The following is a 1153433-nucleotide window of genomic DNA, read 5'->3' on the forward strand; positions in this document are numbered from 1 at the left end:
CATTGATGTTTCTCTCTCTCTCTCTATCTCTCCCTTCCCTCTCTAAAATAAATAAATAAATAAAATCTTTAAAATAAAATTAAAAAAAATAAAAATAAAAATGAGAGCATCGTGATTAAACACATGCGCAGAATTAACCTATCAATACTTATTATTTGACAAAAGTAATGTTCTTGAATTAACTCAGTAGAGAAATTATTATAAGATTATCTAATTATATAAATATTAAAGAAATCTGGACTATGGATTAATGTCTCATCCAGTAGGAATTTATTCTCTAGATTTGTTATTTGAAAAATAAAATGTTTTCTGTAAATTATGCCTGTGAAAAGACATACAGTGCATTTGCCAAAGCAGCCACCAGGAAAATAAATAAATGTTACATAGTTGTATAGCACAATCATTATTAAAAAATACTTCTCAAGCGACTACATGGAGAGGCAGCTTTTGACCATACAGGATAGACACACCAGCTCTGGGACCAAAGCTTTAGCTCTGAGGGGCGAAAGGAAGGAAGAAGCAACTGTAGGATTTCATGGCATATTAGCCGTGTGACTTGGAGACAGTGAGACAGAGAGCAGTCCTGGAGTAATCAAGGTTTCTTGCCTGGGAGGCAGATGAGGGTGCGATGTTTCTCCCTTGAAACTGGGTGAGGATGCTGGTAAAGAAAAGATGTTCATCTCCATCTGTGCCGAATCCACTTCAGATGGGAAACAGAGCATTCCATAGGTTTGTGTGGTGGGCGAGTAGTGGCTCAGAGCATAATCTTTGGAATGAGGCTGATCTGGGTTTGCATCCTTCTCTGCCACCTATTAACTGTGTCTTTGGACTCTTAATGTGTTCCTTGTGTTTCTTAGCTGAAAGAGGGAGATACTACTAGTGCTTACTTTTTAGGGCTGTTGTAAGAATAAATGAGAAAATGTACGTTAAGTCATTTAAATAGTGCCTGGCCTAAGGCATATGGGAGATCCTCAGGAAATGGCAGAAGCAATTAATGACACATGTGACACACATACAGAAAAAACCGGACAATCAACAATGCTGGCTGAAGCCAACGGGGACAGTGGCAGTGCTAGGATCCAGGGTTGAAGCTTCTGGATCAGATAGAAATAAACTTTGATTTCAAATAAAAACTCTGGAAGAGGCGGGGCGGCTAAGATGTCAGGATTCTGGATCCTTATTGCCTGAGTTCAAGTCACTGATCTATCACTTAACAGATGTGTGGCTGAGATAAGTTACTTTGCCTCTCTGTAGTGTAGTTTCTATCTATCTTGTTGAATTGTTGTGAAAATTAAAGATACCTATCTCCTGGGTTTTTGTGTATTTAGAACATTATCTGACAGCAAATGTTATAGAAGTGTTAGTTGTTATTAGTTTATTATTTTTATTGGGGTATGTGGCATTTCTGCCTCTCTAAATAAAGTTACAGAGCATAAGTTTAGTCTATGGAGGTGAATTAAACACCCCAAGTCCACCTAGAGTTGCCATCATTGGATGAATTGTGGTGGTATTATGGTGATTCTCTAAGACAGCTCAGGCCAACATTTTAGGCCTCATCATGCGTGGACAAGTGGGAATGCTGGAGACAGATAACTGACGTCTTCAAACTGCAAGTGATGTTCATGAACATTCAGTCCATTGGCGTTCAGGTTGCTTTGTGGCATTGATTCAAAGAATCCTAATCAGACAGATAAATAATTGGTCTGAGGTTTACTCATAAGTAAAATAGAGGTGGGGCCATTACTTCCACCTGCTCAACATTCCCCTCCCTGCCAAACAGAAGGGCAGTGCCTGGAGAGAAGTAGCTCTAGTTACACAGTACCAATGGCAACAACTAATATCAACATGCTTCCTACTTCCCAGGCACTATGCAAATTATATGTTATAAGTATTAGCTCAACTAACAAATCCTCGTGAGGTATTCTTTTCATCTTAAATATAAATATGATGAAACTGAGAAAGAGTAAATAAAAATCCAAACTAATTCAAGGAGTGGCCAAGCTTGGATTTGCACCAATTCTGCATGATTCTGGAACACATCCATTCAAAAACAACCAAGTATTACCTATCACCTTTCCTTTTGTAAGTGAAAAAACAGAGCCCAGATTAAATGGCTTTTCAAAAGTTCTTTCTGGTGGAACCCAAAGCACAATGACTTCCTCATCAATCGTCACCTTGCAAGACTCCCCAGAACTTACCTGCAGCAGGGAACTGGCCTGACTCCACCCCTGCTCCGCCTCCTTTATGTAACTGAACCCCCATAGCAACTTACCTGCTGTGTATTCTATACTCTGTCCCCAAGCATTTGTGTGTTCTCTAATTTTTCCACTAAGTGTAAAGACTATAGATTATATTTGGGCCTAATGTAAAATTTTGCATAATAGATGACCTTCAGCACAGAAAATTTCATGATGGACTCTGTTTCTGGGACCCTGGGTTTTACATCCCACTTCATAAACATGATATATTTTTCCAGCTAGAAAGTAAGGCACTGATATAAAGATGCTTCTTATTCAGTGTGACAGAAGCAGAAGGTAATAAGAAATGCCATTTAGGAATGCCAATTACATGTTTTGTATACCAAGAAAATTATGGTGAAGAGGATGAGGAGAGGAGACTAAATGTATGTTAAAACAAATCCAACCACTCACAGTCAACAAAACGCGGCTATATTGGCATGAGGAAAGACAGGTAGATCAGTGGAACAGAATAGAGGTGAAGTCTAAGTATGTGACAGTGGTAGTATTGTACTTTAACAACTGAAAAACAGTGCTGATAAAACTGTTATCCATCAAGGAGAAAAGGAGGTAGTACCCCTTCTTCACACCATATAGAAAAAACGCACATTAAAAAATGGAATATTTAAGGATAAAAGAATACAAACTTTAGAGGAAAATATAAAATGATATTAGATAAGTTCAGGTAGGGAAAAAATCTTTTTAAGTCAGAAAATATACAAAAGAAAGCTATAAAAGAAAAGATAAACATATATAAGATTACATTTACTTATAAAACAAAAAAATATAACAGCTGGTTAACATCCATAATATTTAAGAGCTCATGCTCACTTGTGAAATAAATTTAACATCTCAATAGAAAAATGGACAAAGGGCACAAATAGGCAATTTGCAAAAGAAAAAAATTTAGCCCTGGCTGGGTAGCTAGCTTGCCAGTTATTTAGAATGTTGCCCCGAAACACCAAAGTTGCCAGCCAGGGCACATGCAAGAATCAATGAATGTATAGGTAAGTGGAACACTAAATTGATGTTTGTCTCTCTCTCTTTCTCCCTCTGTAAAAGCAATAAGAAAAATCTAAATGGTCAATATATATGTGAAAAAATGATCAATTTTCCCAGTAATCAGAAAAATGCTTCTTGTGCCAGTGTAAAAATTTTTTTTTTCACTTAACTGTTTGCCAAACATTAAAAAAGAGCGCTAAAACCCAGCACTGGCTGGAAAGGGGAGGAAGGGTGTGTTTTCAGTTACTGCTGGTGGAACAAGGAAACATTGTGGTCTTTCTGAAAAACAATCTAGCAATATCTATTTCCATTTAAATGCATGTAATTGGCTTAAAAATTCTACTTATAGGAAGCTACCCTATAGATTTTTCAGCATTTGAAGACATGTGGTCAAGGACTTCTCAACAGTGGGACTTCTCAATCACAGGAACAGTGGTTCCTGGTGGCCAGCACTTGCATTGGAAGCAACCTTAGTGACCATTAGCAGAAAAGTGATTAAGTAGGTTGAGGGTCATATAACCATGGGATATGCCATATGTATCAAAAAGAATGAGTTAGCACTATTTCTATTCCCCAGGGGGAATGTTCATAATGCATTGTTAAGTTAGAAAACAAATAGCAAGGAAATATGTATAGTATGAACCCATTTTTTAAAAAAAAGTTACTAAAAGAACAATTCCTATGTATGCTTATAAATATTTGTATTGGCTCATATGACCATAAATAAAAATGAGTTTAACCCTGAAAACTGGGAGGGAGTGATGCTAGAGAGAAGAGAGTGAGTGAGAGGATAGGCAAATCAAGCAAAATCCAAACAAGTAAATAAATAACAAGTAGATGCTAGGCAATTCCTCACTCCATCTACTGGGGAGACCAGGTGGCAGAAATAGTTTACCTACAGGAGACGACCTTCTGAAAGATGCCTGCTGATGGTACCTGGTGGTTGGAATCTTTCTTTTATCTGCACAAGACTTCTGGACACTGCTATTTGGAATCTCACCGAGACCTGCAATTCCTGGGCTCCTTATTTTGTTTGTCTTAGTACTCAGCACAGCGCTGTGCACAGGTGGATCTCAGTAAACAGGACACTATCCTGGCAGAGGACAAGCACGCAAAGCAAGAGAGCTGAATGCAGATGAGTGGTGATTCCCACCGGGGCCCGGCCTACCCTGCCTGGGGCTCAGCTCACAAAACAGAGTGCTGGGCTTTCTGCCTGGTTGCACCAGAAAGGGGCAGAGGAAAGGCCGTTCCTGAACACCCTCTCAATAGGTGTATTGAGTCTTTGGACAAAAAGTGAGTTTGGAGCTGGCAGATGCTGTGTCCAGTGGCCTGAACAGAATGAGAGGGGTGACCGGGTAGCATTTTTTCAGTCTGTGCTTTTGCCACAGGATGCAAGAGCTTTGGATTCGTTTCCAGGGCAAGGAACCCCTGAGTCCTGGCATGCCTTTTATGTTCACCATGGGACTCAGCCCCAGGCCGGAGATGGAGGGCTGACAAAAATGACTATTGGATGAAGCAAAACCACCTTTGTGAAGACAGAAGAACTGTATGGAGATTCTCTGCCCATGACAACAAGGTTGGAGCCAAAACCTCTTCCTTCTATAGGATCATCCCTGCATATTCCCCTCATCTCATCCTCGCCCTCCTCTACTCCCACCTTTGTGTAGTGGTCTGAGCTCATTTGCTCAGATTCTTTTCATTGCAGATTTTGGTCTAGCCTTCAAACTAGTGCTTGAAGAGGAGGGAAGAAAGAATGCTATTAAAAAAGAGAAATGAAACAGTGGGGAGAGCATGACGTGGTAGACCCGGTAACTTCTTTAAAGAGTTACTATGCTGAAGAGACTAAGGGTCAGTGAATCCCCTCTCTTGCTGGACATGGATGTATATGGGACACACACACACGTATTATTGATATTGCCAGTATTCCAAGAGAAAGTGAGTTCTCATTTCACAATTGTCCAGTAGTATGGCACAAGGCAGATGATGGATTAAAAGTTCTTAGCTCTCTTGAATAGTTTGCTAGAGATGCAGTTAACTTTCGTAAGACCTTTGGAAAATTCTCAGTTCTAACCATCTGTGGTTACATTTAGAATTGCTCACACAAATCTCTGAACTGTCGGCACTCTGAGGCGGCTCAACAGAAGCCACCCGTGTTGGCTGGGCCATGCTCCCTCTGAAGGCTCCAGGGAAGAGTACCTCCTTGCATTTTTAGGTTTCTGGTGCCTTTGGGCATTCCCTGGTTTGTGGCTTCATAACTCCAATATCTGTCTCTGCTTTCTCCTCTTTTTGTTTGTGTCTTCTCCTCTTCTGTCTTTTAAAAGACACATGCCATTGGATTTTGGGTCCCACCTGGTTAATTCAGGATGATCCAGTCTTGAGATCTTTGACCTGATGACATCTGCAAAGACTCTTTTTCCTCAGTAATGTCACATTCACAGGTACTAGGGGCTAGGGTGTGGAAATACCTTCGTGGGGGCACTATTAAGCTTATTATAATGTCCAAAAGCAGGACAAGGGCAGTCTCCTCATCACTGTCCTTAGAATTACAAATTTCTTACCATAGTTTATAAGATCATACTCAGCTTGCCCTTCTTCATAGCTTTCCACTGTTGCTCACTACATGCTGGCTACATAGGTCTTCCTTTACTTTCTCAAGCTGACAAAGTGCTTTCCTTCCTCAGTCTCTTGCCCACACTGTAACTTCTTGCTTAGAATTCCCTCACCCTACTCATAACTGTGCTGGCTCAATTTCATCTTTATTTCTTAGCTTAAATGTCATCCCCGTAAGCACATGTAAAGTAGGTCTTAACATTATCCTCTGTAGTAAGGGATTCTTGATTATTTCTTTGTCACTATTTATAATGATTTATTTATTAGTTTATTGTTTGACTCTAGACTAGGAGTTCTATAAGCTCTAACATGGACTTTGTCCATCTTAATCACTGTTTTAGCCTCCAAATCTAGCACACAGTAAACAATAAATATGTGCTAAATGAATGAGTGAATGAATGAATGATGCTCTTTGTTTGGGAGATGCTCAGATGGTACCCAGGATGGTGGTGGCACTTCATGCACAGTGAACTGTGTCAAAGGCTTGGATCCTTGAGTTGTGCAGCCATTTCTTATTATATAAACCAGTAACACGTTAGAAAGATATTCAGAGATTTCTGCCTGTGTAATGGATTAGAATTTGGTTGCAAGAAACTTCTCAGGTGACAAAAGCAAGACAGTGATGGGACTGTTTTAAAGGAAGAAACCCTTAAATATTTCCCCATTTCCCCCTGTCATCTTGCACAGGAAATCAGAGGATTGCAGTTTCTCTCTCCAAAGAGGTACCAAGAAGGTGCCGCATTAATGTGGTCCCTAGAAAAAACACAAGTGAGGGGGTATGAAACGGGTTGTTTCCTGTTGCCTTAGGTTTTTGCCCATCACCACAAAGCTAAGGACAATAGGCTCTGAGTGTAACCAAAGGCAGGTCCGGCTGCCTGCTGCTTCTAAAGTCAATACTCTCGAAGCAGGTGCTGATGTAAAAAGGAAAATGGTTTATTTGCAGATGCCAATGCTGGTCATGTGGAAGATAGGAGACTCACATCGCAAAGCTCACCTCCACGTCTCACTGAAGGCAGAAGTTTTTATAAGGAGGGAGAGGGGAACAGAACACAGAGATCAAGGGAGGGGGTTGAAAAGTTCTCTACATGCAGATCAGAAGAGCCCATTCTGATAAGGCAGGTGATGGTCTGGTGCACATCATGGTGATTTCGGGATCCTGGTTTCACATCACCCTCAGCTGAAGGTCAGCAAATCTCCTGGGGCTCGGATTTCTGAAGGTCAGAGTCTGTATCTTCTGGAGCTAGTTCCGAGGATTCCTATACTAACATGCTGCTTATCTACAAGGTACATATTAGTCAGAGTCAGCTCTTGCAGAAACAATGTCAAAAGAATGATGAGGGGGGTTACAATTCCCCACTGTTACACAAGTACATCCACATCACCAGACAGACCCCGAGAGACTCCCAGGACCTTCTGCCACTGGCTAAGAGTCTCCAGGCTCATCCTTTAACCGTCCACCCCTTCACATCTAACCTGTTTAAGCAAAAGCCCAGAATGCACTGAAGAAGGGTGTTAGGGGTAATGAGGTGTCAGCCTAGTGAGAGTTCTGGGGCTTAGAGGGTGTGGCTCCAGGCGGACACCTCATGGAGGTCGGGTTGCCTGCCTGAAGTGTGATGCTGTCAAGGCGAGGAAGGGGGTCCTTGGAGGAGTGTGTTAGAAGGCTGTAGTTAGGGAAGAAAATAAAAGCTGTCTTCTGTTTGATCCCTATGGATTTTAGTCTATTCAATGAGCCAATTAGCCACATGAGCAATAAGTTTAAAACTTTTTTAGTTTGTATATACAATATGATTAACCTTTGCTTAGCAATGATGTCAGGCCCTAAATATTTTATATACTGTGTGTGTGTATGCTGTGTGTATACATATGCCTCATAGTGCACACATGTAAGTTCTCATAAATTCTTATGTCACATTAATGAAGTAGGTACTGCTATTATCATCTCATTGTAAATGAGTTAACAAAGACATAATAGGTAAAATAATAGATAAAATCTCAGGCAGCTCATTGTACCTTATTGAGCTTTAGTTTCCTTAACTGTAAAATGAGGCAGGTGGATCCCATGGTTTCCAAGATCCTTCTCAGTTCTCAATTATATGAATCTATGATTCTGTGAAACAGTGAGAATGGTTTGTGCAAGGAAGGAGTAGAGCCAGAGAATGAGAAAAATATGTAAAGCAAAGAGAGCCTAAAAGAAAGAAAATCAAGTATTGACATTCTTGACCTTTTACATTCCTTCCTATAGAAACAACCTCCTGAGACAAATCAGATTTGTGCCTATTGGATAACATGTAGTAGTGGATGGTAGAGCAAAAGAAACTTGCACTTAAAATAATCTTGCAATTTAATACAAGACCCATGATATCCAGGAGCTCGTGTGCTTGTTGCAGCTTCAAGGAGACCCAGCATGAGTGGAAAATTGCCTGATAAATATGCCACATTGCTCTGCACAGGTTCAAACACGTCCCTAATCATGTCAGCATTTTGATGCTTCCTGGGGCCCTTCTCTTTCTCATTAGCATTTTCAGAAGGTTACATGACTCAAATCTGTTAGTCAGACCCACCGAACCCCCACCAAGTTGTGAGGGGCTGGAGAGAAAGAAGACAGGGCAATGAACTTGGAGGAGACTCATAGCCCAGACCCACATTCTTCTGTGAACTGGAAAAGTCTGTGTCTGTCATGGTGAGAAAAATGGGTTATGACCCCTTCAGACATTGTCTCTGGAGAGGTCGAGTTCACAGGCTGCAGAGTAGGGGGCACTCATTGTGAAGGACCCTTGCTGCTGACTCCATCTCTGTCCTTGAAGAGATTTTTTTGCTTCTCTAGACACTTGCAGGCACCCTGGTGAGTTGACCCCAGGGACTTACATCTCATTCTGAGACCAGCTCCCTGGCTGTCACATTCACTTCAACTTAACCTTCTCCTTTCATGAGAATGACCTAGATATGACCCTCCAAAGGAGACGGTGTGTCTCTGGTGTTTGGCAGAACAAATAACTATAGTCTATTCCCAAGAACAGCAAGGGGAGCTGCTGGGGAAATATGGGCACATGGATGTCTCTAACTATTCAGGAGATGTTAAACTAAAATACTGTTTTAAGGAAAGAGTAGCTCAGAGCAGAACAATGCTCCCATGTTGTTTGAGAAGAAAGTACTCAGGAAACAAAAAATTTTCTGACTTAAAGTCAGGAGCAAATTTGAGTTGATGGAAATTGGTGGCTCCTTTGGACCAACCAATAAGTGGATTAAAACTAAAGACAAGGAAAGGAGGCAAATGTGGAAAGAAGATACCACAAATATGATAGACAAAAATGAATATTCTATATATGTAAAAGTGTATATGGGCAAAAGAGACACTGAGATGCAACAGCAATAGGGGCAGAGGAAGCAGATAGAAAATTCTCCTAGAGAAGGAGTTAATAGAACCGTGAAAAGAGTTCTATTGAGTTCTCGTGAGTTTTTCAGAGATCATATTATTCTTTTAAAAATGACAATACTCATACATTGATAATGTATGATTTATCATACATTATTGGTATGGTATAATTTAATTGGTATAATTTTTCTGAGAAGGAATTTGCTGATATATAGCTAAAGATTTCAAAATGTTCCCACTCTCTGATTCACATTCTACTTTTCAGTGACCATCCTAAAGAAGTAATAACCTAGTTGCTAACATAAATTTATTTGTTTATTAAGATGGTATTTAGAATAGCAAAAACAAGAAAATGACCAAATGGCCAATGGTTGGGGTGGTGTGAATAAATTATGACATATTCAATGATATGATAAACCATTAAAATCATTAAAATTACATTTTAAAAGTGAAAATATCTTTATATAATTTAAATACATACTTTTATGTAGTATTTTACACAGTTATTTCACAGTGTGATCACAATTATTTATATACAAAATGAGGCAAAAGTAGGTTTACAGTTGTTCATGTGGAAAACAGTACAATTATTAATACATAAAAATACAAGAATAAACACTGCATTTCAAGCATTCACAACTTTTGTCACACCGAGTATTAACTATGGTCTATAAACTGAGGCCATTAAAGTTTATGGTGCTACCACAGATTTTCTTTAAGCGCATGTTTTTCATTCCGTTCTACCTCAAATAATGCCTCCCACCCCATTCCTGATCTTGGAGAATGTATGCGCTGCTTCATACACTACCACTGGTAGTGCCTGTGCATGTAAGACCTTTTAAGATTTCCAGGATGCTCTCCCTTTATTTTTCCTTTCACGTGTAGGCAGTCATTCCTCCTGCACGCCCCCTTCCCTTCCATGTCTGGCAGATGAGCTATTTTTTTTTTCTATTTTGGCTCATTTGAGTATGCTGTAGGATAAGTATGCTTCCCGCACAATATTGAAGTGCTGAGGAGTGCACTTCAGGGAAATAAAACTAAGGCAATGTGTCCACTCTCCACACAGGGGAATGATGATAAAGTGCCAGAGTTTTGTCACTGTTAGTGAACGGGCGTGTCTGGGAAGGAAGTAATCGTCATTGCCACAGCTGCTCTCTTCTTGCTCTTCTCTTCCCGGCTCGAACATATATCATATGATAAAGTCATTTCTGGCACAAATTGGAAAAAACTGTTGTCAGGAATTACAAAGTCAAGGTGATGAAATAATGAAAATAGGTCCATACCTTTTGATTATCTGTTTAAAAAGCTACTTTCTAGGTCAGCTACAGATTACTTGTTCCAGTTCAGTTCTTTGGACGTCACAAGTTGCACTTGGTAAAGATACTGTCCTGCTATGGAAGTGGTTTTGTCCAGTGAGAGTGTAAAGCTCAATTTTAGAACATTGGGGTTTTAGGATTTTTCAAGAAGTTTTTTTATTGGGACCATGTAAATTCCACTAATGAACCCCAGGGTGCTGCAGCTGTAGAGAGGGGGCTAGAAAAATTTCGTGTTTACAATACCATGAACAGCAAACAGCAATCTCATAGCTACTGGTGGGCAGGTCCCAATTTTTGCTCAGCTTCATTCCTGGGAAGAAGCAATAGTAAGGCAATCTTTGGCCAGAGCGGAAGTTATTAGGTCCACAGAACAGATCAAAAGTCAATAGCAAGAAGTTTGGCAGTTTCTTACAAAGTTAATTGAGACTATACCTTCCATGACTCACCAAATCCACTCAAAAGTATTTACTCAAGATAAACAAAAATGAATGTTCATGAATGGGAGAGTGTATAAATTAATTATGGTATATTTGTATAATATACCATTTGTATATGATATATTTTTACAACAGAGTATAAGTACTCAACAATAAAAAGGAATGAACTATAGATATATCGAATAACATCAATAACTCTTACAGAAATTATCTTGTATAAAAGAAGCCAAACACAAAATTGTACATACTATATGATTGTATTTATGCAAAATTATGAAACAGGCAAGACTAATCATTAGTGATAGAAGTCAGGAGAGTGGTTGCGTGGGCAGACTAGAGCATAGGGAGGGATCCACTGAGAAGTGGCATGAAGGACATTTCCTGGCCAATGGGGCTGGTCTGTATTTTGATGATGTGTGGGGAACATGGGATTTATATTTGTCAAAACTCATCTACTTAAAACTTTGATTTTGCCTTTACAGAATATATATTTTATTTCAAAATAAAAAAAGGACTATAAACAAACATTTAAAAAATAGTAGCCAGTATGGTTGCAATGTTCTACAACCGGAGGTCTTTTGTAATTTCCTAGTGTTGCAGCTGTGATTCTCAAAGCTGGCTGCATATTCGACTTATTCGTGGAGACGTTATTCTGCTAGATGCCTGGGACTTACCACCGGAGATTCTGAACCTGTGGGGTGGTCCAGGGATCTGTAATTCAGACAAATAAATTCCAGGGCCTCTTAAAGTGCACCCTGAAAAGAGAAACTTCTAGGTTTCAGACAGTAGTAAACATTTTAAAAAGGTTTTTGTAGTATTTGAACACAATCACAACTATTGTGACACTGGTGAATAAAAAAGGTGTTTTTGTTTCTACCAAATAGCTTTAGAAAAGAAGAGATGTGGCGTGAGGGGAACCCTACTGCACTGCTAGTGGGAATGCAGACTGGTAAAGCCACTGGGAAAACAGCATGGAGTTTCTTTCAAAAACTAAAAATGGAACTGCTGTTTGACCCAGGGATCCCACTGCAGGGATTAAATCCTAAGGATCCTGAAACACCAATCAGAAAGAATACATGCACCCCAATGTTCATAGCAACATTATTTACAATAGCCAAGATCCGGAAATACAGACCAAGTGCCCATCAATAGGTGAGTGGATAAAAAAGATGTGATACATTTACATGATAGAATACTATGTCACTGTAACAAATAAGGAACTCTTAGACTTTGTGACAGCATGGATGGACCTGGAGATTATTATGCTAAGCAAAATAAGCCAGTCAGAAAAAGACAAATGTCATATAATTTCACTCATGTGTGGAATATAATGAACAAAGTAAACTGACAAAATAAAATCAGAGGCATAGATACATGGAACAAACTGACAGATCTCAGAGGGGAGGGCCTGGGGGGACTGGAAGAGATTAGCCAAGAACATATATGCATATATACATAGCCTGTGGTCACAGACAACAAGGTGGTGAGGGCCAGGGTGGGAAGGGTCGGCAGGAGCAGGACGGAGGGGGGCAATGGGAGGAAAATGGGTGACATCTGTAATAGTGTCAATAATAAAATACAATAAAATTAAAATAGAAAAATTGAATTAAGGATGAACTAAAGATGGGGGAAAGGAACTAACATATATTAAGGGTCTAAGATGTGCCAGGGAGGTTTTAGCATTTGATGTAGATAATTTCATTGAAATTCTTTAAAAAGTGTATTTATCATTTATTATCTATTTCTACTGCAATCACTATTGCCCAGACCCTCAGCTATTAACAGTCTTGCCTCTTAAGCTCTAGCAAAACCAACTTTCTTGCAAATCTCTTAAAAGCCTGGGCTATTTCAGGGTGCTAGGCCCTGCAACGCCTGGGATGCATTTCTCCTTAGCCTGCTGGATGTATTTCTACTCATCTTTTAAGATCCAGCTTAAGTATCCAGCGTTATCCCCCTTATAAACACTCCTTCCTATTCCTTTGCTTACTCTGTTGGAGGAATTTCATTTCTCTTCAAGTAGAAATTGTATCTACTGTCCCAGGACTCGTACCAAAGTGTGGCTTAGAGTTCTCTCATGTGAATTAGAGACAACTGCTGATAATTGACTTAATGGTAAGTCCACTTAAATAGAGAAAACATGACAAATACATCTTTTGGCAGTCAAATGTAGCATAGCACTAAACTGATTTCTGCTTTATACTGTTATATTATCACATAGCGTTATAATTTTTGATGTTCGCTTTTCTCTTGCAAGCTGGAAGAACATCCCCTGGGAGACAAGGCCATGTCTTTTCCAACTTCATGATCCTGGGGTCTGGCACAGAGCCAGGTGTCTGTTTAGTGATCAATACATTATTGTTAATAATAAAATACATGAATGAGTGAGACCACCTTACTTCTCCTTAAACATTAACTTGTACTCAGAGAAACAGTGAATTTTCAGTAACAACCTACTGACCCCAAGATAAAAAAGTAAAACCTCAGAATGGGTTTCAAGCATTCCCATAGTTACCAACTGCCCTACTCCAGCTCTATCTAGTTCTCACTAGCCTGGTGGGCTAATGATTACTAATTAAATCTTTTGACCAGTATGTATGGACCCATTTGTTGAATATCATTCACTTGTTCTTTCTCCATGTGCTTGGTTAAATTGCCCCCCACTCCACACTTCAATGAAAGAGCATGTGACACCTAAAAAGCCAAGTTCGAGTCTCGGTTCAACCACATCAGCTGTGTGACTGTGATCACACGACTTGATGTCTCTAAGCCTTGCTTTGTTTATTCTCATTTATAAAATGGGATAATATCTGAGATAACATATAGGTTGCCTGGAAACTTTACAAATTTATTATTATTATTATTATTATTAATATATTCTTCATATGAAGCTTAAGGCCCATTTCCTCTCTGAAGTTAGAAGAGCCTACACTTTTTTCTGAACTCCTGGAACTATTAACTCCAGCAGTTCACCACATGCTATTATTATTATCATCATCTGTTTCATGTGTATGTGGTCTTTCTCTCTAACCAGATTGGGAGCCTCTCACAGGCAAGAGCAGGAACTTGCATCACCCTTCTTTTTATGCCCCTGATCACATAGCAAAGCATAACAGATATTAAATTATACTAATATTTAATTGTCTTCAATAAGGAGAATGGAGAATATATTTAGAATCATAGTATTTTAGACTAATAAGTTCTTAAATATCATTTAATATAATCTTTTTCTGTGGAAGCTGTGATTTATGTATGTTATGGGTCTTTCTTAAACTTACAGCTAATAATAATGCTAGCTAATGATTCTTGAGAATATCCTGGCACTATGCCAAGTAGTTTAAATGAATGATATAATTTAATGACATTGGAGTTATTATACCCATTTTATGGATGAAAAAACTAATGCTTAGAAGCTGGAATTCCAACCCAAGCATCTTTTTTTCTTTCTTATTTTAATTTTTATTCTTGTACTATTATTTCTTTTTTAAATTGAATTTATTAGCTCTGGCTGGTGTGGCTCAGTGGACTGAGTACTGGCCTGTAAACCAAAGGGTCACTGGTTCAATTCCGAGTCAGGGCACATGCCTGGGTTTCAGGCTAGGTCCCCAGTAGAGGGCGCTTGAGAGGCAACCACACACTGATGTTTCTCTCCCTGTTTTTCTCCCTCCCTCCCCCTCTAAAAATAAATAAATAAAATGTTTTAAAAAGTTGAATTTATAAGGGTGACATTAGTTAATAAAATTATTCAAGTGGAGACAGACTCTTGAATACAGAGAATAGATTAACGGCTGTCAGGCAGGGGGTTGGGGGCGGAGTGGGAAGTGTGAAGAGATTGAGCAAAGATAAAAAAAAGACTGATAAACATGGACAACAGTACTGTGGTTGCCAGAGGAAAGGGGGCATGGGGGGAGGTTGAAGGAGGTGAAGTGGGGATAAATGGTGATAGAAGGATACTGGACTTGGAGTGCTAAACACACAATACAATATGCAGGTGATGTATTGTAGAATTGTACACCTGAAACCCAGGCATCTTCCTCCAGAGCTTCCTCTTTTAACCTACCTTTGGCATTGAAGGTCCTAATTCTCACACAGGTACTCTTCCTGCTACAGGGGTAACCATTATCTTCTCTCTAGTAGTAGTTCTTCAAGTGTGGCCCCAGTTGAGCAGCATCAGCATCACCTGGGAATTTGGGTCCCACCCAGCCCTGCTAAATCAGAAACTCTGGGGTTGGAGTCAACATTCTGTTTTGATAAGCCTTCCAGGTCATCTTTATGCAAGGTCTTATTTGAAAACCACAGCTTTGGGATAAACATTGTACTTGTCTTTTTGCTTCTTATCTTGCTCATCTCATTGCTTAATAGATTTTCACATTATGAATTTATATAACAAGAGTGACAAAGTCTACTTCTTTCCATCAATATTCAATGATTTCTGTTTCCATTCTGTAAATGAAATTGCACTTTAAGTACATGTAAAAGAAAAAGAAAAATTTAGTGGTTGTAGAAATGTTATTTGGAAGATTTCAAATCTTACTAAATTCCACGTGTAATGAAATTTTCTTGGTTTGAGACAAAGATGGTTACTTTTTTGAATAATCTAAGATATTAGCTTAGCAGTATTTCTGTAGGAACAGTGGAACAAATAAAGTCATTAATAGATCATCATTATGCACAGAACAACTTGTTCTGTACTTTAGCAAATAAAGTTAATGCAAATATTGTCCTTCTTATATAAAAGTAATAATGACTTATGTAATGAAGAATTAGTATGGTGTAATAAATATGTTTTTGTCCTCTAAGGAGATGTCAGTCATGACTATTTACCAGAGAGGGTTGCTTTTTGAAAATCAATGCATTTTACTAAGAATGAAGCATGACAAATAAATGTGACTTTAGGTAAATTTCATAAAACTTTAGAGTTATAAGGATGCTAGTTGACATCTGGTCTAACCTCCCATCTAACCGCAAATTTCTTTAATATAATCTCTGATGGAATTTTATCTAGCTACTATTTGAATATCTTCCCTTAGGGAAAAAAAAGGCAACCGATTCTATTTTTGGATAATTCAATTTCACTTTCCTTTTTGTAAATAAATATTTTACTATCATTCTATTACAGTTGCCCCAATGCCCCCCTTTACTCTCCTCCACCCATCCCACCCCCCACTCCCATAGACAATCCCTGCCCTGTTGCCCATGTCTATGGGTTGGTCATTCATACATGTTCCTTGACTATTTCCTTCATCTTTTACTTTCACTCACTGGCATAGTTTCCTCTTTCTGGAGCTACACTGAAAGGTCTAGACTTTCAGTACTAGTTATGAACATTTGAATTATTTCTAGTGGTAAATGTTCTTCTTTTAATGAGGTTTCCAGAACAAACACAATTAATTCAGCTGCTGTCTTAAAGCAATACAGCATGTGGGCAGCACTAACCATGATCCACATTGAAGAGCTACTTGTTAAACACATATTTCCCTTTTCTATGACATCTTTCTCTTTTTAAATCAGATTAATTGTGGTATAACTTACATGCAGTATAATTTATCTCTTATAATATACAGTCCTTTGAGTTTGGATGAATGCATACAATTGTGCAACACCACTGCAATAAAGATATAGAACAGTTCCACCACCCCTTGGGCCCCTTTGTAGACAACCTTAACCCTTTATTCCCTGGCCTTGACAACCACTAATCCATTGTCTGCATAGTTTTGCCTTTTCTTTTATGACATTGTGATTACTGAAATGCACAATTTTAGTTATGAGGGGTTCTCAGTAGGACTACACAAGGTACAAGACAAACTATGGAGTAAATAATTTTTAAAAAAGAGAGAATAAAAATTAAGTGAAAGAGAATCTGAAAAGAGAGAAAGGAGTTTAGAAGGAGGAGAAAAAAGATAAGCCTATAGTTGTGATGCAAGGTGCCTTGGATATTGTTGTCAACATCTGTTTGAAAACCTATCAGTCACTGTGATGGACTAACCCATTAACTAATTGGAAACTTGAGAGAACATGCAGCTGATTGTACAGAGAAGCAAACTCCAAAGCCACAGTACTGAAGAACAGTGAGAATGAGAGCATGTGGGTCCTCTACCACAATAGTAGCCACTGTCCACGGTGCTGAATCCCCTAAAATGTTAGCACATTTATATATCTTTTTTAAATCTTACGTTTTCATTTTTTTTGCCGTTTTTCTTTTTTAGTTTATTTTTTATTTTTATTTATTTATTTTCACATGTTTTACTTCACATTGTTTGTACTGTTGTTCAAGTACAGTGGTCTCCATTTCCCCCACCCAAGCCATCCCTACCTCCCACCCTCAATCCTACCCCAGCACATTTATATATCTTTACTTAGAATTCTAGTGATTTCTATCTGACCTCTCCCAGGAATTCAGATCCAGATGAAGGTCGAGGTTTTGGCAAGGAGAATTTAATGTGGGTTTTGGAGACTGACTTTTGGAGAGAGATTTTCAGAAATTGGGAGACACATTTGTTTTAAAATAATTTTCAAATTAATTTAAAAATTAAAAAAATATACCCTGTCCAGTTGGGAAAGATATATTCCCTATTATACTCCTGACCCTTTCATTTTTGTGTTTAATGATTTGCTCCTCATATTGAATTAGCTGTGAGGTTTCTTCTGTGTTTACATCTCTTTGGAAGGTGCTCAAGGATGTGTTGAGATTTATGTTCTGATCTCAGCTGTGCACCAACTAGCTGCCTAACTTTCCTAGTGGTCCTCAGGACTTAGGGGTAGGGTTGTTAGATTTAGAAGATAAAACTATAAGATGTTCAGTTAAATAGGAATTTTATTTTATTTTATTTATTTTTTAAAAAAATTCATATATCCATTTTTAGAGAGAAGGGAAGGGAGGAAGAAAGAGGGAGAGAAACATTGGCCTGCAACCCAGGCATGTGCCCTGACTGGGAACTGGACCCGCGACCTTTCAGTTTGCAGGCCGGGGCTCAATCCACCGAGCCACACCAGCCAGGGCTAAATAGGAATTTTAGATAAACAAGAAAGACTTTTCAGTTACTATTGTGTTCCATTCTGAGATAGACTATTAAAATATCCTGAAAAATGGCCCTGGCCAGTGGCCCACTTGGTTGGAGCATCATCCTGTATACCAAAAGTTGCAGTTTTAATCCAGGGTCAGCATACATACCTAGGTTAGGGGTTCAATCCCTGGTTGAGACATGTATGGGAGGCAACTGATTGATGTTTCTCCCTCACATTGATGTTTCTTTCTATCTCTTATTCTATCTCTCATCAATACATGTATCATCAGGTGAAGATTAAATATATATAAAGAGAGAGATCCAAGATGGCAGAGGAGTAAGTGGAAGCTACACTAACCTCTTCCAGGGACCAATATGGAATTAAGCTGAACTGTAGAGAAATCATCTGGAATAACCAACTGACCAATAGCTGGAGAGACGCCTTATAACCATGGACAGACAGAAAAAAACCATTTCATCCTAATGTAACTGGTGTGGAGTATGGAGGAGACACAAGAGGGCTGATTGGGCTCCCATGGACAGCAGCTGAGGTGTTGGCCCTCCACCTACTTCAGTGGCCCGCGGGTTCCTCCTGGAAAGTGTGGGGTCTAAACCCCAAGCTTGGCTCATCAGCCTATAGCACCAGAGCAAAAAAGGAACCCAGAAAACATCCAGCTCTGAAAATCATAGGGTTTCTATCTGCCAGGGAGAGATGGCTGGAGACACAAAGCCTCTTAAAGGGCCAATGCACAAAATTTCATTTGCAGCCACTTACCCTAGGCTCCAGCAAAAAGAGGGCAGAATGGACTAAAGAAGCTTGAGGAGAGTCTGGGGTTGGTGGCTCTGGAGAGGGAACTGAGGGAACAGCCACTGGAATACCTGTGCTGAGTCATTCCCCATACTGCAGGAGCTATCTCTCTCAGGCAGAGCACTGATCTCTGAATGGCATCAGCGTGAGGGGAAGCAATAGCCCTGCCCACAGGAGTTACTCTGTCCCACCCTGTGGTGCTTAAGCCTGACTGACGATTACACAGTGATTAGATTAACAAACTGAAGGAGACATCCACAAACTATGGACCCATTGTAGCCTGAAACAGGCTGCCTAGGGCCAGACTGGGACACCTTCTGACATCACCAGGGGCAGATCCAGAAAGAGAAGAGAGTAAACACTAGCTTCTACTGAGAGGTATGCCACCACATATTCTTTGTGATTTGCATTATTTTATGTCCTGCATGGCAATTTAACATTCATTTCTTGTCCTTCAAGTTAGTCCCTATTATTTCACCAGTTTTTATATTATAGTTTATTTCAAATCTCGTATTTTGCTCTTCCTTTCTCTTACTCCATTTTACTTTCTTTTTTCCTCTTTTCATTTAAAATTTTATTTTCTCTCTTGCTATGACTTGTTTCTAATTCCACACTTCTACTATTTCTCCCCCATCTAGCTCCTCAGAACCATTTTTCTTGTCATTAGTCATCTCATATTCTTTTTCCCATTGTTAAAATACTCTTATTCTCTCTCCATCTTTATCAATCTTTGCTCATTGGTTGTGGATACAGTGGTTGTTGTTGCATTTCTTCAACTTTATTTCTAGATCTTCACTATTTTTTTATTTCAAATCTCAAACTTTACCATTTCCCCTCTTAGTTCATTTTGCCTTTCTTGCCCTTTCTTTTTTACACTATGAAATATTAAGTAGTTGAAGCATTCTTGACTTGTAGGTGACCCTTAGTGATTTGGGAGAAGATATACCTTGTCAATGAGGTTATTTTAAAATTCTGAGTATTGCAGCTAGCTTAAATCTGTGAAATCATCAGGTTATACTGGTGCTTACAGCTCAAGTTCAAGGGTGAAAGGAGAGGTTCAACAAAAGAAGTTGTGCTCCTGGGTATATACTGGGGACACTTCTGGGGTTATTGTTATTTGAGGTGATGACACTGTTCCTAGTTCAGGTAAATTATATTGCCTGTAATTTTTTTAAGTTTCTTTTATTTCTCCTTTTGTTCATTAGCTCACTTTGGTTTCCTATTTGTATTTTAAATATTCACTGTTTGTTTTAATTTAGGATGTCATTCCATGAAAAACAGATTTTTTATTCTGTGCCCAGGACACAGCATTGCTGTTTTTTTAAAAAATTCACCCATCCTTATCCTGCCTAAGGGAAAACAAGTGTTTACAATGACTTGTTGACTGCATCTGTGAGTAGATAAATATAGTACTTATTTGAAATGGTGTCATAGAGTACTTTTTAATTCCTAATTATGCCACCAGCAATTACTTGGCCACAGTCCTGAGCAGGCTGTCAATACTCTGAGTATCTATGCAGTGTCTCATAGGTATTTAATCATGCTAAGATGGGTAGGAATACAATGAACAATGGAAATGGACATTAGATAATGATAATTAATTCTTACCAAAGAGTAGATTAAGTCCCAACTTTTAGCACTCTAGAAAATGACTGTATTAAAAATTTTGGAAGTTCGTCTGTCCATCAAAAATCTAGTGAGTACAGATCAGAATAACAGATGAATGTTAAACATGATTTTTGAGTGGCAGGAAATTTTGTTCTAGATGGAGCTGATGTCTCATCCCTGTGTGACTGACAGGTTCATAATGGCACAGTACATTTACTCCTCCACTCCTCTTGTGTGTAGCTAAAAAAATCATTTATAATAAAGGTAGTCACATTTCCAATAACTTACAGTTAACTCATCATGTAACGGGAAGTTCTTTCAGTGAATACTCAAGCAATACATTTTATATCGATTTTCTTTTATTGATACCCCTGTCTCCCCAAATTATTAGGTAAATTACAAAAATGAGATTATGATTTTCTGAGCATGGGTAACTCAACACTTTAGTGAATAGACACTGTTAACTAAAAATTGACCTTCTAAGTATCACCTGGCATTTATGGCCCCCAGAGCAGGCATCCATGGATCTGTGAATGTCCTAGCAGGGCACTGTTCCTCAAGAGGAAGGTGAAAGGCAGGAGAATAGAGGTTCACACTACTCCTGGTGTTGGTGCTGAGAAACACATTATAATTAGCACAGGGGTAGTGGGCAGAGTCTGAAACTGAGAGACAGTTTTCCTGATTACGCCTTTTACAAAATGGAGAAATTTTGAGCAAAGAGGGACTTTATTGTCTGACAACCAAACCATCTCATTTTATCCATGGAGAATCTAATAATTAGATGGGTTAATAGAGCTCCTCAGTGAATAGATCATATTGGTAGACCTAGGCCAAGAGTCAGTTCTCAGATTCTTAACTAATGCCCTTGCAAATGTGGTTGAAAGGAATGAGTTTAGAATCTAGGCTTGAGTCTCTGTAATATAACTGAGCCAAATGACCTTTTCAAGCACATGATACAGTCCTTGAGCTCAGTTTCCTCATTGATAAAATGGGGGTGAATGTATTTGCCTGACTTACCCCTCAAGGATATTGTGGGGTTTTGTGAGATAACAATGGAGTGGAAAGGACCAAAAGAAAGAGTGCTGTATTTTTATTTACTGACGTGTAACAAATAATCCCCAAATTCATAGCTTAAAGGACAAACATTTATTACTTACTTCATAGATTCTATGGATCAGGAATGTGGGCCCAACTGAGCTGGATGCCTCTGGCTCAAAAATCTCTAATAAGCTTGTAGTCAGTCTGTCAATCAGAGCTTTGAAGGTTGACTTGGGTGAGGTGGGGCAAGGTCTTTTCCCAAGCTCAGTCTCATGATTATCGGTAGTTTCTTGCAGGCCGTTGACTGGAGGCCCCTCTCAATTCCTTGCACGTGGACATCCCTTGTAGGACTGCACACAATATGGGAGGTGGCTCAGAGCAAGACAGTAAGAGAGTGTAAGATGAAAGCAAGTCCTTTTGTATCTTGACCTTGGAAGTAACATTCCATCTCTTTTACTCTTCTCTGTTCATTAGAAGCAAGACACCAGGTCTACCCTACACTCGAAGGGCACCGGTTACACAAAGGCCTGGATGGCAGGAAATGACAATCACTGGGGACTGTCACAGACTCTCCTACCTCAAGTGTTATCCTCATTTTTGTGGGTAGTTACAAGAAAGGCATTAGATATTAGATGCACACCAGCTTTTATAAAAATGTGGTGATATTAATAATTGTATTTATAACTATTAATGACTCTCTGCCTCAGTAAGAGATTTGAGGTGACAGTTACAATTGCCCACTTTGATTATGCTCTGCTCTTCCTTTTTAGAATACCCTCCTTTTCAGCTTGTATTAACCTGAGAATTGTCAAATCATCTTAAGCAAATCCACCCAAATATCGCCTCCTGGATATGTTACTGTGGTTCAACTACAGTCATACCTCAGTACTTGTTGGCTTCAGAGCTTGTCAAACCCTGCACTCATCACATTTTGATGAGAAAAAAAAGTTTCAGCCCTGGCACTTGCTCAGGACTTGTGGTACTTGCTAGAACTTGTATGAGTCATGACACTGCCCCGCAAGAGAACATATTTCTTCGTTTGGTACTCTTCATGAGTTCTGGAATGAATTGACGAGTATGACGTACCACTGTATTATACTTTCCAATGTGAATTTGACCATGGGGCAATCTGCAATACAGCTGCATTTTTCTGGTTGTTATGTAGTCAGTCGATGTGCTCAACAATTATTTAAAGTGTCTTCCCATAGGAACAGTAATGAATGACCTCAGGTATGGGGACCTGTGTCTCACTGATTAGTTCTATTTTGAAGATTAGACCTTCAGTGATGTGGAAAGAATTTTTGAAAGCTTTCCAGTTTCCTTACCAGGGATAGAGAAGTATATGAAGACTTTTCATCAAAGTGAGGGCAGATGATTACCTGCATCCCAAGCACTGGAAGTCTTTAAAAGTGAATATTTCTGACTTACTGAATCAGAATCTTTGGGATTGATCCCAGAAATAATCTATTTTTAACAAGTTAATTCTGATGTAACGTTGATAAGCCCCAGCCTGAAGGAAGCACGAGAAACTTGTGAAACTTGTGAGTGATGGCATCTGTATAGCTGTTCTTATTTGCCTTTATATCGGCTATGGTTTGTAATCACAGGCGTACCTTGGAGATAGTGCAGGCTTTGTTCCTGACCACTGTAATAAAATGAACATCATAATAAAGTAAGTTGTAATGTTTTTGCTGGTGGAGGGTCTTGCTTTCAGTTTGTAAAAAACATACCTATGAAGGGCAATAAAGTGAAGCACAGTAAAATAAGATACCCCTGTATAACTCTTCTAAGACACCAATGATTAAAATGCACCATTGTATTATGCACTATTAAGAAATAAAAATAATTCAAATCTGCTGATCATAATTTGAAGAGTCCATCGAGATTCATCCCGTTTGACAGATGTTAAAATTGTAGAAAAATCTCAGAATCTAAGCAATGTGACAAAATGTCCTCATTATATGACCTGACCAGATCTATAACATAGAAACTCTATATTCTATTTCCTAGAGACACATTTGGTTATTCATGTCCTTATCCATCCAACCATTAATTCATTCAATCTCCTTTAGTAACTGAGGGCCCACTTTGTGCCAGGCACTGTGGTTAGAAGTAAGAACATAGTGGTGAGTGAGACATGCCTCATGGGGCTTACTCCCTAGGGAAACTAAACAAATAATACAAATAAATATATACCTTCTAATTAGGATAAGTGCAATGAAAGACAAAGCAGAATTGTCACTTAGTAGCTAAACAGTAGATAGAGAGGGTGAGAGGAAGCTGTGCTGGCCTGAGGATACACCCTCTTCACAGCTGATGGGGGTAAACTGGCAGTTGTTTCTGCAGGAGCTGGGTATAATGTGAGGAGGTTTGTTGTAGCTGGACTCCCACCAATGACTTACTTAGAAATGGCACACGAACCTGTGAGCCTGTGGAAGGTTTCCTCCCCTCAGCTCAGCACGGACACAAGCATGCACAACAGTTTATTCTCCTCCACGTCCAGTGACTAACATCTGCAAAGGGCCAGCCATTGACAAGGAAAACATAATTGAGGATGGCTGACATTGTGAATGACATTATAGTGATTGCCACGGGGAGGGTGTGCAGGGGAGTTCAAAGAGGGTAAAGTGGGGATAAGTGGTGACAGAAGGAGACTTGACATGGGGTGGTGAACACACAACACAATATACAGATAATGCATTATAGAATCGTAGGTATATAATAGAGTTGAAACCTATAAAATTTTAGTAACCAATGTCACCCCAATAAATTTAATAAAAATAAATAAAATAAAAATTAAAGGCAGGAAAAAGAAGAAAGAAAGAAATGGTGAAAGAAAAGGAGAGCTTGAACTCCTTCACAAGCAGAGCCTGCCAGAATTGGGTCTTGCCTCTCTTCCAGCATTCTCTGGGTTTGAATTTCCTGTTTACTTCTGTGCTTACCACTGCTGTTTCCCTTATTCTGAACTGAACTTAATACCCTGAATCATCAGTGCCATTCGAAGACGGATTCTCTACAATCCTTAATGTGACAAACTGCATTGATCCCCTGCCCGCTACCTGCCAGCTTGCTGCAATTTCTCCTTAAACCTCATCTTCCACCTCCTTTTCGCTTCCTACAAACGTGCACACTAAAGCACTAAAGGACAGTTCTGCAAATGCTCTCCAATTGCACGGTGTGCTTAGGCAAGGTGGTATGTAAAAATGCTGATCGTTGAGCAGTAATTTGAATACTTCCCTTCAAAAAAATAAAAACAAACTCTCAGATGGAAAGCAGATCACTTATCTCAGGGAGATTTAAAATGAAAGGTACGCTTTATCTTAAAAATGCAACTCAGGATGCTCTTTAACTAAGTGTTCTATGCATTTGGTGTTTGCAGGGTAAAACAAAAGAAATAACATGGATTTTTAAAAAGATACTATTTTTCTACTGCATGCTGTTTCTGTCAAACCACCTGAGAGGTGATTTGAGAAGGGCATTTTTGAGTAGAGACCTTGTTCTGACACCAAATACAAATGAAATAAAATTGGCCCAAGGCTTTGATGCCGGCACCCACACAGAGAACTGAGACATAGCAACATGCTAGCTTAATGCACTAGAGGAATAGAACCAGCATAATTTGTAGTAGTGTGTGAAGTAAAGATGAAAGGGGAAAACATTAAAAAAAATAAAATACATGCACAGAGATTAAAACAGACTTTTCCAGTTGTATTAATTCCTTTACTGTGAGAGCTTACCCATGAACATAATAACAAGGGTATGGAAGTTCAGGTATAATCTTTTTGTTCCCATTGTCAAGGGAAGACACATGAGTTGGGAGGAATGAGCTGTGTTCCTATAATTTTCAAGAAAGCACCGGTAAGTAGAAGAGAAGAGCAGGTGGAGGTCTTCTTTGGGGGTTAATGAGATTCCAGCTTCTGGCTCCAGCATATGACATATCTTGAAAAACCTTAAACATACTATGAAGGGCTGATAACTGTTTTACTCGCCCATGAGGTTGAAAGTGAGGAAAGTGCTTTAAAAAGCTTCTAGTCAGTTAGGGATAAAAAAAAAGTAAGGAAGAAACCAAAACAACAAAATGAATACAAGAGCAAAGCGACCTCAGACTTCCCGGGTGGCCCTGTGTCCATGAGTTGTTTTTAATGATTGGGTGTGAGAGAAGTTTAAGAGGAAACAGGACTTCAGTCATTTAACACGGACCTGAAGACAGCCATCTGACCCATCGTGAAACACCATGGCAGAGGTCTGTAGGAAATATTTTGGGAGCCTTCACTGTATTATTGGTGAAGAAAATATCGTGCAACCAGAGGTGGGATGGCTAGAAGAGGCATGTGGAAAGTAAGTATGGTTGATAACTGGTAACTGTGCCCACAGACAGCTAATTGTTTTGCTCTCATTTGGAAGCTAATATAATGCTGGCTGTTTTTAGAAAAGACACTTCTAAAAGTCCTTTCCTGCTCTTTAAATCTCTAAAACAAACAAAGGCAATGCAAAAGCTCAGATTAAAAGTTCATTTTAAGCTCATTCCTTAAATAATTAAATTCATAATTTATCTTTCTGCTTAGAAAATGATTTAGCCTGGAAGGCAGGCCATTTTAGGTGTGTCTAGCATTGGTAATAACATGGAAATAATATGATGTTTAAAGACCAGCTCTACTACTTATTAGTCATATGACCTTGAGCAACAACAACAACAAAAAAGATGCTTACGATTTTTGAGTCACAGATTCTTCATACATAAAAAAATCGGGTGAATATTTTTCAGAGTTATCATTAGGATTAAATTTGATAAGTCCATTGCTTAGCATAGTGCCTAACACATATTGATTATAAATAATTTCCTTTTTAAGGATTAATATTTAGATAGATTTCATTTATCACAGAAGACCTAAGAAAAAAGTAGAAAGTTCCAGCTTTTCAAGTTTTTAAACCTATATTTCCTAATTGCATTAGTAACATTTTTATACAAGTTAAATTATAAAATATTGAAAGAAAAATATTATTATCCATAATCTCATCACTCTTAATATTTGTCTATTAACATTTTACTGTATTAGATATTAATTATACGTGAGTAATTAGAGCAAGAAAGTGTTTTTGCTAAAATCATCCAGCTTTTCAATGAGAACAAAACAATTAAAATACTATATTCTGTTTTTCTTTCTCTGATTATAATGCCATTGGCTTTTCTTTATATTATTAAAAACTTGTGGCATATACAATTTTATTGGTTCTATATTCCATTTACATGTGTGTGTCACACATATTTTTAATGCTTTGCTATTGAAATTCACATAGAGATAAATATATTCACGTATTTTCAAACTTTTATTTAATTTGCAAGTATTTTACATACAAGAATTTCAGAATCAATGAGTATAAACATTTTTAGGACTATTGAAACATTGCCAAACTACTTTTCTATAGAATTGGGTCAATTTATATATCATCAGTCATGTAAAAGTATCAGTTCTCAATTTCATCTCAACCCCATTAACATGAAATAGTAGTACTCAAAAAGTTTTGCGAAAATGAAAAATTGTATTTTGCTGTATTCATTTACATTTCTTTATTACTGTGGTTGAATGCTTTCTTCTTTTGAGAATTGTTTGTTCATGCCCTGTACCCATTTGGCTATCAGGACCCTCATATTTTCTTACCCATTTAAATGTACTTTCTGTACAGAAAAGGTAAACACTTGGTCATTCTTGTGAATATTTCTCTACCATATTTTTTACCTTTTGTATGTATATGGAGTTTGCTTCAAATTTTTAAGGTTGTATTTATTCCTTTTCTCTGAGATGCTTCTTCTCTCTTATGGTTACCCCTTAAGAGAAGATCCTGGCATTATTATTTATTTTTCTTTTGAAAATTTTGGCAGCCAACAGGTTTCTACGCTGTACCAAAAAAGTCCATTATTTCCTTCATTTTGTGACTTTAGTTACAGGACCCAAAGGGCAGAATGGAAGAAAAGATCACAAATATAAACCTCAAACATGAGGAAAATGATTGTAAGTTTACTTTTTCTCTTAAGAAATCCAAATGCTAATAAAATTTTATTGTTTGGTTGAAGGCTTGGAGAGCATAGAAAGTGCTGTGGACATGCAAGTGGAACATTAAGACCAGCAGGCTTCTTGACAGATGGGAGAGACAGTTACATGAGGAGTGATTCTCGGCAACAGGAGACAGTGTGGTAAGAGACAGAGTGTGCCGAGACTTTGCTACTGTAAAACACTTTTCCTACCCCATTTGTCTGAGCCTGCCTGTTGTAGCTCTAACTGAATCTGGCCCCAGGAATCTGTGAACAGCCAAAGAGACATGAATGATTTCAAAAGGGAGGGAAATCTACAAGAATGTGATTCTTCCTCAACACTAATAGGAAAACAATATGAAAATCTTTCTCAGCTTATGGTCCTAATTAGGTTATCTCAATATCTTTTGTAGCAAACTCAAAATAACAAACATAGTTGGCCACATGTACAAATTTCAGTAAGCAAGATATTGTCTGCCTGAGAATATTCTCTACTTTTAAATTTTCTTTTCAAACGTTAATTCTACAGAAAGAGAAATCAAACCAGAAGCCCTCTACTTTTCATTTTTATGCTTGTAATGAAATAAATTGTCATGGAATCTGCATATAAATGCCCTGAGCAAAGAGAACTGCAGAGACACCATATCTGGCTATAAAGATCTTATGATGTGAGAGAGACTGTCAGGTGCGTAGTGTAAGGGAAATAAAGATGGTAAGATAAAAATATTAAATCAATATAAAAACAGACCAAGAATATCCCATAGGACATACACATCAAAAGAGACATACATTTATTTAACACCTAATATTTGTAAATGGTAAGTGCAAATATGGGTCATTTGTGATTAGCATCAAGTATTTAGGGTACCTTCTGTGAGACACGCATTCATAATAAAAATGCTCTCCTGGTAAGGTGGAATAGAAGCTAATTTCCTCAGCCTTAAACAGGGCAGCTACAAATAACCTACAACTAATAATCACAGTTATGATGATGCATGTAGGACATTCTACAAAATCTCCAGAAAAGCTACTAGAACTAATAATCCTGGGGGTGGCAGGAGAAGATCAGTTGATCATTTTATGTCATGTTAAATACTTTGCAATTCACTTCCAGAGGAATACTTTCAGATCGAGGAATAATTGGTGTGGTTCTCCTTTGAAAAACTCCTTCAGGCAGTTGTGTGCCTAGTTTGAAGGGTTTAATATCAAGGGCAAAGAGACCAACTAAAAGGTTTTTTCAATAATTGAAGGGAGAAATGATGTGGGGCTGAATGGTGATGGGGCAGATGGAGAGCAGAGAGTGGGTCTCATTTAGGAGGCAGAAATATCAGAATATGAAGGATTTCAGAATGAGGAAGAAAGAGGAGTCAAACATAATGGTCAAGGGGTCCAGGTGCCATTGGAAACCAAGTGTGCGTTAGTGCGTCTGAGTTTTTTGAACACCAAAGGGGGAAAATGACACTTTACACTGAAATGAGAAAGAAAAATAAATAATAAAAATCCAAGGTGTGTTTTTATAAATAAACTGAAATACAGTGCATTTTATGATCCAAACATGCATGCTGAAATTATAATTTGTCAGTTTGTGCTAAGTGGTTATTTTATCTTTTGACCCCATCTTTGGGTGGGGATTTTGTACATTTCCTGCACCCTCACATGAACTGATTTTTGGAAAGACTGTGTTCTATGAAGACCTTCCAACCAAAGATACCAAAGATTTCTTTCATTAGCTTCTGAGAATAAACTGTAAGTTACAACAAATGATAACTTACCACTAGAACTATTACTAGTTTCTAAAGATTAAAAGCCATAAATACTTGAAGTCTGAACATAATAGTTTTACATTCTGATTCTTTTCCTTCTTGTTTTCAGTTCTTTGATGTCAAATGTGAAATATTAGCAATGTAAGAAGAGACTTTTGGGTAAAAAAATGCCTCTGCTTCCAGGAAAGCTTGTTGTTTTTCCTTTTCATTTCCTGTCCATTTGGGAGTAGATATTAGCCCTTCTTGTTCTGCAGCTATTATTTGAGGGGAAGAATACAAATAGAAGCCAAGAGTGTGTTTTAAAAATTGAAGAGCATCAAGACATCACAGTGTGAGTTGGCCATAAAGATTTACAATTACATTTCCATCACAAAGACTCTGGCCCATCATATTTGGCCATGCCCATTTATGTTTTGATTTCTATTTCTTTGGCGGGACAACACCCCAATTAGACAGATGAGCATTCAATTCTGATTTTGGAGCACATCCTTGCTGGCCTAGGTTACTACAGGGCTCCAATGGCTATTTTCCAGTCAACTGTGCCTTGGTAGTTACAATCCTACTCTCCACAAATTCTTGCTATATAAAACAAAACTAGCCAGGTTAATATGCTCACAATAATTTAACCTTATTATGCCTCAATTACTCAGAAAATTAGCCTGAATTTCCCCCAAATTTCTCAAGATCCTTGCCTCTAAGTCCTTTTTATTCCATGTTACATAAATTGAGTGATGGTGATGGGCATGGAGGGAAAGGAGTTGGGAACTGAGTCTTCTGTCTATAAGTCCAGTAATTGGCTCAGACTGTCTACTTGAACCTCCTGAGAGCAAACAGTGTTCTTTTTTAAAAAATCAAAGCAAGTCATAACTGGAGAATTATTATTGTAAAAGCTGAGTCATTACTGCAGATTCTGACATGTGGAAAAAGAATCATTTTCATTCAGAACTCGTATACTCCTTGCACAATATACTTGCATGGCTCACACTTTTACAGCCATGTATTATTCTGTATGTAGGTTTACCGTATATCTTCCGTAAAGGAAATGTAAAAGGAGAAATTGCCAGACTTCTGCCTGCAAGAAATTAAACCCACAGTTACAGAGCTTCCCCAGTATTTCAAACCATTCCAAGAAGAAAAAAAATTTTAACTGACTTTGTGGACAGATTTTTCTTTCATCAGGGTAGAGCTGCATTTCATTACTTTAAAAATCCTCATTCATTTAAACACTAAATGCTTCCTGGTCTGGGTATATAAAATTATTGGATGGCCACTGCTGGCCATTCATCTGAGACCCTGATGTGCCACAGTCGATTTTTGAGAACTGCTCTGCCACTTAATGTGACAAACACCCAGCCTTGCAGTTTAAGAGATCTTTGAGAAAGGCCATCCCCACATGAAATGAATTTAACAGCAGCAATTTGTCATTTTGCCCTTCCTTTGCTGGGGGAAAAAAATGCTGGTGATTTCCTTTGACTTAAACTGGGCATTCAAAAAGCTGTTTTTATTAATGAATCATATTAAGCCACTAGTGAAAGGCTCCCTGACTCTGTTTAAATAACAGGCTATGATTCCTCTCCCCTCAAGCTCCCCCCACCCCCATTTGGCTCTGCTGCTATTAATTGAGGAGTTTCTTTGTTTCTTTCCTAATGAAGCTAACAGAACACATCTGTCAGGTGCTCGTATTCTTTGCCTGTCTATAGTATGTAATAGACCAGCTGGAGGCTATAATGCTACACAATACCCCTGGCCGTTACAGCAACTATTTATTCCTGGGCTTTTCCTCGGAAAGGGATTTGAAAAAAAAAGTCTGAAATTTGGGCCTAATTGCTATTTACCCAGCGATAGACACCTGTTCTAGCTGAGACATTGGCTCATGAATCCTACACCTGAGACCTTAGGGAGAGTAGAGGGGAAATTTCAAGCAGCTGCCAGTCCATTTCTATGTAGAGAGCCTTAACTTGCCGGCTTGTGTGTTTGTATATACACACATGTATTTTTAAATACTGTATGTTTAGTATGCGCACCCATAACCAGAGGGTGTATATTAAAAGCCATGTACTATTATTTCATGGTCAATTGCTTATCTGAAGGCAATACACAGACTGTGTGCAGCTACAATTGCGACTGTTTTAAAAATAGTGTGCTGAGGCTGAATTCAATATCAATAACAGGCACGCGTCCTTCAGAAACTCCATTCCAGGCCTCGGGGGGAAATAATGTCTTAGGATGAGTCTCAGGAAGAAATGTTATCAAGCATCACTTTTCTTTGAGAAATTCGACTCTGTTTCAGCCATTTTCTCTGCCGAATAGCTGTGACTTCCCTCTTCTGCTGCCTGGAACTTGTTTCTGCCTCCTGTCTGGATTAGAGTAGCATGATCTTCTGTTTATCTGTTTATTTTTAAAATCAATAGTGCTATTTATCCTTTCTTTCTTGGTTTGCCTTCATAATGCTTCCTGTGCCCACTAAAACTAAAGGAAAAGAATCTGTGGTCATAATAACATTTATTTCTTGAAACAAATAAAACGCAAAATTCAAAAAGAAATGAATAATGGAGACTATGCAACATAAGTTAATATATTAGCTAGTGTTAAGTTTAGCAGTGGTTAGAGATGCAAGTTTATGAAAATGCTATTAGATCCCAAAAGCACTGTCTTGCATTTGTGAAAGAATGAGAATTAAAGAAATAGTACAAGTATATGTATGCATACACATACACTTATCTGACTTCACACACTTCAATTCCTCTGCCCCCTTTTTTGTTTGAGGTTTGTTTATGTGCAGAGAGGAGACTGGGGATAGAGAGATTTAGCACAAGCTCACTGGCAGCCCAACAGAAATAAAACATTACTGCCCTGCTGCTTTATCTGGCCTCTGATCAGAGGACACTCGTGCTGCAGAGGGCTGGCAGGGTTGGGGCAGTAGGGGAGGGTCAGGTGAGGATGAAGGAGAAAGGGGAGGCAGGGTTTTTTTCTCTTTCTTGTCTTTTGTATTTTTTATCCATTTTGGCATGACAGCTTTCCACTGATATTGCTGAAATAGTATTCCATTTACGTACCATTTTGAGAAATTTGGCCTTTCTGAGCAAGTCAAATAATGCTGCCAAACAACACCTAATTTGTTACCAAACGAGAAAATTATTTCTCCCAAAGGATACATGAGTTATAGTAGATACTGATGTGCAAATTCATAAAATGAAGTGAAAAAGGTAGGAGAAGATTTAAATAAAATGCAGAAACAAGTTATAAATGAAATAAGGGTTCTCTGTGTGCTATATACACACATGCACACACACGAATGTGCCGGTTGATAAATTCCCCTCAGTCTCATCTTCAGCCAGAAATGACCGAAGGGTCGGAGCCTTAGGAGGTGACTGGTGACAACAGGAGAGATGGACAGTACTCACATACAAATGAGAGCTCTGCCTCAGGGCTCACACAGTTGGATAGAGAGCTGATGTTGAGACAGAAATTCATTTCCCAAGAGGAAGGAGAGGAGTGTGCAGGGAACTCGGGGTCACACCAGAACAGGTGATAATGAAATTAGAGTTAATGAAGGCTGGAAAAAACCAAGGCCAGATGGGTTGGTGAAACTGTTATTTGAGATGCACATTAAAACCAGACACGGTATCTCAGTACGGGAGAAAACAATTATTGAAGGTATACGTTAGAAAAGTTCTGGGAAATGTAAGAACCCTACTCTCGTCTCTGAGGCAGGCCATCTCCGTGTTCTATGTGGGAGATTCTAGAAGGCAGATTATGTGACAGAAGGCAACATCAGAGAATCTCTCTAAGCCTCAGTTTCCTCTCTGGGAAAAGGGGATAACACCTACCTTTTTCTTGAAAAGATTAAATGAGATATTTATAGAACACCTAATACAGGTGCACATAGTTGGTGCCAAGTACAAGGTAACTAACATTATTGCATTTCTTTATAAGTCCTTAGTTCATTTTTATAAAAATGCCAGTTGACCTGTCCATGTAATCTACTTTCTAGAACCCTAACAGTGAACATGCCACACCAGAAAAGAGAAATGAACACTAAATATGTCTTGCTGTTCTTAGTAGGTATTTATATCTGTAGTATATTATGGAAGATATTTTGTCAGAAGGAGCTAAGAATGTAAGTGATACAGAAGTAACATACAGAACAGTTGTTAAAATAAGAGAATATTTATGTCATGACAGCCATTGTTGCTGGTCCTATAATGAGTGAATCTGGGGCTTGATGGGGATGTAGATTAAAATAGATAGTCAAGCTTTTCTTCTAGGACACCCTGTTCACAATGCTACCTTATTCATTGTAGAGTGAGGCATTTTGTGGGTCATTTTATGAAGAAACTTCTTTCTCTGGGCTTTGACTCAGTTACTTTGGAGTACCCTTTCTTGGACCTCTTCAAGCAGGGAATGGTATTTCCTGTTGTAGTAAGTTGGTAGCTTCTCAAAATCTTCTGAATACTGTTATCTTTAATGCTTTCTATACCAAATCCTGCTTTCCCAGATAGATGCCAGGCATCTCATCACCATGCTCCCTGGAAGCTAGGATTCAGGCACATGGCCTGGGCTCTGCCAGTCAGACCTTCCCATGTGTGATGTGGAAGCCAATGAGGCATCCCTGGAGACCCGTGTCTTGGTGAGCATGGCAGCAAATGTGTCCCATATTTTTGGATTGCAGTTGGCAGACCTTCTAGCTTCCGGTTCTCAATACCGTATTGCCAAATGGTGTTTACAGGGTGTTTCAATAGCAAACAACTTGGTATAGTTGGAGAGCTCTATTGTTGAGATTGACCTTTCTGTAGATTCTGGTAGATACCTGATACTTTTTAATAAAACACTTTTCTTTTCCCACTAGCTACAGTGGATTCTCTTGTTTGCTATTAAGAATCTTGACCATTATGCATATGTTATGTGTTTTCTAATGCAGTTCAGAGTAATGGCAATATTTTTAGTTTAATAGTAGTGTGGATGCAGCACTTACCTCCCTAGCATTCATTTGTCCTTTTGGTAATTACTTTTTGGGGGGTTGTTATCCTCAATTCTCTAGTGTAGTCATTTAGTTGTGGGCAAATTAACTATTCTGACGTTCAATACAGCTCATATGGCTCAAACCTCTGCTAATCAACGTAATTCTATTATTGGTCATAGCTATGCAGCAAATATTTGGTCCAATGACATAAGAAGAAGAATTTTAGATGCTTCTAGGAAAGATCTTCTAAGAGAGTTTTCAGAAACAGCTCTCTTTCTCCATGCATGTTGAGAGAGATATAATTCAAGGGCTTGTTTGCTGTCTTATTTCAGTCACAAGAAGGGAGCCTGCCCTGACTGGCGTGGCTCAGTTGGTGGGAGCATCATCCCATAACTGAGAGGTCACCCAGTTGGATTCCTGGTCAGGGTACACGCCCATGATGTAGGCTCGATCCCTGGTTGGGGTGCATTCAGGAGGCAGCCAGTCGGTGTTTCTCTCTCTCACCGATGTTTCTCTCTTTCTATCTTCCCTCTCTCTCAAATGAAAGTAAAATAAACCTTTTAAAAAAAAGAAGGGACCCAGGTGTAGGATTAATGTGGTATAAATGAAACTATTGGGGGTGGGGTGAGGTGCACAAAAAAGACAAAAACAGTCTAGAGCCAGAAAGAAGCAGTGTGTCTAATGACATCATTGAGCCACCAAATTTACCTAGCCCTAAGTTCAGCTAGAGAGGATCTTTCTAGCAATGGGAAGAAATTAATACGTTATTTACTACTTTCACTGAGTTTTCTGTTAATTGCAATGGGATGCACCCTAGGTCACCGTGTACTCTTTTTTAAAAAAGTAGCAAGATGCTATCAATGATATGACTCACCAGTATTTTTCAAACTATTAGAAAAGAAAATGATGCCAATTAAACTGACACAGTTGTTTTTGTTACTTAGAATTTTGTCTTATACAGGATCTGGCACAAATAACGCCCCTTTTAATTACAAACTCTTTTATTACAAAATCATGAGCATTTAATTCTGTAACATAACAATATCACACTCAAGCACACCATATGGCATTTTAGGTGAAATGTTCAAATTAAAACTATAAATTATTACACCCATATTATTACCCTAGCAACCACACTGAAACAGGCTTTACTTCTGCTGGACACTGTACTTACTGCAAAAGCTGTTTTATGTATATTTAGACTTTTGTGTTTGTCATTTATCGTTTCTGTACATACATGCTTAAACAGGAAAATATCAGTGAAATAAATTTGTCAAATATTCTAAGACATTTTCACATTCTCTACGTGCCCCTCTAGATCTATTTGTCTTCCCTTCTCTGTCTGGCTCAATGCCAAATGGATGCTGGTTGGTCCAGCCAATGAAAGGCAGCATCGGAGCCTGGAGGGCCTGACTGAGCAGCGGGAGGCTGGGGCATGTCCTCCAGCTGCGGTGCAGTGTGTCTGGTAGTATCTGTGACCTGCTGAGACTACAGCTTCTCCAGTTCTGAGTTTCTACTAAGATTTCTTCCCCTTATTTCTTCAGTCTTAAGAGTATTAATGGCTTTTTAGTGGAACTACATTTTGTAAATGGTCCTTTCATCAAAATCTTGTATTTGACTCAATGATGGTTAATTCTGATTCCTGACAGTTGCCTGAAGGATCCAGAATCCAATTCTTCCAGATAACATTTCTATTCAAAATCATTACCTTCTATGGTTTTGGTTTCCCCTTAGTTCCATTCTCTGTGCCATTATGAATACTGATGATGCAACTTTTCTTAAAGGAGTGGTCATTCTTTGCTTTAGTAATACTTTCAAGATGTAACTTCGAGAGGCAGCCATTAGCTCCCCTTAATGACTTCATATTGTTTCCTGTAAAACTATGATTCTCTTATGCTCCTCATGCATGTCTCTGCTAACCCTCCCATTTCTGTTACTTTTGCTGGTCAGATTCTTGCCTGGCAAATATTACTTCCAAATAGCTCTGTCTCCAGCCTTTCCATTCTCCTGTTCATTTACACACCACTCTCACTGTTGTGCCCCCAAACATCTAGTACATGCCACTGTCTGGAGGATAAAACATAATTCCTTGCTTGACAATTAAAACTTTGTATAATCTCACCTCTGCCAGGTATAATTTTTTTCTTTGGAAACCACACAAGTTTTTATTGAGCTCTTGATATGTATATACCAGCCACTGTTCTAGGAACTATGTATACAAACATAAGGTATTTTTCTAAGCTTAAGAGATAGGCAGGTAAGCAAATAATTACCCTGAAGTATCAATGTGACATATACAATCTGTGTTTTGTTAGATTGTGGTAGCCTGGAGGTGAAACATGGGTCACATTCACAGTAACAAGCATCATTGTTATTTTTTACCTTATTTGAAAAAGGTGGCATCAGCTCTGGAGCTACCCCACCTGGCTTCAAATCCCTGTTCTCTCACTTCTGACGTGATCTTGGGCATGATCCCTACACTCTCTGTGCCTCAGTTTTCTCATTTGTAAGATGGGGTAACAGTAATGGCCATCTCATAGAGTTGTGTGGGAATTCAATAAATTATTTTTTTAAAGATTTTATTTATTTATTTTTATAGAGGAAAGGGAGGGAGGGAGGGAAGGCGGGAGGGGGAGAGAGAGAGAGAGAGGGGGAGAGAGAGAGAGAGAGAGAGAGGGAGAGGGAGAGAGAGAGAACCATCAATGTGTGGTTGCTGGGGGTTATCACCTGCAACCCAGGAATGTACCCTGGCTGGGAATCGAACCTGGGACAATTTGGTTCCCAGCCCACACTCAATCCACTGAGCTACATCAGCCAGGGCTAATAAATTATTTTTTAAAACATTTTAAGCTGTACAGTTTAATGACATTAAGAGCATTTACATGATTGCTCTTACACTCATGCCATACCCAGGGCAGAGTCCAGACCTCCACTCTGCTGTTCCTCTAGGGTACCTGGAGGTATCCCTCATATAACAAGTCCCTCTTTTAACAGGAGCCCCAGCCTTGGCTTCTGTCCCCACATATCCTTTCTGCCTTTACCCTCTAAGTTTCCCTTCTCAAAGGCCTTGATTTAATCACATCTTCAAGTTCTTTTTGCCAAGTAAGGTAACATATCTACAGATTCTGGAGATTAGGGAATGTATACCTTCAGTGGGGGCGCCTACCATAGGCCCTGAATAAACTTGAAGTTTATTATTCATGTTATTTAAAGCTTGACAAGCCTGACAAAGGGGGAGGCGTGTTCTTTTAATGTACAACTGAGGCATTTTTAAAAACTAAAAACCAGGATTACTTATATATTACTTAACTATAGGAAGTGTACCTGTATTTGACTTTGCTGTTAGTATTAAGCAAAGGCTCAGACACTGGGTGGTACATGTTCATTCGTGAACCTTTCCAGGGAAAGATATAAAAATTGTTGCCCAGTAGAAAAGATAATCCCAAAGGTTACTATTTTATTACCCTTGAAGACATTAATCAGTATTTTTCTCTAATTCAATGAACTTAATTTAAAATTCTCTCCTAGTATATGTGTTTTTTAAAATTTTCATTTTAACCAGCTTTACCATTTTAATAGTTAAACTCAATTTGATAATTTTTAGCACAGATTCATGCAATATTCACAAGAAAGTCATAGTTTTGACTTTTTGACAATGATTTTTTCTGGTAAACTATATTAAGTGGCCCAGTAACAAATTGTTGGCTCAGTAGGTATTCAGTATCCCTCCTAACTCTAAGAGTCTGCAATGATCCTTACCCCTAATCTTTACTCCCAAACCACTGTTACATTCTCAGGGAAACTAAGAGGAGATTCAATTTTTGGTATAAATGTTGAAGCTTTCGTTTTTTTCTGACTAAAATACTATTAATTTTTTATATGCCACTATTTTTCTGATATGGGGAGTTGGTGGCAATAGTGATGAATAGCTGATGCAGCATGCTCTAACATTTCCATAATAATAACTTACTGAATGGAGCTTGACAATCAGTGCAACTCAAAGGTGGATAGGAAAGAGGAACCTAGCGAGGGAGTGGGCAGGGAAGTAGGGAGTTGGCTTGTCTGGCTTGAATGGAAGAGCAAAGGGAAATTGACATGAATATTAATAGGTAGTAAAACCAGCATGAAATACGAAAGGCTCAAAATAGGCTAAAATCATAAACTGTTGGAAAAAAATGTTAAGTACTTTTGGTTTAAAAACAGAGGGGGAAGTCATTACTGATGACTTTTAAAAGGAATTGGAAATGAAATTTAAATTGTTATATAAATACATTTCAAAAACGTGTGACTATGTTTTATGTTCCTACAGTTTTAAGTGTGTCATTCTTATAATAATAGGAATATGTAAATACTGCAGAAAGATATAAAATGGTATTCTGTTAGAATTTTGTGGACCAACTTGCAACCCATCAGCAACTCAGACAAAATTAACACTAGATTACCACTGAACCTAAAACAACAGAATGTAGAAATACATTATTCAAAAGACAGAGGCTAAGCAGTTCTGTGTTATTGCCATCTGATATAATTTACCAGAGATTATTCTGATTTAAGAAGAAAAACCACTGAGGTTCAGTAAACACTAGAAGGCTATAAGGATTGCACCCACTCTATAATATTTTTCTTTTTGTTTAACTTTGTAAGAAACATAGAAAAGAGAGTAATGCCTCAATAATGAAGCAGGGTGGATGATAGGAGAAGACATTTAAAAAACTGAATGTAAATAATACTGGGCCATATCCCTGGCTTGCAAATTGAACTTTTACTTTTTCTTACCTCCATTTTCATTCAAGTCCTTCAGCTATTTTAAATTCACACTTTTGCATTTGATTTCCATTGCAATCCAATTTATGTAGATATTTTTATTTCTTACAAAAAGAGAAATGTTTCTTTTTCTAGTGTATCATTATACACTAAAGACATAGTCATATACCTCAGGCAGGGGAGAGGAGGAAGAGGAGGCTCCTAAGTAAATAAAACATCTTGCATAGTTTGGGCAGGAAAAGAACCTTATTGCCTCTCTGTTACCTTAAGGCCAGAGTCAAGAGAGGGCATGTTCGTTCTAAAAATGGGCAGAACATTCAAGGGACTACAGTAGTGGATTTTTTTCTGCCAGAAAAAGCCAAGTCCAGTAAAAGAACTCAGGAGAATTTCTTGAAATGACGGTGCTAGAAAATGATTTCTGAGAACAAGGAAGAATTTAAATGAGGCTGCTACTGGTACCTACAGATAATATCAAACAACTTTCATTTGGCTGCCTAGGTAAAGGATGATGGCCCCTGGATGTGATCAAAGCCCCCCTGTGTTCTCCAGAGTTCCCCTATGAATGGAAGCCATCGTAGCTCATTCAAATGCTGCACAGTATTTGGCAGGGTGCAGGAGATGCTTTTCCTCCCAGTGTTCAACCTCCTTTGCCCTAGATACAAGTGTCAATATTGGATTTAGTCTGGTTGAATGAATGTGTCAGAGGGGAGATTAGTGACTGGCAGCCACAAAAGGGTTTTTCAATTGGCAAAAGTAAATTTCTCACAAATGAATCAAAACAGTTTGAGGTGAAAAAGCGGCAAGGGGGAAAATGCCTTGCCAAGTTGAGTCATGATGACTTATTAAATGTATCTGAAGACTTCTGCGTGGGCATTTTATCCAGAAGCTCCTGGATTCACCCAGAAGGAAGCAGGGGGAAGGGAAAGAGTACATATACCTTAATATCCTCAACAGGGCATCTCGCATGAAAAGCATTAGTACATTGTTACTTTCAATAGCACAAAACCATCCATAATCTAGCTTCACATGATCAGAATGCCAAGTTCATTATAATAATCCTTAGACCATTTATTAAATTGAAGTGGTAGAAATTTTTATTGGTGGTTACATTCATGTCTTTTGAAATTGACTGTGCTGCTTGCTTTGTTGTTTGCTTTGAATGCTTTTTAATTTTGTTGAAGACAGCTGAATTCTCATATCTCTGTGTTTTAAGAGCCACACATCTCTGGTTTGACTGGTTGAGCATAAATGTAGGTGGTTCTCACCCGCAGAATCACCTATCTTGCACAATTCCCATTTCTGGCACGATTGCCAAGGTCATTGTCTCTGTGGTCACATTAATGTTTCTAGTCATTTTCAATGTTGTGGGCATGTCTATTTCAAAAGCCTATGTCTGGGGTTCCTTCATATCACAAGAATGAAAAAAAGATAGGCAACCTTTGGGATGCAGTTATTGATTTATTAATTAAAGCTGTTTTAAATTTAGCAAAACAAATTTAAACATTCATAGCAGCATTATTTGCTATAGTCAAAAGGTAGAAATGACCCAGCTATTCTTCAAAAAAATAAATGGATACACAAAATAGTATATACATATTATAAATGTTACTCAATATTAAAAAAGAAGTAAATTATGCTGAGTTAAATAAAGCAGTCACAAAAGGATAAATACTGTATTATCCACTGATATGAGATACCGAGAAAAGTTATATTCATGGAGACAGAAAGTAGAATGGTGGTTGCCAGGGTCTGGGGGAAGCAGGGAGTGGGGAGATACTGTTTAATGGGTACAGCATTGCAGCTTTGAAAAATCACAACTGTTCTGGAGATTGGTGGTAGTAACGGTGGCACAAGAATGTGAATGTACACAATGCCACTGAACTGTACACCTAAAAATCGTTAAGGTGGTAAATTTCATGTTATGTGTATTTTAGCATGATTATGGAAAAAAAAAGGAATCCACTCATGCCTTGAGAAGCAGCTCACAATCTACTTATGCTCTGAAATTCTCCCCAACCCATCGCTGGCGGAAACGATTCTCTCCTCCTCACATCTGTGCTAGAGGGAGCACTTATTGCCTACCCTCCTTATTTAAAAACAGGAGCACTTCTATTTTCCCCCATCCTCTCAGTTATCCCTCTTCTGATTGTTGAGTTGGGGAGAAGGAAATGAGTATGTCTACGCCAGGCATAAGGAGATTCTCCCTTTCTCATCCTCCAGTTCATGGAAGGTGTGGGTGCTCTCTGCTCTGTGTGGGTAAGCTTAGTGGGGTGAGCTTTGTCCCTACAGTTGCAGCCTGTAGTTGTCTACTTGAGTCAGTGATTCAGGACTAAATTGATCTAACTCAGGGGATACTAGTAGCATATCTATTATCATGTGATTTAACATTAATAAAGTTGATATTTTCACCATTTTGTCTGTCTCCTATGTCTTATTTTTCCAAAGTGCATGCAAACTCTGTAGAAGAGGAAAGTGTTGTTCTGTATTGACTGTCTAAAACCTAAATAATGTACAATTTATATAGATTCATGTTCTGATACTTCTAATTCTTTAAGAAAAAGCTCCCTAAATAGATCATAATCTCTTGTAGGGCACATTGTGTATTATACTTCTTTGTATCACTACCACCAAAGAGAGTGACTTGGTGATAGTGCTGGAGAGCTGTAGAGAGCACAAACACCTCACTTGGTCACTCTTACTGTTACCAAACAAAAGGGGCCAAGGGGGGCCGAGAGCAATATACTATCACCGAAAGGAACCCCCAGGTTTGTTATGTCTGCCGCCAGAGGAAAGACCTCTCTCAATGCCAGACATTCATGAAAAGGAAAGGAAATGTTTATTTAATGCTACACTAACTTAGTGACCTAATGTCTTCATCAAAATCCCAAAGTCCCTTAAAACACCCACAAACACACACAGTCCTTCCCACCCCCTTTGCCTAGTCTGGGGTACCATATCTCAGGAAAAGAAATAGAAGTCTGTGGCTCAGGCAGCCCCTGGTTCTTCCCAGCAACCCGTCTTAGCTGGTAGGCCTCCCTTGGTTCTCAGCATCATCATCTGTGTTGCCAGGATCTCTGCTAAAGCCAGGTGGTGTTTCCCCCTTCTAAAGCTGTGGGGTCCCCACTCTGGCAAAGCCACGTGGTTCTCTCTCCACTGCCCCAGCCGTGTGGTCCTCTCTGCACAATGGCTGCGGGAGTCCCCACTCTGGCAAAGCCTTGTGGTTCTCCCGGCAATGGCTGCCATGTCTGGGTTTAAATCCCCGTACCAATCTTCCTCTGCAGCCCTGTTTCTGACTCTTCCCACACTCAGTTACACCTGCCAGCACTCTCAAAGCTTTCCAGCTTTACTGGGCTGCCATCGTGAGTCTGGGCAGATGTGGCCCCATGTCATGGAGCCAGTCTTCTCCAAGCTCCCACACAGGTGCTGTAACTCGGGGGACCTGCCCCCCAGTTACATCTTGGTGGGGCAGTTACTTCCATCCCCCTGGCTCAGAGCATGGCCACAGCTACTCAACATATCTATGTAACCATTAAAGGTTATAGATATGTTTAAATGACCATGCCTGAGGTTAGCTGCAAAGCTGTTGCTATGCAAAACAGCTCTCAATGGCCCTGCTCCATTTGTCCCTTCCCCAACCCACGCCTGTGGTGTGTTGGGGGGGTGGGGTGGGGGGTGATGAGGACATCCTAATATTTCCTGAACACCTTGAGTCCTGGACCTCATTTCAAATCCCTATTTGGAGTCCCCCTCTTGGCTGCACCCTGTTACATTACCTCCTATAGATAGAGCATCTTTTAAACTTTGAATTATTAATGTTGGCACTATCTATAACATTCCAGTAGAGCCTTACTGTTCCCTGAGCATCAAACCCATTCTTCCAGGACACGGATGGAGTGCTGATGGGGGGACATCCTGTAGGTTAAGGTGAGTGTCTCTGGAAGCATTCAGCTTCTTGTTGTGCATAAACCACCAGAGAGTGTGTTACTCTAGCAGCCCTTTCTTGCCACTTGCTGCCATACTAAAATGCCCATTGGTCACAGGCACCATGGCCTTGCCCTAGCTGTTGCACCATGATGGAGTAGAAAAGGGTCAGAAATACCTCTTCTAAAGCATAGGTGGAAATTGGCAGGCACAAGCCAAGTATGATCAGCAATTATGAGTTTTGGGTCAGCTTTTTTAACCAACATTTAAAAATTGAGAGATGTGAGAAAACACTTGATCCTGGCTTCTCTTGAAGAATTGGATTAGCCTTGGGCCTCTGTTTGTAGAAGGCAACATGCCTCTAGAGCGGATCAGTTGCAGCCCCTTGAGACAGGACGTTCTTTCTATTTTCCCACTGACCTACACTCTCCTTATCGCTCTATGTTAACCATCTATCCTTCCAGAAACTTTTCTGTTTCTAAAAGTGTTGGTATTCCCTCTAAGCATATCTTGAGACTAGCCTTTTCTTTCAGGGCTTTGATTTTGCCAGGTTCCTTCTAGCTATAGGATATTTTCTCCATATTTCTTTTTAGTAGTGTTGTTTCGAAGTCTTCTACCTTGGGAGTGGGTCCTCACAGCAAATGCAGCCTACATATGCTAGGAGGTATGGAATACAGAATTGATCTCCCCTGTCCTGCTACATTTACCTATAAGGGATTATTGTGGGGACTGGGTCACCTGGAAGTTCTTATAATGTTTCTAGACTATGTCTGAGGGCTCAGGAAGAACCACATAGAACACTTAACCTATCCCAGTAACCAAGGTTATGGATCCAGGATGGCAACCCCCAGTTATTGCATACTGGCACTCCAGCAGAGCCAGCTGGGTCTCCTAGTAAGTCCTCTGCTGTTTCAGTCTAGCAGATTCAACTGTGGAAATTGGCAGTGTATGATCTTAGCTATATGTAAGTGCCAGTGTCCCCCAGAAAACTCCTGGAATGAATAATTAGGACCATCTCAGCTAAGTGTCATGGAGGGCTAGTTAAGCTTAGAAAATTCTCATTAGCCATCACTGCATTTCCCTTTCTTATTAAAATCTACCAAGGTGTCCACTATCCCAGACTATTACTTGATTATTGCTAACAACTTCATTATCTAATAACTTTCATTAGAACAAATGAAAAAGTTAATGATTTACTAGTTACTCTCTTTGCTTCTTTGCATTCTTTATGAGTTTTCAAAGTATCTAGCAAGCAACTTATTGGTAGCTGAGATGATCTCATTTATTGGGGGTGTAGGGTGTCAGTTATACCAATCTTTCTGTCAAAAATATTTGCACACTTCAAAATACGTTAGCCCAATTAGGTGTAGTTGGCTGTGTATAAGAGAGTATAGAGACCAAAGTAATAATAGAAAACAGTCTTACTAGCTAGCGGTCATGTAGTGCTGAGTGGGTGCTAGAGCCTGCTGTAATCCCTTTGACAACTCTAGGACGTAGGTACTGTTATTTACCCCCATTAAACAGGTGAGGAACCTAAGGCAAAGAGTGGTTAGGCGATATGCTTAAGGGATATAAAGCTAGGAAGTGGTAGAGCCAGCCGTTGAAATCTTGCCATCTGCAACAACATGGATGGATGTCAAGGACTTCAGAGTCTATACTCTTCAGCAAAAATATATCTTCCATTGAAAGGCTGGATGGTTCTGTGCAGTGAAGGTGGGCTATGTCCGACTTCCTCCTTATGTTATGCTAAGTTACTTTCATTACAATTAGTGTATATAATTTATATAAATAAATATATACTATACATAAACTAGTATAATAATATAATATTGATTTTTCTACTTAATAAATGTATACCCACTTCACCCATTTCTCCATCCCCACCCACTACCTCAGGCAACCACCAATAATTGGATTTTATTTTTGTTGTTCTCTATATCTATGAGCCCTTTTTGTTACATTCCACAGAGAAGAGAGATTATTCAGTACTTGTCTTCCTCCATCTGACTTATTTCACTTAGCATAATGCCCTTGCTGTCCATTTATACTGTCACAAATGACAAGTATGACAATATTTCATTTAATGGCTGAATATATTTCATTGTGAGATGAATACACACACAGGAGGGCGACCCCCAATCCCCCAAATTTATCTATAAAAATTGTGTATTTATTCTTACATGTTTAAACTTCAATTACCTTCAAAGTGCCTCCATTTGATGCAATACACCTATTGAGACTTTTTTCCACTGTTCAAAACAGTTTTTGAACTTGTCAGTTTGATGCCTCATAGTGCTTCTGCCATTTTTTGTTTTGGTTCTTCCACATTGGTAAAATGTTTCCCTTTGAGGACATTTTTTCATCAGGGAAACAAAGAAAAGACACTCTGGGCATGACCTGGTGCATGGGAGGGTGGGGCACAGGAGCCATGCTGTTTTTGGTCAAAAACTCCTGAACACTCGGCACTGTGTGGGCAGGTGCACTTATAAATCACCCATCATGAAATGGGCAAATGTGTTGAAAGAGTCTTCAAAAAATTTACTAAAGCTCAACACAACCTCTCACAATGATGCCAGCTGGTATACTGATCACTGATAGAGACGGGTTTCTGGAACACTCACCTAGCAGAGGAAAACTATATTACAAGGAGCCCACCCTTCAGAAGATAATTCTGTGTTTTGTTTTGTTTTGTTGTGTCCCCTTCATATACGTATGCTCATCCATCAATGAACATTTAGGTTGTTTACATATCCTGGCTATTGCACACAATGCTGCAATAAACATGATGATACATGTATCTTTTTGAGACAGTGTTTTCATATTTTCACTGGGTAGATTCCCAAAAGTGGAATTGCTGGGTCATAAGGTAGGCCTATTTTTAAATTTTTGAGGCTCCTCCACACTCTTTTACGTAGTGGCTGCACCAGTTTATATTCCCACTGACAGTGTGTCTAGATCCCTTTCTATACATTCTTGCCAATGCCTTTTGTCTTGTCTTTAAGTTAATAGCTATTCTAAGAGGTGTTAGGTGATACCTTATTGTGGTTTTGATTTACCTTTCTCTGATTAGTGATGTTGACATTTGTATATATATTTTAACCCTAATGCTCTGGCTAGAACTTCCAATACTATGTTGAACAGAGGTGGTGAGGGTGGGCATCCTTGTCTTGTTCTTCATCCTAGAAGAAAGGTTTTCAACTTTTCACCATTGAGTATGATGAAGAAACATTCTGGTGTGCCAAACAAAAAGGTAATCCAGACTCTTGGTATAATTAAAAATTCTTTTAACCAAGGAACCATTAGTCTAAGATAGAGTTAATATCTCTCCCTGATGTATAAATTAAGAGTGAAGAATAGAGTTATAAGTCAGGTATTTTGGCAGAGTTGGAATGCTATAAATTCAGATATACTGGTGATTTGGGCTGCAAAAAAGAAAAGAAATATTGGCAGTTAAAAATGCCTAAAAATAAAATTTATATTTAATACTAATAATTAGAGTTTTAAGATGTATTTTATTATCTACAGAGGCTTTGATGTTTATTTAAAAATAATCATGTTATCAAAAATGTGTTTATGCAAGAAATAATGACATACAAATAAACAGTTTATTGAGGGCTATCTAGCTATTTTACTGAATAATAAATCTAAAGAAATATGTTTAAAAACTTATGGAGAAATTTATAAAATGTTTTAAAAAATATTTAAAAAGATCTTATTCAATTAAAAAGAACATGTGTTCATGAAAAGTAAAATTCATTACTGTAAAATTTCATTAATGCCAAAAGTAAACTTAAAAAGTCTGATAAAAATTATAACAGGTTTTAGTTTTCCTTATAAGAAACTTGACAAATGCATTCTAAAGTTTGTAATGAAAGTAAAGAGCCAAGATTAACAAAAACAATTTTGTAAAAGAAGAACAAGGTGGGCACAGAAGGTTAATAACTTAATACTAAGACATTATTAGGTTAATGACATGAAATTTCTGTTTCTTTTTCTCAGTTATAATCAGTAGGATATTAATGATATCACAGAATTCAGTGCATAGCAATTAAGACAGCTTAGTGTTGACAAAATAGTAAACAGAAGGATCAGTGAGGAAAAAACCGTAAAAACTAGAAGCATACACCGTATGTACGGAGACGTGATACTGGACAGGAATAGTATTGCCTCCACAGAGAAAGAATGCATAATCAATACATGATCTGGAACCATTGTTACCCATGGAAAATAATAAAAGTCTATGATGTTATTAATAATAAACATGAAAGACTTTTTTCCAAAAATGAGAGCCTTTCATTTGCATGAAAGATTTAAATGTGAAAGAAAACTATAGTATTAGAAGGCAAAATGGGAAAATACATATTTGTGACTTTAAGGTAGGGAAGAGTATTGAAATACAATTAGGATGAACAATAAAGAAAAGGACAGACACAATTATATTATAATTAATACTTTTAAGAAGCAAAAGATACCATAAAAAGTTAAAATAATAGATTTGAAAAAGACTTATGTAATATATATAACAGTTCCAGAATAAATGTTAGAATATATAAAAATACTTAAAAGTAAGTAATTAAAATACAAGCAATTGAATTGAAAAAGGGCAAAAGACATGAATAGAACAGTTAACTGGACAAGTTGTCAATGATAATATGAGATATACAGTCTTTTTAATATTGAAGAAAATCCAGTTTAAAACTAAAATTGTGATGAGATACATTTCAACCTATCAGAATAAAAAAGTTTCAACTTTGACTACATTACTTTGTAAGGATATAGATTTTGGTAACTCACATTCTCTGAGGCTGGGGGAAGGAACCCAGCACTAATCGGTAAAGTTTAAAATGCACATACTTTACCACCCGGTAGTTCCCCTTCCACATACCTATTCCAAAAAAACATGTGCTCATGGAATCATTTACAAGAATGCTCATATAACATTGCTTGTAGCAGAAAATGACTACCATGATGTCCACGATTAGGGAAACAAATAGCTACATGGCAGTCAAAATTAATAAACTAATCTACCTTTAAAGAAGGCATAGGCAAATTTCACAAACATCATGTTGAGTAAAAAAAATGAGGTAAGAGCTGCACCCACTATAAAACCATTTAAATAAAGTATATGTACACATTCAATAACACCCAGAGGAGAGGAAGAATGAGGAAATACATGAGTGATAAACACCATGTTTAGAGCAGTAGTTACTTCCTAGAGGGGGGAAAGGACTTGATATTCATGAGGAATATGTAGTAGATTTAAAGTATATGTATACTATTTTACTTCTTAAACTGGGTTATGGTACATGGGTGTTAGTATATTGTTCTCTATATATTTTGTATCTATAAATAAGAAAATAAAATGAAGGTTGAATGGGATTGAGTAGAAAAATTTTGAAATGTTTGACCATGAAGAAGAACAAGATGATAGGACTTGAAGGTAATTGTGGGTTCAGAAAAGATTTATTGTTGTAGTTATTTCTTTGTTTTTGAGTTAATGATGGGAAGGTACTAGCTCCTCTGCCACAAGTGATGCCCAACTCCAGAGGGTGCCATTCTCTTAGCCTACAGCATGTTCAGATGTTGAAGAGGGCCTGAGAATGCGGAAGACTTGGTAACAGAAAGAAAGGGATTATACCTAGACTGCACTTTCAGGGACACTTTTTCTGTTGGAACTAATTGGGGAGAGAGTATGGATATTAATGGAGGCAGTCATATAGATTTGGAGGTAGGAAGATGGGTGAGTTGATAAATGATGACCTCAATTCCTCAATGAAGTAGAAACAGAGAGCCCAAATACAACCTGGTGTGAAAAAGGTATAAAATGGTTCTTCCTGAGAGAGTGAAGTCAAGATCAGCAAATCAATGGAATTACTGGTAGTACTGAGTGCCATTTGAAGGTAGTGGTCATACACTTACAATGACAAATCTTCTGCATTTCTGGGAATTTCTGTAGTGTCATTCATTTACACATACTACATAGAGAAGGCCTTATGAGGACATCAACCAAGGTTATAAAGGTTAAGAGTGATTGTATTGCTGGACCATAGAAAAACGAAGTTGAGAAGAAATTAAAATAGGAAGGGGGCTAATGAATATAGAGAACATAGGGTGTGATCAAAGACATTTCAGATCTCAATGCAGTAAAAGAATTTTCCTCGTATGGAAAGTGGGAAGGTGGCCTAGAGAGGGGGCTGTGTATGTACCTTGAATGATAGTGGACTGCCAAGTTGCCAGCCTCAGCATCGTGTTGCATTCAAAACAAATATTAGTCCAACATGCATGAAAGTATCAAAGGCATTTAAATTTTTTTAACTAAAATGCCTTGAAAGGGAGATAAAATGAATTATATTTCTTATCACAGTGAGATGTAAATTCCCTTCGGTTATCACCCCCGGCATCTCCTTTCTCACCTTTGCTACAGCCCAGTCTTCTAGAACTGCAGCCTGCAGTTCGAATGCATTTCTCTCCCTTTCATCTTTATCTGCCAGATCTCCTGTGTTCTGTAGGGAAAAGCTTTGGGCCCTTTACAGCAAAATCAATCAGGTCTTACTCTGCTCCATCTAGTTTTTCAGCTGTGCCCATTATGTGGACCAGCACAACCAAAGCCCAGTAGCTTTCATTTTTAGGTCCTATTGTTTGAATCCTCAGTCTTACATGCAGTGTGGTCTCTGGCGATAATAAAGTCAGGAATGTGGCCAAGTGTAGCATGGAAGGAAAAAGTTGTTGGAGATGGGAAGACCAAGAATTTGAAGAGGTCAGGATATTTGACAGGTTATTCATGTGGAACTTGAGGTAATGTCAGGAGATTTCAGCAGCTGGAGTGAAAAAGGCACGTGCTTATGTTTTACTGAGGGAGAGGAATGGCCAAGAAATTACTAGATAATTCTTGTGAGGAGGGAGGAAATTGCCATACATAGAACAATGGTTGTTATTCAAGATGGAAGTGAACTAATGGTCTCAAAAGAGTATAAAGTCTACAAATATTTTAAATATCCAATAATAAGAGGAACTGGTTAAACAAATTCTGACACATCCATGATGGAATTCTATGTAGACATAAAAAAATTTGTAGAAATGCATTTAATGAGAATGAACCACAGGATACACTCTTAAGTAAAAAAATCCTTACCCATGTGCATATATTATGTGTAGATAAACAAATGATTAGTTCTATTCTAAGTTTTGAGTTGGAAGTTGGGGCTCATGCATGTACATTATATACTAAAAACACATAAATTAAAAGAGGACCATGGTACATGAAGGATGAGTATGTATCATGAAGCCAAGAATTATGATTAATAAATTATATTCATCTGAAGTTCAGTAAAAAAAAAAGTCATCCCCACAAAATACCATACCCAGTGATCCTAATTTTGTTTAAAAAATATGAACCACTTGTGGTCTCGCTCCCTGTCTTTCAGAGCCCCTTGACCTTATTGCTCTATTCTCTGTATGTTAGCTCAGTTCACTATTTTTAGTTATCTATCGTGTAACAAATCACCTTCAAAATGGAGTGGGCTCAAAACAATAACATTTTGGGGGGAGCAGGAATTGGGAACAGCCTAGATAGATGGTTCTGGCTCACCATGGTTGCAACTGGGGAGCTGCCAGGGCCTGCAATTATCCATAGGTTTGATGTGAAGCTAGAAGTTCCACTTCCAAGGTCCCTACTTCAAGAGGCTCTTGGCAGGAGGCCTCAGCTCCTCACTCTATGGTCAGCTTCACAGGCTGCTTAAATGTCCTTGTAACACAGCAGCTGGTTTTCCCCCAGAATGACTAATCCAGAGAGAGCAAGAAGGAAGCCACAAAACCTTTTCATGACCTACTTTCACAAGTCTCACATGTGTCATTTCTGCCATATTTCTATTCATTAGCCACTAAGTCACTAAGTTCATTCAGGACAAAGAGATGCAGCTATAGGAAGTTTGGATGTTGGGTGGGAGGACACTGACACAATAAGGCCTGAGGAACAGTGGTTAGAGCAGTGACAGCTCTGTCTCTGATCCCTTCATTCAAAAACTCTTGAAATGTTAATCTGCCCTTTTGGTAAGAATTCTTTCCCTACCTTTTCAGCATGTGGAGTAGATTGCCTCCCAATTATAGTTCATGTCCTCTTCCCTCACCTTCCTAGTAAGTGTCCAGATGCTTTCACCTAATTTATGTATTACTTTAATTTATTTTAATTGCATGTTCTCAATATCTACTGGCATCCACATGGTACACAAGTCAACCCTCCATCTGCTCCACACATTCTTCAAAGTATTTCTCAGAGATGGTCATTCAGGATCTGTTTACATACTTCTTATGAAAGAGGATCACTGTCTTGCTGCCACATAAAGTTATATAAAAGCTGTTGATAGCCATGAAGATATAAAGTACAGTATAGGAAATGGAAGTAGCCAAAGAACTTATACACATGACCCATGGACTATGAACAATGGTGGGGGGGATAGCCTGGAGATGTGGGGGTGCTGTGTGGAGGTGGGCAAAAGGGGAAAAATCAGAACAACTCTAATAGCATAATCAATAACATAATTTTAAAAAAAGCTTTTGATTTCAAGAATGATTCTTTATTTTAGAAATTTGACATAGCAAAGAGAACAAGCTGATGAGGTGTGGTAATGCATTAGGACAGCCCGTGTTAGTCATCTTGGGCTGCTATAATAACACAAATTTATTTTCTCACAGTTCTAAAGGCTGAGAGGTCTAAGGTTAAGGTCCAACAGTATTCAGGTTCTGATGAGGGCTCTCTGGCTCACATTTAGATGGCTGACTGGCTGACTTTTTCTTGTGTCCTCACATTGGGAGAGAGAGAGAAAGAGAGAGAGAGAAGGAGGGAGACAGAGAATGGTAGGGGAGGGGGAGAAGAGGAAGAGGAGAGAAGAGAAAGGAGAGAGAAAATCTCTAGTTTTTCTTTTCTTGAGGGCAATAATTCTATCATGAGGACCCCACACCATGACCTGGTAAGCATAATTATCTCCTAAACACCCCATCTCCATACTACCATCACATTGGGAATTAGGGTTTTCAACATATGAATTTAGGGGGGGGCACAATTTAATGAATTAATACAACCCATAACATAACTCAGAACTGCTTTTCATATCTGAAATCAGATAAGAGATTTTTGTTCCTAGTTTTTTATGAAGCTCATCTTTGATGCATTGATGAGTACTTTTGGCAAGAAATGATCATGAAGGAAAGATTTTTTTCTCTCCTGTCTTCCTCAACTTTGGCATAGAGTGTGTGGTGATGGTACACCCTGGGCCAGTTTCTTCCCCAAAAGACAGAGAAAGTGGGGAAAACTCTCATGACTGGATGCTGGCCTGATTCTTACAGCATATGAGTAATGAGTCACTATTTTACCTTGGAGGTTTTAATGATTATTTCATGTTTTAAATTCAATCCTGATTTTTCTGCAAATGCAGCATTCAGAGGAAAAGAAAGAACTCAGCTGTCTGTCCAAACACATGGAAATCAATGATAAATGGACAGAGAGTGCTCAGTATATTTATGTAAACTAAGCTCATATAAAATCATAATTTTTATAACCATTTATTGAACTAATAGGATAGGATTGTTTTAGGAACATCAAAGAATTCTTTATTAGGTAAATAATTCATGTTTATTCCATGGCTTTATGGGGAAAAGCAAATCATTCACACTGCATTTATGCTGCCTCATCAGATTTTATTACTCTTTTAAATGTCAGCTGTTGATAGTTTTTTTCTAAACAACCTGGGAAAAAAGTCCAAATTTTGATCAGCCTTCATACACATCTCCAGGAAAAGGGATGTTGCTGCTCAGATTTCCCTTCTTTCCAGACTGGGTCAATGCTCCATGAGGCTTAAAATGGCTCCACCCACACTGAACTAAAACTTTAGGTGTAGTTGGCTATCTTGGCAAACTCTCTCTTTTTCTTTCTTGATTCATCCTATGCCAGTCTTTTTATTATCTGACCACCCAGGCTCCATCTCAGTGGCCTGCTTCGTTAATTAAGCATGAGCCAGATACCCTCGGAACCTGAGACAATTCCCTCTTTTCCACTCCTTTTCTCCTTAGCCAGCTGTTGTGAGCTCAGAGAACCCTGTCTTTTTCCAGTGTAATAGAAAGAAAATGAATTTGGAAGTTAATTTGGCTGCCTGACAGGGAGGGACTTTCTCCATGTTTGTTATTTTGATTTGTAATGTCAATGTTGTCCTGAAAAATTACTTTTACCAATCATAATTTATAAATTAAAGGTATTTTAGTTATATTTAGTATGCACTGGGAGAGTCACAATTCCATTAATTTAGTAAAGAATTATTGATCCTCTAAGGCCAGCCATTAGGCATAGTAAGAAATATGAAAATTTATTGATTTATCCAGTTAACATTTACTGAATACCATCTGTATGCCAGATACTGTGTGAGGACACTGGGGCTACAGAGGTAAACAACAAACCAGGATTCCTGATTTCGGGGAAGCTGCTACTCCAGTGAGAAAGACATAATAAACAAGTAAATTAAGAAAACTAGTAGCAGCAAGTATATAAGGGAAATTTAACAGAATAATATGAAAGTGATTGGTAGTAGTGAGGGGAGAACTCATTTAGATGGAATAGTCAATGAAAGCTTCTGGAAGGTGACATTTGATCTAATATAGATGACGAGTGGAGTAGGTACATTCTTCTCTCTGGAAGAGTTACAGTTGAGACTAAGACTGCACTCAGTTTATTATATAACCCAAGCACGTGTTTATGAACTTTATGTTAAAAATATCATTACATCACGCAACTCAAATAATAAAACAAATATATATGTGTCCACATTGATATTAATAAGTGATTGAACAAATCAGCAAGAAAACGAACAAATGTGAGAGAATAGACAAGTCTTCCTACAGAAGAATTCCAAATAATATACGTAGATATCCCCCTTTTCAGAAAGGAGAGTGTAGCTCCTCTCCTTTTGAGTATGGTCTGGACTTAGGAACTTGCTTCCAAAGTCTAAGAATGGAATGGGAACACAGAATCGTCGCAGTGGAGAAATCTGACAAACACCACCTGACCCGAGTGAGTGAGGTGAACAACACCAGGGGCGAAATATGTTGATGACATCTATCTTGTGATATGATGTGATAAGAAGGCCAGTTCATTCTTGGTATCCATTTGTCAAACTCACCACCCTAGTCAAATCATGAGGAAAACACCAGAAGATCTGAACTGAGAGACATTTATAAAATTCCTAGCCACCATTCTCAGAACTTTCAATGTCTTAACATTGTCATGGTAGCAACATAGGCCCTTTTCAGACTTTAGTCCCCCTCACAAGGAGACCCACATGCAACTATCTGCAGACAAGGCTCCATTGTGAAGATCCCAGAACCCCATGGGTGAGGCTGAAGCACGCCCTAGACAACAGACACTGGAAAGGACCACATTAGAAAAGTAAGAGGAGCGGTTTCATGTTGATATCTGTGCCCAGGCCAGCACAGATGCCACCCCCAGAGCAGCACCCATCCTAAACTGCAGTTTCTCCAGTGGGAAAAAGACAGTTTAAGGTGTACATACAGTTTCCTTAGTACTGCAGGATGTTTCACTTCATGGAACTCACTGAGGGAATCTGCTGGGCTTGACCACTGGGAATTAGACAGAGATGTCAAAGGGTGTTGTAGCTTATAGCAACTAGCATTCAGATCTTGATGGACCAAGTTTTGTTTGCATTGGTGCCCAAGCAGAGATCCCAGCAGGTGGCTTTGCCTATCCCAGCCTATGGCCCCTGGGTGCCCAGCTGGCAGTTCTGCCTAATTTGGGTCCCCAGTCAATAGCAGCACTAGTCATGAAGTCTGCTATAGCTCTATCTGGGCAGGGAGCCAACTATTGACCATGGCATATGGCCCTGTATGACCAGAGAATATAAACAGTGGCCCTGACAAGTCTCAGAGACCAGCCTATGTATTGCCTAGCCATGGAGTCCAGCCAGTGAGCTCATCCAATCTCAGAGCACAACCTACAGTTTCACCAACAAGGGAGCCTGGACAGTGGCGATGCCCAACCACAGAACACAGCCTCCAGCCACACTCAACTGTAAGCTGTATTTGGAAGCCCTGCCAGGCAACAGAATCCAGCCAGTGACCCTACCTAATAGCAAAGTACAGCCAACAGCCTACCCAATCATGAAGCCCAGACCAAGGCTCTGTGAAATCACAAAAACCTGCCTGAAGCCCCATCTGAACATAGGACTCCAGCCAGTGGTACCATCTTGTCGGGAAGAACAACCTAAGGCTCCACTTGACCAGAGATGATGGCAGAGCCCAGCTAGTGACTCCACCTGATTGGAGAGCACAGCTAGCAGCACCCCACAACCTCCACATCCGAGCATGGGCAGTGTGGCCCAGCCCAACTGGAGACCCAGTAGCAAGCTCTTCTTGCCTATGAGGCTACCAGCTGACCTGTCCAATACCCCATGCTGAGCTGCATGATGAAGGTCTTTCCCTCATAAAATGAACCTGTAAATTCTGCAAGAGGAGATTGCTTACTCAAGTGAGCAGATACCAACACAAGGATCATGATGAATCAGGTAACATGACACCACCAAGGAAACCAATAAAGCTCCAATAACTGACCCTAAAGAATTGGAGGTCTATTAATTGCCTGATGAAGAATTCAGAATAATTCTCTTAAAGAAGTTCACTGACTAGAGGAACACATACACAGACAATAAATACAATTAGGAAAACAATACATGCACAAATGAGAAGCTAAGCAGAAAAATAGAAACATAAAAAAATCAAACAGAAATCCTAAAGCTAAAGAATACAATGACTGAACTGAAGAATTCAATACAAAATTTCAACAGCAGACTAGACCAAGAATCCAACAGCAGAAAAATGTACATTCTACTCAAGCACACACAGGACATTGTCTAGGAAAGATCCTATGTTAGGCCAAAAGGCTAGTCTCAACAAATTCAAGGATAGAAATCATACCAAGCATCTTTTTTACCCACAGTGGTATGAAACTAGAAATCAACAACAGGAGGAAAGCTGTAAAATTAACATATACATGTAAATTAAACAACACACTTTTGAACAGTTAATTGATCAAAGATGAAATCAAGGTAAATAAAAAATATCTTGAGGCAAATAAGAATGGAAACACAACATACCAAAACTTATGGGGTATAGCTAAAGCAGTTTTAAGAGGAAAGTTTATTGTGATGAACACATACATTAAGATAAAAAACATATGAGCAACCTAATATCACAACTCAAAGAACTAGAAAAAAAAGAACTAAGCCTAAGTTATAATAAAGAAGGAAATAATAAAGATTAGAGCAAAAACAAATGAAATAGAGAATGGAAAAATGATAGATAAGATGAATAAAACTAAGAGTTGGCTCTTTGAAAAGATAAACGTAGCTGACAAGACATTAGCTAGATTAACCAAGAAAAAAGAGAGTACTCAAAAGATTATAAATGAAAGGGGAGATATTACACTGATACCACAGAAATGCAAAGGGTCATAAGATGACCACGAACAATTAAATGCCAATAAACTGGAAAACCTTGAGGAAATAAATTTCTAGAAACATACAGCATACCAAGACTGAGTCATGAAGAAATATATAGAAAATCTGAATAGGTCAATGAGTAAGCCATTTAAATAAATAATCAAACACAAGGAAAAGCCCCAGATCTAGATCCTTTTCAAATTATTGCAAAAATTTGAAGAGGAAACACTCACAAACTCCCAAATGAAGTGAACATTATGGTGATACCAAAGCCAGATAAGGACACTGCAAGAAAATAAATCTATAGGATAAAATTTCTCAAGAAAATACTAACAAACCAAATTCAACCTCATGTTAAAAGAATCAGACACCATAATCAAGTGGATTTCATGCTTGAGATACAATGATAGTTCAACACACACACATCAGTAAATGTGATACATCATGTTAATAGAAAGATAAAAACCATGTGATCATCACAACAGATCTAAAAACCATTTGAAATATTCAACAGCCTTTCATGACATAAAAAACTCTAAAAAAATTGGGTATGGAGGCAACTTAATAAAAGCCCTATATTACAAGCTCAGAGCTAACATCATACTTAATGGTGAAAAGGCAAAAAAAATTTTCCTGTCAGATGAATAATAAGACAAGAATACCCACTCTCAACACTTCTAGTCAACATAAGTCCTGAAAGTCCTGGCCAGAGCAATGGGGTATGTAAATTAAATTAAAGGCATCCAAATCAGAAAGGAAGACATAGAATTGTCTCTGTTTACAGATGGTATAATTTTATACTTAAACTTCCTAAGGACCTCATAAAAAAACACTTTTAGAACCAATAAACAAATTCAGTATAGTTGCAGGATATAAAATCAACATAAAAATCAGTAGTGTTTTTATATATTAATAACAGACTATCAGATAAAGAAATTAAGAAAACAATGTCATTCACAATAGCATCAAAAATAATAAAATACTCTGGGATAAATTCAACCAAGGAGATAAAATATCTGTACACTGAAAACTGTAAGACATTGATGAAAGAAATTGAAGATAAATAAAAAGATGTTCTATGTTCATAGATTAGAAAAATTAATATTGTACTATGCAAAATACATACTACCCAAAGCCATATATAGATTCAATGCAACACCTATCATAATTTCAAAGGCATTATTTACAGCTAGCAAAGCAATTTTAAAATTTATATGGAAATACAGAAGATCCTGAATAGCAAAAGCAATCTTGGGAAAGAAGAACAGAGCCAAAGTCATCACACTTCCTGATTGCAAACCATATTATGAAGCTATAGTAATCAAAATAGTATGACATTGGCATAAAAACAGACACATAGGTCAATGGAATAGAATAGAGGGCCCAGAAAAAAACACCACACATGTAGTCAACTAATATTTGATGAACACTCAATGGAGAAAAGATGATCTCTTCAAAAAATGATACTGGGAAAACTGCATATTTACATGTAAAAAAGGAGAAACTGGAGCCCTATTTTATACCAGTTCTGTATGTTCCAGAGTCACCAAATAAAGGAAAAAAGGACATGAAGATGATAAAGCTGTTTTTTACCACCTCAGGCAAGAGGTGACTCATATCATTTCCTTTTACTTCTCATTGCCAAAACTAGTTTTATCGCTATACTAAAACCCAAGAAGGACATGATATGAAATATAGCAGTATATCCAGCAAGAAACAGAATGTGTGTATTGGTGAGACCTAGTGGTTTTGGTTTATTCTCTCCTTAACTAGGTTGGGATTTATATATATATATAGGGATATATATATATAGGGATATATATATATATAGGTTGGGATATATATATATATATATATATAGTCCCTTCAACTACATGGTTAGCTCCTTGAGAGCAAGGACTGAGGTTCTCATACATCTTTAAATTTCCTATAACAACTTCTATGGTAGCCAGCCTCCAAAATGGCCCCAATGTTGCCTACCTAGTGTTCTCATACTCTTGTGTATGAGACCTGACCTGTATAACCAGTGCGGTATAGAGGAAAGGACAGAGCATGACTTCTGAGACTAGGCTATGAAAATCACTGTGGCTTTTGCCTTGTGCCCTCTTGAATCTGAGGCTTAGGAGGAAGCCAGCTGCCATGTCATGAGGACACAAGCAGCCATGGGAAGAGGTCCATCTTTGAAAGAATTGAGGCCCTCTGCCTACAACCTGCATTAACTGGCCAAGTATGCGAGGAGGCTGCCTTGATAAGGATCTTCCCTCTATCTTCAATTAAAATTTTGAAGTCTGTAGAGTTGTCAAAACTTTTTTGCTAAAAGATTCTCATCTATTCATCCATTTATTCATCAAATACCTTTCATTTGCTCCTCCAAAGACATTGCTACATGATTACCGAGTCTTTCCCAAGAGAGAGATAGCAAATTAGATTCTTTTCACAAGTCAGCTCCCATTTGTTGGTAGTGACTGCTGTTTCCAAGACTCTGAGATTGTTTCCAGAGACAAATGATCTGAGCCTTTACCCGCCAGTAATATTTGTAGAGAAATGGAAGCAAATATCAGGTAGCTCACAAACTATGTACATGCCATCTACGGTTTAGGTACTCTGACTCCTGCTTTTCAAGCCTACATCCTCAGTTAGGAGTCCATAGGCCAATAAGTTCCACTTGGCCTGGACAAAGGCCCCGGCACTGTGGTCCTGACAAATGGTATAAGGGAAAAGCTTGAGCCAGATGTTTTTTTGGCTAGAAGTCAGTCAATTGATCTGGTTTATTTGTTGTCTACCATGTGCCCTACCCTATGTAGGGATTCAAACTGGTTGCTGAGAAAGATATGGCTCATGGCTCTTGTAAAAGACCCCACTTCTCAGCTCCAACCTCATACTCTTATGGTTGGATTTTTCTAGCACCAGAGTCAAGGGCAAAAATATTTGTTAAGTAATAACTGGAATTTGGAAAAAACATGACACATATTCTACCTGATCAGAGCTCATTTATATTCTGAGCAGAGTCTAGTGGCCTATGTTTGCTAAATGCATAAATTTTCAGGTACTTGCAAAGTGCCAGAGTCATAAATCTTTTTTAAAGACAAAGCTTATTTATTTTCCTTGAAAATAAAGTGGATTTTTTTTTCATGGAAAACAGAGAACAGTTCAAAGAAGAAAATAAAAAACCAATAAAAAATCCATGATCTCAATTCTCAGAGTCAACCACTGTTTTGCTGTTGTGTAACTTAGAAAACACATATAATTGTGATAATATCATATATATGATCTTGATTTCTTCAGTTAACGGCATAAAAAAGTATTTCCTGCATTATTACTACCTCTTTGCAAACATCATTTGAAATTGTTGTCTATTTTCTTATATTCCTGTATCAAAATTTACTAATCCATTTCTTCAATGTTATTTTCATGGAGGGAAGGAAGGTACCAAATTACTATAAATCTTCAAATAAGCAAAGACATTCCTAGTTCAGAGTGAGATTATTTGTTGGTTCACAGGTTCCTAAACCTGCAAGACTGCCTTAAACTGAGTGGATTACAATGCTTTTCTTTTGTAGAAGAGAAAATTGAGGCACAGAATTTCCTGACTTGTGTATGATTATATAGCCAGCCAATAGCAGAAAAGTTTGATGGTCCTATGCTTCTATCATTTATATAAATGACAAAAGGAGGAAACACTTTTCTTTAGCAGATATTCACCTCGCTGCCTCACATTTGAAGTAACTGTTACCATCAGTGTGGCTCATTCAGGAAGCAAAAAAAGGGGGAGCATCTCAGTCTGCCTGTTTGGATGAATGTGGGCTTGTCACCAAGAAGAGTTTAAGTCTACATCGGTGGTGGGGAGAGCCCCACCTCGATTCCTCTCTAGAAACATGTTATCTTGCTGTGCTTTTGCCTGACTGTGTGGCTTAAGCAAGTTGCACATAAATAAGTTCAGTGCCCAAATCTCAGCTTTCTCACTTTTCCACGAGAGAAATACATTAGTTGATATTTTCATGGTCTGATATTTTAGCTTCTGAGTTTCACCCTTTTTGTCAATCTCCAACTCAATGGACATTTTGAGTCCTGTGGGTGGGAATTAGGATGAAGACTTCAGAGTCCCCTAGTGGGAGGAAAATCCTAACCAACTGATCAGGTAGGGAGGTGAATGAATTCAATAAATATATATGAAATCCAAAGTGATTTGAGGGGATAAAATATTTCTGTCACCACCACAGAGCACATCTTACCCCCAAAACGTGCTCCATTTTCTGGTGCTCAGTCCAAAAATCTTCAGAATAAGCTTTGATATGCCCACCACCATTTCTCTTACACTTTCTCTCCAAATGATCAGAAAATTCACTTGGTGCTTCCTTCTAAGCCATCCAGAACCTTACTGCCTGGCCACTTTGTCCCTATTACTGCCATCCTGGTTAAAACCACCAGTACTGCAACACTGATGTCATCTCCTGCTGCCCCTTCCCTTGCATACCTGCTCCAGCACACGGGCCCGGCGTAGGGCTCTCACACTGACTCTTTTCTCTTCCTGGAATATTTCCCCCTGACATAAGCTTGGCTAATTTGCTCACTTCCTTCAAATCATTGTTCAACAGTCACCCTCTCAATGACATCTATCTAGACTATTTTATTTCATGCTGCAAATTGAACCCCTGCCAAGTGCTCTTACTTCCCTCAGCCTGCTCTCCCTCTCTTTTGTTGCATAAAACTTATCCATATTTAGCATGATAACCTTTATTTGTTATATAGGGTCTGGCACAGACCCTTTTATTACAAAATCATAAGCATGTAATTCTGTAACATAACAATCACATTCAAGCACACCATATGACATATTAGGTGAAATGTTAAATTAAAACTATAAATTATTATACCCATATTATTACCCTACCAACCATGCTCAGGCAGGCATTACTTCTGACGGATCTTGTATTCAGTTGTTATATGCTTCCTATCACCCATGTAAGATCATGCAGGGAAGGAATTTTGTCTATTTTATTCATGATGTTTCTCAATTGTCTAGAACAGTGTCTGGCCAAAACAGGTGATAAAGCAGTATCCCCTGTATTCAAAAGCGCATGAACACCTTGAGACTGATTACACAGTGTATGTGTGCAACTTTCCAGAAAACAGTGTCATAAGTTTTATTAGATCACCAAAGGGAACTGTGGCCAAAACCAGATTTGGGGATTTTTTGGAAATAATTTAATTAGACAAATCCATGTGAAATTGTTACATGTGTTATTGGATGATTTTTTTGACTCATGTACTGGCACACATAAAGATCATTCTTTTCTTTTGAATACATCAAAGAAGAAGGAGGAGGAGGAGGAGAAACAAGAGGAGGAGGAGATGAGGATGAGGGAGAAGGAGAAGAAGAGGAAGAAGAAGAAAAAGCACTGTCTTTCTTAGCAAAAATCTTAGAGCATGAATGATAATGAAGCAGGTAACTAATGTTGCTATGTTAATAATAATGCTAATACTCATAATTATTGTATGTGGAACTTTTTATTTGAAAGTTTCCATGTGCTTTATAAACATTAATTAGTGACATTTCACAACATCTTTGTGAGACAAGTATTATTATATCCATTTTATACCTTTAGATAACAGAGTTTCAAAAGGTCATGCAGCAATAAAAATAGAAACTAAAGTAATACTTGGAAATCTCCCTCCCCCTATTCCAGTTCATCTACCAGTGCCTGCATGGATATGAGTCCCTTTCTTTTAGAATTGGTTCATGGCCTTTGGAATCTGGTGCTGATGGATTGTTCAAGATATCACAGGCAATGCAGTGTTCTGTGGTGGCCTCAGAGGAGTTGCTAGACCTAAATGATGGACATATTATTTTGTTTTTATTTTAAAAGAACTTTTCAAAGCACATAATATTCTCTTTGCCATTCTTTTTCCATCTTTGTCTTTCTTTTGGGGGTTTCCCATGAATTTCATTATTTTGGCTCTGTTCTGTCTATTACCTCTGCAGGCTTACATTGAGCACTTGTGTCCTAGTCCCAGCTGTCCACGCTACTAAATAGCTGTGTGACTCAGGCAAGACCCCAAACCTTTCGAACCTCAATTTCTTCATCTACAAATGCATCACACTGGCATCAGCATCTCTATATTTCCTGTAACAATAAAATAACATGTTTCAATGTAAGGAAATCCTTTGAGAGGGTTCCTTCAGGGCAGTGTTCCTGGTGGAGGCATACATAATAAGGCAACAAGTTGTTGGAGGGATGCTTTACCAACTAGAAGAGAAGGTTCTAAATGTTCTGTTATTAAAAATGCTTTGCAATAGGTTTTGCATCAGTTTTCATTCACTTCTATGACCCTCTTAGTGGTGGTGGCAAGCTTTGATTTTCTTGTGGACAGGTTGGAGAACACAGGTTGGTCCATAGTCCCTACTTCCGGGGCTTGAAAAAGAATACCTCTTCTTGGGAAAGGTGGTCCCTCTTCTGCTCCACTGCTCCACCCGCTTCTGTTTCTAGTTCTTTAGGAAGCTCTTTGTCTCTCAGAGGGAGTGTCAATTCACATCTTAATCACTTTGTGTGTAATCTCATTAGAGATAATCCCATTTGCCAAAGTGTCAGTATCTTTCCTTGGTACAGAGGAAAGCATTCTTATCATTTGTTTTGGAAACCCAATCCAGCTTGAGTTATAAATAGAGCAGCCATAGCTGATTTTTTCCTCTGACTTTAGATGTTGACATTGAAATATATGAAATGGATTCTTTAAATCTGTCACACTACATCCCTATCAGTCTTTGCTTTAGACAAAATAGGCATAATTTTTAAGTGTTTTTTTTTTGCAGTTTAAATGAAGCAAACATTTTGTTTGCTTACAAGAAATCTAAGACAACTTTAATAAATTAATCTGGTAATTACATCTAATCTGTTTTTCTTTGTGGGATAGAAGTACTACAATAAACAACTAGAAGAACAAACCAACATAACACACATGCACAAACAAAAGACATCCTTTTCCTCTTTTTAACTTTGAATACATGCCTTGGAGTGATTCTTATCAGAAAATTCTGAGATGGTAAAATTCCACTTCATTCAAGCAACCACGTTTGGTGGGCGAGGGCTTGTTTCAGAGAGGTCCAGGACAAAGTGAATGTGGTGCTGCACTTGAGCAGGGATTCGTTTTTGCAGGAAATACCAATCCATGCTGCTCCCTGTTTGTCCTAATATACATCGCATTAAATGCCTGAAACAACTCTTATGGAAACCCCATCTCTTTCTGCAGCTCCTCTTCCCCAATATGCAACAAATTCCAATCTTCATATTCTTAAAGTGTGTGTGGGTGTGGGGGGTGTTAGAACAGCAGTCATTCTCATTTGATGGTTGAAAAAAGAAAAGATGTTGGTACCACTCACTGACTGGCTAATGAATAATCAGATTTCACAGCATGAGTGCTGGGGTGGTAATTTGGTTGCACGCCATGCTCCAAACCCATGGAATAGTGCTTCATTAATGTGAAGACCTGTATAATCAAACAATTAACAGTCTCTCTGCAATGAAAGCAGCTTTTCATCAGAATACATAGTTCGGCAAAAGGTGAGTCCCAAATCAGTGGATCTGACAGCAACTAGTCTTACACTAACTCAGCAATGGTAACACGGAGGGTGACATGGGTGACTTTCACCCTTTCCTTTAGCTGAGGCTTTGAGAGCAGCTTGGGCTTCAACATCACTGAATGGTACCAAGCATTTGTAGAAAATATGAGATTAAGATTTTGTTTTATTTCTATAACTTATTTTGTAAGTTTTATTTTATGTCTATAACTTACTTTATAGCTTCTGTGTTTTTCCCCACTTTACACTTTTTAGGGTTAAGAAGCTTGGAAAGATTCTTTAAATTATGGGGAAAGAGGAAGATTTTTATTTTGCTTATTTACATCAGTGATTTGTGGCATCTTCATTTTAATATAGCTGATTAGCCCCTTTGGAGAGTTTCTCTGTGACCGTGGAGAAAGGGTGCTGTTTTATGGTGGGATCTCTCCAAGTCCAACAGGGCTGTTTACAGGACCAGGGGGCAGAGACCTCGGGCTCCTGGTGCCTTACCATTTGAGGCTCTTTCTACCCCCTAAACAAGCCCTGAATATATTGGGTTGCTTTTAACATATTGTTCAGTAGCAAAGAAGTGAGAAGTATTAACTTAGTGCTTGTTTTTAAAGGTAAAAGTGTAAACTATCAAAAACTTTAGTGGATTTGCCACAGTTTCATGATAAAATTTGGCTACTCTAAATCAGGAATAGGGAAGTTCTTATGTAAAAGGCCAAATGGTTAAGTATAGGAAACTCAGAATTATTATGTGTGTACTTATATAACATCTTTTTGAAAAACAATCCTTAACTTATGGGCCTCAAAAATCAGACTTTGGGCTAAATTTGTCCAGCAAGCTAGTTTGCCAATGTAGGGTCTAAACCACAGGCTTAAAAAAATATCTTTCTCCGTCATTGAACAAATCAATAACCTCTCTGTATCTTAATTTTCCTTTATACATTATTTTTTTATTGTGGATAATAAACATTTTGCAAATATGGTATAATAGAAATGTTTAGTAATAATCAACAAAAATGGATACTATGGCTACAATTTACTGTAGTAAGAGACAAAACGAATAAACCTAGAATACTTTGTTAGTGTCTTTTCATTGACCAAGGTTGTTTGAATGGATGAATTCCAGTTCAGTGGAGGGAGCATAGCCCTGACCAGGTCAAGGTTTGGGGTATGATCTCTGGATAGGTGTGATGGTTTCACACAAAGGAAAATAATCATCATTACATGGTCACATGTAATAATGCTTTTATTACATATGACCATGTAATAAAATGGTCATATGTAGTAAAATGACCGTCACATACATGGCCACGATCTGTATCTTTACTCATGTCAGCTCTCAGAAAAGCTGTACAGACTGTCTGTGAAGGCATGGTTGGACTGAGGGCAACCAGTACCCATTTTGGGAAGAGTATACCCTTTGTGACCTAAAATTCAGGTCAGATTCTAGATTTTAATATTAAAACAATTATTGGTGAACATAACTACACCAGCAGGATGGAGCAAAGGCTCTCCAAAGGCAAGCTATCTTCCAGCTCCAAGGTGCATTATCTAGTAAAATATTCGGCTCCGGAGGGTGCTGGCTAATGGGCTGGTATGGCTATAGATAAACATTTCTAATGATATGCCCATTGGATGCTGCTTTCCACCATGTGCTGTTCCTCATGTTTTATTAAAAACTTGCATGAGGACAGAGAGGGTATTCTTATCGAGTCTGTAGACGGTGGAAAGCCTAAAGAGCTCATGCATTCAATGGATGATGGAGGGGATCAACAAAACCGCTACAACTTAACTCACACCAGGAGAAAAAGCCAAAAACATACAATTTAGCTGAAGTAAATGTACAATTTGCCATTTGAATTAAAAATAACAACAACAGTAACTAAGTTTACAAATCCTGGATGGCAAAGTCCTTAGCAAAAGCAGAAATAAACCCTTGATTTAAGATTTCAGTAGTTGCCTGGGGCCCATAGGGTAATTAACATTCCCTATGACTACAGTTACAAAATTTGGTTGTCTAAAGAGTTCATTTAGAATGCCAAATTTTCCGTATTCCACTCAGAGCATTTTTAGATGGTGTGTAGAAAAAGAAACAGGTAACATAAAAGTATGTCTGATAAAGAACTACTGCAGAGACAGGTGTCCAAAATTAACACGTAGTACTATGTTGAATGAAGGACTGTTGAAGAAACTGTGGTTCTTTTCTCAGATTTCTGGGCTCCAGTGTGGACCTACTAAATAAGAATTCTAGAGAGTGGTGGCAGGGCATCTGCAGTTCTAAAATCTTCTAGATAATTCTGATAAGAAATCAGATATGGGAGGCCAAATCAATGCGAGAAAAATCTATCAAACTAGGTGAATAACTAGTTAACAACTTAGATCTAATTCAGTAAATTTCAGTGACTTCTTTATTTTCTTCTATTTCTTTTGGAATTTTAACACTAGACTGTGGCTTTTTTATTCAGGGACAAAAACGTTCGAATTTAGAATTAATTCTCTCTATCAGCCATTTAACTTTGCTTGTTGATGGACTTAGAGTCTACTCCTAATTCGAGTAACTTTGAATTACTGAATCTCTTAAAGAGTTGGATAAATCAGTGTAAACCTTTCACCTTCTCCTAGGAGAACAGTTCACAGTTATTTTCCTCACAGATAGCTAATCAGAAGGAATGGAGGAAGGGGAATGCATAGAAAGTCACCATCCTAAAGGACCTTGCCATTCTTTATTGCTATGAATATGCACAGCCATATTCCAATATCTAAACTATCAGACCAACTTCTCTTATTGACATTCCCTTTCTAACAGCCATCCAAGCTCAGTATCTAAGACTTCTTCATTTTACTTGCCCATACCTAGATGTTTATAATTCTTATGACTGCACCTTTAAAATGTGTTTTTAATTCACTGCTAGCCCCTTTGTTCTCATTGTTTTCACCCTGGTAAAAATCTAGTGGACTGTTTTGCTAGCCTTTCACTCCCTAATTCTCCATCTTACCCTTCCAAGTATGTCTAACTCATCTTCTTAAGGCAGGGTTCTGGTCGTGCTATAAAAAAAACCTAGAGGATGAAGCCCGAGCTCTTAGGCTACCATGAATGGTGCCCAAAATTAGGTTCCAAACTTTTATTTATTATTAATAAACAAACTAATTCATTGAGCACCTACTTTTTGCTGGGCATGGAGAAAACAAAGATGAAAAAGCAATTTTACATCTTACTATACTGATCTCACATGTTTGCTCTAATCCCTTTGCCAGTGCTGGGTTCTCTCTTATCTCCCAGCATTTGAATGTCAAATACTACCCAACCATGAAGCCCCCAGTCCTTTATGAAGTCTCCCCTGATCTCAACATTGAGAAATAACCTATACCTCTTTGAATCCCACAGTGCAATATTTATGGAAATTACCACTTTTAAGTAGTTTGGACACTTAAACATATTTTTTTCTGCTAGAATATAATCAGCACTCAGTGTAGAAGCTAGGCCTTGTTTATGTCCACTGTCCCTAGAACAGTGCCCAACAGCTAAACATGCTCAGTACATATTCGTTGAAAAGCACAAGCAACAAAAACAAAAATAAACAAGTGGGGCATTGAACTAAAGAACTATGCACAGCAAAAGAAAACTAACAAAATGAATAGGTAACCTATTGAGTGGGAGAAAATATTTGCAAATTATATATCTGATAAAGGATTAATACTAAAAATATATAAGGAAGTCATATAACTCAGTGGCAAAAATAATAATATTACTTGATTTTAAAAAAGAACAAAAGGCCTGAATAGATATTTTCCAAGTAAGATATACAAATAACCAACAGGTACTTAAAAAGGTGTTCAACATCACTAATCTCCAGGAAAATGCAAATAAAATGCAAATGAATGAGACATCATCTCATACCTGTTGAGATGGCTACTATCGAAAAGACGAGTAAAAACAAGTGTTGCCAAAGATGTGAAGAAAAGGGAACTCAGGTACACTGTTGGTGGGCATGTAAATTGGAACAGCCACTATGGGAAACAGTATGGAGGTTCCTTAAAAAATTAAAAATAGAACTGCCTTATGATTCAGAAATCCCACTTTTGAGTATATAGCCAAAGGAAATAAATTATTGCCTTGAAGGAACTCATACTTTATCATTACATGATTCACAATAGCCAAGACAAAGGGTCAAAGGGTGACTTAGATGTCCATCAGCTACTGAATGGATAAAGAAGATGTGAGGTATATGGTGGAATATTATTCAGCCAACAAAAGAAGGAAATTCTGCCACTGCAACAACACGGATGGACCCTGAAAACATTATGAGAAATGAAATAAGTCAGACAGAGAAAGACAAATACTGTATAGTTTCACTTATCTGTAAAATCTTCAATAACTGAATTTACAGATGTAGAGAGTAGATTGGTGGTTGTGGTGTGAGTGAGAGGTAGAAATGGATGAAGATAGTCAAAAGGTACAAACTTCCAATATAAGAGTGGTAAGTTCTGTCAACTTAATGTACAGCGTGATGTCTATATTTGACAATGCTGTATTGTACACTTGAAAGTTGCTGAAAGACTAGATCTTAAAAGTTCTCACCACACACACACATTATCAACGTGAGCTGATGGGTATGCTAGCTAGCCTTTATCGTGGTAGTCATTTCACAATACATGCATCAGATACTTGATTGTATTCTGCTTTGTATCAGCCACCTTCATTTCACAAATGCCAATCCTGCCACCAGACTTAGAAGCAGATCCTCAAGGACAGGGTCGTTAGCACCTATTTATGTTGTGCTCCTGTGTGGCAGGGGCTGCCTTATTGGCCAGGAAAGGAAAGCAGCAAGAGCTGAGGGGCCCTGGGACATCGAGGTGAAAAGACAGAACACCTGCCCTCAAAGTGCCCAAAGACGCATTGGGAAGATAAGCACGAGAACCTAATCTTTAGTTGTTAGCTACATGAATCTGGTCTAGTCAGAACTCCGAAAAGGGAAGTCTCAAGGGCCAGATTCCAAAGAGACAAGAACCACATTGTATACCTTAAACACACATAATGTTACATGTCACTTATGTCTCAATAAAGCTGGGAAACAGTAAATTAAAAATAATTCACTTGATACTAAAATGCAAGAAAAAGATATTTGTTAAAATAAAGAATATTTCAACTTGTTTAAAGAAGGAGCTTTTGATTTATGACATATGGTAACTATGAAAAGAAGAAATATAATACATAAACCCTTAATTACTTAAATAAATATATGTCAGAGTTCTCACCAAGAAAGATCAACGTGCTTGCCAAGGCCACATCATAATCAAAGCACCACCCTCTTCCTTTTCTGCTTTCCAGTACACAGCTGGCTTCTGGTGTTGCCAGTAGCCACTCTCTAGAATGTATGGATATTGACCCCTGAGAGGACTTCTCATTCCTGCACAGTAGGGTCAGCAGAGGGTGAACTGGGAGAGTTGGCATTCCATTTAATGGCTGAGCTCCTTCATTTTTTACCCACCACGAGCACTACTTGAATGCATCAGACTTTACTGTGGTTCAAGGATACAGAAGGAGATACATTAGTGTAAGGCAATCAATTTAAAATGTGCAGTGGACACTCCTGTCCTTAAAGGTCCTTTAGACACCTTCCTTCTCGGGCTTCGGTCTCCTACCATGTTATCAGTCCCTCTTTCTGTTTTTCCCTTCTCCAAATTCCTGAGCATACCTCATCCAAAACAGTGTTGGCTTTTTTGTTTTTGTTTTTTTTTTGTTTTGTCCTTACATGCTTTACACAAAGTAGAGAAAGACAGTTTCCTTTCTCAAAATTATCTTCGCCAGTCAGTCAGTAACACTTTCTCCCCCAATTACAAGGAAATGGAAGACAGGACTGGGACTCTGAAAAATCCTAAAGCATTTTAAGCCTTGAGGCTAGTCCTTGTGACTCCAGGGTTTTTAAGCCAAGCATCATGACCCAGTAGTGGGTTGTCCAGTCAACTGAGTTCTTTAAATTGTAATCGATAAAATAGAAAATATCAGCATATCCTCATCTTTAGAAAGGGTAAATACCATTTTATAAAACTTGTTTTAGTTGTGTGTCTCTGTGCATGTGTCTTGGGTTGTATAAAACGTGTTTCATACGCTTTTAAAAATACTTACCTGACCTTGATGGGCCTCAATTTGCTCGTCTGTCAGCTAATGAGGAGAAGGGAAGGTGAACAAAAATAGGAAAACATTCTCACCCTCTCCCCTTCCAGGGGGCTTTCTTACTGGGCTCAGACCAAGACCCAAATATTTGACAGAGTCATTCCTAGTTTCTAGTTTGAAGGTGCAAGCTATGTAGCTTTTTAAAGAGTCATTATATACTTTTAAAGGTTTCTGTAGAACTTTAAAAAATATTTTTTTCTGTGAAAGGGCAAAGGGGACAGAAGAACCCATGGTGTATCTGGTGGGGGTGGGGGGTTGGGCCTTGGCAGAGACACACATAACCAGAACTCCTGGAAATGTATTAGTCTCTCTGAAATATAGTCTTGTTTATTTTTCTTAAGAACTGCCTATGTTAGTGGCAACAAAAGAAGAACACTTACTGGTTGCTGAGATGTCTACAAAATGTAAAAACCAGTCTTCTCCTATCTCTTTCTCTCCATCAGAGCTTCTCTTCTGCTCCCCACTCCCATCTCCAGCTCCAGCCTGGGACACAAGGAAACTGAAGCTAGAGGTTCCCTGTTGCTTACTGGATTAAATCCAGGCAGTGACAGACTGCGTTCCCAAACTGGTATCTTTCTCCTTTCCAGACTGTTACCTGTTAGAAGACTATCACGATACCCACTCTCTGAGTTCCTAGTCATTGACAGCGATGGACTTATTCTTTAAGCTCTGTGCCTGAGAGGCATCCCAGCCCTTGGGAATGTGTGTCAGAGGTGCTGAGAGAGAAGCCACCAGCAGCAATGAGCATAGACATTTCTGGGTTTCTTTAACCCGGGCAGGTGCCTCACTTCCTGGAATTCACCCAGCACCCTATGGAGAAGCAGGGATATTTTTCCTCTTCTAGCAATCCCAGACACTTCACAGCAAGGCTGCTTCCCTGCAGAATTCAGAAAGGGGAGAGTGAGGGTTGCTGTCTATGCCTCACGCCCATGGCAGGCCCTGCAGGCTTCCTCCTGCCCTCCTCACAGTGCTCCACCCTCTGCAAGCAGCCCCAGGTGAGAACTACTCAATGTCTATGTGGCACAAGGATGTGCCACGGGGCTGAAAAACAAACAGATTCTAATACTGGGACATCCTTCTTACAGTAAGAGGGACATTTTGTAGCTCAAAGCAATGAATGGTTGGCCCTTTAAAATCAATTTCAAACAGGAAGCAGAGTGAAGATAGAACAGCAAAGCCCATATTTGTTTTTGGAAACCACCACAGAAGATTCAGTCCTTCAAATTAGCAAAGGCTCTGAAATCTCATTTGAGAGTGTTACTGTAGGGGAGGAACCCTGGACAACAGCAGTGCCTCGAGATGACTTTCTGGGCATTTCCAGAAGACCCACCAGCCAAGCCTCCTGTGGGCACTGACCCAGCATCAACGCTGGGCAGTGCACAGGCATGCAAACACAGAGGCCACAAGGAAAAAGGAGAAAGCGGCACAAACTTCCCTTTTGATATTCGTACAACAATGTCAGGCTTGACTTATTTCTGGAAGCAACTGTTAGGGCACTAATGTTTAAACTTATTGTATAAAGTTTTTTTAAATATAGTCCTTTTAAAAATCATTGAGAGAAAATTTCAAGATTCAGAAATCTTTAAAATAATTTAATATTTATCTGCCAAGCTTAAAACATACCAAACCTCTCTAAACTGCACAATCGACACACCCATGAATATAACGCTATGATATGTGGACATAGGAAAACAATGGGTTTAGTTAACAGCATACCACTGGAGGGATATGCATTATTATCCATTTATAAGTGATGAATACTGAAACCTGGAATCAAGGGAAAGCTAGTCTTTTATCATAAAGTCCACCATTTTTCTTTCTCCCCTCAAAACTAATAGATTCTTTTATTTATATCTTATAACTGAAAGAAGATTTCTTCCTTTTTCTAAGTTAAAAAACTTAGATTTAACAATTCATTGCCATGAGCTAACCCATATTTGAATCTAGAAAATGCACTTGGCATTATCCTTCTCTGTTCACATATATTTGAAGTAAATTGCATCAAATTGTATTTGAAATACCAAACTGGCATTAATGGAAGCTTTTTTTGCTCCAGGCACCATTTTAAAATAGATGAGCATAAAAATGCAGTCTGCATCATTAAGTTTATATGAAACTAGTGAGAATAAAAATCACCATGTTAGTTCTAATAAGATGTGTTTTTCATTCCAGTTTAATAACCCAAGACTATATTCATCTTCCAGTATAATAAATACACCGAGAGGAATGTATTGTTTTGTGGTTTTAACATGTTGAGGTTCCTTTTTCCCCCTTGAAGATAGAGTTTTCTGGGAAGCTGGGTAAAGAAAATTCTTTAATATGGCAGTGCAGAGTATTATTATCATAAATAATTAATGTGCACAGCAGAAGAAAGCCGAGCTTCATTAATAATTCTTATTTTTAGTTGGCATAAGCTAGAGGTGCTGTATCTTCTTTCATCCTATCTGTGTCAATTTCCTTGATTTTAATTTAATAGATGTTAAAAATTTTAAAGGTATGGCACATTATGCAGTGGATCTTTGTTTTTGACCAAATAACATCCTACTGCTAATTCTTACCTGCCAAGATATTTTCAGAAACAGGCAAAGGAAGGAGTGAAAAAAAAGTTGTGATGAGGCAAGGTGGAGTGGGCATCAGTGTCAGCGCCTTTCATCTTCCATCTCCCTGTGGGACCAGTTAAGATGTTCCTTTGATTAGGACCTCAGGAAATAGTAAGGAGTGCTGCCATGAATTTCAGCTCATCAAACTTGCCTGTGTATTTTTCACATTCAGGGCTGATCTACCTTCTTACATCCTGAGAACACAGGTTCTGCCTGACACAACCTTGCATTTGTGATCAACTGAATCACTTGTCAAAACCTCCACATCTTTAACAACAGACATTTGTAATTTATTAATTCAGCGTCTGAGCAGGAAATGCAGTTCACTGTTTCTGATGGGAAAATGGAGGAAATAAAGAGCTGGCTACAGAGGGCGGCAGGGTTGCACTTTGCAAGGAAGAACAAGGAGCATGCGTGACATTCCACCTTAGGAGAACTGATATGCGACCTGACTGACCGTGAGAGAAGCAGTCAATGTTATTTCATGGTGGATGCAGGGAGTGGGGGTGGATAAAGCCAGGAAAAGGGGGCAATTGCTACAAACCTCATGGAAAAATAATTCTGATGGGAAACAACCCAAATCCTGGATCTATACATTTTTGTAGCCCTCTCTGCTCAATACCAAGGCTGAGATTCTTATTTGCAAGCACAGGGCTCTTTACCCAGCTGGCCTTCACCTCACAGGTATCAAGTAGCCTTCCATTCAGTTCAGCTAAGGTGAGTATAGAAATCCAAGCAGTGCCTGCAATAGGATATGAGATACTTCTGCACTCAGTTTTGAGTGTGTGTGTGTGTGTGTGTCAGACTTATTCAAGCGCTCAGTTTAATACCATTTGCATGGGTGTGGCTTGTCAGTCTTGGAAGTCACTGCCATTGCCAGATGGGCATAGCAATCCACCTGCTTCCTTAGATCCCCAAGTCACCCCTGGCACTAGGCCTCCCCCTGAGAGCTGTACCATGAGATGAAAAAAAAAAAACCCTGGGACTAAGCAAAGTCCTCTATCTGCTTCTGGGGTGGACTTCGAATTTGTTAATTAACTGCAAGGGTTGGGACCAGATCTTGGATGACTAACCCTCACCAAGTTCAATGTTATTGACTGAGAGGACTGAGTTACAAAAATACCTCGAGGTTACTGGGCACTTAATATGTGCCAAGCATCATGCTACTTGCTTAACACTTGTCATCTAGCTAATCTAGCTATTCTTCACAGTAAATCTTCAATGGGCAAGCTAATATTACTTAAAAACAAACAAACAAATTGTTTTTTCTGTAAAATGGGCAAAAATTAGTTTGCTGGGGGGTTATGTAGCTTTCTATGGTTAGGCAATGTCAGGAAGAGTCATGAAACTCAGAGTAGAAGCCAAGTCTATTTGGAGATTATATAGCCATATCTTTGTCTGTGTGTCTTTATATATCACCAATCATACAGGTGTATATCTGTATTATATGTGGGATGTATAATACAGTAATGCATTTGTATTTGTATTAGTGACCCTTAATTTTCTATTAACTGATTATTAGCTGCAGGTTAGCTGTGTGAGTTTGTCCCTTCCTCTCATTGTGCAGGACTCCTCTGGACCACATTTTTCTGCCATGACTTGTGCTCTCAGAATGCAAACTCATCTTAACACCAGCAGATAAGCATTTAAAGAAAAGTTAATCTGATGCCTAGAATACATATTATCCTATGAATTTCAAATGCACCATCAGCACTGCCTGCCCACTTCCCCCTCCCCCTGCCTCAGTATGGCAGTTTACCCCCAAGTGTGGGACCACCTTAAATCCAGACTCCAGGTCTGTGGAACCTTGGCTGCCCTGCAGCAGGAAGCTCAGTTTAGGCTGATAGCCCACAGCCTGTTGTTCTAGGATCAGCCTCTGTTGTTAGGTGACACACTAGCTGTTTTAAATTTAATTGACTCTTTTTGACCTTGCCAGTGGTCTTCTTGTCTTTGCAGACATTCTTGTAAGCAGAGCTCCTGGACTGGACATTCTCTGACCTGTTTCTGCCCCACACTGTTCACGTTGCCTGTATCACTGTCACTGTCTTCCTACTCCTCGGTGGGCCTCCTGTTTGCAATTTAGTTTCTTCTGACCTAGATTTCTGAGCTAGGCTACAGGGTTGTTGAGAGCAAGAGATAGATCCTTTCTTGGAACAACATATCAGTAAGAGTGTGTTTATATAAATGAGTTAATGACGGAGTAAAAGTTGCACTATGGAAAACATCCTGTCCCTCCCAGCTAGCTGGTTTCTTGCTCTGTCCTTGCTTCACTAACCTGGGCTAACGACTGCCCAGATCCCTGAGTGATGCCAGTTAGAAACAAATGGAGGTCTCCACCGTTTTGGCTGGGCCTGGCTACACTGGTCCTCCCCTTCAGAGACACCCACCTGCTTAGACAATGCCTATGGTCAGAGCACCTGTTCTACACACTCTCCTGTGCAGGTGCCTCTTGCAGGCTGAGCAGAGTGCATTGTTAAGGGCACACACTGAGGTCAGTGCTTCTCTTTACATCTCCCCATCTGTATCGTTCAGCACCACAGTGAGGTTACATTACTCTCCCTGGGCAATAGCTTAAAACTTCCATGGCAAAGAGTCCGGTGAGACAAACACACCTGTGTTTTAATTGTGTGTTTGCTTCAAGAACAGCAAAGAAGAAAGTTTTTTGTTTAACACTCCCAGGGTCAATACTTGGCAAAGGAGAAAAACGATATAACAGGTGAAAGTTGCTGGCCGTGGAGTCTTGGTATCCACACAGAAAAACAAACAAGAATTGTAGCCAGGTTCCGCCCTCGCCCTGCTTTCTCTGGCCCAACCATGATCTTTGCATTGCAGAGTATTTAATTGCTCGCAGTAAACTTGTGGTTGGAAGTCAAGGGGTTGATCTGGAAAAAAGTGTTTGCCCCACATGTGAAAATTCTGACCTCAGAAACACTGGAGTCATGAAAAAAGATATACTACTGAATACCAAAGTCAAAAGAGGGCAAAGAAATGCTAGCGAATGCTATTATGAATGGGGGCACCTGTTTAACTTAGTAAAATTTTGTCTGGTTTGGTTGAAGAATGACACAGGCTACTCAATAAAGCATTTACTTAAGGTAGAGTTTTTGTCTGGTGATTAAGAGGATGGACTGAAGACCTAAATTACCAGGGTTCAAATTTTTACTGTATCTTTTACTAGCTGTGTGGTCCTGGGCAATTTATTTAAGTTCTCTATGCTTCCATTGTCTCATCTGTAAAATGGAGATACTCTTAGAAATGTGGTGAGGATTTTAAAAAATAATACACATAAATAAGTTAAAAGAGCACATGTCACTTAGCAATAACTACCTTAATAATTATGAGGTATTAGTATTATTATTTAATCATGCATTTTAAGGAATATGACACAATTTCCATTTAACATTATTTAGCTTCTATTGGGTAATGAATGCAGGGGCTTACGATACTTTGGTGCCATCACCGTAATTCTGTTAATTAGGGAGGTGACACCGATTTACGCTGGGCTTTGCTGCATAGTGGCAATCAGGACTGTAAGCCCCTACATCGGTCACCCAGCGGTCATCCAGCTTGCACAAGGTGAATCTGTACCTGAATGTCAATTTACTAATGTATACAGAATCATTATTTACCACCAAATGAAATGACATATTTGCTTGGCTCAATCAATTTAATCCCTTCTTTTACCAGGAAATTAAATTAAGATTCTCTGGCTAGTCAACATTAACACAGGGAGTTGAGTGCTCTGAAGGCCATTTCCATGGAGTGCTGGTGACAATTATATGTATGTACTTGGCACAAACCCCAGCAGTTCTGGCAGTCCAGTGAGCTTTGTCTCTGCACTGGAAAGGAGGCAGTAAGCTCTTCCTACTCTTCAACTTTCTCCTGTCTGGATTATGTTTAGACACATGCCTCTCGGGTCCATTTGCCCTGGGAACACCCCATCACATGTCACCCTCCATGGCTGTTCATTCCAATAGGTTCACTGACTAAATTTTCTCTTTAATAACATCTTAAGGAACCCCATAACTCTAGTGTGAATCATACTCTAAAGTCCCACAATAAGAAGAGTTTCCTTCTCTTCAGAGAGTGTCATTTTCTGACATTTCTTGACTCAGGGTGACCGTTCTGATTGCCATATGACTTTTTGGCTTACAGTTCAAAAACCTTTGTCCTCTATCATCATTGTAAGTATCAACTATCATTTTGCTGGTTCAACTCCGAAGCACCATTTGCTAGATAATTTTGGTCAATAAAATGTCAGAAAAGCTAGATGTACTGTGTCTTTTAAATGAGTCAATTAAATAAAATCCTCTAAGCCAGACCAGATAATGGCTTACCAAAGAAAGGGAACTATGAAAGTAGAAAACTTTTTATTATTCCACTTGTATCTATTTCAGTAAACAAGCAAACAAACAAACAAAAAATACAGTGAAAACACCATGCCCCCATTTTTAAAAAGTGCCTTGCTTCAGAAAACTTGCTCCAAAAAAGATAGAGCTACAATGGGGTTTTAGCAATATTTGGGCCATAAAGTGTTTCACTTGTGATTAAAACATATCACACTTGAGAAGTGATTGAACAACTGCTTGGAAGCCATAAAAATATTAACTATAATGAGCTCATTTAAATAGAAACAGACGTGCTATCCCGCTGGTCGTCAAAAGTTTTCAAAGACGGTTTCTCTCGAGTAAGCAGGGTCCTGCAGACTCTGTCCATCTGTCTTCAAGAGAGAGCATTTTATGTGCTGTAGAAGGAAATGCTCCTGTGAAAACACCATTTGGAATTATTGATCTCTTGATCACCTGTAGATCTCAGTGGGAAATCAGAACTGCATCAGAATGGGCTCAGACAAGAATAACCAGTGCCAAGAACATTTTTGATTATACAACTTTGGATTCATAGGTGTCTGGAATGAAAATAAAATCGTACTTATTAAAGAGAAAACATATTTCACTCTTCTCTTTGAATCACATAGTGGTATTTTTCTAGTTTTCTCAAAGCCCTCTTTGGTCTCTCCTTATCATAGTGAAGAAATATAAAAGTAAATTGTACTCTTTATAGCTGTTGCTTTGTTCCCAGTACCCCAATTCCTGGTCTCAGTTTCTGAAGTTTCACACTTGAAACTAAACAGTGAGAGGGACTCTAAGACACAAATTTTATGTTTTTGCTGAATTGTTTGTCACTGGTGAATTAGATAAAGTGTAATGAATCAGAAGGCAATCGTAATATGTTCAGTGGAATGACATGCTATGTTGCTACTATTCTCTTTTTTAATATATTTTATTGATTATGCTATTACAGTTGTCCCATTTCCCCCTTCACTCCCCTCCACCCTGTACCCCCTCTCCCACCCACCTTCCCCCTCTTTAGTTCATGTCCATGTGTCATACTTGTGAGTTCTTTAGCTTCTACATTTCCCGTACTATTCTTGCCCTCCCCCTATCTATTTTCAACCTACATTCTATGCTACTTATTCTCTATACCTTTTTCCCCTCTCTCCTCCTCCCACCCCCCTGCTGCTAGCCCTCCATGTGCCCTCCATTTCTGTGGTTCTGTTCCTATTCTAGTTGTTTACTTAGTTTCTTTTGGTTTTGCTTTAGGTGTGGTTGTTAATAATTGTGAGTTTGCTGTCCTTTTACTATACATGTCTTTTCTCTTAACCCAGACCATAGAATTCCAGAGAGGGAGGGGAGCTGAGAAGTCAAATTTACCCCTTCCTCATTTTACATAAGAAATTAAGACTCAGAAAAGTGAAATGAGATCTTGTACTTTATGCTCTCTTTTTCTTTAGGAAAAAGAAAGTCTCTTAATTTAGTAATAGAGAAGTTGGACTTTGCAAAATAAATAAAATATGAAGACATTGGTTTTAAGACTTTTGAAAAACAATACTAGTGTGTTATATTTCAGGATCCTTTTGTGATTATATATAGGCCTCTAGAATGTAGAGGCACCCCTAGATATTTATTGAATGATTCAGCAAGTGAAAGAATGAGTGTTGAATCAATATTATAAATAACAAGTTCAAGGATAATGATGACACATAAAAAGGGATGCATAGAAATATGTGAAATAATGTTAAATTTCAGGAGAAAAAGATGAAATAGTTTTTGTGTCCAGCAATTATACCTGTGTACAAGTGCATTTATGAATGTTACCGAAGCACAAAGGAGAATGTGATGTCTGATTCAAGGTTTTCTGAAGTATTATTTATGTTAAAATAAATTTGGCTTCAGGGTCAAGTTCCTTCTTGGCTTAATTTTAACAGCCAATGCTTTCCTTCATATTTTCCCTTTGCATTTTGTTTTAGAAAAACGTATTGAGAGAAGACAAACTAACTGGGATAAACATTGCTCCATGTTTCTTCCGAGGGTTGTAAACAAAATTCCTGTGCAGAACACAGGTTTACATGTTCTCATATCCACCTCCACTGCCAAAGAGAACATGGGTCTGGCTTCTTAGCTGAGTCTCTACCCTTTGAAACTCCCAGGAATGGTTCCTACTATAAGACGCGGCACATGTCATTTCCCCTGGGGCAACTCATAGCTTGAAGGAAGTAGCAAATGACTAACGTGGTATCTGCAGTAAACATAACTGATACTTCTATCAGCCCAGGTCACTTCCTGGGTGCTGCCTGCCGAGGGTCATGTGGTGCTTGCTTCTTATCCCAGGTCCTGTTTACTTCACCTGTTCAAAGACACTTTCATAGCCGTTTATCCTCCCAATACAGATGCTAATCTAGTACAAAAATAAAATAAAATAAAATAAAATAAAATAAAATAAGCCTTACTTAAAATGAGCCATAGCTAAGGAAGCTTGCTAAACAAAGTAAAGGCACTTTGAAAAAATTAGTAACTGGTAGAAAGGAAAGGAATGTTTGGTTTCTGGTTGTCCCCCCCCCCCCCACCCCCCGCTTGGCATGGGGCTGTCTATGCAATAGGATGAAATGGGTTTTGGAGGGAGGAGGACCTAACAATGTTTGAGAGGCTGGCCGGGAGAACAGCCTCCAAAGCAGAGCCATTCAACTGCCTTCAGTCATTTCCTATTTTTAATATTAAAGGAATATGGAGAGAAACAGGACAGAACATAGCGTTCTGGGAAACCAGTAATCAAATGGCCTAAAGCTAATGTTTACTTTTTTGGAATGTTTCATGAAGGCATTACTTGGAGATGTGAAAAAGAGAGAGAGCACCTAATAATAGCCTTTCAGTGGTGGAAACAGAAAAGCAGCACAGACATGATAATTGAATTTGGTTTGGATGGTCAAAATCTGTGTGATCCTACAGCTGTATTTTCTAAACCATTCGCTTGACTTTTAATACGTTTTCTACTTTTTGTTTCTTTTGCCTGTTGCTGTATTTGAAAATTGCTAATTACCTTACAAGCCTGTTCAAGTTTTCTTTGCCATTATTTTGTTCTTTCCCTGTTACAGATGAAGTGTTTTGCCTTCATTATTTCTCAGGCTTCAGATCTCTCACCTAGCCTTCCAAGCAGGTCAATGGGGAATTTGCGGCAAAGCAGATCCTAAAATTATTTCCATGGAAAAAATATGAGAGAAAAATAAGTAAGTCCAGCTTCACACACACCCCCGCTCAGGAACAGATTGATGCATACTTGTCTTTGCTCTACACAGTGCAACTCAGTGCATGTATAGGCAAACCAAAGGAATGAGAGAATTTTCATTGCACTTACTTTAAGATTAAGTACCATTTTAATTATGAAGACTGGGTTCCAAAGTAGTATATAATTTACTTTATAAATTCTGAGTCTTTTTTTATTTTAATTGTTGTTCAAGTACAGTTTTCTGTCAAATTCTGAGTCTTTATTCAGTTTTGTATAAATATTTATATCCCCAACTTTTTTTGGAATCATCCAAGAGAAGACTTTCCATGTATACCAATAGATGTTTATTTGACCTTGGGTTGCTATAAAGAGCAGTGCCATGTCATCACTATAATTTAATATTGCTCAAATGTTTAGAGTTCTGGGCATCTGGGAGCTTCTAGGATGACTCTGGAATTTAAAAATTAGTCCCTTGTACAGCTAGTTGGGGTGGGGGATGCTATGGGTTGGAGGGATTGAGCAAAAAGGAAAAGGACTCAAGGACATGGGCAACAGTGTGGTGATTGCTGGGGGGGTAGGGGTATAAGGGGACTAAAAGATAATGTAAAAAATACAATAAAGATTAAATTTTAAAAATTAAAAAATAAATAAAAATTAGTATCATATATGTGGACTTTTATAAACTCTCAATATTAAGAAAATAAAAGATCCATTATAGTTTAGGTCAGAACAAGTATTTGACTATGTCTGTTTTACTTTTTATATCTTGATGGCATAGAATAATGACCTCTAACATCCAAATAAAATGTTCACAAAGCATTTCCACTTATATTCTCATATTTGATGTACGCAATGTCGTGTGAATTAGAGTAATATCTCCTCAGAACACTGAGGCTCAGGTAGGTGAACTGAGTTACTAAAGGTAAAGTGTCTGATAAGGCATAAAGCTGGGACAAAGAGCCACTTATTTATTCCTTCATTCCCCTATTTATCCACTGATACTGACTGAACACCTATTATGTACCAGGCCTGATGGTAGGTACTGAAAATACAACTTAACCCCTGTCCTCAAAGAGTTTATTGTCCAGTGGGAATGACAGGTATATATGAACAACTAAACACATCTTTAATTGTAGCTGTGATATATACTGTAATGAAAAACTATGGTGAACAACAAGGGTGTAGAATGGGAGGTCTGCATTAATTAGTTAATTGTAATAAACTAGGTCTACCCTAGATAGTTTGCAAAAAAAGGAATTCTTTAGAGGGTAATAAGTAGCTTACAGAAACTTCAGGAGGGACAAGTAACCAAGCTAGGAATAGACCTTCAGGAACTACAAAAGACAGAAGAAACATCACATGTTCCACCGGATGGGTCTAATGGAAATCTTACCGCTGCCTCCTCCTATTATTCATAATGAGGTTCCTATGATGTTAGAGATCCTGGGACCACGATGAGAACCTTGAATGGAAAAGAACAAATGTCTCTGAAATCATGCTTGCAAGAAAGGCTAACAGACCCATCACCCTCCATCTGCCTTTCTCCCCACCTTTGCCCAGTGCTGCTTTCCATGGCCCACTTCCTCTGCCAAGTCTGTTACTGATGCACATACCTGGCAGAAAACAGGCCATATTCAGACCTCATTGCAAGAGAGTTCAAGAGATGTGTTTTTGTCTGTCTGTTTGTTTGTTTGTTTAGTTTTTTAACATTTGTAAGTGGGAAGTACCTGTAGGTGGGGTTTGGGGTGAGTGTTAGGCAGTCAATCCACAGTATTGCCTCAAGATCCTAACTAGTCAGGGAGTGAGCATTGGCTTCCCTGAGACTTGAGTTCAGCTGACATTGAAAGGATGTGGAAGGGCTTGAGACAGCTAGTTGAAGGGTAGGTCTGGAGGAAAAAAACATTCCATGTGCTGAGGATAGCCTATTGAAAGGTCCCAGTGCAGGATAGAGCTTTAGGCATTAGAGTTACTGAAAGAAGTGTTTCAAGGGAGGGAAAAGAATTTGGGAACAAATTAAGTAGCTTGGACTGCTCCCTAAGTCCAGGAGGAAACCATCAGAAGATCTTAACAGTGACGGTGACCCAGGTCTATAGGGTCTGATTCTGTTGGTCTTTCCACTCTTCCTCATCGAGTGTATGATCTTACAGTATGTACACTTTTCAGAGAAAGTTATCTGTTCTAAAAGTTAGTTAAATCAACTTACTCAGTGAGTTCTATGCTGAAGAAAACCATGCACTGACCTCCACACCTGGCAGCTTAACCTCTTAGGGGTGATATAGTGAACGATAATCATGGTTCAGAGCAACACACCTGAGACATGATTTCATTCCTTGTGGCTTACTGCAGACCACAGTCTGTGGTAGGTACAGGGTAGTCGTGCTTCTGCAGTTCTCAGATCCTGGGACTGCTCATCATTCTCAGTATCACATCTTCCCACGTCCTTTTGATTAATCATCTCCTTATTGATAATGTGGCTAAAGTTGGCATCTTCACAATGCAGTAGAGTAGAGATAGATCCCTTCTTTAGGCTGCAGGGGAAGGTGGTTTATCTCCACCTGGAAACTCAGCAGAACCTTGGGCCCACACTAAGAAGTCCTGGTGCTCATTAATAAACTATCACAGTCCTCATTGTCCCTTTCTGTGGAGGATACCAGCCAGCAGTATCCATCTCGGCTGCGGATGTTCATCAACACGCAAGAAAAACATACACAGAGACAACCGGGTCCTGTGGGGGAATAGGAACAGCAGGGCCACTCCTCACATGGGGAGTGCACCACTTGGCCACCCTCCCTGGTTGGGAGAGTGCCCCTTTTCCCCTCCGGAGAGGTTTTTTATTGGTTTCGTTTGAATAAGAATTCAGGTAAAAGCTCATTACTCATTGCTAGGAAGTAAGGGTCAAACAATAGATAACAAGGAAGTCTGAGGGCCTATTTTGAGTCAGGGTCAAACAGCTGTAAAACTTTAAAGAACAAACTTACTTCTTCCTTGGACCCGTATCATTTAACTGAGAGCATTCTAAACAAAGCAGGTTTCATAGGATCTTACATATTCTTTCTTAGGCCTGATCACCCGGGGAACCTGCCCTTTTCAGTGCAGAGCTGCACCACCCTGTCATTGTTTCAGGCTTGGGTGGAGCAAGGGAAGTAAGGCAGCCAAGAGATTAGGAGATTATCTCACAGACAATGAAGACTCAGGCTACGTTGAAGCGGAGGGGCAAGGGTCCATCACCCCTTTTGCTGTAGCCCCCAAAGTCCTTCCTTGGGGTCCTCCCATGTGATCGTGGCTGTCTTAGATCATTCCTCCCTTGGGGAATCTTATCCGTCATTGGCTAACTGACCAAGCTTTGGGATTCAGTTATGAATGAAGCAGCAGAAGCAGCGCTTTACCAGGGAGATAAGCTTTTGTCTCCTTGCTGGTTTACAGTCCAAGGCCACACCCTCAGCCTTAGCCTTGGGGTGGGGGGCGGTTACAGCTTCTGATACCAGGCAGGGCAGTTCCCAACACCTTTTAATGAAGAGAATTTGGAATACCTACATCATGAGGCATTTAATCTATTATTTAAATTTTCTATAAATCTGTTTTTTAGCTCTGGCTGGTGTATTCAGTGTATTGAGCACAGGCCTATAAACCAAAGGGTTGCTGGTTCAATTCCCAGTCAGGGCACATGCCTGGGTTGTGGGCTGTGTCCTCAGTTGAGGGCATGTGAGGAGCAACCACACATTGATGTTTCTCTCCCTCTCTTTCTCCTTCCCTTCCCCTCTCTCTAAAAAATAAATAAATAAAATCTTTTTTAAAAAATCTGTGTTTTACTTTTTACCTCTGAGTTTTAACTATCTCTAAGGAATTTTTTGTGGAGGGAATGCAGTGGCCACTTGGGTACATATATTCTGTAATTCCAAATGAACAGTATTTTTCTGTACTACTATAAATTTATTTTTCTTTAATTTTATGAATCAGAACATTTTCTTACACTTTTAATTTTAAGGAGAAAATATAGCAATAGTAGTTCTGAAGGAAGTTAAAGTCTATAACCATTTTTATTTCAAAATTCTAGCAATTTATTGTGGTTATTACTTGGAAAATTTGCTAGAAGTTAGACAATTTGATGACACTCTAATAGAGCAGTGAAGTCAGTTTTGCAGCTTTTAGCCCCATTAAACAGTCTTTAAAAATGTCCATTCTCCTGTATCTATAAGGGATGTGAAGGCAGGGACATTTGTCTATCCAGTTCATTGCCTGTCTGTACCCTATGAACTTGTTCAATAGTTTTTAAATGAACAAGCCTATAAAATAAGACCATCTTTCTCTTTAAATAAGATATCTGAGCATCTTACACCTTCTTTATGAAATTACTCTTTTGGAGTCCTAGAAGTGTCAGGAGAAACTGTCACAGGTGTTCAAAGAAGTAAACTTGACTTACACAAAGTACATTGAACAATACAAAACAACAGCATACACAAAAAGTATCTGCGTAGCTCTGTGTCTGCAGGGATGCTTTGAGACCCAATTTTTTTTCCTTATGAGGATGCAGCACCAAGGGCAGAAGCCTCCTTTTAAAACCGTGGGGGAAATGCACAGCTGTTGGTAGGAGTAGAGCCAAACTCCCTTGATCATAGTTTGTTTAGAGGCAGCAGTAGAATGGGGAGTTTAAACTGACAAGTTGTCTTGAGTTGAGTTATCCAAGGGTGGCCTGTCTCGCCTTGCAGCATGAGACACACCTGGTCTGGAAATTCAGTCCTAATGGATTTCTGCAAGGATCAGCAGAGCCCAGGTTATATTCAGAATGGAATGAGCTAACAAGAAAGTAATGCATTATTCTGATCTTCACAAGTAATGTTCTATTGGTCTTATTTGTCTCATGGAAAGACCATTTTTGACTATCAACTCCTACTTCTAAGACAGCTGTTTCATCTGTGCTGCAAATGAGCTTGTGGTGCATGGCCACATAACCAATAACTCTCCAATATGGTATTCCTATTGACTGAAGTTTTCCTGTCTGGCAGGGATTGCTTCTATGGGAAGCCTCTGAGTTGTACAGGAATTTATTTGGGATATTTTTATGATTAGTAGTAATATAGACAAACCCAGTCTCTTCCCATGGCCTTTTACTCTTAAGCAAAAGAAAAATATAATCATGTTTCAGTTTTTCAGATATTTCCTTTTGCTGAGAAGTAATTTCTTTTTATATTGTAGCACCCAAGAGTATGCTTTATTTGTTAACTAAGAACAAATGCTCTTTTTGATGTATCATTTTCAACAAAAAAAGAAGGCTGTATATAATCTCCTTCACTGGGGGAATGAATATTCAAACTATAATTCATCCATACAATGGAATATGACCCAACAATGAAAAGGAAAAAAACTGTTTCATACACCATGGATAAAGGTCAAATGCATTTTGCTAAGTGAAGGAACCAGACTCAAGGGCTACTTAATGCATAATATCTATTTATATGACATTGTGGAAAGGCAAAACTATAGAGATGGAAAACAGACCAATGGTTGTCCAAGACTAGGATTAAGGGGAAAAAATGACTATAAAGAGGCAGCATGATGGAATTTTAGGGATGATGGAATGGTCCCGTATCATGACTGTGGTAGGGGATATGAAACTGTGCACTTCTCAAAATCTATGGGACTGGCCCTGACTGGTGTAGCTTAGTGGGTTGGGTGTCATCCCACAAACTGAAAGGTGACTGGTTCAGGGGACATGCCTGGGTTGCAGGCCAGTCTCCGGTTGGGGGTATGGGAAAGGCAACCAATCAACGTTTCTCTCGCACATTGATGTTTCTCTCCCTTTCTCCCTCCTTTCTCCTCTCTCTAAACATAAATAAATTTTAAAAACCTATAGGGGTATATGCCACAAAGAATGAATTTGATTTTATAGAAATTAACCCCCAAAAGCTATGTAAAAACAAACCTAGAATCAAATAAAACATTATCAAGGAAGCAGGCAGCTTAATATGTTGATCATCCTTTGTAGAGTATGGAGACAACAAAGGCATACAAAGGCATAGTCTATAGTGATGTTTCCCAGGGTGTGCTCTGTGGAACACAAGCGCCCCTAAATATGGCACTAGGTGTTGCTCAGAGATGGGGCTCCAAATTGCTCCTCACAGAAAGATTCTTCACCAAATGAATTTGGAAAACCTTACAGTCATAATTCTATCCCCTTTGGAGAGTTGTGGTTATATATTCATAATTAAAATTGAGAAATTCTACAGCAAAAAACAAACATACAAGAGCAAACACAAACTTTAACTTACAGTTCTCAAACTTGTTTGAAAATGGAACTCTGTTATTCATAGATCAGTGAGTTAACATCTAATGGATACGATTTGAGAAATGCTGACATTTTACAACAGAAACACAAAATCCTAGTTCTACAAAGATGTTAGGAAATTACCTTGTCTTTTGGACAGACACAGAACTTAGCCATTCTGACAGAGGAGAATATAAATATATTCTCTGTCGAATATATATATTCTTATATAAATATAAGAATATTTATATATATATAAATATATTCTCCTTTTTTCAAGTATAACCAGTTCTAAATTGCACAGTTTTTTTTTTTGTAAAACAGTTCATATTGAACAATTTTCTTCCTTGGAGTTAGCCCAAATACTTTTTCCACTAATATGTACATTAAAAAAAAAACCTCTCTCGCCCTGGCTGGCGTAGCTCAGTGGATCGAGCATGGGCTGTGAACCAAAGCATCGCAGGTTCGATTCCCAGTCAGGGCACATGCCTGGGTTGCAGGCCACGGCCCCCAGCAACCGCACATTGATGTTTCTCTCTCTCTCTCTTTCTCCCTCCCTTCCCTCTCTAAAAATAAATAAAATCTTAAAAAAAAAAAAAAAACCCTCTCTCCTTTTCTCTATGTGGAGTTCAGAAACAACTCATCACACACATGTGCTGTAAAAAAGAGCTCATCTTTGAAAAAAAATTCACACCCAAGAATATATTTATTGATTTTAGAGACAGGGAGGGGAGGAGGGGCATCGATTGGCTTCCTTTTGTGTATGCCCCAACCAGGCATTGAACCCGCAACCTAGGTATGTGCCCTGACTGGGGATCGAACCTTCAAACTTAGTGTATGAGAATGGTACTCCAACCAACTGAGCCACCAGGCCAGGGCCAAAGAGCTCATCTTTGAAAGCAGCGGAAATCTGTGGGGCTGGCTCACAAGGATAACCCTCTTCTCTGGCAACTGTTAAAACATAGGAGCTGACAACAGCTGCCATGCCCATTTTGTATCCCTGTTCCTGTTCTTGGCCTCACAACTGATGCACAGTTGCTCCCAGCCTTAACAGATTCTCCCAGGGACAAGGGAGACAAAGCTGACAATGGCAGACTTGAGTCATTTTAATGGCGGGGCCTAAAAGAGGTTCTTGATTTTTGCCCTTCCTGAGAGGTTTTGTTTTTTCATCTTTCTTTTGCATTCAATCAGCTACCTCTGTCTCTTCAAGCAAATTCCCTTTTAGCTAAAGTCAGTTTTTGTTACTTGTATCCCAATAAACTTTAGTATGCTGGTAGAGACCCAGTATCTTATGTGCCTTCTGGCATTCTGTGGTGGCAAAATGGTGCAAATATTGATCAAGTTCCCCAAATTCCTAAAGTCTAGGGATATGAGAGTTCATTCCAATTTACTAGGAGATTAAGTACAAAATTGAATTCACGCTCTGGTCCTTCCCACTAGTTCACTTCAAGTTCTTATGCTCTCTGCACCCGGAGTCTCTCTTGCTTCCCTCTGGCTTCCAGGGGCCTGTAGAAGTTTTAGTTTAAATCCACCCTAGGAGAGCTTTCATTTTCGCTTGGTCCTGTCCTACAAGTAGAAGGGTCTCATCTAGTCATTTTTCTTTGTGATTTTTCTTTTTTAACTTCTGGGTTATTTCCAGCTTCTCAGATATTCTCTCTCTCTCAGCCCTTTCACACTATACTAAATACTTTAGGAAGTGACTTAGTCCTGTAGAGATATGTATGGAGTTCTCTGGTACAGAATCCAAGAAATGCCTTAATTTTATCTCGACATCTGGATAGGCGTATTTAACTAAACTATGCATTTTGGCATGGTTCCAAAGCACCTGAGGGTAGTTGCAGTACCTTTGAGGTTTGCAGTAATGCAAAGATTTATATGCAGCATTTACCCCATGCTGGTTCAGAGTGTTATTCTTTTTCATTATTTGATTTATATACTTGCTCAAAGTTTTTCCAATTGTAGGTGAGATTTCTGTCAGCCTCTACACATGAGCCTTTCAGAAAATACATCTTATCTTCCACAGGCCTGCAGCACCCAGCACAAAGCCAAGCATAAAAGTGGGCATGAAGAAATGTCTGCAAAACAATCAGTGCATTTGCAAAAACTAAAACATGGCAGGTGACTGCTGCCCCGGGCCTTAATGCATTGTATTATCAAGCATCTTGGGGCTTTATAGTCTTCAAAAGAAAAATATACACTTTCACTCATGCAACTAAACTTCTTGAGATATGATAAAAGTTTTACTGGGAGAATTTTTAAGAATCTAAATAATCTAAATGCAAGTTTTCTTAACTCCCATTTAAAGCACACGTTTGTTCTGCTGTCCTGGAATGTGCCTTCCTCCTTCTGCGGCCCCACAGCCGGGTGAACTGCACTCACGTTGCAGGTCCTGGCACTGCATTCCCCCGTTCCCCGTCAGCCAGCTCTCACCTCTGATTCTCCACCAGAGTGAACGGAGGACATTTCACAATCTGACCAAGGATCATATTTTGAAACTTTGTGGAAAATTAGCAACAGCATTTATCTTACATTTAAACTCTGCCTAAGTACTTAAGTGGAGGAAACTATACAAATAGAACAAGGAAATTTGGGGGAAATATTCACTCTGTTACATGAATTGAGCTCAAGCATCGGCTGCCTTTGAAGCTTGTAGATGGACTCGCCAGTTGTCTTCAGTATCAGTCGTGTGCCATCCTCCTGCTGAACTAGTTTCCCAGGAAGCTGGGGTGGGACACTTGTACCCCAAGTCATAATTCTCTCTCTTTGTGCAAGGCTGATAGGCTTCAGGAACTTTGGGGATCATTTTTCCCTCTCTGTGGTAAAGGCAGTGCCAAAGGAGTGGTGGCCAGGAGGACCATCTTTTCTGCACCTTCCTTAAACCCCAGTTTGTTTCGTATGTCCCTGGACTACGTTCTCACAATGCTGAGTGCCCTGAATTAAGCTAGTGCACTTGAAGTCTTTCTGGACTTGACCCTGAGACCTTTGTAGACAGGCTAGTGAATTCTTTGTACAACTGGAGTCTAGCTTAAGTAGGCATTTAACAATTACATGTTGGATGCTCAGCTGGCTCCACAGTTAGCTTTATGTATTATTTGAGATTGGATTATTGCCTGTGCCACACAATAACAGAAGGTGTCCTCACATGCTTTGAATGGCCCAGAATAGCTGCTCTCTTTATCTTTAAGGGCCACTGGGGACTAAGCTTCAGAAAGAGAGAGAGGGTAGGACTATGGATAACAAGCATCACAGTTGGTGGCTCAGAACTGAAAGCTGTTCTTTCATGCTCCATTAGACTCTGGCCTTGAACTAGTGGCATCTTTTTGATATTAAGAGTAGAGCTAACAAATGGAAAAGGAAATTCAGCAAGGTTTCCAATGGGAGTGATACAGAGAGAGCCCTAGATTTTCAACTTAACCACTTTCTAGGGTAGCTATTATGCAGGGAGTACTTGCTATATGCTAGGGAAAAGTTTAATCACATTATAACCACTGTTTCACTTAATCCTAATAAACCTCTGAAATTATGATCCTCATTTTACAGTTAAAGAAACTGAGACTATGGAAGAGTCAGACACTTTCCAAGGTAACCCAGTATTCTATCTCTACCCCAGCTCTAGGGTACAGATCTAAAGATGAATTCCAGCCCACATGCTTTATCCCCTGACCCACATACCTTTAATGGAAAAGAAAGGTCACGGACAAGCTACTGGGTGTTGGCCAGGCAATTTAATCTCTCTGAGCCTCAGTTTACTCAAATAAATTTAGGAATGTTAATACTTATAGGATTATTATGAGGCCTAAATGAAATGACATATGTGAAAGCCAGAAGATGATCCTGGCACAGCGAAGGCATGAAATAATCCTGTTTCCTCTTTAGAGCTAAACATGACGTAGGCGCATGGAAAACTGACTGAGTGATAGATATGCCACAAGGAGACAGAGTCAGAGGTGGCGTAATGATCCTTGGTCTCTGTGGAGCTGGCATGGTCCTGGAAGTGGCTTTTCCTGACAATTAGGGCAGGGGTGGGCTATGTAAGTCAGAGGGGCTAAAGCTGTCTCCGGAATGATTTGATGGTGTGCCATCACTATATAGCCATCACTGCATACTTGCCTCTTCCACTCACAAATCTGCTGTTAGGGTAGAAGGATATACGTGTATAAATAATGTGTGTTGTCTGGGGGGGGGGGGTGTATGAAACACATTTTCCATCATTATTGCTAAGATTTCCTCACTGGGGACATTTGATAGCTTTGAAGTCACTGAACTCATTATTACCTTCTGCTAGACATGAATTCTGCATAATTTTAAAAAATTAATTCAGGTTCAATCAGAGGAAAATTCTGATTTCACTTTCACCTTTACCTAGGGACTATGATGGAGTCTAAGTGACAAGTTAATCCACTGTTCTGCTCAGCGCTTTACTGCTCTCACCTAGAACGTGCCCGCCCAGCACACAGCAGCCCCCAGTTTGTGTTTGAGTGATGAGTGTGAGGGTCAGAGTAACAGCCCGGCCTGTTCTCCACACGGCCATCGGAACTATCTATGTAGAACAGACCTGTCATGGGCACCTCTCCAGTCTCATGTCTCACTCAATCACTAGCTGTTTCCACAGAAGCCCACGCGCTATCTTGACCATGCTGCACATTACACGTGCTGTTCTTTCTTCTTTAGTTGGCCTCACCGCTGCCCGCTATTCTTAAATACGTACTTATTCTTAAAGATTCAGTACACGTGAGACCTCATTTGTAAAACTTTCCCAGTTCTTTCCTGGTAAAATGAGGGATATTTTTCTACCCTTGAGGCACTTTGTAACTAGCTTTCTCCTAGTACTTGATTTAGTATTGATGATGTTCTGATGATCTTTTGTTGGTCTTTCCCTCTTGACCATCACCTGCTAGAGAGCAGGGGGTCTTAGTTTTCCCATTTTCTGGGGCAATACTTACACATACTCACAGAAACCATTTGTTGAATGACTGAATGAAAAAGAGATAGCTTCAAGAAAGCAATGAATTTGATTGAAAATGTAAAGGACTGAAAATGTATAGGGAATATTATTATCTAAGAGAAGATATGGAGCTCATACATAAGTCAAGAGGCTACCTCTACTGGTGTTCTTTGTCCACAGATCTGATAAAAAGAACACACATCCTGAAGAAGAACACACATCCTCTTTGCTATTGTTATTGTATATAACAATGCCAAACAAATAATATATGGCTTAGAAAAGCTAATTACAGGCCAGTCACAAAAGCAGTAGTGGCTTTATAATTCAGATGCACCCTAGAAAGAGGAGAACAAAGGAGAAGGAAATTAGGTCTTGAGTCTCTAATTCTGTTATCAGAGAAGGAAAAGCTGAGCTGTTGGTAAATAGAGAGTATCTGAAAAGAGTGGCATATAGAGTTAAATAAACTTCTATTCAGAATATTCCGAGCAATGATTAGACAAATAATTATAATGTTTAAAGCTGTGTGAGTTGTATAGGGCCTGGCGTTGTGTCCATTTATCCCCTTCCTCTCCCCAGATTCCACATCCCTAAGTGGGGTTAATTTTTGGAGAGTCTAGTACCTGTGGTGAACATGAGCTGGCTCCAGTACTGGGAGTCTTAGAAGCCACTGAGGTTCCTTCACACTGACTCAGGAACCCAGGCCTCAGGGTGATTCCTCAGGCCCCAGTAGGCTCTTTTAGGCCAAAAGGGAGACAACTGGTGGACCAGATGTCCAGACATTAGCAGACACAGGCTGGCTGTGGAATTGGCTATGCCCTCATGTCGACCCTTATCAAAGGCAAATTCTGTAAGACAGCTCAAAACTGGGCAGACTCTAATGTGTCCATATATCTTTAGATGCGACGATCTTCCTCAGCTTGCTGGAAGTCTGCCCAGTTCTCTGAGGAAAATTAGGCTGGCCAGAGTTCACCTGGGTTTATCAGTCCCCAGGGGAATCTGTTTTCTCTGTGTGCTTCTTTTGTTGTTGTGCGGGAACTGGGTCAGCTTTTCAAGAGTAGAAATGTCAGAGGAATAAAGAGGCTCCCTTGAAAAGATCTTTTCCACCACAGAAAGGAAACATCTCAGCATATCCTTTAAATAACAACATACAGTGTGACAGCCTTGCTTCCGACCCAAAGAAAGAAAAGCAGCAGAGAACACTGGGCAACATTTACACACACCCCTTTGCTGGGGAGACAGCTGGGCTGGGGTTGTGTCATCCCAAACACCGAATTAAAGGAACGGAAACATCAACTCTGCAGAATCTTTTGGATGGCAAACTAGGCTAGAAAGCAGACAAAAGAAGGCTTTTAGCAAAGCCTGATTTTTTTTTTCTTTAATATTGCAGCACACTTGGAACATAAGGCTGCTGCCCTGAGAAGTAGGGATCTGTGACTCCCAGGGAGAAGCCCCCTCTAGACTGCTGTCTCCTGAAGATCACAGTGACAAGTGGAAGGTCATGGTGTGATTGTGGCTGCACCAGTCCACCGGTTGTTCCAGAAAGATGCCACCATCAGTGAAATAGAACTCTCCATATTAATTGGACTGCTAAAAAGATAAATCTTGCAACAGCCTGGCTGAAAGAATCCTAGGAAACATTGACCATGAGTCCACCTGCATCATGGGAGTATGTATTCAAAAGCCTCAAAACTGATTCCCAACCTTATCTTTGCTGAAGTCCTCCTAAATTACAAAATTATTCACAGTGTCCCTAGTTTAGCAGAACCCTCAGCCAAATACACCATCCCCCAAACAATCAGCCCCCGCTAAGCAGAAATGATTATTATTAAGAAATGAGGGGGGCCGTGTCAGTGGTATTGCCTTCAGGGCCTCAGTCAGTGTTTGTTCTTCCTCTTATGAACCCCAATATGCTATAAAATGCAATGCTAGCCAGTTTGCTCCATGAAGAACTCATGTGTCAGGGTTCTTCCAAAGCTTTGGCACCAGGGGCTCTGCTCAAAACTACACACGTCCATTCCTCACATCCAATGTCAATACATCAATGATAAAACAAACACCAAGGTTGCACAGAAAGAGAAAATAAGGGAAATCTAGGGAATCTTAACTCCAATTAAATTTTCTGCTATAAAAGGGAATTTCAGGAGGTCATCCTGAATCCTGGCCATGCCTAGGAGGCATATCTGAGATGACTGGTACAGAGCTTTGCCCCCTGGGCTCTAGTGTCACTCCCCCTTCAGTCCCTACTTTCAAGATAGCCTCATCATTGCCTATTCTTAACCCAAGTTTTAATCATCATGGCTGACATGCTACTACTTTAATAGCCTCATTTACTGCCTGGGTGTCCAAGATGTATTTCTGAAACCTAGAATCATGTAAGACTTAGCTGAGGCGCTTCCCAAAGATTCTGGGCTGCAGTTTCAGCATGGAGTAGGATCTGCACATCTCAGATGGCCCGGATGTTTGGGAACTTTTGCTAAGCAGCAGGGATGAGTTAGAATCATATCAGATCCTTGGACTATATTAATGAAAGGGGTGGGATGTGAAACAGGGCAGCTGTGGTGTTGTGGACAGTGACTTGGTTCTTCAAAAAGAATTCCATGTGATTTTGATAGGCCCTCTCTTCCTGCAATCCTTGCTCCATTTGAGAACCACTGGCACTTTGGTTTAAAAATGCCTTGGACTAATCCTGGCTTTGCCACTCATGAGCCTTGGGACCTTGAGCACATCATTTTATTGTCTCGACTATCCTATTTGGGAAATAAAAGCATTGTCCAGTTCAGTGGTTGTTAATCGTCACTGTGCATCACAATTCCCTGTGTCGTGTTTATAACATACCAGTGTCTGGACTTCTCCCCACCCCAGCCTGCCCCCTGCAACCTCACTGAGAGTCTGACCTGTCACAGGTATGTGGCTTTAGCTTGGGGTATTTCAAGTACGCCAGGTGATGCTGCTATACGAGCACAGCTATGACGGTGTATAACAAAAGTGCTCACTTCTTGTCTCCACAAATGATTGCAGTTCTCTGTGTGATGTGCTGCCAGGCTGTTTGAAAGGCCACGTAAAGAAAGGGTTGAGCAGTCAGTGTGAGACTTGCCATTTGAGAAGTTACCACTAGTGGGAAACAAGAGTTGCCTTACTTGATGCGAGATGAAGCAAGGTGCTGAACAGGGGTTTTCTGATCCACTGTAGAACATTAAAGCCCTGTGAGCAGTGTGGCTTTTCCTGAAGCATTTCTTTCATAGGATAATGAAGTCATATTCTGATTCTAAATCCAATTCTTCTCAGAGATCCACTGTCTCCACTAAGTGTGTGTGTGTGTGTGTGTGGTCTCAGAGTAGTTGTTTCCATTTAGGATCTCATTGAAGAGTTAGTTACTGCATGAGTTGTGCATGATTCTAAGCACTCGCATTAATCACCTTAGTTATCCTCACAACTCTATACAACATATACTACTTATATTCCCCTTTTATAGATGAGGAAACTGAAAAACAAGACATTTGAATAACTTCACCAAGGTCACCTAGCAAATGACAGAGGCAGGATTGGAATTCAGGCATTTTGGCTCCCAAACCTGTGTTTTTTATTACTGAGAACTATTATCTGCCACGTAATCAGTAGATTTAAAAATGGTAACACATCTATAATTTACCATTACTTTCTGGCATTTTGGTTACTGTTAGCTATTCTCAGAAGATGAAAATCACAAGGCTTTTTAACAACAATGTTCCCTTGATTTTGTGAAGAGTGGAATGAAGTGTACCAGCTGCGGTGAGAACCTTTTGTGCCTGTGCACTTGCAAATTTATCGTCACTTTCCTGTTTCTGAGTGCAACCTGAACCAGACTGAGGAACAGCTGATCTGCTCACTGCAGCCCTCTTCACAGTTCACACCTGTTTCTGAGGCTGCTGGTCCTGCTGCAGACCATCCATCCCCACGTGGCTGCTGTGATGCTAAGCCTTCCTGAAGTCTGGGTCTTCTGTTTGCATTTCTCTGGACTTGTGCTGCTGACATTTGGAGTTCCAAGGAACAAAGTGACAAGATGTGCCCATTTCTTGTTTCATCAGGTTTTGATCCATTCTTTGTGCTGTGGACCCAAATATAGCCAGCAGCAGCACTAAATGCATGATAATGTATTTCTTTTTACTTCTCCTCCTCTTCTTCCTCCTCCTCCTTTTGTTAATGACACCATTCCTTGTATGTCCCATTAACTTAAAAGCTTCATATTACTGCATTTTATCATTTTATAAAGTACATGTTTTTCTTGTTTCTTTATTGTACAAGTCATAAAATGTAAAAGTGGGTTCTCACTCACACTGAAAATAATTTTACGATGTGTTCAGTTGAGCCAGGGTGAAGCTGGTTAATGGATGATGTGGGGCATAGAGTCATTCTGTGAAAGAGGGCAGCTAACAGAACTTCGCACCATAAAAGTTAACGAGAAAAAGTCAAGAGTTAGGTGTGTGCTTAAGTGTAAATCTTGATGAACCATGCATTAATTTGTCTCTTGGGTTTAAATAAAATTCAACCCAAAGAGCAGGTGTAGAATAAATTAACTTACTATTACCAAAATTTTTGCCACTTTTTTCCTGAATATAAAAGGTTTGAATCTGCTTCTTAGTCAATATCATCAAATATAGATTCAGAATTTACCAGATTGGGCAATAGTTTATTAGATGCCCTGGAGAGAATCCACTGGGGAAAAAAATCTATACACATGTAATCAAGGCAGATATTCTTCATCAAATTACATAAAGTTTTTTTTATATATTCCCCATATATTACATTACATATAACATGTATAGTTATGGCATAGATGAAATTAGGAGAAAGAATACACTTTTCCTATTTGTCTTTATCTTAGGGCTTTTGCATTGGTAATTCCTCCTCATTGGAATGTTCTTTCCATGAAAACATGGAGCATGGATCTCTTCTTCTGTTATTTAGATCACAGATTAAATATTATCATCCAAAGAGGCCTTCCCTAACACTCATTTAAAATAGTCATTTAAGGGAGCACTCCTTACCACACTTGCCTGCCATTCACATATCCATTATCATATTTCTGATAATTTTTGTGTTTATTTATTTAATAGTTTATTGTGTACTTCCACCTTCTGGAATGTAAACTCCCTAAGAACCAACACCTTGTGTATCTTGTTTCTTATTTACTACTGAAACCCAATTCCTTAAACAATGAGTGCCTGGTATATAGCACCAGTACAGAATTCAGAGCTCATTAATATTTGTCGGAAGGAAGGATGGAAAGAAAGAAGGAAAGAAAGGTGGTAGGGATGGAGGGAGGAAGATGCTGGAGGCTAAGACCTAAGCTTAGGTATTAGATGCTCATTTGCACAGTCAGGGAAAGCTAACAGATGTGACTTGAGTTAGACCTTAAAAGATAGAAGGAGTATGGTTCGTGACTGGTAGGAGAAATAGAAGATTTTCTAGTCAGAACCTCTTAGCAACCAGTTATACCAGAGAGAGTATGCGTACTCATTCTGTGTTATCTCAAATTCAGAAGAGATGTTACAGCCAGTGGACCTTGGGGAAATGATAAGTTAGAGGTGCTTTGGAGAAAGGAACTCTGGGCTTGGGTGAAATTATAAGGGCCAGTTTGAGATGAGGAGGGGGATGGATTAGGAAGCAATCTGGGAATAACTGAAGGAGGGGCACAGGGGATGATGCTGAATCTTAAGGGATTGGAAGTGTATCTCAATCTTTTGCTTAACACCATTTTGCAAAGCTGATTGACAGATGGACAAAATCTAAGTTAAAGTCATCTATAGATTTAGTAGAAAATGGGATTTCATCTCTCAGATTTACAATAGACTTATTCCATATTGTTCAAATGGTAGATAGTGATATCTGCCTTTGTTCTTTGGAGGGTAGAAAGTACTGGGGAAGGTATCGGATGGATGGAGTGGGAAGGTACAAATTGTAGGAAGCTAGAGAACTAGAAGTTGGGAGCATGTTTTTGCTCAAATAACATTCTCAGGAAAATAAAATTTTTATCATATAATTATTCTGCTCTCTTCAGCTCCCTGGCATTTGCAATATGTTTCTAGAAAAAGCAAGACAGCATCTCTCGATCATTTGAAAACTGAGGAAGAAAATGGGAAAGGCCTTGAAAGTTTACAAGTATAGCTCTAGTCACCAACTGTTCAAGAACATTGATCTGCAGTGTACACAGAACTTGGAGTAGCTTTTAAAACTTTGTTGGCTCCTTTAGGAACCAGGCATGGTAGTAGGAACTTGCCATTGCACTTAAAAGTTGCATGGCACAGCTGGTGAGTTTTCAAGTGGTCCTCCGCCTCCAATATCCTATGGATCCTACTGGTTTCATTTACTTCAGACTTAACTACTAACCTCTTACCCAAGAAATAGACCTCCATCTCTCTCTCTCTTTTGCTCTCTCTCTCTCAAAACCCTCAACCAAAGATATGTTTTTATTGATGAGAGAGAGAGAAAGAACATCACTGTGAGAGGAACATCAATTGGTTGCTTACCATATGTGCCCTGACCAGGGACTGAACCTGTAGCCTAGGTGTGTGTCCTGACCAGGGATCGAGCCCAAAACACTCTCGTACATGAGATGATGCTCCAACCAACTGAGCAACCCAGCCAGGGCTAGGCCTTCATCTCTTCATCTCTTAATCCTTGATTGTCAGTATTCTCCTGGCAATTGTTCTCTCCATTGAATTCTGAATTGCCCTCTACATTGACTCCTCTGTTCCAAACATTTTCTAGCTTCTTTCAAACATGACTCTACCCTGGCATGTCATTCAGCCACCAGCAGTTCAGGGATCTGCTTTAGAATCTCCCCCATGTGTCCTCTGACTTGGCTCTTCATCTGGACTTGGCAGTGCAGACAGTTATTCAGGCCACATAGTCAGTCAATTGACTGTCAATGCTTCCGCGCATTTCTTTCCCAACTCAGTTTATTCAGGCCACCACCATTCATAGAGTCTGCTCTCGTTTCCTTTGTCACACTCCTCTGGACACACAGTGGCTGCCTTTGTTAACAGTAGCAAATATCAGCATTGTGTCCTGAGCCAGTATAGTCCTCTCTTCATCCTTGCGGCGCAAAGCCAGGCAGAGAAAGAGGAAATAAAACTCTCAAAAAATCAATTATTATAGTAAAAACAGTTTTCTTCTCCTTTTACTCCAAGTTGGAAGCTTAATGCTATCTCACTTGGAATAGAATAAAAATATATTAAAATAAAGTTATTTAGTTATCTATACTGTATCCCTCAAATTAGGTGGTGGTAAATGTCACTTGTGACTCAGAAATTAATGTTGTCCTCTTCAGAAAATGTCTGGCCTGCTAAGCATTGTGCAGAGTGCCACTGGCCTTGGCTCTGGGTGGGAGGAGGGGAAGCCATGCAGCATCCCACGTTTGGCCTTGGCAGGTTGCAGGGTGGTGTGCACAGGGAAACTGAACAACATCTGCATGGCTCACTGCTTATCAGGAGCACACACTGGCTGCCATGCCGTAGGGCAGCAAAGGAAAACAAAACAACAATAAAGGGAGGCCTTTGTCATGGATTAAAAGGGTTTAGAAACATCTGAGCCATGCAGTTTTCAAACACTGTCACTGCCAATGACTTCACGACAGAATGCTAGAAAATGTGCTAACTGGGTTAGATAGAGTTGGTGTGGCCGCCAACACTCATGCTTTTGTTAAAGGCCTCTTATCTGTGTGAGTGTGTGGATGCACAATTCACCAATAAAGTGACCTTTTGTAGAGTGAGAGGAATAAGGTTAATGACATTACAGTGTTGCTGTTTGTGATTGCAACTAAGGGTGTCCCTAAAGATTGTCATTACTGAGCAAATTCTTCTTTTTTCAAATGGGCTAGTCTCATGTGTATTCTCCACTTGTTTTTTTTAAAAAATTCATCTCTGCATTAATAGAAGGTTTCTATATTTATGTAGAAGTAGAAGAGCTGGCTACCTAACTGGATGTGCTTCAGGGCTCAGCAATGATTTTCTCCCATATCGTCAATTCTATACCTAGTGATTCACTTCTTTGTGTTCATTGATGCACCATAACCCAAGTTCTTTCTTTAAAAATATAACTATGTGGTCCTCTTCTTTAGTTTGTTACTCAATTTGCATCTGTGTCTTTGAAAGATTTATTTCAAAATAGTCAGGGATACCAATACTTATCTCTTAATAACTGACAAAATAACTAGAAAATCAGTAGGGATAGCAAAGACTTTCAACAAACTCAATCCAATTGATATTGATAGAAAGCTCCCTTCAACAACAGCAAAATAAACATTCTTTTCAAGTGTACATGGAACACTCACTAAAATAGACAATATTCTGAGCCATGAGAAAATCTCAATAAATTACAATGCTATTAAATTTGAAATTATTAGCATATGATCTCTAGAAAATCCCATATCTTTAAAAATTAAGTAACATACTAAATATTCTAATGTGTCAAAGGAGGAATAAAAAGGGAAAGTAGATAGTTTTTTGAACTGAATTAAACAAATATACAACATATCGAAATCTGTGAGATGCCACTAAAGCAACATTTAAGGGGAAATTTATAGCCCTAAATACCTGTATTTAAAAAAGGAAGGGAGATCTTAAGTGAACAACCTCAGCTTCTATCTTTAGGGAAATGATAGGAAAAGAAAAAAACACAAGAAACCCAAAGTGCACAGAAGAAAGGAAAAGTAAAGATCAAAGCAGAAATAAAGAAATGGAAAACAGAAAACGAGAGAGAAAAACTGATTGACACAAAAGCTAATTCTTTGGAAAGATTTCAAAAACTTGAGAAAGTTCTAACTATGTGTATTGAGAAAAAGAACAGTTACACAAATTATCAATAACAAGAATGAGTTGACATCAGTACAGAATCTACAGATATTAAAAGGACAATAAGGGGATGTTATGAACTACTTCATGCCAATCAGTTTGCCAACATAGCCAAAATGAACAGATTCCTTGAAAGATACAATGTACCAAAACTCATTCAAGAAAATAAGGTAACATGACCAGTCCTATATATATTAAATAAATTGCATTTGTAGTTAAAAACCATCTCCAAAAGAAAGTTCCATATGACTTCACAGATGACTTTATCAAACATTTAAGAAAGAAATTATACCAATTCTACACAAACTTCTAGAAAATTGAAAAGGGTCTACCTTCCAACTTATTCTTGGAGGCCAGCATTACCTGATACAAAAACACATAGACATACAAGAAAAAAAGGCCAATATCACTCATAAATAGAGATGTAAAAACCCAATAAATTAAATTTAATAATATATAAAATGTCTCATGATCAAGCGAAGTTTATTCCAAAATGTATATGGGTAATTTAACATTTAAAACTGAATATAATTCACCATGTTAACAGTCTGAAAGAAAAAAGCCAAAGTGTTTTCTCAACAGACATAGAAAAAGCATTTGACTAAATCCAACATCTATTCCTGATAAAGACTCTCAGCAAACTAGCAATAGAAGGTAACTTTCTAAAAAGGACAGCTACAAAAAATTTACAGATAACAGTATGCTTAATGGTGAGAGACCGAATGCTTTCTCTCTAACATTAGGACCAGGACAAGGATGTCTGCTTCACCACCTCTATTCAGCACTATAGAATAGAATATTTTTCTATTTTATCCAAGGCAATAGGCAAGAAAAGAAATAAAATCATGTATATTAGGAAAGAGAAGTAAAACTATCTAAATTATAGGTGACATAATTGTGTAAGTAGAAAATATCGTAGGCCATACAAAAATGTTACTAGAACTAATGTGAGCTTAACAAGGTGGCAGGAAACAAGGTTGACATATAATAATCAATCATACCTCTATATAGTGGAACAATCTGAAACTGAAGTAGCAAAAAAACAACTTTATTAAAGTGGCATTCAAAAGAAAACTAAATAGGGATACATCTGACAAAAGATGGAAAATATCTGTTCACTGAAAAGTACAAAGTGGTGGTTAAAGAAATTAAGGAAGACCTATACAAATGGAGAGATATACTTTTTTCAGGCTCTAGAGACTCAATACTGTTAACATGCCAATTCTGCTTATTTGATCTATAGATTCACTGCAATTCCAATAAAAATCCTAGTTGAATTTTTAGTAGAAATTGGCAGCTGATTATAAAATTCATATGCAATGGAAAGGACCAAGAATAGCCAAAGCAACTTTAAAAAAGAGGAACAAATTTAGAAAAGTAATACTACCTGGTCATGAGATTGTTACAAAGCAACAGTAATCAAGCAAGTGTGGTATTGGCACAATAGTGGGCACATAGATTAGTGGAGCCCAAATAGACTGAGATGATAGATAATAGATAGAAAGATAGAGGTATGGGTATACATATAGTCATTAGCTGCCTAACAAAGGGGTTATATTTTGAGAAATACCTTGTTAGATTTCGTCATCCGGTGAACATCATGTAGTGCATTCATAGTTGGTATACTGTATTACACACCTAGGCTATATAGTACAGCCATTGCTCTGTAAGGGAGGAAAAATATTTTTTTTTCTTTATTTTTCTGGATTCTTTGGCTGAGAAATCCCTGTAATAAAAGGCAGATTAACAGAAGAAACACAAACAAAAGTTTAATAACATGTATACCTCCTATAGATGTGAGACCCACAAACTTGCCAAAATGGCCAAAGCCACAACCTTAAATACTGTCTTTAGCTGAAGACAAAAGAAGATGTTAAAAATGAGAGGAGTCAGTCATGGGAAGTTATCAGGAAAAACACGATAAACAAGGGTAAGCTTATGCAGATTTAAGTCCTAATTTAGGGATGTCCAAGCTTTTGGTGTCTCTGGGCCACACATTAAATACACAAACACTAACGAAAGCTGATGAGTGAGAAAAGGTCTGTGCATAATTTTTGTGATATCTGCCACCACAGATAAACAAAAGAGTCCTCACATAATAACCCTAATTATACAGTGGCCCTTTCTATAATCATTTAAAATTGTCGAGCACATCCAAAGTTTGTGATCACTAATACAGAAAATGTATATACCTAAGTACTAAAACTTAGTATAAAACTTAGCAAAAAAACCTAAATAGTGTTTTAAGTAAATTTACAATTTTGTGTTGGGCTGCATTCATAGCCATCCTGGGCCACATGTGGCCCATGGGCTACATATATAGAAACTAACTCAAAATGGGTTATAGACCTAAATGTAAAACATAAAACTGTGAGTTCTAAAATATAACATAAGAGAAAATCTTTTCAACTCCAAGTTAGGCAAAAATTTCTTAAATATGACACCAAAAGATAATCAATAAAAGAACAAATTAATAAATTAAATCTCAGCCTGGCTGGCGTAGCTCAGTGGATTGAGAGCAGGCTGCAAACCAAAGTGTCACAGGTTTGATTCCCAGTCAGGGCACATGCCTGGGTTGCAGGCCACGGCCCCCAGCAACCGCACATTGATGTTTCTCTCTCTGTCTTTCTCCCTCCCTTCCCTCTCTAAAAATAAATAAATAAAACTTCAAAAAAAAAGAAATTTAAAAAAATTTTAAAAAATAAATTAAATCTCATCAAAATTAGTAACTTCTGGTCTTTGAAGGAGACTGGGAAGAAAATAAAGAGACAATCCGCAGAATGGGAAAAAATATTTTTAAAGTACATATCTAGTAAAGAAATGGTATCCAGGATGAACTCAATAATAAGAAAGCAAACAACCTAATTTTAAAAAGGGCAATAGATTTGAACAGACACTTCACCAAAGAAGACAGATACATGTATATGTGTGGCAAATAAGAACATGAAGAGATGCTAAATAGCATTACTTACTAGGAAAATACAAATTGAAACCACAATGAGATATCATTTAACCCAACTTAAACAAAAATTAACCAAAGAAACTGAAGAATTCTCTTTCAAAGTGCTTTGTGCTATTTATTTAAGAACTTAAGAAGAATTCAACAGCAGAGAAACTCAAGGCAGATGAAGTAGTCAAAAATACAGGGGTTCAGAAGGAGTCAGCCCCCAAGATGTGGCACTATGGTACGTGTAGTGTTTTGAGACAAAGAGAACCAAGACCATGTGGGCTCAGGAGAAACTTCTGCCCCCACCCACAATTACCTACTTAGAAGAATTTGCATAAGGGACCTTGCCTTAATAAGGGAGTCCCTTAATAAGAGATGATCAGAAATAACCTTTTTTTGCTTATCGATATAGCAGGGCAAACTTCTAATTACTGAACAACTCTTATCCTCCTGCAGAAACCTTCCTCCCCTCTGAAGTCCCAAGATGATCCTTAGCTCAGGATCATAAACACACCTCATTTTCATTCTTGTCTTTGAACTTCTCCTGTATATGGGGTCTCTGAGTCTCTCATGTATGCGGGGTTCCCACACACTGGTATGAAGTTAAATTTGCTCATTTTCTTTCTGGCGAGTCCATCTTATGTGTATTTGATTATTAGACCAGCTGAGCAAACCTTGAGGGTAGAGGAAAGTTTCTCCCCTACAACAGTAGCAGCAAAATACATTAAAAGAAAACCTGAAAATAAGAGAAAATTGAGAACTTAAACACCACCATTGTAAGTGTGGCAAAACAGCAGCAAATAACAGAAAAGATGTATCTAAAAATCAAATTAATGTTGTAAAGACTTCAGATTAAAAAATACCAAGGAAAAATTAAAAAATAAAAAGCAATAGAAAGAGGATATAAAGATCCAACATAAGAATAATGAGCGATCCTGCAGGAGAAAAATAAAACACATGAATAACAAGTGTAATATGCTCCAATTGTTATAAAGTCATTTGTTTATCAGGTAACCATTTATGAGTCACATGTGAGAGAGATGTCAGGAATGAAGGGCATGAAATGTTAGCTACTTCTGGGGTTGTTGGATTTGAAGTCTTTGGTTGATACCTTTATTATCCTTTTTAGTTTTGTTTGCTTTTTTAAAAATAAGTATGCATAGTCTTCTAAAACAATGGTAATTTTTAACATAAACATTTCAAAGAGAAATAAGAGTGGGAAAACTTTAAATAACTATAAATGGTGACTTCTTGTATTTAATTTATAAATGGTATATTTGAATTATAATTACGCAAAATAGTTTATATTTTTTATTTCTAGGATGTTTATAATGAAATATTGTGGAGGTTTTTTTCATTGCCTATGGTTAAAATGTACACCAATTTCACCTAAGTTCTTTTATTTTTTTCTGTTAATCTACATTGTATCTGTCGATTGTGAGTTCACTTGATTTTGAATACACCCCCATGTCTGCAAAGAAATTTAGTCAACTCAGTCATTCCAATAACAAATAAGCAAAACTGGCATAGATCATCAAATAGGACTGAGCTATTGCCCAGTTGCAAGATGAACCGCTGGGAAGGGGCAATGTGCCCCAGGTCTGAGTACTGGTTGCTAACATGTACATAATCAGCACTGGGACCACATCAGGACCGACTACCCTGAAGACTGTGGAGTTAAAAAAAACAGAAGTTAAACATGCAGATCGATCATTCTATCTCCAACTAAGATAAGACTCAGGCCTGAGGTTTTCTGAATAGTGGAGATTACTGTAACTAAATGCATGGCAGAAGACAGCTGCCCATAAGTTTCATGGGGCAATTGTATGCTGATCCAGCTTCTCCCCTTGGTTGAGTTCTTCTCTGTGGTACTTTGTAAACACTTGGGAGCTTGGTAAATATTTTAGGCCCAAGAAAACTAAACAAATAGGCTAGGAACATCTGGCTTAGATGCTTTTAAATGCAGATTGGTAGAGATATTTAGCATGACTATTTCAAATGTAATGGGAAAGAACAGATAAGTAGAATAGAAAATCATTCAGTCACTTGGCTTCCCTTCAAGAGCATATATACTAGACAAAGGCAAAATGGAAAGCCTGGGTATTAGTTACCCATATGATACTTTGGTGTTAGTAACATATCACTGTGGTGCTAAAACCAGGTAATTCACTCATTCCTATATATTTCTAGCTATCCATATGCAATGTATATCTACAGATATATATACATAAAATAATAATGTCAATTTAGTAGGAAAAAAAGTTTATCTCAGTGGTTGCTTGGTACCACGTAGACGAAACAATTGATTAATTGAATATTTCATTGTTCAGCCAGCAGTTGAAGATGCAGGAGAAAGTTAGACAAACATAAAGATAGACAGACAGTCACAATTGTCTGCTTAGCTCCCAAGATGTCTTGATAAATCTAGCAGCATCCATTCATCTTTGGATATAAACAGCTGGAGCAAGGGAAGTGTTGTGCTGCTCCAACCCTACAAAGACGGTCCAGAGTGGCCCAAAAACAGCAAAGCCAGACCACAGAACCCTCTGCTGAGAGGCCTCCAGGGGGCAGTCTCACAGACAGAATGGCTGCAGAAGTGCTCTGAGCCCAGTTTCGCCCTCGCAGTAAGGAAGGTGCTGTGATCCTACCTACACTTAAGGAAGAATCCTAAAAATTTGCGTGAACGTTTGAGATAAAGATGATAGTTTGCTTTTCAGTCTTGAAAGACTACATAACTTAAACAAATGTAATCACCTACAAGTTACTATCTAGAACAAAATATTGATACAAGTATTGAGTCTGACATTTGTTAGGAAAGGGGCTTTGCTTTGTATTTTGAGAATTCTCTGAGAGAGTCGAACTGTCCTCAGATCACACAAGGAATCTGAGAAGGAACTTCGTGCAGGCAATGAGAGAGGACCAAGTCACTTATGCTTCCATTAGCTTACCACTCATTTTACTAGGTAAATACAACTTTTCAGTATTGGCAACTGAGCCATTGTTCTACTGATACCACCTAATTTTTTTGAGGTATAATTAATATACAACATTACATTAGTTTCAGGTATACAACATAATGATTGAATATTTGTGTATATTGCACAATGATCATTACAATCCCTAGTTAATTTAGTTAACATCACCACAGTCACAGAATTTATTTTTTGGTGGGATGAGAAATTTTAAGAACTACTCTCAGCATTTTCAGATACGCCTTACAGCATGGTTAACTGTGGTCACCATGCTGTGCATTACATCTCCCCAATAACTTATTATACACCTGGAAGTTTGTAGTATTTGACCCCCTTCACTCATTTGACCCACCCCCTACCTCTAGCAACCACCAGTCTACTCTGTCTCTGTGAACTTGGTTTTGTTTTTAGATTCCACATATAAACAAGATGGTACAGTACTTGTCTTTTTCTGTCTGACTTATTTCACTTAGCATAATGCCCTCAAGTTTTATCCATATTGTCATAAATGGCAAGATTTTCTTCTTTTTATGAGTGAATAATATTCCATTGTGTGTGTATATATAATATGAATATTATTCAACCATAGAAAGTAATATATATCATGTTTATTACCCATTTATTCAACAATGGACACTTAGGTTATTTCCATATCTTAGGTATTATAAATAATGCTGTAATGCACATGGAGGTGTATATAACTTTTTAACTTAGTGTTTTTATTATATGTGGATAAATACCCAAAAGTGGAATTGCTGGATCATGTGGCAGTCCTATTTTTAATTTTCTAAGGAATCACTTTACTATTTCCCAGAGTGACTGCACCAATTTACAATTGCTCCAACAGTGAACTAAGGTTTTCTTTCTCCACATCTTCACCAACATGTGTTATTCCTTCTCTGTTTTGAGAATAGCCATTCTAAGCATTTCCCTGATGATTAGTGATGTTGAGTATCTTTGGACTAATTTAAAATCCATAGTTTTGTCACTTTGGATCACACTAAGCCAATATTTATTTTTATTTCCAATGAGGTCAGTCTTATAGGTAAGCAGAATACAGGTACAATGTTAGAGAACAAACATTTTCTGGAAACAAACAATCTTCTTATTTCTTTTTTTAACTCTTTTATTTTTTTAATTGCTCTTCAAGCAGATTTGTCTCTATTTTCCCACCACCACTTTCTTTCTCCCCACCCACCCCCACCTCCCACCTTCAATCCTTTCCCCCTTTGGCTTTATCCATGGGTGCTTTACATATGTTCCTCAATGACCTTTCCACTTCTTTCCCCAGTTATCCTCCTCCCAGCTCACCACTAGTTGCTGTCAGTTTGTTCTTTATCTCAATATCTCTGGTTATATTTTGCTTGCTTGTGAAGTTCACACCACAAACTCAAGGAGTCAAAACAGATCAATTTAAGAAGCAGAAGTAAGCAAGAAGAGTTTTACAAGTAATGGGAAGACAAAGAAACAACCCCCATTCAAAAAGAAGGGAGGAATCCTCAGAAAGAGTGCTAAATGAAATAGAAGTAAACTATCAGATATTGAGTTCAAAACAATGGTTATAAGGAAGCTCAATGAACTCAGTAAGAATTATCAAAAACTACAGGGAAGCTATGAGGAACTTACTGCAAACTGTATCAGCATGAAAAAGCAATCTTCTGCCCTGGCTGATGTGGCTCCGTGGATTGGGTGCCAGCTTGAGAACCAAAGGGTCGCTGGTTCCATTCCCAGTCAGGGCACATGCCTGGGTTGCAGGCCAGGTCCCCAGTAGGGGGCACATGAGAGGCAACCACCCATTGATGTTTCTCTCCCTTCCTTCCCTTCCCCTCTGTCTGAAAATAAATGAATAAAATCTTTTAAAAAGTTAAAAAGACAGCAACCTTCTTATTTCTGAAAGATACCTGAGAGTTTTCCATTAGAGCACTATCCCTTTTGTGTAAGGCCTCGGTCTCTATCAAAATTCAAGTGTCAGATGAGATTAGGTGCATTCAGAGCTGTATGGCCATAGACAAAAAAAAAGAGAGAGAGAGAGAAAGAGACTTTATTAAAAAAGAAAATTAAATGTCCTGGAAAGGGTAGCTCTTTAAATATTAAATTTCCAAAAAATAAAAAGAAAAAGAACCTGACTTTTGTGTTCCAGCATTAAAATTCTTTAGTTGTTCCCCATCCTCCTTGAAGTCCAAACCCTTATACACGGAATGTGAGGCTCTTTATGATCAGGGCCCAAGCCTGGGTCTTTACCTTTATTTATTAGGCTTTTCCTCCCTCTCCAGTCATTTTGTACTACAGAAACTTTCTTGCATGTGCCATGCTGCCTCAGACCTCTTGCTTTCTCACCCGCTGGTTGCTCTGCCTGGAGTCCCATCATTCTCCTGCTCCTGTCCTGAGAACTCCTGCCTCGGTGGCTGCCTCACGGTCTTTCCTTTGTGACCCTCTCCCTGACTCCCTCAGGCAGATTTAAGAACTTCTTCCCCTACTTTGTCCTTTGCATAACGCCTCTGTGAGTTTTTTCCATATCATATACCACATGTGTCTATTATGCCTATTATCTTTCCTAAGATGATTCACTCTTAATTAAAATATATTCCATGAAAACAAAATAAAGTTATTACATTTAGTAATTAGAATGAATAAAAATGAAATATAAGCTATAATAAAATTTATCTTTAAAATCTATGCTGAAATAAATTAATCATTAAGAGGAGTAAACTTGTTTCAATTAGTTGGTAATAAAAATATTTGACTTTAGGGGGTGGTGGAATTGAGCAAAAAAGAAAAAGAACTTGTAGACACTAAGGGAGGTGTGGAGGTGGAAGAGGGTATAAGGGTGATAAATGGTAAGGAAAAATATAATAAAAATTAAACTATTAAAAAAAGAGTTCATAGATACAGAGAACAGGTTGGTAGTTGCCAAAGGTGAGGGGTTTGGGGTAGGTAAAGTGGGTGTAGATGGTAAAAGTTATAAACTTCCAGTTATAAAATAATTGTCATGGAGATGTAATGTACAGCATGGCAACTATAGTTAACAATATTGTATAATATATGTATTTGAAAGTTGCTAAGAGAATAGATCTTAAAAGTCCTCATCACAGGGAAAAAAAATTTGTAACCGTGTGTGGTGATGGATGTTATTGTAATATTTCACACTAAGTACATATACAACATCATTGTGTTGTATATTTAAAACTAATGTTATATGTCAGTTATAGCTCAGCTTAAAATAAAGATTTAAATCAATCTTATGAAAATAATTTGAATCCCATGATTGTGGAAAAAAATATTTGACTTCATACATTAAGCCCATCCCAACTCCCATATGTTTATAACTAGAAAGGAGTAAAGTATTTAATTACTATGAATTGTGTAGGTGGGGATTCTTAGTTGCAAACAACAGAATTCACTGTGCCCACCTTAAGCAAGCAAGGAATTTAATCAATGGTTTTGAGTAACTTACAGATGGTTCATTGGGGCCAGAAAGCCAGATTTTGAGGCTACACAGCCATGAATAATGCCCAACCACGGTGAGGTATCACTTGTGAAACTCTAGTACTGCTGCTGAACAAACATGACTCTTAACATTGGGCACTGTTGTTCAGGAAGAAACAACATTCCTTGACCCAGTCGATACCCTTGTCCAGTAACTTCTTTGTGATGATTAATTACTTCTGACCCTAGTCTTTCATTGGTGTTCTAGTTGGCTGAAGCCTGGTTAATCATTTATACCATAACTACAAGGCATTCTGGGAATACAAATTCTACATAGTTTCCACCTATGTAGAAAATTAACAAAATATGAGAGGAGTGCTCAGAAACATTGGCAACCAAAAATGATAAATGTTTACACTGCTAATCAAAATTTTCCAGGTGATTTTTTTTTCAAGAATCTATTCAAAGTGATCTCCAGCATCTATTCTTATATGGAAGGTATCATATGATTTGGTAATATCCATGAAGTGGTGGGAAAATTGTTGCTTATCTAATCTTCTCTGCCATTGGAGGGAAAATACTTATGAAGCTCTTTCATCAGATCTTTCAAGGGTTCCTTTTTTTAATGAGGTTGAACACATGTCCACCAAATATGACAGATGAGTATATAACCAGGTGATTCAGACCACAGAAAGTGTCTAACTCACCTTTCATATACCTTATAGCTTCAGGTTAGAATTACTGTGTTTACTTTGACTTACACCAGGAAGACTGAAGTGAGTGAGCTTGTTGTGTGAGGATAGATAAAAGATACTAATTCGCAAAGCTATTTTCAGCCATGCGTACAATCCTCAGATTGAAGGTTTCATCGAGAAAACACTTGAAGTTTACACCATAAGACAATAAGGTGAATGAGAAATTTTCTTTGCCGATGAGCACTGATATGAAACAATGTTGTTTTTTTATAGATCCTGCTCAAATCTTTACCAGTTGAGAAAAAAATTCAAGAGGTCAGTAAATTACCCTCAATTGTTTAACAATTTTAACAGCTTTGTTAAGTGTTCCTTTTAAATCTTCATGTGTGTCTCGTGTCTTGGAGTGACAGGGGCCTCCTTATGCATTCAAAAGAAAGCGGATTTTGCTTCTGAGACACATTGTGAATACCTAGAACAAGTCCTTGTTTTAAACCAACCTGGCATAAGTCCTTTTTCTCATCTGTTTTATTTTTCCCATTCATGTTATTATCAATATTTTATCCATATGATTTTTTACTCTTATCAATATCATCCAGTTTCAATTTCTCCTAATGTTGTCACAACCATAGTGTATTCATCAAAACAAAATTGTTACATTGCTATTATCTAAATGCCCAACTTTATTTGGATTTCACAAATTTTTCCAGTAAAGCCATTTTTCCATTCCAGGATCTCATCTGGAATGCCGTATTGTATTTCAGATATGAGTAAATTTTATAATATGTAAATGACACACTATGTCTCCTGTGGTCTGTGATAATTTCTTAGGCTGTCCTTGTATTCATGATCTTCACTGGCCACATGTTTTGTAGAATGTGCATCAATTTGGATTTGTTTGATGCTTTTCTCATGATTAGACTGGGGTTGGGAGTTTGGGAAAGAATATCACAGGGTGAGGTCCCTTCTCACATTATGTCAGTAACTATGTGACATCACTCTGCCTCATTACTGATGAGATCAAAATTAGTCAATTAGGTAAGATAGTGTTAGTTTTCTTCATCATAAAGTTACTTATTTCCCCTTCCCAAACTCTATTCTTTGGAAGCAAGTACTAAGTGCAGCCTATAGCCTCTAAGAAGGGATGTGTGTACATATATTATTTAGCAATTATTATTTGGCAATTTCTGTAGGGAAGATTTGTCTCTTCTGCTCCACTTATTTATTAATCAGATCATGTGTTTATGTCAATATGAAGTCATGTATCCTTATTTTATACTTTGGATTATAATCCAACACCATGCTATTTATTTTGTTGTGCAAATTATTTTAGCTTTGGCTGTTGAAAGTTCATTTAGGTTGGCTCCTTTTTCCCTTTGATGTTTTCACATTTTGTTTTGGGGCTACTTCCTTATTTTTTGTCACTAAACCCTGCTACAAGCTCATCTTGTATTTTATATGACTCAGCTCTAGAAACAGTCATGTCACCAAAGAGTCCTGGTCCCTTTTATTAAAGACCAGTGTTTAAAAACCAAAATAAGGGCTCTGGATATATCAATATATTTTTAAAAATATTTTATTTATTTATTTTTTAGAGAGGGAAGGGAGGGAGATAGAGAGAGAGAGAGAGAAACATCAATGTGCGGTTGCTGGGTGTTATGGCCTGCAACCCAGGAATGTACCCTGGCTGGGAATCGAACCTGGGACACTTTGGTTCCCAGCCCACGCTCAATCCACTGAGCTACCCCAGCCAGGGCTCAATATATTTCTATAACACCTGGTGCAAAATTATGCAGAATAAAATGTTTTTTAAGACTTTTTAAATTATCATACAAACCCCAGATGATTAGCCAAGTTCAAAGAAATTTTGAATTCATCGGTTTGCATTGAATAGCAATCTCTTGGTTGTATGTGGGATAATAATCATGACTTACGTTTTCTGTAATGAATTGTTTTATTTCATAGAGACCAGAGGTTAATGGGAGAGAAGGAGAAGTGTTTGAGAACCCTGAGCCTCAGGGGGAGGGGAAGTAGAGTAACCAAAACTCATGGAGAAAAGATACTCTCCATGGGGAGTGTGAGGTTGCTGCCTCCAGCCTTCATTCATATTTCATTTGCTCAGTAGGTCTAGCCCTCATCACTGCTTTGGGAATATGTGCAGGCAATTCTAGGCTTGTCCAGGAAAATTAATCAATTAAGATTTTGGGTTTGAGTCTACCTTAAATTACCAGTTAGAATAATTTATTAGGATAATTTATTAGCATTCATTAAGGTCAGCTGATTAAGACAAAGAACCACTTTAATAGTAAAGAACGAATTTTCCTTACTTTAGCTCTACAATGAGTGTCTTCTTTGTCTTGAGTATCCAGCATTCCTGGTGTTACAGAAACATAGCGTATTTGTTGACCTGTGACTTGAGAGACCACATTGCACAGTGTCTAAGAGGACAGACAAAACCGGCTCTGCAACCTGCAAGGTATGTGACCATGGGCAAGTTGCTTCCCTTTTTAAATGCCCAGATCCCCTACCTATAAAAAAAAATAATGATATCTAACACATAGAATTGTGATTGGGATTAAATTAGTGAATGCTTGTAAGCACTTGGTAAAATATGTGGTGCATAGTAAATGCTCAGTAAAAATGGACTGTTACTGCTGTTATTATTAAGGTTAAGGGCTTTTTTTTTCATGTTAAGAGGTCTGTGTTATGTAAGAGTGTATTAAGAGTTTGGTCTTCCAGGCTTCTGCCCTTTGCACTTCCTAAACTGGGGGGCAGTGCTCACTTCCTCCTGGCCAGAGGAGTGGAGGCTCTGGGCCTCCTGGTAGACTCTCTGATGTCCTCTGCTTCTCTCTGCTGTGAGCAGCCAAGATGCAAGTATTGATCTCTATAGTACGTCAAACACTAAACCTGAATTTTATGCAGAAAATGTCCCCTGCCCCTGCACAATGAGTTATTTTACAGCCTTCAAAATACCATGGGACCATGTGTAAAAATGCAGCCCATTCTTCCACAGCAGTGATTGTCTCAGGACCAGGGATGGGTAGGAAATTTCTAGGGCATCACTTTGAGCTTCTGTTGTTGTATTGTTTATTATGTTGAGGCTCTGAGGGTTTTCTCTGTTATGCAATAGTAACTCACTATGGCAATAAATGAAAATAAGTATCTGTTGCTTTTTTTCCCTTCGTACCTGGAAAGTTTCCATGTTATTTTTGCCCATATATGTGTTCTGTGTGTTTATAAGTGTGAGCATGTGTATATGTGTATTTCAACATTTTATAGTCCTCTCCACTTTTTTGTCTTAGGAACACTGGCTAATGTTGCACGTTTTAAGTGGTGGGAATCAAGGGGGCTGAGAGATCAGCAGTGTCAGCAGGTAGGTCTGCTCAGCCCAGCTCTTACACACATTAAACATGACCGTTCCTGAGAGCAGACCAATTCACGGAGCAGCTATCCAACCCACACTCCATCTGAATGTGTTTTACTTTAAAACGTTAGGTTCAAAGACACAACTGCTCTCTGGCCTAAACAATGTCAAATAAATTATATGCTTGAACTTGCCACTTGTTAACAGTTCCTTTGGGTATTATACAAGCTCAGCCACATAGTCTTGAGAGGAAACAAGCACTTAGAATCCATTCTTCTCTTTCAGAAGGGCACTAGTGGGTGTCCTTTCTGAAAACAAAGAAGAAATACTATTCTGCTAACAGTCTTACAGGTTTTCTCTTTAATCTAGACTTATGCCAGATTCTAAGAGGAAAATGCTAGTTGTCTTCTAGGTTACTGATTGACAGAAATGTTTCAAAGTCTACGTCCAAAATGGCTTAAACAGGCAAAATGAAAATGTGGTGTTAGAGGTCAGGGTAGATGAGGGCAGTTATTCTCAGGGCCTGGACTGGAATGGGGCCCCAGGGGGGTCCTCTGTGCCAAAAGGACTTGTTGCTGGATGTGGGTCCTGGCTACACAGGGGTGTTCATTTCACAAAAATTTATCCAGCTGTGCACTAATTATTTGTATTTTACTATAACTATGTTATGCTTTATTAAAAAGTTCACCTTTACGTTACATCCAGATGATGAATTATTATTCAATGCTAAAAAGACATGAGCTATCAAGCCATGAAAAGACATGGAAGAAACTTAAATGCATGTTACTAAGTGAAAGAACCAATCTGAAAAGTCTACATACCATGTGAGTCTAACTATATGACATGCAGGAAAAGGCAAAAAAATGTGAAGATCATAGAAAGATCAGTTGTTGCCCAGGGTTAGAGGGCAGTGGGATGAGCAGGTGGAGCATAAAGGATTTTTAAGGCAGTGAAATTATTCTGCATGACGGTACAATGGTAGATGCATGTCATTGTATGTATTTGTCACACCTGTAGAATGTACATCACCAAGAATGAACCCTAATGTCAACTATGGACTTCGGGTGATAATGATGTGTTAATGTAGGTTGATGTATTATAATATAAGTACTACTCTGATGAGAGAAATTCATAATGGGGAAGGCTGTGGTGTGTGGGGACAAAGGATATGTGGGGAATCTCTGTACTCTCTGCTCAAGTTTGCTGTGACCCTAAAACTGCTCACATACATACAGACAAATTTATTTTTAAACAAGAGCCTTCTTTTTTAAAAAATCTTCAGTAGAATTGCCTACTTCCCATGGCCCATTCAACTAGACCACGCTGTTCAGGGATGTGTGAAGGGCAATGGCAGATAACAAGGGGCTCTTACAGCCAAGCCTTCCCTCTTTTTCAGTAGCGCTGCCTGTTAGAAGTGAATAGACATCTTTTAAATTGAGAATTATTTCACTATTGAATTATTTACTAACATTCATTATTCAGAACAGCAAGCAAGAGATTGGGATAAGTTGACACATCTTTATATGAATCATTGGTTACAGAATTCCCAGACTTTTGCTTGCTTTATAATTATTCAACATGGTTTTAAATTACCTTGAAGAGAAAATGGACAGGAAAACCACCAGATATTCATATGGTACTGAGATCTTATGAGTAGTGAAATATAGAGAAACTTTAAGACCTGTTTTTAAAAGCAGCAGATGAAGTTCACTGTGGATAAATTTTGACGGAATGTGAGCCATTAGCTCCTCACTCATTCACTTAATATGCAAAAACACAGATTATGTGTCAATTATTGTACAAGCACTGGAATTCCTGCCCACTGAAACTCACAGTCTTTGGGGGAGGTCGATTAGCAGACTAATAATGGCAATAGAGTATGACAGGGCAGGGTGTCGTGAGAGCTCGTGGGGGCCCTGACCTAAGCTGGGACATAGGCCTGGAGAGGCCTTTTTGGGGTGGTAGCATCTGACATGGGCTTTGGCACAAGAGGAAAATCTGAGAGTAGTTGTCCAACGTTTCCTCAAAACACAAGAACAGAGGCCGTGGTAACTTCGCATGCTCAGTGTTGATCAGAAAGCAGAAAAGTCCTCAAAGCCAGCAAGACTTCTATTCCTCCTGTGTGCAATGCTAGTTGGTTCAAAAAAGGTACAGAAAAATTGTACATATTTTAGAGATGAGTACTTCAAATAACAAAAGAGATTAACTTCCATTTGGGGAGCCTGCATTTTTCAGTGTATGAGTTGATCTCATCGATTATACATGTTGATAGTTGGCCCCTCCTCACCAGTTTCTTCCATCCCCCACCCCAAAGACCAATGGCTGCTGCTGCTGCCACTTCAGTTACTGATGGGTAAAGATTGGCTAGCTGCAACTCCGTGGACGCGACGTTCTGGAAGAAGACATCCAGGGATCACAGTCTTAGTGGTGAGACTAGAGTTGATCTGTGGTGAACGGAGGCTAAAACCTGAATTTAGAGTTTGGGAATCTATGTCTATATAAATATACCTTATGTTTCATGATGTTGTGAGAGAGGAAAAAGGAATTCAAACTATTCTTAATCTGGGGCACTTAAAAGGAAAGTTTAAAGGACTAAAGCTACTACTACTAATAGTTACTACTATTAGTAGTAGCTAATAAAAACTGCAAATTTAATAAAAATCATGAAAACCAGAGTAGGCCTGTGCTTCCCCGTTGCACAGCTCTAGGACTTCAGACCTCATTTGCACTGTGGCCAGTGCCCCCGGGGCTGGCACGGTGGCTCTGGAGAGGGCGTGCCTTTGTGCAGCAGTCCCCAGAATCCCAGAACTGTGGGCAACCGCTGGAGCTGGGAAAATACAAAGTTAAGATAAATGAAATAATTTCTATCTAACATAGCTGTTGAGAAAATCCTAGGTATTAATTTTTCAAAAAGTTATGCAAGCTGATAAATATAAATAGCACAAAATAAATAATGTTACAATTGGATTATAGTACAAAGAATAAAGTGGATATCCATGAGCCTACAGTGATAGTAATAAATAATGAACTAGATAAATAAATGGGGAAGAAGATAAATCTTCTTTACAGAAGAATTCTGTATACTATATGTTGAACTTTCTGCTCTGGAAAGGGGAGCATAATTCCTTTTTTTCTGAAGTGTGGCATGCACTTAGTGACTTGCTTCTAAAGAATAGAAAATAGAGAATAGAAAATAGAAGATTTACAGTGGCACACACAATGTTAAGTAAATGATCAAAGTCAACATCACCTGTGATAAGCCATGATGACATCGTGTACCCTACTATGCGATGAGACGGGTGCCTAATCCTTTGATATTCTTTTTAAAAAATTACAACCGTAGCCTAATCATGAGACAAACTTCAGATAAACCTAAGTTGTGGGTCATCCTACAAAATAGCTGACCATCAGTCTTCAAAACTGTCAAAGCCACGGAAAACAGGACAAGTCTGAGAAACTTGCAGACCAGAGGGGACTCAGCTGACACAACTAAATGCGATATAGTATCTTAGATAGTACCATGGGTCAGAAAAACTAAGTAAATCCAAATAAAGCCTGGAGTTCAGATACCAGTTTTGTAGTAATGTTAATTTCTTAGTTTTGACAAATGCACTTCAGTTATATAAGATGTTCAAATTAAGGGAAGCTAAGTGATGGTTATATTGGAACACTCTTTACTATCTTTACAACATTTTCTGTTAATCTAAAATTATTCTAAAATAAAAACTGTATTTAAAATATATAAATAGATTCTAGAAGTATTTAGCTAGCTTAAAAAATGATAGACCTATGATGTGACATTATAGGAAGCCAGAGATATTTGATGCAAATCTTTTATCATTGGGGTATTTGTCAAGGATTAAAATCAGCCCAGTCCATCACCTACCAACTATTTCATCTTGCGCAATTTATGCTCTTTCTTTGACCTCGAGTTCTATATCTTTAAAAACTGAAATACCATTATCTACTTTATAGGATTATTAAGTGAATCAAATGAAATAAGGTATATAAAATGTTTAGCACAGTGCCTGGCACATAGTAGGCCCTTAATACATTTTATAATATCTATTTTAAGCTATCACTATTAGAGACAGCATTACATTTTTTTATCATGAAACTAACCCAAAATGACAATTTTTGTGGAAGAATTCTAACAAGGAGAGAAATCATTACACAGAGCTTTTAGTCCTTGAAGAAACAGTTTTAATAAGACAGAAAATATACACAAACACTTCATTTAAAAATAAATGGAAATGGATAGAAAAACCAACTGAATGATTGTCAAGTACCTGCACTGAAAAGTAGAATAAGTCAATGAAGACTTCCTGGAGGAGGTGAGATTGGGACAGAGAAAAGAGGGATGTGTTGGTGAAGGTTTGAGGGAAGATTACACTGCAGTATGGCAAGGCAAACTCCTTCTAAAGCAAGAGAGTTTAGGTGTTGGGCCAAGAATTCACGGGCAAATTGTGAAAAGTTTAATGTAGTCTCAGTTTTCTTCTCTCCTTCTAGAAGGGCTCCCCTTAATCCTTTCTGGTTTGGACTTCCCTCTCTCCTTAACTGAAGATGCCTCATGCCACCTCCCAGCTGTTGAGGACCATGCCTTGTGGTATATTATTGAGGCCTGCTCTCAAAAGCCACTCCACACTTGGAACCTTCCCAGATCTCTGGCCATTTACCACCAATGGTTGGCCAGGTGTTTCATTTCTGATGGTTTTTCTATACTTTAGAAGCTAAACTTCATTGTAGATGCCTGAGAGTAACTTACTATGCTCCCACCTTCCATCCCAGACAACATGCTTTACCTCAAAGAGTGATTGAGTGGAAATTTTAGTGACTGTGATATAGCCAAAAATAAATGATTTTGGGCAGGGACCAAACTTGTATGTATGTAGGTTGGCCGAAGCCTGGATCAGAAAATGGAAAAGTAACATGGTTAATGGCAGAAGCCAGGGAGTGAAGAGAGAAGGGGAGAATGTTAACGGAAGCATTAAGAGTTAGTGGATATAATTCATGTAGAGGGGGCTTTGTCAACCTGAGCACCATCGACATTTGGGGCTGGATAATTCTGTGTTGTGAGGCTGCTTCTTCACTGTAGGACCTTTAGCAGCATCTAGATTCTGCTCTACCCACTAGATGCCAGTAGCACCCTCCTACTTGTAACAACCGGCAATGTCTCCAGATATTGCCAGGTGTCCCCTGGAGGCAAAACTACCACTGGCTGAGAACCACTGTGTTAGAAGTTCAGGCTGTTGTCACTGTGGATGCTTGTCTCTTTGTTGTGTGGCTAACACGGAGTTAGCCTCTGACAGAATACCCTGCTGGGGCAGGTGTGTCTCTTGCTCTAGTCATTCTAATCAAACATTCTTAGCTGATTGATCACACGCTTGTTTTTCTAGGTAGAATTGGTCGATAGAGAGCAGTAAGGTCTTTCGTCTGAAGTTTGCAACTTTCCACACTGGGAAGTAGTCACACAGCACCTCTCTCTCTCTCTTTTTTTTTTTTTTCATCAGAAATGACAGCTTCTGGGTGCTTGAGAGTGTAGTAGAAAGAACTCTATGTGGAAAGGACTGGAGACAAGTCCTGGCACAGCAGGTTTTATTTACGGAGTGGAGAGTTTTCTGAAAACCCTTCTCTGTTTTCAAGAAGGACTTCAAAGGCACAAAATGTAATGTTTTAAGTCCAGGAGGAAAACACCCACATTTGCAATTAACAAGCAAATTTGGATTATGTGACTGATACATTATAGGGAAATGTTTATCCTTTGGTAGTGTGATCATAATGCCCTCATAAATGACAGACCCTCTCCTGCATGGGGGACAGGATGTGGCATTAATGGCAGAGGCATGGCCACAGCATCCTCTCCAGGTTTTCTCCTGAAAGGCACCACGTCTCACCTTCTCTCACTCCCACTCGTTACCATCCAGGAGACCTGTCTGTGAAGACCAGTATGAAAAAGTAGCACGACATTTTGAGATTTGGGGAAGAATTTTCAACTTATTCTAATTCTTAGCAGGTAATAACTCTGGTGACACCCACCTCCCATCTCCAACTGACCTCTGTTCACTTTTTATTGCTTTCTCCTTCCTGTTCCCTGGCCCCTTTCTTTATATATTATCACATTATTTATTCAAGAGATAATTACTGAGTGTTTGTTATGTGTAGAGCCTATCAGACCAAGAGCAACCAATACCTAGAGACTCCTTGCTGCCCTCAGAACACCAGGTGGAACAGGTTACCTGGGCGGGTGGCAGCATCAGGAGAGGGAGGAGTCCAGGAGAGGCAGGTGGGATGTGCAGAGGAGGCTGGCAACTGGACAGGGGCCAAAGTTTGAACCTCAGTTCTCCAGCTTAAACTGGGTCCAGGAATCTAGCACCTACTTGGGGAAAGGATCTAACGGATCCCTCCTGAAAGGACTGGGGTCCCTTGCAACTTACACATAAGAGACAGAAGAATAAACCAGAGCCCTGTCACCAGGACTGGATGGGTCAGCCCCCAGCAGGCCAAGCCTCCAGCTCTTTGCGGAGGGCAGGGACTCTCTGATCAGAGGTAAAAGCCTCTTCTGTTTCTGCTGCTGCTCACTATCCATCAAGTTAAGGCTGGTTGATACTGAGCTATTTGAGCACCTGACCCCTGCTCCTGGCATTTCAGTGGTTTAGCAGCAGAACTGGCCTCGAGCCTTCGGAAGTCCAGTATCCAACTATATCCTTATCCTAAGGGTAGAATAGGGAAGTGGCATTCAACAAAACAGGAAAGAAAAAGGAGAATGCTGATGGCTTGTGATTCTCAAAACTGTTTGCTAGTTTACCTGTGTCCTTACATAACAGTGCTTGGATTATTCTCTCTGTCTCTCTCTCTGCATGTGTGTGTGTGTGTGTGTGTGTGAAGGAAGGGCTGAAGTGAATTTTTTTTTCTGATGCCACGTGAAGTCTCACAATACATCCATTCTCTGGAACAAGTGTTCTCAACCTGCGGTCCATGGCTAGACTTCAGAAAGTCTGTGACTCTCTGAAATTGTACGCAATAGGGAATTTCCTTTTTAGCAAGGAGACCCTCAGGTGTTTGTTTTATTTGCTTTGTTTTTTCATACCCCAATATAATCTCTGACTCATGTACCTTGAGAAGAACCGTGTTGAGAGAAACAGAAACCTGGGTGCCTGATGTGTGACCGAGGAAGACCTCTCTATACAGGTCACCCCTTCTTTCCTTCATTTTCTCCCCTTTTTAAAAGCTTGCCTCTCCCATTCCTTACCATTTGGTGGGTATTCTCTCACTAATTCATTTTAGAACTCACAGGAGCATAAATCAATAATGCAGGGGCTGATTCAATTCAAACGACTTGGAGCGCTGCATACTGCATACCACGCCAGTGATCTTCACTCCTGTTATCTTAATCCCCACAACCATGCTAAGAGCTAGGTGTTATTCCTCTTTTTACTGACAAAGAAACTGAGGGTCATAGAGGTAAAGCGATTTGTTCAAAGCCACACCTAAGTACTGTGCTGAGACACAAAACCTTTCCCTCCGAGGCTGGAATCGGCCAGTGATCTGTACTGCCCCCTCATCCTGCCAGCCTGGAGCGCAAAGGCAAAGATCACAGCAGTCAGGGGTTTACCTAGGTCTTGTATACATTGCTGATAATTCTTTGTAACCACAGAGTCCCCACGTCTCACCACGTAGCTGCTTTTTGTCAACATAAAAGCTGAGGTGAGAAGAGCCATTGTCAGCAATGTCAAGGAGCGCAGGGGACTGGATTTTTCCGTCTTTGTTTCTCCTGAGGCCTTTAAAGAAGTGACAGTGATAGAGAATGGTTATTAAAAGTAAAAATCCAGTGTACAAAAATCTATGTTGATAATCTCGGAGTTTGACTGTCTTGCATCCCTTTGGACTGGCAGGGATCCACACGGGCAGATCTACCAGCTGAGACTGAGGCCATTAATCAGATTATTCAAGGTGAAAAAACACTCTTGCTTTTTATTACCTGGAGACTTCAGGCATTTTGTTTTTCTTAAGAGGTTTCCTTGGTCTGGCTTATCTGAATAATTCCCTTGTTCTTAGCTTTGTTTTGCTTGGTGTCACTCTAATCATAAAGGAGCTGATTATTTCTGCGGCAAAACCATTTATGAATGTTAGGGAAATATGTTATAGAAACAATTTTCAGCAGGGCAAGCGTTAAACAGACTTCACACACATACGTACAATTCTTTTACTGTGTGCAAAGATCACCTTTCTTGTTCTATAGCTTCCTGAAGCTCTCTTAGCCTCGTGGAATGCTACATAATATAAGCATAGATCATGTTTATGATCAGCTAATTTCAGCCCTGTTCAGTGACATCTCTCTCTCTCCCTCTCCCTCCCTTCATTTCTTTTTGCTCTTCTAAAAGCCCCAACAAATATCTGAAGAGCTGCAATACATGCAGTAAGTCCTCGTTCTGTTACAAGCTCGCAAGTCACACAATGCCAGCGCAGCTCAGTAATCTCCTTGTCAAGGCTGCCTCTCTACCTTCCCATCCTCGTTCCAGGAGCCTATTAAATTAATGAGATCGAAGTCAGTGCTACAGCGGTCGACATGTTGTTGGTGTACAGCGCCGGTGCTGTTACAGTGTGCCTGTTTTCTCTCCTGGGACATTTAATTTCCGCTTCTCAAATGAGCTGCGAAGCTGTGAGGCCTGGCAGTGTTCGTTCTCAGCACTCTGTGATGCAGATAATGAGAGTACTGATAGGTGCCTAGGAGACTGTGATGGCTCCAAGCGCAGCCCTGGTCTGATAATGCTTTATGCCAGCAGTGTCGCAGCGGAGCCACTATCATCCCTCAAGGAATGGTTCATCTTTATGTGTAATACAGCAGCTGTCACCTAAATGGCTAATGGGGAAGCAAAGTAGAACCTTAGTGCTAGTAATCTTTGTCACTTAATAATTTTCAAGGTATCAGACTTCAGTGGTTCCTCAAGTTCAAATAAAAGTGCACTTGCCGTTTTTATGCTGTTTGTGGTGGATTTAATATAAATTGAGAAAACCATGGTACTGTTCTGTGCAAATCTAATTTGGTATAATTTGAATAGCCAAGTAATCAAAATGTATTATAGGTATAAGACGCTGGGATGGTGGAGTGTCTGCATTTAAGAGGAAGATTTATTGGGCTTGCAGCATCCACTGTGAACCTTCTACAACCACATTAGCTAACATCTGTTGGAAAATGTCGAGATGCAGGGCAAAAGACATGCACGCAGAATGTATGCTTTTATGAGTTGGAACAACAAACTGGAAACATAGGGTAGCACTTGTGAGTTAAATTAATTAGTAATGAGAACCTATGTCTGTATGGGCACATACATGTATGCATGGGAAGTCCGTGATAGATGTGTGAAAAGGCATGTGTGTGTACACATAGGTGCACATGAATACACATCCTTTCTAATTAACACCCAGCCCTACAGAGTGGGAAGTGAAGTTCGATTGGATTTAAGGAGCGAGGTAATAATAATGGGACTGTTAATACAAACGGTATCTGTGTTGACACTGCCCCATTAGTATTTCCTGGCAGATTATTTTGTTTGCTTTGCCTAAGTGCACAAGATTATAGGAGGTGATTTAGTAGGCTAGGGCGACGGATTCTGAAGGCAAGCCAAGCTAATTTCAATCACACCTACAACAAGACTTAATCTTTGGGGAGTTACTGCACCTGTGCTGGCAAAGGTTAAGAGGGGAGAGATTCTAGAAGGCACAGATACGGCAATTGTCCAGAGGAAGGAGTAAAGATAGAAGGGACCGGTAATTCACTTAGGGGATAAATCAAAGGACATTTCGAAATCTAAAAAATATGCTTACAGATAAGTGCAAGATATATGGCCAAAGCAAACACAATACCTGTTCCAAAGGAATATTGGTCAGGAGACAGTCAAGAGTGCTTGCTAAGAAATTAGAGATAGTCAAATGCACGTGGAATCTGCCCTGGCAGCACTGTCGTACATATTACCTTCTTCTCTCTTCATCACCGATTGGGTTGGGCATAACATCCAATGTGAGTCCTGCTATGAGGAAAACAACTAGGTGGGATGGGGGAACCAAGGTTATGGATGACATTAGACATTTTTACCTCATCTCTGCCTCCCAATTCACTCTGCTATTGTCTTCCTAAATCCTTGGTCGCATGTGAGCAAAGCTAATGAGAAATTTCAGTGCTATAGTCAACTGATGTTCCCCTGCCGAACTCACTTACTGGGGGACCTTAGGCTATTGTGCATTGGAGTCCATGGGTGGAAATGTTCTAGTGTGGCGCCCTTAAGCCTCCACCTTATTCACAGCACATCTCAGAGGATGCAGCGATAGCTGACTGTTTTGAATAAATATATAGATTTTAAATAAGGTTTCTAAAAGCACCCTCTGGCTTGTGAAGTCCGAGCCAGATACAGGTATTGACCCCAGTGTTGGAAATATTTACTGACACTTGCAGCCAGTCTCCTTTGTCATGTGGGAGAGAAAAACATGGCAATACCACAAAGTCATCCAAAAAATTAGATTGGCAATGCAAAAATAAAAAATGTTTTTGCCTAATATAATAATAATACAGCATTTAACGTATATCAAAATTGGTTAAAAAATCTCATTAGCATTCATTACAAAATTACTAATCACTAAGAGCTCTTTGGGTTTCCTTATGGATGTAATTAATAAGCTTTATGCAAAATCCACTCAAATTTAGCATTCATTAAAGTCCACTTAATATAGAATGTCATATTTTAGGTCAGGCTTTCGCTTCATTGCCCTTTCAATGGGAAGCACTGTACTGGTACTTTGAAAGTCATGGGAAAAAAATGGCTTTTCTGAAGTGGAAGTTTTAAAGTCAATATTGTCAATATTTTAAAAAAGAAGGCTAAAATAGCAAATGTCTGACTCCTCTTTCTCTCATTTATTCAAACCAAGGGTTTCGCTCCACATAGAGCACAGAGGTAATGATTGTGCATCTGTTGCTGTAATACAGTGAACTGGGAAGAACTAACTATGTGCAATTCAATAAAGTATATTTAGCATATTTTCATTGCACCAAATATCAGCTGATCCACCTCTTATTAGTATAAATGGCATAAATTAGTGTCAGGCATTTTCAACAGTGAAGAAATTACAGGAGTCTGCAAGGCTCATTAGGCTCTGGCTGCATGTTAACGAGGGGCCAGGCCTTATTAATAATAAGAAGAAAAGATAAAACTAAGCTTCAAGGAAAAAAAGGAACAAAATATTGCTTGAAAAATTCTCCAGCATTTAAAAGTGAAAAGACTGCACTGGATAATTCTTTTCCTTCCTGATTTCCTAGCTTCCTAGACATTTGTGAAGATGTATAATTTTTTTTGCAATGCGTAAAGAATGTATTGTTTCAAATAATGTCAAATACTACTGAACCTTATTTTAAATGGGTGATAGTGATACGGTTGTCAACTTTTGTTTTTTGAATAGCTGTTCTGGAGTTGAGTTTACTTCAGGTTTTATATTTGTAGCAGTTCTTGGAATATTTTCACTTCATTCAACATTGTTTCATTACAATGTTGATAAGGAAAAAACAAAACAATTGATTCGGGATGGAGGCCACTGTCTGTGTGGTTTGCCCGTTCTCCCCATGTATCCAGGGCTCCAGCTTCCTCCCACATCCCAAAGCTGTGCATGTGAAGTGAATGGCGTGTCTTCATTGTCCCAGTCTGAGCGGGTGTGGGTGTGCGTGGCCCTGCGATGGAAGGGCGTCCTGTCCAGGATGGGTCCCGCCTGCCTGTGCCCTGAGCTGTTGGGAGAGGCCCCAGGCCTGGCGACCTAGAACTGGAATAAGCAGGGTGGAAAAAACTCTTAGTTACTTTTACTGACTATTCTTCAAAGTATGTATAGCTAACATTTATTTCAATGTTTACTGTTAGATGTGTTTTGGGGTCTTTATTTCAAAGATAATGTTTTTGTGACCAGAAATGTGCCCTCGGAACTTAACTCTTGTTCTATCAATTAGCCTAGGTAAAATTGGTTTCCTTATGTCAGTTCACTTAAAGTCAAAGTTTTCCAGAACCTATTGACAATATTAAGTGAGGACTTACTGTACGTCTTCTCTTTCTTCCACCAAAATCAGCTGATGAAGGTGGGAACTAACCTGTTTGGCCTACAGAAATGAAAGGATTTCTGTGTCCTCCTAGCTTCCCTACATCACTGTGTTTGACAATCTGAGTGGCAACACAAATCAACAAACAACAAGTGCTGGTGAGCATGTGGAAAAAAAGGAACCCTAGTGCACTGTTGATGGGAATGCAGACTGGTGCAGCCTCTATGGAAAACAGTATGGACTTTCCTCAGAAAACTAAAGATGGAACTGTCTTTTGACCCAGTGATTCTGCTGGTGGGATTATATCCTAAGAATTCTGAGTCACCAATTCTAAAGAACCTATGCACCAGCATGTTCACAGCAGTGCTATTTGCAATAGCTAGGTGCTAGAAACAGCCTAAGTGCCCATCAGTAAATAAGTGGATCAAAAAACTAAGGTACATTTACACAATGGAATACTACGCAGCAGAAAGAAAGAAGGAGCTCCTGACTTTTGCAACAGCATGGATGTAACTGGAAAATACTATGCTAAGTGAAATAAGCCAGTCAGTTAAAGACAAATACTGTATAATCCCACCTATAAGAGGAATCTAATGAACAAAATAAGCTAACAAACAAAATAGAACCACAGGCATGGAAACATGGAACAGACTGAAAGTGAGCAGAGGGGAGGGGGATGATGGTGGAAAGAAGGGGAAGAGACTAGCCAAAGAACAGGTATGAATGACCCACGGACACGGACAACGGTGTGAGAAATGACTGTTGGAGTGGAGGGTAGGGGGTGAAGGAGGGCAAAGGGGGAAAAATCGGGACAACTGTAATAGAATAACAATTTTAAATGATTAAAAAATAAAGTCACTGATTTTAGCTTCCTTGGAAAGGGAGGTAAAGAAGAGGCTTTCCAGAGTGTTACATTCAAACAAGGCTAACAAGGGCTTTCTCTGCTAACCCTTCATTCAGTGTGATGAACCCTGATAGGAGAAAAATAACTCCCACATGAACATTTTGCTTAAATTTTGAGAAATTAATTAAGAGTGACACCAGAGTACAGGGAAAATCAGAGGTACACACAGAAGAGGACAAGGGTCTTGACTAGAGACTGTGTTGATTTGGAACTGTGTCAAAAGACAAAGAACAGAAAAGAAAACCCTCTAGGCTCAGCACATGCTATGAGATGATTAAAAAAAATAAGGAGAAGGAAAAAAATAAGGTGTTTGTCATGGAGTCTTTGAAATATACACACATATGCACATCTACACACTCTCCATGGAGCAATTTGATTGCAAGGCTTTTTAAAAGCAACACCAGAATAAATGTAAATAATAGCTTTTTAGTGCAAAAATTAAAACTGCTCATGTTTTTCACTTCTTTAACCAAGAATACTTCAGTGTTTCTTTTAGGCTACATTGTCATAAAAAGATAAGTTTTACATTAAAGAAAAGATAACTATAGTAACGTAATAGTCTATTGTTGAGCAGTCAACAGTAATTAATTCAACGTTTCAGATGTTTTGAATCATCTGCCATTAAGTTTATAATATTATCCCAAAAGCTTAAAAATCACATTTCTCCTCCACCCATTCCCCTCCACTCTGATTCACCTATTGATTTTTCCCACGGTGTTCAAAACAAAAGTGAAATGACCATGGCTCTTGAGGTTTGTTTAGAACCAACATAATCACTAGCAGTCCCAAGACACTGACATTTTTGGTAGATGACAACTGCAAGGTGAGATGGACTGCTGTCAGTGACAGGCCCATTTTGTGACTGGGACACTTCTGCAGTGTGTGTGCCAACATGGAGATGCTTGGGTCCTGGGGTGCAGAGGGGTGGGTACTCAGGGCACTCTGAATCTCATGGTCCCAAATAGTTCAGATGACTGGAGCAATGGTAACTGTCATCTTAGTCTGCATTAATTATTTTTTAAATGCTTCTTTTCTTGTCTCTACTTCTTTCAGCCTGTTTTCACAGACCAGAAATTGGTTGCAAATTATTCCAGAGAAGCAATAATACATTTAGAAATATTTCCCTCTGGTAAAATTTTGTGTATATACAACATTATGCTCACATATTTGAATATATGCTTATAAAGACATTGTGGTTTTCAGTTTCTGCATAGGGCATTTTCTGAGATAACCAAATTTCCGGGAAGGCTAATTTTTTAAATAAGAATTACGTGACTGTGTCCATTTTCACTGTATCCATTTCATCAAGGCAACTTCTCGGGAATACTGCCACAGAAGTTTCTCACAGTCAATGTGAAGGAGGCTGTTGTTTCTCTTTTCTTGAAGATATAAAAATATTTTCTGACCATCATCTTTCAAAGAAGGTCTTGCCAATAGATTGGAACCCAGATTATAGAAACTTTGAAAAGCTGAAACCTCCCAAACCGCCACTATGTAAGATCATGTGTATTACTTGATTTTCTAAAGTGACAAGACGTACATTAAAAAAATTTCTCTTATTGTTACATTTCAGGCACGTTTACTGTTAGCTACTTGGCTTCATTATGTATCATAGTCTGAATCTACAAATCAAGTATAATTAGACTTAGCGAACTGATTGGATTTCTAATTAAGCTACATTGGAAACAATGCACAATCAGTAAATACTCTGACTAGGTACATTTTAAAGAGCAACTCTTGGGCTTTTTGCTGATGACTAGACACCAGTGTCATTAAATTTGTTGGTGGCAAGCAAATTTTAAAGCTAAAATAGAGGCAATTAGTAAAGATCTTGAAATATTTAATCACGTTTGTCCAATTAGTGTGCAATTAGGCAGTGGTGTGGCGTGGGACAGACATTCTGCTTCAGTGCTTGGTGCAGAAGGATCCCTTTGAAATTTTGCTGTTTAGTTTATTGATATATAAAAAGGAAGTTATGGTTGTAATTTCCAATTTAAAAAAAATACTGTGCAGATGGTCTGACTATATATTTAACAATGTTAAACAAATCCAAACAAGGGAAGCATGTTACCTGAAATTACACAGCTGTGATCTGTGAATAAGCTCTGGATCATGGTAGATTACAGCTGTGCTTATCTCGATCATTGAAACACCCAGGCATTTCATACTGGAGGAATCAGGAACCTGATAAGCTGGCCCAACAAGTCTTAAAATGATTGGCAGCTCCTTACTTGACCAAATACAACCTTCCTGGTAGTTAGCTCAGCAACTCAGCGTTCCAGTGGTTTAAATTTTATGCAGATGGAGAGACGAGAAGAGATCCTGTAAGAGGCTGATTTGGGAAGTATCAACAAACTGAAGAGTAATGTTATGTGGTGCTGTCATTGCAAAGCGATGGCTTCTGTCTACTGAGCTACACCCTTGGGATGGGACAATGTCAGTGGGAGGTTTGGCTCACCCAGTTTAGAAGGAAGGAACAAAGAATGTCTCTTGTTTTAAACACTAAATGTGTGTTGCACCACCACAGAATAGAGTACCATTCTCTTTAGTTTTTCTGGAAAGTAAAGCGCATTTTCTTGATATTCTTGTTTGAATGATCTTTGGAAAGGCAGTGCTATTCCCACTTTAGGAGAAGCATTAAGGAGGGACCACAGGGCTCTGCCTGTCTCAAGCAGCAGTTGGAACTAGGGTTGAAAGACCTCCAAGACAGTGGTGAAGTGTTGTTCCATGGAGCTATGAGATGGGACAACAAGGTGACACTAAGAGAAAACTGAGGAACATGAAGAGCTGGAGGGGTAGGTGGGGAGAGGGAAATGGGGGGGAATAGGAGGAAGGACTAAGAAGAACTATGTGCCCATATATTCTGTAAAACTTGTTTGGGTCAAAGGAATGTCTCCCATTTTCTTCTGGGGTAGTGAGTTCGTGCCCAGTCAGATTTAACAATCTAAATGTCTTCTTAACTGGGATATGAAAGATATTCATAAATAAATGAACTTGTGTTTTCTAGATCCTGGTAACCTTATAGATTGAAATATGTTGGATCTCAGGATGCTAATGAGGGATTTCTGGATGTATGTAGATCCTGTTCTTCTAGGTACAATGACATTTCACGGTACCAGATGTAAGTACATTCTGTTTAGACAACTTGGAAACAGTTGAGAGAAAATGCCCTGGGTCTCTACAAATGTAAAGAGAAGAGTTTGAAAAAAAAGTGAAATAAAAACGTCCTCTGAAAAGATGACAGCTGAGTTTATGTGGAGGGTGGGATAAGAGTACACAGTACTACGGGACCTCATAGTAGGTTTACTGGGAAATTTTGGAAGCCATTACCATGTTTACTTACATATCTATGTTCTTTCCCTAATTTTGAAGACTTTTTTCTGCCTAACTTTCTGGAGGCAGGTTATATTTATCAATAAGTCAAAGCCAGACATTTTGAAACCTTTGTGTATAATTAAATTCTATATTTAGAATTTGCATAAATTTTTTATTATAAATATAATGATTTCTAAATTTAAAAATTTAGAACATCAGTCAGTTAGCCATGGAGTACACTTCTGCCTTGCTCTTCCGCAGCCGGATCGGGATTCTAGACTGAAGATGCCTGCTGCTGTGGAGGGTGCGGTCAAGTCTGGAGGGATAACGTGCGCCCAGGCCCTTGTGTCATCTAAGCTGATAAGGGAGGGGTGATTCTGTTGATTTTTACAGGGATGTGGCAGAATGGTACCTAGATGAGTTTGATAAGTAAAATAATTTGGTTCTTGGCATAGGCCTTCTTTGTTTTATTCCGTATATTCTTTCTACAGTATTTCTCATGCCCTCCCCTCAGCGTCTCTCTGTCTATCTCTGTGCTTTTTTCTTGCCACACTGCTACAAACTGCTCTCAGAAAGTCTTCTGGATAGAACTGACCAAATTTAGCAAATAAAAATATAGGCTGCCCAGTTAAATTTGAATTTCAGAGAAGCAGTCAATAACTTTGTAGTATAAGTACATTTAAAATATTACATGGAGTCTACCTATACTAAAAATTATTTATTGTTTATCTGAAATTCACATTTAACGGGGTGTCCTATGTTCGACTTGGTAACCCTACTTCTGGAACACATTCACACTAAAGTGTAAGTGTAAGAAAAAGCATCAACTTTCTCTGAAGGACTTGTATATTTTTGTGTCAACAGAAACTTAGTGGATAGCCTAAGTTGAAATTTCAGTCTTGTTAAGGTACTAGTTCTCAATCTTGGCTGCATATTAGAATCACCTGGGGAGCTTTTAAAGTCTCAGTGGCCAAGCCAAAGCCCAGACTAATTAAATCAAAACCTCTAAGGGTGAAGCCCATGCATCAATATTGCTTAAAGCTCCTGAGTGATTCCAATTGGCAGCCAGGTTTATAAACAACTGAAGTAAGGAAGGATTCTCAACCCATGGCTGCACATTAAAGTCACCAAGAGAATTAAAACATAGATACCCGTGTCTGGACCCCAACTCCATTGGTCTTGGTAGGAGTCTAGCATTCATAATTTTAAAACTTCCCTGGGTGATAGAGAATTGCTGAATTGCAAATTATTTTAAAAAGATCTTTTGAGGAGAAGTGGGTCATCCCAGCTCCCTATAAATCACACCAGTGTCCTAACGTGCCCACATACAGAACTGTCCGTGGGGCTTGGTTTCTGTGACAAAACATCCCACTTCCCCCCATGGGACTGAAGTTTTCTGCTCACAATGTAAACCACGGTCTTGTTTTTCAGGGACACTTAGAAAGCCCTTGAAAGTTGCCTTGAGGGGGAAATAATCAGATGTAATTGTGTGGTAGTGAAGGCAATTTATTTTAAAGAATAAAATAAAGTGTATTCTTCTGAGCCAGGTGGGTAAATCAGGGGGTTGCCATGGAATAACTGATCATCAGGAGACGGAGAAGACCAAAGGGAGAAAGATGTTGGACATGAGAAAAATAGTCAAAGAAAAAAACAAATTCCATGAAAAGATTGTATGGAATGGGAATAAAAATATTAAGAAGGAGCCAGTGAAGCCAAAATAAGTTCAGCTTTGTAAAACATATTTTTGTATCGATTGGTTGATTGTTTGATTGATTACCCTCAACCAGAATAAACCCCAAGGATTTGACGTGCATGAGTGACAGCACTAGGAGGCGCCAGTACCTCCGAGCGAAGTCGAAGTCACCCTGACAAGGGCTGCAGAACGAACTGATACTAGACAGTTGACAGGCATCAGCTCCACATCATTTGCAACCCAGGGTGCCCCGAGAGAAAATACTTGTCCATCTGCCATAGATTGTGCAGGTCAGGGAATGGGCCTTCTTTCCAGTTACAAGCCCTGACAAGAGAGTAACTAAGCTAAAAACAGTGCTGGCCGGGGTCAGATGTGGGGCAAGCACCCAAATCCCATAGGAAGAGGAGTATGAGCAGGTTAGGAGCTGGGCTGAGGTCACTGACTGATTAGGAATGGGAGATGGTAAGCCCTGTGTGTGTACATGGATGCGTGCATGTGCATATTCATGTGTGTAAGACTGTGTGTGTTGAGGATAATCCCAAGTGAGGATCAGCAGGACTTGAGGACTAGGTAAAATAGGAAGAAGTTAAAGATACATAGTGAAATTCTAGAGGGTGTCCAACCTTTTGGCATCTCTGGGCCACATGGAAAAAGAATTGGCTTAGGCCCCACATTAAATATTATGGCATATATCACAAAAAAATCTCAAGATGTTTTAAGTAAATTTACAATTTTGTGTTCCGCCATATTCATAGCCATCCTGGATCACTTGCAGGCCCACGGGCTGCAGGTTGGACATGCCTGCCTCACTGGACAGCTTTCTGCTAAATCAAAGCTTCCTCCCAAGCCCCCATGCACCACCTCAAAAGCATGGCCCTGCTGCCAGATCCAGACTTGGCTCTGGATGTGCACCAGTCGGTTTGCAGTGCCTGCCTTGGACGGAGTCTCTGGGTGCAGGCTGCCTCTCTCAGAGCCACTGCAGAAGGAGCAGCCACCAGCCCATGTTCGAACCATGTGACCGCACGTCCTTGTGTCACTGTTGACTGGGATAGGAGTGGATATCTCTCTGAGGTGTAAAAAGCCCTCAGGCTAGACAGCACCTACACTCCATTCAGAAAGAGATCAACCCAGCCAATCAGATTTACTCTCTTGGAAATGTGAACTAAGATATTGTAACAAATATGTTCAAATGGTAGGAAGGGGAACTGTTTGGGGTAGAGCTGGGCAGGAGAGGCCATGGTGGGGCACCAGGGATTAGAAACATTGATGACACAAAAGTAGCTAATGATAGAGAAGAAAAAGGCAGAGATATACTGAGAAATGAGGAAATGTGGAAAGAAAGAGATAATGTGCCTATGAGAGGAAAAGTAGCTGGTCCCTGGAGCTGTGTTGATTTCTAAAGTGCTTTGCAGTTTGTGGTCCAGTTCCAGTCTGTGGGTTTGTATCCTTACAGCAACACCCTGTTCCCTCTTCTTGTGTTTTGAGTGGATCACTGTTGCCTTACCCACAAGCATCCAACTAAAACAGAAGGGGGCAGTTTGTGGTTCCCAATGGGAAGAGCTATTAGTATATGGGCATATAAGAAAAACCCCTGGGTTCTTCTTAGCACCCTTAGTGGGTCACCACACTGACAGACCCAGAGTGCTACAGTGAGGCTCAGAGCATCTTCTCGGGCTATTCTCTGCTTCTTCAGAGTGCTCCTCACACCTCTTCCTGGGTTGTCAATGTCCTGCGTGTTTGCCCCAGGCTTCTAACTACAGGTTGCTCCAATTTATAATCTCAATGAACATTTTAAGCCGTTGTTAATTTCAGCCCCAGTCCCAAGTAGGGGACCTATCCAAATGGTCTTGGACGGTGACTCAAGTAGTTGCAGAGCTAACTCCTGAGTTTAAGGGGAAAAAGAAGTTCATGTCCCCTTGGACTTACCTTCCCTGTACCTCACATTCCTTATCTATAAAATGGGGACTGTAACCATAATGATGAGAAATTAAGTGAATCAACATGTGCAACACATTTAGAAGAGTATCAGGGGATATTATATATATATCTGTAAGCAATTGTGTTCCATGTCCCTCTACTCACAGAACTTCCATTCTTTTCATAACTGCTCCCACGTCCCTCCTTAAGTTGGGTGCCCACTAAAGGTGAAGGTGTGCCTTTATGGTTGGTCTCATGTCTTTGACCTAACACCCTCCCTGTGCTGACTGCTTCCTCCTTCCATTGCTGAACTTGCCTTTATTACATGTCACGTCTGGAAGGTATTTGATGTGCTAATGGAAAGGAGTCCATTCTATCTCTGACTTTCTGAAAACAATGTTCCACCTTTGTTAACCAATGCATTTAGAATTCCAATGAAGGGAAGTTCAGGATACTCAGAGAGGGATTATTTTGGGCAGCTCTACCCTTGACAGGGGCAAAGACCTTCAACTCCCCCATTTAACTTAGTGGGAGACTAGAAAGCACAGTCATTGCATCAATCATCCCAGCTTGGAACAGAGCAATGCTGGCTGCTGAAAAGAGCAAAAACTAAGCATACAAAATGACTCATCATGGTTGCATAATATCAACAAAATAATTTACTAGGTACGCCCACCAAAAAACAAAGCATTATATTGACCACTTTATACAAATTATCTCCATTCCTCCTTCAACATCTGTGAGGTATAGGTTTTCTACATTGCTTTTATTGATGAAGAAACTCAAGGACTCAAGAAGTTAAATGACTTTTCCAAGCTAAATAGCTAGCAAATGACAAAGCCAAGATTGAAACCCAATTTTCTCTGCCCACAGAGCCCAAGGTCTTGGCCTCCATACTGCATGGGATGTGATAACCCAGGAGTTACAGCTTGGTGACTGTGTAGAAGCTAGCCTACACATCGGCAGTCTCATTCGGAGGATCTCAGAAGCCATAAAAAAGAAAATCACACCTTAGGAGTAAACAGAAGTATGCTGAGCCTATTTGCACCTTCTCTTTCATGTTCTGTTTTTAAGGATAGCAATAAACAATACAGCAGATTCTCCTTTTCAGACAAACTGATTCTAAGCTTAAACATTATGTTTATAGTTGGGAAATCCAAAAGGTTCAGAACAGAGATTTTAAAACAAAGTAGGTCATTGATCAGAAATATACTTAGACACATTTCTTGTTAATGATATCTGTCTTGGAGAATTCTCTGTGAATTTCCAGGGGCCCCCACAAGTAGATGAGGGCATGCTGAAGGGTAATGAAAGCAGAACCGGAATCTTTGTCTTTCTTCCCTCACCCCGCCACAGTTGGTAAACCCTGCTTTGCACAGTTTTTACACACTTTTGGGAGGGAGGGAAAGAGTGGCTGCATGCAGCTTAAATTTATTTGTGGAAGAGTACAGTTAAGAAGGGGAGAAAAGGAGCTTCTTTTCTTTTTTTTGTTTAACCTTTATTTTCAAGTTTATTTTACTTTCCATCTGTAAATAAGCAACACTTGCATAGTAAGAGACTCAAATAATATTGGAGATGACTGTACTTGAACAACAATAAATAAATTTTTTATCATTTTTTAAAAATTTAAATTATTTTATTGTTGTTCAGTTACAGTTGCAGGAGCTTCCTCTCTAAGGGAACCGATGCTTGATGCAGCTCTGTGATGCAGTCTCCTGGCTTCCTCAGGAGGAGCTTCCCAGGAGACTGACTCTGGCACCTGTGAGGACTGTGGTTTTTGCTGGTACAAAACTTTTTGCTGGGGAGATATTCATGTATCAAACTCAGTCTCTCCTCCAGCCATGACAGTTGCCTGTCAGTCTGCCCAGCTGGTGCAGCTTTGATATGAAAGAGAAGAGAAGATGGCTCTCTCCCTTCGCTCTCCCCTCCCCCCAGTGCCACGGCCCCTTCCCCCCATATTTTACAAAACCATGTGGATTTGCTGAACAGGTGTGTAAAATTAATTATACTGTGAGTGCTTGGTAACCAATGAATTGTAAATTGTACATTATTAAAACAGCTTCAGAGCTCTGACTGATCTATTATTCTTTGGGGAATGAACAAAGATAAGAGCTTTATGTGCTTTAGAGGCCTTTCTTGCCACCATTCAGCAGGCATGGAGGGGAAATATCAAGGAGTTTTTTATTTTTTTGGCTTTGTTTTGTTTTTCGGCAAGTTGAATTAAATAGGAAGCGTATTCTTCTTTTCCTGTTATTAAATCATTATATGTGCCCTCACATTTCTGCTTGTAGCATCTAATACAGTAGTGTACACTCAATAAATGCTATTCTGCAGTGATTGTGATAATATGCATCCATATATGCTCATACACAAACGCGGTGCCATGTCCACCTAATGTGAACAGGAGATACATGATATGACATGACGTCGTAATAAAATAAATTGTGTTGATGTAGTGCTTCTCTGTAACAGCTCAGGAAGAATTCAGAGTAACGGTAGGAGACATAAAACACATCAGCTGAGTATGCACCAGGGGTCTTGTGGCTTCAGCTGAAAAGGAAGAATCTGGAAGAAACAGGGTTCTCTCTCCCTCTCTCTCTCTCTCTCTCTCTCTCTGTCTCTTCCTCCTAGACACAACAGGATTACCCCTGGGAGTTGCTTGTGAACCTCCCTTTTTTCTGAACTATCTCCCCCGTGCAGAATTTTCAACCTCTTTCTACCTGCCGTGATGATTCCTTCCAGGCACATCGCACAGCTCTCCATGGAAACTTTCTCTCTCTGTAATTGACTGAGCCTGCAGTTCCTGGGAGTATAACTGCCAGTCAGCCACGCAGCACTACCCTTACAAACAGGCATTCTTGCTAAGAGAACCGAAGCAAGTACAAGGCAAATCACATGTTACCCCCCACCCCCAAATATGTAAACATTTGTAAACCCACCGTTTCAGGAGGAAATAGGATGCCTTAGAACTGGGCTGTCCCTGACTGCTGTTCAGGACAAGCTTTGTAATTTGGGGGGGCAGGGTGGGTGTGCAGCGGGGACCGCAAAAAGAACACCCAGGCCCCTTGTTCAAAATATCTGAAGAATTTCAAGACAGTGACAGCAGAGCATTAAACTAAGGGCAGGCTCTTCTATCTATAGGGCCCTGAACAACTAACTGTACAAGTGGCACACCCAGGAAGCCAGCCTGAGGCACATCTGCCCAGCGGTTTGTGAGGCTGTCTGTATTTTTAGTGTACTTGCATCTTCCAGTGGCCTGACTGAGCGAGCCATCAGACGATTTCAGCCTTTCTTCTGCTCAGAAGAGGACAATGCCATAGGAGCTACAGTGGGATTGCTTCTTCGCTTCTCCCATCTCCCTGGTCAGAGAGCCCCCATTCTCACTATGAGAATGCTATGGCAAAGAGGCAGGTTGAATGAAAATGATGTTTTATGATCAAGTATGAAAAAGCAATGTGTGGGGGGTAGAGCTCAAAGAAGCACAAGAGAGGTAGACAGAGAGAGATTGCCATGGAACAGACAGAAATGGACTTTCTATAGCAATTACACGCTCAGATATAGTCTCATGATTGTTCTGAGCACCAGGTGCTGCCATCTTGTTGTTCCCCAAAGAACTCCTGTGATTGTGAAGGAAAGATGACAATGGTTTCTTTTGTTTTATTTTAAATGAGCATATTCTCACCTTTTCCTTTATGTTTGTTTGGTACAAGGAAGTGGGAGAGATGACCAGGTAGAGTGGTGAGAATGCTATCAGGGAGGAGTTGGGGAAGGAGCCCTCAAACAGATGTTCTGGGGAAATGATGTCATTGCAGCAGAGAGCAGCAGGTGGAGGTGGGCAGGAGGACAGGAAGAAAGGGGTGTGAATGAGCTGTACCCAGCCCAGCAGGTCTAACTTCCTGTAAGACCTTCTGATTCCTCTGTGACCCTGTTGCCTCTGTGAGCACCTCAACCTGACTATTGTCTTAGAAGGACAGATGTGTGCAGCTAGACAGGCCTACACTTGTCTATGTTCAGGCATACTTCTTCCTTTCAGTATCCTTATCACCAAAAATGTATGCATGCACTTTAGGGAAATTAATAGATTAGACTAGAGAGGACAGTGATCTGGGCGATAAATTTGATTACAATAAAAAGGGGAGAAAAAAGCAAATCTTATAAATCATTTTCTGCTTTATTGTTATAGAAAACAGGTTTTGCTTTTGACAAGAGGAACACCAGCAGAGAAAGTAGTAGGTAAAGGGGGAGTTCAAGTGCCTCTATTTTAGCAGCACTGGACTAGCCCTTGCTGGCTATCAGAAAACTAAGGCAGACTGGGAGAAGAGGCTCCTGCAGGCAGTCCGCCCTCTTTGTGAGTGCAGTGCGTCCTAAAATTCAAAAGAGGGCAGCAGAGAACCGACACTGCCTGCAGGACCAGGAAAGCATGTAACCTGAGGAATGTCAGCAGGAAAATTTGCGGGTTTATCAAAACTCACGTCATGCAAGGATTAGCTGTGCCAGAAATTTGTGTTTATAGAACTGTGTGTTTAATATAAAAGCAAATATTTGATTAATGTGATCTAATGAGCTTTGGTGATGTTGAGGGCAAGTGTAGGCCTATTGCCCACCATGGCAGCCTCATGCCACATTATTTAGTGATTAAAAAAAAAAAACACAAAACCTTTAAAAACTTGCCATGGCAATGTGAGCAAAACCAGGGCCTGAGAATAAGAAAAATGGCCATGCAGAGTGTGGTGCAGAGACTGCAGCTGCCTGTATGCTTCTGCTGGCTTGTAAGTGCTTTTGCTGATTCTCTGAAATGAGCAGTACCAGTCCCTTCTTACCTGGTGAATTCCACAGGGTGTGAGACCCAGGATGGGGGAGAAAGGCAATTCTTTGGGAGATTTTCCAGTGCTTCCAGGAGAAAGTTGTGATAAGAAGCACAGGCTCCAGCTCCCTGGAGTTTGGGGTTTCAGAAGGCTGGGGTGTGCAGGTGGGGTGAAGAGGAAAAATTGCTGAAGGGGAAGTGGCCTAAAGCACTTGGATTGAAACCATGGTTCTCAACTCAATCCTGCTAAGTTAAGATATTAAGATTTCATCCCTCGGATGACCAAATGGACCTCTTTATGATCCTGTTTGCTGAAAGAGCCGTGATCAAGTGCTGACTCCAAACACTGCTTCACAGAGTTCTGTGTTCTTTTGGCAGAGAGAAACAGTAAACAAAAAAGCAATCTTCTTTTTCAAATGAACCCTGAAACTATATTGCAAGGCTGATTTTTAAGTGGCTTGGTTTTAAGTAATTATTTTTACTCTTGATTTTTTATTAAGAGCATTTTAAAATTATTTCAATCTACCAAGAGAACATCAGACTACATAAGAAATTTAGAAGATGTTGACTCAAAAAGTTGAATGCCCCCTGTTCATTTTGAGCATATTTTTGATTTCTAAAAAGAATTAAATATTTTTTTTACTCCATCAACAAGTCAGAATATTTAAACGGTAAAAAGTTTCCATTAAGACTTGGAAATATGCATGAAAATGTACATTGTCTTTTTTTTTTTTTTTGGTAACCTAAAAATTAACAGTTGCTCTACTGTCTGGATACACACCTGATGCTAGACAAAAAGTTTTTGGGAAACATGCCCTAAAATTTTGGACTGATGTAACATTAAACAATTACTGCAGAGCTGAGGAAATCAGCCCCTTTATAGATGCTGGCAAACAGAGGATTCCCTTCATATGTGTAATAATAAAAACCAGACTTGGCAGGAGCTAACCGACCTCAGTGATTGTGTGTTTCTTAGTATTCTCCAAAATACTGAGGCAGGAGATTACTTTTTATGGTGTTTCACATCTCATGAAATTAGAGCTACAAATTTATAAAAAAAAAAAAATTGATGGGATCTCTAGTGCTCCTAAGGGTCATTAAGGACGTATGAGGCATTTGTAAGTAGATCTTTTGGATTCTACTTGTAGAGTAATATAATCCAGAGTGATCAAGAGGTCTTTCAGCTCAAAATGACTCTAAAAGAAAAGGCGCATTTCTTATTTCCAGAGCAGTCATCTCTAGAGTTTCAAAATAGTAGTTGTTCTCTGAGGAACTCAGACCTCTCAGCCATGACCCCAATCAGTCCTCAAATTACAAATGCAAAACAAAAACAAAAACTGTGGTTACAGAATTTTTATAAGAGAAGAAAACACGCATCAGAACAAATCGGAACCTGATATCATATAGCTCTCCTATCTATTGCCCTTAACTGAGTCTCCTCGACTGCAAGTTGGAGGGCCTGAGTTTTGCTGGCAGCTCTGACCCTACTTTCAGCCATTTTACAAAAGGCACATTTTTATATTTCAAAGCCTCGATTTCCTTAGCAATAAAATAAGAGAATATGATTTTATTTTAAAAATCTTATTTTAGGATTCACTGAAGTACTGCAGTTGACACAATAAACTCCAAAACATTGATCTCTTTACCCTGCTGAAGTAACCTCAGTTTTTATTTATGGCAAAGCATAGCTACCAGAAATTATCAATACATTATAAACATACAATCTAAAAGGCATGCTTTTTTAAGTCATGAAGAAATATACAAATTTTATGCTGTTTTCCACTTTAGTCCTTTTCTTAAATATCACTTGGTATATTGTGTACCACTCTTGTGTTAGGTCTGGTTTTCAAAACTGTTTCTCTACCAGGAGCATATTATTAGGGCACCAGATTAGTTAGCCCTGAATCCAGGTGTTTATGTGCAGAGTTCCTCCTTCTGCCCCATCCTCAGCACCTGTCTCAGCCCCGTCACACTTAGCAATCTATCAGAAAATAGATCAAAAAGCAAACAAGCGTGCTGCCTGACCACGCTAACAGCAGAAGCAACAGATATTAAGGCCACCGTTTTAATTTCCTGTGAGCCGTCACCTATTTCCCTCCGTCTTCTCACCACTGCCGTTCTTTCTGGCTCCGCAGACTCCCATTTTTCCTCAAATCTTTTCTCTTCCATAAACATTTATGCCATTTATGTCTTCATGTATGGATTACCTCTGGGTTATTCTGGAGAGAAGGGAATGACAGAAAATAGCTTCTGCACTTAGAAGGTTTAAAATCTTGGTCTACCTAAAATGTTTGTGCAGTTTTGAAAAATGTTTTCCCCATATTGAGGACCAAATTGCACACACACTCCTTACTCCTCCATTCTTGTTAACCCCATTTTCTTATGGGAAAAAGGCAAGCATATATTCAGATCATAGAAGATGAAAAGGGGCAGAAGTGATTAGAGAAAAAGAATTAAGATATACTAAATAGTTCATGTACCTGGTGCTTTGATAGGGGCTTTGCACACATAATCCTCAAAAAGACTTACTGCTAAGCATTGCGATCCCAATATAAAAGACAGTTTAAATAAGGCACAGAGAGGTTAAGTACCTTGCTTGAGGTCACACAGTAAGTGGCAGACTCAGAGCCTAATTCCATGAACTTTCTGATGTTGCTTTTTATAAAGTTCTTATGAAATTTTGGAAAAATTGAAGGTGTTCTATTCACTGCTTTAAATTTATAAAAATCCACATACAATTTTACCAAGAAGAAATCGAATTAAGTCACAATTAATTGTACCATATTGCAATTTTACACACACACATTATTTTAACATTTGATGGCCTTGAATTAGGACAGCTCTAAGGCAAACACAACAGTTTGGGCAAGACCAGTTAGACTATTTTTCTACATCATTTTAAAGGCAGTCCCTTAGGATGATGTAATATACTAGGGGAAATGAAAGACTTTTTAAAAATTGTTTATCCCGAAGAATCTCTTAAAGTAACACTGCTCATAGCTGCCTGTGCAGACGTACCTTCTCCAAACATTTTTTAGGCCATCACATATATATGAGATAATGTACTATGAGAGGTAATGGCATATAAGAGGGTGGCAAATATCCTCTTCTTTTATCTTTTTCCTTAGGAAATGTAAGATTTAATGGGATAGGTAAAGCTCAGTAGGTTATTACGAATGTTTTGACTCAGAGAAAGATTGGAATGAGAAACAAGGGTATGGAGGACTCAGCATCTTAACCGCAGACGTGTCTCAGGGGCACACCCCCTCCAGTATCACTTTTGAAGCAGCTCCCTCCCAGGCGTGTCCTACTAGTACCACTTCCCTCCTCACGCTGGGTATTACTGCTATGACCTGCTGTTGATACTGTATTAACCTCTCCTCTTTACTCAATTAGAGCTCCTGGAAGATTGGAAAGCGGTGTCAAAAAGAAGGAGAAATACACCATGTGTGGCATAACAATAATTGCTTAAACCTATATAACACTTTATGGTTACAATACTGTTTCTCAAAATGGGGTTCTTGGGAAACTTGCCCCAGATTCATGGGGGGAAAAGGTAAAATTCAGATTCCTGGTTCCTACCCTATACCTGATGAATCAGAATCTCAGTGGTGGGAGGGAGGGAGGGATGGGTGGAACTCAGGAATCTAAGATTTAGAAATCTCTCTGGATGACATATATAAAATTATAACTATTGCCCTTTACAATATTTTCATATATGTTACCTTTTCTGTATCTTTCAAGGGCCTTCTGTGCTCTGTAATTATTATCACATACCCATTTTATAGACTTGGCAATTGAAACTTGGAAGAGTCACTTGGGTGAAGAGACACGAGTAATAGGTTGCAGAGCTCCGAGTAGCACCCAACTCTTTCGGTTTCCGGACAGCCTGTGACCCTTCCCCCAGACCGCTCTGCCTCATGGACTGTAGGGCGGGTCTGTACACACAGGGGTGGTGGGTATCATTGGAAATGATAACATAGGGTCAAAATTCTTTCATGTTTTGGTGTTAATCCTAAAAACTCATCCCTGAAACCAAAATCACACAAATTTTTTCATGTGTTTTCTAGTTTTGTACTTTATATTTAGGTCCATGATCCCTCTTGAGCTATTTTGTGAAATGTGTAAAGTCTGTGTCTAAGTTCTTTTTTTTTTTTGCATACGGACATCTTGCTGTTCCCGTATCATCTGTTGAAAAGACTATTCTTTCTTTGTGGATTTGCCTTTGCTCCTTTGTTAAAGAACTTTGAAATACTGGAGTCTTATTATAAAAGTTCTTTACCCCTGTTCTCTTTTTTAAAGGCAGCCAGATCGGTCCTGCATTTAATGATTATTTACTTACGCTTTGAACCCTACCTTCTTAGGAAGGAACGTGAATGATTTGTAGATTAGAATATGGACTGAGATAAACCACTTCTGAGTGAATTGGAATAGAACCCATCTGTACTGAGTTTTGTGGTCCAGGATTAGAGAGAAACCAGGCTCTAGGGCTGACTCCACTACTTCACCTTTTGGATTTCTGTCTCCTTCACTGAAAAATGGGAGGAAAGTTGCAAGACGTATTTCAGGTTACTGATTGTACGAATCTACTTCTAGCTCATAGTAGAGGTAATGACACTTCTAACTGTAAAAGACTTTATCATTTATGCAGCATGATTGTTTTTTTCAGAGGTGACTCGTGAAGAGTCACTGCATTTATTGTGGCTGATCTATCCCATGTCACTACCAATCCATGAGAACAGAGGCTTAAGACATATATGCAGATACCTGATCATGCAGTCTTCCTGGCTGCCATTTCCAACCGGACCCATCATGTCCCTGCCCCATATTTTCGTCTCTGGCACTGAGGTGCCTTTGTTTACTTATCCCAACTTGGGTCAGCAATGTTTCTTTCTTTCTTCAGGATACAGGACCTGATCTGCCTCTCTTCTCTCCTTCTCAGCCTCTTCTTCCAATTCTCTTTGCCCAAGGAGTGACCACACTCCTTGGCTCTCAAGAACACACAGATTATCTGTTTTCCATGTGTAAGGCAGACAAAGGCTTTTAAAGATAACAACAATCTCTCAATTGCAATTTTGAGTTGCAAAGAATTTTCGAGATTTGCTGGCACAGGGAGTTACAGGAATGTTCTTCTAGCACTTTGTGGTCTGGATTCCCTGGAGGGTCAGGAGTATACAGGAATCAAATCACATGAAAATAACTATAGTATAGCATGGGTGGTGGTGGCTGTTTTCAGAATGAGGAGGAGAAACACTATATAATTTTTGCAGAAGAGGTGACAGTTGGATCTTGAAGGATGGTAAGAAGTGCAGCAACAGCCGAGACCGGCAGCAAAGGTTATGGGAGGCAGGAAGAGTAACACTATGTGCAAAGAAAGGGAAGCATGAGAGAGAGTACCTGTTTGGATGGTGTATATGTCAGCCCTTGCCCACAGATGGACAAGTTGACTTAGCTGGTTTGGCTGGCGGAGCGGTGCCCCGTCCCTGCATCATGTGTATTCTTCTGAGTTTGCCCTTTTCTTAACCCTTAGGAAATCAGTCATGGTGTCTAGATTAGAGAGATAAGCATGGTCTGCCACTGAGCACATGCAGGACAAGAGCTTAGGTGTAGCTGAAGCATTGAATGTATTTGAAGGCAGCCAGAAGTGCAGGGGAGAAAAGACAGGTGGTAAATGATAGTTGAAGGATCCTTATGTTCAGGCCCTGGGTTCTTTTTGAATTGTGTGGTACAGCTCTAACAAGTAAGCCTACTGCCAGGTGTGACCATGGGGAACTGAAGGAAGCATGTGAATTGCTGTGCTCATCCAGCAATGGTAGTGACCTCTAGGAACCAAGTCAGCTGGCACCTTGATCTTGGACTTCCCAGTCTCCAGAACTGTGAGAAATAAGTATTTGTCATTTAAGCCACCCAGTTTGTGGTACTTTACTATAGCAGCCAAAACTGACAATGACAATAAGGAATCCTGAAAGAGTGGCAGGTTTGCAGGAGATCCTAAAATCCTGATTCAAACCTACTGCATTTCAGAGGCAGAGAGGACCAGAAGGCAGTTAGACATATTAGTCTGAAGCTTAATTGTGATTCAGTGTTGATGAGGGGACAAAGAATAGGTACTGTATTAAGGGGACATTCCTCATTCTGTTTAACCAATATTTTTCCAGGCCCTGGTTAGGCACTGCAGCACATGCAAAGAAAAATCATGCCTAACCTTCTACTTTAAGGAGTGTTTTTATTATGGTCATGGACTTAGGTTCAACATGTATGAAAAGTGTTTCCAAGAATTATAGTTGAAGTAAGGTGTAAAATTTATGAGTTTAGGTCTGTTTCCCTGACTTTCTCTGAGGTTTGACCTAAGTACATTCCTCTTTTCTTCTTTCTTTTTTCTTCATTTTGAAAGATATTTTTCTGCTTGCTGGTTAACTAATTTTAGGTAAATACACACACGCATGCACACAGCTACAAACTTAGGAAGGGTGTAGTAAATATTTTTTAAAATGCTTAAAATACTTAAGAAATATTTTTAAAAATTCAATAAATATTTAAGAAACATTCTAAAACATATGAATTTGTGTAAACTAATTGTAGGATGCAATACTTGCCTTTGGAAATTAAAATTAGGAATAAATAGTAAAATTTTATAATTCAAGTTTAATATGCATTCTGAAAGTGCTGAAATGAACTTTCTATCATAAAGCATTGAGGAACAGTAATTTAAAGCAAATAATGGTTTCTCGGTTTACCAGGAATTTGCCTATTTTGCCAATATTTAATGTAATCTCATAGAAGATTCTTTTCTAATGTATGAGATTTACTAGCTAGAATCACATAATTTATCTCGAGTCTCTTGATTTAATTTTAAAAATTTTAAGTTCAATTCCTTTTTAGTCACATTTTAGCCAGTGGAATGCAGGTAATACATTTTGTTCTTTTCCCAGAAACTGATGTGTTTATTCTTTTATGGACTCAGAGGGACTTTTTAAATTAACTTCAATTTTTACGGCCTTCTTTTCATATCCCATGTGTGAATTTACTGTGGAGACTGATGAATGATGGAACTAACTTCAGCAGCCTTCCTTCTGAATTGCTTTGCTTGGGTGAGCATAGAAAACCTTTGGCAATGTGGCTCTGACCTGAGTTTTAGCACTTAGGGGAAACTTTTTTAGAACAAGCCAGGATATGAATCAATATGCAGGGAGCACTTGAACACAAAACATACTTTTTAAAAATTCTTTGAAAATTTGAAAGCTTTTTCAGTTAAGGGTATAAGAAAGCAGTTCATCCCCCTTTTTTATGATTTTCTTTTTTAAAGTATTGATTTTATTAGTGTTCAAGATAGAGCTAAGTAAAATTACAATCCTAAAACATTTTGGTCAATGGTTCTAATTAATATAATTCATATTTTAGAAAAAGATCATGGGTTGTTAATTGAAAGAAATCATCTAGGTCTAAAGAATACCTACTGCAGGCAGCCCTATTAAGAATAATTCTGAGGAAATATAATTTCCTGGACTTGCAAAGCAGCAGAAGGAAGGTTTTCCTTCTTTATAAGCCTGGAGGTTTTGGTGTTTGGCCCCGTGGAGATCCAAGGGCTATCTGAGCTGATTAACATATATGTAATTAATGTATACCAGCTAGAAAGGCAGAGCCAGTCTTATTTGGTTCTGTACTACTGTGAAATAATTTCTTTATGTCTGCATTATTTACGGTGTGTGTGTGTGTTGAGGGTAGGAGGTCTAGTCTCCCTGGGCATCATACTGCTATCTTCTTCAGGGTTATTGCTTCCTATCCTAGCCAACCCCAAAGAGTAGACAAGCTTTTTCCTAGCATTCCAACTAGATTTTCTTTCTGTTCATATCACCATTTTTAAGCCACATTTTCCATCACATGGTAAGAAACACTGTAAATAATTGAGGTGATCCATCAAGAGCCCCATTCTTGATAATGAAAAATTGCATAACTCAGTAGAAGTCAATTAAAAACCACAAACTTCAGAACCCTTTGCTCAGGGAAGATTTATTATTATAGACGGCATTTAATACAATAGATTTTGGGGTTCAAAATTTTTTAAAGTTCTAAAAATTCAGTTAAAGCTTGACAATGATCTTGAGTAATATTATTTACATAATGTCAAAGTATATTAGTTCTTTGAAATGAAAAGGATGATTTTTTTTTCTTTAGCACAAGATGTCTGACATGTTTGGGATTTTATAATTCCATTTGAAACAACATCCCACTGTGGGATACTTTTTTTTTTCCCCTGTGAAGATTTTGAATGATTCTTACTCTTTGGTTGTGCCTATACGATGAAAAGTAGAATGAAATGAAAGAAGTCAGGATATTTTCCTCTGTTCAAATACCTGAACAATTAGAACTTACTAGATAAATGACTCAAAATGTTTATCTGGTTGCTTTGTTAGGACACATCCAACATTTTGATAGAATGTAATAATTAATTTATAATACCACTGCATATCAGTTTTAAAAAATAAAGAATGATTTTTCTTTAGAGACATCTAATGCTGCTTTAAGAGTCTAAGGGGAAAATACTGACTCTCTAAAATGTTATTATCTGTAACATTTTTCTTCCCTTTTAGGGTTTTTCATGTCCAAAATATAAATTGTAAGAGCAGTATCTATCCTCAAAAACCCAAAGTATTTATCTATGTATTTTGAGGTTCTGAATCTTTGCAGCCTAAGTCTAAAATAAGGCTAAAGGCTTAGGTAGGTTCAGCAGTCAGGCTGCCAGATGACTAACTCCAACCAACAGCACACATGTGACTTGCTTCCTACTGAAATTAAACTGCCAGATAAAAAGGAAGAATTGTCCCGTTTAATAACAAAGAATGTGACCATTAGAATTCTTCAGATTTGGAATTCCAGCAGTGTTCTTGTGTTTTCCTCTTGAAGTGTGACATGAATGAATAATATTAAAAATAAAAATAAACCTCAAAAAACCCCCCCAAACCAAGCAGTCCTTTGACTTTATAAGGCTCAACATCAACTACAACAAATTCTAAAAATACCTAACACCAGTGAAATGTCAAAGCTGAGGGGATAACATACTGGGGATAGGACAGATTTTCTTAAACCATTTGATTTATTTAAACCTACTAGTATTAAATTAGTTAATCTGTTGAAATGCTACCATTTCCACTGACTAGTAGGGGCCATAATATTTCATATTCCTATACATATTTGACTTCGACCTCATAAAAAGTCCCTTGGGTCTATAATACTTTTATTCTTGTATAATCTGAAACAAATCCTTTCCTTTTAAAAATCAAACAGACCACGTTATACACACAGTTGACTATTTACAAAGCACCCAATTAAATCCTACTTAATTCTCTCACTCTAAAAATTCCATCTAACTGGTATGTAAAGTACTCATCACAGTAAATGCACAATGTTCACAAGCCCTGACAGTCCTACCTAACCTAGAAAATATTACCTTCCTTAGAAAAGAAATTCTTCAGAGTGTAAGGTTTTAAGAAATGAGACCAGAAATCACAGTACAAGACAGATAAACCTACTTTAATATTCACATGTAAAAGTTACACATCACAAGAGTTGGACAGTAGTTTACCAGGAACTAACGTAGCTATCGTGAAAATCATTTTTATAAAAAAATAATCTAGATGTGGTCATCAGAATTTTTGGTCTACTTAGGTTAATGTTTGAAGATCGACTTTTATCCCTGCTTGAAGGATTTGCCATTATGCCTTTTTAATTTTTTTCTCTCACTGTTGCTTATTAATATTCTTTGGAGGAAGGAAAGCAGAAAGTGTTCATTTCCAAGAGGTTGTCCTTTGGTAGCAAGCAGAGAACATTTTTCATTTCTATGATTTTAAATAATCTGTACACACATGAAACTTCAGTAACATTAAGCTTTAGTGTAAGATGAAAAATGATAAGCATTTTTTCACTTCGATAAAACAGATTTCATAAACTCCTTAAGGATCCAAGCATTTCCCTGTCCCATATGCAAAATCATTCAGAATCCACATTGACTTCAATCAAAAAACAAACACTGACTCTTTATGTATTACACCATCAAACCCTGTACTTAAAAACTGATAAAGTATTTTTCCAACATGTATGCTTCAAATACAAAGATTTCAATCTAGGTTAAAGAAAAGACATTTGAATGGACTCAGGACAAGTTTATTTTGTTATTAAACATTTCATGCAGTCATGCAGGACCTCTAGCTATAACTGTTACTTCCGATTCTACACGGTACTTTGCAAAACAAAAACAAATTAAAAGCCAAGCCAAACAGAAAAGACATTCAAGATATCAAGAGCTCTTCAGTTGAGCTGAGAAATAATTTTTCAAAAGAAATAATTCCATAGATTTAAAAAGACACATAATATTTACAAAAAATATTTAATTAAAAATATCTTAATTACAGTAGTCTAGTAAAGCATATACTTTCTCACACTTATAGAACATCTCTATATATACACGTATGAAATGTCACTCAGTTATCTATACAATATGTAACATTCTTGCAGGGAAAAGAAAGCTCCCTGCCCCGTTTTAATCATCTATTTTAAACAATAGATGTTAAAAAAAATATCTACAATGCTCTGGTATATTAGTAAAGCTTCAAAACAAAAATTGAGCTCCTTGGTCACAAGTAGGCTTCTAAAGTCGTATTTAACTCTTGATCTTCTATTTATCAGTCCTGTTACACTTAAGCTTAAAAGTTAAACTGCACCTCAAAAAACACAGAAATGTACAATTCACAGCGGTTATAAATGAAGAGACAAAAGAGAATACGGATGTAGACTATGAACGTGCAAAAAGAAAAAGATGAAAGTTTTAATTTTCTTTCCTCTCGCTCTTGGAATGACGGGTGAAAACGTTTCTAGGATTTGCTGATGTTTTCTCCTTTCCTCCGGTGCCATTTTTTTCTCTAAGTTCTGCTCTTCCCCCTCCCTCTCTAGTCTCCTGGCTCGGGCTCAGGCGACCGCACACCTGTGGAAGAGGAATGAATAGAGGGGGTGTGGGAACCTTCCCGCTGCAGACTAACTGGCGCCACCGACCAAACTCAAGACATGCTTGATCAACAACCCAAAACAAACCACCAGGTCAGACAACACCCGCAGCCCGTGGCCGGCCAGGCGCCGAGCGGACAGCTGCGGGCCCCCGGGAAGCCAGGAGAGGGGACACACTCCCGGGCCCTGTCCGCATCCCCCTTTCTGGGTGTCAGACTGCTGCGCGGGGGTACATCGGGCAGTTTCCACGCCCTCGGCGGGGAGGGGGGCAGTTAGAGCCCGCAGTCACTGGAGGTGGCAAGGCCAGGAGCTGATGCGTCCCCATTTAGGGCGAAGTTCCAGTTACTAAAGCGAAGTTACGGATTCACTTACTAACTCGATGGCAGGGAGGTGTGGGGGGGTGGGGTGGGCGGCGGCGGTTGCCCGCCTTCTCCGGAGTTTGCCCTCTGAAATGCTGGGGGCAAAGAACACTGTGGTGCCTGGCACCGGAAGCCCCGGAGGACTAGCGTCTCCGGTGATCCGCCACTGGAGAAGGGAAAAGCGCGCTCACCTGGACAGCGCGGCTCAGCGGCACAGAATGCTGTCGCCCTGTTTGTTCACCGCGCCGGCCTGGAACAGCAACGGAACACCAAGGGAAAGGTTAGCAGGCGCAAACACCGCACTCGTCACTGTCCTGGATTCGTTCTGGGAAACCAGGCTAGCGCGCGGATTCTCCACCCCAGCCTGCAGCCCTGGGGACCCCCTCCTCTCACCCGCCCCCGGGGAACAGGCTGGACTTGACAGGCCAGGGTGCGCCCAACCCCACTCCCACCCTGCGCGTTCACCCTGACCAGCGCTCATTGCGCCCAGCCAGCTACAGGCGGGTTCGGGCGCCCGGAGAAGGGAGGTCCCGGGTGCTGTCATTCTCGAGTGCCCCGGACCCGAGGAATGGAAACGCGGTGGCCGGAAACCCAGTCACTGCCCTCCTGGACCCCCGCGGCGGTCGCCGGGTGGGGGGGGGGGGGCGGCGCCGGGCCTCTCACCGGGTCGGTGTTGAGCGCTGTGAGCGGAGTCCGCGGCGGAGCTGCCGGACAGGTCCCAGCCGAGTGGTGCGGTGGCGCCGGTGGGGGCGGCTGCCTCAGCAGAGCCGGGTGCGTCTCCAGGGCCAACTGCAGGTCCAGGATGTAGTCGATAACGTGCTGCAGGATCTCCACTTTGCTGACTTTCTTGTTGGGCGGGATGGTAGGCACCAACCTTCGTAGGCGGCTGTAGCAGTCGTTCATATCGCACTGCAGGCACAGCGCTGGCTCCTCCGCCGCCGCCTCCGCCGCCTTGCAGCGTGCGGCTGCAGCAGCCGCCGCCGCCGCCGCCGAGCCGCCCAGGCTGTGGCTGTGCTCGGCCAGGCAGCGTAGGGCCAGCTCCCCTCCGCCGCAGCCCGACGGCGCCTTGCGGCCCGAGGGGCGCACCGGGCTCACCGCCTTCATCGCGCGCGCCCTGCGCCCTGTGCGAGCGGACCCGCTAGGGCGAACGAAAGAGGCAGGCAAGCGCCGGGCTCCTGCCCGTGGCCGGCTTCACTCTCCTTTCCTTCGCAACCGGCGCGCTCGGTCCGCGCTCCAGGCACCGCGAAGCTCCCAACGATCTCGCGCCCAACAATTGACTGAGGGTCTGTCCGGGTTTTGCGGGGGGATCTCTCTGCTCAGTGGGCGACACTCGGCTGGGACCAAAAGGCAAGAATAATCAAAAGCACTGGAAGGAAAGCTGCCCACCAGGGCCCCTAGTCACTCCCTTCGGAGCTCCGACTATAGCCTAGCCTCCGCCGCCGCACTCCTGCACGCCCGAGGTCCCCCGCTCCCAGCACAGACTCCCAAAAGCACCTCCTCGCTGCTTTCACCAGGCCGTCGCGCAGCAGTATTTATAGAGCCGCGCGCCCTAGGGGCGGGGCCAGAGCGCAGGCTGGGTCCCGGCGCGAGCCGAGTGGAGCTGGGCTGGGCGTGCGGAGGGAGCCGGCGAGGGCGGAGGCTCCGGGCAGTGCTAGGGGACCGGGGAGCCGGGCAAACCGGCGGAGGGGTGGGCGGGGGGTCGGGAGTGGCCAGCCAATTGGGCGGACGGTGCCACCTCAGGGAATGACGCCTGGGCCAATGGGAAGGGCACTCCATTCCGTCAACGCCGTAGGTCGGATCTCTGAGAAAAGAGCCGGGTGGGAGCGGGGCCAGGCTGGTGTGTGCCCTAGGGAGGGGAAAGAGAGAGAGAAGTTCCTGCGTAGAACTGCGGGAATGTGCGGCTGGAATTCATTCTCCTTCGGCTTAAACTGCTGAAGCATCGCTGAGCCTTCCTGGCTCGAGAATCTCCTGCCACCCCGAGTAGCGCGGCGCCTAGGGACCCTCCGCCCGCCACCCATCATCACTCCATACCTGGGATTCCAGTGCCTTAAGAGACACTGCTCAAGAAGGCACGTTCCTTCTGTTCTCTATTTTTCCCTCTCCGTTTCATTATTTGCCTTTTCACAATTGCCTAAACCATAATGATGGAATGGAATGTGTAGCCCTTCCGTTTTCTTTTATGAAAAGGTTTAAAGCTTGGGGGCGGGGTAGGGGGTGGGGGAAGAAAGAATGCCGAATGCAGTTTTTTGGTGAAAGGAGATATAAATAAAACAAAACATCATATATTTTTCTTTTGCCCATCTAGGTGCAAAAGTGGACTCAAGAAATGTAATTGCCTCGAGTATTACATTTGAGCATGTAAATATTAAAAATGCATGGACATGGAGTATTTAAAATTCCACCATGACGTATAGTATTAATCCGTTTTATGTAAAATTCAGACCTGTAACTTAATGTAGGCCATTAATGCACCGCTTCACGTATGTCAACGTATCCCTCTTTAAATAAGATGCTGAGACTACGCAGAGTCTCCTTTTGCAACAAAGCATTAAAATTCACACTTCCAGTCCATGGAGTCCTGTTTGGGCCCCACCGTGCCCAAAGTCTGCTAATTAAGGACGGTTCTGTTAGATTTCTCATGGAAAAGGTGTCCTTCAAGGGTTCAAAACAAAATTACACAATGTACTTTGATAGGGCCTTGTGTGAACTCAAAGAACTTATATGTATATGCCCATGGACATGAGCTGAGGAGGGAATGCTGGAGGGTGGAGGGTGCAGCGAGGAGGAGGAGAAAAGGGAGAAAAAAATATTGGGACAACTGTAATAGCATAATCAAAAACTTTTTTAAAAAATTGAGCCCCTCAGATGAGAAATGAGCATAAAAACTCGCAGTCAGCAAAGACATGAATTTTGAATGCCGTCACCCTTCAAACCTCCCATCTTTAAACAAGCTAAGAGATGAACTAACTCTAGTTATCTTCATTCATGTTCATGATATGGATTGGCACCTTCTTTTTAAAGATAATTGAATGAGACGTGGACCTCCTCTCTTCCTGTCTTCCCTCTGTTAGGAAACCCTCTCTCCTTTCCCACAGCTGACATACTTGCAGCAGGCAGGTGTTTTGTTTAGCCACGTGGGTACTTTATGACTATTGCACTACTAGTATTTCCCCAGAGCACATTCCTTTTTCCTGATGAAATGAGGAGTAATTATTTAATGCTGGTTTCACAAGTAGATGCAGCAACCCTCCTCTTCCTTTATACATTACTGCCTCTAATAGTTGTTTGGAAACAAGTGACATTCTCTTTTACTTACATGTATACATAAATGGTCTATGTGCACACTTACCAAGAAGAGCAGATTTATAAAACCCCCAAGATAGGCCCCCTAAATACTGTCATGGTTTTATATATTCTTGTGTTAGTATAAACACACACACAGAGAATATTGTCATTTTAGACAAAAAGTTGGTTGAGGGAGGAGTGGTGGTGGTAAGCTATTATCTTAGAGCCAGTCGCACAGATAACAATAACACATGGATATATGTACACACACTCTGTTCCATCGATTTCTCTCTTTTCTGGAGTATAAAAGCAGCTCCAAAATGTAAAACCCAAGATTTTTCTGTTTGGAAAAATGTAACTATGCTGATATGCATTTCAAAACTTTATATATCTGAACTTAATTGAAATTAAAATTTAATTTTTAAATATGTGACACAAAGGGACAATCCTATTCATCTCTTTGGACTTTGCTAAATCTCAGAGGGCCATGCCCTGGGCATGGCAAGTGCCAAATGCCTCAGTTTCAAGTTTTGTTAGAGGTGTTCTTGGTGACTAGCTTAAAATCAGAAAGGCTGAGTTACTGTGGGGGGTAAATTCAAAGGCGTGTATCCTGGCCACGTGAATAAGAGCACCCAGGAATAATATGATCCCCAAATCTTGCCAGCGGAGTAGGCAAGATCAGGTATTGTACTGTTCTTTTTGAAGGTTGGAAGGGACGAGGAAATTAAAGTGCTATGTAAAATATTGTACAATGGAAATAAAGAATAATATTATGTGCTTTGGGGTCCCTGAAGCCAGAGACTATTAGGGGCTACACAATGTATACTTTCGATTCTTAGACATGACGTCAAAGCTGAAGTCACAAAAGACTCTTGGCACTGACAGCTCAAAACAGAGTTTACTCAGCAATTACCAGCTTTTGGAAAAACCTTACAAGCTACATTATTTCTACTGTGCAAAGAAGGAAATTTAGTTTCCCACGACTCTTTCTTTTACATCAAAATGCTTCCCTCGCACTTGTAAAAATAGGCTGGGCTAGCCAAAAGCCCTTTGCCACGGAAGTGCTAGACACTACCAGAATGTTCCTCTACGGGAAGCTGGGATGAAATATTCATAGAATTGCTAGGAAGCCCTGGTGACCAGAGTCATGTGTACACCCCTCCTCCAGACAAAGAGGTTTGCAGCCCTTTCTGGGGATGCATTCTAGAGGCTAATCAGACCCTCACTGAACTGTAACACCCAGCCTCTCAGAATTCACAATCGCCCTGTGTTTACATGAAGTAAGGGTATCCAAGCATATTGTGCTATTCAGCACAAATGCCTTTTTAGGACTTGATACTTCTTTCTCCATGGCTGGCAGTGAAACAGTGGGTGGGCTCAGACACACAGATAAACATGAGCGTTCCCATGCCTTGGTCTCTCTCTAGATGTACGTGGTCACTGAAGGAGGCTCAGGCATTCTTTCAGGGCATACGAAACCACTATGTACTCTGCAGCAAGAATGTCCCTTGCTCCAAAAGAGTAAACCAGGCAATGTGGCAATTCAAGCTCAAGGTTGCTTTATCTGGCACTTAACTGTTACAAACTTACTTGTGCTACCCTTGGATTGCTGATGTCGGTCCCGGAAGCACTGATAACCTCTTGGTTAGCCCAGTCTTGGAAAAGGCTTATAAGAAGGAGATACTCACATATTGAACATAGCAAGGCAAATGTGTCCAGCAAAAATGCCTACATCAGGAGTTCTGAAAGGTAGTCTGTTGAAATAAGAAATAGGTGATTTTTAAAAGCCCTCCTCAGACAGATTAAGGACAGAAAAATGAAAGAGGTGTCACTTTTTACCTTAGGAGATGCAAAGAGCACGGGCTCAAAGCTTGGGCACTCTGGGATCCAATTTTGGCTCCTAGTTTTTTATCTTTAAGCTGGATTTTTTAAATTTCCGTGACTTTCATGTATATTAAAGAAGGATAAAAATTGTATCTACCTTATAAGGTGTTCCCCTACATACAAGGACTTATATAAATTTCTTAGAACAGTGTCTAGCACATAATAAGTGTATAAACAGTGTTCAAATTCATTGTTATTTTTGGCAAATAATATCTTAAGTCTGTGGCTTGTCTTTTTATTCACTTAATCTTTTGAGAGCAGAATTTTTCAATTTTGATTGTTTAATTTATTAATTTGTTCTTCTATAGATTATGTTTTTGGTATTGTATTTATCTAAGAAATCTTTGCATAACCCAAGGTAACAAAGGTGTTCTGTTTTCACCTAGATGTCTTATAATTTTGGGGGCTTGGTTGGTTTCATGGGCATGCACCTTATGCAGTCACATGGGGTCCTGTGCTTAAAGGGTCCATACTTGATTCAATGCTCTGCTATTGACCATCTTGAAATTTCCAGTAATTTTTGAACAAGGGCATTTTCATCTTGTACTAGGGCTGACAATTATGTAGCCAGTGCTGGTTCTAGGTTTTATGTTTTGGTCTATGATCCACTTTGGGGTTATTTTTGTACATGATTCAATATTTGGGTTGAGGTTAATATTTTTGAATGATGGAAAGAAGGGGAAGGGACTAGTCAAAGAACATGTTTGAATGACTCGTGGTCGTGTACAACAGTGTGGGGATTTGTAACAGGGTACAGCCAAGAGGGGGCCCCAAATAGGGATTTGGAATGGGGTCCAGAACTCAAGGTGTCCAGGAAATATTAGAAAGATATATAGGATATTCTCACCCCTTCCCCCCACAGGTGTGAGTTGGGGGAAGGGACACATGGAGCAGGAACATGCAGGGCTGTTTTGTTCAGCGACAGCTTTGCAGCTAACCTCTGGCATGGTCATTTAACATATCTATAACTTTTAACTGGTTGCATAGATATGTTAAATAGCTGTGGCCATGCTTTGAGCCAGGGAAAAGGGAGTGGCATCCACCCAAGATGTAACTGGGGGGCAGGTCCCCCGAGTTACAGTGCCTGTGTGGGAGCTTAGAGAAGATTGACTCCATGACATGGGGCCACGCCTGCCCAGACCCACTATGTCAGCCCAGTAAAGCTAGAAGGATATGGGAATGCTGACAAGTGTAGCTGATTGTGGGAGGAGTCAGAAATGGGGCTGCAGAGGAAGATTGGTGCAGGGATTTAAACCCAGATGTGGCAGCCATTAAGGAGAGAGAACCACGCGGCTGTGACAATAAAGAGGGGAGAACCATGTGGCTGTGGCAATAGAGGAGTGAGCTTCGTGCTTCTGGCAGAGGGGGGACCCCCGCAGCTTGGGTAGAAAGAATCACCATGTGGCTTTAGCAGAGAACTGCTACTCAGCTTTGGCAGAGTGGCGACCCCCTACTACCTGTGGCTTTGCCAAGAAGAATCATGAGGTTTTGGCCAGAGTGGAAACCCCTGCAGCTTTGGTAGAAGAGGACCACATGGCTTTGGGGTGTCCCCTTTGGCCACATGGCCTGGGAAGCAGGCGAGACTTTGCCTGAAAGAAGGGTGAAAGAACTCTTGCCAGTAGGCCACGAGAATGTGCCACATGACTTTGGATTAATTGGAGATCCAGCCTGGACAGTGACACAGCTGACAGTGTCAGGAGCCTGAATCACGGACATTTGCTTCTTTTCCTAAGATGTGGTACCCCGAATTAGGGCAGAGGGAGAAGGAAGCACTGTGGGCATCTATGGGTATCCAAAAAGGACTTTGATATTTTAATGAGGACATTAGATCACTACTTTTTTTTTTTAGATTTTATTTATTTATTTTTAGAGACGGAAGGGAGGGAGATAGACAGAGAGAGAGAAACATCAATGTGCTGTTGCTGGGGGTTATGGCCTGCAACCCAGGCATTCCCAGGCTGGGAATTGAGCCTGCGACACTTTGGTTAGCAGCCTGAGCTCAATCCACTGAGCTATGCCAGCCAGGGCTAGGTCGCTACTTTAAGTCTATATAGCATTAAATAAACATTTCCTTTTCTTTTCACAAATCTCTGGCCTCGAGAGACATCTTTCCTAAGGCAGCGGACAACGAACTTAGTGGGGGTCCTTTCTGTGATAGTATATTGGCTTATGCCCCTTGGCCGTGTGTGTGTGTGTGTGTGTGTGTGTGTGTGTGTGTGTGTTCTGTAACAGATTGACTGTGGGAGCAGGGGGTATGTTGGGTGAAGGAGGGCAAAGTGGAAAACATTGGGACAACTGTAATAGAATAACAATAAAATTTTTTTTAAATTACAATGCACTATGATCAAGTGAGGTTCTTGCCCCAAGAATGCAGCATTGGTTAAAGATTGAAAGTTAGTGTAATTTGCCTTATTAATAAACTAAAAACAAAAAGCCAAAAAAGAAAAAGAAAATGTACATCCAATCATTCCAGCCTTCTTTGTAGAAAAAACTACCTTTTTTCATTGGATTGGCTTCTACCTATATTAAAAATTGGTGGTGTATGTGTATGAGTCTTTTTCTGGCCTCTGAGTTCTACTCCATTGGTCTATTTTTCTCTTTTCATGCCATGACCATACTGTCTTGGTTAGTGTAGCTTTATAGTAAATCTTGAAATCCGGTAATGTTGTTGACTACAGCTTTGTTCTTCTTTTCAAAGTTATATCAGTTATTCTGGGCATGTTGCATTTCATATAAATATTAGAGTCAGTTTGTGAATTTCTTCAGAAAAGAACTTGTAGGTAAAAGGTCAAATACATGGTGACAGAAGGAGACTAACTTTCGATGAGCACACAACATAATAGACAGATGATGTAATACAGCATTGTACATTTGAAACTTATATAGTTATTAACTAATGTCACCCAAATAAGTTTAATTTAAAAAAGAACTGGTATCTAAAAAATATAAAAACATATATCCAGAGTATACACACACTCAAAACTTAACAAGAAAATGAACAGGGAGGGGGATAACTGGGGAAAGAAGGGGAAAGGTCACAAGGAACATGTATAAGGGACCCATGGACAAAGACTACAGGGTGGGGGAGCACAAGGATTAAATGTGGGAGGTGGGAATGAGTAGGGAGGAGAGAAGTGGGGGAGAAATGGGGACAACTGTAATTGAACAGCTATATATATGTGTGTGTGTGTGTGTGTATATATATATATATATATATATATATATCTGATTAAAACATGGACAAAAGACCACTAAATAAGATATAAAAATGACAAATAAGCACATAAAAAGATGCTCAACATCACTAGTCGTTCAGAACATGTTTCAAAACTACAATGAGATATCACTGTATACCTGCCAGAACTGTTAAAAATAAAAGGACTAACCATTCTAGATATTGGTAAGGATGTGGAACAGCTGGAAGCCTCTACACTGCTTATGGGAATGTAACTTGAGGAAAACCACTTTGGAAAACAGCACAGGCATACCGTATGACTTGTTCATTCCACTGCTGGGCAAAGATCCCAGAGAAATAAAATCATATTTCAAGGGTCACAAAGGGCCAGAGGAAATGAAGTGGCATGAGAATGATGAATATATTTATTATCTTGATTGTGGTAATGGTTTCATGGGCATATAATGTCAACTCTTATCAAGTTGTGCAATATATATATATATATATATATATATATATATATACACACACACACACACACACACACACATACAATAAGTGGCTTATTTTATGCCAATTGTATCTCCATAAACCTGTTAAAAGTATTAATTTTTAAAGTTAACTATTATATTTCAGAATAGCTCCTTCCCTGAAACTACCAGAATCTGTCTATAAATTTCATAAATAGGCATTTTATAGTCTTTCTCTTTTTATTTTTGAATTTTTTTAATTTTTCAATTACAGTTGACATTCAATGTTATTTTATATTAGTTTCAGGTGTACAATTAGACAATTAGATAATTTACAAAGTGATCCCCCTGGTAATTCTAGTACCCACTTGCCACTATACATAGTTTTACAATATTATTGGTTATATTCCCTATGCTGTACTTTACAATCCTAATAGTAATCCTTTACTATTTTGTAACTATCAATCTGTACTTCTTAATCCTTTCACATTTTTTTACCCAGTCCCCCGAAACCTCTTCCCATCTGGCAACCTTCAGCTCTCTGTATCTAAGAGTCTGTTTCTGTTTTATATGTTTGTTTATTTTGTTCTTTAGATTCTACGTATAATTTAAATCATATGGTATTTGACTTTCTCTGACTAACTTATTTCACTTAGCATAATACCCTCTAGGTTCATCTGTGCTCTCACATATGGTAAGATTTCCTTATTTTTATAGCCAAGCAATGTTGTATTGTATATATGTACCACCTCTTTTTTATCCACTTGTTTATTGATGGGCAAGCACTTGGGTTGCTTTTATATATAGGCTATTTTATATATTGGCTATTGGGTTGTTTTTGTATATTGTAAAAAAGTGCTGCAATGAACATAAGGGTGCATATGTCATTTTCAATTAGTATTTTGGATTTCTTTGGAGATGTACCCAAAAGAGGAATTGCTGGATCATAAGGTAGTTCTATTTTTATTTTTTTAGGAAACCTCCATGTTGTTTTCTATAGTGGCTGCACCAATCTGCCTTCCCACCAGTAATGCATGAGGGTTTCCTTTTCTCCACATTCTAACCAGCACTTGTTTGTGGATTTATTGATGATAGCCATTCTGACAAGTGTGAAGTGACTTCTCATTGTGGTTTTAATTTGCATCTCTCTGATAATTAGTCACATTGAGTATCTTTTCATATGTCTATTGGCCATCTGAATGTCCTCTTTAGAGAAGTGTCTATTCAGGTCCTCTGCCCATTTTTTAATTGGACTGTTTTTTTTGGTGTTGAGTTGTATAACTTTATAAATTTTGGATATTGACCCATTATCAGAAGTATCATTGGTGAATATGATCTCCCATTTACTGGGTTGTCTTTTAATTTTGTTGATGGTTTGTTTTGCTGTGCAAAACTTTTTAGTCTCATTTGTTTATTTTTTCTTTTGTTTCCCTTGCCTGAGAATATATAGCAGAAAAAAGATTTCAAAGAGAAATGTCAGAATTTACTGTCTGTGTTTCCTTCTAAGAATTTTATGATTTCAAGTCTTATATTTAAGTCTGTAATCCATTTTGAGTTTATTCTTTTGTATGGTGTAAGAAGGTGATCTAGTTTCTTCTTCTTTTTTTGCATGTACCTGTCCAGTTTTCTCAACACCATTTATTGAATAGACTGTCATTACCCCATTGTATGTTGTTGCTTCTTCTGCCATATATTAATTGATCATTTGGTGTAGGTTTATTTCTGGGCTCCTTATTCTTTTCCATGGATCTATGTGTCTATTTTTATGCCAGTATCATACTGTTTTGATTACCATAGTCTTTTAGTATAGTATAGTACCAGGTAATATAATACTTCCAACTTTCTTCCTCTTTCTCAAGATTGCTGTGGCTATTTGAGGTCTTTTGTGGTTCTGTATACATTTTTGAATTCTTTGTTCTAATTCTGTAAAAAGTGCTATTGGTATTTTGATAGAGGTTGCATTGAATTTGTAAATTGCTTTGGGTAGTATGGACATTTTAATGTTAATTCTTCCTATTCATGAACATGGTGTATGCTTTCATTTATTTGTAGCTTCCTCAATTTCTTTCTTCAATGTCTTATAATTTTCTGAGTACAAGTCTTTTACCTCCTTGGTTAAATTTATTCATAGGCATTTTATTTTTTGATGCAGTTGTAGTGGGATGTTTCCTTAATTTCTCTTTCTGTAGTTTATTATTAGGGTATAAAATGCAACAAATTTCTGAATATTGATTTTGTATCCTGCTACTTTACTGAATTCATTTGTTAGTTTTAGTAGTTTCTTGGTGGAATCTTTAAGGTTCTCTATCATATCTTCAAATAATGAGACTTTTACTTCTTCCTTTACAATTTGGATGCCTTTTATTACTTTTTCTTGTGTGATTCCTGTGGCTAGGACTTCCAGTACAATGTTTAATAAAAGTAGTGAAAATGGCCAATGTTGTCTTATTTCTGGTCTTAAGGAAAATGCTTTTAGCCTTTCACCCTTGTGTATCATGTTAGCTGTTCTCTTGTTCTTTTTTTAAAGTCCATATAATACTGTTTTCAGTCAAGTATCATAGTATTAACTGAATTCTGGTGATATACACAAAGCAGGCATGAGACATACACTGATTTATTATTTTCAGTTGTCATGGTATCCATTTACATATTCAATCACTTGCTGGTAATGGACCACATCTACTTTTCCCTGTTTTATATTGCTCTGACATGGATCTGAGGCTCCAATGAGGACCCAACCTGATTATTTGAAATAATTTTTCCCTTGAGCAAAAACTAAAGCTGTGTTCTGGACTCTCATCTCTGTGCTTCACCCTATTGTAGCATCTGCTGCCTCAATTGCCCCACATTAACAGGTGCCTGGCAGCAAACAGACACTTGGTGGAGAAGATAAGAAGCCTCATCATTCTATATTCAGGATGGCCTACCAGTTTTTCCTTTCCACCCTTTCCTTCTCAAGAAAATAAATAATCTACCAAGATTAAGTGCTTCTTACTCTCACTTCCAGAGCAGGGATTAAAAATTCCCAATTGGTACCATATTTTTGCTTCTAAAATCCTAGGGTTTAACCTCTATAAACTCAGATTCTCCATCTGGTAAGCAAAGGAAGGATTTAAAAGGATGGAGTACAGGTTAACTGCTTTGAAAGTCCAGGAAAGAGGCAGTTAGTAAACAACACAGGGCAGTATACTTGTGTATGATCAATATTCAGTGTTCACTGGTATCTATGCCTCTATTTAAAAGGGCTTGAAATAGGTAAAATGGTTATTAGTCCAAGTTCTTGTTTTAAATTATCATTATTCTTTAGTAGAGAAATTCAAGACAAGAATCAATATTTGTTTGTTTATTATTTAAAATACTATCTTAGCCCTGGCTGGTATGGCTCCGTGGACTGAGTGCTGGCCTGCAAACCAAAGGTCACTGGTTCAATTCCTGGTTGGGGCACAGGCCTGGGTTTCAGCCTGGGTCTCCAGTAGGGGGCGTGCAAGGAACAACCACACATTGATGTTTCCCTCCCTTTCTTCCTCCCTTCCCCTGTCTAAAAATAAAGAAATAAAATATTTTAAAAAATAAAAATAAAATTTTTTAAAATAAAATATTATCTTAATAAATATCGATGTGTGTGTGTGTACCTGTTGCATCTTTTCTTTGGGCAGGTAGTACCATAAGGGAAGTCATTGTTAAGAAGTTTTCTACTCATAGCATAAACTGTTGCTAGATTTACACCAAAGGGGTTTTAGTTATATTTCCCTTTCTTTTAAAGTGAATATAAAATAATCTTCAAATACAGAAAAAGTATAATTAAATGTGTTTTTCCTACTTTGAAAAAAGATGTTTAAATAAACAGTAATTGTTTCATATTTTGAACTGAATACTGTGTGGATCCACCACAGTAAATCTGCCTTTGCTAAGAGAAAACACTTTCCCAGTCTGTTGATATGTAGGTCATGGTTCCCAAGAAAGGATACAATATTTGAGAAACAGTTGCATTTTTTTTCTCTGAAGAGCAGTTTTTGAGACACTTTTGTAGCTCTCACACAGTTGTCACTGGTTGTTGGACGGCTGGCAATGTGAAGGGACTGTGTGCCTGCAGTGGAAAATGACTGCGGAAAGTGGATGAACAGCATAAAAACCCACTTACATGTGAAATAATGAAGCTAGTACATTTTTTTACCAGCAAACCATGTACAGCAAAACATTTAACAAATTAAAAATGCAGAACTAAAGGAAAAAGGACTGAGTTAACTTTTACCTTTATCAATGTAACCTGGACTATTTTCATACATGTATGTATTTTTCATACTATAAGATGCACTTCTCCCTCCCCCCAAATTTGGGAGGAAAAGAGGGGTGCCTCTTATAGTCCAAATGTAGCTTACCTGGCTTGCTGTGGGTGGGGGTGGCGGTGGAGTGGGGCCACAGGTCATTAAATATTTTACCACATTTTTTTGAATTTTTGAATTTTTAATTTTTTTATTTTAATTGTTCAAGTACAGTTTTCTGCCTTTTCCCCCATCCCAGCCCAACCCCCAGCCCTCCCCACCTCCCTGTTTCCACTCCTCCCCCTTTCTATTGTCCATGTGTCCTTTATACTTGTTCCTGCAAACCCTTCACCCTTTTCCCCTGAAATTCCCTCCCCTCTCCTCTCTGGTCACTGTCAGACTGTTCTCTATTTCAGTGTCTTTGGTTATATTTTGCTTGTTTGTTTGTTTGTTTTGTTGATTAGGTTCCTGTTAAAGGTGAGATCATATGGTATTTGTCTTTCACCTCCTGGCTTATTTCACTTAGCATAATGCTTTCCAGTTCCATCCATGCTATCTTGAAGGGTAGGAGCTCCTTCTTTCTCTGCTGCATACAATTCCATTGTATTTTATCACATTTTCTGTTTCAAAAATCTTTTTCCTAGTTTCCTTTTCTAAAACCTAGGTGTGTCTTACAGCCCTAAAAATAAGGTATATGAAAATAGTCCAGGTTAAACAAAACCATCCTTTGGGAAGGATTAGAGGCAGAACTATTTTCCTTTGAATAGACTTAAAATGATATTTATAATCTTTAAAGACTATGAACCTTAAAGACATATTTTTCTTAAAATATAATTGACAGAATAATATAAAAAGTTGATAATGCATTAATTAGATAATGCTTCATTTGATGGAACCATATTTGCCATTTTAAAAACATCTTGTTCATTAAGTCAACATTAATATATGATTCTCTTGGTGTACATTATGTGCTAAAAATGAGAAAACACATGTTTTCAGGAAGAATAAAACCATTACTGTGACAACATTGTAAAAGAGCTACATATATTATCACGGAGGCTTCTGGGCATAAGATTGGAGCTATATGACAAAGCAACTTTTTGAAAAAGCTTTAACATCATCCATGAAGCCATTGTTCTGTCTTTATCAGGAATATAGAACCTGTAATACATAAAATGATTTTGCCCTTTGGCAGATTTTTAAATGGGCATGCTTGGCACCTTCCAACATTGTCTAATAACAGCCTTCCCAGAACTACCAACTCTAATATCTGGTGACCATGGTTGGAAGAATGGTAATGCCTTCTTTTTATCCAACTTCTAGAAAAAGCATCCTCTTATAGCACTGAGATAAATGTGTCAGACCTCTGTGTTATGAAAATCAAACCTAACTCTTCATCCCCACTTTTAAGACTCTTTGTTAACTGATCTTTCTATAAAACAGCTTCAACTCAATTCAAGCCAAACCTATGCAAATATGTATTGTACATCTATTATAGACAAGACTATGTTAAAGAAAAATATCAGTTAGGACCCTTACCTTCATGGATCTTGCTGCTTAGGAAATGGTTTAAATAAACAGAAGATTACTTGATGGAATACAACGTGTTCTATGTAACATTGCACGAGTGTGGGGCCCAGTAGTGGAAAAAACAAAGTCCGAGTCAAAGGAGACTTAAAGAAAAAGAGTTATTTGAGCTGAATCTTGCAAGATGACTTCCTTATAGCCAAATAGCTTTCCTAGTAGTGGGATAGAATGTACAGAAGCTCGGTGGGGTGAAATTGCAAGGATCTCCCTTGTTGTTCTCTTTGCTTCAACTTTCATTTGCTTATATTCAACTGTTACTTTTCTCCCTCACCTCATGGTAGTCTTCCCATGTAAACCATTTTGCACTCTCCTTTCTTCCAATCCACAGCCACCAACTATTTCAAAACATGTTGAACTTAATGCAAAACAGCTTCCTCATCCAGGAGGAAACCATCTATCATTAATTCTGTAACTCTAATTATTTAAAAATAACTCTAATGATGTTCTATTTTATAATGAAAATACATGTGTATATTGCCAAAAGAAATTTAAAAAATACAGAAAAAACATAAACATGAAAATAAAGGTCATGTACAAACACATAACTAGAAATAATGGCTATCAACATTTTATTATGCATATTTCCCCCATGCATATAGATATTATTTCTTGAACATAGATTTTAATGTACAATACATACTTCTTGGAAATCTAATTTTTCACTTTATAAGGCATGTACAGATATCCAGAGTCACTTTCTATATCCAGAGTCACTTTGTCATAATTTTTGTGGTTACATCGTATTCTATTATGTATATTTGCCATAACTTATTTAACAAATTCTTAATTATAAATATTTTTATTATGTTCCATTTTTAATGTGTAGTTTCATCACAGCTGATTCACTTATTTCAGCTCAATATTACATGGCAGTTTACATTTGTTGGCGTGTGTGTTTTAGATCTTCAACTAAATCAAAAGCAGCTTAGAGGCAAGGCCAGTTCTTTCTTGTCTTTTGTTACTTTTTAATGGGTCAGTGAGAGAATTATCCACATAGCAAGTGCTCACATGGCTACTCAGGGCGGTTGGCACAATCTGCTAGGATGACAGCCTAATGGAGAGCTGTTTAAAGGTGACCTGAAGATTGGGAAGAAGGGTCGGAGGTTGTGGGGTATCTGCTAGGTCAGCTGACATTCCAGGAAAGTTCTGGTCTACTCAGCAAAAAGCTTTAGGGAAAGTTGCTAAAACTGTAACTTATTTATGAACTTGCTGGTGTTTTCTCAAGTGAGGAGAGTGGTGGAAAGAAGAGATCATGGGGTCTGTGTGAGCCAGAATGAGAACTATTACGTACCTGGTGAGTTGAGTCGTGTCCATGCTTCTACAGCTCCTGCTGATTCTTGCTCTGCTCAGGATTTACCTTTAAGCTGAACCTCCCTTTTCTCTTTTCCAACTCTTTATTTTCTTTCTCAATCATTTGCTACAATCAAAATTTAAATACAGTCACATGTTATTGTGACAATGAACTTTATGCCCCCTCTGCACACCAACTAATCATTATATTGACCCACATTGACCCAATTCTTTTCATTCCCGTAGGTCAAACCAGTTTTCCTTGGAAGTGTGGAGTGACCACGAAAGGCAAACGTAAACTACCTGTCCTGTTGATAAAACTGTAAACAAGAAATAAGTCAATAGAAAAGGCAAATTTTACCAAATTTCTTTGTGAGGAGTCAGGTGCTGATTTATTTTGTGGAACAGCCAAACACTATGTAAGGTAAGTAAGTACAAGGAAGGGTCCCATCCAACAATATGAATTTAGAAATTGCTATTATAATAATGTTATCAACATTGCTTATTTATTTTGGCAAATTTCATCTTAGAATAAAAGTGTTGTTAGTGTAAAAATGATTCTTCATTTTGTTTCAATTGAAATATGATTACTGTTTTAATTTGTTGTTATTGAGACAGCAGTTTTATAATCCAGGTGTTCAGAAATCCACTATTTAATTTCTGAAAGGACATGAAATAACATTAGTGTTGCACTCCTCCTTCATCCTGCCATAGCATGTGTCCTGAGCCCCAGGCTCCCATGGTGTCTTTATGTTGTCCTGCTGAACTGAGTGAGAGTGGGTATCATTTTATTAAAACCACAGTTCTAAAATCTTTACCACAGATTTATAAGGGGGCTCTTTCTTCCTTCTGACTTACGTAGCTTAAAAAAAGGTTATCTTTCTTCTGAAACTTAGAATTGTTTCAAATAATGGCAAGAAGTAGTGGCCACAGTTCTTTATCTGTTGTTTCTTTTGTCACTGAATTTTCAGACAATTCCAGAATTTAGGGGTGAATGAACAGGAGGACCAAGCTTGGCAGGGAGCTCCAAAAACCATCTCTCAATAGTCCATCAACTTGTTACTGGGATGGTACGTGGCAGAGAAGGGAAATTGTCTGAAGGACTTCCTGTTCTCATTTCCTTGTCATGAATAAAAACCACAGTGTAGCTATGGCTTCTCCTCTTGGTCATTTACTTTTTATAATCCTACCAGTGATTGTAGTACATACTGAATAACGGCTATTTTACAGCAAGCAGAGGAATTTGGGTTAGTAATTAGGAAGTATCTGGGCACTAATAGAACAAATAAATATATTGGAACAAAATTTTCAGAGATAAGGGAAAAGAAAATATAAGAGGTGGGGACAGGAACCCAGGTCTGAGATTTAGGAGTGTAAGTACAAGGAGGAAAAAAATATTAGAGAAAGAACTTTGAACCAATGAGCTTTGTTAATGACAATTCAGTTATGATAACTCTAGAACATTATATAAATATTAACTAGATCAACAAGTAGAATTTCCACTATATTTACATTTTTAACACAGAATATAATGATCTGGGTGGGAGATTGGACTAGAAATTATCTAGGTCCCTTCCAAATGTAAATTTCTGTGATATCATGGAATTTTTACATCAGTGTGCATGCTATTAATTGAAGATTTGCAATCTTCAATTAACTTTGCAATTATAGTTTTAGTAAAATGCTTCACTGGTCTTGCTTCTCAATGCCTAATACCACTTTAGTACATGCAGTAAAGAGATTAACCAACACCTTGGTGATAAAGGTACTTGGTCTATGTCAATAATACTAATATTTCATCTTGCAAGAGATTCAGCACTTATTTTAAAGCACCTCATTTGCTTTGTGCATGCCTTGTACATTGCCATCTAACACAGGAGTCTCATCTACAACTTGGAAAATATTTATATTCATGTAGTGGCTGTGTTTTTGAAATATAAAGTATGGCTATAAATTATCAATTCTGATTTCCATGAGTCATCCAAGAAAACTAGTCTCATTTTGCAATAGTCTTATTGCACAGATAAATTCTGGTTATCTACATTTTTATTGACTTTTTTCTAGGAACTGGAGTCTATATAGTTCCAAAAAGAATCTGCAACAGTTCACCTCATATACAACAGTGCACTGTCAAACTCAATCTTTCAATTAAAGAATGGAAATAAATAGCCAGTTCCCTTATAACTACATTACCTGAAGTTTGCAATTTGGGGGAGTATTTGCATTCACTCATTCATCTCTTCAAATACCTACAATACTTAAACCCAGAGGAGGCTTGACTCCATTGTATTACCATTCATCCATTATCTACCAATTTGTCCTAGGTCCTTCTATTTCCTCTGAAGATTTAAATCTTTATAGTAATTGTTATATATATTTATTTCTTCCGACAAGTTCTAGAGAAGTATACTCTGCAAATATGGGTTACTTTAAGAAGGTAGTAAAATGGATATCTCTTTCACCATATTAAAAACCATGCCAAAAGTGATGGTATTGATGAAATGGTAGGGATTGGAAATAGACTAACACTGGTTTCCAAATCTTGGTGTGCAAAACAGTCTTCTGTATACTTGCTTAAAATACAGATATCTGGTAGCACCTTGAGTTATTCCACTTCAGGTGATTCAAATGCAGTGATTCAAGGGCCACATTTTAAAAAATACTGGTCTAATCAATGGTAAGTATAATAATAAATTTAAAAAGGAAAAACTATGCATATGGAATTTCATTGAGCCTATAGGTAAAGGTAGATAATTCAAGAAAGGTTTTTTGGAAAGTTATTTGTACAGAAATTTTAGGAGCTTACACACTAGGAATGAGAATGAATTGGGGAGGGAACACAGTGGAGATAGATATTGATGATGATGATGTGACAGCTTGTAGTAGCTACCATGTACTGAACTGTGACCAGACACTGTGAAATGGCTTCACATTTAGATATACATCATTTAATTTTCTCAGTCCTGAGAGTCATCATCTTAAAATGAAGGACTGAGTGAAATTAGTAGTTGTGATAGGCAGAGGAAATGTAGATGAAGAACTGTAAGAGAGTAAAAGAAATCAATCAGATATAGAGATTAATAATCTATATCAATATCTCTGCCTGTAAGTATACATATAAACTCACTTTCAGAAGTCTAAGCACTAATCACTAAATACTAGTGTTAATACAGATGCTATATTTTCAAACTTTGAATCAAGCCAGGAAGGTTTGGAGAGAGAAATTGTCAACAAATAAATGCAGAAAAACCAAGATGAGCAGGGTAAACTGGTTCCCCAAATACAGACTCTCAGGAGTGAAAGGAGGAGCAGAGTCATTCAGCCAAGTTTCACTTTGGAGAACTCCCAGTACAGTGTAACCACCACGGCAGGTTTGGCACTAATGTGTACCACAGCCAGCAAAGGGGAGGGTAGAGCCTGTTTTCCAACAATGAAAACTCTTCACAGAGTTGGGTCAGAACAACATGAGCTCACTCCCTAACAAAGATCTAAAAATTCAACAGAATTATAAGTCATGAAAAACATATCGTTAATTCTCACATTTTTTTAAAAACTAAAGTTACATAAAACATATCCTTTTATGAGCTATGTAGCTTCTGTAATTAGGCCATGTGAAGATAAAATCAAAAGGTATAAAGTTTCAGTTGTGCAAGATGAATAAATTCTAGAGATCTATGGGTAAAGTACAGCATAGTACTTTATGCCCTTAGTTAATAACACTGTATTGAATACTTAAAATTTTCTAAGAGGGTAGATCTTAAGTGATCAAAGATAAGAAATGAACAAATGAATGAATGAATAAATAAATAAAGCAGGAAGAAACATTTGAAGGTGATGGTTTCAAGGGTGTATATTTATCACCAAACTGATAAAGTTGTATATATTAAATACATACAGAAAAAAAAATCAGCTGCTCTGGGGAAAATGTGACATAATCTGCAAGATTCTCTGAGAAACTCTTGGATCCCAGCTCTGGAGAAGTGATGAGTTCTGCATCCTAATCTGTCCTCAGCTCTACCATTGACTGGGTAAGTCTAGTGCAATCTTTTCCTTCTCAGCTTTCCTGACTGTAGATGCAATGAGCAGCTAGAACTGATTGGTCTATGAAGTCCTGTTGAACTCCAACAACCCGTGCTTCTAATTTATTCACTCTTTCATTAACTTGTTCGTTCATTTGCAGATATTGGTGGCATGCCCATGGCTTTCTGAGCACTCTCTTCAGCCAGCATACTTTGACACTAATATCTGTCAGTCAGAATACCTCTTATCTGCTACTCTCTTTTCAGTTCTGACTACTCCAGATCAGGTGGTCTGTGAGGTCACCTGTATTTTTATACTCCCTCGGTGTGGGCAGGAAACGGCTCTGACAGCTACCCAGAAATTCTGGTTGAGTCTGGTCTCCTCATGTGCCCAGGTGCTTTGTAAGGCTCAAGCAAAATTTTTCCTAGTTAGGTCATTCCCTCTGGTCTCTCCTCTATTTGACCCTTGTTGCCTGTGGATTTCAGAATCATATTTGTAGGTGTGATATTTGCTCATGTTCTCAGACAGAATGCTCTCCTTGGTGGCTTTGAGGAGAAGAGGCCCCTTTACTGGCCTATGGTCTTGCAGAAGAGTGAATCACTTAGCAATTTTATTATTAAATTTAGATTCTCTACAGTATAAACTATGCAGCTAGTTTTCCTATTTATCTAATATTTAAAGTCCATGAATATTTTAAAATTTTGGTTCTTAATTATGCAGACTGTATATGTATAGGTGCAAACCATGGAAGTAGCCAGTAAAACATGCTTCCTGCTTTGTTAAGCTGTTTACAGTTAACTGACATTACCTAGAAACATCTGTTTATCATAACATAATTTAGAATTTCACTTTGTTTCAACAGTCACATTTAATTTTATGAAATGAAAATATATTGAATGTTTCCTTTACTCCTTTTTTATCTTATTAAGTATTAATTTCTAATGACAATTTTCAACTTTTTTCATCTTGTGGCACACATAAACTAATTACTAAAATTCTGCAGCACAACAAAAATATATTTTTTGCCAATCTGACAAAAAAATGAGTATAATTTTTATTCATTTGCAACAACAACAATAATAGTAGTGGTAATTACCTACCCTTTTTGCTCCAGGGAGATTTTTTTAAAAATCAGGTACCTATACTTGTGTGTAAGGATGTCTGATACAAAGAATTAACCAATCAGATGTATGTTTATTATGTGATGGGAACAATAAGATGCAATGGTGTTAGATGACCTATGTATTTGTGACTCAAGACAGAGCATCACATGAGACAACTATTGTTATGTTGGCTGTTGTCATTGTTTTTAATTGACAAGCTAAGGAAAAAGAGGTCAGTGTTCCTGACTAAATAGTAAGATACTGCAGATTTTAAAAATTCTTGTGACACTCCGGTTGAGAATCAGGGATTTACAACAATAAAAGTAAAATGATTTTTGGTATTCCTAAATTTTCCACAACAAACATGAACTACTGGTACAAAAAGGAAGGAAGGAAGGATGGAAAAAAGAAAACATACAACCAAAGAATTTCTAGTTTAACTCTTTTTTGTTTAGTGTTATTATTGAGAAGAATAAAGCTTACTTACCAGTGACTTTTCTAGCTTAATAAGGGATCCTGGGAATTTTAGTTTTGGATGAAGACAATAAGCGTAAAATCCAAGATTCATGTGAATTTTTCCTAGAATACAAATACATATATAGAATTCAGTCAGTCTGGCAGCAAAGTGTAGCACAGAAGGATGTTTTACATAGGAAACCATCAGTGCTCTGCATTTGGGGGTGCTGAAGACATAAGGGTTGTAGTATTATGTCATAGGTCCATCTTTGAGTGAATTTGATTTCTCTGTAGGTCATACACACACTCTAAACATAATTATTATCATGCTTCAACTTTTAAAAAAATAAACATTGTATTTGGAATAATTCTAAGCATACAAAAAAGTTGCAAAATTAGAACAGAGAGTTCTGTGTACTTGTTATTCAGTTTCTCTAGATATTAACATCTTACATAACTATGGTAGACTTGTGATGATTAAGAACTTAACTTTTTGATATTACTGTTAACTAAACTGCAGACTTCAGTTGGATCTCACCAGTTTTCCTACTGGTTCTTCCTTTTACGGGATCCAATCTAGATTACCATATTGCATCTAGAACTCCAACTTTTGAGAAAGTTTAAGTCCAGAGTTAGAGCTAGAAAGAGCTCAGACCTAATGGATGGCAAGATTTAGAGTCAGGAAGAGAAATTGAAATGGCACAAATGTAAGCCTTGGAAAAACCTCAACTTAAAAGATGTAGCCATCACTTTGTTTTACTTCAAGCAAGTGATATTTCTGATCCTACTGTCAGGTCATGTGGTATTTTGCTTTATTATCAGAATTTAACAGAAGTTCTTTTAGTGTTTTTTTCTTTTTTATTGACTTTATTTGGATGTCATGAGTTAAAATATATATGTAGGTTTCAGGTGTACAGTTCTATAACACATCATCTATACATTGTATCGTGTGTTCACCACCATGAGTCAAGGCTCCTTCCATCACCATTTATCCTTTCTATATACTCTTTTACCTCCCCAAACCCTCCTTTCGCTCTGGTAATCAGTATACTCTCATCTCTGTCTATGAGTTGTTTTGTTTTGTTTTGTTTTGCTTCATACCTTCACCTTTTTCATCCAACCCTGAAACCTCCCTCTCCTTTAACAGCTAACAAGGGTTCTTATAAGTCAAATATATTGAAAACCTGTTAACAAGGATAACTCCAAACTTAAGTGAAGGCCAATATCCCAGAGATGTAGCAGTATCATCTAAGTGAAAATGTGTACACAGTACTCTCGGATATTGTTATCACCAGATATAGATAGTACTGTGTGTATCTTATCTTCTTCCAATTTAGCCCTTCTCCCCTGACCTGTAGCTACCGTAAGCATCACATTGTTTCTTTAATTCATTCATTCATTCAAAAAAGCGGGTATTGAGGATTAGTTCGTGCTAAGCACTGGGCTGAGCTACATGGATCCAGCAGTCTTTTGGTTGAACCTAGGCAAGATAACCAGGCTTTGCCGTACAATGGATAGTTGCTAATGGAGGTATCCCTAGAGTGCTGAGAAAGAAGCATAGAAGACATGAATGAGGCAGGGGAAACTCTGGAAAAAGGCATGAAAGCACAAGGTTACATGTTCTTTTGAGTGTTCATGCCCTGTCTGGGAGCCAGGACAAGAACTGAAAATGGATGTATGGGCAGGATGTATTTGTTAGAATGACAAAGGCCTCAGTTGGATGTTCGCCAAAGGGTCTAAATTCATCATGAAGAGGATGGGACACTAATGATCAGATTTTGCTTCGGAACGATTGGTGCAGAGAGGAAAGAATTTGAGGCAGGGAAACCAGAGGAAGTTTGGGGGGAACTATGGTTTACTCAAGATATCAAAAAGACATTCTTCCTCTTTTTTACTTGACCAACAAGTAAATCACCCTGTTAGGAGCAAGTTGAAATACTCTTTTTCTGAAAAGCCTTTCTTTTCTACTCCTGAGACATACTTAGTCACCCCCATTGTTCTTTGTTCATAGCTCAGTTAACATTATTTATTATTAATTGTTGTAAGTACTGTTTTTCGTGTCTGTTTCCCTACTACAGTGAACTTCTCTAGGTCAGGGCCTGTGCCTTATTCATCTTGGCATCTTCAGCATTTAGGATAGTGCCTGACACAGGGTATCTGCTTAAATGTTCAACAGCGAGAGACAAAATGAGCATCTTCCAGTCATGGATGGAATGCATGAGAAAGCTAATCTTTCCCCCCAAACTGAATATTCACTATTATTCAAATTAATTTTTAAAAAATTCTATGAATGATCATTTAATTATTTCAATTGAGGAAACAAGAAAATGAGACTCAATTAAAGAAGAAATTGTAAATCTTTAAGCAATTGATATAGATTAGAATTGCTTGGTCATGATTAGATAATCAAAATTTGTGAGTTAGCAGGTAAAAATGAGAAATGTTTATGGTTAAAAACTTATTGCAGAATGTAAATAACAATGATGTTGTGTGACTTACCTCAACTATATTATGTGGACAGAAATTTCTTTAGTTCTGAGGGTTATCAATCAGAATAGGCAAAATCTCTGATGCTGCTGGGTGTTAACTCAATTTAGCTTATTTGGATTTTTGTTGCCTAACTTGTAGTCACTAGAACTAGGGCTCACAAAAGCAAATGGCTATAGGAGCCAGGAAAGTAGCAGAAGTGAACAAAGACGACTGGTATGATAAACCAGGACACTGGAAAAACTTGTGAACTAGAATCATGCCTGACATTATCTCAAAGTGACAGCCCTTATTCTGATTCAGCAGATTGCTGATGTGGAGAAACTTGGGGTCAATATGCCCTAATATCTAATTTTTAAAAATATTCTATTTATTTATTTTTAGAGGGGAAGGGAAGGAGAAAGAGAGAGAGAGAAACATCAATGTGTGATTGACTCTCGAGCACCCCCTACCAGGGACATGGCCCGCAACCCAGGCATGTACCCTGACTGGGAATCGAACCAGTGACCCCTTTCTTTGCAGGCAGGCCCTCAATCCACTGAGCCGCACCAGCCAGGGCATATTTTTTTTTATGAGAAGTCAAATATCTCAGTTTTTTATGGAAACTGTATTTTTATACTGACATAAATTTAAAAATAACTGATCTATATGGGTGTATCCTCTCTCAGCCTTAACAGCTTAGGTTGTTTTGGACTAGCTGAGGGAAGCTAAAGGAACAGGACTAAATATTTTTTTTAAAGATTTATTTATTTATTTTTAGAGAGGGAAGGGAGGGTGAAAGAGGGAGAGAGAGAAACATCAATGTGCGGTTGCTGGGGGCCATGGCCTGCAACCCAGGCATGTGCACTGACTGGGAATCGAACCTGCGATACTTTGGTTCGCAGCCTGCATTCAATCCACTGAGCTACACCAGCCAGGGCTTGGACTAAATATTAAAAAAAATAAAAATGTAAAACCATGCAAAGTCAGCAAGGCTGTGAAGAATTGTGAGGTTAAGACCTGAGAGAGGATGAGGTGAACCTGATATTTGGGTCCACTTTTCTCCTAAAGGTTATGGCTGGTTCTGAAAGCTATGGCTGAGAGGATGAAAATGGAGAGAACTGCAGACAGACTCATGGAGATGGGACACCGAAAATTGGAGGTCAATGTTTGCCAAGGTGTAAGGATCTTGGTGCATACCTCTGGCAGTCAGTTTGCCCCTGGGAGGGCTATACTTAGCAATAACAGTAAACTAGAAATAGATCAATTCTCACAAGACTGAAAGCCAACCTCGAATGATCTCCATTTGCTGATTCTGTCAAGGTATTTAGGGGTTAGAGGGTCCTTAACCTAGCTGCTTGATCCAAGCCTACCTACATTCTCTCTGGGGGAGTGTGGAACTATACACACTTGACAGTTTTCATATATTGTCTGGTGATCAATAATAATCAGGCAAACAAAGAGACAGGATGTGACCAAAATCCAGAAGAAAAACAGACAAGAGGAACAGAATCACAGGTGATCCAGATCGTGGAGATTTCAGACACAGACTTTAAAACCACCACCACCACTTATATTTAAAAAAAATCAAAAGACAAGATGGAAAATCTACAAGGAACTAGAAACAATAATAATGAAGCCCCCCAAATTTATACAATTAAAACACTATCTGGGCCATAAAAATACATACACAGGATATCAGATTTCAAGCACTGCTCTAGACATTCTGAGTGCAGATGTGGTATAGGGGCACCAGTGCAATATTGTTCTGGTTTATAGTACAGCATAAAGCATTTGGCAAAAGCAGTGATATCCTTCTTTATGGTCCACAAAAGATAGCAAAGATTATAGATATAAAAAAATTTTGAGAGATTGATGAGGTTCAATTAGCCTCAAGAATGACTTCAACCTTTAATAGCTCTTAACAGGTATGAATTAACCTACCAAAATCTCCAATCCAAAATCAGGCATAAAATTTTTTGACAGCGATATGCTAAGTGATAGTACAGCAGGTCTACACAATCAAATACATCTAGTTTTGATACTGGGGTCTGATTCTACTGCGTAGGTGACCTTGGACCAGACACCAAACTCTCTGAACATCAGAGTCCTAAGTTCTAAAATATGCATAATTGATTTGTTGAAGTTTTTTAAATTAGAAAATGCCACATAAAATTTCTAAGCATAGTAGACCCCTAGTGCAGGTACGGAAGTTCACCTGTAGAGTGGTTGGCACAGAGAGGGTTTCCATCCAGTCTTCTTTCCTCTGCATATTACCTAGAGCCCTTCCCACCCTGTTGCCTCCAGCCACATACATTTCTGCACTCTTTTCTTATATTCATTTCTCTTACTTTATTTTGAGAGAGAAACAGAGGGTTTATTCCATGTAATTAATTACCACCATCTGGTATTAATACATTTTAATATGTTATCTGGAATATATTTAAATATATATCTGATAGTGAGTGTATTTTAGAACAGCATTGATTTAAATTTATTCTGAAAGTATCAAAAATGACCTTTTTACATTTCTGACAATATGTCCAGAATAAAATATCAGTATGAATTGTCTGTTCAAACTAAAAAGAGAGTGGGTTACAGCTTTATATTTGTGTGGTTGATAGCCTCCCTTGTGTTAAGCAAGACAGTTTAGCAGAGTTCTGAGTCATCGGCAAGACCCCCAGCTGCTTTGGTCAATGCACAGGATGCTGGCAGAGGGAAAGCTTTTAAATTCATTATCTGAAACTTTTATATTCAGGTCATCTTTCCTTTCTTTGGCATCTTCTTCTTTAAATGTAAGTTCCTACTATACCTTACCATTTTGAAAGACAAATATCATGAGCTATGCACAATTCAAAAATACAATGTCTGTATTCCAAATTATTTTGAAATACCCCTCATGGATAAAATGCTATCTGATAAATATCATTTATCAAGAAACTTCCAGTAAACTAAAAAAAATTAGAGAATAATTTTTATATTAAAAGTTCATCAGAAGAGCACCTTTTATTTTTAGACTATGCACTTTAAATATTAGTACCCAGGAGAATTGTAATATGTTTGCTTCTTTTTATATAAAAAATTTGAACATTTTTTCTTTACTTAAAACTATTTAGACATGATTTTCTACGTGATCTCTCTTTAAGTACTTTGTACCACAGTTTTAACATCTCATTATTATAAAGATGGTTTGCCTCTAGGTTAACATCAGAAAAGTGGCAATATTATTAAAGAATGGAGTTTATATTATTTTGTGTAGTAATATAATAGTTTATCTCACAGCATGCTTTCTAAATGTTAGAATAAACTCTGTTGAACTCCAGTAAAACTTTTTGTAATTTAAGCAAAAAAACCCCCCTATATATGTATTCAGAAGAAAACTATATATATAAACACACTATATATATGTATATGCATATATACATACTCAGAAGAAAAACATCTTTTGTTACTTCCTTATTGGAAAGAAATTTTAATCCCATGAGTACACATTTGATGACATTAAAAACCAGGCACTTGGGGATGTCGGCCAGCGTCATTAGTCCTTGTGTGCTAGGCACTCAGGGGTCCCTGTGCCCTGAGCACTTCCAGTGTCCTGAGGGCTTGGGAGGAGGTTTCTCGAAGGTAAGTTTGTTTGTGTTTTTTTCTCCTCTCCTTCTCCTATTCCTCCTTCTCTTTCTTTTTAATAAACTTTCGCTTTTAGAACAGTTTTATATTTACAGAGTCATTGGAAACAGTACAGAGAGATTCCATATATGGCACACCCAGCTTCTACTATTATTAATATTTTACCTTGGTATGATAAATATATAATTATAAATAATGAACCAATCTTGACACACTGCATTAACTAGTCTACTATTTATTCATATCCCTTTAGTTTTCACCTAATGTCCTTTTCTGTTCTAGCATCCCATTCAGAACACCGCACTACATTTAGTTGCTGTGTCTCCTTAAGGCTCCTCCTGGCTCCTCAGGCTCGCCTTATTTTTAATGATCTTTGATAGTTTTAAGGAGTAGTTTGCTGTTCTCTAAAAAAGACAAAAAGACTTTATCATAGGGTAAGAATCACACTTCGAGATCATTCACTTAGTTGAGGCAGAACTCCCATCAACTGAGAGTCCCGTGCTGAGGATGGGGCAGTTTCCTTGGCACAGCCCCTGGGCACTGCAGCGGAGCTTCCCCCAGGGCTCTTCTCTGAGCCCATTCAGGGGTGCTTCCAGGCAGCAGCTCTATTTCAGACCACTTTCCTGACTCTGGGTAGTGATGTTTGGCCTCTGCAACCCTTTTCTGGTCTACCCAGTCTCTCCAGATTCCAGATATTTCTTTATGCCTAAAGTCCTAATTGCTTCTTTTAACTAGCAGTGAAGTCCAAACTATTATATGCAGAAATTTTGTACCCGCTCACTCAAGGGAGGTAAGAACTCAGTCTTCAAACATCATGACTGCCTGCTATCTGCATCCTGGAGTGGAAAGGAGTTGTTTGCATTCTGTCCTTCCTCCAGAACTCCTAACAATATCTAATGCAGGGAGAAAAAAAAAGACAAAACAGTTGAGTTTACATATCAAAATAGATTGAATGCTGATATTCTGCTAGACATAATCACAATACCAGAGTTAGCAACAATGCTAACTCTGGTGTGTATAAAATGCTGGAGGAGCATAGAGAAGTGAGAAACCAAATCTATTGCTTAGGGACAGGAAGAGGGGCAAGAAAGCAATCAGCATAGGCTAGAAGGCTTCTCATAGGTAATATCTGAACTGTGTCTTCAATAATGTATGGTGGGTAGTGCCAGCATCTCAGATAGAAGTAATGGAGCAAAGACAGGGGCACCTAAAATAACGTAATATTTAAGGAACTGCAAGTAATTCTGAAGTAGTGCAGAGTAGAGGGAATATGAGGGAGTGGCAGGAGGTGAGACCAGAAATGTAAGCAGAAATTAGTGAGATTGGAAAGTACCTTTTATGTCACTCTAAGTTCTAAGAATGCTGTTGAATGCTGTGAGGTTAGATCACCTTGCTGGCAGCGCAGTGGGGTTTAAGATCTAGATCATCAGAAAGGCTAGGTAGGATTAGAAAGTCAGGAGTTAGTACACACAGGGAAGATGTCTATCGTCCCAAATGGACCATTTGGTAAAATGGTAAAAGAGCACATTTAAATCTTCCCTTTAAATGTTCTTAGCCTGCTGAGCCTGTGGGTTGACTAGAAGTTGGCAATATAAGACTTAAGACTAGTTATATGAGACCTTAAAACTTTGGCTGCCTGGGCTAAGATGCTCTTTGGTCAAAGATAAGTCCAGAAGGCTATTTGCCCTCTAGTGGCAACCACAAAGCACTTTCTATGTTGCTAGAAATAGGACTAGATTATGTACTGCAGAACAGATCATCTCAGGAAGCTAGCACTCACTATACTGCATGAAGCTATTTAAATTAGTACCTAGACTTGAATATCTAGCTTAATACAAAAGTCTAATGTGAATTAGTTAAGACAGGAAAAAAAGATAATGTTAAATAATAGAAATCTATCCTATGTAATACTAAGTTATCATTCTCATTGATATTATTTATTACAGCTTTCCAATATTATCTTAATAGATAGGAATATATCTTTATCTCAGATTCTTAAGTATAGTAAACTAATTATTTTTCACGTGAAACATGTTTGGAGGTAGAGAGATAAGTGTCCTTGCATATCCAAGAATCTATTTTAGGCTCTATGATCTGTTCATTTAGATTTTGCACTTGCCATATGAAGAACTTCAGCTACACAATTTAGCATTATAGACTTTCCAGTTCATTTCTTTCTTTCTTTGTCTTTTTTTTCTTTTCCACATAAATGGTGTATATTCTATTGATGAACCTTTGGTATCAATTTTTATTTTTTAAACTGTTCAGTCTTTTGAGAAGGAATGGTTTCTCTGCTTTTGCTGAAGGCATTTTACAGAAACATATCATTATTTATTCATAAAGGTGAGTCTTTAGAATAAGGTAACATTACCACCAGCCTACTGTTGCCGGCACACACATGAATGCATTCATAATGGATGGAATGGCCTGTACTAGTGTTGCAGCTACAACAGACCTAAGGTCAGATATCTGAGAGAGCAAATCATATCATTATATTTGTTGAGAAATAAATAAGGGGCTCATGTTTAAAATTATCTAAAGGAAGGAGACCTGCATGTAGAAAGGGTAGGGGGAAGAGAATGAGATGTGGGAAAAAATAGGGAAAACAAACTAAGGAAACCTAGTCTAGAAGAATATTTTGAACCAAGCCTTGCTAAGAGACTGATTTTAATTTTGTTTCTGAGTTGTCTCTCTTGTTGGGGCAGGTTAATGACTGACCACTATAAAGCCTTTTTTCTTTCTTTTCTTTTCTTCCTTTTCTTCTTCATTTTTTTTTCCTGGAAGGCTCTCAAAGAAAAGGGAAATCTTTGAGAAACAGTGAGATTAAATTGCCTTAGAAAATTCTGACCAGATGAACATCAAATAGGCAGGTAAGATTTTTCCTGGAATGATTGTGTAGAAGTTTCCTTCTCTGGGAAGTGAAAGTATTTCATTAGAGAGGTCTCCTCCATCCAAATGGATGACTAATGATGAGAATATAGAGTGACCCACATAGAAAGAAATTCACTCCATGTGGCTAAAACATGGAGGGAGGTTACAAAATACATGCATAGCATAATGCTATTTTTGTATAAAAACACATTACATACATATATATAGAATACAATTTGGAATGTTCTATTTTTTTTAAGATTTTATTTATTTGCTTTTAGAGAGAGGGGAAGGGAGGGAGAAAGGGAGAGAAAAATCAATGTGTGGTTGCCTCTCATGTGGCCCCAACCAGGGACCCAGCCTACAACCCAGGCATGTGCCCTGACTGGGCATCGAACTGGGGACCCTTTGGTTTGCAGCCCACACTCAATCAACTGAGCTACAACAGACAGGGCTGGAATGTTCTAATGTTAATTGGGATTGTCTCAGGTTGGTGGGATTGTGGATAATCCTGGCCCCTGCTCCCATTTTTTAGTTATCTATATGTTTAAAAATAAATTTTTATAAAAGGATGCAAATGTTTTCTTAAAACAGAAAAGATAGTTATATTGTAGGTGGCTAACCATTCATAAATACTCATTTATATATGTAAAAATGATTGATTTGGGTATTAAAATACTTAATATCCTATAGGAGCTAGAAAAAAAGTTAAATGCTAGTCTGACTTTAGAGTGGCATAAACTTTTTGAATATCTAAAGCTAATAAATAAAAGAAATAATTTATTTTATCTCATAATTTTTAAAGCCTCTATAAGTTTTAAAGTGGAAATACTGTTTCAGTAAGGATTAAAGACACACACCAAACTCAGATAAAATGTTTACAATATTCAAAACCAATTAAAAATGTTTAGCACAATGCCTGTAACAAGAAAGGGATGTAATAAATATGTCCTTATTGTTCATATTAATAGATATAATCTATTTTTTGCAAATTGGTAAGAAAAAATTTTTTCAAAGTTGGACAATCAAAATGAACTAACAATTTCCTTGTCATGAATGGATAATAAATATATGGACTCAAGTTCAAGCTATTTAATAATTGTTATACACATACATGTTAAAATTATGTCTGTATATACAATTTATGAATGTATGTGTATATACAAATAAGTATATTTTATAAAATATAATTAAATATATTGATTTATATAACATAAATAAATACATTCATTTATATAAATATATATTTATATTGATCATTTATACATATATTGTTACCTACCACAAAAACAAAAAACTATAAAAAAAGAAAAGTGATAGTTTCCAGTGCTGGCAAGTTTTCAGATAAATGGGTGCTTATATGCTATGCACGTGAGAAAATGAATCATTACAAACTTTGTAAATGGTAATTTGTCAGTACATATAAAGACCTTAAAAATATTTATAACTTTCAACCCAGAAATCCCATGCTTAGGAATGTATCTTAAAGAAACAGTCAGTAATATTAATATATACTCTTTAAAGATCGAGTAATTTCACTGGTAGGAATTTAACCTACAAAAAAAGCTCTCACATGTAAAATGACACAGAGGTGGGGTTATTTTTTTCAGCTCTGTAATAAGAGATTGGAAGCAGCCTAGGTCACCATCAATAGGATATTGTGGAAGAATAACAAAGTGAAAAAGAATGTGATTATATAGAAAAAATATTAAAATTTAATATTTTTTACATTTAAAGATACAAAATAGCATAAAGTGGGGGAAATGGGAATGTATTTCTATTTGCTTATGTAGTGTTTATTTTAAAATGCTCTGAAAGGGTACCCAAGAAATGAACAGTAGTGACTTCTGTGGGGTGTGAGTAGGAAATTAGGCAGATGTAGGACAAGAATGAAAGGAAAAATATTCTCTTTATTTAGTTTTTGAACATGTGAATATATTATTTTATAACTAAATGAGTGAATTGAATTTTAAATAATATTCACAGAATGCAGTTATAAAATAGTGCATAAACCAAGTACTTTTTATTTTATTTATTTTTTCTGATCCATCTATCCTTTATTCCGTGGCTGACTGCTGAGCTGCATCCAAGCAACAGTACCCCAAGTACTTTTTAAATGTCCAAACTGAATAAATACAATATCCTGAAATTAACTGTGCTTATCGTTCCTTTTTGAGAACAGAAAAAATGTTTTTCTTTTCTTGGCATCCTCACATAAAAAAAACACCTGACACATGATAGGTACTCAATTTTAGAGAAATGAATAAATCGATGATGGCTTAAAAGTTAAGTTAGTCACCAAGGAAAAAGCCACAAAGAATTCTCACTTTTAGAATTTTTTCACATCAAAAAGTGAAATGATTTTTGAGAGAAGGTTGAAAATAAAAGTTCCAAGGGTCCAAGTGCTATTTTAAACACTTATCTCTTATCAGCTCTAATCCTAAGGAGGCTATTCATAGAGATTATTAAAGCTAAGATAAAACCAAGTGCAATAACTGCAAGGCAACACACTGCTCCACTATGGTACCACATAGGTTCATAAACCAGGTTTATCATTTCCATCCAATAATGAGCCAAATCTTTTTTCCTTTTCTTGCCAATGAGGGATATCAGGATATGTTCACAACTCAGCCATGACAGTTAATGAGGGATAGAAGACAATGAGCTTAGAATATGTGCTATAAACCATCAAAATCACCACAAAGCAGACCAAGTATTAAAAATGATCTAGTGCTAGTGTAATAGTTAACACTAGGGGAAATGTTCAGGGGCAGAAATGCAGTCTATGGAATGAGCTGGTGACTATATATTAGATTAGTGATTTTCAACACTGGCTGCACATTATAATCACCTGGGGAGCTTTTAAAAATACTGATGCCAGGACTGCACTCCCAGAGAGTCTGATTAAATTTGTGTGGGGTGGAGTCCGAGCATTCCTATTTTTTATAAAAGCTCCTGAGTTGATGCTGATGTGGACTCAGGGTTTGAAAACCATTGGATTAGAATATGAGAAGGATGGAGGGAATTATATTACAGGAAAAATGACTTAATCAGCTGGTTCCAGCCATTATAATGTATTCAGAAACAAAAATTTTTAGATTAAGCCCTGCCCTTTATTTCCTAATCTCCCTAACCCAGACCTTACCTAAAACTCCATGCTTGGACTATTAAATTATTTCCTATAGTTCAGTTTCTCTTGCTTCATTCTTCATGTTTCTACCTTGCGTAACAGTACCAAATTGTTTTCTTTCTATCAACCACTCTGCTCTCTACAGAATGTATGCAATCTAAATTTCTCAGTATGGTTGCCACTCTGAGCTCTGTCATTGCCTAATGAAATCATTTTTCTCTTCAGTTTCCTCATCGACTTCAAATTAGTGGGACTGATAACTTCTAAGGTACTTTTCAGCGCAAAAATGTTGAGTTCTCTGGTTCATTGTCATACTACCCACCCCACCAGTTAAGACCCAATGTTTATCTTTTGTAGTTCCTCCAAATATTTTCTGAAGTCAAACAAAATAATCTCCACTACCCTACTTATTTCTTGCTCTTTTTCCCTCCAGTGCTGTTCATTTAGGCTATTTCCTCTCCCTTAACCTAGCATATACCCAGTCACCTGGCTCAAGCTCACCTCCTCTACAGGATTTCAGGAAATGACACCACTTTACATCTATCATATTCTTACTCTACTTCCTTATTACTTTGGAGTGTAGACTCTCAAAGTTGGTCTAGGGTTAGAATCACTTGTACTTGTTATACATACATAATCCCAGCCCTCACGTAAGTCTCTATTTCAACTAGGTGCACATCAAACTTTGAGAGGCAATAGCCAATAATAGTTTATTAGCATCTTTTGTTTTCTAGTTTATTTCTTGTATATCTTTAAAGATTTTCAGGTTTAGAATCCTATTTCTAATTTTAGGAAAATAACTAAAATTTCTAGTATTTCCTGTTCACATAACAGTTCACATGGACTGTTTGTTGCATGACTATTGTGTTCACCAAATACAATTACAGGAATAGTAAACTCAAAATTTAGTTTTAAAGGTTGAGAAATATAACGATGGCTTTATAGAACTTTAGGGGTCTTAAGAGAATATCTCACCAAGTTTCCTTTTACAAATGAAAAAAGGGAGGCCCAGAGAGGGAAATGACTGCAGCAGGGAGGGTAGATTTGACATCTATAATCTTCATGTTTTCCACTTTTAGTAACAATGCATCGCCAATCTTTTTTTTTTTAATCCTCACCTGAGGATATGTTTATTGATTGTACAGAGGTGGTGCGGGGGAAAGGAGAAAGAGACAGAAAGAAACGTCCATTGGCTGCCTCCAATGCCCATGCTCCCGGAACCAGTAACCTAGGTACCTGCCGTGACAAGGAATGGAACCGAAACCTTTTGGTATGGCGCTACAACCGAGACTCCCGCCCAGGACTGTATCTTGAACACTGACTCTCCCCAAAACGACCAAAAAAAAAAAAAAGACTGTTGCTTGGGGATTCAAGTATACTTACTTTTATTTTACGCAAGCCTTTGCACAAAGATTATTTGCTTTTGCATTGCAGATTATCCGCCATATTTTAGGGTCCTTAAACACGTGTCTGAGAGAACAGTAAACGCCGGGGATACTGAATGGCCATGATCTAAGTGCTTGGCTTTCTAGAGATCACAGTCTAAGAGACAGCAAAACAAGACAAAGGAAAAAAAAAACATAAAATTGAATACAAGAGCAATAAAATTGAAGTTCTTTGGATTCTAGACCCTTAAAAGCACTGTGCAGTACAGCACAATGGAATAATGGAATAAAATGACCCCATCATGTGTTCGTTACATTTCTTTCTTCCCAGTAGTTTTGAGCTCTTTCAAGCCCCCTGATTCCTCTTTGTGTGTGTGATACCAGCAAAATGCAGAACACAGTAAGGCCGCAGTGAATTAATTCAGCACTTTCAAAGTCTACCTACCTTATCTACAGAAACAAGTTTTGTTTTCCTTTTTTTTAAATGAGTAAGTCGCACAGTTGCAATAAGTGCAAAGCAAGCCCTCTCTAACTGAACCACTACCCGGTCCCGGGCCTCCCTGTAGAGTGGACGCCCGTGGGGTAATTGGCAGAACGCAAGGACCGCGAGGCTGAGCCACATCCCGGGTAGGAGGAGTGAAGATCCTCAGCCGGACTCTGCCAGGAACGCGCCGGCCTTCCAGGGACAGTCGGGGCGGGGCGGAGGCGCCTCCAGCCCGCCTGCGGGGCCGGGCGGCTCGCGGAGCATTCCAGAGCCCTCCTCTCGCGCCCCGCGCCCCGCGCTCCCTCCCCCGACAGCTGATTCATTGGCTCGGCGGCCCAGACTGCCTGGCGCCGGCCGCGTGACGTCACCCATTCACCCAGCCCGCCTTCCCCCTCCGCTGGCGCCGGCCAGGCGGTCGCCCTGACAACGCAGACGCCAGCCGGCACAATGACTTCCAGCTGGAGCAGCTCTCCTGCCCGCGCTTTCGCTTGCTCGCGCTGGGTTTTAAGAGCTCGGGGGTGGATTTCTTTCTGCCTTTTCTTTCCTTTTTTCAGGCTCCTGTGGGTTCCCCCTGCCGGGAAATGCACTCTCTCTAGTTTTCTAAGGCTCTGGTCCCGGTCTCTTGTGAAGCGTGCTTGTAGGCGCCCTTCCTCGGTCGCGGGCTCCCGGGGCTCTGTGTTTTGCTGGGCAGCATCCCACGCTGGGCTCGGCAGGCCTACTGGCAGTTGGGTTCAGCCCTTGCAGCGCTAACACCTGCAGAGTCGAGGCTCCAGCCAAAAGGCGTAAAGCAAAGGAGGAAAAATTCATTGCCATAATAGCGAAAATGGCAAACCTCAGCTGTCTTAGAGAAGAATGTCTAAGTAGGTGTTGATTACCTCCCACAATCACAAAACTTTCTTTAAAAGAATTCGCACCATCCCCTGTTAAAACGCGGTGGTTCTCATTTTGCTTTTCACGATAGTTAGGAATTTAACGCTTCTAAACGGATAAGTCTTTTCAAAACAGAAAACAAGTCTGGGAAGTTATGTTATAAATTAGAATAAAGAGTGTGTGAGCACCATACTCAGAGAGAGGGAGAAGAAATGGGCGGGGGGGGGGGTTGAGGGAGGGGAAATAAGGAAAAGAGAAAGGAGGTGGGGGAGGGGCGAGAGAAGAGACGGTACTGATTGGAGGTTTTTTTCCGAGTAGGGCAAAAATGCGTAACGCGACCTCTTCCCACCCTCTCCTCACCCCCATCTAAAGATCTTGAAGCCCTGGAAGTGAGGGGAAAAGAAAACATAGTCGTTGGCTAGAGTTTGTTGGGAGGTTAATTCCTTACGCTTCATCTCATATTTTTGCCAAATCTCTTGCTTCAAAACAGCTGCATTTTTGGATGTAAGTCCACAACAGAGAACTAGGCGAAACCCTCCCATGGATAGCATAAATCTGCATTGTTGACACCGCTCATCTGCAGGATCAATGAGCCCAGATGATGCAAACTCCCTTTCCAGCTCTTGTAAAAATACCTCCCACGAAAACAAGCACTTTGGCCCTTTTCTACTTTCTATTCGTCCAGATTTCAGCATATCCTTTTTTTGTTTGTTATTTATTGTCTATACATTTGTCCTGTCTTCAAGCAGACTTAAAACTCTTGAAGGCAGAAAAGGACTCTTCCTTAAACTTGAAATCTTCTGGCCCATCTGAATAGATGTACAGTGTGTATCTTGATGATGGTGCTAAGGAATGATTAATAAGCACACAAAGTAGTTAGTTGGTCGAGTGATCATTTATCGACTTATAATAATCCTTGGCTTTTACATCTTCAACACACTTGAACAGTTCAATAAAAAGAGACCTTATTAGCTAGTAGTTGATGATCATTAATAAAAATAACTAATACATTCGAATACATGGTTGAGAGAAATATTTACCATTAACATGTTTCCCAGGGATACCTCTGGGAAACTGCTAGTCAGTAGTTTGTTAATTTCTTTTTTAAACCCTCGAACTTATTTTGTTACCCATCAAAAATGAGGACTCAGTGAAACATTAATTTTCTAAAATTGCTGCATATTTAAATGTGATTGTAATTGCTCCTTAGCATTTTAAAATTATAACACCGATACCAAATGCTTTAGAATCCAAAGAACAGTCTGTCAGGGTTAGCGTTTTGTGTAAAATGGTCTATAACATAATGATGACTGATTATTCCATCCACATTGTTTGCATTCATATAAATGCTAGATTTCAACATTAGGGGAGGAAAAACCCTCAAGAGACCTCAAATAGATTTGATTTGAACATTTAATTTTCCTCTTCTACCTTGCACTACACTTGCAGCTGTGCTACTCACCTGTAGTTTCAGTAACAGTACAGCTGCCAGTGGTTTGGAACCCTAGCCACACTTTAAAAGTACCTTGTGAACTTTTAAAAAATGCGGTTGGTTAAGTTCCTTCCCTAGATATTTTATTTACTTGGTCTGGGTTGTGGCCAGGGCATCTTTTTTTTTCTACCTTTTATTTTAAATTATAGATTCACAGGAAGTTGCAAGATAGTAGAGGTCTCATATCCTTCACTTTGTATCCACCACTGGTTACATTTTACACAACTATAGTAGGATGAAATCAGGAAATTGACATTGGTATAAAGTGTTTCTATAATTCTGGGATCTCATCACGTGTAGATTCCTTGAAGCCCCTGCACAGTAAACACACAGAACTATTCCAACATCCCAAAGATCTTCTTCATGGCATCTCTTTATAATCATCACAATCATCACACCTGCCTCTCTCCCCACCACACACACCATCCCAGCCCTTGGCAGCCACTGATCTATTCTCCATCTCTATTTGTCATTTTGAAAGTGTTATGTTAATTGATTCTTACAAGCTTGTGACCTTTTGAAATTGGCTTTTTTCGCTCAGCACAATGTCCTTGAAATCCATACAAATTGTTGCATGTATCAATAGTTTATTCCATTTTATTACTGCAATTATTTCATCCCATGAATATACCACAGTTTGTTAATTATTCACCTATTGTAGGGCATGCTGGTTGTTTCCCTTTGGGGTGCTATTACAAATAAAGCTGCTGCAAACATTCTTGTACAGGTTTCTGTGTGGACATAAGTTTTTATTTCTGTAGGACAAATGCTCAGAAGTGTGATTGCTAGTTCATATGGTAAGTATATGTTTAGTTTTTAAAGAAACTGTCAAACTATTTTCCAGATCTGCTGTCCTATTTTACTTTTCCCAACAGCAATGCATGAGAGAGCCAGTTTCTACCATCCTTGCCAACATTTTTAATTTTAACTGTTCTGATAGGTATGTAGGGATATCTCACCATGGTATTATTAATTTGCATTTTCCTAATGAATAGTGATATTTTAATGTCATTATTTGTCATCCACATATCCTCTTCAGTGAAATAGCTCTTCATGTCTTTTGCCCATTTTCTTACTGGATTGTTTTTTGCTACTGTTGAATATTGAGACTTAATGAATTTTAGATGAGTCCTTTATCAGAAATGTGGTTTGCAAGTAATTCATCCCAATCTTTTCATTCTGTTACCAAGATACTTTGGAGAGCAGTTTTTAATTTTGATGAAATACAAATGTTCAATTTTTTATCTTATGGGTCATGCTTTTGGTGCCATGTCTAAGAACTGCCTACCAAGTCCTAGATCCTGAAGATTTACTCCTTTGCTTTTTTCCTAAAAATTTTATAGTTTTACATTTAAGACTATGACCCATTTTGAGCTTTTATGTAAGTGTGAAGTTTAGATCATACATTTTTTGTTTTTTCTTTTGCCTGTGGATATCCCAATTTGTTGATAAAGACTATTCTTCCTCCACTGAATTGCTTTTGTAGCTTTGCAAATATCAGCTGGTAGTATTTGTGGGCATCTATTTCAGACTTCTCTATTTTGTTCTATTGATCTACATATGCGTCTCTCCATAAAACAACCTTATATGATAACTGTGGCTATGTGATAACCATTGAAATTGAGTGGACTGATTCCTCCATTATTTTTACTTTTGTACATTTTCAAGCCATTCTGGGATTTCACTAGGAATTGTGTTACTGAATATCACGTAGGGTCTCCCAATGTGTGAACATAGTATGTCTCTGCACTTATTTAGATCTTATTTGATTTCTTTCCTTAGCATTTTATAGTTTTAGTATATAAGGTCTGAGCATATTTAGATTTATACCTAAGTGTTTCACTTTGTTGAGCAAATGTATATAGTATTATATTTTTAATTTCCATTTACATGTACTCTCTGCTAATTTATAGACATTTAGTTGATTTTTATATGTTGAGCTCATATTCTATGACCTTGATACACTCACTTGTTCTAGGAGGTTTTTTATTTGTTTGTTTTAAGATTCCTTGGGATTTATTTATTTTTATTTAGAGAGTCATGTCTGCAAATAAGGAGTTTTAGTTTTTTCTATTTCATTTTTCCTGCCTTATTGTGCTGGCTAAAACTTCCAGTATTATGTTGATTAACAATGATGAGGTGGGGCTTCCTTACTTTGTTCCTGCTAGTGGAGGGAAAGCATTCAGTCTTTCATTGTGAGTATGATGTTACTTACAGGTTTATTTTTCTTTGTCCATTTAAAGAAGTTCCCCTTGTTACAGAACACACAAGGCAGGGGGCCTGGGACAATATACTATTATTAAAAGAAGGCCCCGGTCCGTTATGTCCGCCGCCCTAGGAAAGACATCTCTCAATGCCAGAGATTCGTGAAAAGGAAAGAAAATGTTTATTAAATGCTATACTAACTTAAAGTAGTGACCTAATGTCTTTATCAAAAAAATCCCAAAGTCCCTAAAAACACCCACCAACACACAGTCCTTCCTTCCTTCCCCCTTTGCCCAGTCCAGAGTACCGTATCTCAGGAAAGGAAATAGAAGTCCATGACTTAGGTAGTCTTCTGGTTCTTCCCAGTTAGAACTCCATCTCGACTGGGAGACCTCCCTGGATTCCCGGCACCCTTGGCTGAGTCACCAGGATCTCTGCTAAAACCAGGTGGTGGTTCCCCCTTTTAAAGCTGTGGGGGTCCCCACTCTGCCAGGCATGTGGTCCTCTCTCTCAGGGCTGCAGGAAGGGAGAGTCCCCACTCTGCCAAAACTGCATGGTTCTCTCCTCCAGGGCTGCCGCGTGGTTCTCCCTCTCTCAGAGCTGCAGGAGTCTCCACTCCGTCAAGGCCACGTGGTTTTTTTTTTCAATGGCTGTCGTGTCCGTGTTTAAATCCCCCGCGCCAATCTTCTTCTGCAGCCCCATTTCCGACTCCTCCTACACTTGGGTACACTTGCCCTCAATCTGCTGTCTTCTCCAGCTTTTCTGGTCGCCATCGTGGGTCTGGGCAGGTGTCACCCCATGTCATGGAGCCAATCTTCTCCCAGCTCCCACGCAGGTGCTGTAACTCAGGGGACCTGCCTCCCAGGTCCCATCTTGGGGGGAAGGTCCCTTTCCATCCCCCTGGCCTTGAGCATGGCCATAGCTATTTAGCATATCTAAGTGACCAGCCAAAGGCTATAAGTATGCTAAATGACCATGCCATGGATTAGCTGCAAAGCTGCCCTGCATGTTCTTGCTCTGTGTGCCCCTTCCCCCAACTCACACCTGTGGGGGAAGGGGTGAAGACACCTTAAAATCTCCTGGACACCTTGAGTTCTGGACCCCATTTCAAATGCCTATTTGGGGTCCCCCCTCTTGGCTGCACCCTGTAACACCCTCATTCCTAGTTTTCTGATAATTTTTACCATTAATGGATATTGAATTTTGTTAAGTGCTTTTCTGCATCAATTGATACAATGATGTGATTTTTCTTCCTTAGCCTGTTAATATGATAGATTATATTGATTTTTAAATATTAAACTAGCCTTGTATCCAGGAATAAACATCAGTGTATCATGGTATATTATCCTGTGCTGACAGTGTTAAATCTATTTGCTATTATTTTGTTAAGGGTTGTTCATTTATATTCATAAGAGATATTAGACTGTAGTTTTCTTTTTCTTTATTGCTTTTTGTTGTATTGTCTTTGTCTGGTTTTGATATCAGGATAATAATCTAATATTAATGACAATAGAAGGTGTTTCTGCCTCTTCTATTTTAGGGAAGAGAATGTGTTAATTTTGGTGTTAATTTTTCTTTAAATATTTGGTAGAAATCTACAGTGAAACAACCTGAGCCTGCAGGTTTCTTTTTCTGGAGGTTTAAACTTATAGATCTAATTTCCTCAATAGTTATAGGGCTATTCAGATTACTTCTTTGAGTTGGGGTTGTTTGTACTTTTTGAGGAATTGGTTCATTTTATCTAAGCTTTCAAATTCATGTTGTTACAGAACAGGTCCAAGAGGGGCACAATATACCATTACCAAAAGGATTCCCTGCTAGGTTTGTTGTGCCTGCCGCCAGAGGAAAGACATCTCTCAAGGTCAGAGATTTGTGAAAAGGAAAGGAATTATTTATTCAAGTTATACAGACTTACGAGCAATGACTCAATGTCTTCATTAAAATCCCAAAGTCCCCTAAAACACCCACAAACACACATAGTCCTTCCTTTTCTCTCTGCCCTAATCTGGGGTACCCTATCTCAGGAAAAGTAGAAGTCCTTGATTCAGGCTCCCAGCACCATCAGCTGTGTCACTGTTAGGATCTCCAATTAATCCTAAGTCATGTGGCACCTTCTCATGGCCACATTTTTACCCCTTCTCAGGGGTAAAAGTCCTTTCACCCCTTTTGTCTTGCAAGCAAAGTCTCTACTGCTTCCTAAGCTACATGGCCAAAGGGAGCACCCCAAAGCCATGGGGTCCTCACTTTTGCCAAAGACGCAGGTGTCCCCCCCATAAAAGCTGCAGAGGTGCCCACCCTGGCAAAAGCCAGTTCTCTCACATAGTTCTCTCCCAGCAAAGCAGGATGGTTCTTCCTCACATGGCTGCCGAGTGGCAGTTCTCTGCTAAAGCCACATGGTGATTGTCCCTCACATGGCTGTGGGAGTCCCCACTCTGGCCAAAGCCCTGTGATTCTTCCTTGAATGCTGCTGTATCTGGGTTTAAATCTCTGAGTCAATCTTCCTCTGCAGCCCCATTTCCAACTCCTCCTACAATAGGCTACACTTGCCAGCACTCCCATATTTTTCAGCTTTTCTGGGCTGCCATGGTAAGTCTGGGCAAGTGTGGCCCTGTGGAGTGGAGCCAATCATCTCCAAGCTCTCACGAAAGCTCTGTCTGTAATCAGAGGGAGTTGCCTCCCAGTTACATCTTGGGTGGAAGTCACTCCCTTTTTCCTCACTCAAAGCATGGTCACAGCTATTTAGCATATCAGTGACACCAGTTAAAGGTTGTAGATATGTTAAATGACCATGCCAGAGGTTAGCTGCAAAGCTGTTGTTATGCAAAAACAGTTCTCAATGGCCCTGCTCTAAGTGTCCCTTCCCCTAACTCACACCTATTGGTTTTGGGGAGGTGAGGACATCCTGTATATCTTTCTAGTATTTCCTGGACACTGAGTTCTGGATCCCATTCCAAATCCCTATTTGGGGTCCCCCTCCTGGCTGCCCCCTGTTATACTGTGTTTAGTATTCTCTTATTTTTCTTTTGATGTCTGCAGGATTGTAATGATATCAGATATTAAATTTTCATTCCAAGTATTATTAATTTGTGTTTTCTCTCTTTTTTTGGTCAGTCTTCCTAGAGGTCATTATGGTTGATGTTTTTTTCAAAGAACCATCTTTATGTTTTACAAATCTTTTTTATTATTCTGTTTTCAATTTCATTGATTTCAACTGTCATCTTTACTCTTTTCTCCCTCTGCTTTCTTTGGGTTTATTCCACACTTCCTTTTTTTAGGTTCTTGAGACAGGATGTTAGATTTTTGTTTCCTGATTTCTAATGTAACTTTTTAGTGATATAAATTTCTTCTTCAGCACTGTGTTCATTGCAGTGAATTTAGTGTGTTGTATTTTCATTCAGTTTAATGTATTTTTTAAATTTTTATTGAGATTTCCTCTTTAACTCATGGATTATTTAGAAGTGTATTATTTAGTTTTTAAGTGTTTATTTTCCTGTTATCTTTCTGCCCATGACTTCTAGTTTGATTTTTATTATGGTCAGAGAATATACTCTGTCTGATTTAATTCTTTAAGATTCTTTAAGGTTTGTTTTATGGCCCAGGATATGCTCCATTCTGGTATATGCTCTGTGTGCTCTTGTGGGTGGAGCGTTCCCTGTGTCAGCTAGCTTCTGCTCTCGTGGTGGAGCGTTCCCTATGTGTCAGCTAGCTTCTGCTGAACGATGTGAGCTTGACTTCTTTTACATCTTTGCTGATTTTCTGTCTGGTTGTTCAAGTAGTTGTTGAGAGAGCAGTGTTGAAGTCCCCTTGTAATTGAGGATTTGCCTGTTTTCCCTTTCAGATGTTAACAGTTTTTGCTTCACATACTTTGCAGCTCTGTTGTTTGGTTTATCACTTAAATTGCTATGACTTCTTGGTAAATTAACACTTTTATTGTTATCTAATGTTCCCCTCTGTCCCTAGTAATTTTCTTCACTTTGAAGTGTAATTTTAATAATATTCACGTAGCCATTTCTACTCTCTTGAGTAATGCTTACATGGTGTATCTTTTCAGTCCTCTTACCTATATCAATATATTTGAAGTGAGCTTCATGTAGACAGCATATAGTTGGATTGTGTCTCTCTGTTCTTCTATTCATTCTGCTAACCTTGTTTTCTTAATTTGTGTATTTAGACCACTGTCATTGAATGTAATTATTGATATATTATGGATTATGTTTGCCATTTTATTTTACTTTATATTCTCTGTTTTTCATTTCTCTGTTTTCTTTTTAATATGTTCATGTGGACTAGTTGAGCATTTTTTTGAAATTCCATTTTGATTTATCTATCATGTTTGGGAGTCCCTCTTTCAGTATAACATTTTTAGTAGTTGCTCTAAGTATTGTATCATATGTAAATAACCTCACAGTCTACTGGTATTAGCAGTTTACTAGTTCAAGTAAAGTGTTGAAATTATCTTTCCCTCAATATCCTTTTACTTTCCTCCACTTGAAATATAATTCCCTAAGCGTTTACTATATATACATTTATAACCTCATCAGGTAGTGTTATAATTTTTGCCTCAATAGTCAAACATTATTTAGAAAACACAAGAGAAGGAATATTGATTGTACTTATCCACATTTCAATCATTTCTATTGTTTTTTTGTGCTTCCTGATCTTTCAAGATTCCTTCTATTATCATTTGATTTCTGTTTAGAAAACTCTCCAGCGATTCTTTTACAGCAGGTCTGCTAGTAATAAATTATCTTAGTTTTCCTTCATCTAACAATGCCTTGTTTTCCCTTTACATTCCTGAAGGATAATTTTGCTGGATACAGAATTCTGAGTTGACAGTTCTTTTTTTTTTAAATATATTTTATTGATTATGCTACTGTTACAGAACAAATAAGGGGGGGGCTGGGACAATATACTATTATTGAAAGAAGCCCCCAGGTCCGTTATGTCCGCCGCCAGAAGAAAGACGTCTCTCAATGCCAGAGATTTGTGAAAAGGAAAGGAAATGTTTATTTAATGCTATACAGACTTAAAGTAGTGATCTAATGTCTTTATCAAAAATCCCAAAGTCCCTTAAAACACCCACAAACAGACACAGTCCTTCCTTCCTTCCCCCTTTGCCCAGTCCAGAGTACCATATCTCAGGAAAGGAAATAGAAGTCCATGGCTCAGACAGTCCTCTGGTTATTCCCAGTTACTACTTGATCTCGACTGGGAGACCTCCCTGGGTTCCTGGCACCCTCAGCTGAGTCGCTGGGATCTCTGCTAAAACCAGGCGGTGGTTCCCCCTTCTAAAGCTGCAGGAGTTCCCACTCTGGCGAAGGCACGTGGTCCTCTCTCCCCAGGCCACGGGAGTCCCCATTCTGCCAGAGCTGTGTAGTTCTCTCCCTCAGGGCCGAGGAAGTCTTCACTCTGCTAAAGCTGTGTGGTTCTCTCCCCAATGGCTGCTGCATCTTGGTTTAAATCCCCGCGCCAATCTTCCTCTGCAGTCCCATTTCCGACTCCTCCCATACTCGGCTTCACATGCCAGAACTCATACCCTTCCAGCTTTACTGGGCTGCCATCATGGGTCTGGGCAGGTGTGGCCCCAAGTCCTGGAGCCAATCATCTCCAAGCTCCCACACAGGCACTGTAACTCGGGGGACCTGCCCCCCAGTTTACGTCTTGGTGGTGAAGTTACTTCCATTCCCTGGGCTCTGAGCTCGGCCACAGCTATTTAACATATCTAAGTGACCAGCCAAAGGCTATAGATATGTTAAATGGCCACACCAGAGGTTAGCTGCAAGGCTGTTGCTATGCAAAACAGCTCTCAAAGGCCTTGCTCCATTTGTCCCTTCCCCCAACCCACACCTGGGGAGTGGGAGTGAGGACATCCAAAAATCTCCTGGATTCTAAATGACAGCTTTGCTGGATAGAGTAATCTAGGTGGTAGGCCCTTGCTTTTAATCACTTTGAATAGTTCTTGCCAGTCCCTTCTAGCCTGCAGAGGTTTTTTTGAGAAATCACCTGACAGTCTTATGGGAATTCCTTTGTAGATAACTCCATGCATTTCTCTTGCTGCTTTTAAGATTCTCTCTTTATCTTTAACCTTTGGCTGTGTCTTGGTGTGGTCCTCTTTGGGTCAGTCTCATTTGGGACTCTCTGTGTTTTCTGGACTTGTATGTCTTCACCAAATTAGGGAAGTTATCTTTCATTATTTTTTCAAATAAGTTTTCAATTTCTTGCTCTTTCTCTTCTTCTTCTGGTACCCCTATGATTTGGATGTTGGTACATTTGAAGATGTCCCAGAGGCTCCTTAGCCTATCCTCATCTTTTGGATTCTTTTTTCTTCTTGTTCTGATTGAATGTTTTTTTCTTCCTTATGTTCCAAATCATTTATTCGATTCTTGGCTTCATTCACTCTACTGTTGGTTCCCTGTGAAATTTTCTTTGTTTTGCTTAATGCAACCATCTCTTGTGCCTGGATATTTTTTATACTGTTGAAGTACCCTATGATTTCCTTGAGCATCCTAATAACTAGTGTTTTGAACTCTACATCAGATAGATTGCTTATCTCCATTTTATTTAGTTTTTTTTTCTGGGGTTTTGTTCTCTTTTTACATTTGGGCATATTTTTTGTTCTCCTCATTTTGGCAGCCTCCCTGTGTTTGTTTCTGTGTTAGATTGAGCTGCTTTGACTACCTGTCTTAGTATCATGGCTTATTGTAGAAAACCACACTGATAAGTTGGATGGGGTGGTGTTGGAGGCCGTCCAACAACTAACCCTTGACATAGCCGGGACGGATGAGACGTGTCTGCACAGCAGAAGTGGCTGTGGTCGGGTCTCCTGTCCATCTCTTCCCATATGCTTGTCCCTATTAGCATCAGATAGTGAGATTTTTGGACACCTGTGCTTTATAACAAAAAACTCTGCACAATGCCTCTGATTCTGCACGAAATGACTTGTTGACCACAGAATAGAGACCCCTAGCAACCCTAATGTTGCCTGTTTCTCTCACCTGAGAAGTTAAGGACAAAAATTAAACTATGGGCAAACCAACTGCCAGGACACTGAAGGAGGCCATTGCTAGGAATGTTTCAGGAGTTACCATTCAAAAGCTCAAGATTTATTAGAACCACTGCCTTTCCCATGCCCTGGGCAGGAGCGGTTATTGATAGGACCAGGTAAATAAAGGAGGAAGGAGTTTTAATTTAAATATAATAATCTTAGTACATGGAAACATAATATGCCCCCCCCCCCAGATATGTAGTTAATAGATCTAGGTAAAAAATCATTTATCTAATTTAGATAATCTAATTTCTATAAACAATAACTAATTTTTAAATCTCTACTTGTACCCCTTTGATTTAGACCAATCTATAGACATTTAGTGGATATTTAATTATAATCAGCATTTGAAAGTTTGTGCTCGTATAGCTTCGTTGGCTATCTGATTAAATGACCCTCTTGGTCAAAATAACCTTTGTTTAATATGGTTGATCTGTGGGACTTGCTGTACTTTTTAGTTATTTCTTTGTTTAACATGATCTGTAAAATCTTCTGTACTTTTTGAAGTTATTTCTATGGTAACCATTTTTGCTTTAATAATCATATTAAAATAAAGATTGATTTTTCTCGGTGAGTCAGTCAGGTCTAGAGAGCCTGGCTGTCCTCAGGCACCTCACCCGATGTCTCATTTCACCTGAGCTGTTCCTCCTTCGGGGACCCGGAGACCCACCAAAGCTGGACCCCGGCAGGGTGGAGCCTTAAGTAATCACCTGGGCTGGGCAACCCATGTGAACCAGGTTAGTGACATCTCTGATATGGTGTCATCACTCTGTGGCTTTGTGTGGGGCTCAGAGAAGGGACGGTGCTACTATCTGGCATCTAGAGTTTTGTCTGGCAGGAAGTTATCTCTTGGCACTCGTCCTGATGCCACACACTTTAATTTCTCCCCACTGGTGCCCTTGCAGTTGTTTCTCTGGTGCTGAAGCCCAGAGGGAGTGAGTCTGTATAAGTCCTAAGTCCATTGTGTGCCCTTTAAGAGGAGCCTCTTGAGAATCTCGCAGTTTCTTCTGCTACCCCAACACCCACTGGTTTTTACAACCAGAACTTGTGGGGACTTATCTTCCTGGTGCTGGAACCCTGGACTGGGTGGTCTGGTATGGGGCTGGGATCCCTCACTCTGAGGTATCCCTCCAAATTTTTATCTACCACTGTGGGTGTGGGACCACCCATTGCATTTTTCTTTACCTCTCTTTGTCTCTGTGCCTCTCTGTGTCTCCATGAGCCTCTCCGCACATCTCTGCATCTCTACCTCTCCTAGCCATGTGTGTGAATGTGGCTTCTTTAATTCATTGTTGTCAGGCTTCCATACAGCTCAATTTTCTGATGATTCTTGGTTATATTTGTTTTGTAGTCTAGTTGTAATTTTTGCTGTGGTTGTGCGAGGAGGTGAGCAATGCTCACCTATGCCTCTGTCTTGACTCAACAGTTCTTTTCTTCCATGACTTGAAAATGTGCTGTTTTCTCCTGTCCTCTATGGTTTCTGATGAGAAATCCTCTGTCATTCCAGTTGTTTTTTTCCCTCTTATAAATAAGGTTTTGCTTCTTTCTTGCCACTTTGAAGATTTTTTTTCTTTCTTTGACCTTCAGAAGTTGGTCTAGACGTACAAATCCTGACTTAATGATAGTTCAACCTATGATTTTTCAACTTTATGATGGTGTGAAAGGAATATGCTTTCAATGCAGTCTGTACTTTGACTTTCTATCTTTTCCTGGGCTGTCGATATGTGGCACAATACTCTTTCATGATACTGGGCAAGGCAGTAGGCTGCTGCTCTCTGTCAGCCCCAAAATCATGAGAGTAAACAACTGATAGTCTACAGTGTACTGTGTTGCCAAGGATTTTTGGATATTGCATTTTCACATCCCATCATGTCTGTAAAATGCCCATTTATGTGTCCTGTTTCTGATAAGAAGAGGAAGGCAATTACTCTTAAGATAAAATTAAAGATAATTGCTCATCTGTAGTTTCATGTGTGTTCTGAGCATGTTTGAGATAGGCCAGGCTAGGCTATGTTTTGTAGGTGAGGTGTATTAAACACATTTTTGACTTATGACATTTTCAACTTACAGTCAGTTTCCTAGGATGTAACCCTCTCATAAGTTGAAGAGCGTTTATAAAATGCCTTAGTGTGGATTTTATTTTATTATTATTTTTTGGCGTATCCCACTTGTTCACTTAGCTATGTGAATCTGTTGACTGATTCCTTTTGACAAATTTGAGATATTTTCAGCCATTATTTTAAAAATACTTTTTCAGCCCTGCCTTTTCGTCCTCTCCTTCCTGGTCTTAAGGACATGAATGTTTTGTTATCATCCTACAGGTCCCTGAGGTTCAGCTCATTTTAAAAAAATCTATATCTATCTTCCAGATTGGATAATTTCTATTATTATCTTCAAGTTTATTGATTCTTTCTTTTGTCCCATTCATTGTGCTGTTGAGGTCATCCGTTTAGTTTTTTCATTTTGGTTATTGTATTTTCCAGTTCTACAATTTCCTTTTGGTTCTTTTTTATATCTTTGTCTTCTTTGGTGAGACTTTTTAAAAAAATTATTTAAAAATGTAATTGCTCATTGAAACATTTTTATGATGGCTAATTTAAAATATGTGACAAGTTTTACAGTTTTGTTATCTGAGTGTTGATGTCTATTGATTGTTTTTCTCATTCAGGTTGAGGAGAATTTTCTGATTCTTGTAATGAAGAGTGATTTACAATTGAAACTTGGACATTTTGAGAATTATGTTGAGAGTGTGGATCTTACTTAGATCTCTGTGTTAGCAGACCTCCCTGACACAGACTGGGGATATAGTGTTGGAGGAGTGGGAGGAAGATGCTGCCTTATTGCTGCCTGTTGGGTATAGAAATCCATGCCTCTGTTGACACCTGGTGGGGAGGGTTTCTCCACAACTGCTGAGAAGAGGCGTTAGTAGCATTGGCTCTCCACTAGGCCTCTGCTGACATCACGCTGGCTGGAAGAAGCATAAGAAGCATAAGTCTTTCATTATTACTCCTCACATGACCTCTACTGACATTATGGAGGTGGGTGTGACCTTATTACTGCTGAGTGGTAGTGAAAGTAGTCCTCACTCACCACTGAGCTCTCTCTGACACCATTCTAATGGGGAAGGAAAACACACTTTATTAATTTTGCGTGGAGTAGAAGTCTGGACTCTTCATGTGGTTTCTATAGACATCATGGTGGGGGCTTTCTTATTGCCTACTGGGGATGAAAGTCCCATCCTCCTACTTTCCTTCTCTGACACCACTCAGGTAGGGCTGTTGCAGTACCTGCAAAGGAGGAAGTCTAGGCTACCACTTGTATTTGTTGGTAGGGGTGGAGATGGAACCACGTTTTTCTCTGTGCTGTATGACTGGAGTAAAGCCACTACTGTCTAAGCATTTTCTGTCTGTCTAGGATGTTCCTTTTCTTGTCCTTTTGTCTAAAAAGAGCAGGCTTTTGCTGAGGTCTTTTTTTGGTCTGTGTTTGCTGGCATTTCTGGATTGCCAGCTTCTCCCTCACCTCATCTGGGATGTTTGAGGCAAGAAGAAAACCCAGAGAACTCACTGCTGTGTTTCAGGTGTCAAGTCCCCTAGCTGGTTTGCTTACTTCCCTTCACCCTGTTTTCAGTGTTATTATGCTGATTTTTTTTTTTTGCATAATGTCCAGATATTTTTTTATATTTGGAGGAATAAGGAAAAGTGCTTGTAGCCCATCTTTCCAGAAATAGAAGACCCAAGATTTTCTGAAAGCAGCATAGGTGACTCTAAAAAAGCACAGGCAGAGTTGAGAATCACTTAGCTATGCTTACCTACTTAATACTGCCAATATGGAGAGGTCCCAGTGTCTTTGTTAGGTTGGCAACCACTATTTCAATGATTTTATCATCACTTGATTTCACTTGCCAAACAGTGAAAATACTTTGAAGTGGGGAACAACACCTTCTTGTTCTTTGGAAGGCAGGGGAACCTGGTGGTGTCCTGGTGGTTTGGAAGCAAAATACCTGTATTATGATGAGTTCTTGGGCAAAGTTCTTATCTTTTTAAAGGTCAAAGAAAATCAATACATGGTGTTTTCAAGAGCAAATATGCTATATGTAAAAAATAGACCAGAGAGCAAGAGTAACACATAATATATATTTAAGTATTTTTTCTGTGGTCCTGCTCAGTATAGCACTTTAACGAGATCTGTCTGGAAAAAGTCCAGCCATTGTTAATACAACAAGAACAGTTTATATGACATTGATGTAATCTGACAGCCAAGGAGGGTGGACTGGAATGCATGTGCATGAACAATCATGATTTCATTGTACTAGTCAGTGGGGCAGTAGCAGTTGCCATTGAGTGAGCATATGTACTGTGTGGTCATGGCATTCAAAGTGACTGAGTGAGAAGAAGAAGGAGTCTGTATCAAATTTTGCATTAAGCTTGAACATTCCTCTGAGGAATCTATTAGGATGATTCAGAAGGCTGCAGCTATGGACAAAGGGTGATCGGCAGCTTCATCACTACAATGCGCCTGCTCATATATCATGTCTGCAGAGAGTTTTGGCAAAACATCAAGTCATCCAGGTGACTCAGCCCCTCTGTAGCCCAGATTTGGTGCCCTGTGACTTCTGTCTTTTCCTAAAACTAAGATCACTTTTGCAAGGGAAGAGATTTCAGACCTTCGATGAGATTCAGGAAAACACAATGGGACAGCTGATGGCAATTGGGAGAACTGTGTGAGGTCCTGAGGTGCCTACCTTGAAGGGTACTGAGTCGTCATTGTCCTGTGTACAATGTTCCTTGTATGTTGTATCTTCTTCAATAAATGTCTCTATTTTTCATATTACATGGCTAGATACCTTCTGGACAAACTTTGCATAGTGATTATGGACGTTAATACTTGGATTGGGTATTTGGAAGCCTCTTAACTTTAGGCTCAATTATAGCCAGAAAAATAATTCGAGGGAAAATATACTTGTAAAAATAGAAATGTGGATTATTAAAAAATATTTTTTTAATTTACTGATTTTAGAAAGGGGGAGAGAAAGAAACAGAGAGATTGACAGACAGACATCAATTTGTTTCCCATTTGTTCATGCAGTCATTGGTTGATTCTTGTACATGCCACGACCCCGATTGAACCCACAACCTTGGTGTATTGGGACAATGCTCTAACCCAGCCAGGGCAGAAATTTGGATTTTTAAAATTAATCCAAGGCAGAAGGCATGATAGGGTAGTGGTATAAGCCAATAAAGATTATTGACAGTGCAAAGGAGAGGTAAAAACAAATGTGGTGTGATTGAACAGGGAAGGGAGTAAAGCCATAACAAATTGAAAGAATGGGAGAAAAAATTCTCCCCATTTCTCTCTACTTTTTCTTTCACTTTGGAAAATTCCTTTACCTATTCTTTAAATATTGATGTAACCTGGGGTTTTGCCTTTCTCTTCTCAAATGCACTAATTCTGTATGATCTTATTCAACTGAAAGTAGTATGAAAAAGTGAACAGATTCCAAATCTATATCTTCATCTTAAATTTATCCCTTAAACTCCAGACTAATGTATTGTTTCTCTAATTATCACTGGATATTTCCATTTGGATTTGTTACAGGCTTTTCAGTCTTAATGTTCAAAATTTCCCTCTCACTTGTGTTCTCCGTCTCATTAAAGGGCACCACCATTAATTCAGGTACTCAATCCAGGAATTCTGGCATCGTCTCTTGACTTTTCTATTACACATTCAAGAAACAACTAACTCCTCTTGATTTTTCCTTCAGGAATCCCTGGAATAGAATATTGAGCACTAAGGTAAGTTGTGTTGAAAGAATGCCAAAGTATATCAACAAGGAAGTAAATACCTCCCCAGTTCCAAAGCTAATATCTTCTAGGACTATCTTTATACCTCATGAAGAACTGATGGAATTCTGCTAGTATCATTCTTAGTGTCTAGATTAGTCATTGCCAGTATTTGAATTTTCAGTTTCATATCCTTTTTAGAACTTCATATTCTTTTATACAGTCTCTATTTTTGTTTTTTGTCTTCCTTTCATCTTTATGGTAATTGCTGCTACAAGTTGAGTTGTTCCTTCTCTCCCATCACTCACTAGATTAATTAGGATGGATTAGTTTATGTTGAAGTAAAATCTTAGTTAGTTAAAGAAACAATGGTTTATTTCTTGCTTCTGCTACATGTCCATCATGGGTTTGCTAAAGATGTTGCCCATGTCTTCTTTTGGGTTTGAGTAAGGCTGATGGAGCCCCTACATCTGGTGAGTTGTCGTTTGCTGTGGCACAAGGAAGGCAGGAAGCAAGATATATCCCAGATTGTCCCTGAAATGCTTTTGCTTGGCAGTGATATACATCAGTTGAGCTCATCTTCCAGTGATCAGTGCTTGTCGCATTACCATACCCTACTTCAAGTAGGTCAGAAAGTGTAGTTCTGCCTTATGCCATGAAGGTGGAAAACTGGAATAGCTGGTGAACATTTCTGATGAATACAAGACTCACTGACGGCTCTTCTGCTAGCAATCCTCCCTCCCTCCTTCCCTCCCTTCATCCCTCCCTCCCTTCCTTCCCTTGACCTTGAAAATTTGATTTGCTAATCTTTGCATGGTAACTGCAGAGCTAGTGGTTTCAACTTAGTTGATTGACAGCAGTGATACAAGGTAGACTAGACAATAGAATCAGGGGCCTAAAAAGACTGCAGGCAAGTTTAGATATCAGTAGATACCAAAAGTGCATCTCTTAGCATTTCTCCCATAGCTCTAGGGTGCTGAAGCTCACTGCTACCAGTTGCATGAATTACCATGGCAATTGACAAATGTAAAAATTCAATATATATTTTTTCCCTGTAGTGTATTGAAATTTTTGGTTCTGAAAAATACCTTTTGCTCCCTCTTTCTGTCTCATTCTCTGTTTTTTTTTTAAATTAAATATAAGCAATAAGGAAGCATTCTCTCTTTAATTTAAAAGCTTTTTAGCAGGTTTAACTTGAAAAAATATCTGACTATTGACTTCTGACAAAGAGGAAGTATATAGTCTACCCATTTTATAGGAATTTATGTCAAACCAAATTTCTTTCATGTCTCCTTATTAGTATGTTCACATTTACTCCTAGGACTATATCTCCAGAAGCAAGAGAGTATATCACAGCCAATGGCCAGTTTTACACTGTAATGAAGAAAACCTGTCAGATGTGAACTGGGGCTGCTGGTCTCATGATAGACTACTTGCCACCATTAGACCAATGCTCAGAGTAAAGCAGAATGATAGGGAATGTAATCTATTGTCCGTATTAGTGGTAAATAAATATATATGTAGGTGTACATATGTATGTGTGTGTGTCTATATCCACACACATAAAATATACACAAATATAAAATATGTAAATAAAAACACACACATTTGCCACTCTGCCCCATGTCCACACACCCACATACCACCACGGCATGCCCTGGTTCGCTTGTGACCAGCACTGCTTCACGTTCATGCCCCTTAGACTCAGTGGGCTTGGACAAAGTAGAAAGTTATCCTATAGCCATGCATTTAAAAAAAGAAATAGCCTTAGAATTATTTGAAACAAAGCCAAGTATTACTTTAAAAAAAAGCTACCTGCTTTCAATTAAGCAGGAAATTATCTAAGAAGCCACTTAATTTGCTTTGGTCTGTGGTCCCACAACTGCTTTATGCTGAGTGGAGCATGAAATTAAATATGTAACAACTATCCTAATGGCTGTGTTTGAGAATGCCAGCACTTTAGAGTCCTAGCTATTCTGAGGGGTAACAAATACAAAAACACACAAATTAAAGAATATGGCTGCATTGAGTGTGAGAAAAACATAAAATGTTAATGTCCTTTATGTATTTGTATATATAGTTATTATATTATATATATTTTAAAACTTAAGTTTTTATAAATATTTTCTATTAATTTATACATACAGGAAATGTATCTATGCATGTACAGAGAACTCTCTCTGATTTACAATACAATGCCACTTCCCTCCCCCTTTTCCCTCCTCTTCCCTGACCATGGAAATTCTTACGCTATTTTCTTGGGTCCAACTGTAAAGTAAATTATGGAAGGATCTATTAAAGGAGAAGGTCATAGTGAATTTTTACCATTTGTTGAATAAATGCTAATACTAATCCCATGTGTGAGGCATTTGTCTTTATTAAGAGCCAAGAATACATACTGTTTGCAGTGGAGAAAGTGTTTATGTAGACATATAAGGGCACTAGTTTATGCAGGAAATTTTAGAAGCATTACTAAAATGACACTTCAATCAGTACTTAATGTTGTAAATGCTGGCATGTTCTCAAAGCCTCTTATTTATTTAAACATTTTTTACAATTTTGAAACTATTTTTATGCTAGATAAATCTTTTCAAACACTAATCATATTACAAGTAAACATTTTTAAAAATCTCTGTATAAATGCAGATAAAAGAATCTCTTATCTGCATTTTTCTTTTATAGTTTGTGTTCCAAACTGATCCTTTTCTTTCTTTTCCCCTCCCTCCCTCCCTTCCTTCCTTCCTTCCTTCCTTCCTTCCTTCCTTCCTTCCTTCCTTCCTTCCTTCCTTCCTTTTTTTAACTAGGTTATACATTCTGCCAGGTTTACCAGGAATTTTGCACAAACAAACAGAAGAATTTGACTGGATATCTTTTTTCCCTCATGTGTGAAGTAGGACAAGGTTGAACTGAGATAGCTTGCAAGGTTCCAAAGTTACTCTGACACTCATTAATTTTATGCTAAAGATGCTTAATGTTCTAGTTTCTACCATGGATTCTAATGATGCTTGATATTATTAAAAATATTTCTGGTCTTATAAAATTATTATCTGTGGGGGTGCTCCACCTGCAGGGCCCCCCACAGATGAGAATAAGTCTACCAAGACTTGATCTGCTTGGGGAGGAAAGGTGGCCGATCTCTCAAATGAGAAGGGCCAAGGGCCTTTTCCTCAATGGGCTTTTATTGAGTTCATTTGCACAAGAATACAGGTAAAGCTCATTAATCATCATCAGGCAGTAAGGATCAAACAACAGATAACAAGAGCTACATAATTGTTCAGATGAAGAGCCTGAAGAGGTATAAAATTTTGAGGAACAAACTCTCTTCTTGCCTAGACCCTTATTTAATTGAGAACGTTGTAAACAAAGCAGGTTTCACAGGATTTTACATATTCTTTCTTAGGCCTGATTGCCCTAGGGAACCTACCCTTTCTAGCACGGGGCGGTACCCACCACCAGCATTGTTTCAGGCTTCAGTCAGGTAGGGGAAGTAAGGCAGCCAAGAGATTAGGAGACTACTCTCAGACAAAATGAGGACTCAGGCTATGTCAAAGCCGAGGGGCAAGGGTCCATCATCCCCTTTTGCTGTGGACCCCCAAGTCCTTCCTTGGGGCCTCCATGTGATCATGCCTGTCTTAGGTTGTTCCCCCCTTGGGGAATCTTACCCATCATTGGCTAACCAATCAAGCATTGGGGGCCAGCTATGGATGAAGAAAAATGAGCAGAACTGGAGCCCCTGCAAGGGAGATAAGCCTTGTCTCCTTCGTGGCTTACAGTCCGAAGGTCGCTTTCTCAGCCTTAGCCATGGGAGGGTTACAGCTTCTGAAACTAGGCAGGATGGTTCCCAACAATTATCTACAAAAATTCTCTGAGAAGCTACAAAAAAGACATCATAGCAGCTTATGGGGCTTTGGATATTTTTCTGAGACAAATAGTTACCCTCTGTCTGCATTCGCCCTTCAGCTTTTCTTGATCAGAGAAAGAGTATAGAGCTTAATCACATAGAATCCTTGTGCCCAAATCCTTGTGACCTGGAGATACCTGCTTAACCTCTCTGAGTCAGGTTCTTACAAACTGCAGCATTGTTTATGTGTTCAATGGGAATAATGATTGCAGTGTATAAGGATTGCAAGGATTGCTTGGGATAAGAAAAGCATCCCTTAGAAAGACTGGCACATACTAGAACCCCATTACCATGATTTAAGTGGCTTCAGTTAATTGGTGGATCATTTCAGTTTTCTTTTCTAGCTTCTGTCCAGCTGTGGCAAATGTGTGGCAAGCATTCCATGTATGTTATTTTATTTAAACTTCCCAACGGCCTATGAGATAGGTTTCATTATTAGCCCATTTTCCAACTGAGAAAATCAGAACACAGAGATTGACAGTAGCTTATTCACCATTTCAGGAAGAAACAGGTAAGAGTGTCATTCTGAGTTCAAGAGGACTTTTTGTCTGAAACTCGGCTAAAACTTTGCTCTACTAATAGGATGTACATGCATTACTATCAGCCTGCAAAACATTTATCCACTTTTACCATCTGTCTTTTGGCATGAAATATTAGTGACCGAGTGAAGGCTAATAATAGTTCTAACACTTACTCTTTGGGGCTTGAAGTAGACAGACTTGGAATTTGTTTGCACAATAGCCAGATCTTTGCTACAATAAGAGGTACTATAAAACAGTCCAATTGCGTTTATTAGACAAGCACTGAAATATAAATTTAAAGATAAAAATAAGTGCCTTTCTATAGCTGGTGTGTGATTTGTTTGTACACAAGGGGGTTTAATTTTCCAGTTAATGAGTGGGACTTTATGCACGTGATGTCCATTAGTGTTAATGAGTAGTGTGTGTGTGGTATAATAGATAGCTGTGCTAAGCACATGGTGCTCCTTGGCACAAAGCAGATCTGTGTATTATAATTTGTACATGTGATATCACACCTATGAAATCAAGAAAATGAATTAATTACACTCACGAATGTTTGATAGAGCAATGATTTCAAGAGTTAACCAATTATTTAAGACACACTTGAGGATAATATCTTCCTGGGAAATAATAGGGCAATATTTTAAAACCTCAAGTTAGAGGAAAAGATATTTAATTAAAAGGAGTGAATTTGAAAACAGGACCTAAGAACACATTTGGAAACTTGAAATTCACAGGTCAAAATTGGTCAAATTTAGGTCAGAGCAGGGATGTCATTTGATCTTAGTGATGTGAGACTAGCCTTAGCCTGACATGGCCCCAGGAAGTATAGTTTCTTATTGTTTCTTTTCATGGGAAGTTGTATGAAAAATATAATTAGAAAGTGAAAATAAATTTGGTTTCAGGGAGCAGTAACCAACTCCTAGCTGGTAAAATTTACCATATTTTTTAAATAAATTACCCAAGTCTTAGGGTGTATTCCACCTACATGGTGTGCCTTCTGACTAAGGGCTGCAGGAAATGAAAAACAGTTAATCTCTAGTCATTCCCAGTTCCTTGTGGCTGCCATGCAAAGAAGAAAGAACAGAACCACCAAGCTATGTTCTTGTGGGATTTGTGTGTTTTCCTCCTCCCCTTATTTCATATTGGGTTCTCTCTCTCTCTCTCTCTCTCACACACACACACACACACACGAACACACTGTTTTTTCTCCCAACTTAGGAGATATGTAGGATGATCAGCAGCAGGTGTTATTGAGCATTCTATACACATTTTTTATGTGTATGCTTGTATCAAAAAGCAAGCAACTTGAATGGGAGGAAAGGAGAAAATACAATTAGTCAAACTCTGCATGTCCAGAAGACAATTAGAAAACTAGTGCCATTTTCTCAATGTTATTTGAATTTACTCCCAGCATCTGAATGCTGGCCTTTCCCTACTTAGCAAAGTGTAAGAACACAGTGAATGAGCTAAAGTTCGTGAAAGGGAATTCTCTCGGGAAGTCACAAAATCAGAACATTACTGCAGGAAAAAATGAGAATGATCACCAGGACATTTTCCTTACCTAACATTCTATGGTTAGACTAACCCAGATTTAGTTATCTGTTTTCTATATTTGGTTTATATATGACTCAGTTTTTCTTATTTGTAAAATGGGTGCAAGGACATCTATCTCCTTGCAATTAAAAAGAATATTCTATAAGATGAAGTAAATATTGTAATGTTTAAGACAATAGTATTTTTAACAAAGGCATGCACTATGAAATATCACTAATCAATGCTGTTAAAATGATTAGACAAGTCATGAAAAGAATATCTTGTTCAAAAGGCTGTATGAGTGAATGTTGGTCTAGAGGACTCAGCTACTTCTCTAATCATACTGGCTATTAGGGGTCTAATCAGCACCAATAAATATATCTTGAGTTAAATGGAAGAACTAATCAGTAAATGAATGACTATTTCAATTTTCACTTCAGCATGAAATAATTAAAGGCCATGGAAAAGGGATGGCAAATATAGGGTGGGGCAAATGTAGGTCTACAGTTGGGAGTCCATGACACACAGAGTTAGTCAATCTTTCTCCCTTCCTCCCTCCCTCCCTCCCTCCCTCCTTTTCTTCCTTTTTTCCATTTTTATCCTCACCAGAGGACATTTTTTCATTGCTTTAGTGAAAGAGGAAGGAAGGGAGAAAGATCAATGTGAGAGAGCAACATTTATTGGCTGCCCTCTCATACATGCCCTGGATAGGGATTGAACCCACAGCCTGGGTATGTGCTCTGACTGGGAATTGTACCTGCGACCTTTCCATCTATGGGACAACACTCCAACCAAATAAGCCATACCAGCCAGATTTACAACTATAAACCTACTTTTGCAACACCCTGTATATAAGTATACAGTATGCATAATCCTTGTCTCTCCTCTCTTACTTGTTGATTTTTCTGTCCTGCTGAGACTGAAGGTAACCTTAGAATTTTTCTCAATAAAGGACCCAAGATATCCCCATCGATGAACTAAAATTGCATTTTAAAGAAAGCGTATTTGCAATCCTGAAATATTTAGAAAGATTTATGATCGAAAGGGCATGGTTAATGATGGGGATGACACTTACCTGGGGCCTTTTAACCCTCAGTGATCGTGGGTATTTATGCTTAAATTTACCAGGACGTGGAAGAGTCCAAAGATAGAGGTTTTCCTAAAAGAGATGCCATTCTTGTCCTGTAACACTGAAATGTGTAATCTAGTGTGTGAGAGAGGAGAAGGCAGATCTATAAGAAGAGGATTAAACATAGAAATTGTCTGTAATTTACATAGCAGCATTACTGCTAATGTTGTAGATAGAAAGGGAAAGAATGAGGAAGGAAGGAAAAGAATTATCTTATGACTTTGCCAGGCTGTACAAGAGTTCAAAGCAGGGCTGGGCTTAAAATAAAGATTTCCTGATTTCAAGTTATTCAGTTAATTTTATTTATTTACTCATCAAAAATCTGGGTTTACGTGCAATTTGTGAAATTGGTATTAGACATGCAATGATGGATAAGATGAGGTCCCTGTCCTCAAAGGGACTCAGGTCTCACGAGGAAAGTGGAAACTAAACAGATGATCACGATTTAATGTGGACTTGCTGCTGTTGTTCAGGTATCTAGTAAATGTATCAACCACTAAACTACAGTAACTCGCTCTCTCTCAAACACCAGCGAACTACAGTTTCATGTTTAAATATGCATTTTAATTTAGAAAAAATCCATTGATATTCAATTGTTAAAATATTGTACAAGTATCTTGTTTTGTTGAAATGTATATGTTCTATGTATAAGACATTTTAAAAATAGAGTTTATGCCTGAAATTAATTCACACTGTACATTGTCAGCAATCCATTTAATCATAAATGTTTTAATGCCATAATGACCACTTTAAAAATGTTGGTTTTCATTTTTTTTAAACTAAATCACGGTTTTTTTATGCAGTTCTTTGACATGTAGTTGCCAATCACTTGCTATGGCAAAAATACTGGTAGGCTCTTTGATGGATATATTTATAGTCTAGTAGAGGAAATAAAATGTGTATCCTGGTAACATTACTACAGCGAAGAAAGTAAGATGTATCACAAAGGAGTTATAAGTTACTATAGACTAAATGTTTATTTTCACCTAAAGTTCATATGTTGAAAACATAACGCCCAAAGTGATAGGGTGAGAAGTGGGGCCTTTGGGAGGTGATTGGGTCATAAGGGTGGGGACATCATGAATGGGATTAGTGACTTTACTGAAGAGGCCCCAGAGAGCTCCCTTAACCCTTTTGGCATGTGAAGACCCAGGGAGAAGTCAGCAGCCTCAAACTCAGAAGAGGCCCTTCACTACAACCTGACCATGCTGGCACCCTGGTCTTGGACTTGCAGCTTCCAGAACTGTGAGAAATAAATTTCTGTTGTTTATGAGCCACCCAGTCTGTGGTATTTTTGTTGGAAGCAGCCTGAATGGACTATGACACAAATGTATAATACTGAAGTTCAAGGTGGGGAGTTTACTTCTAGCCTTGTGGAACTGCACTATGGATTAGAAATAGTAAAAATGGCACATGGGTTAGGGCTTGAAATGAAAAAAATCTGTCTACCTACTTATCTACATGTTTATCTATCTATTGGTCATCTATGTATCTAAACACACACACAGATAATATTTTTAACAGAAGCATAGTACACATACAAAAAAAGTATAGTGTAAGCCTGAAAATTTTCACCCAAAGAGCCCTGTACCCAGCAGTCAAATCAAGAACTAGACTATTATCAATCAGCACTGAGTTTTAGTTTTACATTTAGGTCTATGATATATCCTGATGTTTTTGTTTGTTTGTTTGTTTGTTTGTTTTCCCATAAAATAGGAGTCAAGCATTGTTTTCTTTTCTTATGTGATTATTTAATTACTTCAGTGCCATTTATTGAAAATATTTTCCTTTATCTAGTGAAAGGAATTTTGGCTATTTGCCAAAATCAATTTGACTACATACATATGGGCCTATTTCTACACTCTGTTCTTAATGGTGCCCTCTGATGAACGTACATTCTTGATAGTAATATATATATAAATTAAATACATATATGTACCTCTAGAGTTAGAGGTTATTGGTCCTATTTATGAATTTTTCACCTACTCCAAGATTATAAAGATATTTTCATATATTCTAAAAGCTTACTATTTTACCTTCTATATTTAGATCTACTCTCTCTGGGACAGATTTTTACTGTGTATGATATGAGTGAGAGTAAAGATTTACTTGTTTTTTTACATGGATTATCCAGTTGACTAACCCTCCATTACTTTGAGTGAGTAGCGCCCTTGTCATAAATCCAATGACCTCATATGTGTGTTTTAGTTTCTGGACTCACTTCTGTTCTCTTGATCTATTACTCTATTTTTATGGCAATCTATACTGTCTTAATGAATATAGCTTTATAATAAATCTTGATAACGAGTGTAAGCTATCCAGTTTTGCTCTTGTTCAGGATTGTTTAGCCTTTTGCACTTCCACATAAATGTTTGAATTTATTTGTCAATTTCAACATATTTACAAAGATCTCCTAGGGATTTCATTAGAAAGGTATTCATCGATTTTTAAATTTTGGGAGTATCATTAGCTTTACAATACTGAGTCTTTTAATTCATGAACATGGTATAACTCTCCAATTGTTTTTTCAGCATATCTCTCCTAATAATTTTGTAGTTTTCAACACAGAAGCCATGCAGTTTATTTTTAGGTTTCCACCTAGCATTGCATTTTTAAAATATTTATGATGACATTTTCATGTGTTGACTAGACTACAGTCTCTTCTACACTAGACTAGTGCCTCAGTCAAACACTAATCAGGGTCTTGTGTGAAGGTGTTTGCGTATGTAATTAGTCACTCTAATTGCTTTACCTTCAGTAAGGAAGAGGGCCCTGGAGGATCTGGCTGGGCCTGACCGAGTGACCTGGAAGGCCTCGGCATCAAGGCTGAGGTTCCTCCTACATGGGGAAGGAGCTCTGTCTGTGGACAACAGCGAGCAGCGTTGGCCTGTGCCCGTGTAGCTTTTTCATCCTGCTCCTGCTCCTTCCTGATGGCCTGCCTATGGATGCTGGAATTGCTTAGTCATCCCCGCAACTATCAGCCAATTTTCTGTAACAAATTATTTAGCTACCTAGCTAGCTATCGTCTATTTATTTATCTATCTATCATCTGTCTCCTACTGGTTCTGTTTTTCTGACCAAAATTCAGATTTTGCTACTGGTAGAGATTCTAGAAGAACCACATCTTAAGGGTGAATTTTTCGAACCGTTGCCAGGCAATCTATGGAATGGATTATATATTGAAAGAATTATTCAAAATTTTCCGCTGAATGCTCCTAGTCAAATACCACTACCTCAGAAATAATGAAAGATTTTAATAAAATTCATTAGATAACAGAGCAGAGTCAGGATTCAAACCTAGATCTATCAGACTAAGGTCTTAAGAGCTATGCCATGCTGCCTCCCCATGAGGCACTGGGGATTTAATTAGATACAAATTAATATTTTTATGTCCATACCCTATATGATGCTATATGTCTAAACCAATGGCTTTTTCTCATTTTGGTATTGTTGAGTATATAGTTTTAGAGATATTGGATATGGGGAGAAATATATAGTAGGATGGACCAGTATTCTCTGATAAGGTTTGGAATATTTGGTTCTATTTAATCCTTACTCCTTTCTTAGTGATTTGTTTTCAGTTTTCTGATGTCAAAGACCATATTAACTCACTCATATTCAAAAGCCAAAGAGACTTAAAATCCAAAGAGAATGCATTTAAAAACAATTTGCTTGCTGTTCCAGCAGACTAATATTTATGAGCCTTCTCTTCTTGAAAGGCAGGATGAGTACTAGCAGCTCTAATGGACTTGATTTCCTTGGTCAGCGCGGGCAGAAAGTATTTGCATAGAGATTTGCAGAAACAATACCTGCTGCATTTTAATTTTTACAGAGTTTGAAATAATATGTGAGCTGAATGCACCCCATGTGAACCTTGCAACCCTAATCTCCAAGGGGACCAGGAACTTAATGATGCCTCAGCCACCTCTGAGCAAACACGCGGAGTGGACTGGGAGCCAGCTGGACCAGGCATGCTGGGCACAGGGCTCTGTCCCCTGAAGGACTGTTTGTTTTTCTAGCTCTTGAGTCTGGGTTTGGAGAACCTGTTAGGAGAAGAACAGACCAAGGAAAAAAGAGGGAGCAGGAAATGGCAAAAGTTTTGAGTGTGGGAGTACAGAAAGAAAGAACCAATGATGTGGCCCTGAGGGCTCAGGAAGGCAGCAGCCTTGATTCTGCCTTTCTGTGTGGCCACAGAAAGATTGCTGGCTCTTTCAATATGCCTCAGACATAAACCTGGGGTATTTTCTTGGGGGAAACATTTAAATAATGTATATTTTTTGCTGACCTTGGAATTTACAGAAGACTGAGAGCATTTGTATTTTTATATCTCACACTCATTCAGGGAGTTGGAGTTATGCCCATTTCCCAGACAAGCTAGCTGAGTCCAGTGACTTGTCTGAGATCCCCAAAGAGGCTGAGGGATAGAGCCCTTGAATATTTCTCAAGTAGTATCTTGAGGAAATAATGAGCCCTTTTGTTTCAAAAATATATTTTGGGGAGTCCCTTCATGTATCTGATTATCAAATAACATTTTGAAGAAAGCAAGGCAAGTGTTAGGATGGTAAATATGCCTAGTTGAGGAAACTGAAGTTTAGAGCGACACCACCATTCAGCCATGGAAGCCACAGTTGGGCCACATCTATCCTATTCCTTATGTGCTATGACCTTCACCTTTACACAGTTCCTCTTCCTGGAACATCCACCTTTAACTCCAACTCCAGAGCTATTTGTGGTTTCACCAGGAGAGTGGAGGGAATCCGCTACCTTACAACTGGCAAGCTTTTGGGAGGAGGCTCAAGGTCACCACAGCTGGAGCTGAAGCTGTATGGCAACCTTTAGGGCTCACATCAACCTGGAGATGCTAGAAAGGGAGCCTGCAGGATGCCTACCAGCTCAGGAAGAGTGACTCTTCCTGCTGGCCAAGAACAGATGTTTTGTAAATACTAAGGTATTTGGTAGATGTGCCCTACAGATTCACCAGGGCAAAGTGATCCAGCCATCACTGCCTTTGGTTCAGTTTCTCAGTTTGAGAGAGGCCCTGTTTCCTTTGGTAACAAAGCTATCTGCTAAACAGTCTGCTTCTCAGTGAAACGACCACCTTCCTTGCTCTACCAACAGGCTACGAGAGGTAGTACTAATAGCTGTCATTGACTGAGTGCTTACAAGGAAAGGAAATGCTTCTTTTATATTGCTTCATTAAAACCTCTGGGGTCACTTCAAGATTACAAAAGGGGAAAACAAGCCTGGGCCAGGAACATGGAGGTGCCTGAACTTACCTACTTAGCAATGAGCCAGAGCAAGGCCTGGACGTGCCATGTAGGACTGTGCACATTTGACACTTCTTAATTCTGTTTACTTTTTTCCAGGGCAGGAAGGAGGTCATTTAATACTGCACTTGGAAATTGGTTGTTGCCCTACTAAAGATGCCATTATTGAACCTTGTCAGGGAAAGAACCCAGCCCTGTTTCCTTCTATTAATTACCTGAGCAAACAGCCTTACATTTTAATATTGCCTCACACCTGAGACTCTCCCAAGGTTATTAGATTGCATCCTAAGGTGAGGAAAATTCTCTTCAAGCATTAGTGCCTAATGGACTTCAGCTCAAAGCGATGGGAACACCTACAGTGGGCCTTGCACTGTTCTTGGCCACAGGGAGAGAAAAATAAATGAAAGCTGGTCCTCTCTTCCAGAAGCGTTTAGATTTGGAGAAAACATTACCTTCAAATGAGGCAGATACACATTTTTTTTAAGACAGACACTAACATGTAACAATAAATAGAATAAATAGTGCAAATAATAGAGTATCATAAATAATTTGACAAAATGTGCTGTATAATGTGTAGCAGTGATCAAGGAAAAATGACAAGTAGGATTTGAATAGTACCAAAGAATAAGAGCATTTCCTCTGGTATTAATGACAACTTTGAGAGTTATTTGATCCATGAAAAGAACACTTAAAAAGTGTCCACATTGTCATGTATCTTAAATATTTTTCATATAGATTTAGAGAGAAGTGGTCAAGAGGAGCCAATCATACAATTTAATAATTCCTGATAAAGTCAGATGAAAAATCTTCTTTCCAAGTGTAAGTATTCCATGAATTAATACAAAACATCAATCCTTAGAGTAGTTGTTGGTGTATATCAAAAATTCACTGCATATTAGATATTATTATTATCTCTTTTCTTAAGCTTCTATCTGGTGGAGAAATTTCAACAATAAGAGCACACACACACACACACACACATATATATACATATATATATATGTTATATAATATATAATGTTCTGTGATTGAGTTAGGTTCCATGCAGCATATTTATTCATGGCAAAAAATTTTTAATTTTTTAATTTTGTATTTTTGTCAGTAAAAGTAAAAGTATCTTTAGAGGAATGCATAGTTTTGTATGTAGTCCAGATGAATAACTATATTCTCTCAGGTATTTACTGGTAGTTACTTCACAAATTCAGACACTTTTTAGAAGAACAGATATCCTTTTAAGTGGTGCAAAGTACTTGTTTATAGTCAAAGTCTGTTATCTCACATGAACATTCTTCAAAACGTGCACCAGGCATTCTTCTTATATGTGGGTTGTCAATATGAAATGTATTTAAAATTTCCCCCAGCATTAGTTTTCTTTGTAAGTTTTTCAATACATTTCTTATAACAGATAATGTCTTGTTCTGCAATTATTTTCAAGAAAATGACTTCTGTGGGTTTGTACCTTTAACTCATATTAAAAATACACTAATAAGCTTGTTGTCACAGGGAACTATCTTTGTGTCAAGCTGAATGTAGCATTTGAAAAAGCCATTTCTGATGAGAAATCTCCCATTCCCGAGCACTGCTGACATTAAGTTGTAGAATCACCTGCCCAGGTAGAGTTCTGAGCAACTGTTTCTTTTTTTTTTCTCTCAAATGACTTGCATTTTGTGGAATCTGGGTTACTTGGAGGTCTGAGCATTACTTGCAAGGTGAGGAAACGTTTTTGAAAAGTTTTTCAGTAGCAAGAAAAACAGGAACTAAACAGGTACACATACCTGACAAACTTGCTGGGAAGCCATTCTCTGGAAAGGTGTCCTTGTGTGTGATTTGCATTCTTTTCTGTGTACTTAAAGCTGATATTATGAAAGTAGTACATTCTCATAGAAATTTGGAAATTATATAATTTCATGATTTTCTTCATTTAATCATTTAAAAAATTTTTTCAATTACAGTTTACATACAATATTATATTAGTTTCAGGTGTGCAACCCAGTGAGTGGACATTATGTAACTTACTAGGTGATCACCCCAATAACTCTCATACTCCCCTGACACCATACATAGTTACGAGAATATTACTGACTATATTCTCCATGCTGTCCTTTACATCCCATGATTATTCTGTAACAACCAGTTTGTACTTCTTCATCCCTTAGTGCTTCTTTTGTTGGATTCTTTTCCAGTAGATAGACACTACCAGTTTATTGAGATTTTTATCCTGTAGTCTGTTTAGAATGTATTTTTAGGTACATATTATAGTTGCAGACCAGATATTGACAATTACAAGGCACTCAAATTATTATATTCTAATTAGCAAAATTCAAGCCCTTGAAACAGGATAGTGAGTTAATGCATTCCACATTCCAGCATCTTATTTGATGATCAATGTAATCAGAATCAGTGATGATAGCATATACTGTATACTTGTCAAAATAACTTTACTAAAAATACATTAGTATTAAATAAAACCTTGCATTGATTTGTTGTTTGTTTTATTAATTGAAAACTTTACACCTGCTCTCAAATCAGCTAATCAAAAAATACCTGTTTCCCAGACAGACTGAAGTTCAATGATTAGCACAAGTCCTCTGTGCGTGTGGGAGAGAGAATACTAGCACAGCAGCATGCATTGGCTTGCTTACTTTCAGAAAAACAAAAAGGAGAGCGGCTATGGAAATCAACTGATGTCCCAGCACAGGTTGGAATTGATATGCAAAAAGATAAACACAGTGTTTCCATTCTGGGTAAGAATGGAATGTATAGAATCTATAGAATCACACCAGCAGGGGTTTGATACTGCATTTCCTTTTGTTTTAGCACTTGTTATTTCAGAAGCTGCCAGGCTGAGAATCTCTAAGAGATGCATTAAGGGATTCAAAATCCCAGCAGAGAACTATGTAACAATTAGCAATCATACAAAATGTAAACAATAAAGCACTGCACTAATAAAAGGAGGGTATTACAAAGTGGATTTACAAATTTGGGGTGGTATTAATTTAGTATGAGTTTGTTACTATGATTAACACAATCTTGCAGATCTTTTTAGATGAAATATAAATTAAACTGGTATACAGCTAATTAAGTAATAGTTTTTGTTTCTAATCAATCTCTGTCTTACTCAGTATCTCCCCAGAAGTCTGATACGTATTGGAATTTATTTTGTGGGGAGGCAGGGTTGAGACCATTTCTAAGGGTCCCGCACTAAAACTGATGTACAGAAAAATCCCTGTTTTATGTTAGCTCTACTTTTTGGCAAGTCCCTGCAATGGGTTTTAGAATAGCAAAAATGACAGTTTGGAGTGAGTAAACTAGAGATTCAAGGTCATTATTTTACCAAATGGAAACAGGCCCATCAGATCCTGTCTTGTCTCCTGATGAGTGTCATCCTTTCCCCACAGCTTTCCAGACTGCCCCCCAGTAGGAGACAAACGGCCTCCCTGTTTGTAGAAGCAGCCCTGACTTTAGAAAGTGAGGGTTCCGTTATTTCAGATTTAACAAAACTAGAAGTCACAGTTGCTGTTAGCACCCTGACCTGGAACACAATAAGGGATTTCTGGATGGCTCCTGGTGCCCGAGTCCCACCTTGCTAATAATCCCTGGTAGCCCTGACTAATAAAGAGGTGGGTCCTAGTATCTCTGTAACCCAGAAGCAAAACACCAACATATGTTCAGGGAGGTATAAAGTGTAGCAGGAGAAGAACACGGCAGTCCTCCTAGGTGTCTCCTGGGCTCTGGTCCACAGGCATCTTTGTGCCCAGCATGTCTTTGACCCCAGGGAATGAATTTCATTCCAGGTCCCAACTTCCAGTCAGCACCCTCTTTTTATGGTTAATCTAATCTGCTCATCTGATTATAAAGATAAAGCAAGTACCAGAGTTTGGCTTTCTATGTAGTGCCTGTTGCATTCAATTATATTGTATCACCATCTGAACATAAACCCATACAGGACTTCACTTGTCTGCATTTCAGCTTTTTGTTTTGTCTTACTCTGTTGAACCTGCATGACACAGCAACATGGAGTTTTATTTACCTACCATAGGAAATAAATTGTGGCAATTGGATGGTTAGGGATAATCTGTTCACTAGAAGAAATACATTCAAGCACGAATGATTTATTTGATGAAACTGATTCAATTTCGGAAACAGGGCCCTGAGTCTTCTGCCGTAATCTTCAATTAGTTATGGCAGGGTCAAAATTCACAAGATTCCAGGGCCTTTTCAGGGGCAGAAATTGGCGCGTGATAGGAGAATGAGAGGAAGCTTTCTTGGTGAGACTTTCCTTTCATTAGAAAGCAAAATCTTTGTTAAGTACCTGGTTCAATTCCTTTTGTGTGTGTATGTGAGAAGCCCCAGCAGACATTCCCTTAAACTCATTGAACTGATCGGCATCACATGGGCACTGGGAACATGGCCAGCCCCAGCTCTAAAGGAGGACAGAAAGCCAATATCCTCATATTTGTCTTTATAGTAGGGTGTAAGCAAGAGAGAGGAGAGTCAGGAATGGGGGTTGTGTCTGCCCCAAGTGATCTCATTTCTGTTTACTCTGCTTTCATTGAAGACAAGTCCTCTGAATTTTTTAGCTCTTCATTTTAGTTCTTTATGTTTACTCTCTTATTTTTTCTGTGGTGTGTTTTGTTCCTTAGTATTTCTCCATCACCGGTAATGGAGATAAAATATAGTGCAGTCCAAGTTCCAGATCACAGTGTGGAGACCCTTTATGTGCTGCCCCCTTTTCCAGCTCCCTGAACGTCCTTTTTCTTAAAGATACTACTGTTCCACCATGTGGATTCTCTTACTGTTTTCTAAAAGTGGCATACAGTCTCATACCTGTGTTGCCTCAGACACAGTGTTTACTCGTTCATCAAGATAATTTCAATCCAAATCTCTTCTGGGAAGCTTCTTCCCAGGGGCCATCCTTCTGATCAGTGCTGATCATGCCGCATCATCATGGTCTTCCTACCTGATTGTCTGTTCCTACTCGCAAGGGTTTTTGCTCTGTGGGACAGAGATGTGGGAGCAGTGCCTGGCACAGGGCAGGCATTTAGTAAGTGTGCAGTGAAGGAGACTATGAGAAGCTTGAGGGGAAGAACTATCTTTTAGGATTTCCTTGTTTCCCCCCACAGAAGCTTAACATAGTAATTAAGAACCCAAGACAGTTTGTTAGAACAAACTAATTTGATTAGTTGATTAACCAAGTGAACAAAAACATTTTTAACCTTATAGTATTGATTGAGATTAATACTCTTGTTAGTCCCTCATTTTGTCAGTTATGTAAGATACCAGTTGCCCTGTACAATACAGTGGACACAACTCTTTTCCTGTTCTCTTCTCCTGAGTGTGTGCCTATGTATGTGTAGTGTGACTTTCTTATCTTTATTTTCCTTTCTTTTAATTTGCTCACCTCAACAATGGTAGTTTTATATTCCTTATCACTTGTCTATTCATGTCTAATATTATCATCTGGTGTGAGGCATCTCTGCTTCAGTGGAGCGGTGGCCAACAGCTAGGATAAGTCTCCATATTCTGGCATGGACATCATTTAACATCCACAGCACTAACCTCTAGCAAGCAGAGTTTCTTCACAGTACCGTAAAGCTTGATTAATCAAGGAATGATGAGTTGTTTCCCCCCAACAGAAAATAACCTGAACACTACTAGTTCTCTTACAGTCTTCTCATTCTATTAAAAAGTGATGATACTGAGTTCACATTGCTTAATACATACTAAAATAGATATCGGAAAATTCTCTGATTTGGTTCATTCATTTCCACAGGATCTCAGCATCTACAGAGTCTCTATAGAAGCTGACACAGAGACTGACCATTATAGAGTAGTAGTGAGTCAGCTGTCTTGCTGAAAGATAAAAGAGTATCTTCAGTATAAGAGGGACTGTCTACATCATGGCAGAAATACTTATACACATTTGATCTTTTTTATTGAGATGTAATTGACATATAACATTGCATTAGTTTCAGGTATACAGCAGAATGATTTGTTATATGTATGCATTTTAAACGAATTATCACAATAAGTTTAGTTAACATCCATCGTCACACATGGTTAAATTGTTTTTGTTTGTGTGATGAGAACTTTAAAAACCTATTATCTCAGCAACTTTCAAATATACAATAGGTATTGTTAACTTCAGTCACCATGCTGTACCTTATATCACCAGGATTTGTTTATTTTGTAACTGGAAATTTGTACCTTTAGGGCATCTCCATCTATTTTTATATTCTTATATTTATTTTTGGATTCTTAATATACATACATTTTTATGTTTGAGCTACTGATGCATCTTGGGAATGCAAGCCTGAGAAATTGGAATTAGGTAGGTAGGCCATATTAGATGGTTAAAAACAACAACAAACTTATCCTTTCTAATTTACTCTGGGCTGTTTTCAGAGCAAAATTGGGAAAACAAGTGGTTTACTATTCTTACTCTTTTAGGAAGCACTTATTTAGTGCTTACTTGGTGAAAACTACATCCTCTGGGAATTAGTCAGCTGTGGGATGAAGCTGGATATTGGTAGTGTGACTTTGAGGAGGTTGTTTGACTTTTACGTCTATCAAACAGGACTGATATTTCTTATCTCAAGGGTGGTGTGGATGGTGCACTCAAAGCTAAGTACTCAATAAATGGTGGTCTTTACTGTTAATATTATTACCCCTGTTTCTGCCTCTAACACGCTTTAAGAACTGTCTGAGACAAGGCACAGTCCCTGCTCACAAAGAGCTTCCACTGTACTAGGGGCGGAAGATCGTGAACAACTAGTTATACCACAGGACAGTATAATTTTATGCCAACAATAAAAGCATAAAGAAAACATTGTGCTATTAAAAAATGGGTAAATTAGACTATGTGAAGACACCAGAAAAAGCTTCATGAAGAGGAGGAATCTGTGTTGTCCCTTCAGGAATCGGCAGGATCTTATTAGATGAAGAGGGAAAGGCCTGATTTCCTTTACCTGTTCCCGCCGGCTTGGTCTCTCTTTAACCTGTGTGTTTACAATGGGTTTTCCCTTCCTCCCTCCTCCCCTCTGTACCTAATACCTTTTTCAGGAAAGAATATATTATTGTCTATATTGGAAATACTCTCTCTGACTACAGTTGTATGTAACTCTTGTGTGGAAGGCACATGGAAAGTTGTATAAGGTACAACTGTTTTCTGTTTTGTTTGTAAAGGTCAGAAACCTACTGGATTTGAATGAGACCAGACACCTTAAAAGGAGTATCTCAAGTTAGACAGCCAGAAACCAGAGAGTTAAATCCAGGTGGACTGCAGGATATTTCTCTTGGCCTCTACCCATGAAGTTGATCAGATGTTGGAAGGATTGTTCCCTTTGGAAGGTGTCAGAACTCTCCCCATGGAAATGGGTTGGGCATGGGGGTTAGGAAACCCAGATGACTTGACACAGAAGCTGTGGGGACCCTTTGGTGCTCTGAATGAGCAAGCCCTTGGTGTGAGGCAGGTGCATATCCAGGGTGCAAATCACAGCACACCTGGATTTGAGTTCCAGCTCTGCCCTTTATTAACAACAGTTGATCTTGGAGTTACTAAATCTCTCTGTGTCTTGTTATACCACTCATAAAGCATGAATAACAAAATCTCTTTTATATGACTGATGTGATGATAAAGTGAAATAACTCCTAGATGTGTAAAGCTTCTAGACACAGCGTCATAAAGTGTTAGTGCTCCTTCCCTTCCCTTCTTGTTCTCTCCCTTTTCCATGCCCCTGCCAGCACAGTACTTTAATATTGAATAAAGACTTAAGTATTCCAGTCAGTATCAGCTAAGCTAAGAGACACTAAGAAAAGAGGCTTTAGCCATGCATGACCCAGAATACTAAAGGGAGAGCACAGCATTCCTGGGCATCTGCATGCGGTGGCTATAGTAACCAAAATGAGAGAATCCCAAAGAAAAAACACGGTAAGCCGGGGTGAGGGGCAGGAGGTGAAGGAGAATCAATGCTCTGAACAGCCAACCTTCCTTACTAGGCAACTGTCCTGCCAGTACACAATGTTAATGGCTCTGAGTTTTACTAAGATAGGACATGCCCCTTGTGGGGATATCCATAACTTAATGTAAAATTAAGTAAACACACAGCTTCTAGTGGCATTTTGAAGTGAAAATTTTTGCCCCACATGAAAGGATTTTAGGAATTCTTGGAAAGTTTGACAAGTTTTGGGGGGAGCGGTGGGCGGGGGGTGGGCATGAGAAGAGGCCTGGGTGACAGGGACGTTTACTCCCTAAACGCCAGGGTCACTAAGCTCAGAAGCTACACACCTACTTTACCTAAGTAGAAGTGACTTTACCATTTCTGCTTAGTGGGGGCAGAAGCCCAGAAATTCTAGTTTTTAATTTGATAAGCCTCATTTGATACGTCAATGACATACACTGAATGTCTCTGACTTAGTTAATTTGAATATACTGTCGCTACCTGGCCCCATAATAGCCTGGCTGATATCATTATCAATCAGTATTTAATCCTTCTGGGTCTGAAAATGCAAAGTAGGAAAGAGAACTGAAGCAAAATGCTAATTGGTACAAATAAATGAAATGAAAGTGGATTTTGGTTCAAATAATCTGGAGCGTGGTGTCCATTCTCCATCTTCTTCAGAAAGGTGTTTCCCTAAGGGGAAATAAGGGTTCAAGATGGAGCTAATTCTCATTTGGAACTTGAAATGTGAGTATCTTTGATTCCTAAGGAAGGAAGTCATGCTACAATTTAACTTCTATCTGATGCATGTATATGTTACGGTTTTGTGTGGAGTACTCTTTGCATCTGTGGTGGTCATCTTGCATGCAGTGTAAGCATTTCCAAATAACCAGAAATAGGTGGCCTGCAAATGTTTGTGAGTGAAGCACTTCAAGTTCCACAAATGGTACTAGTGGACATGTGACAAACCCAAACAGTTTGTTATGACTTGCAGTAAAGCATGCATTACTGTCAGTGTGGAAATGGTTAGGAGTGCTGAGTACAACTGGGTCTTATGCTGAGTGTGACTCTCACTAATGGCGCTGTGAGACCGACAGAAGGATAGCATTCAGAGAAATGTGACAAGAGACAAATATGTGGAAGTGTTGTTGATATTTGATGTTAATAGTACTGTTCACAGGTCACTGACTGTACAAAGCATTTACTCAACTCAACAATAGTTTCAGGATTCTAGTCTCTTATTAACATTAAAGATATTTTCCTTATAATTACATGTCTTGAATTAAGATTTAAGTAAGTTTTAAAAGCTGGAGGGTTTTCTGTGATAGGAATAATGATTTCTCAAGTCCGTGGTTAGGTGGTGGTTACTGCACATCATATACCAGGTCGGCTGAACTAAATCTTGTAAACAACATCAACACAATGTTTATATTCTGGTCCATCCTAATCATGTTGCACCAGGATATGCTGGACATTTTAATGTTCTCTCAGAGTTCAGTATTCTTTCTGCCTTTCTTTCCTTTTAGAATATACACACATAAGTTGTCAGAGTCTTTCTCATTCTTTTATTCATTATATTTCATTAGTAAGTCCATTGGAAATAAAAATTTGCCATTGTTATCCTGACCAAAACAAGTGGTTCCATATCTTAATAGTTAGGCTTTCATGCAGGAGATGGAGGCTGAATGCCTAACTTCACGTAATGAGAAATGTCTATATGTATGTAGGAGGGAGGACCCCCCCAAAACCTGGAACTTACTATAAAAATTTGTGTATTTATTCTTACATGTTTACACTTCAGGCACCTTCAACGTACTCTCTATTTGATGTAGTACACCTATAGAGACTTTTTTTCCACTGCTCAAAACAGTTTTTGAACTCGTTGATTTTGATGCCCTTTAGTGCTTCTGCTGTTTTTCATTTCACCTCTTCCACATCAGCAAAATGCTTCCCTTTAAGGACTTTTTTCATCCAGGGAGACAAACAGTTTCACAGGGCAAGATCAAGTGAATAGGGAGAGTAGGGCATAGGGTGATGCCGGTTTTGGTCAAAAACTGCTGAACACTCTGCACTGTGGGCAGGTGTGCTTATAAATCACCCATTATGAAATGGGCAAACATGTTGAAAAGAGTCTTTAAAAAATTCACTGAAGCCAAAGGCAACCTCTCATGACAACACCAGCTGGTGCACTGATACAGATGGGTTCCTAGAACTCTCACCTAGTGGGGGAAGCCTGAATTACCAGGGGCCCACCCTCCAGCAGATAATTCCATTTTTTGGAGGGGATCCCCCCTTGTAGTCTGATGCATTTGCACAAGCAAGAAATAAACCAATCATGTGTAAAAGATAAAGAAATGACGTATATTTTGGTTAGTGCTAGGGATATGAAACCACCTGTTTCTGCTAAATTGCTTAAAATATCTGCAAGAAACCTCTGCCCCACCCCCCACACCAGGAAATCCTTAATCCTGAGCATAGAAAAAATTGTACTTGAAAACCCATGACATTGACCCCTGCCGAGGGTCTTGACTCTAGTAGCAAAAAATAGTAAGATATACAGTATTTCAATTTCTGTACTAATATAGTCTTGGCCTCTTTTGATAGATAACAAACAAGGCAAATTTCTGGATACATCTCTAGAAGGGTGACAAAATTCAGGATGATGAAAGGTTAAAGGCAGTCAAAGAGAATGGAAACACAAGAACGGAATGAACGAGTGACCCTTCTTGAGTGTTCTTTGTAATTCAGGAAAGAGAAGCAATTAATATGAAAGTGAACTTCATGCCAGTGACTATGTCAAGTTGTTTTCATTCACATCATATAATCTTCATGGCAAGCAGGAAACTGAGGCAAGGAGAGACTGAGCAACTTCCCTAAGGTCACATAGTTGACAACAAGCTAGCCGATCATTTTTAGTCTGTGGACTTCTTTACTTCTTTACTTAGCCTGCCAACCCGCAACACCAGTTTTTCAGCTGATTTCATGCAACACTTAACAGGTACACAACAGACAGATGTGTGTACAGGTAGTGTTCTCTCATAGCAACGAAAAACCATTGAAGCTTTCTACTGACTATATCTGCTAAAAGATTAGCATTGAATGTTAGGGTTTAGTTGTCAAAGATGCCAGTGAGCATGCAAAAGGGAAACATCACCAGCTGAGTTAAGCAACAAATGAAAATGGTCCGGGTGGGAAAAAAGGCTCATGTCAGTGTGTTATGTGGGAAAGTCCAAAGTGCCATCATGTCCTTAGCGGGCTCCACCAGTCTGAATGCCTTTCAGTAACATCTGCAGATCACTGTATTTCAACTTTGCTTTCTTTCTAAGCAGCTCATGGCATACTAATTGAAATACCTTTATTAATTTTGGGCTAGTTTATCATTATTTCACCTATCTTTTTTTCTTGTTCTATTTTATATTTCCTAATTAAAATACTAATATACAGTTTATGTATATAGTTTTTCTACTTCATAGCATAACAATATGAATATTATATTTTCAGTTAGCCCCTCCTCCATGTCTACCATGGGAAACAAACAAACAAAATCAGAAGGGAAAAAAATATGCCTGGCTATGTGATTGTGTTCATCACAGTGAATCTGTCTGCTTCTGTGTGATTGAGATGCAGTCTGTTTCTTCCACACCTCTCGTTTCCTCCCAGGAAACAGTCCCAGTTGTCTAAAGAGTCAACACCTTCTGACGGGCACCATCTGGCCAACCATTCATTAACTCCCATGATGCTGCTCATGAATTTTCCTCTACCCGTGACCAATGACACTGTCGAGAGCTGAGGTGACTTAAAGCAATATCATGTTCCTGTTTGGATCACCCAGGCTTCACCAAGCATGAGTCCTTGGCAATGTCTACCTGGAATGTAGGTTTGCTGTACAAGTTTAATATTTGAGGGCATTTTGGAAATTTAACGTTGAGGATTACAAATAGCAAAAGAATAAAAGTTTTAAGTACTGAGTAAATTATAAGTTATGGACTTTTTTGTTTGGTTTGAGTATGGAAAATAATGTAGAAAAGTATTTTTTGGAGTAAAGTTTTTGAGTGTTGACTAACAAATGGAGAGTCATGATTTAGATTATTTATTGGGTCACATCTAAAAATCTCTCCTTCTGCTTTCTTGCTCTATTAATTATTTTTATTCAATCAGTTTCTCTTGTTTCACATCTCTAGACCCAGAGGTCATGTGGACTAATAGAAGGAGAATGTAAAGTAACAACTTGTAGAATTTAAGTAACAACTTGTACTATTTTTATTTACATGATCCTGTACTGTTACTTCTGAATATTTCTTCTCTTTGTTTTTACCAATTGACAATGGGATAAAAGTCCCAAACCAGCCGTCCCAATCTCACATAGTTTCTAGAAAGCACAGTGTCTATAAATATCAGATAATGCACGTGAAAAAAATGTACCTTTTCATTGCGTTGTGCAATATTATAGATGTGGGGATACCCAAATAAAACATGTTAGACTGTTTACAAGGATCTTGCAGTTCAGTGCAGAGATGGACACAAAAAGAAGAAAAAAGAGGGACAAACCATTAAGATTCCTAAAATCAAGGCATGAGGAGCCATGATAACACTAGAGGAGTCCAATAGAGGGGACAGCGGATTGGGTATTTGGGCAGAGGGCCAGCATATGGGAAAACAGAGAGGTGAGAGGTAATGTGGTACTTTTGAAATCTTTAAGGAATTAAAACAAATAAAACTTTTGGCAGAGAAAGGCCAAGATGTGAGATACATCAACTAGATGTGAGATACATCACTACAACTAGAAAACTGAGGCAAGGAGTGGTTAAGCTGCTTCTCTAAAGTCACATGGCTGATGAGAAGCCAATCATCCAACCTACTGGCTTCTTGACTTCAATCAAACTGCCTCCCTACAGTCTGGTGGCAGCATTTATTTAGTTGGCTTTATGAAAACTCTGCAGAGTGGTTCCTGTCCAGTTTTTGTTTGCTATGGAAAGCCATGTGGGCAATGGGAATGTGTTGCAGAGTTTTAAACGGGACTGAGATGACTAGAAACGCCATGAGAGATTCTGTTAGGGGAGGTGAAAGGAATGATTAGAGGGAGCTGAGCCCAGATGTCAGAAGCTCACTCGCTCAGGAGTCTATAGGGGTGGGACCTGCTGCAGATGGTGAGAAAAAACTAGAATAGTGACAGTGACTGTAAAGAGGAGTGGAACCATCAGAAAAATCAAGTGTGGACTAGCAAGGCTTGTGGTCATCAGAATCAGATTAATCCAGAGGATCCAGTGTCAGATGAATGTTCCAATTTATCTCAGGCTCACATGTTTTAGGTTCACTTTTTTCCCTTTTAGTTTTCATATAAGAAAGATCTTTTTACCCATTTTGTGGGAGTTATTTGACCCAATGTGAGTCTTGGAAGGATTCTTCTGAAATTTTTCTGATGCCAAGAATGTTTCCAATAACATCACATTTCTAGAGTAATTCTTCTCCCAAACTTTGAGCTCTATAAAGGCAGAAAACAGACCTGCTTCCCCCTGTTGTATCCCTACTTGTCCCCAGATTGATGCTCAGTAACTACTTGCTGGATACACTGATGATAAATCATGCAGTGCCATGCAAACAACATGCCTTGAGAAATCAGAAAGATAGATCTAGACAGTAAAGAAGTTCCAATGTAAGCAGTCTCAGTAATGGTAACAGCAACAACAATAATAATAGTGGAAAACATTTGTTGAGATCTTGTAAGTACCACACACTGTGATACATGTACTTTGGGTGCATAATCTGATTTAATTTTTATAGCAACACTTTGTGGGTACTGTTTTCATTCCCATTTTGCAGGTGAGAAAAATGAGTATCAGAAATTACATGTCTAGTGAGTGGCAAAGCCTTGACTTCCATCCTGGGCTGTTACTTAGAGGCAAAAACCCAAGTTCTGAGCTGCTATGCAGGATTTAATGTCCCCTTGTATGATGCAGATTTTGTGAAAAGGACAATTAAAATAGGTTCATTCTTTTATCCTTACATTGTTATGTTTTTCTTCCTTTGATTATTTCACATCACTTTTCAATACATATGCCACAGGCATGGGTGCTATGTGCCCTCCCCTCTCCCATTCCTCTGCTCCTCCCTTCCTAAGTGACGGCATGTAGTCATGGTGCCGAAGTGAATGGGCTGAGTCATTAGGTATGTGGGTCTCCACCCCTGTGGCATGATGGTCTTCCACATTCTCCACTCGGGCCTCTCTCAGGTGGAGTCTGAATACTCGTAGGTACTCCACTTCACCTCTCTAGCTCCTCACCTTCAATCCCCCTCCACAACTTCTGCTGGTTGGTGGCTAAAGGTGTGGGTATGTGTAGCACTTGCATGCAAAGTCAGATTACAGGTGAGAATAGCAGCCACTCCTGGATGGTGGGACTGGGTGTTATTTAGCTCTCCTCTGCATCACTTCGGCCACTCCCTGGCACCTACACCGCTTGATAAATGTTTGCTGATCTTAAGCATGTAGGTATGTGAGCCATCTTACTAGAAAACTCACTGCCTTTATCTTCTGTGTAATATACTGAACTCTTTTTTAAAAAAGTATATTTTAACATAGTATTGAGTATCAATACATTTAACACAGACCTGTGAAAATCTTTTCCTTTCTCCCTTTGTGGATTATCTGTTCCTAATGAATATAGTCATTATAAACAGGGTATTATTACAAAAATATACCCATTATACATGTAGCAGTGCAGAAATGGATGTTTGCTCAGTTTTTTGGTCTCATATGAATAGTTATATATATCATGTAGCTACCACAGTAAACTGTTCTTTTCTTTAAATATGGCTCTACTTTTTAAAGGCAAATACTGCAATACAGTTTCCCTCAATATCCAAAATAGAGTGTTCCTATGAAACCTTTTGTAAGCTGAAATGGCCTGTAGCAAAGAAGTAATCAATTACCTTTGGACATGTCTTGCTAATGGATGTGTAGAATGGATGGCGATAAAGCACAGACACCCGCAGACAAAGCAAAGTCACAGGGACGTGGTGCTGAGATGCTGAGTGGGGTTCCCTGGGAAGAAGTGTGGTGGTGCCGCGTTCAGTGCTCCGGGTGCCTGCTGCCTCTGTAATAGCTCATTGCAAGACAAATGCTGAATGATACTTTGGCTTTTTGTCTTGTTTTGTAAAAGTGAAAATCCTCATTGGATTTATTTTGGTTCGCAAAACCAGGCACTTACGTAGGTCTTTTATCTTTTCATATTTTTCTGTAGGTTTTTAATATTTATCCATCAAAAGCTGGGCAGCGGGTAAGATATTTCCATCTAACATTGTTAGAAAATGTTAGAATCTCCTAATGTAGGTCTTTTGGAAAAGCAAAGTGGTATAACAACCTGTATGAATTAATTTAATTGCAGATTTTGGTAATGTGCTTCAATTTCATAATACTTTGGCTAGTCTTAAAAAAAAAGAAAAACTTTTTGCAGTAACTCCCACTCTGAATTCAAGGTGTCTGTTATGTGTGATATCCATTCCCCTTGTGCCTTGGACTTTGTTATTTTTTTTTCATTTCACCTCCAAAATTACATTGAAAACATCTGCTAAGGACTTATTTAAACAGCTAGTTAATGCTTTATAAAGCTCAGAGGTGCGCCCATCTGTTCCAGGAGATTCTCTTTTCTCAAGAGCTTCATCATATTTTCTAACTGTCTGACAGCTGGTTTTGCCTCAAAACTCTTAATTTCTCTTTCTGTCAGTAGTATAGAACCTTACATTAAAGTTTATAACTGATTTTTCTTCCTCTTGCTCTGTTATGATCAAGTTATTTCCTTCTTTTTGAAGTCTTACTTTTAATCTTTCACTTTTATTCTAGTTTTCAAAGCCAAGATGAATTTCCTCTAGTCTTCATAAGCAAAGAGAAAGGATGCAGTTCTGGTGGGTTTAATCTCGGGCACCTTGCTCCTTGTGCCGCCCCAGACTGTACCCCAGTGTGCAGGGCTCAATGCAAACTCTCACATCTGCTCCACAGGGAAAATTTACATATCCCTCGCTTGAGAACACAGGCCAATCACATTATCACCTCAATCCTCCCTCCTTGGACCGTTTCACCTTTCTCAGTGCTGAGGCACGAACCACTCCTCCGTATCTCCTAACTCAGTCTAACCCATTTCCAGATAATCCACTGGTCCTCTGGAAGCCACCCATTTAGGCTGAGATGCCAGAGGTGAGGCTCCTCCCACCCCCCTCCTTTTTGGACCAGGCACACTCAAGGAGTAACAACTGCCGTCTCCACACAATCTCATTACTATTTCTCGCTCTCCAACTGTGTCCATTATTTTTTAAATATTTTCAAAATAATTGAGAGGGGACAGTAGTTACATAATCAATTCTGAGAAATTCTTTTTGTGAACTTCTCATGTGGGGATCTGTTTCGTATTCTTTTTAAAAGAATCCTCACCCGAGGATATATTTATTGATTTCAGGGAGGGAGGGAGAGAGAGACACTGATATGAGAGAGAAACATGGATTGGCTGCCTCCTGAATGTGCACTGACTGGGGACTGAATCACAAACTTTTGGTGCATGGGACGATGCTCCTACCAACTGAGCTGCCAGGCCAGGGCTGTTTCACATTCTTTTGAGTATCTGATACCTGGAATATTGGTACCTTGGTTGAAAGAGAGATATGATGAGTCCTGATTTAACTTCCAGTTACATTTTCCTCATTGCATTATTTTATTATATGACAGCAGTTCAAATGTAGTAATTTTTGCTGTGCCCTTATTACAGAAAATCAGATGGCATTCTGCAAGTATTTATTTCTTACATAATCAAAGATTAATACCTCATTGGCTGTTATTGTTTGTTGGTTAATTATTTTGGAGGGGAGTGCCCACCAAGATGTAGCAACCATCCCATTCTCAACCATAGTCCTATTACCCAGGCCCTTCATATTGCCTTTCCTGAGCTGCTTCCCAGGACTTGGGAATACTGTTTGCCCCATATGCTCATTGGTATTTTTTTAAATCATAAGAATATTATTGTTGTTGTAGTTGTTTTCATGTGTAAGGAACCTAAGAATTAAATCCTCAGTTACACTGTTTTCTTTTCTGGTGTAAGAATCCTAATTCCCTCCACTTTCTCTATATTTGACATCTACTGCTCTCCTGATTTTCTTGAATATTTTCTAAGAGGCAGCTACACATTTAGTCTTCCTGCTTTTACCTTATCAAGTGACAAGGCTGCTGGAGGAAAGAGGTACCTCACACATTTCACACTGACTTAAACCTTAGACAAGTTTAGTTTTGGCTGTAGTTGGAAATTTAAGAAAAGGCTTATCTCACTCAGGATTGCCTGAGAACTAGTTAAGTCTCTTGGTGTCTGATTCCCTCTCAAAATAGAGCTCTTGTGTCTCAGAAACCAAGCATAGTTTTCCATTTGGTCCTCAACCAAAGAAAATACTGTCAGTTCCAGTGAGTCAAATACAAGATAGTCTGTGCCAGTCCTTTAAAAGAAAAATCATTCAACTGATGACAGTAGACAATCCAGAGTGAACAAAAGGGTGGTGTTGCTTCTCGCTGAAGTAGGCATGGCTGCTTTTGTTTATAATGAAGAAATTAAAAACAAGATGACTCCCCATATTGCTGTATGCACACACACAATGGGAGCCACGTTTCTTTATAAACTGGTGTGCCGAGAAAGCTATTTTAAAATCAAAGGCCAGTAACAGAATTTGAAAGTTATGCTGACACTTCCTCTACTCAGGGGAGATTCTACTCTATGGATTGGGAATTCTGTAGTGTTTTTGCTTCTGATGATCTCTGCCATTTTAGGCAGGAGTTTCTTTGTGGCCCCATCATTACACTGTGCAGTGAATGGTAACAGCAGGACTGTTGGAGAGTTTCTTAGTGAAATGAAGTTACTGCTAAGCAAGGTGTCTGCAGAAAATATCTGCAAATAAGCTTAACTGCTAGAAGGGCAGCAAGTCTACGTTTCCTCTTTTTAAAAGGAGGTCCATGGATGGTCATTTCTAGAGTATGGTGAAGGAAATGCGTGGTTTTCTTGATCATCCTCACTTGTTTGCCTCTGGAGCCTTTTGCTCTTCTGGTTCTCAGTCAACGTGGAAACTCATTTTAATTTCTCCTCTCACTTAAAGAATGATAGGAGAGCAGTCTCCTCTGAATGTTAGCCAATACTAACATTGGATAGCCCTCCAGATAGCATTCAAGTTTTATTGTTATCTCTTGCTGAAGAGCTAAATCCAAAGATAGGAATTTCCAGTGATAGAATTACAGTTACAAGTGGTAGGGGAAACATTTCCAGTTGTCTCAAACTCATAGTTGATCACTTATTCCATCCACTATTAAGGGAGTCTTGGATCCAAGAATATATTGAAAGATGGTAATGATTTCATAGGCAAGCACTGGCAAAGTCTAGATTATTCCCATTGTCAAAATTAAATGGAGAGATTCTGATTTGCTTCATGGCTTCATGGGTCATCCTAGTTGGAAACTTTCCTGTTTAGACTTTTACTTAACGTCCTGTTTTCCTGGCAAGACATGATATACATTTCCTTCTGAAGTTCTGGAGCATCTGGAAAGTTTTCCTCTCCCTTTCACAAATTGCTTTGAAGACACTTAGTAGCAGTACCAAGGAAATTTGTTTTTCTGCAGAGCAGATGAGGATGGACAAGAGCAGAATGAACTTTCTCATGTTTTCCAGTAAGAGTCAAGTATTTCCATTCTACTTATTCTTTGCACTTTAAGCCATCATTTCTCATAAGAGATTTTCATAATACCAAATGCAAGGCATAAAACTAAAATTCATTGTGCATAAAGAATATGTATTACAAGATTACTCAACTTTGAGAATCATGAAAGCTTTCCCAGGAGACAACATGGATAGTCTCCCGACTGAGTAGTGACTTCGTTGTAGCTTCTTTATCTAGTCAACTTCCCAGCTTCCTCTCTTAGCCCCATACCCAGAACAATGACCTTCTAACATCCCTACTCTTGCTATCAAATACTTGGCACTTAATCATGCACTGGCTTGTGTTGTTTGTTTGCTACCTTCTTTACCACTTTACATTGTATTGAATATGCATGTAAAATCATGACATTTCCACAAGGATTTATTCTTCTGGTCAAACTGAAAGTCTGACACCTATGTCGCTTCAATCCTCTGCTTGATTATGAACCTGAAACCAATCACATATACACATGCAGGTCCTTGAGGTTAGTTTCTTTAGCATCCCCAGCCATCATAGTCATTAACGCTAACAAAGCAAAACATGATTGCTGAAAGGGAGGATATGGGGTGCCTCCAGCACACCAACACTGAAGACATGCTTATTGGTACCCAGTGTGGCTGTGGGTCACAGCTGGACCACACGGCCCCATGCAACCATTGTTTAGGACCTGAGATGGGATAGCTACAAAGAGCAACATCAAAATAAACACTTTAAGGACACTTGGAACATACCTTAAAATAATAAAGTATATGACTACTAAATGCTAGACATAAACAGAAATATCCAATTCGAAATAGTAACAGTATCTTTTTTAAAAAGTTCATAAAAAAACAAATAAATAATTTATTGTTCAAATCCAATCAAAATTAAATGCACACATGTGTAAATGAAAGCCAGCTATATATTATTCTTTAACTCCACTTATAAATGTAAAGTGACTAATATAATAAGGAAATTTGTATGTTTACGTATCTATTATTCATCATCCATGGAGGATAAGAAACCTGTGTTGCCCTCTATCATTCTAAACTTAATATTTAGTTCTCTTAAATATCATCATAAGAGATGATATTAAGAGATGATATGAGAGAATTTATATTATCAAAAGTGACACTGGAAACTAATATTCATTATGCATCAAGAATGTGTTAGTCACTATATTATATAATTTTAGCTTTCATTTTATCTTTGAAACTGTCATGTGAGATTAGATATTGTCCTGTTCATTATCTTTAGAAGAGAAAAAGCAAACTTCAGTGAGACTGAATAATTTATCTATAAATACACTTGGGGAGCCCTGGAACCAGGGTTCAATGCCAGGACTGTAAACTCCAAAATCCAGTATTTCCCATCACTCCAAAAACAAAAACAAAGCAAAAGAAGTACTTTGTGAAAATCACAAATTTTCACAATGTCAGACTTAACAAAGATATTTTTAAGGTGCAAAATAGTCATTAATGGAAACAATAATCTTCAGTTAAATAAAGAAATTGACATGTCTATAACATTTTTCTAAGCCTTGATGAACATTAACTGGTCTGGTGTTTCATACCCTTTTCTTTCCACTTCCCTACCCACCATAATGGACCCACCCAGGCTATAGAAACCAACTCAACTCTCTATTCATGTTTGTCCCACTGAGACCCTCAGCAATCCAGGACCTGTTCCCCATATACCTTGTGGATCTGTTTTATGTTAAAGATATAGTCCTTAAATATGGAACAGATTTGTTTTGTGAAAAAAAAATTAATTGGACAGATTGCAACTCAGAGAAATCAAGCATCACCCTATGTGAGGGTAAGGCAATGTGTTGGAAAAAAATTTTTGAGGGAAAGTCTGCATAACAATACATAGGACATGGGGTTAGTGTCAGAGACATAGGCCAGGGCTCAGAAGAGCCCTGTGCTTGACTTAATGCTCCTCTGTTGCCATCTTTAAAATTCTTACTAATTTTATATTTGAGTTTGTGTTTTATAAGTGAAGTTCAATAGGATGATGGAGCATAAATGTGAGCAGAAGAGACACACATGATGTGTGTGTCCACCGTTCCTTGCTGCCCATTCAAGAGTAGTGTTTGTGATGCTCTGTGAGCACAGAATTAAAGAGGATCCAGATGTGTGGTAGTTTAGCAAGACTCAAAGTGAGTGTAAGGTAAGCATGTTAAGACTCTAAGTGAGTTTGCTGGGGCACTGATAGCCCCAGGGACCACGCTTTCTGTTCAAGTCAGAACTGTCAAATAGAGAAAAAATTCAGCTGCGTTCTAAGAAACATGACCACCAAGATACCCTTACATATCCTTTCTTATTCCCCTTACTTTCCTGTATTAGCCTAACTATCACAATGAAAATGCAGACATAGAAGGAAAGGGAAAGATAGGGAAACTCTTAGTTCTTTTTCTTTTCAGTTCTAACTTACTCATCAGTAAGCTGAAGGCAGAGAATATTGGTAGAATGTGTGCCTATCAAGAAGTAAAATGATGACAATCACATCAAAATTACAACAAAACTCTAGAACCATCAGAAATCTAGTTGGATGGAAGTCTGACAACTATGGAATTAAAGAAACCACATCCACCAGACTAGTGGGTGGGGCGGATATGTGGAATAGGCTGGTCCCATACCCACATGTGGTGGATAAAAATTTGGGAGGGGTATCTCAGGAGTGAGGAGGCCCAGCTCCACACCAGTCCACCCAGCCCAGGGTTTTTGTGCCAGAAAGATAAATCCTAATAATTTCTGGCTGCAAAACTGAACTGGGATTGAGTCAGTGGAAGAAACTTCTACAGTCCCAAGGAGTTCCTCTTAAAGAACCCACACACAGACTTACAGACTCACTCTCTCTGAGCTCCAGGATTGGGGTAGCAGCTTGAAAAGCACCAGCGGCATACAGGTAGAAACTGAATTGTCTACAAGGGGCAATTATCCACTTTTTGAACCCTCACCCCACAGAGCCATGGAGCCACAGAGCCACAGGGCCAAAAAACTGGTGCCATACCCGAGACTCCATCAACCTGGTTAACCCTGCTTGCTTTGCTTTGGAGATTCCCTGAGACTCTGACCCACCCAACTTATGGACCCACCCAAGGGGCTTTTCCATAAGAATGGCTGGTCTCTGTTCATACTTCAAAACTTCCTAAATCCTCTCAAATAAGCAATAGCTGGCCTCTGTGAGCCTTCAGCCCTCATACCTCTTGCTAAGTGGCCCCAGACCCAGCACTAGCAGCAGTCAACCTAGATTCACAATTTGGCTTCACCTGGGAATCTCCAAGCTCAGCACAAGTAGCAACCATCTCAGATTGTTTTATAGACCAGTCAGGGTGGCCCTGGGTAAAACACAGGTGGGGGCTGACCATGGGCTGCACCACCTGGGAAATCCCAGAGCCACATCAGAGCACCACCACACTACCCACACACAGCTGATTCTCCATGGAGGGCAGAGGTTGGGTCAGTCCTTGCAACTGATGGGCCTAGGTGAATCCCCCTCATTGATCTGCCAATAGCAATTAAGGCTCAAATACAAGGGGAGGGTGTACTCAGCTCACATGAAAAGTATGCCTCAAGTACCCAGGTTGTGTGATAAAAGATGCTGTGCCACTGGAAACCATAGGACACCTACTACATTAGGCCACAGTACCAAGACAGGGAGTCATAGCAGCTCTACCTAATACATAGAAACAAACACAGAGAGGCTGCCAAAATGAGGACACAAATGTGTCCCAAATGAAAGAATAGATCAAAACTCCAGAAAAAGAACTAAACAAAATGGAGAAAAGCCATCTGTCAAATGCAGAGTTCAAAACACTGGTTATACCCCTGGCTGGTGTGGCTCAGTGGATTGAGTGCTGGCCTATGAATCTGGGTCACTGGTTTGATTCCCAGTCTAGGGTACATGCCTGGGTTGCAGTCCTGGTCCCCAATGAGGGGCAGGTGAGAGGCAAACAAACATTGATGTTTCTCTCCCTTTCTTTCTTTCTCCCTCTCCCCTTCTAAAAACAAATAAATAAAAATCTTAAAAAAATAAAATTAAATTAAAAAACCACTGGTTATAAGAATGCTAAAGAAACTTAGTGAGGACCTCAACAGTATAAAAAAGATCCAGGCAGAAACAAAGGGTATACTAATTGAAATAAAGAACAATTTACAGGGAAACAACAATAGAGTGGATGAAGCTGAGAATTGAATCAATGATTTGGAACATAAGGAAACGATTACCAAGTAATCAGAACAACAAGATGAAAAAAAGAATCTTAAAAAATGAGGATTGTGTAAGCAGCCTCTAGGACAACTTCAAGCGTTCCAGCATTCACATCATAGGTGTGCCAGAAGGAGAAGAGAAATAGCAAGAAATTGGAAATCTATTTCAAAAAATCATGAAAAACTTCTCTAATTTGGTGAAGGAAATAGACATGCAAGTCCAGGAAGAACAGTGAAAGCCAAACAAGAAGATGCAAAGAAGCCCACTCCGAGACACATCATAATGAAAATGCTAAAGGTCAAAGATAAAGAGAGACTCTAAAATGCAGCAAGAGGAAAGCAGTTAGTACCTACAGTGGAATTCCCATAAGACTGTCAGCTGTTTTTTCAAAAGAAACTTTGTATGCTAGAAAGAATTGGCAAGAAATATGTAAAGCCTGGAAAGCAGGGACCTATAGCCAAGATTGTTCTCCCAATCTTGCAAATCAAGCAAAGATATTATTTAGAACTGAAGGGCAGATAAAGGGCTCCCCAGACAAGAAAAAATTAAAGGAGTTCATTATCACCAAACATTATTATATAAAATGTTAAAGGGACTTATTAAAGAAAAAGAAGATCAAAACTACAAATGATAAAATGACAATAAATACACATCTCTCAAGAATTGAATCTAAAAAACAAACTAAGCAAATGAGAAGAACAGAGAGAGAATCATGGATATGGAGTGTGTTTTTTTTTTAAGATTTTATTTATTTTTTATTTATTTTTTAGGGAGGGAAGGGGAGAGAGAGAGAGAGAGAGAGAGAGAGAGAGAGAGAGAGAGAGAGAGAGAGAGAGAGAGAGAGAGAGAGATTAATGTGCGGTTGCTGGGGGTTATGGCCTGCAACCCAGGAATGTACCCTGGCTGGGAATCGAACCTGGGACACTTTGGTTTCCAGCCCGTGCTTGGAGTGTGTTTTAATGTTTGTCAGATGGGAAGGGGGAATAGAGGAATGGGTGAAGAGGTGGCAGGATTAAGAAGTACCAATAGGTAGTTACAGAATAGCCAAGGTGATGTAAAGTACAGTACAGGAAGTGGAGTAGCCAAGGAACCTACCCATGATCCTTGGACATGAGCAATGATGTGAGGATTACCTGAGGGAGTAGGGGGTGCTGGGTAGAGAAGGGCAAAGGGGGAAAAGTTGGGACAACTGTAATAGAATAATTAATAAAATATAATTTTAAAAAATAAAAGGAAAGATACCCCTCCCCACACACAAAAAGATAAGTACTCTTGTAGTTGTACATGGGATACGGAAGAAAGGAAAGAGAATTACAATACTAGTTTGAAAAAGACTAAACAAAGAAGAAGAGGGAGGAGGAGGAGAATAAGAATAAGAATAATAAGAATAAAAGAATAAGAATAAGAATAAAAGAATAAGAATGAACCCTGATCAAGTGGCTCAGTTGGTTGGAACATTGTCCCATATGCCAAAAGGTTGCAAGTTTGATTCCGGTCAGGGCATATAACCTTGGTTTTGGGTTTGATCCCTATTCTGGGTGTGTATGAGGTGGGCATAGCATGTTTCTCTCTCACACCAATATTCCTCTCTCTCTAAATATGTTCAGGTGAGGATTAAAGAAAATAAAATAAAAACAATTTTTTATGTGCAGCATTTCCATTGCTTTGGTAAGAATGAAATGTATATGCAAGTATTGATACAAGCTATGAAAAGATTATGTAATTCAGTGATTCTGCTTAAGAATTAAATGTTATTATATTTGCATTTAAAACTGGCATTGCATAATGTAAAGATGAACAGTGAAATTCATGCTAATGATGTAAAATTTTAATTTGCTTTTACTTAGAAATTTAAATAGCAACTGAAAAACACCATGACAAATCAAGAGAGAGATCGCAAAATTTTAAAAAAGATTTACATTTTAGTAAATTTAATGGCATTTTTCCTGCTTTTGAAATAAGGGGCCCACATTTTCACTTGACACTGTGCCTTGCGATTCACGTAGCTGGCTCTGGTTGGATGCCTTGCTTCTCTCCCTGAGAGTCAGCAGCCAGGATTATACTGCAACAAGGGAGATTGGTAGGAAATATTCTGGAGACATTGGCCAGCCCCAAGAAAGAACTTCCATGGACTTAGGAGTTCACCAGTGTACAATGGTCTTCCCTTCTGCCCCCACACACCTACCCCACCCCATTCACTCTAAAGAGAAACCTATGAGTGTGGGTCCTCCCCCACACACTGGATTTCCCATTGGTTTTAGGCCCTTGCTCTATGAGCAGATGGCCAATGGACTTGCAAACTCCAGAGGAAAGGATCCAACTGGAGAGCAGCCAGGTCAACATTGGATCCCCAAGAAAAGTAGAGGGCAATCTTGAAACAAACTACTGAAATTCTTGTACAATCAAGCATTTGGGAAATATATCAGTGATCACTATGTAGGAAACTGTGCAATTCTAAAAAAAGTGTGACAAAAATTAATGGGGTAGGAAAAAATCACCAGGATGTACTACATTGTCTTTGTCTACACCTGATAATGCTAATAGTCTCTGTGGGGTTAAATAAAACTATTCTATGACTGTGTTTGGAGGATTGGGTGAGGGAAAGTAGAGCAAAGGAACTCATCATCTAGCATAAGAGGAAGTTAGTAGACAATGACTAACACCGATGAATCAAGGACTCACAGGGTTGCATTATTGAAGAACATGGAGATAAACTCCAGAACAAATAGACAAGAAGGTAAAAGTGATGCTTCTAGGGAGCATGGCTGGAGGGGGTGAGGGGCTGAGACAGCAAGCAGGGGACAGTTTTTTTTATAAATGTTTTATATCTATTTAATTTTTAAACCCTGCACATGCATTGCATTGATAAATCTTTATAGTAAAGAAAAATATGAGAAAATGAAAAGAAAATTATATTGGTTATCTCATAAACTTCTGGTAATACTGGATAGCTCTGCTTGGTAGTTGGGCAGAAACACATGAAGTGTCCTGGTGAGGACAATGCTGTTCCCTCTGTTGGGCAGTGCAAGCCCCACTGGCTCTGCCTCAGCTACCCCAGTGCCACAGGACCTCACTGGCAGCACACGTTCTCCACTGTTCCTGCATCCTTCTGTCATGGCCACCAGGCCCTGGGTATTAGATGTCGGTGTCTGATGGTCTGAGACTTGGTCGTGTCATCATGAACAACAGCCAGTTTGGTGGAGGTGGCAGAAAAATGTCCTTTTTGTGTAGGAGGAGGTGTGCTCTGCTTCCCATAAAAATTCGTATAGTGAAGTTGTCTATATCTAGGAAAGAGATTCAGATGCTGGACAGCAGCAAGGAATGTCACATGTACACTATGGTTATTTCCTGATGAAAGCACCAACCATTCACAAACAGTTTATTTTTTCCCTCTCTGTCAGGCAAATATTTAGGGAATCTTAAGCTTTCGAGGGCTTTAATACAGGGGAGGGTACATGATTATCTATATCTATCTGTCATTTATGTCTATCATCTTTTTTTCTCTCTCTTTCCACCTATCTGTCATTTCCCTATCAGTAAATCTACCCATCTCACACTAGGCCCAAGTGTTGCCATTAGTAAAACAATGATATGATATAGCAGTTACTCTGGAAAAGTGTGCTTGTGTCTGTATCTAGTGGAGTGATTAGAAACACAAATTCCAAGGGAAACTAGAGCACTCTATAAATCAAAAACTTGCAAACAAGGAATAGATAAGAAAATCATTATGCATGCAAAAGGAAAATAGAACATCCCCAAAAGAAAACAATGCCTTCTCTCATTTTCCCCTTCATTAAGACTATGAAGAGTGAACAGCACCCTTCCAAATAATTCCAGTCACAAAGTACAAAGATTGAGACATGCTATGGAATTGCCTGTAATCTCTGTAGGGAATGTACGTGATGTTCATTACAAAACCCTGGGGTGAAAAAAGGGCTCTGCCTCAAGGAACATACATAAGCAGAAGTCAATGCAAGACCTGCCATTTCTTCAACCAAATCACAGTTGGAAGTTTGGTGACAGGGGAATATCAGCTTTATATGCTGTTTGTTGGGTTGGCTCATTAAACATAAGTTTCTATTAACTAACTTTTATTCTAGTGATTTTGGGTTTTCAATTGCACTAAGAGGGTTGACAGACACATTTGTTGCATATTTCATGTACTCCCAAAAGCTTTGGCATTGTGAGGAATCAGGTGGGAAGGGAAGGAATGGGTGTGCCAGCAGCATTGGTTTTCCAGGAAAACAGTCTGAGAAGTGTGTGGCAGGGGCCAGCCGTGCTGTTCTAGATAAGGTGTGTATTACACATTTGTGGGTATTTACAGCACATTGTATATGGGAAAAAACACACCAATATCTTAAATTTGAGCAAGTAATAATTTCGCAGCTTTCTTCCTCTTACTAATTCTAGGTTTGTTGTGCTGTAGGATTTTCAATAAAGCCCTCGGAGAATACTCCTCCACCTGGATTTAAAGTAATTTGCATTTCCTCTAAGTGTGAAACCAATTCACTGCGGGTAGAGACCTAAGTAATTACAAATATCAGATGCAATTTTCAATTTCATTTCTTGTCTGAAAGTGGTATTCATCAAAAAATATAACTATATGTGAGCATATCAAGAGTTTATTTGCTTGAAGAACAAAACCCTTGCAGATTGCTGGTGAGCTATGATCAGGTGAAAAAGTCAGTCTAATCCTCACGTGTAATGAAGTTGATCAAGAAAAATCATTAATTCAGATTTTTGGAGATATGTGTTCATGCTGGGCATAGAGGAAATGAGGGTTTAAACAGGTGGCCATGCTATTTGGGAAAAAGCCCGATTGATTTTAAACTGCAATTCAGAGTGAAGAACAGAATGTTGATACTAGCAGCGTCTGGCAGGCAGCTCAGTGGAACATTTAGCCTTGCTAGAATTAGGCTTCGTACCAACCTGACAAAGTTTATTTTCAGACTGGAAATCTGACAGAGATGTAGGAAGTAGTATATGCGTGGTTATAACTTGAAGCTGGCCAAACAGCTCTTGACCATCCACTGTGTTAGGGTCCATCAGTTATTTGGGGGTAAGGTGGGGAGTGGTGTATGGGAAAAAAGGCAGGGAGATTTACCATTAAATTAAAATAATTTAGGCATACTTCTTACCTTTAACCAAGTTAAATAGAAACATTCTGGGAAGAAAGGTATTTTATAAATGAAATACTCCAGTTGGTTCTTTTGCCACGTGAATCTTATCTGTTTCCATTGTGTCCATGGGTGTAAATTCTATTTTGTGGGTCTATTCAGAAAAATGTAATCCTTCTTCCTCATGATATCCCTTCACACTTTTGAAGGCAGCTATGGTGTGTTCTGTAACTACCTCTTTTGAAGATCAAATGTTCCTGTTTCCTTCAAGTATCCTTCCTCACAAAATATCAATCCTTTCATCATCCTGTAATTCTTCTTTGAATTCATTCAGTTATCAAATATTTAGTGTGCACTAACTTGTATGTCAGACATGCCTACTTCTAGGGTACAGACATAAATAACACAGAGTCCCTTCCAGAAAGAGTTCTGGGGCTAGTGGGTAATATAAATGTAAAAATAGATATGGTAATATGCTGTAATAGAGATATGCATGGTGTATTATGGGAGAATTGTTTGTCTCTTGTAAAGGCATAAGCTAAATGTCTCAGGTCGGGTTTGACTAGTATAGAACAGATAGGATTTCTTATATCCTAGACTTTTAGGATATACTCATGTGCCCCTTTTCATACTTTATGACATTGAGCTCCCTTTTTAATGTATAATTTATTACTTATGCTATTACAGTTATCCTATTTCCCCCCCATGCCCCTATCTGCCTGGTATCTCCCTTCCCTCTAGCAATTCTCCCCTTAGTTCATGACCATGAGTCATGTGTATAAGTTCTTTGACCTCTCCATTTCCTATTCTAGGAAATGGTTGTTTAGTTGTTTTTTTTATTTTTAAATTTTTTTAGATTCGATTGTTGATAGTTATTAATTTGTTACCTTTTTAATGTTCATGGGTTTCAAAAATATTTTATTTATTTATTTTTAGATAGAGGGGATGGGAGGGAGAAACAGAGGGAGGGAAACATCAACATGTGGTTGCCTCTTATATGCCCCCTATGGGGACCTGACCCACAAACCAGGCATGTGCCCTGACTGGAAATCTGACCCGGGATCCTTTGGTTTGTTCACAGGCCAACGCTCAATCCACTGAGCCACATCAGCCAGGGCATAATGTTCATGGTTGTGATTTTCTTTTTATTAAAAAAGTCCCTTTAACATTTCATGTAATAATGGCTTGGTGGTAATGGACTCCTTTAGCTTTACCTTGTCTGGGAAGCACTTTATCTGCCCTTCCATTCTAAATGACAGCTTTGCTGCATAGAATAACCTAGGTTGTAGGTCTTTGCTTTTCAACACTGAATCCTTTGTCCAAGTCCCTTCTTACCTGCAAAGTTTCTTTTGAGAAATCAGCTGATAGTCTTATGGGAACTCCTTTGTAGGTAACTCTTTGCTTTTCTCTTGCTGCTTTTAAGATTCTGCCTTTATCTTTAACCTCTGACATTTTAATTATGATGTGTCTTGCTGTGGTGCTCTTTGGGTCCAACTTGTTTGGGACTCTCTGTGGTTCCTGGACTTGTATTTCTATTTCCTTTGCCAAATAAGGGAAGTTTTCTCTCATTATTTTTTAAATATATTTTCAATTTTCCACTCTTCCTCTTCTGCTTCTGGCATCCCTATGATTTGGATATTGGCCTGTTTGGAGATGTCCCAAAGGTTCCCAAGTCTATCCTTGTTTTTTTGAATTCTTGTTTCTTCTTTCCATTCCGATTGAATGTTTATTTCTTCCTTATGTCCCAAATCATTGATTTGGATCCCAGTTTCATTCCCATCTCTGTTGGTTCCCTGTCGATTTTTATTTATTTCATTTAGTGTAACCTTCATTTCTTCCTTTATGTTTTTGTGATATACAATGAGTTCTCTGAACATCTTGATTACCAGTCTCTTGAACTCTGTATCTGATAGGTTGGCTGTCTCTGTTTTGTTTAGTTCTTTTTCTGGGGTTTTGTCTTATTCTTTCATTTGGGCCATACTCCTTTGTCTCCTCAATTTAGCAGCCTCTTTGTATTTGTTTCTGTGCATTAGGTAGAGCTGCCTTAGTAGTGTAGCCTGTGTAGAAAAGGCACCAGTATATTGTGTGTGGCAGAACCACAGGTAATTGCCACGGCAGGGCAACCAGCTTCACCGCTGTGGCTCTGTGTGTGGGGAGGACTCAGAAAGGGGACAATGCTGCTACCTGACTTCTGAAGGTTTTCCTGGCACTTGCCCTGTTCCAGTCACTTTGTCTGCTTCCTGTATATGACTGGTGCCCTTCCAGCTGCTACCCTGATGATGAAACCCAGAGTGGGTTAGTTTGGGTACCTTCTAAGTCCACATGGGTTCTTTAAGCAGTGAAAATTCAGCAGTTTCTTCTGCTGCCCCAACCCCCACTGGTTTTTACTGCCAGAGGTAATGGGTATTTATCTTCCAGTTGCTGTAACCCAAGGCTGTGCAGTATGGCCTTGGGCTGGGATCGCTTTCTCCCTAGATATACCCCTTTCAATTTTTATCTACCATACATGAATGTGGTACTGGCCATTCCACTGCTGCCACCACCTCTCTGCACCGCACTGCTTCTCTACCCGGTCTCTGCAACTCCACTCCTCCTACCCATCTGGATGAATGTGGCTTCTTTAAATCCTTGGTTGTTGGACTTCCACACAGTTCAATTTTCTGATGGTTCTGGGTGTTTTTTGTCTTGAGATCTGATTGTAGTTCTTTCTATGGTTGTGTGAGGAGATGAAATGTGTCTACCAATGTCTCCATCTTGACCAGAAGTCTGATCTCTCTTTCTTTATCATACTTCTCAACAAATATATTTTACTGATTCTTATTTTTATTAATATCTGCTTTTATTCTCATCAATTTCTTCTATTTAAAATATTACTTATTGTTTCCAAGTTTTGAGTTTACTAATTTTCAGTCCCCTTGATTTCTTGCATTGTCTAAGTATCTATACATTTCCATGAGGTTCCTGTGGTTGCTCAGTTATAAATAATTTATAAAGTTACATTTGTCTAACCACAAAGTTCTCCTAGTGACTCTCCTCAGGTCCCAACATGGGAAAGCCCTTCTCTAGATCCTACTGTCCCTACTAAGAGGACACTTGGAGCAATTGCCCCTGCAGTGGTCACTCTCTCTGCAGCAGCCCCTTGCCCTCCTCTGCTGTTTTGAAAGAAGCACCAGCATCCCTTCTAATTAGTGCAGACAATGAGGGGAGCTGGCAAATGGGTGTGTTTTTGTTAGCTATGTTGCCAATATGAGGAATAGAGTTCTGAGAAAGACCCCTTGCCAGAATAACTAGTTAAAACAAGAATATGATTGCGCCTAGATTTCATCAGGATTTGATGAGGTGTGTCATTGAGCAAGGCTGGGGGGTGGGACTTGTGTAAATCTATTCTACTCAAAACAGTCAAATTCAGCATGAGCACAGGTGATCCTCAGAAAGCTTTGTTTCAAGTGGTTGCCTGCTGGGCTGGTGCTTAAGAAAGTAATGTAGCCTGTTTGTTACTCTTTTTCTGTTCCCCTTTCTTCTTAAAATAACATTTTATTATCAACATTCCCTCAGGACACAGTGATATTATGCTCCCCGTATCCTATTCCCTATGAAAAATTGCCCCTGAGAAAGGATCTGGAAACTCTTAAGATATAAATAACTGATAGTTAATATATTACCTCACCCAGACTGATACTCATTTTAAAGGGAATACAAAACCTTAAGTTGAAGGAAATTGGCATATATTTGTAGATTTTTTTAAAAAAAGACATCAAAGTGTGGTTGCCTCTCATGTACCCCCAACTGGGAACCTGGCTTGCAACCCAGGCATGTCCCCAGGCCCTGACTGGAAATGAACCTGAGACTCCTTGGTTCACAGGCCGGCACTCAATCCACTGAGCCATACCAGCCAGAGCTGTATTTGTAGACTTTTTATCATTAGTGGTAAGAGGGACCATATGGAGTCAGTAGGAGACCCAGACTCTAATGAGGATGGGGGCTTGACTGGTATCTTAAATTTGTGAAGAGGCCTGGGTGTGGTTCTCAGCTAGAGGACATTTGTTGCCCAGGGAACATTTGGCAATGTCTGGAGACCTTTTCAGTTGTTGTAAGGGGTGAAGGGTGCCACTGGCATCCAGTGAGTAGAGACCAAGGAAGTTGCTAAACATCCTACAATATATAGGACAGCCCTTCACAATCAGAGATTAGCTGACCCAAAATGCCTATAATTCTGAGGTTGAAGAACCTTGTTGTAGAGTGACATATACAGTAAGTCCTCACTTAACATCATCGATAGGTTCTTGGAAACTGACTTCCAGTGCAATCAACTTTGCCCCAGACTAACTGATAGAAACAAGAGTTATGTTCCTAGGACTAATTTCTGGTCACAAACATGTCACCAAATATCAAAATGCTTCTAATATTAAATATTGAAATAAATATGAGGCATACATTTAAGAAGGGTGAATTAAAAACAAGTCAGATAATGAGTTTCCAACCCCTTATTCCTGTTTAGGGTCATAATGGACAGAGTCTCTCCTGGAAGCTCAAGACACCAGGCAGGATACTCTGGACAGGGCACCCTTCCTTGGCAGTGTGCGTTCACACCCACACTTACACTCACTCAGACTGAGACTAGGACAATGCAGACACTCCAACTCACCTAACTGCACATCTCTGGGATGTGGGAGGAAACCAGAGTCCATGGAGAAAACCCATGCAGACATGGGGAGAACATGCCCACTCTACACAGACAGTGGCCCTGGGTGTACATCAATTTTTCTTTCTCAGCAATGTTATAATGAAACTGTGTTGAAAAAAACAGTGCTATTTGAGGGAGGACTTGCCGTATTTTGTAGTGACACTGACCCCCATGTTGGAAAGACAGCAGGGAGAACTTCAGTGTGCCAGCTTTAGGGGACCACCTTCTCTGAAAAAAAAGGGGGGGCTCCTGCTGCTCAGCAGTGAAGAGAGTTATTGTCCTGCTGCCCAGTGTAGACAGATATTCTGATTTCCTTGGAAAATTAAAAAATCCATATTTTTACATGAAATTTCTACATTTTAAAATAACAGCAATGAACAAGGTTGAGAGAGCCACACAAAAGGCCGCTGTGAGCTAGATCTGCCTTCTGGGTGGCTAGTTACAAGCTCTGATGTGGACAGTGCTGACCCAGCAGTAAACTCGTGGGTTGTATTGTAAATCCAGGGATGCAAGATACCAGGCCAAGGTCCTGGGCATAAGTCCTTCTGTCTACAAAGAGCACGACACTACTACTGAGGCAGGAGCCAAGGAGAGGTCTGTTTTAGCTGTTTGGGGGCAAAGTATTGACACTCTAAAATTGCTCTTTAACTGTTTAATATACTTTTCCAGAATGATTGTATCTTTTCCTCTCATAAAATTCTCTTGGGCTCAGTATACACATTTTAGACTCTAGACTTTTCTCTTACTAATTCAAATATCTACCAAACAGACTTATTGAAAAGATTAAATAAGATAATATATATAAGATTTCATAATGTAGAGAGATATCTGGCACTAAAAGAAATGTTAGTTGACCCTAAATACAAAGACAATTCTTCACTTTTTGAATGGGAGTGTAGGTATTTTTTTTAACTGGATATAATTAGTGACCAGTTCCTGGGATAATGAGCTGAGTTCACTTGCTTGAATTTGGAGGGTAAACACATGTTCTTTGTGTCTGGGAGGTATGCTTGAGAGTTCCTTTGTCTCTCTCTGCTTTGGGGGAAAGCAAATTTGGCATGGCCTTTGAATGTCTGCCTCCTCCACACTTTTTTTTTTTAAGTATGGAAGCTTTGTAAATTTGCCTTGTTAAATACAAGCAGCATCTTCATACCTGCTGAAACCCAATTCTCATCCAAGGGCTATGTAATGAACAAAGAGGGTGGTAATAGCAACGGGCAGACAGAACAACCCACGCAGGTATAGTGCTGTGGCTGCACCAGAGAGGCAGCCGTTTGTAAGAACCCTTTTTACTGTGACTCTTTCACCTCCCCCAGCCCAGCCTGAGCCATGAGAAGAAGAGTGTTGTCAATGAGACAGGCCAATTTTACCCATCTTACACAATAGTGCATTGCAGACTTTCCAAGAAGACGCCATTCAGGGTGAATCACCAAATTCAGGATGAAAAGGTTTTGATTTGCAAAAGTGCTCAAGCATTTGTCTTTAGAGCTGGAGGTGGCAGGGAAGGAACGGAGGTGCATGCAGCTGCTTCACCTTTGGGCCAGGTGTGCTGGCAAGCTCTTGGCAGTGAACAGGGTAATGCACCCGGCATTCAGAGGCCTCTGTCACACCCTGGGTGCTGGGGCCCATGAATGCTTTATTTAAAGTAGAAGAGAAAGAGAAGGTGCTGGTGATGGTGAGGTACAGAAACATGTGGAACTGAGTCAAAGCATGTATTGCAGGTCGATGGCAATTGAAATTAATGTTAAAATTTTCAGGTCCTTGGTTGAATTTTATTAACACAGGTAAGAGGTGATGAAAGTTGACCATGATATAATTTTAATGTGGTTTCAACTACAAATAATAGGAAATCTACCTAAAATGACTTAAACCTTTCTTACTCAAAAATTTTGGGTCAGAACCACCAGTATCACCATTACCTGGGAGCATGCCAGAAGTGCAGAATCTGCAGCCTCAGCCCAGAACATCTGAATCAGTAGCTGCATTTTAACAAGATATGCAAGTTATTTATATACACATTATTGTTTGAGAAGTGCAGTTTTAAACAAGGACTAAATCTCAGATAATAAGTAGACTAGAAGCAAGTGGTTCTAGGGTTGGTCAAGTCAGCAACTCAACAATGTCAAAAAGGTCCTTGATTTTTTCCATTCCTGGGTGTTTTCCATTTTTCTGCTCTGCTATGCTAAGTATCCTTACTTTTATACTCAGATTTATCCTCCTGTGGTCACAAGATGGCTGCAGAAGCTCCAGGCATCACCTTGCCCAGCTGAGTGAAAGGGTAAAAAAAAAAAGAAGCCTCCTCTCACCTATGGCTTTTCAACAGGAAAGAAAAGCTTTCCAGAAGCCACTTACATGATTTTCTCTCCTGTTACATTCTCATATCTAATTGTCCAGAATTGCAATCACTTGCCTTTCCTAAATCAATCACTGACAAGTGGATTAGAATAATGATAATTGGCCAATGACCATGCACACTTAACCTCTGGGTTCAGGTAAGGGCCTAGACTCCTTTGAAGGACATGACCAGTGAATATATGAACAAAATAGGTTTCTGTAACTTGGAAGAAATAAGAGAGGATAGGGGAGATAGCTGGTGGGAAAAGCAGCAGTGTGTGCTGCAAGAGTTGTTTTTTTTTTTGAGGCTATTCACATATATCTTGGGATGTTAGGAATTTTCTCTTAAATATTTATTTGAGAGTTTTAAAAAGAACTCTCACTGAGGTTTTCCTGTATGACTGATCCAAGAGATGTGTCCTAGTGACTTACATATATAGCCTGGGTAATTCATGCTACAGGAAATTCTAGTAATAGAATAGCATAATTATATTGTAGAATTAGAGCAGAAGGGGCTTTTTAGATTATTTAGTGTATGGCCCTTACTCTATAGATGAACAAAGAGTCTAAATGATCTGTACACTGGTCAGTTAGTTATGTTGGAACCAGGAGTACAGTTTACCTTTATGTGCTATCATTTTGGTGGAGATAGTTTATCATTGCAATTTGACATCTGGAATTTGAAGAAGTGGATCTTTTTACCTTTCTGGGGAACATGAATGGAATGATTATGTAGAATGAATCATGCAGAGGACATTTTAAGACCATCTAAGAGAAGCCATATTCAATTGAACAGGTCTTTGGATCCCAGATGCCACTAAACCATGACATCCACAAGGGCAGGGCTCTATCTGATGCAGTCTGGAGGTACTTGACAAGTGTTTGTGAACAACTGAAAAAGTGGTAAATGATGTAGGTACAGGTATGTCTGTATGTCTCTCTCTAAAAAGAATTGTCATGTGACTTACCTTTACTGGAAACATTCTAACTTGGTGCACATTAATTTTTTTAATTTATTGATTTTTAGAGAGAGAGAGAAAGAAGAGGGGAGAGAGAGAAACATTGATTTGTTGTTCCACTTATTTATGCGTTCACTGGTTGCTTCTTGTATGTGCCCTGACTAGGGATCGAACCTGCAATCTTGGAGTATCAGGAAGATGTTGTAACTCAGGAATCCCTAAACCCCTGGGGGCCACAGACCAGTATCAGTCCATGGCTAGTGAAGCTTCATCTGTATTGACAGCCAGCTGCTCCCCAACACTCATATTACCTCCTGAGCTCCACCTCCTATCAGATCAGCAGTGGCATTAGATTCTCATAGGACTGCTTAGATCCCTGAGCATGTGAGGGATCTAGGTTGTGAGCTTCTTATGAGAATCTGATGCCTGATGGTCTGAGGTGGAGCTGAGGTGGTGATGCTAGTGCTGGGGAGGGGCTGCAAATACAGATTATCATTAGCAGAGAGGTTGGACTGCACAGAGACTGTAATAAATCAATTGCTTCTAGACTCATATCAAAACCCTATCAGTGAGTGGTAAGTGACAATTTAGCTGTATCTAGTGGCCAGCTATCAAGCCATTCACCCCACTGTGCTACATGCCCCCACACCAGAACTGTATACATTGCTTTTATTGACTTTGAATGAGTGGGCTAGAACCAATAGATCCTAAGTTTGTATTTTCTCTTTCACACTCTTCCTTCTAATGGGGCAGAAGGAGAAAAGGCAAATACAACATTAGAATGCACAAATAAATGGATCATATTTAGGTCAAGGGACACAGTATTCACATTGTCCTTTGTGCTGCTGCTGATTGCATTTGGGATGTTTTATTAGTTCCTAGCACCATGTTTTAAGGAGAATATTGATTAAGTGTACAGTGATGGAAATGATAATATAAAAAAATTAGGGCTGGACTTTGTATTAAACACTTCAATGAAACACTTTTTTTTCATTAAATTATTACATAATCCCTGTGAGGCAGATGTCAAACACATGAGAATGGAAGCTCAGAGAAATTAATTAATCTAAAGACAGCTACTAAAGAGTGGAGTTGGGATTTGAACTCAGGACCATGTGACTACAAAATCCACATCTTTAACACCACAATAGCTAATCTAGCTAAGCATTTATTATATGCTTGGCATTGTTCTAAGTGTATTATTTCATTAATCCTTACAAAAAATCTATGGGAAATTTTACAGGTAAGGACACCAACGCTTAGAGAGGTTGAGTAACCTACCTGTATCCTCACAAGTATCCCTGTTAGTCTTGGCCATGAACCTGAGTCACCTCAAAGCTCCAGGTCTCACCACCATGCTATTGCATTCAGATGGTAGAGCACAATATTATATCCTATGCTGCTCAAGAGAACAGAATTAGGATTTAGAAGAAAAATTTTCTGAGACTTAGTCTTCAACAATAGACTTATCTGCATTAACTAGAAGGGAGCTGGTGAGAGATAATGAACATTGCAGTCAAGGAGGTATTGTTGAATTTACTTCATGTAACCAGAGGTAGGATTGGGTCCCTCTAGAAGGGGTGTCCAACCCATGGACCAGGATGGCTATAATGCAGCCCAAAACAAAATTGTAAATTTACTTAAAACCCTTTCTTGTTCATCAGTTTTCATTAGCGCTTGTGTATTTAATGTGTGGCCCAAGACAACTCTTCTTCTAGTGTTGCCCAGAGACACCAAAAGATTGGACACCCCTGCTCTAAAGTATCTTTCAAGAATAGGGTTCTGTAAAGAGCCTAAAATTTCCTTTAGGCAATCATATTTTCAGTACTGGGTCACTCATTTGATTAGAAACACATATTTTGCAAAGGAAAGGCATAGGCAGAGAAAGGAAACTTTATAAAAGAAGCTTATTTTCATGCCCTTTGTTCTCTGACACTCCTACCCCACCTTTAACTGACAGATTCAGACCCCTATTTGCAATCAACTGTAGACCACATTCTTTTTCACACCAGGACAGGTCAGTTTCCCTAGTTTTCCTTTCAAATAAGAGTGGGGCCAGTGTTTAGCGATATTCACCACTTCTCCCAGACACCAACATTTGTAATTTGAATTCTTGTGTCTAAGAGAGCATAGAAGATTCATCAATGTGAAGCTTGGGTAACACTTCACTGCAGAAAGTAGCTGCTTAATTTCTGTGAAGTTAAAATTAGAGTCAATGGAAGCTCTGATCAGTTTTGAGAAATGTATAGACATTTAATGTTTACCCAGAGAAATATTTTCAAATGTCTAGGTCCAGTTTGGCTCCATTCTGGGGAAAAAGAGAATGATGCTTCAGCAACCAGAAACTTTACTCAGTGATGTAATCCTACTTTGAAACAGTAGGCTAGAGGTCCAAAGACAAGCTTCTCGGGCTAATATGGAGCACTTTCTCTTTTCTCACTCTCACTCCCTATTTCCCCTTTTTCCCTCCTGCACTCTCCTTCCTTCTGTTGTCTCTGTGTTCACTTTGAAAACCATTAGCTTCAAAATGCACCTGTAGCTATTAATTTTGCATGTGTCTGATTTATGGGTTCGTGAAGCTCCTGAAATTAATTTAATTTTAAATGGGTTTTAATTACTAATGCTTTGGGCCATTGCCTTTAGCAAAGTCAACAAAACAATCAGGGTTACCTTAGTTTGTCTCTTTGAAGGATGCACTCCTTTGGGCTCTTAATAAACAGAACAGCTTTCTAACTAGAAAAATAAATAAGTTAAATACAATCACTGCTATATTTGAATGTCTGAATTTATTTCTCTTTCAAAAAAGCCACCTTTGATTTAAGAAATGGAATTTCAAATGTATATAAAAGTATTTTTGTTTGTCAATAATATCTCATATTTTTCAAAGGCATAGAGAGCCTTAGTCATAACACTATGCTACATAAATGCTGAAGCAGAGGAGAAATTATGACCGGACTGACTGCAGGGTTTGTATTCTGTTCTTAGCCCCGCAGAGTGCTTTGTATATAACATTAGAGAAATGGAGTTACTTCTCAATACAGTTTCCTCTTGTAAAATGAGGGCAATCAACTCCCAGTTTAAAAAAATGAAGGAGTAATGAGATAATGTTCAGAATAACTTTTAAGTTTCTACCTGTAAAGGTTGAAGGTAAAAACAAAACAAAACAAAACAAAAAAAACACTGCAATGTCTGTGAATATTCCCCTCCCAGGAGAGAGGGTTACTCATGTTGCGCCCAGTGGAGTGTTCTGTTCAGTCAGGGGCTATCACTTGAATGGTTTGGTAATGATATAAGCTTATACTGACTGCAGATAAAAATGTGAAAGTTTGATCAGGTCATTTAGTCCCTTGACAATTTTGCAAACCAAGTGCTTCCTACAAAGACTGGTCTTAAACTGTGCAGTACACAGACTAGTTGGATAAGCAAGGTTCTGAGTACCACCTATTGCACTTTCTCCCAGAAAATATTGCAAGGTTTTGACTATTTTCTCTGACAATTAATATCAAATTTTCTTTACTAAATGTATGCAATTATTATTAGTGATTCCCAAGTGGTCTCTGATACCCCTTTTATTCCTCTTAGTTGAAAATGTGCTAAAATACACCCAGGTAATAGAAACACTTAGTGTTTCCAGCTGGTTAATTCATTAATCACTTAAATTCATAGTATAGTGTGGCAGATATAAGATTCTTTCTAAGCAGAATATTAAACGTGTAACTCAATGTCTAAGTACATTAATATAGAAGATAGAAAGGAAAAAGTTCAGAAAGAAAAAAGTAATTTTCTTCTTCTAGTTTCTCTGTAGAATTTACTTCCCACTCACATTTAAAGCAGCTCCCAATAATCCTGTTTAAATCCTGACCAGGGATTGAATCCACAACTGTTTTGGCTTATGGCACAATGGTCCAACCAACATAGCCACCTGGCTAGGGCTAAATACAAGCAATTACTTATTAATAACAATAATATATTATGTTTGTCTAATGTTTTAGAATTTCCAAAGAGCTTAAACCCACTCTTCTTCATAATATCTGCTTATTTTTCTCAAAAGGTTTGTTTTTAGAGATTTTATTTCTTTATTTTTAGAGAGAGGGGAAGGGAAGGAGAAAGAGAGGGAGAGAAACATCAGTGTATGGTTGTCTCCCACATGCCCCACACTGGGGACCCGGCTTGCAACCCAGGCACATGCTCTGATTGGGAATCGAACCAGTGACCCATCAGTTTGGAGGCCGGCACTCAATCCACTGAGCCCACTAGCTAGGGCAAAATGTTTTAAAAATAATCAATGTAATTATCGAATCTTCATAATAGAAGTCCTCTTTTCTTTATTTAGTACTTGTTGGGTTCATCTGTTTGAAATTTAAAAAGTAGATGGCAGCTAAGAAAAGCCTGAAGCTCAGATTCCAGGGTTGTGCACAGATACTTCCGTGGTCAGCACATGTGCACGCGCACATGTGAAGAGCCTGGATAGAAGGGAAATGAATTAGCAGGAGGAAAACAGCTGAAGAAGAAAACAGCTGTGCAACAGTGGGGAAGGCAAGTGACATCTCTTTCAGTTTTATGACTGCTTCCAAAAGTTGTGTTTTTCTTTGTTACATACAATTTAAGTTCCATGTGATTCTTAGAACTTTGGAATAAATTTTGGAATAAAATCTCTTGTTCTGATTAATCTTAAATATAGATCATGCTTTGAAAAAAATAAAGATGAGAACTTGTTTTCTCAAGTAAACAGGAATAGTGGAATTGACCGTGGGGAACCTCAGAAAGGAGGCCAGGGAAAGGGGGATTTGAGAGGTGAAATAAAGGTGTTTGATGGGGACACAGACATAGCAATGTTTAGACAGTGCTTGTGATTACAAAAATCATAGAACTTTAGCAACAAAGGGGACCTCAGTTTATCTGTAATTTCTTTGTCCACACATCTTGGACAATGAAATGCACATAACACGGCCTCCACTGAAAATTTCTTTACAATTATATGTTATCATTGTTGTTGTACCCTTGGTCTCTTCATTTCAGCCATACAGGCTTTTTTCACTTCCCCAAATGTTCAATGTTCCTTCCTTCCTCAAGACCTTTACAAATGTTATACATCGCTGAAACATTCACTAGCAACAGCTTTGACCTAGAATATGTTTGGTCTGCCAGAACTGTCCGTGATGCAGCTTGTTCTACAGAGGTGGAGTATGACACGCAGAAGCCTATCACAGTCCCTCAGGTGGGCCACTGGGACATGCTGTCAAGGAGAATGCAGAGCAAGGGGAGGGCATACCATTGAAGAAGGAAACTTGGCAGTAGTTAAGTAGCCAGAGAAGGCATCAAAGAAGACAGAAATGAAATAGGGAAATAGGAATATCAGCTTAGGAATATCAGCAAAGGGAAATAGGAATATCAGCTTAGGGTAATATTTTACAAGGCAAAAAGTTTTAAGTAAAAAGGTACTACCAGTATTGGACACTGCTAAGCACAGTGCTGGTGAGTAGAAAGTACTTCACAGGTGCCCCCCCATTTATTCATTAATTCCTTTATTCACTCATATATTTTTTCATTCAATCATTCATTCTACAAATATGCATGTGTAGTTAAGTGCCAAGTAGTGATCACATATAAGTAAACAAACAAACAAACAAACACTATCCTTGTGCTGTCACAAAGCTTATATTCTTGAGGATGAGGGAGTGGGGTGAAGAGAGAGAATCATCATTCAGGACATCAGAAATCTAGCTGAACAGAAGTGCTAAAAGGATACAAAGAAGAAACCACATAGAAACTGGTGGGAAAGGTAAAGACATGGAAGGACTAGTCCCACATCCATGTGTAGCTGTTTAAAATTGGGACGGATATCTTAGCTGTGGAAGTTCCTCCTAAGAAGTGAGGAGTCCCAGTCCCATTTGAGAACTCCCAGCCCAGGGTTCTAGTGCTGGGAAAAGAAATCCACAGAAGTCTTAATTTCTGCCTGTGAAAACCCGTGGGGGTTGTGGCTGAGTGAGACAAAGGACTAATGAAATCCCAGGCATTCCTTTCAAAGGGCCCATACCTGGACTTAATGGGATTCACTTGCTCTGAGTTCCAGTGCTGGGATGCAGCTCAAAAGCCTCCAGAAATACAAGGGGAAAAACTGAACTGTCTGGCCTCAGGGTGAAGGATGGAGAGACAGCTTTTTCCCAGACAGAAGTGCTAGCAGAAGCCATTGTTGAGGCCATCCTTTGCTGAGCCTTCCCCCAACAGAGCCACAGAGTACCAGGCGAGTGCCATATCTGAGTCTCCATCAACCTGGCTATCATTGTTCACCCTGTCCTGGTGATTCCCTGAGACTCTACCCAGCCCAATTTGCAGGCCCACCCAAGTTGTTTCCAGTGGCTTGTCTATACAAACAACCTATCTTGGCTCATGCTTCAGACTTTCCTAAGGCATCTTAAACAAGCAGCATCTGGCCTCTGCATACCCTGTACCTCTTGTTAAGTGGCCCCAGGCCTGGCATTAATGGCAGCTGGCCTTGGTTTATACCTTGGCCTCTCCTAGCTACATACAAGCCCAGCAGAAGTAGCAGCCATCTATAAATCACTCTGTAGTTCATGCTAGGTGGCCCCAGTCAGGGTACAGGTGGTGACTGACCTTGTACGGAGAGGCCCCAGAGACAGTGCACTTTGTGGACATCTTCAGACCAGGCCAGATTAAGAACCAACCACCTCCAGAAGTGACACACTCAAGAGGCCAACTTGGATGGCACCAAAGCCCCACTGAAACAAGTCCTGCTCCATGGGATTGACCCATGCACAGCAGCTCCTCCACTATATTTGTAGCCAGCCATTGAAGCCAACCAACCTGGGAGTCAGTCCTTCCCAGTGATGTGCCAAAAGCAATCAAGGCTCAACTACCATGGGACAGTGCACACTGCCCACACATAGAGTGCACCTAAAATGTCCAGCTCAGGTGGCTGGGGAGATTGTGCCACTGGGCCCGACAGGATACCTACTACACAAGGCCACTTTACCAAGTGAGAAGATGTATTAGCTTTACCTAATATGTAGAAACAAAGACAGGGAAGAAGCCAAAATGAGGAGACAAAAAAAATGTCCTAAATGAAAGAACAGAACAAAACTCCAGAAAAAGAACGAAATAAAAGGGAGGCAAAAAAAACCTACCAGATACAAAGTTCCAAACAATGGTTATAAGGATGCTCAAGGAACTTAGTGAGAACTTCAAGAGCATAAAAAAGGACATAGAAATCATAGGAAAGAACCAGTCAGAAATGAAAGTTACGCAAACTAAAATGAAGAATAAATTACAAGTAAACAAAGTAGAGTAGATGAAGCAGAAAATCAAATCAGATTTAGAATATAAGGAAGCAAAAACACCCAATCAGAACAGCAAAAAGGAAAAGAATCCAAAAATATGAGGGTAGTGTAAGAACCTCTAAGACAACTGCAAGCATACCAACATTTGCATCACGGGAATGCCAGAAAAAGAAAAGAGAAAACAAGAAATTAAAAGCCTATTTGAAAAAATAATGACAAAACACTTCCCTAATCTGGTGAAAGAAATTGGCATGCAAGTTCAGGAAGCACAGAATGTTGCATACAAGATGAACTCACACCAAGAGTTTCACACCAATACATATCCTAATTAAAATGCAAAAATTTAAAGACAAAGAGAGAATCTTAAAAGTCATAAGCGCAAAGAACTTAGTTACTCACAAAGGAACTCCCATGAGACTGTCAGTTGATTTCTCAACGGAAGTTTTACAGGCCAGAAGGGATTAGCAGGAAATATTCAGTGATGAAAAGCAAGGACCTACAACCAAGATTCCTCTACCCAGCAAAGCTATCATTTAGAATGGAAGGACAAAGAGCTTCCCAGACAAGAAAAAGCTGAAAGAGTTTATCACCACTAAACCTATATTACAAGAAATGTCAAGGGGTCTTTCTTAAGGAGAAGAAAAGGAAAAGATAAAACATATGAATAAAAATAACAATAAATACATACATATCTATCAACAATTACTTTAAATGCAAATAGGTTAAATGTTCAAAAGACATACAGTGACTGAATGGTTAAGAAAACAAGTCCCTTATGTATGCTGTCTACAAGAGACACACTTCAGCTTGAAAGACACACACAGACTGAAAGTAAAGGGAGGGAAAAAGATATTTCATGAAAATGGAAACAAAACAAAACAAAAAGCTCAGGTTGCAAAACTTACACCAGACAAAATAGACTTTAAAACAAAGTCTGTAAGAAGAGACAAAGAGTGACCCTGCAATTCCACTCCTGGGTGTACATGCAAAGAAACCCAGGACAGTAAACTGAAAAGACATATACATCCATATGATGTGTTTATTGCAGTATTATTTATAGTAGCCAAGATCTGGAAGCAATCTGAGTGTCCATTAACAGAAGAATAGATAAAGAATGGTACAATCAAATATGAATCGCCATAAAAAAGAATGATAACTTGTCATCTGTGGCAAAAGGGATAAACCTAAAGGGTATTGTATTAGGTGAAATAAATCAGAGATAAACACCAGATGATTTTGCTTCTAGATGATTCTAGAAATTTGTTTTGTGATTTATTTAGAAAACAAAATAGATAAACAAGCAGACTCACACATGCAGGGACCATTTTGACAGTTGTCAGATGGGAGATAGGTTGGGGGAATGGGGGAAAGTGGTGAAGGGATTTAGGAGTGCAAATTGGTGGTTGCACAATGGTCATGGGGACATAGGGTGCAGCATAGGAAATACACTCAATAATATTGTAATGAGTGTGTATGGTGTCAGATGGGTGCTGGATTTATCTGAATGATTACTTTGTAGATTATATAAATATGTAATCAAGGTTGCACTCCAAAATTTATTATAATATTGTATACCAACTATAGTTTAAAAATAAAACAATAAAAATAAATGTATAATATCAGGGAGCAGTAAATGCTATAAAAAAACAAAGCAAGTTAAGGGGATAGAAAGGTCAGGCAGTATGACTTAGGGTAGGGCAAGCAAGGAAACATCTGTGATGGGAGGAAATTTAAATTGACAACAGAATGAAGTGGGGCCTGAGATGTTAGCAGTTGTGCTGATTGATGAGATGATAATGATGATGAAGACTTGGAGAGGACAGTGTTGATAGTATCAAGGGATGAGAGTGTTATAAGAAGGAGAAAATGGTCAACAGTTCAAATGCAATATAGATGTCAAAATAAAGGACAATAAAGTGTTTATTGGATTGTGAGATTTGACAGTTCAGGAAGTTAGTGACCCTGAAAAGAGTAGTTGCAATGACTTGTTTGGAAGGAAAATGAACTGTGGTTGATTATGAAATAAGAGAATAATAGGGAATGGATACAGGGGAGATGTGCTGAAAGAGTTTAGCAATGAAGGAAAGGATAGCTATGGGAGTAGACACACACAAAATGATATAAAACTAGTTTATTAGGGGTTCCCCTCTACACCAGGGTTTCTCAACCTTTGGGGCCCACTAATCTTTATTGTGAAGCTGGCATGGGGACTGCCTTGTGCATTGCAGGATGTTCAACAGCATCCCTGGCCTCTACCTGCTAGATGCCAGTATCATCATCTCCTTCACCCAGTTGTGACAACCAAAATTGTCTCTAAACATTGCTAAATGTCCCTTGGAGGCCAAATTGCCCAGAGTTGAGAATGACTGCTGTAGACTGATGTGTCCTGTGTGTTTTGAAATGATAGAGAAAAAGGAGAGAGAGAGAGAGAAAGAGGGAGAAATGTTATTGGAAAGGGAGGGTCTTAATGTGAGGAGCTATAGTCAGGAAGTTCAACATGTTTTTCCTGCAAGTGAGAAAAACCAGACCTGTAAGGACTATTAGTTAAATGCTTGTTTTATGAGTTTAGGAACAAATGCTGTCATTCCAAATTAAGAAGGGCATTCAAGTTGAAAATTAAAAGAAAAAAATGTTTATTGTAATAATTTGGATACCAGTATGCAAACTTTAAAAAAAGCAGCATTGTTTAAAAACAGAAATCATTAGTTATCCTTCTATATATTAGTAGAATTGAAACAAATGAACATAGTTTAAACTAGAGAGTTGATCATGTGATTCACAGATTGCCCCTTAGCCTGGGAAGTCCTTAAATTGAGATTAAAGACAGATGTTTCTGATGTGACTCATGCATTTTTACCACTTTCTCATGGGCATGGACTAAGTTTATTCCTCTCTCTCTCCTGGTGATGTCAGTGCCTTGTTTACACAGGATGAGCCTGACTAAGTCAAAACTAGCCCTGGGTCACATGGTACATGGTAAAAATACATAGGCAGCTTTCTCTTTAGATTGAATGGACTTGATTTCTGGATCGAGTATACAAACTTTAGATATGTGCAGATGCTCTAGAATAATAGAAATTCAGAGTTGAAAAGGATTGTGATAATTACTTTCACAAACATTTTACAATTTCTTAAGTTGTCATTTCAGCATTGCACATTAAAAATAAACAAAAGTTGTGTCTCTGCTAGGGAGAGAACAAATGTGTGTATACTAGTTGGCAACTACACACTGTAGTTAATCTCCACCCGAAAACTAACTGGCATTTATTGAGAAACTACTATAGAGAGAAAGCCATAGTAGTTATTTTATGATGTGATTTCCTTGAAGTGTCATGATAACTCCATGAGTCGGGCATTATTCCCATATCAAAGCAAGAAAAACTAGCAATCATAAATAAAATTGCACTGCAAATGGGACAATATAGAAACAGTTGCTTTATGTCCAGAGTTGACCTTTGGCCATTTTCCCCTCAGTGACTTTTACCAGTTTCTGATGAGATCTCAACTTTTTTAAACAGTAATATACAAACTGAACTACTTTTGGACTGATACTCAGGCAATTTATTTTGTGCAGCTAGTCTCTATGTAGTAGAGTTAAGAGACATGATTTTGGCTGCCCGCTTCATGTCCAGTAGAGGACCCTTCAACCTCTCCTGGCAGATCTCTCTGGCAACACAATACGGAAATGATCTATTTCAGGGTCATATCGGATGTCACTAAAAGGTAATTCTCTTTGGGATTTGAACTAAGAACTTGAGTTTGGCCATTAGCTTCCAAATGGGGAGATAGTTATGCTCTTTGAATTTAGTAAAGTGTTTGCTAGCAAGCTTACTGTGTCGCACAATTTGTTGGGATTTATTACATACAAAGGAAAAAATTTCAAAATCATCAATTTCTTGTAATTGATTTCCATGATAAGGATCCTTTCCTTGAATGGGTAGTTCTGGTCTAATCTACACATTTTCTTAACTTTCAGATAACTATTACTATGTACTAGCCATATATATTATTTTTGTGTATATATTATTATGTATGTGTGCATTATATATACATTCACTGCTCCAAGTGTTTGCTTCCTTTTCATTTGGCTCTTGAGAGCCCAAATAACCCACAGTAACTTGCTGAGTGTATTTAGCTGCAGGGAAAAAGGTTTCTGATTAACTTCAATTCTTCTGAACATTAAAAGGGACACACTGAAGTGATTTAAAAGAAATGTGTGGATGTAAGCTTCAGAATATTCCATGTACAAGCATCCAGTGAGTCTCTAATCCACTGTCTCTCTCAACTGAACAAGGTATCTCTCCCCAATGTGCCTGCAGATGAAATGATTGGGAAGACATCGTTGGGTGGGCCAGCGGGGAAAGATCGATGAGTGGTTTCTGTGTCTGTGAGGTGGTCAGTGAGAGGCAATCCCTTCCCCCCACTCCCAGGGCTGTATGTGCCACTCTTCCTCTATACAAAGACAATTTGCTTTTCATGTAGTAATGAAGAACAATGTTTAACAGACAAAGGAGCTTCTAGTTTATTATTGTGCTGTCTTTGACTAGAGCTAGATGCTGGGAAAAATGGTAATTCACAGTGTGAATGCTTCTTTTCCAGCCGTACGGGTTATGGCTGAGCATGTACATTGTATATTGCAGATGGTACAATAGTGAACACTGTGAGAACGAGGAAAGAATGAATTACGGCTTTTTTTTTCCTTGCTGGCCAAGAAACCAGGAATTTTTTCACACTGATTTTTATGTCTGTGTGTGTATGGGTGATTCCTTAGTCGTGTACACTGCTGGCTTCTGAATGATGATTTTAGATTTTAGGGCTTTCAAATTAATGTATAAAATCTACCACGATGTTCTTAGGACACCTGTGTTTGTCTGCTTTCCCCTCCTAGTAAACTGATACAAGACACAGGTGCTGCCTCATTAATTTATTTCATGCAAATGAAAACATGTTGCATGATTTTTTCCTCCATGACTATATAATCCCTGAAACATGATTGTGCTGATTCATGCAACAACCTTTGGGAGAGGAGCATTCAGCCTCTTTTGCCACTTCCCTGACACTGAAGGGTTTTACAGTCCATGTCAATTTGATTTCAATGGAAAAGTTGGGGGAATGACTCTTTCTTACATAAGAAATCTATTTGCCTCTACTTTGCCTTTTTCTATGCCATAGAACACATAGTGATATAGAGTTGGAAAAAAGGGAAGGCCACATTTCCCATGGTGACTGACACAGAAATTGGAAGCCCAGATGAGGAACCATCTCAAATAAGTGTGCTCCTTTATTTTGATTCAGTGTTTGGATATTCTTATCAATAATTCCCAGAAAGTGCCATTAATTTGATTGGGAAGCAATGATGGAAAATAGTGAACATATACCAGAATGCTTTCAGAGTTCTCGGATCTTACTGGAAAATGCCTGAGCGTTCCAGCACAACTAGGAATGGTACCATGCTGTATTTATGGAGAATGGCAAGTCTGTTTTTAAAAGTCTTTTGTGATATTATTTCTATGTTTTTAATTTATTGAATTAAAGCCAGGTTTATTCAATTAAGATAATACACTTCAGGGTTAACTGCCATTTGCTGTTCATTTAGGCAAGCTATTGTACAGTTATGTAAATTTCATGAACGGAGACACTACTTGAGTGTCTTAATTACAAGCAAAAAGTGTCATTTAAATATGAATTAAGTGAATAGTTGCCAGAATTTCCTGTTCCTGTATTTCCTATTTTCTTAAAATCTAAGGCTACGCAAATGATCTGCACACTGATCTGCACAGGGTGTACTTAGATTTTTCTTTTCTCTGTGAAAGAAAAACACTCCCACTACAAAATATTATTTTTAAAAGTACAGAAACATGTAAAATTATCATTATTTTATTGATCATGAATCAGAGCAATATCTGAATAAGAGGGGGCCAATTTTTCCCATTGGGCCACTGACAGTCTTTTTTATGTTGTTACTGAGATTTTAAGAGTGTTTCATCTTATACCAGGGGAAGTAATTTGCTACAAATGTCACTTGCTCAAATTCCCTATATACGTGCATTCTTGTTATAAAAAATACCCTACTTTAAATCTACCCATTTATAATGCATCTAAACATTCATGTTTCAGACTCAAACACTGGGATGTGCATAGTTTTACCACTCTTTTATCTATGTAGAAAGAAATGTTAATTTTAAATTTAGAACTGTCACTACAATTGTGTTTAGCAAAAGTGACTCATGATCCGATACTCTGTTGATTTCTGTGAATTAATTCCCCATGCATCTCGGACTTACTGACATTGTTTTTGTTTGTCTTTATATTTTTGGATGGTTCCTGTGTATAAAAATGACCCAGAGACAAATCTGGCATTAATCATGAGGAAAGGAAGGATTCCCAATTAGTTAATGAAAACCACACCTCAGTTCTGTGCAGTCAGTTCCCAGCTTCTGTCCAGAGCCATAAGGCTGCTGCAGCCTGGGAAGATATTCTCAGCAGCCCCCCAAGGTAGCTCCTGCTCACTGCTCCCCCCAGGAGTGAGAAGTTCACTATTCACTCAGTGCTTGCATCATCCTTTCCAACATGTTCCCACTGATACATTAAAGGAATTAATTGCTCATAATGATCTCACCATCTGTTAACAGAGGTTCATACCTACAGGCTGGTGGCATGCGGTGGTTCTATTCAGGGATCAATAGGCAATGCAGGGCGAGCGCTTTCCCACATTGCCTGCCTTGACGCGCTGAAAGGGGGTGGAGGGCTCCGTGCCGGCCATCTGCTCCTTGTCTTTCTGTGCAAGACCTTGATGCGGTCCAGCACAGCTCTGATCTGACTCCAGTCCGATTGGAATGTGGCTGATCTGAGAGGCTCTCAAAGCTGTGAAAGTGAGTCAAAAGGAGATGCCCATTGTCCGGCATGGCTGAAAGAAAATGATCACTTTAAAATTCATAACTCCCAGGTGCCTGCCATCTATTCATGGGAAAAACCCTCTGAACTTCTCTTCATTAAAGAGAGAGAGGGGAGTCTTGCTAAAAAGAGAGAAAAGGAAGTAGTTTGTGGGAATGTGCAGGGGATTTTCAGGCTAAACAAATGAGGAATTTGGAATTTTTCACTTGTATTAAAAGGGCTGTGTAGGGAAGAAGAAACTCTTATTTAATAAAAGGGGGGCATGGAATGCCTTCCTGGGTACCTGTAGCAACTAATACAGAACATTTTAATCTTCTCCAGGAAAACTCAAAAATCACCCTGCCTTTTTACTTTTATTACCTGAAGCTGAGAAAAATTTCCCATTTGATTCTGGACAACATTCTTAGTTAATTTTCATTCCTATTTTGCTGGGGTGCAGTTTGGGTGGGAATTTAGGAAAGCATGAGAGTCTGAGAAAATGCTTAATATGGTAAAGGACATTGATAGACATACTGAAATTCAAATCTATCAGGTGTTTCTCAGGACAAGTTGATTAGCAGGGTTACCTGTACCCACCGAGGCATCTGTTAGGAGCACAGTTCTGTCTTTGTCTTGAACAACAGAAAAGCCATGAAGAAATAGTAAGGGGAAAAAAAAGTAAAATCTTGGTGCTCAGGTAACTGAAGATGGATCTGAGTCCCAGAGCTGTGGGAGCCCAAGATTGGTGGACGGATCAACTACTCTTCCCTATTGCTCATTGCAGGAAATTGATATTGCATCAGAACCACAGAGGAGTTCAAAGAGCATTTATGAATTAATGAAGTAAGAGCCAATTCGGAAGTACGAATAGAGAGGATAACCTTAAGAGGTTAAGTGACATGCTCAAAGTTACAGTTAGTCATTGAACATGGGCTATAACCTTAACTTACTGGCAATTTTCTTTCTACCACTTCATACTGCCTCCCCTTAGTGGGGTGTGGGGTTTAAAATTATTTTTTTCTCAGCTTTCTCTACTTAAAATATAGATCAGTATTACCAACCTAAATCATTTAATAGTTCCTTTAAAAATAAATCCTCAGATAAATGAATTCAGTAAAGTAACAGAATATAAAACAAATATTCAGAAATTGGTTGAATATACATTAATAGTAGTCTATCAAAAAGAGAAACTAAGAAAACAATCCCATTTATAATTACATCAAAACAAAATGAAGTAAAATACCCAGGAGTAAATATTAAGGAGGTAAAAGATAATTATACTCAGATAATTATAAGACATTGAATAAAGAAATTGAAGGAGATACAAATAAATATAACTTGTGCATAGATAGGAAGAATTAACATATTTTAATATCTATACTATACAAAGCAACTTATAGATTCAATATAATTCCTATCAAAATACTAATGGCATTTTTCACAGAACCAGAACAGATAATGCAAAAACATATATAGGGCCCTGGCCAGGTAGCTCAATTGTAGAGCATCATCCCCATACATGAAAGTTGTGGGTTTGATTCCCAGTCAGGGAACATACAAAAATGTATATGGAACCACAGAAGACCTAGAATAGCCACAACAATCTTGAGAAAGAAGATTGAAGGTATCACATTACCTAATATCAAACTACAATGCCATAGTAATCAAACCAGCATGGTACTGCCATAAAAAGACTAGAGAACCCAGAAATAAGCCCACACATATATGGCCAGTTAATATATGACAAAGGAGGCAAGAACATACAATGGGGTAAACAAAGACAGTCTACTCAATAAATGGAGTTGGGAAAATTAGATACTTGCATAAAATGAAACTAGACCACCTTCTTACACCATATACAAGAATAAATTCAAAATGGGTTAAATACTTAAATGTAAGACTCGAAACCATGAAACTCCTAGAAGAAAACGTGGACAGTAAACACTGACATTTTTCTTAGTAACATTTTTTTCTGACATTTCTCCTTTGGCAAGGGAAACAAGAAAAACACTGAACAAATGGGACGAAATCAAACTAAAAATTTTTGCACAGCAAAGGAAACCATCAATAAAATGAAAAGACAACCTACTGAATGGGAGAAGATATTTGCCAATGATACATCAAATAAGGGGTTAATATTCAAAATTTATAAAGAATTTTTACAACTCAACACCCAAAAAAAAAACCACCCCAAAACAAAACAATCCAATTAAAAAGTGGGCAGAGGACCTGAATAGACAGATTGCTAATAGACAAATCAAAAGATGCTCAACGTCACTCATTATCAGAGAAATGCAAATTAAAACCATAGTGAGATATCACCTTACACTGGCCAGAATGGCTATCATCAGTAAGTCAACAAATGCCCTGGCTGGTCTGGCTCAGTAGATTGAGCGCCAGCAACCAGAGGGTTCCAGTTCGATTCCCCGTCAGGGCACATGTCAGATTCCCCAGTAGGGGGCGCTCGAGAGGCAACCACACATTGATGTTTCTCTTCCTCTTTTTCCCTCCCTTTCTCTCTGTCTGAAAATAAATAAATAAAGGTCTTTTAAAAATTAAATCAACAAACAACAAGTCTTGGTGAAGTCTGTGGAATAAAGGAAACTCCTTCACCGTTGGTGGGAAGGCAGATTGGTGAAGCCATTGTGGAAAGCAGTATGCAGGTATCTCAAAAAATCAAAAATGGAACTGCCTTATGACCCAGCAATCCACTTCTGGGAATTTATCTGAAGAAACCCAAAAAACTAATTTGAAAGAATATACGTACTCTATGTTCACTGCAGCATTATTTACAATAGCCAAGATATAGAAGCAACCTTAGTGCCCATCAACAGAAGAGAAAATAAGGAAGAGGTGGCACATACATACAGGGGTAGGCAGTGTATGCTTACAGTTCATATGGAAACTAATACAATAATTAGTAAATAATAACCCAAGAATAAAATCAGTGTTTTGTATACTCATGACTATAAACCTACTTTTTCCCACCCCATGTAAAATGGAATATTATTCAACTATAAAAACATTAGATCTTACCATTTGTGACAGCATGGATGGACCTAGAGGATATTATGTTAAGCGAAATATGTCAGGCAGAGAAAAAAAAAGTACCATATGATTTTACTCATATGTGGAATCTGAAGTGTTAGGAACCACCCTTCCTGGTATGAGAAGCTGTAACCCCCACCAAGGCTAAGGCTGAGGGAATGACCTTGGACTGTAAGCCAGCAAGGAGACAAAAGCTTATCTCCCTGGCAGGAGTGCTGCTTCTGCTTCTTTTACTTCATCCTGTCTGGCCCCCAATGCTTGGTTGGTTAGCCAATGACGGGTAAGATTCCCCAAGGGGGTAACAATCCCATGGGAGGCCCCCAAGGAAGGACTTTGGGGGCTAGAGCAAAAGGGGGTGATGGACCTTCGCCCCTCGATGTTGACATAGCCTGAGTCCTCATCGTCTGCGGGGAAAACCTCCTAATCTCTTGGCTACCTCAGTTCCCTTGCTCCACCTAAGCTTGAAACAATGACAGGGTGGTGCCGCCAGGTGCTGGAAAGGGCGGGTTCCCCAGGTAATCAGGCCTAAGAAAGAATATGTAAAATCCTGTGAAACCTGCTTTGTTTAGAATGCTCTCAATTGAATGACAAGGGTCCAAAGAAGAAGTAAGTTTGTTCCTTCAAGTTTTTTTACAGATCTTTAGCTACCCTCACTCAAAATAGGCCCTCAGAGTTCCTTGTTATTTGATCCTTACTTCCCAGCAATGAGTAATGAGCTTTACCTGAATTCCTGTGTAAATGAACCCAGTAAAAGCCATTGAGGAAAAGGCTCTTGGTCCTTCTCCTTCGAGAGATTGGCCACCTTTCCTCCCCAAGCAGATCATGTCTTGGCGGACTTATTCTCATCCATGGCAGACAGGGGGGTTCTGCGGGTGGAGCCCCCACCTCCACACTGATGCACAGTATAAATGAATAAACAAAATAAAAACAAACATAGATGCAGAGAACAGACTAATGTTTGCCAGCAGGAAGCAGGGGTTGAAGGGCTGGGGGCTGGGTGAAAAAAGGTGAAGGGATTAAGAAGCACAAATTGGTAGTTACAAAATAGTCATGAGGAGGTAAATTACAGCTTAGGGAATACAGTCAATAACATTGTAATAATTATGTATGGTGCCGGGAGGGTATTTGAAATATTGGGGGAATCACTTTGTAAAGTATATGATTATTTAACCACTATGCTGTACACCTGAAATTAATATGAAATGATATTGGATGTAAACAGTAATTAAAAAAATAAAATTAAAATAAATTTTGAACTCATAGTAAGATTATGAAAACTAATATTTATTGCTAACACATATGAAATAGAAAACTGATCAAGTAATATCAGATAGAAAATATTGCAGTAGATGGCAGAACCTATTGGCAAAACAAGGAGGTAAAGTTCAGTTCTCTTGGATATCAATAACAAAATAAAAGGAGGAAGGGTAGGAATTGGCAATGTCAGTGCTGAGTTACTGATTTGGCAAGCATGAAGTCAAAAGTAGTAGATAATGGAAAAGAAACAGAAGAATCTCAAAAACAACACAGACTTCTGGAAATGAGAGAAGATATATGTAACAGAATAAGCGTTGCTGGCCTTTCTTAGCAAATAACTGTCTACCTCTTTAACCATATTTTTTTTCCTGGAAATTTAGATTCAGTCTATTGAGAGATTTTGTTTTGCTTGACTTTTCCTCTGTGGGAGCATAACTAATTTGCAGTGTGGTGGATGGGAACATAAAATGTTTTTGAATAGAATTATGACGCTGTCATTTGTTTTCCTCTCTAAGCATTTTTTATTAAAGTCTTTCAACTCTTAAAAGTAGTAATGTTCAGAATTCTTCTGAATTCAGTAGAGCATTGCATTTCACCAACTTATCCCCAAGAGCTAAGTAGAATAAAAGCGAGTGACAGAAGTTCTGGCAGCACAGGACAAAGAGACTGATTGTTTTTAGAATAGATTAAGTAGAAAACAAGAAATTAAGGTCATTTATAGATTTGTTCACTAATCCAATCTGATTCCTAAATTACTAATTATTTGACTCTATGGTTATGCCAGAATTGGTGAAATACAGGTAGATCTCGCCACGTGCCCTTGTAGAGTGTAAGTAGATTGACATTTGGGATGAAGATTGCCAGCTGCCAAACAGGAATGGTAACACTTTCTTGAGTCTTCCAGCTTCGGTCTGGAGCTCCAGGGGAAACCCTGAGATTATTACAAAAAAAGTGAAAAATATAGGTAAGCCAAAAGAAGAAATGGATTACCCATAATCCCTCTTTCAGGGATAACTGCTGCTAACTTTTCAGAGCATACATTAAATAACAACAAAATTAAATCATAATATTTACATTATCTTATAGGGTATTTAAGTTGAAATATAAAACTGCAGATATTTGATAATTTTTGACCTATTAACAAAGATGGCGATGTACATATAGGCCAACTTAAAAGCTTTTCACTCAGTGATATATTGTGAACCTCTTCCCCTTTCTATAAATCGGCATCCAAATCCATTTTTAATGATTTCACATATGGTTTAGGAGCTATTTGAATGGGGTTCTCTGAAAGTTCTTGTGTTTTAATTTTCTTTAGGACTGGATAACTATACAGATTTTACAGTAAAACTAAAACAATTCATTCTATAGGAATGAAGTTCATAAAATATTTGTTTAAAAACTTATTAGTTATATTTTCCTCTTTCATTGAAATGATGGCTGGTTAGCTCAGTTGGTTAGAGCATCATCCCCATACACCAAGGTTGCAGGTTCAATCCCCAGTCAGAGCACATACAAAAATGTATATGGAACCACAGAAGACCTCAACTGTTGAACTAGGAGGAACATAGTTAATGAAAGTGTGCCTTAAGAATGAAACATACAAAGGTACTAGCTCAATGGCCACAAGTAGTAATACAATTAAAAACAACAACAAAACTTTGAACCAACAATCCACAAAATGCCAATGCTGTACAATACAGAAGTCAAAAAATGGTTTGTACCTTTAATGGATTTGGGTGAAGAATGCCATTGGAGAGACCACAGGGAACAGCTTGATTACTGGCTATGTTACAACTTCAGAGCTTTTGTCCCCAAAGTTATGCCCTTAAGACTCAAATACACAGGTGTTCTGACTCCTAGGGAACAGAACTGCTAATGCGTTGATGTCAACTTTATTTCTAATATTTCTTTTTCTTTTAAGTGTGCCTTTTGAGACCTGATAGCTGTATCTCTTAAGTCTGTCCTTTTTTTTCCTCAGGTTTTTTCTCAAGGACTGTTATTTGGGCCAGAAATGCCCATCTTTTCTATAGATGAATGCCTTGTTCTTTTTTCCTTTCAAGGATCCTACAGGAAAATTGCCTCCTCTTTTAATTATTCAATTTTTGATAATAGTTTTTTAAACTTGTCATTGCCATTGTAATCAACTTACATTTGCCCAATCATCTGACTTAACTTTGTTCTCAATACTTGTTTAAAATGAATAAAGATTTTAAAAGCACACAACAGAAGCAAATACACATTAATGCTACCCTACCCCCACCCTCCAATTCTCACACAAACAGTGCTTGTGGGGTTAGCTGATCTCTGAGTTTTATTATTTTCCCCTCTTTTCTTTTCTTTCTTTCTTTCTATTTTTTTTAACTGCATGGAATGCAAAAGTTTACTGGGGGCAAGAGGTTCAATGACTATTTTTCCCTCAAACAAATTAATCCTGTATAACCTGCATTATAAAGGCTATTTTTAAAAAGAGGAGGAAATAATCATGTGGGCCTTATTTGGAACTCTTGTGGGTTTGAGTTCACATTTGTACCAGCCAGAGATTTTCAATTAGCAGTGCCTTAGAAAACAGGAACCCCTGCCTTTGTCAGTGTCCTGTGGAAGAAGAAGAGCAAATAGATTGGAAATGGTCTTATGGCTCAAGCTCCTGGGAAAATGTAACAGGTGTTACAGCTCAGCTGGGTGTGAGATTTATGAAAAAGCCCACTCAGACTTTGCCCATAGAATTCTGCTTTCTAGCCAGGGCTTCAAGTAGGAAGAAACTAATGACTTCATTACCATCTCAATTCTGGGAAATGCCTGGTCCAGACCTGAATCATTAAAGGAAAGGTATAGCACTCTGGGTGACCTTACAAGATCAAAATGTTATTTAGAACAATTCCATTAGTCAGAGCCATAAAACTAAAGAACACACCCTTTTGGAATAATGCTTTGGCCATAAAATGATAAAAAAACCCCCCCACAAAATCACAAACAAAATAAACCCATACAGAAAAAGAGGGAGAAAAAAGAAAAAAAGAATCTGGAATCATCATGCTGCACCATTTCCTCCATTCCCTTTGAAAAGCCTCCACTTCCAGCACTTCTTCCCTTCACTCTGTGTTGTGACACATTAAATGGCTCTTGTCACTTTCCCATTTCCAGTGGATTATAATTGGGGGGTGAGGTAGAAGCCAGGAATGATGTCAAATTTCCAAGTAGTGGAAGGTGAAATAAATCTCTTCAGTACTAATAGTACTTAATAGTACTAACAGTAGTAGTACTTAAATGGTGGCAATTAACAATAAATTTTTTATTAGATAATTGCCTCTTTTATTAATCTGCAATGGAAAAAGCAGCACATGCAAGTCTGTCTTCTGTCCTACTTATTCCTACAAATAATCCTTCATAGCCATTGTATTGCATTTTATTTTATGTTGCTACTCCATTGAAAAAGAACTTGGCCAGTGAAAAATAATGCAATTACAGTAACCTTCCCACAGATTACTTATCTCTAAATGCCAGCCCCCTAGTGGGGGTCCTCCACCCCCATATACTCAATTTTATTATCCTCCCACATGCTCAGCTTTCCAGGACAACTCTGAGAAGAAAAAAAAAAGTCAAAAGACAAATCATTCATAAGGCCAAAACTTGAGGGTTGTGAAGTGGCTTTAGAAAATCTTAGGAATTATCTACGATTTTTTTATCTTAGATAAAAAAAAATCACATTCCTGAGAAAATGAAGTTCAATTTAAGTCTCTGATCACAATTTCTCTTATAAAATATGTGGGGATGTGTTCCCAGTAGATCTGAGACCCTTTATGTCCCAGGGGACATGCTGACCTTGAACTAGTGCTTGTCACCAGGAAGAAATTAGATTAGGTTGTTCTTGATGTGGTACTCAAATGTTGGAAAACTTTTAGTTTCAGGTAATAGCTAATAGGCTTAGTAGTTAATACCTGTAAAAAAACTATTGTTCCAGAAACTGAAGGTACGACCCACCTTGACTCCAGGAGACCATAAGCAGTTCCATATCTGTGCCTCAGGAGGGCTGACAGTAATCAAGATGGTATCTGAGCCATTGTGCTCCAGGGTGAGATGCCCACCGCCCAGGACACAAAGACCACCTTCCAGGGCACAGATGAAAGAATGTTTCAGCTTTTATCTGATTAACTTTTCCCCTGAATTCCTTACCTACACTTTTATTCTCCTTATAAAAACATCGGTTTAGATGTTAAACATTGGTTTAGAATGGAATTTAAGACAGTCTGTTAGGGTATAAACCCACCATCCTCTCAAAATGCTGGCCATCTGACTAAAACGCCCATAAAGGTTCAATCTCTGCCTCTCCTTATTGGGTTTGGTAGGTGACAGGAAGCTTGAACACCGGCTTTTCTGGTTTCATTCTGATTCTATAGTCGCTACAGCCAAACGGGATGACAGTGTTTGAATGAAGTAATTTGGAGGCCTGAGGGCAAAAAATACTGCTGAGTATGGCAAAGTTACCAAGTAAGTGTTACAAACCTTGGTCATTACAAACCAAGCTAATATCCACCCATCTTTGCAAGTACTATTAAGGTTATAATATATTTGGGAGCTTATTGTAAAGACCTTGAAGTGGCCCCTAGTTATGATGTTTTGAACATTATTTCATGATGAGGCCTTTAGATTAGAGATTACAAATTTTCTGAAAGAAATGTTTGTTAGACAATAGAATATATTGCTGAAGAACTATGTTGAAGGAAATGTGCAGAGATGTACTCGTATGGACCTATAACGTTTCTCTTCTTTTGTATTTTGCTTCTACCTGTATCTCTTTGTCAGTGTAAACATGTGTTCATGAGAACATATTGTATAAAAGTCTTGCAAGAGTAAGTTTTACCATTTATAAATTAATTTCACCTGCACTATCTCACTCAGCTTTTCATACCAGCCCCCGGAGATAGACAGATAGATAAGGAAACTAGGCTGAGAGAATTTTTACTTATGATTAAAGCCAAATCTCCTGGCCATTCATCCAATGCTCTTCCATTGTTTTGAACTCCTGAGGATAATCTGGTCTTCAGTCAGGTTGGCCATGTACGGTTTTGATATGATCTCAAAATGCTTCTTAGCACAGTTTCACACAGCAATCTTTAATAAATTCTTTATGATGATAGTAAAAAACACTTTAAAATTGTTTTACTGATTATTCCTTCCTTAGATTCAGAAGTAGGGTTTTAAGTTAGAAGATGGTTATAATTATTAAGGGCACCTTAAGGGTTAGTGATTCATAAAAGAACTGAAAAGATCTGATGTAATACTTAAACAATAGGATGTCTGCCTTCCTGAACAAGGAACTAAGGAAGGGAGTGGTTAGGTGGAGGAGAATATTTTGACTGTAGGAGGAAAATCCTGAAAATACCATCCTGGGAAACTCCCCCAGCCCCTTTGTAGATGGCCATTACCACTGACTGTATTTCCCTTCTGGCTGCAGACTTGAAAACATCCTGGGTGCTCAGCGAACAATCAGGAGTGCAGGGAAATTTGATCTAAAGTCTTTGCTGAATTAGCAGAAAGCAGTCACAGGGTTAAACGCCCTTGCTTGGATTTCTAAATCCTTAGTGAAGAAAAAAACCTGCAGGAGTTTGCATGACTTTTGAAGCATCTAAGACAATTAAGGAACTATGGATAAGCTAAAGATAAAAAAAATGCTGAAAAAAAGAGGACTTAAACTGAGTTATGAAAGTTATTATTCAAACATAAGATAAAATCTGGTTTATAATGAGATTAATGAATTAGGGTTCCAACTAAATAACAATAATAATTGCTGTTTTTTAACATTCCTGGCACTGTATCAGCACAAGGAGAATAGAGTTAAATAAGATACTTTCCTGCTTTGAAAGAGGTAAATTAGAGAAAGTTTGTAAAGCATTAAAATTGCACAGCACTGTACCAGCACAAAAGATTACTTGTTGTATTTTGGGATGAGCTTCAGATTGGATTTTGCAGATTGACTTGCAAAAGCTCAGATTTTTATCCTTGAGCTAAGGGACTTGAGGCTCGTTCAAAATAAATATGTAAAGAATGAAACATTAACTAGACAGTCCTGAGATGTGGGCACTATTCCTTTTCTGCTCAATATTTTCAACCAGTCAAGGCAACATTGCGGTTCGCTATAATGACCATGGGAGTTACTGAGTAAGCTGTCCTTGCATGAGAATCACTTGACCATTTCACAAAAATGGAAGGGGTATCAACATGAATTTCTTGACACTTTTACTCTTGCTAATGATGTGTATTTAGTAGCGAAAGAAATGTATGGTACTGGATGATTGTCAGGATTGTGTTATGATGAAGAGAAGTAGGTTGGAGCCTATTTTTTAAGTTATTACATACTTTTCAGCTGGCAAGCTCAGTCTGAGTTGGTCTTTACTTTAGAAGTTGGCAGGACCAGGAACTATGCTATGTTATTATTAAATATTATTTCTAGCTTAGAATTTTGGTGACATAATATAATCAGACTGTTTGCCATCTATTTCTCCTTCATGCTTATTTTATCTTCACTTGCCAATATAAATGATAAAACAACAAAATCAAACTGCAGTTTTATTCCAATGTTCATTTTATGTTGTTTGACATAACTTTTCTATGGTTACTATTAGTCCAGATAATGAGGCACAAAGTTAAGATTATATTATATTTACATGGTGCCTTTTCTTCTGAGGATTACAAAGGAGAGGTTTAAAAGGCTTATTAAATTTATATTCCCTGACAAGTGTAGTGCAACATTGTTAATCTCACTGTACAGACAGGTAAACTGAGGTGCAGGGGTTAGAAAGTTACAATCAACATGTTGGGTGTTTTTGATGATTTATTTTTAGTTTCTTAAGACAACAACACATTTTAAAACATTTTTCCATGAGTTAAAGGAAAAGTAAGTTATTTTTACATATTTAGTTTTAGATTTCTTTATTTTTTATTTTTACCATGACAAGATGGTAAGAAAGTAACAAGTCACAAACTCTTAGAGTAAATGTCAGCCATCAATTATTAAAAGCTGTCAAATGTTGGAGAGTTCGAACAACCCCATACATTTGTATCATACTTTGTATTTGCGAGGTGTTAACTGTCTCTCCTCAGAGGTCGCCTTTGTGGGTAGCATTAATTAATTGCATTCAGTGGGAATTCTATCTATACCCTATTTCCACGAATACCACTGTACCTCAGATCTGTCCTCACAAATTGAGTTTTTATGCTATTTGCTACATGAAACACTGTTTATAGGTAAAGGGATTGCATAGTCCCTGACAAATAGGAAATGCTCAATATGGTGTTCATAACCTTGTTATTACAATCTAAGCTTCTCTCTCCGTTCTGAATCTGCTAAAGCCCAGGATTAGATAGCCAAGAGGAGAGTGCCAGTGGCCCTTGCAGAATCCTGTAGCTGAAGGAAAAGGAATTGAAAAGGTCATTTTTCTTTAATTTCCCCTCCCCCTAATTTGTTTCTCCTTTCTGCAGCTTTACATAAACTTGGCCATTTTAATTGCCCTCTAGACTATCTCTAATTGATAAGCTGGTTACTAAACCCAATACATATCATTAGAAGAAGTAAAGATACAGATGCCAAATATCTTGAGAACGTAAGTGCTTTCCCAAAATATGGCAGGGTAAGAGTCAGGGGAGAAACTCCATAAAATTTTCATGTTTACAGTATGACAGTATTTATACAGAGAATATGTTTTAAATGGGATTAAGTTTTCATAATTATTTTTTATTGTATAATGTTCATGAATGCAGTTCAATAATTTTGTGATACTGAGTTCTATGAATAAAAAATAAGAAATTTAAAAACTGGCCCTGGCTTGTGTGGCTCAGTGAATTGAGCACTGGCCTGCAAATCAAAAGGTCCCCAGTATGATTCCCAGTCAGGGCACATGCCTGGGTTGTGGGCCAGGTCCCCAGTAGGGGGTGCTTGAGAGGCAACCACACATTGATATTTCTTTTCCTCTCTTTCTCCCTCCCTTCCCTCCTTTAAAATAAATAAATAAACAAACAAACAAATAAATAAAATCTTAAAAAAAGAAATTTAAAAACAGATAATAAATAAAATTATCTTTTATTGATCAAAATATGATCATCTGAAAAGATACAGAAAGGGCACTTGACAAAGTTCAATATCCATTCACAACAACTCTCCACAAAATAGTTATAAATAAAAATATGAGAAATTTTAGGCAGAGAGTAGAATGGTGGTTGCCAGGGACAAGGAGTTGGGAAGATGTTTGTCAAAGGGTATAAAGTTGCAGTTATATATGATAAATAAGTCTAGAGATGGAATATACAGCATGATGAATATCATTAATAATACCATATTGAAGTTGAAAGTTTTTTTAACAAGTTTCATCTATTCTCATCACACACAAACACACACAGTAACTATATAAGAAGATAGTGTTGATTGGCTTGACTATAGTAAAAATTTCACCATGTATATTAAATCATTATGTTGTACACCTTAAATAAATACAACTTTTACTTAAAAATTGGTCATATAAACTATGACATTTTCTGTATCCAGTTGTTTTATTTGCACATGCATATTTACATACGTGGACTTTACCTGCCTGTTTGCTTTTCCTGGCAACTGTGGGGATACTACTATTTCAGATATTTGAAAAACTTATTGCTTAATTTGTATTTTAGCTGAATAAACTAAGCTTTGCTTAAGTGATTTTTTTGATAAGTTTTCTAAGGTTAGTACTAAAATAATAACTCACTAGTTATAGATCCAGCTTTCCCATTCATTCTTGTCATTTCGTATGTATGATTATCTAGTACAGATAGAAGGAAAATATTTGAATTCTGAAAATTACAAATTCAGAACCAAAAACAGGAAAATATTTGAATTCTGAAATTTACAAATTACAAACAGAAAACAGATTTTCTGTTATTGCAGAAAATAACAAAACTCATAATAGTGGAAGTTAAGTAATATAGATAGAGTCATGTACAATGCAAGGCTTCCCTATTGAAGAATTAAATGCTGAGATAGATACATGCTAATTAATGTGACTTTTACTGAGAGCAAGGTTGGCAAAGAGATTGCCTTCTTAGAGTCTCCCCTTTGATAATGAAGCATCACTGATATCATACATACTGCAAAATCACGTCACGTAGAGAGAGAGGATGCAACTTGCAAGTGGGCGATCTGGGCTATAATTCTAGCTTTGTACTCACTAGCTCTGTAATCCTGGAATAATACTTTTTTTTGAACTTTGGAAATATACTTTTTCTGAGCTATTTTTCTCATCTCTAATATGGGAAAAATAACTCCTAGTTATCTCAGAGGGAGTGGGAGAACAAATGTTTATATTATACTGTGATGTACTATAAAAAAAGGTTTCCATTATTATATTATTTTGGGTTCAGACATGAAAACTAGGTATCAAAAGATGCAAGGTATTTAACATTTGCTACTGAATGTGGAAAAATGACTTCATATCAGTACCTTTAATAGTTTGTATATTTTTTTCACATAGCAAATTGTTCAGTACCTAGTTACCAATAACTGCTTCCTCTGGGGTGAAAAATAAATACCTATTCTTCAGATCTGTAGATACCTGTTTTTCAGAAGGGGAAAACAGAATTAGCTACTGACAACCAATAAGCATTTGGGGGTAAGGGGCATTCTTACTGGACTGGCCCCATTAAGCCCAAGCTGATCTCGTGCGCCAGGAGTTTTGAGAACTGATGCACCAGTGTGTGACAGTGTCTATGCATAGAAATATGAACAGTGTTGCCCCCAACTCTTAACTTAAGTAAATGTAATACTATATTCCAATGTATTTCTAAGATGTTTCTGCTCTATGGAAACCAGTGGGTAAGAAGGGAGTCATTATGTCTGTGAGATCATGTTTTATCTATTTCCTTCAACATCTTATGACAGCCCTGGCTGGGTGGCTCCGTCAATTAGAGCATACAGTGAAGTTGTGAGTTCGATCCCCCAACAGGGTACATACAAAAAGCAATCAATGAGTGCATTAAAAAGTGGAACAGCAAATTGATATTTCTGTCTCTCTTTCTCTTCCACTCCCCCCTTGCAAAGTAATCAATAAGTAAAGAAATAATAAAAACCTTGTGACATTTTTCATTTTTTTGTCATTGTTATACTTTCCACATATTGCCATGAATTCTAGTTATTTAAGTAAGTATCTTTTAAATCTCACTAAGATAACTTTATATCATGGTGTCAGACAGTTCTATCTCTACAACTTACCAACTGTAGAATTTTGAATAAGTTACTTAAATTCTTTGAAGCCTAGTTTTCATTTGTCAAACAGTGATAATATTTCCAAGCCCCAAATGCTGCTTAAGTATTAGTTGGAGTTATGTATGTAAAATATGGTACGCAGTGGTCATTTAATAAAATATTAGTTTTTTCTAAAAAACAAATTGTGTCATATTTATATCTCCTACATTGCCTCAGTTATACTAGATACTTGATAAATGTTGTTGAATCAAAAAATAAGGTGACACCTAGTGACCCCCATCTGTGCAGTGGCAGTCTTCCTGTGTTAGTTACAAGTAGATGGTTGCCATGGGGATTTGTTTGACTGCAAAATGACTTCTATCCTTACTGACTCTGTGAGCACTCCAAATTTGACAATCCAGTTTTTACTGAAGACTTCAACATACCAGGCACCAGTGAAGCAAGACTGGGAGGAAAAACTGCTCTGTATCTTGGGACTGAAAAGCTCAGCAGCAGCAGCAGCAAGAACTCTGAAAATGCCAAGTGTTTCTAGTAAGGAAAACAAATCACACTCACTCAGTGACACTGACTACAGAATTTTCTGAAAGAAAGAGGAGAGATAGACAAGCCTCAAGTTTGCTTGTATGAGTCCAGATCTGGACTCATCATCCACCATTAAAGATTCTCCAAATCCTCCATGATCCTCCAAAAGCACAGTGCTCCAATGCCATTCAAGAGAGTAGAAAAGAAAGAATTTGCAGACTTTATACTGGCTAAGATGTGGGGCAGTCTCGTGATTGGTCTCCTAAAACAGGAAACCCTGCTTTGGGATTTAGGAAAACTCATTCTTAAAACTTATGGAAAGCAACAAATGTACATTTGACAAAGTCTTTTGCAAAGTAATCAACATATTTCCCCAAGTTTTCACATAAGCATAAAGAGATACTAGGATGGAGTCATAATAGTAGAGCTCATTTTATGAGTAGAAAGTGGGATGGAGAATGACATGGTGAAGGTTATGGGAAGAACACACATAATTCAGTTCTCCCCATTACTCCTGGACTTCATTTCCCCCTTTATAATCAATCAAACCATGAAATCTCAAGAATCTCTTCAATAGAGGGCCACAGGTGTCCTTAAAAAGTTACAGTAGAAGAACCATGGAAAAATATGAAGCCTGCTGTGATCTGACACTGTTGACGCGAGTTTGATTTTAAATGTGTCATTAAAGTAGTCAGAATGATGAAGAAAAGAAGAGCTCTTAACTGATGGCAGGAATGCCTCCTGGCATTTTTTTTCCAGGTAAGGAAGGAAAGATATGTCTGACATCAGGAGAGCATTTGATGCCAAATGGAAAGTCCCAGCATTACTATTCAGTAATCACTCCCACCATCTTCAAATAGAACCAAAACTTATTCTCAGTCACTGGTTGGGAATCTTCTCAAAATGTATGATTAAAACTGCTGTACGGAGAATTGTTGCCACACTCACCTACAGAATAACAGAGCACCTTAAAGGCAAGTCACAGGGCTGACAGGGCAGTGTCCCCCATTTGAAACCAAGATCCAAGTACTGTCCCCTTAGTCATTTTTTAAAAATAGCTTAACTGTCTAACAAATGCTTCTGTCTGTTTTCATCAGAGCCTTTCTCAGCTGCTCAATATGTTCAACTGAAGTGTCTAATGTTTAATGACATCACCATTTTCCCTATTCCTAGTTTTGCAGAAGAACCCCTTTACTATCCATATGACCTCATCCCCCAAGGACACGTCCTGCTGAAAACCTGTGACACTAGGATGCTTCCCACTTGTGTTCCATTCTCTCAGTCTCCTAGACAGCTATCTTCCCCTGGGGGAAGTCTACACATATTCCTGCTGCTGTTCATGGTTTTCCTGCTGTACTTGAGCCCATCTCTATTTGGGAGCAGAGAAATACACTGTCAGTTTTTAAAAGCATAGAGTTAGTATTTCCTCTACCTCAGAGGCCTGTGCCTATTATAAACTACTGTGATTAAAAAATCTGGGGCACCAGGAGAAACTGGGGTCTAGATATGACATGGATCCATTAACAAGATTTTTAGAAAATGACAGACATAGGGGAAATGATAGGAAACTATTACAGCAATATGTGACTTTGACGCTGTTTGTAGCACTTATTTGTCCTCAGAAATGCAAAATATATCCCTTGTGATGGCTGAAATGACACAAAGACTGCTACATATTTTAGTGATGATGCTAAACTTAAAAGAAAACCAATTTAATAATACATTTGTATATAATATTGATTGTTAATCATTATTAGCTAGCAATACATCATATAATTTCTTATCATATTCAACACCCACTACTTATTTGCCCTGCACTGTATCAAATGCATCACAAATATTAACTCATTTAATATTCATAGTAAACCCATATGACATTTATTATTACTGTCCTTCTTTTCTAGACAAGAAAACAGAAGTGTATGGAATTTAAATGAAATGCCCAACATCTTGTCCCTTGAAACCCCATAAGCTAGGTACCAAAGTGAAGCATCATTATTGAAGGGCCCGTACTATAAATCTCAGGGCTATTGATAACCAGGCAGTGATTCTCAAAGGGTGATTTCTGTACTAAAGGAATTTACACTGCTCAACGTACAGAATGGCAGGAAGATGGAAATCTATGTCCTTGTAACTTCTCTCTGCCTGTAATCTTTTCTTGCTGATTTTATTGAGCTAAAATTGACATATTATATTGTACTAGTTTAAGGTATACAGCATAATGATCTGATATAGGTGTACATTGCAAATGATCACCACAGTAAGTATGGTTAACCTGCATCCCCTTAGATAGTTAAAACATTTTTTCTTGTGATGAGAACTTTTAAGATCTACTCATTTAGCAACTTTCAACTAGACTAGACAGCATTTTTACCTCCACAGCAGTTGCCAAGCTGTCCATTACATTCCTTCCCCCCATTTCCCCATACTGTTCTGCCTCACGTCTAGCAACCACCAACCTATACTCTGTTTCTGAGAGCAGTTTTGTCTTTTTTGTATTATTATTATTATTATTAAATTCCACATGTATGTGAGGTTATACAGTATTTGTCTTTCTATGTCTGACATTTCACTTAGCATAATGTTCTCAGGGTCCATCCATGTTGTTGCAAATGACAGGACTTTTATTTATGGCTGAGTAATATTCATAGATACCATGTATCTATGTCTTTGTGTGTATATGTCAGAGTTCTTCATTCATTTGTTGATAAACATTTACGCTGTTTCCATGTCTTGACTATTGCCAAGAATAATGCTGTAGTGAACATCAGTTTTTATTTCCTTTGGAAATATATCCAGATGTGGGGTTGCTAGATTATATGGTAGTTGCATTTTTATTATTTTGAGGAGCCTCCATCTTATTTTCCACAGTGACTTCACCAATTTACATTATCTACATCCTTGTCAACACTTTCCATCTTTTGTCCTTTTGATAATAGCAATTCTAACGGTGTGAGGTTACATCTCATCATGGGTTTGATTTGCATTTTCTTGATGATTAGTACTGTTAAGCTTGTGTGCATGTACCTGTTGGTCATTTGGATGTCTTCTTTGGAAAAATGTCTATTCAGATCATCATCTATCAGATTGTTTTACTATTGAGTTGTGTGAGTTATTAATATATTTTGTATAGTAGCCACTTATCAGATATTGCAAATATTTTCTTTCATTTGGTAGGTTGCCTTTTTGTTTTGTTGATGATTTTCTTTGCTGTGCAGAATCTTTTTACTTTGCTGTAGTCCTACTTATTTATTTTTGCTTCTACTGCCTTTACTTTTGCTGTCAACTCCAAAAAATCATCACCAAGATCAATGTCACAGAGTTTACTCCGTAGGTTCTTTTTAGGAATTTAATGGTTTTCAGTTTTTTGTTACTCATACAAAAATTTAAAAACCCTGGAGTTGATAATCCCTCCACCCCCTAAGGAAAAAGGACTCACGGACATGGACAACAGTATGGAGGTTGTGGTGGGTAGGGGCTATCAGGGGACAAAATGGTAATGGAAAAAATACAATAAATTTTTTTTAAAACCCTCTGTAGTTGAGATACAAAAACCCAGTATTATTAAAGGGAGAGTGATTCATTACAAATCTCTCCTCTTCATCATATCCTGGTGTTTAAACACAGTGCCGTGTGAATGAGAACACATTATTCTGATATTTAAGTTAAACACAGTGCCACATGAATGAGAACGTGTTAGTTGCATGAGTTGTCTTGTGACTGTTCTCTTCCCCGTTGAGCTTGGGAAACAGGTCAGTGCATAGGTAAAAAAGAGTAGAGAGTACGAGTCTGGACAGAAATATATTTAAGTGACAAAGGAAGCTGAGCTATCAAACCACCTTTGGAGACTTTGGACACCTCATGGAACCTTGATTACTTCCTACCTGCTAGGATGAAAGGATTGTTCTGAAGGACAGAAAACTGGCTTTCTATCTTGATTCTGCAGGGTTTGTTTACAAATATGCTTCCTGTAGTGTTTGTTTACTCCTTTAGCTTTGTCCTCAAACTGCAGGCCAAGATGATTTTTTCTTAGTTATGTATTTTAAATGAACACCAACTGTCCCCATCCCAAGTTGGCTCCAGTTTGTTTCAGAATCGTGAAGATATCCCCACCAACCTCTATTGTGACACATGGGAAAACCATACCACAAAATAGGTTTGCACTATGTTCGGAAAGCATGATCTTAGAAATTGCAAGTAATTGTATCTGTTTGTATTATTACCAGGCCCCATCCTCCTTTTGCATGACATTTAGATGCTGGAAGAGAGAATGTGTCACCAGTGGAAGAGGAGCCAGGTGCTGATGAGCACACCTGTAGTCCCCAAGCACAAATCAGTCTGTACATGAAAAATAGGAATATTATGGTTGGGAAAAAAACTGGATAGGAAACATGGATTAAAAGGACATATTAGCAAATACAGTTGACCTTTGAACAAATGTGGGGGCTAGGGGCACTGATTCTCCACACCTTACCATGCAATAAAAAATCCACATATAACTTTTGATTCCCTAAAAAGTTAACTACTAATAGCCTACTGAACAAAAACCTTACTGAAACATAAAGAGTCAATGAGCATGTGTTTTGTATTCTTACAATAAAGTAAGCTAGAGAAAAGAAAATATTATTAAGAAAATCATAAGGAAGAGAGAATACATTTACAGTACCATCCATATTTATTGAGAAAAGTCTACATATAAGTACACAGTTCAAACCTGTGTTGTTCAAGGGTCAACTGTATGCCAAAGTAGCCAAAATGAGGATTTCTAGTCTATCTTAAGTGCATTTTCATGACTCACAATTATTATCTAATTATTGTGGTTGGAATTTCAGGTCAGACAGAGAAGTAGCTACTCCTCAATAGAATAGGCCATTAAAGAGATAATTTAAACATTTCCCTTTCAACGCTTTCAGAATGAGAGGCCATCAGGTCATTTACCTACCTATCTACCTACCTACCTACATACTTACTTATGGCTAATACATGTATACTGTCTATTAACATATACACACATCTAGGGATAGCAGCATAAGAAATATGTTTTTGAACAGTATTTCTGTCATGCCCTTTTACCTAGTCACTCTTTCCCCAATCCTGTACTAAGGGAAATTTTTTTGGAGAAAAGAAAAGAAACTCATCATCCTTCCTTTGAATTCTAAGAAGAATTTGATTTATTATAAAGCAGAAAAACCATTTAAATTTTTTAAAAATATAATATTATGTCCACCATAAAACCATTGTTTAGTAAGGACAAAAGTTGCAACTACATAGATTTTTCATGTTTGTTCATTGTTTTTAGATAGAAATTGAGGTAAAAGTTTGGATGGAATTTGAGCACTGGCTATTTGACATGCTATATATTTTCCTGCTGATTAGTGTATGCACATGAGTAGAAAGCCTGTCACTTTCCACAATACATGGCTACATAATTTTTTTAATGTACTACATTTTAGAAAAGGCTTTGGAAACTCTGTTAGCAGTTTAAAGTATAAGTCCATATTTTAAAAATTTAGATGACTTTTTCTACATTAAACCCCCATTACTGATCAGTTTTACTTTTTTTATATTCAGATAGACTTTTCACAAAAAGCATCCAAGTAAAAATAAAATGAAACAAAATAAGAAATGATTTTATAAAGAGAAAAAGGACATATGCTGAGCATTTGTACAAAAAAATAAGCATGTAATCTGTTTTATTACAATACAATAGAATTTTTTCCTTTCACCTACTGAGACACTAGCAGTTTGGGACTCCTGAATGATATTATGTTTGATAACTTCCTATTATATTAGTGAATTTCCATTTGGCTATAAAAATTTCTTGATAAAGCATTATTATTTCTGTGGCTACGAGGCAAAATATAACCTGATTATGCAGTTACTTTTATTATAACTGTAGCTAATGTGATGACATACACCATATGATTATAAAGCCATTTTTCACTTTTGAAAAGGGGCAGGCAGGCTCCGAGAAACAACAACACAAGAGACAAGATTTGAAGAGATCAATAAAGTATACCCTTAAAAAGCTTGTTGGCCCTATATTTGTATAACGCAATTTGTTCTTCTGGGAATAATGAAGTAAACAGGGGCTCTTCCCTTCCTCATAAACCAGGAAGACACACCCTGTGTCTGACATCAGAAATCACCTGTCTAGGAGACACCTGTCAACAGGAGTAGACAATGAAGATGAGCTCAACAGACCAGACTTGTTATCTCATTTGGACTGAGTTCACCACTAAGCCATTCAATTCCAATACATTTGTTGAGCCCCTACTAAGTATAAGTACTGTGCTAGATGGTGTAGATACAATGGTAAAAATTCCATGATCCCTATTGTTAAGCGGCTCATGTCATTTAATAATTACAACACAGTGTAGTGTTAATTACTCAGCCCACTTACATCTGAAAGTTTGCCTCTTTGTGGCCACAGACTGATTCATCCCAGACTGAGCATCTTATGAACGTGTGTCATTGTTCATAACAATTTCTAAGTGAGGGTTATGGCAAGGTCACAAACCCATCAGCAATGTCATGGCAAGAGCAAAACCCCAAAACCAAACCCCCTTAATATACATTACAGTATATGAGTTAGCAGTATTGTATGATCTTAGTGTACAAGAGATAAAAACAGGGTGATAACACCTGAATTAACAGATAACCTCACTACCTGAAGTTTTTATTTTACCCAACCTTCAAAAAGAGGCAAACCTTAACATATTCTTGTGAAGTTCATGGAAATATACTTTGTAAAATTTCCTTCCCTATGTTTACTCTCTCTATCTGTACCTAAAGTCCTACAAAGATATTGTAAAATGTTGTGATACCCTGAGGCACTGAAAAACATTGAACTGTTTAAAAAATCAAATTATGTTAGGTTTCCTACACAGTAAGTTAAGAAGTGTTAGATGTTTAAAAAAGATTTTCAGTGGGGTTGGAATACAAAGTATTTGTTTTGACCTCAGGTTAAGCAGAAAATAAATTTAACCAGAACTTCTCATTTCCATCATTCTCTGAGCATTCCAGTTCATTTAAATTTGTACATGGAAAAAGTGATTACTTGGAGTTGGTTTTTATTCTACCAAAGATCAGCTGTAGTTGGTCACAGGTATGAGCTTTTCAGGTATAAAGTGCAGAGGGGTTCTTTTGTCTTTGAAAGTGAACCTTTTCATTAAATATTATCCAGTGCACTTAGAATTGTTGAAGCTATTCCAAAGAAGACACTGTCATTCTCTATCTGTGGCATATAAGAGAATTCTCACTTGATAAGATTTTTCTTTGGGAAATCAGTGTGCTCGATTCCAGAAACTGAAAGGCAAACCCCACTTTGATTTTGCCACTGTTTTTGCTCAAAACTATAAGATAGTTGTAGTTAAAATTTCAGTTTCAGTTTAGACCTTGGATGCATGGTGACAGACCAATACTTGGGAGAAGTGGTACTTGTCTTCCACTGGGTATTTTATCAATTTGGATATATATAACTTGGGAAATTTGTATACTTTGCCTTGTTAAGGGATGGTTTCCAGATAAAAGAATTATGATGATAAGGCCTATGACATATTAAAGACTAAAATTTTGGGATCTGAGAAGATATATGTATAAAAATAGCTAAAACTCTCAAAATCTTATTTTCCAAATTTTGTAAAACTGGTATAATTACACCAATTTACATCATGAGGTTTTTGTATAGATTAATATCAATATATATAAAATACCAGCTAGATAATATATGGTACTCAAATTTTTGCTTCTGCAGAAGCGGTTTATGACAGTGTCACTCAGAGATTGTGTTTCTGGTTCCGGTTTCAGCTCTGCTGTGTGACATTGACAGGTCCTTCAGCTGTTTGGTCCTCAAAGAGCCTTTTCAGATTTAAAATGCTATGTTTCTATATTCTTTGTATTTAGCCTAGATTTTCCAATTTGGGTCTATCTTTCTAGGATTATGCTCTTCAGCTATCAAAATATCTCCCATCTTTAAGGTGTTCTCTCTCATTGGCCAGCAATCATCTCTTATCTCATGGCAAAAGGTTTGAAAGGGTTGTCTATGTTCATTGTCTTTAATTCCTCACTTTATATTCTGACTTAAACCCTCTCCAATGTGACCAGATAGGAGGTAGTTCTAATCATCCAGGCTGGAGGTGACAGTGGCTTTGATCCGAACAGGGGAAGTGCTGAGAAGTCAGATTCTGAAAGAGCTTCAGGCCAGATATATAAATGTGAGTCATCAACACATACCTAGTTTGTCCAATAGAGTAGCCATTTGCCACATGTAGCTATTTAAATTTAAAATTAAAATAAAATAAAAATTCAGCTTCACAGTAAAATTAGTGTAGTTTTATTTCAATTGCTCAATAGCCACACATGGTAAGTAGCTAATGATTTGGACATTATAGATATAGAACATTTGCATCCTCAAAGAAAATTCTATTGGGCAGCAGTGATATGGATGGCATTTAAAATTCTGCCTTCCTGCCTTTCAAATTAACTGCCAGTTAGGTGCCTCCACTGAATAATTAGATTATTCTTATATTAATATATGTCAAATAGACATTGTATACATAACACGGCCACTATTCTTTTTCTTTTATTTTTTTTTAAAGCAGAATGAATGTTTGGACTTCTTGATGTAATTTTTAAAAACACGAATTTTAAGGAGAGAGAAATGAGGTGGGGAGAGAGAGAGAGAGATTTGCTGTTCTACTTATTTATGCAGTCATTGGTTGCTTCTTGCATGTTCACTGACTGGGCATTGAATCCACAATCTTGGTGTATTGGGATGATGCTCTAACCAACTGAGCTACAGGGCCAGCATGGCTAGTATTCTTGACTCCAGTCTTTAGTTCTCTGGTTCTCATTTCTCAGTCTGCTTTGGTTTTATTTTTTTCCATCTTACTAAGCAGATTCGACAGCTATACTACTATCCAACCACTCTTCCTGATTCCTGTTTTTCTCTCCGAACCCTGCCCCCATCATTTCCAATCCATTGGCAGGTAGATTTCCTTCTACCTCTAAGACATATCCTGGCTATGACCACCTCTTAGCATCTCAGCTTTTATCATATCCTCTTTCACTGGACAATTGAGATAGTGTGTTAGTTAGTGTTTTTCAACTCTTACTGTACATGAGAATCAAATGGAAGTTTAAAACCAAAGCAAAACAAGAGATAAAAAGGCCTGGGCTATACTCCACTCATGCTGGTGGTGCTTGGCTTTGTAACAGCTTCCCAGGTGCAACCAGGGTGGGGCCGCTTTCGTGCTGTCCTCCCCACCATTCTCCATTGTCTTTTCTCCATGTGGGAGCCAGAGTGACCTTTCTAAATAATAAATCAGATCATGGCATTCCCTTACTTGAAACTTCCTCATATCCCCCACTGCTCTGAGAAGAATTTGAATTTCCTACAAGGTCCAGCCCCACTTGTTTCTCCCACCTGCTTTTGCCTGGCTGACCTCCATCACTGTCACTTCTGAGAGTGCTCTGTCCAACTTATCTTAAGCAGCTCTTTCTTCTTTCTCCTCCAGCACCCATTCTAATCACCCTCCTTCCCAATTCCCTTGTCTATTTTCTTTATGGAATGTATTGTATCTGCAATGAGCATATTTAACACTTTTCTGATCTGTTGTTTATCTCCCTGACAAGAACATAAGCTCCATGAGCAAAAGAAACTTTGTCTTCTATGGATCTCTAGTACCCAAAACAAAACCTGGCAATCAATAAATATATTTGAATGCCCCCTTTCATTTGCTTCATGTAATATATATTTTAAAGATTCTTTTTAGAGTCTTCAGAGAAAAGACAGTGACAACAGTGATGATGAAGATGATGATAACGGATGTGGCAACAGCTATGACTTACAGAGTGCTGGCTATGTGTCAGGCACTGTGCTTATTCACTCCTGGTGGTAGCCTCTGAGATGGGCACAATACACCCATTTTACAGACCAGGACACTGGGGTTTAGAAAGACTAAGTAACTTGATGAGGGCCACCAAGATAGTAAGTATGAGAAGCCGGAATAGGAATAGGGATTTGTTTAAGATCAAGGTCATGATTCTTAAAAACAAATGAAAACAAAGCAACTAACCAAACTTGTGGCCATTGAATAAATAGTTATGAAATAAATAGAATAAATGGCAACTGGTGCATTTTAAAGACTTGTCAGACACTGATATTTAGTTTATGACTAGGAAATACAATAAACTTCATCTTCTATTCCCATACAGCCTATGGGCCGCCTTCATACCCTTCTGGCCCCCTGTGCTGTCCTGCATTCCTCTTTTTGGCAGTTATTTGTGCAACATGCAGTTCTAGCCTGAGGAATTCCATCTCCTAGCAGCTACCAGGGTTACTTGCAGCCTCAATGATCTTCCTTTGAGAGAGGGAAAAATCCCCTAACTTTGTAACACAGCCCAGCGATGCATGAGAAGCCTTTGTCAAACTGTAGGGGGAAAAAGGAAAATAAAAAACCATTCTCTGGAATGTCTCCTAGGACTAATGAAAAATGCTAACTCTGACAGCGTAAAATCATTTGAAAATCAAAGCACCTTTGAATTATATTAGAAATGAGATTAAATGAGAAATGGGGAAAGAAAATAATTATATTCTTCAAATCTAACAGCATCTTATCCCCTCTAGCTCTGTTCTTCCAGATATTAAGACACATTAGATACTCTCCCTGGAATGATTTCTCTGTGACTCTCAGCAGATATGCTTTATGCTCAGGTGGCGTGAAAGAAGAGAGGGATTCCTGGCTTTTCTTTATTTCCCCAAAACAGGGTGATGGGAAGTGGGAGCCGTCCCTCTAGTCTTAAACAAGCCCCGAGGGTTCAGGGTTTTAACTTTTAATTACTCCAAGATGAATGTGCTTACAATTTGAGGCTTGACTAGACGGGTTGTACCTGGTGCTCAAAGTTACCCAGGGCTCTTGCACAATAGGCATCTCTCCATCTGAACGCAGGTGTGCACCCACAAGGACAGGAGACCCTCACCCTGCATCCTGGAGTAGTAGGTTAGCAGTGGGTCTTAGGAATGTGCCCCGGGACCAGGGAGAAGACCTGGGAACGCACTGTTTGTCCCCAAGCAGATCTCGCCCCCACGTCCCCTGGCCTCCCCCACCCCAAGTGAGGAAGCCCTGCTCATTCAGGCTTCGGAGGCATTTCTGCATTCTTCTTTGGCCAGATTAGGGCCCACCCTGCGCCCCTTCTCCCCGCGCCTCTGCCAGGAGCGGGGGCGGAGCCGCGCTGGGCGGGCGGCCCAGATGGCCAGGCAGCCTCAAGCGGGGACACTTTCTCAGGCTTTCAAAAAGAGCACTTTCTTTCCTGCCTAATATTTAGCTCCTTCAAATGCAAATAGGAGGTTTCGCTCCAAGGTTAGCATAACAATTATGGGAAAGCTTTAAATCTGATGCGTTTGTTTACACGATGAAAGGCGGGCAAGATCCTAAAGCTCCGAGGCTCAGGCCTTTCAGCAACTAGTTTCTAACTAGTGAATTGCAAGTCAGTTTTAGATCACAAAGAAAACCAATTTATGTTACGCTGTGGACTAATTTTGGAGGGAGTTCTACATTATCAATGTTCTCCCTCCCCCCTCCCTTTTCACGATGCAGTTTGGTGAGAGGTAATTGGTGTCAGTGATAGGTAGGAAGGTCTTCATTACTAAGAACGATGGGGGCAGGGATGAGGCCAAAGCAGGCAGAGAATTTGCCAGTGACTTTGGTGGGGCATTGGCATAACACGCGTAAATACACCTTTTAAAGAAGTTCATTTTCCTTTCGATTACTGAACATTTCAAAAGGGGTTGTGTGGTTTTAAGTACTATTGATGGGTATCAGATGGAGACTTCATGATAACCTCTCAAATGTAAAATCATTAATTTAATTTCCAGGCAGTGATAGTGAGAACTGAACTTGGCCCATCAGAGATGTCTCAGGTCTGCCTAGGAGGTAGTGGTAGGGGGAGAGGTGGAGAGGTAAGGGTGGGGATGAGGGTAAGGCCACCCTCAAGGCCTAATGATGAGCAACAAAGAAATCTTAGCCCTTTAGACAACAAAAACAACAACAAAACCCTTTTCTCTTATTGTACTCTGAGCTGGTCCAGGAGACTTTCTCCACACCTTCCTCCTGGGACCTGCCTCCCACTTGTCAGGGACAGAAAGGGAGCTCTTATATGAGAGTTGTGAGAGCTCACAGCCTATTAGTGTCCTTGTCACCATGAGACTCAGGAGAAAATGAAGACTCTTGGGAGCTTATTAAATGTATTGGCTTGATTAACATATTGTTGGTAAATGTTTTGTATAACTACAATCTACAAGGCCTACCACACAGAACATTTATGAGCACATAGTATTTAACAGTATTATCCCACTTTTGGGGGTATTTATTGACCACCATAAAGATGCCACTTTCAATGTTAATATTAAGCTACAAAACCATTTTAAAAAATCTTGCAGTATTTCTACAGGTGGGTTGAAATCCCTGTCCTGACAGTGGAACCAGGACAAGCATACATGTATTGTTATCTCATGGGTACAAAGCTGTTTAGCCCTTAGAAATTTTGTATTCACCAGGAATCATTTTCAACTTGAGTGTGTAGCAGAACCTGAGGGCCTTGTTAAAACACAGATGGCTGGACCTCACTTCCAAAGTCTCTGATTGACTGGGTCTGGGGCCAAGCCCAGGAATTTCCATTTCTCACAAGTTGCTAGGAGGTGCTGATATCCTCTTTCAGAACCACACTTGGAGAACCGCTAATCTAAATGAATCATAAATTGTGTAATTTTGAGAGAACCCAATATGATAAAAGAGTTTCCTTTTTGCAAGAATAGCTAAGAGAAAAACAGTATTTACTGATCGAACCATCCATGTTAGGAATTAAGGAAAATTGAAGAACTATTCTTAAATTTAATTATTTCTGTAATGTAGGTTTTAAAGATTGTTGGCTTGACTTATTTAAGAACTCAGAGTAAGTAGTCTTCCTGAGTTACATAGATGAACCTTAGAAAAACACTATTTGGCCCTGCTAGCTTGATGAATGTGTCTCAGGGGATTGTGGTGTTAGTGAAATATTAGGTTGGCCAATTTTCTGTAAGCTGGTTCTAGTAGTGCTTAGCTGTCTTTAACTTGATTCAAAACAGTTTTCTTAGATTGTATTGTGACAGCTGTCATATCAATATGCATTTAAAAAACATCAGAAATGGTGAATTCTTGTATAGCCATTTTAAGATTGAAGATGGTAGAAAACAAGCAACGTTTTCAGCATATTATGCCTTATTGTTTCAAGAAAGGTAAAAACGCAACTGAAATGCAAAAAAAAGATTTATGCAGTGTATGGAGAAGGTGTTGTGACTGTATGAACATGTCAAAAATGGTTTGTGAAGTTTTGTGCTGGAGATTTCTTGATGGATGATGCTCCACCATCAGGTAGGTAAGTTGAGGTTGATAGCAATCAAATCAAGACATTAATGGAGAATAATCAACATTATACCTTATAGGAGATAGCCAACATACTCAAACTATCCAAATCAATAACGTTATTGGTGAAAATGAAAAATGCGCCCTTTATTTTACAGAAAAAACCATATGGGCCTTTTGGCCAACCCAACATATCTGTTTTCTGATATTCAGGTATACCGATCTTCACTGCCCTCAGTTTTCCCCTTGGCCATCCTAGTAATCATACCCCTTTCATCAGTTACCCTATACTTTGTGTTTTTTTTTTTCTGAAGTGCTCTCTTTCTCTGAAAGTCTCTATAGGCTCCTTCTTTCTTATTAAGACAGACTGCACAACCAAGGGTTCCAGAACGGGAAAACAAAGCCTCAAAATCTCTGGATGTAAAAATCTGTGGGGGTTGTGGCAGTGGGAGAAACTCCCATCCTCATACAAGAATTTGTTGGAGGGACCCACAGGGTCCTAGAACATACACAAACCCACCCAACCAGGAATCAGCACAGGAGGGGCCCAATTTGCTTATGGATGGTGGGGGGAAGTGACTGAAAGCTAGCTGAGAGCTGTGTAAGTGGCATTGTTCCCTCTCTAACTCCTCCCCCATATACAGTGTCACAATGCAGTGACATGGGTTGCCCCACCCTGGCAAATACCTAAGGCCCTACCCTTTACAACATAACAGGGGCTCCAAGACAAAAAAATTATGGCCCAAATAAAAGAATAGATCAAAACTCCAGAAAAAGAACTAACCAACAAGGAGATAGCCAACCTATCAGAGGCAGAGTTCAAAACACTGGTATCAGGATGCTCACAGAAATGGTTGAGTATGGTTGAAAAATGGAGGAAAACATGAAGGCTATGCAAAGTAAAATAAAGAAAAATCTACAGGGAACCAACAGTGAAGGGAAGGAAACTGGTACTCAAATCAATGATTTGGAGTAGAAGGAAGAAAGAAACATTCAACCAGAACAGAATGAAGAAACAAGAATTCAGAAAAATGAGAAGAGGCTTGGGAACCTCCAGTACAACTTTACATGTTCCAACATCTGAATCATAGGGGTGCCAGAAGGGGAAGAGGAACAGCAAGAAATGGAAAACTTAGTTTAAAAAACAATGAAGAAAAACTTCCCCAATCTGGCAAAGGAAATAGACTTCTAGGAAATCCAGGGAGCTCAGAGTCCCAAAGAAGTTGGACCCAAGGAGGTACACGCCAAGGCACATCATAATTAAGTTACACAAGATTAAGATAAGGAAAGAATCTTAAAAGCAGCAAGTGAAAAGGAGAAAGTTACCTACAAAGGAGTTCTCATAAGACTGTCAGCTGATTTCTCAAAAGAAACCTTGCAGGCAAGAATGGGCTGGAAAGAAGTATTCCAAGTCATGAAGGGCAAGGACCAACATCCAAGATTACTCTCTCTAGTAAAGCTATAATTTAGAATGGAAGGGCAGATAAAGTGCTTCCCAGATAAAGTCAAGTTAAAGGAATTCATCATCACCAAGGCCTTATTATATGAAATATTAAAGGGAGTTATCTGAGTAAAAGAAGATTATCAAAACTATGAACAGTAAAATGACAACAAACTCACAACTATCAATAGCTGAACCTAAAAAAAAAATCCAACAAATTAAGCAAACAGCTAGAATAGGAAAAGAATCACAGAACTGGAGATCACATGGAGGGTTGTCAGCAGGGAGTGGGAAGGGAAAGAATAGGGGAAAAGGTACAGGGAATAAGAAACATAAATGGTAGGTACAAAATAGACAAAGGGAGGTTTAGAATAGTATGGGAAATCTAGAAGCCAAAAACTTGTATGTATGACCCATGGACATGGAATAAGGGGAAGAATGCTGGTGGAAAGGGGGGTGCAGGGCAGAGGAGATAAAGGGGAGAAAAAATGGTACAACCGTAATAGTATAATCAATAAAATATTAAATAAATAAACAAATTACATATCTTATGAGGGAGATATTTTAGTTTTTACTTTCATATAGAGCCACACAGAAATATACACATATAAACAAATTATTTTGATGATGATGATGCCTCCTTAATGTGTCTTAACATCAAGTTAGGCTCTATTTACATGCTGCTATACTATGTGGATAAAAATATGTCTTCTCTGTGAAGTCACATATGGTAGCTGTTTGACCATAGACGTATGCTGCACTAGTTGAGAAATAAGCAATAAACTTAAATTATGGGAGAAATCCTTCTTATCATAATTTTATATACATTAAGGAAATATATAGCTCAAAAATAATATGTAAATCATTTTATAAAATAAATAAACACCTAAAATTGATGTTTTGTTTCATAGGCCTCATAACATGGTGGGGGACAAGAGTGCTTCACTAGTAACCAGTTCTGTGACATTGGGTCTTGAGGCTACAGAGCACAATGTTTTTGAGATAATCTTTCTTAAGTAAGTCATTTTTCCCTTCCCTCATTGCCAGCACAGGGCTGAGTAATCTTTATGGGTCTTTCTGGATTACATGGGTAGCATTTGCTTTGGTTTACTTATGTCACATAATATGTGTACATGCAAGAAGGTCAGCATTGATTTAAACAGGTGGCTCTATTGATGGTAATATTGTCAACACCTTTTAAAATTATTGTGATCTCCACTACATGTGTTACAGTCTCCTTGGTTTTGTGGGAAATGCTGTGTTGATTGTTTTTCGTTATAAAGGAATCAATTCCTTTGAGCAACTGCTGTTTCTACCTGAACATTCAAGTCATTGGGGAGACATTTAATTTAGGGGCAGAGCAGAATTTCTTTACCCTTGCCATTATCCTATGTCACAGATGACTGCATTTAATAAAATGCTAAGGGCTATGGTTTTTATTGGACAAAACAATGAGTGGCAAAGTCATTCCTATTAAATATTAACATAATTTACTAAGAATATAATTAGAAATAAAATAAACTAGCATATAAAATTTGTATCTTAATCATCCTCTAATCTTGTTCAGGTGTTGAAAAATTGTTTCTTGGTCCTAAATATAGTTAGGATTTTAGGAGCATTAAGCTGTCATCCCAGAGAGGCAGTGGATGTTTCCACAGGTATTTAAGGCTTGAACTTTTTGGAAGTCAAGTGGAGAATGTAAAGACAAATGTGAGTGAGGGGGTGTATATGTGTGTGTCCCTGTATTTTGAGCCCAGAAAATGGAAGTGGGAAATCAGACATAAAATAGAAAGTGGAAAATGAGAATAAATAATGCTCTAGGGTATTTTCTAGTTCTGAAATAACATCACGTTTTGAATCTAATAGGTCAATCATATATAAATACATAGTAAAGGGTAGATATCTGGAAATAACAAACTTTACTCTCCAGAGGGAAAGGGGAAATTAACTAGAGTAGAGGCCTCTGGAACAGCAGTACTTCATTAGTAAGAACGGTAAAGACTGAATTAATTTATTCTGTTGTATATCTGTATTATTTACCAATTTTGGTGGTGTACATTTTGGTTGTTTCCATTTATTTTTGATATTATAAATGGTGTTGCTGTGATCATTATTTTGCTTGTTTCTGGTGTGAAGGTGCTAGGTCATCTCCAGGGCATCTCCCATTTGTGATATATTATTAGTGTCTATTCTGCCTAGTCTGTAATTTCTACTAACAAAATAGTAAACCCTAAACTGATTCCCTGTTTTTGCCCAGTAGAACTGTTAGTTAAAGACTATGAGGCTCTTCAACTTTGCAAGCTAATGCCAAAATTGTTTTGCAAAAGTGTATACTCTTACCTGTGGGGAACCGCTTCTTGAGATGTGGAAATGTAGCTCAGCACCCATGTGGAAAACCAGTGGGGGGCGAGTCAGCACACAGGACCATGCCTGTGAAGATGCTCTCCCCTGGGAAATCAGGCCTGCATTATACCTAGGCTGCTTTGTGACTTTTTCTTGCTAAAACTCTCTCACCCTGAGTTCAGGAAGCAAGCCCTTGCTGCATGTCTTTAAAGTAACTTCCTGAGGTCTGTGCTAATTCTCCCAAGGATTGAAGTGTAACCAGACCTGTTACTCTTATCATTTGCAACATTTTTCCTTATTAATCTGTAAGAAGTAATCAGTAACATCCCTTCCGTTGCTATCTGTAAAAAGTAATTACCTAAAGCAAACCTAAGTATAATGAATGAAAACCTTCTTTGATGTATGCTATTAGAAAGCCAATAAAAGCTTGTCAAGGCAAGGGTCAGGGTACTCTCCTCTTGAGAGAGTGACCAGGCTGCTCTGAGGCACTCTCCCCTTGAGAGAGTAGCCATGCTGTTCCTTTTCTTACACAGGACTTGGTAGTCTGTGTGAATTTATCTTGTTTCTTCATCCATAACACCGTGGACACTGTGGGCCGGTGTCCACATCACTTACCAAAGTGTAAAAGACTTCCTGTTGCCCTGTATTTTTCTTAACATGCTGCATTGTCAGAATTTAAAATTTTGTCTACTTGAAGATGGTAAAATTTTACCTTATTTTGATTTTTAATAAATTTAATATTTTAACCATTTTAAGTATACAGTTTATGTATGTTCTTATTATTGTGAAACAGATCTCAGGACTTTTTCATCTTGCAAAACTGAAACTCTATACCCATTAAACAACTCTCTTTTTTCCTTTTTCCTAACCCCTAGCAACCACCCATGTACTTTCTGTTCCTGTGAATTTGACTATGATAGGTACCTCATATAAATGGCATCATACAGTATGAAAACATACACATATAAGACAAACCATACATTTGTCTTTTTGTGACTGGCTTAATTTCACTTACCATGCTCAAGGTTCATCCATGTTGTAGCATGTGTCAATATTTATTTTTAAAACAAAATAATATACCATTGTATGTACACACCACATTTTTTTTTAGTTACCCATCCGTCAATGAATTTTTGGATAGTTTCCACCTCTTGGCTATTGTGAATAGTGCTGCTGTGAATATGGCAGTGCAAAAGGTCTTGAGATCCTGCTTATAAATCTTGTAGGTATATATCCAGAAGAGGATTTGCTGAATTACATGGTGATTCTATTTTAATTTTTTGAGGAGCAGCCATACTGTTTTCAATAGCTGCTGGACCATTTTACATTCCCATCAACAATGCACAAGGTTTCCTATTTCTCCACATCCTTGCCAACATTTGTTACTATCTGATTTGTTGATAGTGGTAATTCTGTAGAGTGCAGGTGATATCTCATTGTGGTTTTGATTTACATTTCTTTAATGATTAGTGTTGTTGAGTATCTTTTCATATGCTTGTTGGCAATTTGTACATCCTCTTTGAAGATAATGTTTTTTCAAGTTCTTTACCCATTTTTAAAATTTAAATTTATTTAAATTTAAAAAGATTCGCTCATTTCTCTCACCCTCCACCCACTGCCTCTGGCAACCACCAATCTGTTCTGTGTATCTGTAAGCTTTTTTTGGTATGTGTTTGTGTCATTTTTTAAATTCCATATATAATAGATTATACAGTCTTGTTTTTCTTATCTTACTTATTTCACTTAGCATAATGCCCTCGAGGTCCAGCCACATTGTCTCAAATGGCAAGATTTTACTCTTTTTTATTGTTGTTCAGTTACAGTTGTCCCCAACTTGTGCCCCCCATTACTCTCTTCTGCCCTACCCACCCCCACTTCCCACATTCAATCCTGTCCCCCGCCACATTGTCTATGTCCATGGGGCCTTTATACATGTTCCTTGACGTCCCTTCCCTTCTTTCCCCCAATTATCCCTCTCCCTCCTCTCCTCTGGTTACTGTCAGTTTGTTCTTTATTTCAATGTCTTTGGTTCTATTTTGCTCACTTGTTTGTTTTGTTGATTAGGTTCCACTTATAGGTGAAATCATATGGTATTTGTCTTTATGGCTGAATAATATTCCATTATATATATTCTATAATTTCTTTATCTAATCATAATCACTGATGGACACTTCAATTTTTTTCCATATTTTGACTACCATAAATAATGCTGCAATGAACATAGGAGTGTATATATTTTTTCAAGTTGTATTTTCATTTTGTTTGGATGAATATCTAGAAGTGGAATTGCTAGATCATATCCTAGTTCTACAGTTTTAACTTTTGCAGAAGCACAATACTGTTTTCCTCAGTGGCTGTACCAATTTACATTCCCACCAACAGCACACAAGGGTTCTCTTATCTACAGCCTACCAACACTTGTTATTTCTTGTCTTTTGACAGGTGTGAGGTGATTTCTCATTGTGGTATTGATTGGCATTTACCTGATGATTAATGATGTTGAGCACCTTTTCATTTACATGTTGATTACCTGTTTATCTTCTTTGGAAAATGTTTATTCAGATCTTCTACCCATTTTTTAATCAGATTTTTTTTGCTATTGAGTTATAATGAGTTCTTTATATATTTTGGATATTAGCCCCTTGCCATATATATGATTAGCAAATATTTTCTCCCATTTAGTAGGCTTCCTTCTTATTTTGTTGATGGTTTCCTTTACTATGCAGAGGTTTTTTGGTTGGTATAATCTTACTTATATATTTTCGCTCTTCTTGCTTTTGGTATCAGATTTAAAAAATGATCACCAAGACTTATGTCAAGGTTACTCTCTGTGTTTTCTTCTAGGGTTTTATGGTTTCAGGTAGTACATTTAAGTCTTCAATCCATTTTGAGTTAATTTTTATGCATGGTGTAAGATAGTGATTGGGTTTGTGTGTTTTGCACATGGCTGTCCAGTTTTTCCCAACACCATTTATTGAGGAGACTGTCCTTTCTGCTTTGTGTACTTCTGACTTCTTTTGTCCATATATGCATAGGTATTAGGCTCTTTATTTTGCCCCATAGATTTTTGTGTCTGTTATTATGCCAATACCATGCTTTTAAAATTACTGTTGCTTTATAATATAGTTTGAAAATCAGGGCTTGTGATGCCTCCAGTCTTGTTCTTTTTTTCTCAAGATTTCTTTGGCTATTTGGGGTCTTTTGTGGTTCTAACACATATTAGGATTATTTGTTCTATTTTTATAAAAAATGCCATTGGAATTTTGATAGCAATTGTGTTGCATCTGTGTGTTGTTTTGGTTAGTATGGACATTTTAACCACGTTAATTATTCCAATTCATGACCATGGAATATCTTTCCATTTATTTCTGTCTTCTTCAATTTCTTTAATTAAATCTTATAGTTTTTAATATACAGGTCTTTCACTTTCTTAAATTTATTCTTTTTGATGCAATTTTAAATGGAATTGTTTTCTTAACTTTTGTTTCTTTTGCTTTGTTATTAGTGTATAGAAATGTAACAGATTTTAGTGTATTGATTTTGTAGTTTGCGACTTTCTGAATTTGTCTATCTAACAGTTATTTTTGTGGAATCTGAAGTTTTCTCTCTACATAAAATCTGCAAATAGTGACAGTTTTACTTCTTCCTTTACAATTTGGATGCTTTTTATGTATTTTTCTCATCTAATTGTTTTGGCAATGTTGAATAAAAGTGGTAAGAGTGGACACCCTTGTTTTGTTTATGATTTTAGAGAAAAAGCTTTTAGCTTTTCACCATTCAGTATGATGCTAGTTGTGGGCTTGTGATATATGACCTTTATTATAGTGAGGTGTATTTCCTCTATACCTTCTTTGTTGAGAGTTTTTATCATAAGTAGATAATGAATTTTGTCAAATGTTTTTCCTGCATCCTCTTTGAAGATATTTCTATTCAAGCACTTTACCCAGGTTATTTGTTTTGTTTTTGTAGTGGTTATTGTTGAGTGTAGGAGTTCTTTATATATCCTGGGTATTAACCTCTTCTCAGATATATAATTTGCAAATATTTTCCCTATTCCATAGGATACCTTTTTACTTTGTTGATCATGATGAAGTTTGAATATGATGAAGTTTAAAATTTTGACGTAGTCTAATTTATCTATTTTTATTTTTCTCATCTGTGCTTTCACTGTAAAATTGGCTTTTTTAAGTTAATGGATTTATTTTGTTAAGAAGTAATGTGTATCTGTTTTCATGAGTGAGATTGGCTTTTAAACTTCTTATCTTATACTTTCCTTTTCTGGTTTTGTATCAAAATTATAAACTGAGGATTGTTTTTCCTTTTATATTTTCTGAAATATTATGTGTAAGATTGAAATTATCTGTCCTTGAATAATGAATAAAACTTTCCTGTGCCTGCTATTTTATTTATGAGAATATTTCAAACTATTGGTTAATTTTTTTTAATGATTTTAAAACTATTGAAGTGGTCTTTTTTTCATTGAGTCTATTTAATAAGGTAAGGTATATATGTTCTTTTTACGAATCTGTTTCAGCAGTTTTGGAAGCATAAAGTTGATCATTGTTTTTAGTTTTTCTTAAATGTTTGCTGCACCATAGTTATGCACTCTTTTTATTTTCATATTTTTTATTTCTATGCTCTCTTTTATTAATGAAGCTTACCAGAGGTTTGTCAATTTCATTAGTCTTATCTAAAAGGTCAGCTTATGCTTGTGGTTTTTACTGTATATTTTTTCTTCTATTTCATTGATTTTTGTTTTTATTTTTATTACCTCATTCCATATACTTTATGAATCCTTTCTATTCTTTATAACTTCTTAAATTGCTTAATTCAGTGTTTTTCATTAAATTTTCCTTCTAAATATCATGTTACTAGCATTTATGAGCTACCAAAAAGCATATTTTTATTTTCTAATCATAAGAGCATTTAAAAAAGATATGTTAGTATTGCTTTTTGTAAATACTGATTACTACATTTTCATGAATATTGAATAGTACATGAATATGCACTATTAATAGAGGCTCAGTAAAGACACACCTATCAGATTTAATTTAAGAAACATAAAATGGGCAAAAAAGGAAGTCTGAGAGACAAGAAAGGTGAGAAACTCAAAAAGAGAAAAGAAAGTAGAGAACATGGGTTAATATTTTTATAAAGATATTGAACATATAAAACTATAATGTCTATTTTGTGGAGTTTATTTAAAAGCCACTGGAAAAATAATAGTCTTGCAAATCATCCACATATGGTTTAATAAAATAAGTACCTACCAATTATTTGGAATAGTTTTATATAACTTATAATATTGAGGTTATTTGTGTTCTGTATTCCTAATCATTTCCTTACTTGTTTATTAATGAGAAAGGTGTTTTGAAATCACTTGTTATGATTAAATATTTGTCAATGTACCATTATAGTTCTCTAAAGTTTCATTTTATACATTTCGAAACCTTATTTTAGGTAGACTGATGTTTAAATTATTGTATCTTTTGGTGATTTGAACCTTATATACTATTGTGTTTGCCTTATTTCTGGAATATTTTTTGTCTTAAAGTATGTATGTAGTTTCTGACATTAATACAGCCCAATCAGTTTTATTTATTTTTTATTATCCTATATAAACATACATCTAGATTTTTAAAATTTTAGTCAGAAATACATTGACTTTTGACATGGAGTTTACTCCATTGGCATTAGCTGTGATTAATGATACATTTGGATTTATTTCAAATATGTTATTATGTATCCTCCATTTATTCACATTTTACACTAGTGTTTCTTTTGATTTTAGTGCTTAACTTAATGATCTTATTTGTTTTTCATCCAACAATGTAGTTATCTTAGAATATTTGAACTCCCATTACTTTTCTATTTTCTCATTTGTTATTTTTTTCCAGTGGCTTTTAAATAAATTCCACAAAATAGACATTATAGTTTTATATGTTCAATGTCTTTATAAAAATGTAACCCATGTTCTCTATTTTCTTTTCTCTTTTTGATTTTCTCACCTTTCTTGTCTCTCAGACTTCCTTTTTTGCTCATTGTATGTTTCTTAAATCTGATAGGTATGTCTTTACTGAGCCTCTATTAATGGTACACATTCAATGTTTGGTGCTTTTATTTTGCTCGTGTTCTTTTTTTTAAAGTATAATTTCTGTTTGTTTGTTTTTCAGAGAGCTTTTCTTCAGTCCTTCTGGATGGAACTCCTTCTTAGCTGGGCTTTGATGGAGGTAGCTAGGCAGCACCCACAGGTCTAAATTGGTGGTGGTGAAGGTGGTGAATCTTCATAGATTGAAGATTTTCAATCTATGTGCTGCAGAAATTTTAAAAACATGCAATGCCTGACTTTTCAGTCAGGGACACTGACCTTTTTCTCTTAGATTCTCAAAAAAAAAAAAAAAAAAAAGACAATAGCCAACAGTATAATAGCTGTCTGGTTTGAATGAATGAAAATTATACCTATATTTTTGTCAGATTGGCAAAAAAGTGTATTTTTTGATGTGCCACAGAATTTTGGTAATTAGTTTATGTGTGCCATGAGGTGAAAAAATTTGAAAATCACCACTCTGTATAGAATACTAGCTTGAGCATTATTTGTCCTTAGCTCTTTTCTGGTTTTTGTTATTAAAATCAGCTGTATGTCTAATTTTTATTTTTGTTAATTTGCCTCTGTCTTCTTTAAAGATTTTTTTTGTCTTTGATGCTGTGTAGATTTTTGTATTATGCCCAGAGATGAATTTCTCTTTATTTATTCTACTTTGGATATATTGGAAATCTGTGAATTTGCATTTTAAAAAATATCCTAAAACAAACCTTCTTTCTAGTATGTCAGTTATTGAATATTAGATTATCTGTTTTTATTGCCCATTCCTTTTACTAGCTCTTCTATATTTTCTTTCTCTTTATCCACTATGGCGTCATTCTGTATTATTTCTCCAAGTTTACGTTCCAGTGCCCTAATTTTGACTCCAGCTTTGTCTTTCCAGCCATTTAGTTTATTAAATGTTTAATTTCAGTTATTATATATTTTATTTCTAGAAGATGTAAATGATTTTTTTTCAAATTCAACTTATTTTGATAGTGTCTCATTCTTTTGAAATAATTACAATGCACTCTTATTGTTTCAACATGTTAAATATAATTAATTTATATTTAATTCTATATCAGATAATTTCAATATCTGTTATTTTTGTGAGTCTGATTTGCTTTTTGTTGTTTGTCCAAGTGCTAGTTCATGACTGATACACTGTGGTGTTTTCTTTTTAATTGTAGGAACTCTTTTGACTGTGGATGTTCCAGTAGACCTGCATTGGACATGATTCCTCTAAATGAGGATTTACCTTTGTTTAAACCAAGTTCCCGGAGTCACAAAAACTTAACCACTCTTTAAAAATAACTTTTACTTTGGGGTTTTTAGATTTCATGCAAATGATATGAATTCTAGCCCAAATAATACACAGATACTAGTTTATGATTACAAAATCTCAATGAGCACTTTACCCTCTCTGTCCCAAGTAGAGAAACTAATAGACAAATTTCAACTCCATTTTCCTGTGTGGGTTTTCTTTTCTCCTAGTTAATATGTCTTTGCTATCTGTTTATAGGAAGATCTAATCTAACATTTATTCCATAAAACAACTCTAGGCTTGGTCTACTGCCTTGCATGAAGAATGGAGCTCTATGACATAATGGTTTGGCAGATGGTCCTATGACCATTGCTTATTTCATGCTTGGTTAACTCTGGATTCAAGATTCTATATGTTTTCAGTCTTTGAGGATAACCATGAAACGAAATCAAAGTTCAGCTATATATTTAAATATTTAAAATATATATTATATTTATGTACCCAAAATGTTTTTTATGATATTTAGTTGTGCCATACTCTCAAAGTTCTTCTTTTCCTCAAAGAAGTAGTCACAAAGTGAAAAGCCAATAATATTAAGACTTAAATTTATGTTGTATGGTTCAAAGAAATTCACTAGCTCTTAGCTACTGGTTTATACAGTCACATTTATGGTAACAAAAACATTTTGTAACAATAACTTGAAAACTACTTTCTAGATGTATTATTATTTAAATTTAGGATGATAAGGAGCCATGACATGTTTGTTTCCAAGTATTGTAGAGAGGGCCCTTAAGAATCTCACTGTAGCTGAAAAAATTTTAAACTTTTCCCAATTTGCCGACCACAGGAGAACAGTGCACTTAGAACTATTACCTGGCCAGGGAAAGCCCAACCCGTATTTTAACTCTGAGAGTAAATTTTTTATGTTGAATGTTTTTTTTATCTTATTTCATTTATAGTGGTTTTGATTTGGTATGCTTAATGTATAGAACAAAGGGAAGGGATGAGAATGATTTTTCCCAGAAAGCCTGAAGTCTTGTTTCTTTAAAATTGACATTATTAGCTTTAAGACTGCATCATTACCGTGGTTTTTAGGTATTTTCACATGTTTGTGTTTATTTCTCTATTTGTGAAAAAGAAGAGATTATTTATAAAATAGAAAGTATCTTGGCAGTAAAGGAAGAGAAATCAGCTTTCATTCTAGGAAAATGGTACGCTTATCTGATTTCCTTTAAAGCAATTTCAGATTACTGGATATATTTATAATGGGTAGCAATTTTAATCATTGAAAATAATAACCTCATGTTTTTTATTAGTTCCTTGGCTTTAATAGTCCATTCAAATAATGCTTTAGCTAATAGTATTCTTGTTTTTGCTTATTTTATTTTTTATTTTTTAAAAGATTTTATTTACTTTATGTTTAGACAGAGGGGAAGGGACAGAGAAAGAGAGGGAAACATCAATGACTTGTTGCCTCTTGTGCATCCCCTACTGGGGACCTGGCCCACACCCCAGGCATGTCCCCTGACTTGGAATTGAACTGGCAACCCTTTGGTTTGCAGGCCAGTGCTTAATCCTCTCAGCTCCACCAGCCAAGGCTAGTTTTATTATTTTTAGTGAGAAGGAAACAGTATTTTGCTATTGCTCAATAAAATCATATTGCCTCTTAATGATCTGTATCAATGAGTTTCTTGCCTTCTCTTATTCTATGTAGTATCTATCATTTAGAATTCAGAAGATTAAGGGGAAGGGACTAGATAAAGAAAATGTATGAATAACCCAGGGGCAAGGACAATAGTGTGAGAACTGACTGGGAATGGGGTGGGGGCAGTTAGGATGGGCAGAGGAGGACAAAGAGGGAAAAGTTGGGACAACTATAATAGAATAACAATAAAAAGTGATTTAATAAATAATTTAAATTTTCAAAGAAGAATCTAACATAAAATTCTAGTTTGGTTATATAGCTTTCATTTGATGCTTTAATCTCTATAGTCTTAGAATTACCATATAATGGCTTATGCTGGTTTATTAGAAACCATACCATTTAGTCTAGGAGATAAAATATTCATATTTATTATTTGCAAAGGTAAATATAAAACTATAGTGACTTATTTTATAGCTTGGATTTGGTGACTTATTTTTTCTCATTGTTATGAGAAAATAGCTTTGTAAGTGTCTGTCTCTTTTGGAGTCTGTACCCTGGCATCAGTATGGACAGGATTGGACATATCCATTGCTTCTGTCTGGGTCAAAACTTAGTGTATGTCTATGGGAGTCTCTGAGTCTCAGTTGTTTTGAATAAAATACAACTTGGATTCTGGTTTCACATTACTTGATAACAGTACATATTATCCTAATAAAATTTTGATAATTTGCAAAACTGCTAAAATACACAGGTTTTTATCTTAATATTTGTTTGCTTCTTTTGTGAACTGTCCCACTCTTAATAGAGCTCACAGTAATATTTTTTTTTTTCAAAGAAAGAGGTACATCAAAATTATAGGGGCTTTCTAAAAACTAACATTTGATCAACTTGGTTCTTTCCTATCTGAAAAAGTATAAATGTTTAGAAATGATGGGGGTATGTAGAACAAAGTTATAAACCAGAACATAGCAGAATGCTTTTAATAATGTGAAGAAAGCTCAACTAAAATATAGCCCTTATGAACAGAAGTAGGGTTCAAACTGGCAAACTCATGGCCGTATTTCTTTATTATTGTGGCTGAGAGGTGGAAGGGAAAAAGTGGGAGGAATATTATGAGCATAGCAGACCATAAATTGAAATACTGACTCCAATGTTAATAACCTTTAAAAAGACTGAAACTTTAAATGAAATTTAAAATGATAATTTTTAAAATGAAATAGATACTCCAGTATTATTAAATGTGAATTTTTAGGATATCTGCACTTGTAAAAGCTCCTCTAGATAAATACGATAATTGTGGAGCACTGATCCATTTTCTATTAACGCCGCCTAAAATCTCTTGTGTTTATAAATCAGTTCATGTCAAACAGCAATCAATTCACAATATTCCATCTCCCAGTTAACTATTGATCTAAACTACACATGTAAGAGCTTGTCAGAGAGATGAAATACACATTAGTAAATAGTCTCCAAAATAAGGAAGAAAGTGAATTTTTTGTTAATTCTGATGTCTAAATAAATGGAGGCAAGGAAGGTCATAGTCCTGACTTTGAAAGCCTGCAACTCAAATGTTTTATCAAGAATTAAGAGGTATCCATCGATTACATCAAGTTTCTATACCTTTATATGAAAATTTATTGTTCTTGTAATTTTTCTGAGTAGAAAACCAAGGAGTTATTTAGAAAACATATTTCTGACTCTCATACAGAGCACTGTTTAATAGGAACCTTATGAAGGAAATGCCCTTTTTGGTATAGCTCTGTATATGTGTAGTCAAGAGAGAAGCACATTCTTGGAAAAAATATTAACTCATATGCAAATAATTTTCAATTTTCTTTTTAAAAAATGTTTTCAGCTGGAACTTGTTAGCATTTCAAGGGAGAGAAGTCACTCACTAATTAGTATTGGAGGTGGTGAGTGAAATAATGTGTGTATGTGTGTGTAGGAGGAAGTAGAAATTAAGGAAGAGTAGACTTTTTCTTTATTTAATTCCCATGTTCCCACACCACTTTTCTCAGATTTATTTTTCTTTGTGAATAACTTTTTTAGTCACATTAATAAGATTTGATTTTTTTCTACAGAATCTGATGTTTGTGTATTTATTTGATTCGCAGATAACACAGAACTGCTTTGTTCTTCTCTCATTTAAGTTATAGTTTATAGCTTTGATAAATTTAGTCTCTTTTCTCTGAACTTTTCTCCAGATTTTTGAATGTGTAATAGATTTTTTAGAACTAATATAGTTTATTACCTCAATAAGTTCTAAATTAAGGGGCTCTCTAATAGTGCTCAGTGACAAGATGGAAGAAGTTTTGGTGACTTTTAGAAAGGGTTCAGAAAGTTCAATGAGGGCTTATCTTTTAAACTACTTTATTTAAAAAGGAAATGAATGTCAGCCAGACCAGCAAACAAATAAACCAACAAAAAACTAAGCATGTGGTAAAGGTGAAACAATAAAAACTTTTATGAATTGCTGGTGGGATGGAAACTTTGGAAAAATATTTCCCGTCTCTGGTAAAGCTAAACGTACAAATACCCTATGATCCAGTAATCCCACTTATGTGTGTATATATATATATATATATATCCCCCATACATTTCTACTTATGTATACCAGAATTTCCTAGACTTTTCAAAGCTGCCTTGTAGTAGGTCAGATATGTATATTCGAAATGTCCATCAACATATCAACATTCAAATTAATAAATCAATTATGATATATTCAGGCACTGGGATGGTAGGCAACTATAAAAAATGAACAATGTACAAATATACAAAAGAATGTGGATCAATCTTTTAAAGATATAATACTGAGCAGAAGACATAAACAATGAAATATAGTCTATATGAATTGAATTATATCAATATTAGGCAAAATTCAACCATATTTTAGGTATATACAACCATATAATAAAACTTAAAGGAAGTCAAAGAAGTAGATACGTATTTCAGGGTTATTGATTACAGCTGTAGGGAGGAAGGATTTATATTAAAAAAGAGACAAGTCTGGGATTCTGTTATATTACATTTTATCATGAATGCAGGTTATGTTGCTGTTTATTTCAATAGTTCATTAATGTGTACATTTGTTTTGTGTACATTTTTTTCTATATAGAGTTGACATTTGAACAACATGGGTATTAAGGTCACCAACTACACACTTGAAAATCCCCCTCTAACTTTTTACTCTGCAGTTGGCCCTGTGCGTCTGTGGACTCAACCACCACTGATGGAAAACAGTATTTTCCATTCAAGGTAGGGAATCTGTGGTTATGAATCTAAGGTTGTGAATGCATGGTTGAATACCAGAGGTTGGGAATCTTTGTTTGGGAATGCAAAAATATTGTTTTTCATCTGCAGTTGATTGAATCTGCTGATGCAAATCCCACAAATATGAAGAGCTCACTGTATTTAATCTGTCTGTAAGTGGACCTGCTCAATCCAAACTCCTATTGTTTAAGAGTGAGCTGTATATTTTATTATTTTATTTTTTAAAATTATGTTTTATTAATTATGCTATTACAGTTACCCTGATTTTTCCCTCTTTGCTTTCCTCCACTCAGCACCTCCTACTCCCTCAGGCAATTCCCCCACTATTGTTCATGTCCTCAGGTCATGCATATAAGTTCTTTGTCTAGCTATTTCCTATACTATACTTTACATTCCCATGGCTATTCTGTAACTACCTATTTGTACTTAAAAAATTTTTTTTGTTGTTTTTTAATTACAGTTGTCCCCATTTCCCCCCAATCACCCTCCCATGCCCTACTCACTCCTCACCTTCCAGTGTCAAAGTCACTTTCACTGGGGGCCACATTAGCCTCGCAGTTGCCTTCAAAGGGCCAAATGTAATTTTAGGACCATATAAATGTAACTACTCCTTAACAGTTAAGCGAGAGCTGCCGCTGGGTAGAAACAAGGTGGAGGGCCCAACTCGGCCTGCGGGCCTTGTGTTTGCCACCTGTGCTGTACACCCACCTCTCATCCGGCAACTACCAAAATGCTCTCAATATTCATGATTCTATCTCTGTTTTTCTTGTTTGCTTAGTTTGTTTTTTAGATTCAATTGTTGATAGATATGTATTTTTGCCATTTTGTAGTTCATATGTGATCTCCTTCTTTTTCTTAAATAAGTACATTTAACACTTCATATAAAAATGGTTTGGTGATGATGAACTCCTTTAGTTTTTCTTCTCTGGGAAGCTATCTGCCCTTTGATTCTAAATGATAGCTTTGCTAGGTACAACAATCTTGGCCGTAGATCTCTGCTTTTCATGACCTTGAATATTTCTTGCCAATCCCTTCTAGCATGCAAAGTTTCTTTTGAGAAATCAGCTGACAGTCATGGGAACTCCCCTGTAGGTAACCAACTTTGTTTCTCTTGCTGCTTTTAAGATTCTCTCTTTATATTTAACCTTTAGCATTTTAATTATGATGTGTCTTGGAGTGGGCCTGTTTGTATCCATCTTGTTTGGGACTCTCTTTGCTTCTTGGACTTGCATGACTATTTCCTTCACCAAATTCGGGAAGTTTTCTTTCATAATTTTTTCAAATAGATTTCCAATTTCTTGCTCTTTCCCTTCTCCTGGCACCCCTATGATGCAAATGTTGGAAAGCTTGAAGTTGTCCCAAAAGCTGCTTGTACTATCCTCAGTTTTTTAGATTCTTTTTTTATCTTGTTGTTCTGATTGGTTGTTTTTTTGCTTCCTTATGTTCCAAATCATTGATTTGATTCTTGGCTTCATCCACTCTACTGTTGTTTTCTTATAAATTTTCCTTTATTTCAGTTAGTATATCCTTCATTTCCAGCTGGATCTTTTTTATACTGGTGAGGTCCTCACCAAGTTCCTTGACACTCCTTATAACCAGTATTTTGAACTTTGTGTCTGACAGATTGTTAATCTCTCTTTTGCATAGTTCTTTTTTCTGGAGTTTTGATCTGTTCTTTCATTTGGACCGTGTTTCTTTGTCTTCTTGTTTTGGCAGTCTGCCTGTGTTTATTTCTATTTATTAGGTAGAGCTGCTATGACTCCCTGTCTTGGTAGGGTGGCCTAATGTAGTAGGTGTCCTATAGGGTCCAGTGGCACAGCCTCCCATATCACCTAAGCTAGGAACTCAATGTGCACCCTCCATGTGGGCTGAGTGCACCTTCCTCTTGTAGTTGAGTGTTGATTGCTGTCAGCAGATCAACGGGAAGTATTTACACAGGTCAGTCATCTACAAGGACTGGCTGTGACCACTGACCACCAGCCCCTGCCCTCTGTGGAGGATCAGCTGTGCAAGAGCTGGGTGGTAGTTCTCTGATGTGGTCTGTAGCTATCCACTGGGTGCACTGGCCCTGGGGTTTCCTGGGTGGTACAGGCCAAGGTCAGCCCATACCTGTGCTTTGCCTGGGGCCACATTGCCTGAGCTATAAAGGCAATCTGAGATGGCTGCTACTTGTGCTGGGCTTAGAGATTTCCAGAGGAAGCCAAGCTGTGAATCTAGGCTGGCTTCTGTTAGTGCCAGTTCTGGGGCTCACTGAGGCCAGCTGTTGCTTGTTTGAAAGGATTTAGGATATTGTGAAACAGGAGCCAGTTATTTCCATATGAATAACAAGACCAGTTATTCATATGGAAAAGCAGCTTGGGTGGGCCCATATGTTGGGTGGGGCAAAGTCTCTGGGGATCTCCAAGGCAGGTCAAACAGTGTTAGCCAGGTTGATGGAGTCTCAGATATGGCACCAGCCTGTAGGCTTTATGGGGTGAGGGCCCAGAAAAGGGACAATGGCCTCTGCTTGCCTTGATGCCAGACACCTCCTCCCCCTGCACGTCACTGGTGTCCCTCAAGCTGCCACCCTGGTGCCAGAGCTCAGAGGGAGTGAGTCTGAGTTTTGACTCAGGTGAGTCTGTGTGTGGGTTCTTTAAGAGGAAGTGCTTCAAGCTCCAGAAGTTCCCACTGACTCAATCCCCTCTGGTTTATGCAGCCAGAAGTGGTAGGGACTTACCTTCCTAGCACTGGAACCCTGGGCTAGGGGTCTTGTTGTGGTACTGGGACTCCTTGATCCTGAGATGTCCCTCCTGAATTTTTATCCATCACATATGGATGTGTGACCAGCCAGTTCTGCATCTGTACCCCTCCTACCAGTCTGGATGGATGTGTTTTTTATAATTTTCAGACTTTCATTTAACTTGATTTTTGATGGTTTTGAGTGATGGTTGTTCAATATTTTAGTTGTAATTTTAATGTGCTTGTGCCAAGAGGTGAGCTATGTCTGCCTATGCTGCCATATTGACCAGAAGTCCTATATTTGACAATTTCAAAAGAAAGTACTTGAGCTGTTTTTTTTAAAAAGGAAATTAAGGCACAACCACAGGTATTGATGTGCAGAAAGTTTTAGGGTCTGACTTAAATTATAAAAGAAAGGACAACCTCTGCTAATTGCATCGTGCTGTGTGTTATTATTGCTACACATAAGGCAAGCTATGGAATGCTGAGGAAACCCTGCAATGATTTCACAGGATAAAATAAGGTTGGAAAGGAAGCCTTAAGTCTGAATCTCATTACTTGGGCAAGGGTAAGTCGTATGCTTATGGTTACTATAGCACAGTTGTGTGTGTGTATGTGTGTGCGTGTATGTGTTCATATGTTAATTCTATTCTAGTGTAATGAGCGAAGTGCTGGAATTCAGCACCAGCCAATACTTAGCATGCACTTCAACCCCTGAGCATAATGAATGTAAAATGCCGGTAGCAATAGATAGATTGAAAGAAAAACGCCTTCATCTTGCGTGGCATGCTAGAGATTTGCAATCACATTTGGATTCTTAAAGTGCTCCTTGATTGTAGATTAACGTGTGGGAGGATTGACCTTTCTTGCAAGAGCCTTTGTTTTTGCACTAAATGTGTGAAAAACAAATTTCAAATAGCTGCCCTATTGCACTTCTCTGGTGATTCATATTATCACCCTTTTAGATTTCTCAGCAATCATGGTACTTATTAAACTCACCGGGTCTTTTTTCTTCTTCCCATCCCCCAGGCACTTTTGTTTTTCTTACAGATGACAGGATTTTCTACCAACTGAAAGCTTAATTTCTTCACATTTCTCATACTGTCAGCGTACGCTTTTCTGATGGACTTGTGTTTGAGTCCCAAGAATGTTCATTTTAGAAAATAAAGGAAGCTTTTGGGATACTTTGTCTAGAGGCTGCCCACTAATTCCTGGGGTGGGGGGGGGGTGGGCAGTAAAGCCTATATTATGTTCTTCTCAGCTGCAGAACTTATTGGTTATGCATTTTTTAAATATAGACCTTTCTTCAGTCTTGTTTTTTTTCCACAATAAATGTTTCCTTTGTGTTGCCTTGTATACAAATGTGATAGTTTTTTTTCTTTGTTTGTTTGTTTGTATAATGATCAAATTGCAATGGAGCAGATGTGGGTTTTGGTCAAATTTTTAACTTTCTTAAAATTATTTAAAAAATGAATGAGTGATGATTTCACTGACCTATGCTTTGAAGAAACTGAGGAAAAAAATGATTCAAACTACTTTCTGCACCACGCCATACTTCCAGTGCAGTTCACTTTATCTTAAGTGCTGTTTTGACTGGAGGCTGGGTGGGAGTGTGGGGGAAAGCAAACACCAATCTCTCTAATCAGGGTAAAGCAATTACTGCTTTTAGATTTCTGAGGTTCCTCTGCATCTTACGTAGTCTAGGATATAAGTAGTTTTATTTTCCATGATGTATGCTGTGTTTAAACTCATTAACAACCTTGATATTCATAGCCGATTCGAACTTATTTTAAATATTTGGAAGATATTTAAAGAGTATTGAAAATTTCCTACTCAATACTAATGAATACCAAAGAATCAAATATTTATAAGAAATCTTTTACCAAATTTAGTCAACTAATAAACAATAATATATCCTTATTGTAAATTGATACATTTTGATATTAAATGGTATCCTTTTCTGTCTCATAGGAATTTTCTTTTTAAAGTCTTGGTTGGGACAAAGGGATGTAAAAAGGCATGAACATATTTAACTTTTAATTCTTGGGTTCAGTGTTCTTAAATTCAATTTCTGAAGGAAGGCTTTCTGATTTAATATTTCCTCTCTATTATTCATGTAATTTTAAGAGCACACCAAAAAGTATATTGTTCCAATAAGTACATATTCAGTTTTTTTCTAGAAGCATTATCTTTGAAAATCAACTTGGCTTTTCTTGTTTTCTCTAAGGCTGACTTATAAAAGAAACATCCTCTTAGTTGGTTTCCTTTCTTTTCATAAACCATTGGGTAAGAGATTTTGTCAGTTACTCTGCATTTAAAAATGAACCCTTGTTCCTAAAGAATCACCTAGGCTGACACATACTGACTCTTAACTGTCTTAAGAGCAGATTGATGGTGCATTCAAACCATTAAAAAATCATCTCACGGGGGATTCGTAGAGACTCTCATTCAGAGAGTAGATAGAAGTACACACATTCTTCAGTGTCACTGGGGAGTCTGAGTGAAATGCCATCCAACCTGACTGGCTGCCAAGAGCAATCCACACTTTTGCCATCTGGTAGATTATGAGACTAAGTAACCAACTTCCTGTGTGATCCTTTTGCTGCTCTCAAAAAGCTGCCTCCCTGGATGGTGGCCTTTGTGATCTGTAAACTCGTCTCACTGTGGAAAGGAGATAGGTGACCTGTCACATGCATCAGATTTTAGTTCATCCTGGCTTCATCAAGATTCTTCCAAGTGGGAAGCTAAATGCTTACTGACACACTTGAAACTTTTTTGGCAACTTGGAGGATAAAATGTGGACCACAGACGACAGGCAAAATCAGAGAGAGTCCATGTGTATTTCAACATCAACTGAACCACATTTGAAACCTGTGCAAAAACATTTAAGTCCTAGGTTGAGTTAATGACAGACATTGGGAGATGCACAGATCTCTATGATGTAAGGCAGGGGTGTCAAACTCATTTTCACCAGGGGCCACATCAGCCTCGTGGCTGCCTTCAAGGGGCCGAATGTAATTTTAGGACTGTATAAATGTAACTGCTCCTTAACTAGGGGCAAGGAGCTTGACACTGCCACTGGGTAGAAACAAGGTGCTGGGCTGGATAAAACAAGGTGGAGGGCCGGATTCAGCCCTCAGGCCTGTGTTTGCCACCTGTGATGTAGAGAGAGTGGTGAGGTGTAGGGCTGTAGATAATATACGGAGATGAGATATAGACTCAGGAGATCATCTTCTAACCTGCTAACATAAACTTTGTTGATGATTAACATAAAGGTACTTGAAATGATGTCTCCCATGCTATGATTCAGTTTAATTTCATTGGGCAGTGCATGTTTCATAGGAACAACCTCACAGTATTGGTGGGTTGTGAGGTGGTAAGTAGTCCTATTGGGGATATTCTTGTTTCTGTCCCCCTGTACGTGTACATATGTTTAAACAACAACATATACACATTTACACACATTTACACACAGGCACACACAGAGAAACCACTTGGTGGTGACTCACAGGGATTTTCCAGATGCTAAAGGAAAGTGGACAGAACACATATGCATACTGTTTGTCATATTTGTCAGTGGCAGGGTGGCTGAGCCATGGAATCTGCTCTGTGCTTGGGGATGGATTTTGCGTGGTCTATGTGAGATGAGAAGCTTAGGTTGACTGGTGATCCATCTCAGCCTGTGAAGCTAACTAATAAATAATTGTCTTCTAACAAGTGTTGAACTCTGTCCAGGTCTGTGGAGGGCTAGCCTATTTTCCCTCTAGGAGTTCGAGCCTCAAACAAGTTTCTCTTTGCTTTCTATGATGCATGAAGGAATTTAAAGAAAACTGCTGAGAGCTTGTTGGCACCTTCATCTGGAAGGAAGTACAGCAGGTCCTTCAAAAGATGCCTGCCCTCTCTGCCCTCTGTGGTGTGTGGGGCCACAACTCTGTAGAGGAACAACTTGGCAATGAAGGAGGAACTTTGGTGATGAGGTGCCAATGATTAGATGGAGGGTGTGTATTTAGGTTCCTCTGCCACAGGCTCTGGTCCCCCTGCTGGAAATTCCAGAACTTCTTCCTTTCTGCAATTCTAGGCTACAAAACTGAGATCTAGGAAAAATGGGAAGAGACAAACCATTCATCCCCTCTACTTTGTATGGCAGCAGAAGAAAGTTGAGCTTGACTACTGGGACTCAGGATGCCGTTTTTCCTTGGAGCTTCAGAAGATGCTTGATTTTGAGTCCTCTTTGAGGCTGCAGTTTTGCCTATTCTAGTGCTGGATCTTTAGAACTACCCAAAGTTAGTCAGTCTTAAGCAAAATCTTGAAGTGAATGACTTTTGTTTGGGGGGCTTGCTGGTCCTTTTTATTTGTGTTTTAATTTTTAAAATGCATTTTAGTCTGCTTGGTGCCACCCCAATTTTTGAGATGACTAATCATTTCATGTAGCCATAGACCCCTCCTCAAAGTGACCGAAAAACATCAGATAACAAAACCACAGCTCTTTGAGGATACAAAGATAGCTAAATTTCTTGATAAAATCTAGAAGCATTTGCACCTTACAAATACAGATCTGGTTGCTGAGAAAGCCAGAGGAGCAGACCTTTAATGACAAATTGTTTGGTATTTATGTTTATGTCTGGGCAAATGAGATATTTTGGGTCAAAGAAGGTTTTTTAAATTGTACCATTTTGGCACATTGTTTTTAATCTACTTGTAAGGTTAGTTCCTAGTCATAGATATGATGTATTCTAATGAAAGGTATTGTTAGCAAACAAAGTGAGGGTATCAAAATTGTCTGTGACTTTCCCATGTTCAGATGAAAGTTACTCCTAATCATTTAATTTTGCTTTTCATTTTATCAGCAACCTCTAAAATGCTTTGCAGGGGTCATTTTAAATGATGATTAATTACAGGTAATCATTAATGGGATCTGAAAATAGCTTGGGCCTCACTGAGGCAGAGGGTTCTAGCTAAGGAGATGCAGAATGGAAGCCATTTCTGTAGTCGTCATCATCACTACCACCACCATCGCCTTCAATAATAACAGTTTGCTTGCAAATGGTACCACTTCCCAGAGAGGTCAGTGCCTGACAGGTAATTTGATTGCCCTCACAACATCTTGATGACAGAGGGCAGTTGTGGTTTAAAAAATCATGGTAATTATCATGCTCTACATTCTGGCTGTCTAGCCTTGCTGATGCCTTAGCCTACTCTGCTTGCCCTTTTTCTCCACAGAGAGTTGTGTAGCCACAGCTCAGTAAACGGAAGGAGCCATGCAACCCCGAGTCTATGCAGAGCAGGGCTACCTGTCTCCTATCAGTTGCCTACCAGCCTCATCTTAGGAAATATTACACTTGATTTCAGTTCATTCTCTGGTTGTCTGTTCCCTCATCCTTTTTTTCTCAGTAAGTTTTCCTTTTATTTGTCATCTGAGGACTTTTTAAAAATGGTTTTAGAGAGAGAGGAGGAAAAGAGAGAGAGGGAGAGGAAAAGAAACATCAATTGGTTACCTTCTTGTACATTCCCTGACCGAGGATGGAATCCACAACCTGGGCATGTGCCTGACTGGGAATTGAACCCGTTACCTTCTCGTCTCTAGGACAACACTCCAACCAATTGAACCACACAGGCCAGGGAATTTTCTTGTTGTTGTTCTCTCTCCTCTCCCAGCATTCCACTGCCTCCCCCATCTCCATTCTCTGTATTTTTTTTCTATTTTCACTGGCCAGCTCCGATGTCTGTTTTTCTTCAGTCTGTCTTGCCTTGGAAGATTGTACAAGATAAACTAGTCACAGATGTGTGTAGGGAGCAGCTCTTTAACTTTGAAGAGGGGAAGGATGTACCTTGTTCTGTTTTTAGGGTACCTGTTTTATTTATTATTATTAATTGATATTTCTCTACCTTTGGTGAATATTAGCATGTATTTAGCCACTTAGTTAGGTGGAAGTGACGGATTTATTTTCTAGTTCAGCTCCCTTATCCTCTCTCCATTAAGGTTTCATCAAAATTGGAATAGGAGAGATCTTGGGGGTTTCAAGGTAGAGTTTTTGGGATGGGTACATTTAAAGGGGATGTAAGAGGAAAGACTGAGGGCTCTGTGAAGGTCAAGTGTGTCTGTCCAAGCCAGTAGAATAATAGCCAATAGTCTTTGTTCATTGAGTACATGCTACATGCCAAACACTGTTGAAAGCACTTTACATAATACTAATGTAGGACGTAGGCATGGAGAACTCTTTATTACTAAATTACCTGTACTCTGTGAAGTCCTTAGTTCCTGCCTTTTTGTACTTGCTTTATTTCCCCTAAGGTTCTTTGTAAACATTCCTTTTCCATGATTTCAAATCCTTCATACCTGAAATATAAGGGTAAGGATTTATTCACACCTTGGATAGTATTGAGAAAGTCGCTATTACAGTGGGATGGTGTTCTCATGAGGGTGGATTAAATTGCAGCATTAAAGAATTAAATTAGGCAATAAAATCAACCTTTTTTATTAGAATATCATTTTTAGTATTTCTGAAGATGTTAGAGAAAGAATCATTCTTCGGTACAAACTGAATTTGTCTAGATTCTGGTAGCCCCGGGGCAACTGGGGAAGGATCTGGTGGAGAGGTGCAGTTAAACAAAAGGGCCTGCCTGCTGGCTGGGGGTTATTCGGGCGCTCTCAAAACAGACTACTTCTTCTAGGCATATTCCCAGGAGACATATTTATTTGTGAGGGAAGAAAAAAATTTTTTAGATGGTCAGAAGTTTGCAACACTCTTGTTTGAGAAATGCTGTAACTTAAAATACAAAAACAAAAGAAAAATAAACAGAAGCCCAAAGTACTTTTAAAATGTAAGAATTTTTTTCACCTGATAGAAACTTGATTTTCTTGGCCTCTGCTGAGGAGATGTTTTGATGCTCCCCTCTTCTTTTCAAAATAACCTTTTATATTCTAGTGCTTGCAAAAAATACCTTTGATTCTCCCTTGGCCTCTTCCACTGAATTGGAAAATTTGGTTCCATTCTCTTAGCAGGTAAATAGCCTTAAAACCATTCATGGTTCTGTCAGGGTAGGGAAGAGCTGAAAAGCATTACATATGTTCCAAGTTAAGAGAGGCCAAGCTATCGCTGTTTTGAAGTGGTTCCTTCCCCTCCCTTCTTCTATTAAGGGCTCGACCACAATGGAGCTTTAATCAGCTTCATTGATTTAAAGCTAATTTGCACTTGGCTTCAAGGTTAAGGTCCACAGCACAGGCTGAAGACCTTTAAATCAGAAGTCAGAATGAAAAGCCTTAGGTATATCATATTGTCTGCTGTGCATAAGAATGACAGCTCTTGATGGCTGTGAATTAACTATTGAGGAAAAAGGCACAAAGCCAGGTTTTCTTCTGTGTTAATATAACCTCTGCTAGCTGAGTAACACAGCTTTGCTATCAACATTTCTGCTTCATCATGTAAATTGATGGAGTTGGCTGAAAATACTTTGGTATTGTGATGTTTGCAGCCGTCAATTTCTGCTTGGTTTCAGTTGGATTTCAATCTAATTGCCAAACTGATTCCATCTGTAATAACTTTTAACATTTATTTCTCCCAAAGGGAAAAAAATGTCTTGTCTGTATTCTGCAATTAAGAAGGTGATGAAATATTCAGTATACGTCTCCACTCTGACTAAATTCTTTTGTTAACTTTATCAGATAAACTATAAAATATTAACCAGGCTCACTGTTTGAGCATGTGCAGATGGCATAATATTTACCAGACATATTTTCAATACACATTTAATTTTATAAATTGAATTAACTATTACATGGCTAATTCTTTCCTCTCTTTTCCAAATTGACGCAACAAGCAGCAGTGTTGTTGGCTGTATGTACTACACTAGAACATTTTGCAGATAATTACATAAACTTAGCTGTGTATATAATAAATAACATTTCCTGCAAACTTAACCACATGAAATCAAATCAAGCAGAAATAATGCTATTTTCTAAGTAAAATTATGCTGAGTAGCAATGTGCGGGTTCTTTGCTCCCTTTCTCTCTCTCTTTTTTGACAGCTCAGTTTTTCAAATGTTCTGGAACATTTAAATAGGTAAGTTAATTGTACCCACATCTCTTATCCTTTATACAACTGGCCTTAAATATCCATAGCCATATCCTCTCTGCTGTTCCTAAATATACTAATTTAAATAGCCACCCAATACTTCACTTCAAGCAGATTTTCTCAGAATGTAGTTTGGATAGAATCAAGGTCAAAGTCTTAATCATGGGATAAAACTATTTCTAATTAAGAACCATATAACCCCCGCCCTTCTAACTAATGAACAAAAAGCTTGCTTATTGATGAGGTGGTAATATATCTAAATAGGTCTGCCTAACTGAGTATAGATCCCTACAGAGCTATTCTTCATTCAGTGCCATTAAGGATCCCGTGATCCATCTAGTAAGGAGAAGAACATGAAAGGAAGCCGTTATAATCCGGTGTGATACATATTATATTAGAGGATCCCTGTAGAGATTGGGGAAAGAAGGGTGAATGGCTAATTCTGGGAGTCAGGGATAAGGTGATGGTGGAGATAATTAAGCTGTGATTTAAATGGTTGTCCATGTGTACAAGGGCATACAGGGCAGAAAGGGCACCCTAGGCAGAGAGAACTGCCTATACGATGTGATGAATATTTGAATGCCGTGATAGATATGTGAAAATGCTCACAGTATAAAGGAATAGTGGGAGAAGGAGGGTAGAAGAGGAGGGTAGTTGCAGCCCTCCAGAGGTGGTATTAACAGGTCCTATTGATGTCATGATTCTGTCTGTGGCCCATGAAACAATAAGAATAATACTGCCGGAAAACTATGTGACAACAGGCAAAAAGGAAGCAGTAGAAAGGACAGAGGCAGTGATGGTGACTAATTCCTTGAGGTTCCCAGAAATTACTCAGAGAGTTGCATCTTAGGAGCAGGATGGAATTCAGCTACAAGTGGAATGGGGAGGGCACGGTTTTCAAAACAGTTCATTTTGAATATGAGATCTTATTTTGTACCATGGGTTGACGAATAGGGACTCAATAGCTACAGGCATGAATCATACTCAAGTTTATACCAACTCCAAAGCTGTGAAGTCATTTAATCACGTTTCAATATGCATTCATCACCCCTAGCCCCTACCATTAATTGATTGTGTAAACATAATTACGTGAACTGTCACATAGTGTAAAATGACCAATTGGAGAAAGGAGAAAAGAATGCTATCTATGACCAGGAGTTTGTGGTTAAGCCCAGAAAATTCAAGTCTTCCTAAATGCAGAGACTAATGTGGGTACTATGAGGGACCGGGGGTGAATAAAGATTCCAGAGCTTTTACTGGAATTGGGTACACAAAGCATGAATATATCACAGTTCCAATAACAAAATTGTTAAATTATTCAAAAGAACATACTTTAGTAGTAGAGGAGGTGGCTGTAGATGCAAAGAGGGGCTTACGACATTGAAGCAATGTCACTGCATGTGCATTTTCCAGAATGTACCAGTCCATAGTAATGCTGACAATCCACTTCAATTTGGTCATGTAAGTTAAACACAAAACACATGTTTCATAGGCAAGCTGAGACAATAATGACAGGCTCTCACAAGTGAAGAAAAGGAGATGAACCTACAAAGTCACTTGTGTAATACAAGTCCAACACAAAACTGGTTGAAGCTAAATTTTGTTCACACAAAGGAGTAGGGATGTACATAAGGACTGAATTTTTAAAAAAGCAAAGAATGAGTTTGGGGAAGCATTATTTTAACATCATTGCTTATTTCCAGCATATTACGTCAAAACATTAGCTTTTAATTCCCAAATTAACTAATATAATCTCCCACTACCACATTAAATTTACAGAATATTTTTAGCACCATCATTATTATCATTTTCAGGGGCAGCCTCAGGCAAAACTATGCAGAAGACCAATATTCAGCACCCCCAGGCTCCCCCTTCAACTCCTTCTCTGCTTTAGTCATGGCTGCTCGCCCACGTGGGGCTCAGAGATATAACCATCTCCTTTACAATCCCCGTGGACATCTGCTCTAGGAAAAACAAACAAATAAATTCACACTGAGGTGCTAAAACGTGAGAAGATTAATTTTAACTCTCTCTGCAGAGCATTTACATTATCACTAGGGGCAGAGACTTTAACAAAGAGAAGGGCATTGACTGGAATGTTGAGGCTTCAGCTAGTTCAAAGAAGAAACAGCACTAGCAGAGGTTGATCTTTCCTTCAACCCTGAGCTTACATCATGGACATAGCCATCTGCTGTACCTACTGCCTTCATCATTTCTTATCTGTATTATGGTAATAGCCTCCTGGTTGGTCTTTTCATTTTTATGCCTTTAACCATGACGGGACCTAGTAAGCTGAAAACTATATAAGCATATATGTCAGAATAATATTTTAATTACTGCCTCATTCAGTTGCTCCAGGATTCTCAAGAGTTTCTTTCTAATTGTCTATCAGGACAAATTGGAGTGTTTTGACATAGTGATAAGTGAAATTTCTTCTTTAACTAGTTGAATCACCTTCTCATTCTAACTCATTTCTCTACACTGTCGAAGCCAACACTTACCCACTAAGTTCCAGTGTTCCCCATGCAGTCATGCTCTGCACGATGACAAAATGATCAACTCTATGTATGATAGTGGGCTCATAAGACTATAATGCAGTTGAAAATTCTTATTGCTTGGTCTTTTCATAGCCATTGTAACATTGTAGTGCAAGGCACTACTTAAGTATTTGTGGTGATGCTGGTGTAAACAAACCTGGGCTCCCAGTTGTATAAAAGTATAGCACATACAGTCATGTAGAGTACACACTTTTTGATGATGATAATAAATGGATGTGTTGCTGGTTTGTGTATTTATCATACTGTACTTTTATCATTACTGTGGAGTGTATTCCTTCTGTTTATTAAAATAAAATTTGCTGTAAGAGAGTATGTTGCATTATGCCAGCAGCAGTCTCAGACATCTCATGTTTACTGTCTCTTGATTGCATAATTTTCTCTGTGCTTGATTTAATCCCATGTTGTTTTGTTCATCAGGGCCCCTCAGTATATAAAATCTACTGCTAATGTTGCCAGTAAGAGGCCAAATCAAGTGATTGACCTGGAAACAAAATTAAGAGTGAATAAGGACTATAGAGATGGAAGATCAGTGACAGTGCAACACTTACTTGGCAGTCACGCATGTCCCATTCCACCATAGCTACAACCTTGAAGACCAAGAACAAAATAACAGAAGCTGTTAGAGGATCTGCTTCATTGAAGACAATGAAACTAACAAAACTTTGAGAAGGCTCTGTATCAGGCTTGGAGAAACTTCTCAAGACCTGGATTGAAGAGCAGACATAGAGGTGTATCCCTCTCAGCACCATGAGGATCATGGCCAAAGCATAAAGGTTGTTTGTGATACTGAAAGAAAAAAGCTGGACTCAACCACAATCTTGAATTTACTGCTAGCTCTGAGTATTTAATTGATTGAGAATCATTATTTGTCATATCGTGTGAAAGTGAGCATTGAGTCTGCTAATCCTGATGTGAAGGCAGCTGCAGAATCATTGGAAATTCTAGATAAACTGATAGTGGAGGAAAATTATTTGCCAGAGCAAATATTCAATATGCATGAAACCTCCCTATTTTGGAAACAGATGCCTAGAAGGACTTTCATCCAAAAGGCAGTTAAGTCAATGCCAGGTTTCAAGGCTTTTAGGGACAGGATAATAGTCTTGCTTGGGGGCAATATTGCAGGCTATGAATGGAAACCGTTTGTGATCTGGCACAAGGAGAACCCCAGGGCCTTCAAGCGTATCAGTAAGCACACACTGCTGGTGTCCTGCAGGAGCAAACCTGAGTGTGGATGAGGAGCTAATGAGTTGTTGGAATTGGAACAGGAGTGCATAGCTGAAGAAGAGGTAAGAGAAAAGAACTGCAAGAGAAGAAAAAGAAGAGCTGCCAAGTAAATTTGCAGGGAAAGGTTTGGCAGAAGCTTTTGCAGACCTTAACAAGTTCCTTAAAATATTTGGAAACAGGGAACCCAACACTAAAAGATTTTCATTAATAGAAACAAATATTCATCATGCATTATCTGCTTGCAAGTAAATCTAGAATGAAAAAAGAAACAAACCAAGCAAAATGCCATGGACATTTTTCTGAAAAGAATTGCACTTCTTCATGAAGAGTCTCAGACAGGTCCTTCAGGAAGGGTTCCAGAAGAAGGCATTGTTACCATAGGAGATGTCAGTTCTGTGTATGTCTTAGTTTTTAGCAAAAAAGTTTAAAAATAAGAAAGAATTAAAAGTAGATAAAAATCTTGTGGAATAAGCTTTATAGGGTAGAAAGAAAATACTTTTGTACGGCTGTACAATGTGTTTTGTTTTAAGCTAAGTGTTATTACAAAAGAATTGAAAGTTAAAAATATAAAAGTTTATGAAGTAAAAATGTTTCAGTAAGCTAAGATTAATATATTATTGAAGAAAGAAACATTAAAAAATAAACAATGTTGCCTAAGTATGCAGTATTTATAAAGTTTACAGTAGTGTAATGTCTTAGGCCTTCACATTCACTCACCACTTGCTCACTGATTCTCCCGGAGCAACTTCCAGACCTGTGAGCTTTATTCATGGTAATGGTAGGTGTACCATACTGTATTTTTACCATATTTTTCTATGTTTAGATGCATAAATATTTATTAGTGTGTTACAACTGCCTACATTATTCAATACAGTAACATGTTGTACAGGTTTGTAGTCTAGGAGGAAATAGGCTACAGCGTATGGACTCGTTATATAGTAGGGTATCCCATCGAGGTTTTGGTACGTGCATGACGTGGTGCACAATGACAAAACCATCTAATGATGTATTTTTCAGAATGTATCCTATTGTTAAGTGACATATGACTATAGTTTCATGCTTGCCATTCTCTTTCCTATGATCTGCATCTGTTATTTCAGAATATACAGTCAATTTTACTTAACCATCTTTTCTTTCTAACCCTACTCATCCTGATCGCTCACATTTTCTCTACAATTTCATTGCTTTCTGCAAGTTTTATGGCTTGTTATTAGGTATTTCCTGATGCATTGTTTTGGATGTGCTATTTTCAATATGTGCCAATATCATTATTGGCTTGCAGTTCTTAGTAAACAAGGAATAACCAACATTATCTTGATCACTTCCTTTTATAGAGCCCTTACTACATACTAATATCTTTTGTACCTTATTAAGAATTCCACCAGGTAGTGGTCTTTATTCCCACTTCATGAAAGAGAAAAGTGAGTCAAGGAGAGATTAGGAACCTAAATATAGCCAGTAAGTGCAGAGCAGGGATTTTAAGACCTAGTCTCTTTGTTGAAACACTGCCTCTCTATCACTTTCGTATTATTCACATGGCACTGGTCTGTGTAGGGAAAGGGCTTGCTTTTGTTGTCAAGAATTTCTTTTATGAGCCTTGAAAGCCTAGTAAACATGGCTTTCCTAGGACTTGCCCTTTAAAATGAAAAACGGGAGATTTAGATACTATTAATGTGACAGGCATTTGCAAGCACTGCTTAATTCACCTCACATCAGTCTCTGGTCACGTGACAGTAATATAATTTCACCTGATTATAGCCACACAAGAAACTGACAACCTGATGCCCTGGGAACTGAGTCCCACAGTTAAATTCTTCAGCACTCACTTTGAAGATTTATGCTATCATGTCATTAAAACACATCCCATAGCATCAAAAATATAATTTTTTGTGGTAGTTATTATACATTTCTACTTATTGACCACCTATGTATGTACAGCCAAACTTGTCTGGGTAAAGCATAGGATAGACTAGGAGATAAAATTAAAAGGAATAAAATATAACACTTTAATTGCATTGGTGGCCAAGGGACCTACATTATACAGCAACTGGCATGTAATAGTGTACTTCACGTTCCATGATTTACCTTGCTGATAATTGCTTTGCACTCCTAATAAATTAACCCACAGAAAATCCATTCATCTGCATCTTCTTTTTATGCAGAGCTAGAGGAAAAAGGACCAGTATAGCAATTTGAGTGGCAATCATACACTGATTGTAGCAAAGAAAGTAGCATGGTGAGAGTCTTAAGCATTCTGAAAGCATTTCTTTGTAAGAAAAGAGGAAGGAAAAGAGTAAGGGCTTTTGTTAATTAACTTCTGTGGGTTTTTTTTTTAGTATTATTTGCTATGGAGAATATATTCTAGGTCAAAAAATCTTGTTCAATACATTTCCAGCCAGATATTTTATATTGATATCATTAATTTATTTCCTTTAAATATTCATAGAAAATTCTCATTGTTATGTTTAGGATTTGTGAAAAGAAAGTCTGTGTAAACATATTATTGTATTCCTATGGGATTTCTTCCATAAATATCAAATCATAGTAAATCTTACTTTTAAGCTTTCCAGTCTTTTGTTTTGTTAGACTGTGTAATCAAAATAATTTTTAATATTTTTTTACTTTTATTCTAATACTTTACACACTTTCAGTACTTTACAGTCTGACTGTGTCTCAATATCATGTAGCTCACTTGATCCTCGTGGTCAACATGGTGGAGCCAGAAGGATGTGGAAGGAGCAAGGAGACAGGGTTTCTAGCTGTCCCCTGCTACTATATTGGGTATAATAATGGTCTCACTGTTTTACTTATCTGAATCTTAATTTTTTTTATATTTTATAAGGGGATTATAGGAGATGATTTGTAAGGTCCTTTACAAATTCCAGGATCTGCAGAAAAACATATTGTGTGTCACTAAGGTTCATGGAATAAATTACCATCCTAGTTTCATAAAGGTGGGTAGGTGGGAAGAGAAGGACAAGCGCTAGTTCAGCTTCAGCAATGTGGCAAACTCAATACCCTGTTGATGTGACTGCAGGGTACAAATAAAAATGCTGCTTAGTACAGTTTTTTAAAAGGCTGTTTAGATGCATCGATGAACTAGTAAGAAAACAAAGAATTCCACTGCTGTAGTGTTGCAAGATAAAATACAGGAACTTGAGTTGTATTTGAATTTTAGATAAACAATGAATATTTTTTTAGTATGAGTATATCCCCGATATTGCATGTGATATACTTTTACTAAAGAAACTATTTGCTGTTTATCTAAAATTAAAATTTATTTGGACATCCTATATTTTTATTTGCTAAATTGGACAACCTGCTTGAAGGCTAAAAACTAAGTGAAAGCAGGAATACAAAGAAGTAAACTAGAACTGAAGATGATTTTACAAATGAAGGTATTTGTTGAATCCAGATGACCTTGAGCTTTGGCTTTTCTATTCCCAGAAGAGAGGAGGGGAAGGGAATCTAATAGGAGACCCACAGAATAAAATTAGGATCCTAAAAGGCTACGTACTTATTGGGGAGGTAACTAGAGTTAAACTTGGTCCATGTTCTGGATTATATGTATGGAAGAGAGTAACACTGATAGCAATAAAAATTTCCCGTCTTAAACCTTAGTGTTGGCTGGAGGAAAGGGAGGAGGTCCACTCTGAGAGTTTATATTTGAGTTATATACCTGGATGTTCTCAACAAACTCAGATCAATAATTTAACCAGGCACCTACAAGAAGCAAAGGCAAATCCCTTGGGCAAAATCTCACATCTAACTTAGGTCTCAGAGAATTCCTATATATTAACATTCAAGGAATATAAATCCACATACAAACAACAAAACATACAAAGCGATATGATACTATGAATGAGAGTCAGCAGAAACAAAGGTTGGTAGAATCCTAAAACCTTCAAATATTGAAATTATCAGACAGAATAAAATAAAATAAAATAAAATAAAACATATATCATTAATATGCTTAAAGAGATATAAAGGAGATTGAAAAGATGCAAGAGTCTTAACAATGATCAAGCAGATTTTTTAAAAAAATAAAATAATTTTTAGAAAAAATGTGCAATATTTGAAATTAAATATTCAATAAATTTGGTACAAGCAAGATTACATTTATACATGTTAAGATGTATAATATCGTGATATACTTGAAGAGTATTTATAATATAGAAAATGGAAAGTAAGAAAGATAATTTTAAAAGAAACTGGAGTTCTTAAGGATAGGAGAAATAAAATAAAGGAGAGGCAATCATAAAAAGTATAACTGAGAATTTTCTAGAACTCTTTAAGGTCACCAGTCTTCACAGCCAGAGATCATAACAAATGCCACAGAATACTTAAATTCACGTCTAAAGACTTTAGAGGGCAAATTCATGACAGCAGAGACAAGCAAAAGATAATAATAGCAGACAGAAGAAGATTATACATAAAGATGTAACAGGTAGTAAACAATATTGTAATAACTATGTATGGTGCCAGGTGCATTCTTGAATTATTGGTGGATCACTTTGTAAAGTATATGATTATCTAATTGCTATGGTATCCACCTGAAACTAATACAAAATAATGTTGAATGCAAATTGTAGTTGGAAAATACAATTTAACAGTAACCAGATAAGTAAAAGTCAAAAGAAAGTTGAGATAGTTCTATTAATGTGAGATTATATGCCCATTGAGTTAAATTATTAATGGTGGTAAAGGATGATTATGCAATAATAAAAATTTCTAGTTATCTAAGTCTATTACTACAATAGGAGATTTAAAATTATATCACTTAGTAATTGTTAGATCAAGCAGTTAAAACAATTACTAAAGATAGAGAAGATCTAAAAAGCAGAACTAACAAATGTTAGTCCCATATATATCTCAAGTATTCATGGAAAAAAAATAGACCATATACTGGGCCCTAAAATAAGGTTCAACAAATTCAAAGAATTGAGGTCATTGAGTTCATTTTATTGACCACAAACAACTGAAATAGAAACTAAAAACGAACTACACCCAACTACAGATATTTGAAGATCAAGCAATATTTTATAATAAAAGCATGGGTTAACTGAGACATTATGATTTGACTTTGGGTGGTAAGTACACAATGCAATATACAGATTATGACATCATAGAAATGTCCACTTGAAACCTATATGGTCTTATTAACCAATGTCACCCCCTAAATTTAATAAAAAATGAACTGAATTTATTAAAAAACTGAGACATTGCCCTGGCTGGTGTGACTCAGTGGATTGAGTACCTGACTGCAATCCAAAGGGTCACTGGCTCGATTCCCAGTTGGGGTTGTGGACCAAGACCCCAGTAGGGGGTGTGCGAGAGGCAACCACACATTGATGTTTCTCTCCCTCTCTTTCTCCCTCCCTTCCCCTCTCTCTAAAAATAAAGTGTCTTTAAAAAATCTGAGACATTATAATAAAATTAGAGAATATTCAGGACTGAACAAAATAAAAAACACTATATATCACTACTTATGGGATATAGCAAACTTGATACTTAGAGGCAAGTTTATAGTTTATTTTTTAGTTTTAAATTTTTATTAATTTTTTAGACAGGGAGACAGAGAAACATTGATTTGTTGTTCCACCTATTTATGCATTCATTGGTTGTATCTTGTATGTGTCCTTACAGGAGATTAAACCAGTAACCTTGGTATATTGGATGATGCTCTAACCAACTGTGTATCCAGATAGGGCTGGAAATTTTACAGTTTTAAATGCTTACATCAGAAAAAAAACATAGAACACTAATGAGCTTAGTTTTAACTTATGACTATGCAAGGAAAAAAGCCCAGTATAACCTAAAAGTATTGATCAAGTGGAAATTATAATAAATGGAAAACAAAAGCATAATAAAATATATAAAGCCAAAAGTTTATTCTTTGAAAAGATTCCACTGAGACTCCACTTCACACTGGTCAGAATGGCCATCATTAATAAATCAACAAACAAGAAATGCTGGAGAGGCTGTGGAGAAAAGGGAACCCTAGTACACTGTTGGTGGGAATGCAGACTGGTGCAGCCACTGTGGAAAACAGTACAGAATTTCCTCAGAAGACTAAAAATGGAACTGCCTTTTGGCCTGGCAATTGCACTGCCGGGATTATGCCCTAAGAATCCTGAAACACCAATTCAAAGGAACTGACATTCATAGCAGCACAGTTTACAATAGCTAAGTGCTGGAAGCAACCTAAGTGCCCATCAGTAAATGAGTGGATCAAAAAACTGTGGTACATATACACATTGGAATACTATGCAGGAGAAAGAAAGAAGGAGCTTCTGCCCTTCATGACAGCATGGATGGAACTGGAAAGCATTATGCTAAATGAAATAAGGCAGGTGGCAAAAGACAAATATTATATGATCTCACCTATAAGTGGAACCTAATCAACAAAACAAGCAAAGGCAAATGAGCAAAATAGAACCAGGGACTTGGAAACAAAGAACAAAATGACAGTGACGAGAGGGGAGGAGGGTAATGGGGGAAAGAAGGGGAAAGGGCAAGCAAAGGAACATGAATAGAGTACTCAAGGGCAAAGACAGTGGAGGAGTGGTGGGGGATGGGGGATGGGTGAACAATGGGGTAAAAGGTGGGACAACTGTAACTGAACAATAGTAAATTAAAAAAAACAAAAAGATTCCACTCCCAAATCGATCAGGAAAAAAAGCCACACAAATAATTTAGGATAAGAAAACATTACTGCAGTGTGTGTAAACTTTCAAAGAATAATGAACATTATTCCGGTGTTGAAGACTTATTAAAATTAGAAAAATTTCCCCAAATACAATTTACCATAATTAATACAATAACAGATAATCATAACTGTACAACAGTGAAAACATTGATTTGTATTTAAAAACCCTTTCTCTCTATACATACACATAGCCCAAATGAAATATTAATCCAGATGGTTTACCAATGATGTTTATATGACATTCAAGATATAAATTACTCCAAGTCCATACAAACTAATATAGGAAATAGAAAAAGTCTCATTGTGTTTGTAGAGATGACTATCTCCTAAACAAAATATTGGTAAATGAATCACATGGTATATCAAGAAGATAGCAGATAACTAAGCTGGCATTCTTCCAACTACAAGGACTGCAAGGATGGTTTTACATGAAAAAACTAACTGGTATTAGTAAATAAAAGAAGGATATATTATCATCTCAATAAAAGGAAGAAAAAGCTTTTGATCAAATTTAGAACTTATTTATTATAAAATTTATAACAAACTAAAAGTTGATAAAGTTCATCTTTAAGAAATATATGCTACCAAGAGGTGAATGAATAAACATATTGTGGTATACCCATAGAATGGAATGTAGTCAGCAATAAAAAGGAATGAACTATTGATAACCCAACAACATGGATGGATCCCAAATAATTATGTTTAGAAAGAAGGAAGACAGAAAGTACACACCTATGATTTCATTTATTTAAATTTTCAGTAAATACAAGCTACATAATCTGTAGTGACAAAAGGCAAAGCAGTGGCTGTTGGGGAGGGGCACACAAACAGAGGCAAAAGGGGCACACAAACAGGAAACTTTGGGGAGTTATGGTTGATATGTTTATTATCTTGATTGTGGTGATGGTTTCAAAATGTATCAAATTGCACACTTTAAATATGTGCATCTTATTGTACTTTAGTTATACCTTATTAAAGCAGTTAAAATATATACATTTTAGTGAACTCATTCATAGTTAATGGAAAAATATTGAAATGATCTTCTTTGATATTATGAATATGACAAATGCAGGCTACTACTATTTCTTCTTTACATTGAACTAGAAGTTCTATCCAGCACATTAAAATAATAAATGAGTTTGTAAATCTATGGAGTACACATAATTTGTTTAAATTAGCAAGATAATTTAGCAAGGTGGATAGATACAAAATCAGTGTACAAAAATCAACATACATATCTATTTATAATTTTTTTAAATTTGAAAATATTTTAAAAAATACAATTTACAATAGCCTAAAAAATATAGAGCATTTAAGGAATAAAATCTACAAAAAAAAATACATGACTTCCATGGAGAGAATTTAAAAATTTCATGGCAACATATTGAAAAAGCCTTAAATAAATGGCATACCATATATTTATGGATTAAAATATTTGATGTCATAAAGATGTAAATTCTAGCAAAAATTAATGTATAGGTTAACAGCAATTCCAATAAAATTATAAAATAACTTTCTTTGTGATGCTTTATAAACTGATTCTAAAATTTAATTGAAAAATCAAAAGCCCAGAAAAGTCCAGATACTGGTTAAAGATAAAATTTTGGTCAAAGACACAAAACTTAGGTGAATAAACTTTCTTGCCAGATATCAAGAGTTAATACAAACAGAGTAATTAAGGCAGTATGATACTAGTAAATGGGCTAACAGAGAATAATGGAATTAAACAGAGAGCCTTTAAACAGACCCTCATGTATAGAAATTTGGTCTATGACCCAGTTGTCATTACAGGGCACCAAAGAAAACATAAATTTTTCCACAGTGACTCAGGAACTACATCCATATAGTACTGTAATGAAATTAGACCTCAAATTTCAGGCCCCACATGGATATATATTCCAAGTTGATTGAAGACCTAAGTGTGCAAGGCAACTTTTAGAAGGTAATGTTGGAGATATCTTTATGATCTTATTGTAGGGACATATTTCCTTAAAAAAAAGCAAAGTACAAGCTAAAAAAATTCTGATTTCAATGCAATTTGGAACTTTGGTTCATAAAAACATCCCCCAAAGAATGTGAAAATACTAGCCTTTGACTGAGAGAAGATATTTAGCACAAAGATGTAAAAACAGATTTTTGTAGTTTTACATTTTGTTATTTTATACATTCAGAATACATAAAAATACATACAAATCAGAATGAAAAAGGCAAACAACCTGATACAGAAATGAACAGGTTCAGTTCTTAAATAGGTACAGAAGAAAACTTGGTCTATAAACAAATGAAAATATGCCCAATCTCATTAGTTTCAAGGAAATGAAAATTAAAACCACAAAATGAAACACCATTTTATAGTCAGCAGTCAGGAGAAAATCAGGAGGTCATCAAAAATTTTGGTAAGTCTGTGGAACACCATGACATTAAAATACTGCAAGAGCAGTATACATTTGTACAAGCACTTTGAAGCATCGTTGGGCATTATCTAGTGAAGTTGATGATATACTTATCCTATAAGCTAACCAGTCTACTTGTAGGTATATATTCTATAGAAATTCTTGCACCAGAAGATCAAAACATCTTGAAAGTGGTAATTTTTATATTAGCAAAAAACCAAAACCAAACAACAAAAAAACCACTGAAGCAGAACAAAAAAAAAAAACACTGAAGCCCATTAAAATTAGTCTGGATAAATACATTGTGATAAAGTCATACAGAAGACCAATGTATTTTTATACTTAGGACAACTGAAAAGAATGAGTTGCAACTGCAACTCATTCTACAAGCAATAGCTTAAAAATATCTCATAAATGTAATGCTAAGTGAGAAAAGCAAGTCACATAACACTGGAGATGAATGCAAAAAATCCATGTTCCAAAATATGCACAAGTAAGCAATATATAATGTTCAGGTATGTAAATTGTGTGGTAAAAGTACAAAGAAACAAAGGGAATGATAAACATGAAATTCAGGAGAGTAGTTACCTTTGGAGGGAGGAAAGGAGAGGCTCCAAAGATAATGATAATGCTCTATTTCTTTCCCTGGATGGTGAGTATATGTCTTAATTTTACTGTGATTCTTTATACCATGAATATTTATAACTGTTCTTTTGCATCTAGTCAATATTTAAAAAAACTATTTTTTAAAAAATGGACTAAAGACCAAGTTTCTAATCCCCTGTTTCAGTGCTCATAGTGGTGCTTTATGTACATGGTCACTGGCTTTTCTCTGTTTTATATATAATGGAGCAATTAATCACACACACATATACTCACATTATTCTCTTTGTGTGATAGTTGCCTGTCAGTTCTCAATCACCCAGCTAATTTGACATGCCTTCCAAATGCAAACCTTTTATTACTTTATGAACCAAGTTTCACTGTGTTCCTTGAGAATGAAAAACATTAATTAAAACTGGAGTTACAAAAATCACCCTGTAATGCAGTGGGGAAAAAAGAATCTTCTGAAAAATCTGAAATAGCTAGCTGACAGGACAGTATATGTAATGGTTAGAGGTGCAGGTTTGAAAGTCTGACATATGAGTTTTAATTTTGCTCCACTAAGTACTAAATGATTGACCTTGGAATGTTATTTACTGCCTGAACCTTTGATTCTTCACAATGCTTAGGCTGTTGTGAGGACTGTGTGGTTGGTGTTGGGACAGCATTTATTTGGATGCCTAGTAAAACTTAGTATCAGACAATTGATAGCTCTTTATATTATTATTATTTTAAGTATTATGTTTAATATGTAGATTTTACTTTTATATAATATTTATTATAGTTTTATAAAAATATACCAGTTATCCTATAGACTTCCTATGGGAAGTAAAATTATACTTTTAAATGAGCTTTTATTACAAGTGTGAAACTTCTAGCTTTCATATGCGTCAGAGAGCATTTTGTTATTTTCTGAGTAGGAAGTCAAATGAATAGACCTCATTTCCCATCGTTGCCATGCATTTACCACCTGACCTGACCTTTCCTAATCTCATTTTTCTCACCTGAAATTTGGTAATGATGGTGATGATGATGGAGCTGACACTTTCCCTTAATATTTCACTGTTTTTTGTGAGTCGGCAATGGGATAAAATAGAAGAAAACTTATTGAATAAATATGTTACTAATATTATATTCTAAAGAACATTTTTGGTATATTCTCCGTGGTTTTCCAGGAACAAAAAGGCAAGTGCTCCAGTTTTCAATGTGTGTGATTATGTTTTCATGACCTCTGGTCATTACTGTTGAAGCTGCATAAAAGTGGTTGTATAAAATGTCACATAGCAACATGTCCCATCTGCTTAGCAACAGAAAGAGAAGTAACCAAACATTAAAACAGAAAACCTATAGAAAACTAGAGTAAAAAAAACCACCAACCCTAAACCTGCCGAATATTTTTTCCTTAAAAAGCAAAACCAAACCCTGATATTATTGCCTGAAATTATAGCAAGCTCCTTAACAGCATTGAATTCATATTTTTATGAACCTCATTGTGCTATTTCCTTAAGTGGCAGAACTTTAAAGTGTGACAGTAATCTAGATGACTTCCTTAGCCCCTACATGATCGATGTAAGGTAAGAGGAATAAAATACCCTCTAGGAGAAAAATTCTCCTGTGTGGCAAATAGACTTCCTAGAACATCAGGGAACAATTTAGTGCTCTGTAAGAAGCGATTTATTAAATGGTGTTGAGAAGAGTTCATTTACCTCATAGCAGCAAATATTTGCTACAAGAGAATTGCTCACTCACCTTGGGTACTTTGGAGTAAATTCATTATAGGCTTACCCATCTGGGGGCTAAAGAAACAGTCTGCTGCTGCTGTAGTGATGGGTAATTATACTATATAATTTCTGTATTAGTCTGTTTTCTAGCTGATGGGCCACTGTTATTAACAAATTTTCCACTTCTTTTGATATGGATTAAGAAGCTTCAAAGCATTTAAAGGTATTCTTCAGGCAGAACTTTTTTTCATTGACTCTAAAACACCGGTCACTGTAAGGTGTACCATTATATCATAGACCATAGAAAATAAAATGCTGTTAATTAAACCCTGACACAATGTGTACATATTATTTAAGAATTTTTATTTCATATAGTTTAAAGAACTTGTTAGACTTATTCAGACATAGATTTTTATATTTTAAATGTTTTATTTTTTAAGTATTTTTAGTTGATTATGCTCTTACAGTTTTTTACAATTTTTGCCCCCTTGTCCCCCTTCCACTCTGCCCCTAAACCCTCCAGCATCCCCTGCTCCCCACCCCCTAGTTTATGTCCATGGGTTGTACATATAAGTTCTTTGAGTTCTCTGTTTCCAGAGAACCATTTTTTACCATTTTTTATCTCTCCCAGTCTATTTTATGCCTACCAATTATGCTTCTTCTTCTCTGTACCTTTTCCCGCCTTTTCCTTCCTTTCCCCTCCCCACCGAAATCCCTCGGTGTGATGTCCATTTCTGATTCTGTTCCTTTTCTGGTTGTTTGCTTAGTTTTTGTTTTCATTGTTTTTCTTTTCTTTTAGGTTCATTTGTTGACACTTGTGAGTTTGTTGTCATTTTACTGTTCATATTTTTTATCTTCTTTTTCTTAGATATGTCCTTTTAACATTTCATATAATAATGACTTGGTGATGATGATCTCCTTTAACTTGACCTTATCTGGGAAGCACTTTATCTGCCCTTCCATTCTAAATGAAAACTTTGCTGAATAGAGTAATCTTGGATGAAGGTCCTTGCCTTTTATGACTTCAAATACTTCTTTCCAGCCCTTTCTTGCCTACAAGATTTCTTTTGAGAAATCTGCTGATAGCCTAATGGCAACACCTTTGTAGGTAACTGTCTCTTTTTCTCTGGCTTCTTCCAGGATTTTCTCCTTAACTTTAATCTTGGATAATTTAATGATGATGTGTCTTGGTGTGTTCCACTTTGGGTCCAACTTCTTTGGGACTCTCTGGGCTTCCTGGACTTCCTAGAAGTCTATTTCTTTCACCACATTGGGGAAGTTGTCCTTCATTATTTGTTCAAATAAGTTTTCAATTTCTTGCTATTGTTCTTCTCCTTCTGGTACCCCTATAATTCTGATAATTGGAATGTTTCAGGTTGTTCCAGGGGCTTGTAAGAGTCCCTTCACTTTTTCAAATTTGCTTCTTCATTTCCTTCTGGATGAATATTTATTCTTTTCCTTTTGTTCCAAATCGTTGCTTTGAGTCCTGGTTTCCTTCCTGTCACTGCTGGTTCCCTGAACATTCTGTTTTATTTCACCTTGGGGATCCTTCATTTGTTTTTTCATTTTTCGACCAAGCTCAATCAGATTCTGTGAGCATTTTGATTACCAGGGCTTTATATTCTCCATCAGATAGACTGGCAATCTTCTCATTGATTGGTTCTGATGTTATACTCTGTTCTTTCATTTGGGCCATATTTCTTTGTCTTGGCACAGCTGATAAAATGTAAGGGGGTGAGGTTAAGGTGTTCAACCAGGCAGGGCAATGCTTTTGCTTTGGTGCTGCCTGTCGGGAAGGGGCCAGAGAGGGAACAATGCAGCTCCCCTGCTTGTCCCTAGTGCACTTTCCATTGGACTCTTGTGTCAGACTGGGAGTATCTCCCACTGTAGCAACCCCAGCTGTAGCCCACAGTCAGCTCTGAGTCCCCTTAAGTCAGCCCCTCTGATGCAGCTCTCAGAGCTCAGCAGCCAGCCCCGGCCCCAAGACTGCCACATCCCCGAGGTGTTTCTGAGTCAGCCCTCGCCTTACCAGTCTGGTTGTTCTGGTTGATTTTTTCTTTAATTCCTTGGTTGTCAGAGTTCCGTGCAATTTGATTTTCTGATGCTCTTGGTAGTTTACTGATTTTTAATTGGTTGTTATCCTCCTTTCGGTTGTACAAAGAAGCGAAGGGTGTCTGCCTACGCCTCCATCTTGGCCAGAACTCCAGACATAGATGTTTTAATCACATATTACTCTTATACTTTCATGAAAAGAAAAATAGAAGTAAAATATATAAAATAGAAGTAAAATAAGGTACTCCCAAAACATTTTTCAATTCTGAGCTTGACATTTCTGAGTTATTTTCCAACTGAGTCATTTATATCCAGGTTTTTCTGCAAAATGTTTTTCTCTGTGCATCAAGAGGGCTGGTCAATCAGTATATTTTCAAGACTATTACACTATTGTCACTGGTATTAAGATTTTTAATTCCTTAGGCACCATTTTCTCATCTTTTTAATGGGAATGGTGCATATTTTGCTGGAGTTTTGTAGATAAGATTTTGGATTTCTAGGATCTGAGGGCCAGACATATAGTAGTTGCTTAAAACGTCATAGCAGTTACTATTATTATTATTATCACATAGGCAATGGTGGACAATTAGAGAAGTTTTCTTCTGAAAACAGTGAGAAGAACAACTGGTCTAGGTGAGGGTCACAGGATAACTGATCCTAAATAAGACTAAACCAATCATATAGGGCCACAAATGAATTTTGAGATTTTTCTTTTAAAGTTGGTTTTCTTGGGGCATAATAAATGTCCAGGTGTTTGTCTTGTGAATTTATCATTTAGGTGTGGCTAGACAGTGTTGTGTCATTCTTAAGGGATTGTGGCTCCAGTAGAAATTAAGCAGGACCAACTTCTGGTTTTAAATGTGGAGGTCGTCAGTGATAGCAAAAATCACCAATGCTTTAGGGATATCGACCCTATAGCAAATATAAGCAGAGTGGGAATTTTACAATCCTCATGTCTAATCTTCTTGAATTCAAGGCAAGTAGTATCTTTAACTAGTCAGTGAGCCAACTAAAGCCTAGAGAGGTAAAGAAATTTGTCCTGAGCCTATATTCAGAGGGTAGCAGAACTAGATTGGACTGGGATCTTTTGATGCAGGGCTGGGACTGGCCTCACTCTCTGCACTTTGCCAAGACTTATTGGTCCCTCTTTTTTAACAGTTAATTTTAGGTCATCACCCATAATCTGTTTCCTACTGTTAGGTTGACATTTGTTGAAGGTTAGGTCATTACTAAAGCATTTCAGTACTAATCCTGCCTACATGTTGTTTAACTTCAGTGAAATAAGTGTTAGTCCATTGTCAAAATGTCTGTGGTCTGGCAATCCATAGTTTTCAAATAATAAATATGGAGCTATTGATTTTACAGCAGAATTTTAAAATCCAAACCAAGAAAAGTCTGCTGCCATCAAACTCTTCTTATCTTGGAGCTGTCCCACAAAAGCAGTAAGTACTGTATATGTATGTATGAGTACACACATATACACTCAAACACACACACATAACAAAAATAAAACCTACCATTTGCACTTAGAAACTTATCATGAATGCTTTCATATGTTAATGATTTTTCTAAACATGCTTTAATGGCTATGTAAAATTTTACTTAATGAATATCCTTAAGTAAGCCTTTATGTGAAGCCCTTTATTTGTATTTATAATTATGAATACATTTGCTGAACATCGTTATTGCTATGTAAATACCCTAACATGTTTCTAAAGGTATTTAGTATATTATATTATATTATATTGGCTTTGAGAGAAATTTTAAATTATTTATGTGAGAGACCTGCTTCCCAACACCCTTGTCCATGGTCAATTTTATAGTTTTTATGCATTATTAATTATATTACAGAAAAAAGAAGTTTATTTAATGTGCATTTAATTCACTATAAATGATGTTTATATTTTTTATATGTGGTATGTGTATTTTGTCTGTATATTTTCTACTGGTGATTTTTGACCATTTTTCAATGGATATATTCATTTAATTATTGATTGTGAAAGCTTTTTATAAATTAAGGATTTGCAATGTATATTGTAATTTTCTAGCTTGTTATTTATTTGCTATTTAATCATATTTATGTTGCTCTTGGAGTTCCTTTACCCTCCTTTTTAAGTTTCAATGTGTAAAATTAAACAAGAACTTCAGATTATATTCTCATAGAAATAATTGTCTTTGACAGGTTCCACTGAGTAGTATACATTAAATACATTAGTATAATTTCTAAAATCAAAATTAGTTCAAAGATACTAATCCAAAACTTTCTAGGTAGAATTTTATTTTTTTTTGCTGTAGTATATGCATTATTGTTAATGTAATATGATGATAGTTTTCTTTAAAAATTTTTTTCTTTATTTATAAATTACTTTATTGTTGTTCAGTTACAGTTGTCTGAATTTTCTCCCCACCATTGCCCCCCATCCCACCCAAACCCACCTCCCTCCCTTGCTTCCACCCTCCCCCTTGGTTTTGTCCATGTGTTGTTTATAGTAGTTCCTGAAAACCCTTCTCCTCACAGTCTCCTCCTACCTCCCCTATGGCTATTGTTAGATTGTTCTTAATTTCAATGTCTCTGGTTATATTTTGTTTGCTTTTTTCTTTTGTTGATTATGTTTCAGTTAAAGGTGAGATCATATGGTATTTGTCCTTCATTGCCTGGCTTATTCCACTTAGCTTAATGCTCTCCAGTTCCATCCATGCTGTTGCAAAGGGTATAAGCTCCTTCTTTCTCTCTACTGCATAGAATTCCATTGTATAAATGTACCATAGTTTTTTTATCCACTCATTTGCTAATGGGCACTTAGGTTGCTTCCAGCACTTGGTTATTGTAAATTGTGCTGCTATGAACATTGGGGTGCATAGGTTCTTTGTTTTTTCTTTTTGTTTTTTTTTAATATATTTTATTGATATGCTATTACAGTTGTCCCATTTCCCCCCTTCTCTCCCCTCCACCCTGCACCCCCCTCCCACCCACATTTCCCCCCCTAGTTCATGTCCATGTGTCATACTTATGAGTTCTTTAGTTTCTACATTTCCCGTACTATTCTTGCCCTCCCCCTATTTTCAACCTACATTCTATGCTACTTATTCTCTATACCTTTTCCCCCTCTCTCCTCCTCCCACCCCCCTGCTGCCAACCCTCCATGTGCCCTCCATTTCTGTGGTTCTATTCCTGTTCTAATTGTTTACTTAGTTTCTTTTGGTTTTGCTTTAGGTGTGGTTGTTAATATTTGCGAGTTTGCTGTCCTTTTACTATACATGTCTTTTCTTTATCTTCTTTTCTTAGATAAGTCCCTTTAGCATTTCATAAAATAAGGGCTTGGTGATGATGAACTCCTTTAACTTGACCTTATCTGAGAAGCACTTTATCTGCCCTTCCATTCTAAATGAGAGCTTTGCTGGATAGAGCAATCTGGGATGTAGGTCCTTGTCTTTCATGACTTGGAATATTTCTTTCCAGCCCCTTCTTGCCTGTAAGGTCTCTTTGGAGAAATCAGCTGACAGTCTGATGGGAACTCCTCTGTAGGTGACTGTCCCCTTACCTCTTGCTGCTTCTAGGATTCCCTCCTTCGTCTTTACCTTGGCTAATGTAATTATGATGTGCCTTGGTGTGTTTCTTCTTGGGTCCAACTTCTTTGGGGCTCTCTGAGCTTCTTGGATTTCTTGGAAGACTGTTCCCTTTGCCAGATTGGGGAAGTTCTCCTTTATTATTTGTTCAAATACGTGCTCAATCTGTTGCTTTTCCCCTTCCGATTCTGGTACCCCTATAATTCGGATATTGGAACGTTTAAAGGTGTCTTGGATGCTCTTAATCTTTTCCTCAATTTTTTGAATTCTTATTTCATCATGCTTTCCTGCTTGGTTGATTGTATCTTCCTTCTGGTCCACTGTATTGTTTTGAGACTCAGATTCCTTCCTTTCACTATTGGCTCTCCTCTGCGTGTCTTCCTGCATCTGTTTTATGGTAATCTGCATTCTTTCATCTAAATTTCGTCCAAAATCAACCAGCTCCGTGAGCTTTCTGATCACCAGTGTTTTGAACTGCGCATCTGACAGATTGGCTAATTCTTGGTCGCTCAAAAGGATGAGTCCTGGGGGACTGATCTGCTCTGTTGAAAACATATTTTTTTTTCCCCATCTCTCCTTTTTTTTTCCGGTCTGGTTGCTCTTGTTACGGTGGGGGGTGGAGCCTTAGGTGCTCACCGGGGCTGGGCACCCCAGTCACTAGATTGTGACGTTATATGTGGGGGCGGGGCGGGAGCGGGGACGGGAGGGAACAATGGCGGTAGTTCCGTTCTCCTGGGCTCAGACCCTTCTCTGGGCTTCCGGGCTGTGAGTTCTGCCCTGGTCCACAATCGCTGCCCCTCTGGGTCTGCCAGCCGCAGCTTGCGTACTCAGGGATCACCGCTGCCTTCTTGCGCCCCCAGATGGCTTTTGCACCAATTTTGCGCCAAACCTTCCCCCGACCTCCACGAGCCGCCGACCCAAGCCAGCCCCGCACCCGGCCGGCTCGGCTTCTCCTACCAGTCCGGATGAACGCGTCTACTTCAGCTTCTTGGCTGCCCGATTTCCATTCAGATAAATCCTCTGCCGGATCTGGGTGTTATTCTGACTGTAAATTATTGTTGTAAATTATTGGTTTTCTAATCTTGGTTGTACGAGGAGGTACGGTGCGTCCACCTATTCCTCCATCTTGCCGGAAGTCTCGTGGTTCTTTGGAATTGGTGTTTCAGGGCTCTTAGGGAATAGTCCCAGCAGTGGAATTGCTGAGTCAAAAGGCAGTTCCATTTTTAGTTTTCTGAGGAGATTCCATACTGTTTTCCACAGTGGCTGCACCAGTCTGCATAACTACCAACAGTGCACTAGGGTTCCCTTTTCTCTGCATCCTCTCCAGCACTTGTTTGTTGATTTGTTTATGTTGACCATTCTGACTGGTGTGAGGTGGTAACTCACTGTGGTTTTAATTTGCATCTCTCTGGTGGCTAGTGATGCTGAGCATCTTTTCATGTGTCTCTGGGCCCTCTATATGTCTTCCTTGGAGAAGTGTCTGTTCAAGTCTTTTGCCCATTTTTAATTAGGTTGTTTGTCTTCCTGGAGTGGAGTTGTGTGAGTTCTTTATATAATTTGGAGATCAAGCCCTTGTCTGAGGTGTCATTGGCAAATATGTTTTTCCATACGGTTGGCTCTCTTTTCATTTTAATGCTGTTTTCTTTAGCCATGCAGAAGCTTTTTAATTTGATGAGGTCCCATTTGTTTATTCTTTCCTTTATGTTCCTTGCTCTGGGGGACATATCCATGAAGATGTTGATGCATGGAATGTCTGAGATTTTTTTTGCTGATGTTTTCCTCTAGGACTTTTATGGTGTCATGACTTATATTGAAGTATTTCATCCACCTTGAATTTATTTTTGTGTATGGTGTAAGTTGGTGATTGAGTTTCATTTTTTTTATGTAGCTGTCCAAATCTCCCAACACCATTTGTTGAAGAGGCTATTTTTACTCCATTTTATGCTTCTTCTTCCTTTGTCAAATATTAATTGACTATAGAGATGTGGGTTTATTTCTGGGCTCTCTGTTCTGTTCCATTGGTCTATGTGCCTGTTTTTATGCCAGTACTAGGCTGTTTGGATGACAGTGTCCTTGTAATACAGTTTGATATCAGGTATTGTGATCCCTCCTGCTTTCTTCTTCTTTCTCAAAATTGCTGCAGCTATTTGGTATTGTTCATGATTCCATATAAATTTCTGAAATATTTGTTCTGTATCTGTGAAATATGTCATTGGTACTTTAATAGGGATTGCATTGAATCTATAAATCGCTTTGGGTAGTATGGCCATTTTGATGATGTTAATTCTTCCAATGTATGAGCATGGTACATGCTTCCATTTGTTTGTATCTTCCTTGATTTCTTTCTTTAGTGTTGTACAGTTTTCTGAGTACAGGTCTTTTACCTCCTTGGTTAAGTTTATTCCTAGGCACTTTATTTTTTTGTTGCTCTAGCAAATGGGATTATTTTCTTGATTCCTTTTTCTGATATTTCATTGTTGGTGTACAAAAATGCCTTTGATTTCTGAGTATTGACTTTGAATTCAGCTGTTTTGTTAAATTCACTTATTAGACCAAGTAGTTTTTTGGTGGAGGTAGGATTTTCTATGTACACTATCATTTCATCTGCAAACAATGACAGTTTTTCTTCCTCCTTTTCAATTTGGATGCATTTTATTTTTCTTGTCCGAGTGCTGTGCCTAGAACTTCCAGCACTATGTCGAATAGGAGTGGTGAAAGTGGGCATCCTTGTCTTCTACCTGATCTTAATGGGAAAGCTCTAAGTTTTCTTCCATTGAGTATGATGTTGGCTGTAGGTCTCTCATATATGGCCTTTATCATGTTGAGGAATGCTCCCTCTATTCCCACTCTACTAAATGTTTTTATCATAAATGGGTGCTGTACCTTATCAAACGCTTTTTCTGCATCTATTGATATGATCATGTGATTTTTGTGTTTTGTTTTGTTTATGTGATGTATTATGTGATGATAGTTTTCATAAATGATATTGTGATTCAAAATAATCCTGTTGAGGCATATACATTATGTTTCTAGGTTGTGGCTGCTGACCTTTCCTTATGTAATTTTATCTACTGGTCATGCTTTTCCTCTGGTCTTCATTCAATTTAAAACACAGCTCAATCTTGTATTCCTGATATTTAATAATATTCTATACTATACCTAGTGTAGAATCTTACCAATAATGAACTCTCAGCTTGTGAATGACTAATTCAAAGACCATTAGGTGGAAAAAGAGAAAAATACTTTGCTTTTAGTTTTAAATAAAAGCAATATAAACTATGAAAATATAAACCTGGTATGTCTGGGATATACTAATGGATTAAAGCTCTAAATAAGTTTTAAATTGGGATTATTATTCAGATCAAGACAATGAAACATGCTGACATTAAGTGACTAGCTCAAAACTGCATAATTTACTCTCATTTTGCAAACAATATTTTTAGCAGGTTGGAGAGTAGATTTGACCAACAATGTGACTCAAAGAGTGACAGGAACAAACATGTGCCTTGCAGATCTCCAACTACAGTGGGCCAAACTGACTCACAGACCCAGCTGCTGGCCTCTGAAATCCATGTTTGTGCTGAGACCATCTTTCCTCCTAAACTCTCCCAGGTAGAGTCTCTCCCAGAGAGACCAAGGCTGGCCCATTCTTAGCCTCAGAAGTCCACTGGTGGGTAACTTTGGTTCTAGAACTCCCCCATCAAGAAGCCTTGCCCAACTTTCCTAAGACCACAGGGCAATCTAGGGTGCTTCATTTTCTCTCTTCTCTTGGGATCAGACATGTACCCTGGTCTTATGGCTCTTCCCATCTTCGCATGCTCTTGCCCCATTTTCTCTCATGGGCATTTCCCCTAATAAAATCCTTGCATGCTTAATCTTGTTTGGCATCTGCTTCCTAGAGGACATAGACTAACACAGAAATTGCTGGCCAATTTTATAATTTATTAAAAGTTCTAGAGATTTTATTTCTGTTTCAAAAATAAGATTCTTATTAAAGACTTCCTTCTCCAGTAAATGGCAACAGGGTATGCACATAAAAACATGCATGCAATTTTAGCAGTTGTGTGGAAACTTTGGAAACCATTTACAGCTCCTCCAAAGTTCATCATGCACTGGGTCACATATTCCCTCAATACATTCTGAAGAAACTGATAGTCATCATTGATAAACACCAATTATGCTTTAAGGACTTTTATTTTACCCTTATAATGCTTGCTGCATATCTGTTCATACCCTGTGGTGGTATTCAAATTATTTAACAGTCAATCAAAACAACCACAAGCCTCTACAACATGTACCAGTTCCCACTGTTCATTGTCATTATCTTTCTTCCATGAAATCAACAATAACTCTTAACTTATGTATTTTTCTAAATTTTCATCAAGAAATATTTAGTAAGTTTTCCTAAATGTCAACAGGATATGTCGCCTTGGGTAGGGGAAAACATCAGAACCCCACCCCCCAAATTAAAGACAAGAAAACTAGCAGTAAATAATTCCTCTTAAGAGTTAAATGCAAGCATGTCTTGCATGGTTTAAGTTTGAGCAGTAGTTTGCAAACCACTATTCTTGAAATAGCCAACAAAAGGTTTTCGAGGCAACCATTTTTAATTGGTTCAATCCTCATTCATATCTTTTCAAACACCCTAACAATTTGTGTTGAACTGCATGTCTACCTTACTGTGTTCCAACTCTTTGGTTCACTTCGTCTGTTGTCTTTCCCATATGGTTCAAAAAAGCACTATGCATAATGCTTTTCTCTAGCATGCCCTTTGATTCCCAACATTTTTCTGAGGGCCTTAGCTCTATAACCATTACCTGATCATGGTGCTTTCATCTAGGATTAGGTTTTGCACTTCTATTGATCTTCCTCTATGGGGTTGAATGTAGTAAATGAACCTCCTGGCTCCCAACAAATTTGCATGTAATTGCCTGTCCAGTCTTGCACTCTGAATACTGGGCTGGAAGAATACACTAGCATTAACAGCCAAAAATATTTTTCTTTCAAAGGCTCTGCTTCTTTGTAAAAGTGGTATTTATGGGAAGAATCTGAAAGCTTTCTCAAGATTTGAGAAAATGGTGAGGTTGGGGGATGTCCGGAAATTATTTACATGCTATCTAAATCATTATAACCTCTCATGCACCTTTTTGAGTAAGTCTAGATCTGGCATTAGCCTCTTTTTGACCACTGACATATATTAACCTACATTTATACATCCCCAAAGAGAACTGAAATATTTTAATCATCCTTTCTCATAACTTTAGTTTCTTAAGACTGGTTTTACTGCAGAGTGATAAAAATTTTAGTCTTGAGCTGTGACTTTGATGGATTTAATGATCAATCACATTTGAAGTGTTATTGTTGAATACTTTTGAGTCAAAAGTTTTTTATTTGAAGTCAGACTACTGTTATATTTAATGTGTTCTATGCATCTTCAAACTCGTCTTCTGATCTGTCATAATGGATTAGACGGGGAATTTTTTAAGACAACATAAAAATTACTGCTAGAGATGTCTGATTTTTGTACTTTCATCACATTTACTAAAATTCAGAACTGCCTAGTGTCAAGGCTTGATTTCTTTTTTAAGTTTAATCTTTATTGTATTTTTTCCATTATCACTTAGTCCTCATTTATCCTCTTCCCCTGAGTATTCACCTCTCTGTTGTCCATGCTCATGAGTCCTTTTTCCTTTTTGCTCAGTCCCTCCATGCACTAGCTCATCCCCCTCCCACTAGCTGTCTTCTGCTCTCATCTATGAATCTGTCTCTGTTTTGACTTTGTTCATTTAATTTTTTTGGAATGACAACTCCATCATTATTTATGTGGTAATCTCCTCATTGACTGTCTCCTCAATACAATAATTTTATATAGCACATACTCTATTTACCTTAAAAAATTGATGATGGATTTAGAAAAAATGAAAGGAAATAAAGTTTAATCTTCTCTGTAGTTATTGGAGACCCACTGAGGGGGTTTGATATCTAGGGTCTCAGGAATTCTTCCTTTGAAGTAAACTTTCTGATTTCTTTTGGAGAACACAGGAGCTCTGCATACTGATGCAATACTGATACGTGACTAGGAGAGTGGTCAAGGCTGCTCTCCTTGTTTGTCCTACTAAATCTGATGAGGTGATAAAGTCAGCAGGCTAAAGACATAGCTTGGAATGATCATGATGAATTATTTTGGAGAAGGTGTTGTTTGTCAGGAAATGTTGAAAGGAGTTTTTAATTGCACTAATAAATGATGAAGTTGAAGCTTATTAGCACTGACAGGAATCCAGCTGAGTCTTTAGTAACATCGTAACTTTTTATACCATCCCTGTGGAAGTGGCAACACTAGTGTTAATTCGAGTTAAATTCCTAAGCATCCTACTTTGGACTAGTTCAAAATGCAAAGTATTAACATCATATAATAAAATTTTATTAGTTATGTAAATAGATTTAAATTCATTTAGAATGAAGATTTCAGAAATAGAACAATTTCTATTTTAGACTATATTATTATACCAAGTATTTATTTTTGTTATTGAAATTCTATTGGTCATGTTAAGAGGAAATCATTGGATGAATTATAATACTCCCAGGCACTGTGCTAAGTGCTATATGTATTAATTTATTGGGTTTTATAAAAATAGTGAGAATATAGGGACTGTAATATTTTAAGATGAAGAAACTGAGTTTAGGGAGAATAAGGGACACACTCAGAGGATATTCTCTGCCTTTGAATACTAATTATCTGACACAATCTTTCTAACTGGTATAATACTCAAATCTGTGTCATGTTAGCATTATGTGGCATTGAAATTATGTAGTAAAGCAGGTGGTTGTGGATTATGAATTGAGAGTTCTGTGCTCTAGTTCTGGCACTGATCTCACTTTGCCCATGAAATAGTTATTTTTTAAAAGCAAACAGAAGGTAATTAAACTAATATAGGCTACAAGGAGTCACACTTTTAAGATGGAGTATTTATCTTTCCACACTATCTGTGATATATATACTCCTTCCAGTTTTCTGATGTTTACATGATGAAACAAGTTTAAAATAAAGAACAAAATAGTTTACATGCATTTAAAAATAATATGGATTCTAGTCAACAGAATATAATATTTAAATAATAACTATGAAAGCAGCTTACTTTATGTTTCATGATATTATAGTGATAGATTTGGGGAATTTTGGACATTAGTATCTTTATAGAGTCAAAATAGCAATGCAGGTTTAAAATTCTCAGAAGTTTTGCACATACTTTGAATCAATGCTCTTCTACTTTTTAGAAGTCTGATTCAGTAAATCTCATCTGGGACCAGACATTTGTTTTTATCTTATTATTAAGCTTTACTAAGGTATAATTGACAAATAAAATGATAAGACATTTAAAGTATACAATGTAATGATTTGATACATATATACATCAAAAAGATTCCCCCTATGGAGTCAATTAAAAGATCTATCACCCACAAATTTGCCCTCCCCTTTTTGGTGAAAATATTTAAGTTCTACTCTTTTAATAAATTTCAATTAGAGTAACAGATTTCAATTGATAATGCTGTTAATTGATAACATTTTCAATTATAGACACAATGTTATACATTAGACCCTCAGACTTTTTCTTATAACTGTGAGCTTATACCTTTTACCAACCTCTTCCTATTTTCCCAACCATCTAGCCCTTGGGAGCCACTGTTTGCTTTCTATTTTTATGAATTCTGTCATGTTAGCATTATGTGGCATTGAAACCATGTGCTAAAGAGGATTGTTGTGGATTGCGAATTGGGAGATCTATCCTATGAATTCTACCCTTTTCTTTTCTGATTCCACATGTAAGTGATGTCATGCAGTATTTGTCGCCTTTTGCTAAGTGCTATTTCACTTAGCATAATGCCCTTGAGGTTCATCCATATTGTTGCAAATAACAGGTACTCACTCCCTTTTTAAGGCTATATTATATATATATATATTACATAATATTTATCCCAATGGTATAACATTTTGTTGGTCTTCTCTTTTTTCCCTTTAACCTTTGCTCTCTGTTCCTTCCACTGCCTGGTTTCTGAACTCAAAATATGTCTACACACTACTAAAGACATGATTGAAAAATTAAAAATAAGTTCATTCTAAATGTTGTCAACACACACATAAGCATGAAGATGATAACTATCTGAGGTGATGAATATGTTAGTTAACTTGATTGTGGTGATTATTTCAAAATATATATCAAATCCTGCTGTTGTATACATTAAATATAGACATTAATCACTAGTTTTACCACAATAAAGCTGGGTGCTGTGAAGACTAATAAATGTGTTCACCAATGTTGCAGGATACAAGATCAGTAGACAAAAACCAATTGTATTTCTGTATGCTAACAGTGAACATCCTGGAAATAAGTCTAAGAAAACATTTCTATTTATAATAACATCAAAAAATAAAATACTTAGGAGTAAATTTAATTGAGGAATTTTAAGACTTGTTACCATAGTCTGAATGTTTGCATCCCTCCTGCCCCCGCAATTTTTACATTGAAATTCAAATGCCCAGTGTGATGATATTAGAAGGTGGAGCATTTGAGAAGTGCTTAAGTCATGAGGGGAGAATCCTTATGAATAGGATTAGTGATTTATAAAAGAGGCCCCAGTAGAAAGAAATCCATAACCCCTTACTACTTATGAGCCCACAGCTAGAAGGCACCAATTAGGAACCACAAAGACGGCCGTTACCAGAATGCAATGCTTGTCGACACAATGGTCCTGGACTTCCAGCCTCTAGAACATGAGGAATAAATGTTTTTGTTGATAAGGTACTCGGTCTGTGTATTTTGTAATAGCAACCTGAATGTACCAAGATGCTTATACAGCAAAACTACAAAATAACCATTGAAAGAAATTGCAGAAGATCTAAATAAATGAAAAGATATCCTGTGTTTATGAATTGGGAAACTTAATATTAAGATGACAGTACTCCCCAGATGGATCTGTAGATACAATACAATCTTTATAAAAACCTCAACTTCATTTTTGGCAGAAATTAATGAGCTGATCCTACAATTTTTATGAAAATGCAAAGGTCCCAGAATTGCCAAAACAATCTTGAAAAACAGGACAAAGTTGCAGGGCTCACATTTCCTAATCTCAAAAATTACAGCAATCAAGAAAGTGTGGTATCGGCATAAAAACAGACACATATATTATTATAATATAATTGAGAATCCAGGAATAAAGCCGTACATTCAGGGACAATTGATTTTTCTGCAAAGGTGCCAAGGCCATTCATAGGGGAAAGGCCAATCTTTTTATTACAGAACAGGGCCAAGAGGAGTGTACAGCATACTAACACCGAAAGGACCCCCAGGTTCGCTATGCCTGCAGTCAGAAGAAAGATGTCTTTCAATGCCAGAGATTTGTGAAAAGGAAAGAAAATGTTTATTTAAAGCTATACAGACTTAAAGTAGTGACCCAATGTCTTCATTAAAATATTAAAGTCCTTTAGGATACCCACAGACACACACAGTCCTTCCTTCTCCCTCTGCCCTAATCTGGGGTACCATACCTCAGGAAAAGAAGTAGAAGTCCATGATTCAGGCTCCCAGCACCATTAGCTGTGTTGCCACCAGGATCTCCAGTTAATCCAAAGTCAAGTGGCATGTCCTCATGGCCCACCAGCAAGAGTCCTTTCACCCCTTTTCTTCCAGGCAAAGTCTCTCCTGCTTCCTAAGCCACATGGCCAAAGGGAGCACCCTAAAGCCATGTGGTTCTCTCCTCACCAAAGCTGTGGGGGTCCCCACTCTTGCCAAAGCCATGTGGTTCTCTCCTCATGTGGCTGCTGAGTCTGGGTTTAAATCTCCGTGCCAACCTTCCCCTGTACCCCCATATCTGACTCCTCCTACAATCAGTTACACCTGCCAGCATTCCTGTGTTATCCCAAGTTTACTGGGCTGCCATCGTGAGTCTGGGCAGGTGTGGCCCCATGTCATGGAGCCAGTCTTCTACAAGCTCTCACGTAGGTGTTGTAGCCAGGGGGAGCTGTCCCCCAGTTGCATCTTGGGTGGAAGTCACTTCTATCCCCCTGGCTCAAAGCATGGCCACAGCTATTTAACATATCTATGCAACCAGTTAAAGGTTATAGATATGTTAAATGATCATGCCAAAGGTTAGCTGAAAAGCTGTTGCTGTGCAAAACAGCTCTGCATGTTCTTGCTCTGGGTGTTCCTTCCCCCAACTCACACCTGTTGGGGGAAGGGGTGAGGACATCCTATATATCTTTCTAATATTTCCTGGACACCTTGAGTTCTGGACCCCATTCCAAATCCCTATTTGGGGTCCTCCTTTGCACTGTACCCTGTTACATTTTCAACAAATGTACTAAGCACATGGTGGGACAACTGGATATCCACACACAGAAAAATAAAGTTGTATCCTTACTTCACATTACATGTAAAAATTACTCAAATTTCTAATTCAAAGAGTAAAACTATAAAAATTTTAAAAGGAAACATAGTTATAAATCTTCTTGACCTTGGCTTAGGTGATTTTATTTTAGATATAACACCACTGAAAGCATAAGCAGCACAAGAAAACAATAGAGGAATTGGATTTCATCAAAATTAAAAATATTGTTCTTCAAAGGACACTAGTAAGAAAGTGAAAAGGCAACCCTCCTGAGAGAAATATGCTAATCATGTATCTGATAAAGGACTTGTCTGCAGGATAAAGAACTCTTACAACTCAATAATAAAAAGACAAATAACCCAATTCAAAATAGGTTCATTAAAACATATGAATATTCCCCTTTGTAATACTTAAATTTGTACTTTGAATGATATTTTTATTTCAAGTGATTCATGATAGATATTCTGAATACTGTAGATGACAAATGTTCAGAAACATACTGTCCTCCTTGGCTCAAAAATTTTAAAGGTGCTATCTCAAGCTTTCTGAGGATCCTGACCAAGATTTCTTGTTAATAAATCTTGTTAGGGTGTTGCTGATAAAATACCAATAGCAGGAAAAACAATGCCCTCATTTTTCTCTTCTTAAAATTAAACAAAATTAAACCCTCACATTTTAAAAGTTAAATGAATTCTCACTCATGACATAATTAGCAAATTAATTTCACACAGAAAATAAATTTTTTGTTATTCATTTCTGTGTGGTTCTGTTTTGTTGAGAGCTAGTTTTCTTTTACTTGATGTGGAATTACTAATCCAGAATAGACACCATGGAAAGGCTAATACGGAGAATCTTTTTATTTGTTTCAAGCAGGAATTTTTATTACCATAACATCTGTTATAAACTGGCAATAGATGGTAACAGAGGCTTTTGTAAAGCTCCTACTCTTCTGGTCAAATGCATTGGATTTGGAAATGACCTATTATAATATACTGTATATGTGTGATACATTCATATCAAAGGTCACAATCAGAAATTTGAAAATGAGCTGACTCCAAGGTAATCAATTAATATATTTAAAACTGTGTGCCACAGAATGTCTACTAACCAGATTCATCATATCATGTACATTATGATGAAATCTCATAACTGTCAATTATATTCATTCATTTCATCAGCAGTGAGGCCTGATCTTTTTGTGTAGCTGAGAATTTACAGCACTTAGCATACAGTTGTATTGTAAATTGCTTTATTTTTAAAAAATGTCTGTTTGTATCATGCCATGATTGACACTTTGGCAGGACTGTGCAGAACTCTGGAAATAATGTTTATTACTTAACTGATCATTTTTTAGGCAAGATTCAAAAATGAAAAAATATTTCTCATGGAAAATGGTAATTGCTTTTGGGACCTGTATGACTTCATGGTTATAGCTGAGTATGGGATCTTTCTGAACTGTCTTAATATTTTCCATTAATAAGTAAGAAAACACGTGTTCATGCATTTATTCACTATACAAATATTGTATGAATGCCTATTAAATGCCACATACTGGAATAAATGCTGTATATACTGTGGTGAATATAACAGACCTGGTCAATACCATTGGAAGACTAATAGTTCTGTAGAGGAATCAGAAACAAACATGAAGATGTCTTTATACATGAACACACACACACGTTTCAGATATTGAGTTCCCAAATGAGTTGATGCTAGACCAAGATTTAAAAGAACGTGGCAAAAATCATTCAGAAAACGTTTAACTTCCTGTACCAAATAAGGAATATAAAAGTGTACAGAAAGAAGAGAATAGGCAGAAAGATTTTTTGGAGCAATCTTTGTGTGTTCTGTGAGTTCTTTCCCACCTCAGCACAATAAAAGAGATGAATTGAGTTAAAGTCTTCAACTTAAAGAGGCTTTCATTGAGACAATCCTGGGAGCTGACATATGTTCTCCACAGCGGGGAGACTAGTGGTTGGTCTGACTCCTGCCTTGGAAATGTAATAGGCATGAAATATGCTGCTGGCTCCCTTGGGACAAGTTAGCAAAAAGTGACTGTAATGTTATACAGCCTGCATTATCTAGTGTTGCTGAGACAAAAGTATGTATTTCCTTTGGACTAAATTTGGGCCAGGTGAGGGAGAATATCAGGCTGGGTTCAACTGAAATTCTATCTAAGATCAGATCATTCCTAAAGAGGCAAACAGACGTTAACTAACATAATCTAATTCCTTGATTTCAGAAGCAGAGACAGTGAGAGTTAGTGAGCCAGTATATTACCAGCTTCAAGAGAAACTATAGGTGAAAATTCTCTCAGTGATGGGAATCTCCTCAGCATTCAGGAAAGGATCCATTAATCACATACTTCTGACCAGTGCCTGACTCACAGTGCAGGATGCCAACTCACAATAGTATCAGTAAAGTCAAAACTTACTCTTTCCTGTGTTTTATGAAGGAGTCAGAAACCACAGATAAGACAGAAAAAATAAAAGTGAATGGTTCTTAAACTTCTGTCTTTGAATTTGCTTGTCTTAAAAACTGAGTAATAGCTCTATATTGGAGAGTTGTTGAGATTAAATGGGATAAATGTAGAAGGTGCTTAAAACAATGACTGACATATGCAAGCATCAGATATCATTTTAAAAAGAAGCAGCAATGCCCAGGTACGGTATCAAAGAAAGGAAGGGAGGATGGTTTCAAGAAGGCCAGTGTCAAATATAAAGAAAAATGAGGAGGGTTAACAGGTGAAAAACAATAATAAATTTCTCCCAAATTGTTTCTATTTGGTACTGTAATCTGGACACAGGCCATGTATCTGAGGTCAAAGGTAAAACAGAAGTAATCCAAACAGGGAAGGAAACATAGTAACACAGTTTTTTAGAAAGTTCATAATTATGTATTTAATACATGATTTCAGCTCTCTACACTGTTTTTCCTCAGGAACTTTAACAGTAGATTCGTCTTGACACAAAACAACTATTTCCAATCTTATTCAATTATTTTGCCTAAAAATGTTAATTGCCTCTCTTTACCATCAATATTAACCTATATAGAATGAAGCATAACATTGCCAAAGAGAGAGGGTGCTGATTATAAACATGGTAGTGCATTTCCTTAAATAAATCCAATACTCACCACCACACTTGTTTATCCTTATACGCACCCTCTTGATGCCATCACTTAGAGTGGTTGTTTCCAATGACTTTTTAGGTAGATGACTCACTCCCATTATCATTCAATATTTCCTGATGGAGTTGTGGCTCCTGGTGTAGGGGTGGGCACTACACAATTTTGGGGAGAAAAGGAATATATACTTTGAAAAACTCTGAGATGATTCTGTAATGGGTCATCCTCTTCCTTGCACTTCCCATATACATTAAGCAGTGTCCCTCTAATCCCATCTCTGTCTCCATATATAAGTTGGGAGGCTGATGGTGAGTGTCCAACATGACATAATGAATTAATATGTCATTTTTATTAAGAGAAATGAGGTTACTACTATTCATTTTAATAACATTTTAACAGATATAACTCATGCAGGATACAAGTTACTCATTTAAATTGTACAGTGGTTTTCAGTATAGTTGCAGACATGTGCTGCCATTCCCACAGTCGATTTTAGAACTTTCTCATCACCCAAAGAGAAACCCTGCACTCCATAGTTATCACCTTCCTATTCCCTATACCTCTGTTCCCCACCAGCCCTAAACAGCTCATCTACTTTCTGTCTCATAAATTTGCCTACTCTGGACATTTTATATAAATGGAATTTTATGACTAGCTTCTTTCACTTAACATAGTAGTTTCAAGTTTTATCAATGTTGTATCAGTACTTTGTTCTTTTTATTGCTGAAAAATATTATATCATATGGATATACTATATATATTTATCCATTCATCTGTTGATGGACATTTCAGATATTTTTTGTCATTGCATTTCAAATATGCAATGTACCCAATCATGTAATTAATTTTATTTTGGATGAAATGAATGGATTATTAAGATCTGTACATATACTCAAATAACTCAAGAGAGTGGTGTACCTTAGAAAATTATAAATAATAACAGAAACATCACCATAATCATCACTGAGTTCTAGGGATAAGCAGTTTCAGTTGCTAAAAAGTGAATACAGAGCCAGCACTCCTGGAATGAGCTAGCTGTGCTAAGAAAATGTCCAGGGTCCTTGGAGCCCCGGAATCAGTTTGCCTGTTCTTACCCCGTTGTTAACTAAAATTGACATTTTATTTGCAGATGCAAGGACAGGTAAGTTTTAAATCATCAAGGATTTTTTAAAAAATGGATTATTTATTATTTATGTCAATCATTTTAAACTGAAGCAAGCATCTCTTTTAAAAAACATAGCACTTTTAAACTGCTGCCAAAATATTAGGGCAAACAGGCATTTTTTTTTTTGTCTTGGCAGAATATACATAAACATGCATGCCTTGCTTAAATATTCATAGACTCCCAGCTCACAGTACAATAACTTAATAACAAAATATTTTGAAGAGGGAACGATGCTGTGGAGCTTGTGATACCACTAATGGATTTGAAGAGGATGTTAATGCATTGTAGGAGGAAGTGAATCGAGCTCTCGTGTGTAAAGGAGGATTATAAAATATAATTATGAAAAAGCAATAGTAGCAGGCTTGAGGAAGTTCTGTTGATGTGTGGGTACTACAAACGATGTGTTTCGTTGATGAGAAAGATGGCTTAGATGGATATTTACTGTGCCGGCAATCTTCTTTATCTGGGAACATGGAATGCATTATAGAAATGGCCATTTTGTGAACTCCAGAGTGAAAATTAAATAGTGTAAGATGGAGGCTGACAAGACCCATGCAGCTTTTCGTTTTGAATAACAGTTGTCTAGGAAAGCTACGCTTTCACATCAAGAGCTTCATGAAGGCACTGAAAGAAAAAAAAGTGATATAACTGTCACAGTAGAGGAAGAACTTTTTTTTCCTGTAAAAATAAGCTTAAGGAATTGAAGGAAATTAAATAATTCATGGTATCTTGTTGAGAGTGGAGGAAGCATGGAGACCTTTCTGAATATAATTTCCTGGGTGCAGCATTGACAAATTGTGGGCATCAGTATGGGAGCCACACAATTAGAACCTTAAATTCTCTTTAGGTCTAGTAGGTCAATTCTAACCTATTTCTTTATCTCAGGCTCTGCTTTTTCAGGCAAAATAAAGACATGTTCTTAGAATATTGACCTGATATTTACTGAAAAAAATGCATAATACCCCAAAATCAATACATATACATACATAAGAATATCAAAGGGAAGGATCTCAAATGATATTGTTTTAGTCTCAATTTATAACCCATTCTCTTCATGGGAACTTCTTAACTATATGCTTAAAGCTCAGTGTTTTACTCCAGCCTTTAAACAAGGGGAATATACGAAATAGCAATAGTTTATTTTTCAGAAGCATGTTGAGTAAATGAGTGTTGCCCTTTAATGGAGATATTTGGGAAGATAAATGTGTGTTGTAATAATTTTGACATTGTTTAAACATTTATGAAATGCTTTGTTTCTATAAAGGAATTGTTTAAAAACTGAAAAATTCAAGCACAAAATATATATAATACCAAGATAAAATAGTTGTTAATATTTGCCATATTTAGTTCAGATCTTCCCCCTTCTCCCTCCCTCTCTTTTTCTCTCTCTTCCCCTTCACTCCTTATAAAAGTAGAACTCTACTGATACCCAAATTCTCACCCTTGTTTATTCTCTCTCCCTCCTCAGAGGAAGCTACTCTTAATAAACTTGTATGAACAGTTGCCATGCATTTTTTCTTTTTATGTTATATTTTAGTTTTTTTAGGATTTTTTATTGTTATTCTATTACAATTGCCCCAATTTCCCCCCTTTACCCTCCTCTGCCCAGCCCACCACCTGCTGCTACAGTGAATCCCCACACCATTGTCCATGTCCATGGGTCATTCATTACATGTTCTCTGTGTAGTCATTTCCCCTTTTTTTTCACTGTTATCCTCCTCCCTATTCCTAATTGCTGCTGTTGGTCTGTTCCATGTTTTTATGTCTCTGGTTTTATTTTGCTCATAAGTTTATTTTGTTCATGGGATTCCCCTTATAAATGAGATCATATGGCATTTGTCTTTTGTTGAATGAATTATTTCACCTAGCATAATAGTCTCCAGTTCCATCCATGCTGTTGCAAAACTAGTTCCTCCTTTCTTTCTGAAGCGTACTACTCCACTGTGTAAATGTACCACAACTCTTTGATCCACTCATCCACTTAAGGGCACTAGGGTTGTTTCTAACACTTAGCTGTTGTGAATAGTGCTGCTATGAACAATGGGGTGCATGAGTTCTTTAGAATTGGTGTTTTGGGATTCTTAGTGTATATTATCAGCAGTGGAATGGCTGAGTCAAAAGACAGATCCATTTTTAATTTTTTTGAGGAGATTCCACACTGTTTTCCATAGTAGCTGTACCAGTCTGCATTCCCACCAAGAGTGCACTAGGGTTCTCTTTTCTCCACATCCTCACCAGCACTTGTTGTTTGTTGATTTATTAGTGATGGCCATTCTGACAAGAGTGAGGTGATATCTCATTGTGGTTTTAATTTGCAGTTCTCTGATGGCTACTGATGTTGAACATCCTTCCATTATGTCTATGGGCCCTGTGTATGTCCACCTTGGAGAAGTGTCTATTTAGGTCCTTTGCCCATTTTTTAATTGGATTGTTTGTCTTCCTGGTGTTGAGTTATATGTGTTCTTTATATATTTTGGAGATTAAACCATTCTCTGTTGTATCATTGGCAAATATATTCTCCCACATGGTTGGTTCCCTTTTAATTTTTATGATAGGTTCTTTAGCCATGCAGAAGCTTTTTAATATGATGTAGTCCCATGTGTTTATTTGTATTTCCCTTGCCCTAGGAGATGTATTGCAAAAATATTGCTATGTAGGATATCTGAAATTTTACTGCCTATGTTTTCTGCTAGTACTTTTATGGTATCACAGCTTATGTTTAAATCTTTTATCATTTTGAGTTTATTCTGGTGTATGGTGTAAGTTGGTGGTATAGTTTCATTTTTTTGCATGTACCAGTCCATTTCTCCCAACACCTTTTATTGAAGAGACTATCTTTACTCCATTGTATGCTTGTGCCCCCTTTGTCAAATAGTAATTGACCAAAGACATGGGCTTATTTCTGGGTTCTCTATTCTGTTCCATTAATCCATGTATCTGTTCTTATGCTAGTATCAGACTGTTTTGATTACAGCAACCTTTTATTATAGTTTGATATCAGGTATTTTGATCCCTCCAACTTTATCCCTCTTTCTCAACATTGTTGTGGCTATTTGGGGTCATTTTTTGCTTCCATATGAATTTTTGAAGTATTTGTTCTAGATCAGTGAGATATGCCATTGTTATCTTAATAGGGATTGCATTGAATCTATAGATTGCTTTGGGTAGTATGGACATTTTAATGATGTTAATTTTTACAATCCATGAACATGGTATATGCTTCCATTTATTTGTGTCTTCCTTAATTTCTTTATTTAGTGTTGCGTAGTTTTGTGAGTACAGGTCTTTTACCTCCTTGGTTAAATTTATTCCTAAGTACTTTATTTTTCTTTTTTTCTTCTTTTTTAAAGATTTTATTTTTTTTTTAGAGAGGGAAGGGAGGGAGAAAGAGAGAGAGAGAAACATCAATGTGCGGTTGCTGGGGGCCATGGCCTGCAACCCAGGCATGTGTCTTGACTGGGAACCAAACCTGCGATGCTTTAGTTCAAAGCTTGCACTCAATCCACTGAGCTACGCCAGCCAGGTTATTTTTTGTTGGGAACCGCCCTGACTGGTATCAGAAGCTGAAACCCCCACCTAGGCTAAGGCTAAGGGAATGCCCTTGGAACCGTAAGCCAGCAAGGAGACAAAAGCTTATCTCCCTGGCAGGAATGCTGCTTCTGCTGCTTTATTCATAACTGAACCCCCAAAAGCTTGGTCGCTTAGCCAAAGACGGGTAAGATTCCCCAAGGGGGGAACGACCTAAGACAGGCACGATCACTTTGGGAGGCCCCCCAAAAGAAGGACTTGGGGGGCTGCAGCAAAAGGGGGTGATGGACCCTCGCTCCTCGGCTTTGACATAGCCTGAGTTCTCATCTCTGGGAGAAAATCTCCTTATCTCTTGGTTGCCTTAGTTCCCTTGCAACACCTAAGCCTGAAACAATGACAGGGTGGTGTAGCCCTGTGCTGAAAAGGGCGGATTCCGCGGGGTGATCAGGCCTAAGAAAGAATATGTAAATTACTGTGAAACCTTCTTTGTTTAGAATGCTCTCAGTTGACTGAGAGGGGCCCAAGGAGGAAGTTAGTTTGTTCCTCAAAGTCTTACAGCTCTTTGACCCCGACTCAATAGACCGGCAGAGTTCCTTGTTTTCTATAGTTCCTTACTTCCCCCTGATAAGTAGTGTACTTTACCTGAATTATTATGCAAAATGAGCCCAATAAAAGCAGGTATGGATGGTAAATCGGCGCACCCCCCACTAGGGGGGGTGGCCATTTCGTCCCTACTTCCCCACAGAAACTAGTTTGTCTCTGGGCATGTGTTTTTTCTCCAGTGTTTTTCGGCGAGCCATCCGCAGTGTTCTGTGGTCACTGCTGGCCCGTGACCTACGCACATCAATTTTTCTTGTTGTTATAGAAAATGGGATTTTTTCCCTGATTCCTATTTCTTATATTTTGTTGTTAGTGTACAAAAATGCCTTCAACTTATGAATATTGACTTTGTATCCCACTGCTTTGTCAAATTCACTTATTAGGTTGAGTAGTTTTTTTGGAGGAGTCTACAGGGTTTTCCATGTACACTGTCATTTCATCTGCAAAAAAAATGACAGTTTTACTTCCTCCTTTCCAATTTGGATGCCTTTTATTTCTTGTCTGAGTGCTGTGGCTAGGACTTCCAATACTATTTTGAATAGAAGTGGTGAAAATGGGCTTTCTTGTGTTGTTCTTAATCTTATTGGGAAAGCTTTTAGTTTTTGCCCATTGAGTATGATGTTGGCTGTAGGGTTTTCATACATGGCCTTTGTTATGTTGAGGAATGCTCCCTCTACTCATGCTTTGCTGAGTGTTTGCATCATAAATGTGTGGTGTATCTTATCAAATGAGTTTTCCACATCTATTGATATGATCATGTGATTTTTGTCTTTCCTTTTGTTTATGTGATGTATTATGTATATTGATTTGCAAATGTACCATTTTTGTATCCCTGGAATGAATCTCATTTGCTTATGGTGTATGATCTTTTTTATGTATTTCTGGGTGTGGTTTGCCAGTATTTTGTTGAGGATCGTAGTAGCATCTATGTTCATCAGTGATATTGGCCTGTAGTTTTATTTCTTTTTTGTGTCTTTGTCTGGTTTGGGGATTAGGATGATGCTGGCCTCATAAAAAGAATTTGGCAATCTTCCCTCTTCTTGGACTTTTTGGAATAGTCTGCGAAGGATAGGGGTTAGCTCTTATATGTTTTGTAAAGTTCTCCTGTGAAACCATCTGATCCAGGGCTTTTGTGTGATGGTACTTTTTTGAGTACTGCTTCAGTTTCAACAGTTGTTACCAGTCTGTTTAAGCTTTGTGCTTCTTCTTGATTCAGTTTTGAAAAATTTTATTTTTCTAGAAATTTGTCAATTTCACCAAGTTTTCAAATATCTTGGCATATAGTTAGTAGTAATTTTTTACTATCCTTTGTATTTCTTTGGTATCAGTTGTAATTTCTTTTGTTTCATTTCTAATACTATTTATTTGGGTCCTCTCCTTTTTCTTGCTGAATCTGGTTAAAGGCTTGTCAATTTTTTTTTATCTTTTCAAAGAACCAGCTCCTGGATTTATTGATCCTTTGAATTATTCTTTTAGTCACTATGCCATTTAATTCTGCTCTGATCTTGATTATTTCCTGCCTTCTACTCACTCTAGGCTTTGTTTGTTGTTGTTCCTCCAGTTCTTGTAGATGTAGGGACATGTTGTTTATTTGAAATGTTTGTATCTTTCCTAGGTAGGCCTGTATTGCTATGAACTCCCCTCTCAAGATTGTCTTCACTGTGTCCCATAGGTTTCGGACTGTTGTGTGTTCATTTTCATTTGTTGCCAATTTTGTTTTTTAAATTTTATTTTAATTATTGTTCAAGTACAATTTTCTATCTTTTACTCCTATCCCAGCCCACCCACCCAGCCCTCCCCACCTCCCTCCCATTTCCACCCAACCCTAGTCTTTGTCCATGCATCCTTTATACTTATTCCTGTAAACCCTTCCCCTTTTCCCCTGAACTTCCCCTGAAATTCCCTACCCTTTCCCCTCTGAACACTGTCAGCCTGTTCTCTATTTCAGTGTCTTTGGCTATATTTTGCTTTTTTTATATATTTATTGATCTCATTATTAAACCTATTCATTGTTTCATAGCATGCTATTCAGTCTCCATGAGTATGAATATTTTTGAATTTTTTCCTTGCAGTTGGTTTCTAGTTTCAAGCTCTTGTGATCCAAGAAAATACTTGCTATGACTTCAATTTTCTTAAATTTGTTGAGGCTCGTTTTGTGTCCTATCATGTGGTCTATCTTTGAAAATGTTCTATGCACATTTGAAAAGAATGTGTGTTTTTCTTCTTTGGGATGAAAGGTTCTATGTATATAGATATATATCTCTCCATATCTCTACATATCTATATTTATATCTTATCTATATCTATCTATCTATCTATCTATCTATCTATCTATCATCTATCTATGTATCTAATCACTTAAGTCCATTTGATCTAATGCATCATTCAGTTCCACAATATCCTTGTTGATATTTTGTTTGGAAGATCTATCCATTGTTGACAATGGGGTGTTAAAATCCCCTACTATAATTGTATTGCTGTCTATATCTTTCTTGAAGTCCTTCAAGATTTTCCTTATGTATTTGGGTGCTCCTATGTTGGATGCATATATATTTATAAATTTATGTCTTCTTGATGGATTCTTCCCTTGAATATTATGAAGTGTCCTTCTGAGTCTCTCTTTACGACCTTTGTTTTGAAGTCTATTTTGTGTGATATAAGAATTGCAACCCTGGCTTTTTTTTTTTTTTTTTTTTTTGTCTATTTGCTTGGAATATTTTTTCCCAACCCATCACTTTCACTCTGTGTAGGCCTTTTATTCTGAGGTGGGTCTCCTGTAGGCAGCATATGTGTGGGTCATGTTTTCTTGTCCATTCAGCTACCCTATGTGTTTTGATTGGAGCATTTAACTTATTTACGTTTAAGGTTATTATTGATAGGTACAAATTCATTGCCATTTTACTCCCTTTATTCCTGTGTTCCTCTATCTCTTTCACTTTTTTTCTTCCTTTTCTTTAAGCAGTCCCTTTAGCATATCTTGCAATGATGGTTTTGTGTATGTGTATTCTTTTAGCCTTCTTTTGTCTGGAAAGGCCCTTATTTCACCTTCCATTTTAACAGAGTGACTTTATGGATACAGTAGCCTTGATTGAACGCCTTTGCTTTTCATTACTTGGTATATTTCTTTTCATTCCCTTCTGGCTTGTAATGTCTATGTTGAGAAATCAGCTGCTAGTTTTATCAGGGCTCCATTGTATGTTACTTCCTGTTTCTCTCTTGCTGCCTTTAAGATTCTCTCTTTGTTTTGGAATTTTGCCATTTTAATTATGATGACCCTTGGAGTGGGCCTCTTTGTGTTCCTCTTGATTGGGACCCTCTGTGCATCCTAGACTTGTGTGGCTTTTTCTCTCAACAAATTAGGGAAGTTTTCAATCATTACTTTTTCATCCAGGTTTTCTATTCCTTGCTTCTCTTCTTTTCCTCCTGGTATCCCTATTATATGTATATTATTATGTTTCATGTTGTCCACAGTTCCCTTAACCCCTCTTCATTCTTTTTTGAGTCTTTTTTCATTTTCATGTTCTTTCTGGGGAGATTTTTTCCTACCTTGTCTTCCAGGTTGCTGATTTAATCCTCTGCTTCATCTAGCCTGCTTTTGATTCTTTCTCCTATGTTCTTCAATTCAGAAATTGTATTCTTCATTTTATCTTGGCCCTCGTTGATTGTTTTTATGTCCTTTTCTATGATGATATAGTTTGCAGTAAGTTTCTCATAGTTTCCCTGTAGTTTTTGGTAATTCTTAGTGAGCTCATTAAGCTTCCTTATAACCACTGTTTTGAACTCAATATCTGTTAGTTGACTTACCTCTGTTTCATTTAGCACTCTTCTTGAGGATTCCTCCTTTCCTTTCAATTGGGGGTTGTTTATTTGTCTTCCTATTATTTGTGAGACTCTTCTTGTTTGCTTCTGCTTCTTAAATTGATCTGTTTTGACTTTCTGACTTTGTGGTATGAACTGTTGGTAGGAGACTTGTGAGATTCACTTGTGCAGTCTGCTTCATCACCTGAACTAGATGCTCTTGGGATGTCCTTTATGCCATTTATGTTGGCTCTCTTGATGTAATTTGGTTTTGATTGTTGTTGGGTCATTCTTTGGTGAGTCCTTCCCTACGGCTGGTTGACTGAGGGTCCCTCTGTCCACCACGTCTTGTGTGATGTTGGGCAGGTGCTGCCAGAACAAAACTATAAAGCCCAGGAAAAAAATGCACACCTGCAAAAATAACTCCTACCCATAGCCCCACTATCAACAGCAATGAATCAGTATTAATAAGGGTGTAAAGAGATTAAGACATTATAAGAAAGTAGAGTACATATGAAATGACGTATTGTAAGAAAAAATATTTTGAAAGGGTAGAGGGGGAGCTCTATTAAGAGTTGGGAGTTGGAGCAATGTGAAGAGAGAAAGTAAAATTTACATCATGGATAAAAAAGGGAGTGAAGAATGTGGAATGGAGTATGAGAAGGGAAGCATATAGTATTAGGTTTAAACAGAAATTAAAATAGTATAAAATAAAATAAAGTGGGAGAGAGAAAGAAAAAGGAAGGAAAAAGTAATAAATAATTAATATAAGTATAGGAGCCAAATTGGAAAGATCCAGCACAGTATTATCAACAACAAGTGAGCTAAAATTAATATAGGTGATATGGGAATAAGAGGGAAAAAAGAAACAAAGAAAAGTTTAAGAGATATATTGAGGAATGGGAAGTGATTTTGAAATAATAGAGGGAGAGGGACTACTAAGAGTGAGGAACAAAAACCAGGCTAAGACAAAGAAAAATTAAAATTTGGGATGGAAGGAAAAAGAAAAAAGAAAAGAAAAGGAGAATAAAGAAAAGTAAAATAGCAGGATGAAAGAAAAATAGAAGACAGACAAAAAAGAAAAACAACAGGCTAAGAGAGGAAAATTAAAAATTTGAGATGAAAAAAAGAATAGAAGAGTGAGCCAGTAAAATTTGATACTTGAAATACAAAATTAGTGAATCTCTAGAGATAAATTGAAAAAAAAAGTGCAACAATAACTACCCTACCCATAAGCAAAGACTTATAAAGGTGGAGAGAGAATGAAGGTATTTTAAAAGTGGGGAAAAAGGATGTGAGATGACCATTGACAAGACAATTGGTTTTGCATGTCTAGACAGGGAAGAAATAGTAAGAGTGCAGAATGGAAACAAGTTGTAGCAAGAGAGAAAACAAAATTTGGAATGAAAATAATGTGAGGAAAAAGAAAGGTAAAATAGGTAAGAGAAGGGAGGGACAAAATATGTGAATTTAAACACACTATAGTATGAAATCTAGTGACTTGATATGTGCAAACTTGCTGGACAAGAAATGAATGTTAAAAACTATGCATGAAAGAAAATATTGCAAATCATGGAGAAGACCACAGTGGATTTGGTCTCGGAGCCTCTCGTATTTACCCATTTTTTTCTTTCTGGATCTGCTTCTGGTGATGTCAGATGTGACTCTGTCTGACCTTAGGCAGCCTGTTTGAGACTTCCAGGGATCTACTGTCCCTGGCTATCTCCTTCAGTTGTTAATCTAGTCACTGCACTCAGCAGTCCGGTTTAAGTACCACAGGGCAGGGCTGAATTCCTCCTGGAGTGGGGGCTATTGTTTCCCCTTAAAGTGCTGCTGCTTGGAAGGGAGTGGGCTGCCTGAGCAGGATGGCTGCTGCAGTATGGGGGTTGGCTCAGCAGCAGGATCCCAGTGTCTTTTCTCTCAGTTCTCTCCTCAAAGCCTCCATCTTCAGTCTCACTTCAAGTGTCACTAGCCCATTCCGCCCCTCCCTTTGTCAGAGCCCAGGGTAAGAGGTTGCAAATGAAAATTTGTGTGTTGGCCCTTTAAACAGCTCTTGCATCTCCAGATGTCTGTCTCTGAAACCCTGCTGCTTTTTGTCACTGGTTGTTATCTGTGTACTTTTTGGGCTCAGGTGCTCTAGGCTGGGGATACTAGATAAGGGTTTAGACCCCATTATTTTCAGAGGGATCCAACTGGTTGCTAATTATCCCTCCAGTGCTGCTGCCTGTGGTTACCCAGCCAGCTCTCTTGAATCTCTAATGCACACCTTACCAGATAGGTTGTGCTGAAGCTGATTCTTCTGTCTGTCCAAGGTCTTATATTTTCTTTGTTTTTTTTTTAATTTTTATTTGATTTTACTTTTAAGTATATTTTATTTATTATACTCTTACAGTTGTCCCATTTTTTCTCCCCTTTACTTCTCTCCACCCTGTATCCCCCTCCCACCAGCATTTTCCCTCTTAGTTCACGTCCATGGGTCATATATATGAATTCTTTGTTTCTCCAATTCCTACACTATTCTTAGCCTCCCCCTATCTATTTTGTACCTACCAATAATGTTTCTTATTCCCTGTGCCTTTTTCCCCATTCTTCCCCTTCTTCTCCCTGCTGAAACTCAGAGTCCCAAAGAAACTGGACCCAAGGAGGAACACACCAAGACACATCATAATTAATTACCCAAGGTTAAAGATAAGAAGAGAATCTTAAAAGCAACAAGAGAAAAGGAGAGTTACCTACCAAGGAATTCCCATAAGACTATCAGCTGATTTTTCCAAAGAAACCTTATAGGCAAGAAGGGGCTGGTAAGAAATATTCAAAGTCGGGAAAAGCAAAGACCTACAACCAAGATTACTCTATCCAGCAAAGCTATCATTTAGAATGGAAGGGCAGATAAAGTGCTTCCAAGATAAGGTAAAGTTAGAGGACTTCATTACCACCAAGCCCTTATTATATGAAATGTTAAAGGGACTTATGTAAGAAAAAGATAATCAAAACTATGAACATTAAAATGACAACAAACTCACAGCTGTCAAAAACTGAACCTAAAAAAAAACAACAACAAAAAACCCTCCAAACTAAGCAAACACCTGGAACATGAACAGAATCATGGAAATGGACATCACATGCGGATTTGTATTTTCAGGAGGGCCTTTTGTTTGTTTGTTTTGCCCAGTCTTCCACAGTCTTTCTTTTTCCTTTCCTGTGTCTATTGGCATACAGTTCCCCCTCATATTCTTTCCCTCGTATACTTTTCAAGGAGCTTGGTTTTATGAGCTAATTTCTTTCCTAACTTCCTTTTTTTTTTCTTTTTGCATAGGGGATGACCTTACATTCAGTCATCACATGGATATTAAAATCCAGTCCCTAAGTGAACAAGATAGACTGCTCCCTACAGAGTAAGCCCATGTACTACCATTTCAATCTGTAGTCTTTTTTATTTTTGGCTCCTTGAGATTACCTTATAATTCTTGAAAGCTCAGCTAATCATTCAAAAGACTTTTTCAATGGTCTTTTATCAACTATTTTTATGGGATTGCATTGGAAGGGCTTTCAGACTTAGTTGGCCATATTGCTAGAACTGGAGATCCAATAGTAATTCTTCTGAAATAGATTTCAGAGCACCTTCACAGTCTGCAGACTAAATAATCTTATTAGTAAGTAGCTATATATTATTTCATGCCCAAGTTTACAGAGGTTCAAATCAGAGCTCATAGGGACATAAAAACTCAATATTTGTGCACTTTTTCCTATGTCCCAATAATGAATATTCTAGTTGTATAACAAACAGAATAAACTCATCACATTTTAAGCTACCCTTTTGGCTGACCCAGGATTTGAAGAATTCTTATCATTCCTTTTCTTTACTTTTTTCCATATGTATACCCTTTCTGAGATAATGTGATGTGTGGCCGACAATGATTTAAATAGAATTTAATCTGGTTGGCAGAAAAAATGTGTAATTTTTCATAAACTCTGAAATCCTGTATTTTCTATTTTTAGTGTTAACTTGCACACCTGTGAAACAGGAATGGAGTTTCAAGTGTGTGTTTCATTGTCTGAAATGACAAAAGAAGTCAAAAGCTGCTCATTATATCATACAGAATAATTATCATGCAATTTTGTTTTAAAACAGTTCTTAAAATGACTAAAAAAGAAGAAAAAAGTGTCATAAAATCAGAAGCATCCAATTGTTGGTATTAAACATTGAGCATTGTGTAAGGTAGTGCAATTTCATGGATTTCAAGGTCTATAGAAAAGCCATTCGGGAGTAAGTAGGGTGCTGCCATTTGACCTTAGAAGTGCCGACCACAGTGAGGAAGATTTCCTGAAAGTCTCTTGTCAATTGGCCATGAAGAGACAAAGTATGGAAATGGAGAAATAAGCATAAAGCTTCTTACTCTGAAAGAGAATGGAATCTTGTGAAACACTAAAAAGTAGGTTGGATAAAACAGTCAAACTTGGATAAGGCAGCAGCTGAGAACTAAGGGAGGATGGACAGAGCCAGGTACAGACTCAGAAGCTTCTTACCTTAACATTACAGACATTTGTACCTAGCATGGTTAAGAAGTCTATACAACTCACAAAATCCTTGAAGACAGATGAGACTGTTTAACTTATTTTTGTGTTCTTTCTGTCCATAAAATTCTTCATGTACAGCAGCAGCTTGTGAAATTTGTTTAATTAAATAAATGAAAAGGAATAGTCAGGTGGAGGCAGTGCCCCATTGTGCTTAAAAGTGTTATAGCTCTTGGATCTTGCTACTCAATGTGTATCTTTATTTGTTCATATTTTTAGAGTTGACCATTCTATTTTACTACTACCCAAGATGTTATATTTTTTGTTGTAACTAAGTATATCCTACCAGCTACTCTTTTTTCACCTGTTACCCTTTCCATAATTGTCTACAACTGGAGGAATTCCACCTACTGAAATTTTTCTCTTTTAAATAGATACCACCATCCACTTGGTAGAAGTGACCTGAATTGTACATAGGGCATATTTTAAAACTCAATTCCATAACAGTGACAAATGTATCACATTAATTTAAAACTTGTTTTTCTATTTTCAGAAGTGACCTTTGTTTCAAGAGAACGTAAGGGAATATGGACTGGCAGATATGGCCTGAGCACTGACTCAGTAATCTATACAAGGCTTTGTACATGTGAAAACAATTTAGTCTCATACTCAAAGAGTGACATAGAACTATCGATAGTGGCACCTCCCCATATTTATGGGGCACCTGCTAGTGTTCTCAGTTAGAAAGGAGAGTGCTGGTTCTTCATTTACTGCTTTTTAGTGTGTTTCCTTTGAAGACTAATCAATGTGATATACATTTTAAGTTGCTTTCCCAATGAAGTGATGGCTTGGAAATACTTGCCCAAACAATTTTGTCTTATTTGTGGCAAATGACTGGCTAGTGTATCAGCAGACAGCATGAAACAATGAAGAAGAGGTTTTTTTTTGTTTTGTTTTGTTTTCTGTGAAGATAAATGCTTACTAATCAATCAAGTTCCCATTTCAACCTCATTTTCACCAGACTACTCATTTATGATGTATGGGAAGCTATTCATCCACCTGTCTTCTATTTATCTATTGATTTTACCCTGTAGTATAAGCAATATTTTATGATATTAGAATATAAATGTAATTGGACAATTAAGGTTGACAGTAAAAAAAAAGATTATATCTAAGATCATTTAGAGAAATAGGAGAACTTAAATAGGCACTTGTGATTACTTGGTGCCTTGGTAATAGCTGTGACTAAATTTGGCTCTGTATTTCACAAAGGACAATGTACAATATAGGCTTGGCATAAAAACAATATAGAAAACCCAGAGGGTTAGATATTATTTATTGAATAGTAATTAGGAAGGCTACAAGTTATACTGGAAAGAAAACTACAAAACAAATTCTTGAAGGAATCTATCATTTGGATTTCTTTGTAAGGGGTATTAGACAACATGATAAATAATGCATTCAGTTATTTTAGAACAGATGCAAAGTCCTTCCAAAAATGGAAGCTAGTATATATTGACTATAGGAGCTGAAGTTATAACATGAAATTGTAATTTAGAGAAGGCATTTTTATAAAATCCAGGTTAATAGAGTTGATTCATTTGTTTTTAATGACTAAACTTAATTCAGTGAAAAAGTTTTCTCTTGCTCCTCTTGTTCAGTTGTTAGATTTCTAATCAACTTCAGTATCAAAGTGAATTTATCATTAAATTATCTAACTAGATGAAGGGGAGAGCCTCTTGCATTGTATTAAAAAGAAGTTCACATGCTTTAGATACCAGACATACAGATTGCCATGAAATGTTTAGATACAATTTTTATTCTTACCTATGGAGGTCAGTTGTGAGAATGGTTATAAATATGACTTATTATTTCATAAAATAATTAATCTCTTAATGTGCTTGAACAAGTACTCAGAGAAGATCTTAGCATTCTGGATGTAGAGTATGAAAGTTTTAACTTAAAAAAAACCCCAAACCCGCAAGCATTGTCATTACCAATTGTGCACTCATACTGTCTAAGAGCCCTGGAGCATCTGACTTTAGAAAAACTTTGCATCTTTCTTTTGGGTTCATCGGCACCAATCTGTTCATGAGAATCAATGTTTAGCCATTAGCTCCATTTGTGCTTGAGTCAGGCAGACCAAAATTCCAATCCCAGATTTACAATTTATTACCTGTGGAAATGTGGGCTAGTTATTCTTTTATTCCAAAATTCCCCTTATCTAAATAGTAAAAACAATAGTGCTACTTCAGTTCTAAAGTACTAGGTGAGAATTATGTATATCATGCACTTATCATAATGCCAAGTATGAAATTAGATACTCAATACCTCTTCAAAAATTAAAAAAAATTTTAGAGAGAGGGGAAGGGAGGGAGAAAGTGAGGGAGAGAAACCCTGATGTGAGAGAGAAACATCAACCAGTTGCCCCATGTATGTGCTGGGACTGGCTACTGAACCTGCTACCTAGGTATGTGCTCTGACTGGGAATCAGACTGATAGGGGACTCAAGACTTGGAAAATTTTAGCTTAAGGTAAAAAGTTATAAGTCTAGTAAGTAATGTGTCTGTTAAAGCTTTTGTTTCAGAAACTACAGATAAGGCCCAACACAGGCTCCTGGGAAAAACAGCTGACCTCCTGGGGCACTGATAGAAGATTACCACCTGGGGACATCCGAACCTTTGTTGCAGGGAGAGCAGACAGCCACCCTCCCCTGAGAACAGTTAACTGCCCAGAATGGGGATGCAGCACCTTCGCTCACCTAATCCTCCCTAAATTTCAAAGCCCTCATCATACCTTGTTTATCCACTGTCCCCTCCCCCACACCTTATAAAAGATCTGGCCAGGAAAGAGAAGGGAAGATGGTTTGTTAGGGTATGAACCTGCCATCTTCTCGGATTGGTGGCCATCTGAATAAAGCACCCATAAAAGATTCAATTGTTGTCATTGTTTATTGGATTTGGTAGTGACAGGCAGCCTGAATGCTGGTGTCTTTTCCGGTTACGAAACCAGCCATATTTTGCTTTGTGGGATGACACGCTACCAACTGAGCCACATTGTCAAGTCAATATCTCTTTTTAAAATAATGATTAAATGTAAAAATATTCTCCATGATAACTGAATGAGGTATTCTATTTAAAAAATCCTGCTCAATTGAAAAATGTTTGTGAAATACATTAGTTTTATTTCAACATGGCTAATGACAAAGTGTTATTTCTAATAATTATCCACTAGGTCTAGCTATTTGTTAACATTATCCTAAGCTGGTCTTAATAAGGGCATTGTATCAACCTAAGAAGGGAACTTATAATTATATAATTCTAAGGATCAATGTGCTTTCATCCAGTTCATATAAAATTATTTAAAATACAAAAGAAGAGTTATAAAGCTGTAGACTTTATTCTATTTAATTGGGGGAGGGTAGGGGGTGGAGGGATTGATCAAAAAGGAAAAAGGACTCATAGACATGGACAACCGTGTAGTGATTGTGGGCAGGGGGGGGGTGGGGGTAAAGGGGACTAAATGGTAATGGAAAAAATACAATAAAAATATGCATCCATTAAAAAAAAGAAAATCTTTGGGTGTTAGCTGAGGTTTTAAAAGTATGGACAATGGACAGCTGGTTCTGGTGGAAACTTTCCCTCATAAATGTCAGGTTTCATGTATGTGATATGAAAAAAATTTAGAGGTTTAAGAATATTCTGATGTAATTAGGGCTAAATTTATTGTCCTGTTGGGGGATGGTAAGTGTGTGTATATGTGTAGATGAAGGAGCAAGGTTTCTTTTTAAGTTTTTAATTGTATTTTTCCATTACCATTTAGTCCCCTCAATACTCCCTATAGGAGAATGTTCTGCATGACATGGGCCCAGCTCCTACTTGGAGATGCACAGGACCCACACCCACAGATAGGTTCTCCCATGGGGAATCAGGCCTGCATTGTACCTAGACTGCTGTGAGACTTGCTTTTGCTTAAATTCCCTCACCCTGAATTGAGGCAGCAAACATTTACTGCATATCTTTAAAGTAATTTCCTAAAATCCATGCTAAACCTTCCAAGAACAAGTGTAACTGGGTCAACCACTTTTTCCTTTTCTTTTGCAAATATCCCTCTTCTGTGATGTGATTAGTGGCATTGGCTCTTTTGTTTTCTGTAAAAGGTAACCACCTAAAGCGAACCTATGCATAGTAAATGAAGACCATCATGTAATGTGCCCAGAAAAGCAATAAAAGTTGATCAAGGCAAGGGCCAAGGCTTTTTCTCCTCTTGAGAGAGAAGCCATGCTGTCCCTTTTCCTCCACAGGATTTGGTAGTTCCTGTGAATTTGTTTTGTCTCAGTTACAACACCATGAACCCCACAAGTTGGGGTCCACAACAACTGTCCTTAACATACAACCACTACACTGTCGTCCATGTCCATGTGTCATTTTACCTTTTTGCTCTGTCCCTCCACCCCCTAACCTCCTGCCCCTTTTAGCTGTCATCTTGTTCTCTATCTATGAGTCTGTCTCTACTTTGCTTGTTAGTTCAGTTTGTTCATTAGATTCCACATATGAGTGAAATCATACGGTATTTGCCTTTCTCTGACTGGCTTATTTCACTCAGCATAACGTTCTCCAGGTCTACCCATACCACCACAGAGGGTAAAATTTTCTTATTTTTTACAGCTGAGAAGTATTCCATTGTGTAAATGTCCCATAGTTTTATCCCCTCATCTATTGATGGACAATTCAGCTGCTTCCTTATCTTGGCAATTATAAATAATGCTGCAGTGAATATAGGGATGCTTATGTTCTTTCAAATCAGTATTTTGGGTTCTTTTGGCTATATTCCCAGAAGTAGGATTGTGGGGTTAAAACACAGACCCATTTTTAATTTTTTGAGGTATCTCCATACTGCTTTCCACAGTGGCTGCACCAGTATGCATTCCCACCAACAGTGTACTAGGGTTTCCTTTCCTCCACAACCTTACCAGCATTTGCTCTTTGCTGACTTGTTAATGATGGCCATTCTGTCTGGTGTGAAGTGGTATCTCATTGGGGTTTCAATTTGCATCTCTCTGGTGTTTAGGATGTTGAGCATCCTTTTGATGTGCCTATGGGCCCTCTGTATGTTCTACTTGGAGAAGTGTCTGTTCAATTCTTTGGGAAACTTTTTAATTGGATTGGTTATCTTCTTGGTTTGAGTTGTATGAGTTCATTATATATTTTGGAGATTAAACCCTTGTCTGAGGTATCATTGGCAAATATGTTTTCCCAAATGGTCTCTTTCCATTTTGTAGATGGTTTTTCAGCTGTGCAGAAGCTCTTTAATTTGATGTAATCTCATTTAACTATTCTTTACTTTATTTCCCTTGCCCTACAGGATATATCAGTGAAAATATTGCTCATGGGATATCAGAAATTTCACTGCTTATGTTTTCCTCTAGGATTTTTATGGTGTCACAGTTTATGTGTAAGTCTCTTATCCATTTTGAGTTTATTCTGGTGTATTGTGTAAGTTGGTGGTCTAGTTTCATTTTTTTTGGATGTAACATTTCAGTTCTCCCAAACCAATTGTTGAAGAGTCTATTTTTTACTCCATTCTATGTTCTTGCCCCCTTTGTCAAATATTAATTGACCATAGAGAGTTGGGTTTATTTCTGGGTGCTCTGTTCTGTTCCATTGATCTAAGTGTCTGTTCTTATGCCAATACCAGACTGTTTGATTCCAATGACCTTTTATTATAGTTTGATATCAGGTATTGTGATCCCTCTTTGTTTTTCTTCTCAAGGTTGCTGAGGCTAATTGGGGTCTTTTTGGTTCCATGTAAATTTTTAAAATATTTGTTCTGTGGAATATATCATTGTTATTTTAATGGGGATTGCATCGAATCTATAGATTGCTTTGGGTAGAATGTTAATTCTTCCAATCCATGAACAGAGTATGTGCTCCCATTTATTTGTATCTTTCTCAGTTTCTTTCTTTAGTATTCTATAGTTTTCTGAGACCAGGTCTTTTATCTCTTGGTTAAGCTCATTCCTAAATACATTATTTTTCTTGTTGCTATAGTAAATAGGATTATTTCCTAGTTTCTGTTTCTGATATTTCATTGTTGGTGTACAAAAATGCCTTTGATTTCTGAATATTGACTTTGTATCTTGCTGTTTTGCCAAATTCACTTATTAGATTGAGTAGTTTTTTGGTGGAGACTACAGGGTTTTCTATGCATACTATCATGTTGTCTGCATATAATGACAGTTTTATTTCCTCCTTTCCAATTTGGATGCTTTTAATTTCTTTTTCTTGTCTGATCACTGTGACTAGGACTTCCAATACTATGCTGAATAAGACTAGAGAAAGCAGATACCCTTGTCTTGTTTCTGCTATTTGGGGGAAAGCTTTTAGTTTTTACCCAATGAATATGATGTTGGCAGTAGGTTTCTTGTATATGGTCTTTACTATGTTGAGATAGACTCCCCCTATTTCCACTTTGCTGAGTGTTTTTATTATAAACAGGTGCAGGATTTTATCAAATGCTTTTTCAGCATCTATTGATATGAACATGTGTTTTTGTCTTTCATTTTATTTTTGTGGTATATTGTGTTTATTGATTTGCAAATATTATACTACACTTGCATCCCTGGGATGAATCCCACTTGCACATGGTGTATGATCTTTTGAAGGTATTGTTGTATCTGAACTGCCCATATTTTGTTGAGGATTTTAGCATCTATGTTCATCAATAATATTGCCTTGTAGTTTTCTTTCTTTTTTGTTTCTTTACCTGTTTTGGAATTAGGATAATACTGGCCTCATAGAGTTTGGGAGTCTTCCCTCTTCCTTAATTTTTTTGGAATAGTTTGAGAAGAGTAGGAGTTAGCTCTTCCCTAAACATTTGCTAAAATTTGCCTGTGAAGTTTCCCAGTCCAGGGCTTTTGTGTGAGGGGAAGGTTTTTTTTTTTTTTTTATCACTGCTTCAATTTCACTAGTTATTATGGGTCTATTCAGGTGTTCTGCTTCTTCTTGATTCAGTTTTGGAAGATTATATGTTTCTAGAACATATCACCCAGGTTGTCCAAATCTTGGCTTATAGTTTTTCATAGTAACTTCTTACAATCCTTTGTATTTCTTGGTATCAGTTGTAATTTCTCTTCTTGCATTTCTGATTTTATTAGGTCCTCTCTGTTTTTTTCTTGATGAGTCTGGTTAAAGGCTTTTCAATTTTGTTTATCTTTTCAAAGAGTAAGCTCCTGGATTTATTGATCTTTTGAATTGTTCTTTTAGTCTCTATATCATTTAATTCTGTTCTGATCTTGATTATTGCCTTCCTTTTACTCTCCTGGGCTTTGATTGTTGTTGTTCCTCTGGTTTTTATAGATGTAGGGTTAGGTTTTTTATTTAAGATTTTTCTATCTTTTTTGAGGTAGGTTTGTATTGCTATGAACTTCTCTCTCAGGACTGCCTTCTCTGTGCCCCATAGGCTTTGGGCTATTGTGTATTCTAGCAGACATTAGATTCCCAGAGTCTAGCACAATATCTGTACAGCGAACTCTGAATGTAGGTTATATAAATGAATGAATTAATGAATGAGTAAACAAATAAGTAAATGAACAATCTATGAAGCTTTCAAGAACTATTTTTCCCAAATTTCCTTTGTAACTTATTTTTGTGCATTGTTTGCAAGAAATCTTTAACTGGATCTGCCCACCTTAAGTTGCTGGAGTAAACATTGTATTATCTGAAGCAGAACTGTAATGTCTTTTGCACATTAATCAATCTTTCACCCTCCACTTGTTCTTTATAATCATATTACTACCATGTGGACATATTTTCTGTTCTTTTACCTGAAAATACATTTATATAGGTGGTCATTGTGATCCACACATGTATCTTTTCCAGGACAGTGTGATTTTCTTTTTTATCTTGCTGGAGGACAGAGAGAGGGCAAAAAGAGGGAAGCTAAGGGTTAGGTAAGACCCAATCAAGGCCCTGGGGCAGATGCCAGAGAGGCAGGATCTCAGAGAGGAGTCTATAGACTTCAGGTGGAACTTGTGAGGACTTTAAGACTTTAAGGACTTAAAGTCTTACGGACTTGTGAGGAACTTATAGACTTTAAGTGGTGTGAAGACTCAGGGTACATGTGTAAATGAAAAATGATTTTTCTACTAGTCACAGTGTTTCTGACACCAAATGTTTGGGTTTTTCACAGCAGGCAGTTCAGTTCTCTATGGACACCAGCTGAATATCCTACAATTTAATTCCGAATACCAAAGATGTTCTTCTTACCTATGTCACTCAAGAAACTCCAAGGATTTAAGGAGAACTATGCAAGAAACCAGGGACAAAGACCAAATATATATTTCTTAATGTCATGATATGGTGATGTGCTGTTGGAAAGATGTGCAAAGGAATGCAAGGAGAATTGAGGGAAAGCTTTGACCTGTGAGAATTCTCTCAGGCATGGTCAATCTTGTGGTCCTGATGTTAAAGAACAGCCAGGTGTAGGTTGTAGGCCTGTCTTTCATCTACCCAGGCCACAGATAAGCTATGTTTTTGTCTCCAGTTTGTCACTTTAATATGTACTATAGAACACCTCGTCCACACTTACTAAAGTTTGTTTCTAGGAGAGTGACCAAAAGAAGGCAGGGCAGGGAAGGGAGATGAAGGGCATGCAAACAAAAGACAGTGATGTTTTAAGTAGGGACATTTTTACCTGGGACTCATTTTAAGTCCTGGTCTGTCTCCCTGAGCTTCCAACCAGCTGTCTGCACTGAAGTGCTTTGACGCATTGTTGTACTGTACACCGGGTTGCCCATTTAATCAGCCGTGGTGCTGCTCTTCACATAGAGCATGACACACTTGACAGATTTATCACAAGACTGTGGGCTTTCTTTTCTGCAGCACTGTGGAGCCCTTTCCCATTAGCGATAGCAGGAGTGATGTTTATGCATGAAGAGAGGCTGTTCGATTGGGCAATTGTAGCTTCCACTGCTGGAGTAAGCACAGCTCCCACTTATCAAGTGGGGCTAATAGGGGATCTTCATATGCACTGCAGAATCAATTCTCTGTACATGGCCTCTGCTACAAAAATAATTGCTGCTCACTGGTGGTAAAGATCTCAGCAATGTCAGGGCCTTAATGGTGAGATTAATGTTCTACTGCTCCTGGGCAGGGCCAGTTCTCTTAAAAAAAAAAAAAGAATCCTGAGAGCTTGATGAAATGTTTTCCAGGTAGAATGTGGAGCTGTGCTGATTTGCTGTGTTATTTGGGTGAAACTTTTCTCTTTTCTATCCACAAGAGATAGAAGAAAACTATCTCTTGTAGATAGTTTTCTAATTTTCTCTCTAAAGACTAATTAGCTGAAGCAACCAGTGAATGGCTTGGGGTCCATTCCCAGGTTCTGCAACTTACATGTACATGTAACTGTGGACAAGCTGTTTTTTCTTTCTGAACCTTGGTGTCTTCAGCTTTAAAATAAGGGAGCTGTATGAGATGGTCTCTAAACATTTTGCTCATATATTCTATAGATGTCATGTTATATTGAAAATGTATTAGTTTTTTGTCTAATTTTTTTCCCTACTAGATTGTGATCACATCTCTGATGTTACCTGAAGAGCCTAGCTCAGATTTTGGTACATATAATATGGACTCAACAGATATTTTGTTTATTGAAAATAACATTTTGTGATTCTGTAATATAAATAATTTGTGTCCTCGTTAAACAACAATGCAGTTCCCTGGATGATATATTACTATTCTTCTTTTCGTATCAGCAAAATTTAGAAAAAAAATTAATGGGATTGAACTTTACAATAGTAGCATTGATATTGTTACCTTATCATATCATAAGTATTAAATTAAAAATACTAAGCACTTACTATTGGCAAGAATAGTCAGAGAATTCATACATGAATTTGATTAGTAGGTGGGTAGAGGTCATCTTGATCTACAAAGGATTGGTATGAGCAGTTAATAAGCACAGTAAAAACATAAAATCATTGTAGATGAGAAGAAAATAAATAAATAATAAATAAATAGTATAGAGTGTCTGTAGAATAACAAAGTGATGTATTGATTGCAAACAAAGTTTCAGTTGAAGAATTGAAGGAAAGCAGATTAAGTGCGATGGCCAAGGGATGAGGGTCTTGGTTGAGACTCAGGTATAGTTTAGGCCTATTGCAGTAACAGCAAGGTAGCCACAGGAATTAACGGTTCTTTCAGAAAAACAGAATGTCACCGTGAAAGCTGGCTTGGAGAAAACATACTTTTAAGTGCTTACGTGACTGAAAAACGGATGGACCCTGATACCTTTCTTTTTAACAGGAAGCTCAACTTTCATCCATCATGAAATAACCACATTTGCATTGTTTCTCCAACTTTTGTTAATGAGTAGTATATTTAGAAAAAAAATATATTTATTATGCCACTACTTCATCATCTGAATGACTAATCTTTTATTTGCTCCTGGATTCTCTCTCTGTTTTTTCATGTGCTTAGTTTTGTGATGGTTAATTTTGTGTCAATTTGACTAGGCTGTGATACTCAAATGTTTGGTCAAATACCAGTCTGGATGTTACTGTGAAGTTAGTTTTTAGATATTATAAACACTTAAATTGTAGGCTTTGAGTAAAGCAGATTACCTTCATCCAATCAGTTGAAGACCTTAACAGAAAAGACTGAGGTCTTTGAGGGAGAAGGGATTCAATCTGGAGACTGCCTTTGGGCTCTAGCTGCAGCATCAACTCTTCCTTGAGTCTCCAAAATGCTGACTTGTTCTGTAGCTCTTGAACTTGTCAGTCCCCATAATGTGTCAACCAATTCCTTAAAATAAATCTAGATAGATTAATACACACATTCACACACACACACACACACCCTGTTGATGCTGTTTCTCCAGAGAAGCCTGCGTAATTCAATTGTGTTTTTATAGTTAAGCTCTGATGCGATCTTTTTAAAATCCAGTTAGTGAGCTCAGAAATCTCTGTGCCATGTTTTCAGCCTTCATCCCAATCCCTCTGCTATCCCTGCCCTCAGCCTTCAACTGCATGATGGAAGAGAGTGTGTATTTCCTCTACACTGTTTCTCTTTTTCATTTCTGAAAATGAAATTGTATTGGATACTTAATATAATATGGTTGGAAACACCACTGTTATGAAAGATGCTCACCCCATGTCAGCAGCACTGGAAGATCTTCCAGGCAATTTAGTGCATATGAAACACCAAAATATAACTGGTATTCAACAAATTATTATCACCTCCTCCTTCTCTTTCTTCTTTTTGTTATTGCTTTGGGAAAAAATATTTTGACCTATTTCCACTCTTCTTTGTTGCCTTCTTCCTTCCACCTCACTCTAGAATTCACTGCTTCCAGATACGTAAAAGTAACATGGATCCTGTTTCCAAATGTTTTATTTGTTTTCTTTACTTGATAGAAAGCTTAATTTAACTGAAATAAGAGTAAAGACATGTTTGAAGAGTCTGCTTCAGAGTAATCTTCTGTTTTTTGAAAGTAGTGAAAACAGATAGTAAGCATGCTAAAGTAAGAGCTGTTCCGCTGTTTACGCTAGCATTCGTAAACGCTGGCCAGCAAGTTCTTCTCTACATAGGAGAACTATTTTGGCTACAGTCTTTCTGCTCTGTTTTTGAACATACAAACTCATTTCCTTGGATTTTGCTTATAGCCACGTGCTTGATTACAGATCAAGAGGTACTGCTAGGGAGTAGGATATACTCTGGGATTTTTGCTAGTCATTTAATTAGGTTCTTTTTTCTCCCCTATGTTTTTGCAGTGTTGAAGTTAACATATTCACTGCAAAGAAAAGAGAAAGAAAGAAAGAAAGAAAGAAAGAAAGAAAGAAAGCTGAAAATTTAAACAATTTCAGCCAGAATCTAATGATATATAAATAATGACTATTAATGTTACAGTGATTTTCTTGTATTCTTCGTATTGTATGTGTGTGTGCACACATGCATGAGAAAGTGAGAAGGTAATAGAGAGCAAAGGTCTAAATTGCTCTTGAGAAAACAGGAATCTCACATTTCTTAATACATGATACAATCAAATTTCATCTGACATTGTTCTTACTCATTAGGGCTTAAGTCCAGTCATAGTTATTTCCAGCATTCTTTACTTATGCTTGAACAGAATGGAAGCATTTCTACAACCCAGAAAACTAGGAAGGGCCCTTACTCTCCAGTTTATTTATAGACTGTGCCTCCCAGAGCCCCTTGTCCTATTCCCCATGGGGGCCTGCTTTGGCTTCCAGAGACATGGAACTCAATCCTCTGGTTTTAGTGGCCCTTCCACACACTCCACTTGGAGGTCCTGCCACCTGCAGTTTATTCTCCGAGCACACTTAAAGTTGCCATCTAGACTGTTTCCCTGAAGGGATTTACAACCTTCTCATTCTGTTCTCATGATACTGAGGAATTGTTTTAGTCTTTTAACTGCTGCTTGTCCATCCCCAAATCAGGCCACACTATCCTTTAACCCTCAGAAATACCCAGCTTTTCCTTCCTTCCCGTTCATTTGTATCACAACATTTAAAGGCTCATCTGAACAACTCCATGTTTAAGATAACCAGGTCCCAGGCTCTAGGACCCAACAAACAGCATTTAAGTTTCCAGGAGTGAGAAATCTCCAGCCTTGACATTTAGTGTCTGAGCATCCATGGATGCTCCCCATGGATGTATAGGAAGCTTCTTTAACATTTAGCAAAAGATAATAGATTTCAGTTTTCATACATCATTGCAGTAAATGCCAACACATCAACTCATTTACATAGAATCAAAATATTATTGGAATGGCATTATAACTACAAGCTTTTATTTCTCTCTCTTCTCTTTTAACTAACGTTATGATTATTTTCTCATACAACCTTTTTTCCCCCAATGTGCATTAATTAGAATAAATGGGCAGATGTTCAGGGTATTAGTTGGTATATGAGGTCTGTCCAGAAAATGTCTAGTCATTGTTAATATATTGAGACCAGTTTGCGTGACATCAGTGTAACCTGCCAGCCAAGGAGAGTGGACTGGGATGCATATGTGTAAACAATGATGACTTCACTGTACTAGTCATTGGGGGAGGTAGATGCCGTTGAGTGAGCATGTGTACTGTGTGACCATCACATTCAAAATGACTGAGCGAGTAGAGCAATAAACCTGCATCAGATTTTGTATTAAGCGTGAACATTTCTCTGTGGAAACTATTTGGGTGATTCAGAAGGCTGCAACTAAGAGCAACTGGTGATTGGCAGCATCATCATGACAATGTGCCTGTTCATGCATCACATTTCATGCAGAGGTTTTGGTGAAACATCAAATCACCCAGGTGACTCAGCCCCCCTACAGCACAGATTTGGTGCTCTGTGACTTCTGGATTTTCCCCCAAATCACCTTTGAAGGGAAAGAGATTTCAGACCATCAACGAGATTCAGGAAAATAAGTTGGGACAGCTGATGGTGATTGAGAGAACTGTGTGAGGTCCCAAGTTGCCTATTTTGAAAAGGACTGAGGCATTATTATCTTATGTACAATGTTTCTTGTATCTTCTTCAAGAAATGTCTCTATTTTTCCATATTACATGGCTGGATACCTTCTGAATAGACCTCATATGTCCAATAAACTTGTGCTCTTCATGTAGGTTATATCAAGTCTTCGTAAAAAAATACTATAACCCCTTTTTGTAGAGTACCCAGCCCTACTAGACAATTGAAGAAATATCAGATTTTCTGTTTCTGAACTCTGCAGGAAGAGCTCAGAACATTTACCTTGAGCTTTGCTTAACCAACTATGTTGTGTCTGATTAGCCTAATTATTCGCAAACAGAAGTTGAAACAAAGTAGTCTCCATTCCCTTTCTTCTTTCACTCTTCCCATTCTGTGGTGGCTAAAGATACTGTACATTCTTGACTGCTCCCCTTGAGAGTAAAACTTCTTTTCTCTACCCTTGAATTTCACTGGTGCTGTGACCGTTTAACCAGTAGAATGGGGCCTAAATTATAGTGTGGCAATTCTGAGTCTAGCTTTTCTGAGGACTGGAAGCTTTCATTTTTTTTCTTTCTTGGGATGCTTGGATACTGTTGCTTAGAACCCACTCCCATGCTGCGAGATGCTCAAGCCACTGAGGGAGGTGTTGTGCAGGCACTTCCATCGGATACTCATCTGAGCTCCTAGCCAATAGCCAGCATCAACCGCCAGCCATGGGAGCTATCTCAGTGCTCTCTGATCAGCTGTCCTCAAATAACTACAGCTCAGTCAATAGCAGAACTTCCTGGTCAATATACAGACTCTCAAATGATAAAAAACATCTGTTATTGTAAGTCAATAGCTTTTGAAGTGGTTTGTTATAAAGCAATGAGATAAGGAAAATGAATTATTTTGGTCTCTATTACTATAAGACCATGAATGTAGTTAATTATCTTTAACTTCACACCAGGCCTATTATTGGTTTTTATATAGGGGGGCCAGTTTTATAAAAAAAGTTCAGTTTCATAAATATTTATTGAGAATGTACTCTGTGCCAGGCAGATTGAATCTGGAGATCAAACAAAGTCCGAGTCAGCAATGGGCAGACTCTGTGTTTAGCACAGAAAACATGTATAAGTGAAAAATTACTACCTTGTGATAGTTGTATTGCAGAGATGAGTTTAAAAAAAGGTTCACAAACACTTGAGCAGCTACCATATACCAGGTATGCAAGAGATTGGAAATGGATGAAAATGAAGTTCTTACTTTGAAGAAGTTTGCCAACTAGTGAGGGAGACAAAATAAAAACAGATGTTTTCAATATGATGAGGCAAGTGCTAGGACTGAAATATGAAGCAGTTGGTAACTCAATGATGTTATGAGCATATAGCCCAGCATAGATAATGGGATATAAAATATGTTTGATGCATTTTATATCTTATCTTCTTCCTTGATGGTGTGACAGATTATATACTCTAAATACAGCTGGAACAATATTTTCTATCCTACATGCCCATTGGCCATGTGACCTTGAAACTCTCCCATCAAGAAGAACCTCATTGCCCTCCCTTTGAAACTGGACTGGCCTTCAGGACTCACTTATAACCAACAGAATTTGGTGGAAATGATGCTGCATGACTTCTGAAGCAGGGCCAGAAAAGGCCAGGCAGTGCCAGCCTTGATCTCCTGGAATACGCATTTATCAGTTGCTCCATCTCAGAGGGCTTTTTTGGGAACCCAGCTGCCATGCTGTGATAATCCCAAGTCACATGGAGACACTATATATAGGCACACTGGTTGACAGCCCTCGCTGAGCCCAGTGTAGAGATGGTCCTAATTTGGCCACTAGACATATTAATGAAGGAGCTTCTAGCTGATTGCAGCTCCTGTCCTGGCCTAGTCACCTTCAACCCACTGGAGCCTTCCAGTTGCCTTGGAGCAGAGGCAAGCCATCTCCAATGTGCCCTGTTCAGAATCCTGACCTCAGGAACCCATGACCATAATAAAAAGTTTGCTATCTTATATCACTAAATTTGGAGTGGTTTGATACACAGCAACAGATAATTAGAACAGATGGGTTTCAAAGAAATAAAAGAAATAATATTTCTTTATTGCAAAGAAATAAAAACTTTGCAATAAACTACATGACTTTTGAATAGCATCTATGGTGAGGTTTGGTATTCCTGGATGCAAGTTTTTAAAAAAATTTATTTATTTATTTATTTTTAGAGAGGGAAGGGAGGGAGGGAGGGAGAGAGAGAGAGGGAGAAACATCAATGTGTGGTTGCTGGGGGTTATGGCCTGCAACCCAGGAATGTACCCTGGCTGGGAATCGAACCTGGGACACTTTGGTTCCCAGCCCGTACTCAATCCACTAAGCTACGCCAGCCAGGGCTGGATGCAAGTTTTTTAGTTAACATAGAAACTGAGAAAATATTTAGTTATTCATTAATATCTGAATTCAGATCACAGAGATTTGGGAGTCAATCTCTGACTGAAATACTTTCCTATATTTATAAAATTGAGTCTACTTGCTTTAGGAATAGTTCATTTCTTCTGATAGGGACTACATCTCTTCATCTTCAGATTCAATGGAAATGGAAATGTTGAAAAGACCCAATTTATTTGATATTCATATAAATCTGTGAGACACACATTTTAGTCAGTGATTAGTAGGAGAGTATGGCTTGCCATATTCAGAGATACTGGATACCTCAAGTGTAATTTTTTTGTGGTTTTTAATCATTAATTATCATTTGCAGGAAGAATTTGTCTATATAAAGAAATATTGCAGAAAAACGCAACATTAAACAGCAAAGCTCTCTTCCACATTAGTCATTAGTCCTACCACTTACTAACAATTAAACCATGTACATTTCTTAAATTGGCAACTTGAAAATTGTGTAAGGAAGATACTCATTTTAATTATATGAATTAAAAAAGGCACTATTTTTTCCCCATTTTTCTGTTTTGCAGTAATTGAGAAATCATTAAAAATTGGAGTACAATTCCATCAAACATAGAGGAGGGAAAGAGACTGTGTTAATATCCAAAACATTTCTTTTCTTAGACAGTAGTCTTGACAGATGAGATAATTAAATCTGAGTCTGTGTGGTGGTAAAATAAGTGACATGGAAGGAAAACAAGAAGATTCAGGAAATGGTTAATTAATGGATGCCAATTATATTGAAGTAGAATTGAATAAATGTCCTCGGCAAGTGAGAGGACTGGTGGTTAAAGAAGGGAAGCAGTGGAGCTAGCAGGGACAAAAGGTACTGAAGTCTACTTTGCCCCCTCTTGGTTACCAGGTGCTGCTGAGCCTAGACCAGGACAAAGAGAAAAAGGAAACAAAATCTCTTGGGATCATCATATTTTAGCATCTGAAATTCAGACAGTGAAATCTTGCCATTGCAGAGAAAGTATATTTCTTGATTCCAAACTTTCTGATTCTGTGCAAATGGGAGGAAGGCACAAATTAGAATAGATCCCAGATCCAGGAAATCGTTCCAGGTCCCAGACTTCACCAAATCATCCTCATCACTTCATGCTCAGTCCTCAGATTCCTCTATCATTTTCTTTCAAACCTCTGCTTGGCAACTAATGCATTTTTTTAAGAACTCAAGTTTTACCTGAGTTATACAATCACACATATTTTTTAAAAAAGCAGATGTGAAGTTAACTACATGATAGTTCCCTGCATCCCTTGCTCAGGTAGTTTATGGTTGAACCGTCTCGGATATTTCCAGATGAAGAGATACATGTAGGGTGTTGCTTGAGGCAAGAAAAGTTAAGCCAGTTTAGGATTTGGTCCATTCCATGCTGAAAGTGAGTTAGAATATATTTATACTTTTCTGTGTGTCTTTTTGGAATATATATGATAAACATATTAAAGATAATAAACAGATCAAATTTTCTCTAGAAACTTTTTCTGACAAATGGAGCAAAGTTTTCATTTAATGTTAAATTTGGATTATTTTTAGGAGATAATACAAGCCTAAGTATTGGTATGCGAGAGTGCTTATTTGCAGTATTTTTTGTTCCATTAAAATTTTTTGAGCTTGCTTCTCAGTTCAGTCACCAAGCTTCTCTAAGCTTTACTAATTTTGTGAAATTTGGACTAGTGTTTTGCCACTTTAGAGATAATCCCTGAAAGCTTCCCTCTTGCAGATGGCAATAAATCATTCTCTCCACTAAAAGCCTCTATGTCATTTGAAATTTATTACAAAGAGCGGGTAGTGGACTTAAAAGCCATTTCACATGTCTTATTACTTCAATCGTCTAATTTATGGGTTTCAGCTGCATTTGTAGTTAGAAAAGGTATTTTCCTTCTCCTGATCAATATGAGTCTGGTTTTGCATTCAGCCCCACTTGTCCTCCCTGCCCGATTATATCCACTACCTCTCTTAGATTTTATAGCTTCTGCAGCCTATCTCCAGGTTCCATCATTCAAGGCGACACAGGTCTGAAGTGGAAAGAAAGTGCCAACCAGGCTGATATAGATTTACTAAGCTTTACCAGCTCTTAGCTGCACTTGTCAAAAGATACCTTAGTTATTATTAGTTGAGCAATCTTGCCCTAGGGAAGGAGGAGCTGTCAAAAACTCCTGTGTTTAATATGTACATCTCGGGCTTCATGGAGAGAGTATGAAGGAAGTAGATTAAACACAGATGTAGTAAGTTTAAATAACACACACTTAATACAAAGAATGGTAAGGAATTGGTACTCTTTATTGCCATGTTGGAGGCATTTTTTTCCTTCCACAATAAATAATATCTGTTCCCATACATCAGTCCTTCTCATCCCCATAGTGAAATTGAGTATTAGTGGACTGATAAAATGTATTCAAAGCCTATTTACTATAAGCAGTATACTAAAAGACAACTACATCCTCCAATACAATTCTAAGTCAACCATGGGAAGTGAGCAATGTTTTGTCGTTTGCACCCAAATATTCCCCTCTTTGTTCCTCTTTCTTCCCTCCACAATGGGACTTATGGGGATGCCTCTTCTCCCTTGTTCTTCTGTGACCAAAACTGGTGGGTTGCCTCCAGAATAGCCCTTTCTCTTCCCTTTAATGCTTGATGCAAGAGCACACTGGCACCATAAATGCCAAGGATGCCTGGTACTTCATTCCCGTCTCTCTTGCATCTATGACATGGGCATGAAATCCAACCCTTGTAAAAGAGACTAGAGGAGATGCCTGCTAGGTTCTCCTGAGGAATGTTTTACTTAAAAAGATAGGCACATGGGGGAAATACCTCCTTTCTCATGATATGGTCTTGTCAGCCTGTGACAGTCGTCACCACTGTAACATCTTGTTGACATGAGGAGAAAGGCAGAGTGGTAAGATGACAGCACCTGGGTTCTTGGTAGTGAGCTGCACTATACCTGGAACACTTTGTTTGTGAAAAACAATGTGTTTTTACAGAGAAAGGTGGTGGTTAGCTGTTTAGCCAAATAGTCTGGAGTTTCTAATTCTGAGGTGCATATACCTGTCTCTAAAATTTTATGGATACTGTTCCTTCTTGGTGGTTCTTATTCTCTTTGAGATAAATTAACTCCTCAGTTTAGGCTGAGAAGTTAAGGCAGGAACTCCACGATCCAGGTCTACCTGGACGTTTGCTCATTAAAGACATCAATGGAAACTAAAGATAAGATTCATGCTCTTTAGATGTAGAAACCTCCATTTTTCCCCCTTTCAGTGAATCTTTTCCCCAATATAAGGAATCCACAATTATTTTAAGTATTAGGAAGCATGGACAGGGACTTTAAAAAGTGAACATTGCAAACAAAAAAAACTTTGCATAATAACATAATAAAATGCAGAACATTTTCACTTATGAATGAATGCAAACATCCTAAATAAAATAGAAACAAATTAAACTGAGCAACATAGTGAGAAAAAACACCTTGACTATATGGTGTTCATGCCAACAATTTAAGAATAGTTCAATATTAGTAAATATCTTAAAATAATTCTCATATTTTAAACTGGAGGAGAAAAATCATATAAGCATTCCCCACAAATAGGAAAAAAAACCCACTTAACAACATTTTATATTCATTCCTCATAAAGAGTTCTTCATAAACTAGAAACAATGGATCCATCATTAACATGATATATAGGTAGATGGAAATCCTGGTGCTATTCCAGTGTGATAAGAAGCTGTCATGCCTTAACAGAAAGGTAAAACTTGAACTTCTCTGAGAAGGAAGTGTGGTACATGTGAAAATAAGAACTTTACAGCTGAAAATATAGATTTGCATTTCAATTCTCCCACCTGCAATCTGTGACACTTTAGGCACATTACTTGACTCTCTTGGATTTCAGACATTTCATCTGAAAAAATGGGCTATAATTGATACTTCAAGAGGATTAATGTAATCAAAATACATGTAACACATCTAACATGCTGGATTTTCATAAATGGTTGCTCTGGAAAAAAAAACACCTATTCTGGGGGTATACCCACCCCAAAATAGAGAGGAGAAGAAAACAAGAAACATCTGAATATAGTCAATACATGTTTAAAATTCCCTCTGAATAATCCCGTGGCATGGGTATTTCCTCCTTCTGAGACTTCCAGATAAGATCTTCAATGATAAGAAAGTTTCAAAAACCTGTGGCACATACCACAACACAAAGTTTGCTCTTCTTTGTCATTCATAATTATTCAAAAGAAGGTATGGATTGTCTGAGAATTCACCTGCAGTCTGTTGATTTGGGGTCCATGGCGTTCTTCAGACACAAGGGTGTCATTTGCCTTCCTGAACTCCCCCTCTCCATCTTTCTGTTTCTCTGGCCTTCAGTTTCGTCAGTCGGGCACTCACACTTTGTAGAAGACTAAAGAACCAGTTAATTTTTTGCTCTCCTAAAACTGTTGTCAGAAATTGCTAATTAATTTTCATAACATGGCTTTGCCATTTTTCTAAGAATGTGATTTCACTGATCTCAAATGCAGCAATGACAGGAGGAAAGAGTAGAGACCAGCCCAGTCCAGGGGTCCATGTTGAGTTTGAACATGCTCACATTTGGTGAAACCCAATCATGTGTTTTTATGTTTTCAATAGTTTCAATTTCATTTTGTTCAGATGCCTTGTCACATCAAGAAGTATTTTTAAAGCTGATAGGGATCCAAAAAATTGGGCTTTTGAGAACCCTGAGTCTAAAAATAATGTGTTCATTTGACAAAGACTTTTAGTAAATATCTTCAACAAATATCCACAATGTTGTCTGAATATATTAAAGTACGATAAATAGCCACATCTGCTTCGATTTCTTCTAATTATCCCATAAATTCTCAATGGGAAATTTATAGTTTTTATCACTTTGTTCGTCACATCACGTAATGAAAAGGTCTTGCAAAGTTGATAAAACACAGTCTTTCACTATAAACTACGAAATGTAAACTGTGCCCACCAACCATCAGTTTTGACCAGAATACAATTTTTTCTTTTTGTTCTAGGTGCCTTCTCTGTTGCATATGAATTCAGCTTTTCTATATTTAGGTTGGACTTCTCATATTTCTTGCTCACAGGCACTTAGGTCATAGATACACTTGCTTGCTAAAAGCATTTAATATTATTTCTTGCTAAAAATCTCAAGCAGACCACATACAGGGGCCTATTAATAGAAACAAATAAAGTAGTATCAAAATAACTTTTTCTGATTACAATAATAGGAAATTTGAGGACTGCACACAATGAAGAGAGAAGAAAATAGCAATTGTCCACAGCTTTACCATTCACAGGTAACTTTTCTTGGCAGCTTGTTCCATTTCTTTCCTATCTTTCTCTCATCGTGCATTTCTGAGGCATGTAAACATACCTATGCATCTATGCTTTTCTATTTATAGAGGAAAAGTTGAGAAGAGAGACCGTCTTGGTTTCTCTTACACAATAAGTCTTAGGTTGCTGCTTACTTCACCTACTCACAGACACCAGGCTGTTTATCATGCCTTTACAGTTTTATTTAATTCATTTTCTAGTATTTTATTAGGGCCTCAGAAAGTCTTAGGAAACAGCCTAATAATCTTCTAAATCTTCTATGTTAATAGCTCATTTATCAAAATATTTTATGAAAATAGAAATTAAAATGCCTAGAAATAGGTACTTCCTGTATAAAAAAGAGGAACATGCTCAATACATATGGGGAGACAAATATTTTACCTAAATAAGGAAGCATCAAGACCTCACAAATTTAAGAACTAGGGCTTCAAAATGATCAAGTTTAACTTTCTAGTATTATGGCTAAGATTATAGATAAAACAAAAAGTATATTTCTAATTCTTATAGCTCTAGCAATTCTCTGATAATTACTAGAATCCAAAACACAAATTACAGTAAAAGAATGGTTGTGAAACCCCTTATTTTGTGGAGTTAAGAGATGCATCAATAAAGATGCAATACAGCCCTGGCTGGTGTAGCTCAGTGGATTGAGCACGGGCTGGGAACCAAAGTGTCCCAGGTTCGATTCCCAGCCAGGGTACATTCCTGGGTTGCAGGCCATAACCCCCAGCAACCGCACATTGATGTCTCTCTCTCTCTCTCTCTCTCTCTCTCCCTCCTTCCCTTCCCTCTCTAAAAATAAATAAATAAAATCTTAAAAAAAAAAAGATGCAATACAAGGATGAATTGTTTAAGAGGTTTATCTCATTTTCAGGGGGCTTTCTTACGTAATATATTCATTTCCGCAGCCAGTACCCCTCTCTCCTCCCTAGAGTCAAGCTAGGTTGCTTGAATCTAGCTTATGGGAACACTGAATTAGAACATAATGGGTAGGAACAGAGATTCAGGGACGATGGTACAGTAATTTGCCTATCATAAAAAGACCAGTGGAGTACTGCAAACTAGGAATCACTTATTAGCTTGCCTTTTGTCTCTGTAGTATGGCAGAAGGTTTGTACAATACTGTATAAAGACTGTCATAAATAGATAACAAAAAATGTACTAAAAATTCCTTAAGATGAAACTAATTTTTGAGAGTGATCACCACTTTATTTAGAAAAAGAGGATAATTAATATTTAATTAAAAATTCCTTAAGAAGCCATCATCTTTTGAGTGCTACTACTTCATTAGCAGATATATATATATTTTAAATATATGTATTAGGTATAAGAACTAATTCCAACCTTATTGCCTTATACCCCAGCAATTCCACTTCTGGTTATACATGCAAAAAAACAAAACAAAACAAAACAAAAACCCCCCAAAACAACACACACACAAAAATAACCCCAAAAGACTAATTTGAAAGAATAATGTACCTCCATGCTCATTGCTGTGTCATTTATAATAGCCAAACTATGAGAGCAACCCAAGAATCCATTCATAAAGGAGTGGAGAAAGAAAATATTACTCAGCCATAAAAAAGAAAATCTTACCATTTGTGACAGCATGAATGGACCTACAGAATATTATGCTAAGTGAAATAAGTCAGAGAAAGACAAATACCATATGATTTCCCTTATAACAAAATCTAAAGAGTAAAATAAACAAACAAACAAGCAGACAAAATAGAAGTAGACTCAGGTACAGAGGTCAGACTGAAGTTTTCCAGAAGGGGTTAGAGGGATGAATGAAAAAGTTGAAGGGATTAAAAAGTATAATTTGGCCCTGGCTGGTGTAGCTCAGTGGATTGAGGGCCATCCTGAGAACCAAAGGGTCACCAGTTCGATTCCCAGCCAAGGCACATCCCTGGGCTGCAGGCCAGGTCCCCAGATGGGAGTGTGTGAGAGGCAACCACACATTAATGTTTCTCTCTTTCTCCTTCCCTTCCCCCCTCTCTAAAAATAAATAAATAAAATCTTTATAAAAAAAGAAGAAGTACAAATTGGCAGTCACAAAATAGTCTGGAGATGTAAAGTACAGTATAGGAAATATGGTCAGTAATATTTTAATAACTATGTATAGTGCCAGGTGGTACTGGAAATATCAGGGAGAATGCTTTGTAAAGTATATGATTGTCTAACCACTATGTTATTCACCTGAAACTATGACAAAATAATATCAAATACAAATTGTGGTTGAAAAATAAAATTAACATAAAACAAAAAACTAATTGGATCTGCTCCTCAAAAAAGAAACGAAACACATTAAATTTTGCATACATTAAAAAAGAATTTTGCAGTTATATATAAACTTTATATGTAATATAAATTTCTATATGAGACCATTTTCTGTTTACTATGTGTTTGATGTTTTCTCACATAAGATAATAACTACTAAATTCTTTTTAGAAGCTGCATAAAATTGCATAGAATGGGTATACAACTTTCTTTTTATTTATCATTGTCCTTTGGTGGATATTTTGGTTATTTTTTCACTTCAAAATTATTTTAAAGAACTGTTTTACATTTCCTTTTTTTATATTTTGATTTTTTGAAGGGATACTTTTAAGTCATCAGATATTCATTTTGTGCATACTGAAATGTCTCAGTGGTGTAATGGCTGAGCATTACTGTATGACACCCTCTCTTGTTTCATAACTTGTGTATATGTTTAAAATGTACAGGGAGGTCACTTATTCAGCAGCCACTTTGCCATGGATTCACACTTGCTAGTTTGTCTTAAGTCGTCAAAGATATTCTTGTCATTGAATGGATAAACTGTCTGAAGAAATTAATCAAAACAAGACCTCCAGGTTGATGCTAATGTGAATTGTGCTGCCAAATCACAAATTAGGGCAAAAAAATCATAAAAATATAAACATTTCAATAAGAGTCTAATTGAATTATTTTCCTTAGATATTATTTCTAATATTTATTTAAGTCTTCTATATAAATATGGTCCTCCTGATAATAATAAAGAGGTTTTCGAGAGAATTTTTTTTTAAATATTGCCTTCACAAACAATGTCTGTTTTCATACCACAAATTCTGGTATGGTATCCCAGAAAATAGAAAACAACTTTTCATGGATTATTGAAAAAACACAGTTCATCCAAGACACTTCTGTTTTAACCAATATATTCTATGAGCATTGCTAACAAAGACAAAAATATATTTATATTTTCTTCTTTTCTGTGAAAATATAGCCAATGGTAAAGTGGCCGAAATTGTATAGAGAAGTGAAAATGAAGCATGACTCCCAGACAACTCTCAGATTGGACTCAAGCTCTGTGTAACTTCCCAGTGGCTGAACCACAGCGTTTAACAATGAGATTTAAATGGATAAGCTTGGAAATCTGCTTTATAAAATTTAGCCTCTCAAACAGGAAATTGGAGGTAAAGCAGATCTCAGACTGCATTTCCTGTGAGCACAATAATGCATTATTTTTCTAGGGACAGAGTACACTAGGAATTTATCCAATGGACAGGGACGATTCTAAGAATGAGAAATTGTACTTCTTAAATCTCTCCAGAGACTACTGCAGAATCATGTGGCCTGAAGAAATTCTTCTATGTGTCTCCTGATTTCCAGGAAAACATATTTCTAAGCTACTACAACAGGTGACATTTTATTTTCTCCATAAAAGACTCTCTTAGGAAGTTATTTTATATTTTCTCTCTCAGGCCCATTCCAAAGAGGTTTTTCTTAGTGCAGACAAGACTCATATCTCTTATGAAAGATGGAGAGCAGGTAGACTAGCTTATTCAGGGTTTGGGAAATGTGTAAGAGAGTAATTTAAAGTTTTTCCTTTTATCATCAGAGTTTTATCTATATCCTTCTAAAGTTACTGAGCCAAAGCTAAGGAATGATTTTTAGGTAGTCTAGGAGATATAAAATACACCATTGCCCACTTCAGAATTGTTTTACTCCTGTATGTGCATCTCATCACTATGTGTGCGTTTATTTGTTGTCTGAGTGATAGAAAAAGCTTGGTAATGATTACCAGCGGGGGAGGGGGTGAGGGAGGGTGAAATGGGTAAAGAGGGTCAATTGTATGGTAACAGTTGGCAACTAGGCTTTTAGGAGAGTATGGCATAGTGTATAAATTTATTGAATTATCATGTTGTACACCTGAAACTTACATAATGTTTTTAACAAATGTTACTTCAATAAAAAGAAAAAAACAAGGAAGAGAAGGGAAGAAAAAGGAAAGTAACGGAAAAGAAGGGAGAAAGAAAAGAAGAAAAAAAGAAAAGAAAATGCCTGGCAAGCACAACATCAACTCCTGACCTGCAAGTCATCATTAACACATCACACCACTTTTGTTCTCTGAGTTCAGGGAGCCTGAATCAAGCAGCTATTACAAATAAATGAACACTGCCATAGTGGAGAAATTCTGATCATCTAAGTCCTAGATGTCAATCAACCACCATGGTCCTGTCAGAGACCAAAAGGCCAAAGACTTCAATGCAAGATGAATTTCAGAAGCCAGAGAGAAACCTCAAGAGTGATGTTTTTTTGTTTTTTGTAAGTTTGCTTAATTTTAAGTAAGCAAACATCTTTCTGACATTGGACAAAAAAGAAATTCATCTCTTTACTAGAATAGCACTCACATTTAAAGCAAAATAATCAAACCACTATCCATCAAGACAAAGGAAGAAAGAATGCTGATATTTAAGGGTACTTACTTCTTTTTAACTTTAGTAGCAGAAGCAGGCCTGGTCTCATAATGAGCCTGATGGTCCTTATGCAACAAGACTCTGGGGAGTCCCGGGACCTGAGACACAGGCCTTCAGGAGCTCCTCAAGTTGTTTCATCTTGCCATCTTGGGCACGATGTTCCCAGTGCCTTGACGCCAGGCTCAGGAGCAGGTCCTCACCTGATTGAGTACACATGGCTGTCCGAAGGTGTCCGAAAGTGGTGATTTTGGCCAAGTTCTCGGAGTTTTCTATGTCCGCCGTTAGCAGGACCTGGCTCATCCATTTTATTTCCGGAATTATGGCTTGCTCTGGGTGGAAGATCAAGTCAGCCAGACGTGCCTCCAGATATCTCAGTTCCTGCACAGGAAACCACAAAAGCCAGTGCAAATCTGTGGTGGTGGAAGCGGTGTACTCTCAGCAGCCAGTCCAGGAACTGAGTGAATGTCCATTGATCCCCCTGGATCCGAGCACCGGCTGGTTGACTATGCTAACAATAGCAGCCCCAGAGCAAAAGTTTTCTGTCACCTAAAACTTTCTAAGAGCTACTTTTTTTTTTTACAGGTAATAATACATGTTGGCATGTATGTTCTCAAAAATCCTTTACAGTCTACAATTGTACAAAAAAGACTAAATATGAAGTCCAGAAAATATCATCCTTTGTGAATAAAGATAATTACAGTGGTGACCATAAAAGTGCTATCCATTAGAACCCCTGTGATGAAGAAATACTTTGTGCTGTCCCATATGGTAGCCACTAGACAGAGATGGCTCTTGAACACCTGAAATATCGTTTGTACAACTGAAAACCTAAATTTATTTTTGAGAAACTGAATTTTTAATTTTAAAGATTCAAATTTAAATGGCCACATCTCACAAGTGGCTACAGTATTGAACAGAGAAATTCTATAGAATATTTCCATGGAAGGTATCTATCCTATAGTATGATTTAGAGTATTCTGATTACTGTATTTTTCTGTGTATGATGCACTCCTGTGTATAAGGCACACCCACATTTTTGTGTGCATGATGTATGGGATTGTTATACCCACGGTATATACTCATTATACCTATGTATAATGTGCATCCCTATTTTTCCCTCAAAAATTTGGGCAAAAAGTACACATTATACCCAGCAAAATATGGTAAATTATCTGTTTCATTCTTTGCTATAAACTTATTTAAAATGTATGCTATAAAAATAATTCTAAAATATAAAATCATTGCATACTTTGGAAGTGTGTGGAAATGACGATGGGTGGTATAATTTTTAAAAATATCAAATATAAAAAGTGTGGACTGGTCTATAAGTAGTTATATAAACTTGTTAAAAAATAGAGACATTGAAATTAAGAACAAACTGACAGTAACCAGAGGATAGGTGGGAGGGGAAAATTGGGGGGGAATGGGGAAGGGTTTTCAGGAACATCTTTAAAGGACACATGGACAAAACCAAGGGGGGGTGTGGGGATGGCTGGGTTGAGGGGGAGTGGTGGGGGGTAAACGGAGACAACTGGACTTGAACTACAATAAAAGAGTTAAAAAATAAAAAAAATGGAAAAAATAGATACATTTTTTCTTGGAGAAGTGTCTGCTCAAGTCCTTTGCTCATTTTTTAATTAGGTTGTTTGTCTTCCTGGAGTGGAGTCGTGTGAGTTCTTTATATATTTTAGGGATCAAACCCTTGTCTGAGCCTGGCGGTGAAAGAGAAATACCATTTGATCTCACCTGTAAGTGGAACCTAGTCAACAAACAAGTATGCAAAATACAATCAGAGACACTGAAATAAAGAACAAATTGACAGTAGCCAGAGAGGAGTGGGGAGAGGAATAATAGGGGAAGGGCCATCAAGAGACATGTATAAAGGACACATGGACAAAGTTAAAGGGGATAGGTTCAAGGATGGGAGGGGGGTGTGGTGGGGTGAAAATGGACACAATTGTACTTGAACAACAATAAAAAAGTAGAGACATTTCTGTAAATAGTGTTGATTATGAAGACATATGCAGAATTTCTTTATGAGCTGCGAGATCCTACTATTTGTAAATGTAAACTTTCTTCTGTAGTTTTTTCTTACAACATCTGGCACATGGTAAGCATTCAAAAAATATTTTTAAAGAATGAATAAAGTTTTTCAGGTTTTATCACCCCAGGAGGTACCTCTCCAAATCTGCTAAGGAATGGTGATAAAAGAAGAGTTCTTTAATAACTCATCATTTTCTTGCTGCAAAATTGCCCTTGGCTAATCAGCTCACTGCAGGAACTCAAAAGTAATAAAAGCACATACTTTGACCAGAGGCATTTTTTAACATACACACCACCCTGTCCCTAAAAGTAACAACAAGCCATAATCAGTTAGTCTGTGCTTTGTTATCAGGTTGTCTTGGTGCTGTGCTTGTGAGTATAGAAACCCCAAGTGACTCCATGTTCTAACTTGAAAACTAAATGTATGTGTCACCTTCACATGGGTTCGGTGTTGCTGAAAAAAAATTATGCCAGATAATGTAGTAGAAATTTTCCTTATAGTTCTTTGCTACATTTAAGAATGTAGTTAATTTTCTTGAGAGTTTAATTCAGAATTAGCAAATAATAAGCAGGAATCTTAGACTAGAACTTTTGTGTTCTGGACAAGAGAGACAGACTTGGAACCCTTTAGTACTGAGGCAGAAATCCAGTTTCTTAATAGTGAAGGGATCCTGCAAAGTTCTCCGAGTAGGTGTTGGATTTTTTCATAAACCTCCAGCACTCTATTGATTAAGTCTGTCAAGGCTTGAAAGTCAATTCAGAAAGACTGGCTCCTCTTCTTGATTATTGAGCCACATAGTGATTCTTGGCAGCCTCTGAAAGTCACCTCAGGAACTAGTTTGTTTATATCATCCTTATAGCCAGGCCTATTCCAGACAAACTGAAGAGCACCCAGTTCAAAAATGTTCCTGGATGGTTTGCATATGATGTCACCAAGACAATATGATGGCTAAAGTCTGTAATAATACATACCTTTAAAAAATTATTTTCCTGGCAAATAATACATGTTGATGATAGGTGAATAGCTTGAATTTCTTAGGAAGTTTCTCTGCCTTTCCAATCGTACACCTAGCATCAGATACAAACTGATATGAAATGTCACGTGGTGAAATCTATACTTTTTTATCAACTTGTAAATGTGGGCTACGGAAGTTACCTAACTTTCCAATGAAGTTACGTAATATAATTGGGCATTTCTAATGACAAATGACTGAGAGCCTCAGTATTTTAAATTGCTTTTACTGACAGGTAGAGGCATCATAGATGGTAAAGATGATTTCCGTATTATGTAGTGGTGGATAATTTAGGGCACAGACTCACATTTGGATAGAAATCCCAAAACAGACCCATGGTCAGTTCAAATAAAAACATCATGGGCCTTGATTTGGTCATGGAGCTTCTTGTCTCCAATTTTAACATGAGGGATTCCTTAATTTGTGCTTGCCTCTATGTTTTGGATGACACTGTAAGCAGTTGGTGTCCCAGTGCCATCTGGCCCATAACAGCAAACATAGATTCATTACCATATGGTGAAATGCCAGTAGAGCAAAACAAGGTTTCATTTCATCATAACTTGCTGAAACATAAAAGTAAGGACATGGCTGTCATATTCATGGAAAGTTCTTCATATTGATGAATTTGATACTGGGGAAAGTGTACTCCAAGTCAAGGAGGTGGCCTTGGGAAGACTTGAGTTACTCTTTTGTATGTGTAGAGTAAGGTCATTGTATCTTTACATTTGTTGTTTTAGTTGGTGGTGGTTGTATTCAGTTTCTATTGCTGTAACAATTACCACAAAGTCAGTGACTTCAAACAGCACCCATTTTTTGTTGTTTGTTTCTTATCTCACATTTCGGTCAGAAGTCTGGATACAGTGTGACTTAGCTGGTTTCTCTACTTGGGATCTCACAAGGCTGAACTCAAGGCGATGGCACTCCTGGACTTCAGGCTCATTGAGGTTGTCAGAATTCAGCTCCTTTGGTTATAAAACTGCCTTGTAAGTAGTTCTTGGGGAGTCCTTGCTGGTGGTCAGCTAGGGGCAGCCCTTAGCTCCTGGAAACCTCTCTGCCACCCTTGCATGTGGCCCCTTGAATCTCAGAACCAGCAATGAGGTGTCAAATCCTTTTCACGTCTGCAATATCTCTGACCTTCCTTTCTGCTGTGTCTTCTTTCTGTAGCCAGGGAAAGTTCTCTGCTTTTAAGTACCCATATGATTAAACTGGAACCCCTGGATAATTAAGGCTCCTCTCTCTCTCTTAAGATTCTTAACCATAAAGACATCTACAAGTTTTTTTTGTTTTTGTTTGTTTGTTTGTTTTTGCCAAGTAAAAGAATGCATTTGGTGTTCCAGGGAACAAGGAGGGTGTGGACCTCTGGGAGTCCTTTGTTCTGCCTACCACAGTGAATATCAGAATTAATAGTTTATTGTTAATTTGTAGTTATTTTCATCTTGGTCTCATTCTCATTCTTTCTTTCATTAGATAACTGGAATACTGAAATTAAGAGTTTTTCTATAGCTTTCTGCAAATTTATTCTCTTACAATTTTCTCATCAAGTACAACTTAGGCGTTTGTTATTATATATGGAAATCTAAAAAGTGAGGTATCTGCCAAATAATAAGCAATTCCGAGGCAAAGGAAATTATTAATTTAATGTGATGAACTAAGCCACTGGAAGTAAAGGCAATTTTTTATTTTATCCATTGTTACAGTTTTTCATTAAAAATACTTTACAAGTTTAGGAAAGGATGCCATATGTGCAAAAAATCTGAGATATTAATTTAAAATAGGCATGAATTTTGGGAGATGCTAAAATTCCTATTTTTAGTTCATTTTAGTGTCAACAGTCTTACTACTAGATATTAATACAGTACAAGGTTAAATGTATGTAGGTAGATAAAACCTTGTTTAATATGATACCAGTAATACCGGGACAATAGAACCCTGGAATTTCTTTTTCAATTCATTCTGTGCTAATTAGTCTATTCAGGTTTTCTACTTCTTTTTGGTAATTTATATTTTTCTAGAAAATTATCCATTTTATACAAGTTTCCAAGTTTACTGGTAATTTTGAGATGTTCTGTTATAATTAATAAATTAAAAACCATCTTTATTTGTAGCTAATATATTTACTTGTATTTTGTTTTGAACATTGTTATTATTTCATGTTTTTAATATAGTCAAAGAAATATTTTATTAGTGTTTAAATGGGCACCCATTCATTTTGTTTAGTCAGTTCTGTTCTTTGTTGTTGCTGATCATCATTTTAGGGTTTTATTTTCATTCCCTTCCATTGTTTTATTTGAGTTTATTTTGTTATTCCTTTTCTTGCATATTTTGTAGAAACATTAATTTATTTAATCTCTTTTTGTTTCTAAAAACTAAATCAGATATAAATTCTTTAGAAGTTTACTTCCATGAGAGTCTAAGGTAGTTAAATTTCTGAGTGCTTAAACATATTAAAATACCTTTATTTTACTTTTGCTCTTGAATAGCTTACTTTTACTCTTCAATCTTATTGTTTATTATTATTATTATTATTTTAGGTTCTATCTAGCAAGAAAGCTTTTCTCAAAAAGACATATTTTATTGATTATGCTATTAAAGTTGTCCCATTTTTTCTCCCCTTATTCCCCTCTGCCTTGCAACCCGCCTCCCACCATCATTTCCCCCTTAGTTCATGTCCATGGGTCATACAGGTAAGTTATTTGGCTTCTCAATTTCCTATACAATTCTTAACCTCCCACAGTCTGTTTTGTACATACCATTTATACATCTTATTCCCTGCACCTTTCCCCCATTCTCCCCCTTCCCGTTCCCTGATGATAACCCTCCATGTGATCTCCATTTCTGTGATTCTGTTCCTGTTCTGGTTGTTTGCTTAGTTTGTTTTTGTTTTTTACAGGTTCAGTCATTGATAGTTGTTTGTTGTCATTTTACTGTTCATAGTTTTGATCTTTTTCTTATATAAGTCCCTTTAATATTTTATAAAATAAGGACTTGGTGATGATGAACTCATTTAACTTGACCTTATCTGGGAAGCACTTTATCTGCCCTTGCATTCTAAATGATAGCTTTGCTGGAGCAAGCCATCGTGGATGTAGGTCCTTGCCTTTCATGACTTCAAATACTTCTTTCCAGGCCCTTGTTGCCTGCAAGATTTATTTTGAGAAATCAGCTGATAGTCTCATGAGAACTATCTTTTAGGTAACTGTCTCCTTTTCTCTTGCTGCTTTTAAGATTCTCTCCTTATCTTTAATCCTGGGTAATGAAATTATGATGTGCCTTGGTGTGTGCTTCCTTAGGTCGAACTTCTTTGGGACTCTCTGAGCTTCCTGGATTTCCTGGAAGTCTACTTCCTTTACCAGATTAGGGAAGTTTTCCTTCATTATGTTTTCAAAACAGTTTTCAATTTCTTGCTCTTCCTCTTTTCCTTCTGGCACCCCTGTGATTCAGATGTTTGCACATTAAAAGGTGTCCTAGAGGTTCCTAAGCCTCTCCTTGTTTTCTGAATTCTCGTTTTTTCATTCTTTTCTGGTTGAATGTCTATTTCTTCCTTCTGCTCCAAATCATTGATTGAAGCCCTGATTTCCTTCTCTTCACTGTTGGTTCCCTATAGATTTTTTTTTTATTTCACTTTGCATAGCCTTCACATTTTCCTCCATTTTGCAACCATACTCAACCATTTCTATGAATGTCCTGATTACCAATGTTTTGAACTCTGTATTTGACAGGTTGACTATCTCTTCATCACTTAGTTCTATTTTGGGAATTTTGATCTTTTCTTTCATTTGAGCCATATTTCTTAGTGTGACTATTATGTTGTAAGTGGTAGACCCATAGGTATTGGGTGGGCAACTCACATTGCTGTGTTGTGGCACTGTATGTGGAGGAGGGGTCCAAAAGGGAACAATGCCGCTTGCTTGGCTATCTCAGCTGCTTTAAGTCACTTCCCCCACTATCCATAAGCAAATTGGGCCCTTCTGGTGCTCATTCCTGGGTGGTAGGTTTGTTTACATTCTAGGACCCTGTGGGTCTCTCCAATGAACTCTCCTGTGAGGCTGGGAGTTTCTCCCATCACTACTACCCCCACAGGTTTTCACAGCTAAAAGTTCTGAGGCTTTGTTTTGCTGTGCTGGGACCCTGGGTTTCATGGTCTGTCCAGATCTCCAGTTGTTCCTCCAGGTTTATCCTCACACAAACATGGTACTGCCCTGTCCTCCAGCAGCTGCCTTGCTAAACATCCTCTCTGCCCCAGCTGCCTGTCTCCACCCTTCCTACCAGCCTGAATAAATATTTCCTCTTTAATTCCTTCATTGTCAGACTTCCATACAGTTTGATTTTCTGGCAGTTCTGGGTTTTTTTTTTTTTTTTCAATTTGTTGTTATCCTTCTTCTGGTTGTGTGAGGAGGTGAAGTATATATAGCTATGCCTCCATCTTGGCCACAAGTCCCTCAAGTTTTTTGTATATTAAATTTCAGGTTTAAAGTTATTTTCTTTTTGGATTTAGAAATTTTTCATTGCATTTTGTGATAAGGAATCTGATGTCATTCTGATTATTTCTGAAACTCATTGATCTTTTCTCTCTGATAGGTATTATGATTTTCCTTTTTATTATGTTTGTTCTTCTAGTATTTTGAGTGAGATTTAATATTTATTTTCCTTCATAGCACTTAATGAACATTGTGAACCTAAATACTCTTGTTTTTCTCTCCCATTTCTGGAAAATAATTTACCACTTTTTTTCTAGTACTGCCTCTCTTTCATTATTTCTGTTATTTGCTTCTAGAAATATCATTAGAAGAACATCAAATTTTGGCTGTCGAATTTTGGAACATCAAAATATTTGGTTCCAAATATTTTAAATTTTCTTATTAGCTTATTGTCTTATATTCTTTTTTGTGCTACATTTAAAATAATTATTTAGTCCAATCTCCCAAGTGGTCATTGCTCTAGCCAGTATTGTTTCTTATTTGATTTACTTAGTGTATATTTATTTTTATAATACAATCAGTATCAGTGAATATGCTACCCAAGTCAATAACTGAAACATATGCAATAACTTACATATATTTATATGTGCCTCTCTTACTTTGTCTCTCTGTTTCTCTAACCCAGTTGTGCTAAGTTTTGTGTTTACTTTTTGTTTACTTTTTTAAAAGGTTTGACCACACACAAGATACATGCCTAAAATATGTGGTTTTGTCTACTTATTTTTGTGGTTTATTAACACTTGTATATGTAATCTTTTGGGACTTCCTTTTAATTCATTTTTAGGATTCTGGAATTTATCCATGTTGTCGATGAGCCTGTAGGTCATTCATTTTCCTGCTATATAATATTTTATTTTATGTATTTACCACTACTTATTTATCTATTCTCAAGCTGATGGCATTCAGGTTGTTCTATTTTGGGGGTTCATTTCTGGATTTCTATTTTGTTCCACTGATTTATTTGCCCGTTTAAGTGTCAGCATCATACTGTTTTAATTACTGTGGAATTTTTATAGTATGTTTTAGTATTTGGTAGGAGTAGTTTTTTTTTTTCTTTTAGCATTTTTTCTTTCCCATTGTTTTCCTGGCCAACCTTACATTCTTGTTATTCTGTGTGAGCATTAGTATCAATTTGTTTAAATACTTGAAATCTCTCTTTGATATGTTTATTGAGATTGCATTGAATTTATAAATTAAATTAGAGAAAACTGACAACTCTACAATGTTAGTTATCATACCCCCAAAAGGGGCCGTCTATCCATTTTTTCAAGACAACTATTATGTCTCTCAGGAAGGATTTAAAGTTGTCATCATACAGGTTTTTCATATTTCTTGTTAAATTTAATTCTAAGTATTTATTTCTTTGTTGCAATTGTAAATGAGGTTTCCTCTGCAATATGTCTTCTAAATATTTATCATATATGTACATGAAGGCTATTAATTTTATACTCTGACATGTTACTGGATTCATTTATAATTTAGGTTAGTTTTATCACCATTTCTCTGGGAGTTTATAGGTGTAATATCATCTGCAAATATAGTTCCTCTTTATTCATTCATATGCTATTAATTGCTTTCTCTTGTCTAATCATGTTGGTAATAGACTAGTATAATGCTGAATAGTAGTCAAGATAAAGTAATTGTTTTGTTTTTGATACAGAGTTTTCCCATTAAATAAGATTCTGGCTTTAGGAAATAAGTATTTTTATTCCTATCTTTATCTCTTTCTCTCTCTTTACACAGTTAAGGATATTATCATGTTACAAAACTATCTCTCAATTTATATTTTCTTGAGTATTTTAATAATGAATGGGCATTAAATTTAGTCAAAGATTTTGTCAGCATATATGGAGATAATCATGTTTTCCCCTTTATATTTGTTAATATGATGGATGATATTAATATATTCTATAATATTGAATCAACATATTCCAGGAACATAACCCACTTGGTCATTGCTTATTACTTTCTTAATATGATGTTGGATTCTGTGTTAATTTATATCCATTAGTGATATTGGTATTTGTTTTTATTCTGTGCACAGTCTTTATGTGGCTTAACAATATTTACTTCAGAACAGGAATTTAGGATTTTTCTTTCCTTTTCATTTTTAAAATTTATTTATTTATTTTTCTTTCAATTGCATTTTTTCTATTACCATTTAGTCCCCTTATACTTCCTTCCTCCCCACAATCACCACACTGTTGTCCATGTCCACAAGTCCTGTTTTCTTGTTGTTCAATCCCTCCATCTCTACACTCCCCCAACCCTTAGTAGTTATCCTGCTCTGTATCTACGAGTCTGTCTCTATTTTGCTTGTGGGTTCAGTTTGTTTATTAGATTCCATATATGAGTAAAATCATAAGATATTTGTCTTTCTCTAACTGGCTTATTTCACTTAGCATAATGTTCTCCAGGTCCATCCATATTGTCACAAAGAGTAAAATTTTCTTTTTTACAGCCGAGTGGTATTCCATTGTGCAATGTTCCATAATTGTTTTATCCACTCATCTACTGATGGATACTTTGGCTGCTTCCATATCTTGGTGATAGTAAATAATACTGCAATGAACACAGAGGTGCTTACATTCTTTAAATTAGTGTTTGGGGTTCCTTCAGATATATCCCCAGAGGTAGAATCGTTGGGTCAAAACCACATGATTATATCAATAGATACAGAAAAGGCATTTGATAAAATCTAGCACCCATTTATGATAAAAACTCTCAGCAAAGTGGGAATAGAAGGAACACACTTAAAGATAATAAAGGCCATATGTGACAAACCCACTGCCAGCATCATACTCAACAGGCAAAACTACGTGTTCTTCTTCAGATTAGGAACAAGACAGGGATGTCCACTTTCACCCCTCTTATTCAACATAGTATTGTGAGTCCTGGCCACAGCAATCAGACAAGAAGATATAAAAGGCATCCAAATTGGAAAGGAAGAACATGATACTGTACATAGACAACCGTAAAGATTCCACCAAGAAACTACTAGAATGAATAAATGAATTCATCAAAGTAGTAGGATACAAAATTAATATCCAGAAATCAGTGGAATTTTTATATGCCAATAATGAACTAACAGAAAGGGAAATTAAGAAAAACAATCTCATTTGTAACTGCTTCACAAAGAACAAAATACCTAGGAATAAATCCTTCTTTTTCAGTACTCTTGAATAATTCCCTCAGCATTGAGATTATCCAGTGTTTGAAGATTTGGAGTGTCATTGTGAAATCATCTGGATTTGGGGCTTCTTAGGATGATAGTTTCATATAATATTTTCTATTTCTTCCTTGGAAATTATCTGTTTGAGATTATCCCCCTCCCACGCCACCCTGCCTTTGTTCACTGAAAAGCCTTTTTAGCTGGGAATAGTAGGGAAGGAGTAGAGAAATTGCACACTGGGATTTCGTAAATTTTCTTGTTTTACTCTCAACTTTTTTTTTCCAATTTCAGCATTCTTTGCCTTCAAGCACTAGTGTGATAGCTAATTTTATATACTTTATGTGTTAACTTGAGTGGTCTGCTGAAGTGTTCAGATATTTTGGGTGTTTCTGTGAGAGTGTTTTTGGATGAGATCAACATTTAAACCCATAGCCTGAGTAAAGCAGATTGCCCTAGTGGGAGGGTCTCACCCAATCAGAGAACAAAAAAGGTGACTCTCCACAAATTAGAGAGAATTCTTTCCTGCCTGATGGTCTTTGAACTGAGACATCAGAGGGGTTTTTCCCCCTTCCTGAAACAGAATTGTTTTTATGAAGTGGCAAAAACTTGGTTGACTTGTGTTCCAGTGTTGTGTGGAAAGGAGAACTTGTGAGTGATAAGGTTGGATATGTAGCTGAGGAGATTTCTAAGCAAAATGTTGAAAGTGTGGATTGAATTCTCCTGACTATTATGGTAAAATGTGAGAGGAATAAGATAAATCAAAGACATTGTTAAGACTTGAAAATTTTGAAAATTTTTCATTTATCTACATTGCAAAAAATGAGGAAGTTTGTTTTAGTGAGTCCATTAAGGGTGTGGCTGAAGAACCTTTTGATAAGGAGACTACGGTGGGTGTGAACTGTGAATTTAAAAAGCCACTTCAGAAGAAGCCAGAAATAAAGATAAGATTGCACTAGCAGGAACACTGTCAGTTGGCACTAAAAAGGACAGAAAACACAGAACAGAATGAAAGAAAGTTGTCAGACTTAGAATCTGTAGGACAAGATAATAGAGCTATCGCACTGTGAACATGCAGCACCCTTGAAGGAAAGGCAAGAATGACCCCAACGATGATTCAGAGATCAACAGGGCTGCCATTCCCTGTGAGGGCACAGGCTATTTCCTCCTCAGTTTCAAAGATTTAGGCCTTTTCTTTTCAGAGTACAGGATGCTATCGCCCAGTGCCTTAGAGGTACTGCTGCCCTCACAGGGCCTTGGAGGGCGCAGCATCAAACCAAAGAGGGTAATTCTGCAACTACAAGATCTAACGGAAATCTGTCTTGCTACACTTTATTTCTTTTCCCCAGTTTCTTCTTTTGGAATGGGCATGTCTATCCTATACCTGTCTCATAATTGTATTTTGGAAGCAGATAACTTGGATAGTTTCATAAGTTCCCAACTAGAGAGGAATTTTGCCTTTGGGTGAATCATACCTGGAGTCTCACTCATATCTCATTTATATAATATTTATATTAGACTTTGAACTTTAGACTTTATATTTGATGCTGGATGAATTAAATCTTTTGGGCTATGAGATGTAAGGAGTATATTTTGTGCATCTGAAAGACAAAATTTTGGGGGGGATCAGGGTGGGATATTGTGAACTGAATTTCTAATTCATATATGAAGCTCTACCCCCCTAATGGCGCTATATGTGGATTAAAGAAGTAATTGAGGTTAAATGAGGTCATAACAGTGGGGCCCTGATGCTATAGGATTAGGGTCCTTAGAAAAAAGAGACACCAGAGGGCTCTTTCCCTGTGTGCTCGGGGGAAAGGTCATGTGAGGACAAAGCACCTGTCTGCAAACCAGGAATGAGACCCTCACCCAATAATAAACTTCTCCAGACTTTGATCTAGGACTTTTAGCCTCCAGAACTGTGAGAAATAATTTGGTTTTTTAAAGAATATTTTATGTTCACTTTATTTTTTATTGTTATTCTATTACAGTTGTCTAAATTTTTCCCCCTTTGCCCTCTTCAACCCAGCCCAATCCGCACTACCAGTCAATTCCTACACCATGTACATGTCCATGAGTCATTTGTATATGTTCTTTGACTAGTCCCTTCAATTTCTCTCCACCATCATCTTTCTCCCTCCTCCCCTCTGGCAGCTCTCAGTCTGTTCCATGCTTCCATGTCTCAGGTTCTATGGTGCTTGTTTGTTATTTTGTTCATTAGATTCCTCTTGTAAGTGAGATCATACAGTATTTGTCTTTCACTGACAGACATAATATTCTACAGTTCCATCCATGCTGTTGCAAAAGGTAGGATTTCCTTATTTCATTCTGCTGCATAGTATTCCATTGTGTAAATGTACCACAGTGTTTTGATCCACTCAAATACTGATATACACAGGCTGTTTCCAGCACCTGGCTATTGTATATAGTGCAGCTATGAACATAGGGTGCATAAGTTCTTTAGAATTGGTGTTTTGGGATTCTTAGGGTATATACTCAGCAGTGGAATCACTGGGTCAAAAGGCAGTTCCATTTTTAGTGTTTTAAAGGAGATTCAATTTTTAATTTTTAAAGCAGGTCCCACAGCAACTACACCAGTCTGCATTCCCACCAACAGTATACTAGGGTTCCCTTTTCTCTACATCTTTGCCAGCACTTGTTTGTTAACTTATAAATGAAAGCCATTCTGACAGGGATGAGGTCATATCTCATTGTGGTTTTAATTTGCATTTCTCTGATGGCAAGTGATATTGAGCATCTTTTAATGTGTCTATGGGCCCTGTATATGTCCACCTTGGAGATGTGTCTATTCAGGTCCTTCGCTCATTTTTTAATTGGATTTTCTGTCTTCCTGGTGTTGTGTCATGTGAATTCTTTATATTTTTTGGAGATCAAACCCTTGTCCAATGTATCATTGACAAATATGTTCTCCCATATAGCTGGTTCCCTTTTAATTTTGATGATGGTTTCTTTAGTCATACAGCTTTTTAATTTGATGCAGTCCCATTTATTTATTTTTCCCTTTATTTCCCTTGCTCTAGGAGATAATATTGGCAAAAACACTGTTACATGGGACATCTGAAATTTTACTGCCTATGTTTTCCACTGGGACTTTTACAGCATCACAATTTATATTTACATCTTTTACCATGTTGATTTTATTCTGGTGTATGGTGTAAGTTGGTGGTCTAGTTTCATGTTTTTGCATGGACCAGTACATTTCTCCCAACACCATTTGTTGAAGAGACTATTTTTATTCCATTGTATGCTTATGCCCCCTTTGTCAAATATTAATTGACTATAGAGTCATGGGTTTATTTCTGGGCTCTCTATTTTGTTCCATTAATCTATATGTCTGTTCTTATGCCAGTACCAGGTTGTTTTGATTACAGTAGTCTTGTAGTATAGTTTTATATTAGCTATTGTGATCCCTCCAACTTTATTCCTCTTTCTCAAGATTGCCATGGCTTTTTGGTGTAATTTTTGGTTCCATATAAACTTTTGGAGTATTTGTTTTAGGTCAGTGAGATAAACCATTGGTATTTTAATAGGGATTGCATTAAATCTATTGATTGCTTTGGGTAGTATGGACATTTGAATGATCTTAATTCTTCTAATCCAAGAACAGTGTATATGCTTCGATTTATATCTTCCTCAGTTTCTTTCTTCAGTGTTCCATAGTTTTCTGAGAACAGGTCTTTTACCTTCTTGGTTAAATTTATTCCTAGGTACTTTATTTTTGTTGTTGCTATAGTAAATGAGATTTTTTCCCTAGTTTCTATTTCTGATAGTTTATAGTTGTTGTACAAAATTGCCATCATTTTCTGAATATTGACTTTCTATCTTGCTGTTTTGCCAAATTCACTTATTAGTTTGAGCAGTTTTTTGGTGGAGACTATAGGGTGTTCTATGTACACTATCATGTCATCTACAAACAGTGACAGCTTTACTTCCTCCTTTCCAATTTGGATACCTTTTGTTTATTTTTCTTGTCTGATCACTGTGGTTAGAGTTTCCAATAATATGTTGAATAAAACTGGTGATAGCAGACACCCTTCTCTTGTAGCTGATCTTGGGAAAGCTTTTAGTTTTTGCCCATTGAGTATGATGTTGGCAGTAGGTTTCTCATATATGGCCTTCACTGTGTTGTGATAGGCTCTCTCTATTCCCACTTTCCTGAGTGTTTGTATCATAAATGGGTGCTGGATTTTATCAAATGCTTCTTTAGCATCTATTGATATGAACATGTATTTTTGTCTTTCATTCTGTTTACGTGGTATATTACTTTTATTGATTTGAGAATGTTTAACTATCCTTGCATCCCTGGAATAAATCCCACTTGATCATGGTGTATGATCTTTTTAATATATTGCTGGATTCGAATTGCCAATATTTGTTGAGGATTTTAGCATTTGTGTTCATCAGAGATGTTGGCCTGTATTTTTTTTCTTGTTTTGTCTTTACCTGGTTTCGGAATTAGGATAACACTGGTCTTGTAAAAAGAGTTTGGGAGTCTTCCCTATTCTTGAATTTTTTGGAGTAGTTTGAGAGAATAGGAGTTAGTTCTTTGAACATTTGGTAAAATTTTCCTGTGAAGCCATCTTTTCTGGGTCTTATTTTTGCCAAGAGATTTTTTTTCACTGCTTCATTTACTCTAGCTTTTATTGGTCTAGTCAGGCTTTCCGCTTCTTCTTAATTCAGTTTTGAAAGATTGTATGTTCCTAGAAATTTGTCCATTTTGCCCAGGTTGTCCAAATCTTGGCATGTAGTTGTTCAGAGTAATTTCTTACAATCCTTTGTATTCTGTGGTATCGGAGTTGTTTCTCCTTCTTCATTCAATCCAAAAATTGTTGAATTTTATTTATTTGGGTCTCTCTCTATTTCTTGATGAATCGTGTTAAAAGTTTGTCAATTTTGTTAATCTTTTCAAAGGACCAGCTCCTGGATTTATTGATGCTTGAATTGTATTTTTAGTCTCTATGCCATTTAATTCTGCTCTGATCTTGATTATTTCCTCCATTCTACTCACTCTGGGCTTTGTCTGTTGTCTTTCCTCTAGTTCCTGTGGATGTAGGGTTTATTTGAGATTTTTCTACCCTCTTTAGATAGGCCTGTATTGCTATGATTTTCCCTCTCAGGACTACCTTCATTGTGTCACATAGGTTTTGGGTTGTTTTGTGTTTATTTACATTTATTTCCAGGTGCTTTTTGATTTCTTCTTTGATCTCATTTTAACCCATTCTTTATTTTAATAACATGTTTTTCAGTCTCCATGTACTTGAATGTTTTTGAGTGTCTTCCTTGAAGTTGGTTTTTAGTTTGAAGCCATTATGATCTGAGAAGATGCTTGATATGATTTCAATTTTCTTGAATTTGTTTTGAGGCTTGTTTTCTGTCTTACCATGTTGTCCATTTTTGAAAATGATCTATGTGCCTTTGAAATGGATGTATAATTTGCTTCTTTGGGGTGAATGCTCTATAAAGATCAATTTGGTCCATTTGGTCTGGAGTGTCTTTCAATGCCCCAATATCCTTGTTAGTTTTTTGTTTGGAGAATTTGTCCATTGTAGACAGTGGGGTGTTACAATCTTCTAAGATGACTGTATTGTTGTCAACCTATGTCCTAACATCCTCCAAGATTTTCTTTATGTATATAGGTGCTCCTATGTTGTGTGCATATGTTTACCAAGGTTATATCCTCTTGTTGTACAACTCCCTTGAGGATTATGTAGTGACCTTCTTTGTCTCTTATTATACCCTTTTTTAAAAGTCAATTTTGTCTAATATAAGTATTTCTACACCAGATTTTTTTCATGCCCATTTCCTTGGAATATTTTTTTCCCATTCCTTCACATTAAACCTATGTAAATCTTCTGTTCAGAATTGGGTCTCTTGTAGACAACATATATGTAGGTCATGCTTTCTTTTCCATTCAGCTACCCTATGTCTTTTGGTTGGAATATTTAATCCATTTAATTTTGAGGTTATTAATGATAGGTATTTATTCATTCCCATTTTTCCCTTTGTGTCTGTATTTCTTTTTCTTTCTCTTTCTTCATCTTCTTAAAGCAGTCCCTTTAGCATCTTTTGCAATGTTGTTTTGGTGGACATGTACTCTCTTAGCCTTTCAAAAAAATTGTTGGGAGGAAGCTCCTTATTTCACCTTCCATTTTAAATGAAAACCTTGCTGGGTAGAGTAGTCTTTGTTGTAGGTCTTTGATTTTCATTACTTGGAATTTTTTGTGCCATTCCCTTCTGGCTTGTAGTTGTTCCATTGAGAAATCAACTGATAGCCTTATTGGAACTCCTTTGTATGTTACTAGCTATTTCTCCCTTGCTGCCTTTAAGATTCTCAACAGAACCTTTACATTTTGCCATTTTAATTATGATGTGCCTTGGAGTTGGCTTCTTTGGGTTTATCTTAATTCTGATCTTCTGTGCTTCCTAAACTTGCATGACTTTTTCCTTCAGCAAGTTAGGGAAGTTTCTGTCCTTATTTTTTCCAAACAGGTTTTCTATCTTTCTCCTTTTCTTCTCCTTCTGAAATCCCTATGATGCAAATATTGTTATATTTCATGTGTCCTGTAGCTCCCTTAAAATATCTTTGTTCTTTTTGAGTCTTTTTTTGTTTGTTTGTTTTCTTGCACTGACTGGGTGTTTTCTTCTACCTTGTCTTCCAACTTACTGATTTGATCTTCTGCTTCATCTAGCCTGTTTTAATTCCTTCCAGTGTATTCTACATTTCAGATATTGTATTCTTTATTTCCATCTGGTTCTTATTCATAGTTTCTATGTCCTTTTTAATGTTAATATAGTTCTTCTTAAGTTCCTTGTAATTCCCACTGAGTTACTTTAATATCCTTAGAACCATTAGTTTCAACTCTGATAAATTTATATCTGATAAATTGCTTTCCTGAATTTAATTTTGCAGTTTCTGGGGATTCCTCCATTCCCTCTGATTGGGGGCTGTTTCTTTGTATTCCCATTTTAAGTGGCTCTTTTTGTTTGTTTCTACATACTAGATTGATCTGCTATGACTGCTTATCTCATTGGGTGGTCTTTTGCAGTAGGAGTCCTGTGGGACTCAGTGAAGTTTACTGAACTCCTGAGCTGGACACTCTAAGAATGCCCTTTATTCAGGTTTTGTGAGTTCTTTGGTAGTAATTGGGTTTTGTTGTTTTGGGCTCATTCCCCATTCCAGCTGGCTGATTGAGATCACAACTTCCACCATGTCTTGTATATTGTACAGGAGCTGCCAGAACAAAACAAGACAACCCAGCAAACAAAATCCACAGCAGCAAAAACACCATCCAACCTCATGACATCAACAACAAATGAGCTAAGACTTACAAAGATAAAAGAGAATAAGAATATTATACAAAAGAAAAAACAATATGAGGTAATGGGAATAAAAATGATTTTGAGAGGATAAGGGGATGAGAAATTATAAGAGTAGAGAATAAAAACAAGGCAAAAAGAGAGAGAGAAGAAAAAATAAAATTTTCCACAAAAATAAAATAGGGATGGAATATGGCAAACTGGAGTAAGAAAAGGCAATAGTATGATATGAGATTTGGAGAGAAAAAAAATAGTGAAAAAATAGGAAACAAATTGCAATAAAACAACCACCTCAGTGATATCCACAGCAAAGGAGCAAAGATTGGTAAAGGTTGAAGGGGGATAATATTATAAGAAAGAGAAAGGAAAGAAGAGAAAAGAAAATATTGTGAGATGTCTAAAGTAAACTAATTTTGATAGGATAGAGGGAGAAGAAATAATAAGTTAGAAACAAGGCTAAGAAATGGAGAAGGTGAAAATTAAAATGAAAATAAGGGCAAAAAGAAGGCAAATGGAGGAGGACAAGGGAACAGTAATATATGAGATTTAAAAATAAAAAAATAAATGAATAAAATAGTGAATAACCAGGAGTAGAACTAAAGAAATGCAACAACAACCCCATATCAATGACAACTGAGTAAATGTTAATAAAGGTGGAACAACAATAAAGATAATATAAGAAAGGGAAGAAGAATGTAAGATGGTTTTTACCATCTAATGGAAAGAAAGATGGTTTTGAGAGGATGGAGGGAGGAGTAATAGTAAGAATGAGGAATAGAAACAAGGTGTAGAAAGGGAAAATAAATTTTAAAACAAAAATAAGAAAGAGAAGGATGAAGGGAAAATGGAATATGAGAAGGGCAGAGTAAAATATGAGATTGGAATTAAAACTAAAGTAAAAATTTAAAAAATAATAAAAATAAATATAAAATACAAAATACAATAAAAAATAATTAGACAATAGAAACAAAATTGAAGACAAAGAAACAACGTTAAAAAGCTATGCAGGAGGAAAAAATAGCACAAATAATGGAAAAGAACAGGGTGGACGTCATCTTGGCAGAGTCTATCTAGTGTTTGTTGGCCTACTGTCTTCTTTAGGATCTGTCCCTTATACCAGTTAGTGTCCCAGTCTAGCTTTTGGCAGCTTGTTTGAGGCTACAAGTCATCCACAGTCTGTGGCTTTATCCTTCAGCCTTGGCTGTTCCACTCTGTTGTGTCATGCTGGCTTTTTATTAGCACAAGGACCAGGAGTGTTTCATCTAACATCTGACAGTACTGCATGTACCACCTCCACCTGCATCTGGAGGGAGCCTCTGATGTGATCAGGAAGGTGCAATCCATGGATCACCCCCTGAGCAGCACTGTTCAGCCTTCAGGGAAGATGATGGGTGTGTTCTTCACCCTTGAACCACACATCTTGGCCTGTCCCAGATTATTTCTGCTACCCTAAAGTTTCTGATGAATTACCTGTCTGTTTCATGTGTGGGACCAATCTATGTAAAAGGGTCAGCTCTTTCTCACTTGGCAACAATGGCAGCTCTGAGTGAGAGCTGAGGATGGGTAGGCTGACTACTTCTTGCTGCACCAATTTCTAATCTCACTGCTCTGTTGTTTTCAGTTGAATAAGGCCTGAGAAGGAGCCAGCATCGCATCTGATAAATGTTCATAAAGGGCTCCTTTGGAAATTCTTGTTCTTTTCCCTAAGTATGCACCTGGCTGTGGGATCTTGAGCCTGGCGTTACTGTTTTGCAGAGATTGTGATCCTGTGGGTAGAGGATGGGCATACCTTTCCCTTTCCAGAGGTTTGTATTCCATGGTTTGGGTGGCCCTGCCTGGCTGCAAGGAATATCAGGTGCTCAGCTCTAGCCCTTCCAGTTCCTGGCTCACTGTTGCCACAGGAGGCTCAGACCCAAACCCGCCATTGTGCACACAGCCCCCACTCCTGCTCACCAGCAGCACTGGGTGGTGCCCTGTAATCCCTTCACTGTGCAGCCTTCTACTCTTCCTGGCCAGCTGGGTTCAGTGGGCACAAACTGCAGTTTGAATCCGACCTCTTTGTTGTCAAGACGGCTGCACATGTGTGGGATCCCTGCTCAGCCATACCTCTGCTATCCTCTTTAAAAAACTCCCTATGTGGCACCCACATTACAGATCCAAGCCTTTGCTCAGCTCTCCATGCACTCCACTTCTCCAAGAGTCAAAAAGTCTTTCTTGGTCAAGGCTGGCCACAGCCTTCTGGTGCCTAGTCAGTCTTGGGAACCAGAATTTTTCTTTTGGACTCTTGCAGTTGGTGCTGCAGCCATGGACATGCTGCTTGCTCTGTGGGTGCAGCCTGAGTCTCCTAGACTGTATATCCTCCCAAGTCTCTCTTGATTAGGATTGGGGGTTCCCTGCGTAGGATTGGGGACCCCTGCTCTAAGAGGGCTGGGAGCCACCAAGCTGCACTTTCTCTCTTCTGCTTTTTCCTTTGCTTCAGGCACATTGCTCAGGGTATTTCCCCTTCAACTTGTAAAATCTCTTATCGGTTGGTGCAAAGCCTCTTCTGCACTGCTTGGCTTCAAAAGTTCATATCAGCTAAGATTCCATTGATTGTTCAGGTTACTTATTGGAAGATTGGTTGAAAATACATGCTTGGGGGCATGAGCATGTGGTTTCAGCTTCCATGTACTCGGCCGCCATCTTTCACCTTATTTTTTATTGTTTAAATGACCCAGCCTGTGGTATTTTGTTATGGCAGCTTGAACTGACTATTATAAATAACAAGGGCACAATTTTATGTAGTGTTTTCTTAAGTATGTAATTGTTTCATTACATTTTGGGAAGGAAATTTGGGGAGGTTGATTAGTACACACAGCTGCTATTGTCTTTAGGTATGGAAAAATGAATATATTTGTTAAATCTAGTGTGACTGATTTTTTATTTTTTATGAATTTTTTTGTGTGATATAAGGTTCTATGGAATCATGAGAAAAGCATTTCAAATACCCTAACACAAGAGATTGTGTTGTGGTAAGATTTATTTGGGTGGAAACCTGCCCCTGGATTTCCAATTTCCCATCTTACTCTGTCTTGCCATGGAAAAAGCCCAAATTTGTCTACAGCAAGGCCAGAACAAAGGCCAGAGTCCAGAGTTTCTGTTTCATATTAAAGCTAGTCTTTTGGAGCCCTCACAGTCTGCTGTGGGCCTACATGGTGGCTAGACCCACATGGTTGCGTGTGTTCCTGGGCAAGAGAAAGAATGTGCAAATAAATGGGGCAAATGTGGGTCACTGAGTGAAAGAAAGGGAGAACTTCTTCGTTTTCCTGGGTTATAATCAGGAACTTTTTCCAAAATAACCAATCTACTTTCCAAGATTTTGCAGGCTTCTAATGGGTCTATCCCCTAGCCAATGATAACTTTTTCAGGTTAGATTGATAGGCTTCCATGGTCAAGCACCACACCCTGAGCCATTTTGACTTCTGTTGTGCATGTGCTTACCTTTGCTTTCTTTGTCCCTTCCCCAGTGACCCGCAGGGAACAGATCAGTAGTTCCTTGGAATGAGTGTAACTCTGTAACTTCCTGGTTAAACAAACAGGATTATTCTCCTCAGTTTATTAATCTCAATGGATAATTCACTTTGCTCCCCTTCTTATTAGTAATTAGTTAACTACTTGCTGTAACAATTGGTTTAGAAAAACACACAGGTTTCAATGTACAACTCAACAAAACATATTCTGTACACTTCATTTTGCACCCATTGCCCCAAGCAAAGTCTCTTTTGGTCCCCATTTTCCACTCCCTTCGCCCATCTCCACCTAGCCTTCACCCACCTGTGCCTCTGGCTATCACCACACTGTTGTCTGTGTTTATGATTTTGGGCTAAAACCTTCACCCTCTTTCATTTACTCCTTGCTACCCCCTATACCCTGACAGCTGTCAGCCTGTTCCATATATACATGCCTCTGTTTCTATTTTGTTTATCAGTTTATTTTGTTCATTAGATTCCACATGTAAGTGAGATCAAATGATACATGTCTTTCTCCAACAGGCTTTTTTCACTCAGCATAATAATCTCCAGGTCTAACCATGCTGTTGCAAAAGTAAAGTTTTCTTTTTTCTTTTTAAAAAGATTTTATTTACTTATTTTTAGAGACAGGGGAAATGAGGGAGAAAGAGAGGGAGAGAAATATCAACGTGTGGTTGCCTTTCACACACCTCATACTGGGGACCTGGCCCACAACCCGGGCACATGCCCTGACTGGGAATCGAACTGGCAACCCTTTAGCTCAGCCTATGCTCAATCTACTTAGCTACACCAGCTAGGGTAGTTTTCTTATTTTTTTTTTTATGGTCATGTAGTATTCCATTGTGTAAATGTGCCACAGTTTTTTATTTACTCCTCTACTGATGGGCAGTTGGGTGGCTTACAGATTTGACTATTTTAAATAATGCTGTAATGAAGATATGAGAGCATGTATTCCTTAGAATTAGTGTTTCGAGTATCTTCAGATATATTCCCAGAAGTGGAATTGCTGCGTCAAAAGGCAGTTCCATTTTTAAGTTTCTGAGATAACTCCACACCGTCTTCCACAGTGGCTGTACCAGTACACATTTGAATCAACAGTGCACAAGGGTTCCCTTTTTTCTACATTCTCACCAGCATTTGTTTGTTGATCTATTGATGATAGCCATTTTGGCAGGTATGAGGTAATATCTCATTGTTGTTTTAATGTGCCTATATCTGATGATTAGTGACCTTGAGAATTTTTTTCATATGTCTATTGGCCATCTGTATGTCCTCTTTAGAGAAATGTTTATTCAGATTTTTTGCCCATTGTTTTAATTGGATTGTTTTTTCTCCCTGGTGTTGAGTTGTATAAGGTCTTTAAATAGTTTGAGAACTAACCCCTTAATAAATGTATCATTAGCTAATATGTTTTCCCATAGTGTGGGTTCCCTTTTCATTTTGTTTATCATTTCTTTTTACCGTACAAAAGCTTTTTAATTTGATGTAGTCCCATTTGTTTATTTTTTCCTTTGTTTCCCTTGCCCTAGGAGATCTATTGGTAAAAATATTGCTATGTGGGATGTCTGAGATTTTATTGCCTATGTTTACTCTATGTTTTCTATTTTGCAACTTACATTTAAGTCTTATCCATTTTGAGTTTATTCTTATGTATGGTATACATTGGTAATGTAGTTTCTTTTATTTGTATGTATTTGTCCAATTTTTCCATTACCATTTATTGAAGAGACGGTCTTTACCCCATTGTATGACCTTGCCTCCTTTATAAAATGTCAATTGACCATAAAGGTGTGGGTTGATTTATGGGCTGTTTGTTCTGTGCCATTGATCTTTTACCTTTTCATGTGCCAGTACCCGGCTGTTTTGATTACAATGGCCTTGTAGTGTGGTTTGATATAAGGTATTGTGATACCTCCAACTTTGTTCTTTTTCAAGATTGCTGAGGCTATTAAAGATCATTTTTGGATCCATGTAAATTTTTGGAATATTTGTTCTGGATCTGTGAAGTATACCATTGGTATTTGAATAGGATTGTGTTGAATCTGTAGATTGCTTTGGGTAGTACAGACATTTTAATGATGTTAATTCTTCAAATTAATGAGCACAATACATGCTTCCTCTTATTGTATCTTCCCCAATTTATTTCTTCCTCAATTTATTTCTTCAATGCCCTATAGTTCTCCAAGTTCAAGCCTTTTACTTCCTTGGTTACAGTTATTCATAGGTACCTTACTTGTTGTTGTTGTTGTTGTTGCATTAGTGAATGGGATTGTTTTCTTAACTTCTCTTTCTGATAGTTCATTATCAGTGTATAAAAATGCCACCATTTTCTAAATATTATTTTTATATCCTGGGACTTTGCCAAATTCATTATTTTTTTTATAGGCAATGCCATTTTTTTAAATTTTATTTTAATCATTGTTCAATTACAGTTTTCTCCTTTTTACTCCCAATCCAGCCCCCCTCCTACCCCTCCCCACTTCCCTCCCATTACCACCCTCCCCTTAGTTTATGACCATGTGTCCTTTAAGTTTGTTCCTGTGAACCCTTCCCACTGTCCCCTGAAATTCCCTCTACTCTCTTCTGTGGGCACTCTCAGCCTGACCTCTATTTCAGTGTCTTTGGTTATATTTTGCTTGTTTCTTTGTTTTGTTGTTTAGGATCCTGTTAAAGATGAGATATGGTATATGTCTTTCACTGCCTGGCTTGTTTCGCTTAGCATAATGTTTTCCAACTCCATCCACGCTGTTGCAAAGGGTAGGAGCTCCTTCTTTCTTTCTGCTGCATAGAATTCCATTGTGTAAATGTACCATAGTTTTTTGATCCATTCATTTACTGATGGGCATCTTGGTTGCTTCCAGCATCTAGCTATTGTAAATTGTGCTGCTGTGAACATTGGGATGCATAGATTCTTTTGAATTGGTGTTTTAGTATTCTTAGGATAGAGTCCCAGCAGTGGAATCACAGGGTCAAAAGGCAGATCCATTTTTAGTTTTCTGAGGAAGTTCCATACTGCTTTCCATAGTGGTTGTACCAGTTTGCAGTCCCAACAACAGTGCACTAGGGATCCTTTTTCTCCACAACCTCTCCAACACTTGTTGTTTGTTGCTTTGTTTATGATGGCCATTCTGTCTGGTGTGAAGTGGTATCTCATTGTGGTTTTAATTTGTATCTCTCTGATAGCTAGCGATATTGAACATCATTTCATGTGTCTTTGGATTTTCTGTATGTCCTCCTTGGAGAAGTGTCTGTTCAAGTCCTTTGCCCACTTTTTAATTGGATTCATTGTCTTCTTAGAGTGCAGTCTTGTAAGTTCTTTATATATTTTGGAGATTAAACCCTTGTCTGAGGTGTCATTGGCAAATATGTTTTCCCATACAGTTGGTTCTCTTTTTATTTTGATACTGTTTTCTTTAGCTGTGCAGAAGCTTTTAATTTTGATAAGGTCCCATTTGTTTATTCTTTCCTTTATGTCCCTTGCTCTAGGGGACACGTCAGTAAAAAAGTTTCTTCATGAAATATCTGAGATTTTCCTACCTACGTTCTCCTCTAGGACTTTAATAGTGTCACGTTTTATATTTAAGTCTTTTATCCACCTTGAATTTATTTTTGTATATGGTGTAAGTTGGTGCTCAAGTTTCATTTTTTTGCAGGTGGCTGTCCAGTTCTCCCAACACCATTTGTTGAAGAGGCTATTTTTACTCCATTTTATGTTGCTGCCTCCTTTGTCAAATATTAATTGACCATAGAGACTTGGGTTTATTTCTGGGCTCTCTGTTCTGTTCCATTGGTCTATGTGCCTGTTTTTATGCCAGTACCAGGCTGTTTTGATTACAGTGGCCTTGTAGTATAGTTTAGTGTCGGGTATTGTGATCCCTCCTAGTTTACTCTTCTTTCTCAAAATTGCAGCAGCTATTTGGGGTTGTTTATAATTCCATATAAATTTTTGAAGTGTTTGTTCTATGTCTGTGAAATATGCCATTGGTACTTTAATAGGAATTGCATTGAATGTGTAAATTGCTTTGGGTAGTATGGACATTTTGATGATATTAATTCTTCCAATCCATGAACACGGTATAATGTTTTCATTTGTTTGTGTCTTCCTTGATTTCTTTCTTCAGTGTTATATAGTTTTCTGAATACAGGTCTTTTACCTCTTTGGTTAGGTTTATTCCTAGATACTTTATTTTTCTTTTTGCTATTTCAAATGGAATTTTTTCCTTGATCTCTGTTTCTGCTGTTTCATTGTTGGTGTACAGAAATGCCTTTGATTTCTGGATATTGACTTTGTATCCCGCTGTTTTGCCAAATTCATTTATTAGGTCAAGCAGTTTTTTGGTAGAGTCTATAGGATTTTCTATGTATACTATCATGTCATCTGCAAACAGTGACAGTTTTGTTTCCTCCTTTCTGATTTGGATGCTTTTTATTAGTTTTTCTTGTCTGATTGCTGTGGCTAAAACTTCCAGTACTATATTGAATAGAAGTGGTGAAAGTGGACAGCCTTGTCTTGTTTCTGATCTTAGTGGAAAAGATTTTAATTTTTGCCCATTGAGTATGATGTTGGCTGTAGGTCTCTCATAAATGGCCTTTATTATGCTGAGGAATGCTCCCTCTATTCCCACTTTGCCGAGTGTTTTTATCATGAATGGGTGCTGTACCTTATCAAATGCTTTTTCTGCATCAATTGATATAATCATGTGGTTTTTGTTTTTGCTTTTGTTTATGTGATGTATTACATTTACAGACTTGCGAATATTGAACCATCCTTGCATCCCTGGAATGAATCCCACTTGGTCATGGTGTATGATCTTTTTAATGTATTGTTGGGTGCGGTTTGCCAGTATTTTGTTGAGGATTTTAGCGTCAATGTTCATCAGTGATATTGGCCTGAAGTTTTCTTTCTTTGTTGTGTCTTTATCTGGTTTTGGAATTAGGATGATGTTGGCCTCATAAAAAGAGTTTGGGAGACTCCCATCTTTTTGGATTTTTTGGAATAGTCTGTGAAGGATAGGGGTTAGCTCTTCCTTAAATGCTTTGTAGAATTCTCCTGTGAAAACATCTGGTCCAGGGCTTTTGTGTGTTGGGAGTTTTTTTATCACTGCTTCAATTTCTTTTGTTGTTATTGGTCTGTTCAGGCTTTCTGCTTCTTTTTCATTGAGTTTTGGAAGATTATATTTTTCTAGAAATTTGTCCATTTCACCTAGGTTTTCAAATTTCTTGGCATACAGTTCTTTGTAGTAATTTCTTACAATCCTCTGTATTTCTGTGGTATCTGTTGTAATCCCTCCTCTTTCATTTCTGATTGTGTTTATTTGGGTCTTCTCTCTTTTTTTCTTGATGAGTCTGCTTAAAGGCTTGTCGATTTTGTTTATCTTTTTTGAAGAACTAGCTCTTGGATTCATTGATCCTTAGAATTGTGCTTTTAGTCTCTATGTCATTTAATTCTGCTCTGATCTTGGTTATTTTCTTCCTTCTGCTTGCTCTGGGCTGCCTTTGTTGTTGTTCCTCGAGTTCTTGTAGACGTAGGGTTAGGTTGCTTGTTTGGAATGTTTCTAACCTTTTTAGGTGGGCCTGTATTGCTATGAACTTCCCTCTCAGGACTGCCTTGGCTGTGTCCCATAAGTTTTGGGTTGTTGTGAGTTCGTTTTCATTTGTTTCCAGAAACCTTTTGATTTCTTCCCTAATATCATTCTTGACCCATTCATTGTTTAATAGCATGCTATTTAATCTCCATGATTTTGAGTGTTTTTGTTTTTTTTCCTTGGGGTTGGTTTCTAGCTTCAGTCCCTTGTGATCCGAGAAATTGCTTGGTATGATTTCAATTTTTTGAAATTGTTGAGGCTTGTTTTGTGTCCTATCATGTGGTCTATCTTTGAGAATGTTCCGTGTACATTTGAAAAGAATGTGTATTTAGCTTCTTTTGGATGGAGGGCTCTTTATATATCAGTAAAGTCCATTTCATCAAGGGTATTGTTCAATGCCGCAATATCTTTGTTGATATTTTGTTTCGAAGATCTGTCCATTTTTGATAGTGGGGTGTTAAAATCTCCCACTATAATTGTGTTGCTGTCCATATCTTTCTTGAAGTCCTCTAAGATTTTCTTTATGTATTTGGGTGCTCCTATGTTGGGTGCATATATATTTACAATATTTATGTCTTCTTGATGGATTCTTCCCTTGAGTATTATGAAGTGACCTTCTGGGTCTCTCTTTATGGACCTTTTTTGGAAGTCTGTTTTGTCTGATATGAGTATTGCTACCCCAGCTTTTTTTTTCCTGTCCATTTGCTTGGAAGATTTGTTTCCAGCCCTTCACTTTCAGCCTGTGTAGGTCTTTTATCCTGAGGTGGGTCTCTTGTAGACAGCAGATATGTGGGTCATTTTTTCTTATCCTTTCAGCTATTCTATGTCTTTTGATTGGAGGATTTCATCCATTTACGTTTAAGGTTATTATTGATAGGTACTTATTCATTGTCTTTTATGTACATGTGTTCCTCTCTGTCTCTCTCTCTTTCTTTTCCTTCCCTTCCTTAAAACAGTCCCTTTAGGATCTCTTGCAGAGCTGGTTTGGTCGAGGTGTATTCTTTTAGACTGCTTTTGTCCGGGAAGCTTCTTATTTGGCCTTCTATCTTGATTGAGAGCCTTGCTGGATATAGTAGCCTTGGTTGCAGACCTCTGGTTCTCATTACCTGGAGTATTTCTTGCCATTCTCTTCTGGCTTGAAGTGTTTCCATTGAGAAGTCAGCTGTTAGCCTTATTGGGGCTCCCTTGTATGTTACTTCCTTTTTCTCCGTTGCTGCCTTTAAGATTCTCTCTTTGTCTTGAAATTTTGCCATTTTAATTATGATGTGTCTTAAGGTGGGCCTCTTTGGGTTCCTCTTAATTGGGACTCTCTGTGTTTCCTGGATTTGTGTGACTTTTTCTCTCATCAAATTAGGGAAGTTCTCCTTCATTACTTTTTCGACTAGGTTTTCTATCCCTTGTTCTCCTTCTTCTCCTTCTGGTATCCCTATTATACGGATATTATTACGTTTCATATTGTCTTGCATTTCTCTTAATCCCTCTTCATTCTTTCTGAGCCTCTTTTCCTTTTCTAGCTCTTTCTGGAGCTAGAGCAAGGGAGGCCACCCGAGTCAGGCCTCCCGATGGAGTGCGCGACCCGATGTTGTTTTCTACTTTGTCCTCCAGCTCGCTGATCCGATCTTCTGCTTCATCAATCCTGCTTTTCATTCCTTCTATTGTGTTCTTCAGTTCAGAAATTGTATTCTTCATTTCCTCTTGACCTTTGTTGAGAGTTTCTATTTCCTTTTTCATGTTTATATAGTTTGCAGTGAGGTTGATGTAGTTTCCCTCTAATTTCTGATAGCTCATTGTGAGTTCATTGAACTTCCTGGTAATCGTTGTTTTGAACTCACTATCAGATAGTTGAGTTGCCTCTATTTCATTTAGCATTTTTCCTGAGGCTTCCTCGTTTCCCTTCAATTGGGGGCTGTTTCTTTGTTTTCTCATTGTTTGTGGGTTTCTTCTTTTTTCTTCTTGTTTCTTAAATTGATCTGTTTTGATTCCCTTTAATTATGGTGTGAACTTCTGTGGTAGAATATTTGTGAGATTCAGTGGTGCAATCTCCTTTGTGTATCCTGGTGTTCACAGCTTCCCCCTACTCTCTTGTTGGTTTCTAACTGGCCAGGCCAGTTTTTCTGATCTTGCTGGCTTCAGCTGGCTGAGGGACCTTTGAAATACTTCTTTCTCTTCCCAGTCAGATCTCTGCAAGACTGTCAGGTACCCTGGGTGCTCCCAAGCATACTCGCTCTCTAGAGCTCACTGCCCAGTTCTTCTGGACTCCAGGGTCCTGCAGGGTTCCAGCTCTACGATCTCAGAAGGCACCCAGAGATGTTTTGGGATTCACTGCACCCTCCCTGGGAATCGTAAAAGTGTGTGCTCCTCCACCAAACTTTTGAGATTCAGGCTCTAGGATCTCCCTAAGCACCACGCCGCGACTCTTCCGAGTTCACAGCGAGCACGAGACAGGCTCCCCGATGGAGTGCGCAACCCTTCCGGGTTCACAGCGCAAGGGAGGCCACCCGAGTCAGGCCTCCCGATGGAGTGTGCGACCCGCCCCCCCCCCCCCCCGAGGTCACAGTGAGCGCGGGTCAGGCTTCCCAATGGGGCACGAGCGGAGTCCTTCCCAGCTCTTTGTTTTCTACCTATCTGCACTCCAACTGGGCCATGGGTGTTGGCACCTTTCCCAACCAGGGGCAGTCATGTTGGCTGGGGGCCCTCACTTCTCCCAGGTCTCTGGGTGGGTGTTCATAGTCCCTGGGCGATTTTTTCCCAGACCAACTGGCCAATCTGTTCCTTCAAGCAACACGTTCTCCCCTGGAGTTGCTCACCCCCCATATTCAGTGGAGCGAGCAGTGACTCCCCTCTCCCGGGAGCCCTGAGGCAGACCCTGGAGCACCGGGCCTGGGGACTGCACACCCCCAGGCCCTGCGCTGATCCCTGGGTCCCTTTTGTCCCGAAGCAGTCTCCCTACCGTCTGGTTTTCCAGTGATCGCAATAATCCCCGATGTCCTGCTTTCAAAAGTGATTCGGTAACCCAGTCCACTTGCTCTGCCTCTCCACTGATCCGAGAGTTTCCCTCCTCTTCACAGAAACTGAGAAAAATGCTGCCTAGAGCAAAGTCGCCATCTTCCTTCCTCTGCCAAATTCATTATTAGATGTAGTAGATTTTTGTAGAGTGTTTAGGATTTTCTGTGCACAACAGCATGTCATCTGAAAATAATGACAATTTTACTTCCTTCTCTCCAATTTGGATGTTTTTTAATTTTTTCTTCTTGCCCAGTTGCTGTGGCTAGGACTCTCAGTACTATGTTAAATAAGTACTGAAAAAGTGGGCATCTCTATCTTGTTCATGACCTTAAGGGAAATGCTTTTAGTTTTTGCCCATTGAGTATGATGTTGGCTGTGGGTTTGTTATATATAGCCTTTATTGTGTTGAGATGTGATCCCTCCATTTGCTGGAGATTTTATTGTAAATCATTACTGCGTTTTTTCAAATGCTTTTTCTGCATTGGTTGATAAGATGATGTGATTTTTATCTTTCATTTTGCTTATGTGATGTGCCATGTTTATTGATTGGCCGATATTATACCAACCTTGCATCCCTGGAATAAATCCCATTTGATCATGGTATATGATCTTTTAATGTATTGGTAGATTCTGTTTGCTAATATTTTTTGAGGACTTTAGCATCTATGTTCATCAGGGATATTGGCCTATAATTTTCTTTTTTTTGGTCACGTATCTTGTTTTAGATTTAGGATAATGCTGGCCTCATAAAAAGAGCTTGGGAGTCTTCCCTCCTTCTGAATTTTTTTGGAATAGTTTCAAAGTATATGTGTTAGTTCTTTAAATGTTTGGTAAAATTTGCTCGTGAAGCCATCTGATATAGAACTTTTGTTTGCTGGGAGTTTTTGGATTTTTGCTTTGATTTCATTAATTGTAATCAGTGTATTCAGGTTTTCTGACTCTTCTTGATTCAGTTTTGGAAAATTGTATGTTTCTGGGAATTTATTCAGTTCACCTAAGTTGTTCAATTTGTTGGCATATAGTTTTCTGTAATATTTTCTTAAACTCCTTTGTATTTCTTTTATGTCAGTTGTTACTTCTCTTTCATTTCTGTTTTTATATATTTGGTTACTCCCTCTTTTTTTTCTTGATGAGTCTAATGAAAGCTTTGTTAATCTATTTCTTCTTTTCAAAGAACCAGCTCTTGGTTTCATTGATCTTTTGTATCTTTTTTTTAGTCTCTGTGTCATTTATTTCCACTCTGATCTTTATTTCACTTATTTTTCACTTTATTTATAGTTTTTCTAGTTCTATTAGTTGTAGGTTTAGATTACTTATTTAAGATTTTTTGTTGTTCCTTGAGGTAGACCTGTAATGCTATATGAACTTTCCTTTCAGAATTGCTTTTGCTGTGTCCCATAGATTTTGCAGTGTTGTGGGTTCATTTTCATTTGTTTCCAGGTAATTTTATATTTCTTCCTTGAAATCATTGTTAACACATTCATTGTTTAATATCAATATGTTTGAATGTTTTTCAATTTTAATTTAGTTGATATCTAGTTTTATACCATTTTGTGTGACTGTTTTTTTTAGAATTCTGAATATAGTTTATTTGTTTTTCTAATTCTTGATATATTTGGACTTTTTTCATTACTTCTTGTGTTATTTTTTCTTTTACCTTTTTGGATTTAATGTTTTTAATTTGTTTCTCTAACTTTGTTTTCTCCTTTGACTTTAAACACTTTAGTTTTAATCTCATTGATTACTATTGAAATTTTACCATTATATTTAATACAACAAAATTTAAATGTAAAAATATCTTTATTTTTATCCTATATAAGAGGTGACCTTGTCTTTTCTCTCTTGCTGTTCCAGTTAGTTTCTTTTGGATTACCCTGTTTGGGGAAAGTCATGTCACTATGGATGCATTTGTGGATCCATATTTCTCATTCTTTCAGAGACATTAAATATTACCTTTCCTCCATCCATTTCAAGTTATCTATGTGGGATGCAAGTAGATTTATGTTGGTTCTTATTATTTTGTTTCAAACTCTCATTTCTCTCTTCTATATTTTTTCACATTCTTTTTTTCTTTTGCTATATGTTGAATAACTTTGGAGGGAATATTTCTCAGTTTATGAGCACTCTTTTTATTATATCAAAGTGATGTTTAACTTATCCATAGAATTTTTTAATATTTTTTATTTTTTGAAGACTTTTTAAACATTTCTTTCTATCACCAATGGGTTTTGGCTAAATACTCAGCTTTATAGACAAAAATCTTATTTTTAAATTATTCATGCAGCTATTAAATACTTGCAACATATTAAACATCTGCAGTTTTTGTGAGTGTAAATTTGTTATTTCTTGTTTACCCTTACTGATGCTAATAGCAGTGATTTTGGTAATTTTGTTTGTTAGTTGATTACTTGATCTTACCTTGGGAGAGTCCTTCAGGACCTACACATTTACAAAATCGAATATGGTAAAAGTTTCCTGATTTTCAGTCAATATGGTGCCATAAGAAAACTTACTCACCTTCTCACACAACCATATCAAAGTTACAACTAAGCTATAGAAAAACCATCATTCAGAACCATCAGAAATTGAGCTGAATAAAAGTCCTACAACAATGAAATTAAAGAAGAAACCAACTATGGAGTTAAAGAAGAAATCACTTCGAGACCAGTAGAAGGGGTGGAGATGTGGAATAGACTGGTCCCACACCCTTGTGTGGCAGATAAAAATCAGGAGAGATATCTGAAGAGTGAGGTGTTCCAGGCCCAAACTATGCCCTTCATCCTAGGGCTTTAGTTCTAGGAAGATAAGTCCCCATAACTTCTGGCTGTAAAAATCAGTGGGAATTGAGGCTGTGGAAAACAGAAACTTCTGCATTCCAAGGCAATTCCTATTTAAGGGCCCATGCACTGACTTGGACTTACTCCCTCTCAGCTCCAATGTGGTGGTGGGTGGCACATTGAAAAGCATCAGAGACATATTGGGAGGAACTGAATTGTCTGCCATCATGGGAGAGCTTGCTGGCAGAGGTCATTGTTCCTTTTCTGTGCTCTCCCCTACAGAGCCACAGAGTTGGCAGGCAGATATCATATCTGAGACTCCATCAACCTGGCTCACATGATTTTCCCTGCCCTGGTGATTCCATAAGGTCCTTCCTCACCCCACTTTTGGGCCCACCCAAGCTGTTTTCAGTGGCTTTACTATAGTAATGGCTTGTCTTGTTGGCCCATACTTCAGATTTTCCTAAATTCTCTCAAACAAGCAGCACCTGGCTTCAGCAAGCTCCATACCTCTTGTAAAGTTGCCCTAGGATGATCACTAGCAGACTTGGTTCACAGCACAGTCTTGCCTGGGCACCTCCAAGCCCAGTGTAAGGAGCAGCCATTTGCAGATCACTTTGTAGCTTATTTGTGTGAAACTGGACAGAACACAGTCAGTGGCTGACCTTGAACATGCCAACAGCAATCAAAGCTCAACTACAAGAGGGAAGTATAAACAGCCTATGTGGTGGGTGCACTTTGAGTACCCAGCTTGGGTAATAGGGGAGACTGTGTCACCGGAATCTACAGACACCTATCACTTTAGGCCACACTCCCGAAGCTTGGGAGCTCTTGGGAGACCAAACCAAACCAAACCAAACCAAATAAAACACCACAAAACCCACAAAACTCTAAAAAGAACTAAACAAAATGGAGACAAGAAATCTACTACACTCAGAGTTCAAACGCTGGTTACAAGGATGCTCAAGGAACTTAGTGATGGTCTCCATATTATTTAAAAAATCCAGTCAGAAACAAAGGGTACACTAATTGAAATAAAGAACAGTATACAGAGAATCAACATTAGTGTGGATGAAGCCAAGAATCAGGTCAGCGCTTTGGAATATAAAGAAGCAAAAACAACCAATCAGAACAACAAAAAGCAAGAAATCTGAAAAAAAAATGAGTCCAGTGTAAGGAGCCTCTTAGACAATTTCAAGAATACCAACACTTGCATTACTGGGGTACTGGAAGGAAAAGAGAGAGCAAGAAATTGGAAATTTACTTGAAAAATAGTGACAGAAAACTTCCCCAACTTGGTGAATGAAGTACACATACAAGTGCAGGAAGCACAGAGTGTCCAGAACAAGATGAACCCAAAGAGGACCACACTAAGACACATCAGAACTAAAATGCCAAAGGTTAAAGATGAAGAGAGCAAGAAAAAAACAGTTAGTTGCCTACAAGACAGCCCCCATAAGACTGTCAGCTGATTTCTCAAAAAATTTTTCTGGCTAGATGGGATTGGCAAGAAATATTCAAAGTGATGAAAAGCAAGGATCTACAACCAAGATTACTCTACCTAGCAAAGCTATCATTTAGAATCAAAGGGCAGATAAAGAACTTCCCAGACTAGAAAAACCTGAAGGAGTTCATCACCACCAAACCAGTATTATGTGAAATGTTAAAGCTTCTTCTCCTTCTTTTCTTCTTTATCAAAAAATAAGAATAATAAAATGGCAATAAATACATATCTGTCAACAAGTGAATCTAAAAAACAAACTGAGCAAATAAGCAGAACAGAAACAGAATCACAGATATGGAGAATATTGGGATGGTGACCAGTGGGGAGAAGATTTGGGAGGAGTGGGAAAAAAGGTGAAGGGATTAACAATACAAATTGGTAGTTACAGAATAGTCACTGGGATCTAAAGTACAGCATATGGAATAGAGTAGTCAAAGAACATATATACATGACTCATGGACACAATGGTGTGGGGATTGCCTGAGGAAGAGGGAAGAGAGGGGGAAAATGGGAAAAACTCAGACTATAATAGCATAAACAATAAAATATAATAAAAAACAAAAATAATAAAAATAAAGTTTCTCAACTACAGGGAGGCATCAATTTCAGACAACTGCCTTTGCAACACAGGATGCTCAGACAACCTGAACTTTTAAACTCTATAGGTCTGAAATTTACTGTTGGCCACTGCTGGGCCTGTCTGGTGTTTCAAAGGAATATGAGGTGGTGCAAACAGGAGTGGAAGGGATTAACTTACCAAACCCATTGAACCTGTAAAAAAAAATCTAATGACTCTTTTTAAAAAACTGTTCAGTTTAGTCTAATTGTTTGATTGTTATGATAGTGAACTTTTTCTATTAATTTCTACTTGCCCCATTTTTTTCATTTTTTAAATATATTTTATTTATTATGCTATCACAGTTGTCCCATTTCCCCCCTTCACTTCCATCCACCCTGCACACCGTGTTCTACCCACATTCCCCCCCGCTTTAGTTCATGTCCATGTGTCAGAAGTTCTTTAGCTTCTGCATTTCCCATACTATTCTTGCCCTCCCCCTGTTTATTTTCTACCTACCATCTATGCTACTTATTCTCTGTACCTTTCCCCCTCTCTCCTCCTCCACTTCCCTGTTGCTAACCCTTCATGTGATCTCCATTTCTGTGGTTCTGTTCTTGTTCTAGTTGTTTGCTTAGTTTGTTTTTGTTTTAGTTTTAGGTTTGGTTGTTAATAATTGTGAGTTTGCTGTCATTTTACTATACATGTTTTTTATCTTCTTTTTCTTAGATAAGTCCCTTTAACATTTCATATAATAAGGGCTTGGTGATGATGAACTCCTTTAACTTGACCTTATCTGAGAAGCACTTTATCTGCCTTTCCATTCTAAATGAGAGCTTTGCTGGATAGAGCAATCTTGGATGTAGGTCCTTGCCTTTCATGACTTGGAATACTTCTTTCCAGCCCCTTCTTGCCTGCAGGGTTTCTTTTGAGAAATCAGCTGACAGTCTGATGGACACTTCATTGTAGGTAACTGTCTCCTTATCTCTTGCTGCTTCTAGGATTCTCTCCTTCCTTTTAATCTTGGGTAATGTAATTATGATGTGCCTTGGTGTATTCCTCCTTGGGTCCAATTTCTTTGGGACTCTCTGAGCTTCCTGGACTTCCTGGAAGTCTATTTCCTTTACCAGATTGGGGAAGTTCTCCATTATTATTTGTTCAAATAAGTTTTCCACTTGTTGCTGTTCTTCTTCTCCTTCTGGTACCCCTATAATTCAGATGTTGGAACGTTTAAAGATGTCCTGGAGGTTCCTAAATTTCTCCTCATTGTTTTGAATTCTTATTTCTGCATTCTCTTCTGTTTGGTTGTTTCTTTTTTCCTTCTGGTCCACTCCATTGATTTGAGTCCCAGTTTTCTTCCCATCACTATTGGTTCCCTGTGCATTTTCCTTCATTTCACTTAGCATAGCCTTCATTTTTTCATCTAATTTGTGACCAAATTCAACCAATTCTGTGAGCATCTTGATCACCAGCTCTCTGAACTGTGCACTTGATAGGTTATGTATCTCTTGGTCGCTTAGTTGTATTTGTTGTAGGGCTTTGATCTGTTCTTCCATTTGGGCTATTTTTTTTTTTTTTTTTTTGTCTTTTTGTGCCTGTATCAGGGCAGAGCCTTAAGTGTTCACCAGGGCAGGTCAACCCAGTCACTGGGTTGTGACACTATATGTTGGGGTGGGGTCTGAGAGGGAACAATGGTGCTTGCTCCACTCTCTGTTGGATTTCAGTCCCTTCCGCCCCTTCCCCCCAAGCAAACTGGGCCCTTCTGGTGCTGATTCCTGTATAGGTGGGTTTGTGTACATCCTGGGACCCTGTGGGTCTCTTCAATGCTCTCCTGTGAGGCTAGGAATCTCTCCCTGTGCCTTAACTCCCACAGGTATTTTCCATCAGTGTTTGGAGGCTTTATTTCCCAGCGCTGGGACCCTGGGTTGTGCGGTCTGTCTTGCCCCCCAGTTTCACCTGGTGTAGCTGCACGCAAATGTGGGACTGTCCGGTCAGCCAACCACCTTGCACCCCGTGCCTCGCTTCACAATTGCCACCCTTCTGGGTCTGCCTGTTACCACCCCATACCTGGGGTCTGCCAGCTGCCACCTGCGAGCCCAGGGTCTGCCTGCTGCCGTCTTGCATGCCTGGGGTTTGTCAGATGCTGCCTTATGTTCTCGGTGCCACCGCTTTTTTGCCGCTACTGGTCTCCACCTGGCCACCCAACTCCACCCCTCCTATCAGTCTGGATGAATGTGTCTATTTTAACTCCTTGGTTGTTGGACTTCCATACAGTTCAATTTTTTGTCAGTTCTGGTTGTTATTTTGTTTCTAAATTTTTGTTGTCCTTATTTTGGTTGTGTGAGGAGGCATAGTGTGTCTACCTATGCCTCCATCTTGGCTGGAAGTCCCATTTTTTTGTCTTATTATTTTGGATTCAAGATTTTTTATATTATTTTCCCTTAACTTTTTCTTTTATTTAGTTTTGTACATTCTGTTTTTAATCTTTTATCAGTTAGCACTGAAACTTTACCATGAATACTTAACAAAATCTAAGCTAAACAATACTTTAACCTATATTGTAAACTATACTTGAACTTTAGAGTACTTTACCTCTGATTGTTTTCCCCTTAAACTTTTTTGCATTTCAATGAATATTTTTTATTGTGGCAAAGCATAGATAACATGAAATTTACCATTTTAACCATTTTTAAGTGTAGATTTCAATGGCATGGAGTACATTCACATTGTTGTGCAGCCATCACCACCATTCATCTCCAGAACTTATTATTCCCAAAATGAAACTTTGTACACCAGAGGTGTCAAACTCATTTTCACCGGGGGCCACATCAGCCTTGCAGTTGCCTTCAAAGAGCCAAATGTAATTTTAGGACTGTATAAATGTTACTACTCCTTAACAGTTAAGCCAGAGCTTGGCGCTGCTGCTAGGTAGAAACAAGGTGCTGGCCGGATAAAATGAGGTGGAGGGCCGGATTTGGCCTGTGGGCCTTGTGTTTGCCACCTGTACTGTACACATTAAATAGGAACTCCTCCATGATGTGGAGCATCTTTTCATATGCTTATTTGCCACCTGTATGTCTTTTTTGGTGAGGTGTCTGTGAATTTGTTTGTTTAAATGTTCTCCATATATTTCATATAGCAGTACTTTAACAGATTTTTCTTTTGCAAATATTTTCTCCCAGTGTATAATTTATCTTCTCATTCATTTGACATTGTCTTTCACTTATACACTATAGATTTTCATTAAATTAGTTCCTCTCTGGCTCCTCAGTGCTTTAGGTTCCTTATGCTCTAGTACATTTTCTCAACTGTGTGGGCTCAGCTCCTGGCTTGAATTCCTGTGTGTTCCTGACCTGACTCCTGAGCTGTCTTACCTCAGAGGTTAGTGTCAGAAACCTGCATACCCAGCCGTGCTCCTGTTTATTTCTCTGAAGGAATCCCTAGAGAACACTGCCAACTGCTGAAAGACCAACAACTCTAAGAGTAATTTTTTTCTAGGATCTAGTTACTGTGAGAAGGCAATTCATCTATGGTGATGACCATTTGTGATATACTAATTGTGAACTTTTGATTTTTCATTTCAATCATTGTTCCTCTCATATCTAAGATATCTAATTAGTTCTTTTTGTAGAAGTTGTTCTTGTTTCATAACCACTGCTCTTGTTTAGTAAACTACTGTTAATTTTTCATATATGTAATTGCCTAATTTATTCTTTTATCTAAAAATCAGTTTATTTTTTACTATGTACAGGGTGTGACAAAAGTAGATTTATAGTTGTTCATATGGAAGACAATATGATAATTAATAAACAATAATGCAAGGATAAACTCTGTGTTTTGCATACTCACAATTGTAAATCTACTTTTGCCCTACCCTGTATAAGAAATTTTTCTAGGCACTAGAGAATGTAGCATAAGTAAAACAGACAGAACTCTCTGACTTCATGAAGCCAATAGTGTTGTGAGAGATAATAATAGATAACATCCACAGAGTGCTTAATATGTGAATGTGTCAGGCATTGGTCAATAAATATTACTATAGTAATAGCAATAGTCAATTAGTCAATAGTAATAGTAATAGAAAATAGCAATATTTTCTGCATTTCTTAAAAATTGTATAATTATTTCTATCTTAACGTACTATTGCTCTGGATATTAAGATATATTTTTTAAAATTATTTTTATATTTCTCTATTATTTCTATTCTTTCAGGTTTAAATTCTTCCACAAGTAGATTTGTTTTCCCTCCATCATATTAGATTTCTGGATACTTGGTGTTTTGCTGCTGTGTTTGTATTGCCTAAGGACGGCTACTTCTTGGCTCATTGTGGATTCTATCAGGCTCCTTAAGAGACCACAGCGTAGGGGAGCTAACCCAAATCTTGAGAATTTAAAAAATTCAAAGTTTTTGTGTGTGTTTGTTCTTTAAGTTCAAGTTTTAAATAACCCTTAGAGTGTGAGCAACTAGATAGTATATTTGATAAATATCTCCCATGAGCACACACACACACACACACACACTCATGTATACATATATGGACACATATATGAGCATATATATATATACATGCATACATAGCAGCAGCATCTTTTGAAAACTTTGGCCTCTTGTTTACCACTGTAGCTTCCTGTTTGGTTTCTATTTTTAGGTATGTCTTTCTAATCTATGGATATATTCAGCTTTTAGTTTTCAAGCATAAATATATATTTAATAATTTTCTTTACCTCTTTTCTATCATCTTTACTCATTTTGTGAGAGAGGAAGAGATTTCATTCTATGTCTAATTTGCTGCCTTAAATAGAAAATCCAATTCAGATTTCATATGTCATTTTAGAACCTTTGATAAAAGGTTTACCTCTGTGTTATCAATAGTTTGTTAACTTTTATTTTTTAGTAGAAGTCTCTTCCACCTTTCTGGCATTGAGACATTACTTCATTTACTAAAGTATTTCCTTGGGTTATTGTGAATAATAAGGTGAAATTCAGTATATAAACTTATCAAAAGTCTTCATAATTAATTTTACATTTGGAGGGAATTATAGCTAAGAAAATTTCTAGATTGCTGTGTGCTGAGATGTCACAGCTTTGTAGTATAAACATCATTGTCCTTGCTTGTTTTTTATTCTGCTTGCATTATTTAAACCTTTGAACACTGACACTAGTGTCATAAAACAGAATTTATATTATCCTATGAATTTCTCAAATACCTTTAGTCTTACATGAATAAGAAGTGGTAAAATCTTTTTATTACAGCTACCATTTGAGTTCTATTAAGTGCCAGAAGTATATACATGACTCTGGTCCTCTATACCAATTATTTCATGATAAAGTGAAATCTGCTCAGCATGTGATTCCTCCGAAGTAAGATGAGTACCATCAATTCTTCGATGGATCCCTAAACACATGTTTTCATTTCCCTCACATAGATAATGAAAGAGGTACAGATCCCTGTGGAACACCTCTTACCTCTTGTTATTTTCTCTTCCTCCTTTACCTGAAGATGCCTTGCTATGAAATTATACTCTGAATAGCAACCTCCAGTTCACTAAGTAGCCACCTTATCGTTGCACATTATTCCAGCTGTGCCAGTAACAGCTGTGAACGAGAGAAATGCATAACATCATAGAGCTTATGGAGCTCAATATGTTAGTTCTGTTTATTCAAAAAACCACCTGTGTTCCTGGGGAAATTGGAGTGGTTCCAAAGGAGAATGAAGACACAGCAGACAGTAATGACACCTTCAGAGCTGTAAGCTGAAGCATCATTGCTTTGGGTGAAAAACATTGTGACAGTCTTGTGGGAAACTTGATTTCTAGTATCTCTAGCAGAGCATTTTTGTTTAGAATATTAATTAACAAGTATATAGCTCAACTGCCCAGTTCCCTTTTCTCACATATAGAGAGGACATGAAGTCATGACCATTGCTGGGAGGGAAAGATTGCATTGATATGTGAGAGGAAAGGCTCCCAGTTGACCATTTTTTGAAAACTAAATTTTTTTCCTGTTTCTTTTAACATTTATGGAGGTTGTTTTACTGGCTCTAAGTACAAAAAATATTCTCTTTTTTCTTGAATAAATAATTACTCTGTCTCCTCCAAGTTGTTGAGGGAAACTGAGCTACCTTGGGGCTCCTAAGGAAAGCCTACATGTCAATAATTTCGCTGGCACCATGATGACTCTTGACATACGGGGATAATACTGGAGAGAAAGGCCGAATAATGAGTGAATGAGTGTGCATTGTGATACCTGGTATACTTATAATACAGGCAGCTGAAGAAGGGAAAGTGCAGAATTTGCCTGACAGGGTAACTAAATTGAGCCTAGCCTCAGGATAGGAAAAATGCAAGCAGTCTTTCTTTCTCTTTCTGAGTTGTGTCCATGATGAGACTGAATTGCAGACTTATTCTGCCATAAAGTAGAGTTGCTCCAGGCACATGTTGGTTGTGGTGGATCTATCTCCAGCTTTCTACCCCATTAAATGCTCTATGGCAATCTTGAAGGTGTCCCTTAATACTGTGACATCTACCCTAACCCGTGTATCACTGTATATTTTTCCAGATTGTTTCTTTACATATCCTTTAAGTGCAATTTAGGCTTCCCAGAGCAGTGTGAGATTATTTTACATTAGAGAAAATAGCTACTCAGCACTGAGATGATTTAGAAGTTGCTTTTTTAAGTCTCTCCAGAACACCCTCTTCATTTGGGTTTGCTTAGCTTTGTTATGAAAGCATAAATATACTGTAGGGAGACAGAACTCTCCAAATAATGTGACATGCTGTCTGCCCAAGTTCTTTCACTCTTTATACTATGTTGGGCTACTATAGCAATTCTTGCAGAACTCATGGACCATTTCTTAAACGAGGTTTGGTAAAGGTGTACGTTATGAAGGGAGATATTAAACAAAAATGTATTTTCCCCTAAGAGTCCAGCCCATTTCTTTGCCAAAAGTCAGCATAACATCAAGGAAAAAAGAATATAGCCTCAGCAGGATATTTTAGTGGAAGGCAGAGGACAAACACCCACAGGATTACAGTGTAATGTAGAAAAAAGTGTGAAAATTCATAGTGGCAAGAGACAAATCTCTTGGATTTTGAACTGTATTATCCATACATGTATTTTTTTCTTTTTTCTCCTTTGCTTTCCCCTGCACTCTTGATATAAAATTCATGATGCTGTTAGAGACACTATCTGCCTCACAATGAATTTTTGTGGGCATTGCATTCTGGGCTGGCTGGAATGGCTGAGCATTCTAGTTGTGGCTAGTCTATTTGTAAAGAAAAGGAGATGCCTGGACTTGCCTAAGAGAAATTCCCCATCAAGTTTCTTGCAGCTGTTCTTCTGAGAGTGGATTTATAAGCCAAGATCTGGTGTATGGTGGCAGCAGTGGTTAGGAAGTCCCGCCAGTGAAGCCCCTCTCAGAAAGGCACTGAACACATGTGTTTCAGGAAATAAAACTCCCTTTGTAATTTTCTCCCACTTTGTCTTTACTGGTGTAACAGTGTAAGTTCTTAAGAAATTAATTGGGGTCTCAAACTTTTTGCTGCCCTACATTCTTTCACATATAAAAATGAGAAGGTAAATCTCGCTCCTCTTTAAGCAAAGGTAACATAAGCAGAGCTACTCAAAGAGAGGGTGGTCCAATGGCCAGCAGCATTAGCATTGTGTAGGAGCTTGTTAGAAATATACATTCTTGGGCCCTATCTCAGGCTTACTGAAGCAGAATCTCTGAGATGGGGACCAACAATCTGTGTTTTAATAAATTCTCCAAGGGAGTTTTGTGAACTCTAAAGTTTGAGGAGTGGAGAAGGAGATCGTCTTTGTGTTTTGAGCCCATCCAAGTGTATTTTGCTGGATTGTCTCCCAGAGAAGAGTTCAGTTGGCAGATGGCACCCATTTCCACATAGTGTTCCAGTAGGTGACACACCATCTGAGGAGACACGGGGGATGCCTAGAGAAAGATCACCACATGCATGGCCTTGAAGTGGCAGTGAAGATTCTATATGCTGACTGGCTTAAAAAGCATGAATACTGTCACCACAGGTACACAACTATTTGTGTGCCCTATGAGCTTCGGCAATGAGCATCTCTGTGGAGGCTACCAAGAATGGAAAGCCAGAGGCCCCTCCCCAGGGCTCTTGGACTGTGTCAGCCCATGGTTCTCAGATAATCCTAGGGAAGTGGGGGCAGGTCCCTGTAATATGCCTTAGGTTGGGTTTCCTTCCATATTTGACATGTAAGGCACAAACAAGACTTTGTCCATTTTCAAAGATGTATAAAATATATACTTGGGTGTGTCATAAAAACCATTCATATCCATAACAGTGGGAAGAAATAGTATTCAAGAATGTCAAATATGAGAATGTCTTTTTTCCCTTATAGTTTTAGTAAAAACAGGATTCTTGTATCCGACATCCTCTGAGTCAGCCCCATAAGAGAGATTTAATAAATTCTTTCTGGTTAACTAGCTGTCAAAAAAGAAAACATATATTTCTTTTATTTGTTTCTATATGAACATTGTTTTTTAAAGCACTTGTAGACAATAAAAGAGAATGAAAATGACATGATTGATTGGTTTAAGCTTGACTTGCAGAAATCCCTAAGTGCTGTCATGGCAAAAGTCAGGACTGGACATGTGGCTTTGACTTCTTGCTCTGCCTGTTCCTAGTTATGTGACCTTAGGAAAGGCAATGTTATTTTTCTATGGTTTGGTTTCATCAGAGTCTTCTAAGGGTTTATTTCATCAGAGATTCATATAGCTCACTCTTTCTCATCTTAGAGGTTTCTGCTTAGAGATCATCTATTGTGAATGGCCTTTCCTGACCTTCATAGTTAAAAGATGCTGACCTCCTGAGAGCCATTCTGTCTTCTTTTTCTTCTCAGTTTTCTTCCTGGCTTTACCTGAAATTGTGTTGCTTATTTATAGCCCGTTTTCCTGACTAGAAAGTTAGTTTCATCAGACATGAACTTTATGCATCTTGTTCTTCTCTGTACCCCATGACTAGAAGAGTTTGCTACAATAGGCAGTCACATATACTTGTTGAATGAATGAATGAATGAGTGATATATAAGATGGTTAAAACAGCATAGATCTTCTACTATGTTTGTGGCGATTAGGTAAGCTAATCAAGGTGGATGCATATGTATCATTTCAAAGGTTACCTAGCAATGTGATTAAGAGCCTGGGTTCAGGGACAGCAGGCTTTGATACCTGGTTTTGTTGACCCCTAACAGTGATCTGGGACAGATTACTTCACCTCTGTTGGCCTGTATCTTGTCTATAAAATGGACTAATAACACCTGCTTGATATGAGAATTAAATAAGATAATATAGATTAAAGTCTTAATGGAGGGCACAGTACTTATAAAACAGTAGCAGAGTGAGTGAATGAATGAAGCTCATGAAAGCACTTTGAGAAAAGCATAAACCTATATAGCACTATAAAATGTTGTTGATTATACAATTAATAATAATAAACCCTAAAAAGCTTTCCTATTTGAGGTGCAAATTCCTGTTTCCTGATAGTGTAGACATATCCAGCAATGCTAGTAGAACTGCCACACAAATGTGCTGTGAAACACTGAAGAAATTCAACCTTCCCCAACTCTAGTGTGTCCTGTGGAAACCTTTAATATACCTATCTTTTATTTTTGATGAGGGAAGAAATACAACACCAAACTGTGGAATGCAGGTGACTTCTATTCTGGTTGTAGTTCTGTCCCTAATAAGCTTTGTAATTCTTCCTAAGTAACAACCTCTGGATCCTAGGTTCCTCATCTTCAGAATAACAGCATAGTGACAGATGATCTGTCTGACTTTTCTCAGTTCTATGTATCCTATTAACTTATTTACTTTCTTATAGCCTAGGTATGTAAGGGCCCTTGATTTTCGATTTCCAGAGCCCCATTTTAACCATGGCATGGACAGTCTAACATTTGTTTAGCTAAATATTTGTTTAACAGCTCCTATAAAAACTCCAGCATATCTCAGGTCTTTGTTCCTTGTGCCATAACTTTATTAAAATGTCGTATTGAAATTGTGGGCTGCAAATATTTAAGCAGTCATAATTCAGTTTCCAGTTTTACTAATATTAGGAGAACATTAAAATCTTGATATTTGTTATGAGGAGAATAAGAGGTGTCATTTTATTTATTATTAATTTTTTGCAAAGTGAAGTTTTATTCCATAAGAGGGAATGTTTTTTTAAAATGTGCTATAAAAAGTGTGGGAACTAGAAAGTCAAGTGTGAGAGATGTTGTCCAAATGGGCTTACAGTCAACACTTGTTTGTTTCAAATGCTCTGCACCAAAATCGGAGTGTGAATAATATGATACAAAACAAGAGCATGTAACATATCTTATAAAATAAGTTTTCAAGGAAATGAAACAGACTTTAAAAGGAAGCAAACATCTGCTGGAGCTGCCCATCTATCCGTCTAACGCTTCTCAACTCAGAACACCAACTGCTGTGCATAGAAGGATCCCTGGCCAAGACCATCAGCTCTTCCAGCAGTAGATGGAGACACCCCACAGGAACCAGGTTCAGCTGAGGCTTCCTGGCCTCTGACCTTCCCAGGCTGCATGTCTCAGCTTGTGGTGTGGCTGCGGCCTCCATGGCTTTGTGGATAAAGATGTTACTTTCTTGAATTAAGTTTCTCTTTCCTGCCCTCTAATTCTGTAATTACCTGAATCACATAAACAGGTACTTGATTGTCTTAGAATATAATCCAAATACAAATATGAAGTGGTGCCTGATTTATTATTTATGTAATCCTTATCTTTCTACCTACATCAATATTTTTATTTTTTTCTTTCCATGTACATCAAAAGTTATATTTTATTTCTACCTCCCCCCACCTCCAGAATCTTGAGCTGATGACCATAAGAGGTTACAGACAGGGGAAACACTCTAAAAGCGGGTTGGTAAAGTGATTGTATCTATAAAGAAACAGCATAATGTTCCATGTCACATGGTTGCCCAATGTTAATGTGTACTGATGAGCACCAAGGTGATAGAGGTCTTTTTTTTAAAAGTGAGATAAGAGACTTAATAGAGCATTTTAATGCAGCCTCATCTCACTCATCCTCAATTATTAGGTCTACATTCGCTACTGTTTTTAAAAATGTGCATGCAAATGGCATCATTAGTCTATAATTAGTGCTGCTTGTCCCTGGGAGCTCAGCAGTGGCCTCTGGGTGATGTGAAGGACACTGTCTGTGCTGGCTGCCCTATGTTCTCATTCCTGTTATTTACTGCATGTACAGAGCATGGGCGTTGCATGGGCTTCTGTTCCCTGCCATGCTTTGGTGCTCCCGTCCAGTGAGCAGGCAATAAAGTCAAATTTAAAGGAATCCTGCTCTTTGAAGCAGGTCAAAACAAGCGTTCAGAGAACATTTTATATTTTTCTTGTGCCTGTCAGACACTTCCCTGCATAGGACTGAATTGGAGCTGTTGTCCATTTAGAGGAAAACAGTGTTCAATCACAAAGGCTCAAACTTGTTAGCCTATGAATTTGCATATGATTTGCATGCTAATAGTTTGATGTCAGAACATACAGTCATCTACCTGTCCCTGTTCCTTCCCCTCTATTGTTAAGATGGGCTGATTAGTTTCATTAAAAGTAACTCTTAGGCTCCTCCCAACCTCAAAAAAAAAAAATAGAAGAAGAAGAAGAAAGAAAAAAAGAAAAGCTGCCACATGATACAAAATGTTGTAAGTAATTTTGATTCTACTGGAAGATCTGTCATGTGGATGATAAAAAACCAAAGTGAAGAAGTTAGTTGTATGGATGAAATTTTCAATTTGTGAGCCATGAGATTGATTGTTGTTAATTTTCTTCTACAAGCCCAGAGAACATTTTTCTTCCTTTCATTGTCCTAGAGCTCCAAGGAACTGCAGTTTGAATGTTTTGTCCCTAATCCCTTCTAAATAGATTTAGTTTTAAACAAACAAACAAACAAACAAACAAACAAAGTCTATGATCCATGTGTAAGAAATGTTCATGTTTTTATACAACTAAATGTTTTAGATGTTTAGGAATAAAAAGGAACTAAATGAAACACATATGAAGTAGAAAATTATAATGAAGAGCTTATTTGTCCAAGGCTGGCATCAGAGACATCATTTTGATGGGTACAATGAAGGTTTATTAGTGGAAGATATTTTCCTCAAATTAGTAGCAGAGAAGACACTGCATCTGGAAATACTTGCTAATAAGGGTGAGATGTTTGATTTCAGAGTCCAATTAATTAGCAATCTGATCTAGTTAGATCTGGTGTATATAACTACATGCATGCACATACACACACACCCTTCAGTGGTAAGTTAAAAAATTATATTAGAGAAAATGTGAGTGTTTTGGTATTATTGCTAAGAGGTTTAAAGTTATTATTTAAGACAATAGGCACTTTTCAGGAATACAAAGGGATACAATGAAATCACTGCCTTCAACTGTGATCTAGCTTGGAAGAACAGTCAAATTCATATAAAAATGTAGCTAAAATTTTACCTACCATAAATGCATGGGTCAGAGGAAGAAGTTATGATGTTAGAGAAAGTTCTTCATGAGTTTTGGGAGAGAACAAAGACAATTATATCATCATTCATTTATCCATTTACTCAGCTAATAATTATTGAGGGCCTATGTATTAGGCACTATGCCTGCCTAGTGCTGGATATAAAGCAATGAGTGGGGCACAGATTCTGTTCCCTGATTTAATAATAATTAATAAATCATTTAATTTGTATAGCATAAAGGGGTTTATGGAACTCTTTTTGTATTTTATGTTTACTTGTATAATCAATACAACCTTAAGATCACAGTATTCATTACCTGTGTTTTGTGAAAATCCTTTCTAAGAAGGAAATGAGTTTTCAAATGCCCACAGATATCAGGTGGCTGAGTCTGGACTTGAACTCTGGCCTTCTGATTTCAGGTCCTTTAACATCTCAGGTATACAACAACAGAGCAATTGAACTGCTGTGAAGGTTTCATGTACAGGAGAAGTAGGAAAGCATCTGGAGAACTTGATAAGACTAAGACTACAAACTCATAAAGAATAGGCTAAGAAATTTGACAATGGGAACCATTAAAATTTTAATGAAGGAATCTCTATAAAGAGAGCACCATCTCAATAAAATTATTCTCATGGAAGTGTGTAGAACTAGGTCAAGATGGAGAAATGGTTGACAACAGATCAACCACTATCCCACCACAAAGTGACAACCCACTTTACCTAACACTGACTGAATAGAGCTGACCTTCATAGCTAGAGATTTAAAGAGAAATGGGGAAAATGAAGAAAATATAAGAATACTTACTGAAATTAACTGATGAGATAGATGACTACTTGGATATGAGATTAGGGAAAAGGAAAAATTAAAGTTTGGTGTCAAATTTTGAGCCTGAGAAGATGAGAATTTAAAAAAAAAGTAAGAACAATTAGGAAGAATCTTATTTTAGGGGGAGATGAGATGTCTAGCTTTGGAGCATTGAGGAGAAGATGATATAATATTCAACAGTTAACACAGCTGTCAACTGATGTTGAAGTCCTGGGTTCAGGGGAGAGGGTGAATGATGAGGACTTGAAATGCTTGTTCCTAGACGTCACCATTTCCACAGTGGAAACCTTGCTGTTAGATGAGATCTGAAAAAAATGTGGAGAGTCAAATGAGCAGAGGGCTAAGGACTGAATGCTGTCCACATAACCTCAGTTATGCCTCTACATGCTTCAAGTAACTAATGAATATGGTTCTGAACAGAGGCATCACCACAAGAAATAACATTTCTCTTGGATCATTCTGGGCTTTCCCTCTAGGCCACAAGAAATAAGTGCTTATTTAAGAGCCAGAGTGTAGAATCATGACATTAATAATATTAAATAGGGTGGCTGTGGCATAATAAATAAATATTTGATCTTTGTCCCTGGTTGCTGGCACACATCTTATAAAGTCCTGGAAATCTCCTGAGTGACAAGAATATATTTTATTCTCCTACAGGAGCCCCTAGATAACTTCTGTATGGGGACTGGTCACCAGAAAGGCCAAGCTGTGGTTAGAAGGTTGGAAATTTCAGCATCCCCATCCTTTATCCCCTATCTATATGAGGAGAGAGGGGCTGAAAATTCAATTCAGTTGCCAATGGCCATCAATTTAATCAATCATGCCTACATAATTAAACCTCCATAAAAACTCCTAATCAATGGAGTTTGGAGAGCTTCTGTGTTGGTAACACATAGGACTGCTGCCCACCTGGAGAGGGCATGGAAACTCTGTGCCACCCTTCACCCCTACACCTTCCCAGGTGCATCTTCCTTTTGGCTACTCTTGATTTTGTTCTTTACAATAAACCAGTGATAGTAAGTAAAGCACTTTCCTGAGTCCTGTGAGTCATTCTAGCAAATTATTGAACCTGAGAAGGAGGTGATGGGAACTCCTGAATTTGTGGTCAGCCAGGAAGAAGTGTGGACAGCCTGGGCAGCCCACTGTCACTGGTGTCTGAAATGGGAGCAGTGTTGTAGAATGGAGCCCTTGATCTGTGGCTCTGATGCTAACTTCAGGTTAGTTTCAAAATTGAATTGAATTGTTAGACACGCAGTTAGTCCAGAAAATCTGGGAATTGATTGGTGTTTCATAAAGACACCATGCCTTTTGTGTTAGGAGAATAATATCTTTCCATGGCCCTGGAGGGTGCTGAGTTTATCAATAATGGTCACCAGTTCTGGGAGTTGTCTGTCCTCAGCTCTCTGTCCTGACCAGTGGAAGAGTCATCTGGCTTTGGGTTGTGAATGTCATTTTCCTGTAGCCATATGTCAACAATGTAAAACACTACAGATAATGCACATAGAATGGTAGATTAGAAAGTCACCAGTGATTCCTGAAAATACAGTTCTAGTAAAATGTGTGATGGCAGAAGCCAATTCTGGTTATAACAAACAAAACTGTAATTTGAGAATGGAGACCAGATAGACAGACTACTTGTTTGAAAAGCATTAGAAGAAAAAAAAGAAGCTAGATGACCAAAACAATCCACAGGCATCCTTGATTCAGCTGATGTTATTTGGGTATCCTCTTTGGGGAATTCTATAATTCCATCTCAGAAATGTGGCTGAGAGTGTTATTGTAAGTTTGATTGGTGTAAAATGAATTGATCCAGCATGGGAAATAGATTACAGTTAGGTATAAAAAAGACCAGGACACTGTGTCAACAAAGAGAAAACTAGAAGTACTTATAGGCATGAAAAATGGCAAACTTCAACTTCAACTCCTAGGATTTGTGTAGTCCCAGGAAGGATAATAGGGATTGTCCTACTAAACCTGTTCATTTTACATCTGGAAAGATGGAGTAGCTTTTCTAGATCTCATGACTGGTTAGTAGGAAGGATGGGACTAGGGCTTCAGGACCTCAGTCCCCTCTACGTTTCTTTTTCTCCCCCCCCCACCACTGCCTTCTTGATTTTGCATGTGGCCATCATGCTTTAGGCCACTTGAATACTGCCCATTTTCTCACAAGCTTTCCATTTCTGCTTTTTATCACGGTATTTCCTACAATTGTCCCACTCCCTTGTCTTACCTCTTTGTATTAAATTCTGTGCTTCCTTTGAGATTTGTTTAAAATGTCATGTCCCCCATGAAGATGCTTCCTCATGGGGACCCTTCTTAACAGTTCTGTCTCCTGCTGAGCTCTTAAAGCAAATTGATTCATTCTTGTATTATTCTTATTTACATAGTTTCTGAATGCCTGGCCAGACTCTGAGTGCCATTGGAAGGAATATGATTTATTTATATTTTTCTAGCCATAAGGTATATTACATCTTTCTATATGGTCCTTATTTCTGTAACATATTTTTTCTTGATGAAGGTAAAAGGTGTTTTTTGGTCTAACTGACTTATTTTAGCACCAGCTAATTAAAATGATCTCTTCCTTTTTTACTGGTCTTCCTGAACCATTGCCCATGTAGATCCATGCTGCAGACAGTACAATATATGTGGTAAGAGTATCAGGAATCGAAGAATAAATATCAATAGTTTGAGTGAACTGGGGACTGATGTTAATTTAAGGCCCAATTAATAGGTGTTTCCTCTCAACAGAGGATTACAGGCATTCCTGATATGAAAAGGCTTTTTCCAAGGCAGATCATATTTCATTAGCTCTTTTTGGGGCTTTATTAATATATTTCATAGAGAACTGAAAAACTGAGTTGACTTGGTTTACAAGACTGTGTGACAATACTAGAATCAGCCTTTTTAGAGGAAGGGGAGAGCTGCCAGTCTGATGTGGTTTTAGGAGCACAGGGAAGCCCTGCTTTCCACCGATTCACTTGATTATTGATTCTAGAAATAATGTCAAAGTGTTGCAATAGTTATAGAAGATCCAACACATTATATAGACAATCACAGAGAAAAATTTACATTAAATACCCCTATGAGAGATAATACATTGACTTAAATTTAAGCTACTTTAAGATAGAGGGTGGGAGAAGGGTTTAGTCTTTGAAAGGCAGTGGGGGAAACACTATATAGAAAATATGGAATGAAGACTGCTGAAAGTTCCAAAGAAAACAGCATGAACTGAACAACTTTGTCCCACTTAATGATGCACACCAAGAATTAGGTAATAATTCTAGGTCTCCAACTCTCAGTTCCAATATGTTTATTCTATAAAGTAAATAAATATGATTCACAGAAACAAACTCTTTGTAATATGCATCCCAATTAATTTGCAACTACTTATTCTCAGAGTCTGAAAGTTTTCCCCCAATACAAGATTCAGATCTTGAGATGGTAATCTAATTTTTAACCATATGCGAGAAAACGTATTTTCCTTTTTTTAGTGTTAACTCCTGAATTGCGCAAATCACTTAAAAGTGATGTGATAATAAACTTCTAAAGACAGAAGAGATAAAGACTTCTTTTCTTATTCTAGAATCAATAAAGGACGTAAAACTCCAATTTAAATCCAAAGACAATGTAGATGTCTAAGGACTCAAACGGTAAGGAGCATGTGCCAGAGTCACATCCTTTCCTCCATATTAAATGGTCTCATTAAAGTACCTGAGTAAAGGGAACACTGTTTCCCAGTTCAGCCACCTCTGGATATGATGATGCGATGGCAAAGGTCGGGTACAAGAGCCAATGTGAAAAGAACCACAAAATCAAACCCAAGCTCCTAGGGGTTTTAGCCAATGCTGGTCACAAATTTTGTGACATGAGAACAATATTGACTGACGATGCCCATTATTTTTTAAACAGGCATGAAGCTGTGCTCCATCCTTGAGTAGACTACCACATCTATCTGACTTAAAAAGCCCAAGCAGTTTCCTAGGAAGATTCCTTTTATTAAATGTTTTAGGAACAGTTAAATTAAAAATATGATATGAACTAGAAAAACCTTGTTCTCAAAGGCAAGTTTCAGTTCTTTAACAAAATGTTTGGTCAAACTTATTTCCTTTGTTTCCTGCAAGTATTCTTAGGCACATTTTGAATTGGTGTTGCATAGCTTTAAAAGAAAAAAAACAAATGAGAGCTTTTTATTTCTTTCCCTGGCTAGGCTTTGCACATTTTGTCTGCACCCTGGCCAAGAACTGCTTCGAAGAGTGTAGTCTTGGGGCTTCCTCCCCTTCTCCACTTCATGCCACACACATTTGCAGTACTCCATCCTTTAAACCTGGCCCCCAACTGAGCCTGCGAGGATAGGAATTTCCCCCCTCCAACTCCATATTCTTCTTCAGTAGTTGACTGTGACTGGGAAAAGAGGCATACAAAGCATTTTGCATTCTCTGGATGTACCACACAGTAATTCTGCTGTCTGAAAACTCTGTAATGTCAATAATTGATGCACTTGAGAAGTGGTAATTAAATTAGTTAATTATGCTGGTAAAATTACATGCAATTATGTGACTGCAGGGTATGTTTAGTAAATTAGGCTTTCCCATACTCACTATATATTGTGGTGCCAATTTTGTTCCTTGATGATTAGGTAGCTTTTGATACTTCTTAATTGATTTAATACCTGGATCTTCATTAGCCCTTGATTGCTATGCTATGTATGTCTGATATTTTTTTCTCTCTGATATTTTACTGAGATCATGCATCAGGGGAAAATATACGTACATACTCAGGGATGATACATATGTGAATATATACACACGTTTTGCATTAAAAATGCTTAGATGTTGGAATGTCACCTCCCCCACTACCCTCTCACCTTCTGAGAAATAACTAATCCTAAAAGTTGACTCAAATAGAATCCAAGAGCTTAATTCTTCTTTAATACTCTAAAACAAGAAATAGTCATGTTTAATTATTCTATTTCTGAAATATCAATACAAATAATACTAGGCAGTATTATAGAAGGAAGCAAGACATTAGTATTTTCACAAAAAATAATCATTTACCTCTTGACCACATTTAAAGAGATCTTTTATCTATAAGAAGTTAACTAAAAGATTATAAATAATACTAAAATAGAAAGTACAAAGCTGCCATTTGACTATTAGAGGTTTATGGTCCATTATGGGCTTCTGATGTGCATTAGGGAGGCTCTGTGGGGCAATGAGAGTGGTGGAAGAAACCGTTAGTGCTATGAATGGAGCTTATGGAGAGAGCTTCTTGGTTCAAGCTGTTTGAATGGCTGAAAGCTGGAAGGAAGCCTGGGATTTGCTGGGTTGACTCCCTTTATGTAGCAGATGAAGAAATGAAGATCAAATTGAATTTCACAATTTAGGTCTTCTGCCCCTCTGGGTATTGATAATATACTCTACAATATTACAGCCATTTTCTATTTTGGCCAATTTCTCTCAGTGAATCACTCTAAAACTTTGTGTTTCCTTGGTTCAGACAGGGACTAGGCACATTTTCAAAACAGCTCTCTCTTTAACTGTAAACTGTCAGGAGGCAACTTGAATTATTTAAAAGAAAACATGTCAATTGTAATTATCCATAATTAGAAAGTTAGTCCTTTTTGTTTGATTGTTTCTTGAGAAGTTGGTGTAATAATCAGCACCTGCAACTTTTCTGATATTCTGTATCCCACCCATAATGCAAACAGTGAGGAACCCCAACATAGAGGAAGTCTTACCTGTGTCAGAGGGAAAAGGCAAGGTTGCTCACTATTTGGGACTCTGTCTTCTCTCTAAAACCAGAGAGGTGGACAAAAAGACCTTTCACAAAGCCACTGCTGGTGCTAAGATTCTATGATCATCTGGAAAACTTTATCTCTGAAATGGATAAGAAAAGACTATATGTTACATTTCTTCTTTTAAAATATTTTATTTTATTTTATTTTACTTTAAAGATTTTATTTATCTATTTTAGAGAGAGGGGAAAGGAGGGAGAAAGAAAGGGAGTGAAACATCATGTATGGTTGCCTTTCGTGCGCCCCCTACTGGAGGATCTGGCCCAAAACCCAGGCATGTGCCCTAGACTGGGAATCAAACCAGTGACCCTTTGATTCATGGGCTGGCACTAAATCCACTGAGCCACAACAGCAAGGGCAAACTTGTGCTGGTTTCTTGCATTTTTTGTTTTAGTTTTTCCCTTTTTTCTTGATCCATTGGTAGAGAAAAAGGAATATTAGACATAAATTTATACAACGGTGTTTACCTGTGACGACAGAAAACAAGAATTAGTTCTGTTTCATAGCTTTTTAAAAATTTAACCCAGAAATCTTGCCATATTTAAAAAGTAAGTAGATGTGTAGAATCCTGTTAGGTAAGGATAAGTAATACTTAGTTTTTCCTTTGTTTTAGGAATGCACACTTTCAATGAAACTGCCTTTGATGTCTTCCAGGAAGTTTTCCCTAATTCCCTCCAGGTTGGAGTAAGTGTTCTCACAACACCTGTGTGTATTTCCGTTGTTGAATTTCTGTTTTCTTTTATGTGTTTCTGGTCACATATACACACAAGATAGTGAAATTCTTGACTGGAGGTGTCCTGGTTGATGTATTTTTGGATCACTAACCTTTAGCCCAGTGCCTACTCCATAGTTGTTGAATGTATGAATGAATGAATGAATGAATGAATGAATGTTGGCATAGAATATCATTGTTATCATCATCAGGTGACATTTAAACTTTTATCTCTGCACTTTGACCCTAAGAGGTATAAATATTATTAGGATTAGCTAGAGTACTTTTGTCGTATTTGTATTTACTCTTCTTGTTCTATCAGCTCCAAAGGACGTATGATCTTTAATGTAATTATAAAACAATGTAGTCACACATAAGCATTAGTTTAAAACACCATATGTATTTAAGTATCTTTCTTCTGTATTATAAGAATCATTTATATGTATATACTTTAATGTTTTCCATTTAAATTAGTGTGGACACAGGTGGAAGACAAGTAAAACAAATCTTTGCTAAGTCTTACAGAGAATTTAAGGACTGGGGGAAGAAGGAGGTGGGAAGAAAGGAAAACGCTGGGGAATTAGAGGAGGCACTAGCACTATTGATGGAAACCCTGCTGCTTCCCATTAGCCCTGCCAAGAAGCACGCAATAACAGCACCTGTCTGTTTGGCAGCCACAGGTATCTATCTACACATGGTTCGTGTTTATTCCTCTCCAGATTTCAAGATTTAGATTGGAGACCCAGCCACTTAAATCAACAGGTGAAATAAATGTGAAGCAAAAATCACCATGAGCATAGCTGTGTGGGCAGAAGAGGAGGAACCAGGAGCTCTCTTTAGGCTCCCTTATAAGATTTATAAGTGCTTCTTGTGGAAAAACATCTCTTGGCCCCTGGGCTGCAGTAGAGCCCGCAAGCTCTCCCGTAAGCTGGCACTATGCCATTCTAACAGATGGCCAGCAGTGTAGGCAGCAAAGAGACATGTAGTAGCATCACAAGTGAGTGCTGAGGGTGAAGAGATCTCTAGGCACAAGCCTGGAGTCTGTCTGACCATTAGTTCTGAGCTCCTGGGCAAACTGGTGATGGGGAATATTTCTGTCTGGATCTCTGGCTGTATGTAACTTGGAGCAGAAATGCCAGCATTACCTCACTTGTGGTTTAGTATTCAGTTTTCTATTCCAACTCTGGTGTGTGTGTATATGAGGAATATCCCACAAGAGGGGGGCAAAGAAGATAGAGATATTCCAAATAAAATTATTAGTTCACTTGTATTGTCCAATTCATTCTGTTTACTCTTGCCAAATTAATCTCCTAAGGCACAGCTTGGATCGTATCCTCTCTTTCCCAAAACTTTTCATAACAACGATTTTGATGATGATGATAATTTTGATAAGGATAATGGTATTGATGGTGATGATGATAGTAGCTGCTAATTGTCAAGCACATACTATGTGTATAATTTTCTTACTTCATTGGCAACCAGAACTTAGAAACTAACTTCCTATCAAAGGTCACATAGTTAATAAGTGGTTAGAACTGGAATTTAAAAATGTATCTTTCTGAATCTACAGTAAGAACCATGATGGCTATATTCAATAATAGAAGCAAACTCATCTGCTTGATTTTCTGGAAATGTCTTGGTTGTCATCAACTTACAATTTACTAAAATAAAAACTTTTAATTTAACTCAAGTTTAGTCTAAAATATTTTTTTAGTTTTGAAATGTTTCTATTATTTAATTTCTCAAGAGAATGCTTGTTCTGAGAAACTAGATTCAAGTAAATAAAAACCAAGATAAACCATATGTCTTAACAAAAGTACTAGATTGATTTTCTGTATCATGGTAGAGTAGGTTAACATGAAGAAAACACTTCTTATCTATTTCCAGAAACTGCCTCTTTTTAATAATATGAAATTTCTATTTTCTGTTAGCTTATCTGTGATTTTTATGTCTGGGATCAAATACATATGAAGGAGCAAAGATTATTTGGTTTGTTTCTTCTAACAGCTAGCTAACTGAGCTCCAGTATTTATTGTTCTCATTCTTGAAACACTTAAAAATGGGAGGCAGAGGTGGGTGGGGCAGGAGGTCATGGTGGGGTGGAAATGGAGACAACTGTACTTGAACAATAATAAGAAATAATAAAAATAAGGTGCTCATGATACTAATCTTTCTTATTTTTTTAATCTGAATCTCTTCTAGTATTTTCTCATTTCCTGTAAAGAAGGAAAACTTCATCATATACTTAAAGATAATTGCTGTCTCTCTATTAGTTAACTATAGCTGCATAAAAATTAACCACACACATTTTAGTGGCATACACAATCAGCACTCAATCTCTCTGGCTGAGGGTGGGCAGGACTTGGCTGACAGTGGCTGCTCTAAGTGGACACAGGCTCACATTATCTCTCATTCTCCAGTCAGAGTCAGTATTTGGCCAGAGAAAAGACTTCTCTTAGCAACAGCAGAAGTGGAAAAGAACAGCTCATTCACTCAATCCTTTTTAAAGCTTTTGATCCTATCACTAATCTTTAATATTCCATAGGTGAAAGCAAGTTTCATGACCAAAGTGAGGAAATATCTTTTGCCTCCTTTTAGGGAAGGGACTAGAAAGGAAGGAGGTAAAGTTGGCATAGTAAAGAGTGATGATGAAGGCAGGGGTGAAGAGTTAGAGCCATCATTCAGTATCTGTCTATTCCTCATTGCGTGGCCTCACGCTATTCTTGCTCTGCACAGTTACAAACTGATGCCCTGCTGTCAGGCCATGCCTTACTGTTCCCCAAAATTGCAATGTTCAGCTTTTGTCTCCACTCGAAGTCCATTGTTGATAACATTTTTCAGTTGGCATCTTTCTCTTACAGGGCCATCTGATAAAATTCTTTTGCAGGAAGTACTTCTCATCACAGATATTGCTCATGTTTCAGTGTGTGATAAACTCCTCTGTTCTAGTGCTCTGGAAACTGAGTGCTATATGTTTTACCCAGCTTATATAAAACATGTCCTTTTGGTATGAAGAATAACTTCCTGATTGGAGTTGATCTGAAAATGGCTTCCCCTTTAGGCAGAAATGTGAATGACATAATAGTTACTATGAAATTTATTTACATATTTCCTGGCTGCATTATCCCAAGTTTTGCTCTGTAATCAACTTTACACTCACCATGATTTGTGCTCTAATTCTTTTATATTAAGAATCAGATGAGATATTGGTGGGAGGGAAGAGAGCATGAGCTTATGTGTATGTACCTACATGTGTGTATGTACCTACATGTGTGTATGTACCTACATGTATGTATGATTAAACAGAATATTTTGTAGTGTTGTTATGTGCTTCATATGCCATCAATAAGTATGAAATGTTAATTAATGCTTATGTTATATTTTAGAGTGAATACACACACTTATCACCAGGACTTAGGTTTCATCAAATGGATTTTTTAAATTCCAGACTGGAGAACTAGTGAGAAAAGTTATACTTTAAGATTTTTTGTGACTATCTTTTCATGTTTACTAGACAGAACAGGCTGAGTTGGTGTTTGGGAGCATGAGAGCATGTAATCTGCTACCACTGCTTTGCACCCTACAATGTTCTAGACTTCTTAGGAGCAGTCTTTATTTTTGGACCACAGAGATCCTATATGAATGAGTCAGGAATAATTTCCAGTGTATTTTAGTGAACTTATTCATGCTTTGCCCAAATGGGAGAAAAAAACAGTATTTTCCAAAGAGTTGCTATTAGAGCCATTCTATTGCTGAATATTATTTTATTTGCTCCTCCCAAGGATAAAAGAAATTCACATACTTGTCTGCTTTGGTATGTGCACATGAGAGTGTGAACATGCCAACATAGCACATTTTCATTTGTTAGATCAATCAAGTAGAAACTCTCACTGACATTTTGTGTTTCAATTTTACTTCCCATACTCAATACTTTGTGGTTTTAGATAATCCTTCTTCCTTCAGCTATTTAGTAAACCCATAAGCATTACTTCACCTTTAAGAACTACTTAGTGTGAAAAATATGCACATTCGACTCAAAGCTCTGCACTCTGCACTCCCAGTGATGATGATAGGGTAAGTTGCCTGGTTGTGTGTGTGTGTGTGTGTGTGTGTGTGTGTGTTTGGTAGCACCTGTGGATTCCAAGATTGGTAGTTTATTTCATCAGAAGCATGTGTCATACATTTGTAATAACTCACTGAACACAGGTGTCTCCTGATTATCTATTTGATTAACATAGTGACCAAAATTAAAACAGTAAACTAGCCCTGGATATAGTTACTTTCTAATTTCCATTGTCACATCCACAAACACAGTTTAAAGTAGAGGTAAATGTTTGGCCACCATCTCATTTTGATTTAGTAGAATCTAAAATCAGCAAAGACTCTTTCCGGTACCAAACATTATGTCTGCTGCTGAATAGTCTGTGGAATGAATAAATGAATATGTGATTGAACACATACATGTACGTATGAATACGTTTAATGTAAATGGTCTTCACAAATGCCAGGATCATAGATTTTACCCCTTTAATTTTACCCCTATTTTAAACTCTGCTTGCAGATATGATTCTTGAGTATTCAGAGACTGTTGAATACATCATGTATTAGGAAGGAACAGAGATAAGGAACCTAAAAAGGACCAAATCTTTCAGTCTATAAATCAAACCCATAATTCCCACTAAGGCAGGTAAAACAATGAATATCACTAAGAAAAAAAAATTACTCTATATCATGAGTATATTTAAAAGCTGAAATCAGAGACTATTGTCCCAGGGCACACCAGTGACACTTCTAAAAGGCAGAGGAGTTTGAAGTCCCTCATTAAGAAGATGTCGCCTGCATGCTCAGATAAAACAAGAAAGAAAAATGTACCTAAAGTTCCAAGGAAATGCTGCTCATATTTTTCCTCCTACTCTGTTCTCTTATGTTCTCTAAGTTACAATATGAGCAAAATGGAGCTTGAAATAGACAAAATGGGACCAGAACTTTAAAAAAAATGTAATATCTTAATGGAATTGCTACTCCTGGCCTTCTGTGCAAAGATTATTTGTTTTTTCCATATACTTAAGGAGGAAAATTTTAAGGTTCCAGTTAATGTACTTACTTCCAATGAGTACCATCACTATGTTTCTAGATGCCTTATAATTAGGGTGTTTAGGGGATATATTTATTTACTTGTGCCTTATCCAGTTAGATTAGGTACCATTAGTACTTGCATGGTTTAATGGAAATGATAGCTAAAATTTGAATGAATGCCTCCTCTGTGGGTAAAACTAAGCCTAGAAGCCAACAACTATAGCAGCTAAATGTGCGCCAGTTCTCATAAAAAGAGCAGCCACAGGCAATGAAGGCTGGGCTGAGTGCACAGGACCAGAAAAAGCTTCCATGAATTTCCTTCTCTGCAATTTCTATGCCTGCCTAACCTTTTACTAACACTGCCCTTCACTCATTAAAGATGCATGTACTCATGCACATCCTATGGCCAAAATCAGAGAAAATTTTTTTCTTTTCCTTTCCTTTCCTTCCCTCTTTTAACAAAAATATCAGCTCTTTGTTAAACTACAGTTTTGAAAAATTATGCAACACTATTTGGAATTCTCCAAATCACCACATTTCAGATTTCAGAGGAGAGTGATTTGTAGAACAATTTGTACTTTAAGCATGAAGGGTGACAGCCAAATGGCTCATGAACCCAGTTAACCATGTTAACTTCTAGTTTTTAAGGCTCCTAGAACTGCAACTCATTAAAAACCAAAACCAAAACCAAAACCAAAACCAAAACCAAAACCAAACCAAAGAGACAAATGAAAACAAGATTTTCTATCATCCAGTTTATGGATATGGATCCTTCTTGAATTACCTGGACTTGGCCATTCTCATGAGGGGACTTTGAAGTGAGAAGAAGATCCTTGCTGTTCAGAGCGTGCACTTCGTTATCTCTGATAATGTAGGATGGCCTCCAAGCAATGTAGAATTGCTCATTTTTTCATTTATTCAAAGAATGGGAACTGGTCCTGTGTTGGCTTATAAAGACTATGGAATAAATTAAGGTATAGTCTCTCTCTTCAAGGAGATCATGACACAAGCATATAAAACTATAAAATGATATATGTATATAATAAACTATATTTATAATATATAACTTTATATACAATAATGTAAAGGAAAATGAGTCATGGGAAGACAAAAGTGAAGTCAAATAATTAAACCTGGAGTGACTTGGTTCACAGAGGAGGTGGCGGGTGAGTCCTAAAACAGTCACTCAGTGGAAAGACATTATGTGAATGACAGGAAGATCCCTAGGTTTGGCACATAGGGTAGAGGGGACTTTAGACTCATACCATCCAATAGGTAGCCAGTACCACATGTGTCTATTTAAATTTAAATTTAGTAAAAGAAAAATCTTAAAAATTTAGCTTCTCAGTAGCTGACCACATTTTAAGTGTTCAATAGCTACATTTGGTTAGTGACTGCTGTGTTAGACAGTGTAGATATAGAATATGTCCATGATAGCAGAATGTTCCATTGGACAGCACTAGTGTGGAAGTCAGGCAAGAAGTCAGATGGAGTTACAGATTGGGCATACTGAACACAAAGATGTAGTAGAAGCTCTACAAGTTGATAGATTTACCCAGGCAGTAAAAAGTGAGGAAAGAAAAGGAAGTTCTCTGGTTTCCATGTAAGAGGTGGATGGGGAAGGAGGTGGTAGCAGCAAATGCGCCTGAAAAGAAATGGTGCAAAGAAGAATGGAAATCAGGGAAAATGAAAGCCCAGTAGTTCAGCAAGGAGAGTGTTTGCAGAAGTCCACAGCTGTTAGGATGCCTGATATTGTAGAAAATATCATGAAAACTGGCCCTGATTGGTGTGGCTCAGTGTATTGAGCATCACACTGGGAAATGAACGGTCACTGGTTCAATTCCCAGTCAGGTCACGTGCCTGGGTTGTGGGCTAGGTCCCCAGTACGGGGCACACAGGAGGCAACCAAACCTTGATGTTTCTCTCTCCCTTCCCCTCTCCATAAAAATAAATAAAATCTTTAAAAAGAAGAAAATCTCATGAAAATTGACCTTGAGACCTATAGGAAGTCATTCATCAGTGCTATTAGTGAAGATTGGTTGAGTTGTGTGTTTGTGTGTGAGTGTCTGTGTGTGTTAGAGTGGATGTGGATAGGAGATGGGTTGAAGAATGCAGTGACTGAATGGTAGCTCCACATGTATGTCCACATGGCAGCCCACAGAAGCTCAGAGACACAAAGAACGGATACTCCGCTAGAGAGTCCAGGAGTATGGCCATGCTGACACCTTGATTTCTGATTTCTCTCTTCCAGAACTGTGAGACAATCAATTTATGCTCTTTTAGACAGCCAGTTTGTATTAATTTGTTACAGCTGGCACAGGAGACTAATACAAAGGGCATTCAGGAGCAAATGGAGAAAAAAGAATGGAGATAGAAAGTTTTGACAAATGGTTACAAATGCGAATGTTCTCAAGGGACAGGTAGGTAAAGTAAATGATTGAAAATAAAAGTGGAAGTGGTAAAAACTGTGCATAGGTCCAGCCTATCAAATCAGCATTGAGATTATATTTCTATCTGCGCCTCCCACTTCTCACATGTATGGAAGCTGCTGTTCAAATTTACTTCAATCTTTCTCACTTAATTTCCCTTCTCTTACATATCTAGCGTAGACTTTATGTTTAGCCATTTTAGCTAACTTCTCAAGTCATGTTAAAATTTCTCTCATTCTTTTGACCTTATAGCATATGTTTCTTGTTAGTACCTAAACCTGGTTAAATTCTCCTATTTCTCTGCTCTTGGGAGGAATTCTGTGGTAACTATGATGATTTTTCCACTACATGTGAAGTGGTCTGACAACTCTTAGGTCCTCCCTTCAGATCAGCTTTGCTTCTATTTGTCTTTAGTTCCTCTCTTGTAACTTCCTCACAGTAGCTGTCCCAAAATGTTACTTTTGAGAACGTAACCCTTTCCTCTCCTCACCTTTAATGAGAACATTGCAGTGATCTGACATGCACTTTCTCAACTATTTTTCTCCCATTTTGTGATTTCTTTATGCCTTTAACTGCATTCTGTTTTATTTTTATCTTTGAGGAAAGAGTGGCTATTTTTTCCACTTTAAAACTAATTTTCCATTTCTTGAAGTGAGACTACTTTTTCCATCTTTCTGAATATATGCGACCTTCCTCTACCCTCCAGATTTTCTTGAGATTCTACTGATAGCCCTCCTGCATTCATTGGCTTTTCCCTGGTTGATCTCACCCAGCTTCCCGTAAGAAACTCATCCTGATTCTCAACCTCTTTTCTGAGCTCTCTGACTGTTGGTCACCTCCAACAACATAATTTACAAAAGCTTAAACACTGAGCTTTAAAATACATACACTTATCATCTTTCCCTCCAAACTCCACTGTAAATTTCCTATTTTAATGTGGGAGAAATCCTCTCAGGACTATTGATTGGAAACCTTGGAATCACCTTTAGATCTTCCTTTACTCTGACTCATCTTCCTCCTTGTAGAATCATTATAGACTGTAGTTTCCACATCATAGTTCTTAAAGGGACATTTTTTAGTTCCTGAGACAGGCATTAGAAGAGAGGGGGAGGCACACTAAATTTGGAAACAGAAGACTTAAATCCCGGCTTTACCACTTAGTGCCCCTGTGCCCTCTGGTAAATTGTTGAACCCTCTGTCAAGAGAGTCATTGAACTTTCTGCCTTCGTTTCCTAACTGTAAAACGATTGATAGCAATGACTTTTCAAAAGACAGTTGTGAGAATTGCAGAGGCTAATATGCACAAAAATTCTTTACAAATTCTTAAGTGACATACTTTGATTTAATCTTTGAGATAACCAGGTATATTGTACCCCCAAGGATCTTCTCACTCTCAGAGAGAAGAGACTTATAGAAACAAGTAGAGTTGAACCAACTAGGAACTCTCTTTTGCAAAAAGCAAACTATCCTGAATGACTCAAGTTCTGCACTAAGTAGATAAGCTATTAGTTTAAATCCATACAAAATTGTTATGCTTGTGGATTTTTTTTCAGGCAACTGTTGAAAACTGCATATAGTCCAGAGTAAAAGTGGTAAAGCTTCCCTTTCAGATTGCTCCAGGAGAGTTCAAACATTCGAAGGGCATATAGTTCCCCTTGACATTGCACTCGAAAGTCTTTTGCTAATAATATTCGAGTGGAAGCAAAGGTTAATGCCAACCTCTCCTGGTGTGTCTTCATTACCAGGATTTCTGCACATGAGAATACTCTCATTACTTCTGTCTCCCATAGAGTGAGTGTGAGGAGCAAAGTAGCTGGCCCATATATTTTAATAACTTGGGCTTATCAAAACCACTTTTATTGTTATCTCTACTAGGTACATTATTAACACCATAATCCCTAATATTTGGCTGAGACTTGGAAGTCTTTGGCTTCATGAATCAAAATGATAATTATATGTAATTTGTTGCATTAATTCTTTAATTGGCTGTTTCTTGGTTCTGAGTGCTAAGTGCTTAGTCCTTAGTGCCTAACACTATGTTGATTTCTTTTAGCTGACATCAGATAACCCCATCTTTTAAAAGAGTCACTTTTTCTTATGGAGCCTAGTGAATATCAAAAATAAAATGAATTCATAATATATTCCTTAACTGAAATATATTTGATTGGCCTGAAAATTGGCCAGATTGGCTTCATAGAGTAGAGCTTTTTACCTAAAAATGCTATTCTGTTTATACTTAAACATTTGTGTGCAACATATAAAGCCATAAAAAAACCCTTGTTTTTCACATTGTATGCTCTTGTATGTGTGTATGTGTGTGTACCTTCAAAGAGTGATTTTCTTGTTATAGAACACTTTTTCTTTACATTACAAGTAACCTTGACTGTACATGTACAGAGAACCTCTTCAGGTTCTATGTCTTCCTGATTCTATACTCAATTAGGTGGCAAACTCACTCCAATTCTTATTTTCTTATGTTGTGTTTAATCGTACAGATTCCATAAAAAATCACTTAATATAAAGAAAACAAATATTCTTTTTTTATTGCCACATTAAATACTTTTGCCAATAAATGCTTTGGGGGGTGCTTTTTATTTATGGACTTTTCACAATGCCAGAGAGCTTTTGTCTTTTTTAGTGCTTTATATTTATAGTTGTGGAATGATCATTTTCTGGTTGGTTTCACATTGAGCTCTTTCAGAACTAGTTGGAGTAGTAATAGTTTCATACTGTTTATACTTTCTCTCCCTCAGTACTATTTTAAATCTTTTTCACCCAATCAGTGACACTGCAGTATATTATGCCATACATTCTTAGGCTATTAACTTTAGGCGCTGTTAATGATTTCTTTTATATATATACACAGCACATAAAACATGTAAATGTTCCTTGTTAAAATAAGAAAACTCAAAACACAATCAACCCTAAGAGCACAAAGAAAGAGCTGAAGTTTTTTTTTTTTTCAAGAAAGATTGTAAGAGAAACAGGTTTGTAAAATCCCAGTGTTGGAAAACAAAGTAGATTATAAAAGACTCCTTAAGGGAGAGATTTAGTTTTCTTAAAAAACAGCTTGTTTTATATTCTAGTGCTACACTTAAAATTTAACAAAAAATAACCCAGTTGAAAAATCAACAATAGCAACATAAAGGGTTTTTGTTGTTGTTTGTTTGTTTGTTTGTTTGTTTTGATTAGGAGAAAAGAAGGCTTTGTGAGAAGGCAGGAAGGAAGGCGTCTCCATGTCACCTTGAGCCCCTCATCACGGCACTCAGATACTTGTGAAAGAGACTTGAGGAGGAACTCATCTTGAGTTACAGCTTCTCAAAGGCTCTGTGGATTTAACCTGGAGGACGTATGGGTAATGTAACTGAGAAATAAGTACTCTTGGGGCAAAGTTTAACAACAAAAAATTTTAGGGGGCAGGGTGATCCAGAAATGGACACCCCAAATATAAAAAAATAGCAAACAGCATTTGCATCTTCACAAATGAGGGTTACCTAGCCCTAAAATGAAATCTTTGGAAGCCATTGGACTCTGAGCTTATTTTAGAATTTGGGTACCTTTACATTCCAGCTTGTTGAACAAGCAAGATGATTCAGAAAACATCTTGCATGGAGGCTTAAACAGCTAACGTGGCCATCTTCAGGCTGTGGGGTCTATGGATAAAGAATGGGACAAAGAGGGACATAATGGAGGAGAGAATAGAACAAAGAGAAACTGGGTAAAATGAGAAGTCACATGTGAAGAGATTGAGAGAGGAGAGAAACAACTGAGAAAAAACAGAAAGAAAATAAAACTAGCAGAGGAAGTCAGATTTTACTAACATGTCATCCATGCCTAGAACTACAAATCTAGGGGTATAATATGTAGAAAAATGAGAACAGATTTTTTTTTCTTAATGTCCTAAGAAGGACTGGAGACACATTTACAAAATATTTATTGAGGTTGCTCCAGCAGCATACAGACATCCACTTCTGGCTGGGTTCTTCCTTGCCATGATTTACTTCCTGTGGGGCAATGAAGGAGGAGGCACTGTAGCAGCCTAGCTCTCTGTCCTTAAAGGTGTTCATTTGCTCCCAGAAATGGTGTCCTAGAGGAGCAAGGTCAGCAGGCAGGAAATGAGGTCAATGTCAGCTTTCTCATGTCAGGAACAGAAACTGTAGGAGCATTGGAGGGTACCTGCTGGTCCACCCTGAAGCTGCTCATTGAACTGGTCAAAAAGGCCAGTCCAGAGTAATAGCTCTCAATCACTCTCTTGGAATTTTGACACCATTAACCCCTTCTGGTGGTAAGAAGCTGGAGAGAAACAAAGATTAAAGGTAAAAAAAACACATAATTTTTACATAATCTTTTTCTCTTTTAAACCCAATTTAGTATAATGTACTATGAGCCATTCAGAATTCTTTTCTTAATTCTCCAAAGTTAAGGATCTGGTTTATTGGTAAAAAGATAGTTCCAAAAATGAAACTGGACACTTTCTTAAAAACTACATTTTCAAGGTTAATGCTGTGGTGTATGCCTTAGCCTTTTTGGACACTCAATTGACAGCTAATCAGTGGATCTGCTTGTATCTAGGAAACCGAGAAGGAAAACAATCAGCTCCCACTCTCCCCTCTGGGCTGGTGGAGTAAGCTGTAATAAGGAAGCACAAGAACATACTGGGAACCGCAAGCCTGAACACACAGGTTAACACTGCCTGGCTGACCTAACTCACAGGTGTGTGGTTGCCAGGTAACGCTGGGGCCTCAGGGCCCTTTAAGAAGCCCTGCAGTTGGGCTTGGAGAGGTGTGTGGGCAGAGCCTGGGGCAATTGTGGGGAGCAGGGCAAAGGAAGTCAATCTTAGGGCAGCTGGCAGGGTAACTGCTCCTCACCTATGTGGCAAGTGGAAACAAGCCTGGTTCAGCTGTGAAAGGCCCATCTTTCTCAACTGTAGGTGCTGTGAAAGGGCTCTGATTAGCAGTGATCGTGCAGAAGGGAGGAAATAAAGGCAATGCTGTGCATTATATAAAGCACACCATTTTTCTTTATATATTTAAAACACAACTCCTGCCCTTTATGAAGTTGTATTCCAAAAATTCCTCTCAATCTTGGGCAAATTTATTGAGCACATTTTCACATGTGTGAAGGGCAAAATGATTTCGGAAAGAGCCACTGATTGGTTGAAAACACCTGATTCTAGTTACAAATTTGCAACTTTCTTTATCTCCAGTGTTAGCCTGGAGTCACCCCGTCATTTGAGATTCACATGAAATTTGTTCAAATTCCTATGTGGGAAGCCCAGCATTCCTCTCAATTTCTTTGTGAATTCTTGAGGATTTAGTTCTCCTTACCTTTGATAACCCCTGCTTCCTCTTTCTATAGATTTAATTCAGATCATGAGTCACACGGTCCCTTGCATATGGTTTACATATAGAGTCTGCCATTTCCTAAACCGTTTATCTGGCAAATTCATAAATCAGGAACACCTTGTTCCCAAATAAATCCAGATGTATAAAAACCTGCTTTGGCCTAAGCTGATGTTGATTTGTCTTTTAGTGGGTAATAGTAGTTACTGCTCAATTTGTGTACTCTTAGGGGTCTGTGTTTCATTCCACGTGAGCAAGAAAGCTTTACATGGATGCAGAGGTGCAAAATAGGTGGTAGTCTTGGCGTGGAATTCATTTACAAAGACAGCTGCAGTGTTGAAGAGCCAGTGTCTTTCAGAGTCTGCATTGGTGGGTCAGCTAGGTTCAGAGAATCGTGAATATTGAGAATCAGCTGGCTTCTCCTGATCCATGCCCCTCACCAGCTATGTCTTTCCCATGCATAGAGTCTTACTTTTTCCCCTTGACATATTCGTCTGTTAATGGATCTCTTTAGGGTGAAAAAAAGATGAATTATCCAATAAGGCCACAGGAAAACGAAGAGCTCAAGGGTGAAGAAGAAGCAGCCCCGCTGCTTTGTCACCACCTGGAATCGGGTAGGCAAATGGAGAGATCATGCAGGCCAGTCTTCCTAACCCAAGGGCTATCATTCTGCTTCATATGTTTGAGTCATTGTGAGAAGAGAAAGATTTATAGGCATTATTTCAACACTTACTCAGCAAATATTTATTGAACACCTACCCAATTGTGAGCTCTGCAGTGTATTCAGAAATCGGGGCTGCAAATAAGTCATTCTTTCTCACTCTTCTCAAAGACTGTTCTTTTTAACTGCCTCTAGACCACATCCCAAGTATCAATCCATGTATTGATTGAATGCTTACATGTGTAAAGGCTCTTACAGGGCTGACATTGTCAATATTTGCAAAATCTAAGACTTGGAAACTTGGAGGAAGCTTATTCTCTGTAGGGGTGTGTACTTTCCTGTATTTTATATTACAGTGCAGCCCAGGTTAAGTTTATGTTTAAAAAAAAGCAGAACACATTAATATACAAACATCACTCAAGACTGGAGAAAAGATGATAACTAGGAATCTCAGAAGCAATCTAACCTACTGCCCTGGATTCATATACCACAGGGTCTCAGCATCACATGTGCATTTGAAGGATGTCTTTTTAAAGTAATTGTAAATATTGGCATCATAATATTAATAGTTCAGTAGATGAAATTTGTCCCATTTGGTCACAACTGTTTTCAAGGTCTAAAATATGGATAGAGACACCTAGTTCATTAGAGATTCCATATCTGCCAGGTGAAAATGTAACCCTTGGTTACAGTCATAACCCATGATATTATATCTCAAATGTGTGAAGAAGAAAAATACAACCTTTGTAAAGCCTTTGGCCCCTATCCAGAGGTTCATATAATGTCAAAGATGAGGGCTTGGGAGAACTGTTTCTTTTTCAGCTCTCTTCACAAGCATGCATTATCTCATTCAAGTGAGAGCACATGGTTTCAAGTGCAACTGACAGAGTTTGGTGGTTTCTCAGAAAGAAACTTGCCAAGCTGACTCCAGAGCAGTGTTATTCAACTTGTCAAAATCAAATGCTCCTGTGAAGCTTCTTCATTCTATCTTCTAGAGAAGCCTGGCCAGCCAAGTCTATGTTGATCAGCTATAGACACTTTGTTATGAAACCACTATGTATATGTTTTATCAAACTCCTTATAGGTCCCTCTGTCAGAATTCTAGAAATTTTAATGTGCTTTTCCTAGCTGCAGGAGCTGTGGTCTAGTCTTCTCTGGACAGTCCCACTTCACTCTTGTTGTCCTGGTGTAACTATTACTAGTGTGTGCCCTTTTACTCTTTATGTGTCCTAGTTTGAATGACAAAGCATATGGTCACCTTATCTTTAACTTGGATTTGAATCTCCCACCAGTCAGGCTAACTCCTCCAGCATCATTCCAACTTTGTCTCTGTATAGCTATATGAATTTGGATAAATTATCAAGTTTTCCTGTGGTTTAGCATGCTCATTGAAATAATGGGGTTATACAAACAGATATCTACTCCCTCCCTAGTACTGACACATCAAGTGTTAGTCACATCAATCATATTACTGCGATAGCCATTTGGGGAGCCACTATTTTCCTCAGAATGAGGTGCAGGAGCTAGATGTTAAACGATCTTTTATAATCAATAGCTTGATGGAATATCCTTTATGCCATTCTAAGAAGTTTGATCTTTATGCTAGGCAAAGGAGAGTGACAGGTCTGTCAATATGTAAATAATGTGACAAATATTTGTTTCAAAAAAGTATATTGTAATAATCCAGGTGAAAACAACTGGGAACACTGACAAGATCTTTGAAGGGATACACCTCTGTATCTGGGAAGTCTTGAAAGTAACATCTTTCTGAGTTCAAATGAGAGAAGATTTCAGTCAGCTTCCTATCTCCTCTGCTCAAATGTCCCAAATCTAGGCCACTGTGTAGTCTTTCCTTGCTTCTCATCTTTCAATACTGTTTTGTGAGTGCTGGGGGGGGAAAAAAAAGCACCACAGGATCCCAGGGCAGGATGTCTTTCAGTGATGAATCAAGTGATCCCCATGTGCTAGTTTATAAATTGTTAACTGCTTTGGGATTCATAGAGATGAAAGATGCTTTATTTATTGTCCTTTGAGATGAAAGATGCATAATTTATAACATTAGGATTACTATTTTATTTACTCTTGCAGTTCTGAAACCACATTCTTTTCTAGTGATGAAATTGCAGAATCTCTATTAATAATTTATGGGCAAGTAGCTTATTAAAAGCTTAGGTATTAGAGGGTATGATATGCAAAAGTGGGTGTTGTATGATGGAAGCAGTATGATTCTTTTGTTGTTAAACAAAGGCTTTATTCTTTTGCTCACGAGCATTAGTGAGATAGTAAATATGTGTGCATGATATAAAGATGTTGGCTCTGATGTATGTTCATGCAGGCTTATGATAACATAATTAGGTACGTTCTACAAAAAAGTATCATAAACTATCATAGTTGAAGATTTTGCAGTCTTCTCTTTCAGTGGGCCTAGGGCCTTTGCGTTGCATTATTGCATGCTTGCAGGAAATCATGTTACCAGCATCCAAAAAGATCAACAACTCTGTGCTTAGGAAAATGTTGCCTTACTGGTTGATAGAGCCTTTAGAATTTCCTTGTCTGGAAATCTTCACTTTGCAGCTTTGTAGAAATAGCTAATTTTATTAGTCTTCTTGCTTGGTTTCAACTAAAAGGTGTGGCTCACTTCTTGTCAACAAGGTTGGGGACAATTTTCTTCTTTCTTTCTTTTTGTATTTGTCCTACCTCATCTCTGTGTCAGATGGACTGTGCAATGCCATGGATTGTGTGAACTGGCTGAGGCAGGAATGTCAGAGTTGTTTTCCATTCTGTTATTTCACCAATCCACTTTTTCTTTTGTGAAGCTGATGTCACCTACTCAGCATTTTAGGGCACACTGACAGTGCAACTTTTGGAAATAAGAGAGCAGGATCAGGGTAGCTATTAGCTTCTTCTTTTTCCTGCTATTAATTTCTACCAGAGGAAACGTGCTTACCCATAGACTGTTGGCCAAAGACCAATCTTAGAGAAGGAAAGTGATCTATAGACAAATGGTTCCAGAGGCTGTAGGGTATCACTACACAAAGTGTCTAGCAGAAAGTACACAGAAAGTCCAGAGAAGGAGATGAACCAAATGCAGAATTTTCCCTTTTCTTGAAATGATCTTACCAATTTGGCTGCATGCTGTTATTTTGTTGGTGTTGTGTATTGGTTTGTTAAGATTTCAAATCCACTTGCTCATGACTTAAGCGAAGTTGTTTTGATTGAAGGGTGAATTTGTTTATAATGGAGAGGCTGTATTAGGATGACATTATCAACATTGTTGTGCTACTGAGTGTGTATCAATTTGAATAGGTGGAAGAGTGACTATGATGTAATGGACATTTAAACTTTAAGTACCAAGGGTCTGTGAGGACTTACAGAGAATGTTCAGCTTGGGCAAGGCTACTCTTTGCTGATCTAAATAGCCCTCCAGAATGTTCACCTTGGGACCTTGGCTCCTTCTGTGGCTGCTCTTCAACAGTTGGGTTAAAAACCATGCATCAGCCCCTTGAGGAGATCACCTTGCCTTGCCAACACCAGCGATTCATTCTGTAAGCATTGTGCCCCCGCAACAAGGGATTTTCCATAGCACTGGCAGCTGATGTCAGATCTTAGTTGGCTAAGCCACCTGTTCTGAGAACCAACTTGTAGAAAGGTACAGCTCAACTCATTTTAGACTTTACTTTTTTTATCTCCTTTTGCCTGGAACAATTGTGTAATTAATCTATCACTGGTTTGGAGTATATTATTTCTTCACTGGCTTATTAAAAAATACTATCCTGCATGCTGTTGGCTTATGGAATGTTATTATTCTAAATTATAATTCTGAAGTTAACCTATGATAAAGAAATTATTGGTAAAGACAATCTCAGTCTCTGAGCATAATATCATCATAAACAAAAAAATTAGGATGTGTATTAGCGTTTTTAGAGTCACTTTTGAATTTCTATAAATGTTCAACATGTTGCAAATATTGAAAGTATTTCTAGAAACTGTAATTCCTCTGCCTTCCACCTCCAGTGTGGAAAAATGTGACTTAAAAAATTATTCACTTGAGAGTAGATTCAAATGAAATGAAGCTAGACAATGTTAGCTAAGACAAACTAATAACTATCTTTATGTATATGGAAAATCCTGGCATAAGCTAAGAAGGACTAGCTATTATGTCTTTTCTGAGGAAAGAAGTAGACTTCATCTAAAGTGAGGAATTAGAATTAGGTTTAAGCAAGTCCTTTATATCTGAGTCAGTCTGCGATGGTGGCTGAGTTTTATAGAACATGTTTTTCTGGATGCCTGTTGCTCTCGTTGCCAGCACTCTTGAGGTTGTAGTTGGTTGGGCAAAGAACAGAGATATTCACCTACCTAGAATGACTTAAAGAATATAGGCCTTGAGGCATTCAAACATGTTACTTTTCAGATCAGAAAGTAAGTATAATTTCCCTTGACGTCACTTGGCTAGTACCACAACAAGAATCCCAGTTTCTAAGCACTAGCGCTAAAAGTGTTTTCTGTTCAGCAAACTCTGGGTGGTTCTCAGAAGCAAGAGATAAAGCTAGAGAATTATGGAGATTTCATCCTACTCTGGATAGTTGAAACTAAAAAAGTAGCAAAAACATGAAATCATATTTATTATATCAAAATGGAAATTACTTTTGTATTTCTTCAAAATATGTGTGACATAAATTGTTTACATTTTTCCCCTTGAGATTTAAAAAAAAATACCTAGTGATGTGTGGTTATCTTTGTTTTCCCTCCTTTTTATAATTATTATTATTATTACATTAAATTTGCCTCTGGATTATACAGTGTTGTATGTTGCTTTGGAAACTTTCTATAGTAATTCAGAATGGCACTAAGTCACACTGTATATTATTAAACCTGTATCAGATACATTGGTGTTTTATCATTTGTGATAATGTTTTATTTAATGGAGGTCAATCCTAACTTTGGAAATTAAGTGCTCACTTAAGAAGGCACCTCAAGAAGGGTAAACACTGTTTCATAAGAGAGGACATCTGCTCAGTCATGCTTCCTCAGACACCTATTAGCCATTTCAGGAATAAAGAGTCATGCTTTGTTTTCTTTTAATCTCTGCAGAGTATAAACAATACATACCTGTACCCCACCCTCCCACACTCTGATTATCTGAGGGTCTTGGCTTTAGAAATGATGGAATCCCAAAACAATTAGAACCAACAGGATTATAGGACTCATGTGGCCTAATCGCTTCATTTTACAGGTTAAAAAATTATAGGCCCAGAGAAATAAGGTGACTTTTCCAAGGCCATCTAGCCCTTTAAAGGAAGAAACAAGACTTGAAACCTGTTTCTGGTTGTATTTTTAACCATTTTTCAGTTGTGCAATTTTTAAAAAAGCATGTTCTCTTTATACCACCAGTTCTAGAGAGTAGGAAAAATACTTTTGCCATTAGGCAGAACCAAAGCCGAGACACTATGAGGTCAGTGGACTCAAGGTTAAGGTCAACAGATACCCAGTAGCAGAAACTGTAATAATAATGTATATGTAATACAATGAGAGAAGCCTGCATGAGAATCATCTTTAATACATTTGGGCTGCAAGTGTGGGTTTTTAGGACTGCCACAGATTACTAATGGTTGTATTCCTTCTGTACACTGTGCCTTTGACCCTAAGGCCATATTGTAAACTGAGGTGTGTGAACACTACATCAAATGGAAAAGAGGCGAGTGTGCAATTTCCGCTTGTCTCTAGAAGGCCTCCAAGAACTGATCATTACCTACAATAGGGAAGATAATATCTTTTCTTTTCTTTTCTGAACTGTCTGCTTGCTTATTGCTATAATTTTATAGCTTTTACTTGGCAGCTCTGATAAAACAAGAGAGAAGCAGACACAAGGTCTGCTCTTTTGGAACAGTTGCTCTCCCTTGTCCAGACAACCATTATAAACGCTAAGCATGAACAAAGGAAAAGATTACATGAAAAAAGGATCACTTGTGATGTTGGGAACTAAGAACTTACAAATTGCTTGGTGCTTCTCTCGAACACAAAGCTATTGTCATGATGTGTCTGCTCTGTCTGGCTGTGTGTCTGAAATAATTTCCTCAGGATGACCTTTGTTTTCAGTGTGAAGCCCCACAGTGTTGTGTCGGAGGTGGCAGAAGCCAGTGGTATATTTTAGCATCCCCTGGAAGGCAGAGACAAATTTTTCAAGCTTCTAAAAGTCATGTTTACTCTTGTTGTCTCTGCTTTCATTTAATGTGTACTGATGATGTAAGGCCAAAGTGGGAACTGTGACAGACCCTAGTTAATTTCATTAGTTATTTATCAATAATATTTATTGAGTTGTCTACAATAAACCAACCATTTCACATGGTTTCCCTCCTTCCTTCCTTCCTTCCTTCCTTCCTTCCTTCCTTCCTTCCTTCCTTCCTTTCCTTCCTTCCTTCCTTCCTTCCCTCCCTCCCTCCCTCCCTCCCTCCCTCTTTCCTCCCTTCTCTTTCTTCTTTATTAAAAGCTCACAACTCTGGAACACATATTATTGCTCCCACTTAAACGAAGGCTCAGAAAGATGGCTTGGCCATATTACCCCAGATAGAGTTATATCAGATAGAAGATAACCGTTAATCCAGTGGCCCTGAATAATTATTAATAGATCTTCATATTAATCTCCATACCAGGCTTGCTCAATACACTATATCATCACCCCAATCAATTAGCATCTGAATTGATACGAAGCAAAATTGTGAAGTGGGAGGAGTTTGCCTTTGGGTCTTATTTTTTGCATCATCTATCAGAACATTTCCATTCCTCCCTCCTGGCAACATACTTTTCCATCCCCTGGGTCTTTTAACCTGTGTGCTATTCTCACTTATTCTGCCTCAGCTGGTTGTTAACTGGTTGCTGTTAAATGTTGGTGCACCTATCGTCCTATTGGCCTTCTCCATCCACAAACCAGCCAAGGGCTCCCAACCAGTTTGCTCTGCACCTCTCAGTGCAGCCACTGCCTCCACCTTTGCAAACAACAGGAAAGCTTCTGGTAGGAAGCAATTACTCACATGCTGTCTTGTCATCGTGTCATCACATAATTTCTTCTCTGTGCTTCCACAGAACTTTGTATATGGCTTTCCCTCTATGGTTTGTATCATTGTATAGTTATTCTTGCTTATATGTCTGTCTTTCTTGCAATATTATGAAATTGTGAAGAGCCAGGACAGTACTTTGTTAATACATTGTCAGTACCTAGCATTGCACCTGGAATAAGATAATCAATGAAGACTTGACAAATAGAGAAGTCCATGTTTTTCTGATGCTTTCCCTTGCTTTCTCAATTCCTGTAACTCTCTGATTGCTGGCTCTTTTCTAGAACTTTCGGTCATCAATTTTGTTTTTTCCTCCCAACTTCTGAGTGTTCCCTGATTCCCTACTATATATTCAGACTTTTGTTTTACTGCATTTCCTAGTATTTATATTGTTATGGTGTTTGCATTTTTTTCCTACATTGAATCGACAGTGTAACCTGACTTTGCAGCAGTTGTAACTACAATTTACTTGAAATAAACATAGCTTGCTTGTTTGGCTAGCTTTGATTTCTGATATCTGCTCAAACTTTAATCATTTTTTTTTCTGTTTGTAGGATCTGATCTTGGAATTAGAAGAAAGAGTTAAACCCTAACTCCATATCTTCCTAGCTACATGACTGGTAACTTAGCCTTTCTGAGCTCATATTCCACATCTGTAAAAAATAATTAATAACAAGAATGGATAAGGTAATATATGTAGAAGAACTTTGCAAATCAACATTAAGTTGCTTCTGCCACATCCAAAATTTTGGGGCTATCACTGCTTTTCACCAGTCAGAAGGAAGGTCTTAAACACAGAAAATCCTCCTCAAACCATAATAACAACAAGGCAGGGAGAGAGAGTGTTAAGACTTGGCATATCACCTTGGGAAGAGAGCCAGTTCTGGACTAGATCATCTTTGGAACCAGTGGGAACTGCTGTTTTATAGTTTGCTAAATTTAGAAATGTGAGACACATTGAATTAAAGGTTGAATGTTCTTCAGACTTAGTGTTTGGAAATTATTTTAAAATCAGTTTTTCAAGATTTGAAGCAATTCTGAATGTTTAAACCTGACAATATATTTGTTACAAGATATAATGAGTACAAAAATTACAAACTCTAGGCTGTCTCACACATTAATGTTGTCTTAAATAACCTTTAGAAACAAGTTAAAAAATAGACATGGATGGGAACCTAAGGAAAAGTCAGACACACCCGTGCCTGTCTTCAATAAAGTCTTCATATTAAAATTTCAGATGAACAGGCCTAAAAATCTTAAAGATTCTGTCAAATGGAATATGAAAATATTTTCTAAATTTATTTATTTTATACTCAAAATAATCCAATCTTATTTCTGTTTTGTAAAATAGAGACCTGGCATCATTATATTCTCTATAAAAGAAGAATATTACTTTAAAGAATATTATTCTTTGTTACTTTGTGGGAGGACATCAGATGTGGTCAAGGGAGTTGCGTATAGAAAATGTTAAGTAAATGAAAATGTCTGACCTTACCAAGCATAACTGGAGATCTCAAGATGCTGTATTTATACTAATTTAAAGAGTTTGCATTTATCTCTAATTTTTATGTTTCAAAGTTCTTTTGGATGTTGATCTTTAAAATATGCATTTGAAATGCATTCTAAACTAAAGTGGTGGTCTCAAGGTTTTGAAATTTGGGGGTGACAGTGGTTGTATTATAAATGCTTCATGAGGTACAGATGTGAATAATACCTTTTGCTCTGCTGCACTACTTCATAAATCAAAACCCTTCCTCATTATCACAGTGCATTGCTTCGGGCTGGCTAAGTCACAGATGAAAACTTTTGAAGAGCTTGTGTAATGTTTGGAACACGCTCCACTGGAGATATCTGGGTTTCTGGAAACCCTGTGCTCCGTTCAAAATGGTCAAAGGGAGCTGGAGACTCATCAAGCTGACTGTGGTGCCTACAATTTTGAGGATATTTCAAATACTTATTTTTAAACTGTGCTTCAGCTAGTTCCCATGCTATTCATATCCTTTTAGCCATAAACCAGTTAAGCATGATTGATGAAAAAGAACTATACAAATGAGGAAGTCTATACTGGAAGATGTAATGTGCTGTCAGGAGCTAGGAAACTTTTTCTATAAAGGGCTAGATAAGAAATAAATTTGACTGTAAAGACCACATGACCTCTGCTGCAAGTGCTCCATTTGGCTGTTGCACCGTGAGAGCAGGCTCAGGCAGCACGTAAACAAATAAGCACATCTGTGTTCCAATAAAACTTTATGAAAAGAGGCAATAGGGCGGATTTGGACTATGGATTATAGTTTTCTCACACCTGTTCTAAGCAGTAGCTTCGTTATTACATAAAATGCTTTAACCTATTGTTTCCATGGAGAGGAATGATTCGGATTAACACAGAAAAATTATTGAGACATTAATAACCATTAAAACTCAAGATAAGAAGGGCTCAGACATATTGCTGTAGCAGACATATATCTCTCTCTACTTTGGGAGAGAGAAATGATTTTCTTTCAAATCCTATAGGCTTTATTCAGAGCAAATAAACAGCTGAGGTGAGAAATTGAACTCTCTCTTTCTTGGGTGAGTCTCAGACCTCGTCCTCTGAATGTAGTTACTGAAGAGTTGACTATATGTGGGTAGATTATGTATGACCCAAACAGAGACTAGAGTTTAAGTCCAGGAAAAAGCAGCCAGATTCTAGAACTGAGGCATCACAGTGCCAAGTAGCTGCTGACTCACACTGTTTGTCTCACCTCCTTTTCCTATGGCTTAAATTGAACAATTTTCCTATTTGTTTCCACATCCAGAAAAGAAAAATAGGGGTTGGGTGGAGCTAAAACAAGCAGAGGCCTTGGAAGAATAGAGTGAAGTGGCAGGAAGGATACAAAGAAGTAAATAGACAATTTGAGAGAAATCTGGCTCTAAAATATTTTAAATGTTGATAAGTGGAGCTATCTTTGGCCCTGTCACTCTTGCCTCCTCTCACTCTGCCCCACTGCTTCCAGGACCCCGGGCATCAGTGCCACTTAATGGGCCGCAAACCTTCACCCTGCCTTCGATGGGGTTTACATCTCCAGGCTTCTCTTTCTCCTCTTTTCTCGCATCAAACTTTTCAGATAATTTTAGATAGCTTCTAAGAGGAAGGACAATTTTTATACTGATGGGGGAATAATTGATAGCCCCAAATTAATCTGTAATTTACAACATTCTGGAAGTATAGGGTGTTACTTTTAAGCAGAGAGAAATTCCATGATATCCCTTAAATGACACCAAGGAAGCCATAGTCTACTCAACTTTCTAATCAGGAACAAAACAAAAATTGTGAAACTAATGTATTCTGAGAGTATTCTCAAGATTTTTGAAGGTCACCCTTCATTTTAGTACTCAGATATGGTGATGAGACTCTACACCATATCAGTATGAAAATAGCCCTGTTTTTCTTATGGATTACAAGGGGATAGAGATCTCTTGGCAGGAAATTGCACAATCATTTCCTTCTTAGGCATCACTTGCAGTACATAGAGATTTATCCTCTCTTGCTGGCCCACTCTTCCCCACGTGGACATCACCCCAGTTTTCTTATTCCCTCATGAATAACAATAGTGATGGTCTTGTGTACAGCATATGTTCCAAAGGTTTGAAGTAATGTTAGGAAATTATATATATAGCATGATGTAGACATCGGTTTAAATTTAATATTAGTTATTACAGTCTCAAAAATTTGTGAGTCATGTCTGAAAATAGGACATTAGCTCCCTCTCTGCTTAGGGCCCTTACCTTGCTGCTAGGGCTTTCTCTTCCCACGTTCTTTCTCAGCTCATTCTCACATGCCCCATTATTTATTTGAACCCTGTGTCCTTTATCCTGTATTTATATAATATTTTTCACTATTCTGTACAGAAAAAAATGTTTCTAAAGCCTCTCCTAAAAGTGGAGAGGGGCTTTAACATTCACACTTATACATAAAAAGATCATCAAAGTAATTTCTTAGGCATAGAATCTTCTCTCAAATATAAATAATACTATAACTCTAGACTGAAGAACCAGATGCAGTTGGTTCTTGTATTATAATTATAACAATTTTTCTTCTGCTGTATTTAATTATTGATTATCCAGTAATCTCCTAATTACAAATGCAATCAATTTTTTCAGTTGTGCTTCTTGAAATCTTTAGTACATTGTACATTGAGCCGTTTCTACTTTCTCCTTCTTGAAGTTCTTTCATACTTTGGCTTCCATAACATTCTGCTTGCTTGGTTATTTTAACTCATTGAACATTTCTTTTCTATTTCATTCCTTGGTTCTTTTTTATAGTAACAAAGCCCAAGAATTGTAGGTTAAAACACCAGCTGTGATCTGGAGGTGTCAGAGAAGTTCACAGTAACCATCAGAGGGGGTTCCAGAAGCCAACAGGCAAAATGATGACATTTATCCATTCATTTCTGGCCATTCCCACACTTATTGAAAATATGCAACTAAGTGTATAGGCATACCTCGGAGATATTGTGGGCTCCATTCCACTACTGCAATAAAGTGAATATTGCAGTAAAATGAGTCAAAATTTTTTTTGATTTCCTGATGCATATAAAAGTTATGTTTACACTGTGCTGTAGAACTTGTGTGCAATAGCATTATGATTTTTAAAAGAAACACTGTACATACCTTAATTAAAAATACTTTATTGCTAAACACTGCTAACTATTATCTGAGCATTCAACAAATCATAATCTTTTGGCCAGTGGAAGGTCTTGCCTCAATGTTGATGAAAATCCAATATCTGTAAAGCATTAAAGTGAAGCACAATAAAACAAGTATGCCTGTATATTTGGCTATTTGCTTTACTTTAAAATAATAGGCTCTAGTAACCCCTTTCATGATTTATCTCCTCTTTGCTTGCCTCTTTGCCAGTGGTATAAAACATTCAGTCTCTCAAGCTGGAAATATTGCATCATCATTTTAACATTTGTCTCTATTGAACCTGAGATTTAGATGACAACTAGGTCTTTATGACATTTTCATTCCCAGCACCTCTCACTTCTGTCTTTTCTCTTGCATATTCATTGTCAACACACTAGTCTGGTCCTAAATTACTTTCAAATTCTCCAGTTACCCATGGAGACACACAAAATTTTTTTTATTCCTCCACTAGTGAATAAATTCTTAAAACTCAGTGAGCATAGTATTTTTTACTGCAAAATTATAATATTACATAAGTATTCTATTAAATTCAATACAATTAAATCTAATAAGTGTTTTTAATGGGATAAAGCAGAATTTATCTGAACTTCTCTCTCAGCTAATTGGCTAGCCTAGTTGTGTGCTGGCTGGACTTCTCACAACCCTAATGTAAAAGTGGACAGGGATGACTCGGCTGCCAGACATAGAACAATCAAAAAAACAATGCAGGGCTTTGGGTGAACACAAGCTATGAAACCTGTCTGGTGTGGGAGAAGGTCCAGCAGGAGCACGTGGCAGCAGGTGGCCTGCTGCCTAAAGTCACACACAGGCCCATGTGCATGATATGCTTTGGTAGCAAGGAACAGAGATGCAAGTCCCTTTATTTGTGTTTGTTTTTTGTTTGTTATACAGGTCACTTTGAAAATGTTTTTTGTTTCTTTGTTTTAGCAAGTCACTTAAAAATGTTTTTACACATCTGATCTGGACCTGAAATCAGAAATTCCCCAGATATATGTCAGTTTTAGGGTCTCATCTTGTTATTTCACTCACTGTTTATTATATTAATAATTTATAAGCACTTAAGCCATTCACTGTTTAGTCAATAAAAATTAAACAATAAATAAGATAGTCAAGGCCTTTTCTCTCGTGGAATTGATATTCTAGTAGGAGAAAGTAGATTATAAAATAGGAAATAACCTAATGTCAGAGAAGGGGAGCACAATAAAGGAATACAGCTGGCCAGTGGGCCAGAGAATGACTGAAAGGATTTTAATATAGAGTGGACGGTTAGGGAAAAAGTACCATTTAAACTGAGTCCTGAATAATGAGAAGAATGAGCCAACCATGCAAGAAGTTTATTCTAGGTGGAAGTAATAGGAAGCACAACAGTCCAGGACAAGAGGAAGGACAACAATAAAAAAAATGAAGTCAGAAAATGTCAATAGGCAGAGATGAGATATGAGAGACGTCCTGGAGCTTTTTGGCAGGACAGTGATGTGTGCATTGAATTTTCAGTGGAAAACCATCAGTGGGAAACCATTAGTGGGTTGTAAGGAGAAAAGTGACATTCTAATTCTCTTACCTCCCTTTATGGCTCATGCGGGTACTCTGACAGCAATTCTGCTCCTTGCTGCTTTCTTCTTTGTTTCTCTCTTCTTTGAGAACACCCATATTCTCTTCTCAAAATTCCAAAGAAAACCAATTGACGAGGTGATTAATTACTTTTAATCAGGCCACCTCATGAGTTGTTTGGTGAACCATGGATGGGCCATTCTTGGTTCAGCAATGAAATTTTGGTACAATCAATGTTCATGCCTGCACAAAGGGATAGTTGCTTCTATGAGCTGGGAGCTCAGGACAGGCACATTTTATTTAAAGTAGGAGGAGGGTCAGGAATGGAAGACTGATTTGTCCAATTTGTGCCTTCTTCTGCATGCTTAAAAAACAGCAAACTAATTAAAAGTATTTGAAGTAAAATACATTCATAGTATTATGTATTATATAATTATATATTTATAGTATATAATTAATATAACATATGGAATAATTATATATGAATTGTATATAATTATTATATATAATTAGATAATATTAACTATGAAGGATTGAAAAATATATTCACTTGGAAAATTGGGATGATGGGTTATGTTAAATCAGACCCAGTTTTCTTGGCCCTAGAGGCATGTCTGGCAATATGGCTAGAAGAGATTAGCACATGGTTTGTGATCCTAGATGGAGATGTCTTTGTGCATCTTCTTGGCAGCTTTGCAGATAATCTGCCCATATACATCTGGTGTATTGCTGTGAAATGTTGCACTCAGAGCATCTAAAACACCTGTTACTTGTTACTTTCCTTGCTGAGAAACAAATAGTTTAAATTTTATCTTACCCACCTTTTTTTTTTTTTTTGAGTAGTCTTAGAGATCCTTAATCAATCTACTCTGTTACAGGTTACTCTGTAAGGAATAAGATCATGGCAAAGCCTAGGAATAGAACCTGGGTCTTCCACTTTCTAATTCAATGGTTTTTATAATTGTATCTGGAGATGTGGGTGTAAGTGAGAAACATAAAATAATGAAACATATGGGAGAACTGAAATGTAGGGATTGATTTTGGTTGGGGAGAGACAGTGGTGGGAATAATTAAGGGAAAAACATCACATTCAGGCAAAGGGACAATGGGATGGGAAATAGAAGAAGTGAGTATGACAACACAGAAGTATCCAATATAGGAAAACAGACAATGGAATTTCTGGATCACATGGCACTTGTAATTTTAATTTTTTGAAGAAAATTTATACTGTTTTTCATTGTGGCTGCACCAGTCTACATTCCCACTGAAAGTGTACAAGGGTTCCCCTTTGACCACATCCTCTCCAACACTTGTCTGTTGATTTATTAATGATAGCCATTCTGACGGGTGTGAGGTGATATTTCATTTTGGTTTTAATTTGCTTTTTTCTGATGACTAAAGACATTGAGCATATTTTCATATGTCTATTGCTCATCTGTATGTCCTCTTTTAAATATCTGTTCATGCTCTCTGCTTTTTTTTTTAACCAGATAGTTTATTTTTTTAACCAGATAAGTAGTATGCATTCCTTATATATTTTGGATATGAACCCATTATCAGATATATCATTGGAGAATACTATATGATTTTACTTATATATGGAATCTAAGAAACAAAGTAAAGGAACAAACCAACAGAAACAAACTTACAGATACATAGAAAAGAATTGTCGGTCTATTGAAGGAAGGGGAGTTGCAGGGATGGGTAAAAAAGGTGAAGGGATTAAGAAGTACAAATTGCAAGTTATAAAAACAGTCATGGAAATGTAAAGTTCAACATAGGGAATATAGTCAATAACATTGTAATAACTATATACTGTATCAGACAGGTACTAGACTTATTGGGCTGACCATACTGTAAGCTACATATGTGTCTAATCACTATATTGTTCACCTGAAATGAATATAATATTGTATATCAACTGTAACTGAAAAATTAAAAAAATAAATTAAATTAAAAAAGAAAAGTAGACAATGTGATTCATACACCATTCTGAAGTCAATGAATTCCCTTCAGGTCTTAAGATCATTTTTCGTATGGGAAGTTTTAACTGGTTTGATTTCTTTGAAGAGCTTTTGTCATGGAACTAGAAAGTAATCAAGGATTTTCTGGACTGTGGCTCCATATCTGATTTAAGTGGCATGGCTTGACTCATCTGAAATTGCCTGATGGTTTCCCAGAGATGGCAGATGTAGAGTAAAATAGGCCTATTGACCAGGAGAGATGTATACCCCTTGAGTCAGCAACTGTGTCAGCCCTGTGGGATGATCAGAGGTTAGCACAGGCCAGCAGGCTTCTTTTCCTTCTTTTCTGCTGTGATTTATGCATTTCTTCCTATAGGGCTTCTCTGTGGAAACAAAAGATGCAAAATCCTTAATGTGCTTGTTCTCTGTAAAAAGTGATCTATTATTTTTAAAACAACATATGCTGCTATAGGCAGGGGCTGAAAAACTTTTTGTGAAAGGGTCCAGATAGTAAATATTTTCAACTTTGCAGACCATACCTGCAGAGGAAAAATAGTTATTGCTTTGGTAATACTGAACCCTAGTTTTCACTCATTTCCCCCAAATGCAGTGCTTGATACAGCCTGGTCCAGGGACAGGGTTCCACCATCTGTCAGATTCTTCCTTTCCATAGAAAGGCACAGGCTTCATTCTCTAGGATGAAAAAGGCACAGGCTTTTGTTGTTGTCGTTGTGTGTACTTCCAGCTTCCCCAGAAAAGTTGCATCAATGTACGGGAGTGGCTACTTCCCAGAAAATATTCCCTCCATTCCTATCACACAATTAATCCAGACTAATTAATTTGAAACAATGAAGTCACGCAATTGCTGCTCTATGATGCCCGTAAGCAGATGCACTGAAGCTTCCATAGCAGAAGCAGAGGGGCAATTTATGAAATGATGCTCCAGCGGCTTCAGTGTTCTTCTGCTCTAACAAATTGTCCCACTGAATCACAGGGGGAATTTATGATATATGCCCTTTTATGAAGAAAGCGTCATGAGGAGGCTGAGTGGATAGAAAGCACAGCTTTAACAAAAAATCAATGAACACTGTTGCTTTCAAAAAATACCACGGAATTTATTTTATGATTAATTTAGACATCAGGCAATATCCACTGAACACCACATTGCCAGGAACTATACTAGGAGCTTGGATTATAGGAAAGAGTTAAAAACTTACATCTGATTTAGGAACTCAAAGTCTAAAAGGGGAACAGACATGGGAAGGGCAGTCAGTTGATGAGGCTCAGGAACCTGGAAGCAAAATCCTCCTTCCATACATGAGGCGCTTTCCTCCACATAGATCCTGGTGGTGCTCTGTTCACTTGTGAGCACAGAAAGAAAGGGAATATCAAGTCCCTTATTGCTGCTTATCTCTGCCCTATGACCACCTATTGGGCTGACTAAATACAGTCAATTATTTAGCATTTTTTCCATTTAAAAATTGTATGTATCAACACATAATTCAATTTAAACTAAAATGCCAAATATTTTGACAAATCCATGAAATGTCACCAAATAGCAGAATGAGTGTAATCACAATATCCCTAATAAAGAGCAAAGGATGAGGACAATTTTGTCTTTACCCAAAAGGCCCATTTGCCTCTTGTTACTCACATCTTCAGTTTGAAAATCGGTGCCATAGTTTATAGGGGTTTTAATCCATGATTACTTGTTTTGGGCTGTCAATAAAAGCTAGATTTAAAGCCAAAGTAACAATCTCTCCAATCCCATAGTGATTGAGAATATATGGACTTAAACAGAAGATTTTCATGTCACTGTCAGCTCTTTCAGGGGGTTCACTTCTATAATGCCTTTCCCCTGAGCCCTGCTTGTAGGAATGGCACCCTACTTAGAATTTTTGCAATATGGTGCTAAAATTATAAAAACGGAACTCAAAATTACAGTTATGCCATGATTACCTCTGTGTTAAAATATGTATGCATGTAAGCAAAGACTAGAAGGGAATATCCCAAAGGTGAAATTGTTTATTATGTCAGAAGCAGGAAATTGACACGATATATTTTTCACTTCTAAACCTTAAATATTGCTATCAAGATCTATTTTATCACTTTGAAAAAAGGTTCACAATAATAATTGCATACAATAAGAGCAGAGCAAACTTTTGGGACAGTTTTGACAATCCAACATAGAGTCACTGTCAGCCATGACAGATATGCCAAGTGCTATGTCAAGACTGAAATAATGAGGAGTAATGGGAACACCCTTAGAGGAGGACTGGAATGTCCAAAACCACAGGGCTGGACACTTGGATAAGGACTCCATCTGGACACCAATATGAGTGGTAACTCTACCCCTTCTTGGACTATAAGATCTCAGAGCTCCGACCGCCCAGCACTTGAGCTCATCTGTACCGTGGATCACACACACTGTGTCCTGCGGGACTTCCACTCACCAAATGCATGCTGTCATTGTAGCTGCCTGGCTGGAGACTGATGCCCACCTCTCCACCTGTGGATCCTACCAATGACTGGGCCTTCATACCAGATGCCCTTTCTGCTGTCATGCATTAAATAAGCTCCCCCTCTCTGTGTGTAACCTCTGTGTGACCCTATTGGCCTACTGGGGAGGTCTCAGCTAATATACCTGGCATTGTGAAAATACACAAATGCATGTGAGTGACTCCTTTTGGAGATACTCCCTTGCTCACAACAAGAATGTTGATAAGGAATATCTTGCTTTAGAGAAGATCAAAAATATACCATCACACCCTAAATGGTTGTGCCCTGACTGATATCAGCAGTCAGTAGAAATTATAAACAAAAATAGGGGCAGCTGACACTGGATGACTAACTTTGGTGTTTGCAGGTAAGAAAAGAAATGCATCCACCATCTACTATCATGATAATTGCCAAAGATATAGGCCATTTTAATCCCAAGCAATTATAATAATGAAGTATCAGAGGCAACCAGGGTGTTCGTGAGCACCTGGCTAATGGTGCTGTGGCTGCTAAACACCAGCACTCCGTCTATACTTGGAGGGCTGGTAGGTTCTACTAAGGTCTCCTGCTATCAGCACTGTCAGTTGAATAACCAACACCTGTATATCTCATTTTTTTCTTACTAATAGGAATCTTTTCTGGCTTTTAATATTTATTCATCCATCCTGTTTCCAGTTGTAGAATGGGATTCAAATTTAGTCTAAGTCAATTGTCCTGTGGTATTCCTCTGCTAGCCTTTTTTTTATAAGAGATAGGCATGTGACCTATTTGATGGAAGGGAAAAACTTACAGATCTAATATACAGGGTGACCAGTGACCACATGTTTAATTTTGTCTGAGACAGTCAAGGTTTGTACCTTTTGTCTTGGTGTGATTATTAATAGTGTCTTCTTTCATTCTTAAAAGCTTCATGGTTTGGAAAATAACTTACATGTTTATCCTTATTATAAGCCATTCTTGGGGGAGATATTTTTCTTTCTCCCTCCCACTGAATGTAAACAAAAATTCCTATAGCTTTGTTTATAGTCATCTTGAAAATATGAGGAACACCCGTCTTAGGATAACCCTGACTCTTAGGTCTGGGAAATGAAGAGATTAAAAGAACCTCAATTCTTCTTCTTGTTTTTAAACCTTACCTGAGGATATGTTCATTGACTTCAGACAGAGAGAGAGGAAGAGGGTGGGGGGGGGGGAGAGAGAGAGAATATTCATGTGAGAAACATCAATTGGTTGCCTCCCATATGCACCTGGTCCTGCAACCTAGGTATGTGTCGGAACTGGGAATCAAACCTGCATACTTTTGGTATACAGGACAATCCTCCAACCAACTGAGCCACCCAGCCAGGACAAAGAATCTCAAGTCTTGATGACATAATTGAGTTGTTGATTGCATAATGCCTAAATCCTACCCTACCTCACCCTAATTCTACTTCTGTAATCAACAGATTTTATTCTTGTGTGTAACGGATTGATCTGTTACTGTTATTTACCAACCAGATGACCCTAACTAATATATATCCCAATGAGTAACTCCACTCTCCTTCTGTAATGTCTCCCAAATCTATGTGTAATACATGCTTGTCAGACACGCTGATACTTTTTCTTCTGAGAAATTAATGTCCTTGTGAAAACTTTGCCAACTCTATTGAAAGCATCATATTCCCCCCTCAAAGAAACAACAGTTTCTTATCATTAAAGATAAATGGTAACCTCTTGGAGCAATGTTTCTCACATTCCAATGTGCATAAGAATCATATAGAGATCTTGTCAAAAGTGCAGATGCCAGTACGGTAGATCTGGGGGGACCTGAGAGAGAACATTTCAAACAGGCTCCCAGGTGATGTCCATGCTGCCTGTCATTGACCACACTAGGAATAACAAGATCCTAGAGGACTCACAAATTTAAAATATTAATATCATTTAATAATTTCCATGTATTTTAGCCTCCTAAACCATGATTTATTTGGCCTCCCAGTTTCCTTCTAACTCACAAAATTTGTTTAGCTATTTTTCTAGTAGATAATTTCCCAAGGCTATTCAAAACAGACAGATGTTTGATAGCAAGGTTGGAAGATATATTGGGGGTATTATTAAATGAAATAAAGGTTCCTATTGGTTTATTCTGAATAGAAAAGAACTCCAGAATAAATTTAAAAGACTCCTCTTATGATTTTTTGCTTTGTGGACAGTAGAATATGGTGTAAAACTTGTGGGTTGATCATCAACTTCAGTCCAGATTCTAGCTGATAATGAAGCTCCATTAAATCACTTCACCTGCCTTGGTCTTTTTCTCATCTTTAAAAATGTGAAGATCAGACAATTTGCAAATTTCCCTTCAGAACCAAAACTCTACAAAACTCTACAATAAGCACCATTCTGCTTGTGGTTTACAATCATCTGAGACTATGATGTTTGTGGCACACCAGCAGTTTGCCATTGACTGATCCCAGACTCTCCATCAAGTCCTCTGGCTTCCATGCCTGCAGCGCAAGCAGTGGAGAATTCCCAGCGACTGGCACCTGAGGCCAGGAGATTTCTTGCATCAGCAAGATCTGTTCTAAACTTCATTATGCATCAGAATTTCTGTGAAGCTTTTGTTAAAACACAGATTACTGGGCCCCATGCTTAAAATATATGGTTCAATAAATCTGGGGTAGGACCTGAGAATTTGCATTTTGAAGTTCTTATGGGTAATGCTGATGCTCCTGGTTCAGGGACCACACTTCGAGAGCAACAGAGCAAAGCTGTAAACTTAATGGTTTAGGCTATTCTTACTTGTTGACTAATTCTGCCCCTCACAACTCTGCTACAAATCTGTGAGGTGCTCTATGAGGGGTCAGTGTGTGTTTTGGAAGCCCCCCAGCTGTCCGTCTCTTGGGCTTGTATCATGCGATAAATATTGCATTTGTCTATGCCCCTTATTCCATATATTTTCAAATAATGTTTAAATATATAATTTTTAAAAACTGAAAACAATATAAAGAGAAGCAAGCAAATTACTTGCAATTTTCTCACAGTTAAAAAAATATTACATATTTACATATTTTCTCTAGGGATTTTCTTCCTAATTCCTTTGGAATTAGGCCATGTATATAATTCAGCATCCTGATTCTTTTTTCTTTCCACCTCACACTATAGCATGAGCACTTTCTAGTTCATTAAAATCATAATATTAAATGGCCTCATAATACTGTAGACATGATTATTAATGTGGTTTAATTATTTCTCCATGATTAAATACTTTGATTTTTCATAATTTTAAATGGATAAATGACAGACATCCTTACCTACAACTCTGACATCTTTCTTGAAATATATTCTTAGAACCAGTTACCAGACCAAATTATGAGCCTTTTTAAGGTCCTTAACTATTGCTGAATTACCTTCCAAAAGGTCACACCAACATATACTTCATGAACAATAAAGGAGCCATCTCTTACCTCTTGGCCCCAGGGACTCTTCTAAAATCTTCTCTAGTTTAAGAGTGAAAATGTGCATGCCATTAATGTTTTAAATTTATATATCTTTGATTATCCTAATGAGTCTAAACCTTTTTACTTGTTTATTGGATTACAATGATTGTCAGTTTCTATACATAGGTTTCATTTTTTTCTTTCAATTTTATTTTGTATTGGTTTCAGGTGTACAGCTTAGTGGTTAGACAGTTATATACTTTGCATAGTATTCTGCATCTCGATCTTTTCAGTTCCCCAACTGACACCATGCATAGTTATTGCAGCATTATAGACTGTATTCCCATTGCTTTACTTACATCACCATGGCTATTTTGTAATTGCTAATTTGTGCTTCTTAATCTCTTCATCTTTTTTATCCAGTTGCCCAAACACCTGCCCCTCTGACAACCACTAGTTAACTCTGTGCATCTATGAGTCTGGTACAATTTTGTTTGTTTATTTATTTTCTTCTTTAGATTCCACATATAAATGAAATCATATGGCAATGGTCTTCCTCTGACTTACTTATTTCATTGAGCATAATACCCTCTAGGTCTATGCAGGCTATTGCGAATGATAACGTTTCATTCTTTTTTATGGTCAAGTAATATTCTATGGTATAAATGTAACAAAGCTCTTTTATCCACTTGAACATTAATAGAAACTTGGGTTGCTTCTATATCTTGGCTATTGTAAATAACTGCAATGAATATAGGGGTGCATTTATTTTTTTAATTCGTGTTTTGGGTTTCCTTGGATAAATCTCTAGAAGTAGAATCACTGGGTCATAAGGCAGGTCTAGTTTTAATTTTTGTGTATGTTTCTATACATAGTTTAAAATATACGTGTTTTATCTTTTCAAGCTGCATATGCCTTCTGAAGAAAAATAGAATTATCATTAAAAAAAGAAAGAAAATACTTATAGTTCAATAATATCGAATTAACCAGTGTTAACATTGTCAGGCAGGATCCAAGATGGTAGAGGAGTAAGTGGAAGCTACACTAACCTCTTCTCAGGACCAATCTGGAATTACAAATAAATTGTAGAGAAATCATCCTGAATAGCCAACTGAACACTAACTGGCGAGAAATCTTATAACCACAGACAGACAGAAGAAACCACATCACCACAGTGTGACTGGTATGGAGTGTGGAGGAGACATGAGAGGGCTGGCTGGGCTCCCATGGGTCATAGCTGAGGTGCTCAAGGGAAATTTCAGTGACTAGGAGGTTCTCCCTGAGAAGTGTGGGGTCTAAACCCCAAGCTGGACTCCCCAGCCTACAGCACCTGAGGCAGAAAGGAAACCAGATAACATCCAGCTGTGAAAAGTGGTGGGGTCTCTATCTGCTTGGGAGAGATGGCTGAGACACCAAAAACCTTTTAAAGGGCCAATGCATAAAATTTCATTCACACCCACTTTCCCTGGGCTCAGGCAAAGTGGGGGCAGAGTGGTTTAGAGACACTTGAAGAGAATCTGGGGTTGGTGACTTTGAGGAGAGAACTGAGGAAATAGTCACCAGGATCTTTTCGCTGAGTCCCCATACTGTAGGAACCATCTTCTTAGGCAGAACAGTCCCCTCTAAGTGGCATCAGCCTAAGGGGAAGCAATAAACTCACCTGCAGGAATTACTCTGCCCCACCCTGTGATGCTTAAACCTGACTGTGGATTATAGATGAACTAGGTTAACAATTGAAGGAGACAGTCACAGACTGTAGATTGATGTTTGTCTCCAGCAGAGTTCCTTGGTCCAGACTGAGACACCATCTGACATCACCAGGGGTAGATACAGAAAGAGAAGACAGTGGTAAACACTAGATTCTACTGAGATGAATTCCACCATGGTCTTCTTCATAATTTGTGTTATTTTCTCTCCTTTGTAGCTTTTCAACATTCATTTCTTATCCTTAGTTTGTGCCTATTGGGTCACTAGTTTATATATTATAGTTTATTTCAAATCTCATGTTTTGCTCCACCCTCTCTTACTCCATTTTACCTTCTTCTTTTCCCTTCTTATTTTCATTTTAAATTTTATTTTCTCTCTTGCTACAACTTATTTCCAATCCACACTATCACTATTTATACCCCTTCCAGCCTCTCAAAACCATTTTTCTTATCAATAGTCATCTCACATTCTTTTTCCCATTCTTAAAATATCCTTATTCTCTCTACCTTCATTTATCTTTGCTTGTTGGTTGTGGATATGGTGGTCGTTGCATTTCTTCAATTTTGTTTCTAGATCTTTACCATTTTTGTATTTCAATTCTCAAATTTCATCATTCTCCTCTTCTACCCCATTTTGCCTTCCTCCTGCCCTTTCCTTTTTTCATTTTAAATATTAATTTTTCCCTGTCTTAGCCTGGTTTTCATTCCTCACTATTAGTATTCCTGCCCTTCTATCCTTTCAAAATCATTTCTCTTCCCTCCAGACATCTCTTAAGCTTTCTTTCTTTCTTTTTCTCCTTTATTCCAATCTCAACTATGTTAATCTTTGCTAATTTGTTGTTGATAGTGCCATGGGGGATGTTTTTCTCCAATTTGGTTCTTTCTTTTTTCTCTCTTACTATATATTTTTAATTTTTGTTTAAACCTAATGCTAATGCTTACCATCTCTTACTCCTGTCCACCTTCTTCCCTCCCTTTTTTATTTATGATGTAAATTTTACTTACTTTCTCTCTTCTCCTTGTCTCTATTCCCTACTCTTATTATTGCTCCTCTCGGTACCCTCTCAAAACCATTTTTCTTTTAGTTAGTCATTTCATATTTATTTTTCATTTCTTATAATATTCTTAATTTCTTTACACTTTTATTAATATTGTCTCATTTTGTCTCATTTGCTTTTAATACTGTGGTTTTGGCTGGAGATTATTTTTGTGGGTGTGGGTTTGTTTCCTGAGCTGTTTGGTTTTGTTCTGGCAGCACACAAAACATGGTGGGTGAAGTTACTCTCAGTCAGTGAGCCAGAGGGAAGGACCTACCAAAGAATGACCCAACAAGAACCAAAACCCAATGACAACCAGAAAGCCCACATAAATGGCATAAAGGTCATCCAGGAGCACCTAGATCAGGAAGTCAAGGAAACTCACCACTGAGTCCCAAAGGTCTCCTACCACAGAAGTTCATACCACAAAGACAGGGAGTCAAAGCAGATCACATTTTTTGCTGATATATCCTCTAGGGCAAGGGAATAAATAAAAAAATAAAAAATGGGACTACATCAAATTAAAAAGCTTCTGAATGGCTAAAGAAGAGATCATCAAAATGAAAAAGGTACCAACCTATATGAAAAAAACATATTTGCTAATGATAACTTGGGCATGGGTTTGATCTCCAAAATATATAAAAACCTCTTATGACTCAAAACCAGGAAGACAAACAATCCAATTTAAAAATGGGCAAAGGACTTGAACAGACACTTCTCCAAGGAGGACATACAGAGGGCCCATAGACATATTGAAGGATGCTCAACATTACTAGCCATCAGAAAGATACAAATGAAAACCACAATGAGATAATATCTTACACTGGTCAGAATGGCCACCATTAACAAATGAGTAAAAAATAAGTGCTGGTGAGGATGTGGAGAAAAGGGAACTTTAGTGTATTATTAGTAGGAATGCAGACAGGTGGAGTCACTATAAAAAACATTATGGAATTTCCTCAAAAAACTGAAAATGGAACTGCCTTTTGACCTGAAAATTCCACTGCTGGGATTATATCCTAAGTACCCTTAAACACCAATCCAAAATAACCTATGCACCCCTATGTTCATAGCAGCATTATTTATAATAGCCAAGTGCTGGAAGCAACCTAAGTGCCCATCAATAGATGAACAGATCAAAAAACTATGGTACATTTAAAACAATGGAATACTACACAGCAGAAAGAAAGAAGGAACTCCTACCTATTACAACAACATAGATGGAACTGGAGAGATTATGCTAAGTGAAATAGTCAGTTGGTAAAAGACAAATACCATATGATCTCACTTATAAGAGAAACCTAATGAACAAAACGAACAAATGAGCAAATAGAATCAGATACATGGAAACAGGAAACAGACTGACAGTGACTAGAAGGGCACAGGGAGGGGGATAAGGGTAGAAAGAAGGGGAAGGGTCTATTCAAGGAACAGATGTATATAGCCCATGGACATGGACAACAGTGTGGGGACTGACTGGGAGAATGTAGGGTGTGGGGCAGGAGAGAGCAATGAAGGCAAATTGGGACAACTGTAACAGAACAACAATAAAAAAATATTACCAGAAATTTTTATTTGCATATGTGCATACATTAGTCTGTGTTCATTTCTATATTTTGCTTATAAACATAAGGAACGTATTTTAGAAGTTGTTTGCCAAAGTGAGGTTGCATTGCATATAAAGTTTATAATTCACCTAAATTTAAAGACATGAAAATTTTAATTCAAAAATATACCTTTAAAAGAACTCACACATCTCCACTCCAGGAAGACAAACAACCCAATTAAAAAATGAGCAAAAGACTTGGACAGACACTTCTCCAAGGAGGACATACAGAGGGTCCAGAGACATATGAAAAGATGCTCAGCAGCACTAGCCATCAAAAGGATGCAAATTAAAACCACAATGAGACACCACTTCACATCGGTCAGAATGACCATCATAAACAAAGCAACAAACAACAAGTGTTGGAGAGGATGTGGAGAAAAGGGAACACTAGTGCACTGTTGGTAGGAATGCACACTGGTACAGCCACTGTGGAAAACAGTATGGAATTTCCTCAGAAAACTGAAAATGGAACTGCCTTTTAACCTGGCAATTCCACTGCTGGTATTATATCCTAAGTGATCTGAAACACCAATTCAAAAGAACCTATGAACCCTGATGTTCATAGTGGCACAATTTACAATAGCCAAATGCTAGAAACAACCTAAGTGCCCATCAGTAAATGAATTTGATAAAAAAAACTGGTATATTTACACAACAGAATACTACACAGCAGAAAGAAGAAGCTCTAACCCTGAGACAGAATGGATGCAACTGGAGAGCATTATGCTAAGTGAAGTGAGCCAGGCAGTGAAAGATAAATACCATATGATCTCACCTTGAAGTGGAACCTAATCAACAAAACAAATAAGCAAGCAAAATATAACCAGAGACACTGAAATTAAGAACAAACTGACAGTAACCAGAGAAGTGGAAGGAGATAATAGGGGGGAGGGAGAAAGGGGAAGGGTTTGCAGGAACAAGTATAAAAGACACATGAATGAAACCAAGGGTGGGTGGAAGCAGGGGAGGGTGGTGGGGATGGCTGGAGTGGAGGGGAATTGGTAAGGGGTAAATGCAGACAACTGTGCATGAACAGTGATAAAATAATTAAAAAATAAATAAAATATATACCTTTAAACATTTTAATATACTGAATAAAATTTAATTGTGTATATGCATGCAATATTGAGCTCATTTCCTACTTAAATCATTGTTTTGAATAGGGGAATATCATTTATTATCAGAAAAAAATTTATAGAAATGTAATTTCTGAGTGAAAAATTTACATATATACGTGTATATGTATTTTCTCTTGATTATAAATAAAATATAATTTGCTAAAAGTTTAAATGTTACAGAGAAGACATGCTATTACATATTATTAGTATTAAATTTAAGAAATGGACTATATTTAGCATACTGTTATATAAATTTTCCACTTATATATTGGTCGATTTTCCAATCCTTATATGTATTTCATTTTTGTAATGAGATATTGCTATTCCATTCTATAGATCAACTATAGTTTAATACTTCCTTTAATAATGAATGTTGAGGTTGTTGTTTTATTTCCCCATGTGTATTTATGCACATTTGTGAGACTACTTCTTTTAGATAATCTTCTGTAAGTGGAAATACTTAGTCAATAGCCATAAACATTTAAGTACTAAAATTTATTTCTAAATTGTCCTTTTATAAGTTATACTCCACTAATAGTATATTAGAACACTTATTTTCACATGAATTATAGACATTTGAAAGCTTTGGGTATATGTTGTTAAATAATGATTCAGAAAATTGGAACCAACTTAGGTTCCCTTTAGCAATTAAAAAAATAAAGGAACGAAGGAGAAACAAAGAAGAAAATAAAAAATTTTGCTTTCTGATTCAATAATTATGTCATGATTCTATTTGCAATCTTGATTAATGATAAAAATGACCTTAATTTTCTATATAACTTCCACATAGAAAAATAATATGGAAACTATATTGTATTTTTTACTCCTGAGAAACTGATCCATTAACAAATAACCTTTCCAATTTCCTACCAAAGTGCTAGTGTCATCCTTAGAGATTTATAGGAGCTTTCTGAAGCTCAAGGTCTTTAAATCACTAGCATTGATGCCCTTGGTAGACTCCTAACAAATAAAAAAAATTTATCACACATACATTAGAGTATACATTTACTCATAAATTATTTCTAAAATAGCTTCTAGTCAAGCATTTTGCTACCTCTTTAATGTAAGCAATGTGTGCACAGTATATAGCAGCTTCTAAGGTCGTTTGAAGCTTCAGGGAAAGAGGGTATTTAGAAATAGAATGATGCAGTTATCAAAGAACATGCTACAAATCCTTTTAAAAACTTAAAACACTGAGATGGTTCAGGGCAATGTGGGGTGTTAGTCAAATTAGTTTATTTTTGTTGCTTCATCTCTCTGATCCATTCTGTAAGCCACTATGTGTACGTATGACTGCCTGTGATGTGGTGAGAACCATGGTAATCACTTATACACTGTGGAAGTGTGACGGCACCGGACTCCTAGCCCTGGGGTTGCACTAGCCTAAATGATATAATGATCCCTAGTAAATAAAATGCTTCTTAGGCTTCAGATGAGCTGTGATAAGGCATATCTAACAAAGAGATGATCCAGCTATTCAATACAAAGTCATCCTGTTTTGTTTTCAAGGAACAGAAAAACACTTTATACATTCATGGCCTTTAGAGTTCTTCAGGACCATAGCAGTGTCATACAATTAAACATAAATACTGAAAAGAACACTAAAACACATCTAGTTTTGTCATGATGGCTCTAGCCTTCCAAAGTTTGTGAACAGTGTGTGATCCTGTGGTATGAGAGAAATTCGTGTTTTAAAAACTCAGATGAAAATGATCCCATGTACTCTTTGGGACTCCCTGTGTTAACATTTTAGAGGTGAGAATTGGGTCTCATGTTCATTTGAAAATGAAATAAAAGACATATAGAAAAATTACTAAATAAGATAAAACCTTCTGAATCATGAACTCTAATGTTTTCCTTTTGCTTTTAGTTTGAGTTTTGAGTTTATTTTTTATTTGCAGTTCTTTATTTTGGAAAATATATGTATTGTTTGTCATCCTTTGAAATTTCAAAAAGCCAATCACACATTATAATCTGTCAGATGAAGTAACATGGGGTTATTTGACAAAAATCAGCAGTTCTGATGACCTTTGATGAAGCCTGGAACTATGAGATAATATAGAAAAAATCTCTGGAAATAAGCCCAGTAGACTAGAGTTCAGGCTAGAGCTCAACATTTAAGCAGAGATACTTTTTTTTAAAGGATGTCAACAGCATTGAAAGGTATTGTTTGCAAAAATAGATTCTTTTCAGGGTGAAATGATAAATTAAAGACTTTAGAAATTCATCATCGTACATTTTCTTTGGAACCAACAAACAGAAGTAGTCTATTTTCTTTCATTAAAAATGATTTGATTTTAATTTTGACAGTCATTGGAAGTTATCTATCATCTATACTTTTGACAGTGAAGCAAGAAAAGTGTTCTATGAATAGGATTTTTTTTTATGATTTGGGTAGTTGTCATTACTAGCAGGTTTTGTGTGAATAATAGATGCCAAACTTGGCTTGACTCCTCATTTCCAGTGCTTTTCACTTCTTTTGTATCAAATTGCTAATAACTAGCTTCATCTTTTGTCACCAAAGAAGAGTGGCTTTTTTGTTTGCCCACAGAACTGTATTACTCAGCACTGAGCAACGAGTTATCACAAGATGATAATCCACTCCTCTGGAAGCAGGTCTGTGAATCCACAGGCACTTCCACAAAAAACAGACTGCAGGCTTTTCAGCAGACACTTTTATACCCCTTTTGAAAGCTGTTTATTAAATCTGGAGAGAAACTGGCTAACTGAAAGAGAAAGCTATACCTAATATGCCTATTTCCCTAACAGTGGAAACGTTTTCTTTTGCCTCGTAGGGAATGGTCCATGAGAAACTTGAGTAACTTTAATGCATTTTAGACAAGCCGTCCATACCTGTATGTTTCACTCCTAAGGCTTATTTAGTATTAAGAAAAAGAATTAAAGAGCAACAGTTTAGGATGTTTTAAAAACAGAATTGATTAACTGTTCTAGTTCAGTGTCCCCATAGGAAAATTACTTACTAGAAAAATCATATTTACTGGAGAATTATTTTTTCATGTTTTCTTTGTCACTTGGCATGCCTATAGTATGCTTGTATTAGTTAGGAAAGCTGAAGTACTGTGAGATGTGGGATAAGGGATTTAGTACAGGAGTTAGAGCTTCCACAGTGTGGGGGCTGGTGCCAGTCCCGGGGGAGTTGGAGGAGCAGGGGGAAAAGCCAGGTGTCACAAGACACCCAGGTGGATGGTGAAGGGGAAGGCCATGGAATGCTGGGGAGCTGTGCCTGTGTGTAGCTGAGGCCTCTATGGGTTTGCTGCCCAGCATTCGTTGGTGTGCCTCAGGCTCCTATTGGTCAGCAGAGTCAGTTTGGACAGACTCACCAGACTCAGAATGGAAGAGAATGAGGATAAACTGGAATCTGCTGGTATCTGCAACTTCCCTCATCAATCTGATCATGATGATTTTCATTCAGAGAGCAGTGGCTGCTGCTTCACTTCTGCTTCCAAATCTCATGTGAATTCCTCCTTTGCTAGCTTTATGCAGAACCACACAGGGAAGGGCGGTCTAGAAAATGAAGTTGGTGCTTATCCAACTTGACCCATTGCAAACCCCCATGGTTTTTAACAGAGAGGACAGAGACATCCTATAGGAAAATTATATTTCTACCCTATATTATCATCCTCTACAATAAAAAAATGTCTTGGAAAGATTTAATTTAGAAATAATGGTAATATTTTAGGATATTTTCAATAGCCTCACTGACACCCTCTATCTTTCAACTTTTATACAGCATTTTCATTATTGGCAGGTGGTACACCAAGTATCAAAAACTGTAGTGGAGTAATACTTTGAGGTCAAGTTTTCCATGTGGGTGATTCTGAATATTTTGTATTGTATGCTTGAAGACATCTCTTTCTACATGGCCTACTATACAAAGGAACACAATTTCTCATGGGTATACATGTTTCTTTCATACCACCATTGTATAGAATCACCAGTTTTTTGGCAGATGAGTAAAGATAGTATTTAGGCAGTCTTTAAACTCTGAACTTTTTCTGCGTTCTAACTCACTGAATAAGAAAAAAAGAAGAAGCACTCATGGAAGGTATTTCCTATACACACTGAACTAGAAAGTAAATATTTTTCAATGCATATATGCAACTTAGTAAATAAAAATGTTCCATTTTAAGGAAAAGCAGCTTTTTCCAAAAGCATTGCCTTATTTCCAAACCATTCTAAAGACTAGAGCTTGCTGTTTTTGTCTTTCTTCCATATGAGTACTAGCCATCATCAACTGGCCAGACCAGAGGTTTCCAAACTTACTCTGTTCACAGCACCCTAGTTTTGTAGTAGTTTCTTAAAAGTGTTCCTACGTCAAAAGAAATATCTAATAGTCCCATTTAGTTTATGTCTAAATTAATTCCTTTACTAAATTGACTAAGGTGCAAGTAGCTTTATAGTAATAGCTCATATGGTGTTTGGTAAATGACACCACGTTTCCCTCAAAATGGAAAATATCCTGCAGTGTCTATGTGAGTTCACTGAAGCACTGGGGTGCCTCAGCACATAGTTTGGGAACTGTGGGGCTAGACAGAGAACAAAGCTTAAGTCAAATTGTACCTTTTGTCTCATTTCTCTGCCTGGACTCCTTCCAGATTTTTCTGTGTGGTAGATATTCTTTAAAAAAGTTTATTAGTGTAAGTATTGAGCACTATTTCTGAATTCCAGTCTACTGAGTTGATTCCCGGGAATGAATACACACACACACACACACACACACACCCCATACTGCTGTACCTAGTATCATACAGTTATTTTCCCTATCCCCAGTTAGAGGAGAGTGGTGATATTAGGTACAGAGGTATGATTAAAATATAAAATTTTTCTGACTCAGCTCTTCTAAGAACGTTTTTCACCCTAGGGTCAAATTTATTGTGTAACAAGCTTTCTGTCATGTTCTGGGGCTTGAGCAGCTTTTTCTGGGTCTCTTACTAACTGTAACAGAGAAAATGCACTCTTTTATCTTTTCCCACAGAAGCAATGGTACAAATCTCTATCATTAAGATTGCTAGCATCAAGTTGCAGTGATGTTCTGACTCACAATGGCCTTGAAGCATTTGAAGTCAGGTTCATCAGCTAGAGCCATGATAACTATCTAGCTTCTCCTCACCTACTCAAAAGTGATGACAGCCTCTTAGGCAGTGAGGAAAGAATCCCAAGTGCAGCCCAGCCTCCTTGGCAAAGACTTGAATCCTGAGGCAGCAGAGCCCTGACGTGGCCAACCACAGCTATACACAAAAGATGGGACTGACACATGATTCACAGGCCTCTGGGTGGTGCCTAGGAACAAATTAGGAAATATCTGTTAAAGTAATAAACTTCCTTAAGGAAAGGAAAGCTCAAGAGCACTGAGATTTGTATATAAATTTACTCATGGGATGGTGAAGATTGAGATACACAAGTACATATCCAGTCCTTTCACTCTTGTTACAGAAGTCACTGAATACATCTTGCATCTTGGCAGAGGTTGTCCCTTGCCCTTGCTGCCCCAGTGGAGAAGGAATTCTCTCCCACTGGTAATTATAAGAGCATAGAAGCGAGCATAAATTGCCAGGGTGGAAAGACAGACACACTTGCTTGAAGATGCCTCTTGTCAAGCTCAGAAGAAGTACCTTTTCAGGTTATGCATCGTTCATGATGCAAGTTTTCTATGCGAACAGAAGCTGCGGAATCTTTAGTTTCTCTTTATTCCTGCCAATTCCAGGACTCTCAGATCAAATGTTTAGCTCCAAAGTCTTCGTTACTACTCCCAGGAGACTTTGGAGAGTTTCATGTGAAAATGAATCTTGGCTGCTCAAACTGATACTTGAGAATCCTCCTTAATTTAACTGCAACCTCTTCCTTCCCCCTAACATCAAAAACTATATATCCAAATGACCCATAAGTCTCATTTTCTCCTTGAAATCTTCTGCTATGAAAAATGCTCAATTCCAGTGACTCCAATAATTTAATGAACCCTCTTATACTTTTGCTGTTCTGCCTTCTGAATTACTTATGAAGTGAGCCAACTTTAAGTGCCCATTGAGGCATTTTTTTAATGGAAACAGATGCAGGCTCAATTTTGCATGCGAACCCAGAAGAGCAGCATCCACACTTCTTAGGATTCAATTTGAAATTTTGGTTAATTAATTATAGCCTAAATAACTCTGACAATGTGGAAAACTCATTCAGGATGTAATAGGAAGTCATACATATACTACTCTTTAGGAAAGTTTCTTAATTTTTTTTTGCTTTTAAGTATTTTAATTCTCAGAGTAAGCTTTTCACATCTTACACTAGGACAGATTAGAGTCAAAATACTTATTTGAAACAGGCATTTGAGACTTTTTATAAAAATATGTGTCATTTCCACTGGAGTTAACTTTTTCATAGTTTTCTATAAAATTAGGAAGAAATATGATTTAAAAGTGAAGGTGCTCCAAAAAGGTGGAAAGCCATGCCCGGATTTATGAACTGTTTTCATTACAGTTGTTTTTAAATGAAATGTTATTTTATTTTACTTTATTTTGGGTGGTTGTGGATGTAAATTACAACATAGAGAGTATAGTCAATACTATTCTAAAAACCATGTATGGTGCCAGATGGGTGCGAGATTTGTAAGGACAAGTATTTAGTAGGTTACAGAATGTCTAATACTGGGGTATACACCTGAAACTAATATAATATTGTATGTCGACTGTAATAAAGAAAAACAAAAAATGAAAAAAATAAGTAAAAATAAAGTATAACCTTATTTTTTAAAAATTAAAGCTATTTTAAACAATTTCATAATATTTGTCTCTAGAGGAAATTTTGTAACAGATCCTTCTAAAACATGAAGAATTCTTGGGTACAGTCATCAGATACTCCCAAATATATGCACTTTGTAGTTGTATTTTTATATAACAGACTTTTTTTTAAAGCAGGAAATTCTTGAATCTGAAAGTTTCCTCATGCCCAATTGTCCTTCATTTTATAAGAAGTGGGCCAAATGCAGGAGGTGCACTCTGTTATTCGGAGGTATTAACTGTGTCTGTGTGTATGGAGGCCAGGTAAGGGTGGGCAGGAGAAAGAAAAACATAGTGAAAAGGTTAAGCCAGTGTCTCTATAATTGTGCAGAGTGTATTTCACTGACCAACAATGTCTCTTGGGCTTCCTCTTTTTGGACTCCAGACCTCAGAGCACACTGTGTTAACTAGCACATTTTTTAGTTTGACCTGAGTTTTAGTCAGGTCCTCTGGATTTAATGTTCACACATATGCTATATTCTCTTTCTCCACTTTTCTCATTCTCTGTCTCTTTCTCTTTCTATGTGTCTTTCTCCCTTTCTCATGTGTGTCTTTCTGTCTCTCTGTCACCTACATACACACAAACACACACTTCATCAATGTCAGGGGCTTGATACAAAAGAAGGGGTCTACAGTGAGAAAGCACCAAAGGATAATTTAGGGTAGATATATAGATTTTTAAAGGAGAAACTCATGTCCTTCTATCAATTACAAATAATCATGCTAAAGAAAAAATCTTAAGAATGATGGTATATACACATTATTTCCCATATAACCTGCTGAAGAGAGAGGCTCTGGAAACATCAAAATAGTTCATTTAGTTCATCTAACAGTTACTAGAATTTGTTTTTAAATAATTAAATCATGATAATAACACTCAGCTTTTTAAATGAAAAAGTGTCTTCAAAAGCATTCAAAAGTGATTTCCTAAGTGTGTGTTAGTTGTTTCTTTTCGATTAAAACCAGGATTTTTGGAAAGTAAAAATTGTGCTAATGATATTAGTACACACATTCTAACTACCAAATTATATTCTTTGTTGCCACTGAATAAAGATTGACACTTTTTTTTTTTTACCATAGATATTGGCTTCAAATAGAAAAATTTAGACAGTAAAGCTGAATAGGTGCTAATGGGCTTTTTAAACCTATAGTTCATGAGTATCCAGAATAGGTAAATTTGACCTCTATGGAGAAGAATTTGCAGTCTGATAACATTACAATCAATAATATTCTATGAGCTATATTGTTTACATATAATGGCCACACAGGGTGGTTTATAGCAATGCAATAGTCTAAGTGACCAATTCTTGTTCTATTCTGTATTTGTCTCTTCCTGTACCTACCTTCTTCCTCAACAGTTGTCTCTTTGGCCAGACACACACAGTCACTCTCAGGACTGGCCCTTGATTTGCAATGACAGAGGACAGATGGATGGCTGGGATATAAGACCAACAAATGAAAGGTTAGGAGCAATGGTGAATAAAGAACAAAGCAGATAAGCAACAGTGACAACAGGTGACAGTGACAAACACTTAGCTCTGCCTTGTATTGGGTGCAGAAGGTGTCTGGCAGAATTCATTAAACTATCTCCCTACTGTAATCTCCTTAATGGAATCCCCACTTGCCTACTGTGCCGCTTCCTCCTTAAATTAATGCTGTTGGAATATGCAAGTGTGAATTCACTTCCCCTCCCATCTGCCTACTGCCACATTATGATTTTCATTATCTGCTCCTATCTGCCCTAAACTCACCTCTGAGATCAGAGTTTGTGTCCATGACCAAATATTCATAACCACAAATCTTATTCTCCACCCAAGCACCTCTGGTTCTGATCTTGATGCATCCCTGTTGTGCACACTTTTCTAATGTTCTTATGCCGTGCTGGCAGAAAAACCTGTAGTTACAAAAATATTATGATCAGGCTAAGAGGTGAATCAGCCCGCGCTCAGGGAGACAATGAGATGAATATCTGGGAGACAGAACAGGGGCATGTCAAGGCAATTAGATAGAGAGCTCCCTGCAGAAGTCAGGAGTCAGGGAATCTACAGGTTCTGAAGGTTAGGAACATGACAGGAGAACATAACCATTCTCCAGCAAACATTTATTAAACATTTACCATGTTCCAGGCACCTTGATTATGAAGTCTAATCAGTTAATAGATGTTTATACAGTTTTCACAAGGTCGGGAATTAATTCAGGGCATTAACAACCCAATGTCCCAATACGTGGACAGGTAGAATCAGCATGCCTGGCTGAAGGAGAGATGCTTTGATTAATTTAGGAGTGGCCTGAGGACTGAAATTGACCGCTTCTGACCCAAAGCATGACTGGCGGCCTTGACACAGTATGGATGAACCTGGCACTCTCTGTACCCTTAAAAAGCACCTTCCAAGTAATTCTGATTTGTCACTAAATATAGAATTATTCAATAGGCCAAAAATATTGATTTGTACAAAGATATTTGCTAAACACTTGCTACAAACATGTATGCAAAACTAAATTAGAAAGGAACTCCTATTCTCATGTAGTTTATATTCTAATAATATACAAATGTCTGTAACTCAAGCTGAAATTTAAACAACATAAAATTGACAGATAGAATTGAGAAGAAGAACTTGATGAAGTTTCAAGAAATGCTTTGTGTGGTAAAAAGCATTTGCACTGCAGTTTGAAGTATGCTTTACACTAAAATCATTTTTTTAACTTTTAAAAAAAGATTTTATTTATTTATTTTTAGAGAGGGAAGGGAGGGAGAAAGAGAGAGAGAGAGAAACATCAATGTGTGGTTGCTGGGGGTCATGGCCTGCAACCCAGGCATGTACCCTGACTAGGAATCGAACCTGCGACGCTTTGGTTCACAGCCCACGCTCAATCCACTGAGCTATGCCAGCCAGGACACTAAAATCATTTTTAATACCAAAGCAATCTGTTTACTTTTGAAAGAGACACACCGAGACACACAAAATAATTCTCTAACTCATAGATAACCCATGTGTATATGTATGTGTGTGTTCCTAGACTTTCAATATGAATATAAGTATAAATATATTTGTAAATTAATATATGCATTAGCTGCTTTTTTTTTGCAAAATCAGAACCATTTTGTATAGGTTGATTTTGTGACTTCATTTTCTCTACCAAACATTACTATGAATATCATTCATGGAAATCAGTGTTAATCAATAGCATCGTTCTTTATTGCCCAAATACCATATACATTGCATATAGGTGTATTATGATTTACTAATCTGATAATGTTGGGAATTTGGGTTGTTGGTTTTTTTTCTATTATAAACATGCTGACAAGAAAATCCTTGGAACAAATTCCTTTTCTTAATGATGAATTCTGGAAGTGAGATTTCTAGGTCAACACTTATATGTATCTAAGAAATAGCCTAGACACAGGAAGAGCTGGTCACTGGGGATACTAATGGCTGTTATGCTTTGCCTGAAGAATAAGGTAAGAGAGATGTTTATCTGGGCTGCTACAACAAAAAAGCCACAAACTGGGTGACTTGTAAACAACAGAGCTTTATTTCCCACAGTTCTGGGGTCTGAGAAGTTTAAGATCAAGATACCATCAGATTCTGTGCTGTCTTCCTGGTTCATGGCTGGCCCCTTCTCACTGTGTCCTCACATAGTGGAAGGGGCTAAGGAACTCTGTGGGGTCTCTTTAATAAGGGCACTAATTTCATTCATGGGGGCTCCAACCTCATGAGCTAATCATAGCCCAAAGGTCCCACTTGCTAATATCATCACAGTATCGACTAGGATTTCAACATATGAATCTTAAGGGAACACTAACATTCAGGCCATAGTGGCAAAGTAATAAAAGTCTTATAGATATGGCTGAAAAGTTAAGGTAGGACTAGAATTTTCAGACTCTTTAATGGTGGATCAAAGAATGTAAGAATATTAGCATTCAGTGTTTAACAGTTTTTAATTTGATGCAGTGGATAGACTCTGCAAGATTTCTTCCTTCAGAATCACTGGTAGTTGTTGGTGCTGTTGCTTTGGTGCTTTATACTATTGAATAGTTACATAAGTGCTTTTGATAAACAACAAAACTACCTAGTTTTCAGAAATTATCACTTGATTAAATGGCCTCAAGTGATGCTCTCAGCGTGCGGGTCAGGGTGTTCTGCATCCAGGAGACCACAACAGAAGGTAGCTGTCATTGTGGTAGTCGTGCTGTATCCACCCCAACTACTACAAACACACTGGGGAACCACATGGTGGCTGACAGTGAGTTTTTTGGTGGAACAGAGGAACATTCCACTCTGTTTTCTCCCTTGTGTGCCATGAACAAGGTCTTCTAAAGTGGCAGCACCAAAAAGCTTCTTACGTGGAAGTAGGGTGGAGATGCAAAATCCACGGGGAGAGTCAGAGCCAGCCGTTGGGAAGAGGTTTCATTATCCTTCTTTGAATTTCTCCCCCTACTGGGAAATCATTATTATGTGACATTCCTTCTGATATTTGTATAACTTTGTTTATTTTAGTACCTAGCTCATTATTTGTTTAGGAACAGTGCTCAAAAAAATTCTTCCAAGTGCCACGTTAACTCAGCCAATGAGATGTTTCATCGTCTCCTCTGGTGTCACTCCTTGCAACTTGGCTAAACTTGGATTTTGGGTGAGGGCATAAGCTCTGAGAGATCTTCAGGACCATGACATTGATTGGCTCCTTCTGTGGATGGCTAAGCAAATTCAATAATTATTGATTTTCTTTAGAATGAAGAGATTTGTGTCGTGCCCCTCATTCTCAATATGGGGAAATATGGCTTTTGCCCCTGATCTTGAAAACAACAAACACTATTACATTTAATTAAATAATAATTCCAATTAAGCCGAAGCAGGCCACGAAAAGGCATTTGTTTCCTTCTGAATGCTTTCCTTCTCCGGCAGCATGAGGGCTTCTGTGCAGTTGGAGTCACATGTTTGATTGACTGGGCTCCCAGGCTGATGTTTACACGGCTGTATTCATCTTGCTCTGATGACTGTGACATGCCACCCGGATGCGGTGAGGCTGACAGGGAATGTGAGGGGAACAGACAGATGACAACGTCTCCATTCTTCAGAGCCAATGCAGGATGATCTGTCACCTGATGATAGGCCACAGCCTGTCATTTATTTACTTACAGCTTTAATGTGGGTAAAATGAGCAGGAGAAAGGGAGGGGGAGTGACAAAAGGCAAAGAGAAAGTGAGTGGTTACAGGGAAGAAAAACCTGACAGACCCTTTTCGACATCAAAATATCACCAACAGCCATTTCATACATCTCAATGGGCATGCCAGCCCAGGAGCCGATTATTAGCAGCATTCTGGGCAAGAAATCAGATTTGCAAAACAGGGATTTTAGCCATTTAGTCTGTGGGAGTGGGGTCGGCAAACTACACTCCTACTTGATTATATTAAGTGCCTTGAATTTCTTGTACATTTAAATTTTGCAATATTCAGTGATCGTTTTGGCAAGCACATTTTCCTCTTAGTTTTTTAATTGCATTTCACAAAGTAAATTGTATATGCCATGGAAATCATCATCCAAGTGTTGTTTTTTCATTAAAAGTGCCATGAGAAATCATTTATAGTCTTGAAGACAAAACCTTTGAAAACCATTGACCTGCTTGTTTTATGTGATGACATTTTGTTACGGGAAAGAGCTGCCTGAAAATCCATAAAAACCAACAATAGACATTGTAACTAAGTTAATTCTGTAAAAATAAAACTGTGGCTATTTATATTTTAAGGGGATTTTTCAAGCCAAGAAATGATCTAAATAAATGAAATATTGCCGAGTTAAACAAATGTAAAGAACAAAATGCATTAAATATTTCATATACAAACACAGATTTGAACCATTAAAAAAGCTTTAAAAGGCATCTAAAATTTGGACACACTACTCTTGTTTTACACCACCAGGTCTGACTATGTCACACAGCATTCTCATTCGCTGACAGTCCTCAGAAACGCCCCACATACAGACCACCTGACCCTGACAGTGTGGTCTGTACGAGTGTGCTTGAAAGGGCACCTTATGTGGACAAAGACGGTAAAGCACACACTAACCCTCACCACAATGGAGTTGATGAGGCCCAGGTGTTAGGTCCAGCATTATGTCAATAATCTAGCATGCAAAAATATCAGTGAAATGACATATTTCATAAGAAACATTGCTCCTGGGAAATTATAACTCTAACTCGTAGTAGCCAGAATCCAACAACACCAAGACAGGATGTTCTCGATGAAGCTCTGGTTCTTTGTGTGATTTCCAAATGCCTTTTTTTGGCATGTCTAGATTTGTCATGCACTCTCTATAGACCAAAATAATTATCCCTTTTTTAAGCTTTTAGATTTGCAGCACCCAAGCAACCACTCAGCAGGCAGCCTGAGATACAATAGGTCTCGCTTTCACTCGGTGAAGGCAAAATCTCTAAGAAAGTTAGGTACATAAATGTAACTTTCTAGAACACTGTGAGGAATATTGTCTTTTAATAGAGGGTGTCTGCTTTGGGAGAGAAAAATAGTTCCAGTTGATGCTGCGAAAGATGTTGGAGCAGATCAGACACACTCCACCCTGTAGCTCCATTAACAAGTTTTTCCTGCATATCCACCCACCCCTTACTCTAAGATATTTATGTGCATTCCTGCTTCAGGCTGCAAAGCCGTGTTCAGGAAAGAGGAGGTTTTGCCATGTCTCCATATGGGGTCCTCTTACTGAAGCTAGAAATACAAGCTACACTTGACCTTCTACTTTTCCTATAGGTTTGTTGCCAAGGAAAGGAAGATGTTTCCATGAACCCTGATGATTAAGGGGTCCTGTGAGATAGAAACTACCAACCAGCAACTTACTATGCCCATTCTTGGAGCTGTGTCTTGGTTTCTGGTGTGTATAATTTATCATATTCTTTTTTTTAAAGATTTTATTTATTTATTTTTTTAGAGAGGGAAGGGAGGGAGAGAGAGAGAAAGAGAAACACATCAATGTGCGGTTGCTGGGGGTTCTGGCCTGCAACCCAGGAATGTACCCTGGCTGGGAATCGAACCTGGGACACTTTGGTTCCCAGCCCGCGCTCAATCCACTGAGCTACGCCAGCCAGGGCTAATTTATCATATTCTTAAATGAACTAAGCGATGAAGTAGAGTCGCTGGAACTCTGAGAACAGTTTGATATTTTTAATGCACCTTCTAAAGTTTCATTTTGTATTAGCCAGGAGGCCCACTTCTTGCCTGAAGAATTTCAGGAGGGAAGAGAATTTTGTCCCCTTCTGTGTATTTGCCAGTGTGTCTTTTGTGCTTAAAAGGGCCACCTTACATGTCCTCATTTCCTGCAGGGCAACGTGATGAATCCTATAACCTTGCTCACAACTTGGCTAGATATTGTTTGCCTTGGATTTATGTGGACACAGGTGGTGCCCTAAGGATCCAGGTCTTTATGGGGAACACCTGTTTCCATTTCTCTTGCTTGCATTATTGCAGGGAATGACATATGTGAGATGGGGCCTTAGGTTATATTTGCAAGATCAGCGAGGTGAAGAGTGTTAAATATTAGGGTTTTATAATAGTTAAGCTTTATTGTTCTTCTCAACAGCCCCTCAAGGTTCTTTATCCCTTTTATATCTCTGGTTAGATGCTGTTTATACTGGTGACATGGGAGGAATTAGGAAGAAAAAGGAAGAAGGGAAGGATATGCCTGGACCCTGCAACACATTGGCACCTTCAACTCCCCTATATGTAATCAATGTTTTATAACTTACCATTTCAGTTTCCAGGATAACCCACTCCAGTATAGCCTATAATAATTTTAATAAGATAAGAGGTATTTAAAAATTATTTATTGTTTGTTCTTCCTTCAAATATTAATTAATTCCTCCCATGTATAGAGTCCTAGGCAGACCCTTTGAACCATGATCCTGATCCTGATCTAACACGTAAACAGAAATTTTAAAAAAAGCCCTTGCATCCTCTCTCCTTCCATAAACTGGAATATCTCTTTCTCACTTCCTGTTCTTCCCATTTGTTTTGTAGAAAAAATGAAAAGTAAAAGTAATCATCATGTACTGGGACCTTTGTTCCTGAGACCACAAACTTCAAGTCTTTAGTATGTAATCTTTATCATCTAACATTTTTATTTTTGACCCAGATGGGATGCTGGCTCCATCCAGCACCAGTCTATTCATATCGAACAGATTCATAGATAAGTAGCTAAACTGCGTAATACATTTGCAACTGAATATTGCGTCCCCGTTATACCTGGGAGCAGGGGTGATATTTACGATACCTGTCCTACTTAGCAGCTGAGCACTGATCAGTGGCAGTGGGGGTTTGGGTATAAACAACCGGTACAGCCTGACCAATGGCACCTGCTGATACCTATCCATGCAGGTGAGGATCTGATGGTGAGAGTGGAAGACAGGTCATCTCCCTGGTGACATAAGACCATAAATGATGAAGTCATTGCCTTCTGTATTAGCTTCCTGGGGCTGCCATAACAAATAACCACAAACTGGGTGGCTTAAAACAATAGAAATTTGTTTTCTCACAGTGCTGGGGTTGAGAAGTCCAAACAAGATGTCAGCAGGGCCACGGTCACTATGAAGCCTATAGAGAAGAATTGTTCTCGCCTCTTCCAGATTCTGATGGCTTCCGTCATTCCCTGGCTATGGCAGCAACACTCCATTCTGTCTCCACAATCCTATGGCCTTCTTCTTGTATATCCCTGTGCCTTCCTCTTTCTAAGGCAACCTCGCTCACTTTCACTGTTTCTTAGAATGGTGTAATTGGCAGGAGATCCTCGAATGGCAGGTAAAAATCTTTTTAGTGATTTCCTCTCTGAGTGGTGAGGTGGAGAAGTGTTCATTTTTTATTTTTGTATTGATTCACCCATCTATTTATTTATTTTTTCCACTTAATGAAGAAGAATGCTGAGTTTTGAAACATTTCCCACTGGGGCTTAGAATTTAAGTGATAAATCTCTGAAAAATATTTGGAAGTAGTTTCCTGTTTATGTTTTCTTTTCTTTTTTTTAGCAAACATTTTTTTTAATTTCTTAAAAATCTGGGTGGAGGTGGGGATAAGGGGAAAAAGCAGGAACAATTATAACAGCATAGACAATAAGAAAAAAATTTGTAAATATGATGGCTTAGAAGAAGGGTTTTATTAAACTTCCTTGGGCATAAATGTTCACCTGTGGATCTTGCCCCATTATAATATGAATTCTGGTTCTGAAGGTCTGGGATGAAGGCTTCAGAGTGAGCATGTTCTAATAAGCTGCCAGTTGATGCTGATGCGGTTGGTCCTTATAGTAACAATAGTAACACTTTCTGTACAAAGGGATTCAAAAGAGAGATATGGGTGCCGTTTGTTCACCTCAGCAGCCCAGGGAAGGAGGTGCAGCAGAACTGCCAGTCCTGGTTTTAGCAAGCTGGACAGGAGGCTCAGTGGGGCTGGGTTTTGCCAATGTTTCCTCTGTTAGTTACTGATGGAGCAGGGCTGGGGCTTTCACGTCTTAGAGTTCTGCCCATTATGTCAGGAAACAGCCTGATTGTCACAATTTTTTTCTTGTCACAGTCCTCAGGGAGACCAGTTCTTTATTTCCATTTCCACATTCAGCTTTTCATTCATTTTTGAGGTATATGGATATGTTAACTTAGCCATTATGGTTTTGGGACCAGTCTGAGCTGTGTTCTTATCCAAATTTTGCCAGCTCTGTAGTGTTGGATGAATAGCATGACCTTTTTGGGCCTTAGCATTCTCATCTAAATGCGCAGAATAATATCTGTGTTATAGGAAGACAACAAGGAAAATTAATTTAATACACTTAAAATATCTGGCAAAGTGCCTTCAAAATAGCAGCCTGCTTCTATGGTCTTTATTTTATTATAGTCCAGATGAAAAGGGGGATGGTATGAAGAGCAAGTGTTTTTTGAATCTGGTGGGTGGTTTTGGGTCTTGGACAAATCTCAGACATTCGAGGTTTCAGTTTCATCATTTGTAAAATGATGGGGATCTCTAAGTACATTTATTTCCATGATTTATAGGCATAAGACTGAGAGAGAAGGCAAAAAAAGAAGTATCCCATTTACCTAGTTAACTGAGAGTGATTTAAACTTCATGTGAGGAAAACTTAGGAAACTTCTAGATAAACAGGAGGAACAGAGAATCTCTGTAAGAGGTTTAGAAAATTCTTAGTGTTGTTTCAATGCATCAGATAAAGAAGACGAATGAGGTATTTCTTGTATATTTAAGGTTGAGTAGAGGTTATTCTTTACAAAAAAATAACCTTTACTTTCCATTCTTTCAAAAGATAATTGCACAATATTCACATTCCTCAGAGCACTTTGAAGACCACATGGGAATTGAAAATTTTTGTGTTTCCAAAGGAATTTAGAAGCACAGAATAATGTCAGGCTCAGATCAAATAAAAATAACTTTTCAAGTCTCCATTTATTAAAAATGTATGTCTTGTTTTCAAGCATTTTCTTCCACAGCAGTAACACACCGGCAGAGCTCGGCTTGAAGCTTTTTAACTAGTGGTTTTTGACAACTCCAAAGCCTTTCCCTCCTGCCCAGATGTTGCTCCTTTATCAGGCCCCCCTAAGGAAGCAAACAAGCCAAAGGCAGATGGAGACAATAGGCCCTCCTTGTTCAAATGAACATGTTACGTTCATTTGTCAGAAAATATAGAGACGTTTGTGAGAAAGCTGACTTGGAAACAAAATCTACATGGGGTAGCCCTGTCTGACACCGCAATCTTTTATGTGCATGGTGGATGAGGATCTGTTATGCCATTTGCACAAAAATTAATACCTAAAGCAACGTTTACAAGAAGTGGTTCCAAGTCCTAGTCCCATTGCAATCTCTTCTGAGTCTCTCATTGTTCTGGGATGTTTTGTATACTCTTTCATTTTCTAACTTACTGTGTCTTTCCTTTCCTTCCTTCCTTTCTTCCTTTCTTTCTTTCTTTCTTTCTTTCTTTCTTTCTTTCTTTCTTTCTTTCTTTCTTTCTTTCTTTCTTTCTTTCTTTCTTTCTTTCTTTCTTTTTGTTGTTGTTGTTGTCTTTCCCTTTAGAAATTAAAACCAGAGTGAGCTCAGCCCTTTCCTTGAATTTGTTCTTTCTATCAAAAATGTGAACACAGTATCATCCTTTTACTATAAAAGCACCCTTGTTTTCTTATGTAACCCAGAATAGAGAGGAAACAAAACATGAGCGTACTTGAATAGCTTGCTTTCACCTAAGAATTTGTACTATCTTAATATTTCCCTTTAGCTAAACAAGCATCTGTTGATTATGTGCCATGTGCCAGCTCTGTGCTAGCAACAGAACAATGAAAAGATATGATTTCTACTTTCAGCTAGGTTACAGTCTATCTGGGAGAAATGAAATTAAACATAAGCTATCTGAGCAGTGGCTTAGACAAAGCATCTTTGAGGATGTAGGAAGCTTAGTTCCAATTCACACTTTCACCCCAAAATTGATAAAACACAGTCTGATAAAACTGATCTCTTTGTTTCCCTTGTTCATAAAATAAGTCCATGAAATTAATCTGGAAGACAATTTTCTGCTTGGTTGTTCTATATTTGTTGAGTGATAAAGCCTAATTTTGGCTTCCTCACCATCTGCATGGATTTCCTGTGGCAGTGGCATTCAGTGGCCATTAGAGCAATAGGGGAGGCGAGGGGCAGGGGGAAATGAAGCCTAAAGAAACATGTGAGCACAGATGTCCGCGTTCCTGTATTTTCCCACTCTAGGGAGTGGAAAGAATGAACCAAATCTACATGTATGCACAGTTTCTCCAAGTAGGCTTTTTCCAAGCTTTGACTTTGAAAATTGAATGAAGAAAATCTCTTCTTACCCTCCCCATCTTCATTATGGTTAGATTCTGTAGCTGCATGGTGGGTGAAAGGATGCTTTCTAATTCCAATCACGTGCCATGGAGCCGAGGCCTGACTCAACCCGGGAGAGCAGATGCTCTTCTCCAAATTCTTCCACCATTAATTTATACATTCATAAAGTAGAAATTACATCTCAAAGGCAGTGATACTCTTTTGATATTATACCCGCTCATTGTGAGGAAAGAAGCGCACACACGGAGATGGCATTTCAGTTGCTCCATTCCCACATGACGTGGCCTAACTCGGCAGCCATTCTGCTGGGTGTCTCGAAAGCCCTAGTTACTTTACAAGTATAAATGTACTATTTTGTAATAATCTTTTGAAATATTAAGTTCTTTTTATATGTATGTAATTTTGTGAATCTTGAAAAATCTTTAATATTTCTTTGATCAATGTGTACTGTCTTCAGTAAGAAGAACTGGAAAAAATTAAAATAAAAAATTTAAAAATTTGTAAAACTGTGTTATCATAAAAGAAATGTAGCTATGAACAATGGCATTCTTTGTAAGTGTGTAACTCTGTTGCTTTTGAATTTGTTCAAGCTTTAAACTGCACTAAGATTTTTGGGATACTCTGAAGAAGGTGGTTATTTATTTTGGAACTTACATGCTCACCATTTTTTTAAAAGATCAAAAATAAATAAATAAATGAACATGTAATATCAACATAAAAACTAAATAAACTTGGTATCAAAGACTACTATGCCAGTTTGTAGAAACCAGTTGACTAATTCACATAGATGGCACAACTGAGAAGTCATTTCAAGCAGTAATATATTTTCAAATTCACAGTGAGACTGCAGAAACTTTCCCGTTATGGAGGTCAGCTGTAGCCCCTCTTGGAGATGGGGGCAGGGAATCAGCAGTGCCCTGCTGCTCCGTGAAACACACCTACCAAGGCAAATATGTAAGTCTTTTGTTGTAGCTTGTACTTAGAATGCTAAGTTTTCATCTGAGACAAAATGGATGTAAAATATTAGGTGATATGAAAGAAGTCTTAACACTTTCCTCTAGAAATGAAGGAGTTACATTCTCCTGTCCTGTCTGACATTTGGTTTCCAGAGTACAGTGAACTGCTCAGGAGTCAGGCATTTGGCTAAGAGGCGGCACTGTGTATCTATAGAGCAGATTAAAGTGTATTCCTGTTCTGTTTGCTCTGAGAACAAATATTGTCCCTGAAGTTAAGTCTGTTTGGCTGGATGTGAGGGGTGGGCATGTGAAGTCAGGTGCCATGCCTGGTTTTGTGCATCGAAGCCCTACCCTCTAAGGACACCTGGAAGTGTGGAGAGCCACTCCTCGGCCCGTCCTGTGTCCTACCCCACATCTGACTCATTGCTCCAATCCTCCCGTGCTCCTCACTGAGAGGGTTTTTAGTGGTAATTACGTACTTTACAGACCCACTGCATGCATTCTGCCGCCTTGCCCGATTCTGAATCTTGGTTCCATCAAGTATTAGGTATATATTTATCAACACAACTCTGATTAAGCTGTGCAATAAAGTGCAGTGACTTTGTGACCTGTAATACCCTTGACTTACTGGTAAATTTTATTTAGGTTATACACTATAATCCAGGTTTGCCACTGGATTTTACTATCCTTAACACAGTTGATAGAAACAGATTCAAACCCTGACACACCACTCATGAAACTAATTGCTCTGCCATTTGAATTACAAGTCACCTCCTATGTTTTACAGTGAAATAGTAGTTCCCTTCAATGGTCGAGTGATACAGAATTTAGGACAACTCATTGTTGTAAAAGTAATTACTTGAAATGACAACAACCTTGATTTTTGACTCCATATAAGGATGCCATTTCTAAAAAGTCAAGTGATTCAAAATTGAGATTGGCTGTTTGGTAAGGAGGTGAGAACCCCATTACTGGAAGTATTTAAGCCTATAATACATGGCCATTTGCCAGGAATGCATTGGACAGGGTCCCTAAGTTGGATCAAATAGAATACTCTCTAAAGTCTCTTCTCTGTGAGCTTCTATGGCTGTAGCAAGTCCTAATGGTCTTTGTAAGATTGTAGTTTGTATCATGGATGCTCACTAGTTACTTCTCTCATTATCCTAAGCTTTCTCACTTTCCACTATTTTAAAATGTGTATTTGCCCTAATAACAACATTCTTGGTGCTGCTTTCCCCTTTCCGTTTATAGCAAGAGTAACCAAGGAACATGTGAGGACTAGACCTGGGGCAAGCAGCAGTGCAGTGCTGAGGCTCGAATCCAGAGCCGCACTGCACAGCTCGGCAGCTGGCTGGCAGCGAGACATGAGCGGGGCTCATAAATGCACAACTTCAGGATTCTCATCTCCCACACTCAAAACATAACAGGTACCTACCTCATAGGGCTGTTGAAAGAACTAAATAAGAAGATAACTATCAAATATTTAGTGCAAGACATCGCATTTGTAGTGAACATAGTGACAAATACACAATACTTATTCATTGAAGTGATTTTTATTATTTACCTGGCTTGTCTCTTCTCAGTTCATTAGCAAGTCTGTTACTTGCCTCCCACAGATGGATGATGGGTTTAATCTTGAGAGCTTTGCTAATTGTTGGCATTTTTAAAAGGATGAGTAAGCATGATCATTATTGCTATTTACATCCTTGCACCTCCGTATCTTTAATTCTATAATCCTGTTGATGAAGTTATTTTTAAGAATGGCTTTCAATAAAGTTTGAATTATATTGTTTAAGAGTGTAGTCAATTATAATTCTTTAAAAAGGCCATAATTAGACTCTTTCCCCTCAATTCCAACCCCAGCTTTAAAAGCCTGTAATACTGGTTGTCTTCTACTGCTACCATTGTCATCACGGAATCCTGTTATACTTATCTGACAGAGAATATTTGGACTTAAAAATTTTTCAGATTTTTGTTTTGTTTACAGAGCGCTGATTCATACAAAAGTGGTAGCTCCTGTTTAAGGTATGAATTATGCTTGCATGTGCGGGCTTCCTTTCCTATTGAAGCAGAAATGATCCCAGTGAGTGAAAAGCAAAGATAAGCTGAGAATAGAGTTGCAATCTTAGTTTGTGCAGGTGCTGTTTTGTTAATGTCCTGGTGCATGTGCATTGTACTTTTTGCACACACAGTAATAGTCAATTTTTTTTAGAACATGCATTACAATGTTCAGCTCATTACAAGTCATGACAAAGTCCCATTGGAACCAAAGAGAGGACTTATGCTCTTTATTTACTGAGAAGTTGTTCTCATTGTAACTTAAAGAATTTTAGTTCAGGAAGTATCAACTAGCAATCTGCTTTGTGGGTTGTTTAGAGACCAGCTACTTTTTGCTTTACATTTCTTGCATGCTGTATGGAGACAGTCTTGGGCTCTGTGGCCAGTCTTCTCAAATATGCGTTAGGATGATTAAAATCACACCAGGCCCAACTGGATCTTTATGCCAAAAAATGGTGCTTCCTTTTCCCCTCTCCCTTTCTTCTTTCATTCAGAGCTAACACAAACCACTTCATATGAACCTCATAAATTTTTCCCTCTGTGCACTTTAGTTAAAAGACCCTCCTGTGCTGTGCATTCACTCTGTGGGGACACTGTGTCACAAACTCCTTGTTGGCAGATCAAAGTGGGGCATCCTTGGCTCACAGAATACCTGATGTGTCCCTGTAATGCATTTCGTGGGCCATCTGAGTGCACTCACTCTCAAAAGGCTAAGGGAAAAGGGTGTTTTATCACAATACATAATACATTCAAATTTTGGTACAGTTTATAGAATCAAAAGAAATTATACCTTCAACAGATAAATGGCTTAGTAGCTTTCTCTAGGGCTATTTTTGTATTAGAAACTGTCAGGATATTTTTTTTTGTCATGGAATAATTCATTCTCTTCCAGTCAGAAAATTCCTAACTTGGTTTATATTGTGATCGAACATTTGGATCCTTTGGAACACAAGAGATGGAGAGGGGTGGTGTTTGCCACTCTGCGCTCCAGGGGAGCAGGTGAGAAAGTATTTGCATTTGAAGAAATATGAAAACATGTCAGATATTGTATATGCAGTTTTATTCTGGACTTATCAGTTTTCTCCCTTTTTTGAAGCCTAATCTTGTCCTTACCTAGTCTGTTTCCTACCTATTAACTTTGACCAATAGCTTAGTTTCCTTGCAAGATCATTCATCAATGATCTCTTGTACCCTTACCAAAAATCTTTGCTGAGTCTCCAGTATATGGTATAAGGGGTTTTGATGGTGGAAGAAACTTAAATAAATCATTTTAGTGAGGGGGTGGCTTCCACTTACAAAGAATCTAAAATTTGTCTAGTATCACACATTAGATTTTATCTGATTTCTGCACTGAGTAACAGAAAAAGAAACATTACCAATTCAAGTTATGAAAGCACTTCATCAGTAAGACACATCCCAATTTCGGAGATTGTAAGACTACCCCCTTAATAAAAACATGATCATTCACGAAATATCTAATGTACCGTTGTGTTTCATACATGTAGCAAATATTGTAAAAAAAAACCAGGCACATAACTTCCCGGAGGAAATCAGGATAGCTGCTTGGAGGCAGGCGTCCATGGAGGGCATGCAGAAGATGAGAGCGCACCACACCTGAAGATGTTCTTTGGCTGGAGGCCATCCTAGGGTTACAAACAGGCACACATTTCCAGTGTCCTATTCTTTCTGTTCCTTCCTTCTTTGCAGCTTGTGGTTCTTTTTTGCAGGGCACCATCTGAATGACAGTGATTGTCCAAAGTTCCTAACATTCAATAGGACCTCAGGGCAGCACTGCTCCTAGCCCCTCCCCAGCTTCCTCCTGCCCTCATGCACCTGGGATAGGTGTATCTGGAGGCTGCCTCTCCTGCCTGCTTGGGGATTTACTTCATTGTCTCTCTTGAACCAGAGCCATTTCTGGGCCTTGGGGGAGTGGTAGTACCTTCACAGGGAAAGGCTGAGGCCTTGGTCTAAGAACAACAGCTAGTTATTGGACATAAAGGAGGATAAGAACTTCAAAACCAATTATATGGCTTTTGTTTTGAAATGTCTACTAATGTGTGGTGAAGTCTATCACTGTGAAATAAGAACATTGTAATAATTTGCACTTGATACTTTCTTAATAGAACATGAGTTGTCTGTAGGGTCCAGCCTTTGGGGAGATCTCGTATTTGCCACCTGGATTTTCTTTGACTGCTAACTTACTTTGAGAGTTATTTTCCCTATATACAGGATTATTCTCTCCAAAGATGGAATGTAACACTTTAGTCTCCAATGAAAAAGAAAGACTCAGTATGTATATCAAAAAAGTCCCAGAAATCACCATCATTTAGTTAGTTACTATTTTGCTTTTGCTACTAAATATTTTCTATTTTATTCAAAATACTGCAAATTAAGGTAATAGCTTTACAAAACTGATTCAGAGATATTAATTACATCTTAGCTTGTTTCCAGGCTTATTACAATTCATTACTTTCTCCTGATGGGGTAAATATTCTTTCTCTGGAGCTGGTATACTATGCCATTATCAATTTTTATGTCTCCACTTATATGATTATATCACTTTGATTTTTAAAATATCTTCATTTATTTCCTGGATGTTACTGAGCTGACATAAAAAGATGTTCTCTAATGGGAGTAAATTTTCATAAGCTATTTCCATCAAACTCATCCTCAGACATTCCATTTGGCCCTGTGTCAGGCATTAGATTTCCTTTGTTGCACTGCCTTCTTTTTTCTAAGTGTTTACAGGTAATTTGTGTGCCCACTAAGAGTCTAATAAAATGTGCAATATTTATATTGACTATATATTAGTTTACAATATATTGTGCATATAATTGTTTTCATAAATGTTTTGCAACCAAAATTTTAGTAAATAGAAGCAAGTATTCAAAGCTACGTCTGTGAATCATGAAACAAAAAGAATAGATGGTTTTCTTGTTATACTGTGTGGCAGACAATCACTATATAATTTCTGTAAAAAAATCCCTTTGATGATTACATTTGATCTATCGAAGCTACCACAGTATTCTCAGCTTCTTCTAACCTTTGAGTGAGGTTAGTCATTTATGTTGCTTACTTGTCTTTTGGCTCTCAGGACTGTTCCATTCAACTGTGTTCTTCTCTTTTAAGCAGGTTGGAAACTTGCAAACTTTAACAGCTCCCTTGATAAGTGGCTTCCTTGTATATTTCTAGAAGGAGGCCCTCCCAGGGAATTTCCAGGGGAGAATAAGAGAAAGTATGTTTTCTTTCCTTTGGCTTCGGGTAGCACTGCTGGCAGCAGTAGCAGAAGAATCAGGTTATTACTACGATCTTGCAAAGTAGCGTCCTTCTCCAGCAACAGGAGGGATTATTCAACCTGTACAGTTAACAGCAGAGATCATGGGTTCCTGGATAACATTTTCCATTTTAGTCCTTTTGCTAATGAGGTGGAAGTGACATCCTGTAGTTACTAATCAAGCCCTCCCCTTTCACTTTTTTATTTCTCTCAATATTTAGTGATCAGTTTTTTCTGAGTTACCTCCATGAGAAATTCTTACAGCTGTTTTTGTTTTCGTGACTGTTGCCCAACTGATTCATTTTGTAACATCAAATAGATTCTTCAAACACAGAAGGGAAAACCTACATGAGGAATCATGTAACCTTGATGGTTCGCACAAGTCTCATTTAATGAGCAAATATTAAACTTCCATAGGCAGCACATTGCACCAAGTTCTAATGCCAGACAAAGTACATAAAGATCACATATTATGGCTATGTAGGCTCCGGTTTATAATTCAAGAAGAATTTTGTTTGGACTTTAATCATTTATCTTTACTTAGTTCACACTAATTTGATGGTAAAAAAACAAGCACCTCTAGCATTCTCATATTTCTCTCCCATTAGTATGGTACTCTGAGTTACTGCCTGATGCTGACCATTCCCGCTGTCTTATTCCATCAAATACATCAATACTCACGAACAGGATTTCAGTGAGGACATGAAGCCTCCTCTAGCTTCCAATATCTGCCAAATCTGGAACTCCTTCTCACCTATTCATCTTTGCTTTGTTAGAACCCCCAAAAGGTAAAGTACCCATCACCCCAATCTATTGAAGGAATTTTAGTATCATCTATTTCAAGTTTCACTCTTCTTAAAATATGTTTTGTTGATTATGCTGTTACAGTTGTCACAATTTTTCCCCCTTTCCCCCCTCCATCCAGTACCCCTCATTCCCTCTGGCAATCCCCCCTTAATTCATGTCCATAGGTCATGCACATAAGTTCTTTGATTTCTACATTTCCTATACTATTCTTAACATCCCCCTGCCTATTTTGTACCTACCACTCTGTACTTCTTAATCCTTGCACCTTTGTCCTCCTCCTCCTCCTTCCACGTTTCAACTAATAACCCTCTAAATGTGATTCTGTATCTGTTCTGCTTTTTGCTTAGCTTGTTTTTTAGATTCAATTGATAGCTGTGAATTTATTGCCACTTTAATGTTCATAATTCTGATCTTTTTTTTTAAATAAGCATCTTTAACATTTCATAAAATAATGGCTTGGTGATGATAAACTCCTTTAGCTTTCCTTTGTCTGGGAAGCACTTTATCTTCCCTTCCATTCTAAATGATACTTTTGCTGGACAGAGTAATCTAGGGTGTACGCTCTTGCTTTTTATTACTTTGAATACTTCTTGCTAGTCCCTTCTTGCCTGTAAAGTTTCCTTTGAGAAATCAAGTGACAGTCTTATGGGAACACCTTTGTAACTGTCTCCTTTTCTCTTGCTGCTTTTAAGATTATTTATCTTTAACCTTTGGCATTTTAATCATTGTGGTTCTCTACTGGTCCATCTTGTTTGGGATTCTCTGTGCTTTCTGGGTTTGTGTGTCTATTTTCTTCACCAAATTAGGGAAGTGTTCTTTCATTATTTTTTCAAATAAGTTTCCAATTTCTTGCTCTTTTTCTTCTCCTTCTGGCAGCCCTACATTTCGAATGTTGGTAAGTTATCCCAGAGACTCCTTGGCCTATCCTTTTTTAAAAATTCTTTTTTCCTCTTGCTGTTCTTATTGATTTTTTTCCTTATGTTCCAAATCATTGATTTGATTCTCAGCTTCATCCATTCCACTGTTGATTACCTGTAAATTTTTCTTTATTTCACTTAATTGTAAACTTCATTTCTGCCTGGGTCTTTTTTATATTGTTGAAGTACCCAGTGAGTTCCTTGAGCATCCTAATAACCAATATATTTTTTGAAGATTTTATTTATATATTTTTAGAGAGAGGGGAAGAGAGGGAGAAAGAGACAGAGAGAGCAATATTAATGTGTGGTTGCCTCTCACATGTCCCCACTGGGGACCTGGCCTATAACCCAGTCATGGGCCCTGACTGGGAATGGAACCAGCAACCCTTTGGTTCATAGCCCATGCTCAATCCACTGAGCTACATCAGCCAGGGCATAACCAATATTTTTAACTGTGCATATAATAGATTGCTTATCTCCATTGTGTTTAGTTCTTTTTCTGGAGTTTTGTTCTGTTCTTTCATTTGGGCCATATTTCTTTGTCTCTTTATTTTGTCAGCCTCCCTATGTTTGTTTCTCTGTATTAGGTAGGGCTGCTTTGACTCCCTGTCTTAGTAGCATGGCCTATTGTAGAAAAGTGCACCCATAAGTTGTATGGTGTGGAGTCTCAGTTTCTAGGGTGGGGCAACCCATGTGAATCAGGTTGATGGAGTCTCAAATATGGTATCGCCACTCTGTGGCTCTGTGTTGGGGAGGGCTTAGAAATGGGACAATACTACTGCCTGGTCTCTGGAGTTTTGTCTGGGAGGAGCTGTCCCTCCAAACTTGTCCTGATGCCAGGCACTTCAGTTTCTCCCTGCATGCCATTGGTGCCCTTTCAGCTGCTGCCCCTGTGCTGGAGCCCAGAGGGAGTGAGTCTGTGTAAATCCTAAGTCAGTTGTGGACCCTTTAAGAGGAGACTCCTGAGAATCCCATGGTCTCTTCAGCTGCTTCAACCCCCACTGGTTTTTACAGCCAGAAGTTATGGTGGCTTACCTTCCTGGCACTGGACACTGGGCTGGACGGTCTGGTGTGAGCCTGGGATACCTCACTCCTGAGATATCCCTCCTGGTTTTTACCTACCACATATGGGTGTGGAGGTGCCCATTCTACCTCTCTGTGTCTCTGCACATCTCCGTGTCTCCACCCTCCTATCTGTCTGGATGATTGTGGCTTCTCTAATCCCTTGGTTGTCAGACTTCTATACAGCTTGATTTTCTGGTGATTCTGGGTAATAGTTGTTCTTTAGTTTAGTTGTCATTTTCTCTGTGGTTGTGCCAGGAGGCAAGCTGTGTTTACCTACATCTACATTTTGACTGGAAGTCCAATTTCTGGACAGTCAAGTTTCACTCTTTATTGCAACATTTCCCTGAGGCGGAGAATAAGGGTTATATGAGTAACAGGCACACAGTGTGTACTCAAAATGCTCTCTCCTCTTAGAACAGCTATTTGCTTGTTCTCCCTGAAGATGAATTCTTACCAAAGAGGCATCTTAAGTCTCCACCTCTCCCTCCCACATCGCCAATTACCAAATTGTCAGTATCCTATAGGCTCAAACTTAGGCTCAAACTGGAGGCCTGGCTACATACTAATATCTCCAATTCATGGGATAGTTCAAGTTTCCATAGTATTATCTGTGTATGTGTTGGACCCCATGGTCTGAGATTGAGACAAGTTGACTTCTCTGTACCTTAGTTTCCTCACATGTTTAAGCAGAACAAAAATAGGAGTGAGGAATATTGGAATGGTGTCAGTCCATCCTGACAGCAGGCGATATCAAAGTACTTTTTGTAAATATTTGCTGTATAAATGTTCATTAATGATAATAAATTTTCTTTCACTATTTTGCTTAAAATGGGTCCAAAATCCCGTGGACCCATTTTCTAGTTTGTTTCTCCTCCATCAGCTAATGCCCCAGTTGCAGGGAATACAAGCTCCTCAGTGTTCATTTAGGGATACAAGTACTTGTGGTAAGCTTGTAAGCCACTAACTCTTTTAATTTGAAAACCAAGGTTACAGAGAATCTTACTGAAAGTCACATGGGTAATGTTTAAAACTAAAACACCCTAAGCTTTTTTAAAGTCACAAAGTACGAAATAAAGTTTAACTATGAAAAGATTAATTATTAAGTAATTAACATGTACTGTCCACAGGCTGATACTTATTCTCTCCTGTGCTAATTGTTTGAAAATTATTGCTTTTAACTAAAGTGCACACACACGAGTAGTGCATTAAAGTCCCATTTCTCATGCCACTCACTTGGTGTGTGCCCGTAGGGACTTTTGAGGGATCACATCACAGGGAGCTGAGGAAGTGGAAGAGAAGCTCGTTTTTCAACCCTTTTATCGTTGCTTTTGTGCCTGCGACTGAAGCCTATATAGGAGCATAGGGCTTTAGGGCAAGCCTCCCTCAGTACCTTTCTCTTCTATTATAAGTCCATCTCAGAGTTAATAATTTCCTCCAAGGAGACGGTGCTGTAATAAAGATAATTAAATTGAAATTTAATATAGTGAGGCATTGTACTATAGCTTTATATCAGATGCGGGTTCTGAGAGAAACCATTACTGTGAGGGTGGAGTGTACGGTATGTAATTAACAATTATGTTTGTCAGATTTATGAAACAGAAAATTAATAACATGGAGACTGTAAAACAGTGAACAAAGCTGCCGATTCTGAATTAAGGTAACTGGGCTATCACTTACTCCTACAGCAATGGGTGTCTTTCACTTTTGGAAATAGAGTATTGGGTCACTGTGTTTTACTCACAGATTTTTTTAACACCTCCCACTCCCCACCTAGGGGTATTTTCTCCAAAAAGCAGTGATTTTCAATCTTGGCTGCATATAAGAATCTGGGGGAGAGCTTTTACAAACGTAGAGCCCAGACCCATTCTGGACCAATTAGAGCAAAACCTTCAGGCAAGGGGCCCAGGGAAGGATATTTTGAACAGCTCTCTAGGTAAAGTGATTCCAATGTACTTGAAGATCATGTTAGTAAGTGTTTAGTCCGACCGGTTTTTTCTAGAGAAAGGTGTTAGATTAAAAGAAAAAGGGAAGGGGAGAATAACAGGAAAGAATAACTGTGTTATAATTAAGTATCCACAGACTGTTTTTATCTTGACATAAAAATGTGCAGAATCTGTTCACCATCAGGAGGTATTCTTAAGACCAAATGACCATTTCTAACGTTTAGACATCTGTGTGTCCAGGAAAAGCAGCTCTGAGAACTCTTGGCCCCTCCATGGCCTCTCAGAGGCCATGAATGCTTTACGGTTTCTGCATGAGGCCACAGAATTCCCTGAATTATTGTGGGCAAATGCTGGCTCTGCCCTTGCCAATCAGGGCCTTGGCAAGCTCCGTGGCAGAAAGAGGAAAGTATGGTCAGAGTGATAATCCTCAGGCGGGAAACTGAAGCTTGGATGCTTGGTGAGTCGTCGTCCTCACTGTGCCTCACAGCATGCAGGCACGGACAGGATCTCTATGGGCACTGAGTGCTTCTGAAGGCAAATGTAACAGTTTTTGCACTGAGGTGTAGGGTAAGAAGCTGATTTCACTGTATACAGATGTGTGCACACATGCACACAATCTAAGAAGACACCTGGATAAATAGTTTTCTTTACTGGTCTCTGAGTTTAAGAGGTCACCAAACTAGGGTAGATTAGGGGGTGAGTTTATTATTCATTTATTTGCTTAATTTATCTGCAGTAAAATGTGTATTTGAAGCTACTCCTCTGGTAAGTGCTTTCACTGAGAAACTCTGAATTTGACAACAGTAAACCATATGCTTTCAAAGCTACTCACTAAGTGATTGAATTTTGCCTGTTCTCTGGAGTTTGAGCATATGCTGTACCTAAGAAAATGGGGGGCGGAAATAGAGTTGTGTAGGAGTCAGCTTGCATCCTGGAGTTATATGCTGAAGAGCTCTGTTTTATTTTTTCTGTTTCAATTTTGACACAAACCGTCAACAACTAGATAAACATTCTCTTTCTCCATCATAACCGTACTTGGAGAAAACAGTGTATTTATTTATTCTAACATGATCATTATGATTGTTAAGGTTTCTTTTCACATTTGGTCACATACAATGTAACCGCAGGACTTGGATAGCGTTTATACTCTCTCAGGTCAGTTTTTCCCACTGTGTATTTTTTCTACAAAGGTTATTCAGTTTTTCTGTTATTAAATCAAAAGAATGAGGAAAAGTAATTACGAAAGTGATGAAGAACAAAAGAGAAAACCTACTAAAATATTAAAGCCTTGAAATTTAAAGTGGGTTAATTACATTTATCAATGCAACTCATTTTTAATTAGCTTTGTCTGTTATTAAATCCTACTGCTTAAATTACTGGACTACGGCTGCATCTGTGTAACCAAACCATGAGAATGGAGCCTTGCAGTTCTGTGGCTCCTATAACCACTACTAAGACGTGGCAAGCAGTTGTCAGAAGATACCAGCTTCAAAATGCCTGATATGGTTTATCCTGCTCTTGTAGAAAATACATCTAAAGTTTTAGGTCTAATGTTAGACCTCTCACATTTTCAAACTCACCCTAAATTTCCTGTTCTTAGAATACTTAGATTTTTGGAGCACATAAAGAATGGAGACTATTTTTAACAAGTGGTTTCTGTGTATTAATGATTATTTGGAAAATTGCAAAAAATAAATTTCTGAAATTCTAATTCTAAGTGATCTAATTTTTACCTCACACAAAACATACATTTTTAAATGCTAAACTTAACATGTTGACTAAAGTCAGAGTAAAATTTCTACAAACAATATCTGGGTAAGATAAAATTTAGGCAAGAAGTATGATTTGTTAAGAGATATATTTTTCAGTTCTTCATAATTCGACAAATTAATCAAGATTGCAGCTTTTTTGTCAGCAAATATTTATATACAGAAAAGCATTTTCAACCATTAGAAACATATAAACCAAAAACTAATTTTCAGGCCTCTCAGTTACGCATCTGATGTTGATCAGGCTCTGTCTTTCTGTTTTCACAGCTGCCTTGTCCTCAGGGGAGGCAGGTGTAGATAAAAGCTCAGAAATGAGCAACCATGGCTTCCTTGGTGAGAGTGTAGTGATCGGGGTAAATCTGGGATGTAGCAACCGATAAGGAGCTGACTCCCTCTTCCACAGAAGAGTTCCTGGTCCTAGGGCTGCACAGAGAGCCCCTCCTTCATGGTCAGTGTTGGTTGCTCAGAGATTTTAGTAGCATGTCTGTTTTACAGGAACTTTCAGGTGGCTTTTAGACTCACTTTCTCTGAAGGTGAGAGGAAGTATTCCAAGACTGGTGTTTGCTTCTTGTGTATGGGAGGCTGGGAAGTTTAGGGACTTCAATGAAGCCCTGTCCAGGTCTGGATATGCACTTGCACTCTCTTTCTTGTTTCCTTGGGCAATCCATGGAGCTGTTTAAAGGAGCACCTGAAGAGCCCTCAGCAAACAAGACCATGATCGACATGGTACCCTCACCCACCGCAATAGCTGAGTGTAGTCAAGGAGATGTTTAAGTACCAGCCATGTACACATCTGGAGCAGCTGCAGATGGTTCCCCATTACTAACCAGGGAACCACACATGGTCTCTTAGAATTAATGCATCAGGTGCCAAAGCACGTGGTATTTACCCCAAATGATTCCTGTAGTGGGGAATGGGGAATGGGTAGCAAGAGAAGAACCACTGTTGGGTACATTCCTGAAGAGGCCCTGAATCCTCATCTTTATGTATTTTGTATACTTATGTTCATTTACTAAATGTTCCTTTTATTGGTGCAAAAGCTGACTGCAGAGTACTGCCCTAACAAATGTATGCGAGTTTGCAAATTGGAACCTTATTATTACTGAAATGATTGCTATAGAGAAAGTTCACTGGAATTGAAATCAAAACACATTTTTCAAGAAATTTCAATATATAGGGTCTGGCAGAAGTAAGACCTGCTTGAACGTGGTTGGTAAGGTAATAATATGGGAGTAATAATTTATAGTTTTAATTTGAACATTTCATCTAAAATGTCAGATGGTGTGCTTGAGTGTGATATTGTTATGTTACAGAATTACATGCTTATGATTTCATAATAAAAAGGTGTTATTTGTTCCACACTCTGTAGTAGATAATTTAAGAAAAAATCTATTAGATCCTACTAAAATCAACTATTATAAATGACTAAAATGTTTTAAAGATGTTTTTAAAAATATATTATTTACTCATATGAAAGTATTTTATAGATCATAAACACCATGAATTTGAAGAAATCATTATTGCAAAGCCTTGGCTAAGGATTACACATAGCCCTTTCAAGCTCAAAACCTGGTATGAAAAATAATATATTCATAGAAACTAGTTCAAATTTCTATTTAAATATTTTGACACTTATTAAAAGTTGTATTAAAATAATTGATATCTTTCCTAATACTTTCCATTCTATTTCTTTTACCACAATTTTACAATATGAGTAAAATAAAAAGAGTATTTTTAACCAAACCCCAAATAGATTTTATTGAACTCCTTCCCATTTACCATAGGGTATTTTTAAATGTTATCATTTCTTTGTACTTCATGAAAAAAAAAAGACTGTGCCAAGCTTATTAGAAAACTCCAATATCTGTTTTTTTGCTTAAAGTACATAATTAAATCTATTTTTCTATCTCCATCTTTCTATCAGCTATCTATCTATCTATCCATCCATTTACCTATTTACCTATCTAGATTGATAGGGAGTAAAATTACCTCTCTTCAGCGTAGTCTTTCTTCTTGTTCTTTTCCCTTATTCACTCACAATAGTGCATGAATATGCATTTTTCTCTTCAAAGGGTAGTACAGAATAGAATATTCATTATGATACAAGATATATTAATGCCAGTCTAATAAAGAATGTCCCCTAAGCCCCCATGTGTGCATATGCAAACTCCCAGAGCTGTGGAAGTTCTTCAAATAGAGGTTGTAGGCAAACATAAAACTAAAGGCAATTTAAAGACAAGTCCAGCATTTTAGGTTAATTTCTATGTTTTTAGGTTAATTCCATGATGTCATAAAATCAACCAGAACAAAGGAAAATGGGGAGTACAAAGATGATCAACCCCCTGTATCCAAAACCTCCTAAATCTATAATAAAAAATACATGTGTATACATGTATTTCCTTCCTTTCCATTTCCTTCCTTTCTTCACTAATTTACTTATTCAAGTACATTTCTCTGAAGTCATCTATCTCTGGGCCATTCACTGCTGTTATTTTAGATCTGAGACCCTTGAATACCTGTTAGTGCTGCTGGCACTCCATGTGACTGTGAGGTTGTAAGTGCCTCACAGTTAACAGCCTTTTATTATTTTGAACTCTCTATGTCACTGCCTTGTTTTCCACAAAAGACAAAATGACAAAGTCTTAAAAATGTATTTTCTATTTTCTGCATGTGTATTTTTAAATCACCCTGACAGTTTTATTCCACAGCACACCAGCAATTGCTCAGCTCTCTTGAACTATTCTACCCCAACAAAATCACTCAGGGAAGAAGAGGTTTAGAGAAAAGGATTTCAGCTTCATGCTTCAGAGGGATTGTAGTAAATCATGGTATGGGAGGAGGAAAACAAATATAAAATGATGAAATGTACCTTGATAGGAGTGTGTTTTTAATTACTATTTTCATAAGCAGGTGGAATTTCAAAACTTTTTCTTGGTGGGCTTTCCTTTATTAAGGTCACATGCCAGCATTTGTGTAGGATCAATGCCTACTCTCTTTCCACTGGCGGTCATGCCTAGTGCACTTCTCAAGGGGCAGAATACCTGGACTGGACTTTGCCAGGGGTTGCCTAACTTTCCCAGAATGGGCTTCTCCCAGCCTTCCTGCTTTGTGAAGGATTTGTTTGTGAGTAGATGTCAACCTTGAAGCAATGGGACTGCTTCCTGAATTGCTTAGAGCTAACTACAATTTACCAGTCTCTGAAGTGGCATTAAAGCAATGTTCATTTTTTAATGAGTATTAAATTTACTTTTAGCCAAACCCTCTAGCTGACAATGAAGTGTTCATTGGGCTTGCTATTGGCTCTTTCTTGCTAATTGCTCTGCTGCTGGTGATTACTCTATCTCTCTCTTTGGATGCAGAGCTTAATATGTTTGAGGCTTATACTTAATTTCAAAAGTAGGAACAGCAGTAAAACCCTCCAGATTTCAAGTCTCTGAGCAGGGTCTCTCCTCAATTATAAAACAATCCCACATGGTGAGTGGGAAGAACCCATCGTCATAGAAGATCCAGGTCTGTCCCGAGCCTATCACTTCTGTGAGGAATTGGTAAACTACCACCTGTGGGCCACATCCAGTCCACCACATTTTGGGTCTTAACTGCACGTGGAGAATGGAGTTTATGTTTTTAAATAGTTGAGGGAAAAGTTAAAAGAAGAACCATATTTCATGACATAAAAATTATATAAAATTAAAATTCCAGGTCCATAAATAAAATGACCTGAAATATGGCCACACTCATTCCTTTGTGTGTTGTCTAAGACAGCTTCCCTGCCACAGCAGCCGCATGGCCCACATGGCCTAAAATACTTACTTGCTGACCCTTTAGAAAAAGTTGCTGATCCCTAATTCAAATAGTTGATTATCACAGGCACATTAATTTACTCTGAGAGCCTCAATGGCTTCCTTTCAGACAGGGATCAATAATACTGGCGACATCACAGATCCAGTGTGGAAACAAAAAGGTCATTAATCTCTCAGCATTTGAAAATCTCATTGTTAGAATAGTAAAAACAGAATTACTGGTTATTAGTTGTTTCATTCTGATAATTGCACTTGTCCTTCTACCAATGTGACTGAATTTATTTTGGAATAGATGATGAATAGTTTCTTTAATAAACTAATTTATATTAGTATGATTTAGAAACAGGCATTTAAAAGAATTTATACAAGTACTTACTGAATATCTGCAATAAACCAGGTACTCATTTCTAAAAATAGATTACATAAAAATGAAACTCCTTCATTCTCTCAAAATGTCTTTGGAAAAAGTTCTCGAAAGCATACATACATGCATAATTTTTTCTCTTCATTCTATTTATGATGCACCTGTATTCTTTTTAAGTGTCCCTAGGTCACTAAAGGCAAGTAAATGCACAGTCTTCAAATATACTTGAGCTCTATCTATAAGTACATGTAAATAAAGGAAACTGTCAAGGTATTTATATTATTTGTTAAACTTAAATTATGTTTATCTTTATTACAAAGTTTAATAATTTAGAAGTTTGTTTTAAATTTTCCACCTCAAATTTTGTCTCCTAGACAGGTTTTGAATAAAAGTCCAATAAAGGTTTCTCTTCTGATGGGATGAAGACATTTGCCATGCCGCTAACGAAGGAAGAAATAGAGAGAAAATGCATTTGGTTCTCTCCTGATCCTTGTCCAAAAGCAATTGCCTCCTGCTGTGGACGGTTCTTAGTGTTCAAACAGCGCTGGGCCAGGTCCAAACCTTCAGTCTATTTTGATCTAGAAGAGCTAACGTCTTTGATGTGTATCACTGGCTCCTAAAGTGCTGTGCCAGGTTTAATCAAAGGTACATAGCTTCAGCAAAAATAAATGACGAGAAATGATCACAGTGCTGCATGCAGGGTATTTCAGCAGCCTCCAGACTTTGCTGCGCTGGGCCCCCTCCTCAGAGGACAAATGCAGGAACCCTAGAGGGTCTCTCTCAGATGAAATAATTGCAGAAAAACACAACAAAGAGAAGCAGATTTCACTGTGCAACTGATAGTCCTCTTGCTGGGGAGGCTGAGGACCAACAGAGCACTGCAGGATGCCATCAATAAGTGTGTGAATGAAGGGTGGACTCTGAGCACCCAGATCATTCAGGGCCTCTGGGAAGAGTGTGCTGGTTAAGTATGTTCATGCTGACATGGCGGAGCCTACCCTCATTAGGGCCATGCGGTGGGTCCCTTAGTTGCCCTTTCACCCACACATCCAAACACAGGGATGGTGATATGTCCCCTGATGATCCACGACACAATTAAATAGCATAAAGGCCTTTTCAGCTTTCTGCTGAGTCTATCACTATTGTACTGTATTTTCCAAGCATTTTAGATTATTTACCTTTAAAATTGTTTTCAACATATATACACATATAAGTGTATTAGTATCAATTCATATGAAGCCAGAAATGTAATGATTATTAAATGGTACTTATAAGATTGATGTCTAATACTTTCTTTCCATTCTTTTTTTTTTTCTTTTTTTAAGATTTTATTTATTTATTTTTTAGAGAGGGAAGGGAGGGAGAAAGAGAGAGAGAGAGAACATCAATGTTGCGGTTTGCTGGGGTCATGGCCTGCAACCCCAGGCATGTACCCCTGGCTGGGAATCGAACCTGCGACACTTCTGGTTCACAGCCCACACTCAATCCACTGAGCTATGCCAGCCAGGCTTTCTTTCCATTCTCAATGTGTTATTAAGCATGTCCAGAGATCTGCATAATATATTTGGAGACCAGTGCTATATTACCATATTTTGCCATGTATAATGTATACCATTTTCCCCAAATTTTTGAGAGAAAAATAAGGATGTTATTTATACAAGGGTAGTTGCAAGGCTAGTACTAATTTTGTGCCTATATAATGTTTTTAATTCTCTTATTTATGCTTATGCATTAGAAGTATAACTCTAGAAAGCAATGTCAATACCCATATGCAGATAATACCCTGGAATACAATAATCGGTTTTTGTTTCTAAATATAAATAAATAAAAATTGAATTAAAATTAAACAAAAGATTTTTTTCCTGAAAGTTTAGGCCAAAATGTGGGTGCACATTATACATGGGAGCACATTATATATGGCAAAATGAATATAGAAATGTTAGGGTTATTTTCTAAAACATCCCTCAAAATATTCAGAATCCAAAGTCACAATATTTGTCATTCTTTTATACTATGATTGAATAAAATTCTATTCAACCACTCTGTTGATTCTTATGTTGTTAACTGATCACTCTTTTCTCTCTGCCCAAGAGAGGAACCACCGTCCCTGATCTCATCCTATCATATGTCTTTAAATATCACAAATATTCTGACAATTACAAGAGATTTATCTCCGGGCTGAACCATTCCCCTCGATTGTAGATTCACATATCCCTTATAACGTAGTGTTCTAAAACCGAAGTCCTCATTCCCCCCCTGACCTCACAAAGATGCCCTCCCTTAGTCCCCCTCAAATGCAATGCCCTTCTGCCAGATGCTCAGACTAAAGATGAATTCACCCTTAACTTCCTACTTTCTCTCATTCCCTCCATCAGCAAATCCAATTGTTTGCACCTTCAAAGATAAGCAAACTCTTTTATATCACCTTCACCACTAGCTCTCTAGTTTGAGACACCATCATTTCTTGAATAGATTATTGCAACAGCCTCTTACTTATCCTCTATACCTCATTATAACTTTTCTTAACACAAGATTTCAGGACGGATTGTTAGACCACAAGCTGGATCAGGTAAGTTCTTTGCTTAGCCTTTTCTAATGACTTTCCATATTTCTCAGAGAAAACAAGAAGCAAATCTTACTCCTTTGGATCTCCTCTTACTCCTTCCTTACCTTTTGGATCTCACCTGTATCCTCTGGTTTCTCTGCTCCAGATTCTTGCGATTCCTAGAATTCACTAGGCAACCTGCTACTTCAGGACCTTTGCACTTGCTCTTCTGCCAGACATTCAATATTCTTATTCCTTCTTCATTTCTTTCCTGTCTTGGCTCAAATATCTTAGTCTCAGTGAGTCTTTTTCTGATCACCACATTTAATATTGCAAATACACCCATTTATCCCATGCCCTTTTCCTACTTTCTTTCCCTCTCACCATCTGATGAACTGTATATTTTAATTATATATTTTCTGTTTCCCTCACTTAGAATGTAAGATATATGATGGCACAGATTTTTGTTTCATTCACTGCAGTATTCCTAGAGCAAAGAGCAGAACTTGGAACGCAATAGTGCCTCCAAAGACTTATCTGAATGAACAGCCATACTCCGTCAGATCCTCAGTCAGGCCAAGAAGCATCCAAGCTTGATTCCCCTCTTTATATTTATTGGAGCTGGAGGTACTGGGGCTGTACTGTATGTCATACACCTGGCATTGTTCAACCCAGATGTCTGTTGGGACAGAAAGAATAACCCAGAACCCTGAAACAAGCTGGATCCCAATGAGCAATACAAGTTCTACTTAGTGGATGTAGATAACAGCAAACTGAAGAAAGAAGGTCCAGAGTTCTAAATGAAATGTTTCAGTACAAAGCTGCCTTAGAATGAAGGTCTTCCAGAAGCTATCTGCACAATTTTCCACTTAACCAGGAAATATTTCCCCCAATGCAGGAAATCATGTTGGGGTTTACATTGATTAATAAATGCTGAAACTGAAAACAAACTTACCTGAATGAATAAATAAATGGATGAATGAATGAATGAATAGATACATAGACATAGATGGACTACAAGTAAAGGATTGTACACCAAAATGTGGTTATCTATGTTGTCATAGAACCGATGGTGATTTTAATTTTTTATATTCCTGTCTGTAGTTTTTAAAAAATAAAAAACTATTACCTTTATCATGAGAAAAATAAAAATGTCTTATTAAGTGCATTTTAATGTTTAAAGAAAAAAGATATGAGAGAAACAAAAAGGAGAAACCAAAATTTTGTGTGCATATCGATGATTATGTCAAACATGGATAAATATAAACACATAAACAAAACAAAAAGAAACACTTGATTACCGTGTTTTTCAAGTGCCAAAATAGGAATCATATATTTTTATTCTCCTTTATTTCCTCTTATCAGTGGACTATGTTTCTTTTTGCAATAAAAACAATCAACTTTTAAAATAGAGGTTAAATGAATTGCTATTTATATACCCATATAAATGGAAGAATAAGTCAATAATCTAAGCTATCAGTTACTCATGAGCAGTTCTAATTAAGTTGCTACAACTTTGTGCTCCTTAAATTTTAAAAATTTTATTAAATCTTTCAGCTTTCTGTCTTCCTATTGAGAAATAAACTCTAACTGAAAGAAGTGGCTTCAACTTTTTGCCCTAAAGTTATTTCTTATTTCTGTCAAGAATGTTTCACAAATGTGAGTTCCTGCATAGTTAATTAAAAATTTTCAATGGAATGTTCTGGGGTCACTTTATTTTTCAATTCTTTAATTAAGTTGTTGACTTTAATCTGATAACCCTGTAGTTAAAAAATATTTCCACTAATATTATAGTTCAATATATTCTATAACATCTTAATAAAATACACTTAAATAATAGTCCTTTCATATATTCATTCCTCTGTTACCATCAGGATATTTGCTAACATGAAGGGCTCTTCTTTCATCCTTGACATTGATAGCAATTAATAAGTGCAACAACGTTCAGCCTTTTCTGACTGGTCTCTTGCTTGGATTTGTAACATTTGTTGCTGGGTTTTGATTTTGTAAAATAAGCTTGGATGTTTATTCTGCAAAATGCATCTTATTGTCACAAAGAAGAACGATTTATATTTCCTTCACTATGTGAAATCAAACAATTGGCCTCCCCCTAAATCTAGTGCAGAAGGCTCATCTCCTCTCTCTCTTTTCCAAGCATGGGATTCCTCCTCTAAGACAAGCCCAATGACATCCAAGTGGATACTCAGAAACAGACATTGCTCACAGTTGTCAGAAAGCCTCCCTGTCATCCTAGTGCCCGCTGTCATGAAAGGCAAAAAGCCACACTTCCAGGGCCTCAGCCTCCACATGGTCATCTGCAAGATCCTCAACTCCTGTCACTTTCAAAGTGTCAATTACACTAAAGCTATTATTAGATACTGTTTAATACTAAATCATTTGTATAAGACCTCCCATGGTAATAATAAAGCATCCCATTTCCTTTTACAGAAGACAGGAAGGAGAAAATAAATAAGATACCAGTAGTAGATATCCATGTCTTTCTTAATAAAGCAATCAGCATTTAGATAAAACATCATACTAAGTAACTTTTCTTTTAAATCAAATGTAACAGAACTTTAATGTTTGCTGTGGGTTTCCCGAGTGCTCCTCAGGTACGATTCTCACAGTGAAGTCCATCTTCGCAATAGCCACATTGTTATAAAGTTTGAATAAATCTCACTATCTTTTGCTCCTAGTACAATGTTGGTTTCTTTCTTAGGAAAAAAAGAGGTAAATATAAATCACATTTGGGGCAGGGAAGGGGAGAGGATATTGGTTATAAGAAATTGTCTTCTGCCAGCTTATTTTAAAAAAATGGAGACATCTGCAATAGTGTCAATGATAAAAATAAAGAAAAAATGTCAAAAGGTTTAGTTTTGTTCTTTATACTTTTTTTAGTATTACAAAATGTGGCCTATGGGATGCATGCAGTTGGTTATAGTAGAGAAGGTAGCAGAAAGAAAGGATATAATCAGTTTCCTATAATAGGAAAAGAAAAAAAGCCTGGAGCTCTGCAGCTCTTTCTACTGTGTGCTTCAGAACAGAAAAGACAAACTGCTTGCACAGTGGCACCCAGCCAATCTCTAACTAGAATCAATTGCTTTGCCAACAAGGAACACAAAAGATGTTCATTGTTTGCAAACCGAGTTCCTGCAAAGGCACCTTTTCTCCAGGCTAGCAAAATGCAGATCAAGACAATTCCTTCTGCTGCTTCTTGTTGCTAGTTTCTCTTCTCACGCAGTGTTCAGAAACGTTTCTGGAAGAAGGCAAATTTGGAATCTAATCCCAGAGGGTGAGGATACTTCACTTCACAGCTTGATCTCTTCATTACAGCTGTGTGACCACAGCATGTACTTGTTCTGGAAGACAGTGGCCAATATAATAATTATCTACATAAAACAATTCACTGGGTAGCCTTTGTTTTTGAAGATCCTTACTTGTTTACAATGTTTTATCTCACCATGATGTGGCCAGATTTAGAGAATGGGGCAAGTAGCTGAAAGGAGACAGTTCTAGGAGGGGAAGATAGAAAGAGAAAGAGAGAAGGAAGCTCTCCTTCACCTCCAACTCCTCTCCTGCTCTTTCTTTCCTCCTTCACTAACAACCAGAGGATTAAAGTGAAAGTGAGATTGGAAACAGCATCAGGACTGATAGGGTTCTCCTTCTCTCTCTCTCTCTCTCTCCTTCTCTTTCTCTTCCTCACTATTCCAAGTGTTGACCTTTCTCACTGTATCCAGCCTTTGTTCTTTTCCTATAACTCATTTAAATTCCCTCTTTCTCTTTAATTTGCAGCCTTTCATCTGGGTTTTCATTACCTCCATACCCAGGTCTCAGGCACTCAACAGCCTCCTAGTTCTGCAGTAGCAGCTCCATCCACAAGGCAAACGGGCATTTTTATATTGTCCCACCAACCTCTGAAACATTCACAACATTGTTTCTATGGCAAAATAGTATTCTGGGTGCCAAACTGCCTATTCAAACTTTTAGAACTGCAATTTTGACCTTTTAAAAAAAAATCTTACTGCACACATAATAAGCCAGTTACTAAAATTCTGACTGGAAATTGAACCCACAATATTTTGGTGTATGGGATGACACTCCAACCAACTGAGCCACACCAGCTGTGGCAGAAATGTACACACTTTTGACAATATATTTATTAATAATTAATTTTTGTAACTAGAGCTTGTTCTGTAAAAGCCAAAACCTTTTTCTTTCATAGATGATTTGTTGAGATGTTTCAGAGTTAATTGGAGAAGTTAGAGGACTTGGTTGGTTCAGTGAGAGCAAATGTGTATGGATCATGCAGAGCTCAAAATAAATAGGAAATCATACTTCTAATGAACAGAGAGACAAGGTGGGTGAGTTTGCATAGGAATTAATTGCCTTTAATATTTTTATTGGTTACATACCAGACTAACATCAATAACATCAGTGTGATTTCCTAGCCAGATGACTAGTTAATGAAGATATTGTATAAGAACATACATAAAAATTTTAAGAAAGAATAAGAAAAGAATACATTTAGGACATATAGGTAAGAAAGCATTGCTCAAAACAAAAGTGGTGAATTCTGGAGAAGGAAGAGAAATGCAGGCTGAGTCTTGAAACTTCCACTCAGTTGTTTCTCTTGCAAATTTTCATATCTCTCTGGAGAGATTAGTTTTAGGACTGCAGCTACCAAATATAAAGTGAAAATAGCCTCTGAAAATGACTCAGGGCTCCACAACCTAAGAAATAAATCATATGATTAAGCATATCATTAAGATGGATGAGTTTTTTGAAAGCAAAATCTGATTTTTTGCCCCGAGGTTCAGAGAAAAGAAAGAAAAGGAAAGTATGGGAAAGTTGGGTGGGAAATTCCTTGAAGAGATCATAAAGTGTCTCTTAAGTAAATGCCATCCAGCAGAGCAAGCCCCTTTTTCAGTATCACAATAGTGCCACCTTGGGAAGTCAAGACATCTCTAGATATAACACTATTTCCCTAACAATTTCCTTAAGGCCTGATGCTTGGTAGGACAGCAATAACCCAATGTGTACAGAGAGAAGATACTAGCATGAACAGGTCAATTGTGTGCTAAAGTTATTCTTTAGTGACTGCTTCCAAGCATCCTTACCCACAAATACATGCTCAGAAATATGTCAACAGCAGTGCCCCCTATGTATAGAAGAAAATAAAAAATAACAATTATTGAAAAGCCAATTTGTACTGGGTATTATTCCAGGCAGTTTTCATATAACAAATCACTTGGTACTCATTATAATACTTTAAGTTAGATATTATTATCCCCATATTTTGGAATACTAAACTAACAGAAGACATTTACAATAGTTTCTCAAGTCCCCAACCAGTATGGGACTGGGATAGAAGTTGAACCCAGGCCCATCTCTGCAGAGACTATTCAAAGCCTTTCATGAGCCATGAGTACTCTTACTTTTGGGGACCCCAGCCCACGTTTTCCAAATATGTATGTTAAAATAAACAACCCACTTCAAATATAATTTATAAATCACCAGATTGGTTGAAGTGCTATAAAATAAGTTCAATTAACTTTGTAGCTTTGGAACTTAAACAATTATAATTTTTTATTTTGTAAGGGTTTGTTTTTGCTTTTTGCTTTTTGCCTTTCCCAAGGTGTAAATATTTTGTGGGCTCTTAAAAAGTTCATGGTTCTCATGTTGTAGCTGTGGTACCCTACCAGACGTAGCAACCTTAGAATGAATCTGGAGATTCTGCTCCTTCCATTCAGGCCAACTGGATAGGCCTTTCCAGCTTACCCTGAACTTCATCTTCAACGGTGTATTTATACCATGACTAAAATGCTAGGGATGAATAGGCCCAGTGACATTTTCTTTGACATTGAGGAATGTGATGCAAGAATGTGATTCCCCCTTATGCTATGACAATGCCTGGTAGATGGTGCTACCTTAAAAAAAGACATGTAACAAACATGTCTGCAATTCGTCTTTCCCTTTAGACTGGGGGCTATTTGAAGTCACTGACCATTTCTAAATAATTTTTGAAATTCAGAATTTAGTGTTTTTGTTAGCACATAGTAATAAACATTTTAAGAAATTCTTATTGAGTGAACACAAGAAAGAATGGATGAATTTGACTAAGTGACTATAACCAGAAATCTCCTTATAAGTTACTGACTGCCCTCACCTTAGAACCTGGTTTCCTGGCACCTGGCTCAATCGTTTTTACACTTGATCATATTGTTTTAACAGCTTTCATAAATTAGAGTCTACTTTGCTAAATGCAGGTGTCTTCAGACTATTAACTGCTAACAATATTAGAAAAATTAATACTATTTATCTGGTTGCCAGAACAAAAGTTACATACACTTAGATAATTTTCCTTCCATTCTTAAATTCTTTTCTCTTTTCTGGCTTGATAATTTAACAACTTCATATCAGCAGCTCATTCAGGATGACCCATTTGGTTATTTTTGGATTGTGTGTCTTTTCTCTGATTTCTTACAGTAATAAATCTTAGAATCTCTTTCTTTCACCCTTCTGATAATTTTTACCACTTACCTTTATGTTTCTCTTGCCTTGCATTACATAGCACAATGTAACATGCTGTGTGTATCTTTGGAGCATTATGTCAATGAGGGAAAGGAGACAGATCAATCACTCAGTTTATGGACAGAGAAATAAATAGATTTCAGAAAATAATAAATGATCAAGAATCTTTTACAAGTAAGTACCTTATATTATCAGAGTAACATGGTGTTTCTTTGTTTTGTTTCTTAAAATTTATTTATGTTTTGGGTTTGTTTGTTAGATGGCTAGGGATCTTAAAATATTGTATTATAATATCAATGATCATCTATTTATTTATACTAATTTAAAATGCATTATTTAAAACATTTCCCCCTTCCTTCAGAATAAGTGGATAGTGAAAGCCAAACCAGGCTAGTCTTGTATAGAAACTCAAATTGTTTCATGCATTCATTTAAAACATTATTTCCAACATGTGGAGCTATTGTTCCTTTTAAAGTACATAATAAACATTACTTTATTAGTCCTCAGAGAACCCTCACACTTGAGATGAATGAATCTTGCTTTACATAGTGTATTTTTTAGTAGCATATGAGACATTTTTTCTCTGATTTCCTCTCCATTTCCAAGAGTTGAGAGAGCACCATGGAAATCCTTCCGAGGATGCAAAAGAAAGGAAAACACATCTGGCAATTGCCAGTAATACCCATTGCAGTGGGTTTATGCCAACAACCAATCCCAGCACCTTTCTGCAGGTTCTGTAAATGGATCCTATATTTTTTCCTCAGTGGGGGACTCCAAAATTGTATGATCAGGACTTAAGCAGACTAGGATCAGATGAACTGTTCTTCTTTGTGGGAAGACACAGAGAAGAATGACCTATTGTCTTCAAGGAGATGAATCCAGCACATAATGGGTTGAGTGAGGAGAAAGCTGGAAGGATGTTGAAAAGAAGATTTGGGGTCTGTTCTTTTGTTTGGAAAAGGGAAGAAAATCCCTATCATGACTGTAGATGCCTTTAAAAAGGGGAATATGTGTATAAAGGGTTTTTGGGTTCTGCTGGTCTCTTAGGAGGTTTTAGAGCTCAATTTGGGGGTGGGTGCTAAAGAGGTCTAAATTGCATACATAAGAAGAATTGTGAGCTTTGAGAAGAAAAAAAGAAGATGTAGGAGAGTGTTGTGGAAGAGAGGTGAAGGAAAAAAAAGAAGAAAGGGGAACTAGTATGAGCTGGAGGTGGTGAAATTTTGCACTTTCATAGGTATGTAGTAACTATGGTGAAGCGACTGAAATGACTTTTAAGAACAGGATGCCTCAACTTCCGGCAAGATGGAGGAATAGGTGGACGCACCGTACCTCCTCACACAACCAAGATTAGAACAACGATAATTTACAACAATAATTTACAGACAGAATAACACCCAGAACCAGTAGAGGATTTATCTGAATGGAAGTCGGGCAGCCAAGAAGTTGAAGTAGACACGTTCATCCGGACTGGTAGGAGAAGACGAGCCTGGCGGGCGTGGGGCTGGCGCGGGTCGGTGGCGAGCAGAGGTCGGGGAACATTTGGCGCGAAATCGGCGCGACAGCCATCCAGGGCGCAAGAACGCAGCGGTGATCCCCGAGTACACAAGCTGCAGCTGGCAGACCCAGAGGGGCAGCGATTGTGGACCAGGGCAGAACTCGCAGCCCGGAAGCCCAGAGAAGGGTCTGAGCCCAGGAGAACGGAACTACCGCCATTGTTCCCTCCCGTCCCCGCTCCCGCCCCCGCCCCCACATATAACGTCACAATCTAGCGACTGGGGTGCCCAGCCCCAGCAAACACCTAAGGCTCCGCCCCCCACCGTAACAAGAGCAACCAGACCGAAAAAAAAAAAAAAGAGAGACAGGGAAAAATATGTTTTCAACAGAGCAGATCAGTCCCCCAGGACTCATCCTTTTGAGCGACCAAGAATTAGCCAATCTATCAGATGCGCAGTTCAAAACACTGGTGATCAGAAAGCTCACGGAATTGATTGATTTTAGGTGCAATTTAGATGAAAGGATGCCGGTTACCATAAAAGAGATGCAGGAAGATACGCGGAGGAGAGCCAATAGTGAAAGGAAGGAATCTGAGTCTCAAAACTATACAGTGGACCAGAAGGAAGATAGAATCAACCAAGCAGGAAAGCATGATGAAATAAGAATTCAAAAAATGGAGGAAAAGCTTAAGAGCATCCAAGACACCTTTAAATGTTCCAATATCTGAATCATAGGGGTACCAGAATTGGAAGGGGAAAAGCAACAAATTGAGCACGTATTTGAACAAATATTAAAGGAGAACTTCCCCAATCTGGCAAAGGGAACAGTCTTCCAAGAAATCCAAGAAGCTCAGAGAGCCCCAAAGAAGTTGGACCCAAGAAGAAACACACCAAGGCACATCATAATTACATTAGCCAAGGTAAAAACGAAGGAGAGAATCCTAGAAGAAGCAAGAGGTAAGGGGACAGTCACCTACAAAGGAATTCCCATCAGACTGTCAGCTGATTTCTCCAAAGAGACCTTACAGGCAAGAAGGGGCTGGAAAGAAATATTCCAAGTCATGAAAGACAAGGACCTACATCCCAGATTGCTCTATCCAGCAAAGCTTTCATTTAGAATGGAAGGGCAGATCAAGTGCTTCTCAGATAAGGTCAAGTTAAAGGAGTTCATCATCACCAAGCCCTTATTTTATGAAATGCTAAAGGGACTTATCTAAGAAAAGAAGATAAAGAAAAGACATGTATAGTAAAAGGACAGCAAACTCACAAATATTAACAACCACACCTAAAGCAAAACCAAAAGAAACTAAGTAAACAATTAGAACAGGAACAGAACCACAGAAATGGAGGGCACATGGAGAGTTAGCAGCAGGGGGGTAGGAGGAGGAGAGAGGGGGAAAAGGTATAGAGAATAAGTAGCATAGAATGTAGGTTGAAAATAGATAAGGGGAGGGCAAGAGTAGTATGGGAAATGTAGAAGCTAAAGAACTTATGACACATGGACATGAACTAAAGGGGGGAAACGTGGGTGGGAGGGGGGTACAGGGTGGAGGGGAGAGAAGGAGGGAAATGGGACAACTGTAATAGCATAATCAATAAAATATATTAAAAAAAGGAACAGGATGCCTAATACTCACCTTGAGGTTTTTGAGTTGTAAATGTAAACAAGTTCTACTTCCAGTTTTCCAAATCTCCAGTTAATTTTTTAAACAATGTCTATAAGGTGTTTCAATATTTCACTTTGTTTTTGTGAAATTGAGAAGAGTCTAAGTAAATATAAGGTAGAAGTGAACAGTTTTCTTGGGAGTACATAATTTTTTTTAATATAAAATAATTCAGTGAACTTAGGAACTAAGAACCAGAGACAAACTCCATTGCTAAGAATTAGTAGAAATCTTGTAGAGAACTTCCAACTTTCACATATACATGAAATAGAAATTCAAGCAATCTTTCGAATATCTTAAGGGGCAAAGAGATACCAGATAACACTTATGCTAGATATTCATATTAATTTGGTATTTTTTTGTTATATATGTAATACATTTTAGAAAATCTAAGAGTAAAAAAGCAAAATTATAAACATTTCTGTACGTGATTAAAAAAATTTTGATAACATAACATAAAATTTACCATATTAATTTTTTTAAGTGTGCAGTTTGCTAGTATCAAGTATATTTACATTGTTGTGCAACCATCAACACCATCCATCTCCAGAACTTTTAAAAAATATTTCCCTTTTTATTTCAGAATTCACGGACATGAGAAACACTGTAGTGACTGTGGGGGGTTGTATGAGGGGACTAAATGGTAATGGGAAGAATACAATTAAAGAAAGAAGTACAAAAAATCAGTTTTACCTGATTTAAAGAAATAAATAGATAAATAAATAAATATTTTCCCAAACTCTATACATGCCAAACAATAACTTCACATTTTCCTCTCCCTTAGCCCATGACAACCATCATTATTTGTGTGTGTGCCTATTAATCTGACTACTCTAGTTACCTCATATAAGTGGAATCATACAGTGTTTGTTTTTTGTATTTATTATCATGTTCTCAGTTTTATTTAACTTATTATAATTTCCTCAAGATTCATTAATGTTATAACATGGGTCAAATTTTCCTTCTTTTTAAAGTCTAATATTCTATTTTATGTATAACATCTTTTTTATCCACCTGTCCCATGTTGGACACTAGGTTGTTACTACCTCTTGTCTATTGTGCATAATGCTGTTACAAACATGGGTGCATTGATATCTCTTTGACACCCTGCTTTTAATTATTTTGGGTATATACCCAGCAGTGGATTTGTTGAATAAATGGTAACTCATTTTTTGATTATTTGAGGACTCATATAATACTATATTTCATAGCAGCTGTACCATTATTTTACCTTTGGTTCCAGTCTCTCCACATCCTTGCACACATGCATGCACACACACACACGTGTGTGTATAAATAAATGGATGTGAGGTGGTATTTCATTGGTAGGTATAGAGTCATTAGTGGCAGTAGTTTAGAACCTGGAGCCACAGAATTAAAAATGGATTTATAAATGTCTCCTCAAGAATCAGAATGAGACCTTCAATTGCAGCTATAATCAAGTATTTTTGGAGTTCTTAATTCTGAGAAAACCGTTTTGCATATGTGATTTGAATCATCTTTCAAAGATCAGTCAAGGGCCATCTGTTGCTCACAAAGAAGGAAATATACTACACAGGATGGCCAAGGTGACTCATGTGGGCGTGTACTAAGTACAAACTAACAGAGGATTTGGCCCAAGTCCCATTAAAACTGGGTTTTTATTTCCTCCTGAGTATGTGAACTTAAGTAGTTATTGTATTCTGTTCCATATTTTTCTTTATAAAATGTTAACTTCTTGCTTTTAAGAGTCCTTTAGAATATTAACATAGAAGAAAGAAAATTAGAAGTATAATATTTTAATTAAGAACCTTATGTAAAGCTGTTTTTTAATCCCGCAGGTTATGGTGAATTAAAGATAGGCACAAGTTCTTAAGGGTGTCCTCTTATTAAAAAGTGTAGTCTATAATTCCTCCCTTACATTTTGGTGGCCTCTATGATTTCTTAACCAATGAAATATAATAGAAACGATAGTCTGTCAATTGCCAAATCCAGGCCTTCAGACCCTGTAGTAGGCAGAATTCTAAGATGTACTCCAAAATTCTCACCCCCTGGAGTGCATGTTCTATTCTGTATCCTTCTCTTGACTCTGGGCAGACCTGTGACTATGATAAATGTCACTTCAGTGATTATGTTATCACTAAGGTGGCTAAGGTGGCTGGATTTGGTGAATGGATTTGCAGACGTAATTAAGATCCCTAATAAATTGTTTTGAGTTAGTTGAAGGAAGGTTACTATGATTAGGTCAACCTTAATCATGTGAATCCTTTAAAAGAAGGCTCAGTTTTTCCAATCAGTGGTGTTGAGACAACTGGATATCTATACAAAAGAATGAAGCTGGACCCCCTTCCACATCACACATGAAAATTAACTCAAAATGTATAATAAGCTTAAATGCAAGCATTAAGTATAAAATTCAGAAAGCAGAAGAGTAAATCTTCATGAATTTGGGTCAGGAAAAAGTTTCTTAGATAAACTTCAAAAGCACAAATGGCAAAAGACAAAAGAGATAAATGGTACTTTTTCAAACTCAAAAACTTTTGTAATTCAAAGAACATAATCCATTAAGTGAAAAGCCAACAAATAGCATGGGAAAACTATTGGTAAATTGTATAGCTAGTAAAGGATTTGTGTTCATAGTACATAATTAACACAGCATAATAATAAATACATCAATAATTCAACTAAAACAATTGACAAAGTCTTTGAAAACAATGTTCTGAATGAATGTATAGACAAAGCACATGAAAAGATGATCAACATCATTAGTCATTAGGGAAATAAAGTCAAACTACAATGATGCATACAATCACATTGAGAGACTTATATACCCACTAGTATGGTTATAATAAAAAAGACAGACCATAAGAGGTGTTGATAAGGATAAGGAGAAATAGGGGTCTCTATATTATACATTACTACTGGGAATATAAAATGATACATCAACTATGGAAAATGTTTGGAAGTTTCTCAAACTGTTCAACATAGAGCTCCATATGACCTAGTAATTTTAATCCTAGTTATAAAACCAAGAGAAATGCAAACATATATCCATACAAAAATTTCTACATTAATGTTTATAGCAACATTATTCACAATATTTCCAAAGCAGAAGCACCCTAAATTTCCATCTGTTGATGAATGGGTAAATAAAATGTGTTTTAGCCATAAAACGGAATAGTATTCAACTGTACAAAGGAATAAAATACTAATAAGATACAGTATGAATGAACCTTGAAAACTTTAAAGAAGCCAGTCACAAAACGCACATATTGGGTAATTCCATAGTATGTCCAGAACAGGAAAATCTATGGAAAAGAATATTACACATTAGTGGTTGACTAGGGCTAGAGGTGGAGGTGGAGTGGAGAGTAATGCTAATGGGCACCAAGGTCTTTTGTGATGACAAAAACGTTCTAAAATTAGACTATTATGATAGTGGAACAACTCTATACTAAAAACCATAAAATTAAACACCTTAAATGAGTGAATTGTATGAGATATGAATTTTATCTAAATAAAGCTATTGTTTATGTGTATATAAAAGATCAGATCTTCCCTGAACTAAGATATACTCTCTGTTGGCCTTGAAGAAGCAAGTTTTCACTAATTCTACAAGTGAAAGCAAATGAATTTTACCTACAACCGTTGAGCATGGAAAAGCACCTTGGGCCTCAGGGGAGACTGTAGTCCTGGCTGACACCTTGATTGCAGCCTTGAGAGATCCTGAGCAGAAGACCAAGCTAAGGTAAGTTGTGTCTAGACTTCTGACCTACAGAAACAGTGAGATAAAAAATGGGTGCTGTTTCATACCACCAGGTTTGTGGTAATTTGTTTACACTTCTACTTTTGGCTTCTTGGAATGCTTCCTTTTGGAACCCAGCTGTCACAATAGGAGAATCTCAAGTCACAAGAAGAAGCCTTTCCTGTGCTCCCAGCAACAGCCAGCATCCACTGCAAGTCATGCAAGTGAGCCATGTTGGCCATCCACCCCAGCTGAGTTTGGCTGCAATTGCCTCTGAGACCCCACACCAGAACCACTCAGTTGTGCTCCATCAACTCGCAGAAATGTGAGGGAGAATGATACATTTAAGTTTTAGGGAGATTTGTTACAGCTATAGATAACAGGGATTTTTAAAATGCCTATTGAACTCATTCAGACAGGTCTTTTATCCTTCGTGGTCTTATAAATAAATGTTACTTTCAATTTTCTCCATTTTGCTCCTGGAATTCTCTGACTATAGTGAAAAGTGACAAGTAAACTTCTCTTGAGAAATGCTGAAAGATGTTGTTAGATATATCTCCAATTCCAAATGAAGCACTTATTTTCATGGAATGAACATGTGACTTCTACTATATTGAAAAAGAAACCATAATGAGGGCGATACTAGAAGTGCTACAATTAATTAAAGCATTCTCATTATCAGGTTGTAGACAGATATTTGTGTTCAGAAAGGAAAAAAATACACAGACACATTGAATATAAATTTTAAAAGTATAATAAAAACCATAAAACACTTGTTATAGGAATATCATTAATATGAGGAAATGGCAATGAATGAATTCCTAACATTTTATACTTCCGGTTGCTTCGTTTTCCATACGATATAAAAATATTGTGTAGTAACATTTTAGCTTCTTGTGCCCATATGTATTACTCATTGTGGCTAACGCCAACTTGTTCAGAAGTATGATAACTATCTAACCCTTCCTAGGAAACATTTTCACTACTGAAATAAAGTTTTTCATTCCAGTAAAAGAAGTTTTTAAATATTCTTGGGCAAGAAGTCAATGTATGAACTTCAAGTCTGCCTTTTTTTTAAAATAAAATTCAACAGTTTCAGAGGTACAGCTTCATAAGGAAGTAACTGTATTAGTCACCTCACTGGCACTACATGGGTATTAATCTTCTCCTGTTATCAGCACCTCTCTTTCACAATTTTATAAGGTTTCCCACAAAGCCAGGTTAATAGCTTTTTCTTCCTTGAAAACTCATGAATGTGCAATTAATAATCAATGATTTTGGGAGAATAAAAGAAACAACTGTAAAATTCCTGGATCATTTTGATGGAGGCAGCTATAGTTTATGGGTTATTGGAAGAAATGGCCTCGTAACTGTTATACCTCAGTATCTTTATTACAGACAAAGAAGATTGAATGTTTATTACCCAGATTAGGTGATTGTCTTATTATTAAGTTTTAGAAATATACTTGGGATTTCATACTTCATGATTTTAAAAAAAGTATCATACTTCATGATACTTCATGATTTTAAAAAATCATCTTGAATGTTTAATAATCTCCCCATTTGACGTTTAGTAAAGATTCATGCCAAATTGCCAGTCAAGGTGAGATCAATTGCAAAAAGGTGAAGAGATTTTTCACCCCTTTAAGCAATGTTCTTCAACTTTGATGAATATCTGAATCACCTGGGGTACTTGTTTTATTTGGGACGAGTTTTGGCTGGAGGTAATGGGGCAATAGCAAATTTATTGCCCTGGATAATCATCCAAATGTATCAGAAGCACCTGAAAAGATAGTGACACATGTTATAAAGCCTTTCCCTTTGATCTTGTCATGGCTGATTTCTCTCATAGAGACCTCAGCTGAAATAGCATCTTATCAGACAGGCTATCTTTGACCATCCAGCTGAAATTAATCACCTGCCCACATCCATTTACATCACCCATTTTAATCCTTGGATATTTTCTCTGTTATCTGTTTTACAATGAGTCACTCTTTCTTCTCATACCTCATGCTCACCAAAGCAATAACTTTGTTTGTCATGGTTGCTCCTGAATCCCCAGCACCTACAACAGTGCCTGGCCAGCAGCAGAGCTCAGTCACTGCTTCCTGAGTGAATATATGTCTAGCTTACTCTTTATTAATAATAATAATAATGCACGATGATGATGATGATGAAGTATATGAGGTCTGTACAGAAAAAGCCCAGCCGTTGTTAATATAATGAGAATGATTTGTGCAGCATTGATGTAACTTGGCAGCCAAGGAGGGTGGACTGGAATGCACATGTGTGACAATGATGACTTCACTGTACTAGTCAGTGGAGGCAGTAGATGCTGTTGACTGACCATGTATACTGTGTGGCTGTCACATTCACAATAACTGAGTAGAGCAACGAATCTGCATTAGATTGTTAGTGTTAAGCTTGAGCATTCCTCCCCAGAAACTATTTGGATGATTCAGAAGGTTGCAGCTATGGGCAACTGGTGATTGGCAGCTTCATCATGACAATGCACCTGCTCATGCCTCATGCAGAGTTTTTTAGCAAAACATCAAATTACCCAGGTGACTTGGCCCCCTTAAAAGCCCAGATTTAGTGCCCTGCAACTCTTGGGCTTTTCCAAAACTAAAATCACCTCTGAAAGGGAAAAGATTTCAGACCATCAAGGAGATTCGGGAAAATATGGTGGGGCAGCTCATAAAGATTAGGAGAACCGTGTGAGGTCCCAGGGTGCCTACTTTGAAGGGGACTGAGTTGTCATTGTCCCATGTACAATGTTTTCTGTATCTTGTATCTTTTGCAATAAATGTTTCTGTTTTTCATAGTACATGGCTGGATACCTTCTGAACAGACCTCATATGCAGTTGGTCTTCATTAGTGGTAATTCAATGTGGTTGATAATTTTATAAGCAAAGTCTAACTGGTAAATTTCTCTAGCTGAGGGAATGTGCTTATTTTGCTTCTCTGAAACACATTTGATTCACAGTTAGAATCACTGATTTCCCTTGCTGAAATTAACTGCCAGTAAAGTTGCAGCAAACCACAAATTAAATTTTCAATCCAACATACAAGCAGGGACCCCCTAAAAACAGAATTTATTCAGAAAAACTTGTATTTATTCTTACATGTTTAAACTTCAGTCACCTTCAAAGTACTCCACATTTGATGCAATACACCTAGCAAGATATTTTTTTCCACTGCTCAAAACAGTTTCTGAACTTGTTGATTTTGATGCCTATTAGTGCTTCAGCCATTTTTTTTTTGTTTCACCTCTTCCACATCAGCAAAATATTTCCTTTTGAGGACGTTTTTCCTTCAGAGAAACAAAAAAAAAAGTCACTCAGGGTGAGATCAGGCGAAAAGAGAGGATGGGGCATGGGGGTCATGTCATTTTTGAACAAAATCTACTGAACACTCAGATGTGGTATGGGCAGGTGCATTCATAAATCACCCATCATGAAATGGGCAAACATGTTGAAAGAGTCTTCAAAAAAAATTCACTGAAGCTGAACGTAGCCTCTCACATCGTGAGCTGATACACTGATACGGATGGGTTCCAGAACAGGCATTTAGCAGGGGAAGTCTGTACTACAAGGGGACTGCCCTCCAGAAAACAAATCCATTTTTTGGACCAACCCTGTATTCATTGAATTGAATAAAGTACCCCATTATGCCCTTGAGCTGGTAGGTTATTTTCAGGTATCAAAATTCAAGTACGCAAAACGTTACTTTCTTTAGCGTTTTTAAAACCTCACTCGGTTTTTGTCTTGTCTCAGTTTTTGTTCAGCCCAGTCTTGTCACAACAATAATGAACTGTTATTATGATTTAAACTGAGAACTGAAGTAGGTGAGGCTACATATATAACTTTCTATGTGGAAAGCATGACGTAAACATAGCACTGCATTATTCAAGTGTATGGGATTTGGAGTCAGACAGACCTGAGTTACAATCCCAGTTGTAACATTTCTTAAACTGTATGACTTTGGGCAAGTCAATTAACATATTTATTAATTTGCGAAATTAAAATCATACTACCTGCCTCCCAGTATCCTCTAGGGAATTAAATCAGATAAACCTATGAAAATGATTAGCACAGAATCTGATATATAATAACACTCAATTATTATTGTCATTATTTTTATTATTTTTATCACTTGTGAGCAAATGGTTTAAATAGATAAAAGCTTATTTTCATTTTTTTGTCTTCATTATACTCTCCCTCTTCAAGTTAGAAGATCCCATTTCCTCATTCTTTCTAGGTTTATTTCTTCTCATCCTCACTTTCTCTGATGTACTTTTCCAAATAAATAAATAAATAAATAGTATGGACAGATCTGATTCTGTTTACTAATTTCTACCTATCATAGGTTTAAATCAATGTGCTTTTATTGGTCCCTTCTCAGTTGGGTTTTACATCTTTCTCTGATTGTGAGAGGAGAATTTCTGTCTCAAATTGAAGAATTTAATATCACCAAGCCAAGAGTGGGGAGAGATTATCTTTGGCAGAGATCTTTATCTACAAATGCTGAGAGGGCTGGCCCGGAAGGGATCTGAGAGACGCTGCCTCCCGCCTCCCTCCGGCCCCAGTAGGGCACGAGCACTATGGCTCAGCAGTGGGCCAGAAAATTCCCATGTGACTTTTGGGCCCTAGATGACACACCCTAGCTTTCTTTGTCTTATTTATTCTTTCAGATAAAAAATAAATTGAGTATGTGTCACTGAGATCAATGCTCTTTTCTCAAGACAATCTCATATCAAACAATAGAGATCTTTATTAGGAACTCTAAAGAAAGCAGATAAACTGCTGATATTGACGTAAATGCAAGGCACTTGCTACATTTAGTGCATGAAGGATGAAATATAAAAGATATATCAGTGAGTTAAAATTGCAAAAACAACTATGACCCTTTGTCGCCTGTATACACAGGTTCAATTCAGAGATATTTGGATGATGTAGTATTATTTCAAGGCAAAACACTCCCAATTTTCCAAAACTATTTAATTTTAATTCTGTTGGATATGGAAGCATCTTTAATCAGTTTACTTTGCTGATGGAATAAATGAAATGCAGCTACATGTATATAATGACATATCCTGTATGTGTATACCTATGTATCTCTTACTACCTATTCAGATGATTATGATACATAGTAAATAGAGAAATGATAAACACTTCCTAGAGAGGCAGGTAGCATAAAGATGTCCCTACCCCTAACTCAGTGCTCAGTTATGTTAACATAGTTTGAAGTCTATGCCAAATCATTTTTCATTTAACTGTAGGGCTGAATCTGTATCCGTTGTTACTTGCCCCTGCTTAGATAAACAACTGTGGCAAGCATCCCAGTGTGCTGCATGCTGATCTCATCAGGGAGCCATGTGTAGGTGGACTTGTTGGAAGCTTAGGGTTCAATGTCAGAAAAGTAAAAATTGTCCAGATAGTTCCTACAAACATAAAAACAAGCTCTTAACTGATTTCTGTCTCTTCTTTTAGCCTTTTGTCCTATCCCACTGCAGACATGGGTTTTAATAGCAATAATGTTTTGATCACCGAATTTTTTATGGTATATTAAAGTCTTCCAGAGTTTTGGTGAAAACATGCTTCTACTTCCTATTCAATTCAGACTTATGTTTTCTATTTTCAATATTACAGAAAGAGACTTGCTTTGAAACATATACTGAATAGCTACTATGTGCTACCATCTGGCTGGACTGTGGGGACAGTAAAAGTAAATTTAGCATGACCCCTTTGGAAGAACTTTAAGAAACTCACAATGCATTAGGCAAATTGGACATGAAAAATACTATGAAAATTCTTTTAACAAATACTGAGCAAATTGCAATGGGCATACAAAACAAGAAGACTCCATGGGCATCAGAGGAAACTTCACAAAAGAGAGGATGTTGAGTTACCCTGCAATGAGACAAAGACAGTGGAAGGGCATTACAGGCAAAGAGAGGAGCATGAGCAAATCAGTGGGAAATGGGAGCATGAGCACTGTGTTTAAGAATGGAAGCAAGCCCAATTAGGTAGAGCATAAGATTGATAATGAAGAAATAGAAAATGGTGAGAAGCTAGACTCTTGGGCCAAGGAACATGTGAAACTGTGTGGAATGTGAACAGGAATATTTCCGTTGGTGAATGACACGGTCAGACTTTTGTTTTGGAAAGATAATTCTTGTGGCAATGTGGAGGATGGACTGCCATTAGAAGACATTAAAGGCAGAGAAGTAAAAAGTCCATGACAGAGAGGTAGAAATGGAAAAAAGAGGATGATTTTCAGCAATGGTTTTGAATTAGGACTGCAAAATTTTTTGGCCAGATGGACAATATAAGAACATGAGGAATGAATGAGTCAAGAATTTGATGATTCACTGATTAAATCTTTACTAAGAACCTGCAATATGCTGGGTGCTTTGCCATACATTAGGTGGGTTACTAACACAGAGTCCTTGCAAGTATGCAGATTAGAGTCTTGTGGAGGAGAAATAATTCTCCCAAGTTTCTAATTCCATTTATGAACTACATGTACATGCTGTTAACTGTGATTAGAAACATAGAAAGAGTTCAAACCTTAAGGATGGTGAGATTCTGAATTTGGTTCTAGGCTTGGTAAGAATAAAGTCTCTGAAGACCATAAAAGTGGAGATAAATGAGAGGTCTGACCTTGAAAAGAGAATAGAATTGATGCTGTATATTTGATGATCATGAGTTTAAATATTAGACAAGGGAGTAAATTAAATTACTATAGGACTGCAAATAGAAAAGAGGAGACCAAAAGATGGGACACTGGAGAGTATCATATATGAGCAGAGAAAGGGAGTCTAACATAAAAGTCTTAAAAATGTGGTGAACGGAATTAAGAGGAGAGCTCTGGAGAAGAAAGTAAGAAAATGTTAAAAAAAAAAGTAACCAGATGTGCTTGGGTTTACTTGAAGCTTCTGTTATCCTTGTCTCTGTGTAAGAATGACCTCATTGATAATGAGTAACACCAAGACTTAGAGATCTTAGGGATATTTCTGCTACCCTGGATTCCATCTTGTAAATTTTCTTCTTCCATTATAAATTATTCTCTACTAGGAGGGCAGTACAGAAAATTCAAAACAAAACAAAACAAAACACCTCTTTAGGAATTTTCCAGTTCTCTCTAGGAACTTGCCCTGAATAAGTTGTTAGTTCTCACTTCATATACATGGTGAAGTTCAGTGACACACAGTCGGACAGGAGAAACTACCTGGACTGGCTGAAGATTTTAATCTGAAGAGACAGCAAAGAATAGCTTTGGAAATCTTGAAGCTAATTCCTTGTTCCAGAGTTATCAGTAATTACTACCATTCAGACAAATGTACTATATATACTGAATGTAAAATGTTCTAGAATCTTTGTGTTTTCTCTTGACAGTGGTTTTCAGCTATTATCTTTTGGAAAGATCTTGGGTTACTTTAAGTGTCATTATTTGTGTGCTGCTGGAACACCCAAAGAAGAGGATAAAGGTTAGATGGGTTAGATGTACACAGTGGCTTATGTTTTGTTTAAATTATGGTGGAACTCCCTCAAAAGATAATCAGGCATTTTTCCAGTGGCCTATATGCAAACTAAGAATATGGTTTAAAGAAGACATTGAATCATTTTACACTGTGAGAGGGAAACTAGGAAACATCTTTTAGATAATTAGGACATTTTCAAAGTTTATGTAGACAAGGATGAGGTATTTACTAGTTAAGAGCAGAGACTGATATGGGCTGCAATATTTAAAACTGAGATTGTCTTAGAAGATTTTGGCTGAATGTTGGTTAGGATACAGTAAATTTTACTGTAATATCACTTCCATGTGGAGTAGAGGAGGCTCACTCTGGAAATTCTACCTATTATTTTGGCAAAATGAAAATTATTTTAGCTTGCAAACCACCTTGTGCCAAATAAAACAAATTTGTTTACTTATGGTGCTAAAAGTGAGCTGGTGAAGCCTCTTTTTCACTACTGAATTCTAGTTCTTCAATGATGATAATGCCAAGTAAGCAACTTCAGTTATCTTTAAAGCCTGAGATCATATGGATGGTTTGGATGCAGCAATTCAGCATTGTCCAGGCAGGGTGTCTTTCCTGGGAACACATGTAGCCACAGATGGTACTATCTTGCTACCTGGTTCATTTCATCATGCTTGAAAAAATAAAAGAAGCCCGAGCTCATTCTAGGCAGTCACCCCTGTGTTTCAGTGTAGGGGACTATGGCCAGGTAATTAGAAGAAGAAGAAGCCATGCAATTATGGTAGATAACCCTATCTGCTCGTCATGAGAAGTTGATAATTGAAGCAAACTTCCACTTTTCTTAAATCAAAGAAGGCGTTTCTGGGAGGAAAGCAGGACTCATTCATTTTGGCTAAAAATAGAAAGTGCTTCTTTAAAATAACAGCTAAGATATGGGTTTTGGGATCCTATTCTTCTTCCCCCTCACATTAGCTTTCAAAGAAAATTCAATCTTTGGAAGAACTTTTTGGTACAGTTCAGTTCTTGGTGTAGGTGATCCTGGAAGGTGGGCTACCAGCTTCTCTTAAAGTAATGAGGTGACATCGTGGCCAAAAGAAGCAGCTTGCCATTGAATGGCACCCACTCCTGCCCCCGTGGGTAATGGCTGAACCAGAAAAACTGCATCTGGAAAGGAATTTGGGTGTGAGACTCTGCAGGTAGAAATACTTTCAATGATGCATTTAAAAAGGGTAGAGGTGAACTGAGATCTTTGCATTTTAGGTATTGGAGAAAATTCTCAAGTTTTTCAAAATAGGATGTTTACAAAAATAATGATTTTCCCTATTATTATCAGGGATTTATAGAATCTTAATCTTTCTAGGATCATCCATTTTTTCTAATGATTGCCACAGGGACTTAAAGGGATATATTGAAACAAGACAACCAAAAGGATTTGGCCCCAAACTGTTTTTTTTTTCCTTCTCCTCCATGAAATACTTGCACTGTTATCATTCTCTGCATGGTACACAGTACTTGGAGACAACACGTAAGAATCAGGTTGAAACTATTCTGTTTAATCAAGAATGAACTAAATGTCAGAGACTCAGTGTTCTAGATCAACAATTTCCAGGATTGATACATCTTAATCAAGTAATTAGGTGACTTTTTCGGTGGTGTTTTCCACACCGGAGAGAGGAACAGATTTGCCGCTTTGCTCCGATGGCTGCTAGCAGCAGTGTTGGATGTTAACAGAGACATTTACACGGAACCACCAGTTGGCAGGGGCTAACACTTTGTTACTTGCTATTCCCACATGCTGAGGATTGTGGGAAGGCTGCCAAGCTTTCTGTCTCATGCAGCTCTTCAGTATAATAACAGCAAAAGCAACAAAAAGCCTTGGAAAAAGCGATGAAAAAGGAGAAAAGTGAGTAAAAGAAACAATGGAACTAAGTCTCAGGTTTTATGTTAAACGCAAATGGAATGAGAGACTTTTAGTGACACTTTCTCTCTCTCCCCCTCCCTCTCTTCACCTCCCTCTCTTTTCCCTTTCTGACGCCTCTCCCTCCACTTCAGAAGCATTTTAAATTGAGATCAATGCTTCTCAAACTTTAAAGTTTTTTAAAAATCTCCTAGGGGTCCTGTTAAAAACCACAGATTCTGATTCTACAGATTAGAGGTAGGTCCCGAGGTTTTCATCTCTAACAAGCTCCAGGTGATGCTGATGCTGTCCTGGACTATTAAACAGTCCTGGACTATTGGATAACAAGGGCTGAGGGGATGGTAGAAGAAATACCACATGACCAGATCTGGTAGTGAGGGTTGTGGTTGTCTGATAGGCCGGAGCTCCAAAATGGCAATGATATGTTATGACGTCTTTCTGGCCTACCCCTTCTAGATGCCTGGGATTGGACCATGTATACATAGTATGGTCCTATTTAGTAACCTCATCTGTACTGTTACAAGATCTTGATCCTAGTTTTATTTGTTTTTAACTAGTTGTGTGTTAACAGGCAAATCAGGAATCTCTCTAGGTATCAATTTGCTCACCTTTACCCAAGGGAATCACACATAATATGATGGACTGTTCTTTCAGGATTAATTTAACAAGATGTCGTGACCTATCTATTGAAAAGGTGGGATCTGCAGTTGTACCTGAAACCAATAACATGTGACTTTGTCTTGGTTACTTTGTCTTTCATAAGATACACAATAAGTAGAATCAGCTTCAAGGAATGAATGAATCTTTTTCGCTGTATGTCCCTGACCCCATGAACACTGAGCCAATTAATTGAGGGCTGACCATGACAAAGGCCAGGAGCTGGTGACTAAACAGACTGTATATATGCAGGGGATGATACATAATCCCAGAAGTTGAAATAGGATGGCTGAGAAGGTGAGGGGCATGTTGGAATGGTCTCAGAGGAGCCAGATGTCCATATTGTAAGGAACATCAGTGACCAGTTACTGGGAGCTGACTACACAGACTGTAATTCTCTTTTCTTTTCCTTTTTCTATTATCGTTCCATTGCAGTTGTTCTAGTCTTTCTCCCATCGCTCTCCTCTGCCCCATCCACACCCCCACCCCCTCTCCCACACCCATGATCCTTAATCCTGTTAGTAAATTAGGAAGTTAGCAAGATCAAAGTGGCCTCCTCCTAGATGTGCCAGGATAAAAGGCAGGGAAAGGCGTGGAGGTGGGCAGGGCCAGCTTCCTGGCTCCATGATGTGTGAGCCCAGTGCAAAATGAAAGTGCTGAGCCAAGTTCAAAAAGTAGGAAAAACGTGCCATTAAAGTACTAAAATATAAATATTTTCTTTTATTCTTGGGATTTTTCAACTTATCATGGTGGGGTTTTTTTGTTATTTAATATTCTAGTGAAAAAAACAAAAATGTTAAGTTACTGGCAAGAGTTATGTCATTTTAAAAATTGTGCAATTCCAGTTTTAAATTAAAATATAAGAGCATTTAATTGTATGTAGACTTGCCAAAGTGACATATTTAATAGCGCATACATGAATATGTATTATGTTCTCACCAGAAGAGCAGAAACATGGTGCAAAAATAACTCAGCTAACAAGTTTTGACTTCTTTAGAGACATACCTTCTATCTTTCCCTTCCTTTCTATGTCATGGTGTTTCAGCATGAGTGTTGACTAATGTTAGAAAGTAACATAAGTAAGAAAGAACATCATAGATTTCCTTATTCATATATGTTTATTTTTAAAAGATTTCATTTATTTATTTTTAGAGAGAGGGGAAGAGGAAGAGAAAGAGAGAGAGAGAAACATCAATGTGTGGTTACATCTCACATGCCCCCTACTGGGGACCTGGCCTGCAACCCAGGCATGAGCCCTGGTGCCCTGACTGGGAATTGAACTGGTGACCCTTTGCTTTGCAGCCCAATGCTCAATCCACTGAATTACACCAGCCAGGCCTCATTTGTGTTTCTTAGAATGCTATTGACTTTTTTTCTGTGTTGAAAGCTAGTTCTAGTTTGAACATAAAGTGTAATATTTGGGAGACATCAATATGAATAGGGAAGCCAGGAATGGTGGAGATGCTTATTGCGCATATCTCCTCTTTTCCATAGCCCCAAAGGACTTCACTTAGAAAACACAAGTTCAGAGATAATGTTAGGAATTTCAAGACTCCAGCAGCAGAGAATTAAACCAAGTGTGGGATACTAGACAATTGAACTGGTTAAATGTCCATGAAGCTGACCTGAATGTGAGAACAGAAAAATAAATCAAGGTAGTAATTTATCCAAAGAGTCAATATAAAAATCTGGTAACCAGACTGCATTATAGGATAATAATAAAGGAATTGGGTTAATTCAATGTTGGGCCTCTAAACTCGGGAAAATTCTGCCAGATTAAGTAAAGGATTGATATCAGTGTTGGGGTTATAAAAATTATGAAGTTTGGAAGTATGTGACATAATTGGATAATCTGATGTATCTTATCAATGACTTTCTCTTCATGAAAGTTTGTGTAATATTTTCATTGTGGAATATGAGAGTTGAAAGGGCCACTGATTTTGCTGATGAAGAAACTGAGATATAGTGGGGTAAAATGATTTGACCTAGGTCACAAAGTTTGTTAGAATCAGGATTAGAACCTAAATGTCAAGAATCCTAACTCCATGTCCTTTTGAGACTCCCATGCCAGTTCCTTCAATAACTCAAGATGACAAGAGCTCTCTACTGGTAATCCTAAAATATATCTCCTGTCTATTAAAACAATGAGAAGAAAGTAAAGAGAAAATACACCGTTTTAGCTTACTCAAATGCTAGGAAATGAGTCATCTCTTTTTCTTAACCTTAGAGAAATAGTTTTAATGGGAGAATTTTTCTGTACAAGACTTTTGCAGTGGTGAGCTGGATAGTGAAGTATCTGAGTCTGGCTCATTCAGAAAGAGTGATTAATTATACTGAACATTGTAGATATGAGTAAGGCAGGGTCACAAAGTCAAATGTTATGTAGGTGGTTGCTGACAGATTAATGTGAAATGCATGAATTCAAATGGCAACAAAGGACTCTAATTGCCTTCCAGTTTAAAATGTTGCCTGACAAGCTGTCCCTAATACAGTATCTCTGATTTTTCCTCCAAAATCCTCACGAAGACACAGCAAAAAACCAAACAACAAAAACCTGATAATAAAAACAAAAACAAAAACTCAGCCTACCTTCAGCCTACCTTTTGCCAAATGTGAGAGCAAATTTCACTAATAACAGTTACTGTGGTGCTTAATATCAATGCAATGAACTAATTTTTTCTCCAGAAACCAAGAAAAACCTTCAGCCTAAAAAGATAGGTTACTAATTCAAAGGCTCTGGGTTTGTACAAACCAAAAGCAAGTTGTGTGCTTCATGAATGCTGCCCTTGAGGCAATCAGAGTGCTCCTATTTGTTCCCCAACCTTATTGGCACCTCCTCTCATGTATCCACTTCGAAACAGACCCCCAGAGAGCAACATGAAAGGGAGTTGCAATTGGCTGAATGGGAACAGGATTAGCTGTAGTATATTGTGTCCTGAGAGCTATGATTCTAAGAAGTAGATCATGGTTGATTACGATATAGACAAAGAGAGCATTGATGGCTGAAAAATTGGCCCTCCCCACCCATATATTTAGTAGGTTTAGAGTATGAAAGAAATAGCAGAGATAGAATTAACTCCGAAGAATTTAGCAGAATAACGAGTTCAAGTCTTACTAGTGTAACTGGAGACTGCTGTTCTTCAGCAGGGTCACAGGAAAAGAATTTTGGGGACACCCACAAAGGAGGAACTTAATGATAGTGGGAAGATTTATTATAAGAGTAAAAAATGACAAGTGACAAATGACAGTACACTCTCAGAGAGGCAGAACGGATGGGCAGGCTATAGGGCAGCGGCTGCCCTGAGGTCCTTGCTAAGCTTCTATACTTTTCTTTGGGTTTGGGGTAAGAGCATGCTTCCTTTCAAACTATCCAATCTTTTTCCTGTCTTTTTCTGGACCTGTGCTGGTGGACTCCCCCTATCCAATCTCTTTCCTGAATTCTCCAGGGCTAGTGCCTTTTTATGGTCAACATCTTGGCTCCTGCCACACATGCCTCATTGTTCTGCTTCATCTTTTGGCTTCTACTGTGCATGCACTCAGGAAAAGGAATTTTTTTTCACCATTTTCTCCCTCCCCCATGTTAATCTGGCAGAACATACTAGTTCTTACCACCCCCACCCCACCCCCATGGTGGCTGTAAAAATGCCTTACCGTCTTTCCTGCCTAGTTAACTAGGCAGGATATTGTCCAGAATGATGCTGGTTACTCCCTGAGGTGACTATGAAATTGCTGTTTCCTGACTTATCAGGTTTAGTTTGCTCCCTTCTCTTTCATTAATAACTAATACTACGTTCTGGAACTTTTACTAGGATAGTGACCATGAATGTGTTTTCCAAGTTCAAATTCAGAAAATATATCTTTCAATGCCTAAGGAGACATTGAACAGAGTCAAGAGAAAGCTACAAACAATTTCTGCGAAAAATATTATTCCTAGCTAGAAATTACCTCATTACAGACTGGCTCGTTAGAGAACTACAAAAAAAATTAATACTTTTCCTTCCACCTTCTACTTTCATCTAGCTGGGCTAATAATCAAATTAACAGAGGTAGATTAAAGAGAAAATGAAAATTTAACTTAATATATACAAGCGGGGAATTCATATATGCCTAAAAAATTCAAAGATTCTGAGGCAACACTGGGTATATATGACATTTTGGACAAAGAAAAAAAGGGGAAGAATCAAAAATTAGATCTCAGAAGTGTGAATGGGCAATTTACATGTAGTTGAGGAAGAGCAGAACATATATGGCAGGAAAATTCTTGCTAGCCAACCCAGAAACAGTGGGGCACAGTGTGTATTTAGACTACCAGGCTCCTCCTATTTACCATGCTTAATTCAAATTTGGCTAACATGAACATCCTAAGATATCCTTCCTGAAACAGGTTATTCTGTATGAATATCTTGGGCATGAAAGAAGGGTGAGTCAAATATTCTTTTTGAATCTTGTTTCTTAATAAATATCTTAAAATCAACATCCCAAATAAGCACCTACACAGCGGAAAACTTTGGTTCCCTTCACTGGAATATAAAAAGCATGACAAAGAAAAAGGAAGTATTGTCACGAAGATTCAAAATAATGACATACCTTTTAATATGCTCTCCTAGAAAACCCAGGATAAAGTTCGAGCAAAATCCTGGATGGCTTCAGTAGATTGCACGATGACCCATGTGAGAGCTATGTAAGAGGAATGCCAAATAACTGAGCAAAAGGTATTCTAATGGGAAAAGAGTCGAGTAAGATAAAAAAGAATTGCAAAGTCACAATAAATACAATAACAGAAATAAATGTCTTTGTCAAAGAGAACAAGAACCAAATGAATACTCAAGAAGATTGAAATGCGTTACTTAGAGGACAAATTGGTAAAGGCTTTTAAGATAGATAATAGGGTAGATGACAGAAAGAAAGACAACGGACATTGGAAAAAGAATTTATAGCATTCCTATAAAATACTGATATTTCAGGAAAAGAGAAAAAAAAGAAACAGATGGCAATAATCAATGAGTTAACCAAAGAAGACCCTTTGGGAAAAAAAAAATGACCCATGTCTTCAAACCAGAACGGCTCCTTACATTTCAAGCAAAATTAATTAAAAAAATGTTCAACTAAAACACACATTGGCAAAATTTTGAAGTAAAAAAACAAGAAGAAAATTTTTACATGTACTCTTATAAAAAATAAATTGGTTATCTAAAAATAATTTAAACATGCTGATTTTATATCTTTTCTAAAACATTTACTATAAGTGTAATTAGAAGGCAATGAAGAACTTCTCTAGGCTATCCACAGAGTTTTTAGTGGAAAGGTTTTGGTTAAATAAGTTAAAAGCAAAATATTTTCTCTTGTGAAGGCAATAGAAATATATAAATGTTTTCTTTTTATTCCCTAAGGGAACAAGGACTTAAAGTATGCTACCTTAGTGAACTTTTTAGAAATAAAATCATTTAAAAGCATACCTGGTTACCTGAAAATGATTCAAAAGAGAACACAAAATGAGCAAATAATTATAATAAAAATTTGATAAGTCAGTTAAGTGTGAAGTCTAAATAATTTTATACATGCTTTGTGAAACAAATCTGTCAAAAATAATTATTAAAAGAATACATGGTAACATTTAAAATCTTAACTAATGCATTCAAACCCTACAAAGTGGAAGCTCAGGAATTAAAAGTGTGTTCAATTCTCCTACCATGAAAAAGTATGTAAATAATAGATTTTATGCATGCTTTTAATTTAGAAATAGAATAATTTAAAAATAGACTTAAAAGAAAACAACTAAATACTACAAAAATAATACTAACAAGCACCCTGGCTGGCGTAGCTCAGTGGATTGAGCGTGGGCTGCGAACCAAAGTGTCCCAGGTTCAATTCCCAGCCAGGGTACATGCCTGGGTTGCAGGCCATGACTCCTAGAAACCGCACATTGATGTTTCTCTCTCTCTCTCTCTATCTCCCTCCCTTCCCTCTCTAAAAATAAATAAATAAAATCTTTAAAAAATAATACTAACAAGCAAAAGGCATTTGATAAAATATAAAATATATTTCTCAGCAAACTATAAATAGGAGGGAAACCCCTCAACCTGATAAAGAATATCTCAGAAAAATGTACAACTAACATGATAAAGGTATGTTACTGAATGTATCCATAAAATCAGGAAGACACAACAGAAACAAACATTGATTCTCATTGTTTCTACTCAACGCTGTACTGGGTAGTCAAGCCACTGCAATTAGGCAAGAATAAAAATTAAAGAGAAAGGAAGAAGTAAAACTTTCTTTATTCAGAAATAATATGATTGTAGAATATCTGCTGGATTCTAGACAAAGCTACTAGAAGTGAGTTTAGCAATCTTTCATGATACAAGATCAATGTATAAAAATCAATTACATTTTTATATATCAATGAGCAATTATAAATGGAAATTATGAAAAACATACCATCTACAATAGCACAAAAACATGAAAATAAAGATTTGACTTGAGACTTGCAAGGTTTATATAATAGAAAACACAAAATGTTCCCGAGAAAAATTAATGAAGACCTGAATATGTGCAAAGATATACCTTGTACATGTGACGCAGATACCAGCCGACAGTGTCCATGGCATTATGGATGAGACCAGATACACTCACATGGACTACAGAGTCCTGTGGAGAAAAAGGGACAGCAAGGCTACTCTCAAGAGGAGAGTACCAAGGATCAGCCCAATCCTTCCCTTGATCAAGCATTTATTGGGTTCATTTTATACAAGAATACAAGTAAAGTTCATTAATCATTATCAGGCAGTAAGAATCAAACATACAAAGAACTCTGAGGGCCTATTTTTGAGTCAGGGCCAGATAGTTAAAGAGCCATAAAACTTTGAGGAACAAACTCACTTCTTGACTGGACCCTTATCATTTAATTGAGAGCATTCTAAACAAAGCAGGTTTCACAGGATTTTACATATCCTTTCTTAGGCCCAATTGCCCTGGGGAACCTGCCCTTTCCAGCACAGGGCTGCACCATCCTCTATCATTATTTCAGGATTAAGTCAGGCAGGGGAAGTAACGCAGCCAAGAGATTAGGAGACTTCTCGAAGACAGACTGAGGACTAAGGCTTTGTCAAAGTCGAGGGGTGAGGGTCCATCACCACCTTTTGCTGTAGCCCCCCAAGGCCTTCCCTGGGACCTCCACGTGATCATGCCTGTCTGAGGTCGTTCCCCCCTTGGGGAATCTTACCCAGCATTGGTAACTGATCAAGCACTGGGGGCCAGTTATGGAAAAAGGAGCAGAAGTGGTGCTCCTACCAGGGAGATAACCTTTGTCTCCTTAGTGGCTTATGGTCTGAAGGTCACTCACTTAATCTTGGCCATGGAGGGGTTACAGCTCCTGAAACCAGGCAGGGTGGTTCCCAACATACATGGATCAGAAATCTCAATATATTTAAACTGTCAATTCTCTTTAAATTGGTCTATAATATAAGTGTAACACTATCAAAATCCCAGGTGATTTTTATAAATTGAAATTGGCAAGTTCATGTGAAAATTCACATGGAGCCCTGATCGGTGTAGTTCAGTTGGTTGAGCACTGTCCCACAAAGAAAAAGGTGGTCAGTTTGATTCCCAGTCAGGCACATGCCTGGGTTGTGGGTTGGGTCCCCTGTGGGGTATGTGTGTGAGAGGCAACCAATCATGTTTCTCTCTCACATTGTCATTTTTCTCCCTCTCTTTTCCCTCCCTTTACCTCTAAAAATAAGCAAATAAAGTCTTTTTAAAAGAAAAGAAAACTCACATGGACCACAAAGTCCCTAGAATAGTAAAACCACCTTTTGAAAAAAAAATGGAGGGATAACATTACATGATTTCAAAACTTATAATAAACTACAAAATAAATTTTGACCATCAAGCTTTTTAGTAGAAAACAAAGGAGAATATTTTCATGACTTTGAGATAGGTTAAGATTTGTTAGATAAGATACAAAAAATACAAACTGAGGAGTTAGAATTCATCTAAATTAAATTATTCTTCTCATAAATTCTATTAAACATGAAAATATAAGTCTCCATACACAAAATGTACGGAGGAAAAACATACTTGTGATGCATATAAATCACAAAAGAATTTTATCCAAAATATATAAAGAACTACAAAGCAACAATAAAAAATAAAGAATCCAATATATAAATTAAAAGGCTTGTACATATACTTCTCCAAAAAGACCAATAAGCATATTAATATTAGCATATATTTAATAGCTTTACTTATAAGGGGAAAGCAAAGTCAATCTATAATGAAATACTATTTTACATTCATTGCACTGGCAAAAAACAAGAACAACAACAAAAACTGATGCTACCAAATATTGGCACAGGTGAAGGACACATGGAATTCTAATACCTTGTTGATAGGAATGGTCCAATCACATCTGGATGGAGTTTGGCAGTTTCTTATAAAGCTAGCTGCATAATAATACTTATTCTTTTCAGTAAATTCACTCCTAGGTTTCTAACCAAGAAAACAAAAAAATATATATCCAAACAACATCTTTCTAAGATATTGACTATGGCTTTATTCTTAATAGACAGAAAAAAATAAACCCAATATTCACCAACAGAAACATGGAAAAATAAATTGTGGGTTTTTTATATACCAATAAAAAGGAGCTAATTATGCCCTGGCTGGTGTAGCTCAGTGGATTGAGCTTGGGCTATGAACCAAAGTGTCACAGGTTCGATTCCCAGTCAGGGTACGTGCCTAGGTTGCAGGTCATGACCCCCAGCAACCGCACATTGATGTTTCTCTCTCTCTCTCTCCCTCCCTTCCGTCTTTAAAAAATAAATAAAATCTTTTAAAAAAATGATCTATTAAAAAAAGTGTCTAGTTAATAGAAAGAACTAATTATGATAAACTCAACAATATGAAATGATCTAAAAAATGCTATGTTGACTGAAAGAAGCCAGCCACAAAAGAAAACATACTGTATTATTCCAGTTATTTGAATTTCAAGGACAAGCAAAACTAATCTATAGTGATAGAGCTTAGAAAGTAGATGCCTTTGGAGAATGGGAATTTGGAAAGGGACTTTGGGATACTTTGCCTGTGATGAAGTGTTCTACATTTTGTTTGGATGATATATGCTTGCTTGGATGTGATTGTCAAAAACATCAAGTGTGAGATATGTGATAAATATTAAAATTTCAAAAGGACACTAAACTTTATTTTTGGCATAACTTTCTCTGTACACATATGTTTCTGTGGGTACATGTGGATGTATGTTTGTATCTATATATGTTTGTGTGCATCTGTCCACACACATATAAGTGTATATGTATATAAGTGTATATGTGTGTATACATACACATAGACATACATATCTGCAGCTGAAGTTAACCTCCTGAAATATAAAAATGGTTGCTTTCTGCCTGATCAATTTTGTTAATAAAGACATGGGGATATAGATGAAAGATACCAAATATTTTGCTTTTATCATTAATATCCATGTACCCCTAAATAAAAGTGATGTAAATATGTTTTGCCCCAACAATACTTAACACAGTTTTATTGCCATAAACAAACTGAGAAAGCTGATATAGTAGAGATTATAGTGTCTGAAGTAAATTTGTTGTATTTTGGTGGTCAAGTTTTTTATTATATTGTCATCTTTTTAATATTTTTACTGAATTTTGGGGGTTATATTGGTGAAAAATTATATAGATTGCAAGTGTGCAATTCTATAATACTTCATCTGTATATTATATTGCATGTTCACCATCCAAAGTCTAGTCTCCTTTCATCACCATTTATCCTCCCTTTACCCTCTTCTACCTGCCCTCACCCATCTTTCCCTCTGGTAATCAGTGTCCTGTTGTCTGTGTCTAAGAGGGTTTTTTTTTTCCTTAATCACCCAGTCCCCCAACTCTCCCTCCCCTCTGAGAGCTGTCAGTCTTTTCTCAGTATCTATGTGTCTGTTTCTATTGTGTTTCTTTATTTTGTTCATTGGATTCCACATATATAAGTGAAATCATATGGTATTTGTTTTTCTCTGACTGGCTTATGTCACTTAGCGCAATACCCTCTAGGCACCTCCATGCTATTGCAAAGGGTAATTTTTTCTTCATTTTTATGGCTGAGTAGTATTCCACTGTGTAAATTTACCCATTGCTTTCTTACCCACTTATCTACTGATGGGCACTTGGACTGCTTTCAAATCTTGGCTATTATAGACAGTACTGCAATGAACTTAGCGGTGCATATATTCTGTTGAATCGGTGTTTTGGGTTTGTTTGGATATATTCCATAGGGGTCATAGGACAGTTCCATTTTTAATATTTTGAGGAAACTCCATACTGTTTTCCACAGTGGCTGCACCAGTCTGCATTCCCATCAACAGTGCATGAGGGTTCCCTTTTCTCCACACCCTCACCAGCACTTGTTTGTTGATTCATTGATAGTAGCCAATCTGACAGATTGGTGTGATAACCTTTGTGTTTTAATTTGCATTCCTCTAATGATTAGTGGCATTGAGCATCTTTTCATGTGTCTAATGTTGGTTATTTTAACCCACAGGTTCAACCATGCAGATAGCTTGGGAGTTAATTTTCTATTTTTGTCCCTCCCCCTTTTTTTGGTCAAAATGATTAAAAATCTAAGTAAGTCAGATAAACAAATAAAAAGGGCTAAGTCTATTTTTCTCAGACAATATCTCATGAAATTGTTTTAAAACTAGCAAACATTTTTTTCCTATTTTGCTCTGTGTATTTTGCATAGAGAAGCTGGGGAGAGAAAGAGAGAGAAAATAGATTAAAAGGGGCTAAAATATTATTCATACTAACCTCACTGAATGAGGAATAATGGGAAGCAAAAGTTGGAAATTCCTCTTAGGAAGAAACATCAGACTTTGGAAGTATATTATCTTTATAGCTAACATTTATAGAGTATGTGATATGTGCCCATAATTTCTAATATTTTTAATATTGACTATTTCACTTAATCCTAATAACAACCCCATGGAGTTCTCCAAATTTTCCCAAAAACCATAATGAACATGGACCATACCAAGAAAATACTTATATATAAAATTCTGCTTTTGCTTTTAGAAGGGTGTTAATGTCTAGAAGCACAAGCACCAGTTATGCAAATATATTTCTTGACAAAGCCCTAATAACACTTGCTCTAAAATAATACAGAAAACCAAAATAAAAAAATCACCATCGTGACACCAACAATACATTTCCAGTGAAAAGCTCTAGAGTATATTGCTGTAGTCCAGGGCTCAAATGACTTTCATTCTATATCTAACGATATCTAACTTATGCAGGGAGTGTTGAGTTGTCTTCCTCATGTCTGTAAGATGATTTTTCTCTGATGTCATTTTCATTCTCTTCTCTCCTTTTGTAAAAAATCAAATCACTCTGTAGATCCATAAAAATAGCTGTTTGTTGCTCTGCTTGCAATAGAAAATGATGTGTTTGTGGTTTCAGCAGTGCTGGTATTGTGTGAGTAATGTTTGTATTTGATCATCTGGGTGCTTATTAGTAGAGGCAGATTATTCAAATTTCCTTTTAAAAATTTACATGGAGCAGCTACGCCTTTCTTAGAGGTGGGTAGAGAAAAGGGGGATACAGAAGACCCTGGTTTATTTCTTTACATAGTGACTTTTTTTGGAGTATCCCTAGTATTAAATTAGGTGTTGCAGTGCAGAGGGTCAATTCTCACGTCTTTATATGGCTAGTGGTTATGGTGACGTATAGCTGATCATAGCTCTCAATTATGAATACGCCAAAACCACAGATAATCCCATATTTCATTTGAGACACTTGTTTTGATTTTTAATGTGGTTGATCCTTCTATCAAAACACTGAACAGCATTTATTGTTCCCTCCTTCATTTGTGGTCAGAGTACAATGGCTGGACTCTGGAATTTTGCTACTTTACCTTTTGAGGAAAGAGGCAAAGATTGAAATAGGAAAATTATGCACAAAATAAAATAAAATGAATCTGTAAACCTAATTTCCACTTTAAAAGAATATTTGTCTTAATTATTTTATGCCATATATTTTGTTTCATTTGTTGAAATCCTAATTAAGAAATAAGTACATATAAAGTACATAATTCTCTATTCATTAAATCCATAGAATGCTCACTGAAAACTCGCTTTCTTCCAGATTCCGTGAAATGGTTAATGAATTGATTTTATCTCATTTCATTCACATATCTCTAATTTCTATATTTCTGTCTATGTCTATATTAAGACAACAAATTAAGAAATGAAAAACCACCCTGGCTGGTGTAGCTCAGTGGATTGAGCAACGGGCTGCAAACCAAAGTGTCGCAGGTTCGACTCCCAGTCAGGGTACATGCCTGGGTTGCAGGCCATGACCCCCAGCAACTGCACATTGATGTTTTTCTCTCTTTTTCTCTTCCTCCCTCCCTTCCCTCTCTAAAAATAAATAAATAAAATATTAAAAAAAAAAGAAATGAAAAACCCATACAATTTGTTTTTTTTTCATACAATTTGCTAACAAACTTTTTCTGATAGATGTCTTCACTGACCAGAATATTTTTTAATAATAATTTATTAGTCACTGGTTTTGCCATATAGACATAGTGTTGTATCTGTCTCTTGCTCTGAGTCTTACCTCCCACCAGCATAATATCTGTGGAGAATTTCAAAGTAAAAGGGAATTGATTGAAACCTTCTACTTGAACCTTTCAGAAAAGTCATATTATATGTGAATAGAGCCATCAGGTTGTTCCTGAGTCAAAGATGTTGACTAGGGAGACATGCTTAAAGCATTTGTGAAATGCAGAGAATTAAACAAAATTAAATCTAAAGAGATGAAGCAAACCCTAAGGAATAAATAAAAGAAATTCATTCAATAGGAGAAATCAATGAGAGAAGCAGCCAGGTTTACACTGTGCTTATATTTACCTTGAAACTAAGAAAAAAATCATCACACTTTTTGTTGTTTGATCATCTCAAACTATTTTATTGTCCCTATTTCTCTAGACAGGGCCAACTTTATACATGGGAACAGTGCCAAACTAGCTGGGAGAAAGGGCATTTCAAACCCTCTCTCTAATTTCTTGGGAGCTCACACAGCAGTCAGGATGCCAGCTCAGATGTCTTACCTCAACCTTCTGCTCTTCGTACACTGTAATGCTTTCTGATATGTTCTCCATATTCCTTGTTAGGACTCTGAAATTGATTTTAGTGTCATTTGTATTTGTTTTTGTTTGTTGTGGGGAGAAGAGGAAAAGAACATAAGAGCAACAAGTTGGTTAAGAGTAGGGGATAGTTGCAGATATGTAAGGGATGCACAATGGAAGAGAGTGGATACGTTTCTCATACAGCATGTCCAGTCTCTCCAATCTTCTGTTCTAGGCTTTTGATTGCCTTTTCTCCCTCATCTAAGTAGCCCAGACTTCATTCTTTTGGTCACCTGCTCCTCTAAGTGCTGTTTCTCCCTCTTTCCCAACTATACAGTTGCCACCAAAAAATACAAAATAAAAAATGTTACAGAGGCAAGATAAAAATAAATAGCCTCAATACCTCTCTGATGTTATTTGGGACTGGTGCTTCTTTATTTTCTTTATCAATCAGTTTCCCTTCCTGTACTTAACACTTTATCAGCTCACAAAAGTGACCAAGTTTAGCAGGATTTTGATCAAGTAAAATAAGGAAGCTGCGGGAAGTATACTGAGTTGGAGAGTGGCATAAAACCTTTAGGAAAATGGGCATGATTTGAATTAAAAGGCCACTGGCAGAAAGAAGAAAAATATCTATAGTGAAAATGAGACCTTGAGTTGCACTTCATTCATTCTCTCACCTGAATATTAAGAGATGCTAGATTCAGGTATTTGGTCTGCCCACATAACTCCTGTGGATCAAAGTCACCTACTGATTTGTTCTAAACAGTTGGGTAAAATCTACAGTGTGTGTCCTGAATAGGAATTAACAGGTTTTTCTTTTTTTTTCCCTAAGAGCCACATCTTTGTGCAGATTCTTGGCATTTTTTTCTTTGTGGAAGTGAAAAAACGTGCTGCAATGGAATGACAAAATAAGAAGAAGGGCAGGAGGGGTTTGCTGGGCTCTGAAATCCCAGGAAGAAAAAAAATAATGCAACTGTCTTAGTAAATGCTTGTTAACACATCATTTAGAGCACAGTTTCACAAAGATTAGTTTGGATTTGTTGTAAGCCTATCTCAGAAGCAGAGTCATTAGTGTTCTTGCCTTTGGGAACAGCTGCTATTTAGTTACTTGATTGGAGAGAATGACACCCTCTTCTTAGCCCTTCCCCTGGGCTCCGAAACTCTCTCACTGGGGTTTTGGAATCAGAGCCAGGTTCTTCATATTTTATTCAAGCCAATTTACTGTCCAAACAAGGCCTTTAAAATGTGGCATGACTATAACAGTACTGTTCATCCTCTGCCTAGAAATGCGGCCTGGCAGGTTGGGGCGAGGTGGGGGGTCTGCCAGGCCTGAATTAGAGGTTCTTGTCACTGCAAATAAGAGGAGATCATTGTACCTCTGGAGCGTACGCTGACCCACTCAGCTAAACTCTCCAGATGTTTGTGGTCCACAGGCACATCTGTACTGTCTCCACAGTGTTTTCCAGGAGCCCCAAATTGAAATTTGAAATGAACCAGAAGCTCAGTGTTTGAAGAAGTCCTCCTGTGAGCTCATCCTCGTTGAAATGCTAGTACAGTGCCGGTTCTGAGGCACAGGGTATGGAAAGAGAGCCACAACAGGACTCCTCACAAAAGAGACCAGTTTCCATGGGTTAGCAGTTCTTTAGGTGGGAACGTTAATGCCCCAAGCTGTGGGGATGATTTTCAACTATCTAAATTTTCAAGTTGAAGATTCCTAGGTGTCAAAGGGTTACTATTACAAAGATAACCCAAAACTAGCATGGACTTCATTTCATCTCTCCTCCCTCCAACTTAAAAATTCCAAAATTGTTACATTAGGATAAATCATGCAGAAATGCTCCAGATGTTCATTATTCTGTGAAAGCTGAATTCTGCGGCCCCCACCGCACTTTTTTTTTAATCAAGGACCTTATCTATCTATAATTACCACTACATGCTTGCCTTTTCTTTTTCTACTCCTCAGTTTCTTTAAAAAATAATTCTGACATTAATATTTGGTTTACTATAACTTCTAAACCCTCAGCAATCCCGTCAAAAATTCAAATGATGTTTTCAAAAAGCATTTGGCATCTTCATCTTTTGTTTTTCTTGGCAATACAGATTTCTTTTATGTGCTAGTTTGTGGAGATACAACAATGCAGTGAAAAGTATGTGTGCTTTACAATCAGACAGATCTAGTTCAAATCTAGCTTGGTTCACATCTGTGACCTTGAGCAAGTTCTTTATTTACTTTTCTAAGGTTCATTTTATTCAATTATGGATGGAGGGAGGAGAGACATAATAATCAACTAAGAGAGTTGTGAAAATGAAATAAATGAATATATATGTATAACATGTAATACATACAATATATAATGTGTTAGGCCCATATGGGGTGTCAATTCATTTCAGCATCCCTTCCCCTGTTTGAAAGGGAAACCACTGGCTCCAGATTCTTGGGCATATGCCTAGAAAATACGTTTCAAGTTTTTTTCTTGTTGTCAGTAGCTATATTGTTTTCAATGCATATGTTGCAATACAAAGTATATCATCAGAGAAGAATGTGGAGCTACCTTGGATTTGGTGTATTGAAGCTCTGACATATCAGCTCCTCGAAAGCCACTTGTAACCATCCCGAGCAACTCCTTTTCCTGAGCAGCCACCAGGAAACTCAATTGAAATTCAGATGAAATAGAATCGTGTGGTTTTACAGCTAGATGATGTCATATAGACCAGTGACTTTCAAATTTCTTTGTGATACACGCTAAGAAATATAGTGTCACCCAGTACTCACATACCTATGTGTGTGTGTGTGTGTGTATATACATAACTGAAGTAAAACTTGACCAGAACAATACGTACTTTTACTATGGGCAACATGCTGTACTATTTTCTATTCTTCTAATTGAAAAAAATGTTTGTTAATGCCACTAAATTAACTTCATGACTAATGATTTTAAAAAGCAATCTATCTACAGTCAATAGACACACATTAAAGACAAAGAATTTAAAATCTAGAACTTTTTCTTCTGTCTATAATTCTATCTGGTCATCCTAAATAAAATTGCTGTGATTCATTTTGACTGTTTATATAGAAATATTATTCCTGAAGGGTTTCAGGGTTTAAAGCAACATGTTCTTTATCATGGACTGATTCTAACAAAATACATGGTTCCAAACAGAACACACTTTTGGTGTCTACGTGAAAGTTTTCTAAGCGGTCAGTCTAGGACCTCAGGCTTAGCGCTTGATTTCTGACACACACCAAGGGCCATCAGTGTACCCTGACCTTGGGATAACACACTGATATAACAAGTCCGAATCATGTTTTCTTGAGCAAAAAATGTGGTGAAATTTAAAAAATAATCTTATACTTTAATTTTTCGTCTAGTCTACCTGGTTTGGTGGCTGAACTAGGATAAATTGAATAAAATGAATGCTGATGAAGCTATTCCCAACATCCTGCCGACTTCTGGTAATTACAAACCCTCTGCCTCTGCCCAGTGACTTGTCTGCTCTGCCCCGCCTTGGTGCTCTTCTCAGCTTTCCTTTGAATGTTGCCTCCAGGCAATAGCAACATTTTTTTTATCCCTGGGGAATTGGGAAGCACAACTTGAAATAGCTGTCTCATGGAAGAAATAATATTAAACACTCGTTTATTTTTTAAAACATCCATGTGACTACTGAATTACACTCTATGTATAGCTTGAAATAAATTATTAATTGGCTTAATTTTGTTTTTGTTCTGTTCTGTTTTATTTTGTTTTATTGAATTATGCTGTGGGTGTCTTTATCCCTGACACTCTGGTGAGTTTTCCTAGTGGAACAGAAACCTCACGTAGAGAAACATGGGAAGAGCCTGGGCTACTGACTGATTCAGAGTGATCTGGGTTCGAATCCCACCTCTGCCACTGACTAGTTCTGTGAACCGGGAAAGGGACTTTATTTCTAAAATCTTCAGTTTCTTCATAACCACAGGCTAATAATAAAGTGGCTCTGAGAAATAAGGGGAATAAAGAAAGTAATGTGATAACACTTTAAATGTAGCCAGTAAATAAATAATCTTTTTCCTTGTCTTTTTCCTTTCTCTCAGTGAAGTTGCTAGAGTGAGAAGTGTGAAACATTATCCGATTGGGCTATATTTGTTTTTGAATAAATCAGGTTGTTAGATGTTCTCTATATAAGTAGTAAATTATTTTGACAGTTTAGAATCCACAGACCCTGTAAGTATGTAGTGTTATAAATTGTGGCTTGTAGTGACTTTCCTTATATTTAACATTAGACTGTAAGAAAAACTGACTAACGAAATGGAATTGACAAACTCATCATTGGTGATAAAATGTGGATTTTAAATGCGTACTTAACTTTTCTGGGTAACAATTATTGGGTCAAATAATCACTAAGAATAGATATCCTTAATTATTCAGATTTAATAATTATTACCCATCAAAATTCCAACTGTGTTTTTGGCACTTCCATCTCTACAAGGTAATAGCTTGTCAATTCCATCCTGTTCATAGCAAGTCATCGCCTTGTTTCACATCACAATGGTGTCTCACTTACAGAGCTATTCTACTTCCTGCCTCGTCAGAAAGGATGCTGCAGAGAAGGAAAATCATGCCTGTGTGCCCATGCCCAGTTGGGTTAGCTTATTCACAGAGACTCTTTGAAAAGTTCCCATATAAGTAAAATCCGTGGTTCTTGTGATGTCAATCATATGAATCTGTATTGTTCTCCTGAGAATAACTAATAATTCAGGATCACAGACAGATTGAAAGGAAGAAGGCTTATTTTGGTTCCAGTTATACATACATGTTCTCATTGCATCTGGTGTCATAGAGCCTGAGAACATGACTGTGGCCTGTATGCATATGCGTGTCATTGCAGATGCTGTTTTGAAATTCTACCTTCTTCATTCTTTCTGCCATATCTCCCAGAAAAAAAATAATGCTTGAAAGAAGCAAAGATTATTCAAATACTCTAGGCTTCTATTTTTTTCTTTCTTTTAGGTGTCTCTAGAGTTCTCTTATGTTCTGTGCAATTGGTCATGTACTAACTTATAGGAAAAAATCAAATAATGATAGCATGAGGACCATTAATTAGTCAGTATTGAAAATTCCATTAGAAAAGAATAGACAATGAAGAAAAGACACTTTTCTTTGGAACCCAAAGGCAAGAATGACCTTTGTGGCAGTAAAGGGGATCCCAAACTGTGAGCACTGCAAATCCAAACATCTTTTTTTTAAAGATTTTATTTATTTATTTTTTTTTAAAGAGGGAAGGGAGGGAGAGAGAGAGAGAGAGAGAAGCATCAATGTACGGTTGCTGGGGGCCGTGGCCTGCAACCCAGGCATGTGCCCTGACTGGGAATCGAACCTGCGATGCTTTGGTTTGCAGCCCGCGCTCAATTCACTGAGCTATGCCAGCCAGGGCAAATCCAAACATTTTGAGAAGGCTAGTGGTAGGCTAAGACCATGAAGCCTCTGAGAAAAGAATGAGCTGGGAAGCTTTTTTCAAGAAAACAGTTAATGTATGGCAAGTGAAATGAAGGAGTAATTTATGTATACAGAGCTTATGTATAGTCCTCAGATTATGTTCAAATCCTGCCCTTTGCCCTGCAGATTTACTCCAGAACTTTAAAGAGAAAAGGCTCTGGGAAATAGAAAGAAAAACAGAGGAAATAAAAAGAGAAACAAAGAACTCCACAAATCTTCTTTACGGTATTGGAAACTCTAGGAGTCCCAGAGAAGTGAAGGTAAAGGGTTTTTTCCTCCTTAGGGAGAGAACTGCTGGAGCATGCCAGAGGATGGAGGAACTGGAATGTGTGGTACCCCACACAAGGGAGGCGACAGCCAGGTCAGAGCACAGCGGGACTGGAGCACAGCAGACTACACTTTAACCAACTGATGTGGCCAGAGCCGCGTCTTAATGTCAGGAGCAAGAAATAAGGGTGTGGGAAGTAGAGAACTTTTGTCTTCCTGCTGGTGCTCATTGGAGCCAGAATCAAGACCCCCTGGTTATGTAAATTTCAAAAGTGTTGATGAGAGCTAGAGATGGAGGAGATGGTGGCAGCAGTGTTATATGGAGGGAAAAGTATAATTTACATTACTGGTGATAATGTGAATTTTTCCATGCTTATGATAAATTATTCAGAATTATTAATTTTAAATACATATACCTATTGATCTAGCTATCTCCTCTGAAGCTTCAACACCTCCCTAGAAAAAAAAGCACCTAAATATAAGGATATTAGAAGTTTTAAAGAGATTCACTGTGTAGTATTTTATTTATTTTATTTTTAGAGAAAGGAAAAGGGAGGGAGAAAGAGAGGGAAAGAAACATTGATCAGTTGCCCCTTGCACATGCCCCAGTCTGGGATCAAGCTCACCCCTGGGCATGTGCCTAGACGGGCAATGGAACCTGTAAACTTTCAGTTTGCAGGATGATGCCCAGCCACAGCCAAGCCATGCTGATCAGGGCTATTTAGAGAGATTTAGATTAGACCTAAGAAGTTTATAAAGATAGTTAAAGGGTGTTTATTGTAGAATTGTTTGTAGATACAAGAACTTGATAGAAACCTGAATAGTCATGATTAGGGGAACGGTTAAATAACCATGGTACATTCATATAATAAAATGCTATGGAGCTCTTAGAATGAATACACTATATTTACATTTATTGACTTGAAATTATTGCTGCAGTGTACTGTTAGGTTACCAAAAAGAAAAATATATACACTGTGATTCTTTAAACTAAAGTTTCAGGAAAAAATAAATTGGTGTATATGTGATAAATCAGTGGATTGTGAATGTGATTCTAAGAGCTTAGAGGGAAGTGTGGAAAATGTACATATTAGGCTGTTTGTTTTGATTGGTTGGAACAAGATGAATGGTAAAAATAAAAATATATAAAATTAAAAACAATTTATTTTACAAAATAAAATCCATGAGAAAATGTCAACAGAAAATACAGTCTATCAACTTTTTATGACATTGCTCTGTATATCTGTTGGCAACTGATATATAGCAAACCCCTGAAAACTTAATGGCTTAAAAACAACCATGAATGGGAGATATAGTTGGTGGATCTGTTTAACTGGACTGTGCTTAATGTATCTTAGGTGGGCTCACATAAATGAACAAGATTAGTTATCTCAGGAAAGTGACTTAGTTTTGTGCGTTTCCCAAGTCTCCTATAAGGGTTCCTGAGCATGTCATATTTCAAAACCTGATACCAGGTGTCCACTCCTACCTACCACAGCAACTGCTATTAACCTTACTCTACTGCTACTACTCCTAATTATAACCATTACTTATTTAGTTTTTTTTATTTTTGTAGTTTCTTGCATTATACTGTATGCAAGTCAAGTAACTTTTGTGGCTCTAATGATAAAAGACCAGCTCTTAGTGTTCAGGAAAAAAGCCTGGATATTGAAATCAGATCTAATTAAGATAACAAAACATAGGCAGACATAATTTTTCATATTAGGATCCTCAACATGTGAGAAACTTAACAGAAATCTTAGTAAAACATATAGCAACAGTAAAAAATTCTATTACTTTTCTTTTTAAATCGAATGTGTGCTATTATTATCTGTACTACCATTTGTTCAGTAGTAGACATGTTGTCTTTAGGAGTGTGGGCCATACCAGAAAGTTATACATTTATTATTTTTTTATATAATTTTTACTGAATTTTTGGGATGACATTGGTTAATAAGATTATATAGGTTTTAAGTGTATAATCTATAGCACGTCATCTATATATTGTATTGTGTGTTCACCACCCCAAATCAGGTTTCCTTTTGTCACCATATATTTGACTCCCTTAAACCTGTTCTATCTCCTCCATGCCCTTTTCCCTTTGTTAATCACCATACTATTGTCTGTGTCTATGAGATTTTCCCCCCTTAATCCCTTCACAACTGGCTGCATATGGACTGTATTCAAATTCCTAATTTGATAAAGAGTGCCACTTCTTGGTGTGAGTGAGACATAGTTATTGTTGATAGTGATGTTTCTTTTCTGGTTGGTCATTCCATGTTTATAACCTTTCATGATTTTTTCCCAGTTTCTCTATCCCATTTCCTCTTACTCTTGTCTATTGGCTTAAGCACCATTCATTTTTTTTTCAAATGCAGCAAATAATATCATAGTTCTCACTATAGTAATCAGTATTTCTGGACTTGTATTACCTCCTTTGGAAAATCCTATCTGCTTATTGTATGCTCGGCCAGTTTTGAACACAGCTCTGGTTCTCGTGCTGTCCCTGTGGCTAAGAGTTCCCTTTCTTTGTAATCTTTTTGAAGGAGTGGAAGTTGTATTCATAAATTTCCAAAATGCCAATCAAAGGGCCTGGTAGTCAAGATTATTTTCCATAGGGAAAATGAAAGACTGTTTGGAAACTAAATGTTTTAAATCCATCTTAATGGGAAGGTATGCACCTTTGTGTCAGCTTGTTGTTAGTAAAATTTCATTCCTTCCCTCTGATCTGTGGCTTGATATCCTGCTAATCACTTCCTCTGCTACCAGCAACTTTGCTTTCCCGGGTTCTTCTCTACCCAAGCTACTGAAAAACAGAACATAGTTTTTAATTTCCCCTCTGTCTTTGAAACTGGGATGCAACTTCTTTTGATTTTTAAGAATGTCTACTATAAGTAAAAACAACAACATCAAGCAGCAATAAACAAAAACAATAGGCATTGAAACAGTTGCAAAGGTTATAGAAATCTCAGTGCAAACATAGTGAATTAGTTTTTGATCTTTATTAAAATATCTATGGCTCAGCCCTGGCTGGCGTAGCTCAGTGGATTGAGCGCGGGCTGGGAACCAAAGTGTCCCAGGTTCGATTCCCAGCCAGGGTACATTCCTGGGTTGCAGGCCATAACCCCCAGCAACCGCACATTGATGTCTCTCTCTCTCTGTCTCTCTCTCTCTCTCTCTCTCTCTCCCCCCCTTCCTTCCCTCCCTAAAAATAAATAAATAAAATCTTTAAAAAAATATCTATGGCTCTAAGCTCACCTATCTCATACGATAGTCCCTGATTCCCTTTTTCCTAAGATTTTTATGTCATTTTAGGGTCCTCTGGGGAAGAAAAACACTAAGAATTAAACATTTAAGAGATTCATTGAGAGAAATGACTGTAAAGTACAAAGGGCAGAAGAAACAGGAATAAGGGTGAGTTTTTAGCCCATGATCAGGTATGGCATCTGTGAATGGAACGGATGGGGGAGAGGAAGGAAGATTGCAAAGAAGGAGCTTCAGACTGCAGTCAACTCCATAAATATCTCAACCAGGCCAATAGGGACCCCTGGAGCAAAGATTGCATGTTGAAGAGTCCTGCACTGGGCAGAAATGGTCACCTCTGGGATTCCTTCTTCCATCCCTAGCCCATCATGCTTGGTCATTGGCTAGAGGCTGCTTGAGGACAGCTCTGCCTCAATGTGAACACTAAGAAAGATCCTGAAGGTGCAGCAGCTGAAGACTGTCCCCTGAAAATACTCCTCAACACAGGTTTTTTCATAGAGGGAGATCAGATCAGCTCACCTCCACAGCTCGAACAGCCCATCCGGACAGCACTCAGACCCACCTCCTACACACACATTTGGGGAGCGGCTCTTTCACAGCTCTTATGAGCCTCTATATTTCCCACTGCTATTAACGTGCCAAGCTCTGTGACACTTCAATCCTGACCTGCAGAGAAGAATTACCACTGAACTTCTTAGTGATACTGATGTCCCTCACTGGTGCATCCCTGATGGCTTTGCAAGATGGTGTGTCCTCTGGGCATTCCTGGCGAACTTCTGGTTCTCGTGGGTCTTCTGGTTATACATGCTACATCCATTCCAGAATGCCCACATCTTCAGCCTTCTTATTCCTTTCTGTGCTGCCACTGTGCTAACTCATACATTTCATTTTTGCTCAAAGTGGGCAAATACTCCTTTCTCCTGACTTCTAAGAGCCATTCATTGATCACTAGGATCCTCATCAGAGTATTGTGTCCTGTGTCCCAAGAAAGTGCTCCCAAGTCAATAAATTCTTGTTTTCCCAGTCTTACAAAATGGTTTCTTTGACCAGGTACCTGAGAAATTCAACAATGGCTTCTGCTAATCTTTTGGCTTCTTTGAGATGTAATCTCTTTATTCTTCAATCAATCTAAGCCATCCCCAGCAGGGTAATAAACTGCAGTGGGATTCAATCCATTTAATGACCAGTGTGGCTGCCAGAAGAGGAGGTGACAAGTCTTGGGGGGCACCTGTTGCTTCATGGGGGAGAGACCTTTGCAGTGTCTTCTTCCACACTGAAAGTCCTAACATTTAATGGGGAAAGGTGGGACATCTTTGCAGTAAGTCCGCAGGGCTGTAATCATCAAGGCATCTACTTAGTCCTATCCCATGTTTCAGGGTGCTGGTTTTCCAGCCAGGACTCTGACCTCAGCATAACAGAGTTGCTCAAGTCTCTAACTATAAATTACTGTGGTCACAACTCAGCTGTGTCTACTTTCCTACTCCAGAATATAAGGACCTCTTTGCAAGCTCACTGTGATGTCCTCTAGCTTTTATACTTAGTCTTTCACTGTTAGTTACTGGTTCTCATATTCTCATCACTTTTCTGAACTGCAACTCAATACAACTTAGTAATAGACAGTCAGTTCTACTGTTCTTATATGAACTATTCATTCCACAGTTTTCAAATGCCTGAATCCTCCCTCCAATAATGGTATGTCCCTCTACTGGGCCATTTTTCCAGGCTACCATTGGCTGTAGCTTTCACAAACTCATCTTGGGCTTGTGAGACTATCTGTGCCCCACCTACCATGTGAAATGAGGTCTTTCTTACCAGATAACAGTGAGTGATTTACACTCCAAATCCCATTTTATTAATCAGCTTGTTCTGACTGAGTTATTTTGGGCCCTCTGAGAACAAGCATCCAAGGATGAATTAAAAGTGCAAGAGATTTTTAGGGAGGACTCCCTGTAAACTGTAAAAGATAATGGCAGAGTAAAAAGAAGAAACCAAGAAGAGCCTTAGAACATTATACAGAGGGCTTATAACTCTAAAAAGAGCCAGAGAATGATGGAAGGTTGAGTAGAAAGAGCCTCAGACTGCAGTGCAGCTCTGAGAAGTTCCTAGACAAGCTGATGAGGAGCCAGAGAGCAATGACTGCCTATTAGAGGAGTTCTGAGTTGGCAGAAATGGCCTGACTCTGAAACTTATGCTCTGCTCAGACATTGACTCCAATATTCCTGGAAGAACGTGGCCTCTATGAGAACACTGCAGCAGATCCTGAAGGCGTGGCACTGGAGGCCATCATCTAATTCCACTCACAGAAGGTTCTCTGGTCAAGGGACTTCTGCCCCTCTAATCTTCTCTTAAGACCAAGCTCCACAGAACATCTGCAGTAGATTTTAGCTGACACTCCTATAAGCTGTGGAGAATTTCCATGGCTGTTTAGGATCTGCTTCCTAATCTCTTTTACTATTATCAACCCAAAGATTCCACTAGGCCATATTCCATCAAATGGTGTGGGTGTTTACTACTGAAGATCTCTTGGGTTCTAGTTCTTAGAAGTCAGACAGAGCTTGGCTTGAATACTAGTTGTGTGATGTGATCCTCAGAAACATATGTAACCTACATCACCCCAGATTTTCCATTGGTAAAATGTGAACTATTGTTTTTACCTCATGGAGTTGTTATGTGGTTTAAATAATATACTTGTGAGGTGCACAGCTTAGTGCCTGGCACAAAACAACCATTTGAATATTAGTTCCTGGTATCCTCCCTCACTCAGGTTTCTTCTGCTCCACTGATAAATTCAATTCTGCTTTTTTGTGAGGAGTTCATCTCCTCATCCTCATTACTTCATCAAGGTACTATCAGGAGCTATCTACTTTATGTCAGCTTTCTTTAAGATTACTTATTAAAAGTTATCTTTTCTTGTTTAAAAGTTGCTTTTCAAGTTTAATCTATTTCTACATTTCTGTTATACCCATGAGGGATATTTATTGAGATCAGCTCATTTTTATATCAGAGAAAGCTGATATCACATTTCAGGGAAAGAATAAATCCCCATGACTTTGCCTGCATCTCCATGTTCGCTCAGATTTCCCACCTCACACCCTTATCAACCTGCCAATCTCCCACCCTCCTGAATGGATATTAAATGTAGTAATATTGAAATACTTTAAACTTACTGAAATTACAGCATACATTTTTTAAGGGAAAATCATTTTTTTTTACTTATTACTCCTCATGCTTACCACTCAAAATACACATGTTCTGGGCATATGTTGGCACAAATACACAGACATACTGACTTTAAAAGAGGCATATTTTTGCACTCCTTGACATCTGCTTATGTTGGTTAAACACACAACTCTTCTGTTTGTGTTTTAATATGGTCAGAGAACACACTTGAATGTGTCAAAGCCTGTCTGTGTGCTCCTTAATAACAGGCACAATCCAGCATCAGTTATTCAGTTCAGTTAGGGAATCTAGCTGGAGTAAACTGGAAGTTGCTTTTTAAATGAGGCCATTATTTGTGGGGTTGGTGGGTGGCATATACTCAGCATCGTCCTTTCTGAAGCCCTTCTCTTTCTATTTCTCTTTTTATCCTTTTTTTTTCCTTAAGAAAAACCAGATCAGCTTTCCTCTTAAGACTCAAGCAAACTAAGAAAAATCAGGACTGCTTTCTCACTGTGGAAAAAATGAAGTCATGAAAGTAAGGAGTCTCTTTCCTACCTTGTTCTGCCATTTTTCTCCAATTTATATTCATTTACATATACATGGTTGCTCTGATTATATACATTTGAGGACAATGCATATTATCATGGAGACTTAGAATATGTAAACTTTAATGTTACCTAGCCTAACTTGGGGGCACCAAAATTTACAACAGTAGTATGCTATGTGTTTTTACACATAGCTTTTATGCTCGGCCCTGGCTTTTACACACAGAGAGGGGCACAATTTTCTCCTATTTTCTTCATTTGCATGTCAAAATTCTATTTACAACCATCATTCATTTACATATATATTCAAATGTTTGTTGCATTCTTTTCACAGTATTTTATTTTATGAGTAGGCTACCTTCATTCATATTTTATTACAAAGAGACTACCATTACTATTCAGTATTTTAAAATATGAGCAATGTTTTCTAACAAAACAAAAAAATTTAAATAACCTAAAGCACACAAAACAAGCCATCAAATTCAGATGACTGGACGTATGGCTGGAAGGTTACAGCTTCTGTCCAAACTAAACCCTTTGGCAATGATTGCATCGCCTTTAATTCCGTAAGTGACAGCCTCCCAGCAGGCTATACTATTCTGATCACCCTCACATCCTCTCTATAATTGGCTGCTCATGAAACCCTCCTCACAGACAGCCTTGTTAGCTCATGGAGAAAGAATGGTACAGGCAACACATCAAAAGGTTGAATATAGAAAGAGAATGAAAGACTCGAGTAGGCTGCTGTATCCTGGTAATTGAAAAGCAGGAGAATCTTTGTGTGTGTATGTGTACATGCACATAGCAGCCTGTATGTTGAGGACTGCCAAACAAGGTGGGGGGGATCAGATGGGAGAATAGAGATACTGTGGGACAAAAGCAGTTGAATGAATTCACAGTGGCAAAGAGCAAATATTTCACAGATTGACTTCCCAATCTTTTGATGAAATCTGCCTCTGCTGCTACCAAATACCTGTGCAGTTATCTCTTGATCATTGTTATCAATGAATTTGATCATTACAGTCCAGGGCCTCTGAGGCTTTAACTCTAGCCTTTCCTTTAAAGTGAAAAGTATGTGGGGAACAAAAGCATTTGCAACTGGAACTTCGATTTCCAAGCATATTTGAAAGCATAAGAGAATGTAAAGAAGATTGCTTTGGAGCCAGGGTGAACAGAATTTGATCCCAGGTTTGTAAGTTCTTGGCTGTGTAACATTGGGGAAAACTATCAACCTTCATTTAGCAGTTGGCCCAAAAACAAATGGAGATAATAATATCCATTTTATAGGGTTTTCTAAGGATTAAACAATTTAATATGGCAAGAACCATATAAATTATGCCTGTTTCTTAGTAGACACTCTGTTGTAGTTGTAGTTATTGTGATTTCTATTTGTTGTGAGAAAACACTTGGTAGGCACTAAAAGAAAGTACAAACTCCCTTTAGCCTGACCTTGTGGCTGACTTTAGCATGGCTGGATACTTGACACAATCTTTCCTATTCTCTTTATAAAGAGAAGAGGAAAAGACATCTTCTCAATGCTGGAGCAGAAGCACAGATAATCAGGAAGGTATCAAACCCACACAAAGTACACTTCATCAACATGTGCTGTATCACTAGCTCACAGCCACCCTTCTTAAGGGATTCTTTTCCCTGACCCTTACCCTAATCCCAGAAATCTGCTGTTCTCATCCAGATTTTTATAAAATGTGATGCTCTCTCTCCCTTCATAAAGAGGGCAGAAATTATTACCATTGTCCTTTAATCATAACAACAGACTTCTGTTTCCTCTTTGAAGTAGAAGTTAAGTGCTCCCCAGATTATCCCTTTGGGGACCAAGACACTTATTCCCTCAGTTGCCAGAAGTGTCCACTGCCAGTGGCTCACAGCTGAGTCATTCCCTAGGAATTTCTCTCTGCCATTGGAAACTGACTCACCCAAGACTGCGACCCTCTCTTATAGCAGTCTTTATCCAATGACTCATTGGTGCAGGGTATAGCTATATGGCCCTCTTGCCTCAGTTTGAGATGACTCTGAAAGGCCATCCCAGGGTTCAGAATTCCCTGTGACATCAGATAATTCGTCTGCCACAACTTCTTCTGACCTTCTCCTTTCTTGAATCCCTGATAGGGGTTGTTCCTGAAAGCATTCCAGTATCAGTTTGAGTCCTCCACGAAGGAGAGACCAAACTAGAATTAGACATGCTAGTAGGTATTGGAGAAATGCTTGTGAAAAATAAAGGGTGCAGGAAGCAGGAGAAAACAGGAAATCCTTCAGACTGTGCCGCACATCTGATACATACAAAGGGGGAGAGAAAAGGAAGTAAGCTTGGATAGGAAAAGCTTCAAACTGCACTGTAACTGCAAAAGTTTTATTCAGGCTGATGAGGAGTCCCAGAGCCATGATTGCTCATTGAAGGAGTCCTGAGTTGGGCAGAAAGGTTCTGGCTCTATTACCTCTTCTGTGGCAGTCATTGGCCTGAGAAGCCTAAGAGACCATGATTACAGTGTAAATGCTCCAAAAAGCCCTGAAGGTATGGCAGCTGGAGGCCCACAGCAACCTTTTTTAATGCAGTGAGTTGTGTGGGTGGATTTGAGTGGCATATTTCCATTGTCACCAAATTCCCTTGATTATTTTTCTACAATAAAAAACTTCATCTCAATGTCATTTTTCAGGAAATCTGACCTGAGACAATTGGTATTAGGAGTGCTCTGAGAGAAGATTCTAAAGTGGAATTTTGGAGCTGGCTGGTAATGAGGACCCCATCACTGGTGCTAGGTGCAGTGCTTACAGCCCCTGGCATGTGCAGCCGTGCAATTGTTAAAATTATCCTGATGGTAAATTGGGAAGGGATATTAATGGAAGGGAATGCACTGGCAGGTGCAAAATCTCAGGCAGTTGACAGGCTGAAGTAGTAGTATTATAAAGACAAAGAAATCAAATGGCTGTTGCCGAGTGCAATTTTTGCATCAGAGAAAGACAATGAAAGGTTCAGAGTGATTAATCACCAATTAAAGGTGAAGTGTGAAAGTCAAAGGGTCTTTTGGTAGCACAGAATGAGACTCTTATCTCCTATAGCCAGAGGGCAGAACAGGCCAAAGACCAGTCCCAAGAGTTACTTGTATGGATAACAAAGCTCCAGAAGGGTTACATTTTCAACTCTGGAAAATCTGCTTTTCTAGGTTAAGGGCCCTGAAGTATGTAATCCAAGCACTCAAAAATGTTAAAATCCTGGATACTCACAATATATTGGGGCCTGCAGAAATAGCCTACTCCTCCCTATGAAACACCAACACTCCCTTCTTTCTTGAAGACAATGGACAACTTTCTATCATGTTAGAATCTACCCCTCCTCTCTTTTCCTGGCCACTAGACCAGAAATTGGGGCCCAGACACTATATAACATGCTTGGTAGCACTGAGCTTGGTAAGGAAGGAAAGACCCATACTCTGAAGAGTCATAGAATCTAGTAAACACACAATGGCAAGGCCTGGAAGAGTATCTGGAACTGTATCCTAATAGCTCTAGATCACAGAGTAGGAACATAAAGTTAACCAAGGGAGAGTTTATTAATCTGGAAGCACTCTTCTGTGACACCAGGTTTAACAGTCTTGTAAATATCCTTTACAAAAGTTTTTACACTCTTTAACACTCTTATAGGCTATTTAACTCTTTTGTAGACTATTTTTCTGGATAATCTAAGAAAACCCCACTCTCCATCATTTATTCTCTACTTCCTTTTCAGTCATATCCTTTCTTGTGTTTCTTAATTTTCATTTTTTAAAAGAAAAAGTCAAAAGCATTTATTTGCTTCTGTCCTATATACAATGATGCTAATAATTCATATCTGGGATGGAGGTAGTGAAGAGGGCTATTGAATAGCTCAAGAGTGGGAAGTTTGAGTTGGGGAAATATTTTAGAGAACTATACCACTTGAAAGACATTTCTAAGGCAAACATGAAACTTTGGAAGCCTTTGAACATTCTCAGAATAGCCCCTTAATAGTCATCTGTACTTCACATTCCTCTTTGTGCCCACCTGCCTGCACCAGCTAGATAGACAGATGACTGACAGCTGTCAGTTATCATATCCAAGGATTAGTGAGGTTGACAAAGCAGAGGCTTCAGAAGGATTCAGTCTTTTGTTTCTCTTTCACTACAGCATTTTTATTATTAAAATTTTTATGTGATATTATTTTTTATGATAGAGTAGAGGAAAAACAAACCTTAAGGTCAAAAGAGTTGGTTCAGGTCTGAGTTCTACAATTTTCTTTCTTTTTTTTTAAGATTTTATTTATTTATTTTTAGAGAGGGAAGGAAGGGAGAAAGAGAGAGAAACATCAATGTGCGGTTGCTGGGGATCATGGCCTGCAACCCAGGCATGTGCCCTGACTGGGAATCGAACCTGCGACATTTTGGTTCACAGCCCATGTTCAATCCACTGAGCTACGCCCGCCAGGGCAGTTCTACTATTTTCTGTTTATGGGTTTCATCAGCTTCAGTTTTCACATCCATAAAATAGTGTGCTTCTAACACTGGTTCTTTGGAAACTGTTAAAAGCTGTGCACCCACTCTCTCTCCCCAGAAAAATGTGCAGACACTATTTTATACACATTTATCTTCTCTAAAGTCATCTTGTCTGTGATAATATCTAAACTGACCTCTTGTTCTGATGACTATTACAACTAAACTTAAAGTCTTGTTAGTTCCAGTTTATACCTTTTCCTACTTTTGCCACCAGGGAGGTGGCACTAGCCTCCAGGGAGGCTAGTGCTGATTGACAGTGAGGGCAAGAATATTTTTGAGTGAACCCCTGCTGAGGACCAAGTATTGAAACAAGGGTATAATATTGTGCAAGGTAGTGCTTGAGTAATCAGATAAAGACACAGTGATATGGCACAAGGAATTTATTCTAGGGATGAGACCTTACCCAGCTGTAGGTGCTATGGAAAGCTGTGGCCTCTGCATCTGGTGATGAGCCTGAAATCAGTGGCAGGTCATCAGGACCAGAAGTTGGGAAGAAAAATTGGATATGAGTCAGGGGAAAATGAGGACAAACTGGAACTTGAAAAGACAATCTGGACCCATGAAATCAACAACATGTATGACCAGCAGAGGAACCTGGTGTCCTTTGCCCTGGAACTGCAAAAGTATCTGGTCTCGGACTTGGAGAAGTGGTGGAGGAAATCTGGCAGAGCCTGGAGTTACTGTGGGCTCAACTGTTCTACTATAACATGAGCCAATGAAATCAATGACGATGACTGTGAGCTGCTATGGCTATTGGTGCCCTACACTGGCCTTCAGAGATTAATGGTTACCTACACACTTCTGGCTCTAAATCTCACACTATCTTCTCCAAAGGCCCACCATAAATGCAAGCTATAGATGGGATATGGTAATCTAGTTCTAACTAAGCTAACATGACACAGTGCAAATCTACCACAAATATGAATAGCATAAGGTCCCTTCCTCAAGCATGGAAGGTTGAAGGAAATAAGCATAAAACAAGTAAATACCACTAATGGTAAAATATAAATTTTCTTCTTTAGAGTAGATGAGGCATACAGGGAGTGGCTAAGTTTCCTTAAAAGAAAAACAAATTTCATGGAGGGCAACACTCTAAAGACATCATAAGCAAAAAGAAGGGTAAGAAATGGGAAGCCAAGGGTTGAATAATCATGAAATTTTAAAGTACCAGTTTGTTGGGATAGAGCTTAGTGATAAAGATGGGGCAATATTAAACTGGACAAAAATAAAAAACAAGGTTATTGAGGGCTTGGTAAGGTGCTAAGGACTTTGGACTTGACTTGGCTTCATGGTTGTTGATTTCAATATAATGTTATTACATATACTTGCTTTATTGATTTATTAGTGTGACATTAATAAAATTATATAGGTTTCAAATGTGCAATTCTATAAGATGTCATCTGTGTATTGTATTGTGTGTTCACCACCCCAAGTCAAGTATCCTTCCATCAAAATTTATCACTCCTTTAAACTCTTCCACCTCCCTCCATTCCCCTTTTCCCCTGGTAATCACCATACTGTTGTCTGTGTTAATGGGGGGTTTGTTTTTTGTTTTGTTTTTTTTTGCTTATTCTTTTTACCTAGCCTACCAATCCTCTCACTTCTGATAGCTGTCAGTCTATGCTCTGTATCTATGAGTCTATTTCTATTTTTTTTAGTTTATTTTGTTCATTAGATTCCACATATAAGTGAAATCATATGGTTCTTGTCTTTCTATGACTGGCTTATGCTACTTAGCATAATACTCTCAAGGTCTATACATGCTGTCACAAAAGGTAAAATTTCCTTCTTTTATTAAGACTGGGTAGTATTACATTGTATAAATGTACCACTGAATTTTTATCCACTCATCTACTGATAGGCAGTTGGGCTGTTCCCAAATCTTGGGTATTGTAAACAACACTGCAATGAATATATATATATATATATATATATATGTGTATATATCCTCATGTTCATTGTAGTGCTATATATGTCATATATACACATAACACTGCAATGTGTGTATATGTATACATTGCAATGTTATGTATATATGTAACATGCAACACACAACATAACATATACACACATATGTGTATATGTGTGTATACTATATTATGTTATGTTATAGTATATATTATATATATAATATATATAAAGTTTCAGGTTTCTTTGATGTTCTCATTAATTGGCCTTATAATCAAATAGTTGGGACTCCTAAAATAAATTATTGTAATACAATACTAACTGTTTTAGACTGTTTAATAGCTTGTGGTACTTCTTTGTTTACAAACAGTATTCTACTTCCACAAAATAGGATTTGAAAATTGCTAGTATAGGCAATAACAGAGAAATAAAGGATTTTAAGAACAATATGATGAAATTTGATGTTTTAAAAATTTGGTGATATTTAAAGTTAAAAAATTGAAGAGATATAAGTCTAAAGTACATTTATTGTTAATTCAGGGAAGAGCTGGTTCTATGACTTCAAAAAGTAACAATGGGAAAGGGGAAAAAAGAAGAGAGAATGGTGTGGCAGTTATTGAGGTAGAATCTATAGATTCTGTTAAAATGCAGAGAATAATGAAGGGATTAGGGTAGGTGATTTGAGTGACTGGGTAAATATTGATGGCTTCTTCATCTTTGACTTTCTCTAGAAGTCTAGCTCTCATAAAAATTGTTCAGTAAATATTTTTTAAAGTGTTAAAATACATGCCAAATGATAGTTGGCTTTAGTTGGCTCATAAGACTTTGAGAAGTCCCTTCCAATAGGCTTTTATGAACTTACAGAGTATCCTATTTTCTCTTACAGGGTTTTGTCAAAAATAAGAACTCAACTTTAATGCCTGATATTTTTCTCCCCTGGTGTCTTCTTCTAAATCAAAGAATGCCTTCTACTAAGAAACCTTATTTCAAGAAATCCTTTTTGTAGTATTATAATTTGAATAGCATCTAAATAGAAAATCCTATTTTATCCCAAATCTAGTAGGTAGTATTTCTAGTACCATATTTGGAAAGCAATAGAAATGCTTTAACCAGAACACCAAAAAATAAAACTTCCTTGTGCTCTTCTATGTATTAGAAATATTTAGAGGAAGGTATTTATGTTTTTGAAGCAATTAAATATTCACAGGTATGTTTCAAAGGAACATACAGGGAATCTATGTGCACCCTTCAGAGAGAAAAATATTTTAAAAGTATCTAGAAATTAATGTCCTAGTGCTAGCACAGCCATTGTTAATATAATGAGAACAGTTTGTGTCACATTGACATCAATGTAACCTGGCAGCCAAGGAGAATGGACTGGAATGTGCATGTGTGAACAATGATGACTTCACTGTACTAGTCAATGGGGGTGGTAGACGGTGTTGAGTGAGTATGTGTAATGTGTGGATGTCGAATTCAAAATGATTGAGCAAGTCAAGTAATGAATCTGCACCAAAGTTTGCATTAAGCTTGAACATTCCTCCATGGAAAACTATTCAGATGATTCAAAAGTCTTTTGAGGATGACGCATGCAATAAGTGCAGCACAAATAAAAGTGTGGACAAATGCTTCAAAGATGGTCAAGAATCTGTTGAAAGTGATCCATGTTCTGGAAGGCCTGCAACAAGGAGAACACCTGAGAATATTGACCATGTATGGGCTATCATCAACAGAGATTGGTGACTGACAGTGCAAGAACTAGAAGCTGATGTGGGGACTCTAAAAACTACTGTGCCCTAGATTTTGATGCAGGATCTTGGCATGAAATGTGTCATGGCAAAATTCACTCCACAGCTTCTGCTACCAGAGCAGAAGGAACATTGTGCTGCAGTTGATAAGTACTTGACTGAAACTGCTACCAATGACCCAGATTTCCTCAAGAAGACCATCACCAGAGATGAATCATAGGTCTACGGCTACAATCCAGAAATGAAGACTCAGCCATCAATGGAAGTTGCCCTGTTCTCCATGCCTAAAGAAGGCATGGCAAAGTCACAGCAAGATCAAGACCTTGTTAACTGTATTTTTTATTAGGAAGGTGTTTTCCATCACAAGTATGCCCTTCCAGGCCAAAAAATTAATAAGGAGTACTATCTCAATGTTCCTCACTGGTTGAGACATGCAATATAATGGAAATAGCCACAGCTATGGGCAACTGGTGATTGGCAGCTTCATCACGACAACACACTCACTCATGCACCACGTCTCATGCAGAGTGTTTTGGCAAAACATCAAATCACCCAGGTGACTCGGCCCCCATAGAGCCCAAATTTGGTGTCCTGCCACTTCTAGCTTTTTGTGAAACTAAATCACCTTTGAAATAGAAGAGACTTCAGACCGTAGATAAGATTCAAGAAAATATAATGGGGTAGCTGATGGCAATTCCAACAAAGGAGTTTGATCCTTTTTGAACAGTGTTTTGAACACTGGAAGAGTTGCTGGAAGAACTGTGAGGTCCCAAGATGCCTGTTTTGAAGGAAACTGAAGCATCATTGTCCTATGTGCAATGTTTTTGTATGTTATATCTTCTTCAATAAATGTCTCTATATTTTTCATAGTGTGTGGATGGATACTTTCTGGACATAATATATGTTATATGCGTGTGTGTGTGTGTGTGTGTGTGTGTGTGTACAAAAGAGAGAGAGAAAGAGACTGGATGAGATAGGGATATGGGCTACTGAGACAGAAAGTAGTAATACTGGCATGTTAATGACTCATTAGCTTCTCCCAGCAGCAAAGCGTTGCTGTGCTTCTAAAGGTATCCTGTTTGGAGTAAAGTCAATGACAAAACTCTTACAAGTATGTGGAACTTCAGACAGTAAACATATTTCTCTGGTATTTAACTAACTCTATAGAACATAAGGCAAGTGAAATTCACTTCTAAAGAAAAAAGCAGCAACCACAGCTATTAGCACCATTTCAATGCACAAGTACATGCTAGTGAGCATGCACACACACACACAAGCAGCTGACTGAATTTGAAATCTGAAATGCACTCAGATTCTCTTGTGCATTGCATTGCTAAAGATCTTCATTTTTTATTAGACAAAAATAAAAACATAGAAGAGATTGATCAAATTTTTGGCAAAATTCTTTTGGTACATATGTCTTATTTTGATATCTGATTTTCTGTACCAAACCTTCTCCTAACCTTCCAAATAGCTCTGTTGTCACTGTATTTTAACTCTCACAGTATTCAGTTCTTGCTCTGCTACCCCACCATTCATCAAAATGATCATATATCCCAGAAATTGTTAAGTGGTCATACTCTGTGCATTTCCTAGGCTGGTGATGCAATGTTAACCTACATTTGTATAGCCTTTTATAGATTCAAATGTTTTTTATGTACATGACTTTATTTCATTGATCAACAATGTGCTGGAATGTGTATCATATCCCCGTTTCATAAAAAACTTAGGCTCTGGATGGTGAAGAGATTTGCCATGAATCAAATAACTTTTTAGTAGGAAGATAGGGATTAAGATCCTTGGATTTCTGCTTCTAAGTCCAATGTTCTTTTTTCTATACCACTGCTATGTCATTTGTAACCAGACTATCCTCAAATTTTCAAACTTCCTGAGATTACCCTCAGTGAATATTTTCCTAAAATGGTTGGATGCCCAGTCCCATGATGCAGGACCTAGGCATGCCCAAATATCTTCAAGACTGATTAGGCTTTTCCTTTTGGCTCTAGCTCCCATTTCTTGTTTCTGCTGCCTTTTGAATCTCTGCTCTGCATTGTATCTCTTCAACTATGGGCTTCTTTCTGGTAGTATGGAGAGATCACTGAGCTCCCACCAATGAAATATGAGTGAAATTGACAGGTGCCTCTTCCAAGTAGGATGATATAAACTGTTGGAAAAAGCATAGGCTCTGAGGTCAGGCTAACTTGGGTGCAGATTACATACTTTTTAGTTGTGATACATTAGATAAGTAGACCAATTTCTGAGCCACAATTTTATTGTCACAAAAATGAGGTAGTTTGGGAGAAATAGATATGATATGTGTGAAATATTATGTCACAGGTTTCCTGAATATATCTGGCACATGGTATACAACCAATAAATATTAGTGACAGTTCTTATTTATAGAGCACATGTTTTAGGTTTTTCCATGTTTAAAAAGATATGTACTTTGCGAATTATTCTCCAAGAGAGACAGCTGATCCTCGGATACCTCATCTCTGATGTGAGAAACATGAATATTTAATTCACTCTGCTTAATTTTCTACCAAATTACAGTCTTTTTTAAATCTTGTTTTTAGCACCTAATGCTACTTTCTAACTGATTTTTGCATAATGGCATGTCCAGTCCTTTACTATTATAGGAATTTTGTTTCTAGCTTTGATACCTTGTCCATAGTAGGATTTCAACAGTTTTCATTTATCTTAGCTTTGATACACTTATGTGGTAATTGACAGATCACTTGACTTATTTATGCCTCTATTTTCCAGACCACAAAGAGCTAGATTTCTGTGAGTGAGGGAAATAATTCATAAAATAATAATAGTAATAGCCCTGGCCAGGTATCTCAGTTGCTTGGAGCATTGTCCTGGTACCCCAAGTTTGCAAATTCAATTCCCAGTTAAGGCACATACAAGAAACAACCAGTGAATGTATGAATATGTGGAACAACAAGCTGATGTTTTTCTCTCCCTTTCTTCCTCTCTCCTGCAATAAAACCAATAAATAAAACAATGCAATAATAATAAATAATACAATAATAAATAAAAATATGAGAATAAATTCTGTGTTTCACATACAACTATAAACCTCCTTTTGCCCACCCTTGTAGATATTTTATTTTCTTATTTTTAGTTTTTCCCTTTTTTATTGATGTTCAAATGCAGTTGTCTCCATTTTCCCACCACCACTTTCCCCCGCCCTACACACACCCACCTCCCACCCTCAATCCCAGCCCCCTTGTCTCCATCCATGGATTCCTCACACACATTCATTTACATCCCTTTCCCTTCTTTCCCATGTTATTTTCCTCTCCCCTTCTCTCTAGTTACTGTCAGTTTGTTGTTGATTTCAATGTCTCTCGTGATATGTGGTTTGCCAGTTTTTTTGCTGATTAGGTTCCACTTATAGGTGAGATCATATGGTATTTGTGTTTCACCACTTGGCTTACTTCACTTAGCAGTAATCCATTTACATTTAAGGTTATTATTGATAGGTACTTGTTCATTGACATTTTACTCCCTTTGTATATATTTCCTATTGTATAGTAAATGTGAAAAAAATTAAGTTTTAATATTAAAATATAACCATAGATCATCTAACCACCCATTGCTGATATTTTGGTCTAGCTACTTCCATTCCCTTTTCAAACACACACACACACACACACACACACACACACACACACACACACACACTGCTATTTTGTCTTTGCTTCTGTTGTTTTCCAATTTGGATTCATACCATTCAGTTTTGCATTTTTCTTTTTCACTGAATATTATGTACTAAACATTTTTTCACCCAAGAAATATTTCTAGGGCCCAATTTACATTTGTACTATTATGCCACAGTAGCCTTTTAAATTTGTTATGAACATCAGAGAAAGTTTTGAATTCCTAAATTTTCTTTTGCGGCAGTCCTGCAGCTGCTGTGAAAACTGCTGCTTTTGTCAAAATTCTCTTGGCTCTTCCCGCCTGACCTTCACTTCATCTGCAGAAGCAGCAGTCCTACAAGAAGGGTGGGGAATCCAAGCCATTTTCTGGAACTGAGCCCCAGGTGTGTTCTCTGCAATGAATATAGGGAGTGTTATAGTTTATTATTAGTTGCAGACTGATCATTACCCACCCCTTTAAAAGCTCACAGGTGACACACAACTTTTACACCCACACTTTGAACCACCTTTTACTTTTCTTTCAGGTATCATAATTTAAAAGCATGTCTTAAGACCCAAAATACTAACAAATACTGAAGGTGACATTATCAAGAAAGTAATGACTTCTCAAAATATGGTGGCTTAAGTGTTCTGTGGAGAGATGGGACAAGAATGAGTCCTTTGAAATGTCCTAAACCACAAATTGCAAGTCTTGGAATATTGATGATTTCAAGGTAAATGTGAACTTATATGTCTTGTGGAAGATGTGAGAGTCAGTTATTGCGCTTAGTGGATACAGGGCAATGGTAAGAAGAAAAGGGTTTTTATATTTTTAGCCTATGGTTTATACCTTTCCCTCCCCATTAAACATGCCAGGAACACTTAGTAGATTCATAATGCTGAATTGGCCACAGAGTTTGAAGGCAGGGGTTGGAAGGGAAAAGATGAAAACCAAGGGAATCCATTAGAAATTGCCTCTGCTACCTCATTAATCTCTTACAGAAAATAATGCATGCAGAACTCAGGCTACTGAGGTCTCCAAAGAATATCATTTTTTTTGTGAGGTTATAGCAAATTAAAGAAATAAATTAAGTCACTAGCCCAGCAGGGAAGTGCTGGAAATCCTGGGCTCTGTAGTCTTACTGTGGCTGTTCTGAAATTACAATAATAGAGACTTTTTCTTGAAATATGTATGTTTCAAATATATTTATATATAATATATACATGTAAATTGCTAATGTCATTTTCCATTTGGTTTTGTTATTAGACTTAGCATACTCCAAAAGTGTCTTCTGTGACCCTAATCCCAAAACTTGTATCTACTACTCATCTATTCCAAATAGAGAAAAACAAGGTGTAAAATGGAGTGGAATTGGAAGCTTGGTGTTATTTTATATAGAAATAGTGAGATGCATACTCCATTTTTGGCTTTGTAGATTTGCATGCATAAGGTGCATACCTTTTTTTTAAAAAAAAAAAACAAAGACTACCTTGGTTCCAACATGAAAAGAGGTGAGTGTAACAGAGCTGAGGTCTGGGTGTCTGTGACATTCAGTGAGGGCAGGTGAGCTGTTGTACCATTGGGGACACTACATCTGCTGGTGTAAGTACAGCAACACAGTGCCTTGTTTAATCAGCTGTGTGATGCATGTAGCCTCCCTGCAACACCCCTGTGAAGTGTCCCTCTCTTATTGGTGAAGATTGAGGATATACATAACATACTCCCTTAAAATAAGAAGGAGAGAATTTTATAGGTTGTTTCATCTCTCCTCTAGCGTTATTAAGCACATGATCATCTAGGCCTTTATAAAACTGGTTACTCATCTATTTTAATAGGGATGAATAATCATATAATGAACATATCAAATTGAAAACACAGTAGTTTTCTAATCCTACTCTAGAGGGATGTAAAATGGGTATGGACAATGGCCACAATTCAAACTGCGCCTATTTTGTATCACACTATAGGATGTGGAGCCAGGAACACAAACAAACTTAGAGATCAAGTCCAACTCAGTTGTTTGTCATAGAAGAAAGCAGAAGCTGAGAACTGTATGCACACAGGCTGAAATTTTGCATTCTGGTTGCTGCACAGTCAAGTGTCCTTTCCTCTACAGCAGGGCGCATTCCTTTGTTACACAGGCAGATGCACACACAGATGCACACACAGATGCCTCAGCTTTTCCCACTTATGTCCCAAAACATTATTTCTAAAATCCCCGTCTGCCATCTTTAGAGAACATGGCATAGAAGATGTAAGTTTAAATTCTGGTAAGAGGCATCTTAGTCCTAAGAGGGAATTTTTAGACAGCAAGTGCCATAAAACATAGAAGACATTTATGAAGGAAAGGTATGTGCTCTCCTTCTTATGTATGCCTCCACTGGTATGTCAGTCTGGCTAATTTCCTGCTGTGGACAAAGACTAACCAGTGGGATCCTTTTGAATTTTAAATGCTTGTACATTCAGAGCTACTCCTGTGTGCATTCAAACCACACAAGGGCATTGCACGAATTTCAAACAAAAAAAAAGCACTCTTCTTATTCACATTATAGAATGGATATAGTCTGTGAACCTTACCACCTAAAGTGACTGAATGTTTCATTTTTTAAAGTTAAATAATACAAACAACTGTCACAGGATGTGTAGCAGTTGGAGAGACATTGGAAAAAGGGTCTGGGAGAGAGGGGTTTGTTCCTTGATTTTTCTCTTAGAAAAATTCCTGTCACTTATTAACCTTGTCATTTTCCTTCTGTAAAATGAAAGAAAATATTGGAGTATATGAAGTATAACCTTAAAGTGACATGATTTGGACATCGTCTATGTATATGCAATCTGTCCTGTTTTGATATAAGGCATCTGGCCACCTTTGTCTGTTTCATCTTGCTATATCTTAGTGGCACACTAAAGGCATTATTAGCAGCTGTGACATGATTTTATTTTCTCTGCGTCCAGGTAAATGGGAGAAAGTGATGAGCAGAATCTGCCAAACATTCATCATTGAGTAATATGAGTAAATAAAGACAATATAGACTAGCAAGTGTATAAGTTTTGGAATCAGATAAAAACCTAGGTTTGAATATAACATTCCTTATTAGCTATTGATATTTGGTTAAATAATTTAAACTCCTGCCTCAGTTTCCCCATCTGTAAAATGGGGTTAATGATCACTGTGAGCATTAAATTATATAATACATAGAAGGTGCCTAACATAAAATAGCTCTTAGTAAATTGTCAGAGCCTGAGAATTTTGAGCATGGGAGTTGTCTGAGTGCCAGGACAGTTCAGACTGGAGAAGTGGTGTGGATACAACTATTCCCAGTGTTATTAGTTTTAAATGCCTTTGGTATTTTAAAAAAGAACTCAATGACTTGTCTTTAATAATCTCCATTTCAGTTCTTTTTGTCTCCCATAAACTATTTTCTGAATCAGATAATATCAGGAAGCTAGAAGCCATGTTGTCTGGGATAGAGCTCCACATAGTTACTTGGTGTCCCCAGACCAGGCAGACAACTGTGTGAAAGTAATTTGTATTCCCTACTTTTTATTCATGTGCATATAAATGAAATAAGTTAAATTTTCACTGAGCTTTGAATAAGGTAATGTGGACAACTATCTTATTACATTAATGTGCATTCTTCCTTGATATGGTTTCTTATGCAATAAACTCCCTGCAGAAGAAGCTGCATCTTAGGCTTTTTGCACAATGGTAGCGTTTAATAAGAACACATCAAACACCTATAATCAGATAGTCCCAGACTCTCAGAATTAAAAACACCCTGCCTTCCACTTAGGTGATAAAAAGCCCATTCCATAGCTTTTCTGGTTGATTGATTTGTTGGAAAAATGCAAGTGTCACTTGGGCCAGATTGAGTAGCCCCAGTTGTTAGAAAGTACTTTCCCATGTCGAACTTAATGTTTATCTTCATATCATTGTTATCCATCTACTTATCTCTCTGAAGAAACACTTGCTCAACAACAGAAACCAAAACCAACAGAGAATACTAAGCATGTGCAAATAACCCTATCAACAGCACTAGAATTTGGTGCCCTGGGTCACTGGTACCAAATTCAGGGAAACACAATTTTTCTGACCATGCTGTCTCCCTAATGTTTAAATTCAGCTTGTTTTTAGCTGTGGCCAGTGCAGTGGCTGTTTTCTTTTTGAGAAATCATTCACCTCTCATGTCTTCTCTTATATCACTGAAAGAATGTGTCTGCAATGAAAGAAACCCAACTTCACTACAGCATAGATGGAAATGGAGAGTATTATGCTAAGTGAAATAAGCCAGGTGGTAAAAGACAAATACCATGTGATCTCACTTACAAGGGGAACCTAATGAACAAAACAAACAAATAAGCAAAATAGAACCAAAAACATGGAAAGAAGGAACAAACTGAGAGTGACCAGAGGGGAGAGGGAAAGGGGATAATGGGGGAAAGATGGGGAAGGCTCCAGTCAAGGAACATGTATAAAGGACCCATGGACATGGACAGCAGGGTGAGGATTGACTGTGGGAGCAGGGGTGGAGGTGTGGGCAGGGCAGGGGAGAGCAGTAGGGGAAAAATTGGGATAACTGTAATAGAACAACAATAAAAAAAAAAAAGGCATGAGTTTTCACATCAAACAAGAGGTCTGTAGGTAGGCATTCCACTGTGTCATCTTCAGTGCACTAGATGTTCATGGTCCCAAGACATGATGGCTGTGATGTCAAGAAAGAAGTAGTGGGAGAGAAGTTTTGTTTTATCTTTTGTCATATCTGCCCCCTTATCAACATAGCAACAGTTTTCCCAGGACTCCTTGGAGGCATTCCCTTAAATCACATTGACTGAGAAATGTGTTGCCACCATGTTTGAGGTAAAGAGGCATGAAAGCTTAATGCTTAAGGTCTTCAACATCCATAATGGAGATAGGTTAAGAAAAAGGGTTTTCGAGTGGGTGTTGAATTTGTGAATTAGCAGGGTGGGTCACACATCTCAAAGTCTTTTCCGATCACATCATTTAAATACACTCTTCTTCATCTAAACTTGCAATCCACTTACAGTTTTGTAGAGATAAGCCTTGGCTTCCTGGTGCTATTTGTATGTGCATTTTTTGTGTTCCCAATGATTATATATCTGGACCATCACTTTAGGAGTTGCCAATAGATTTAATATCTTATAATTGTGTAAAATTAAAAAGCTTCCCAAGAGTTTTCAAACAATCTATTATTTGGTTTTCTACAGGGCAAAGATCTTTATTTCTATGTTACAGAGAGTTTGAGACTCAGTCAAATTATATATTTACCCAGGTGGGCATGATTTATATATAAGAATAGAACTTATGCCTTCTGAATGCTAAGCCAGTGCTTTCTAAAAAATTTTATTATGCATATATATTCATAGGTCTATATATACACAGAGACCTAGTATAGTTAAAGATACTTAAATGCTATTGTATACATTAGTTGTTAAACATATATACATATATGCATGTATAACCATACACACACACACACACACACACACACACACACACATATGGGGTCTACTTGGAGTTGTCTGATCTAAAAAATATTATAATCTATTCATGGATAAAGTATAACTTGATTGTACAAGTTGTTATCCAAACTGAATCACTTTTAAGAGTGAGTTATCAATACTTTCTTTAGAACAGTGTAAACTGGAATTTTCTTTGGCAAAAAATAATTGATAGTCAATCAGGGAATGGATGAAAATGATATGACAGAGCTTGAAACTTATTAGGAGATAAGAGACTGAAGAAAAAACATGTGGGATATACCCAGAAACATCAGATTGATTTTCTTTGAGCATGAGAAGCTTAAGTAAAATGGTAAGAAATGAGAATATTAAAATAATGTATTAAATTATATATTTAACAGTCAAACAAAAATTAATATTCTTATAAATTGCCTTTTGGCAACAAAGAAAATATGAACTTTATTTTTATTATAGTATTTTTTTCTAATTTCTTTGCATAAGACATAAAGTCTTATGCAAATCATAGTGATTGAGGAACCAAATAAGGAGAGCATAATCTTGGGAAAGATTTTCCTTAGGAACCTGTTTCCCCCTCTCTTTCCCCTCCTTTGATCCTATTACACTCTCTGTCACCTATTTTCAGCAAACAGTTGTGGCACGTGCCACATGCCTAATATTAGAAAGGTGCTGGAGCTTTAAAGATCACTCAAACAGCTCCCATTTAATGAGGGACACAAGAAATGGACAATAAGGATCAAAATGCAATAGTCATAGTTTACTGGGACATGCTCAGGAAATATACCATACAAGGAATTAGTTAAGACTGTCTAGGGAAAAGGAATTTTTTAACCCCCTTAAAGAGTCTGCCTCCATTTTTTGATGTTTGACTACTGACAGCTTTTAAGCCACATCCCTCTTTCATTTCCTTCTGCCTCCCATCTGTAAAGGCTGATAAGAAATCCCATGTGCTCTCCTCCTTGGTACTTCTCCCTCATTTTCTTTCATTTCTTTCTCTCTCTTTTTTAAAATATGTTTTATTGATTATGCTATTATAGTTGTCCCATTTTTCCTCCTTCACTCCTCTCCACCCTGCACACACTCTCCCACCCACATTTCCCCCCTTTAGTTCATATCCATATGTCATACTTATAAATTCTTTAGCTTCTACATTTCCAATACTATTCTAACCCTCCCCCTGTCTATTTTCTACCTACCATCTATGCTACTTATTCTCTATATCTTTTCCCCCTCTCTCTTCCTCCCACCCCCCTGTTGCTAACCTTCCATGTGATCTCCATTTCTGTGGTTCTGTTCCTGTTCTAGTTATTTGCTTAGTTTGTTTTTGTCTTAGGTGTGGTTGTTAATAATTGTGAATTTGCTGTCATTTTACTATACATGTTTTTTATCTTCTTTTTCTTAGATAAGTCCCTTTAACATTTCATATAATAAGGGCTTGGTGATGATGAACTCCTTTAACTTGACCTTATCTGAGAAGCACTTTTTCTACCCTTCCATTCTAAATGAAAGCTTTGCTGGATAGAGCAATCTTGGATGTAGGTCCTTGCCTTTCATGACTTGGAATACTTCTTTCCAGCCCCTTCATGCCTGCAAGGTCTCTTTTGAGAAATCAGCTGACAGTCTGATGGGAACTCCTTCACAGGTAACTGTCTCCTTATCTCTTGCTTCTTCTAGGGTTCTGTCCTTCATTTTAATCTTGGATAATGTAACTATGACGTGCCTTGGTGTATTCCTCCTTGGATCCAACCTCTTTGGGACTCTCTGAGCTTCCTGGACTTCTTGGAAGTCTATTTCCTTTGCCAGATTGGGGAAGTTCTCCTTTATTATTTGTTCAAATAACTTTTCCATTTGTTGCTCTTCCTTTTCTCCTTTTGGTACCCCTATAACTCAGATGTTGGAGTGTTTAAAGAATGTCCTAGAGGTTCCTAAGCCTCTCCTGAATTTTTTGAATTGTTTCTTTCTTCTTTTCTGTTTGGTTCTTTCTTTCTTCCTTCTGGTCCACTCCATTGATTTGAGTCCCAGTTTCTTCTCATTACTGTTGGTTCCCTGTGCATTTCCTTTATTTCACTTAGCATAGCCTTCATTTTCTCATCTAATTTGTGACCAAATTTAATCAATTCTGTGAGCATCCTGATTACCAGTGCTTTGAACTGTGCATCTGATAGGTTGGCTATCTCTTTGTTGCTTAGTTGTATTTTTACTGGTGTTTTGATCTGTTCTTTTATTTGGGCCATTTTGTTTCTTAGCGCACCTGTTATGTACTGAGGGGTGGAGCCTCAAGTGTTCACCAGGGCAGAGCAACCCAGTCACTGAGTTGTGACACCTTATGTGGTGGAGATGTCTGAGAGGGAACAATGGCGCTTGCTCTGCTCTCTGCTGGATTTCAGTCACTTCCACCACTTCCCCCAAGCAAACTGGGCCCTTCTGGTGTTGATTCCCGTGTGGGTGGGCTTCTGTACATTCTAGGACCCTGTGGGTCTCTCCAACACACTCTCTTGTTAGGCTGGGAGTCTCTCCTGGCACCTCAACCCCCACAGATATTTTCAATCGGTGTTTTGATGCTTTATTTCCCCATGCTGGAACCCTGGGTTGCACAGTCTGTTTTGCTCCCAAGTTTCGCTTGGTTTATCTGCACATGAATGTGGGACTGCCTGGTTCCACAAGCCACCTTGGGTACCAAGCCCCTCCACAAATCACAGCTTTGCTGAGTCCGCCACTCATTGCCTGCACTCGCAGGGTCTGCCAGCCACCTTTTTTTTGCCTCAACCCCTCTCTGCCCAGCCTCCCGACTCTGCCCCTCCTACTGGTCTGGATGAATGTGTCTACTTTAACTCCTAGGTTGTTGGACTTCCATATAGTTCAATTTTCTGTCAGTACTGGTTGTTATTTTGTTTCTAAATTTTTGTGTCCTTATTTTGGTTGTGCGAGGAGGCACAGTGTGTCTACCTATGCCTCCATCTTCACTGGAAGTCCTCTCTTTTTTAAACTGAAAAGCAGAACTATTTTTTATTTAGGTGGGAGTTTGCTTATCCTGATATTCAAAATTAATAAAAAATTTTTTTTTACTTTCAAGATTTTTTTTTACTATTCAACATTATTCTGTATTGAGGTGTACAGCATAGTGCTTAGATAGTCATACACTTTACAAAGTGTTCCCTCAGTATTTCCAATACCCACCAGGCACTGAACGTAGTTATTACAACATTATTGACTATATTCCCTAAGCTTTACTTCCCTGTGACTATTTTGTAACTACCAGTTTGTACTTCTTAATCCCCTTCACCTTTTCCACCCAGTCCTCAACCCCCTCCCCTCTGGAACCTCTGAGATTTTTAAACCATGCAAGCCTCTGTCCATGAAAGAGCACCCTTGTCCTAGTCCCACCACCTAACCACAATAAAATCCCAGGTGAATCTTTTTCTCTGCTTTCTAAGCAATCTTCAAACCAGCTTGGGAAACCTGCCTTGCTATCTCTAGAAAGCCTCCTTATGTGAGTCATAAATCTTTTCATACCCTTGGGGTGTGTGTAGCATCATCAGTCTCAAAATCTAAAGTCGGTTTTGGAAAGGTTCATTTATATCTGCAGAGTGGACACAACATCTTTATTGAGGCATACTTTACATACTTTAAAATTCACTCATGTTATGGTTATAATTAATTGATATGTACTAAATTTACAGAGTTGTGAAACCATCCCCAAATGAATTTTAGAACATTTTCATCACCTAAAATGATTCATTATACCTGTTGGCCTCTAATCCCTTCTCTCACTCCAGTCCCAGGTAGCTACTTGATGCGGACCCTGGCTTGTGGGGTCTGCCACATTGTGGATGAGGCAAGAGAAATTCACATGGACTACCAAGTCCTGTGGAGGAAATGGGAGAGCATGGTTTTTCTCTCAAGGGGAGAAAAAGCCTCAGCCCTTGCCATGACAGGCCTTTATTTCTTTTCTGGGCACATTACATGATGGTCCTCATTTACTATGCACAGGTTCACTTTAAATGGTTACCTTTTACAGAAAACAGAGGAGCCGATGTTGCTAATCACATCACAGAAGAGGGATATTTGCAAATGCAAAGGGAAAAGTGGTTGAACTGGTTACACTCATCCTTGGAAGGTTTAGCATGGATTTTAGGAAGTTATTTTTCAGTAAATGTTTGCTGCCTCAATTCAGGGTGAGGGAGTTTTAGCAAAAGCAAGTTTCATAGCAGTCTAGGTACAATGCGGGCCTGATTCCCCATGAGAGAACCTATCTGTGGGTATGGGTCCCGTGCATCAGACCTTGCTTTCCATTGGGAGCTGGGCCCATGCCATGCAGATTGGTCTCCTACAGCTACTAATATGCTTTCTGTCTCTATAGTTTTGCTTTTTCTGGACATTTCATGGGAATGGATTCATATAAACATAGTCTGTTATGCCTAGCTTTTTTCACTTAGCATAATGTTTTGGAGATTATCCTATGTTATTATACACATTAGTAATTAATTACTTTTATTACTGAATATTCCATCATGGGGATACACAATATTTTGTTTATGCATTCAGTAGTTGGACATTTATTATCATTCCTACTTTTTGGCTATTATGAATAGTGCTGCTCTAAACAATAACATATAAATGTTTGGTAAATTTATGTTTAACTTTATAAGCAACTGCCAAGCTGTTTCCAAAGTGGCTACACCATTGTACATTTCCTATTAACTATGTATGAGCATTCCCTTTCCTCCCCATTTTGGCCAACATTTGTTGGTCTGTATTTTGGATTATGGCAATCTAGTAGGTATAAGGTGGTACCTAATTGTGGGTTTAATTAGCATTTTTGCAATGATTAATAATGTTAAGCATACATCATGTGCTTATGAGAATTCATATGTCTTCTTTGGTGAAAGTTCCATTTAAATCTTATACCTGTTTTTAACGGAGGTTTTTTGGTATTATTGTTGCATTGTTAGTGTTCTTTATACATACTAGATACACGTTCTTTGTCAGATATATAACATGCAAATACTCTCTTTTGAACTCGTTAGTCAGTCATTGCATTTTTAGTTGTAGGTTTTCTGTTCAATTTTTTTCAATGATTTCTATTTTTTTGTTAAAGTTCTCATTTTGTTCATGAATTATTTTCCTATTTTCACTTAGTCATCTATCTGTGTATTCTCATAGCTTGCTGAACTTCTTTAAGAGGATTATTCTAAAGTGTCCATAGATCTGCATTTCTTTAGGGTTAGTTACAGGAGTTTTATTAGTTTCCTTTGGTGGTGTTATGTTACCTGATTCTTCATGAGCCTTGCATCCTTGTTGGGATCTGCATATTTGAGTAAGTCATCTCCTTTCCCATAATGTACAAATTCATGTTAGCAGGGAAAGACCATCACCATTCAGCTCAGCTCAACTGGATGGGTCAGCTGGTAACATCCCTGGCCAGCCATAGCTTGCTATAATGGCTAGGCCACTTCCTGTGCTCTGAGGTCAGGGGTAAGGGTAGGGATCTACTGGCTGGGCCCTGAAGGTCAGTGGCCTGTTGGTTTGGCTGCATTCAAATGGGTCCACTGGGTGGCCTCTCTAGTTGACCAAGGGTGCTAGCTGTGTTCCATGGTCAGGTGGGGCCACTAGCTGGGCTTTGCAATCACCTGTGTCAGGCAAGTTATATATAGTCCGTGTTCTCTGGAAGGTCGTAGTTACTGGCTGGACTTTGCTATTGGTCAAGGCTACAGGTACTACACTATAATTATTCCTAGTTGGGCGGGGTCTGAGGCTATGCTCCCTATCTGATGGTGGCACTGGCTAAACACTGGGCCACAAGCCTTGTTTCCCATCATATGGGGCCTCAGGCCATATTCTGTGACTCTATAGGTGTTTGTCCCCTTGAGAGGAGGACTGAAGTCAGGGATGACCTTGATGAAGTAACTACATTTTCACTTTTGAATGATGATGTTTTCTGAAATAAATGTATGACTTTATTTTTACTTGTGCATTTCCAAAATTTGTTTTTCCTTTCTAATTCTTTTGCAATTAGGAAACATATGTATGATTTCAATATTTTTAAGTTATTGAGACTTTTTTAGTGCCTAGTATGTGATCTCCTCCAGAGGCATATACTATATATGCCTTTATATCAGGTGAAAAAAAATAGTTTTTACTATGCTCTTACCTTTATTGGTACTTGCTATTTCTTCATATAGATTTGAGTTCATCTCTGGTCTCATTTCTTTTCATCCTGAAGAATTTCTTTCAGTAAATTTTCTGTCCCTATTTCTCTTTTCTTTCCTTATGGAACTTGCATTTCATGTGTGTTTCTCATATGTATCTGAAGTTCCTTTTATTCTCTTTATCCTTTTCTTTCTTGTTTAAATTAGATTATTTCTATTGATCTATGTTTAAGTTTGCTGGTTATTTCATTTACTAGCTCAAATCTATTGAGGAACCCCTTTAGTGAATTTTCTATTTTATTTATTCAATTTTTAATTTCAGAATTTCCATTTTGTTTCTTTTAAATAATTTTTAGTTTTAGTCTCTATTTGATGAGTAATTGTCATCATACTTCTCTTTAATTCTTTAAGAAAAGGGTTCTTTAGTTCTGTAAATATACCTGTAATAGCTTCTTTTTCAGCCAAGTTCAACTTTCAGCCTTCTCAAAGATGATTTCTCTTCACCATCTTTTCCTAAGTGTGTAAGTCACACTTTCCAGCTTCTTTGCCTGTATTGTAATCTTTTGTCAAAAACTCAGCATTTTAGATAAGATATCATAGAAATTCTAAGTTCTTATTCCTGCTAGTGGATTTTTTGTTGTTGCTTTTTTTCTTGTTCATTTGCTTCCTTGTTTAATAACTTGTTTGGAATACTTCTATAGAATCTGTCTCTTCATGGAGTACAGCCACTAATGTCTTTGCTCAGATTTTTTTAATTATTGTTTTTATTTTTAAGCCTAGCTTTCTTTTCATCACTCTTGGGGTCATATGATAGAGTGGTCAGTTAATGATTGGTTAGAGGTTGTGCTTGAACACTTTTAGTCAGTGATGTTTCCACCTTTACAAATGGGTCTGTGTGTAGGTTCAGTACCGCATCTAAGGTAAGAAATTTTACTCTTCTTCCCCAGCTATTACTTTCTGTGTAACATCCTCATGTCTCCTCAACATGTATGTGAAGTCTCACATTCAGGACATGTGGAGAGGCAGGGCCCCTTCAGTCTTTGTGGTTGTGCATACACACTTTAGGAAACTCATCCTGGCAGTCTCATGGAGTGTGGTTTGGAAGAAGGATGTCTGGATTCAAGTTAATGAGACTACTAAAGAGATTTATTTTAGAAATTTAAAAAACCTTCCCTGAAGAGCCAGAGGGCCATGACTATGCATAACTTTAAGGGTCACATTCTACATATTTGTCTGTAAAGTCTGTGTAAGAACAGGAACTATGTGAATGGAAACCCTTCAAGTTGTCCACTTGGCAGCATGTGTGGTCATATGTGGTGGCTCTGAAGGAACATGTCAGTGAACAGTAATAGAAATAAAAAGGAGAATACATTGTCATGTCTTAACTCAAAAACACAGTTTAGAGGGCAAAGTGTGTAAAGGACTTAAAATTAATTGTTCTAAAACAAAGATGCCAGAGAGCTAGCCAAAAAAAAAAATGTTCATGTGTTTGAAATATTGTTCTACCTCTATTACTCAGTGGAAGAAAAAACACCTTTCACCTTTTTTCAAAGACAATAGAAAATTTAGTAATGGCTACAGCAATAATGTTTATATTGAATTTAATATGTTTCCTAATGCTTCATAAATAATTAATCTAAATCCAACCAGTAAATTTCCTTTTCTAGACATCCTTAAGAAAAATACACTTTAGTAAATGGCTAGAGCCTTAATATGTTTCTTAAGTCACTATTTTTTCTTATATCTTATTCTGTGATATACAATATAATAATATGATATATGTATGTATATATATACTTTTTTTCTTGATTTTGGGGAAAGGGGCAAGTAGCATGTCCAATTTATTTTTTTCTTTCCAGTTATTTATTATTATTTTTACAAAAAGGCAGACAATTACTGGACTGGTAATTAGATACTTCAGCTGACTTTGACTGACTAACCAGATAGTTATCTTATCTTGGTCACCTGTAAAACAAGAGTTAAATTAAATGATAATTTCTAAATTCCTTTTTAGCTGCAAATATATAGTTTCCATGTATCATAGATGCATCACTGCATTGGTTTGTTTTTATCTTAAAACAATACAAAGTTCCTTTTCCAGGAATGATAGATTAGAAAATTATGACCAGCTCTGTTAAGGAAAACTTGGATGAAGTACATCTTACTGATATATTAGAATGCTAACAGAAAAATGAAGAACTACATACCCCAAACCAGCAAGAAGAATGAAAGCCAGAGAAAAGAGCCTTGCTTTCGAGTTCCTTTTATCCTAAGGGTACCTACCTATTCCAATGTTAGTGGTTGAGAGCCTAAGAAGCTTAACTGAATTTTTGAAAGACTTACGGAACACTGTAAATAAACATTTCTCTGTCTGCCAAAAGCAAACATAAATTCCCTGCAAATGAAGCTATAATTTTAGGCTTCAAATTAACTTCTACTTTGTATAAGAATACAATGCCATGCCCTCAATTTAAAATAACCAAGAATATAAAGACACCAGAAAACTAGATTAAGGCCAAATGTCAAGAGAAACAACAGAAAGTAGAAAAATACCTGTATACCATCTAGATAATAAAGTTTTTAGACAAGAATTTTAAGATACTATGCTTAATATGTTCAAAGTTTAGAATAAGGATATCAGCAGAACACTGGAAAGCATTTAAAAAGAGAAGGCAACTGAATAGAATACTAGTACTTCAAAAACAATGGCACATTTAATTTAATGTAGATAGATTGAAAGAAGAGAGAAATAGTATCCTGGAAAATATGACAGAAAAAATCCAGATGGCGGTAAGAGGAGAATAAAGTTGCAGTATAAGAAAGAGAGGAAACAGTAAAATGTCTAATGCACATGTAATTGCAGTACTAAAGTGAGGGAGAAAGAAGATGTGGTAGAAATAATATTACAAGAGATAATGGTTGAGAATTTTCCAAAGCCAATAAAATAAATCAAGTCCAAATTTTTAAATAATCTACAAACTCCAATAATAGTACTATAAAGAACAGCATTGAAAAATTACTGAAACCAAAATCATAGGGAAATCCTAAAGGCAGACAGAGGGAAAAAGTTACCTTCATTGAAGCAACAATTATTCTGACAATTGCCTTCTCTAAATAAATAAAAGCTGGTATACAAAGGAACTATAGCATCAAATTAATGGGAACAACTACCAACCTACAATTCCATATCCATGAAAATATCTTTAAAATGGAAAATGATAATAAAGACATTGCCAGAATCTCTTCAAAACAGTAAGAACTTTTCACTAAAAGACATTTAATGGTAATTATAAAGAGCACATTTTAGGAAGAAGTAAAATGATCCTAGAGGAAATTTTTGGCTGGAAAAGAAATGTAGATCCCACTATAGAGAGCACTATAGAAGTTCCACCAAAAATTAAAATTAGAATTATCATGTGGTCCAGCAATACTACTCCTGGGTATTTATCCAAAACAACTGAAATTAGGATCTCAAAGAATATCTGCACTCTCATGTTCACTGCAGCATTATGCACAATAGCCAAGATGTGGCAACAAACTAAATGTCCATTGGCAGGTAAACGGATATAGCAAATGATGCGAATACATTTGGTAGAATACTCTTCCTCCTAAAAAAAATCTGTGATATGCATCAGCATGGATGGATCTTGTGGATAGTATCTAAGTGAAATAATCTAAACATGGAAAGGCAAGTACTGCATTATTTCACTTCCTTGAGGTACCCAAAATAGTCAAATTCATAAAATCAAAGACTGGGACAGTGATTATCAGGGCTGGCAAAAGAGGGGGAAATGGGAAGTTATTAACCAATAGGCATAAGGTTTCCATTAGGATGAGTAAGCTGTAGAGGTTTGCTGTATAACACTTACCTGTAGTCAATAGCAATTTATTTACTGTACACTTCAATTCTCTGAAGAGAATAGGTCGCATGGTATATGTCTTATCACAATAAAATTTTTTAAAAATAATAAATATATGCTAATACATATAAATAGATAAGAAGGAATGGAGAAAAGCAGAAATGGTAATAGGCAGCAAACTTTAAATTGGTATTGTCCATGTAAACTAATAATGTCTTGTGGGATTTTAAAATACATGGAATTAAAATACATAATAACAATAGCATATATGATAGGAGGGGAATAAATGGGATTAAAGCATTCTTAGGAATTTCTATTGTCTGGAAAAAGGTAAAAGTACAGATTTACATCAGCCTTTCCTAAGGCAAAGGAACACTCATAATCTCCAGGAAATAATGTTTTAACTCAGAAATTTGTTACATAAATTTAAGTAAAATGTTTCTGTGAATCTAGCAGCCTTGCGCCAATTTTAAATTTTGATTTGTTTCTTTATTGTGGATATGTTACATGTGAAAAAAGACAGAATTGGCCTTTCAAGGGAAACAGTATAAAGAATAGTGCAAAAGTTCAAATTTGACTTTATATTTATTTTCATGTTTAGAGAAATTGACTTAAAGGTGACTTTGAAGCAAAAGAATATCCATTGTTTTAAGGTTGGAAGTTTTGGAAAGGACACAGACATTTTTAATCTGTTGTTGGCTGAAGAGGATAAAGGCATAAATCCAATTACTCTGCTTTGAAAGTAGTGCATATGAAGTAACTCTTATAACAGGCCAATTTGCTTGAAGAGTTGTGAATCATTTCTCGAATTTAGCTGTTATTATTCATCTTAAAATGAAGACAGGTGCAGAAGAGAGAGCTGAAAGAGAAAGGGGTCAGGTGACTTGGCTGAGATTTAACAGTTCTATGACTAGGTTGGGATATAAGATCCCTAAAGATAGGAATGAGTATCTGTACATTTGTGGTACCTGAAAGGAGCTAGCTCTTGCAGAGGAAAGGATGCTACTTGGGCTGAGGGTTGTCATCTTCGTTGGCTACTTACTTACTGGCTTTAGGACCTTTGCCAAGTCACTTTGTAATTCTGTTAAAATTATTTGATGTACTATGGATAAAGCAATTTAACATAAAGCAATTTAACTCATAGGTGTAAAAACTAAAAAAAAATGTTTGTGAAAGTGTTTTATGAAGAGAAAAGAATATAGAAGTATAGGACATCATTCCTGTTTCAAAATACATGTCACCCAATTCAAGTCACTAGCATTTATCAATGGTTACAATGTGATAGAATTTATAGTAAGCATGAAAACAAAACTAAGGCCAGGTACCTATGGGTTAAACAGTTACAAGAAAAAAAATTAGATTTTCACAGTGAGTAGGTCTTAGTGATCATTTTAATTTTGTCACATATTATATACTGATAATACAGAAACTACTTGTCATACTCTAAATATATTTTTCTTTCATTAAGTATTAAATATGGTGCCTGTTTTACTCTGGTTCTTGCTATAGTTACACTGAATATGCAAAAACAGAATGCTAGTATGACCAGATTTGAAATAATCTGCTAAATATGTTAAACTGGGAATTTCTTTTTAAACAAAGCATGTATTATTACACAAAAATTAAATTAATATGTTCGAGTGAGTTTGAGTTTCATGTTTAAAGTCATGAATTTGTTATTCTAAGATACAGATAACAAAAATTTCCTACCCAATTCTAAATAAGTGTAGGGAAGATTGTGCTTGAGAATGTTGATTATGGATACTTTAAGAAAAATAAGGATGTAAAGCTTTGAGCTAGTGATGATATTGGAATTTCCAGAACATCTTTTATTTCAGTCTCTGGAGTTTTATGTAGGGAATTGCAAAAATATCTAATGTTCATATCTAACATTAGATAATGTTCATATCTAATGTTCTGATGAGATTTTATTTAGAAAATCAGGTTTTGTTAGTCAGTGATAAGGCTGAAGACCAGGATGATAGTGATCCCAGGTGCCTGTCAGGGCAACTATTATTACCATTCAGAAAGCCTTTAAAGAAATAATTTAGGTGCCAACATACATAAAAATAGTATTAGAATTATTATTATGAAAATTATAAAATAAGGTAATATCCTCACTAATGTTATAGAGAAATACATATAATATTATATATATTTTACAGTCTATAGTATTATATTTATAGTTTATATATTTGAAGAGAGATTTCAAGAGATATATGAGACTCTGATTACAGTGTTAGAGTGTTCATGAAGTCTTGTATCAACAGCAATAAATAACCAATGTAAACACTTAACAGATTCAATAATTGCTAAGCTTACAACAAATTATTTTCTTAACTTAAACACTTCTTATTCTCCTTGTAGCTTTCTTCCTACTCAGCCCCTGCTTTGCCCCCATGTTTTCTCTCTCTCTACCTCCCTCCTCATCAGTCATTCGCATCTTACCTCCTCTCAGTTATACCCACACCCAGCTCTCACCGTTCCTCTTCCCACTGCTTTTTAAGCCAAAACATTTAAATCCTGAATCAATCTAATGTGGTGGTCAGTAGATAGCACAGAATTCTCTGGATCTGGATTCAATTAATTTCAGCTTTTTACTCTGCTTTGTTTGTGTAGATCTTTCTACAAAAAAACTAACAAAACCATTTTTTTCATTTTGATTCTTCCTTCCCCTCTCCCTCCTTCCCTCCCTCTGTTCCTTTCTTTCTTACTCCCCTCCTCTTCTCTCCCTCCCTTCCTTCCCTTCCTTTCTTTTCTTCCTTTCCTTCCTTCCACCTACCTTTCCCTTCTCCTTTCCTTTGTGCCTGAAATTAGACTGATAATTTTAGTATGTGTTAGTTTTTATTTTCAATTCTTTACAAGGTCATCCATTTTCTTTGAGTTTATTTCCTCCTGGGGGCTCTGGGTGAATATTGAAGTCCCTCAAGTGTGGACAAGGAGAAAGCAGAGTTCTTATATCTAAATGATATTTACAGTGACAAAGCTGTTTATCTTCTTGGAAGTAGAAGGACTGACATCTATCATATACAACAAGATTCATCCCAAGCTTTTGTTGTTATATTATTACTAGTAAAATTTGAATAAAATATACAAAACTCTTCATTTTTATATATTTCTGTATATTTCATCTGTGTAAAAGATATGGGAGACAGTCCACTGATAAAAAAGCCAGGACATTTTAATATTGGGGAAAGAAATTCTCAGAGGAGGTGATAGTTGCAATTGATTCTATAGAAAAGAGAATGATCAAACTGATGATGGAGAAAGCCCTTCACCCCAAAAGAACTGATTCATAATGGAACTTTTACTTCAGCACTATACTTCAATAATGCTGTGCAATTTATATGCTTCAGCACAGTGGGTATGTTATATCTGTGGCACAGCTTCTTGGTAGAGGAAGAATTCTCTTTTCTAGTTTTAAGTATCTTACTTTTTTAGCTTAATGTCTAACAGCTTTTTTATGACAAGACTAAAACAAAGCTAATTTTAGCTGAACAAGGATAACCATTTATGGTTTGGCATCATGCTTGGCCAGAGAAAAGAAATTAAAAATGACTTCAAGAAGATTGAATGTATCCCCAAACATTTTTTTCCTACATGAGGAGCAAAGCTACTTTCTATGTGATAGTTGGCAAAGAAAAAAAGACCCTCTTTTTCTAGGTTTCTAAATTAAGGAATTTACTTAATGATACCACTTGATGTATAGCTGAAGTTGTCAAAATAATAATAGCTTCCTCATAAGACTGTGACAGTGTTTAAATGATTGAAAGCACGTGAAATGTCAGAACAATACATGTGGCATAATAGTCACACAATCATATTATATATAGTACTTCCATTTTGTTTCCTGATATTCAGACATATTTTTAGGGTTCTTGTTAACTCTTACTGCTTTTAATACCCTCAAATAGATAGCTGTGTGTACTATCTGTTTAGTGGTGTCTTGTTAATCTGATGAACCCTGTGAAAATACTTCATTTTAATCTCCAACTAAATCTATCTAATGCCAGATTTTGTTCCCGGTAAAAACTATTATATTAAAGTTCCAGTTTTTGTTTCGTATCTTAAAAAACAAGAAACCAAGCCACATGAAAGTTACCTAAATTCTTCCCTCCTGGATCCCCAGATAGTGGGGTAGACAGAACTAAGATAAATGTTTGTTGTTATCCAGTCTCTGTCTCTATCAGAGGTCTACAACTCATGGATTGGAGGTCAAAGTAAGCTCAAGGGTGTGACAGTCAGTGGCTCAGCCCTGAAGAGGTCCAAGCCAACTGCATAACCAAACATGAAGTCAGTAAAAGGCAGCGCTGGAGGGGTCTCACTCTTCATTTTGCTGCCAGCTTTCTCCATCCTGGCCTTACCCTGTTCTTATACTCTAGCTTTTATGGTAACCTCTCTCTTGTCCCACCTTATCATCACAGTGGAGAGTGAAGTGAGGCAGGTTCTAGTTCCATGTCTGTTATTAACTATGTAAGTAATATTAATCTAGGGACATCTTAGGGTTTCTCTAGCCAAAGAGGTGAATTAGATTAATTTCTTTTTTTGTTGTTTTATTTCATTTTGACATGATATAATACATTACTCTTGTTAAGTGTTTATGTTGTTTTCTTAGGTGTATTTGCATTTTGGTCTAAACTTCTAAAGCCTATTGAGCTAACTGGTCCTAGTGGGGAAAGAACGTAACAATCTCAAGGCCTCCTGGATCCTCATTCCTATTTTTCTTAATTTGTCAGAGGACTGAGTAGTATTGGTGCTTTACACTGAAGATAAATTTATGATTGCATCAGAATCACTGGAGGAGATTTAAAAATCTGTGAGTGTGCCATCATTGGAAACTTAGTAGGTCTTAGTTTGGCTTAAGCAGGGGAATGGTGAGAGGGCCTGTATTGTTAAAAAATGAAACATTCTTAGGTTCATCCATAACTGAGATTCTTAATGATTATATTAAGCTGGTTGAGCTGCCTTCCTCCTACCATCTAAAGAAAACATCCATTTTAGTCTAAGTCCTCTAGACAGCAGATCCTGAGACAAAGATTTGGTGCTGACACTTGCCTTGGAGGTACAAGTTCAGGGCAGTAAAGTATGACAGCCAAAGATAAAGAAAATAAGGTAAGATGAAATACAGTGTATTACCACTTGGGATTGTTAATTCTGTACATGGGGATTCTGCTGAAGATTTATAAGGAGAAACACCACCCAGAGTAATCTAAAGGGTAGAAAAAAGAAGGGGAAACTTTATTTGTCCAGCTCTCACCTATCTCCCATGTCCAACTGGCTAATTTTCACCCCTCGAGAACCTAACTGTGTGTCTTCTGGGCTGTTTCCTCTGGCACCTCCACAGTGTGTTATGTTATTAAAATCCAGTACTAGAACGGTGATCTGGCATGGACCAGGGAGCATTGATAAAAAGATGAGAAAAAGAGAGGGAGATTGAGATTAAGAAGACTGAAAAGAGTTGTGTCCCAATTGTACTAATGAAATGGAAAAGCTGATTCATTTACAATACATGCATTAAAATCTATGAGAGATTTTCGGGAAACCCAACTCAAAAGAAAATGGCAATTTCTTGGAAATTTGAACATATACATTAGGTGTTGGGTGTTATTATTAAGAGAGTTTGAATTGGAACTTAACCAAGAACAATTTCAAGGTCTAAAGTATCTGCCACAGAAGCAAAAATTTCAGGAAAATGCTACATCCAAAGTGGGGTTGTTAGGGTTCATTTAATGTGTTCATGTATAGTTTGAAAGCTGTGTTTGAAATGTGTGCCCACATGTAAACTGACAGATAGCTCTGGGTCATGATTACAACAGAGTCACTACAAAATGGACTTGTAAACTCCATATCCCCTTCTTCTTTTTTAACTTGAAGTGAAATATTTGACCTTCTCTATTTTCCTGTACACAAAATATGTTTATTTCACTTGTGCATCATTTTAATCCCTGGGCTCTTATGATGAGGTTCAATCATCACAGAAGTGATGACCCATGAACGTTCTGTGCTTCTCTTTCCATTACCTGGTCCCCATTAGAAAATGAATGGGTTGGAACATGTGTGGCTTGACACTATGAAAATTTTTGCCTTAGTGGTAGAATGATAATAGCTTATGAATGATAGACATCTACCACATACTCTGTGGAAGTAAGGCAATATCCTCCACAAATTATGTGTGTTTCTGTTTTATTTAACTATGTGGTTCATTGCTAGTGTCTCTTAAAGATATATAGGGAGAAAAAAAGATAGCTAAATCTTTGTAACCATTACAAATATAATTTGAAGTTTTTATCCAAAAAACAATGTGTTATAATAGCATAAAGATTAGGTAGAACTTTTGCAATTAACAATCAGCTGGTCCATCTTTCTAAAATTTTGTCCCATGACTTCAGAATGTAATCTCACACTGGACTCATTTTATGCACATTATATGGCCTATACTCCATTTAGCTGTAAGAATGAGTGTCTTGAATGGATGAATCAGATCTTGGTGATCATGATGTCTCAACACTTGAGTGACTTCCCATCACTTTTGGAATAAAATCCAAAGTTGAAGGCTCATAAGGCCTGACATGACCCGGTCCTTGGCTGTCTCACAGATAGGGTCCTCTAGCTCCCTCCCACTCACCCTACTCCAGCCATGCTGGCCTGCAGGATGAGGAATAAAGGACTTTAACTAGTGGATATGAAAGGAAATCTATGGTTTTGAGAGTTATTTTGGTTGCAGAAGAGACAGGTCTTGCTGATAGACTAAATGTGAGGGTTAAAAAGAGAAACAGAATTATTTTAGGTTGGAAACAATGTACAACAGGTATTAGCTCTTACTATGAGAACTACAACACTAATAATAACTACATAAATTGTAACACATGGATAGGTGACAGTGAGATCCCTTAAATTACATGTTAAGTGCCTGTATTAGGGCCAGAATTTAGGGTTCCCATCTTGACCATGAGTCAGTAGTTCTCCAGGTTTTGTGGATAACTGTACTGCTTATCTTTGAAAGAGCTGCCACTATTCAAGCACATGATTTACTTTAGCAATTTCAGTATTTCTTGAGGTTGGTTCCAAGGCCGTGGACAAAAGAATCTCAGAGTATTTATTTTAAAAAATGCATATCAAATTCCTCTCCTGGAGGTAAGACCTGGGAATCTTCATTTTTAACAAGCTCCCCTAATCCTTATAGACTAAGCTTGAAAATCACCGCTTCAATAGATTTCTTTGGAACTAAGTACTTTGTTGGGTTTATTAAAAGTTGAACTTGAGTTATCTTCACTCTACCTTAACAGAGAAACAGCATTTCTCAGATGCTGAAGATAACAAACATTTAACTGAAAGATGTGTGGGTGTTAAACAAGACTGTAGGAAATGGGTCATTTTTTCAACCTCTCAAAAAGTGTGTACTTCAGCATCCAGAAGTCTTTTGATTCATTGGGAGAAGACGACAGCTGGTGTATTCATATGCTGCTGCTTCAGGGAGGTATACTAGGCTCCCAGAAACAGTGTGGCAGGCTGCTCTCCATCTCCCCTCTGACACACGAACACTGTCTTACCAACTTATTTGTTCTACGTTTCTGACAGGCTTTCACAGAGATGCAGTGGGACACCAGGTACTGAAAAGGGTAAGAAAAAATAAAAAAGCAAGCATTCCTACCACCTCTAGGCTTCTTTCTTTTCCAAATTTCATAAAGGCCAGAAAACATTTCCAGAGCCTCTTTTTCATCATTTTCAAAACAACAAAAAATTATTGAAATCCCCAATTTTAAATATAAGACAAAGCTCTAGTGGCTTTAAAGTCCCAGACAGGAGGGAGGGCACTGGCCATCTGCAGCTCTGTCCCCATCTAGGGAATTTGTCACACTCACAGAGTTAAATTCAATTTACCACATTCACATGAAAAAGGACTGGATTTCTAAGCCCAATGATGGGGGTGATATTGAATATGAGATTGTGTAGCGCTTTAAAGAACTTTCCTTTTATTAGTTGCTCCATAATCACATTAACCTAGACCAAAAATTTGAACTAATTCTTTCCCTAGAGACTAGAGTGGTAATAATTGTAGAAATCTGTAAAAAGGGGATAAATACAATTCAATAATTATATTGATAAATAAAATGAAAATCAGCTAATTGTGTCATTCACTCAGATGCTCCCTTTGGCTGTTGTTGGCTTTATGCTTCACTGCCTGCTAAACTTTTCTGTCACACTTCAATAAATTTAATTGTGCAGAATAAATGAGCTAATTTTTGAAGTCACAAGCTCTGTTTGCAAGATAAGGGTGGTGATTTATTGACCTCTTCTAGTTCCGTAAGAGCGCCACCTCCTTTTCTACCGACAACTTGGCATCAGCCATTTCCCCTTTGTTCAGTTCCCCTCATGGCTCTTACTAACCCCTGTCCCAGCCCTCCCTCTTCTCTCTCATCTTCTTTCTTGAAATCGCTGAGTGCCTATCTTAACAGTCTGGCAGGCCCTGCTTCCTGGGGGTTGCAGAAGAAAATTCTGTAGTTTCTGTAGTAGTTCTTCATACAGTAATTAATTATTTTTCCACTTCTGCTGTTCTTTGAACCTATCACTCAGTGTGTTCAACTGAAGCCCCAGGTTGTGAACTTCTACCTGTCAATGCCCCAAGGCAAAATCTGAGGCACCTGGAGGTGTGACATTGATAATGGAGACAATAGTTCTTATTCTTGGACTTAAAAGAGTTTCTTGTGACAGGCACACTGATGTCACAGCAGATCAAAACTCCGGATAAAACACAATTTTATAAAACAAGGCCTCTTCCTGCAGGTTGGGTTGAGATATGACAACATAAAATATAACTATTCATAATTCCAAGAATTATTTCAATAAGCAAAATAGAATCTATAATGTAGAGAATATGCCTTAAATGAAGTGCCTTAGGATCTAAAGCAGCACTGTTTCTCCTGCACTGTGTCCAGCTTACTTTAATGATTATTTCCCATATGAGCCACATATTTTTAATACACACCAAAGACCGCATATTATTTATGCTTTCTCACAATGTCTAGCTTTTGGTGCAGTGCCTGGAATTACTAAATGATCAATAAAATAATTGTTGAATTAAAATATTAATTGATTAATGGATGAATCACACTGGCATAAAGGTATCATATCATGTCATATCATCTACAATTATTCATATATATTTTAGCCTGTTATGAGACTATTTGGAAAACATGACATTTTATGCCAAATTATGGCATATGAGTCTCTAAGTAGTTGGACCAAATTATAGTTTATAAGAATTTCTTAAATGGACAGTAGAAAAATAATAGTTTCTTAATAGAGCACATCTTGTCAATGATCACAAGACATCTAAATGTTGCACACACAAAATGACATGACTCACACCATAGTGCAAACACTTATTTACTGAAAGAGTTCCATGGGCAGGTCTCCCAGAGGTGTCAGTCAACAATCAGCTCAGGCTGGACTTAGCTGCCCGCCTCTCCTGGCATCAGGAAAAGTAATGGGACTATCAATAAGGAGATTTGGGGTTTTTAGTGATATGGCTTGAATCCTATGACTAGGAAAGCTCAAAGTTACTCATTTACTGCTGGGCAAAAAGGCTAGTAAAATATAAGTGTGTGTGTGTGTGTGTGTGTGTGAAATAGCTTGCTTTCTTAAACATGAAGAAGACACATACATTTGTTTAAACTTCCTTTTAACTACCCTTTTATTTTCCAACTTTGTCTCTTCCAAACCAGTGTGATCTCTTAGTCTGAGCACTTGGCTGAGGAAGGGAGGAGCTGGCTGTAGTGCTCTTAATGAAGACATACTGTGATGGCACTGTCCTGACACTCCACAGTACCTCAGCACCTCGAGGAAAGAGTCTCCAGGTGTTTGCCTGCAGGAAGCCGTAAAGCCAATGCAAATCAGGACACATTCCCCACAGGCAGAAAAAAACTTCATACACAGTGCTTTTTCTGTCATTATTACTGTCTTTGTTGCAATAACATTTATTAATAATGGCATTTTAAAAATAATCATTGGGTAGGTATTAGATTTTTAGTTATCTGGTGTATCAGCAAAAGCAAATGCTGTCCCTCACAGTGCTGACTATGCTGGATTTTCCTCACATGTAAATACCCACCTTAAATTCCACCTGGAAGAGCCACTGGGTCTTTTCTTATTCCTGCCAAAGTGTTTATTGAATCCCTAACTAAAACCACTTATGCTCTTGAACTTTTCCTCTTGAAAAATAAAATAAGGATTATTGTTTCTTTCTCAAAGGGACACAAAGGGGGATTACCACAGGAAATCCAGAGAGGATTTAGAAGACGAGTTTGTGTTGCGTTAGAAGCAGGAAGCCCACTTAACCAATTGCCTCCCTGGGACCTGGCACCAAGGCAGGCATAAGACAGTGCTATGGAGCCCCCACCTGAAAAGGAGAATATGGCATTTGTTCCAAACCCTCCAGCCCTCAGCTTGGGAATTCTGTGAATTGTTGCCTGTGGCAGTGATACTGATTTGTATCTGGTTATGAACTTAAATGAAAACATGAATTGAACTCATTAGTTGAGGAAGGAAACATGGCCAAATTTAACAGGATGGAATTCCAGCAGGGTGTCAGGTTTTATGGGTCTGTAGTGAAATACCTCATAGGAAGGTTTCCAGTTCCAGTTCATAAAACACTTTCAAAACATGCTCAGCCCTTTAAAGTTGAGGGACATTATCATTTCTATCTATAGCCATTTCTGCAAATTGAACTCAAATGTCCTTTGGGCTGACTATGCAGAGAACAGAAGAAAGAAGTAGAAGAAACTTGGATTAGAAACTGCTGCCCCAAAAAGGTTTCCTTTAGGCTGAATTACCTGTGGGTTGACGTGTATACTGCATACTTTTCTGTCCAAAATTTTGAGGGAAAAAAAAGGATGCACATTATACCTGGGTATAATGGATACATACCATAGCTATAATAATCCAGTGTACAATATGCACAAAATACTTGGAAAAATACAGTATCTAAGAGAAAAATGACCTTGGAAAATAATATGGCAGGATACTTCTGCCAGCTCCATATGGTTTGACCTGTTTTCATAGATACTTAATTAATTCACTAAATATTTACTGAGAGCCTATCATACATGGGATACTATTCTAGGCAATGGGGATACAGTGGTCAACTAAACAAAACTACCCTCATTGTGCATACATTCCTGGAGGAAAATCAAACAACAAATAAATGATCATAAAATATATCATAAAATGCCAGGTAGTGATCACTATTATTCAGAAAGTAACACAGGAGAAAATGGGATAAAGGGTGTGGGGTGAGGTTTTAGATAGTATCCTTTACAAAAATCTGAGGTGGTGACATTTGAGCACAGCCTTAAATAAATAAGCTTGTTGAATCCAAATAAAGATCCATATGTTTAATCCAAAAAATGAATTTTGTATATTTTTGAAAAGGGATAGGTGAGAATAAGCTAGTAAAAATGTTAAGAAGTTGTTTGATTCCAAGATGCCCAGTTTAAGTAACCCTAAGACTTGGCTCCTTTATTCCCCTGGTGTGACACTTTCAGTGACAATTAGAGTAGACCTCTGAGTGTTCCTTTTCTTGGATTTTCTGGTGTGTGTGGCACAATAACCTGTATGCATACACTAGCTGGACCTTTTTTGTTTGTTAGTGAGGATCAGAAGCTGTGGGAGTTGCACACACCAATGTAAAACAATTTTATAACTATCAGCCTGGGCAGAAAATTATAGAGAAAAGGAGGTAGGAGTCAGAAAAACAAAATATGAGAAAGAAAGTTACAACCCAAGGGAGTTCTCTTTTTTGTTTTCTATCTTTCTGTGGCTTTCTCACCTATTCGGTTAAAAAGTAAGTATCTCTGCAAACTTCATTTTACTTTTTTTCAGCAGATGCAATAAGGTTTACCTAATGTCTTTCTTTTCTGCAAGGTGCAAATTCCACATTAGCAGATTTGAAACTTTCATATAACAGTAGAGGTTTTAATGTAGCCAACACCAACATACAAACCAAGAAACCTACACATGTAAAACACTTGCATGGAATGAAAGTGAGTATGAGAATGTCTGTCAAACCTATGTCACAGGTAGTTTATGTAGGACTATAGAATGTGAAAAATGCTGACTTATTTTAAAAGATAAGTACCATGATGATTATTGACTTGTACATTAAAGCCATTAATTAGTTTAAATAACAAGATGATGTTACGTGTTTAGGAGAGTTTTGTATTCTGGACTTGTATAAAATAATTCTCAATCCTAAGAAGAAAATTAGTAAGAGGTAGAGCTTGCTTCCATATTCCTGTATGTTAATTTGTTTTTAGTGATACACTACTTTATGAGGATAATTCCTGGAGAAGGGCATTTAGAAAACATCTAATCTGAACATCAAGCTTAAGAATATAACTTTTAAGTAGCCGGTTTCTATTCAGGTACTCTTCTGCTGTTGTAAGCCTTGCGGATGAGCTCACTCATCTGTATTGTCAGTTCTAAGTAAGGAAGTCAGCAGAAGTATAGAGCCAATGGTAAATGGTATAGTAATAATACTCTGGGTAAGAGATCCACTTTTGGTGTCTGACATAATTGGGTTTTAATTCTGATTCTTCCAAATTCAGGCAGTCCTGCAAAATGGAGCTACTTCATTATTTTGGGTTATGTACCAAAGTGAAATAAATAGCTAACACTCAGCAAGTGTTTTAACACATCCTTTCCAACCAAATATTTTATAATAAATTTTAAAATAACTTTTTACAATTTATAGAATTTACTTCTTAAACAGTCACCATGATCTATGGTTATGATCAAATCCACTCTCAGAAGCACTGAATAGAAGCTCTTGGATAAGAACCATCACTATTAATGGCAGATGCCTAACCTGCCCTTTCCCCTGAGACTATTGTTAGTGCTTTCTATGAAACCGGAGTCATCTTCAACATCTGATGAGAATTTTATTTTCTGTTACACACCAAAATAGTGATTACTTAATGTGCATCTTTCAAAGTCAGAAAGAAAATAAGTAGGGAATTAAATATAATGATAGTGTTTCCTCTAGAACATACCAAATTTAATTCAATTGACTTAAATTCTACTTTTAAATTTAAGAAGTATAAAATGTATCTTCTTGGTTAGTTAATAGAACACTGGTTAAAACAAACAATGAATATTTGTTTTCCCAGGTAGGAATGATCTGCTCTGGACAGAAAAGAGTTTAAAAGGAAACCATGGATTCTTGACTGGTTGAGTTCTAGACACAGTAATAATTTTGAGGGACTGGTGGTGATGGATTAACAACATTCTGTTTTGAAAACTGATTAATTGTGTGTGGCCGTGCACATACTCACAGCATAGAAACAAAGTTTCTGAAATCTGAGTGAAAATTCAAGTCCTTGGATGTCTACAGAATTTAAGTACTATCTAAAGAGAAGAATCCTAGTGTCAATTGTAGTGATGTCAGCTTGTGTTGAACAGAAAAAAAAAGAAGAAATGAAAGTAAGTATAATTATAATCTTTATATTTGAGAAACTATAACCATTTAAACTCTAATATATTAATAATAACTATTCTTCAATGAATTAATGCAGTGAAATTCTATTTCTCTGTCTAAGTGAAAATCTTTACATTAAACCAACACAAAGATTTATTGAGGGCCTGTTAGGTGGCACAGACTCTGAGATGCACTTTAATCTAACTTATGTAATTTAATCCTTTCAACAGTCCAGGCACTTAGTATTATTATTTCTGTTTTGTAGATACAAAAAAAATGAAAGAGGCCCAAATGCTCAGACAAGATCATATAAATAGTAAGACAAAAACCCTCCATATGAAACCAGATTTTCTGATTCTAAGTTTGACATATTGCCTTCAACATAAGAATTGTTAGGAATAATTTAGTATCATGTATAAAACTTTCTTCATTTTTCCTTTTAAATAATGTTGTTAGGGAGCTCAAATATGACTGATGGCTTAAATCTCTAAGTTTTATTTCGTCCATCTTTAAAACTTTTGCTTGGTAAATTTTTGTTGAATAAGTATTAGAAAAGTAACTCTTTAGTGAATTATTTCTTGAACATCTATGATTGGCTATCTAGTGCTGTAATCTGTGAAACTTGGGTCTCCATTAAACCTATGTGTCAGGTGAGTGCTTACAATGATCACCCCAGCAGAGTTTCTCCACCCTCCACATCCACAAATTTTTCCACCAGCCATCCACTGATTCTAAAGGCAGGACTGGCTACATGATTTGCAAAGCCTAGTGGAAAATGACAATGTAGGGCTTCTTGACCAAAAAGTATCAAAAATTGCAAAATAGCAAGAGTTGAGAAATAAACCAAACCAAGCAATTGTCTGGGATTGGGACCCCATGTGATTGAACAGGTTATATACCCAGGAAGCCACTTAGGTCTAAAGACATGGGCATTCCCTTTACTGCACTCAATGTGTATCTCAAAGAAGTAGACCCTGATGAAAATTATTGGTTCAGCAGCATCAAGATAAAAAAGCCAGAAGACAGTATACAAAGTGGTTTAGGGATAAATATAAACCAACCTGGAGTTTGTGGTCAGATTCATCAACATTCATATTGCCTCCTCTTTGGGAAGAACAAGAAGAGTTTGGAAGAAGATAAGCAAATACTTCCTCTTCCATTCACAACCTTTGAAAGCAAAGCACAGTTGACCTGTGAAGGATGCAGGGGTAATGGGTATCCAACCCATGCCTGTTGAAAATAAATGTGTAACTTTTGATTCCCAAAAAACTTAACTACTAAGAGCTTGCTATTGATTAAAAGTCATATGAATAACATGAATGGTTGATTATAATATATTTTGTAGATTATATTTATTATATACTATAATCTTACAATCAAGTAAACTAGAGAAAGTGTTATTAAGAAAATCAAAAGGGACAGAAAATATATTTACAGTATTAAAAATATTTTTAGGACAAAATCCACAAAAACTATAGAGTTCCAACTTGTGTTATTCATGAGTCAATTATAGAGAGTGCTTCCATAACATCTTGCTGAATAGATTACTTTACTTGGATGATACTCTTACCTCCTCTCCTGTTCTCAGAGATATGGCATTGTTCCCTGGTTACAGTGTCTACAACTTAGCTTGAGGTATTGTATGATAACAATGCTTGTATCATCTCCACTAGGTTGAGAAGGGAAGTAACCATACTTGTTTTATTCACTGCCAAATCTCTATCACATGCTTACCACATAATAGGTCCTCAGTAAATACTTGTTGAATGATTGAAACAGTGAATGATTGAAAGGAGGATGAAAAAGAAGTATAAGAGTGACATTTAAAGTGTTATGGCAATAAATAGAATGGTAAAAGAATTATTTCTATTTCCAACACTCTGCAAGAGATGAAGTCAAAAATGTTAAGTTTTTTATTGTAAATCTAGTGACAGCAATGCTATCTCTATATCTCCATGACTTATCTGTTTGCTGATTTTTGCTTTTATTTTCCCTCACAGAAGTGCTTTAGCAATAACTAAAATCAATGAAGAAAGTAAGGGGATAGCAATGGCTTCCCAGCTGATTCTGTCAACTCAAATGTTTTTTGTTTTGTTGTTTTTGTTTTGTATTGTGCTGCTTTTGGTGAACAGGGCTGAGTCTTGAAGCTAAGATTAATAAAAGTTTTTGTGTGCATGCAGGTATTCACACACACATACACACACACACACACACACACACACACACACAAACTAGGGGTCAAATTTGACCCCTTGTCAAATAGCAGATACCACACTCTTTGAGCTCCAGAATTTACCACAGTCTATCCAAAGAGCCAGCAGACAAGTCCAGCAAACCTTAAAGACCTCAAAAAGCTACCAATATACACAGAAGAGTAAAGTTGACTTTTTCCTTCTCTTCCCTGCACATTAAATCCAATAGCAACTAATCCTGGGGAACTAAAAATATACAAGGTGTACAGTAACTCCCTTCTTTGGCTCTTTCTATAATGTATACAAATCTTGACTGATAAAAGGCTCAATTCACTCAGCAGAGAGCAGGCTTCTGTCTGGTGGAATTTCACCATGGAATTTTCACAAGGAGAGCAGTTGGAGCCTTTCTATCTTACATCCTTCTCTGTGGGAGAGAGAGCCTTATGAATCTGAGTGATAGCAATAAGCAGTCTGGGACATGTTGGTTGCTGTGTCTGCAGGCATCTGACAAGAGGAGGATATGATTGTAGAAATGTGTTTGGGAAGTCTGTCTTTCTTCCTCAAAGGCCTCTTTATTCTAAGGTTACCTGGCATTGCATAAGAGCCAAGCAGGCAAATTAAATTCCTTCTGTTCAGCCTTGCAGTGAGGTGAAAAAACCCATCTCTTAGCTGGCAGTATTTGCCACTGGCTCTGTCCTTCCTGGCAGCAGACTGTTAGGTATCCAATAGGTAGGCTGGTCAGGAGTGTTTTTATTTTTATTTGTATCTTGACTTTCTTTAATTCTTTCAGGATTGTCCAAATTAACTTGAGGCCCTGTGTTTGTGCAGACTATTTTCCATGGCTACTGTTCCATCTGTGACTTTGCCTTTCTCTGGCTCCAAAAGGCCTTGGGTATAGGATGGTCAAAGCATCAAATATTGGTCAGATTTTTGTACACTGTGTTTCTCACTTTTACATTCAAATTTAAAATTATTCAAATACTAGTATCTTTGAAACTATTAACCTTGTAATCACTGTACATATTGTGTGCACGTTGTGTTAGTACTACTGTGTTGTATGTTGATTTGTTTTTACAATGGTTAAGTTGAAATACAAATTTGTCAAAGTGAAATTATCTTCACTGAAAGAAGAAAGATTTTCAAAGTTAGTTTTGGTCAATTGTTGTTCTATCAAACCTCTGTTGACTTGCAGATTATAAAATTTAATTATTATAATTATAAAATTATAAAAGCCTGTAGATTTTGCTAATAGCTATAATTTCTCTGGTGAGAAAGCTTTAGATCATCTAACATCTGTAAATAATTTAAATCTCTGTCCAAGGAAATTAGAGCCTTGAGTTAGGAGAGGACTTCCAGGGCAAATGCCGTGATCTTTAAGAAGTCACAAATCAGGGAGAGTAGACTAGAGTCATGTAAGTAGAGTTCTCTTTTAAGAGGCAGGGGGAAGGAGGAAGAGAGGGAGAATAAAAAAGAGAGTAGGGAGGGAAGCAAAGGGAAGGAAGGGAAAGGAAGGGAAGAGAAAGGTAAGGGAGAGAGAGAAGAGAGGAAGGGAGGGAGAGAGGGAGCCAAGGAGGAAGGAAAAGAGGGAAGGAAAAAGAAAGGAAGGAAGTGAGGGAGGGAAGGAGGGTAGACAGAAAAAAGGAGAGAGAAAAAGAAAGATTCTACAGGACAAAAGCTAAGAGTCTGACATTGGTCCGAGAGAAAATAATAGATTGAATTAAGAAAATAATGCTTAGCAAGCATTAAAACACATTAGAAGAGTGACCTGGGATTGAGCAAGTCACATGACACTTTCTTTTTTATATGATTGTTATCATACAGTTAGGCAGAGGAGCAGTTGATGAAACAGAACATGCATGTTGAGAGCTTGTTGTGTAATCATGCTCCGGTGGGATGTAATGATCCTCTCCTTTGCTCTGTTCTGTTCCAAGTGTTCACAGTCAATGATCCTGATGAGAGGAGAGAGGTGGTAAAGAGCACAGTTTCTCATAGACTCTTGGACCAGATTGTTTAGTTTTGAATCCTGGCTCTGCCACAGGTTCACTCTGTAACTTTGAGATAATGAGATCATGGGATAATGAGTTTATCTCATTATTTTATCATAAATATTAAGTGTGTTAAAAATGCCTAAAATGCTTAGGACAAGGGCTGGCATATATGAAGCACTAAGTAATAGGTAATATCAACATCAATAATAATAATAATACAAAGGTGACCTACTATTAAATTTATTGAACAACAGAAGTTGGGAGAAACAATGATATGAGATATAAACTAATGTAATAGATTGAAGGTAACAAGATGAAATTTAATGCAGAGAAATGGGTCCTATATCTGAATCCTAACAAGCAAACTGGGTGCTTGACTTCTAGCTCAAAATGAACCATATTGCAGGCACAATATAAAGTCCTGAGTGAGAGAGAGTGCCACGGCTAGAGGGAGCTTCAATTAGAGGTTCCATCAGTGCCATCAGTGGGAACACATTCTTCAAACCTAGTAATCTGCTGCCCTGGTGGTCATATCTTGAGTACTGGATTCAGTTATAGCTGCCACATTCTAAGAGAGACATTGACTAATTGCCAAGCATCCCAGAATACCAACCAGGGTGGCAAGGTAATTTGTAACCATGACATAAAAAGGTGTGAAGGAATCAGGAATATGTGAACTGGAAAGAATGGGAATAAGAAGACTAACAAAAAGTTTGCAGGAACAGTACAAGATTGTGGCTATTATCTTAAAATAATTGGAAATTGTGTTCTATTTAACTCCCCATAGCACCTCAATTTGGACAATAAAAATGTGATCTCACTAATGGTGGCTTTCAAACCTTTAAAGAGCTATTTTGAAGATTAATTAGATTTATTTTTCAACCAAATCTCACATTTGTATGTGAGAGCAATGAAAGTTGAAATATCTTAAGCAAACAAGAGTCTCACATAACGAAATTGTGGGAAAGGCAAAATTAGCCATAGAGCAAACTAGAACTGATGAGTATCCTCCCATCCCCCACCTCCCCTCCCTTCTTTTCTTCTCTCTTACCCTGGTCCCTACCTTGGAACAAACCTCATATTTTCTTAGTGCTGCAGGAGGATACTCTGAACTGCCTCCATCAAAATTAGCAACCAGAGAGAAAGGAGGCTGTACTGTCAGCTCAGCCCGAAAAATACTTGAAAAAAAACTTTGCCTTAGTAGGTTTGGGTCACAGACAAGGGGAGGGGTGGGGCATGCCAGGAAGACTAAAACAATAACCACTATAAACCGTTGTCAGCCAGTGAAAGGCACAAAGAGGCAGACTCTGACTCAATGCAACTATTGAGGGAGCCTCCCAAAGGTAAGTTTCTTATGACCGGAGGTGCTTAATTGGTGGGTGAGTGGCATATTAGCTAGAAATGTTCATGTTTGGGGTTTAAAATTTGACTAGAAAAACTTTATATTTTCATATATTTTAACATGATTTACTTCTATAAATATTCCTTATGTTTTTTTTTTCCATAGTTAATAACAAAGTACTTGAGTTGCAAGTACACGAAGTAAAATACTCAGAACTCTTAAACATTGCACTGAATCCCAAGGGAACTGAGGATTATTGCAAAATAATCAGAACTGACTTAATAAAGCTACTTAATAAATTTAAACAGTATACTCTTGGGCCCCTTTGTGTTCTGCAGTTCTACAATTCCATAAAACCAGTCATGGCAAAGGCAGACCATTTGTTTCTGCTGAGTGTGACTCATGTTATTCAAAAGTCACACTGAGTACCAGAGGCAAGAAAAACTTTATAAAGTGGCAATGGTGAGAGCAGTAATGAGGAGATAAAAATGGTAATTGAAGGTTTGACAAGATCTCTCTCCAAACTTGGTTCAGTCTATTCTCAAAGGTCACAAATTTGGGAAATGCTGTAGCAATATATGTTTTAGTATATAGTAGTATATACTGACATGTATATTTTCAATGGGATTATGTTCTCCAAACTAATCTACTGCCCCAGTCAACCACATCTTGAATGCTGGTTTCAATTATATCAGTTATACACACACACACATACACACACAGGGACAAAAGTATCTTAACGTTGTGAGCATGTGAAACAGTGCATTAATTGTATTGTTAGTAATTAATTATTGTATTATTTTCATATGAAAAACAGTAAATGCAGTTTTGCCCCACCCTATATTTATCTAGAACGTTGTAGCCAAGATATTGGAGGAAACTAAAATACTTCAGGATCCAGTCCAGTGTGCAAGGACGTAAACAGACTTATAGACAATGAGTAGGACTATAATATATAACCTGCAAGAATGCTATAGTTTTCAAATGAAATATAATTTTCCTGTCTACAGTCATTTCCATTTCTATCACAGATAATCAAAGTAAGACTAATTGCTTTACAAAGTCAGTCTAGTGTGTCAAGAACAGTGATTGAATATATAGGCCATTTTTATTATGTATTGATTTTGGGTGCACAACTTAGTGGTTACACAATCATATAGTTTACACAGTATTCCCCTTGATATTTCCAGTACTCCAAATAGCACCATACATATTATCACAATATTATGAGTATATTTCCTATGATTTATTTACTTACTTCCTATGAGTATTTTGTAGCTAGCAATTTGTGTTTCTTAGCCTCTTCACCTCCTTCACCCAGTTCCCCAACTGCCCTTTCCCTCTGGCGACCACCAGTTCTTTCTCTGTAGCTATGAGTCTGTTTCAACTTTGTGTGTTCATTTATTTTGTTCTTTAGATTCTGCCTATAAGTAAATTGTATGGTATTTGTCTTCCTTTTACTGACTAATTTCACTGAGCATAATACAGTCTAAGCCCATCCATGATGCTGTAAATGGCAGGACTTCATTCTTTTTTATGTCTGAGTAGTATTGCATTGTGTAAATGTGTAGCCTTTTTTACCTGTTTGTTTAATGATGGACACATGGGTTGCTTCCATAGTTTGGCTACTGTAAATAATGATGAAATAAACATAGGGGTGCACATATTCTTTCAAATCAGTGTTTTGAGTTTCTTTGAATAAATGCTCAGAAGTGGAATCACTGGATTATAAGGCAGTTCATTTTTAATCTTTTGAAGAAACTCCATCCTGTTTTCCACAGTGACTGCACCAGTCTTCATTCCCACCAACAGCACACAAAGGCTCCTTTTTTTCCACATCTTCACCAGCATTTATTACTTGGGAATTTACTGATGATAGCAATTCTGATGGGGCATGATATGATATCTCATTGTGCATTTAATTCCATTTCTCTGACAATTAGTGATATTGAGCATGTTTTCACATGTCTATTGACCTTTTTGTATGTCCTGTTTAGAGAAATGTCTTATGTGGTATATTACATTAATTAATTTGTGAATATTGTACCAACCTTGCATCACAGGAACAAATGCCACTTAACCATGGTGTATGATATTTTTAATGTTTTTCTAGATCTATTTTGCTAATATTTGGCTAAGTATTTTTATATCTATGTTCATCAGAAATACTGGCCTATAATTTTCTTTCTTTGTAATGTCTTTATTTGGTTTTGCGATTAGGTTAACTCTGACCTTGTAAAATGAGCTGACAAGTCAGTTCTCCTCTTGCTTTTTTTTTTTTTTTTTTTTTTTGGTAGAGGGGTGGTTTGAGGATACATGTTAGTTTTTTTTGAGTGTTTGGTAAACTTCACCTGTGAAGCCAGGGGGTTTTTTGATTACCACTTCTATTTCATTAATTGTAATCAATATCAGATTTTCTGATTCTTCCTGATCAGTTTTGCAAGATTGTATATTTATAGGAATTTATCCATTTCCTCCAGATTGTCTAATTTGTTGGTATATAGTTGTTCATAATATTTCTTACAAACTTTTGTATTTCTTTGGTGTCAGTTCCTCCTTCATTTCTGATCTTATTTGCTTGGCTCCTATGTTTTATTTTTTATCAGTTTGGTTAGAGATCTGTCAATTTTGTTTATCTTTTCAAAGAACCAGCTTTTAGATTCATTGAATTTTTTCATTTATTTATTTTAGTCTCTATGTCATTTATTTCTGCTCTAATTTTTTAATTTCTTTCCTTCTACTCACTTTGACTTTGCTTGTTCTTCTAGTTCCTTTAGGTGTATGGTTAGATTGTTTATTAAGTTTTTGCTTTTTGAGGTAGGGCTATATTGCTATGAGTTTCTCTCTCAGGACTGTTTTTGCTGTGTCCCATAGTTTTAGATTGTTCTGTGTTAATTTTCATTTTTCTCAAAATAAGCTTCTGATTTCTTCCTTGGTCTCATTGTTGACCCATTCATTGTTTAGTAACACATTATTTAATCTCCATGTATTTATGTGTTTTTTTTTCTTGAAATTGATTTTTAGTTCCATTCTGTTACAGTCAGAGAAGATACTTGATATGATTACAATATTCTTAGTTATTTAGATTTGTTTTCTGTCCTTGCATATGATCTATCTTAGAAAATATTCCCTGTGCATTTGAAAAAATACATATTCTGCTACTTGGGGGTGAAATGCTCTGAATATATCAATTAAGTCCATCTGATTTAGTGTGTCATTTAAGGCTGCTTTAAAAAAAAAAAAAACTAGCCCTGAAAGGGCTAGTAGGGCTGCCATGGGGAAGTTAGGACACCAGTACTCTGGTACTGTGGGGGAGGTAGAGAGTGACTCCTGTTATGGCTGTTGTGGGCAGAGCACTCAGGCAGGCAGGTGCTCTGCTGCTATAAGTGGACAGGACAGCAGTTCTGGCAGCCTGCTGTCACTGAGGCATGCATGGTGGTGGTGGTGGTGGGGCCTCTGGGTATATAGGGCATTTTTGAAGGGTTCTTTGCTGTAACTTTTATAAAGGAATCTCAGATGAGAATTTTAGAATCCTTTGGAGAATAGGAAGCCAAGCAAAGAACTCTCTATCAGACTTTGCCTGCTGTATCTATTGGTCAGGGTAAATCTTCTCTTCTAGAGGTCCCTCAAATATCCTGAGGTTCCTGGGCTATAATCACTTGACAAGATTTGACACCCTAAAAGCAAGGTCCCAGTGATTTTTTTTTCCAACTGGTTTCATTGGCTCTATAAAGTCAACCTTAGTTTCTGGATATCAAAATCCTCAAATATTATACATTTCAGTCAAAGCCTTTATAAGATAACCAAAGTTTCCTCTCTCTGTCAACAAAACCAACTTTTCTAGTTTTGTACCAGTGTATTTTTGATATTTAGATTCACTTAAAAAAACCTTATAAATAAATCTATTCAGTCTTAGCAGTGTAACCACACATAATTTTTTTTTTTTATGGCCATCTACATTCTTTTAAAATCCAGTGTTTGTCCTACACTTTTTTTTCCCTCATCCTAGAGCAACCAGTCATTCTACTTTAGGACAAAATTATATGCTTTCTCTCCTTAAACATGCCCTTCATACCTTAGCTTAGCAAAAACACATCTTATGATTTTTGTATATACAGAATAGTTTTTTAATCCTTTTTATTTTTAGTAGTTTCATTTATATAAATTAATTAGAATTTTTAACCATTAGTAATATTTTTTTTCTAGTGAAAAGTTGGAAGTAAGCAATTTTGAATTGTCTGCCAGGTACTATTATTATGTAGTAAATTTATGAATATATTTTATAACTTATACAGCCACATCTTTTCCATCGTACAATGGTTCATGTTTTTTAAATGACCCAAATATATTTAGCTTCTCTATATCATAGAAAGACAAAGTGACAGAAATCAATAAACTTAAACTCATGTTGAGCCATTAATATTTCAGTGTACTATCTTATTTAGAAATAATCTATGTATTGATCACTTACCTTAACTTTGTATAACTCTAAGGTTTCAAGTTATCAAAAAGATTATTGAACTTTTTAAAATTTTATTTTTAATTAGTTTATATTCAATATTATTTTATATTAGTTTTAAGTGTACAACATAGTGGTTAGACAATCACATGCTTTACAAAGTGTTCCCCCATTTTTCAAGTGCTGTAACCACCTGGTATTGTACATACTTATTACAATAATATTGATTATATTTCCTGTGTGGTACTTTATGTCCCTAGAACTATATTGTGACTGCCAATTTGTTGTTCTTACTTCCTTTAAATTTTTCACTAAGCTCCCCATTTCTCCACCCCTCTGGCAACCATCAGTCTGTTCTCCATATTTACGTGCCTGTTTCTACTCTTTGTTTGTTTATTTTGCTCTTTAGATTCCACATATTGAAACTATTTTTAAGTAAACATATTATAAAATATAACTATTGTTGAAAAGGTCATTCATAAACTTTCACTTACATACATCTGTTTAATTCACTTGTTCTTAACTACACTTAAATTGCTAATGAAAATTTCATGATGAAGTAGATATTAAAACATTACAAAAACAAAAAACCTAAAAAGTTAAACACTTTTTTAATGCCAAGCTTTACATGTGTCAAGCAGTGCATTTGCATTGTATACTTTTATTCTTAGGTTGAATTTATAGTTTATAATTATAACCTTATACATCTAGTAGAGGTAATGAGTATATTTGACTAGTAAACCTAGGTAGAGGAAAATTGTGTGTCTGCAATATATTTAATGCTTACAACTCTGAAGACATGCCAATTTTTATTTTACCAACAATTTTAAGACAGTTGTATTTATCAAAGAGTTTTCCAGATCATGGGAACTTAAAAATAAATTTGTGTTAGTTTCAATATTTTTGAGAAATTTAGAACTTAATTTCTATGAGTGCTCATTTGTATCCAAGCCAATTTGAATTGAACTCCTATAAGGAATTTTATAAATTAATTTGGTAATACCATTTGGAATATTTATATATATATATATATATATAGAGAGAGAGAGAGAGAGAGAGAGAGATACACACACACAATCTATTTTTATCTATCAATTCTATCTATCATATATATCTACATAAGGTAAATAGAAACCTTATACCTTTTGTTTTAGGTATATTACATCAGAAATCTAGTGTAATTACTACTTAAATTCTTCTCTGTTTTTCTTAAGTGCAGAATAGTTCTGTTTCCTGATCTTTAATAGTATCTACAGTCATTTTGACATAAATAAAGGAGTTTTGGGAATTGGTAAAGATAGTTGGGCTTTGAATTACTTTTAGAACAGCCTTTCTGGTTTTGTAAAAACTCAATTTGTAAAAAAGGACAGGTGTATAGAATTCTTAAAAGAATTGGCCCTGGCTGGTGTAGCTGAGTGGATTGAGCGCAGGCTGCAAACCAAAGGGTCGCCGGTTTGATTGCCAGTCAGGGCACATGCCTGGGTTGCAGGCTAGGTTCCTAGTGGGGGCATGTGAGAGACAACCACCCATGATGTTTCTCTTCCTCTCTTTCTCCTTCCCTTCCCCTCTCTCTAAAAAATAATAAATAAATAACCAATTTATTTAAAAAAAAAGAATTGGGCCACAGCCTGAATGATAATGATATCAAGGATCTGCCCCCCTCCCCCCACCATATTAACTTCAATTTGCTTCTTTATGTCAGGAAGATCTCCAACTACGATGAAAATCAAAAGATTCCTGTATTCTAGATTTAGAGCTATGCATCTTTGTAGTGTTTTAATAAATTGTTCCACATAGGCTTCAGAATGCTTTTCCCTTCTGAGTTTATAGTTTTATTTTAGCCCAGAGAGAAAGCCTTAAAAAGTTCCTACAAGGCTCTGAGTGTTAGTCTTCAGTTTGACCAACTTCTGACCATAGAACTCCTTTAAAAACTCTCTCAAACATTTAAACCAGAGGTACACCTATCAGGTAACTTGAAAACAAAATTAGTACTTAACCACGGATGAAAGGGCATCCCCAAAGAGGGGGCAAATGATGCCAACCACTCATGACCCAGACCACCCTCAATGACAGCCAAAAGAAGAAAGATGCAGACACTTCCCTTGAGAGCTGGCAGTGATCAGTAGGATATGAACTGCAAGTGGGGTGTATCCCACATTTCTGTCTGGCCTATTTTGGGGGTCTCCAATCTGACAATTGGCCAACTGCACACACAAGAACAAACAGTTGTGTGCCCTGACAGGAGAAAATATAAACAAAGGACACAAAATGAGGTATAAACAGTAAAGCAATAGCTGTACCAGGGAGGAAAAGAAACAATAATCCATGAGTACCCCAAAACCAAATTTCAACCATCACAATCTAAAGAATTGTGACAAATTTTTTCGTTTACTAATCTGAATTTTGAAAGGAAAGGACTCATCACTTTTGCTCACCTAGTCCCCACAGGTAGAGACCTGACAGACTGATATAAGAATTCTTACAAGTCTTACAGCTGTTGTCAGAGGTCCACGATCTCTTACCTGTAGCTTCCAGATTGAGCAAGCTGTCTCCAGCTATGGTGTCTCATGTTCAGGTGCCAGAAACTGTAGGAGAGGAAACGTTTTCCTTGACCCTCTTGAGGCCTATGGCTGGTTCTAAAAATCAAACTGACAAAGATGGATTAACAGGAGAAAATAATTCAATTTCTCTCATATAAGTTTCACCTGACATGAGAGCCTTCATCAGCAAATACATGTAAAGACCCAAAGAAATAGTTCAAACTACTTATTTTACTAGCCTTGAGGAAGTGGACAATTGTGTAGTAAATATGATAGCACAAAGGATATTAGTTAAGTGTAGTAAACTGGAGAAAATTTAGCAAGACTTGTGTGTTAGGATTCTTCTCAGTGTCCCTTTGTCTTTGGAGATAAGGATTCTTCTTCCCCCCAGATATAAGGAAGGGCACCTCTGACATGAGGGCTTTATGAACTATTTCAGGGAACAAGTGGAGGGTAGGGGGAGATCAGAATGACCTCCCTGCATCTGCTATTTTCTCAAACTACTTTGGCTTAAAATATTCAATATGACAGGGTGCCAGATTCTATGGTAGCTTGTCTTGAACCCCATCAGTTGTCAAAAGAAAGTATCACAGAGTGGTTTAAACAACAGAAACTTATTTCCTCACAGTTCTGAAGTCTAGATGTCTAAGGTCAATGTGTCACAGCAGTTCTGGTTTCTACTGAAGTCTCCTTGTCTTGTCAATGGGGTTCATATATACCTTCATATATGAAGGTATTAATCATATACCTTCTTGCTCTGTCCTCACATGGCTTTTTCTCCATATATGTGCATCTCTGATGTGTCTTTGTGTGCCCTAGTCGTCTCTTTCTGTAAGTACACCAGTCATATTGGATCATTTAACTTAATCACCTCTTTAAAGACCCTATCTCCAAACATAGTCTCATTCTTTGGTACTGGGGAGTTAGGGCTTCAACATGTGAATTTGGTGTGGGGGAGGCACACAATTCAGCCTGTAACAGATGTTTAACAACCTTGTTGTCAGAATTTCTTCCTCAGATATAACTTATATGTTTTCTACTTTACTTGAGTCCATTCTTTCTTTTTTAATTGTTTTTAGAGAGAGACATGAAGGGAGAAAGAGAGAGAAGGAGAGAAAGAGAAAGAAAACATTGATATTTTGTTCCACTTATTTATGCATTCATTGGTTGGGTCTTGTATGTGCCCTGACTGGGAACTGAGCCCACAAACTTGGCATATCAGGACAATGTTCTAACCAACCAAGCTACCCAGCCTGGGCCTCCATTTCTCCCCTGTCTCTTGTTCTCTGTGGAGGTAGATAATATGATATTATTTCCCAAATGATAACTTTTTTATTGGTCTGTGTGAGATCGTTCAATCTCCTTTTTAGTCAACTGTTTCATCCTTTTCACTTTTTTTAGACTGTCATATCTTTTAGAACTATTTCAGGGTTCTCAAGCACTGAACTGTTGTTGAATGTGCCTAAGCTCAGGCCTGGTCTCTTGTGAGGTAAAGCTACATCTCAGCTTCTGTGTTTATCTCATGGATTGGTGTGGCTACTTTACATACTATTTATTTTATACTCTTATTTAGAAGAATCACACTGAAATTTGAATGATATATTATTCTTAAGCTTCTGCAATCTACTAGAATGCTTTTGGAATCTACCTCATAGTCAAATCGGGTGATACCCTTTCAATCATAAAACATAAACCACCCAGTGAAGTTGGTTCTATCACCTCAATTTTATACAAAATAAAAGTGAGACTTAGGAAGGTTAAGTAAATTGCTAAATCGCACCTCTAAAAGGTGACACAGTTTAGATTTTTAACATAGTATGTCTGACTGCAGGGCTTATAACCTCCCTAACTATTTTGTGGTATCAATATTTTCTACATGCCCATTTCATATTCCAACCATTTCCTTAGTCTCTTAAAATTAACACCTGAAATCATCTTTCTTCTCACTTGCTTGCCATAGCTAATCAGTCATGTCCTACTGTTTTCCTTTAATGTTTTTATTTTGCATTCAGTTCCTTTTACTGTCATGATCAAATTCAGCCCCTTTTCATTCTACCTGCTGCCTATTGTAATAGCCTCCTAATCTATCTCTTAGTTTGCTCCTCTTTTACCTACACTACAAAAGCATCTTTTCATCCTGTGGCTGCCCTCTTCCATTACTCCTTTGCCTTCCCACTGCCTAAGGAAGTGTTATGGACGGAATTATGTCCCTCCAAAAATGGAAATGTTGAATTAACCCCCAAAGTGACTATATTTGGAGATTAGTCTTTCGAGAAGGTAAATAAAGCTAAAAGAGGTCATAAGGGTGGGGTCCTAATATATATGACTGGTGTTCTTACATGAAGAGAAAAAGACATCCGAGATGCACAGACACAGAGTAAAGGCCAGGTGAGGAAACATTGAGAAGGTAGTCATCTGTAGGCCAAGGAGAGAGGCCTCAGTGGAAACCAAACCTGCCAATACCTTGATCTTGGACTTCTAGTCTCTAGGCCTGAAATAATTGTCTATTGTTTCAGCCATGTAGTCTGTGACATTTTGTTATGATAGCCCTAGTCAACTAATACAAAAAGAAAGTATAAATTCCTCATCAAAAGCATCTAACACATCAACAATTTGATTCTTTCTTTCAATGTTATTCATAAAAGTACTTCCCATAGGTCTTTCTTCTCCAGGCCTTCTGGAAGGGTTTTCTCTTATATTTTCACTTAGGTAAGTGCTATATGTCCTCAGGAATGAGGTCTAGTTTCACCCTTGGTTCTTTATCTAGACTGTAAATTCCTATGGGTATATTGTAGGGGTTCAGAATGAGTTACCCCAAGATGTGCTTTTGTGGTATATGGATTGTTTAGAGATAAAGGCAGGCTCAAGAGAAACTTCTACACCCCCATCCCTTAACTACCTAGAAGACTTTGAATTAAGTGCCTTGCCTGTAATAGAGATTATCAGATACACCCCCCTTTTTAAATCTATCTATAGGGCAGGGAACACTTCTAATTACTGAACATCTATTCTCCTTATCCTCCTGGTCCTACAATGGCCTTCTTCCCATTTGAAGCCCCAAGGTCTTTAGCTTAGAATGTCAGATATATTTCTCCTCCCCTCCCCCCTTTTCTCCTTTGAACCTCTCCATGTATGTGGAGTTTCTGACTCTCTTATGTTTGGTACTCTTATGTTATGTTACATACAGGGTGGGGCAAAAGTAGGTTTACCGTTATTCATATGGAAAATAATACAATAATTTATACATGATAATGTAAGAATAAACTCTGTGTTTTGCATACTCACAACTGTAAACCTATTTTTGGTCCATGCTCTATATATTTAATTAACTTCAGTCATTTTTCTCTTGTTAAATCTCATGTCTTGACCAGCCAAGAGAACTAGGAGGGTGAAGTTTCTCTCTTCCTCAGGGGACTATGTCTCCAGATTAATGTCCCTTAAAGGACCTAAAGCAATGTCTGATGGCTGACAAATGTCTGTTGATTGAATTATTAATTCATCTTGGTTGTCACAATTTCTCTAATACCTGCTCTTTTATTGCAATCCTCTGGCTGCTTTGTTAAACCCACAGATTTAAAGTATTGCAGGCTGGATAACAGTGGCAAGTGTGCTGTTCTTAGAAGTGTAGGCTATCATCTCAAGAAAATATAATCTGATCCCTAATATTCAGAATCTATTGTCAATATTGTTATGAAACAAATTCCTTCTTAATAATGAGCCTTTCTGTCATAATTTTCCATTTTTCAGTAGGAGCTGGGATACTTTCCATACAGCAAATAACATTGTAACTGAGCAAAATTGGGCTCATCCACATGGAAACTTGATGCATGACCCAACAATTAGTGTTGAGGGGAACAGGTTTTTATTTATAGGATTCTAACCTCACGGGGACTGGGTGCACTCCTGCTCAGAGCCCTGTTCTCCCACAAGACCCAATGCTTCCCTTGCTCCCCACCAGGCTATAAGCCAAAAGCATGCTCAGAAGTTCCCCATATCCTTATCTGTTCTTAAGCCATCTATGCAAACAGTTCTCCATCTCCTCAGGAAGGCACACTCATGGGTTTCAGAATCACCATCCTCTTGCAGCAGCTTTCTTATAGGATCTGGGGTACATTGTCCTCAGGAAACATGTAGCAGTCCAGGAAACATGTGTCATGTTATACTGGATCATGGTGGTGTCCAGGGGGGCACAGGTCCCAGGAGAGTGGCTTTCCTATACGTCCTTCAGAGAAGCAGAAGTCTACATTCTTGGTCACAATTCAGTTCCAAAGCATCTCCCACAAATCCATGCTTGGTTATGCAGGTTCCCACAGAACTCCATCAGCTTTGCCAGATCCCCTCACAGCTCTGTCAGCTCTCTCCTTATACCCTTTACTCAGCCTGCATGGCTGCTCTCCTCACTACCCCAGGTCACATGGCAGAATACTGACTCCTGGCCGGCATGGCTTCTACCTTACACACCGGCTCTCATGGCAGACTGCTTCACTACCAGCTGCACAGCTGCTTACTGCTTCCTCTCTCAGAGCTCATGGTCAAAATTGCCCTTCTACTTCATTACAGACTGCATGGCTGTTGCTTCCTCTTTCAGCCGTCATGGCAGAATTCCCCTGCTTCCTGGATCCTTCCTCTTGGCTGCCTCTCCTTTCTCCTCATGGCCTTATTTTTAAATGCAGACCCAGAGCTTCCTACAAGGTCTCATATCTGGCTCCTCCTACATTGTGCTACTTTTGCCAGTTCCCCCATATCTTTTACCTTCTTTGGGCTGCCATCTCTAGTCAAAGCAAGAGTGCCTTGTGACACAGGAGCCTCCACTCCCCGTTCTCATGCAGGTGCTATATAAACTCCCCCAGCTACAACATGAGTCACTAGCTCTGAAAGTCACGTAGACCTTTTACCCAGGGTGGCAGCACAGCTATAAACTAGCTATCGACTTGCTATTGTTATGAAAAGTATCTTAACCACTGTATCATAACCTTCCTCCATCCCCCAGCCATGGGCTGTGGAGAATATTTTCAGGGACCCCCTGCTTTGCACCTTGTTTCAACATAAGAGCATGCATACACACATCTCCTTTGCATCATATCAGGTGGCAATCAGCAACAATCTGCACAAATGTCAGATCAGCAGTGGCACGTGGTACCCACACCTCATTTTTTGCTCGGGGGGACACATACATTTAATTGCGGGGGAGTGGGGATTGTGCTGGGAAAATGGAGGACTCTTTATCTTCTTTTTATTTTTAGATTTTCAATGGTTCGAAGCTCTTTTCACTTATCCCTCCATGTTCTTTGGTTTTCTGCTATTAAACTTTGAAGCGAAGCCTCACCACCATCTCTCCTCTCCAGCTGAAACCTGAAGGCTTCAGAATAACCATAAGCTAGTTTGAGGTATGGGTAGTTAAAGAAGTTGTTTAGAAGCTTGTTAAGTCTTTCCTCAAAGGCAGTGAATAAAATGCACTTCCCACTCCTAGGCTTTAACAAAGAAACCCAGACATTAACATAGGAAAGCCTCTTGTTTGCATTTTTTAACAGCTGACATTTGTACCTTTTGGGGGAAAGTGAAGGGCATCTCATTGCTTCCTTGTTTAAATCGGCCTGGAAATAATAGGGATGATAGGAAAGCAGGGCTAATTTCCTTTGTCTCCTATTCAGCAAATAATGGTGGTCTGTGTGGGGTGTTAAAGGCCAGGCAGCAGCAGTGACCTGGAGATGACTTCATTCTTCCGAGGTTTATCAAAGGCTCCTGTCAGTCAAACTCATGCTGGGAGACTGGGGGATGGCCATCTGGTCCTCTGCTCATCAGAGGAGAAAGGAGAGTGAGGAGGTGAAAAACCTCACTGTCAGTTCTGAGCCAGGTGAGGTGGAAGGGTGATGGTTTTGTGGGTAGGTTTTGTAACTTTTATGCACACATGCATAAGAGAAATAAATGTGAAGATATCGGTGTGTGTGTGTGTGTGTGTGTGTGTGTGTGTGTGTGTGAGAGAGAGAGAGAGAGAGAGAGAGAGAGAGAGAGGTGGGAGGGAGAGAAATATGTAAAAAGGAGGTAAGAGAGAGACATGGAGGCTGGGATGGAGACTTTTATTTAAACCAGTGTGATCATCTTGAATCAATTTTAAGTGGAAAGACTGAAGGTCACTCATGCTGGTAACCATGCAGAGAAACCTCTGAATTGTTTCCCTGGCTGTGGGGAAGAAAGGGAGTAAGTGGTTCACAGCAGGGAGCTGATTTAATTTAAAGCACAATGTTTCTGTTCTGAAACCAGAATTCTTTCATCCTAGCCATGTTGATTACAAGCACCAACAAAGTATTACAAGAAGCATTACCAGGGTATCTTCCCCTCTCCCCTTACCCAAGTCACCTTCTGGTGAGCTAGGATTTCCTGGGGCGACACAGCAGGGTGTCCCTATAGGGCAGCCTCTCAGAAAGCCTTCTGTGTGCTCAGGACACCTAGGTTTGGGTCTTTGTTAATGTGAGAATTCCTACCAGTAGCTACAATTTACACAACCCTGGGAAACAACAATTTTACTCCTGTACATTTCAAGTATGAAAGCAAGGATGCTTCAACAGCTTTCCTTCCTCCTTCCCTTCCTGCCTCTGTCCCTCCTCTCCCCACCCCCCTGCCAGCTCTCTGTACAATATATAACATTTCTTTTTTACCACTTGAACCATTTTAAGTGTACAGTTCTTTGACATTAAGGACATTTACATTACTGTGCAACCATTAGCACCATCTATCTCCAGATCTCTTCATCTTCCCAATTTGAAATTTTATGCCCATTAGACAATAACTTTCCATTCCTTCTTTTCTCCAGACCCTGGCAACCACCATTCTGCTTTCTTTCTTGATGAATTTGACTACTGTAAGTACCCTCATATACAGTATTTGTCCTTTTATGATTGGCTTATTTCACCCAATGTAATGTTTCCAAGGTTCATCCATGTTGTAACATGTGTCAGGATTTCCTCCTTTTTAAGGCTGGATATTATTTCACTGTATGGATATACCACATTTGCTTAGCCATTTATCCATTGATGGACTCATGGGTTGCTTCCACAGAGATTTTCTTTTAAATTGTGTGGTTCTCACATCTGTCCTCTCTCCTACTGCCTAGCATCAAATTAAGCAAATGATCTGTACATTTGGGGGGGTTTGGTAGACATTAATAAGGGGACCAAAAAGAGGACCACCAAGACAATAATTTAGTTCCTGTTAACACATCTCATTTCACTCTAGAATCCACTGGCCTGTCATAAAAATAAGGCTGTAATTGTGGTTATCTATTTAGAGTAGATAGGGGGTTTCTCTACTAAACTACAAAACTTTTATAATAGAAATTTCTAAAATACACAAAAATGGAAAGACTAGTTTGATAAACTTCCCATGATCTGTCCAGCCAGCATAACCAATCGTCAATGTATGACCAGTATTTTTACACCTATACCTTGATTTTTAGTTGTTTTCATTTTGCCACTACTTTTTTATTTTGAAAGTTCAAATCTACAGAGGAATTTCTTTAAAAAGTTTAAAGAGCAATAATATATCATTACTATCACCAATTGTTAACGTTTTATTGAACTCTGCTTTTTACCTACTTGTCCATCATCTGTCCACCTACCTCTCTGTCTTTATCTTGACTTTTTCCCCCTGAACAATTGGGAACTCGTTGAGCACACAACAACACTTCATCTGTTAACACTTCGGCACCCGCCTGAGAACTAGGACGTTCTCCCTCATAATCGTAGCAAAATGATCATGCTTGGCATTTAAAATCGATGCTACATGATTATTTAATAAACACTCTGCATTCACTGTTCTCCAATTGTCTTAATACCTATCATAGCCCCTCCCCCCATTAGAAGAAGCAGTGAAGGATTGAAGGATTACACATGACATTTCACTGTTGTTTCCCTTCAGTCTCCCTTAGACACCCACCCCTTTCTTTGTGTCTTTGATTCTCCCCAGCTGTAATGAGGACAAGGTCTTACAGATATGAAGTTTAATCTCTGAGATGGTGAGAAAGAAAATTATTGTTTTTCTCAATCTGTTGCCATCATGGACTCATTAATGTTTACATTGTTATTAGCAGAAATAAAGAATTGGAGAGTCAATAATGTCTAGAACTTTCTAACTGTTTTAATACCCAAATATCTCCTGAGCTATTTGCAAAGGGCAAGAATGATAAATCATTAACTAGTTCTAATAGATTAGTCCCACATTAGAGAAGCATATCTGCCTTTTGTACTAATTCTGAAAGAAGGGCAGGGTTGCCTTTTGTCCCTCCAGGGACATACAGTTGCTCATTCTAATGTGAGTCTAAATATATTTTTGAACATCCACTAATTAAATATTATAACACTCCCAAGAGTCAGGATATCTCTCATTTCTATATGAAGGAACTGAACCTGGGGACATCTAGGGTGTAAGATGCCCAGACAGAGAAGATTGTCTCTGATTTGTCAGACATTTCCCAGGACAACATAGTCTTCATGAAGGCTCTTAACCAGTATTGCTATTCTGTTAAGGGGTCCAAACTCAAACCAATGAGAATGTAGAATTATTCCTAGTCATTTGTGTGGGACTGTTGCAGCTACTAAGGTATCTAGGTACAGCAGAATCCTGTTAAAATGTAAAGATATATTGTTTTTGTATATAATCTAATTTATAATTTTTAAGAGTACAAAATAGTAGTCTATTAAAATAATCAATTAGACCAGGTAAACATTTTTTAAAACTATCTAAAAAGAGATAAAAAAATTAAGTTTGCCCTTTTTTAAAGAAAAATACATATCAGCCAGCATACCAACTTGCCTATTATAAGGTAATATGCAATATGATTATGATCTATGCCCCGTAGTTTAATTAATAATAGAGGAGTCTATCTGTTAGGTTTGAATTGGTAGGCTTTTTGGGAATAAAAAAAATGTTTTGTTCCTATTCGTTTTGCTTAGCTGATGAGAGAGGTATTGCTGAGCCCTATCAACTGGAAAATTTTAAAAACCAAAAACATTTTGTTTTTATTGTTAAAGTCCCCCACTGTGTTCCTAAAGCATTACCTTTTAAAGGGCCCCCTGCCTATCGTAGTCAACATTTTAGACAAGGGCCAGTGGACCCTTGCTCCCATATAGCTGTTGAACAGATGAAACAATGAGTCTGTGGGAAGCTGGGTCATGAAGTAACACTCATCAGGGATGCTCATGTGGTGGGGAACAAGCGAGCAGAAATTGTCCTCTGAGCTAACAGGAAGCCCTTGCTTCTTGAAGGGCATATCCAGGGGACAGTACTGGAGAAGTCACAGGACAAGATCAAGGGACAGTGTGAACTGAGTTATTTAGATCATATACCTGGATGTCTTTCTGTTATTTTTGTCTTTAACATTTATTTGTTTTTACAAGTTTTGCTTAACTAAGCCACAGATTATCTAGAATGGTTTTATTTTACATGTGCTTTTGTGGATGAAAAAGGGGCCAGACACTAAACCTGGCAAGCTCAGGGGAGGCCTGCAGGGTGACTTTACAAACTCAAAACCACACAGAATGGTCTGGTATTAAAGCTTCTTAAAAAGCAGGTCATGGTAGGTAGTCCTGTCCTAGGCCCATATCTTTCTTGATGAAGGTCTATCTTTACCTTAACTGAGCCTGTCTATTGTCTTTTTGCATCTACAATAACATACCTTTGAAATGTCAGAGTACTCTTCTTCGTCAGACCCTCAGGGCACAACCTCCACTGGAGCAGGAGACCCCAGAACCCCTCACTGTTATATTGTTCCCCTCACACCATCTCCATGTGCTCTATATGTTAATTGCTTATAATTAACAGGTGGGTATTCCAACGTAAAAAATATGTATCTATTCATTTCACTTTTTATCCAGTCTCAGAGATTTCCCACTCTGCTTTCTCCTGCCTTCCTAATCTGCCACCAGTGAATTTCCTGCAACCCTCCTCACGCCTCCTCCTTTGATTCCAGTGTATAAAAAAAGTGGTTAAACTGCCATTTTCCAGAACATTTTCTCAATCCATTAAGATTTGGCATCCTGGTAATTGTCATCAGTTTGGCTAAAATAAACTTACAAAAATTCTTTCAGATTAGGATGTTTCTTATGTAGACATTTAGAATTTACATTGTTAATCCTCCCTGTGTCGTTCAGTCTCTGTGCTAACATTTTATAGGTTTCTGGGGTTAATTTCAAGATTATGTAGCAAGTAGCAAGTGACTTCATCTTTATGTTGGTTTGGTTAACAGATTTCCTGGTAGAAGCAATATGGTAGAGCCTATTGTTCCCAGGCTACAAGCCTGTACAACATATTAGTGTATAAAACACCATGAAATTAAATCACATGCAAGAGAAAATTATGCCATCAAGGGTCTTTGTGAACATAGGGTGCATGAGACCACTGGTGGCATCAGACAGAATAGTTTTACATAAATTTTCTGTAAGTAGAAAGAATACACTCTAAAATAATAACAAATATACTATAGTTAATATGTAAACCAGTAACACAGTCATTTATTATCATTATCAAGCAGTGTGTACTGCATGTAATTGTACATGCTGTACTTTTACACAACTGGGGGTGCAGTAGGTTTGTTTCCACTGGCATCACCACAAACATGTGAGAAATGCATTACGCAGTGACATTACGATGGCTATGACATCAAGAGGGTTTTTTCAGCTCCACTATAATCTTAGAGGACTACTATTGATTGTGTATATGATGAGTAGTTGACCAAAATATCATTATGTAGAGTGTGACTGAATTACACTGGAAAATAATAGCAGTAAATAACTATTGAATGAATGATTTCCAATAAGGTAGGGACTGGCAATAGATTGGCAATTTTGATCTCCAGAATTTTTAAATTTAATAAGACTATGGGAGGTACAATTGTTTTATTCTGAAGATGTAAGTGTGGTTTAGCAAACTATGTATATTTTGCTACCTTTATATACATATATACTTTATATATTTATATATATATATATACTTTATATATATAAAGCACAGTACATGCAGTTATGTTCAGTATATACTACTTGACAATGATAATAAATGACTATGTTACTGGTTTACATATTAACTATAGTACATTTGTTATAAATATATATATATATATATATATACATTTATTTATAGTGTAAGGTAGTCACCCAGACACTGAGGAACTCAAAATAGCACTAAGCAGCTGTCATAGGTGTCCCATTATCATGCTTTTCTAGTACCAGATTGTATCTCAGCATCCAAGGCCAAGTTCATCATATAAGGTGATGAGTGTCCAGCTTTGAAGGTTGAAGCCATCAAAGTGGAATGTGATGGCGGTCATTGTCATACTCCTCCCAGGCATTAGTGATCTCCCAGCTTTATTCTTGAGCATCCTCTCCTTATACTACATTGGATACCATGGCTCTTTATCCTAATGGTGGGGATTAGCAGGATAATCAGCATAATTGACCCATTCTGATCCTGGGCATCATGTCCCAAGGGGGATCTAGGGCTCAATGTTCTATTGTGACTGGTGTTTAGCTATCATTCAGACAGATAATATGGGGCTAGGCCAAAGCTGAGCGTCTAAATATGGGAGCACATGGGAATTTGCCAAGGGCAGACAAATTGTAGTGTGAGCTTAAAATTAAGTCTAAAATTCCAAAGTTTAGAAGAAAGGCACATATCATTGTACAAACTCCATTTCAAGGCTGGGATCTAGAGAAGCCAATAATCAGACAAAAGAAGAGCCATAGAAGGTTCACAGGGAGGATGTAGGAAGGCAGATGCCTAAAAGAAGTATAATAAATGCAGTAATTATGACACCAGGGTAAAAGGATATAATTACTGTGGCACCTGGAGAATTGATGGACCTCAGTCTTGGAGAGGCCTCACTATTAGATTTAAAATAGGACAAGGAAGATAGGTTTGACACTGGTTAGCAACTGCCCCAGGCGACCTCCTCCTCGCTGTAAGATTGGTCATAAAATCCGAAGAGTATGTAAGTGTGTGTTCGTTCAGATAAGTTTAGTTGCTAGGTTAGAAGCAAAGGGGGTTAAGATAGGGATATGGGCATCTTTCACAGAATCCGAAGGCATATATTCGGGGATTAGGATTTTGTGCCCTATGTCTAGCTTCTTTGAAAGGGTCTGGTTTTGTGGTATCACTGAAGTCTTACCTTTTGGATGAGAAATAGATTTTGTGCTAAGGGCCTTTTCTAATGAGCAAGGTCTCTGATCTTAGGTCCCGTGGATCACTTTTCTGGACTGGAAGTCTGCCTAACTTTTTTGGAGCCAGGAGGAATGGCCTTATCAAGTGAATCTGCCTTCTTTAATTTAGGGAGGCAGTTTGTCAGGCTGAGCTTTTCTGTGAGTCGGCTCTGCCTGCCTCACCAGAAGTGGGTCCTCTGAGTCAGAAAGGGGATAGGGAAATCAGTAGTTGCCTTGGTTTCCAAGAAATGTCCCCACCCTTCAGTTGGTTCTGAAAATAACGGTCTGTTTCACTTGAAAAAGGAATGCATGCTGAGTTCTCTTCTCAGCTTATAAATTATGCTGTATTAACACTGGCAACAGTTTCATTTTCACTGTGTAAACATGAGGCAGCACAGAATGGAAAGGGGGTTGGAAGGGCCCCAGCAGAGATGCATGAGCAGCCCTTTCAAGGTTGGGCAGTATACACATTCTATTAAGGGTGGGTTCCCCAACACCTGTTTCTAACAGTCAGGTCTATTATTGTTGTTATTATTGTTATTTGTTTTGTGCTAGCTGAAGTACATGGTTAAAGAAATGCTATGATTTAAATAGCCCTGAAAAAGGTGCCTCTTCTCAAAAATGTCCAGTGGCCGGCCACCATGTCTGAGATCTCATTATAGATTCATTTGTAAGGGTTGTGATGTAATATTTTAAGAGTTCTAAGCCCTGGCTGGCGTAGCTCAGTGGACTGAGCATGGGCTGCGAACCAAAGTATCGCAGTTTCGATTCCCAGCCAGGGCACATGCCTGGGTTGCAGCCCATGACCCCCAGCAACCGCACATTGATGTTTCTCTCTCTCCCTTCCCTCTCTAAAAATAAATAAATAAAATCTTAAAAAAAGAGTTCTCTTATCAACCATAAATACTTTACAGATGGAATCATATATTAATTTCACTAACCCTTTTATTGAGCCAGCAAATATTTATAGATCTTCTGTTGTACACAAAGCACATTGGTCCCAAGTTGAAGTTTCCATGATCATTACTGGCCATGAAGAACTCAGCATAAAGTAATTCATCAATGACTCCAGATAGCTGACCTGAAATGTGCAATCCAGGGCAACTAAATTTTGAGTGAAGATGGAGGTACAGAAAAGACCTGGTAGTAAGATACATATATCTAAAGAGGGCAAACAAAGGTAGGCCTAGACCAAGATCCCAGACAACCTGGAGGCAGAGTCAGGACAATGATGGGCTGAAAAGAAAGGGTGTGAGTGTCACAAGGGAGGAAAGGGAAATAGAGGCTATGAAAGAGAAAACAATAATAAAACCATTTTGGGGGTACACAGATTTGTTTCAGAGCCCATTGTATAGCAATATGCTTATGAAGCAAGAAAGCCCTTTGTAACAAGAGGACTTTTAAGCCTGAAAAAAAAACCACTATACTTAAATCCACTTAAAAGTTAATGTATAAAAGTGAAAAATTTTGGTTAAAAGTTCTACCTGAAATGTGAGACTTTTAAGAAGTTTCTCTAGGGCAGTATTTTTTAATCCTTTAAAAGGTGACACACTCTCATTTATAACGTTCCTACAGCAGGAAACAAAATCCAATTCAACAAAAAGACTTAAATGATAGGCAAATTATTATCTAATATAAAAAGACTTCCATATGTAGACAACTTTAGGGTGGGTTTAGTCAGTTGTTTAATAATTTCATAAAAAGACCCAGTTTGTTTCTTTTCTGTATCCCAACCATGCCAGTGTTATTTTATACCAAAGGTGATTTTCCTCAATAGTCATATAATGCCTACAAGTATATGCAGGCAACAATTCTTCCTTGTTCACACCTGGTGGGAGAAAGAATTTCTTCCCTAACATGGGATTGATTTTTTTTCCTTCAGTCTCAATGAGCCAACTAGGCTCCCATGCCTACAGGGGAGTGGCATCCACTGATTGGCTTCTGCTCTGAACCAGTCAGTAAAAGGGACTTTGAGTTTATGTGATTGGTTGAGGACTAATCAAGACCTAAAATCAGTTTCTTACAGTGCAGAATAAGAGATTAGTGGAAAATGGAATGAATGGTTTAGGAAGCCAACTACTGTGTCCACACCCTAATCAGTGAAGGAACTATGGTTGAGATAGGAGTGAAGGGCACAGAGCCCTGGTCCTCGCTCACTGCACCTTTCCTTCCCCTTTACCCTGACCCCTTAGTAAGGTCTCTTCTGTGTCTCATCATTGGTTCCAGCTCCCACTAGTCATTTCTTCCCTTCAAGTCTTCAAGTTCCCAACACGCAGATACGCTGCAATTCCAGCTTCTACCAGCTGAACTGTTTGTATACAAAATCTGACATGCTGGATTGAATGATCAGTTTGATTTCTTTGAAATCATGTTTTGTAAGTGCACTCACAGATACCAGCTGTAACAGAGTGAGCATGCACTGATAGAAGCAATGAGGCCCCAGGGACACCATCTCCTTTCATCGTCCCTCCACCCTATGGGTGGGAGTAACATTCTGAAGTTGCTACTACCTTCCCTTCCCTGGTTGCTCCATGTGATAACATTGAAAATAGTTCTTACTATTCCTTTCCCACTGTTGAATTATCTGACATAGGTTTTGTTTTTTTAGTTGAAACCCAGCTGACACTCTAGGGAAATATTAGTTTGTTTTTTTTTTTTATAGAAAGTACTTCTGATATCCCACCATGCCAACACAAAGAACATTAAATGATGATAACATTCTTTGAAAGTGCAATCATCTCATACTAAACTCCTTCTGTTTTTTGTTTTATTGCTTTTATGGAAAATTTAAATTTTCTCTGCAGATTCTATTTTTTGCATAGATGCTGGTTCACATGTTTGGGTGGTGAGCAAGTTCTTAAGGAAGTAAAGCCTTCAGTGTATCAAATAAGCGAATATGCCAATAGCACAGAAACAGTGCAATGAGTCCCACACGTCACCTCATTCTAATCTTTGTGTCAATGTCTTTCAAATTTCATGTTAAATGGTCTGTGTTTTTCAATCTCCATAATGCCAACAGAATCTTTTCAATGAAATGTAAAATTGATGAAACTGAATAAAGAAATTAAGTAGAAAATTGACAGATATCTCCTATGTTTTCCATTTAAAATGCTGGTGTACATTACAGGTACACATAACTTGCAGTTTTGGACCAAAGATAAGTTGAACTAAGAGGGAACTGGGAGTTAGTGCTGGTTAAGTTGGAAGCTTTGGTTGAAAATCCTCAGAGGATTCTCAAGTCAAATTATGGAAGCAGAAGCAGACTCCTGGCAGAACATGAAATACACGGGTCAGCCATCTTCAACACAAAGGTGGGAGGGCTGAGTGCTAGTGTGTGTTAATTACCACTTAAATCATTGGGTGCTATTAGAGGAATATGCATAACTCAGGTGGTTCTTCATTTGCACATAATGACTTTGGTCTTTTCCATAGCAAATGCTGAAGTGTACTATAAGGGGAAAGAAAAACATCCATAATTACTGTGTTTTTAAAACAGCAGGCAGAATAACTAGCTTTATTTTTTTAGAGAGAGTTCAAGTTTTTCATTTTGCTTTTAAGAAGGACTTAGAGAAAGCTTGCATTAGACAATTTTGCATAGTGCTGCCAACAAAAAACAAAAGAGCCAGCACTGGTCAGATATGGAGGGGAGTCCCCACTCCTTCATTAAAAAATAAATTAAAAAAAAACAAAATATAAAACCCCCCAAAAGCGCCACAAAAAGCAAATTACACAGAAACACACACAATAGCTATCTCCTACCCTTCCTCCATAAAAAATAGAGAAAAAATTATATTTTGTTTTTCAAGGTATAGTAGAGAGAATTTTTTCTGAATATGCTTTCAAATCCTCTGGGACTTTATAATTTATCAAGAAAGACACATTCTTCCTAATGAAAGGTTACTGACCTTCATGAATGTGACAGTTCAATTACAGCCCATTCATATGCAGAGGAGCATTGACAAAGGATTTGGAAAATGTGACTAGCATAGCAAAAAAAAGAGAACTGTCTAGGAAATTACTAGTTTTTAAAAAATTTTTAGGTTGCAAAGTAAGAATAATAAATAAGATGTGCTCAGGTAGTAGAACCTCTTCTTCTGTGCCCTGGCAGCCCATTAGATTTGCTTCAGTGGACATGCTGCCTCTTTCTTTTTTTCTTTTTTCTTCCTAATATTTCTGCCTTTTTAATCCTCTGAACCGATAAACCTAACAAATCAGCAAGCCCTTGGGGTTCTGAAATGCAGGGTTTCAATTTTTTTCCTCTTTCTCTTTGACTGGCAGGGCAAGCTGGAACGTGTCTTAATGTTATTTTAAGTGCTTGACTACTATTTAGATGCTGAAATGGATGGAGAGTTACAAGGAGGAGTGTTATATATGCTCAACCACCCACATACAGGCACTCAAGCTCAAGTTTACTGAGGCAGGCCCCTTCAGGACAGCAAATAGCTAAGCCAGATCTTGGCTAGACTCACTGGAGCCAGCCTTAGCCAGACTTGGGTGACACCTGCGAGCTGCTGTTTGTTGAGCTCCTCCAGGTGTGGGTAAGAAAATTAGATTGCCACTTTGTAAATCAGCACAGAATGTCCCTCAGCCAGAGATCTCTGGAATATCCCAGAACCACCTTCTTTTCCAGCAACTGCTAGTAGAGATTCTTCTTGAACAATATATTTTTCAGTAAAAATAGGACTAAATATAAAATCCTTCTTGGGATAGAACCAATATAAATATTTAAATTTTTTTGAAATATAATCATTACTTTTATTATTAATACTTTAATGTGGAAATTAACATCAGCCAAATATGTGTATGGAATGAGTTTTCGAACAGTAAACTTGACTGACAGTTCTGAGAGAACATATGTGTCCCCCACACTCTCATACCTCCTGGCACACGGTGATCATTCAGTATTGTTGACTAAATCCCTATTCCTACACATTTCTTTTCCACTTCTTGATTTTTGTATAAGATATATGGTCTAATTATCAATTGATCCTAAGGTGTTTACCCACACTAATTTGTGTTGTAGATTGTCACTGTCCTCCACCATTCTTGGGCTAAGGCTAAGTACTTGGCTGCAAATCACATTGTATCTTTAACTTAAGCCTACTACAGAAGTTTTTTGTTTTTTTAAATGAATTAAAGAAGTAAAAATAAGAAGATAGGGTATAAGTGTCAGTTCTGTATGTTCCTAAACCTGAAAACACTGGAACCTTTTCCCTCAGGCAGTAATGTGTGAAGTCACCCCTCACTTGTCGGAAACTTCCAGACAACGGAGGGCACCAAAGATGGCTCTGTCGAGTGTGGCATAACTTCGTTCCCCCACCTCTGCTTCTCTAGAGCAAGACTGGAAAGCTTTATCGGATTTCTTTGTAAATCAATATGTTAGAAGTTTGCATAGAATGGTAGCCAAATAAAATCATCTCAAAGTACTATTTTTTCCAGCCTATTTCATTTCAAAAAGGTTTATTTTTTAAACATAGTACTCTGAGAAATTGAGGACACTTTGAGAATATAATTTAAAGACTACTGGGATAAAAACTATCGATTTTCAATAGCTATGGTATGGATTTGAATGTTTCTTTTTTCTTCCAGCTTTTATTTTATTCCATGTATAATTTAATTTACTTTACTTTATTTTTACTACACAAGGGCTGAGACAAGGAATGCTGCATCACATATACACACATACACTTTTATATACTAATAAATACTTTAAATGAAAGAAAATTAGCAATTTGATAGTAAGGATTTTTGAATTATAAAATAAATTTTTGTGACTTAATAAATATGATTTACATATACTTTTAATTAAAGTACTATATCAGCTTTATTTTTCTCAAACTTTACTTTTGTTTGGATCTATTACTTATTTTTGCATAACCCAAAACACACAGTAACATGTTAGAAAGATGTTCAAAAGAAATTTCTTTCAGTTACTAGTTTGCTGTGTTTCAAACCTGCATGCTTTCAGAATTCTAGCATAGTCTGTGGGACTTTTCCAGTTCTGACTCAATGCTCTGAAAAGGTAACTTTTTAATATTAAAAAAAAAAGAAACCTAAGTCTGAATTGCATGGTTTGTAATTCTTGGTAGTGTTCTAGATGTTTTTTCTGAATATCTGTTTTTACATTGTTAATTTTTTATATCACCTAAAACCACTATGTAATTATTAGCGAACTTTCTTTGAGCAAATACATTGCATTAGGCTCAAAATTATGCATTTTACACATCATGGATAAAAAACAGAGAGTCACACAGGTAATGGTAGAACCAGTCCTTCATCACAAGTTTGACTGACTCCAAAATCTTTTAACTTAACCAATTTACTACTCTAGCACTAAATACACTTAGGAAATCTTATTCAAAGAGACTTAAATAATAAGAAAATTTTGTTATATCTTATATTCTAGGTAGAGTGGCTCTAATGTCAGATAATTCAGTAGTTCAAAAATAACAGACAGGATACAGGTTCTTTCTTTCTTTTCTGCTGTCCCCAGTGGAAGCACTAATTGTCCTCATGGTCTCAAGATGGCTGCGATAGCTTCAGGCCTCACGTTCTTATATTTCAGTGTCAGAGGTCAAAATATGGTTAAAAAATACCCGTATTTTTCTTTGGACACTTTTCAAGAGCTAAGAAACATTTACCTGAATGTCTCCCATCAATCTTACCCTCGTATTTCATTCGTCAGATTGGGTCATATGGCCCTTTGTAAATAGATCATTGGTAAATAAAATGAAATTACCATCATTGATTTAAATAACTCTAAAGTTCTCAGGGTTAAGGCTGTCCTTTCTTCAAGGACATTGCTGTATTAAAAAAATGTGTCTTTCTGAACAAAATTTGGTTTCTTTAGCAAAGGTAGGGAATAACTTTTGTAGGCAACCATTAAAGTCAGTTATCACAACACTATCTCATAATCACCAGGGACAGGGAGACAGGGGAAGGATGGAGATTAGTGGGAAAACAAAGAAAAAAAATGGTGATCTTGTGAATAGCAGGCATTTGATAATTGCTGATGACAGAAAATGAATGAAATACAATTTCAAACAAAGTTAATCTGACACATATTTAATGACATGTGTTGTTCCATGGCATTTCAGGCCAATAGTTTAGTAGTTCACATAAATAACTATAATTAGTACTACTTTTTGACAGATCTTTATAGCTTTTAATCTTCTGTTGTTAATTAACTAGTTTAAGAACAAGCATCAATGTTCAGAGCCTTTTTTTTCCCCCACTCATCTTACAAACAGTGGAACTGCAATCAGATGCTCACTGGGAAGTCCTGGAATGATCCTCAAACATTTGGAGTGGCCTATGCTACCTCTGCTCTTCCCCACCTGCCTGACCATGTCCAGAAATGAACCGCCCCTTATTTCCTCAGAGAGGTTTGCATTGGCAGATAAAGCACATCAAAGTGTCAGGGCCCATTGTCTGACTCTGAACTTGGGGCAAAGCCTTCAGAAAACACAGCAATGAATAACTGGTACCAAATCTTTTTCAATTTTGGTACGAGGGGAAGAAACTCTGCTTCTCTTGAGCAAAACTCTGGAAAGCATAGTGAAAGTTTCTAAGAGGCTTCCACCAAGGGTGACTGAAATAGTACCAGATAATAATTGGGAAACTTGGTTCTTATAATGATTAAACGTTCATTTCCTTAGATGTAAAATGGTGCCCAGGGGTAAGTGATCTCTAAGACTCCTTCCAGCTCTACTTTCAATGCTTCCACTTTACAATTTTGCTTTAGACCAGAAAACTGTAATTTACTTATGAGCAGACATATAGAAATTGAATTTAAGGTAATTTCACACATTACTAGGATCATTGGTTTTTAATTAGTTATATAGCATCCTAGAAATTTAGGTTACTTTCTGTGTTTTGATATTGGCAATAGAAGCCTTTACTATAGTAATAAGTTCTACCAGCTCTTATGTAATCAGAATGTGCGCTTGTTTCTTGAGAAAAGTGAAAGCATTAATGTGATACATTAGTGTTTTTTTTTAACTTTCAGCCCAGATTTGAAGTATTTTATGGCAGTCCAGAAAAAACGGAGATGAATTTCTCCTTCTTCTTCCCCTCCCCCTCCTCCTCCTCCTTCCTCTTCTTCTTCATCTGTTGGTGGCATAAGAAGCCTCTGTGCTGCAGCACAGTAGAGTGATATCAGTAGAGTGACCAAAAAACTGCAGTTTTTGAGAGATGTCAGGACTTTGCTTCTGAGAATGTATCTTCCTGAAAATATCCAACTTCACAAGATTAGTTTTTTCTTGTTGCTTAACCTTGAATTCCTTGCTAGCCCTTTCTTCAGGCCACCTGAGATGGGCCTCTATTTATCAAGGAGAGTGCTACAGCGCTCCATCCCAAATAGCTCCCTCCACATGCCCTTGTCTACATGTTGTCATCCTGTCATGTTTCTCTCTCACTCAGTGTGCCACTAGTCTTTTGCTGTTCTCACCGCTGATCTCAAAGCCTTGGTGACCCAGTGCGCTTACCCAGAACAAGTCCTTGGTACAATCAGTGGACAGCATGCCGCCTCACTCTGCTGTGTGATTCCACTGCTGCTGCCATACATGTTGTGCTACCAGGGAGGACCTCTGCCCCCCTCACCCCCTGTACCACCTGAGCAAAGGCTGCTGTGACCACCACATTCTTTCCCGGAGAGTTAGGAACAGTTTTACTCCCTGGAAAGAGATGTGGCACCAGAGCACAACCTGATTCTGACAGCTCTTCCCACCTTGAATCCTGTCATTTTCCTGGGGGAGCTGAGGAAAGTAGGAATCTAGGAGTCACAAGTTCACTCTTTGATGCTTTGTTCTCACTTTGGCAGGGAGAGTCTAGAGTGAGCACTCGAAACTTCTTCAAGGAACAGTTCAAAAAGGCTCATCTGTCGTCTTGAATCCCATGAGCCCATTAGAGCTGTCACTGAGCAGACTTGGAACAATTACTCCAGAGTCACAAATTCAACACCCAAATACATGTGCTTGTGTTATATGCCACCCTAAATGCCCAGCTTTCCAGGAGAAGGAGCATCTCCTTGTAGTTTATGCTCAGCCCCAACCTTCTAAAACCTGTGGAGATTATGAAGCCTATTCAGAGGTCTCCAAAGATCTCCTGTGTCCTGAGCTGTCCTCAAATACCATATTTTACATTTACCTAGTTTACTGATGTGATTTAGACAAGGGAACATAAATTTGCACATAAATTTCACTGGGAAAGTCAAGCCCAAGAGCATAGTTTCTCCTTTCCTTATGCTTACATACTTTTAATAATGTGTTACTGCCAAATGTAGTACATTTCAAGGGCAGAAAATCTAAAAGGATGAAATAATCATAAGATCTTGGTCTACAAACGTGTGCAGGAAAAAACAAGGTAAATATGTTAGTAAATATTTGTTCATTTTGATACAGTTACTAATTGTTATTTGAAATGTTCTGCTTAATCATACTTGATTTTAATAAAATGTTCAGTCTAATTGAAGAAGATATACTTACTGTACCCAACTGCAGTGTCTGTTTTGCAAAATTAATTAGAAACTGGCTAGTGTGACCTGGTGAGACTAGGCTGTATTTGATGAACTTGAGATGGGAAATTTTCTTTTGTTTCTTTTAAGCAAGATTCAGGTGGTTCAATAAATGCCACTTAACTAGGGCAGACTTGATCAGGGAAGTTGCTGAATTGGGAAACCAATTAAGTCTAATGATAATTAGCATGCACTGCTGCTTAATTGGGATAGGTGGTCCATTGAGTTGGTATCACTGAAGGTAATTAAATGATGCTCTTGAAGGATAAGAAATAGAGTCTTCTGATGCTTTATAGACTGAAGGCAATTTATTTCCTCTCTTGATCATGCTACTGCTGGTTGAGGAAAATCCAATTTATAAATGATGTCTTCAAAATTTCTTCTTAGAAATGACCTCTTTATTTGTGTACATTTCTCTTCTTCTTCTCTCGCTTTCTCTCTTCAATTTCTCTCTCTCTGGTTGACAAGAAATGAAGGAGTATGCATTTTTTCAAATGCAAAGAATGACACAGAAAATCTGAGTGACTTCCTCAAAGTAGCCACCAGTAGTGACTGGATAAGAATATAGGACTTCAATATCCCTCCCTAGTTATTAAGCACAGGAGTGTTCATCACTTGGCAACCAGGTTCAGAGAGGCCAGTGGGGAAGAGGGAAGAGCCTGCCTGGGAGTCTGGGGACTTGCTTGCAGCTCTGCTGCTACAGCACAGTGATACAGCACTTTGTAGCTCTGGATTTCGGGTGCCTCTTTTATTAAATGGAGTAGGGCTAAATAGTCACTGAGACACCTTCCAGATGTAAATGCAAAAATAACTCAATTTAGTGGTTTTATTTAAAAATTGTAAAAGTTGATTTCAGCTATCTTATAAAGCCATCTTCATCAACATAGTATGGTACATAGAGACATTAAAACATATGAGTAAGCCCTGGCTGGCATAGCTCAGTGGATTGAGCATGGGCTGTGAACCAAAGTGTCACAGGTTCGATTCCCAGTCAGGGTACATGCTTGGGTTGCAGGCCATGACCCCCAGCAACCACACATTGATGTTTCTCTCTCTCTCTTTACCTCCCTCCCTTCCTTCTCTAAAAGTAAATAACTAAAATATTAAAAATAACAGATGAGTAGACCAATGGAACAAAACTGAAATGAAAAGAAACAAAAATACTAATTTGAAAATATGCCTGTACCTCCATATTCACAGCCCCATTATTTACAATAGTCAAGATATGGAAACAGCCTAAGTACCCATAGATAATACATGGATGAAGAAGTTGTGATATGTATATGTGCAATGAAATAAAAACACAGAAATCCTATCATTTGTGACAATATGAGTATCTTGAAGGCATTATGCTAAGTGAAATAAGTTAGACAGAGAAAAACAAATAACTGCATGATCTCACTTATATGTAGAAGAAAAAAACAGCAACAAAAAAAAACATAAAAAAGATTGGACTTGTGGTTACCAGGCAAGAAGGATGGGGGTAGGGAAAATTGGAGGGAGGTTATCAAAAGGTACAAATTTTAGTTATAAGATAAATATTATGGATGTAATGTATACCAGTACTATATGATATATAAGAAATTTGTTTTGAGCAAATCCTAGGAGTTCCCATCATAAGGAGAAAAAAATGTTTGTATATATAATATATGAGAAGATGGATATTAGCTGAACCTATTGTGGTAATCATATCACATTATATGTAAATCAAACATTCATGCTGCATACCTTATACAGTGATGCATATTAATTATTTATCAATAAAACTGAAAAAAAATGTTACTGGAGGAAAAATACCTTCATTGTTAACTTGGCAGTGTAATAATCTCTGGCCCCAAATTTGAAAAAATATTATTATATATATAAGATGAAACTGGGTACTTTTTCTAAGGTTGGACAAGAAGTGGGGTGGGTATTCATGGAACAATTTCTGTTTGTACTATGAAAATAGCATAAATCCATGGAGAGGTGAAGAAAATGAAAATGATACTCCTGAGTCTGAACAGCCTGAAAGATACAGGTGTGGGCAAAAGTAGATTTACGGTTGTGAGTACATGAAATGCAGAGTTTATACTTCTATTATTATTTATTAATTATTATATACTATTATTAACCTACTTTTGACCACCCCTGTATATGGAAATGAAATTTCAAATGAAAGTAAAAAATAATGAGATGTATTAGGCTCCATGAGAGAGAAAGGCTGGGCTGAGGCAATGATGTGGGACACCGGCTCCCAGGAACCATGCAGGACATGACAGTTGAAGTTGAAAACCTTGGACCAGGGCATTTGGAAAAAATGGAAATGGAGAAATCAGGCTCTGTTGACAAACATGTCTAATGGCCAAGACAAGTAGGAATAGCAGTTATTAGTGGGATCTACTTTAACTTGTTTAGACTTAGATATTAATTTAAGATACTAGATCAAAAACTAGTTTTAGCTATATTTTCCCTGTGTCAGCATAATTCCAAGTATTTGGACCATGATACTCAGTCATAACACAAATGTGATGATTAAGTAATGTGTAGTAGCCAGCTTGCCCTGGCTCATTCTTTTCGTTCTTTCTTAATTTGTCCCTTTAGGCTCATCATTTACACATTCCTTCAAAGTAACATTACCATTCATTTTCTAGATCAGTGATGACTCATGATTATGCTGGAAATACTATCCAAATTTGCAGAATCCTTTACTGTCTTTTAAACTTGCAGACTACTTTAAATTCCTCATTGATCTGCTAACTCTAGATTCTGCCTAAATATTTATTTTAAAATCACAGTGTAGAGATAAATATTATAGAAATATATGCATACACACACGCATGTGTGTGTGTGTGTGTGTGTGTGTGTATAGTCTATCCGGGAAAAGTCCAACCATTGTTAATATAACAATATAATGAGAACAATTTGCACAACATTGATGTAACCTGGTGGCCAAGGAGAGTGGACTGGAATGAGCATGTGTGAACAATGATGACTTCACTGTACTAGTCAGTAGGGGTGGTAGATGCCATTCAGTGAGCATATGTACTGTGTGGCCATTGCATTAAAAATTACTGAGTGAGTAGAGCAAAATATCTGCATCGAATTTTGTATTACACTTGAACATTCCTCCACAGAAACTATTCAGATGATTCAGAGGCCACAGCTATGGGCAACTGGTGATTGGCAGCTTCATGAAGACAATGTACCTGCTCATGCATCACATCTTGTGCAGGGTTTTTTTTGGTGAAACATCAAATCACCCAGGTAACTCAGCCCCCCTACAGCCCAGATTTAGTACCCTGTGACTTCTGGCTTTTCCTAAAACCAAAATCACCTTTGAAAGGGAAGAGATTTCAGACCATCAATGAGATTCAGGAAAATGTGATGGGGTAGCTGATGGCAATTAGGAGAACTATGTGAAGTCCCAAGGTGCCTACTTTGAAGGGGACTGATTTTCTTCAATAAATGTCTCTTTTTTTCATATTACATAGCTGGATACTTTGCTGGATAGATATACATATCTGTATATCTATCTATCTATCTATCTATCTTACACACACAGATATAGACATAGTGATAAGGTATCTCATATATTAGAAATTAATATGCATTTTAAAAAAGTGTTTACTTTAGAAAACAGTTATTTTGCTTCACTTATTAGTCACTTTCCAGTTTAAAGCCAGTGACAGAGCAAGTTTAGTTTGTTTTTTTATTTTTATTTGTGTTATTCATGCAGGCATGTAAAAAAGCAAGTGAAAAGTTGCCAACTACAGTTTTAGAGGATACATATGATTTATTTAGGAACAAGTCAACAAACAACTGGGCATACAATTGCCAGTGGACTGCTCTAAGTTCAGAAGCCACTGCCTTTGCAGAAGAATTGTTGATGATCATACCTCCAAGAAACACCTAATGACAGTGGCCCAGAGCTGAAATGGCATGTGTTCCAAGCTCTACTGAAGAATTTGTCTACTCCTTCCTCTTTTTGCATTTTGTAAATATAAAATCTACTAATTAACTGTTCTTTAGCTTATTACTTATGGTCCTTGAAGAAAGATATCTTTGGTGGGTAGACTTTGTGAACATTTCCTTCGTTAAGACAAAAACCTCACCCTCTGAAATTAAGGGCCCTAGTATAAGCAAGTCAGCATTATCTCCTTGATGTTTGTTCTTTGCTGTCATTGGGGAAGTGCAGTCAGGCTCACAGGGTATGGAACTTTAGGGCAATTGGAGTAGACTTTCTAGCCCAGCTCCTCCACCACGGGGACAAAACAGTTCGCTCCAGCTCCAGCTTTGATGACCTTTATCCTCTGAATGCTTTACTGCTTGATTAAAAATGTGCTCATGCTTAAAGGCAGATTGCCAATGGGGTTTATAATATGGCACAGACACACAGAAAGATTTATTGGAGGTACTTCATGTAACCATTTTTCAGGAATATGATTTTATGTGAGAAGTTACTAGAGGCTAGAATGACAACTGATCTGTGACTCTTTGGTAAGTTTTCTGAATCAGTTCATGTGGAAATCAAATTGCACCTGAGCAAATATTGAAGGGTGTAGCAAAAGGAAGAAATAGCTTTCATTTTGCAACCACAAATATTACAATAGCCTGTGCACATATTTTAGGAAAACATTTTTTTTAATGTGAAATCGCTTTGCATGAAATTGCAGGATAAATTTTGGTGGTGTGGATAACCTGAGTTGTTTTTTCACAGCTATAGCCTCCAGGAGAATTAGGATGTAACTGCTCACAGAAAAATTAATGGGAAAAAAAGACCATCTTATGTCTTGCCAAATACTAGCATTTTGGTATCATTTTACAACGTGATGATGGAAAAATACTATAAAAATAGATAATCATAAAACAGGGGCAATATTTAAAAATTGATAATAATTATAATAGCTACATGTATTGTGTGTTTAATGTTCCAGGCACTATTTGGAGAGCCAAACATGGTTGTTGTCACTTAATCTTCATAACATTTCTATGAGTTAGGCATAGTTATTATCCCATTTCACCAAGGAAACTGAGATCAACTATCTTGTTCAATGTTATACAGACATTATAGCAGTGCTAAGATCCAAACTGAGGCAGTTTGACTATGAAGACATGTTTCTTAAGCCGTACGTGACACAACCGCCTTAGATGTACCTAATTATAAATAAAGGTGGCCTTAGTGACCAGAGTGGCCTAAATGTATGTTTTCAGGTGTGTTGCAGCTGTTGAAGGCTGTACATGTTTGTACGAGATTTGAACAGATGGAAGAAAATTCACGGAGCCCTTGGGATGCCTGACGTGCCATTATTCAAGGACAGGGGCAATCCATGCATGCTGCAAGTTGTGTGTTGCACCAGCAGGGAGTCCCAACTCCCTTCTATACTAAATGCACACAAAGCCAGCAGGGTGCAAAGATATATAATAGAGCTTCATTCTGCACATGTGAGCCCACTCAGGATTATGGGAATACTTACTGGGCCCATTCTCAAGGTTATGGGAATACTACTTCTTTTAGTTGCCCAGACATCTGAGTGAGGAGCCTGACTGACTTCATTTACCCTCCACTGGTAATTTGACCATTTCATCTAGGTTATCCAACTTTTGTACGTGCAATTGTCCATAGTACTCCTTTAGAATACTTTCTATTTCTGAGTTTATTTGAGTTTTGTTTGGGTGCCAATATTTTCTAAAACCTTCTTAGGTGATTTTAATATAAAACCATGTTTGAGAATCACTGGTACAAGAAATTCTTGATTCCAGAAATACTCAATGACATTTTCCTAACTCAATATTTAGGTTTTAGATGGGAAAATTTTTGTACAAGATAATGCAAAAATAGTGCTATTATACTAAATGGAATTGGTCAGTTAAAATGGTAAGTTAGAATTTTAGCGATGAGTTTCTCTTTTCCTTTCCAGTGACCATGTGCCTTCATAATAAATGACTACTTGTTATTTGTGTTATGACAATGTAGTTAACAAATATTCATAACATGTTAGTTTGTATTGAATAAGTAAAGGATACAGTTAATTTCTGCACTCAAAAAAACTGACAAGAGGCAAGAAAACCAAACAAATGTCATTATAGTTAATTTATAAAACTTTCGTCTATAACACTCTTTAGTTTACTCTCTAAGTTTACTTCTTAATGCCTCTTCATTCCTGGAACTACCAAGACAAACCTTTTTAAGAAAGCCTAATTTCTGTATTTTATCTAACCTAAGCCACCATTAATTTTAAGATGTAATAATTTTTAATATTTTAATAATATCTCCCCAAATGACACTGCCAATAAAAATTATGATATAGCATCAATTGTATTCTAATTTGAGAGATATTAAAATATAAAAATAATCACCATAGGGTCAATAAAATATGCAATTTTTTCTTTAAGCAGAAGTATAGATTGATGGGGACAAAATAACCCATGTGCCTATATATTTAATTAATGGATAATTTGTTGGTGTGGGTAATTTATGCCACAGGATGCTTACATTTATTTGGCTAATCAAAGTTTGACTATGTACCAATTTATGTGAGGTAGTGGAATTTTGCTGTCAGAGTCAAGGGAACACAAGAGATGGGTTCTTGATGTCTCTTCAAGTGCTTCAAGTATGAATTCAATATAGCTTTAAGGCTGAAGAGTTTACCAGCTAAATGAAGACATGTGCTTTCAATAGAAATGACAGTCAAACCATGTCTGTTTCTCTAGGTATTTGCTCTTTCCAGGTGGTAGATTTTTTTGTCCAAAATGGGATGAAGCCAGTTCATCTCAGTCCAAGACTCTGTCTCCCTTATGCTGAGAAAGCAGACAAAATGTAGCATAAAAAGAAGATAAAATAATAACATGACTCTGAATCCACTCCAATCTTGGTGGTCTTGCGCAAGCATATGCAGTGTGAAGGCCTCTCCCATGTTATTTGGGAATTTGGGGAGATCACAGAAGGGAATGCAGAGTAAAAGATGTGTGCATTTCAAAACCCCAGGAAGAATTCCAAAAGATCATGAATACCTGTGATCCAAACAAATGAAATGACCTGCCAAGTTCTATGGCATTGGTTCAACATTAGAATTCAGGTCAAGAGAGTATGCAGAAAATAAGAAAACCTTGACTAATTTGCTTCCTCCCTCACAGTTTTCTTCTTGAAACATATGTATTTTGTGAAGATTTTTAAAAAGTTTCATCATGTAACATGCAACTCACACCCCCTTTTTTCCCCTTTGAAAATGTCAAAAGCTCCTTTAAATGGAACATGCATTGTCAACTCCAAGATAGACGAATGGTTAAGTTAAAAAAACAAACAAACAGCCAGCTGCTTTTCAATAGTTAGGAGTGGGGAAGCAACGAACTAGTAAATTCCTTCTTTAGGCATGTTTAGCTGCTCTTAAACTCCTCCTTCATTATTTTATTGTCTTCTTCTCTGGGGCTGGGGCACCTTCCACCCATAACTTTCAAATCTTATGAGAAGTGAACAGTGACTGAAGTACACTCTGGGTTCCCCCAAATTATCCACACCCCACTGTTTTCCCAACACAGACATACAAACTCAGAGTGTAACATGCAGCTTTTTAGTTTTGCTTTTCAATTTTAGGATATGATTCTTTCCAACTTACCATTGATGAAACCATAAAAATGCATGGGAAAGGGTCAAAGGAGCTGAAAGTGAAAGTAACCAATCAATCCTCTTCACATATTTTTCTGGAATGAAAAATAATTCTCCATTACAGTGCAGCTGGATCAGAATAAAGAATCAGTTTCTGTGCAGACTTCTGGAAAAGGGAACCTTGAATAGCCAAAGCAATCTTGAGAAAGAACAAAGCTTAACAAAAAAGCAAACAAATAATCAAACAGAAAAACAGACGCATGGATCAGTATAACAGAATAGAGAGCCCAGAAATAGATCCCCACATATATGGTCAATTAATTTATAACAAAGTGACCAAGAATGGGGACGGACAGTCTTTTCAATAAATAGTGTTGAGCAACTGGAAAACCACATGAAAAAAATGAAACTGGACTACTACCTTATACCATACACACAAATTAGCTCAAAATAGATTAAAGACTTGAATGTAAGAGCTGAAACCATACAACTTCTAGAACAAAGCATAGGTGGTGAATATCTTGACATCAGTCATAGCAATGTGACTGTTTAAATTTGACACCAAAAGCAAAATGAGTGGGACTACATCAAATTAAAAAGCTTCTGCACAGAAAAGGAAATGATCAACACTTGAAAATGCAACTTAATAGATAAAACTTTTATAAAATATAAAGGACTAATATCCAAAATATATAAAGAACTTATATAACTCCACAGGAAAAACAAAAACAAAACAATTCAATTAAAAAATGGACAGAAAATCTAAATAGACATTTTTCTCAAAGAGGATGTACAGATGGTCAAGAGGTATATGAAAAAATGCTCAACATCACTAGCCATCAGGGAAATGCAAATCAAAACCACAGTATCACCTCACACCTGTTAGCATGGTTATAATCAAAAAGATAAGAAAGAACAAATATTGGCAAGGATATGGAGAAAAGGGAACATGTGTACACTCTTAGTAGAAGGGTAAATTGGTACAGCCACTCTGAGAAACAGTATAGAGGATCCTCAAAAAATTAAAAACAGAACTACCATATGATCCAGCAATTTCACTTCTGGATATTTATCTAAAGAAAGCAAAACAGCAACCTGAAAAGATAAATGCACCCCCGTGTTCACTGAAGCATTTATAATAACCAAGATAATGAAACAACCTAAGTGTCTATCAGTGAATGAGTACATGAAGAAATTGTGATATATATATATATTCATACAGATATATATTTAGAAATATTATTCAGCCATAAATATGAAATGCCATTTACAACATGAATAAACTTTGAGGACAGTATGCTAAGTGAAATAAGTCAAACAGCAAAAGATAAATACTTTATGATCTTATATGTGGACTCTAATAGATAAATACATAAGCAAGCTCATAGATACAGAAAGCAGGTTGGTGGCTGCCAGAGGCAGGGGGTGGGAGGTTTGCAAAATAGGCAAAGGAAATCAAAAGGTACAGACTTCTAGGTATAAAATAAATAAGTCATGGAATTGTAATGTGCAGGATGGTGACTATAATAATACTGTATTTCATATTTGAAAGTTGTTAAGAGAGTACATATTAAAAGTTCTCATCACAAGGAAAAAATTCTATATGTATGGTGATGGATGTTAACTAGACTTATTGTGATCATTTTACAATATATGCAAATATTCATCAATAAGTTGTACACCTGAAACTAATTTAATGTTGGGTGCCAGTTATACCTCAAAAAAAAAAAAGACAACAGAAACAAGAACAGATAATTCCTCAGAAGACTTCCAAGCAGGAAACTTAGACACTCCTCACTTTTCATACCCCCCAACCCTTTGAATGCCCTCTTGAGTTCTTCATCAAACTCCGACATCAGAATTTCTCTTTCTGTAGACATGTCATAGATTAAAACTTCAAGTCCTTCAAGGTGGAACAGTGTGGAAAGAGACGAATAATAGAGATGTTCTCTATCTAGAGATATCGGCATTATGCAGGAAGGAAGAGAAGAGACAGTCAAACCCAGAGGGCTATTGTGTTATTTGGAATATAGAAACCTCCTCACTGCAAGAAAAGAGGCAAAGAGAGCAAGAGAAGTTCTTCCCTCAGTCTGGGAGAGCAATATTCAATAAGTACAAATTAAAGCTCAAGACTATGCATTTCATTTGGAGTTATGAAGATCAGCTTGCCCTTGAGCTTGAGATTTGAGAGGGAAACTTTATAAGTTTCAAAACAGAGCAGCATCTGTTTGTTGGCAATCTGTTCATCTGAATGAATCTCATTTTGTTAAAAGAGGAATGAACTTAAAAATGACAGTACAAAGCCTGCATATCAATTCAGCACACTAAAAATGAAATCTATAATTCTAATAATTAGACAAAGTGTTCACTTCCAAAGGTTTTATTACAGGAAACAGAAGACTAATTTAGAATGCATCTCTTTTATGTTATAAATAAAATATGATAAATTAGAATTATATGGCAAAAGCAATAAAATGAGACAAAAATGTGACAAAAATGCCTTGCAGAAAACAAAGATAACTTTAGTCAAACTAAAATGATATAATCCTTAAAATTCATGTTAGAAAAATTCAGAGTCAAATCACTATGGCAGAAAATGAAGATAAGAATCATAATGGGCAGAGTGAAGATTTCTATTTATACATATCTCAAATATTTAAAAATAGGGGCATAATGGTCAACAACATGTTTTTTTAACCAAAACATATACTAAAGTGGAGAAAAAAAAGGTTATAGGAAACAATTAATGATGAGAAAATAATTATTGATAAGAAAATCCAGGTAATATATGCTGCAAAATTTATTTTTTAACTTAAAAAAATTTTTAAATCTTACAACACCTGCACAGAAAAAATGTAATTTTTTTTAAATTAAAAAAATCAAGACAGCTTCTTTTTCCTTACAACACAGAAAGACAGAAGAAAATGGCAAAATTTCAGCAAGATTTTAAGGAAAAGGACGTTGTGACCCTCAACCTGAATGTTTTGGTTTGATCTCTTTTAGAATCAGGCCCTGAGCCAAGACCCTGAGAGCCAGCAGTTTATTTAGGTGGTACAGGGAACACGGGCAGAAAGAGTGAGGGGCAGTGGGAAGTGATACACACAGGCAAGAGAGGCAGCCAGGAAGTTGTGCGTTACTAAGGCAGCTGTCCCAGGGGTTAACTGAATTTGGAAACATTGGTAAGCAATACAGGAACATTTCAGTTCTAAATCTTTGACTTTAGATTTGGCAATAAATTGTTAGGTATGACAAAAGCACAAGCAACAAAGAAGAAAACAAGTAAATTGAACTTAATCAAAATTAAAAACTTTTGTGCATCAAAAGGCAGTATCAGGAAAGTGAAAATACAAACTATTAGCAGAAAATATTTTAAAATCATATGTCTGGTAAGGGTCTAGTATCCAGAATATATAAAGAACTCTTGCAACTGAACAACAAGGAGACAAACAGTAAAAAAATGGGCAGAGAACTTGACTGGACATTTCTCCAAAGAAGATACATAAATAGCCAATAAGTTCAGGAAAAAAATTCTCAACATAGTTAATCATTAGGGAAATGTAAATAAAAACCATAAGATACCACTTCACACTTATTAGTATGGCTAGAATTAAAAAAAATTAATAAAGTAACAAGTGTTGGCAAAGATGTGGAACTTCTTTACATTGCTGGTAGGAATGTGAAATGGAACAGTTTGCAGTTCCCCCCAAAATTAAAGTGGACTGCCGCATGACCCAGCAATTCCACAACTAGGCATATACTCAAAATACTTGAAAATATGTATGCAAACAAAAACTTGTCTGTGAATGCCCATAGAAGCATTATTCACAATATCCAAAAGGTAGAAATAAACCAAACTTCCATCAACTGATAAATGAACATGTACTGTATATCTATACCACAGAAAACTTTTAAAAAAGATTTCATTTATTTATTTTTAGAGAGGGGAAGGGAGGTAAAAAGAGAGAGATTGAGAAACATCAATGTGTGGTTGCTTCTCGTGTGGCCCCCATTGGGGAACTGGCCTGCAACCCAGGCATGTGCCCTGAGTGGGAATTGAACCTGTGACCCTTTGGTTCACAGCCCACCCTCAATCCACTGAGCTATGCCAGCCAGGTAAAACTTTTTATTCATAGGAATGAAGTGCCAATATATGCTACAATGTGATGAATCTCCGAAGCATTATTGTAAGTGAAAGAAGCCACACACAGAAGGTCATATATTATATGATCCCATTTATATGAACTATAAAGAATAGGTGAATCTATAGAGATGTAAAGCAGATTACTGGTTTTTAGGAGCTATAGGGAGGAAGGAACGAGACATGACTGCTTAATGGGTGCGGGGTTTCCTTTTGAAGTTATGAAGATGTTTTGGACTCAGAGGTATTGATTGCACAGTATTGTGAGTGTATTTAATACCAATGAATTCTAACTTTAAATAGTTAATTCCATGTTATATGAATTTTGCCTCAATAAAAATTAAAAATACATGCTTCAGAATCATTCCATTTGCAGGGTGAAGAAGCTGAGACATTTCCATCCTGCCTCATGTCAGTCATTAACCATTGATTGAGAGCTTCTCTCTGGCATTGTTGATTCCCTGGTACTTCTACGCTACTGCATAGGTGAAGGAAGAATGCTTTCTGTGGATTGCAAGAAATCCCTTGGGCACAGAGAGGCAGACCCTGGCAGTTGGAAAGTGTCTGCAACATACTGAAAATACATGGTCTGAAGGATCTGGGTAGGCACTGTTAGCAAATGCTGCACTCGCTGTGGTATCACTCACATGTCATTTCAATCTATTTAAGGATTCCGATAACATACCACCATGTACAATTCCTGAAACAATTACTCAAAATACATTCCAGCTATGAATGCAATGAACTGTACATTAAAATGCAAGAAAGAAGAAATAACAGTAAGCACATAGAAATGTATCTAAATACCAGTAAATGTAGTGACAAATTTAAATTCAAAATAAAAATAAATTTTATAAAACAAAGTTCTGTTAATATTAAAGCCAAATTAATACAGTAGTGTCAGCATTCTTGGTTGTTATCTACAAATTATATTTACTATGACCATAAAGGGGACAGTAGAGATAAATCAAAGTAAAATTATATTAAATTCTTTTTCTGTAAAAAAATGTTTATTTATTTTTAGACAGAGGGGAAGGGAGGGAGAAAGAGAGGGAGAGAAACATCAATGTGTGGTTGCTTCTCATGTGCCTCCCACTGGGGACCTGGCCAGAAACCCAGGCATGTGTCCTGACTGGGAATTGAACCAGTGACCCTTTGGTTTGCAGGCTGGCACTGAATCCACTAAGCTACATCAGCAAGGGCTAAATTTCTTTCTTTATATAAAGTGGAATTTAAAACTTACAATATATTCCAAATGTAAATTCAAAGAAAACTGTAAACATAGAAGCAAAACAAAAAATAATCCTAGGTTATATTTATATAGAGTTTGAAGTAAAACTCTCCTGTTCACAGGTAATAGAAATTGGTTCTATGTAGCCCACATACAAAAATGATAGTGGAGAGTTCCACAGAGACCAAGGGCATGAGTGCAGTGGGGCCTCAAACACAGGTCAGATGTGCAGTATCAAATACCTTCAGTAATACACATGGTTCCACCTCTGCTCCCCTCTCCACGACCAGTTCTTCTCTATTTCGGCTAATAATATCTCTTTCCTTGGCCCCACTCCAGAAAATATGTCCCTGGGAAACTTAGAGTTTCCTGATTTCAATGTTACATGTACAAACTTTTGATGAAAGATTTATGTTTTTCACTAGCTTTTTACTCCCCCCCCCCAAATTTCCAGGAAACAAATTGTGTGGATGAACCTACGTTGGTCACCTACCCCCAAACTAGTCAGCAGTGTAATGGACACCTCTTGGAGTACACTGATGACCATTTTCTATAGCAGACACACCTAACTGATTGCTCTTTCCTCCTGAACAGGGAGCAAACAACCTTCAGAAATCACCATTATTGTAAGATATTTGAATGTTTTTACTGTATCTCAATGCTGTAGATTGTTGTAGGCATTGCTTTTATTGCTCAGAGGTTATCAAACTTAATTCATGAGCTAATTCAGCCTCCTTTGTGCCTGTTAAAACAAAACAAAATTTAAGCTAGCCTGCTCCTTGTCCAACTACCCTTGCTAAGTGACTTTGCTCCTAGTCATGTCAGCTCATCAGAGGCCCACCTGTGATGTTGTCAATAACTTTGCAACAACCAATCATGTAATTCCTATGATTTCACTTTGGTTAGCAGGAAGACCTGAGTGATGGTACTAGTAACTCTAAAATAAAGCTACACTTTATAGGGATTATAAATTATATTCTACATAAAGACCTCCTTGAAATCATATAGCCCAGAGCAGTGGTTTATTTGCTACTTGGAAACTAAGATCTGATAAAAATTCAATGGATTGCATTTTCACAGGTAGATAATGACAAGCTACACAACATGATCATTGAAGAACCTAAACCACTGTCTCACTAACATTGGGCAAACAAAGAAAATTCAATCTATGTATAACAGTTGTCTCCATAAAAGCAACCAAAACAAAGGAGGAAGAAGCAATGGTCAATAATCAGGTAAAGGATGAACCAGTCCTGTTCCTTGTATATGCCTCTTGTTAGATAGGGGCTCCCTTAAGAGATACACAGAACCTGGAACCTGACCACATATAAAGAAGCTCTATCTGCCTCCATCCTGAAAATGTGACCTGAGCAACACATCTTATGATTTGCCAGAAACTGCTAGCAAATGGTTAATAGAGTGGGGTAACTTTCTCAGTCTTTGGGAAGGCTAATAATAATATCAAGTATGCTAATAACAATGGCAACACAGACTTCAGAAAGAAAATTCTAAGCTGAGACATGAAGGATTGTAAGAATTAAGCCAGATGAAAAGGAAGGGAAAGTTTGTTCTTGGAAAGGTACATTTAGTGTGGGGAAAGCTCTGGTATATTGAACATAAATATAAAACTGTGGTATGGCTGAATGAAAAAGTAATTAGAAAAGAGGATGCTCTTTCTGGCCTGCAGAAAGCTGCCTTCTTGCATGTCAGGGGTGGAGGAGGCAATGGGTATGCACTGCATCCTGAGGGTCCCACAGGCATGATCTTATCTAACCCTGATTAAAATCCCAATGATGGTATTAGGCCCCACCTCCGAATACCATCACATTTTGGTGGTTAGTGCTTCAACCTATGTATTCTGGGGATGTGAGCATTCAATCCATAATGCACCTATATTTACACACACAGACACACAAAGTACTAAAATGTTAACAATGGTTATCATCTAAGATAACAACTGAAAGTTCATAATAGGTTCTAACAATCCCTTTCCTATCTCTTCTTTCTTGTCATCAGAAGTCCTCTAAGCATGTTCCTGTATTTCTGCTATTGCATTACCACCCACACATTTTATTCCCTCCCTCCTCCCTTTCTTCTTTTCCTTCCTTTCTTCTAGTTGTTTCATGAAATACCACTTTGTATATAAAGCCGTTACTGTTGTTATGATCTCAATGCTACATGAAAGATTTTATAACTTCCTAAAGGTGATTTTTTTAACTTTATTATTTATGTACTAGGGTAAGTTCATATGGCATAGAAGTGAAGACCATGGATTCTGCAGTCAGATTGCCTGGGTTCAGTTTTCAGTTATATCGGTAGTAGTGCTGTAGGCTTAGACAAGCCATTTAATTTATCCATGCCATGGTCTGATATCCATAAAGTGAGGAAAATAACCATAAGGACTTCACTGAGGTGTTGTAGGAAATCGATGAGTTCATGTGTGTGAAGTACTTAGAAGTGTCTGCACATACGAAGTACCCAATAAATGTCAGTTACTATTATTATCATATTCTATCATGATTTCTATTTCCAAGAAAAGATTTAACCACCTTCTAGACTCTTTACTTTAAAGCTATTTGTTATTATTATATTTCAATTGTGTCTGTTATCTGCCAGGATGCCTGATTTTAGAGTTTAACTGTGTCTCTCTTTAGAGGAGTCTGAGTGACAAATATTCTGTGAAAAACATGTTTCCTGGTCTACACAGCTGTATTACATTCCATGCCATAATATTTAATCCCAATCTTTGATAAATATGTAGAGTCAGCCACTATCTTATGAAATGTTTCCTTAAAGGTCATTTTATTTTATTTTTTTTAAAAGATTTATTTTTAGAGAGAGGGAGAGAGTCATCGATTGGTTGCCTCTTGTATGCCCTCAGCCAGGGACCTGGCCCACAACCCCAGCATGTACCCTGACTGGTAACTGAACCTTCGACCGTTCAGTCTGTAGGCTGGCACTCAATCTACTGAGCCACACCAGACAGCACAGTCATTATACTTCAACTGGAAAAATTTTCTTTCTTCTCTCTCTCCCACCCTCCCTTTCTCTGTTCCTCCCTTCTTTTCTTCCCTCTTAAGGCTGTCAACTTATCATCCACTCTTGATTCTAACTTTTAAAAATTCATAAATTGCAATTTTCTGTGGTCTTGTCTTACTCTATATGTATTCATAGAATGTAATTGTGGTCATTAGGTCTGGTGAATCTCGGCAAATGCTTCGTCATACACACTTGCAGCTATGATGCAGTGGAGGGAACATTACACAGGAAGTTAGGGCATCTATGATCAAGTCTGAGGTTGTCCAGGGTGTAACTTGTGCAAGTCATGTAACTTCACAAAGTAGCAATTCTTTTTTTCTCTAAGAGATGAGAAATTGCAACCAGGGGTGTGTAAGGCTCCTCTCAGTTTGGAAATACTTCGACTCTAGGAAGACAGCATATGTCCATGATTAAGTCACATCAGCTTGATCTGCACCGAGTGCTGAACCCCAGGGCAGAAAAGTGTCAATGCTGTTTATCCCTATTTTATAGTGTTAATAGCAAGATTGCTGAAATTCATTATGCCTGCCAGTTGTACTTTGTTGGAATATGGCAGAGGTTGCTACTGTAGCTTATACATGAAATGGTGGGTATGAAAGAGGTAAGTGAAAATATTTTAAAACTTTTGGTTCCACGACTAGCAAATCATCTTGCAAATGGTTCTCTTCAGTCCAAGAATGTTGAATACTGAGCAAGAAGGTCCAGTAACAATTAGAAGACATTGTGTTTCATTCCCAACTACCTTAATGATTACCAAGACTAATCTCAGTGCTCATTTCTACTCACTGAACTTGTAATTTGTTTAACTAGAATGAAAGGGGATTTCAAAAGATTGTTCATATTTGCTCTTGTTGCTCAGTAATGAATCACATTTAGAAAGGTTTTCTTTCCTTTTCTCTGTTTAGACTACACTTTAATGAAGAAGCTGTCCAGATAAGTTTTGTGAAGTGTATCTCTCCCTTTTTGTCACAGACACAATTTGATCAGTGTTCAAAAAAAGTTTTTTCACTTTTCAAAATTGTGTGGGTTGAAAAATTCTCCATGCTGTGAAGCTCTCCATGACTAATAAATGTTACCTGTCTCAAGTCTTCTAATTATCTTAAGCTTTTGGATTTTAGAGCCAGTAATTTCATTATTTTGCCATCTGCTAAAGAGAGTTTTTGGCAGGGTTCAGAAGAAAGATAGTGAATGTGGATGAAAACCTCAGTAATTAAATACTAAGCCTAAGCATAAAACTAATATGACGGAGTTTTGCTTGAGCCAGCCTAAGCCCTCACTTGGTACTTCTAGCTCCCCGGTGAATTTGGGTGTTCTCCATGCCTCGCCATTGACTGTGTCATTCACACCCAGGGAAATTAAAGAGAAGCGAGGGACAATTCCTATGGTGGTTAGTGTTCATTCCTTCAGAGAGTGGTATATATTGAAGTAACTCATAATGTCCAGTTACTAAAACTAAAAAGGTAAACTAAAAAATTTTAAAACTATATTTTTATATTCTCCCAGCAATAATCTTTTCATTGAGACCTATTGTGATCCTTATAAATTCTTCTCTATCCTTCATCACACAAGAAAATGTAGGACTTTTAGATTTTCCAAATTGTTTAGATACCTCATGGCCTGGGTAAGCTGCTTGTGACCAGAAACACTACATGTATGCTCTTTTACCTAGAGTGGACACTTAAGTATTCCATTGTCTCCATGCTGTGAAGGTTGCACAGTCTAGCATTGCCTGTGAATCGTTCTGAAAAGACTGGAGCTGATACTCAATACTGCTGTAACTGTTCACAGGTGCTCCTGCAATTCTCCGTCTTTGGGACCCCGATTTGAACTTGAATTCTTCCACTTATTATGTAACTATAAGAAAATTACTTGCTCTCTCCATGTGCCTTGGATTCTGCTTCAGTAGGGTAGGGATAATAATAGTAGCTGCTTCAGCAGATTGATGTAAGAATCAAATTAGTTAATAGATATGAATCAAACAATTTCTGGCACATGGCAAGTCCACAAAAATGTTAATTATATTATTATTTATATTATTGACTTAGAAATTCCAGTAACAAAAATTCTTAAAACATATATGTATGCAGAAATATATACATTGCAACCTTTATAACAGCATAAATGTGGAAATAATATAATGACCAAATATGAGAATAGAAAGAATAAGCAAATTATGCTATATCTATGCAATGCAATATTAAATGAAGTGTGTAAAGATTTAAGCAATATATTAAAGTAAAAAATCCAATTTTGCCCCAGCTGGCATAGCTCAGTGGATTGAGTGCGGGCTGTGAACCAAAGTGTCGCAGGTTCGATTCCCAGCCAGTGTACATGCCTGGGTTGCAGGCCATGACCCCCAGCAACCGCACATTGATGTTTCTCTCTCTCTCTGTCTATCCCTATCTCTCTATCTCTCTGTCTCCCTCCCTTTCCTCTCTAAAAATAAATAAATAAAAATCTTAAAAAAATAAATTATTAAAAAATCAAATTTTATATTAAACAGTAAACATGATATAAAATTTATTTAAATATGATTTTTTACATAAATCATTAAGCAAAGAGGGAATGAAATATAAGATAGATGATAAGAGACATAGATGATCAGATTTATAGGTAGTTTATTTTGTCTAGGTCTTAGTTCTTCTACGGTAAATACAACTATGAAAATAAGAACTCATGTGTACCAACTTTAAAATAAGTTATTAAAATAAATAAATTAAGACAAAATAGACATGGAAAGTCAATATAAAATATGAAAACTGGAAGGGAGCCTGAAATCACCTACTGTAACTTCTCGTGTAATGAGGAAATAGGTAAAGCTCGGGAAAGGGGAGAGACTTGTTCAGTCACACAATTGGAGTGAGTACAGACTGTAAGTTTCTATCGCAATCTAACTTGTTAAAGTAGATGCGTTGAATAGTTTTTGCTGTGATACTGTCTTATGCATATAAGGTTAAGAAAAATATGAAATGATCCCCCAGAAATTAGAAATCTCTTCTTTGGTACTATATAATAATACATAACTATGTCTTTGAAGGAAATGCCATTATGACATGGGCTATAGAACAGCATTGATATTATAGAATATATATAGAACAGCAGAGAGATAGGTTTTAATTTGTTTAAAGAGACCAGAGGGAAAATGCCTTTAAATTAGGTGACTACCCTGGCAGAGGAGCATTTTGCGCTTAGCATTTATAGTTAACACTATACCACACTTGCTGGCTGACAAGAGAGTGACAATTTAAGTTGGCGTCACATACCAGTTAGACAGGATTATGAGAGGTGACACTTCAGTATTAAATAGTAATATAATGTGTTTGAGTACATAAACTTGTTCTAAAAGGTGTGCATTATCACTCTTTTTTATTGTTCTAGTCAAAGACAGCACCGAGTATGTATACCTCACCTGTGACTTGACCTTACTATCATAACCTTAATTTCTTTTTAATATAAGTTTAGTTCACCTTAATGTATACTACATTTCTTTAAAAATTACCAAAATTCATTTTTAGACTATAGTTAAGTATAAATGAAGTGTAAACTGTTTTGTTACTGATATTCTTGTTACACTGGGGTTTATTCTTATGCTTTCTTCTTTTACCTCTCTATTTTCCATTGGGTAGATGGAAATTCTTCTACTTGTGTTAAATTTAGGCATTTCTGTTTTGATCCTCCTTGTGGTTACTCTCATTTGTTGAGAATCAAATGCATACTTATTTATTCATTAGCAATACTAAAGCTAAGCTGTACCTGTATATCATCCTGGACAAAAGCAAGACACTAAGGATGCTCTCACTTTGTATTGATGTCCATCCAGAACAGTCTCCAGTCCCCAATTGAGTTAGCATGTTCTAGTTTTAATACAAGATTATATGGATGTAATTAATATATATCTGTTTTTATTTGGGTAAACATAAACTTTGTTAAATTTTTTCCTCTGCCTTTTCTCCATATCTTATTGCTTTCTCCTGCATTTATTTATTTTTCTTCCTGAAGTATAACTTCTAAGAATTATTTCAAAAAGGGTCTTACTATAGTACTACTTGAGATCTTGTATGTCTGAGAATAGTTGTAGTCCCTTTTTATGTTAAATGAAAATTCAGCTATATATGAAATTATTTGTTAAAATTTCATTTTCAGACTCTCAACATAATAATTATCTTTTCCAGCTGGTTGCTTTTAAGATGTCAATCTTCTTAATTAATAAGATTAATCAACAATTTTACTAATGTCAATCCAATTCTTATTCCTTTGAAAGATATCTAATTTTTCTCTTTAGAAACTGTAATTCTTCTTTGTCTATCATGTTCTTGAATTTTACTAAAATGAAGCTAACAATATTATCTATTTATAGGGCATTCTCTGAGCCTTATTAATCTGAAACATTGCATTATTTGCTATTTGTAAAATTCCCATTATATTCTTAATCCTTCTTCCTTTCTGTTTGTTTTTTACCCAGGGCTCCTATTGGGTACATGAAGGATGTTTTCTGTTTTCTTCTGTGTTTATGACCTTTACCTTTATCATTTATTACTGATGCTCTGGGAAGATTCTTTGACCTAAGTTCCTGCTCATTAAATAGTTTCATAGCCTACCCATTGAGATTATTTCAATAATATTTCTTAACCAAGTGTCTGTAATTATTCTTTTCTTCACAGCTGCTTTTTCCTACTTCACATTTCCAATACCCTCTTCTTTCTGTATTTTAAATTCTTGTTCTTTCTCTTCCATGAGGTGTACCTTCTTTTGTATAGTTTCCTAAACTTATTATCTCACTTCGATATTCCCTTAAGTTCTCAAAAGTCTTCATTTCCCCAAGAAACCCATATTTTATCCTCTGTACATTATCAGTGACATTGACTAGTAATGTCCACTTTAAGGAAACTGAAGAAAACCTAGGCTTCAGCTTGATGAAACTAATGAAAGCCCCAGAGTGGTTGCATGAAGGAGCTCTTTAGACAGAGAGCTTATTATGCACCTTATCCATGCTGCTTTACTTTCCTAAGCACCTCTTGCCTCTGACCCAAGATATTTTTTCATCCAAGAGTAGCTACCCTCTGAGAACATTGCCTGATTCTGTGAGTTAGAGAAAATGGTTTGGACCATGCTGACATTTATTACTTTTGGCTTCCCAGTGTTGCCAAGGTGCAAGCAATGAGAGAAAAGGACTCTCCTAGAAAAGTGTCCAGAGGCCAGGCCACAAATGTGCACCCCAGAACTTGCCCACTGGAAGCTATTCCCACATATTGGGACTCATTCACTTTTTCTCTCCTCAGGTACTTATGCAAACTTTTCATTAGTTATGGAGGAATCTCCAAGTCTGAGATAAGGGTGAAAGCCAGGAGCCTGAAAATTGTAACCATGTTGACTTATTTCTTACCTAGACTAAAAATCTAAAACTTAATTTCAGAGATCCACAGAGATTTTAACTGAATAAAAATATGATAAACACTAATAGAAATTAAACACAGTGGTAAATTTTTTAAACAACTTCTTAGTTTTGAAACACTAACTAGATACAAAATCTAGATATAAAATATATCTACATAATAATAGTAGTATATGAATATAGAAAATATATTAAAGTTGCATTCTACAGAGAGAATGCTTCATAATTTTAAGCACATGGGTCATATTTTCCCCCTAAATATTCAGAGGAAACTTCAATAAATTTTGATAGGTAAAATTTTAAACTATCACATTCTTATAATGAACTGTTGCAAGAAAATCTTGGAACAACAACAATAAAAAGTTAGACAACCACCAGCAACAATAGAAAAAAAATCTAGCTTCTTAAAAATTAAAGTTTATCTTCTAAATACTACTGAGATCAAATTATAGATGAAAATGCTGGTTATATATCAAGGTTGAACCAAGTGCAGGGAAAGGGGTATGAATATACACTATTGTTATATAACCTGATACTGCCTTTTGTGGAGTACAATGTGAGTTTATCACAATTAAACATGTATGTATACCCCTTGGCCTAGAAACCTCACTCCCTGGAATCCATCACAGAGAAATATTTGTACATGCAGGCAATGATATAAGCACAAGAATGGATATGTACAACCTTTTTCTGTAATGTATGGTTATATGAGTAAAAGGGTATTTGAAAGAAGAAAAAGACTATTGCTGGGTATCTTTAAAAGTTGCTTTGAGGTAAGGTAAAAGAGAGAGTTTATTTATTTTTAGTTATACATTTCTATACTGCTTGAAATTTTGTAATTAATAAAATTAAAAAATTCAATTTTAGACTATTTAGAAAATAGTCATACTGTGATTTTAAAATATTATTATTTGTGTCCAAAGATCTAGTCATATGCCAATTTAGAAACTTAATGTCAACATTATACTAAAAAGAAGGAAATATGTAAACAAAATAGTCAATGAGAGAAACTAAATATATACAACAATTCAACTTTAAGAAAACTAATAAGAAAAATATTAAAAGTGAAGGTTGACAGTTGATGATTTAGCCAATACACTCAAGCACTTGTTTTATGAAAAATTTAATAAAATGAAAAACTTTGGAAAGTCTAGGGAAGATGTAGATAGTCAAAATTAGGAATGAAAAGAAGATACAACTACAGAGAGAATAATAAAATAGAATACTTTATATACTTTTAAGCTAATTTATTTATTATATGTTTTGATGAAATCCATGGCTTTCTAGAGAAAAAATAAATTAAAAACTGCATCCGTTTTCCTAAGCTGTGGAAAAACAAAATAAACCATAAACCAAGATCTGTTAAAGGTTCTAGGACCCAATGGCATTATAGAAAATATTTTTCAAAAATTAAGAAACAGATAGCTCATAGAAATAAATGAAACATAAAACAAATGGAAAGCTTTAAAATTATTTTATGATTATTTTAATAACCATTATACAAAAATCTATTTTGTGAATATATGTTCAAAATTTGGAAAAAAAGTTTCAGTTTAAATACAGGTACTTCTATGCCCAAATAAGATATACTCTGAGATTATAAAGAGAATTTAATATTTAATAAAATAAAATAAAGCATGTCAGTAAAAGATATATTTTAGATAAACTGCAAATATTTCCCTGCCCAAAAATGAGACAAAACAAAACAAATCATTGGATGCCATTCCCAATGAAAATTCTCAGTATATGAGAAATACTGTGTATTTCAACCAACAGCTGCATCGTTCCTCAGAGGAATGCTAGATTCCTTGTAAAGAATACATTAAAGCATAATCAAATCATACTCTCTCTGGCAGCTGGTGAATTCTTACTCAAGAATTACTTCCTTCTGCTAATAAAACCTCAATATGATTCAGGCACCAAGTGGACATGTCCCTTGGATGCTGGGTTTTCTTCTAGTGCCAAAGGGTGATGACAAGTCTGAGCCAGTCCTGGTAATATTCTGTTCAGTCTGGCAAGGAGTGCCTCAAAAAAGAGCATAGAAAAATGAATGTGAGGAGATTCCTGTTGTGGAGCGTCTAAGGAAATGGGCAAAATTAATGTATGAGAGACCTTCTATTCTGGTTTTAGCATGTTTTGGTTGAGAATGTGAAATGTTGTATCTAAGAAGGCTTTGTCTAACCCAATGCTAAAGATATTATCTCTCCCTTCTATTCTAAAAGTTTCATAGTTTTTTGTTCTTGCATTTAGACCTATAATTCACTTTGAGTTAATTTTTATGTATCATAAAAGCAAAGTAACTAATTTCATTCTTTGACACATGGATATCCAATGATCCCAACTCTTTTTATTAAACAGACTATTCTCTCTTCCCATTAATGGTTTTGGCAACCTTGTTGAAAATCAACTAAACATAAATGTAAGAATTTGTTTCTGGACTCTCTGTTCAATTGGTTTATATGTTTATTGTCATGAAGTTACCATACTGCCTTGATTGGTATAGTTTTTTTAGTAAGACTTTAAATTGGATGATTGAGTATTCTAAGTCTCTGCTTCTTTTTTCATTTTTAAAAGATTTTATTTATTTATTTTTAAAGAGAGGGGAAGGGAGGTAGAAAGAGAGGGAGAGAAACATCAATGTGTGGTTGCCCCTTGTGCACCCCCTACTAGAGGCCTAACCTGCAACCTAGGCATGTGCCCTGACTGGGAATTGAACCAGAGACATTTTGGTTCACAGGTTGGCACTCAGTCCACTGAGCCACACCAGCTAGTGCCTTCTTTTTTCATTTTTCAAACATACATCTATTTTGGTCCCTTGTATTTCAATATTAATTTTAAGATGAGCTTGTCAATTTTTGTTAAAAAGCTATTAAGAATACCCCCCCAGTGGTACATTTGTTACAATCTATAGACTGTAACCTACATCAACACATGCATTAAAGTCACCTACAGTCCATAGTTTACATTATAGTTAATTTTTGGTGTTTGTTTTATTTCTTCAAACAATTGAGAGCAAGCACTAGTTCATATTTTTATTTACAACATACTCCATACTCCTATGCAGTCTAATCTACCTTTTAGGGATCTGGACAAATGTAGAATAAATGACATGTGTCCATCACTATATTATACAGAGTATTTTCACTGACCTCAAAATCTTCTGTGTTCCTCCTTTATCCCTTCCCCTCCTCCAATCCTGGCAATCACTGATCTTTTTACTATGTCCCTAGTTTTGCTTTTTCCATGATCTCATATAGTTGAAATCAGTATATAGCTTTTTTCAGATTGGCTTCTTTTACTTAGTAATATGCATTTAAGATTCCTTCATTTTTTTAATGACTTGATAGCTCAATTTTTAGCACTGAATAATATTTTATTGTATATTTATCTGTTCACCCACTGAAGGACATCTTGGTTGCTTCCAAGTTTTGGCAAATATGAATAAAGCTGCTAATCAACATTTTTGTGAAGAGTTTTGTGTAAATGGAAAATGGAAGTTTTTAAGTACTTTGGATAAATACAAATGAATGTGCTACTGCATTGTGTGGTAAGAGTATTTTTGGTTTTGTACAAAACTTCCAAGCTGTCTTTCAAAGTTGCTATATCATTTTTGCATTCCCATCACTAATCAATGAGAGTTCCTCTTGCTCCACATCCTTGTCAGCATTTGGTGTTGTCAGTGTTCCAGATTTTGGCCATTCTAAGAGTTGTATAGTGATTATTTTATTGTTGTTTCACTTTGCATTTCCCTAGTGACACTTAATGTGTGACATCTGTTTGTATGCCTATTTTCCACCTGTATATTTTCTTTGTTGAGTTGTCAGTTCTGATCTATTGTCTATTTTTTAATTATTTTTTGTTTTCTTACTGCTGAGTTTGAATTCTTTATATATTTTGGCTGACTATCTTTTATCAGATATATGGCTTGGAAAGATTTTATTCAATCTTTTTATTACCTTAACAGTGCTGTTTATAAAGATTTTACTTTTAATAAAGTCCAATTTATTATTTATTATGGATCATGCTTTTAGCATTGTATTTAAAAAGCCATCACCAACCTCAGGGTCACGAACATTTCTACTCTATTATTTTCCAGGAGCTTTATAGTTTTGAGTTTTACGTTTAGGTTTCTGTTATATTTTGAGTTAACTTTTGTGAAGTGTGTAAGGTCTGGGTACAGATTCATTCTCCCATATGTAACTGTACATGTCAGTTGTTCCAGCAATATTTGAAAAAAGACTCTTTTCTTCATTTTGTTACTTGTGTTTCTTTGTCAAAGGTCAGTTGACTTCATTTAGGTGAACCTATTTGTAGGCTCTCTAGTCTTTGCAACAACCCATTTGTCTATCCTTTCACTAGCAACACACTTGTCTTGATGAGCGGAGCTTTATCGTAAGTCTGCAAGTCAGGTAGTGTCAGGTCCCCGACTTTGTTCTTCTCCTTCAATATCGTGTTGGCTCTTTTGGTTCTTTTGTCTTTCCACATAAACTTTAGAATCAGTTTTTCATTATTCACAAAATAACTTACTGGGATTTTTAGCGGTATTGTATTGAATGTCTAATTCAAGTTGGGAAGAAATGACATCTTGACAAGATTGAATCTTCCTATTCATGAACACGGAACATCTCTCTATTTATTTCTTCTTTGATTTTATTTATTATATTTTTATAGTTTTCCTCATATAGATCTTAGACATATATTAATAGATTTGTACTAAGCAGCTTATTTGGGGGGGGGTGCTATGTAAATGATGTGTTTTTAATTTCAAATTTCATTTTTTCATTATTGCTATATAGGAGTGATTGGCTTTTATATATTAACCTTTTATTATGCAGGCTTTCTGCAATGATCTATTTGTTCCTGTTTTATGGTTGATTTTTTTGGATTTTCTACACAGACAATCATGTCATCTGTGAGTAAGGCAGTTTTATTTTTTTCTTCCCAATCTGTGTACATTTTCCCCCCTTTTCTTCTCTTATTTCATTAGCTAGAAATTCCAGTACAATATGGAAAAGGAGTGGTGAGAAAGCTTTAGTGAGTTCCTAATTTCAGTTTTGTATCATTCATTCTAAAATGTTATTTGATTTACTTTTGTAACTTCTATCTCTTTACTGATATTCTCTATTTTGAGACATGGTTATCAAATCTTGTTTTATTTCTTTAAAGCTTGGTTTCCATTTGAGCATATTCATCTTAGCTATTTTCAAGGCTTTTGTGCTTACTGTGACATGTGGGGCTTCTCAAAGGAGGTTTTCTTTTTCCTGTTTTTTTTTGTCTTTCATGTTTTTTCCCCCTCCCATCCATTGATCACAGATTCCTATGTGTTTGCATATCTTGTGAATTCTGGACATGTAAATGACACATTGTTGTAACTCTGGATAATAATTTCATTTACCCCTTCCTTCCATTTATAGTTTTTGTTATTGTTTGCTTATTTATTTATTTAGTGACTTGGATAGATACTTCCGTGAATGCATTTCCTCTACAGTGTACATCTTCAGAAGTTTCATCTGGGGACACAGCTTTGCACATGTACACAAGTCACCCAGACCACCCATCCCCAACTCTCAAGGCTGACAGTGATTTTAGCTAATCTCCTTTACTTCTGTCTTGCTCTGTTCTCAACTCTTATGCTTCTAGCTGGTCTGCCTAGACTGGTACCACAACTAGCTGTTAGCCTCCACTAATTGCCCCATTGTTTTCAACAATGCCCTGGTCTACAAATTGCTCCACAGTTTGATCCAGTTAAAATCAGGACCAGTTTCAGGACTAGTCTTTAAAACGGATCAAGGAGGATTATTCTGATCCAAGAGGGTGGTTTCTAGTTTTTCCTCCTTCTTTCTATTAGACTTCTAACTAGTTGACTATTTTTCTTATTGCAGTCGTGGAGCTATAGGAGCTATGAGTTTCCTCTTAATTGCTCATCAACAAAATTTCTACTTTTCAACAGTCACTCATAGGCTTGAACTTCACCACACCGTATCCCAAATAAAGTCAGTTCTGTGGAGAGAGCTATGGAACTCCCTGTTCTTTTGGCCTGCCTTCCACACTGTGCCTGTGTTCCAAGCCTGTGGTTGAAGACAGTGACTACTTTCTCAAAGTGACACTACTGCTCTACAGATTAGGTGTTGGGCGGGAGTGGTAGTCCTTGGTCTTCTTGGCTTGCCTCTCCTGGCATGGAGCCTTCACCCTCCCAACAAGGAGGGGGTGTAAGGGTGACCAGAGCAAGTCTTACCTTCTGTACCTGGGAGGAAGCTTCTTTCCTTCAAGTGGGGGGCTTGGTAAGCAAGTTAGTGAAAGAAAAATACCACATGATCTCACTTATATGTGGAATCTAATGAATACAATAAACTAACAAACAAAATAATAACAGAAGCTTAGTTACATAAAACAGACTGATAGCTACCAGAAAAGGGGGTAGGACATGGAATGAAATGGTGAAGGGATTAACCAGAGAATATTTCTGCACAACCCAGGGACATGGACAATATGAGGATTAGCTACAGGTGGGGAGACAGTGGGGCTGGGTGGAGGTGGGGAAAGGGAGAAATAAATGAGAACAACTTTAACAGCATAAGCCATAAAACTAAAGCTAAACTAAACTAAAACAACAAATAATTTTATCGTTAAAAAAGAATGGAACTCCAGACATTTTATCTGCATTTGCCTGGAACCCAACTCCTGTACCAGAAAACCAGAGGAAACTATAAACCTAAACTAGGAGCTTGAGGGAATGAGAATACCGTTTTTTTTCTTGTCTCTTTTCTATTCTTTTCTTTTCTTTTTCTTCTTTTCTTTTCTTTTCTTTTCTTTTCTTTTCTTTTCTTTCCTTTCCTTTCCTTTCCTTTTCTTTTCTTTTCTCTTCACTTTTCTTCTTCCCTTCCCTCCCCTCCCCTCCCCTCCCCTCCCCTTCCCTTCCCTTCCCTTCCCTTCCCTTCCCTTCCCTTCCCTTCCCTTTCCCTCCCCTCCCCTCTCCTCTCCTCTCTTTCTTTTTTTTTCCCCTCCACTACCAGAGTAGAACTTCCATCTCACTGGCTGTACTTGGGCAGGTAGCAGCTTGTGGATCAAATGCTACACTTACCTTCTTTTTTTTTTACCAAAATTTAGATTTGTTAAGTTTTCTTAAATCAATGCTTTTCCATTTTCTATATGTCCTTGGACAATTTCCAGGGACTTAGATAATTGCTTTTTATAATTTTTACCAATTATGATTTACCATAATAGAAAGGATCCATGGAACTTCTTCCCTAAGCTGTTATTCAGAAGTTTTCTCCTATCAATTTATCTAAAAGAGATTACAAGAAATTTATATTATTTCTTTTTAATATTTTTGATAAACAAAACTATTCAATTATCTAGTTCTTGAGCAAGTTTTAGTAATTTTTATCCTTTGAGTAGCTGGGTGGATAACATTAACATTCTTATGTCTTCTTAAAAATTAACCCCTTTATCATCATGTAGGGGTTAATTTTGTTGCTGATAACAATATGAAGTCAATTTTGCCTGATATTAATAAATTGTGTAGTGTTTTGGTTATATTTCCATGGCATATCTTTTTTCACCTTTATACTTTTTTTCAGGCTTATATTTTTATATTTTTGTTAGAAGTTTTTCTTTTCATTTTTAGTTTTTTAAAGTATATTTTATTGATTATGCTATTACAGTTGTTTCATTTTTTCCTCCCTTTTGCTCCCCTCTGCCATGCACCCCCCATCCTCCAGCATTCTGCCCCCACAGTTCATGGGTTGTACATATAAGTCCTTTGGCTTGTCCATCTCCTATACTGTTCTCAACCTCTCCCTGTCTATTTTTTACCTATTATGTATGCTTTTTTTAAAAAATTATTTTTTAGAGATAGGGGAAGGGAAAGAGAGGGACAGAAGCTTTAATGTGTGGTTGCCTCTTGAGTGCTACTGGGGACCTGGCCCCCAACCCAGGCATGTGCTTTGACAGGGGATCGAACTGGCAACTCTATGGTTTGCAAGACCACACTCAATCTACTAAGCTACATTAGCCAGGGCCCTTTTATGCTTCTAATTCCCTATTCCCTTTTATCCTTTTGATCCTATAACTTGACCTTATCTGGGAAGTACTTATCTGCCCTTCCATTCTAAATGATAGCTTTGCTGGATAGAGTAATCTTGGATGTAGATCCTTGCCTTTCATGACTTCAAATACTTCTTTCCAACCCCTTCTTGCCTGTAAGGTTTCTTTTGAGAAATCATCTGATAGTCTTATGGGAACTCATTTGTAAGTAACTATCTCCTTTTCTCTTGTTGCTTTTAAGATTCTCTCCTTATCTTTAATCTTAGGTAATGTCATTATGATGTGCCTTGGAGTGTGCTTCCTTGGGTCCAACTTCTTTGGGACTCTCTGAGCTTCCTGGATTTCCTGGAAGTCTACTTCCCTTACCAGATTGGGGAAGTTTTCCTTCATTATTTTTTAAACTAAGTTTTCCATTTATTGCTCTTCCTTTTCTCCTTCTGGAACTCCTATGATTTATATGTTGGAACATTTAAAGGTGTCCTAGAGGTTCCTAATCTTCTCCTTGTTCTTCTGAATTCTTGTTTCCTTATTCTGTTCTGGTTGAATATTTATTTCTTTCTTCTGGTCCAAATCATTAATCTGAAGCCTGGTTTCCTTCCCTTCCCTGTTGGTTTCCTGTCTCTGTCTATTTTTCATTATTTCATTTTGCATAGCCTCAGTTTTTCCTCTATTTTTGTGACCATACTCAACCATTTCTGGGAGCATCCTGATTACCAGTGTTTTGAACTCTGCATCTGACAGATTGGCTATCTCTTCATCGCTTAGATATATTTTTGGAGACTTGATCTGTTCTTTTATTTGGGCCATATTTCTTTGTCTTGGTGCACCTGTTACACTGTAAGGGGCAGAGCCTTAGGTATCTGCCAGGGTGGGGCAATCCACTGGGCTGCATTGTGGTGCTGTGCATGGGGGAGAAGTTTCAGAGGGAGCAATGTCACTTGCTTGGCTCCCGCCCTACTTTCCGTCACTTCCCCAGTTACCCACAAAAAAATTGGGCTCTTCCTGTGCTGATTCGCAGGTAGATGGGTTTGTGTGTGTTCTAGGAACCTGTGGGTCTCTCCAACAAACTCTCCTGTGAGGTTGGGAGTTTTTCCTGCTATCGCAACCCCTACCAGTTGTTTTCAGCCAGTGGTTTTGAGGCTTTCTTTTCCACAACTGGAATCTTGGATTGTGTGGTCTGTCTCGTCTGCAAATGTGGGACCATCTAGTCCTCCAGGGCACTGCCTTGCTGAGTTTCCTCTCTGTCCCAGCTGCCAGTCTCCTCCCCTTCTACCAGTCTGAATGAATGTTTTTTCCTTAACTCCTTGATTGTAAGAATTTCATACAGTTCAATTTTCTAACAGTTCTGGTTATTTTTTTTTGTTTTTAAATTTGTTGTCCTTTAGGTTGTGTGAGGAGGCAAACTATATCTACCTATGCATCCATCTTGGCTGGAAGTCACTTTTTTTCTTTATTTTTTAATTGTTCAATTACAATTATCACCATTTCCTCCCATTACTCTCCCACTGCCCTACCCACACCTACCTCCTATTGTTGTTTTCCTCTATCCCTGCTGTTTTTGTCTGTGGGCCCTTTATACATGTTCCTAGGTAACTTTTCCCCTGCTTTCCTTGCTTGTCCCTCTCCCTTCACCCCCTGGTTACTGTCAGTTTGTTGTTTATCTCCATGTCTCTGGTTCTATTCTGCTCATTTGTTTGTTTTGTTGATTAGGTTACACTTATAGGTGGGATCATATGGTATTTGTCTTTCACCACCTGGCTTATTTCACTGAGCATATTGCTCTCCATTTCCATCCATGCTGTTGTGAACAGTAGGATTTCTTCTTTCTTTCTGCTGCATAACATTCCATTGTGTGAATGCACCACCATATTTTGATCCATTCACTTTATGATGTGCACTTAGGCTGTTTCCTGCACTTAGCTAGTGTAAATTGCATTGCTATGAACATTGGGGTGCATAGGTTCTTTTGAATTGGTGTTTCAGGATTCTTAGGGTATATTCCCAGAAGTGGAATTGCCAGGTCAAATGGCAGTTCCATTTTTAGTTTTTTGAGGAAATTCCATAGTGTTTGCTACAGTGGCAGCACCAGTCTACATTCCCACCAACAGTGAACTAGGGTTCCCTTTTCTCCACAACCTTTCCATCACTTGTTGTTTGTGGGTTTGTTTGTAATGGTCATTCTGAATGGTTTGTAGTATCTAACTGTGGTTTTAATTTGCATCTCTTATGGCTAGTGATGCTGAGCATCCTTTTATATGTCTCTAGGCCCTCTGTATGTCCTTCTTGGAGAAGTGTCTGGTGGATAAAAGGCTTAAATATAAGTTATGACACCATAAAAGTCGTAAAGGAGAACAGGCAGTAAAATTTCAGATATTCCACACAGCAATATTTTCACTGATATATCCCCTAGAGCAAGAGATATAAAGGAAAGAATAAACAAGTGGGGCTTCATTAAATTAAAAAGCTTCTGCACAGCTAAAGAAAACATCAGCAACATGAAAAGGGATCCAACCATATGGGAAAATATATTTGCAATGGATACCTCAGACAAAGGTTTGATATCCAAAATATCAAAACTCCACACCAGGAAGCCAAATAATCCAATTAAAAAAATGGGTAAAGGACCTGAGAAGATACTTTTTTTAATTGCTTTTATTGCATGGGGGGCGAGAGAGAGAGAGAGAGAAACATCAGTTGGTTGCCTTCCTGTACTTGCCCCAACAGGGATCAAACTTGTAACATGAGTGCCCTGACCAGGAATCAAACCCGCAAACTTTCGACCTATGGGACCACACTCTAACCAACTGAGTCACACCTACCAGGGCTCATCCTCATACTTTTAACATATGTACAACTGTACTTATGGTCAATTTCTTGTAAACAATATAGAGGTAGGGATTGCTCTTTTACCCAGACTGACAATTTCTGTTTCTTCAATGTTATGTTTGCACCATTCTTATTTAAGGTGTTGATGATTAATACTATTGGGTTAAAATATATTAACTTTTTATTATTTTCTGTATTACTTATGTATTTGTTTATTTTTCTCTTTTTCTGCCATTCCTTGTATTTTTTTTTTATAATTTTACTCTATGTCCTCTATTGATAAAGAATGTTTACTTGTGACACTAGGATTTATAATGTACATGTTTTAAAACATACACCTTCAATTAATCACTGTATACATTTATATGAGGTTATATCTCTTCATGTGTACTATAATAAACTTATAACATTATATACTCAATTACTTTTTTCCATCTACTGTGCTTTTTTGTCATATGTTGTACTTTCTTATATGCTCTAAACACAGTATATATTTCCATTTTTGCTTTAGGTAGTCACTTTTTTAAAGTAATTAAAAATAAAAGGAGGAAAAGGGGTAAAATATGGAAAAAATAATTATTGATAGAAAAAAACTTGACTTTGGATAATGAAAACACAATAACATGGAACAATAATGTCTAATAAAATTGTACACTTGAAAAAAATAAAGAAAAGAAAAATCAATTTCATGTTACTTTCATTTGTAGCACCTTCTTGTTTTCCTTTTCCTTTTTGTACATCTAAATCTTTTTCTGTTGTCATTTTCTTTCTACCCAAACAACTTCATCCAGTATTTCTTGTTGACTAGGTCTTCTATCAAATTCCCAGTTTACCTTTTTAAAATTAAAACTATGTCAAAATTTTTATATACATTTTTGCTGAGTACAAAATTCTCAGTTAACCAGATACCTATTTCCTTTCAGAAGTTTAAAGATGTCACACCATTATTTTCTAGTTTTCATGGCTAGAAAAGTTGACTTTAATTATTATTTTCATTATTGTGTAAGTAATGTCTTTTTATCTGATTTTCTTCAAGACTTCCTTTACCTTTCATTTTTATCAGTTTGCATATGGTAAACTCAGGTGTGGTGTGTTGTGCCCATGAATGTGTATTTGCATAGGTTTGGATATTTTTCTGCTTTCTGTTCCCTCAGCTTCTTATACCTAAAGTTCATGTGTCATTACTTTTTAAAAAATTCTTTGCTTTATTTCTTTAATATTTTCCCTCTGCCCATCCTCCTTCTGGAATTCTAATTACACATATATGAGACAATTCGATATTGCCTCACAGCTCTTGGGTATGCTCTGTCGTTTAAGCCACTCAGTCTGTGGTACTAAATGGCCACCGTAGCAAACTAATACAACTTGGCCCTGTTGAGTCTACTAATAAACCTGTCAAACATGTTCTTTATCTCCATTACTGTGTTTTTCATTTCTAATACTCTCATTTGCTACTTTTTATAGTTTGCTTCTCTCCGCTGAAATTACCCAATTGATATTGCATGCTATCTGTCTTTTCAATTAGAGCCTTTACATATTAATCATAATTACTTGAAATTCCTTGCCAGATAGTCCTAACATCTGTGTCATATCTGAGTTTGCTTTTAAAGATTGCTTTGTTTCTTGGGAATTTTTATCTTTTTTTCTAAAGCTTTGTAATTTTTGTACAGACATGCCATCTTGTGTGCTACAATAAAGACTGAGGTACACAGCGTCTATGCCAAAAAGTAGGTACATCTTTCTGCTGGAACTTTTCTGTGAAGCTTAGAGTTATCTAATTAGCGATTGAGGTGGGTTTGAGATTTATTGTTGCTATGGTTACCTTAGCACACCACATGTTTTTCTAAGGAGTGGGGGTGTTTTATCAGAAGATTTGTTTTTTTTTCCCTTTTCCCCAGTGTCTCTTCACCCCTCAGCTTTTGGTCTTTCCTTTGTGCAGTGCCTCAGAGGAAAGTAATTTCCCTTGCATGTTACTTCTTACTACTGGATGGGTAACCTGACATGGTGGCTTGGGGTGTTCTCTATGGTTCTGATTAAGCTTCAGTCTTAGGCCATCATCAAGTACCTAGGATTTGTGCTAGTGGTTTTATCAGTGCTTCTTACCCTCCCATTATGTAATCCTGAGACCAGTAGGCATCCTTCTTCCTCCTCCAGTGGTAGAGGTTGCTCTTCCATTTCCTTTCCGTTTATAATAGACAACACTATTTGTTGCCCTTCTCCTCTGAAGATTAAGGCTTCTATTCTATAAAGAAGATGACTCTTTCAGAATATTTTTCCCATCTTATAGGAAAGCACTGGTGTTACTACCTTTCACATAAAACATAATCTATGAATACTTTTTTCACTGGGGAGTTAAATTAAATAGTAAAAGTGAAATGAGAAGTCCTTTCCACTTCCCTATTTCTATCCTCAACATAGAACAGAAATACAATAAAACGTTATTAAATTTTTTCATTTCTTGTAGTCATTAGGGCTGTTCAGTAATAACATAGTTTTCTCCATTCCAGTCACCCAGTGGGGCTGTATTTCACTATCCCCCATCTCCACATGAAGTTGGGCATGTTACTTGAACTTTGCAAAGCTGAGGAGACTCAGTAGAAGTGCTTGGGGACAGTTTGAAATTTTGCATGCTCTCTTCTCTTTGCTATCAGTTTTATTGCAGATAGTGACCAATGGGTTCTGTCTGGCACCTAGAGTGAGGAGATGTGTAATGGAGGCCATAGTCAATTCAATAATCAACATATAGTGCAAGCAAAAATCAACTTTTATTGTTATAAGCCACTAATATTTTAGGTACATTTGTTATCTTACTATTCTAATGCCACTGAATTTCTCATGGAAATAAATTTCAGCAGTGTTATCTCATCTCAGTCAACATCTGGGCCACTCTGGAATGTGGAACATCCAGGCCATATTATCAACAACCCATGATATTTTTAATGTGGGAAAGAGACATTAAAATTTGCATGAAGTCTTTGAGCTTCATTCAGGGATACAGAAAACTAGAAATAGAACTGGCATCTACTTTTCTGTTTGCTGTTTTTTTATTTTTTTATTGTTATTCAAGTACATTTATCCTCATTTTGCCCGAACCATGCACCTCCACCCCACCCATCCCTGCCTCCCACCCTTGTACCTACACCCTTTAGCTTTGTCCACATGTCTTTTATCTATGTTCTTTGATGACTCTTCCTCTATCATCCCTTATGATCCCTCTCCCCCTTCCCCTCTGGTTACTGTCAGTTTGTTCTTCATTTCAATGTCTCTGGTTATATTTTGCTTGCTTGTTTGTTTTGTTGATTAGGTTCCATGTCTACTTTGGACAAATACCTTTTTAAGGGTTGTTAAGTTTCCTTACATGTAGGATCCCTCAGTTTGTCTGTATTTTTATTTCTACCAATATCTCTAAATTTTGCTCTTCTTTTTCCATTTAAGAAATAATATCCATCCTTTTCTTACATGCTTTTGGAATAAGCTTTTAAGGCTGTTGTATTTGTTTTTATAAGTTATAATCTTCCTCTGTGTTAAATTGCTACATTACTCCAAAAAGATTATGGAAATATATATCATTCTATTATAAGGTGCAGCCAAGAGGGGGACCCCAAATAGGGATTTGGAATGGGGTCCAGAACTCAAAGTGTCCAGTAGATTTTAGGACATCCTGACTGCCCCCCAAGCTGTGGGTTGAGGGAAGGGACAAATTGAGCAGGGCCATTGAGAGCTGTTTTGCATAGCAACAGCCTTGAAGCTAACGTGTGGTGTGGTCATTTAACATATCTATAACCATTGACTGGTTACATAGATATGTTAAATACTGTGACCAGCTCTGAGCCCAGGGAATGGAAGTAACTTCCCCACCAGGACATAACTGGGGGGCAGGTCCCCCAAGTTACAGTGCCTGCGTAGGAGCTTGGAGATAATTGGCTCCATGACATGGGCCACACCTTCCCAGACTCATGATGGCAGCCCAGTAAAGCTGGAAGGATATAAGTTCTGGCATGTGAGGCTGATTGTAGGAGGAGTTGAAAATGGGGCTGCAGAGGAAGATTGGCGTGGGGATTTAAACCCAGACGTGGCAGCTATTGAGGGGAGAGCCACGCAGCTTTAGCAGAGTGGAGACTCCTGCAGCCCTGAGAGAGAGAATCACCATTTGGCTTTAGCAAAGAACTGCCACTCGGCTTTGGCAGAGTGGCAAACCCCCCTCCCCACAGCTTTGTGGGGAGAAGCACGTGGTTTTGGCAGAGTGGGGACTCCTGTGGCTCCCGTGGCCCTGGGAGAGAGACGACCACATGGCTGGAGCAGTGGAGAGAGGACCACATGCCTTTGCCAGGGTGGGGACCCCTGCAGCTTTAGAAGGGGGAACCACCACCCAGCTGGAGCAGAGATCCTGGCAACACAGCTGATGGTGCCAGGAACCAAGGGAGGTCTCCCAGACAAGATGGATTACTGGGAAGAACTGGGGGCTGCCTGAGCCACGGACTTCTATTTCTTTTCCTGAGATATGGTACCCCAGACTGGGCAAAGGGGGAAAGGAAAGACTGTGTGTGTTTGTGGGTGTTTTAAGGGACTTGGGGATTTTGATGAAGACATTAGGTTACTACTTTAAGTCTGTATAGCATTAAATAAACATTTCCTTTCCTTTTCATGAATCTCGGGCATTGAGAGCTGTCTTTCCTATAGCTGGTGGACATAACAGATGTGGGGGCTTCCTTTCGGGTAAGAGTATATTGTCCCAGGTCCCCCTTTGTTCTGTAACAATTCAACCATTTACCGTTGATGGAAAACATAAGTTTGTTTGGAGATAATACATATATGTCTACACACATATATACACACAGAAATATATTGATATATACCTATGTGTGTATATACCTGTATCTATCTTTATGGCAACAAATATATATATAAACACAATAACATAAACATACATTTATGGCACATCCACCCACACATCTGCTTCATATCTATTCTCACAGGATTGTTGTGAAAAATCATGTAAACTTATGTTTTTCAATATCTTTTTATATACTTTTAGTTTTATATATGGCCGATGTAATTTTCCTTTTAAAATGTGTATTTTATGGCGAGGTACATGTTTACACATAAGAGAGAAATTATTTTATGTTATTTTTTTAATTATCACCAAGTGCTCATTTAGTAGTAAGAAAAAAATGCACTCTAACTAGATAGAAGATCTAGCACTCTCATTTCTTTAAAGCAACAACAAAGGCGTTTGAACCCCCTGTTCTGAAAAGCTTATGGCAGTACAGACAAGAAACCTGGGGAGGCAGGGCCTCAGACTTGCAGTGTAGGTTGTCAGTGAATATAGCCTCTCTCCACTAGTGATTAATTTTCAGATGATCTTATCATTAGGCAGAGCAGGAAGAGATCCTGAGGGTGCCTTGTATGTAACAAAGATCAGCCTTTGAGTTCTGGGCACCCGGATGTTTGACTCTTTCAGGTACTTTGCTCATTTGGTGATACCATTTTGTGAGGGATTTTGTTTAGTTTTCCTATCAGTATTTCCCCTCGCACTTCAGTAAAATGTAAAATAAACTCACTGGCTGCCAAAACCAAGCTTATAAGTAAACAGTGGAGAGAGCAAAGGCAGAGTACTATGCAGAGGACATAGAGAGGAATGAGGGTCCTGCCTTCCCTAGGTCTTCACATGATCCTCCTTGAAATGACTAATAAAAGCAAACTGAAATATTCAGAAGGAAAAAGTAAGTTTTAAAAATTTTACAGTAAAGAAGACAGCAGCAAATATGTCACACAAAATGTTCTGAAGCCGCTTCACCCTGCTCACTCCCCAGGCTGTTTTGGCTTGATTTCAGGTTCCAAGGTATGTCTCAAAGGCAGCTCTGTCTTCTGGAAATCTTGTCTGTGCCAAGAACCCTTGGTCCAGAGTGCCTCTGGGAGCCTGGCTTGGTTCTGGGGAACTGGCATAAACTCTGGAGACTACAGAGAAAAAAATAATTTTTATTCCAAAGTCTTCTTTCTTTCCCTCAACTGGTACTATCTCTTCTCATTTTCTTCACATTTTGAGATATCCTGAGGTAGACAGAAAGCAACCAGTAATGGAGAATACCATAGTAAATGAGAATGCATTTTTAAAGTTCTTGAATCAAAAGCTATAGGGAAGAACACAAACTAACTTTGCTCAAGCCTCCAATGAATCCTTCTAATCTCTGTTCCATATAACCCCTTAGGTCATTGCCCCTGTCAACACTTAATTTTCTCTTTATCTGAATTCCCATGGTTTACTCAGTCTTCATTATGCTGATTCTCTAGATGTATATATTTTTTACATCGTAATTATTCTGGGAAATTTCAAATTTCCATGGTTTCATCATAGGCTTGGATTTGCTTCTTAAAAGTCCATCTGTTGAAAACTAATGATAGGTGCTCATTCTATGTTCAACCCTTTAAAAGCACAGCATAACATACACATAACTGAGACAGTCATCATTGTTCCTCTTTCCCTCTTGAAAATTATATAATAGCAACAGAAGAAAAAAATAAAAATTTTAGAAACTCTAATCTAATCAAACCAAGAAGACAGATATAATAATAATAATAATAATTTAGAAAAGCAGGGACTTTGGAAGTATAAAAAGTTGGCAGAATACTCTTGATGGGCAATGAAAATGAAACACCAAGTGAGAAGGCACCCACCAGTAGCAAAGCTCAGAGTATAATAGTAAAATTATAGTTCTTGGAGGTAAGGCACAAGTGAGTTTAAATTTATAATCCTGTTTGCAAAAAAAAAAAATCCACTGGAACTGAAATCAGAAGCTGTTAAGCCTTACTCTTCACTATGTTTGTCCCAGAGAATCAAGGGATTTAGGGGTACAAAACATTCACACAAATAAGGCATGTTTGTATAGAGCTATCTATCTTTGTGGCAGCAAATAAAGATTCTTTTTTAAAAAAAGATTTTATTTATTTTTAGAGAGAGGGAGAGAGACATCAATATGTGGTTGCATCTCATATGGCCCCTACTGGTGGCCTGGCCCACCACCCAGACATGTGCCCTGATTGGGAATCAAACCAGCAAACTTCTGGATCCCAGCCCAGGCTCAATCCACTGAGCCATACCAGCCAAGGCAAAAGATTCTTTACATAATGAAAACTTAAAGGTTACTTGGGCTGTAGCTTCTCCTCTTGACCACCAACTCTATAAAATACTTATCTAAAAAAAATCCAACTCATTCAATGACAGGTAATATGGAAAGAACCAGCCAAGCAACTATACAAAATTCCTACATGGAAATAAAGGTAGAAAACAGCATCAACACTTACCCCAAAAAGAACTTACAACAAAAATTGTGCCATAAAGACAGTATTTGACCTCAAAATTTATCAGGAAGTAAAAAAAGTTAAGCAGAATCTTATATAAATTAAGACCACTCTGAGTGCAGAAATATTAGAACTCAGAAAAGAGTGGAAATTATAATAGAAGATGAAAGTTGAACTGGCAGAGATCAGGAAAAATAGAAGGAAAACCAAAATTAGCATGTAAATAAAGCTAAAAATTCAAGGCACTATAGCCAGTATACGCACTGTGAAAAACATAGTAAAGGGAATATATGCTAGAAATGAGAAAACAAAATAACAAAATAAAAACATTTTAAAAGGTCAAAGTGATAGATACAGAAAAACAAGCAAAAACAAAATTCCAACATATATATAATTGAAATCCCTAAAGGAAAAATAAATCAACAAAATGAATAAAATCTTATCTTGAAAGTAATAATTGAAGAAAACAGCTCCAAAATTAACATGTCTTGAATTTTTACATTGGGAAGACAATGTACTGGGGAACACTGAAACAGAAGGAGTAAACCCTCACTGTTAGCAATGTTATTGAAATTTCAAGATTTAAACAAAAGAATTATGTGAGTGGTCAAACAAAAAAGATTAAGGCACATGAGAATAAGAAAACAATCAGGCTGTTTACATTATGTCTTTATAGCAACATACAAAGTCAAGAGTCACATAAAAGTAACACATAAATGGTATTCAATGAAAGAAAATGACACCCATGTTTCATATCTAGATAAACATATCTTCACATTTTAAATATATGAAACCTAAATTCCTTTTAAGAAAACTACCAGAGGATAATCCTCAGCCAACTAAGAGACAAAAGGAAAATATATGTCAACAAATCTGTTGCAGACCGCCCCCACCCCCGCTCGTGGAGTCCACAGCGTTGTAGATGAAATAAAAGAAAATCACACGGACTACCGAATTCTGTGGAAAAAAGGGCAAGCAGCTTCCCTCTCAAGGGGAGCAAAAGCCTTGGTCTTTGCTTTGAGCTTTTATTGTCTAACTAGGCACAGTACCTGAAGGTCCTCATTAACTACGCACAGGCTTGCTTTAGGTGGTTACTTTATATAGAAAACAAAGGAGAGGATGCCTGTAATCACATCACAGAAGAGGGATATTTGCAAATGAAAAGGCAAAAGTGGTTGAACCAGTTACTCTGGTTCCTGGAAGGCTTAGGATGGTTTTTAGGAAGTTACTTTGCAGTAAATGTTTGCCACTGGGGGCTGGGCCCACACCATGCGCAGAATGGTCTCCTACACAAATCTGGTAGTCAGCATTGAATTTACCCATAGAATTGAGCATAAAACATAGAATGTGGCAAAACAATATGATTATATCCTCTGGCAATGGAGAGGTGAAAGAAGATGGGTACATTTCTGAGTTGACTCATCTATGATAGCTCAGGGTCAAAGTTTATCAATAAATATTTATAACTCACATAATGGAAATACAGGCTTATTTAATAGTATAAAGTAAAACAATAAGCAAGAAAATATTGATAAAATAAATAATGCAGAGGGAGGAAGGAGACAGGAAAATTGTTATTATTGTTCATATTAGGGAACCAATACTGGATAGATACTGTATAAAATTTTATATATCTAAAGACATATAAAATGAAGTAGGGACAAGCAAACCATGGCTTATGGGGCCAAATCTGATTTAATGTCTGCTTTTGTATGGCCTATAATATAAAAATGGTATTTAAATTTAATTAATGATTGAAAAAATAAAAATAAAGATAATAGTTCATCATGTGAAAATTATGAAGTTTACAGTATCCATAAAAATGTTTTATTGCAACACAGACATACTCATTAATCTACGTTTTGTCTATGGCTGCTTTTGTGTTATAATGACTCAGTCGATTAATTGTAAAAGAGACCCTATGGCTTTTACTTTATAATTCTAGTGAATTAGACAAATGATGGGTTTAAAGTATAAAGACAAAATCTGATTGTTTAAAAAATCACAAATCATTAGTTAACTTCATTAGGAAAAAAAGAAAAATAGCAATTAAAAACAATGAAACACAAGTAAACAGTAAAGGGGGAACTCACTATAAGGAGCAAACAAAATTAGAGATGTAGAAGACTAATTTGAAAAAGATGAGTAAAATAGGTATTTTAATTGAAAATATAATTAAATAACACAAAATAACATCAAGAAATATAGAAAATCTAAACAGAATTATTTTAATAGAAGCAATGGATAAAATTGTTAAAAAGGTATACCCAGCAAAGTAGCAGGTTTAGACACTTTAGAAGAATTTAAAAGCCAATAACATAAGGCTACTTAAATTATTCTAAAAACAGTAGACAAAAGAAAACTTTCCAATATTTTTGGCAAGGACATATAAAGTTGATAATGAAACCTGATAAAGAAGTAAAACTATAGAGTAATTTCAGTTATAAATAATCATGGCACCATTCAAAAGAAAATGTTAGTAATGTAATCCAAGAGCATATAAAATAATTATTTTAGAAGTACAAGATGTCTTATTAGAAAATACATTAATATAAATATTATAATATTAAAGAGATATTGCCATTTTTATATATGTCAAAAAGACATTTGAGAAAATGCAATAGCCATTCTTCAAAATCACATTCAGTTAAGTAAGAATGGATGGGTACTTAACACAGAGTAAATATTCATTCTTCTAAATCCAGAAGTCAGCATCAGGATGTATACTAGAGGCATTCCTAGTAAAATCAACATCATGAGAAAAATGCTATCACCTCTAGTATCCCACAAAGTACTGGTATTACTAATTAACATAACCTGACACAATAAAGAAAAATTTGAAGTATAAACATTATATACTGTAACAGTGTAGAGATGATGTGATGGTACATTTGAAAATACAAGAGAATCAACTGAAACACCACAAAGAATGAGATAATTCAGGGAAGTCATAAGATATAAACATTACAAATAAAAAGTAATACATTTATTGTATATAAAAAGCAAGCAATTAGAACACAATAGGAAAAACATTTAAAAGAGCAAAAATAAGCAAAACAACACTTCTAGAAATAAACCTAATAAAAGTATACAAACCCATATGACCAGAAATTAAAATACTTCTCAAATGTTAAGGCAAAATCAATTTTTATTGAGGTAATATTGGTTTATAGCATTATATAAGTTATTATACAATGGTGTTAGTATAACCCACCTGGGGAAAAAATAGTGAATCCATATTTCACACTTAATATCAACAACAATTCCAAATGAAAAAAATTAACATTAAAAATAAAGTCTTAAAAATAGTAAAATAAAATAAGAGAACTCATTTGTGGGGAATTCCTTTTTGGAATTGTTAGGGACCACCAACAATTCAAAATCCAAATTATAAAAGACAACATAAGAAAATGGAAAAGGGACTTCTGTAAGCAAATGCAAAAACCAACACACAACACCATGAATAAAGTCAAGAAACAGATAAGAATTGGTGGGGAGGAAGGGGAGTGTTGACATTTATATCAGAGGCACAGATTATTTTTTAATATATAAATAGTTTTTTCAACTCAATAATAAAAGACAAGTAGTTGAACAGAACAAATAAGTAGATTGAAAAGACAGTTTACAGGCAAAAAGCTTTTAAAACCTCCTAAACATATTAAAAATGATAACCTTACTTATAATCAAGTGAAACTGCATAGATGTATAATTTTTTAAATATGTGGGGTTACCTCAAATTCCAAGGTTTATAACTCTTCATTGGAGAAGCTGAGCGAAGCAGGCATCCTCATATGTCACTGATCCAAACATGTATTCCACAGAGCTCTCTAGCCACAGTGATGGGAGACACTGATGTCCTCAGATCTCTGGCCGCTGGATGGATCCTGGTCATTTAGAACTTGTAGGCTTATTCCCTTTGGCCATGTTCCCTTTGGCCACAAGTCATTATTTTTAATAGGTCTCCATGTCCTTTCCAGTTTATCCCAAGTATAAATCATTATATTTCCTTTGAGTGGTGTAATGTCAAGAAAAGCTTGTGAAGCCCTGAAATGGTACAATTGCCACAAAGGGGAATTTGATAATACTTATCAAAGTCATAGATGTAATAACTTTTGACCCATTTCACTATGGGAATTAATCTTGCAGATATATATGCAGATGTGCTCAATGAAAAATATTCAAAGTTGTCCAGTGTAAACAATAAGAATATTCAGTTATTCAGTAGGGAGTGGATAAATTACGATCACCCCAACAACGGGACACTAGGCAGTGACACTATAAAAGTGGGAGGAGGAGGAGGGCAGAATGAGTAAAGGGCATCAATTGTGTAGGGATGAATGGTGAGCACAATGTAGTATACACAGAGGTCAAATTCCATTGTTGCACATCGGAAATTTAAGAGAGAGACACCATATGCTGATATGGAAATATCTCCAAGTAAATTAATCATTGGAAAAGAAGGGTAAGGACAATGTATATAGCATAACTTTTTAAAAATATATTTTATTGATTATGCTATTACAGTTGTCCCATTATCCTCCCTTCACTCCCCTCCTCCCTGCTCACCCTCTCCCACCCACATTCCCTCCCTTTAGTTCATGTCCATGTGTCATAAGTTCTATAGCTTCTCCATTTCCCATACTATTCTTGCCCTCCCCCTGTCTATTTTCTACCTACCATCTATGCTACTTATTCTCTGTGCCTTTTCCCCCCTCTCCTCCTCCCACTTCCCTGTTGCTAACCCTCCATGTGATCTCCATTTCCGTGGTTCTGTTCCTGTTCTACTTGTTTGCTTAGTTTGTTTTTGTTTTTGTTTCTGTTTTAGGCATGGTTGTTAATAATTGTGAGTTTGTTGTCATTTTACTATAGATCTTTTTTATCTTCTTTAACTTAGATAAATCCCTTTAACATTTCATAAAATGAGGGCTTGGTGATGATGAACTCCTTGAACTTGACCTTTTCTGAGAAACACTTTTTCTGCCCTTCTAAATGAAAGCTTTGCTGGATAGAGCAATCTTAGATGTAGGTCCTTGCCTTTCATGACTTTGAGCACTTCTTTCCAGCCCCTTCTTGCCTGCAAGGTCTCTTTTGAGAAATCAGCTGACAGTCTGATGGGAACTCCTTTGTAGGTAACTGTCCCCTTATCTCTTGCTGCTTCTAGGATTCTCTCCTTCATTTTTACCTTGGCTAATGTAATTATGATGTGCCTTGGTGTATTCTTCCTTGGGTCCAACATCTTTGGGACTCTCTGAGCTTCCTAGACTTTCTGGAAGTCTATTTCCTTTGCCAGAATAGGGATGTTCTCCTTTACTATTTGTTCAAATAAGTTTTCCACTTGTTGCTCTTCTTCTTCTCCTTCTGGTACCCCTATAATTTGTATGTTGGAATGTTTAAAGATGTCCTGGAAGTTCCTAAGCCTCTCCTCATTTTTTTGAATTCTTATTTTTTCATTCTTTTTTGATTTTGTTTTTTCTTCCTCCTGGTCCACTCCATTGATGTGAGACCCAGCTTTCATTCCATCACTATTGGTTCCCTGTGCATTTTCCTTCATTTCACTTATTGTAGCCTTCATTTTTTCATCTAATTTGTGACCAAAATCAACCAATTCTGTGAGCATCCTGATCACCAGTGTTTTGAACTGTGCATCTAATAGGTTGGCTGTCTCTCAGTTGCTTAAAAGTATTGGTTCTGCAGCTTTCAGTTTTTCTTCTGTTTGAGCCATCTTTTCTTTCCTTTGGTCTAGTCATGCCTGTTATGTATGAGGGGCGGAGCCTTAGGTGTTCACCCCTAGCGCAGGGCACCCCAGTTGCTGGGTTGTGACACTGTATGTGGGGGTGGGGTCTGAGAGGGAACAATGGTGCTCGTTCTGCTCTCCGTTGGACCTCAGTCCCTTCTGCTGCTTCCCCCAAGCAAACTTGGCCCCTCTGATGCCAATTCCCACGTGGATGGGCTTGTGCACCCCCTGGGACTTTCCAACGACCTCTCCTGTGAGGCTGGGAGTCTCTCCCTGCGCCTCAACCCCTACAGGTGTGTGTTTTCAATCAGTGCCCCAAGGCTCTCTTTCCCAGCACTGTGATCCTGGGTTCCACGCAGTGCCTTGCTTCAAAATTGCTGCCTTGCTGGGTCTGCCAGTTGCCACCCCTCAGCCTGGGTCTGCCAGCTGCCGCTTACGAAGCTCAGGGTCCACCCGCTGTGGTCTTATGCACCCTGGATGCCTTACATGCCTGGCCCCAATGCTCTCTGCTCTCTGTGCCCAGAGCCGAGACCTGCACTCGGCTGCCGGACTCCGCCCCTCCTACTGGTCTGGATGAAGGTGTCTATTTTAACTCCTTGGTTGTCCGACTTCCATACAGTTCAATTTTCTGTCAATTCTGGTTGTTATTCTGTTTCTAAATTGTTGTTGTCCCTATCTTGGTTGTGTAAGGAGGCACACATAGTGTGTCTACCTATGCCTCTATCTTGGCCAGAAGTTTATAGTATAACTTTTGTCTGAAAATAGAAATGACATATATTTATATTTATTAAGAAACTCTGGAAGGATGCATAGCAGACACTGCTTTCCTGGGGAGGCGTATTTTTCAGGCAATGCAGGTTGAGACTGATAAATGGGGATCAGAGGTAGAAGCAAGATGTTTCACTGTATCTATTTCTTTTTAAGTTATTTTTGACCATTGAGCAATATAAATATATTATCATATCAAAACTATTAAAATAAAAATAATCAACCAATAACTATTTCCAAAACAAGGGACTAAGATAAATGATAGACTTCTAAAACAAGGGACTAGGATAAGTGAAAAAAACAAGTAATGTCAAATTTCTGCTGCAAAAGAATACATATTGAATCCCTCAGGGCATGTCTTGGTCAGGGGTTAGACAATGTCCTCCTACGATTTTTCTCCTATCTCTGGTAATGTCACATTCTGCTCTGATTATTGGTCACACTCTGTTTCAAGGAAATAAGAGAAGGATCCCTAGCTGAACACTTTGCTTTCCCCTCAATCAGAATTCAGAGCAGCCACATATGATACCATTCTTTACTTTTAAAGAAAGCTACAGCCAATCACTTTGTATAGAAAGTCCAGTGAAATCATTATTTTAAGGCTATGGAGATCCCAGACTCTGGGAGAGCCTGCCAGACACGAGTCCAGATTCCAACTTTAGACACTTTCTTACAATATATTGCTATAAGATTAAGATCACTTCATCAGGTAAAGAGAGATCATAACATTACTTACCTCTACGTGTTCATAAGAGTTAGCACACATACAGTATTTAGGAGATTGCATGCCACTTAGAAGTGCTAGTTATAACAAACATTTTTTCCACTTACTGTTTTTTTATGCAACTCTTGTAATCATCAGTGATGTCTCATGCTAGCAGTCCATAAATACCTTAAAGCCCTTCTTTCTATGTTTCTTCCTTATTCTCAATTTTGCCTAGAGAAGCATTGTGTATGACCTGGTGCTTTTTATGTTAATTTGGAGAGCAGCCACCAAATTAAAGTTTCAGACATTTAATTCTTTTTAAAAGGATGACTAATAAGTCTTAAGGTGACAGATTGTTTCCAGGTTTTGAATTAGTACAGTGCAGTGATTAAATGTGAGCCTTGGAATCCGATAAGGAGAGATCACATTCCTGCTCCACAAACCACTTATCCGTCTATGTCTCAGTGCCCTCACCCCAGTCAGCTTAATGCCAGGCTCCTAGTGGTGCTGAGAGAATACCAAGAAGCTGCTTGCACAGTGCCAGGCAAATAAATAGCAGGTGATGATTAAGTAGGTGTTATTAATTTTTTCTTTTAATATATCACCATGACCCACCTCAGAGGCATCTAGCACACAGTAAAGAAGGGGAGAAAACATCCAAAGACACATTCCCAGAATTAATGCATAATATTTATATTGAAGGAAAAGCTGAGGTTAATTTTTCTGGAAAACTTCCACCTCACCCAAAGCCAGATTCCATTCCAGGGCTTAAAGGTTAGAATTGGTATCATTTTCTGAATTCAGAGGTCCAATATACTCTCCCCAAATTCTATGAAACATCAATTGTGGTTTTTTTCATCAGTTGTATTTTATGTCTTAGATCTTGGCCCTTAGAGGAATACTCTTTTTTATAAATAGTACAAGGTCACATGTTACAAAAGTCTGACAATTCACAGGAGATCTTCCTGTGAGGGGCGGCAGCTGTCCCAGATTTTACTGATGAGAAAGCTTTGCTTTATTTTTTTGCCTTATCCTAATATTATTATATGTTCACTTGGTAAGTTTTATTTTACTACAATAATTCAAATGAAGTTCAGAAATATAAGCATCTTGCTTGCTGTTGCCCTTGTACCCACAAATCTTCTGGTAAAAACTCTTCATACAATTTTCCAAAAGGCAGATAACCTTAAGCTGCCTCCCTGCTGTTTGAGTTTAGTTCCTAGGAAGGAAGGTCCAGTCCATTATGATAGCTTCTTTGAGTGCCATCAAGTGGACTTCTGCTATCCTGGCCACACCTCTGAAGTCCTGGCTCTCCCATTATAGACTTCTGGGGCATAATATGGTGCTACTTAGTTTCAGTCTCAGTCTGTCCTAAGTCCATGGGGAGACCACAGTAATGAAATTTTATCTCTCATAAACATAAAATTAAAGAATCTGTGCAATGCAAGCCTCAGATTATTAAATGTATCATATTGGATAGACCACCTATCATGATATAAATTATTTTGATCAAAAACATGAAGTTTGAAAGTTTGTAACAAATCTGTATCCCAATGATAGAGATGCATAGTACATAGATACGTTTTATTAGAAATATACATATGCACATTTATCACTAGAAATATATGTATATTTCTATGTGGGTCTCAATTTCACCAGTCTATAAGAGGGACAGTGATATCTCATAGAATAAATATTACATAATGCCTTTACAAGTACAGCTATAAAGATGGAATAAGAAAGTGAGTTAAAAGCTTCATTTATGTATCTCAGAGAGAATGTTAAAAAAAATTAAATCTTCTTCTGAGCCTGGGTACACCCTTTTGCAGGCATTTATCATAGCCCCTTTTGGAGTGCTGCTTCATGCCTTAAGGCAAGAACCATGATCTGGACAGGCTTGCAGAGCTAATTAGATAAATTGAACAATGTTAACAGTAGTGACATCAGGAACCTTGGAGTGAAAGGCAGCTTAAATGTCATCTTTCCAGCCAAATGCTCTTTGTGTGAATAAGTACAACTTGGATTCCTTGACTCCACCCTGGCCTGTGTCGTTTCTCTTACCAGGGCCTCTGTGAGGGGGATGCATGTCTGGTAGGAAGGGTTATCATGGTGACTTTACATGAAAAGCTACTTCTTCTGGGTATAACAATTTGCCTCTTATTTACATCATGACATAATAACATTGAATAGACCTGGTTCTGGTAGCACACATAAGCGCTCAAAGTGAATTATTTTTACTTTGCCTTATGCTCAACTTTGACTCTAATAAAACAAAAGCTGTCACCGGTGTTCTACAGCTCCCCAGTGTATGGAAGATGTTGTATATTCCTTGAAAGCAAAGGCTGTAACTTGTTGATCTTTGTATTTCTATCAGTGTCTATGCAATGCTTTCCATAACAAGATTTCTAATAAATGCTCAGTGGATATGTTACTGGTTTCTTTAGAAAATCCTTCTAGATAATTAAAGGAATACAGGGTGGGGCAATACAGATGTTCATATGGAAAAGAATACAATGAACTCTGTTTGCATACTCACACCTATTTTTGTCCCTCCCTGTATTCTACTCAATGTTGTAGCTTACTTCGAGATTTATGTGGTGTAATGAAGTATGAGATTCATGAAATAATTGTAGTTTGCTATTTTTCTCATATGGCTTTGATGTGTAAAATTCCCACAAGAAACAGATAGAAAGATGAATTTAATTAATGTTTTTTAGGTCAGTTTTTCTGAATGACTGTCAATGGTTAAGCATCAAAAACAAATGTTAAATGACTCTTTCTTCCCAACATTTTCCCATAGATTTATTTTCTAAGTGATAAATGCTCATTAGGATATTGCATTATAAATTTCTGTTTTGATTTTCTAGCATGACTGCAGTTTTTTGGAAGACACAATTCACACTTCACCTTTCTCAGTGCTTTAAGAAATATTTCAAGATGAGATAGATGATAGATTTATAGAAAGATGATATAGATGATACAGGTATATAGGGAGAGATAGAGAGAGAGATATTGAGATAGGTGTATTCAGTTGATTAGAGCTTGGGATCTCTAAGGCTAAATCCAGGGATTAATACACACTGTTTTGGCTCTATGACCATGACTGACTCTATTTATCATGAAAAGCATGCTGTACTCCTGGTCAAGGGTTAGGTGATGATGAGTCAGTGCTCGTCATCACTGTTAGAAAAACAATTAAAATTTTGAGCCCCACATATGGTGAATCCACACTCTATTATTAATTTCTCAGTATCTGTACCTGATACATCAAATTGAGACAGATACACAGGTAACACACTTGCTCTCCTTTACACTTTCTGTCCTGCTTCTTTATTTGTTTGTTTACTTTTCCTTACCCAGTGCTCATTTCCACATCATGGCCTTCACTCATGTTTTTTCTTCAGTTTCAAATTCTCCTCTGTCCACTCCCTTCTCTCCTTCCCTTTTCATTTGGCCAATTTCTAATCAACTGTGTGTCTTCTCAACTAGAATATAAGCTCATTGAGGGCAAGGACAGAATTTTATTGTTTTTCCATGTGATCCTACCATATGCTTAGGCTTAATTAGTACTTGTTGAATAAATGACTATAGTTATGTTGTTCTTATATGTTAATGCAAAATTGTATGTATAATACTTAACATATAATAATTAGGGTTTTGGTAAAAGAGCATGTAATGTAAATTCATGGGAGAAAGTTTTGAAATATAAGGAAAATACATAGATTGCAAAGTTGAGTAAGAGAAGGCAGGATATAGTATTGTAAGTACAAAATCACCTAATATGCGTATGGAGAGAAAAACCCAGGAAGAAAATTCATATAAATGCTCAAAGTATTTTTTCCTAAAATGCTTAAAGATGCGAGTTAATTCTGGTACAGTTGTGTGGTTTTCACATTTCCTATAGGCAGTATGAATTGAGATAATAAAGTTATTAGAGAAAAAATACTTTAATTAATTCTTCAGTATTGATTTGGTATCTTTTTTCCAGACCCTGGGCAAAAAATAAGCAGTGACAATAAAAACAGAGTTCTTGCCTGCTTGGATTTACATTTTTATGGGGAGATATGTCAATAAACTAGTAATCAAATAAATAAGAGAATGTGACATATTAAGTGCTTTGAAGAAATAATAAAGGAGACTGGGGAAGAAAGTGACTGATGGTAGAATTTTAGATTTGGGGCTCATGGTGAACTGTTCATACCAGAATATTAGCTAACAATATTTAAGTAATGGCTCTGGGCTAGGCACTCTTATTTGCTTTTAAAAATAATCCCAGAGATAAGTGCTATCCTTACCTCCATTAGAACACACAAGGAAGTGGAGGTGTAGAAAGATCAATCAAGATTTAATAGCCAATTTTTGGTGTACCCCTTTCACTGTATTTATCACATTGTAATATTTTATTTTTTAATTTTAATTAAAAGTATCATTTATATTTTTTATCTTTACTATGCTACCCTTTGCTTCATGACTGCTGGCCCAAAGTCTCAATAACTTGAGCACATATTTCAGAGACTAAATGTAATTTAATCTCAGTACATGTTTGTTAAAATGTCAAATTTTTATAGAAAGACCAAGTAGAAAATTTATTCCAAGATAAAAGGAATATTATTTTGACAATTTATGGAAAGGTGTGCTTAATAAAATGAGTGGAAAATTATTTTGTATCACATCATTTCTTGTTCTCTCTATGAACAAGGACAACAATCTCTATGAAATAGGAAAAAAAGTCATAAAAAATATTAAGGTGAATCATAAGTTAAATTAAAAAAAGAGCTAGTCAGTTTAATGAAAAACTTACAAGGAAGCTTAAAATACAGTAACAAATTTAGACTTCAAGTTGGAGTATTTTAAAACTTTGATAAGGAAACTTAGCACACTACTCAAGTTTTATCAACCTAAATGCTTGAAAATTTAAAAAAGAATAGAATTTGAATATGTAATACAATTAATAAATTCCCCATGATAGCATCAAAGAACCATATAAAGAAAAACAAAATTTCTGGAAGATATTAGAAAGGGATGATCAATGATGACTTGTGATCTTGTAAGAGTGACAAAATGATTTAAAGCCTTCCTGAAGAATAAAGTTTACAATATATTTTTAAATATATTACCAGAGAAGACATAAGTGGAGGGTATTAGGTATTGATACACATTTTAAAACTTTAACAATTTAATCAGTACAGTGGACAGTCCACATGAGGGGCCAGAGAAGAGTATAGCATAATAGTGAAGAGCACAAGCATTGGTTTCTAAGAAACCTAGGTTTACAGATGTCTGCTTTCAGCTTCATCATGTAAAAAGCTTAGAAGTCATTGCTTCCATCCTCACTCTAAAAAAAAGTTGACCAGACAGAAAAATCATTGACTTGTCTTAGATCCATCACAAAATTGAAGTCACAGAAATAAATTGCTACCTTGAAAGAGGAAGCCTCTAGCAACTACAGCTGCAGCAAACATTAAACATAGCCAGCTCCAAGGCCAACTTTCCTTTACATTCACCATTTTTGTTATCCAGTATATCACATCATGATTTTACCAAAAATGTATGAAGTATACTGAGGCAAGAAATACTAGTCTGAAGAGACAAAATACTTATATGACTCAAATCCATATTAAAATATGACACAATATATGAAATTATGAGTTAGGGAAAATTATGAATTATTTAAAATATTTGTTAGTACAATGTTAAGAGTTTTAATGGGCAAAGTGGAGAACATGCAAGTACGAGCAGATAATGTTAACAGAGAGATACAATTCTAGGAAATAAATGAAAATGCTACAAATCATAAACACTGTTAAAGAAATAAAAAATTATTTATATGGGCTCATGAAAAGACTGGATATGGCCAATAAAAGAATCAGTGAGCTTGTCTGTCTGTAGAAATTTTCCAAATTGAAATGCAAAGGAAAAAAAGATGAAAAAAATGACTAGAATATTGATATGATTAGAAATAGTGTGTCATACATGTAATTGGGATAACAGAAAAGATAGAAGAAAGAATGTAACATAGGAGATGTTTAAATCGATAACAGCTGGAAATTTTCCAGAGTTAACAACAATGACACTATAGACCCAGGAAGCTCAGAAAATACCATACATGACAAATACTAAAAAATATACTCAGGTATATTATATTCAAACTGGAGAAAACCAAAGACAAGAAAATCTTGAAAGAAGTCATAGGGATAAAATGCCTTACCTTTAGAAGAATGAGGATAAAAAGAAAATACACAAATTACTAAAATAAAAAATGAAAGAGGCATCATTACTCCTAATTCAACAGATAGTAAACGGATAATAGATAAATATTATGGATGATCTAATAGTCATGAAACTGATATCTTAGATTGATATCTTAGATGAAATGGGACCAATTTCTTAAAAGACACAAACTATCAAAACTCACACAACAAAAATAGGTCCTCTTGATAAGCCTATATCTATTAAATAAATGGAATCAACAATTAATAACCTTCTTTCTAAAAAAATTACCAGGTTCACATAGGTACACTAGTTATTCTACCAAACATTTAAAGAAGGAATTATATCAATTATGTACAATCTCCTCTAGAATATAGAAGCAGAGTGAACCCTTCCTAACTTATTCTATTAAGCTAGTGTTACCCTTATATTGAAACCATATAAGATAGTACAAGAAATATATACACCAATATCTCTCATGAACATAGAGATAAAAATCCTCAACAAAACATTAGCAAATAAAAATCCAACAATCTGTAAAAAAAATTATATATACTATGACCAACTGAAATTTATTCCAAGTATGCAAGGCTGATTCAACATTAAAAATATAATAATGTAGTCCTGCACTTCAACAGGTTAGAGAAGAAAAATTGTCTAATTATACTGACACAGAAAAAAACATTTGACAAAAATGCAACGCCCATGTGTGATAAAAATTCTTGACAAATTAGGAACAGTGAAACTTATTCAATTTGATTAAAAAACATTTACCAAAATCCTTCAGCTAATATTATACTTAAAATGAGAAATTGGATGATGTTGTCTAAAACAGGGAAGAAAGCAAGTGTGTTTCCTTTTATTACTCCTATTCAACATTGTACTGGAAATGCTAGCTAGTACATTAAGTCAAGAAAGGACATGGGCAGAAATGCATATAAGAGTACTGTACTCTAACTGATAAAGTTGTTTTCCACAGGGGTACAGGTTACCAGCTCTCGTAATGCTATAATATATAACAAAATTGAATAATTACATAAAAGCATAGCAAATGGTGGAAACCTGTTTTTTTATTGTTGGAGTGGGAAGATACAGATAAGAAAGAGAAAGAAACTACAGTAATCCATGTGGTAATGGATTGAAGTTCAAGACATCAGTAATAAAAAGAACATATTTCATTTAATACACATATAAATAATTGCATATAGAGATATGTATAGATATGTGTATATATACAGGTTAGTATAAACATAAACACAGTGTTTTATTTGCTCTTTCATTTGAGAGGGCCTAAGGAAATGACAGCCCATTAGCAGGAAGCACCCATAGCACTGATATCATAGTTTCTAATACCATTCTCCAATACAAAGACACAGGGCTCCATGGAGAAATCACTGAGTCTAGGAGTTGGGCAGGGACTATACAAGGTAATTTTAGAGCATCTTGTAGTACCAGAGAATAAGAAAGTGTCAAAAATAAATAAATAATATTCAACATGTGCATATCAATGAGGTATGGCCAAAGGACACAGGACCCAATGAAAGAGCTCCTAATAGCCAAAGTTGGAACAATTTGAGCAATAAAATAAATTAAAACCCATCATATAATATATGTGTCTATAAGTCTATACTGATATAAGTAAATGACTGGAATAAATAAATGGGGAAGAAGAGACAAATTTCTCATGTAGAAGAATGTCAAATGAATCTTGTAGGCACTCCATTCTAAATGAAAGGCTGCGCTACAGCCAGTCCTCAAGTATGAACTATGAATAATGACTTCTTTCCAAAGTGTATAGCATAGAAAATTGGTGTGTTGGGAGGGAGGGTAACTTTATGGTGAAGAAATCTGACAAACATTTTTTCAACAAGGCGATCAAGGTCAACATCAGTAGTCATAAATCATGTTAGTATGTGTATTTGACATTATGTGATAAAATAGTATCTTATCTCTGTGATTTTCCTCCCCGAATCTCATCACTTCAGGCTAATCATGAGAAAACATCAGACAAATCCCAAATAAAATGTCTCCTACAATATTAAAATTTCAAGGTCATTAAAAGCAAGGAGAGTCTGAGAAATTTAGGTAAAATGACACCTAAATGTAATGTAGGATCTTAGGTGGGATCCTGCAACAAGAAGAGGACATTAAGTAAGAAGTAAGAAAATATGAATAAAGTATGGGTTTAGTTAGTGAAAATGTATCAACTTGGTTCATTAATTATAACAATGTTACTAGTGTAAGCTCCTAATAGGGGAAACCGGGTTCAGGTTATACAAAAACTCTTTCTACTAACTTTAATTTTTTCCTGTAAATGTAAAATTGATCTAAAAATAAAATATTATTGAAAAACAATTTGTGGATCCTAGGTTTGAATCTTGACTCCATTACTTGCTAAAAATACTATTTGTTTTTGTTTATTTTTAATCTCACTAAGGCTCACTTTCCTTTCTACAAAACAAAGATAATATTAATGTTTGCTTCTTGTCATTAGTGTAAACATTAAAATAAACAATGCATGCAAAAAGTTTATTGAAGTATTTGATGGTCAGTATTTAATAAACATTAACTATAATTACATATATCATAATCGCCCTAAAACAAGTCCCACTACTCTTACAGGATTAAGCCTAAGTTGATGATGATATCCGAATACACAAGATAGGAGCAGAACTACTGGTTAGGTATCTCAGGGAAAACTCAAGAAAGTTTTAGAGTTAGAGTTTTATCTCAGATTTTATCGATTCTTTCAAGGTTAATGAGTTAAATGCTAAAAATCTCAAATAACTAAATTGTATAAGAATATGGTATATATCAACAAGCACATTTTAAGTTGAAATGCGTTGCACAGAAAAAGCAATAGATTTGACTTCACATTAATTTGAAAATTTTTAAAATGGAACAAATAGACTGAAGTGGTAGACATCAATCTAAGGAAAATATTTACACAAAAGTTCATCTGCCTAAAATCCATACTGTTGATATGTATAACTTAGCAAATTAACAGAATTTTAAAATAAGAATATTCGATACAAATAAAGATGTGAGGAAACAGTTTTAAATATAGCTGTCTGAGATATAAATTGGTATAATATTTTGCTAACCAACTTAAATATATATCAAAATTATAAATTTACTCATTTATCTAACACAGTAATTATGTAGCTAAGATTATACTTTGAAAATATAATTTTGAAATAAAGGTTAATACAGAAATTAACACTGTTTTACTTAGTAAAAACCTGGAAACAGTCTACATATTCCCAAATAAAGAGATGATTAAGTGTTTTTAATATATTCATAATGTACAATACACAATTATTAAAATAGTTTTCAAGTTTTTCAAATTCACTTTGTTTTTAATAAATAATGTGTACTCATTATAAAGAATTTAAGCAATTCATAAACAAAGACAAAGCTGTAAATTTCCAAATTATCCTGGACCCAATCACCATGAAATAACCATAAATAACCAAAGAAAAATTGCGATTTAGGCATTGTTCTATGTACATAAATAGGTAGACAGACCAAATAAATAATAAGAACTAAGTACTTATTGAAATGACTTAAACAGACAATACTAAATGTTAACAAGGATGCAAAGCAAAATTCTCATGTGTTACTGGTTGTTCTAGAAAAGAGTGCAGACATTTGGGGAAACAGCCCAGCATACAGCTTTTCATAAAGTTAAGTAAATACACTTACACTACGATCCTGAAAAAAAAATTAGGTATTTATCTAACAGAAATGAAAACAAGTGTTACACAAAACCTGTGTGTGAATGTTAATGGTCACAAAAGATGGAAACAATTTAAATGTTTCTCAGATGGTGACATATGCATATACATAATATTCGTCAATAAAAAAGAATAAACATACACAACAACAATTGGGACAAATCTGAAAAGCATTGTGCTAAATAAAAGAAGCAAGACTCAAATGTACTATGATTCCATATACGTGACAGCCTGAAAAAGATAAAATTATTGGAGCAGGTAACATATAAGTGGTTGGCCAGCAGCATTTGCTAAGGAAGGGTGAGAAGATGAGAATGAGGATGACTACAAAGAAGCTCAAAGGAAATTTCTGTAATCATAGAATTATTCTATATATTTCTTGATTATGCTAGTGGTTACATGACATTTGTCAAAACCCACAGAGTGTCTATCCAAAAAAGGTGAATTTTATTGTATACAGATTATACCTGGCAAAAACAAAGACAACACAACAAGATACCAATGTACTGTTGCCATTTAAAATATTATATTACATTTAATTGTACTTGAATTTAATTGTAGAAGAAAAATAAATAGAAGAAAAACAAAAAGAAAGCTGAAATTCTGCTTTATTATTCTATGACATATATTTATCATTTTCTAAAAGATTATTTTAAGATTCAGAAAATAATCTAGAAAAAAATTGTAAGAAACTAGAAATAGAATTGTTTTAATCATGTTTTCATGAGACGCAGAACAGATTGACTCCCTGTTGTAAAGATGAGAAAATTAACACTTCACCACTTTCTACATCCCCCCTTTCTCCTCTTGATTTTATTCATTATTTGTTTTGTATTGTCAAAGTTTCTTCTGTTTATTTTCTATTTTATAACAACAAACTGCACATTATTCAGTGTTAACTCTATATTTAAGATGACTTCATGCACAGAAGAGCTCTAAATCATGTCTGTCTTCTCCAATTCAATTAATTTGATAATTTGTTTAATTTTTGTCATCATCTGGGTTTCTTTAAATTTGCAATAAGTATGTGAAGAATCATTTCTGCAGTTATAATCTTGATTCTCTGTAATATTTTTGAGTATCTGTTGCCTTTAGATAGGCTTTTAGTTCTACATCATCGTGGAACTTTATTTACTTTGTCACAGTTGTTTTCCTTCAGAACTTCCTTGAGGAACATTGACACCTGTCATTGAACATGGCAGAGGAGAAGCTTCCTCTGTTCTTCTTTCTTGGAGGCTACTCACCTTTTCCTGTCAGGATTTGTGAATAATTATTTTTTTCTTGAAGTCTAAGACACCAAGATATGCTTTGATTGGTAGAGTGCCCCTTTAATTTGCAAATTTAGTGGGGATTTTTAGTTCAAGAGAAATTTTTTTCCTAATATCTTTGAATGCTCTTTCTTTTCAATTTGCTAAGTTTTAAAATTTATAGGTGTCCAATGTTTGTATATATAAGATCATTCTTAGCTATTTTCTATGTCTATTAGCTTTTCTCTGTTGTCTTAATCTCCATTTTTTATAAGTATTAACTTTGTTTAGCTCAAACCTTCTCTCTTTTGAATTATCAATTCTGTTTTTGTGTTTCTTGCTGTTTTTAACCTATTTGTTCATTCTCTAACAATGAAATTTCCATCCTTAATTTGTTTTTTTAGATTTGTAATTTCTTTTCCTTTTCATTCTGAACATATTACATTTGTGTTCAAGCATTTTTTACGGCATGAAATATATGGAATTATATAATGTGAATAAATCCTCTGAGGTAATTTACAGTCTATTTTAGAATACCTAGTCTCTGACATTTAAGAGGTTCCATTAAATGTCTAACACCAGGGTTCGCCCTACCCAATTAGGAGGTGTGCCCCATTCCCATGGGGGTCTAGATAGCTCTTGGACTGAAAGAAGGCTCTGGAGCCTTGGTATCCTTCTGGAATTGCCAGCCCCATTGGACCATTCCTGTTTCATTTGTTTCTTTCCAGCAGGTGTTGCCACTACTTCCTAGGAGGAGGAAGGAAGTCATAGATAAGGGTATTCTCAGAATAGATCTCTCTGATTTGGAGGAGTTGGTGAGAATGCTGAGGTTTGGGTTCACCCATCAGTGAAGTGTTTGTGGGTAAGAATAGTGATTATGGGAGCCAAATTCCTTTGTATCGTGCTTCTCTGAAAAGTTTCTTAATTTTTTTCCTTGGTTTTCACTCTTTGACATTTGCGAGATTAGATCATACATTTATATCAGGTCAATGTAAGGGACTCCTAGGACTTCCAGGACAGGATCCTACTCTCCAGTCTGGGGGTGCCCAACTCTTTGAAACACAAAGACAAAATACATGCTGTACAGTTATTTCAGCTGCAAGCCACAAACTCCAATGAGAAAGTATCTTTCTCTCAACAAGTCTTTGAACTCAACATTGGAAATTCCCCTGAGAAATCTATTCATTCACTCTAGTGCATAAAGTGTGTGTGTGGAAGGGAGGTGGGATAATCTGTTGAAATTTAGAATGGCACTCTGAGTAATACACTTCATTGTACTGGTGCTTTTAATCATATAGGAATAATGTGCCCATCATGAGTAGCTCTTCACTTCAGGAGGCTGTCCTCACCTCATGTCCAATTCACTACATCAGCTCATTAGCCAGTGCTTACGCAGATGCATTCTACATTTTTGTTTGACTTGACCACTGACAAAATTCTCTCAGCTTCTAATGAGGGGTCAAACCTAACACAGCCAAACCCTTTCTTGCAGCTGTATTTTCCCATTACTGTGAGACAATACACTTTGAGAAGGCCGCATAAAGAGAGTTTGTCACAAACCTAGAGGTCACTGGTTAATCTGCATGAAGATCTGTGGGAGGTGATATGCCATGAAGATTGATCTTGTAGAAAATTTGAGAGCCCTGAAGATTACACTGGGATCTCCTGATCCAATATTGTGCGGGGTAGGTATTCAGCCTGTGCTTCATAGTTGATTGATTTTCCTTCTGGAAACTTATAAAAGTTTATAAAAAAAAACAAAAAAAATAACAGTCATTTCCTTTAACTTCACCTTGCTGTGCTTTTTTTTATTAGGTTTGGAGAAATGAAAACAAACCAACTTATTGTTCTTAGGATGAAAAATTCACATTTTGGGTTGATTTTGAAACCTGAAAGAAATTTACAGAGAGGTTTCCCCTACCATCACTCTCCCCCCACCCATCCCTAATACAATAATAATAATAATAATTGGTTAAGGTTTCTAGGTTTTAAAGATGGAAGCAGAGTTTGTTATCTCTTAGGAAATACTCTTAAAATTTGACCTAACTTTGTGTAACTGTCTTCTTAGGTGATGGATTTCCAGACCTGTGGAAAGGATGGCTTTGCACATGGTAAGCAGCAGGCTGTGGAGATGCTAGTGTTAGCGAAGGGGGCTTGTAGCAACACTCTTTCCTGTCTTTTAGCCTTCTGGCGCCTTCATAACCATCTGACACTCTTCTGCTGGAATTAACATTGGTTGCTGTGGTCAGCAAGAGAAGAGAATTCGATTCTTTTGGTCACCTCTATCCTGCTAACCAAGTTGAAGAATGATGAAAATGAAGTTAGAGGAGATAAAAGAGTTGCTTTTTTCAAGGTCATGCTATTCAGGCCTTTATCTAATTTCTAAGTTTTTAAAAAATTTTTATGGTTGTTCAGTTACACTTGTCCCCATTTTTACCTATTGCTCTCCCCTGCCCTGCCCACCCGCCTCTCCCACATTTCTCTCTCCATCGTCCTTGTCCATGGGTCCTTTATATGTGTTCCTTGACTAAGTTTTATCTATCTGCTTCCTTGCTGTGTTCACCTGTTCCTAATCTCTTTGCATTTATCTTAGGTCTGCAAACTTTAAGGGAATAAAGGTGCAGCTTCCAATCAGAAAACGTTTTAAAGGCCGACTCTTCTCACCAGCCAGGAAAGGTCTTTGTAAGCCCTGATCTCATCCTAGTCTGTGCTATGTTCACAGGTACTATGAAACATTAGCAGCATCCTGGCTGAGGTAACACAGCAGCAGAGTTATGGACTGGGCCTGCATATAGACCTTGTGGAGGAGTAGCAGGATGAGCTGTTATTGTTATTCAAAGTAAGGATGCTTTCCCATTAACTTCAAAACCATATGAAACAAAAAAAATACTTCACAAAGACAACAGGTTGAATACAAAAACTGCAGCTAACTTCTATTCATTCATACTCTGTTTGGTAAAAGAAAAATTATATGCTGTTGGGGTTGGTACCCTTTAAAACAGAGGTGTCCAACTTGTGGCCCATGAGCCAAAATGCAGCCCAGGGTGGCTATGAATGTGGCCCAACACAAAATCATGAATTTACTTAAAACATTATGAGATATTTTTGTGATTATGTATTGTAATATCACATAAAAATGAACACACATACAATGGCATGTTAGTGCTTAGATATGTACATTTTCTATATTAGTAATCACAAATGTGGGACCTACTCAATGATTTTAAAAGATAATCAAATGGTCTGTGGCATAATTAGGGTTATTATGTGAGGACATTTTTGCTTATCTGTGGTAGTAGATATAATGAAAATGATGTATTGACCTTTTTTGCTCATAAGTTTTTGTGAATTTAAAGTATAGCCCAAGACAAGTCTTCTTCTTACAGTGTGGCCCAGGGACACCAAAAGGTTGGACACTTTTGCTTTAAAACATTGAAAAATCAATCAATCAAACAAATTAGGTACTTTGGAATTTCATAGCTGATTCCAAGGATATGCTGTAGGGATTACTTAAGAATTCAGAACTATTTTTCTAACATATATTGCATTAAGTGCTCACTTCAGCATCACATATACTAAAATTGGAGTGATACAGAGATGATTAGCATGGCCCCTGCTCAAAGATGACAAGCAAATTTATGAAATGTTCCAGATTTTTGACCCACATATATGCTGGCTGTAAGAGCCCACCTCAGAGCAAAGGATCCACACAGACTGAAAGTGGAGGGATGGAAAAAATATTCCAAGCAAATGGACATTAAAATAAAAAGCTGGGGTAGCAATTCTTATAGCAGACAAAACAGACTTCAAAACAAGGGCCACAAAAAGAGACAAAGAAGGTCACTACATAATACTTAAGGGAGTAGTCCACCAAAAAGATAGAACCCTCTTATACATATATGTACCTAACATAGGAGAACCTAAATATATAAGGAAAATCTTGGAGGACTTTACAAAAGCAACAACAGCAGCACACTCATCGTAGGGGACTGTATCACCCACTGTCAACAATGGACAGACCTTCCAAAGAATCAACAAGGATATTATGGCATTGAATGACACTCTAGATCAAATTGACTTAGTTGATGTATATAGACCATTTCATCCCAAAGAAGCAAAATATACATTCTTTTCAGAGTAAAAGAATGTGAAATATTCTTTTCTGTGAATATATAATTGTGTCCACACAGTAGGACACAAATCAAGCCTCAACAAATTCAAGACAATTGAAATCATATCAGGCATCTTCTTGGATCATATAGGCTTGAAAAGAGAAACCACCCTTAGGGAAAAAACTCAAAAACATTGAAGTTCATGGAGACTGAATAACACATTATTAAATAGTGAATGGGTTAACAATGAAATCAAGGGAAAAAAATCAAAAAGTATCTGGAAACAAATGAAAATGAATGTGTAACAGCCCAAAACTTATGTGACACAGAGAAAGCAGTCCTGAGAGGGAAGTTCATAACCATACAGTCCTACCTAAAGAAGATAGAAAAATCTCAAATAAACAACCTAAACCTACCTCTACAAAAACTAGAAGAACAATAAACAAAACCCAGAGTGAGTAGAAGGTCAGAAATAATCAAGATCAGAGCAGAATTAAAAGACATAGAGACTAAAAAAACAATTCAAAGGATCACTAAATCCAGGAGCTAGTTGTTCAAAAAGATAAACAAAACTGACAAGGCTTTAACCAGACTCATCAAGAAAAACAGATATAACCAGAGACATTGAAATTAAGAACAAACTGACAGTAACCAGAGGGGATGTGGGAGGGGATACTGGGGGGGAAAGGAGAAAGAGTTGTCAGTAACATGTATAAAGTACACATGGACAAAGCAAAAGTGGGGTAGGAGAGGGTGGGAGGTGGAGATGGCTGGAGTGGGGGGAGGAGTGGTGGAGGGAATATGGAGACAACTGTACTTGAACAACAACAAAAAGAAAGGAAAGAAAGAAAGAAAAGAAAGAAAGAAAGAAAGAAAGAAAGAAAGAAAGAAAGAAAGAAGGAAAGAGAGAGAGGAAGGAAAGAAAGAGAGAGGAAGGAAGGAAGGAAGGAAGGAAGGAAGGAAGGAAGGAAGGGAGGGAGGGAGGAAGGAAGGAAGGGAGGGAGGGAGGAAGGGAAGGAGAAAGAAAGAAAGAGAGAAAGAAAGAAAAATAGAGAGGGCCTTGGCTGAGCAGTTCAGTTGGTTAAAACATTGTTCTGATATGTCAAGGTTGAGGGTTCAGTCTCCAGTTAGGGTACATACTAGAAGCAACCAATAAATACATAAATAAGTGGACCAATAAATCGATGTTCTCTCTCTCTCTCTCTCTCTCTCTCTCTCCCTCCCTCCCTCCCTCCCTCTCTCTCTCTAACAGGAAGGAGAGAGAGAGAGAGAAGAGAGTAGGAACTTTTAGGTGAATATCATGGCAGGATGCTGACTCCAATAAGATGAAAACAATGGAAAAATGTTCTAGAGGATATTATGTGGGATTGGCAAAGGATTATAAAGGACAAAAAGCTGTCTTGATTGTTCTACAATGTAGTAGATTTATGTAGCCAAGAACCTTCAGCAATATCTGCTGAACACTTATCTTTAAGTCAGTGGTACTCTGGGAATCAACTGAAGCCATCATGATTTTTTCCAGTGATAAGATAGAATGTTGAAAGGAAGAATATATTTAAGAAGTGAAGAGTGAAGAGTGAAGAGTGAGAACAGAGCAGGATAAAAAGCCCGGTCATTAGAACTGCTGTACTCCAAAGAATCCTCAGCACCAGCGGCTGCGATGCTGGGTTTCCCATTCTACATGGAATAGGGGTATAAGCCAATTAGTTACATTTAAAAATATTTAAAAGCTTGTAAAGGATAAAAAATGTGTGGATTACTTAAAGTTATCTGAAAATTCTTACTAAAATTTTGTTCAGGGGAAATAGAAAAATGTATCAATGCAGAAAGAAATTCTAACTAAAGTAAAACCTCGGTGTCCTGATCATGCTAATCTAAACACAAGGCAAGGTGGGTCAGAAAGCACTGAATCCAGGAACTATGGAAAAGAAGGCTGAAGCTGAAATAAAAGGGACGAGTTATTGGTGAGGTTTCTGGGACCAACTTGTTCCTATAAATGTTATTATATGTTCATTTTAACTTGAAGATGTGGGAGAATTCAACCTTCCCACTATTATACTTCTGCCAAAGCTTAAAGCACTAGTAACTTGGGTGTATGAAATAGCTGTTTTCTGATTAAATTATATTTATATTGGCAAACTGCAATGAATTGACTTTTGTGAGGTCAGCTCACCTGGAACTATTAGCTGGGTGATAGAGGACAAGTTATTAACTCCTCCAAGTCTTAATTTCTTCATACGCCAGGTAGTATACAAGCAACCCAAAGAACTATTGATAGGATTGTGAGAAGTACCTAATTTTGACCCTGATTTAACAGTGATACATTTCAATCCCCTCTTTCTTTTCTTTAGGAGTCATCACCAAAAGTTCCCAAGGAGGAGGGGAAGTTTAGAATTCATAGGCCAGACAGGAAATGGTTGACTGCACCATTTACCATAACTCTACACCTTGGATAAAGATGTGAGGACCAGCAGAGATATGGTAGAAATGAAGAGAGTAACAGAAAGTAATCAACCTGTCCTGGAATATGGCTTGACGTGAGGGTTCACAGTCAAGAAAGATCCTAGAAACTCTCTGGCCAAAAAATAATAGTCTATGGATCTGATGGTCAGAAATCTGAGCAAGGTGAGGTCTTCCAGAAGAGAGGGAGAATTCATTTAGGATATAGAGATTCTTACCAAAGAAAAAATTAATACTTCATGCCTTGGCTGATCTGAAAAGCCTATCTCATTAGAGCTGCTTCTCTAGAAAGCAGCTCTCAACTGCTTTGATCAATGGAGGAAATGCACTCAAACATTTTCTGAGTCATTATCAAGACCAAATTTTATTACTTTTCATGAACACCTCAGGTAACCATTAGTCTCCCAATGGGTTTCACTAAATCTTCAGAATTACTTTCCAGAATCAATAGCATCTATTCTCTCAGATTTGCCTCTTGCAATAAATAGTCTATACTGAAACTGCAATACTACGTCTCCACACAAAGAGCATTCTAACAAGGGCAAGGCAACTCTGATCTATTCCAAACATTCTAATCTTCTCTCTGCCTTGTTCTGCAAGCTTTGGGCTTGATTACTGAGACCTGGATGCCTTTGGAAAGCCTCAGTTTTTTCGGCCAACACTATATGATTTCTAGAATACCAGATGGCAATAATATGCTGGCAAAGAAAAAGTGTTATGCAAATAGAAGCCACTTGATATGGAATAGTTGTGAAGGCAAGCGGTAGATAACTGTTCTTCCCACGGGCAAAAGAAAGGCTTGTGTTTCTTATTCAGCATTGTCCTCCTTCTTTAGTTTTTGATTCTTCTGTCTGCTCTTATCTCTACACATAAATTTGTCCACAATTAGCCTCAGATTTTTCCAGAAGTCTCTGCTAGGAATGCTCATTGATTAACTATTCACCTCATTACATCAGTAGGAAGGAATGGCACCATACTGAAAATATTACTTTTTTCTCTAATGACCAGCACAATGCAGCCGGGCACCATCTTTCTTTTGATGCTCTTGGTAAGCAACGGGTGACTAGAAAGTGTGACATATAGGACTGGATTGCAAACAATCTCAAATGTGGACGTATAAAAGAATTTGACCACTTTAGAAGAAAGACTTTGGAAGCCAATGCCGAGTCTTCAAAAATTTACTACCAGAACATCAACTAAGTAGTGTCCTGGGTGCATCAGATCGCCAAGATGCTGAATCAACATTGTTCTCCAAGAGCAGAGTAGAACATTATGATGTGCTCATAAAAATAAATATATTAAGTTAAATTTATAAGCAGTTCCTAAAATAACCACTTTTGTTATCTAAGTCTGTCTGTCTTGGGAAAAGTCTACCACAGCTCCCTTAAAAACTCATAGGACCCATATAGACATCACTGTCTGGTATACAATAGGTTCTCAACAATCTTTGATAAATTAATAAGTAAAAAAATAAAAATATTTTTATAACTTGGGTCAGTGGTTTCTCATTTCTAATATTTAATTTAAAATGATATTATGCTTATTGTGGTGAGATTTCAATTTCTTTATCTTTAAATTAAAAGATTGGGCTAGAACACTATCTTATTCTGCATTATATATTATCTTATGCAAACACCAGGGGGCACTCCAAAAAGGACCCAGAATTGTATTCTGGAGGGTGGGCTGCCTGTAGCACAGGCTTCCCCCACTAGGCGAATGTTCTAGGAACCCATCTGTATCAGTGTACCAGCTGGTGTTACTGTGAAAGGCTGTGTTTGGCTTTAGTGAATTTTCTTTGAAGACTCTTTCAATGCATTTGCCTATTTCATGATTGGTGATTTATGAGTGCATCTGCCCACCCCATGCTGAGTGTTCAGCAATTATGATGTGTATTAATGTATTAAATGTAATGTATTAATGTAATAAAATAAATGTATTAAACTTTTTGACCAAAAACAGCATGACCTCCATGCCCTACCCTCCCATTTCACCCAATCTTGCCCTGAGTGACTTTTTTTGTGTCCCCAGATGAAAAAAGTCATCAAAGGAAAATGTGTCAATGTGGGAAAGGTGAAACAAAAAACAGCAGGAATGCTAAAAGGTATCAAATTGACAAATTCAAAAACTGTTTAAGTGTATTGCATTAAATGGAGAGTATTTTGAAAGTGACTAAAGTTTAAACATGTAAGAATAAGTACACAGGTTTTTGTAAATAATTCTGTTTGCAGGGGTGGGGGAGTGATGGGGGTGGTCCACCTTGTACATACAGACAAATCCTAGCTAAAAATTAAGGAAAAATCTTGGAGTCTGCTGACAGGACAGGAGTGAGTGCCAGGGTAAAAGGTGTGATTCAACTTCCTGACAGTCTCTTTAAGTCAGACATATCATGGAGCTACTTCTATATAAAGTGTAATAAGGATCTCTTGTTTAAATTGGGGTAGCGGCATTGTAGTCAACCTTCAAACACATTCTCAATCAATTTTCTATGTTCCATTACCAGAAACTTGAGGAAAACCTAGTACCTCCCATTGCTCTTAGATTTCCTAAGTTACAGAGAAGTGGGGTGTGGTTTGTAGAGATGAGGGAATAAAGGGGAGCTGAAGTTCTGCAGGGAGAAGCAAAGGCTGCTGTGGTGATTATCTGGTGAAGGAAAAAGAAATCAAAGAAGAGATGCAGCCATCTCTGGAAGCCTAATTACAAGATTAGAGAGTGCCTAAATCCATGACTCAAACTCTTTAAGAAATCCTATAGCCCTTTCTCATCTTCTTCTCCTCTCTTTCCAACCTGATGCAATCCCAAAGAACTTGAAAGGTCTCATTTGGCAAATTGGTTTGAGATCTTTGAGATGCGGTGGGCAGAATGTGAGCCTTATGCCATATACTTTTGTTTCTTGAAAATGTCTTTCTTCCTTCGGGTAGAATTCTTACTGATATTTATTCTTCTGCAGTTTTTACATTAAGGGCTTCTGAATGGTGAATTCTCCCAGAATGTTTTTTTTTCTAAAATTATTATCTAATTTTTACATTTTGAAATCATTTGGCTGGTGTTGAAATTTCAAGTTCACAGTTATTTCCCCTTAGACCTTTGAAAAATCTCCTTTCTTCTTCTCTTTTTGTTGCTAATTTTGTTTGGTGTAAATAATCTGCCTCATCTCTGCAATTTGAAATCAGCGTGTTGGTAGCAGTGGAGGTGTGGAATGGAGTGTGAATAAGATGTCAGAGAAATGTGCTAAATCCCTGTGTCATATCCTGTGTGAGAGGCTCTTATATACCTTGTCACTTTCCTCGTTCCTCAAAAATTGTTTTCTTAAGTATTCAATTGTTTTTAAACGTGAAGAAAAAAATCTGACTTCCCTATATCCATTATCCAAATTTAATACAGTAATATTAATGCTAATATTTTATGACATTGATAAAGAACTTTTTTAACATACAGAAGTAAAATCTTATAGACTCAATTAAGTCAATCCTTCAATCATTTGATTACATTTTCTCTCTCCCTTCTCACTATTTACCAGAGAACAGAGGAGCTGTCCACCTGTCAACAGCTCAGGGTCTGAGGCAAAGTCAATAGTGACCAAATGGTGGCCAGCAGGAAAGACACCATGACCATGCCAAGGCAAATAGAGCTGAGAGAGAGAGAGTTTCTGAGGAATCCATTAGCATGCCCTGGGAGAGAGAGGGCAGCAATTGTGCATTTGCCAGGTCCAGGTGGCACCAGTGCACACGATGGCCACACCAGAAAAGCACACCATTTTTGCCATTACTCCACTCTCTCCCTTTCTTCAAGAGTGCACAGGTCTTTTAAATTAAATCTATGTCACTGATTCAGTCATGCTCCCAACAGGAAACAGATGGCATTCTCAAAACAGTGTAATTTGAGCAGGGTTTATTTACAACAGGACTGTTTACAAAGATGTGGGTATACAAAAATCTCAAGTTACAGAAAGGCAGCCCAGGGCAAAGAGCAGCTGGGTAGTTAACCTCCAGATCCAAAGTGATGGTGGAGGGAAAGCTTACTGCAACCCAGAGGAGAGAGAGTCAGGCAGCATTGCTCCTTTGAGGCCCGCAGTAAACCATTGTGGGCAGAGCCAGTTTACCTCTTGGGCTGAATGCCAAGAGAATAAATCCCCTAATATCAATTTCCTAACTCAGTCTGATCCCTGCTGTGGCTCTATGATGAAGCCAGAGGGCACTGGAAACCATCTACAGAAATCTATATAGGTCAGTCATAAATTTGCATGCCAATAATATTTTAGTAGAATTACAAAGTTTACTGTGATATTTCATTATTTATCTCTAAATACTTTGCAAGGTTTATTACCTCTCCTTTGACCCAACAACTGTGTGCAGATGAAATTCTAAATTTTCAAATTTGTTACTTTATGGCTATCTTTCATTATTGAATACAAATTTTCTTGCTTCAAATCAGAAAGCATAGTTTCTACTATACAACTTTGTTTTTTTCTTGAGTCTTTTGTGATTTAGTAGCTGGGCAGTTTAAAAATGTTCAGTATGGGCCTGGCTGGTGTGATTCAATGTTTGTTGGAGCTTTGTCCCATAAACCCAAAGGCTGTGTGTTAGGGCTTGTGTGGCAGGCAAGTGAGTGATGTTTCTCTCTCGCATGGATGCTGCACTCCTTCTCTCTTCCTTCCTTTCTCCCTCTCTAAAAAAAATCAATGAGCATGTCCTTGGGTGAAAATAAAAATAAAATTTTAGAATGTGTTTGGTAAGTTTGTATAGTCACTAACTGTTGATTACAGAATTCAATATGTGTCCATTAAATCTAGCTTATTAGTTCTTATATATTGACTTTTTCTTTTCTTAAGAACTTTAGAGTTTTATTTTTTGGGATTTGGTTTTTGTGAGTTTCATCAACATTTCTAACTTTTCATTCTTTAGTTTCTTATTGAAATTCTGTCAATCTATATTTTTAATAATATATAATTATATAATTAAAATTAGACTATATGCCAAAAGCACTTTGCATTGTTATGTTAATCTTGTAAACACTTTCTTTTATCATTATAGTAATTCCCTTTGTCCTTAACAACTTTTTCCTGGAAGTGTATTTTATCTGCTATTAATATGGCTAAACAATCTTTATTTATGACAATTTTTTCTCATATATAATTTTTTCCTTTAACTTTCAAACCCCATGTATACTTTTGTTTTAGGTACCTCGTAAAAACATGTAGCTGGATTTTATTCTATATTTTGGTTACTGACAAAAAATAACAAGTGATTTATATCTATTTATTTTTATGAATATTTTTGGAATCTTGTTATTCTTCAGCTATGTTTTTCTTTGCTTTACTCTTCTCCTTTCCTGCCTTTCATTAAATTTACAAAACTTAATTCTTTCCCTCCTTTTTCTCTTTTTACACTAGGTTGGAGTTTACGTATTTATTGATGTTACTTTTATTATCTTATGACATTTTAAATTCAACAATATCTAAATTTAACAGTTATTTACTCCCACAAAAAAAAGAACATTAATATGCTTCAAAGTTTACATTTTCTACTTTGTTATTACTATTTTGTATTTTATTTCCACCTTGCTTACAAACCTCACCAGAGTTATTTATTTAAATTGTTATAGCCATTTAGAACTGATGCTTCTTTAGTTTTACCCATGTTTCTTTGCTAATTTTTGCTTTGTGAGTACTTTTTTCTTGAGTTTTTGCTTCTTTCTTTCGGCTGAATTTCCCCATTACTGATATTCATTCTTCTGTAGTCTTACAGGGCTTGTAGATGGTAAATTCTTCCAATATTTTTTCTGAAATTATTATCTCACTTGTACTTTTTGAAGACTTTGGCCAATGTTGAAATTCTAACTTCACAGTTATTTTCCCTCAATCCTTTGAAAAATCTCATTTAATTGTCTTTTGGCCTCCTTGTTGCTAAATTTTGTTTATTTTAAGTAATCTAATCTGCTTCATTTCTCTATTTGCTTTCATGAGTTTAGAATACTGATTTCTTCAACTTCTTCACATATGTTTAGATGCAGGGTCATTTTTAAACATTTCTTGTTATAGTTTTTCCATCTGGGAATTCATGATTTTTCTCTGTGCCAGAAAAACCTCAGCCATTATTGTTTCAAATAATGTTTTTGTCCCATTCTTTCCTACTTCTTTTCTGGAAAACCTATCATCTGTACTTTGGTCATTCTCCTTCCATTATCTGTATATTTTGACCTCTCTTTGCTTTTTATTATTACTCATTATTATTATCCTCATCTCTGTCATCCAATTCATTACTTTTCTCTGCAGTTGTGTTTTTCTGCTGTTTAACTTGACCATTGAGTTTTATTTCAGTGATTATTATTTATACTGGTGTATTTTACAAATATGTTTCACTCTCTCCAATAGAATCATATTTTTTAATTTTGGTGTTTATATTCTTTTTTGTCTTCTTAATCATTATGCTCATAGTACTTGTATTATATCTTCAGATACTCTTTTATGGAAAGTGCTGACTCTTCCTTGGGTGACTGGTAATTTCTTTGGGTGACAGGCAATTTTTGAAAAATTTTGACCTCACTTCCCAAGGAGCTGTTTTATCTATTAAAGGCTTAATTCACATTGGGATTTGTTTTCATAAAACAGCTTTATTATATTTTTAAAGTTTTATTTATTTATTTATTTGTGGATATTATTTTATTTTAGAGCATATTTTATTGATTATGCAGTTACAGTTGTACCAATTTTTTTCTCCCCTTTATCCTCCTCTGCCCTGTACCTCCCCCACACTCCAGCACTCCCCCCCTCCATAGTTCATGTCCATGGGTCATACATAATTTCTTCACCTTCTCCATTTCCTATACTTTTTTAACTTCCCCTTGTTTATTTTGTGCCTACTAATTATGCTTGTTATTCCCTGTACTTTTTCCCTCCATTCTCTTCCCGGTCTCCATTGATAACTCTCCATATGATCTCCATTTCTGTGATTCTGTTCCTTTTCTAGTTGTTTGCTTAGTTTTTTTGTTCAGTTGTTAATAGTTGTGAGTTTGTTGTCATTTTACTGTTCATAGTTTTGATCTTCTTCTATTTCTTAGATTAGTCTCCTTAACATTTCATATAATAAGGGCTTGGTGATGATAAACTCCTTAAACTGGACCTTATCTGGGAAGCACTTTATCTGCCCTTCCACTCTAAATGATAGCTTTGCTGGATAGAGTAATCTTGAATATAGGTCCTTGCCTTTCATGACTTTGAATTCTTCTTTCTAGCCCCTTCTTGCCTGTAAGGTTTCCTTTAAGAAATGAGCTGATAGTCTTATGGGAACTCCTTTGTAAGTAACTGTCTCCTAATCTCTTGCTGCTTTTACTTTTCTCTCCTCATCTTTAATCTTGGGTGATTTTATTATGATGTATCTTGGTGTGTTTCTTCTTGGATCCAATTTCTTTGGGACTCTCTGAGCTTCCTGGAATTCTTGGAGGTCTATTTCCTTCACCAGATTGGGGAAGTTTTCCTTAATTCTTTGCTCAAATAAGTTTTCAATTTCTTGCTCTTCCTATTCTCCTTCTGGCACCCCTATGATTCAGATATTGGAGCTGTCCCAGAGCTTCCTCAGACTCTCCTTATTTTTCTGAATTCTTATTCTGTCATTCTGTTCCAGTTGGATGTTTATTTCTTCCTTCTGTTCCAAGTCATCGACATGAGTCCTGACTTCCTTCCCTTCACCTGATTCCCTGTATATTTTCTTTTATGTCACTTTCTATAACCTTTATTTCTTTCTTTGTTTTGCAACTGAACTCAGTCATTTCTGTGAGCATCCTGATTACCAGTGTTTTGAACTCTGCATCTGATAAGTTATCTATTTCCACATCTCTTAGTTCTTTTTCTAGAGTTTTGATCTGTTCTGTTACATTGTAAGGGGCCCAGCCTTAGGTATTCACCTGGGCGGGGTAACCTACTTCTCTGCATTACGGTGCTTTATGTGGGGGAGGGGTCAGAGAGGGAACAATGCCCTCTCTGCTTGCCTTAGCTCTTGTCCTACTTTCCATCACTTCCCATGCTTCCCACAAGTGGATTGTGCCTTTTTAGGTGCTAATCCCAGGTGAGTGAATTTGTGTACATTCTAGGACCCCGTGGGCCTCTCCAGTGGACTCTCCTGTGAGACTGGGAGTTTCTCCTGCCACCTCAACCCCCACAGGTTCTTACCACCAGAGGTTTAGAGTCTTTAGTTTCCTACACTGAAATCCTAAGTTTCATGGTCTGTCTCAATCTCCAGTTGTTCCTCTGGGCTTATCTGAATGCAAATGTGGGACTGCTTTGTCAGCTAACCCCCACTCATCCCATAGCTTTGCTGAGTCCCCTCTGTCCAGGCTGCCCATCTCTGCCCCTCTTACTAGTCTGGATGAATGTTTCTTTAACTCTTTGGTTGTCAGACTTCCATGCAGTTTGATTTTCTGGCAGTCCTGGTTGTTGTTATTTTTTTTAAATTGGTTGTTATCCTTCTTTTGGTAGTGTGAAGAAGCAAAACGTTTCTACCTATGCCTCCATCTTGTCCAGAAGCTATTTTATTAGTAATCAACTATATTTTATTCTCTTATGGGTATGAGATATATTCAATTTAAGATAAATTTTTATGCATTAATTTATTATTTGTGATTCTTGAATTTGTTGGTAGGAGGAATTCAGATACTTTTTACTTTTTTCCCCACAAGAGTTTCAGGGTGAACTTGTTCTAGTCTAATTTCCATATAGAGAGCAACTCCTATGAGAACATGTCTTTGCACAGAGGTTTAAGTTATAGGCCTTCACCTTTTGTGAGCTCAAGGACACATCTTCTTACTCCACTCTTAGCTAGCTCTGTTGTGTATATGCTTATTTAATGTCCTTTAGGCCTCCATAGCATTATTTGAGCTTGAAACTTTCGTTTTGCCTTTCTTGTTTATTTAAAAAACATGAGCATTTTCCTCCTTTTTATTTTGAGTTTTGTTAAATTGAAAGCATCATTTTGTTATGTTATATCCTGTATATTTCTGTGTTTGAAGGAGAAGGCAGGTAGGTACACATTCCAGCTTGGGCAACTGTAATGTTTACTGTTAATATATTTGACAACTTTGTGAGGCAGTGATATTTTTAATGTCTTATAAAGTGTCATGAAACATATAGTGTGCAGTGTTCTAGTCTGGCAATATAGAAGTATACAGAGGGAACTAAAATGCAGTTCATAATCTCAGTGAGATTTATAATCATTATAATTGAAGGTGAGAATTTTTGAAATAGAGGCATGAATGAAACAATAAAACAATACTGGAGCACAGAAAGAAAATTTTGCTCTCCAGTTTATTTTAGACAGGGTGTGGAAATGAACTTCAAGGTACTGATAATAACTTGCCCAATTTCAAAAAGCTATGAAAGGTAGAACCAGAATACACATTTCACTTTTCTAATACATCTACTGCTTTTAAGTCACCAATAGCAACTACAGCTTCAATAAAAGAATTAAATAGTGAGCAGTGGACAGTTGTATTAGAGTGCTGGTTATACATCAGGCTTATAAATAAACTTTTAAAACATATTCTTCAGAGAGCCTTGCACACCTCACTCACAACTACATTTGAGAAGACTATTTTTTGCTCTAAGCCTGAGCTTTCTTCTGCCACTGCTTACCCAGCACTGAGGACAGAGAAATCAGGGGCTAAATAAAGGTGGGTTGTGAACTAGAAATTGGGGTGCTGGAAAGTCATAGACAATAGGAGAAAGAAGGCCTAGTAGGAAGAGAATTTAATTCTAAAGTAGAGACTTGGTAGAGTTTTATACTCAGCGGGAGGAAGGAAGGTAATATCTGGGACAGCTTATAGCCTTGCTAAACAAAGACTTTATATGGAAAAAATCTAGGGAGCTGCAGCCAGGCCTCCTGCTGTTCCCTCCTATTGATGAGCAGAGGGACTTTTCAGAGAACTCACCTTAATTTCCTGCCCAGTTGGCAGCCTTTAAATTTTTCAATAAGTTTTATGTTAAATAAAGTTGTTTTTCTCCTTTAAATGCCAATTTTGCCATGTGATTATATGTATGTTTTTGATCTGAAAAACCCTCTGAAAGGCATTAATTATTTCATCTGATATTAATGCAAAATGAAAAACAAAAAACGAGGCAGGCAGATTTGCTACACTGACAATGTTTTGTAGCTAATTGGGCTTATTGGGCAGGAAGATGTGTCAGAAAAAATCTTAAGTTTTCACTTCAGCAAATATGTCTGAGGCCTCCTATTAACCCACTAGCGTTTTCTTTTCAGAAAACAACCTAAGCATAGAAAATATTTTGTTTAGGAGCTGATGGCTTTCTGTGTGGCCTGGCTAGCTTAACAATTTAACATCAGCTGGTTGTGAGATTTCATAAACCTGCCCACTGGTGCTCTGTTTCTTAGGGTCCTAAAAGAATTTCAGTTTTCTGAACATTGAAAATCCTCCCACTATTAAAATACAATTCATTATCAGCTAATAATTTAGGAGTTGACAGCTATGGATGAAAAATACATAGATTAACACAAAAGAGTTTTTCAAAGAACAACATGGGGCAATGAAAAGAGAAGTGGGGGGCATTATTTTTGTATTATGTGTGTATTAAGTTGAAAATATATCTTCAGCCCAGATCTTTCTCCTTCCTCCACCTACTGGATGCTTTGTCTGCTGGTTGCATATATGCCCTCAATTCAGTATGTCCAGAATTGAGTTTAATTAGAATCTTGCTACCCTCCCAACCATATCTGCCTTTTCTTCCCATATTCCGTAATTGAGGAATGACATCACCATTTAACCAAACCCCCAAGTGAGAAACTTGAGCAAAATTTTGACTCCTGTGTTATTCTTTTCAAGTCCCACACTGTAATAATATAATTTGCTATCATTTATGGAGCACCTCCTATATGGCAGGCTCTGTAGTAGGTGTACACGTGCTATCTCATTTAATATTAAGGTGTATACCTGCCCTCTGTGAAACCTGCCACTGTTCCACTTTTGAGACAAGGAAACTGAAGCTTGTAGAGGGTAAGTGACATGCTCATGATCATACAGGCAGTGAGTGGCGGAGTCATGATGCACTGCTTCCAGTTTCCTGGACATGCCTAGAACTTTTCTTCTCCACCTCTTTGTCTGACTAACCTTTTCTCACATTTCTGACAGGACTCAGCTTAAGAGACATTTCCTCCAAGACCTCTGGTCTTCCCAACCTGGACCGGATGCCTCTCCTGTTTCCATCTGTCATATCTCTTCCCTTGTGATTGTCCTTATTGACTGCACTAGAGCTTTGTCTAATTGCCTAAATCTGTCTTTCTACTATAAGCTTTGTGGGGTTGAAGACTGAGCTATTTCCTTTGCCATCAAATTTCTAGACATAGCCTGTAGCAGATACTAAGTATTAGTTTAAAGAACAGAAGAATGATGGGAAAATGGAAACACAAATTCTGTTGATATCTGAATTATTGCCTAGAGCTGACCCTTTAATATTTTCCTTTTTCTTAGAACCCTTTTTTGTTCTTAGAGCTGATCCATCTTAGTTCTCCTGCGTAAAACTCATTGCCAGATTCTACAGGTTTCTCACTTGCAGAAAGCAAATATTTACCTTGTTTATTTCACAAAACAAAATATTTTGCTGCTTGATGTTTTATCATGTAATTTCACAAGGAACATGGCTGTCTTGTTTATCCTTCCTTCGTGGTGCCATTTCACAGGATTACAGAGTGTCATTGTTCAAATAGAACTTGGAGACCATTCAATTAAATCCCTCAGAGGAAACAGGGTCCCAGAAAGATAAAGCAATTTTCCCAAGACCCTTCTGCTAGCTAGGAGTAGCCTATTTCTCTTTTATTTACTCTGTCTCTCCATAGTTTTGTCTTTCTGGGTGTCAATTTGATCTCCATTTGGGAAGGTAGCACAACTATTAGTCCGAGTTTTACCAACCTGCCTCCTGGACACTCAAGAGGGCTGCAGCGCTGTGCTTTGCTTCTTCAAGGTCAGCCAAAATGCTGACTGCCAGAATAAAAGGCCTTCCATTATCTGGTGTTATAACCTTAGAGCAGCCAGCAGAATGACATGCTAAGAAGCAAAACACTGAACAGAACAACAGCCAATTCTGTCACCCATCCAAGGATTTGTAGCTCAGCCATGACATCTGGCAAAAGTATTTGCAGAGTCCAGCATCGCATCCACTGAAACCATGTACTCACATCTGGAGTCTAGACTGAGAGGCTCTCTGAGCCTCTTCACACCTCTTGTACCTCTCTCTGGCTCTCTCACTTTACCCCTGTAGACTTGGCCAAAGATATTTTTTTCTTTTTCTATCTGCCTCTCTCTTCTGATTTTGTTCTCTTTCATTTATTTTTTTCTCAAGCCACTTTTTGCTTAAGTTTTTCCAGATACTTCTAACAAAGATCTTAGAGAAAAGATTTCCCTAACAATGACAGGCATAATGTCTAAGTGGATGATGTCCTAACAAGATTCCTGTACGAGATCTTTTACTAACAAGCTGCATGACATTAAAGACTGTATCACTGTACTTGATCTTTCTTTTCTTTAAAATGAAAAAGCTGAACCACATTTGCCACAGTCTAACTTTTTTTAAAGCTACAGAAGTCTTTCTTCAAACAAAATTTAATGGAGACCTCAATACTGAGAAAATATTGGAGAAAAGTTTTCCTGGTTAACATGGGAAGAAAACAGAATAATAGCTCTACCTTTAAGAGTTCCTGGAGGATTTTGGGAGCAGTAGAGTTCCTTCAGTACACAGCGGGAAAACCCCTGGTCTGGATAACCTTGAAGGTGTCTCCTATTTGGTAGGTATGGCAAAAACAGTAATTACCATCACTAGTCTCTTTGTCCTCTTACATCCTTCAGCCTTTTGCAGTTAGCATTACAATGTGAGTGGTTCTGGCCAATGTGTGCAGAAATGATTTGTCCCCTATATGCTGAGAGAAAAAAACACCCTTACATATGATTTGATTCTTCATACTCTTTTCTTTCACCTGTGACCAAACAAGCTGCCTATTGCACAGAGTGTAGCTACAACATTACAGACTCCTCATCATCCCAGGTTCTTGAATGACTATGTGGAGCAGTGATTCTTGTACTGATGCAAGTGGCATGGTGTGATTAAAATATAACATTTCAGTGTGCTAAATCAATGGGATATTGGGGTCAGTTCTGTGCTGGAATAAAGCTAGTTTATGTTATTAAGGTAGCAGGCAAGGAGAACAAAATTAGGAAAACAAGAACAAACACTTTGATGTTAGGTCTTATCCTACTATCTGCATATGTATGGCCATTTCTTTTTATGGAGTTATATAACATTAGACAAAACCAACAATCTCCATACTGGTTTATTTAAATGAAATTCAGCAGAAAGGGGTCTCTTGAATAATATAAATAGGAACAAATTGAATATTATTAATCTAGAGCTGTTTAAATCCAAATAATTTTTAATTAAAACTTTTTATCAGAATAGAAGCCCATGCATTTTGACAGAATCCTGTACCCTGGATTATGGCTAGCCTGTCTTCTTTGGATAGGAGGGAGTCAGAAGGAGCTGGAGCAAAGACTGTCTTTCCATTCACACTTTTGAGACCTTCTCTGTCTCCCCTCTCCTTGTCTTCCCCGTCTGCTACCACCAGGGATAATGCTAGCCAAGGATTATTATCAGCAGGTATAAATACTCTAACTCTTCCCTGGGTGCAAAAGGAAAGTGGAGATAGTTGAAAATCACATATTCTACACCAAATTTCTGAATTCCCCAGTAGTATTAAGCTCCAGTTACTCAATGGGGTAACTGGTATAACAGCACACCCTTTATAGTCTGCCTTCCTCTCTCTGTCTCACCCCTCTTCTCCTATTGCTATTTCTTGGTATCACACCTGAATGAACCACTTGAACTTTATCCCTTATCTAAAGGCTTTGGGGAAACTCAAAATAAGACAACAGCCATCGAGCCCAACCACTTTGGCTTCCATAGGTTCAGATTTTATCTCTGTCTGGGAGATTTCTAAATGTCATGGACTCCTTGGCTAAATGGCAATTCCAGACAAGCAGGTAGGCTCTTTTAAATGGCCATCACAAGAGAACTGACAGTTTTTAAAGGAAATTCCATCACACCTTCTACTGTGGAACCATCAGTGTGCTTCCTGAAATGATTAAAGAGATTGCTTGAACTCATCTCTCATTTGTTGAAAAAAACTCGTTAAGAAGAGAATACACATGTTTTTAATCTGAGTCTAACATTTCTGCTGGCTTACAAGTAGAGATACACTGTCACACAAACAATGCCCCTCAAAGTAAGTCAAATTTGTTCAAGGATTTTGGGAGAGTGTTGGACTTTGGAATGGAAACAAATAATGGCTAGTGGGGAAAGGGGGTCAATGTACTGAGGGACACAGTATCAAGTGATTTTTTTAATTGGAAGCATTTGAGTGTGTGAGATGGAGAAATGATGCTAATGTCACAGAGTGTAATGTCTGACTTTGTGATTTCAGGAGCAGCACAGTAACAAGTCACTACAAATTGTAAGTTGTGGCCACAGAAGGCAGTAGCCAAAATTAAATGGGGACAATGGAGATAAGAGATCAAAAAAGTGTGTTTGGGGTAGAGTTATATATTAAACCTGTGTTAGTAATGAGCTTTGTATTTCTAAATGCAATGTGTACATGTTAGTCTTTATTTCTATTGAAATCTCAGAAAAAATATCATTGTCTATTCCTTTTTCAGACAGCACACTTTCTTTGTCTCCATGGCTGTACAGTTTTAGGAGTTTTTTTCTCTCTTTCTTTCCATATCCTTTGCAAACACATTTTTAAAAAATGTTGGTGTTCCTTAGGTATCAGTCCTACACTCCCAGTATTGCTCAGTCAGCATATTCCCTGAGTAATGACAGTCACGCCCATGGTGTTTGCTCCCATCTGTATACTGATCGGTCCCGAGTCCATGTCTTGAGTCCAGACTGACTTTCTGAGCAACTTCAGTAAATCTCTACTTGGATATCTCACTGGAAACTCAATCTCAGGATATACAAACCAGAATGTTGTAAAACTCCCTTTCCTTTCTTGCCATCAAACCCCACAGAACACTTTCTGTTCTTTTCTATCTCTTAGTAAATGAGAAAGCTAAGACCCAAGTTCTATAAGTTTTGTCTACTGGTGTGCCCCAGGGGAGACATGCCTAAAAAGAGTAGTTATTTAAAAATATTAGAATGAATAAATTCTTGATTCTTCTATATTCAACAAAATCTATGAAAAAATTTTGTTTAGTTCTAGCTATGAATGGTTACTTGATAAAAGTCTTTCTCCTCACCAGAGAACAAGCTTAGTAAGAATCTCATAATAGGAATTAAGTTTATCATATTTTATTGTAGCAAAAAATTTGGTTTAAAGATATTTTACTTTCAACAAGGAAATAATTAAGCACATAATCATGGTATGACCATGCAATCTCATTCCATGACTAACAACAGTGCTTAAAAATAACTTTGAATATTATTGGACAAAAGCATAATATATAGCAAATATAGTCCATGATATATATATATATATATATATATATATATATATATGTTTTTAATGTGTAAAGTATTGATTAGGAGTAAATATAACAAAATGTTAATACTGATTCTCTCTAGAATAATGGTTGATTTTTATTTTATTCTTTAATACTCTTTGTTCTTTTCCAATTTGTCTACAAATAAACATTGTTTACTCTCTAATAAGAAAAATATATATATAGTCTAAAATACTTTTATGTAATAGAATCATGCCTAAACATTTTGTTCTCCCTGGTTTTCTTTTATTATTCTGTGATTTTTATTGAAAATATTTCCTTTTGATTTCTAATATTGGAAAGAAAAGTTTATTTTGCTTTAACATTATTAAGAGTTTGTTTTATCTCTTGTGTCTCATCATCTTTTAAAACACTAATATACAACAAAATATGGTATTTTTTTAAAATGTTATGTAATTGTTTACAAAAGACCTAGGCCCTAGATGCTTCTGTAAGAAATATAGAGCCAAGCAATAGACCAGCCTTGATTTTTACATTAATGAAGATGCAGATAAAATACCATAATTCTGAATTTTAATGGCCATTTATGAACGTTAAGATTCTTCAGCAAGTCAATCTGTCTGTTGCAAAGTAGTAGTGCCCACCACAATTTCTTTTTCATCACAGATAATTGAAATATGGTTAAATGTGCAGTTTTAAAGGGAGATGGTATACACATGAAATGTGCTATAAGGAAGGACTTCTTAAGAGAGAAAAGAAAAACACAATTATGGAAAATTTAGAAAGATTTATAATCTTTGTCCACAAAACACAGGAGTGTGCATGACACCTTTAAATATAAATCCATGTTATTCATGTAATTCATGTTATGCACAGAGGAAAAGAGTTAACTTGATTTACAATATCTTAAATTTTAGAGAAACATAGCATCTAGTAACCAAAAAGCTATCTTTTGTTTCATCTGGGTTAATACTGAGAAAGATGGAACAGACTACTCCTTTACTCTCTTCCCAAACCTACAAACTTAGCCATATATCTCAAACAAACAGAGTTTTACATAAGCCTCTTCACTGTTTCCATCAAGCTCTCCAGCACACATTCAATCACTCTCCTTTCCTATTTTGGAATAAGCACTTGTGGAATTTTGCTTAAAATTTCTTACTGTGCCTTCGAGATTAATTCTCTCTGTTAAGTGAGGACGGATGGAAATAATTAACCTTTCACTTGGTATTAATAGAAAAAGAGTAGAATATTGGTAGCGCTTACTTACTTTATAGGCTATTACTTCTATTGTCTCCATCTCATCTCTGTTCCCACATGTGACCATCTGGTTTGCTGAATGCAGCTGTTCATTTATGTCATTTGCATGACTACAAGTCCAAAGAGCATAATGGGAGATGAAGGAAACCATGCACATGTTGGAAGGGGAGAGCTGAGTTATGTACCCCAGGAGTTCTCATTTTAGTTAATTTCGGAAAATGCACAGTATATCTCTGCTGGGCAATGTGATTGTTAAATCATTGTTCTGACCTCAGAAAGGGAGTATGGGTACAGTGACTGGTATCTGGGAAAAGAAGTATGTTCATGGTATTATATGTTCAAATGTTGTGGAAGTTAATATGTATGAATAAATATCCTCTGCCTTTATGACACCTCTACTCTAATCTTGGGAAATGAAACCTTTACAATGTGGTGCCTGACATTAACTGTTAGATACATAATTCTACCTTCTGTGCAATCTCAAGGACTTCTTAGCCTCTGTGATTCTCTATCATAAGGAGAAAGGGCTTTGAATCAAGACTCAGAAATCTGCATTTTAACAAGCCCCACAGAAAATTCTGATGTCTGCTAAAGTTTGAGAACCACAACCATAACGCTTCAACTGTTAACTTCAAGTGATGTTTCTTTACACCCTCTTAGACCCAACTGTGCTGTGTGGTGGTGGTGTCATTTTAACTGCTTCCATTCCTTTTGCTTTTCTAGACATTCAACCCCTCCTCCTGAAAAACTGAAATAATCCCTAACAAATATTTCTGCCTTTAACACCTACTCCCTCTTGATCCTTTAGTCCTTCTTAAACATCCTTTTCATCATGGTATCTTACTTCAAGTCCCCAGAGTTCCCTATGCTACCTGGACAAAGTCCAGCTGTCCTGCTCTGTTCTTTACTCCACATTGTACAAGCTTCTGACGTAACTTAATTTACTTCTTCCCTCCCAACTTTGTTCTTACTCTGGTGAGGTTTATTTTCTTAATTTTGATACCATTCCTTGCACATATTTTTCCTCTGTGTTTTTCTATATACTCATCTTTCAGGTCTAGATCATTCTTCTTTCTGCTTCTGTCCTCAGCTATCCAATCCTAATCACCTTTCAAAGCCTTTTTCCTCCAGAACTACATTCCATAACCTTAACACCCTGATCTCTTCCTTCCTCTCCTCTGACAACTGCTTATATACTATCTTGTATTATTATACACATATTGTCCTCATGGACAACAACTGATTCATACTTATACATTATCTCGAATTATTATACACATATTGTCCTCATGAACGACAATTGATTCCTACTCCTTTGTATCTTTTCACTTAATCACTATATAACACAGACGTATTTGAAAAATGTTCTGACCTTTAAATAACTCCCAAGTTTTGAAAAATAGATGAAAGACATCTTCACCTAAACTGCTGTTCACATGGTTGAAACATTATTTGTTATTTTAATCATAATCTATTGTAGCAAATGAAAATTACAATAGTGCTTTTGGATAAAGGCAGTTGAGTGATAAGAGCTCCCCTATAGGGACAGCGAGTCCCTGATGTCCTGCAGCAGTGATCAGGACAAGAAAAAGGGGCACAGTTTACAGATGTATCAGAGAGTTACAAATAGTCTGGAGACATAAAGATAATGTCCTGGGGGTTTTGGCAATAATATAAAGACCAAAGAGGAAGAAAAAAAGATAAAAAGGAAGGAAGAAAGGAAGGTGGAAGGAAAGAAGAAAGGATCTTACCTCTTTCTGCTTGCCTTTGCTGCTGCAGAGTAAAAATATTTTGGAAAAGAGAAAGTAAAAAATATCAAGTACATGATATGATAAAATAATTTCTGATTGTAAATTTTGGATAAAGCCCTGACTTATTACATGATGTTGGTCAAGTCACTTTACTCTTTGATTCTTGGAGTGTTTACCTCTCAAATGAAGATCATAATACCTGTTCTTCAGGGTTGCTGTAAAAATTCAAGAACATAATGGCTCTCCCTAGATCAGAGTTTGGAAAATTAAATCCTTGTCATTCCGGGGCTGGTTTCAGGACCAGGTGTGAAGTGTGGAGCTCACATCACACCAAGGAGCATGACAGCTTTTGTTCCTGTATTATACATTCCCCCCTTACTAATGGAGCTTTCTGTCCCCCAGGAGCTTCAAAGAGACAAAAGTTAAATGCTTGTACAGGTATGAGAAAAATAGCATGACTATACCTGCATTAGAAACAACAGATGCTCTCCCTGGGTATCACTGGATACAGAAACACCAAGGTCCATTTATTTTTGGAAGATATCATTGCAATATCTATAGATTTACTGAATGCCTGCGATGTGCCAGACAATAAGCAAGGTGCATTATTATATGTTATCTAATTTCTTTCTTATCACAGTTTCATGATGTAGGTAGTAGCCACCTACAATTATAACCATGAGGTTATAATTTCATCTGTGTAGAAAGCCATCACAATTCTGTGAAGCAGGTAGAGGGGAAAAATAGGAGAATAAGTAGATTCCCGAACAGCCAAACAGATGTGTTTTATGACCAAATGATGCTCTTTCTAATGTATCAGGATGCCATTCTGAAGTCAGCCTGACTGAATAGAAGAAGCCATCCACAATAGAGGGTGAACTCAAGCTTATCGTATAGAATAGTTATTGCAAGGAGGAACTGCATAATTAGAGCTCTGAGTTCCCTAATTTATTTGGAATGAGCTATGCAGAAATGTGCAGGCTAAGAATATTGAAGAACAGGAATCAATAAAGATATAACACATCAATACATAGAATATAGACAAAATTGTCAAGCAATAAAATACCTCCTCTCTTCAAATCTAGCTTCAAGGATTACTAGCATAGATCACTCCACCTCACAAAATACTAGGTCTTTTCCTCCTCCATTGCTCCATTAGGTATGTAGTAGTATTGGTACATCAGAGGAGATCTTCACATATTGGTTAGTCAACTCTTACAGAAGTTTGGAATTCTATCTGTCAATCTTAAGCACTAACATGGAGTCCCTCCTGTAACTTCATTTGGTCCCTTGACTCAACATGCCTCTGACCTTAGAATATCATCAAGTGTCCTAAACCTATATCTTTTTCCCTAAGCTATCCTCAGGTACTGAAAACCCTTGAATTTTTTGAAGGTCTTCATTAAAAAGAGCTCTTTCTGCCTTTCCTCCTGCAAAAGAGCAAGTTATTCCTTCTAGAAGAGACTGATGATCCATTTAGAAAGGCCCAATTGCCAAAAACATGCAACATGACTTTTGTCCAGTGTGGAGAGACTAACAAAAATGTTTCTTGCTATACTTATGAAATATAAAATACAAGATAAATTCTCAAGACATAACTGAGACAAGCCCTTGACAACATGCCCTGCTTAATATTTCAACAGAGCCTACTTTTCCATGTTGATATGAATATAGGGAAATTAGAAGAAGGAAAAGGAGAGAAAAAAAATAAAGTAGTAAAAGGAATCCAAAAGGAAAAATTTAGATTTTCCAATATATTCCCATGAATAGTATCTTTCAAATATATGTTTCAAAATTCCATGTTGAAAAAAGTAATTTTGACCTTCTTTTGTACTTTACTATGAATCCATTTTTGAATGTAGATAAAGAGGTTTTTATATACTGGTTCAAGTCTTATAAAGTTGATGGTACTATGAAAATATTTAGAACGTGTTTACATTTGTTCTGGCTTAGAAATTTAAGATATTTTCTTAGGAAGTTATACTTTGGAAATCACATGGAATAGATATTTTTACTAGATGATCTAATAACTTTGAATATTATTTAAAAAACAAACTAAAAACCAAAAAAAAACCCCAAAACCCTGGTGTGTTATTTTCTTCCAAAAGGCTTTCTGTAAGTCAAAATAGAACTGTGAGGAGGGACCCCCCAAAAATCCTGGACTTATTTTCTGGAGGGTGAACTCCTTGTAGGGGAGAATAGGCTTCCCTACTAGGTGAGTGTTCTAGGAACCCATCTGTATCAGTGTACCAGCTGGTGTTGTTCTGAGAGTCTGCGTTCAGATTCAGTGTGTTTTTCTGAAGACTCTTTCAACACATTTGTCCATTTAATGATGGGTGATTTACAAGTGTACTTGCTCATGCTGCATTGAGTGCTCAGCACTTTTTTACCAAAAACAGCATGACACTCATATCCCATCCTTCCTATTCACCCCATCTTGCCCTGAGTGACTTTTTTTGTTTCCCCAGATGAAAAAGTCCTTAAAGTTAAATATTTTGCCAATGTGGAAGAGGTGAACCAAAAAGGGCAGAAGCACTAAAAGCCATCAAAATCAATGATTTCAAAAACCATTTTGAACAGTAGAAGAAAATGCCTCAATAGGTGTATTGCATCAAATGGAGAGTGCTTTGAAGGTGACTGAAGTTTAAACATGTATGAATAAATACACAATTTTTTATAAATAAATTCTGGCTTTGGGTCCTCCTTTTTATTGTATAATTAATATGACAATTTAAAAAAAATACCTGAATTCCAGACAAGATGGAGACATAGTAGATATACTTTGCTTCCTCCCACAACCAAAAGAAGGACAATAAATTTAAGAACAAAAAACAACCAGAACTTCCAGATATTGAACAGTATGGAAGTCTGACAACCAAGGAGTTAAAGAAGAAACACTCACCCAGACTGCTAGGAAGGGTGGAAACAGACAGTAGGGGCAGAGAGGATGAATGGCAGGGCAACAGACCTGGCCTGGTGAGGTGCTGGCTGGTGGACCAGGCGGTCCCACATTCATGTGTGGATAAGCAGGGAGCAATACAGACAGTGAAATCCAGGCTTCCATCCCAAGAGTCTAAAGCCTCAAAACTTCTGGCTGTAAAAATCTGTGGGGGTTGCAGCAGTGGGAGAAACAACCAGCCTCACAGGAGAGTTTGTTGGAGAGACTCATGGGATCCTAGAATATACACAAACCCACTCACCCAGGAATCAGCACCTAAAAGGGCCCAATTTGCTTGTGGGTAGCGGGGAATGTGACTGAAAGCTGGCTGATAGCCAAGCAAGAGGCATTGTTCCTTCTCTGGACACTCCCCTACATACAGTGCCACAATGCAGCATAGTGGGTTGCCTCACCCTGAAAAATATGAAAGCCTCCACCTCTTACAATGCAATAGGTGTGCCAATACAAAGAAATATGATCCAAATGGAAGAATAATCAAAACCCTAGAAAAAAGAACTAAGCAATGAGGACGTAGCCAACCTATCAAATGCAGAGTTTAAAACACTGGTAATCAGGATGCTCATAGAAATGATTGCATATGAATGTAGAATAGAAGAAGAAGTGAAGGCTATGCAAAGTGAAATAAAGAAAAATAGACAGGGAACCAACAATGAAGGGAAGGAAATCAGGATTCAGATCATCATTTGGAACAGAAAGAAGAAACAAACATTCAACTGGAACAGGATGAAGAAATAAGAATTCAGAAAAATGAGGAGAGGCTTAGGAACCTCTAGGATAGCTTTAAATATTCCAATATCCAAATCATAGGGGTGCCAGAAGGAGAAGAGGAAGAGCAAGAAATTAAACTTTTTTAAACAAATAATGAAGGAAAACTTCCCCAATCTGGTGAGGGAAATAGACCTCCAGAAAGTCCAGGAATCCTAGAGAGTCCCAAAGAAATTGGACCCAAGGAGGAAGATACCAATACACATCATAATTACATTACTCAAGATTAAAGAGAAGGAGAAAATCTTAAAAGCAGCAAGAGAAAAAGAGACAGTTACTTACAGAGGAGTTCCCATAAACCTTTCAGCTGATGTCTCAAAAGAAATCTTATAGGCAAGAAGGGGCTGCAAAGAAGTATTCCAAGTCATGAAAGGCAAGGACCTACATCCAAGATTACTCTGTGCAGCAAAGCTTTCATTTAGAATGGAAGGGCAGATAAACTGCTTCCCAGATAAGGTAAAGTTAAAGGAATTCATCATCATGAAGCCCTTATTATATGAAATGTTAAAGGGATTTATCTAAGAAATAGAAGAAGATCAAAACTATGAATAGTAAAATAACAACAAATTCACAACTATCAATACCTGTACCTAAAAAGATAAAAACAAAAAACAAACTAAGCAAACAACTAGAACAGGTATAGAATCACAGAAATGGAGATCACATGGAGCAGTTATCATCAGGGAAGGGGAGGGAGAGAATGGGGGAAAAGGTACAGGGAATAAGATACATAATTGATAGGTACAAAATAGATGGGGTGAGAGTAAGAATAGTATGGGAAATGGAGAAGTCAAAGAACTTATATGTATGGCCCATGGACATAAACTAAGGGGGTGATGCTGGTGGGAGGGAGGGTGCAGGGTGGAAGGGAATAAAGGGGAGAAAAATGGGACAACTGTAATTGCACAATCAATAAAATATACTTAAAAGAAAACCTTTCGGCAAAATATATTTTCTTCTACTCAGTCAAAAATACATAAGAACAAATACTCAATAATTAATAGCTCAGCATCATGGCAATAGTGAGATTTGTTGTAACTTTCTCACACTCCTGTAAATTGTTATGAAAAATAGTACTAAAATAATCCTAAACATGTTTTAACTCTCTGGAGTACTATGCTCATAGAGGTGTATGGATCAGGATTTAAACAGAGATGCAAAAACCAATTCAGATATCTACATTCATAAAATTGAGTGTAGATACACAAGTAATGGAGAAAGTAAAAAACCAGGTAAGAGACAATAAGGTAAACAAAGTGATTGCAAGGTGGGAAGCAACTCCCAATTCCAGGCAGGACAGACAAAGGGAGGAGATGGTGTTTTCTGAGCCCATGGACCAGGGTCACTTGGTGGAAGATGGAAAGAGAGCAGGAGCTGCTGATGTGAATATATGAAGTCAATGCCTGAAAACCTGCCCAAGGCAAAGAAGAAAGGAAGTGAACAATAGGCTGGTATTCTCTCCTCACCTTCCACAACATTCTGCCTGTGTCTCCCATTGGCCAACCACTGCTGAAGGGTGGCTGACAGGCAGATGGGAGAATGTTCAACGCACACATTTCCACTGATGGTACAGAAGACAGGGTAGTAAGGACCGTATCTGAGGGCAGTCAGGTTGGGAATCAACACATGTAATGAAGGGACTGAGGGAGAGCATCGTTTAGGATGTATAGTCTCCATTGATTTACCTTAATCAGCACGGAATGATAGCTTTTTTTCAAATAGCTTTGTAAAGAAAATTTGCCATTTAGTATGGATTCATAATCCTTTGGGACATAAGTTCGAGTAAAGATAACATTAAGTTTAAACAATTTGCTACCTAAGTTTCCAAATCATGTCTTGGAAGTTTGATTTTTTTTTTTTTTTAGATGTGTGTCCTTGCTGGAGAGAAACAAAATGAAACAATAAAACTAAAGTAGCTGGACTAACACATTTAGATTTAATATATAGAAGGTCTTCTCCAAAACTGTCTGACAGATGGATATGGGGGGAGATTGTGTCCCTCAGGCATCAGAGTGGCAAATGCTTTGAGTTGAAGGTCAAGCTAACAGAACAAGTTCATAAACCCTGGGGATTTACCCTCCAGCCAATAAGTAAGAATTACACAAAACATCCCACACTTTCTACATATCTCTAAAAATCTATAACTTTTCTTTGGAGTTAATTCATGATAATGCAAATAACAAAGAAATAAATTCCAGACAGGCAGCTTTTTGAAAGCTGATAGAAAAGAAACCAAGGTAGCAGAAATAAAAGGGTCAGGGAGAGTCTCAGGGCAGTAATGAAAATGACACATTTTCAACCCAGCAATGCTAAACCTTATTAAAGAAATGTCTAGAAACATGTAAAATGCTTTAATAGTGCATAAAAATAATTAGGGTTCTCAACAACTTTAGCCAAATGGATGTCACAGGAACTCTCTAAGGATTGTGTCTAATGTGAACTTTGTCTGGAAAAGGCTTATTTTTTTTTCAGAAAGAAATATGATGCAATGGAAAGAGAGTGAGCTATATGATGAAAACAATATAAAATTAAAATTCTAATGTAGGCATCTGCTTAATACATGGTCTTGGAACAAGGCATTTCATCACTTCAAACCTCAGTTTTTTCTTCATTAAAAAGGTGATATTACTTCTCCTATGGTCTGTAATAAGAATTAGCAACATGCTTACAATGAACTTGACACATAGTAAATCAGTGTTCCATAATTCTTGCTTATAATTATTTTGCTTATTATTTGAGCATTTGCATATCACACCTTGACAAGCTGACATCTTTTAATATCACAATTTCCTTCTCTTCAAGAAAGAGATTTACCTTTTTGTAAACCACTTTAAAAATGGTTTCAAAAATGCAACACTTTGGGGAACATTACTCCTTTAAACAAGTATCTGTGAAAATCGTGGTTATTTTTTAACACCTCTGCAAGAATCTATTGGCAGCCACCTAAGAGAAAATTTTGGAGAGATGTTAGGTGGAAGAAGGAGGACTTAGAGAGAGTCCTATTTTGTATATTAATTGAAGTGCTTATGAGAAGTGTTGGTCAGCTAAGTGCCATGCCCAGTGTGTCAGAATCCAGTAATCTGCATATTCAATAAGCAAGCCAGTTGAATCTGATTATATGGCATAAAATCCCATTTTATACCCCATTGCTTTAAAGATAATAGGAGGAGTTGTCAGGTAGAGTGATTGATGGTGGTCAGTGGTCACCCCACACAGACTGCAGCTCCTTTATACAATACTACCGGAGGCAAGTTTTGCTAAGCTTCTTGGTTCTGCCCTATTTCGTTTCTAGGTAAACAAGAAGTGAGTTCAAGAAATGTCTTTAATGCTAGGCCCTGAGTGTGAGGGTTAAGTATAATTACATATTTAGAATTACATTTTGCAAGGTGAACAAAAAGTACTCTCTGCAAAGTATACTGAATTTAACAGTGCAGGGGCCCATATCCCTGCTGAATGGGCAGTGCTCCTTTCGGGTGGAGATGGAGGCTCGGCCAGCTACTGCAGTGCCTCCCTGAGTACACCGGAGAATAGTTGATTGTTCTTTTCTTTTTCCACTGAAACTTAACTTTTCTTTTCTTGCTTTCTCTATTTTTGTCTGACTCCTGTCTTCTACATTTTTCACTCCCCACACCCACCACCCTTTCCTTATGTATAATGGCTTGGGTTGGCCTATGTGTATAGCGGGCATTGATTGACTTTTCCATACATCCCAGTCTCAATGAGGAATAAATTCAACTCCAGGTTTTATAATTTTTATTATTAATGGTAATAACATTTAATAATGAAAATCATTACAGCTTCATTCATACTTGTACCACTACTAAGGATATAAAAAGGAAATAAAAATATGCTAAGAAAATTAAAAGCAATTTCTTAAACATAAAAGATTATTATTCTCATCATTGTGTGTTATCACCATTAAAATTTTGAAAAATATACAGGTTCATTTTTATAAAAGCATTCTTCAGTGCCAAAATGATGAACCTTTTATAAAGTTATACCAGATTCAAAAACCGTACTCACTTGTAGCTTGCCCATTGTCTTCTAATATCTTTCTGATAGCTCCAGACCCATGTGACGTACAGAGTGATAGCTGACTCTCTGAATCAGAGAGGGACCAATGCCTTATTCTTATTTAATCTGATTTCATGGAAAGCCTTATTTTCCTTTCAGTTTAGAGGTTCTGTGAACTATAAAACCTGAGCTGTGTGTCAATTCCAGTTGGCACAGTTTAATAATTTTACATATCACGATCAGTTTCACAGCATATTTCCTTTCTTGCCCCAAAATCTTGAGAAATGGTAAATTTACTAACTCTGGTTTATAGTAAGTAAGAAGCAAATATAGAAAATATACACTGAAACATGACTTACTATATTAACTATTTGATAATGTTTGTTAAAAATCCTTAAACTCAAATATAGCCACTAATTTTCTTCCATCATAAAACATGAAGGTTTCACTATGGGTTAAGTTATAATAATAAAACCACCACTTATTGTTTATCAGATGCTAAGACATGCATATTAATTTATTTCTTTCAAAAATACTGTCAGGTGGCATAATCAATAACTCAACAAACCAGACAACAGTGGCTTAGGAAACATAAGTAACTTGGCTATGTCACCCAGCTGTGTATGGCTGAACTAGAATTAAAGGCTGCCAAGCGATTGCAGAAATGGAGATCTTAACCAGCTTGTGACACTGTGTTGATGTTCCACTCTAAAAGTTATGACCCTTCACCTCACTGGGGTTCTCCTCCAGGCTGGTGGTAAAACAAGAATCATAGTTTGGAACCTCACATATATTTCAGTAGGTTTTTTTTTAAGATTTTATTTATTTATTTTTAGAGAGGGAAGGGAAGGAGAAAGAGAGAGAGAGAGAGAAACATCAGTGTGCGGTTGCTGGGGGCCATGGCCTGCAACCCAGGCATGTGCCCTGACTGGGAATCAACCTTGCGATGCTTTGGTTCACAGCCCATGCTCAATCCACTGAGCTACACTAGCCAGGGCATATGTCAGTTTTTTTAATCAATAAATATTTTTCTCAGATGATGTTTTAAATTTCCTCCTGCCATCTATCTCATTGGCCCGCTTGAGTCATATGCCCATTGAAGAGGGTCATATCCCATTTTTTAAAAATCCCAATGATCATAGAATTATGAATGTTAATTGGTTTTGATTTGAGTTCCTGAACCAGTGACTGACAAGGGCTTTGATGTTATCCTTAGAAACATATAGCACCTTGAGCTGGGGATAGTCAGATTCCCCTGCATGGGGTGGTGATGTAGGAAAGATACCTGTTTGGAAAGGAGCCTGGCTTTCAGGAGACTGGCAACAATTTCCATTGCACCTGTTTGTATACTACTCTTATTACATCCCTCCTTCCAGCCTCATCTGTGTGCTTTCCCTTACCTTTAACTAAATTGAACTATCACTGTGCCTAACCACGCTCTTGGTAAGTCACATCTGTGCCTTCACTACTTTGTAGAGACATTAAACTTGGTCTTTTGAGTTAGAAATACCTGGCTTCAAATTCTGGCTGCACTTCATACAGAATGAGTAACATAATTTCCCTGGGACTCAGTTTCCTCCATTGTAAAAACAGGAAATTAATCTCATAGAGTTATGTTAAGCATCATTCCTAGCACAATGCCTGTGATAAGAAAAAATAAATGATTCCTATTTCCTTGAAATTCTCTTGAAATATGCCATTGCTAATACTGCAGAAACATGGCCTGGCTTTTCATTCCCATCTTTTTCTTCTCTCAGGGAAGAGTGAAAATATAACCAAAGTATGAGAAGGGAAGAATCTAGCACCAAAAGTTTTTCCTAAAAGTTTGATTTTAGACATTGGCAACATGGACTGCTGAAGTATTTCCTGAATACTGACAATGAACTCTAAAAAGGAAAGAGTGCCTTCTTAACTCACCTTGCATCCCTTGTAAAAGCAGCTCACAGTGTTTGGAAAGCTTAACAATCTCTCCCCAGTTATTTCACATCTGTCCAATTTCTTTTTCTCAGCAAAAACTTCACTTCCTCAGGTAAGATGCTTCTGATCCTCCAACCCTCCAGACTAAATTAAGTCCTCTGTTATTGGTTCAGGAAACACCCCATCATTCTCCTTTTTAATGCTCACCACACTGACTTCAGGCACTCTCTGTCTTGCTCTCTCCCCGTGATCTACAGAGGACCTGGAAGGCTTTCTTTATTTCACTACTGCAGCTCCAGTGCCTACATGGTACTCGGTACACAAAGAAGGCACTCAAAAATAACTCAGTGAAATGAATGAACAATTACAGCATGGACTGAAAGGTGGCATTATTCACAATCCAAAATCTGAGACTTATTTATTTATGTTATATGCCTGAAAAGGGGTAAAAAAATGAGCAGATAGAAAATATTTCTAAAACAGCACATGGACCTCTTTACTGCCTTATGGGAGTACTCAAGATCCAGGATGTTCTATGAAAAATAAAAAGAAAACTACATTGGGCAGCATTGCTTCCAGTTCACATACATATTTTTCACACACACGTATTTCACACACACGTATTTTACAAATGCAAAAAAAGAAATGGTGCAAGAAGAAAATAGAGTACAATAGAAAATGGAAGTAGACATGACAAAAAGTTATTTAAATTAAAGTAAAGCATGAGAGGCAAAGTTCCCTCAAATGTACTTAAAAGTTCCACAACTATATATATTTAAAATGCCTAGAATTATTTAAGTCTTGGTAATATTAATATTGCATTAATATTATGTCATTGAATATTTCAACCATACTAGGCAATTGGCATTTGTATTTTGAAAAATAATGCATATAAGTCCTACTATAAGACTTGATGATTTATTTTTGCCTGTTGCTGAATTATAGTACTATATTTGAACACTTCAAATGACTAAAGATCCCAAATTCAGCTCATTGCAAAACCAATAAAACCAAATGCAATGCTGTACAGCTCCATGAATTTTGACATTTTCAATTCTCCATGAAAGAGGAAGGGATATAAATACTATAGTGTAACTCTCATCAAAAGGTCTGCAAAATGTGATTAGTATAAACTTTCTATTCTGAAAAGTTGAAGCATGGGTGAAATCTACTCAAAGAATATCTGTGGTGAAAGGGAAATGCTATAGAATACAAGTTTTAAATTCAGATTAGTCTGAGTTTAAATTCTAATTTTTTATTCTAAATTCTGTATGATTCACTCACCTGTTTAGTTATTCTGACATTGGCTTTGAAGCTTAACAATAATAATAATAATAAATAATAATGACTTAATGTTTGACTCAGAAAAATTATACACCAAACACCTGACACATAAATAGTGTGCAAAGTTAGTAGCAGGTTTAATTTTATTGGGTAGGATAATAAGTAACCACCTCTGGTCAACAAGACAATAGACTGCTTCCTTAACATGGAACCGAGTTCAGCACTACAGTTGGAACCATGAAGAGTTACAAGTGCCTGAGTAAAGAGCAATATATTTGGCAGGTGTAAAATAAAGAAACAGCTCTTGTCTTCTGTAAGTTATATTTGTCATAAATCTTGCTGACAGCTTTGGTAAGAAGTCTTCAAAAGAAAAATATTTGTAAAACTAAGGACTCAAAGTAGAAAAGGACACTATTGCCAGCAAAAATGCCTGCAAGAAAGCCTTGTTTTCACTTGAACTTTCCCTGCCAACCTCAAAACCACCAGTTTCTTCCACCAACTGCAAAAACAAATAGAGGAAAACCAAACTGATGGATGAGTTCAAAGCCAGATTTCTCTGAGTGTGCAATGGCAGGCTGGTTTCAAGGATAAGGATTGCACCTTCAAGTGATCTGATTTCCTGAATTTAATTTCACAGTCTATCAGTTACCTGAGAGACATAATTTTCTTCTGCCTGGTCAAGTCAAAGGCAAGTTCTTACAGATATAAAGAGAAAGAATAATGTCTTCTCTCAAGGGAATATTAACCCATAGAGACATAAGCCAACTTCTTATAGCTTCTTGCAACTCTGCTATTTTCTCAGACATGGTTAAATCATGGAATATCTTTAATAGCTTTAGTTTCTCCATGTAGAAAAAGAGGACCAACATGGCACCAACATGCCCTGGCCCATGTGGTTCAGTAGGTTGGAGTATCATTCCATAGACTGAAAGGTCATGGGTTTGATTCCCAGTCAGGGTACATACCCAAGTTTCGTGTTCTGTACCTAGGCAGGGTGCTGCAAGAAGGCAACTCATTGATATCTATCTATCTATCTATCTACCTATCTATCTATCATCTTCTTTCTAAAAGCAAATAAAAAATGTCAAGTGAGAATAAATAAAGTGTCGTTCCTTTAAAAAAGAATCCCAACAATATCTTAAAGGTGCACTTGTACCAGTGGATAAATAATATCGGTGGTGTTATTCTTAGTTATATTAGCATGCCTTTGAAAAATAGACCTCTTTGGTTAATACACAATATACCAAAACAATTAAACAACTTGCAAAAGATATTAACCTTCCCTGGTTGATTTATAAAATGTAAGGTTGGTGGTGGAAATTTTGATGTCTTTATATATTAATTCATATTTATGTACTTATGTGTTACCTTGTTCCACAAAGGATTTAAGATGCCTAAAAACAATGTAATATGAATTTGTAAAAAATCAAAACATAGTGAGGATATCAGGGCACATAAGAATAAAAGAGATAAGATACATTTGAGATTATAGCTGCTGGATGTTTGGTTTTCTCTGTGTGTGATTCAGAACAAATATCCAGCGGATAACCAGTAGACTAAAAATCTATGAGACAGTAGGTGTTTCACTTTTCAAAGACCCAGAATGGAAAAATCAGCCCCTGGAAACCCCTTCTTGGGCCCTATTATAATGATTGGTGTTCCAGTCTGCCTTCTTGAGGTTACTGCATTTGACAGCCTATATGTCCCACAGCTTGATAACTGGTGAGACTTCACCAAAGGAAAAGGGTATTCTATAGATAATGAAAGCTAAATGTCTTTGTTGTGCTCTTTACCTTTTCTTTACCTTTCATGTGGTCACCACAGATGTGCCTGCCAGGAAAGCATCAAAGCTTCTTGAGGCAAAGTCAAACTGAAAGAAAATCACCTTAGAAATAATGTAAACGGCAACTTCTATTGCAAATATGACCACTTGAAACTACAGAGAGATTTCCAAGGTCATGACTGTCTGGAACTTCTCTTTCCCTTTGATTCTTACCCATCTCACCCAGGGATCTCCTATGCCAGGAATGACAAAAAGATTTTTAAAAATCTTTAAAAAATATGTTTATTCATATTAGAAAAGAGGAAGCAGGGAGAGAGAGAGAGAGAGAGAGAGAGAGGAAGAATTCAATGTGAGAGAGAAGCATCAATCAGTTACCTCTCATACATGCTACAACTGGGGATTGAACCTGCATCCTAGGTACGTGTGCTGACGGGGAATCAAACCCACAAACTTGTGGTGTGCAGGATGATACTCCAACCAACTGAGCCATATGGGCAAGGATGAGAGATTTTTTATATTGAGTTACAGTTTAGATCAATTGTTGATTGGTAGTAGATACCTAAATATTTATGTTGAGAAAAATGCCCCCCTCATATTTGGGACCACAATAGGAAAGGTTAATGTGGTCAATAATGACATTGGCTAAGAAGGTGGGAAGAAGAGTAGTGACAGTTGTATTGAGCCTGATTGCAAGTGCTTTCTGGCCCATTGATACTGATTATACCCCATAGTTGTAAAAAAATGAGCTCTGGCTCCTTGATTCCTCTCCTAAGATCCTTTTGGGAAGAAAATTCAGGAGTCAAACATGTTTTCCTGTCTATATAACAAGAAAAGACTGATAATCTTCCCTCATCTTGTGATAGAGTCTGTGTAAATTTATTATCATCAAGAAAGCAGCAAAATGCACAATGGTATATTTTATATATTGAAAAATGTTCTAATTCAAATGGAACTTATCTGGAATGCAGATGAAGAGTGAGAAAAGAAACCCCAAAGGCCCATATATCCAGGGCTATGTCTTCTCTTTCATTAGTTTGCAGATCCTTCCATTATATTAATTTGCCCTTGAGCCAGAAATCTGCAATTCTGACAATCTTCTGCTTCCAGTATGTAAGTGACTTCCAATTTTAAACTCTTTCTATTGTGGATGCTAGAATGATTGCAGGTCCAATATAAGTCATGTTTGCCTTTTAAGATTCTGAAGGTATTACTCAGTCCTTTAGAAATATGAAAAGTATTGTGGATATTCATGATAAAAAGGGTAAACACAGATGTGTGTTGCCAGTGAATTTTTGAGCGTGCATAGTGTGAGAACATTGTCAGTGGAATTCCAAGAACTTGAAATGCTGTGGGAAACTGGCTTCCGAGGGGTTATACAACATCTGACATGCAACTATCCTCCCACTAATCATTTCATTAAGTCAAAGTGTTTATAAGACTAGTTGGTTGTTAACAAGTGTTTATGGGTGAACATTTAAACTAGAGTGAAACTGTAACTGTAGATTTTAATTGAATCTAGGATAATAATAGGATCCTGACAGTTATTGATAATTTTCCTGTATAAATGTATAGTATATTGCTCTGTTACTCGGGTCATCCATAATGTTGTAAAGAATCAAACTTGCTCAGAGAGTTAAGGTATCCCCAAATTGGTGAGTTTCTTTTACTGATGCTAGATGTATTTACATTTTAATTATTGGAATAGAAATCTGTTTGGTAGGATGTAAACAGGTGTCTCTGAAGAGATATCACAGTGGGAAATGTTCATGGAATTTCCACACTTGGTTTCAACCCAATAGTACATATTTCATAACATTTCAGCTAAATTAGCACATCCATTTTTGTGTTATATGGGGGTGGGAAAAAACTAACCTTTACTAGCTCTGAAAATTAATCAGACTTTTTTAGCTTGCATTTTTTTTTCTTTTTGAAATGAAAAAAAAGTTGCAAATTTGAACTTCCACCTTGGCAGAATTAAAAAAACTCATTCAAGCATGAAGAAAATCCATGCCAAGACAGAAGAAAAAGGAAATGAGAAGACTCAATTTTGAGGGTTTGAAATACAACTCCTGTGCACAATGAGTTCTGTCTTTTAAATGTCATCCCTGGTACCTAGTGATCCCTACAGGGTCATAAGCTTATGCATTGGGAAGCATAACAGAGCATGGTCACAGGAGACCCTCGGCGAGAGGGCCACTTTATGGCTGCTGGGCTTTTGGGGAGCCTCATACCATCATTGATGCCTCTAAATTGGGTACTTAAAAGATGGAAGTTTAACACTAATGTTTGTACCTCACGTTCTTTTCAATGCAGTTATCAAGGGAAGACTTGGGAGGCTGAAGTTGAAGTTTGTACCGGAGATTGGTAGATAATTGGCAAACCCACTTTTTATTTTTCTTGGACACACAGCTAGACTACATTTCCCAGCCCCTCTTGTACTTCAATGTGGCTATGAGAATCAGTTCTAGCTAAGGGGATATGCTACTTTTATACCTGATCTGTTAAAAAGGATTTCCCTCCTTCCTCTTCCCCTTTTAGCTTGGTGCTGAAAGCTTATTGTCCTTAAAAGCCATTTGTTGAAGAAGTCAAAACCCCAGAATGAATGGAGCCTGGGCTAGGAATTAGTACTTGGAGAAAAACCACTTGACCAGGGATATATGTTAGACTGTTATATGAATATGTAGTAAACTTTTATTGTGTTAAACCATGGATATTTCATAATTTGTTAGTTTTAGCTGCTAGTATCACTTTAAATATCATAGACAATTGTCCTTATAATCTCCAGAAATTCCTCCAAAGTGTCTGAAAATAAACACTCATCTTAAGTACAATGATGTATGTACTTGCTAGGTAAAGATAACTTTCAAATGAGTATCCTTAACTCCAAAATCCCTCCTGTAGAGAAATTATGGAACAGCCTCTAATTCCCCTACCTCCGGCATGCTTCCACTAAGGGGTATGCAGTGAAGAAAATTTCAAATACAAAGGCAACAGATCTCTGAATTACCTTGTGAGTAGGACTTCCAACTCAATTCTAGGTACTGCTTTTATTTAGATACTTATCTTTTTAAAAAACAAATAAAATACCTCAATAATCAGCACTACCTTAGGATACTTTAACTGATTTAAGGCTGATAAAATCAAGATGCTATGTCTAAGAAAAGAGGTTACATATTAAAATTAAAATTCCTGGATATTTGATTTACTTGCTTGCTTGATTCTTTTCTTTTGCATGGAATATTAAAGCAATGAAGAATCTTCATGTGAAGCAAATGTGGTTGACACATGAAATTCACATAAGCAGCAAAAGCAATGATTTTTGCTCCAAACTTAGAGGATAAACCCACAAGCCCAGACTGGCAGATTTAAAAGTCAAAATCATTGTCAGTCACATGGAAGTTTCCAAATAATCAGATGTTTGGCACTAATATTTTTGGATGAGTTACTGATTTTATTTTAACTTTTGGGGAATTTCTTTTTGTACATACAAACATTGAGATCATGTATTTCGCACACACATTATGATTACATAACAATGTGGCAGCTACCACTACATAAAAACCTTCAGAAATAGCTTTGCTAGGAGGGTTATCCAAAATGTACTTTACATTTTTATTATTATTTGAGAGATTCTGCCCATACATTTATAAAATATACCTCTAAAGATAGGACAATTTTACTGAAAGATTTTCTATTAAGGTTTTAGTGTTTCCAAGTATGTTCTGAACAAGCAAATGGGAATGTGAGGACTGGCATTAATGGGTGATATTATCCCCAAAGAGCTGAGTTTTTCAGGCTGATCTTATAGCTTATGATGAACATAAATCAGTGAAGGGCAGGGACAGAGTTCTGATGGCAGTGGGATGAGAACAAAGAAGAATCGCTAGTGGAAATTCACATTTACAGAATCTTCCATTTAGGTGAAAGTTTACCTTGAGAATGCAACATTTAGGTATTGTTTTTTGTGTGTGTCACTTTCAGCAAATTTTTTAGTTCATAATTTCCCTCTGGCCCTGGTTGTAAGATATTTATGCTCGACTGTGTTCATTGTTTTTTGTGAACTTATAAAAATTGCTTTTTTATTAGTCTATAAAAACCATGTTTGGAGACAGCTTAAAATAAAAATTAATGCAACTTAGCACCCTGCAGCACGGAACAAGTGCCTGTTTTAGTCTCTTATTTAAGCACCTCAGATGCGTTGAAACCCAATAAAAATTGTTCCCTGGCCCATCAACCCTAACCAGGGAGCAAGAAGCTGAAATCTGTCAATTGCCCACAACCAAACAGGAAATCTTTTGAGAGCTGCATTGTTAAAACTCGGAGAACTGGTGTGTTATGACTGGAGGCATAAAGTCTGGGCTTTGAGAAGAAGCATATAATTATCATTTAATAAACATTCTTCCTCCTCCATCACCTTAACTTTGTCTTTTTAATTCATCCTTTTGATTGTGACATGCCTCACTTTGGCTTTGAAATCCATCTTACTGAAATAAAAGAGGAGGCTGCAGTCTCTGTGGTCCTTAAAAAATTGCAAGCGTGGAGACATAAGATTTGCCAAGTTTAAGGCATGTTCAACTGCTATGTCCCATGTCCATCAGAGCATTCCAAGTGTGATAGGAAATACATCAAACAGGCCAGTTTAACAAAATCATAGCAACAACACAAACAACTATTATTATTATTATTATTATTATTATTATTATTATACAGAACTAAAAACAGAGCTCCCAGCCCTACAGATGTGATTGTTTTCCAGGAGATAGCCTGGGCCGCCCCACCCACTTCTGAATGGTGTCCAGCAATGCAATGCAGCTTGTCAACACTCACGGTGTGGACCAGATCACTGGCACACAAAAAAACTGAAGGCTGAGAGGGAGAGAACAAAGCACAATCTGTTTCTCCCGGCTTTTCCATATATTCTTCTCATGAGATAGGCCAACAACATCCAACAGGCTGATGTTCCCTTCAGCATCCCCCTCCTCCCTTGGTCTCCTGCCCCTGATCTGGGTTAGGAATCTTAATGTGAAGACTGTGCCTTTGTTTTCATCAAATAAATCCCTGGTACATACATACACAGAAGGATCTGATAGAAACATACCTCCCCCAAAGTTTTCTTTCGGGTGCTTTTCAGATATTCTCAAGGATGTACCATGTTTAAATGAGCACTTTTATTCATAGACCCCGTTCTTTTCCACTGATTCTCCAATCCTAAATTTCAACTGTGAAAATCAAAAGCTGTGTCTGGTTAATCTTTAGGAAAAGTATGCTGGCCCTCCCAAATGTGATAAGACGCCAGTTAAAATGATCTCGGCATTAACATAACCACAGTGGGAGAATTCTAGCTAAATAGATACCATCTGTACCCCCAGAGTGAGCACGACATGTCCAGCTTTCAACTCCATCATCTCTGAACTATTGCTCTGTGGCTTGGTCCCTGAATACATGCCTGGGGTTCCCAGGATGCAGACTGATTGGTTGTGCAATGAAGACTTTATGAGAAACTCCTTTCCCCCCTCTTTTCCTAAGGGCCTGAAATCAGTAAGCCAGAACGCATTTTGCCCTAATATAGAAGAGAATGAGGCAGCAGATGCTTCTTCACAGAAGCCTGCGTGCTGGGGAAAGGGGAAAAAATGGCGCAGCCCTCCCCCTGGCAGGGCTCAGGGCTGAATCATCGTGGTAGTATTTGTGGTAAAATCATTTTTCTTTTAGATAGTGGACTATTATCACCACTGGGCTATGGACAGCTAGTCCAGAGTCGCTTTGGTGGGATGTACTCATTTTCACTACATAAAAAGTGTGTCGTAGGCTCCGAGGGAACAACCCATCTAGGAATATTATCGTGGGAGGAGAGCAGATAGGAGACCCTGGAAAAAGTTGGCTGGGATCAAGAAGTGAGGCGAGCCAACAAAGTAATGAAGGAGATTTGTTTTCTTTTTGAACTAAGGGTGGAGATTGGGTCATATCTCCACAATCATGTGAAAACAAAAGGTCACACTAGAGAGTGATTTTCCCAGCAACCTCCATGAGGCAAGCTACAAAATGAATTCTACTGCACCCAACTAAAGACACCCCCAGGGGCTAGAATAAGTTCTTGGGCTTGATGAATAAAAGAACAATTTTATCTATATCACCTCATTACCCAGAGGCTTATTCAGAGCAGGAGGGGAAAGGAGGGAAGAAGAGTTAGTAAGGGACCTCCTTCAATATTGAATGTTTTCATATTTGATGCTTTAGGTTTTCACCTATACCTGACAATTGTACTAGCTGTCTCAGTTGACTCTTGCTACTGGTCTCTTCTCTCATGTAATCAGTTTTTCCAGTTGGTCTTTGATCTTTCTAAAAGATTAAAATAGTCTCCTGTAATCCCTTTCTATGGCTAACTCCCCATTAACTATCAGGAAAAATTCATCTTCACCTGTCTCTAAAGTGTGGTTGCTCCGACTCCTCCAGTTCTACCTCCCACTAATGCTGTGAACATTCCCTCTGATGCAAGATGACTCTCTTCTCATTACTTCTGGAAGATACCATCTTCATTTCTAAGTATCCAATGGCTTGATTAGTGTTTTCCCATCAAAAGCATGCACCACCTTCTACCCATCTCTCTATTCAGATGTCCATTCTCTAAGCCTCTCTTTAAAGATCATCTTCTGTGCTCCTCCAATTGTAGCTATGTATTTCTGAATTCCTATTAAAGCTAATGTTTATACTTCATTCAGGTTTATCTGAGTTTTTACATTATCCCACGTTTGTACATATGTCTTCCCCATGAAGAGTGAAAGCTTCTCTGTGACATGGACTATGCCACAGACATTCTTATATTCCACATAATATTTCACAGTTTATATAAATATTCAAAATATTTTCTCCCAAATCCCTTCAGCATGTGGCCTTTAAACCTCATTGCCAGTCTTTGGGAAGGGGAAAATAAGTCCAAATGAGGCAAACAACCAGACGCTCTTCTAGAGTCATCATCAAATACCATTTATGCCTTTATATCTCTTCTCCCCGCTACATCAAGAGATGATAGAAACCATTGGGCTAGCCAGGACACTAGGTGACATCAAGCCAAGCACTCTCATTTTAAAGACGAGCACTAATGTTTAGAGTACGGACTGAGAAATTGCATTTCTAGACTCATAGCTTAATACTTTCTTCCCTATTAGTTATGTTGCCTCTTAGCCTAGCATTTGCATGACTCTGAGCCAATAAATACTGTTAATTTGATTTCAGAAAAAAAGCTAAAGAAATTGGAGCTGTTGGGAGGGAAATTCAACTTTAGAAATTGCCTGAACAAGTCCTCAGTTTTTCATCACATTGTCAATGCTTCAGTAGTCTTGTACATGCTTATCAATTATGATTGTGTTTGTTTTCACTTTGATTCTATTTTGATCTTTTTTTGACATTTTAGAAGATGGCTTCAATATAATTACATAGCTACTTTGCTTATATTACTAGTTAGCTCCATTGTGAAAAAATAGGCCACATCCTGTCCTCCATGTTGTTGGGTGGCTATTTCACTGTTCTGCACTCAATTTGAGATAGAGCAAAAGTCACAATGCTAGACGTGGTCATTAATTTTCTTGAGTCACAGTTTTCCCAGCAAATGAAAATTACACATGCTCTACACAACATATGTATTTGCTTTATTATTACAAGTATATATTAAAGTGTGTTAAAATTTGTTTACATGTTGAATTTATTTTTTGTGCGCTTACAAAATTGTTCCCAAAGCTGAAGTCTATTGTATTGGGTGCATTACACAGATTTTCCATGTGCATTAGCCAAGATGAAAATAATAATAAAATGCCTGTAATTTAAACATAGAGCTTACCAATCAAGCTACAAGAAAGAGGGAATCAACTATATGATGCAAACATTTTTTTCTTTATGGCTCAATGTTGTCTTCCCTCCATGTCTCTCTACTCCCTTCATTCCATCACCCATTCTGATCACCATCAAAAAGGATACCCCATTTTTTTTTGTTCTGATACCCTAACCAGACAGTTTTACAACTGACAGGAACTACTTAGGAGAGATACAGCCACTTACAACACACAAACTTTAAGCGAACCTGACAGTCCCTAGTAGAGGTAGATGCACATGAGAAAATGATAGGGCAGCGGACATGTGAGCAGCAGTTTGACCTATTTACACTAAAGGAGTTGTGCACAGTGGGGTAGTTACTTGTCCATGTATTGCAACTTCATTGTAACCAGGATAAATTTGAATTGGCCCACTTACCTCTGTAGTTTGAGTTTTGCTCAGAATGCCCACACATAATCTCATGGTAAAAAAATTCTCAAAACTGAGAAAAATCCCTCACTTTCCTATAATCACTTTTAAAATAACTACCAGACAAATATTAGTTTTTCTACAGGGCAACATTTCTTTTTTTCATTTGTACAAATGAGTTAATCCTGTTAATACAATAGTTACTTATCACTTAAGTAGAGTCTAATAGTTATAATCTCAATTCCCACTTTCAGTTAAGAAAGAATAGTTTACAGTAGATAAAACCTTTCAGTGATAAGACGTGAAAAAGTGGATCAAACGAAACTTATAATTATCAAATTTATATTTAAAATATTATATACTATTTAAAACAGCTCAAAAATTATCAGATACCTAGGAAAAATATCTATAAATTCTGTACTGAAAATTGGAAGCATTATTGACAGAACTTAACATCTAAATAAATAAAGCATATTCCATGTTCAAATGTTGAAGACAATATTTTCAAAGTCTCATATTTTCCCAAATTGATCTATATAGTTACCACAATTTCTATGAAAATCCCAGAAGGTTTTATTGTTGGTGTTGCATGAATGCAGTGAGGGGGAGGGGAAGTTTTCAAGCTTATCTAAGAACATATGTGCAGGAAAGGCTCTCTTGAGAGAAAACAAAGTTAGAGGGCTTACACTACCACATACCAAGATTTATTCTAGTGCTTTATACTTAAGACAGTGTGGTATTAGCTTAATGATAGATAAAAAGTCAAAAAAACACAATAGAGAACACAGAAATAAATGCACAAATACACAGTCTTCTGAAATATAACAAGGCACCTAGAGAAAGGATTATATTTTCAATAAATGATTATGAAATGCATATTTATAAAGAAAAAATCAATATAATTCATAATTCAAGGTATCTTATAGTACACATAAAAACGTAAAAACCCTAGGGCCCCTAGAAGGTAATGAAGAATATTTTTGTGAAATTTGTATAAGAAATTATTTCTTAAACAGGACCCCAAAAGCACTAATCACAAGGAATTTTTGTAAATTGGACAAAATTAAAATGCATGTTCATTGGAGATACTCTTAGGAAAGTGATAAGGCAAGGCATGAGAGGAGGGCTTGTTGGGATGCTGGGTGATGGATGGTGAGGGGAGTGTGTTCACTTCATGCAAATTTGTCAAACTGAACAGTTCAGAGTTTTGTATTTTCCATGTGTATATTATACTTCAATAAAAGTTTTCCTAAAAATGACCCAGTTCTTCTATTCCCTTTGCTTATACCATTTACTCCAAATAATTTACTTCAATTACTGTAGTTCTCTAAAATTGCCAGGCAGGATCTGTGCAGTACATAGAACAATGCCTGAAATCAAGAAATTTCAACTTCAAAGGTTTCATGTTGTTGTCTTTTAAAAATCAACACACATAAAAGCAAGCTGTCAAGGACCTGGCTTGTCTACCAGAGATAGGGAGATTCAGACCAAGCAGAGAATTTTAATATGGTCATGCATTATCTATAACCTGTAGGATGAATAAAGATAAGATTTAGAGTGGACTTAACTGAAAATAGCCTTGTGATAAAAACAAGTCACTTTATTTTAATGACACTCACTTCCACTGTGATTTCTATCTCGTGCATATTTAGTTTCTAGGTACAAACCAAGAAGGCTTGTCTTTTTTTCTGTCTTTTCTTTTTATTCCTTTTTTTTATCCTTCTGTAAGGTCATCATAACCTATGGAAATGGAATTGCTCTCTTAGTTTTTTTGCACAATGTCACTAAGGACATAATTGAGAGAGAAAGCAGGTGGGAGTAAATGGTTATTCCAAGGCTCAAACCACAGACAGAAATGTGTGGTGCATCTTTCTTAATGAAACAGAAAAGCTAATATGCTGCAGTTAAGAATAATGCCTCCTTATAGCCAATCAGATAACACTGAAAAATTATTAGAAGGCAGATTTTTCTAGTGCTAGTACTTTGGGATGTGTACACATGTACTAATACCTTTGCCTTGGTATTAACCAACACAAATGGGCATTTATTGTGTCTCGTTCAATGAAAAAAGACTTAGAAAATAATGTACTTTGCTGCATCTTATAACTGTCATGTAAAATTTTAATCAACTATATGACTTTATATTTATGAATCTATATTTGCAAGTAATTGATATTATTGGCAAACCAAAAAACTTAAAAGCAATTTCCATAATTATGTTTTTTGTAAACTAGTTGTTGCTGACTCTAGATTTTGCTGATGTGTTAGACAAAAGGAGTTATTCTTTTGAGGGCAAAATGAAGATCATCTGGCCACTGGTTTCTCTATGCTGCACTTGGCATAGCATGCATGGAAGCCAAAGTATATACACTTTAATACTCAAATTTGCATCCCAAAATCTGTACATTAGTAAACAGTTCCCCCCAAAATAAAATTCAGTTAAATTTTTCATAACCTATGTTTGCAAAAAGCAAAGCTAAATGTGTGTGAACTGGTTCATTAGAGTAAGAAAGCAATGGATTGTATGGATTTAGAAAACCAGAGAACTCAAAGATGGGGGGGAGTTATGGTTTCTGTCAGAGGATAAGAGACTGAAACCCCAAAAAGTTCAATTAGTTGTCCAAGTCCATACAACTATTTAGAGGTAAAACCAAGACTAAAAGAGAGGTCTCAGTTTCCAGTCCAGTTCTTGTACCTCTAAAGCATTCTTCCTTTAGAATATTTGATTTGATTTTCAACTCAGTATTTTAACACATCTTGATCATATATTGTGGATTTTTTTCTTAGTGATCTTTAGGAAAATACATTTATGCGAGAAAGTAATATTATTTCCCTGTAGTTGTTCTAGGTTCCAAAAGTAAGTCTTCAGACTCCTCTGCAACTCAAATTCAGGATGTATTACAATCCCATTGATCCCACCAGAGACCATTTTGGTCCCACTAGAGACCATTTTGCTGCGAGGTCTTAAAAAATTTAGGCAGTCAGTAATGAGTCCGGAAGTAAACTTGGTAACTAAAAGAGGGTACATTGAATCCTTACATAAAGGTGAGGATATAGGCCCTCTGCCAAGCCTGGGTCTGTGATGTTTAGCTATATAGATTTTAGCAAGGTGAAATCCAGGACAGGGAGGACATCTGAAACCCTCTTGAATTTTAAATATATCTAAGTTATAAATAATCCTTTTAAGGTTTCTAGCAATTTTTTAAATCCTCGCCCAAGGACATTTTTCATTGCTTTTAGAGAGAGACAAAGGGTAGAGAGTGGGGAGAAAGAGAGACAGAGAGAGAAACATCAATGTGAGAGAGAAACATCAATTAGTTGCCTTCTCCTACCCTCCCAGACTCAGGATTGAACTCACAGCTTGGGTATGTGCCCTGACCAGGAAACAAATCCACAACATTTTAGTCTACTGGACAACGCTCCAACCAACTGAGCCACAGCAACCAGGGCTCTAACAATTTCTTAAAATACATTATTCACATTGTCATATGATGTGGGTAGAGCTCCTTTCAGCTATATCTTACATTGAAAACCAGAAAGCTAAAAGAGGCTACAAGTCTTTTCAGTTACAAATATCTACTCCAATGGTATGCAGCCATATTTTCACTCACTCTAAGGACTATCTATATCTCATGATTTTCATGTATACCTGATGCAGACACTGGCCCACAGTGTCCACATCATTATGGATGAAAGGAGACACTCACATGGACTACTGAGTCCAGTGGAGGAAAAGAGACAGCATGGCTTTTCTCTCAAGGGGAGCAAAAGCCTTGGCCCTTGCCATGACTGGCCTTTATTGGGTTTCTTGGCACATTACATGATGTGCCACGAAACCCATTTACTATGCACAAGTTTGCTTTAGGTAGTTACCTTTTACAGAAAACAAAGGAGCCAATGCTGCTAATCATATCACAGAGACAGATATTTGCAAATGAGAAGACAAAAGTGGCTGAGCCAGTTATACTCATCCTTGGAAAGTTTAGCATGGATTTTAGGAAGTTACTCTGCAGTAAATGTCCTCAATTCAGGGTGAGGGAGTTTTTTAGCAAGAGCAAGACTCAAAGCATCCTAGGTACATTGAAGGCCTGATTCCCCACAGGAGAACCTATCCATAGGTGTGGGTTCTGTGCATCTCCGAGTGGGAGCTGGGCCTACGCCACATGGAACAGTCTTCTACATATACCAGATAAAAAAGAGGAAATTCTCAAACACAATGCTTGGTTCAAATGAGTATTGTTAGTGATTGCATGGAACACTTAGGGTTAACTAAACAAGAAGAGAAGCAGTCAGTGTGGCAGATGGTGGAGCTTTCTAGCAGACAGGTTGAAAATGCTGAGCTTGGAGGTGACGTAAGAATTTACAGATTTGTTTGCATGGGAAAGTGAAAACAAGGACTATAACAATTATTACGAATGACACACAATCCTTTTTTAAAGTGGTGATATGTTTGTTGGAAAATATAACTTAAGTGCTCGGAGGGAAAGATGGGATCCATACTATTGGCTGCCTCCAGCATCTCAGAGAACAGAGCTAGGTTGTTCTGTCAAATACAAAGTGGTGTATGTGTGATGTGGTGGAGGGGAGGGGTGTATAGGATAGGAAAGCCTGAGAGATTCTAGGGCACTCTAAAAGCATGGTCTGTAGAATTTGAGGGGTCTCAGATACCTCTGCACGAGGTCTGAAAAGTCTAAACAGTTTACAAAGTAATATTTAGATGTTTCCCATTTTTATACAATGCATTAGCATTTACACAATTGGTATAGAAGCGGTGGTGGGTAACACTGCTGGTGCTTAGCACAAACCCAGGCAGTGGTAGCAAGGATTTTTTTTTAAATGATGTCATTTAAGAATGTCTTCAATGAGGCTTTAAATATTGTTAATTGATTAAATCTTGATCTTGAGTATATATGTCTGGGAATGGCAGGATTTTCTCAACCAGAACTGTTATGGTAGATAAAATACAGAAGCAGACATGAGAATCAGTCATTTCTATTATACCAGGTATTACAGAGGTTTGCAAAAATGTAAAATGATGCCACACTTCATATGCTGTAGAGGTGCTGTGCTATCCAAAACAGAGGCTATGGTCACATGTGTTTTCATTTAAATTTACTTAAATGAAAATAAATTAAATGTCTGTCCCCTAGTCTCACTAGGCTTACTTTAAGCATTCAAGGGCCACAACCATAGTGAACAGCACAGAAAACACTGCCATCATCATAGAAAGTTCCATTGAACAGCATTCTTATAAAGCACATATGTAAAGATGATTTTTTGTTCTGTGGTCTTAAACTAAAAGCAAGTTTTTAAGAAAAAAATCTTATTTCCATTGGAATGTATGAAAGTCAGTATTATTTCCATAAAGCTGGTCTCTGTTCTCTTTAACCTCACTTCTGGCCACTTAGAATCTCGGATTCCAATTGCCAGGGTCACTTCAGAGCAAGGAGATGAGAGGAAGCAGGTGCCTTCCTTTACTCTACAGTCCAGAGGTTGTCAAGCTCAGGGTATCCATAAACAATAAAATCCCCTTAGGTCAGGAGTTCCTGAACTCAGGTAGCCTTTGCTGACAGTAGAACTCTTACACAGATGGGGGAGGGGAGCAAGAAAATATTTCTTTCCAGCATGAGTTCAAGTTAGTCCCTTAGCTGAAACTTCCTGATGGCACACCTACCCTCAAATACAGTTACTTGTTCTATGGGCAAACTCAGCAATGTTTTTAACACCCATTTCTGATAATACAGCCCTGGGAGTTTGCAAGCTTGTTAGAAACTGGGATGAGAGACTGCCTGTTAGCAGATGCCAATGCTTTGCTTTCCCAATATTTTCTCTTCCTGTGATAACAACCGTCATCATTCTCTTTTTAGGAGACAGAAACCCATGCACAGAAATTTGTGTGCTGTTACTCGTAAGGTAACGATGTTTGAGTGTTTACTCTCACGCTGGTGTTAATTAGTTCACAGCATATTTAGGTTGGGAACAACGCGAGGCAGCGAACATCTCCGAAGGACATCTTTTACATGGCTACATTATGTTCTGACAAAACCCAGGCAGCATTGCCAAGACACCAATGGTGCCTGGTAAATACGGTTTTGGCAAAGAGTGCAGAGGGATTTTTCTCAACTGGCAACCCAACTGGCAACTCGGCAAATCCAGGTTTACAAATATGCCACCCTCAGTTAATTAGTGACAGTGCTGGCTTTTAATTTAATTTGAAGCAACATGAGAGAAAAATCAAGGAAAAAAGTGGATAAACAAGCCCACTAGTCTCACTGCTGGAGAAATGGAGTTACACAAGCATGAATGATCCGGTCCCGCAAAGAGCATGATGGATGTGGTTGCTTCTGAAACATGAGAACATCTGGCTACACTGCACAGCTGAGGAGGGAAAAAAAAAAAACACAGGTCCAAATTCACGGACACGTTTGTGTCACAGACATCCGGCAAACAGATGGCACTGGTTGGAAATAAGGTCCCAGAGATGTGCTAAGAGGTTTTTGAAAACTCATGTGTTCATAAATGCATTCTTTTTATTCCTTTATTTCCAGCTCAGTAACTTGTCATCAGCTCTTCTCTACTCACTATCTTCAGAGAAATGATATTTCTGAAGACAGAGGCCTGAAGAGGGTCTATACTCTTCAACAAGTCTGGCCTGATCGGATGTGGAAGAACAGTACATCATGATGTAGAATCTCTGCCTAAGCTATGACCTACTGTTATGAGAATCAAAATGCTCTGCTTAAATGATAGGCTAACATATTGTAATGGCCAGTGTTCAATGAACATGTATGTGCCAGACACTGGACTATATTCTTATCTTGGCTCATGGAATCTTCATTGCAATGGTTCACTATCACTTCCTTGCACTACTTATGGATATTTTGGGGAAATGATGCACTTTTTATTTGAAGTGGGCAAGTCTCAGGCAATCAGAATATGAGCTGTATCATCAGAGCAGTAAGTTGCTATAGTCTCTTGAACAAAAAATAATATATTGTTTAGCAAATACATCTAGACTTTGAATGCTAAGAGGGGTGTTTTGATTAGTGTTGTGATCTGCTTCTTGCCCAGAAGATCCCTTAGGCATGAAGAGGGGAAGGTCGAGGGCAGTAGCTTAGACTTGGAAGGGCTACGGGAATCTGCATGGGCTGAGGAACTTGCATGTTACCATGGCTGTGCCCCGAACTGAGGACTCATGCATCACCCCCTTTTCCCATGCTTCTCCTTCACCCTCCCACTGGCTGAAACCAAACAGGAACAGATTTAATACTCAAAGAAAGGAAACATCCCTAGCTTTACTTTCTCTCTTTCTTATAGGTAATCATGAATGTCCATAAACATCAATGTCATCCATGTAAACAAGATACATGAGAAATTAAAAGCAAAAATGTAGAAGGCATGAAAATACCTCATACTCACTCATATATAAGGATATCACACAATCTTGCAGTTCTTAAAAATGCTGACAACTGGTGATCATTCCACTAAGTGTGACTCTAATGAGCTAATTCTTTCAACAACCAAAGAGAATCTGGTAATAAGACCTTCTTCAGGAACAAGGCTTAAAAAGGCAATAGTAGGGATAGTATTATTGCATTATGTATGACAGACGATTATTGAGACATAGACTTGTGGCCTAAACTGAGAGTGGAATCTATATAAGGCAAACAAATATTTTGCATGTTTTTTGACTTCTGAGGCAGTGCAAAAATCCACAGAGTAATTTGTTTCAGTTTTCAAAGTATTAGTAGGCTGGGATTTCAAGTCGTAGAACATAATTTCAGAACAGTAAGAAAAATACTTTACCCTCTGAGTCTTGAGAGGATACATGTGAAGATAAGGAAATGCCTTTTCAATGGATACGGCAGGACCTCAGAATACTGGTTATATAGTTTGATGACCCCATTTGTAATTGTTACTTTTATTTCTGTCCTTACTTCAGATTGGGTCCAGGAGCTGTTGCTGATTATCACAGAGCCCGTAGTGATATTGATGTTGGGATAAACCCTTGTGGTTGCAAGATTATTAAGGGCACTTCTTACTGCACCTAACAAGGGAAAATGTCATCTTCAGTGAGACTTGGCATCAGGAATGGGGCATTCCCAATGGAACTTGAAGAGGACATTAACTGTAACAGCAACAACAAAAACACAGCTTCAAATAAATCCCAAATCCCAGTCTTGAAATGGGAGATGACAGCAGTACTAATGATGATAATTAATGGTAGCATTTATCAAGTATGTCTGTATCCAGTAAAGTTCTTAGCCCTTTCTGGACAAATCTCACTAAAATAAACTTATTCAGTAAGTTATTTAGTTATTCTTTTTTATCATTTGAGAAAACCAAGGCCCAAGAAGTTAAAATTTTCCTAAGAGCAAATTTTGCCAAAACTAAGCACCAAATGGTGGAATCTAAATTCAGATCCCAGTTGACCAGAATGTCAGGATCCTCAAACATCACTATTATTTTCTGCTGAGTGTATGAGAGACCTAGGAATAGAGTGAACATGTAATTTAACATCTACTCTGGGACATGATTGAAAATGAGAGGAGGTGCTGTTGATAATTACACCAGGAGTGAAGGGCAAACTGGGATACATGCTCTTACTACTTAAGAAGGAAGCTGACTGGAGGTGTACACCTGCCTGAGAAGGAAATGTCAAATATGGATCCACTTGGGTATTAAAAGATGTCAACTCCTCCCAGATTTTAGAAGGAAAATTTTCATAATACAGACCACTCCTCCTAGACAAGAGCTTCCTTTTACCTGCTTGAGATGAATACCTGCTTTATAAAGATACCACCTGTTTACCTAGTTTTTAATACCTTTCTTTTAGTTTCATTTTGTGCTGTCACTAGTTTTTTTTTTTAATCAAGAAAACTTTTTAAAAAATACTTATTGCCTTCTAGCTTAGGTTGCCATTAAAATGAACTGTTTTATGTAAGACACTATTAAGGCGGAATTACAAAATCTTTGCACCCAAAAGACCATTTTCAAATGGTTTGATTTGTTTTTTTAAAGTCTTACCTCTGAAAACTATAAATAAATAAAAAAGTGCTCATTGCACTTGGCTTACAACGTTAGATATTCCAGGACACAGGACTTTGGGGGAAATATCAACTAGAGCTGTATCAGTTCTAGCAATTCTCTTTCACACACTGCCTGTCCCACAGGAGCATGTCTTTTGGGCAGGGCTCTAATAGAGTGAACTTCTAATCACAGCTGACACTGTGGACCACTCCCCTGTCTTCCTGAAACTTTGCTACACTGCTTCTCTGGCACTTTCTTCCTCCCTCTCTTTACCTGCTCCTCCTTTTCTATTTTCTCTCCACCCCCTCTCAGTGTTGTTCCTTCCTCCTGGGTCTCACTATTGGCCGTTTTTTTCTCTTCTCATTACATTGTGTCATGACAATCTCACCCAGTTTCATGAATGCAGTATTTCCATGTAGCACAAGACTTCCAAAACTATATTTCCAGTGGCATTCTCTCTAAAACTCTATACATGTAAAGCTCCCTATCAAGGCATCCTGGCCTCTGAGATTCTATGCATCCAAAGCTGGCCTCACAACTTTATCTCCAAAGTACACAGGCTCCTGTGCTCCCTGTGTCCCAAGCATGTCTCCTCCTTTAAGTTTCCTCTCTGTAAATGATTCAGGTTATCTAGGCTCATGGTCTTTGCATCCTTCTTTTTTTCTCAACTGAAATAAAATCAGTTGACAAATTCTTTCAGGTCTATTACTTCAGTACATCTCAGATCTGTTCATTTCTCAAAATTTTTCTAGCCTAACTTGTTTAGGCACTTACTATCTCTTACCCCAAATATGCTAACTGGTCCCCCTACCCACAATTTTCCTCTTACTCACATTCATCCTTGTACCAGCAAGATTAAACTTCCTAAGGAATAGCTGGATCATATCACTTCTTTGTTCAAGTTTCAATGCAAGCAGCTTAACTTACTCCATACTGTTCAGATTTCTTAGCCTGGCATTCAAGTGCCAATATTGATGTGACCCTACATGATTATTTAGATCTTACATGGCATGACACTTCTTCTGAAAGTTTTTTCTGAGCTCACAACTCTGTTGTGTAGTCCTGCTCAGAGTTTTCACAGCATCTTTCCCCCCAGCACACCCTGTATCACACTTCATTAAAGATTCATTTACTTATTTATCTTCTCTTAGGCTTTACAACATCCACAGTGCAGAGAGAATGTGAAACTTATTTACAATTATATTCCAAGTACTGACCCATGGGAGGAATTTAATAAACATTTATCAAATTAAGTGACAAATAAGTGAATCTACTCACGTTAAAGAAATAAATAGATCTACTCACTCTAAAGCTCAGTGGCTGTGGTCAAAATGATTCATTGTCCCCAGTTCCTATGTTGATGTGGTCCTTAGCTAGTCCTAACCACTAGTCTCCACATAACTAAATTCAACCTACTTTGACAGAAGCATAACTCAAAGTGCCCCTCCACTATGAAACCTTTCTTGAGCCTCTTAGTTATCAGTGACCTCTTCTACTTCTAAACTCCTGCAGTGTTTTCCTCATTCTTCTTTTATGGTACTGAATGCTATTTTATTTTTTAAATAAGAAGTATATATATTTAAGGCATAGAGCATAATGATTTGATATATACATGGTGAAATGATTACCACAGTCCAGCTAACTAGGGCATCATCTCACATAGTTACCATGTGTGCATGTGTGTGTGATGAGAACACCTGAGATCTACCTTGTAGTATGCATTTCTTAGCTCTCCATTAGTTCTCTAAGCTCTGGGAAGACAGGATCTTTGCTTGTTTTGTTTTCAACTAAGCACCTAGTACCTAGTGTAATCCTTACAGAAAAGAAAAACGTAATAGATCAGTATTTATTACTTGCAATGACTTAATGAATGTTACATCAACTGATAATGACACTCTTATCTCAAACCACCCAATTTATATTTCTCAGAACTCTTTTGTAAATTTTTGTCCAGACAGATTTTTAATTTGAGAAATAATGACATTCCCTCCCTCAGTGATTTTAAGAGTTGCACTTAACTCTTCAATAAAGATCTACTTGTGGAATTAACTTTCCTGTGTGCATGTGTAAATTGTATTGTTATAAACTACAAGCATGCATTCAAAAATCATATGTATTATTTGATGATTTTTTTTATACAGCGAGTATATATATGTAACCAGCACCCAAATGAAGACACAGGAACTTTCCAGTAACAGAAGTCCCCTCATGCTCCTTTCCAGCCTCTGCCTCTCCAAGTGTAACCTTTATCCTGACTTCTGATATTACAGATTATTTTTTCTTGTTTTCAAACCTTAGATAGACAGGTTATTCTTTTATGTCTGCCCAACCTTTCATTTGTGAGATTCATCCACATTGTTGTATGCAGTTGTAGTTGGTTCATTTTCATTGATGTATAGAATTCTATTGTATTAAGATTTGATAATGTGTTTATCCATTCCACAGTAAGTTATATGGCACAGTGACTTCATGTACAGTATTCCTAGCAACTCTGGCCCACAACGTCTGTTCACCTATTGCTTTAGTGACCACTTCCATGCTGGCTTTGTCTAGGTTTGCACAAGTACAACAGGCAAAGCCTTACCTTGGGCCTGGACTGCATCTCTCACACTGCCTGTCCTGAGACTTCTTGGATGCCAACTAGGAAATACCTCATGTAAACCCACTTACCACCCAGACATGTGCAAGTCAGAAGTACAGGGGAATTCATACGCATGGGTACTAGTTTCTAGTGGTTAAAGGCTTCACTATTCTGTAATTCAATGAATAGTTTGAGACCCAATTCATAATGTTTCTGTGAAGGTCTAGTGGGATAAAATTCTAATCACCTTCTCCGGTAGCCAACTTGATAATGCTTCTTAATATTGGCTTTTCCTTCTTTCCTATTTTATTCCTTCTACCCTGTGCACTTGTTCCTTATCATCACATTCTCCAATAGACTACTGAATGACCTCCTGTAAGACATAATCTCAGTTTTATTTTCAGGGAACCCAGACTAAGACTAATAACTATTCAGTTATGACCACACCCAAATCTTTAGACTTTAGCTCCATAGGCTGAAAATATATCTTCGATCTTCTCTGCCCCAGAGAATGAGAGCATTGCAAAGAATCATCATGTTCTTGTTTTATCATTTCTTTAAGACACATCACACCTAGAAGTAGAATTGGAAAGACAAAAAAGTTTTACTGGTTAGTATTACTTTTTTCCATTATGAAAAATTAAATAATTATTGTCCAGAAAACTTGAGCATGACTGATATGCATATTACTCCTCAAAAGGTTTTTCAGCAGAGATGGTTCCACAGACAGATTATAGCATTAAGTACAGACTGGGACTGATACATTGTGAGTTTAGAAGTTAAAACTTCAATCAATGGTTAACTATGATGATTAGTGCTGAACTTACATATTAATGCAGAGAAAAAAAGGAGAATGAACTGAGAGGAAATGAGGAACTCTCTATGGACATGCAAATAGCATGTAGATAATCAGGAGCAAACATCAATGACAATTAACTGACTGAAAGCCCAATCTGGCACACCACATGGCCAAGCCAACATCATTTTAGGAAGAGGCATCTAAAAACAAACACTTACCTTCTTCCTAGTTTGTGCCAGAGACTGTTTTAGATGCTTCCCTCATATACCGTTCGCCCCTACAGACATCTCTTAAAATGATGGGTAATAACATAATTGTAATAATTGAGGCTGTCCTTTATTAAATAGGAGTTGAGCACTATTCTAAACTTTTAAGATATGTATTACTTAATACAACAACTTATGAGGTAAGGAGTCTTGTTAGTCCCATTCATCAGAAAGTGAAATTAAGCTTTGGGAGTATCACACAGCTGGTGAGAGATAGAAACAAATTATGGGCTCAGGTCTGTCATGCATACCTCTGAGTTCTTAAATTCATATTACTTCTGGAACTCTAAACTTTTCCTCCTCTGATGAACCCTCAGATATCAATATTGCCTATCTCAGATTTTCTATTCTAACACATTTCAGTAATGTTCCATGTTGAAAAACTGTTCCAGATCTGTCTGATCACTTAATTCTGGGTTAATTTTGCCACTTATCACTCTACATTTCCCAGGAATGGAAATTGTTCTCTGACCTGCCCGCATCCTCTGAGATATCACGCTCATCATTAGTGCTTGGCAAAAATCTGCTCTGTAATGTGGGAAAATAGATTTTCATTCATCCTGCATAGACTTTAAACCTAGATCATTTTCCCAAAGATGTTTCTTTACCATGGGAGAGGGGCCTAAAGTTTCCACTCGGACTGCTTTGTCATTCATTTGTGGCAGGTGTCCTGAGATTGGTAAGTAATCTCAAACACATAAATTTTTTGTATTTGCCAACTAGCCATTCTCTACCATTTTCTTGTGGGCATACTATGATTTAATTTAAGAGAACTCTATTTTGTGTCATTTCCAAGTTCCAATGTATGCTTATCTTTATGCAAGCATATTACATTGATACATAGAACATACCTCCTGTATATACCATTTTTTCTAGCACAACAAAATACCATGTTTTTTAAAAAATGAACTCTTAAAATTTTAAACAGCTTTATATGTACAGAAAAATTGTAATGGATAGTGCATATACATAGAGTCCCCATATACCCAGTCCCCAGTTTTAGCTCTTATTAACACTAGTGTGGTGTTTAACACTAATGTGGTTTATTTGTTACATTAATAAAATAAAATTGATACATCATGATTAACTAAACTCCACACTTTATTCAGATTTTCTTAGTTTTTGCCTAATGTCCTTTTTCTCTTCTAGGATGCCATCCAGGATACCACATTACATTTAGTTGTCTTGTCTCCTTAGGCTCATCAGTTTCTCAGATTCACTTGGTTTTTGGTGACAAGAATAGACTTGGAGAGTACTGGTCAGGTATGTTGTAGGGCCTCTCACAACTGAGACTCATCTGATGTATTTCTCTTCCTTATCCACAAGTTTGAGGAGGAAGACCACAGAGGTAAAGAGCCATTCCCAACACATCATACCAAGAGCACATACTGTTAGCATGACTTATTGCTGTTGATCTTGACCTTGATCATCTGGCTTACATAGTGTTTATTCATCAGGTCTCTCCACTGCAAAATAACTCTTTTCTCCCCAGTTCCATTCTGTGCTCTTTGGAAGAAAGCCACTATGCACACATAGCCCACACTTAAAAATTGGACATTATGCTGCCCCTCATTTAGGGTGAAGTATTTAATTAATTTATTTGGAGTTCTCCTGCATGAGAAATTTGTCTCTTCTCTCCCATTTATTTATTTATTGAATCATTTATTTACAACAGCATGAACTCATGGGTACTTAGTTTATACTTCAGTTTATAATCCCACACTATTTATTTATTTTGTTGCTCACATGCCCCAGGTGTGGTCTCACTGAGAGCTCTTACACTTGGCTTCTCTGCCCCTGTGACACCCTCATCACTGCGAGGATTTTGTTTGTTTTGCTTTTAGTGCTTCTTTACTTCCTGGCACAATAAGGTACTCCAGGCCCATCTTTTCATCTTGTATATTTCTATCCCCAGTCCTAGAAATAGCCATTTCTCCAAGGTTCTCTGATTCCTTTCATTGGACAATAGTGTTAGAACCCAGTTCCGGTTGCTAGTCATGCTGATTGTTCCTGGTTGCTTTTAGGACCCCTTAGCTGACTGAGCAAAGAAATATATGTGTGCACACTAATACCTGTATAGACACATAACTAGAAATATTTCTAGATGTAATCATACATGTCTATATTAGGCTAAACATGAGCTCATGATTGTCTCCCACTCCAATCCATTACCACATGGATCATTCTAGACTCCTCTCGTTACTCATCTATAAACACTCCATGAGTAGGAACCTAGCTTCTACCATCTGCCCTCTGTTTCTTTATTGTTCATTTTCACTATACATGTATAACAATATCAGAATTGTTGACCCACATCCCTATGGAAAACAATCTTACCACCCACAATATGACACAATGCCATATTTCTGAAATGTATACATGAAAAAATAATTCTAAGGAGTTCTATCCCCGTTTTTGTTTGTTTGTTTGTTTCTTCCTATTGATTTCTAATTTAGGTCCACTTTATAAAAGGAATAAAAGCTATAGACCAGAATAACCCAGAAGTTGTCTAGAAAAAGACTTAGAAAAAATGAAATGAAACCCTGAAATACAAATGGAGAGTGAGTAGGCAGGATAATAAAAGAAATGCAATTTCTGATACAATTTACTAAGCCATGTTGCTGTGTTGCTGACTTTGAGTAAAGGACAAGCTGACTTTGATTGACTGACTCTCTGAAAGCTGGTGGTCGGCAACAATAGCCTGTTGCTCCCTTTATTCAGTACCCAGGCCTCAGAAAGAACTTCTTAAGTGCTAGGTAAAGCTAAATGTAGAAGACAAAAGTAGAGGCTTTTAAAAATAGACTTTATTTTTGTAAGCTTGAGGTTCACAGTAAAACGGTATACAGAGTACATGGAGGTTCCCATGTGCTCCCTGCCCCACTGCCCCAGAATCCTCTCACTCCCACATCTTGCACCACAGTGCTACATTTCTTAAAATTGATGAACCAGCATTGACACATCATGATCACTCAAAGTCCACAGCCTACATTAGGGTTCAGTTTTCTTGTTGAACATTCTATGGGCTTAGACAAATATATAATGGCATATATCCACCATTATAGTACCATAGAGAGTGGTTTTATTGCCTTAAAAATCCTCTGTGTTTGCCTATTTGACCCTCACACCCCACTTATGCCTGGAAGCCACTGATCTTTTTAATGTCTTCTTCATTTGTTTTGTTTGGTTTTCCAAGAATATTATATAGTTGGAATTATACACTATGTAGCCTTATTAGATTGACTTCTTTCACTTAGGAATATACCTTTATACATTTAAGTTTCTTCCATGTATTTTCATGATTTGACAGCTCATTTCTTTTTAGTGTTGAATAATATTCCACCGCCTGGATGTACTATAGTTTGTAAATCTATTCACCCACTGAAGGGCATCTTGGTTGCTTCTAGGTTTAATCAATTATTTAAAACCCCACTGTAAACATCCATGTTCAGGTTTTTGTATAGACCTAATTTTTTAACCATCTGAGTAACTATCAAGTAGCACAATTGCTAGATAGTATGGTAAAAGATGTGTTGTGTTTTAAGGAACTGCCAAATTGTCTTCCAAAGTGGCTGCACCATTTTTTATTCCCATCAGTAATGGTTGAGAGTTTCTGTTGCTCCACATCCTCCCCAGCATTTGGTATTAGTAGTGTTTTGGATTTTCATCATAGTAATTGGTGTAATCATCTTTGTTGTAATTTGCAATTTACTAATGACATGATGTCGAACATCTTTTTATATGCCTACTTCCATTTGCGTATCTTTTTTGGTACAGTTTCTGTTCATATCTTTTGCTCATTTTTTTGGCTGTTTGTTTTCTTAGGTAGAACTTTAAAAGTTTTATATGTATTTTGGATAAGGGCTCTTGATCCAATATGCCTTTTACAAATACTTCCCCTAGTTTTTAGCTTGTCTTCTCATTCTCTTGGCAGGGTCTTTTGTGGAACAGAATTTTTTTAATTAAATACAATTTATGAATTATTTCTTTCATGGGTCATGCTTTCGGGGTTGTATCTAAAAAGACATTGTCAAACACAAGGACATCTAGATTCTCTCCTATGTTACCTTTAGAAGTTTTATAGTTTTGTATTTTAAATTTAGATCTATGATTCATTTTAAGTTAATATTTGTGAGGGGTGTAAGGTCTGTGTCTAGGTTCATTATTTTGCATGTGGATGGCTAATTATTTTAGCAGCACTTGTTGACATGACTGTTTTTTCTCCATTGGGTTGCCTTTGCTCCTTTGTCAAAGGTCAGTTGACTGTATTTATGTGGGAGTATTTCTGGGTGCTCTGCTCTGTTCCATCAAGGTATCTGTCTCTCCTTTCACCAATACCATACTGTTTTGAGTACTGTCACTTTAGAGTAAGTCTTGAAGTCAGCTAGTGTCAATTCTCCAACTTTGTTCTTCTCCTTAAGTATAGGGTCCTTTTAGGCTGATTCCTTGTGAATGTAACACAGAGACATTTAATTCTATTCTCTGTTCTCTCACTTAGCTTTTCACTTTTCCCGTAGTGATCACCTTGGGAATAGTTCACAAAATGGCACCTGGTTTTTCTTTTTTTCTCACTTAAGGCAATTGGATATCAGAGGCATTTCTCTGTTCATTCTCTACCTCCTGAGAGGAAGTTGGTCTTTCTGTCTACTTGGGGGATGGGGAAGAAGGGAAGGGAACCCTCCTGGATAGTTTTGGAATAATTCTAGACACTTTTCCTGGAGGATTCCCAGCAAACAAACCATCAGAGCAGTGTGAGTCAGTGCTTTCCTGGGCCACACCTTTCCTATGGCCACAGGAACATGACAAATAGTTTTAAACACCGGTAAAAAATACTCTTTGCAATATGGGCTCAAAAATAAAAAGATGCTACACAGAAAAGATTCTGCAAATATTTGAAGATCCTGGATATTCTGAATTATATTTTTTAATGTTGGTCACATAAGAAAAAGTGAAAATGTAGTTTTTTTTTAAATATAAGTACTATGTATATATTATTCCAGTTAGAAAATGTTTCTTCACATATTTAGTAGTGTTCAACGTAGGTGAGAAAAATAAAGGTCTAGTTTGCTTGAGGCTAAAGAAGGTACTTCAGATTGCCTTTTGTTACATTGATGTAATCAATTCAATAATTCATATTTTAGCATACATTAATACAAAGGATAATGTTCGATTGACATCAAATTTTTAAATGTGCAACATAAGAAATTTTCATTTCTGTTAATTTTCTCAGATAAAATTGGATACTTCAAAGATATAATTAGTTTCACTTATGGAGGAACATATAAGTTGTTTTGTTTTGATAATATAGAGTTTCATTGAAAAAAATAGTGTATATCTACATATGAAATGCCATTAAAATAGGAAAGGTGAGAAAGGATGTGCTTTATATTCTGGAATACCTGGAAAAACACAAGTGTATTGATAAAATCCTTACAAATGATCTTGTAAGTAATGTGCATTGATATAGAGAAAAACTATTTAAAGTGTCTAATTAAAACTAACAGAAGAGGACCAGACAGAATGATTTTTAAAAAGTGTAGTCAACATATACAAAACCACTTGGGATTATTTTTAAACATATAAAATGCATTTTCTCCTTTTGAAAAGGTGATAGACATTATTTGGAAAATTTTACCTCTCATACTTTCTGAATGATGATCATCATATACATAGTTATCCTTTACAGTTGAAGAGAGTTCATCCAATAATTTGTTGTTATGCTTATGTATTATTATTCTTTTGGGGGCGGGGGGGTTGGCTCAATCCTTGGTCCTATCAAGTTTGCTTGAAATGACTTGCTGTCAAATGCATCCTGGAAAAATGTCTGACCTAAAATTTTTTCTGTAGCACTACTTTGCTCCCTCAGGTGAATCAAACATTTTATACACTGCTCCACATTCTACACAATGACAGGATGATTTTGTAATTTTTAAAAAAAATTAAACTGAAGACAATTTTAACCATGAAAAGGTATGCATCAAATTGTTACATTAGGACAATAGGCACAGACTGGATATTTCAAATAAATGGAATCATTCAATATGTGTTCTTGTGTGTCTGGTTACTTTCGCTTAGTAAAATGTTTTCAAGGTTCGTGTCATATCATGTGTCAGTACTCCAATCCTCATAAGGCTGAGTAATATTTCATTGCATGGCTATACATTTTGTTTCTCCATCAGTTGATGAACATTTTGGTTGTTTCCACTTTGGGCTATTGTGAATAATTTTGCTGTGAAGATAGTATACAAGTTTTTGTATGAAGAGCTGTTTATAATTTTATGGGTACATAGCTAGGACTAGAATTTGGGGAGTCATATGATACAACCCTTTCCACAGTGGCTGCAACATTTTATATACCCATTGGCAATGTATGAGGACTAACATTTCCCATCCTCACCCACATTTGTTTTTTGTTTGTTTTTCATTATAACTATCTCAGTGGACATAAATTGGTGTTGTATTTTGTTTGGTTTGAATTTATCTAATAACTGATGACATTGAGCATCTTTTCATGTGTTTTTTGGTCCAGATGTATACATTATTTGTAGAAATGTCTATTCATACCATTTTCTCATAATTAAAAAAGTCTCTTTTTATTTTTGACTTGTAAGGTGTTTTTTTATTTTTTGTATATTCAGGATACTAGACTGTTATCAAATATGTGATTTCCCAATATTTTCTTCCAGTTTTGTCTTTTTGGTTTATAGATAGTAATTTCATTCCCTTTCCATTTTTAAAATATATAATATTTAAGTTATTTTCTTAGTTGTTCTCTAAGGATCACCATTAACATCTTAATTTATAATAATATAGTTTGGATTAATACCAACTTAATTTCAATAGTATACAAAATTTTGCTTCTATATAAGTTCCATTTCACTGTCACTTTATGCTGCTATTTTCACAAATTACATCTTTATACATTGTGGGCTTATAAAATTAGACTTATAATTATTGATTAAAAAGTATCTGGAAATAATAAAAATGAATACACAACAACCCCAAGTCTATGGGATGTAGAGAAGGCAGTCCTGAGAAAGAAGTTTATAACAAGACAGGCCTTCCTAATGAAGATGGAAAAGTCTCAAATAAACAACCTAATACAACATGTACAAGAACTAGAGGACAGTGACAAAGCTCAGAGTGAGTAGAAGGAAGGAAATAATGAAGATAAGAGCAGAATTAAATGACATAAAAACCAAAAATATAAAAAAAAACACTTCAAAGGAACAATAATTCCAGGAGCCAGTTCTTTGAAAAAAATAAACAAAATAGACAAACCTTTAACCAGACTCATCAAGAAAAAAGAAAGAGTGGACCTCCCAAAAAACAGAAATGAAAGGAGAAGTACAACCAATACCAAAGAAATACAAAGGATTGTAAGAAATTACTATGAACAACTATATTCAAAGAAATTGGAAAACCTAGGCAAAATGGATGAATTTCTAAAAATATGCAATCTTTCAGGACTGAATCAAGAAGAAGGAGAGAGCCTGAAGAGACCAATAACAACTAGTAACTTGAAGCAATAATCAAAAAACTCCTGGCACACAAAAGCCCTGAACCAGATGGCTTCACAGGTGAATTTTAGCAAACATGCAAAGCAAGAGTAACTCCTATCCTTCTCAAACTATTCCAAAAAAACTGAAAGAGGGAACAGTCCCAAACTTTTTCTATGAGGCCAGTATTATCCTAATTCCAAAACCAGATAAACACACAATAAGAAAAGAAAATTATAGGCCAATATCTCTGATGAACATAGATGCTAAAATCTTCAAAAATATTGGCAATACGGATTAAGCAATACATTAAAATTATACACCATGATCAAGTAGAATTCATCCCAGGGATGCAAAGATGGTACAATATTCACACATAATAAAATGTAATATACTATATAAACAAAATGAAGGACAAAAATCATGTGATCATATAAGTAGATGCAGAAAAGCATTTGATAAATTCCAGCACCCATTTATGATAAGAACACTCAGAAAAGTGAGAATAGATGAAGCATACCTCAACATAATAAAGGCTATATATGAGAAACCTACTTCCAACACCATACTCAAGGTACAAAAACTCAAAGCTTTCCCTTAAGATCAGGAACAAGACAAGAAGGTCTACCTGTACCACTCTTATTCAGTACAGTACTCAAAGTTCTAGCCATAGTGATCAGAAAAGGAAAAGAAATAAAAGGCATCCAAATTGGAAAGGAGGAAGTAAAACTGTCATTATTCATAGACAACATGATAGTGTACATAGAAAACCCTCTAGTCTCCACCAAAGAACTATTTGATCTATAAGTGAATTTGGCAAAATAACAGGGCACAAAATCAATATTCAGAAATAGATGGCATTTTTGTACACTGACAATGAACTATCAGAAAGAGAAACTAGGGGGAAAAATTTCATTTACCATGGCAACAAGAAAACTAAAGTACCTAGGAATAAGCTTAACCAAGGAGGTAAAACACTTATACTCAGAAAACTGAGGAACACTGAAGAAAGAAATTGAGAAGATACAAATAAATGGAAGCACAAACTATATTCATGGATGGAAAAATTAGCATCATTAAAATGTCCATACTACTACCCAAAGCAATTTATAGACTAATTGCAATTCCTGTTAAAATACCAATGGCCTATTTCACAGATCTAGAACAAATATTTCAAAAATTTATATGGAATCAAAAATGACCCCAAATAGCTTCAGTAATCTTGAGAAAGGAGAGCAAAATAGGAGGGATTACAATATGCGATATCAAACTATACTACAAGGCTACTATAATCAAAACAGTCTGGTATTTGTATGAGAAGAGACATATAGATCAATGGAACAGAATAGAGAGCCCAGAAATACCCATGGCTCTATGGTCAATTAATATTTGACAAAGAGAACATGAGCATAAAATGGAGTCAAAATAGCTTCTTCAAAATGGTGGTAGGAGATCTGAATAGGTACATGCAAAATAATGAAACTAGACAACCTACATCCATACCCTAAAATAAACTCGAAATGGATAAAAGACTTAAATATAAGTTGTGATACTCTAATAGCCCTATGGGAAAACATAGTCATTAAAATTTTAGATATCCCTTGTAACAATATTTTTGCTGATAGATCTCCTAGGACAAGGGAAACAAAGGAAAAAATAAACAAATGGGACTACATCAAATTAAAAAGCTTCTGCACAGGTACAGAAACCATCATCAAAATGTAAAGAGAACTGACAATATGGGAAAACATATTTGTCAGTGATACACCAGACCAGGGTTTAATCTTAAAAATATATAAATAACTCATACAACTCAACACCAGAAAGACAAACAATCCAATTAAAAAATGGGCAAAGGACCTGAATAGACACTTTTCCAAGAAAAACATACAGATGGCCCATAGACATATGAGAAGATTCTCAACATTACTAGCTATCAGAAAGGTGCAAATTAAAATTCTAATAAGATATCACCTCATACCTCTTAGAATGGCCATCATTAACAAATCAGCAAAAATGTGCTGGTGAGGATGCAGAGAATAGAGAACCCTAGAACACTATTTGTGGAAATGCAGGCTGGTGCAGCCACTTCGGAAGACAATATGGAATTTCCTCAAAAAATTAACAACAGAACTGCCTTTTGATCCAGCAATTCCACTGCTGGGGATATAACCTAAGAATTCTGAAACATCAATTCAAAAGAACCTATGCACCTCAATCTTCATAACAGCATTATTTACAATAGCCGAATGCTAGAAACAGCCTAAATGCCCATTTGTAGATGTGTGGTACATTTATACAATGAAATACTAGGCAGCAGAAAGAAAGAAGGAACTCCTACCTTTTGGACAGCATGGATGGAACTGGAGAATATTATGCCTAGTGAAATAAGCTAGTTGCTACAAGATAAATATCATATGATCTCACTTATAAAAAGAATCTAATGAACAAAATAAATTAATAAGCAAAATAGAACCAGAGGCATGGAAACAAGAAACAGACTGACAGTGACCAGAGGGGAGAGGAGTGATAAGGCTGGAAATAAGGGGAAGGGACTAGTTAAGGAACACGTATGAATGACCCACAGACACAGACAATAGGGTGGGGATTGACTGTGGGAGCAGGGATGGGGCTGGGTGGAGGAGAAGGGGGAAAAGCGGGGACAACTGTCATAAAATAACAATAATTTTTTTTAAAGTTGACTTTTAAATCAGATTCAAGAGAGATAATGAGTTATAATCAGGAAATACATTACACTTTCTTTTATATTTATCTACCTTGATACCTTTACTGTTGCTCTTTTATTTTTTCATGTGCTTTCCAGTTACTGTCTAGTTCATTTCATTTCAGCTTGAAGGACTTTTGTAATAAAACTATTTCTTAGAGGATAGCTTTGCTAGCAATGAACTTTCTCCCTTTTTTATTTCTCTGGGAGTGTCCTAATTTTCCTTCATTTCAAGGGATTGTTTTGTTAGATGTAAGATTCTTGGTTGACAGTATCTTTTTTTCTTCTCTTTGAATATTTCATCCATGCCTTCTGGCTTCATGGTGTCTAAGAGAAGTCTGCTGTTAATTGTATTCAATATCTCTTGTATATGATGAGTTTTTATCTCTTGCTTTCAATTTTCAAAATATTTTTTATCACTGTTGTAATTTCCTCTTTGAACCATGTAATATTTTGAAGTATGTTGTTTAGTTTCTATATTTTGAAATGTTATTATTTCATTTTCTATAGTTTGATTTGACTTAGTATAGAGAACATACTATGTATGGCTCCAACACTATAAAGTGTGTTGAGAATTATTTTATGATTAAATATATGATCTATTTTTATTGATGATCCAAATACAATAGAAAAGAAGTATATCTACAGTTATACTGTATAGTGTTGTTATGTTTCCATTAAGTCAGACTTATTAATTATGTTGACTAATGGTCTTACATCTCCAGTAATTTTTTCCTGTTTATTTTATCTGTTATTGAGAGTTGTCCACTAAAATCTCCCTCACTTGTCTCTTACTCCATTTATATCTAAAAATGTTTTTCTTTATATGTTTTAAAGCTATATTATTATATGTAATAAATTTAGAATCTTTTAAAAAATTGATTTGATTAAATGTTTTTCTTTATATTTAATAATGTGTCTTACTTTATGATCTACTTTTTCTGCTATTAGCATAGCTATACAAAACCTTAGTGTTTATGTAGTTTATTTTTCTGTGCTTGTACTTTAATCTCTATGTTTCACTATACTTTGTATATTTTATAAGCAACATATAGTCATTATATTTATGTATTCTATATTAACCTCTTGTTTTTTTTAATTTTTAGTGATTGTTCTATAAATTGCAAGGCCTATATATGACTTACTAAAGAAAATTTCATTTTTCCTTTAACTGCATTCTACACAAGGTAAGAATTTCAAAACATTATATATTTTCTTACTTGTCTTTCACGTTCTTTGCTACTGTTTTAAATCATTTAATTCCATGTGATTTTAAAACCCAAGAAATATTATTTTTATTATTGTTTTATACAATCATGTTTTATATGTTACATATACCTGAATATTCACTCTTTTGTTGCTCTTCTGTCCTTATGTATAATATGCTTTCTATCTGTCCCCCCCTCACCCTGCCACCTAAAGAATTCTTATTAGAATTTCTTTTACTTCAAGTGTGCTGTCAATGAGTTCTCTCACTTTTTGTTTTTCTTGATTTTTTTTACTTTGGCTTCATTTTTCTATGTATTTTCACTGGTTATAAATTTCAGGAGGGCCTTTTGTTCTCAGCTCTTCAAAGATTGCATTTTACAGTTTGTATGGGTTGAATTATGTACCCAAAAAAGGTATGCTGAAGATCTTACTGCCAGTACCTCAGAATATGACCTTTTGGAGGCAGTAGGGTTTTTATAGAGCTAATCGAGTTAAAATGAGGCCATTAGGATAAGCCTTAATGTAATATGACTGGTGTTAATTTAAAAGGGGAAATTAGTACACAGAGATAGACAAACACACAGGGAAGACATAATAAAGAGGCACAGGGAGAATGCTATATGAAGACATAAAATTGGAGTGATACGTATATAATCCCCAAAATGCCAAAGATTGACAGTGAGCAGTCAGAAGCTAGGAAGAATTAGGAAGGATTACAAGTTTCAGAAGAAACATAGCTCCTTACACTTCTTTATTTCAGACTTCTAACTGTCAGAACTGTGAGATAGTAAGTTTCTGTTTAAGTCCAGTTATGGTACTTTGTTACAGTAGCCCTTGCAAACTAATACAACAGCCTTTTGACTTCTCTCATTTCTGTTGTAAAGTCTGTTAGTACTTTGAAAGTATTGTGTCATTATTCTCTGTTTTAAGAATTTATTTATTTTTGGTTTTTAGCAGTTTGACTCTAATGTGCCTATGTATGGTTTTCTTCGTATATATTCTTTTTGGGTCCCTTGTTTCTCTGACTTGATGTATTTCATAGGTTTGGAAATATTCTTTGAAACACCTTTTCCACGTTTCTCACCTCCATATGGAATTCCAAATACATGTTATGTGAGTCCTATTTACCGGCAACCATATGTCTCATGTAATTTTCTGTCCTCAACTTTTTTTTTAACACAGATCAAGCTATCTCCTACTGTTCAATCTTCCAATTCACTAATCCTCTTTCACCTGTTAAACCCACATAAGTAGTGTTAGGTTACTGTAACTTTTTTAGTTTTAGAATTACTATTTGATTATTTATTACATATTCCAATCCTCTTGTGATATTTGCCATAGTTCAAAAAACTTGTCATTTAATATAGTAATCATAAGCGTTTGAAAGTCTTGTTTGGATGACTGCAACATCTGTATCATCTGTCAATCTGGTTTATTGTGTAAATTTTCTTGTGGCTTTCTGTCACTGGGTCTCATTTTGTGGAAAGCTTGGTAATTTCAGACTGTCTCCCAGACACTGTATGAAAAATTATAGACACTCTGGCTGAGGTCATTTTTCTCTAGAAAGAAGTTAATCACCTTTTGGCAACAAATAGATATGAGAAAACCATTTTAATACAATCAAGCATTGGGATTATTTAAGGCTATGTTTCAGCTTTGTGATGTTCTGCTATTTCTAATTTTCCCTCACTTCTACAATGCAGCTCTGCTTAACACAGGTCTCGACAGAAAGCCTGAGGTATTACCGAGGTCTGTCCTTTACGAGGAGACTTTAATTCCAAGTCTTATCTCTTCAGAGCTATGAGAAAGGTAAAGCTTCAATCTGTTGTTTAGCTTCATCAGCTGCTTTTTGATCGATTACTTTCATCTTTCCCTAGGCATACAAAGGTTAGGAATTAAAAAAGTATTTGAGAGAAAATTTAACGTAGTATATAGAGTGAATTCCTCTGTGGCTCTTCTTTCTCTGGGAAATTCAGTTTCTTAAATATAAGGTGCCTGTTTTTATCCCTCTAGGCTCCTGTGTCTTCAATAGGCTCTAGGCTTTCTTTTTAACTTCTCCACCTCTTTATACAAATTTACAAATGAACCAAGTGGGAAATACTTTTTTGAATGTAGGACTCAACTCAATAACTTTTCTTTCTTTCTGAGCTCTTAGCCCATGAAATCTGTAGTCCTCAGTTGATCTTTGGTGTCTTCAAATAGCTGTCTTATTAAGTATATATTATTTTATCTCGTTTTTATCTGTTGCTCTCTAGAAGTTGTGTTGTCCCTGACACTAGTATGTGCCTAGTTGCTAAAAAAATTAATCTGGCAGTCATCTTAGGTTTCTACCCTTCATGATAACCTAAGAAATATATTGAAACCTTTTACTTCTGTCTATCCCCACTGCTACCCCTGCACCTCAGTGTGCCACAGTATGATCCCTGAATTCCTGAAGTAAGAGTTTCTTAATATCATTCAGTCCGTTCCCTACATGGCTTCAACATAAGGGACATAGCTTGAAAACAGTAAACAAACAAACAAACAAACAAACACTACACTTTCTTCATGAGTAAAGGGTCTGATCATTAATGGTCTACAGTATGAAGTGGTCTTGTAGTCTGACAGCATTACTGCCCTGCTCAAGGGCTTTATATATCAGCTTCAGTAAGTTATATTTTGCTCACAGAATAAAATACTCATCATGGTCTACAGAGCCTTGCTTAATGTGCTTATTATTCCAAACCATTCTCCCCCACACTCAGCACCAGCCACACTGGCCTCCTTTAACTTCTGTTTATTTCCATTGTTATTCCTTCTCTTCATGATTTGTATTGCTTATCTCTTTCATTTCATCTTTCAAGCATCAGTTAAACAACCACCTGCTCAACAATCTCTGTCGTGTCTGTGGTAAGTGACCCCTGTCTTAAGTGACCAGTTATTTTCTATCATACCATACAGCTCATGGATTTTGTAACATATATGACAATGCAAGTTTATTTCTTGTTTTCAGTATTGTTTACTTGTATATTGTTTATTCCTGCCATTGTAATAAAGTTTTACAAACCTTATGAATCTTGTTTACTTCCACAGTACCTAGAACAATATCTGACTTAGACTAGATGCTCCCTGAATACTTATTGAACAAATACCTTTTTGAAAGGCCTCTAAAAATTTCTCCAAAGCTCCAAAAAGTTCTAATTATTACTTTTGCTGAAATAAAATCGAATTCCTCAAGTCCTAGCATTTAAAATAAAAAATAATCTATTCTTAAGCTTTATATTTTGATTTCATATAAAGCTTATTCATATATAATATAAACAACATTATATTTTATTGCAAACCTAAGGCAGTTGTATCTTAGATCAAAGTGGCTTTATAAGCCTTCCAAGGAGAGTACTGTATTTATTGCATTGTTTCTGTATGAAAATGTGTTTTGTGATCCAAACAACAAAAAAATTTACTTCCCAACAAACTTTAAGTTCAAATGTAACTTTTACCTTGATGACAGCCTATATTGAGTTTTGAGCAATTAAATGTTTGGGTCAGAAACCATGTTACATTAAGAATATCCTAAGATCCATGCAGCAACCATATTAATTTTTATTTGAGCAAGTAGGCAAGATGTAAATGGCAAATAGGTAAATGTAGCCATTTATATGGAACAAGAAAGGCATGTAGTATATGCCTCCAGCCTCATGTTAGGTACATTCTGCTCTCAACATTTGGGTTTCAGTGCACACTCCAAGTGTTTGCACAATAAGAAAGATACCTCTTGAATAAATCTCTTGCAACACACCATCTAAAAATACCTTTTAAATACAGGATATTTGTTGATACATGTTTCCCAGTTGTTTACAAAAATTTAGGGTTGAATCCCATCCAGTTTCTTAAATTCATCTGAAAAAAAGATGTAGAGAAGGTATTTTCTTCTACACTAAAATCGGGTTTTTTTGTATTCATGTTTTCTTTAATATTTATTTAACTAGTTTGTGAAATTAATGGTGGGCTATATTCTCTACTACTTAGCCCAAATAATTTTACTTTCTTAAATGCTTTTTATTTAAATAACACTTTAAAAAAAACAAACAGGAATTCAAACATAATTTATTCAAACACATATAACTTCTGAATTTCTATAATAATGACCTCAAAGTCAAAGTGTTATTCCAATAAAAAATATATATATAAATGTAGTGACTCAGGGAAGAATTAAAAACACTTCCATGTCCAATATATCAACAGATCTCTATTTATTGCTTTTTTAATATTTTACTTATTTTTAGAGAGAAGGGAAAGGAGGGAGAGAGGGAAACATCGATGTGTGGTTGTCTCTTGCACGCCCCCAACTGGGGACCCGGTCCACAACCCAGGCATGTGCCCGGACTGGGAATCAAACCAGTGACTTTTAGGTATGCAGGCCAGCATTCAATCCACTGAACCACACCAGCTAGGGCTATTTTTAAATGACTTTTATTTTCCCTAAAGTTCAGCAAAACAATGTGATCTTTAAAAATACAGGAAAAGAAAGAAAATGAGTTAAACTGCCTTATAGTAAATGAATATTGCAAATTAAGATTTGGTGTGGGTGTATGTTCCTCATATATTAAAATACATTTTTCTCCTTGAAAGCCTAACATTAGGCATAAAACATCCCATAACAGGCTGCATTGGGCAATGCATCCCCAGAAGAAGGTGTTTTGAATCACAGAAGTAGCATAAACACCATCAGATGTGATGTTGTTACGGTAACTCTTCTTTCTCCCTCTCTCTCTCTCCCTCTCTCCCTCTCTCTCTCTCCCCCTCTCCTCTCTCTCTCCTAGCATAGTAAGTAGTCTTATAAATCCCACCAACCCATAACTTTCCAGAGCCTAAAGACAGCTTTAATTGAAACATCTTTTCTTTATCTTTATTTTTTTCAATCTAAGGAATTCAGGTGTTTGACTATACCTGTTTTATAGTCTGATGTGTCTTGGCACTTAAATCCTTGGATTGTTGACCACAGATAATTTCTAAAGAAGAACTTAATATAGTTATAAAATCAAGAAAAGAATACAAAATTTCAATGGTAAGAATAATAAAAGCAACCTTCTACAGAAGGCCATATCTATAAAACTTGAAACTGAATAAGACCCTAGTATTTGAGCATCTGATTTCACCATAACTAATCTATACCTGGTGCAGTGCAAAGAAATCATGTGGCCAGAGCCACAGAGAGTATTGTGCTAAAATACATCTTGGACAATAGGCTCACATATGTTAGTTAAAACAGAAATTTTGAGATCCAAGAATCTTATGTTTCTTTCTAATTCAAAAACATGCCTTGTAAGATATCTATCTATGCTTTAATGCAAATGTGTTGCATGAGGCAAATAAAATCTATTATAACTCCCTCCCCACCCCTGTGCTTCTCAGAGACAGTAATTCTTCCTGGTTATTTGGCTACTTATATATGTTTAACATGTTAGCAAATCTCTTTAAAACTAAAATTGAATGCACAAGAATTGCTAGTGCACTGTGGGAGAACAGGGATTGTACAACTCGCTCTGCTTGTGGAAAGGAGGGCAATGTGATGTGATAAAAAGATCATTCCGATAATATTAACCTACTGGTAACAAATGCTAACTACTGAGTAACATTATGATTCTTCAAAAACTGGCTGGATAAGGACAACTAGAGATAACTCTGTAAGTTTATACTCGGTGCTCACCTTTCATGATATCAAAGCAACTCAAAACTGAGAATGTAGAATTTACCTTGATCAACATCCCATGTAATTAGACATATTTTTTACAATATTTCTTAAAGTTGCTCTAAAGATTTGATCTGTCTAATAACTCAGTGCTCCTAAATTTTGATGCAACTCAAATACAGTTGATCACTTATTTCTCAACACAGCATCTTTTTACAAGGTGAATAGTTTAGTTTGTATTTTGGCAATGAATAAATACCATAGAAAAGTAGGCAATGAATAAATACCATAGAAAAGTGGGCTTACTCTTAACAGAGGGAAAGCCCAAGGGAAATAAAAGAATTGGAACAAGGAATTAAGTATAAGAATGAAATGTACCTCCATTATATTTCCTATTTAGAATAAGACATCCCATTGAATGGAGGCAATGGAGACTTCCAGGTGAGAGATAGAGGGAGGCATTCTACCTTAAGTCTCTGTTACTTCTACTGTCTTGCTAAGTATGCAATGAATTCAAAGCCGTTATTACTCTTTACCTGGCTATTTTGTAGTGTTGTGTTTACAGTGAGCAACCTTGAGGGATGAGACAATGTCCCCTGCTGAGACAAAGAGCAGGCTTGCTTATTGTTTGCTATAAAACAGCAGGTACCCAGTTTCACTGCTCCTTGGCTATAAAGCAAAGCTATTACAGGTGTAGCATCAATCTGGGCTGTCTGCATCACCCCTGTGGGACATGGGGGCCTAGGGGAAAAGGATGCAAACATGCTGGTGCTTATGCTGCTTGCTTTACTGTAATAAAGGCTTGGTAGCTTGCATCTCTCTGCAGCATTTATGAAGCAGTAGCGGGCTTATTTATTCATTTGTAAGTAGGGTAAAATCCTTGACCAGATAGCAGGAAGTTACATTAATTCACCCCTGCATCCTTTTAAGGGTGGCTTTAATGAGCCACCAAAACTATAACCTGATTCTTGCCAGAAGAGAGAGTTATAATTCAATAATTTTGCATCTAAAGCCATTACCTTGATAGATGTTCTTTCTGAAAACATGCAAAACTTTTTTAAAGCACATAAAGAGGGGGGAAGGATTGCAGCACTGCTCAAAGGTATGTAGTAGACTAACATTATTCTGCTATAGTATTTGCAATAGAATTTTGGACCTCTGACTACCTATGCATTTATATGATATAAAATAATTTTAATCCATTATAAGCAGAATCTTAGCATGGTTTACCAACTCAGTTACCTTCTAGCAGAAGTGCCATTTGGGGCCTTACTTGTTGTGTTAGGCAACTCAATTTTCACATGAAATGTCCACTGTATCCCTCCAAATATATCTATTTGGGCAAAGCTTTTTACATTCAATTGGTAACAGTATAACTGTACTTTTGGTCAGAGTAGATAATCCAGAATATACTGATGCTTCATAGCTATCAAATCCACAAGTGGGGGAAATAATATCTATGAAGGTAATCTGAAAAACATGCAGTTCATCTATTTCTCTAAACTATTATTTCTTGCCTTTGTTATCATTTTTAAAATTTTCCCCTTATAGGGCCTGTTTAAGGCATCCCCTCAGCCCCCATCACCTCCCTGGGAAAGTTGAATAGCAGAAATATATGGTATATTTGTGCAGGTACTGTGGCTGTTAGGAAGGCTACAACCACTGTACTATCTGGAGGTTTCTGGGTACCTAGACCCAGTCATTACCCTTCTGGGATGATACTTCCCATGTTGAGAACTCATACTCTAAAATCTATCCCTGCACTCATCTGTATATTTCTCAATCTATGCTATTATATTATCTCTCAATCATCTTTATTTTTACTGCCTTGTGCTTTGGAGTGATGCTTATATTCAATGATACTATAAAAATAGCACCATGAAACGTCTATGAGGTTTGTAATAAGTTGGTTATTAGAGGCAGCATAGCACAATGATGACAAGTTGCATCTGACTACCTGAGTTTACATCTTGACATTACCACTTACTAGCTCCATGAACTTGGCATGTCGGTTAGTATCTTAAGTCCCAGTTTGGCTATGTGTCATGAGGCTAATAACAGCACTGACACCATATGCTTATTATAAGAATAAAATGTTCACAGTATTCACTTTTATATACGTACAATTATGCAGGGTTCACTCCACAAAGATTCTAAGTAAAGTGTTCTTACTGATCATACTATCAAGAATAGTTAAGTAGCATTGATTGGCATGACTCAGTTGGTTGAGCATTGGCCTGTGAAGCGAAGGGTTACCTATTTGATTTTTGGTCAGTGCACATGCCTGGGCTGCAGGTACAGTGCCCCATCATGTGTAAGACAACTAATATATATTTGTCTCTCACATCAATGTTTCTCTCCTCTATCTTCCTTCCACTCTCTCTAACATAAATAAATAAATAAATAAATAAATTTTTTAAAAGAATAGTTAAGTAATTGACTCTGTACTGGGAATACATATTGAGAATAGGGATTGATCAGATTTTTTCTTTTCACCATCTGGTAGAAAGTTTAAAGTCAAATTTGTGTTCTGTCCATACTAGGTACATAGTAATACATAGTGTATATTTCACTCCTGATACCAAGTAATAACCATAATCTTATTTTCCTTTCATTTTTAGCGTGGCTATTGGGGATATACAGACCTAGGTTTCAGTTCTGTGCCCATCGTTCATTAATTGATTAATTTCAGGTGAGTTCTTTTGCCTCCTTAACATTCCTTGTTCTCATGTATAAAATGAGGTTAATATTGGTACCTAACAGGACTGTTTTGAGGAAATTACCATATTCTGCTTTGTATAATACTCTCCTGTATAAAATGCTCACCCACATTTTTGGTCCAAACTTTCAGGAAAAATCTTTCATTCTAATTATTTATTTATTTATTTATACTTAGAAACAAAACCTATTATCGTATTCTATGGTATTGTTTCTTATACAGATATTGTTACTGCTTTCTAAAGTTACACTTTTAATGCATAAGCACAAGTAAAAGAATTAAAAACATTTATATAAATACAGAATTGATACCACCCACATATAATGTGCAGGCACATGGTGCCTGATGAGTAATAAGAATTCAATAAGTACTAGTTATTTTATTATTTATGTTGTCATATTTTTGTATCTGTACAAACCACTGTACATTTTTTTTTAAGTAAGGAGATCAATATATAAAAATATACCTAGAACGTTACTACTACAGTCTGAATGTTTGTGCTCCCCCCTCCCCACAATTCATATGCAAAATCTTAATGCCAATGAAAGAGTAGGGCATGGAGCCTTTAGGAGGTGCTTGTATTATGAGGGTGGAGCCCTCTTGAATGAAATTAGTGCTGTTATAAAGAGACCCCACAGAGCTCTCCAGCCCCTTTCTCAATGTGAACTATGAAAAATTTGTGACTCAGAGGAAAGCCCTTACCTAACCATTATGGTTCTCCGATTTTTGACTTCCAGCCTCCTGAATTGTGAGAAATAAATTTCTGTTGTTTATAAGCCACTCAGTCTGTGGTATTTTGTTATATCAGCCTTTCTGGACTAAGACAGTTGCCATGACAACAATGTCTCATCTATCAGGGTTTAGGATCTCAGGTACTCTCTCATATTGTTACTCCAGCCTCCTTGACTAGGAAAGGAACAACAGATTTGACCTGACACCACTTCAGTCATCATTGAAGATCCCTAGGTTCAAGACCCCAGCTGTGACATTGACCTATGGTCTCTGGATGAATGAGAAAGAGAACTTGCCCTATAGCCAAATTTAGATATTTAGACACATTGCAACACAGCTTTGCAATGACACTAGCTGAAGCAACCTGAGCATCTTCATGGTTGTCTCACATCTGCTAATAGAAAGAGTTGTCTTTTCATTTGCTTGCATCCCAGGGCTTGTGCTAACATCTGTAGAAGTCCTCAGCCTAGATTAAAGTCCTAGTTTCTTCACTTTATTTGTGTGGCCTGGGAATTTTCCCGCCTTGGTTTCCCATTTATAAAATGAAGATAATAATATTCAGAGATCTGGAAGAATGGTATAAGTGAACTTACATACACATATGTAAAGCATTGCACCTAGCTTACAGTAGACATTTTATAAATGTAAATTTGACTCATTTCCCTTTTCTAAGTGGGAGAATCAGGGGTTTCTAACTGACCCTAAGGTAAATAATAGAAAAGAAAAAGGATTTTTTTCCTTAAGTCCTTCAGGTAAATAATAGAAAAGAGAAAGGATTTATTGTATTCATTTAGCCTATAAAAATAGACCTCAATGCAAAGTCTAAAGGCAAAATCCTCTGTTCATAATAATTTCCTGCTTATCTCTTCTCAGAGGAGTTTGACTATGCATGGGTGAAATTAATGAGGGTAGGTATGAGTGCAGAAAGAGGAAGAAGAAGTAAAAGCAGGTGTTTATTTTTTCTCCTTGTTACTAGAGGTGCCATGGGGAATGTTGTAGTTCCTAAGTTCCCATGTAGTAGACAGGATCCTCAGATGATCTCTAAGAGTCCACATCCATGTTTAATTTCCTCCTTTTAACTGTGGAAGTAGCCCTTGAATATGATAAGACACCTCTCCAATTAAGTTTTGTGGCAAAATCAATTTTGCAAATATAGTTTTGGTTGCTACTTAGTTGACTGTGAGTTAACCAGAAGTGAGATTATTTTAGTAAGTCCCACTTAATCACATGAGTTCTTTAAATTTGGGTCTAGAAGATGAAGAGGCACAAAGTTACAGGATATGAGGCATGACTTGGTACTGCAAGCTTGAATATGGAGGTGGCTGCCTGGCAAGGAATGTGGATGGAGCTGAGACTGGCTCGCAGCTCACAGCCAGCAAAGTAAGTGGGACCACAGCCCTACAACTACAGCAAACTGAATTGTGCCAACTACAGAAGGATAAGCTTGGAAGTGATTTTTCCCCCAGAGCCTCCAAATGAAATCTCTGTCTGACACCTTCATTTCAGACTTATGAGACCCTAAAGTGAGAAACTAGCCATTCTGTGCTCAGACCCTTAATGTATGGAAACTGTAATATAATAAATTTGTGTTGTTTTAAGATACTGGATTTGTAGCAATTTATTGCACAGCAATAGAAAACTAATTCACCCTGGGTGATGTATAATAACTTACAGAGATGCACAAGGCAGCACCTGGGAATAGTCAGAAGCTCCATCTCATCTATTTTAGCATTAGCTCTATCACTGTGGGACATTATCTTGAGCTAGTAGCCCCTCGGGTTTAGCAAGTGCACCACCACCCACAGCTTTAAAATGAGGTCCCAGGAGTCCCTCATTCACATGGCCCCTAATTCATCACTCAACATGCCAGTCTATTCTGATGTAGTTAGTTCCTAGCTTTGATTCTGTATCATTCACGACATGCTCATTTCTTTCTTTCTGCCGTTGACTATCCTTACTCCTCCACTATTATTTAAATACTACTAGATTCTAAGACACTGGAATGAAGAGTCTACTTTTTCTTTTTTTAACCTTCTTCAATACCTACTAAGGTTTGCAAACTAGATATTCAAATATTAATTAATGGACAATTATATAATAAATCTTGCTTTGCTTCAAGTTTCATCCCCATGAATAAAGCGTTTTGTGACCTATCATCCACCTGAAAGATGGAAAGGAAAAGGGATTGTAATAATGGCTATGCCACCAGAACAGAGCCAGATTGTGCACAGAAGACTACAATGGGAGGGGGAACCCTTCTTTCTGGCAGAGAAGAGAAAGGCTCCATGCTCAAAGGTGTCAAGCAGTGTGAGCAGAAGTGGACCAGTAATGTCTTGATACCTATTGCTCCAATTCCACCCACACAGCATGACTCACAGTCAGGTCCATCCTATGAATATGAAATGAAATAGTCTGCCAGGAAAATTAGTGCAGGTGCTGGTGTATCAAGAAGAATTCGAACAAAGACTATTGCAGACCTTCCAATAGACCAGGCATTTTAGAAGAAAGACAGATCTTACCAAAAAGGGGAAATAATAGTATGTCTTCAGAGTAATTTGTATTGACTGGCTCCTCAGCTAACTTCCTGTCCTCTTTTGATGTACAACTAAAGAAAGTCATGCCACAATGCACACCTTACCCACGCACACAAAGCATGCAGTCAACCCACCCTTTCAACGGAGACTAATGAGAAAGCAGACCTCAGAGATGCTGAGGAAAACATCCCAGTAACTTGCTAACATATGTTCAACTAATATTAAATTCTAAACTGTGTGCTCTTGCCTTAAGAAATGGGAGGTGATTGTGAATGCCATAACCAAGGAGAACTTACAGATGCAGGTACTGGAACAGTATGAGCCAATGTGTGAAGATAGAAAAGGGCATGGTACATCACTGATAGCATCACAGGTATGGACCCTCTACAAATGTAGTAAAGCATCAAAACTATTTAGTGGTTCACTAACAAATATGAGTAGATAACCAAAGGTCACCAGACATTTGAGTAAAATCTATAATAAGAGGACTTATAAAATCAACAAGACTCCGGCAAGATGGAGGAATAGGTGGACGCACCATACCTCCTCGTACAGCCAAGATTAGAAAACCAATAATTTACAACAATAATTTACTATCAGAATAACACCCAGATCCGGCAGAGGATTTATCTGAATGGAAGTCGGGCAGCAAAGAAGTTGAAGTAGACGCGTTCGTCCGGACTGGTAGGAGAAGATGAGCCAGGCGGGCACGGGGCTGGCTCGGGTCGGCGGCGCGCGGAGGTCGGGGGAAAGTTTGGCACAAAATCGGTGCAAAAGCCATCCAGGGGCGCAAGAAGGCAGCGGTGATCCCTGAGTACGCAAGCTGCGGCTGGCAGACCCAGAGGGGCAGCGATTGTGGACCAGGGCAGAACTCACGGCCCAGAAGCCCAGACAAGGGTCTGAGTCCAGGGGAACAGAACTACCGCCATTGTTCCCTCCCGTCCGGCTCCTGCTCCCGCCCCCGCCCCACCCCCACATATAACGTCACAATCTAGCGACTGTGGTGCCCAGCCCCGGTGAGCACCTAAGGCTCCGCCCCCCACCGTAACAAGAGCAACCAGACCAGGGGAAAAAAAAAAAGGAGAGACAGGGGGAAAAAAATATGTTTTCAACAGAGCAGATCAGTCCCCCAGGACTCATCCTATTGAGCGACCAAGAATTAGCCAATCTATCAGATGCACAGTTCAAAACACTGGTGATCAGAAAGCTCACGGAACTGGTTGATTTTGGACAAAATTTAGATGAAAGAATGCAGATTACCATAAAACAGATGCAGGAAGACACTCGGAGGAGAGCCAATAGTGAAAGGAAGGAATCTGAGTCTCAAAACAATACAGTGGACCAGAAGGAAGATAGAATCAACCAAGCAGGAAAGCATGATGAAATAAGAATTCAAAAAATTGAGGAAAAGATTAAGAGCATCCAAGACACCTTTAAACGTTCCAATATCCGAATTATAGGGGTACCAGAATTGGAAGGAGAAAAGCAACAGATTGAGCACGTATTTGAACAAATAATAAAGGAGAACTTCCCCAGTCTGGCAAAGGGAACAGTCTTCCAAGAAATCCAAGAAGCTCAGAGAGCCCCAAAGAAGTTGGAACCAAGAAGAAACACACCAAGGCACATCATAATTACATTAGCCAAGGTAAAAACGAAGGAGAGAATCCTAGAAGCAGCAAGAGATAAGGGGACAGTCACCTACAAAGGAGTTCCCATCAGACTGTCAGCTGATTTCTCCAAAGAGACCTTACAGGCAAGAAGGGGCTGGAAAGAAATATTCCAAGTCATGAAAGACAAGGACTTACATCCCAGATTGCTCTATCCAGCAAAGCTCTCATTTAGAATGGAAGGGCAGATAAAGTGCTTCTCAGATAAGGTCAAGTTAAAGGAGTTCATCATCACCAAGCCCTTATTTTATGAAATGCTAAAGGGACTTATCTAAGAAAAGAAGATAAAGAAAAGACATGTATAGTAAAAGGACAGCAAACTCACAAATATTAACAACCACACCTAAAGCAAAACCAAAAGAAACTAAGTAAAGAATTAGAACAGGAACAGAACCACAGAAATGGAGGACACATGGAGGGTTAGCAGCAGGGGGGTGGGAGGAGGAGAGAGGGGGAAAAGGTATAGAGAATAAGTAGCATAGAATGTAGGTTGAAATTAGATAGGGGGAGGGCAAGAATAGTACGGGAAATGTAGAAACTAAAGAACTCATAAGTATGACACATGGACATGAACTAAAGGGGGAAATGTGGGTGGGAGGGGGTACAGGGTGGAGGGGAGAGAAGGGGGGAAATGGGACAACTGTAATAGCATAATCAATAAAATATATTTTTAAAAAATGGGACAACCATAACAGCATAATCAATAAAATATATTTTTAAACAAACAAAAAAAAAATCAACAAGAGAGACATTAAAAAAAGAGTAGCTGATTCTGGAAAGAAGCAGGTAGGTAATTTGGGGAAAGAGAACTTACCATTATAATTTCAGTATTCTTAGATTTCAGAGGCTATCTTATCCAGGATAAAAGAACTATAAACAATTCTTGGAAATGATGCATATGGTTGTCAAATTAAAGTATATATTGGCATAAGTGAATAACTTGGACACAAGTTATTAAAATTGGTGATTTGAAAAATTTATAGATATATGTACTTCCTCCATGCACTTATGTCTAAGACCATAAGGCAAAATGACAAAGAGCTGAAAAACATAAGGTAAATGGTGTGACATAGATAATATTTATTAAAAATACATTTTAAAAGCATATAGATAGAAAGAAAAACACATTGTTAAAGGTATAACAGGAAAAGTTCTCTGAGCAGAAGAATCACATCTTCAAATTTAAAAGGTATTACAAGATAGTTTTATTAGTTGTTCATTTAACAAATATTTTGAGCTCAGTTTATGAAGAATTTTGGACATATAGAAATGAGTGTCAAAAAGAATTAAAAATAATAATTTAAAAAACCTGTGATAGAATTTTAAGATGGTTCCCCAAATTCCCATTTCTTCCTGTACATAATCTTCCCTTGAGTATGGGAAAGGACCTAAGGCTATAGTGGATATTAGTCTCACTCCAAGCCTCCTTATATGGTAAAAAAAAATGAAGGGATTTTGCTATATTATTAAGGTCCGTTATCAGTCTCACTTTGAGTTAATCAAAATGATGAGTTAATCATAAAGATGCTTGATCTAATCGAGTGAGCCCTTTAAGAGATGGCTTAGAACTTTTCTGAGCTCAGAGACTGGAAGGAGAAACTCTCTTTCTGTTCCTGTTTTTGAAGAAGTAAGCTGCCATGAATTCTGCAGCTTTAAGAAAATGAATTCTGCCAACAACATGAGGAACCATGGAAGCAAATCCTCCCCTAGTCTAGTCTCCACATGAGAATGCAGCCCAGTGAACACCTTGGTTTTAGCTTTGTGAGACCGAGAGCAGAGAATTAGCTAAGTCTCTCATAGACTTCTGACCTACAGAAACTATGATATAATTAACTGGTTTGAAACTTCTAAATATATGGTATTTGTTAAGCAGCCATAGAAATCTGATACAACAGTCACACTGTTACGGTAAAATTTTAGAACTCCATAAGGAAAGGAAACCTCTTTAAAATTTTCAAATGAAATTTTAAAAGTTATAAAAATCAGATTGACTTTAGAAAAGTATATCATTAACAACATGATATTCATTGAGAACAAAGGAACAATTCTTTCAGTGTTCTGAGAGAAAATGACTTAAAGGCAAACAAATGGGACAGTGAAATAAAGACATTTTCTGACATGCCAGGACTTTGAGAGTACACTGTCCATATGGCAGGCATGATTTGGAGAAAATTACAGAATATAAGATAAAAAGAATCAATTTGACCTTCACTCCTGGAACAGTCTCTTTAGAAGGGTACACATGAATATGTGCCAAATGTGTCACTTGGGTTTGAAGTAAGATTTGCAATAGCATAGTACCACAAATGCTGCTTGTTGATTTTCTTTTTACATTTTATTGAAGAAGATTGTATATGGACTAATGAGCATAAAATTCACTAATATTTATAAGGTTTCATGAAGTTTTAAGAATATATATACCTAAGTAAGAATTATCCAGATTAAAATATAGAACATTTCCAGTCCCCTAAAATTTGCATAAATGCCTTTTACTAGTCATACCCCACCCTTACCTCTAAGTGATAACCACTATTCCCACTTCCATCTCCATTCATTATTTTGTCACTTCTTGAAATTCAAATCTAAATGCAGTTCTATGATGTGTACTACTTTGTGCCTGGATTATTTTGCTGTGAGAGTAATTGTTATCATTATAGTTGAATGAATAGTTTATTCTCTTTTCAATACTGTATAATATTTAATATGTCACTTTATTTATATACCATGATTTAGCCATTCTCCTGTTGGACATTTGAGTTTTTGTGGTTTTGGGCTATTATGAATAAAGCTACTGCGAAGCTTCTTTACACTATTTTGGTAGCTGTGTGCACTCATTTGTGTATGGCCAAATACCTAAGAGTAGAATTGTTGGGTCATAGTGTAGTAGATATTTTTAAGGTTTTTAACATTAACATTAACATTAACCCTGTAGGGGAAATATTGAAAGATCCTGTATAGTAATAAAGTAAAAGAAAATAATAAAAAAGTCTTGGAAATTTTAAAAGCAAGGTGAAGACAGAAGTAAAATCTTGGTGGAAAAATTAATAATGCTCCATTAATTCATCTTCACCAAACTATGGTCAGGGTAAAGTTTTCAAAACTATTCTGATCACAATGGGCTTCTGCTTCAAACCCATTACCTGCCTAACAGTATAGGACGAGGAGCCAAGATGGAGGCATAGGCAGAAACACTTTGCTTCCTTGCATGACCAAAAGAAGGAAAACAACAAATTTAAAAACAAAGAACAACCAGAACTGCCAGAAAAAACATTTGCATAGAAGTCCAACAACTAAAGAGTTGAAGAAACATTCAACCAGATGGTGTGCCGAGACAAAGAAATATGGTTCAAATGAAAGACTTCATCAAAACTCCAGAGAAAGAACTAAGTGATGAGGACACAGCCAATCTATCAGATGTAGAGTTCAAAACACTGGTAATCAGGATGCTCACAAAACTGATTGAGCTCAGTCACAAAATGAAGGAAGAAATGAAAGCTATACAAAGAGAAATAAAGGAAAATATACAGGGAACCAAGAGTAAAGGGAAGGAAACTGGGATTCAGACCAACGACTTGGAACAAAAGGAAAAAAATAAGCATCCAACTGGAACAGAATGAAGAAATAAGAATTCAAAAAAAAATGAGGAGAGGCTTAGGAACCTCCAGGACAACTTTAAACATTTCAACATCCAAATAATGGGAGTGCCAGAAGGAGAAGAGGAAAAGCAAGAAATTGAACTTATTTGAATAAATAATAAAGGAAAATTTCTCCAAACTGGCAAATAAAATAGACTTCCAGGAAGTCCAGGAAGCCCAGAGGGTACCAAAGAAATTCGACCCAAAGAGGAGCACACCAAGGCACATCATAATTAAGTCATACAAGATTAAAGATAAGGAGAGAATCTTAAAAACAGCAAGAGGAAAAGAGAGAGTTTCCTTTCTCAAAAGAAATGTCTCAAAGAAATGTTATATGCAAGAAGGGACTGGAAAAAAGTATTAGAAGTCATGAAAGGCAAGGACCTGCATCCAAGATTATTCTATCCAGCAAAGTTATCATTTAGAGTGGAAGGGCAGATAATGTGCTTCCCAGATAAGGTTAAGTTAAAGGAGTTCACATCTACTAAGCCCTTATTACATGAAATGTTAAATAGACTTTTCTGAGAAATAGAAGATCAAAAACTATGAACAGTAAAATGACAACAAACCCACAAGTACCAACAAGTGAACCTAAAAAACAAAAACAAAAACTAAGCAAACAGCTAGAACAGAAACAGAATCACAGAAATGGAGATTACATGGAGGGTTATCAATAAGGTGGGAGAGAGAGACACTTGTGGGGAAAAGGTACAGGGAATAAGAAACTGAATAGGTAGGCACAAAATAGTCAGGAGGAGATTAAGAATAGTGTAGGAAATGGAGAAGCCAAAGAACTTCTATGTACATGGACATGAAGTGTGTGTGTGGTGGGGGAGGAATGCTGGAGGGTGAGTTGGGTGGTACAGGGAGGAAGGGTAGAAAAAGGAGAAAAAAATTGGGACAACTGTAATAGCATAATCAATATTATATACTTTAAAAAGCCATTAAGTGCCTTGTTCTTGGGATAAAATCAAAATCCCTTAATAAAGCCTAAAAAGCTCTGCCTGGCCAATGTATATTTATCTTTTCTGCCTTACCTCTCTTAGCAGTTCTCGCCACTGGAATTCCACTGGCTTCTTTCATGTTACGCTCACCACAACTTTTCTGCCACAGGGCATTTGAATGATCTGTTCCTCTGCCTGGGATGCTCTGGCTACCATTTTCCACATTGTTAAATTCTATTCATTTTTTAGATCTTTTATCAAGTTTACTTCTCTTGAGAAGTCATCCCTGATCTCCTTAACATACATTCTCATAACTGTATGAACTGCTGTTCAGCTCTTGCCAATGCAATTCATTTGTTTGTGTTATTATTAATTAATTTTTGCCTTTTTCATTAGGCGGTAATTTCCATAATGACAAGGTTTATATCTGTTTTTACACATGCTTTATTTCTAGAATTTATATGAGAATTTTATAATGTGTGTGCTTGGTAAATATTTATCAAGCAAAATACAAAACTTTGCATTGTGGAGATAATTTTAAAATTGGAGAGCCAAAATCATTTAAAATTATTAATTTAATCACTTGAAGAACTGAAAAATAATAATGTAAATTGAAATGAAGCGAGGAGAAGACTCTAGTAAGTGAGCTAAATTCCTCTTCTTTCTAGAATGGAGTTTATATAAGCAATCAAAAGCCTAGTACTTATAGTTACAGTGTTAATAACTGTAAGAACTAAAATCGAAAACATTTAAATGTAATTATCTGTGGAAAATGGGGCCAGGGTTGGGGAATTGAGATTGGGGAGGTAGATTTTTAACTTTAAAAGTTTTACCCTTGTTTTTAATTTATTTTACTATATTACATTTATTATAATATATGATTGGAAGATAAAACCCAATATTACTATTGTACTATACACTTAGAGAACTTTGGAAGCCCAGGGATCTAGTTTGCATGGCTGCCTAGGTCAAGGTATGGGTGTGGGGTAAGGCAAATGTGAATAGGTGTTCCAGATTGTTGGCAAATTTCCTAGGCTCATGACAAATTCAAGCCTTCTGGGGTAGAGTGAAGTAATAAGAGCCAAAAATTGGTTTAAAAACCAGCAAGGGTAACAAGTTTTGGAAATTCACACAGTAAGATGATCAGCTTTCCTGCAGTTAGTTCAATCAGGGATTAAAGCAAAACACCATTGTCCTGGATGTTTCCCTCATTCGTGCTGTGCTGCCAGGGCCAGTGGTAGAGGTACCAAACCAAACTGGTCACATGTGGAAATATAATAGTGGAAGAGAGGGAACAAAATATTAGTCTTGTTTTGTACTTCAAGTAGAAAACCTCAACAACTGAACAGGAGCAAATATTTGTCACTTAACTGGTGAATTCAAGCTAAGGTTTAGGCTTATCTGCAGGAAGTTTGGTAGAAGGGTGTGGGGACTTGGGGTCAGGGTGGTCTATATGAATTCTGACTCGGCACTCCTGGCTTACTGTCTCATTAGGTCTTTTAAAGGGTTAGGATCTTGCTTTCTGAGCTGTGTCACAGAACATTTCCAGAATAAGCCAACTTGTCCTTTGAATTCTAGCCCAAAGCAAACTTTTTTAAAGAGACTTTCTTTGGCCCAGAACCAGAAATAATCCCTGTTTCCTAAAGTGTTTTTTCCAATTGTTTTATGGCATTTAGCTCTTCATATTATTTGCTCTTATTATGTATGTGCATTTTTTACCTCCTCATTAATCTGTAAATTCATGAAAATTAGGATACATACATTCATCACAGGGACTGGCCACAGACCTGGCCCATCATTGGGGAAATGATCTTCAGTAGTAGATTAAGCACTACCTGAGGACCTCAAGATGACAAATTTTGCACTTTTCATTTGAGACTGTGTTGTCATATGCAATGTACCTTATGGCTATGGTTTGGTTAGTGTCACAGAATTTAGAATTTATATTGCCATATACACGCTTTATATACTACTATTTCTATTCATAACATTTAGGGGGTTAGGAATGTTCTCTACCAATGTTAATAATTGCACATCTTTCTATATCAAGTATTTGCATCAAGAAACTAGACACTGGTTTGATTTTCTTTAGTAAGAACAGAGAAGATATTTGAATATGTCTGTTTTAATGTACCAATGATTCGTGTAGTCTGCATAGTTTAAGCTGCTTTCTAAGATTATATCATTTAAACCCTTATAAAAATTATAATATTCTCCCACAAACACATACTAAAACTATAGATCCTGTCTATAAATCTAAAATAAAATAAAATGTCTTAAAAAGAATAGAAGCAAAATTCATACTACATTCAGTGCAAGTAATTTTCTGTGACTTAAGTATATGCAAAGAAATTCTGAGTAACCTACATATTAAAGTTGTGATTTCTAAGAAATAAAGATGTGGGGCCGACTTGTAGTCCAAGAAATTTCTTTTTTCCTCTTCTCCTAAGACTGTTATCTCTTTTCGTATTATTATAGATGAAATTGGTTTAGAACATAAAAACCAGAATTGATATGTCATCCTTGAATAATGCAGAAGATAATATATGCAGAAAAGTTTTTCCAAAGCATCTCTGAGTATACACTTTTGAATTTTACTGGAAAACATGTCATTCCATTCAGAACTCTGAATTAAGATGCACTATTTTTGCTGAAGGCTATTTTAAATTAGGCTAATAAATTGCTATTCTCTGCCTTGCGTGATAATGCATTACATTATCTACTGATGTACATGTATTGTTTGACTCTAATGGTGTGGAAATTAAATGTTAGACATGGGCCAGATGTTCCTATAGATGAATATGAAGTATGACTCTGGCATACTTATGTCTCATTGGGATGGAGAGAGAGAATGTGATAATGAACAACAAATAACAACTACCTCAAAAATATACTCTAATATTAGTCTCTGGTAAGAGCTAGCATCAGGCAAGCCTAGATCCTCTCTTAGTCATTGTCTTTGAGGAGTGTTATAAATGTCAGCAGTATTTGTACGTGTTCATGAGGAAAGAAATCTTGTTTCCTAAAATATAGAATAAAATAAAATGGTGAATATGAAAGTAGCTGGAAGTGTGTCCAGAAACAGTAAATATTTGCCATCTTTGTTTGACAGACAAGAGCAGCTTGAAACATTTCCTTGAACTGTGCACCTCGACATGGCAGTGAGATTTCCACGGGTCATTCCTCTGCACTGTGAGAGTTCCCAGCAGGGTAGGTGAGATAAAGGAGTTGCGGGAAAGGAAATGGCAAACAAATGGACCTTATGGGGAATTTTAATGAGGGTTCCCTGCTGGCTTTAGCCCACTGGAAAAAGGAAAAAATAAAAAAGAAGAAACCCATAGTCATCTATTCCAGCCTAAGTTATGTATGAATAGGATCATAACTCAAATAGCAAAAACGTGTCACAGGAATAAGGTGGGTGTGGGAGAGTATTTAAGATGTGGGTGCTGCTGCTTCTACTGATGCTAATCAGACTACTAATCGTATGTAAATATATCTCTGAAAATTGTCAAAGAAGTGGCATAGGAGATGACTACATTACCACATCTTACCGTTAATCAACCACCCACTAACTGAGATATGCTTTGAAAGTGGGTGCTGATGGATGTTAAGGTCTGAGCTTCTGGAAGCTGAAGATGGGTGTACTTCCTTTGTGGATAAAAAGGTGATAAGAGTGGAATCTATGGGTTTGTTCAATAATATCCAAGAAGACCTGTAAAGAGAGACACTGTAACTTAATGAAAGGCAGGGTCAGTGTTTGCAAGCATCTTCTTTGCAAAGAGCTGTTGAATTTCAGAAGGAGTATCATAAGAAGATGTAACATGAAGAAAGAGAAGACTTTGTCTCTTCAAGAGTTATTTCAGCTGCAAGTGTCGCTACAATTTTTATCCCTGTCACTCTCTTGTAGTTCATTTGAAATAGGGGAGAGTGGGGGATCCATTGCTTTTTGCAGTAGATGTTTAGTTTCTATACTTCTCTTCATTAACAGTGATATTTCCTTTCTGAGTTGGTATTTATGTGAATTCATTCCTTTTTTCTTTATATAGCCTGGTTTCTGACTTTTAATTTAATAAACTGCTTTCTCAAGAGTAGCCTCACTTCTCTCTTTTGCCTTGTTATTTCTTTCTCTGTTATTTCTTTCTTTGTTATGCCACTTTTGGGGGGAAATGTAGTGTTTTGAAAATATTTTCCTTATTAATCATAAAGGTAAAGTAGTCCATTTTTATCTCTCACATAGATGTTCTGCACAGATGAATGCCAGGCCATTCTGGGTCTCTTCCTCAAGCTATACATTCACAAAAACTCATTTTTCTAATTTTAAAGTATCATTAATTAATTACATACTCGATATGTTCATGTAGTCACTAGTTACAGACAGATTTAAAGTCTATTCCACCCTCTCAGAAACATAGAGATGTATGAAATGTAGCTAACTGGAATCCTCACCTTTTGGATAAAGTTGCTTCCATTTCTTTTAGTTCTAGAAATTATCCTTCCTTACCACCTAATCAAATGGACTCTCATGATCCCTGAAACAGTTTGCAAAACCTCATCAATCTTTTTATGTTGGTATTTTTGTGCTTGACATACTTCCTGGTTATTCTGCCAAAATTAAAAATTGGCCCTGGTTGGTATGGCTTAGTGGATTGAGGGCCAACCTGCTAACCAAAAGGTCACTGGTTTGATTCCCAGTCAAGGCACATGCCTGGGTTGCCAGCCAGGTCCCCAGTATAGGCCACATGAGAGGCAACCACACACTGATGTTTCTCTCTCTTTCTCCTTCCCTTCCCATCTGTCTAAAAATAAATAAAATCTTTTAAAAAAGAAATTTGAATTAAAAAAATAAAAATTGCAAGCCTCCATCTTAAGTCAAACTCTGTCTTGCTCTTCATTTTAATGTGTTAGAAAATATTTTTAATAATAAGACATATTAAATAAAGTCACTGAATATGCAGGGGAAAAGGGGAGAAATGAGGAAAAACAGAAGAGAAAATATGAATTTTTTATATTCTTACTCTTGAGTGGTCATTTCCTCTAGACTTCCACTTCTTCAATATGGGCACATTGAGTGGATTGACTCAGGGAGAAGGGAAAACGAGGCCACTTTGACCAATAGCAGCATCTGCAAGATGAGTCACCTACAGAATTAAGATAGCTCACCGGAAATCTTATTAGGGTTGGAGACTAAAGTCCTAACTGCTTTGTTCTCTGGACATATATTTACACTGAGTGCCTAAAAAAGTAGATTACCATGAGAGGAGAACATGAGAATCCAAGATGCTTAGTAATATTCAAATACTCACTATTGTATAGTTAATGGTAAATTATATAAACTTGGTAAAGAACATAAACTTGGGAGTTAGGCAGGCTTCATAGAATCACAGCTTTACTACCAACTGGCTGTGTGAGCCTGGACAAGATTTTATAGTTACTCAACCCCAGCTTTCTCAGTGTACAATAGATGTGATTATAGTACCTACTGCATCAGATTATTTTCACTAATCAATGAGATAATATACATAAAAGTGTTTAGCCCAGTGTTTAGTGCATGTGCCTTCAATACATATTATCTGCTGTTGTTACAGCATTAATAATGATCATAGTCGCATTAGTAATGTTTGGAAGAGGAATTATATTTCATTCATAATATTTAAACAATTCTGTACATATGTTGAAATAAAACTATATGGAGACAAAAGTATATAGATGAGAGGAAAAGACAAAAATAAATTAAAAATAAAATCCTTGAATAAATATTATTTTGAAATATTGGCTAGTAATTTTAATATTACATGAATTTAGTGACACAAAGAGCAACTGAGGCAAATGTAAGAGTTGTAAAACTTCAGACATTTTTTATCATATATGGTAATAGATACTAAAGGATTCCTCTAAGTTTAATAAAAAATATTAAAGTCATCAATAAATTGTAGGTAGTGTTAGTTTATTTAATTTAGTTGCAATATTTAATAAAAAGGAGGTAATTAATAACCTCCAAAACTTTGAGTTTGTTGTTTTGTAACATTTCATTTTAAATTATTTATAATATATCTTGGGTAATAATAATTCCCAATTGTTTTATCTTGGAGTCATAACTAAATAAATCAAATAATCAACTCCTGCTCTATTGTCATGGTTTCTTAATTTCAGTATTCTTTATTTATCTTCATCTCTCCATAGGTTGCATTTAATCTGCAAGTAGGTTTTCAAAAGTTTCATTAAACCTGTTATTTCATGAATGAAAATACTTTTCCATTGTTTTTATATCTGAATAGCAAATTGCCTTGAGATAATGGAAATTTTATTATACTGTTTCTAAAATTGTGTGTTTATTCTGAGGTCAGTCAGATTTTCCCACATGTATGTAACTTGCTTTTTCTTTCTGGAAACTTGAAGAATACTCTACTCAATAACTAAATATGCTTTTATATTACTAGCTTTATATCAGCTCTACTTGGTATATGAGGTACCCTGTTGACTGGAAGAGTTGATTATTAATTTCCTGTCAGTAATTTTCCTGTATTATATCTCTGGTTATTTTCTATCCTATTTGTTGGTGTTTTTTTCTTGAGAATATCAATTACCTTTAGAGTAGATAGACCATCTATTATATTTCTAATTACTTTAAACTCATTGTCTCTGCTTTTGTTCCCTATGATTAAATATAGCCATGTCTTCATGATAATTTTCTGTTTCTTGTTACTTCTAGTTTCTTTCTTTTGTTTGTGCTGCTTTTATTTTTACCTTAGGGTATTTTCTCCTGCCTTTGTTTCTTGGATTATATATTCTTTCAAATTGGACTATTTTTGTTATCTTTTATTTTTAAAATATATTTTATTGATTATGCTATTACAGTTGTCCCATTACCCCCCCCTTCATTCCCCTCCATCCTGGCACACCCTCTTCCACCCACATTCCCCACCTTTTAGTTCATGTCCATGTGTCAGAAGTTCTTTAGCTTCTACATTTCCCATACTATTCTTGCCCTCCCCCTGTCTATTTTCTACCTACCATCTATGCTACTTATTCTCTGTACCTTTCCCCTCTCTCTCCTCCTCCCATTCCCCTGTTGCTAACCTTCCATGTGATCTCCATTCCTGTGGTTCTGTTCCTGTTCTAGTTGTTTGCTTAGTTTGTTTTTGTTTTAGTTTTAGATGTGGTTGTTAATAATTGTGAGTTTGCTGTCATTTTACTATACATGTTTTTTATCTTCTTTTTCTTAGATAAGCCCCTTTAACATTTCATATTATAAGGGCTTGGTGATAATTAACTCCTTTAATTTGGCCTTACCTGAGAAGCACTTTATCTGCCCTTCTATTCTAAATGAAAGCTTTGCTGGATGGAGTAATCTTGGATGTAGGTCCTTGACTTTCATGACTTCAAATACTTCTTTCCAGGCCCTTCTTGCCTGCAAGATTTCTTTTGAGAAATCAGCTGATAGTCTTATGGGAACTACCTTGTAGGTAACTCTCTTCTTTTCTCTCACTGCTTTTAAGATTCTCTCCTTATCTTTAATCCTGGGTAATGTAATTATGATGTGCCTTAGTGTGTTCCTTCTTGGGTCCAACTTCTTTGGGACTCTCTAAGCTTCCTGGACTTTCTGGAAGTCTATTTCCTTTGCCAGATTAGGGAAGTTCTCCTTTATTATTTGTTCAAATAAGTTTTCCACTTGTCGCTCTTCCTCTTCCCCTTCTGATACCTCTATAATTCAGATGTTGGAACATTTAAAGATGTCCTGGAGGTTCCTAAGCTTCTCCTCATTTTTTTGAATTCTCATTTCTCCATTCTTTTCTGAATGGTTGTTTCTTTCTTCCTTCTGGTCCACTCTATTGATTTTAGTCCCAGTATTCTTTCCATCACTATTGGTTCCCTATGCATTTTCCTTAATTTATTTTATATTAGCCTTCATTTTTTCATCTAATTTGCAACAAAATTCAACAAATTCTGTGAGCATCCTGATCACCAGTACTTTGAACTGTGCATCTGATAGGTTGGCTATCTCTTGGTCGCTTAAAAGTATTGGCTCTGGAGCTTTGATCTGTACTTCCATTTGAGGCTTTCTTTCTTTTTTTTTTTTTTTTTTTTTTTTTTGATCTGGTTATACCTATTACATATGAGGGGCAGATCCTTAAGTGTTCTCCAGGGCGGGGCAACCCAGTGGCTGGGTTGTGGCACATGTGGGGTTGGGGTCCAAGAGGAAACAATGATGCTTGCTACTCTCTCTGTTCAATTTCAGTCCCTTCTGCTGCTTCCCCCAAGCTTCTGGTGCTGGTTCCTGGGTGGGTGGGCTTGTGTACATTCTAGGACCCCATGGGTCTCTCCAATGCACCCTCCTGTGAGGCTGGGAGTCTCTCCCTGTGCCCCAACCCCCACAGGTGTTTTCAATCAGTGTCCCGAGGCTCTATTTCCTGAAGCTGCGACCCTGGGTTGCATGGTCTGTCTCACTGCCCAATTTTGCCTGGTTTGTTTGCACATTAATGTGGCCCAGACAGCCAGGCACCTTGGGCATAGTGCCTCACTTCACAGTTGCTGCCTTGCTTCCCAGTTGCTGCCTTGCGGGGTCGGCCAGCTACCTGCGTGCCCAAGGTCTGCCCGCTACAGTCTTGCGCTTGGGATGCCTTATGTGCTGGGATGCATTTCTCATCTGGTACCACCACTTTTTGTGCAGTGACCCACGTCCACCTGGATGCCCAACTCTGCCCCTCCTATCGGTCTGGATGAATGTGTATATTTTAACCCCTTGGTTGTCTGACTTCCATACAGTTCAATTTTCCGTCAGATCTGGTTGTTATTCTGTTTCTAAATTGTTCCTGACCTTATTTTGGTTGTACGAGGAGGCACAATGTGTCTGCCTATGCCTCCATCTTGGCCAGAAGTCTCTGCACATAGTTTTATTTGTGTTATCTTTTAAAATCAATGCCTTTCTTCACTTGTATAGTTTGGTTTGGCGAGAGGGGAAGGGAGCTGTAACATATTTTCATAGCTCTCAAAGCATTTACTTCCCTCCCCACTTTGTTCAGATCTTATTTTTATCTGGAATAGTTTGTGTGATTTCACTTTGACATTATTCCCACCTTATGTGGAGTCATTTATCTTCCCTTCTGAACGAGAAGGCACAGAGAGCAGAATGTAAGGAAGAGGAGAAGATAGTTGGGGCTTGCTTCAGTCTTTTCTGAAGTCCTAAGCTCTTTCTTAATTGCTGAGATCCCACCAGATGTCCTTTGTTAGACTCCATTCCACCCAGCTTGGCATGCATTCAACTCTTTTGAACTTTGACTTATTTCCCCAGCTTAGCATTCTATGTTGGAGCAAGAGAACCAAGGGCCTTTCTTGCTTCTGCCAAAGTCCAGATGTGGTTTGTAAACCATTTATGCAACGTTTGATCTTGATTTTCCCAGGCATATCTACTCATCCCTTTGGCCCACTCCTTGTCAAATCAGAGAGTATTCAGAAGTATTCTCAGGGTTTTTTCTCTGTATCTCTATAGAGTATTATCTATAGTTTCCTATATCCTCAGTGTTACTTTCTGATGTAGGAGTGGGGTTGTCAAACTGGCCGTTACATCACAATCTTCTGTTCTTTCATTGGTTACCACTTTTTGAGGTCTATAAATTTTTCTTATCTCTTCCGCTGGAGAAATTCTGGCAGGGTTATTTTGTTCTTGTTTCTGTATATTGGAGGAAGGAGATTCTGAGCCCCAACCTCATGGTATCACCACCCATCAGACTTGACATTATATTCTACTGTATTTTGAGATATGCATCTTAAGATTTTAGAGCAAAAATACTAATATATTAAAAAGTAACCAGGTATGTGAAACACTTAAGTTCCATAGCTTGGACTATCATAAAAATTAAGATTTATAAACATTAACTGCATTCTCACTTTGTACAAAGTACTAGACCTGGTGGTAAGTAGAGACAAGAAAATGGAGAGGCAGATATGCTTATGATCACTCCACAAGGGAGCATTACTTTCAATAACAAATAATAGATAAAATGTTAAGGTGTGTTAAAAAAGGGAAATAGTACACCCAATTAAAAGGATAATAACCAGTGTGATGGAGAATGTGGCATTGATCATGTAATTCAGTGGCCAGGGAAGAGGGCCAAAGGCATACATAGAGGTGGAAAATCATAGAATGTAGTTGGAAATGAACAAACTATATAATAGGCATATAATTTTGTACACACAGGTGAGTTAGGGTGTAGTGGGAGAAGAAGGCTAATAGTACAATATGAAGCTGCAGTAGAGGTAACTGGACGCCAAAGTGACTTACCTACTGGACAATAGAAAGCCATGAGTAATTAATAAGCAAGAGTATCATATGAATAGGTCAGCAAGGATGAAGTCTAATCTTGCAGGAGGACAGAAGTTGAATCCTGAGATAGTGGCAACATTGCCACAGTAGGTGTCATGACACAGGCTCCCACTCTAGCTTTTCCATGTCACCCAGATGTGTGAAATTGAGTCTTTTGACCCTCTTGATCTCATTGCTCTTTTTGTAATATAAAGAGGTAAACTTGCCTTCTGATACTTATTCTAGCCCTTGAATAGCCTAGCTCTATATATTGTAATCAGGAAAACACGCAAAATATGAAGGCTTTTTTAGTATGTAGTAATAACTTTGGCAAAATAAATAGAATAAATTATGGTGATTGAAGTACCTATAGAAAATATTTTGTAATGCAAGGGAATTTGTAGAGATAGGATCAAGCAACAGGATAAATTGCATTTTAAGGTGATTTTAAGGGCCTGATTTTGTGTTCCAGGGTATACAGATGAGTTTCAGAAGTGTGAAAACAAGGCAAAGGAGCTGTTTGAAGGACAGGACCCTTTTATCAACTTGGGATATTGGAAGATTAAGGTAGTGATGCTTACACATGGTAATGATAAATTGGCAGTTAAAAATGCATGTGTGACGACAATTCAAAAGAAAAATGTAAAGGAATTTAGAACTCAACTTGATAAAAATGACTGTTTAAATACAGAAGTGGAGTGTAGTTTGTGAGATAGAGGAAGTGAGTAGAAAATGTGGCACAAAGTCATCTCTTAAAGGAGTATTAACTAGTAGTTAAGATGAGCTAGGAGAAGTATAGGGGGTAGAGAAATGAAAGATAGTAATGTGAATAACTTGTTCACTCAACAGATATTTGAGAGGTGTTTTTGAAAAACACTGAAATACTTCAGAAAGCAAACAAAGTCTACCCTCAAATATGACAGAGATATGAATTTTTTAAAAAATGGTACATCTATTAAAAGAGCTATAGATAAATGCCTTGAGAATTCTGAGAAAAGATACTACTTTCTACTGGGAGATGATGGGTTTGGACCTTAAAGATGGATAAGATTTTCCAAAGGAGAGAATGCTGAAGGCGCAATTCCAGATGGAATAAGTGATATTAGTTGTGGTCCTGTATTAGAGGGGATGTCTAGAGGAACCATAACTGCCATGTGGTGGAGCTATGGAAACACTGTATTGACTATGGACATATAACAGTTAGAGGTCACACCTAGAAAACAGTGTTCTGGGGGTCACCGATTACCGGAGCCATGGAGAAATGATGCCCTGACAGAGCTGTAGTCCGAGAGGGATGCACACACTGCAAGAGTCATGATATGGAAGCTCTGGGGGGGGGGTATAGGAGGACAAGCCCCCAACCCTTTTCATCCCACTCTCCCATCTCCTGCTGTGACTGCCATCAGCTTATCATAATGAGAAGCAAGGGGGCAAGGGAGCAAGGGGACAAGGGAACTGGGTGACACAGTGAGCACGGACAGATCCCTGGAGCAGTGTGAGGTAGAAAATGAGGTAGTGGCCACATGGAGGATATCCATCATATCAACTGAGACAAGAGTGAACAAAATGTGTTCACTCACTTTGAGAAAAACAGATACTTCAATTTCACTGGAATAAATAATATATGAGGGGATAAGCCAGAAATGTGCTTACAGAAGTAAATAGCTATTGAAATTCATAGTGATAAGGGAAAAGGGAGAGAAAATAATTGTTGATCTGGTCACTGGGAATTGGTGCCTTTCTGACAATCAGAAGATGAAAGCAATAAAGAGAGATAAATAATATTTTTTAAAAAGAGGTACTACAGAAGCTAAGTTTGGTTTTAAGAATATTACTGTAGCAGTAGCCAAGGAAGGGCAGTAGGGAGAAGGCAGTTCTCTGACTCCTTCTCTTCACTTTATAAGGTGAACAGCACAAATGTCATTTATTTCTTTGGATGAAGGTACCATTGTCTTTAGACACGTTACTTTCAGATTTAGGTAATCCTGGGGAAATCAGTGACAAAAAAAAATGAAGGACAGTTCACAATGAAACAGGAGTTCCTGAGAAATATTTGTGGGGCTACCAGAAGGGAGGCAGCAGTGGAGTGGGGAGAGGTGGTCAGAGCTAAAGGGAAGGAGAGAATTAGAAGGGGTGGCAGCAGATGGAGTTGTACACTTAGGATGGTCATTTTCAGTAGCAGGAGCAGACAGCAGGTTGTTAGAAAGTTTAGCAAATATATATATTAACCCTTGTGAGGATTCCATAGAGAGGAAAACCAGCAGGGAGACCTACTATGCCTACAGTCTTAAGAGAAATCTTAGTATTTGAAAGTGATATCTGAAGTTGGCTTGTACTGACTGGGTCCTGAGAGTCGATTGTGCACATCTCTTTCCACCTCTGGGTTCAGTGGTCTCACACTGGCAACATGAATAGGTCAGGGTGGATGTACTTATGCCTCAGAAATTGACAAATACTAGAAATCAGGGTTCTCCTCTCCACCTCTACCTTAGAGCCAATTATTAAACATTTACTGGCACCAAACTCACCTTCTCCAAAAGCTCAAGTTGAGAATACACTGTTGCATTAAGAAGTGAGGATGGTGTCTTGTAAGAGCATTTTCATGAGAGGAGGGGAGCCCTCCTTACTAGGGATGAGGGTGCACTCAGTGGGTACAGGTGTGCTCTTCTTTAAAAGAAGGAAATGAGTTCTGCTCATTGGCCAGATGTATATTAACCAACGGGAGAGTATTCCAGGTGATACAACTGGGAACAAGCTAAGCAAATAAAAGTAAATCATAACCAATGTATCAGACACACAGAATTCAGTGAATAGAAAATTAACCCATTCCTTTGAATGGAGCAGTGACTGATTTGCCTTCCATGAACCTTACAAGATGTAGCCAGTGCCTTCTTCCTATTTGCACTCTCACTGCAAGGAGTAAAATTACACACCACCCACCTGAAGCACCTAAGAAGGTGCTAAGAAATGTGCTAAGAAGCACATTTACCTGTGCTTCTTTATGAATCTTTTATGCATCCTGAGTTACTGCTACAAGTCTCCAGCAATTGTGCCTGTGTTTTCCCATTTGTGGAGAAAATAAATGCCCTTAATGCCCAATTGTTGTTGCTTCCTACTTTCTGATGCCTCAGACTGGGCATAGTGAGATTAAATAAACTCTGCTGCTGAACAAAGGATATTGTATTCTAAGAATATAGTGTTAACAGTGAAAAGTGAGTTATCATTTTTTTCCTTTTTAGAATTTTCTGGATCCCTCCCCCACCATTTCCCCTTAACTTTCATTTTTAATTTTTTTCTAGATGACATGTTTTTCATGTCAGTCTTACATACACAGGTTTTTTAGGGATTAAAAAATGCCTAAGAATTTTAAGTGGAGATTTACCTACCAAACAATATTGTTCATACAGTCATTCATCATTCATTCAATGATATTCATTTATCACCTACCATGTGATAGACACTGTTAAAAAGCATCTTATATCATACAGAAGTTTGGCTCACAAGGAGCATCCTGAGGGAAGATGCACCCATCAGGCACACAGTTTTTAGTTTAATTTGGGTTTGAATTAAATGCATGTGAAACTGTATTTACCTGAATACCCTTGAGTATTCACCATGTGAATGCCTGTTACTTTATTATTTTTATTTTTTTAGATTTATACGTTATAAAATACTTAGTTTTCAGAGCAGAAGTAATTCAGGTTAGTCATACTGTAGAAAATAAACTAACTGATTTGCTACAAAGGATACTTGTGGGAGACAGCTGTGGATTTCTTCCCCCAAGGCCCACCATATACAAGAGTAAAGTGGTGGAGGCGGCACAATCAAAATGTTCATGAAGGAAGCCTATAGGTCTTAGTGCACAGATGTGCCACCTCCATAGGTCGTCACCATGCCTGACATCCCTACCATTGGTCATTCTTTTCTCTAACATAACCTTTCTCTCTTACCTGTGTTAAAATGTAAATAATATTAACCACATAAATATTTCAGTTTCTTAAAGAAAACCCTAATAGAACATGAATGAATTTATCAAATGACAAGTATGTTTTCACAGGAAAATGGAGTCAAGGGGTGTTCAAAAAGTAACTGGGGTATGGGCTTTGCAAAGGAGGATTCACAGAGGGGGCCACTCTGTGGGGGTGGGGCGCTGAGAAAAAAGTGATACCACTGGAATACACCGTCCACTGCACCTACAGTTACCCAAAATAACACTGGCCAGACAGAGATGGCTTTATTTCTCTCTCACGGAATGACATGGAGAGAGATGGCTGGGACCAGTCTGCTGGGGTGGCATTATGAGGGCATCCAGGGACCCAGACTCCTGCCATCTTGCTGCTCCACAGATCCAAGTATTCCCCTCCCACGAAGTCTCACTATTAATGGCTGAAAATTGCCAAGTGTTAACACACACGTGCTCTCAAGTCTGCTCTGCCAAGCTCCACTGCCATTCTACCTGGTAACTACTACAACCTTCTTGTTCCTACAGAATATGCAATAGATTAGCATGCTGACAGGCTCCACCACTGACTGGTTTGAATGCTCAATCTGCTGGATTATCTGTGGCTAGGTGGGGAAGAGTGTGTCTTTCTCATTTCAGTTACACAATGGTCTAGTGTTCCTGAAATAAGATTGTTTATGCTTCATTGTTCTATAAAATTTTTAGTAAAAAAATAATTTGAGCTCTACTATATAGTTTCTGCTCTCCACTGCCATTGATATGTACCAGGAAGGGGGGATATAGGTATTAGAACACATCTGGGAGATATTGATCATGCTGTTTTCAAAAATCACTTCTCCTCTCCTATACTTATATATAAGCTCATTGACCCAGGATCCTCCTTCCCCAAATGAGAATGCTCATCCTCATCTCCCCATCTAAATATCTCTCTGTTGGACTGGTAGGACATATAGGTTGGCATGTGACACTTAAAAATCATGACACATGAGATACAGGGTGAATTTCTGCACTGGAAGCATGAGGCATACTATTCCATACACCAAAAGGGTCTGGAATTATGACACCCATATTGTTCAAAATAACCAACTGTTTAGTGTAGCATTCTAATTGAGTATAAAGTCTATCTGATTGAAAGTTATGCTTTGGTTCTAAAGTAGATTTAATCTATCATGTTGTAAATGGCAGTGACAATGAATTTTGACACAACAAAAAATGGAGTTTTTATGATCCAGCAATTGTTGCTCGTTGGTAGTTACCCAAATGAACTGAAAACTTATGTCCAAACAAAAACCTGCACACAGAAATTTATAGCAGCTTTGTTCATAACTGCCAAAACATGGAAGCAACTATAATGTCCTTCAGTATGTGAATGGATAAATAAACCATAATATATCCAGAAATGGAATATTATAAAAGCTAAAAAGAAATGGGCTATCAAACCATGAAAAGACATGAGGGAATCTCAAATGCATCTTACTAAGTGAAAGGAGCCAATCTGAAAAGTCTACATCCTGTATGATTCCAACCATATGACATTCTGGAAAAGGCAAAACTACAGAGACAGTAAAACTTTCCATTGTTGCCAGGGGTTTTTGGAAGGGAGACATGAATATGTGGAGCCTGCAGGATTTGCAGGGTAGTAAAACTACTTTGTATAATACGATAATGGTGGGTACATGTCATTTGGCATTTGTCAGAACTCATAGAACATACAACATAATGGAGGAACCCTCGTGATGTAGAGTGTGGACTTTGGATGATAATAATGTCAGTGTAGTTTCATCAGTTATAACAAGTATATCTCTGTAATGCAAGATACAGATAGTGAGGGAGTCTTTGCATGTGTGGGGACAGGGACTATGTGGGAACTCTCTGTACTGTGCTCAATTTTACTGTGAACCTACAACTACTTGGAAAATAAAAAGCCAATGTGAAGGAGCAGAGCTTTCACAAACTAAATGTTAAAATTCTCAATAGAATTCAGATTCCATCAACTTAAGTGCTACCCTATAGTCTACTGTTAAAGTTTCTATTCCCAAATTCATGAACCCCAATATTTTGTTAATATGTTATGTGAAAATAAATAAAAATTATAAACTGAGTAATTATAAACTATTCCTAAGTAATTGAAAGATATTAAAAAAGGCCTTATACTTTCTTTTTTGGGAATTATAGGAATATATCTCATATGTTCCAAATCTGAGATCTTAAATACTATTAACAATCTGGATGAGATCCATATCAGAGTTCCATGCTCTTAGGGAATAGCAGGGAGACAGATGTCAAAAGCTGGAATGTGACAATGTATGCTACTTGAAATGTATTATTTTATTGTAATCTCCAGAACAACTTTTAAGCAGACATTATTATTCCCATGTTATTAATACTTTGATCTTCCTAATACGTTTTGTTTTAGAGTCCATATTCTTCAGGAACCTAAATTTGTGTACAGGAACACCAGTTTCCCCCCAGGTAATTTGCTCAGAATTATATGAGAAAATTTATCAACTGGGCCAGTGGCCTTGAATAGGAGAAAACACTGGAGAAATAGTCCTGTGAACTTGCAGAAGGAAAGGTCAAGAAAGCAGAGAGAACTGGGGTTGAAGAAGATCCTCTGGCAAGAGAGCAGCATTACAGAGCCAAGGCAGGATAAGAAATACAGCCTTTTTCTCGACCAAGATGAGAATATTGAAAGAGGAGGATGAGAAAGAGGTGACAGTAGATGTTTATAAAGTGGACCAAAAGTGGAGGCACCCACCAATTGTGGCCCAGTGGTGGGCAATGAAGAATGGTGACGGCAAGCCATAAATGGGAGGAAAGAGGAAGTGGGAATAAAAAAATATATAGTATTCATTTTTTTACTTCAGAATTTCAGCTCTAGAGAGTTTGAAATTGACTCCACTTTCATCCCATGTACTAATATGAGAAATAAAATAATATTAAAGCAGCAACTCTAATGAGCATGGCTCTGAGGCTTTGGATCTTAAACATTAGGGTAAGCATGCCGTAAGAAATCTAGTCCTTTAGTCAATGCCAATGTCAGGATCTTTCTGATATGCTTCATCACAGCCATGGAGAAGAAAGAGAATGTAATAATATTTTCCAGTAATTGTTGCTGAGTTCAAAACCAACTATTATTTCATGTCCTTGCCTTTCTTTTTCTCCTTCCTGCTCCTCTCGTGTCTGTTCATGAGAGTTGCCAGAAGTTGCAGTGGTACTCTAGCCTGGCTTCACAATAGACTGACCTAGGAAGCTTTTAGAAATAAAAAGCATGGGCCCCAGCCCAGAAAAACTAAACCAAAACCTTGTGTGGAGGGAGCACTTGGACAATGGTAGGTTTCAAACCCACCTCCAGGGGATTCTCGTATGCAGTCAGTGTTCAGAGCTACTGAGGTAGATCATCTTTCTGTCTGAACTGCATGTGGTGAAACAAAGGATGAGATCTTATTTATTTAATTCTTGAGACGGCTTTTGATTCTTGTATGTGAGTTCGGACCTTTGCTGTGAGATTCTTCAAAATATTTTGAAGATTGGGATTTCTTGTTCTTAGCACAAAGGTCAGTGTATTCTAATATCAAAGCACCAATAGGAATTTGGATTTAAGCAGATCTGGCATTTTTGCTTTATATCTTTTTGGAGGGTTTTTTTGTTAATTTATTATTATCTTCTCTAGGAGAAACAACAAGAGGTGAGCATTTTATTTGGTCAATTATTTGAATGTGAATGCCAATAATTCATTCTCCAAAACTTAGATACACAACTAGAGTTTGCTAAGAGGACAAATAAAATACATGAAATTCACAAGAATGACTTCCAAATGCTGAACATTTAAAATACTTCCAATGATAGAAGGTCACTGGTCTATCTGAAGTGGGACAAGCAACGACAAGAAGCCACAGGATCCTGAAAAGTGCTCTGGACTTCAACATAACATGATGAAAAACCTGTAAAGAATTCCTGGACCCTGGAAACATGAGATCTTGTTAAGAATTAAAAATTGTTAGTTTTTGGAAGGGAGATATTTCTCTAGACTCCCTGTCTTACAACTAAAGTATCTGTTAATTGAATAAGAGTAAAAGAAAGATTAAATCTCAGAATTTGGTGGCATAAACCAAGCATGTTCCTTAGGTAAGTCTAAGTTTATCTCCACCTGGGCACCCTGCCATAGGGATTGCTGATGATCACATCTGGTAAAATGATTTGTATGTGACCAGTATTTTCAACCTGTGTGCAGCCTGTAGAGTGCCTTTGGTGTTGACATTCCTCTACCTAGCATTTGCAAGAAATTTTCTAGGTCACTCGGAGTTCTCCATAATCTCTATTTTCAATTTTTATGCCTACATGTAAGGGTGTACATATGGGGGAAATCCTGAAATCTTACCTCTTTCATGAAGATTTTAAAAATTAAGTTCTTAAACTGATTCAGTATGTTCACAAGACTCCACCAGCAATTTGTTTATATACTTGCCTGTGTCCTTCATTCCTAAGAATTACATTCCCTTATGTGATGAGAAGAGCAAGGCAAATAGATGATTCTTTATTAGGGAAGGACTTTCGGATTCATGAATCAAAGGCTCCATTATGGTTGGCTTAGCAAAGACCCTGTGCCAGGTCTAAAAATATTTGCAGAACTTTGGTTCTCCTTGTGAAATGTCAGGCAGGGGGACATCAAACTCTGATAAACATAGTTGCTAAATATTACATGATAGAAAATGAAAAAAAAACACTATTAAATATTGAAAGAATTAATGTAAGAAATTGATTGTGCATACAGAGTGAACAGTTTAAAAGTAAAAAAGGAAGAACCAGTCACAAATCCACCCTATGGGTTTGGTAAACAAACAGACCTGGGTTTGAGTCATGTTTCTATATTTCCTGATTGTGCCATATTCTGTAATGTCAAAAATCTATAGCTTGTCTACAATACTTCCTACCTCACAGATTGCTGAGAAATTGCTGAAGGACTTGCTGAGAAAACATTGACAATGTACCTTATGTATCTAATATGGCATCTGGAATATATGATAGAAGGGACTTAATAAATATCAAGTAACATCCCTTCCTCTTTGACCTTAGGAACATTAATGCAAAAGTAGCATCACTACCCAGGATTTCAGAGCAGCTGAATTCTAAAGCTAGAACTTAATAGTTCATTATACTCTTCTGTTAGATCCTGAACAAGTACAGGGCAAAGCCAGTTCTTTGAGTCTGAAAAGTAAAATCAGATTCCTCCAAGGAAAGCTTGGACAAGTAACCTGGTGTTGTGGGGTGGCTTTTATTTGGGATCATGGTAACCCATTATGAGTGTGCTTCAGCAACCTTGAAAACGGCAGCAGCAAAATGCAATCCACTGGACAAAAGTGGCATGAGACAATGCATCTTTCAAAAATGATCTGAAATCCCAATCACAGCAGTGTCACAGAGATTAAGGAGAAATTATAAAATAAGTGCATGATAGCAATACACTTTGAAATGAAAGTGGAGGAGTGTGAAAACATAATAGGTATCTTCTTTTGAAATTTCTTATTACCATGTCCTCAGTGAAAGAAGAGACACAATCAAAAATAGATCAGAAACACAGCCCAGAAGTTGCTCAGGATAATATGCCTTAAAGGGTGAAGGTCATGTCACCTTCTCCATTTTAGCCTCCATTATAGTTGTGAAGACAAAGATAAGCATGCTTCCATTTAATAGAGTAGCCACAAAATCAATACGGAGAAATTGTTAATACATAGTGCAAATGCCACTTGAAGCAAATACCCTCAAGGAAAAGAGACTTTCAAAGTAACAAGAGACTTGAGAAACAACCTTTTCCAACTATATCATTTTACAGGTGAGGAAAATGAAGCTCTGAGATGGAAAGCAGATATCCTGGTTAGTTACAATGCCTAGAATTGAACCCAGTCCTTCTGAAATGGTAGTGGTTCTATTGGATCTAAGACTGTGAGTTGGAAGCTTTTAAGTACAGCTACAATTGCCATTCTATAATAGACTCCATTAAAAATGACAAAACAAATAAAAGGCAGTATTCACCAATGAAAATGTTTTGATTTGAACTTTCTATTTTATAAACTATATAGTTCTGCACAAATTGAAGAGAAATAAAAGGTTAGAGAGTATTATGGATGGATTTTTCACACGGGTTTAAGTGGAAGTGGTTTGATATAAAAATATTTTATTTTCTGATTAAGTTTATAAAATTTGGAAACCATCTCCATTTCCCTGAAATAATTTTGGCTATGAATTCTACAACCTAGAGGCCAGGAACAATAACGCTTCAGTTTCTCTTCTTCCTTGTACAGCTCCCATTCAAATTTGTCATCTTGAAACAAAGGCCCTGACAAAGTTTTGCCCAAGCCTGAAAAAGCTTTATATAAGCTTGTTTGGATAAAAAAAAAAAAACAAGCCAAAATAATATAAACAGCAACTCTGACAGCAGAGATAAAAGCTCTTCTCTCCACTTTCTTGGATGCTCTGTCAAGATCTTGAAGCCTGATGATGAATAGATTGCATGTGTGCAGCAGAAGATAAAAATGATCTTCACTGGCGCTTTCCCAGCCACAGATGTCATGGCCTTGACCTTAAATATCTTACTCCAGCCCCAGTTTGTTGAAATGTTCTATGGCAGAGTCCCTGTGTCACTCCATCTCAGTGTGGTGAGAATCTCCCAGAGCCTGGGAATGTGCTTATGTTTGATGATGCCTTCCTGCATCACTAAAGCAATCAGATGGATCCAGCTTGAACAAGACAATAAGGGCTGGACAAAAGCCAAGAGGGCAAACAGATGGGTAATAACCCCCTCTTTTATCATTCGTTCCTATGGGGAATTATTCAGCAGAATTGGATACTCTGATGAACAGAGCCCAGGACAGCTTTATGCAGTTAAAATTGTGAGCTTCTTCCTTTTTATTTGCTTCTGTGTTCTGAGAGAGATGGTGAGATGATATTCTTATTCATAATAGGAGAGAATGTTTGTAGAATAAAAATAGATCCACTGATGTTTGTGGCAACCAACATAGTACAATGCTACAGAGTGGGAGTTCCACTTATCCAGACCCCTTTATCACAGATCAAGATTTTATGGGACATGTCTCAGTGCCCTCCATAAGTTCCCAGGGCCTCTGGTCTGCGATGGACAGGGCTAGGCAAAAGAGGTGGTACCTCTGCTATTCTAAATTGACTCTGGAAATCAGAATCACCTAGAGGGCCCAGAAGATAATAACCCCAATTTTATTAGTTTCGAAATAATTCAGTGAACTCTGGTTCAGAAAGCTTTAGCTATGGACTTGGGAAAAGAAAGTCCCCCATAATCCAGGATAAATAGGATGGAAAGTGGGGAGGCCTTTGCTGAAATAAAAAGTGCATTGGAGACTTTCCTATTTTCCTTCTGCAACCACAGCTTTAATCCCAACTGTGTGGCTCTGAAGGGGCCCTGCAGACATTGTGAGATACCAGTGGACAGCTGAGTGAGGCATGTCCTCTGGCGCCATTCACCTTTGCAGGTACCCCTACAAACTGCTACTCTAATCTCTCTGGGTGTAGGTCTTGTAGTCATGTTTTCCTTTGAAATGCAGCAGGAAAGATTTAAAATTACGAGGGCTGTCTGGGAAAAGTTCAGCCATTGTTAATATAAAGAGAACGTTTGTGTGACATTGATGTAACCTGGCAGCCAAGAAGAATGGATTGGAACGCACAGGAATGAACAATGATGACTTCACTGTGCTGGTCAGTAGGGGTGGTAGATACCATTGAGTTAGCATGTGTACCAACTAACCAATGGTTAACCAATGCTAACCATTGAGTTAGCATGTGTACTGTGTGGCCATCACATTCAAAATGACAGAGCGAGTAGAGCAAAGAATCTCCATCAAATTTTGCGTTAAGCTTGAACATTCCTCCATGGGAACTATTCCGATGATTCAGAAGGTTGCAGCTATGGGCAACTGGTAATTGGCAGCTGATCACAAGAGTGTGCGTGCTCATGCATCACATCTTTTTGCAGTTTTTTGGCAAAACATTAAATCACCCAGGTAACTCAGCCCCAGATTTGGCACCCTGCGGCTCCCGGCTTTTCCCAAAACTAAAATGACCTTTGAAAGAGAAGAGATCTCAGGCTGTTGATGAGATTCAGGAAAATACGACAGGGCAGCTCATGGCAAATGGGAGAACTGTGTGGGGTCCCAAGGTGCCTACTTTGAAGGGGACTGAGGCTCATTGTCCTATGTACATGTTTCTGGTATCTTGTATCTTATTCAATAAATGTTTATTTTCATATTACATAGCTGGATACCTTCTGGACAGACCATGTAGACTTAGAACCTGACCAGGTCTAGAAGAAATTCTTTCAGAGATATGGGTAATACATTTATCTTTGCTTTGGTCTGATTTCAACAGGAGTTTAAAAAGAAATAATTGAGATAATATCTTGTCATATGCCTAAAAATAATGTATTTCATATCAAGGATGTTTTGTTACATAAAAAGAAAAATAGCAACAATAGCTACCAGTTACTTAGTTATTACGAGTGTGTGTGTGTGTGTGTGTGCATTAACAGTATGTATGTTCATATATACTGTTAGAGGTTAAGTGGCTTCCTTAAGAAAATATGTGATGAGCTTCAGGGCACAGGGCTCTCTGATTCAAATCCTAAACTGTTATGTAAAACCAAACTACTTTATCTCTAGAATGTAAATGTAATTGATTCAACACTGCCCTAACCTCTTAACTTCTTTTTCACACTTCCTTACATATGTGTAAGCTCCCTGAGAGCAGGAGCCCAACTCTGTATTTCTTTGCCTCACCAACAGAGCCAAACAAGAGTCTAGAGACTCTTTTCAGTGCAATGATGCAAATTCCTCATGATGAGAGTCTGTTGTATACACAGACCAATTCCCACAGTGTTACAAGGCCTCAAGTCCTCATTTAATTTGACAGATAAGGTTGGAATAGTTGCAATCAGATTTCGAGAGTCTTGAATGCCATATGTGTGACTATCCATGTGTCCCCTTACGTTTCCCAGCCTTCTCCCATCAGCTGCATTGGGGACATATGACTAGTTTTGGATTGTAAACAGAAATGACATATGTCACATCTGAACCATGACAATTAGGATTCCATTTCCCTTCTCCATTCTTCTCTTCTCCCATAATGGTGACATAAGATGGTATCATCACAAGGTTAACAGCCTGAATTTCTCAGTGCTCAAATGGATGAGAACTCTTTCATCAGACTTTGCTAGAGAAAGAAGTACACTTTTGTTTTCTAAGCCCCTGAGATTTAGAGTTTACGTATTATTGCCACAGATCCTATCTTTTTCTTTTTAATATATAATGCCATAAGATTTGGAGTTTATATCCATGGAATTGAAACATTAAAATTTTTATACAGGAAAGCAGCCATTGAAAATATTGTAACTATCAAATTAGTTCTTTTCAAATAATGTATTCATATTTTCTCTCTTACTGGCATTTTCCAAGGTTATTTATTTTTCACTCATTCATTCAACCATTGATTGTTAATCATCTTATTCATCCATTAGTATTGGTCTGGTGTGGGACACTTAGACATGATGATCTTATCATTTATAAATATATTATATTTATGATACTCCAGACACTGTTCTAGTGCTTGTCAAATATTTGCTTATTTAATCCTCATAACAATGCTAGAAAGCACTATTATCATCCTCATTTTCTATATTAAGGAAACTAGAACAGAGAGATTAAGAAACATGACCAATGTCACAGAGCTAGTTGTAGGGAAAATGAGACTTGTATTCAGGCAGCCTGGCTCCAGAAACTGGGCTGTTAACCACCAAACTATGCTGATGTCAGTGTTATAATGTAAACAATGCAGAAAGTGGATTCCTGACAGATCACAGTGGTCAACTTGGTCCTTGCCCCATGGGCCTTATTGAAGCTAGTACTTTTCTTTCTTCCAATTTATAACAAATATCAACTGGGGTTTAAGAACAGGAAGTTCTCAGGAAAATACTGAGAGAACTAACAGGGAATTTATCCTGTTTCTACATCCCTTTAATATTTTCCTTAGTAATTCTCCTTAATCCATCCACTGCTTGTACCACATCTTTATTTATTTACTTAGTTATACGCAAGTTTTATTCATCTTGTTATATCTGCAACACCTACCTCACCACATGAATATGCGGAGCAAATGTTTGACAGATGAGGATCAACTGTGTTAGTATCACTTCACTGAGAAGGAAACGGGCACAGAGATGATGTATAACAAGCATGTGGTTATAATGTCTACTACTTAATGGACCAGGTTTCAAACCCAAGCAGTCAGGCTTCAGATTATATGTTCTAAGTGCTGGAATATGATGCTCAACTACTTCCACTGACAAGACCCCATAATTAGACAGGCTGCCTTTTTCTTTTATACTAAGTTGGGCTGTGGAACCATCATGTAGAGCTCTGAAACACACCTCTTCCCCTCCAGGCTAAAGAGATTTTCTTGCATCTCTCAGACTCCCTAATGGATCAGGATTTGAAAAAGAGAAGAATACAGACATGACACATTCTTTTAGAGCTGGAAGGTAATCCTCATTCCTTTGCAAGACTGAATACCAGTAGTCTCAGTTTGAGCAGAGTCAACTGCCTCTTGAAAATTTCCTCTCCTTGGCCATGCTGTAACCATTAACCAGCGAGAAAGCTTTCCCAATGCACTGTCCATTTTACTATGTTGTCATAATCAAAACCATTACATTATATTCTTTCCATATGTCTGAGTATGACCAATGTGCTTTATTTGGTGACACTTTAGTTCATAGATTCTTAATAAGTTTTGGGTCGTGGACCATTCTTATAGTCTGAGGAAAGTTGTGGACATATTCCCTCAGAAAACAAATGCACATACAAAATGATACAGTGGCTTTTGCATCAATTTCAGAGGCTTGGGGAACTTCTTCACTCTAAAATCTCTTGCTGTATTGAGAGCCATACCTGTCATTTATGCAAGAAGGGCAGATGCTTCCACCTCCATCCTATCCAGTGGTAATGACAGCAAATGAACAATCGAAATTGGAAGGACTGGCAGAAGGTGGAAGAGGGCTTCTGGGCATTGCAAAACCTCTTGATATATTTTATCAGGCTTATCTTTCTCATATTTCAATACCACAACTTTATTCTCACAATCCTTTAGCTGCTTGCAAGCCTTTCTCAGTTGGAAACAGGGGCAAAGCACAACATGTACTTGTAAAGAAAGAAACACGCTGCTTCCCCATAGAGGGGCGTTGGTTTCTGAACCTTGGGAAATGGGTGATGTTACCACACAGCCGGGCAGAGTTTCCAATGGCAACTGACAGCAGAAGAGCAGGAAACCAGCTCAACAGCTGACACCAAAATGCCTTTTCCATATGTAAAGCTGTCTTAAACCCACAAGAAACACTGAGAATAAACTTTGTGCTTTCTTTTCTTTTTGCTCAATACCAAACAGGTCAGGGAGAACTGCTGGATGCTTTTAAAAATGCACTTATAATTTTGAATCCAAGCTGTGCGAGTGCCCATTGGAGACAACTGTTCTCTCATGGCCTGCTTTGAATAAACAATCCCAGCTCTGTGTGATATTACTGCTGAACCAGATTCTAGCATTGAACTGTGGGCTCGCCATGGTTACTTGCATTTTAAACCAGTGTCTCCTTTTCCTTCCCCTTGGCTAAGATTCCTGCTTACTTGGCAGTGGCTCCTTCTCATTTGAACTTTTGCCCTCTTTTAATCTCCACCAAATTTTAGTCTAAAAGAACCTTTCACAGGCACCTTTTGTTACTCTGAGTTTCTTTCTCGTGTGAGAACCAGCTCAGGGAGGTGGTTACTGGAAAACACTCAAGGGCCTGTCTTCCTTCTCTGTGGAGCCAGCAGTGACAAGCTGTTTTGTGTACGTACTTTTCTTTAAAAAAAAAAAAGTTAAGGAAGCACAAAATGCAAACTATTTGCTGCAAACAAAATGTTTGCTTTCAAAAGCAAGTGCACACACATATATTTGCATACATCCCTGTGGCTTCACTCTTGTCTGGCCCAGGGCTGCTCTTCATTTCCTCAGCATCTTGCATGGTTGAAACTTATTTCAAATGAAAAATGAGACCAATGAAGAGTTTTATGCTCTCCCGATTTCCCATACCAGTTACAATTTAGCAGGCCTTCCAGGCTTTACCATCCATAAAATCCACTTCCCTTTCCAAAGAATAGCCAGCATGTCAATCCCTCCTCTCATTTTACACTTAGATGACTTGCTTTCTACTTAAACAGAGCCTACCATTTACACAGAGCCTCATGCTTCAATCTGTCCATTCTCTGGATGCTCTCTCATGTGAGGGCCCATAGACACTCAATTCTGTTCTGCCCTCCCCTCCTTGCTGCAGCCTAATCCTTGAGCTCCATCCCTTCTTTTTTCCTGGATCACATGCACCATCTTTCTCTACATTCTTTATCCTCAGTGTCAGGACATATAGGTATGTTCAGAACCACCAGCCCCACCAGCAACCTGGTGTCCAACCAGACCCTACCTTGCAGCCTGCAAATTCTCCCCTATCCTTTCTGAAATTATAGACCTTCCTTCTTTTTCTTTTCACCCTACCACTATCAGCCATCTTTTTGCCTTCTACTTGACACAGAAGATGGGCCTTTACTGGCTTAAGCTACCACTTCTATTCACCCTCACTCTTTTTTCGTACCTTGGTAAATGCTCAAATGCAATTGTCCAATCTTGTAGAAGAGGTGAACTTCCTTTTTTCCCCAAAGCCAATCCCTCCATCTGTGTGAGCTCTTCATAGAATCCTCCCAGATGCAGAGGGACTGTGCTCCACATTTTCTTCATAGACATAGCCACTGACTGTCTACCAACTCCTATGCTTCTGTCTTCAAACATGATTAAGTTATTAAAAACAACAATGACCACCAAACATTTCTAAATAAGCTTTCCTCTTTTGTATGTCCTTCTTACTACCACCCAACTTCCTTCTACCTTTAGAACTTCATACTTGAGTTATCTACAAAAGTTATCTCCATTCCTTTGCTTTCTTATCTCTCTGCTCTAGCTTTCAACCTCACCACCCTCCTAATATTTTTCTTTTGTAGATCATCAATAAACATAAGGATGTTCCCATCATCTTAAGTCTCCTGTTTTCTCTACTATAAGTGCCCTACTTTTCAGATGACTCGTATATCCTGGTTATCACATTACTTTATTTTCCTCTACTTTTATGTCTGAGCCTCTTTACTGGTTCTTCTTCCAAGCTCCTTCCTTAACTTTTTTGTTAATTTTATCAAACTTTTTTTTGGACACTGACTACTTCTTACCTCAAATGTAACAAAACATGGAATAGAACTTTTCTTATTATCTGGAGACTTAAGCTCAAGTTTAATAATCCAAAGGCCATAGTACGGACTGATAATCACCTGGTTGCTAAGAAATAGAAATTCAGGAGAGTTGGTAATAGCTACTTCCCTGAGTTCTACCACTCCATTACTCTGGCCTTTCTCCTGGACTCCCTATTATTTCCCAATGATCAAGGAAATAAAGAATTAAATCTTGGACCATCAAGGCATTTCCAGAATACTGTTTCAACATCATGGCCTGAATACAGTCCAGTGGTCTTCCATAATGGCTATTAAACATATAATATATCACCACTGTCAGTAACCGCTTCTATGTTCTTAAGAGTAGTTAAAGACAATGAACATGTGAAAAATACACAACATCACTAATCATCACTAATCATCAGGGAGAAGCAAAGTAAAACTGCAATGAGATATCACCTCAAACCTGCCAGAATGACTACAATCAATAAATCAATAAACAACAAGTGCTGGCAAAGATGTGGAGAAAAGGGAACCCTCGTGCACTGTTAGTGGAATTATGGACTGGTGCAGCCACTGTGGAAAATAGTATGGATCTCCTCAAAACATTAAAAATGGAACTGCCTTTTGATCTAGCAATACCACTTCTGGGAATATATCCTAAGAATCTCTAAACACCAAATAGAAAGAATATTTGTGCCCCCATTTTCTTAGCAATGTTCTTTACAATAGCCAAGATCTAGAAACAGGCCAAGTGCCTATTGATAGATGAGTAGAGAAACGACTATGCTACATTTACATAATGGAATACTATGCAGCTTTATGGCATATTGGTTTTAAAGAAAATCTTACTTTTTGTGACAAAACAGATGGACCTGGAGATTATTATGCTAAATGAAATAAGCCAGTCAGAAAAAGGCAAATACCTTATGATCTCACTTATATGTGGAATCTAATGAACAAAATAAACTGAAAAACAAAATAGAAACAGAAGCACGGACATAAAGAATAGACTGACAGTTGTCAGAAGGAAGGGAGAAGAGGGAACTGGATGAAAAGAAGGTAAAAGGTTTAGCCAAAGAACATATATGCGTAACCCAGCAGAGAACAGTGCGGTGATGGCTAGAGTGAAGGCGGGGAAGGGAGGCAGGCTGGGTGGATGTAAGCAAAAGGGGGTAAAATGGAGACACCTGCAATAGTTCCAACAATAAAAATACAGATGAAAAAAAGAGCAGCCAAGGAGATTTGCTAAGGCAGAGGCCCCCAACCTTTTTAACACCAGGGACTGGTTTCATGGAAGACAATTTTTTCATGGACTGGGGGTTGGGGGGTGATTAAGGTGCATTACATTTATTGTGCACTTTATTTCTATTATTATTACATTGTAGTATATAATGTAATAATAATAACAACAATAATAATAATTCTACAACTCACCACATGCTAGGGTTAGCATGTAGGTTTACCAAAACTGTAACTGAGACAAGTGCACACAGTGTGGGAAAGAGATGTGTACAGAAGTGGTAAATAAAATTATAGGCAGGCCCCCACATGGACTATAATAAGTGTTGGATCTGACTTAAAGCCTGTCCCTAGATGCAGCTGTACAATTGAAGTACATCAATTCACTTGCCACTATAAAGCCTGCCGCTGAATATAGCTTAATTGTCACTTGCCATTCACTGATAGGGTTTTGGTATGAGTCTGCAAACAATTGATGTATTATGGTCTCTGTGCAGTCAAACTTCTCTGCTAATGATAATCTGTATTTACAGCCCCTCCCCAGCACTAGCATCACCACCTCAGCTCCACCTCAGGTCATCAGGCATCAGATTCTCATAGGGAGCTCACAACCTAGATCCTTTACATGCATAGTTCATAGTAGAGTTCACACTCCTATGAGAATCTAATGCAGCCTCTGATCTGACAGGAAGCAGAGTTCAGGTGGTAATTCGAGCAATGGGCAGGGGCTATAAAAACAGATGAAGCTTCCCTTGCTAGCCCAAGGCTCACCTCCGCTGTGTGACCTGGTTCTTAACAGGCCACAGACTGATATCGATCTAAGGCCCAGGGGTTGGGGACCTCTGTGCTAAGAGGCGATTAGACTGAGACTTTTTCCTTCCACTCACTTTTCCCATCCATTCTATACAAGCAAAGACAGAAGTTCCTGAAGAGAAAGAAAAAGTTGCATAAGGAGAGAATTACCTGCCTATTAAAAAGTGCTGTTCCTTATACTTGAAGGAAGGGAAGGCAGGCTCTCCTCACTTAACTAGGTAAGAGAAGCTCCAATAGGGTCTTCTGCAGAGACTCTGAATGTCTGCAAAAGAAGAGAAACCAGATCATCCTTGCCAACTGGACACTTTCACAATGCGGAAATTTAGCCTTAGTCAGTGCATCAAAGTTTGATGGCAGAGGCCTTGGGAGCACTTGACATTTAGAAGGAATTTATGTGTGTCCCCTGAAGTTTGACAGTATACATAAAAATAGATACTGGAGCCTGCTGTCAAACCGGAAAAATCAGAAGATAAATGGCTGGCTACAGATGCCTTCCATGAAAAGACAAGGAAGAGAGAGTGGCTTGGGGAGCAGACTACCCACAGTCTGGCAGGAAAACAAGCATGAATTTTCTTTAGACCAAGTGAGCTTGAGTTGTCGTGATCTGATCATACTTTAAAAAATGCCTGCTGGGATTGAGGAGATCCTAACAGAATGGATCCCTGGGGACAAAGGCTGAAAGGATGTCATTCTAGGTCAGCTGGAAAGTATGTCACCCATGTCATGAAGCAATGATCTGCAACAATCTCATTGAACAATGTTTGGAGATTCTGGCTGAAGAACTAAAAAAAAAAGAAAAACTTATACAAGAAAGAGCAGCATTTAGAAGCTTGTTATAATGGAGAACATGTTGGGCATTTACTATCAGCCAAGATAGAATTACAAAAAACCAGAAGCTAAGTAAAGTCTTGAAACAGTAAAAAGAAAATCCGGTAGCTCAGATTATGGCCCATTCTGTACTGTAGGCCCGAGCCATGAGCCTGACCTAAGCTATGAAATGAAAAAAACTCATATCAAATTACATGTGAGACTACAATTCTGATTTAAACTTTCCTGGAATTTTGTTTTACATCCTGAAAATGGGTATATGTATTTAAATATTCTTACAACATAAAATTACTGGAAAACTGTGGAATCATCTCAAAAAAAATCATAGGAAGAGAATGGAGATATGACTAGCCATAGGACAGGACAGAAATTAGAGTAAAATAAAGATATATTATCTCTGTGTACCCTTGTTCAATAATTAGTCATACATGTTTCCAACAAGTTAAATTACTGACATACTTATATTATTGAGATATTATAATTTATAATAATAAAATTTTGCTTTATTTTATCAATGGCTTCCATGAATAAATCTGGTTACAATAATATATCTCTGGGGAATTATAATAATTATCTTCAAACATATGAAAATCCAGTTAGCTCATCAATTTGATGGTCACACAGAGTCTTTACTTCATTCCTTCTCTTCCTTAACTCACTCTTTTCTGAAACACAGTGAGCTTTTCATTCATAATTTGGCAGCTATAATCTCTGGTTGTATTTAACAGAAAGTTATCTGAGTTAAAAAAATAAATGAATAGAATCACATACATAACTTCTAAGCCTCAATTTACTTGTAAAATTTATTTAATTATTTCATGTAGTATATTAAATTTAAAAATAACAAAATGAAATATATAGTTGGTTTTCTTCCACTATTCCAGGCACAGAGCTTTTAAAACTCTTGGAATTTCCTCAGTGATGGCAGGGAAAAAAAAAAATGTGTCTTTTGTTATGTTAATGAGGTGAATTTTTTTTTTACGTACTTTCATATTTTGTTATTGATGTTCGAATATAGTTGTCTCCATTTTCCCACTTCCCCCATGGCACCACTTCCCCCCACCCTACCCACTCCCACCTCCTACCTTCAATCCTACCCACTTTTGGTTTGTCCATGGGTCCTTTATACTTGTTCCTTGACGACCCTTTCCCTTCCCCTCCCAAGGGTGGGGGTTAATTGCCAGGAGAACCAACCTAATGATTAAAGGATTTGAACTTTCAGTTCCACCCTCCTGACCCTGGGAAGGGAAGAGGTGCTGGAGATTGAATCAACTGCTAAGAGCCAATGGTGCCTGCATAATGAAACCTTCATTAAAAAGTAAAAGGACAAAATGACAAGGTTTGGAAAGCTTCCTGGTTGGTAAACAAATGGAGATGCAGGAAGAGAGGTGCTCTCAGAGAGAATGGAAGCTCCAAACCCTTCCCACATAACATGTTCCATTCATCTCTTTCATCTGGCTGTTCCTGAGTTATATCCTTTTATAATGAACCATAATCTAATAAGTATAATGTGAGTTCTGACTTCTGTGAACCACTCTTAGCAATTAGTCAAATCCAAGGAGGGGCCTTTTGGAACTTCTGATCTATAGCTCATCAATAAGAAACAAAAGTGACAACCTACACATTTGAATGGCATCTGGTTTGGGATGTGATGAGAGGACTATCTTTAGGCCTGAGTCCCTAACCTGTGAGATTGGACACTATCTCCAGGTAGACAATGTCAGGATTGGCTAAATTGTGGGACACCCAGATGGTACACATGAATTCCTTGGTGTGGGAAATGACCCCCATTGGAACTGGTGAACAGAATTATAATTGTTAACTCTGTTTTGCTGTTTTATCACTTGTAGTTGCAAGTGCCCAAATCCTGACTCAATTAGTCTTAAGTAGAAGAGAAATAAGGTGACCCATGCAATGAAAAAGTGTACTAATATTTTAGATTCAGAAATAATCCAGAATCTTAAAATAATATTATCAAGGCAAAAGCTTCCACTTCACCTGAAATCTATTTGTCTCTGTTTGGCTTAACCTGGTGTGCATGTTCTTTTTTGGTTACAGGCACAATGGACCATATCATTCTAGCTTAACAAACCTTGCAAAAAAATATATGAGGAGCACAGCAATAAATTTCCATAGAGTTCTGTAGCTGGCCCATCTTGGATTATATGTTAATTCTAGAGCATATGAGACACTAATTATTCCCATCCCCGTGGTCTGAAATGTTGCTTTATTCTCATATTAACCAATGTGAAATGAGTTACCACCCAAAAAGGACTATATTAAGAAAAGAAGGATATTAACGCCAACAAAGACAAAAGATGTCAATTAGAGCATCCTCACTTATAGCTTTTTCCAAGGTATTTCTGTCTATTTTTTCTATGCTTGTCAGTTTTTTTTTTTTTTAATATTAAGGCATTTTGGAATTCTATTCTTAGGTGCACATATTGGCCCCTCTATTACTTTTTAAAATACGCCCTTCTTTATTTCTTATTATAAAATGATATTCTTCTTTGCCTCTAAGAACAATTTTGTTTTAAAGTCTATTTTGTCTGATATTAGTGTACCTAAAGAATGTTGTTTAGAAGACAAAACTACAGAACTTGATGATATGTTTGATTTTGGGAATGATATTAAATGTATTGGCATGATGTCAAGATTTGGTGCTTCAGTGTGAAGGTAAGATTATTTACCAAGAATGGGAAAAGAAAAGAAACAGCAGATATGGGGTATAAAAAGAATAAATTTATTTTGCAATGTGGTGAGTTTAAAAATCTTTGAAAGAATCAAGAAGACTTTGATAGCTATTTTAAAGGTATATTATGATCTGATTATTGAGTATATAACTCCATTTTAAAAATTATGTATTTGTAATTTTATCTAGCCTAGCACACAGTTTAACTCAGATTAGATAAAATACTTGTAGATTGAAGGCTTGATTTAAAAAATTTGACACTATCATGCATGTCCAGCCATTCTAACAAATTTTAGTTCTCTGAATATACTGCAAGGTTATTTTTGTTTTTGTTTTTTTGTTTGTTTTTTAAATCATGGGTCTTTGAATATACTGCTTTTTTTCTTTGAAATGCTCTTCTCTCCTTTCTTATCATTCATTTGGCTAAGCCTACCATCTACAGAAAACTCTTTCTAATGACTCAGGATTTTCTGTGCATTTCCTTGTATGTACCCCAGTGCAGCCTTTGCCATGTTACCATGTTTAATAACCTGTTCCATGAGGGTAGATATTGCTTTCTGTTTACTATTTTATCACTAGCAGATAACATAATACATGAAAATCCAACAAGTTCTTTTTAATTAATTAACTTAAATAAACATATTTAGCCACAAAAATAAACTATTTGTCTAATTGCCCATTTTGCATTCCTACCCCAGAATATCCAGGAATTAAGTGGAATGACTTTTAGACAAACCTAAGGGACAAGATAGTTTCTTATAAAAAAGAATGGATTATTCCAAAATAGATGTTTAGGGAAAAGGAAAGGATTTCTTGTGGAATACTTATCAACTAAATTCTGGAATCAAACTTCCATGAGCCTTTCAAAGATCCTCACTGACGTGAACTAAGTTGGTTTTGGAATGACTAGCTAATGAATAATGACATTAGCTAAGTTTGGCATGTTTGTGGTTCATACATCAACCATAAAGCATGTTTCAACAAATCTAAGATGGCATTAACTGTAATATGCACTATTGTTTTATGTACCTTCAAAAAATAAAAGAAAACTGTTGATTATGCTATGGTGCAATGATTAAGAATTATCTACCATGACACAGACAATAGTATGGTGATTACCAGAGGGAAAGGGAAGTTGGCGGTGGTAAAAGAGGGTATAGGGTGAATAAATGGGGAAGGAAGGAGACTTGACTTGGGGTGATGAACACACAACACAATATACAGATGATATATTATAGAACTGTATTCCTGAAACCCACATAATTTTATTAAGCAATGTCACCTCAATAATTCAATTAAAAAAGAAATCTGGCTATGAAATAAAGAAGAGAAAATGATTGAAATAATAAAATAAATGCTGAATGAATGAACAAATGATCCCTTAAATGAATGGATAATTGTCATTCCTTGTGATCACCTCTTGGTATCATTTCATACTCTTGATCACTCCTCTCTTATGTCACTCTTCTTTCTTAGTGCCCTTCATGGCCCTCTACAGCCTCCATTTCTACTTCCTCACCAGCTATTCCTCATCTTCTCTCCATGCTCACTTTTTACTGCCTGCCCTTTAAATGTTGGTTTCCTCCAAGGTTTCATCCTCACTACCTTCTCTTACTATTTTAGTGAATATATTCTCCCTGGGGGAATCTCATTCATATCCCAGGTTTAACTGCTACCTATACATCTGTTGGCCCAGCCTGGATCTCTCCACTTGACGCTAGACCAATGGGGTGCTATGACCAGCTTGTACCAGCTCATAAGAATTGATTGTTAAATTTGCAGGAATTCTGTTAGCTGGTTATTAAGGACACCATTATTAAAATTTTGTGAATTTACAATTAAAATTATTAAAAACAAAGGTAATAAATACTGAAAAATCATTATTTCCTAACAACTTTGCTACATTTTCAAATTGTATTTGTATGTTGGAAATAGAGTTGACCCTTGAAAAACACAGGTTTAAACTATGTGGACTTACTTGCATGTGGATTTTTTTCAATAAATACTGTAAGTGTAAAAAAAAGATATATATATTATAAGATACACTTCAATTTCATATATTAAAATGTATAAAAGATGTATGCCTTTAACTCAATTAAATATGTTAGGTACAGCTTAGAAATGACAGGACCAGAGTTTTGCCACCCTGAAACTACCTTTGTGAGATACTAATTTTGAGCTGTTTATTAAGAAACGAGAGACTCGGAAAGAAACCTCGACCACTCCCTCTTTTCTGCCCAAGAAATTCAGACAGAAAAACCTGTTTTGGGGGGGAAACCTTAAATTAATCACCTTAAAAATCTTCACCATACCATTAATCAGGAAGACTTCAAGCATGTTAGCTAGGTACTCCCTGTGTCCCTATTGTTTCAGAGTTGCTTAGCAAGAATTTTTCTGACAGTATATTCTGTTCTTATTCAACTGCCTATAAATCACCCATTTGTGCTTCTGAAATCTAATACTCTGTCCTTTCTCCTTTGTCCAAAATTGTCTCATATCCCCAGTGTTGCCTCAGTCTTTGGAATTTTCATGCTTATGTGAATTCCCTATGTACATATATTAAAACTTTGATTTACTCCTGTTAATCTGTCTCTGTTAATTTATTATCCCAGCCTGAACAACTTAGAAGGTAGAGGAAAAGTATTAATAAGCTTTTAGTTCCCACAAAACTATAAATTGAGAAAGAACCTAAGCCTTTACCCATTCTAATCTTTATCAATTTACAAGTGAACTGAGAACCCAAAGAGTTTACCCACAGATCCACAGAAATCAAGCAAGTCAATCAACCCCAGAGATGAGATGGGCTGGTTTGTTTTAGTGTTAACGTTTCATAATTCTGTACACTAATATTAATATTAAAAAAGGGACCCAAGGGAAATGCATGTCACCATCAAATGACAGATATGTCCTTTTTATATGAGAAATAGCTACATTTTACCAACAAATGTTATTTTATAATTCCTATTTTCAAACACCTGAATCATGTCACCTACCCAGAGTGAATCCAGGATCTTCCTAGAAAGAGAGATATGAATCCAGTTTTTGGTAGTCTAGGAACTACCAAATGAGATGCATGTATATCTAAAGGTATATCAGATTTCTTTCTCTTCTGCTACTTGAACAGCTTTCACTTAATCAAAAACCATTCTCATGGCATTAGGATATGCAATATTTCATGTTGGAGACTGTTCTGTCTGGCGTGGGCCCAGCTCCCACTTGGAGATGCACAGGACTCATGCCCACGGATAGGTTCTCCCGTGGGGAATCAGGCCTGCAATGTGCCTAGGACGCTTTGAGTCTTGCTTTTTGCTAAAACTCTCTCATCTTGAATTGAGGACATTTACTGCATAGTAACTTCCTAAAATCCATGCTAAACCTTCCAGGGATGAGTGTAACTGGTTCAACAACTTTTGCCTTTTCATTTGCAAATATCCCTCTTCTGTGATGTGATTAGCAACATTGGCTCCTTTGTTTTCTATAAAAGGTAACTACCAAGCCCTGGCTGGTGTAGCTCAGTGGATTGAGCGTGGCTGGGAACCAAAGTGTCCCAGGTTCAATTCCCAGCCAGGGTACATTCCTGGGTTGCAGGCCATAACCCCCAGCAACCGCACATTGATGTTTCTCTCTCTCTCTCTCTCTCTCTCTCTCTCTCTCCCCGTCCCTCCCTTCCCTCCCTAAAAATAAATAAATAAAATCTTTTAAAAAAAAGGTAACTACCTAAAGTGAACCTGTGCATAGTAAATGAGGACCATCATGTAATGTGCCAAAAAGCCCAATAAAGGCCAGTCACAGAAGGGCCAAGGCTTTTGTTCCCCTTGAGAGAAAAGCCATGCTGTCCCTTTTCCTCCACCAGGCTCGGTAGTCTGTGTGAATGTCTCATTTCATCCATAATGACATGGACACTGTAGGCCAGTGTCTGCATCAATTTCACATGAAGAACAAATCAAATTTGCCATAATTATAGTAAATTTTTAATTCACTATTTCTAATAGCAATTTAAACATTGTTTCCTTCATTAAATAAATTCTAGCCTCCTTGCCACATATAGCTGTAAGTTTTGTTTTAAAAGCCACTTACTCCCTTTCTCTGTCCTTCATTTTCTCTTTTCTTTAGCAATTGAAAAACTCCCCCTTACCTCCACACCCTCTCAAATTCCCTGACCTACCTGGAACCTGAGGCCCTCCTTCCATTACCCTGCTTATAACAAAAGCATCTTCATTTTTTCTGGAACTCATGCAGAAGAAACATTTTAAGTTCAACTAAATAATTATACACCTACTTTCTATTTTACCCTAAGGGGGAAAAATCCTGATTGACTAAAAAATCACCACATTGTTGTCACCAGAATTGTAAATGTGAAAGCTTCCTTATAATCTTTTCCTTCAGCTTTCTATTTTGGATGTGGGGAGTAACACAATTAAGAGAATTTGTGGCTTGTATTAGAAAATGCCACCAGATACATGAAGGCATATTTAATTGAATAAGTCATCATGAGTGCATTCAGTATCTGAGTGACATGCCAAAAGGAACCACAAGCATGAGGGGTGTGTGGTTCTGTTACAAAGGATATAGAAAATCTTATACAAAAAGACAAAATAACCTTCTTGATTAAATAACATATAATGAATGATGCTTCTCTCCAGATCAGGAAACAGGATGTATGCCTTAAAACAAAGGCCCATGTTGTCATACTTGCCATAAATTGCTAAGAGCTTTTTTTTTCTTAGCCTATTACAGGAACTGGCTGTTCTAGATCCTGCCTGGGCCCAGGGCAGCCTGACCATAAGAACGTGGCCTACTGACGTTGCCAGTTCCAGTATGCTGACATTAAAGATCTATATTGGGCCCAGCAAGGACACTGCCTGCATGTCCACAGCCCCTTCCCCGTGATGTCTTTGTTCTCCTGGCCCCTCTCCTTCCTGATTAAAAACCCCAGCCTGCATGGAGATGTCAAGATGGTTTTTCAGGACAGGAGTCCACCATCTTCTCAGGTTTCTGGCACTGGAATAAACCACATCCCTTCACACAAGCACCTGTCTCATGCATTTGGCTTTCACGGTAGTAGGCAGCTGAGCCTGCCACTGACTCTTACAGCAGACCTGCAAGGTGCCTGGAGGAATGTGCTCACAGCCAGGCTCACAGTGTGGGCACCATTTGGGAGGATGGTCAGGGGCTGCCAACTAATGAATGACTCACCCAAGCAAGTAAAGACAAAGTCTCTCTTGGCAGATCCAATTCCCAGCTGCATCATCATATTCACTTTGCAGAAAACACTCTTTGCTGAGAAAGGACGAGAGGAAACTGTGGGGGCCGAGAGTGAATATCTCTGGAATGTGCTGCAGATTATTTGGAACTGAGATCAGTTAAAGCCTGACAAACTCAAAAAGAGTTTTTTACTTCCCCATTTTCTGAGATTTAAATAGAAAAACCTGCTTCAGGAAAAGAACCTTAGCATAATTACCTCAAGCATTTTCACCCTAACACTAGGAAGACTCCAAACATGTTTACTTGGTGCCCGCTGTGTCTCACTGTTTCTGGGTTGCCTAGCAAAAACAGACTTGCCATATGTGTGTTCCGGTCTTCCTCAACTACCTACAAATTGGGCATTCTCACTTTTGAAATCTAAGGCACCTGTCCTGTTCCACCTTTTTCTCCTTCACCCAAAATGACATATATACCTAGTTTTGCCTCATTGTCTTCAGAATTTCCATGCTTATGTGCATTCCCCATGCAAACGTATTATAAAATTTGATTTTCTCCTGTTAATCTGCTATTTTTTCAATTATTCAACCAACCAGAAGAACTAAAGGGATAAGAGGAAAGTTTCCTTGGCCCATACAAAATCATGATTCTATTGAAGAATGTCTTTCTGACAAAACAACCTCAATATTCTTAAGTAATTCTTGTTGTTTATAAATATGTGCACCCCTACACAATGAACATATATACACATACATATAAAACCAATTTTAATTGATAAAGAGCTCTTTGTGAAGCCAAAGTTGACCCCTGAGCAAGAATGGGATTCCACAGTTTGATTTGCCGTTCTCTACTTCTGTCAATGCCACCTTTCTTCTCCTTGTCTCATCCCGAAGCATCTCATTCATGTCTCTGATAAGTTTACACTTCTCCCTATTAGTGTTTAACTAATAACTAAGTATTTTTAAAGTACTGCATATTTCAGGTAATCATCACGGTAGGTAAAATATCTCCCGAGGCTGAAAGCAACTCAATGTGAAATGTGAACTTGGCAACTGGGAATTTGAGAAAAATCTTGTCATTTTGAAATCAAGGGTCCTTATGACTTTGATTAAATTTATCTTTAAATCCTAACTCTAGAAATCATCTCTCTCTCCCCCTCTCCCTCTCCCTCTCTATATCTCTCTGTCTCTGTCTCTGCCTCTGTCTCTCTAGTTCTCATGAACCTGACTTCTATCCTGGATTATTAACAACCTCTGAGGCAGCAGAAGATAATAGCTTACTTACAGAAGACAAAATAGCCCAGACCTAATTGTTACAAAGTCTGGACCTCTGGCAGGCCAAAGAAACATCATGACCTAAGTTATCCTTCAGCTCCTGGGACCTAAAACAGAAAGAATTCCCGGCTACTTGTCCATGAAACCAAACAGAGGGATGCCAGGGCAGACTTCAGAGCTGTCTTCAAGGTTTGAAGAAATGATATATTATTCTTATTTCACTTTTGATCAATCAGTCCCTAGCATGTTCTCAAACCCCTAAACCATGATGTCTGGTGATTTTGTCTTTTACAATCTGTAACCTACATGCAATCATGGAGTCAAGTCTTTGGAGCATGAGCTCCCCTTGTCCAGATCCACCAGCTCTCTAACTAACCTTTCTATGCAGCAAACTCCTGCCAGTGCATTTCTTTGGGCCAGTGTATGCAGGCAGACAGATTCAAGTTTTGGAGCTTGGTAACAGTCTCTTGGCCTTTTCAGGTGCTTGATGGCCCAAAAGTGCCTATTTTATATAACAATTTCTGCTAACGAAGGTATTATCCTTACACATATTTTTTTAAAAATATGAGAGCTGAAAAAGTTCTTAACAGTTATATCAAACCATCTCCACATTTTCTAGATTTGGAAACTGAGGCCCAGTGAAATAAGAGATCTGTTGCCAAAGGTAACAGAAATCATTTGTTCAGGGTAGTAGTTTCCAGAAATCCCATCTTGGGAAAATTAACAATGCTTAGAGGCCCTGAATTTTTGGCACTTAGCAAGTTAAATAAGGTAGCATATATCATTTGAGAAGGCTAAAGGAATACACCTAGCTTATAGAATGCTGTATTTGATGGCATATCTAAACCCAACCAGTTTATTTCTATCAGCAAGTCAATTATTGCTTTAAAAATGTCATTCAATTTAATATTTTGGACACACAAGGCTCCAAAAGTATTGGACACTCCTGTAGTGGAAAGAAGTTGTCTACTCCAACCTTCTAAATAAGAAGGCCTTGGTAAAATCTTTTGAACTATCTGCATTTAGCACTACGGCTGACGAGATGCTCTGAAGACCTCCTGATACTATTGCTTATATAGACAGTCTTTGAAACACTACTGTTTGCATTTGAGTTGGTAGAGATTTTCAGATTCTCTTCCACTCACCTGTGCTGTGTTAATTACAGTAGGAAACTGGGGGCAGTAATCAGGGGTCAAGAGGAAGAGCAGTGACATAAGGATCAGGGTAGCAGCACTGCCACTGGGTACTGAGTCATAGACAATATCAACATAGAAAAGTTGAGTCTAGGATTCTTAACCTGAACCAAATCTCTCAAGTCAACAGAAGCTTCTACCTATGGCGCCCAGAACCACAGGCAGAAAGCATACCCCAGTCTGAAAGAAAGTCTTCTCCGTTTTTGCCCTGCAGGATTCTCACCAAATAGATCAAGTAATGTGTTCATAATCCAAAATCATTAGCAAACTAAAAGGCAAGCTGTATTCATGTAACAAATTACCCTAAAACTTAGTAACTTAAAATGACCATAAATATTTATTATTTCTCCTAGTCTCTGAAGGTCATAAACTTCAGGACCTGGAGTTTGGGTTCTGGTTAGGGTTTCTCATAAAGTTGAAGTTATCTGAAGGATTGGCTGGGGCTGAAACATCTACTTCCAAATGCATTCACTCACTTGGCTGGCATACTGATGTTGGTTGTTGGTTGGAGGCCTCACTTCCTCTCCATGTGGGCCTCCTCACAGGCCAACTAAGTATCCTCAAGATATGGCAGGTGATTTTCCCTAGAGCAAACAGTCCAAGAGACAGCAAGTCAGACAGAAGCTATTCTATTTATGTGCTAAACTCACATGAAAAAGTAGGCAAATTTATTTGTAATCTTGAGGCAAAAAAGGCTAACCAAGTAAAAGGGATTTACCACCCTGAAACTGCCTTTTGGGGGTATTGATTTCAAGCTGTTTATTAAGAAACAAAAGATGTAGAAAGAATCTTTGATCATCTTCCTTTTTGCCTAAGATATTCAGATGGAAAGGCCTGCTCCTGGAAAGGAATCTTAACCTAATTTGAATTAAGCATAGTAAAGAGGAGGCAAGACTTCAGGCAAGGTCCTCTTAGCTGTATACCCCCTCTGCCCCATTGTTTTTGACTTGCCTAGCAAGAATTTGCCTGCCTTGAGTGTTCTGCACTTCCTCAAGTACTATCACAAATTGATCATTCGCACTCTTAGAATATAAAACTCCATTCCCTTTTTTTCCCTATGTCCAAAATGTCATATGTACCAGTACTTAATGTTGACTCAGTCTTTGGAATGTTTTATGTTTATGTAAATTCCCCATGTGCATGTATTAAAAATTTTATTTTCTCCTATTAATTTGTCTTATGTTAACTTGATTATTGGCCCAGCTAGAAGAACTTAGAAGGTGGGAGAAAAAGTACTCTCTTTTAGCCCTCACACATGAAAAATATTTTTAGTTATATTAAAATTGAGAAATTCTGTTTATCAAAAAGCATTATAAGGAGAATAAAACCACAAATGAAAAACTAGGAGAGGTATTTATAACTCACTTAATAATGAATAGATTAGCACCCAGAACACATAAATAATTTCTCTAAATCAATAAGACAGACAACCCAATAGAAAACAAGGCAAAGACCAAAATATAAGCACTTAACAGAGGAAGAAACAAATGTGGCTGATACACATGTAAAAAGGTTCTCAACCTAGTTAATAATTAAGGAAATACAAATTACGACCATAATGAGATGCAATTTTACACCTATTTAGTTATCTCAAATTAAAAGATCTGACAACACCAAGCTTAGAGAGGAAATGAATCAATAAGAAAGCTAGGGACCCTCAATTGTTATAATTACTTTGGCAAACCATTTGACATCCTATTATAAATATGAACACTCATACACCTGATCTCTACCCAACAGCTGTATTTCTAAGTCAGTGATTTTGACCCCTAGGGAATATTTGGCAATATCTGGAGACATTTTTGGTTGTCACAACTGGGGGACACTACTGTCATCCAGTGGGTAGAGATCAGAGATGCCATTATGGTGAAATACACAAGACACCCCCTCACAACAAAGAATTATTTGGCTCCAAATGTCAATAGTGCTGAAGTCAAGAAACTCTCTCTGAGATATAAACCCAAGAAAAACTCTTGCACATATGTGCACCAGAAGATATCGGAGAATATATTTATACAACACAAACTGGAGGCAATACTTCCCCTTTGACAAGAGAATAGGCAAGACAATTGTGATAGTTATAGTGAAATATACATAATTGAACTACAGCTACAGACAACAACATGAATGAATTTTATGATGTGATAGGAAGTGGAAAAGAGCAACTCTCATAAGAAGATATCCAATGTGATCTATTGAATTTAATGCTCAAAAACAGGAAAAACTGAAAAATCTGTTACTTAGGCATACCTATAAACATATAATTAACTATAAAAACATGCTAGGCAATGATAACAGATAATTCAAGGTACTGGTTACCTTTATGAAAGACAAGGGAGAAATTATGGGGTGGTGGGGAGAGAGAAACAGAGGGAAGTTATATGACCATGTTTGAACTCTTGGATTGGATAATGGGTTCCCAGTTGTTCATTATATTATCACTATATATATATATATATATATATATATATATATATGCCATGTTATAAATATTCTTTTGTATAAAATACATTAAAATATAAGCACATTGAGAATATCATTGAGAACAGAAGTTTTTGAATGGGTTGTACAATATGACCACACAAATAACTTCTTGGAATTAGGGCAACCAGCTTACTCATCCCTTTTTAAAGAGGAGATGCTATTTTTGTGTTAGTGTCAGTCTCGAAGCGGAGTGTAATTTGTCCAATGTGTTCCTTCCTGGCAACCTTCTGGAATGGCAGTCCACACACAAATAATGTTGGCATAAACCCAACACCTTTAAGCTCTGTTAGCAATAAATATAGGGCAAATAAAAGATAACATGGAAATCATAAAGACATTTTTTTCTATGTCTGTACACTATAGTCATACACTATAGAGGCACGATATCATTATGTAATGACATGAGAAAGTGGCTTTGTTTGCCCCTCAAGGAAAGCCTCGATTCCTTTTAAAATTCAAAATTTCAAAGTAGAGGCATACCTCAGAAATTTCGTGGCTTTTGTTCTATGCCTCTACAATAAAGTGAATGTTGCGATAAAGCAAGTCACACAAATTTTTTGGTTTCCCAGTGCTTATAAAAGTTATGTTTGCACTAGCCTATGCCTGTAGGCATTATATGTGGCTCTTCCTTTCACTCGAACTATTAGAGGCCATTATAGGGTTATTGATTGGCCTCATTTCAATATTGTGGTGTCTCAGGGAATAGGAAGGCCTAAGAAGAGGGAGAGAGATAGGGGAGCGGAGCAGTCAAAACACACACATTTACAACATTTTTTAAATTTAAGTAGAGTTGGCATACAATATTTTATTTTATTAGTTTCAAGTGTACAACATAGTGATTAAACATTTATATACCTTACTATGTGATCACCACAATATGCCTAGTAACCATCTGTCACAGTGCAAAGTTATTATAATATTATCGACTATATTCCTTGTGCTGTACACCACATCCCTGTGGCTTATTTATTTTATAACTCAAAGTTAGTACTTCTTATTCCCTTTCACCTTTTTACTTATTCCACTACATTCATACCCTCTGGCAAACATCAGTTTGCTCTGTACATGTATGAGTCTGTTTCTGTTTTGTTTGTTTATATTTTGCTTTTTATTTTAGATTCTATATATATGTGAAATCATATAGTATTTGTCTTTCTCTGTCTGACTTATTTCCCTTAGCATAATACCCTCAAGGTCCATCCAAGTTGTCCCAAATGGCAAGATTTCATACATTATTACTGCTGATCACTGATCACAGATAACCATATTGATTAAGCCAATCAATAACCCTACAGTGGCCTCTTAGAGTTCAAGTGAAAGGAAGAGTCACACATAATGCCATTACACACTTAATAGAATACAGGATAGTGCAAACATAATACATATAATAACAATGAAAAAGTTTGAAGTATTAAGAGAATTACCAAAATGTGACACAGACATACAAAATCAGCAAGTGCTGTTAGAAAAATGGCAGCGATAGATACGCAGGGTGACCACAGCCCTTCAATTTATAAACAACACAATATCTGTGAAGCACAATAAAGCAAAGTGCAATAAAATGAGGTATGCTTGTAATGTGCCTTCAAACCCTAGGTTGGAAAATTCAGTTAGCCCAGATTATTGGAAGTACCATGACCACCTACCTACCAGTTTTAAGCAAAATTATAAAGATTTCCTTCCTTTTTTACTTTCTTTTTCTTTTATTTTATTATAACCAGGCTTTCCAAGTACGAGCCTACCCCTTGTTCCTATTCTCAGCTGACTTTCAAATAATCTCTGCTAGAGTGTTAATTGAAAGTATGGTATTAACTGATTATAGCTTAGCATGATCCCTCCTGGGGCGGTTTTTATTTTCATAGGGGACTCATAAGGCTTGGCACTGCTAGCAGGGAGTGAAGGCTGAGGGGTGACCTTCTGGAGGCTGCCGCTGACTCTAACACCTGAAGAAGCAAATAAAGAATATTTGTTATTCAGCCTCTGAAAGGTTGGCAAAACCTTGCTTCAGGCCCTATTTAAACATCGAGCCTCTGTCTACTACTTTTAGAACTAAGCTGCAATAAAATCTCTTACTTTCTTGACCCAGGAGGAAATATATTATAAATTATACTGTAGAGAATCATTTGGTCAACATTTAGACATGAAATACCCTGAAGAGTGAGAAAGTTAAGGAAAAAACAGATTTGGGGAAAGCACAAAGGCCAAAATCAATCAATACAATGCTTAGTAGTGTAAAGAGAAGGTTTTCAAGTGTCCAAGCAAAAATGTCAAGAGTATTTCAATAAAACCCAAAAGATTTAAAGTTGAACCATGTGTGTGGGGATGGGGAGAGGGTGGAAGGGATGGCAGGTAAGGGGGGTGGGTGAGAACGAGTAGATTCCTGAAGACAATACATGAGTGCAGGGTGAGTATATTTAAATATTCACAAAATTGTTCCACCACCTACCTGTTCCACAGCGTACTTAACATTAATAACTGCTTCACCTGATAAGTAGTGGTATCAGCCCTTTATAAAAGACATGTTTCTGAGCCAGAGGGTGCCAGCTAAATGTGCAGTATTGGTTCTTAAACTTCATTGTGCATATTCACCTAACTGTTTTTATGTAAAATGAAGGTTCCTGGACCCCCACTAAGGCAATTCTGATTCAGCAGTTCCACACCTCATGGCCCAGGAGCCTGGTTTTAGAGCACTCCAGTTGAGTCTAATGCATGCAGTGGGTTGGAGGGAAAAAAAAGCTTTAGAAAGCTGAACCTGGGGTTTCTAGCTGATCCTTGTTGGGCCCCCACTTTTTGGTTGGCCAAAAAGTCTGTATGGCTTTTTTGGGGAAGTAAAAGATAGATTTTTCATTTTCACCAATAACTTTATTGATTTGGATATTTTGAGTATGTCATCTGTCTCCTGCTATTGGCTTCTAGTGGATAGGAGCCAGAGGTGCTGCTAAACATCTTCTGATGCATAAGACAACCTTGCAGTAAATAATTGTTTGGCCAACATTTCAAGAGTACCAAGAAACTTCACAAACCGCTTTTGATACATTTGATCAGTCACAGCACCTTCTCCATATACTGCACAAAGTTTTTTTGGCATTTCAGTTGTGTTTTTACCTTTCTTGAAATAATAAAGCATAATATGCCAAGAATGTTGGCATATTTTCTTCCACTTTTAATATTAACATGGCTGCACAAAATTTACCAATTTTGATAAGTTTTTTTAAATGCACACAGATATGACAGCTGTCACAATACAATCTAACAAAATTCTTTCAAATGAAGTTAAGGACAACTACGCACTACTACAGCAATCATATGAAAAACACTAAACCAACTTTTTGGTCAACCCAATACATCCTCTCAGACCAGCTTTTACTCCAGCATTGCTGCAGAAATCAGCTTTGCTTGAGTTAAAACCTAAGACACCCCCTTCCCCTCAGTGGTGACACCACACATTTCCAGCATACTGTCCTAGGTCTCCTCTGATGTAGCAGCATAGGACTTCTGTAGGAACCTAGCCCCTACTCACTCAGGCACAAAACTGGACATGTGAGGGAGGTTAATACCCCCGGCAGGTTCCTTGACCAATGGAGGCAGGTTCCAGTAAGTAAATGTTCCCAGTTTCCCACACCTCAGGTGGAAAATTTGCTGAAGCTCATTTTGTATAATTCCCCAGAGGTTCCCAGTAGGAATGAACCCCAATTGTCCACAGGAATGACCAGCTATATAATACATCCTTGTGTTGGCTTTCCTTTGCTTCTCTTCCTTCCTTCCCAGACATCAATCCTATTCCCTGGGATTCTATCCACAAGTAAGATTCCTACATGTTGCAGACCCTGTTTTTAGGGGAACACTCAGGCTGAAGATGGGTTCTAGGAAGGACAGCATGAGGGACTGGGGTGGAAACAGAGGAGGAGAGGATGAAGGAGACAGGAGATGACAGAGCCCTGGCTGCTGCATTCAGAGTGAACACATTTTGATTTGTTTGCATATTACACTTTTCTTGTTTTATTACTCTTAAAAAATAAAGTTCTAGAGCTAAAAGTGTTTGGAAAAAAACATTCTAAATAGACAAAACTTAACTCTTGGAGCCATGGGTCTGAATGTCACTTCTAGTACAACATGAAACGAAGTGTGTAATACCCCAAACACGAGTATTCTTGTCTCCATGACAGGGTTGTTGAAAGAACAGCATAGATTAGTATTAGCTAATACTATAACACAAAACTTATAGCAGCGAGCCCTGTGGTCCAGACTAAGTTCCTTTATCCTTAAAATTGTCATTAGGCTCTTGTTCAACTGTATGAGCTTGCTTGTATCAATGCGCAGTTCAACAGAAATCCTGGAGTTGATAGCTAGAAATCTTAGGATGTTTATTGCAAAATTTGTCTTCATTAGTTGATGCAGCATCAATGTGAGTCTTTAGTTTATAATCACTGGTGAAAGGAAAGGAGAAAGAAAAGAACAAGAATTTCTCAGTAAAAAAAGAAGTATGATTAGATGACTTCTGTGACCTACTTGTGATACAAGTACCAATTTAATTCACTTTTATTCTGTCTTTTCCTTCATAGTTTCTGTTTTTGGTTACCTGGTAGTCAGCTGTTGTCTCTGTACTTTCCTTACTATAACATTAGGTATCTTCTGAGATTTCTAAATGAGTTCTTACATTTGACAGTGCAATATAAAAATAAACCAGGCATTTATTTTACCATACACTGTGATGCCATGTTGCTGGATCCACAAACATCTCCTTGCTCCAAATTTTGCTCTGCAGGAAAAACACAAACCAACAAAACAGAACCAAGACAACAAAAAAGCTATTATGCCACACACACTACATCCATATTTTTAAACACTAAAGTATAACATACATATAAAAAGGTACAGAAATCATAATTGTACAGCTTGAGACTTTTTTACAAAGTACATTTTCCCAGGTAAGCAGCAGCCAGGCCCAGGAATAGAAGATTACAAGCCCCTGAATAGCCTCCTTTATGTCACTGCCAGGTGTCCCTTCAACCCCAAAGACAAGTCACATACTGACTTCCAATATCATCAGCTGATTTTACTGGTTTCTGAAGTTTATGTAAATTGAACTACAGTTTGTACTCAGATGTGTCTGGTTTCTTTTATGTGATATTGGCATATTTATCCATGGCATTACTTAGTAGTCCATGTTCATCGCTGTATATAGCGTTCAGTTAAATAAATATAAAACAATTTATTCATTCTACTGTGGATGAACATTTGGACTGTTTCCAGATTTTTCCTACTATGAAGTGCACTGCTATGAACATTTTTGTATATGTCTTTAGGTGCACTGTTTGCATTTCTGTGGGAAATGTACTTGAAGTCCCTGAGTACATATGTCCAGCTGTGTGGCAAAATATTTTCCAAAGGGATTAGAAATTAACAAGACAATTTAAATTTACATGCTAATACACAGGGCCAAGAATAGCCAAGACATTCTGGTGGGGGGCGGGGGGGGGGCAACCCACCAAAGTGGAATGGCTCATAGTACCAAGTTTGGCACATTATAAAAATACAGTAATTAAGAGTGTGGTCCCATCACAATAATCAAATAAACCATGGAATATATTATAGAGTCTAGAAGGAGATAGAAAGATAATTGATAGATGATAGATATTTGATTTTGTATAAAGGTGACCCTTTTGAGTATTGTGGAAAGGATACAATTTGTTGTATCTTTCCAACAAATTGTGCTAGGTCAATATTACATGCATTTTTGGAAAAAATCTTATTTCCTATATTATACCATACACAAAACCAATTTCACATTCTACCTGAGGCTTTCAGTCTTTACCAGGTATATACTTCATCGAAAGGAATTAAGTTCTAAAGCTTAATCAGTTGTATATGTCTTTTAATAAACTTTATTTTCTCCTGGCTGGCATAGCTCAGTGGATTGAGTGCGGACTGCAAACCAAAGCATTACAGGTTAGATTCCCAGTCAGGGTACATGCCTGCGTTGCAGGCCATGACCCCCAGCAACTGCACATTGATGTTTCTCTCTCTCTCTCTCTCTCTTTCTCCCTCCCTTCCCTCTCTAAAAATAAATAAAATAAAATCTTTAAAAAAATACAAAACAAAAATAAATAAAATAAACTTTATTTTCTTTTGCATTAAAATTGAGATTAGTGTCTTAAAAAGTCTTCTTTAGTGAGATTAAAATTCAATATTTATGTGTATTTTGGGAAATTTCTTTTCCTCTCTCCCTTTCTCCCTCTGTTCCTCTCTCTCTCCTCCTGTACTTTCTGCTCTCCCACCACCCATCCTTTCATTTGCTCAACAGCATGTATCAGATATCAGGGTAAAAAAATCAGAAGTCTGCATACCAAATCTGACCTAGAGAACTACTTATAAACAAATCGTGTTGAAAAAATCCCATTGCCAACATAATTGTAAGATTTTTATAAAAATCTGATTATGAGGCATCTCTTGAAAATTTGGCTCATCTGGCAATTCGAGGCCAGCAGTAGACCATGACGACACCTACTGAATTTTGTGAAGCACTTCCCTGCTTTACATGGGGCAGTTCTTTCCAGTCACCTTAACCTCACTGTGCCTGTCTTACTTGTATTCATTATTACCTGCCTGATCCTGTTACCATTAATGTTTGAATAAAATAGTGAGATTTAAAACAAGTTTCTAAATAATTAGGGATGCACAAATGTCAATATTGTTTTCTATTTATATACAGTTTTCAGTGTTCTACATATGGTAACTAAAATGATTTTTTTCTTCTTTTTTAACTTTTTGACAAATCTTTTCTTGTTTTCACAGGAACATTAGCTCAAAATTTGCAGATACTGTGTGCTGCAGATAAAATCGTCGCATTTAAAACCATATGTCACACTGAACTATTCAACAGGCATCAAGCCTTTCCTACTCGCAGATCTTTAAAGATATAATTTTATGCTCAGTTAAGATGGAAAAGAGCATTAGGCTTGAAGAGAAACCTATTTACTGTGGATGCATTTTGCTAAATTATTTCACCAAATTACTAGGTAAAGAGACATTAGTATAGTACATTAAGAGACATTTTCAACTTACATATGTCTTCCTCCATATTAATCATCTGCTAGGAATTAAAATTTTGATAGCAGCAGGATCGGGGAGGATACTTGAAAAAAATCTGCCTCCTGCTTACTTATGCATTCACATTGACTCTTTTACAGTTGTAGTAAGAATCTCAATTCATAAAATGGCTTGGAATCATTTAACGATTTATGGTGATTTTTGTTCTGTTTCAGGCCATCATTATATTATGATTATAGGAAGACATAAAAGTATATTACTATTTCATTGAGGTAAAAAAAATCAACTTGAGTTTTATAAAATAAGTAGTTCATAACTCTGAAAAGTCCTTCAGGAATGAAATGCATTTTACTGTACCTATTCTTCACTCCCATACAAGGTATTTGTACATTCTTTTCAGATACAGAAACGTATAATGGGAGTTTACATTTTGTTTTAAGAAAATATGACCCCAAGGGCCCTATTCTCATGCACAAAACAACTGAATGACAACCAAACTGAATTCAGATCACAGCCTGGCACAATTAGCTTCATTCAACTCTGTGTGTACATGCATGCACGTATGTGGATGTATAGAATGCACATGTATACATGCACATAACTTTGTCCATTTTAAGTGAATATTAAAAGAAAGGTAGAAAATATACAAATGTAAAAGCAGCCATAGATGCATCAGTGAAAAAATGTTCTGCTTCAGTGGTGACCAGAACCCCAGCACCACTTAATCAATCTAAGCCTTGAAAACAAGTAACACTAAAATTACAATGTTCTACATAAAACATTTACAATGGTAGTATGCAAAAAAGAACTAATGGTCGGTTTGTTGTGTATACATACAAATCTCAAGTAAGGTGATTTCTAACTAGGCATGCCAGACTCACAAATTGTTTCCATCACCATTAAGATCGAATCACTTTCAAGACTGAGCGCTCACCTTCAGCTTCACACTTTGCCCATCCTTTCCACTCCACTCCCAGATCCCTTTCTCTCCTCCACCTTGCCCCAGTTGTTTATTTTGAGCTCTGATATCATAAAGTATGAAGACCACTGTTCTTTTCCCCACACCCTATCTCTGCCTTTTCTATTCCCCCAGTGTGCTGAGTGAGAAGGAAAAAACAAAGGAGTTAACCCCGATGTTGTGGAATAGAGTTAGGAAACAAAAGATAAGGAAAAAAATCTTTATAAGCTTCTGACAGTTCATTATCAGCCACAACTTCCTTCCTTTCATAGAAACTTAGTTCTGAGCCTATTCCTTAAAACCCTCTAGCCCCTAAACATATTGAAAGCCCTTCTAAATTTCCCTCTATCTGGCTACTGCATCTATCTTAAAAACTGGTCTTCAATGTTCAGTAGCCATATGTCTCTCCAGCTCCCAACTGGCTCCCATCAACTAATTCTCCATCTTTTTGATCTAGAAGTTCTTACCAAGTCTTCTGAATTTACAACCTTGCTTTGCAATTTTCATAAGTCTAATCAATAAATACTTAACGAGTTTCAAACACAAAATATGAGAATTCATGAGAATTTCCTCTTATACTGGCACTGTAGTAAATCCAAAATAAAATTCCAGATGAATCAGTAGTCAGCTACTCTGCTCTTAGTTCTGGATCACCAATGTTGCTGGGGAATTTGTGTAATGTTTTAGAGTGGGGGCCCTACAAATTTGTGATTTTCAGCTTCATAGGATATCAAAAGCTGCACAGCAAACCTCCGACTTGACTTTAGTCAGTCGCAGTTTTCCTGTTCTCTCAAGTCCTTCCAATTTTCTTGTCATCAAACTTCAGGTGTGTGTTAATGATAGACAGATAGATGATAGATAGATGATAGATAATCTGAATCCAGTTGTATCTCTTTCTCTCCTGTGCTCCCCAAATATCTCTCTTCCTTCTTTTCATAAAAATCAACATTGTGACATAAATTATGCTGTGTATTATATTTCTATCTCCATGGAGGCCATACAAATCTAATTTTTCTGTTCTGTCCTATACTTCATTCTCTTTGCTGGTTTCTATACCTTACCTGATAGAAACTGTGGTATAATAAAAATATATATTTGATCTTTGTCTCATTTTCCTGGCTAAAGCTTCTAAAACTTTTGAAATTTCCTAAGTGATGGGAGTGTCTTTTGTCGTTCATAATGGTCCCCTCTGATCATACCTGAGTCTTTGCTAGCGAGGCTCTTTCCAGAGCCTCAGGATTGTGACAGATTATTAGAAAGATCCAATGTGTGCTTAGAATGTGGAAACTCTTATCCCCAATCCACACCAGCCCACCTTCCAGGATGGGAAGGAGGGTGGGCTAGAGATTGGTTATAAAAACTTAAATAATGAGATTCATAGAGCTTCTGGATTGGTGAGCAGGTGAAAGGGCTAGGAGGGTGTCCTGCCCAGAGACAGCATGGAAGTTGTGCTCCCATCCTCACCATACCTTGCCCTGTGCATCTATTCTCTTTTGCTATTCTTGAGTTAAACCCTTTGTAAAAATCCAGTAAAAAAGGAAAGTGTTTTCCTGAGCTCTGCAATGCTTTCTAATAAATTATCAAATCTGAACAAGAGAGGCATCATGAAGAACCTTGAATTTGTAGCCACATTGGACAGAAGTGCAGGTAGGTTGGGGCCGTCTTAGAAACTTATGGAGTCTGATGTTAACCCCAGTTAGTGTCAGAATGGAATTGAATTTTTGGATACCAGTTAATGTAAAGAATCAGATATATTTCATCCCTAGCAATCTCTCAAGTTATTTTTTTTCTCTTTTTTCATTGTCCTCTTTTCTCTTCTCTTCTCTCTCTCTTTCTTTCTCTTCCCTTTAACCATGCAATTTCTTGAAAGACAAGTCCACAATAAATATTAGCCATTTCTTTCCTCTCCTTTAAAAAAAATCTTTCCTCTTCCCTCCTTCCCCTCTTCTCCTCTCCACTTCTCCCAATCTCTCAGTCCACATCTGTGTCCCTAGGAGCACTTATGACTTTTATTAAAGCTCCAAGTTTGTATTACTATCTGCCTACTAGATATCTCCAACTGGAGATTTTTTTAAATTTTATTTTAATTGTTGTTGAAGTACAATTTTCTATCCCAACTGGAGATTTTAAAGTCATCTCAAATTCAGCACATCTGAAACTAGATTTATTATCTCCCCTTTGCTAATTATCTCCCCTTGTGCATTGCCTAGATTAATTACCCTTAATTTGCTTTTCTTTATTCTTCATGTTCAATATGGACTAAAAAACTTGTGAATCATTGGGTTAGTGTTCAGCTCTCTATTTAGCTAAGATAGCTAGATAGCCATAATGTTTCATTCATCAAACATTCAGAAATAACAGAAGTATAGGCAGCCAATTTGTATTTGGGTGTTTTATTTATGTCCCTTGTATTATCTTCATAATCAAGAAATGGAACTTGTAAAGGCTGTGGATTTCCCTTCTGGATGAAATTCATCTAGATGTTAATTCCACAGAATGCTCTTTAACCATTGTTATTTCCTAATTGACAGACTGGGCATATATTATACTCATCTAAATAAGGCTGATGATAGGAATGGGGTAAGAAACTGACACCCTTTTAAAAATAAATGTTATCAAAGTATGATCTTTATGAAGTAAATCACACCTGGTTTAAGTATATGGTTCCATGAGGCTTGATAATTGGGTTACATCTGTGTAACCAACTCCACTGTCAAGATATAGAACATTTCCAAAAACCCAATAGTTTCCTTATGCTATTTTGCATCAGAGACCTTCATTCCTCCTTAATCCCAAGAAAAATTTACATGCACTCTGTCATTTGAATTTTATGGAATTTCATATGAATGGAAAAATATTACAGGCACATTTTTGGATCTGGCTTATTTTGTGCATAACAGAATTTTTAGATTAACAACTTCATTGCATGCATTTTGCTTTTCATTTCTGAGCAGTTTTCTGCTTTCTGTTGTATGAATTCACCATAAATATTTCATCCATTTAACCAGTGATAAACTTGCTTCCAGTTTGAGACAATAGTGAATAAAGCTTCTAAGAACATGCATGCACTTGTCTTTGGGTAGATATCTGTGTTTCCATTTCCCTTGGGTAAATATCTAATTATGGAATTCTAAAGTTATGTGTTAAGGGTATGTTTAACTTGTTAAAAAAAATTCCAAATTGTTTTCCAAAGTCATTAAAACGTTTTATATTCCTATCAATAATGCTAATTAGGTGAGGGGATTATTGTGTTTTACAAGTTTTCCATAGTTTACTGTTTTACAACTACTTGGTTTGTTATTGTTATTTTACTAAGCATTTTTATTGTATTTTTTCCATTATCATTTATCCCCCTTATAATCCCCTTCACCCAGGAATCACTGCACTATTGTCCCTGTCCATGAATTCTTTTCCCTTTTTGCTCAATCCCTCCATCCCCCAACCCACTTTCCAGAGCTGTCTTCCTGATCTCTATCTATGAGTCTGTCTCTATTTTCTCATTAGTTCAGTCTGTTCGTTAAATTCTACATATGAGTGAAATCATATCGTATTTGTCTGTCTTTTACTGGCTTATGTCACTTAGCATAATGGTCTATAGGTCCATCCACACTGTTGCAAAGGGTGAAATTTTCTTCTTTTTATGTCTAAGTACTATTCCATTGTGTAAATGTCCCATAACATCCCATTGTTTCATTCAATCATCTACTGATGGACACTTGGGCTGCTTCCATATCTTGGCAATTGTAAATAATGCTGCAATGAACATGGAGGTGCTTATGTTCTTTCAAATTAGTGTTTTGGGTTTTTAGGATAAATTCCCAGAAGTAAAATAACTGGGTCAAAAGGCAGATTCATTTTTAATTTTTTGAGGTATCTCCATACTGCTTTCCACAGTGGCTGCACCAATCTGCAGTCCTATGGATGGTACACTAAGGTTTCCCTTTCTCACATCCTCACCAGCACTTGTTTGTTGATTTATTGATGATAGCCATTCTGACAGATGTGAGATGGTACCTCATTTTTTAATTTACATTTCACTGATGATTAGTGACATTGAGCATTGTTTTATATGTCTATTGGCCATGTTTATCTCCCCTTTGGAGAAGTGTCTATTCAGGTCCTTTGCCCATTTTTTAATTGGAGTATTTGTTTTTTGGTTTTGAGTTATATAAGTTCTTTATATATTTTGGATATTAACCCCTTATCAGATGTATCAGTGAATGAATATGTTCTCCCATTCTGTGGGTTGTCTTTTTTGTTGTTGATGATGGTTTTATTTGTTGTGCAAAAACTTTTTAGTTTGATGTAGTCCCATTTGTTTATTTTTTCTTTTGTTTCCCTTGCCTGAGGAGATATATCAGAAAAAAAATATCACTAAGATTGAAAACAAGGCAGGGGTGTCCAGCTTCACCTCAGTTATTCAACATAATAGCCATGACAATCAGACAAGAAGAAATAAAAGATATCCAAATTGAAAAAGAAGAAGTTAACTGTCTTCATTTGCAGGTGACATGATACTGTACATAGCCATCCCTAAAGATTCCACCAAGAAACTACGAGAACTGATAAATGAGTTCTGTAAAGTAGCAGAATACAAAAATTAATATCCAAAAATCAGTTGCATTTTTATATTCCAAAAATGAACTGTCATAAAGTTAAGAACACAATCGACAAAACAAGCAAGCAAAATACAACCAGAGACATTGAAATAAAGAACAAACTGACAGTAAACAGAAAAGAGGGGGGAGAGGGATATAGGGGAAGGGCCATCAAGGAACATGTATAAAGGACACATGGACAAAGCCAAAGGGGTAGGTTCAAGGTTGGAAGGTGAGGATGAGTGGGGCAGGGGGGCATGGTGGGGTAAAAATGGAGACAACTGTACTTGAAAAGCAACAACAAAAAGAACACAATATCATTCAGAATTACTTCAAAAAGAATAAATTATCTAGGAATAAACCAAACCAAAGATGTAAAGACCTATACTCAGAAAATTATAAGACACTGAAGAAGGAAACTGATGAAGATGAAAATAAGTGGAAGCATGTGCTGTGTTCATGGATAGGAATAATTAACATCATTAAAATGTCCATACTACCCAAAGCAATCTATAGATTCAATATAATTCCTACCCAGATGCCAATGGTATATTTCACAGAACTAAACAAATATTTCAAAAATTTACATGAACCTACAGAAGGCATTAAATAGCAATAAAGACCTTGAGAAAGAAGAAAACTGGAGGAATCACACTACCTAATACCAAACTATATTATAAGTACATGGTAATCAAAATAGCATGGTACTGGCATGAAAACAGACACAGACATCACTGGAACAAAATAGAGATCCCAGGAATAAACCCACACTTTTTATAGTCAATTAATATTTGACAGAGGAAGCAAGCACATACAATGGGCTAAAGGTAGTTTATTCAATAAGTGGTGCTGGGAAAATAGGACAGGTATGTGCAGCAAAATGAAACTAGACCATTTTCTTATGTCACACACAATAATAAATTCAAAGTGGATTAAAGACTTAAATGTTAGACCCTAAAACATACAGTTTCTAGAAAAAAACTATAGGCAGAAAAATCTAGGACAACTTGTCTTATTAACTATTGAGAACAAAGTGTTGAAATATCTAGCTATAATATTTTGTCTACTACTAAGTTTAGTTTGGTAAGATTTTTTTCCCAGGTATTTTTGAAGCTCTGTTATTAGGTACATAAACTTTTAAAGTTATCCTGATAAATTGACTCCTTGATTAAATGAACTCTTTTATTCCTGCTAATATTCCTTTTTTCTTGGATGTATAATTTTATCAGTGTTAGTATAGCCATTCCAGTAATCTCTTGATTAGTGTTTGCATAATATATTGTTTTCCATCCTTTTACTTTGAAATTATATCTTTATTGTTAAAGTGCTCCTCTTTTAGATATGATATAGCTATATCTTTCTTTTTAATTCAGTCTGACAGTCTATGTATTTTAGAATGCTTAGATTTTTTCTTTTGTTATAAGTTTTTATTTTTATCAAAGTTATACACATACATAAATTAAAGAATTTGTTGGTTACACAATATTTGTTAAGACAAAGAGTTTTTCTTTTTTAAAAAAATTTAACTATTTAAAATTGTTGTTCAAGTACAGTTTTCTGCCTCTTCCCCCCAACCCCTCTCTACCACCTCAACCCTCCATACCTCCTTCACCTGTTTCCACCCCTCCTTGTTATTGTCCATGTGTTCCTGTAAACCCTTCACCCTTTTCCCCCATTATCCCCTCCCCTCTCCCCTCTGGTCACTGTCAGCCTGTTTTCAATTTCAGTATCTTTGGTTATACTTGCTTGTTTGTTCGTTTTGTTGATTAGGTTTCAGTTAAAGATGAGATCATACGGTATTTGTCTTTTACCACCTGGCTTATTTCACTTAGCATAATACTCTCCATTTCCATCCATGCTGTTGTAAAGAGTAGGAGCTCCTTCTTTTCTTTCTGCTGCGTAGAATTCCATTGTGTAAATGTACCATAGTTTTTTGATCCATTCATTTACTGATGGGCACATAGGTTGCTTGATCTGATTCTTGACCCATTCATTGTTTAATAGCATGCTCTTCAATCTCCATGTGTTTCTTGAGGTTGGTTTCTAGTTTCAGTCCTTTGTGGTCAGAGAAAATACTTGATATAATTTCAATTTTCTTGAATTTGTTGAGGCTTCTTTTGTGTCCTATCATGAGGTCTATCTTTGAAAATGTTCCACATGCATTTGAAAAGAATGTGTATTTTGCTTCTTTGGGATGAAAGGCTCTCTCTATATAAATATCAGTTAAGTTCATCTGATCTAGGACATTGTTCAATGCTCCAATATCTTTGTTGATATTTTGTTTGGAAGATCTGTCCATTTTTGACAGTGGGGTGTTGAAATCCCCTACTATAATTGTGTTGCTGTCAATATCTTTCTTGAAGTCCTACAAGATTTTCTTTATATATTTGGGTGCTCCTATGTTGGATGCATATATATTTACAATGTTTATGTCTTCTTGATGGATTCTTCCCTTGAATATTATAAAGTGACCTTCTGGGTCTCTCTTTATGGATCTTCTTTGGAAGTCTATTTTGTCAGATATGAGTATTGCTACTTGGCTTTTTTTCCCCATCCATTTGCTTGGAATATTTGTTTCTAGCCCTTCACTTTCAGTCTGTATAGTTCTTTTGTTCTGAGATGGGTCTCTTGTAGGAAGCATATGTGTGGGTCATGCTTTCTTATTCATTCAGCTATTCTATGTCTTTTGATTGGAGCATTTAATCCTTTACATTTAAGGTTGTTATTGATAGATACTATTCATTGTCATTTTTTTCATACCTGTGTTCCTCTCTCTCACTCTTTTCCTTCCTTTTCTTAAAGCAGTCCCTTTAGCATCTCTTGCAGAGCTGGTTTGGTGGAGGTGTGTCCTTTTAGACTTCTTTTGTCTGGAAAGCTCCTTATTTGGCCTTCCATTTTAATTGCTAGCCTTGCTGGGTAAAGTAGTCGTGGTTGCAGGCCTCTGATCTTCATTATTTGGAATACTTCTGCCATTCTCTTTTAGCTTGGAGCATTTCCATTGAGAAGTCAGCTGCTAACCTTATCAGGGCTCCCTTGTATGTTACTTCCTGTTTCTCCCTTGCTACCTTTAAGATTCTCTCTTTGTCTTGGAATTTTGCCATTTTAATTATGTTGTGTCTTGAAATGGGCCTCTTCGGGTTCCTCTTGATTGGAACTCTTTGTGTTCTGGATTTGTGTGACTTTTTCTCTCATCAAATTAGGGAAGTTTTCCATCAGTACTTTTTCAAATAGGCTTTCTATCCCTTGCTCTTCTTCTTCTCCTTCTGGTATCCCTATTATATGGATATTATTATGTTTCATGTTGTCTCGCAGCTCCCTTATCACTTGTTCACTCTTTCTGAGTCTCTTTTCCTTCTCTCCCTCTATTGGGGTGTGTTTTTTTTTTTACTTTGTCCTCTAGCACACTGATTTGAACCTCTGCTTCATCCAGCCTGCTTGTAATTCCCTCTAGTGTGTTCTTTATTTCTGAGATTTTATTGTTCATTTCTTCCTGGTTTTTGCTTATACTTTCTATTTCTTTTTCATGCTGATGTAGTTCTCACTCAGTTCCTTGTAGTTGTCTGTGAGTTTCTTGAGCATATTTATAACCATTATTTTGAATTCTGTATCTGATAGTTTGGTTACCTCCATTTCATTTAGCTCTTCCAGTGAGGAGTCTTCCATTCCTTTTGATTGCGTGTTCTTTTTTTGTCTCCCTATTGTAGGTGAATCTTCTTGTTTCTTTCTGTGATTCCTGATGTTTTACTTTGCTAACTGTCTTTTTAGGGTGAAGTTCTATGGTAGAAATTCTACAGGGTTCAGTGATGTGGTCTCTTTGATCTCTTTATCTGGACACTCTAGGTTTGCCCCTTCTTCTGTTTGTGTGGGCTGTCTTGTTGTACTTGGGTTCTTACTTTTTGGTGGTTCCTTTGTTGGTGGTTTTTCTCCTCCAGCAGGTATACTGATGTCCACCGCTCCCACCTATTCTTGTATGTGATCAGTGGCGGGGAGTAAGCAAAATGGATTAAGAAAGCAGAAGGGTATTTTATGGGATTTAAAGTACCAGCAAGTAGAGAAGAGATAGGGGATTCTTTGGATAAGTATAGCATTAACTGTGATATTTCACCCAATTAACCACTTTTTATAAAAGGTGAAAGAAATAAGACTCTTGTTACAAGAGAGGATGATTGTGAGCTAAATCCAGAAAACAGACTGCTTGTTCAAGGTTAGATGATGAGATATAGTGAGAGTAAAGGATAGAAAGTAGGTGTAGTGTGAGAGAGAATAGAGTTAACCACAACAATAATAATGCTCAGGATTAAAGTGAAGTGGGCTAAGATCATGGAGGGTTGCTGTGTAGAATGTCCAATTGTATAGAACAACAATTATTTATAATAGTACTAAAACAACAATAATATGACAATAAATATATGATTTGGATAAGCAGAATAGAAAGTACCCAATCAAAAGTTGTGTGTTATTGGAACACAGGTGAAGTGAAAGAAGGAAAATTAAAATACAATAAAGAGAGAATAAGGAAAACCAGTCAAACAATGCAATTAAATGGAGAAATAAAACAAGGAAAACTAAACATAAGGAAGATAAATAAAAAAATACTAATAAAATAAAAGTAAAAATAATGAAAAAATAATAATACACATATACAATAAAATGTCAGCTCTATGGGATAGCAAAGTGACATTTGTTTCAGTTTCTCAATTTTGGGGGTTAACCTGTGTTCCCCTTTGGATCTGTCTCTGGACCCTTCGTAACTCCATGTCTTATTGTCTCATTTAGAAGAAGAAAAAAAACGGGAGAGGAAGCAAAAATAAAATAATACTACTAAAGATAAACTTCTTACTGACTTTAAACTTATTCAGCGAGTTTTGCTGGTCTTCCTAGATGCCACAAGAAGAGGGGGGCTGGGCTTCACTTTTCTCCCTTCCTATGGTTTTGAGAGGATGGGGACCAGGTCTAGGCCGTAATATTCAGTTTCCCAGCCTCTGGCCCAGGTCCTCTGTGTGCTGCCAGGTTCCAGTCAACCACTCAGTCTCTGGGAGCACAGCATGAGTGAATCTCAGGAATGTTGTTTCACTCAGCCACTCAGTCTCTGGGTGTTCGCAGCTCAAATCACCCTTGGGGCAAGCCAGCTACTGCTGGAGAGTTCCTTACAAAGCAGCTGCCCACAGTTCTTAACAAGCACATGGCTTTTCATATCACCTAGCTTTCCAACCAGCCCAGAGACTATCAGAGTCAGCGTCCAACACAGCCCAACTCCGCCCTTTACAGGGGTTGCCAGGCACCTCAATTTCTCTGGTGCCAGCGTCCACAGCCCCAGCAGGAGTACCACCTCTGTGTGCCTCCCACCTCATCTCTATACCCCCAGAGACTTCCAGCATGCAGGTCCCTCCTGGTACCAGGCTGCCCTCCCTGCTCTGGTAGAGGAGAGAGCTGGTGATCTAACTCTCTTCCCCTTACCCTGCAGCAGGTGTCCAGTTGGGCCAGGTTCTGTGGCAGCCTAGGTTCCTGCACATATCCCAGGGGCATTACTGTCCCAGTGCAATCTCCTCACTATCTGTTTTTCTGCTTAGATTGTGTAGAGTCAATGAAATTATTTATAATGCTGAGATTATATCAACCATCTTACTTTTTTTCCTATTTGCTTTATGTGTTTTTTTTCTTTTTACTTCCTCTCCTGTCTCATTTTGAATTAATTGAACATTTTTACTATGCCACTTTATTAACATTAAGAGAACGTTTTTTATTTCAACATTCATTTTTTTTAGTCGTTTGCATCTTTAACTCATAACAACCTACCTTCAAGTAATATACTACTTCAGGAGTAGTGTATGACCCTTAAAACAATATACTTGGATTACCCAACTATAGGTCACTTGAAGCTCTTTATTTTTATTATTATTACTATCATTATTATTGTGTTTTCTTATGTCACTTTGGATAGTTTCTGATGCTAGATTTTCAAGTTCACTATTTCTTCTCCTGCAGTGTCTAATACTTTTAATACAATTGAGCAATATTAGTCAGAGGAAGACAAATACTAGATGATTTCATTCATATGTGGAATAGAATGAAAAAAATAAACAAACAAAATAGAAACAGACTCACAGATACTGACAACGGACTGACAATTGTCAGAGGAGAGGGGCGTTGTTGGGCTGGGTGAAAAAGGTGAAGGGATTAAGCAAAAAAACACAACCTTCCTCTCAAATAGACATAGAAAATAGTATGGCAATTGCCAGAATAAAAGGGGGTGAAGGAAGGTGAAAGACGACAAGGGACAGGACAGATGGTGGCAGAGACTTGACTTTGGCTGGTGAGTACAGGAAGCATTATGCAGATTATGTGTTATAAAGCTGCACACTTAAGACCTGCATGGTTATTAACCAATCTGACCCCAATAAATTCAATAAAAATGTATGTTATATTTTTCATCTCTAGGGTTTAGTTCTTTTCTCTCACTTTTTATTTGCTCATGCTTTTCTGTAAGTACTTGAACATATTCGTAAAGGCTGTTATAAATTATCTGCCTGCTAATCCCATAATCTCTGATATGTGTGTCTACATCTATGCCTTGTTTTTTTCTCTTTGCTGCTGTTTTCCCCCCTCATTCCTTATATGTGTAATAGTTTTTATTAAATGCTGGACAATGCGAATTTCACATGGTTGAATGGTAGATGTTGGTGCTTCCCCTTTGCAAGTTTTAGACTTTGTCATGGCAATGAAGTTAAGTAACTTGCACTTTGGCTTAATACTTCCAAAACTTACTTTTAAATGTTGTTATGACTGGATTAAAGTTACCTTTACTCTAGGTCTAGGTTAGGTTACTCTACCCCTATCATGGCCTACAGGTGAGTGAAGCAGAAGTCTAGGGCAATCGTAGCACTCACCTTGCATGTTTCCTTCTCTCAGAGTTACCATTCTGCTTTATTTTATGTCGAAAGTCTGAAACATTTGGCTCATATATTTTGTCCATTTTCCTAGCTTTCTTCTCTTTTTGTAGATATTTATGATGTGAGGAAAAATTTGTTAATTCATCATGGCTAGAAATGGAAGTCTGACATCTCTTTTCAAAGAGACATAGAGAGTAGTAATCTCTCCAAAATGTCTTTGCTTATAAGAAGTAAAAGATTGCCTTTACACAGCAGAAAACACCTCTTACCCCAAAATTTACTCCATCTTGGTCAAATGTAAAATATTCACTGGACTGTGTGGCTTTAAAAGCTAACACCATTATTTTTGTGTTTAGAGAAGCAGGGGTTATCTTCTATCATTCATACCATCTGTTCAGAAAAAAAAAGTTGAATACATCAGTTAGTTATTACTATGTAAGCAGTCATCTGAAAACTTTAGTGGCTTAAAATAACAATCATTTATTTTTTTTTCATATGAATCTATGGGTTGGTGAATAATTTCTGCTGATCTGAGTGGGCTTACTGGGGCTTGCTCATCAGCCTATGTTCAGCTGCAGATCTGATACTCTTCGATGCTCTTAGATTTTCTCACATATCATGGGCTCAGTTGAGACAACTGGACAGATTCAGCTCAATCTTATGTGTTTTATATTTGATCTCCAAGTGTTAGCAATTTAAAAAAAAACTCACTTAAGGCTTCTTAGACTGGTACGTGCTTTCAACCAGCCCAAGTGATAGGAAAAATAGACCCTACCTATTAATGGGGAGAGATGCAGGTCACATTGCAAAGAGTTTGGATACAAAAAGCAGTGGAAATTTGGAAACATTTTTATAATCCACCTACAATACTACCTTTCATGTCCTTTTTTCTCTTTACCATGCAAAATTATTTTATTTTAGGAAACTACCCAGGCTCGGAAAAATTACAATGATTTGAAATTTTCTCTCTTGAGCTTCACTAATCATGATGACTAACTCCAGCATATGGGCAATGAGAACACTAGGAAATCTCATTAATCAGCCATCTATATCTGTCTCCTTTAGCCTCTGCGTATGCCTATCTTTGTCTCCTTTATTGTTACTTTTGCCAAATCTTGCAAATATATCATAATCCATGATTTAGCAAGTACTTGGAAATGAAATCCATCTGAAAGCTTTGCTGAAATATTTTATAGCACTTTTATACCACCACCCTCATGACATTTGCCATACTTTCCTTCCATTTTTGCTATTTGTTTAAGTATGTGATCATCTGCTATATCATCTAGTCCTTGAGGTCAAAATTGTGTCCTTTTTACTCTGTGTCTCCTTTAAGGCTGATTTACAGCACTTTACATAATAGTTGCCCCACTGATAAGCTGAATAAAAAATAGATCAGGGTATATATACTGTAGCTGTTTTTTCTAATGAGTAGAAACGATGGCTTTAATTGTAAAGTGAATCAATAATGTAAGTAATAACAGCTTCCATTTATGGAGTATGTTCTCTGTTTACATATTGTCCTAAAAACTTAGCAAAAACAGTAGGTTAAGAAAAATTACTAACTATTCACTGTTGCCTACTTCATAATATCTATCAAGATTAAAAATTTTTAGGTAAAATCTGTTTTGCTGCCTATTCAGGCAAAAGAAAGAGCAGGTTTTCAGAGACAAATAAATTAAATTTCAATTTCTCACTGTTGCTTTTCAAATATGTTACTCAACCTGGGTTTTACTCCCTACAAAATAGAGGCTTACCAATATTTAACTCATAAAAAATGAGAAAATCAAAAGAAATAAAATATATGAAGAGTCTAGTACAACATAGGGACTTATTGCATGTTCATTTAATTCTAGTACTCTCAGAACGCAGGTGTTTTATTGGCAAACACTGCAGTGCGCAAGTGGGTCCTTGGAATTTTACAGATGTGGTTTAAGAAGAAGATTAACTTGAGGGAGAAAAGAGAGATTTGGGTTCTGTTTACTCTAGATATCTTTTCATTTCACTCTAGTTTTTGGATGGAAGTCTTGTCAAGCATCTGAAGAGCTGAGGACAAAGGAGAGTGGACCACTGTCCTTGTACAGCCTCAGAATTAGGGGTGAAGTACTTTAGAGGATAGATTAGGGAAGGCTTTACTGCTATGTCTTCCTTCCCCTTTTAAGAGCATTATGACCCATGCCCATTGCCCAGAAGCACTTTGGTCATCTCCTTTTTCTTCTTGCAACCTTTTCTCCTCTCCACTGGATAGCTACAAGTATTCATTTTGGGGACTTTTCACTGTTCAGACACCCCACAACTCCCAAACTCTAGATCACTAAATGATACTTAGGAGTCTCAGAATTCACTTTTAGCAATTATGCCACTTTTGGCTGCTGCAAATGTCTAGTCTTCCCCATAGTGTTACAGAAAATCTGAAAATATTTGAAAAGAGCACTGGATAAGGAGGAGGTATGGTAGGCAGAATAATGCCTGAATCATTCAGGTGAGCCTGACCCAATCTCCTCCTCTCTTGTCTGTGGTCAGACAAATATATGAGGATGAAAAAAGGGTCAAGAAGATATGATGTTTGTGACTCTGATGAAGAAAGAGGTCAATAGCTGAATAATTCAGACACTCTCTAAAGGTGGAAAATACAAGGAAATGGGTTTTTCCCTGGAGCTTCCAGAAAAGAACACAGGCCTGATAACACCCTGATTTTAGTCCAGTAAGTCCCATGATGAACTTCTGATCTGCAGACTGTATGGTAATAAATTTGTGTTGTCTATGCCCCTGTTTGCAGCAATTTGTTATGAGTAGTAGTACAATAACAACAACAGGAAACTAATATTGTGGGGATGGAAGGGATGATAGAAGAGACATTTTTCCAGAAATGGACAGCTATTCTCAGATGATCACCTTTATCCCTTACTTAAACTTAGAAGGATTCCTTTCAAAGATACTGAATATAGGCCACCTCAGAACAATGGAGTTTTCTCTCCAACGTAACAGTCTTCAACAAGAGCTTTTTCTTCCACTCTACCATGTTGTTGCATCTGTGTACATAGATCCAAGATTAAAATAAAACCAGAATAAAAGAAACAGAGGTAGTCCAGGCAGGTACTATAAACATTCAGATCTCCATCACAGTCATTGCCACAAACCTCGGCCAACTGGCAGTTACACAGAAGGCATGTTGCTATGTCCTGAGGACTTAGAACCATAACTGTGTGGCTTCTGCCTCAGCGTGACACTGTCCACCCAGTAGATGTCATGATTAACTTAATTTTCTCTAAGTACTGCTTTTAGGAGGAGCTAGGAAGTGATCCCCTGCAAAAGTGGACTTTTTTATATTTTATGAAGCTTTAAAATGGTACCTGGTTTTCCCAAGGATGATGGGTCCTGGAAGGCATTAAATCACCAGTGCAGAAATCTGTCTTATTTTCCATCCAAAACCTGCTAAGATAAAGATTTTAAGTGACACATTTTTAGGAGGATCCAACAGAAAGTGGAAAAACATTGAGTTCTGGCTAATAAATCACCATATTGGACCAAGGTGCAGAAGAACATTCCCAACTGTGGCCTTGTAAAGAGAGAAGGCATTACAGACTTTATTTCTGATCGAAGGAAAACTCTTCTAAAGGTACTAATGAAAACTGTCCCTTCACAGAACTGATGACCTGAGACCAAACCAGTCTTGTAATTGTGATACATTGTAATTATGTGATTTTGAGAAAATTCCTTAATTTCTATGAGCTTCTCTTTTTTCATTTTACAAACATGTACATGCATTCCTGAATCACAGAAATGCTACAAGTACTAGGTGATATAGGGAAAAGATTATAAAAGCACCCAATGATACGTTTAGTACATATGATAAAAATATAAGATTTTTATTTATTCTTTCATTTGTTCAAAATATACTTGGTATTTGCAAATACAGTGGCATAATTCTTGAACATAATTATTTCACATACCTAAGAATTACTGACTTTCAAATTTTGAGATTTTCAAATAGAATCACCAGTCTGCCAAGACTCGTATAAATGCTTCAACAGAGCAATCATAAGTTAACTCTATCTTTTGTTTCATACTTCATTTTAGATGTTTTATAACCAACTCCTTTGGAAAGGAAAAAATATCTAGCACATCAGCACTTTTCAAGCACATTAAGATTTGAACAGTTGAATGACATTGTCTCCTGAAGGAGAAACTTTTTTTTTTTTAACCACAAAACTTGAAAATTATATCTTCCAGTTTTACAAATTAGTACATATCCAGTGCCTCTTCTGCCAATTTTTCTGATACTAGGATTCTGATGAAAACATTCACATCCAAAGCACCTTCTTGAAGGCAAGAGTATGCCTTCTTCTTTTACGTCCTCCATGTTCCAATCCACAGTAAAGATATATGCATATACATACACACAATATACATCAGATATTAGATTCCTAAAAAGTGAGAAAGTCTTTTTTTAGGTCATACTTTACTATATGGCTTCTAAATTAGAAAACTACTAAACTACGATTTAATCTGCTTTGTGAGAGCTAACACGCTACCAGTAATTCTCAATCCTGGTTGCAAAATAGAATGATCTTAGGTAACCTTTAAAAAAAGATCTATATCCAGAAGTCCCCCCACCTCTTCTGATTTAATTAGTCTGGGATGGGGCCCAGGATCAATTGGGACTTTTGAAAAGTTTCTCAGATTATAGTAGTGAATAGCCAAAGTTGAGAAATAATGACCTACACCAATGCATTAGCACCTCACAGCCTCAGTAGTGCATTTGAATCACCTGAAGGAGCATTGAAAAAACACCAATGTCCAAAGCGCACTCCAGACCTATTAAATAAAACTGTGGGGTGGGAGAGGGATTGGTATTTTTTAAAGCTCCCCAGCATGTGCCACCTGAGTTGAGAGCCACTGCCTACATCATGCTAGTGATATAACAATTATGATGAACATTAGGCATCAAGTGATCCATTATGTAGCTTTTTAGTCCAACTCACTGCAGCGGATACTCAGGTTAGACTCTGCATCTTTGTTTCACATGTGTAATTAAGAAAATTAATTTCAAGTTCTATCACACCTTTACTAAAATGAAGATTATGTCAGTGATCAGAGAATTGCCTCTGGTTTCCCTGACATATTTGTTTTCACAATATTTTGAGAACTAAGAGTCTATCGTGAGCAAATATTAATATCATCCCATGTGTGTAAGTTTAGTTCTGCAGCTGGCCTTGGGCAAGTCATGATCTCATGAGTGTGCCCCTGGGTTGCTTACCCTTACTGACATGTTACATCTTAATTTGAACCATGCAGTTGGTTTTAGGTAAACTTATACCCCTCATATTCACTGCTCTTCATGTCTGCCAATCCTAATGGAATCCTTTTAATATTACTAGGAAGTATGGGATCCACATTACTTATCACCATTTTTCTAAAGCTTGATTATGCCCAGAATGTCAGAAAACTTTTAGAGAAGCTACATCTTTTCTTGACACCTTGATATTACCTGTCTCTAATGGAGAACAATCATTGTTTTTCTCAGTATATTTCTTCAACTAGCAATGGAAGCATCACTCTAGTGTTACTGAGTAATTCAACTAAATAATAAATTAGAGTAGTCGTTAGTACTAGGATTTTTTATGCATTTCCTTACATGGTCTTTGCTTAGAAACATTTTATTGCATGGCCTTTGTTGGCCCTCTTGTAAATCTGTTTTGGAACAGGATCCTTAGGCAGCTGGATTTGAAATGAGGCATTGTCAGTTGTGAAATGAAATTCACAGTCCTTCTGTGGTTTTTGGTGTGAGAACTCCATCTGGAAATGAATCAGCCCTCGCTATCTCAGCATATGTCCGCAGGACTATACTCTCCAAGTAATTTAAACAACACTGTGGTTCCAAATTCAGCAGTTTTCGCCCTCCTTGCTGTTAGACATCCATTTATGAGTACATAAACTTCAGGAAGCTTTAAAAAAAGTGTGGAGAGATATTTATAATTAACAAATAAAGCAGCATCCTCATGAAAATTAGGTGAGGCTGAAATATGCTTCTGGTTTCTATATTCTACTCAGGGTTATGGTGGGGTTTTACATTGTCCTGACTGTGTTTACTCAGATGAGTTCTCACCATTTCCCTGCAGTTCAGCATTTTAGTGTCACAGAATAAACTTCTCTGCCATTAACTCATTGGACCAGCCAAACAACAAGGGGCCTTTCTCATTACAAAGCTCTGAGGCAGAATAGAATGGCTCACACTGTGGTAGAAAGAAGCCAAGAAATGGGTCTTCTCACTCTACATTTGAAAAAATACAGGGCAAAAGTTTCTACACCTCAGTATGTCACATAATTCAGATGGCCACTGTGACCTGGATGGGGGAGAAATTCACTCACCACTTCCTCTGCCTCTTAGGACACAAATGGCCAGTCAGAGGCTCAGAGACTGCTCTTTAAATTTTCTCACAATGGAAATGTAATTGTCAATGACAATTTCTGGACCACGGCCAGTGCCGCTACAAGTGGAAACATAGTAATTAAAGTAAGATGAACAAAAACCAGAGAGTGGGTTGACTCTGGTTGGCATCCCATGTGGAAGAGTTCCACGGTAAAAGTAGAGACATAGTTTCCTTCAGGCCCCCTTATGTCCTGATCTCTAATAGAATCTTGTATAGGCTGTTTTCAACTTAAAGTGCTTGCTACTAAAACCTGCAGACCACTATAACTCTGGAAGGCTAGTTTCAGACTACTCCATATCCTCTCAGAGGGAATGACAGTAAGAAGGAGATCCTAATGCCGTAATCCCCAAAAGATAACTCGGCTTGAAGATGCAGGGCTGCCATTTGAAATAAAGTGATCAAAAGGCCATTTTTAGGTCACTGAACCCCAAAAGTTAAAGCTAATAGATATCATTCCAGGCATTTTTCATAAATGCAGGCTCTCAGTCCCCTTTTCCCAATTCAGATGGTCTGGGTTCAGGCCCAGGATGAGGGGGCCTGATATGTCATTGTACATGGTTCTGGGGTAGCTGGTCTGTGAAACACTCTCTGAATGTTGCCAGTCTGAAGTATGAGAGGCTCAGAAATACAGCAATAGGAGTTTAGATTTTTTCTTTTTCTTTGTTTTTATCCTTACCCGAGGACATGTTCATTTATGAGAGAGAGAGAGTGAAAGAGAGAGAAGAAAGGAGAGAGAAACATCAATTAATTGCCTCCTACACAGGTCCCAACTAGGGATTGTACCCACAACCTAGGTAGGTGACCTGACCAAGAATCAAGCCCACCACCTTTTGGTGTACAGGATGATGTTCCATCCAACTGAGCCAATCAGCCAGGGCTAGATTTTTCTTGAAAGGTGAATTTTTAAGTTGCATTTGTTATATATTCTCTTAACTTACTTTGGTACCAGGTAACTCCGAGATTCTCTGACATCTAAAGGGCATGTGGGGTTCTGTTTGTTTTAGTGTTTCTAAGTACATGAATTGACTAGGATTAGCCATCAGGGCCACATCCACTCAGTAAGCAAATAATCATTGAAAGTTAATAGAAGAAACAGTGATATGAAAGTGTTATCAATGGATTTAGGGCAATTTACTTTGCAAGGGTATATTTAACAGAGATTGAGAGAGGTAAGCTTTGTTTCCAACTATTGCCAGAAAATCATAAGACATGGATGAGGGGAAAAAAATCACATTCAAAAAGGAGTTAATAAATAGCCTTCTTATTCTATATATATATTAGGAAGTTCAAAGAATTTGAAAAAATGTATGAGTGGTGGGAAACACCAACAAAGTGGGCAAAAAAGATCCTTGATGTGATATTATACAGAGTATTCTATGACAAAATAAGAATTTTGAATGTGATCATCTATGGCACAAAACATTATTAAGAGAAAATGAAGAATCCTAAATAAATGAAGAAAGTATCATATTCATAGATTGGAAGGCTAGGTATTTTAAAATAACACTTTTTCCTAAATTAAAGTATAAATTCAAAGCAATTAAAATTAAATCCATGAAGTTTTGCAAAACTTTGTGAGCCTAGGTTAAAATGTGTATACAAATGATAAAGTCCACAAATAGATAGTCAAGGCCATTCTGAAGAAACAGAACAAAGTTATAGGTCTTACATTCAAGACTCATTATAAAGCTATAATAAATCAGGCAGCATGGGAATTCTAAGAAAGGAGAGCTGAATAGACCAATAGAATTTAATAGAGAATCTAGAAAATTATCTACACATACAGTATCACTTGATTTATGAAAACATATCACTACACTACAATGAAGAAAATGTGGTTCTTTTAATAAATGGTAGTAAGCCCACTAGCTGTCTGCATGGAAAAAATTTAATTTTTTATCTATAACTTACTCTTTGAAAAAAAATTTACTCTAGATTGTTCAAAGAAAAAAATTAAATGTACAATTGTAAATATTTGAGAATATAACACTTTCTATGCAGAAACTTTTTTTACAAAACACTAACCAAAATGAAAAACCTTAATAAATTGGACAACATTAATATAAACAGTCTATGTTTATCAAAAGACCTTATTATAAGAGTGATAACGTAGGCCACAAAAGTAGAAAAACACTTGCCACACATCTATCTAACATAGGAAACATGTACTAAGTACATAAAAAACTCATACAAAAAACTAAGCCCAAGCAAGCAAAAAAGCTTTTTAAAATGTTCAAAATGTTTGAACTGTCACTTCACAAAAAAAAGGCATCTAAATTGTGAATAAACTTACAAAAATGTGGACAATCACATTAGTCATCATGGGGAGAAAATTAGAACCATAACAAACAAATTATATTCTCACCAAATGGCTAAGGTTGAAGATAATAACAATACCAAGTGCTACCAAGATTTGAACTAAGGACACTCTCACATATAGCTGCTGGAATAAAAATTGGGATAACCATTTGGGAAAAGGACTTGGTAATACTTATAAAAACAAATGTTGCTACAACCAAACCATGGCACTCTTAATATTCAACACATTGAATCCACATTTTAATATAGACATATAAAAATGTTCATAACAGTGATCTTTAGAATAGCCCACAAAAGAAAAAATTCTAATGTAAATAAATTCTAGTATATCCATACAGTAGAATATCATGCAACAATAAGAACAAATTACTGTTACACATAACAATAAGAATAAATAACAACTTTGTAGTTGAGTAAAAGATGATAGATACAAAAGAATCATATCCTTGTCCCATGTATGTAAAGTTCAAAACAGGTCAAACTACCTGATGGTATAGAAGTCCTATAAATGGTTACCTTTGGGGAGGGAGCATGGGTCTTTGGGAGTTTTAGAATATTCTTTTTTGATGTGTGATGGTTACTCATGTGTGTTCACCTTTTGGAAGTATCCTGAACTGTACCCTTATGATTTGTGCACACCTTGGTATTAATGCTATAATTTAATACAAATATTACTTTAAACATTTTTACATGAATTTTAAGCAGAATAAAGAAAATGTGCTATTTTCTTATATGGGACACCTTTTCCTTGCATTATGTTAAAAGAAAACTATTTTCTTGCTGGACTTTCTTCTCTCTTGAATAACATTTTCAACAACAAATATAAGAGTAATTTTCCATAAAAAAGAGAAAGCGAGATTAATTGTGCAAATGCAGGAAATAGATAATGAGAGTCTAAATTGTGTGGAAATAGAGACAAGCGATAGAATAGAAAAAGTGTTTCACTGATAGAAATCACAGGACCTGAAATTCAATTATCTATTGGATAAGGAAAAAAGAAAGTAAAAGTCTAAAGTTTCCAGTCTGATAGATTTGAATGATCATGCAATTGAACATAATGAAGAGCTTTTTTGAATATGTTTGGTTGGAGGTATTGGGGAGATATCTAGATGGATATATTTTCATGCAACTGAAAATATGGTTATGGAAGTTAATAAAAATGTCAAGACTAAATATGTAAATTTGAATCTTTTCAAATGTATGTTTTGTGTTCCAAATTTATATTTTATGAATAAAGCCCTGAGAATGAATACAGTCCCCTCCCCACACTGAGGAAATGTGTATGTGAAGGGAGGAAAGGAGGCCTGACAGAAGCTGAAAGCATAAGTTGAGGAAGTTTCAAGCAATGAGTCCACTTGCCAATTATTTTAACTGCCTTTAGGTGTCCATAACATATCTAAACACATAGCATACATAATTTTCATACTGTCTTGTTTTCCTTTAACATCTATTTTCCAAGTATAAGAATTCTTACTAGAAGCATCACAAATAACACCTGGTGTTCCACAAAATTTAATTTATCACTCACTTCTGCACAATAGTATTACCAGGAAACAGTGTTAGATTGAATCTGTTATAATGATAGTCGTTTCAAAAATACCTTGCAACTTAAATAAGATTGATGTGAACTTATGTCTATAGTCTCGCCAGTGAATTTCAGAGGTCTGAGTCAGATATTTATAATAATCTACTGGAATATAAATACTATTGAGGAAAACCACAATTTAAATCAAAGTGGAACATAAAATATTCCCAGGTTGTATAAGATTATCGACAAATACTTATGAAATTATTTAAGTTGCTAAAAATATTATAGTTTTATTCTGAAGCATGCTCATCCAATACAGTTCTGGAGTTCATAACATAGTCTCTGAATTAATACTAACAATACCACTGAGGAAAGAAACATATTCCACTTCCTTGTCTTTGAATCCATTGTTCTGTCTATCTATTGTTACATAACAAGTTACCCTCAAAATGTAGTAGCCTTAAACAATCCCCATTTTATTAGATCTCCCAGTATTGGGGGGTCAGAAATGCTGGCAGGGCTCACCTAAGCATCTCTTCTGCTCCATGTGGCATGGATTGGGATCCATTCATCAATTAAGCTGATAGATCAACTGTTAAAAGATTGGATTGAAGGCAACATGTCCTACATGTTTAGTGTCATGGCAGGGAAGACTAGAAGACTAGGCTCAGCTATGAGCAAGTGACTCGCAAGTGACTTCTCTAGCACGATGGTTTCAGAACAGTCAGACCAATGCTGGTTCAGCATTCCTGGAGTCAGTGCTCTAAGAAAGAGGAATTGGGCACTGCAAGTTCTTAAGGCCTGAGACTGAACATGGGCACAACGTTACTTCTGCTGACATCATTTTGTCAAGTCACAGAAGCTACTCAAGTTCGAGGGGAGGGAACAACAGACCCGTACTCTAGAGGGCAGAAATGTTGAAAAATCTGAAATTTTCTTTAAACTGCGCAATGATAATAAATCATTTATAACCCTGAATATTAAATGTTTGTATATACCAACTTAGATTCCAAAATCAAAATGAAAGCAAATCTGAAAGTAGTCAAATTGCAGTGTATTATTTTTTCTCTGAAAAACTTTTTTTATTTAATTGTTGTTCAAGCATAGTTTTCTGTCTTTTACTCCCATCCCAGCCTACCCCCCAGTGCTCCCCACCTCCCTCCCATTTCCACCCCTCCCCTAGTTTTTGTCCATGTGTCCTTTATACTTGTTCCTATAAACCCTTCCCCTTTTCCCCTGGAGTTCCCTCACCTCTCCCATCTTGTCAACCTGTTCTCTATTGCAGTGTATTGATTATTTTTTAAAAAATATATGACTATCTAAATATGGACCTGTTGGGAAGCACCCTGCCTGGTTTCAGAAGCTGTAACCCCCCCCCCCCCCCCCCCCGCCACGGCTAAGGCTGAGTGAATGATCTTGGGACCATAAGCCACTAAGGAGACAAAGCTTATCTCCCTAGCAGGGGCACCACCTCTGCCCACTTTACTTCACCCTACCTGGCCCCCAGTGCATGATCAGTTAGACAATGACAGGTAAGATTCCTCAAAGGAGGAACAACGTAAGACAGGCACGATCACGAGGGAGCCCCCAGGGAAGGACTTGGGGGCTGCAGCAAAAAGGGGTGATGGACCCTTGCCCTTCGGCTTTGACATAGCCTGAGTCCTCATTACGTCTGCAAGAAGTCTCCTAATCTCTTGGCTGCCTTACTTCCCCTGCCTGATTTAATCCTGAAACAATGGCAGAGGGTGGTGCAGCCCTCTGCTGGAAAGGGTGGGTTCCCCTGGGCCATTAGGCCTGAGAAAAAAAAATACATAAAATCCTGTGAAACCTGCTTTGCTAAGAATGCTCTCAATTTTCTGATAAGTGTCCAAGCAGGATATGAGTTTGTTTCCCAAAGTTTTGTAGCCCTTTAGTTAATTGACCTTGACTCAGAATAAGCCCTTGTAGTTCTTTGTATGTTATCTATTGTTTGATCCTTATTGCCCGACATTGATTGATGAGCTCTACCTGTATTCCTGTGCAAATTGAACCCAGTAAAAGCCTATTGAGGAAAAGGCTCTTGGCCCTTCTCCTTTGAGAGATCTGCCATGTTTCCTCCCCAAGCAGATCATGTCTTGGTAGACTTACTTATATCTGTGGTGGCCTGGCCGGGGGGGGGGGGGGGGGGGGGGGGGGCTGTGGGTGGAGCCCTGTTGGGAACCACCCTGACTGGTATCAGAAGCTGAAATCCCCGCCTAGGCTAAGGCTAAGGGAACGCCCTTGGAACCGTAAGCCAGCAAGGAGACAAGGGCTTGTCTCCCTGGCAGGAATGCTGCTTCTGCTGCTGAACCCCAAAAAGCTTGGTCGGTTAGCCAAAGACGGGTAAGATTCCCCACGGGGGGAACGACCTAAGGCAGGCACGATCACTTTGGGAGGACCCCCCAAAAGAAGGACTTGGGGGGCTGCAGCAGAAGAGGGTGACGGACCCTCGCTCCTCGGCTTTAACATAGCCTGAGTTCTCATCCTCTGGGAGAAAATCTCCTATTGCCTTAGTTCCCGTGCTAAGCCTGAAACAATGACAGGGTGGTGCAGCTCTGTGCTGAAAGGGCAGATTCCCCGGGTGATCAGGCCTAAGAAAGAACGTATAAATTACTATGAAGCCTTCTTTGTTTAGAATGCTCTCAGTTGAATGAGAGGGGTCCAAGGAGGAAGTTGGTTCCTCAAAGTCTTACGGCTCTTTGACCCCCACTCAATAGACCAGCAGAGTTCCTTGTTTTCTACAGTTCCTTACTTCCCACTGATAAGTACTGTACTTTACCTGAATTATTATGCAAAATGAGCCCAATAAAAGCAAGTGTGGATGGTAAATCGAGGCCCTCCCCACTAGGGGGGGTGGCCATTCTGTCCCTACTTCCCCACAGGACCTGGTTGTCTCTGTGCATGTGTGTTTGTTTCTCGCGTGTTTTTCGGCGAGCCATCCACAGCGTTCCGTGGTCACTGCTGGCCAGTGACCCACGCGCAACAGAGCCCCCCCACATGGACCTAACAATATCTGACATGAAAATTGAGAATAAAAACGAAATAGATGATCCTGGATAATTACTAATCCAGAGTAATGAGTAATATAATAAGAACATAGAAAGACTAAAAATTAATTCAATTATTTTTGATGCCTTGATTTACTGGTAATAAATTTAGTCTGTCCCACTTAGAAAACAAATGATTCTTGGTTTTTTCTTTACTAATTATTTAAGTAATACAGATTTATAATTTTGTACATATCTAAATCTATTTGTGTTTCATTTTGATGCCTAGTGTTTCAGAAGAGAAAGTCACTGCAACTGCATTCCTCCTGTATGCTAGGCCTTGTGTTAAGCACACTACTTATATAACTATAATCTTCAGAACCAGTCTTTGAGTTGAGGATTATAATCCTCATTTGATACATGATGAGATTGAAATTGAGGTTCAAAATATGTGTATATGTATATATATATACACATATATTAATACATATATCTACATACAAATATACTTAGATGTTATATATAAATAATATTTCATGTAAGATTATAGGTGTGTATATAATACATGCATATAGCATATGCATATACATATAATAGTAAATAATTATGCGTATTCATACTGCATATATTATATGCAATATGCATATTCATACTGCATATTATACAAATATTATGCATATATTATATATACCTTTATTAGTGTGTATGTGTGTGTATATGTATTGGCATTTCTCAAATTATTTACCCTCCTCTTTCTTAGAATAGAAATGATCACTATGGTAGTCTTTCAGATGTATCATTCGATTCTCTTGAATGCAGCATGCCAAATTAGCTTTTAAGTTACAACATGCTTTTATGTACATGACCGATAAATATTCTGGCCATGTTTTCTCTTCAATCACAGCTAAAATTGAATAAATGTTAATTATTATCAGCAGTTTTCACTGCAGATACAACAGACAGTGTAGTTACAATCTGGGGTTTCAAAAATACATCGATGCCACACCATAGAGGTCCAATACTGCTTTACTCCCTGTTCTTCAGATGACTAGCGATGTTGAGCTGACAGTAGAGGAAAGCAGAGATCACTATGATGTGATTGGGCAGGTCAGCATCAGTGAAGGCATGATGCACAGGTCTGGTTTTCAATCATGCTAATAACACCCTAGTGAGCCACAGCACAAAGAACCTGATTGGGATTTGTCTGATAGTGATTAGAGATATTTGTGTAAGACCTTCATTTGCATTGTTCATTAAGGGAACTGACCTACCTAAAGGGAGTGGGCCAGGGATTCTGCATTCAGACATGCTTCTGTATATTGGGCAGGAATGTCAATCCATATCCTACTTAAAGTATTTTATTGACCCCCAAATATCCTGAGGATTCAGTTCAAATTTTTTCTTGGCACCTAAGTACTTGCTGTGGCACCTGCTACCTCTCCAGTTATATCTCTTACCTGCCTCATTCCCCTTCCTTTGTGTGACACTGAGGTCCAGACAGACTGAAACTTCTTGATAATGTTAGTGTGTGATTCTTTCACTTGCTTTTCTCCACAGATGTCCTCATTTGTTGAGGAACTTGGGAAATGCCTGGCAAGCCCAAAATATCAAGGAGGTGGAACAATGCCCCAAGCCAGTGTTTAATTGTAACATGCACAGAAGATCAGCCTCTTGACCCAAGGTGAATGGGTAAAACCAATGACAATCCACTGTAGAGCTGGTGAGATAGAATCCATCCCATACTGGAGCCCAGGCAGGAGAAGCAGAGCACACAGAATCCAGAAGAGCCTACCAAAATCTTTGTGAGAAGAGAGCTGGGCCTCAAAGAGGCATCTGATTAGGCTGGTGTCATAGTGACAGGGAGTTACTCTCCATTTTCCCTCAATTCTGATTCCAAGACAATGTTGTTAAAGCCTACAGAACATCTCCTAGAGGTCTCAGATTAGGAGGAATATATGGGAGTAGAAGGTGTCTGTGCTACACTGGTAGGATATGCAGTGATAATTCACTTTAAAAAAAGTGAGAAAGACACACTCAGTAACTTTTTTGCATATGGTGAATCTGGTGTGTCTGTAAAGCTAGATGCTGCCTACCTCGTATGTGGCTTTCACTAAATTAAATTAGTAAAGTGAAACCTCAAATCAAAATAACTTAATCAAAACTGGTACATCAGAGATGACAGCCGTGCCCTGGAAAAGTCAAATGATTTTCAGCTTCACAATTCAGGTGAGGTGGGGGCAGGATGCGTCTAATAGCAGAAACAATGCCCATCAACATTTGATTAGATTATTATGTCCCTCAGAAAAATTATCCTTATGAGTTATTTTTATTTTATAAGTAAGTTAGAAAATCAAAGGCTCCCAGTCAGAAGACTAAAGGCTAGGCTGAAATTGATGGGCTCACCTTGATCTGCACTCATTAGGCCTTTGAGGGTCTGAGATGAATAACTAGAGGGAAATGCTGATATGTATTCAGCTTAAGCCTGAGGGCTGCTACACCCTTCAGTAGCTGCAAGAGCCCTGGGGGTTAAACTTCTTCTGGAATAGGGGACACAAGGGTTCTCAGGGGGAGAGTTAAGTTTATCAGATTAGAGACCTGACAGGGAAGTGGAGTATCAGAAAGAAAAATAAAGGGGGAAAACTTACAGTGAATAAAGCATCTATGAAAAAGGTCCTGTCTAAAAAGGCTTTAATTGGTCAGAGCTTTCCTGTCTCAGGTCCAGGGAATCTCTAGTTAGTCAGCTCTTCAATCTTTACAGCTTCTGAAGAGAAGTGAACAGAAAGCCATTGGCTGCTTCAGGTTTATTATCATGTAGAACCATTTTGGGGTTATTGGCAAAAAGAAAAGCACCCACTATCCATAGAGTAACATGTAAGATTCTATACATAGAAGATATTTAGACTATATCCTTTAATTCTATCATGCAGGTTAGAGAAAGTCTCCCTTGAGAACAAAGATTTCAGTTTTTGATGGAGAAAAAGGGGTTTATTTTCAGTATAATGGTTAGTTATCTTTGGGGAAATTGCATGTATTTTCTAAATTTATATTCATTTAAATGAACACAGCAAATCAAAACTTGAAATTGCCTAGGCTGTCCACAGCACTATGCAGATTGTCAATTGATGGCTCTTTGTTCTTTTTGTGTGTGTGTGCTGTAGTTCCTATTTCTTTTAATGTAATGTAAGAAATAAGGACATTGAAAGTTATTTGAGGATATCCGTAGCTCAAAACTCTAAAAATCTCTGAACCATCTCCCTAATTGACAAAAACACCGTACGTATATAGGTGAGCTTTAATGTATATTTTGTGAAAATTAGATGGATGGGCTGAGTGTGGAGACATAAACTGTTTTGATGAGGATCATGGCAGTCACCCATAGCAGAAGAAACAGCAGCATGTAAAAGAAGAGGAGAAAAAAGGGGAATGAAGAAAACAAGTTCTCCGGGGAATTATGAGGTTCATTTCTTTTATCACTGTAGGAATGTTCCAAGGGCTGTAAAAATTCACAGATAAGGATAAAATTTTGCTTCACTGCTCATTTGGGTAGAAGCCAACTTTGAAGTGAGATAAAGAAAATATTTCCATGTACAGACATCAGCCTTCTGAGAGAATCACAAAAGAAAGAATGGGCCTGGACCCTGATCTAAATTTCGAAATCCTAGCTACTCTGAAACAATCTCAATTGACTTTGCATGACAGACAAGTCTAAATTTGGGTTTCCTCAGAGTCATACCCTAAGACGGGGGTGTCAAATTCATTTTCACCAGGGCCACATCAGCTTCACAGTTGCCTTCAAAGGGCCAAATGTAATTTTACAACTGTATAAATGTAACTGCTCCTTAACTGTTAAGGAGTTGAAATTATATTCAACCCTTTGAAGTCAACCGTGAGGCTGATGTGGTCCCTGGTCAAAATGAGTTTGACACCCTTGCCCTAAGACAAGGATTTAGATCTATAGTGGGTTGAATGATGGCCCCTCAAAAGATCTGCCTACCCAGAAGCTTGAATGTGATCTTATTTGGGGAGAAGGAAAAAAGGCCTTTGCAACTGTTATTAGGTTAAGAATCTTAAAATGAGATCATTTAGGGATTAGGTGGGCCCTAAATCCAATGACAAGTGTCCTTAGAAGCCGGAGGTAGAACATCTGGCTACAGAAGAGGAGAAGGCAGCCTGATGGCACAGACAGAGATTAGAATGATTCTGCTGCTGTCAAGTGCTGTCTGGAGGCACCAGAAACCAATGAGGTAAGCAAGGCTCCCCTGAGCTGTAGGCTCCCTAAAGTCTTCAGAGGAAGAATGGCCTTAAGGTTATCTAGCTATCAGAGTGAGCAACTGGAGCTCAACATTGCTGGAGAAAGCCCAAGTTCCAGCATACATGTTCCTCAGAGCTCACAGATATGGGGAGGAGGGAGCTGGGGTGCTCATAGATCTGCTCCAGTGCACCATTGGGGTGTGACTTCCCCAGCACTTCCAGCTCCCCTTGGAATGAAAAAGTTGGCTCCAGCAGGGGGAAAATAACCCCATGCAGAGACACGCAGATACTATCACTTGGAGGTCTGGCCACTATGGGAACATTTAACTCTATTATCTGGGGTGAGGGACGGTAAGCCCAGGCACAGATCAAGAGAGGAAAGCCAAAAAGAGTCTTGACAATTTTGTTATGCTCACACTTCCCTGAAAAACAAACAAAAACACAAAGCAAGCCATGTAGGGCCATTCAGGGAAGCACTCACGTGGGTTGTAAGGCAGAAGGAAAGAGCGAAATTGTGGACACACGCTGTTATTGTTGTTTTCAAAGGAAGAAATGGACAGAGCACAGTAACTGGGTTTAGAATTGGCTGGTTTGAATAACTTCAGTGGGCTCCGTGCATAGGGGCTGCATCTGACTGTGTGGTGCCCAATGCCGAGTGCCTGATAAAAGAAGTGGTTGGGAGTGTGGACTTAATTGGCTGGTCAAGAAAGGGACTGACCAGCTTCCAAAACAGTGCAGTGAAAATAAGATCCAAATTTCTATTATTATTTGCAAAGCCCTAGAAATCACTTACAGTCATTCATTAAAAGTCCCCTAAACAGAAAGGAGAAATTGATAAATATTCATCTTTGTCCTTTGTCCCCTTCATCAGAGTTTGAAAAAGAATCTGCATTCAGTCTACAAATGTTTATTGATTGCTTAGACTATGCCAGTGATCAAATTCTGAGGATGCAATAAACAAAACAGACAGAATATGATTTTCTTATAGCATTTACATACTCCATAATTAAGGCTTTTGAGATACGACAGTAAAGAAATAAGTACATTTTTACGGTGTGGCAGATGGAAATTCTTGGGTGTTTTAAAGATCATCCCATCTGGTATAACAATAACTACAAATTAAGTAAGATGAAAAAGCTTATTTCAATGTCAAACAGCAACGTCACAGTTTCCGAGGCATCCTTTCAGTCGTCATCAGGTGTGGAAGCGTCACTTGATGCCCATCTTTAGGACACTGCTGCCTTCTGTTTGCCTCTACAAACACTGTTGACATGGAAAAGGATATGTACCTTTAAACCCAGAGAGCAGAGGTAACAGGTCCCGTTTGAAATGGTTGCTAAGGGACCATTCTATATAAATTAATTAGTAAACATCAACTCTGGTTTCAAAGGGCAAAGGTCTCTCAGTCGAGAAGGGAAAATCACTCCCTAGTGATTGGGGAAAAAAGCCATTACAGGGTTTGCTCATGCACACCAGCAGCATTACACTACAGCATAATTTCTTTTTGTTTAGAGGCCTTCTCTTTCCCCATCCTTTAGTGTTTCCCATTGTTTTAGTTATTCCTTCTAACATTTTTTTTGCTTCGGGCAGCAGGGGGAAAATTTAAGTAATGTGGAAGGGCAAGCTGGTCATTTTATCTTTTAAAGGTAAGCAGAAGATAGGCATGTCTTTCCTGCAGGGGGCAAAAACATTGAAGAGACATCAAACATAAGGTTTTTGATATTGACTTTAAAAAACCTGAGAGTGTTATTGGAGCTATAAATAAGTACAGGAAGTATTTTTTTATCAGGGACAGAAAGATTAAGAATGATTTCTGTAAAATTGTTGTGGGAAATAAGATTTAGGTTAGGGAGCTAAGTATACCTGCGTGTTTACATCCTTTAAGTATTGCTATAAATGGTTTTGATGATTATATAAACAGTTTGTTAAAAATGATGTTTAGATATCTTGATAATTTTTTATTATAAAACATAATTCAGAAGAAATTCAGGTAGAACTCTGACTTGGATAACTCATAGGAAGTCTAGCTGTTGGGGGCAAGAGGACCAGGATAACATAATTGTTCATCTAATGACAGGTTAATTGAATTTCATGAATAATTATGAGAAAAAAAACCCTTCTAGTATTCAAGCCTTGTAAACATTACAGGCATTAAAATAAGAGCTAGAGAAAGGTATGGAAAATGTAAAGCTAATTGGCTTTCCTATCAGAATTTATTTTTGTTAATGCAGTCACACTTCCAAAGTATAACAACAATTTTATTTTTTTAAGATTTTATTTATTTATTTTTAGAGAGACTGGAAAGGAGAGAGAAAGAGGAGAGATACATGTGCGAGAGATACATGGATCAGTTGCTTCTCACATGCCTCCAGCTGAGGACATGGTCTGCAACCCAACCCAGGCATGTGCCCTGACCAGGAATTGAACCAGCAACCTTTCCACAGACCAGTGTTCAGTCCACTGAACCACACCAGCCAGGGCAGAACAACTTTATTTTTAAAAGTATATGCTCGCAAGGCATTTTTACTTTAAGTATAGTTTTGACATAAATTAACTCAAAAATAAAATGTGACTAGCTAAAGTAGTACCTTACTAATTAAATATTGAGAAGAGGTGAATTTTCTCTTCCTTAAAGCTGGTTCTCAATGAGAGGAACAAGAAAGGAAAAACTTCCCAGTATGGTAGATGGCATTCAAGTTATTCAGTTATGAGAGAAGATTTACAAACTTCAAATTTAAGTCAGCCTTACACTTCAGATAAGATCTCTGTTGTATTTTATTTCTTTAAATGAAGGATGGGAAAAGATCATTTTCATGCCCTTCTCTCCTGCTGTTCTACAATATTTGCCTTCCTTTTATTTATCTAGTCCTTGGTTGTTTGGCAAAGAGGTAATCCTATGGGACCCTCATCGTAACACCATGAAGGCAGATGAACTGCTTCATTTCCCATATGCAGGTAATTACAGAAGGTGTGGAAGAAGCTAGCACTTAATAGAGATTTTTTTTTAAAAGACTGAATACCTGCTCACTGTTATTGAAATTTTTCTTATTACAGATCAGGTTATATATATTTATCATAGGTGGGAAGGTTAGACTTCTGCTCCATTAAGATGCAAACTAGGACATTGGTATGCACAGTGAGACTTCTGAAACCAAGGGGTAATATTGGATATTTTCCTGGAATAAACTGGCACTAGATATTGGGAAAAATAAATGTGTCTGAGCAGTGTTGTCAGGCAAGAAACATTTATGTGATGTTCATACTACACCTAGCCCTTCCTGCTGGTTTTTGTGAAACTGAGTGTTTAAAAAGATAAATATTGGACTCTTGGCTTTTGTTTTCATGTTTGTTTACTTTAATTCAATGAGTGATATCTATGAAACCATTAACATTGTCTTGGCATATACCAGAAGCTTCTCTGGAACTTAGCAAAAATAAATGAATATGTGAAAAATTAAAACAAAAAGGTAGGAGAAGACCAAAAGAATAAGATTCTTCCCGTCACTGAACTTTGCTATGAATTTGGCATGGTATCAGGTACATTTGTTAGTTTCTTCCTTTCTTTCCAAACTTTGTCATCAATGGGGGTGATTATATTAATAGCTGGCAAGTCATTGGAGGAGTTCATGTGTGGGCAGGTCAGGGGCTTTCCTATCCCCACTCACAGGCTTTCCCTCCTGACTTAGTTAAATTACACCCACAGGCCTGTGAGGTGGACTTGCTTCTGAGCTGATGTTAGTGGATCAAAAAGTGTAGTATTAGAATCAGGGAAATACGGGACTAAGATACAGCACTTTAAGGGGAGACACATTCTCCTTTGTCGAGTTGCCTTCATGTGCACAGAAGGTCTTGTTCAGCATTTGCCTCTAAGAATAGAAACTTTTGGTTCCTGTCTGCCCACTTTTCAGTTTGTGCCTGTTGCTTCCACAAGGGAAGTTTGGACGTAGGAAAATATGTATGCAAAAATGTCGTATGTCTTACAGTGTTAAAAATATCTAAAATTATTACACATCTATTTCAACTAACAAATAACTAATTAAGAAAAAGCCCAAACTGAGAATGAAACAAACATTTTTTGTTGCAAAATAGAATTTTTCCAGAACTGTTATGGTTATAAATTAAGAGCTCTACTCGCCATGATCTAAAGAGAACCTTCTATTTAGATTTAAACTGTAAAGTCGAAAGAAGGTCCGCAATTGTCCATCGGCAGTCAGCTATGCCCTGGCACAGGAGGCCCACAACCTGCCTCAAAACAATCTTTTCCTGGCAGATGTTCTAGTTGTGTTCTTCAAAGAGAGCCAAACTGCCATCCCCAAAAGAGGCGGTTCAAACACTGGCGTTCCTTGGAGGTTGACAGATGATGGGCTCCCCCTAGGGGCGGACGAGCGTTCGCAGAGGGAAAGCAGGTGGCAGGTTGCCAGGAGACCAACCCCTGGGTGCTGCAGACGGGGAAACACAGGAGCAGAGTGTCTCCTTTCTGTACCTTGTTTGGTCAGGCAGTTTCATAACTCTCTAGCACAACAGCTGGTTGTAGATTCTGCTTTATTTAAAGCTCTGAAGCCAAGTTCGTTTCTGTGAATCCCAATGGAGAAACTTGCCTATGTCACTTTCTCCTTCTCCGGGGCCGGCTGCCTGATTTCCTTACACGCTTTGTATTTATTTTTCATTCTTGCCCTCGCAAACAGAAGACAAAGCTGGAGGAGTGTGTTGGGAAAAAATGGATGGCTGAGCTCCAGTCGTCCCCGGAGCAATGCGACTTAATGAGGGTATTTTCTTCTTATGGCTTCATACCTACAGAGCTCTTTCCCTTCTAAAAGCCCAAAGAACAATTCCGGCCTTGATTTCGCCTCAGCAAGATGCCATAAGGTTTAAGAAAATTCAGTTTCAAAAGAGGGCTCTAAAGAAAATCATAGTGTACTCCTTTGATTACTGTATTTATGCCACATTATAAGATATATAGTTGTAGGTGTTTCTGGACCAAATCTTTTATTATTCTGATTATCCTTTGAATAGTTTTTAGGTGCCTTAGAAAGGATTTTACAATTATTTCCTTTATTACCTCAGGTCTGTACTCCAGAGCCTCCTTCTTGGTGGCAACTTCCCTGATTGTATTATTTAAAATTGCAGCTCACCCCCCACCAGCACTCCCTCTGCCCCTACCGTGCTGTATTTTTCCATACTGCTTCTATCAGCCAGAGTTCAATCAGAGAAACAGAACCACCAAGAGTGATATGACATATGGTGCATTATGGAAATAAGACCGTCCACAGTTGTGCGAGGAGCTGCACAAGTGAGGGTCTACAAAAGAACTGGGAGATCAGAAAAAAATCCTAGCCCAGCCCTTCTAAAAAACTCTTGCTTTACATGAGTAAGTAGAACTTGCACGAGAATACGGGAATTCGAGGCATGGCCAGCTGGAGTGGGGCGGCATGGGAGAGTCAATGGACGGAAGGCTGTTGCCTTTACTTCATTGGGCAACCTGCAGTTGCTGTCTGTCCACAGAGCAGATGTCAACTGTAAGAGCTGTGCACAGATCAAGGTGAGAGAAAAGCAGAATCCTCTGCATCATGATGATCTTCAGATAGTATGACTGCTGCTTCACTTCCAGCTTCCTACTCTTGTGTAAATTCCAGTTTTAGTCAACTTTAACCTGGAACCATATAAGTAAAGGGATCCTGGGATACATGGTTCCAGCAAAACTACCACAGATTTTAATTTCCTCTTACATATTATATAATTACATATTTCTTTTTTATCTGTATGTGCATACACATGTACATACACATACAAATGATCCTACACTCTATGAGCATAGGGATTTTTATCTGCCTTACACACTCCAGTATCTAGAGCAGTGCTTGACTATAATCAGTACAGGGTAGAGCAAAATAAGTTTATAGTTATTTGTTTGAAAAATAATACAATAGTTGATAAATAATAATATAATAATAAACTCAGTCTTTCACATACTCACAACTGTATTCAGTGATTTAGTGGATAATCAAATCTTTGATGGATAATCTTTGCTGGAATTTTGTATTGCTCTCTGAGAACAAAGCCTGTGTCAGGACCATTAATTTATGGTTGACAAAACCTAGGTTCAGGAAGTGAATAAGTGGTCAATTCCAAGAAACTGAGCAAGTCACTGAATCATCACTGGAGACTTGAGCGCCTGCCAGTACACAGATGTCACCTAGTGTGACACTTGCCTGTGAGAAGTCCACTCAGCCTAACAGCAGCAGTGGCCTTATTTCTGTTTGTAAGCCCAGGGAAGCTTACAGTTCAGAGTATAAAAGAAAAAAAGGCTAATGTAGATGGACCTAGTCTGTCAGTTTTATCCATGGGAAACTGGGAATTAATCTGTGGAGATGAATATTTTCAGCATCAGGTACTAAGGTCTTAGGAATTCACTTTGTTAAATGTCTTAAAAAGACCCCAATTCTTATTAGTGTAAGTGGGTCACTGTTCCTTGTCCTATATGTTTCCTGAGTCAGATTTTCTTCATGGCTGACTGACCCAAAACAGACATTATGTCCTTCCCTCAAATACTACTACTATCAGACTGTCTGGTAGCCCTATTGTTTAGCCTTAGAAATTCCCTAAGATCCTGCAGGTACATTTGTTTCTAAGAGTCTCCTTACCTGTGAAAAACATCATATGTTGATGCCCATTACTTAATCACTGAAAAAGGACTAAGACATTTAGCTGATTAAAAGGTCTAAAAGACCCACAAACCAGGGCACATACCCTGATATTGGAGGCAATGGGGCAGCATAGTGAAATGTGAATTGAATTTATTACTCAGGAACTCAGAGATAACAAGTCAGGCACACAAAATGTGTACATAAAGCCCATCCGGGAGCCCTTTGGTTGCAAGTGAAGCTTGATTCACCATGGCCCTTGGGAATCTGTGTACAGTTGGGGTGGTTTTCATTGTTAAGTGAAAGCAAATAACACAATGTGACTTAAGCAATCTAAGAGAGTTATTAGCTCACAGAATTGAATGATTCTGCCTGAAGGCATGGATTGATCAGAGCTCCAAATGCACTTCTTTTCTGTTTTCTTCTCTGTCTTTTCTATCTCTTGTCCTCTGACTTCTTGCACAGGATGGCTGCCCACAGTGTGAAGGTATGGGTTTCCTCAGTTACATACATCAGGAACAAAAGGGCATGTTTTCAACACCATTAAACAAAGTTCCAGACATTATGATAATGGGAGTGCTCTTGAACTAAACCCTGTGTCCAGAGAAGTGTCATGAAACTGACTAGCTTAGGCCCAGGGTCTCTGAAAAATTATTGTGGTGGGTAATGGGGTTACTCTAATATTGTAGTACAGGGCCCAATGGGTGCTGTATTAGTTTGTGTGCACTGCCATCACAAAACACCAGAGATAGGGTGGCTTAAATAACTAAAACATTTTCCCAGAGGCTAGAAGTTGAAGATCAAAGTGTCAAGAGGTTCGGTTTCTCCTAAAGCATCTCTCCCTGACTTGCAGTTGGCTTCCTTCTCACTATGGCTTTGCTCTGTGCATGTGTGGGTTTGAGTGTCCAAATTTCTTCTTCTTATAAGGACACTACTTCATTGTATTAGGGCCCACCCCATGATCTCATCTAACCTTAATTACCTTATTAAAGGCCCTAACTACAAATACAGTCATATTGGGAGGTAGGGCTTCAACATATGGATTTGGGTGGGGGAAGGACACAGTCCAGGCCACAGCAGGTGCTAAGATGGGACAATCCTTCTCAAAGAGCAGAACTATAATAGTGCAGGGGAGAAAGGTGTCAGGGAGATAGCCAATATGGCCATTATAATCTTCAAAACCCCCTAAAGTCAGTTCCTTTTGCCCACAATTTCAAAACGGAAAACAAAACAAAACCCCATTAATTGTGTATTGAGCTTCCCTAGGGCAGGCTGCTGCTAGATGTGGGTCTCTGGGGCTTTGTGGTTTTATCAAAGCAAACATTTCCAGAAGTATGTTCCAAGGAGTCCCTGCCTCATGACATATGTGTGCACGCGCGCGCGCGCACACACACACACACACACACACACAATCTTAGTTAAATAAATAATGGGAAATCCCACATAGTGTATTTATAAACATCTTGACTTAGAAAGTAGCATATTTAAATGTCCCAAAGACATTTCAGACTTTAAAACAAAGTTTACTTTCATATCACACGGGAGTTCTCAAACTTCTTGTCAACATGGGATTTTCCCAAACAGGACTGGTTAAAATTCCCATGGCATCCATTTGAGGAAATACTCTTCTGAGGAAATGTTACTTTTTATTTGAGTGGGAAGAGATAAAGTGCAGGAGGGCATATGCAGCTTGTTAAATGAGGTAATAGGCATTGACATTAGTCTAATTTTGTCTTGCTTTGCTTCTTTATAGAGAATTAACGTTTACTGGTCTGGGAAAGGAAGCTAATTTCCTTTCTTCTGGGCTAGTCATGGGGTGTCACAGAAGCGCAGCTCTGCTGCTCACTTCACAGGAACTGCTCTAGCAGAACACCCGAAGCATGTGGTCAGAGCCTGTTTGCACCTGTTGCTGCCACAGGTTGAGAGAGACAGAAACAGGAACAAGGGACATTAAGGTTCAAGAAAAATGGAGTGCGTGTGCCAAAACATTGTACAATAAGAGCTCTGCAAAGCAGGAAGGTGAGGAGCCAGTGACCAGAGAAAATAATTAGTGGCAGCAGCCTAGAGACAAGAGAGGCCCAGAGCCTCAATCTGCAAGGACTGCAGGGGCTCATGTGCCAAGAGCGCAACTCCACCCCCTTGCTCTCGGGACACTCTTGCCAGCTTTAAACACTTGGACACCATAAGAAGCAGATATTTCCAACACATAACCCAAGACATCTGTGCAAGCAAAATAAAACTGAAAAATCTGAAGGCAATTTGGAGCCTTCCAAACACCTGTGAGTCAGATAACACTCACTCCTCCTCTTCTTTAAGAGCAGAGATGAGCTTGAACCTTCTGGGCATTTTAGCAGTTTACCATCTGTACCGATAACCCTTTTCTGCAGTACAGAGAGTCTTCCAGGAGGATGTAAAATCCAGGAACCAAGATAAGGAAATATGTTTACACCTGCTACATCTGTTCAATTGCTTGCAGGCTTGCTTCACACTGGACTCTCTGTGCAGCCACACTTTTGAAATCATTCTTGTCTGGTTAAGTTTCACATATACTCCATGAAAGCAGAGATGAAGAAAAGAAAAAACAACCTTAAAAGCTGCGCGATCTGGGATTGTGTTTCCAGTGAATACTATTTCCATTTTCCTTTTATCTTAGGCAATCATGGAATCTAAGTCATCATTAATAAGGTTAAATACTTTTCTAGAGGTAGGCAATGTTCTCACAAAGGACGGGAAAGCCATTAAATCAGTTCTGTTGGAAAGTAAAGCCTGTGACAAGCTAATTGCAGCAAATCAGTTGATAAAATAGTAGGTTAAAAAAGAACAATAATACCAAGACAAAGAATGCAGTCATTTGTCTTTCTTCCAGAAAGAATATGACCCAAATGGCTATGGACTGTGTTGCCAGTAGATCCAGACACATGGGAATATGTTGTAAAAACACAAGCCTTAAGAAACAGTACAACTTGGACAAACCATTTTATAACAGTGATTCCTTTAACGTGTTAAATGGCTGAGGAAAGAATAGCACAGGTGGAATAGTCGAAAAGTACTCAAGGGGTTTTATATCAGACCTGCATTAAGAAGAGTGAGGCATATGCCACAGCCCACTTTGAAAGCCTTTGAAGCTGGGTTGGGTGGCAAAGGCTGAGTAGGATAATGATTTTATAACAGCACTGGCTGTTCAGAGCATTTGGGCCATGACATCCAGGGAAATTTACTAATACTCATACATAGCAATCTATTTTGTATTATAAATAAGAACAATAGAGGCATTCATATTGAGAAGTTTTGTGGGTTGAGTCAGCAGAGAGCATATAAGGTGATAATAGACCACATTTTAAGAGCAACTATAATTTTGTTAAAATTTCTCTATCAGGATCTATTTCTTTGCCCATCCAAACACAGAACTGACTCAAAAGCAGAGTCTTAAAATTACATCATCTAGTGCAGTGTTTTCAACTCCCACCCAACCCCATCCCATGCCAATTTTAAAAAGAAACAGCAAAGACAAAGTAGACTGGCCAGGGCATGGGAGACAATGGAGAGCCTGGGTAAGAATCTAGTTTTTGCCTTTAAGCATAAAGCTTACTTAGAATTTCCCTTTAGTTACTATCCTAAAAAAACCTAGTTTTCTCCACCCACAAAACAAACAGGTCTTTCCTCTAGAAGACTTTCAGTTCTTAAAATTACCTTAAACAATTCCAAAATTAAAGGGAACCAATTGTATGGGAAAATATATTTCCAATAATACCTCAGACAAGGGTTTGATATCAAAAATATGTAATGAACTCACATGCATCCACACCAGAAAGATAAACAATCCAATTTAAAAATGGGCAAAGGACCTGAACAAACATTTCTCCAGAGGGCAGACAGAGGGCCCAGTGACACATGAAAAAATGCTCAGCATCACTATCCATCAGAGAACTGCAAACTAAAACCACAATGAGATACTACTTCACACCAGTTAGAATGGCTATCATAAACAAATCAACAAACATTAAGTGCTGGTGAGGTTGTGGAGAAAAGGGTGCCCTAGTGTACTGTTAGTGGGAATGCAGACTGGTGCAGCCACTGTGAAAAACAGTGTGGAATTTCCTCAAAAAACTAAAGATAGAACTGCCTTTCAATCCAGCAGTTCTACTGCTGGGACTATACCTTAAGAATCTTGAATCACCAGTTTAAAAGAACCTATGCACCCCAATGTTCACAGCAGCATTATTTACAATAGCCAAGTGCTGGAAACAGCCTAAGTGCCCATCAATAAATGAGTGGATCAATAAGCTGTGGTACACTTACATAATGGAATACTATGCAGCAGAAAGTAAGAAGGAACTCCTACCCTTTGAGACAGCATGGCACTGGAAAGCATTATGCTAAGTGAAATAAGCCAGGCTGTGAAAGACAAATACCATATGATCTCACCTAATAAGTGGAACCTAATCAACAAACCAGACAAATGAGCAAAATATAACCAGAGACATTGAAATAAAGAACAAACAGACAGTGACCAGAGGGGCAAGGGAAGGGAGATAACAGGGGAAAGAAGAGGAAGGGGCAAGCAAAGGAACACAAATAGCAGACTCATGGGCACAGAGAGTTGGGGGAGGGATTGACTGTGGCAGTGGGTGAGGAGGGGGTAGGAGTGATGAATGGGGAAAAAGGTGGGACAACTGTAACTGAACAACAATAAATAAAAATATTTTTCTCATCAGCATGTAGCCTAATAATAATACTGAGTTCATATAGCTCCATGGATTAAATGAATTAATATATGTAAAGAATTTATAAAATTTCCAGCCCATACTAAATATTGAAAAATATTTTTAAAAATAAAATAAAATGTTTGTCTCACTGAAAAAAAAAAACAATTCCAAAGGTTGATATTTTCTGTACATCCACTGAGAGACAAATACACAGCACAAAAGTGTATGTTATCATTTTGCCTACTAAAGTTTATAGCTTGTGCTTCCTTCCTTTTCTGAAAGGAAGGTCATCCAACTAAATACAAACCAAGAGGCAGCTTATGCCAAGTCAACCATCACTACATTTGTAGGACATGCACATGCTGTCACGTACTTTCTGGGACTCCAGGGAAGATTTATGGAGAACTGATGCTTGATGGCAATGCTCTGTATCTATGTTCTTCTAACATACTAGGATTTCAAATCTGTTACCAATATTGTCATGGAAATGCATCACATCACCAAACATTGCTGTCCAGGCAGCGCTAATCTCCATTGCCAACACACGATGGGTCTGTGACAGAGTCAGGATTAAAACCAACTAGCTTTCCAGCCTTCCAAGCTGGAATTTATTTTACACCATCTGGCTTTAAATCAACATATTCTTCTAATAGGCCTACAGAACCACATTATTTGATAAGGACTGCTGATCAGGGACCATACTTGTTCATATTCATATTCTTTTTAAACCAGTCTATAAAGTGAGAACCATTTTAGCCTTGGGTTAATTGGAAAGCAGGAAGGCAAAGACTAGGATGAAAGTTTTGAACAGACATATTTTGATGACAGTTGTGACTTTTTAGCTGCTGCCATGACCCATGGTGGCAATACCAACATTCCACTCCACATCTGTACACATTCTACCTCTGATATAGGGGGCTAGTGCTTTATAATTCCATATGAGAAAATTTACAGCAGGTTGCACATTCTTGCAGGTAGACTTTCTTTTCCAAGGTGTGATTTCAAAGTCACCCAAAAGTCCAAACACTCGAGAATATCTTGCCCACCCAAGATTACCAATTTAGCTTTGGGATGAGGCATTATCTCCTAAAATACAAATGTTAAAATACATTGTTAAAATACAAATATTTAATCTAGGTGAACTAACACAAAGTTAAGTAAATCATGTTGTTGTCTTGCTAGAAGAACTTTGTTTTAAATAGTAAAAATAAAAAGTATTGAAAGTGGGAGGTAGGGGTGGGTAGGGCAGGGAAAAGTGGTGGTGGGAAAATGGAGACAACTGTACTTGAACAAAAATAAAAAATATTTTTTAAATAGTGCATATATTTAATGTAGAAAATAATTTTTAAAAAGTATAGTTTTCTTTGAATAGATGCCCAGAATTAAAATATTTATTTTTAGTTTTTTGAGGAACCTCCATACTGTTTTTCACAGTGAGTGCACCACTTTGCAGTCCCACCAATAGTGCCTAGGGTTCCTTTTTCTCCACATCCTCACCAAGACTTTGTTGACTTTTTGATAATAGCCATTCTGACTGGTGTGAGGTGGTATCTCATTGTGGTTTTGATTTGCATTTATTTGATGATTAGTGACTTCATGCATCTTTTCACATGTCTGTTGGCCATCTCTATGTCTTCTTTGAAGAAAGTATTTTCATGTCCTCTGCCCATTTTTTGACTGGATTGTTTATTTATTTATTGAGTTATAAGACTTTCTTATATATTTTAGATATTAACCCTTATCAAATGTATCATTGATGAATATCTCCTTCCAGTCAGTAAGTTGCCTTTTTGTTTTGTTGAAGATTTCCTTTGCTGTAAAAAAATGTTTTTAGTTTCATGTAGTTCCATTTGTTTATTTTTCTTTTGTTTCCCTTGCTTGAGGGGTCATATCCAAAAACATATTACTCAAAATGATGTCAGAAACTTCCTATGTTTTCTTCCATGAGTTTATAGTTTCAGGCCCTACATTTGTCTTTAAGTCACACTGGGTTTACTTTTGTATATTGTGTAAGAGTGGTCCAGTTTTATTTTTTTGCAGCTATCTGTCCAGTTTTCCCAACTCCACTTGTTGAAGAGACTGTTGTTACTCCAGTGTACATTTTTACCTCCTTTGTGATAGATTAGTTGACCATATAAGTGAGAGTTTGTTTCTGGGTTCTCTATTTTGTTACATTGATCTATGTGTCTCTTTTTGTGCCAGTACCATACTATTTTGATTATTATAGCTTTGCAGCATAAATTGAGATCAGGGACTGTGATACCTCCAACTTTGTCCTTCTTTCTAAAGAAAGTTGTTGCTACTAGGATTCTTTCATGGCTCCATATAAATTTTAGGAACTAATTTGAAAAAAATATATGCACCCCTATGTTCACTGCAGCATTGTTTACAATAGCCAATATATGGAATCAACCTAGGTGTCCATGGATAGATGAATGGATACATAAGATGTGTTTGAAAAAGGTCTAGCCATTGTCAATATAAGGAAAACACTCTGTGCCACATCAATGTTATCTGGCAGCAAAGGAGAGTGGACTGCAATGCACATGCATGAACAATGATGACATCACTGTACTAGTCAGTGGGGGTGGTAGATGCTGTTGAGTGAGCATGTGTATTGTGTGGCTGTCACATTCAAAATGAGTGAGTAGAACAATGAATCTGAATCAAGTTTTGTGTTAAGCTTTAACATTCCTCTGAGGAAACTATTTGGATGATTCAGAAGACCACAGCCATGGGCAACTGGTGATTGGCAGATTCATCACAACAATGTACCAGGTCATGCACCACCTCTTGTGAAGAGGTTTTCTGAGAAACATCAAATCACCCAGGTGACTCAGCCCTGCTACCGTCCAGATTTGGCATCTTGCAACTTCTGACTTTTCCCAAAACTAAAATCACCTTTGAAAGGGAAGACATGTCAAACTGTCATTGAGATTCAGGAAAATATGATGGTCCCAAGGTGCCTACTTTGAAGGGGACTGAGGTGTTATTGTCTTGTGTACAATGTTTCTTGTATCTTCTTCAATAAATATCTCTATTTTTCATAGTACATGGCTGGATACTTTCTGTACAGACCATATATGTGGAATATTACATAGCAATAAACAATAAAATCTTGCCATTTGTGGCAACATGGATGGATCCAGAATGTATTATGCTAAGTAAAATAAGTGAGGCAGAGAATAGCAAATACTGTATGGTTTCATTTATATGTGGAATCTAAAAATAAAACAAACAAAGCTAAAACATACTCATAGAAACACAGACGAAAGAGCTGGTTACCAAAATGGTCAGAATGGGAAGATGGATGAAAAGGAGAAGGGGAACATAGTCAACAATATTGTAATGAGTTTACACTGTGACAGATGATTGCTAGAATTAGTGGGGTGATCACATTGTAAGGCATGAGAATGTTGAATCACTATATTGTACACTCAAACCTAATATAATCAACATAAGATCGTATACCAAATATACTTAAATTAAAAAAAATTAAAAAACAAACTGTCTTCAGTTCCTCCTGTGGTCCCCCCTAGCCCTACTCCAGTCTACTCACTATAGCTGAAGGTCAAGTTTAAGGCCCCATGGCCTAAACTTCAGGTTCCAACTTTTATCTTCAACATCTCTAATGAGAATTTTCTATTCCAGGGCAATAGTTTTCCACTGTCCTCCTTTGAATACTCATTCTTCTGAACTCCCCTCTCTACACTCATGATGTTCTCTCCTCCTGTACAATTTGTTCCCATCATCTCTAGTTTGAAGATTTAATTTGACTTCTTCTAGCAGCCTCAGCCCTTGGCAAATGCCTCTCTTCTCTGAGTCCTTGCTATTTCTGGATCCTTCATTAGAGAATATAACGACAATTTGTTTTCTATTGCTCTTTAATATTTTGTTCCCTAACAATGCTTTCTTTGTACTTCCTTTCTACTTTTTTAATAACACAGAATAAAAGTCCCTAGTGTTTAGAGGGCAGCAGTATGATCATGAGTGTTGGGAGAGGTAGGAAAAAGACATGGTCATTTCTTCAACAGCATTCATGAAACACGTACTATGAACAGAGCACTTATTATATGAGAAGTGCTGAAGATAGATTATCCATTGGCTTTACCCCTAAAGGAGTTTACTGAGCACTGTAGGAGGCAGGAAAAGCCAAGGTTCCAGTGCTGGGAAAACTGAAACCACCAACTCTCCTCATAGGCTTTGTCTCCTTGTGCTGCAACAGTAGTTTTCATATTGCATTTGATGTTAGCAACTGAAATGGCTAACATCTATGGTACTATATGTCCATTTACATTACTATCCTCACCTTTCTTGCTGATGAAAACCTCAGAACTGATTTGGTACAGCTTGGTAATTACTACATGAATTGAGTGCCTAGTACATGCCAAGTATGGTGCTGATTCTCTTGCTATAGATTTATTTGTTAAACCACAAAGAGTGATTTACTATATAGTGACTGTTACATTTGAGAAAATCATACAAATGAAACAGACCAGTCAAGAATAATTTTTCTTCCCCTCTACTCATACCCAAATCTCAAGGTCAGATAATGTTCTGTCTAAAAGAGAGAAGTCATGAGAAGACTTTCAATATTTTATTTACTTCATTACCCTAACTTGTGAGACTCAGACCATCTAGCCCTATTATTATGAGATATGCACCAGCTATTAGTAAATTATTCCTATTGCATCTTTCCAGTGAGAGAGGCTTCAGGATATAGTGGGAAGAAGCTTGTCTTTGCCCCAGACAAACACAAATGCAAATTTTAATCCTGTAATTCAGTGAAGCTGGTGGCCTTTGGAAAAGTTAGAGAAAGGCACCCTTTCTCTCCGATGGCATTAGGGTGCACCTATAGGGAATCAGAACACAGAATGTGTGTCAGCCTGAAGTCGCCCCTCCCTGCTGCCGGGTGCCATTGTTCAGTACACACACTGCACAGCCAGACACGGCAGCCCCAGCCACTCTTTTTTGTCATTAGTTAAGCTTGCTTATCTTCAGTTTTCTACTCTGTAAAATATAGGTAATAATAGTTTCCTCCAAGATTGGGAGGAGTAAGGGGATAATTTACTGCAATTGACTGAGACGTATTTTCCCTTTTATTTAATAGTATCAAAATTTCAATAGGTTAGCCTAAGCCTGTAGTCTGAGGTTGTTTACCTCATCCCTGATCCTCAGAATAAGTAATTTTCCAAACTCTATTTTTATATATGGAATGAAAATTATCATACATAATTTTTTGCTTTTAAAATATTTTGAGACTCGATTTTGAGTGCAATATGTAAGTGTAGAACACACACAGGTACACATACTTCTATATGCACACTTCTATATAATTATATGTGCATATATACGCTTGTGTATATATATGTTTTTGTGTATTTATGTATGTGTATATGTGTATATGTGTGTGTGTGTGTGTGTGTGTGTGTATGCTTTAAACCAGTCAGTCTGATATTAGCTAATATTATGTCATCAAGGTTCTGACAGCTAGAGCATAAGTCAGAGATCCTAGAGAAATCCAACTGACTCAAGCTAATTGTAGTTCTTCCTAGGGGTTTTACTATGATAATTTGTAAGTTGATTTTAATATTCTATATATTTCACAATACTAAGATTCTTAAAATGAATTATACCTAATGTCATGAAAGCCTTAATAATAAAGACAAAACCTAGTGTATTATATTTGAACTGCTCTTCCTTGTGCTTCACCCCATCCTCAAAGTTTACTCCAAAAATTTTCTCACTTTCTCTTTTCTTTTAGTTGTTTGTGCTTTGGTTTTGTTGTTTTAGATGAATTTATTGTACTCTTTGTTAACCAGACCAGTGTTGTATGATTTTTATCCTCTTGAAGTAAAACAATTTGGTGAAAGGTAGTGTAGCAAGCAGAATAAAAGTGTGTCTATATCAGAAGAACCTAAGAACAAAGACGTAACTTGTATTAACTTCCATTTCCTCAGCTGTAATGGTGCAATAACCCTAGTATAATACACTCAGCATAAAAATGGGAGTAATTAATATGACATGTAAATATGATCATTTAATATCCAATTAGTTATTTGGGATATACTTATTTATGTAAAATGCAGTATGGATTTAATAGACTTAGAAAGATATCTACATATAAGTAACAGTGATTCTTTAATTTAGTTTTAACAAAAACTTAATCTGTCTTTCACCGACAGGATGGGCAATGGGGGAAAAATTGGGACAACTGCCATAGAATAACAATAAAAAATTTAATAAAAACTTATTTGTTTTATTTACTTTTTAAATGGTAAACATGGACTTGTAGGAGTGCTATTCAAGAAATATCACTTAAGCCCTGTGTCTTCAATCTGTTAGCTAAGTGATATTAAACAAATGAACTTTCTGAATATGTTCCTTCACTTGTGAAATCAAAGAGTTGGAATTCTATAATTCTAATTTTCCTTTACTCAGATTAAATACTATTTACTCTTAATAATAAGGTATTTGAATCAAGCTGTACAACAGCTTACCCATAAATTCAATTATATAACACATGCTTGGAAAAAATTACTCAAATTACAACATTAAGAATTGTTCACTATTACCAATTTTTGGCTGTTTGTCATTAATAGCTATTATTTTGTATTTACACTGCCATATATGCTTGGTGTATATAAACTTTATAGTATATGTATCACTTAAAGAACTAGCAACTAAATAACTCCACATGGATGTGTAATATTCCACAGCCAAAGCCCAAAGAAAATACTCACTTATTCCACAAAAACTGTAAGCACTGTACCTATTTTTCCACAGTTTTCTTCCAGACTCTAAATCCTATGATCTCACTTTATGCTTCGCTTGTCTAATTTAGAACCTAACATACAGTAGCAGGGATACAGTAGAATTTGTAGCTACATTATTGCCTCACTTGTCAAAATTCACAAATGGGCTTAGTTTCATCTATGTGCATCTTTCCAAAGCTTCTTCAAAGCCCTAACATCTGAAATAATATTATATTTTACATTCCATTTAGATAACTGTTGGGTGTTAATTACATATCATACATTTAACATATTTCTAGATTGAAAGTCATTCAAATACCTGTGTGTTAGGGCCAACAATTTCCAAAGATGATCACACTAGTTTAGTTTGTTATGTTTCCCTTGTATCTACTGCAGACACACAGAAGAGGTGCTGGTTTATAAAACTGGTAATGAAGAACTTAAGTATCATTCTGCATAGACCATTGCAATTTTTCTAACTGAAAGTGCAGTGGCTATACGGATATACACTACACACATGCTGTGCACGGCCTGTGGGTTTTTGTGATTAAATGCTGGAAAAGGCTATATTTTATAACACTCATGAAGATACTGAGACCTCAAACAAATTGAGCAATTAATTGGGAAGTTAGATTGATCATCGACACGTTGCAAGACTGGCTTTCCCAAAGGCGACATGATGCAGTAGAAAGGTTATTGCCTGAGCACACAAGCAGATGTCAGCCTGAGTCTCAGTTTCTAATTTGGTAAAATCTGAAAAATCATTTAACCAGCGCAACTATTTGTTCACATTTAAAATGTAAAAGATAATGTCTCTAGGACTATTGCTAAATGTGATTAAATATAAATGTAGTTAGCAGAGTGAATTGTATATGGCAGGTGCTCAATATATTAAATGACATCTTTTTGTTCCATACAATTTATTTCCACTTTATATTTGCTGGTGTACATTCTGCCTAACTTAGATAAATTAGCATGTCCAAATAGAAACATCATATAAAATCTTTTTATACTAATGTAATTGTCTTCAATATTTCATACCTGCAGAGAAAAAAAGAGTTTGTTAATAACCCTGCTATTTTTTATTAAAATGTTTTCTTTGTCAAAAATGATGTCATAATGATTGGTATGGCTTAATTCATAATCTGAAATATGTTAATGCCTTTTGCCACCACTATCAAATCAGGTTTGAGAAAAATAGCCATGACTTGTTTTTAATCATGAGAGAAGGGAAATAAAATTTTTAAATTATGAGAAAAATAATCTCAAACAAATTACTTTAATTCAATATCATATGGCTTGTACGTCATTTCCTTTTATATTTTATAAGCCCAAGCAAGTGAAACATGCACACTTATTCCAAGTGGGCAAAGAAGTTCAATTCTACTGTGTGTGCAAAATAACAGAACTGAAATATTTGTAAACAATTCTACTAAATAGAACACAGTGCATCTTGGATTTTAAAGTGCATAAAATGATCAGAGGCTCTTATTAAAAGGCAGGTACTTTTGTTCACTACTAAAGATTCTGATTCATTAAGTCTGGAAGTGGTATTAGAAATGGCCAGTGGGCATTTCAGAAGCCCTTCTGGTCATTCTGATGCAGGTGGTCAAAGGACTTCACAATGAAACCACTTTTATTCAAATTTGAGTTCCCGAAGAACAGAATTCAAAATTATGTCTTAAGAATTAATGGACACCTTAGTTAATTCATCAAATAATTGTTTCCTGATAACTGTCTAGTACTATAACAAGGATGTGTGGTATCATCAGTTGCTAGGCAATGTAGAGAGGTAAAGAAGGATTCAGTTTCACTCAGTTTGGGAAATAACTGCAAAGGCAGATCCTGAGGAAGTAATCCGTAAAGTGTTTTCAGTCTCACTTGATCTGTATCATTGAACTATCATGGAGGGAAAACTGGCATTATTTTTATATTCCCCACCTCCACATTTTGCAGATGAAAAGACTAAGGCTCATGAAGGTTATGAAATGCCTGAAGACAGTAGTTCATGGTGGTGTGGGGATTTTCTAATTTCAAGACAGTATTGCTTAATGACAAAGAGAAGACCAGAAGTAAATATATTCTATATGTTGAAATGTCTGTGAGTTCAACAGGCCATGTTTTATTTATTTTTTACACTTAGTATCACAGGATCTGGAACACATATGGTTCTCAATAAATATATCTTGACTGAAAACTATATCATTATAATACAAATTAAAGATAATAGACTCAGTTGGCTTTACATTAAAAAATGGACACAAATATAACTGAACAATAAATTTAAAAAATGGTCAGTGAATAGTGATAGGTTTCTTTATTTCTGTAGAACTGAAACAACCAAAAGATACTATTTTGATAAAATGTTGGTCTTTTTCCAGTCTCTTTCCTCCCGGAAGTTCTCTGAAATCTCTCTGTCAGTGGAGTTTGTTTACTCCAAATCACATTTTTGTTGCCTTCAAGTATTGGCATGTTTGAATGTTTACCACTCAAATCCAGCATAAAAATGTTTTCTTTCTTAGGTAAGATCAGGCAAAGAGGTACTAAATGAATAACACTTGATTGAGACTGGTAAATAACCATGTAATTAAACTGTAAACACTGTATGTGGTGATTTTAATGTAATTTGAAGACTTGTAAATTACATGGTCATAAAATGGCACTTGGGCTTATGCTTTACAAAAATACCCATGTTTGTATGAGATTAATTAGTGCGGTTTGCATAAAGACATTGAGTGAAGCATTTTCAGAACAGTCTCATTTTTATATTTATAAGGCTTTCTTGAGTTTTTTTCTTTTTTCCTCTCTCTTTTATTCCAGAAATTATAATCATTGTCAACAGATTTCTGTAACTAAAAATTAATCTGGACACAATAAATAGTTGGTGGCTTAAGTTATGCTTATAAATTTATTTTATTTTAGCTGTTGAAGTGGGTTGGTGATTTTACAAACTGATTATATGGTTACTTCTTTGGTAAAGTTCATAGATAATGTCCAAATGAGGCTTTTTTGCTGTTGGAAGTGTTCATCTGTGTTGATTTATGAATTGCAGACACCAAAGAGACAGGAAATACCAGTAGCAGCATGGTCATTAATTGAGTACCCTTATTATGGCCCTCCCTGCACGGGAGGTGTTGCCCAGCCAGTGTCTCGTTTTGTTGTGTGTGATGGCAGCTGTAGGAGACCCAAGATGACTGTACCATCTGAAGCAGCCCTTATATTTTTCCATCTCCAGGAAACTCTCACTTTGTAAGCTCAGACTCAAGCCACCAGGGTACTGATGGGAATTCTCATTGATTTATGTCACTGTGAAACAATGATGGTAGTGATGATAATGATCATGATGTATAATTTTTATTGACTATTTGCCATGAAAAGCTGCTCAGTAATTTATAAGCATTACCTCCTGCAATCCTTACAACAACGCTATCAAATTGATACTATTATTATTTTTACTTTACACATGAAGAAACTGAAATATAAACAAAGTTGAAGACCAACCCTATTTTGTCTGACTTCAAAATCCTGGCTCTTAGCCTGTTCATTACATTGCTACAGTAGATTGGGACTGAGAGTCCCTTGAAACCTTGTGTCCAGGCCAGCCAGTTTCAGGTCTTTTTTTGCATTAGGTGCCTCACATATTAGGTCAGTTAAATTTTTAGCCAGAAGTTGAGTTAGCTAAGAGACAGGAATGCATGGCTACTGAAGCATGTATCACACATAAAGGAGCTAACATTCCGGATCTGGAGGGCAGATGTACAACTGGTCTATTTGTAGCTTGCATAGATGTCAGCTATATCAGAAATATCCCAAGCTGTTATAAAAAGTCTAGTTGCTTAACTTTGGGAAAGTTGGGGAAAAGAGTACATGTTATCATTAGACAGTCTGGTATACTATCTCCAACCACCTCCAGAGATCCAGGACATATGAAAAGACTTTTAACAGGAGAGGGAGGAACATGCAATGGAGTAGTGGCTGGAATCTTTGCTTAGATTACCTAGGAACATGATCCTAAATTATCATATTGGTCATGAAATAGAAAGCTAGAAAAAATGAGGCAGTATTGGCTTTGGTCTCTTCTTTAGCACCCTGACTGTACTGTCATTTCACCCAAACATTTTGTTTTTTTATCATGATGACAACCTGTAGGTTTGATCTGAAGCAGATATTAATTTCTATTACAAATGTCTGATTATTAATGCATTGTGCAAAATATGACATAAGTGCTTGATTTCAACAAACAAAAATAATCATTCAACTCATTAAAGCAAACAAATAATTGACCCTATAGCCAGATGTGTTTTAAAGGAAAATCAGAGAAGTTAAGCAGGCAACAGTTTTGCCATTTCATGCATTTATTCAGTGTTTGGAACATTGACTAAATGTCAAGCATCATGCTAGTTACTGAGAGCAGAAACAGAGATAAAATATAAGCCCAAGTTTTGTCAGTAGAGAACTGCATATTGATTTTGGTTCAATAGTGACCATTACTCACATAACATATTGCATGTTTATAAATTTCAACCAATTGGGAACAGCATTTGAGCACAAATTTTTAGCACAGGTGGAACTAATTTTAGAGGGTTATTTTGATTTGGACAGCAATACTACCCGCCCTTTCTCTGATCATCAAACTTCTGTACAAGATTCAACATACTTTCACCTCCCACATATTGTTGGTTATTAAGTCCAGCTGCTTCCTTCTCTGTAACACACTTGAAAATGTCCTTCCCTTTTTAGACTTTACCACCACATACTTTTCGTAGGCCCCATCAATCTTATTCTTTCAAGTCATAGCTGATAAATATATGTCACAGTGTGCAAATTTCCAGAGTATTTTTTATAATTTCTTAATTGTGAATGTGTCAAAGTTTTGTTGTTTCCCTTGCCTTTTAGTAGTGAACCTGTCACCCTTTTTTACTTTAAATTCCAAAGAAAAGTATAGCTTTTCAATATGGTACAAACACTTAGCTTTTGCTCACTGAAGCAAAATTTTCAAGTATTTGATTCTTTCTCAGATTATTGTACTCCTAGGTAAATTAAATGTCAGTGTGAGGGATAGCTTCACCCACTTCTATAGCTGGCTTTATTCAATCCAAAGAAGTCATCAGGGAACAGCCAGCACAGCAAAATGTGCACGATTAGGTAGGCTTTCTATCATAAGCCAAAGCCTTTCCATGAGCATGAAGGTTTGCAGGCTTGTTCCCTGGTTTCTGTGCCCTGTTCAAGCAGAAATTCCAAAGAGGAGCTAAAAATATTCAATGTATTTTAGAAACAGGATTGAGCACAACCCTACACCCAGGTGTTATATAAAAGGAACCCCCATTTTGAATGACACCAAATGAAGCAAGCAGTTCTTTTTTTTAACTTCATTCATTACACAATAAAGCTAGGTGCCACATTTTCTTGAACTCTTAAAAATTAGAGAGAAAAGCAAAAGGACTGGAAACCTGGGGGCCAGATGGTTGTAAGAAAAAAGTGTCAGAAAAGAGGAATGCTCTTCCTCTCGCAATTCTCCCATTGGGCTTCCTTTCAGAATTATCATCCTATTCCTATTGTTTCCCCCCGACCCTGACCACAAGATGAACTGGTGGCTGGTTCTCTGTGAGAATCCAGGTAGTATACCCAAACATTCCAGCCAGACAAGCTGGAGCTCAGCTTGGACTTCTCAGCACTGGAGCCAATACCAGGATTCCCTTGTGTATGGAGGAGGTCTGGTCACCTGCAGATGTGTGTGACAGATTAGCTCATCCATAGGGCATGAATAGCACTCTCAGCTGTCCTCTCCATCCCCTTTTCTTTAGCCTCATGCTCCTGGGGCATGGCTGTGTTAGAGGGAAGGGTACATCATCTGAGAAGATTTCCAGGTTCATTTTTCAGACAGTCAGGTTTTCAGTGGAACGTGGTCTGCTGGAGCAAGGTTCCTGGATTTGTCACAGTCACAGGCAGTTGCACAGAGGAACACATGCTGGGAACAAATTCTCCTTGTTCAGAAAGGGCCCCAGGCTCCCGTGAGGCCACAAGTCCTTCTGGGTCATTCTCTAACTTAGTCTCCTTCATGGCTCATTACCCTGGGCCAGAAAGTTTGGAGTAAGTGAATGAGAAGTAGGTAATGGGTCTTCAATTAGAAATGCTCTCAAGAAAAAAATACCGTGAGGTAACAGGCTCTTTCACATATTCCTACTTCCCCCCAAAATGTGAGGGAATGTGAAATAACAGAGGTTCACTCACTGAAGGCCAAAGCATAAAATGCAAACCTTGGATAATTTTTGACAGCAAAGGCCTAATATCTTTAAATCCACAAGGTTTTAGATCTATTATATACGTATCTTTGCATAAAATTCAGAATATTAGAACATCTAAAATGTCCCATAAAAGTCCTAGAATGTTAAATCTTGAAAGGTCCTTAGGATTTACCTATTCAGAAATGAAGAAGATGATGACTAGAAGCAAAGTGACTTTTATTGGGGGGATATTTTCTTCCTACAAACATAGGCTCTCGGAACCTTGGTAGGAAGAGGAATTCCAAGGTTTGGGAGGAAAGCAGTATGTTTTGAAACTGACTTTGTTCAAAACACTTAGCGTAATTCAATGATCCATGAAGGAGAGCCATATCTGGGAACAGAACCAAGTTCTCCCATCAAACAAACTGGAGATGCAATCTGGTCTGTTGACACTAAAGGAATATACAACTTTTTCCACTGTGAGCAAAATTAGACCATTTTTGAAGCAATATTAGACTCTCAGGCAGCATGATCTAGTCAGAACAGACCCAGATTCTTACCAGCTGCTGCTTGTGTTATTGCCATCCCTGGGCCAATAAGGGAGCATACTGCTGAATGTGAAATGCTCCTTGTCTGTCTCTGGACTGCTATTTTGGCCACTCTGAGGATAGATAGCTGATTTGGAAAATGCTTTACATCAAAATGAATCTCAATTAGTATGCACTTCATGTTCATAACTATGTTACCCTAAGTAGATTTTTAATATTTTATTATAATTAGTATATGTAGCTTTGTGCCCCTTTCAAAACTAAACTTTTCTTTTATTAACCCCAGCTGTTCTCTGACTTGCAACAAAACTAACTCATCAGGGAAAGGAATAAACTAATCAACCAACCAACATTTATTGAGCTCTTATGCTGGTCATGCCAGAGTTGTCCAAGATCAGGCACTGTGGCATCACCAAGCAGCTTTCTTCCACCACTGCCCCAGAGGGAAAGGGTAGATGAATGAGCTCTATGAAACCAGAGACTGGTCTTCCCAAGTGCATGGCACATTGCAGCTAATCAATGAATCTTTGATTAATGAATGAAAGACTTGAGATTTGTCTCCAAATTCTCATCTAAACTACCTAACCGGAATAATGTATGAGCTTCAAAGGTCACTTATTTCCCGCTTGCTCAAAACTTAAATTAGAAAAAAATTTGAACATATAGCTGTGCAACACATTCCCCCGCCCCCATTCTAGCCATCATTGCTTCTTCCATCTTATCTGATGGATGAAGGAAGATAAAGTGGATTTTGTTTATTTCTGTAAGATTATACCTCTCCCCTCATTACAGAAATCCCATATTGGTCTTTGACTCCTCATTTTGGAATGTGACCCATATCAGAGAGTCCCCATCTTCCACTGTCATGTTGTAAACATGAGTGAAGGAGTAAAGACCTTGAACTGTCAGCAATTCTTAACCTAGAGTCTATAAATAGGTTTTAAGAAGTGTAAGAGCTTCTGAAATTTTCAGTGCATTGTTTTTTCTGCAATGAGAACCTATAACTTCCACTAGATTCTCACACACACAACATTAGCATCCATTGCCCGACAAGTTATAGTGTGTGACCAACTCTGTGCCCAGAAGACAGCTAGAACCTGAGAAAGAAAACCTACCATACTGCATACTAACACCTTGTGCTTACTCTGTAGTTCAAAAAATACAACTAATTTACAACAGTAGTTTATATATATCACTTTTAAAAAGGAGTTTGCCCTTTATCAGAAAAAGTCACCAAGCTTCTATTACTTTGTAATCATCTATATCTGGTATATGACCCAAATTATACAAATAGTTTTTCCAGTACACTTCTTAGGAAGCTATCTGATAATGGCAAAGATGCTGCCAGTCTTGATCTCTGTCTGGTATGTAAGAGGCACTTGATATTTTGCCGACTGAGTGAATAAGACAAAAAGGACAAGAGGTACACCTGTATTTCTATAACTGCTTCCAACTGGAAGGTAAAGATGCCATGACAGTAGTGTTCTGGGACTCATTTTCATAATTTTTATAAAGATCTAATATTGAAATAGTGAGATAATCTATTCAGTTTTACATTATAGATGGAGGTTGCTTGCATTTTACATGATTGTCCAAAAGCAATGGCGCTGAGTTTCTTCAGGTAATTTATGGAGCAAATATACATAAAAGCAGAAGACAAAACAAAAAAAAGATGGGGAAGGATCAATGATTGAAAAATATCACTGCTGCAGAAAGAGACTTTGAAAGTCATTAGAATTGTCTCTATTCTAACACTGTTGTTTAAAAATACCTACAGTACAATGTAACTAGATTTTACCATTCCACTAAAGACCAATTTTGAAATCCACAACACAGAAAGACACAGGAATCTTTGAGAGTCAACACAGGCAAGTCATAAAGACAATTAAATATTTTAAACTCAATAATGAATAAAGGTTATTGGATCAGGAAAAAAAACATAGTGAATAGGGGATAACAACAAGCCTTCATGTATATTGTGATCACCTCTTAGAGATTGGTACAAACCTATTCTCCACCTCCAATAATCAGAAAAGATTAGAGAGGCTAAGCAGCAGAATGAGGAAATTAGATGAGACATAAATAAGCATCATCAGACTGTTAAGTATCTCCTGATATATCCTATCATAAAGGAAACTGGGCAAGTTACCATTCTAAAGTGCTTTAAAAACCAGACCAATTCTTAGCAAGACTGAATTGGTGATCTTTATTCTCTTCTTTCATCCTGATGGGTTTTTAATCTAATAGAAACAAACAAAGAATAAAACTCTCACCAGTAAGTGGACAATTTGTGGTGGGAGGGGCTCACTGCTACATTTCTTTAGAATTTATGGTAACAGTTGAATGTATTTAGTACAAAAACTATCTGCTGCTCACTCAAAGAAATATCCCACATTCACCAGCAGTGAAAACCTGATTTCTTATTTCTAAAACATGGCCCAAATAGCTTATTTGGTCTTCTGTGTGTACGATCATTGTGTTCCTGAGATTACAGGTTCACTGCCGCAGAAGGCAATTAATTGAATGATGAGTCTAAGCTAATGTGACTGCATGTGTGGACAGCAGAGATAACTTAATATGCATCTGATGTCACTATTAATTTGTTTATCATCTCCATTTAATTTTCAAAATGCAATGAATGATTGCTGAATCAATAGCCCAACACTTGAGAAAATATTTTATAACAATTTTATGAGAGAGCGAGTTAATTGTAACTAAAACTATTTAAACAGCTAAAATACCTGTTCAATATACTATAAGCTTTGTAATATACTTTGTTCACTTAAGGACTGAACTTACAATGGCCTGTTTATATAAAGTATTAGTCCATTTACCCCACAACTATGCCTTTCTTTTTCGTTTTGTGCCAGGTAAGAACAACACAGAATTTAGCATTTAGAACCCTTGTTATGAAGGCATTTAAACCAGCCTCACCATATACATAAAACTCTCACCTTTAAATTTTTGAAAAAGAAGAGGTGCAGACAGTATTTGACAAGATTGTAGCACATGCCTTTCTCTAAGGGAGTGTAGAGTTTGATCATCAAATGACCCCAGTAGGCCTTTTTTTCTTAAGCTTATGGGAAGTCATTACAATCCATGGCTTTATCTCATAGATCATGGGAGACCGTGGGGAAGGTGTCAAAGTGCTGTTCCCTCAACTAGTAAGACCAAGCTTTGGATATTTTTTCTTCTTCCAGGCTTACTGCATCCCTTCTATTCCTGTCTCAAAATATTAAAATTATATAATTTGTCCAATTTGGGTACCAAGAAGTGTGTGGCTACCCTAACGGAAAAATAAATTTTTAAAATGTTTCATTTATTTATTCATTTTCTACACTATGACATTATTCATTTTTTGGTCTAGAGAAAGTGACCCTGGATTCAATACACTGCATTTAATTAATGTTGATCATCTAATAGAAGGCCAACACTGTCTTATTTCTGCAATAGATGAAGAAAATGCTTTTAAAATATGTAGTCTTATGGAGAATTATGTCAAGTCCTACATTTTAAAAAATAGCCTTTTTAAGGGAGTCTTAGGTTTGCAGGAAAAAATCAAGCAAATATTACAGAGAGTTCCTCTATACCGCCTCCACACACAGCCCACCCAACACCCCCACCAATTTTCTTCATTAACATGTATTGTTGTGCTTCATTTGTTATAACTGATGTAATAATATTGATGCATTACAATTAACCAAAACCCATCACTACATCATACAGAATAGCTTCACTGTCCTAAAAATCCCCTGTGTTCCTTCTGCTCCCCCCTGTTTTCTGACCCCAAATCCTTAGAACCTCTGATCTTTTCACTGTCTCCATGGTTCTGCCAGTCCTATTTTTATCACTTGATTCTCCTATCCCATTCATCCTCTCCCCCTTGTACCTTCATTTTCTTTCTTATTTCACTTAAATTCCCTAGCCAAATGTTATCATCACTTCCTTGCATTTGCCCTTGACTCTCTTGTCCTCAGTCACTTCATTATACTTACTTGGAAAAATTACATTTTCTGCCTCACCCATCCCTACATTGGTGTTCTTGACCACATTGACTTGTCCTAATGTAAATTCATGATCATGAACTTCAAGTAAACACCCGTGCTGCCAGGCAAGCACATTACTTGGCCTGGTCCATTCACTTTGTTACTCTTTAATTGGATTGGTTCAGATTATTTCCTCTTTCCTCAGTTTCTTAGTGATTCCCTGGGAGGCCTAGTCTAGAGTATGAGTGACACCACAGAGCTGTCCCATCTTGGGCACATCTTTACACTCATATCAACCAATGATTGCTGTAGGCCAGTCTTCCCTACCCCTCAAGGTAAAGGAATACAAAAGGTACTGGGCATGTCAGCTCCCTCGGCCACAAACAAAGTTCCTGAGAAGGTTGCAGCACCCACTTAAAGCAGCTGGGGGATGGATGTACTGCCCCAGGAGAGAGGATCTGAGCCATGCACCTACTCCACTTTATTTTGCTTTACTTTTCCTTTTGTTACATAATGCTTATCACCCTTACATTCTGTTTGTTAATTGCATATCATGTTGTAGTCTCTGTCACCTGTTTCTTGCCAGTAGTGTATAATCTCCATGGGGTCAAAGATCTTTTGCTTGTTCCCTGATGGATCCCAAGCTTCTAGAACAGAGCATAGGACATAGTAGGTATTGAATAAATATTTGCCTAATTAAATTTACCTTGGCTCTTTGGGAACTGGCTTTATAGTAATTTTACATGTTTTAGATAATTCTGCTTATCTTAAAAGAACCAGCTGCAGCCATGCCTCACTCCCCTGGATTTACAGAGCATTTGGCTATATTATGTGTATTGTATCCACTTGTACCCATATATGTCAGGAGACCAACGTGCTTCCAAGGCTGGATACAGTACAACTGAGTAGGTTTCAACCAGGCTCAGCTTCATGAGGGGACCACCAGGGCAGTCAGGCAGAGCTCTAAACTCAGAAGTGTCCATACGTGCATTTAATGCTTTGCAGTCATCATCTTGAAATGCTTAATAATGTTATCTTTTGAATTTGTGCTTTGCAAGTGAAGTTCTGTAGAACAATAGGCCTGGAGCCTCAGCTCATTAACAGACCTTCCTCATGCTGCCTCCAGGGAACAGATTTTCTGCCGCTTGTCCACTGTCCTGCCTCCTGGTGCCCAGGGTGCCAGCTGTCCTCTCCCTTACTGCTTCTGCCCAGTGACCACTGCCTCCCCCTATTTCTGGGGACTCAAAGCCCTACTCAGCCTTTTCTTTCTGCCACTCATGCAGCAACAGTTGTTGCTCTGCAGCCAGCAGGGCCCTCTGCACAGTAGCAGCTTCAGAGCAGGACATGGTAGCTGCCATGTACATCAGGTGGTTGATCAGGTGGCAGGACCAGGAAACCCAGCAACCTGTGGGTCATGTGCCCTCATGAACTGAGTCATGGGTTAGGGTCCTGGGTACTTGTGAGGGTCTGCATTCACCCAACAGATATCATTGTGCCCAAGGAACAATACACACCATGGAAGAAAGAAGCAGATTTCTCATTTTAGTACCTTGGAGGGAATTTTTTTCTTGCTTTTTGAATAAGAAGTCTTGCATTCTCATTTTACATTGGGCGAACAAAATCATGTAGCTGGGCCCTGGTTTCAAATTCCTTTATTACCTCACATTCCAGTCAGGGTTTGTTTGGATGATCCTTAAATCACCATGATGGGCACATTGTGTTATTGCATAAACTCTCCCAAACTTTTGCACAGTTTTTTGGGTCACTTCTACAGTTGAGGAATGTAGACCATTATATTACTCTCATTTACATTCTAATAATAACTTCTCTGTCACAGCTGTTAGCCTATCTGATGTTACAATTATTCATGCATGTGCCTTTGAATGTCCTTGGTCCCTAAGCAGGACCTTCACACAGAATAGGTCTGCAGTACAGGTGGTTAAATATTTAATGTATGAATGAGTAATCAGGAGAGGCTGAAGGTTGTTTTTTGGTTCTATCCAGGCAGTACTTAGCTTCAGAACTGTTGTTCTTTGGTTCCCATGACAATGGCAGAAGTAGGAGGATACCTTCTGGAGAGTTTCAGCCTGTAGTCCCAAGGTTGCTGCTTTGTCATCAGCTGGGCACTGTGCCCTCGCATCTCTCATCAGCTTCAAATCAATGGGCATTGCACGGGAACATGTACCAAGTTCAAAGATACTGGGCGCTGGCTCTCCTTGATAAAGAGAACTGTTGTCTATTCACCCAAGCACTTTAGCATTGCATTCAAAAGACAAAGCAGCAAGCAAGAGCTTATTGGGAGAAGAAGAAGAGCTTCCAGAAGAAAGGGGCGGGGGCATTCATTCTGTTGTCACTTGCAGCCCATCCCTTGTCTGAAGTGTCTTTAGCCTCCTAATTGTCTCCTCCTCTCACTGTGTCTGCCTCTCACACACACAACAGTCTCTGGCAGCTTTACACATTGGCTCTGGAATTGTTGGGTAGTAAAAAATTTATTAATTCTGAAAAAGACATACTTCTCCTGCCCATGTTTATTAATCAGTTGCTACTTTATGCCTCACCCTCATTCACCTTATTAAGCTCCGTGCTACACAAGGCAACACTGAGAAGTAGGCAAAGTGAGCCTTTGTCCTTGGCCCTCTCCATGCCCAGGTCTGTAATCTTTCCCTTACCTTGATAACCTCATCCACCGTCCTTCTCAGGGGCCTCTGTTCTCCAGAGTTTCTATCAGATGCATATTCTCATTCACACTAGGTTATGACTGACAGAGTGTATTTTTCTTTTAGTGAATATTTGCTTTTTAAAATACCTTGCCTAAAGATGGCAATGTTCAACCTAAGGAATAAAACCTCCAGTTGTGTGATTTTAGATCCTACAGAAGGTGAATGTGTATGGTATTTTAGGGCAAGGGCAATTCTAGAATCCCTCAAATCATACTGAAGAAGCTGCTCACTACAACTCTTAGAATCATTAGCCCCAGTGATTCTCCTGCTCTTCCCCCTGAACTAAAGAAAGCTGTATTTCTCTCTGCAACAAATAAACATAGTGCAGTCACTGCCGACACAGTTGGCTCAGGGAGCTCAAATAGAAAGAGAACAGGAAGAATATTGACTATTTTACATGATCTCCTGGTTTTATAGGTTCTGGTTCTGTGAACATTTGCTTATTTTTGAGAGTTTTTTTTAAAAAGCCAAAACCTTCAAGGACTAATGAAATTGTATCCCCCATACTGCTCTCAGCAAGGTAGCAGGTAAATCCAATCATGACATTCCAGGAATGTAAATTGTTCAGTGGTTCCCAGGTCCTACAAAATAAAATCTTAACACTGGCATGGGACACAAGACTTTCATGCTTTCTCAGTCTCCTTTTCTTTTCACCAGTCATTCCTCCCCTCCCTGCTGCCTTCTCACCAGAAGAGCTGTGCATACACTAGTGCTTTAGTAACACCAAATACTCAAGAGCAGTGTATTTCCTTGGGTCTCTCATACATTTTCTTAGCTGTTTGCTGTCCAAATGCCCTTTGCTTGATAAAGTTTTCTTAATGCTTTAAGTCTTAGACAATCTGACATCCTCTTAACCTATGGTCTCATCTGCCCATTTGTCCATTATAGCACTAAATACATCATATTGTAGTTGTTTGCCTGTCTGTCCATCTACTCACAAGACTGAGAAACTTGAGTTTTCATGATTTTATATAACCATGGCACATAGTAGAAACTTAGCAGATACTGAAATTCAATGAGTCATTGAATGAATAAAGGTAAAAATGTTTGGAAATACTGCATGCTTACTTTTACTTTATAAGTGCAGTGGGAACTTTCCTTTTAGATCCCTAGAACAGATGTCAATGAACAGATACCTGTGAATTAAATCTAGTCCACCACCTATTTTTATAAATAAAGTTTTATTGGAACACAGCCATACCCATTCACATATTTATAACATATGACTGCTTTTTATACTACAACAGCAGAGTTGCAAGGGAGACTCTATGGACTGCAAAGCCTCAAATAATTATTATCTGTCCTACCTAACCCTTTAAAGAATGTTTGCCAACCCCTTGCCTTAGGGAAGAGAGAGAAAAAGAGAGCAAGAGACTTATATATGAAATAATGGAAGGGAAGAGAGATTCAGGAGAGAAGATGAACAATAAAGTGTAATTAAGTCCTTAAATTCACAGGTATGTCCTATCGTCAAATGTTGTCTTGGACTGGAAGCGCAGGACTTCCAAGGAAAGACAGGAACAGTGAGAACAAATTCTCTACAGGAGCCTGAGCCACACAAGGGTATAGTAGTCAACTGTTTGCCAAGGCAGGGAGAAGGGCAAAGCTGATCCCAGGAACTTAGTGAAAGCACTAATGCCTAACATTGATTACAGCAGAGAGCTTTTCTGGTGCCCCATTTAAAAGAGTGTTTTGTCCTAATAAATATCAGAATAAGAATCTGTACTCAGAGACCCTTCCTGCATTTTATTCTTAATGAGCTTTCTAATGAGTGTACCATATTTATTCCTTGAGAGACTCATCATTCCCCATCTGAGCCTGTTATTTATATATATAGCATGATGCAAAAAGCCTGGAAAAAAGTCCAAAGAATCTTCTCTGCCTTTTCTAATAACCTACATCAACTCCACAAAACAAGAAGTTAAACTGGATTCATAAAATAATAGGTCCATCTACTATTGATCAGGCAAAAATCACAAAAGCTGAGAAGTACTGTTAAACTCTGGGTAGTTTTCTAGATATATTGGTTTGAAAAAACTGCATGTAGACAATAATGGATTCCCTGCTCTGTAATTTAACTCTTATAAAGGCAAGCACTCTTGGCCCCTCACAACAGAAGGACTCGAGCTGATACGTTTACCTTAGAACTCAAAATTTGCTTACTTTATTTAATTTTTATAACATTTTATCATTTTGTTATTCAAAAAATAAAATAAAAATTACTACAGAAGGAAGGAAGTTACACAGAACTTTTGAGTCATGAGTCACTCTGGATTATTAAGTTGTCTAGCTGGAAAAGGATTTACTCTTCTTTTTTTTTTACAGCAAAGTATTAAAACATGCTCTCATAACCATAAAACCATTATCATTGTGTATAAGTGTTGGTTAGAATCAATGTGTGTCTTAGTCTCTTTTCTTTTACAGGTTTTCCATAATCCAGTTTTATTCTTCGCAATTTGTTAGAGAAACTGAGTTTTTATCCCGTAGAGTTTCCAACATTCTAATTTTTTTTATTATATCCCTGTGACATCCTTTAATATCCTATCCTGTGTTTTCTGTAGTTAGAAGTAGAAGACTAAACATTAAAAAGTCCTTATTTCTTAGATATGCATAGTGATGAAATGATGTAATTTCTGGGTTTTGTGTCAAACTAGTATTTAATACTAAATAGCGAGGAGTGAAAGGATAGGGGGAAGGAAGGGCTCTAAATGAAACAAGATTGAACACATTGATAATTGTTGAAGCTGGGTAATGGGTACATGAAGTTATCTTTTTCTACCTTGGCATATTCCCTATAATTAAAAAAGTTAAACATCTATTTTAGTGGCTTTAGATGAAAATTTCTAGATAAAATTTTAGACGAAATGCAACACACACTTTTTATCCTTTCTAAAATTTGATCATTCCTTGACAACACTGGGTCCACATTTTAAGCAGAACAACATGTTGAAGTAAATATCTCAATAAACTAGAAGAACACTTTCATTATGTGTTTCAGTATATGGAGGAAATCGTGCTAAAATTTGGGGTGTTATTTGAGATCCAGTTTTTTACTTATTAAAAAGAATTTTATGTGTTTACTAATTAAGAATAAAAAAATAAAACCACCAGTCTAGAAAAATATTTTTCAAATAGGAATCACAACCCTTACAAGGTATGTGAGACTTATATGTAAATCCATTTGAAGCAAATCCATTTCCTCTAGCCTCAACCTTACACTTGAGGTCACCTAGATCTGCTTAGTATTGTTTGAATTAGAAATGTGGTAAATGCAAGACCAGCAAAAGATAGTGGGAAAAGTCTGAAACTTACTGATCAGCAGACACTGAGTTACATTTGAGCTTCCTGTCCATCTCAGTCCTTGGCTGAGACTAATGAGAGTCAGAATTGTCTGGGTGTAGTACTTCTAGGTCCTATTCTGACTCAGAAAAGGGAAGTTATCAGCTTTGGAGCAAGAAATAAGGGTTATGATGATTTAAGGGGAAAAGAGCTCACAATTCTAGCCAAAATTTCTCTCTCTTCTCACAGGAATCCACTAACAATGGTCCCAATAGAGTGGAATCTCTTTACAAGTCAGAGAGTTAGCAATTGTTTCCTTTCAGCTCTAAGAAAGCCACAGAATAGCCCATTTTCTATGAGGCACATGAGTGATGCCTGCTGCCAGGATCAGGGCATTCTTATGATCAGAGACTGACTCTTACTCACTAGCTACCTCTCAAAATGATGCTTGTCCTGATTCTCTCCTTGAACACCAATGCAAATGACTTTCCACCTGATATGAAAATGACTTTGACACTTCATTAAGAAAATACTCCAATATCCATTTTACAGTGAATTTCCAAATATCATCACCAATTCTGCCACCAGTATCTAAACATGCTTGATTTATCACCTATCTATCAAAATTCACTCTTATTCCTACCTTTTCTGTTGTCTTCAAGTAATTTTCTGCATTATTCTTCTTGGAAGACTAATGAACTAAAGAGGGACTTAGTCAATGGGTCCGTAAATAAGCATATGCACTACTGAAAAATAGGTTAAGTGCAGCATGTTGCTTTTGTTGCTATTATTATTTATAAAGAATAAGAACATACACTTTTTGGAATACAGAGAACCATTCCCAAGTACAATCTTTAAATTCTATTTTCTCATGAATAGGTCTTGCTTCAAAATCAAGATGAATGGTTCTACCCCAAATTTAAAATATGCAACTAACAATACATTATGGGAACCTGATATGAAAATGTACAGTTAAGATTTGTGCATTTCTTTAAATATACATTTTATACCAAAATTAAAAACATGAAACATTGAAATTTGTTAATAATATACATGTTGAGATATTGAGGTATCATTTTCCTTCAACCTTAGAGAAATTCCTTTAGCATTTCTTATAAAACATGTCTGTGATCAATGCTCTTAGGTTTCCTTGTATCTAAAACTGCCTTTGCTTTGCCTTCATTCTTAAAGAATATTTTTACTGGATAAAGAATTCTGGTTTTCAGAGTGGCCTTATGTGATACCCTAGATCAGATCAATTTAATTAATATCTTCAGAGCATTTCACACCAAAGCAGCAGAATATACATCTTTTTAAGTGCATATGGAACATTTTCTAGAATAGACCATGTGTTAAGGCACAAAACAAGTCTCAATAAATTTCAAGAGGCTGAATTACAGCAAGTATCACCTCTGACCATATTCATATGAAACTAAAAGTAAATCACAAATTTAAAAAAGTTGAAAAATACACAAAGACATGGAGGCTAAATAACATGTTACTTAACAATAACTGGGTTAACAATGAGATCAAGGAAGAAATCAAAAGATACCTTGAAAAAAATTAAAATAAGAACACAGCAGCCCCAAATCTATGAGACAAAACAAAAGCAATTCTAAGAGGAAAATTCATAGCATTACAAACCTACCTCAAAAAACAAACAAAAATCTCAAATAAAAAATCTGGCTTTACACTTAAAAATACTAGAAAAACAACAACAAAGTCCAAAGTGAGTAGAAGAAAATAAATATCAATGGTCACAGCAGAAATAAATGAAATAGAGTCTAAAAATATAATACTAATACCAATAAAACCAAGAGTTGGTTCCTTGAAAAGATAAAATTAGATTGACAGAACTTTAACCAGAATCATCAAGAAAAAAAGGGGCACTAAATAAATAAAAATAAATAAGAAATAAAAGAGGAGATGGCACAACTGACACCACTGAAATACAAAGGATTCTTAGAAAATATTATGAACAACCATATGCCAAAAAATTGGACAATCTGGAGGAAGTGGATAAATTCCTGTAAACATACAATCTTTCAAACTGAATCAGAAAGAATTATAAAATCTTAATAGATAGGTTAAAACTAATGAAATCAAAGAAGTAATTAACAACTCCCAACAAACAAAAGTCCAAGACTAGAGGACTTCACAGGTAAATTTTACCAAACATTTAAAGAGAACAAACACTTACCATTCTTAAAATACAGTGATCCCTCACCTACAGGGTGAGCTACAGTCCAGAGACCCCCGCGATAGGTGAAAATCCATGAAGTAGCAGTGTTATATTTATTTTATTATTTATATATTTTAAGGCTTTATAAACCCCTCCCACACTCCTATAAACCTTTCCCACTCTCTTATTAACCTTTCCCACACTCTTATAAACACTTCATATGCTCTTAAACACTTTCTACACTCTTAAACCTACATAATTTTAACAACACATAAAATTCTATATAGGTATAGTATACCACAAAATCCTGTGATATAGCGAAAACTCTGAGATACAGAAATATATATATATATACATATTTTAAAAACCCACAATACATTGAAGCCACAATAAGTGAACTGTGATATAGTGAGGGACAACTGTATACCAAAAAATCAAGAGAAAGGAAGCGCTCATTTTACAAGTCCAGCATTATCCTAATTTCAGAACCAGATAAAGACATTACAAAAAAAATTATAGGCCAATAGCCTTGATGAAAATAGAAGCTAAAATCCCCAACAAAATATTAGCAAAATGGATCCAGCAATAAATTGGAAATATTATATACTATTAGTAAGTGAGATTTATTCCAGGAATGCAAAGTTGGTAAAATGTCTGCAAATCAATAAACATGATACACCACATAAACAAAATGAAGAATAAGAATCACATGATATATCAATAGATTTAGAAAAAATATTTGATAAAATCCATCACACATTTATGATAAAAACTATCAGCAAAGTGGGACTAGAGGAAACATATCCCCAAATCATAAAGGCTATATATGACAGACCACAGCCAACATCATACTCAAAGGCAAATACTAAAATCATTTTCCTTAAGATCAGGAACAAGACAGAAATGTCTGCTTTCACCACTCTTATTCAACATAATACTGGAAGTACTAGTTACAGCAAACAGATAAAAGGAAGAAATAAAAGGCACCCAAATTGGAAGGAGGAAGTTTAACTGTCATTATCCTCAGATGACATATCGTACATAGAAACCCTACAGACTGCACTAAAATCTCCTAGATCTAATGAATAAATTTGGCAAAGCAGCAGGTTACAAGATTAATATTCAGAAATTGGTGGCATTTTTACTCATACACATCAGTAATGAACTATCAGAAAGAGAAACTAAGAAAGCAGTCCCATGTACTATAGCAACAATAAAAACAACAAAATAAGGTACCTAGGAATAAATTTAACCAAGAATGTAAAAAACCCTCTACTCGGAAATTATAAGATATTGGAGAAAGAAACTGAGGAAGATACAAATAAGTGGAGGCATATGCTGTGGTCATGGACTGGAAGAATTAACATCATTAAAATGTCCATATTACCCAAAAGCAATCTATAAATTTAATGTAATTCTTATCAAGAGACCAATGGTGTATTTCACAGAACAAAAATAAACACTCCCAAAATTTATATGAAACCACAAAAACACCCCAAATAGCCACGGTAATCTTGAAAAAGATCAAAGTTGAAGGAATCATGCTACCTAACATCAAACAATACTACAAGGTCAGAGTAACCAAAAAAGGATGCTGTTGGCCAAAAAACAGACATATAGATCAATGGAAGAAAACAGAGACCTCAGAAATAAACCCATACCTTTATGGTCAATATTTGACAAAAGAAACAAGAACATACAGTGGGATGAAGATAGTCTATTCAATAAATGGTGTTGGGAAAATTGGACAGATATGTGCAAAAAATGAAACTAGACCACCTTATCACACCATATACAAGAATAAACTCAAAATAGATTAAAGACTTAAATGTAAGACATAAAACAATAAAAATACTAGAAAAAAACATAGCTGTAGAATCTCAGACATTTTTGAGGCAATATTTTTTCTGTTATATCTCATCAGGCAAGGGAAACAAAAGAAAAAAATAAATAAATGAGACTATATCAAAATAAAAAGCTTTTGCACAGCAAAAGAAAGCATTAACAAAATTAAAAGACAACCCACTAAATGGAAGAACTTATTCATCAGTGACATACCTGATAAAGGGTTAAAATATCCAAAAATTATAAAGAATTTATATAACTCAATACCAACCACACAAACTATCCATTAAAAAATGGGCAAAGGGCCTGAATATACATTTCTCCCAAGAGGACATACAAATAGACAATAGACATTATGAAAATATGCTCAACATCACTAATCAAAAAAATGCTAATCGAACCACAGTGAAATATGACCTCACATCTGTCAGAATGGCCATCATCATAAATCAATGAACAAGTTTTGGCGATGATGTAGAAAAAAGGGAACCCTAGGGCACTATTGGAGGGAATGCAAGTTGGTGCAGCCACTGTGTAAATGTGTTTCCTCAAAAGTATACAGTTTCCTAGAAAAATTAAAACTGAAACTGCATTATGACTCAGCAGTGTCACTTCTAGAAATATATTTGAATAAACCTGAAACACTGATTCAAAAGAATATATGCATCCCTATGTTCATTACAGTGCTATTTATTATACTAGCTAAGATTTGGAAGCATCCCCAGTGCCCATCAGTAAATGAGTGGATTAAAAAGCTGTGTTACATTTACACAATGGAATACTACTAGGCCATAAAAAGAAGGAAACCTTACCTTTTGTGACTGCATGGATGCAACTGGAGAATATCATGCTAAGTGAAATAAGCCAGTCAAAGAAAGAAAAATAGTGTATGATTTCACTTACATGTGGAACCTAATAAAATATATAAACAAAATAGAAACAGACTCATAGATAAGAGAAAAGACTGAGAGCTGTCAGAGGGGAGGCAAGCCGGGGTGCTGGGTGAAAAAAATGAAGGGATGAAGGAAAAAGCTCATAGACACAGAGAACAGTATGGTGATTACCAGAGGGGAAGAAGAGTGAAAAAAGCAGAAAAGGGTAAAGAGGGGGGATAATTGGTAATGGAAAGAAACTCAGCTTTGGATGTTGAACAAACAATACAATATGCAGATGATGTAATATGGAACTGTACACTTGAAACTTACACAATTTTATTAATCCATGTCACCCCAATTAATTCAATACAAATTAAAGAAAAAAGAGTTCTGGGTTTCCGTGTTTTCCAGTACTTTAAGATTTTGTTCCTTTGTCTACTAGCCTACATATATTCTAATAAGAATAATTCTGTCATAATACTGTTTTTCCCATGTATCATTTACCTCTGGCTACTTTCAAGATTTTCTGTCCTTGGTAATTTACCGATTTAACTATTATAGTGTGCAGCTATGTATCTCTTTTTATTTATCCTTTTTTCAATTTTCTGAGCTTCTTAAAATGGTTAACTTTTTACCCTTCATCAAATTTTGGAAATTTGAGATTATTTGTTCTTCAAATATCTTTTCTGCTCTAGTTTCTCTCTCTTCTTTTGAAACTACTATTGGATGTTAAATAATTTAATGTTGCTCTTCAAGTTGTTGAGTCTCTGTCCATGTTTATTTTCTTTTTTTCTGGGTTCTTTATGAAGAAAATGTCCATCTTTATTTTACTGGACTCTCTTCTGCCATCTCCATCGTGCTATTAAGCCATCAAAGAATTTTTAATATATTTTATTCATTATGCTATTACAGTTGTCCAAATTTTTTCTCCCCTTTATTCCCCTCTGTCCTGCACCCCCTTTCCACCAGCATTCCCTCACCTTAGTTCATGTCCGTGGGTCATACATACAAGTTCTTTGGCATCTCCATTTCCCATACTATTCTTAACCTCCTACTGTCTATTTTGTACCTACCATTTATGCTTCTTATTCCCTGTACCTTTTCCCGCATTCTCCCCTCACATACCTGCTGATAACCCTCCAAATGATCTCCACTTCTATGATTCTCTTACTGTTCTAATTGTCTAGTTTGTTTTTTTTGTTCAGGTTCAGTTGTTGATAGTTGTGAGTTTGTTGTCGTTTTACTGTTTACAGCTTTTTTTAAATCTTCTTTTTCTATGATAAGCCCTTTTTCATATAATAAGGGCTTGGTAATAATAAACTCCTTTAATTTGACCTTATCTGACAAGCACTTTATCTGTCCTTCCATTCTAAATGATAGCTTTGCTGGACAGAGTAATCTTGGGTGTAGGCCCTTACCTCTCATGACTTTGAGTACTTCTTTCCAGCCCCTTCTTGTCTGTAAGATTTCTTTTGAGAAATAAGCTGATAGCCTTACAGGAACTCTTTTGTAGATAACTCTCTCCTTCTCTCTTGCCAATTTTAAGATTCTCTCCTTTTCTTTAATCTTGAGTAACTTGATTATGATGCGCTTTAGCATGAGTTTCCTTGAGTCCAACTTCTTTGGGACTCTCTGCACTTCCCAGATTTCCTGGAAGTCTATTTCCTTTGCCAGATTGGGGAAGTTCTCCTTCATTATTTGTTCAAATAAATTTTCCACTTGCTCTTCTTGTTCTCCTTCGGGCACCCCTATGATTCAGTAGTTGGAATGTTTAAAGTTGTCCAAGAGGTTCCTAAGCCCGTCCTCATTTTTTTGAATTCTTATTTCTTCATTCTGTTCTGGCTGAATATTTATTTCTTCCTTCTGGTCCAAATTGTTGACTTGAGCCCCAGGTTCTTTCCTTTCACTGTTTGTTTACTGTGCATTTTCCCTTCTTTCACTTTGGATAGCCTTCACTGCTTCCTCTATTTTGTGACCATACTCAACCATTTCTGTGAGAATCCTGATTACCAGTGTTTTGAACTCTGATAGGTTGACTATCTGATAGGTTGAGTATCTCTTCATCACTTAGTTCTATTTGTGGAGCTTTGATCTGTTCTTTTATCTGGGCCATATTTTTTTGTCTCTGTGCATCTATTACATAGTAAGGAGTTGTGTCTTAGGTATTTGCTAGGTTGGCAAATTGCTGTATGTTGGGGAGAGGTCCCAGAGGAAACAATGCTGTTTGTTTGGCTCTCAGCTGACTTTCAGTCACTTTCCCACTACCTACAATCAAATCGGGCCATTCTGGTGCTGATTCCCAGGTTTGTGGGCTTGTATATATTCTAGAATCCTGTGGGTCTCTCCAATGAAGTCTCCTTTGAGGCTGGGAGTTTCTATCACTGCTGCAACCCCCACAGGTTTACAATCAGAGGTTCTGAGGCTTTATTTTCCCATGCTGGAACCCTGGGTTGCATGGTCTGTCTCATTCCCTAGTTGTTTCTCCCAGTTTCTCCACACACAAATGTGGGACCACCCAGTCCCTAGCTACCAACTTGCTGCACGTCCTCTCCACCTTGGCTGCCTGTCTCCACCCCTCTACCAGTCTTGATGAATACTTCTTCTTTAACTCTTTGGTTGTCATACTTCCACACAGTTCAATTTTCTGGCCGTTCTGGTTGGTTTTTGTTTTTAAATTTGTTGTCCTTCTTTCTGCTGTTCGAGGAAGCAAAGTGTATCTACTTACACCTCCATCTTGGCTGGAATCCCTCCCCATCAAGTGAATTTTTACTTTAGATATTTTAATTCTCATTTTGGGGGGGTTTTATTATTTTTCATAGTATTTTTTTAATTTTGTTTTGTTTTTAGCAGACAATTAACTTAGTTGTTGAACAAAAGCTTAATACTCCATTCAGTTCTTTTATTCTTAGCTCCTTTGAATCTTCCCTATGCATGCATGTTTCAGGGGTTAGTTAGCAATTTGGACAAATATTACACAAAGATATTGGTTGTTACTTCTCTGACTATTTGCATGGTGGTGATTTCAAACTGTCCTCAGACTAAAAGTCATAAAAATTGGAAACTCACTGTTTTCTTGTTTCAAGTGTGGACCTTTCTCCACAATCTGCCCACTCTTGTTCCTGTTTTTTAGTTACTTCAGGTAGATGATTTTTTGTGTTTCCCCACATATACAATTATCATCCATAGGAGGGTCAGTACAGTTGGACCTTGTTCGGTCATACTGGAGAAACTCTTACAGTTTATTTATGTACATTGACCATGTGTCCTGAAACCTTGCTAAATTCACTTATTAGTTGTAGTAGTTTTTTATAAATATATTAGAATTTTCTAAATACATGATTATGTAATCTGTGAATAAGGAGAATTTTAATCATTCTCTTTCAGTCTATACTCCTTTTACTTATTTTACTTGTACTGATTTTCTAATTATCAATTTTCATAGAAAGTTGGTAACAATGGTGAGAGTAGATATCCTTACCTTGTTTTGGCCATTAGGGCGAACACACTCAGTTTTATACCATTAGGTATACTGTCCACTGTAGGTTTTCCTAGGTGCCCTTTATCAGGTTGAGAGAGTTCTTTTTTATTCCCAGTTTTGAAAGAATATTGTGAATGAGTGCTTATCTCTGTCAAATAATGTTAAATATTTCTTCATATAATGAGATATTTAGCTTAGATATTTAGCTTCATATAATGGGATTTAGCTTTTATTCAGTTAATATAGTAAACGACATGACTGATTTTAAAATGTTGAATCAATCTTGCATTCCTCTATAGTATGTTTTTTATTTAACATGCAAGATGTCTCAGTGAAAAGGATTATTAATCTGTAGTTTTTTCTTGAAATGTCTTTTCACTAACTTTGGTCTTAGCATAATGCTGGGCTTAAAATGAGTTCAGAATCATTACCTCTTTCTCTATTATACAAAACAATTTGTTTAGGATTGATGTTATTTCTTTCTTAAAATCTTAAAAAATTTACCAGTAAAGCCAGAAGATCTTGGAACTTTCTTCAGGGGAAGGTTTTAAAATGTGCCTTCAAATTACTTTAATAAACATAAGGATACTCAGATTTCTCTCTTTATTCATGTGTCAGTTTGGTAGTTTTTGAGTTTCAAGAAATTTCTTGATTTCTTCAAAGTTCTCAGAAAACTTGACATGAATATGTTTAAAATATTATTATTATGCTGATGTCTGTAGGAAGTATAATGTCCCCTTTTTAAGTTAGTAACATGGATAAAGTGTATCTTCTGTATTTTGTTCATGATCAGTCTAGCTAGAATTTTATCAATTTTAATAAACTCTCGTAGAAATCACCTTTGGATTATATTTCTCTTGTGATTTCCTCTTTGACCTATAGATTATTTAAAGGGTATTATTTAATGTAAAATACTTGAATTTTTCCAGAATCTTTCTATTATTGATTTAAATTTAATTTTTGCGATAAGAAAAGATGTTTTATTATTTCAATTATTTAAAATGTATTGAACCACTATATGGTCTATCTTAATGAATGTCACATATACCCTTGAACAAAAATATATATATTTTTCTGGTTTTGATTGGACTGTTTTATATATGTCAACTAGGTCCTGATAGTTGACAGTGTTCTATGAGTCTTCTGTATACATTTTGATAATCTGTTCAGCTGTTATATATTGTACAACACTGAGAAATGAGCACTGATATTTCTAATTGTGAATTTGTCTATTTCCTTTTTATATGTTTTATTGATCATGCTATTTCATTTGTCCCACTTTCCTCCCTTCACTCCCCTCCAGCCTGCACAGCCTCTCCCACCCACATTCCCCTCCTTTAGTTCATGCCTATGTGCCATACTTATAAGTTCTTTAGCTTCTACATTTCCTATACTATTCTTACCCTCCTCCTGTTTATTTTCTACCTACCCTCTATGCTACTTATTCTCTGTACCTTCCCCCCTCTATCCTCCTCCCACTGCCCTGTTGCTAACCCTCCATGTGATCTCCATTTCTGTGTTTCTGTTCCTGTTCTAGTTGTTTGCTTAATTAGTTTTTGTTTTTGTTTTTGTTTCTGCTTTAGGCATGGTTGTTAGTAATTGTGAGTTTGCTGTCATTTTACTATACATGTTTTTTATCTTCTTTTTCTTAGATAAGTCCCTTTAACATTTCATAAAATAAGGACTTGGTGAAGATGGACTCAATTAACTTGACCTTATCTGAGAAACACTTTATCTGCCCTTCCATTCTAAATGAAAGCTTTGCTGGATAGAGCAATGTAGGACCTTGGATGTAGATCCTTGCCTTTCATGATTCAGAATACTTCTTTCCAGCCTGTTCTTGCCTGCAAGGTCTCTTTTGAGAAATCAGCTGACAGTCTGATGGGAACTCCTTTGTAGGTAACTGTCTCTTTATTTCTCACTGTTTCTAGGATTCTCTCCTTCATTTTTACCTTGGGTAATGTAATTATAACGTGCCTTGGTGTGTTCCTCCTTGGGCCCAACTTCTTTGGGACTCTCTGAGCTTCCTGGACTTCCTGGAAGTCTATTTCCTTTGCCAGATTGGGGAAGTTCTTCTTTATTATTTGTTTAAATAACTTTTCCACTTGTTGCTCTTTCTCTTCCCCTTCTGGTGCCCCTATAATTCAGATGTTGGAACATTTAAAGATGTCCTGGAGGTTCCTAAGCCTCTCCTCATTTTTTGAATTCTTATTTTTTCATTCTTTTCTGTTTGGTTGTTTCTTTCTTCCTTCTGGTCCAGTCCATCAATTTGAGTCCTAGTTTTCTTTTCATCACTATTGGTTGCCTGTATATTTTCCTTTATTTCACTTAGTGTAGCCTTCATTTTTTTCATCTAATTTGCGACCGAATTCAACCAATTCTGTGAGCATCCTGATCACCAGTGCTTTGAACTGTGCATCTGATAGGTTGTATATCTCTTGGTCGTTAGTTGTATTTGTTCTGGAGCTTTGATCTGTTCCTTCGTTTGGGTCATCTTTTTTATCTTGATATGCCTGTTATGTAGTGAGGAGTGGAGCCTTAGGTGTTCACCAGGGTGGGGCTGGGTTGTGACACAGTCTGGATGAATGTGTTTATTTTAACTCCTTGGTTGTCAGACCTCCATACAGTTCAATTTTCTGTCAGTACTGGTGGTTTTCTTGTTTCTAAATTTTTGTTGTCCTTATTTTGGTTGTGCAAGTAGACACAGTGTGTCTACCTACACCTCCATCTTGGCCAGAAGTCCGGTCTATTCCTTTTTAAAGTTCTATTAACTTGTTTTATTTTCTTTTAGGCTCATTTATAAGGTGCATAATCATTTAGGAATATTATGTGTTTCTAATGAATTGGTCCTTTTATCATTGTGAAATTCCCCTCTTTATTCCTAATAATATTCCTTTCAGATGTCTTCCTGGAATATTAATAGCCACTCCAGCATTCTAATGTTTAGAGATTGCATGATATATTTTTTGCATCATTCTACTTTGAACTTATCTATATATTTATATTTAGTGTGAATTTTTATAGATAGTATAGAGTTGAGTCTTGTTATCTGTTATGATAACTTCTGCCTTTATATTTTTACCTATTTCTTCACACTTTAAGGTGTATTTGCTGATTGCAGTAGAACTAAGAAAATGAAACTGAATTATTATGAATAGTTTCTCTTGAAACATTCTGTAGTATAAGGTCATCAATAGGGCATAAGCTTCCAGAATAACTAATCTGCTGAATGCTGAATGTTGGTCATTGAACCAACATTCTAAATGATGAACTGTGGAAATTCCACATAACTTATGTCCATTATCTAGACTGTGTATAAATGTGGTTATTGGCAATAAAAACTATTACATTACAGAATTTTAAGGGAACATTAAAGTCATTCTGGTCCAAACCTCTTAGTTCTATAGATACAAGAAGTAAGACCATAGAGGTTAAGTAATCTTTCTGATCCAAGATGAGATTGCTGACTATACCACCATATCTATATACTTTGGGTAAACATTTGTCATTTTCAAATTATCTATCTCTGAATGCCCATCCTCACTGTGTGAAATTTGATGAAAATCAAGACTTTATCTCCCAGTCTGGAATTGGCTGAGCTATACCATTTTCCTTATTTCCTTCGTAGCTTGTATGTGAGCATTTTATCACAAGTCTACCAACTGGTTGTCTGTTCTGAGACTAAAACTATTGAGGGAAGGTGACTGCATCTCTTTCTCTGATGTCTTATAGGAGACAGCTGCAGCTCCAACAAGATTTCAGCAGAAGTGACTCTTTCTTTGGTGTATTATTCTGTCTGATCTCCCTTGGTCTTCGAGTTCCCATGCCTTCTTCTCCAGGCTTCCCATAGATTCTCTATGTTTCTGGATATAGCTCCTAAAAGGAACTGAGATTTTGTTTCTGTTGCTTGTAACCAAAAGAGAAGGGTGAAAACTGGTTTCCCATTCTTTGGAAATTTGCAGAGATTTGCTGATAGGTTGAATTTATCTATAGATATTGTGGAGATATTTCTGGTCTGTATGGTTTTTAAAAAATTAAATTAGTCACTAACATTAAAAAATAGATAAAGACTGTCTCAAAATGCTGGTACTTGGAAAAGGAGGATCTATGGCATGTCACATGGCATGGCAACAACCTAGCTAAAAATGAGCAATAAGCCAATGCCTTCTATGGCATACACATGGTTTACAGGACACCAAAATCTCTATGTACTACTTACTTCATTTATACTATGTGCCTGGCCTCATAGGCACTTGACTTGGTGGCCCCTGCTCTATCCACATAGGATTCCTTTCAGTTCTTTATACATCATCAGTCTCTTATCTTTAAGGCTTTATATGTAATGCAACTTCTACCTCATTCACTTCTATGCATTGTAAATACCTCATTATCCTTCAAGGTTGTGACCAAGTGTCTTGTCACTTGGGTAGTGACCCAATGAGGATAAATACCTCATTATCCTTCATGGTTGTGACCAAGTGTACTTGGAAGCTTTTCCTACTTTACCCAGATAAGAGAGATCATTGCCTCTCTTGAATCAGGGCTGCATCCTGTACATATTTTCTATTTTATCACAATGATTTATTTATACACATGCCTCTTTCTATTTGGTAGCCTTAGAGATGTCAGGACCAACTGTGTGTGTGTGCTTGCATACATGCATACTTTCTTCTCAGAATTTCAGGCACCAACAAACAAATGACTCTGTGAACCCAATAAATCCCTCATCCAATACTTTCTTTATAAAATACTGGTAGCAATATTCACCTGTCTCTCAGGGGTGTCCTAAGATTTGATTTACATTTACAAAACACTTGGAAATTCTTGGATTTGAGATGTGGCAGAAGTGAATACATTATTATTATTATCAACTTGAGGCAGATAAATTGTAAAAAGAATGCACAGGACTGAGATCATTTGATATTTACAATAATATAAGTCTCTTTGCTGGGAATGCTACCTCTCCAGAAATGCATATTATGAATTACATTTTCTTTCCATAGAAAATCATTCTTAAAATCAAGCCAGACCTCTGTGCTGGTTACATTTTGCTCCACCTTTAGAATTATACAGCTCAGAGCAATATTATACAGCCTGCTATGAAACACTTTGGATAACCTCAAGGTATATATAAGCCTAGACAAAAACAAGAGTTAATTTTCTATTTTTATGAACTAGCTCAATGAAATGTCATTCTTTTACTAAATCAAATAAAGTGAGCCTTCTGGATGTTTAAAGTGAGAAATTATAATTTGTTACATGGGTTTCATTTTTTATCACTGCCAAGTGTTAGTGGGAAATGTGTCTGTATCTTCAGCACTTCATAAACTCTCTTTTATGCTGCCTAATTTAAAGGGATATCAGCACCTTATTCCCACATATCACTTTCTGGCAATGTCCTGGAATGTTTTCCTCTCACATCAGCAGTTTCCAGATGTATTACCATTGCTTCTTGCTTCATTTCACTGTTGAGGAGGATTACATTCTGATAAACCCATTTTCAGGAAGGTCCCCCTCTCCAGTTGCTAATTCATCCTTTGCATTCTTTTCATGTACAATCCTCTTATCTTGCTCCTCTTGTGTCATTAAAATTGAATCAAGCTTCCATTCCCTCAACTCTACTAAAACTGCTCTGGCAAAAGTTGCCTGGGACCTCTGGATCAGCCAGGTTTTCTAAATGTCTCAGAATTCTGAGCCTTTGATCATTCTGCTTTTGCTGTCTACAAAGCTGTTCCTTAGTAAATCCTGGCTCTCCCTAAACATTCATTGGAAGGAACATTGTCTTATAACAATGCTAGTCACACCTTTTGCACCCACACCCTTCCCAGAGTTGGTCAAATATCCCTATATCTCTATTGTACTTCATATATGATTCCATGAGATACTTTATTGTTCTTATATTTCATATTTTGGTCTCCTCTTTCTATACTATAAACTCCTTTGATGAAGTACTACTAACTTCATCTTTATATCTGTAGGTTCTAATATAATATATACTGAATAACTGCCTTCATACAGGAACAATAAACCAATAGTTGGGAAAGTCAGTGGCCAAAATGGAGGCATAGGCAGAAACATTTCACATCCTCACACAACCAGAAGAAGGATAACAACCAATTTAACAACAAAGAAAAAACAGAACTGCCAGAAAATCATTTGCATGAAAGTCCAACAACCAGGGAGTTAAAGAAACTTTCACCCAGACTGGTAAGCTGAGACTAAGAAATATGACCCAAATGAAAGAACAGATCAAAGCTCCAGAAAAAATAACTAAGCAATGAGCAGATAGACCACCTATCTGATGCAGAGTTCAAAACAATGGTAATCAGGATGCTCACAGAATTGATTGAGTTCAGTTGCAAAATGAAGGAAGAAATGAAGGCTACACAAAGTGAAATAAAGAAAAATATACAGGGAATTAACAGTGAAGGGAAGGAAACGAACTCATATCAATTGGAACAAAAGGAAGGAATAAACAACCAATTGGAGCAAAATGAAGAAACAAGGATTCAAAAAAATGAGGAGAGGCTTAAAACCTCTGAGGCAACTTCAAACACTCCAACATCCAAATCATAGGGGTGCCAGAAGGAGAAGAGGAAGAGAAACAAATGGAAAACTTATTCAAAAAAATAATAAAGGAAAATTTCCCCAATCTTGCAAAGGAAATAGACTTCCAGGAAGTCCAGGAAGCCCAGGTAGTCCCAAAGAAATTGGACCCAAGGATGAACACACCAAGATGCATCACAATTACATTACCCAAGATTAAAGACAAAGGAGATAAGGAGAGAATCTTAAAAGCAGTAAAAGAAAAGGAGATACCTACAAAGGAGTTCCCATAAGGCTATCAGCTTATTTCTCAAAAGAAATCTTACAGGCAAGAAGGGACTTGAAAGAAGTATTGGAAGTCGTGAAAGACACCTACATCCAAGGTTACTGTATCCAGCAAAGCTTTCGTTTAGAATGGAAGGGCAGATAAAGTGCTTGTCAGATAAGGTCAAGTTAAAGTTTATTATCACCAAGCCCTTATTATGTGAAATGTTAAAGGGGCTTATCTAAGAAAATGAGGAAGATCAAAACTATGAGCAGTAAAATGACAACAAACACAATTTTCAAAAGCTGAACCTAAAAAACAAAAACAAAATCTAGCAAACAACTAGAACAATATCAGAATCACAGAAATGGAGATCAATGGAGGGATATTAGTGGGGAAGGAAGGAGGAGAATGGGGGGGGCAGTACAGAGAATAAGTAGCATAACTGGTAGGTATGAAATAGACAGGGGGAAGTTAAGAATAGTGTAGGAAATGAAGAAGCACTAGAACTTATATATAAAACCCATGAATGAAGGGCAGGAGGGATGCTGGAGGATGGGAGTGCAAAGAGGAGGGGTATAAAGGGGAGAAAACAATGAGACAACTGTAATAGCATAACCAATAAAATATACTTTAAAAAAAAAGGAAAAGAAAATTTAAAAATTCAATAGTTGGCATCAGGTTAATATGTTACCTCAGCAGGTATATTTTGATTTTAACAGTGATATATTGATGAACACTATACATTAATAATAATCATCATGGGAGGTTTTAGATTGGAAGGGATTTTTCAGATTGATTGTTCTGAACTTTGTCCCTTGGTATTCTAGAGTTGTAATAACACTTTCGTAGAAGAGGGTCCCATAGTCTAAAATTGTGGGAAAATAATGTACAAAAATGCTAATGATTGTTTATACTATGTTCGACTTCAGGATTTCTGAGAATCTTTCTCATATCTCAGAGAGCTGTATGAGTATTTTCCAATTTTTTTTGAGAAAAGAATCATTTTATTTGCAGAGAATCTCAGAGAACCAGAGTTCATCTGCACTTACTTTGGGCAAGCCTAGTGAGGTCAATTATGTACATTTAACAAATGAAGGAAATGGTGATCTGAGAGACCCAATGAAAACCAATATCCTATTGGTACTAGAATTAAGTCTTCCAACTTTCTACATAGCATTTTTTCCATTAAAATATGAAGATAGATTTCTCTTTTGGAGGTCACTTGCTCTTGAGATTAGATATGAAAAGGAGAATTTAACAGAATTCAAAACCTGATGGGGTAAGATATAAGTAATAATTACAAAGTGGTAAGTGTTATAATACAGAAAGAAAGATAATTATTATGGTAATGTTTTGAAGGTGATGAAAGGAGTTGAGACACAGCATAGGTAAAAAATTTTGCTCAGTATTGTGAGGAACTGTTGTGGAAATGGGAGACTCCTGAGAATATAACTTAATAATAGGAAGACTTCTTCAAACCACACTATACTAACCATACTATATACTTGCCCCATTGAAAGTATGTAGGTCTATATATTCCTATGGGGTTGTTTTAAATAAAAAAGGAAAATTAAGAGAAATATATATGCAGAATGTATGTTTACACAATAAAAAATATACAGTGGAATCCAAAAACCCATACTCATCAGAGTTTTCTATTACTCACTGATTTAAGACTCTTCACCAGTATTGCTTTAAAGTATCCATTCTGAATAGTGGGTCCTAACTATTTTAAAAGATGGTGGGTTGTAAGCTTGATTTTCCCAAAGCTGGGCTATAAATATGTTTAGTTTTCTTATTCCTTTCATAATCAACTTGGACTCACCTTAGAATCTTTCAGATAAAATTTCTGCTTCCTATGCCAGCTGTTAGCTTGCCTTTCTTGAGTATAATTCAGAAGGAAGCAGAGGGCAGAGTCCAGGTGAAACTAATTTAGGTATTAGCTAGAGGGAACTACTTATAGATCAATTTTACTCTGACAGATAAATTTGCCTTAGAGATCCAATTATATACAATATTAAGACTAGCATGAATCACCTATCATGCTTGGAAACAGCTGCTAATTAAAGCACAGAGATACTAGAACATTCATAGAACACAGTGAAATAGAGTTTTGAAGGATTTTAAAATGAAAAACAGAGATAGATATTATTTATTTCTGGAAGATATATGCTAGCAGTCATGTTTGTAGGAAACTATTTCTAGGTTCAATGAGCCACAGTGAAATTCATTTTACATTTTCATTTTTCTTTGATTTTTTTTCATTCCCAACCATCTCAAACAGCATGAAAATTGTAATCTTCTAACCAAGAGCCCATGAAAGTATTATTTTCCTAATACGAAGAGAATATAGTGTAGTGTAACATAATGTAGTGTAGTACAGTGGCTAAAAGCATGGGTCAGACTGTTTGTTCTTAAACTCAACTCTACCACTAACAAGTTATATGATTTTGTGAAAGTTAATTAAACAATCTAAATCTCTACCCTCTATTAAAAACAATAAAATAGAAATAAGGATGGTAATTGTCTTGTAGTGTTGTGAAGAGAATTAAATGAGTTAGTGTATATAAAACACTCAACAGAGTGTTCGAGAGGGCCTACATGCACAAACACACCAAAAAATATATGCACATGATTAGTTTTTGTGTCTTCCCTTCTCATTTGACTCACTGAAAAGAAATGAGGACTTTTCACTGTATATGTATGTGCTTTTTGAGCCATTAAAAATTACTATTCAGTGTTTGTTTAGATGTATCTGCAAATCATTGATTTTTATGACATTTAAATCCACATGAATAATGTGATGTTTTTGGAAAAACAATGAAAAGATAAGAATCTAAAATAATGTAAACATATCTGCACTAATTATAACTAGCTTTTGTGTCTGGCTGTCAATGTCATGGTCATCAATCCTCTGGTCATCACTACCATGCATATGACTCTTAGGGGCAAACATTCATTCATTTGTTCAAGCAAAAGGTACTGAGTGCTTTTCCAGGTGTCTGGCACTTATTTAGACACAGAAATAAATAAGTTATGATACCTTCCTTGAGAACCTACATCCTGTGTTATATATACACCCGACCCTTTTTTTTTCTACTTTCAAATTATACTAGTGGTTCTGTGACTTCTCAGGTGAAAGCAATGTTTGTCCTTCTCTGTTTTCTAAGAGAAATATAATTGAACAGATTTTCTTTCTTCAGCTTACTAGGAGCACTAAGACTCTGTAACATACTGCATCTTTGCAGACCAGAGGTTTCAAGAATATGTAAATTACGAGGAGATGGGATAACAAGGAGCCTGTGTCACAGAAAGAAACAAAATTCCAAGTAAATAATTTAAATGAAACATTCTTGATGCAGTTTGTTTTGGAGTCAGAAGAGAATGTGAGGTAGACAAAGATATTTTCTTTCTGGGGAAGCTATCAAAAATGTTGTCTATATTTTAATATATCTCATAGTAAACATATCTGAATTGCATTCTTTAGGCATATGAACTAGAGAGGACTATATAAATCTGTAACATGTTAAGGCTCAATGTCCTCCTCACTGTTAAAAGAAACCAGAATGACTTGGCTCAAATAAAGCCTAAACCTCCATTTTAGCTCTCAAGTTAAAAATCCTTAGCTGTCTTGCAGTAAGGTATATGACTCAGGTGGTTTAAACCTTCATTAAAAATAGGATCAGATAGAAATTGGTATTTACCTTTCTTTTCATTAAGAGAAATTAAACTTACTGAAGGGTAACATTATAAAGCATGCTTCTTAAACATAGGTGAAAATGTATTATCACAGGTGAATTTGAGAGTCTGCTGAAAGAAGCACATATATGCAAAATTTTTCACAGGAACTTCATGGAATCTCTTAAACTATCACAAGCTGAGAAACTAAGGAGACCCATGGATATTTACAGAAGGAAAGCTATTCAGATATTTTGTTTATGTATGTTTGCAATTAGCTAGCTTACAGTTCATTTCTTGTGTCGAAGAATTGAATTTTGGTATGTATGTCAAAAGCATGGATTACTCAAAAAGCTTGGTTTAAGACACAGAAAGACAAACACTGTATGATGTCACTTACATGTAGAGTCTAACAAAGTCAAGTGCAAAAAACCAGAGAGTAGAACAGTGGTTGTAAGGAGCTGGGGATTAGGGAAAATGGGGAGATGTCAGTCAAAGGGTACAAACTTTCAGTGATAATATGAATATGTCCCTGGAATCTAATGTACAACACAGTGATTATATTCATAATAATGTACTGTATATTTTAAATTTGCTAAGAGAGTAGATTTTAAATATTCTCAATACAGAGCACACAAATGATAACTACGGGAGGTGATAAATGTATTAATTATCTTGACTGTGTTACTTTCACACATATTTATTCATCATGTTGTACGCTTTAAAAATGATGTTGCACAACCTAAATATATACAATTTTAATTTGTCAAGCATACCTCAATAAAGCTGAGAAAAATCAATACCTTAATATAAACACAAAAAAATAAAACAAAAGTCTAGGTTAGCCCCCTAACCCTCCTATTGCAACCATCTCTCACTAGTGTACCATCTAATCTTAGTTCTTCCTTCAAACAGAAACACGCAGACTGAGTCCTATACTTCCTATAAAAATCAGTGAGCCAACCACTGTTTCTGTGTTTAGCAAGGTCTCTTAGTGATGTGGCCTCAGGGTTAGAGTTGGGATGGGGACTATGAAAAGGGTAAAAGCAGAACTTGTACTCTCCTACACCATATCCACTGTGTACCTGAGCTTTGAGGAATCCAGAAAGGATTCCATGAGGAGTGGCTCACAAAGCTCAAGAGGGATGGAGAGATGTTGCCCCCAAACCTAGCTACATTCACCTTCGACCCTTCTGTCAGCCAAATGGTCAGTTTCTACAAGGATATATGTTTGACATTAGCATTAAAGTGGGGGTGAAGAGAGCATTGTTGACACAGAGTAAGTGGCAATAGAAAGTGGCTATTGTTTTCATTCTTTAATAATTATATTATAATGGAGGGGTTCATAGCCTACCTAACCAATATATTAAGTTATATATTATTTCATGTAGTGGATCATTTATTGTTTGATTTTTAATTTTTTTATATATGGATGGTACTTTAACTTTCTTTGGAATAAAGAGTCGTGAAATAAATCTATGATGATCTTTAGGCAAATAGCCTCTTAAACCCAAATTATGAAAAAGTTTGAAACTTTTACAAACTATTGTTTAGGGATAAATAAAATGTAAAGCTGCCATTTTTCTTACAAATAGACCATTCAAACTAATCCCCTAAAAAAACAAACAAAAGGAATAGATAATTTCTGCTCTTTATGTAATAGATTGTGGACATAACATAAAGACAAAAAGTCCATACATCATCTATACTTTCAATATGTGGATGGAAGACCAGATCTAGACACATGTGCAAAGATGGAGTGTGAATATTTTTAAGGCCACTTGCTTATGTATACACTTTGCTAATGCATAAGATATAAGACACCCAAGAATGCAAGTGAAAAAGGATATTAGACTTTCAGGCAGTAAGTGGTTATTTTGGAAACTGGAGAAAAATACAATCTGTAGAACAGAAACTGCTCATGAATCTGCCAGAGGTGCTCATAAAGTCAACAGTGATCTTGCAGAAAAACGGAGGAATGGGATTTTATGTCAGATAACCTAGTTTTAGGTAAATAGATGCTTTATAGAATACTTATTCACATAATTTAAGAACAATCTATATAATGTCATATTTTCTTCATCCCTGCTCTATTTATTTTAATTGAATCATGACCTTATCAAAGTTTTTGGGAGAGGCGGCCAACCACACTGCCTTTCATGAATGTTACTTGAGGTGGTTGATAAGGGACTGCGTGTTTCATTGAGTTAGTTCCCAGAGGTGAGATTAGTAAGGTTATAAGCCTTTTTATGACTCTTGACATATCGGTAGCAACACTGCACTTGCAAAATTTTCCTTGGGTTGTTTTTCCAAAGGATTATATTAATTTACAATGGTGCCAGAAATGCATGAGATAAGTGATTTCCTTTCACCTTCAAATATTTGGATTTTGCCTTTCATATTTTCTATATTTAAAGTATATGAAAATATACATTAAAAACAACTATTAAGAAGTGTCCTTCTCAGGCTGAAGCAGCAAAAGAAGTCTCCAAAATCCCTGTTTCAAATTCCATCACATTACATTTTTAAATATCTGGAGCCTTAATATCAAAGACATGTCTAACTTGTACCATCTTGGCCTGTCCTGACCACCCAGGAAATTACAGGGTTTTTTTCTGGTTCCAATATTAATGTGCGCTTAGAAAATGCAAGTTTGTTTTCTTTGAGAAAATGGCCATTAAAAGGTGATTGTCATGCAGAAATTATATGTATTTTAATTAAAGGCAAATATAAATATTTTATTATATGACTGTTCTTATTACAAGTATTTCTGTTCTCCTTGAATGAAGGGGGAGGCTTCATTCAAATGCCCATTAGAAAAATTTCCATTAATGGTGAACTTGTTACCTCTGCAAACATCTGGTAAAGTTGGAGAAAAGCTCTGCATACAACAAATTTTATTTCCTATTCCATCTTCCTGGCTTATGGAAAACTGTACTTCTCAGTCCCTTTGCAGGTAGGCAAGGCTATGTGACCAGTTCTGGGCAATGAAATTTGTGTAGGAATGATAGATGTCATTTCTGAGCTGTGATAATGGAGATTCCCTTTGTAATTCTCCAGGTTTTTTTCTTCTCTAAATCCAGCAAACCTCATGTGGCAATGTTGGCACCTCTGTTAGTCTGGATCCTGAGTCACCATGTGGAGGAGAGTGCCACTGCCCTCCCCTCATCCTGCACTCCGACCACCTGCATTAGAATATGTGACCAAGAACTAAAACTCGGGTGTATTATGAGATCTGCCAGTTAATTTGTTTTTGCAGCATGACCTTCCCTGAACAGTACCTCAAGTGTAGTCACAGATTACTGCCAAATCTGTTCTCCCAGCCGAACAGCTTGAATAGGTAGACGGAGGGTTTCTGGCAAGTCCAGTGAGGGAAGTTCACACTGCCCTGGGATGCCCAGTTTTAAGTGGAACTGTCCTTGCATTTCATAAGCACCAAATATACATGGAGATATTAAAATGCATATAGAAGAAAAGAATCCTCAGAACAACAGCTGAGATTTATAATAACAAACTTCAGAAACTCATAAAAGCCCATCTGTTCTGTGAAGCATTCCAACAAAAATGACCACTTGGCGCTCACTCTTCTGTGCTACCGCTTGTCGCACATTTGTGTGTGGCTCTCATATCCCCAGGTGTGCCTCAAATTCATGACTCTGCAGGGCAGGGTAGTTTATTGTGTTTTCTGCATGGCAGTTCACCTAAGATAAATGCATAGGCGGGGGGTGGAGGGTGGGAAGCAAATAGAACAAAAAGCTATTCCTCACTACAGATGTGTCCTGGAATTTAAAATTTACAAACAAATGAAAAGCAGAAGAGTGCATTTCTCTGTCCTACCAAATTGCCATTCCTTAGGGCTTTCACCCTCTATTTCTACAGAGAAATGATCTCTCAGAGCAGACATAGGGAAACAGAGAAGTAACCACGTAGGCAACCCTCTCTTCCATCTATTCAAAATGTATTACTCAACCAACTGCTCTGTGCTAAACATTATGGTTTAATGTGGAAAGAGTTTCTTGTTTGGAGTAAGATTGTTAACTAGATTGGACATGTTACCTAAGAAAAGACAAAAGAAATTCAAGGCCACCTACCACATCCCAGGCTCTTGCTAAGGCATTTCACATAAAGTACTTTATTTAGCCCTCCCCAGTCCCTAAGTCTGTCTCATCTATAATGTGATGATAACAATATCTATGTGTATTACATAAAATTAGGTATGCAAGAGTTCTTTGTAAACTTTACAGGAGTACCACAAAAAATATTATTTTTAAAAAGTTGGCTGTTTCCAAAAGACCAGCTGTTTTCTCCTGAGCACAGGAAAGGTAGTTTGTCTTGTGATGCTTAGTAAGTAACAACCTCAGGTACAAAAACATTCCTTTCTTACATTGTCTGAGAGAAGCTCCCTTTTAAGTGGCACATTTATGTGCAAAAAGAATGAAGAAGGGAAAAGAAAAAGAGGGAGAATGATAAAGAAAGATAAAAACCAGCCCAACAAAGAGACAGAAAGACAGGCATGGAGGAAGGAAGAAAGGAAGGAAATGGAGGAGACAGGGAGGAAGGAAGGAAAGCTCAATCTTTTAAGTTGGCTATTACCTTCCATTAAACATCAGAAATGTTGAGAAGTCCCACTTAAGAAAGTGACAAATAATCTTCCTTTATGCATGTTAGGCAGGAATAAACCTGGGCCCTCTGGCCGGTCTCGGATTTGTCTGATCTAAACCTTTATGTCCAAGCAGCTGCTTTAGTGTTTTGCGGTACAAGAACACTTTAAATATGCCTAGGCCTGGCAGCAGGTGGTGAAATGGATGGACAGATGTCTGAACTGTAGGGCCACCATCAGTACACCAGCAACTCCAAGTACCATGTGAGGGCTGCAATTCACCCTCACAGGCGTGTCTCTGGGAGCTATGCTCTGTCTAGAGATGTTACACATCTACAGAGCACCTTGCCCATGAAGAACTGTTGGAGCAGTCAGTTAGAAATCGATTTGTCTTTATTCCCAGGATTCAACCACCCTGATCTCCTAACTTTGAAACCTACAGAATCCTTCCAAGCTAAGCAGCTGTGGCTTCCCTGGACGCAAGGTCAAAAATGGAGACAACACAATAATGAGAGGCAAAGATTCCACCTGCTGCGTGCCAGGCCTTCTTGGCTTTGCTTCCCAGGTTTTTTCTCAACTTATCTTCCCAACTACCCCAGGAGGTAAGTACAACTACCCTTACTTTTCAAATGAAGAAGCTAAGCTCAGAGAGGTTACTTTCTACTAGGCTACAGGCCTAGTAAGAGACAGAATCCTAAAACAAACAAGACACTGCCGTTTTTAAACCCAAACTTTCAGGGGAGTGGGGCAGGGAGAGGAAGCCATTCTTGTTCTTGGCTTGCTGTATACGCACGACCACCTGTAACATAGTTTGCATGGGCTCATATATGTTGCTTTGTATTTCATTAGCTAGCATTAAAAGGAATAGGGTTTCAAAAATATGCTTACTGCAAAATAAAAAAATATCTTACCATTTATATAACATATAAATTTTTTCTGAATTCAGCTAAAGATTTTAAATGCCTCCTTTTCCTTTTCCTTTTTTAAAAAATCATTAGAAATGTCTCTGACAAGATGATTTCTGAGGACCAAGTTGAAAGTGAGAGTGGAAATGGGGAACAGCTATAGTAGAGCAGTGACACTAGAGAAGCCAGAATGCGTGAGGCCTCCATGTCCAGAGGGTATGGAGGGGAGCTTCAGTACAGAAAGCTAGTATTTTGGGAAATTTTATGGCATAGAGAGGAAAAAAGAAGCTTCTACTTTTTGTGTCAGCAGAGACACAAGGGAGGCAGCAGAGGGTGTTGATGAGGCAGTTGCAGGCTCCATAAATGAGAGGTTTGTCCACTGAGCTTTCCAGGTCCTTCTTCCCATGCCTGCCTCTGCATCTAAGGCAGGAAATTTGGTGGTTGCTAAGGCAGCATTATCTAAACTCTTCTTAACATTTTACTCTTTTACAATATTTAATAGATGTTTAGCAGAAAGGGGGCTCTTTGTCCAATCTATCTAGAAGAACATGCCCTCAGTTTTCCCCACCAGGATATTCATAATGAGAATTAACATTTTGACAACTGTAAAAAGATCTAACTTAAATTCATCTTTGAATTTTATTTATTTCAGTGTTTTGCAAATATTTTTTAATCTACAGATTCCTTTTTTAATTATTTTTTATATCTATTGGTTAAAGGAAAGGAGGAGAGAAAGAGCATTGTTGTTACCCTTATCTATGTACTCATTGGGTGCTTTTTGTAAGTGCCCTGACTGGGAACTAAATCAGCAAACCTTGCCATATTGGGATGATGCTCTAACCAACTGAAGTACTTGGTCAAAGCTATAGACTTTTTTAAATTTAATCTTCCCCAGAAAAGAATATTGTTCGATGGAACTATTGTTTTATAGACAGGTTGTGAAGTTCTCCTTTCTCCCACTACTACAAGATTCCTGGGACCAACTGGAGAGCTGCCACTCTGCAAACTGGGTCTCCACAAAGGGCTTTTCAACAGCCATGAACACTTATAACCTGAGGGGAGCAGCCTCCTTTGGGAGCCAGCAGAAGACCTGTGGCACCCGTATTAATGAGAGAAAGTTCATCTTAAAGTTTCCTGAATCGCTATTGAAAGATACTTGTTTTGCCTTAATATTGTTCTATCCCTATTCTATCTCTGTTTTACATAATCCAAAGAGAAAGGCAAGATTCAAGAGAATTTGTAATGGTTTAATAAAGCAGTGTTTGATTAAACAAAACAAAAAATAGCAATGAGAGGATTGCATGTAAATCTCATTTCTCTTATTCTCTGGAAAAATGTATCTGTAGAAAAACAGCTGTGAGGTCACAGAAGATTGCATGAGTCCTGAACCTCATTAACTATAAACAGTTACTTCTTTGAACCTGGTGAAGTTTATCAGATTTTTAAATACTGTAACCTCAATGCATAAATCATTCTAAATAGAGATTGTTCTACCACCTCGAACATTTTAGGTGATCAAGCCCATCACATTTATGTATTTTCAGATGTGTCTCATATCTTTTACACTAAGAATGGGGCACTAGAAGTTATTTTCATTGTGTTTAACTAAATTTAGAAAATGAGAGAATCAAAGGATCAGGAGTCCTGTAACCACAGCTGTTATTTCATCCAACCTGTCTGGGAAACATAATGTCCTTCATACTTATGGCACAAGGAGTTTTACTCTTCTGAAATAGTCTTTGAACTGTGGATAAGGCTCAAATATTAATCTACATTTACAAGTAAAGAAATTATACCTGGGATTTCTCATCATTGTGCACATCCTAAACCTTAATTGGAATATCAATATCAAAAGTGCCAGTACCCTCATAATATGAATTAAAATTGGACTAGAACAACTACAATGCTGTAGGGTGAAAACATTTTGCATGATGGGGTATCATGCAAGCCAAATAATTAAAATTTCTTAAGAAGTAAAATGGTCTATTATAATTTGTGCTATATATTTCAACTTAGAAAAATTAAATTTAGCCATTTCCTATCTAATGAAAAAAGTAGTTCTAACAAGCAAATATTTTTCATGAGTCACTTGGGAGTCTACTCATCAGGCATGAGCTAGATTAGATTTATGAGTGTAACTAGTCATTGCCTGTCACATAATTTAATATCACTTCTAAGTAAAAACCCAAATATTGTCATGGTTTAGTTCTAGGTCTCTATATCTTTCTTGCCATGTAAATAGTATAACAACTTTAGCATTTATTTTACAAGAACAAAATAACAGCTTTTATTCAATAATAATTCAAAAATTCCTACCATGGACTGAGTTTCCCTCACTAGATTTGTTTTGATGAAAAGACCATCTTTATATTTCCCATAGAGCCTAGAACAATGTAATCAGTACTGGAGGGGAGTCCAACCTGTGGCCCATGGGCTACATGCAGTCCAGCATGGCTGTGAATGTGGTCCAACACACAAACATAAATTTACTTAAAACATTATAAGACTTTTTGTGATTATATGTCACAATATATTTAATGTATGGTCCAAGAAAACTCTTCTTCTTCTAGTGTGGCACAGAGCTGCCAAAAGAGTGGGCATCCTTGCTAGAGTGAAAACAGTTTTTATATAGCCGATATATGCGTGTGTGTGTGTGTGTGTGTGTGTGGTGTGTGTGTGTGTGTGTGTGTGTGTGAAGCATGAATGGAAAGAATGCTACAAACTGGTTCCCCACCAGACTCCAAATGAAAGGTTCTGATTCAACTTGACAACCATATCACCGTAGCACTGTACAACAAGTCTACCCCAAATTACCAAAGGATTATAATCACCTATTAATTTTTCTGCCATCATAAGCTAAATTCAGTTCATAGAAATACTAGTGGAGACAAAATTCTTCTGAGGCAGCCAAGAGCTGCAGAAAAAGGTGGCTTATCTTGGAACAGATTTTGTTACCTACATGACAAATATGACCTTACATAAATCATCTCCTCCCATCTGTGTTCTATATGACTCAACTTCAAAATCCAGGCAATACTGCCAAACTCTGTATTAGTCTAACAATGGTATGATGGAGAGCTGTGTCCTAATAGTCAGTTGAATTATGCCCTGTAGGAATCAAAGGATGGAATATTCCTAACAATAGATTTCTGAAAATCTAATTTCCAAAACTATGATCACTCTAGTTTATTCACAGAATATCTACAATTGTAGGATATGGGACATGAAGGATTCTTGTAGATCACTAGTTTAACCCCTTCTGTTATGAAAGGAAGAAAACAAAGACTCCCAAAATGAAATGACTCATCTGAGGTCTTAGAGGTAATTCAAGGCACAGGTAAAGAACCAGGGCTTCATCTAAACACTTTTAGAATAATGGAGTCTTTCCCCCTTATTTAGCCTCCCTTCAAAGCTTGCACTATTGTGCATGGGAGAATTATTCTAAGATTGAGAAGGATGAGCTGATTAAAATGTAGCTAATTCCATCTACCAATTTAGGCCTCTAATCCACCAAATCACTTATAGGGTTTCTTTTTTTGCAGGTGGAAGGGGGGTGGTTGTATGTTTGTGTGTTTCCACAGAAAGCTACACATATCCAGAATATACACACATTCAGACATCACTATTTGGGGCTTGCATGTGTGGGTGGCTGGTTGCCTAAAAATGAAGAATTTCCTCAAATGGATAGAAGTATCTTTGAAGAAAGCTGGTCAAGCTGTTCCCTCTCTCATGTAAACTAAGGACTAGTGCCTCAGTGATCATTAATATTGCACAGTCTGCCCAACCAAGAGGCCATTCTTTCCAGAATGATAGGAATACTATCTCACCACTCAGAGGGAAAGTAGTTCATTCAGGAATCCAGAGAACATTTACTCAAAGATGTCTTAGGAAGAATCTAAGAGCTATGGAATCAAATTCAAAATATAAACTACAATTTCTTCCCTTGATTTATTTTAAAGGAAATAAACTTTTCATTTCTCCTTCTTCTTTAGTACCATAATGTTGTTGCCTATTATATAAGTTTCATAAGGAGCTATAATATAGTGGATAATAAGCTAGTACAATACATATTCCTATCTAAGCATATTACTGTTTAAAAAGCAATAAAAAAACATCATGTAAAATGAAAATCAAATGGCAATCGAAAGCCCAGTGTGGGCTGAGTTAGCCCTATCTTCCCAGCTCTAAACAAATCAAGAAGGTTGACTTTCTGTTGCACTAAGTATCCTGGAAGAAGGAACTAAAGCCATGTTAGCATAGTTCAGGTTTAGCAACTCCTTCACCTTTAAGTACACTACAAATATTACTAAAGGCCCACTTTTGTTTCTTCCTTCTGTATGTTATCTTTCCTTTCTATTTCAAACAAAAATCAATTTTCTCTTCTCTATGGTCCTATTAAATAGATCTTCAGTTCCTCATTATTTTTATTTACCAAATACTTCCTTGTAATTTTGTGTGTGATTTTTCCCCAACATTTTCCTTTTCTTTGAAACCTTTCTAACCTCCCCAGTAAGAGACCTGACTCATTCCTAAGAGTCTCTCCTATAAATGGCACAAACTTGTAACATAATACTTTTATTTTCCTTCAAATCACTCTGACTGTCTGCCAATCCTTTGATGGTAAAGACAACAACTTAACATTTTTTGATCTTTAAATCTTATAGTACTTCCCAGCACAAAATAAATATTTGTTCAATTAATTAAAGTTATAAATTCAAAAACAGCTAACCCTCACTAATTATAGGTTGTTTTCCATTTTGTTGCTCTGTGACTCTTGCACTAATTGTAACGATTCCCTTTTCTGTCTGCCATCATCTTGTGTCAGTAATAGTCAATGAAAACAAGTAGTCTCAATCCACTTTATTGGTACTTGGGTGTTAACCTTGTTGGAATTGCAGCCAAATTTTTACACACAGGTAGTAGTAATATTAATCTAATATTAATCTAATATGGAGTAGTCACTTCAGTAATCCATGACAGAATATAGGAAGCTTATGTTTTCTCTCCCCTCACACAAAAAAACAAAGCTATATCCCTGGGCTGGCCACATATCCAAAACAAAGTAGTACAATGGTTGTTCAGTTGTCTTGGTTGATAGAATATCTCAGCAGCTCAATGGCCAGACATCTGAGGAGTGAGCAGGAGCCATAAAGCACTCTTTTTTACTGGGGACCCTGGCTTGTTCAAGAGGGGTTTGTTGGACAGTCAATTCCCCAAACATCTTGTTTTGTATTGCTTCCTTTGTATGTAGGCAGATTATTTTAAACTGCCAGTAGGAAAGTAGGAAATAAATAGCATTAAAAATTTCTTCCCATGAAGAAGGAAATTATCTCTTTTACCCTAATATTCATCAGAGATTTCCTGAAATTTTGAAAACAACACAAAACCACCAGTGACTTTCTTGTGATTCTTCCCTTGTACTGCATCTAATTTCAGGTTCTTCCTTTCTCACTTGAAAGTTGCTAATGTCTGTAGCAGTATGCAATATCACGCCAGCTTTAATTCAGGTGAAGATAAAATTAGAGGTAAACTTGCTGGTTAAGTGGTCTCATGCCACATATCAAACCGAAGCTCAAAGTAGACACTTAGGGCTAAATTTTTAAAAGGGCTCTCCAAATTTGCATTGACAAAACCCTCATTGGTATTCATGAGCAGCTGTCTGGTTATCACCCCACCTAACTACAAGCTGGTGACTTCCTTATCACAAGCTGTCCAAATCCTGGGCTAAGACTGTAACTGCAATTGATAAAGCATTGAAACATTGACCACAAAACTGCAACCAGTGCGCCCTTATTCGCTGTGTTAGAATGACTTAATTTATCTTGACTATCAACTATACACTCAATATATGAACTTTTTTGTAACATCTGCCTCAGCTCTAACTCAGTGGTGATGTGCACATTCTCATTCTATTAAATACCACCAGACAACTGTAGAAGCAACTTGTCTGATACAGAACCCAGTGGCTGGGGAAAAAGAAACGTACAATCTAAATGTCCAGAGGCTGATCTGTGAACCCACCCAACAATATAGATATAATTCTCTCCTCCCAGTCATTCACTACTTTTATGAAGATTGTTATGGACTAAAGGTTTGTGCCCTCCAAACAAAATTCATATGTTGAACCTATAATCTCCAAGGTGAGAGTATTTGGAGGTAGAATCTTTGGGAAGTAATTAGTGTTGGATGAGGTCATGAGGGTGGGGAATTCATAATGGAATCGGTGCCCTTATAAGATACACTAGAGAGCTTGCTTGGTCTCTCTCTCCCTGCCATGTGAGGACACAATGAGAAGGCCATCATCTGCAAACCCTGAAGAGAGTTCACACCAGAAATCAAATGGGCTGGCACCTAGATTTTCTACTTCCCAGCTTCCAGAATTGTGAGAAATAAATTTCTGTTGTTTAAGCCACACAGTATGGTATTTTCTTATGGTAGCCCAAGTTGACTGAGACAAAGAAATAATTATAGAAATGACCACATGTACAAATACATAAATAAATGGGGTTTTTACATTTTTTATTGTTCTATCACACTGGTCCCAATTTTCCCCCATTGCTCTCCCCTGGTAGTTGCAGTGACATAATTACCATTGCATGGTTCCATGTAGATTTAACTACAGCCCCACATTATTAAGTACAGTTGCAGTTTAAGTCTTCAGCTGGTAAAAGTTTATCTCTCTGTTTAGCCCATTTAGAAAAGGTATTCCCTTTAGAGGATTATTTAATAAGTCAAAGACATAACAGAAGCAGTGTTGACCTCATTACCATAAGCTCCCTTCGCCTGTTTATAACTTGGTCATAAACCTTCATTACTGCTCAGTAAGAAAATCGTCTGGATGATAATAGTACTCAGAGGGGGTGGTGTTTGCAGATCAGTGAAGCCAGGCCACAAGTCCCTCCACCAAAGAGCTTTAAAATTGCTAATCTCAGTGAAAACAAAACTACTTTAAAAATTATTAACACTTCAAGATCCCTATGTAAAAGAGAATGTGAGTAAACAGAATATAGAATAAATAGGTATTTCTTTATCCATCTTAAATGACCTAATTAATACAGGTTTATTCACATATCCCCTTGATTCTAAAATGTATTCAATTGTAAAGCTTACTTTAGGTTCAAATTAGCTTTTGGAAATACAGAGGGACAGGCACAAACACACATATACAAAAGAAGAAGAGGGAAACCTTTAAATTTTGAGTTTGCTCTTGTGACTTCTAAAGTGTTGGCAAGGTAGGCTGTACACACACAGCTGTTCAGGGAATATGGTTAGAAAAATAGGTCACTAAGGGGTAAAAATTAACTGAAAGGTAGTAGACTAGATCTGGCTATTTCTTCTTTAATCAGCAATGTCTTATTAATGATAATACTAGTTTTAGTGTGGTTTCAAAGATATATTGAATACATACTCAAAAGCATTATATATCTTTACATGTTGGCTGAAAACCTACACGCAATATTCTATGAAATCTAAGCAATGTCCTAAAGAAATAACTTTAAAATTTGAAGAGTATATGTGTACTAGTTAGAGTCCAGAATTAATTGAAATGAATTATGAAATATGAAAACTACTGCAAAAATGCAGTACTTTAGAAGTGAGGGCCACCTTCACATAGCAATCATATCAGCATCACTAATGGTGGATCAACCAGACCTGGCACCCTGTGCTTCATCCTGAAACAGCCTTTCTAAAAATTTCTCACATGAACTTAATCAAAATTGTGCATTTTAAGCAGTTAACAGCAACAGCAGCCATGAGAGGAGCAAGTTAAACAAGGAAGCAACCTGAGAAATCTAGATAGTGGAACTTTCTACAGGATCACCAGCTGGGTCTACTCAACAGGTACATGGCATGTGGGAAATCAGGGGAAAGTGGGGGAACAGGAGGAGGTAGGGTGCATCAGTTCCAATGAAAAGCTGTTAAGAGTGCTTCTGGTCAAGAGGCATAGGTAGATACACTGTACCTCCTCACACAACTAAAAGGACAACAACAAATTTCAAAACAATAAATAACCATAACTTCTAGAAAATTGAACTGTATGGAAGTATGACAACCAAGGAGTTAAGGAAGAAACATTCATCCAGACCAGTAGGAGGGGCAGAGAAGTCCTCCAGGGGCAGAGACGACTAGCAGCAAGGCAGCAGCTGGAAGAGGGGGTGGTCCCACATTTGCATGTGGATAAGTTGAGAGGAACAACTGGGGAGAGAGACAGACCACACAACCCAGGGTTCCAGTGCTGGGAAATAAAGCCTCAAAACCTCTGACTGAAAAAACCTGTGGGGATTGAGGTGGCAGAAGAAACTCCAGCGTCACAGGAGAGTTCATTGGAGAGATCCACAGGGTCCTAGAATGTACACAAAACCACCTACCTGGGAGTCAGCACCAGAAGGGCCCAAATTGCTTGTGGGTAGCAGAGGAAGTGACTGAAAGCCTGCTTAGTGAGCAGCACTGTTCCCTCTTGGACCCCTCCCCCACATACAGCACCACAATGCAGTGACATGGATTGCCCTGCCCTGTTGAATACCTAAGGCTCTGTCTCTTACACATAACAGGCATGCCAGGATAAAAAAATATGGCCCAAATGAAAGGACAGATCAAAGTTCCAGAAAAAATACAACTAAGTGATAAAGAGATAACCAACCTATCAGATGCAGAGTTCAAAACACTGGTAATCAGGATGCTCACAGAAATGGTTGAGCATGGTCATAAAGTAGAGGAAAAAGTGAAGGCTATGAAAAGTGAAATAAAGGAAATGTACAGAGATCCAACAGTGAAGAGAAGGAAAGTGGGATTCAAATCAATGATTTGGACCAGAAGGAAGAAATAAACATTTAGCCAGAACAGAATGAAGAAACAAGATTTCAAAAAAAATGAGGAGAGGCTTAGTAACCTCCAGGACAACTTTAAGCATACCAACATCTGAATTGTAGGGGTGCCAGAAGGGGAAGAGGAACAGTAAGAAATTGAAAACTTATTTGAAAAAATAATAAAGGAGAACTCCCCTGATCTGACAAAGGAAATAGACTCCTGGTAAGTCCAGGAAACTCAGAGAGTCCCAAACAAGTTGGACACAAGGAAGCACACACCAAGGCACATCATAATTACATTACCCAAGATTAAAGATAAGGAGAGAATCTGAAAAGCAGGAAGGGAAAAGGAGACAGTTACCTACAAAGGATTTCCCAGAAGACTATCAGCTGATTTCTCAAAAGAAAACTTACAGGCAAGAAGGGACTGGAAAGAAGTATTCCAAGTCATGAAAGGCAAGGACCTACATCTAAGATTACTCTATCCAGCAAAATTATCATTTAGAATGGGACCGCTGATAAACTGCTTCCAAGATAAGGACAAATAAAGGAGTTCATCATCATCAAGGAATTCATCAACACTCCTTTATTATATGAAATGATAAAGGCACTTATCTAAGAAAAAGAAGATCAAAAATACTAACAGGGTTTTCAGGAACAACTATAAAGAACACATGGACAAAACCAAGGTGGGGTGAGTTTGGGGAGGAAGGTGGGGATGGCAGGGGTGGGGGAAAGTAGTGAGGGGAAAATGCAGAAAACTGTACTTGAACAACAGTAAAAAATAAATTTAAAAATGAAAACAGTAAAATGACAAGAAACACAACTATTAACAACTGAACCTAAAAAAAAAATGAACTAAGCAAACAACTAGAACAGGAACAGATTCACAGAAATAGAAATCATATGGAGGGTTATTGGGAGGAGGGGAGAGAATGGGAGAAAAGGTACAGGAAATAAGCATAAATGGTAGGTGCAAAATAGACAGAGGGAGGTTAAGAATAGTATGGGAAATGGAGACACCAAAGAACTTATATGTATGACCCATAGACATAAACTAAGGTGAGGGAATGATGGTGGGGGGTACAGGGCAGATGGGTATAAAGGGGAGAAAAATGAGACAACTGTAATAGCATAACCAATAAAATTTTTTGAAGAACCTCGAAAAAAACAAAAATAAAGAATGTTAAACTTCTAAAAAGAAAGTCTGTTAACAGACAACAGCTGGATGTAATGTGTGGACCTTAACTGAACCCTACTTTGAACACACTGATGTTAAAAGGCTTTTAAAGGCTAATAGGATCACTGGATCAAAAGTCAGTCCTATCTTTAATTTTTTGAGGAAACTCCATACTGATTTCCAAAGCGGCTGCACCAGCCTGTATTTCCACAAACTGTTCTAGGGTTCTTTATTCTCTGCATCCTCACCAGCACTTGTTTGTTGATTTGTTAATGATGGCCATTCTGACCAGTGTGAGGTGGTATCTCATTGTGATTTTAATTTGCATCTCTCTGACAGCTAGTGATGTTGAGCATCCTTTCACATACTTGTGGGCCCTCTGTATGTCATCCTTGGGTTATACCCTCAGAATCCTGAAACACCAGTTGAAAAGAACCTATGCACTCCTATGTTCATAGCAGTGTTATTTACAATAGCCAAGTACTGGAAACAGTCTAAGTGCCTATCAGTAAATGAGTGGATCAAAAAATTGTGTTACATTTACACAATGGAATACTACCACGCTGCAGAAAGAAATAATGAACTCCTACCCTTCGTGCCTGGATGGAACTGGAGAATATTACGCTAAGTGAAAAAGCTAGGTGGTGAAAGACAAATACCTTTGATCTCACCTATAAGTGGAATCTAATGAAAAAAAAACAACAACAAATAAGCAAAATAGAACCAGGGGCATAGAAACAAGGAACAGACTGACAGGGACCAGAGGGGAGGGTGGAGAGGAAAAGGGAGGAAAGAAGGGGAAGGTCTTAGTTAAAGGATAAGTATAAATGACCCATGGACATGAACAACAGGTTGGGGACTGACTGTGGGAGTAGGGGGTAAGCAGGGCAGGGGAGAGCAACGGGGGATACTTGGGACAACTGTAATAGAACAATGGAAAAAACAAGAGCATATGGCCAATAAAAGTAAGAGCATTAAAAAATATAAAGGCTAATGGAGGGGATTTAAATATTGATTTGATATTAGTTAATACTAATGACTTAGGGGTAATAATATAATGATTAAGTAGGTGGTTAAATAGGAAAATGTCTTTATTTTTGGAGAATGACTTCTAAAGTATTTAGGGATAAAATATTGTAAGGTCTATATTTTAGATATTTCAGCAAAAAAATATATAAAGCAAATATGGTGAACTGTACATAATTATTAAATTTAATTTTCCCTGAGCTGTCTAATCTGTTCTTTTGATCTATATGTCTGTTTTTATGCAAGTACCATGCTGTTTTGATTACTGTGGACTTGTAGTATAGTTTGATATTAGATAGTGTGATTCCTCCAACATTGTTCTTCTTTCTTAAGATCGCTGTTGCTACTCAGAGTCTGATTCCATATAAATTTTTGAAATATGTGTTCTAGTTCTGTGAACTATGCCATTGGTATCTTGATAGGAATTGCACTGAATCAGTAGATTGCTTTGGATAGTATGGACACTTTAATGATGATAATTCTTCTTATCCATAGACATGGTATATGCTTCCACTTATTTTTATCATCTTCAATTTCTTTCTTAATGTCTTATAATTTCCTAAGCACAGGTCTTTTATATCCTTGGTTAACTGTATTCCTATGTATTTTATTCTTTTTGATGCAATTGTGAATGGGATTGTTTTCTTAGTTTCTCTTTCTGATAGTTCATTATTAGCATTTAAAATAAATTTATCTGATGAATGCATGGGTGTATATCATGCTAGTCTCCTTACTCTCCTATACACTTGAAAGTTTCCTAATGAAATGTTAAAGCAAATGAATCTGTTAACAACTAACTTGTATTAGAGGGGTGATATTATTTCAATGTTTTAAATTTAAAACAGTAGATAAAAACAGTAAATAAAAGAAAAATGTAGATAAAACATAAATGCACCTGAATATCTATTATTACTATTATTTAATACTATTATCTGTATTATTTAATACTATATCTATTATTCATTTGCTAAATAATTATCATAAAATGCAAATTCCAGTTTTATTTCCCAGTAGGTTTACTTTGTGAAAGCAACAGCTGGGTTCACTAATAAATTAAAAGAAACAGAACTCTTCTCCAAAAGTTTGTTTTAAAATCAAACAAAGTAATATTTTATAAACTACATAATGTGATACAAATGTTATTTATAATCATAGTGCTACTTCTGAAGTGACTCTTGCCTTATAGTTAATTTTCTAATTGCTATGAGCAAGTTCCTTCTTTTTTAAAATATGTTTTATTGACTATACTATTACAGTTGTCCCATTACCCCCCATTCCCTTCCACCCTGAACACCCGCTCCCACTCATATTCCCCCCTTTAGTTCATGTCCATGTGTCATAAGTTCTTTAGCTTCTACATTTCTTATACTATTCTTGCCCTCCCCCTGTCTATTTTCTACCTACCATCTATGCTACTTGTTCTCTGTACCTTTTCCCCCTCTCTCCTCCTCCCATTCCCCTGTTGCTAACCCTCTATGTGATCTCCCTTTCTGTGTTTCTGTTCCTGTTCTAATTGTTTGCTTAGTTTCTTTTTGTTTTTGTTTTAGGTATGGTTGTTAATAATTGTGAGTCTGCTGTCATTTTACTATACATGTTTTTTATCTTCTTTTTCTTAGATAAGTCGCTTTAACATTTCATAAAATAAGGACTTGGTGAAGATGAACTCCATTAACTTGACCTCATCTGAGAAGCACTTTATCTGCCTTTCCATTCTAAATGAAAGCTTTGCTGGATAGAGTAATCTTGGATGTAGGTCCTTGCCTTTCATGACTTGGAATACTTCTTTCCAGCCTGTTCTTGCCTGCAAGGTCTCTTTTGAGAAATCAGCTGACAGTCTAATGGGAACTCCTTTGTAGGTGACTGTCTCCTTATATCTTGCTGTTTCTAGGATTCTCTCCTTCATTTTTACCTTGGGTAATGTAATTATGATGTGCCTTGTGTTGGAACCAAGGAGGATGTGTGTTCCTGTTGGGTCCAACTTCTTTGGGACTCTCTGAGCTTCCTGGACTTCCTGGAAGTCTATTTCCTTTGCCAGATTGGGGAAGTTCTCTTTTATTATTTGTTTAAATAGCTTTTCCACTTGTTGCTCTTTCTCTTCCCCTTCTGGTGCCCCTATAATTCGGATATGGGAACATTTAAAGATGTCCTGGAGGTTCCTAAGCCTCTTCATTTTTTTGAGTTGTTATTTTTTCATTCTTCTGTTTAGTTGTTTCTTTCTTCCTTCTGGTCCACTCCATTGATTTGAGTGCCAGTTTTGTTCCCATCACTATTGGTTCCCTGTAGATTTTCTTTCATTTAACTTAGCATAGCCTTCATTTTTTCATTGAATTCGTGACCAAATTCAACCAATTCTGCAAGCATCCTGATCACCTGTGCTTTGAACTGTGCATCTGAAAGGTTGGCTATCTCTTGGTCACTTAGTTGCATTTGCTCTGGAGCTTTGATCTGTTCTTCCATTTGGGCCATTTTTTTTTGCCCTGTCACACCTGTTACATATGAGGGGTGGAGCCTTAGGTGTTCATCAGGGTTGGGCAACCCAGTCACTGGGTTATGATGCCGTATGTGGGGGCGGGGTCCGAGAGGGAACAGTGCCACTTGCTCTGCTCTTCATCGGATTTCAGTCTCTTCCGCTGCTTCCCCCAAGAAAACTGGGCCTTTCTGGTGCTAATTCCTATGTGGAGAGGCTTGTGCATATTCAAGGATCCCATGGGTCTCTCCAATGTCTCTCCCGAGAGGCTGGGAGTCTCTCCCTGCACCTCAGCTCCCACAGGTGTTTTCAATCAGTGCCCTGAGGCTCTATTTCCTGGTGCTGGGACCCTGGGTTGTGCACAGTGCTTTGCTTCAAAATCGCTACCTTGTTGGGACTGACAGTTGCCACCCCACGCCCAGCATCTGCCTGCTGTGGTCTTGTGAAATTGGGATGCCTTATGAGCCCTGTCCCACCGCTCTTCCTGCCGCAACCCCTCTCCATCCAGCTGCCCAACTTTACCCCTCCTAGCTGTCTGGATGAATGTATCTATTTTAACTCCTTCATTGTCTGACTTCCATACAGTTCAATTTTCTGTCAGTTCTGGTTGTTATTCTATTTCTAAATTATTGTCCCTATCTTGGTTGTACAAGGAGGCACAGTGTGTCTACCTACACCTCCACCTTGGCTGGAAGTCAGCAAGTTTCTTCTTAACTGACAAATACAAATGTACTCCTAGATTCACAACTGTAAACCTTCATGACTTCAAATACATTTCCTGTTTTTCTGTCATCTGGCCAGCAAATAAATAATATTATCTTATTTCTAGTAAAAGCTAACATATGCATGCACACACAATTTGTGGTTTTTGAAGGTGTTCTCTCAGTATACACTCTAATTTCTTCCCAATTCACCATAAATCTTTTCTCAATATTAAGATAAGAGACCAATATTATTAAATCTAAAGAGTTGTTTCTCTGTCTACAGAGGCATCTGACAAGAGGAGATGCCTGAGCACAGTTACAAAACCCTATACTTGGCAGGTTTTGTGGACACCAGGCAGATGTTCAACTTGTAAAAATTCTAAATCTCCTTACCAATCTCTTCTGTAGTTATCTGAACCACAACTCTTTTTTATATATCACTACCAAGATGAATTATTTTTTATAAATTATCATGTGGGAACTGACTTAATACAAGTAAACAAGATAATCAGAAATTAATTTTTCTTCCAGACATATGTACCTAGCCTTTAAATGTTATTTGCATTATTTTTTTAAAAAGTTACCAAGTCATAGACAATTAAAACACATTACAATGGAAAACTAGATACTTGAGGTTCTAATGACTCACCATGTCTATTAGGAACTTGGAATTCTTAAATCTACAATGTAACATTAGTCTAGAGAGTACAGAAAAGATGGTAGCTACAACATATGCATGGATATTGAACTTCGTGTTTCAGGCACTCTTGCTCCTCTGATTAGGGTCGTAAGAGCTCATGCTCATTCAGAATGTTTGTTTCCCAGTTCCTATGGAGTCTAACAAAGCATATTACAAAGATCTCTTCAGTAAGTAGGGCAGAGCCAAACCTTGCCTCCATCAGACTACAGTACTCATCATGGTCATTGCTGCCTTGAGCAAGCAGCCTAGATGTTGATTAGAAGACAGGTGCCAACAAAGAAGGCCTGAAAAAGCCACCTATGTACCTATTCTAAATTTGTTGTAATACCAGCAAGGCATGGAGAAAATTTGGAAAAGATCATATTGTCTGTTTTACCCACCTGCCCAAGTTGGCGAGAATTAGCTAAGGAATTAGAATACAGTTGCCAGACATCTGCCACAATAAGGGGTTAGAGTGTCTTATAGTAGAAGATGTGGGATGCTCAGTTAAAATCCAGGAGCCAGACAGATAATGTCAAAGAGCTTCAAAGAGTGCATGAGAACTGAAATAGGCCACTTTACCTCATCAGTGGCTATTTTAGCAGCCTGGAACAGACATGGCTCAGTGAATATGAATATGACCTGTTAACCACAGCTCCTGAGAGAGGTAGTATCTCAGCAAAGCCCTGTGAGGACACAGGAACAGGGACAGTCTGTTAAGCAGATATTACCTCCTTATTGCCATAGAATTTCTCACTCCCTATCCATACTCTATCCTGAAGAAGAAAAGGAGAGAATATAGGAGAGAATATTTAGTAGAGAAAAATACCTTGACTGTGATTTTAAAATGACTTAGTAAGTAGAGTCCAATTTTGGAGAAATCCAGCTACCTTTCTGTACATTTGAGTTGTACCTATAAATTTCAATCCCACCACAACCATTTATAACACACTGCCTAATACTCTGCTTCAGACTCACAGATGGAGATGGAGAACTCAAAGATGGATAATTCAAAACTACTAATGAAGAGCTGGATTCTTTCACCTTTTCTTCACCTTGATTTCCACAGGGTTCTCTTCCCTTGATGCCGATTCCCTGGCTTTTGGGACTATGTAAAATTGTCAGCATCTGCCATTTTAATATGTTTCAGCACAGTAGGCTAATGAAACGTGGCAGCTGGAAACGGGTGTGAGATGGGAGCAGGGTCGGCCAGCTTCTAAGAGAAACCAAAGCTTTCCCAGTGAGGGATTTAAAGGCAAATGTACTTTGCCACATCCAGACACAATCAAAGCCAGGAATCCACTTTGGCTCTAGTACTGAGAGAAGGAGAGTAGGGTGAAAGACGATCACAAACACAAATGCTACAAAAAAATGGTACCCCCTCTTTGCATCAATTGGGATGAAGAGCTTTTTCTTATCTCTTGATAAGGAAAAGTTCAGAGGTAAACAATATAGGCGAGGAGCACAGCATTCAATCACACATGGCAATGCACTAAAGCCAATGCAGACTTCAGCAGTTACCTGAACTGAGAGCAAAGAGAAGGAGGACATTCTTTTAAATGGCTTTAAATTTAATAAACCATTTTTTCCCTTTGTAGCTAGACAATATTTTAGTTCATTGACCTCAAAAATTTTGTCTTGAGTTTCCACATGTGACAGTACATCTTCCTAGACCTCCTCTTAAGGATGTATGTGTATGTTTAGGTGTATTTATGTATATGTGGGGGTCTGCTTAGGTTTACCTATGTGTATGTATACATGTTTGTGTGATTTACACAGTGGGTAGAATAGCCTATGTGTCCCCAGTGGTTAAAAAATATTTTAAACATCATTGCTAACCCAAAAAGTATTCCTGACAAAGTACCCAGAGCAGGATACCAAAATTAGGGTGTGATTCTAGCAAGCAGAGTCAGATAATAGGGTTTTACTAACATATGGTGTTGACCACCTACACAGATTGATATTTAGAAAAATGATATTAAGAATATTTTTTCTAAACACATGCAGTTTGCAGGATAAATTTTCATGATATCACAGTACATTCACCATGATATCTAATCTGACATTATAGTTGAAGCAGGCGTCAGGCACCCTTGTTTTTGTTAAGATTTTTTTCTCTAAGAGCTGTCTTGGGTCACACATTAAATACATTGAGACATGTAATCACAAAAAATGTCTTATATTGTTTTAAGTGAACTTACAGTTTTGTGTTAGGCTGCATTCACAGCAATGCTGAGCTGCATGTGGTCCACCGGCTGCAGGTTGGACACACCTGGTAGAGTCTAGACTCTCAAATTAACATCCTTCAGCAACATCTTCCCTACCAATAGGTTTGAATTTTATACTAATTGCCAACACAGTTGACAAAAGGCATTCATTCCTTCATTTCTTACTAAAGATACAGTAAAACAAAACAACAAAGACAAACCATTATATTGAATATCCCTTCTGACATTTGTCTATAGAGTAGGATTTGGAAGCATCACCTAACAGGAATTGGTCTTTATTTATTTATTTTTACATAGGGGTTTTATTTATATTATAATTTAACAAAACAGTGGTGAGGTTTATTTGATACAAGAGTTACTGTTCTTTTTTTCTCATATATTTTAAAATTTTAATTGTTGTTCAAGTACAGTTTTCTGTCTTTTACTCCCATCCAAGCCCACCCCCCAAGCCCTCCCCACCTCCCTCTTATTTTGCCCCCCCCCCATAGTTTTTGTCCATTGTCCTTTATACTTGTTCCTGTAAACCCTTCCCCTTTTCCCCTGAAATTCCCTCCCCTCTTCCCTCTGGTCACTAATAGAGAACTGTCAGCCTGTTCTCTATTTCACTGTCTTTGGTCATATTTTGCTTGTTTGTTTGTTTTATTGTTTAGGTTCCTGTTAAAGGTGAGATCACATGGTATTTGTCTTTCACTGACTGGCTTATTTCGCTTAGCATAATACTTTCCAGTTCCATCCATGCTGTTGCAAAGGGTAGGAGCTCCTTCTTTCTTTCTGCTGCATAGAATTCCAATGTGTAAATGTACCATAGTTTTTTGATCCATTCATTTACTGATGGGCACCTAGGCTGCTTCTAGCACTTGGCTATTGTAAATTGTGCTGCTGTGAACATTGGGATGCATAGGTTCTTTTGGACTGGCGTTTCAGACTTCTTAGGATATAATCCTAGCACTGGAATTGCTGGGTCGAAAGGCAGATACATTTTTGGTTTTCTGAGAAAATTCCACACTGTTTTCCATAGTGTTTGTGCCACTCTTCAATCCCACCAACAGTGCACTAGGGTCCCCTTTTCTCTGCAACCTCTCCAACACTTGTTGTTTGTTACTTTGTTTATGATGGGCATTCTGACTGATGTGAAGTGGTATCTCACTGTGGTTTTAATTTGCATCTCTCTGATGGCTATCAATACTGAGCACTTTTTCAAGTGTTTCTGGATCCTCTGTATGTCCTCCTTGGAGAAGTGTCTGTTCAAGTCCTTTGCCCACTTTTTAATTGGGTTGTTTGTCTTCTTAGAGTTGAGTCATGTAAGTTCTTTATATATTTTGGAGATTAAACCCTTGTCTGAGGTATCATTGGCAAATATGTTTTCCCATATGGTTGGTTCTCTTTTTATGTTAGTACTGTTTTCTTTAGCTGTGCAGAAGCTTTTTATTTTGATGAGATCCCATTTGTTTATTCTTTCCTTTATGTGCCTTACTCTGGACGTATCAGTAAAAATACTATTGCTATGTGAAATATCTGAGATTCTCTTGCCTATGTTCTGCTCTAGGACTTTAATGGTGTCACAGTTTATATTTAAATCTTTTATCCACCTTGATTTATTTTTGTGTATGGTGTAAGTTGGTGCTTGAGTTTCATTTCTTGTTGCATGTAGCTGTCCAGTTCTCTCAACACCATTTGTTGAAGAGGCTATTTTTACTCCATTTTATGTTGCTGCCTCCTTTGTCAAATATTAATTGACCATAGAGACTTGGGTTTATTTCTGGGCTCTCTGTTCTATTCCATTGGTCCATGTGACTGTTTTTATGCCAGTACCAGGCTGTTTTGATTACAGTGGCCTTGTAATACAGCTTGGTGTCAGGTATTGTGATTCCTCCTATGTTGCTCTTCTTTCTCAAAATTGCAGCAGCTATTCAGGGTCGTTTATGGTTCCATATAAATTTTTGAAGTGTTTGTTCTATGTCTATGAAATAAGCCATTGGTACTTTAATAGGTATTGCATTGAATCTGTAAATTGCTTTGGGTAGTATGGACATTTTGATGATGTCAATTCTTCCAGTCCATGAACACAGTATGTTTCCATATGTTTGTCTTCCTTGATTTCTTTCTTCAGTGTTGCATAGTTTTCTGAATACAGGTCTTTTACCTCTTTGGTTAGGTTTATTCCTAGATATTTTATTTTTCTTTTAGCTATATTGAACAGGATTTTTTCCCCCTTGATTTCTGCTTCTGCTGTTTGATGGTTGGTGTACAAAAATGCCTTTGATTTCTGGATATTGACTTTGTATCCTGTTGTTTTGCCAAATTCATTTATTAGATCAAGCAGTTTTTTGGCCGAGTCTATAGGATTTTCTAGGTACACCATCATGTCATATGCAATGACAGTTTTGTTTCTTCCTTTTTGATTTGGATGCCATTTATTTCCTTTTCTTGTCTGATCGCTGTGGCTAAAACATCCAATATTATGTTGAACAGAAGTGGTGAAAGTGGACAACCTTGTCTTGTTCCTGATCTTAGTGGAAAAGGTTTTAGTTTTTGCCCATTGAGTACGATATTGGCTGTAGGTCTCTCATATATGGCTTTTATTATGTTGAGGAATGCTCCCTCTATTCCCACTTTGCTGAGTGTTTTTATCATAAATGGGTGCTGTACCTTATCAAATGCTTTTTCCACATCTATTGATATGATCATGTGGCATATATCTTTGCTTTTGTTTATGTGATGTATTACATTTACTGATTTGTGAATATTGTACCATCCTTGCATCCCTGGGATGAATCTGACTTGGTCATGGTGCATGATCTTTTTAACGTATTGTTGGATGCAGTTTGCCAATATTTTGTTGAGGATTTTAGCGTCTATGTTCATCAGACGCTATGTTCATCATTTAGCATCTATGATATTGGCCTGAAGTTTTCTTTCTTTGTTCTGTCTTTATCTGTTTTTAGGATTAGGATGATGCTGGCTTCATAAAAAGAGTTGAGGAGTCTTCCATCATTTTGGAATTTTTGGAATAGTCTGTGAAGGATAGGTGTTAGCTCTTCCTTAAATGCTTTGCAGAATTCTCCTGTGAAACCATCCAGTCCAGGGCTTTGTGTGTCAGGAGTTTTTTGATTACTGCTTCCATTTCATCAGCTGTTATTGGTCTGTTCAGACTTTCTGCTTCTTCTTCATTGAGTTTTGGAAGATTATATTTTTCTAAAAATTTGTCTATTTCATCTAGGTTTTCAAATTTCTTGGCATACAGTTCTTTGTAGTAATTTCTTACAATCCTTTGTATTTCTATGGTATCTGTTGTAATCTCTCCTCTTTCATTTCTGATTGTGTTTATTTGGGTCTTCTCTCTTTTTTTCTTGATGAGTCTGCTTAAAGGCTTGTTGATTTTGTTTCTTTTCAAAGAACCAGATCCTGGATATATTGATCCTTAGAATTGTGATTTTAGTCTCTATGTCATTTAATTCTGCTCTTATCTTGGTTATTTCCTTCCTTCTACTTGCTCTGGTCTGTCTTTGTCATTGTTCCTTGAGTTCTTGTAGGTGTAGGGTTAGGTTGCTTGTTTGAAATGTTTCTATCTTTTTTAGGTAGGCCTGTATCACTATGAACTTCCCTCTCAGGGCTGCCTTCACTGTGTCCCATAAATTTTGGGTTGTTTTGAGTTCATTTTCATTTGTTTCCAGAAACTTTTTGATTTCTTCCCTAATTTCATTATTGACCCATTCATTGTTTAATAGCATGCTATTCAATCTCCATGATTATGATTGTTTTGGGGTTTTTTCCTTGGAGTTGGTTTCTAGTTCCAGTCCCTTGTAGTCAGAGAAAATGCATGGTATGATTTCAGTTTTCTTGAAATTGTTGAGGCTTGTTTTGTGTCCTATCATGCGGTCTATTTTTGAAAATGTTCCACGTGCATTTGAAAACAATGTGTATTTAGCTTCTTTGAGATGAAGGGCTGTATATGTGTGTGTGTATATATATAATCAGTTAAGTCCATTTCCTCTAGGGCATTGTTTAATGCCACAATATCTTTGTTGATATTTTGTTTGAAAGAACTGTCCATTTTTGACAGTGGGGTGTTAAAATCCCCTACTATAATTGTGTTGCTGTTAATACCTTTCTTCAAGTCCTCTTAAGATTTTCTTTATGTATTTGGGTTCTCCTATGTTGGATGCATATATACTTACAATGTTTATGTCTTCTTGGTGGATTCTTCCCTTGAATATTATGAAGTGACCATCTGGGTCTGTCTGTATGGCCCTTTTTTTGAAGTCTGTTTGTCTGATATGAGTATTGCTACCATGGCTTTATTTTTCCTGTCCATTTGCTTGGAAAATTTGTTTCCAGCCCTTCACTTTCAGTCTGTGCAGGTCTTTTGTCCTGAGGTGGGTTTCTTGTAGGCAGCATATGTGTGGGTCATGTTTTCTTATCTATTCAGCTAGTCTATGTCTTTTGGTTGGAGCATTTAATCCATTTATGTTTAAGGTTATTATTGATAGGTATGTATTCATTGCCATTTTCATACCTGTGTTCCTCTCTCTCTCTCTCTCTTTTCCTTCCTTTCCTTAATGCAGTCCCTTTAGCATCTCTTGCAGAGCTGGTTTGGTGGAGGTGTATTCTTTTGTCTGGGAAGCTCCTTATTTGGCCTTCTATCTTGATTGAGAGCCTTGCTGAGTAAAGTAGCCTTGGTTGCAGACCTCTGGTTTTCATTACTTGGAATATTTCTTCCCATTTTCTTCTGGCTTGGAGTATTTCCATTGAGAAGTCAGCTGCTAGCCTTATCAGGGCTCCCTTGTATGTTACTTCCTTTTTTTCCCTTGCTGCTTTTAAGATTCTCTCTTAGTCTTGGAATTTTGCCATTTCAATTATGATGTGCCTTGAAGTGACCCTCTTTGGGTTCCTCTTGATTAGGACTCTCTGTATTTCCTGGATTTGTGTGACTTTTTCTCTCATCAAATTAGGGAAGTTTTCCATCATTACTTTTTCAAATAGGTGTTCTATCCCTTGCTCTTCTTTTTCTCCTTCTGGTATCCCTATTATATGGATATTATTATGTTTCATATTGTCTTGCATTTATCTTAGTCCCTCTTTTTACTTTCTGAGCCTCTTTTCCTTTTCTTGCTCTTCCTGGGTGTTTTTTTTCTACTTTGTCTCCATCTCACTGATCCAATCTTCTGCTTCATTGATCCTGCTTTTGATTCCTTCTACTGTGTTCTTCAGTTCAGAAATTTTATTCTTCATTTCCTTTTGGCCCTTGTTGATAGTTTCTATTTCCTTTTTCATGTTGATATAGTTTTCAGTGAGTTCATTGTAGTTTCCCTGTAGTTTCTGGTAATTCACTGTGAGCTCATTGAGCTTCCTGATAATCATTGCTTTGAACTCAATATCTGATAGTTGAATTGCCTCTATTTCATTTAGCATTCTTTCTGAGGCTTCCTCCTTTCCTTTCATTTGGGGATTGTTTCTTTGTCTTCCCATTGTTTAGAGGCTCTTCTTGTTACCCTCAGCTTCTTAAATTTTTCTGTTCAGGCTCCCTGGGTTTATGGTGTGAACTTCTGTGGTAGAATACCTATGAGATTCAGTAGTGCAGTCTCCTTGATCTCCTGAGCTCACTGGTTTTGAGCTATTGTTTAGGTTGGTTCTTTGTTTGTCTTTGGGTTTTGATTGTTGTTGGGTCTTTCTTTGGTGGGTCCTTCCAACCAAAAGAAAGGTCAAATGAAGGTCACTCTGTCCATCACCTCTTGTATTTTGTTTTGGTGGTGAGGGCAGATTGTGTTGAAGCTGGTTCTTACATGTGTACAAGTTTTGAGGATTCCCTCTTGCTCTTGTTCAGCTGTTTGTTCTGGGTAATTTATCCACTATTTAGTTGTATTTCCAGATGTGTCCTAGATTGAGGTTGGTGTGGCTTCCACTCCCTCCTTCACCTTCTTCTGTTGTTATCTGTTGGTAGTTCCTTTGCTGTTGGGTTTCCTCTTCCAGAGGTGTTCACAACATCCACCTACTCTGACGGCTCTCAGAGAATTTATCCAGCCACATTAGATTAGTGACTCCTTCAGCAGCATCCAGAAGATGGAATCTGGTCTTTATTTTTTTTATCCTGCTACTGTGCCTGGATTGCTTACCTTTAGATCTGAAAGAAAACAGATTGTCTACAAGGAAATATTTATTAGATTTGTTATCACTGAAAACAGAGAGGGAAGGTAACAAAATAAATGAAACTATGAAAATAAAATATATACTGAATTATCATCAAATTGCAAAGCACGTAAAGACTAAGAGAGTTTTTCAACTACATTCACACCTGTCTGAAATAATTACTAAAGTAATTTTTTTTAAATAATTACTAAATAAATTCCCCTCATCAAGAAGAAATTTGATTGGGGAAGAGGGTTAAAAGCTACAAATATCCAGTTATAAAATAAATAGGTCATGGGGCTGTAATGTCCAGCATAGTGACTATTGTTTATAATAGTGTATTGCATGCTTGAAAGTTGTTAAGAGAAATCATATAAGTTCTCACTGAGAACTTTTTTCACTAAAAGAAAAGAATTTAACTATGAATGGTGAAGGATGTTAACTGGACTTATGGTGATCTCATAGAAATATATACAAATACCCAACCATATGTTGTATACCTGAAACTAATATAATGTTATATGTCAATTATACCACAATAAAAATTTTTGAACCCTAAGAGACAGTGAAGGGTGGTGAGCACAGAAATATACCATATACTACAGTAACTTTAATTAATGCTTAATTGGAACAAAATAATATCCTGTATTAAAAATAAAAATAAAACAAAATTCTACATAAAACAAACACATTGGAAGAAATATTCAACAGAGGGGGAAACATGTTAGGTCTTATGCTTGGCAAAAAATAAAAGAAAGAAATACTCATACTTGTTAAAAATTACTCTAAATGGGATACCAATTTGTATGACTTTGGAAGAAATCATTTACTAGGTAAACACTGAAATTCCTTCCAAAAATTACTGTATATGGGGTAAAGAGAATAATTTTTTATTATTTATTTATATAATTAAATATGTTACTGTTGCTCTATCACAGTTGTCCCGATTTTTTCCCCGTTGCTCTCCTTGACACAGCCTATCCATGCTCCCACAGTCAAACCCCAACCTGTTGTCCATGTGCATGGGTCATTCATACATCTTCCTTGATTAGTCCCTTCCCCTTCTTTCCACCCTTACCCCACTCCTCTTTCCCCTCTGATTGCTGTCAGTATGTTCCATGTTTCCATGCCTCTGGTTCTATTTATTTCATTTGTTTGTTTTGTTCATTAGGTTCCTCTTATAGATGAGATCATATAGTATTTGTCTTTCACCACCTGGCTTACTTCACTTTAGCATAATATTTTCCAATTCTATCCACGCTGTTGTGAAAGGTAGGATTTCCTCCCTTCTTTCTGCTGTGTAGAATTCTATTGTGTAAATATACCATAGTTTTTAACCCACTCAATTACTGATGGACACTTTTGAGAGGATAGAAGAAGGAATACTAAAGGTGAGGAATGAAAACCAGGCTAAGGCAGGGGAAAAGTAAAATTTAAAATGAAAAGGGAAAAAAAAGGGCAGAGGAAGGCAAAATGGAGTGGGAGAGGGAAACAGTAAAACTTGAGATTTGAAATACAAACATAGTGAAGATCTAGGGATAAAATTGAAGAAATGCAATAACAACTATCATATCAACAACCAACGGGTGAAGATTGATTAAAGTGGAGAGAGAATAAGGGTTTCTTTAAGAATGAGTAAAAGAATGTGTGGTGAGTAATGACAAAAAAAATGGTTTTTTGGAGGCTGAAGGGGAGAGAAATATAGGGTCCAGCAAAAGTAACACCTGTTTGAGTGTGGTTGGTATGGTAATAATGTGGGTGTAATAATTTATAGTTTTAATTTGAACATTTCACCTAAAATGTCATATGGTGTGCTTGAGTGTGACAGTTCTTATAGAATTACACATTTATGATTTTGTAATAAAATATTTTGTAATAAAAAGAGGGCATACTTTGTGCCAGCCCATGTATTAAGAATGTGGAATAGAAATAAATCATAACCAGAGAAAAAATGCAATTTAAAACAAAAATAAGAAGAGGAAGAAGAAGGTACAGTGGAATAAGAGAAGGAAGGAGCAAAATATGAGATTTGAACTTAACTAAAATAAAAAAACCTAGTGACATAGTAGGCATAAACTTGAAGGAAAAGAAATGAATGTTAAAAAGCTATGCAGGAGAGAAAATTATGCAAATAATGAAGAAGACCATGGTGGAATTTGTCTCAATAAAATCCAGTGTTTACCACTGTCTTCTCTTTCTGGATCTGCCCCTAGCAATGTCAGATGGTGTCCTAGTCTGGCCCTAGACAGCCTGTCTGAGACCATAGGCAATCCACAGTCTATGGCTGCCATTCAAATTTGGGCTGGTCACTACTTTCTGCCCTGCCCACTTTCCATCAACTCAAGGCCCAGGAGTGATTCATTTAATAACCTGAGAGGACTGCTAGTATGTTTTTCACTTGTTTCTAGAGGAGGCATCTGATGTGATAGGGAGGGTGGGAACCCTGGGGCACCCCCAGGCAGCGCTGTTCATTTTTCAGGGAAGATGGTGGGAGGGTTTCCCTTCCCCCTCACCCATTACTTGGTCTGTCCCAGATTCTTTCTAATAATGTACAGTTTCTAGTAAATTAGCTGTTTATTTCCTCTGAAGGCCAATCTGTGTAAAAGGGGTACCTCTTTCCTACTTGGTGCAGACAGCAAATCTGTCTAGGCACTGAGACTGGACAGGACCCTGAACACCCCTTGTTGCTCCTATCCCTAACCTCTCTGCTCTGCTGGATTCAGTGGATCAGGGCCTATGGAACAGCCTAGCTCATAGTGCCTGATAGAAAGGGCCTTTTCAGAGATTTTAGCTTTCCCCTGAGGATATGCACCCAGCAGGGTACTCCTGAGCCTGGCCTCACTGATCTGTAGACTCTGCAACACTGCAGGTGGTGAGTAGGCATGCTTACCTGTGAGGGAACTTGCCTGGCTGCAGCAAATCTCAGGTGCTCAGCTGCTGGCCATGAGTCCCCAGTCTGCCACTCTTGCAGGAGACTTGGGCCCAAACTTCCCACTCAGCACAGTTCCCTGTTCACCAGTGATGCTGGGTTGGGTCCCGCAGTCCCTTCAGCATAACTCTATCCCTCTAAGTTCTTTGTTGGCAGAGCTGTTACATGTGTGCACAAGTGCACTCAGGCACAGAGTCCCTGCTGAATCTCAGCTCAGCTCCTCTTTTAAGAGTTTCTGTGTGACCCCTTCACTGCAGCGCTGAGCCCTGGGGGGCTTGTTCTCTGCATGTTCTTCCTCCTCAAAAAGCACAAAGTGTCTCTCAGTTAGGGCTGGCCAAAGCCTGCCAAAGCTTCTGACAGTTTTAGATAAAGTTACTGGATCTCTCCCAGATGGCACTCGGAAGAGTCCTACAGTGATACTATAGTACAAGGTGGGGTGGGGGTGGGGAGCTCCTGAAGCTCCCTGGGGCAGACCCGCTCTCCCCATGCTGCTTTTGTAGCCAGCACTGCCCTGGCTGTCTCTGCCCCCAGAGCTTTCCTCTCTTGAATCTAACCACAGCCTCCTCAGTCAGATTCTTTCCTGTTCACAGTTCCCATGGTACCCAGGGTCAGGGAGGCAAGAGCCCCTTCCCCTGTAAGTACTGTAGTCCCCAGATTCTGGCACTTGGTGGCAGCAGTATGTGCAGTCCTGATGGGGTAGAGGGAACAGAGACACGTGCAGGGACTCCAGAGGCTTCTTCCTGAGTAGGACATTTGAAAGTCCTCAGAATGGCCCCTGCGCCAAATCTCTGCAGCCAGAAGTGCTGGGTTGGGCAGTGGTGGTGGCAGCTTCTCCACTAAGAGAGCCCAGGGTGTCCACTCCTAAGTTCCCTGCAGGCAGGCAGACTCTTGCCCACACACACACACACACACGCCATGCACACTCATCCGTGTACACACTCACACACATTCTCACTCTCAAAAGGACTTTTTAGTTGATTGCTCTGTGGTTTAGCTGCAAGATTGGTCTGGGTCTGGAAGCAAGTAGATGGAGCTTCCAGATGTTCTGTTGCCATCTTGGATCTCCAAAGATGATAAATTTTCAAATATCTTCTAAATCTCTTCTATGCTGTTCAATGATTCTTGTCTGCTGTATCTCTTCAGAACATAGTGAGACTCAATCTATAAAATCACAATTTGTAAATAGCCTGACTACTCTCTACTTTTCAGCATTGTGTGGCAAAGTGCCACTACCATTTTCCTTCTTCTCAAATTGTATTTTCAAAATTTTGGTTCCAGCTTGAGGGGACAATGCAAAAAGATATTACTAAGACTGATATGAAATAGTTTACAACTTACAAGCAAGGGAAATAAAAGCAAAAGTAAATAAATTGTACTTCTTTGAACAAAAAAAAACTCTGCACAGTGAAGGAAACCATCAACAAAACAAAAAGAGAAGCTACTGAATGGGAGAATATATTTGCAAATGATATATCTGATAAGGAGTTGATATAAAAATAATAAGGGACTCATACAACTCAATAACAACAAAGAAAACCCAACTTGGTAAAAAAAAATGGTCAGAAGACATGAGAAAGTTCTCCAAATTAGACATACAGATGGCCAGACATAGGAACAAATGCTCAGCATCACCAATCATTAGAGAAATGCATATCAAAAGCACAGTGAGATATCACCTCACATAGTCAGAATGGCTATTATCCAAAAGTCAACAAATAACAAGTGTTGGCAAGGATGTGGAGAAAAGGGAACCTTCCAGGTACTGTTGGTGGGATTGTAAATTGGTGCAGCCACTGTGGAAAACTCTATGAAGTTTCCTCAGAAAACTACAAATGCATTTACAAAACACAAAACTACAAATATATTGAACCAGCAATTCCACTTCAATATTTGTATCCAAAGAAAACAAAAATACTAATTTTAAAAGTTATATGCATGCCTGTGTTCATTGCAGCATTATTTACAATGGCCAACATGTAGAAGCAACCTAGGTGTCCATCGATAGGTGAATGGATAAAGATGTGATACATATATGCAATGGAATATTACTCAGCAATAAAAAGAATGAAATCCTGCCATTTGCAACAACATAGATGGACCTAGGGGGTATTATGCTAAGTGAAATAAGTCAGACAGAGAAAGACAAATGACACATGAATTCACTTACAGGTATAATTTTAAAAAATCAAAAGAAACAAAACAAAACAGACTCACAGAAACAAAGAACAAACTGATGATTGCTAAAGGGCTGTGGGTAGGGAATGGGACAGAAAGGTGAAAGGGAATATAGTATGATAACTCTGCATGGTGACAGATGATTACTGAACTTAGTGTGGTGAACACATAATAAGGTATATAAATGTCAAATCACTATGTTGTACACCTGAAACTAATTCAACACCATATACCAACTATACTTTTTAAAAAATTATTATTAAAAAATGTTCATCCCAGGATACCTACACGTGCCTAAAAATTACCCAGGCCCCAAAGACTTTCATTTATATGAGTTATAGCTGTTACTATTTACTATATTGGACATTAAAACAAAAAAATTAAATATGCAAGGGGGAGCCCTCAAAATAATTTATTTATTAAAAAATTGTGTATTTATTCTCACATGTTTAAACTTCAATCATCTTCAAAATACTTTCCATTTGATGCAGTACACCTATGGAGACTTTCCACTGCTTAAAACAGTCTTTGAATCCATTGATTTTGCTGCCTGTTAGTGCTTCTGCTGTTTTTTGTTTCTTTGAGGAACAAAACACATGCCTCTTTGAGGACTTTTGTACATCCAGCAAAACAAAAAAAAAATGTTGCTCTGAGGGAGATTGCATGAATAGGGAGGGTGGGGCATGACAGCCATGCTGTTTTTGCTCAAAAACTGCTGAACAGTCAGCATAGTGTAGGCAGGTGCACTCATGAATTACCCATCATGAAATGGGCAAATGCATTGAAAGAATCTTCAAAACAAATTCACCGAAACTGAATGCAGCCTCTCACAGCAACGCAAGCTGGTATGCTAATACAGATGGGTTCCTAGAATACCCACTTACGGGGAGAAGGGATACTATAAGGGGTTGGAGTCCTCCAGAAGACAATTCCATTTTGGGGGGATCCTCCCTCATATTTGTTTATTCAAAATGAATGATGATAAATCCATTATTTTTAAAGAAAGGGATATGTTTTATAAAAATATATTCCCCAAAGACATATACAGGATCTGGCACAAATAATGCCCCCTTTTTATTACAAAATCTTTTATTACAAAATCGTAAGCTTAAAAATCTGTAACATAGCAATATCTCACTGCAGCACAACATATGACATTTTGGGTGAAATGTTCAAAGTAAAACTAGAAATTATTATACCCAGAGTATTACCCTACCAACCACACTCAAGTAGGCATTACTTTTGCTGGATCCTGTATTTTGTAGAAGAGTGGAAATGTTTACATATTTTGTAAATCTCTTTACTTTTTGGATTAATATAAACAGCTGAATTTTCACACATGGGTCTGTATTCAATATGTTCAGAGGTGGGTCTTGCTGAAGTGTATGCAAAATATCTAACATCACAGAGATATATACTTGAGGAAAGGAGAAATATTTTAACAGCCCTTTTCACGTGATCATGAATGTTATTGTTGAAACTAAACCAAAAGTCAGTAAATGGAAGTTTTTTACAGTTTAGTTATAATATGTAATCTTAAATCATCTATTACATTAAAATCCATTGCACACCACATGTTTTTTATCACACATAATTTTGTAACATCATACACTGATACTTACATATTGATTTACTGAGTTATACATATCTTCCAAATCTTCACAAATTTCACTACATAATATCAAAATATTATATTTGTTATATTATATTTGTTAATATCATCATTGATCTCATCAAAAAAATCTTCAAGAATTAAGAAATTTTTAAGCTCATGAGAGCAGACACAGGTTTTCAAAATTTTCAACTTTCACCTGAAATTTCTAATTGTATCCTTGGAAATAAGTATGGTAGTCTGTTTTCTTGAATTGTCATTTTCAAGGAAATATCTGTCACAGATCTGAGAAACCATAGTTTGTATCAGTGCCTCTTTCAAGAAAAAATGGTGTTCCCTGTAAGAAGTCTGTAGCTCAGCTCATGACTCAACCTCATGATAGCCTTCATACTTCAGGATAAGGCAAAAATGTTTATGTATACTACCCCTTTTTGTCACAGAGACTCTTAAAAAGGGTTAATATTTTATAAAATTGAAAACTTTTTGGAACAAATAATGAAGGAGAAGTTCCCCAATCTGGCAAAGGAAATAGACTTCCAGGAAGTCCAGGAAGCTCAGAGAGTACAAAAAAAGTTGGACCCAAGGAAGCACACACCAAGGCACATCATAATTACATTAGCCAAGATTAAAGATAAGAAAAGAATCTTAAAAGCAGCAAGAGAAAGGGAGACAGTTGCCTACAGAGGAGTTCCCATAAGACTATCAGCTGATTTCTCAAAAGAAATCCTGCAGGAAAGGAGGGTCTGGAAAGAAGTACTCAAAGTCATGAAAGGCAAGGACCTATATCTGAGATTACTCTAACCAACAAAGCTATCATTTATAAAGGAAGGGCTGATAAAGTGCTTCCCAGATAAGGTCAAATTAAAGGAGTTTGTCATCACCAAACCCTTATTATATGAAATGTTAAAGGGACTTATATAAGTTAAAGAAGATAAAAATATAAACAGTAAAATTACAACAAACTCACATTAACAACCAAACTTAAAATAATACAAAAACAAAAAAGAACTAAGCAAACAACTAGAACAGAAACAGAACCACAGAAATGGAGATCACATGGAGGGTTAACAGCAGGGGAGTTGGAGGGGGAGAATGGGGGAAAAGGTACAGGGAATAAATAGTATAAATGGTAAGTCGAAAATAGACAGGGGGTGTTAAGAGTAGTATAGGAAATGGAGAAGGCAAAAAATTTATATGAATGACCCATGGATATGAACTAAAAGGGAGGAATGCAGGTGGGAAGCAGTGCACAGGACAGAGGGGAATAAAAGAGGGGAAATGGGACAACTGTAATAGCATAATCAATAAAATCAATAAAATATATGAAAAGATTACTAAATTATATTGCTTCAGTAAAGATACTTTTAAGAGAAAGTGGCTTTTTTTCTTTTTTTACTCTGAAGACTGCAATGACTGCTCTTCAGCTTGGAGCCATTGCCTTTTTTTTAACAAGAGTCTTTTTTTAAAAAGAAAGATTTTATTTATTTATTTATAGAGAGAGGAGAAGGGAGGGAGAAAGAGAGGGAGAGAAACATCAATGTGTGGTTGCCTTTCATGTGCCCCCTACTGGGCACCTGGCTCACAACCTAGACGGGTGCCCTGATTGGGAATTGAACTGGTGACCCTTTGAATCACAGAGCCAGCACTCAATCCAATGAGCCACACCAAGGGCCAGAGCCACTGCCTTGATGAATGTTAAGAGGTCAGAACTCTTACCCACCATTGCTTTTACACCATCACTGCAAAAGTCAACATAATAACTAATCCTCAACTGAGGACATAGTAACTAATGTCTTAGTTATTATGAAAGTAATTTTGGTCTTGCAGACCTTCTGAATGTGTTTGGGGGACCACCAGGGATCAATGGACCACTCTTAGAGAACTACTGACCTACAAAGATAGATGATAGATAGATGATGATGATAGATAGATAGATAGATAGATGATAGGTAGATAGATAGATAGATAATAGATAATGAAAGATATCTACTGACAAGGAGTCTTTTATAAAAAATTGTTGAATGAATTGAGAAGCTCCAAATATGGATGCTTTAAATGCTTTAAAGATAACCCCCAAATTTAGCAGAATAAGTGATGCTTTACCACCTGAAATTATGTCCTAGGTTCTATGCAGACATGATAGTCAGAGAAAGGAGATAGGAAGAGCCAAGACATCATTTGACAAAATTGGCCAGTTTTTAAAAACAGAAATAAAAGAAGCCACATGAACCTTTGAAATCAGAAAAGCTGAAGAAAAAAGTTTTTTTCTAGAATGGCCTTTTATATTGTCTAAAGTATACTCTAAAATACAGGGTTCAGCACAAATAATATCCCTTTTTTATTATAAAATTCTTTATTACAAAATCATAAGCATATAATTCTGTAATGTAATAATATCACACTCAAGCACACCACATGACATTTTAGGTGAAATGTTCAGATTAAAATTATAAATTGTTACATTCATATTATTACCCTACCAACCACATTCAAGGCCTTACTTCTGCCAGACCCTGTATTTCTGCACAGATAGTGTGTTATAGTCACAGGTTAATGTTCGTGTATATCCTGAAAGAGTTAGTTAAAGTTTGATGTATTCTAATGAGAATACTCACTACAGAGTGTTTAGATAACATCTGTAAGAATAATCAAGTCCATGTTCCAGAGAGCTACCAGCATCAACTCTCTTGAAGATTTTTACCATCACTGGAGGGCTTATTAGCTTAAGAAATGGTTTTTCACTATTGAAGTGAGTTCAAGGTTGGTAGAATATCATACAGACACCTCTGTTTTTGCTGTACAGAATGTAAGGGTCTGAGGAAAATGGCAACCTATAACCATCAGGATGTTGAGCCTAAGACACTGGCTTCTGTGTTCAAATTCAAAATGATTCTCCCACCTAACTACTTATCTAAATTATAAAGACAGGAATCTTTCACATCTGCCTAGAATGATCCTTTTGCTCAAGTTTGGAAGGATGCCTTAAAAGGCTAGAGAGCCAAGATTTTATTGAATTTAAAAAACGTTTTTACTATCTTTTTAATACTTATTTCTTGCCTGCCCACTAACAAGAATTCGTATGTGTAGTACAATTCACTCTGAGATGCCTTCATAACATCCTACCCAGTAGCAAGATTGTCAAGAGGGAGACCCAAAATCTTCATTTATCTGAAACTGAAAAGCTCCATCTGGTTCAAAAAAAAATCTAACACCTAGGAATAAACAAAACAACTTCATAACAAAGGCTAAAATAAAGGAGTAGGAAAAAAGAGGAAACAAAATAAGTGGCATATAACAGCTGAATTAGAGAAGCAGCTAGATAACCAGACAATATTTTCAACTGGAGGCAGTACACATATGTGAAAGGATCCATCTTGCCCAAAGGCAAGTTTGTTATTTGCCTTTGGCTCCTAGGAGGTAATCTCTAAGCCTTAGGAATGGCCTACCTGGTTAGAGCCTTTATAAACTTGGGGCATGCCAGATAGTCTATGCTAGAGTCTAAGGTAAGCTCAGACACACTGGTGGTCATCTATGTCCACATGACTGAATGCCATTAAAACACTGGACACCAAGGCTGAAGTGAGCTTCCCTGGTTGTCAGTACACTGTGTATTATCATCACACGTTGTTGTTGAGACAACGCTGTTCACACAACTCCACTGAGAGAAAATAACTGGACACTCCTTGTGTACAACTCTCCTGGCACCTGCCCTATGCAGTTTAGTCTGAATCCTCTTGCTATAATAAACCATAACCATGGGTATAACTGTTTTCAGTAATTTCCATGAGTTCATTTAGCAAACTATTGAACCTGAGGGTGGTCTTGATTATTCCTTAATTCACAACTGGTGTCCGAATTGAGGATGATCTTAAGGACTTCCAAAGTATGTAGTATCCAAATAAGAAATTATTTTATGTCTCCAGAAACTAAAATGGGATTAAATGTTTCTCAGCCTTAAAGTAGGGTCAAAGAGAAAACACACGAAGCTGACCAGATCTTCCCCTGAAGGAACTGGAATGAGAAAAGGGTCTATAAAGTAAAAGAACTGCAGATAGAAAGAAGAAATGTAATACTTTAAACCCAAACTAAAAATATTGGGTAACATGAAATACTATGTTTAATTCACCTCAATTATATATGGATGGAATCCTGAATTTCTCTCACACTCTTTGAACTTGAATTACTTGTGAGAGAAAACATATAAAGGGTGGCCAGATGGTGAAGCAAAGGAGTCCCCAGGTTGCGGCCCTTGATGAGGACAGCTCCCTCTTTCAGCCCTAGGAAATAGGAGTATGCAATTAAGTTCAGAACCTTAGTGGAGGAGGGAAAAGCAGCCAGCCTTCAGCCAATCTGATGACACAAAAGCTCTCTTTACCACTATGTCTCAGAAAGGCAAGCTCCAAAATTCACACTTTATCTAACAGCAAAAAAGAATGACAAGTCAAAAAGGAAAGCCAGTGCCTTAAGTGCCTCAGCATGGCCAGGGTATAATTTTCGAACTAAGAAGTGGTTGGGAAACATGATGTTTCTAACATCCTCAAGGTGAGAATTATATAACATCCTGAAGAAAAAAACATCAATTTATTTCCCCTTCAGAATATTGTGTTTTCATCCCAACAGCTTATGTGTACTGTACACACCAGCTGATGAAGGACAGGTAGGTGGGTTTCAGTAACCTGTTTTCCTGAAAGTTGAGAAGGCAACCATATGCAGAGCAGCATCTGTTGCCGGCTGTAGGTGCCTATTGCCAACAATGTTGCTCTTCATGGTTTACAGAGCAGTCCTCTGAACTGGAGGCATGCCCTAGCCATCCAAGGAGTCAAGTTCCAATTCCTTTTAGAATTCACATCCCTTTCTATGAAAGCAAGGTCCTGACACACTAGGAATACTTAAGATGTCACAACAGATTGTTTGCAAGAACCTTGTTTTCCAGAGTCAAATAAAAATTTGGAGAGAATTATGGGTTCAGCCTATCTGAGCTTCTGCTCTCTGTGGTGACTTTAGGAGTCCCATAGAGGCTAGTGTGTTCATGCTGGGTCCTCAAATCTATTTTATCTTCAACTTTTTCACCTCAATCAACTCATTCAACAAGCATGTCCTCATCAAGGGCCATGACTTAGGGATTCCTTTGCTTCACCATCTGGCCACCCTTTATATGTTTTCTCTCACAAGTCATGAATGAGCCCCTCATGAAAATCTATTTTGCAAAGTCCCAAATTTGCAAATCAAAGAAAGTAGATTGTTTGTTTCATTAAAGAATCAGAACTCTGCAATTTATAGATGTGAACATTTTCCCAAACCATGTGATTCCTTGTCCTCTGACAAGCTGTGAGTGTTCTGAGTGCTTTTCACACATTGAGAAAACAGGCAAAATCACACCTGGGCTTAGGTTGGAATCACCACACTATATAAATCTGTCAAATGACCATTGATTTTAAGTAGATTCATTTAGTTTAGTAACAGCTTTTTTACCAAGAATTTTTATTAAAAATATCTTTTCCATTAAGTAAGGTAAAGTTTTTCTTAAATTCTTGACACCCACTCCTATCTCTCTCTCTTTCTTTCTCTTCTTTCTCTCTCCTTACTTGTGTTTCCAAAAGCCTAGAAAGAAAACCAGATATGTCCTCATTTTAGATCACAGCTGGATTCTGTACTATGTCAGGAATCCAAAATTTAATCAGAGGAGATCTAACTAGGAGAAATTGACCTATCAATCCTTACATATACACCTTCCCATTTACAAGAATATTCATTGTTGGGGATCAAATGTTGCAAATGACCATTGTGGTCTCAGCCCTTATGAAACTTAGCATCTAATGAGAAAAACAAAATCTAACAAGGTATTCAGGCAACTTTCTGAATCATATAACCTCTTAGAGGGCAGTTGTGATTAATATACGCTTTAGTAAGGTCTCTAGAAAATATTAATACTCTAGTTTCATATCTGTAAAAGATCCACTCTCAAATGTTTAGCCATTACTAGTATTGAACTCAAAATCGCCTGTATGCTTACTGATAGGTCTTCATCAATTACTCCTTCATTCATTCTCTTTAGATGGCTATACCACAGAGTGGCCAATTCTCATATTCTATTCTCTTAGGATAAAATATTAGTGCTATTACATTGATTCTGACTCAACATTTAAGGAGCATATGAGCCCTGTTTTATCAGTAGCATTTTACTTTCTCATGACTATTTCCTGAGCATGTCTTCTCCCCTGGCATGCAGACAGAGAGGCATAGCATTTTTATACAACATGCCTCAGCATTTATTGTTTATTATTTTACATGCACAGGCTTCAAGACAAATTTGCAAATAGTAGCAACTAGATCTTTTGTGAAAAAATATCCATAATAGGGGCATCATCTCTATATTTCAAAATAATGTTAGTAGATCTCCTTAAAGAATATAGTTTGGATCATTAAGAACTCCATGGGAAGAAAATTTATAATACCATTTTGAGGATAAAGTACAAAGAGGATAAAATTTAATGAACCTTCATTTTATGTAAATACAACAAAATGTTGGATTTATAGAACTAATAACATCAGGGAACTCATTGAGTTTTGCATAACTCAAGGTCCCAAACTTAAGGAATTCATCTGTTAAAGTTATTACTCTGTTAGACTTAGGGCGAGTAACTTCATAAAACATATGCCAAGACACCAAACCTGAGTGGCACCATACAGATTGAAGATTCTGCTGATGCAGTATAGGAGGGAATGTTTTTCTTATAAATGGAAGAGGGTGGGTTCCCTTCCAACAATTTTCCTATGTTAATAAGAAAAGGGAATCATGAGTTGCTCACTCTTAGTGCAATTGTTCCTTGTCAGAAAGCTGTCTTCAGGGACTGGTCCCATGGAGGAAGCAGGTCCTGGGAGTTCTGGAAATGCCCTTCAGGAACACATGGAAGGAAGGTGAAGTTATACCAAACATGACTGAACCTAGGTGAAGAACAGGCCCTGGAGTTGAGGGTAACATCAAAAAATCTGGTAAACCAAGGTACAGAGGCTGAATGTCAGAGGAGTCAGAAAACTAAGCTAGAGGGTTGTTGAAGAGAGTAACAAACTAGAACAGATGTGCAGGGCAGAGATTCTAGCTACTTCATACTTTTTACTTATGTTTTAGCATGGAGATAATTAGTTGAGCACCAGGTCTAAGATGAGACAGCTGGCACACTCAAACTAGGGTGATCTGAGGAAGGTACAATAGTAGAACTACTTACAAAGATATGGGCAGGATGTAGGAAAACTATAAAGAATAGCTCAAAACCTGTTAGAAATAATAGCAGAGCTACAATCACTCTGGAGCCCAGTGGAGTGAAATGAGGGAGTGGTCATTGGTACTTAGAAAGTAGTGATTAGAAAGCTGCCTTGAGACCCTAAGACCTTAGGTTCAGGGACACAGACAACCTTGAAGCAACTCCTCAGGGAGGAAGCTAGAGAAATGAGTAACTAGATCTCCATGCCCTCCCTCTGACCTCATACTGACTGAACTCAACCAGGAGCAAAAGGGCATAGGAGCTTGTTTCTGCCATTCATAAGAGTCAGCCTCCCATTGCATAGAGAAAATAGAGAAGGGTAGAGAGTGAAGGCAGGGAATCCAGCTGATGCTAACCACCTTTAAGTAGCTGAGTCCCATTAGAAAACCTGCATCCTAACAAGAAAACAAGCTCCAAATACATTAACTTATGGAATAAACTTGGAGTTTCCAAAACCCTGAGGAGCAATATTGGATTCAGTAAATTCAACACATTTCCTCAAACACTTAATAAAATTTATTCTGCAGTCAATGCTGCAAAATGAAGACATTGACATAGTTCCTACTTCCAGGATCTTTCAATCCAGTTTATTCATATGATTAAACAAATATTTATTGAATTTCTAACATATATTAAGACAAAGATATATTGTATCTATACCTTCAAAGTAAAATATTCATTTGAAAACATTAAAGAGTAATATAAGAGAGATTGTTATTATTTGTATTGATTGATTTAGAGAGAGAAAGGAAGGGAGAGGAATATCGATTTGTTGTTCCACTTACTTATGCATTCACTGGCTGTTTCTTGTATATGCACTGACTGAGGATCAAACCCACAACCTTGCCATATCAGGATGGTGCTCTACCCACGTTCTTAATTATTACATGATGTGACAGCAACTCTAAAAACATCATGAGTTCATAGAAGAGAAATGATTCATGCACAAGAAGAAAATATCAACAATCCCCACACACTGGTTTTGATCCCTTACCAGTCACTAGGTGTTACCACTACAACAACAGCAGCACTTTGAACTTCACAGTAGTCCTGGTTCCTTTCATCCCAGATGTTGTATGATCCTCTGAGGCCACAGCTACTGTGTATAGTGCATTTGTGCAAATTAAGAAAAATGGGTAAACTAACTAGGAAATTGCAACTCTTCCAGGGTAGAAGCAGCCACGTGCCAGGGCACCTGGCTTGGTAACCAGAAGGCAAGCTAGGTTTCAGCGCCCATCTGTGCCCCTTGGCTGGGCCTCTTGTATGGGACACTACCTGCATAATCATAAAAGGAAGCTCTGTATGTATTAATTCATTCAAGAAATAGTTATCATGTACTTATTATACACCAAGGTCAGCATATGCTTTGTAACATTTTAGCTTTTGACTTAAGCTGGGGAAAATAAAGTTATTATTTGAGTAGAAAATAAACAGTTATTATTTGAGTAGGCCATAAAACTAAACTCTGAGTTAATACTAATTAAATCCTTTTCATGTAAAACTATTGGCTGTCAGTAACCAAAAACTAAAAGAAGCAAGTAACTGAACAGGTCAACAAGTTTAACAGTGAACTACAGTGCTGCTCCTCAGCAAAACCAATGCCTTTTCCTTTCTGTGGCTCAACATCACTGTTCCACAAAGATATTTCCAAACTCTGAAACCATGAATAGCTTTGGGACCTCATTCTATTCTATTCTATTCTATTCTATTCTATTCTATTCTATTCTATTCTATTCTCTCCTTCCCCCCGCCCCCCATATGCATGTCATAAACTCTTTGACCTTTTCCCCATATAAGTGCAGGGTAATAAGACACCCTGGTGTGGTCCATCAGGAGACCAACCAGGAATATATATTGTAGGCTAGAAATGCTACCATAAGTGCTTCTTAAAAATTCAAAGGAATAGGAGATAGCCAGCTTGGATTTTATTTCTGTCCATGGATATAAAATCCATCATTAGCCAGCTTGTCTTTAAACTGTGCTAAGGCAAGACTTTTCTGCGCCTCAGTTCCCTCATATATATAATACACTTCAATTAGATCAGAAAATCTCCTTTAGCTCTAATTTTCTTTGGTTCTAGACAAAGAAACTGTGATTTTTACATGGAGGATACTAGACTATTTTGAGTATTCTCTTAGGATATTTGTACAGTGTTGTCATTACTACTTTAAGCTCTGTCCCCAGTCTCCAAAATCAGGCATCCCAATGTCATCTCCTCTGTTTTCCCCACAGCTGAACTTCTACTTCTGCAATGTCTATAATCCCCTTGGCGAAGGAGTTTTCCCTCTTGCCCTCTAAGCCACCTGCTAATTGGCATGTGATGGAGTGTCCCACCTGTACGATACCTCTTTCCTGCTAATAAATGACACAAATTAAAATGATCACACTTACCGTATATTCCACTTGAGATTAAATAAGGGAATGTTTTATTCTGATAAGTATCTTCCAGCTGTAGGAAGAAAATGTTAATCAGACATTAAAGATGCCAAGAAAAATAAATTCAATATGTAAATAGCTACTTTGAGTAATTAGCTATTTACTATTTGATAAATGCTAAGTAAGATCTCCCAGTTCACCGAAACACTGGAGAAAAAGGCTTAGAAGGGCACTATAACAGGTTAGTGTTGACAAGAGCCTATAGCTGCAAACAAATGTCTAAAAGTTTAATCAATAAAAGACCCAACATCAGAGCTTGAAGCAAATAGAAATGGTCTGAGTGAAAGGGAAAAATGTGATGGGGCAGCTCTTTCATAGCCAGCAGAGTGATCACAGAAACCTCTTCAGTTACACCTAACTGCTGAAGGAGCAGTGGATGAATTTGAACCCTGACAATGAATCATTACTTGGGTGTAGAAGGCAAGCTGTTAGGACCCTGATATTTATGGGGTGCCATAGTTAATTTTGTGTCAGTACGACTGAGCTAAGAAATGCCCAGATAGCTGATAAAGCATTGCTAGGAATGTCTGTGAGGGTGTCTCAGGAAGAGATTATCATTTGAATCTGAAAACTGAGTAGCAAAGATTGCCCACACCACTGTAGAGGGCACCATTCAGTATATATGGGACACCAATAGAACAAAAAGGCTGAGAAAGGGCAGGTTTGGTCTTTCTCACTGAGCTGAAGACATTCATCTTCTCTGCCCTTGATCTTGCTCCTGGTTCCCAAGCTCTAGAACTCAGACCAGGACCTATATCCTCAGCCCCTCAGTTCCCAGGCCTTCATACTGGAACTGAATTACACCACTGGCTCTCCAGGTTCTTCAGCTTGCAGACATGAGACCTCTTCATTTCAGTAACTATTGTGTAAGACAATTTTTATATGTGGATTATTTTTATAATCCACATATATATAGTTTCTCTGCAGAACCCTGACAAATACACTGGGTCACACACCACAAAATTGCAAATCAATGAACCAAAAAACATAAGCAGCATATCAGAAATTTATTGTGTGTGGAGGTAGGCTAGAAGGTTGGGAGGCCTATGCTTACTGGTCCATCTTCATACTGAGATCTCAGGTGATGAAGACCTGCTGCCTGAGAGTGTGACAAGGGTAAAGAGCCATGCATTCGGTGACCTCTTCCAAGTTGGACCTCCACACACACTCCCTTCAAGAATCATTATTATCAGTGTGTAATAAAACATACAGCTTTGCCAATGCTTCTGTGGCTAACCATGGAGCAATACAAGTCTCTTTTGCTCCTAATATTTACTTCTCAGAAGAAGCACACAAACCAAAATGAAACTATGCTAATTACTTTCTCTCCTTAAAACAACTGTATACATGATGATACTTGACTCTAGAACTGAGGGCACTATTTTGAAAAGGCTTTTTTGCCTTTTGGGCTCCTGCTTACCCTTTACCCCATTATTTTTCTCCCTGATCCCAAAGCTTCTATTAAGAAACCATCATCTTACACATAAAGCTGCACTAAGCCTTACCTCCAGATGCACAATAAATAAGGAAACTGAGGAGACAGTATGTATAGTGGCTGTATTCAGACTCTAGAGCCAAAATGCCATGAAGTAATTTGCTTGACTTCTGTGTCAGGAAACTCCAAGTACAAGATGAATAGATGCAATTACACTACCTACTTCACAGATCTGTTGTGAGGATAGAAAGAGTTTATACATGTGGTATACTCAGAACTGTGTCTGGCACAGAGCAAGCAGCTGTATTAGTTACTATTTTCATTTTCATCATTTATAAAAAAAGTGAAACTCATTATTAAAAATTTTGAGAAATAGAGAAAAGAAGATGATGAAAACCATGTCTATTCCTAAGATCCAAAGATACCCATTGTCAATATTTTGGTGTATTACCAATTTACCAATACTGGGTATATGCACAGATGTTTTTAATTTTTTTTTTAGAATTTAAGATTTTTTTAAAGATTTTATTTATTTATTTTTATAGAGGGAAGGGAGGGAGAAAAAGAGAGAGAGAGAAACATCAATGTGCGGTTGCTGGGGGTCATGGCGTGCAACCCAGGCATGTATCCTGACTGGGAATCGAACCTGCGACACTTTGGTTCTCAGCCCATGCTCAATCCACTGAGCTATGCCAGCCAGGGGATTTTTAATTTTTGTAAAATAAAAAAGGTGCCACACTTTATAATTTTGGTTTTCTACTCTTTCATTTAGTATTATGAATATGTTCTTTTGTTTTTAGTATTCTTTAAAAACATATTCCAATGGGTATATTGTGTGCTACCATATGGCTTTAATATAATTTATCTTACCATCTCCTGACACTGAGCTTTTAAATAACTTTTTCTTTTCCACTATGAATAACAATGAAATAGAATTGACTGATAACCTCTTGTCCATTTCTTGATTGTCTCTGGTATACAAAGTAGGATCTGAGATGACTTTCTGGTCATCTCTATCATCAGTGCCTTTGTGATCTGAGAGAGTGGCCCAGTTTTCTGCTTGATACTGATTCTGGTCATTCAATTAGAAGCTGGGCATGGGGTGGAAGGCAGGGTTGGGGAGGCAGGTCAAAACATTTTTCTCACTTTTGTCAGATGAACAGGATGTTCTTTCTCATTAAGCCAAACATAAGCAGGCCATAATGCAGGCATATTACACCTTCTTTGACCTAAGATGTAATAGAAATTCATTCCAAATTCTGGAATAGGTTTTCTGTATTGTTTTTGTCTTTATTTTAATTTATTTCTTTATCAGTGAGGCTGGCCACCTCTTCATATGTTTCTTACCATTCAGTTTTTTTCTTTTATAAACCAATTATTTTATTTTTTCATAGGGTTTTCTCTCTGTTGTATATTTAAGAACTCTTCCTTATGTATTTTATATTAATCCTTTATCAGAGATGCTGTTAATATCTTCTATCAACCAGATACTGTACTTTAAGTAAGTAATTCATACTTGTCTACTATTGAAGGAATTCTAGTTAGTGGAGGAGACAGTGTTGGAAGTAACAGACATGTAACTCCTTGTTTTCCTGCCCTTTCCAGACCATTAAACACTCAATTCTTCCATTTCTAGGTTTTATTTTTCACAGAGAAAATAATCATTTTTACTATTTTAAGTTACAACTCCTACCATTAGTGGTAGTGGTAATAGTAGTCATAACATAACCTTTATTACAAACATTCTGCATAAAAAATTCCATAAATGAGAAACTATAATGAGCACATCCTTGGCATATGATGACCTTTAGGTAATAAAATATGAAAGATTATTTGGATCTTTCCACATCATTAGTGTTCTTAATAATTATTTCTTCTCATACATAGTTTCATACACATGTTGATTTTTTTTCTATTCCTACTTTCTTATTCTTTAAGATTTTGGTGTTTGAAAAGATGGTCACTGAAATGGACTACATTCTGCACAGCCTCTCCCAGTTCTGGGAGGAGGTTGGAGTAGTCACAGGGGTGCCAGCAACAGGGGCGATTATCACACACATTCCCAGGTTAAAACCACAGCATCAGTATTGCTTTGGGTCCACCTTTACTTGCACACTGGGGCGCTGCAAACATTTCAGGCATACAGTGTCATTTAGTCTATGCTAGGGTTAAGCTGAGGATTCTTTACAGAGAGTTCCTGTAAAGAAATGTAGATCAAGACCAGTGAGTCTGAAAGAGTGTGTACAGAAAGATCGCTCAGAGTGTGTGTGAGGTATGGTGGTGAATGTTTTTCTCACAGTGAAGATTCTCATGTGCAAGGATATAAACTAGAGTGGTATTCCCAGCCTGCATCCCTCCTCTTTGCTTATCAACTACAACAGAGAAGTAATCAAAATAAATAAATAAGTAGCTTCCTAGTGATTTTGAAAGGAGAAACATGGCACATTAGCTCAAGTGATGATGCCATTTCCTAATGGGATCCAAATGGCTTCAGAGAGCTGACATTCCCTCCTCTCCACTCCATGAGCTGCAGCTCTGGGTGAGGCCCTCCCAGTCCAGCATTACCTGTGACTGAGAGAATGCTTTTCTAATTCTGGGGTTCAGCATTACAAAGCAAGCTTACTGGTGTATATAAACTATCTCATCCAACCTAAATCTCAAATGTAATCAAAGTAATACATTGAATCCTTTTTCTTTTTTTTTAATTGATTTAGAATTTAGGCCATAAAGGGTCCCTGAGGCTTCCAAGAAATATAGAGTTTGTTAAACAATACAAAGTACGCGATTTCACCATTTAAATGAAATGAACCATTAATCAGTGGGTTCCAAAAACTAGAGTTTACTCCCACTTCCAAAAATGCTACAAAAAATAATCTTATTACAATTTCAAATGGTTGTCTTAAGATCATGTTTGGCACTCATAATATTTCCCAAATAATATAGTGTATCTTTATCAAGAAAGTGTGTGGGTGGGTGAATGAAAGATAAGTACTTTTGAGTTGATCCCATATTCTCTCCCCAATAATGTATAATAAACAAATTATGGTTGCTTTTTCTCTACCTAATTTTTTACATAGTCATCAAGAATAAAAAATATTGATTGGATGGTATAATAAAAAGAGAACAGAAGTTGGAGTATGGCTCCCAAAGTTCAAATTTTATCTCTTTCTTGCAAGTCATTTATACTATTTAATCTGAGGTTTACTCAATTATAATAATAAGGTTTGGTCAAGATCAAGGATGGGTATCACCATTCATCCCATTTTCTTCCATAGAAAACATTACTAACTGATCATGCCTTTTTTTTAATTGACTTATGGGGTTAACTGCAAAGGTTTCTCAGTCCAGGGATCCAGAAAGCTACCACCTGGTGATCGGAGTTTTGGTATGCAATCTGAACCCTATTTACCATAACTGAAATATATCATATCTAAAGTCTTTCCATTCTTGAGCTTAAGGTTGTGTCAGTAGAGATCAAAAAGATAGTAGCAATTAAGCAAAAAACCTTAAGCCAGAACGTAACACCTAAAAGGATTTTATTAAGAACATGTTAACAGAATAGCTCATGTTGGATACATTCCATGTACCCATATGATCGCATGAAAATTTCTGTAACCAGTGATTCTCTTCTCTATTTGAAAATATGTAGCTTGACCTCAGTGAGGAGAAGACTAGAAATCTCCTTCCCTAACATCTCTCCATCAGGTGGTATGAAGCATTATCAGCAATGCCAGCAGAGTTATGTTGTTATGAAATCTAGAAGGAGAAAAGCCCTTCGATAAACATGATCACATATTCATTTCAAAGCCTGTGGGTAAGAAGAACCCAACAGTTACATATCTGCTTTGGGGCAGGTGGAGTAACCACCACAAAGGCCACCAGGGCCTTGTTAGTGAAAGAATGTGAGACTGCTCCCCAACATTACAATTTTTCTCCTTCTTTCCCAGTAGCCCCTTCCAGAAATCATCAGGGTCTTCAAGCAAAGATAATTCAAAAATCAAGAACTATTTTTAGATAAATGAGCCCTCAGGAAAATGTCTGTCCATCAGGAAGACACCAGCAAACTATTATTCCCTCCAGAAATCAAGGATGAAAATACCCTAACAGACAAAACAGAAACAGACTCCTAGATACAGAGAACAGGCTGACAGCTCTCAGAGGAGAGGGGAGTTGAGGGGATGGATGAAAAAAGTGAAGGGACTAAGCAAAAAAATAAAAAATAAAAAACTCATGGACACAGACAATGGTGTGGTGATTACCAGAGAGCAAGAAGAGTGCAGGGAGGTGAAGGAAGGCATGCATATAGGGGGGTACATGGTGATGGCCAGAAACTTGACTTTGGGTGATGAACACACAATGCAACATACAGATGATGTACTGTGGAATTATACTCCTGGAACCTATATAATTTTATTAACCAATCTCACTCCAATAAATTCAATAAAAATACAATAAATAAATTTTTTTAAAATTTAAAAATTTTGCCCAAGTCACCATGATCACACTAAATTCAGCTCATGATACTAAATGCCCCGGGTTTCTAAATGACATTCCTCATGTTCAAACCCAAGGAGCTTTTTGAGTCTGATGAAGATTTGGAGTTAATATGTTCATCATTTGTGCATCTAAATGATATATATATATATTTTTTAAGCTCTCTCACAACTTCTCCCTACCCTACCCATATCAAACTGATGAAACAGTATTACACGTTCTACTTCTGAGTGCTCCCCATGTGATACATATTCTCCCTTTGCTGATAATATAAGCTTCCTGCCACCTGTGACCCAGTAGGTTTAAGTTGTTTGTTTGCTAATCGACACAAAGCTCACATCTATTTAGCCCTGGGCTTGACCCTCAACTGCATCATATGCTAGAGTCTAATAATTTCCCCTGAGTTCTAGTTACAGCATGCACCTGGTGTTTCCTTTATTGCCAAAAGCTTTCTGAGCAACACAATCCTGTGCTACATCAAAAAGCAGAAACACAACGAGCTTTAATGATGAGAGTCAGGTATTCACAGAACGTAGAATTCAAGAACTCCCTGTCCTTCCCTGCCATACATATCCACATAGAACACCTTGTGTATGCTTTCCCTGACAGTTTGAAAGGGCCTTTGAGGTTTAATCAGCAGATAATGGCAAAAGGATAACACAGTGTTCATAGTGGGAATTCTTATCTCAGTGCTCCTGCCGGCAGAACATCAAAGACTGCATGCTTTGCAGTTTATTTAGCTGTAAGGAATAGGGGTCAAGATGATTCTTGGGTTACTATATATAAAAACACTACTTTCTCAACTCACAAGTGATCTCTAGGCACTATGTAACATCAAGTTGTAAGACGATCAAGGTAAAATATTTCTTTTAAGGGAATACATTTCTTTCCCTTGTAGGTCATATTATAATAATCTGTGAATTACTAATCTTGGTCCTTTTAGGCAAGTATTTACTTTTATTTTAGTAAATGATCATTTCTAATTAAGTCAATGATGGAAAAAAAAGTAATGATGGAAAAGTTCTCTATTGATGCACCAGAACAAGAAAAAAATATATATATACATCCATGACCTGAGTCCCTAAGCAAACACTGATTTTTTAGAGCAGTTAAGACCTAGATTCATAAAGAAAATTCAAGGATTCTGTGAAAATACCTATTTTAAAATACAACCATTGTATGTATTTAATTTATATGTTTTATATAATTATTCTTTAGAGTTCTATTAGAAATTCTACTTAGCTCTACTAATATTTTATTAATTCAAATTAATAAATATATAATAAATATATATATATTTCCTACAATAAATATATTGTTAACTGCCCAGCTGCTTCTACTGTGGTCCTTGGACTTGCAACAGGGGTATCCCCCTGAGAGTTTTCCAAAACTGATATTTTGCATTCCACTTCTACAAATGCAGAATCTGCATTTTAAAAAAGATCTCTAGATGGGTTTAGATACACATGAAACTGTAACAAGTTACAAGATAAAGAAATGGTCCTGGACTTTTTCCATCCCACACATGTGAACTCAGATTCAAGCCTTAGGCCTTTCAACTTCAGATACCTTTCCAAAATACTTTTCTTTTTTTTAAGAGTTTATGTATTTATTTTTAGAGAGAGGGAAAGGGATAGAGGAAGAGGGGGAGTAAAACATCAATGTGTGGTTGTCTCTTGTGTGTCCCCTACTGGGGACATGGCCTGCAACCCAGGCATGTGCCCTCACTGGAAATTGAACAGGTGATGTTTTGGTTCACAGGCTGGCACTCAATCCACTGAGCCACACCAGCCAGGGCCTAAATCTAAGATTTAAAACAACCTATGTGAACTTTTTGTTATTACAACTAGTTTTATTTAATTCGCAGTTGAATAACTCAGGGAATTGGTAAAGACAAAGGCTGGTCTGTAAGGTATACATATTCTCCCTAAAAATGTCAAAATTCATCCTAAAAACCTGGATAATTTTAGTATCTCTGTTTTTTTTATTTTTGTAATATATAAGGAGCTAAATTAAACCTATAGTCAAGGCAATGTATCCATCTTTTTAATATTCATTTATTTACAAATATTTTTAAATAAAATAAGTAGTGTATAAAATATTCCCATTATCAAAAATAGATGATTTCAAGTCCCCCTTTGTATGTATCATTCATGACAGGCTACATTATGCTACACTGATAAACAATTTCAAAATTTCAATAGTTTAGTCAAACAGAAATTTGTCATTCTGAATCTGAGCAACCATCCAATGGAGTTCTCCTCTTGTCAGTATCCTGGTGCTTGATCTTTACACTACTTTATATCAGCACATGACCCACAACCATCAAAGCAGGGGAAAAGGTATCAAACAATATTATAGCATTTTTATTACTCCTAAAAAGAAGTAATACATATTAAACAAAATAATGATACACAGAATAAATAATAAATAGAAGTCACTTCCACTCATATTCCATTGTGGAAAACAAGTCACATGGTCATGGCTAATTTTAATGAAGGGGGAAATATGCTGATGAATGGCAGAGGGTAGAGAAAAACTGGAATTCTGAGTGGAAAGGAGTTTAATGACTAACACAACAATCTAAAAATCAAACCTTTTTACTTATATATATGTATTTCAATGCTACTGTAACTGGTATTCTTTGGTACTTAGTAGAATGTAGAACTTTGCTTGATATTTATTAGTGAACTCGTAAGCAATAAACTTGCTAAATTAACTTATTTGCTCAAATATTTCAATTATAAATTTTTTGAGGCTATCTAAATTCACCATTGTGTTGTCTGCCAATAGAAGAATTTTACTTATATCCTTGTATCATTTTTCCCTTGCCTTATTGCTCTAACTAGGATTTCTCGGACTTCAAAGAATGAAAATTAGGATTTCATCATTTTTTCTCATATCAAAGTACAGAGAGGGATATTTTAATATTTCACCATTAAGTATGATGTTTTCTGTAGATTTTTAAATATACTTTCACCACGTTAAGGAAGTTTCACTTCAGCCCTAGTTTGCTAAATGTTTTATGATGAACAGATATTGGACTTAATCAAATACTTTTTCTGTATCTTTAGGTGATCATATGATTTTTTTCTTTCAGTAATTTTATTTTTTCAATTACCATTTACATTCAATATTATTTTGTATTAGTTTCACTTATATAGAATAATGGTTAGCCAATAATATACTTTACAAGGTGAAAAAGGTGAAGGGATCATGTGATTTTCTTTTTACATTTGATGAGCTGAATTTATTAATCTTACAATGTTAAATCAACCTTGCATTCCTGATATAAAAATAACTCTGTGATATCTTATTTTATATATGAATTTGAAGTGCTAATATTTTGCTTTAGACTCTCTGCATCTATGTTCAAGAGTGTGAACCACAATTTAACTGTGATGTACCTAGGTATTGTTTCCTTTTAATTTATCATACACGAGGAACATAGAACTTTTAAATCTATAGCTTGATATCTTTAGTCAATCTTGGAAATTATTTTTAAAAGATTTTATTTATTTGTTTTTAGAGGGAGGAGAAGAGAGGGAGAAAGAGAATGAGAGAAACATTAATGTTAGAGAGAAACATCAATCACTTGCCTCTCCTAAGCATCCCGACGGAGGACCAAACCCACAACCTAGCCATATGCCCTGACCAGGAATTGAGCCAGCAAACTTCACTTTGCAGAAAGATGCCCAGCCAAGTCAGGGCATTGGAAATTTTTAACCTATTTGCTTTTAAAATAGTTTTTTCCTCTCTCTCTTCAACTCCAATTATTCTTGTTTTGTACATATGTATCCTACATGTTTCATACTCTTTTAAAAATTATGCACCCTTTTTTTTCAGAGCTTCCATTTGGACTTTCTTCCCCTTCTGCCAGGGCTTCTTTATGGATATTGAGGTTTTATTTTAATTATTGTAGTTTTCAATTTTTATTATTTTGTTTTGATTTAATGCTTTTTTAGAGCTTCCGGTATTCTGCTAAAATTCTTCCCCTTGTGCTTTATTTTCTTGGACATATAATCTTAGTTCATTTTAAATCCATAGTAAATACTCCAACATCTTGATCTGCTAGGTACTCATTTATACTATCTTTATTTTTTCTTGCCTTTGTAAATTTCTGGTTTATTTCTTGGTATACTAAAGTCATCAGTTCTACCCACATTGATCATAAAGTAACTGTAATCCATTCAAAATTTAAACAGGATTTTGGTTAAATTGACAATCATATTCTGAACCTCATAAGAGGAACAAAGTACCCAAGGCAATATTGAAAAGGAAGAACAAAGCAGGGGGACTTAATCGACAAGATAAAGTAATTTATTATAAAGTTATAATTAAGAAAATTTAATGTTTGCATAGGGCTAGGAAAATGGACCAGTTAGGAAAAAAAGCATCGAGCCCCAGACCTACACATATCCAGGCACCTGATTTTATGACATAGATGACAGTGCAGAGCAGTGGGTAATGGGCTGCCTTTTGAATAAGTGGTACCAAATCAATTGCATAGCAGCATGGGCATGAAGAGGAAGGAGCCATTATCATACTCACTCTACACACAAAAACCAATTCCAGACAGGTTATAGATCTAAATGTGATAAAACTTTTTTTAATTTAAAAAATTAAATAGGGGACTCTAAGATGGCATCAGAGTAGGAAGGAGAAGATTTAGGTTCCCTCTGCACAGGGGAGAAAATCCTGGCCGATCTATGGAGTAGAGGAGCAAGCAACCAACATACTTCAGCATATGTGAAAACAGGGGACAAAGGATTGTGGTGGAACCAGAAATACCGGACCCTAAGAGGAGTGCTGCAACACAGTAGGGTCCCAGGGACCAGCACAGGGTCAAGGGGCTACAGCCCCAGGCCCAGCACCCACTGCTGGGTTTGCCACAGAGTCCTTGGGAGAGAGCCGGGACAACTGCTCCCTCCCCAGCCAAACAAGGTCTGAGCGGCATTGGGAGGAACCCAGTTGCTAGCAAACACACAAGGGCTGTGAGCACCTTTGGAGGCTGTGGGCACTGGTGGGGTTGGGTCGTGCAGCACCCCATCCCCAGTCACTGGCCTGCCTGGAGAGTTGGGCTGCAGGAGAAGCCAGGCCATTGTGTGGAGCAGCAGGCTTGAGCAGCGGGAATTTCTCAAGAGGAAGGAGTGAAAAGACAGACACTGTTTGGGGAATTCTCCTAAAGTGATCAGTCACTCCAGCCTCCCTCCCACCCAGCCAAAGGCGCCCCACACCCCAGTCCACAGCAGTAACACTGGGGAAAGCCCTGATTCCCACACCCAGAGCACAGGGCTGAGGAGCCACAATAGCTTCCCAGACAGTGCGAGTCATTGACCCCGGAAGAAAAGCCTTACCAATCACCCCTCAGCCTGCCGCAGCCAGCAAGGGAAGAAAAACCAGTTTGGCCACTTTGAAACCAAGAGACTTTTTAATTTTATTCTTTTTTTAACAATTCTTAATTTTTTAATTTTTATTATTTTTATTCTCTTTTAATTTCTTTTCCCTCTCCTGCTTTCTTGTTTTATTCCTTCCTCCTTTCTTTCCTCCAATTTTATCTCTTCTTCCTTCCTTCATCTGCCTTTTTTATTCTTATTTTTTAAATACCTACAAGTGAGACAAAATCCTGGATCTGTGAAAAGACCAAAGTTGAACCCAAAGAAGGGTCATCACAACAGCTGGGACAGTGAGACAAATTTCACTCTGCTATTACAGAGAACCTGCAAGTTATTGCATATTTGTATTATTATTATTTTTCCTGTATTCTTACATCTTTTTAAATAGTATTTTTGTATCACTCTTCTTTTTGTATAGTCAGCTTTGCTAGGCTGGTTATATTGTATGACCTGACAGTTTTCCACTGATATCTCTTTCATAGTGTACTGCTAATCCACTGTCCTTTAACTCACCTGTGTCCCATTAGTACACTACTCGAGGTTCTGTACTCCCTATTCTTGTTACCTAGATCTCATAGATTCTGTCATATGATTGTTGCCATAATATTATTGTAAATATCTGCTGTTTGTTGCAATTGTAATTACTTCACAACACCCCTCCCAGATCTTAGCCCATTTCAAAGTTTCCTGAACTTTATTACTGTAGTGGTTAACTATACTCTCTCACACACTACACCTATTTACTATCCTTTACTCTCACCTTACTTCAGAATCTGACCTCCCACAACCTCACTGCTTTATAGATCCAACTCACAATCCTTCCTTCCACAACAAGAGTCTTATCTTCTTTCCATCCTTTCTAAAAATCAGCTAGCTGGGTAGAAGATCACAGTTAACACTATACATAGTCAAAGGATCTCCCACCTCTTCTCTACTTGCTGTTACTGTAAATATCATAAAACACTCTCTTGCTGTCTTAAACCATTTTGCCTTCCCCCTCCAACTGATCACAAAAAAGAGTAGATGGAAGCAGTGAACACCAGGAAGAGGAAACCCAACAGCAAGGGAACCACTAACAGATAACAACAGAAGGTGGTGAAGGATGGAGTGGTAACCACACAAACCTCAATCCAGGACCTATCTAGAAATACAACTAAACAGTAGAGACAGTACCCAATACAAACAACTGAACAAGACCAAGAGAGAATCCTTAAAACCTTATACATACGGAAGAACGAGCTTCAACACAACCTGCCGTCACCAGCACAACAAAATACAAGAGCTAGTGGACAGAGTGACCCTCATGTAACCAGCTGGTGGGAAGGAATCACCAAAGAAAGACCCAACGACAATCAAAACCCAAAGGCAAACACAAAGCCAACTTAAATGACAGCCCAAGACCAGTGAGCTCGGGAGATCAAGGAAACTGCACCATTAGAACTCCCTGCTATTCTACTAAAGAAGTTCACACCACAAACCTGGGGAGCCAGAACAGATCAATTTAAGAAGCTGAGGCTAATAAGAAGAGTCTCACAAATAATGGGAAGACAAAGAAACAATCCCCAAATGAAAGGAAAGGAGGAAGCCTCAGAAAGAATGCTAAATGAAATAGAGGCAATTCAACTATCAGATATTGAGTTCAAAGCAATGATTATTAGGAAGCTCAATGAGCTCACAACGAGCTACCAGAAACTACAGGGAAGCTACAATGAACTCACTGAAAACTATACCAACATGAAAAAGAAAATAGAAACTCTCAACAAGGGCCAAGAAGAAATGAAGAATATAATTTCTGAACTGAAGAACACAGTAGAAGGAATCAAAAGCAGGATCAATGAAGCAGAAGATCGGATCAGTGAGTTAGAGGACAAAGTAGAAGAAAACACCCAGGAAGAGCAAGAAAAGGAAAAGGGGCTCAGAAAGAAAGAAGAGGGATTAAGAGAAATGCAAGACAATATGAAGTGTATTAATATCCATGTAATAAGGATACCAGAAGGAGAAGAAGAAGAGCAAAGGATAGAAAACCTATTTGAAAAAGTAATGATGGAAAACTTCCCTAATTTGATGAGACAAAAAGTCACACAAATCGAGGAAACACAGAGAGTTCCAATCAAGAGGAACCCAAAGAGGGTCACTTCAAGACATATCATAATGAAAATGGCAAAATACCAACACAAAGAGAGAATCTTAAAAGCAGCAAGGGAGAAATGGGAAGTAACATACAAGGGAGCCCCAATAAGGCTAACAGCTGACTTCTCAATGGAAACACTCCAAGCCAGAAGAGAATGGCAAGAAATAATCCAAGTAATGAGAACCAGGGGTCTGCAACCAAGGCTACTTTACCCAACAAGGCTCTCAATCAAGATAGAAGGCCAAATGAGAAGCTTTCCAGATAAAAGAAGTCTAAAAGAATACACCTCCACCAAACCAGTGCTGCAAGAGATGCTAAAGGGCCTGCTTTAAGGAAAGGAAGGAAGAGAGAGAGAGAGAGAGAGAGAGAGAGAGAGAGGAAAACAGGTACGAAAATGGCAATGAATAAGTACCTATCAATAATAACCTTAAACATAAATGGATTAAATGCTCCAATCAAAAGACATAGAATAGCTGAATGGATAAGAAAGCATGACCCACACATATGTTACTTACAAGATACCCACCTCAGGACAGAAGATCTACACAGACTAAAAGTAAAGAGCTGGAAACAAATTTTCCAAGCAAATGGGCAGGGAAAAAAAAGCTGGGGTAGCAATACTCCAAAATACTTCATATCAGACAAAATAGACTTCCAAAAAAGGGCCATAAAGAGAGACCCAGAAGGTCACTTCATAATACTCAAGGGAAGAACCCACCAAGAAGACATAAACATTGTAAAATATATGCACCCAACATAGGAGCACCCAAATACATAAAGAAAATCTTAGAGGACTTTAAGAAGGATATTGACAACAACACAATTATAGTAGGGGATTTTAACACCCTACTTTCAAAAATGGACAGAACTTCCAAACAAAATATCAACAAAGATATGGTGGCATTGAGCAATGCCCTAGATGAAATGGACTTAACTGCTATATATAGCCCTTCATCCCCAAGAAGCAAAATACACATTCTTTTCAAACACACATGGAACAAAGCAAGCCTCAAAAAATTTAAGAAAATTGAAATTATACCAAGCATTTTCTCTGACCACAAGGGACTGAAACTAGAAACCAACCCCAAGGAAAGAAACCCAAAATACTCAAAATCATGAAGATTGAATAGCGTGCTATTAAACCATGAATGGGTCAAGAATGAAATTAGGGAAGACATCAAAAAGTGTCTGGAAACAAGTGAAAATGAACTCACAACAACCCAAAACTTATGGGACACAGCCAAGGCAGTCCTGAGAGGGAAGTTCATAGCAATACAGGCCTATCTAAAAAACATAGAAACATGCCAAACAAACAACCTAACCCTACATCTACAAGAACTCGAGGAACAACAACAAAGACAGCCCAGAGCAAGTAGAAGGAAGGAAATAACCAAGATAAGAGCAGAATTAAATGACATAGAGACTAAAAGCACAATTCTAAGGATCAAGGAATCCAGGAGCTGGTTCTTTGAAAAGATAAACAAAATCAACAAGCCTTTAAGTAAGCTCATCAAGAAAAAAAGAGAAAAGATTCAAACAAAAACAATCAGAAATGAAAGAGGAGAGATTACAACTGACACCACAGAAATATGAAGGATTGTAAGAAATTACTACGAAGAACTGTATGCCAAGAAATTTGAAAACCTAGGTGAAATGAACAAATTTCTAGAAAAATATAATCTTCCAAAACTCAATTAAAAAGAAGCAGAAAGCCTGAACAGACCAATAACAGCTGATGAAATTGAAGCAGTAATCAAAAAACTCCTGACACACAAAAGTCCAGGTCCAGATGGTTTCACCAGTGAATTCTACAAATCATTTAAGGAAGAGCTCATCCCTATCCTTCACCTACTATTCCAAAAAATCCAAAATGATGGAAGACTCCCAAACTATTTTTTATGAAGCCACCATCATCCTAATCCCAAAACCAGATAAAGACACAACAAAGAAAGAAAACTTCAGGCCAATATCATAGATGCTAAATGATGAACATAGCATCTGATGAACATAGACACTAAAATCCTCAACAAAATATTGGCAAACTGCATCCAACAATACATTAAAAAGATCATGCACCATGACTAAGTCGGATTCATCCCAGGGATGCAAGGATGCCACAGTATTCACAAATCAGTAAATGTAATGCATCACATAAACAAAAACAAAGACAAAAATCACATGATCATATCAATAGATGGGAAATAGCATTTGATTAGGTACACCACCCACTTATGATAAAAACACTCAGCAAAGTGGGAATAGAGGGAGCATTCCTCCACTTAATAAAGACCATATATGAGAGACCTACAGCCAACATCATAGTCAATGAGCAAAAACTAAAATCTTTTCCACTAAGATCAGGAACAAGACAAGGTTGTCCACTTTCACCACTTCTATTCAATATAGTATTGGAAGTTTTAGTCACAACGATCAGACAAGGAAAGGAAATAAAAAGGCATCCAAATCAGAAAGAAGGAAACAAAACTGTCATTGTTTGCAGATGACATGATAGTGTACCTAGAAAATCCTACAGACTCTGCTAAAAAAACTGCTTGACCTAATAAACAAATTTGGCAAAACTGCGGGACACAAAGTCAATATCCACAAATTAAAGGCATTCTTGCATACCAACAATGAAACAGAAGAAACAGAAATCAGGGGAAAAAATCCTATTTGACATAGCAAAAAGAAAAATAAAATACCTAGGAATAAATCTAACCAAGGAAGTAAAAGACCTGTATGCAGAAAACTATACAACACTGAAGAAAGAAATTAAGGAAGACACAAACAAATGGAAACATATACCATGTTCATGGATTGGAAGAACTAACATCATCAAAATGTCCATACTACCCAAAGCAATTTACAGATTCAATGCAATACCCATTAAAGTATCAATGGCATATTTCACAGATATAGAACAAACACTTCAAAAATTTATATGGAACCATAAACAACCCTGAATAGCTCCTGCAATTTTGAGAAAGAAGTGTAAAGTAGGAGGAATCACAATACCTGATACCAACCTGTATTACAAGGCCACTGTAATCAAAACAGCCTGGTACTGGCATAAAAACAGGCACACGGACCAATGGAACAGAATAGAGAGCCCAGAAATAAGCCCAAGTCTCTACAGTCAATTAATGTTTGACAAAGGGGGCAGCAATATAAAATGGAGTAAAAACAGTTTCTTCAACAAATGGTGTTGGGAGAACTGGACAGCTACATGAAAAAAAATGAAACTCAAGCACCAACTTATACACAAAAATACACAAAAATAAATTCAAGGTGGATGAAAGATTTAAATATAAGTCATGTCACCATTAAAGTCCCAGAGGAAAACATAGGCAGGAAAATATCAGATATTTCACACAGCAACGTTTTTACTGATACGTTCCCCAGAGTAAGGGACATAAAGGAAAGAATAAACAAATTGGATCTCATCAAAATAAAAAGCTTCTGCGCAGCTAAAGAAAACTATTAAAATAAAAAAAGAACCAACTGTATGGGAAAACATATTTGCCAATGATACCTCAGACAAGGGTTTAATCTCCAAAATATACAAAGAACTCTCACAACTCCACTCTAAAAAGACAAACAACCCAATTAAAAAATGGGCAAAGGACGTGAACAGACACTTCTCCAAGGAGGACATACAGATGATCCAGAGACACATGAAAAGATACTCAGTATTGATAGCTTATCAGAGAGATCCAAATTAAAACCACAATGAGATACCACTTCACACCAGTCAGAATGGCCATCATAAACAAAGCAACCAACAAATGCTCTAGAGGTTGTGGTGAAAAGGGCATCCTAGTGCACTGTTGGTGGGATTGCAGACTGGTACAAACACTATAAAAAGCAGTATGGAACTTCCTCAGAAAACTAAAAATGGATCTGCCTTTTGACCCAGCAATTCCACTGCTAGGATTATATCCTAAGAACCCTAAAACACCAATGCAAAAGAACATATGCACCCCAATGTTCATAGCAGCACAATTTATAATAGCCAAGTGTTGGAAGCAACCTAGATGCCCATCAGTAAATGAATGGATCAAAAAACTATGGTACATTTACACAATGGAATTCTATGCAGCAGAAAGAAAGAAGGAGCTCCTACCCTTTGCAACAGCATGGATGGAACTGGAAAGTATTATGCTAAGCAAAATAAGCCAGTCAGTGAAAGACAAATACCATATGATCTCACCTTTAACAGGAACCTAGAAAACTTTGAAAACAAAGAAACAAGCAAAATATAACCAAAGACACTGAAATAAAGAACAGACTGACAGAGTTCAGAGGGGTGAGGAGAGGGAATTTCAGGGGAATTTCAGGGGGAAAGGGGAAGGGTTTACAGGAATGAGTATAAAGGACACATGGATAAAAAACTAGGGATGGGTGGAAATGGGAGGGAGGAAGGGAGGGCTGGGTGGTGGGTTGGGATGGGAGTAAAAGATAGAAAATTGTACTGCAAAAACAATTTCAATAAAATTTAAAAAATTAAATAGAGCTTTTAAGAGTTAATTTAGGAGAAAATCTTCATAATGCTGATATTTTAAAAATCAACAAAACAGAACCTAAAAATCAAAAACTATAAATAAAAGAAAATTTAAATTACACTACTATAAAGTACTATACAGCTATTTCTCAAAGGTCCACTAACAAAAGTATAAAGGCAAGCTACAGGAGAAAGAATTTTTCAACACATGTATCTGAAAAATATTTTTTATCAGAATATATAAAGAAAACCTACAAATCAATAAGAAATGTCAGGAAACCAAAGACAAAAATGGGCAAAAAAAAGTTATTATTTTACCAGGGAGGATATCAAAATGGTCAATAAGCATGGAAAAGTCACATTTGACTTCATTATCCAATTGGAAAATGCAAATTTAACTAAGATGTGTTACTATTATTACATACCTCCTATAATAACAAAGTGAAAATAACAGATATTACCAACTCTTGGTGAAAATGTAAATTTATTAGTACACTTAAGTTGTAGCCTTGTAATTTTATGTATGTATGTTATATTTTGACAAAAAGTTAATTAAGAATCATTGCTCACTCATGATAAACTCTTAATAAATGAGGGAGGAAAGGAAACTCTCTTAACCTGATTAAGGATATTAAACAACATAAACAATAAACTCTGTGTTTAATGGTGAAATATAGAAATTTCTCCCTCAGATTTAGGTCATTAAATCTATTTCACATTTTATTAAAGGTCATATAGCTAGTAGAAAGAGTTAAAAATAAAAAGGAAGGAAAAAAGGAAGGAAGAAAGGAAGGAAGGAAAGGAGGAAGGAAGGAAAACAGAAAATACATAAGAACCTACAGACAAACAATTGGAATTAATATGCAAATTTAGGAAATTTTCTGGTTTTGTTTCTTTAGAAAATTTTCAACAGACTTCTTAATATATAAAAAGTCTTTAAAGAAAAATGTACAATTAGACAAGCAGTATTATTTTCAAATTACACAAACAAAATATCAAGATGGCAAAAAAGCCAAGAATTCGTTCTCAATCTCATTATGTACAGGAGAAAAACAAAGTAAAACACCAAGAAAATACATACTAACCAATATGAATTACTAGAGTTAAGAGGATTGGCAATTCAATTTTGTCAAGGATTTTCAAGTAACTGGAACTATCGCTGTGTGTTTGCTGGTGGGAGCACAAATTGTTTCAAACACTTTGAAAAATGGGAAAATCATATGGTATTTGTCTTTCATGGCCTGGTTTATTTCACTTAGCATAATGCTATCCAGTTCTATCCATGTTGTTATGAAGGGTAGGAGCTCCTTCTTTCTTTCTTCTGCATAGTATTCCTTTGTGTAAATGTACCACAGTTTTTTGATCTACTCTTATACTGATGGACACTTAGGCTGCTTCCAGCACTTGGTTATTGTAAATAATGCTGCTATGAACATTGGGATGCATAGGTTCTTTTGAATTCAGGATTTTTAGGGGATAGTCCCATTGGTGGGTCACTGGATCAAAAGGCAAAATAGAGCCAGAGACTGAGGAATGGACAACAAGCTGACAATGACCAAAAGGGAGAGGAGGGGAAGGGAATGGGGGAAAGAAAGAGAAGAAGCAAGCAAAAGAACATGAATAGAAGATTCATGGGCATAGACAATGGGTTGGGGGGTGTTGACTGTGGGAATGGGGGGAGGGGCTGGAGAGAGCAAAGGAGGAAAAGGAGGGACAACTATAACTGAACAACAATAAAAAATAAAGGTAGAAAAAAGACACCAGCAACAAAAATAAAAGAAAAAGAAAACAAAAAGATCAACTAAAGCTCAACTTTTTCATATCCTATCACCAGCAATACTACTTTTAGGTAAATACCTATCAGAGGTGTGTGTGTGTTTTCATGCATATAAAGACGTATAAACACCAAATCAGTATTACGTGAAATGTTAAAGGGTCTTCTTTAAGAAGAAAAAAAGATTAAAAACATGAACAATAAATGGCAATAAATACATATCTATCAACAACTGAATCTAAAAAACAAAATAAACTAACAAGCAGAACAGAAATAGACTTGAAGTCTGGCTGACTGATTGTTCAGTGGATTGAGTGCGGGCTGCGAACCAAAGTGTCGCAGGTTCGATTCCCAGTCAGGGCACATGCCTGGGTTGCAGGCCACAGCCCCCAGCAACCGGCCCCCAGCAACCGTACACTGATGTTTCTTTCTCTCTCTCTTTCTCCCTCCCTTCCTTCTCTAAAAATAAATAAATAAAATCTTTTTTAAAAAAGAATATGCTAGTTAGTTCATAGGTAGCATAAGTACCATGAGGCAGAGCAGTTGCTAAAGTAACTTTTAATTAAAAAAAAAATAGACTCATTGATACAAAGAACATTTTGATGGTTGCCAGACCGGGGGGGGGGGGGGGGGGGGGGGTGGGCGGTGTTGTCAGGGGAATGAGTGAAAAAGAGTGAAGGGATTAAGAAATGCAAATTGATTGTTATAAAATGGTTGTGGGCATGTGTGCAGCATAGGGAATACAGACAATGCTATTCTGGTCACTATGTATGTCAGATAGGTGCAGGGTTTATCAGGATGGTCACTTGGTGGGTTATGTGGTGTCTGGTCACTGGAGTGAGTGTACACATAAAATAGTATAGTATTGTATATCAACTGTAACTGAAAAATTATTATTAACAAAAGAAAGTTTCTATCAGCACTATAAGCAATAGCCAAATAGTGGATATAAGCCAAACATTTTTCTAAAAGTAAAAGAATGGCTAAGTGAATTACCATATTACTGAGAAGTTGGAATTCAAAGGCATTTCTATTGGTAAGGAGTCTTTATTGGTAACTTTTGATTACTTACACTGGTTAATGTGTGTATGCGCATTTCTGGCATTTCTCTTTAAACCACTTTGTATTTAAAACTGTACATAACTTTTTAGTAAGCCTTACCATATATATAGCCTTACTATATATACACACACATATATATTCTAAATAGCAAGAAAAATACAAAATAAACAAAGAAAAGTATAAGTGATTAAACAAAAACTTTATAATTCCAATAGGAAAAAATAGAGGGAGAGAAAGAGAGGGAGGGAGGGTGGAAGTTAGTTTTGTCTTTTGATGGGAAAAGCTGAAAAGCACTACTGTTGTCTTTTTCTTCTTAATCCAGTGTGCAGTGATGTATTTATTGACATGAATATGTCAATAAATTGATGAAATACTATACTATGTTGTAATGAAACATACTATAATTGTTATAATACTGTAATTGATGAAATACTATACTATGTTGTAAGAAAAACATGTAACTACTAATATTTTTTAAATAATGTATTAGCTTTATGGTCACAAAATTACCAATAACAATATGTATTTAAAACTACAGTTTAACACCTAAAGATTCAAAATTTCCTACACCACCCTTCACTCCAATCCATACAGAGCATAAAAGAGGTTTGGATGTCCTGATTATAGACTACTTAGTCCTCCCTAGATCTGGAAACTTTTTGGATTTTTATTTTATTATTCATATTTGGAGTTATAAAAGTTATTGTTTTTCTCTTTTCAACTGGATTTCTGCATTTAAACTCTAGCATGTATAGATTTTTGGTGGTCTCTAAATCTCCCTAGATTATGTAAATTTCAGGTCCTGTTCCTACCTGAATCCATGCCACATTTAACTTTAGTATGACAGTTTTTCACAGTTGTCAATTCCACCTCCTGGCCACCACCAGACCCTCCCCCCTTAAAGTCACTTATAATTTAAAAGATACTGAAGGTTTCTTATTGTTCCACTTTCACATATGCAATACAATAGTCAATATTATAGTGTATTTGTGATTTGCAATTTTTTTCACTGATTACATCATATATGTGTGTAGCTATATAAGAAAAGAGTCTGTGAAAAATGTTGATAAGAAAGAATTGAATTTGAACTCTGTTTCTTTTGTGATCTGAGCTAATATTACTCTAGTAGAAATACAACATTATCTGACAGAGGTCTTTTGGGGTTCTGCTTATGGGCCCAAACAAATCACAGTGAAACCCATCACATTTATACACAGTTGGCATTGGGTTGACTCATGTGATTGTCCTTGAAGGTGTTGCTGAATACTTTTATTTTTACTTCAGCCACTATAGAAAATGTGTATTGTATAGTGCAGACAATCAGATGTACTAGAAAATGCCCTTGGCTTGCTTATTATGTGCATGGAGGTGAGGATAGGAGGGAAAAAAACCTCACTAGTTATTTCCTTCAACCTTGAAAAGAAAAACAAAAGTAACTTATAGAAACTTTTTTCAACAGATGTTCATGTGCAAAATTCAGTGTCATGTATTTGGCTGCTATGAGGAAGAAGTTTGACCATGAATGAGTACGTGAATGTATCCATAGTTCAGTCAAGTTGAGTTAAGATCTCAGGAGCTATGTCTAATCCAAATTTCAAATATGCTTATTATGGTTTGCTCAAATCCCATGTGCTCTGGGGTATGATCATTCCTGAAAAAGCAGTTCTTCTGGCAGATTAAGAGAACAGTTTGCTTTTGCCTCAGGCCATTAACATTTTAATAAAACGGACGTCAACTGTGATAACAATTCATCTTTAGGGGACTTTATCTGTTATTAACCTTATTAAATAACAAGTTTATCATTGCTGACATGTAGATTTTCCAGCCTTCATCAAACATGCTTCTCACTCCAGTTCCCTTTCACTCTCTCTCTCTTTAAAAATTTAGTTCAATTAAGCTGAATTTCTGTGCCAAATGCATGTTTACAAGTTTGTTGGTTTGTTTTCCTTTGGAACAATTTGAAAACGATTCTCATTTCCAATAATAGTTGATTAAGCTAAACACATTTATGTGCTTTGTTGAGGAGCACAATCTGTTAAGCAGGAATAATTTACTACTTTTGACTGATTTTGGTGAAATAGACAGTTGTCAGTCTCAAGAAAATTGTGTTCTAGAATACAGCAGGAGGTTAATAGACACAAGGTGCATTTTATTTCACATGAGAATAAGGTGGCATAATAAGCAATTACATTCCTTAAAAAGAGAATGATGCCCAATATTCTTATTGAAATCATCATAAATACCACATTTAACCTACATTTGAGAAAGGAAAATAAATCCAGGAACAATCTTCTAAAATGCATGATGAAGAAACAGAGGTGCAGGGAAGCGATTGCCTGTCATGTGCTTAGTGAACTCGAGATGACCAACTACAGTGGGAGTCAAGGATTGGACAGAGGGAGGCAACAGTTAGACCCCAGAATAAAAATTTGCTGTGGAACCAATTTAAAGTATAAAACATCAAATGTGTTCAATCTAAAGTAAAAAAAAAAGTCAGGAAGGATGTACCAATTTATGTTAAACAGAGAAAAACTTGATTAGGTTAGGGTTTTAAACAACTCGATAGCAATGTACAAAATCAGTTTCAGTTGGCGGGTAAAGTCTGTGGAAAGCAAGAGGCTATGCAAAAGATGGTGAGGACCTAAACTTGGGAGAGAGGAAGCTAAGGAGACAAATGATTTCTACACTGGTAGCTTCTGGAAAATATTCAAGAGAACTTGGTGAAAGGCAAATGATAGTTATGAGGGAAAAAATAACTGAGATTTTCAGTTTTAACAAGATTGCTGATAATGCCATCAACCATCAATTGTGGCCAAAAAAGGACAATGATAAATATTTTAGTGAGAAGATACTGAGTTCTATTAGCATATGCACATTTTTGGAGTCTGTGTGTGACATCTAGGTGCAGTAACAAGGTATTTACTGAACCAGTAACAAACAACAAAGCTGCCTTGGACATTTACATTTCTGGACTCAGCAAACCAAACCTTTGTGTATATATCCAAAAACTGGAATTTATTTGTTGAAAATTGTATATTTATCCATACATATTTAACTTCAGTCACCTTCAAAGTACTCTCCATTAGATGCAATATGCCTATTGAGACATTTTTTCCCACTGCTCAAAACAGTTTTTGAACTTGTCAATTTTCATGCCTTTTAGTGCTTCTGCTGTTTCTGTTTCACCTCTTCCACATTGGCAAGATATTTCCTCTGAGGACATTTTTCCATGCAGGGAAACAAAACAAAAAGTCACTCAGGGCAAGATAAGGTGAATAGGCAGGATGGGGCACAGGGCGTCATGCCATTTGATCAAAAACTGCTGTGGGCAGGTGTGCTTGTAAATCACCCATCATGAAATGGGCAAACAGATTGAATAAGTCTTCAAAAAGATTCATTGAAGCCAAACACAGTCTCTCACAATACCACCAGCTGGTACACTGATACAGATGAGTTCCTAGAACACTCAGTTAGTGAGGGAAGCCTGTAGTACAAGGGGTCTGCCCTCCAGAAGATAATTCTGACTTTGGGGGGTCCTCCTCAGCTCTATATAGGACAAAACACTTTCCCATCCTGGATTTGCTTCTAACTCCTACTCACTTTGCATTTGTACTTCCTAAAAATATTCCTGTTACATCGCTTTCTCTTCATTTCCACCCCACTGACTTGTTCAGAACTTTGTCTTGCATGGTCTACGACAATGTCATTCAACTGGTCACCTGTCTTCAGTTTTATCCCTGACAGGTATATTTGTTGCATAGCTATCAGAATCATTTTTATGGAATGAAAATATGTTATAACAACACTTCCAACAAGTGATACTTTAGAACAGAATACACTCTTTTTATGAAATTGACTTTATAATGCATTTTTACTGTCCTGAAATAAAATTTACAGATGTTTAAACCATCAATACATTTAATTTTGAAAAATCAGTAAAATAATATAAAAATAATAAAGAAGAAATAAAAGTAAGCTCTGATGAAATGATATATGTTTCACTATGTAAATCATCAGACATCAATCAATATAACAGAAGATATGATACAGCAGACTATTGCATACACCTGTATGTAGAATCTCAAAGGATAAATGGGCACATGTAGCCCAGAGCAGATATATGGTTTGCTGACACAAATACCATGTGCAGAATTACCACTGATGATATACTTCCCTAAAAAATATAAAACTTTTGATAAAGTTACCAGCAATACAATGAAAAAATTGTATTTACATTGTACTTGGACTCCTGGAAAATTTGATGTATTTTATAGAAAATAGTTAAGCACATCTGTGTAAAAGAGATTAAAAGTGCACATTCAGATCATTATAATTCATCTTTAATATAATGAATGTCCAGCAAAATATTTCAAAGTTTCATGAAGAAAATACAAATTCTTTATTATTGAACAGTACCACACATTGCAGGGGAACACAGTCTCTGGCACCCTCCTACTAAACATCAATAGCGCCCCCTAGACAATATGAAGTTTAAAAATTGCTCTCTTGTGGGCCATATGGCTACCATTGAAAACATGCTTTATACCTTTCCAAGGGTCTACATGCTCCAGCCGGTAAGGTTAAACGGTTAAACTTTCCCCTGTTCCGTGATGCCTCCTATAATCTGATTCCAGCTGCTTCTTTCATAAGTCCTTTCTCAACATTATGTCCAAGTCACACTAAATTGCTTTGTATTTAGGAAGGGTATTTGTTTGTTTTGCTTTTTCTCATATGGTCCATACTGTCTCTGATGATCATGATGATAATGGTGCTGGTAAAGATGACGATGTTAAAATAACTAATATATAACATGTGTAAATGTCAATTAGTTATATCTTTACTACTTTTTAAGCACTGAATCAGTAGATAATAAACACAAAGATTTATTGGTGGATAAAAATTCACTATTAAGAGAGTTCTACTTTCAATGGTAGACACTAGACTTGTCTCTCACAATTCGTCATTGATAGCAACCATAAAACATAGAAAAAAATATGAAAAACATCTGTTTTAGTACATTAGAGAACTACCAACATTGCAAAGACATGAAGGGCCAAATATGGAGAAAAGAGAAACACAGGATAATCACTCCATTATTTATTGTACTTTTCCAATCAGAATTTTGCTAATTCACAAGCAGTGGCTGACATGCTGGGAAGCTGATAGAGAAATGGTGGGTGTGAGAAACTTAGCAGAGATTCCAGCAGTGTTAAGCAGCCTAAAAAAATAAATGTCGCACCAGCATCCACTGAAGAGAAGGAATATGATCATCATAACAGATTCTCAACAATAGCTTCAAAAAGGTAGTGGTTAACTAGAAATAAACCAGAGACTGAATCATAGTTTAAAAAAAAACTTGATCACTGGGAAAAATGATTTGCCATATCATAATCACTGCCTCCAAAAAACTATTAAGACATGTCTGAAAAAAATAACATCATTCATAGACTTAAATTTCTTTGCAATGGTTTATGCAACATTATACATCACTGGGTATTCAAGTAAAAGTTGCCAGCACAAAAACAGTTAACCAAAATTCAAATAAAACAAAAACACATTCAGAAATAGATCAAAGAAGTTGGGATATAGGAGTTATCAAACACAGAATTTAATATATTTGTGATAAAAATGCACAATGACTTAGACTATTAAACACAAAAGTTCTACAATCTGAAAAAATAGAAAAGTTGGTTAAAAATGAATTGAACTGAGAGCACTTCCAGCAAGATGGAGGAATAGGTGGATGCACTGTGCCTCCTTGCACAAACAAGATTAGAAAACCAATAATTTACAACAATAATTTACTATCAGAATAACACCCAGATCCGGCAGAGGATTTATCTGAATGGAAGTCGGGCAGCCAAGAAGTTGAAGTAGACACCTTCATCCAGACTGGTAGGAGGAGACGAGCCGGCGGGCGCGGGGCTGGCGCAGGTCGGCGGCGCCCGGAGGTCGGGGAAGGTTTGGCGCGAAATCGGCACAAAAGCCATCCGGCACGCAAGAAGGCAGCGGTGATCCCTGAGTACGCAAGCTGCAGCTGGCAGACCCAGAGGGGTAGCGATTGTGGACCAGGGCAGAACTCGCGGCCCAGAAGCCCAGACAAGGGTCTGAGTCCAGGGGAACGGAACTACCGCCATTGTTTTCTCCCGCCCCACTCCCGCCCCGCCCCCACATATAACGTCACAATCTAGCGACTGGGGTGCCCAGCCCCGGTGTGCACCTAAGGCTCCGCCCCCCACCGTAACAAGAGCAACCAGACCGAAAAAAAAAGGAGAGACGGGAAAAAAAAAAAAAAAAAAAAAAAAACCTATGTTTTCAACAGAGCAGATCAGTCCCCCAGGACTCATCCTTTTGAGTGACCAAGAACTAGCCAATCTATCAGATGCGCAGTTCAAAACACTGGTGATCAGAAAGCTCACGGAACTGGTTGATTTTGGACGAAATTTAGATGAAAGAATGCAGATTACCATAAAACAGATGCAGGAAGACACGCGGAGGAGAGCCAATAGTGAAAGGAAGGAATATGAGTCTCAAAACAATACAGTGGACCAGAAGGAAGATAGAATCAACCAAGCAGGAAAGAATGATGAAATAAGAATTCAAAAAATTGAGGAAAAGATTAAGAGCATCCAAGACACCTTTAAACATTCCAATATTCAAATTATAGGGGTACCAGAATCGGAAGGGGAAAAGCAATAGATTGAGCACGTATTTGAACAAATAATAAAGGAGAACTTCCCCAATCTGGCAAAGGGAACAGTCTTCCAAGAAATCCAAGAAGCTCAGAGAGCCCCAAAGAAGTTGGACCCAAGAAGAAGCACACCAAGGCACATCATAATTACATTAGCCAAGGTAAAAACGAAGGAGAGAATCCTAGAAGCAGCAAGCGGTAAGGGGACAGTCACCTACAAAGGAGTTCCCATCAGACTGTCAGCTGATTTCTCCAAAGAGACCTTACAGGCAAGAAGGGGCTGGAAAGAAATATTCCAAGTCATGAAAGACAAGGACCTACATCCCAGATTGCTCTATCCAGCAAAGCTTTCATTTAGAATGGAAGGGCAGATAAAGTGCTTCTCAGATAAGGTCAAGTTAAAGGAGTTCATCATCACCAAGCCCTTATTTTATGAAATGCTAAAGGGACTTATCTAAGAAAAGAAGATAAAGAAAAGACATGTATAGTAAAAGGACAGCAAACTCACAAATATTAACAACCACACCTAAAGCAAAACCAAAAGAAACTAAGTAAACAATTAGAACAGGAACAGAACCACAGAAATGGAGGGCACATGGAGGGTTAGCAGCAGGGGGGTGGGAGGAGGAGAGAGGGGGAAAAGGTATAGAGAATAAGTAGCATAGAATGTAGGTTGAAAATAGATAGGGGGAGGGCAAGAATAGTGCGGGAAATGTAGAAACTAAAGAACTCATAAGTATGACACATGGACATGAACTAAAGGGGGAAATGTGGGTGGGAGGGGGGTACAGGGTGGAGGGGAGAGAAGGGGGGAATGGGACAACTGTAATAGCATAATCAATAAAATATATTTTAAAAAAATGAATTGAACTTCAGGGACCTGTGATATATTATCAAAAGCAATAAATATATATAATTTGAATCTCAGTAGGACTAGATTGGGAAACAATAACATTTGTAGAAATAATGATGGAAAACTCATATTTGATAAGAGATATAAGTTTATAGTTGAAGAAGCTTAGCACACCTAAACAGGAAAATAAAATGAAATACTAGATATATCATAATCAAACTATTAAACATCAGAGGTAAAGTATGAGTATCCACTAGGAAAAATACAACACACTACATAGAGGCAGTGACTCAGACAATTGAGGATTTCTCATCAGAAGACAATGGCAATGAAGTACACCTTTAAAGGGCTCTAAGTAAAAACAAATAATTCTATACCCATACAAAGTATCCTTCAGGAATGAAATCAAATGAAAGATGTTTTCAGACAAAGTAAAACTAAGGAAATTTGTTACCAGCTAACCTGCTCTATAATGAATGGTAAAGAGAATACCTTATACTGAAGAAAAATGATCCCAGAAATATGTAGGATCTTCAGAAGTTAAGAATCAAAAATAGGAAATATCTGGGTAAATATAAAGACTACATTTAACTTTTTAGTTTTTAAAATTATATAAAAATATTTAAAGTAAAATTATGCAATTGCCTGGTTAAGTTGTCAAGTACAGAGAGTTAATAAATGTGAAAAAATGTTAACATAAAGGATAGTGGATGTGGAGACTTCTTGCTAGATTTCTACATGAGTGTGACATGGTACAATTTTAGTTCTAAGTTGGCTATGAAAGATTGGCTATGCATATTGTATTCCCTAGAGCAGCCAATAGAAAATAATAAAAAGGTAAAACCAAAAAAGTCAAGAAGTAAATTAAAATATTTAAAAATATTCAAATAATCCAAAAGAAGGAAAGTGAGACATGATGAGAAGAAAAACAGAGAAAAACGGAAAACAAAAAATTGAAATAACAAATTTAAATAGAAGTGATTGCTACCTATAAGGAAAACTTCAAAAAGTTAAAAATACAATTATCACATGATTCAGTGATTCTACTTTTGAGCCTATATCAAAAGAATTAAAAGTAGGGACTCAGATATTTGTACACACACATTCATAGCAGCATTGCCCACAATAGCCAAAAAGTGGAAGCAACCCGTGTCTGTCTGTAGGTGGAGGACTAAATAAACAAAATGAGGCATATCTACACAATGGAATATTATTTAGTTTTAAAAGGAAGGAAATTCTCATACATGCTATAACATGGGTAAATCTGAAGATTATACTAAGTGAAATAAGGCAATCATAAAAAGACAAATATTGTATTTGTCAATGTTATTGACAAATAACATATTGACAAATACTATTTCACTTAGATGAAGTACCTACAGTAGTCAATGCTATAGAGACAAGAAGCAAAAGGGCAGTTGCCAGAGGCTAGGGGGAAGGGAAGATGAGGAATTGCTGTATAATGGGTTTTGCAAGATGGAAAGAATTTTGGAAATTGCACAACAATGTGAATGTACTTAATATTACTTAATTTTACACTTAAAAATTGTTAAGATGGTAAATTTTGTTACATGTATATTACCCTAATTTTAAAAATCTCTTACAACTCCTAATAAAAAGACAACCCAATTAAAAATGGGGAAAATATTTGAGCAGACACGTGAAGACATACAAATGGCCCAAAGTATCAGGAACATCAATAGTCATTAGGAAAATGCAAATTCAAACCACATAGAATATCACTACATTCCACTATAATGGCTAAAATTAAAATTATTTACCATACCAAGTAGTAGAGAGGATGTGGAACTGCTTGTGGAAATGTAAAATAACACAAACTTAGAAAACTATTTTTCTTTAAAAACGTAAACATACATCTTCCCCCCTCTTCTAGATATTTCCAAAATATATTTGTGACCATACAAATACTCTGCAATTGAAATTTATATACTGTGTGCATCAGTAAAAGCAATAAATATTTGGATTTAATAACATTTATCTTTATATATCCATATATAATATGTTGTTTATTTTCCTCTTCCACTTGAATTACTATTTTAGGTGAAATAATTATACTATATTTCATTTATATTAAACTTTTAAGTAGTAATTTGTTATATAAAAATAGAGTTGCAAGAAAGTAATACAATTTATTGAAAGTCTACTTATGCCAGATCTCTTATGTATACTGTAACATCTAATCTCTATGTCAAATCATATTAGCTAAAACTAACTGAGCACTTACTATTTGCTGAACACTTTAAATAGGAAATTTAATGTAAAATGTTTCATATATATATATATATATATATATATATATCTCCAATTACACAGTTACAAGTCAAAACTAAAGTTTTGCTCAGAAATCTTAAGACCAGTGGTGCTCCCTTAGGGACAATTTTGTCTCCAGGAAATATTTGACAACCTCTGGAGACATTTTTGTTTACCACAGTTGGTGGAATACTACTGGCATCTAGTGGATAGAGGTCAGGAATGCTGCTAAACATCCTACCACAACCAGAGCAGTCTCTCAGGACAGAATGATCTGGCCCAAAATGTCAACAATGCCACAAAGGCTGAGAAACACTGCATTAGACTCTTCTAGGGCTATCCTCTACTCACCGTTTTGCCCTGGTCCCACCCTCCTTTTCATGATTGTGTGGACTGTGTGCATAGGAGAAAGGGAAAGGAAAATGGAGTCTGCTTACACCTTCCCAGTTCCAGGAGGCTACACTCACGCAACTCCTTCCATGATTTTCCCACTTTTAACCTTTTCTCTCATTGACACTGCCTCCTGTAATAGTGAAAGGCCCACTTCTACAAACCTCCCTTCTCTGTTTGAATATTGGATGTTGGTATGCAATGATGATAGGATGTCCAGCTCTGCTGACATTTTTCTATGCCCTTTCTTGTTTACATGCCCCAGTCCTCTTTATGTTTTAACCATCAGCCTTCCACAGGGGTCCTCCATCTCTCCTTTTCTTCATGTGCTGACTATTAAGAAGGCTGATAAAATTTATAGCCCTAAAAAGTGCAAGAATAGTAGTAAGTGGGAAATCAGTTACAAATTTAAATCTAGACTGATCATTCTGAACTATAAGTCTAGCTTCTCTCCTGTTCAATCAAAATAGCCTTGCCACTTTTTTTTGTGGCTAATCTAGTGTTGACTTTAATTTTTATCAGGGTAACAGTAGCAATAACAGATGTGAAGGTGAAACAGCATATTCTATGTCAAGATGCTACTCACACCAAGCTTTCTGTCTAAAAGGCCTCAGGATTAGATTTCTTTGTGAATGAACTATTGTAAAGTCAGCCTTCTAAACTGCTCTTGGATTTACCCATATCCTCAAAACTGAAAAATAAAATAACAACTTCTGTAATAGAACATTGCCCCTACCTGCAGTTAGAAGGACATTCAGAACAAGAATCCACTGCTAAAACAATAGTTTTCTCTAACAAAATCTTGGAAGGTGATGATTTATTTAAAAGAATGTCAGACAACCATGAATTTTGAGTCTAATTTATGCATCTCGATATTCCAGTATAACTTCTAGAAGTAATAATAGCTAGAGTTCTATATTTTTATAAATGCTGGATCATGAGTAGTAATGATTGCTGTGGTTTGGCTAAAATAGAAATTGTGTCAGTTCAGGATTATCCTCATCAAATCATCTTTATCACATTTCTTCTACATGTCTCAGTGACTGACCTAAAAGTCTTCTCCTAGGCGTTCCCACAGTTTGGTCTCTGGTTTATTCACAACACTGTGGACATGAGACACCTGAGGAGGTACTAAGAATTTGAACTACCCATTTTTATTCAATTCATATTTCTCTCAAATGTTTATGCTTTTAGCATTCCTAAGTTGTCAAAAAGGGGATCTTAGTGAATTTACAAGATTAGGTCTAGAAATAAAGAAAACAAAGCTGAAAACCCAGCAAAGACTCTAGACAAAACAACAGTAGTTCTTGCTCACTCTTAAATGTTTTCTTTCTCTCTGACTTGAAACTTGCAATTTTAGGATTGTTCAAATTCAGTGTGCTCATGAGAAAAACCTAAGGTGAAATAGAAACAATAAATTCCCTGTCTTGCTACTTCCAACTGTTATTGGCTACTGAGTAGCCCTAAAGCAAAGATGAAGGATATCTAAGATCACATAGTGATCATGATAGAATGTAAGGGCAACTTCTGAAAGCCTTCCATGTTCAGATTAGAACAATCTCCTTGACACAGTTTCTATACTCTGATGCTCTCTCTCTCTCTCTCTCTCTCTCTCTCTCTATATATATATATATATATATATATATACACACACACATATATATAATATATACACATATATATTTATGTATATATTTATATATACATATATATAAATTAATGGGAATTAATGTGACAATTGAAGTAACTTTAGAAATAAATTGAGTTTGAGTCTATAAGAATTAAGGCCAAGGACTATATACAAGCACTACTCTAATTGATGTGGCTTTTCTCATGGGAGTACTAGTTAACAATATTGACTCAGTTGTACATGGATAGTGAAATTGAACAATCAAGTCAGTAGCTGGTTTATGATAGAGAGTCAGGTTTCTGCATGTTGCAGTGGAAAACTACGGAGAAACAAAGGGAGGGGGCAAGAGTGATCCATGCAGTCATGGGTGAGAGTCAGGGACATCAGTGTGATCTCACATACAGACAGGTACACTCGAAATAGTCATAGAAAAGTGTATCTACATGTACATTTAGGTATATATGTACATAAATGTATATATATGTGTAAATGTATATAACTATACATATGAGGGAGGCCCGGAAATCCAGAATTTATAAAAATTGTGTATTCTCACAAGTTTAAACTTCAGTCACCTTCACAGTACTTTCCATTTGATGCAATACAGCTATAAGACACTTTTTTCCCTGCTCAGAACAGTTTTTGACCTATCAATTTTGACACCTTTTAGTGCTTCTGCCATTTTTTTGTCTCACCTCTTCAATGTCAGCAAGATATTTCCCTTTGAGAACTTTTTTTTATCTGGGGAAACAGAAAAAGTCACTTGGGGCAAGATTGGGTGAATAAAGAAGGTGGGGCATGGGGTCATACTGTTTGGGGTCAAAAACTGCTGGAAACTCAGCACAGGGTAGGCAGATGCATTCCTAAACCACTCATTATTAAATGGGCAAATGCATTGAAAGAGTCTTCAGACAATTTCACTGAAGCCAAACACAGCCTCTCACAACAGCACCAGCTAGTACCCTTATATAGATGGGTTCCTAGAAAACTCACCTAGTGGGGGCAGCCTGTACCACAAGGGGCCCTCCCTCCAGAATATAATTCCAGTTTTTATTGCGTCGCCCCTCATTATATATATAAAATAATATATATAATGTTAAACATATGTGTGTGTGTGTGTGTGTGTGTGTGTGCATGTGTATTTCTTGCCCTGTCAGTTTAGAAGACCTAGAAACAATGATGTCTCAGTTGCAACAAACATACCTAGTACCCAAATCTGGGGGTCTAGAACTATGTTCTCTGATAAAAGGTTCCTTGGAGAAATAACTGATTCTAAGACTAAGGAAGGAAATCCACATGATAGTACTGGACCATCTTGTACTGTCTTAAAGTTATTAAATGCCAAAAACAAAAACAAAAAACGAGCAAACAATGCCTCCAAAATAATGGGGGTGTGTCAAAGGAACACAGGAATCAACTCAAAGAGTTTGCAATGATTGCAATGAAACAATTTGAGCTACAAAAATAAATGAAGCTATATTGGATTATTTTCAAAGTATAAATTAAATATCCATGAGTCTATATTAATATAAATAAATGATTGAATACATAAATGGGGAGAACAAACACTCCTTGCAGAAGTATTACAAATTATTTCTGTAACTCTTTCATACTTAAGGAGATAGAGTATAACTCCCCATCTTTCAAGTGCAAGGTACACATAGTGTCTTTCTTCCCAAAAGCACAGTATGGAAAGGAAAGAGGGGGAAAAAGAGTGACTTCATAGTGGAAAATTTTAAAAATGCTATCTCACTACCTTAAGCAAGGCTATCAATGTCAACATCCATAATAACAAGTTATAGTGATAGTGTGTTTCCTTGATATTATATAGTAAGAATGGCACTTCCCTTCTGTGGATTTCCTCCCTCAAACCTATAACCCCAGTCTAATCATGAGGAAAACATCAGACAACTCTCAGTTGAGGGAAATCCTAGAAAGTACTTGACCAATACTCTGCAAAGTTGTCAGTCATTTAAAAGCAAGAAAAGCCTGAGAAACTCACAACCAACAGGAACAACTAAGTGTGGGGTGGGACCCTGAATGGCATCTTGAACCAGAAAAAGAACATTAGGAAAAAACTGGGCAAATCTGAATAAATGTTAGACTTCAGTTAATATTAATGCATTGATATTGGTTCATTATTTATAACAAATGAAATATCCTCACATAGGATGTAATAGGAAAAGCTGAATATGGAATGTGTGGGAACTCACTGTATACTTCATAACAATTCTGTAAACCTAGAACTGTTCCAAAATGTTTTTTTAAAATTTGAATAATGAATGTTTTCATTTGAATTTACTCTATGCTTGCAAAAGTGAGGCTGAGCCAAGTATATGAAAGCTGTGTACAGTACCAAATTGACCATCCTTAACGCTTGCTCCAGAACACAATGATTTTCAGCTTGATATCCATATCTCAGCACCCTTTCCTAACAGAGCTTGTTGTTCCAAGTTATCAGACCTCCCTCTCCATGCCATGGGACCATGTCAAACACCTGAACTCAGCTAGTTAATCCAATGTGCAAATCTATGGTGAAAGACAAAGGTAAAAGAGTAACTACAAGTTAACACGGCAATACATCAACTGCGGTGCTTTGGAGGCAAGATATTTCCACACCTTAATGATTCTCTTAGTGGGGTTGTTAAAACAAGGAAGAAAGGCAGGGCTCAGTAACATGCATATTAAAATAGGTGGTGCTAGGTCCTGCTTCCCTTATGTAGTATAGTTGTGCTCCTAAAGTAGTTCTACCTTTCTGGAAAGGCAATGAGAAAGAAGTCAGATTTCCCATAACACAGAAGACTAGCCAGTCAGAATTCATAGAAATAACCATGAAAAAAGATAGAATGAATTATATTAGTCTTCAGAAGACAGTATCATAGACCTTCATGTAACAGGGTACTGAGCTAGAGATCCCCAAAAATCCCCCAAAATCCATAGCTATCACTTGAGGGATGAGGCAAGTGGAGCAGGGCCACTGTGAATGCTTTGCATATCTGGAGAACTTGGCCAGTGTTTTAATGCTGTTAAAAGCTAGCCCTGGCTGGCATAGCTCAGTGGATTGAGCACAGGCTGTGAACCAAAGTGTCACAGGTTCGATTCCCAGTCAGGGTGCATGCCTGGGTTGCAGGCCATGACCCCCAGCGACCACACATTGATATTTCTCTCTCTCTATCTCCCTCCCTTCCCTCTCTAAAACTAAATAAATAAAATCTTTAAAAAAATAATGTTAAAAGCTGTGCCTGTGAGGAGCCAAGGAGACGTGTGTGACTCTAACCCGTGATGCAATGTGGCAAAGGGGTTTCCTATGCCTGCAAGAGCAACTTGGAGGTGGCTCCTACTTCAGGGGGTGATGCTTCCCAGGACCAACAATGGAAGCTGAGAAAGGCAAAAGAAACCAGATAACCAGCAAGTGTAACCCAGTGTGGAAGGAGTCAGAAGTGGGGTTAGGGAGGAAGATCCACACTGGGGTTTAAAGCCAGATGCAGCAGACATGCTGGAGCTTAACCATGTGGTTTGGGAGCAGAGAGGGAGTTCTCTCTCTCTCTCTGAGCCATGCTAGAGCTCTGGACCAGGTGGGGAGGGGAGTAGGAGAGCCAGGAGAGGAGCTCTCTCTCACTCATTCTTAACCATGCTGCCGGGGAAGGAGAAGCCTCTTGAACATGTAGCAGCAGTGCGGGGTCTCAGGCACCTGTGGTTTGAAAGAATGCAGAAGGATTCCCTGGCCCACCATGAGGATGCAGTTTGGGATTAAGAATGGCAGTCTCCCTGAGGCATGAACTTCTGTTTCTTTTCCTGAGATATGGCATCCCTGACTGGCCTGGTTTGGCAAGGGGAGGCAGCACTGTGTGTGTGTATGTTTGTAGGTGTTTTAAAGGGATTTGGGGATTTAATGGTGGCATTCTGCCATTACTCTAAACCTGTATAACTTTTAATTAAATAATCCTTTTTCTTTTCACCAAACTCTTGTATTGAGGGCCACAGTTCTAACTGGTAGTCAGAAGAACCCAGAGCAAAAGACCCACAGGGGGTTTCTGTTACATTCCTACTTCATGGGCTTTACTCCCTTGGGAAGATCACTGCTGGAAGTATAGTTCCTATTATGTTCTCCCACAGCATCATGTCATTTTCTATTTCCTTTATAAGGCCTATGACAAAAACATGGATGAGCATCATATTAATGTACTAGGAAGAAAATGGCATTCAAAGGACTGTCTGAAATACCAGGGCCAAATTACATTGGCTTTGTGAAGCAGACATACCTCATCCTTTTCATCTCTAGCTAGTTATTCCAGTAGCTGCCTCTTAAAAAATCATTTAAATCAAACCACACTTCCCCTTACAGACAGATGAAATCGCTTGCAGCTAATCCATCTCCTATTTTATTGCCCATAGAAATGAAGAACAGGTTGCACAAGCACAGTGTACAACAGGAGGCTGGGAGACAGCAGTCATCCATTTCCTCATAGTATACAAGTTTGATCGTGTTTGCCTAATTATCCCATTAACCTGTACCTAAAGATCCAATTACTCCAGCTGTGGGTGATTGAATAAAGGGCAATTGCAACAGATACCAGGCAGGGGACATGTGCATTTCTCATCTGTAAAGTTTGTAATTGCTGATTCAGTCTTTCACCAAGAAATTCCTATGGCAGCCAAGATAACTGAAGTATTTCCAAAGAGCAGTTTCTAAACTGGTAAATATCCATTTAAATTTTAAAGGTTTATTATGAATCAAACTACTCTGTCTTTTAAGTTCACATCTGTGCTATTCCCATCACTTTTCTGAAAGAGCTTGAAAGATCTAGCCTGCTGAATCAGATTATTTCTTTCTAAGCATTGTTTTTCCAATTCAGGTAACTGTCATCAGAGAAACAGAGGCCTTCCACTAGAGTTAAGGATGCATAAACAACCTAGGCTTTCTTTGGGTGTAAACAAATTTGTATATATTATTCACTAAAGTATAATTTTCTTATAAAACATAATTATATATTAAATAACTAGCATGAACATATATTATTTATGGACTCTGATCTTCAAATGTACTCTCAGTGCTGCCCTCAATCCTTTCATTTTTTTCTGGTCAGGTCCTTCACAGAAGCTCACGCACTTTCTGTCTCCTCATCTTAACTACCCAATCACATTATCACTGCTGTTAGTCTGAGCAGATAAGATCACTCTTCCTCACACTGAAATAGGCAGCACCACCAAAAGATCATAAATACCTGCTATGTAGATTACTTTCAGCCACATCCAATGTCACTTCCTTGTACTTTCCATCAGAGGCTAATCAATTATCTGCATCATAATCTCTCCCATCTTCCCAGGAGCCTCTTTAATCCATTGATTATCTTATTCCTAGGTCTTCTGCCACTACCTACCCCTCTCTGTTGGCTTCTCCTCATCAACATTTATACATGCTCAAGACATTGCTATCTTAAAATTTTTTTCAAGAAGGGTGAAGGTATTAAGCAAAGAAAAAAAAAAAACTCATGGACACAGACAACAGTGTGGTGACTGCCAGAAGGAAGGGGGGTGAAATGGGGGGAGGTAAGAAGAGGGTAAAGGGGGATAAATGGTAATGGAAGGAGATTTGACTTGTGGTGGTGAACACACAATACACAGGTGATATATTATAGAATTTTACACCTGAAATCTGTATAATTTTATTAACCAGTGTCACCTCAATAAATTCAGTTTAGAAAATTTCTTCAGCTTTCATTTGTCCCAGCAATCTCATCATTACTCTCTTCCATGCTACAAACAGACTCATTTGTGTAGCTACTATGGGAAACAGTATGGTTGTTCCTCAAAAAAATTAAAAGCTAGAATGACCATATGATCCAGCAATTCTGAGTATATTGAGAGCAGAAACTTAAATAGATATTCATATGCTAACATTCATAGCAGCATTATTTATAATAGCCAAAAGGTTAGAAGCAACCCAAGTGTCCACTGATGAATAAATAGATAAACAAAATGTGGTCTGTACATGCAATGGAATTCAGCCTTAAAATGAAGGATATTCTAACATCCACTACAACATGGATGTATCTTGAGGACATTATGCAAAGTAAAATAAGACAGTTACAAAAAAGTACTGATTCCACTTACATGAGGTATCTAGAGCAGTAAAATTCATAGAAACAGAAAGCAAAATGGTGAATTCCAAGGGCCAGGGGAAGAGCTGGGAAGTTAAGCAATGAATAGAGAGTTTCAGTGTTCTGCGATGGCATGAGTTCTGGAGATTGCTCAACAATATGAATGTGCTTAACACTACTGAACTGTACATTTAAAAATGGTTAAGATGGCAAATTGTATGATATATATATATATATTACAACAATTAAAAAATTAAAAATAACAAAATTCCTCAACAACTTCTCTATTTCTCTATGCTTTATTTTTTCATAAAATTTATTACCAACAAATATGTATTTTACTTTTATACTTTGTTTATTGTCTCTCTCCCCACTAGAACATAAACTAAAGGTGAATGTTTTGTATGTTTGGCATACTGATGTATCTTCATTACCTGAAACAGTTCTTGGCATATATTAGGTAATCCAGTATGTTTTTTAATGATTTAATAAATTTGTGGACTTATATTCCTGTGGTTCTCTTAAATGTCAATTCAGTCCTGTCATTTGTTCTCTCAATACCTCAATCTGTATGATCTCTATAGGAGACCTAACTCATTTTAACTAATAACTACAAGTTCTAAAAAAATACCTATGGTTTTAGATTCCTCTCTTGGGGTTTTTTCCCCCTTATGTCTACTAAACATCTACATTTGGCTGACGTCCCTTTCATCTCAAAGTCAAAAGCTCTAAAACAGGGTCCATCCACTCCCTCAAGTCAGGAAGTCAGGTCCCCTTTCTCTGTTCTTTAAATAAATGTCACTCAGCAGCCAAGATAGCAATCTGACATTCATCATGGACTCTTTATTCTTTTATGTTCTCCACATAAAATCACCAAAAAAGTCTTTAATTTCTACCCTGTAACTATTTACTGAATCTGTTCATTTTAGTTGTTACAAGTTTTAAAAAATTGTTTTATCCTCACCGGAGGACATTTTTTCATTGGTTTTAGAGGGGCATGGAGAGAGAGAGATAGAGAGAAACATTGATTGGTTGCCTTCTACTACACACCCCTACCAGGGATTGGACCCACAGCCTGACCAGGAATTGAACCACCAATCTTTTGGTCTGTGGGATGACACTCCAACCAACTGAGCCACACAAGCTAGGGCAGTTGTTTTAAGTTGCTGGCAAAACCGCTGTGAACATTCTTATACATTTCTTTTTGGTGAAAAAAATAATGCATTTTGAGATTATATAAATAAAAATAGAATTTCTTGGTCATAAGATATTAGTATGTTTGGCTTTAGTAGATACTGACAGATTTCCAATGTCCTTGTACCAAATTTCACTCCTAGCAGTATATGGGAACTCCAGTTGCTCTATATCCTTTCAATATTTAGTATCATCAGTCTTTTAAATGTTTGCAATTCTGGTAGGTATATAATGGTATCACTCTGTGATTTTATTTTTATTTCCCACAACTAATAATAATATCAAACAACTTCTGTTATGTTTTGGGCATGTTTATATATTTTTTGTAAAATGTTTGTTCAATTTTTGCCCAATTTTATATTGTGTAGTCTATATTTTTCTTAATGATTTACAGAAGTTTCTGTATACTCTAGATGCAAATTCTCTGTACAATATATGAATACAAATATAGTCTCCTGTACATACAGTCTGTTTTTGCTTTTTCACTCTTAATGATGAATTTAGGGAATAAGAGTTCTTAGTTCTAGTGTAATCATTTATCAGCTTTTACTATTAGACATTTTTTGTGTGCCATTTAATAAAATTTTGCATATTCTAACCTCTTTAAGATATTCTTCTGTTTTATCATCTAAAACCTTTATGTTTTCATTTCTTGCATATATCTGTAACCTACCTAAAACTGATTTTTATATATGGTGTGAAGAATGGATAAAGATTAATTTTTTCCATATAAATAGCCAATTGTCCCCCTATCTTTTCTAGGATTTATCTACAGAATATGTGGACTTCTATTGGTTTATTTTTCTATCTTTACACCAATATCAAACTCTCATAACTACCAGCTCTATAATATCTAGTAGTAGTATTGTAGATTTCTTCCAACTATGTTCTTTTTATTAAAGATTATTTTAGTTATTCTTGATTTTTTAAAATTTCTGTTTAAATTATAGGATCAGCTAATAAATTTCCACAAGATCTTTCATTTTGACTGGTGCTGCATTAAATCTATAGATCACTGAGTAATTTGGCATACTTTAATATTGAGTCTCCTAATCCATGAACATGGTATATTCTTCCATTTATTTAGGTATTTCTTAATATTGATCAACAATGTTTTTAGTTTTCTGTGTAGAATTTTGAATAACTTTATTTCTTAATTTTTGTTTTTAAAATATGAAATACATTGATTTTAACTTGCTAAATTTACTTTTTAATTCTAATGGTTTATCTGTGGATTTTTAGATAATTTTTCTACATATACAAGTACGCTTTCTATGAATAATATAGAAACAGACCTTAAACAAGTAGGCTGCTCTTAGCCAGAAATTTGGCCAAATACAAGCTATTCCATCATTACTGAAAGCAGAAATGTTTAAATGTTTTTGGTATGCTATACTCCTAAATAAACCATGCTTGTTAGTTGTTTGTTTTTCCTAGACATTTTAAACACAGGTTGAGGAGAACTTTTAATTGAAAATATATGGCAATTATTTTATACTCTTTTAAGTTTTAATTTAATGTATGTCACTAAATAAATTTCACTGAATTTGGGGGAAGAAATTTTGCCCAGAATTGGCTCATAAAAGACTTTTAAATTTTTTCCACATATTCCACCCACAAACATAGAGCAGTCTTAAAGATTGCTGTACATTTTTTCCTAAATATTATATCAAGAGAATACATATTCCATTTTTAACATCACTGGCATTATGTAGTCTTTACTATTTCAGATAAGGAACATTATACAAATTGAATGTAAAACTAGTCCACAGCGGTTTTAGAAAGAAAAGAAAGAAAAAAAGAGGGGGGAGGAAGGAAGAGAAGGAAGGCAAGAAAGGGAAGGAAGGAAGGAAGGAAGGAAGGAAGGAAGGAAGGAAGGAAGGAAGGAAGGAAGGAAGGAAAGGAAAGAAAGGGGAAATTCTACTTTGAGTCATATTGCTTTGCTATAATCAAAGCATCATTCTTTTTGGTGCCCATTGATCCGCCACCTCTTAAAAGATATATAATACTTTGAAGAGATTTTAAAAATAGTTTTCTAGAAACCACCTACTCCAAGTATGAAAGTAATAATAGAAAGTGGCTTGCCTAACTGTAATATTACTAGATTTTGTCACTCTTACTTCTCCGAACAGTCTGGGTAACCACATATGCCATCTAAAAGTACATGCAACATAAACCTTCCAAATCAATAATCCATTCACTGACAGAAGATGGAGAGAATAAAATGTGGTATCGTATGGTGTAAAATTAAGAATGTGTATTCATATCACACTGTTGAGCTTACAAAGCAGCTTCACACATTATAATTTAATTGTTTTTGACAACTACATTATAAGATATCTTAATAATAATAATAATAATATTGAATATAGTGTTCTACTACAGCATGTGTTTTTATGACACCAAAGGCTCATAGACAATTTATAAACATGGGAACAATATAATTACAGCATGGTAACAGCTGTATTGGTTCTAGTTCCTAGGTCATAAAAAGGATATGGGTAGCAGAATATAGCTATAACCAGAAGGAAAGTCAGAGAAACTAGAACAGTCAAAGGAACTAGAACAGACAGAACAATTGCAAAAAAGGAAGGTAAAGTTGTAAGTCTCAGTTTACCCTATTTCAAGGCTTTCTATTAAGCCACAGTAACCAAGCTGTGATGTGGTTAAAAGATACAAATGGATCAACTGAACGGAACAGAGTCCATAAATAGACAAACATAAATACAACCACATAATTTTTAACAAAGATACAAAGCCAATTCAATGAAAAAAGTATAATGTCTTCAGCAGAGCTTAGGGAGATGGAAAAGGATGGCTCAAAAGGGAGGTACAAGGAAACTTTTATGGTAATGGAACTGAATTCTGTGCTTCTGGAGTGGTGAGCTATATGCATTTTCCAAAACCCATAGAACTATACATCACAAAGAGTGAACAGTAACCCATGAACATTAGGAAACAAAATCAAATGGGATGTTTACAGGGACCCCAGGATGAAATGCAGAGTATGACAAATAAATCTAATTGTATTACAAATGTATAAATAACCTCATTGGACTAGAAATTGTAAGGCTAACTACAGACATAAGGAACTGTACATAAACATTGTACTCTAACTGGCAAATTTGTTCCTCAGGATGAATGAGTTAATAATTCTGTAATTGCCTTATATACTGGCATCTAACAGATAAATAAATGGATGGTGGATGGTGAGAACTAGTTTTCTTAACTGTGAAAAAGGGAAGTTACAGATAATCGAGGGGTAGAAGGAAGCTAGAATAAACAATGTTGTGCCAAATTAGAGTAAGACACATTAACTCGTGTTTAGTTTACTATATATGATAGGTGCAGAGAAAATTAGAAATACATTTGTACACATGGGTTATTATACATATTGACTAGATTTAGTATATATACATACTGACCCATGTACACACATACATTATTTCAAATCTTTATTGGGTAAACCTCTGTTTTAATTAGCTGAGTTGCTTTGCTACAAAGAGACAGAAAGCTGGTATAGAAGGTGTGTCCAGGAAGTATCCAGCCATATGCTATGAAAGAGGGTTGTCTATTGAAGAAGATACAAGATACAAGAAATATTGTACATAGGATAATGATGCCTCAGTCCACTTCAAAGTAAGTACCCTGGAGCCTCACACGTTTCTCCAATCTTTGTTGATGCAGCCCATACATGTTCAACATTCTCAGGTGTTCTGCTTGTTGTAGGCCTTCCAGAATGTGGATCACTTTCAACAAATTCTCAACCATCTTTGAAGTATTTGTGTCACACTTTTATTTGCACTGCACTCATTGCATTTTCCCCAAAATGCTCCTGGATCATCTGAATAGCTTCCATGGAAGAGTATTCAAGCTTAACACAAAATTTGATGCAGATTTTTTGCTCTACTCACTCAGTAATTTTGAATGTGACAACTACACAGTACACATACTCACTCAATGGCATGTACTGCACCCACTGACAAGTACAGTGAAGTTGTCATTGTTCACTCATGTGCATACCAGTCCACTCTCCTTGGATGACAGGTTACATGGATGTCACACAAACCATTCTCGTTATATTAACAATGGCTGGACTTTTTCCAGACAGACCTCATATATTTCATAACTTTGCTAAAAGGGTCTAAAAGAAGTGACACCACAGTAGCAGTGAGCACACCCAGTACCCAAATCTTGATTTCTATGTGCCACTGTCCAATGACAGGAAAGAGAGCTTTCTAGATGAGTGGTTGATCTGAGGACTATAACAGGAATATCCCAAGTTGAGCCTACAGCATATTTTAAGGCCAGAAAGAAAACAAGTGCTAAAAAAAAAAAAAGGATGGAGTTAACTTAAGGGGTATGGAAGCCCAAAATGAACACACTCCCAACAGCCAAAGCTGGAAGAATTTGAGTAAAAAAATTAATTATGTAGCAAAGTATTATAATACAAAGGATAAAATAAATACATGAGTCCATACCTTTGTAAGTTAATGATTGAATAAATAACCAATTATGGAGCTAAATCTTTCTTACAAAAGCATTCTAAATAGTATATGAAATGAGGCTTAATTTTCTCCTCTTCCTGAATGGTGGTTAAACTCAGCAGTTTACTTCCACAGGACAGAGTGTGTCAAGTTACAGTGGAGAAGACAGCAAACACCAGCTTGTCATGAGGGAAACGTGTCCCCTGACATGATGTGATGAGAAAAGCACCTCTTTTTGTTGTATTCTCCCCTCAAAATCTAGAACCACCGAATAATGGTGGTAAAAACAGCAGATCTCAACTAAAGAACAGACTATAAAATACATGACCAGTACTTTTCAAAATGTGGCAAGGTCATGAAAACCAGTGAAAGACTGTGAAACTGTCACAAAACAGGATACATAAAGACTAAATGCAATGTGGTATCTGGCATTGGATCCTGAAATAGAAAAGGACAGAGTAGAAAGATTGATGAAATCTGAGTAAATTATGAAGTTCAGTTAATTGTAATGTACCAACGTTGGCTACTTAATTGTGACAAATAGATCATGGTAATATAAAATGTTAACATTAGGAGAAAATGAGTGAGGAGTTCACGAATTCTTTGATTATCTTTGCAACTTTCTGTTAGTCCAAAATTATTCTCAAAAAAGTTTATTTTAAAATAGCAAAAGATTTAATGTTTATTTTTTGTGCCACCCTGATACACTGAGATTTAATTTTAAAAATAAACAAAAAAATTCACTGTACTTATGTTAACTTAGTATAATTTGTGATTTGCCTTGTCATTTAGATTTTTAATCTAAAAACATGAGAGAATTTTACTTTTCATTTTATATTTACTTTAAAATTTATTTTTGATGAAAATATAAATTTGATGGACTTCAAAATGAATTTAGCATATTACTCTGGATATAAGACATTATATAAAATCTTGATTACAAAAATCAACCAAAATTATTGGGAAGCAATTATAAAACTCAAAGGTTTGCAACTTCCAGCTTCTCTGCTGGAGATGTTTCCCTGTGCCATGGGATCTTCCTCAGACACCACACACCACAGCCCCAAAGTACAGGGAATTTAATACTCTCAGCAACAATCATCAAAGTCATTGAGTAAATTCCCTCAGCTTCCTTGTCTCACTGCACAACAAGTTTTAGACGTGAACTGCACTAATGAGGGGTGCTAATGAAAATGTATTCAGGTTAACAAGCTATTATTAGAAAGCAGAAATAGTTTCAGAAATGCTTCAGAGGAAAATAAACTAATCAACCTGCAAACTTTCTTTGGCCTAGAAATTAATTTCCTGTAATTGAACTACATATTAAAGAGAAAAAAACTTTATCATGAACATGTACAAAGGCAAAAGTGGTTTTTTTTTTTAACTTAAAGATGCTCCTGCAAGGGGGACTGAGGCCCAGCTGTCCACAGTAGTAAACAGTTCACAATATCCATTTGGCTTTCCCCCTTCCCTGTCTCAATTTTCCTGTTCTCTCTCTTGTGCATCGTGGAATAAGACCCTAAATAAGTTACTTGCATCAATGTCATTTCCTTTGGGCCTACTTTGTGGGGAAACATCACTGTACAATCAAAAGACTATTTTAGTGCATGCAATAATAATAAAATTCAGCCATCTTTGCTTATTTGCTAATTTTTAGTCATACTAAAGTCATACATTGACACCTTTATTTGTAATTCTGATGGTGCATTTTCCAGGCTAGTAAGATAGATCATATTTCACTTAGAAAATGATTCTTATAGATACATACATGTATATACATATATATATGTACATATGTATGTATATATGTGTGTGTGTGTGTGTTCAAGATTTAGTGACTGGAGTCCCTTCAGACTGGCTCTGATGTCACTGTGATACACCCCCATTATTTTTATTGAATTGGTTGGGGTAACATTGGTTAATAAAATTTTATAGGTTTTCATTATTTTCAGGGATACTCTCTGCTTTCTTGTTTCATAAGAGAGTCCAAGTTTACCTTGCATTTTCCCATCCCAGCCCTGGAATTGGTCATTCTTCAAGGATCTAAGCTCCTTTTATTGGAAAAGAGTATTCGGTATTAATAAATGCATGGGAAATTATGGAGTTAGAAATCATCACCTGGCAACTATCGTAGTAATAATTGCTTCCAATGAGAATCATCCATGGACACTAAAACCAGGGTGTGAAAGTTTGATAGGGAACAGAGTATTTTCATAGCTTCAAAATATCTTCCCATAAAATACTATAAATTATAGAGAAAAAATGGTAACTTTAAAGTGGAGAAACCTGTTAGACATCATCTTAGTCAAGTGATCAAAATTATCGTCACCATAATGTTCAAAATGATATTCTGTGCTTCCCAATACAGTATGCTGAGGACACAGTATCGCTTACATGATAATCTTGCAAAAATACATAATCTGAATAAATAATGAAGAAACATTAGAAAAAAACAAATTGAAAGATATTATACAAAGTTACTAGTCTATACTCTTAAAATATGTCAAGGCTATAAAAGACAAGAAAAAAATCAAGGAATCGTTTCAGAGGAAAGTAGATAAGACAGAATAACAACATGCAACCCAAGATTTAATCCTGGATACAACTATTTTTCTATAAAAGGTTTAAATGGGACATTCACTTAAACTCAAAGTTTATAGATTAGATATTAGTATTTCACAATGTTAATTTGTGATATTCATAATTACAATACAATCATGTCAGGGAACATGTTTCTTTCTTTTTTTTTAAGATTTTATTTATTTATTTTTAGAGAGGGAAGAGAGGGAGATAGAGAGAGAAACATCAATGTGCGGTTGCTGGAGGTCATGGCCTGCAACCCAGGCATGTACCCTGACTGGGAATTGAACCTGCGACACTTTGGTTCACAGCTCGAGCTCAATCCACTGAGCTACGCCAGCCAGGGCTCTTTCTTAACTAGTATACACTATTTGGTGGTAAAGAGTATGGTATCTATAGCTTACTCTCAAGTGTTTCAAAAATAGCACATGTGTTTGCATTTATGTGTGTATAGACACATGAGAATGAGGGAGAAAGAAGAAAAGAGAGTGTATGACAAAGTAAATATCAAAAATTGAGATATCTGTGGGGAGGGATATATGAGAGTGTTTTGTACTAAGTTTGTAACTTTTCTGTAAGCTTAACATTATTTCAAAATAAAAAGTTAAAAAATAAAATAAAACAGTTGGTGCCAAGACTATAGTCTACATCAAGGATCCTCAGGGAGGCCTGAAGGAACTAGCCTGATACAGAGTCTCAGGAAATGAGCACTGGTAACTCAACTACCTCACAGGGCAGGTCTTTCATAAAAACTGAAATGGGAAGATAAGCCTTTGGTTGTGCCACATGGCAGTATCCTTTCTGCCACACTCAGCAAATACACAGGAGGGATGGCACTTGTATTCATGTCCCTTGACCCGTGATAAATTTAATGCCTTTTCCCATTAAACTACACTCCTTGCTTGAAATTGAGTTTCAAGATTTTCAGGTTCCTAATCCTATAACATTGAAATGTATCTGAATGAAATTTTCATGTGAAAATAAAATACCAGCCACTTGAATCATTTTTAAAGAGTGAGCTGAGGAATACTATTATAATCTCAGCCCATAAAGTGTTTTTATTCACATTGCATAATCAAGTCTTTCAGCTCTAGTAAACTTGTGGGGGTCTGATAAATTCTGGGGATGCTTAGCAAAGAGACCTCTAAGAATTTATACAGGGACCTAGACAAAATCCTGACCAGTGTGGCTCAGTTGGTTGGGCATCCTCCCATGAAGCAAAAGGTTGCCAGTTTGATTCCCTGCAGAGCACATGTCTGGGTTTCATGCCAGGTCCCCAGGTCGAGGAGACATGCAAGGGGCAGCCGATTGATGTGGCTCTACTTCCCTTTCTTCCTCCCTCTCCCTAAAAATAAATAAATAAAATATTTTTTAAAAAAATACAGTCAAGTTAATCAACTATTAGAAAAAACATTGTCACAAATTCTTCAGAGGAAAATAAATCAAACTGTAAACATGCTTTTGGCATAATTTATTTTCCTTTATTTAAGAGAGGCAGCTTCTTTTGACATAGAAGAAAAAATGTTTTTTAAAATTAAATGTAGTCCTTGTTTCTAAAAATATCAGTGGTGTTTCCTACAAATAATCATGATTAAAAACCTTGGTAGCAGTTAGACAATCGATCGCTGCAAAGCCTGGGCAGATCCACACTGCTTTTGAGGGTGGGACAGGGAAGCGATCAGAACAACTTCCCATTTTGGTATATTTTCAGTTTGACTCATTTCAGTATTAACCACAGGATTTCTAGAGACAGGAATGCCAGGTTTTTCACTGACCTTTATTTTCCAGAAAGAAAGCAGTTCTGAATGTTCTGGGCCCACAGGAAAGATTAATAAATTAGAGAGCATAGGCTACGCACTAACAGACACTCATAAAATGTTCTTTCCTCAAGTGAGGGATGTTTGAAACTGCATTCTCAACTGTCAGGTAGGTCCCCATGACTAAACTGTGTGCTGTGTTCTTACTTAGAGCTCTGGGAAAAAAAGCCATTTAAGACCATTTTCTCGTGAACCTATGTATTTTATCACTTGGCTCTTTTATTCTCTGCCTATCGCCTAACTCTGTTCCTGCAATTATTAAATTTGTTTTTCACCCTTGAACAAAACCCCTAGTATCATTTTATTCTATGTGTTTTCACATTTCTTATAATAAAAAGATTGATTTACACTCATGCATCTCACTAGATAATTTTACTAACAGTGCTATCTGAATCATTAAAATATTAGTATTAATATGATGATTAGTAGTTATGATTCAGAAATGGAAGCATGTTATTAAAATGCACCTGCTTTTGAAAAAACACTGTTGCCTACTTAAAGGTTGAAACCATATTCCCCATCTCAATGAATCTGTTAAAGCACATCTCTCTGAAAATTGGCATCACTCACATTTAAGTTTAAAATTTCATTCTGGCAAGAGCCCATTAGGATTTTTCCTGGCTTGCTACCATTGCAAGTCACAGTTACTGTATTAACGTTCTTTGCAAGGCCCTTGAATGTGAGAGAACCCTATCTCTAAGTCAGTGGCCCTAAACTGAAGGGTCTAGGAAGTGATTTTGGTCCACCCCAGGGGACATTTGTCTAAGTGTGGAGACATCTTTGGTTGTCACAACTGGGGAAGAATTGCTACTGACTGACATCTAGTGGATAAAATCCAGGAACACTACAAAACACCCTACAATGCACAGGACAGACCCCCACAGCAAGAATTATCCTGCCCAAATGTTAATAGTATTGATGCTGAGAAACTCTGCTCTAAGAAACCTTAGGTAGGAGGGGTCCATAAACCTCTCTGGTAGTGCAGAGTCAAAATGCTACAGGTTGAGGACATGTGTACTAAAAAGGAACAAAGTATAATTAAATGTTATCATTCAACCTATTGAGTCATACCCAATTATTGAAAAAAATCTTGCAAAAGTTGGCACACACAAAGCTGCAACCACAAGCCATTTATTTGCACATGTTGATGTGCAAGCATGCCGTGTCTAAGTAAAGCCCAGGTCTCCACAGAAAATTACAGGAGTCATATTCTCAGAGTTTTACAGCAGTTGTCTGTTTAGGGATCCACTCTGCTCTCTGAGATCAGTCTGGAAGCAACTCACTGGCCTACGGATATATCTCAGGACCCCAGCATTAGTAAAATGTTAGGAAAAAACACTCAACAATGAAAGCTTTATAGTTATGTGGGAAATATAGGAGGAGGTTTTTCTTTCACAAATATAGACATCTAGTCTGTAATTCACTTCCTGTGCCTAAAGCCACAATAGAATAGTTCACGGTTATTCATAAACTGACTGGTGAAGTATTTGGTATTATTACTGATGAAGCACTCCAGGTATTCTGTTGGCAGACACCCAGCTATTTAACAGACTGTACCATTCACTGCAGCAATGTGACAAGCAAGCCCAGTCGTGTTTTTATTTGTATTCATGTTATTTGAATAATATTCAACTACTGTCGCTTTCATTAATTAATGTGGAAATCATTAGTCTCAGCATTATTATTAGAAATGTTCCTTTTCCAAGACATTCAAACAATGTGCTGTCTCATTTCAGCTACTGATTTCCAAGTCATCCTAGCAGATGACATGAGGAGAAAGGAACTGTAGTAACCGGCCCCTGATCGGCCTGATCTCTTTTCAAAATATTTCTTACAAATTTCTGTCTCCTGGAATTCCTTACATCCTTCCTCAGTGACCACTGGGAATTCACAGAGAAGTGATCTCAGCCCAATAGAAAGCATGAAAGTGGCTTATTTACAGGAATAGTATGAGCATCATTGGTGGTGATGTTTAATTAAAGATATGGAAAAAAGGGTGTTCAAACTTTAAAGTGTAGCTTACGAACCCTAATTTATACGGCCTAACAGTTTTAAAAAGTTAAATTAGAATACAGAATGTAACACTTCCTTTTGACTCAAAGCAAAATGTGAAATAGATCACAGTACTTACCAAGTACTATAATATAACATAGGATAATACATAACTTGCCTCTTAGTTTGGGCATTAAAAAATTGTCCTGGCCAAGTATTCTAGCCTCACTCAGAGAAATAATCCAAACTATGAACTCTTATCCAATGTAAAAATTTTGATTATGAAAAATGAATGTATTCTAAGGATCTTCTGTACAACCTAGTGCTCATAGTTAACAATAGTGTATTTTGCATTTAAAAAACTTGTTAAGAGGGTTATTTCACATTAAATGTTCTTGCCACAATTGAAAAAAAAGCTCTCTCCCTTAGCTCAGGCCTCCTTCAGGCTAACTGATGATGATGTCAGGGGCACATTCCATTTCTTCGCCCTCATCAAAACCTAACCCTAGTTCTAAACCTTTCTCTACCTCCTTCTTCAATCAATAACTCTAGTTTCTGTCCTTGCAGGGGACTGGATTTCAAGGAGCACAGAAGTGAAGAGATAATTGTGCCTACTGGAAAGAGAGGCAGTGAATCCCCTAGAAATCCAAAAAATTTCCCAAAAGATAGACTCTCTCAGAGAAATAATCCAAACAATTAACTCTTATCCAATGTAAAAGTTTCAATTATGCAAGATGAATGTATTCTAGGGATCTTCTGTCCAACCTACCACGGACATCTACCATGTCTAGGTGATGCCAATGGCAGATTACAGAGGTACGAGATAGGTAAGACTCTGTCCTTCCCTATTAATTCCCTCATTATCCCCTCCAAAGCCAGAAGAGAAAAGCCACAACCAGGAAGTACTGAAGAAATGACCATGACCTTTCCCTGCACTTTAGGATCTCATGCCTGGCTCAGGACCAAGGTGGGAGAAGGAAGATTTACTTGGATCTATATTTGAGATCTTGATTACTATTCTGGACTGGACTGGAGTTGTGTGGTTATTACATCAGACTGAAGTTCTAATCTTCAAACAAGGGACCACTTGTTTAACATCTGAAAGGTAAAACCTGCCTAAGGGTTCATCCAGGGGCAGGAAAAGAACTAATCCATAGAGGGTGCTTAAGGAGACTGAAGACACAATTTGAAGGGAAAATTACGTTGTTTTATGTTTGGGCCCTACAGAGTCCAGATTATCAGTGAATCAGTTACACCTTTATTTCATTTTTTGGTAGGCTGCCTGCCAACATGAAATGAAAACACATGCTCTTCTTCATTTGCACCCAACCATCAATGCCTCCCCAAACACCTTTCCACAGAAAAACTCCTGTAGAAACCCACGATTATCTATCTTTATCCTTTCTTTATAATGATACGGGCATGGCTAAATCAGAGAACTCTAATAGATTAAATAGATGGACAAACTGTAAGTACATAATTATAAAGTTAAAGGTTGTCTATACATTCATTCTGATTTAACCATACTTACAGAAATTAGGCTACACATATACCAATAAATCACCTACTCAACCATGATCATATTACAATGAGGAAACAGAAGCTCAGCTAAAGAAACATACCAGAGCATACATGATGGAACTTACCCAAGATCCAAACCTTGGGTTTCTTATTCTAATAATCTTGCTTCTGCCTTTCTTTAGTCCTTTATTTGCACCCATTTAAAAAATTATTTTTGCTTATTGCCAGGAGTGTTCAGCCTAGCCATGCTGGACAAAAACTGTATACAACAGAACTAAAGAGTGTTTATATTCATATGGTATGATGCAGAAACATATGTATTTCCTTTTCCATGGTTTAGACAACTGATATTTCAGCACATCTTAATGTAGGTGATGTGTTAACCAAGAAGAAATTCTCCATGAAAAATTCACAATGCACTGTGCTCAATACACCATCATTGGAGTAGCAAAGTGTGAATTAGGCTGCCATTTAGACATGGTACATCATGTGCACATAGGATCATTTCTGCACTGGGTACCCTATAAATCTTTCCAAATTAGATTTACTTAGTGCCAGGTTGATGGGTATTGCCAATTTCTCTCTCACCCTGGAAAATTATAGAAATTTTTTCTCTGATGAAAGAAAGGACTCGTAAGCAGAATTGTGAGCACCTGCATCCCATTCTTAGCCTGCCTCTTGCTTTGAGAACCGCTTTGATTGGACTGCAATACCTGATGCCTCAAGGACCATGGGCTCTATGAACATTACAACATCCATCCTACCTGCTGTTTTTGGAAAAATTAAAAATATAACCTGCTTAGAAGAGAAATAATTTATTTCAAATAATTGTACATCTGGGAGTTCCAGTGGGGCATTTGGTATCATTAACTTTTTCAAACAGAATGTATTCTCCCAGCTTTTTACTAAAATAATATACACAGCAATTTATAAAGTGATAACAGAGCAGCTATTATGCTTGGAGACAGAATCCTTGACTGGATAAATAAGGAGACCTGAGTTGAGTGCAGTGTCAGTCTTCCTACTCTTTAATACTGTAAGCCACTGATCTCTTGGACATCTTTAAATTTCCATGTATTTGGATTGGGGCCATTTGGTTCAGGTAGCCTTGTTAAAAAGGGATTTGCAGGTCTTTGCACTGTTACAGCCCTGCCAAGTTAGAATAACTCAAGACAAGGTCAATGTCTAGGACTCTCTTGTATTAAATCAGCAAATAAGCTTATATGCATTGCAGATTCCTTGCCCATGAGATCTCTTGTCTAAAGCAATCTGCTGAAAGGTGATAGGGTTGAAGCATGGGCTAGACAACATGCATATGGCAGAGAGTTTGTAATATTCTAAGTGGCATCAACAGTTCCCCTTGGGTTGAGATGGAAACAGTATTAGTAAATCAATAGTTTAATTCATCTGAGACAAGACTACTTATCAAAACTCTTTCTTATTCAACAGAATTCTGCAAAACAAAATCCTTTGCAGACTTAGTTGTCAGGAGCCACCTTGCATCATATGGCATATCCTACCCACACTGAAATAGTAATCAGCAGCTACAGTCTCCTTGCATTTGTGCTCTGACAGAAGGTTTGCTAAACAGACCAAGTGTTTCCCTTATGCTTAAGCACATGGCTATTAAGTAAATTCTGACAAATTAAATTGTAATTATGGAAGATTTGGAGAGTAATGATATTACTCAAATATTAAGTCATAAATGAAATCATTAAATCACATGCAAATTCAAAAAATTGCTGAAATCTTTAATGGTTCATCTGTAACTTTAAAAAGAAAATGTCTTTATATAATGATTGGTCAAATACATAGAGAGGAAATTTAGAGCAGTCTTTATATTGCAACCTACATGGTTTTCTAAAAAGGAAAACAAAGAGATGAAACAATCTATAGGTTATCTGTTCATTTTAATATACTCAGTGAGCCTTCTGTAAAAAGAATAAAAATCAAATCAGTTTTAATATATCAGAAACCTTTCCTGAACTTTCATGTTCTCTAAAGAATGAAGGAGAGACTGGTGGGATAACAAAGAAAATCTTCCCTGTGACCTTATAAACCAAACACAAGGGTCAGTGGAAGACTTCTCAGTAGAATGATTTCCTCACATCTCAGAGCACCTTCCATCCTTTATGCCCATGGCTGGGAACTACATTTCCTGCTGAGGGACAGAATTTTTTAACTTTCTCCAAGGTGTCATTCTGCAGAGAGCAAAGCAACCATAGTTATACTTATAATTCTACTTATGGGCACATCATTCTCTCTGCTTCCTACCTCTCTCTCTTACAGGTTCCACCCAGTAAATATTTCTCAACAGTTTCAAAGGACATAAGGGTCCTAGGACACTGAGCAGCTGAAGGTTTACAAGTTTTTCAGGAACACTGTAACACTAACTCTGCTTTTGCTACCTGAATAAGGATGTGGGTTTGCTGCATTTGGTTGAAGGATCAGAAAAACATCATGTTTGTAAACATTTCTTTAAATGAAAGACATGTGATTAGACTTCCAGCCAAAGTGGAGGCATAGGTAGATACACTGTGCCTCCTTGCACAACCAAAATAAGGACAACAACAATTTAGAAATAAAATAACAACCAGAACTGAGAGAAAATTGAACTGTATGGAAGTCTTACAACCAGGGAATTAAAATAGACACATTCATCCAGACCAGTAGGAGGGGTGGATTCAGGCGCTGGGTGGAGAGGGGTCACAGCAAAAAAAGCAGCAGCTGATGGACCCCGGGTGAGCAAGACAGCAGCAGGCGGACTCTGGGTGCACAGGCAGTGGCTGGCAGACCCTGGGCATGGGGTGGTAGCAGGCAGACCCAGCAAGGCGGAGATTGTGGAGCAAGGCGGCTGACTGACCAGTCGGTCCCACATTCATGAGTAGATAAACCAGGTGAAACTGGGGGTCAAGACAGGCTGAGCAACCCAGAGTCCCAGCATTGGGAAATAAAGCCTCAAAACACCAATTGAAAACACCTGTGAGGGATGAGGTTCCGGGAGAGAGTCCTAGCCTCTTCGTTGGAGAGACCCACAGGGTCCTAGAATGTACAGAAGCCCACCCACATGGGAATCAGCACCAGAAGGGCCCAGTTTGATTGGGGGAAGCAGTAGAAGTGACTGAAATCCAACAGAGCAGAGCAAGTGCCATTGTTCCCTCTCTGACGCCTGCCCCACCTACAATGCCACAACCCAGTGACTGGGTTGTCCTGCCCTGGTGAACACCTAAGGCTCCACCCCTCACTACAAAACAGGCATGTCAAGACAAAAAAAAAAAATGGCCCAAATGGAAGAACAGGTCAAAGCTCCAGAATAAATACAACTAAGTGATGAAGAGATAGCCAACCTATCAGATGCACAGTTCAAAGCACTGGTGATCAGGATGCTCACAGAATTGGTTGAATTTGGTTACAAATTAGATGAAAAAATGAAGGCTACACTAAGTGAAATGAAGGAAAATGAACAGGGAACCAATAGGGATGGGAAGGAAACTGGGTTTCAAATCAATGGAGTGGACCAGAAGGAAGAAAGAAACAACCAAACAGAAGAATGAATAAATAAGAATTCAAAAAAATGAGGATAGACTTAGGAACCTCCAGGACATCTTGAAATGTTCCAATGTCTAAATTATAGGGGTACTAGAAGGAGAAGAAGAAGAGCAACAAGTGGAAATGTTATTTGAACAAATAATAAAGGAGAACTTCCCCAATGTGGCAAAGGAAATAGACTTCCAGGAAGTCCAGGAAGCTCAGAGAGTCCCAAAGAAGTTGGACCCAGGGAGGAACACACCAAGGCACATCATAATTGCATTACTCAAGATTAAAATGAAGGAGAGAATCCTAGAAGCAGAAAGAGATAAGGAGACAGTTACCTACAAAGGAGTTCTTGTCAGACTGTCAGCTAATTTCTAAAAAGAGATCTTATAGGCAAGAAGGGGCTGGCAAGAAGTATTCCAAGTCATGAAAGGCAAGGACCTACATCCAAGATTGCTCTATCCAGCAAAGCTTTCATTTAGAATGGAAGGGCAGATAAAGTGTTTCTCAGAAAAGGTCAAGTTCAAGGAGTTCATCATCACCAAGCCCTTATTATATGAAATGTTAAAGGGACTTATCTAAGAAAAAGAAAATAAAAAATGTGAACAGTAAAATGACAGCAAACTCACAATTATTAACAACCACACCTAAAACAAAAAGAAAAAGAAACTAAGCAAACAACTAGAACAGGAACAGAACCACAGAAATGGAGATCACATGGAGGGTTAGCAACAAAGGAATGGGAGGAGGAGAGAGGGGGGAGAGGTACAGAGAATAAGTAGCATAGAGGGTAGGTAGAAAATAGACAGGGGGAGGGCAAGAATGATATGGGAAATGTAGAAGCTAAAGAACTTATGACACATGGACATGAACTAAAGGGGTGAATATGGGTGGGAGAGGGTGTGCAGGGTGGAGGGAAATGAAGGAGGGAAAATGGGACAACTGTAGAAGCATGATCAATAAAATATATTTTTTAAAAAACAAAGACAGGTGATCAACATAAGTTTGTGAACAGCGAAGATATTGGAGATGAAAGCCTGACTATAAAAGGGCAATCGCCTAGTAAGAACTTGTCTCATTTCTCAATCCTGATGGGATTTTTAGCCGTTTAGCATGTGTCGGCAACTAAAGAATATAGAGACTAAGGAAGACCCTTTGTCAAAGGATGAGCTGCATTTGATCCTACACTGTGTAGCTTCCTCACTGCCAGGTAATTCTATATCTTTGTTTAAATAATCCAAGTATCCTTAGCATTTTATGCCAAGAATGTAGTTGGGACGATGACTGTCTCTTCAATCTCTAAACCATCTGTCTTGCAGCAGTGGGTTAAACTTAAGAACACTAAAAGACAAATCAGGTCAAAAGGACTCAGATATCCTTGGAAGAGAAGTGTGAAAAATAGAAGAAATTCTGTTTTTGTATGAGTTTGTAAGGTTGTAGAGTTGCTTAAATGGTATCATTCTCTGAATATGTTTTATCAATAGTTAAAAATATGTTGCCTTTAAAAAGTAAAAGGTCCTTGGCTCCATTTTATGGTGCCCTAGGAAGAGCCATGTACACAACACTAGAGTCAAGTTGAATTTCTCAGGCAGGTGAGATTGGTATTATCTCCTTCAACTACATATATTCTGAGGTGGACCCAAACTCATAGCACAGGAAACAAACACCCAGATGAAAGATTCATTGAAAAAAATAATTTGAAAATTTCAGACTTTCATTCTCTGAAAAGCACATTAGAACAGACAGAGCCCTAGAATTAAAGAAAGAGCACCGTTATTCATTCATATCTCCACTGTTAGCCTAAGATGTTCCAGCAGTTAATGCTTATCCCTGCCCTGTTATTCCCAGTGTTTTTCAGATCCTTCTGAGTCCTGAGCTCCAACTGCAGCATCCCAGAAATCACTGAGCATCAGTGGCTAAGCAAATGCTAGCACACTTCTCAGTTTGCAATAAGATTAAATGACCAGCTTCACTATTTTCTGGTCTTGGATACTAAAGTAAGCAGAGTAATTAATGGTTGTCCTCCAGTTTAGTGAAGGATCTCATCTTTATATCCATATAGTACTCTGCCACTTACCAAGTGTGTTCGTGAACAGTTTCTTACTGGTTCTTCAAACAAAATTCTATGTAGCAGATATTATTGTCTCTGCTTTATGAATGAGAATACTGGAACACAGACCCAGATCCGGGAAATTTGACAAAAGCCTTGGGGTTATTTCAACTCTTCTACAACTGCCCCTCACACTTCAGAAATCCTTAGTTTATTTACAAGTAATTTAGTACACTGCGATTTATGCTCAGTAAAGACATAATTCTAAACTGAATATTCTCTGGTGAAATTATAGTTTCCCTGGCTTCCTAGCCTCCTCCCTCCACCCTTAGTCAATATGTGCTCAGGTAATACAAACAAATTCACTTTAGCAGTATCATAAGCAAAACTTAATCATGAAGGTAAAAATTCACTAGGGAAAAATGATTCATACATCGTATGAGAGCTCATCTAATCTTTACACATGTTTAGCAGCTATGGAAAAGGTGGGATTCCTTCCATGAAAACATGTACCTCTAAATCATCTCCCCCAAGCAGTTGGGCACAAATCAATTTATTCGTTGGCCATTTACTCTTTTTTTCTTTTTTTTTACTTTCATCTTTTGTTCTTTTAATAATTAATATATTTTACTGATTATGCTGTTACAGTTGTGCAATTATACACACACTGTAACCTCCATCCAGAACCCCCCTCCATCCAGAACCCCCATTCCCTCTAGCATTCCCCCCATTAGTTCATGTCCATGGGTTATGCATATATGAGTAAGTTTTTTGGCTACTCCACTTTCTATACTGTTCTTAACATCCCCCAGTCTATTCTGTATCTAACAATTTGTGCTTCTTAATCTGTGTACCTTTTTTCTCATTCTCCCCCTTCCCCCTCCCTACTAATAACCATCCAAATGATCTCAATATCTATGATTCTGTTTCTGCTCTGCTTGTTTGCTTAGTTTACTCTTAGATTCAATTGTTGATAGTTGTGAATTTATTACCATTTTAATATTCATAGTTTTGGTCTTCTTTTTCTTAAATAAGTCCCTTTAACATTTCATATAATAATGGGCTTGGTGATGATGGCCTCTAGCTTTACTTTTTCTGGGAAGCCCTTTTTCTGCCCTTCAATTCTAAATGATAGCTCTACTGAAAAAAGTAGTCTAGGTTATAGGTCTTTGCTTTTCATCCCTTTGAATACTTCTTGCCAGTCCCTTCTTGCCTGCAAAGTTTCTTTTGAGAAATCAGTTAACTGTCTTGTGGGAACTCCTTTGTAGGTAACTCTCTCATTTTCTCTTGCTGCTTTTAAAATTCTCTCTTTATCTTTAACCTTTGGCATTTTAATTATGTAATATTTTGATGTGGTCCTCTTTGTGTTCATCTTGTTTGGGACTCTCTGTGCTCTCTGGACTTGTATATCTATTTCCTTCACCAAATTAAGGAAGTTTTCTTTATTTTTTCAAATAAATTAATAATTTCTTGCTCTTTTTCTTCTTCTTCTTCCTACACCACTATGATTTGAATATAGGTATGTTCAAACTTGTCCCAGAGGCTATTTAGCCTATCCTTTTTTTTTGGGGGGGGGGGTTCCTTATGTTCCAAATTATTGATTTGATTCTCAGCTTCATGCACTCCACTGTTGGTTCCCTGTAAAAATTTCTTTATTTCATGTAGTGTAAATTTCATTTCTGCCTGAGTCTTTTTTGTGATGCTGAAGTACCTAATGAGATCTTTGAGCATCCTAATAACCAGTGTCTTGAACTCTGCATCTGTTAGATTGCTCATCTTCATTTCATTTAGTTCCTTTTCTGGAATTTTGTTCTGTTCTTTCATTTGGGCCATATTTGTTTGTCTCTTCTTTTGGCAGCCCTCCTGTGTTTGTTTCAGAACTGCTTTGACTCCCTTTCTTGGTAGCATAGCCTGTTGCAGGAAAGTACACCAGTAAGTTGGATGGGGTGGAGCCTTAGGTAGTTACCTGGGTGGGGTAACCCATGTGAACCAGGTGGATGGAGTCTCTGATATGGTGGCATTGCTCTGTGGCTTTGTGTGGGGGAGGGCTCAGAAAGGGGACAATGCTGCTGCCTGACCTCTGCACTTTTCTGAGATGAAGCTATCCCCTGGCATTCACCCTAATGCCAGACACTTCAATTCCCATATACCACTAGTGCCCTTCCAGCTGCTAGCCTGTGCTAGAGCCCAGAGGGAGTATCTGCATAAGTTCTAAGTCTGTTGTGGACCCTTTAACAGGAAACTCTTGATAATACCACAGTTTCTTCCACTGGCCCAACCCACACTGGTTTTTATAGGCAGAAGTTATGAGGACTTTTATTTCTGGCACTGGAACCGTGGGCTGGGCAGTCTGGTGTTGGACCCCTTGCTCCCCAGATTTTTATCCACCACACATGGGTGTGGGACCACCTGGTCCACATCTTCATGTCTCTTCATCTCTCTGCACAGCTATGCATTTCCACCTCTCCTCCCATCTGGATGAATGTGACCTCATAATTTCTTAGTTGTCAGACCTCCACAAGGCTAAATTTTCTGACAGTTCTGGGTGATAGTTGTTTTGTAGTTTAGTTATAATTTTTTCTGTGGTTGTGCAAGGAGACAAGCCATGTTTCCCTTAGCCTCCACCTTAACTGGAAGCCTCTTTTCTTTTTTCAAGTTTGTCTTAAGTGATAAGGTATAATCATGAATGAGATACTGTTCCTATTGTCAAAGATTTCTAGTGAAATAATCAGATAACTAGAGTAGAGTAAAGGAAGTACTTATATGCAGGAACAACTCCAGGGTCCACAAGTACAAAAAGAAGGATCCTATGTAAGTCTTTGAGGGTCAAGAAAGAAATGCCCACCAAACCATGTCTGAGACAGAAGAAACATGTAATAATTAATGTGGCATTGGAATGGGCAGTGGGAAGCTGAGCTTTTTCAGCTTGGATGATACTCTGTGGCTCTAGTATTTCTCTCTTGGCTGCACTCAAGCTTTCACCAGCCTGCTTTTTATTCTCGTTTTACAAACTAGAAAAGGCATATTAAGAGAATTTGAGAGAGACTTATCCAAGGTCACATTGCTAGTGAGAGATCCAATAACTAATACTCAGTCTGTATGACATTATGGGTTTAGAGAAGAAAGAACACCAGACTCAAAGTCAGGCAAAAAGAATTCCATTCTGTCACCAAATCCCTATGCAACCTTCAACAGGTCACTGAACAGCTATGCTCTGCCTCCTTATCTGTAAATGAGAGAATTTAAACCAGGCGACCTCTAAAGTATCTGAGTTTTCATTCTGATACATATAACGCTCTCTCGTCTCTTGCTCAGATCAATTCAAGGAAATATTGAAAAACAAACAGAAACTACTAACCATAATAATATACATATATACAAACTATAGACATTTTTCTCATACACATAGATAGAAAAGGCAATATACCACAATATTCTCTAAAACCCAATGTAATTTTTGACATGATGAATGTGCCATTTTGGACTAACCACTCTTTTAGATTAACAGAGATCATCTAAAATACAGGCAGATGCAAAATGATTACAATATGATTATATTTCACTTCTGTGGTTGTTTTGGCATGGTGAATAGAGCACCAGACCTATTAAGGGATTTTCGTGGCTACATATAATTCATTTAAATTTTTTTAAGTTTTGCTATATTTTTATTTGTTTAGATATTGGGTAGGCTGTGGGAAAGGCAATGCTCTAAGTGTAATGAATAGGATACTCAAACTTTATTGAAAAAACTTATGTACCCAAAGAAATTATTTAACCACATAAAAATGAAAGAAGATAGAAAAAATTGTTTAAGAACTGCTGAATTTTCAGGTTTCTACTAGCGGTAATTTTTTGAAACTAAAACCTAATGAACAATTTCTTAATAATAAAAAGCATTTCTAACAGTTTTACATTGAGATTCTTCTTTAAACAGCTTTACAGAAGTTAATTTTAAATATATTTTGACATATAGCCTTCCAAAATCTTGCAATATAAAAAAGGGAATTTTCATCCAGAGTTATAGGAAAATGTATTGTTTGTTTATATATATGTATATATGTGTGTGTGTGTATATATATATATATATATATAGAGAGAGAGAGAGAGAGAGAGAGAGAGAAAGAGAGATTTTAAAAGTTAAAATAACCTTTATTTTTCTATAGCAATTTATCCTGATGTAATAGATGTCAGAACACTTTTCATATATATTATCATCTTCTAACTTCATAACATCACATGAGTTAGGTAGTGTATTCATATCCTAAGACAACAAATTACCACAAAACAACAGAATTTATACTCTCATAGTTCTGGAGGCCAGAAGCCCCAAATTAAGGTGTCACCAGGGCCATGGTCCCTCTGAGACTCTGGGCAGAATCCTTCCTTGAGTCTTCCTAGCTTCTGGTTGTGGCCTGCAGTCTTTGCTGTTCCCTGGTCTACAGCTGTGCCACCTCTGTCTGTGTAATCACATGGCCTTTTCCATGTGTGTCTGTGTCCAAATTTTCCTCTTCTTATAAGGAAAGCAGTTAAATTCAATTAGGGCCCACCATCCCTAATGACGTCTTAACTTGATTACATCCTCAAAACCCTTTTTCTCAAAAATAAGATCATATTCACAATTTCAGAGATTAAAGCTTCAATATATCTTTTTGAGGATTATAATTCAACCCATAATAAGTAGCCTTGGTGTGCTTATTATTTCCATTTTGTAGATAAGGAAACTAAGACATGGGCACCTAAAGTCATATGAAATTTTGCTAGCAAAATAGACACAGGAGATTCTATCTTCCAACATGTAAACCAGGCTTATTCTATCAAAGCAGTATTAAGGTGTTCACACCAGTTAATTATTTGCCTAGAATCAGAACTTACATCACTCATTTACCTAGACAGCTCTATTGCCTCAAGTCCAAATTGCTTCATTCTCTTGAAGGGTGCTTGGGTACATGCTAAGTTATTACAAACATCAAGTCCAGTTGCCTTTGGGTATAATTGTACCTCATTATATAACTTTGATAGAAAACAATATATTTCCTTTCTGAAATACATTTTATAGTGTCTACTTTCAGCTAACCTAGGTGCAGAAATAATAAGCCATTCTTTAACTGCCTCCATTCATGCATTCATGACCTCAAACATTCTTTGGCTGCTGTAAATGGTGCTGAAATAAACCTGGAATATTCTGTTGTAAACGGGGCATGCTGAAACCTTTTTCTTAAGCACATATGCCAAGAAATACTTCATTTGGGATCATGAGATAAGAGGAACAAAATTAAGACACAGATTCTTCAAGTGCCAGCGTAGGTGTCCCAAGGAAACTGAGTCATCTCTCCTTTTTCAACTCTCTGCCCTATTTGTCAATAGTTTTCTCTTGCTAGACCACAGTCTTCTTTTCACAGACAGCATACTCCATGCTGGGATTTGTGGGCTAGGGTAAAATACACAAGTTACACCATCCCTTGGACTCACCTCTCTAATGAATGTGATTGTTTTTTAATAAGAATCTATCTGTAGGAAATTTCCCTGGAACACTTTTGGCACATGGCCAGCTGCCTGTTGGTTGAATGAATGGAGCTTCATTGTGATCCCTGGTGTTCTAATCTAGAGATACACCCAGCAGAAGGAGGTTCGGATCACTAACAAAATACAATAGAAATCAGTAAAGCCAAAAAAATTCAAATTCTATGTGACTTGCCATGATATTCTGTAAGCTGTACTTAGTTGTGATAAATAACCTTTATTTTATCCATTTGTTAATTCCTCCACAAACATTTTTTGAGAATCTACCTATATCAGGCACTATTCTGGCACAGGGGATGGAGTGGTGAAAAAAAAAGAGACAAAGACTTTCCTCTTATCAAAGTAAACACTTTCCATTCCAAAGAACTACTATAATGGTCCACACATAAGAAGGGTGAGATAGAAAAGAGGCTCAACTGAACAGCCTGCCTCTGTCACTGTCTGTGTGCCCTGCACACTCTGGAGCTTTGGTAATTTGCTTACAAAGAGAGAGAAGAAGGTAAACGTGAAGATTTCCCTCCATCCCTGCCTTCTATTAGCTATTCATCTACCCTACCCCACATGCCAGATGTGACATACTCTCGTGAATACCTGGAGCTTACATGAAGGCCTTCTCCAGAATTTAGGGAGACGTGCAGCCCTCAGAGATTGAAGTACAAAGTCAACACACACTGAAACAGAGACCAGTTTTATAGCCCCCTCCTCCAGGAAAGAGGGTGGTACAACTGGACTGCTGTAATACTATTAGCTGACACTTTAACTTTGCTTAGTAATAATAGCAGACCATAAATATTTATTGCACAAATAAATGAGCCTTTTAATTCTAAAATGCTAAGATATTATGGTATTCACTGAGGTAACTTTTAAAAGAAAGATTTGTTTAAACAAAAATATTTTTATCTGAAATTTGGTTACTTCCTACTTTATAAAATAAAAGACTATACTATTTGGTTATTCATGTAATTTCTATAAATGTAGAGACAGTGTCAATCTTGTTCATCACTAGAAACTGAGACTTAGGATAGCATCTGGCACTCAATAAATATTGACAGAATAATAATTTAACAATAACTAATGAAAAATTATAATTTCCAAACAACATCTTAAAGGCAGTTTGATCAGCTCCATGAATCATTACAATGGTCTCTTATAACAGGCCAAACAAAATATTTTTAAACAATCTTAAATATATGTATTAAAACAACTTTTAAGTAATTTTGTCACATGTCTTACTCCTTTTCCCCCTTTTCATTCTTACCTGCCCAGTAAAGGATTATTCTTTGCCATTGCCTTCCCAGCACAGGCCATGGGCCCTTCTACAGTGCCTGACTAGCTGAGGGGTCCAAAGCACAGCCAGCATCTATTGTCTGTGCCATGTGCTTAGTGGGCTCGTAGTCCTCTATTCCCCATTCACCAATATTAGACCTTTGGTAAAAAATACTAATTTTATCCCTGGCTGGTGTGGCTAAGTGGATTGAGTACTGGCCTGTGGACCAAAGTTTCACTGGTTCAATTCCCAGTCAGGGCACATGCCTGGGTTATATGGGCCAAGTCCCCATTATGGTGCTCACAAGAGGCAACCACACACTGATGTTTCTCTCTCTCTCTTTCTCCCTCTCTTTCCCTTTCTTAAAAAAAAATATATTTTTTAAAGTTATAAAAACACTAGCCCTGGCTGGCATAGCTCAGTGGATTGAGCACAGGCTGCGAACCAGAGTGTTGCAGGTTCGATTCCCAGTCAGGGCACATGCCTGGGTTGCAGGCCACGGCCCCCAGCAACCGCACATTGACATTTCTCTCTCTCTCTCTCCCTCTCCCTCTCTCTCTCTCTCTCCCTCTTTCTCCCTCCCTTCCCTCTCTAAAAATAAATACATAAAATCTTTTTAAAAAACTTTTTTAAAAAGTTATGAAAACACTGACTTTAAACTCACACTGTGTCTATGATATAACAAGGTATCAAAGGTCCATCAAGGTTTTGGAAAACATTTAAATAATAATTAACTTACTATTAATGTACTAATAAGTCTAAGAGTATGCCCATAAAAGATTCAAAGGCATGAATGTGTAGAGATAGATATACAGGCAGATATAGATATAGTATCAATGAGCCCTCTCATTTCCATAAAGGTCTTAGTGTGGACTCATGCAACATCCCTCACCTAGTATGAAGATCCCAGTATCATCACAAAATGTGTAATCCAGAGAAAGTCTATTTAAAATCCCATACCTGGTCATTGGAGAAATCTTCAAGGCATCCAGTTACAGTTACACAGCACTGATTATTTAAGAGCCTGCTTTGTCACTATCTATATGAGTAAACTAATTTTTGAGACTTAAACATCTATGCCTAAAAAGTGAGCCCTCTTTGATTCTACTGCCTCCACAGACTCTATTTATCAGAATGGAGACTTCTGCAATTCCATTTTTATATCTTCAGAAGCATGTGCCTTGATGCACATCAAACCCAATTGACAAATAGAAAATTTCCAGTTTGCTTGTCTGTACTTAAATCTACTTGATCACCAGAACAAATGAAAATAAAGATGTTACCATTTGTCAAGTTAACAACTAGATGTCTAACATTTTTTCCAGCAGGAAAGTTATATACTTTCTGAAAGAAAATGAAGACTGATCTTGATTTATAGATAGAGAAAATTAAAAAATAAGTGTGAAGTAACAAAACAAATGCAAAGACAAAGCACATAATGGAGTTGGTTATTTATCCCCACACTCCACTGTACTTCTTTTCCACTAGTGTCATTATTTACAGTATTATTGTCTCTTGTGGTTACTGAGCTGTGAGTTCATCTTTTAAGAGCTAATTTATTAATTCTCACTCAAAAGAATGATGTTTAGGGTATCTGGCACAGAACTCTCCAACAAGAAAGAAATATCCAACATGTGTTTTTAGTAAGAAGAATCTGAGGCTATTTGTTTGCTGAAGGGTGAAGAGACACAATGAGGATAGCATGATCTTCTACTATATAAACCTTTCAGGTAAAGAACAATTAATCATTCTTAGAAATACATTGTTACATGGTAGAAATCACTTAGACTCAGGGATTAAATGGACCAAGGTTAAAATCCCAGTCTCTCAGTTATTTTCTCTGAACGTTAATTCAGTTTTCAGTTCTTACCTATTAAATGGGAAAGATACACTAGTCTCCCTATGTTGTAATGATTATTTGTAAGTGAATAACCATATAAAGCACCTACCACGTAAGTGTTCAGCTTAGAGATGTGCTAAATAAACAGTATCTATAGTTTTTATACTTTTGATTCCAAATGGCATAACTGATGCTAGTGGAAATATATGGAGGCTCATTTCAGCTCTGTGAAGAAGGTATTTTTTAAGAGTTAGAACCGCCCAAAGTTCAAATCAACTGAGTTGCTTACTCTTAGGTGGTGACTTCACCATCATTAAGAGCTTTCAAGCAAAACCTAAATGACCTTTACCAGATATGATGCATAGGGAATTAAGTAAAATGCTAATTCTAGACCCCTTTAAATACTATGTTTCTGCAATGCCTTGAAATTTCTAATAGATTCTGAAAAGATGGAGACAATTCTTCTGATTATTATTGTAAAGCAAAGATAATGACATTAGACAGAATGGAGGATATTTGTCGTGAGGCATTGAGTTTGACTTAAGTGGCATCTTTGCATGTCCAAAAAATTAGTATTTAGATTCATAATGCTCCCCTGAGGAACAGGCTTTAGAAAAATAGAAAGACATAAATGTTCTCTAGCCTCTGGCTTTCAGTTGTCAATTTAAATAGCTCTCACTGTTCTACTTCACCTTTTTCTCTCTAATCAGGAAGCTGACCTGACAAAGGTGGTTAAGCAAGTGCTGTTGATTTGCCCTAGGAAAACACCATTTACTTCTAATTCATGGGGATATGCCCTGGGAATTCTTTTCCTCCAACCCACTCAGTTTCTCAGTTGGCTGAAGTTCTGTCTCTTCCTTCTCCATCCAGAAAAAAAAAAAATCTCTTCTTGTCTCATGTACAGGTTTTCTCTCTTCTCTGAAGACCCAGCATACTTAGGCCTATGGAGAATTGTCTACCATAAGAGCGTCTCTCAAGTCAGTTTCCCAGCAAGACTATTCTGCCACCAAATGGAAACTTTCCAGTCTTCAAACCACCCACCAAAAGAGTAACTTCCTTCATTTTATTGCAATGTATTTCTGATTGCCTTACTGTAGCTGCATGATCCTAGAGAACAGAAAACCCTGGGAAGAGGGGTGTGGAGGATACCGTCCAGCAGTATCCATCTCGGCTGCGGATGTTCATCAAAACAACTAAAAATATACACAGAGACAACCAGGTCCTGTGGGGGAATAGGAACAGAAGGGCCACTCCTCACGTGGGGAGGGCCTTGGCCACCCTCTCTTCTGGAGGGTGCCACTTGGCCACCCTCTCTCCTGGAGGGCACCATGGCCACTCCTCACATGGGGAGTGTGCCCTGTTCCCCCTCCAGAGAGGCTTTTTATTGGTTTCGTTTGAATAAGAATTCAGGTAAAAGCTTATTACTCATTGCTAGGAAGTAAGGATCAAACAATAGATAACAAGGAAGTCTGAGGGTCTATTTTGAGTCAGGGTCAAAAAGCTGTAAAACTTTAAAGAACAAACTTACTTCTTCCTTGGACCCTTATCATTCAACTGAGAGCATTCTAAACAAAGCAGGTTTCATGGGATTTTACATATTCTTTCTTAGGCCTGATGGGGGGGTGGGGGGAGGGGGGGACCCACCCTTTTCAGCACAGAACTGCACCACCCTGTCATTGTTTCAGGCTTAGGTGGAGCTGGGGGACTAAAGAAACCAAGAGATAAGAAGATTTTCTCCCAGATGATGAGGACTCGGCCTATGTCAAAGCCAAGGAGCGAGGGTCCATCACCCCCTTTTGCTGTAGCCCCCAAAGTCCTTCCTTGGGGGCCTCCCACATGATCATGCCTGGCTTAGATCGTTTCCCCCTTGGGGAATCTTACCCGTCATTGGCTAACCAACCAAGCTTTGGGGTTCAGTTATGAATGAAGCAGCAGAAGCAGTGTTCCTGCTAGGGAGATAAGCTTTTGTCTCCTTGCTGGTTTACAGTCCAAGGCCACTCCCTCAGCCTTAGCCTTGGCCGGGGTTACAGCTTCTGATACCAGGCAGGGCAGTTCCCAACAGAAGGGGAGAGGCACAGACTCTTGGGGTTTCCATGGAATGGTTTCAAATTCTTTGTGAAATCCCTGAAACTGTGTGTAAAAGTTCATGGGAGTGTGCACGTTGCTGGATTAGAGTCCATGGCTTCATCATATTCTTAAATGCTGCATATGATTTGTTTTAAAAGCTAAGAACTAAAAGTTTAATATCTTATAGGATAAAATACTTGCAACTAATATATCTGGTAAAGGTCTAATATGCACAGTACATAAATAACTCTGCAATTTAACAATAAAATAAACAACCTAATTAAAAATGGGCAATTTAAATAGACATTTCTCCAAAGATACGCAAATAACCAATAAATACCTAGAAAGATAACATTGTTAGTCATTAGGGAATGAAAAATCAAAACCACAAAAAGATACTGATTTCACATCCATTGAGATGGCTATAAACAAAAAGACAGACAGTAACAAGTATTGATGTAGATACGGAAAAACTGGAGGTTGGTTTCCTTGGGCCAGTAGGATAACGACCACAGTTGACAATACAAATGGAATCTGACAAATTACCAGTTTTATAGAATGGGCATCTAAGAGTACTCTCATAAGCATTTTCAGCTACTAAATTGCTCATCTTATCCAACATCATAAAGATAATAATACCTGCCTTCCTGGTGTTTTTATGAAGATTAATGAAATGGCATGTGCTACACAATGAAACTCTTTGTCTGAAATGCTTCCTGTGATTTTTAAGTTGACATTCCTATAGTTTTAAATTTACAAAATAAAACATTAGCTCAAAGAGGTGTTTGGATGTGTTTCTAAAAAATATTGTTTTATTCCAATAAAATTGAGGTATTATGGACAAAAAACTCATATGAAAGCCAAGTGACTCAATATTTCAATTATCTGTCCATGCATAACAAGGAAGCCCAGAGCTTAGTAGCTTAAAATAAAAATTCTACTTTACTCACAGTTTTGTGGGTCAGGGATTTGGATAGGGCTTGGCTGAGAGTTTTGTCTCTAATCTATGTCATCATCCAAAGTGAGTGAGGCTAGAGAATTCATTTCAGGCTAGCTATTACTGCCCTGGCTGGTGTGGCTCAGCAGACTGAGTGCTGGCTTGTGAACCAAAGGGTTGCTGGTTCGATTTCCAGTCAAGACACATGCCTGGGTTGCAGGCCATGTCCTCAGTAGGAGGTGCTTAAGAGGCAACCACACACTGATGTTTCTCTCTCTCTCTTTCTCCCTCCTTCCCCTCTGCCTAGAAACAAATAAATAAAATTGTTTAAAAAAAAAAGATAACCTTGCACCTTGAAAAAAGACGGCTTATTACTGATATGACTGACATCTCAGTGATTTGTTTTCTCTCCCTCCTCCTCTTCTTCTTTCTTCTCCTCCTCCTCCTCCTCCTTCTTCTTCTTCTCCTTCTCCTTCTCCTTCTCCTCCTCCTTCTCCTCTCCCTCTCTCTTTCTCTCCCTCTCCCTCTCTCCCCCACCCCAAACCCCTCTCTCCATAAAGCATCCATCATCAGCCATTCTCTGTGTGGCTTGGGCTTCCCAAAGTACTGTTGTCATAAGACACTCACATTTCCTACATGAAGATGGCTCCCAAGAGGGCAGAGGAAGAAGCTGTCAGGCCAGGTAAGAGCTATGCCCAAAACCGGCACAGTGTCACTTGTGTTGTACTCTATTGGTCAAAGCAGTCAGACAGCCTCTGTCAGCTTCAAGGGAGAGAGGAAGTACACACCACTTCTTGACAGAGGACTGGCAAGGTCACATTGCAGAACAACATGTAGCATAGGACATATTTTCGCAGCCATCTTTGGAAAACACAATCTCTCACACTCAGGTTCTCATCCCAGCACAACTGCCATCAACCTTTTATAATGTCCCAAATCACTTCTACTACCTACTACCTATTCTTTGCTTAGAAAATGCAGGAATTGGATCAGAGTTCTACTTAGCATTCTTTGATTGCAAAGACCAGAAGTTAAGTTATCTTAAGAAAACCAGAATTCACCGGGAAAGTACAGCAGACTGGTACTAAAACAAGCAAACTCTCAGGCACCAGCTATGTCCCCTTGGATTCTCTAGAATGTTGGCATGTGTGGTTTTCCTCTTGGGAGAACTGTGTCCTATAAATCTGTTTTCATCATTGTCCTAACCATTCCTCACAGGTCCACATTCTGTGGGGTCTATCAGTTTTAGCTACCCTTCACCCCAGTTAAACAATTACATCTATCCCCCAGTCCCAGGTCAAAATTCCACAGAAAATCAATGGTCCCCTTTCCCATCCCTGTAGTCCTCTACTTCTTTTTACTGCAGGAAACTGCATAAGCTTCTTGCTTCTCCAAGGACTGGCTCCATTTTTGTCGGTTACACCTTTTATCTCATCAGTGGCCATTAGGAGAATGGGGTGGTTGGGGTTGAAGATAAAGATAATATCACTTGGTAGAAAAAAGAAAAGGCCATCTAGAAGGCACAGGGATCCATGAGTAATACAACTAAATAATCTCCAAAGTCATTCCAGCTCCAAGTGTATATGGATTTTGTAAAGGTAATTTCCATTAGCTTGTGCAGTAACACAATAGCCTACTCATTTCACACTGCCTCACAGAGTGTTCTAAAAAAGGAGCTACTGAGCAGCTTCCATTCCCTAGAGAGAAAAAAGAGCACTCCAGGGATCCAGCCTAATTTCCTATAGCCATTCTATTATCCCAGCTGTATCTATGGTTTCTATTAGCCCTTCTGTGCTATTGATCAGCCTGGTCACAATGAAAGAGCTTTATTGAATTCCAAGTAATGGAAACTCATTACGTGGCCTAGATAATTAATTACCAATTCTTTCCTTTTAGTGAAATTGAAACTGGCTGTGGAGAGCAAGCTGAGTAAGCGCAGTAATGCAGCCTGTTTGAAGCTTTATTTAATGTGTATGAAGAACACTACACTGGCCTTAGAGATGTGTTTGATGTACTGCAGAGCCTTGAAATAAGCCAAGCACTTTCCTTTAAAATAAACTATCTTTTAAAATGGAATCAATTGGAAGGAGGAGTCACTGAAACCATGAAAAGTAAAAAATCAAAACATTTGCACACCACTGAGTAAGTTGGATATAAGAGTCGGGTTCATATCTTCGATCTTGTCTTTTATTCTCTTAGCGATATATGACTGCTAGGTACATTGCCAATGTAATTTTTAAATAGTGAGTCACTAAGCAGGCATTAATACCTAAGATATACAGAGAATTAATAATTTCATTATTGGATGGATCGAAGACTGGGGAAGATGGTTACTAATGATAGTTGGCATGAATCAAGTGACTACTATGTGCCAGCCACTGCAGTAGGCCTTCTACATATATTATGTGATTTAATATTCATAACTCTACAGTAGCTATGAATATTAACTAAGTTATATTAATACCTATTTGGAAGATGAGGATAACAGAGCTCAATCAAATGACCCAAAATCACAGGGCTATTATTCCATAAATCCAAATTTAGTTCTGTCTGAGTAAGTTCACTCAATCCATTATGCCATACTACCTCTCCCAGAATTAGTATGATAAGAAGACAAGTCATTTCAAAAATAGTTTACAGGAAACACTGGGAAGACTTATAATTTATACAGAGATCGAAGTGAAACATAGAAAAGGCAATTATGCCTGGAGTAGAAGCATAAGAGAAAACTATTCTTTTATCACCATCATATCCCTTCTTATGGAGAATACTGGTGGCAAAATGAAATGTAATGTTAATTTGTGTTTTGTAAAACTTGGACTTAAGATATTGGAAGCCTGGATGGCAAATATAAAAGCTAGAAATGATAGACTTTCTAAGCCTTATTCAATCATCTATGTTATAAGAGGTGAAGATTTGTGTAATTGTAATTATACTAGATGAACTTGAAACCCTTTCTTTTCAAAACAAACACAAGTCAGACTCCAGGAAGCATTGCACTGGCTTTGATGTTCATTCTCTGCATCTAACTGCATGACAACCATGGCATATTGAACACTTGCAGATAGTATGCTGGTCTTACCTCTGGTACACTGGCATACTTCTGCCACCACCAGTGAAGTTCTCTGCTTACCTAGTATCAGTAGTGTCTCCCCAAAACTGCTTACGCCAGTTGTATTTGTTACAGTGATTATATAATTTAATTCATTATTACATAAACCAATGAAATGAGAAGTGTGAAAAGTAAAAGAGTTGTTGGTTGTACAAGAGTGAATGCTTTATAATACATGGATATTATTTAAAATATTGCTGTTGAGTTACCTATGACTGACACAACTGTTAAAGATTAGGAATTATGTCAAAATACACAATGTTTTGTTACTTCAATTACTTTGCAGGTACCTCTAAGGGCTCCTGCCATTTCAAATAAAGTAAAAATTTAAATTGACTAATCATAGGTAGAGCTTATATAAATAAGATAATTCAGATATTTTATCAGTTGACTCAAACTCACTTATTTGCCCTTGGATCTGCCTTAAGATATGTGCTTTCTCTTAATTTAAAGTAAAACTTTTATATGAAACATTTTTAATTGACACAATAACCATAGTTTTTAATTAATTAACCAGTTACTAGTCTAGCTTGTCAGCACTAGGAGGATTTCTAATATATTACAGATATTTACCAAAGGTTTCTTCATAAAAGGCAAAGTAAGACTTTATATTATGCATACTTTAAAACAATTGCTAACGTCATTTTTGGACATCTCTCCCTTTTCTTAAAGGTCCACTCCTTCTTGCAGCTGTCATGTACCTATCTAAAGCCACCAGACTCCTCATTCCTCAGCCATCTGGCTGGCACTTGCTTCCTACCTCCTATTGTCTCTCCTTCACCTTTTCTCATAGAGATCAACTGAGACCCTATGGCTTTCTCCAGTTATCGATCACTGCCATTATTTGATCAGCTCAAGAAAGACCCAGGATGCTCTGAAATAAAAATAAAGGATCTTTTATTTTTAAAAATTTACTGATTTTTTCTATTTTAATCATTTTTCAAGTACAGTTTTCTACTTTTTACTCCCATTCTAGCCCACCCACCCAACCCTCCCCACTTCCCTCCCATTACCACCCTCCCTCTAGTTTTTGTCCATGTGTCCTTTAAATTTGTTCCTGTAAACCCTACCCATTCTCCCCTGAAATTCCCTCTTCTCTCCCCTCTGGTCACTGTCAGTCTGTCCTCTATTTCAGTGAAATTTATTTACTGATTTTTAAAGAGAGAGAGACAGGAAGGCACGGAAAGAGAGAGATTGATTTATTGTTCCACTTATTTATGCATTCATTGATTGCTTCTTATATGTGCCCTGACCAGGAATCGATCCTTGCAACCTTGGTATATCAGGACAATGCTCTAACCAGCTGAGCTACCTGGCCAGGGCCAATGATGTTCTTTTGGAAACAAAGTACATGAAAATGTTACACCTGCATATATTTTAATATTTTATCCCCTTTGCATTTGAATAACTAACTTGAGCCTATCTCTGTTCATTCTGAGAAAGTGTGCCTCTGAGCTGAAATGAATGCCTTTGAAGAAATCTGTGACCACCAAATAGCCAAAACTCTACTTTGATGATGAGGTGAGAAAATTAAAAGGTACTCTGAGGGGGAGAGGGAATTGTATACAGGAAGAATATTGTAGCTTTTCGGAAAGATGAATGAACTGGTGGGGAGATGAAATCAGGGAGGCTCTGACCTGGAAGCTTCTTAGTTAAGATCTGATTTCCAATGTTTCACGTGGCAGAAGCCAAAAGCTGACAGAACAGTTCTTGAGGGATTTGATGTAGTTCTTGACACAAGCAGAATTAGGGAGTAAAAGAATATCTGCAAGGAAGTTGGGGGAGCTTGTAGAATTTTTTTGTTTATACAGCATGGGTGAGAGGCCTAAAACAAGGATGTGATGAAGAGAGCCAAGCAGCTATTTAAATATCTCTGGGAAGAACATCACAAGCAAAGGCAATTCTAAAATGGAAATACCCTGAAGCAAAAGTGAACTATGTGTGTTTAAAAACAGCAAGGAAGCCGGGGTGGATTGAGCGAGGAGGGCAGTGGCAGCAGAAAAGATCAGAAAATGGGAATGACCGAGCACTCTGTGGGCCGCTGCAAGGCCCCTTTTACTATGACATAATCAGGGAGACTTTAAATAGAACCATAAGGCAGATTTTTAAAAATCGTGTAAAACTGAATATCATGTTAACTATGGAAGTTAATAGATGTGACATTCACTTTTTTCTTTCTTCAAATGCTTGCTATTTGTGAAGTAAGAATTAGCAAAATGAAAGTGATGCCTAGGCATTTTCAGATAAAAGTCTTACATATACAAATGAAAGGCAGAGTTTATTCCCAGGTATCTACCAACTGATGAAATTGTAAAGATAACAGAGTAAACTGAAATTTTGATAACTGGCTATCAGAAAAGTTTCAGTGATGTCAGGTACACATAAAGATTCATTCACTGATACATAAAGAAGTTGTCTTTCTAGACCCTAGTTCCTAATTTACAAAATAAGGGATTTAATTACTATAATATGTATGACCTCTCATAGCACCGATATTTAGGATTTGCTACTAATATTCAAAGGCCTGGGACTTATGTCTGAAATAAAAGTGATATGCCCAATTTAACTGTCATATGTCCAAATCTGAAAGGAAAAAGAGAAAGGAAACATTGCCTGTCTGGAATTTACATATGCACCTGTATTTAAATTCACCAACTAAGCAATTCCTTGAGCACATACAAGAAAAGAACTAATGTCATATTGTCATGAGAGATGTCCACAGCTAAACCCAGACAAATAGAGGCTAAACCGTAACATTTTTATAAAAAACATTACAAAACTGGCACAGAAGCAAAATAATCAATGGGGGACTTCAAATAACAAAGTATCTACTAGGGGCTCATTCACCTAAATGTTGAGCATCTGATAAATGCTTGTCCTGCTAGCAATTTCAGCTTTGAGAAGATGAAAGGAGCAAAAGGGGCATTATGGACAAGAGTCAGATGAGCAGGAAGAATGAAATTATGAATATGAAATTGACAGACATGCGACATAGGTTTTAGGAAGGCTGATTTCAGGATGGAGGAAAACATAAAATACTATGAATAGGAGACCTTGAAGTAGAACATGGATTATGTTGCAAAGGGAGATTTCAGTACAGTTTTGACTACATGATGTAAGGAAGAGCAGAAGAAAAAAAGGAAAGACCTCTAAGCACTCAAGAAAGATGAAGGTACTCTTAAGCGCAAGTGTTCAAAGTATAAAGGGAAAGACAATAAGAATAGTTCATAAAGCACTGCATTAACTTTATTAGGTTTTAATAGATTAGAAATATTCAACAATAATCTTAATATCCCTCAGAGATCAGTTATTTGGACCTGCACTTATGAAGACACAATCAGCTACTTGTGGTTATTAAGCATTTGAAATGCAGCTAGTTCAATAGGCAGGAAAATCTCAGATATTCCAAGCAGTGATATTTTTACCAATATATCCCCTGGAGCAAGGGACATAAAGAAAAGAATAAACCAATGGGACTTCATCAAAATGAAAAGCTTCAGCACGGCTGAAGAAAACAGCATTAAAATGAAGAGAGAACCAAATATATGGGAAAATATATTTGCAAATGACAACTCAGACAAGGGTTTTATCTCCAAAATATTTAAAGGACTCACACAACAACTCCACTCCAAGAAGAAAACAACCCAATTAAAAAATGGGCAAAAGACCTGAATAGACACTTCTCCAAGGAAGACATACAGAGGGCCCAGACACATATGAAAAGATGCTCAACATTACTAGCCATCACAGAGATGCAAATTAAAACCACAATGAGATACCACTTCATACCAGTCAGAATGGCCACCATAAACAAATCAACAAACATGTGCTGGTGAGGGTGTGAAGAAAAGGGCACCCTAGTGCACTGTTGGTGGGAATGCAGACTGGTGTAGCACCAAACAGCATGGAATTTGCCCAGAAAACTAAAAATGGAACTGCCTTTTAATACTATGCAGCAAAAAGAAAGAAAGAGCTCCTACCCTTTGTGACAGCATGGATGGAAGTGGAGAGCATTATGCTAAGTGAAATAAACCAGGCAGTAAAAGACAAATACCTCATGATCTCACCTATAAGTGGAACCTAATCAACAAAACAAACAAGCAAGCAAAATATAACCAGAGACACTGAAATAAAGAACAAACTGACAGTAACCAGAGGGGAGGAGGGAAAAATATAACAGGGGATAGAAAGGGAAGGGTTGTCAAGGAATATGTATAAAGGACCCATGGACAAAGCCAAGGCGGGGTAGGATTGAGGGTAGGAAGTGGGGGTGAGTGGGGCAGGGGGAAGTGGTGGCATGAAAATGGAGACAACTGTACTTGAATAACAATAAAATTTTTTTAAAAAGACAATATACTTTTAAGTTATCAGATATTTTTAATATTCTCACAACTATCAGTATAATTTTTCCCATGTCACATTATTAAGTGTACCACCTCCATTATATAATCAGTAAGTAGGTTTTAGATATGAAAGTGATAGCTTGAATGTAATTTAAAAAATGAACATACGACAAGGACCAAATGACAGTGTTTACAAACCTACCAGGCCATTTTGCAGATACTTCTCTATATCTTTTCCATATGTGACAGTTTTAGATTATAAGGATTAAGTTTGATGTTGTCCACTCACTGCCTCCACTGTTGTCAAGTGAGTGATGTTAATATACAATCTGAATGTGAATCACAGAAGGTATGAATTATTCTGCCTGATTCAGACCACATTAGTAATCCAAGAAGGATAGAAACTGCCTTCTTTTTGGGTGAGGAAAAATAATGTATGTCCACCTCTACTTGGATCATACGAAATCTCACAGAATCTCTAAGGCTCAGAAATTAATATTTGACTAATGTGAATATGAAACAAGAAATAAGGCCAATAGTGTTTTCCTTATTATTAATATACAGAGTAACACTGTAGTCAATTTTGAATTCCATCTTTAACACTCTTGGTCTCGAGATTGTTTTGTTCTTTAATTTTACTGAAATATCTTCAGGAGATTAAACTTTGCTTGGATGAATTCCAATCATAAAACTTAAGCCAACTTATGAATATTTAGTTTCCCCTCAATGTTCAAAAACATCCAAATAAAGTTGACAGTATAGAGGAATGGCCCCTAACAGGCATGATTATTAATGCTAAAGAAATGTCAGTGTCTGTGGATCTGAGGTATGAAATGCATTTAATATTTAAAAGATTCTTTAACAAGGTATGAATTTTCCTCTTCGATTAAATATTGATCCAGGTACTAGTCTCCCTTTCATTTGAAACTTTTAAACAAAGTGTCTTAAGTATGTGGGTTTGGTAGTAGAGGGGGAGGCAGTCATTGACTTGAGTTGTTTGGACGTGTGATCAGAAAGGGGTTTTAACAACGTGAAAAATAACCCACACAACCATTTTCCATTATTCCTACATTTGATGCTGATGGTGGCATCAAGCAAACACCAAATAACAATAAGCAAATTCTGTTGAAATGTTTAGCTAAATGGAACCAAAACAGTCACAGTAGACAATTTCATAAATACATTAATTAGAAGTGTCTCCAAATAGCATGTGATTTTGAATTATTAACATAAAACACTGCATTATAAATGACTGCAAATTGCATTCCTAGTGTTTCCATGCTTAATTTATTATGCCGTAGGAAAATTTGCAAATTACTTTACTGTTTTATACTTAATGGCTAGTTTTATATGTATAGGTCAAAAAATGGCCAACCTCCCTTTCATATGAGTACTTTGCATTTACAGTGATTTGTTTTTAAGATTTTACTTAAGCTCCTAGTTTCCTTCCTCTGTCCTTCACACTCTCTTTTCTTTCCTAGGGATGCAGCCCATCCATAACAGTACATCATTTTTAATAAATTGTGCAAAGCATGGATTTTTGTTAGGAAGTACTTTTTAATATCATACTTATAAGCATATAGATATTAAACTCCCTAAGTATGAAAGAGTGAGGAATCTGGTTAAAATTAACCTTGATAGTGTTCTCATTTACACTATGAGGAAAATTTCTGAAGATATTTCTTTATTTAAAAGGAATGGTTTGTGTCAAATTTTTAAAATATTATAGTTTACCTATGCAGATACTTTTCCACTTCCATATTCTTTATTATTTTTCTTTACATTTATATTGCTATTTTAAGCAAATGCTTACTAAAACTGTGGTTTCCTGCTTATTGTTTTTTAGCTCTAGAACTCTTTACTAAATAAAACTTAGAAGTCATTAATCATAGTCTAAAAGGAGTAAGACTTAGGCAGATATTTAAGAAGCTAACAGTATGAATTGTAAAATTACGTATAAAAATTATTTACTTTTATTTTAAGTGTAGGCATCTAAAGAGGCATCTTCTCCAGGTTCTCCCTTCTAATACAGGCTCCTTCCCTCCTCCAAGGATACCAGGATATTGATTTGCCCACATTTTCTATAAAGAGTGGTCGCTGCAGCTATGAAGTCATACACCACACTGTGATTTTCTACTCATCTTCATCTTCCATCTGTGTTGTCAGACCTGTAAGGTGAACTACTCTCCTCTCTTTGCATTGGATACATATTTTAACTAGTGGTATTATTCAGCTTTTAGTTACAGGAACAGAAGAGGCCCTTAGGCCTTGTCTAGCGTGGGCCATATGCTTCAGCTCAATTCACTGGTGTCCTGAAGTGGAAACTCATGTATAAACCAAGGCAACAATGGAATGTTTTTCTCTGATACTGAGTGCCAGGCAATAGATTATGCATTGTCATAATGTGTTAACTATTTGGCAGGGATTTTAAAATAATTATGATTAATACACTAAAGGATTAGGGAAGAACTTGGCAATGTTCATAAATAATGAAGAATTTAAGAGTAAAATGAAAATTCTAGACAAAAAAAAACATTACAAGGAAGATGAAGAACCCTTTTGATAGGCTAATCAACAGGCTAAATATAATAAAGAAAAAAATATTGCACTTGTAGAAAAGTCAATAAAGTGTGAAAAAAATGAACAGGATATCCAAAACCTAATACATATGTGACTGGAGTCCCAGCAAGCAAAGACAAAGAGCAGACAAAAGAAATATTTGGTGTGATGATGGCCGAGAATTTTCGAAAATTAATTAAAGAAACTTGTTTTCAATTAGTGTATCCTTCATTTCCGACCAGATATTTCTTAAGCTATTGAGGTACTCACTTAGTTCCTTGAGCATCCTTATAGTCAGCACTTTGAAATCTGCATCTGATAGATTTCTTATCTCCATTTTGTTTAGTTCTTTTTCTGGAGTTTTGATCTGTTCTTTCATTTGGGTCCATGTTCCTTTGTCTTCACATTTTAGCAGCCTCCTTGTGTTTGTTTCTATATATTAGGTAGAGCTGCTATGACTTCCTATCTTGGTAGTGTGGCCTAATGTAGTAGGTATCCTGTAGGGTCCAGTACCACAGCCTCTCCTATCACCCAAGCTGGGTACTCATGGTTCACCCTTTGTGTGGGTTGAGTACTTCTCTAATGTGGTAAAGGAGATAGACATGCAAGTCCAAGAAACTCAGAGAGTCCCAAACAAGATGTGTACAAAGAGGTCCACTCCAAGGTGTTAATGTCAAAGGTTAAAAAAATAAAAATAGAACCTTAAAAGCAACAAGAGAAAAACAGTTAGTTACCTACAGGGGAGACCTCATCAGACTGTCAGCTGATTTCTCAAAAGAAAGCTAGAAGGGATTGACAAGAAATATTCAAAGTCATGAAAAGCAAGAACCTACAGCCAAAACTGCTCTACTTGGTAAAGCCATCAGTTAGAATCAAAGGGTAGATAAAGAGCTTCTCAGACAAGAAAAAACTAAAGGTGTTCATCATAACCAAGGCATTATTATATGAAATGTTAAAGGGGCTTATTTAAGAAAAAAAAGATCAAAACTATGAACAATAAAATGGAACTATATACATATCTATCAGCAATTGAATGTGAAAGAACAAACTAAGCAAACAAGAAGAACAGAGGTAGAATCATAGACACAGAAAGTGTTTTGATGGTTGCCAGATAGGAGGTGATGAGGGAGAATGGTGAAGAGGTGGGGGGACTAAGAAGTACAAATAGGTATTTACAGAATAGCCATAGGGATGTAAAGTACAGTATAGGAAGTGGAGTAGCCAAAGTACTTTATGTATGACCCACAGACATAAACAATGGTGGGGAAATTGCCCGAGGGAGTGGCGGGTGCTGGATGGAGGGGGGCAAAGAGGAAAAATTGGGACCACTGTAATAGCATAATCAATAAAATATAATTAATAAAAAGAAAAATTTTTTAAAGATTCAAAATCTCTGGGACCATGTAGCATGTATATGTATACATATGCACACATACACACACACACATATACATATTGATAGGGATATAAATATAGACATAGACAAATATAAACATAGATCTACAGCTATTGAAAATATCTTTCAATCATTTATAGTGAAGGTAAAATAGAAATTCCTTGAGACAACCAAAAATCTGATAGAATTCATTTCTAGCTGATGTGCAAAATGAAACATTAAGGGAAGTGTATAGGCAGAAGGAATTTAATACTGGACGTAAATTTGGACCTACACAAATGACTGAAGAGTCATAAGTGGTAAAAATGAGTTAAGTGTGAGACTTTTTCTTACTGTTCATATTTTTAATAGGTACTTGCTTATCAAAAGTAAAATTAGTAACAATATATTGTGGAGTTAATATGTATAGTGGTAAAATGCTTGAGAAAAATAACAATCGATGGAAGAGAGAAATTGAAAGTATGCAAAGTAAGAATCTCATACACTGAAGCAGTGTAATATTATGTAAGTTAAAGTTATATGTCATAAATGATAGTGCAATAACCCCCTCAAAAATGGATGTAGCTAATAAGCTGATAGTAAAGAGAAATGGAATTTTTAATTATTAGTTCAAAAGAAGAAAGGAAAATGGAGAAAGGGGTACTAAAAGCAGAAAGCATACCTAAAGAGAAGGAAATCTCCAATCTCCAATATAAATCCAATCATAATAGAGGCAGCCCAACTGTCCATCAATAGATGAATGGATAAAACAACCATGGGACATTTATACATTAGAATTCTATTTAGCCATAAAAAATAATTAAATTTTACCTTTTCAACACTTTGGATGGACTTGGAGAAGATTATGCTATGTGAAATAAGCCAGTCAGAGAAAGATAAATACCATATGTTATCACTCATGTGTAGAATCTAATGAACAAACTGAACTAACAAGCAAAACAGAGACAGACTCATAGATGGAGAGCAGATGACAGCTAGTGGCAGGAGATTGGTTAAGGGTGAAGAGATTGAGAAAAATAGAAAAAGGACTCAAAGACATGGACCACAGGCTGTTGATGGCTGAGGGCCATGTGGGTATGAGTGGACTAAATGGTAATGAAAAAATATGGTAAAGATTATATGTTTTTAAAAGATTAAAAATCCAATTATATTAATTATATTAAATAATTATATCTCAATTAAAAAGCAGATATTCAGACTGGATTAAAAATTTAAGATCCACTTATGGACTACCCATAAGAAATCCATTTAAAATATAATGACAAAAGTTTTTAAGGGTACACAATAACATACTATGCAAAGACTTTAAAAAAACTGAAGTGACTATATTAATACCAGATCAAATATACTTAAAAACAAGAAATAGTATCAGGAATAGTGACATGATGAAGAGGATAGTTCAAGAAGACTCAACAATACTTTTTTTAAAATTACAGTTTACATACAATATTGTTGGGAACTGCCCCGCCTGGTTTCAGAAGCTGTAATCCCCCGTGGCTAAGGGTGAGTAAAGGACCTTGGGACCATAAGCCACTTAGGAAACATAGCTTATATCCCTTCTAGGGGCACCACTTCTGCCCCCTTTTTCTTCACCCTGCTTGGCCCCAGGCGGATGACTGGTTAACCTATGACGGGTAAGATTTCTCAAAAGAGGGACAACTTAAGACAGGCACGATCATGAGGGGGCTCTCAGGGAAGGAATTAGGGGACTATAGAAAAAGGGGGTGATGGACCCTCACCCCTCAGCTTTGACATAGCCTGAGTCCTCATTCTGTCTGCAAGGAGTCTCCTAATCTCTTGGTTGCCTTACTTCCCCTGCCTGACTTAGGCCTGAAACAATGCCTTAAGCCTGAAACAATGCTGGAGGTGGGTGTGCCCCTGTGCTGGAAAGGGCAGGTTCCCTAGGACGATCAGGCCTAAGAAAGAATGCATAAAATCCTATGAAACCTACTTTGCTAATACCCTCAAATGATAAGGGTCCAAGCAGGAAGTGAATTTGTCCCCCAAAGTTTTCTGGCCCTTTATCTGACCCTGACACAGAATAAGCCCTCAGAGTTCTTTGAATGTTATCTATTGTTTAATCATTTCTGCCTGACAATGATTGATGAGCTTTGCATATACATTCTGTATTCCTGTGCAAATTGAACCCAATAAAAGCTTGTTGAGTCAGGGGTTGACTCACTCTCCTCTTGAGAGAGTGTCCAAGACACTCCAAGGCACTCTCCTCTTGAGAGAGTGGCTGAGGCTCTCTGAGGCTTTTCTCTTCTTCAGAGAGAAGCCTCACCATCCCTTTTTCTACACAGGACTTGGTATGGTAGTCCATGTGAATTTGTCTCATCTCATCCATAATGCCAAGGACCCCAGGAGCCAGGATTTGCATCACAATATTATTCTGTATTAGTTTCAGGTGTACAGCAAAGTTGTTAAAAAGTCATGTACATCAAGCACCCATTGGGTCCCATCCATATTCATTCCAATATTATTGACTATATTCCCTATGCTATAATCCATGTATTTTTGGCTATTCTGTAACTACCAATTGTACTGCTTAATCCCTTCACCTAACAGTCTTAAATGTATATGGTATGTACCTAATAATAGGACTTCTGAAGATAAAGCAAAAACTGAAAGAAACAGAATTTTTTTAAAAAATAGGAACCCTGCTGTTTATTTACTTACATTTTTTTTTTACCCAGAGGCAGGGTTCTTTAACCACATTTTCATTTCTTTCTCTTTTTTTTAAATCATTTTATTGTTCTTCAGGTACCATTGTCTGCATTTAACTCCCACTTCCCCCCCCATTCCACCCCACTTTGTTTTGTCCATGTGTCCTTCATAGTTGTTCCTGAAAATACTTACCCCCTCCCCACCCATTATCCCCTTCCACCTTCCCTCTGGTTACTGTCAGGTTATTCTTAATTTCAATGTCTCTGGTTATATTGTGCTTGCTTGTTTGTTTTGTTGATTAGTTTTCACATAAAGGTGAGATCATATGGTATTTGTCCCTCACCACCTGGCTTATTTCACTTAGCATAATGCTCTCCTGTTCCATCCATGCTGTTGCAAAAGGTAGGAGCTCCCTTCTTTCTGCTGCATAGTATTCCATTGTGTAAATGTACTATAGTTTTTTGATCCATTCATGTACCAGTGGGCACTTAGGTTCCTTCCAGCACTTGGCTATTGTATATTGTGCTGTTATGAGCATTGGGGTGCACAGGTTCTTATGGATTTGTGTTTCAGGGTTCTTAGGATATAATCCCAGCAGTGGAATTGCTAAGTCAAAAAGTAGTTCTATTTTTAGTTTTCTGGGCAAATGCCATACTGTTTGGTGCTACACCAGTCTACATTCCTACCAACAGTGCACTAGGGTGCCCTTTTCTCCACATCCTCTCCAATACTTGTTGTTTGTTGATTTGTTTATGATGACCATTCTGACTGGTATGAAGTGGTATCTCATTGTGGTTTTAATTTGCATCTCTCTGATGGCTAGTGATGCTGAGCATCTTTTCATATGTCTCTGGGCCCTCTGTATGTCTTCCTTGGAGAAGTGTCTGTTCAGGTCTTTTGCCCATTTTTTAATTGGGTTGTTTTCTTCCTGGAGTGGAGTCCTGTAAGTTCTTTATATATTTTGGAGACCAAGCCCTTGTCTGAGGTATCATTGGCAAATATGTTTTTCCATAGAGTTGGTTCTCTTTTCACTTTAATGCTGTTTTCTTTAGTGTGCACAAACTTTTCATTTTTATGAGGTCCCATTGGTTTATTCATTTCTTTATGTCCCTTGCTCCAGGGGATATATTGGTAAAAATATCACTGCTTGGAATAGCTAAGATTTTCCTGCCTATGTTTTCCTCTAGAACTTTAACGGTGTCATGATTTAAGTCTTTTATCCACCTTGAATTTATTTTTGTGTATGATATAAGTTGGTGATTGAGTTTCATTTTTTTTGCATGTAGCTGTCCAGGTCTCCCAACATCATTTGTTGAAGAGGCTATTTTCACTCCATTTTATGATTCTGCTCCCTTTATTGAATATTATTTGACCATAGAGACTTGGGTTTATTTCTGGACTCTCTATTCTATTCCATTGGTCTATGTGTCTGTTCTTATGCTAGTACCATACTGTATTGATTACAGTGGCCTTGTAATATAGTTTGATATCAGATATTTTGATCACTCCTACCCTGTTCCTCTTTCTCAAGATTGCTGAGCCTATTTGAGGTCTTTTCTGGTTCCATATAAATTTTTGAAATGTTTATTCTATATCTGTGAAATACGTGATTGTTATTTTAATAACGATTGCATTGAATCTATAAATTGCTTTGGGTAATATGGACATTTTGAAAATGTTAATTCTTCCAATCCATGTACATGGTATATGTTTCCATTTATTTGTGTCTTCCTTAACTTCTTTCTTCAGTTTTGTGTAGTTTTCTGAGTACAGGTCTTTTACCTCCTTGGTTAGGTTTATTCCTAGGTACTTTATTTTTCTTGTTGCTATAGCAAATGGGATTTTTTCCTGATTTCTGTTTTGTGATATTTCATTGTTGGTGTACAAAAAAATGCCTTCAATTTCTGAATATTGACTTTGTATCCTGCCGGTTTGCCAAATTCACTTATTAAGTTGAGTAGTTTCTCTGGTGCAGTCTATAGGGTTTTCTATGTACATATTATGTCATGTACAAACAATGACAGTTTTACCTTTGCAATTTGGATGTCTTTTATATTTTTTCTTGTCTGATTACTGTGGCTAAAACTTCCAATACTATATTGAATAGGAGTGGTGAAAGCAGACATCTTTGTCTTGTTCCTGATCTTAGTGGGAAAGTTTTAGTTTTTGACCATTGAGTATGATGTTGGCTGTAGGTCTCTCATATATGGCCTTTATGATGTGGAGTTATGCTCCCTCTATTCCCACTTTGTTGAGTGTTTTTATCATAAATGGGTGCTGTACCTTATCAAATGCTTTTTCCTCATGTATTGATATGATCATGTGATTTTTGTCTTTCCTTTTGTTTATGTAGTTATTACTTTTATTGATTAGCAAATATTGTGCCATCCTTGCATCCCTGGGATGAATCCCACTTCATCATGGTGTATGATCTTTTTGATATATTGCTGGATGCGCTTGCCAATATTCTGTTAAGGATTTTAGTGTCTATGTTCATCAGTGATATTGGCCTGAAGTTTTCTTTCTTTTCTATGTCTTTATCTTGTTTGGAGATTAGAATGATGCTGGCTTCATAAAAAGAGCTTGGGAGTCTTCCATCTTCTTGGATTTTTTGGAATAGTCTGCGAAGGATACATGTTAGTTCTTCCTTAAATGCTTTGTAGAATTCTCCTGTGAAACCATCTGGTCCAGGGCTTTTGTGTATCAGAGGGTTTTTGATAACTTCTTCAATTTCATCAGCTGTTATTGGTCTGTTCAGGCTTTCTGCTTTTTTTCATTCAGTTTTGGGAGATTATATTTTTCTAGAAATTTGTCCATTTCACCTAGGTTTTCAAATTTCTTGGCATATAGTTCTTCATAGTAATTTCTCACAATCCTTTGTATTTCTGTGGTATCAGTTGTAATCTCTCCTCTTTCATTTCTGATTGTCTTTATTTTGGTCCTCTCTCTTTTTTTCTTGATGATCCTGCTTAAAGACTTGTTGATTTTGTTTCTTTTCAAAGAACCAGCTCCTGGATTTATTGACTCTTAGAATTGTGCTTTTAGTCTCTATGTCATTTAATTCTGCTCTTATCTTGGTTATTTCCTTCCTTGCTCTGAGCTGTCTTTGTTGTTATTCTTCAGGTTCCTATAGGTGTAGAGTTAGGTTGTTTATTTGAATTGTTTCTATCTTTCCTAGGTAAGCCTGTATTGCTATGAACTTCCCTCTCAGGACTGCCTTTGTTGTGTCCCATAAGCTTTGAATTGTTGTGAATTCATTTGGATTTGTTTCCAGAAACATTTTGATTTCTTCCTTGATCTCATTCTTGACCCATTCGTTGTTTAATAGCATGCTATTCAATCACCATGAGTTTGAGTGTTTTTGAGTTTTTTCCATCAGAATCAGAAATTTTTTAAATCTATAAATAGGCTGAAAGTTCACACTTCATTCACTAATTAATAGAAAAAGTAGATGGAAAATTCGTAAGGATATAGAAGATCTGAAAAATATTGCCAAACAACTACTAAGACACATCCTAGAATCTAACGAACAAACTGAACTAACAAGCAAAACAAAGACAGACTCATAGATAGAGAGCAAGATGACCTAAAGGGGGGAGGAGTTATGAGGTGAAGGAATTAAGTGAAAAGAAAACAGGACTCATGGACATGGACAATAGTGTAGTGATTATGGCAGGGGCAGTGAAGGAAGTATAGGGGGTATAAACAGCAATGAAAAAATAAAATAAATTATTTTTAAAAGATTTTTTCAAATCATCTGAAACATTACTCTGTTATGTAGATATTGCCACTCTAATTGAGGAATAAAGCTATTAATAAGTAAAAAAGAAAAATATATATTTATTCACCACATAACTAAATCATATAAAAATACAGAGTGGGGCAAAAGTAGGTTTACAGCTGTGAGTAGATAAAACACAGTTTATTCTTGTATTATTTATGGTTGTGCTTATGTTATTTTCCATAAGCACAACCATAAACCTATTTCTGCACCACCCTGTACAGCTATACGCAAAGTACAGCATTTTGATCAGATTTTCAATTTATATTTGAAAACTTTATTCCCTTGGTTGGCAACTGAGAATTAATATGTCATAAACTTTGGTGATTCACATAGAGATCATTGTTAAACTGTGTGTCAAGTTTGAGAGAAACACTATTTACAACCATTATTTAAGTGACTTACAAGATATGGCCTACTACATCCCCATCTTTTTATTTCCCTTATCAAAACTAACAGCTTTATAGACTTTGAATATAAACATTTTAACCTCTATTTTCTTGACTAAACATCTTATTTTAATTATCTATATTCATTATTCAGTTTTGATCTTGAAAACACAAAACTAATTGTAGGAAATTAAACCAAAAGAAACTCTTTAAAATCTTAGAAAATCAATCAGGCTTTCTATCCTTGAGGCTATTAAAAATGTACTCAGGGCATTGTACTGGTGGTGTTTCCAATGAGTGAGGACCAAAAGAAAATGATTAATTAAATTAAGATCCTCTGGTTCAAATATATGTTATACATACTTCAAGAATCAGCTAAAATGGAAATTCTGTAATGTCATATTACTGCTATATCATTGTCTCTTTCCCCATTAACCTAAAAATCTTCTATGTTAAGAGATTATACTTTATCTATTCATGTGCATTCATAGATTTCCCTTGCCTATTACATAGTTGGTGCTCAAAAAAAAAACAAACAAACATGAAACTACACTGAAAATCCAAAAAGTTGAAAAACCACAGTCGACTTGAATAACCAGGAAAGTATTTATGGAGAAATAGGATTGAATAGTCGATATAATAACATAAAAAGAACTGATGGGGAATGAGAATTTCATGGGAGGAAACAGATTGTGCAAATATACTAGACAAGAAGTAGTGAGGTGTCCAATCAGATTGAAAGGGCTTGGTGAAGGGGGGAAAAAGTCTTGAAAATGTAATTGTTAGAAGGAATGCCAAGTCAAAAAATTTAGAATGTATTCTGTAAGCAGTAGAAAGAAACCATACTTTTGTGAGCAAAGAGGTGGCATGCTCAGAGCATACTCAAAGGTACCTAAGCCTAACAAAGCTTTGGGCCATCCTGTAGTAGTCTTGTAGTTGTTGTTTTTAAATGCCTGAGATTCACCATAGAAGATTCTGGTTCAGAATCTCCCCATGTGACTTATATACCCAGTCATATTTCAGAACTATTATCTTAAAGTGGTAATTTTTTAAGATTAACCTCAATATAGAGGATGAATTTATCAGAAAGTGTACTTCATGCAACTTTTATCTACCTCGATAATAGCCTGAGTTATATAGAGTTTAATAATCATTTACATATATATTATCATTCATCTTTATTTGAAAATTTCTTGAGGGCAAAGAATGTTTAATTTCCTCAAGGAAAAAAATGTTGATTTATTTTAAATTACTGAGTGCTAGAACAGCATATATTTGAACTTCAAAAACTTTTCATCAAATAATTGAATAAATGTGATAAATGACATTAAATATTACAAGTAATCATTTCTATTTCAAGATATAGGAAAGAACACAAGCATCTTTTCTCCCACTTATGACTCCACAAATGACAATAAAAGACAAAAATAGAAATGGAGAACTATAAAGAAAATTTAAAGAGATCAAAAGTGAAAAGTGAATTTAATAAGTTTTTATTAAACAGAAATGGGATGGGGTAATATGAAAGATGCAATAAGCCACAACTAGAGAACATGCAAAGATGATCAGTTTTCACCATCCTTAATGAAAAGAAAACTCTATAATTTTTAGGAGTGCTTTTAAGTATGTGAAGATCAGTACCTCTGAGTGGTCTTTTTGGGGGGTTGACTAGTTTACTAGATACAGACACCCCCTTCTGTCCCATTGGAAGGCATACCTATGTCCAAATCTGAAGGCCTCTCATTAATAATGCCAATGGCTGTGGGGTCTTGAATTGTTTTGTCAATATCTGTCTTGTGTATAGATCTGGGTGGGTTTTAAGTGTAGGCTTTTGGAATAATAATAAAAAGCCAGTGTTGCTACAAGTTAATAATAAAAAGCTAGTGTTGACATATCATCTTACTCAGTTTTTCTAAGAATAAATATGATATTCCTTCTTCAGTATTATACTTGCCTATTTTTCAATTGCTTTCCCTACATGGAGAAAAAGGTTTAAGGGGGGAGGCATGTCAATAGAACCTCAAGGAGTGAATCTGAGGAGTAAGATTGTGGAGGAAGTAAGGGGCCAAAAACAGGAAAATTAATTAGAAATCTGTATATCAAAAATTGTCAGTGAACCATTTGACCTATCTCCTCCACCTCAATAAACAACTTTCATGAATCTATAAGGAGCGTACACACAACATTTTATTATTTTATTCTTCAATAGTTATGGGCAATGAAAGAACTAACCTTTTAAAAACCCCTACAAAATGATACAATTAGAAAAATAAACAGGAAAAAAATAACAAAAAGTTAAAATAAAAATGGTTTGTATTATTAAATCTCTCATTGGTATCCTCAGAGGCATTTGAAAAGGTATTCCATCCATAAAACTGGAAGGAATAGGGGAGAAATGCTCAGAGAACAAGAAAACTATTTTAGGAATCAATAACAGCAATGTTTATTTTAAAATTAACATTTACCCAAGAGAATGAAAATGAATTTTTTACACAAAAATCTGTGTGAAAAATCATCTAAAATTGGACAATACTCAAATATCTTTCAACTTGGAAATTCACTCTAAATTAAATTAAATCTAAACTTTGGTATATCTATACTCATCAGTGAAAAGTAACAAATTACTGGTACATACAACAATGGGGATTAAGTTTAAATATCTTATGCTAAGTAAAAGAAACAAGATTTAAACGTTTTTATACTATGTGATTCCTTTTTCAAAGGGAAAATTACAGAGACAGAAAAAGGTCAGCGGTTGCCAGGAGCTGGGAGTAGGAAAGAAAATAACTACAATGAGAAAAGGGGAAATTTTATCTAATCTACATCTCGATTGTAATAATGGGTACATTGCTGTACATGTTTTACAGTTCTCATAGAACTGTACACTAAAAAGAGTGAATTTTACCATAATTTAAAAAACTAAAAAACATATATTTAAACATGTCACTATGAACTTGGAGATGTGGAGAACTGGAAAGAGCATTGCTCCTAATGTTATGATAAGAAACTAGCTGAACAAACTGAAAATTAACAGTTTTTGTTGAACCCGTGAGTTTTATTTTAAATCCATGAGTTTAGGGTAAATAACAAAACCTGAAACCTGAAAGGAGAGAAAGCCAGGGAGAAACAGGACCCCAATATTTGCTAACCTATGGAAGCTACTACTGGATACCATATAAACTAGCAAGATTCAGCTAGACTTTTTAAGGAAGTTATAAAAGTGAAGAGTGCACTAGTGTGAGCCCCAGGTTGCTAAAGATATAAGGGGCTTTAAGCCTCTAAGACTTTTTCTCCACAAAATATAAAAAATAAATAAAAAATAACCAGGTGTTCACAAGAAAGACTGAGGAGAATCTTGAGAAATCTCCCCTCATAGTGCTGGATGGGGAAGGAGCGTAGCACCCACACCTGAATCTCCACTAGATCCATCCTTCCTCCTTCCCATATTGAATAAAAGCCTTAATCTGTAGAAGGGAGAGCACCAAAATCAAACCTTAGGAATATAATAGCATACACTAAAGCTGTGGGAGGGAAAAGTGTATTCTACCCCTATGGAAGAAGCAAGAATATGTGCTGCTGGGACCAGTATTACATCTAGAAGAGAGGCAGTAATACTGTGAAGGCCACCCTGGTATCCAGAGTCCTAGTGCCTGCCTAAAACTGAGGTTTAATTGGAACACTAGAGAACCCACCCTCCACCACTCTCCATTAATACATTAACAAGCTTTGAGTAAAAGTAACTGTGGAAAACAGCTGGTACAGCTGCATAAGACAAATTCAGGGGAGTAGAGCAAAGGGAAGACAAAAAGCAAGCAAAAAGGAGACATTTTGTAAATTGTCTAGCAAACTAGCCTACATGCTAAGCACAAGATGTCACTGAGTAATTTGAAGGCTGTTGTTCATATAAGGTAACCATAACAACAACAAACTTCAATCCCAGATCACTTTATACAAGATCAACACAAACAAAAGGCCTACCAGAAGTAAAGGCATGCCCAAACTTATAGTCATCACTAAGAATAAAAACATTTAACTCAATACATGTCCAGTTTTCAAAAAAAAAATCACAAAGGACACAAAAAAGCAAGAAAAATGATCATCAGAATCAGACACAGGTATAACACAGATGTTGGAAATACCTTATAAGAAAAGTAAAAATAATGTAAATTAAGAAGTAAAAGGTCTAATGAAAAAAGGTAGATGACATGCATGATCAGGTTGTCATTTCACTAGAAAGATAGAAACTATAAGAAAATATCTAATGAAAATTCTAGAAATCTAAAACACAGCAACAGTGATTAGTAGAGGCAACACAAAGAGAAAAAATCCTATGAACTTGAAGAATGAAAAGAGAAACACAGAAAGGCAAAACAAAGACAAAAAAATAGAGCAGAGATTCAAAAACTGTGGGGCAATATCAAATTGTCTAATGCATACACAATTAGAATCCCAGAAGGAGATTCTAATAACAGTGAAGGAGAAGAGTGAAAAGAATAGCAGAAGTGTTTAAAGAAATAATGGCAGAGTACTAGGGTTCCCTTTTCTCCACAACCTTGCCAGCACTTGTTGTTTGTTGATTTGTTTATGATGGCCATTCTCACCAGTGTGAAGTGGTATCTCACTGTGGTTTTAATTCATATCTCTCTGATGACTAGTGATGCTGAGTATCTCTCATATATCTCTGGGCCTTCTGTATGTCCTCCTTAGAGAAGTATCTGTTCAGGTCCTTCTCCCATTTCTTAATTGGATTGTTTGTCTTCCTGCCCCATGGACAAAGCCAAGGGTGGGGTAGGATTGAGTGTGGGAGGTGCCACACTCAAGGGTGGGGTGAGAGAGAGTAGTGGGTGAAAATGGGGACAACTGCAGTTGAACAACATTTTTTTTTAATTTTAAAAATTTTTTGAAAGGAAATAATGGCAGAGAATATTCCAAATTTAATGTAGATGCCAAAACAAGCTGAATAAATACCAAAAATAAAACAAACTTAGACATATCTAATTGAAATTCTAAAAACTCAAATAAAAAGAAATCTTGAAGGATTCAGAAAAAAAAGACCTATATAGAAAGCAACAAAGAAAAGAAATACAAATTTTTCAGCATAAATCATGCATGCAAGAAAGAATGGTGTGACCTTTTTAAAATGCTAAGAGAAAAAATATGTTCTATACTCAGTAAAAACAGACTTCAAAAATAAAATAGGAATAAAAACTTTCTTGAACAAACAAAAACTAACAGACTTAATTACTTGTAATAGTATACAAGAAATATTAAAGAAAATTCCTCAAGCAGTTGAAATATGATATATATCAGAGCCTTTGGTCTACACAAACAAATGAAGAACTTTTGAAATTGGGCATGTCATTATGAAATCTCAGAACAGCAAAGAAGAGATCCCAAAAAATTCCAGGGAGATAATTGGATACATAAAACTTCAAAATTATAAGTCATAAGTCATCACATGTTTCATCAGCAAAAGCAGATGCTGGAAGACAGTAGTGTGAGTCTTACAAAAAAGAAAACTTATTTTCAACCTAGAGTTCTATATCCAGACAAACACTGAAGACTTAAATCAGAATAAAGATACCTCATTCTTTCTTGGGAAGTTTTATTTAGATATATTCCTACATATTCTGCAAACAGAACAAGGCAAATAATTTTGGGATCCAGTAAATGTAAAACTAGAAAAGAAATTTCAGGTTATATTCATTCATATCCTAAAGAGCTTCTGACCCAGACAAGAACAGAAAGAGAGATGTCTAGTTTTAAAAGAAACTGAAGAAAAATGATAAAATAATTAACAGTTTGGAAGAATTTCAGATAAACTAGTTGAGTGGACTGTCTAACAAAAATAATTTTTAGTAGGAGGTCATTTTTCTAATTTTAGACTAGAAAAATTCTCATTTAAACAACACAGAGCCAATAGCAAAGAAAATACAATCCTACCACACTATGTGAACTAGAGGAACAAAATGATCTGACTTCTTTTTTAAAGAATTAGTTTAGGCCACTGTGTCAACAGTAGACTGAGAGAGACCAAGACAGTATGGGAAACTATTAGCATTGGGAACACATGACCAGCTATAAACAAGACTTGTTTATTAACTGACTGTTAAGCATGAGAGATAAATCAATGACAGCTTCAACATTTTTGACCAGAGACGAAGGATGCTATTGCCATTGACCAAAAAAAAGTAGTTTTGGGCAAAGAAGAATATTTCATTCTGGACATATAAATTTAAGATTACTTGAATGATCAGCTAACAAATATCTAACTGGATATAATAATCAGATATATGAGTCTTAAATTCAGGGGAGAAATCAGGTTTGACATATAAATTTGGATTTCAGTAGCATACAGATGCAATTTAAAACCATAAACTGCTAAAAATTCAACTTAATTTTTAAATAAAGCCAGAAAAAAATATTTAAGAAAAACAAACTGAATGAGATCATCTGGGCAATTTGTATAGTTGGAGAACAGAATAAATTACGGGATTGAGCCCTAGAACATTTCACATTAGAGAAATCAGCTAGAAGAGCCAAATCAGCCAATGAGGGAAGAGGAGAATGAAGTATCCTGGAAGTGAAAGGTAACAAAAAAATTCTTCAAAGAATGAACAGCTGTGTCAAAAACTGGCTATGTGTGAAGTAAGACATGAGACCCTGGTATTTAGTAAATAGAGATCAATGATGATCGTAACAAGAGCTTTCTTGTGGTATGGTAAAAATGAGACAGGAATAGATTCAAGAGAAAATGGGCAGTAAGAAAGTAGAAAAGCAAAAAAAAAAAAAGGCAGAATATACAATTCCTTTCTTTGGTAACAGCTTTGTTGAGATATAATTCAAACACCATACAATTCACCCCTTTAAAGTGCACAATTCAATTTTTTAATATCTTCATATATGATTGTGTATAGAAAGTTTATATTTAGGTAAGTGGAGATAAGCTTAAAATATAAGTCAAGAAAGGAGGTTTAAAAACTTATACCTAAGAAGATATTAGAAATTACAGATTGGTTGTATGCTGATGAAATGATTCAGAAGAAAAGACATGGTGCAGGAAATAGGGGGGACAATTAATTGTTGGAATGATGCCCTGAAGTAGGAAAAAGCTGACAAGTGGAAAGGCTGGCTTTAGATAAGAACGTAGACAGTTCATTCATAGTCACAGGACAGATACAGTAAGATGGTAGATGTGGTGGTCAAAGATTTTAGAAGTTTTTTTTTCCATTGTTTATAATTTCCTAGTGAAATTGAAAACAAGGTTATCTTCTGAGAGTGACAATGAAAGAGAAGGAGGCAATATATAAAAAATGCCTATGAAAATAAAAATATGAATAAACTTTAGAAGTATAATATGAATACTGGACAACAGTAAGGATATATTTTATCTGAGTGGTCATGAAAGTAAAGTGAGATCAGTCACCTCAATTGTACATTTACCTTGAGACATGTTCAACAACCCAAGTGCCGACAAGAGTAAGTGAGATGTAGATATAACCAGGAATGAGGCTTTGCCCTATGGGTAAGATAAAGAGAAAAGAAAATTATGAAGGGAAGTTGTTATTATGACTGAATCTAAACTAGCTAAGGAGTTGTGGTCATGAGGGGTAAATGAAGGTGAAAAGATAACAGGATCAAAACTCTGTAGGTCTCAACAAAATTGTAGACGTCACAATACTAGACAGAATTGATGTTCTTTTATAGTCAACTCACAGAAAATAGTTATAGTACAAAACATTGATGTTAAAAAGCTTGATTATATACAAGCAAAGTTAGAACTGAATAAATCCTGCAAGTAGTAGGAAGGCTATAAGGTAGGTAGAAGGCTGGATATAATAATATCAATAGATCACAGAATACAAAACAAGGAATCAAGAGACACTGTGGTTAATGGAAGAATAAACAGAAACTTAAATTAGACTGTATAACTATTTAAGAGGAAGGAGGAAAATAAATTGGGGAGGTACATGGGAGGAGGGGTTAAGCCTACATCTATGATCAGAGTCAATAGATATTATCAAGTTAAAAAAAAATAAAAATGAAGCAGCATGTGTTGGGCTAAATAATTTAAGATTATGCCTAAGAATTATCCTTCCATATGTCCCAGAGGATAACTAAATCAGTTTTCCCCTATGAAGCAGAAATAATGGAGAGAATGGGTAAGACAAGAATATATTGCTTTTGATGAAAAGCTTGTTTGCACTATTTGAATTTCAGCCACCTTAAGGTATTATTTTGATTTTTTAAAAAATGTATTTTAAAATTCACAGCTCCTTAAATCAGCAGTTGTATCTGATAATTCAGTTGAACCCATATCTTTAGTATATAGAACACACATTTTCTGATATTCAAAAAATTGCCATTTCATCTTAAAACTAACAGAATAAAGTTGGCTGGACTCATAACTCTCTTATTTCTACAATCTTAGTAAGAAATTCAGAGAACTCCAAGATGGAGTCAGTGGAAGCTATGCTACACTACTTCCAGGACCAACCTGGAATTACAAATAAATTGTAAAGAAATGATCTGGAATAACCAACTAAACACTAGTTGGATAGAAGCCTTATAACCATGGACAGACAGAAGAAAACACTTCACCACAACATGACTGGTAGGGAGTACAAAGGAGACACAAAAGGGCTGGCTGAGTTTCCATAGGCTGCAGCTGAAGTGCCAGAGGGATATCTCAGTGACTAGGGGTTTCCTCTGAAAAGTATGGGATCTAAACCCCAAGCTGGGCTCCCAAATCTACAGCACCAGAGCCAGAAAGGAATCCAGATAGTATCTACCTATGAAAAGCAGTAGGGGTTCTATTGGCTGGGGGGAGATGACTGGAGATGTAGAGAGCCTCTTAAAGGGCCAAAGCACAAAATTTCATTTGCAGCCATTTACTCTGGGTGCCAGCAAAGGGAGGGTAGAATAGACTAGAGACTTTGAGGAGATCCTGGGGCTGGTGGGTCTGGAGAGAGAACTGAAGGAACAGCCACCAGGATCCATGTGCTGAGCTATTCCCCATACTGAAGGAGCCATCTCTCTCAAGCAGAGTATTCCTCTCTGAATGGCATCAGCCTGAGGGGAGGCAATAGCCCCACCTGCAGGAATTACTCTGCCTCACCTGTGGTGCTTAGGCCTGACTGCTGATCACAATTTGATTAGATTAACAGCTGATCATCTTGACAGCTGATCAGTTTAACATCTAAGGTGGAAAACATGGGGTCTGGCACAAATAAAGCCCTTTCATTTATTACAAAATCTTTTATTACAAAATCATAAGCATGCAATTCTATAACATACAATATCACATTCATGCACACCATATGACATTTTAGGTGAAATGTTCAAGTTAAAGCTATAAATTATTACACTCATATTATTACACTACCAACCACATTCAAGAAGGTGTTACTTCTGTTGGACCCTATACAAAGAAGAGCCAAAATGTGAAAACAAAGAAATAAACCCCAGAGAAAGAATAAGAGAATTTTCCAGAAGAGATAGAGGTAAGCAATTTATCAGCTAGAGAGTTTAGAGTAATGATTATAAGGATACTCAACATCATGAAAAAAGACATAGAAACCATAAAAAAGGATCAGTTGGAAATAAAGAACGCAATACCTGAAATAAATAATACACTGCAAGGAATAAATAGTAAGGCTAGATAAAGTAGAGCTTTGTATCAGTGCTTTGGAAGACAAGGTAGAAAAAAACATTCAGGCAGAGCATCAAAAAGAAAAAACAATATTAAAAATTGAAGAGAGCTTAAGAAATATCTTGGACAACATGAAGTGTAACAACATCCGCATCATGGGAATACTTGAAGAGGAAGAGAGTGAGCAGGAGATTGAGAACCTATTTGAAGAAATAATGACCAAAAACTTCCCTAATCTGGTGAAGGAAAAAGTCACAGAAGCCCAAGAAGCTCAGAAACTCCCAAACAAGTTGGACTCAAAGAGGCTACACCAAGACACATCATAATTAAAATAGCAAAGCTTGAAGATAAAGAGAGAATCCTAAAAACTATGAGAGAAAAGCAGGCAGTTACCTACAAGGGAGCACCAATTAGACAGTCATCTGATTTCTCATCAGAAATATTTCAGGCCAGAAGGGAGTGGAATGAAATATTCAAGGTGCTGAAATGCAAGGATCTACAACCAAAACCATTTACCCAGCGAGGCTATCATTTAAAATTGAATGAAAAATAAGGAGTTTCCCAGACAAGAAAAAGCTAATGGAGTTTGTTAACACCAAATCAGTACTGAAACAAATGTTAAAGTACTCGCTTTAAGAAGAAAAACAGAAAGGGGGGGGGGGGGGTAAAAAAAACAAACAGAGAAAAACAGTCTAACAATAAAATGGCACTACATATGGATCTATCACTAACCACCTTAAATGTAAATGGCTTACATGTAAATGCTCCAACCAAAAGATGTAGGTAGATAAGAAAATAAGACCCATATATGTGCTGCCTCCAAGAGACCCATCTCAGATTGAAAGATACACACAGACTAAAAGTAAAGGATTGGAACAAGGTATTTCATGCAAATGGATAAGAAAAAAAGCTGGAGTAGCAGTACTTATGTCTCACAAAATAGATTTTAAAACCAAGGTTATAGTAAGAGACAAGGAAGGACACTACATAATAATAAACAGAACAATCCAACAAGAGGGTGTAATTCTAGTGAACATTTACACACCCAGCATAGGATCACCTAAATATACAAAGCAAATCTTGATGCTTTAAAGGGAGAGATTGACAGAAATACAGTTATAGCTGGGAATATTAACACCCCATTGAATTCAATGGATAGATCTTCCAGGCAGAAAATCAACAAGGAGACAGTAGTCTTAAATAAACACTAGATCAAATTAATTTAACGGGTATCTTCAGAGCATTTCACCCCAAATCAGCAGAATATACATATTTTCCAAGAGCACATGGAATGTTTTCTAGGATAGACCATATGCTAGGACACAGGACAAGTCTCAATAAATTTAAGAAGATTGAAATCATATTAAGCATCTTCTCTGACCATAATGCTATGAAACTAGAAGTCAGTCATAAGAAAAACACTGAAAAACACCCAAAGACATGGAAGCTAAATAACATGTTATTAAATAATGAATGAGTCAACAATGTGATCAAGGAAGAAATCAAAAGATACCTTGAAACAATGAAAATGAGGACACAACAGTCCAAAACCTGTGGGACACTGCGAAAGCAATCCTAAGAAGGAAATTCATAGCATGACAGGCTTATCTCAAAAACAAGAAAAAGCTCAAATAAACAATGTAAGTTTACACTTAAAGGAACTTAAAAAAGAACAACAAACAAAGCCCAAAGTGAGTAGAAGGAAGGAAATAATAAGGATTAGAGCAGAAATAAACAAAATAACAATACAAAATACAATTCAATACTCAATGAATCCCAGAGCTGGTTCTTTGAAAAGATTGGAAAACCTTTAACCAGACTCATCAAAAAAAGAGAGAGAGAACCTAAATAAATAAAATCAAAAGTGAAAGAGGAGAAATAACAACTGACATCAAAGAAATACAAAGGATTGTAAGAAAATATTTTGAACAATTATATGCCAAAAAACTGGACAACCTGGATGAAATAGATTAATTCCTAGAAACATACAATCTTCCAAGAATAAATCAAGAAGAACCAAAGAATCTGAACAGATTATACCTAATGACATTGAAGCAATAATCAAAAAAATCCAAACAAACAAAATCCCTGAACCAAATGGCTTCACAGGTGAATTTTACTAAACATTCTGAGAACTAAAACCTTCTCAAACTATTTCATAAAATTCAAGAGGAGGGCAGGCTCCCAAACTCATTTCGTGAGGCCAGCACCATCCTTCTAATTCCAAAGCAGATAAAGAAATTACAAGAAAAGAAAATTATAGGCCAATAACACTGATGAACATAGATGCTAAAACCTTCAACAAAATATTAGCAATCCTAATGCAGCAATGCATTGAAAAGATCATATACCAGGATCAAGTGGGATTTATTCTGGGAATGCAAGGATGATACAACATTAGCAAATCAATAAATATGACTGACCATATAAACAAAATGAAGGATAAAAACCACATGATTATATCAACAGATGCAGAAAAAGCTTTTGATAAAATCCACCACCCATTTATGATCAAATCTCTCAGCAAGGTGGGAATAGAGGGAACATACCTTAACATAATAAAGGCCATATATGACAAACCGACTGCCAATATCATACTCAATGGGCAAACACCTTAACTGTCCCCCCTTAACATTGGGAACAAGACAGGGATGTCCCCTTTCACCTCTCTTATTCAACATAGTAATGGGAGTCCTAGCCACAGCAATAAACAAAAAGAGAAAATAAGAGTAATCCACATTGGAAAGGAAATATAACTGTCTTTATTTGCAGATGACATGACACTGTACACAGAGAACCCCAAAGATTCCACCAAGAAACTACTATAACTTATAAAAGAATTCAGCAAAATAGAAGGATACCAAATTAATCCTCAAAAATCAGTTGCACTTTTATATGCCAACAAAGAACTAACAGAAAAGAAAATTAAGAAAATAATCCCATTCACAGTTGCTACAAAAAGAATAAAATACCTAGGAACAAACTTAGCCAAGAAAGTAAAAGACCTGTGCTTAGAAAATTATAAGACACTGAAGAAAGTAATTGAAGAAGATACATATAAGTGGAAGCACATCCCATGTTCATTGATAGGAAGAATTAACCCCATTAAAATGTCCATACTGCCCAAAATAATCTATAGATTCAACACAAATTTTATCAAGGTTCTAATGACATATTTCACAGAACTAGAACAGATATTTCAAAAATTTATATGGAACCACGCAAGGCCCCACATAGCAATAGCAATCCTGAGAAGGAAGAAAAATGTTGGAAAACACGTTACCTAATATCAAATTATACTACAAGGCCATAGTAATCAAAACAGCCTGGTACTTGCATAAAAACAGACACATAGATCAATGGAAGAGAACAGAAATAAACCCACACCTTTATAGTCAATTAATATTTGGCAGAGGAAGCAAGCACATATGATGAGCTAATGACAGTTTATGCAATAAATATGTTAGGAAAATTGGATAGATGCATGTAGAAAAATTAACTAGATCAACTTCTTGCACCACAGATAAGAATAAATTCAAAATGGGTCAAAGACTTAAATGTTAGACCAAAAACAATAAAAATCATAGAAGAAAACATAGGTAGAAAAATCTCAGACATTGCTTATAGAAATTTTTTTGGACATATCTTTCCAGGCAAAGAAAACAAAAGAAAAATTAAAGAAATGGGACTATATCAAACTGAAAAGTTTTTGCAAAGCAAAGGAAATCATCAACAAAATAAAAAGACAACCCACGGGTTGGAATAACATATTCACTGATACATCTGATATGGGGTTAATATAAAAAATTTATAAGTACTTACAAAACACAACCCCCCCAAAAAAAATTAACAGACAAGGGACCTGAATAGACCCTTCTCCAAGGAGGACATACAGATGGCCAAAAGACACATAAAAAGATGCTCAACATCACTAATCATCAGAGAAATGCAAATTTAAACTACAATAAGATACAATCTCACACCTGTCAGAATGGCTTTCATCAATAAATCAACAAACAAGTGCTGGCAAGGATGTGGAAAAAGGGGAACCCTTTGGCACTGTTGGTGGGAATGCATATTGGTGCAGCTACTGTAGAAAGCAGTTTGGAGATACCTCAAAAAATTTAAAGTGAATCAGCCTTTTGACCTAGCAATTCTACTTCTGGGAATATATCCAAGGGAACCCAAAACACTAATCCAAAAGAACATGAGCATCCCTATGTTCATTGCTGCATTATTTACATTCACCAAGATATGGAAGCAGCTGAAATGTCCATCAATAGATGACTGGATAAAACAACTATGGGACATTTACATAGAAATTCTACTCAGCTGTGAAAAAAAAGAGAAATTTTACCCTTTGCAAGAGTATGGATGGACCTGGAGAACATTATGCTAAGTGAAATAAGCCAGTCAGAGAAAGACAAATACCATATGATCTTACTCATGTGTGGAATCTAGTGAACAAACTGAACTAAGGAACAAAACAGAGACAGACTCATAAATGAAGAACAGATGACAGCTAGTGGGGTGGGAGGTCAGGGCATAGAGGGTTTGAGCAAAAAGGAAAAAGGACTCATGGACATGGACAACAGTGTGGTGATTGCTGACAGAAGGGTGGGGGGTATAAGAGGAATAATGGTAATGGAAAAAATACAATAAAGATTAACTTTTTAAAAAAGAAATCCAAAGTCAGAGTCTTCATATTAAGTTTTTAATTTCACTTCTTAAGGGAGAGTAGGAGAAAATTTTGACTAATTTTTAAGAAAAAAAGTAAGAAATGTTTTTTAACAAATGGATTTTACCCACAAATGTTTTGATGAGTCCCATAAACATTTTGATGAATCCTGTGGAAACAAACCAAAAGTTGTAAAAAAAAAATGTGGTTTGTGGGGGCAAAGTGTTAGAATAACACATCTTGCTTTTTCTTATTGCAAAATATTTGAAAACAAATTTATGACTTTGTTGAATGTGCAGAGTAAATAGACTCTCCATCTCCAGCTTTTGGTTTGTTTGCTGTATACTAGAATTTGGGGAAGAAGAATATGGGAATTATTGGCATATGGTCTATAAGGCTGTTGTCATGCCATAAGTTCATCATATATCTTTCAAAAATCTGTTTAATTTTTTTAATTTTAGTTTTAGAAATTTCAAACATACAGAAAACCAAGGAGAATAATATAATTAATTTCATGTCCACATCATCCAGCTCCAGCAATTATGAGCTAATGGCAGGTTTTTGTTTCGTCTATACTCGCACACACACACCCTATTTTCTATTATTTTAAAGTAAACCTCAGACTATGTTATTTTATCTTTAAATATTTCAGTGTGCATTGCTAAAGGCATAAGTTTTTAACTTAACCACATCATAGTATTACATAAGAAAATTAGTATTTTCTTAATATCATTAAATGTCCTGTTAATTTTTACTAACCCAAACCCTGCAGTTTTTTTAACTATGTTTGAATTAGAATCCAAATGAAGTCTATATATTACAGTAAGATGATATGCTTATTAAGATGTTTTTGTATAGAATTTCTCCCTAAACCTTTTTTCTCATGCATTTTTTGTTGAAGAAATGCAGCTTGTAGAGGTAGCATATCTCACAATTTTGATTTGCATTCCGATGTAGTCATTTAAACATGTTTCTTTTCTTTTCTTTTTTATTGTTGTTCAAGTACAGTTGTCTTTAAAATAACAGCTAAATCTAGAGGTTTCATCAGATTCAGGATCAAAAGTTTTAACAAGATTAGCTCATAGCTGGTGTTGAACTAATGATTGGTTAGCTAGAGAAACACAATGATTGGTTGCCTTTCTTTTTGTGGTGTTAGCAGCCCTTGGTAATCATTGCCTAGATCCATTCAAATCCACTATGATATTTAAATTTATGTTCTGATTACCAATAAGCAGTCCTCTGGGTGCCAGCTGTCCTACAATTCAATTCAGTTCTCCACTATCTACTTGGAAGTTGCATCAGATTCCCTGGGTGAAGATCTCACTCCCACAATACTGCCCCCCCTCAACTTCAGACACTGTGGGAGAACTATGTCCCGCAGAGCTCTCCCAGCCTCCTCAGAGGAGAATAAGACTACAAAGACGTGATCTGCTTGTGGAGAAAAGGCTGGCTAATCTCTCAGAGAAGAAGAGCCCTGAGGTCCTTTCTCCTGAGAAAGGAGAATGATATGTGCAGGGGTATACAGCCTGCATGCAAAGCTCATCAATCAATGTCTAAGGACCATAGTTACAGAAACAGATATTACCTAATAGATAACAGTTGAGGAAACACAGAGATCTGCCTCCAGTCAGGGTCTGTTAGATATGCTGACACCAGAGGGTCATTAAGGTGTGGTTCATGAGATTAGGAGTTCCCTCCTTCTGCTTTGAATTTAGATAGGCAATGTGGCTATACAGAGCAAAGCAAGCCTCAAGGGGTATAATGCATTCTTTAGGCCTGAATTCCCACAGGAACCCTCGGTGATAGTATTGGGTCTTGCCTACCTCCCAGCATTGTCAGCAACCTGGTCAAGACTTACAGGCCCTTATTCAAGGCCTAGCTTGGGCAGGGCTACAAATCCCAACACCACACAAAGCGGTCCCCAACAAGACACCACTCAAAAATCCAAATTATTAACTGTGCTTTTGAATGACCAGCTACAACTTGGAGATTCCAATGACCCCTTCCAACTCAGGATGCCAATCTCAAGTCTAACTTGTCACCTGTATGGCTATATAGATAAGAGGTTCCCATGACACCCTCCTTATGTTTGATCAATTTGCTCACAGAACTCAAGAAAATACTTTATATTTACCAGTGTATTATAAAAGGATGCAATAAAGAATATAGCCAAACATTCAGATGGAAGAAATTTGCAAGTCAAGGTATATGGAAGGAGTATACGAGTTCCCATGCCCTCTCCAGGTGCAAGTGCACCACCCTCCCAGCATCTCCACATGTTCACTAATCTGGAAGCTCTCTGAACCATCTTTTTAGGTTTTCATGGAGGCTTTATTACATAGGCATAATTAAGTAAATCATTGACCATTGGCGACTGATTCAACTTCCACCTCCTTTCCCTCTTCCAAGAGGTCTAGGGTGGGACTCAAAGTTTCAATCAACACTGTGATCTATGATTGGTGCCTGTGGCAGCCAACCCTGATCCTCAGGTACTTCCCAAAAATCACTTCCTTAACATGATAAAATACATCATTTTTTTGCTCCCATTACTTAGGAAATTCTAAGGTTTTAGAGCTCTGTACCAGAAATGGGATGAAAACCAAATATATATTTCTTGTTATAAATCACAATATCACAATATTATAATCTTATCATTTCTTTTCATGTATTAGGTGAGATACTTACATAATAAGAAACTTATCCTTATCAACTATTGATTATTCTGCAATTCAGTTGTCTAGGAAAGGCAGGAATATGCTTGGTTTTTTCCCTCTTATTTATAAATTTTCAAAATTAAGAGTAAGCTTCCTAGCATCCCCCAAAGGTTAGCAGTTAGGTATTTTTCCCCTAGCGTTACTATGAAATCATGGCGTCAAACATAATGTATGTTCTAATCCTTTGCAGCTATTATCTTTACTGAAGTTCAAATTGTTCCATCTTCATCTAGTGAAAGAGTTTTCAAATTGATGTGTAAACCTTTCCGACCCAATCAGCTATCCTTTAATATTCTTGCTTTCCATTATGATAAGAAGAACCAGGCTCATCCTACACATTCTGACAGAAACCTGCAATCAGGGGTTTCACCAAGGAGCACTGGTAACTTTTAACAGCAAATAGTAGCATTTCAAGGCCATAGTATTGGCATTAGATCAGCTCACTGGGGCTAGGTTGTTCATTGTTTCTCCACCTTTTGATGGCAGAGATAAGTGTTTTTTTTTAATTCTTCTACCTTTTAATATTAAAATAATATTAAACTTTTAAAATGTAGCAAAAGACATACAGTGAATTTCTGCACTCCTTTCATTCAGTTCTTCCTAATGTTAACATCTTATAGAATCATAATACAATTATTAAAACCAGGAAATTAATATTGACAAAATATTATTAACCTACAGACCTTATTAGAATCACCTACTTTTCTCAATAAGAACCTTTTTCTGGTCCAAAATCCAATCCAGAACAAAATGCTGCATCTAACTGTCATGTCTACTTCTCCTCTAATCTGTGACAGTTCTTCAGTCTTTTGAAAATTTTGTTTGCTTTTGGTTTTTTATGACTCAACACTTTTGAAGAATACTGACCAGCTATTTTGTAGAAGCTCCCTCAGTGTTTGTCTGTGTTTCCCAAGATTAGGTTAAGATTACATGTTTTTGTCAAGCATACCACAGATGTGATGCACCCTTTTCAGAGCATCATATCAGAAGGTACATGTCAGTCTGTCATCATTGGGGCGATATTAACTTTAATCACTTGGTGGTCTCGGCCAGTTTGTCAAAAGTAAAATGGCCATTGTTCCCCTTGTAATGAATAATTATCCAACAAGTAGACACTTAGAAACCATTCAAATCTCTTTTTTCTCCCTATACTTTTCCACTAGTTTTAGTGTCCACTGATGATTTTTTCCTGCAACAGTTATTTTTATTACCATGGTATTTGCCTAATGTAAACTTTCTTTTTCTGTCACTACTTATACATTTATTAATTCGAATTTTATTACTGTAGGGAAAGAATTTCCCCTCTCTGCCATTCCCTTAGTTATTTAATCAATTATATCTTTATATCAGTATGGATTCATGGATATTTTCTTCAATTATCATTGATTACCACCTATTTATTTTATTGGTTAACTTGTCTCAGATTTGTCTGCTGGGAAAGCTACATTTTTCCCCTATGTCTTTTTAGCATGCCTCCAAAATGTTCTACATGCTCCCACATTTTATGGGACCACAAATATTCTAAGCTCAGCTTGTATTTTCCATGTTTATTTATATAGTTGTTGTTGGATACTAGGCACTGATCTGAAAACTTTACACATATTTACTCATTTTATTCCTTATGACAAGCCTACAAAGTACACATTCCATTATTGAATCAGTCCACTTTTCAGAGAAAGAAACTGAGGCACAGTGAGTTTAAATAAATTGCTCAAGGTTACACAACTAGTGAGTGGCAGAACTGGGGAGCAAAACACGCTGCACAATTCATAGTCTTAGTCACTAACTGAAAAGTGAACAGCAAACTAAAGATGCTTGATTTAGTAGACAATATACATAGATCCTTGCATAGGAGGAAATGGAGGTTCAGTATTATTGCTATTCATATCAGGTCACAAAGATAGTCTTCTTGGAGACATTTCATCTTTTATGGCCTCTCAAGGGTGTCATATTGTTTCCTCCATTTGCTGAATCGTTTGACCTAGCCTCTGCTCATCACCGCTTCTGACCCATTGTTTCCTAACTTCCAGCCGTGAATCATCATCAGGACTATACCATCCACTCCCCCTCCTTGTTGACTCACAGGTTATTACCCTCTTCTCATTTCACAGTATTAGTTTGATAAACCACATTTTTATAAATCCAACTGTTCTCTCATTATGTGTCTAATGTGATTAAAGCAAAACACAGGCTGATGTCAGGTCTCATGAACCTGAAGTAAGACCTTACTACAGCCAGAATTCATACATTTCCCTAGAATATTGTCTCCTGTTTTTTAACTGATTCTTCCCTTCCTTCTCTTGTTCACACCTCCAATACCTCTTATCTTTACTCTCAGCAGATAATCAAACTTTCCTCAGGAAACTGAAACAATCACAGGAACTTTTACTGTCTCCTACCACCACAACTATCAACCTACCAAATGGGGTCCCCATGCCCCACCTTCCTGCTCATTACCCTGCTCCTCTCTAAAACCAGACCAGCCTTTAGTGCCCTCCCGCTTCCTCAAGAGTGCCAGAACTCTAGCAAGTTTCCCATCTTTATGTTACAATATTTTTCTCTTTACTAGGTAATTCCCATCAGCATGTAGAATCACTGCTATTTCTCTCACCTGAAAAACAACAAAAACCTGCTCTTATTCCTAACTACCTCACCACCTCTTTTCTTTCCTGGTTTAGATTCCAACAAATCATGAAAGGCCCAGACCTTTTCCTCATATGTATTAGATACTTGACTCCTCTGAGAACCTAATATAAAACATAATTATTCTTAGCTACAGCTTTAACAGCTTCTATGTTAATGATCACTGAATCAATACTAAAGTTACAGAGTTCCTTTATGCTGGTTATTTAGTGCAGGTAGCTCTGTAGCTGATCTTGAAGAATAGGATGGACAGGTAAATTACTTATCAGGTTGTGAATCTGAAGAATTTCTGTTATTCCTAATAATAATGCTGAAATCAGCAATCCTTTTATTTATTCAACAGATATTGAATTTTCATTGTGTTCACCTACCACATTAGACTCTGAAACATAAAACAAAGACAGCACAATTACCCAGGAGTCAGAAGCACACACACTATGTCCAGGCAAGAAGACACCTGATTGTTTTCACTCCTTTTCCTTTTTAAACAGACATTTTGACTACAATGTCACCTTTGCTTTCATAGTATTGAATACTTATCCTGTGGAATTAGTCTTTATAATAGTGCTCTGAGGAAATTTATATCATCTCCACTCATGCTGAGAAAATATATTCAAAATGGTTTTCAACTTGCAAAATGACGTTAAAAGCAGCTGCCAGCTTTGACTCAATTGGGACATTAGGTTTAACTCCTTAAGAGTATATTCATCAAAATTGACCAAGTTCCTGATGTCCCTAAGCAAATGAGCATGGCCAGCCTGATTAGTACATTGGCTTCAGATCATCATATGCTTTAGCGAAGGGCATACCTCAAAAATGTCTACTCGGTATTATTTTGTGTGGGGCTCTGCAAGTGGCAGCACAAAGCCTGATACACAGGACACCCAATCAATGACAGATTTTGTTTGACTGTTTCAGTCAATCTCAAGCTATTTAAAGGAGTTCAAAACAGAGAACTATCCTAACCCTTGCAGCTGAGCCAATGAAATTTAGCTTCCTTAGCAGTAGATATTTCTAATAAAGGGAACAGAGACAAAACTCTTGAGTTTATGGACAAAGAAGAATGTGACACTAATCATCTTTGCCCTCCCAACCCCATTCCAATTCTCCCATCCAAAATCACAAGATAACAAGATTACATAGTTGGGTAGCCTCTGCAGATGAGTACCTACCAAGCTCCTGTCCAGGAAGAGATGAAGGTCTTGAATTCATCACAAGGCCACCCTCTGAGTGAGAAAGTGAGGCTGGTGCATTAGGCAAACCTCAAAGCTGTGGCTCAGATTTCAAATGTTCCCTCTTCCTGCTTTCTCTTATCAAAAATTAAGTCTACCCTTCACTACTCTATCTTCCCAAAGTTGTTTTGTCAAAAAAGTGGGCTTACTTTAGTTTGATTAGAAAAAGAGGGAGGCTAACTGATTTATTTTGCTAGGCAATAGGAAGCTTTGTTGTTGGAAAAAAATGCTTTTACAATCAAATTTTGCAGGCCAATACAAAACTATCCAGAGTTAAGTTCACTAGCTTAGTTAACTAGCTAAGTTAATAGTTCTCACATATTCTGTTCACAAGATAATCACAACAATGATCTTTTATAAAATTCCCTATTAACCTTTCTTTTTTTTTAAAATTTTCCCCATGACTTACTTTCAGAAACCAATAATAAAGGTGTTCTTCCCAAAATGGGATACAAATATGCCTACACAGCTGTTTTTCTTTTTCAGGTAGCTCATTTGATAATCATTAAAACACTGAACTATGGGGCTTCCTTCCTTCTGTATTCAAATACATTTGGTAAAAACATTTAAGATAGAACAACAATGAATGCATTGTTAAATAGAATGGAAAACTCACATTAATTGATAAGATAAAATATTAGACTCCAAAACTGCTGTTTCTCTTCTGCAGCAGCTGCTTTCTGACTACAGCCACCACTACCCTCCCTCCTTCCCTGCTCCCTTTGCTCTGCCATAGAGGATGCTTTAAGATTACTTCAGAAGAAGTTTGAAAAATACTGTTTATGGTAACATCTTAAGGTGAATGAGAATATTGTAATTTTACCGTGTAACCTGAGACATTTGGAAGATATCTAGAAATTTAAAGACCAGTTTTTCCTGAATATTTTATCTTTTAGCCTTTAACTAGTCCTAAATTTGGGGACTAGTCATATAAGCTTGCATTTTAACTTATGCACATGGATCTCTCTGAGGAAATTATTGGTTAATTTTAGCTACTTGTGTTACAGGGTGCAGCCAAGGGGGGGGGCCCAAATAGGCATTTGAAATGGGGCCCAGAACTTAAGGTGTCCAGGAGATTTTGGGATGTCTCCATCCCCCACCCCCGCCCAGGGTGTGGGTTAGGGGAAGGGACAAATGGAGCAGGGCCATTGAGAGCTGTTTTGCATAGCAACAGCCTTGCAGCTAAGCTCTGGTGTGGTCATTTAACATATCTATAGCCTTTGGCTCGTTGCATAGATATCTTAAGTAGCTGTGATCAGCTCTAAGCCAGGGGAACAGAAATAACTTCCCCACCCAGAAGTAACAGGGGGGGGGGGGGGTCCCCTGCGTTACAGCGCCTGTGTGGGAGCTCAGAGAGGATAGGCTCCAGGGCATGGGGCCACACCTGCCCAGACTCATGATGGCAGCCCAGTAAAGCTATAAGGATACAAGTTCTGGCATGTGAAGCCAAGTGTGGGAGGAGTCGGAAATGAGGCTGCAGAGGAAGATTGGCCGCGGGGATTTAAAACCCAGATTTGGTGGCCATAGGAGGAGAACCATGTGCTGCCCTGAGAATGAGAGCCATGTGCAGCCCTGAGAGGAGAACCATGCACAGCCCGGGGGTGAGCCATGCACAGCCCTAAGGAGGAGAACCATGCTGCTTTAGAAAGGAGAACTATGCTGCATTGAGAGGGAGAACCACGCGGACTTGACGGAGGAGTGTAGACTCCTGCAGCCCTGAGAAGAGAACCACGCGGCCTGGCAGAGTGGGGACCCCCACAGCTTTAGAAGGGGGAACCACCACCTGGTTTTAGCAGAGATCCCGGTGACTCAGCCGAGGGTGCCGGTAATCCAGGGAGGTCTCCCAGTCGAGATGGAGTACTAACTGGGAAGAACCAGAGGACTACCTAAGCCATGGACTTCTATTTCCTTTCTTGAGATACGGTACCCTGTACTGGGCAAAGGGGGAAGGAAGGAAGGACTGTGTCTGTTTGTGGGTGTTTTGGGGGACTTTGGGATTTTGGCAAAGACATTAGGTCACTACTTTAAGTTTGTATAGCATTAAATAAACATTTCGTTTCCTTTTCACAAATCTCTGGTATTGAGAGACGTCTTTCCTCTGGCGGTGGACATAACGGACCCGGGGCCTTCTTTCAATAATAGTATATCGTCCCAGGCCCCCCTTGTTGTGTTCTGTAACACTTGCACAAAGGCACAATTTTGGACATGTAACACACACACATACACACACTGCTATATGGAGTGAGACAACAGGCCCAAGGGAATAAATGTAGAAATTGAAAAGCTGGGTCCTCATAAATGCCTTGCTAAAGACAGTGGTGATTTTCCACAAAAACATGAGGCCCAGTACCACTGGGCCCTACAAGCTTTCAATAAATGTTTTTCTACAGCTTTGATGCTTCATCTCAGACACCTAGCAGCTCTATCTGGGTCTATAGAGTTCCTAATGTAGCACTTCGCTAGGACTCCAATAGGTTTTTCTTGCTCTTCACTCTAGTTGAAACTTGATCCACTGGATGATCTAGTCAAGCAGGACACTCCTTTCCTTGGGCTAGCAACAATGCATGGTCATATTTTGCCTGTTTTTATTTGCTTTGTTTTAAAATATCAAACATTCTAATCACTACTGATGTACATATTAATTTGTATCCATTCTAGTATGCCATAATTCTCAAAATGAAAGAAAAAGACATACCTGCTATACACCATAGAGAGGCAAAATCTCCAGCATGATGTTAAAAAATTGGAAGTAAAGGGGGTAACAGATTTTTCAAAGCTCTTTCACATTCTCTTGGGCCCAAAAGAACTTGAATCATCACAGGGGTATATCTTAACCTATTCTCCATTTCCATCCAATATTGAGAAGCAGAGAGTGTAATGATTAAATTTACTGATGAGTATGTTGCCCATATAAACAATGTGAAGGAGAAGGCAGAAAATTAAAGGTTGTGAATGAAGCCTATAAAATATTGAGTATTTCAGACTCTGATTTTCTGTCAAAAGAGCCTTTTTTGATATTTCATATTTGCCTGTAAAAAAACAAATCGCAGTCATTTAATAACTGCTCAAAAATATTAAGTGGATTAATTCTGCCCAGAGTTATACGGAACTTAAACACAATAATTAACCATTGCCAGTAAACATGAAAACAAAAATGGCAATGCTCTGTGACTAAAACTTGCAAAACTGGTGTAGTAAGAAACCAAACCAAAATTAAAGGCTCATCTTCTGAAAGAAAGATTGACAGTGTCTCTGGCTACCACATGACACAACATTCCACACAATCTGGAACAAGCAAGAAAACTGATCAAGGAGATAAGCAGCAATGGGTTTAAATCTTTAAGCCTGACTGATTAAGAGAGTAGGCTCTGTTCCAGGAAGTAGCCTCCAAATTGTTCTAAAGATTTGGCAAATCTCAGAGTCTCCTGTCTGCTTTTATCAGCATTTTTTTTTTCTTGCCCTGGTATCTGAGTGAGCAGCTTGCCCTGGAGCCATGGAGATTAGGACAAAGAAAGTCAAGTGGGAACATTCTTCTATTTCTATGATCTTGAGGAGGTAAATTGTGTTGTGGGGAAAGGGAGGGGATTTTAATTTAATCCATTTCAGATTCCTGATACAGGTGATAGAGTCAGTGTTCAACAGCAGCTGTTCCACTGGGCAAAACTAAGCCAAGGCAGAAGAGTCCTGTGGAATAGGGCCCAGAGTCTACAAAGCAGCGATTTTCCGCTAGTGTGCCAGAAGAATTTTTGAAAAACGCAATACCTGACTATTTAGTCAGGGGCACTGACCTCTATTTCCTTCCTTACACTATTAAATTAAAAAAATGACAACATCCAATACAACAACAGCTATCAGTGAGACTTAATCAAAATTATACCTATTTTATATCAGGTCAGCAAAAAATTTATTTTTTGGTATGCTGCAGAATTTTAGTAATTAGTTTATTTGTGCTATGAGATAAAAAAAACTTGAAAATTGCTGCTGTGAAGAATTATCAGGTGAATGACAGGCCATCTCCTCCTGCAATTTCAACTCTATGTGAGCCCTGTGCTCAAAACACTCATGCAAAGGACATGTCACAATGGTGCTTCAATCCAGTATGAGCTCAGAAGGACAACAGCCAAGCATAAAGAGGGCCTGATAGGTTTATTTGTTTGTTTGTTTAATTTGTTATGGGTATTTTTGTATGTTTGCTGTCTCTTCCATTTTCAACCCTTATTTATTAAATCAACATGACCTCAAACTTCACCTGAGGCTGTTCTCACTGTCTGCAAGGCTGGGTTTATGTTTACTGCTGGCCTTGTGAGTTCCAGTAAGACCTTTATCCTGTCAAAGGGAAGAAGCCAGGTTTATGCATCCATACTTGTCTGTATGCTTTGGTTTCATGAGCTCCAAAATCCTCAGAGTTTTTGGATCTCCCACTTACTGACTTCTCCCAGATTCTAATACTAGAACATCATGTTTTAAGTTAAATGTAGTTTCTTATAAAACCCCAGTGAGCAGTAACAGTGCAAAATGTTTTAGCCATTTCAATTTGCTTTGCATTCTAAGAGCAGAAGAGCAGGTTTTGATCAATTGGAGAAGAGTAATGACATATTCAGCTCCACTGAGGAAGGCAGTCAGGGTGAGGCATACTCAGCAATGAAAATCCACCTCTTATGACACGGTTAGAAAGAAAATATGAATATCTCAGAGGTATGCTGTGCCCAAATCTCTAATACACTATACAGCATATTACCCCAGGGGAACAGACCTGTCTAGGATATATTCTCAAAGCCAAGACATCAATACCATTATAAGGTTTATCTTATTTTGTTTTAAATCATTGTACATAATTTTTGGATTCATTAAAATATGGGATAGTATCCATAACAACCAGTACTTACTGAGCTAGTTTCTCCTAGTAAGTTACTTTCTAAGAGTAGGACCAAGTACCCTGGGACATCTTGTAAATTCTTTTAGTCCATGAGGGTCCCATTAACTGAATTACTAACTCCATCTATTAAACAGAACCCAGGTGGCTTTACAAAATACACAACTACTCACAACAGGTAGTCTGTGTCCTAGGAGAATCTATTTTGTTGACTACTTTTCTGTGCCATACATTATGCCCAAACTGTCATTGTATAATTTTAGATGGCTGTATCATGTTCAACTCTCATAACCTATTTATAATGCAAAATACACAGAGTACACACTGCAAGCACTTTTTCATATTCCTTCAAATAACATCTCCAGATATAATCAAAGCAGGAATGTGCATTTGAAGCTGTTTATTATTCTAAACAATGTGGAAATCCAAACCATTCTCGTTTCCTCATTCTCACCATCTCCCATTCAAACATGTTTGTAAACCAAATCACTTAAGCCTGCCTGGTACTTAAGTATACCGGATGCCATGTTTTTGCAGAAGCACCCACACAACCCATCTCATCTCCTCTTCTTTGCAATTCACACAAAAGACCTACTGTCACTTCCTTGTGGTAGTCTTTGCTCAGCTATTCCAGTAGGTAGCATGTTCATGGTAATGGAAGACTAGAGCAACGAAAGCTCTATCTCAGAGAAGGCTTGTTTGCTGCAAGGCTCAGACCTCATGCCCATGCCCTTTGAATTGCAAAGTCCCCCATAAGCATTCAGTGCTGTTTGTTTACTACTTCTTAAGCCTTTTTTGTAGTGTGTGAAGTTTTTTTTAATTTCCTGTTCTCCATTCTCAGGTGACTTTAATTTTATTTAATCCCCTTTTTTCCATCTTTCCTCTCTCCCTCTTGAAAACATGGTTAATATTTTTGCTGTGGAATATAACTACTAAATAACATACAAATATATGGCTATATATATTCTAAAGGAACAGCTGCAAAATTGCTAATATTAGGTCTAATTTAGTACAATAAATTAGGAAATGTGTGGAAGCACAATGATGACAGCATAATTATAACAAAAGTCGATGTGTGGAAGTATATGGATGACAATACATACTAATTTTAGAGAGAAAAAAGGAACCGTACACCAAATGAAATGCATGCGATGAACAGACGGGACTAATAGCTCAGACACATATACTTAATGTGGCCAGTCACTGTAAAAACAAAAAGATAGATGAAGCTGTTCAAAAATCTAGCACTAACAAGCAATGTAGTCTGAAACCATTAACTGTCAGGGGTAATAACACTCAAAGTGCTGAAGTGCAGTAACGCAGCAGCACTTCCCGGGATGGTGGTGGTGGTACCAGTGCACACCTGTGAAGAGGGCGCTAAATCCATCCTCACATTCAATATAACGGAGGGAGGAAAACACAACACTAATAACATAAACAGAAATAGCAGACAGCAGAGAGTGACATTTGCATGGTCCCAGTCAGCTTGTTAGCTGAAGTGGGTTTTAATTAGCTATTTTCCAGGAAGCAAACGAGCAAATTAGTGGCAGCTATAAACAAGAAGAGACAATCAGGCCCAAAGAAAAGGAAAAATGATCAGGGTGCCTTTGCAGGGGTGGAAAGGGGAGGTGAAGAAATATAAAGCTTTTATAGAAAACTTTTCTTAGTCATAGAATTAAAGAATCTTTTCTCTTGAACACACTTTAGGGATTATTCCGTCCTCCCCTCTTTTACACGTGAGGAAACTGAGATCCATAGAAGTGAGCTGACTTGTGCAAGGTTATACTTTTGACAAAACAAAACAAACAAACAAGCAAACAAACAACAAGGGTATCTTCCCATTCTAGGTTTTCCAAAAGTCTCCTTTTGTAGTATTGTGAATGAATCAACTCCTGAAGAGCACAAAGAAGTACAAAATCATGTGTAAAATATGCACAATAATGAAGGTATGCTACTGGCTATAACTTTAGGTTCAACTATGCGGAGAAAGGAAACAAAATGAGGAAGAATATTAGAAACAAAATAATGGCTCCTTCCTAAAGCCAAAATATCTTTTGAAAAATTACTGATCTGGCCCTGGCCAGGTAGCTCAGTTGGTTAGAGCATCATCCCCATACACCAAGGTTGCTAGTTTGATCCTTGGTCAGGGCACACACAAGAAGCAACCAATGAATGCATAAAGAAGTAGAACAACAAATTTCTCTCTCTCTCTCTAAAAAAAATCAATACATAAAATTTTGAAAAGAAAAGAAAAAGTATAGTTCTGGAAGGAGATTTCACTTTGGGTGGTAAATACACAATGCAATACAGAAATGATGTACTATAGAATTGGAAACCTATATAATTTATTTAAACAATGTAATTGCAATAAATTTAATAAAAAATAAATACAACTGATTTCTGAATATTAAAAATATGTTATTCTGAACAAATATTCATCACATAATCAGTGAGTGTTTATCATGTGCTAGGCACAGTACAAAGTGCTGAGGATAAAACTTTTGCTACGCGGTAGAATGCACAGACAAGTACACAGACTTTATAGAACAATAGGATTGTTCTCCTGACACAGCAGGAGAGAGGTTGAGGGGACTGCCAGTGATGATGCCAAACCAAATTTGGGAAGTAGAGAGAAATATTTGGGAAGAAAGACCACCAGACCAGGAACTGAAGGACACACAGCAGGATGCCTGCCTCCTCACAGTGCCACAGTAAGTAAGAGTCTATGTGTTTAAGGCAGTTATCTCTGTGAGAAGAAATTAAAACAACCATTTGTCCCACTGGTCTAGATAAGAGAAGCACTCCAAAACCCATAAGCAAAGAATTGCATTGGATAGTTTCTATGGATAGTATTGCATTTAATCTGATTCACATCTTGAAATACGCTTTTAAAAAATAATAAAATGGGAAATAGAGAAAATCTTTAGCAGGGTAGTAACAGAAGTCAGTGGCCTTATTCCCATAAGCCATAAATTTGATCAGTATATTAAGAAGATTTAAATGTATCAAAGCATGTTATAACCAAAATGGCATGCAGAGGGAAAATATATAACAGCCAGGACAAAGGACTGAAGCAAACATTACCACAAACATTTGTTACTGCTGTAGAAGATGGAATCAAAGAGAGTTTACATGAAAGAGATTAGGAAATGGAGGCTGTATTTACCAAGAGATATCAACCTTGTAATCATTACAATTTGCATCTACAGGATCATAACTCTACAGGAGATATGGCAGAACATTGGTCCTGCACCCTGACTTCACTACCCAAAGAATGGTTTCACATGTGAGGTACAAAAACATGGACAGACACTGGAAAGTGAAAAGAGTGTGTGTCCTCTCTCAATAGCACAGTTAAGTGGGATAAATATGGAGTGTCATTAATTTTTCTTTCATCCACCGAACATTGACCTCCTACTCTATGTAAGGCATTGGATGAGAAACTGGGTACAGAGACATGAATGACTCCAATGGCCATTCTGGCCATTCTGGCCATTCTGGCGCATCCAATTTCTCTCCCCCAGATTTTTAACATTGAAGACTGTTCTCTGATTCTTCTTTTTTCCTTCATTTTTATTGTTGACATGTCCCTGTGATACTTCTTTTTTGGTATTAAAAATCATATTCGCTTCACCTTTTCCATAAAATATTTCCAACTGCCTTTAGAGTCTTTTCTCTAGCACTCAGGAAATTGGTTCTATTCTATCAAAACAAAGATGTTCAGAATAGTATTGTTTGTTTATTGTAAAATTAAACAGAGCTTCCACTTCCCTTGGTTCGAAGTATTACTTCATCAGTCAAACCCATAATCACATTTGCTTTTACAGCACGCACACACAGCAATTAACTTTATGTTCATTATTAACCAATACCTCCAAATTTTTATCACATAATGATAATCTCACACATTTGAGGAGACTCAATTACAGAGTCTTAATCTATCAATGTAATATTTTGTTAGATTATATCCATTTTCCAGCCTATTAAAAAGTATGTGGAATCACATAGGATGCAGCAGGCAGCTGGGACGTGCACACCCTTGGTCCTTTCTCTTTCTCAACTCTGTCTATGGTCAGGGTAATGACAGAGGCCAAAGTCCAGTCGCAGACATGCAGCTCTTTGTCCATGTCCACATGCCTTCAAGGTGGCAGTCCAGGAGACAGTCACCCAAGTAAAGGCTCTTTCTTGGAAGCATCACTCCAGATGATCAAGTTGTGCTCATGGAAGGCACACCCCTAGAGGATTGAGGCTGCCCTGGGCCAGTGTGAGGTGGAGGCTCTGACCACTCTAGAAGTAGCTGGTGCAAGCATAGAGGTCAAGTCCATGGTTCCCTGGCTGGTGCTGGGAAAGTAAGAGGCCAGACTCCCAGGATTACTAAACAAGAGAAAAAGATTCATCAGATCCCATGGCGGCTGTAATACAACCAATGCTATGTGTCTTCTTCAAATCAGTTAACTTTCTGTATTTTTACTCTGTATTCAAAAATACAGAAATGTTCTGTATTTTTATTCAAGCATTGATCAAAATTGAGAAAGATAAGGCAAAAATATCTTCACAGGGTATCATTAGAAACTGATTGTTAAATCTGCATAAACCAATTACTGCTAATTGGAAAGTGCTGGTGAGAAGAGTGACTGGACAAAGAAGGAAGGAGCAGACACAGGATGCTCAGTGGAGGGATGAGGAAACTGAAGTTTAGAGCCTCTGAGTTCTGTGTCACACTAATTGAGTGTTGTTCACAGGGGTGTTAAGTCCCTGACCTGTGTATGAGCCAAGCACACTGCTGGGGACAGAGAAGTCCTCAGGAAGAAAGAGGCAGGTGTTTGCAGTAATGAGCTATCAGAATGCTGAATACTGAGGGGATAAGGTAGCAGCACCAACATCTGCTATGCTGCAGTTCAACCAATTAAAATTGCACAAGACTTCTTTTCAAAAGTCTCCCTTAAACTGAGATACATAATATCAATCCCATCACCCATTCTCTCATTCATGCACTTAAATTTGTTGAACATTCTTTCTTGCCTAAAATTGTAAACACAGGCTTAATGTCTGGTACTCTATTACATGAGTGACCTTGTGCAAAAATGAGATTTATCATTTTTCAATTATAAAGCCTCCTGAGTTTTTGCTTATTTCCTACCAATGTTTATAATATTCTGAAACTATGATACAAGGTAATCTATTACAAATGTATACAATACTTTTTTCTGTTTTTTATAAAGTAAGCATCTCCATTATTAAATATTTCTTTCAATCTTTAAAGTTTTTAGGACCCCAGAAGCTTTTCTCTCTCCAAGATGATGACAGACTAGATATTTCCTTATGACAAACAGACAAAGAAACTAGAATAAACATAACAAACCTCCTTATAAATGCACAGTTGAACTCACAGGAACCACAATGCTAAAACCCGAGTGCTTAGCAGGCTGTATATCTTTGACTTCTTTAGAAGGTTTTTATTAATCTCAGTAGTCAAGAGGCTTGGATTTTAATGGCATTTGGTGGAAATTTGGGCTCACACAAATTTATGACATGAAACTACCCCTTTATCCCAACTTGAATGAAGCTAAATCTCCAGAAGGCTATATATACCCTTGCTTAAAAGGTTGGCTAGAGAAAACTTCTCTTTAAATCTAAAAGGAGATTTTAAAAAAGCTGTTCAGTCTCACCAGGGAATCTAAGTACAATAAAGTGGACTTCTCTAATAATTGAACCATGCAGGTTTGGGGTTAAAATATACACTATGATCCCCCAAAATTTAAGGCAGTGTAACTATTATACATGATACTATAATGGCAGATACACGTCATTGTACATGACAAATATACATTATGTTTGTCAAAGCCCATAGAATGTGCAATGCCAAGAGTGAACCCTAATGTAAACTAGGGACTTTGGGTGATAATATGTGGATACAGGATCATTGACTGTAACAAATGTGGCAGTCTGGTGACAGTGAGAGAGGCTATGCATGTGTGGGGACTGTGGTTATGGGAAGGCTTTGTACCATCTGCTCAATTTTGCTGTGAACCTAAAACTGCTCTAGTTAATAAAGCTTATTTTTAAAAGGAATAAAGTCATAATCATTAACTATATTCATTGAAAAGGTAAAAACCCACTTATACCAAAAAATAAAAATTAAAAATTTAAGTCTGGATAATTATTACATTGCTTTAATCAATCAAGGAAACATAAAATTCTAATTTTATATAAACTTCCAAGGAATAAGAACATTTTTAAATAAATTCACCTTAATTTATTTTATGAAGTTAATTGTGCCCTGATACCAAAAAAGCTTCACATGAGTAAAAAATTTTCATATTTCATATAAAAGTGACTTATTTCACTTTTAAAATACATTTTTAAAAATCCTAAACACAACAAACCTAACAATATATTAAAAACAGCTGCTACAACATCATGGCCCAGTTGAATTTATACCAAAAATGAAAGAATTCATTAAAGTTTGCATATCTATTGATTTTTACCAGTTGAAATGAGAAAAGAAAACAATATCTGAATGAATGTGAGAAAAGTAAGACTAATATCCTGAGGCCTATTTGTGATTAAAAATAAAATCTTAAAAATTGAAAAAGGAAGAAACACTAATGATCTCATAAAGTGTATATTTCAAAAATACAGCAGACAATATGTTTAAGGGTTAAAATGTAGAAATGAAAATGAGCAATGAATGTTCTACCCAGTTCAAAAAAAAATTTTAAATATACTAGAACAAGTACAAAGAAGTAGCAAAATATCACTCTTGCTGACAACATGTTACTTAGGTCAAAAACTCAAAAGCATTTTGAATGAATTTGAATTAATAAGAACCCAGCGATGTCATGGAGTCAGTGTACCAATTGATCATCTTTCTGTACTTCAGCACGGAACAGAAAATGTAAGCTAAGATCATCAGCAGCCTCTCAACAATCTCAGTAATATGACCTCTGAGAGCCCTGGGAAGGAATGTTTCTAAACCAGGGACTTGCACTCCTTTTTGCAGTTATATACTCCTTTTAAAAAAATCTTTAGTTATTGATTTTAGAGGAGGAGGAGAGAGAGAGATTTGTTGTGCCATTTATTTATGCATTCATTGGTTGATACTTGTATGTGCCTTGACCAGAGATCGAACCACAACCTTGGCATACACTCTAACCAGCTGAGCTACTGGGACAGACCTGAAGTTGCATACTCTCATACTCTCATTACCTATCCTAGGCTTCCTTCCTCCTCTGTGTATATCTCTGATGGCCTTTTCAGCAAGTTCTTCAAAGAACTGCTTTCTCCTATGTATCCCTTAATATTACACCAACATCAAATATAGACACTACCATTTACTTGCTTTTCTTCTTTGCTAACAAAATCTTTCTGTTGCCCTCAGCTACTTTTCAAGTTTAATATGGTGGTTTAGCATCCCTGAAGCTTCACAGGGTGGTCATAAAATCTAACACAGTCTACCTTCCAATCACCTAATACAAAGTTCAGCACTGTTAGATTGGCAGGGCAGGTTTTTTTTTTTTAATTAAATACTTTAAAGATAGTTGTCTACTGTCCACCGGCTTTTAAAAATGTGCATACACACACAAATAATTTTTACTAAAGTAAGAATATTGGGCATTTCCAGTCAGGAAAGAGAAGGATGTAATAGAGAATAGCATAATTCCCCACTTCCATAATGTTGTCAGTGCCATAATTCTTCCCCTGATTAAATTAGGCATCTTATAAATACACCTTGAACACGGAAGTGCTGTTTAGAATGAATCAAAAGCAATATTTAACACTTTCTTTCATGTATAGCCACTGTTATTTTCCTGGTGTCTATCTTAACAGTCTTGTGTGTATGTAAAATTGATTAAATGACATACATGTATATCTATGTATGTTTTAAATTTTTAAAGAATTTATTGGTGTGACATTGATTAATAAATTATTTCGGTTTCAGGTGTTCAATTCTATGACACATGAATTATGTGTATTTTGTACTGTGCTCACCAACCCAAGTCATGTTTCCCTCCATGATTATTCACCCCCCTTCACCCTCTTCTACCTCCCCCACCCCCTTTCCCACTGGTAATCACCGTACTGTTATCTGTGTCTATGAGTTTTTGTCCTTTATTTAATCCCTTCTTTTCACCCAGCTCCACAAAATCCTGCTTCTCTGACAGCTGTCAATCTGTTCTCTGTATCTATGAGTCTGTTTTTATTTTTCTTGCTAGTTTATTTTGTTCATTAGATTCCACATATTGGTGGGATTATATGGTAGTTGTCTTTCTCTGATTGGTTTATTTCACTTAGCACAGTGATCTCTAGGTTCATCCATGCTGTCACAAAAGGTGAGATTTCCTTCTTTTTATGGCTGAGTAGTGTTCCATTGTATAAATGTACCACAGCTTTTTTATCCAGTCATCTACTAATGGGCACTTGGGCTGCTTCCAAAATTTGACTATTATAAATAATGTTGCAATGAGTATAGGAGTGCATATATTCTTTCAAATTAATGTTTTGGATTTCTTCGGATATATTCACAGAAGTGGAATTGCTGCATCTTAAGGCAGATCCATTTTTAATTTTTTGAGGTAACTCCATACTGCTTTCCACAGTGGTTGCACCAATCTGCATTCCCACCAACAGTACACGAAGGTTCACATTTCTCCACATCTCTGTCAACACTTGATGATTGTTGATTTATTGATAATAGCCATTTTGACAAATGTCAGGTGATATCCCATTGTGGTTTTGATTTACATTTCTCTGATGATTAGTGGTATTGAATATATTTTCATATGCCTGTTGGCCATCTATATGTCCTCTTTGGAGTAGTGTCTATTCAGGTCCTTTGCCCATTTTTTATTTGGATAGTTTGGTTTTTTGGTGTTGACTTGTATAAGTTATTTATAAATTTTGGATATTAACTCCTTATCAGATGAATAATATGTTCTCCCATTGAGTGGGTTGTCTTTTCATTTTATTGATGGTTTCCTTTGTAGTGCAAAAACTTTTTAGTTTGGTGTAGCCCCATTTGTTTATTTTTTTTCTTTTGTTTACCCTGCCTGGGGCAATATATTGCCTACAGGAAATGTCACAAATTTTACTGCCTGTATTTTCTTCTTGGGCTTTTATGCCTTTGAGGCTAGCATTTGTTTTTAATCCATTTTGAGTTTATTCTAATTCATGGGGTAAGAAAGAGATCAGTTTCATTTTTAGATGTATCTGTCCAATTTTCCCAACAGTGCTTATTGAATAGACTATCTTTACCTCATTATATGTTTTGCCTTCTTTATCACACATTAATTGACCATGAAAGTGTGGATTTATTTCAGGGCTCTCTGTTCTTTTCTATCGATCTATATGTCTGTGTTTCTGCCACACAACTTAGTTTATCCCCAATCTAGCCAAGACCTCAGCAGGGAGGAGCCACTAGGAGTCAAGAGAGTGGGGCCACCAAGAACCCAGAGTGTGAGTCTGGAAGATCTCCCATGAGGGGTAGGTACCAGTCAGTTTTATAGGAAAGAGGGGGGAATGACCCCTGCCTCAAAGCCACACAACTCTGTCACTGACACCGCTTAGTCTGCCCAGACCTCTACAGCACGACCCAAGCAGCTGACTCATCTGCAGGGCACCTATTCTACAGGGTAGGGCAACAGGAAGTCTAGAGGGTGGAGCTATTGCTTTCCCCAGGCTGATGCATCTGAGGTGCAGGACAGTGACTCAGCACAGGGGTCCCTGATGCTGCCCTTTAGTTCTCTCCCTGTGACCACAAACCCCAGTCTTTCCATGCACAACTAACTCTCTGCCTCACCCTCCCTCCAGTGGAGTCCAGGGTGAGGAGCTGTGAATGAGATGTTGTGCACTGACCCTTTAAGAGGGCTCCTGTGTCCCTAGCAAACTCCCTTCTCTCCCCAGGGATAGGCTCCCCACTCCTTTTCACAGCTGGATATTATGTGGGCTCCTCTTGAGGTTGAGACCCAATGGTCCTCATGGAGAACTTCTGAAGCTGAGATATTCCTCTGGAACCTCAGCCACTGCCCACAGCAAAAGATCCAACTATTTTTGTGCGTCCACCCTTTTTACCAGTCTTAATGTAGCTCCTTCTGTAAATCCTTGATTATAAAACTTCTCTTCAGACAGTCTTCAGTTGGTTATTCAGGTTGATTGCTCTATATTTCAGTTATAATTCCAGCTTGGCCCAGAGTGATATGAGTGTAACATCCACCTACTCTATCGCCATGTTGGAATATGTCCACTGGTTTTCATAACCACTGATGATATCAGCTGTCTTTCCTACCTTTGTTCCTTTTTGTCTTCTGTGGCTACTTTTAAAATTTTCTTTTCATCAATGTTTTTAAGATTTGGTATGTTTTTTCTTTGTTTTCTATACTTCAAATGCAATAAGTTTTCTTTGACCTATGGGTTTCAAATTTTTATCACATATGAAAAAAGTTGGGTGTTATCTCCTCAATTTTTTTGTCCTTTGTAACCTCTATGATACCAATTACACATATGTTAGACTGCCTGAATGTTTCCCAAAGGTTATGATGTTCTTTTCATTTTCTATCATCCATTTCTCCCCATCCCAACTTCCACTTCTCATCAAGACTTTGTTATTGCTGATTTTTTCCTGTAATATTTACAATAGTCATTTTTAACAACCTTGTCTGCTAATTTGATCATTTCTGTTATTTCTGAGTCTATTAGGAGATTTTTCTCTGGGTTGCAGGTAATATTTTCCTAATTCTTTGTATGCCTCAAAAGTTTCTTTCCGGTGAAGTACACTGTGAATTTTATGTTGTTGGATGAAAGATTTTGCTATGTTCATTTAAATAAGGTTGATCTCTTTGTCTGGGATGCTGTTAGATTATTTGGGATTACTTTGTTACTGTATAGGATTGCTTGTAAACTTCGTTAGATTAGGTTCAGAGAAGCCTTTATTCTATGAAAAATTTAACCCTACTACTAAGATAATTTCCTCCTGAGTATTTTGCCCAATGCCTCATTTATGATGAAATCTCTCTACTCTGATTAACAGAAACAAAAGCCATTATCAGCCCATGTTTAACTTCAGGAACTGTTCAGCCTACTTATTTCCAGTGCTTTTTTCTCCAGCTTTGGATGATTTAACTCTTATGTGTGAACAGATTAGTACTCTGCCAAAGACTCTGAGGGACCCCTCTGCAGATCTTCCAGCTCTGTCTTTGTGGATATTCTTTTCCTCCAATGTTTTGTTCTCCCTGAACTCCAGTCAATGTCACTAAAACTAAGTGAGATTCATTGGCTTTAATTGGCTTCTTTTGTGCCTGAAGAACAGAGAAGATACAGCATCAAGGGTGTAAACTGGAGCAATCATACAGTTTACCTTGTAAACAGGGATAATAATTCTGTGCTATCATCTGTCATATAATGTCTAAAAATGATTGCTTTATATATTTTGTGTCTTCCTCTTTGGTTAAAATGAGAGAGTAAATCATGTCCCTGTTATTCCACCATGGTCATACTCAGAATTCTCTTACCTTTTGTTTAGTAAAAAATATTACTTTGAACAATACATAAGATATGTTATGCTTGTAGTTGTTGTGTTTTATTTGAGGACATTGATGAGGGAGAAGAACATTAAGTATTACCTCACAGTATAGGGCTAGTATATATAAGATATAATGCACATATGCTATCCATAATGCTCTATGCTTGAATAACAGAGTGATGTTAGTAATTAAGGAAATATTTCCAGGCCTCAAAAATATGAACCCATATTTTTTGAGATGTTAATATAAATATCCCACTTGCAGAACTCAATCCAACACTGTGGACTTTGGCTGCCACTCAAATTTCAGGGGGAGGGGAAGAAAAGATATGTAAGGATAGAGAGTATATACATATCAAGCAAAACTTGACTTTTTAAAATAAGATATATGAAAGAATCTAAACACTTTGGCTATACTTTCATAATTATCCCTAGGTACATAAAAAATGCATTGCTTAAATATTTGTTAGGAAGAACTCAAACTTGCATAATTTTATTATACTATTGCCTTGGACAAACTTTCCCAAAATTTTTGGCTTTGTGAAACATTGGAAGTGTTTATTTACAGATGCCAACTTTTTCTCTACATACCCATGGCCTTAGAGAATATAAGCCTCTATCTGTAGCAGATAAATTTGGAATTTTGCCAACATATGTGAGTTTTCATGCAAACCAAAAAAAAAGTAATAGGAAGCAAAGGGAAAGAATATTTAATATGTATCAGGACCCATTGACAACCATACTTTGTTTTTATTTGTTTTGTTGCCAGATATGAACTGTGGTATGAAAATTTTTAATGGGTAATAACTATTCAACTAAATTCTGGGCTTTTTAATAAAATGTATTCTTTAAAATACACTACAAAAAAAAGGCTTTTGCCCATAAAGCAATCAAAACAGATTTCTGAGTTGACTACCAGTGAAACACAGTCAAATGTTAGTGTTTGCTTATAAATTCTTCAATAGATATTAAAGGATGATGTCACCCACAGCAAAATGTTTGAATAACATGGACTTTAATTAAAATTCACTCTTCCTTCCCAGATTTCAACAGAACCTTCACCCCCAGCATACAGCTAAGGCAATCGTAGTATTCAAGGCTCTGGCATGTTTTAGTTTTATTCCTGATTTTTTTTTTCCATTACTACTCAGGAAGTATAGTGAGCCAGACTCAAATATATGAATATGGTAATTTAAACTGTTTCTGAAATCTTAAATGCACTTTTGTTGTTTTAAAATTAATATACATGCTTTTATGGTTAAACTTGATATGTTTGCAATCTCTATTTTATTTTTATTTCAAATGTTATAGCCACTCTGTATTTAAAATATCATAGACTGTTCTGTCTCATGGGATAAATATATTTATAATTTTTTCTACATATTTTTTGAAAATTAAAGGAATGTTGTTTATGGCAAAAAAGGCAAAATGCATATAAAATCTAAAATATTATAGGTTTTTCTGCCTCAAGGGATAAACATATTTCCATTTGCTTCTAGATTTATTTTTTGAAAATTAAGGAATATTGTTCATGGCAAAAAAAGCAAAATTAATATAATACTTGTTATATCTAGCATTAATATCTCCTTTTATTATGTGCTGTTACATATGACATAATGGTGAGGTTATTCTCATAACTGGTATTATTTTCCCTAGAGGCCATAACTTTTCTCTTATGGCTCCAAAGATATTCTTGATACCTGTTATTCTGGTCTATTAGGCATTGTAATTATGTAATTAAATGTTCTTTAAAGACTATCTTAGGTACTTCATAGAGTAGAATGGTTCCTCTGAAGCATTTACCAGGTCTGTTATATAATTACATAATTAAGTCCGTGTAGTAAAAATCTTAGCAAAACTCTTTTAAAAAAATAAACAGCCTGCACTGGGGCAACAGATGACTTTGATTGCAAATTGGAAGTGGCAAGAAAGTGGTAATATATTCAATGACAAGTGTAAAAATCTCTCAATACTAATTTTTTATATTGGGAGCTTAGCCTCCAAAGGAAAGCTCAAGGGAATAAGATCTGTCCTCTCAGTCATCCAGAACACTGGTTGATGGTTTCATTAATGGCACTTCGGGAGAATTTCCTCTCCATAAATTTCTGAAATCTGTCCTCAGAGACATTCATAAACTCAACATAGTTTTGGGGCCATCTAAAGTGACAAAGGGTGACTAAGATAATACTCAATAAAATGAAATTTCTTTATATTATCATTTTGAATATTTTTAAGTCAATTAAATTCTGACACATCCTATGTAGCCCAAACATATAATCTTAACTGCCGGTTACATACAGGCATTTGCAACATAGTAATAAAGCAAATTAAATAATACAATAAAATTTGGAGTTAGTATCTACCCTAAAACTCACAAGGTGATAAGTTTTTAAAAATATCATTGGAAACTGGAATGCACACACTTGTTAATAAATTACCTTAATATAAAACCAATATATGTGAAATATATTGACACTGTTTCTTGATGCTGGCCTTTCTGACACTGTATGAAATAGAAACAAAAATTGATCAGTCTGCCTATAGCAGAACAGACATTCAAAACAAAAATGTTGTTAAGTCCTTCATTTTTCCTTTCAAAACATCTTATCAGACTCCCCAAATCCCCAAGTCACCTCAACTCTTGACTTGCATGCTGTACTAACTGATTTCAATGACCACTAGGCCTCTTTCAATTCTCTCTACAAACCCCATGTGACACCTCAGGCCCTGTTCATTTATTAATTGCCTCCCATTTCTCCACTCTCATCATCAATTAATTTGTAATGTGACCTTCTATGACTTCATTTTTATAAACGCTGTTAGTGACAGAGGCAATGTTTACTTGCTGCAAATTTTCAAAGAAGGAATGTTTCAAACCAAAGAGCTTGTATTTTCTCTGTATTAATTCATTGTACTGGTTTCTGTTACTACACAATGAACCATCCTAAAGCCTAGTGGTTTGCTTAAAACAATGATTTATCGCCCTGGCTGGCATAGCTCAGTGGATTGAGCACGGGCTGCAAACCAAAGTGTCACAGGTTCGATTCCCAGCCAGGGCACATGCCTGGGTTGCAGGCCATGACCCCCAGCAACTGCACATTGATGTTTCTCTCTCTCTCACTATCTCCCTCCCTTCCCTCTCTAAAAATAAATAAATAAAATCTTTAAAAAAAACAATGATTTATCATTATCTCTTATGTTTCTGTCAGTTGACTGCGCTCACCTGGGCTGTTCCCATTTCTGGTCTAACCTGTGGCCATGGTTACACAGTGGTTGCAGCCAAAGTTAACTGAAGATCTGACTGTATTTTAATGTCCAACATGGCTTCTACATTCATATTTTTTGGGCCTCAGCTGTAAGAATTGGGAAAAGTAGGAGCTGGATGATTCTCAAGATATGACTTCCCTAACATAGTTTGCTTGTGTTCCTCATAGCATGGCAGTTTCAGGGTGAAAGCTGTCTTCTCACCTGAGCACATGTACCTTCTAAGAGTCTAAAGTATAAGCTGCCACTCTTCTTATGGCCTAGCCTCAGAGGTGTGCAATGCAATGCAGCACAACTCATGTCACATTCACAGGGAGAGGCTATAAAAGGGTACACATTTTGGGAGACGTGATTTCTTAGGAGATCACATTTGGATAAATGGGTGGTCTACACTCATCAATATGTTACCTCACTCACCAAATATATGACAAAGCAAGACATACAAGCTAGGGGATATGATAAAGCAGAGAATAAGGTAGTGAAAACTTCCTTGAAGTTGCCAGGGTAGTTGTAAAAATTTTTATTGTGTCTGAACACCTTCCACTTGGTATGAGCCTACAGATTACTCCAGCCCCACTGATGTTGGAGAAAATCAACTTAGTATCTCATTGTTTGATTGCTGAAGAATTTAAGCAGTTGTGGTGGTATGGATATTTGTTAAGGAACTTGAACTTATCTAGAATTTATGTGAACACACACACACACAATCTGTTGGTAAGAGAATGGGGAAACAGTCATAGTCATTCTGTAATAAGGTGCAACCAAGGGGGGGGGACCCCAAATAGGGATTTGGAATGGGGTCCAGAACTCAGGGTGTCCAGGAAATATTAGGATGTCCTCACCCCACTCCCCCAAGTGTGGGTTGGGAGAAGGGACAAATGGAGCAGGACCATTGAGAGCTGTTTTGCATAGCAACAGCTTTGCAGCTAACCTCTCATATGGTCATTTAACATATCTATAACCTTTAACTGGTTACATAGATATGTTAAATAGCTGTAGCCATGCTCTGAGCCAGGGGAATGGAAGTAACTTCCCCACCAAGATGTAACTGGGGGACAGGTCCCCAGAATTACAGCCCTTGCATGAGAGCTTGGAGAAGATTGGCTCCATGACATTGGGCCATGCCTGCCCAGACCCACAATGGCAGCCCAGTGAAGCTGGAAAAATATGGGAGTGCTGGCAAGGTGTAACTGATTGTAGGAGGAGTCAGAAACGGGGCTGCAGAAGAAGACTGGCACAGAGATTTAAACCCAGACACGGCAGCCATTGTGGAGAGAACCACCCTGCTTTGGCAGAGTGGGGACTCCCACAGCCCTGTGAGAGAGAATTACCATGTGGCTTTAGCAGAGAACCACCACTCAGCTTTGGCAGAGTGGTGACCCTCCTCCCCTCAGCCCTAAGTGAGAGAATCATGTGGCTTTGGCAGAGTGGAGACTCCCATGGCCCTGGGAGAGAGAACCATGAGGCTTTGCCAGAGTGGGGACCCCGCAGCTTTAGAAGCAGGAAACACCAGCTGGCTTTAACAGAGATCCGGGCAACACAGCTGATGGTGCCAGAAACCGAGGGAGGCCTACCAGCTGAGACAGATTACTAGGAAGAACCAGGAGGCTGTCTGAGCCACAGACTTCTATTTCTCTTCCTGAGATACGGTACCCCAGACTGGGCAAAGGGGGAAGAAAGGATTGTGTGTGTTTGTGGGTGTTTTAAGGGACTTTGGGGTTTTGATGAAGACATTAGGTCACTACTTTAAGTCTGTATAGCATTAAATAAACATTTTCTTTCCTTTTCATGAATCTCTGGCATTGAGAGACGTCCTTCCTCTGGCAGAGGACATAACGAACCTGGGGGGTTCCTTTCGGGTAATAGTATATCACCCTTGCCCCTGCCCCCTTGTGTTCTGTAACAATTCCAGGCTGATGGAAATATAAATCACCACAACCCTACGAGAAAAATGGCATTTTACTTGACTCGGTCATTTGAACTTTTGTATTTCAGATAATTTAGAAAATAAACCAAACTACAGAAAAATCTTTTCACACAACAATGCTTATCCCAACATTTATAAAGTTAAGAAAACTATAAGCAACTTAAATAAATGTCTAAATATACAACAGATAATAAAACTACAGTATATACCAAAGATAAAATGTTATGCAGTCATGTAAAATTATAATCCTGAATATCTTATAACAGTAGAAAAATATAATAGTTAACCTTCATTGGGTATTTGCTACATGCCAGGTACATGTGGTATGTGAAAGCTTAACATACATTATATCATTTGATTGTCCCAATAATTCCCTGAAGTATGTATAATTATTATATTTCATGTTATGGATGAGGAAACTAAGAATGAAAGCAGCTGAATCAGTCACCCAAGTTTACAGATGTAAGGGAATGAAGACTTGAACCATATACTCTGCTTCCAGAGCCCACATTCCTGAATTCATGCCCATTTTGCTATGCCACTTCTGATGAACAGCATTAAGTAAAAACAAACAAGTAATATGAGCACACACAAACACACACACAGTTTTAGAGAGAATACATAAGCAACTAGTTTACAAAATCAAATAGGCAGGAAACAGCAAGACAGGAAGGATATTAATTAAAATATTGATAATGCTTTCCTTTAAGCTGTGATACTTTAGGTTGTTTTCCCTTTTCTTTTGTATGTGTTTATGATGGTCTAGATTTTTTCAAGGGTTTTAGATCCCTAGAGGAGAGTATTTTAAAAATTTCTAAGCAGCTATTCTTTTTTTGTGCAGAAAAGGAGCCTAGCTATGTGCACATCTATCACAAACAGGCTGAAGATATGCAGTCTTAAGATGACTAGTAAGGTTGGAATTAAGAAAGGAATTTAGGAAGGTCCTGAAAAGGTAGAAAGACAAATGGCATCTTCACCTGATAAGTGGTAAGCAGGAAAAACATTCTTTCCAGAATGAAGATGGTTTAAGGAAAGGTGTCTAGCAGAAGGAAGATGCCAGGGTCAAAGTGCAGTGGGAGTCACAGAGTCCCCAGTAGTTCCACTGAGTCAAATTCACCAGTGCCTGGAAAGAACCAAGACAGCAGAAGCTTTTCAAGTATTAGTTATAGATTACAGATGAAGTATACAACCAGACCTAGGTTTCTTGTTAATCATGGTTAATTGATTGATTACCTCTTGTATGAAGCTGTCATAGATTTGACAGTATAATAACTGATTAAAATATTTATTTTTACTGTTTTATTAAAGATTCATTTTCCAAGTAAAAATATATTAAAGGGCAAGCAGGCAAGTCATCACTTTCTCATTGAGTGCATCTGACCTTTACAAGCTCTGAGACCCCCCAGCCTTGTGGTAGTTCATCTGAACAACTGACAAGGTAACTAGGAGGAAATCCATGGGTCTGTGATTATTGGCCTTACAAACTCAAAGCTGTTGGCAACAAATGTAACAGAGCTATAAGTAATGGTGAGATGAAAGGTACCTTCTGCCATCCTTCCCTCTATTTGCACCTCCTTCTCTGGTGGCTACAGGTGCAACAATAGAGGGAAGGAGGAACTGAATAAAAACTAGGCAAGAGCCCATTCAAACTGTTATAGATCCCCTTTCTTTTCAAATGATTTTTTTTGAAACATCAACCAAAAGAAAATCAAAGCCTTGTTTGGTAAGGTAAGTTGACATAAACTTCATACAAACTTGACTTACTTGACTATTGACAGGGGGAATTGTGTGAGAAAATATACACCTAGGCAGAGGAGGCCCCATCAAAGGAATAGGAGACTGCATTTCCTGTAGTTTGCCCCATTAATCTTCCTTTTTTATTCATAAATGACTATTTAAATTTAATTTTATTTGGTTCCTTGAAGAATTTGGAAAGCCAGATCTAAAATCTTTGCTCTATAAAGAAACATGGTACATTCTGTGGTGTGCCATAGTGTGGTACACACTCAAAAAACTATAAACCCAACTTAGCGTGCCCTGCACTAGCTTCCCACAAAACAAACACAGCTCAAAACTTTTCTCTGATCTCTATTTTATTCTTACCAGCTTTGTTGTATGGATACATCCTAAAAAGTTGGAAAGTCTAATTATCTCTATAAAGTAAATAACATCTAACTGTATCAATTGCTTATAATTTGCACCCTTACTTACATAAATGTTTGATTTTAAATATAACCACCATGTTGGGTTCCAGTGGAATTGGCTTAGCACCTTCTTCAGGCAGACAGACATCGCCTGTAGTATTTTTACAGGCTCGTCCCTCCAGTATCTCTGGGACTGGTGCCAAAACTAAATTAACACTGAGAAATTTGAATGTTGCAGATAAAAGGAAAATTGGACACCAGTAAAATCTGCCTCATAATGACAATGTTGCTTTTCTGAGCTGAGGAAGTTAAATTACTGTTGCTTTTCTCAGAGTTTGCAGCAGTGATTGTGATCATCCTTAGGAAACCATAGCAAGTACCTTCCATTCCTGAAAGATAACTTCCTTCACTATTCTCTTATTCATCATCCACATCCAGGCCTCTTTCTTTTCTCCTACAAAGTATATCCACCATTCATAGTCAAGCTCAATTAATTCTTGACATTGGTATGGGTCTTTTTAAAAAAAATCATTCTATCCCACAACAAATTGTCCATTCTCTGAACTCAATGATATTCAATACCCATGCCATCTGTTATGGGTTGAACTGTGTCCTCCAAAACGATATCTTAAAATCCTAAATCCCCGGTACCTCTAAATGTGACCTTATTCTGAAATAGGGTCTTTGCAGATGTTATCAAGTTGAGAGGAAGTCATTAGGGTGGACGCTAACCCAATATGATTGGAGTCCTCCCAAAGGAAAGAGAAGAGACACACAGGAAGAGTCATGTGAAGACTGAGACAAAAATTGGAGTTGTTGCATCTATAAGCCAAGGAAGGCCAAAGATTGCTGACCTTCACCAGAAGCTAGGAGACAGAGGCATGGAACCAATTCTCTCTCAGAGCCCCTGAGAAAGAATGAACACTTCTAAGCTGTGACAGAAAAACATTTTCTGTGTTTGTTGCCATCCAATTTGTGGTCCCTTGTTATGTCAGCCCTGGGGGTTTTATGCACTGCCCACTTATAACCATTTCTTTCCATTCATTGCCTGGTTACCTATCTCTAAGTCTATGCATATATTCTTAACTTGTAAAAAAAAAAACCTTGGGGGAAGAAACATTTTATTTTGTTCTCTTATACAGAGATCAACCTTTATTTATATTAAAGTTGTCAAAGAAAATACAAGACAGCAAGTTAATTGAGCATCTTGTATTTTTATTTGCTAAATCAGACAACCCTAATTTATATACAAAATAGATGTTAGTAAATACCTAAGAAATAAATGTATGAACCCCTAGCTTATCAATTTTATCAAGTTTTCTCACCATTTATAATAATCAATCATAAATAGAGACACTGAAAAACAGTAATCTATCTCCTGTTAAACTTCAGTGGCCCACACCTGGAATATTGAGTAAGACATTACAAAAGTACCTCAAAAGTAGAGAATACCAAAAAAGAACAAGTAGAATGGTCACAAATATGAAGGCAGATGCCACTGTGGGGACCAAAACTAAAGAGATTGGGATTCTGCCATTTGAGAATATTGAATTGAAAGATACATAATCAAAATATAAAATCATAATAGACACATGAGTGAAATGTTTAATTCCCCCAAATTGAGAAAATCTAGGATGGGAATGAAGCCCATATTAATTAATGACTTTTTAATGTCATGTCTCTTATATACCTTAATTTATTTCACCTTGGAGCAGTTATATTAGGAGGTAGGAGTTAGGAGGTAGGAGTTAATACATAGCCCTGCATTTGAGGGATACAAGCAAAGACATTTGGAGGATAGGGTCAGAATTCAAAGTCAAGATCTAAGTTCTGTGTTCATTTCACACTCCTAGATTGCTTCTCTAAACCTTTGTTCATAAGCAGTGCAAACGAGAAACAAAGAAAGCACATACTCACTAAGTAGATAGTATGTGTTTAAAGACCCATTAACGCAAAGAGAAGCCTGGCAGCAAATATAAAGTAATGAAGTTTGTGGACAAATTTATGGGGAAAGCCATTAGTAGAAGGGAATTCCCACGGAACTCACTTCTGAAAGTGACAGCATCAAATGTGAGGCCTTCGGGAACACCTGGTGAAATTAACAAGGAGTCTATTTTAGGATGACCCACATTCCTGTAAAAATGAAGGGCTCAAAACAAAATCCACTTATTTCATTATCATTTAGTATTCTTGGGAACTACAAAAGCTGAATCATGTATTATAAAGAGTACTGAGCTTGTAATCACGGTATCTGGGACATCTGGTTATGTTATCTGTTTGCTGTGTGACAACAGAATTAAGTCACAAGCAATCCTGGCTCAGTTTCCTCCCTTGAAAATGGTGGAATGATTTCTAAATTCCTATCCAGAGAACACTTGGGGAGTGCTGTACGTTGTTTGTACTTCATAATCATAACAATGCTTTTCAACAGGTACACTATTTCCCTCATGTTTTAAATAGAATGCTTTTTTTCTTGAAACTTTATTCATTTATTCAACTAATTGATTCCCTACTCTATGTCAGGCACTGTGCAAGGCACTGGGGTATAAGTGATAAAAAAGAGAGAAGGTGCATAGTTTTATGAAGACTATAGAACAAAAAAAAGAATAATTAGAATGATGAGCACTATAACAGCAGATGCCATTGTCAAGAGACCCTAAAATAATAATTAAAAAATATAACTACAATTTTAATGAATGTTTTGAAAAACAATTGCAGAGTCCTAAGAAACTACTTAACTATTTGTGTTAAGTCTCGAGGGTCAAGGAAAACTTGGATGAGGAAATTAACACGTAAATTCAAACTTGAAGGGTGAGAGGAATTTGGAAGATAGGAAGGCTGGGAGAGAGCATTCCTGGTAGAGGGAACATCAACTGTAAAGACGGATTCAGGGAGGAGCTGGACACTAAAGCAGAACAAAAGGTCACCAGGATGAAGCATAGTCAGTGAGAACACAACAGCTTCAGGTGTGGCTGGCTGCACAGCCACAAAGGGAGCAATTGGAATGCAGGAAGTGGAGTCTAGAAGTAGAGAATGAAACTTTAAAAATCTTACCCAGCTTTTTAAAATATAGTCTATTTGCTGTTTGGAATAGATCACCAAAAGGCATGAAACAATGACAGGAGAACAATTATTTTTCTCCCTTCTGTTAGATCAGGCATTTTATGATTCTATTTTATCTCTATCTTTGGCTTATTATTTAAAAATTTTTGTTAGTGGCCCTAGGGTTTACAATATACATACTTAATAATATTATAGTTTCATATGTAGTATAAATACCTTACAACTTTACACTCCCAAATCTGTCTTCCCATCCTTTTTGCTATTATTGTCATTTATTTTACTTTTGCGTGCGGTATAAACACACAATACATTTATACACCTCTTTTGTGATGGGAGCAATTAAGATTAAAAAAATAAGTACATTTAGATTTATTTTCACAAATGCCATTTCCCATGTCTTTTATTTCTTTGTGTAAATCCTAGTTTCTCTATGATGTTATAATCCTTTGCCTAAAGCACTTCTTTGAGATTTCTCATAGACTGCTACAATACATTTTTTCATTTTTTGCACACCTAGAAAAAAATTGCTTATCTTTCCTTAATTTTCTTTTCCCTAGGTTTAAAATTCTCCATTGGCAATTTGTTTCTTTGGGTTTGGGTTGGTTTTTTGTTTTTTGGGTTTTGGCATGTTAAAATGCCATTCAATTGATTTCAAGATTAGTAAGTTTTTAAAGGTAATTCTTTAATTCTTATCTTTGCTCTTTTGTATAGAATGTGTCTGCTTTTTCTGAGTATTTTCTCATTATCTTTCATTTTCAACAGTTTGAATGAAGACTTTTTAGGTATGTATTGAGGAAAGAGTATTTATTTAGCTATTTTCTGAGCCTCTTGGATCTGTAATTTTGTGCCTTTCATTGATTTTTTTATAACTCTTGTCCTCTATATCTTTAAATGTTCCTTCTGTCCTGTACATTTTTCTTTTTTCTTCTTTTTCCATTGTTGTTCAGTTACAGTTGTTCCCATTTTCCCCCACCACTCTTTCCCACCCCACCCACCCCCACCTCCCACACTCAATCCTACCCCCCCATTGGCTTTGTCCATAGGTCCTTTATACACATTCCTTAATGGCCCTTTCCATTCTTTCCCCCATTATCTCCCTCCCATCTGGCAGCAATGTCTCTGGTTATATTTTGCTCACTTTCTTGTTTTGTTGATTAGGTTCCACTTGTAGGTGAGATCATATGGTATTTGTCTTTCACCGCCTGGCTTAGTTCACTTAGCACAATGCCGTCCAGTTCCATTCATGCTGTCATGAAGGGTAGGAGCTCCTTCTTTCTTTCTGCTGCATAGTATTTCATTGGGTACCACAATTTTTGATCCACTGATTTACTGATGGGCACTTAGGCTGCTTGGCTGGAACAGTTTCTTTTTTTCTTATTGGATTCTAACTATATGCATATAAGACCTTTGAATGTTATCCCAAAGCTCTTGCCTCTCTTTTTGTTTGTTTCACTCTTTTTTTTTTCCTTTCTGTGCTTTAGTTTGGGTAATTTCTATTGACCTTCCCATGCTAGCCTAAACGCAGCCTTTAGAATTTATTACATATTTTAGCTGAAGTCTTCTCTTAAGACATGAGTCCAACATCTGCCCCACATAAGCAGGTGCTTGTGTCCCATCTCTCTTTGGAGACACTAGTCATTCTGTGTAATTTACATGGTTGGCCCTGAGACCTCAACTCTCTAATATTTCAAGAAAAATTGTGAGTTGCAGATTACAATGCTTTTTGTACTTGTAGTGGAAATAGTAGAAATAGCCTCTTTTTGCCTTTCTGTATCCTAAGTGGGAAACAAAAGTTCCCACCTCCCTTTTAGTTATCATTGAATTTTTCTCCTTTTTAAAGCAAAACCCCACATACGAGTTTTCTATACTTAGTATATTCAATATTTCACCCATTTGTATGTTTCGGCTCCCACAAAATTTACAAACTATAAGATTATCTGTGACTACATGTTGCAAATCCCAGAGTTAATATTTAGTCCTCATCTTATTTGATATGTCAACAGTTCCTGACACAGCTGACCATTCCTGTCTTCTTGAGAGAATTTCTCACTTGCCTCCAGGACATCACACTCCTGGGTACATCTCCTCCCTCAACGGCTACCCCTTCACAGTTTTCTTTGCTAAGAAGTTTTCTTACCTTTCAGTCTCTAAAGGTTATAGTAGCAGAAAAAATCCCTCTTTGGACTTTTCCCTTCTATCTATGATTATTCCTTTGACCTCATAGAGCACAGGCGGCAAACACAAAGTGGATTCAGCTCTCCACCTTGTTTCATCTGCCCAGCACCTTGTTTCTACCCAGTGGCAACACCAAGCTCCTTGACCCTAGTTAAGGAGTAGTTACATTTATACAGTCCTAAAATTACATTTAGCCTTTGAAGGCAACCACAAGGCTAATGTGGTTCCCAGCAAAAATGAGTTTGACACCCCTGCCAGTCTCAAGGTTTTATAAATTGATGACCCCAGATTTATATCTCCAAATTAATAACTTTAAAGAACTTTACTCTAAACTCCAGATTTGCAACATATCCAAAACTGAGCACTTGATCTCCCGTAACGCTGCTCTTCCTGTAACCTTCTCTGTCTCAGTAGTCAAAATTCATCCTTAGTTGTTTGGGCCAAAAATTTTAGTATAATCATCAATTCCCCTACTTCTTCATACTCTTTACTTCTTTCACACCATCAGCAAAACCCATCAGATATGCTTTCAAGATACAAGTAGAATATTACCGCTTACATATGCCAGGATAACCACCTCATACTTGCCACCATCATTTCTGTCTTATTGCAAAAGCCTCCAAGCTGGCAGCTTCCCTGAAGTCAGATGCTGGTGAAGTATAAGTCTATGTCTCATTTCTGTGCTCAAAACCTTACAATGCCTTCCCATTTCACCCAGAATAAAAGCCAAAGTTCTCACAGTGACCTAGAAGATTGAATCTGATCCCATGACACAGACTTAACTTCATCTTCTGTTTATCCTTGGCTTCTCTCTGCATTACCCTCACTGGTTTTGTGGTTGTTCCTCAAATATGCCTGGTAAATTTCTGCTTCAGGGCCTTTGTAATTGCTGTTCTATTTTCTGAAAGTTTTTTCTACCCAAATTCTACAACTTTTATTCCTTCACCTACTTTAGGTCTCTCTTTACTCGAATACCAACCCCTTTGAAGCCTTCCCTGGTACCCTAATTTAAAATGGCAACCTCCTACCCTGCCCAGTGTGTCTCAGTTGATTGGAGTGTCATCTCATAACCAAAAGGTTGTGGATTCAATTCCTGATCCAGGCACATACTCAGGTTGCATGTTCAATCCCCAGTCTGGATGCATATGATCCCCAGTCCAGGTGGGTATGATCCCCAGTCCAGACATGTATGGGAGACAGCCAATCAATGCTTGTCTCTCTCTCATCAATGTTCTTCTCCCTTCCTCTCTCACTAAAAGCAATGAAAAAAAAAAGTCCTCATTTTTTTGGTGAGGATAAAATAATAATAATAATAATAATAATAATAATAAGGCAATCTCCTTTCCCACACTGTCTCTTGCCTTTATTCCACACTTTACATTTCTCCTTAGTACTTATAGTCACTTAGCATACTATATGTAAAGTATACATGCTTATTGCCTTAATTTATCCCACAAGAATATAAATACCATAAAGTTAAGGAATTTGTAAACATTGTCTAGTGCTATATCTTCAGTCTCAAGAAACATTCCTAGCCCACATATTAGGGACTCAATAACTATCTCTTGCATCAGCAAAATCTCTCACAGTCTAGAGTTTTTCTTAATGTTTGGGAACTTTGCTCAGCCTCTGAGTGAGATCCACTTTTCTTTTTTCCTAAAACCCTGAAATGGTGCAGCCATCCTCTTTAATGTATCAGGACATTAGAAGAAAGAGTTTTATCTGCTCCTCATACTGGCAAGTCACGTGCTCAGATTTACTGATCTCTAAGGGCACTTACAAACCCTCTGTTTGTTTATTTTGGAATTATTTTATTATCATCTTTACATGGTTATAAACTATTGCCAGGGTGGAACACCCTCAGAGGACTGTTATTACTCATCCTGAGGATGCTCCCTCACCTGACCTTGAGAAATAACTGCAGCTCCTTGCAGAAGCTGGAGATAATAAAATCATTCTTACTTGCTCTGGGCCAACAAGATTTCTACCCAGCACCAAGGAGCACTCCAGGTCTCAGGAATCACTCCCCAAGCTTCTCAAGAGGCATGCCCTGCCTCACATTAGAAAGGCCACTGGAATCAGCAACAATCAGGTGTCTGAAGGTTTTGATCAAGTGTGTGTGTCTCTCTCTCCCTACAATAAACAAACACGCACACAAAACATGATTCCTGCCTTCATTCTTTTTTAAAAAATGGGACAAGTTGCTTATAATAACACCATTCCAAGACAACCAACTTCCCTTCGGTGTAGTAACTTTCTGTCTTTTTTACATATGAATATTTTACAGTTGCAAGCTTAATGTACATGTAATCACATACACTTTTAAAGTAAATATTAAAATTGCTTATTTATCTGGTTGGTTAATAAAAATTTAATGAGCTGTGGGCTCTTCTAGATGTGTGACTTACATAACCAAGAATTAAAGCCTGTCTTCAAGGGGCTCAGACAAGAAGTTTCCAATAACAGTACACTCAAGGCTACATATGTAAGTTCAAATTTTCAAAGAAGTGGGTAAAATTAATTTTATTGATATATTTTATTTAATCCAACATATCTAAAATGCTATCATGTCAACATGTCACCGATACAAAACAATTAATGTTTATAGTATATAATTATTATAATTGTTAATAAATTGTATTATATTTTGTATACCAAATCTTCAAAATCAGTATCTATTTTGTTCTTGCAACACATCTCAGTTTGGATGAACCCCATTTCCAGTGCTCAAAAGCCACACAAGGCTAGTGGCCACTGTACTGAAAAGGGCAGTTGCAATTTCAAAGAACTCTTTTCCATGTTTCTAAGTTTTAATCTTCACAGTCATCATCTCTCATGCCTTCATAATATGCCATTAGGTTTACTTAGTCATCCTCTTTTTACTGACCCTTTAAGTTAGCTCCATTTTTTTCACAGTTCTAAATCACTCAGTAATCAGTTTATGTTTCTGTACCTTGAATTAGGATTTAATTATACTACTCTCACAGATATGGAATGATTGAAATAAAAGGTTCAAACACAGTAATGGATTTTGGTACACATTTTCAAGTTGCTTTCCAAAAACACTGGGTGGTTGTATGTTGGCTCCAGCAATGCTTGCGAACCAGTTTCAGTGAGCACGCCACAGCCGGCCTCAAAGTTCCACACCATTCCTGACCTCCTTCCAGGTGTTGTGGGCACTAGCTTTCCAAAGTTGTTTTTTGGGTTTTTTTGTTTGTTTCTGTTCATTTGGTTTCTTTGGTTCTGCTTGCTCTCCTTGGTCTAGGGTTTACACTGTTTTTATTTTAAAAATAAAATCCCAATACTAATCCCTTTTATTCCTCACAGAATTTCTCCTCATACTGCAGCAACCCCACATAGCAAAGAAATGCAGATTCAAAGCAGGGCAGGATTTTCTACCTTCATCTCCTTTCTTTCTCTTTGTTCTCACTCCTGGGAGAAGATCTTCTAGAATGGGAATATCCTCAAAGTTACGCTATGAAAAAAAAAGCTACTTAGCAAGAAATATATTCAGGTAGTTTATTTGTTTTATTAGTCTAAACAATGTGAAAAGTCAGGGTAATTGGGCCTGCCTGTTTCAATGCAAAAGGCAACGGTAGGATGAAGCCAGGATCCAAAGGAAGGAGGGAAAACAGTGGAACAGAGAGATGGAATTCTGTACATTCAAAGCAGACAGATTTAACCCTAAAAACAGGCCAGCCAAGGGCAGCATATAGAAATATTCATATCTTCTAGGTTTTAAGAAATAAGACAAGCCAAAGTTTGTTATTCCTCATTATAGACTGGGCCTGTACACTTGTCACCGTAGGTCAAAATCATGGGGCCACATGTATTTCTGGCTAACGAAATCATACAAATATATTTCATAGGTATTTTATTTGTATTCTTAAGAGAACAAAGATTAAATATTTTCCATAACTTTCTTTGTGGTTTGAGTATACATATTTTTCCTTTGATTGTGAAATATTGTTAGATTTACAGATGAGTTGCAAAGGAGTACAGAGAATTCCCATACACACATTCCCAGCTTCCCTGCTGTTGACATTTCACATTAAGCAAGGTAGCTTTACTTAACAGCACCACGATACAATTAACTAAACTACAGATTTTACTTGAATTTCACCAGTTCTTCCACCAGTGTCCTTTTTCAATTCCAGTATCAAATCCAGGACACCCCATCACAATTAGTGACCATGTATTGAGTTTCTTCAACCTATGATGGTTTCTCATTTTTTTCTTTGTCTTTCATGACCTTGACATTTCCAAAGAGCATACTGCTCAGGTATTCTAGAACATCCATCAACTTGTATCTTCTGTTGTTTTTCTCATGATTAGACTTGGGTTAAGGGTTCGGCAGAAAAATACCACAGAAAAGTGCCATTCTCATTGCATCATATCAGAGGGTACCTGATATCATCACTAATGATCTTGGTTGTATTTTCATTTAGTGTATTCTTGACTTATTTTATCCATGGTTTCTCTCCATGATAACTAATATCTCAAAAAATATAAAAGAGAAGAGTGGCATTTGAATGTAAACAATGATTTTTAAGGACATGGGAGCAGTTACATTCTAAGTGTTATTTCCTTCAAACTGGTCACTGAAAGAAATTTCATTTTCCAGTGAAACTACCATTTTGTTTTCCATTTTTATTTGTTTTCTATTTAATTCTTCAAATAATTTTAATGCCAGTTTTCCTAAAGTATTTAAGAGTTAAGTTGATGGCATAATGCTCCATTACCCTTGAACTAAAATAAGGATATTCTTCTGCATAAGCACAATAAAACTATCTATGGACATTAACATTGCTATTACCTCCACAAATTCCAATCAAGATGCCTATTGTCCTAATGACTTTTGTAGAAAAAAAAATCCACCCATATAAACAGAGTGCATTTAGTCGACATGCCTCTTAAGTTACCTCCAATTTGGAATAATCCCTCAGTCTTCCCTTGCCTTTTAAATTTGTGATGCTTGAAAATTATTGGCCAGTTAATTTGTGGAATAAACCATTAGTTTAAATCTATCACAAGTTTCCTCATGATTATATACAGGACAAGAACAGCACAAAGTGATGCTGGATTCTTCCGGTAGCATCTTAAAAGTGGCACATAACCTTGTTACGTTTTATTACTGGTAATGTTAACTTTTGATTGGTTGATACAGATTTTGTTTTTCAGGTTTCTACATTGCATTGTTTCTGCTTTTCACCAAGTAAAAGGAGGCACTTTCAGTCTGTGAACATACAATTTCTCATCAAATTTCACCCACTTGTTTTTAGCATCCAGTGACATCTCTTCATTGAATTAATTATCACTATCATAGCTGACAAATGGTAATTTTCTAACACCATCATTTTTCTACAATTATTAATTGGTATTCTGCAAGAAAAGCTTTTTTTCCTCTTCATTTATTATTCTCTTATTTATTTATATCAGTATGTACTCAGAGATATTTATTTTATTCAATTGGTTATAACATACCATTATCTTCTTTTTTTTTTTATTTTATTGCTCAACTTGCCTCAGACTTGGCCATTGTGGAGCCCCTTCCAGGTGACTTCCATTACCTTTTGATGTGTTTCCCTCATTCTCTAAACACTTCTTTACTTTCTGTACAACAAAATATTCCAAGATCATCATATACCTTCCCTGCTCACACCCTGAAATCAGTCATTCCTGCAAAGAGTTCTGGCTCCTTTCAGTGGAGAAAGGAATTTATAAGTCACAATCTGGGCACTGGGTGCACTCATAATTATCAAGGTGTCTTTATGCTGGCATCTCTCCGTGGACAGAGCCTCACATACACATTCACACCTCTGTTTGTTTCCATCAGTTACATACACTGAAAACTGTGACTACACACTGATAGCATCAATCGCAACCTAGCCTTACAGGGTTCATTTTTTTCTCCATTTCCAAATTTCTAAGTCCTTTCTCTGAAAGTGAGCAACTGACTCCCATTATCCTCAACCTATCATTTATTGGATAAATTCCCTTTAAATGTGGCCAACCTCCACACTACCACCATCACCAGCTCACGCAGACAACCACCTTCCTTACCTGTATGGGCCAGGACACCACCATGCAGATGCTTTCCCTATGCTGCTCAGATTGTTCTACACTGGTCCTCCACCTGTCACACTGCTTGCATGGCACACACCTCACCATGCTCAGGATCTAACACCTGTGCCAGGGTGCCACTGCCCAGCACCCCCAGATATGGATGCCTGCCTTGCTCAGCCCCACCTAGTCACTTTTATTGGAAATTAATCAGGAAGGAAAGCAGGAATGAGGCAAGAGCTTAACTAGAAGGAAGGATGATTTGAAATAGTTTTTGATTCTTGCCAGAAAGTGTATAAGCTGTATTTTTTAAGGATCGCATTCCTTTATAGTCACATTTTGTGACAATATTATTCAGCAAATTGTCTACCAATGATCAATCACCTATTGCAATCATTAAATTCACTCTCAAAGATAAAAATCACTTAAGATCATCAAAACAGTACTATATAAGCTCTATCACACCCATGTTAATGGCTACTACTTAAGAAAAAAAAAAAACAGAAAATAACAAGTGTTGGCAAGAATGTAAAGAAACTGAAAAACTTGTGCAGTACTGGTAGAAATGTAAAATGGCTAACCACCATGGAAAACAGAAAAGAGGGTCCTCAAAAATAATTCAAATTAGAAATACCATATGATCCAGCAATTCCACTTCTGAAAATATACCCCAAAGAAATGAAAGCAGAAACTCAAGGAAATATTTGTGAAGTCATGTTCATAGTAGCATTATTCAAAAGAAATAAAAGGTAGACACACTGAAGTATCCATCAGTGAATACATGGATAAAGAAAGTGTGTACATACAATGCAAAATTGTTTAGCTTTTAAAAAGAAGAAAATTCAGACATGTTACAAATGGGTGAGTCTTGATGACATTATGATAAGTGAAATAAGCCAATCACAATAAGACAAATAGTGTATGATTCTACTTCTATGAAATACCTAGAATAGTTGAATTCATAGAAACATGAAATGGATTAAAGGCATAGAGGAAAGAGGAAACGGAGAGGTATCATTTAATGGTAACAGAGTTTCTGATTTTCCAAGTTGTAAGGAGTTCTGAAGATGTATGTATAGTGTGGTGGTTGCAAAATAATATGAATATATTTAATGCCAGTTAACTATATATTTTAAATGGTTAATTTTTTAATTACAGTAAATTTTATATTACATTTTCTTTCCAGCTGCTGTAAGAGAATACTGTGAACTGCGTGGCTTACAAACAACATAAATTTTCGCTTCTGGAGACTTGGAAGTCCAAGATCACAGAAACAGTAGATTTGGTGTCTGGTCAGTTCCCATTTTCTGGTTCACTGATGACCATCTTTTCACTGTGTCTTCTCACGGTGGAGGGGGCAAGAGAGCTCTCTGAGTCTCTTTCATAAAGACACTAAATTCATTTATGAGGGTTCCAGCCTCATGATCTAATCATCTCCTAAAAACCCCCCTCCTAATACCATCACACTGAGGGTTGTTTTAACATATGAATTGGGTGGATACAAACATTCAGTCTAAAGGATGTATATTTTACCAAAATTTAAAAAATGTTAAGATTATACAAGCTCTGACTATTATTTCAAGACATGTTTTAGAAAAGTCCTAAGCATGCAATCATCAATGGAGTGTGTAGTTCCTGTTCAATGCCTACATTAAAAGAATAGTACTCATATTTCTGTACTACCTCATAGAAATGCCTATATAGTTACAGTAATCATAATAGCTATTTTAAAATATAAGGAAAAGAATCTTAGAATAATATTCTATTCTGGTCTTATATACGTTAATTATATAAGTAACAAATTCTTATATACAAATATTATTTCTTATATCTTATATTATATTATATTATATCTTATATTATTATATTATATCAAATATTATTTCTTAAATCTTATATTCTTATATACAAATTCTATTTATCCATTATTTTAAAGAAACTTATTTTCCAGATACTTTTAACTAAACACACATCTGAAATGTCCATAAAATTTCTTCAACCACACATATTAACTATTAGTGAAACATGAAGGTCTAATTTCTATTCCAGTTCATCTGGTCCAACATCCATGCTCTGTCTCCAGCCTTACCACATTGTATTAAATTATACCAAGCTCTATCACACACTAGAGATAGATATGGGAGTAAATAAATATAACCCACTGTAGCACAAGTGATACTAGAAGTACTCACAACACAAAGAAGTGACAGAGAAGGAGTGATCAAACTTTGCCCCTTGACATGGCTCAGAGACACTTGAACAAAGTAGTTAATTCTGCAGTGCAACTTGAAATTAGGTAGAAATTTTACAAGTGAACAGGGAAGAAAGAATACTCAATGGTAACTGGAAACATCCAAAATATTTTTTGCGTCCCAGTGTCAGGATTTTTGCCCCTGGGAGAAATTATCCTTCTTTTCCTTCTCCCTATTTGTATCCTTCCTTTCTTCTAAAAACTGGACCAGACTTCCAGCCAATATGGAGGCATAGGTAGACACGCTGTGCCTCCTCAAACAACCAAGATAGGGACAACAACAATTTAGAAACAGAATAACAATCACAAGTGACAGAAAATTGAACTGTATGGAAGTTGGACAACCAAGAAGTTAAAATAGACACATTCATCCAGACTGGTAGGAGGGGCAGAGTCAGGCAGCCAGGCACCGGTCAAGGCACAGAGAGCAGAAAGCATTGGGACTAGGTGCTTAAGGCATCCCAGGCATGCAAGACCACAGTGGGTGGGCCCTGGGTGCACAAGTGGCAGTTGGCAAACCCCAGCCAAGGGGTGGCAACCGACAGACCCAGCAAGGTGGCAACTGTGAAGCAAGGCAATGTGCGCAACCCAGGATCACAGCGCTGGGAAATAGAGCCTTGGGGCACTGATTGAAAACACCTGTGTGTGGGGGGTTGAGACACAGGGAGAGACTCCCAGCCTCACAGGAGAGGTCATTGGAAAGTCCCACAGGGTGCACAACCCCACCCACATGGGAATCAGCACCAGAGGGGCCCAGTTTGCTCAGAGGAAGTGGCTGAATGGACTGAGGTTCCATGGAGAGCAGAGCAAGCACCATTGTTCCCTCTCAGAGCCCCCCCCCCCCCACATATAGCATCACAACCCAGCAACTGGGGTGCCTCGCCCTAGTGAATACCTAAGGCTCCGACCCTCATATATAATGGGCACGACCAGAACAAAGGGGGCGGGGGAAGATGGCTCAAACAGAAGAACAATTGAAGCCCCAGAACCAGTACTTTTAAGCGACCAAGGGATAGCCAACCTATCAGATGCACAGTTCAAAGCACTGGTGATCAGGATGCTCACAGAACTGGTTGATTTTGGTCACAAATTAGATGAAAAAATGAAGGCTACAATAAGTGAAATGAAGAAAAATGCACAAGGAACCAATAGTGATGGAAAGAAAGCTGGGTCTCACATCAATGGAGTGGACCAAAAGGAAGAAAAAAACATACAATCAGAAAAGAATGAAGAAATAAGAATTCAAAAAAAATGAGGAGAGGCTTAGGAACCTCCAGGACATCTTTAAACATTCCCACATCCAAATTACAGGGGTACCAGAAGGAGAAGAGGAAGAGCAACAAATGGAAAAGTTATTTGAACAAATAATAAAGGAGAGCTTCCCCATTCTGGCTAAGGAAATAGACTTCCAGGAAGCTCAGAGAGTCCCAAAGAAGATGAACCCAAGAAGGAACACATCAAGGCACATCACAATTACATTAGCCAAGGTAAAAATGAAGGAGAGAATCCTAGAAGCAGCAAAAGATAAGGAGACAGTAACCTACAAAGGAGTTCCCATCAGACGGTCAGCTGCTTTCTCAAAAGAGAACTTACAGGCAAGAAGGGGCTGGAAAGTATTCCAAGTCATGAAAGGCAAGGACCTACATCCAAGATTGCTCTATCCAGCAGAGCTTTCATTTAGAATGGAAGGGCAGATAAAGTATTACTCAGAAAAGGTCAAGTTCAAGGAGTTCATCATCACCAAGCCCTTATTTTATGAAATGTTAAAGGGACTTATCTAGGAAAAAGAAGATAAAAAATATGAACAGTAAAAAGACAGCAAACTCACAGTTATTAACAACCACACCTAAAAAAAAAACCAAAAGCAAACTAAGCAAACAACTAGAACAGGAACAGAACCACAGAAATGGAGATCACATGGAGGGTTAGCAACAGGGGAGTGGGAGGAGGAGAGAGGGGGAAAAGGTACAGAGAATAAGTAGCATAGATGGTAGACAGGGGAGGGCAAGAATGATATGTGAACGGTAGAAGCTAAAGAACTTATGGCACATGGACATGAACTAAAGGCGGGAATGTGGATAGGAGAGGGTGTGCAGGGAGTGGGAACGAAGGGGGGTAATGGGACAACTGTAATAGGATAATCAATAAAATATATTTTAAAAAGCTGGACCAAAACTCAGCATTGCACAATTCTTTATCTAATTGAGATGTCTTTTCTCATTTGTTCACCTTTGCAATTCCCTACTCTGGTCTGCAGCTCACCCATAAGAAGATATGCAATTAGTGTGTTATTATAAATGTTCTCAGATCTTTGCCAAGTGACAATGCCAATTTCACTGTTCCCTTTACATAAATAGATGCTTACACATACACATCTTTGAATGTGTTCTTTATTTTTGTAATGTTTATACTGGCATATCTTCATGTATATCATATACATGCTGTGGTGTAACATCTTCTGTCTTTTGTCTTATGTCTTCTGTCTTTTGCATCCCCGTGTGTTTTCAACACATGAGGGATGCTCGAGAGATATTATTAATTGATTTTTTATCAAAGAACACTTTCTGTCTTTATGCCCACACTGGAAAAATGTCAGATGTCAATGTCTACTTGGTAGAAAGAAATTGATTCATGAATGTTCATAGCTCGGTAAAATATTTTCCCATAGATAATTTTTTTAGGAAAATGCTCTTTTGATGTAACGACTGCACATGAGACTCATTCTCTCTCGGGGAAAAAAAAGCACCCCTACAACGCACACCTCCCAGTGTGGGTTAGTGATGGACTAATACAGATGCCCAGAACTGTATCCTTACCCAGAGCTGACACTCTTTTTATTCATCATACCTCAAGCATCAGATCAGTAATCCACATACAGGATAAGACAACTGCCAAATTATTAGACTACAGAGAGATGCTCCTCAGACACCTGTCATGTTGATGAAAGCAGTGCAGCCCTCTGACCTTTGCCAGTTCAAGGTCGATAATGAGACAAGTGAGGCAGGAAGAGGAGCATGTACTGATTCCATTACCGTGTGCTGTGCTGGCTCAGGAGCACTGCCTCTCCTGTCAATTAGTGTGGGGAGACTGGGGACTGCTGATTACCAGAGAGGTGGCATAGTGAGGTGCAGTTACCTTTACCACTGTACTCTGCTGCATTTTAATTAGCCCCAGTCCCTTGATGATTTCTTCAGTGCTTCGTTATTGCCACCTTCAAAAAACTCAAGTAAGGCTTTTACATTTTTACATTTCACATCATTAATTGGAAGAAACATTAACATGGAGTTTGATGACACTGGACTCTGGGTAAAGGCTTTGTGGGGCTTCTTAGAACAACACAGTCATGAGATGCTCAGAGCTGTGTGTAGCAGGACCAGTCAGAGAACCACAAGGAGAGGGTCTCTGTTTCTGGTGGGGCTGCAGTGGGGAATCAAAATAAACTTGTGCTGGTGGCTGCACACACTGGCGTGTCCATGTAGGAGTCTGTACTCTTACAGATTAAAAAGAAAAAAGCTGTAAACAAGCAAACTTTGGATCCACAAATAAAGGAATTCAAGGAAGGAATCTAAAAAGGGAAAGGTCTTCATATTTTTTGTACTTCTTTCTTATCAAGAGGAATTGTTTAAACCTTTCCCAAATCATTCCCTCCAGAAATACCTAGCAGAAAAGAGCTCAAAATCACCAGCAGACCTTTGTTCTCATAAACCAACATCACGGTTCCCCCAGAGTAGTGGCTTTCTAACTTGAACGAACATCAGGATCACCTGGAGGGTTGTGAAAACACAGGTGGCTGGGCTCGCACTTCTCCAAGTTTTTGACTCAATAGGTTTGGGATGGGCTAGGATTTGCATGTCTAGCAATTTCCCAGATGACACTGATACTGCTAATGGAGTGAAGGGACCATACTTTGAAAAACACTTTTCCAGAGTCAGCTACCCAAATGTAGGTAGAATCCCTAAAGGAAATAACTAGTCCTTCCTTTTTAAAACAAAATGGTGTACATGATTGCCTTAATAAGTTATTTAAAAGTTAGCATGAAACTTTTAATGAATTCACATCATTATTTTATTTATTCATATTAATTGAAATATTTGTTTTGTTTTAGTGAAATTCATTAGTGCAAGAATGTTTGAAATAGTTCATTTTCTTTTTTTTTTTTTTTTTTTTTTTTATTTCAATCATTGTTCAAGTACAGTTTTCTGCCCCCTACTCCCGTTTCAGCCCCTCCACCCAACCCTCCCCCCTTCCCCCCATTACCCCCCACCCTTAGTTTTTGTCCATGTGTCCTCCAAATTTGTTCCTGTAATCCCTACCCATTCCCCCCTGAAATTCCCTCTTCTCTCCCCTCTGGCCACTGTCAGACTATCCCCTATTTCAGTGTCTTTGGTTATATTTTGCTAGTTTTTTGTTTTGTTTTGTTTTGTTGTTTAGATTCCTGTTAAAGGTGATATCATGTGGTATTTGTCTTTCACTGCCTGGCTTGTTTCACTTAGCATAATGCTTTCCAGCTCCATCCATGCTGTTGCAAAGGGTATGAGCTCCTTCTTTCTTTCTGCTGTATAGAATTCCATTGTGTAAATGTACCATAGTTTTTTGATCCATTCATTTACTGATGGGCATCTAGGTTGCTTCCAGCACCTAGCTATTGTAAATTGTGCTGCTATGAACATCGGGGTGCAAAGGTTCTTTTGTATTGGTGTTTTAGTGTTCTTAGGATAGAGTCCCAGCAATGGAATTGCTGGGTCAAAAGGCAGATCCATTTTTAGTTTTCTGAGGAAGTTCCAAACTGCTTTCCATAATGGTTGTACCAGTCTGCAGTCCCACCAACAGTGCACTAGGGACCCCGTTTCTCCACATCCTCTCCAACACTTGTTATTTGTTGCTTTGTTTATGATGGCCATTCTGACTGGTGTGAAGTGGTATCTCATTGTGGTTTTAATTTGCATCTCTCTGATGGCTAGCGATATTGAACATCGCTTCATGTGTCTTTGGATTTTCTGTATGTCCTCCTTGGAGAATTGTCTGTTCAAGTCCTTTGCCCATTTTTTAATTGGGTTACTTGTCTTCTTAGAGTGGAGTCGCGTAAGTTCTTTATATATTTTGGAGATTAAACCCTTGTCTGAGGTATCATTAGCAAATATGTTTTCCCATACAGTTGGTTCTCTTTTTATTTTGATACTGTTTTCCTTAGCTGTGCAAAAGCTTTTAATTTTGATGAGGTCCCATTTGTTTATTCTTTCCTTTATGTCCCTTGCTCTAGGAGACAAGTCAGTAAAAAAGTTTCTGCGTGAAATATCTGAGATTTTCCTACCTACGTTCTCTTCTAGGACTTTAATGGTGTCACGCTTTATATTTAAGTCTTTTATCCACCTTGAATCTATTTTTGTATAAGGTGTAAGTTGGTGCTCGAGTTTCATTTTTTTGCACGTAGCTGTCCAGTTCTCCCAACACCATTTGTTGAAGAGGCTATTTTTATTCCATTTTATGTTGCTGCTTCCTTTGTCAAATATTAATTGACCGTAGAGGCTTGGGTTTATGAAATAGTTCATTTTCTAAAATAGAAAGGGCATCTTCTGCTTAGGACATGTCTCCTTAATACCATCCTCTTACCCTAAGAAATTTTGTCTTTATTTATAGAGGATAAAGGATAATTAGCCATACACTGAGCCATAGGAACAATCACCTGGTAATTACCTGAAGTAGATAAATACATGTGTGTGGTTGTGTCACAGACTATTTGGGTATTCTAGTCCTTGATTTATCTAAAAAGTGTTCCAAGCTAAATATATATTAGCACTATGACTTGTTTTAATATATGTCAATTTTGGTTACTCATCTGCAAAATGTGGAAATCCACTTAAAGATCTTGGTTCCCTCTAGCTTTAAGATTTCATGACATGGATTCCTATTTTCTACTTGAGTCAACATGTTTAGTGCCTGGTATGACATTCAGATTAGAAGCTTTTTTAAATTCTGAGCTCGGTATCTTTAGCAAGTTTTTTTTTTTAATCTGGATCAGCACCAAATTGAAAACACCTCTTCACTCACACCTCTTCAGTGTTCCTGCACTTCACATTCCAAAATATCTACCAACCCAGCTACTCCTAGGTAATGCACAAAAATGGTCATGTTCAGTACCACAGGAAGATTGAGTCTTTTCAGAAATCATTCCTGTGGCAGAAACTGTCCATTGAAATCCTTGGAAAGAGCACTAAGAGGTCATTAAATCCAATGTCAACTGAAAAATCACTTGAAATTCACAGATAATTTTTCCTTCTACTTTATTTTAACCTAAATTGGGATGTCCAATGCTACCTATTAAATGGCCTAGTATTCTGAAACTAGTGAACTCTAAATTCCTCTTTATAACATCAAATTTGTTGAGAGCTTCCAATTAATTTTGAAGGTCATGCTAATTACATAAGAAAGATTGTTGGTCAAAGACTGGTGGTACTAAGTCTGGTTTATACATTTTTTTAAATGAGAGTGTAAAATTCTTGAGTGCTAGAGTCACACATTTACATAGCTCCCAGAAATAAGTCTACTGACTTCTCATGTCTCATACATCCAAAATCTCACAGCCCAAGTTTTCATTTTCACCATGTATTTGGTAGCTTCTGTAACAGGCCCAAGTAGTTTTATTGTTTCCTTCAGGCTGTCAGAGTAAGGGTTTCTATACCCCTCATACAAACCCAGGGAAGATAGTTAAGTCTTCACAAATCACATTGAGACGACCTGCCCACACATAAGCAATAATGAAAGGAGTTTATAAGTGAAAGTGTTTTTAACCACCTACTTTCTGAAAGATCACATTCCTCTAGGAAGGTAGTTGTAAAAGAAGAAAAAAGATGGAAAAGGGAGAGTGTGTGTGTGTGTGTGTGTGTGTGTGTGTGTGGTAGGACCAGACTGCCCTCTGGTGTATGTCATTTATTTCTTTATTCTGTTAAGATACCACAAAGGAGAAAGATACCAGGAAAGAAAAGATAAATTAGAAAATAAAAAAAAAGAAGAAAAATGGGGAAAAGAAAGAATATAGAAAACAATGAAGTCGAAGAAGGAAGTGAGTTAGAAAACACTGGAGAAAGAGAAGCAGGGAAATCAATAATGATGTTAAGGTTAAGAAAAGGAAAGAACAGTGTGGATTACAAGAAAAGCAAAGAACAAAAATTTATGTCACACCTCACTATTTGATTAATCCCAGAATTATTTATGGAGAAATAAAAATATAAATAAATGCTAAATATATAAAGCATGTTAAAAGTTTTTTTTCTTTTTCAAAATGTCTGCTTTATACATTTAAACTATGCTTCAACAGCAGCTTTTAGACCAAAGAATTAGGGTAACATTTTATGAAACTTAACTGAGATAAAAGCTTAGAACAAAAGAATTAGGATAACATTTTGTGAAACTTAACTGAGATAAAAGTTTAGAAGTGGAAAATTGCCTTGTCTTGTACCTTTAAGTTGCACATAAATACCAGCAGAATATACATTTGACAGACACACAGTGCTGGGTCCACTACATATTTACCACAAATGGGGGTGGGTTGGAGGGGGAGGCAGAGAACTGTATTATTTTTGTTTTGTTTTGTTTTTGACACATTGAATTTGCTCAGAGATTTTCTAACAGTTCAGATGTCTTTCATAGGAAAATAACAGGTTAAAGTATTGTAAGATTTAGGATGAACGGGCTTTTGTGAATCTGGTTTATTACATAAATACAATGGCAGAAGCTGAAGTCTTAATAACAATTGTCACTGTTCTCCCATGCATCTCATCACCAAATTATGAATATGTACCATTAATGTCATATGAGAGGAAAGAGAAATTCAGAGGAAGCTCAAAGCACCATCTTCACAACTATAATCCTACATTTCCCCAAAATATCAGCAACAGGAGCCATCATATGTCTCTCTGGGGATGGACATGAAACTTTCACTGCCTACCCTTGTGCAAGTGTTTCCAGGGCCCAGGAGAGTGGCTTGAAGCCCAGCCCCTGACCTGTTGTCTGTACCAGCCTGTACCAGCTCAGTGCCTTCTAAGCACTGATTATCACCCACCCCTCACCATGGAAGCAAACACAGTGGCCTCCACTTTATTGGGTTCACAATCACTATCTGCTACAAAACTAAGCCCACTTAAATAGTTAGCCAAGGGCATGCTTTAAAAAGAGGCAAAATTACTTAGGTTCACTGAAAGCTTTCAAGACATCTTCATGTGTACAACTGAACTAAAGCCAACCAATGGAGAAAGGAAGCACATGCACATCCAGCTGTGGCAGAAATCACAGGCATAGATGCAACAGAAGAAGAAGAAGGCAATTATCAGAGCTCTTATGTTATGGACAGATCACTTCCTTCTATCCCAGGAAGGTCAGCCAAAGAGACCACAGGAGTGTCCCCCTCTGCCTACAGATAAAATGAGGATGTGACCAGACATGTATCCTTCTCACAATTACCCCTGGACACAGTGGCATCTCCTGGGTTCATTCTTGGCTGAGCTCCCGTTCATGGGTCTGAAGGGAAATTCAAAGGGCAGTCAGGTTCAAGAAGACAGACAGTCACACAGAGCAAGTAACTGACCTTTGGCTATTTAGACATTGTATTACTTTGAAACACTGAGCACACTGACTAGTTTGAGACTCTCATTAGTCACAAACCTAAACATGCTGGCAATTAGAATGCATTAGTTTCTTAAGTGCCCAAATTCTAGGAAACATGTCCTGTCATCTCTTGGTCTACACAAGTTACATAATAATATGACTCTCTTTTTATTCCTCCTCTCCTCTTTCTCAATTTATTCACTACCATCATATATTTCCATATTGAAAAGTAAAACCTAATTATCCTCACTAAGAATTTTCATTTTGCTTAAGCATGAGAAAATGAGCTTCCTGCTCTGCCAGAAGCAGCCCCTGATCAAAACAACGCATCTCTCCCTATTGGAAAGTAGGATATGTTACATTCAAGGGGCAAGACAGTAAGAAAGATGGTTCCACATGGTGAAGCAGAAATTCCAAATATCACTAATGAAAAAAGTTTCAAACTTTAGCATCACAAATGTTTAATATACAGGGTGACATCCATTTTCCATATTAAAAAAGTTTTAACCTGGAAAATTATTGTTAGAAAAGTCAGCTTTGCAAGGGAGGCATTGTTGAGTACAAATGTGTTTACACCAGGAGGTAAGTCACCAGCTTCGTAACCAGACTCCAACAAAAATTTTTTTTCAGATATTTTCTTCAGAGAAATTACAAACTTATCAAAACCAAAAATGTGGAGTGTTTTCTTTCTCACTAAGCTAAAGGTGTTAGTCTTACCAAATGCCTAAAATCAATTTGTGATTACAAATTGGACATTAGCAAAAATATTTTAAAGTATGAAGATAATGCATGTAAGTGTTATTTTTGTTTAGCAGTAATTTGGGGTGTTCACAAATAATAATGCTAACTGTTGACATTTGTTACTAAGTGTAATGAGTAGAACACCTACCTCTCTAAACGTAATTCAGGCTGCTAATGCCACAGGATGACCAATCTCTTCAATTTTAAACTATTTATAATACAAACTTCGGGCTTTCAGCAATTTCAGAAAATCAAGAATGATCTCAGTTTTTGAAACTGAGCAATTTCAGAAAATCAAGAATGATCTCAGTTTTTGAAACTGATTTTGCCCGTTCAGCGCAAATCTAGAAAATGGAGATTCTATCAGTAAAGTTAGTTAAAAGAGCAGTTCTATAACTAGATTAATTTGTGTGATTATTTATAAGATTAATTTTACTTGAGGCTCATAATTATTTCCTTAGTAATCACTAGCCTAAGTTCACAGCTAGTGACTCTACAGTTTCTTTTTCATTCAGAAAACATTTACTGACTCTTACACATTAAGAATACAACACTGTTATTCCTAAACAGTATTTTTCAGGTGCTGAAAAAAAGAAAGACAATATTAACATAGTTTTATAAATGTTCTGACCATCTTTTACAGTAGCACAATAAAGAATTACCTAATCAAACGTCAAAGAGCAGGAAGGCTTCCTGGAGGAGGTGATATCTAAGTGGAGTTTTTATTAATGGTAATAATAACAATGCTTTCTAAATGTTTCACATGTATTTTTTTTCATTTAACTTTTACAGCAGCCCTGTGATAGATGTACTAACATTACTTCATTTTATAGGTAAAAAGACAGGGGCAGAAGCAGTTAAAGGAGTTAAGTTACTTGCCAAAGACAGTACAGAGAGGAAGTGGAAGCTTCCAGTTATAAATCTAGACTAGCCTTGAAGTCCATTCTTAATTATCCATTATGATGAACTCTTTCCTATTTCAAGCAGAGGGGAGAATGAGTTAAACATTTCTGAGGTCTAGGAAAACAATAAGCCTTCAGAGACCTGCAAACGTATCATTATAGTTAAAGCATAGAGTATAAGATGGGTAATGAGCACCTAAAATCAATCTAAATTTATCAAAGAATTGCACTCTATTGGTTCAGGTGAGTGTACTAGTCAGAAAAGTCTAGGCTGTGCTGCAGTAACAACATAGCTCCAATACCTCATTAGCTAAAACAACAAATGTTTATTTCTTCATATGACACGTCCAATTTGAGGAGCTCTGCTTATAAGAGCCACTCAGGGACCAAGCCTAATGTGGGCGCCACCTTAACTCTTGGCTTCCAGAACTGTTCTGGCAGGAAAGAGGATTGTAGAGTCAGGCCTCAGCAATTAAGTGCTTTGGCCCAGAAGTGATGTGTGTCACTTTCACTCATATCTCACTGTCCAACAATAGTTACATAATCAGGCCTAATTTCAAGAAGGCAGGAGTTCACTCCCCCTTGTACTTTGAAGTTGAGCAATACTAGATATTGGTAATTATGAATAATGCATACCATAATGATATTTTCCAGTATTGAAAGGTATGTAGCACATAAAAATATGAAGTCTTATACAACCAGGTTAGAATCCTTGCTCCACAACTCATTAGTTTGTTTTATTCTGATTAGATACTTAACCCTGAAAATTGCATTTTGATTTTCTTAAATATAGGGGCATTAACCTTTCAAGACTGTTGTGAGTTTTAAATTAAATCATGTATAAAACACCTAAGTGCTTATGGAGTAGTAGAACTCTAGGAAATGCTGGTTTTATTTTGAATTGGTTAAGAATTTGCAACTTAGAAAAAGTCAAGAGCAGATTTCACACACACACAAAAATGATTGTAATAAAATAGTTGGTTAGAGTGATTATCCTAGGTTACATAATAAAATATTCAGTGAAGCAGAAGGAAATTAGAATTAATATGCCATAAACAAGGAATTCTTTACCTTGTTTCTTTCCTATATTAGTTTTTTTTACTTCTGCATAACAAATTACCACAGACTAAGTGGCTTAAAACAGTTCCCATGCGTTGGCTCTCAGTTCTGTAATCAGAAGTCCAGGCAGGGTTCATCTGGGTTCTCTGACCAGTTCCTCACCAGGCTAAAACCAAGGTGTGGCCCAGGCTGCATTTTTATACAGAGCTCAGGTCTTCCTCCAATCTTACATAGTTATTGCAGAATTCACTTCCTTCCAGCTGTGAGACAGAGGTCCCTGCTCCTTGCTGGCTGCCAGTCAAGAGCTACTCTCAATTCTTTAGAAGCTGTTCACGGTTCCTTGCTACATAGCCTCCAAAGGCAGTTCACGGCATGAATGTTTGCTTTCTGCCAGGACAGTGGGAACACTGCTCTCTTGACTGACTCCTTTCTCATGATTGCGAGAAAAACCAAGGGATCATCTGATTAGCTCATGCCCACCCCAGATCATCTCCCTTTTTCAATATAATACAACATAATCATTGGAGTTATATCTCCTGTTCAGAGGTCCCACCCACATTCAACAGGAAAGGATTATATAAAAGGGAGGGTCATTGGCAATCACCTTATATTGTAATTCTGCCTACCACATTTCCTCACAGTTCTTACATATTCAGCACAGTAGTCTCAACATGTGGTTCATGCAAGTGGACTATAGGAGGCATCTATGGAATATTAAACACAATCCTTAGTGTCAAACAGCTTAGGATGACCAATATGACACATACAATCCTTTATGACAACTAACATAAATAATTTGTTTCTTTCATTTGGAAACCCATTCCTTAGGGAAATCTTAATGTATTTGTTATAAGACAATCCTCCATGTGTCGTGCATTTCTGTACATCTTGCAAGCAGAGATATATATTACCTTTGTTCTAGACTATCTTTGAAAGGATATTTATAGAGCAAACAATCTTAGAAAATGGAAGTTGTGTCTCTCTCTAGAGGAAAGAGTATGCATGCTTACCACCATGTCTAATAAAAACAATATCTCCTTCCAAAGCAAAGGGCAGACATGCTTACTGCCCATTATAAAAGATTCAGATTCCCAGTTAATACATGTCTCATGGAACACAGCTCGCTGTATATGAGAGATTCATCTGGATCCATTTGTTTCATTCCTGTGGAACATGGAGCAAAGGGAAATTGACTGATCAGTCTGGCTACTGTTATTGCTGTGACCCAGGTGTCTCGTACCTTCTGCCAGCACCCATAAAATTGTAGCAAGCTAACATATTAGCGAGAACAGAGTAAAATCAGACTTTTCATGGTTCTTGACAATATCCAATGTTTTATAAGAGAATATAAGGAATGGACAATGGGGGGGTAAACCTATACTCAGAAGAAAAATATGACTATGTTTATTTATTAAAAATTAAATGTGCATATTTTCCCCCTTAGGTGATAAGTGTTATGGCAGGATGCACTTGAAAATATCTTGATGGATAGACAGGTTGAGTAGTTTAAATGGCATGATGGCATAATTTTTGTTATTAAGGAGGAAAATCATTAATCTTGCATGAATATTTTCAATATATGTTCATTTTTTCTTTAGTACTATTAATATAGATCATATCATCTATATTTGTATAAAATAATTTTAAACAGATTTTTAAATTTCTACAATGTACTACAAATGTTGCAATTCCAAGTTAGTTCCACTTTTTTCAAAAAGGCAAAACACTTGTAATCACAGATCTCACTTTTAAGAAAATATGCAACTCACTTTGTGGAAGAAACCATTCCACTATGACCAGAGGTTACAGAACACCCCAGGTTGATACACACTTTTTTCCATAGTTGTTTTTAAAAACAAATAAAATGAAGGAAATTCTTGTAAAAGTCTGATTCATAACCAAACTTTCTCTCCACCTCTATTCATTAGTTCTGCTACTGAATATTGAAACACATACACCCCTAGATTCCTGTAGAGAAAAGAAAATGTACTAAGAAGCAGGGGTGTTTTTTGAGAATTCACTGAAATATAACCTCATATCCAGACTGATAGATATTGCCATATATCAATATTTTTTACAGACATTTATTGCTCATTTTCTAGCATCAAATTAACATTTTCAATGGTGCAAAAAATGCCCTGGCTTCTGGCTCTACAGCAAGCAGTCAGCTTCTAGAACCAGGGACACCTACTCTGTCACCCTGCCCCAGATTCCTTACTCTTGAACAATTTATTAGTTCATCGGGGGTTTTTTTAATTTATTTATTTCAGTTGTGGATATAGTGTTAAATCCCTGTACATGTTAGGTTTTGGTGCAGGATCTCAACCAGTTAAAGAGTCAAAGTTTCTATTTCAGTTGGTTCAAATTAAATTAATAAAAACCCTTTTCCACAGCAGGCATCCACTTACCATCAGATTTGCCTCACCACAAACCAAAAATCTCTAGCTTCATTCAAAATTAAATCAGAAGGCATGTGAAAAGATTTCCTTCAAACATGAACATTAATGGGGCATAGTTCACAAAGAGTTCAGTTTTCAGAAAGAGCGAGCACTGAGTCATAATCTGTTTTCAGTTTTCAGAAAGAGCGAGCACTGAGAGCATTTCATGTTTTCTCCTGTTACTCAGGTTTTCTTTTGGAAACTGGCTGACTCTGTCAGACATTGATCTTTTTCACAACAGTATCTGCTCTATATCAGGGCAGCCAGGAGATAGGTGTCATTCTTTGCCCTTTTTTTAATTTAATTTGGAACCACAATACAAAAAAAAAACAAAAAACAAAAACAGAAGTCAGATGTAAAACAGATAAGAGAATGTGTGACATATAAGCCATTCTAAAAACCACAGGTTTGAAAACTTATTATATGAATTAGGTTTTGGAACTTAGAAAGTAAGTTTTAATTCCATTTTGTGAATGTAAAATAATAGATATTTAAAGATAGAGATACACATGGCCATATTCAAATTCATTATAAAACATGTTGAAACTTTGAAAACTACAGAAAGTTTGTTGAAGTCATCCAGTATCATACCACCCATAATAATCCCTATTAACATTTTAGTGTAATTTCATCCAATATTTTTTCTAAATATGTAACACACATATATGAACTAGAAACTGGAATATTGCTTTTTGTCAGTTTCCTGTGACATAAATATTGTTGAAAGGTGTGCTAAGAATGTACATGTTGGATATGGTATGAGACAGTCAATGTGGCCACATGAGGAAATAAGAATGAGGCTTGGAAAGAAGTTCTTATAGTCACAAGTCCCAGAGACCAGGTCTCTATGTGCCATGCAGGGCCACAGGGGAAGTACCAGGTTTTGGTCAGGAGGCAAAAGATGGGTGCCAGCCTTTACTGAGGTTCCTACAGGAAATAAAGAGCAGGGCAGGGTAGACAGCTTAGAATGGCTAGTTGAAATGGTTCCAGTGGGCTTTGGGGCATAGAGGTGGTCTTTAGTTTCCCAGTACCTGGCCCTAGGTTGATTTAGGGAACAGAAAATATTGGTTTGGTGTTTGATAATTTGATAAAGAAGTGGTAGGGGAACATGGAACTTGGAATTGGTTGGTTTGTTTATGAAAAATATGCTCTAGACAGAGCCCTTCGTTATGTTTAAGAATCTGCTCTTAGCTTGCCCTGGCCAGGCAGTCTCTCCCCTGTCAGCAAAGCCACAAAATCCAGAACATGAAGAATACAGAAAATAAAAATATATAGTTAATATAATGGGCCCTGTGATAGATAGGTGCCAAACAGACAAATATAGATTCTAAGAAAACAGAGAACAAAAGTCATGATTTTGTCATGACTGCCTAGTAACTCATCACAGGACTCTCCCACAATTTACACAGTAATTCTGCTATTATTAGATGGCAATCCTCTTTATAAATTTGGCATTTTAAATAACTTGACAGTGAATGGACAGAAAAGAAAATACAAGAAAAAGATGGAGTACTGATATTTTCTTTAAAGTGTTATATATAAATATATAATTTTTAGAATCTATTGAGATACCCACTAAGCTTTTTGTTTCCCCCTTTCAATGTTTTCTATATTAAAAGTTTAAAAATGCTGTCATGCTTTCATCCTTCAAATACAATATTAACTTAACTAATATTAATTTTAATGGATATAATAAAGTTATGCCTAATTCCAGTTTGCTTGTGTTTGCCTAACATGTCTTTTTCCATTTTTCTATTTAAATCACTTATAATTATTTAGTTTTAAGTATCTCTTTTAAATAGAGCTTGGTTAAAAATCTAATCTGAGCACCATTTTAGAACAAATATACATATACTGCCATTACTGAGATAGTTAGTTTTATAGGTAACATCATGGTTTATGTTAGTTTACCTTTGATGTTAACAATCTTGCCACATTATCGCTTAATTTGCCCCACCCCCAGACACCCAACTTATTGTAATTTTCCTAGTGGTTAATTTAGGATATTAAAACTATTTCTAAACCACTATTCTTGAGTGACAAAGAAGGAATCTATTAATATCCTACAAGGCAAAATAAGAAATTCAGCATACAGTTACACCTCAGCCAATGGTGACTTCCATAAGCAAGAATTGTTAATTTTTGTTCATGATGTATTTACTTATTATTAAGTATCTTCTATTTCAATAATTATTTTTGACACTGATTCTAATTTTTTACTAACAATCTAATTCCTAATATTTTACTAATATTGGACATGTGGTATGAGAATCTTTGTTTATATTCTCTTGTTATTTGCCCCAGATATATTTGGTGAGTATATATATTCACTGCAATCATCAAAAAACTTGTAAGATTGTTTCCCTTTATATTTAAAATATGTTACAAGAACAAGGTCTCTGTACATGATGTAAATATTACTGATAAGATATAATGATTGAAATGGTATTGTTTTCATTTTTAAAGAGATTTTAGATCAATCTGGTCCACAAAAATGCTATAAAATACAGTTTATATGTTTTTATCATTATGATGATTTGGTAGATGTCAATGGATGATCATTAACTAAAGATATGATCTCTCCACACACTTCCTTCTGGGTAGGGGGAGGGAAAGTGTAGGCCTGAGTGGGAGATAGAAAGGGAAGAAGGATGGAGGGAAGAGGGAAGGCAAGGAAGAGAAAGGCAAAAATTTTGTAGCTTCAGTGTGAACTCTAGTGAATAACTTGAAGTTGGGATCTCAGAATAAAGCAGTTGGCTTTAAATTGACACTGGGAGGAGCAGGAGAATTTCATGGCCAATCAATAACTATGAAATATTTAGTCAATATAAAACCAAAAACTTTCTTCTTAAGAAACAATAAAACTGTACTTGAACAACAATTAAAATAAAAAAAATAATAATCTAAGTCAAAAATAAAAAAAACAGAAACAATACTGCTTGTCCTGGCCAGGTGGCTCAGTTGGTTGGAGCATCGTGCCATACACCAAAGGGCTACAGGTTCAATTCCCAGACAGGGCACATATCTAGGTTGTAGGTTAGATCCTCAGTGAGGACGTGTATAGGAGGTGACCCATCAATGTTTCTTTCTCTCTCTCTCTCCCTCTCTCTCTGTCAAATCAATAAAGACATAACTTGGGTGGAGATTAAAAAAATTTTTAATGAAAAAACAGTGCTGGGAACAGCTTCATTGAATGATATTAAAAGGCAAATATCACTGAATAATATCACTGAAAAAAAATTGGGTTTTTTAAAGAATCAAAATACTCAACAAACAGTACCAAAAATCTTGTTATAATATAATGAAAGTCACCATGGACAGCTGCTTCTGCCATAGAAACTAGAAAGAAGACAGAAAAAAAAATATACCAAAGAATACATGAGACAAGTATCAAGATTAGATGGGACAAATATCAAAAGGACAGATTTGAACTCAACAATATTTGCATTTTTATGTAAATGTACTAAATAGTCCAAGTAAAGACAAATATTGTCAAACTAGATTCCAAAATATGACCCACTGTATTTTTAAATAAAAAACACATTATTAAATATTCATCATGGAGATGAGCCATGTAGGTTGATAGTAAGGAAATGGAAAAAAGATATGTCATGCAATCAATAATCATAAAGTATTATCAAGAAAAGAAGACCTCATGACAAGAAATAATGCCAAAAGTCAAAGTCAGAAGGACATACAATGCAAAGTGTAAGTGCATCTAACAACATGACTTCAAAATATTGTTGAACAGAGGCTCTAAAACCTGGTTTCTGACACCTGATTCTGTTAGGGAACATCAAATACTCAATGTGAGAGTCTCTCACCAGCAGATTTGTATTAGTATTAACATTTTTCTTAGCATAAAATATTCCTAGAAAGGAGCCTACCCATCATTAATAATGGTAAACACAGTAACTACAATAACTGCTACCGGTGTTTGCATGCTTCCATCTTCTAGGAAAATATGCCAAGAAGTTACCTACATTTTCCACAAATATATTATTTTTCCTATTTCAGAGATAAGAAAACTAAAGATTATAAAGAGGTTAAAGGATTTCAAATGGTAATATTACTAGCAAATGACTAATCTAAGATTTGAATTTCTTAACTACTCATATTGACATTTTAAAGTGAATTACTCCACTGAGCCATAGGTTTCTCTCTTTCTAATAACTAATTAAATAAATAATTCAGTCATTTGATTTGAGATGGAGAAAAATAGGAAAGTTAAGTTGAAGAATTGGAACTTTGGGAGAGAGCAAGTTAAATGAAAGAATAGTAGAGGATATGTGTAAAGTCCATGAATTCCTAGGAATAGGAGGAATTGAATCATGATGGGAGAAAATCACAAAGATATATAAATTTTCTTTTGTGTCAGCATTCCCAACATTTATTTAGCAACCAATTGGCACAGTAAAAGCACCTTTGGTTGTTGATTACTGCCTAAGATTTCCCTTGAATTGTATCACCACTGTATGACATTAAAAAAAAGAAAATGAAACCCTCACTTAACCCTGAAATATAGAGAGAACTGTAGTTGGTTGGGTAAATGGACACATGCATTTAATATCACTGAAATGAAAAAAATAGGATAAAATTGTTAAAAAATCCTCATGGACAAAGTGAATGGGAGGGGATGATAGCAAACTAGAAATATCAACTAATTTTTGGAAGATGGAATGAGGACACAGAAGTATAGTTTACTTAAATCAGAGAGAAAAGGACACAAACTTATGGGCCCCAAGAGGGCAATAGCAATAAGAGGCAAATTGGTTCATCCCTAAAGAAACTTTAAGAGGTTCAAGAATTAGAAAATAAGGTATTACACAACATGACAGTTATTTTGGAAGTGAGAAAAGGAAAATTGACTTTTGAAATATGCATAATAAACAGTTAACACTGAGGGTCAGTCTTCTGCTTCAACTTCCAAGTAACTATCCATTTCTCTATTCTTATAAGAGAATAAGTATCCTTCTCTTAACGAAATCAAACCAGAAATGCTCCACCTTGAAGACATCAGGCCAAGTGAAAATAAGAATAAAGTATAAGCCCTCCAGTCAAGATGGAGGCATGCATAAGCATGCTTCGCCTTCTCATGCAACCACAGAAAGAATTACAACTATACCTCAAAACAAATAACACCCAGAACCATCAGAAATAGAGCTGTGTGGAAGTCCAACACTCAAAGAGTTAAAAAAAGCCACATCCAGATCCAGATTGCAGAGTGCAGTACAGAGACAGGCAGAGAGGTACTGAGTCATGGTGTGGCACAGACAGGCATTGACAGTGGAATAGGAGGGCCCCCAAATTCACATGTCAAGGATAAAAAATCAGGGGGGATACATTGAGAGCAAGTGGATCACAGCTCCAGGCCAGACTACACAGTCCAGGCTTCTAGCAGAAGGAAGATAATCCCTATAACTTCTGGCTGTAAAAACCACTGGGGGTTGCGGCAGCTAAAGACTGCCAGATTTTCAGGAGACTCCATTTAAAGGGCCCACACAGACTTAGAACGTATGAAGACCACCCGGTTCTGGGATTCAGCACCAGGGCAACAGCTGGAAGGGCACCAGTTGCATACAGAGAGTAAGTGAAGTGACTGGAAAACAGAGTGAGTGCCAGGCAAACCTCCAGAATCCAGGCAGTGGTGTTGTCCCCTCTCTGAGTCCTCCCCCAACACAGAGTCACAGAGCAGTGAAACAGGTTGCCCCACCCTGCCCTGGTGATTACCTAAGGCTTCATCCCAAAAAATTTACAAGTGCCTTTCTATAACAGGCCACACTACTAAGACAGGCAGTCAAAGCAGCTCTACCTAGTATACAGAAACAAACACAGGAAGGCTGCCAAATTGAGGAAACAAAGAAATATGGACCAAATGAAAGAAGAGAACAAAACCCTAGAAAAAGGCTAAACAAAATGGAGATAACCAACCTGTCAGGTGCAGAGTTCAAACTACTGGTGATCAGGATACTCAAATAACTCATTATGCTGTACAGCAACAGCATAAAAAAAGACCAAGGCAGAAATGAAGTTTACATTAACTGAAATAAAGAAAAATCTTCAGGAACCAACAGTGGAGGGAATGAAGCTGAGATTCAAATCCACGATTTGGAACATAAGGAAGAAAAAAAGCATTCAATCAGGTCAGCAAGAAAAAGAGGATAATATTAAGGAGCCTCTGTGACATCTCCAAACATGCCAACATCCAAATCATAGGGATGCCAGGGGAAAAGTGGAGGAACAAGAAATTGAAAACTTATTTGAAAAAATAATGAAAGAAAACTTCCCTAATTTGGTGAAGGAAATAGACATACAAGTCCAGGAAGCACAGAGAATCCCAAACAAGTTGGACCCAAATAGGGCCACACCAAGACACATCAGAATTAAAATGACAAACATTAAATATAAAGAGAAAATCTTCAAAGCAGCAAGAGAAATGTGGAGGGTTACTTACAAAGGAGTTCCCATTAGACTGTCAGCCGATTTCTCAAAAGAAACTTTGCAGGCAAGAAGGGGCTGGCAAGAAGTATCCAAAGTGATGAAAAGCAAGAACCTACAACTTAGATTACTCTATCCAGCAATGCTATTATTTAGAATAGAAGTGCAGATAAAGTGCTTCCCAGACAAGGTAAAGCTAAAGAAGTTCATCATCACCAAGGCATTATTATGGGAAATGTTAAAGGGACTTATTTAAGAAAAGAAGATTAAAACTATGAACATTAAAAGGGCAACAAATTCACAACTACCAACAACTGAATCTAAAAAACAAACTAAGCAAACAAGCAGAACGAAACAGAATCATAGATATGGAGATCATTTGGAGGATTATCAGCTGGAGGGGGCGGGCGGAGGAGAATGGAGGGAAACGGGTACTTAAGAAGTATAAGCAGGGATTAAGAGTATAATTGGACCTGGCCAGTGTGGCCTCAGTGGATCGATTGCCAGCCTGGGAACCAAAGCATTGCCAGTTTGATTCCCAGTCAGTGGCATATGCCTGGGTTGCAGGCCAGGTCCCCAGTTGGGGGTACGCTAGAGGCCACAGCACATTGATGTTTCTCTCCCCCTCCTCTCTCCTCCTTCCCCTCTCTGTAAGAATAAATAAAATAAAATATTTTAAAAAGATAGTATAATTGATAGTAAAAATAGGAGCAGGGGAAGTTAAAATAGTATAGAAAATGAAGAAGCCAAAGAACTTATATGTTGCGACCCATGGACATGAACTAAGGAGGAGGGTAGGTAGGGGAATTTCGGAGGGAATGAACTGATGGAGGGAGGCAAAGTGAGGAAAATTGGGAAAACTATATAGCCTAATCAACAAAATATATATTTTTTTAAAAAATAAGTGGTTTAGATGGAAAAAATGAGCATTAAATCTCTACTGAGAACGGTGACACGAGGCTCACAACCCTTCCCTCCATCCAGCTGCCAGAATGCCCGCAGACTGGATAATACTTCTTTGGCATTGTGGTTGGTAGCCTTCCAAAACAGTTCCAAATACTACCTCTCTCCTAGCATTTGCACCCTTATTTAATAGTCTTACCTTGTATGTGGGCTTGATTAGGGACTCACACCTATGAAAAAAATGCAAAAGTTATGGGCAGAGTAGTTTATGAAAGACTGTGAGTCTCATCTTCCTGGCACTATTTCTCCTGTTTTCTTAGCCTGCTTACTTAATGAAGCAATTAATCATGTTGGAGAGACTCAAGTGGCAAGTAACTGGGGGCAGCCAATGGAAACAAGGAACTAAGGTGCTTGGTCCAACAACCCACAAGGAACTGAATCTTGCCAACCACATTGTAATTAAGCTTGGAAGCAGAGCCTTCCCCAATCGAGTCTTGAGATAACGAGAGCCCTAGCCAACACCTTGACTGCAGCCTGTGAGAAATCCTGAGACAGAGGAGACAGCTGAGCTATACCACATTCCTGACATTAAAAAAAAAACTGGAATAACAAAAGTTGTTGTTTCAAGTCACTACATTTTGGAGTATTTTTGTATGCACCAACAGATAACTAATATAGGCATTTTTGTATATCTTCTATCAAAGAACTGAAGTTGACCAAGAGAAAAGACCTACAGAAAAAGAAATTTGATGAGCTTTCAATCAACAAAAAAAACAGCAATAAAGTCCACAAACCATGCACACGAATACATGTCTACCAAACAGCTCCTTACGGTTGAACCGGCAGCCATGGATCACTGGAAGTGGATTGAAATACTCAATGTGGAAGGCAGACTAAAAATAAATACATGAATGGAAAGAATCTTTAAGGAAACAGAAACAGTTCAGAAAGAAGGTGAAAAGTTACAACTACAAGTCAACTAAAATTACTATCCTCAGAAAGATAAAAGAGATGTTTGCATTAAGAAACAAGAAGACAATTTTTAAAAGGCAAATGAGGAGGAATAGGAAGGGGAAGAGAAAGGAATAGGAGAAGGAGGAGGAGGGGGAAGGGGAAGAGAGGAAGACAAACAAATGGTTTGTCTGCTGAAAGAGAACAAACATGACTTCTGAAAGACAAAACTGAATAGGACTGAAATATTGCCAAAAAATCTCTAACTAGAAACAAAAATATGAAATAGAAGGTAAAAAAAATAGACAATTGATGCAGGAAGTTTAGTATCTGATTAATAAGAGTTCCAGAAAGATAGATACCAAAAAGGTGAGGGGGATATAGTAAAAAATAATAAATTAAATTTTCCCAGGCTAGAAACCTGCTTTTCCAGACAGGAAAGGGGCCCACTGAGAGTTCAGAAAAATAAAAATAAACCACAGTAAGATATATAAGTCATGAAACTTCAGAACAACAGAGATAAAAAGAACCTAACACTTTCCTGGGATGGTAGACATTGATCATTTGCAAACTGTGTATAATAAGAATAGCACTGGAATTTTCAAAAGCAACATTGGAAACCAAAAGACCATGGAACAATGACTTCAAAATTCTATGGGAAACTAATTTTCAGTTAGAATTCTATACCTAGCCAATCAACTGATTGTGAGTAGCAGAATACATTAACATGAAAGGGCTAAAAGAGATGTGCACAAAGTCCCTTTATATAGGAAGCTATAGAAAGTTGTCCACCTATTGCCTGGCTGGTGTGCTCAATTGGTTGGAGTATCATCGCATAGCCAAAAGGTTGTGGGTTTGATTCTCAGGCAGAGCAATATAAAAGTTGTGGGTTTGATCTCGGGTCCAAGTGCTATGATCCTTGGTCCAGGTGCATTGTGGGAGGCAACCAAACCGATGCTTCTCTCTAGCATCAAGTGTGTCTCTCTCTCCCTCCTTTCTCCCTTCCCCTCTCTCTAGAAGCAATGAAAAAATGTCCTCGGGTGAGGATAGAAAAAATTTCTTAAAAAAAGTTGTGCACAAACAAAATGAGGGAATAAACCAATAGGGAAGAAGAAGTGCCAAGTAAGAGAAGATTCAATAAGGGAAGAAGGATAAGATAATCTCTAGAATAAAAGACAAAAAGAAGCGTCAGGATGACAGCCATATAGCAAGCCTAGAAAGGAAGCTGCCCAGACCCAGAGCAAGTAAATTAAGGCTCAAAAAAAAAAAAAAAACAGAGTCCAACAGATGACCTGATAATTGTATTGAGCAGCTACTGGTGATATAAGGGAAAAGGCTGTTGGACATATGAGAGAATTGGAATTAGTTTACATAAAGTAGCAAACAAAAAATTGAGACAATATTACCTACAGGGAAAAAATGTTCCAAAATTTTCAATGATAGAATACGATATGACTCAGCAATGAACAGTATTTCAAACTATTATGCTACTTCATAATCATAAACTGTATGCTCTAAAAGTGATTTCAACAAAAATTTGGGATATAATATATTAGAAGGAATGGGAAGGAAATACAGTGACCCTACAGGGCTGTAAGAGAGAAAAATCCTTATATACCATTAAAAGGAATTTGTATAAAAATACCTTCAGAAATGATAAACCAAGAAATGATAGTGATAAGAACATTATTTATAATATGAAATGAAGTAATCCATGAGATAGACAAAATTACTTCTAGGAGAACTAATAGAGGTGGAGGGAAAACACTAGTGTTCTTTATTATAAGCCTTTATGTGTCTTTCAAAATATACATATATTACTTTAATTAAAAAGAGCTTTTAAAATAAAACAATTACACAAATCTGTTTCAAAGGATGGTCCTAATCTACAATTAAATGGGAAAGCCACAATGCATCTTTATATAGTATGTGGTCAATTTCCTAATTTTCACAAAATCAGAAAGAAATAAATATACTTTATATGTGTATAAGTGAAAGAATACAGACAATACTGAAAAGTAGACCCATGTTGATCCTGATTTATTTGGGGGAAACTCAGATTGAGGTCAGGGACAAGGCTTTAGGACATATTTAGGGGAAAAGAGCTACAACTTACTCTCAGTCAATTTAGAAAAATAAATAGATGATGGGTGGAGATAGATAGATGATAGATAGATAGATAGATAGATAGATAATAGAAATAGAGATAGATGTAGAGAGAAATAAAACAGATATGGTAATATTTGAGGGAAATCTGATGAACAGTTTATGGAAATTCTTTGGGTTATCTTTGCAACATTTTTTGTGCATCTAAATTTATTTCAAATCAAAGGTAAGAAAAATTAGTCATGTGCAAAAGGGTTCTGAAGGTACTCTCAGGAACATATCCTTGAGATTGGGACAAAAATATTGCCTTTTTATCATAGTGTTATTAGCAAGGTACTGCCATTAGGTATTCATTACAGAGGTCACTGAGGAATCAAGAGATATTATGCCTGCATTCTCCCTAAGACAGAAGGAAGTTAAAATGACAAATAAGACTCACCACTCTGAAGTGGTGTAAAGAAAACGTGCTATAATTGTTTTGGAAAGAATTATTTCAAAAAGGAATTATTTTTTGCACTGCCTCTCATATTGCATCTATATCAGACAAGTTGATCTTACTAAAGGTAATTGAAATGGGATTTTTAAAGCTTACTTTTTTAGGGGGTTTAAGAACCCTAAATAAATTGAAATGGAGGCAGTTCCCTCAGACACGTACTTGGAGTAATTGTTTTTTAAAGTTTATTGAAGGCATTTCTAAACCAGGTCAGAATTTTGAGTGGGTTAACTTTTTCTAATATTTTACTCTTCTTCTAGAACAGCTATTGATTACTAAGTTAAATTTAATGGTGCACAAGCCAATAGTACTCGATGGTAAACTTTTTAACTGATCATCAAATTTACCCACTGAAAACTGCTATCTTTATATTAAAAAGTTTGGACAGTTATCTACAGGCATATATTCTGTCTATTATAACCTACTTCTTTGGCATTATTTATAATATGCACAAAGTATAATGTGTGGGAAGTGCAATACTTAGCTGGTAATTTAGGTAAGTCAGTTTGTATCTCTGAATGTCATTTTTCCTCTTCATTAAAAAGAAATAGACTAGATGACTTCAAGTTTCTTTTCAGCTCCAATAACACTTGGATTTGTCAGGATTCTCTAGAGAAACAGAACCATCAAAGTGTGCATGTATGTGAGGGTGGGGGGAGAGATTGACGAAATGGCTCACACAATCATGGAGGTGCAAGTCCAAATCCGCGGGGGTAGTTTGGCAGTCTGGAGACCCAGGGAAGGGTTTGCAGTCTGAATCTGAGGCAATCTGCTTGCAGGATCCCTTTTTGCTGGAGGGGAGGTCAGTCTTAGTTCTACTAACGCCTTCAATTTATTACACAAGACCCACTCATTTAAATGTTAATCTCATCCATAAACACCTTCACAGAATAGTGTTTGACCACATATCTGGTTGACATGCCCTGGCCAAGGTATACATAAAACAACCATCACAGGGCTTTGTTACAGTGATAATTACTTTAAAGTTTAAAAGTCAAAACAGTGTGAAAGTATTGTTACATTTTCTTACAGAAAAGCCCAAGAAACTCCACCACAACTCCTGGGAAACACTGTAGTTCATTCAACCAGCTGAGTTGTTCTTTATCAATGTGTTTGAGTCACTGCATGGAGTGAAATTAGCTCCTAAACAGCATTTTTAGTAAGCAACAGGACATCTGATAAAAAATTAAAACACAGTGGCTATAAGGGAAGATGAATCCTACTACTGAACCCATTCTATATGCTACCAAAGCTCTGGCCTGAGTCTCAGAAAGTAGATCTGGAAAGGACTCAGAGGTTCATTATCTGTGTCCCTTCTTCACAGAATTGTATTGACTTCCTTAGTAGGGATTCCAACCCACAGTTTCAGTGTTGTGATCTCACATTTGGAGTAAGAATAACTCATAGCAGTACTCCCATCACTTTATAAGAAATTATTTATCTCAGCAATAAAAATGCATTTACTAGTAATCATTTTTACTTAAAAATAAACAGTTTTAGAAGGAAAGGAGTAATAGCAATGTTACATCAATACCATAAAGGAAAATATAAATCTCTTTTATTTGTATTTGACTATTTTTATTCAAGCAATTCTATTAGTTTGGGGAACCCACTATAAAGCAAGCAACAATCAGCCCTTCACTGGTGTTCCCTCATTATCACAAAATAACTCCAAACAAGTTCCAGTTTAATCATGGCAGTGCTCAACGAGAAAAGTGAGAGAGATAAAAAATAACAATTTGAGATAGATGGCACACCCTGATCTGTACATTTCTTAGTCCTTGGCTCACACACGAACCTGAGGACTTTGGTTATAAGGCAAGAAAGAACCCATATGGCAATCTAGTTTCAGAATTGCCAGAAAGATTAGCTTGTGATTAAAAGGAGTGAAGGGAGATCTTCAGAAGGCCTTTTGGTTTGTCTGTATGTCCTCAGATAAGTTTGAATAAAGACAATGGAGGTAAGTCTTGAGCTGCCATCCCATATATTATATATCAGGGATGACTAACGGTTAAACATGGAGTGGCTCTTTAAGGAAGGAAAAAGCTGGTGAACTTTATTAATGAGTATCTTCCAACTCCTACTAGGTAACCTACACTTCATTACACCCACCCCTGAATTAGTGAAAACAAGTCACTCTTGCAAGTCTGAAGCTCCTTGTTGAGCATTTGGTAAGTCTGTGGGTACCTCCCAGGGTGCAGCTATTCTGTGATCAGGTCCTTTCCAGGGGGCTTTTGCTCAAGGAGGCACAGCCTAAATGCCCTACACCACAGATGGCAAACACAAGGCCCGAGGGTGGAATCGGGCCTCCACCTTGTTTTATCCAGCCTGGCACCTTGTTTCCACCCAGCAACAGCACCAAGCTCCCTGCCCCTAGTTAAGGAGCAGTTACATTTACACAGCCCTAAAATTACATTGGCCCTTTGAAGGTAACTGAGAGACTGATGTGGTCCAGATGAAAATGAGTTTGAACCCCTGCCCTAAACTATTTTCTTTTTTCTTTTGTTCTTTCTTTCTTTCTTCTTTCTTTCTTTCTTTTCTTCTTTTTTCTCTCCTTTTATTTCTTTCTTTCTTTTCTTCTTTCTTTCTTTCTCTCTTTCCTAAGCCTCAACTTCCCCCAAACCAAATCTGATGAAAAATTGTCAAGTTCAATAATATGACAGTTGCAATATATACATATATCCTATTAGTATGTTATATAATTTTGACTACATAATGCTGTGTCAATTATATCTCAAGAAACTGGAGAAAAATCCATGTTGACATCCAGATTTCCACATATTAAGAAAGATTGTTTGCCTGTGGTTTCAAGAACAAAGCAAGACATTACTATGATCATGGCCAATAGTGAAGGAGAACAATACAGAAGGCATGAAAAAGTTCTTCAGGTTGACAAAAGTATACAATAACTGAGTGTAGTCATAAGCAAACTCGTGAGAAATCAGAAAGACAGTTGGCGCCACCCCTTCTTTTCACAAGGTGGTAATTGGAAGAAGGAGACAGAGAGACTGAACCCACCTCCACACCCACAGAATGAAAGGAGAATGCTAAACAAGTGGCTGGTCAAGGGCCCAGGTCAAGAAAGTTCCTGGTGGCAGCCCTTTAACTATCACTACCCCAAGCAGGAGCACACTGAGAAGGTGTGCTGGACTGACAGAGCCCAGAAATTCCTCCAAAGCCCTCACCTCGCCCCCTCACCCCCAGAAAAACTGAAAAATACCAATGCCACCCAATAGTGTCCCCACCCCACTAGAGTCTCTTGATATTGACCACTCAGTGAGACAGGAGGTTAAAGGCCTCTCATTAACAAATAGAGACTCTCTCTTAACTACTTCACAGGAACATTATGAAGGAATATGAAGTTATATATGTTATCACACCTGGAGTTGAGCAGGTCATTAAAATAAAAAAGGCTTGTGCCTATATGCTGGTGTGATAGTGACACAGGACACATTTCCTTGTTCCTGGACTACTCTCCAGGTCCTAAAAAGAAATGCTTCTGTAGAAAGAGATGACACTTCAGATGCTGGACATGCACCCCTAACCCACATGTTGTCATGGGGTACTCAGCAATTTTGACTCAAAATGTAATTTCATACAAGCAGGTGTGGGCCTTCAAAGGATGTGCGTATTCCATGCGGACCAGTAAAAGGTGCTCAGACGGCAATTACTTCACACAACGAATCTGGTTCCTGGTAAACAAAAACAGCCACAAGACATATTAGGTCCTTTCAAACAAAATCATCAAACGTTGTCTGCTTTGTGTCTGAGGAAACAAATGTTCACAAATTTTCTTTAGCTCCTGCTTCTATGGGAAAGAAAGCAATAAACATAAAACTCAAACTCTTGGAAAACTGCTGATCAAAGGTAATTCAGTGTCACAACACTGTTGCTCAAGTACACAGACTTTCCTGTGATTTTTAAAAATAATGTCTGTAATTAATATTAATTATAGGGTACTTGACAAGGTACTCAGCAGTATATTAAATAGGTACCTTCCCTGATGGGTTTACAATCTATAAAAACATGTTAATCTAACTTTTCCAACATTTACTTTGCCGGCCCCTCCCCTCTTCACCTTCACTGTCACCCCATTACTTTCTTCCTACAAATATCCATTCATAAAACAAACACATCAAGCCTCCTACGCAAGAAGCACATCTGTCTCTCTTCTCCACCTTCTCAATAGCTTTGTCCTTTCCCTTTCTCTTGACATTTTCCCTGTTTCCTCCGTTTCCACTTTCAATCCTCTACCACCTTTCTCTCGTGTCCTCCCTCCCACTCCTCTGCAGCCAAAGTTACTACTTTCCACATCTAGTGTGTTCAATTGTCTAATGTTTTTATAAAAGTACTTGAAGAAAAGGAATTTTCCAGAATATTCCCTAGGCAATAAAAATAAAAGGAATGAAAGAACTCAAAAAGTGGGACGATAGCATTACTCCAAGAATGCTGACCACCGGTTAGGGAGCATAATTGCAAGGGGAAAACCTCAAAGCCCATCCTCCCCACCCCCTCCTTTCTTTTACTCAGTGCCCTGTTATTATCAGCTACCGACTGTTGCAACCCACCTACCCTCTGCTGAGCTCTGACAGCCTGTTTGAGGTACTGGTACCTTCTGGAAAAGTTCTTCCATGTGCAGTCAGAACAATTTTAGAACTTGGAAACTCAAAGGACAGAAGTGATATTCCAGAATCATGAAGGCCAAACCACTAAATAAGTAAATAAGTATGGTGATGGAAAAATATGGTTTCATTAGAAAGGCCTTTCGGGGTAATAGAAAACCATTCTCCTAAATTATTAGGAGAAATCAACCAAAGGAAAATTAGGAGCTGGAAAACTGGAGGTAAAGTAGAATTAAAGGTAAAAGAAGCAAAGGAAGGTAGGATATAATCTGGAAGGTCAATTGATGAAATTCGTAGTAAGCACTGAACCAACGCCAATCAATACGGCTCCATATGAACCGAATCACAGCCTAATAACCACATCACATCCATTTTATGGTCCTATCTATCACACGAACAGCAGGAAGCAGTGGTAATTCAACTTACTGCACACTCCAGCAAACTGGCTTCCAAATGTAGTTTGAAAGAAACAGTGTGGTAGTAGTTGTTGCAATAAAGGGATAAGGAAGCAGAGACAGCTTGTAGAACAGCCTATGAACCCCTGTAAATTCAAATCCCAGGCAAAGGTGGGACAGAGTAAGGGGATCATACGGGGAAGTAGCTGAAGCATACCTGCTCAGATTCCACAGCAAATCAGAAAGTTCTGTTGGATGCTTCACCGACGCATTGTGGAGAAAGGAATCAATAGCAATCAGAAGCAGGAGGTAAGGGAAAGAGGAGGGCTGGAGAAAACTTGAGTCATTTAAAGAATTATGAAGCAGAGACTCGTGAGCTGGTCAGATATCTAAAGCCAAGAGGAATAGACAATGATTTTATTTAGACTCTGTTTTCTTCTGCCTTCACATCACTGTGACATTTTGACTTTTCTCTTGGAAAAAAAATCCAAAAGAAAAAATATACATTATATATGTTCTTCAAGAAAAATTCAGGGTGAATACTGCACAGCCTATTACAAAGGTGGTATAGCAACAGCCATCCTCCACTTCCCCTGTCTCATAAGAACCTGGGCTCTTCACCTGGGGTCAGGGGAGCAAAGGCAGCCAGCCACCACACCGGCAAGGACTATATGATGGGCACACTCCAAATTTGCAAAAACAATCTTTTTATGAGAACTCAAAGCGAGGCCTCTTTTTCTTCACTGTTATCATTATCATTATTTTCAACTTACTACATTTTGACTTCCTTTCTAATAGAAATATCAAGTCTGAGCAGAGATTCACCACTCGAATACTTCAGAGAATGA

General features: G+C 37.3%; 1 protein-coding gene, 1 non-coding gene and 1 pseudogene across 2 annotated transcripts; 2 read left to right on the forward strand and 1 right to left on the reverse strand.

Moving 5' to 3' along the window:
* Positions 1 to 147547: 147547 nt before the first annotated feature.
* ID4 (inhibitor of DNA binding 4, HLH protein) lies at positions 147548 to 151265 on the reverse strand. The gene is made up of 3 exons (XM_028512004.2): positions 150430 to 151265; positions 149958 to 150016; positions 147548 to 149387 (listed from the first exon to the last, which is right to left on the reverse strand). Exons 1-2 carry the CDS (start codon positions 150868 to 150870, stop codon positions 149972 to 149974), a joined length of 486 nt encoding a protein of 161 aa, XP_028367805.1. The 5' UTR covers positions 150871 to 151265; the 3' UTR covers positions 147548 to 149387; positions 149958 to 149971.
* Positions 151266 to 521372: 370107 nt separating this feature from the next.
* LOC114496334 lies at positions 521373 to 528229 on the forward strand (annotated as a pseudogene).
* A 185040-nt stretch (positions 528230 to 713269) lies between these two features.
* Positions 713270 to 713376, forward strand: LOC114498208. Its single transcript, XR_003684655.1, has one exon. It is a non-coding gene; the product is annotated as a U6 spliceosomal RNA (small nuclear RNA).
* Positions 713377 to 1153433: the final 440057 nt, after the last annotated feature.

Source organism: Phyllostomus discolor, chromosome 5 (assembly GCF_004126475.2).
Source record: "Phyllostomus discolor isolate MPI-MPIP mPhyDis1 chromosome 5, mPhyDis1.pri.v3, whole genome shotgun sequence".
Classification (NCBI taxonomy): domain Eukaryota; kingdom Metazoa; phylum Chordata; class Mammalia; order Chiroptera; family Phyllostomidae; genus Phyllostomus; species Phyllostomus discolor.

What these genes read in the sequence shown, in the direction of transcription:
- ID4 (XM_028512004.2), bottom strand. Translation starts at nt 150,870, where the DNA reads ATGAAGGCGGTGAGCCCGGTGCGCCCCTCGGGCCGCAAGGCGCCGTCG. An exon ending in CAGCGCTCAACACCGACCCG is followed by an intron (nt 150,017 to 150,429) that starts GTGAGAGGCCCG and finishes TTGCTGTTCCAG; the next exon opens with GCCGGCGCGGTGAACAAACA.